Below are 1031744 nucleotides of genomic sequence, written 5' to 3' on the forward strand. Positions count from 1 at the left end.
CCATTTCATATTACGGGGACCCCATGTGTTTATTTCTTTGGAAGGTGAAAACCTCAATGTTTATTAAAGAGCATCTCAAACTGAAATAGGGTATGAAATAGGGTCAACCCCACTTCCATAATTGGAACTTTGAGGTTGGGTCATATCATAGTAACACTCAGCTCATGTTTACCTTAGAGAGCTTGTAAAAGTGGGTAAATCTGGGAGGTGTGGTCACAATATACCACCATATATCCTTCCAAATATTTATGGTATGTCAATTGAAGACCTTTATGCTTTTCCTTTCAAATTTGATATCTTATGTCACACTTAGACATATATAGATGACACCCATAAACTATGTTTATCTCTAGCCACTTTAAAAGGGGTAGCTTTATAATAGTTCATGGGTTTGGATAAATATACCATAGCATATTGGGAGATGTGCATACATTTTTTATAAAGAAATATCAACCTTATTGTAGGTCGAGAGACTCCAAGGAATATATCTTTAGGATGTCTCAACAAAAGGATTAAAATTTAGAGGATTGTTTATAAAGGTTTAATTATAATCTACAAAATCCCAAACAGAGTGCATTGAATTCATATATTATTCATAGAAATTTCTTAAAGGGCATCGACGATGAAGTTATAGGTATACTTAATTTTATGGGAGTAGGTGATATTTCTTATCAACCTTTAATCATATTTATAAATTGTGAAGAAAGTATTTCTGGGGAAGAGCTAAAGATGGTATCTAAAAAAGGGACATACTTTCCAAAATTACGAAGTCAGCTGGAGGAAGTGTGACAAGGGTTGAATTAGGAAATCTATTAGAAAATTTCAAAATTGATCTCTTAATTACACTTGGCTCAGACATAGATACATTAAAATTCAAGAAGCGATAAGGAGAACAAACTGGACCAATATCAATATTTTGTCCTAAATGTAGGAAAAACCATTATTTAAGAGATTTTCCATTAGATAGCATTCAACTTCATGGAATATGTGCAAAGAATCATTCAATAGAAACTCTTCCAACGTGATTCTAGAGTTAAACTAAGTTTACAAGTAGAAAATGAAGTGATGGAATCTATTGATCCATATCTTTTCACTTCAAAGAGGCATACAAAATTGTATTTAAAAGGGGCATGTAACCATAAGATGCATACACATAAAAAAGAGGAGATAAACGACAACCATGAGAAGAAAAGACACAAACAAGTTGATAATGGAGTTCACCTAGTGTGGGTTATGTCTCTGGGCCCTGCTCAATGTGGGGAGGCCTTTTTCATTAATATTCAGTGAAATCATATTACATGCATGTACAAAAGACACCTTATATCTCCACTTCTGGGGATGTCCTGAAAATGCACACCTCTGCTGAAGAAATGGACTGCACTATTGAATTCCTGATGAAAAATCATGAAAAATGACTCTAAACTTGACCCCTTTTTGCTTCGATCAAAATATGGACCCCCAAGAATCTAAAAGATTCCCCAAAGATTCCTTCTTGCGAGTTGACCAGAATTTGGTTGCTTATATGAATAATTTGATCTCATCATTGCGTTCCTAGCGAAAAACTGAGAAAATTGAGTATAAATTCGGTTTGGTTCTAAAACTATTAATTTCGTGCCTCCAAGGAATCGTTTAGATTCCATGCAGATACCTGCGTCAAGGTTCCACCTTCATGCTTTCACCGTTCAACCTCTGTCTATGGAAAATCTGTTGCTCAGATCAGAAAACCATTGGCACCATCATACTCTTAGTGAAATTTTGAGTAATTTGGGTATAAACTCGACATAATTCTATCACTATCAAAATTCAACCTCCAAGGGAATCTTTTAGATTCTTTACATATTCCCTGCATCAGGGTTCTTCTCTTCAGTTTGCTTGCCTGCTCAGTGTTCCATTATGGCCCTAGGTTCTGTGCCTTCGACCTCCTCGTCCCTCAGCAAATGGTAAAATGTTGGGTTTATATACAATTATGGGTGGATAAATTTTGTGTGGGAGGTTGGAGGTTCCAACCCCCTCCCAACATGATTTTTGTATTTTTTTAAAATAATAACTAGCTTTATTGGAAATCCAATGGCGGTGGAATTAACTTGGGTTCAACGCCATTTTTGTTTGAGGTTAGTGGGGTCACCCATGGGACAGGTCAGTCGAACCAGTCGGGCGGGTTTGATTCTCGTCAGCCTCGTATATATATATATATATATATATATATATATATATATATATATATATATATATATATATATATATATACACATAGGCTTGTTGTGTAATGGTCATGGGTCGTTGGCTGTCAGGTCCGCCATTGGTGGTGTGACTAGTGGGTTGGATGGGTCTGCCAGGCCTACCCCCTTTTTTATTAATTTTTTTATTTTATAAGAAATTGGACAAAAAATTTTGGGGTCACCGGTTTTTTTAAGTAGGCGACAATTTCGCCAATTACGACCGCCAGAAATCGTCGCCGCAAAGTGCCAAAGCGTTGCCTCGTTACTTCCACCAAATTCAGTGGATCTACCAGATCTAGTTGGGCTCCAAAATTAGTTGGCACTATGTTAACTTTAGCCAATGAGCCAAGTTGATCAAAACTTTGACTTGCCATAACTTTCACATACGAACTCAGATTGAGATTTCGTTTGCGTTGTTTGAAAGATTGTGAAGAAATATTTCTGAATCTAGTTTAATTGCAATCTATTAACTTTTAATTTTTAGTCTTTTCAAAGCTCTCTTTGACTTCTAAGTGTTTATGGAGCCACATGGATCATTCCTCCGCACTGAGGAGCTTTTGGTCCTCCAAAAGCATGAACACAATATGTAATATGATGTGCTCCCATGCCCGCACAACAAGTTCTCTGATAGGCCACACTTCCTTCTTCTTCACCTTTGTTCTTTAGAGCCATAAGTGATGAATCGACACCTGCATCCTCTACAAACCTGTAGTACAATATTTTCAAACTACATGTTCAATTACTTGACCAATCATGACCCAAGCATCCCCATACTTGCCAAGAGTTTATAACATGCACTCTTTGGTCAATTTTACATCATAATAGAAACCAATACCCCAACTATCAACAAAAGGTCCAAAAACATCATCATGTTGCTTTCATAAGTGATGGAAAACACATCAACACTTTTACAATCATTTTGCATCATATGATTTACAATAAGATGGCCATGACAAACTATTATATCTAATAAAACCATTTCTCACTCATCAAAGTGAATGTGTCATCATTTTGGAGTTTATTCTCTTGTTGAACAACTTTTCTAACTGGTTCCTACATGAATACTTTGTCCTTAAGACGCTGCTATGGATGGACCCTCCAACATGTGGCTCTTTGATGTCCATCTTTGTTTCAATGGCTGCAAAAAATTTTTCTCCTCCAAACTCTCTGGACCGTCTTGGAACACTTATTCCTAGTGTGCCACTAATAAGTGCCTGTGGAATCCTCACTATCATTGGAATGTGATGAGGTGCTCCCATCATCCGTCATTAGTTGGTCACTAGTTGTCTTGGAGCATTCTCCAACCTCTTTTCTGACATATCCAAGTCCTGCATAATGAGGAAATTCCTCCACTTTGATGGGGTTCACAATACCTTGGCCATTAATGTTGAGGCCCTTTCCTTGATACCCCATCTTCTTCAACAATTTTGATCCAATTCCTGTAGTATATTTCTCAAAAGCAGTGAAATCGTCATCATAAAAAGAACATGAAATTGAAGAATCACTTTTTACCTTAGGCTTGTTATGCTGCAACTTTTCCAACGCCTCTTCCTTGGCTTTTAACTGATATTGCAACCTTTGTTTCTCTGCCTCTTCTTCTTGTAGGAGTCTCCTTAGTTCAACATTCTTCTCTTGAACGCTTTGGTTGATCTCTTTGAGTTCATGGAGCCATGCAGTCTTTGGTGCCCTTCTCATTTTTGGCACAACATCTGCTGAATTTTTTTCTTCGTCGGCAAAATCAAAGCCTAAGTTGATAGGTCCATCTTCTGCAATCCCAAGCACTACAATATTCTTCTCATCACCTGAGTCTGATCCCAGGTAAATTGGTCCAACACCTACAAATCAAGCAACTGTGATCTTCTCATCATCCTTTGATTCAGATTCTTGGTCTTATTGCACAGTTTCAACTATCTTCTACTTCTCTTTTCTGTTGTTCCTCTTTAACCTCAATTCTAGTTGCAATTTCCAACAATGCTCCTCATCATTCTCTTCCTTTTCATAATGAGTATAAGAGGGCTTTGCTTCTTTCCTCTTAGTTTTTGTTGCCCTCTTTGGATGGTCATCCTGCTCAGGCTTCCCCCTGCTTTCAAGATGTACAATCTTCACACTAGCTTCATCAAGAGTTAGGTTCAAATAATAATAATGAATGCCGCAAATAACCATGCAATGAACTAATATATTTCATCAATGTTTTAGGATAGTCTAATGGAACATTCAATGTTAATGCTTGTTTCTTAAACTCCTCTGTAAAATTTTGAACACATTGACCTTTACTTTGTTTCAAATGTTGCCATTCCATCATGGCCTTTTGTCTATAGCCCAATGAGTAAAACTATCCTCTTAAAGTAGAAACGAACTCAGACCAAGATGAAATAAGTTTATGACTACTCTTACCACCTTTCTGTAACTTTCCTTCCCACCAGACGAGAGAAATGCCACTTAATCAAAGGGATGTTAGCTAGATCTTGGCTTCATCCTCTTTGATTCATTGTATGCGGCAATATACTTCAACCCGTCTGATCTAGTTATCTAGCTTTTATCCATTAGATTCTCCACTAAACACAGGCAAATCAAACTTGAAATCCAACTTGAAAAAAGGCTTTGTATGAGTTTTTCTACATATAGAATGACAAGAAGAACTTTCACTAGAAGATGGAGAGGGAGGTTCAGGAGGCTCTTCCCCTCCTCCTTCATGATTCACCGAGGCATGAGCATCTGGTCCTTCCTTCTTCTATAGTTTCGTCATTGTCTTTTCATACTCTCCAAACAATTTGTCCACTTTTTCTGACATGGCATAGAAGGCCTTGCGATAATTTCACTCTTCCTCCAACCGAGCATCTTCATCGGTCATTTTCCTCCTTCGTGTTGCATGCCTCACTTCTAGATCGTAGAACTTAAGCTTTCCTTCACTTCTTCAGAGCTTTTCCTTGGTTATCACACACTTGCAATTCACATCAACAAAAGACCCACTCTAATACCAAACTTGATTAAGATCTTTTCACTTCAAAGATGCATACAAAATTGCATTTAGAAGGAGTATGTAACCATAAGATGCATACACATAAAAGAGCGGAAATAAATGACAACCATGAGAAGTAAAAACATAAACAGGTTAGTAATGGAGTTCAGCTAGTGTGGGTTACATCTCTGTGCCCTGCTCAATGTGGGGAGGCCTCTTTCATTAATCTTCAGCAAAATCAAATTACATGCACGTACAAAAGACACCTTATACCTCCACTTCTAGGGATGGCCTGAAAATGCACACCTAGAAATGGACTGCACCGTTGAATTCCTAGCGAAAATTTGTGAAAAATGATTATAAACTCGACCCCTTTTGATTTGGTCAAAATCTTGACCCTCGAGAATCTCAAAGATTCCCCAAAGATTCCTTCTCGTGCGTTGAATGGAATTCGGCTGCTCAAATGAAAAATTTGATCAGATCATCACATTCTTGGAAAAAAGAACTAAAAAAATTGAGTATAAAGTTGATCTGGTTCTGAAATTGTCAATTTCAAGCCTCTAAGTAATCTTTCAGATTCCATGCAGATTCCTACGTCAAGGTTCCACCTTTCAACGTTTGTCTTTGGAAAATCCACTACTCAGATCATGAAAACCATCGGCACCATCAGACTCTTGGTGAAATTATGAGTAATTTGAGTATAAACTTAGCATAATTATGTCCCTATCAAAATTCAGCCTCCAAGGGAATCTTTTAGATTCCTTACATATTCCCTGTGTCGAGGTTATGCTCCCTATAGATGTGTTAACAAGCGATTAGATTAAAGTTCCTTTTAATCAACAAAAATTTTGATAGAAGAGGTATGAATATGTGCATGTGACAGCGAGAGACTTCATTGAACTAGTTAACCACAATACGAGAGTAAATGAATATTTGAAGTTGTCGACAATCCTTCTCAATAGAAAAAAGCAAAAGTAGCCTGAGGCTCATCAATTATGCGTAGTTATTGGTCCCTTGGCCTAAGCCATCTTTAAGGCAAAAACAATGATGCTTGTTTAAGTGTAAAATGGCCCCTACCCGACATCTGCAGTCTTGCGAAAAGTCGTTAAAATATGCCCATGGACGAGAGTGATCAATCCTTTCTTTTATGAGATTTAGACTTGACTAACTCATTTGGTATGATATCGTATATTTTGAAGATCTGTGCTATAATCGAATCATGTTAAGTGTCCTTTTCCAAAAAAGAAATCAATTCCTACATAGCCAAAAAACCCAGCAAATCAACGAAGGTACATTCATGAGTTTAGTTGAGGGTATTATGTTCACCCAGTGATGCCATGGATTCTTAAACGAATCCCCTTGCCAATGCCACTATAAAAAGAGTTTATTGCAGACCTCATTCCAAATATGAGTGAAAAGGGGGCATAAAACAAAGAGGTGGTCCATAGATTCTTTTGTTGATCTACACAACAGGCTCCAGTAGGACCTGCAAACTTCCTTTCTTTTTTCTCCTGAAGGAAACTTGTTATTTAAAAGACACTAAAGGAAGAGCCTATCTTTTGTCGAGCATTTTAATATCCATATTATTTTCCACCACCATGATGAGACCTTTAGCTCTTTGTATGCAATGAGAAAGAGATAGCCCTCCTTGGGTCAGTATTTTCCCGAGTTCAAATGGATCCACTGAAGTTCACCTGGTCTATCTGAAGTTCTCAAATGAGAGATTTTAAGGCTTCGGTATAATTAATCCATGAATGATTCCATTCATCTAGAAGATTTAGATCTTGGGGAATCGACGATCTCTGAGCCCATATTGACATGGAGTCGAGATCCACCACTTGGTTCAAAGTGCGTCTACCATTCCTCGATAGAAAGTCTATCAACTCATTCGACAAGTGATACATGTCTCCACAACCAATCCATGTGTCTTGGTTGATCCTTAATATGTCCCCTGTTCCCACCTTCTAGTCTAACATCTAACTCTTTCTCAATCAATGGAAAAGATTCCAGAACAACCTTCCACACTGATGAGACGTTCCTCCTACTTCGGTTTGAGTTCCTAATCTAATCTTCCAGAGAGCTAGGAGACATATACTTTTTATATACTACCTAATTCTATAAGTTCGATGTGGAAATTAGTCTCCATTTGACCTTGGCCGCTAAGGATTTTTAAAAATAGTGAAGGTTTTTTTACCTCCACCCCCTACATTTTGGAATAGTAATCGAGTCCCATTTAACCCAAGGGAAGGATCGACCGTCCTTGGATCCCCACCACAATAAATTGTTGCAGTACTTCCAGATCTTCTTTAAAGTTCCTTTCGGAATCTAGGATAAAGACATCCAAAAAACTAGGTATGGCATACAATACTAATTTAATTAATACCAATCTTCTTTCTCTTAATAGCCAGCAGAAACTCCAACACTTGAATCTCTTCTCAATCTTTGAAATCAACCAATACCGGCCAACTTTCTTGTACTTGTTCAGTTTTAGGTGAAAACCAAGGTATTTGATGCCTTCATCATAATCGAAAAACTTGCATTAGAATAAATCTTGGGTGTATTCAACCTCTACTCGAGAATAACCAATTGCAGATAAGTTAGATTTGTTATTATTGACCTCCATTCCAGTAGCTTTCTGAAAAAGAGCGATCACATATTTAATAACTTTAGAATCCCTTCTTGATGCATCACCAAAAAGTAATACATCATCAACAAGATGGAGATGCGAAATAGTCAGGCCATCTGCCACCATTGCCCCTTTGTACTCTCTTATATGTTTAAATTCCCCTATAATTTTGTCAGACCTTCGGCAACCAATAGAAACAATAGGGGGGACAGGGGGCATCCTTGTTGGAGCCTCATTTTGGTGTGAAATTTTTTTGAGGTAAAACCATTAATTAATGAAACAAAAGAAACAAATGAAATGCAACACACTGTCCAATTAATAAACTTTAGTTCAAAGGCAAGGAAGGTTAGGAACATTCAAATACAAAGCCAACTTAATATATCATATGCTTTTGATAGGTCAATTTTGAGGACCATACCTTTGAATTTTTTGTTTACACGCTATGAAGCCCTTCTTGCACCACCCTAATAACTTCTTGAATTTTTCTATCTTGAAGAAAAGCAAATTGTTCCTTTGAGATCATCTGGGATAGGATTGGCTTCAATCAATTTGCAATAACCTTTGTAATGATCTTGTATATACTGTGACATAAAGACATCAACCTGAAATCATCAAAAGAACTAGGGAAATCCATAATGGGAATGAGAGCAAGAACAATGGTGTTGAAAGCATCAAATATTTTTCCTTCCCTTCTGCTTTCCTCCATTACTTTCAGGAGATCACCTCCTAAAAATTAAAAAAATTCAACTGGTCATCCATTAGGGTCAGGGATTTTTTCCTTTTGGAAGACGTGCAAGACTTTCGCCAATTCTTCTTCTATGACTAACTCCCTCAGGGATCTATTTTCTTCCTCATCAACAAATCTTGGGAAGTGGTGAGCAACATCAATAACATCAACAAGGGAGGCTTCTCTAGGGGCCTTGAATAAGGACCATAAGTGATCATTCCCCAATCTGTATAAGTCCCTAAAATTTGAGACCAATCTTCCTTCCTAATTTTTCAGAGACCAAATAGTATTAATTTCATTTCTTACTTTGGAAAATTGCTGAAATTTTTTGAGTTTCATCCCCTGTTTTTAGCCATATAGCTATAATTTTTAATTTCCAAGCCTCTTCCTGTTCTTTCAAGATATTGTTTATGGTGTCTTCCAATTGAATGATTTGAGCCTTTGCTTCCTTCATCTGGTAACCCCCCCTTGCAGGATCTTCCAACATCTCTAAGTCTAAGTTGATTTTTTTGAGAATATCCACTTCCTTTTGAGATTTTTCCTTTGCCCAGGTCATGGTTGCCCTTTTTATTTTACTTTTACTTTTTAGAAATCTAGGAGGCCACTAATCATCCCTCCTTCGAGTCACAGTGTATCCAAATGTATCGTACCATATATTTGAATTCCTCATCTTTTAACTAGCTTGACTTTAACTTTAAAGGGGATTTTGGTTTATTGATTTGTCCTTTTATTTCTAGATAGATAGGTTGGTGATTCGATACTCCCCCCACCCCTACCCATTTTATGAAAAATGTAAATTTCTCCAGCAACATTGATTTCAATAGGAATATACCAATACGATGGGCGATCATAACTTCCCCCACTCTTATGTTTCTTCAGGTAGGTTTTAGGACTGCCATGTCGATATCGACAAGCTCATGGATCTTTATAAGATGCGAGAAAAAACTAAATAGTGGATCCAGATGAACATGATCCCCCCAAACATTCCAAAGAAAAGTTAAGATCTCCACCCATAATCACATTTTCGCCATCATGAATTCAGACATAACTATTTTTTCCCAAAATGTTTTCCTCCTAGAGCATGGACCATAAACATTGATAAGATGAAATTCAATACCCATCTCAGTTCCAAATATATCATCCCCAATAACACCTTCACATCCCTACGAATTAATAAGTTTGATAGAACTTTGATTGTAACCAATCACCACTCCTCCAGATCATCCTTTTTCATCAATACCAAAGAATCACCACCCGAGGAGAAGCACTTCCAGCAATATAACAATATCAGAATTGTTGCCCAAAGTTGCTTGAAAGAAATTCATGTCTAAATGGTTCAAGTGCACAAGTTTTTCGATGGCTAAGCGTTTGGAGGGGCTATGAAACCCTCTACAATAGAAAGACATAAATTTCATGGGGGACCAAAGACATGGGTTATAATGACCAAAAGTTGTATACGAAAATATTTAAAATACTTCAAAGACATAAATGTCCATTATAAGACATATAACTATGTATTGAATATTGTATAAGAATTGATATGAGATATGAGATGATTACAAATGATAATGAGGGCCTTCTTATATACCCTAGGCGGGTTCCATTTCATGAATGGTCATGTCCCTAAGACATGCCTCTTCATTACTAACTAACTAACCATTAGTTAATTAATTATTATTATATTTATATGAATCATATTCATAGCATTGCCTCTCTCTTCAAGAAGCTTTGTCCTCAAAGCTTACTGAGAATATCTTCTCTTCTTTGAACTTTCATCTTCATTGATATAAGGTGCTATGATGCTTTGAGTGATAGACAAAATTGTTGTACTGAGAATAGATCAGACCATCCTAGATTAATCTTCTATGGAATATTCTGATCTTTGAAAATTTGTGATGAATAGTTATTGTAGGAATGGGTTCTGCAAACTTCAGTATTCTTGGGAACATAATTTTTTCGTTTACATTCTGAGTGATATTGGTACGTAGATTGATTGGAAAGTATTCACTTGTGGTTCAGATGTCGATAAATAGTTCTTCTAGTTGGACTTTCCCATATCATGTTAGTGATTGTTTCCTAATTTCCTTCAGTCGTTGTTGTTGTTGAGTTGCCTATTGAATCATCATTTGAAATGTCTATTGTTTGAACTACAACTTCTACATATGTCTCCACTTCAGTAGGTTTATCCTCTGCTTGAGTTACGATTTTGACTGGATCAATATTTGTTTCGTGATCTTCAACTTGGACTGAAATGACTGGAGACTTCGATACTACTTCTTGAAGTTGTTATAACTTGTCATTTAGTGATTTCTTGTCACTTTTAAGCTTATTTATTTACGTAAGTAAGGCTTGGTTATGATTCCTCAGACGTGAAAGTTCACCATTTTGTAAATCGTTGACTTTGTCCTTAGTATCTTTCTCTTTATCTTTTAAATTTTCTATTTGTTCTAATAATTTCTTATTAAGGGTTTTTAGGCACAAATTTTCTTTTTCTTTTTATGATAGATTCTCCTTTAGTTCCTTATTAGAACTTTCCTTTTCTTGTTTTAGTCTTTGTTTCTTAACCTTGGACTTTTTTATCTATGAAAGTAATTTCTCATTGTGATCCCTTAGACGCCAAATTTCTTTCTTGATTTCTATTGATTTTTCATGCGAGATCTTTATATTTCTTCTATGATGCTTCATTCTTTCATTGAAGTTTTGTGATTTCTTCCTTTAATTGTTTTATTTGCATATTCTCATTATCTTGATGTTCTTCTATACTAAATGATATTCCACACGTTGGACAACGTAAATTGCATTTATTTAATACATGTATATCCAATTTCGTCTAGACAACTTGGACATTTAGTCCAAAATAGTGATTGTTGTGTGAGACTCATCTTGACTACTTCATTATTTTCGAATTAGGCTCCATTTTTCTTGACTTGATAACCTTCCTTGGTAAAAAGAAATTCTTGATAATATATATATATATATATATATATATATATATATATATATATATATATATATATATATATATATATCTATATATATATATATATATATATATATATATATATATATTCTCAACAATTGTTTTTTTTAACCTTTTTTTCTATATATATTTATAATATATTTTTTCTTTTTGAAAAGTAACAACCCTACTTAAACATGGTTATTCACCTCTTTGGGGTGTTATATAAAATATAATTCCACTTATGTTCGTTTGTCTCGGCTAATTTTTTCCATGTAAAAAGTAAAACTTACCATTCACATAAAGAGATTTTGTATTCCTTTTGTTCTTCTTTTACCTTGAAATTTTGTTCTTCTTTTACCTTGAAAATACCACAGGCAATTACCATGGGTTGCTAAAACCACGAGCTTGTAAACCAGTTAATGAAGAATCAAGATAATCTTATTTTCTCTTACGTATAGTTTTAAAGATATTTGGAAAGATTCCCTTTTAAATTGATCATGCACTTTTTTATCAATAATGTAGAACATTTATATATATATGAATGTTCTCCTTCAAAATTTACACCAAGCCTTTTTTTAATAGTATATTTTTTAATGAGAAGATTTTTCGGCGGAAATCACATTATAATATTTTTGTCGACGCGTTTCGAACCAATGAGTGTGGTTCATCGTCAGGACAAGTTGAAGAACCAGATCATGGCTATAGGTTAAATAGGGAGAGCAGATCTTCCAACGACTATATTTGACTAGGAAACAACTATTTTGACTAAGAAACGGCTAAATTTGACTAGCCAACTTGACTAGACCGAGGGAGAGGAAAAGTTATTAATGTTATGATTATTACCAAAATTATTGTTATATTTATTACCAGCATTTGAATAAAAGTAAAGTTTGTATTCAATTTTTTTTAGAAAATTAATAAATTAGTTGTCCAATTATAATTAAAAATATAAACGGTTAGTAAATTATCAAGGAAGTTAGTTTTTTTTTTTTGTTATATTACTACCAAAAATTGTAATCACTCAATCAAACATTAATCATTAATAACCTAAAAATTTCTAATATGGAATACTAATTAAATGAATATGTATATTAGGAAATAATTATAAATCAAAAACATTACATCAATAATATAGTATGGAATGATATGTAAAAATATACCTTCGTAATTTAATATAAATATATAAATAAATAGTTAATAAGTTATTATGCAAGATAGTTTCATTTGTTATTAATATCATAGATAGAAATTGTAAGTCCACATTCTTTATGTTTCTTTATTTCTTTTTCCACTTCTTATTGTATTCTTCTTGTCGACATGTTGATGCCTAGAATATTTCATGAGTATGTTTATACATTCACTCGATTTGTGCCTTAAATTATTACAAATATAACATTCAATTTCATCCAAGAGAGGAGAAAATACATTATTCTTTCCAGTATAAGGATTCCCAAATCTGGGTGTTAAGGAATGATAATATCTAACATTTTTATTTCTTATAGATATATAGGCTTTGCAATTTATAGCCTTATGACCAAAGTTATGACATGAAGAGTAATAGCCATAAAAGGGATTTTGGTACTTGAAAACATATCACCTTTGTGGAGGAGAAGCTCTTCTGAATTCTTTTTATCTTTCTTATTGTTTCCTTGACTTACTATGAGTATCTTTTGTGAAGTTGATAGGATCATTACTTTGTTGGTTATTCCTTTTGCATGTGCCTTTAATTATCTTGGTGGAGCTTCCTTTGAGTGCATTTACATAGTTGATATGCTCTTCTTTTTATGGGGACTTTATGCTTGAGTCACCTTTCAAGATCTCATAATGCTCTTCATAAACAAACATGTCTTGATTGTTGGTGATCTCTAATTATTGAGGATGTTATCGAGATTTCTATATCCCTTCACAAATCTTAAGTTCATATCAACTTGAGCTTTAGATTTTTATAGATATTTTCTTAAAGAGACTAACTCTGCTTCGAGCCTCTCAGAATTTTTCTCCCATTTCGTCAACTAATTTTAAAGGTTTTCTTTTCTTCTCTTTTCCTCCTTAGGTTGGGCCTTCAAATGCATGATTACTTCTTTTTTTGAATTTGGATCTCTCTTTTCTAGCTGATTAGATAGTTCCCGTTTAGGGATACAATTTACTCTTCTAATCCTTCACAAATATTTTGCTTGTCTTTTAGCTGTTTTACCAAAGTTTATTTAGTTATTTTTTCTTCTTCTAGTTGAATCTTTTATAGATTGATTGACATTTAATTAGAATAATGATTTTCCTTTTCTGCATTTAACAATTTTTCTTTCAATTTCATGTCCTTTCTTATGGTATTCCTTAGTTCATCTAGAGCATTGATCAGTTCTCCTTCAAGGACAACTCTACATTCACCTTCTTCTTTGAAATATGACTTATCTCTATAGATATGTTCATTTTCTATGGCCATGAGAAAGCATTCATCTAACTCTTCTTCGAATTTTCAATCATTGCCTTCTTTTGACAAACAATTATCCTCTTTTGGATAGAATATTTTCTTCTTCTAAGATCTCCCTTTCTTATATTTTTGAGATCTACTTCAATTCTTATTATCTTTGTCCTCTTCCTAATATTCTACTTTAGAATAAGGACATTGTGAAGCAAAGTGGCCAACTCTACCACAATCAAAACATTTTAGAGGTAACTTACCTTTATACTTTCCGTAAACCTTTTCAACTTAGTCACACATTATTCTACTTTTGGATCTGACTTGTGACTTATGCATTCTTAAGGCTCCTTTTCCTTCTTTGAGATTTTGAAGGTAACCTCCATTGATCCTGACCTTTATTTTCCAATCTTCATTTCATAGGATGTTAGAATTTTGTGTAATTGTTCCCTATTTAATTTTTCTAGGTCCTTCATCTCCTCAATGTCTGATATCTTTGCATTGAATCTCATGTGAAGAGATCTTAATACCTTTTGAACATGTTGACGGTGCTGGATACCGCCAACATAAAAGGGGTATCCCTGGTGTGAAGTCCCAATTAGACCTCACACTGTTTGGAATAGGATCCCTATCTAGAGTATCGAACGGTGCAGGATACCGCCAACATACAAGGGGTCTCCCTGATGTGAAATCCCAATTAGACCTCACACTGTTTGGAATAGGATCCCTATCTAGAGTATCAACCCGACCAACATAATACAAAGGTTTGCCTTGGTTTCAATGGATAACATAAAAGATTATACACATAACTTTCGAACAAGCAAGTAAGTTGACATTGTGAAACACCAATTGTAATGTGTAAAAGAGGCCTTCATGAGAGGGGAGACAAAAGCGAGTCTCTAAAAGGAAAGTAATAGTACTATCCTAAGAGAGGCACACGAGAGCAAGGAAAAAATTGTTAGTTATCTAGTGAAATAGTTTACATAGACACACCGATCATTAAAGCAATTACAACACACAATCAACAAGATGAGCACCAAAGCCAATGAAGTAGTAAAATTTATTTAGTACATATTAACATAACATATACCTCAAACATCTAAGGAATAGTTTTAAAACATTCACGATACATACATGAAAGTGTGTTGGCTCAATGTGCTTCTGATTATAAGTTGAAAGATTCAAGTATATAGTTACAATGGTGAGGCACTAGTTCTAATAATGGAACATTAAGTCACTTCTTGCTTCTCCAAAAGAATGATCTTATCTCATATGCCAAGTTGAAGAAGCCAAGGCTAGCTCTCCAAAGTCTAAGCCTCCAAAATCCATTTTCTTGAGTTATGAGGTTTCTTTTATAACAAGAGGAATGACCTTTCATATACCCTATGAATATTGAACTATCATCATGAATCTTGGACTTCCAACGTGACCTTTTGACTTCCATAAGCCTTTTGGAATCCTAAATGAATTTTGAACTTTTATAAGACTCTTTTGTCCACATGTGACTCTTGGACTCCCACACGTTTATATTTTGTCATTTTCTTAAAAATACATCATTACATTCCACATGATGTGGCAAGATACATTAACACATATGACATTGTGATGACACTTGTACAAGCCATGACTTCGTATTGATGGCATGGAACTTCATGATGATGTGGCAATGCCAAGCTTCTCTCTTTGCTGCTTTATCTTCAATCTTCATGAAATATTTTCTTTTTTCTTCATCCTCACCCTCCAAAGGGTGTTGGATCAGTATAAAGACCTTCTAAGTCATCACGAAATGTTTTCAATCTATCTTGGTTCAATATCTATTCATGTCTTCATGATGGTTCTTCTTTGTGCCCCTTTTCTGCAAGTGTTTCTTTATGTCTTCTCCTTGACATATTCCTTGAGTATCACCTTGATGTGTTGAGGAGGTACACTTGCCAATGAAGTTCACTCATGACAAGGAAAAATCAATATTGAAATCATCTATTCTATCTCTACCTTGCTCATGGAAGAAGTTTCTTGTGATAGTCTTTTGAAAGGAATCAAAAGGAAGGGCTTGATGAGGATGGTGCATTTGAGCTCAACAGTTCCTGAGGAGAGCACCATTGCTCACTAAAATTGCACCATGCACTATGAGGAGGAGTTCTTCAAGGTCCAGCACAGTGGGCAAGTGCGAGGAACAATGTGATGAGCCTGTTGACTAAAACTACGCCATGTTCCAGGCTCAAGGGAGTACAAGATACTGAGAGCGTAATTTGACATGATAGTGAGTTAGAGGAGGCCTCAATTTTCTCTAGGAATATGCAATGCACTAAGGAAGTAAGGTAAGGCAAGTATTGCATGCAAGGGACAAGGAAACATGATTTCTCACTAAGAATGCATTGTGTGTTGGGAAGAGAACCAAGACCACAAGGAGGGTGTAGGGTGAAGAAAAAAGGAACAAGGGAAGGAATTACAACCCACTGATCATGCACAGTGCACTCAACTAGGAGACAGAGGCAAAAATGTCGTAGTTTTCTTCCACAATAGTTTTTTGTAAGAGGAGATTGTGCAGTTCACTGAGGTAGGCAGCAAGAGGTGAGTCACTATGCCGAGGAGATGTCTAATGCATTGTGAGAGGGAGGAGACCTTATATGGAACAATTTTCTTTTTCAAAGGGCTTCTATAAATGTTCAATGCACTATACAATGCATAATTTCTCAAAACTCAGTGTCGTAAATTGGTACAAGAAAGAAGGGTTAGGTGACTATACTTTGAAAGTTCTCAACTTGCAATCAAAGGAGCTAACCTTAAGAAAGGCTCAGTGCACAAGTATGGAAGGAAGATATTTGATCAATGAGGCTCATGAATAATCTAATGCTCATCACCTTGGAAGGGGTTCATGCATTCACAACTTGCACTGGGCGAGAGGACCAAGAAGAGCTCCAAAATGGCTAAGTGTGGGATACATCAAGTAAGAGAGGGAAATGCATATGAAAGAGAATCAAACATGGATCACACACATGAATTCCATTTATATAAGCTAAGGGAATGCACAGGACTCATGAACAACAATCACACCTTGAAACAACAACAAAGCGACACTTATTTATAAGTGCGGCAATTGAAACAACACATTACGACACTTAGAACACAAGTTGTGACACAAGTGTCAACTATGACCAGAAAGTGTGCTAAGATATAGGAATGTGTGTAGCACATATTATTATGATATGTAGGACCATATAATGCAAAAGAGTGTGCTATAATTTCCTCTAGTGACGTACAAAGGTGTGACACATGCAAGAGTGAAAATAACTAAAAGTGACACCTACGATAGTAAGAAAAAGCGAAAATGACACTTACAAAAGCTGAAGAAAGTGAAAGTGACACATGCCAAAGAAAAGATAACACGAAAAGGAAACTCGTTAAAGTGAAAGAAAGCAAAAACGATAGTCACATACGTGAAAGCAACACTTATGAAAGAAAAGGTGTGAAAAAGCGACAATTGAGAAAACTCACTGGAATGATGAGACAAATGCAACCAAAAGTGAGAGGAATACTATCAATGGGGAGTGCACACTGACTATTGACATAAGTTGCATAGTGCATTGTACTTCAACCTTTCTTTCAAGAGCTACATAATGCGTAGCTAAGCTTGAATAAGAAAGATGTGCATTTGTGAATCCATCATGGACTAAGTATGTGTGAGCAAGTGAATTTAACACTTATAATCTGAGAAGAAGATTAAAACACTTCAGAAACATCAATCCATGATGAAATGACCATGATATGACAAATCTTAAGATCCTCACTATGCTCCAAAATTCAAGTGTAGGAAAAATTTTGGAGGGTACTTGTCACAACGACAACAAAACAATAGTCATTTCTTCAAATTTTTCATTAAGACCTTTAATGGTAATTACCACTTCATCAACTCTAAGGAGAAATGTTGCAATATCTTCATCTTCCTTCATTTTTAGGATTTAAAAACCTATTTTATGAGTATTAAGTTTAGCCTTCTTTGCCTTCTCGTCTCCTTCATAGTTTCTCTGGAGTTTATCCCAAATCTCCTTAGCATAATTACAATGCACTACTCTCACGAACTTTAATTAAACAAGATCACACATAATTGCATTCATTTCCTTTGCATTGTTTGCAAAAACCCTTCTTCCATCTGGATCTATTGGAGGAGTATCTAGAGTTTTGTATCCATCTTCAATATACACCCAAACATCAACACCGAGGCATATTAAATAATCACCCATTCATACTATCTAGAAGGTATAATTTGTCCAATCAAAGAGTGGAACTTTTCTTCAGAGGGATCCATCTTAACTGACCATTGATTCCTTTAATATCTACCTTCCAACGATTAGTCTGTTGCTAAAGGAACCTACTCTGATATGAGTAATTGGATTTATAAATTATAATGAGGGGGGGGGGGGGGGGGGTGGTCCATGAATCAATATAGTAATATTTAACAATTATTTAAAACATTTAATCAAAAAACAATACATCAATCACATCAAAGTATTGAATGCAAGTTATGCATGGAAATCCATTTGGGAGAAAACTACAAAATTAATTTTCTTTGTATGATTAAAGCAAGCACCATCATACTATTACAATATTTGCAAGTAACAACCTATAGGAGACACCAATCCCCTAAGCATTGCAAGCACCAACTTGCTAGAGGCACCAACCCCCTTTGATTTGCAAGTACCAAATTGTTGGAGACACCAATCCCCTAACGACTACCTCTCATGGAAATGGTCATAGATGAATGACTTACTTAACACAGTTGAATCCCAAAAAATGATATCTAATATAATGCACTTTGAAAACCCCTCAATACTTAAATACAAAAGAGTGAAGGGAACTCTACTTGAATGGTTCATGAGGCACAATACTTGATATGGTTTTGCAAATGGGGTAGCAAGCTAAGTGGGCTTGATTGTGCAGAAAAATCCATAGTTAAGCGCACTTGAGCCAAAGGCGATCTGGGATGGGTGACTCTCGGGAAGTCCTAGTTAGCGGGTGCAAGCTCCGGAAGTGATGATTGACGTTATGTGATTCATTTCACTAGTTTCAATTCCACTTCTTCACCCCTGTGAGCATCACCCGATGCAATGAGTGCTAAGTGGACTATTAAAAAATCATAAGAAAATAGTTAGTTACGACCACCTCTCATGGAAATTGTCATAGATGAACGATTTACTTAACCTAATTGAATCCCAAAAAATGATATCTAATATAATGCACTGTGAAAGCCCCTCAATACTTAAATACAAAAGAGTGAAGGGAACTCTATTTGAATGGTTCATGAGGGAAAATACTTGCTAAGGCTTTGAAAATGGGGTAGCAAGCTAAGTAGGCTTGATTGCGGGGGAAACTCCACAGTTAAGCATGTGAGGCGATCTGGGATGGATGACCTCCCGGGAAGACCTGGTTATTGGGTGCAAGCCCTAAAAGTGATGATTGACGCTATGTGATTCATTTCACTAGTTTCAATCCCACTTCTTCACCCTTTTGAGCATCACCCGATGCGATGAGTGCTAAGTGGACTATTCAAAAATCATGAGAAATTTGTTAGTTACTACTACCTCTCATGGAAATGTTCATAGATGAATGGCTTACTTAACGCGGTTGAATCCCAAAAAATGATATATGATATAATGCACTTTGAAAACCCCTCAATACTTAAATATATTTTGTATTAAAAATATTTGGTCTAAATGCTTAGAGTGATTACATCATATAGAGATATGACAATACAGTCTGTTAGGGTCAGTCTTCGCAGCCTGTCACCAGGGATCAACATGAGCTCTTACTATGTTTGGTTTGGTTAGATGTTTTGCACATGATATTCAGCACAAAACATGTCATAAGTCTATTCATCAGGAGCAGCTCAGAAAGAGCTTTCCAACGGTATATTACACTCCAAAAACCGGCTCCTAGATCAAAAGATATGACCAAATGAGTGATTGGCTCAAAGACCCTCCCGTGCAGCAGTTCAGGTATTGAATGATCCAGAGGAAACTAGGAAATGTCAATGTTTGGTTTTGTGGCTGGACTGTGACAAACAAGAAGAGACTTATTTCAGTATGAAGTTGGTGTTCAAATGATAGAAATATATAATGAGCAGGTTCACGATCTGCTTGCAAGTGATGGTTCAAAAAAGAGGCTTATGATCCGAGGCATATCCTAACTCAATGGCCTCAGTGTTCCTAATGCTAGTATGTTGCCCGTGGAATCAACACCAGATGCTTTAGATTTAATGAAAATTGGACAAAAGAACAGGGCAGTAGGTGCTACTGCTCTCAATGAACATAGTAGTCATTTTCACAGTGTCTTGACTATACATGTGCAAGGAATAGACTTGTCCTCTGGAGCTATTCTTCATGGGTGCCTTCATTTGGTTGGCCTTACTGGGACCGAGGGGGTTAACAAGTTAGAAGTTACTGGGGATAGACTTAGAGAAGCACAACATTTCAATGAATCTCTGTCAGCTCTTGGTGATATCATATCTGCTTTAGCCAACAAAAGTGCTCATGTACCATATCGTAACAGCAAGCCTACTCCGATTCTTCAAGATTCCTTAGGTGCTGCACAAAGCAACATGGAGAGTTAGGAAACTTAAGGATCAGATTGCAACACTGAAGGATGTTGTTACAAAGAAAGATACTGAGATTGAACGCTTACAGACATTGAAAGAGTCAAGATTCCATGCTCAAAATACTAATTCTCATAGCGACAAACTTAGGACCGAAGGCCCAACCCAACTCTAAGTCTCAGTGCCCCCTGCATCAACAACACACACAGCTAGAAGCACAACGTTTACACCTGGGCAATAAACAGAAACAACAATCACACACTTAGTTTCTAAAGCAAGGTTATTATCATGACATTCAACACATCAAGTGTCAAGGGGATTAATTCCCATAGCCTACGGTTGAATACTGAGTTATTTAGGAATGGTGACCAAGACCTTGAGTCATCTGTATGGGAATTCAAAAATTCCTTTTCGCAACATCATGGTAAAAAGTGTTATAAAAATTGTGCTACCATTTTGCAAAGAGAATTCTTTGCACCAAACATTTCAAACAATGCAAAATGAATGCCAGGTTTCTCTTAATACTGTAGACAGCCTTGAAACATTTGTAGCAGATATCAATAGCGGAAGATGGGATGTGATACTGCCACAAGTTGCATAGATTAAACTTCCTAGAAAGAAGCTAGAAGACTTGTATGAACAGATTGTATTGGAGATGATTTAACTTCGAGAATTAGATACTGCAAGAGCTATTATAAGGCTGACTCAAGCAATGGGTTTCATGAAGCAGGAGCAACCTTAGTGCTATCTACGCTTGCAACACCTTCTAGTTCACAAATATTTTGATCTTCGTGGGGCTTATCACGAGTCCTCAAAAGAGAAGAGGCGGTCACAAATCGTTTCGATTAATGGCCTTGATTGTTCAATATTTGAAGAGGCCACAACATCGAGGATTACCTCCTCCAGGTACATAGTTTGATCTCTTTAGGGGCACTGCAGTAGTAAAGGCAGATGAGGAAGAAATGTATCCGACAACACTAGCACATACAATTAAATTTGGGAAACAAAGCCACCCAAAATGTGCTCGTTTCTCTCCAGATGGTCAATACCTTATCTCTTGCTCAGTTGATGGATTCACAGGGGTCTTGGTCTACATCAGTGGGAAGCTTAAAAAGGATCTTCAGTATCGAGCTAATGATTCTTTTGTGATGCTTGATGATGCTGTCCTCTGTGTTGACTTTAGTCGAGATTCACAGATACTGGCTTTTGGTTCACAGGATGGGAAAATTAAGGTATGGCATATACGAACAGGTCAGTGTTTAAGGCGTCCAGAGCATGCACATTCTCAGGGCATTACAAGCCTTTCCTTCTCTCGTGATGGTAGTCGGCTTTTAAGCACATCATTTGACAGTATTGCAAGAATACATGGGCTCAAATCTGGCAAAGCGTTAAAGGAATTTTGTGGTCATACATCTTACGTAAATGATGCAATATTCACAAGTGATGGGGGTCATGTTATTACTGCTTCTAGTGATTGTACTGTATAGGTTTAGGATGTGAAGGCAACTGATTGTATTCAAACGTTTAAACCTCCACCTCCTCTCAAGGGAGGTGATGTATCAGTGAATTTTGTCCACATTTTTCCAAAGAAGTTAGAGCACATTGTAGTCTGCAACAAGGCATCATCAATCTATACCATGACACTCCGAGGGTAGGTTGTCAAAAATTTCTCATCTGGCAAAAGAGGAGGAAACACTAGAAAGGTCGAAATCATGCAGCAAGTGCAAGCAAGTCTACAGGACAAGTGTATTTGAAAAAGGTATCTCAAGTGAAAAGTAAAATATCTTTGCATACGGAGAGAGCACGTGTTCTCTCTAGAAGGCTTACAGGTTCAGCAGGACGTGTCCAGTTAAAGAAGGCAGCGCAGGTTGTGAGTCCATCTTCTTTGCGCCTTGAGGAAGAGCCACCTGATGTTTTTGACAAAATCATCAAACATGAAATAGAGAGCTTTATGCCACTTATGCAATCAGAAAAGCCATCTCAAGCAAACTATCCCAAATTCAAGGAAATGGAGTAACAGAGGAAAATTAATGGTGAAAACTGAAGTGTCAGAGTTGCCAGGCACAAATCCAGTAGTGGTTAAGAAAATTCTCAGATTTCAGGGCTTAATATCAGCAGTCAAAAATTGAAACAACAGTAAAAGGGCAGATTTTGTGGAATTCCACCCTTAAAGGAAGCAGATCTTGACCAAAATTCACTAATTTTGGTTTTCAAAACAACTATATTTGCCATAGTTCACGAGAGTTTTATTTAATTTTGTTTTATAGTTATAATATTGTTTTATGTTAGGACTTTATTATTAATTTTTATTCTATTTTTTATTTCCTATGTTGAGGAAATAAAAATAATTTTGTAATATTATAAATAGAATTAGCTTTGAAGATGTACAGTTTCAATGTTTGCAACAGGAAGAAGCATTTGGACTGTGTAAAGTTTTATTGAATTTCATAATAAAGCAGTTTTTGCCCTTTAGGCCCGGGATTCATCACAATGCTTAAATGTTCAATATGTTTTTTTCCTCCTGTAATCCATTTACACATTATGTTTTTCTCCTTTGTTTCAACATTATTTAAGTGATATGTTAGGAATTCATCCATAATGATGCTCCTTTCATGATGATTTCACTGTTAGTTGTAATGGTTGTCTTAGCAGAAGTCATCCGTTGCTAGATGCTCTGTTGACCAACCTTGTTATTTTCTTTCATCTAAAGTTGTTGTTGCATATCCATCCTTTGTCTGATGCCTGCAGGGCGGCAGGCTTTCTCCCTCTACTTCTCACATTTACAATCTTCACTTCGCTGAACATGGCACTTAATTTTCCCCAGGTTTGCCGGCAGAAACTGACATCGATTCCATAGTCCAAATCATCCTTTCTCTTGCTATTTCGACCCAAAACAAATCCAATCAAATCATCTGAGCTACTATACCTAGCCTAAAATCAGAATTCATTTTAGTCATCTCAATCCCTAGTTGCCATATTCTAATTGAGATTGACAAGGAGAGAGCCCTATCCTGACCTAGTAGGGCTAGCTACCAGGTTAAGCGTGGTTTGATGTTACCCTAGACCTGCCTTTCTTCAGCCCGAGGTCGATCTAGGCACTAACATAGTGGCGACCATACTGGGGAAGAGGTGACAGATCTTCTCCGGGAAAGATCATTCAAGTTGCAGATTTGATTGTTGATGGTGGACAGTGGTCAGACACATATGAAGGCTGAAATCATCTGCCTGATGACTCCAATGTTCAAGATCCTGAGCTTCGACTTCACTGCCAAAGAATCCAATTTTCAGAACGTTGATGGTAATCACCGATGACAGGGTATGTGGAAAATCCATTATCTAGTGAAATGTTATTGATTTTAATGGATGAGATAGCAAAATTTCATATTGATCAGAGTTTTTTAACATCATTGTTTCTTAGCTTGAAATCCAGCTGACTCACACCTGAGAATAAACATTGTTTTCTTGGCTTAGTGGTTGAAAGATTGGAAAATGAAATTGAATAATTGGATGTTCAAATTAAATCACATGAATTCCAAGACCCAAAACAGTTCTTGGAAACTCTCCCTCCTCCCAAAGAAGAAAAGATAAGGCTGCCCTTGGATGGTTGGATTGAAGGATGTTATGATTTACAGCGAGGATGTGACAATCTCCAGCCAAAATTTATGTTAATGAGCTGGGGCAGCAGATAGAATCTGGTTTCTATGATCCCATATTAGCATATATGGAATATATTTTTAAGTTGAAAGAAAAACTAGGTTGCCTTTTACAGAGCCAGAGGTACTATGGGTATATATTGCTGGAATAATTTCCAGTTGTTTCCTGGTTCAAGCATTTCCAAGCAGCAACTTTGTCATATTTACTTGAATGGCTGATATGGCATTACAACATCACTTGATCCATTGATTTTGCAGCAAAGTAGGGTAGGTTTGTGTAAATAAATAAGCTTCCAAAGGCAACATTTCGTCTCCGGTATTTGTTTATGTACAAGTTGTAGTATGTATTTGTTTGGATTGGTATGAGTTGTTTTGAGTTTGAAGTTGTTTGACCGTATTTCCCAATGGATGAGGCACTTGGTCTACGGTGTTCTTGACACCTCCAAGGAGCTGCCATCCCAATGGAGCCGATGTTAGAGTCAGTCTTCGCAGCCTGTCACCAGGGATCAACATGAGATCTTACTATGTTTGGTTTGGTTAGCTTTTTTGAACATTATATTTAGCCCAAAACATGTCATAAGTCTATTCATCAGGAGCAGCTCGGAAAGAGATTTCCAACGGTATATTACACTCCAAAAACCGGCTCTCGGATCAAAAGATATGACCAAATGAGTGATTGGCTCAAAGACCCTCCTGTGCAGTAGTTTAGGTATTGAATGATCTAGAGGAAACTAGGAAATGTCAGTGTTTGGTTTTGTGGCTGGACTATGATAGACAAGAAGAGACTTATTTTAGTATGAAGTTGGTGTTCAAATTATAGAAATATATAATGAGCAGGTTCACGATCTGCTTGCAAGTGATGGTTCAAAAAAGAGGCTTGTGATCCGAGGCATATCCTAACTCAATGGCCTCAGTGTTCCTGATGCTAGTATGTTGCCTGTGGAATCAATACCAGATGCTTTAGATTTAATGAAAATTGGACAAAAGAACAGGGCAATAGGTGCTATTGCTCTCAATGAACGTAGTAGTCGTTTTCACAGTGTCTTGACTGTACATGTGCAAGGAATAGACTTGTCTTCTAGAGCTATTCTTCATGGGTGCCTTCATTTGGTTGACCTTGCTGGGACCGAGAGGGTTAACAGGTTAGAGGTCACTGGGTATAAACTTAGAGAAGCACAACATTTCAATGAATCTCTGTCAGCTCTTTCGGATATCATATCTGCTTTAGCCAACAAAAGTGCTCATGTACCATATCGTAACAGCAAGCCTACTTAGATTCTTCAGGATTCCTTAGGTGTTGTTGAGATTGCAACAAGATGATGGCGCTTAGTGAAAAGAGTCGCCTTCACTAAGTGGGCCCGTAGGCAAATTATGGCGCAAGTTCTATTTTTGGATCACAGCAGGGATGATCACAGCAGGAGTGACCACAGCAGGGATGATCACAGCAGGAGTGATCACATCAGGAGTGATCAAAGTCTATTTTTAGACTGGCTGTCAAAAATAGAAAAGTCAAATATTATTGTCTCATAATAATATTTGGAATATAAACCTGATCTTATTCTCTTGGAGCACTTCAGTTTGAGCTACAGATGTGGCACATGCAGCTGTCAGAAGGAAGTACGCTTTCTTTGTGGGTCAATTGAGTTGTTGCATGCATGACTTCAGTTAGAACTCAATCAGTTGAGTTTGGTGGAGTTGATTGTGGAGTTGATGGAGTTGTGTTCAGTTTGACTTGGTTAAACTAGTTGTAATTAGTCTAACTGCAAATAGACTAATGATGAGTTGTTAAACTAATTATTAACTCATAATACAACTAAAGAATACATCAGTTAACTCAGTTGCATGTGCATGTTCAGTTCAGCAGGGACAGATGTTAGAGGATCAGATTGCTATCAGTTGTGACTATGGTTGTGCATGAGGATTTGCACAATCAATGGGATTGAGTTATTCCAATGAGAATTGGCCAATACCAAGTGATTATAGCCTTTGCTCACGTCTTTCCCAGTGTGAGTGATTCTTTAGAGGTAAATACGAGTTTGGTTAAACCATTCTCATTCATTCTTGAGCAGGTATTGAGCAGTGGAGGCAGGCAAGCAGTGGAATAGATTTGGAGATCAGATCTGAGCTGTATTGTGTGTAACAGGTGGAGATAGTGCTGGATAATTGTGAGAAGTATTGACTATTGTAATGTTACATGTTCTCAATCATTAATATACAGATAGTGTGGGGTTTTCAGCTGTAAGCTTTCCCCGGGTTACATACTGTGTTAATGTGTGCATGCTCTTGATGTTTTATTGTTATTGATGCTGCTAAATTGATGATCAATGTAGAGGAGCTTATGTATTGTGTGTGTATTCTGCAATAGTACATGATCAGGATAATATCCATTGAATATGTGTTAAATTATTCAAAATTTCTACAGGTGCTGCACAAAGGAACATGGAGAGTTAGGAAACTTAAGGATCATATTGCAACACTGAAAGATGCTATTACAAAGAAAGATACTGAGATTGAACGCTTACAGACATTGGAAGAGTCAAGATTCCATGCTCAAAATACTAATTCTCATGGCGACAAACTTAGGACCGAAGGCCCAACCCAACTCTAAGTCTCAGCGCCCCTTGCATCAACAACACACACAACTATAAGCGCAACATTTACACCTAGGCAATAAATAGAAACAACAATCGCACAGTTAGTTTCTAAAGAAAGGTTATTATCATGATATTCAACACATCAAGTGTCAAGGGGATTAATTCCCATAGCGTGCGGTTGAATACTGAGTTATTTAGGAATGGTGACCAAGACCTTGAGTCATCTGTATGGGAATTCAAAAATGCCTTTTTGCAACATCATGGTAAAAAGTGTTATAAAAATTGTGCTACCATTTTGCAAAGAGAATTCTTTGCACGAAACATTTCAAACACTGCAAAATGAATGTCAGGTTTCTCTTAATACTGTAGACAGCCTTGAAACATTTGTAGTAGATATCAATAGCGGAATATGGGATGTGATACTGCCACAAGTTGCATAGCTTAAACTTCCTAGAAAGAAGCTAGAAGACTTGTATGAACAGATTGTATTGGAGATAATTTAACTTCGAGAATTAGATACTGCAAGAGCTATTCTAAGGCCGACTCAAGCAATGGGTTTCATGAAGCAGGAGCAACCTGAGCGCTATCTACGCTTGGAACACCTTCTAGTTCACACATATTTTGATCTTTGTGAGGCTTATCACGAGTCCTCAAAAGAGAAGAGGCGGTCACAAATCGTTTCGATTAATGGCCTTGATTGGTCAATCTTTGAAGTGGCAACAACATCGAGGATTACCTCCTCCAGGTACACAGTTTGATCTCTTCAGGGGCACTGCAGTAGTAAAGGCAGATGAGGAAGAAATGTATCCGACAACACTGGCACATACAATTAAATTTGGGAAACAAAGCCACCCAAAATGTGCTCGTTTCTCTCCAGATGGTCAATACCTTGTCTCTTGCTCAGTTGATGGATTCATAGGGGTCTGGGTCTACATTAGTGGGAAGCTTAAAAAGGATCTTCAGTATCAAGCTGATGATTCCTTTATGATGCATGATGATGTTGTCCTCTGTGTTGACTTCAGTCGAGATTCAGAGATACTGGCTTCTGGTTCACAGGATGGGAAAATTAAGGTATGGCATATACGAACAGGTCAGTGTTTAAGGCATCCAGAGCATGCACATTCTCAGGGCATTACAAGACTTTCCTTCTCTAGTGATGGTAGTTAGCTTTTAAGCACTTCATTTGACAATATTGCAAGAATACATGGGCTCAAATTTGGCAAAGCGTTAAAGGAATTTTGTGGTCATACATCTTACGTAAATGATGCAATATTCACAAGTGATGGGGGTCATGTTATTACTGCTTCTAGTGATTGTACTGTACAGGTTTAGGATGTGAAGACAACTGATTGTATTCAAACATTTAAACCTCCACCTCCTCTCAAGGGAGGTGATGTATTAGTGAATTCTGTCCACCTTTTTCCAAAGAATTCAGAGCACATTGTAGTCTGCAACAAGGCATTATCAATCTATATCATGACACTCCAAGGGAAGGTTGTCAAAAATTTGTCATCTGGAAAAAGAGGAGGAAACACTAGAAAGGTCGAAATCATGCAGCAAGTGTAAGAAAGCCAGCAGGACATGTGTATTCAAAAAAGGTAACTCAAGTGCAGAGTCAATTATCTTTGCATATGGAGAGAGCACGTGTTATCTCTGGAAGGCTTACAGGTTTAGCAGGATGTGTCTAGTTAAAGAAAGCAGTGCAGGTTGTGAGTCCATCTTCTTTGCGCCTCGAGGAAGAGCCACCTGATGTTTCTGACAAAATCATCAAACATGAAATGGAGAGCTTTATGCCACTTATGTAATCAGAAAAGCCATCTCAAGAAAACTGTCCCAGATTCAAGGAAATGGAGTAACAGAGGAAAATTAATGGTGAAAACTGAAGTGTCAGAGTTGTCAGGCACAAATCCAGCAGTGGTTAAGAAAAATCTCAGATTTCAGGGCTTAATATCAGCAGTCAAAGATTGAAACAGCAATACAAGGGCAGCTTTTGTGGAATTCCACCCTTAAATGAAGTAGATCTTGGCCAAAATCCACTAATGTTGGTTTTCAAAACAACTCTATTTTCCATAGTTCACGAGAGTTTTATTTAGTTTTGTTTTATAGTTATAATATTGTTTTATGTTAGGATTTTATTATTAATTTTTATTCTATTTTTTATTACCTATGTTGAGGAAATAAAAATAATTTTGTAATATTATAAATAGAATTAGTTTTGAAGATGTAGAGGTTCGATGTTTGCAACAGGAAGAAGCATTTGGACTGTGTAAAGTTTTATTGAATATCATAATAAAGCAATTTTTTCCCTTTAGGCCTGGGATTCATCACGGTGCTTAAATGTTCAATATGGTCTTTTTCTCCTGTAATTCATTTACATATTATTTTTTTATCCTTTGTTTCAACATTATCTAAGTTATATGTTAGGAATTCATCCATAATGATGCTCCTTTCATGATGATTTTGCTGTTAGCTATAATGTTTATCTTAGCAGAATTCATCTGTTTCTAGATGCTCTGTTGAGCAACCTCGTTATTTTATTTCATCTAAAGTTGTTGCTGCAGATCCATCCTTTGTTTGATGCCTGTAGGGCAACGTGCTTTCTCCCTCTACTTCTCACATTTACAATCTTCACTTGGCTGAACATGGCACTTAATTTGCCCCAGGTTTGCCGGCAGAAACTAACATTGATTCCATAGTCCAAATCATCTTTTCTCTTGCTGTTTCAACCCAAAACAAATCCAATCAAATCCTCTGATCTACTATACCTAGCCTAAAATCAGCATTCATTTCAGTCATCTCAAGCCCTAGTTGCCATATTCTAATTGAGATTGACAAGGAGAGAGCCCTCTCCCGACCTGGTAGGGCTAGCTACCAGGTTAAGCGTGGTTTGATGTTACCCTAGACCTGCCTTTCTTTAGCCTGAGGTCGATCTAGGCACTAACACATTCCATGAGTTCAATCTAAATAAATATAGGCTCTTTCATCCACCTACATAATTTTTCAACTATTTCCTTCAAATAAATTAAAGCAGTTTTAGGACTATTCCACCTGGAGATACGCCAACACTTGTCTAACAAATAGAAAAATTTACTTAGCATATTGATTTAGTTTCTTTAGTCATTTGAAGAGGTATCTTCTTTGTTGATCCTGGTTCTAGATGAGTCCCTAAGATTTAGAAGACATTCCTATTAAATCAATGAAGCTTGGAGCTTTCTGGGAGTTGGAATTTTGTTCTTTGCGGTCTTTCCTACCTCTTGTCAAACGGGGGAGGGACCTGGATTTTTCTTTAACACTTATGAAAAGGATGGAGAGGAGGAAGAATTACCTTATTCATCCTTCTTTGTAGGTACAAAATCTCCAACCATATTTCTCTCATTTTTTCCAAAATTGGCTTCATTTTCTGCCCTCAATTCCTTATCTTGGGTTTATTTAGGAACTGTTTGAAAGACCTCTTCCAATGACCTTTCAGAACCTAATTCTTTATCCTTGTCTGCATGTGCACTTCTAGAATCTTTATTTTTGCGGTGACATGATTTCTTATGTGGTTTTTCATGGATTTCCTTTCCACCCTTTGATTTTTTGACTATAAATCCAAAAATTGAAGATTCCTGATGATTCCTTGTGCTTTTAGGTGAATGAAAAACCTCTTTTTTCAAACCATTAACATCTCTTTTCACCTCATTTTCTAGCTTATCCTCTTTTGAAACAAAATGTTCTTGTGGAATGGATGTTTCTTTCGAAGACATGAAATTCTCTTGTCCTTTAGATCTCTATTTCCCCTCTATAGCTTGGAGTGGAGGGTCCTCTCCCATATATGGGGGTCCTTCTGATTCCATTTTATCTACATATTCTTTCCTACCATGAGCATTTTCCTTTGTTGTTGTTGGGCCTAAGAATTATCCTTAAAATACATCCACTTTCACTCCATTCACACATTTTCTCACTTCTATTCCACCACCATGTCACCACATAAGCTTCACTTTCATCATTAAATGGGTTACCAATGTGTTTTCCAAAATATTATTAATTCTTAGTATTTTTAAGAGAATTTGTGGTTAAACTTTAGAAAATAATATCCATATACTTATACCTAACAATTAGAATGAGTTTGTTGACATGTGTAGGTACAAAGGAAGCTTCTAAGGCACCCTTATGTGGCACTCTATATTCAAATTCGAATTTGAGGAGATCAAGGACCTCACGGATAAGATCATGGACCTCATGGAGAAGATCATGGAGGATAGGGTTATATGTCACCATTGGTTGAGAGATATGTGAATCTGAAGAGGGAATAGTGGATCCACATTTATAAGTTTGTTATCATAACTTTTGTATAAATAGGAGTGTTATCTCCTTCATTTGTAATTTGGAATTTAGAATTTAGAATTGAGAAGTTAGAAAGTTAGAATTTAGAACCTTAGGATCTTATAAGTTTGTAATGAGAAGTTAGAATTTAGAATCATTGTAATGGAGATTTTAGAACCTCTTAGAATGTAGAACTTGTAATTGCAATTTGCAATTGATGATAAATAAAATGGAGTTTCTTTGATCTTCTACATTTGACTTCTCTTTTGATTTCTTGTGAATCCTTGGAAGGGCCCCCATTATCTAGCAAGTACACTTTTGTTTTGGTAAGCTTTCATTTTATTTTTGTTTGTAAAATTACTATGATTAGAAATATTAATGAATAGTCTCCTGTAAGGGAGATTTAATATTTCTTACACTTGTCACAATGTCTTTAGATTTCATTTTGTTAAATGACAAAATAGGTGTTGTAGATCCCAATGAAAGACCTCTTGTAAGGGAGCTTTGGATTTTTTTCACCTAGCTTAGTTTAGTTTATCTCTAAGTCCACATACGGTGGATGTTCCTCGAAGTTTTAATTTCCCAAGTTAATAGTAAATGGAACTCTAATTTGAATCCACATTTTAGACCCAACATTTTGGCGTCGTTGCCAGGGATAATCATTTAGAGATAGACTTAGGAAATTATTTTTATTGCAATTTCTTTTTATGGACTAACTTGTGAAACCTGGTGACAACAGGATCTTCATAAAGGTGTTCAAGTTTGAGCTTCTTTATTTTTCATACTTAGTTTGATTTTAAATTCAGTTTTTTATCAAATCCCGTATTTCTTACTAATTCATCTACAAATGAAAAATTTGAAGATGTTAAACATGTACTTCTTGGAGAGCAAAAACAATATTGAAGATTGGTTTCAAAAGAACATTGCACCAAATTCAAGAATAAAATAGGTTAATCACATCCTTGCAAATAATCAGGTAAAAATTTTAAATCTTGATGTGAGCATTTTCGAATTCTTAGTCCGTAGGTGGCTTCACTGGAAGCATTCTTTTACCTAGGAAATAAAAAAATCTTTCAAGCAAGTTAAGGCACAATAGATTAGAAAAATAAAACGAGATCTCGCTAGAGTTTTTAGCCTTGTTTTTCTTTGAAAAAAAAATCATCATTTCTCATGAATAAATTTACACTTCATCCACGCTAACTTGCAAAAATAATAAAAAAACAAATCAATAGGTTAGTATGCTTTCTTCCCGTGCTTCGAGCGATCAGGAAAGATCAGAAAATCTATTGATTTATTTTGCACAAATCAATAAAAATCTCTTGCTTGGAATTTGCACAAATCATTAAAACTACAACATTATAAGAAATCGAAATCATTTTTTTTAAATTCATTTATTTTTTATTCCAAATTCAAAAATTAAATATGTAGTTTAGTGATTTGATCAATATTTTAAAACTCTCTGCATATGTTTATTTACTCCTAACATAACACAATTTGCAGCTCCATGACATACAAAATATTCATTATATTTTGCTTTGATTTGTTGGGATCATTTCTTCAAACAAGCCAAATCTGTATACAAACAATTCAATGCCAGTCTTTAAGGAAGAAATCTACAATAAAAATACATTTGGCTTGATCTAACTGCAAACAAATATTTGCTCTTAATCTTTTTGAAACCGATTATTTCATGACAAGGGAGGTTTTACATGATTACTCTATCCTCTGTCTTGCAATTTCAAGTTAAAACTAAAAACAATTATAAAGAAATCGAAGCAGATAAGCAACAAATAAATGTTGTTTGTAAAAAGTTCTAAAAACTTTTAGAATCAAGTCTTTATAAACAAAGCACCCAAACTCAATAATACTGCTCCACATATATGATGCTCATAGAACATGATGCTCATAGAACAACTAGTGCTAGCATCAATAATACTAGCATATAACTGCATGGAAGTCATTGTGGAAGCTGTTAGGTTCCTATACCAATAGGAGTCATAATTTTGAATGAATAAGGTTAAGCCTTGTAAAATTGTACATACCTTTGCTTTCTGTAAATGTTTTCCATATTAAAAAATTTAAAAATGTAAAGAGGGTATGTCCTAAAAGAAATATCAAAGGACAAAACGAATAAGAGAAGGTCAAAAATGAAAATATATGAACCCCAAAAACAAAAAGAGACCATGAAAGTGTGCAAGTATAAATGCCACTACTATTTAATTTTATGCATAATAATGATTGTGTGCAGCTTGTTATTCATGCCACAATCCATGGTAATCAAACTATTTAATCTTGATTATATCATGCTTTGAATTTTATGTTTATAATTAGAGAATAAAATCTGACCAAACAGTTTAATCTTGGCAGATCAGTAGATAGGTAGAGAAATAAAAGGAGCTCATAAGCTTAATCTAAGCCCTTGGAAGACATAAGGTTAGAAGTAGATAGTTTGTTTTATAAAAGAAAAAGTAGGATAAGGGTTTGCTAGCCTAAATGCACCCAAATAAATGAAGAAAAAATGTTAGGGTAAGTAAATGGGTAAGTAGGAGAAAGGTTGCTAAAGTATAAATTTGATTGGATCAAAACATATGTATCATGCTTAGACACATATTTCAATATGTATAATCAATTATGGAAGAAAAAACAAAGGTTTTCAAGTTAATATGATTAACTCCCCCTCATTCATTGTTTTGCTTACTAATTTCCTATCCACAAGTATGTTCTAGCACTTTAAATCCTTCAAGTCAAAGAGGCTCAGAGCATTTCCCTGACTTTTGGTGGGACCGGACCCTTGGCTTAATGACTTATGGACATCAAGTGTTAGAATCCCCTTCATAAAAGTCATCCCCCTTCACTACCCTAATAAAACCCCTTTTCCTAAGGTTAAAATTCATTTGCATATGAAAAGTAAAGCAACTCCATGTTAAATCCATTTTCATTTGAAAAGCCCACAAAAAATATTTTATCCTAAGTATAAAGCGTATGCACAAACATTACCTTTTTACTTAGGGGTATATCAACTCCGCTCATCATATTTCATATTAATTTTTTATATAATTATGTTAATCCCGATATACCTTTTCCTGTATATTAATTAAATCCCCTATATAAATATCCCAACCCTTAGTTTAATTATAAACTATAGTTGACCCCCTACTTCATACCCTCGACAAAATTTGCTTAACTTACCAGTTTTTGGTAATGTTGGGTTAATCCCGTCATTAAACCTTGTTCGATCAATTAATCCCCTCATTAACTTTGAATAAATCCCAAACCGCTGAGGATTAAAGCCCTGGGCCCCCTCGACACCTTAGTTCATTTCATCTGTGCACCTTCTTCACCCGACTACCGTCCGATCATCATCGCCCGCATCTAATGGTCCATATCCATATCGGATCCGCCCGACGCCCGACCTTTACCCGTCCGATAAAGTGGTTTTGCCCCGAACCCCATATGCTACGTGTCAAGCGCGGAGGTAGATCGGGTGACCCCTCTGAAATACCACTTCCTCCATAAAAGCGGTGCAATGGCCTAGGAAATTGCCTCCCCGCTCAACCCGATAAACCACCTACTATTCATTCATAAAATTGCCTGCCAAAAAGTGACCGTTGCTTAATAAAAAGGCCAAGAAGCCCTTTTTCGTCTTTTTTTGCTCGAGCTCTTTGAAAACCTATGCAAACCAGTGCGACACCTGCAAACCTGAAAACTACCAATTGACCCCATTTCAGTCCTCAAAGAAGTTGCAAAGACCACCTTCAAAGCTCTCATAGGCCTTTCATCTTTCCGTCGTCGTCCAGAACACCATTTTTGAAGTCAATTCACCTAAACTCTAAGTATTTGTGAACGAATTACCAAATTCCCTTTCAAAATTTGAAAACGTTCACTCTTAAAGTGCTTTAATTAAGTAAAATTAATTGAAAAATACTTTCAAGTTAACACCACATACCCAAGCCCTTCTCAAAGTTTCCAAATTGCCTTCCAACCCTCTGATACAACCCTACACTGCCAAATTCAAATCCACAAGAACTGAATTATGGCTGCCCCTGTCACCATGGATGTCTGACCTATCACAACTCCCCATTTAGACCTAGACCACCTTCCCCTGGCGGACAAGGATTTTCAAATCAAAGACACAAGTGCATATGAGGTCCTGCTCAAAATTCATTGTTTGAGTAAAGATAGATACCTAAACCATTCAGATGACATTGGCCTTTGGGACTCCAATTTTCCCAAATACCAGTTTCCCCAAGTACATATTTTTCCTGAAATTGTCCATATGTGCCATGCCTGTTACATTCCCAACCAGAGAGCTATAATGTCCCCTGACCAGAAAGTCCTATTTACCATCACAGCTGAATCAATCAATGAGATGTTACAAGTCCAACCAGGTCCAAACCTGACCCCACTCTCAATTGGAGATTTGTTAGACCAGTACACCAAGTTGAGTCCATCAAAACTGGCCCAATTATTCCAAACTTTCATTGTAGAAGAGAAACACATTCCCAAAGATGCCCCTCCATATGTTTCTACCATTTTCTCTGAAAGGGGCAAGCATATTGTGACTATGATATCATGTATTTTGGGCTGCACCACTGATGAATTTGTTGATGAGCTTATCCTGGCCTTCATGTCCATTTTCACCCTAGGAAAGCCTCTTGCTACTATATACAATTATGCCCAGTTCATAGCTGAAAGGATGCATGAACAGTTTACTAGAATGCATAATGAGAGAGTGTTCAAGTACTCATCTGTACTTTACCATATGTTTTTGTATTATCAATCAGACAGATTTCCTTTCACCCTCCAGAAGCTTGATACTAGAGGCCAACCCAGGTCTGTCATATTTTGGACACCATTATTCCACAAGTATTCATCACCATACACTTATACAGACTTCATTGACTCTTTTGTCCATCTAGTCATGACTATGCTGACAGGAAGTCCTCCACCCAGAATAAGCCAAGATATCAAAAGAGTCCTCCAGTTGTCCAAGCAAAGTAAAGTGGGAGATTGGTACCTTTACCAAAACCACACTGAGATAAGAATCTATGGTTGCCAGCTAGCCCCATACAAACTCCCCAAATACCTCCCCATGAGGTTATTTTCTCTAGAGTATTATAGGCAAATAATGAATTCTGATGAAGTAAATTTTGTCTCAGCCAAGAAAAGAACACAGTTCAGAGTCAAAAACTAGTTAGGCCCTTTCATTTGCAATTCTAGAGAAGCAGGGCAGGAGGTAGATCTGATTCTGCAACAAATGAAGTTCCAAAACAGTTTCATGTGGAGATATGACCCTCAAGGGTTTATGACTAAACTTAGACAAAAGGTCAAATTGGGGCCTTACATCCACCACCCCATACCAGAGATAGAAAGATATGCCAATCAATCTGAGTGGTTGGAGAACACTCTCATAGACAGGGATAGTACAAAGGTAGATGTTGAAAATACCTTGATTTATCTAGAGAGACAACTTGATGAAAACTCATTCCTGCAGGTACCGCAACAAGAAGCCACCATGAGTACCCCTATAGTTTTGTAGACTCCTCAGAATGGGGAAAGGAATCCCAAGAGGAATAGGGAGGGACCCTCCACTTCATGCATGGACACATACAATGTGCAGTATGAAGGTAGCCAGAGCAAACAGCCAAGGTTCAATCTTGTTTCAGAAGAGGAAGTCACAGAAGGCTCAGCGGAAGTAACCAATAATGAATTTGACATGAGCAAGGGCACAACTCCATCTGGAGAAACACAGGAGCCATCTACCTCACACACTCAAATGTTAGAAAGGCAGCTCAGTGTAGAAGTCTCCTCCTTCAGTAGGCCTGCTGAAAAAGATAAGGATATTAAGGACAGGTTTAAAGAAATCAAGATGAGAAATGAAAAACTGAAGGCACAATTTTATGCACAGTATCTCAAGATTACACCTACCAATCAAACTAGGTTTATGTCAGCTTTTGACATCAAGGAATTAAAGATGCAAATGTATTTCATAAAACAAACTGTGCAACCACCAAGGACATCAACAGATTACAAGAAAATTGATTTTGAGGTATTGGCAAGGGATATTCATCCCATTGACCAAATTGAATTCCATAAACAGGCTGGAGAAATTATTTACTCCACCCTTACAGGTAAAGCCATAACTCCCCATCAATTGCAAAATTCATTGACCAATATCTCACCGCAATATCAGTTGGAGAAGGCCTCCTCATAGGCCAAAGACACCAGAATCAAGTCTTTGGAGGACTTAGTGATTGAATTAGGACATGATCCCAAATACATCAAAGCCACTGAACAACTGATCAAGAAAAAGAAGGATGAAATTGCAGCACTTAAAAATCAATTGAAGATACCTCAGTTGCATCATTCCCAAACATATGAAGTCTTGGAAAACCAAACCAGACATGAAGAATTGATGGACTTAGTCCTAAAATTAAATGATCAGTTAAGGGAAACATATAATGAATTGGACACTTTAATTCAATTGAAGCAAGGTGATATTGCCATTACATCTGTAAATGTCATCCCAACAGTCTCAACAACTGTTCCTTCCTCATTGCCCACTGCACAACAGGTTTCAACGGAGTCTACATCAACAACAGGTACAACAGGTGAAGGAGCAGCAAAGTTGGTTAGAGCCATGGAGGAAATGTCCATACATGCAACAGAGATGAATAAGCTGAAAGAAAAGGTGACAAGCTTGGAAACTGATTACAAGCTTGCCAAAATCATGCACAAAGAAGAAGTGCAAAAAGCTGCCAGAATGAGTGAAAGATTAAAAGCCATGGAGAAGGACCTAACACTGAAAGAACCTCTTGGACAAGCTAAGGAACTACTATGGGCCAATATCATTGACTTTGTCAATGATATTTGGCCATCTATTTAGGTGATTTTTGAACAAATAGATTTAATAAAGATGGCTACAGAAGCCATCCAAAAGGTAAAAGAAGAATTAGGAGAGATGCCCGAAGATGCCACTAGAATCATCTAATTCCTTAACAGTAAAAATAGATATGAGCTTCAGGAATTGGAAATTGAGGACAAAACTAAAACAATTTTGTAGGTGTTAGAGTCGGTCTAGTAGCCCTCCACCACAGATCAAAGCTCTTTGCATTTCATGATTAGGTGTCCCATCAGTGTGATCATGTTGCATTCCGTTAGGCATGCCATAACTTTGGTGGAGGAGTTTGTGTCTTTTATTCCCCTCCTGTTTGGAACTGCTGGTTCAGGTTTGTTTAAGTAAATAAAATCTTCAAAGGGTCATTCATCTTGTTTTAAATTTCGAGGTCGTAGGTCTAGGGTTGAGTCAATTTTTGTCTTGAGAGGTCATAAAGGACCAGCAGGCCAGAGGGATGTCCTTCATAAAAAATCATTTCAATAATTCTCATTATTGTACAGCTAAATTTTCACCTTGTTTTCAAAACTCTGTTTTTGAAAAACAAAGGTCATTATCTCGTTTTTGTAAAAAATTGTCAAAATTTCAAATTCTCCAAATGTTGAAGCGCAGCCTTGGTCTCCTTTGCCAAAGCATCTCAGAAGCCATCCCTGCAAAAATTTTCAGAAGAAATCATCATTTCAACCAATTTTTTTTTTCAAAAAAAGGAAACCAGAAGTCAGAGCCAATTAATTCAAAAAGTGTCAACACTCAAACATTATAAAGTGGGTTTTGGGCAAATAAAAATAAAAAAGGAGCCTATAAAAGCACATCACTCTTCATTAGCAACTCATTTGCCTCTCACAAGCCAAGTGAATCCTTGCAAAGGCGATTTCAAGAGTCATTGAGCAAATTGGGCAGTTTCAGGGGCGCGCTACGCATCAACGCGATTTTTCCAGTGCATTTTTACTCAGGCGCTACGCACCAGAGGGGCGCTACGCGTTGGGCAAGGTGCGCTACGCGTTGGTTTTTCGCCCAATAAAATGCCAGCAAGCTACCAAATCCTCTTTTCTCTCAAGCAAATTTCAGCATTTGAAAAAGTCAAACAACAGTTAATTGGGTGCAAAGTCAGCAATACATTTCAACCATCTTGCCTTCAAAACCATGTCAGAAACCAAATCAGATTATGAGCAGAGTTATGACAGTGATTCGACACCGGAGATAGAAGTGCCAAGGAGGCATCATAAGGGTGGTAAAGGTGGTCGGCATGTCAGGGAGGAGCCCACTTCTTTGGATCAGTTGCAAGCTTGTCCACTTGCAATGACATGTTTTCAGTATCATTCATGCTTTGGATATTGTGAGCGGATCTCGCAAATTCAACATCACAGAGAACTAGTCCGCTTGTTTTTCCTACATTTGCACAATGGCCAGGTGAACCTTGCAGGAGTGGACTTCACCCTATCACTCGAAATTGTTGCTCAAGCCACCGGGATACCAAATGTTGGGGAGGAGTGGAACAAGCGCCAGCAACTAGACAGATTTCATTATGAACCATATATCAAACCCGGGTGTATGAGACACCTAACTGCTGTTTTACCCTTCAGATTCCTAAGGGATGAGTATGCACCCTTGATGAGGCTCATTATGCGCTATTTCACTTGTGAGGGCAGATTTTCACGTTTATATTCGTACCATATCCGTTTGTTGATGCATTTCACCCGGGTACGAATGATGAACATTCCATTTTTCATGTGCCGAAATATAGAGAGGATGGTGCCCTTAGTGCAAAGGAAGAACCCCGCACAGCAACACAAGAGTATATATCATTATGCACTGATCGAGATCATAGTGATACATCGGTTGGCATAGCAGGGTATTGCTTGGGAGGATTTCATCTCTCGCGACTTCTTCACGGTGCCACAGCCACCCCCTGAGATTGTCCATGATGAGGGAGGGCCTTCACATCAGTTTCACATTCCAGAGCCCAAGCATGTCAGCACTCCAACATGTGTTACATATTAGAGAGGCCACAGAGCCTTATTTGCATCTGCACGGCGAGTATTATCTCCACACTAGGTGGAAGGGGTCTCGCTTTCTTCATCAGCACAGCGAGTGTTATCTCCACATCAGGTGGAAGGGGCCTCGCTTTCGATAGCAGCACAGGTACAGGAGAGAGGCAAGCAGCCCATGATTGATGAGGGACCATCAGGTGATCCGGACATAGACATTATTGACCTTGACATCAGTTCTCCTAGCTCGGAGCTAAAGGAGATCATTCAGCAACAGAAGACTGAAAATCGCTTGTTGCAACAGAAATTGGAAATGGCCAATTGGAAAATCAACTACTTGGAGCAGCGTAACAAGCAGCTAGAAGATGAACACACTTTTGATGAGTTGCGGCGAATCCGAGAAGACCGAAACTTGGCTCGCAAGAGACCCGATGATTTGACACCTATTGAGTAAGGGTCTATGCTCATCCGGGTGAACACTCATTTAGAGAAGTTGCTAGCCAAGGCAAACAAGGACAAAGATATGCTCCGCCACATGAAGAATCATTATTGGGCCCGCATGCATGTGTGCAAAGCGAAAATGAAGGTACTCAAAGGACGATTGGCCAAGGCACTAAAACGGAGGAAAAGGCCCGATCCACTTCATATTTTGGTCGAAGCCTCCTTGAAGGAGCATGGTGCTCAATGATACACCCCCAGCTCAAAATTTAGAAAATTTGGAGCAATTTTGGTCAATTTTGAATTTTTTTTTTGCTAAAAACAGGTTTTTTCCCTCAACGCGTAGCGCGCCGTGCGCTACCCTGAAGATGGGGAGGTCCATTTCACAAAAAATCTGCATTTTTGGATTTGTCATGACAAATTACACTTACTCAGCCACTTCCAAGACATTTCATTGAGGTTTGGGCCCCCAAAAGGTCAAAAACAAGCAAAAAATGACCTTCTGCCACTTTTTGGACACACAGGAGGTAGTCTTGGGAGATTGCATTTTTGGAGGGGCAAATGGGCACCAAATTGAGAATTTCCACTTGGGATGGAGAGTAGACATCCATACCTTTCGAACAACCCCACTTGAGCCTCATTTGGATGCCGGGAAGTGCCCCAAAAGTGGGCTCAAAGGCGCGCTACGCATCAGGGAAATTTGCCAGTTTTTCATCTACAGCTCAGGACAACGCAACTTTTGACTAGTTTTGACTTTTCATGGGATTTTTCACCCTCTTTGATGTAACTAATGTATTTTCATGATGACATGACACTTTTTTACCTATTCTAGAAGATTCATTCATAAAATAGCAAAAAATTAATGAATGAATTGGTTTCCTAACTTATAGAGGCAAGTTGTTTTGACTGCCTAGATTGTAGTGCTCAGTTTAGAATTGGTTGAAACAGCTCCTAGGATGATGAGCTCGACCCCTAGAGGCAAGGAAATGTGTTAGATTGCCTATATTATGTACTTTCTTAGTCATTTTCATGGTTGGACTCTTGAGGGATAAGCTTAGACTGTATTACTCTTTGTATCTCTGCAATTTTGGCAAAGGAAAGACCAGGGTTTTGTAGCACTATTTGGGATTCCTGTGGTTATTTGTGTTGATGGTGTGTTTCTCTCATGTACTTGTAAGTTTGTTATGTGTATCATTTTCCTACTCTTCTCTTCTGCAAATTAAGTAAATGAAGTGTTAAGGTAGAATTCATGGTTTCTATGCTCTGCCTTTAAGTTTGCTTAATATTTATGTTTTCATCTGTTTAAGGAGAACTCCTGATGGTTTCTTGCTCTCCTTAGCTCCTTACCAGTCATACCTATCCATGCACTTCCTTCAAAGGCATCAAGACAATCTCCTACCTTGCCCCAAAAAGACCTCTGCAAAAACTGTGTCTCATCCCCGCACCCAAAATTGTCGTGCTCAGTTTTCCAACAAAACCCTAAAAATTTGAAATCAAACTTTCCCTATCAGTTTACTAGCCTAAAATCAGTGTTCTTTATTGGTCATCTCAGCCCTTTGAAGACCTTTTGCCGAGATAGACCTGGAGAGAGCCCTCTCCTGTCCTCGTAGGGCTAGCTACGAGGCTAAGTGGTTTGATGTTGCCTTGGATTTTGCCTTCCTCAGCCTGAGGCCAAATTCGAGCACTAATAGTAGGTAAGAAAGGTCCTCTCCAAGAGGAACTTAATGCTAAACTTGGAGGACAAGTCTCAGAATATGCAGGTAGTCGTTAATAGATTTATGGCTAAATTTCAAATTTTGAGAGAGAACGGGTTACCCAGTCCCTTAGTAATAAATGACAAGCTCATGACACATTAGGATTACAACAACAAAATTAGAGAGCTAGAAAAAGAACATGTTAGTACCTCATCAGTCAAGGCATTTCCAACAGGCAAAGTACTTTATCAGACATTTGAAAACTTGTTTTACCTCCAGCATGAGGTAAAACACTTGTTCGTCAATAAGCCTACTTTTGCTAAGTACACCAAGGCAGATGAAATATATAGGAGGATGCTTAAGATCCAATTACCTAATGCTGAGACATGGGAAAAATTGACTGATTTACTGTGAGAAATATGCAGTAAAAAGGTTAAAGTATAGTAAAAGTAAAACAGCCAGGTAAAAAGATGAAGACATATCAACAGGGTCAAAGAGTATCAGTGTCAAAGTGTATCAGATGAAAGACAAAAGTAAATGAAGCTTCCAACGTGAAAGATCAAACATCAAAGCAACATAAAGGGCTAAAATCAAACCATAAAGGCCAACAATACCAAAATAAAAGGGACAGCATGAAAGCAGTTCAATAGCTGTCTCTATCTTCTTGCAAGAAGATATTTTTATTTCCTAGATTAAATCTCAAGTTAGTTTGAGATATTTTGTAATAATTTTTGTATAAATACTTCACAATTCGAAGTATGTAGGGTGGATTCTTAGAAATTTCTATAGAATTTTGATAAAAAATATTGTAAAGCTATTGTATCATTGACTGAGCCAACAAGCTGGATTGATGAATAAAGACAAGATATTTCACAGGATTCATGTGTTGAGCGAAGTGCAAACAAGTATTTTCTTATGTTATCATTATCTTTCTTAAAGTTTTTCCACAATCTTTAATGTATTTCTAAATCTGAATGCTATAACTGGAACAATATCTCAAAATTTGTTTAATTACACTCTGTTTTAACAATTATGCATATAAATGTTTTCAACTGATATCTAAGTTAAGGAATTCTTAATTGCTCCTTAGTTTAGGTTGTTTCTTGCTAATCTAAATCAAAGGATTCTTAATTGCCCTTTGCTTTCGATTACCCTCTATTCCTCATTCATATCTCGGTTTGAGAACCCTTAATTGCTCTCTCACCCTGATTAAAACCATTTCACCCCCCTATTCCAAAGACCTGCACTTTACTCTGCTAGCTTGCCCTTTGAACATTCCCTTTAGTGAGTTGATCCAGTTCTGCTGCCCTTCTGTTGACTCCATAGCCCAATGGTCTAAAGACATCATTCTATCCATCTGTTTCAAGGATCCCACCATCTAATCTTGAATACAAATAAAAAACCCCCAGAACATTCATATGGCTCCTGAAATCCAAACAAACAAAGCTAAATCATATAGAGAGAGCCTTCTCTGGGTCTAGGTTGGCTAGCGCCTATGCTCCAAAGTTGGTTTGTGGTTACCTTGGTCATTTTCTTTCTTCTAATAACTTCTAGAGAAATTTATGAGTGATAACATAGTGGTGACCATATTGGGGAGCAGCGAATCCTTAGTCCTAACAAAGCTTTAAGAAAATTCTAAATCTACATCCTAAGCCTTTTAAAGTCATTTGTTAGAAGTTATTTTGAAAAAATCTCACAAAAAAAATTAAAAAATTTGAAATTCTGGCTTCTAGGAAGACTCATTTTACTAGGGCTAATCCAGATCCAAACCCTGCCCCAGTAGTTGATAATCCCAACCTAATTTCAAGAAAATCTAAAAAAGAAGAAAGTTCGGTTAGCCAAATACCATTAGTTAAAGCTAATTCATGTCCTGATGAGTGGTTATTTTTAGAAGAACTTCCCTTTGATGTGCCATTTGATCTTTCATTATTTAGAACAAAATCTGAAAATGCAATCGATGAAACTATTCTAGATCCTGATTTTATTGCAGACCTTGAAGTTCAACAGGCCAACAAATCAATTGATGAATACATTCTAAAATCTCCACAATCATCCATTAATACTGCCATGACCCCTGAGCTTTCTGAACAATTTTCCATTACTTTGAGTTCACCATTGTTCCCTTCAACTTCAACAATAATACCTTCTGAAGTCCATTCTTCACCACCATTTATACCTACACTCCCTCACCAACCTATCGTTACTCATTCATCATCTACTAGTCCTGGTTCTTCATCCACTGCTGCATCATCTCCAAGTACCTCAACCCCACATCTCAACCTCTCCCAACTTACAACCATCATGGCCAGATATGCTCCCTTAAACTTTAATGTGGCCCTGGCTCCTATGCCAGCAGACTACCAAAGTAAAATTGTTCAATTTGATGGCACAGGACATTACACTGCACAACAACATGTCAACAAGATGACAAATTACTTTGAGTTGCACGAAATTGACACAGATAATGTTCAAATGAGATTGTTTGCCCAGACTTTAGCTGGTGATGTTAGGAAATGGTTTAGAGCATTGCCTGCTAATAATATTGATAGTTTAGATATGTTTTACCAGCAATTTTTGTATTGATTTATCGAACATTTGGAGTATCACCTTGTTTTGGCATTAAAATTAAAACTTCTTCTTGTAGTATGCTTTTATGTAACGTACTAATCTGCAGGACACAAAAAATCTCTAATTCCAAGCTTTTTTCCATGCACATTCCATGAGCAATCTGACACAAACAGGGAGTTAACTTATTTTTCATGGATATTTATTAAAAATGGACTGTTATAAACATCATGAATTGGACTAAAATTAAACTTTTGATTTTCCTTAATCTGTATCATTTTGGCATACAATTTTTGCGTAAGAATCAGGAAGGGAAAGGCTATTTCTTCTTGAACACACTTATGTTCTTTATGCCAAGTTATTATTTGCAGGTTTTGGGTGATCAAATGATCATTAAGGAGATTAAATTGAGCCGAAAATTGGTCTTCAAAAGACAAATTTCATGAGAAATTATAAAGAACAAGTCCATGATCATAAACGAAATTTCCAAAAAATTACAAGTTATTGCAACTACCTGTAATAGCTTAATGGTTTGATGTTGCATCACATATTAGCAAATTCGAAGATCTAGGGTTTGTTCCTAAATGTCCAAGGATGATGAAATACCTATCCACTCTTGAATTTGAAGTCTATAGGTGGCTGGTCAACGCTGGTCAAACTCAACTATTTTAGCAGAAATTCCATAATTAATGAGAAGATTTGCTATATTTGAGATTTTTTATGCCATAATTCACTTTTTACCAGCAAGAGTCATTATCCATTTCTCATTTATCCACATACACTTCATTACATTTTCATCAATCGTAACCCACCAATAAAAGCAACGAAGCTCATTTACAAGCTTTTTGTTCCACTTTACATATTTAATTTCATTTTCCTTTTTCCTACCCTTGCAAATAAAACCTTGCTTCCATACACCATTGAGTCCATAGTCCTTGAGTCTAAATATTTTTCTAAAAACACCTTGAAGCTTGCATGCCTTAAGGGCAAGCTATCATGATGATAAACAAAGGGAATACACCAATGTCCCTTGTTCATCGGATATTCTAAGTATTCGACAACAACAAATTCATTCATACTTAGAAAGATGTGTTAGGGGCATCTTGATTCTCATCCACATCAAAGATGGGAGCTCTCATGTTGACTAGTGGCATCTATTAATGGCCACTAAGTTAACAATTTCTTGTTATGTTTGACATCGAAACATTTATTCACATGACAAGAATTGTGCCAACGAGTGTTGAAGACTTGAAGATCCATCATTTTGTAGCTGAGGAAGCAGATTTAATTTCATTACTTTTCAGTTTTTGATGTAAATGACTTGAGGACAAGTCAATAAATAAGGTTGGGGGGAAAGTGTAATTTTGAATTTTATAGACCTTCCAAGCCTTATACATTTTCAGCCACATTCAACAACAGATTCTGAACATCCAGTGACAGATTTAGCAGCAGATGCAACAACAATAAAAGATTCACTTTTTCGACTTCATCCACCGTTTTCACAACCAAGTGAAGAAGACTATGATCACAATTTTGCAGCCACACATGCACAACTCTCATCCATTTTTGAAAGGGTAAGTTGAGGTATGATATTTTGTAACTTTTAACCATTTAATTCCTTGAAAGCTAGAATGATAATTTTTGGAAAAAACTTCCTTTCCTCATTTCATAAAATTTCCAAAACCATCAGTTTGTTTTGGTGGGGGGGGGAGGGGGGGGGGGGGGGGGGGGGGAATACATTTACATTCATACTTTGTCACGTTCATATTCATATATCACAATATAAAACCCACATACCTTCAAAATATAGTCACTATTACATGAGCATATAAATGGCTTTGTAAAAAGTACTTAAAAGCTAATTGGATGCAACACAATCATGGTTGTTACACAAGAACCAACCAATTTGCAATTCATCAAAAACACTTTGCAAAAGTTAAGTAAATGATATCATGCAAAGTTTAAGCCAAAGCTCAAGTATAAAAAAGTAATGTAATAGATTACATGAGGACATGCAACACCTTCAGTTTGGGGGTATGTTGGGCCTAAGAACTATCCTTAAAATACATCCAATTTCACTCCATTCACACATTTTCTCACCTTTGTTCCACCACCATGTCACCACATTAGCTTCACTTTCATCATTAAATGGGTTACCAATGTGTTTTCCAAAATATTACTAATTCTTAGTATTTTTAAGAGGATTTGTGGTTAAAATTTAGAAAATAATATCCATATACTTATACCTAACAATTAGAATGAGTTTGATGACATGTGTAGGTACAAGGGAAGCTTCTAAGGCACCCTTATGTGACACTCATGTTCAAATTCAAATTTGAGGAGATCATGGACATCATGGATAAGATCATGGACCTAATGGAGAAGATCATGGAGGATAGGGTTATGTGTCACCATTGGTTGAGAGATATGTGAATCTGAAGAGGGAATAGTGGATCCACATTTATGAATTTGCTATCATAACTTTTGTATAATTAGGAGTGTTATCTCCTTCATTTGTAATTTGTAATTTAGAATTTAAAATTAAGAAGTTAGAATTTTGAACCTTAGGATCTTATAAGTTTGTAATGAGAAGTTAGAATTTAGAATCATTGTAATGGAGATTTTAGAACCTCTTGGAATGTAGAACTTGTATTTGCAATTTGCAATTGATGATAAATAAAATGGAGTTTCTTTGATCTTCTACATTTGACTTCTCTTTTGATGTGCTTGTGAATCCTTGGAAGCCCCCCCATTGTCTAGCAAGTACACTTTTTTTTTTCCCATGGAAAAAGTCGTAATTTCTATTAATATATAAGAAATTACATTTTGTAGATGCCAAGGCCTATGCATATGGAGGCATGTTTGCCTATCAAGATACATGAATAACTGTCCAGATAAAACTTTACTGCTAATCGTTGATCCTCCACGTAGGGAGTCTGTAATAACCATATTGTATCAAAACTACCCTCAACAGAAAGAGGGAAAAAGGTTCAAAATTATATCTTCTCTGCGCAGAGAGAGTTATATGTGTGCCGAAACCAAGACTGTTGTATCTACAGCCGTTATAATAGATATGAGAAAATAAACATGATTTTTACAATGAGATCTACAAAATCTTGGGCTTAAAGCCCAATTTGTCCATGTTCTACGAACGGTCTGTGGTAATATTGATGGTGAGTACCATCAATCTCCTCCTGGATCAACCAGTCATTGCCTGTAGATGCGTTGCCTCTTTTGAAAGTTGATCAGCCTTCGAGTTTTGTTCCCTGTAGATATGTCGACAGACAAAAGAGTCAAAGATGTCTATCAATCTACGAGCTTCTCCTAGAATATGCCTTAGTGTATATGCATTGCAGTGTGATGCATTGTTGAGCCAATTACATACATTTTTGAATCACCAAACAATTGAATATGTCTGCAATGATGAACTAATGCAGAGTAAATGAGATGTTTTGCTGTGCAGAGTTCAGCAAAGTTGTTGGTACCCATCCCCAAGTTTATTTGAATTTTAAACCAGTGGGTATCATTCAGGTATAGTATGGCTCCCCCACCACATCCTGCTTCCTGAGCAGAACCATCAAAATATGCCCATGGTTTGGATTTATCTATGGTTTCAGGTATGATGGTGCGCGGAGGGGATATGTTGTCATCCTCGGGAAGGAGATCGTAATCAGAGATAATATGATGTAGTATGGAAGGCCAGTGAGGGTCCTTGAGATTGAATATGGACTAGTTTCTAGTTATCCAAATGGCCTAGCAGACAAGGAGAGGCATGTTCCTGGCTTTTCCTTTGTGGGCTAGGCACCAGGTATTCCAGATCTCATGGACGTTGTTTCCGTGCCAGGGGTTCAGGGTAGGGAAGTGTGCTGTAATACCGTTCCAAAACTCCTTAGTGGACGGGCAGTTCAGGAAGAGATGTTCAGTGTTCTCTTCATCATGTCGACAGAGATGGCATCGAAAGGGACCATGGAAGGATCTTTTCATTAGATTGGCACCAGTAGGGATCTTGTCAAATAGAATGTTCCACAGTCACATGCGAGTGCGGGGGCGGCCTTGAGCTTCCAAAAAGTTCTCCAGTTCGGGTCAATAGTCTGAGGTTTATGGGGATCCATGAGCCTGATGTATCCTTCTTTTGGGGTATAAGTTCCATTATTTGCGAAAGCCCAAATAATTTCATCAGGATCCTCTGTTAGACGGATTTGGGCCTATGTGAGAGCTTCAATGTAGAGTTGCCAATCCAGTCTCCTAGCAAGTACACTTTTGTTTTGGTAAGCTTTCATTTTATGTTTGTTTGTAAAATTAAGATGATTAGAAATATTAATGAATAGTCTTCTGTAAGGGAGCTTTAATATTTCTTACACTTGTCACAATGTCTTTATATTTCATTTTGTTAAATGACTAAATAGGTGTTGGAGATCCCAATGAAAGACCTCCTATAAGAGAGCTTTGACATTTCTTCACCTAGCTTAGTTTAGTTTGTCTCTAAGTGCACATACGGTGGATGTTCCTCGAAGTTTTACTTTCCTGGGATGATAGTAAATGGAACTCTAATTTGCATCCGCATTTTAGACCCAACAACTGCTGCCTAAGTTGTATATCCTTCGTTGAGATCGCCCTCTAAAGAGGCGAATGGGTTAACTGATTTGGGAGTTTTATCAAAGTCTGCTTCTCTTTCTTGCCGGATTAGATCTTCTAGGTTCTTATTTGAGGAGGCGTGAGGTTCTCGAGACTCGAGGGCCTGGCATTTTTTAGATGTCTTCTTATTCACACCCTTTCTGTTCCTTTGAGTCTGTAATTTTCCTTCCTCTTCTTGGATATCTGCAGTTTTTCCTTTTTTGTGCAATTTCTTGTGAAGTGCCTATAATCATGACAATGGCAACACTTGAAAGGAATATGATCATAATATAAAAGTTGGATAGATGACCAATTATCTAGAGGGAGTTAGATTTATTTAGGAAGAAATTTATCTAAATCACCTTCAACACAAATCCTAGCACAAGCATACATTGAATCTTTAATTGTTGCCCTATCTATACTTTCCCAATGCATTTCCAACATTTCTCAGAGCATATTCATCCCAATACTGAAGAGGGAGATGGGGTAATTTGAACTAAATGGAACAAAAAATGGGACATAATTCTTTGGGTTGAAATCTAATGTCCATCTATCGAAATACAACCCTTGAGTTCCCAAAAAATACGATCGATTTCAAAAGATCAAATGCCTATCTTCTTTTTGCTCAAAAAGGAAAGTGAAGAAGCCTTTCCCATAAAAGGGACATTTGATTTGCCCCTTGACCAATGGATTCCAATTTCTGTCCACCCATTCGCTAAGGGAATTAGGGGATGGCCAGATGCCCATAAATTTCCCTACTAAGCCCCTTTCAACAAGAATAAGAGTTGTATTTCTAGAACTACTGGGGTTTAGATGAACCTTCAGAATACTTTCCAATCTCTTCATAAATTTATCGTTCCTAGCTTTATTCCCTTTCAATCCATTTTGAACGAGTGCGTTAAATGAAACTCCTATAGGAAAGGACGTGTTGCATGGCTGAGGAGATGCTGAAGAGGAGGGCAGGGGGACGAATCGCCCTATGAAGGTTGACATTGCACAAGACTCCTTCTTGTTTTACCCCTACAACACAACGCATGAATGCACATCCAACGACGACACACGCTCAGAATTAGATCTCAGTTGCAATAGGATTTCTCTGAGCATAGTGTGGCCTTGAGGGTTCAAGTGGCTAGGGAAACACTAGTCATCATGAAAGCCTCACAAAGCTCTATCTTATTAACTGGATTTCAGATTGGGACACATAAGTAGTCAAATAAACTCTACTTAGTAATGGATGAATAGGCTTTATTTAATTATTGGATTTTACTTTTCTAATAGTTTTATGTGTTCTTAACTTGAAAACCGACATGTAAAAATTTCAATCATGGAAATAAGCACTCCCATTTAGCGAGATGATGGGATGTAATGCAACAAATTGATTCAATCATTGATTTTTTAAGTTGGAATTATAGTGAAAATTGTTGGTTGTGATAGTAATGTCGACATGTTTTTACTTACTATTTATAGTGGTAATAATAAGAACTACATCTGAAATGCATATCAACTCAATGTAAGTGTGATAACAAAAACTAGTTTGCTATAGCTAATTTTTAAAATAGCAATAAATTAATTAAATTTAAAATTTAAAAAATAATATAATGTATTGCATAACATCAACAAAAATTGTAAAATTGAGACTCTTTTTCTATATCCATTTTTTTGCATGTGGTTCATAGACTTAGATTTGTGGCTGCTACGTCCACGGAAAAATCTTTGTAGGAAGAGCTACCTGAAGGGATCACTTCCCACTGAATCATTAACTGAGCCTAACCCCGATAGCATTGAGGAGAATTGACCCCGTGACCTCTCAATAGTAAGGTGATTTTAACGACGAGAACTCAACCAATTGAACTAACCCTCAGGGATTTTCTATATCCATTTTTTAAAATATTAATGTAAATTTTTCATTGAATGCAAAGCCAAATAACATGAATAAGAAGTAAATAAAAATATTGATAATTATAATAATATCATAACCTTCAATGATTACTTGTGCATCTTACTTCAAAAGTAAGTTCTAAGTAAGGTTCTATAATGCCCAGAATTGGGAACCTGGAAATGCGCTTACATAGCAAATTGAACCACTAAGGAGAGATGGGTACTCTTGAGTTGAGTGATTCATCTCTTGTTTTAGAACTAAACAAAATGCAATAACCAATAATTAAATTTACCATTCGTTGAAGCAATGTTGTTGTTAAACCATGAAGTTGACTCTCAAACTCGAGTTATACTTAAAATTCCTTGTGTCAAGTTCTCACTAAATCCTTGCAATTTTTTGCATGGATTTGTTGAATCTATGAATCAATTGCCAAATTCTTGTGAAGCTTGTCGAACATTAGAGACCCACTAGTTGGCCTTCATGCTTATTTTGTAGATACTATTCTTCTTGTTTGGCCCTAGAGCTAGAACAAGGTCGTGTGAAGGATATTGCAACTATAAAAAATTGTGGACTGAAGTTTTCTACTCAAGAAGTTTTCCAATTCCTCATAATTCTACAATGGCCAAACGCTTAAAAATATCATCAATAGTCACAAAATTCAAGAATAGTCTCAAGATGATTATGACATCCATCCAATAATCATCATCATGATCTTTTTTTTTAATTATTTTGGTTTATGCCACTTGTCTCTTTTACACAAAATAAAAATTCACCATTTACTAAATTCCTTATTAGTCCCAGCACAGAGTATAAAAATCCTTTTTTTAGTCAACATGTTCAATACTTTTAGCTGAATTTCAAAAAATTATTGGATTTTCAATAGTTTGTTGTAATGTTTTCCAAAAATAAATAAATGTGAGAATATTGTAATATATATATATATATATATATATATATATATATATATATATATTTTTCTCAAAAAATGAAATTCCAAATTTTTGATTGGTAAAGAGGTATATAAATACTAATTAATTGTGGTTGGAATATATATATATATATATATATATAGAGTTGTGGTTGGATTTGATAATATAGAGAAAAAATTTAAAAATATATTATTTTAATTAGGAAAAATAAAACATTTCCAAGTAGCCATTCCAATCTGGTAAAAAATAAATGCAAAAATATCATGTCGTGTCAAAAAATCAATGCAAGAATATAATAATATAAGTTTATTGTACAAAAGTATGGGTCTATTGTACCAATGCAAAGTCACTTTGTTCATATAGTTGCAATTCATTAATTCCAATGCCTCTCTGCCCTTTCTTTATACTTTCACTGTTCAATGCAAGTTGGGCACATTGCCACCTGAGTTTCGAGGTGAGAGGAAATTTTCTTTATAAAACATAGAGATATCTTGGAATTGAAATAGTTGAAAACTTTTCTTTATAAAACATAGATATATCTTGGAATTTGAACAAACGTTGTGTGTGCTTTGTCATTAGGTTAGTCCAAAAGAGGGTTTTCATATTGTTTGTATCTTTCATTGTGGTCCTGATGTTAATAAAACCCTCACAAGACATCTTTACCATCACCTCTTTTATGTCCAGAGACTCAGTCATTTTAGACAAGCTAAAATTGTGAGTTGGAGACAATTTTCCATATCAAATAAAAGATGCTATTAGAACTGCCTATGTCCATGTGGCCATATTTTCCCTTGAGTATGTCGAATTTAGTGGTGTCTCAATGAATTCGTATACATGTTGGAGTTTGGGGCTCCAATTATTCCTATGTTTTACCATGTCGAGCCTGCTGATCTTCGATGGACACAGAGGGAACATAGAGTGTATTATAAGGGCCAACACAAATTGGAAGGGAAGAAAACATAGGACTTTGAAACTATGGAAGAGAAGCCACAACGTGATTCCACAACAATTCAAAAGTGGAGAGATGCCCTTTCTATTGTTGCAAATATAAGTGGGTTATATCTCCAGGAGACATGTAACATGTAAGAAAGCTAACAATATGATTTGTTTTGTGCATAGCTATAATGTATGTTTGTATGTGTTTCTAACTTCCTTTCTTTATACTTTTGTGAATAACTAATGACGAGGATGAGCTCGTGGAAAATATTGTTCAATGTGTGTTGGAAAAGGTTAAAAGACCTACACTAAGCCACTTGACCATATATCATGTTGGTTTGAATTAAGAGGTAGATGTTAGGATCATAGAGCACCGATAGACATGGTGGTGTTTAAAGACATTGTTGTTTGATCCCACTGGATAGTAGGATGAATTACCATGAAGTTTCTTGGCCTAAAAATAGGCTACATCAAATATAAATACCATGGGTGTCATATACCTGGAGGCAGAAAACCACTAATAACTTAATTGAGTAAAGTTTACCTGATCCACCCTAAACTCCCCTACCCAACCCCCCATTAAACTTGATTCCAAGAGATTTACCTGGTCCCAATCATCAACTATCTCACACCTCAAATCTCACATTCCCCCCTCAATCCAGGATCCTAGAACACCTGCCACCCTAGTACCTCTCTAAGTGGTCCATTCCACAACTTGATGACTCCATGCACCACTGCATTGCATGTATGTCTAAGCAAGCTATTAAGGCCTTACAAAAATGTGTGCTCTGTTGGCATTATGATACAGGTGTTGTCCTTGATGGCAACTCACTCAGATGAAAGTTCACAGTGTAGCAGGTCAACAACAAAGGATTACATATCAGACTCCAAAGAATGAAGAAAGAGAGGTATACACTAGTTCACTTTGTCCAAGGCATGTATACATGCGGTTTAATAGAACAAAAGTAGTGTATAACGTATACACGCACTTTCACAGGAGGAAAAGCGCGTACATGTTGGAAAACCAAGTTTTTGGTCCAAGGTATTTGATCCAAGGTATTTTGGTCCAAGGTAATTGGTCCGAGGAATTTGGTCCAAGGTATTGACCCTAGGTATTGGGTCCAAGGTATTGGTCCTAAGTGGTTTTGGTCCAAGGTATTCAGAAAGGCCTAAAAGTATATAAGGAGGAGGAGATCATTAGGCCATGGTGCAAGCAATGAGATTCTAAGGAATACTTCTATCTAAAGTATATATTATGTTGCAGGGTTATGTCTGGGACTGGATCCGAAATTTTCATGTGCACCTTGAGTTCAACATTGGATCAGGAATCATGAGACTTGAAATGAATTATTCTTGAATGATCTGATATTGGTTGAGACTAGATCTGATGTTTTGCGCCTGTTCTACTTGTTATCTATCATGATGTGGGTTTGTCTGAAGTCTGAAATTGAAGCAAAGTTCTGATTCAAAATTTGCAGATCTCTACGCATTTTTGTCTCGGCCAAAGCGTGTGTACACGCAGGTTCGACTCTTTCAAGTAGCGTATGCAAAAAGAAAAACTTTTGTTTAGATCTGACTAATCTATCTGATTAAATTCTATAGTTTTACTGATGTCTGTCAATGAAGTCCTCTTAGATCTGAACGTAGAACTGTTGTATAAGGAAATTGAGTTTGATTGATTGATTGATTGAGAAGGAAGGGTGATCCTTGCTGCTATCTGTTTTGAACTCTATAATATGACAGTAGATCTTCAGAACGTCATTGATTGGTACAGTCTGTGGTTCATATGTTTATGATTCAGTATCTTTAGAGATATACACAGGTTGGGTTAAAGGAAGTAAAGTGTACATGCAGGTTGGGTTCAAACAAGTAGCGTATACACTCTAATGCATGATTTTTGAGGTTATAGCCGGTTCTGGATGATGATGCAGGGTTCTGGATTCAGCACAGTGTTCTGGTGTTAGTGATCTGATTGTTCAGATTAATTGAATATTGGTTGATGCAGTTTAAGTTTAAAAAAATTTGATGGGTCTAGTGTGAAAATTTGATGAAACATGGTCTTCAGCTTGTGGTGTTGTGATCTAGGAGTATCCATTCTGAAAATTCATGAAACGTGGTCCCTGGTGGAAGAGTGGAGTTTTCTGTAGGTTGGCACCTACATACTAGTAAAACATATTGGCTAGTACAAGAACTAGTGGATTGTAGCTCCCTTCCAATAGAAGCTGGAAAATGAGAGAAGGTTGTAACCTTCTGCACGTAGAAGCCTGCGTAATGGTATGAGTATACACCGGTACAAGATTGTAAACAGATTTTCTTATTATTAAAAGAAGACAGAGATGACAACAACAGGTGGTTTTTACCCACATTGGTTCCACCTTAAATCTTGGTGTTCATGTGTGTTTCTTATGTGTGAAGCTTTATTATGCTTTTATTGAACTGTCTAATAAATCTCTGATATACTGGTTTAAGCTCAACACATGATAAACTGTCAAAATCACAAGTTCTCTACATATACGCTGGTTTCTTTAAACACAGTCGCATGTATAGTTGGGAAATAAAATTATTGATATGATAATATTGGTTCACCCCCCTCTTAGTATTATTTCCAACAATTGGTATCAGAGCAGGTCCTTCAGAAGAAGCTTGATCGCTTGAAGGGAGATCCATCAACATGAATAATCAAGAAAGCATGGGATCCATCAGACCGCCAATCTTCGATGGGAGAAACTTTGTTTATTGGAAAATAAGAACCATAACCTATCTACAATCGCTTGGAATGGATGTCTGGGAAATTGTGGAAGGAGGATATACATTTCCAACAACAATTCCTATAGATACGGCAGGTAAAAAGCAATATGAAACCAATGCCAAAGTTGTCAATACTTTATTGGGAAGTCTGTCACAATCAGAGTTTGTCAAAGTCATGCAGCTCAAATCAGCCAAAGAAATATGGGACAAAATCATTCTGAGCTACGAAGGAGACTCTCAGGTAAAACATGCTAAGCTTCAAACTCTCAAAATTCAGTATGAAACTCTTAAGATGCACAGTGATGAAAGCATAGCTAGTTACTTCCTACGTATAGATGAGGTTGTCAATTGTATGAAGAATCTGGGTGAAGAAATTAAGGAAGTTACCTTACTTGAGAAAGTTTTGAGATCCTTGTCTGCTAAATTTGAATCCAAAGTGTCTGCCATAAAAGAAAAATAGGATCTGCAAAATATCACTATGACGAAGCTTCACGGAATCTTAACTTCCTTTGAAATGAGAAAAGGAGGACCATCAGGTATGAGAGAAGCCGCATTCAAAGCTTCAGCAAAAGGAAAGGAAGAACACAAAGAATCAGGACATATTTTAGAAGAAGAAGATGAGGTAAACTTTGTCAAAAAGCTTCAACGGGGTTTTGGAAGGTTTAGAGGTAAGTTACCCTTCAAATGCTTTTCTTGTGGCAGAGTCGGTCATTATGTTGCCAGATGTCCTCATAAAGATAAATTTGAAAAAGGAAAGGAATATGCAAAATGGAATAGAAAACAAGTTATGAATAAAAAGAGTTACTATACTCATGAAGATAGCGATGGTTTATCTAATAGTGTTGAAGATTAAACTGGACAAGATTACAGACTTCTCATGGCTTATGATAATGATAATTTTTGGGATGCTTTAGAAGAGGAAGACCTTCATGAAGAAAAGAATATGATTATAGATACCTTAACATACCAACTTGCTGAAAAATAAAAACACAATGAAAAACTAGAATGTGAAATTGTGGATCTAAGAAAGGATCTTGAGAAAACAAAATCTCTCAATCTTAGATTTGCTAAAGGATCAGAAAATTTAAATGAAATTATCAAAGTTCAGTGTTCTCCTCTGATAAAGACAGGTCTTGGATACACTGAAGAAACATATCAATCACAGAATCCGACAACCTCCACCAAAAGTTATCTTGATGTAGCAAAGACCAGTGAGGTGTATGACAATCGTCAGCAAAGGCATAAAGCAGATCACCAGGTAAATCAGACTCAATTCACTCCAAAGATGAATATAATCCACAACCAACCTCAGGTAAATCATACTCAATTTGCTCCAAAGATGAATATCAATAGAAACTACAATCACCATGTCAATAGATTCGATAGTCACAGGAACTTCTTTAATGGGCAATGTTTTTCATGTCATAATTTTGGACACAAAGCTGCTCAATGTGTTGCTTACAAAACCATCATGACTAGAGAAGCACGAAATAAAAGGAATGTAACAGGGATCAAGAAAAGTTCCTATAATAACTTTTCTCTTCTTTAAAATGAGATAGAATGCTCAATCTGTAATAACTTTGGTCATGAAGAATCTGAATGCAGGAGCCAATTTTGGCAAACATCTAAAAATGAGCAAACTCCATTAAATCCCAAGATATGGAGAACAAAAGAATCTCAAACGGAAAGATGTGGTATAGCCTTGTATCCAGGAGGACAAGAAAATCAGTGGTACATCGACAGTGGATGCTCAAAACACATGACAAGTGACAAAGAAAAACTTCACGCATATAATGCCTTAGAAAAGGAAAAAATGTCTCATTTGGAAATGACACTCCTACTATCATAAAAGGTAAAGAATCTATTTTCTTGAAAGAAAAGTTTAAAGCTGGAAATGTTATGTATGTAAACGGTTTAAAGCATAACCTGTTGAGTGTCAGTCAAATGTGTGATCAAGGAAATGAAGTGGTGTTTCGATCAAATGGATGTGTTGTTCGTGAGCTTAATACAAGAGAGACCGTGATAAAAGGTACAAGAACTCCAAACAACTTATACATACTCAAGGGAAGACAACAACAGTGATATCTAAGAAAAAATGATGAAAACTGGGTGTGGCACAAAAGATTGGTACGTCTAAGATTTTCTCAAATAAGAAAAGCATGTAGATTCAAGGTTGTTCGTGATCTTCCAGATATCAACATCCTAGAAAATACAATATGCAAACCATGTCAAATCGGCAAGCAAACCAGAGTTCACTTCATTGAAATGGAAGGGTTAGCTAGTAAGCCTCTTGAACTTGTCAATACTGATTTAAGTGGACCATCAAGGAAAAAGTCACCTCGTGGAGAAGAATACTTTATTTTGTTCATTGATTATTTTTCCAGGATGTGTTGGATAGGTCTTCTAAATCATAAATATGAAGCTTTTGAAAAGTTCCAAGCCTTAAAAGCTTTGGTTGAAAATGAATCAGATCGAAAAATAAAATGCCTCAGACCTGATTGAGGAGTGGAATTTACCTCGGATGAATTCTTTGACTTTTGTGAACAACATGGAATAAAAAGGAAATTCTCCACCGCAAGGACTCCTCAACAAAATGGTGTGGTTGAAAGAATTAACAGAATATTTCAACAAATGGCTCGAGCTATGCTAGATGAATCTGGAACTCCTACAACCTTCTGGGGTGAAGCTTCATTCGCTACCGTAACTATTCTCAACCAAGAAAATGTTTGAGTAAACAACACTCAAACTCCACATGAACTTTGGTATGGTAAGACGCCTACTGTAAAATATTTTAAAGTTTTTGGAAGCAAATGTTATATCAAAAGGACTGATGAAAAACTTGGTAAGTTTGAACCTAGAGCAGATGAAGGTATTCTTCTTGGTTATTCTTCCAGAAGTAAAGGATATAAATGTTATAATAAAAGACTTGGAAAAATTGTTGAAAGCATTGATGTTGTAGTTGATGAAGCATGCAAAAATCCAAAACAGATAAAATCAACAGAAGATTATGAAAATGAAGAAGATGGGGATTATTTTCCAACACCAAATCAAAATCATATTGAAGAAGAAACCAATGAAGAACCAGAAGAAGAGATAATGGTAGAAGAAAAGACTATGTCCAGGTATGTTCAGAAAAATCATCTAGAAACTCAAATTTTAGGGGAAACAGAGGTAGATGTACAGACAAAAAGAACTATTACAGGGACCTCAAGCTATCTAGCATTACTATCCTCCACTGAACCTCAAAATGTAAAATAAGCATGCAAAGATGAATGTTGGGTCAAGGCCATGGATGAAGAACTTGAGCAAATTGAAAAAAATGATACTTGGGAATTAGTTCCTAGACCTCATGATAAAAATATTATAGGAACTAAATGGATATTCAAAAACAAGCTAAATGAAAATGGAGAAGTCATTAGAAACAAAGCTAGACTTGTTTAAAAAGGGTATGCTCAACAAGAAGGTATAGATTTTGAAGAAACTTTTGCACCTGTTGCTAGACTTGAAGCCATAAGGATGTTTCTTGCTCTTTTTAGCTTTCAGAAATTCAAAGTATACCAAATGGATGTAAAATCAGCCTTCCTGACTGGAGATTTAGAATCAGACTGGAGATTTAGAAGAAGAAGTTTATATTGAACAACTAGAAGGATTGATTCTTGGAAATGATGCAAAACTTGTATGCAGACTCAAAAACTCCCTCTATGGTCTGAAACAGGCTCCAAGGGCCTGGTATTACCGCCTTGACAAATATCTACACCAACAAGGTTTTACAAAAGGTTCAGTAGATAGCAATCTATATACAAAGATTTAAACTGATAAATTGCTCATTATTATTGATTATGTTGATGACCTCATTTTTGGTAGCAATGAAGAATCCACGAGTCAGAATTTTTCTTCAGTAATGCAGCAAGAATTTGAAATGTCATTGCTTGGTGAACTTACCTATTTTCTTGGTCTATAAGTTCAACAAAATAAAGATGGTATTTTTCTTTCACAAACCAAATATCTCAAACAGATCTTGGAAAGGTACGGAATGGAAGATTCTAAACATGTATGTACCCCAATGGTAACAGGATGTAGTCTCAGCTCAAATGATGAATCAGCAACAATACATCAACCAACTTACAAATCCATGATTGGCAGTCTGCTTTATCTAACAGGTACCCGACCTGACATCATGCATGCAGTAGGAATAGTTGGAAGATTCCAAGCAAATCCAAAGGAATCACACCTTCAGGCAGTCAAAAGAATTTTCAAATATCTTCAAGGAACTCAGGACTTTGGTTTATGGTATCCTAGAGATGCAGATCTTACTCTTCAAGCATATACAGATTCAGAGTCTTGATGACAGAAAAATCACTAGTGGTGGTGCATTCTATACATGGGTTCCAGGTTAGTGTCTTGGTTCAGCAAAAAACAAAGTTCAATTGCTTTATCTACAGCTGAAGTAGAATATGTGGCTACTGCATCTTGTTGCACACAACTACTTTGGATGATGCAAACATCGCAAGACATTCATATCACCTATACTCCACCCATCTCCATTCTATGTGATAATACAAGTGCCATCAATATTTCAAAGAATCCAGTCATGCACTCCAAGACCAAGCACATACCCATCAAATACCATTTTCTACGTGAACAAGTGCTTGAACAAAAATTCAAATTGGAGTATGTTCCCTCCAAAGAACAGGTTGCTGATATATTCACTAAACCACTGCCCAGAGAAACATTTGAATATCTCAGACAAAAGCTGGGAGTAGTTGCTGCATCATCCTGCTGTTAAATCTAATTTTTCAAAGAAAGGTTATTATACGTGAGTTTCATGAAGTTTAGTCGTGTACACATGCGGGTTTCTGTGGGTCAAGGAGCGTATATGTTTTTCAGACAAGAAAAATAGTGGGATTTATTATGGGGAATTTATTAAATATATGATTTATATGGGGAAGGTGGTCTAGGTCTAAATGGGGAGTTGTGATAGGTCGGACATCCATGGCGACAAGGGCAACCATCATTTAGTTCTTGTGGATTTGAATTTCGCAGTGTAGGGTTGTATTAGAGGGTTGGAAGGCAATTTGGAAACTTTGAGAAGGGCTTGGGTATGTGGTGTTAACTTGAAAGTATTTTTCAATTAATTTTACTTAATTAAAGCACTTTAAGAGTGAACGTTTTCAAATTTTGAAAGGGCGTCTGGTAATTCGTTCACAAATACCTAGAGTTTAGGTGAATTGACTTCAAACTGGTGTTTTGGACGATGGCGGAAGGTTGAAAGGGCTTTGAGAGCTTTGAAGGTGGTCTCTGCAGCTTCTTTGAGGACTGAAATGAGGTTAATTGGTAGTTTTCAGGTTTGCAGGTGTCGCACTGGTTTGCAGAGGTTTTCAAAGAGCTTGAGCGAAAAAAGACGAAAAAGGGATTCTCGGCCTTTTTATTAAGCGTATACCCCATAATAAATCATAGGTTTAATATTAATTATCTTTTTGTTTTATTAATTATAAACTCAAAAAAGTAAAACAACATAGATACTTACATTCCACAATTAACCCAATGTCAATCAATTATTTCGATATCTCTTCTTTGTATGTTAGCACCTATTTGAAGACATTCAAGGATGGTTGCAGTAAAACAACTTAAAAAATACAAAAATGAAATCTTAAGTTGTTATAAGGAAATATTAATAATTACTTACAAACTTTGATATCAACCCTTTTCTTCCTTGTTGTTTTGTTTTATGTGCTAAATGGGTTCTATTTTGTTTTATTTTCTGCAAGAAAATACTTGAAAATTAATATTTAATGCTAAATTATTTGTTTGTATGTACCTAATAGAAAAATTCAATGATTACATACATTTGAAGTGCTTTGTTGTTGAGGTGGCTCCCCTTGTGATGTAATTATGTCCATTTCTTTGGCCATCTCCTTGTACAATTTTTTAGACATTCCTATTGGCATGTATCAGATATCATCTCGTTGATCCTTTGGGATTTTCTTAATCTTCATGAAAAATAAAAAACTATTTTTATAGTGACATATGAAAATTAAATATAACAAAATTGATATTAATAAATGAATGATTTGTAGTAATATGTATATAATTCTAGAAAAGCATTTTAATTAAGAATATTACTTTTTGAATGATTCTTTCTGGTTGTTGTATGTTTATATTGTTGCAAGTCCGGCAGGTCTCATTGACCATTACTCTGGAAACACTTCCTGTAGTTTTGATATACCTTGGTTCTTGGAATCATTGAATTGATTTATGTATTTTAAGTGGAAAGTATGTCTATACGTTCATTCTACTATATCCCTCATAGTTTTGTAAAAAGAAATCATTTCATTAACCTTCAACACCACTTAGATGAGCTAAGGACTAATTCATCATCATTTACATGTTCTATAAATTTTTTCTCCCTTAAAACGACCTTCTTTTCTTTCGTTGTTGGTCCTTGTAGAACATTAAACATATGTGAATTAATATATTGTTTGAAACATGTTATCTAATATTATTAAGTTTATTATTATTGAGCATTCAAAAGAAAAAAAACTCATATTGAATAGTATTTTTTCATTTACTTGTTTCATCATTCTGTAATTTTTCCATCAGGCTTTTACGCTCTTCTACACTTAGATAAAAAATAATTGTATTGAGCTTCCTTATTTTTGGCTCTGCATGACATACACTAACCAATACATATTAGTTAAACTTACATATAGTTCAAGCATATTAATTTTGTACGGAATTTACAAAGAACTTATCTTTTATGTTTTTTTGGATGTGCTATCATTGTGCTGATCAATATTTTTGCTACTTGATCAATTATCACACTTTTTTTTATCAAGATACAACCTGTAATATTCAATAAAAAATCCTTTAAATATATTTTATAAATAAATCACTTAATTTTCTTCCAAAAAGAGCTCTAGAAACCAATGTGCTTACGTGAATAAAAGCATTCGTGTGTTTAATTTAGTAAACACACCAGGCATTTAATTATTGGGCACCAACAGAGAAAATTATTATTTTTAAATTACTTTAAATTATGACAGTGCGATAGGTAATGAAAAAGGCATTGCCATCATAGTAAATAACGAAAGAATAAAAAATTAAACACGAATGGTTTGACTTAATAGTGGTATTTGTCATAGGAGCACCAATGTGTTTAATTTAGTAAACACACCAGGGATTTAATTATTAAGCATCGACAATGATTTTTTTTTTAATTACTTTAAATTATGACGGTGTGATAGGTAACGATAAAGGAACTGCAAGTTTTTTTGACTTAACGATACTATTTGTCATCGCTGCACGAGTGCGTTATATAAAACACAGTGCACCATAAACATAATCCATTTAAAAAAAACGGACAAGGTCATTAGGGTTTGGATCTGATTCAACAACTGGTCTTCATGCTTTACATGATAAACACCTTATATATAATAACACAAATCCATTAAATCTAAAAAGCCTAAAATGAAAAACCCTAATTGTGAAGTGGTAGAGGGAATTAAACCCTAAGGTAAAAAATTCCAATCACATAAGCAAGAAGAAGGGTTTAATTTATTATTATTATTATTTTTAAATAAATCTAAATAGGAACAACGATTGTAAAAAAAGTATCAATTAAATCAATAGTAAATTTTTTACTATGTGGGTTTTTTTTAAAACTAAATGTAACAAAAATTGTAAAAAAAACTATTAGTAAAATCAACAATAAAATTTAAAATTTTTATTAGGTAGGGTTTTGCGTGAATCACCATACTTTTCAAATTCTGATCTTCTGAATAGTTATGTTGTTCCAAAGTATTTTTTTCTCCACAGTCCTTCTAGTATGTCTCTCTTGCAAATTCCTCTTTTAATTAAATCTAACATAAATTGTAAAAATAATATTGGTAAAATCAATAGTAAAATTTAAAATTTTACTGTTCAAGGTTTTGAGTGAATCACCATGTCTTTCAAATTATAATATTTTGAATAGTTCTATTGTTCCAAAGTATTTTGCTACTCTATAGTGCTCCAAGTATGTCTATCTTGCAAATCTCTCCTTTCAAAATTTTGGGAAAAATAATGAAATAGTTTATAGCTTCTTACTATTTAAAAGACTTTATGGAATTAAATTTCGAAAAATCAATTATCGCTTCTTTTTCAATTTGAAAAAAACAAATGCACTTTTTTTTCTTCACTTTTTCTGAACATCGGTACATTTCATAGCAAAATGCACCAATGCCTTTATGAGAAACACACACTGCTTAAGATAACTAATCAGTGTGTTAAAAATTTTTACTGCACAAATATGATAGAATTCATTTTTTGTTTATTTTCGAAATCCTAAACCATTGGGGTTGTTATTTTACGCATTGATGAAATTATTACTTAAACACATTGGTGCAATTAGTTTTAGAAGAGCACTGATATAATATAATTTCTTTTCATTTTCAAAATCTTGGAATCTAGTGCGGTTATTATATTAATGCATCAATGTTGTTATTAATTAAATGCATCTGTGCAATTAATTTTAGAAGAGAACTGATATGATAGAATCCCTTTTTTTATTTTCGAAATCTTGGGAGTTGGTGCAGTTATTATTTTAATGCATCAATGCGGTTATTACTTAAACGCATTGATGCGATTAATTTTAGAAGAGCATCGATATGATAGACTTCCTTTTTTTTTTTCGAAATCTTGGAAAATGGTGCAGTTACTATTTTAAAGCATCGATGTTGTTATTATTTAAACACATCGATGCTGCTACTTTTACAAGTACACCAATATGCTTTAAAAGTTATTTTAATTTTTTTTTTCACATAAAATGACATATTCATCTCAAATTATCCTTTAAGATGCATCCACATGAGTTACAGTAGTTCATAGTATACACTTTCCGCTTAAAGTCGTCTTATTCTTGAAAAATGGTTTGAAAACTATATTGAAATTCAGATTTGGTTATATGGGTCTCGAAATTAATTTTAGGTATGTACATAAAAAAATCATTGTTGATTTTTCTCAAATGTAGGGAGAAAATATCATAGTATCAAATGGTCAATTCTTTAAATTCTAGCTCATTCCATATTACTCAAAGTCCTTCACAAAGTTCTCTATTTCCATCTCTAGTAAGTTCATATTTTATTTATATTTTAATTATCTAATTGATTTTTTTTATCCCTATTAATTTGAATAAAAATGTATCCAAATTTGCAGGATCCTAATTAAGAATCGAGTTCATATGCAAAAAATATTCTACCATTTCAAAAATGTCGGAAGCTCTTATCTAAATTAGCATACTGCAAGTAGTTGGTAGATTAAATTGGATAGTCACTTCACCCTACCAATTGGAACATGGCATCTTCCAACCGCAATCTTGGGTTAGCTATGGTAATAATTGTTTGGTATAATGTAATTTCAACAAACCAATTGAATTATTCTTACTAATATCATTGATGTACTAATGTTCACTATTTTATGAAATTAGGATTCTAGTGATGATGAGCGACCCACTTAGCATCTTTAGGAGCACCCCACTACAATGTCAAATTGAGAGAAGGCTACATTAAGAGAAAAAATTGAAGAGGAAGCATACAAAGAATGGTTGAATCAACCACCTCTTCAATTCCCACTACATCCAAATTCACCAATTATGAATGACTACAACAAGAGTAGTTCTTCATCACAAGTTGGCAATGGAGGCAATCAAATAGAGGTCGGTATGGATGATTACTTATGAGATATGACTTCCATGGAGGAAATGTTGTTAGATACGTTCTAGAACGATGAGCTAGGGGATGATGCCCATATCACCGATACTTTATTCCAAAGCCTGAAATCTGCTTCCACCACCCCTCTCTTTGGACCGCGCCAAGCTGGATTCTACTCACTTAGGGACAACGATGTTGTTGTACAACTTGAAAGAAAAATTTGCCATGTCGAATGCATGTTTATCAGAAATATTAAGGTAATTCACCTGCATGATTGATCAAGTTCCTTATCTTTTGACAAATCTTGTCACGCAATCAACATTAAAAATGGTTGATTTTACGAACATTAAATATTGACATTGTACAATTATGTTACCCACCAACTACAGGTTATTCAAAGATAAGGTTTTTTCGAGTGATAATGTCTTATCAGGTATCTATGAAGAGGCAAAGTAGTTGTTGAAAATGTTGGGTGTTGAGTACATATCATATCATGCATGTCCAAATAATTCTATTCTATATAGAGGAGAATATATAGACAAAGAGATTCGTTCGAAATTTGGGCATGACAGGTACCATAATTAAAAAAAAGGGGTAAATCACATGGTATTCCTCATAAGATATTGAGGCACAGCCTATAATCCCAAGGATTGAAAGTCTCTTTCGTTGCAAATAATTAGCTATGTTGCAGGGATGGTATGCCTCACTCAGAAGTGAGTAAGGAGTTATGTGAATCCTAACAGATTCAATAGCCATGAAGCATATAGAGGATACATGTCTTAAAAAATTCAAGGATGAAGTACGAAGTCTATGACTCAGCATAACCATGGATGGCGTCAACCCATCCAAAACACCAACTATTTTGTTTGGCCTATAGTAGTGATCAATAAACATATCCTCGCATAGTTTCTCATGAAGAATGAACATCTTATGTTGGCTCTTATAGTCCCTGTTAGAAGACAAGTGACTAATATAGATGTCTACATACAACCATTGGTAGATGAATTGAAGGAATTATGGGAAGGAATACATGTATATGATGTATCAAGACCCGTCACAACAGAGAGGAGTTTTACGTTGTATGGCATATGTGCTTACACCCCACATGATTACCCAGGTTTAGGAGTTTGCTCTAGTAAATTACATGTTTATTGATTTGTTTATATATGTAGCAATATTGTTTCAAATATTAATTTAATTCGCTACAATTGTTCTGATCTTCATGATCGCTAATGTGCCCTATATTATACAATAATTTCATATGTCTTGTAACAAAAGGGTATCATGGATGTAAATATTGTGGACCTTCTTTGAAGGCTAGGTGGTCTAACCACCTAAAAAACGCTAGTTGATCCAGGTGGATATTGGTGGCCACTCGCCAATTCCACTTGGACCCCCACCATTGTTTCTTTCAGTTTTTCAGTGTCCTTAATTGTAGCACAATTTACTATTTTTAGCAGTTTTTTGGGTCTTGAACTTCCGAAGCCGTTTTGAGGCCCTAAACAACGTTTTTTTGGGAAAACTGGGAGCAACATGGGTTGATGGACTAATGTTTCTCTTCCCAAAGTTGTAGTCCTCGAATAGATCTTTCTAACTAGGTATTGTGCGCGTTAAACAGAGATCATATGCCAAAGTTACAACCCTGGGAAGTTGTTGTACCAATTTACCCAAAACAGGGCCCATAGTTTGGCGCTTCATCTCCTAGGGTTAGGTTTTTGGATGTTTAGGGTTTTCCATTGTTTCTCAACAATAAATAGGCCTTCGAGCCTCATTGTAAGATAGTTCAGAGGCATGTAGCCGCCACATCTCTTCTCAGGCATAAGCTACCATCACCCTAGCTAGTTCATTTTCATTTCTGTTTGTAAGTATATTTTAGTATTTTACAGTAATGAAATGAAGTATTATTTCTGTTGCATCTCTGTATGTATGGTTATATCTGTAATTTGTTGTGTTCCTGTTTAAATATGGATCAGTGGTATTAGAGGGGTCTGCTCTTTCTCTGTCTTTCTTTGCATGTCCCCAACGAGGTTGGGATATAAGGAGTTAGGGTTTGAACTGGTTGAACCTTTGCAAGATCAGCCTCACAAATCCCAATGGCCTCCCATGGCGGATGAAAATAAAGATGAGGGGGCAAGAGATCCTATCAAAATCTTGCTCGAAGAGGCCCTCCAGCGACAAAGGACCTCGATGATGGACAACTTTGCCCAGATCTTTTAGCAGCTACCCAGGGGCGACACATCTACTTCTAGCAGCTACTTTGGAAGTGCCACACCCTTTAAGGTACAAGTTAACTTTGACATTCCCATATTTGAGGGTCAGATAGATGTAGACATCATAGATAAATGGTTAAATATGTTAGAAGGGTATTTTTCTCTTCATGATTTTTCTGGTCGTGAAAAGATTACTTTCGCTCTTCTCGAAGATGCCCCCCACGTCAAGGACTGGTGGGAAACCTATTGCGAGTAGAAGGATGAAAGTACGACCTCATTATTTTCAGCCGCACCCACTTGGAATTCATTCTAGACTGCCATCAAGGAGAAGTATTACCCTGTCGGAAGTTATGAGGATCAATACATAAAGTGGACCACGCTGCGGCAGGGAAGGGACCAAGACGTGCCAGAGTTTACCAATATTTTCCATACCCTTCACACAAAGTTGGGTATCAAGGATTCAGAGCAGCATTTGGTACTCAAATACCGTGGCTGCCTACACAGGTACATCTAGGACAAAATAGAATTCCTGAACATCTCCTCACTCGACACGGCATACTGATATGCCATTAAGATCAAGCAAAATATTAAACAGAAGAAGTGAGACTTTGGATCTGCGAATCTGAAGCAAGGGAAAGGTGTCCCCAAACCGCAGAACAAAGGACAAAGCCAAGGCAGGGCGACCCAAGACAAACCGCCAAAGATGCAAGAAAAGGACAACGTCACAAAGCCGAAAAAGGACACGGGAAAGTGGTGTGAGTTCCATAAGAGCTCCACTCACAACACAAGTGAGTGTCGGGCCAAGCAGTCACTAGTGGCTGAGCTAAAGGTTTCAGAATCAGATGCATGTTCCGACTCTGAGTCAGAACCTAACAAGGGGAAGGACAAAGGGAAGCACATTATCGATGCGGAGCCCAATGCCATTGTTTCCACCATGAAGATCTAGAAGGAGGAACCCGAAGATCCAGAGGAGGAGGAGCGCCTCTTCCACTCCCAGATGTGGGTAAAGGGCTCCTCGCTACAATTCATTGTCAACAACGGGATCCAAAAGAACCTCATTTCGTCAGAGGTCATGAATCAGTTGGGCTTACCGACCACAACACATCCACAACCGTACACCATCGGGTGGCTTCACCAAGGACAGGATCTTCGCGTGAGCTAGCAGTGTCACCTTCCATACAACATCAAGCCCTTCATGGATGAGGTATTGTGTGACGTTTCTCCCCTTGATGTTTGTGATGAATTATTAGGGCAACCATACTTATGGAAGCAACATGCTACTTTGGGAAATAAGTTGTACAGGATACCGGAGGTAGCACCACCTACCTCCATCTCTTTGGTTACTACAAAACAATGCAGTAAGATCATTTCCAAAACCGAGAAATTTGTTTTCTTGATGATACACCCTCAAGGAAAGAAGAAGACAGTGGTCACGACCTCCAGACAGGGCCCCTATACACGACAGCTATAGGTGGACAAGGTTGTGGAGGAGTACGAAGACATCTTCACCTCCCTCGTAGGGTTTCCTCTGCACTATCAGGTCAAGCACTCCATTAATCTGACCCCAAGTGCGTCGTTTTCTAATGGACCAATCTATCAGCGCTCCATTCTGGAGAACAAAGAAATCAAGAGGCAGATTCAGGAGCTTCTACAGAAAGGTCACATCCGTCCGAGTTCATCACCCTGTGGGAGCCTGATCGTGTTGGTACAGAAGAAGGATGGGACTTGGAGACTCTGTAATGAATATCAGGCGTTGAACAAGATCATTATCCGTAATAGGTACCCGATCCCACGGATTGATGACCTCCTAGACCAACTGAAGGGGGCAAAATATTTCAGCAATATCGATTTGAAGTCAGGATATCTGTTGGGTTGTGTTATATTCTTTCCACATAGTTAACAAGGGGTTTGAGGGGTACCCGTAACCCCACTTTATGGGGTCCGGGGCAGTGCCTCGGAAAATTTTGGTTTTGGACCCTATGTTAGATTGGGCAGACCCACCTATGGTTTTGTGCATGATTTTCGCACATGTTTTTTGGACGCGATGGTTTTCGGTCCATGGTTTTGGACGCGATGGTTTTCGGTCCATGGTATTGGATGCTTCGGCATGTATAAATATGTATTGTAACATTGAAAGGAATATAATGAAAAATCAAGCTGGTAGTCCCGGTTTTGGGATCCATGGGAAAATCTTTGTGTATATGTGTTTTATGTGTTATGATCTTGCATTGTTTATTTTGTGTTTTATAATTCATATGCAGGTAATTTCTGTACGGGGTTAAAACCTACATTTGGTATCGGAGTAGTTTTGGCTTCAAGGGGACGCCTTTGTTGCTGGGGGGTTTTGCTCGGGCCTGTGGTAGACCCTATTCAGTGGGAGATCTGCGAGATCGATTCTGGTGGTGAAAGAAGATGGCGAGAAGTGGAAAGATAGAGATCGAGAAATTTAATGGTCAAAGTTTTGAGTTGTGGAAACTCAAGATGGAGGATATGTTGGTGAATAAAGATCAGTGGATCGTGATAGATCCAGGTACTAAACCAATGGGAGTGTCCGATGAAGAATGGAAAAACTTGGATCAGAAGGCAAAGAGCACAATACGATTGTGTGTCTCAGCTTCAGTATTGCTGAATGTATTCGGGGAAGCTACGGCGAAGGCTTTGTGGGACGAGTTAGGGACTTTGTACCAATCTAAGTCTATGGTGAATAAATTGTTCCTGCGAAAAAAGTTGTATAACCTGAGGATGAAAGATGGAGACTCAGTGACAGAGCATATGAACGCATTTAATACTGTGGTAAGTCAGTTAGCGTTTGTTGATATTAAAATTTTAGATGAAGATAAGTGCATCAGTTTGTTGTGTTCTCTACCATATTCGTGGGATAGTTTGATTATTGCAATAGGTAGCAATGCAACTACCTTGCAGTTTGATGAAATAGTCTCAACCTTGTCTGTACGAGGACGGTCCCAGAACAGAAACAAAAATAAGTCATCGAGTGGGAGATCTAAATCTCCAGGAAAACCTATAAAGGTGGTGTACTGGAAATGCGGAAAGGAAGGCCACTTTAAAAGGGACTGTAAATCTAAAGCTCTTGACAAAGGAAAGGGATCTGATGAGGCTCCTTCTAGAGAGGCGAAAACCACCTCAGATGAAGGTGGGTATGTGTACTTGGCTTCTTCAAGTACACATGTAAATCATGAGGCATGGTTGATTTACTCAGGTGCATCCTTTCACTTCACTCCCCACAGAGAGTGGTTCTGCGAGTATGAGAAATACGATGGTGGTGATGTCTTCTTAGGGGATGATAGGAAGGCTAGAATCATTGGTCACGGAAAAGTAAAGTTGAAATTGCAAGGTGGAAGAGTTAGAACACTTCCAGGTGTTCTGAATATTCCTGCATTGGCCAGAAATCTGATTTCTATAAGCAAGCTGGATGATGCAGGTGTAAAAACAGTGTTCGAGAAGGATACCTGCAAGATGGTTTGGGGAGCATTGGTATTGATGCGGGGAGTTCGGATTGGAACTCTGTACAAGCTGCAAGGTAGAACTGTTATTGATGGGTGCAATAGTTCTGTGGTTCTTGAAAGTGGAGCAGAAGATCTAGTGGTCTATGGAGAGAAGACCATGCTGTGGCATCAAAGGCTTGGACATATTGGAGAGAAGGGCCTTTGAATACTTCATGGTAAAGGTATGGTAGAAGGTATGAGTAGTAGCTCTCTGGATTTTGATTTCTGTGAAAATTGTGTATATGGGAAGTAGAATCAGGTGAGTTTCCCCTCTAGTAGTTAGAACTTGTGCTCAGTGATGTGTTTGGACCTGTGAAGGTTCCATCATTGGGTAAGTCTGTGTACTATGTATCATTTATAGATGAATTCTCAAGGAATACATGGATATATTTCCTTAAGAAGAAATTTGAAGTCTTTGATAGGTTTAAAGAATTTAAGGTTCTGGTGGAAAACCAGACAAAGAAGAAGATAAAGGTGCCGAGGATAGATAATGGTGGAGAGTTTTGCAGCAAGGAATTTGAAGAATTCTGTAAGAAGTGTGGTATATCACGGCAGAAGACTACTCCATATACACCTCAGCAAAATGGAGTTGTAGAAAGAATGAATAAGACGTTGATGGAAAGGGCAAGAAGCATGCTCAGTGGTGCCGGGTTAGGATAGGAATTCTGGGCAAAGGCGGTGGATACTGCATGTTACCTGGTCAACAGGTCACCTTCATCAGCGTTGGAGGATAAGACTCCACAAGAGGTATGGACTAGTAAGAAACCCTCTCTTTCACATCTGAGGGTATTTGGATGTGATGCATATGTACATGTTCCAAAGGAGAAACGAACCAAGATGGATAGTAAATCTGAAAAGTGCATCTTTATTGGGTATAAGGATGGTTTAAAAGGTTGTAAGATTTGGAACCCAGTCACACGGAAGGTTGTGTACAGTAGAGATGTGGTGTTCAGAGAGGTAAAAGATGTTATTAAACATGAAGTCCAACCAAAGGAACCTGAGAAGATAGAGTTTGAGCTAAAGGAGGAAGAATCAGACTCTACAACAGAGGAGGAATCAGAAGATGAAGGGCCACAAACTTCGGCTGTGAGAAGATCAGTTCGAGAAAGAAGGCAGCCTGAGAGGTATATTCCATCTACTTTCTGTTCAAATTTTGCTTTATTTATTATTGACGATGATCCCAGAACCGTGAAGGAAGCAGTAGATTCAGAGGATGGCAAACTCTGGAAAGAGGCCATGGATGATGAAATGGCATCTTTTCACAAAAATGAGGCTTGGGATATGGTGGAGTTGCCGGCTGGAAGGAAACCCATTGGTAGCAAATGGGTGTTCAAGAAGAAGACAAATGCGAAAGGAAAGGTGGAGAAATACAAAGCTCGGTTGGTAGCAAAAGGTTATTCCCAGGTGCCAGGAATTGATTTTGGTGATATTTTTTCTCTTGTTGCCAAGGTAAATTCTATTAGATTACTTTTATATGTTGCTACTGCTTTTGATTTTGAGGTAGAACAGATGGATGTGAAGACAACATTTCTTCACGGGGATCTGGAAGAGGAAATATACATGAAGCAACCTAAAGGATTTGTAGTGAAGGGTAAGAAAGAAATGGTATGCAAGTTAAAGAAGTCTCTGTGTGGATTAAAACAGTCACCAAGGATGTGGTATCAGAAATTTGATACATTTATATGGGGACTTGGCTTCACTAGAAGCAAAGCAGATCACTGTGTGTATTTTAAATTAATTGGTGACCGTGTTATTTATATGGTCTTGTATGTGGATGATATGTTGCTAGTTGGAAATGACAAAGAAATTATCCAGGATTTGAAGACCCAATTGTCCTCCAAATTTGACATGAAAGATCTTGGTGCTGCAAATTATATTTTGGGCATGGAAATTAAAAGAGATCGGGCAAAGAGGAAGCTCTGGTTAAACCAAAGGAAGTATGTCGAGACAATATTGCAGAGGTTTAATATGCAGGATAGTAAACCAGTGAAGGTTCCTATTCCTGTAGGTGTGAGGTTATTTGCTGAACAGTGTCGCAAGACACAAGAAGAGGAAGAGGACATGTCCCGTGTTCCATATGCAAGTGCAGTCGGTAGCCTGATGTATGCAATGGTCTGTACTAGACCAGAAATTGCACATGCAGTGGGAGTATTGAGCAGGTTTATGTCAAAACCAGGAAAGGAGCATTGGATAGCAGTGAAGCGGGTTTTCAAGTATTTGCATGGCACTAGTGATTATGGTTTATGCTACCAAGGAATACCAAGATTGAATAAAGTGTTGGATATTCGTGGCTTTACTGATGCAGACTGGGCTGGAGATCTGGATCAGAGAAGATCTACAAGTGGGTATGTGTTTAACCTATTTGGAGGTGCAGTCAGTTGGATGAGTAAGAAACAATCTGTAGTGGCACTATCAACTACAGAGGCAGAATACATGGCAGCCACTCATGCAAGTAAGGAAGCAATTTGGTTGCAGAGATTGTGTTCAAGTATGGGGTTAGTACAGGAAGCTATAAGGATAGACTATGATAGCCAAAGTGAAATTTTCTTGGCAAAGAACCCTGCATATCATTCAAAGACAAAGCATATTGATGTTCAGTATCACTTTGTGAGGGATATGATAGAAGACAAAAAGGTGTTGCTGGTAAAGGTGGACACTTTGAAGAATACTGCAGATGCATTGGAAAAATCTGTGAGCTCTGATAAGTTCTCTTGGTGTAGAGAGACAATGGGCATTTCAGGGCTGGAAAAAAGACTAAGCTCTCTTGTGGCCCCCTGTGGAAAGAAAACAAGTGGGAGAATGTTGGGTTGTGTTATATTCTTTCCACGTAGTTAACAGGGGGTTTGAGGGGGTTAGATTGGGCGGACCCACCTATGGTTTTGTGCATGATTTTCGCACATGTTTTTTGGATGCGATGGTTTTCGGTCCATGGTTTTGGACATGATGGTTTTCAGTCCATGGTATTGGATTCTTCGGCATGTATAAATATGTATTGTAACATTGAAAGGAATATAATGAAAAATCAAGCTGGTAGTCCCGGTTTTGGGATCCAGGGGAAAATCTCTGTGTATATGTGTTTTATGTGTTATGTTCTCGCATTGTTTATTTTATGTGTTTTAGAATTCGTATGCAGGTAATTTCTGTATGGGGTTAAAACCTACAATATCACCAGGTACCAATCAAACCCTCTGATGTGTGGAAGGCTGCCTTCAAAGCCAAGGAGGGCCTTTTCGAATGGTTGGTTATGCCTTTAGGGTTGAGGAATTCTCTTACAACTTTCATGAGGCTAATGGATGACATCTTGTGGCCATTCACCAACTCATTTGTAGTGGTATACTTGGATGACATCCTGATCTTTAGCCAGAGTTGGGAAGAGCACCTCCACCACATTTGACAGGTTCTCCAAACACTACGGCAACACAAGTTATGTACCAATTTGGAGAAATGCACTTTTGGCATGACCCAGGTTCAGTATTTGGGATGCATTATTGATGAACGGGGGGTGCATGTGGATCCAGCCAAGATCCAAGTCATTTTGGATTGGCCATCTCCAACCACTCTAACAGAGCTCCGCAACTTTCTGGGTCTTGCCAACTTCTACCGCAGGTTTGTGTTGGGATTTTCTCATATCATTTGGCCCTTGAGTCAAGTCACCTAGGGAGAAGCGAAAGAAAAAATTCTTTTGGTTTGAATCTAAATAGAAGGCATTCACAGAGTTGAAACATCGCCTCTGCTCGACACCAGTGCTCGCATTACCAAACTTGCAACAAACATTTAAGGTCGAGACAGATGCCTCTAACTATGTTATTGGGGCAGTCCTTACTCAACACGGGCATCCAACGACATATCACAGTGAGACATTTTGAGATATAGTCCGAAAGTATCCCACTTATGATAAAGAGATGTATTCCATTGTGCAGGCCTGCCAACAATGGAAGCATTACATTTTGCGGAAGGAAACGATCATCCACACAGACCACTGACCCTTGCAGTTCATACATACCCAAGGGAAATTGTAGAATGACCGCCATCAAAAGTTGTCCACATACCTGCAACAATTCCATTTGAATATCAAGTATAAGAAGGGCAGCACCAATAATGTTTCAGATTGCCTTAGTCGAACACCGATCATGGCCTTAACCACCGTGCTCAACTCTTGTGGGCACGAGACTTCTAATTGTCCACTTCTCTACAAAAGCGACCTAGAATTCTTCCACACATACCAGACACTCTTGGAGGGTCAACATGTTCCAGATTTTCACCTCCAGGATGCCCTGTTATGCCACCTGGGTCACCTTTGTGTTCCTTCAAGCGAGCATGCCAAGATGATTAGGGAAGCACACTACAGTCAGGCTGTTCGGCATTTCGGGGTCGAAAAAATGGTGGCAGTAGTGTAAAAGTATTTCTATTGGCTGAATATTCGACAGGATGTCGAGAAGTACATCAAATCATGCACTGCTTGCACCATTTCCAAACTAACCATCAAGAAGTAAGGCCTCTATACCTTGCAACCTACCCCTAGTCGACCTTGGGAATCCATATCCATGGATTACATGTCGGGCCTTCCTTCTACTAAGCATGGAAACGACTGTGTTTTTGTGGTCGTCGACAGGTTCTTGAAGATGGCTATTATGGCGGCCTGCAAGAAGAATATCACAACAAAAGCCACTGCTAAGCTCTTCTTTGAACGAGTGTGGGTATACTTTGGGATCCCAGAGTCTATCATCTCAGATCGGGACAACAGGTTCCTCAGTACATTTTGGTCCAGTCTCTGGTCGATTCTAGACACCAAACTCACTAAGTCCACAACCTTCCATCCCCAAACTGATGGCCTGACAGAGATTGTCAACAGGATGATCGTACACATTCTGCGCATCTACAACTCAAAGCATCCACACACATGGGATGAGAGCCTCCCCTATGTTCAACACAGCTATAACTAGGCTCTCCATAGCTCAACTGGCCACAACCCTTTTTAGGTGGGCTTGGGATTCCAACCATTATGCCCCATTGATGTGGTCGTGCCATTTGCAGCTACTTAGGCAGATTCGGCTCATGTCTAGTCTGAAATAGGTAAGGCAAACAAATTCATTGAGCACATCCAACATATTTGATAGCAGGTCCATGACATTCTGGAGAAATCAAATGCCAAGTACAAGCAGCGACATGATCAGCATTGGGTGCCACACAAGTTTTAGGTGGGCGACAAAGTCTGGTTGCATTTGAAAAAGGAACACCTTACCGGAGCCTGTCAGAAACTCAGACCACTTCGATATGGTCCTTACACCATTACCAAGGCTATGGGATACAATGCATTTGAGCTTACCATTCCCCCATTCCTTGGCCTGCACCTAGTTTTCAATGTGGACCGCCTGCGGCCATACTTTCCACCATTTCTAGACACATCCGACATTGCAGAACAACTCACACCCACAAAGTTAAATCCAGACTGCATGGAACAAGTTGCAACTAATCGGATCATGGACACACAGATCAAGCACAATCGCCAGCAGAAGATCCAACTGTATCGAGTTGTCAAAGCAAGCCAACTCCTTCACCACGGCAAGTGGCTCATCAGGGACCAAGTTGAACAGAAGTTTCCTCATCTCATGGAGGAACTCAACGCAATGGGGACCATTGCTTCCTAAGCGGGGAGGAATGATCCAGGTGGATATTGGTGGCCACCTGCCAATTCCACTTGGACCCCCTTCATTGTTTCTTTCAGTTTTTTAGTTTCCTTAATTGTATCACAGTTTACTATTTTTAGCAGTTTTTCGGGCCCTGAACTTCCGGAGCCATTTTGAGGCCCTAAACGACGTTTTTTGGGAAAACTGGGAGCAACATGGGTTCCTGGTCCTACATTTCTTCTCCCAAAGTTGTAGTCCTCAGACATATATTTCTAATGAGGTATTGTGCACATCAAACAAAGATCATATGCCAAAGTTACGACCCTGGGAAGTTGTTGTACTAATTTACCCAAAATAGGGCCCATAGTTTGGCGCTTCATCTCCTAGGGTTAGGTTTTTGGATGTTTAGGGTTTTCCATTGTTTCTCAACAATAAATAGGCCTTCGTGCCTCATTGTAAGACAATTCAGAGGCATGTAGCCACCACATCTCTTCTCAGAGATAAGCTACCATCGCCCTAGCTAGTTTATTTCCATTTTTGTTTGTAAGCATATTTCAGTATTTTACAGTAATGAAATGAGGTATTATTTCTGTTGCATCTCTATATATATGGTTATATCTGTAATTTTTTGCATTCCTGTTTAAATTTGGATCACCAGTGTATGACTACTCCAGGGTATTCCTCCTAGAAGAACACCTTTGATAGAAGAGAAACATAAACTTTCAAATGATAAACTAGAGATAACCCAAAGGCCTGCAATAATGACATCAACTGAATGGATTAGAGCATATGAGAGAGAGAATGAGAAGTAGGTGACATAAATATTTAATTCAAATGGGGATCCTATGTTCAATGATCCAGAATTCTTAGACACCTATGTTGAGAAATTTCTCATTGGGATGAAAAAGAATTTTGTCTTTTATGAGCTCCCATATTAGGAGCATCTTAAAATTTCCCACTTACTAGATCCCATGCATATATTCAAAAATGTTTCATATTCTTTATGGACGCACATATCATCGAAATAAAATGACACATTGGTTGTTAGGAGAGATCTTATTTCTTCAAAAACTAAAAAGAAGCATTGGCCAAGACAAGGAAGTAGAGGAGAGGGTGGTCCCTCTTGGTCTTTCAAATAAGGTGATGTCCCATGGATTTTAAAGAAAGATGATATTTCTTTGGAAAAGGAAGTTACAATGGGCGTGAGGGTCCCTTATTTATATGGGTCTTCACTACAGGGTTGCTTCACTGTGGAAGACCATTTGTCGAGGTTAAAATCGCATGACCATTTGAACCTTCTAAGAGTACATATGTCAAAAACATGATTTTATTATTTGTTATTATTTTTATGTAATGGGATAAAATATAAGTAATTTTTGCATGTCTCTTCTTGTGCGTGGGTGTGTGAACCATGAATTCCCCAAGACCTACGACATGCCATATCTAAATTATTTGCATTTGTACGTTGGATCACATCAAAGGAGATTCATATGGCTAACATTCCACGGTGGCGTTAAGAGATAGGTGAGATTATTTGTATGCTTGAGAAGGAACTTCCAAAAAGTTTCATGGACTTGCAAGTTCATCTTCTAATTCACCTAGTAGATGAGGTTGAATTAGTTGGGGTGGTTTCTTGTAATTGGATGTTTTTCTTAGAGAGGTACATGAAGAAATTGAAAGGTTTTGTTCAACAAAGGGAAAACCCTGAGGTATTTATGGCAAAGGGGCACATATCGCACGAGTCTTTCTATTATGCTAGTGAGTACATCAAGAAGATCGATAATACACTATGTGCAGTGTTATCCAGAATTTATACCTACGGATAAGTATATCTTCCCTAAGTGAGTAGTTACACTTAGAACAATTGAAGTAAATATGTTTAACCTTTTCCTACAATAAACAGATAAGATAAAGGAACCTACTTATGATCCTTCGCTTCCTATGATCTCCTTTGAGTTGCTCCCATCGCTCCCGTTCAAACTGAATTCGCTCAATTGTTACCTGCCAACTGTTGGCATTATGGCACAAGTTTGGAGCTATGGCCAGGTGTTGTCCTTGATGGCAACTCTCTTTGGTAACAGATCTCAGTTCAGGCTTTCAGAATGAAGGAAAAGACATATACACAGGTTCATCTAGGCAAAGTTGTGTATACACGCGGGTTAGACGTTTCAAAGGCGCGTGTGCGTATACACGCACTTTCATGCAAGGAAAAGCGCGTATATGTTGGAGAACTTAACTTTGGTCCGTGGTAGTTAGTCCTTGGTACTTGAACCTGTGATTTTGGACCATGATACCTCGTCAGACGTGTTGATCCCAGGTATTGGGTCCTTGGTATTGGCTTATTATGTTTTTGGACCGTGGTATTGTGGAAGGCCTAAAACTATAAAAGGGGAAGGAGATCATGTGGCAAAGTATCATCCGAACTATTGTTGAATATCTGATAAAGTGCTAGATTTGGAATACTGGTAATTGAGTTATGGTACAGATCTGGATTTGAATGAAGGAGGAACCTTAGCGCAAAGAGAAGGATAAGTTCTATTGATGGGTCATAATCTCTAGGCTTGAATGATAATATCTTTGCATAATTTTGATCTGTTATATATGGCGTATGCGCGATCTATAAATCTAATAATCTGGGTTAATCAGTGCCTGAATATTTGAAAGAGTGAATTATCTTTTGTAGATCTGTATGCAGGTTCAGTTCAGCTAAGGCGCGTATATACGCAGGTTCAGTGAAGGAAAACAGCATATACGCAGGTTGTTCCATACGGAGAAGCATATGCACGCAAGTTTCAGGATGTTAAAGTAGCGTATATATTTTGAGTTGTGATCTTGCTGCTTCTGTTTATTGCTGCAGTGTTCTGGGTTCAGATTTGGTGTGTGGTTACTATTACTGTGATCTGGGTACAGTCATCAGAGAAGTGTTTATTTTGATTCAGTTTTTATTGGTGAAAAGGTGATTGGGTGATGCAGAAATTCTTGATGCTTGATTGATGTTACTTGTGGATCCAGTCTGAAAATTTATGAAACGTGGTCCCTGAAAGAAAGTGAAGGTTATAGCCTTCTGTAGGCCAGCACCTATGTACTAGTATCTTGGCTAGTGCAAGAGCAAAGGGGGTTGTAGCTCCCTTCTAGGAGAAGTTGGAAAACGAGAGAGGGTTGTAGCTCTCTGCAGGTTGCAGCCTGCGTACTGGTAAAGGACTGCACCAGTACAATTGTAAAAAGAAGTTTCTAATTAAAGAGAAGATAGAGACGAATTGCAGCAGGTGGTTTTCACCCACATTGTGTTTCCACCTTATATCTTGTGTTCTTATGTGCGATTGTCTTTCTGCTCTATTTTACTGTTTCTGGTTATTTGCTTCTAAATCACAGATTAATAATCAACATCAGAAAGATAAAGTAAATTAAAAGTTTGCATTATATACGCGGGTTTCCTTCTGCATAATTGTGTATATACGCGGGTTTAATTAACAGAAATAGTGTATATCATTTGATTTTGAAAAAGGAATATTTGACTTGATAATACTGATTCACCCCCCCCCCCTCAGTATTATTTCCAACACCAACATAAACAGAAGACGACAACAATTAAAGCATATGATATATTTATTGTAAACAAATGGAATTGATATCATTCGAACATACATTCATCATAGATATAGACAAAAGTATTGGAAAAGGAACAAACAACTTTATTGATTGATAGAAGGAGAAGTTACACCCAATGTGGTTCGATCTTGTGTCACTCATCCAACTTAGTCCAAACCCTCATCACACCAATAGCAACATCAATCTAGCAGAATAACATTACTTGACAATTATTTCAAGTCTCTAAACCAACAATATTTCTCTATAATATCCAAGCTCCTACCCCCTTGATCACTATAATGAGTGGTCAATTTATAGGGAAATACAAGTGGTTTTGTCATAAATGGGTATTAAATGGTTTTCCATAATTAGATAGTTAGTTTCCGTGGAGAAAGGGATGAGAGGATATAGGATTAGATGATCCATGGCCTATCCATAGTTGAGCTCATAGGATGAGATATGAGATGGGCATCCTTTAGAATGTTCTAAAATCAAGGAATATTCCTAGAATTCTATGCCAATTTCACTCATCCTTGCCCAGTGTAGGCTTAAGTGGGCCTAAGTGCTATGCAACATAGGTCTGAATGGGCCTACCTGCTATGCAGAGCAGTTTCCCTTTACCAAGGGTGCGTTGGTGTCCCAAGGAGGCATTTCAGTAGGGTTTGAAGTCAGGAAACTATCATGGATGAAAACACTCAATATGATGACTTGTCTAGGGTATGTAGCAAATGAAGGTTTTATGAGCCCTATTTGTACTGATCTGATTGTGAGGGAGTGATGCCCAAATAGATCTGTAACAGTTTCCCCCTAAAGCATGAGTTCAAAAATGATAATGTTGAGTGATATGCTTTATGATGTGATGAGGAGGATCTGAAGCAGACGATGACCTGCATCAATTACAATACATAATATCATGATATCTTTGAATTTTTCATGAATTGCTGAGGGAAGGCATACCCATGCTCAACATATAAACTTTTCATTACATGTACATAAATCGGATAGTCGTCTACAGATATATACCCGTGATAAGATGACCATCAGTGTAAAGCCATCATATAGATGATTTAGCACTCTCCTGAAATCGCAGCCTGGACGGATGAAACTAGATCTGAGGTCTTCTATCTCGTCCAATAGTTTGATCAAGTACGAGTCTAACCATGTGAAAACGTGATCTGAAGTTGAACATGGGAAGACACCGTCTGATTACCAGCCAATGATGTAAGCTATTAACAGACGCGAGAGAAATCACCAATAATGATAATGATTCTCAAGGTACTACAGTACATTCTGCATGACATGAATAGATGTTTTGATTTCGAACACCATACAAAGTTATTCGGTCGAAGGCCTGTGATGTCAACCTGTCGTCGGAAGCGAGAAACTTGCCATTGATGTATGCAAGCGTCAAGGTACTAGAAAGGTATTTCTAAGTCAACTTCCTGGATAATGTGCTGATGTCGACAAGAAGTGACTCGTCGCAGGAGGGCCTTGATGTATCCCCCATCAACGACACGAAATGAGTGTAATGATTTTGAAGACAAAATGTGACCGATGACACAATGTTCAGGAATGGACGTCATGAAAATGAAGGTTTATGAGTATTGCAAAGGATGAATTTTACTGAGTGACTTCTCTTGAACATGTCAACGATACTGAATGAATTGGCAGCATTAACCCAAAACCAAAGTGATGGAGGGTGTGATAGACCATAGGTATGATAACCCTCAAGTAGATAACCCAACCCAAATAGTCACATAGATGAAGTGAAAGTGTCATGTTCAAGAGCGACTTGCTACCATAAAGTGATTTATCCCTTTTCCTATTTTCCCCAATCATTGCTGACCATTACCTCTTTATTTTTTAATAAGCTTGAGGAGGATAACACATGATTGATGTATAATTCTACCCTTCAGGTGAATCCATTGCTATGTGATGTTTTAACGAGTCTAGCGAAGGCGAAACTCGGTCTTGTCATGATGGACAAGTTTGTCACTATTTGATGTTTTAACGAGTTTAACGACAATGAAAACTTGGTCCTTTTCATGTTTAGAGAGTTTTAAAAGGGACAAAAAGAAAACTCCACAAGTTCTTTTTTGTAAATTTGTCTCTCAAGTCCGAAAAAGTGTAAAATAATACAAGAGAGAACCTACTGACCATGTTCGATCAATGTATTTCTTTTTCGTAATAATCTATCTCAGTCTGGAAAAGGGTTAAACTTATAATGAGTAGATGTCATTTCCAATCCATTTACGAGCTGAAAAGGACAAGCGCCCAACAATATTTTCATATTCTGAGAGTCTGAAAAGAGCTGAAAGAGGAATCCACTTAGAGGAATGAGTGGTGTCTAAGATAGCAACTAGTTCCGGCAATGTTGGAACTTCTCAAAACATGCTGATTTTTTGCAATTATTCCTCAAAAAAGGTAAAACAACCAAGTGAAAGCGTATGATCGGCCAAGCAGATAGTGATGATGGAAGGAGAAAAAACAAGGCTCATTTGATGGAAGAGGCTGATATAATGGCAATCATGAGGGTTAAAATGGAGATGGGTTCATTTTTACACAAGCTTGAACCATAGGGAACTATGCTTGGATTCAGTTTCATGTTTACACAAGCTTGAAACGAAAAACTATGCTTGGATTCAGTTTCATTTTTTACACAAGATGGGTTCATTTTTACACAAGCTTGAACCATGAAAAAACTATGCTTGAGATAGATAGAAGGAGAAGTTACACACAATGTGGTTCGATCTCGTGTCACTCATCCAGCTTAGTCCAAATCCTCATCACACCAATAACAACATCAATCCAACAACATAACATTACTTGAAAATGATTTCAAGTCTCTAAACCAACAATATTTCTCTATAATATCCAAGCTCTAGCCCCCTTGAACACTATGATGAGTGATCAATTTATAGGGAAATACAAGTGGTTTTGTCGTAAATGGGGTATTGAATGGTTTTCCATAATTGGATAGTTAGTTTCCATGGAGAAAGGGATAAGAGGATAGAGGATTAGATGATCCATAACCTATCCATAATCGAGCTCATTGGATGAGATAAGAGCTGGGCATCCTCTAGAATGTTCTAAAATCAAGGAATATTCCCAGAATCCTATGCCAATTTCGCTCATCCTCACCAAACGCAGGCTTAAGTGGGCCTAAGTGCTATGCAACGCAGGTCTGAATGGGCCTACCTTCTATGCAAAGTAGTTGTTCCTGACCAAGGGTGCGTTGGTGTCCCAAGGAGGCATTTAAGTAGGGTTTGAAGTCAGTAAACTTTCATGGATGAAAACACTCAATATGATGACTTGTCTAGGGCATGTAGCAACTGAATTAGGGTTTTACGAGCCCTATTTGTACTGATCTGATTGTGATGGAGTGATGCCCAAATAGATCTGTAACAGCTGCCCTCTGAAGCATGAAGTCATAAATGATAATGTTGAGTGATATGCTTTATGATGTGATGAGGAGAATCTGAAGCAGACGGTGACCTACATCAATTACAATACATAATATCATGATATCTTTGAATTTTTCATGAATTTTTAAGGGAAGTCATACCCATCCTCAACATATAAACTTTTCATTACATGTACATAAATCAGATAGTCGTCTACAGATATAGACCCATGATAAGATGACCATCTATGTAAAGCCATCGTACAGATGATTTAGTACTCTCCTGAAATCGCAACCTGGATGGATGAAACTAGATCCGAGGTCTTCTATCTCGTCCAATAATTTGCTCAAGTACGAGTCTAACCATGTGAAAATGTGATTTGAATTCGAACATGGGAAGACACTGTCTGATTACCAGCCAATGATGTAAGTTGTTAACAGACACGAGAGAAATCACCAATAATGATAATGATTCTCAAGGTACTACAGTACATTCTACATGGTGTGAATAGATGTTTTGATGTCAAACACCATACAAAGTCTTTCGGTCGAAGGCCTGTGATGTCAACCTGTCATCGGAAGCGAGAAACTTTCCATTGATGTATGCAAGCCTCAAGGTACTGGAAGGGTGTTTCTAAGTCAACTTCCTGGATAATGTGCTGATGTCGACAAGAAGTGACTCATTGCAGGAGGGCCTTGATGTATCCCCCATCAATGACACGAAACGAGTGTAATGATTTTGAAGATAGAATGTGACTGATGACATAATGTTTAGGAATGGCGGTCATGAAAATGAAGGTTTATGAGTATTGCAAAGGATGAAGTTTACTGAGTGACTTCTCTTGAACATGTCAGCGACACTGAATGAATTGGCAGCATTGACCCAAAACCAAAGTGATGGATGGTGTGATAGACCTAAGGTCTGATAACCATTGAGCAGATAACCAAACCCAAATAGTCACAAAGATGAAGTGAAAGTGTCATGTTCAAGAGCGACTTGCTACCATAAAGTGATTTATCCATTTTCCCATTTTCCCCAGTCATTGTTGACCAATACCTCTTTATTTTTTAACAAACTTGAGGAGGATAACATATGCTTGATGTATAGTTCTACCTTTCGGGTGAATCCATTGCTATGTGATGTTTTAACAAGTCTAGAGAAGGTGAAACTCTGTCTTGTCATGATGGACAAGTTTGTTGCTATTTGATGTTTTAATGAGTTTAATGACAATGAGAACTCGGTCATTTTCATGTTTAGAGAGTTTGAAAAGGGAAGAAAAGGAAAATCCACAAGTTACTTTTCATAAATTTGTCTCTCAAGTCTGAAAAAGTGTAAAATAATATAGGAGAGAACCTATTGACCATGTGCGATCAACATATTCCTTTTTCGTAGGTAATCTATCTCAGTCCGGAAAAGGGTTAAACTTATAATGAGTGATGTCATTTCCAATCCATTTATGAGCTGAAAAGGAAAAGCACCCGACAATCTTTTCATATTTTGAGAGTCTGAAAGGAGCTGAAAGAGGACTCCACTTAGAGGAACAAGTGATGTCTAGGATAGAAACTGGTTCTGGTGATGTTGGAACTTCTAAAAACATGTTGATTTATGTGAAGAGGTTGGCTAATAAGACCACTCATTGCAATTGTTCCTCACAAAGGGTAAAACAACCAAGTGAAAGCGTATGATCAGCCAAGCAGATAGCGATGATGGAAGGATAAAAACCAAGGCTCATCTGACAGAAGAGGCTGATAGAATGGAAATCACGAGGGTTAAAATGGAGATGGGTTCATTTTACACAAGCTTGAACCATAGGGAACTATGATTGGATTTAGTTTCATGTTTACACAAGCTTGAAACGAAAAAATATGCTTGGATTCAGTTTCGTTTTTTACACAAGCTAGGTTCATTTTTACATAAGCTTGAACCATGAAAAAACTATGCTTGAGATTGGTTTACATGCCCCTAGCATGATGACTCGATTCTAGGTGCATTCCCCCCAAGCTTCATTACATTCACCTAAGTAGACTACTCGTGGCTATCAGGTGGATGGAATGAAGGTTCATTTACGAGATCAAGTGAAAGACTCGACTGGGAGTTTACGAGATCTAATCAAAGACTCGAATTGGAACTTTGCTCCAGTGGACTTTGTTTCATTTTTAATGAGCTTGACACAAGACAAGAAACTCTGCTCAGATTCCTTGTTTCATTTTTTAACAAGCTTGACACAAGAAAAGGAACTATGCTCTGGGACCTATTTCATTTTTTAATGAGGTTGACATAGTAAAAGAACTATCCTCATATTCCTTGTTTCATTTTTTAACAAGCTTGACACAAGACAAGGAACTATGCTCATGATTCCTTGATCACGACCCATAAGAGGTCATCACTTCTAAGAGGTTCTCATCAGATGGGAGAAAAATTCTCTCAAAGGTATATGTAGCAAGGAATCCATTAGATCTGGTTCTAATGCCCCTAGTACATAATGCACAACATCATAGAATTGATCGTCAGTTGATGTAGGCATGGAATGCGTTGCCACATAATTGACCTGTGGCGGGGAAGATATTATTGGGACAAAAGGACCATTTAGGGAAGATGGTTGACTGGAAGCCATATTTGGGTCAAGAAATGAAAGCTGGTCAATGGTGACAATTCTTCCTTCATGCGGGAAACACATCACTCGAAAGAGTGTTGAAACAATAGTTCCCATGTCATAAACATAGTTGCGCCCAAGAAGTAAATTGTAATCTAAAGGACCTGGGACTACCATCACATTGAGATAAACAATTTTTCCTCCCAAATTAATAGGCAACTGAGGAAGGATCCCTAATGGTTGACCGATTCCTCTATTAAATGCCAACAGATTTTGGGTAGCAGGAACAAGTGGCGGTGAACCGAGCGCCTACCAAGCAATGGAGGAAAGGATACTCACAGATGCACCTTCATCTATAATAGTGGTAGATACAATCATATTATAAACCTGTACTATGATCTGGAAAGGCACATAAGAAGGAAGATGATATCTTTCCAGTCGATTCCAATCAAAGGAAGTGACCAGACTACTTGGAGGGGGTATCGTAAGAACGGGTGAATTACTCCCTTGAGTTACGAGAACAAGAGGATTTTCCTCCTGTCTTGATGGAACAAGAGGGTTGCCTCCAAGCTCATTGGAATCTGAAGAAATGAAAAGAACCTGAGTGGTATCATACTCACTCTCTACGGGAAAGGTATGATTAACTGAAGGTGAAATCGGGTCAACTGTTTCCTCGACCTATGATTACTCGACCTATGATTACTCAAGTATAGACTCATGGGATTCACATTCAGAGAGAGTGGGTTTGACCTACGGTTGATTTGGGTCAGTCAGTTCATTAACTAGTGAAGGATTAAGGGAGAGTCTCCTGTAACCATATGGAAGTCATCGCAGAGAAACAGAACGTTATCCAACACTTTTAAGGCTTCATCTAGATAGGGAAAAAGGTGAATGGGGTGATTCCCTTCACATAGCCTACAGGGAAACTTAACTTTACCCTTCTTTCCATGAACTTTACTACCACTAGTTGATGGTGTGTTATCAACATGATATCCAAAAGTTGATGACACAGGATGATGTGAACGAGAAGGCCATTCTTCTAAGATCTGAGGAATACCAAAACAATTTTGAAGAAGATGGTCTCTCGTACAAAGTTTGCAATGATATCGAAGTTTGTGAGGCTTATCGGACGGTTTCTCATCAGAAGTTTCATTCGAAGAAATGGTTGCTTGGTTTCCCCCCTGCTGAATTTTCTTCTTCTTCTTCCCTTTCTTCTTCTTATCCACCTGGTTACTAGTGTCAATACTTTCACCGGGCAAAGAGGAAGAAGGGGAGGAAGAAACAACCGATGAAGAAGGTAAAGGGTCAACTTTAGGATCAACTGGAGGTTGATTTTGTCCAGTTGTAGGAATATTCAGCTGTGGGGCCAAGGAGGTTGAGAACAACCATACTGGAAAGCTGATGGTAAGTCCTGGAAGGGACAATGTAGCCATATAAGGAGCACTAATATTTCTGAAAGGAGGAAAAGAACTAGGATTCCTATCAAAAGGAATTCCTTGATCGGTGGACTCCGGCGGAGTTGTTTCCATATGTCTCAACCTAAGATCAACTGAGGAGTGACGTGGAGGATGTTATCCACGGTCAGTTAATTTTATTTTAATCAAAATAACATAACAAAACAAAATAGGGATAATCTAGGCAAAAGGATTACCAAGTAACTGTGAACTGCAATATATTGCCTCTGTAAACCAAGGACCTAACATACGTGCAAGAAATCTCCCCGAATGTTGTTTTCGGTGTATCACAGTATATAAGGTGGCTGACTTGGTTACTTATGGATGGATAGCAACCAAATGTAGTCCTCCAAAATATACCCGAAAGTACGTGGAGGCCCAATCCGTGTTAGTGTTGTCTAATGTGAAACCGCACAGTGAGAGCGTTCCCTTATACTTTTCATACTATAACACCGCCCGAAATACCCGAAAGTATGTGGACGAGCTACAATATACTTACGTACGTGGAATGAGGTATCACACTCGGAATGTATCGCAAAATGCTAGCGACAACTGCTATGTTTAATGATGTTGGAACACGTCTCTAGCCTAGACCTCTAAATGTTATGCGTTAAGTTACAATGCTCCATTCAGTTAATTGAGATAAATTTTAGTTGATCTTGTTTAAAAGTTTTCCTTTCAGGTTCACCGCATGATGTTTTTGAAACTCCTAGAATACAACTAAGACGAGAAACATTCTTTTCATTTGATTTAAACAATGAAAACCGTAACTAAAAGGGATAGAGCAATCAGAATCTTTAAACAAAGAGCATAGAGCACATCTAATTCAACTTTCTTTATACCATTCCTACAAGCACACACAAACTTCTAAATGCAATATGCATGTTTTTCATTTCATTTCTTTAATGTTTAGATGAACATAAAGAAACTAAATGCACAAACGATCAATCAATGCTTTTCATAAGAAACGAAGACTTTACGACAGTTTCTTTTTCAAAGAAATGAAGACTTTACGACGATTCTTTTTCAGAAAAGTAAAGACTAATTAATGTAAGCTAACTTTGAGTTCGATTCAAAAATGATAAAGAAAACATAAAGAAACATTGAACAAACAAAGCCAAAATGGGCATGAAAAGAATTGTTGATTTGGACTTCAAAGACATAGAAACATTAACCATTCAGCAAGCAAGATGTGAAATAGTTTGGAAAAACTCAAGCAAAAAGATGGGTTTTTGGTTTGACAAGGACCAACGTAACCTTGAGTGGGAGACAATGTGTTGCAGAGCATTGTCTCTAGGCTAAGGCTTCTCTGCACAACAATGTATCAAGAACAATAGTGCGTTGATGCCAGAGAGCACTATCAGAACACAAATACGCACACATTTTGACCAAACAAGCTTCAAAATGACTGAATATAGGTAAATGAACTCAAGAAAAGTCTACTCGTGCTGCTAAGACAAGAGATAACTACCAGGAATGATGGTTGTTCCCCAGTATGGTCGCCAATTTGTTATACAGAATTTATACCTACGAATAAGTATATCTTTCGTAATTGGGTAGTTACACTTAGAACAACTAAAGTAAAGATGTTTAACCTTTTCCTACAATAAAAAAATAAGATAAAAGGAACCTACTTGTGATCCTTCTCTTCCTTTGATATCCTTTAAGTTGCTCCTGTCCAAACTAATTCACTCAATTGGTACTTGCCAACATAAACAGAAGATGAAAACAATCAAAGCATATGATCTATTTATTGTAAACAAATGGAATCAACAACATTTGAACATACATTCATCATAGATATAGACAAAAGTACTGGAAAAGGAACAAACCTTTATTGATTGATAGAAGGAGAAGATACACCCAATGTGGTTCGATCTCGTGTCACTCATCCAGCTTAGTCCAAACCCTCATCACACCAATAGCAACATCAATCCAATAACATATAACATTACTTGACAATGATTTCAAGTCTCTAAACCAACAATATTTCTCTATAATATCCAAGATCCAACCCCCTTGATCACTATGATGAGTGGACAATTTATAGGGAAATACAAGTGGTTTTGTCATAAATGGGGTATTGAATGGTTTTTCATAATTGGATAGTTAGTTTCCATGGAGAAAGGGATGAGAGGATATAGGATTAGATGATCCATAGCCTATCCATAGTCGAGCCCATAGGATGAGATAAGAGATGGGCATCCTCTAGAATGTTCTAGAATTAAGGAATATTCCTAGAATCCTATGCCAATTTCGCTCATCCTTGCCCAGCATAGGCTTAAGTGGGCCTAAGTTTCATGCAACGCATGTCTGAATGGGACTACTTGCTATATAGAGAAATTTTCGCTGACCAAGGGTGCGTTGGTGTCCCAAGGAGGCATTTCAACAGGGTTTGAAGTCAGGAAACTTTCATGGATGAAAACACTCAATATGATGACTTGTCTAGGGCATGTAGCAACTGCATTAGGGTTTGATGAGCCCTATTTGTACTGATCTGATTATGAGGGACTGATGCCCAAATAGATTTGTAACATGTGGTGATTTGGGATGACAAAAGGGATGAAGACAAAAGAGAAGGGGAGTTTCTCCAACGAATGGAAAAAGGCCCCTGATAAAGAGTAAGTGACTTATCGTTTGTCAAATTTCTACATAGTAACTATTCACACTGAACTTCATAATGCATATTTTGATCTCATATGTACTATATATGTTGGTAGCGAATTCAAAAATCGAATCCATCAAAAAATTCAATCTTTAAAGAAGCGACACAACCATGGGTCATATTTTAGGAACAAAAGAGGAGAAAATTGGACAGCGACAGGAAAGTATTCAGACAGTTGAATGGCAGAATTGTGCCTTATGCTAATCATTTAAAAGAAAATATGCCAATGATATGCCCCAATAGTTGGGTTGTTGATCAAGTCAAAGAGAAATATGGTGCATCTGGTCGTTATTCGCGTGCTGAAGAGGATGCACTAAACACATGGATTGGGTGGAACAACTCGATAATAATCTATTTTTGTACATTTATTTTAACTTCAAATGCACCTTTGAATTGTAACATCAATATTTTATATTTTAATTATGTTCAAGTTATTAGACATATGACACTGTGACCTTTTTATTTTTTTTAGAGGTGCATTTGTTCCCATCTATGTGGGCATATGGACATCATTTTTGCACGAAGGATGTCGATGATGGATGCATTACACAAGACTGTGGAGTGGAAGTTGAGTTCTACCAATCTAGTCGTGCTAGCCACCGTGACCAAAACCTGGTACAGGGGACGTTAGGTTACGTCAGAAAGATACAAGAGATAATTGAAGTGGACTTCTCTTCATTCCAATGTGTTATTTTTAGGTGCAAGTGGTGGGACACCTTTGATCGAAATAATGTAAAGGAAGATCGTGATAGTGAGATGATATCTATTAACTCTAGAAAGATGTGGCATGAAGCTAGGGAGCCTTATCTTTTCCCAAAACATTACAACCATGTGTTTTTTTACCCAAATGTGTTGGATAGGGATTGGTGGTTCATATTAAGACACAACCCTAGATCAAAACATATTTTTGAGAACAACAATATTATCATGCCAAGTGAGGAATATAATCATGGTGATGAAAGTGGAGAGTGATATGTACTTGTGGTATTTCATCATTTATATTATTGTTGTATGTTTTAGTTTTAAGTATTTCCAATTGTGTAATTTATAATTTAAAAATTAAAAGTTTAGCCTATTTGTTTAATTCTAATTTACAGTAGACTTCTTCTATATGATTTGGATAGACATCAAGATGGATCAAAATATTGTAATTCTAAGCATGAGTTATCAATTTTGTACTCTTTTGTTGTAATTTTTTGAACTCAAACATATATTCTAATATAAAGCATTTTATACTCTATATAATATAAAAGTCCATTTTGAATCCTAAAGGTGAGCACTCCATTAAGAATGGTTATTTATAACTATATTTTTTTAAGATATCAATCTAAATATACTGATTATCTCCTTTCTAAAATGACATTGTGGGTATCAATCTAAAATAGCTCACAAAGTTCTAAAAAATGGAGAAGGAAAATCACATATGTGTTATATATGTGTACTAAAAGGCCTACTACAACCATCATCAAAGTTTTTCAATATGGTAAAATAACATCCTTTATTTTCACAATGCAACATATCTCCATAAATATAAATGTTTAAAACATGGTGTACAATATCTATGATAATAAGGATTCAAGGTGGCAATCCTTCTCAAATAGGAAAATGAGAAGAATATCCTAAAAATGAGAAAATAGGGAATTTGGAAACAACATTGAAGATTTATTCTAGAAAGCTTCACAAGAGCACTTCATGATTTCAATAAAATAAGTTGATTCTTCCCTACTTGACATAAAATGATTGAGATGAAGGAATTAAAGAGAAGGAATGTATAATTAGATGCTAGATATGTATTGGTTTATTAATCATTTCACATGTTTTTTCTTTAGGTTTATATCAAAATCAATATAAATCATGTAGTCATAAACCTATGAGGATTTTAATAATGAAAAAACTGTGTATTAATATGTAAGATTAAATTTTGGACATGAGAGGTAAATTCATGTTTACTATATTTAAATTCTAGTTCTTCCAACATTATGTAAACTAAAAGGAGGTCTTATGCGCATGTGTAAAATGTTGATTAGCTCTTTTTATGGACCATAAGAGAAACAAGTGAGATTACATGGATGCATGAGAGGTTTTGATTTTTTCTTCATGGATAATGAAAGAGTTTTGACTTTTCTTTTCAATGGTAATTATAAATACAAGTTGAATTAATAAATATTTTATGGCTAAGAATTAAATGATAAATAATGTGATGGTGATTAAGAGGTATTTGTTTGACTTTCAAATAGACGATGATGCATTTTTCTTTCCTATTTATATTATGTAAAATAAATATATGTTTTTATGTATTTATAAGTACAAAAAAAGGGTTAAACCGAATACGGTCATGTCCAAGAATAACACCGAATAAGGTGGGGAATTGAACCAGTGACCCTATGGACTTTTCTATTTTTATTTCAGTTATACAATTAACAATTTATTTCTTTTTGTTAATAGAATAATTATATGTAACTCTAACATTTTACATTAACAAATAGTTGAATATTAATATTTAAAATATAACTAATACAAATCCAATATTGAATTTATTGTTATAAACCTTACCTTAAACATAAACTAACAAATAAAAAAGATCATATAAAAAATAAACTGCATAATTTATTTTCTTTATATCAATTTTTAGAACACATGTATTACTTAAAATTAAATTGCTTTCACATATATAACTTTTTTCATAATATATCAAGTTTCCCTTTGCATTGACTCAGTAAACTTATTGATGTTAACATTGGAATCCTTGATCAAAACAAACATTTCAATTAAAATTCAGTCTCATTTTGAACATAATTAGCAGGTTTGAATTCAAATTTGTATTTAAATTGGATTAGAGAAGGGAAATCATATTTTTGAATTCAATGTGATAAGATATAAACTACACAATTCATTTTCTTTATATCATTTTTTACAACACGTCTTCTCATAATCCAATATCATATTGACCATAGTTAGCATGTTTGAATTCAATTTTGGATTTAAATTGAATTAGAGAATGGAAAATTATATTTCTGAATTCAAATGTGATAAGATATAAAAAAAAAAATTAAAAAATCTACTAATAAATTTAATATATAATATTTTTTAAAAATTGTCTTATATAAATAAATATGTTGATAGAGATGTCTATTTTGGAATAAGGCTTTCAAAATGTAGATGGTAAAGATTTAACCTTCATAAAATATTCTAGAATATTTTTAATAGTATACACATATTAAAGTTGAAGGAACTTCCCCTTCCACATGTTTCTTCTTTCGCACACATCCCTACTTCCACACCTTGGCACACATTCTCCCTTCCATACACTTATTTTGCACACCTCCATCCCGCACAACACATTTTCGGCACACACGTGAACTCTTTTTAATACAATGCATGAAAAAACACACTCAATAAAAAAATTATGTTATGTAATTTCATTCATTACGTCATGAAATGTCATTCTTTTATATTATTTCCTGCCATTCACATAATTTATATTTACGTCATAAGGTGCTCCCCTCTGAAATGAACCCCCCTCTTGTCACACCTGTCTTGCTATGATCCGTCTGATGAGATTTTAGACGATTCAAATATTTGCCATTATTGGATTAAATATATAGTTATTTCTGAAACAATATTGATCTTCCAATACTGATCTTTCCTCGTTGAAACCATATGAATAGGAAGCCAATGCGCAATGCCCCTCCTAAGAAACTCAAATCAGCAGATGATGCCCCTCCTCAGAAACCCAGCTTAGCGGATGCTCGATGCCCCTCCTCAGAAACCCATCTCTTTCCCTATTGAAGGAAACATTCTTACTCTCTTTTCTTCGGTAACGGAAAAATATTCATAGGGAAGATCAAATCTCTTCGATAGGTTTTCTGAACAAATGTGTGGTTTTTATTTTCTTTTTCCGAAAGGTATCATTCCATGTTTTTGTCACAAAGATTTATACTTTCAGGAGTTCAAATATTTTTCAAATGGTGATTGTATAAAATGTCTGTAGCATAACCGGAAGATGAACGAAAGTATATGTTGATGAGTGTTAAGAGGATCTCAAGGCTGCCATTAAAACACATTATCTTCTACTTTTGCATATCCATAGACCGATGGGATAAGGAGTTTGCCAAATTGGAGACTGGGCAATACCTCTAGCCAGGTTCTTATTTGGAGGCTTTTTGTTATTTTTTTGTCTTTTTTTCTCCGTGTTTTCAATTCTTGATTTGGGTCATTAAGGTTGCTCCAAATTTGGACACTAGGTATTGCTAAAATTGATCGGTTTCTTTAAGGATTTCTTCAGTCTGATCCCAATTTGGACATTGGGTATTACTAATATTGGTTGGGGCCTTCAATTTGCTCTCCGCATATTAGAAATCTCATTTGAATTAGGTATTGTCGACCTGATCTGGGTTCATAGATTGGTTTTCTCAGAGGTGAAATTGTATATTCTTCAACTTGGGATAGGTCGTCATGGTTTTTCTAGATTTGATTATTGCAAATAAAATTTGGGCTTTAAGGTTTGTCAAAACCATATATAAGGTATCATTCGATGTTTTTGTCAAGAAGATTTCTACTTTCAGGAGTTCAAATATTTTTCAAATGGTGAAAGATTGTATAAAATGTCTGTAGCAGAATCGGTAGATGAACGAAAGTATCTTTTGATGATCATTAAGAGAATCTCAGGGTTTCCATTACAATGCGTTCTCTTCTTCTTTTGCCTACCAGAGACCGATGGGATAAGGAGTTTTCCAAATTGGATACTGGGTAATACCTATAGCCCAGTTCTTATTTGGAGGCTTTTTGTTTTTTGTTTTTGTTTTCTATATTTCAGTGTTTATAATTCTTGATTTGGGTCATTGAGGTTGCTCCAAATTTTCACACTAGGTATTGCAAAATTGATCGGGTTCTTTAGGTATTTCTTCAGTTCGATCCAAATTTGGACATTGGGTATTGCTAATATTGGTTGGGGCCTTCAATCTGCTCTGCGCGTATTGAAAATCTCATTTGAATTGGGTATTTCTGGCCTGATCTGGATTCATAGATTGGTTTTCTCAGAGGTGAAATTGTATAGTGTTCAACCTAGGTTAGGTCGTCAGGATTTCTCTATATTGGATTATTGCAAATGAAATTTGGGCTATAAGGTTTGTCAAAGACAGATATAAGGTATTGATAAGATATTTGGGATAATAAAGGTTTTTTCATATTGGAAAACTGTGCTTAAATTATGTTGCGGTCATAAAGGGTTCTCCGCTTAGGCAATTTGCCTTTGATTGCCCTGATTTGTATGTTCTAAAATCATTCAGACTGGATACTAGTCGTTTCCTTATTCTTTTTCCATTCTATTGGCGGTAGACCAGAATTATTTTTTCATTCAAATATCTTGCACAACTTGATTTTTTTTACCTTGGAACCACGTCACAAATATCTACTTTGAAATTTGAGGTGGGATTTGATTGGCCTGTCCATATTAGTTCCCTTCAATGACTTTAGGTTGGTTCGAGTTTACTGCTTAGATAATTTCAATCCTTTTTGAAAGGGTTGATTTAATTTTCCATCTTTCTTATACTATCCTATAGAAAACTTAAATGACTTGAACTTCCTTTCATTTAAATTATTCATTGATCGAAAGAAAGAAAACATTATTTGCACTTATGGCACTAAGTTTCAGTACTATGTACTATGGTGGGGGTAACATGTACTATGTAATCATGGATAGTTTCATATGCCCACATCATCATGTTCACAATTTGTAGCTTGCACTTCCGGACATATTGAAACCCCCGCCATGTAGCTCACAAAGATTCATGTGTATGATCTGAAAATTGTCAGTTTTGGTAATTGGAATTTCAGGTTAGTTTATTTATTTTAATTTAAAATCTTTTAGTTATTTGTACTCATTGAGGCTTCTAGCAATTCTGGATATATTAAATAATCAGATTGCAATTTTCTTGAGTTTGGATGGCCTTTGGTATTTTTTTTAACCAAAACAAGAATTTGTATTAATAAAAATCTATGTTGGGAACACAACATATACATCTGATGCCAAAGAAATCAAAAGCAAGTCTCCATCTATTTTAGGATTGTTCTTGGGAGTGTGAGATCAAATTTTTTTGTTCATTTCTTCCTATTCTATCTATTATGTCTAACTGTGTAGATTTTGCAAAAAACATAGTATCAAGCAACATTTCCAGGTCATCTATTAAGAATTTAAGCAAGGAGGATCCTGGTTCTACCCTATTTTCTCTCTCGGAGGTGAAATTGTTGTGTTGAGGTCCAGAACAAGTTGAGAAAATTGTGGCTGAGTCTTTGCTAGAGGTTAATGCATCCAAATTCCATATAGCTAACCCTATTTGGATCTTCTCTCTAGTTGCTGACCCAAGCTAATTAACTGATCCTCGTTCCTCTGCATGCTAGACTTCTGATCTACTAACAGCTCCATCACTGTGATCAGGCTTGAGACTATTCAATTATGTCTGATGATGATCTGTAAGGCCATTATGTCTTCCTATATCGGCTGATTGATGAGTGCCATAAGCTGGTTTATTTATGCACCTTTGGAGTGAGGCATGTTTCTTATGTGGATGAGGATGAAGCTGCTCCACAAATTACTATAGGTTTAGACCATAGCTTTGAAAACTGGAACCAAGCCACGTAAACTGAGGTCAAACTGGATTCGATGAATCGGAATTGAAAAAGATACATAAACTAATTATTTTTTAATGGAAAAACATTATTTTTAAGATTTCAAACCATGATTCCTAGAGACAAAATATGTAAAGCTTGTTCATTTATATGCCATGGAAGGGTGCATATATCAAAATGGCACCGAGTGATATACATATCATCTACAAAAGACATAATCAATGAGGCTCTAAATGGCCTCCAGAATCCAAAAACAATGTTACAACTTAAGCTATTAGGCCATTGGCCTATTACAAATCACTAGTCAACATGATCATTCATCAAACTTTTGCACTTCATTTGGCTTCTAGCAATTCTGGCTATATTAAATAATCATATTGCAATTTTCTTGAGTTTGGATGGCCTTTGGTATTTTTCTTAACCAAAACAAGAATTTGTATTAATAAAAATCTGCGTTGGGAAAACATCATATACATCTGATGCCAAAGAAAAGAAAGTCTCCATCTATTTTAGGACTATTCTTGGGAGTGTAAGAACATTTCTTTTGTTCATTTCTTCCTATTCTATCTATTATGTCTAACTATGTAGATTTTACAAGAAACATAGTATTAAGTAGCATTTCCAGGTCATCTATTAAGCATTTAAGCAAGGAGGATCCTGGTTCTGCCCTATTTTCTCTCTCAGAGGTGAAATTGCTGTGTTGAGGTCCACAAAAAGTTAAGAAAATTGTGGTTGAGTCTTTGCTAGAGGTTAATGCATCCAAATGCCATATAGCTAACCCCGTTTGGATCTTCTCTCAAGTTGCTGACCCAAGCTAATTAACTGATCCTTGTTCCTCTGCATGCTAGAATTCTAATCTACTAACAAGTCCATCACTGTGATCAGGCTTGAGACTATTCGATTATGTTTGGTGATGATATGTAAGGCCATTATATCTTCCTATATTGGTTGATTGATGAGTGCCATAAGCTGGTTTATTTATGCACCTTTGGAGTGAGGCATGTTTCTTATGTGGATGAGGATGAAGTTGCTCCACAAATTACTATAGGCTAAGACCATAGCTTTGAAAACTGGAACCAAGCCACGTAAATTGAGATCAAACTGGATTCGATGAACTGGAATTGAAAAAGATACGTAAACTAATTATTTTTTAATGGAAAAACATTATTTTTAAGATTTCAAACCATGATTCCTAGAGACAAAATATGCAAAGTTTGTTCATCTATATGCCATGGAAGGGTGCATATATCAAAATGGCACCGAGTGAAATACATATCATCTACAAAATACATAATCAATGAGGCTCTAAATGGCCTCTAGAGTCCAAAAACAATGCTACAACTCAAGCTACTAGGCCACTGGCCTATTACAAATCACTGGTCAACATGATCATTCATCAAACTTTTGCACTTCATTTGGTTCATCACATGGGGTTACGTGGCCTCTTAGACCAACTAAGTGTTGTTTCAACCTATGGATGGCCCCCTGCCATTGGGCACTTGCAATATTTTCACAACAATTTTCCATCAACAACATCACAATGAACCCATGTAGCATCTTTGGCTTTTGGGGCCACGATGATGATGAAATTTTAGATTTGAAGGGAAGGAGATCTGCAAATAGAAAAAAAATGCAACTAAGTAAATTCAAAACCTATGATAATTTGAAAAGAGAAAAGAGACAGATTAAGCCTATAAAAGGGGGGTTGTATTTACTTCAAAAAAGAGAAAAAAATAATAATAACAAAGATGAAAATTAAGTCCAGATCATGCACATCAGTAGACCAGTAGAATGCAACAATGTTGTTGTTAGTGGAGTTCCATGTCTCATGTAAGTTTGGGTTTGTTTAGTGGTGCATTTTCGATCTTTTCACTTGTTAGATTTCCAACAAAGGGGAGAATGACAAACACATGGCAAAACATAGAAGCCTAGGACCTACATTGTATTTATTAACAAACTTGAAAATTTAGAATGAGTTTATATTTAGAGTCCTGTCAGAGGCAGAACAGTTGAATAGCCCCGTCCAAATGTAATATGTGTGACTTTGCAATGGAATGATTGTCCTAAGGTTTTTCTAATATCATCACAACTTATTAAACTATTGCATTAATATATAATTCTATGCCTTGAGAGAAATGAAATTGAGCCTAGTAGCCTTAATTAGGCAGATATTTGTTGATTGTTGATATGGTGGTTTGCTCCTCACCTGGGATGCTCGTTTTTTCAGTGTTCCTTTTCAAAGTGCACTTTCTCTAAATTGGCTATATGTGCATACTTTTCATAGATAAAATGTCATGTTTTCTATGACTGGTGTGACTATGTACTAGGCAGAGAAGGAGAAAGGGATTATACTCAACATAAACATAATCTTCTATTTTGTGTATGATTGCAGGGTGCCATGGAATATAATAGGGAAACATTGGCATACTTTAAAGAAAGGGGGTCTCAGTAATCTTTCTTTTTAGGCGTAACATTTTGAGGAGATATGTATCCATCCTAGCCAATGTGTTTGACAAGGAAGCAAAGCTTATAAATGGCACACACCAAGCACATGTGCATTCCAAATTTGAGGTCAGTGTTGCAAGTTTCTTTAAAATATTTTCATAATATCTTCTTTCCTTGTGTACATGTATATTAGTTTCCTCATATCTCTAATTTTCGTACAAACTTCCACTATGCGATGTTGTTTAAAAATGATCTTGCCAAATTAGCAATTACAGACTTTAAAGGTTTTGAACTTATTTTCCTTATCATTTCTTTTTTATTTTGAAATTTTATGCTCTGCTTCCTCAAAATTCTTCATTGCTATGGCAGTGAATTGTTTATGAGATGGTTGATAAAGTATATTATTCTTGTTCATGAATCTTTGTTTTCTTTGAGATGTATCCCATCTTGGCGCCCTATTGAATCATACCTATGACTTTATATGTGCAAAATAATGAGAGAATATAGTAAAGTATCATCGTTATCCTAAGGTTTTTCTAATATCATCACAGCTTATTAAACTATTGCATTAATATATAATTCTATGCCTTGAGAAAAATGAAATTGAGCCTAGTAGCCTTAATTAGGCAGATATTCGTTGATTGTTGATATAGTGGTTTTATCCTCACCTGGGATGCTAGGTTTTTCATTGTTCCTTTTCAAAGTGCACTTTCTCTAAATTGGTTATACATGCATACTTTTCATAGATAAAATGTCTTGTTTCTATGACTGATGTGACTATGTACTATGTAGAGAAGGAGAGAGGGATTATACTCAACAAAAATATAATCTTCTATTTTGTGTATGATTGCAGGGTTCCATGGAATATAAAGGGAAAAATTGACATATTTTAAAGAAAGGGGGGTCTCAATAATATTTCTTTTTAGGCGTAACATTTTGAGGAGATATGTATCCATCCTAGCCAATGTGTTTGACAAGGAAGCAAAGCTTCTAAATGGCACACATCGAGCACATGTCCATTCCATATTTGAGGTCAATGTTGCAAGTTTCTTTAAAATGTTTTCATAATATCTTCTTTCCTTGTGTACATGTATATTAGAAACAAAGATTTCAATTAAAATTCAGTCCCATACTAAGCATAATTAGAAAGTTTCAATTCAAATTTGGATTTAAATTGGATTAGAGATGAGAAAATGATATTTTGGAATTCAAAAGTGATAAGATATAAAATAATATTATCTACTAATAAATTTATTATAATAATTTTTTCAAATTGCCTTAAATAATTATGTTGATAAACATGTCTATTGGAATAGGACTTTCAGAATGTAGATGGTAAAGAGATAAATTTCATAGAATATTCTTAATATTATATACAAATTAAAGTTGAAGGCACTTCCCCTTCTACATGTTCCTCCTTCCACACACATCCCCATTTTTCACATCCACACACATTCCCCTCACAAACATCTCTTGCATACCTCCATCCCTCACAACATTTCTTTAACACATACGTAAATTCTTTCTAATGTAAAAAATAAAAAAACATACTCAATAAAAAAAATTATTAATTTTATTCTTTACTTTACAAAATATCATTCTTTATATTATTTATTAATATTTACATAATATATTATATGTATAATAAAAAGTCATTAACTTATAATTATTTCCTAACATATAAGTATAGATATTATAATATACACCATTTGCAATATATTGTGTTATATTCACGAAACCAAATAATATCAATTTTCAACATAAAGCCAGTGTTTCCTCAAATTACAAGAATCCATTTTCCCTAAACTATATTTTCTTCGAGAGGAAAACTCTCCATCATAAATGGAAGTTTGGGTGTGCTCGTGTAGTTCCTTGGCTTCATCTATGATATTTTCTTGTTTATGGGTATTTGATATATTGCAATCCGTGCAAATATCTGGCTTGCTTATTGCTTATGGTCATATCACCTATAGATATAGCATGAGAGAAAAAACTTTGTATTATTAAAATCCTTTTTGACATTGGGCTAAATAATTTTCAGAAAATGTTACTGAAATAATTTTAATAAAAATAATTATGAGAGTGGAGGGAATTGTTATCATTCATTTCCTTCAATCTTACTATTCGCCAAAGGCTCTTGAATTTATCACATATATTAAGTATCTCCAATTTGAGAGGTTTGGTTTGGTTTCACAAGTAGGGAGAAGTCTATACCAATAATTCTTTTTTAACATTGGATTTTTTAAGAAATTTAATTACTAAAATAATAATAAGATGTTTGTATTGAAAATTAAATTATTTTTTTATTCAAGTTTTTGTGATCCATAATAAATTAAGCAAAGTTTTTTGGTAGAAATCACATAAGAGAAATTTTTGGCCGATGTGTTTCAAACCAACAAGTATGGTTCCTTATCAAGACCAGATAAAGAGGCAAACTATGGCAAAGGCTTAAATAAAGAGCAATGTAGAGACATAATTTTGTTATATTTAAACAATAAGAAATTAACGGCTGTATTTGAACAATAATATTTAAATTATGATATTAATTTATTAATATATTGAAAACAAATATTATTAAATATAGTAGTTACTTAATAATATTTGTTTTTAATATATTAATAAATTAATATCATAATTTAGATTTTATTGTCCAAATATAGTCGTTACTTGCAAATTCTGTCTCTACATTGCTCTCTATTTAAGCCTTTGCCATGCTCTGCCTCTTCATCTGGCCTTGATGATGAACCACACTTGTTGGTTTGAAACGGGTAGGCCAAAAATTTCTCTTATGTGATTTCTATATAGAGGCTTTGCTTAATTAAATCAATGTTTAATGATTATTATTGAAAAATAAGTCATTGTTTGATAATTACTAAAATAATCATTGGTATATGGTAATTTAATTTTTACCAGAGAAATTAGAAATATATAATCAATAATTAAATTAAATATACACAAGTAAAAAATATTCTTTATTAAAAAATAACTAAAAGAAGAAAATAATTATTTAATCATAAAATTTGTAAAGAAGATTAAGCCTACAAGTAAAAAATAAATTTAAATACCATGAAGAACAAAGATAAATATGCACTAATTATATATATTTATACCATCTCATATATATTAGTTATTAACATTGTGCAATTATTGAAAGGTAAAACAAATATATATCATATACCATGTTAATAATATATATGTGTAACGAGTCATGAGGGTTAGTTCAATTGGTCGAGTTGTGGTTGCTAAAGCACCTTCTTAATGGGAGGTCATAGGTCAATGTTGCTAAAGCACCTTCCTAATGGGAGGTCATAGGTCAATTCTCCTCGACACCCTCCAGGTTAGACTCTACCAATAAGCTAGCAAAATGTGATGCATATAATGTTGTTAAAAAAATCTTTGGAAAGTTTCAAGTAAGGTAAAACAAGTTTTATCTTTTTGCATTATTTATAAGTTTTCTTCTTACTTTTTGTATTTCAATTTATTGTCTTTTATTTTTATTTTTCTATTTTCTATATATATATATATATATATATATATATAATCGCTATTGAATTAATTGTTATAATTTTCCCCGGATGCGGGTGTCATCGAGATGGACAAGGGTGAGCCACATGCCGGGCATGGGCTGCCACGTGAAAAAGCATGGGCCTTTAATGCCTCAAGCCGTCGAAACATCAAGACGGGAGAGGCATCAGGGCATCCTTAATGGAGCCGCTGGAGGGGATGGCAAGCCTGCAATGCGCATTCAATGCAGGTCATTTCAACAGAAATGTTAATGGGCTTAAGTATGAGGATTGGATGGAGAAGGGAGCTCAACGCGTTAAGGGGGATACACAGAATGCTGAGTGTCTATGCCGCGAGCTGGTGGTTGAGAGTTGGGGCGAGGTTCGCTTCATACCTGCGTTTCCTGGACTGTGTCTACACTCATTTAAGCTCTGTTCAATCCCAAGTTGGGGGCAGCAAGCTGTGGGAAGGGATCGTAACCACTGTCGGCCCTCCTCTGCTCGGGAACAGAATAAGGAGCTGGTGGTTATCATGGTGCGTGAAAGAATTCCTTGTAGAAGAGGCCCCGGGCGTGGAGAATCCTCTCGTCCCCCTGCAGCGGACGTTCATCATCATTGCTGCTGCTGCTACTGTTATAGAAGAATGGGTGCCACCCCTATCCCGGCCTGTCAAGTTATGGAAGTTGGTAGCTCCAGTGAGGGGGAGCCCATGCTCCCAGCATTTGGCTCAGTCATCTTCACACTGGGTAGCTCCAGGGATAATGCAGGAATTAATGCACATATCTCTGTGCTTTTCACCAAAATCCCAGAGGAGAATGAAGAAGGGTTGTCACTGGTCCTTGCTGAGGATAGCACAGCGAGCGGCAAGGGGAAGCTCCCAATGGGGGAGCCGTCAATTGCAGCGGATAGCTCAGCGAGCGGCAAGGGGAAGCTCCCAATGGGGGAGCCGGCAATTGCTGCGGGCAATTCTGGAAGAGAGCATCCTCAACCCCCCTCCCAACTTCGAGTTCCCGAGTAGCCAGCCCCTGCGCAGAATCCCATGGCTATGGTTATGGAAGAAGAACCAGAGGAGTAGCTCCCAGCGGCGCTCTTTTGCTTTTGCCTCCTTCTCTCAGGTCGGGTTCAGGGGTATGGACAATTTCAATTTTCTGTTCTACATGGTGGTCTGTGTTCTTCATGTTGCTAAGTCCTGCTCGCGGCCACCACAGTCGCAGTGGGTGCGGAGTCTACTGTTGGGTACAAGTTTTATGTCGTTGCCTGTTTTTTGTCTGTTCATGGTTATGCTTTCAGTTTCTACAGTTTGTTTGGGTTACATGTCTTTTTGGAAGTGCCCCTGCGTGGGTCGTTATGGTGCTACTCTGGAAACTCTCAGCGTCCTGCATTTTGATCTATCTGGAAATATCGCCCTGCGAGGCAAAAATATAAGTCTGATAATGCCACCCATGGTGCCACAGTTGGCCCTGGGCAGCGAGCTTCTTTGGATGTAAAGTTTTTCTGTACATATTAATATAAAAGTAGTTAGTATTGCCGAGAAAAAAAAAAATTGTTATAATTTTTGTATTAAAAATAAACTATGTAATTTATTTTCATTTCTTGATGTTAGAGTTGGAATCCTCCATCCAAACAGACATTTCAATTAAAATTTAGCTCCATATTGACTATAGTTAGCAAGGCTGAGTTCAAATCGGATTAGAGAAGGGAAAATTATATTTCAGCATTCAAACGTTATAAGATATCAAAAAAAAAGGTATCTACTAATAAATCTTATAATGTTTTTTAAAATCGCTTATATAAATAATTATGTAAATAGACATACTTACTTTGGAATAGGGCTTTCGGAATGTGGATATTAAAGATTTAACCTTCATAGAATATTGTTAATAATATACACAAATTAAAGTTGAAAACACTTCCCTTTTTGTTCCTCCTTTGACACCTCTACACATATTCCACTCTTCCCACACTTCTTTTACACACCTCCATCCTAAGCAACACTTCTTTAGAACACTCATACACTATTTTCAATGCAATATAGGAAAAAAAACACAATAAAAAAATATTCTATAATTTCATCCTTACATCACAAAATGTCATTCCTTTATATTATTTCTTGACATTTACATGAAATATATTATATGTATATCACGACATGTCACCTCCTTATAATTATTTCCTAACATAAAAATATAACTATTATTTTGTACGCACTTTGGCATGCAATATATCCTGGAATATTACGGAAACCACTTTTCCAAAACTATATTTTCTTTTAGTGGAAAACACTTCGTTATAAATGGAACTTTGGGTGTTCTCGTGCAGTTCCTTGGCTTCATCTATGATATTTTCTTGTTTATGAGTTTTTGATATATCGTGATGGATGACTGATTCTAATCGATGTCGTGCATAAATATCTGGCTCGCTTGTCGCTTATAGTTGTATTGCCTACATATGTAGCATAAGAGATAGGATAAATGATTTCTTATTAAAAAAATTCTTGATATTTCCAAAAGACAGAATACCAGAATATTTTTAGAACTTAAATAATTACATGAATTTTTTTTGATGTGATGCATGCAAAAAAAATATATTTATATATATATATAGATGATTTATTTAATGTGATACATGAAAAATTATATTCAATTTTTATTGAGTTTACTTGTAATAATTTCACTCATTATATCAAAAATTGTCATTCCTTTATATTATTACAGGATATTTGCCTAATATATATTATATGTGCATTACAAAATATTACTTCCTTATAATTAATTTCTTAACCTGTAAAATATAGGTATTATAATTTACACACTTTGACATGCCATATATTGTATAGTGTTCTCGAAAACAAATAGTACCAATCTTCAAAAGAAAGTCAATGTTTCCTGTGATGTTGTGGAATCTACTTTTCCTAAATTATATTTTCTTTCAGACGAGAACTCTATGTCATAAATGGAACTTTGGGTGTTATTGTGAGGTTTCTTGGATTTATTTGTGATATTTTATCTTATTTATTAGTATTAGATATATCATTATAAATAATCGATTCCAATTGATGTGCTACACAAATATTTGGATTGTTTGTGGCTTGCCCACATATATAGAATAAGAAAGGGGACAAATTATTTATTATTAAAATCTTTCTTGTCATTCCCAGAAGGACAAAATATTTTTAGGAAAAGCTATTTAAATAATTAAATGATTTATATAAAAAAATTATTAAGTGAAGGGAATTGTTATCATTCTCTTTAGTGATGTGTTATTATTCTGTATGAAAGGAAAATTTAGAGGTAATATTGAACCAATCTTGGAGATAGGAAACTATCTCTTCCAACTAAGAGAGGGCTCTTTCTACTACTCAGATGTCCAATGTCACTTCAACAACTGATTTTGAGCTCAGTGGCCAGTATTTAGTGGGGTAAGGGTTTTACAGAATGCTTGGGCAGAGTGAAACATCCATTAGGCATAGATTCAAAACTGAGTACTAATCAAGGGGTTTCCAAGATGTTGGTTTATCAACAAACAATACGACAAAATCCTGATAGACAATATTTCCTTAGACATCAAATTGTTGTAGTATGGCAGGAAGCAAGTAGTATAGATCAATTAAAACAAAGCACTATCAAAAGTGATTTTTGTAATAATATCAGAACACAAAGAAATATATTTGAATGTTATGAATTAAAGTTTCAATAGATTAATTCTATATCATGTAACTTTATTCAAAAAGAAGAACAAATCATGAAATAGAATGTAAGAGACACATCCACTAAAAGAGACCTGAAAATATAACAACAAGAATCTTTAGTTTAAAATATTCAAGTACTTATGATCTTAGCAAATTTTGATTAACATAAAAAAATAACTTTACATATACATATTACAAAATGACTTTACAAAAACAAATTATTGCTATCTTTTTGGAAAACAAAAATGGTCAAATAATTAAAAAATAAAAATGAAACTGGGATTGTTGGATAATGTCTTGAATGGTTGAGGTCGTCGGAGTCCAGTCCCTTCCATTTAGGATCTTTGGCCTGATGTCTTGAATGGTTGAGGTTGTTGGAGTCAAATCCCTTTTATTTAGGATCTTTGGTCTGATGTTTTTGTTGGAATTTGGAAGTAAATCTTTTTGAAGGTTGAACTCTTGCCATCTGTGAATTTGACTACTGATTAGTGGTTTGAAAAATACCTTGCAATCTCTTTAAATATGGAAAATATATCTTTGATTGTCACATGTTCTTTTAAAATGCCACTTTCTCCATCTGTCCATTTAACTTTTGATTTCTTGCTGCTCCAATTCTCATGATAAACTCTACCAACCTTAGAATCAAAAGTAATAGAATCCCCTTGTTCTGTAAAATGCTTTTGGTCAAGAAGAATATCAAAATAATCCAATGTTTCCAACCCTTCCACACGTACATCACTGTGAGAAGCCAAGTAGATATCCAAAGCTTTTGATTTTTAACAATAAAAAGAGGCCTCATAAGCCTTCCAGCATCTGAGAAAATCTGGATCTCATTTTGCCTGGCACTTTTTCAATTTCAACTTGAAAATGGATACACTGCCTGCAATGAATATCTCTCAATTTTCCTACAAGGGAATTAGGATCATCATAGGTTCCCACCCATTCTCCATTAACAAAAAAGATTGTCATGGAATTTAATTCGGATGATAGAATCTGACCAAGTTGTTGCAATTTCCACATCGGTTCAAGATCTTGAAAATAGGTTTTTAAGCTACGTTCAAGTTAACAATGTATGTCACAGCTAAATTCTTTACCAGTAAGATGGATTCAGGTACCGTGCATCGCCTAGCTTTATAGCATAATGTACTTTCAATGACGTTTTCCTCATCGCAAACACATCATGCAGTGGATTATTCTGGTTAACTATTGCCATATCACCAATACAATTTACACCAGGTTTTGTAGGATGAGAACACTTTCCTGTTAAGAATTCTCTGGCAAGACCATTGATGATAATTGAAGTATCGGTATAAAATTCCATAGGCTTGAGATATAAATAAAATTATGCTTGTGATGCAGGATATTTGAAAGGCTAATAGACAAGAAACAAGATAACCTTACAATAGGTTTTCTCTAAGATCCCTTTCACCTGTTGCATTATCTCTGCACAATTCTTAGTGTTGGGCCTTTCTCTCACCCGTTTTCATTTGAAACCCTGGATAAAACTATAAATAATTTAATAATCTCTTCGAGAACAACCTTCTTGTGAAAACCCATTCTGGTTAACGTGACCTTGGACCATTTCGCTTGCAACATACATTTTTATACAAACTCTGTGTACTTGGTTCCTGCTGCTCACAGTTTCCTCCCCATCCTGTCCTGGAACTCTAACCTCCGCAGCGCACATAATAAAACTCAAAACTCTAGGTAAAAGTTGAAGCTCAAAAGCATTCTCCGGACTGATAATGGCATCCAAATTTAAAACCAGAGTCCTCCCTCGTATATGAATCTTTGACACTTGATGCATTTTTCTTTTAAGTAATGGGGAATCGATAATCCCACATTTGTAAGAGAAAGGACTCTAAAGCATTTATATACCGCAATGTATTCCTAAATTCCCGATTGGTTGGACACATGTAACGCCCTTTGTGGAATACTTCCTATCTCAATTCACCCTTTTTAGGATTCTCATTCTCCCTACCTCAATTCAAGTTCGCCTTTTTTGGAATTCTCATTCTACCTCAATTCAAGTTCGCCTTTTTTGGAATTCTCATTCTCCCTACCTGATTCTCATTATCCCTACCTCAATTCAAGTTCGCGTTTTTTGGAATTCTCATTCTCCCTACCTGATTCTCATTATCCCTACCTCAATTCAAGTTCGCGTTTTTTGGAATTCTCATTCTCCCTATCTCAAGTTCGCCTTTTTTGGAATTCTCATTCTCCCTATCTCAATTCGAGGTGACCTCAATTCAAGTTCGCTTTTTTTGGAATTCTCATTCTCCCTATCTCAAGTTCGCCTTTTTTGGAATTCTCATTCTCCCTACCTCAATTCGAGGTGTATGTGGCTCATTCTCCCTACCTCAATTTGAGATTTGAGGTGTATTTGGCTCATTTTCCTTACCTTAATTCAAGGTGTATGTGGTTCATTCTCCCTACCTCAATTTGAGGTGTATTTGGCTCATTCTCCTTACCTCATTTTCCCTACCTCAATTCGAGGTGTATGTGGCTCATTCTCCCTACCTCAATTTTCCCTTTTTGGAATTCTCATTCTCCCTACCTCAATTCGCGGTGTATGTGGCTCATTCTCCCTACCTCAATTTGCCCTTTTTGGAATTCTCATTCTCCCTACCTCAATTCGAGGTGTATGTGGCTCATTCTCCTTACCTCAATTTGAGATTTGAGGTGTATTTGGCTCATTCTCCTTACCTCATTCTCCCTACCTCAATTTGAGGTGTATGTGGCTCATTCTCCCTACCTCAATTTGAGATTTGAGGTGTATTTGGCTCATTCTCCTTACCTCAATTTGAGGTGTATTTGGTTTATATTAAATGATTATATAAATAAATTTATTTAATATAAATAAATTGTATTAAATTGTATCACCCTTTGTGGAATTCTCATTCTCCTACCTCAATTTGAGGTGTATTTGGTTTATATTAAATGCTTACCTCAATTTGAGGTGTATCTGGTTTATATTAAATGCTTATATAAATAAATTGTATCGTCCTTTGTGGAATTCTCATTCTCCCTACCTCAATTTGAGATGTATTTGGTTTATATTAAATGCTTATATAAATAAATTTATTTAATATAAATAAATTGTATCACCCTTACCTCAAATTGAGGTGTATTTGGTTTATATTAAATGCTTATATAAATAAATTTATTTAATATAAATAAATTGTATTGCCCTTTGTGGAATTCTCATTCTCCCTACCTCAATTTGAGGTGTATTTGGTTTATATTAAATGCTTATATAAATAAATTTATTTAATATAAATAAATTGTATTGCCCTTTGTGGAATTCTCATTCTCCTTACCTCAATTTGAGGTGTATGTGGCTCATTCTCCCTACTCAAATTGAGATTTGAGGTGTATTTGGCTCATTCTCCTTACCTCAATTTGAGGTGTATTTGGTTTATATTAAATGCTTTTATTTGTAAAATAATAAATTGTATTTCGCTTATATTAAATGCTTGTATTTGTAAAATACCAAGTGCTTTTGGTTTATAAAATAAATGCTTGATCTGTATAAATAAATTGTATTTGGTTTATATTAAATGCTTGTATTCGTAAAATAATAAGTGCTTTTGGTCTATAAAATAAATGCTTGTACTTGGTCTATATAAATTTGTATTTGGTCTATAAAATAAATGCTTGGTCTATATAAATAAATTGTGTTTGGTTTATATTAAATGTTTGTATTTGTAAAATAATGAATGCTTTTGGTTTATAAAATAAATGCTTGTACTTGGTCTATATAAATAAATTTGTATTTGGTCTATATTAAATGCTTGTGCTTGTACTTGGTCTATAAAATAGATTTGTATTTGATCTATATAAATTTGTATTTGTATTTGGTCTATATGAAATGCTTGGTCTATATAAATAAATTTGTATTTGGTCTATATTAAATGCTTGTGCTTGTACTTGGTCTATAAAATAAATTTGTATTTGTTTTATGTTTGGTCTATATTAAATGTTTGTATTTGTACTTGGTTTATAAAATATATTTATATAGATTTATATTTGATCTATATAAATTTGTATTTGTATTTGGTCTATAAAATAAATGCTTGTACTTGTAATGTAATTTGGTCTATATAAATTGTATTTGTATTTGGTCTATAAAATAAATGCTTGTACTTGTACTTGGTATATAAAATAAATGTAAATGTACTTGGTCTATAAAATAAATGTAATTTTTTGTGAGAGATTTTTCGGCGAAAATCACATGGAATACCATTTGTCGACGTGTTTCGAACCAACTAGTGTGGTTCATCGTTAGGACAAGTTGTAATTTTGTCTATATAAATTTGTATTTGTATTTGGTCTCTAAAATAAATATAATTTGGTTTATAAAATAAATGCTTGTACTTGTACTTAGTCTACAAAATAAATGTAAATGTACTTGGTCTATAAAATAAATGTAAATGTTTTAGAAATACTTGTACTTGTACTTGGTCTATAAAATAAATGTATTTGTATTTGGTCTATAAAATAAGGCTTCATAGCTAGTGTTTCCTGCCACTTAGTTCAATTATTAAATTTTAAAATGTATGAATTAACTATTGTATTTGAACAAGGACTATTTTGTAGATATTTTCTCTTATTTTAAGTATCCTTAAATTAAAATAAAAAACAAATAAGACATGAGAATGGGAGGTTAGACCAGGTGACATGAATATGTCATATAAGACATGAGAATGGGAGGTTAGACAAGGTGACATGAATATGTCATGACGAGCTGTCAGTGGTATTGAAATAATGATCACAGGTATTTAAATTGAGACAATTAATTAATTTGGCTTTTAAGGCCCGACTTTCATGCTATAGGAATCTTCACATGACCTAGTTTTGTACTAAGCAATGCACTTGCGTTTTAAATGTGGCAATTCCTAATTCCTCGAGGAAATGCAGACATACAAATTGTACATTATTTTCATCACGATCAATTAATAACGGAGGCTGGCAGGATCATGTTCACATTCATATTAACATTAATGTTGTAGTTAGTAACTACGCTTACCCAACTAATATGGTTGTCATTTCAATTATAAACGCCATTGAATTTATAGTACGATAACATTTGTGTGGGAAAAAAATTATGTCACACGGGTGCAACTTAGTACTAATTAATCTCCTTCCCGTATCCTTTTTGAAGCATCTAATTATTATATTATAAGTTTTAGCGAGTTGGGTTATTTATATAATTTTAAAATAGTTTTTCTTATATTGGAAGGGTTTTGAGAATTTCTCCATGAGTTTAAAATATTTCAAACAATGTTGAGAACAATTTTTTTAACCTGTGCTTCGTTAAATTATGAAATTATAAATTATTTTGGTGAATTATTAATATTCCATATTAATTATTCATAGCGAATTGCACCTTCATCGTACAGGAATAATAGACATTAAACATTATGAGAAAATTACTAGCAAAACATTAAAGAAAAAAAAATACAAAAACGCGTGAGGAGCGGCCGGAGCGCGGGAGAGCGAGCGTTTCCAGAGAGAACTTGACACCATTTCTCAGGCACACAGAGGATTCGGACACTCGTCATAGCTAGACAACCAGCGGGAGATTGGCTCGCAAGGCATTATAGTTTTCTCACAAGATTACGCCACCTTGTGTCTTGATGTAGCATCCTGCAGGCACTCCCTGGTTTTAACCACTCGTTAAAGTGTAAGACAGACAATCTTTCGGGAGATCTAAATCCCTTGCAGCTGATTGGTTTCTTCTGGTTTTAGGCAGGTGTCATCACACAAGTGCCACCCTCAGACATCTGTTTATAGTTTCCTTCAAGATTCGCCACCCTGCGTCTAGATGTAGGCTCCAGCATGCTCTCCCTTCTTTTTCCACTGGACACGTTGACGTTTCTAGCTTCCATGCAAGGACGCCTGAAGCGGGAATAGGATGGTGTTTCTATTGACCCCTTGAGCTTATAAATATCCCCACCGAACGCTTTCTTGTGTTTTTCCTTCTCCAATCTGGGGCCTTTCGGCCTTGGGTTCCTATGCAAAAATTCGTTGCAAGGGAGGTCTGTAATTTCAACTGTTCTTACTCCTTTGTAGCAAAATTGGATCTTTTTGGGCTTCAGTTCCTTGGGGTTCTCTTCTACTTTGCATGGACGTTTCTGGAACGGTTTTGGACGCTCTCTCCCGTCGCTCCGGTTAAAGCTCAATGAGGTCAGTATGTTTTTCTCATCATATGCCATTTGATATCAGGGTCTTGAAGATGATGTCTGTTTTCTTAATCAGGGTCTGTAGTAAATTGTTTTAACAATTATATGGAATCGATATAGGCCAATTAGTGGTATTGATATAAAAATGCTGAAGTCAATTTCTACTAAGATAAAGCATTCCATAGTTTTTTACAGTCCCTGTACTGATATTCGCATTAGAATTTGGAAATGGTGGTGTGTTTTCCAACCTATCTGCTGTTGTATCGATTGCCAAGATTACCCTTCTGCATAGTGCTACAATTTCCATTCTGGTTCAAAAGCTGTTTTAAAACGGCTGCCGGAATACCAGATAAGTTTAAGGCCTTTCCTATCATACCGGTGACCTGAAATTTTCAAAATTTCCCGGATAGTCATCAGTCTCAATCCATCTGCATTGGTTGGTACCTCCTTCATGGCACAGTATACCAAATCCCTCTCTTTCATTTATAGTCTTCTGACTGGGGGAATGGTATTTGTCCTGTTCTGTCTTATCAACAGAAGCATTTTCTAGAGTGTCAGTTGATCCGCCTCCAATTTCCCTTTCTGGAGTCTTCTATCTCTAGCATTCCGAATCCACATCTCGCAGGAGCTCTTAATATTTCCTATCAAGTTGCGTCCTCTTGTCAGGATCGGATCTACGGACTGGATCTCTCCTGATTTGTTTTATATAATTCCTTATCCTCTAGGCATTACTCCATCTGGGGATTTTGCTCAGAAAAATCTATGGGTTGGATATTGCTTGTACTATTGCTGTGGTGATAGATTCCAAAACGCCTATTTTTGGACTGATTGCGTCCTATCTTCCATTAAGATGACGGATGAGTCTGACTCATCAGCCACAAGGGCGCTTGTTCAGGCCACCATTCAAGCTGAGGAGGCGCGGGAAAAAGTTTCTAACCTTACAGGCTGGCAAGCTACGGTGGAGGACATGATAATCAACCCAGCCTGTAAAGTGTCACATAGGTCTAAAAAGGAATTATCCAGAAAAGACGGGTCTCCTTCCCTATTCTTCAACAAATCCAAGAATCCTGTGAAGACAGTCCCTCCCCCAAAAGTTGTTTCTTTGGATGGTGCCACCCTTTCAGAACGTATTGACAGTCTGAAGAATTTAGCTCTGGTTGGGAAATGGCAATTCCCTGAAATGGATGATTCGGACATGAGGAAGTGGCTGTCGGACAAATGGTCTCCTTTGATAGGATATACTCCCATCATCTCTCGACTCATGAAGGAATGGTACTCTTTCCATTTCCTTAAAGTATCTGATTTAGAGATGGTTCTAAATAATCCCTGGGTTCTTGGAAGAAGTTTCCTGGCACTTTCTCATTGGTATATAGGTTTTGACCCATTAAAGAACACCCCATCGAACAGTCTGATATGGGTGAAACTTCCGAACTTGCTGTTGGAACTATGGTCAGAAGAAACTCTCTCAAAAATTGGCAATTCGATTGGCAAGTTTGTGTATGTAGACCCCTGGTGCTGAGGAGAGAAAGACAAGCGAATTGCTTGGATCCTTATAGAGAAGCCGTACAAAGGTGGATATCCCGATCATTTAGAGATAGCTTGGGGCAGCTCTAAAATCCATCAAAGATTAGACTTTTGGGGCATACCCTTCAGGTGTTCCTGGTGTCACAAAACCGGACACTTGATTAAAAATTGCAGTCATTAGCTCTCCAGAAGAATCAAGAAATCTAACTTCAAGCTAGATAGAAAGTCTGAATCCGAGCACTCCCTGGACTCCTTGGATGTTTGGGAGATCTCTCTACAGGGGAAACAAAATCACTCGGTTCATGCTCAAAAAAAGATTCATAATTTCCCTATTCATGATCTACTATCTGAGCCAGACCCATGTTGCTCCCTTCAAGACTCTCTCGGTCAGTTTGATACAATTTCCTCGCCTCCTATATACGCTCCAATTCCGGAGCCCCGAGAGGATATCCCGGTCCCCTCTCCCCCTGTTATGAATCAAAGGGATATTGTTGTTGGCTCTCTTCCTATTCAGATATCCTCCTCTTCTCCGACTCCTGTTAAATCTCGTCCTGCTATCTCAAAAGGAAAGGATCCAATCCAAATACAAGGAAAAGATCCTTGTCCCTTGCTCTCCCCGGATAATTCGCTTTCAAAATCCCCTGTCAACAATCTTGATAGCGACATTGATTTTCTTCTCAATAGGACATCTCTGGAACTTGAACCATTGACCATTCATAAACCGATCAGTTCGCCCAACCTAAACATAAGTCCAAATTCGGCAAAAAATATTACGGTCAGGAAGAAATCTAAAGGTGGTAGTCGTCATTTTAGAGGAAGATCTGTAGTCACAGCGCATGGTGTGAGGAATTTATCACTAGTAGAAGTTCCTGTTCTGGATTCATTGGAGTTTCAGCCTCTTAGAGCATGTATGGCTGGCGAATCATCAAAATGACCTTTCTTGTTTCTATGAATATCAGGGGCTTAGGCGCAGCCCCAAAGTTTAATGCGCTAAAAGATGTTTTCTTCAGGGCTCATCCAAAGGTCATTTTTATTCAAGAAACCATGCATCCTAGCTATGTGTCTATTGCTTACTTCAGGAGAATGTTTCCGAAGTGGTATATGGTCGCCACTGAGGCAAATGGTCAGTCTGGCGGCCTTGTCGTATTGTGGGACCTAGTATGGATAAGGGCAAAAGCTTATAAATGCAGTGCAGGAATCTTAATAACAGCATCTATCAGGGGTCAAGCTTTTGTACTCAACCTGCTAAATGTCTATGCTCCATATAAAAATAGACTTACTTTTTGGGAAAGGCTTTTTGAATCCCGAATTCTTGAGATCGATTCTCTGTTGATGGCTGGCGATTTTAATCTGATTCTCAGTTCTGATGAATGTTGGGGTAATTGCAGGAAAATTGACCCATTGGCTGACAGATTAAGGAAGGAATTACTAAATAGGGATCTGGTGGACATTGCCCCTGATAAAATGAGGCCAACGTGGGACAACAGTAGGACCGGGCAGGCCTACATAGCAAAGAGAATTGATAGAATCATTATGCATGCTAGCATTATTGGGAAAATGGGAATGCCAGTACTATCCATCGGGAATGATCACTCCTCGGACCACAGACCCATTCTCTTAAAATGGCGAGAAAATGTTATCAGACTTGGTTATCCTTTTAAATTCAACAGGATTCATTTAGCAGACCCATCCTTTAATGAAATAATCTCCAGTAAATGGAAGAGCCTCCTTGAATCCGAACTGGCGCCTTATATGCCTTTCCGTGTAAAGATGGAGAGTTTGCGGGCCGTGACGAAGGAATGGCAAAATCAAAAGAGGAGGACGGATAAACAAGAGCTGGAAAATACACGAAAGGAACTGGACTCCCTATTACAGTTAGCTGATCCCAACAGTCTATCTATAGAACTGAAAAGCATGATAAGGAATTTGGAGAAAAGGAAACAATTGATCTTGCAAAAGGAGGAGGCTACATGGCGTCTCAAGAGCAGAGCCATTTGGCTCAAGGAGGGAGACAAAAATACGAGATTCTTCCATAAGTACGCAAATGCAAGGAGAGAAAGAAACTCTATCTGGAGCATAAAAGACGAAAAGGGGAATGTCCTCATATCTCAGCATGAGATCACGATGGAGGCCGTGAGATTTTTCCAAAACCAATATAAAAGAAGGGAGGTTCTCTTTCAAGATGCTATGTGGGGCATAGAGTTGGTTCCGGAAATGTTCGATGATGCTGCAAATGAAGAGTTCATAAAGCCAATTTCTGAAGATGAACTCTTAAGTGCTATCAAATCTTTTAAAAAGGATAAAATTCTGGGGCCGGACGGATGGCCAATCAAATTTTTCTCCCATTTCTTTGACCTTCTTAAAATAGACTTGTTGCGGATGGTTGATGCATCCCGGATGTCTGGAAGCATACATTCGGCCACCTCTTCTACTTTTATTGCTCTAATTCCAAAAAAGTACAGGTCTGAGTCCTTTCCTGACTTTAGGCCTATCTCGCTTTGCAACATCATGTTCAAATTATCCTCAAAAATCATTGTGGAAAGAATGAAACCTATTCTTAATTCCTTTATTTCTGGGGACCAACATGCCTTCTTAAAAGGTCGTTTTATCTTGGATGCGGTTGCCATGATTCAGGAAAGTCTGTTCACAATGCTGTCAAAGAATATGGATGCGGCCATCCTCAAGATTGATTTACAAAAAGCCTATGATTGTGTGGATTGGGGTTTTTTAAGAATCCTGCTGGCAAAAGTTGGACTGAAGTCACAAAGTGTCAATTGGGTCATGTGCTATGTTGAGAACATCAGATATTCAGTGATTGTAAATGGATCTCCTTCGCCTTTCTTCCAAGCGGAGAGAGGACTCCGACAGGGATGTCCCCTTTCCCCACTGCTCTTCATTCTGGTAATGAACTCTCTCAGTCTGCAGATAAATAAAGCAGTTGAGGAGAAGAGATGCCGCCCGGTAAAGATTTGTAAGGACGTCTCCCTCTCTCATAATCTCTTTGTGGACGATGTCCTTATCTTTGCTATGCTTTGTAAGGCCTCATGGATATGCATAAATGATATTCTTACTAAATTTCAGAAAGCTACAGGTCTTTTTATCAATAAGGAAAATCCTCTTTGTTTCACAATGATTCAAATATGGATATTGTTCTCTAGATATCTGAACTGATGAGTATTGCTCCTTTTTCAATTAAGCAAGGGTTTAAATACTTGGGTTTCACCTTAAAGGCAAAAGGAAACTCAAAAAGGGATTGGCAATGGCTTCTGGATCGGTTTTATAAAAAGATTTCAGGATGGGAGTTTAAATTTCTTTCTCTGGCTGGCAGATTCATCCTAGTACAGGCCGTCCTCTCACAACTTTCAGTCTATTGGGCTCATATTTCCTATCTCCCTGCTAGCATATAAACCATATGAACAGATTGATTGCAAATTTCCTTTGGGGAGGATATGCATTTCAGAACAAAATACATCTTGTCAAGTTGGTTTCTATAACAAAACCAAAAAGTGTTGGTGGATGGGGCCTTTTAGATTTGCACACTTTTGGAAATACCCTCCTTTGTAAGTCTCTTCATCGAGGTATTTTTGGCGTTGGGCCATGGAGTAAGATTATTAAGGCAAAATATCTAAGGGGCAAGAGTATTGAATATTGGTACAGGAGGTGGTCTATTGGTATCAGGAGTGGATCGTCGATTTGGCAGAGTCTCAGGAAAGTTCATCATTTCTTCATGCAGTATTTTAGCTGGAATCTCTGCTCGGGAACTAGCATGCTCATTGGTTATGATCATATTTCATGCGCCCGGGATTTCTCATTTCCTTTGCCGTTGGTCCTCATTTTTCATAGGCTGAGATGCTTCACATGGGATAAGCTGATAAAAGAATGGTCTGGTTCTTCCTCGGTTTGGAAAGAAGGGGAGGATTTGCATCTGCCCCATTCGATGCTCTCTCTCTGGAATTCGGTAAAAGCGAGCCTTTGTAGCATGGGAATCATTCGATCGGGTACAAAAGATCTTCTGGTTTGGGCTCTCAAAAGATCCAATCAGTCTGTGAGCGTAAAGCTTATTTATGCTGATATGATCTCTGTTATTGGAAGGAGTCCTCAACCGCTGTTTCCTCCCTGTCTCTGGAAGGCTGCATGTCCTCTCAAAATGATTATTTTCTCCTGGCTGTTATTTTGGAACAAAAATATTACATGGGAGGTTCTTCAAAGGAAAAAATGGCAGGGCCCGAGCAGATGTGCTATGTGCCTCAATGAAGCGGAATCCAATCTGCACATGTTCTTTCAATGTGCCTCGTCCCTTAATATCTGGTATGATCTTTCTTTACATTTTGGTTTTCCTTACATTATCTTTTCTTCTGTTCAGGATGCTTTTATATGGTGGAGTAGGCAATCCTCATCTTGGAGGTCGTTATTTATCATCTCCTGTTGGTTCTTGTGGATCTGGCGAAATGCACAAATTTTCCAAGGTTCAAAGGAACCCCTTCATGCCATTCTTCAGCGAATCCTGGCTTGCCATGAATCTTTTAATCAAAATGACTTTTCGCCAAATGTGCCTGCTATATGATTCAGGGGTTATTTTTTTTGCTCCGCAATGATGGTATCAGTCCTTTTGGATCTCTGTTCCAAGGCAGAGCTGTCTGCTCCTTTCTTCTTATGTGTTATCTGTAATGTAATCATTGAAGGGCTGTTTCTTCTAGTTTTGTATAATCTGTGGCAATTTAAGGACAAGCGAGCTTTGTAGATGTGATGTATAGGTTTTTCCTGTTTCAGTAATGGATGATTCAGACTATCTATATCATTTTCTGCAATCATGTGGGGCTTTTCTTCAGCGCAATCAACAGCCTTATGTATTGAAGACCTTTATATTTTCTTAATATAAATCTATGTTGGTTTTTTCTCTGAAAAAAAAAGTAAGCATTTAAAAGCTTAAACCCTTGGAGCGTGTTGATGAGGCGGATATTGGGAGAATATTTGCATTTTAAGCAATTATTACAATTGATCATGTGGACGACATGCAGATGACGGTGATTGACGAGTTAGGTCGAGATTGGGTAATGTTCAATTTAAGCCTGTTGTATACTGTCATTAATCCATTAATCTGTCAATGTACATATTATCATTATAGAATAAGACTCTAACCAATCAGAAAGTAGAAAAATTAGATTTTTAAAAAATAAAAAATAAAAATTGTTTTTTTCAAAGATAAACATTAAATAAGATCATTTAATTTTTGGTAAATTTAAAATTAACGTCAACGTCAATGTTTTTTCAATACGTTATTACCCTGCTGTGAAATGGAATAATAAATGCCTAAACTTTTAAATGCTTGTGCTTGTATTCGTATTTGATCTGTATTTGTATTTGGTCTATAAAATAAAAGTTGGTTTGTATTCGTATTTGGTCTGTATTTGTATTTGGGTGTTGTATTTGTATTTGGTCTATAAAATAAATGCTTTTTGTTTTGTTTTTGGTCTATAAAATAAATGCTTGTGCTTGTATTTGGTATTTAATAAATGCTTGTATTTGTATTCGTATTTGGTCTATAAAATAAATGCTTGTACTTGTATTTGGTCTATAAAATAAGTGTTTATGCTTGTATTTGGTATTTGGGTGGGTGTTGTATTTGTATTTGGTCTATAAAATAAATGCTTGTACTTGCATTTGGTCTATAAAATAAATGTTTATGCTTGTATTTGGTTTTTGGGTGCTGTGAAATAGTACACTTGGTGTATTTGGTACCACATTTGTATTTGGGTGCTTTGTGTATTTATATTTGGTCTTGTGTGCTGTGAAATGACACACTTGGTGTATTTGGTCTTAGTGTTATGAAATGGTCGCTTGATTTGGTTTATTTGCTTTATAAAAAAGACTTCGGTGGCACACTTGGTTTATTTGGTCTTGGGTGCTGTGAAATGACACACTTTTGACTTGGTTTATTTGCTCTATAAAAAAGACTTGGGTGGCACACTGGTTTATTTGGTCTTGGGTGCTGTGAAATGACACACTTTTGACTTGGTTTATTTGCTCTACAAAAAAGACTTGGGTGGCACACTGGTTTATTTGGTCTTGGGTGTTGTGAAATGTCACACCTGGTGTATTTGGTCTTGGGTGCTGTGAAATGGTCGCCTGACTTGGGTGCTGTGAAATGGCACACTTGGTTTATTTGCTCTATAAAAAAGACATGGGTGGCACTATTGGTTTATTTGCTCTATAAAAAGGACTTGGGTGGAACACTTGGTTTATTTGGTCTTAGGTATTGTGAAACGACACATTTGGTGTATTTGGTCTTGAGTGCTATGAAATGGTTGCTTGACTTGCTTGACTTGGGTGTTGTGAAATGACACGCTTGGTTAATTTTCTCTATGGCACACTTGGTTTATTTTCTTTATAAAAAAGACTTGGGTGGCACACTTGGTTTATTTGGTCTTGGGTGTTGTGAAATGGCACACTTGGTGTATTTGGTCTTGGGTTCGCTTAACTTGGGTGTTGTGAAATGGCACACTTGGTTTATTTGCTCTATAAAAAAGACCTGTGTGGCACACTTGGTTTATTTGGTCTTGGGTGCTGTGAAATGGCATACTTGGTGTATTTGGTCTTGGGTGCTGTGAAATGGCAGACTTGGTCTTTGGTTTATAAAAAAGAAAGACTTGAGTGGCACACTTTGCGTATTTGGTCTATAAAATAAACTTAGATATATTTGGTCTATAAAATAAATTTAGAAATAGGGCATTCAAACCATCAATATTTTTTCATTAAACAAAAATATTAAACTTAGAAATAGGGTCTTTGAACCCCAAATATTTTTTCATTAAGCAAAAATATTAAGCTTGGAAATAGGGCCTTCGAACCCCAAATATTTTTTCATTAAACAAAAATATTTGGCACACTTGGTGTATTTTTTCATTAAACAAAAAGATTTGGCACACTTGGTGTATTTTTTCTTTAAACAAAAATATTTGTCACACTTGGTGTATTTGGTCTATAAAATTTCGCACTTGTGTATTTGGTCTATAAAATCAACTCAGATGGCACACTTGGTGTATTTGATCTATAAAATAAAATTAGAAACAGGGTCTTCAAACCCCAAATATTTTTTCATTAAACAAAAATATTTAGCACACTTGGTGTATTTATTTTTTCATTAAATAAAAATATTTCGCACACTTGGTGTATTTGGTCTATAAAATAAACTTAGAAATAGAGCCTTGAAATCCCAAAAACAAATTCATTAAACAAAAATATTTCTGACCCTACATGAGCTCCATTTCTGACAAAAATATTTCTGACCCTACATGAGCCCGAGAGCATAAAATTTATAAAAATTTTGCCCAAAACTCCATATTTCACATTTTTGTCGTTGATAAAACTGGCACAAACAATGGGCTACCCGATGCTACAAAATTATCAAAGTCTCACATGATTTTTATTTATATCATAATAATAATCATTGTCAAATTAAAAGACAACGCATGTTTAAAATTAGAAAATCGATGTTGTCTTAAGACCCCAACTTAAGAGACTTGATTGCATGTGATAACATCTAGCTCCTATGGGGGTTATCCTCCCTATGAGGCAACAATGAACACGTAGACAAATGCCTAATCCATTTAAACTGACCTGTTCATCTAGAGCCAACTTATTCTGCAACCAATATCACGTTGTTGTAAACTGAAAATAGTTCACACTAAAATCTGAAAACTTTCATGCTGGAACTTAAACTGCTACGAAAATATATTCAGACCTTTGAGCTTATTTGCAAATAACTTCCTAACCTACTCTAATCAATAAATTACAACCTCAAATAATTTCAAATCTCCAGTGTAACAAATGGATAGATGATTGAATCTTATGTTCAACTTCTCCAAGCAAAAACAAAATTTGGAAATATGACAACTCAACCCGCAATCTGAACCTAATCCTTGTGTTCATGAACAACACAAAATCCACATTCACTGATGATTTCAACAAAATTGAAAAAGGGTATTGAAAAGCATGAATAATTACCTTCTCTTTATGATCTAAAAGGAAAGAGTATTTTTCATCTTTAACTGCTACTCCCTATTCAAAATCAAGATCATCCTCAAAAGAAATAACAACAATAGTTATTTCCTTGTTTTCTAACCAAAATTCTTAGCCCCGTTATATTTGATCTGGCCATTGTGTATAAATGACCCTTTACTGTGGTGACATTGAGTAATTGAGTCATAGAGAGATACCTCTCTGGATTGGAAGGGCCAACTCCCAATCTAAAAGACTAGTTTGAGGTTATACTAGTAATTTTCTCTTACAACCAGGAAATTAGGGAGTGATAAAATGATGCACCCTTTATTTCCTTCAATCTTATAATCCACCAAAGACTCTTGAAGTCATCACATACACTATGTATCTCCAATTTGACTTTGGAAGTAATAGGTGATATAATTCCTTTTTATCTTTTTTTTTTTTGTAATATAACAAGAATGAGTATTGTTTAGATTAAATTCACGCCCGAATGCGACAAGAACTCGGGTGAATTACATTGTAGAGTGATTCCCAAGCATCAAAGTGGTCATGAGAGAGTTTTCGAAGCTAGTCCAAGCAGAGTAAAAAATTATACTATATGACAGTACCCTTATTCCTCTAGTACTATATAGACAACAAAATTGATGCAGAAGAAAGATACATTGAAAACCAAACATCTAGACTGGTTAATCAATGGGTGAAGTCAACTGATTCAGGTCTATGTCCCTGCAAATCTTAGCTGGAAAACTGCCAACGTTAGCAACCTACAACTGGAGATTCATATAAATCAAACTTATTCAGCAACCAATATCATGTTGTTGTAAACGAAAACCAAACTGAAAATAGTTCACACTAAAATCTGAAAACTTCCATGCTAGAACTTAAACTGTTACGAAAAGATACTTGGACCTTTGAGCTTATTTACAAAAAAATCCTAACCTACTCCGATCAATAAATTACAAGCTCAAATAATTTCAAATCTCCAGTGTAACCATGAAACCAAATGGATACATGATTGAATCTTATGTTCAGCTTCTCCAAGAAAAAACAAAAATTGGAAATATGACAACTCAACCCACAATCTGAACCTGATCCCTATGTTCATGAACAACACAAAATCCACCTTCATTGATGATTTCAACAAAATTTCAAAAGGGTCTTGAAAAGCATCAATAATTACCATCTCTTAATTATCTAAAATGAAAGAGTATTTTTCATATTTAACTGCTACTCTTGTTCAAACTCAAGATCATTCTCAAAATAAATATCAACAATGGCTCTTTCCTTATTTTCTAAACAAAATTCTTAGCCCTATTATATTTGATTTGGCCACTATGTATAAATTACCCTTTACTGTGGTGACATTGAGTAATTGAGTCATAGAGAGATCCCCCTCTAGATTGGAAGGGCCAACTCCAAATCTAAAAGGCCAGTTTGAGGTTATACTGGTAATTTCCTCTTACAACCAAGAAATTACGGAGTGATAACATGATTCATCCTTTATTTCCTTCAATCTTATAATCAACCAAAGACTATTGAAGTCATCACATATAATAGGTATCTCCAATTTGACTTTAGAAGTGATAGGTGATATAATTCCTTTTTATCTTCTTTTTTTATCATTGGATTTTTTTTTTTAACAAGAATGAGTATTGTTTAGATTAAATCCGCACCTAGTTGTGGAAATAACTCAAGTGAATTACATTGCAGAGTGATTCCAAGTTGTCATAGTGGCCATGAGAGAGATTTTGAAGCTAGTCCAAGTAGAGTTAAAAATTATACTATATGAGAGTACCCTTATTCCTCTAGTATTGTATAGATGACAAAAATGATGCAGAAGAAAGACATATTGATAACCAAACATCTAGACTGGTTAATCAGTGGGTGAAGCCAGCTAATCCAGGTTTATGTCCTTGCAAAGCTCAGTTGGCAAATTGTCAACATTAGCAATATGCAATTGGAGATCCACCACAATGTTCCAGAGGGCCTCCACTTCATCCTTAAGCTGAGCAATATTTTGTCGTTAGCTATGTATGGTGTCCATAATGGAATTATCAATGAGGCTCTACTGATAAAGCAGAACTTGGAGCTCATAAACATCAGCTCTTAATTATGGCATTAGGTCTAGAGAGATTACTTGTAGAGGCATTATGCTTACCAAGTTTATGAGCCACTCTCTTGGAGCATTGGTGTCGACGGCCTTAGAATGCAAACTCCATAATTGAGTCAAAAAACCAACCATATATGCACAGGATAAAGAAATGAGAGTCGGAGAAGTTACAAACGTTCTGACACTCGGAAAATTCCACACAGAAGGAGGTGACAACGAATTTTGAGAACGACAACCACTAAGTTAGTGAACTCAAGACTTAGAGTAAAATAGGGAGGCTTACCCTTTCCCGGGCGGAATTCCTCCCTGTAGAATTGCGCAAACCCTTGAACGAAGACTACTAAGAGGAGCCAAGTAGCCTGACTCCAAACATTTGGTGGCTTGAGGCCAGAAACGAACTGAAGAACCAATGCACTGAGCGACAAGCTGAGCACTAATTTATGCCCATCCAAATCCTTGGAGCTTGTGCGAAATTCCAAACTACAACTACTCTTCCTGGATCCCAAGGTTTCACCATCATCAACTTGTTGCCTGAGATGACTTCTTCCTCGGATGAATTGTTAAGATAGTGAATTCCATGTCTAATCCTCGGCATGGGAATTAAATGCGGCACACTGGTTAATTGTTTCCGAAGAATTTTCAATTGATCCTGCATGATTATAACCTTAAACACCTTAATATTATTTACTACCCATACACCTTCCTTTTTGTAGTGTCGAACCATTGCCATATTCCACCATCTATTGAGGTATGAACAAATGGAAGAAATGATGGGAAGGAGAGGGGAAAGAGGGAGGGGGAAGAAAGGGGGAGAGGAGGGGGGAGGGAGAATAAGGTGGGGAAAGGAGGGGGGAGGGGGCAGGGAAACAAGGACGAGAGGGGCAAGAAAAGGGGGTCAGAGGGATCACGAGGAGGGGGGAAGGAGAAGAGTAAGGCACAAAGGCACTATTATAAGGAGAGAGAGACTAAAAAATACTGAGATGTCCACCATCATCAGGGAACACTGTAAGACCCCAAGACCTTATTGACATATGTTTTTCCTTCTTGTAAGAGACAAGCTCTATTGGCCATTGAGTCCACTTCAGCATTAAGATATCTGAGAACATGGAAAGAGGGGGAGCTGGAAACATATGAGAGGAGGCTCTTAGCACGTTGAAGGATCTAGTTGAGTGCATTATCTTTAGGAGAAGAGTTAGTTCTTAAGTATTTGATTACCAAGAAGGAGTCCCCTATGATATTGAGATATTTAATGCCTTGCTGGAGAGCGAGAAGGAGGCCCATATAGAGCCTACACAATTACACTTGATTGTTTGTTTTCTTGCCCAGACCCCAAGCGTAACTAATTATTGTTTTTCCTTCAGGGTTGGGAATAATCCATCCCCCTCCTACCACCCCTATCATTAGATTTTTTTATAATAACCGGTGTATGGTAAACATACACAGGTCAAAAGTATTATTTATTAGAATATAACTAAAATAAGAAAAACTTTATTTAATCATAAAATTTATAAAGAAATTTTGAACCTAAAAGCAAAAAATAACTTTGAAAATTGTGATGCAATTATCATATATATTTATATCATCTCATATATATTAGTTATTAACATTGCGCAATTCTTAAAAGAATTGCACAATGTTAATAACTAATATATATGAGTTGATATAAATATATATGATAATGGCATATTTCTCCTTACTATTCAAAATATTCAAAACCTTTTTTAACTTTTAGGTTCAAACTTGTTTTACACATTTTATGATTAAATAATTTTTTCCTTATTTTAGTTATCTTTTAATAAAGAATACCATATATATATATATATATATATATATATATATATATCTTATTTTCGTTAATATATATAATGTTGTTAAAAAATCTTTGGAGAATTTCAAAAAAAAAAACAATTAAAACAATTTTTAGCTCTTTGCAATATTTATGAGTTATTTTCTTAATTTTTGTATTTCAATTTACGCTCTTCTAGTTTTATTTTTCTATTTTCAGTTTAGTGATGCAATACGCGTGTAATTGTTTATATATATATATATATATAGCTAAATATTTATTAACTCTAGAGGCTTATTCTACAACCTAGTATGAGGGGATGTGTAACTTTGTTCATCTGCCCGTAGAGTTGACACATGTCCTTTTAAAATAAAAATAAACAAATTATGCTCTAAATAGAAAATTAATATCGACTATAATAAAAAAAAATGAATATGCTCTAAAGTAATTAGAAGTAAAAAAAATTGTTACTACGATATTTAAACCTTATACTTTTCAAAAATATTTCAACAAGAGATTTAATAAACTATTTGAAGATCTATGCTAACTAATTTATGTGGATATTAATAATAACAAAAACATTTTAATTTGTGCTATAAAATGTCTCCATGTAAATATGTTATGTAAAATATTTTAATGTCAATTATGTATATATTATATATTATTTAAAAAAAATTATGTATATATCACGAATTTTTTTTTTTTATGGTTAAAATGTTTATTTGGTCCTATATATACTCTATATTTTGCATTCTAAAGAAATTTGATCCAGGCTCATGTTAGATCCATACTTAAGATGAATCTATGTTGGTATTTAGTATACAACTAATGCAAAATCAATATTGAATTTGTTGTTATAGCTCTTATTTTAAACAAAAACTAACAAATAAAAAAATCATATTAAAAATAAACTACATAATTTATTTTCTTTATATCAATTTTCTACTCAAAATTATTGCCTTAACATATATCATTTCTTTCATAATATAGCGACTTTTGGCTTTGCACTAAGCGAGTAATCAATCCTCAGTCGAAACAAATATTTCAATTAAAATTCATTCTCATACTGACCATATTTAGCAGGCTTGAATTCAAATTTGGATTTAAACTGCATTGGAAAAGGTAAAAATATATTTCAGAACTCAAATGTGATAAGATATAAAATAATATTAATAGGCATATCTATTTTGGAATAGGGCTTTTAGAACATGGTCAAATGCAATGACTTACGGTTTTTTGAACATGTGGTAATGATAAGCCATGGTATTGGTATGTGGTATTGTAAGAAATATCCATGATAAAGTTGGGGTAAATCTTGATGGTTAAAAATCTTGTTACATATTTCTTTGAAAATGTTACATATTTTTTTGTAAACATTGTAGAGCTCTCTGTATTTACTTTTTTAGAATTTTTTTTTACATCCAGATCCTCCGGTTAGTCACCTGCACGAAGCAAACCAGGTGACCACCGATGAGCATTATAACCATTCCAAAATTTGAATAAGTTCATCAAAAACCATCTACTTCTAGAATGCATGTCTCTATTGTTGTCTCTGCAGATCATAACATAATTACTTGTTTTCTGCATCAAGAACAAAATTCAAAGACAAAACTCAGACTCTAAACTATACTAATCCTCATCCGAGGATGCTATCGGATCTGAATCCTTTGCACCAGGGCCTGAAGCCTTTACCCCAGGGCCTAGAAGCTCGCGTCCCTGTGTCAGTCTCCATTTAAGCTCTGTTAGAGTCTACTTGATCCAGCCCAGTGCGAGATTATTCCTGTAGGTTTGGATCTGTATAGTCGCGATATCTTTGAGAATTTCCGCCCGAACTGGGTCTATCTCCTTACTTTTGTCTTGTTTTTCTAGAACTTCGCCTTCCATGTGTTCTTGGTGAAGAGTCATAGCGCGGGCTACGATGTGTTTCATGATCCAGTATTGCTGCAATGTCTTTTTGAAAAGCGATTGCCGACCATTTGATGTCCCCGGGTCTTGCAGCATTCCTTCCCATTCTTCCATGGGTAAGTCTCTGCACCTGAGGTTGTTTCTTAAATCTCTTTCCCAACTCCAAATTTGGTCTCTGACCTCTTTCGGGTTTCCTTCCATATAGGAGTCTATGATTTTCTTCATTTGCTCACCGTCAGGATTCCTTCCCCTTTTCTTTCCTTTGCTGTTGGTGCCTTCTTCTTTTTTATTCGTCCTCTTGCTTCTCCTGGGCGCCATTCTTCTTTCCTCTTGGCCTTTAGCTCTCTTTTTTTGTTGCTTTTCGTTTTGACTCATAGTATTGCCCTGTGCTGAGGCGAGACCTATCACAGAATACACACAATTGTCAGTCCTATTAGTTAAGTTTGCATTTTTATCCAGGGGTTTTCTGCCCCCCCTCCTCTTCTTTCCACTCCTTCAGTTACCCACTCCCTGAGTTTCTAACCTCTGGTTTCCTTCCCTGATAGGAATTTCTATGGCCATTATAGTTCTTTTGGTTTTGGGGTACCCATGTTTACTTGGATTTACCCAATTCTTACAAAAAGCCCTTTCCTGGTTCAAATGCTTTTTCTTTCTCGAAAGTTTGCTCCTTGTGTGAGTTGGGTTGCAGACCCCTCTCTTTGTTATGGAGCTTTCGGCATGGTCAGCCAGATTTTGGCTAGCTACAGTTTCGCCCCTCACCATGAGGTGCACCTCCATCCCCCCGGGGTTTTGGATTTTCCTATCCCCTCTGTCGTTGCTCAACGCAGCATGCGTTCTTCCTTTCCCTGGACTATGATTGACCAGGATCTCTATTCTACGGTGGGGGTCAGGTGAAAATGGGTCCTGCAAGCCATTGCTCTCATACTCCTCACCCTTGCTCTTACCTTTCTCTTCATCCTTGGTACCCAGGAGCTCTTCACGGTAATTTCCTTTCATCTCTCTAGGATTTCTATGACAATTGCTATTATCAACCCAGATCTGCATAACATTCTTCATTCCTACTCTATGATTCAGACTGATTACTTTTTCATAGATTAGGTTGAGAAATGTCACATACCCTTTTACCGTTCTGCGCTTCACTACCACCTTCTGCTCCCACTTGCTATTTGCTCTTTCGTTCTCACCACCTTTCTCCTTTCTCGTCCGCATGCAATATGCCTGTTTTCCTTTTTCCTTCGGCTTTATCCTTTTTTCGTTACCCCTTCGTGATTTTACCACTAGCTGTCCTCCCTTCCCTGCTGCCTTGGCACACCTCCCTTCCCTGCTGCCTTGGCATGCCTCCCTTCCCTCTTGCCTTGGGATGCTGCCCACCTGTCCTGTCCACCATCCTTCATTTACTTCTTCCCTCTCATGGCTTCTCTTGCCATCAGGTTGCTGACTCCGATCTACCAATTAGCATTAACTTGCTACCCATCCTCGGATTTGCTATCCTACCATCTCCTATTCCATTCCTTGCCATCTCTGCCCCCATGTTCTCGGGGACTGTCCTTCCTCTGCCCCCCTTCATCATCCTACCATGCTCCGGTATTTTGTCTATCCTGTGCTGTTCCGTTTCTGTCCTGTTCTGTCCCTCTTGCATCTGCCCTTGTCCTTCTCTGCTCCCATCATATCCGGGCGAATTCTCTAGATGCTCACTTTGGCACCTGTCTTGTTCTATTATCTGGAGCAATTGTCCCATTTCCTCTTTCTGATGGAGTTCTTTCATGCTCATGTCCAATTACTGCTCTCCTTTCCGACATCCCCAATTCGCAAGGTGGTCTGCAGGAGCATTTCCTTTGTGCTTCACATGAGAAGGTATGGTGTAGGCTACCTTCCTCAATTGATGGCTTATTTCTGTTACTATCCATGTCGTCCGCCAACTTTTACTCAGTTTCTCTGCTAGAACTCCTTGTTGTAGTTGTTTGATTGTTTCTATCACTAGCATCGAGTCACCTTCTATCTGCAAGCTTTGGTATCCTTCCTTGATCGCCATTGCTAATCCATTGTTCAGTGCGTGGAATTATGCTTCATTGTTGGAGGCAATTCCACAATCCATAGCATAGACCTGGCAGATTTTCCCTCCATCATCTCTGAATATCCCTCCTATTCCGACCTCCCCTGGGTTGCCTTTTGCCGTGCCATTGAAGTTTATCTTGGTGAATCCCTGTGGTGAGTTCTTATATCGGTCTTTGGCTCTTGTGTTACCTACCTTGTTTTCTTTTCCTATCATGCATGTTGTGCTTGCTTTGATTTGCAGGCGGTCCATAATGCGTGTCTCTGTTGCATCGGTCTTCCAATCTTCCTCGTTCCATTTTTCAAGGATTATTGTTTCGCGTATGTTCTTTATGGTTTGACTCCATATTTCCTCTTTAGATTTTTCATCTTCCTTGAATATCACTCGATTTCTTGCCTTCCATAGGTTCCACAGGAGGAATCCTATGGAGAGGTTCTAGGCTCGGTTCAAGATTATTTTGTGGTACAACTTTCTCCTCCATTTCTCTACTGTTGTGGTTATGCTACCAGTTTCCTATCACTAATCTCGAAGAGCTGATGGTGGTTTTGCCACAGGTTGTTGTTGACGCTACAGGAGTTTGCCACATGCTCCATAGTTTCTTCGTGGTCCTGGCATAGGGCGTAGCGCGAAGGTCCATGTGTCCCCTTCCTTCTCAATTGGTCCCAGGTTAAGGCTCGCCCGTGCATCAATATCCAGGTAAATAACGCCACTTTTGGCCAAGTTTTTAATTGCCAGATTCTATCCCATTTTTTTATGTCTGGGTTGCTGGTTCTTCCGGCCTTTATATGATATCCTTTTGTTATCGTAAACATTCCTTTGATGCGTTTTCCCCACCTTATTATGTCTGGACCATCTTTGACTGCAATTTTCCTTGTCTCCATTTCCTTTTGGTAACTTTCCCAATGTTCTGTTTCTGGTGCTTCTTGCCAGTCGTTTTTCATTTTCCATTTTCTCTAGTAGCCGTCATGTTCAGGTAGCCAATAGTTTCTGACTGCATCTTCCTCTAATTAGGTGGTGAACTGTTGAATGCCTTGGAGTTGTGATTGCTGATTGAGGGTTTCTCGCTGCTGCCACGCCTCCTGCCAGAAGTTTTCTTTGTCACCCTTCCTAATTTCCCAGAAACTGTGTTCTCTTATCAAGTCCCTGTTTAACCTTGCTAGGTTCCAGATGGCTGAGCCTTTCTTTTCTGATTGGCTTCGGAGTTTGCCTTCGGGAGACCTTGCCATCTCGTATTTCTTTTCCCATAACATTTTCCATAGGTCTTCTCCTCCTTGAATCCACCTCCACCATAGTTTTGCACCCATGACTTGGTTTAATATGTAGGGATCCCTTAACCCTAGACCCCCTTCTGTTATAGATTTGCCCAGCTATTTCCATGAGAGCAACGCCCACTTTCTAGTTTTGCTTATTCCTTGCCATAGATTTTTTTTGAAAATTTCCACCAATTTCTGACATATAGTTTTTGGGATAGCTTGACTGGCCATTTGGTATATTGGTATAGCTTGGAGGACCTGTTAGCGCTCGAATTTGGCCTCAGGCTGAAGAAGGCAAAATCCAAGGCAACATCAAACCACTTAGCCTCGTAGCTAGCCCTACGAGGACAGGAGAGGGCTCTCTCCGGGTCTATCTCGGCAAAAGGTCTTCAAAGGGCTGAGATATCCAATAAAGAACACTAATTTTAGGCTAGTAAACTGATAGGGAAAGTTTGATTTCAAATTTTTAGGGTTTTGTTGGAAAACTGAGCACGGCAATTTTGGGTGCGGGGATGAGACACAGTTTTTGCAGAGGTCTTTTTGGGGCAAGGTAGGAGATTGTATTGATGCCTTTGAAGGAAGTGAATGGATAGGTATGACTGGTGAGGAGCTAAGGAGAGCAAGAAACCATCAGGAGTTCTCCTTAAACAGATGAAAACATAGATATTAAGCACACTTAAAGGCAGAGCATAGAAACCATGAATTCTACCTTAACACTTCGTTTACTTAATTTGCAGAAGAGAAGAGTAGGAAAATGATACACATAACAAACTTACAAGTACATGAGAGAAACACACCATCAACACAAATCACCACAGGAATCCCAAATAGTGCTACAAAACCCTGGTCTTTCCTTTGCCAAAATTGCAGAGATACAAAGAGTAATACAGTCTAAGCTTATCCCTCAAGAGTCCAACCATGAAAATGACTAAGAAAGTACATAATATAGGCAAGCTAACACATTTCCTGGCCTCTAGGGGTCGAGCTCATCATCCTAGGAGATGTTTCAACCAATTCTAAACTGAGCACTACAATCTAGGCAATCAAAACAACTTGCCTCTATAAGTTAGGAAACCAATTCATTCATTAATTTTTTGCTATTTTATGAATGAATCTTCTATAATAGGTTAAAAAGTGTCATGTCATCATGAAAATACATTAGTTACATCAAAGAGGGTGAAAAATCCCATGAAAAGTCAAGACTAGTCAAAAGCTGCGTTGTCCTGAGCTGTAGATGAAAAACTCGCAAATTTCCTTGATGTGTAGCGCGCCATTTCTCAACGCGTAGCGCGCCTTTGAGCCCACTTTTGGGGAACTTCCCGGCATCCAAATGAGGCTCAAGTGGGCTTGTTGGAAAGGTATGGATGTCTACTCTCCAGCCCAAGTGGAATTTCTCAATTTGGTGCCCATTTTCCCCTCCAACAATGCAATCTCCCAAGACTGCTTCCTGTGTGTCCAAAAAGTGGCAGAAGGTCATTTTTTGCTTGTTTTTTGACCTTTTGGGGGCCCAAACCTCAATGAAATGTCTTGGCAGTGGCTGAGAAAGTGTAATTTGTCATGAAAAATCCAAAAATGCAGAGTTTTTATGAAATGGACCTCCCCATTTTCAGGGTAGCGCGCGGCGCGCTATGCGTTGAGAGCAAAAACTTGTTTTTAGCAAAAAAAATTCAAAATTGACCAAAATTGCTCCAAATTTTCTGAATTTTGAGCTGGGGGTGTATCATTGAGTACCATGCTCCTTCAAGGAGGCTTCAACCAAAATCTGAAGTGGATTGGGCCTTTTCCTCCGTTTTAGTGCCTTGGCCAATCGTCCTTTGAGTACCTTCATTTTTGCTTTGCACACATGCATGCGGGCCCAATAATGATTCTTCATGTGGCAGAGCATATCTTTGTCCCTGTTTTCCTTGGCTAGCAACTTCTCTAAATGAGTGTTCACCTGAATGAGCATAGACCCTTGCTCAATAGGTGTCAAATCACCGGGTCTCTTGCGAGCCAAGTTTCGGTCTTCTTGGATCCTCCGCAACTCATCAAGAGTGTGTTCATCCTCTAACTGTTTGTTGCGCTGCTCTAAGTAGTTGATTGTCCAATTTTCCATTTCCAACTTCTGCTGCAACAAGTGATTTTCAGCCTTTTGTTGCTGAATGATCTCCTTTAGCTCCGAGCTAGGAGAACTGATGTCAAGGTCAATGATGTCTATGTCCGGATCACCTGATGGTCCCTCATCAATCATGGGCTGCTTGCCTCTCTCCTGTACCTGTGCTGCTGTCGAAAGCGAGGCCCCTTCCACCTGATGTGGAGATAACACTCGCTGTGCTGATGAAGAAGGCGAGACCCCTTCCACCTGGTGTGGAGATAATACTCGCCGTGCAGATGCAAATAAGGCCCTGTGGCCTCTCTGATATGTAACACATGCTGGAGTGCTGACATGCTCGGGCTCTGGAATGTGAAACTGATGTGAAGGCCCTCCCTCATCATGGACAATCTCAGGGGGTGGTTGTGGCACCGTGAAGAAGTCGCGAGAGATGAAATCCTCCCAAGCAATACCCTGCTGTGCCAACTGATGCATCACTATGATCTCGATTAATGCATAATGATATATACTCTTGTGTTGCTGTGCGGGGTTCTTCCTTTGCACTAAGGGCACCATCCTCTCTATATTTCGGCACATGAAAAATGGGATGTTCATCATTCGTACCCAAGTGAAATGCATCAACAAACGGATATGGTACGAATATAAACGTGAAAATCTGCCCTCACAAGTGAAATAGCGCATAATGAGCCTCATCAAGGGTGCATACTCATCCCTTAGGAATCTAAAGGGAAAAACAGCAGTTAGGTGTCTCATACACCCGGGTTTGATATATGGTTGATAATGAAATCTGTCTAGCTGTTGGCACTTGTTCCACTCCTCCCCAACATTTGGTATCCCGGTGGCTTGAGCAACAATTTCGGGTGATAGGGTGAAGTCCACTCCTGCAAGGTTCACATGACCATTGTGTAAATGTAGGACAAACAAGCGGACTAGTTCTCTGTGATGTTGAATTTGTGAGATCCGCTCACAATATCCAAAGCATGATTGATACTGAAAACATGTCATTGCAAGTGGACAAGCTTGCAAATGAGCCAAAGAAGTGGGCTCCTCCCTGACATGCTGACCACCTTTACCACCCTTGTGATGCCTCCTTGGCACTTCTACCTCCGGTGTTGAATCACTGTCATAACTCTGCTCATAATCTGATTCGGTTTCTGACATGGTTTTGAAGGCAAGATGGCTGAAATGTATTGCTGACTTTGCACCCAATTAACTGTTGTTTGACTTTTTCAAATGCTGTCACCAAGGGGATTGTTAGGGATAGGGGAACATGAGGGAATTAGGGACAATAAACAAAAATAAGGAATTTAGGGAAAGCAACATGGGAAATCATAATATTGTGGGACTTTAAGGTGGAAGTAGGGTTTGGGAATTTAGTAGGTTTTAAGGATTTTAGAGAGGAAGATTATAAACTTTTATGGGAAAATTTGAAGGAGAATGTTGATGAAGATGAGGGAAAGGGGGGATAAAAAATGGGCAACCTTGGACAGCAAAATATTTTGAAACCCTAGCACCATTAACTCTTTAAATCTTCCACAGCAATGTAGGGTTTTGACTTCTCATTTTCATGGCATTTTAACATATTAATTTCTCATTTATCTTGCAAAACCAAAACTAGCCATGGAGGAGAGGCCTACCTGAAATTTTCTTGAGAGAAAAGAGGATTTGGTAGCTTGCTGGCAGTTTATTGGGTGAAAAACCCAACGCATAGCGCGCCTTGCCCAACGCGTAGCGCCCCTCTGGTGCGTAGCGCCTGAACAAAATTACACTGAGAAAATCGCGTTGATGCATAGCGCGCCCCTGACGCGTAGCGCGCCCACCCTGATGCGTAGCGCGCCCCTGAAACTGCCCAATTTGCTCAATGACTCTTGAAATCGCCTTTGGAAGGATTCACTTGGCTTGTGAGAGGAAAATGAGTTGCTAATGAAGAGTGATGTGCTTTTATAGGCTCCCTTTAGATTTTTTATTTGCTCAAAACCCACTTTATAATGTTTGAGTGTTAAAACTTTTTGAATTAATTGGCTCTGACTTCTGGTTTCCTTTTTTTGAAAAAAAATTGGTTGAAATGATGATTTCTGATGAAAATTTTTGCAGGGATGGCTTCTAAGATGCTTTGGCAAAGGAGACCAAGGCTGCACTTCAACATTTGGAGAATTTGAAATTTTGACAATTTTTACAAAAACGAGATAATGACCTTTGTTTTTCAAAAACAGAGTTTTGAAAACAAGGTGAAAATTTAGTTCTACAATGATGAGAATTATTGAAATGATGCTTTACGAAGGACATCCCTCTGGCCTGCTGGTCCTTTATGACCTCTCAAGACAAAAATTGACTCAACCCTAGACCTAAGACCTCGAAAGTTAAAACAAGATGAATGACCCTTTGAAGATTTTATTTACTTAAGCAAACCTGAACCAGCAGTGCCAAACAAGAGGGGAATAAAAGACACAAACTCCTCTACCAGAGTTATGGCATGCCTAACGGAATGCAACATGATCACACTGATGGGACACCTAATCATGAAATGCAAAGAGCTTTGATCTCTGGTTGAGGGCTACTAGACCGACTCTAACAGGACCGACTTTAGGAGGATAAGGTGACTCGACATATTTAGTGTTCTGAGCGTCCAGTTATCCATTCTTTTCTAGATTTTCCCTATCAGGCCTCCCCAGTTCATTATTCTATTCTGCTTGTCGCTCAGCTGTACTCTGAGATATTTGGTAGGGAACTTCCCACTTTTGAACCCCATTGTTCTGGCTAGGAATGCTTGTGACAACATTGGGGTATTGAAGAAGAATATTTCTGTTTTATCCTTGTTTATCTCTGTTCTTGATGCATTTTTAAACTCTTCAAGGATTTCCAGTAGTTTCTTCGCTTCCTTAATATTAGCTTAACTATACAGCATTACATCATCTACAAATTGTTAGTGTGTAATAGTTAATTTTTCTCCCCATAAACTAAGGCCTTTAAGTTTTCCGCTACTCATGCTTGCTTTTATTAATCTTCCCAAACCGTCAGCTACTATTATGAACAGGAAAGGTGATAGTGGGTCTCCCCGTCTAGGCCCGCAGGACGGCTTGAAGGTTTCTGTAAGTGTTCCATTCAGCAGTATGGAAATACTTGGAGTGGATATCATGGACATTATCCACTCTGTCCATTTTTCATCGAACCCATAGGCTTTTAAGATTTTCTGGAGGTATTCCTAGCTGAGTTTGTCGTAAGATTTTGCTAGGTCGAGTTTGATCATCATTCCTTTGTGTTTCAAATTTTTTAGTGAATGAATCGCCTCTTGTGCGACTATGATTCCATCCACTATATGTCTTCCTTTCGCAAACCCTGTTTTTTCTTGTGCTATCAGTTCTAGGAGTATTGATTGTAATCTTTTCACCATTATGGTGGCTAGAATTTTGTATATTACATTGCATATTGCTATTGGTCTAAAACCCTGGGGTTCATCCGCCTTTTCTAGCTTCGGTATCAATGCTAGGAAGGTTGTGTTCCATGTTGGGTGCATTCTTTTATTGCATCTTGATTTTTCCACTGCATTTACTATGTCTTGCTTCATAAAACTCCAGGTTGCTTGGAAAAATTCTATTGTAAGTCCATCCGAGCCTAGGGCTTTGTTCTTGGCCATTGTCTTCACTGTCTCCTCTACCTCTTTTTCAGTGATTACCCTTAGGAGGGCCATGTTTTGCTCCCTATTCACCTTTTTAGGGATGTATTGACTTATTTTTGTTATCTCCTCTTCTCTGTTGCTTTGTGTCTCCGTCAATATGCCTTTGAAGTGTTGTATCAATAGTCTTTCCATTTCCTCTTTCTGAGTTACCCTGTTGCCTTGGGTATCTCTTAAGGAAAAAATTTTGTTTTGTTGCCAATGTTGTTGCATGGCTCTGTGGAAAAATTTTGTGTTTCTTTCCCCCTCTTTCAGCCATTGTACTCTTGACTTTTGTCTCCACAGAATTTCCTCCTGTTTTCTTCGTTCCTCCAGTCTGTTTAAAACCCCTCCTTCTTCCTGCGCTAGTTCCTCTGTTCTCCCTTCTTCTATAATTTGTTGTTGTATCCTTCTCATGTCTAATTGCAGCTTTTCTTGGTCCTTTTGAATGTTTCCAAATTCTTCTCTATTCCAGTTCTTGATTTTACCTTTTAACTCCTTTAATCTTAATTGGAGTGCATGAATCTTGTTCTTTCCTTTTATTTCCTGCTCACTAATCTTCCACCAGTTCTCCATTTTTCTATGAAGGTTGGGTCTCATAGCCAGAAGGCTTCAAACCTGAATGGTCTGTTTTGGTTTTGATTGTTCATGGAAATTTCTAGTTTTATGGGTCACTGGTCTGATCCTTGGCATGGTAGGATAGTTGCTTCATAAAATATGTCTTTCCTAAGAAAGTGTTTTGTTGCTAAGAACCTGTCCAATCTTGAAGCTATCTGCCTACTGCCTCCTCTTCTATTATTCCAGGTATATTTTCCATTAATGGTGTTTATATCAATCATTTTTAGTGATTCCCGAGTTTCCCTAAATCTTTCAATGTATGCGTCCTCCCGTTGCATTCCTCCCTTATTTTCCTCTTTTGAAGTGATCATATTAAAATCTCCTGCTATCACCCACAGTTTTGATGTGTTCATGTTTCCCAACCATTGTAGATGTGTGAGGAAGGCCTCCCTTTCCACCGTTATATGAGGCCCGTAAACTGCCAATACTGAGAACCAGTCTCTGTGACCTATCAGTCTAAATCTCCCTGAGAGGATCCTCTTCATTCCTATCCAGTAGTCTGCAGTAACTTCTACAGGGTTCCACAAGATTTCTATTCCCCCTGCGCTCCCTTTTGCATCAAGTGTCATGCACTCATAAGTAGGCTTAATACTTTTGAGAATCTCCTCCATTTTCCCCCCTGTTATTTTTGTTTCTTAAAGCAACATGATTTGGGGTTTTTCTCTTTTGATCCTTTCTACTAGGTATCTCTTCTTACCCTTGCTATTAAGACCCCTAATATTCCAGGATGTTATTATCATTGGGTAGGTGGGGTGTTTGGTGGAAGATCGTTGAAAGCGGTACTACTCTTCCTGTATTAACTAGCATTTCTCCCATTACTTGTATTGACTCCTAGAGATTCTTTCTTCCTCTTTTTTCCCCTCCTTTACCTTTACTTTGTTGTTCTTGGTTGTTTTCAGGTTGTATTCCTAGTTGCTCATTCTTGCTTGTGTTTCCTTGCTCCTATTTTTCTTTATATTTTTGGAAGATTTCCTTGTATAGTTTTTTATCCTCTTCTGGGATAAACCTCTCATCCAGATGCCTCCATTTGTCCAGAATTTTCCTTAGAATTTCTTCTTCGTTTGTTGGGTCTTCCCCTTTACTAATATCTATTTCCATTACTTCATTTTCTTGTTTATCCTCCTTTTCTTTTCCTACCTTTTCCCCTGTTTCTGTTTGGGTTTTCTATTTAGTGTTGTTCATGTCTTGACTTAGTCTGCCTTCATGTTATTTTTCTTCTTGATAGTCCATTACTCGGTTCTCTGAATCTTCTTCTTCTACCTGTAGGATTTCAAACCTGTTTGCCTTATTTGTTTTGACTGGTGGTTCTTTTCTTCCATCCTTAGGGGTTTCCTTTGCAGATCTTTTCATGTTTTTTATCTCTTGGAACCCTTCATTATCTTCTGTGTTTTTACTTTTTTGCTTGGTCTTTCGTTCTTCCTCTTCGGCATTAAGGGGGAATTCCTCATAGAGGTGCCCATATTCGTGACATTTTCTACATCTAAAAGGAATGTGTTCGTAGTCCAGTGCCTGCTGCCACACCTCTTCATGGTATTCTAGTTCTATTGCTCCTGGTATAGGGTTCGCAATGTTCATATATACGTAGATCCTTGCATAGGATGTATATCTTCCTTTCTTAGTTGATTCCGCTATTTTAACAAAGCTACCTATTGTATTCCCTATTCCTTCCAGGATCTTTGGGTCCCAAAAATCCATAGGTAATCCGAACAATCTTACCCACACGGGCGCTGCTAGGAATTTTTCTTTGTCCAGGTTATAGCATTCCTCCTAGTACCTCATAAATAAACCTACATTATTATGAAAATATGGACCATTTTCAAACACTTTTTCTTTATCTTGCAGGTTTGAGAAGATTACCGTAAAGAATCCGTGTGCGCCTAGCTTTAGCTCGATGTGACCTCGGGGTTGCCATTTCTGCTGTATCCATCTTGTTAGGTCTTTCTCGAACGGCCAGACACCGATGAACTTGCATATTAGTGCATGGTCCTTCATGTAACTTCTGTAATGCTCGAGTTTGTTCATAGGGATAAAAAATCTCGGTTTTTCTGTTGCATATGGTAAGCATTTTCCTTTGCTTCCTGCATGCCATTTTGCTCCTAGGACTAGTCCTGGTGTCCTCTTCTCTTCCTCCGGTTTGTTGTTGCTTGTTCACTCGCCTGTCGTTGCGTCTCTATAGGAGGGGATCTCTCCCCTCTTGACTTCCTTTTTCATTTCAGTGCCTCCTGTCCGCTTCGTTTTCCGTGCATGTTTGCTTGTTTTCAAGGTTTTCCGCGCCGCCTACCTCATGGCCGCGTGACCATTAGGGTTACAGAGCTCCAAGAACCCCTCATCGAGATATTTTTTTTTTTGTATATATGTTTAGCTTATATATTAATTCTTTTTATTAATAATAATAATTATTATTAGTATTTTAAAATAAAATTACACAAGTTGAATTTCCTATTCAAATTTAAAGAGAGAGACTAGCTACTTTGCAGTTATTTCCCTTTTTATTCATCACTACATGTGTCATCCCTATACACATCAGCATATAAAAAAAATCACCACCTTCTTTGCTTCCTTTTTTTACTCTTAGATCTTCGTTAGGTTTCCTGGTTTTGTGATACATAAGTAGTTACATGTCTAGGTAACTACTAGTTCTAATTACTTTTACTCTAATTTCCCCTATCTTATTTATAATTTCAAATTTTAGTTAAAATTCCTATTCATATAATTTATCCATGTTTGAGTTCTCTTGAATTTAATTTCATCTTATTAATTAATTAACTTACAATTGTTTTTATGCACAACTTTGCTACTATACATTGTTTAGAAATAGTTTCATTTATTTATTTCAAGAAAATATTTTATATGATATTTTTATTAAAAATCTTTAAATGATTTAAAGATAATTATTTTATTTAACTATCAAGAATACCAAAGCATTAATGTAGATTATTTCCTATATAAAATTACAAATCTACTTGTTTTATTAGGATATTTTTATGTTTTACTAAGTAAATTAATTTTAGTACATGTTTACCCAATACTAGCAAGGGTTCCAAACATATAATGCCTTTAAAAATTTACCTTGGGTAACTCCAAGGGCCGCATGAGTGCTTATCTTTTAAGTATCTTGACTTTCTTAAGGGGAAAATGGCGTAGTTAACTCTCAATGTTGCCATTGTTGAGAGATTAAAGGCTGGGACGGAATAACATTTTTACCTTATTGCGAACCCCTTAGTTGGTTCTCATGAGTGATCGAATCTACGATCTACGCTTACCACATAATGCAACCTCAAGGTAAAAGTATTGCAACTTTTCAATCCAGACCCCTTAGTTAGTCTGCATGAGTGATCAAATCCGCGATCTACGCTCAAGGCATAATACAACTTCAAGGTAAAAGTATCATAATTTTTCAATGCAACAATTAAAGCGTTGGCAGGTGAGAACCAGGACACTGCTCCACCTTTCCTAATATTTAGTCAACCTGCATATGACCCTGTTACCTATGTGTGGGTGAATCAGTAACCATAATCCTTGTGCAAGTGTTCACTAATTCATTTCATCAACATTTTTCATAATCATGTTAAACAAATAAAATTACATATTCAAAGAAAATTATGGTTATTTTCCTTAATTCAAACCATAATATTATATTTGTTGCCATTTTTGTAGTAACATGTTCTAACAATTTTCTATTATATTTTGGCAAACTATTAGTAATAATCGTAATTAAACATATTCAAATATCATTTAATTTATCATAATATAACGATTATTTATTTCATATGATTAATGCATAACACATTATTTTAACAACACAATAATAATAAATTATCAATAAATATTTAATCTACTCTCCTATATCATGAAATTTTAATTTAAAGTGTCATCCTCAAACAATAACATAAAGCCAAGTCAGTGATAAATGTATGCCCTCATACAATAAGTACATTTGTCATAGTATCAATCATAATAGTTTAATAAAGCAGGGCACTACATCTTAGTTCTTAATTAGATGTATTATAAACTAAAAAAAATGCAAGAGAAAGCGAATGGATCCTTATCAATTTTATGTCCTAAGTGTAGAAAGAAACATCCACTATGAGAATTTCCTTTGAATAACATTAAAATTTGTGTTATATGTGCAGGAAAACATGACACAAATAGTTGTCCCTTGTTACTAGGAGTTAAAGCAATTTATCAGGAAGATAATGAAGTAATGGAACAACTTTGTTTTGTTATACTAAAAAAATGATGGAAGCCTTGAGCAATATGTATGAGTTAAGATTCTACACAACAAATTATTTTATATGTTAATCAATAATATCCTCAAAATTGGTATCTTCCAATGTCTTGGAAAGCATGGCCTCCACAATAAACTCAAAGCCAATATTGGCAACAAAGATTGTGAGGTATCACCTATAGAAACATACCTAATTATCCTTATCTTCCATATTAGTTTCCTACACAATATTAATTGCAACAATATCCCATAAAATATAATAACAAACATACCCTACTCAATCCAAAAACCATAAGCACAACATCAACAATTACAACTACCAACTAATCAGCCACCTCAAAGAACTCCTTAGCTACCTACCCAACCCATTCCAAACCCCAATAGTAAAGTAGCTCAAACCTTTAAAATACCTATTTACAAAGATTTCCTACTTATGAAAGATCATTAATAAGTATTCTCATATCATTATTGAAGAAGAAATTGAGAAAGGAATTCGTGATGAGATAAATAATAATGATAATTTTGATCCATTAAAACTTCTTCTCCACAAATAGATCGACCATAATCATCTAGATCCCTTCCCGAGAGATTAGAATTAGATAAACTAATAATACAATATGATTTTTTTTATTTATTAGAAGAAATAGAAAATGTGTGTATTAAGATTTCTTACTCGAGCAATAAAATACATTTCAATTTATGAACAAATGGTTAAGGAGTTATGTTTAAAGAAACTGGGAAGAAATAAAAACAAGAAAATGATCATATTTAATGTTTGGGAAATTTTTAATAAAAATATATGTTAACCCTAAAATTCCGAGTGTTCAAATTCAAAAAAATATATACAAATTATTCATGTAACAAGAAAATGATCATATTTAATGTTTGGGAATTTTTTAATAAAAAGATATGTTATCCCTAAAATTCTGAGTGTTCAAATTCACATCGATATCAACTCAATTGCAAATATACTAATAGATTTATGAGTTGCAATTAATGTAATGAAAATTGTTTAATATTCATCATGCATCTACAATTTTACAATTAGCGGATAAATCTACAATTAAACTTGAAAGTGTATTAAAAGATATTATGGTATATTTAGATTCACCAAAATACCTTGTAATTTTTATGGTTTTACAACCTAAAACTAACATGGGTGATCATCCATTAATCTTAGGTAGACTATGATTAGATATTGCAAACACATTTATTAGTTGTAAATATAGTAATACAAAAATGACTTACTTAAGAATTTTACTTTATAACTATTAACTAAATCTTTCACACAATTAGAAAATATTAAATGGATAAAAATTAAAACAACAATTAAAAAAATACAAGCTGTTTTAATAATTTACCATGTTATGAATTTCAAAGAAGATATTGAAGAAAATCAAATAAATAATTTTATCATTAATTCATATTTTATTCAATATTCTCCAGGGTAGTCTTTTTATCATAATTTGGAGAAACAATTTCAAGAAAATTGTACTATAGGTACTTTATCATGGCTATTTAGTTCTATGATTTTTGTAAATGCAATATTAGAGTCTCATTGTAGTTCTTTCAAAATTAGTTAAGGAAAAACTTTAAATATTAATTCTAAACTTGAAGAATTTCAGAGAAATCGATTAACAAAAATATTACAAATTCATTCTGGTGTGTTTGCTTAAAAATATGTTGATATAAAAGAAATTCATCATACTTATGTTGAGGAGAATACTCAACTTATTAGATAACACCAAAGACGAAAGAATTCATTTTAAAGAATATTGTAAAATAAGTATTACCAAAGTTATTAAAAGTCAATTTCATTTATTGAATTTTAGACAGTGTGTATTATCACTAGTAATAGTTCCTAAGAAATGTGAAATAGTGAGTTTGTATAGATTATTGAGAATTAAATAAAGCTATTTTAGAAGGTCGCATTCCACTTTCATTCATAGATAAGTTTTAGATACTTTATCAAGGGAAAAAAAAATCTTGATGTATTTAGAGGTTATAATTGATTCCAAATTGCTCCTAAAGATCAAGACAAAACCATATTTACATGGCCATGAGGAACATATACCTACATGGTATTATATTTATATTATATCGTGCTCCTACTAGATTTCAAAGAGAAACACTATATTTTCTCTCACTTAATCCATAATTGTATTAAAGTTTATATGGATGACTTTACTATTTATGGAAATACTTTTGAGGAAGCATTAAAAATTTTGAATTTTTTTTAATTAGATGCAAAGAAAGTATTTTTTTGTTGAACAATGAGAAATATCATATGTTACTTACTAAAGGGATTGTTCTTGGTCATTACGTATCTATTGCAGGAATCAAGGTTGATCCAACAAAGATAGAAGAGATTTCAAAACTACTAGTTCCCAAAACTCAAAATGATGTTTGAAGTTTTTTAGGTCATGCATGTCATTATAGATGGTTTCAAGAAATTTTGACAAAAATAGTATCACCGTTGTTTAAATTATTTACAAATGATAATGGCTTTTTTTTTAATATCTAATGTCAAATTGATTTTGAAACAGTTAAGGGAAAAAATTTGAGGACTAAATTGTTCTTTACTTTTTCATATATCAACTAACACTTAAAATACAGAGCACTTTTAGGACAAAAATATCAATCATATGTTATAGATTGCATTAGTAAAAAATTGACGACTCCATAATTAAATTATATTTTTTAGTTATTATAAGTCCTATCAATAAGTTTAGACATTACATTACTGATTATGAAACATTTAATACTAACCATCCTACTATTAGATATTTCATACACAAATTAGTTACAACACAATCTTAGATAAAGCTGGTAAAGAAAATATGGTTGCATTTTTCCTTTCTAGGGTGTCTAATGAAGTTAAATTTGTTCATGTAGAAGAAATTTTTTTGACAAATATTTATTCACAATATCTATTAATTTACCTTTGTTTGCATATATCTCCAACTACATGAACTCAAGAAAATTACCACGAAACCGTTGACAAAAGTAAAAGTGAAAGGTTATGAATTCAAATGCCACATATTAATGGATTCAAGGATATCTCTTCCATATATGACCAGATTTAATCATTCAACGATGTGTACAAGAATAAATATTTGACATACTAAAAGCATGCCATGATGAACCGTGTGCAGGAAACTTTGGTAACAAAAACAACTTATAAAGTTCTTCATCTAGGATATTATTGTCCTACTCTTTTTAGATATGCCAATAAGTATGTCAGATGTTGTGATAATTGTCCAAGAATGGGTCAATTAGTACAATTAGATTGCATCTTTCTAGTTGCAAATTATAATAGAGCCTTTTGAAAAATGGGTTCTAGATTTTATGGGACCATGCAATCCGCTATCAAGAAAAAATGTATACATTTTAGTATGCACATACTATGTTACTAAATGGGTGGAAGCAAAAGCTCTTCCAAGGGCTACTGAGCAAGCAATGTCAGATTTCTTAATTGAAAAAATGTTTGTTACCTTTGGTGTGCCATGGGAGCTTGATAGAAATCAAGGGACACAATTCACATCAAAGTTCATTCAATTAATCACCAAATAACACAAGATTAAATACAATAAGTCTTCATTGTATAATCAACAAGTTAATAGGAAATTGGAGTCTACCAACAAGATTTTGGAAAATATTTGGACCAAAACTATGTAACTTCATCGTAGAGATTAGGCAGATATGCTTACAGAAGCACTTTGGGTGTATAAAAAAACATGGATAAATATTACTGGATTCACAATGTATGAATTGGTATATGGTAAGCATTTTGTTTTAGAAGCACAAAAGCATTAATGAGTATATTAATGAGCTTGATGAAATACATCAATATTCCCTTCAAAAAACCCTTCTTTTTTAGTAATAGAAGTAAAAATGGCATGATAAGTTCATCAAGAATAAGTCATTCAACCAAGTGATTGAGCACTTCTTTTTATTCAAAATTTAAAGATTTTAAACGAAAATTTCTTACTTATTGGTTAGGTCCATATGCGATAGAAAATATTTTTGATAATAGATATGTGAAGTTGAAGACTATTGAAGAATCAAGAATGTGATTCATGGCTAATTGTCATCAATTGAGATTCTATCATAAACCCATTTCAAGAGAATAATTTGTTCAACATTTCATAAAACAATCATAATTAGAGGTAATAAGTAAGGGGGTTATTCCACCTACTTCTACCTCAATTTAATTTTTTCCTGTATATATTAAAATGATGAATAAATAAATGATATAATATAATGGTTCAATTATGAAAACCTATAAAGGCATCGTTCGATGAAAAATTGTTTGAAAACCAAATTTTGGCGAATAAGGTAAGTTCTCCTTTAAAAATTTATAAGTTTTTTTTTATAATATACAAGTTTAGCGAAGATTTTGCATTTTCTACAAGATTTTCAATAAATTGGCATGCAATTTAGAAAATTTTCAACTAGTTCTAAAAATTGTAGCTAGTTCAAAGATATTCTAGCCAATTAGTTCAAGAAACTTGCAGAGGAATCACTCAAACCATGTCAAAGAAATAAATAGACTACATCAACAATTTCTTTTCATGATAGATCAAAACAAAAATATTATATTTCAAAGACAAGTTCTTCAAAAAAAGTTGGTAAACAACAAGGATAAAAATTCTAAAGGTAAGAATTCAAATTTATATGAATTTTCAAACTTTCAAAATATAAAAGAAAACTTGATATTAAGTTGATTTTTAATGAGATCGTGATGGAAACCCTAAATCATTTGTTCGTTTCCCTATCTTTAGGGGATTTTTAGCTTCAGGATTATTCCCTTCATATGGATCTCCCTCATTATGTTCCCATCACTGTAGATGTGTTAAATCATGACGAATTTATTTTTGCAGTAGGCTTTGACCCTCCTTCAAGGTGATGTCATCGCTTCAGATCACTCAATCTTTTTAGTCTTCAAGAGGCCACTCTTAGGGGGTACCCATTATCTGCAGGTGGAAGCCACTGATTTTGTCTCTACACTTACAACCATCACCTAAGATCGAACAAAATTCCCTTCTGTCTTAATGCAAATCCTACATGGGGATATGCAACTTCAAGAAGGTATTTTACTCAAAGATTAAGTATAGTCAATGATTCCTTAATCCTCTTAGTCCCAAGACTAAACGGAGGACCCAAAGGCTAGGGTGCACCCTCTTCCTCTTAGCCATGATCCTTTAAGGATTCCATAAATCCAGGTCTCTCGTAATTGACACCAAAATATCTCTCAAGTTAAACCTTCCTTGTAGAACAAGCAGAAAGTATTCCAAAACTAGAGGCAGAAGACCCCCGATCCGATATTTTCATCTTATCCTATGAGCTGAATGATATAATTTATCATTTTAATGGGATCTGGCTAATAAAATCCACACTTCGGGAATGGGTGCATCAAACCCGATCCTCGAATACAAATATGTATTTATGTTCGAAGGGATTTTTTGTGGTTTATTTCAAAAATTGAGAGGATTGTCAAAGAGTTTCTTTATCAAGGACCTTATTTGTGGGGCCACTCTAGGATCTCCTTTCAATAATGGATTCCTGAATTCAAGCCTTTATCCATGAAAACACTATCCACTATAGTTTGGGAAGACTTCCTAATATGCCCATTCATTTGTTGACTCCGAATGTATTAGCTTTTGGAGGAAACTCTCTAGGGTGTTTTATTAAGATATATGAAAATAGGAATGAGAGGGGTATTTTAAATTTTTCATGCATCTATGTCGACATATACCTTAGCAAAGGGTTTCCTAACAAGATCCTTATCAAATATAATGACATAACCTTTTTACAGCTAGTGGATTACGAAAACAAATATTTTCATTGTAGGTATTTTCAACAACCAGGCAATCTCCATAATGATTGCGCTTATTCTCAAGGGAATTATCATCCCCTTGATGCCAATAAAAATAATTGAGAATGGAAATGCATAAAAGTATATAATAATTCCTCAACTCACAGGAAAGATAACATGCAACAACAAAAAACAACTACAACCAAATCTAGTCATTTAGCCTCAACTCGACCACCTGCAATTCCTACTAATCCCATAGACTTTTTGATCCTTCCTCCTCCTCCATCTCCCTACTCCTGTCTAGATCCCATTGACGGAGAAGAGAGAGAGATACAACCATGATCTTGGCGTCGTCCACGAGTGTGACATAAAGGCCTTCACGAATAAGATCACTGAGATAGTGTTAAAGAAGAAACAACTATTTCAGATCCTCCATAAATGAAAATGCCTCAAGGAAATGCAACTAGTGTATCCATGGAATCTACTCTTGACAAATACTTGATATAGATTGATGTTTGCAATAAAAAAGGAAGAAAATGCATTTGAACAACTCAATAATCTTTTTTTCTCTCTTGTTTCTAGTCTTCACTTGATTGGAGCATCAAATAGTTTTAGTCTTTCTTTTTCATCGACTCTCCTCTAATTTTACAAGTTCTTGACTCTCTACGTTACTACCTTTGGTCTAGTTTCCAAGATGGTAGGACAAAGATAGTGATTTTTCATAATTGATGTAAATATTTTCTATTGCATTATAAAGACAACTTACCAAAAAAAAACTTTCAAAATATAGTTTAAATACAACTTGAATGGTTATTATTGATGTCTAATAAATAAAAAAATATTCTCACACAATTTATAAACATGACATCTATCTAAACCATAATTCCTTTTAAAATCCCACACATGATTAGAATTACAACCTTTAATTCTTACATTAAGTGTCTAATCAAGCGTTAAAAAATCCATTAAATTGAATGACTGCCATATATCATCTATAGGAACCCTCCTTGGGAAAAAAATCATCTATAAGAACCCTACCTTTCAATGATATTCGAACTAATATCAATGCAATAGGTTTCTTCCTCTACTCTATTAAAGAAAACTAGACATGGGCGACAACATTATTCGACATGAACCAAAGTACAATGAGCATTTAGAAGCTTTTACAGAATGTAGAGAAATATTTCAAAGAGTGGGATGGTTAAGATTTGTCCACCTCTTTCAGTGGCATAATGAGAAATTTGTCTTAGAATTTATATAAAGAGATAATGGATCCTGTGAAAATTTTGAAGGAATATTTACTCATGTGTCAAAGGCATCAATTGCACTTTTTGTAGGATTGCCACATAATAGAGAATGTTTATTTAAGAACAAAAATATGGAACCCAACATTTGGAAAAAGTTCATGTAGCCAAATTCCTTAGACAAGGTAAAAATGTCTACAAAGTTGTATCATTGAGCCATGGAAAGACGTGATACACTTCAAACATAAGTATATCAGTTGCAAATGATGGTATATCATTTTTACTATATATCATATTCGACTTTTTCTACATATAAATGAAGGTATGTTGATTAATATACCCTTTTCTTATGGAGAAGTTTAATTAAAATGGCTACATTGCACAAAAACATCCCGATGGAAAAGAAACTAATGCACGCCACCATGGTCTCATACAATTGTTGGTAAATAAAGAATTACAAGGTTTGGCATGACATGGGAGGTTTTCTTAGAAAAAAAAATTAGTTTCAAGAAAGCCTTCTTTGAAAAATAAGAAAAAACGGTAATGTGGCAATGAAGAAGATTAAAAGATCATAGAGAAAATATATTGATATTTTAGAAGACAATGAATATGGTGAACCTATGGGACGAGACTCAGTGTTTTAGTAAATCCCAAAATTGAGAAGAAGATATACAAGAAAGATGTCGAGGGTTTTAAAGAAATTTGCAGACAAAAGATAATAGGTTATAATAAATGTGGATTTTTCAAAGGAAACTTTCATAAGCACCTTAATAAATTGACTGTAACAACCCTCATGAAAATCCATGTAATAAATTTAATAAAGGCGAAAAATAAGACCTTGGTCATCGGACATGTATTCCAAGCTGAATGTTGGGAAAAAACTTATTGATGGGAATCACTTGTCATTAATTAATGACAAAGGAAATGGCTAAGGCTTTGGAAAGGCATGAGACATTAATTTGCATTTTGTTTATGAAAATAACGGAAATTAGGAGAAAAGGAAGGTGAAAGGTCAAATGTTACATGTGAGGAGGAAAATGAAGGAAAATAATAGAAAATTGAAGAAAATAGAGGCCTCATCAATAAAAAGGTTTCTGAGGATCAGTTTGTAATCTTTTTTTAGTTCATTTTTGTAGCTCCCTCTCTATTCTCTCTCTCTCTCTCTCTTATACTCTTGGACACTTAAAGTTTTATTGGAGCACTCTTGTAGGAGTGTGGCATACTTGGAGTTTTTGAGCAAGAAGACAAAGGAAAAGTAGGAAAGTGCAAGAGGACATCGGGATCAACAACTTCAACGGGTTTTTATTGTAGGTATTGAGTTACATATATGATTCCTTGCTAGTTTTGGCATGCATGGAATATGCACGTGGTTTATTGGTTATGATCTTTCATTGGAATGGAGGATTGCCTAGATTGACAATGGTTTTGCCTAGCCTTGCCATTTCCTGGATAGCCATGGTGTTGTGGGTTTTTACTTTTGTTTTCTAGTTGGTTATCATATTCCTTTGGTTGTGGATTGAGTTATTAGTTCCTAGAGACTTGGTTGGATAAATGCTTTGAAGCCCTGTAACAGCTTGGGTTGAGTTAATAGTCCTAAAGCTTTGGTTGGAAAAATTATCTGGAGCCCTTGGTGGGTTGAGTTATTAGTCCTAAAGGCTTGGTTGGACAAATGCTTTGGAGCCCGACAGTAGTTGTGGGTTTATTTACTAGTCCTGGAAGCCTTGGTTGGAACAAACGCTCTGGAGCCCTAGACAACATGGGTGGAGACCAAGTTGGTGATGGTTAGTGATGTCTGACTGTGAGGTGGAATCACTAGTTGAGGGTTGAGGTGGTTGGCCTCTAAAATCCCTGATTGGGTTTTTTTGGATGTGTTCCATGCAATCTGACATTCATGCTTCAAATATGGCATAGGTGTGACTAGATGAAAGAGAGATTTGGTTCATCCTAGTCTATGGTCGGGTGGTTCATGGAAGTCCCAAACCTGGTTGCATTTTGCATATGTTAATAAGAGCTTCTTTCCTCTTATATATGATGGGTAAATACACTTGTTTATATGTGGTTTTTATGGTTGTTATGCCCTTATTATTTATGTTGGTTATATGCTGGTTATGAGGACGTTTTATGACAATGATGATGCATGTCTCTCATCATGTTTTTATTGGTAAATGAATGAACAATGAATATATGACTTAATAGATGATAATGAAACTAATGTGATAATGCATCAATGCTTCTTAGTGATTCTTAGATAAGTATGAGACCCTTATGCTCAGATTTGTTGTTATGAACTATAGAATGCATATTTGTTACATGTTTGATGTAATGCCCATCATGGCTAGTAGGTGTCCAGTCAAGTTTTGGTTCAAGTATCTTCATTTATATCATTGTTTCGATGTTATTTTTCACTTTTGTAAGTTCCATGAAGTTTTGGGTAGTGGCCTGAAACCTGGCCCTGAAAAAGTGGCATAGAATCCAGGGTCATTGGCTCTAAACTTGCTGAAAAACTCCCCAGTCGCTTGCATGCCCTTGTTGTGAGAGTGACTGGAGGGTCCTAGTCACATGCATTCCCATGTCATGGGAGTGAATGAGGCTCTAGGTCAATAAAATGTTAAGTTGTCTCAGGGGTTGATCACCTGGAAAGGTTGGTTGGCTCTTGGAGGTTCTGTGACATGTGTAGAAGGTCAGATTAGTTGTGTTGTGTATGTTCCACTTCCTTAAGGGGTTTCTAGGAGGTTTAATCACATCATAGTAGCTCTTCGTCACATGTTTACCCTGGTTGGCCAATTTACTTGGGTAAATGTGGGAGGAGGGTGTTACAGAGTGGTATCAGAGCATGGTTCACCCCTTGGACTGGATGGGCGGTGTGTTGGTCATGCATTCATGTGAGTTGTATATATGTGTTCCTTATGCTTATGGTTTATTTGCTTGTTGCATATGCATGGCGTTGGTCATAGTTACAGTGGTGTCGTCATGTGAAAAGTTGATGGTGGTGTTGTTGTATGTGGTCGCCATGAGTGTATGCCGTTTATGAATTGGTTATGTATGTCAGTGTTTATATATTTTTATGCATACATTGATATGGTTGCAGTTGTCATGCATGAGGTCATGGTATGTAGTTGGTATGGTCATGCATTAATGACTGTATAATGATTGAAATAGTGCCTTCATAGTTTGTCAGAATTGCAGAAACATGGACCACTTCGGATCAACCATGGATAGGAGGATAGGACAAATGGGGCATATGGTAGTAGATATCATAATGAGCGTAGGTCAAATAAAGATGACAAGAGTAGAGATGGTAGGTTCTTGGACACTCTAGATAGGAGAGGTGATGGACACAATTACTATTCTAGTTCTGGGTTTGACAGGTATCATGATCATCGTTGTTACTATCCTTATAGGAGTGACAAGGGGTATATGTCAGATGAGTTCAAGAAAGAAAATCCACCTACATTTGATGGGGAAATGAAGAATTCACATGATGTAGAATCATGATTACATGGTATGAATAATTTCTTCGGGTTGCATGATTACTCAGAAAACATGAAGGCCAGAATAGAGACATCCAGTCTTAAAGGTAAAGCAGATAACTGGTGGGAAGATGTAAAGAATTTCAGAGGTATTTATGAAGAGGAGTTGACTTGGGGTGACTTCGAGAGACTATTCAGGAAGAAGTATCTATCAGAGAGATACTATGATGATAGGGCAAAATAATTTTATGAGCTAAAGATGGGATCCATGACCGATGAGGAGTACACTAGCAAATTCTTGGATTTATTGAGGTATGTGCCTTATCTGAAGGAGGAGAAAGAGAATATTTAGAGATTAATCAGTGGTTTATTGGTAGAATTCAAAGACAAGATTGGGTTTGATGATTCTAGATCATTGGAGGAGGCCATCTGAAAGCTAAAGCATTGTTTTGAGTAATCAAAGTGTCAATTTGAGACTAAGAAGGACTGGAAGGGTAATGATAAGAATAAAGGAAAATGTGATAAGAAGCGAAAAAGACCTCAGGACAGAGGTAACAAAGAGAATGCAGTGCCACCTAAGAAGTTCAATGCCTTTGATAGAGGACAGGGATTTCAGTTTGAGAAAAACAAGGGTGATGTTAGGGAGCCCGTATGGTATTGGACTTTTGGATGGGAGCATCGTAGGAGAGATTGTCCACAACATTAGGGTGGTATATATACAATGCGCAAGAGGCACAAACATTGGGAGAAGTTGGAGAGAGTATTCCATGGATTTATGCAACATTGGAGAGCAAGCAGGCAAATCACTTGGCGTCTATTATCGAGATGGACTGTAATCTTTGTGATCAAGTTGTTCCTATTTTGATTGACCCTGGATCTAGTTATAATTATGTTAGTATTTACTTGGTGGATAAGTGTGGTTTGAATAAATAAGTGCATGCATAATCTTGATTAGTGCAATTGGCTATATGTACTAAGAAGAGAGTTCATCATTCGGTAAGAGCTTGTGAATTTGAGTTGAATGGTATGCTTGCATCAACACATTTGAATGTACTGCCATTGGGATCATATAGTATGTTTTTGGGCATGGAGTGGTTGTTTCTTCATAGGAATAAAGTGGATTGTTATAACAAATCTATTGAGTGTTTGGATGACAACGGAGAACAGAGAGTCTTACTTGGTAAGAAGAAGATAGCATCAATTAGAATGGTGTCATCTATGCAGGTGAAGCGTAGTCATAGCAAAGGGTGTGTTTTATTTGCAGTGCATATTTCCAATGACAAAGGTAAGGAAGTTGAGGATGCAAATGTATTGAGAAAGTACCCAGTTCTACAATGGTTTTAGGATGTGTTTCCGACAGATATTTCAGAGTTTCTGCCTCAGGGAAGTAGACTTTTCTATTGAGTTAGTATCAGGGGGAGCACTAGCATCAAAGGAGCCCTACATGATGAGCACACTGGAGTTGGTAGAGATGAAGTTACAGTTGAAGGAAATGCTTGATAATGGATACATTAGGCCAAATGTATCGCCTTGGGGTGCATCGGTGTTGTTTGTGAAGAAGAAGGATGGACTCTCAGGTTATGCATTGATTATAGGAATTTGAACAAGGTGACCATCAAGAATAGGTACTCGTTACTGAGGATTGATGATTTGTTTGACCAGTTGAAGGGAGTCGCAGTGTTCTCGAAGATTGGTATGAGATTCGGATATCATCAGGTATGCATTAAGTAAGAGGACATTCACAAGACTGCTTTCTAGACCAAGTACGCACATTATGAGTTTGTTGTAGTTCCTTTCGGTTTGACTAATGCTCCAACTACTTTTATATGCTTGATGAATAGTGTGTTGCGTCCTCATTTGGACAAGTTTGTTATTATATTCATTAATGATATATTGGTATATTCTAAGAATGAGGAAGAACATGTCGAACATTTAGCAGCGATATTGAGATTGCTGAGAGAGCATCAGTTGTATGTTAGGCTCAGTAAATTCTGTTTCTTTTAGAGAGAGGTACATTACTTGGGGCATGTGGTTTCCAAGGAAGGAATAACAGTGGATCCAGAGAAGATAAGGGTTATCATGGAATGGGAAACTCCTAGAAATGTGGATGAGGTAAGATCATTCATGGGGTTAGCAGGTTACTACAGGAGTTTCATCAGGTACTTCTCTCGCATTGCTTATCTGATTACATCGTTACAAAGGAAAGGTAAGAAGTTTGAATGGACAGAGGAATGGGCAGCCAAAGTTGAGCAGTTAAAGCAATTGCTGACAAATGCTCAAGTCTTAAAGATTGCAGATCCGAACAAAGGATTTGTGGTGTGCATAGATGCTTGTAAGAGAGGACTTGGTGGAGTTCTTATGCATGAAGGACAGGTGGTATGTTATGAATGAAGGGAACTAAATGAGCACGAGCAAAATTATCTGACACATGATCTTGAGTTGGTTGCAATCATCCATGTTTTGAAGATGTGGAGGCATTATCTTCTTGGTAGACGATTCATGTTGATGAGTGATCACAGTGGTTTCAGGTATCTATTTGACCAACCAAATCTGAATTCCAGGCATGCTAGATGATTGGCCATGATCAGTGAGTTTGACTTTGATATCAAGTATATTAAAGGTAAAGAGAACGTGGTTCCAGATTTTCTTAGCAGGTGGATACATGTAAATCACATAGCAGCTATGATTTCTTATGGGACAGATTTACAGGATCAAATATTGTAGGCAGGGCAGTAGGATGGCAGGTACATGGAGCTTATGCACAGGTTATAGCAAGGTACAGGTGATCAAGATGTGGACCATCATCTCACAGCAGATGGCTTGGTTAGATTTAGGGACAAGATATATGTTCTAGACAACAGTGAGCTCAAGAAACTTATCTTGAGGAATTTCATGCTAAGCCGCATTCAGGTCACCCATGATATTAGAAGACGCTAACAGTAGTGAAGAAGTTTTACTATTGGAAAAATTTTAAGAGAGAAGTGGCATAGTTTATGGCTTTATGTTTGGATTTTCAACTGGTAAAGGTAGACTGTAAGCACCAGGTGGTCTACTACAGCCGATTTTGATTCCAGAGTGGAAGTGGGAGGTCATTTCCAAGGATTTCATTACAAGTTTGTCGAGGACATCTAGACAACATGATTCTATTATGGTTGTAGTTGATAGGTTGAAAAAGGTAGCACACTTCATTCCATTGAAGTCTACATATTCAGTTAATGATGTAGCATGGGTTTTCATCGGGGAGTAGTGAGGTTATATTGTGTCCCAAGGAAGATTGTGTCAGACAGGGATGCAAAGTTCACTTCTAGGTTCTGGAAAGAGTTATTTATAGGTTTGGGTATAGAGTTGGCCTTCGACATAGCTTATCATCCGCAGACAGATGGATACATAGAGAGGGTCAATAGGATACTGGAGGACATGTTGAGGATGTATGTGATGCATCAGTTGTAGAAGTAGGAAGAGTATCTTCCATTGGTTGAGTTCGCTTACAATAATGGGTATCAAGAATATTTGAGGATGAGTTTGTTTGAGGCATTGCATGGGTAGAGTTGTAATATTCCCATCAGTTGGAGTGATCCATTTAATAGGGTGTTGATTGAACTGGACATGTTGGCAGAGATGGAATGGTAAATGCAGGTAATCAAGAAGAATTTGAAGATAACATAGGATAGACATAAAAGTTATGCAGATTGGAACAGGTTATTTAAGGAGTTTCAGGTTGGGGAACAAGTGTACGTGTGTATCAAGCCCAAGAAGAGCTCCTTGAGGATTGGATCATGTGCCAAGATGATAGCTCAGTTTTGTGGACCTTTCAAGATTCTTGATAGGATTGGACCAGTAGCCTATCGATTTTCACTACCTCTGACAATGAAAGTCCATGATGTTTTACATGTTTCATTGGTTAAGAAGTATGTTAAATATGTTGATCATGTGATTGACTGGTTTGTATTGCATGTGGAGCCAGAAGGATAATTCCAGCTGGAACCTTGGTGCATTTTGTAGAGAAAGATTCTCATGCTCCAAAACCAAGCAATCAAGTAGGTTAAAGTGCAATGGAAGCACTTTGGGTTCAATGAAGCTACATGGGAGATGACGGATCAGATGCGAGTTATGTCTGCTTCTCTATTCGTTGGTTGAGCAAATTTTTTGGTATATGTTTTGGTACAATTTTTTAGTATATGTACGTATGTATATGGATGTAAATACAACCATGAGTTGATTTATAAAGCTCCAATAAGCGGTATGGGTGTCATGTCATTATGTTGTTATGTTGTCACGTTGGTTATGTTGGTTTTCTTCCAGGAGATTGTTTATTGTAAATATTGCAACGAGCTAAGTTATAAAGCTCCATGGGTAGTATGTTTTGCTTACAACAATTTTGTTGGTTGCAGGTGTTGTTGAACACTGAGGAAAATGTTCCCCCAAGAGGGAGGGTTTTGTAACATCCCTGGTGAAAATCCATGTAATAAAGTTAATAAAGGAAAAAAATAAGACCTTGCTCATGGGACACGTATTCCAAGCTAAATGTTGGGAAAAAACATAGTGATGGGGATCACTTGTGATTAATTAATGGCTAATGAAATTCGCAAAGGAAATGACGAAGGCTTTGGAAAGGCATGAGGCATGAATTGACATTTTATTTATGAAAATAATGGAAATTAGGAGAAAAGGAAGGTGAAATATCGGAAGTTTCATGCGAGGAGGAAAATGAAGGAAAATAATGGAAAATTGAAGAAAATAGAGGCCTCATTAATAAAAGGGTTTCCAAGGATCAGTTTGTAACCTTTTGTCAATTCAATTTTGGAGCTCTCTCTATTCTCTCTCTCTCTCTCTCTCTCTCTCTCATACTCTTGGACACCTAGAGTTTTCTTGGAGCACTCTTGGAGGAGTGTGGCATACTTGGAGTTTTGGAGCATGAATGGAAAGGAAAAGCATGAAACCACAAGAGGACATCGGGATCAGTAGCAGCAATGGGTTTCGCTTGCAGGTACCGAGTTGCATGCATTATTTCCTTGCTAGTTCTGGCATGTATGGCATATGCATGTGGTTTATTGGTTATGATATGTCATTGAAATGGATGATTTCCTGGATTGACAATGGTTTTTCCTAGCCTTGCCATTTCCTGGATAACCATGGTGTTGTGGGTTTTTTTTTCTTGGTTGGTTCTCATATTCCTTTGGTTGTGGGTTGAGTTATTAGTTCTTGGAGTCTTAGTTGGACAAATGATTTCGGGCCTTGTAACAGCTTGGGTTGAGTTACTATTCATGAAGGCTTAGTTGGAAAAACACTCTGGAGCCCTTGGTGGGTTGAGTTACTAGTCCTGGAGCCTTAGTTGGAAAAAATCTCTAGAGCCTGGCAGTAGCTATGGGTTGAGTTAAAAGTCATAGAAGCCTTGGTTGGAACAAGAGCTCTGGATCCTTGGATAGCTTAGGTGGAGACCAATTTGGTGATGGTTAGTGATGTCTGACCGTGAGGTGGAATCAATGGTTGAGGGTTGAGGTGGTGGACCTCTGAAGCCCTGGTTGGGTTTTGTTGGATGTGTTCCATGATATCCCACATTCATGCTCAGAATATGGCATGGGGACTACTAGATGAAATAGAGATTTGGTTCAGCTTAGTCTATGGTCGGGTGGTTCGTGGAAGTCCCAGACCTGGTTGCATTTTTCATATGTTAATAAGAGATTCTTTCCTCTTGTATCTAATGGGTCAATACACTTGTTTATATGTCGTTTTTATGGTTTTTATATCCTTGCTATTTCTATTGGTTATATGCTAGTTATGACCATGTTTTATGACAATGATGATGTATGGATTTCATCATGTTTTGATTGGTAAATTAATGAACAATGAATATATAACATAATAGATGATAATGTAGCTAATTTGATAATGCATCAATTCTTCTTATCGATTCTCAGATAAGTATGAGACCCCTATGCACAGATCTTTTGTTATGACATGTAGAATGCATATTTGTGACATGTTTGATGAAATGCCTGTCATGGCTAGTAGGGGTATAGTCAAATCCTAGTTCAAGTATTTGCATTTGTATCATTGTTTTGATGTTAGTTTTCATTTTTGGAAGTTTCATGAAGTTCTAGGAAGTGGCCTCAGACCTGGCCCTAAAAAAGTGGCATAAAATCCAGGGTCGCTAACTTTGAACTCGTTGAAAAAGTCCCTAGTCGCTTCCATGCCCTTGCTATGAGAGTAACTGGAGGGTCCCAGTCACATGCATGTCCATGTAATGGGAGTTATTGAGGCTCTAGTTCAGTAATGTTAATTTTTCCTAGGGGTTGATCACCTAGAAATGTTGGTTAGCTCCTAGAGGTTATGTGACATGTGTAGAAGGTCAGATTGGCTGTGTCGTGTCGGTTCCACTTCCTTAAGGGGTTCCTAGGAGGTTGAATCATTTCATAGTAACTCTTTGTCACATGTTTAACCCGGTTAACCGATTTACTTGGGTAAATGTGGGAGGAGGGTGTTACATCGAGAATGGAGTTTGAAGAGACAATGGAAAGAGAGGATATTTCGACAGAATTGGAAAATAATGATATTAAAGAACTCTATGCTAAGAACATAAAGGATATAGAGGGATTCTAAGAATAATAACGAAGGATAAAGGGGAATTTTCTAAGAATAGAGAACCAAATGTCCATGGAGGAAACAATAAATGTTCCTGAAGTAACCATCAATTAAACTTGTTATCCATTGAAAAAATTTAAATTGAATAAAAGTTTACAAAATATAACAATATTAGAAGAAAATTTTATGTTGAAAGAATTGGTTGAAAAACTTCCAAAGAAATAGATAGTTGATAAAACAGATAAGAAAATGGAATCAACCAATAAAAATAGTGTTCATAAAATAATGGTCAGGAATAGAAACTTAAAAGTCAAGTTAGACATAGTTACATCAGAAAATAAGGAACTAAAATCATGACTTGATTTGTTGATAGTAACAATGAAACAAGAAAGGCAACATTATAATTTAGATATAGAGATATTAAAACCAAAAGGTGTTATAAAATATGTTGAGGATTTTATTAACTATATATTAGATGATATAGTTGGAAATATCTTAGCACATGCTACAAAACAAATGAGTAGTTAACATTGGGAGATTTGAGAATTATATATCATGAACACATAGACCAAATATACATATTCAAAAAAGGTTTCATAAAAATTAGGAGGAATCATAGATAAGAAAACAAGAAATATAGTGGGCTTGTGGACTTGCCTTACAATCCCTATATGTTAGACCATATTCTAGGATTTATGAAACCTTTCTGCAAGAATAATGGGCTAACTTAGAATTTTTAAGTTAGCAACTGGAAAATGATATGAAATTCAAGATATTGATGATTTTTACCAGGTGTATGAAGATCTATAAAGGATGGTAAAAATATGTTATGTGAACTATATTTGTTCAATCATTTGTTATGTGAACAGAAGAGATGGGATCCTAATCATTATCGCAAGTGATATACAAAGAAGAGCCTTATCTTCCTTCATATCAAATCAAATATATGGAAAGAGGATTGGGACTCTTGTTCGAGAAAAAATATGACTTCAAATTTGATTTTCAAATGGTAATGTGAAAGGTAATTGAATACCATAAACAATCTTTATTAGAAACGATGAAGGTGAAAAAATGAGGAAAAATCGAAGTAGGACAATCACAAATTTTAAAGGAATTAAGAACATTCAAAGTATAAATTCTCTTCTTGCATCTCATGAGAGGTATCCCTTGTTGCCAACTATGCTTCAACAATTAGTTCCAACAAGTTATCCTATGTTTAACATAGCTTTGACCAAGGTAAATCTTTATTTGGGTGCTTTAAGGATAAATAATACAATATGGATTGGATTACAATTTCATTTTCCCATGATCTATGTGCCACAAAAATAAATAAGTCAATTAAAAATTGAAATGAATGCAATAATATTGTTGCATGGGTAGAAATTGAAAACGACGGGGATTTGAAACAAATCTAAGCCAAGGGGCATATAATTGGATTCAATTACATCTTAAACTTTGGCATCTACTAAAATGAGTTTTATAGGGACATGTAACTTCTCTGTGGGGAGAGGTTGGCTTGTTGATTTAGTTCCAATTTTGACTAAAAGATCATCCTTTTTGACATATTTTTCATGCATTTTTCCTAAAAATAGTCTCATTTGCCTTCATCTTCTATCATAAATATTGCATAGTAGTAAGAGGGTTTGTATGCGGTAAATTCAATTATCTTTGGCAATAATTTCTTAGTTTGAACATTTTTATGAGCTAAAAGGATATGTAATCTTATTGATTTTTTTGCTACAAGATTAATTTTATCCTACAACAACCATTGCTTTTTGTACCTACACATAAAAAATGGAGAAAAGGTCCAAATGATTTTGTTTTGGAAATTATGCAGATGATTCATTGTCCATATGACAACAAATCATCTCATATATCTATTGAAATCAAGGAAATTTAAGCTCACATATTTATACCAATAAAATAGTCATATGTTAAAGCAAAAAGAAGAAATTTGATTCCAAAAAAGACTTTTGATCTTCTAGATGCCATTTGAATGCCAATGGATCAAGTAGTACATGGACAATAACTAGAGGTTCAAGGATCAACAAAGCTACAGTAATCAATCCAAATATGGAAACAATATATTGAAGATTCCAAAATAGATCTTTCTCAAAGACAACACATGATTAAGTAGAATATTGTGATCATTTAAAAAAGTGAGCTTCTTCTTTTGAATTGTAATAGAACACAATACAAAAAAAGATCTAATAAATTGTTTCTTGAAAGATTTGAATGTTATAAAAGCATGAATGTATGAACATTTAAGTGCGTGAGGATTTTAGAAATAGACAATAGTAGAAGAACAATAAATTGGTTTGCAAAGACGAAAATTTTCATAATTTGAAGGTTATACTTTTGTTGATGATTTAAAACATGTTGAGTGTTGATATCATCTTTTGGTGAGGTATTTCATATATTAAACAGAGAAAGGCATAGATGCTTCTTCTAGGTTTTTTAATGTTATTACCTTGTTTAAAATTTTATTTAATTTCAAGTTTTATGTGTAGGCAAGTCTTACAATTTCAATTGAATCAACCTAAGACAGATTTAGTTTAACAAGATTTGACAAAATATTGGAACATTCAATTCTTTGACAAGAAAAAACTGCAACCTAATATTTGACATTTCAGATTTCAAGAGGCTACGAATTGATATAAGTTGAAACTTAAATTGCAAACTATTTTGTTATTTGGAAAAAAAATTAATTCATAGTTAGAAGTTTGATTATAATTTTGAACTTAAGTAATTAATGAATCAAGTTATTTTAATTTTAAAATGAAACATTGTTGTTAGAATATTCAATTCTTAAAATAATTTAATAATTTTGATACAACTTAAAAACTTTATTAATATTGGACAAATGAATTTAGCTTGAAATAATAAAATCACAAAGGTTAAACAAATAATTTTAATGAATTCATTTTTTCTAGTTTAACTTTGATATATTTCAATTAAAAGCGTTGAATTTAGCCTTAGAGATTTTATAAACTGTAGAAGCTAATTTTGCATATATTGTTCCCGACACTTCCCAATTTTAACATCATTCTAGGGTTGATCAATTAAATGAATAATATATTTAATATATCTAATTTTTAAATAAAGAAAGTATATAAATTGACCATTCTTAGGCACTATGACCCAAGTTGAATGAATAGAGACCTAATATCAAAGCTTGCTTCTCTACATTCTTTAGCACCCTAGTGAGTCGGTGATTTAGAGGAAGTCTTAAATACTACCTACATGTGGGATACATTTTTCTTCCATTGGAAACCATAGCTCCGTGTATCAAACCCCTATACCCCTAGACTCCTCCAGTTTCTATCAATCCATCTCTCACATGCACTTACTTACATCTCATTTTCAATGTATATGAGTTATAGATGAATAGCTTTGACTACATAGTTAATCCTAAAAGAATTATATATCATGAGGTTGGCTTGGAGAAGCCCACCTCTTTCTTAAAAGAAAAGACATTGCAAACACCAATACCTTAAATGAAATATCAAGATAGGAAACCAATTTGATTCCATTATTATGATTCCTTGACTCGTGACAGTATTGTTTTTTAGATCAAAGCATTTAATGATACATCTTGGGGAACTCCATATGTATCATAACTTCTTTACTGAGAGTCAAATTCCACCTCATATTAGTCTTCTACAAAAGTCATTTTGCTAATACAAATCTTCACACCTAAGCTAATTACAAAGTTAATGAAATTAAAAAGTATTATATAAAAGATCATTGACAAATCAACATAACCTAATCTACTACCTGGTTAACTATTTGTTGTACATAGCCAAAACGAGTTACCACCAAAGGCCACATTTATATTTGCTACTACATATTCAAGTTAAAGATATTATGTTGTTAATAGGCCTTAGATAAATCTACTATATATTTTCCATGCCTCAAATTTTATGATCTCATACTTTATGTTAAAGGAAACTACTTAAGATACTAGATAATTTTGATTTTTCAATTAAACACATTTTTATTCTCCATTGTTATTAGTCATGGATTAATTTGTATTTTTTACAAAACAAAAATATTTATTTTTATAACAATAAAAAATCATTAGTGTAAAATATAATAAAAAATGACACCCTCCATGTTCCCATACTATCATGCAATTCCATTTTCTGCCAATCCACCTTTCATGTGCATTTACCTACATTTCATTCTCATCGTATATGATTTATAGATAAACTTTGAATGCATAAATAATCCTAAAAATATGATATATCTTGAGGTTGGCTTGTAGTAGCCCTCATAATTCTTAAAAGAAAAGACATTAGGAACAAGAGTACCTTCATTTCAATATCAAAATAGGAAACTAGTGGTTCCATTTCTTATGAGTCCTTGAATCATGGCATTCTTATTACCTGGATCAAAGGGTATAACAATACATCTTGAGAAACTCCATATGTATCATTACTTCTTTGCTAAGAGTCAAGTTCCACCTCATATTAGTATTTTCCAAGAATTGTTTTGCGAATAAAAATCTTCATGCTCGAGCCAATTTTAAAGGTCAACAAAATTAAAATATTATATAAAATATCCTTGACAAATTGGCACTAGCCAATCTACTACTTGGTTAGCTTTTTGTATTAAATAGCCACAATGACCTACCACCAAATGCTAAATGTATCTTTAAATTAGAGTAAGGAAAATATTAAAATAGTAAATGCATAGTCCATGTCACAATAAGTTAGAGGTGTCATCTAGTGAATGTTAATCTAAATTGTTTCATTAATGACATAAGTAAGATGATTTAGTATATAGTTATGAGATCAGGTTAAAAATAATAATGAAAGGTTTCTATTTGTGTACATGCACAATAGATGATATAATTTTATATATTAGTTTGTTGTTATATATAGAGATAAATATTAACTTGCATACTTACATACATGCATATATATATAAATACAAGCTAGTTATATAATATTATTAGATTATTTGTTTATAAAGTGAAGTATATAGCCTAGGTTGGACTGAGTGGTTGGGAATCATGATGTTAATGTCACCCATCTCAATTTGAATCCTTGGGTGGTCCTCAACGTGTGTGATAAGAATTAACATGAGCAAGACAAGACAAGTGAACTAGCAAAAAAGGCTTAAAGCCCTTTTGTTATATTACATTTATCTCAAAATATGAATTTATAATACATTAATGAACATTCTAGATCTTTTTGATATAGATCTAGATCACACTGAAAACCCATCATTGGATCATCACAACACCTCATTAAGATAATACGTACAAATCATTCCAATTGTATTCTCAGACTTTGTGATTGTTTAGGGACTCACAATCTAACATTCCCCCTGTTGTAGCTTTTTCTATCACCTGCCACACAAGTGCTTCAGAAGATATAGAAGCCTCCTAGAGACAGACTCTGGGTTGAAAGAATACTAGCGCCCAGGGCATCAGAGAGGAGTGCTTTCGAAGCTTATATGAGGGATTTCTGCGGCACTTCATATGTCACGAAGTTGGAACAAGATAATAAAGGGGGCTTGGTCCAATAGTCCTTCATCAAGGTAGAATCAAACAAATACATAGATCTTAATACACAGGGGTAAATCTGGCTCATATCAAAGAGAAATGTCTAGTTCTATTGGCCGACACACAACAATAGGTAGCCTTATTTGGTGTTGTAGTAAAAAATAAGAGGAGGAAATAAAGAAGGGAATTCTATGTAGAGGGTTGGATACAACGCATAATCCTGAGCATCAAGCTCCAGCAGAAGTATGAAAGAATGAATAGGTGAAATGGTAAAAATTGTGGAGCACAAATTAAGGTCTCATACTCTATACCTCATGGACACACTTGTCACTAATCAACATAAGTAAATATGTGTTCATAAAGGTATTGTAAGCTAACAAATAACACATGTAAATCTTTAATCAATAGAGGGACTATTACTACTTAGAAGCATACATATAACCATGAGAGAGTGAAACAGGAATCTTCATTACACAATTTTAGAAGAGGAAAAACATACATGAAGTGAGATACAAAGATGGAAACATACTGCAAATTTCTCTGATAGGAAACAACATAATAGTTTCATTAATCCTTGAAGATCGAGTCCAAATCACCAGTCCATTTACATTCAACAATTATATTACTCAAGTCCCTCATGAACAGGAAAATAGAACCAATGTGGAACCTTAGAATTTGAGCCTCTTGGATGCCTAATTCGGGAACCTTTCTTAATTGTTTCTTCCCCCTTTTTATAACCAGAGGGGAAGCTTTGAAAACAATTACAAAAATATCTTAGCCTGAGCTTTAGTTGTCTGATCGACTAGCTATCTCGGCCTGTTAAGGCTCTGTCACCCAAATCATTGCAACAAAATGATTCCTTTATTTAAAATACAACATAACAGGATAACAAAGCAATATAATAACAAATCATGGGAAAAACTGAATGATGATTCTAGCTAAATATCTCCACGTCACTTCATGTGATGGCCTCTGATCAAGCTGCATATATTCCACCATGTGACTTTTCCATTACTCAGTCAATTCCCTTGTCGCTTTCCGCCTGAACTGAATGAATTTCCCATTTTCTAGATCTGGGAGGGATCAATGGTGATGGCCTTAGTAATGCTCTGTAACGTATTTATCGACTCATCCATCTCTTTAACTTCTTTTTATGTTATTATTGGAGTGTTATATGCCCTATAATATAGCCATAATGTTATATCAGAGCTTATACCCTATTGGAACTCTTACTCTTAAAAATGTTACAAAACAACAAGTCTTGAGCACCTTTGGCCCCTTTTGTTTAGCCCCCTTTCTGTATTTATCATCATAGGACTGAGGACCGTGACCTGGTGCTTAGCCTTAAGGCGGTAGGACCTTTTTTTCCTGCTCAGGGGTTATTTTCCCTTTGTAAACAATTTAGCGCCCAAGTTTCTTTAAATTCTTATATACCATGCGCTAGCCCAATATATTGAAACCCCTCTCATCAACAGTTCCCAATTGGAGTTGTGACATCCTCATCCTCCGATCATCGATCTCTTATTATGACATCATCATTGTGACATGGCACTTCTTGAGTGGTGACATGTGTCACCCAAATATGTTTCCTTGGGCCCCCTAAAATTGCAAAAACTGCCTGCCACGTGTCCTTCCATACTGCCACGTCATGTTGACGTCAACTACCACGTGTCCTTATCGGAGCCAATCCTGTATTTCCACGCGTCATTATCGGATCCAATCTTGTTTCGCCACTCATCCTCCTAGAAGAGAGATAAAAGGGAATGTCCACCCTTAGTTTTGCGATGAAATCCTTTGTAAACTTATTTTTGAGTCCCCTGACGATTTTACACTATCGATGACCTGAAATCGATCATAAATTAAAACTGAAGTAGAATCGATTAATTGCCATCAGTGAATTTGATTATTAACCTTAAGTGTTGAATGTGGAAGACTAAAGGAAAGCAATTGATTTAAGACTGAAATGATAACTTAAGAAACATAATTAAGCTTGAATTTTTAGAATAAAACAGAGATACCAGACAATAATATTGATTACGGAGTTCGTCCTTGATGGACTACGTCTCCAAGTCCGCTTTCAAGATGGGCGACCGCTTTATTAGGATTGAACCCGAGAAGGTTTGATTACATAGCAAATGAACCATACTAAATGTGCACGTAGGCACTTCTAGTCTCTGTTAACAGAAATCTCTCTGAAATAGCTTTCCAACACCTATCACGGTTCCCAATTCTAACTCCCAATGCTCCCATTACACTAAAAACAAAACAACCTATGACCTCCAGAATTTGCAAGTAAACTTCCAAAACCACCCATTCCCTATTCCATGATCAAATTGGGACTTTATAAGGTATTAGATGCATTCTAACTCCTTATTCCCAAGATTGGCATGAACTGGTTGAGTTTAGGGTTTAAGGGTCTCAGTCTTGTCATTGTTTGACACCTTAGGGTTACGTTTCCATGGTCTTTGAATTAATAACTGCAAACAAAACAATTAAAAAACCAAAAATAGACCTTGGTCTATTCTGAACCTGCTGACGGTTTTTAAATGACGTGTTGGCTAAACAATTGTCATGTGACTAGGTGGAGTTCCCTTGGCAGTCGACTGGCTGACTGCCACATCGGGGTTTACCCTCCGGCGGTTCCGGTCTGCGGTGTGTTCATGTGATAGCTACCAACGCAATCTCCATCTGGTTATCCTTCCCACCACGGTTATGAACTGTAACCTCCATTGTTTACACACAACTGCTCACATGTGGCGTGGTTCTGACGCGGTCTAGAGCTTGTCCACCACATCAAACTATAACCTTCGTCGTTAACCTATCTGCTCACATGATCATGTTTCCGTTGCAGTCGATAGCGCGGTTAACTGTGTTATGTGTTTTGTAATGTTTTACAAAAGTCCAAGAGTGGGTTTTAGACTTAGTTTTATGTGTTTAGGTTTGTACCTTAGCTTTTAGGTATCAATCATAGGTCTATAACATAGGTTTCTATAAAGACTTATATTATGTCTTTAGTGTTAGATTTACACTTTTACATCACCTCAATCTAAAAACCCATTTACAACAAATTATCACAATGTTACATAAAACCACACATGACGATAACCATGAACCAAAACACTGAATCAACACTGGATATAAATGAAGACTGAACACTGCCCATGAACTACACGTTGACGATGAACTGAACATTGTGCCACCTTCTGATGAGATCCTCCTGGATCAATCCTCTCCACTTGAAAGCTTTTGGACCATAAAATTTTGATTTAAGTGAATATCAGGTGAGGGTAGAGCTCCCTCACTCTCTTGATCTTTATCCACTTTTCCTTGTTGATGTAAGACCACATCCGACCACCATACTGAAAGTGATGACCCTGATGATGCTTACTGTTTGGTCAATTTAGTGTGTCCTAAATTGCTATTTAAAATGTCAATCCGGGAGTCGTAAACTTCTGAAGTGAAGTGCACTGTATATGCAAGATAACTGATTTCTTAGTTCTTTGTCGTTTTTAAGTTTTTGGTTTGTTTTTGGGTTTATCTTCCGTGGATTCCCTAGTGTGAGATGGCGAAATTGAAAGTCAAGTATGGATGGTAATGGTGATTTCTACAATGATTCAAGTATGGATGGTAATGGTGATTTCTACAATGATTTTCCAAACTTTAAAGTTCTCAAAAAGAAGGTTTCAAACTGACTGTGATGAAATCAATTCTCAAAAGGAAATAAATGTACCAAAACAGTGAACTATTGAAAATGGCCCAGTATCCTTACTGCTATATGAAAAGAAAATAAAAATTGAACTCAAAACAACTCAAAGACTAAAAGCAAATCAAACTAAATCACACTACTTCAACCCACATTCTGACCCTTCACCTTTCGACTCGCTCCGGCTATAGGAAGTAATCATAAACAAGCTGAGTAATATGATATCTAAATTGCAGGAAATCAAATTGCATAAAAGGAAACTAAGATTTAACTACTCATTCATATTTCAATTCTTGAAAATGACATAAGTAATTTAATCACTAACTTGCAGGAAAGCAAACTAAATCATACTACATCAAATAATATTCTGATTCCTCACTAATTGAGTTGCTTGGCTATAGGAAGGAAATCATAAATAGATGAGTAATATGATATCTAAGTGGCAGAAAAGTAAATAAGCAAAGAAAAACTGAAAGAAATGACAATGCTGGAATTAAAACTCAGTAAATGAATCAGCAAAAATGACAAGATGATCTCATGTCAGTAGTCATTAAAACTATGTAATTTTCTCGGGCTGCCTACAAGAACCTGAAAGACAAAGACTGATCAGCTAGCAACCATGAGAAAGCATAAAAGAAAAGATAAACATCAGTTAGTATAAACATCAGGAAGTATATACAAGCAACAAATTATAAAAGCAGTAACATAATGAAAGAAGGCAAGAAATTATACAGTAGATACAGAGCCTTGGTGTACAGGGGCCCTCTGCAACCTCGGCCAATCAATACTCAGTCACAAATCGAATTCAAGAATGTTGTCTTCTCATATATTAAAGTGCAGTAAAAACATAGAAATAGAGCACGGTACAGTGGGCTCGGAAAACACAATCAAGATTAGATATGAAAAGCTAACTATCCAGCGTATGATAACGCGTTATTTATAAGTGAAAATGTTATAACTGATTCCTAGATTCTACGCTGCCAAACAGACACGTAAATCTCCACGGCCTGAGATCTAGCGGTATAGTAATCATGACAGATAAATCCATGGGGTGGTGGCTGCTCGATTCAGTTCAAGGATTGATCCACAGGTGTTAGCACACCTCCGGAAATTGAGGATATTGCCACGCAAAACTTCACGTGGGCAAAACAGAGCCGTGCCACCGCAAAACTCTTGGTTTGACCCCTCCTTTGACCGTCTTTGACCATGGATGTTTGTGAGTGATTAGGCTGAACCAAGGGGACACGCTCCATGTACATGTCATTTGTAGCTTGCCCATGTGGCCAGATTCTCCATTGGACACCTGTAACATAGTCTTTAACAAAATGGCTGCGGAAACTTGAGCTGGCTGCGGAAAGTGACAAGTTTCCGCAGCTGATTGAACAAAAATCTAAATCAAACAGCAGTCATAAACATAGTTAGGAAACCATTTCATAAGCTCTTTTTAGACTAATATGCAATGATTTGACAGCTTGGTGGATCAAGTAAATGGAAAAGAAGGCCGATAAGGTATATAGGGAAGATGTAGGTTTGGGACTCAACACACCCCCACTGTGAAGGTGTTGCATGTCCTCATGCAACCAAAATTTAGTCATTCCCCTTTAATCCATATGTTTTGAAGCCTCTGCTAGGACATCTAGTCCTCTTTTCTTCTTCCTTGGTGCTACCACCATCCTGGGTTTCCTTATTAGACATCTGAATTTGAGATTGATCAATTCTCTGCTCAACTTTCTGCACTTTTTCTTTAGTTTCTTGTTTTTCTTTTGCCATAGTCCCAAATGAAGCATAGTGTTATCATGAATAATTTTATCTACTTTGCTCTGCTCCTTAAGTGCTTCATTTTCTTGTTTGATATGCCTGTTTAGAACCTCTAATTCAAAGACCTCTTGCTTTAAGGATTGAACTTGTGCATCTGGTGTCATGTGGGGCAGAGTGGTACTCGAACCTGCAGCTGTTTTTTCTAAAGATTCAAGGTAGTCATATACCTCCTGTTGACTGGGATCTATTTCAGGTGTCTTTCTTGGACTGAGTTCAAAATCTTGTGGAGGAGGAGGACTGCTTTCTAGCTCTGGCCGAGAAGGGCTTTCATCAACATGTGGAGGACTAGTTTCAATACTTGGCTGAGGACAAGGTGGACTACGGCCAGCTGGAGGTTTCTCGGGTGTTTCCCCACCCAAGTCAATGAAGTGGGGCTGTTTTACTTGTGTTTTACTCCCCTTTCCTCTAAGCCTGGTGCTTCTCCTTAAGTATGGTGGACTAGTACTCCCTTCTTGTATGCTCTGTTTCCCTTTTTCCTTTTTCTTTGCTATAGTAGCCTGTTCTTGAAGATGCACTGATCTCTCCGACAATGTTTGATAATCTTCCTCTATAGATGGCTCAGGTGATTGGTAGACTTCTTGTATGTTTCCTTTGCCTTTCACTTTTCTCTGTTTCTTGTCTTTAGTTCTGTTCTCTTTTTCTTTTTGACCAACTTCTTGAGTTTCTGTAGTAGGAGAGTCTTGGACTATGGCACTCTTTTCTTTTCTCCTACTCTTTCTTGGTGTCTTTGGTGTACTACTTTCAGATGCCTCAGATGGCTCTTGAAAGTAGTTTATTATCAAGAATTGTTCCCAGGTATCTTTGTTTTTCTTCAGTTGGTCTTCAATGAGAATGTTTACAAGTCCATGATGATATAGATGAGGTTCTATATTTCCTATGTGTTTTTGGACTGTGATACTCATATTCTTCAAACTCAACAGTAAGAAATAAGGCAAATTAAGAGTTTGAATCTCTAAGAAATTCATCAACAGTCTAGCATGGTACATGTACATTGAACCAAAGCGTCCTTCGCAAGTGATAAATTTTTGGATAACTAACAGCAGATTGGCCCATTCTTCTTTCAATGCATGAACAAGAATTCCTTTTGTAAACACAGTGGTGTCCATACCTGGGTTTCTTAGCATAATTCTCCATGCCTGTTCATCCACGCTTTTGTTTTTAAACCATCGCTCACCTTCCTGGGGTAAGCCTGTGGCAGCTGCTACTGTTGTTTCAGTCACCGTGAGCTTCAAATCTCCAATTTCCACCATTTGTCCATCGAAAGACCGTGCAAAAGCTTTGGTTACCTCTTTATTATAGCCCTTAAACTTTTGGATGAAGCGTAACCATTTGGCTTTCTTCAGCAAATCTTTTGCTTGAGGGTAACCTTCTAAATATTTCGGTCCTTCTGGTTCTGCTCTTAGTAATCTTCCCATTCCTTCCTCTGTTTTGAATTTCAACTGAAAACTTAATTGTGTGTGAGGGTTTAGCAGAGGGAAGGTGGCTCGGTTGCAGGGTTTGTGGCAAAATACAGTGGCTGCAATCGGCAGATGGATAGCAGGTAACGGGAGTGCTTCGGGATTACAGGCGGAACAGAGGATGAGCAGCCGTAATAAGTTCACAAAATGAAATGCGGATGTATGTGAAGAAGATGGTCTTAATAGAATGGTAAGAAAATGGAGTGAAGTCGAGATTTGAATTAACGGCTGCGTACGAAATATTACACGTTTTAATGGATGGCTGCGGAAAATGTGGTGGAGAGGAGCTGTAATGGGATAGGTCACATCTCATGATTATAGGTGGTGAATGAAAGTGTAGTCGACTATGAGTTTAAACCCGAAAATCAATCATGAGACCGTTAAGAAATGAATGCATGGTGTGCGGAATAAATTCGTGGAATGGTAGTGGGTAATGAAGCTATCGTGACTATCATTGCACATAGTAGAGCTTTTATGGTTTGATAACTATGCATAATCATGACTTTAATTGCTATTTCATTAAAAAAAATTGCTCATACCTTTGGAAACCTTGTCATTTCTTGCTCAATAGCTTTTAACCAACTGCTCTTCCTTGATGTCTTGGAGATGCTCCATGTCTTCATGGCATATGCTCAATCACACTTGCATTTTCATGATTATTGCACTAATATTTTGATTGTGGATTTGAAAAACAGAGTGGTGGCTGCGGAAACTGCTTCTGGCTGCAGAAACTGCTTCTGGCTGCGAAAACTGCTACCAGCTGCGGAAACTGACACAGCACCCTCTTAGTTGAACAAAGATAGTTAGATAATAACTAACTGAGTGAAAATAGTCCTGAAAGGGACTTTTGTTGTTGAAATGAAAGAAAATGAGTGAAATGGAGTGAAATGAAGCAGAGTGAAGTGAAATGAAAATGAGATGGAGATGGAGTGGAATGGAAAATGAGGTGGAGTGAAGATGGAAAAAGAATGAGAGAAGAGATTTTTTTTTTGGAAAATATAGAGTGTCAGGTGTCCCTGATTTTCACTCTACATTTTCTGTATAAGACCGCCAATCTGTGATTGGTTTTCAGTCTTATACAATTATTGTTATTTTATTTTATTTTTTAACTGAAAGAAACAAAGGCTAGGCTGGTGGGGAAGAAGGATTCTTCTTCACCAGCCTTATTGTAGAATTCTCTTGAAACATTTTGACAAATTCCTCTTTTGAGAGTGGCTTATGATAAATTTTCAATCTGTGGCCATTCACAATGAGAGGAGTTTGAAATTCATCAATGGTCTTGATTCTTACTGCTCCATTGCTAAAGACTTTGTCAATCTCATATGGCCCAAGCCAATGAGTCTGAAATTTACCTTTGAAGTCTTTAAACTTGGAATCAAACAGTAGTGCCCAATCTCCCTCTTGAAACTTTTTCTCTTTGATGTATCTATCATGCCACTTAGCTATTTGATGTTGAACTAGATCAGTTCTTAAAATTGCTTCTTGTCTGATCTCATCTAGCTCATCCAGTTGCTCCATCTGTGCTTTTGGGCTTCTGATAGATTCATCCCCAACTGAACTGCCATCTTGAAAGTCTTGACTTGAAATTCAATGGGGAGCAGGACTTCTTTCTCATAAACAAGTTCATAGGGAGAATGTCCTATTGTGTTCCTCCATGTAGTTTTGTAGGCCCACAAAGCTTGAGGAAGCCTCTCTGCCCAATCTCCTCTGTGTAGATGGACAATTTTGGTGATGATGCTCTCAAGAACTTTGTTTCTAGACTCCACTTGGCCATTTGCTTGCGGATGTAAGGAGTAGATTTTCTGTGCTTGATTTTGTATTCTTCCATCAGCTTCTCCATCAAGTTAGATGTAAATTGACTTCCCTGATCTGTCACAATTTCTCTTGGGACACCAAAACGAGTAAAAATATCCTCATAAAGAAAATTAACAATTGAATTTTTAGTGGCAGAAGGCAATGCTTTGGCTAGTGACATAATCAGTGCATACCAATATATACTTCTTCTGTTTAGATGGTGGATTAATGGGTCCAATGAAATATAAAACCCATTTTTCAAAGGGTTCGATGAGTACCTGTGGTTGTAATGGCATTTCATTTGAAAGAGTCGGTCTCCCAACTCTTTGGAAACTGTCACACCTTCTAACATATTGTTTTGTATCTTTGAAGAGGGAAGGCCAATAATATCCTAAAGAAATGATTTTATAGGCCGTCCTTTTGTTAGCAAAGTGTCCACCGCATGGTTCATCATGACATGCCTTGAAGATGTCAGGCATTTCATCTTCCCGAACACATTTTCTGATCACACAATCTAGCCCTGTTTTAAACAATTCATTAGAAATCCATGAATAATTCGAACTCTCCTGAATAATTCTTCTTTTTTCACTAGGAAATAAATGTGGAGGTAGCTTCCCTGTAACCAAATAGTTAGCAATATCTGCATACCAAGGAGTCTTAGTAGTTACTGCAAATAAATATTCATCTGGAAACTTATCCTCTACAGGAGAATCTTCGTTAGTATTTTGGATTCTAGACAAGAAATCAGCTACTATATTTTGTTTCCCTGGTCTATCCAACACAGTAATATTGAATTCTTGTAAAAGTAAGTGCCATCTTGTAACTCTGCCATTAGTAACAGGTTTGTTCATTAGATATCTAATTGCAGAATGATCAGTATGGACAAAAGTTTCATAGCCTGTTATATAATGTCTAAACTTATTGATTGCATGAACAATAGCTAAGAACTCTTTTTCAGTCACTGTATAGTTTAACTCGGTGGGAGTCAAATTTTTACTGTTGTAGTAAATGGCATAAGGAACTAAATCCTTTTGACCCAACACAGCTCCTAGAGCTGTATCTGAAGCATCTGTAGAAATATGGAAAGGAAGTTTCCAATTTGGCCCTCTCAAAATGGGTGCTTCAGATATTCTTGTTTTCAAAGTTTCAAATGCAGATTGACAATCAGGATCCCACCTGAATTCACAGTCTTTTGTAAATAATTTGAAGATTGGAGATGCTATTTTGGTGAAGCTTTCGATAAATCTTCTATAGTATCCAGTAAATCCAAGAAAACTTCTAACATCTTTTTGACAATTTGGAATAGGCAACTTGGAGATGACTTCAACTTTTGATCTATCAACTTTAATCCCATCCCCCGAAATATGATGTCCCAAAACAATACCTTCAGTAAACATCATAAAGCATTTTTCATGACTCAATGAAAGGTTTGTTTCTTTACACCTTATAAGGACTTTTTCCAAATTCTCTAATGCCTCTTCAAATGAATTACCATAAACTGTAAAATCATCCATATAAACCTCTACACAATCATGGATTAGATCAGAAAAGATTCCTAGTACTGCCCTTTGAAATGTTGCGGGTGCATTACATAATCCAAAAGGAAGTACTCGGTAAGCAAAAGTTCCCCATGGACAGGTAAATGTGGTCTTATCTTGATCTTCAGGTGCTACCTGAATCTGATTATAGCCACTAAAACCATCCAAAAATGAAAAATACTTTTTGCCTGCTAAAGTATCTAATACCTGATCGATAAAGGGTAAAGGAAAGTGATCCTTCAAAGTTGCTTTGTTCAATTCCCTGTAATCAATGCATACCCTCCATTTACCATTCTTTTTAGGTACTATAACCAAAGGAGAAACCCATCGGCTATCTGAAATTGGATAAATGAAGTTTACATTGAGTAGTTTTTGGAGCTCTTCTTTCATTATCTCCCTAAGGTTTGGATTCATCCTTCTCTGAGGTTGTCTGATTGGTCTACTATTTTCCTCGATATAGATGTGATGAATGCAAGTCTTAGGGTCAATACCTTTCATATCGGTATACTCCCATGCAAATGCAGTAGAATGTTTTTGCAATATTTTGGTTAGCTCTCCCTGTTGTGATTTTTCCAAGTTTTTGTTGATATTCAATGTTTTACTTGGAAAGATCTCAATGGCGGAACTACCAAACTCTTCCATAGAGAAAAGAGACATTTGTCTAGATGATAGATACTCAATGTCAGAATCTAACTAAAATTGTGTGTGGTCATATTCTGAAGATGTTTCAAAGTTTTCTAATGTGTTCAGAATTTGACTATCTTCACTGATTTCAGAAATGGTAAAGACAGGTTGTATAGTATCCTCATCATCAACCCACTCATTATCTCCTATTTCTGTAATTGCTTTTGCTGTAGGATACAGATTGAATTTCTTTGTCGAATTACCATCAGAAATATACATATCCCCAGACCTACAACTGATAAAAGCATCAGCTGTGGCTAGCCAAGGTCTTCCTAAGATGAGAGGGTGTCCTCCTAAATTACTCTTGGGAGTTAAAATCATAAAATCTACTGGATATTCCCAAGAGTCTAAGGAGACCGAAATGTCTTCTAATACACCATCTGGTTTGATAATTGATCGATCTGCAAGTTGCAGTAAAGTAGGTGTAAAAAGAAGATTAGGAAGTTTCAGCTGTTCCATAGTCTGTCTACTCATAATGTTGATAGCAACCCCTAAATCAATCAAAGTATTTGGAATTTCTACCCCATTGATATGTGTTTTGACAATTGGACTACCGGGATCTACATACTTCTGCATAGTAATTTTCCCATCATGATATCTGCAATTTTTCCTACCAGGTGGATTCTTCTTGTATCTCTCGGTTTCCTTCCTGGTATTTTAAGACTCAACTCCTTTATTGTTTTTGCTAGAATAGGAATCTCTCTAATGGCTTGTAACAAGGGAATCTTGATACAGACATTCTTTAATTCATCTAGAAAATCATAGTCAGGCAACAAGATTTGTTTTTCCACCCCTTTGTCAATTTGTAATCTTTCAGGAAAAGGAGGTGTGGATGAAGATGTAGGTTGCTCAACTATAGGAGTTGTGGGGGTTGACTCTTTTTATTTTTCTTTTTGAGTGCTTGGGTTTTGAAGAGATGCTTCAGAACCTTTATTGGCTTCAAGGGAATCTTCCTCAGAAATGCTTTGCTTTTGAGCATCTATAGAAGGCTTATCTAAAACTCTACCAGATCTGAGTTATACATCATTGAGAGGAACAATCATATAGGTAGGAAATTGTTATCCTTCTACCATGTAAGCATTTTGAGGGCTTTTATTGTTGGGGTTCGGCAATGGCTGGGAAGGTAGTTGATTTGTCTTCTGTTGGAATGGAAGCAAGAGTTGAGAATTTGGATTCTGTTGAGAAGGTTGTTGTTGTTGTGGAAATGGCAATGATAGTTGTGGATTTTGATTTGGAAGCTGTGGAGCTTGTTGATTTTGAAAAGATGGAGGATATTGATAAAATTGAGCAAATCTCCCATAAGGATTTTTCGTACCTTATACCCATGATTGAAAAGGATTTTGAGGTTGGGACCAAGGTTGTTGCCAAGGATTCCAATTTGGTGGTGGTTGAAAGTTCATAGAGTTTTTAAACCCTTGGTTTTGTTGCCCCTACCAAGGTCTCCTTGCAACAAAACAGAGAGACTCAATTGAATTTGGGTCTTCTTGAAAGACAGCTTTGAGCCCAGGAATTGAAGGACAATCCTTGGTCTCATGGTTTTCTGAACAAATCACACATGTTTCTACAACTTTTGCATCCAAGGGACATTCCCTTAGAGCATGTTTCTTTCTACATTTTGGGCAAAAGATGGCCAAAGCTTCAGCTTCTGCTCTCTGCTTGTTTTGTATTTTAAGGGTGTCTAGTTGCTCACTAAGACTCCCTAAGATATCAGTTTTGAATTCATCAAGCATGTTTCCAATCTCAGCCCTACTTACTGATCCAATTGTAGATTTGTTTTCTCTAATGAGAGAAGGATCTCTAGGCCCTTTTCCAGTTTTAGATTTTCCCCTTGAGAGATGGACACATAGCTCTGCTATATCATGAAGTGGAAGTTGAGATATATCTCATTTTCCCATCATGTTCAAAATATCTATCCATTCATCTCTAATGGCTTTCAATAGAAGGGCTTTCAAGGTTTCCTCATCTAAGTTATTCATTTTTGCTCTTTTCAGGTTGTATTGAAATCTTTCAAGTAAATCCTCTAAGTTTTCATCTTCTCTTTGCACCATTTTGAATACCTCATCCTTGTGATTGGTGGGCATAAAATAGTCCAGGTATCTATCCAAAAATGTTTGTTTCATATCATTCCAAGTCCTAATGGATTGAGTGACTAATCCCATGAACCATTTCAAAGCAGCTCCTTTCAATGTTGAAGGAAACAATTTGAGTTTTTGAGAGTCTTCCAGATAATCATAAGTTCGACACACAACTTCAAACTCAAATATAAATTTTTCAAGATCCTCATTTCTTAACCCATGAAAGTTTGGGAGGACAGATGGTGAAATGTTTTTTATTGTTGCTCGCGAATCCTCATCAACTATAGGAAATCCAAATGAGTTATCTCCATCCCTATTTCCCCCATTGTTACCTCTACCTCCTCCATTGTTTCCTCCTCCTCCTCCTCTACCTCTACCTCTACCAAATCCGTTTACTACTTCCTCTGTCATGATAGTTTCCTCAGAGACTTCAGAGTCCTCTGGTTCCTCTACTAATGGCGAATGAGGATGAATTCCTCCCTCTTCTTCTTCAGGTGATTCTACTTCTTCAACTACAATGTGTCTCCCTGTAGAAGGAAAGAAAGGATCTTTTCCTAATTTAGATTTGATGGATGGTGTGGGAGAGTCTCCTAATTCAACTACTGCCTCTTGAATTCCAGGAATCCTAAGGCTAGGAGTGTGAGTTGGAGATGATGGAGGTGTCTCTTGTCTATTCCCTGAAGTAGACGGAGTTGTAAAAATCGAACTCTTAGCCCTAGCTAAAAACCTTCCCCTAGAATCTCTTGCTCTATGCATGTCATTTTTTTTTATTTTTCTTCAAGTCGGGCTAATAATTCTCTTTCTGATCTTCCAGGTCACTCTAGGTGCAAGAAGAGAGCATACTCAAGAAATTATTAAACCAATAACTCTCTCTTTTCTGATCCTCCAGTTCACACTAAGTGCAAGAGGAGAGCATACTTTGAGAAGTTATCAATTTTTCCTTCCTTGAAATTTTCTTTTTTTTTTTAAGAAATTGGCTACCTAGTTTCATTTCCCCGACAACGGCGCCAAAATGTTTGGTCAATTTAGTGTGTCCTAAATTGCTATTTAAAATGTCAATCCAGGAGTCGTAAACTGCTGAAGTGAAGTGCACTGTATATGCAAGATAACCGATTTCTTAGTTCTTTGTCGTTTTTAAGTTTTTGGTTTGTTTTTGGGTTTATCTTCTGTGGATTCCCTAGTGTGAGATGGCGAAATTGAAAGTCAAGTATGGATGGTAATGGTGATTTCTACAATGATTCAAGTATGGATGGTAATGGTGATTTCTACAATGATTTTCCAAACTTTAAAGTTCTCAAAAAGAAGGTTTCAAACTGACTATGATGAAATCAATTCTCAAAAGGAAATAAATGTACCAAAACAGTGAACTATTGACAATGGCCCAGTATCCTTACTGTTGTATGAAAAGAAAATAAAAACTGAACTCAAAACAACTCAAAGACTGAAAGCAAAGCAAACTAAATCACACTACTTCAACCCACATTCTGACCCTTCACCTTTCGACTCGCTCCGGCTATAGGAAGTAATCATAAACAAGCTGAGTAATATGATATCTAAATTGTAGTAAATCAAATTGCATAAAAGGAAACTAAGATTTAACTACTCATTCATATTTCAATTCTTGAAAATGACATAAGTAATTTAATCACTAACTTGCAGGAAAGCAAACTAAATCATACTACATCAAATAATATTCTGATTCCTCACTAATTGAGTCGCTTGGCTATAGGAAGGAAATCATAAACAGATGAGTAATATGATATCTAAGTGGCAGAAAAGTAAATAAGCAAAGCAAAACTGAAAGAAATGACAATGCTGGAATTAAAACTCAGTAAATGAATCAGCAGAAAGGACAAGATGATCTCATGTCAGTAGTCATTAAAACTATGTAATTTTCCCGGGCTGCCTACAAGAACCTGAAAGACAAAGACTGATCAGCTAGCAACCATGAGAAAGCATAAAAGAAAAGATAAACAGCAGTTAGTATAAATATCAGGAAGTATATACAAGCAACTAATTATAAAAGCAGTAACATAATGAAAGAAGGCGAGAAATTATACAGTAGATACAGAGCCTTGGTGTACAGGGGCCCTCTGCAACCTCGGCCAATCAATACTCAGTCACAAATCGAATTCAAGAATGTTGTCTTCTCATATATTAAAGTGCAGTAAAAACATAGAAATAGAGCACGGTACAGTGGGCTCGGAAAACACAGTCAAGATTACATATGAAAAGCTAACTATCCAGCGTATGATAACGTGTTATTTATAAGTGAAAATGCTATAACTGATTCCTAGATTCTACGCTGCCAAACAGACACGTAAATCTCCACGGCCTGAGATCTAGCGGTATGGTAATCATGACAGATAAATCCATGGAGTGGTGGCTGCTCGATTCAGTTCAAGGATTGATCCACAGGTGTTAGCACACCTCCGGAAATTGAGGATCTTGCCACGCAAAACTTCACGTGGGAAAAACAGAGTCGTGCCACCGCAAAACTCTTGGTTTGACCCCTCCTTTGACCGTCTTTGACCATGGTTGTTTGTGAGTGATTCGGCTGAACCAAGGGGACACGCTCCATGTACATGTCATTTGCAGCTTGCCCATGTGGCCGGATTCTCCATTGGACACCTGTAACATAGCCTTTAACAAAATGGCTGCGGAAACTTGAGCTGGCTGCGGAAAGTGACAAGTTTCCGTGGCTGATTGAACAAAAATCTAAATCAAACAGCAGTCATAAACATAGTTAGGAAACCATTTCATAAGCTCTTTTTAGACTAATATGCAATGATTTGACAGCTTGGTGGATCAAGTAAATGGAAAAGAAGGCTGATAAGGTATATAGGGAAGATGCAGGTTTGGGACTCAACACTTACCATGGTGCATTTTGAACCTATGAACTATTCCATCCATCTGCAGTATGCACAACTTGCCAAAATGGTTAAACAACATGTCATAAACATGATGTTTTGTTTCTTCCATCTATGCATCATTAGTTAGTGATTCATGACTATCTTTGAAAACAATCTTTGTAGGATATTGTTCAATACAACTGGGATGTGCTAACAAACTATTTTGTAGGCTAACTAAAACATTCAAAGAAATCCTTGACATCATATTAGCTACTTTGTTTGATGTACCTTCTTGATTCCTAATTACTAAGTGGACTTGCTGCAAGAGACCCATCAAACTGTAATGTGAAGAGTGTTGCAACTTAGTTTGAATTTAAAGGTATTGAAGTGGTTGTTGACTTGTTTGAATCATTGTTTCTTCGAGCCCTCAGGATTTCTGATAATGAGAGCTTTGATAAGGAGAGATCCCATCTCCTTGATGTCTTTGTGGAAAATGGATATAGTGGACGCCTAGGTCAGAAGGCTTTCCTTAAAGCATCTAGTAATGCAGCTATTAAGAAAGAACCTAAGGAACGCCGACTAGGGGTCCACCTTCCCTATGTCCAAGGAACCACAGACAAGATTGCTCGGATCCTTAAGAGGTATGATATTCCCTCTTCTTTTAGACCCCTCAGCACAATTCGTAATTCCCTCCGATCGGTAAAAGATCCCGTTAACCCCAAGGACATGAAGGGTGTCTACTTAATCCCTTGTTCTTGTGGGACCCCCTACATCGGGGAAACGGGGCGCTCCATCCATCAGAGGATCAACGAACATGCAGCTGACCTAAGACATGGGAGAACCAAGTCTTCAGCGTTAGCAGAGCTTGTGGTGAAGACCAAGAATCACGTTTGTATTGAGGAGGCCAAGTTTGTTGCCAAAGTTGCCCAATTCCATCATCGTAAACTCAGGGAATCTATTGAGATTGAAAGAAGATCTAACAATCTCAATAGAGATGACGGCTGGAAGATCAGTAGATGTTGGATCCCTGCCCTTTCATCTTAGTTCCCCCCCCCCCCCCCCCCTTTCATCTTTTTCACTTTCGTCGTTCCCCTGGAGCCTTCTGGTCTCCTTTGGTTTATCCTTCTTGCTCTGGACTCTTTCCAGTCCTTCTCCTTCTTCTTTTTTTGTTTTTTGTATCGCTCATTTTCCCGAGTTGGTATTGGTATTTATAATCTTAGCAGATATTTATTTACTCATTATTATTATTTTTATTTATTTATCTATTAACGAATATATAATAATAATATTAGTATTATTTATTTGCTTATTATTTTTTGAGTCATCCCCCTTTTCCCTGATTGATATTGGTACTTATGGTCTTAACAAATATTTATTTACGTAGTTTTATTATTACATTTTTTTTTTTTTTGTAGCCAAGTTATATATATATTATTAGTATTGTTTATATATATATTTTATTAGATAATTTATTTTATTTATTTTTCTATTAACGAATACATATTATTATTATTATTATTTTTTGAAACTAATCTTTATATATTGTTATTATTTTATATAGTTATTAACGAATATATATTAGTATTATTATCATTTTTATGTATTTTACTATTTCTTTCGTAACTAATTTATATATTATTATTATTATATATTTTAATTTATTTTATCTTTTACCTAACTTTTATCTTAATAACCAAATATTATTACTTTAATATATATATATATATATATATATATATATATATATATATATATATATATATATATATAATTTAAATAAATAAATTAAATTAAAGTTTTTTATTTTTATTTTTAACTAACCATTAAAAGTATTTTATTTATTTTACCTAATTTAACTTATTTCTATAAATAATAATAATAATATTAATAATAATATTAAATTAATAATAATATTTTGACTACTAATATTAATAATATATTAATATCAAGACTATATTAATTATATTTAATAAATAACTTAATTAAACAAAAAATTACTTATATTATTAATATATAATAACAAATAATTAAATTAAATTAAATAAATTACCTTTTCTAACTAACCATTTAAATTATTTTATTTATTGATATTTTTAACCTTAACTATATGATTTTAATTGAAATATATATATATATATATATATATATATATATATATTATTAATATATATGTTTTATATTAACAGAGTATTTTAAATAAATAAGTGAATTATTTTCTTAAACTAACCACTAATAGTATTTTATTTATTTTTAATCCTAACTTTTATATTAATAACCTAATATTATAACTTATATATATATATATATATATATTAATTAATTAATTAATTAATTTTTAAAACTAGCCATTAAAAATATTTTATGTATTAATATGAAAAATAATAATAATATTAAATTAATGAATATAATTTGACCTGTGTCCGTAGGTCAAAATTAGTCGTTGGTCGATTTAGCCGTTGGAGTCTCTGCTCAGACTATTTAACATGCTAAGCTGGATCTGTTTCTTCAACTTGTCCTGACGATGAACCACACTGGTTGGTTCGAAACGCGTCGACAAATGTCTCTCTTTATGTGATTTACACCGAAGCTCTACGTATTGATGTCTCCATTGTTTAACACTTTTCATTAAAGCATAAATTTCCCTATCATGTGTTGGATACTTTGACATTGCTTTAGAAAATGCTTCGATATGAAAACAAATAGGCTTCTCTTTCTGAAACAAAACTGTACTTATTGCATACTTACTAGCATCAGATTCTATTTGCTGAAGGTTTAGTGGAACTGTTACCATTTTTGACTTTGAAGTTTCACATGCTTTTAGTTGTTTACCTCTCCACTGAGATGAGGCTTTAAAACTATTTAAAACATGAAATGGTGATGCATTACAAGAGAAATGAAAAATTGACTTTCCCCAATACTGATCTGCACCCCTGAAACTTATAACTTCCCAACTTGGACTGAAATGATACATTTTGACATTAGGAAGAGGAGCTTTGGACATCAACTGTACCTTATGTTGTATTTCCCGTTTATGAGCAAGATGTTTTGGTTCTTTAAATAGACCTGGAAAAGATTCTACCACTTCAACCAAACTATCTTTAAACTAAGACTCACAACCTGAACAAGCATCATGTCGATTCTTATGTTGTTCTTTTACACACATGAGTACAAATCTCTTATTTGAACTTATTAATCGCTTCATATGATTAGCAATAACTGAATCCAAGTGAGTTTTAGTTTTATGTGCCCTGACAATAAATTCAACCCCATCTTTCTTAAGGTGATATTTATGCTCTTTCCTATAAAACACTGCATCACGATCATAGAGATAAGGACTTCCTAGCACTACTCCACATATGTCTACTGGAACCACATCTAATTCCACTTCATCAATGTAATTAGCTGTAATGGAAAATTTTAATCGACACTGCTTTGTGACATTTATCTAAATTGATTTATTCAGCCAACCTAATGGGTATGGTCTTGAATTATTTCGTGTCTCCAAACCCAATTTCTTAACTAAATATTCAGATATCAAATTTTCCTGTGATCCATTGTCAAACATTGTATCTATATTTGTGTGTTTAGAAATTATCCTTATAAGAAATAGTTCAACTCTTTTATCCTCATTCAAATGATTTATGTTTGAAGAAGATGCAAAAGTACTAGAACTTGAACGAGTGTCAGAAGTTTTACCTGTCGAAACTATGGCAGTTATCCTCCTTTCATCACCTGAATCGGAGCCTAGATCTTGTTGGATTGTTGCATTTGCTTTCATTTCATCCTTCTCCTTAAGGAACTTCTTTGGCTTAAGTTCGAGATGAAGTTTCCAACATCTAGATTCATCATGACTGACTCTCTGGAAATGAGAAAAAGTAGGTCTTTCTTTCTGAGTTGTCGTTGATTTCTTTCCCTTCGAATTTCTCTTCCTCTTGTTGTCATTGGAATCCTTGATTTCCAACTGTTTGGATGATTGCAGTGAAAACTTGAATGGTCTACCACCTGATTCAATATGTATGGCTTGAACACACACTTCATCAAAGTCATCAGGATTAAACATCAATAATGTATGCTGCAAATATGAATGTAAATTGCCGATGTACTTTAATAAAGTTTCACATGTATCCAATGAAATACCAATCGCCAATGCTTTCTTTCTAAACTCTTGAATAAACTCCTGAACACTCTGCCCTTTACCTCGCCTCAAGTGTTACCAATCAATCACATCTTGTTGCATGTATCCTAAAGGATAGAATTGTTTCCTAAGAGATTTTAAAAACTTAGACCATGAAGAGATGACTTTACCTTTCTGCTTTACATCTATTTGAGTTTACTTTCCCACCAGATTAAAGTTGTTCCCCCCATTCTAAGTGTAGCTAATTGAATTTGTGTTTTATCTTCAGATATGTTATGAATACAACAATATACTTCAAACTGCTTAATCCAGTTATCTAACTTTTCAGGATTCATTTTGTCATCATAAATAGGTAACTCAAATTCTACATCAAGTTTCAAAATAGATGTTTTCTTAGGTTTCTTTTATGTTTCAGATTCTAAACTGGAGGAAGAAGATGATGATGAAGATGATGGAGATGGTGGAGGAGAAGGAGGTTTATCAACCTTGCCTTTACCCTTGTCCTTCTTCGATGTCTTTGAAGAAGAAGCTACATCTCTTTCCTTCTTATCTTTGTAGAGTTCTCCCAACATCTGTTGCATGCTCAAAAACACTTTCTAAAAATTTTCCTCGCTCATCTTTGCTTCAGGAGTTTCACTTACATCAGATCCTGTCATGGTCGATTTATGAGCGACCCTTCGCTTTCCAATCTCTGGATCAAACTCCTCAAGTGTTCCTTCTCCACATTGCAACTTTGACCTGGTTAACATTCAGCGGAAAATTTCTAAAAATGTAACCTACTCTGATATCAAATTATATGATTTGAAATCGATCATAATTAAAACTGAAGTAGAATCGATTAATTGCCATTAGTGAATTTGATTATTAACCTTAAGTGTTGAAAGTGTAAGACTGAATGGAAGTAGCTGATTTAAGACTGAAATGATAACTTAAGAAACATAATTAAGCTTGAATTTGAAAAATAAAACAGAGATACCAGACAACAATATTGATTACAAAGTTCGTCCCTGATGGACTACGTCTCTGGGTCCGCTTTCAAGATGGGTGACTGCTTTATTAGGATTGAATCCAAGAAGGTTTGGTTGCACAAAAAATGAACCAAACTAAATGTGAACGAAGGCACTTCTAGTCTTTTTTAACAGAAATCTCTCTAAAATAGCTCTCCAACGCCTGTCACGGTTCCCAATTTTGCCTCCTGATGCTCCCATTACACTAAAAACAAAACAACCTATGACCTCCAGAATCTGCAAGTAAACTTCTAAAATCACCCATTCCTTATTCCATGATCGAATTGGGACTTTATAAGGTATTAGATGCATTCTAACTCTTTATGCCCAAGATTGGCATGAACTGGCTAAGTTTAGGGTTCAACGGTCTCGGCCTTTTCATTGTTTGACACCTTAGGGTTATGTTGCCATGGTCTTCAAATTAATAACTACAAACAAAACAATTAAAAACCAAAAAATAGACCTTAGTCTATTCTGAACCTGCTAGTGGTTTTTAAACGACACGCTGGCTAAACAGTTGTCATGTGACTAGGCAAAGTTCCCTTGGCGGTCGACTGGCTGACTGCCATATCGGGTTTTACCCTCTAGCAGTCCCGGTCTGCGGTGTGTTCATGTGATAGCTATTGGTGCAGTCTCTGCTCGGTTATCCTACCCACCACAGTTATTAACTATAACCTCTGTTGTTTACGCAAAACTGCTCACATGTGGCGCGGTTACGACATGGTTTATAGCCTATCCGCCACATCAAATTGAAACCTCCATCATTAACCCATATACTCACATGATCACGGTTCCACTATGGTCGATAGCGTGGTTAAATGTGTTATGTGTTTTGTAATGTTTTACAAAGGTTCGAGAGTGGGTTTTAGACTTAGGTTTATGTGTTTAGGTTTAATGTTTAGGGTTTTACCTTAGCTTTTAGGGCTAGGTATTAATCGTTAGGTCTATAACATAGGTTTCTATAAAGACTTATACTATGTCTTTAGTGTTATATTTACACTTTTACATCACCTTAATCTAAAAAACCCATTTACATCAAGTGGTCACAATGTGACATAAAACCCCACATGATGATAACCATGAACCAAAACACTGAATCAAAACTGGATACAGATGAAGACTAAACGTTGACAATGAACTGCACGCTGACGATGAACTGAACACTGTCGATGAACTGAACATTGTGCCACCTTCTGATGAGATCCTCCTGGATCAATCGGTGTATTTCCCTTGTCGCATCTTTTAAAAGGTTGCACTTTCATAAGTTTTTGATTACTGATTGTCGATTGCCGATTGTTACGATATCTTGATACATTGATATGGCCTGTTCTGATGTGATGGATCCCTGATGCTGCAAATACCTATACTTGATCGCTAATCCGCTTGGTGTCGCTGATGTATGATTGCTGATATACGATCATCGATGTGCCCTGACCTCTGATATATCAAACCTTTGATATGTGATGCACCTATATGCCATGTTGTTGGACCTCCGATATGCGATCTTCTATATTGGACCTTCGATATTCCTTCTTTCCTAAGGGTTGAATCCTTGTAAATTCAGAATACCATATATTTTGATCCAAAAGTCCATTTTTGCACTTCCACATATTGTTGGAAATCTTGTTTAGAACACTTTCCAGTGGAGAGGGTTCGATTTGGGCTTTGATTCCTTCTGAGGACTGGAAGATGACTGTAATATCCTCTGCTCTTTTTCATTCTTTTGACCTCATTTGGCACTATTTGAATAATTTTGCAGTAGGCGATAACATTGGCTCCAATTAGGGACAATGCCTTTGCTAGCAAGGTGTTGAGAACCTACAGACTAGTAGCCTTCTATCCATTGGGCATGGAGTCATTTTATTCAAGTATATAAAAACATAAACATAAACATAAAGAACTAGAAGTATTATTGATATCTTACCGTGGCTCACTGGTATGTAAAATGGGTGAGAAATGGACCTCTTAGTGCTGGAAGTAAAGCTTGAGGAATTTCCCATTTACAGGAAGCTCAAGCATTTCACCCTCTTCTAGCAAGAAATTATTGTATCCCTTTGCCTTAGCAATCTTAAAGGGTTCAAACCATAAAGGATCAAATTTTCCATGTTTCCCTTTGTCTTATCTTCCTACATCCCACCTCAAAACTGGATCTCCTGGTTGGAGAGGTATGTCTTTAGCCTTATTATCAAACAAATATTCATTTCTGCTAGTATTTGATTAACCTGTGGCTCACCTGCTCTCTGTTCTCCTGGAGCTCCACTAGTTGATTTATCCTTCAAGTCATGGAGTTTGGTTCTTCTTCCGCATCTTGTAATATCTTGGCAACCGGCTTAGAAATTTGTATATGGAATATAGTTACTTTCCCATAGACCAAATCGAAAGGATATTTCCCCATGGATCTTTTCGGAGTGACCCTGTTAGCCGATAGAGAAAATTTTAATTGGGAGTCTCAATTTCTTTGGCTTTCTGCAATTGTTTTCTTCAAGATCCTCACTATCATTTTGTTGGAAGACTCAGCTAGTCCATTTCCCTGAGGATAGTAGGTAGTAGAGTGGCCAACTGTAATGTTGAATTTATGACAAATGCTGATAAATTTTGTAGACTTAAAATCCTTAGCGTTATCAGTCACAATTTTCACATGACACCCAAACCTCTCCAGGATATTTTCCTCCAGAAATTTTATGAGCATAATGTCAGTTGCATTTTAGGTTGGGATTTCTTCCACCCATTTTGTGAAGTAGTATGTGGCTGTGAGTATCCATTTGTGTTGGCTACTGGAAGGGGGGTGTATCTCTCTAATAAAGTCCAGTCTCCATTTCTTGAAAGTCTCTTTTATACAAACGGGGATTAATGGGAGTGGGCTAATTTCTACTTCTCAGCGAACACTTGACACTGTTGGCAGGCCCGAACATAAGAGTGAACTTCTCTGAATAGTTTAGGCCAATAGAATCTTTCTTTCAATATATTATGTGCAGTGGTATTCCAGTTATAGTACCCCCCACAAACGCCATTATGGAAATCATCAATCACCCTTTGAGTTTTTGTTTCTACCAAACAAAGAAGTAGAATTCCAACTCGGTCTTTCCAGTATAGTTTCCCATTGGATATAATATTTTGGGCTTGTAATATTAATGCTCTATACTTGGATTTATCCATGTTCACTGGGAACCTCAAGAATAGTAGAGAGTGGATGGCATCCTTATATCACATAGATGTTTCATATTTGATATGAATTTTTTGGATTGTTGTCTTGATCATCAGTTGTTGTGTCCCCTCTTCTTCTTCTTCTTATGTTAATAGGTTAATACCCAAGGCCTGGAAATTAGGCTCTAATGAGATTTTGGCTAATCCCTGTCCTTTGATGAGTTTAGTAGGCTTGATATCCATGTCATACTCTTGGATTTTGGAAATCCACTTAACTCTTTTTCCATCATTGTCCCCTTGCACAAAGGTGTCTTTAACAACCATTGTTGGAACATAAGATACAATGCTAGAGTGTAAAACATAATCTTTGAAGGCCTCCAAAACTTTGACCAGGGCATAAGCCTATTTTTCCAGGATATCATATTTCAATTCAACCTCTCGCAACACTTGGCTGAAGAAGGTTATAGGATGCTCGTGACCTTCCTTATTCTTCTGTAATAACACGTCGGCTATAGTATGAGGGGAGGCAAAAGAAAAGATGTAAAATGGCATTAAATAATATGGGTTGACTAGCATAGGAGCCTCTACAAAATCTCTCTTGATCTTAGAGAAGGATTCTCAGGAATATGGGCTCCACTTTACTTTGTTCTCCTTCTTCAACATTTTTGTGATACCTTTCACTATCTCTGCATAATTGGGTACAAATATCCTCAAGAAGTTAATCCTTTCGAAGAACACTTGGACCTCTTTTTTATTCATAGGTAGGGAAATGTGGCTGATGGCTTCCACATACTTAGGATCGATCTTCACCCCTTCGTCTGTTACTATATGCCCCAACAGCTTACCTTCGCTTAGAGCGAACTGAGATTTCTTGGGATTTAGAGACAATCCAAACTTCCTACATTTCTCAAAAATGAGTTTCAAATGTTCAATATGATCCTCATATGTTTTAGAAAAAACTGTGATATCATCCATGTAGACCACAATGAATTTGTATTGTTCTCCCATGAATTTTCTATCCATTTCCCTCGAGAAGGTTTCTCCTTCATTTATAAGGCCAAATTGCATTCTTTCAAACATGAAGGTGCCCCAAGGTGTAATGAATGCATTTTTCTTCTGATCATCAGGATGCACTGCTACCTTATTATACCCCAAAAAGGCATCCATCATGGACATCCAAGTCGAGCCAGCTACCTTCTGTAATATATAATCCATTTTTGGCAATGGGTAATTGTCTTTCAATGAAGCTCTCTTGAGGTTTCAGAAATCTACACACAGTATTATCTCTCCATTCTTTTCCCTAATAGGAACCAGGTTTTCCACCCACTCTGAGTACCTTAATGGTACAATGATCTTGGCCTGAAGCAACTTCCTCACTTCCTTCTTGATGGATGGGAGTAAAAGGGGATTAATATGTTTTAGTTTCTTCTTACAAGGATTCATTCCATTCTTTAAGGGGATTTTATGTTGAATAACATTTGTATCCAAATTCTTTAAATCTTCATATGACCAAGAAAAACCATCATTATAGGTTTTTAAGAGATTTAAGTACCTTTTTTTTATATTGATGGGAGATCCCTTTTGACAACTTGATCATCCAGGGTTCGTTCTTCGAGCCGATGTTGCAATCCTCCACTTGTTCATCAACTCCCTATTCAACAGGTTTTGAAGTCACATCATTGGATTTGAATAACCTCTCAAAAGGAAATAGACCTTGGGGAATGGTGTTTCACTTTAATTTCAAAACTCTAAGCCCAACAATAGTTTCCTCCTAGGCGGTTGGTTGTTCCTCTGTTACTTCTTCTTCTTCTTGGTCGACCAGAGAATTTGAGAATTTCCCAATGAATTCCATGAAACGCTTGATTTTTTTGGCATATTCAAACACCTTCCAGTTTTTCACATTTTCAGGCACTAAGGGTCTGTACCTAACTTCAATTTCATATATGAGAAGTGGATTTTATGGTGGCTTCAAATTACTAGCAGCTATAGAAAGGAATCGACCATCTGATTTCCTTCCCTGGGTAATAATTGGACATCAAAAGCTAGGAAGAAGTTTTTAATTAAGTTCCAAACCTCATTTATGTAAGCCCTTAGTCAGGGGTGCTTAGTTTGACATTGGTCCTTGATTTGCTTCACCACCAGTTTTGAGTCTCCAAACATAGTTAGGCATTCAATGTTTGAATTCATCACTGCTTGCAGACATAGTAGTAATGCCTCATACTCTACCACATTATTGATTCCTCAAATTCCAATTTGAATGAGAGGGGAATCAAGATACCCTCTGGAGATATCAACAATACTCTTGCTCCATTTCCTTCTTTAGAATTTTCTCCATCAAAATACAACTTCCACCAGAATTTGCTACAATCTCTAAGTTGTTGATCTAGTTTGGTTGTTGGTTGCACCTGTGTTTCTTCTACAATAAAACCATCTTCTTATAGCATTAAGTAGAAGATATCCATTTCTTTCCCATACACAAGAGAATTATTTGGGAAATCAACTTTCGCGACTATTTTAACGAACCTTGATTCCCTATATAGTTTCATTTCTTCTCCACCAAAGATAGGGATGGTAGCATATGTAATATTGATGGAACCTATTGCATTTGATACCTAAGATTTGGACAAAATCATATTGAATCTTGAAGGGATATCAACTACTACAATGTCCAATACTACACTTTTCACTGGGATCTGGGCCAAAATCACCACCAAGTCCTTTATCATTCCTAAGCACTTTACCCTCTTAGAGTCAAAAGAGTAGAGATCTTTGTATGGTTTGGTTATCTCTAGACCTAGTTGCTCCATTATTGACAGTGGCATCAAATTATGAGAATCTCTCGAGTCCAGCATGCAGTTATGTAGTAGGAGGTCATGTACTACTAGAGTAACATAAAAAGGTGTTGTGGAGGTATCTTCTTCCTCGACATGGGGTCCAAATACAACCATTGGCCTTTCTTCTTGGAGGTTTAAACTATCACGTGGTTGGACTGAAGTAGAAAGAAACATGAACTGAGAAAATTTGGCATTATAGGTGGGTTGTTGCAAGAGCTTGGATAACGGGATTGGGATCTTGACTTCCTCAAGCTCTTTCTGAAGATTGAAGATGGCAAGGCCTTTTTCTGTTATGATAACTTCTACCAGCTCCTTTTCTTTTTCATAGATGGAACTAGAAGGGGGAGTTGATTTCTCTTATTAGAGGCCTTCGAGCTTATGGCAGTTTGGGTCTGTGGACCCCTTCCTTTTTTGAATAATCAGCTCTAACAACCCCTTCCCCTTGTCAGCTAGCTTAATAGGGTATTGGGAGGAAGTACCTTCATTTTGGTCTTGTCCTCGATATCTTTCTAGATGACTGAAGATTGTATTTCTTGTGCAGTTGAGCCTGCATGAAATCAGCGAACTGCTTGCAATAATCATCAATCTCATCATCATTCAACATTGCATCAAGCTTCTCCTCCTCTTCTTCATATATTTTTAGTTCTTTTCCTTCATCCAAGAAAGAGGAATACAAGTTCCCCTAAACTTCATTTGCATCTGGTATATGTTCCTTTCAGATCATCTTCTATATATAGTGGAGGATGAATGCGGTCTTGTTGAACATTCCTCACCCTTTGCAGTATCTGTAGGGGAGGCCTTCTATATTCGGGATTGAAACCTTGATTAGCATCCAGGAAGTTCTATCGTTGAAGGTTTTTATTTTCCATCTCATTTTGGTCGGTTTGTTTGATAAGTTCTTTATCAACTTATCCATATCCTCTATCCTTTGTTCTTGTGATTCTCTTCCTTGACTTGAGGAATTTGCCTCCTCTTTTCCCTTTTTCTTCTCTCCAGGGTCAGTTCTGCCTCTTGACTTCCCTGTAGAGGTAAAATTTTCTTCTACTTTGAGAGCATCAGTTTGAACCTGGTCCAAGGTACGAGACTTCCTCTCTCTGAGTGTGAAGTCAAACTCTTATTCAAAGGCCCCAGCAAAAACTACTCGGGCAGTGGCCTGTGGAGGTTTAATCTCAGCAGGTAGATTATTGTATAATTTATTAAACCTTCTTATGAAACCTGAGATATCCTCGTCAGGTTTCTTTTTCATAGAGTTGAACTGAGTAAGAATGTATTCGTGATCTCCCTTCTCTCCCCATTTCTTCATAAAAGAATTTTCTATTTCTTCCCAAGTGGTAATGGAAGCATTCATAAAGGATTTGAATGATTTCCTGGCTTCCCCATCCAAAGATTGGACGAAGAGCCTCAACACTACGTCTTGGTTCTCGACATTCAAATTTTATGCAAATGACAGAAAAATTTCTATGTGTCTCTACACTGATATATTAGCTTCTTCATTAAACCTGGGTAGGAGCTTACGATAGTCCTGTGGCATAACATTTATAGGTTGAGGAAGGTATAAGGGAGCATATTTTTTAAAATGAAACCTGGGAAATCCATCTGGATCAGAGGTGGTGGTGCTTGATTTATTAGGGGTCTCTAAGGTATGATCAATTGTGGGAAAATTGACTAACCATGGAATGAGAAACTATTCACAATGTGGGTAGGGCTACTCTGGAGGATATATTTTACCTCCTCAACTTTAGGGAGGAGAGGAAATGAGAGAGAAGGGGTGTTGACTGAAACTTCTTCTTCTTTGACCTTTAGGGAGGCAGTACTGAGTAATTGACCACTTTCTTAAGTGTATACTAGAATTCTAGGAGGAAAATCAGAGCAATGAATTATGGCATTTTGTTAGATGGATGAGGATGTTCCAGGAAATGAAGAGACATTAGCACTAGTATTTGGGGTTTTTTCCTTCCAAATCCTTCTTAATATTATTCTTTCCGGGTCAGATGCAGACAATTTTTTTTGTTGAGAGGTATCTGAGCGTGTATGGGGCCTATTAAAATCCAGGCTGGTGAACTTATGATTTTATCAATGGAGTCACCAAGGTGTTTATAATCATATTAAAATCTAGGTTGGTGAACTTATGATTTTATCAGTGGAGTTGCCAAGGTGTTTATAATCAAATTCAGACAGTGGAGTCACCAAGGTGAGAAATCTTCAACCCACACTTCCCTTTCTCACCTAACAGAGGAATGTAAAATTGTCCTACCCAGGGGGAAATTCTCTAATCCGTTCCCCGACAACGACGCCAAAAATATGTTGTAGCTTTTTATATCACCTGTTACACAAATGCTTTAGAAGATATCGAAGCCTCCTAGAGACAACCTCCAAGTTGAAATAAGACCAATTCATACGATATCTGAGAGGTCATGAAGTTGGAAAAAGATAATAAAGGGGGATTGGTTCAATAGTCCTTCATCAAGGTAGACTCAACAAAATACATAGATCTGAATACATAGGATGTCAATATGGCTCATCTCAAAGAGAAATTTCTGGTTTTGGTGGTCGACACACAACAATAGGCAACCTTATATTGGTGTTGTAGTAAGAATGAATAGGGGGAAATAAAGAAGGGAATTTGATGTAGAGGGTTGGATACAATGTAGATTCCTGAGCATCAAGCTCCAACAAAGTATGAAAGAATGAGGAGGTGAAATGGGAGAAATAGGGGAGTGCAAATTAAGGTCTCATACTCTATACCGCATGGACACACTTGTCACTAATCAGCATAAGTAAATATGTTCTCATAAATGTAGTGTAAGCTATCAAATAACACATGTAAATCTTCAATTAACATGTGGACTGTTACTACTTAGCAGCATACATATAACCATGAGAGAGTGAAATCGGAAACTTCATTACACAATTTTAGAAGAGGAAAAACATACATGAACTGAGATACAAAGAGGAAAGCATACTGTGCATTTCTTTGATAGGAATCAATAGAATAGTTTCATTAATCCTCAAAGTTCGAGTCCAAATCACTAGTCCATTTACATTCAACAATTATATCGCTCAAGTCCCTCATGAACAGGGAAATAGAACCAATGTGGAACCACAAAATTCAATCCTCTTGGATGCATAATTGGGAAACCTTTCTTAATTGTTTCTTCCCCCTTTATATAAGCAGAGGGGAAGATTTGAAAATAGTTACAAAAATATCTTAGCCTGAGCTCCAGTTGTCTGAATAGCTAGCTGTATCGGTGTGTTAAGGCTCTTTCACCCAAATCATTGCAACAAAATGATTCATTTCTTTAAAATACAACATAACAAAATAAAAAAACAATAGAATAACAAATCATGGGAAAAACTAAATGATTATTCTAGATAAATATCTCCATGGCACTTCCTATGATGGCCTATGATCAAGCCACGTATCTGCCACCATGTTCCTCTTCCATTACTCGGTCGGTTCCCCTGTCGCTTTCAGCCTGAACTGAATGAATTTCCCCTTTTCTGGATTTGGGAGGGATCAATGGTGATGGCCTTAGTAATGCTCTATAACACAGTTGTTGACTCATCCATCTCTTTAACTTCTCTGTATTTCACTATCAGAGCGTTATATGCCATGTAATACAACGATAATGTTATATCATAGCTTATACCATATTAGAACTTTTACTATTAAAAACATTACAAAACAACGAGTCTCGTTAACCTTTGGCCCCTTTTGTTTAGCCCCCTTTCTAAATTTCTCATCATAGGACCGAGGACTATGACCTGGTGCTTAGCCTTAAGGCGTTAGGGCCTTTTGTTCCGACCCGGGGGCTATTTTTCCTTTGTAAATAATTTAGCTCCCAAGGTTATTTAACTTCTTATAGACCATGCGCTAGCCCAATATATCGAATCCCCTCTCATTGGCGATTCCCAATTGGGGAAATAATAAGGGGAGTTGTGAGATGCTTATCCTTCGATTTCCGATCTCCGATTATGATGCCATCATTGCCATGTGGCACTTCTTGAGTGGTGACACCTGTTACCCAAATATGTGCCCTTAGACCCCCTCAAAACACTAAAACTAAATGAAATTTGTCCTTCAATAATGCCATGTCATGATGATGTCAGCTGCCACGTGTCCTTATCATAGCCAATCTTGTGCCACCATGGGTCAATATCAGAGCCAATCCTGTTCCGCGACGTGTTCTCCTAGAGGAGAGATAAAAGGGATGTCCAACCTTGGTTTTGCGATGAAATCCTTTGTAAACTTATTTTTTAATCCCCCAATGTTTTACACTATCAGCATATTTCCCTTGTCGCACCTTTTAAAAGGTTGCACTTTCAGAAGTTTTCGATTTTCGATTGTTGTGATATCTTGATATGTCGATACGGCCTGCTCCGATGTGATGGATCCTCGATGTTGCAACTACGGATACTCGATCGTCAATCTGCTTAGTGTCGCTAATGTGCAATCATTGATATGGGATCATCGATGTGCCCTGACCTCTAATATATCGAACCTATGATATGTGATGTGCCGATATGCCATGTTGCTAGACCTTTGATATGCGATCTCCAATATTATACCTCCAATATTCCTTCTTTCCTAAGGCTTGAATCCTTGAAACTTCAAAGGACCATATATTTTGATCCAAGAGTCTATTTTTGGACTTCCACATATCGTTGGAAAGTTTGTTCAGAGCACTTTCCAATGGAGAGGGACCAATTTGGTCTTTGATTCCTTATGAAGCTTGGAAAATGATTGCAAGATCCTATTCTCTTTTTCATTATTTTAACCTCATTTGGAATTATTTGAACAATTTTGAAGTAGGTGATAACACCCCCCTTAATTAAAAGTCTGGATGATTGTACAACAACCTTTGTTATCTTCAATATGAAACAATTGAACTAAGTTTCAATGAAAATTTTCCTAGAAAACCACCAATATCTGAATGTATTAAAGTGATAAGCTACTATTCCTAACCATCTCCATTGAATAATTGAAATGACTTTATGTTGAGGAGACCAGCTGATATGCTGGAATTCCAAATTACTGACTTGTTGATTGAAATTATTGATGATACTTCAAAACTTGAAGCTTGATATATGATATCCCCCCCTATCAGGTGTAAGCTGAGAATTTTTTTAACAGCTAATTCTTGAAAGGATCCAAGTTGGGGCTTTGGATTCTTTAGGTGGTGGTTTTTATGGTTGACCACTAGCCATCTTCCATTGAAATTGGCTTTTTATGGTTTACCACTAACCAATGTTTTCTGAATAAAGTGGTGGTTTACAGATGACCACTAACCAATCTACTTTGAATAATGGAGTGGTTTTTTGATGACCACTAACCATACTTATTTCATTTGTATAATGTGGTCACTTATGGGTTACCACTAACCATCTTCAATTCATCAATTTACTCCCCCACCCAAAAGGTGTAGGATATTTATGCTTGTTCTCAAAGTACCATTTTTGTTGGAATAATGGGTTGAATTTTTTTCCTTGTTCATTTTTCAGACAATTTTTTGTTTTCCTTTGTCTCGACCATACTGTAGGACTTATGTAGCTTCTTTACTTCTTGATTCCATATCCAAGGATTTATCCATTCATAATGGATTGTTTTCTTATTAATTTTTTTCTTTTGACATTTCAATGATAGGTCTTCCCACAATGAATACGAGGATGGATTTCAAAAAAATGACTCTCCATATAACCATCCCTTGGAAATGCTGACACTTTTTAACAAAAATTTGAATATCTTTAAGGAATCCTGCACTCAAAAAGTGAACTAGTTTGGAGTAATATGGAATATAAAATCTATCATATTTGATGTGGCACAGTCCATACCGATCTTTGTTGAATTAGAGTTATCCTCAAGGTCTAATAATCATATTGGAAATATTGTTTTCCTATTCTTTTTCTTCATCACAATTGCTATTGTTTCCAATATTTTGTGCTTGATTCAATGATTCAATTAAGTCATCGATATCAAGGTGTGCATCAATCACCTGGGTATCACAATTTACAACAACTTTTGGCAATATTTTAACTATATCACATGTTGCATCAAAATTTTGAATAAGGTACTTTGTATGACATGTTCGATCACTTTGATTTATTAGTTCTTATGTGCCACAACTTGAATCAGTTTTCTGAATGAATTTATTTGTATCACAAGACTCATTAACCTTTTCTATTAGATATTTTGAATCTCAAATTGAATCTACCTTCATTGTAGATGCTACATCAATCTTGTCATCATTCTAATCTTACCTTTCTTTTAATTTAGTTTGAAGAGAATCAACCACTTAGTCCTTCATTTCTATTTCTTTTTGAAGATCTTTTGCAAATGCTAGTGTGTCATCCATATGATTAATGATTATTTGATTTTGTTGTGATTTCTACGTAAGTACTTTGATTTTATTGTGCAAATCATGGTTTCACTCTTACAAATATTTAATTTCTTGAGAAGCATTTTGTAGACATTTTCCACCTTTACCCATTTTTCACTTGACTTGCTAGCTTTTCATGCTAGCTTGTTCTTCTATCTCATGCTTGCTTGATTTATATCACCTTAGGGTTTTGGGTACTATTTGTGTAACACCCTCCTCCCACATCCACCTAAATTATATTACCAACTAGGGTAAACATGATATGAGAGGCTACTACGATCATATTCAACCTCCTAGGTGACCTTAAGGAAGTGGAATCGATGGAACATCACGTACAGGCATCTAATATCATAAACAGAACCCTCAGGAGACAATTCAGTCACTCAAATAGCTTGTCCCTGGGTCCCACTATTGTTCTAGAAAATTTAAGGCTCAGATGCTCTCATGCTATGGGCAAGGGAGCGACAAGAGACCTAAAGTCACTCTCATAGGCCTACATGTTAGTGATTGTAGGATTTGAGCCACTTTTTCAGGCCCAGATCCCAGTCAGTATGCCCATATTGGAATGAAAGCTTAGAATTAAGTAAAGTATAAGGAAACAATGATGAAAAAGTAAATAGTTCATCAAGGCCTTAGCCAGACCCCTACTAGCCATGACAGGCATTTCATCAAACATATCATTGACATGTAACCTACATGTGTAAACAATAGAGTTAAGTGTAGGTATCTGTTACTTATCTGAGAAACACCATGAACCGTTGTTTCCTCATGTCATTTTTTGCCTTATCACTTATTAGGTCACAAATACAATATCCATTCAAATACAAGTGAAAACAATCTAAGGGCCAAACATAGTTGTTACCATAAAATGAACATATAACCAGCATAATAGGAACATAATTACAATAAACATATCAGCCATCAAAATCCATATATACACTAGTACATTTAGACATGAAAATCAATGGAATGAATTTCTTATTAATCAATGCAATGAACTGATCAGAGATGGGACTACCATGTTCCACCCGACCATAGAATGGCTAAGCCAAATCTCTCTTTAGCCATTCACCCCCATGCCATATTCCGAGCATGAATGTGGAACTCAAACCAAAAGAACTCAACCAGGGTATATCGAGGTTGAACCACCTCATGCTCATCAATAGAAACCGGCTTTACTATGATCTCCACCCAATCACTAGGCCAAACAAGAATGGATGCCACTGGATTTATCTGCCTACACCGTGAGGAATTTTCCTGTCTCCTAGTCTCTCAAGATTTATTGCAATCCAAACTTGGATCACTAGGCCCTAAACTGAGACCCACTCTCCAGGATTTACTGCATATCCCAAACCCAAGATTACTAGGTCCAATGGAGAGCAAACCACCTCTAGGCTTTACCGTATATCCTACCATTCACCAGCAAGGATTCCTAGGCCATCCGAGGCAACGCAAAATTTGGCTTTACCACAACCCACATTCTAGTTTAGGGGTTACTAGGCCATGTGTTCTACCATTTCGGAGATCCACCTCACTCAGCTTCGAATCCATCTGGTAATCCAACTCAATCAAACATGAGAACCTCCATCACACCATGGCTATTCAGAAATGGCAAGGCTAGGCTGAAAAACATTATCACACCCGGAAAAACAATTGTCATGATAGAAAATAACCACATGCAATGCCAAGCATTCCAAATATAGCAAGGAAAATACACATGCAAGTCGATACCTTCATTGAATCTCGATGTAGCTGCTTGATCATGCATTTCCCTGCTTGATCCTCGCTTCCTCTTGCCTTCTTTGTCTTTCTTTATCTAATGGCAAAGTGCTCCAAGAAACTCTAAGTGTCCAAGAGTATGAGATAGAGAGGTAGAACAATAAATAACTCCACAGCTAAACTAACAAAAGGTTTTCCAACTGATCCTCATAAGCCTTTTTATGAATGAGGCCTCTATTTTCTTCATTTTCCTCCTCATATGAAACCTATGACCTTTCACCTCCCTTTTCTCCTAATTTCCATTATTTTCATAAATAGATGTGCCAAAATGACTTTTAATGCCTTATCCATTTCCTTTGCCAATTTCCTTAGCCATAAACAACCAAGTGAACACCCCCTAGGATGTCTTGCCCAACATTCAACTTGGAATAAGTGTCCCATTCATCTGTGGTTATTCTTTTTAACTTTATTACATGAAATTTTCACCAGGGTTGTTACAATTTGATCATGCACCCTAAAGTGATTTTTACAATGATTTAATGTCTTGACTTGATGACACAGTTGACCACCTAATTCAATTTTAGGGTGGTCAAGAAGTAAGATAAAATTGAGATTTTTTTCTTACAATCATACTGACTAGATCTAAAGGAAAAAAAATTATTCAAAGATATAGACATCATGAATTCCAAACATCTGCTCTCTTGCAATGGCTTCTTTATAAATATTTCGAAAAGAAATTTTCCATCCAAAATCTTTAAGATATATATTTATTAACCAACATCCAAAATATGTCCACACCATAACTAATATCTCATTCCAATGAGAGGTAGTGTCGACAATGAATTTCTATTGGTAGTTTTCTTTCTATCAATGTGGGATTAATGATAGTAATATGAACAAAATATACCTTAGCTAATGAACTATCACATGGCCACGTTGTTGTTTAGCATCAACTTTGCAACATTTATTGGTCCATTAAATTCCTAGACTCGACCATACAATGCTAGGACTTTCAGAGAGGTAGTGGGGGTGGAGGATCGATCGATGGGCGGATGGATCTGGTACGACCAGGCCGTAACATGGCCTGAACGGGGTTCTTTTTTGGTGTAACGGGGCTGCAGGCCGGCATCGGTCCTGCAGCCAGCCCTGCCTCCGTACCCCCCTTTCGAGACTTGAGCCGGGGTTTTTCATTTTTTATCTTTACCCCCTGTTTTATCCCCCTCACACCTCCGCAGGCGCTCTTCTCATCCCGCTCATTTTTACCCTGAACCGTCTTACCCTTCTCTGCCGCTCGTTGCGAGGTCTTTGTCGCCACGCCTAACTCCTTACAGCAGTCGCCTGTCGCTTTCCTCCCGTTGTTTACCACCTGGACGGTTATCTGCCGCCCCTCTATTCTCGCTCCTGAACGGCTCAACGGCTCACCTGGCTGTCGGCGACGGTCCCCGACGGTTACCTGGTTCCGAGGACACATTCTGTTCCAAGCAGCTGGCGATGGATCTTGACGAGGTGGACTACTCGGACTCTCCGCTGGCAGACGGTTCCATCTGGCGCTCCACGTTCACGGCTTCTGGAGGTATGTACAGTGAAAGCCTGTCCGCCAGTTTTGAGGATCTCACTCAATCGACGGATCCGACCCTTCCTGCCGCTCTCCAGCCAGCCGAACCCTCCACCTGGGCTCCCTTCTCTGTTCCATCTCCGGCATCCCTAGGGTTTCTAGCGGAGTGCCTCCAATCCTCCCCCATTGAAGCTGGCCCCTCAAATCTACAGGCTTCTCATCCCTTCCCTCTGCAACCTGACGCTCCCCTTGAAGCCCCCCCTCCTACAGCTCCCCTCCCCCTCTCCGCGCCCCCTGCCACATCTGGCAGCTACAACCCCATCCCCCCCCCGGAGGCTATCCCCCCCCCCTCGATCCCTCTCCCCCCTCCTCCGGTCGACGCTCCTGCAGGATCTAGGGCATCAGCTAACCCTAGCCGTATGTCCTCCCAGCCCGAAGAAGAAACAGCGATGCTTTAAATCCAGACCTGAGGACATCATTCTGAGGCTTGAAGAAGACATCCAGTGGGGAGACGCGATGGATCTAGCGGACAGAGTACTTGTGGGGCGCATCCGGGGCAGAAACTACTCAGCGGAAAAACTGAAGACCTGGGCAACAGAAATTTGGGGCCAATACCTGGCGGAAATCCCCTCGGTCCAAACATTCGTGCGAGGCTGGTTCGCGTTGAGGTTCGCAAGGGCTGACCACACGAGCTGGGTACTGTCATCCTTCTGGCACTTTGAAAAAGCACCAGTACTTCTTAAAAGATGGACGCCCCTCTTCGACCCGGAAACTGAACAAATTGGGGTCGGGCCTGTATGGGTTAGACTCCCGGGCTTGCCACTTCAGTACTGGTCCGAGGACATTTTCCGGAGAATTGGAAACTCGCTGGGCACCTTCATGGAATCGGACAAATCTTACATCGCGACGGGGATGATGGCATATGCCAGGATTCTAGTCCACCTTGACACGAGAGGAGGCCTGCAGGAACATATCACTATACAGTGGAAAACATTCTCGAGGAAGCAGAAGCTCGACTATGAAGGGATCCCTTATCGATGTAGGAGATGTCATCAAGTGGGTCACCTCTACAAGGATTGCCCCCTCCTCAAAAAGGCTCAACAGGAATCCATATTGCAGGAACAACCCACTTCAGCAGGACCCCAAGCTCCTCAGGCCGCGGCAGCACCAAGGGCGGAGCACATCAAGACCTCAGACACAGTGGAGGCGCCGCTTGCACCTATGGGAAAAAAGCAGGGCAAAATCCCGATCAGGCCACCATCTCCTCCTCTGACGCGCTCAAGGGCAGCAAAGGGCGTCGTCTTTTCATCGGGTATGTCTCTTCCCCCTGTTAATTCTGCATCGCATCTTGCTTCTTCTTGTTTATCACTATCCTCCCACATGCCCCCTCCTGTCTGGATCCCCGGCCCCTCATCCCCTTCGGCTCTTGACCTGGTGATGGGCTCCCGCCCGCCCCTTCCCCCCTCAAAATCTCACCACCTCTATGTGACCTGCCCTCTCCCACAGCCTTCGACTTTCCTCTCCTCCTGCCCCCTCTCCTCCGTCCAATCCCGTCCCCTCCCTTCGCCCTCTCCCTCGGTAAATTCCACTCCGAGGTACTCCACCCACTCTACTGCAAAACAGAAAGAGTCGGACGCCATAGGTTTGGATTCTGCCCCCTCCATCCTCTCGCCCAAGCAGGGTAGAGGTCGACCCTCCTATATTCACAAGGCTAAAGAACAAGCTGGGGACGAAGTGATCCAGGGCAAACAGCACACCATTGAAAGGGTTCTTAGAGCAAAGGACACCCTTCCCCCCTCCCCTCCATGAAGCTCTTGTCCTTCAACTGCAGAGGGTTGGCCAGTCCCGAGAAAAAGCTGGCCCTGAAGCGACTCCTCCTTTCCGAGATGGTTGACATTATCTTCCTGCAAGAAACCCTTTGTAATGCGGAATCAACCACTTCCATCCTATGCTCTTGGCTGCATGACTGGTCTTTCCATGCTATTGATGTCTCGGGCCGCTCTGGGGGCATTGCAATTGGGTTCAAGAACCGTTCGATAAATCTGAAGAACATATGGGGTGGTGAGGGCTTTCTGGGGGCGGACATATACTCTAAGGAGCTGGAGGAAGAGCTAAGAATCTTAAATGTTTATGGACCATGTCACAGTCGGGAACTTTTTTGGTGAAAGCTCCTCAGCTCCCACCTCCTCCAAAATGGGAATTTAATTCTTGGGGGAGACTTAAACTTCTCCATGGGCTTCTCAGAATCCTGGGGTCATATGGCACAGATTGACCCGCTCTCTGATTTCTTTGAGCAGCTGCTCGAGATCCACCAATGGATCGACATCCCCTCGGCCAAGATTCAGTACACCTGGAGGAACAATCGGTCAGGCGACCAAAGCTTGGCCAGAAGACTGGATGGTTTCATCATCAAGGAGGCCTTTCACAACAGTCACCCAAGATCCAGACAATGGGTTGGCAGTGGAGGCTTGTCAGATCACAGGCCTATCTTTCTAGAAATTGGGGAAAAACAACTGAAGCAAAAATCTCCCTTCAAGTTCAACTCCACATGGCTCCGGGACCCCTCCTACATCAAGCTAATATCCAACTTCTGGAAAACACACCCAATCCCTGAGGAGGAGGATCCAGCAAATTGCTTTATAAAAAACCTCTCTGAATTAAAGGGACTATCCAAAGACTGGGCTCACAAAAAGAGGGAACAGGAAGACTTAATTATCTCCCAAGCAGAACAAGCAATTGCAGACCTTGATTTGCAGTCGGATGGAACTTTCAACTCCCCAGAACAGAAAACCATGTATGGAACCCTGATCAATCAGAGATCCCAAATCCTCAGAGACAGAGAGGCAAGCTAGAGATTAAGAAGTAGAGTAATCTGGATTAGGGAAGGAGATGAAAACACAAAATTCTTCCACCACTTTGCTAATGGTCGGAAAACAATCAACACTATCTGGGAGCTGCAAAATGACCGGGGACATCAAGTGAACAACTCCAGAGAACTAGCCTCAATGGCCACCTCACACTTCAGGAACATCTATGAGGCCCCGAGGGAAGCCAACCTGCTAGAGATCATGCGAGTTTCCGAGCTCTTTCCCAGGTTTGTGGATGATGAGGATGTTGAAGAACTCATCAAGGAGGTCTCATTAGGGGAGCTAGAAGCCACCATGTGAGGTTTCCAAAAAGACAAGAGCCCGGGACCTGACGGTTGGACCATCGAATTCTACCTTGCTTTCTTTGATCTTCTGGGCCAGGACCTCCTTAGGGTTATCAACCATTGCAGCCGCTCAGGAAAGATCCCCTCAGCCATCAAAGCCACTTTCATAGCCCTCATCCCCAAGTCCGACAAGCCAGCCTCTTACATTGATTTCAGGCCTATCTCACTCTGTAACTGCCTTTATAAGATCATGGCCAAAATCCTCGCAAATAGGCTAAATCCCATCCTCTCGGCTCATATTTCCCCTGAACAATTTGCTTTCCTTCAGCACCGCCAGATCCACGAAGCTATTGGCACTGCACAAGAGCTCCTTCACTCGATGCACAGCAGGAGTCTGAAGGTCATGATATTAAAGGTGGATCTCTCCAAAGCTTTTGATAGGGCAAGCCTGCTTAACATTCGAATGCTTCTTACACACCTGGGGTTTCCCTACTTGTACATCAAAAGGATAATGAGTTGTATAACTGAAGTGCCATATAGCATCCTCCTAAATGGCTCCGCCACACCCTTCTTTACAGCAGAAAGAGGTCTCAGGCAGGGATTCCCCTTATCTCCTCTACTTTTCCTGCTCATCATGGAAGGTCTAAGTCGATTGATAGGGACAGAACACAAGAGAGGCAGGATCACTGGTATAAATATCACGGGAAATTGCTCTCTCACTCACCTACTGTTTGTAGATGATGTGCTCATTTTCTTAAATGGCAGCTTGGCCGACTCTTCGTCCCTGCAGTATGTTTTCGACCTCTTTCAGAAAGCTACAGGTATGATCATAAATATTCACAAATCCTCCCTCACAGAGATAGGTTGTACGCAACATGAGGTTTTTTACATCCGACACCAGTTCCCCTTCCCACCACACCAGATGGAGGAAGGGCTGAAATATCTAGGATTCCGAATAAAACATGGAGGATACAAGATTGCTGACTGGACTTGGATTATTGCAAAGGTGGAAAAGAGATTAAATATCTGGTATAACAGATACCTCACTAGGGCTGGAAGACTCACCCTCATAAAAGCAGTTCTGGAAGCAACCCCTGTTTACTGGATGTCATTGGCTTGGATTCGAAGAGGGATCCTTGACATACTACAAAAGATTTGATGCAGATTCTTATGGAAAGGGAATAAACAGGGAAGCCTCTTTGCATGGGTTAAATGAGATACTATAGCTAGACCAAAGAAATGGGGAGGATGGGGAATAAAAAGATTGGAGGTTTTTGCAAAATCTTTGGCAGCAAAGTTAGGATGGCAGCTCATCACCACTCAAAGCCTCTGGACAAAAGTGGTATATGAAAAATACATCGCCCCGGAAAACATATTTGGCTGGATCCGTAGGGAACACAGAGGGAGCAGAAGGCACTCCAATATATGGAAAGTTGTCCTCAATTCTCTCCCACTTATCTGGGAAGGTCTAACATGGAGGATACACCAGGGACAAGCTGTACACTTAGGAACGGATCCCTAGATCGGGTGCGGCAACGCCCATCGCCTCCCTGCACCATTAATTGCCTATCTCCAGGATCTGGGTGTCTCGCACATTGCCCACATTGCAGACCATGCAAGCACCACCCCTTTCCAGCAAGCCTGGAATTCAGCACACGATCTCCACATTTCGGGACAGTGGCGGCATGACTGGGAGACGTACATTGAAGCTCTTACACAAGCTCACATAAGGATAACAGAAGGAGAAGATGAGATTGTATGGGAACTCGCTAAAAATGGAACCTATTCCCCCAAGGAAGGCTACTTAAAGCTCATGCAAACTGTACAGCCTGAAAATGTCCAGCCTTGGTGGAAAGTGCTATGGAAACTCAAAGCAGCCCCCAGAACGTGTATGCTCATGTGGACCATCCTGTTCAACAAAATTCCCACTGGCGCAAACTTAATGAGACGATCATTCCATGGACCCTTCTGGTGTCATCTATGCAGATGCAATGAGGAAGACACAGATCATCTTTTCCTAACCTGCCCTATTGTCTCTGCTCAATGGTCCCTCATAACCTCATCCTCCCCATCCTTCAACAAATGGCAAGGACAGAACACAACAGAAGCCTGGCTGTATTGGCTCGAGAAACACAAAGGTAGAGAAAGGAACCTACCTCTCCTCATGTGCTGGGCTATCTGGACGGCCAGGAACCGAGCTATTTTTGACCATAGAGACCCCATCTGGCCAACCATCAGATCCCAGATCCTTGCCGATTATGAATTACTCCCGGAAGACCTCTCTCAGCCCACCCCTAGAACCATCATCCCTGAGCACATTGACAAACACTCCCCATGGGCCTATTTCGACGGCTCGGCCCAAGCTGAAGGCTGCAGAGGAGGAGCCCTCCTCTACCTCAGGGAGGGCCATTGTTACCATATATAGATGCACCTTGGAAGGGGCACAAATAACTATGCTGAATTGACCACTGCCAAACATCTTATACATTTTGCTCTTGAGAAAGGCTGCACAAAGCTACAACTGTTTTGAGATTCAAAACTTGTCTGCAACTGGATAAATAGAACTTCGCACTGCTCTGCTTTTTCGTTGAGTCACATTCTGGATGAGACACACAGGCTCATAGATTTATTTGAACATTTTTCTTGTCAACATATTTACAGGGAGTGCAACTCAAGGGCAGACCTCTTATCAAAACAGGCAGCGCAAAGGCAAGAAGAAGACTGGCTGATACAGGAAGAGTTGGATGGACTTTTCCATCAACACTATCACAGACCTTTTGTCGACCCGCGCTCTCTCCGGAGGATATAGTCACGAGGATGTTTTTTCTTTCTATGTTACAGAACTATATACAGATTGTATTTTTTGATACTTTTTTGGCACACTAACAAAGCTAGAAGACAGCAGCTGCTGTTAACTATCGGAAATATTTTGAACTCATTACAGAACCATCAGACATATCTCTTTTATTTGGATGAACTGCAGATGTTTACTTTTTGTGTTTTCAAACAGCATGTCTCCATGCGTGGAGCACATTTTGTTACTTCTGTATAAATTTTGGTAAATGACACATCTGAGAACTGAACTCCCTACGTGGAGGAAAACTTTTAACATTATCTGTACAGGGTTGTAGACAAAACTTTTTGCTACTATCCGGTGGAGGCGATCAACCTCATCATGCATATTCCTTGGCATCTACAGAATGTAATTTCTTCATCTAATAGAAATTACGACTTTTTCTACGGGAAAAAAAATGCTAGGACTTTCACCACATTAGAGGGAACTATAGAAGGAACATAGGACTTAATTTCCCATACGCCCAACTATATTTGGCATATTAAACTACGACCTTTCAATCTAGTACCTTTAATGCTTGTATGATATTGAGATGAACTGTATTGTATGTCGAAATGTAAAGGTTAGCTGAGGAAAATAAATAAATAAATAAATAATGGATAGGATTAACCCTTTACCCTCGTTCAAAGGAATGTTCTTGTAGTCGTGTGTTGGCACCCAAAAAAGATAAAGAATTTATTCCTCAAAACATGTTGTACAATAACTCGAAAAAAGGAATCACCTAGTTGATTTTGTTGTAGATAGAGGACTTTATCACCTTAATGCAATAAATAAATACCCATCCTTTGTGAGCCAATAGGCATAATGTGTGTGCATATATTGACGCAACAAGAACAATCTCCTTACCTTTCTAGGTGTATATAGGTGCCTTTGTTGCTATTATAGATCTAGGACATGATACTTCATGCCCCTCCCTCCAAAGGACCTCAAACCTCGAGGAAACCTCACTCTCGATGTTTTTCTTCAATATATGAATCTAAATTCAATTGAAGATATTGTCAATTTTGATTTGTCATCAGTTACAAAAAAAAAAGATTTACTTTTGAAATCACATGAAGAGCTCATAATAAAGAGTTGAGATCTTGTTATATCTAGTGTGCAATGGTTCCTTGGAGCTTTCGAAAGGTTGGCTACAATTATATTTTTAATGGTTTCTCAACTAGCATAATAAGAATAACTAGTGGTATCACTAGAAAACCTTTTTCAAAGACTCATTGACTCCGTCTATTAACGAATTCATCAATTTGATTTCTATCGAAGGGCATGCACTATCCCTTTTCAGATCCACTTGAGTGTGAGTCACCTCATCGACTTCATAGACCCCATATCGATTTGATTAATATCGATGGTTCATCTCACACTTTGGGGAGTATTGTTTTGTGCTAAATGGTGTGCAATAGAATATATATATATATATATATATATATATATATATATATATATATATATATAGGGACTACAAAGTGATCATTTAATGGGCACAAATGAGTTCAAGTTTCAAGGCATCATCTTTCACTAATTAGATGCATAGAATCAAACAGTTAAATAAGTCATTCTTCTTTGATGAAGATTTAACCAAAAAACAACAAGAGGAGAGAAGGGATGAAGTGGAGAAAATTAGAAAGGAAAGAAATGAAGGGAAAAGGGCATGATTGTACAATGGTAAAGTTGTTATTGCAGTGTTTGGGCCTCCAGGCAAATCAGGGTAGCAAGCTGACAGTAAAGAAAAAACAAAGAATTCAATAATAGAGATGAAAACAACAAGAGCAGCATGGACAAAAAGGGGTGAAGACTCAAATTTGAGTCTTATGTGCCAAACTGCGTAGCAGTCAAATCCTACCCAGGTCTACCTAAGTTTAGTTTGTTGGAATTGTAGAGGTTACCCTTGGAGGAGGGGACCTGGGTTAGGGCCTATTGCGAAAGCTAGAGACATAATTTATCTCATGGAAACTCATGAGCATGATGGTTGAAAAACACCTGTGTTTGACAGTTATCTGAATTTGGCAGTTTGGAACAAGGTAGCAGAAAATGGCAAAGGGTATGGGGGAATACTAGTTTTAGTGAAAGGAAAAGAAGGCCGTCAAATTCAGGTAATTAAAGAAGATGCAAATAAGCAATATTTATGGTTGAAAATATCAGAGAATGAGAATCACATAGGAATTGCAGCATGCTATTTTTCCCCTCAAGTCGTAAAAACTTACAAAAATAAGGGGCTTGATAGCAAGGATCCATATGCAGCTTTAAAACAAGATATTTTCATGTACTCTCAGCAGGGAGAAGTTCTTTTAGTGGGAGGTTTCAATGCTAGAACAACAAATAATCAAGCTAGCATCCTTTGTTGCAAAGAGGATAACAATCCTATTTGGCTCACTGAAGAGGAGAATCCCCAATGGGTGAGGTGTTCAGAAGATGACAAAGTTAGCAATTATTTTGGAGATGAGTTGTTTACACTATGTGGGGATTTTAGCTTAATTATTTGCAATGGTCTATATAGATGGAAAAGGTCTGGGAACTTCACTTGCAACACATACAATGGAACAAGTGTTGTTGACTATGTGATGTGTTCACAAAGCTTAATAGAAAAGATAGATGAAGTTAGTATTGGAGAGCATATTTGGGAATTAAAATCATATCATAATCCGATTTTTATAAGGTTATCATGGTTAGAAGAAAGGCAGCATAGGAGGAAAACCCAATGCTCTCGATAATCACTATCAAGGGGAAAAATTCTTCTAACACAAGAAAATATTACTATCTCCAAGATAATGTTAGAGAGATTAATTCAGAAGGAGAAAACTGGTTTCAAATGCTTCAGCAGCCATGAGTTAACAAATATAATCCAAAGTGCACTTGAGAAGTGCAAAAGAGCAAAAATTAGGAAATCATAATCAAATTTCTTTCCTCTAAATTCTTGGTTTGATGAGGAATGAAAAATGGCAAGGAGAACCTTGAAAAAGGTAGGAAAAGAGAAGATGAATGCAAAGTTATTATACTAAAAAGGAAAAAAGATGAGTTCATGCAAACAAGGAGAGAAGAGTTAATATATTTAAGTAAGAATAATCCAAAGCTTTTCTGGCAGGAATTGCAACCAAGGAAGAAGAAAATTGAAAATAATATTACAGCCAATCAATGGTTTCAATACGCAAGGCAACTCTATGAGAAAGAATCTGAGGTGGAGTCCCCCCAGGATCAACACAAATTCAAAGCTCTTCACATTACAGGAGGTGGATAATGGAATTAAGAAGCTGAAAACAGGAAAGGCAAAGGACTTGGTTGAACTTTAAGCAGAGTATCTAAAATGGGGAATGAACACTCTTGCACCGCACATCATGAAAATATTCAACAACATCATTCATCAAGGATTCCCAAGAGACTGGACAACAAGCCTAGCAATACCCCTTTTTAAAAGTGGAGACATTAATAATCCATCCAAATATAGAACAATTATGATCAATCCTTTGTTTGAAAAGCTTTTCGGCAGCATGGTAGAAGACAGAATTAACAAGTGGGCAAAAGTAAAAGAAAAGAGGGCAAGAGGACAAGCAGGTTTTAGGCTGAAACATTCTACAATGGATCATGGCATCACATTGAGACACATTGTTGAAAAGGCTTGGGAGGACAAAGAAGAAGTATTTTGCTGCTTTGTTGACTTCAAAAAAGCATTTGACATAGTCCCTAGGGATAAGTTGTGGCATAGAATGGAAGAACTTGAAATTCTTGTGCATTGTAGAGCCACTGTCCATAGACTTTATGAAGATGTGAAAGTAAAAATTAGAACCTCAGCAGGTATTTCAGAAAGCTTTAGAAGTGACATTGAAGTCAAGCAAGGTTGCCCTCTATCCCCCACTCTTTTTGTTCTATATATTGATAAATTGGAAGAGTGGCTAAATCTGCAATATGGAGATGGTGTTCGGTTGGGGGATTTTGTGATAAAGCTTCTTTTATATGCTCATGATATTGTATTGATTTCTAAATTGGCCCATGGATTGCAAATGCACTTATATGCCCTTGAGCATTTTTGTAGAGCAGTGGGGATGCAAGTCAATACTAGCAAGACCAAAATAATGATTTTTTCTAATAAAAGAAAGCAGAGCCAGCATACTTTCTTCTTTGAAGACAACGTTCTTGAAGAAGTAAATGAGTACAAGTACCTTGGGATTGATTTCAACAACAAACTCAATTGGGAGGACTGCATAAAGAAGAGAATTTTAGGATGGTAGAAAGCATTATATGTTCTTCAAAATAGATGTAGAGAGGCAGAGTTATGGGATTGGAAAACGATTAAAGTGCTTTTTGGACTCCTAGTTTGTCTAGTGATGCTATATGGGTGTGAATTGTGGGCTAGCAGCACTCTCGTCTCAAAATGGAAACAAATTGAGAAAATCCAAAAATGCTTGATCATGAGCAAGTTCAAAATAAAAAGTTCAGTACCTTATGAGATAATGTTGAGTGAAATAGGAGCAACTTCCATTGAAGCAATTGTTATGGTGTGGCTCATAAGATACCTAAAAAGAATTGAACAAATGAGAGTAGGTAGATCGCCTAATGTTATCTTCAATGAAGGCATCAGTGAAAGAAAGAAAACATGGATGAAACAAAACTATACATGGATGCAAAAATGGAATATCTACCTCAATGCATGTCCCACAAATATCAAGGAGCTAAATGATTTTGTTATGGAAAAGTTTCGTAAAAAGGTATGGGGAAAAGAGTTGGGTAGAAAGAAGAAATTTTACATTGAGTAATTCAACCCTACGTGTGATTTACAACAAAAAGAGTTCATTGGAGCTAGCATTTCATGGAGGGCAAAGGTTATTATTGCTCAATTAAGGACCAACTCACATCAACTTCGGTGTGAAACAGGACGATGGAAAATGCCTAAAGAAGCTTGGAAATAACAGGTGTGTACATTTTGCACGTCTGGGCCTGTGGAATCGAAAAACATTTCATTTTGGAATGTGATGCATTAGAGAAAGTTATGAGAACATGTTAGCATCAGTTTCTTGGCATTGTATTTTTAGCGAGGGGATTGTTGGAAGGTTGGGTCATCTCATCATCAATTTGAATCGAAAAAGGACTGAATTACAAAGAGCGCAAATAGAGAACTAATGGTCTCATAGACTATTTTTAGTCTTGTGGACCTTAAAATATCATTTCATTTCATTTCAAGAGGATTTTTTTTTCTCATATCTTCAAAGAATGTAATCAAGTTGCAGATTGTTTGTCAAAAGATGGTTGTAACCATGATCCTGGCAAGATCAAGTTCATAGCCTTTGAATATGGCTCCTTTCAGCATTTGAGGGTCATTAAAATATGATGATTGTAATAGACCTTTTTATTATGTTGTCTTTTTTAATAGGTTTAATTTTCAAGTTGTTTTCTTTAGACATGCTTTTGATATAGTAGATGAAGCTATGTTTGTAATAGTGTGTTGAATACAAAAAAAGATGGATGGCACATGAGGGAATAATGCCAACCGTAAAGTTTTGAGGGATAGAAATGAGATGCAAGATGGTAACAGGAAGAGATAAATCCAAGTAAATGTAACTGATTTTCCTTTTAATGAAAGTATGAGAGTTTTTTCTTATTGACAAAAAAAAAAAAAATCTAAAAAAGTTATTTGAAACTATGGTAGTGTTGCAATTGTTCAAAAAATTGAGATGAGGCCATGATCCGGTGTGTTGGAGATCAAATGTATCATTCTTGTAGATTTGATTCTACAATCACCCCTACAAAATGTGGCATTTCATACTTGCGCAGTTAAATTCTCTAAGATCCTAGATCTTTATGCAGGTGACTCTCCTTTTGACAAATCTCAAATCAGCTGTCGAGGAAGATATTGAATGGCCCACCTTCCCTACAAGATGAAAATGATATTTTGTTGTCACTTATCATTAAAACTTGTATTGATAGAAAATAATAGCTTGAGAGGGTTCATCTTAAAGGGATCACGATTATTTAATTGAATATGGTTGTTACAAAAAGCTGCCATGAATACAAATGCAATTACCAAGTTTGGATCGATGTGACACTATAGACCATAGCAGCCTTGCAATAGCAAATGACATCTGAACTCCAAAAGCCCTGTAGTTTAGAAGTTGGATTTATTTAACATGCCGAGAAGAGCCATAATCCATCAACGCAGAGTTTGAATCAATCATGGATCACTACCATAGCTTCACATTCAACTTAGCACTATCCAAATTCTCAAACATCATTTGCAAATTGCAAGTCCTCCATGAAAATATATCATGGAATTACCCTTGAAACTAAATAAGCTTTGATACCATGATAAGAATTAACATAAGAGAGACAAGACAAGCAAAATCGTAGAAAAGGCTAGACCCCTTATATTATATTGATCTCAAATTAAGAATTTATAATAAATCAATGGATCTTCTATATCTTCTAGATATAGATCTAGATCACATCGAGAACTCATCAATGGATCATCATGACACCTCATTAAGATAAGAGGTGTAGGTCATTGTTGTGCCGGTTTAATCACTATTTAATTGACTGAACCACAACCATTGAATTTTCGACCAGGGTAGGTGTTGGTACCATTCCATTACCATCTTTTTCTTCTAAAACACCATCATTTGTCTACCTTTTTCCTCCATAGACCCCTTATATCCCTCGATATTGATTAATTTAGCATTATAGTTGTTAATTTGCATTAAAGTTAATTTATGAATTTTTATGTTAGAAATTAGGAATTTTCAATAAAAAGATTACAGGAAGTCATAACATCTTGTAAATGGTTTATCATCTGACACGTGGCATGACAGGCAAGCCAAAGCAATGGATAGGAACGAGACCTGCAATGTACATGCATGGTGAAAAATCGATTCTACATCAAATCAAAAGCTCCTGGTTATGTGGTCAACGCTGGTCAAACCCCAGCCTTTTGATTACAAAGGCAATAAAAGCCATGGTTTCCCAAACCGGTTTCATTTTGCTTTTTTGGAAATCGGTTTAGATTAGAAATGACCAAAAATCATTCCATTGTAAAAGCAGAAACATCTGCTTAATGAATGTACATTCGATTCAGATAGGGACAGGCAGATAAAGACTGCGTATTATTTTGTTTTCAGGAACAGTTACGATTATCATATGTGTGGATCATTTGAGAACAGAACTCTTGTATGTGATTGCAATCTTCAGCACTTAAATATAGTCACGGTTTTACTCCAGCAGTGTTTATGCGTTAATACTCTCGTTGCTTGAGTTTACTTCAGTGTGCCATTGAAACATGGACGGGCCCTACATGGATTGGTATACTGTTAATTTCATTTCCTTAGCGGTTTTTGAATTTGAATAGAACGCATAGTGTTTAGTGTTATTTCCATGTTTAAGACTTTGTCGATTTGATTAGAAATTCTCAAAAATGGTATTTATGGTGATAGCTTGAAGATTTTATCGTTAGATCATTGAACCATATCTTGTAAGAGATTTGATCCATCGTTATATTTTAAAGCATCTCCATAGACTCTGTTTTCATGCATTTAAACTTTAGTGTGCTTTTGATTTTTCATGAATGCTTAAGTGTTAACTAGACATGGCTTTTGTGCATAGCATCCTTGTAAGAGGATTAAAATCTCAGTCTAGTAATACGCTGTGTCCTTAGGACAGTTAGATAAGTTAGGTGATCTGAGTGTTAAGGTGAGAGGAAACATATCTTAACCTTCTGTAAAGGAGTATTGTGACCTGTCACAATAAACACTTAGTTGGGAATCCTTTATGTCTATAGAGTGTAGACACATGCCTCGAAGTTTACTTACCCTGGTTGATAATAAATCTAGTCTAATCTAGCACCCTAGATTGGCCACTACATTTTGGCGTCGTTGCCGGGGAGGCGTAGTTAGAGGATTTCGAAAAAAAAATCAAAATAAACAAAAAATAAAAAATAAAAAAATAAACAAAAACAAGCAAAAACATAGATTTAATTTTAATTCATCATTTTAGAAGTCATGTTTACTTATGCCTAGATCTAGAGATAATAAAGGTAGATTCATAAAAACCCCCCATCCAAAAACTAACCTACCATCAGGAGCAGACCCTTTAGGAAACGTTGAACACACAACATCAGCTAAGGAAGTCACCATACAAAAATTAGAGGATAAACAGAAACCAGGGCAAAGACTCACACTCATCGAGAGGAAAATTCTATTAGCACACAAATCACAGAAGAAACATTTCCTTGAATCCTCTATAAAAGGATAAAGTAGCACAGTAACTCAACAATCTTTCCTTGAACTTCTCTTTGAAACAAGTGACACTGAACAAGAAATTAAATCAACAGAGGAACCTATTAAAATGGCTGAAGAAGGACATGGATCAGAAAGAGGACCACCAAGTCAAGGTCAAGAAGAAGAGTCAACCTTTAAATTTCCTATCCAAGAACCAGAAGAGGATGACGAAATAAAAATGAAAAACATACCTCCATCTGTGCTACCAAACTTTTATGGCATGGCTTCAGAAGACCCAGATTCATTCTTGTTTGAGTTTGACATTGTATGTCGAACATATGGTTACACAGATGATGCCCATAGGCTTAGACTCTTCCCAGCAACATTAACAGCATCAGCATTAAGATGGTTCATGGGGCTTGGTGAACATGCGATAACTGATTGGGATGGCATGAGAAGAATATTCCTAAAGAAATACCAACCTTATTGTAGATCTAAAGATTCCAAAGATGATATCTTTAGGATGAACCAACAAGAAGATGAAAATTTAGAGGAGTACTTAGAGCAGTTTGTTTACAATTTACAAAAATCAAAACACAGAACCATGCCTCTTGATCTGATTCGAACAATATTTTTGAAGGGCATTCGAGAGGAATACTTAGATGATCTTAATTTGATGGGCAAAGGTGATATTTCCACTTTACCTTTTAAAGAAATTGTTGAGTTATGTGAAAAGTATTCTAGGAGCAAAGCCAAAATTGGAAAAAGAACCATATCATCCAAAGCCACAAAATCTGCTTCAGCAAGTGTCACTAGAGCTGAAATAGGAAACCTGTTAGAGGAATTCAAAACAAATCTATTGAGTACCTTGGGAACTCAAATTGACATTCTCAAAGCTAAGAAAAGACAAGAATAGGAAGATCAAATGATGGCTATCTTTTGTCCAAAATGCCGGAAGAAACATGCCTTAAAAGACTACCATTAGAAAACATTCAAGTTTGTCCCTTTTGTACTAAAAATCATGATATATTTCATTGCTCTAAAGTCAAGGTTTTGCAGAATTGTAATGTGGCAACTAACACAGATATGGAAACTGTGTATTACATGGGCGCAAAGAGACCATGGCATCCAAAACCAACACCTCAAGGTATGTTCCCAAACCAGAATTTGCAATTTCCTGTACATGATCAGATGTATGCTCAGAATTCGTGGAATGTACCCATGCCATGGCAGCACCAAAATTACCCACAACAACAATGGAGACCATCTCAGCAATACTCTCAACAATATCAATCATATCCTCAACCATACCAACCATATTCGCAGCCATATCAACAATATCATCAGCCATATTCGCCATATCCTCAACCATATCAGCAATATCCTCAGCAGCAAGTTGTTTACCCACATCAACCTCAACCCACTCAACAAGCATTACCTGCTCCTCCACCAATAAATCCACCACAATTACAACTTCCATCTAACCCACAACCTCCTAGACCTACTCAAATCCCTGCTCAACCTGTACCAAATCCAAATAACAGAGCAGAGAGACCAGCCTACAATGTAGATGAGGGAACCTCATATCCCACATTACCCTTGCAAAATATCAATTTGAGGTCTAGTAAGATACTTCACAAAGAATCTCCAACAGCTGATAAACAAGAAGAAAACGAAGAAAATGAAAATGAAACTCCCATTCAAAGGAAATCAAATGATGACATCAAACACAAACAAATGCAACCGTTGCATCCACCACCTTTTCCAGACCGATTGGTCCAAACAAAACTTCCAATGTCTATACCACAGTTTGATGTTTTAGATGAGCTAAAGAATGTCTATATAAAAATTCCACTACTACAAGCCATAAAAGACATTCCCATATATACTAAAGCCATCAAAGAATTGTGCCTTAAGAAGCCTACTAGGAAAAGAGTTGATCCACAAACCATTCATGTTATTGGACATTTAGTTGGCCTTATGACAAACACCATCTCAATGGAAAAGTATGTTGATCCTGGTATTCCCAAAGTCACTACAATCGTTAACAACATACATATTCCAAACACCTTAATTTATCTTGGGTCCGCAATAAATGTGATGACTCTTGAAACCATGAAAACACTCCAGCTCACAAATTTGCAGCACACAACAATTGTTCTAGAACTCATTGATAGGTCTAAAGTGATTCCTAAAGGGATTTTGGAGGACATAATTGTTTCACTGGACTCTTGGGAGTATCCAGTGGACTTTTTAGTTCTTCAGCCAAAATCCAATTTAGGAGGACACCCTATCATCCTTGGTAGACCATGGTTAGCGACTGTTGATGCATTCATAGGATGTCGATCGGGTAATATGATCATTTCACAAGGAACTGAAAGAAAACAACTCACTCTTTACCCATCAGCACAATCACCAGCAGTAGCACACAATTTATGGCTTGACGATAAATACAATGACAAAGAAGAAGTTCAATCTGTTTTTAGCATTAATCAAATCTATGATTTTCAAGAACATAATAATGATGATTTGATAGAGTTGTTCCTTTCTCAACCTGATGTTTCCGAAGATTTAAGAAATGACCAATATCATGCTGCAGATGAACTTTTGGCACAAAATTTTCAGGAAACATGCACCATTCAATCTTTGCAAACAACATTTCAAGACATTTTCCCTATCCAATCTATCACAAACACACAGAGTAAGACCATAGAGATTAGTCCAGGAAAAACTTTGAATATTGGCACTCACCTAGACTCATCTCAAGAGGAAAAATTGATTCAATTATTGAGAAAATACCAGAAAGCATTTGCTTGGGACTACACCGATATGCACGAAATTCACCCTGAAACATGCGCTCACCATATTTATACGGATAGTAATATCAAACTAGTGAGGCAACCGCAGAGACGAATGAATCCCATGCTTCAGGATATTGTTAGAGAGGAATTACAAAAATTGTTGAAAGTCAATTTTATCTATCCTATCTCTGGCAGTCAGTGGGTATCCCCATTGGTAGTAGTGCCCAAGAAAAATGGTAAGTGGCGGATTTGTGTTGATTACCGACAATTGAACAAAGAAACGCTCAAAGATTATTTCCCACTACCATTTATTGACCAAATGCTAGACACATTAGCTGGGAAATCATCATTCTCTTTTCTTGATGGTTTCAGTGGCTACAACCAGATCAGGATAGCCTTAGAGGACCAAGACAAAACCACTTTTACTTGTCCCTGGGGCACTTATGCTTATAATGTTTTACCATTTGGACTTTGCAATGCTCCAGCTACATTTCAGAGAGCTGTATTAGCTATTTTTGCTGATTTAGTTCATGATTGTGTTGAAGTTTACATGGATGATTTTTCAGTGTATGGTGATTCATTTGAGCATGCATTAACGAATCTTGAAAAAGTTTTGAAAATATGTATTGAAGCTAATCTGTCCCTGAGCAATGAAAAGTGTTTTATGATGTTAAATGAGGGGATAGTATTAGGCCACTATATTTCTTTTCAAGGCATTAAAGTTGATCCATCAAAAATCCAGATCATTGTCAATTTTCCAATTCCGAAGACTCAAAAAGAGGTAAGAAGTTTCCTTGGGTATGCAAGCTATTACAGAAGGTTTATTGAACATTTTAGTAAAATAGCTTCACCTCTGTTTAAACTTCTAGCAAAAGATACACCTTTCAACTGGAATGAGAATTGTCAGCAAGCATTTGAAACACTCAAAGAAAAGTTATCAACCACACCAGTCTTAAAAGGACCTAACTGGAACCTACCATTTCACATCTTTACAGATGCATCTGATACTGCAGTAGGTGCCTCATTAGGCCAAAAAGAGGAGTCTTGTCATTATGTTATCTATTTTATTAGCAAAAATCTAACACCTGCAGAATTAAACTACACAATCACAGAAAAAGAAATGCTTGTCATCATACATGCTGTGAATAAATTCTGACATTATATAACTGGTTATGAGGTTTTTGTACATACTGACCATTCTGCCATTAAGCATTTAATGAATAAACCAGTAACTAGTGGCAGAGTTACCAGATGGTTGTTATTGTTACAGGAATTTAACATCACAGTGTTAGATAGACCAGGTAAGGAGAATCAGGTGGCAGATTTTCTTTCTAGACTGCAAAATCAAGGTGAGGTTGTTCCGGTTGAAGATTCTTTTCCAAATGAAAATTTATTTGCAATTTCAATAGTGAATCCTTGGTATGCTGACTTGGCCAATTATTTGTCCACAGGAAGAACACCTCCATACTTTACTCCAAAGGAAAAGAAGAGGCTAGTCAAACAAAGTGCTCGATACTCATGGGTTAATGGCGATTTATTTTACACTGGTTATGATATGATTATTAGACGATGTGTAAGAAATGATGAAATAATTGATATTTTAAAATCTTGCCAACCGTGTGGTGGGCATTTTGCAGCTAAACGAATAGCATTCAAGATTCTTAGTCTTGGATACTACTAGCCATCTATTTTTAAGGATTCCAAGAAGTACGTGAAGAGTTGTGATAGCTGTCAAAGAATGGGTAGGCCAACAGCTACAGATGAGATGCCACTTCAGCCTCAAGTACACCTAGAGCCATTTGAAAAATGGGCTCTAGATTTCATAGGACCCATTAATCCAACTTCCAATGGTAAGAAGTACATCCTAGTATGTACTGATTACTTAACAAAATGGGCTGAAGCCAAAGCACTAGTCTGGGAAACTGAACAAACAGTGGTAAACTTCCTTTTTGAAGAGATTTTTGTAAGGTATGGAGTACCAAGGGAGATAGTAACAGATCAAGGTACTTAGTTTACTTCAAAGCTAGTTAAAGACATCACAGAAAAATATCAAATCAAGCACAGAAAAAGTACACCTTACCATCCATAGGCCAATGGCCAGGTGGAATCCACAAATAAAACTTTGGAAGGAATTATCACTAAGACCGTAGCAATGAACAAAAATAATTAGGAAGAGAAGCTCAAAGATGCACTCTGGGCTTATAGAATCACATGGAAGAATACTACAGGATTTACACCATATCAGTTGGTGTATGGCAAAGAGGTAATGCTTCCTATTGAGTTTCAAATACATACTTTTAAGATGGCTGCAGATTTGGGAATTGATCTTAATGAAGCACAACAAGAAAGAATTCAGCAGTTGAACCAGCTGGATGAAATGAGGCAGCAAGCAGAGGAGACAACACTCCTCATGCAGAAACAAAGGAAGCAGTGGCATGATGCACATATCAAAAAGAAACAGTTCAAAGAAGGAGACTGGGCTTTACTCTTTGACTCTAAATTCAGAGATCATAAAGCCAAATTTACCACACATTGGATGGGCCCATACGAAATAGTTCAAGTTTATGACAATGGATCATTCAAGCTTATTACCATTGATGGAGAAGGCCACCCCTTTATTGTCAATGGCCATCGCTTGAAACTTTACCATAAGCCCATCAGCAAGCAAGATTTTCTTCAAATTGTATCTCAGCAAAGGGAGGTTGAGATATTGCAGCCTTCAGCTGTAGTATCTCTACCTTAGTTCATTTCATTTCAATTTAGAAATTAAAAAAATTAAAAAATTAAAAAAAAAAATAATGGTTTAGATGTGAAAACCAGACTCTCGCACACTCTAACCCAGAATTCTTACTTGAAAACCAATTCTTTGGCTGGTAAGAATTCCTTTTCTTTTTGTTTCCTGTTTGATTCATCGATTCAATAATGACTTCAAGACAAGTCAAAGCTTTAGTGGGGGAGAAGCATCATCATTTTTGTTTTTATCTCATCTCCTCATTGTAAATTCTCAAAGAGTTTGTTTCAGCACTTCTGTATTTCAATAAAGAAGTTGTTTTTGTCTTTGTTCTAATCATAGGGACATGTTTAAGCACTATGCAGTGGGACCTGTTCAGAAGACCATGTTACCAGCACCAACATTAGAGGGACCTGTTCAACAAACATAAAAGGGACCTGTTAGAGACTGCTATCTCAAGTTACTTCAGCAAAGATTCAACAAAGTTTCAACAGAGATTCAAAGGTTGCTCGTCACCGAGGCTCCATCAAACACCAAAGATCAAGGAAGCTGCACACATATAGTTCTTTTCCAGATTTCAAAGAAGCTGTGAAAACATTCTCCAGATCTCAGAGGGACCTGTTGTATCCAAATTCATCTCAGAGGCACCTTTTATGGACAGCAAAGATTAGTCATATCTGAACAAGAAAGACCAGTCCTTCCTATGCATGTCAACTCAACTCTTGATCAACCAATAAAAGTGTAATTTATTATTGTAATTCTTATTTTTAACATTTAAATTCTTAGATTATTTTAGTGTTAAATGTGATGACTATGACTTCTTATGATCAATTTCAAAAACACCCACATATCCATCACCCTCGTCATATTCCTAATTCCTATCATTTCCCAACACTCTAGCCTATCTACATACTCCTCCTACGATTTTTAAATCCTCTATTATACCACCCTCCCAGCCTTGTTATTAACTCCTTATCGGCCATCAAACTTTACTATCGGTTCAACATCTCCCTATTCGGCCAAGTACCAATGAGAAAGGGACAGGTGGTGAACTATTGGAAAGCCAAATGTTACACGGTTTCATTCATTGTTTTTGAATCAGCTAAATTATAACAAGATCGTTCGACCAAGTCAACTCATGCAAACAACTATCCGTTATTATACTCCAGTACTCCATACATGCTTACGGTGTTCTCATGATGATACTCATACAACCCAGTACAGCTACTCCTCTGTCATTGAAATGTGAATACGCTCTGTTATTATTATAGTGAATTGGGTCAAGTCGGTTGTTAAAATTCCATTTCATTCTTAGTTGTAAAAATGGTGTTCCATATTAGCAATTCAAGTGTTGTGATTTCAAAAACAAAGGCCGAGAACAGCAAGTGCTACGAAAGGAAAGCACAGTAATTGGGCTCACAAGTTTCCACCTCCGCCAAAATTCAAGGACAGTCATCCGGTCACTGCTTAAGCCATTGAAGGAGTTGATCTCGAAGAACAGAGGGCGCCCCCAGGTCAGTTGTGTGGAGAGAAAAGCAAAGTTAACAAACCAAAATACCCTTGTTAAATTAGTAAGCATAAACGAAGAGGGTTAGAGCAAGAGTTTCTCTGTCAAAATGACTAATAGAGTAGAGCCAAACACATTTGATAGTTCTCAGTACCACGATGACTGCATTGCAATTTTAAGAAAGAAAAAAATGGCTACCCTTCTTGGAGAAGTTTAATGGGAGCAATGAGGAAGTAACTAAACAGTTTGCCTTTACATTTAATGGGGAGAAAGCATTGATAGGCAATTTCTCATTTAGGATATCAGAAGACACCATAGCACAATCCTTGGGGATCAGCCCAGAAGGAGAAAAATACTTCAAAACAAAACAATTCAAAGAAAAATCATGGACCCAATTCATGTCTAGGTCGAGGGTTTCATCTGTTAACTGGAATAAGGGTGTCCCTAGGAGCTGGCTGATGCATCCATGGGACGAAATGGTGTATATCATTCAAAAATTTGTTACGTGTGAGGGTCATTACAACATAGTCTATTTATACCACATCAAACTCCTGTTACATTTAAAAGGGCAGTGCACCATTAGTTTACCATATTTCCTCTTGCAGAGCTTGACCAAGATGTCAAAAACTATCCAAAAGAAAAAGGGTAATGAAGATAAAAGTTTATGTCATTTTGGGTTAATTAAAATTCTAATTGAATTTGAATTACAGAGAAGGGGAAAACATGGAAGGAATTTCTCGCTGCCAATCAAATCAAAGATTGAGAGGATGAGCAAGAAAAGCAAGAGCACTCAGGATTTATGCTTGACATTGATGAAGAGATCCCTGTGCGCAAATCAAGCAATGTCCCTCCACCCAGTAGTAGTGTGAGGACGAGAAAGATGAGACAAGAGGCTGCCCAGAAAATGGAGCAAGATAAAATTTTCACTACATATACAAGAAGATCCAGGAGAGCACAAAAGACCCAGCCACAAGAAGATCAACCAAAATCAAATGCATATGCACCGATGGACATCGAGAGAAGTGCTCACTCACAACCTGGACCAGAAGTTGAAATGGAGGTTGAGAGCAACAATAGGCAAGGAAAAGAGTCACCACCTGCAATCAAGAAACAAAGGAGGCTGGAAAAGCAAATTGAAAAGTTAAAAGAAGAACTGATGGAGGCCAACATGCTGGAGAAAGTCATTAAGAGGGAGAACGAAATGTTGAGAACTCAGAGTAAGGAGACTCAACAGAAAAATGAGAAGCTGAAGGAGCAAATCAAAGAACTCGAGGCTGAACAAACCGACATTTGCAAGTGGGCAACCAAATGGTATACCCAAAAGAAAGCCCTCAAGGAGAAATACAAGAGTTTGAAACATGAGCTCCACATTCAGAAAGATGCCCAAGCTAAGAAGAACATAGATGCATTGTTAAAAGCAGCAGAGGTACAGGCAGGAACAGAGTATAGAGGCAGCACATCAGGATTAGCATGAGGACATGCTAAGTCATTGAGCTTGGGGGAGATGTTGGTACCATTCCATTACCATATTTTTCTTCTAGAAACAACATCATTTGTCTACCTTTTTCCTCCATAAACCCCTTATATCCCTCAAAATTGATTAATTAATAGCATTATAGTTGTTAGTTTGAATTAAAGTTAATTTATGAATTTTTATGTTAGAAATTAGGAATTTTCAATAAAAAGATTACAGGAAGTCATAACATCCTGTAAATGGTTTATCATCTGACACGTGGCATGACAGGCAAGCCAAAGCAATGGATAGGAACGAGACCTGGAATGTACATGCATGGTGAAAAATCGATTCTACAGCAAATCAAAATCTCCTGGTTATGCGGTCAACGTTGGTCAAACCCCAGCCTTTTGATTACAAAGGCAGTAAAAGCCATGGTTTCCCAAACCGGTTTCATTTTGTTTTTTTGGAAATCGGTTTAGATTAGAAATGACCAAAAATCATTCCATTGTAAAAGCAGAAACATCTACTTAATGAATGTACATTTGATTCAGATAGGGACAGGAAGATAAAGACTACGTATTATTTTGTTTTCAAGAACAGTTACGATTATTATCTGTGTGGATCGTTTGAGAACAGAACTCTTGTATGTGATTGCAATCTTCAGCACTTAAATATAGTCACGGTTTTACTCCAGCAGTGGTTATGCGTTAATACTCTCGTTGCTTGAGTTTACTTCAGTGTACCATTGAAACGTGGATGGGCCCTGCGTGGATTGGTATATTGTTAATTTAATTTCCTTAGCGGTTTTTGAATTTGAATAGAATGCATAGTGTTTAGTGTTATTTCCATGTTTATGACTTTGTCGATTTGATTAGAAATTCTCACAAATGGTATTTATGGTGATAGCTTGAAGATTTTATCGTTAGATCATTGAACCATATCTTGTAAGAGATTTGATCCATCGTTATATTTTAAAGCATCTCCATAGACTATGTTTTCATGCATTTAAACTTTAGTGTGCTTTTGATTTTTCATGAATGCTTAAGTGTTAACTAGACAGGGCTTTTATGCATAACATCCTTGTAAGAGGATTAAAATCGCAGTCTAGTAATATGTTGTATCCTTAGGACAGTTAGATAAGTTAGGTGATCTTAGTGTTAAGGTGAGAGGAAACATATCTTAACCTTCTGTAAAGGAGTACCGTGACCTATCACAATAAACACTTAGTTAGGAATCCTTTATGTCTATAGACTGTAGACACATGCCTCGAAGTTTACTTACCTTGGTTGATAATAAATCTAGTCTAATCTAGCACCCTAGATTGGCCACTACAGAAACAAATGTCGTTGAAACAATTGCAGAAATTAAACACTCATGCAAAAATCAAAAGAATTCTACAAGAATGAAATCACACTTCAGGTTTTGCCAGGAAAAGGGCATTCCACACACCATATAAATGACTGAACAAATTGATCAAATATTACAACTTAAATCAATCTTGTGTAACAACATATCTTAAATCTAAAAAACATAAGTAAATATGCTCTGTGAATTATACAACGATAGCAATAACTTGACACTTATGATAAAGAAATAATTAATCTACTACTACAATCCCTGCTAAAGAGGAGGGCCCTTCCTCCCTAGCAGGTCGCACGTATGAAATGCGAACCAGTTAAGGATTCAACGCAGAATCTGTAAAAGAATCACCAACGATGTTCTTGTATAATATCTGTGGATTAGAGAATCAAAATGACGATACTATCTCGTGTTGCCTTCCTGTTCCCTTCCATGGAACTAAATTCTTTCATAAATTTTACATGCCCAAAATAGGGAACAGATCAGTCATGAGAATTGTGAGATTCTCATGCTAATCAATATTAAGAGAAAATAGAAATTGTTACAACTGGTTTCCAAATACAAGGCCTATTCAAGTTACATCATTTTTTAAAATCATAACTGCCTAGATTCCTTAACTACTCACAGATAATTCATGCTCCACGACAGCTATCTCGGGGAATAGTACCCATGGTCTTTGACAATTGTGGTGTAACAACACTGGTATGTAACATCAACTTGAGGTGTAACAACAAATTACGGTGTAACAACAATGGTCTGTAACAGAAAATCATCAAAGCATATTTATGAATTAACAACACATTTGTCCATCCTTTGGCCTTGAATTCATGGTCAACACCTAAAACTTCTTCCACACTTACCCTAGTTAGCCATCAAAAAGATATCACTTCATTCATATTTAAAAAAAATGGAAAAATAATATGTCACAACAAGAGTTGCTTCTTATAACCAGGAAAATGATAATTAGGATGTAAAGCTCACAGGTTCAAAGGTAAAATGGTAAAAAATGGGGGAAAGAGGTATCTAAAGTATGCAAAAAATTTGCACCCAACATCTCCCCCCAATTAAAGCAATTGCATGTCCTCGTGAAAAATTCTCAGATATCGTTGTTGTACTTCCGATGTAGATCTATCAAGTTGTAAGCATCGGTAGTATCCTCATCAACAGACCTATAGCCCTAAGTGGCGATTAACTGATGAGGCCAGGATTCTACTCATAGTCACACAGCTGATAAAGGGGTTGGTACTCTTCCACTGGCAGCCAAATCAAAGGATATTTAAACTTGAGCCCTATCCAAAAGGCTCCCAATGATTTCACAATCCGGGCATACTCTGGAACCCATGCAACAACAACCATGAAATTTTGAAACCCAAAAGGGTCACCCTCCTATAGACCTGCGCTACTGGTCTCTGTGCATTTAAGGCACCCCGTTAGTGCTCGACTCTTCAGCTGCACAAAAAGGTTGAGGTAGAACCCCACAATTCTCCTTTTGTAGATAGCTAATTTCTCTCTGACGTCTAGAGTACTCAAAAATATCTTAAAATCACGCCTCAAATCTATAGCCATAATTGGTTCTGCCCTTATCCATAACGACACCTTCTCTTCGTTGGTATCCGTCGACTTCATGGCCAAGTGCCATTCTATCTAATTTCTCATGAAAGAAATAAAATTATGCAACTATAAGTCCCCCATATAGTAGAAATGCTCGCAACCATATGCAAAGTAGCATGCTCACAGATTATATTATGAAGAAACAACTCGCGTAGTAAGCTTTGGTCATTAAAATCGCAAGCACGGAAAACTTCCAAAAAAGTTCAGGTAAAATTAGCCACATATGGTCTATTTTCATAAACCAACTTCAACGGAAATAAATAAAATCTTTCCCACAGAAAGACTGGGTAGGATGGACAGGGAATTGTACACCCTAACAGATTTAGCGCGAGTTCGTGCAACTAGTGTTTATCATTTGTTAAATCTCAAACTTGTTGTTGTAACAGCTGCAATTGCTCCTCTTTCTCCTTCATGGCTTCCTTCTTTTCCCATATTTCCCATTCTTCTGCCAATTTCTTCTCAGCCCATTTTTCCTTGAGCGAACCTACCACTTTTCGATGTGCTTCCAGTGAGATCACTCCCTCTTGTAAAGAGAGTGCATGTTGTTTCCATTTCTGCAATTCTGATGTCAATAAAATTTTCTCCGAACACCATCCTGCTTCAGGACCCTATGTTCCTTCACATGAAATATCACTTGGGGGTGTAACAACATCTAGAGGATTGAGTTGCTATGCTTCGTTTATCGGTTTGTGTGTACCCACTGCTTCGTCAGTAGGTTCTTGTGGTTCAACTCTTTCTTTTTCTTCCTGGGTAACCTCTGCCTCTACTGTTGGTTCTTGTGTAATAGCAGTGTCGTTGGCAGGTTCTTGTGTGTCATCTCTTTCTTTTTCTTCCTGGGTAAGCTTTTCCTCTACTGCTGGTTCTTGTGTAGCAGCAGTGTCGTTGGCAGGTTCTTGTGTATCATCTCCCAGGTTTCTTTCCATGGGATACTCCGTTTCGACTGTTGGTTCTTGTGTAACAGCTTCCCAGGGTTTGGTTTGAGTTTTTGTCGAAATGGTGTTTGCAGCACAGACTTTATATCCAGTTGCTGCTAGATCCCTAGCACATGCTGCACATACAGAACCCGATGTGGTTTCCACCCTCATTTTGTCTATAGTCATTGCCAAGTGTCCAAGCCTGGGACCCGTGGTTCCACTTTACTTTCCTCTAATTGTTGCCTTAATTTTTCATTTTCATTTTCTAAATTTTCAATTTTATGCAGCAAAATTTGGGTCTCATCCTTACTTGATAGAGGGACCTCTTCCGGATGGGCATGTTCCCCTTCTTTCTGTTTCCTTGTGTCCTTGTGCTTGCTTGGCTCCTTTTTGGATGGAGATGAAGGTTCTTGCTGTGAGCTGACTTTCACCCTCTTCTTTTCTATCCTACCGCCTATCAGCTTCTCCAATGATCATTTCTTGATCCTACCTCTTAAGGGTTTCCATTGTTCTTCAGTCTTCCTAACTTCCCTTGGAGTGTCATCGGGGATTTCAACTTACCTTTGGTGGGAAGTCTTCGTCTTTCTATTCATAAACTCCTTCCCGCTCCTGCCTTGGCATTCCAATGCATCCAGCACAATTAACTTGATGAGGTAGTGGTTGGTAACACAACTCTCTAGGTGTGCAGCAATTTTCACGGCAGCAAACATGTGCCATATATTTTCCAACAGGAAATATGGGAGATTGACCAGTTGCCTGTGTCGAAGGTGGTTTAGCAGCGGGAAATGGTAATTGAACACGATCATTGCCCTTCCTTCGCAAGTAATGTACTTGATAATGTACAGGGAAATGTCTCCCCATGGTTGAGGGAGTGATAACCTGTCAATTCCCCTGCCCTTTTTCTCCAATTGCTCTTCTCCTTGCAAGAATTCTACCTTAAGGGAGGGGTCATTGATCTTTCGGTTAAACCACCTTTTTCCCCAAGTCTGCAATGATGTTACTTAGGCAATTACTTCTTCTGTAACTTCTAGCTTCATCCCCCTAACCTCTGTCTAGTTTCTATTCAGGTCTTAAAGATCTGGCACGCCTCATGGAAATTCTCCAATGCTTCAGTCGAATTGGGTTCGTTCTGGACTGCTCCTCCTCCCATTTCTGTTTCAGTTACTGCACTTTGTGTTCTCTTTGTTCTTCCTCTGAGAATTTTGAAATGAGGGTGCAATGCTTCGCTGAGGTTGATATCAGGGTAGTGAAGTAGGCAATAAAAGCAAGAATTTTGGGTCAGGGGGATCGTACTGCACACGTTGTGATCTCATTATTGATCCTGGATTGTGGAGGTCTGGCTTTAAATGTGATTTAGTCCTTGGCATGATTGGCATAAAGAGATAACAATAATGGCAGGGTTTAATAATGATTACAAGATTATCGCTTTTAATTTTAGTTTGAAATCGCAGATTGTGAAATGATTTGCCCTCCCCCCAAGTTTAATGCGACGGTCGTCCTTGGTCATCAAAGAAGGTGCCATATTAATTTCCATAATTGTTAAACAAAGGGAAAAAGTGATATACCTTTTACGTGACATACCTGAGGTGATGTGGCGAAAAGGGACTAGCGAAAAGGTACCAGCGATATAATTAATTCTGGTGGTGATGTGTTGGTTGTGTCAATTGCTCCTGTAGCATGATGTTAATGAATGTTATTTATTGCGGCAGACAATTTCACCTGGGTCACTGCTGCAGGTTGTCATTTGTTACACATGTAACAACAAATACAATTGCTAACACTATTTCTAGCATTTTCTTATTTACACTACTCTTTACGGATACTTACAAAAATTTGAAAAGAACAAGGAAAGACTAAAAACTTGTAACAACATATTTTAAGATGTGCATGAGATAAATGATGTTGTTACAGAAAGAAAAGAACGTGTAACAGCCACCACATGGTGGTTTTCAACTGTCACAATTTTTCTGTTTGTGCCCCTATAAGAGGTTTTCATTGTCAGATTCTTATTTACATATATTTTTTTTTACTCAGTGTAACAGTTGCCAACAAAAGTTGGTTTTCGACTGTTACACTTATTAGAGAATTAAGAATTTGGCAGCACTGGAGAATTTTCCCCTGCCCTTGTAATCTAAAGTTCAGTATTTGTGACAATGTTAATGAATGAATCCTTTGAAGCAGATTTGTGATATAGCTGAAGACGGTGCCCATGAGCGAGTAATGGTGTCCTAGCACTGTCAATGGTAATTAAATTCACAATCCCATTTTCAAAGACTGTGGAAACTTCATACGGACCTATCCTTGAATCTCGAATCATATAATAGAACCCAATCTCCTTTTTGAAATTTCTTCTTTTTAATGAATTTATCATGCCACTTAGCCCTTTGTTGTTGAATGATGTTTGTTTGTTGAATAGCAGCTAGCCTTTTCTTATATAGTTCATTGAGATAATTCAACTGTTGCTTCTGTGTTGTTTCCAGATCCAATTTCACTTGTAGCATTGTTCTTAATGTATTGATTTCAAACTCTATGGGAAATAAAGGATTTTTACCATACACTAATTCATATGGTGAGAATCATGTAGTATTCCTCCATGTAGTCTTGTATGCCCACAACGCCTCTGGAAGTTTATCAGCCCAATTCCTCTAATGGCTGGCCACAATATTGGTAAGAATTCCCTCAATAACCTTGTTGGTTCTCTCCACTTGGCCATTCGCTTGTGGATGATAAGGCGAAGTAATCCTATGACAGATTTTGTATTTTTCAACTAGCTTCTGAATCAAATGAGATGTGAATTGGGGCCCTCCATCTGTCACTATTTCTCTGGGTACCCCAAAGCAAACAAAAATGTCTTCAAACAAAAATTCTAAAACAGCTTGCTCTGTGGCTTTGGTTAATGCTTTCGCCTCAACCCATTTTGTGACATAGTTTGTGCAGACCAGGATGTAGGAATTTTGCTGGGACGAAGGGTTAATTGGTCCTACAAAATCCAGGGCCCATTTCTCAAATGGCTCTAAAACTATTTGAGGTCGTAATGACATCTCATCTAACTAGAGCAGTTGACCCATTCTCTGGCAGTTATCACATCCCTTCATGAATTTCTTAGCATCCTGAAATATTGTGGGCCAATAGTATCCTATTGAGAGCACCTTGTATCCTATCCTCTTATCTACAAAGTGTCCTCCACAAGGTTCCTCGTGAAAAGCTCTAAGGATATCAAAGATTTCATCCTCCCTCACACAGTGCCTAATCTGATGGTCTGGCCCAGTGTGATAGAGATTTCCCTCAATCCACGAATATCTAGCACTTTGCTGGACAATTCTTCTCTTTTATCTATAGGATAAGTATTGTGGAAATATTCCTGCAGCAAGATAATTAGTTATGTCTGCATACCACAGTGAGTGAGTTGAAATAGAAAAAATATATTCATCAAGAAAAGAATCTTTGATAGGCATGCATTATTCACCAATAGTTAGCCTAGAAAGAAAATCAACCACTACGTTATCTTTCACAGGTTTATCTAGGATTGTTATATCAAATTCCTGTAACAGCAATAACCACCATGTAATCCTATCATTAGTGATTGGTTTATTCATTAAAAATCGAATGGAAGAGTGGTTAGCATGTACACTTGACATCCTGTGATGTAGTGTCAAAATTTGTTGATGGCATGCACTACCACAAGGAACTCTTTTTCTATCACCGTCTAATTGAGTTCAGATGGAGTCAATTTATTTCTTATGTCATAGATATCATACGTCTTTTTGTCCTCCAGTTGGCCCAAAACAGCTCCCATAGTAGTATCGGATGCATTTGTAGTTATGTGAAATGGCAGACTCCAATTCGGTCCTCGCAAGATAGGAGTTGTGGATACAAAAAAAATTAATTCCATAAAGGATTGCTTTCACTTCCCTCTCCATACAAATTCCACATATTTTGTAAGCAAGGAGAATAAAGGAGATGTGATATTTGAAAAAAATTCTATAAACCTCCTATAGTACCTTGCATGGCCCAAAAAACTACGTACCTCTTTCTGTGTCCTAGGAATTGGAATTTTCAAGATTACCTCTATCTTAGCAGGATCTACTTTAATCCCATTAGCAGAAATAAGATGTCCCAGCACAACCCCTTCATTCATGATCATGTGAAACTTTACAATACTTAAAGAAACATTAGTCTGTACACATCGTTCTAATACTTTTTCTAAATTAACTAATTTTGTTTCAAAGGCATCACCGTAAGATGTAAAGTCATCAATGATGATTTCTAGATAGTCATCCAATAGATCCGAGAAAATTCCCAGTATCTCCCTTTGGAAAGTTGTTGGCACATTACAGAGTCCAAAATGAAGAACCTTGTATGCGAAGGTTCCCCAAGGGCAGGTAAAGATTGTTTTATCCTGGTCTTCCAGGGCAATTTGTATCTAGTTGTAACCACTAAACCCGTCTAAAAATGAAAAAAAAAAACTTCCCGAACAAGGTATCAAGGACTTGGTATATAAATGGTTGAGGGAAATGGTCCTTGTGAGTGCCTTTGTTGATTTATCTATAATCTACACACGCTCTCCACTTGTCATTCTTTTTAGGGATGATGACAAGTGGGATACCCATTGACTATTAGAAATTGGATAAATGAAGTTGGCATTATGGAGTTTCTGCTTTCACTACCTCCTTTAGTGCAGGGTTCATGAATCGTTGTGGTTGTCTAAATGGATTGCATCCATCCTTTAAATATATTTGGTGAGTGCACAAGCTAGGATGGATCCATTTCATATATGTATGATCCCATGAAAACGCCTTTTTGTACTTCTGTAATAGTTGTAATAACAATTTGTTTTGCTCAGTAGTCAAGTTTGGATTGACATTTAGATATTTACTTGGTTTTATTTCAACTAGAATTTTTTTTATGTTTGGAGTGGTCTTCATCTATTCAAAGCTCAAGTCTTCTACAACATCTTCCTCCCCCGAGTCCTCAATAGAAGTAACAGAAAATGAATTACTAATAAAACCATTTATGATATCATCTTTTATCTCATCCTTGAAGTATTGGGCTTTCCCGAGGGTGAGAAGTGGCTGGGAGTAATCTGACTCGGGTTCGAATTCATCCCACAAAGGGTTTCCCGAATCCATACTTGGTTTTTTTGGGGGTAGAGACTGAGGTTCTTTGTGGCCTAGCCATATGAAATTATCATAGACCCAGACCTGCATCATATGAATGCATCTGCAGTGGTTAGCCAAGGCCTTCCTAGAATCAAAGGATTTCCCCCCATGTTTGATTTAGTTCGTAAATAAGGAACTCAGTTGGATATCTCCAAGAATCCACAGTGATCACTAAGTCTTCTAACACCCCCTTAGGTTTGACACGGGACTTGTTTGCTAATTCCAACACCGTAGGTGTGTGTCTTAGTCCATGTAACCCCAAGGTGGTGAAGAGCTCCTTAGTCATTACATTAATGGTTGCCCCTAAATCAATCAATGTATTGGTAATGGGCTTTTCATCGATGTAAACAGTGACCATGGGATTTCCTAGATCATTATATTTAGTTAAGAGAGGTTGATCAGTCATCAATTCGGACAACTTTCCCATCACATGAATAGTAGCGGGGTCCTTAGGCTTCCTCCCAAGTTTTTTAATGCACATGTCTCTTATTTTTTTGCATAGATAGGTACATATTTAATAGCCTACAGTAGAGGAATCTATATGTGTAAAATTTTCAACTCCCTAAGGAAATCAGATTTTGGTTGTGAAGTCATCCTAGCTTCGGCTAATCTTTGGGGATACGGAGGATCCTTAGTTATCATAGTCGAGTCAGTTGTTACAGGTGTATCAGCTTTACTCAAATTGGTTGTTACATGTGCAACAATCCTTCCCAATTTAGTTGTTACAGGTGTGACAACAACTTCAAGATTTGTGGTATCTTCTCTAGGTGACTCACACTCTTCTTCAGTGATAATAGGAGAGTGTTTTGGGTTAATCACTTTCCCTGACCGAAGATGAATTTCGTTACATCCAACAGGAGTGATATAATAAGTTTGAAAGGTAGTTGGGGCCTCAATGTTCTGGGTTTCCTTATTGTTTGGGTTAGGGTTAGGTTGCACAGGTAATTGGGGTCATATAGGAGGTGTAGCAGCAGGTGTTTGAAGAGGTGGTAGCTATAATTGTTGTTGCATTGGTATTGTAGGAGGGGTTGGACCTAGGGAATTTCCTCTCCAATTCTGAGTCCAAGGATATGGCTGAGATGGAGGGTATTGGAAAGGTGGAGAGGGAGACCATTGGTTCCAAGGTGAAGGAAAATGTGCTAGAGAAGGAGTAGAATACTGCCATGGGAATTGTTGAGCATTATATGTATTATTCCATGGATTAAAAGAAGAGAAGTCTTGATACATACCCGGGGTCGTGGTTTCCATCGTTTCCTGGATCAAATGAAATAGGAAGACTAAACTTCCTCGCTTGATTCTTTGAGAACGCTTTCAGTCTCGGAAGCTCCCTGCAATGGCCTGTAGAATGCTCTAGATCATAAATGTTGCATAAGATGATTTTTTTTACTCTGCGTTCCTTCAGGGAATGATTCTCCATGCATTTCAGCAGAACATAGCTAAATTTGTATAAGCTTCATCTTGTTCTTTCTTTAATTTTTTCGTCGTTATTTGAGCAGACAAGGCACTGAGGAGATCAGTTTTAAGGTTCTCAAACAAATTTCCGATCTCAGCCCTGGTCACATCTTTGTTTGTAGATTTCTATATTCTAAGATAGGCCTCATGTACCATGATTCCCCCTCTCGAGCTTCTTAGGCAAAGCTTTATTATCTCATCAAATGATTTCTGAGATATGTCTCCCTTTCCTAGTAAATTTAGGGTATCAAGGTAGTCATCTCTCATTCCCCTTATGAACATGGTCTTTAATATTTCTAGATCTAAATCACTATGTTTAGATCTCTGCAAGTTATAATGGAATCGTTCCACATAATCCTCCAAGATTTATTCTTCCTTTTGTGTCATCCTGAATATTTCTTCCCTCAAGTCCCTGGTCTGACAATAGTCTTGATACTTAGATAGGAATGTTTTTTTCATGTCGCCCCATGTCCGAATAGTAGGAGAGCCTAGTCCCATAAACCATCTCAGTGCTACTCCTTTTAGAGTAGTAGGGAACAATTTCAACTTTTGAGCATTTGAAGTATAAGCATATCTCCCGCAAAAGACATCAAATTCAAACAAGAAGGTGTCAGGGTCTTCTACAATCATTCCTTGAAAATATGGAAGAGTTGACAAAGGAATGTTTTTCATGGGAGCTTTGCCCCTTATATCACTTATTGGGAACTCAAAGGTAGTAATGGTGGCATCTGTTTTGTTTTTTTTTTTTTATTGTTGTCCCCCATTGTTGATCCTCCTGACTCTTGTTGTGATGAGTCTCCTTCTTCAGACCGTCTAGGTGACTATCCCGTGGGTGAAGATTTGTGAGATGATAGCTCAGGTTGCTCCAGGGCTGGTTGTTTCACCATGCTACCCAAATATGGATATTGATAAGTAAATGAATGCTTTTCTGATCCAGGCCCTTGGTGTTCCCCACTGGTTTCCCCTTAACCCTCAAACCTAAAGTCTTGACCGCTAATACCCCATTTATGTTCTTGAATTGAGCCTACAGTTTTGGGAGTGGGTACACTAGTTTGAGGATGATGAGGTCTGGAGACAGAGGAACCAGATGCTCTTGGCCTTGCTATGGGGGTAACAACTTTTTGTGGCCCTATTTTCCTTGTATCCCTCTGTGAGTTTGACTGTTATTTCTCTGCTTTTGAGATTAGTTCCTGAATAAATGTTTTTCTCCCCAAATTTGCGCTCTTCTTGTTCCTTTTATGACCCGTTTTTCCTATGATTTATTAGAGTGGTTGTGTTTTGGTATCTCTTCTACTCCTACGCCTTACACATGGACCCTATGTGTATTTATTTCACACCCTAAGTGTCTCAACTTCTACAATGGTGAGCCCACTCAGATATATTAGAGCGATGCACAGGTTCTTACCTCTCGTCTTACCGCCCAGTGCCTGTAAAACTTAAAACACGTCTAAAGAAAATCCAAAGATTTCACACACCCTAAGTTTCCTAATGATCACAGTGGTGAGCTCGCCCAAGTATGTTAGAGCGATGTGCAGGTTCTTACCTCTCGTCTTACCACCCAACACTTGTGCACTACAAGCACTATATTAATGAACCACACTTGGTTGATTGTATCAACAACTGCCTTCCCTAGCAACGACACAAAAATGTTGTTCTAGTTTAATCACTATTTAATTGACTGAGCGGCAACCATTTAATTGTCAACTAGGGTAGGTATGTTTATTTCAAAGGTGTATGCATTATATGTTCCCATACATAACAGCTGAGGATAGAAATAAAGAACAGAAAGAAATGTCACTAAACCAATTGCAGAAATTAAACACTCATGCAGAAATCAAAATAATTCTATAGGAATGAAATCACACTTCATGTTTTACCAAGAAAAGGGTGTGCCACACACCATATCAATGACTGAACCAGATAATCAAATATTACAACTTAAATCAATCATGTGTAACAACATATCATAAATCTGAAAAATAGAAGTAAATATGCTCTGTGATTTATATAGTGACAACAATAACTTCACACTTACGAGAAAGAAATAAATAATATACTACTACAACTGCTACTACAATCCCTTCTAAAGAGGAGGCCCTTCCTCCCTAGCAGGGCACAGATATAAAATGCAAACTAGTTAAGGATTCAACGAAGAATCTGTAAAAGCATCACCAATGATGCTCTTGTATTAAAATAGCTATGAATTACATAATTAAAATGACAATACTATCCCATTTTTCCTTCCTATTCCCTTCCATGGAACTGAATTCTTTTATAAAGTTTACATGCCCAAAATAAGGAATAGAACAATCATGAGAATTTCATGATTCTCATGCTGATCAATATTAAAAGAAAATAGAAATTGTTATAATTGGTTTCTAAATACAAGGCCTATTCAAGTTACATCATTTTCTAAAATCATAACCGCCTAGATTCCTTAACCACCCACAGATAATTCATGCTTCACGACAGTTGTCTCATGGAATAGTACCCACAGTCTTTGACAATTGTGGTGTAACAACATCTCACAGTGTAACAACAACTTGAGGTGTAACAACAATGGTCGGTAACAACAACTTGAGGTGTAACAACAATGGTCTGTAACAACAACTTGAGGTGTAACAACAACTTGAGGTGTAACAACAACTTGCGGTGTAACAGAAATGGTCTGTAATAGTAAATCCTCAAATCATATTTATGAATTAACAACACATTTTTCCATCCTTGGGCCTTGAATTCATGGGCAAAACATGAAAGAAAAAGGTCCAGATAACTTCTTCCGCACTTAGCCCGGTTAGCCATAAAAAAGATATCACTTCATTCATATTTTTAAAAAATGGAAAAATAATATGTCACAACAAGAGTTGCTTCTTATAACCAGGAAAACAATAATTAGGATGTAAAGCTCCCAAGTTTAAAGGTAAAATAGTCAAAAATGGGGGAAAGAGGTATCTAAAGTATGCACAAAAGTTGCACCCAACAGTCATAACTATTATATTCTTAGCTTTTGTGATTCTCTAACAACTCACTGTCTAAAATTGTGATGGAAATATCTGTGTCAAAAAGTTGGGGATCCTAGTGGCAACCTAATAATTTTGACCCTATATCAAGAGCGAGCAAGATTCTACCTAGTTATAAATTCCCTTGGCAAATTCATACAAAACAATAGAATAAATTAGTAATATAATATTATTATATTCTTTGTTATATGTAAATAAGTTATATCATAATATTATAAACAAATAAGCTATATAGTAATATTATATTCATGAACTTGTAAGAAATATGCCTCAAAATTCAATAATCAAGGGATTAAATTACATCAGCTCTACAACTTTCAACATCTCCATGAAAAAAACCCTAACTACGATCTTGATATGGATGACCAGATGGGGCTTCTCCCCCTCCATCAAATGACACTGCGTCCTTCTAGGCCTTAGGCTCCTCTCTATCTAGGAAGCCTTGCACTAGGGAAGCACAAGCACGATTTGTGAAGAAATAAGAGGCTATAATCTTGGTGACCCTTCCCACTGGTTTCAAGCAAGCTTCCATGGAATTTACGGAGTGAGCACTAGTGGGGAAATTCATAGGAATGTGGTTGTCCTCAAGTTCCATGGATTAATGGATGGAGAAGACGTGGAAACCCCTTATGAAAGGAAATATTGGAATTTATGCATGCAAAAACGGGTATTTTAATTTCTGTTCATATACAAGGAGGACAAAGATGTATATGCTGGAATGGTACATACTTTTTTGGAGCTCAAGGCATGTACTTGAAAAAATGGTCTCTAGATTTTGATCCAGGTGAAGACATACCAAATGCGGTGCCAATGTGGGTTAAATGTTCACGATTGCCACTCTCATGCTGGAGTGATTATTGTCTGCATGTAATAGGAAATGGACCGTGAAAATATCTAGATAGGGTTGAACCTAAATGATTCTAGTTTTCCTATGCAAATATTTGTGTGGAGGTAGATCTTAAGAAAGGGTTACCCTCTAAAATAAACCTCACGCAAGGAGAATGGATTTTCCTCCAGACCCTATATTATGAACAACTTCCATTCAAATGTAGAATCTACCATGATTATGGCCACTTTACATGATATTTCAAGAAGGTTGAAGCAAACAAAGGAGAGGAAACAAAAACATGATAGGAGGAGCAGTGACAAACCTAGAGGAAAGGGGGAAATAGGGGGGAAGCAACAACAAATAAAACATGGTCTATGTAGGGTAGAAATGTGGCCATGTCTTCAGCAAACCCCTTCGAGGTATTACAATCTCAAGAGAAAATGGCAAGGAGGAAATAAATCATAATATAATGAAAGGGACCCCCGATGACGAAACTTTGAACTCGACAAGAGAAGAAGGGGAAATCAAAGAGACAAATAATGATGAGAAAATGGTACAAGAGGGAATCATTCAAACCCTAGATCAGGTTCAAAGGAAGGTAAAAATATAACACTAGAGGAAACTATTAGAATCCTGACAACAAGATCAGGAAAGGACATTGTTGGAACCCCAAAGAAGCCAAAGGGGACCAAAGGTAAAACATAAAAAATAATGACAAGGAACAAGGCCTGAACCTAAATTAGGATGATAGGATTAGTAGAAAATAAACAAAGAGAAATAAAAAAAGAGAGGTAGAGTAAAAAAGAAGATGGCCCAAGATCTAGAAGAAGAACAAAATAATAAATTTGGAAACCAACCTGTATTCACTGAGATTCATAAGACAGTAGCACCCAAAGGTCAGGAAAAAGTAGAAGAGGGAGTAGTTAAATCTCATAACCCCCCCAAAAAATGATGAAAGTTTTATCATGGAACATAACGAGTTTGGGAAACCCCTCAAATAAATATCTAGTAAAGCAAAAATGACTATTCATTCTTCTTCTACAAGAAACTAAGCTCGAAGAATCAAAAGCAATAAATGTAGCAAAATATTTTGGGTGAGATGGTAATGGAATAATGCAAAGCTCTCGTGGAGGATCTAGAAGACTAGGCATATTTTGGTTAGAGTCTTTTTTCAATTTGATAGATAGTATTAAATCAAAATATTGGATAGTTGTATTATTGGAAAGGAAGGATACGAAGGAGAAAATATATGTTATCAATGTTTATGCTCCTGTAATATATGGAGAAAAATGTGAGTTTTGGGAATCACACCTCAAAGGAACAGTAATGACATGTCAACAACACTGTGGGTAGTGATTTTAACATAATTATCCATTCTTCTGAGAAGCATGGGGGAAGTCTCATTCAAGACCCTTTCAGAGAAAGGATGGAGGACTTAATTAGCTATTGGGATTCAATGGAATGAGATTTATTAGTCAGGTGATCAGAACACCACATTTTTCCATAATAAAGATGAGGTCAGGGAAATGGACAATTGATTAAGAGAAACTACTCCTGAAGGTAAGCCGAAACTGACCTCTTTTGTTGATATAAAGCAGTATGCATTTCACTATTTTCAATCCCTCTACACTAAGGACAAGGATGTAGATCTGGAAAAATCTCAACAATTTCCATCTTGTATTTTGTCAACTATTTCATAAGTTTAAAATCAATAGTTATGCAAAGATATATATGATCAGAATTCATAGAATCAATCTAGACTTTGGATCCTGATAAGGCCCTGGACCCGATGGATTCACTATTAGCTTCTATTGAGCCTTTTTGCCTCTTATAAAAAGGGATTTGTTGAGAATGTTAAATGGGACGACAAAGAAAGACATGGTTTTGGGTGTTGTAACATTTTTTATTTTTGATAAGTTAGTTTTTATTTATAAAAGAGGGTATGAAAAAATGAAAAAAAGAAGAAGATGAAATGAAACCTCATCAAAGAAAATCAAAATTTGTACAATTAAGCTAATTCAAATGCCACTTCAAAGGAATAAGTTACATTGTAATAAATTAAGGTTTTGTGTGCATCTTGTTTAAATGCCACAACTTTTTGTTTTGATTTGAATCATATAGTTTAATCATGGTCAAATCATTTAAATTTATGTTTTATATTAGAGAATAAGTTCACCAAATTGTTTAATCCTGGTAGAACACCATTAGATAGGATAGAATAGAATAAATGATGGTCTAACCTGCTCAAAATTTGGCCAAATGATGTAATTAGATTAGGGTTACAAAGAAATTACAAAGAATTGGTTGCTATTCCAAATGCGGAAAAATTTAGATTAAGATTGGTTTTATTAGGACTTAATTACCTCTAAAGGTGATTAATTTTTGTATAAATAAAACTTTATGAAGTTTTAACCAAATTCATAAAACAAAAAAGGAAATTTTTCGTGAAGCGCTAATGAGCTAACACCTTTGGACGGTGACCCTCTTCCCCGCCCAGATCAACAGCGAGGAAGCCATTTCACACCCCCTTCCACCATTGCGCGATAATGGAAAGGGGGGGGGTGTCCGAAAGGTGGTTTCCCTCATGGCGAGCCCATCACAAAGTGTCACTCCCTCCTTGCTTCGCACCCCCCCCCCCCCCCCCCCCGGCTCATTACCACTTACCACCACTAACCCCCTCCGCAATCCTCTTATCTTACTTCATTCATACGTCATCCCACCAACGGTTATTCCCTTTTCCCGTGCTTTCCATCCACTAATCCTTTCAATCCACGTGTCCATATCCATTACATTCCTATCCACCTATCCGTTTCTTCCAGTCGTTACCATCTTCCCGTTGGCCATAAATGAATATCCTCCCGTTCGGTAACGGTTTCCCTTTAATGGTTATACATTATGTGTTATAAATAAATCCCTCATCCCCTTTGCATGATTTCCCTTACTTTGTTTTTATTTTCAATTCACAGGTTTCCAAAGATCCACTACTCCTTGCACCTTCTTTGTGACATAACCAGATTTACCATCACGAAACCTCCTCTCTGTTAGGTATTCTTATTCTTAACCTTCTGTTATTTCTTCCTCCCATTTATGCAAATAATGGCACCAAAAAGAAAACACCATCCCTTTGGTAGTAAAACCTCATTCCAGGAAAATCCCAGAGTCACTGGCACCCTAGACCTTGACCACTTTCCTTTAGCTGACCAATTTTTCAAAATCACAGACACAGAGTGCGAATTCGATATGTTCGAATTGCACCATTGGTTAAAATAGACTTATCAGGACTCAGAAGATGAAATCAACTTATGGGAATCTTTATTGCCCATGTTCATGTTTCCTCAAACCCATCCATTTCCTGACTTAGTCATGTGATGTCAAGCTAAGTACAATCCCTTGCAGAGAAATGTGGTAGCTCAGAATGGAGACATTATAATATGTATCACCCCTGAAACCATCAATAAAATGCTTCTTATCCTTGAGAATGATTCCCTTAGATTTTTCTCCACTGTTTTCCTAATGGACCTATACCATAACCTCACTTTCCCCCAAAGAGCTCAAGTTTTTTAGATCTTTCTTCCAGAAGATGTTGAACTTCCTAAAAAGAACCCTCCTTATTCAGCATCCATGTTCCCTGAGAGAGTAAACATATCATTTCTTTAGTTTCTTACTTGTTAGGTTACCAAAAAGATCAATGGGTGGATGAATCCATTCTAGGTTATCTATCCATCTTCTCCAAAGAACACAAACCAGCCTTCATGTATAATTACAATCAATTTTTGGCTGAAAGTATGCATGAACAATTAATGAAAATCACTACTGAAGGAGTATTTAAATATTCTTTTGTACTAGTGCATATGATCCTTTTTCAACAAGGATACATGTTGCCTATAACTTTACACAAGCAAGATGATCGACAAGTAACTAAATCAGTCACACAGTGGACTTCATTGATCAAGAGGAACTCAACTGAGTTCAAATTTTTAGATTTCATTGACTATTTTATTCATCCAGTTGCACAAATTCTTAGCAGCCAGAGTGAGCCTAGGATCAGTCCAGAAATTAAAAGAATCTTGCACTTGAGTGACCAAGCTAAGACAAGAGACTGGTATCTTTACCAGAATTACACAGAAATTAGGGTGTATGGCTGTGAACTAGCTCCATACAAATTGCCTAAATATGTTCCAATGAGAATTTTCTCTCTGGAATATATAAGGCAAATGATCAATATGGATGAGCTACATTTTATTTCAAGGAAGAGGAAATCTCAGTTTAAAATCAAGTCCCAAGTGGGATCATTTATTTGCAATACCAGATCAGCAGGTATTGAAGCAAACTCAATCCTCAGATAGATGGGATTCCAACTAAGTTTCACCTGGTCTTATGACCCATTTAGTATAATCTCCAACTTAAGGGTGGAACTCAAAACCACACCTTACAATCATACTCCAAGACGAGAGATTGAAAAGCACATAAATCAAGAACAGAGGGGGGAGGAAACACTTTAGGAAGAAGAAGAACAGACTCTACCTCCTTCTACCCTCCAAACTCCCACTTCTCAAAGCAGGCAGGAAAAGAGGCCAAGAGAAGAATATTCATCTTCAACAAAGAGTGCAAAGGAATTTGTTATTTATGAGAAGAAATCAAAGACTGAATCCAAAGGTACTACTATTCAAGGTCAGAAAGAGCCTATAATCATCAATTTGGATGGTTCATAGGTTTCTACATGGACAGAAGAAAATGTAATTACCACTCCATCCTCCTCTTCAGTTTCACAGAATTTGTTGGAGATCACCCAGTTTGCAGGAGTAAGTGAGCAGGAGAAACCAAACATCTTCATGAATTTCCTTGAAATTAAACAGAAGAATGAATCTCTGAAGGAAAATGTCTATGCTCAATTTTAGAAATAGACATCCACTTCACAACACAAGTTATTGACAGCCTTTGACAATGAAAAAGACAGGATGCAAATGGAATTCCTACAAGCTCAAGTGCATTTTCCAAAGGCTTTTTCATACTGCAAGAAGACCATATTTTCCTTTGATGCCAACCAGATACACCCAATAGACCAGATGGACATGCAAAGATAGTCTGGAGAGATGCTTTTCTCTACCATGACTAACATTGCTATGGCATTATCAAATTAAGGACAACCCTTTCAAATGTACAGTCAAAAATAAAGATAGAAAACATATCCTCTCTAGCAAAGGATAACAAGGTAAAATCATTAGAAGACTTAGTGATCAAAATTGGGTATGATCCCACTGATGTTAAAGTTGCATCGGACATTATCAAAAAGAAGAATGTAGTTATTCTAGCATTAAGGAAGCACCTCAAACTACCTTCTACAGAGGATCCTAAAATTAAGGAGATAGCAAAATGTGAGCAGCACAAAGAAGAAATTCTCAAGTTCATTATTGAGCAAAATGTAAAAATAAAGGCAATGGAAGAGAAAATTGAAAAATTACTTAAAGAAAAGGAAGAATCTGCTCAAGTAGCCATAGATTCAAGTACAACTATACCTATTACAGTGTCAAGGACAGCAGGGGAATCGACATCGGCAACAACAGAGCCTACATCAACAACAGGTGATTTAAACAAAGTCATATGGGAGTTATTTCTCCAAAGATAGGAAAATGAAAGGCTTCACAAGAAATTCAAAAAACTGGAGACTCAGAAGATTAAGAATGATACTCTTTATGCTGAAGAGATGTAGAAGTCCCACAGATTGACCAGAAGGATTGAAGAGTTGGAGAATGAGTCATTAATAACTCAGACCTTGGCCCAAGCCAAAGAAAATATTTGGGTAGATATCGGTCAAGTTATTACTGAAATTTGGCCCTCCATACATATCATTTTTTAATAGGAAGAGCTCATTAATAGATGTCAAATAGCTATTGAAGAAGTTAGAGAAATCCTCAAGGAAAAACCAAGTGAGGCTACAGACATGATTAAAGTTCTCAATTCAAAATCCAGGGCCGAATTGGAAGATATTTAGATTGATGATAGGACAGAGACTATTCTAGAGATTAAGAAGGTTTTGCAGAAAAAGAATCTCATGACTCAGTTGGAGACAAAGTGCTAGACCTTGAAAACTATTTTCCAAAGGTTTCATTTCAAGTTCAACTAACTCAACCAAAGAGGACTGCCAGAATTAGTGGCACCAAATGATAGGTTAATCACTTTGGAGGAATATTGTCAAAAGCTTTATGCAATTTCAACTAATAAAGCTAAATTTTCAGGTATTAAGGGTCACCTTACAGGGAAGGAATTCTTAGAGGCTTTGAATTTTGATTTAATAATTAAGCATGAAATCAAACATATCTTTATTAATAAGCCTACTTTTGAAAAGTATACCGAGGTTGATGAAGTCTACAGAAAACTGATTAATCTTTCTATACCAAGTGAAGATAGATGTGATCACTTGTGTGAAATCATTGAGTAACTTTCATCACCAACTAACAAACAGCAGGGCGGCACTTTTTGGGGACTAGATCATCAACAAATTCCTTGAAGATAGTGCCAGCAACTCAATAGTTTTAGAATTCCTATATTTTTGTACTATTTTTCTTATTTTGTTAAATAATATCTCTATAAGATCTTCCATTTTGTATAAATAACTCTTCCTTCAATTTATTAACAGTTGAAACCTTGGATGAGCTTTCAAAGCAGAATTGTAACTAAGCTGGAGACATGCCCCAAATTAATGAAAGGATTCTGGATTTGCCTCAAATAGTTTGTCTCCTTGTGAGTTTTTCTTATGTGTTCATTTCATTATGTTTTTCTTCACGTATTTAAGTCTTCATGGATAAATCTGGGTAAGATCAAACTGAATATCAATCCATCTTAAATGCCCTGTGAAGTTATATACAATAATTAGAGATTAGTTTATAAATTTGTTTTTTATTATAAACTCCTTTATATCTATAAATTGTCACACCCATCTGCATAAGATAAATACATTTTGTTGACCATGTAAACATTGTTTACCTACATTCTTTCTTATAATTAATTGAATATTTTGTTTGCATATTTAGTAAGTTGTAATTCTTTAAGACTATGTTATTCATTCAATTAAAAACAATTAACTATTTGTAGACAAGTAAATAGACCTTTCATTCTATTTGGAAAGTGTTAAAGTTTAAGAACATGTTTTCAAACTATTCATAAAATTTTTCATCCAAAAACTTTAAAACAAACAAAACATTTTAGATGCTCTGGAATGATTAATTGGCCTAGAATCATCTCAGAGGACAACATCAGATTGGCGCCATTGTCAGGGAATGAAAATTGAAGTATTTTTTCCCTGGGACAACGATAAAGAATTTTCCTTTAAGGTGAATAAAGGAATTGTAGGTTAAAATATTTCACCTTGCGACTCCACAAACCCAAGCTGGCTCCTTCAAAACACACTAGATCTCATTCTGACTCTCAAATTGTTTCTCCATTATCTGATCCAGAGAGACTGGTAAGAGAAGCCTCTTTTAGGAGGAGACTTGAAGCTTCTGCCTCTTCTTCTATACCATTACAGCCTAAAGATATTTCAACTTCTGATCCCTTTAGGTTTGTTCCGTCCCCATTAGATTTGGCTGATTTAACACCTAGGGTCTTAGAACTACTATACTAAGGATTTTATTTGCAGTTAGCTCTTTTAGTCCATTCTTTGGAATCATATAAAATCCATGAAATATTTTCAGATTCACCCAATTCAGAAGAAGAATTGGATGTACATTTATCGGAGTTAAAACCTATTGATTTTATCTCCCCCACTCATTATACATTTCCATCTACTTCTTCCCAACCTGAGGAAACTTTTTCTGTATATTCAAATCCTTTGTTTGAAAATAAAGAAGAAGTTGAAACAAAGGTTCAGAAGCTAGTTATCAAAACACATTTTAAAACTTTTAGGGATCCTCCACCTTCTTTTCCTCCTCCTCCTACCATTACACCTCCATCTTCACATACGGCTTCACCATATTCCACTTCATCCTCTACTACATCATCTTCCACCGCATCCTTTACTACATCATCTTCCACCTCTTCTACTGATTCATCTTCATCTTCAAATATGGCTTCTTTTCAACCTATTACTCAAACTAGGTATGCTGCTTTACATCTTCCTAATGTAATCGATAATTTTACTAATGGGTATTTAAAATACCTACCAAGGTTTAATGGAGAACTGGTTTGTCTACTGAAGATCATTTAGCTGCCTTCTTTTATTTTTCTGATAAAACGAACATTGAACATGAAGATGTATATATGATATTTTTTATTCAATCACTGGAGGGGAAAGTTTGGATTTGGTTTAGACCACTGAGAGCTAATTCAATTCATTCTTGGAATGAATTAACTACCATATTTAAGAATCAGTGGGGGGTTAAGAAGGATCTGGTTTACTATCTCACAGAATTTGAAGAACTGAAAAGAAACCATGGTGAGCCAGTGGAAGATTTCATAAAAAGATTCAATAAACTTTATCATAAGATGCCACCTGACTGTAAACCACCAGTAACAGCAGCAAAAGTTAGATTTTCTAAAGCATTTGATGATGATTTTGCAGTTATGCTTAGGGAAAGGACATCTCATACCCTACAAGACATGCAAACAAATGCTATAGAAGTTGAGGCTAATAGGTCAGCATCAGCTAAACTTAAAGCTAAGGCAGAAAAAGATGAAAGGAAAATGAAAGTTAAGGAAGAAGGATCTTCCTCAAAAAATAAAAATGAAGATCAAAATATAGATGAGATCACATCATTACTTAGAAACCTTTCAAATAGAATTTCAAAAATAGAAACTCAGCCTAGAACAATTCAACAAACTGCTGCTAGACCTCAAACTCAATTTAGAAGAGCCCCCCAAACTCAAATTTTGCAAAGACCAAACACTGATCAACAGATTCAACCCCCATTGATGATTGATGATCAGCAACCTGAAGACATTAGCCCTTTGATTTCTGAAGATATAAATAATATGGATCATTCATCTTTACAAAATGCTATTGTCTCTCTTCCTTTAAATCAGTCTTCTCAAGATCAAGAAGACTCTCAAATTTCAAAATATCAAGCCTTTTCTGAGTTTTTAATTGCGGAATTGAATAGGAGATATGATTTAAGACCTAGGTCAGGGCCTGGTAGACCTCTCAAAAACCCCATTGTAAATGAACCACAAATCAAATCTACCGAAACTCAAACAACAACAATTCAACCATTGAATCAAACAGTTGAAACAACTCTAATTGATAAAATTGCTTTAACCACTTTCAATGTTGAAAGGGAACTAGAAAGAGTTAAAATACCCATTCCTCTATCTGAACTTTCAAAGAATCCAGGGTATAAAAACCAAGTTTCTAAATGGATCCAATCATCCAATGTTGATGCTGAAGGGGATGTAATAAGCCTACAAGATGAAAAACCTTCAGTAGTCTTTGGCCCCAACTCAGACATGATTGATGAAAATGTACCACCTTTTTATGTGACTCTAAAAGTTCATGATTTCCTGTTATATAACTGCATGTTAGATTTTGAAGCTTCCCATAATTTGATGCCAAAGGTAATCATGGACCAACTGCAATTAGAAGTTACTAGAACTTATCATGATCTTTACACTTTTGACTCCAAGAAAGTACCTTGTCTTGGACTTATAAAAGATCTGGTGGTTACCTTAGCTCATATCCCTATTAAGAGTGTGGTTTTAGACATTGTAGTCATTGATATCCCTCCCAAATTTGGCATGCTATTATCAAGATCCTATTGTGCCAAATTAAGAAGAAGCCTTCAAATGGGCATGTCTTATCCTACCATTCCTATATATGGGGGTGAGCATCTCAGATTATACAGAGAAGTAAGATTCATGAATATTGTTTGTAAATATGATCAAGCTAGGAATCATCCTATTTATGCAGTAGATCAAGACTCTGGATGTTTTGAATTGTCACCAAATAATTCATAAAACGCTTAGCTTAGTATTGAAAACATTGTAGACAGGCCTAAAACCATCAACACTAATATTTGGAAATTATACTTTGATGGTTCTTGCTGAAAGGAAGGAGCATGAGCTAGAATTGTATTAATTTCACCAGAAAAAAAGAGAATCTTACTCAATCCTATAAGCTTGAATTTGATGTGACTAATAATGTAGCAGAGTATGAAGCTTTCCTACTAGGATTGGAATTAGCCAGAAGTCTTAAAGTGCATAATCTAAGTGTATTCAGTGACTCGGAACTTATTATCAAACAAGTAAGGAATATTTTTCAAACCAAGCATCCTAGAATTAGATCTTATAGGAATGAGATTTGGGATTCAATAGATAATTTCTTTTCAGCATTCAACATCACTACTATTCCAAGAGATCAAAATATTCATGCAGATTCCTTGGTTGTTTCTGCTAGTTCTTTTAAAATTCCTGATCAAATGCTTGTCCAATATCAAATTCAAGTTAAGTATAGACCATCTATTCCTGAAAATCTTAAACATTGGAAAATATTTGATGATGATGAGCAGTTAAAATCCTTTTTGCAAGTAATTGATGAATTTTCAACCCTGCAAATTGAAGAAGAACAACTCGATAATCATGAATCTTATAAGGAAAATCAAACACCACAATTTGACTCAAAAATTGTTGATCATAGCATTATTCAATTATCCAACAATTTTATTCCTAAAGGGTTAGTCCCTCTTGAAAATCTCTTTGATCATAATGATGTTCCAAAAAATCCATTATCAAATTCACCTGAGGAAGATATTGAAATTTGTAACATTGGAAGTTTTGAAGAAATCATAAATATTAAAAATTTGCATCCTTGTCAATGGAAGCCAAAGACAAATATTTAGCTCTCCTTAAATCCTATAGAGATGTCTTTTCCTTGTCTTATAATGAATCAAATACATATGATACATCTCTCATTGAACATAAAATCCCATTAAAACCTCAGGCTAAAGCTTTTAAGGAAAAATTAAGGAGAATTAACCATGTCCTTCTTCATGTTATTGAAAAACAACTCAAAAATCTACTTGATGATAAAATTGTAGTTCCATTGAGATATTCTGATTGGGTAGCTAATTTAGTTCCCGTGAGAAAGAAAAATGGTGAACTTAGACTATGTGTGAATTTTAGGAATTTGAATAAATCATCTTTGAAAGATAATTATCCATTACCCAAGGTGGATCAATTACTTCAGAAAGTTTCAGGAGCTAATAGAATTTCTATGTTAGATGGTTTTTTTTTTATACAATCAGACTATGGTCAGACCAGAGGATAGAGAAAAGACAACATTCACAACTCCTTGGGGTACATACATGTATGCTCAGATGCCTTTTGGGTTAACTAACATTGGGGCTACTTTTCAAAGAGCTATGGATTTAGCATTTTTGGGTAAGACAAACAAATTTGTTGTTATATGATTCGACTATTTTTTCCAATTATGATAAAAAAACATTTAAAGCACTTGAGAAAGGTTTTTGAGAAGTGTAGAAAGTTTGGGATTTCTCTTAATCCCAAAAAGTATTTGTTTGCACTCAAGGAAGGAAAATTGCTTGGCCATATTATTTCTAAGGAAGGAGTAATCATTGATCCTAAAAGAGTTTCAACTATACAAGTACTTTCATTACCAAGGAATAAGAAGGAAATTCAGGCTTTCCTTGGGAAAATCAATTTTTTAAGAAGGTTTATACCTAATTATGCTGAAATAGTTAAGGATATCATTGATATGCTGAGAAAGAATCATGAAGTTAAATGGACCATTCCAACAAGGTATGCATTTGATCATATTAAAAGGGCCATTTCAGAAGCTCCCATATTAGCCAGCCCAGATTATTCTGAACCATTTAGTATCTTTTCTTTTGCCTCTGAAACTACCTTGGCTGATGTTCTTTTGCAAAAGAATAAAGATGGAGATGACTAACCTATTTTCTTTTTCAATAAAGTCATGAGAGATGCTGAGATGAAATATGACATTATTGAAGAGAAGGCTTATTCTTTAGTTCAATCCCTCAAAGCTTTTAGAGTCATGTCCTTCACTCTTCTATCATTGCCTATGTACCCTATAATGTTGTTAAAATTGTGTTAACTCAGCTAAATATTGATGGAAGGAGTGGGAGATGGATTACAAATATATTAGAGTATGATCTTATTATCAAAACTACAAAGTTGGTAAAAGGTCAAGGCTTGGCTAAAATTATTGCTGAGTCAAATTGTAAGATCTTGGGAATAAATCATGTTTTTGAAATCCCAACAGAGAAGAATCCACAAGAACCTTCTAAATCTACAACAGAGAAGAATCCACAAGAACCTTCTTCATCTACAATAGATAAGAATCCACAAGAACCTTCTTCATCTACAACAAGGAAGAATCCATAAAAACCTTCTTCATCAAACCAATCAATTCCAATTCATATTGATGAGAAATTTTTATTATCTGATTGGTACACCAATATTGTGAATTTTCTTAGAGATTTTGAGTTTCCATATGAATTTACAAAGAATCAATGTACAACATTGAAGTTGAAGGCCATAAAATACTATATTGTTAATGCAAATATGTATTGGAAGGATCCTCTTAACATCATTTTACCTTTCTTAACAGAAAATGAGACATAAGGGATCATTGATCAATTTCATGCAGGTATTTATGGAGGGCACTATGCTTGGACGGCTACAACACACAAGATTTTAAGAGTAGGATTTTATTGGCCTGTTTTGTTTGCACAAGTGGGAGACAAGGTCAAAAGTTGTACTCAATGTCAAATGTTTGCTAGAAAGTAGAGATTAGCAACACTTCATTAGTTCCAGTACTAGTCCAAGCACCTTTCCTTCAATGGGGATTGGATTTCATTAGTGAAATTCATCCTCTATCATGTAGCCAGCATAGATGGATATTTCCTACCACAGATTAATTTACCAAATTGGTAGAGGCTATTCTAGTTAGAAATGCAACTGATACTGTAGTTATTAAATTTATTGAAGAATACGTATTGTCTAGATTTGGATTCCCCTGACAAATAGTGACAAACAATGCAACAACATTCAACAGTATCAAGATGATTGAATTTTGTCAGAAACAACAAATCTTGTTGCAAAATTCTACTCCATACTATCCACAAGGAAATGGACTGGCAGAATCCTCAAACAAGAGTTTGGTTAAAGTCATAAAGAAAACATTGGAGGATCACAAAAGGAGTTGGGACAATCATCTCATTTATGCACTTTGGGCCAACATGATTTCTCCAAAGAGATCAACAGGTAAATCTCCTTTTCATCTTGTCTATGGTAAGGAAGCTATATTTCCCACACATTTATCTTTTCTTGTCATGAAGTTTTTACAGGAATAAATGAAGAGCCTGATTATTTTTCCATAAGAATAAATCAGATTATAGAACTTAATGAAGATAGAGATGGAGTTCATTATAAGCTTCAGAAATATTAGAACAAAATGAAAATTTTGTTTGATAGAAAAGCTAGGGAAAGAGATTTTAAAGAAGGAGATTTGGTGTTAAGATGGGATTCTAGAAGAGAAGAGAAAGGAAAACATGGAAAGTTTGATACCCTCTGGTTTGGACCTTTTAGCATTGCAGAGGTTAAGGGTAATAATACTTTCATTCTCCAAAATTTGGAAGGACAGTATTCCTCATTGCCTGTCAATGGGAAATACTTGAAGCACTACATTCAGTATTGAGAATTTCCCCATTCATCCATCATTGTATATCACTGGAGAGTTTATTTTACTTGCAGTGTGTATTTTTATCAACAGAGACTCCATTAGCACGAGGAGAAGGCATGTGGATCTGCAAGTTCTCTCCAACCTGCAGAAGGAAGCAGTCCCCAGATGGAGCCAATGTTGTAACATTCTTTATTTTTGATAAGTTAGATTTTATTTATAAAAGAGGGTATGAAAAAATAAAGAATAAGAAAATGAAATGAAACCCCACAAACGAAAATCAAAATTTGTACAAGTGAGCTAATTTAAATGCCACTTCAAAGGAATAAATTACATTGTAATAAATTAAGGTTTTGTGTGCAGCTTGTTTAAATGCCACAACTTGTTGTTTTGATTTGAATCATATAGTTTAATCATGATCAAATAAGTTAAATTTATGTTTTAGATTAGTGAATAATTTCACCAAATTGTTTAATCTTGGTATAAAACCATTAGATAGGATAGAATAGAATAAATGATGGCTTAACATGCTCAAAATTTGGCCAAATGATGTAATTAAATTAGGGTTACAAAGAAATTAGGCAAAGAATTGGTTGCTAGTCCAAATGCACCAAAATTTAGATTAAGATTGGTTTTATTAGGACTTAATTACCTCTTAAAGGTGATTAATTTTTGTATAAATAAAACTTTATGATGTTTTAACCAAAGTCATAAAATGACAAAGGAAATTTGTCGTGAAGCGCTAATGAGATGACACCTTTGGATGGTGATCCTCTTCCCTGCCCAGATCAATGGTGGGGAAGCCATTTCGCACCCCCTTCCACTATTGCTTGATAACGGAAAGGGGGGGGGGAATCCAAAAATCAGTTTCCCTCATGGCGGGCCCATCACAACGTGTCATTCCCTCCTTTCTTTGCACCCTACCCCCCCTCCCCCGCGCTCATTACCACTTACCGCTACTGCCCCCCCCCCCCCCCCCCCCCCCCCCCCGAAATCCGCTTATCTCACTTCATTCATACACCATCCCGCCAACGGTTATTCCCTTTTCCCGTGCCTTCCATCCACTAATCCTTTCAATCCACGTGTCCATATATGTTACATTCCTATCCATTTCATCCAGTCGTTACCATCTTCCCATTGGCCATAAATGAATATCCTCATGTTCGGTAACGGTTTACCTTTAACGGTTATACATTCCCTGTTATAAATAAACCCCTCATCCCCTTTGTGCAATTTCCCTAGCTTCGTTTTTATTTCCAATTTACAGGTTTCCAAAGCTCGACTGCTCCCTGTGCCTGCTTTGCGGCATAACCAAATTTACCATCAAAACGAAACCTCCTCTCTGTTAGGTATTCTTATTCCTAACCTTCTGTTATTTCTTCCTCCCATTTATGAAAATAATGGCACCAAAAAGAAAACACCATCCCTCTGGTAGTAAAACCTCATTGCAAGAAAATCCCAAAGTCACTAACACCCTAGACCTTGACCACATTCCTTTAGCTGACCAATTTTTCAAAATTACAGACGCAAAGTGCGAATTCGATATGCTCGAATTGCACCATTGGTTAAAACAGACTTATCAGGACTTAGAAGATGAAATCAACTTATGGGAATCTTTATTGCTTGTGTTCATGTTTCCTTGGACCCATCCATTTCCTGACTTAGTCATGTGGTGTCAAGCTAAGTACAATCCCCTGCAGAGAACTGTGGTAGCTCAGAATGGAGACATTATGATATCTATCACCCTTGAAACCATCAACAAAATTCTTCTTATCCCTGAGAATTATTCCCTTATCTTTTTCTCCACTGTTTTCCCAATGGATCTATACCATAAGCTCCCTTTTCCCCAAAGAGCTCATATTTTTGAGATCTTTCTTCCAGAAGATGTTGAACTTAATAAAAAGAACCCTCCTTATTCAGCATCCATGTTCCGTGAGAGAGCTAAACATATAATGTCCTTAGTTCCTTTCTTGTTAGGTTTCCAAACAAATCACTGGGTGGATCAATCTATTATAGGTTATCTATGCATCTTCTCCAAAGAACACAAACCAGCCTTCATTTATTATTACAGTCAAATTTTGGCTGGAAGTATGCATGAACAATTAATGAAAATCACTACTGAAGGAGTATTTAAATATTCTTTTGTACTAGTGAATATGATCATTTTTCAACAAGGAGACATGTTGCATATAACTTTACACAAGCGGGATGATCAACAAGTAACTCAATTAGTCACATAGTGGACTTCATTGATCAGGGGGAACTCAACTGAGTTCAAATTTTTAGATTTAATTAATTGTTTTATTCATCCAATTGCACTGATTCTCAACAGCCAGACCAAGCCTAGGATTAGTCTGAAAATTAAAAGAATCCTACACCTGAGCGACCAAGATAAGAGAGGATACTAGTATATTTACCATAATTACATAGAAATTAAGGTGTATGGTTGTGAACTAGCTCCATACAAATTGCCTAAATATGTTCCAATGAGAATTTTCTCTCTGTAATAGATAAGGCAAATGATCGATATGGATGAGCTACATTTTATTTGAGGGAAGAAGAAATATCAGTTTAAAATCAAGTCCCAAGTGGGATCATTTATTTGAAATACTAGATCATCAGGTATTGAAGCAGACTCAATCCTCAGACAGATGGGATTCCAACCAAGTTTCACCTGGTCTTATGACCCATTTAGTATAATCTCCAACTTAAGGGTGGAACTCAAAACCACGCCTTACAATCCACTCCAAGACCAGAGATTGAAAAGTATAGAAATCAAGAACAGTGGGAGGAGAATGCACTTCAGGAAGCAGAAGAACAGACTTTACCTCCTTCTACCCTCCAGAATCCCACTTCTCAAAGCAGGCAGGAAAAGAGGCCAAGAGAAGAATCTTTATCTTCATCTTCAACAAAGGGTGCAAAGGAATTTGTTATTTATCAGAAGCAATCAAAGACTGACTCTAAAGGAACTACTATTCAAGGTCAAAAAGAGCCTATAATCATCAATTTGGATGATTCACAGGTTTCTACAGGGTCAGAAGAAAATGTACCACTCCATCCTCCTCTTCAGTTTCACAAAATTTGTTGGATATCACCCAATCTGCAGGAGTAAGTGAGCAAGAGGAGCCAGACATCTTCACCAATTTCCTTGAAATTAAACAAAAGAATGAACCTCTGAAGGAAAATAACTATGCTTAATTTTAGAAACCGACATCCACTTCACAACACAGGTTAATAAAAGCCTTTGACAGTGAAAAATGTCGAATGAAAATAGCATTCCTACAAGCTCAAGTACCTTTTCCAAAGGCTTCTTCAGACTACAAGAAGACCATATTTTACTTTCATGGCAACCAAATACACCCAATCGACCAGATGGACATGTGTTGGCACAAAACAGTCATCAGGGGAGAAGACCCTGGGTTCAGGTGCAAAGGGCCAACAATGGGCCGTTGTAGTCTAGGAAAACGTCGGCATTTTCACCTTACCCAGGGGGTAAGGAGTCTCACCCGAGGCGTGTCGCGACCAGAACTAAGAAGGGTTCGTCATGGGATCAAGGATGCATCAACCATTAATATATAACCAGCATCACATATATATTTGAGACAACAACATACCATTCAATGCTAAGAAACTACTACATGCATGAATCTTACATGATATTTAAAATTTTAAGTGGGTCTATACATCATAAACAACCATGCGCATCATGCTAGTAGACCAGTCCAGACCTTAATTCATATTAAATCAACAAAGGAACATTACATAACATATCGGCATCAGCCACAGTTGATTACAAGGAATACCCGATTACAGATTCAGGTGTTCAATCTTTAACTCCAAGGTCCTGCTTGGCCATATTCCTGCATTCTGGTTCTATCCAGCCGCAACCATCCAACCCACCCACAACAACCAACCCTTCTCCTTATAGGTCTCTGCTTTTATATTTTCCCTATCGCCTGGACTACCAGTTCCTGCTCAGCTTTTCCTTCCCTTGGTTGCTACCCCTCCGCCTTGTCCGCTTGGCTATTCCTTCCTTTGGTTGCTACCCCTCTGCCTTGTCCACTCGGCTACCTCTGCCTTCTACTGACACTTTTCCACAACCACCCAACTGCTTGTTCTTTCTTTCCTCTCCAGTTATCCTCCTTGCAACCTGACCATTGTTGCCGCCACCCTTTTCCTCCTCGTTCTATGGCAAGCCAGAATAATCAAAATCTTTCCAAAATCAAAACAAAGGCCCCGACCACAACTCTTTGACTCATCCCCAAGTTTATTCATTTTGATATCGGCCGGTCCTATTGGTGTTCCTGTGAGTGCTCTGGTTAGTGGTTGCATTATTGGTTGTGCTGACTCTGCTGACTGATGGGTTGATGCTCCTTTTGTCTTGTCCAACACTTGTGGGGTGGCGTCTGGTCCCCTTGCACTTTCCTCTTTCTATTGCCCCCCATTTCAAAATGATTTCAAATGAAGGCTCCAACTCCGGAACAGCTGACGTGGTCTGCTGCATAAATTATATGTACTTTTGTAGGGCAGCTTTCCATCCGAAAAGGATTGTATCAGCTTGTTGAGTGAATTCTTCAGCCCTATTAGACGTTAACTCAATTAGTCATTGACTTCGCATATTGTCCCATTGTTCTCCGTTGGTGTTGAAAACCTCCTTTAGAGCCAGAACCTGTAGACAGACTGGTGGGCGTAGGTCTCTTATCACCCTTTTAGTTCTTGCTGACTCTTCCTCGATCTGATCAACCTACACTTGGATTGCGGTGATCTGTTCATTAATCTGCTAAAGGTGGACAGAATCCATGCAGTCTCTTGTACTGGCGAACAATATCTGTATTTTCTCTCTCATGGGATATACCAGATGATTTTTCAACGCCAGGCTTCCTGACCAGTCGTGAACTCTGTCCATCATTGTGTAGCCAACCACGAGTGCATCAGTGAGTTCTTGTATATTTGCTTCTAATTCGTTGATATTGCCCTCGATGGTCCTCACATATATCTCGACTGGGTCTAGCAGTGTTGATATTCCCGTCTCTAGTTTCTTTCTCATGTCAGCATTTGTGGCTACTAGATTTGAGCATGTTGTTTCGATATGGTCACAGTAGCTCACCAGCGTGCAGGCTGTAATATCTTCTAGGGTTTTTGTGCTTGCATCAATGATCGTTGGCCATAACGATTGGAATCTTTGTGTTACTTGGTCAACCTGTGCTTGCAAATATGTATTTCAACATCGCAGGTGATCTCGCTCTTCTGTCACCTCCTGCAGCTATTGTCTTTGTTGCTCATGCTATTTGGCTAAATCATCGTGTATCTTTTTAGGCCTTTGTGTTTCTTGTTGTATGAATGCAAACAGTTGCGCTGAGGATCAGTGCTATAGTGTATCGGCTTGCATTGTGCTAGGTTCTGGAAAATTTTGCTGTATTGGCAAGTCGTTGGCTATGGATTTCTCTGAGTGGGAGGTGGGCGAATGAATGGGTTGTGACTGTGGGGTGAACTGGGGAGTATGGGGGACAATATTAGGGTTCACCCCGGAGAAATTTATAAGAAAGAGTGGCTGGTATGGTGCACCCCTTTCCTCTTGCAGAATAGTTGTGTTTGGGTGTTTTCCCTGTGATGGGTCTGACCCAAAGAGTAGAGATACTAGTGATCTTTTCTAGGTGCCGCTAGTAGAGGTAGCACCCTTAACCTACTATGTTGACTCAACTTCCATTTCTATAGTTGTTTGTCATCTTCTGGAAGGGAGGGTTTCTGACAGGGTCGTGGAATTGGAGGTCGTGTGCAGGGAAGATTCTTGTGACTGATGTAGGATGGTTGAGGTGGTGGGTGGATTTTCTTTGATTATCGGGGATGCAAAGACTAAATGTCCGACCTCATCAGTAAGGTCAAAAATTTGAATTACTGGAGCAGTTCTCAGCTTTTTAGTAGCCGGGTTGTGAATAACTCTTTTCTTCTTTGGCTTGGGCACTGTTTGCTGGGATGGAGTGCAAGCAACCCCAGTGGGCAGTTTCATGGCCAATAGAGTTGTAATAATGGGCAAAAACATAGTGGAACCTTGAAATTGCAAGGGTTGGTTATTCTCACATGATTTCCCATCAAAAATTGTGATTATCTACCTCAGTGCAAACATTTTCTCCTCCATTTACAGCACCATCGGGTGGAGGTCATCTTCAGCTGGTCTCTTTCTGCTACTTTCCCCTACTTCTCCTCTTTCCCTTGTGGCTTTAAGGCCCCAAACAGATATTTGTACTTCCCCTTGGTAATCTCGTAGGCCACCCCCGGCCATGGTCCCAGCTCACTATGTAGTGTAGCTTCAGTGAGAACAAATTTTTGTGGTCTCATCTTGAATGTTTCAGGATGGACGCACCGTGGTCGAAGGTAGGTGTGCCCATGTGAGGCTCTGAACCAGACTTCTCCAGAAAACTCATCTAGTAAATTTTTGGGTATCCTCTGCATCGAACTTACTACAATTAATATCATTTCATACCATTATTTGAAAGCCATTTCATTTACTTCCTTCATGCTCAGATCCCCCAACGCTCTTCAAGGTTCATACCAAAGTGCTAATGGTTGTCCTTCCACAATAGACATCATTTCTCTCCCTCTTGCCTCAATTTCCACATCGCTGGAGACATCAAAATGTACCCAAACAGAAAATTGGTACTCCGCCTATAAACATCTTCACATGCTTCAAAGAGCTCGTTTAGAACAAAAGCTAACCAGTTGAGTATCTCCCCGTTACGGTAGTGCTCCGCAACCGAAATTGCATCCAGAGTACATATATTTCTGGAGAAGTTTCTCATGGTTTTGCCTACTATGATGTAGTAGGCAAATATAATTTCGACTTTGTTTATCATGTCAATATTTGCTCCTCTTCCACCTCTTTTTGTTCCATATTTCGCATAGTATTTCTCTTCGCCCTGCTTCTTGGGTATTTTAGCGTCTACCTGGAATGTTGTGGTTACTGCACTCCCTCTGGCTAATAGCCCTATTAGACGATGAATATCATATACATGAATTGGGTACTCTTTTTCAAGCCATAGGGACCCCCCATGCATTCTGCTGGCTAGTAGTTTGGTACATTTCAAGGAAGCGAACTGAGTGCCAAAAATTGGCAAACTTCTTAAGTTGATTAATGTCGACCTCTGCAATCCCCTAAATTGTTCCCTGACTCTAGAGGTTTTGGTGTCGTCTTCCTTCTGGACTTCTTTTGTGTAGACCTCCCTCTTCAGAGTCGGGAACTGGAAGCAATCTGTAAGGTCATTGTTGATTAAGATCGACTTATCATATTTCCCATACAGATTTTCCACCAGCTCAATTCGTTCATCTAGCTTATCTTATGGAACTGAGATAATTCCCTTCACCATTTCTCTGCGTCCCTGGTAAACAATTGTCACCTGATGCTTTGCACCCCTGCATCTTTACAGTTGTTCTTCAAAGCGAGCATGGATTTCCTTTGCTTTCTACAATTGAAATTATGTAGCTTCCTTCATTATCCTTGAAAATTAAGTAGTCGAGCTTGAAATGATGTTTCCTGACTAGACTTTGGCAACTAATTACTCTGGAAACTTTCCCCATGTATCCTATCCCTACTTTGCCACCGTCGGCTGACCTGGACCTGACATTTGTGACGTGGGTTAGGGAAGGACAGTGTGGGCCGCATGGCTTATTAATTTTTTCATGATGGGGGTTATTTATTAACTAAACTTGTTCCTAACGGGAAAAGATTTTACGGCTCCCACTTGACAGTTGCATTATTGGTTACTTATTATGGAAATGACTACTAGTACGGCAGAAAGGACAGATACAACGTGTGACCATAAAGACTAAAAAAGCATCTGCCTACGTGTAACTTGAGGGTTGTGAAAGCATATGCCTATGAGTGACTACTAACTCTACTGCAACCTCCCCCCCTCAACCACAAATGGGTTGTGGCGTGATGAAAACGTTGCCACAACATTATTGGCACTTTTTCTTATTTTCCGAAAAAGATGTAAAACAAAAAACCATGACTTCAAGTAATTGGTTAATATGACTGGTCAACTTTTATTACTTACTACCAACTTGCGGGCTTGTTTCCGAGACCCTCCTCTATCTTGAGTTTGTTTTTGATTATCTATGGTAGGGCTTTATTCGTGCGTCGGTTACCCATACTTGCAGCATGTCTTCGTCCAGTTGCGCCAATCTTACCACTCCAAAATCTCTGATTTCTGTAACTATGAACGGGCCCGACCAGTGAATATGTAGTTTACCTGGGAATTTTTGAAACTTGTTGTCATATAGTAATACGTGATCCCCAACTTTGAATGTCCTCTTCTTGATATGCCTGTCATGCCAAGCTTTTTTCCTTCTTTGCTCCACTGACTGATGAAACTTTGCCAAGAATCTAGATTCGTCAAGTTCCATTAGTTGGCTTAGTCTTTCTCTTAATGCTACATTGTCTATCATTCCCATTGCTTCAGATAGCTACATTGTCTATCATTCCCATTGCTTCAGATATGAACATTCTTGGTATTATGAACTCTACTGGAACCACTGCTTCCTTCCCGTATACTAGCTGAAAATGGTGTTTGTTTGTGAAATCTCTTCACCGTTGTTCTATACGCCCATAGAGTTGTTGGTACTCTTTCATCCCAGTCATCCCTGTTTGCTGATATAATCTTTGTGAGACCCTTTTCCAATATCTTGTTGAATGCTTCAATAGTCTCATTGGCCTGTGGATGATATGGACTACTTTTATTATGCTGAATCATGAAATTCTTTATAAGAGCCTCTATGGTTTCATTTATAAAATGTGTTCATTGGTCACTTTTCAGGCTCTTCGGGCATCCAAATCTTGAGATTATGTTCTCGAAAATAAACCTTGTGGCAGTGTCAGTTGTACAGTCTCTGACGGGTGCTACTTCTACCCATCTGGTGAGATATTCCGTAGCGGTTATTATGTATCTTGCACGTGAATGCCTTGCTGGTGGTGTAATGGGTCCAATGAAATCTATTGCCCACTTCTCAAAGATTTGCAATGTGTGAACAGGGTTTTGAAGGAAGTTCATCCCGTCAGGAAGGTTTCCCAACCCTCTGATAGATGTCGCAATTCTTAGCATATTCCTTAGAATATTTGTGAAGGGTCGGCCACCATAGTCCTGCATGTAGTATCTTCCTTGCGGTGGCTTTTCCTCCCACATGGCCTCCTGCGACCCCTGTGTGACATTCCCATAACACATCTTCTCTTTCATGCTGAAGTATGCAACGTCTCAGTACTTGGTCCAGACCCATCTTATAGAGGTGTCATGTGATTAGTTGGTAATCTGATGCCTTTACTATTAAGTGTCACCCATGTGTTGATGTATATCCTTCTGGGCATTGCCCTGTTGTCAGTAGTGCAACAATCTCTTCTAAGTGATCCAGCATCGCCTCTATTCTGAACAAGTTAGCATCAGGTAACTGGTCATCCAGTGCTCCTTTGATCCAGGTGGATATTGGTGGCCACCCGCCAAGTCCACTTGGAACCCCACCATTGTTTCTTTCAACATTTTAGTGTCCTTAATTGTAGCACAGTTTACTATTTTTAGCATTTTTTTGGGTCCTGAACTTCCGGAGTCATTTTGAATCCCTAAACGACATTTTTTGGGAAACCTGGGAGCAACATGGATCCATGGATCGATGTTGCTCTTCTCAAAGTTGTAGTTCTCAGATAGATCTTTCTAACGAGATATTGTGTGTGTCAAACGTAGATCATATGCCAAAGTTACGACCCCGGGAAGTTGATGTACCAATTTACCCAAATGGGGCCCACAGTTTGGTGTTTCATCTTCTGGGTTAGGTTTTTGGATGTTTAGGGTTTTCCATTGTTTCTCAACAATAACTAGGCCTTCGAGCCTCATTGTAACATAGTTCAGAGGCATGTAACCGCCACATCTCTTCTCATAGATAAGCTACCATCGCCCTAGCTAGTTTATTTCCATTTCTGTTTATAAGCATATTTCAGTATTTTACATTAATGAAATGAAGTATTATTTCTACTACATCTCTATATGTGTGGTTATATCTGTAATTTGTTGCATTCCTGTTTAAATCTGGATCAGTGGTATTAGAGCGGTCTTCTCTTTCTCTGTCTTTCTTTGCAGGTCCCCAACGAAGTCGAGATATAAGGGGTTAGGGCTTGAACTGGTCGAACCTTTTCAGGACCAGCCTCGCAAATCCCGACTGCCTCCCATGGCAGATGAAAAGAAAGATGAGGAGGCAGGAGATCTTATCAAAATCTTGCTAGAAGAGGCCCTCGATTGACAAAGGAACGCGATGATGGACAACTTTGCCCAGATCCTTCAGCGGCTAACCAGGTGTTGAGCACTAGAAAAGGTATGTTATTATCACTTATTTTGTCATCCTTTCTTTAAATTCATAACTCCTTTACATTATGAAATAGGTATATGACGATAGATTATGATAAAATCTAGAAGATTTGTGTGCAGTGTAAGATGACTAATAATTACCCTTTTCTATGCAGAAAAAGGGGAAAACGGGAAATCACCAATCTGAAGGAAATGACAAGATGCCATCAACTGTTGTCCCTTTTGATAGGGAACCACATCGAAACAAGAAGATCCAGATTGGAGCGTACAAACCAGGAAAAGGAAGAGGAGATACCAAATCGACGCAAGAGAATGAGAAGATAATCGAGAGCTAACAGTATGGAAAATCCCTCAAGATCAAAGGATCCTGAGGGATCGCTACCTTAATAATTCTTTTTATCATTGATATCTCCGCTCAACTGCTATAAGAAGGTGCAGCATTTCTAGCCCAAAAGGAGACTATTGTTGTTTTTATGAAATTCACTATTGTACTTGGAACTTTGATCATCGACTCTCTCTAAAAGAACGATTTGTTGTAACTCTGTTTTGATGCTTAATATATAAATCATGTTGTCATTCCATCTTTGATTCTGGAGTAATTATAAGCAGTGTGTCCCTGGAGGCTAAGGGCTCGGCCCTGGTGGATCACTTGCTTCCTGTACGATTAATTCTCAATTTCAAGTCATGTGTGGTTTTCTTTCTCTTATCTATTTTGTTCAGTAATCTGTTGTTCCTTATTTCATGTATTAGCTTTGTTATATTTTGATTCCCATTCGAATAGTAAGGTTATTCTCTGCACAGGAACATTATGCTACTTGTTATGAAGTTATATCGTAGTTGTTCCTTTGACAAACTGATATTATTACATAACATTGTTGTTCCTTAACAGATTGCCGTTACTGTTCGATTACAGAGTAACAGTGTTTTGTATTCATAAATCGGTATCACTGTCTATTTATCTACGGTTTACTTCCAATTGTGATTGCTATTCATTGGAACTGTTATTCCACCGTGATCGCAATCGCTGTTTCTTCATAACTGGGATTAACTATTGTTAGGCCGAAACTCAGATTATTGTTCCTTTAACAGAAAAGTGTTGCATGTAGCATTTGGTTTAGTTTGTTGTGCATTTACATTTTGTTTAAGTTGCTATTCAATATTTCATAGCTTCCTTTAATTTGCTATCCCATTCTTGTTTGTTGTTTAAATAATTTCTGAGTAAAGATTTCAATTACTGTTCCATTTTCGTAGGTTAAAGCTTTGTTGTTCAATTGAGTTAATAGATCAGTTGTTGTTCCATTTCTTGCCATTTGAATTATCATTTCTTTAGTGTGCATAAACGATCTGAAATTGTAGTGAACATTGACAGTTGTTGTCTAGTTCCCAGATTGATGATCTTTTCTTTAAATTGCTTTTCAATTACATCAGTTTACAAAGGGGATGAGTTATTACTACTGCACCCTTGACTGATTGATTGATTAGATCTCAGAGTGCTATAATTTCTTTTTTTGAAAATAGATTTTATTTCAAGCATCCATTTACTCTTTTATTCAAAAGCTCTATACTACTAGCATTACTCTGACAAATGACCGCCTCATATTGAGTACACTCTTTGAGATAACAAATCGTGCCTGGATTGACAATTAATGTAGGGTAAATAGAGGTGAAAAAGACCCTTTTTACTGCTCGACATTTTTGTGCCGTTGTCGGGGAAGACTGTAGCCATTTGTTCTTTTCAGAGTTGTGTAAGTACCTGCTAGGAGAGAATTGGGTTTTAAAAATGAAAGGTAAGAACTTGCATACAGAGCATGTGCAGCCTTGCTCCCCTACCCGCTTTTCTACAGATTTGTTGTTGTTTTGGGTAGAAATTAGCATTTGATTTGTGTGCATGACTAAGCAGAAAAAACCTAAAAAGAATCCTAAACCACTACCCAAACCTGAAAAAGCTAAGGGGTCGGTGACCCTTGGCCGATCAACCTTTATAGACGAAATCCTTAAGAAAGTAGAATCTCAGCCTTCAGTAGGCCCTAGAAAAGTTGCTTATAGACAACCTACTAGTTCCCTTCAGGCCACAGGATCACCATCTGTAGCCTTGGCTGAGGTGCATAGCCAAACTGAGGAGCAATATTTTCAAGAAATTGAGAATTCTAGCCCAAAATCATTACAAGAAGGGAACCTTAGCAACCTCTGCGAAGGAAGAGGAGAAACAAGGGAAACTGAAGAACCGAGATCTCCTCTTGGGATAATTCAGCCATTAAGCAGCCCAGATAAGGGAAGTGTTGTAAAGATCATCCAAAATGAAGAATCCCCCCAAACATTAATTCAGCAAGGAACTCTCATGATCCCAGATCAAGGAAGTGTTGTTAAGGCCGTTCCTGCTCCTTCTAGTCAGCCTAGGAATACCCTCCTAGACATCCCAGAAGGTTATTGGCACATATTTGACCAAATGGCCCAGAACCAGCCAAACACCCAAACCTCCACACTGCAATATCCCATTGTAGATACTGCAACTAATGCACCCATGAAGGCCATTTCGCTCCAACACATCCCTACATTCCATGGCCTTACATCAGAGGATCCGAATGCATTTTTATTTGAATTTGATATGCTATGCAGAGGATATGACTATACCACCGATCCCTAAAAACTGAAATTATTCCCCTCTATATTAAAAGGGGCTACTTTAAGATGGTTTATGGGGTTGGGTGGATGTGTTATAAATAACTGGGATCAAATGAAAAGTGCTTTTCTGAAAAAATATCAGGATTATTGTAGGTCTAAAGAGTTCAAAGATGAAATATTTCAGATGGTAGCTAGACCTAATGAAAAATTAGAGGAGTATGTTGAACGTTTTCAATATAATCTTCAAAGATCTCCTTATGCATCATTACCCTTACCTGATAATGTATTAAAAACAACATTAATTAAAGGAATGAAGGAACAATGGATTGAAACACTAAATGTTATGGGAAAAGGAGATATTTATCAAGAAAATTTTGCTGACATTATTGATTTATGTATCAAGAGTTCGAGAGGCAGCATAAGACTAAAACTAGTAGAACATGACAGGTTTACAAGGGACAACGAGATCTCTGCAGAAGGAGTAACTCGCGCAGAAATCAGAAATTTATTAGAGAACTTCAAAACTAATATATTGGGGACTCTGACAACACAGCTTGATATTATGCAAGAAAAGCAGAAACAAGCAGAGGCAGAGCAAAATCTGGCAATCTTTTGTCCTAGATGTAGAAAGAAACACAACCACAAAGAGTGTCAATTAGATACAGTTCAATTTTGCGCCATTTGTACAAAAGACCACTCTATAGAGAGCTATCCCTCACTTCCTGGTTTGAAAGCAGTATACAAAGAAGCGAAAGAAGAACCAAAACCGGTGTACCTACTTAATCAGTGTCGTCAATGGCAGCCGCGACAATCAGGTATGTTCCCTGATCCAGCTTCTTCTTTTCAGCCTCTGCAATATCATGCTCAGGATATAATACAATGTGGCAAAATCAACCCCCCTTCCCAAATTGGTCACAACAACCATTTCCTTCATCCTCTTCATGGCCGAATCAAACAAGCCAATATAATTGGCCAAATTTTCCCTATGCCCCACCATATTGGCAAAATAATGCGTATCCAACACAATGGTCCCCTCCTACTTCACAGAATCAACCCTGGCAGACAAACTGGCAAAGACTGATGAATCAGCCAGTAGGAACCATTCCACTCCCTCAACCTACACTACCAGCACTACAACAAAACCCCCAGTCCAATTTAAGACCGCAACTCACAGCCCAACCCAACCCAAACCCAAATAACAAACTGTTTCAATCTATTCAAATAATTGAAACACCAGAACTAGAAACCGATCTAAGGGAGTGCAATGACCTTCAATTAAGATCTGGGCACATTATAGAAACAGAGGGAGATAAAACTGTTCAAGTTGAAAATCAGTTACCTGTAGAACAACCATCACAAGAAGAAGATGTGATCAGACAACAGACTCATAATCAAACAACCACATCTTCTCCCCCATTCCCAGAATGATTAATCATACCGCGCCCTATAGAACACCCTGATTTTGATATTCTGGGAGAACTTAAGAATTTGTACATAAAAATCCCACTCCTCCAAGCCATCCAAGATATCCCCATATATGCAAAGACCATTAAAGAGCTATGTATAAAAAAACCAAGGAGGAGAATAACAAATAACCCAACAGTCCAAGTAGTTGGCACCTTATCTGACCTGTTATCAGGAAGAGAAACACTTGTTAAGTATGAAGACCCAGGAAACCCAATAGTAACAGTACAAATCGATGGACAAACCATTTCAAATGCCTTAGTTGATTTAGGGGCTGCAATTAATATTTTAACAATCGCCACTTGTCAAAAACTGGGCATTACATCAGTAGAGCCGACTTCCACTTTATTAGAACTGGCTGACCGATCAGTGGTTAGGCCATAAGGGACAATACATGATGTCATGGTAGCTGTTGATTCCTGGGAATATCCTGCCAACTTTCTGTTAATAAACCCTAAAAACCGACTTGATGGACATCCATTGATTTTAGGCAGACCTTGGCTTGCAACCGTTGATTCTTATATTGGTTGCTGACAAGGCAACATGACCATAACTAGAGGGAGTAACATCAAGAATCTAGCCCTATACCCTCCTGCCCAGCCAAGTGTCACGATAATAAAAACTAACAAACATCCTGTATCATACCTCACCGAAAACATTAGATCCCCACTAACCATAGAAGATTCCTTCGATTTCAAAGATCAAACAGAGGATGATGTTATTAACAACTTTATTAACCAAGCTGAATCTAGATCCCACATACAACGTCACATGATAGAAGCAGCATTTGATAATGAATTAGAAGAAGATCCTCTCAAAGACACCATGATCAAACAATACCTACTACCTCTGTGTCAAATAGCAAAACTATAGAGATTGAGCTAGGAAAAACTTTGAACATTAATAGCAACCTGACTCCCGAACAAGAAGACAAGCTAATCCAACTACTGAGAAAATACAAGGAAGCATTTGCATGGGATTATCCAGACATGAAAGGAATCGATCCCCAGTTATGTACACACCACATTTACACAGAAAAGGATGCAAGACCTGTTCACCAACCCCAAAGGAGACTTAACCCTCATCTAAAAGACATTGTGAAAGCTGAACTGCAAAAACTTTTAGATGTAAACTTTATTTATCCTATCTCCGATAGAAAATGGGTCTCTCCGCTTGTAGTGGTGCCAAAGAAGAATGGAAAGCGAAGGATTTGTGTAGATTACAAAGAACTAAATAAAGCAACACAAAAAGACCACTTTCCCCTTCCATTCATTGACCAGGTATTAGATACTTTAGCAGGAAATAAATTCTTTTCTTTCTTGGATGGCTTCAGTGGATACAATCAGATTCAGATTGCCCCTGAAGACCAAGACAAAACTACTTTTACCTGTCCTTGGGGAACGTTTGCCTACATATTTTTACCCTTTGGCCTATACAATGCCCCTGCCACATTTCAAAGGGCTATCCTCAGCATATTTTTAGATTTAATAAATGAAGGGCTCAAAGAATATATGGATGATTTTACACCATACGGAGATAATTTCAACCCAGCATTAGACACACTGGAAAGGGCGCTGCAACAATGCATTGCCACCAAGCTCTGCTTGAGCCATGAAAAATGCTATATGATGATGATTGAAGGACTCATCCTAGGTCATTATATCTCAGCAGCTGGAATATAGGTAGATCCGGCCAAAATTCAGATAATCTTGTTAATACCTACTCCTACCACACAGATAGAGGTACGCAGTTTTCTTGGATTTTCTGGTTATTATAGGAGATTTATAGAACATTTTTCTCACATTGCTGCACCTCTATATGCACTGACAGGAAATGTTGACTTTGTTTGGACAGATAAATGTGACCGTGCTTTTGAGGATCTAAAAAAGCTGGTGTCAACAGCCCCAGTACTTAGAGGTCCAAATTGGGACCTGTCATTCCAAATTTCATCAGATTTTTTAGACACAGCAATTGGAGCAGTCCTTGGCCAGGAAGAAGACAAAAAACCATACGCAATTTATTACATTAGCAAGAATTTGTCTCTTGCTGAGTTGAACTATATTGTTACTAAAAAAGAATTTTTAGCTGTGATTCATGCTGTAAATAAATTTAGGCATTATATTACTGGATATCTTGTTGTTTTATATACACATCACTCTGCCATAAAGTATTTAGCAAATAAACCAATCACAAACGGTAGAGTAACCAGATGGCTGATTTTATTGTAGGAATTCGATATCACAATAAAAGACAGACCTGGAAAAGAAAATCATGTAGCTGACTTTCTCTCACGAATGCCAAAACCAGTGGACACAGAAGCGGTCAAAGATCAATTTCCAGATGAACATTTGTTCTCGTTACTGTCAAAACACCCTGGTATGCTGATGTCGCGAATTATTTAGCAGTAGGAAAGTTACCAAACATCTGAATCCCAATGAACGAAAGCAGATTGTCCAGCATAGTACCCTATTTTCTTGGATTTGGGGCTACCTATTTCATACAGGGGCAGATATGCACATCAGAAGATGTGTCCATGAAGATGAAATTTTTGACATTTTGAAAGCCTGTCACGACAGACTGTGTGGTGGACATTTCGCAGATCAAAGAACTTGTCACAAAGTTCTGCAAACAGGGTATTATTGGCCCACAATATTCAAAGATGCAAAGAAGTTTGTTCAAGCTTGTGACAACTGCCAAAGAGCAGGACGCCTTGGATAGTCCGACGAAATGCCTCTGAACCCACAGCTAGTCATTAAACCATTCAAAAGATGGGCGCTCGATTTTGTTGGTCCAATCAACCCATCATCAAACCAAAAAACATATATTCTGGTAGCAACAGAATATGTCACCAATGGGTTGAAGCAGAGGCATTGCCAAGAGCTACAAAAGATTCCGTTATTCAGTTCCTGTTCCACATATTTGTGCGATATGGCCCCCCAAGAGACATAATCACGGATGGAGGACCATAGTTTGCTGGTAATAAAATTGCTGCAACACTAAAAAACTATCATATTCAGCATAAAATTACTACTCCATACAACCCACAGGCGAATAGCCAAGTAGAAAGCACGAATAAGGTAATAGAAGCGATACTGAAAAAAACCATTGCGTCACACAGACACGATTGGGCCACAAGATTGCTGGAAGCCTTGTGGACATATAGAACAAAATGGAGAAGCACTACTAGATATTCACCATATCGGCTAGTATTTGGAAAGGAACCCGTCTTTCTAATAGAATTCGAAATACAGACCTTGAGAACAGCACAAGAAGTTGGTCTAGATTTAAACGATGCCCATATTAATAGACTACAGCAGATCAATAGGTTGGATGAAATTAGGCTCTCTACTCTTCAACATACTACAGTAATCCAACAACAGAGAGCCAAATGGCATGACGCCCTCATCAAAAAGAAAGTCCTTCCCGAAGGAGATTGGGCGCTCCTATACGATTCCAGGTTTCAGGATTTTCCGGGGAAACTTCAGACTCGCTAGCTAGGATCATACGAAATCCAGAAGGTACATGATAATGACACCATTACTTTAACCACCATCGATGGATCTGGACATATCTTTAAGGCAAACGGCCACCAAGTTTGATTATACCGCAAACCACTCACTCGAGAATCCTTCTACCAGCAACTCTGGGAAGACTCCGACATGAAAATTCTCGCTGAGGAAGCGAACTCTTCCTCACCTCTGGTTCATTAACTAATTTGATTGCTTTTTAAATTTTGTACATAATTCTTTTGTTTTGTTTTCTGTACAGATTTCTGCAATTTTTGCATTTTGTTGTTCCTTTCGGATGAAACAGCATTTTCCCCGTTCTATTGTTCCTTTTTGAAGGAACAACACTTCTGCATATTGTTGTTCCTTTCCGAAGGCTCAGCATTCTCACCGCTTTACTGTTCCTTTTTTACGGAACGAAGCTTTTTGCATTCTGTTGTTCATTTTCAAAGGAACAACAGTTCTGCCTTTTTTTTGTTCCTTTCCGAAGGAACAACACTTTTACATTTTGTTGTTCCTTCACAGCACTTTTGCATTCTGCTATTCCTTTCCGAAGGAACAACATTTTCGCCATTTGTTGTTCCTTTCTGAAGGAACAACATTTTTTGCATTTGTTGTTCCTTTTCGAAGGAACAACAGTCCGTCGTTTTTTTGTTCCTTTCCAAAGGAACAGCACTTTCACTTTCTGTTGTTTATTTCCGAAGGAACAGCACTTCTGCATTTTCGTTGTTCCTTTCTGAAGGAACAACACTTCTGCATTTTTGCTGTTCCTTTCCGAAGGAACAGTACTTTCATTTTCTACTATTCCTTTCCGAAGGAACAGCACTTTCATTTTTTGTTGTTCCTTTTCGAAGGAACAACACTTTCATTTTCTGTTGTTCCTTTCCGAAGGAACAACACTTTCATTTTCTGTTGTTCTGTTCCGAAGGAACAACACTTTCATTTTCTGATGTTCTGTTCCGAAGGAACACTTTCATTTTTCTGTTGTTCCTTTCCGAAGGAACAACACTTTCATTTTTTTGTTGTTCCTTTCCGAAGGAACAGCACTTTCATTTTTTCTGTTGTTCCTTTCCGAAGGAACATCACTTTCATTTTTCTGTTGTTCCTTTCTGAAGGAACAACACTTTTATTCTTTCATTGTTCCTTTCCGAAGGAACAGCGTTTTCGCATTTTTTGTTTGCGCTTGTTTTCTTTGTTGTTCTAATTAAGGGACAGCTGCTGTTCCTTTCAATGAACAGCAATTTCGAGCATATTTTTTCCTTTTTCTTGCGTTTTTTTTGTACAGTAGTTGTTCTATCTTGAGAACAACATTTTTAGAGTGCATTTTATTCTTTATGTGTTTTACCATTTCGATCATTTTTTGAGTTATGATCATTTAAAGCACAACTATACATTCATGCAATGAATACAAAAACTAGAGGCTACTGAAATCAGCAAATTACATAAAAATCATTATCTTTACAAGAAATTTCTTTGAATTGATAAGAGAAAAGAGGAAAGGACACAACTATTGATCACCTTGCTGTCATTATTCTACTAATATCGATATGATTGATTATTCTTATCATGATGGTTCTTCCTAAATCCCCATAATTCTCTTTTATCATTATTAATGAATAAGAATAAAGGGCATATTTTTCTATTGAGATGTTAAGACTTCTTCCACCATCCCTACTCTTAAGGAGTGTTGAACCACCCTCTGTATATAAATAGGAAAAGTTCTATATAAAAGTAAAAAGAAGAAAATGTTTAAATGATTACTAACATGGTTTGTCAAATGAAGGATAGGGGATCTCATCAAGAGCTAGCCTACCATGATCATAAGGAATAAAGTGAAGTGGCATTCTCATTATGGCCACCACACCAGGGATATGATCCAAGAGGCACATCAGGAAAAAATAAAAAGTCCTTGGAACAGGAGGTCTCATCACGAGCAGGCATGCCCACCTTTCACTCCTTCCTGGTGAATGGCATTATGATTTATTTGGTTACCAAGCTAGCATAATGGCCTCCATTCTGACATTGTATAACACTTTCCTAGGCATACACAAAGGATTATGGTTCCGTGGGTGAAATAAACAACTCTGTCAAGGTTATGGACACCTGTGGGCAACAGAGCTCTGTTGGTGGTATTGAAGTCATATTCTCTATACACCAATAGCAATTATAAAACCCTCCTTCTTATATCTTTATAAATGGTTCAAATGAGATTATGTGTATAACCCCTCCGAACCTTGAATACATGAAAATCTATTACAATCAATTATAACGGCAAAAGTCGATAATGATCGCATAGGACCTTTTATGCACGTCAATTGTCCTATCCTCCAATTATCGCATCATATCACGGCATTTTCTTATTTATTAAGCGATCCTATTATAACCTCGATTTCGGCAATCCACTCGTCATTGTAAACGTGGCATTTCTGTATACGTTGTTCCTTTATGACTCTGTACTATGGCAGTTCAGCACGCTGCTCCTTCATTTAACAGCCGAGGATGGCCTATCACACTGCAGGGGGGGAGCATGTGACTTCATAATTTGCTGGAATACGTGTCAACTTATCATTCGGAGAATTATGACTCGGGAATAGCAAATCTTAACGGTATTTTGTTTCCCAATTTGCATGGCTTGCTATTCCGAAGCTATTTCCGTGTTTTGATCTGCAACAATTAGTAGTAAATTCGAAATTCGAATAGCTTGCTGTTTCATCATCTTCTTTGTGTTTGCTAACAGTTTGAACAGCCTGTTGTTCCATTTTCGTCTCTATGTCTTTACAGTGTGCTAAGCATGGTAGGAAGATCAATTCGTAGAGAACCATAAGTGTTGATGGTCTCTAATGCTGCACGAGAGATCCTAGGGAGGGCAGGTTGGATAGTTTATCTCAACCGTCTACAACAATCCAACGAGACAGTGGCAATTGAATTTTTGCAGAACTTGCAAGAACATCACTCCACAGTGAGATGGAGACAAATAGCAGTCACTGACGACATAATTCCAGAGGTTTCGGGACTGCCAGCCACTGGACCTCTGTGGACTCTAAAAAAGGTGAGAGTGTGAGACGCCATAAAAATCTTCCAGGATGAAGGTCAGAACCTAACTGTAAGAGGAAAGGGAGTTTTACCAACAGCCTTAGGAGAGCTGTGGGCAGAGTTGGCGAGAATCATCCAGAGCTACATCACTTGTGAGGGCAGGAAAGACGTGGTAAGACCATGCCACCTTAAACTTTTAGCTGTGTTAAAGAAAAAATGCATTGTGAATTTGCCTGCGTTTTTAAATTCTTTATTACACGATGTTGCCTGAAGCATGAAGAAATCTCGCCATGTAGAGTCAGTAGTAAGCCACCACGGGTTAATACAACTGATAGTTAGCTACAGTCTTGCTCAACAGTAGAGCAGTTGGGAAGAACTGATTTTCACGATAGACGGGGGACTGGCTTTGCCAGCCCCAAAACGAAAACATGTTGCCAGTACATCGAACAGACCACTGAAACGAAGAAAATCTGTTAGATTGGCATGGATTAGAGGAAGGCTGGGAAATTCCTAGGGGAACATCAGTCAACCGGTGGAAATAGATGATTCAGGAGATGAGCAACCCCCACAATTGGAAGGAGAGGAGAACGAAAAAGAAGTGGAGGTAAACAATGAAGGAGAACCAGAGGAAGAGACTGAGCAATCTGGTCAGGAGGAAGAGGAAACAGAGCAATGCAGTGGAAGTCCACTGCAAAACCCGCTGCAAGAAGATGAATTGGCCTAGATTCTAGCCAATATGGGTGAGTATGCTCAACCTATCAGCCTAATTAACCTCCACACTGAAGAAGGACCGCAGGAGCACTCTACTCATGAAAAAAGTGCATCCGAAGAACTGTGTGATGAGGAAGAGGAAGAAGAGGATCACTCTGCCCATGATGAGAGTGTATTTGGAGAGGAAAGTGATGAAGATGAAGAAGAGGAACAATCTGTTCCTAGCCAGAATACACCAGAGGAATTCCATGAAGAAGAAGGGGTGGAAGAAAAAGTTACCCAAGAGACAACAGAGCAAGCTAGGGTTTCTACCCCTGAACAACCCGATCAACAAAACACTAAGGAAGCACCCCAAGAAGAAAATCAGGAAATTGGTCAAGGCGAAGATACAATACTGGAGGTACAAAACCCAGGCCCGAGTAAATGAATGACTATTCCTTCCAAGAAAACAGAGGAAATCAAAATATTACGAAAGGAACGGCAAAGATTGCTTAACGTGATTGTGCAACTTCGACAACAAATAAGGGTTTTGAAAATGGGGAAGAAAGCAAAAAGGACCCCTGTGGTAAAGCATGCAACCGCCCCAACGAAACCCCTTAAGAAAAAGATAAATAGGACTCAAGTCCAGCCTGCCATTCAAAACGGAAAGGAACAGCATCCGACTATTACCCATGTCGAAGTACAAACAGAGAACGTATCGGCCTGTGATAAGGCAATCCAGATAGAGGCACGGTCCTCTAAGGAAACTCAGACCATAAATATGAGACATTGTGATAAGAAAACCCAAGTAGATCTCCCGCCTACAACCATTATGTTGGAAAAGGACCCAAGGACAGAAACTCTACGAAAAGATTTGGCACAGGCCCAGCAAACAATAGAGAAACTCACAAAGCAGACTGTCCCTCGAGAAAAATATGAAAAATTGCAACAACAGCTGAAAGAATTTAATGCATCAGAAACTTAGGCCTTTGAAGGATGGCGAAAAGCAAAAGAAAGAGTCACAAAGGTAACTCATAGACTAGACGTAGTCATCAAAAAAATGGATACCTTATGCTCTTTGTATACTGATGTGCTAGCATGTAGAGCACCTGCTAGGAACTATGCTTTATTTTTAATGGAACGCTATTTACAATTGAAAATTAAAGCTATTAAAGCAAGAGTGCCTATAGAAATAAAAACCATTGACGACTTCATAAACTGTTGTAAGCATTACGGGGTGAAGGTTCAGAGATTATTATGTGAATTTTATTTGCACAATCTTGTATTAGATGGAGAGACGGAGCAGAATCCCAGCCCTTTCGTGGGTGATGTCCAACTGCAGTCATTCATTTCTTTTGGTGTTAATCAAATAAAGTGGCTTAAAGCCTACAATGCCTTTCAAAGACAAGAGAATGGATTAGACTTATGGGTGTGAGCTGAACTTAGGGACCCACTGCAGTTATGGAATAAACATAGGAACCTAATGAGAACTCCGGGCGTGATTGAGGCATTGGGACCTACTCACACAATAATCAATTGGAAAGGGATAGAATACTTCTTTACCATCAAAGACCTTGCCATTTCAGCTGCCAAATTCCGATATCGGACTTCTAATCCGAACGTCCAAAACAGGGAACCGTTTAATTACGAGAACTTTAAGCTAGCAGTTGACTACTTGGGTCTCTATGGTGACCTTATTTTGAGAGAAGGCCCATCTTGGTTAGGCTATAGGTTTTGAAGTCGGTCATTTGGCACCCTGCACCAGGATACCAAGCCTTATATGAAATGTCTGAAGGTCAGACAGGACATCTTTTTGAGCACCTAGCTAGGCATCATGGCTGTAGACCACCTCATGAGATCCCTTCTCCAGCCTATTCCCTCACTGCCTTGCTTGTCAATTATAATGTTTTCACGAGGGCATGAAAAAGGGTAAGCAGGGGGGTGTGTTGAGCACTAGAGAAGGTATGTTATTATCACTTATTTTGTCATCCTTTCTTTAAATTCATAACTCCTTTACATTATGAAATAGGTATATGACGAGAGATTATGATAAAATCTAGAATATTTGTGTGCAATGTAAGATGACTAATAATTAACCTTTTATATGCAGACAAAGGGGAAAACGGGAAATCACCAATCTGAAGGAAACGACAAGACGCCATCAACTATTGTCCCTTTGACAAGGAACCGCATCCAAACAAGAAGATCCAGATTGGAGCGTACAAACCAGGAAAAGGAAGAGGAGATACCAAATCGGCGCAAGAGAACGAGAAGATAACTGAGAGCTAATAGTATGGCAAATCCCTCAGGATCAATACTAGCAAATCCCTCAAGATCCTTTGATCTTAAGGGATCGCTACCTTAACAATTCTCTGTATCATTGATATCTTCGCTTGGCTGCTATAAGAAGGGGCAGCATTGCTAGCCCAAAAGGAGACTATTGTTGTTTTTATGAAATTCACTATTGTACTTGGAACTTTGATCATCGACTCTCTCTAAAAGAGTGATTTGTTGTAACTCTGTTTTGATGCTTAATATATAAATCTTGTTGCCGTTCCATCTTTGATTCTGGAGTAATTATAAGTAGTGCGTCCCTGGAGGCTAAGGGCCCGGCCCTGGTGGATCACTTGCTTCCTGTACTATTAATTCTTGATTTCAAGTCGTGTGTGGTTTGCTTTCTCTTATCTATTTTGTTCAGTAATCTGTTGTTCCTTATTTCATGTATTAGCTCTGTTATATTTTGATTCCCATTCGAATAGTAAGGTTATTCTCTGCACAGGAATGTTATGCTACTTGTTCTGAAGTTATATCGTATTGTTGTTCCTTTGACAAACTGATATTATTACATAACATTGTTGTTCCTTAACAGATTGTTGTTACTGTTCGATTACAGAGTAACAGTGTTGTGTATTCATAAATCGGTATCATTGTCTATTTATCTACAGTTTACTTCCAATTGTGATTGTTGTTCATTGGAACTGTTGTTCCACCGTGATCACAATTGTTGTTTCTTCATAATTGGGATTAACTATTGTTAGGCTGAAACTCAGATTACTGTTCCTTTAACAGAAAAGTGTTGCATGTAGCATTTGGTTTAGTTTGTTGTGCATTTACATTTGGTTTAAGTTGTTGTTCAATATTTCATAGCTTCCTTTAATTTGCTATCCTATTCCCATTTGCTATTTAAATAATTTCTGAGTAAATATTTCAATTACTGTTCCATTTTCATAGGTTAAAGATTTGTTGTTCAATTGAGTTAATAGATCAGTTGTTGTTCCATTTCTTTCCATTTGAATTATCATTGCTTTAGTGTGCACAAACGATCTAAAACTGTAGTGAACACTGACAGTTGTTGTCTAGTTCCCAGATTGATGATCTTTTCTTTAAATTGATTTTCAGTTACATCAGTTTACAAAGGGGATGAGTTATTACTACTGCACCTTTGACTGATTGATTGATTAGATCTTAGAGTGCTAAAAGTTTCTTTTTTTGAAAATAGATTTTATTTCAAGCATCTGTTTACTCTTGTATTCAAAAGCACTATACTACTAGCATTACTCTGACAAATGACCGCCTCAGACTGAGTACACTCTTTGAGATAACAAATTGTGCCTGCATTGACAATTAATGTAGGGTAAATAGAGGTGAAAAAGACCCTTTTTACTGCTCGACAGCAGGGGCGACACATCTACTTCCAGTAGCTACTCTTGAAATGCCACACCCTTTAAGGTACAAGTTAACTTTGACATTTCCATATTTGAGGGTCAGATAGATCCAGACACTGTAGATAAATGGTTAAATCTTCTAGAAGGGTATTTTTTTGTTCATGACTTTTCCAGCTAGAAAAGATTACTTTCGCTCTTCTCAAAGCCGCCCCCCACATCAAGGATTGGTGGGAAACCTACTGCGTGCAGAAGGATGAAAGTACAGCCTCATTGTTTTCAGTCGAACCACTTGGAATTCATTCTGGACTGCCATCAAGGAGAATTACTACCCTGTCGGAAGCTATGAGGATCAATACATAAAGTGGACCATGCTGCAGCAGGGAAGGGACCAAGATGTGCCGGAGTTTACCAATATTTTCCATACCCTTCACACAAATTTGGATATCAAGGATTCGGAGTAGCATTTGGTACTAAAATATTGTGGCTGCCTGCACAAGTACATCCAGGAAGAAATAGAATTCGTAAACATCTCCTCACTCGGCATGGCATACCGATATGCTGTCAAGGTTGAGAAAAAGTTTAAACAAAAGAAGCGGGACTTTGGATCTGCGAATCCGAAGCAAGGAAAAGGTGCCCCCAAACCGCAGAACAAAGGACAAAGCCAAGGCAGGGCGACCCAAGATAACCTGCCAAAGCTGCAAGCAAAGAACAACGCCGCGAAGCCGAAAAAGGACATGGGAAAGTGGTGTGATTTCCATAAGAGCTCCACTCACTACACAAGTGATTTTCGGACTAAGCATTCACTGGTGGATGAGCTAAGGATTTCAGAATCAGATGCATGTTCCGACTCTAAGTCAGAACCCAACAAAGGGAATGACAAAGGGAAGCAGATTATTGATGCGGAGCCCAACGCCATTGTTGCCACCACGAAGATCCAGAAGGAGGAACCCGAAGATCCAGAGGAGGAGGAGTGTCTCTTCCACTCACAAATGTGGGTAAAGGGCTCCCCGCTATAGTTCATTGTCGACAGCGGGAGCCAAAAGAACTTGATTTTGGCAGAGGTTGTGAAGCAGCTAGGCTTACCGACCATAGCACATCCACAACCATACACCATCGGGTGGCTTCACCAAGGACAGGATCTTCGCGTAAGCCAGCAGTGTCACCTTCCATACAACATCAAGCCCTTCACGGATGACGTATTGTGTTACTTTTCTCCCCTTGATGTTTGTTATGTATTATTAGGACAACCATACTTGTGGAAGCAACATGCTGTGTATGAATCAAGGCCTCATGTTGTTATTGTTACTTTGGGAAATAAGTTGTACAGGATACTGGAGGTAGTACCACCTACCGCCATCTCTTTGGTTACTGCAAAACAATGTAGTAAGCTCATTTCCAAAACCAAGAAATTTGTTTTCCTGATGATACACCCTCAAGGAAAGAAGAAGACGTGGCCACAACCTCTAGACAGGGCCCCTTCGCACAACAACTAAAGATGGACAAGGTCATGAAGGAGTATAAGGACATCTTCACCTCCCCCGCAGGGATTCCTCTACACTGTCAGTTCAATCACTCCATCGATCTGACCCCAGATGCATCGTTTCCCAATGGACCAATCTATCGGTACTCCATTCTAGAGAACAATCAAATCAAGAGGTAGATTCAGGAGCTGATGCAGAAAAATCACATCTGTTTGAGTTCATCGCCCTATGGGAGCCCGATCATGTTGGTACAGAAGAAGGATGGGACTTGGAGACTCTGTATTGACTATCGAGCACTGAACAAGATCAATGTCCGTAATAGGTACCCGATCCCACAGATTGATGACCTCCTAGACCAATTGAAGGGGGAAAAATATTTCAACAAGATCGATTTGAAGTCAGGATATCACCAGGTATCAATTGAACCCTTCGATGTGTGGAAGATTGCCTTCAAAGCCAAGGAGGGCCTTTTCGAATGGTTGGTTATGCCTTTCGGATTGACGAATGCTCTTACAACCTTCATGAGGATAATATATGACATCTTGTGGCCATTCACCAACTCATTTGTAGTGGTATACTTTGATGACATCCTGATCTTCAGCCAAAGTTCAGAAGAGCATCGCCACCACATCTAACAAGTTCTCCAAACACTACGGCAACACAAGTTATGTGCCAATTTGGAGAAATGCACTTTTGGCATGACCCAGGTTCAATATCTGGGATACATTATCGATGAACGGGGGGTGCATGTGGATCCAGCCAAGATCCAAGTCATTTGGGATTGGCCATCTCCAACCACTCTGACAGAGCTTCGCAGCTTTCTAGGTCTTGCCAACTTCTACCGCAGGTTCATGTTGGGATTTTCTCATATCACTTGGCCCTTGAGTCAAGTCACCAAGGGAGGAGTGAAAGCAAAATTATTTTGGTATGAATCTCAACAGAAGGCAGTCATAGAGTTGAAAGATCGCCTCTACTTGGCACTAGTGCTCACATTACTAGACTCGCAACAACCATTTGAGGTCGAGACAGATGCCTCTGACTATGCTATTGGGGCAGTGCTTACTCAACACGGGCATCTAGTAGCATATCACAGTGAGACACTTTCAAACATAGTCCAGAAGTAACCCACTTATGACAAAGAGATGTATTCCATTGTGCAGGCCTGCCGACAATGAAAGCATTACATTTTGGGGAAGGAAACGATCATCCACACAGACCACTGACCCCTGCAGTTCATACAAACCCAAGGAAAATTGTAGAATGATCGCCATCAGAAGTGGTCCACATACCTGCAACAATTCCATTTGAATATCAAGTATAAAAATGGCAGCATCAATAATGTTGCAAAGTGCCTCAGTCGACCACCAATCATGGCGTTAACCACCGTGCTCAACTCTTGTGGGCATGAGACTTCTGATTGGCCATTTCTCTACAAAAGCAACCCAGAATTTGGCCACACATACCAAACACTCTTGGAGGGTCAACATGTTCTAGATATTCACCTCCAGGATGCCCTGTTATGCCACCTGGGTCACCTTTGTGTTCCTTCAAGCAAGCGTGCCAAGATGATTTGGGAAGCACACTATAGTTGGGTTGTTGGGAATTTCGGGGTCAAGAAAACGGTGGCAGTACTCCAGAAGTATTTCTATTGGCCGAATCTTCAATAGGATTTTGGGAAGTACATTACATCATGCACTGCCTACGCCATTGCCAAAATGACCATCAAGAAGCAAGGCCTCTATACCCCACTTCCTACCCCTAGTCAACCTTGGGAATCCATCTCCATGGATTACATGTCGGGATTTCCTTCTACTAAGCATGGAAATGATAGTGTTCTTGTGGTCATCGACACGTTCTCGAAGATGGCCATTATGTCAGCCTGCAAGAAGAATATCATAGCAGAAGCCACTGCTAAACTCTTCTTTGAACAAGTGTGGGTACACTTTGGGATCCCATAGTCTATCATCTTAGATCAGGACAGCAGGTTCCTCAGTACATTTTGGTCTAGTCTCTGGTCGATGCTGGACACCAAACTCACTAAGTCCACAACCTTCCATCCTCAAACTGTTGGCCAGACAGAGGTTTTGAATAGGATGATCATACACATTCTGCGCATGTACAACTCAAAGCATCCACACACATGGGATGAGAGCCTCCCCTATGTTCAGCACAGCTACAATAAGGCTCTCCACTGCTCGACTAGCCACATCCCTTTTCAGGTGGGCTTGGGATTCCAGACACTATGTCCCATTGATGTGGCCATGCCATTTGCAGCTACTCAAACAAATTCGGCTCATGTCCAGTCCAAAACAGATAAGGCAAATAGCTTCATTAAGCACATCCAACATATTCACCAGCAAGTCCACGACATTCTTGAGAAATCATATGCCAAGTACAAGCAACGACATGATCAACATCGGGTACCACACAAGTTTGAGATGGGCGACAAAGTTTGGTTGCATTTGCAAAAGGAATGCCTTACCGGAGCCTATCAGAAACTCAGACCACTCTGATATGGTCCTTACACCATTGCCAAGGTTGTGGGATACAATGCATTTGAGCTCAGAATTCCCCCATTCCTTGGCATGCACCCAGTGTTCAATGTGGACTGCCTTCGGCCATACTTCCCACCATTACTAGACACATCCGACATTGCAGAATAGCTCACACCCACAGAGTTAAATCCAGATGATGAGCCCCAAATTTGGTAACATTTTGGGCTCATTTGGCCTAACTACCTTTGCTCAATCCTTCATTTGTCATAACTTATGCATCATTTTTTAGTATGTTTATGTCATTTGTACGAATAAGGGCAGTCACTATTCCTAGGTGGCTAACACGTGTTCATTTCAGGTTTTTTGACACATGATTGGAGCAAAACTGAGCAAATAAGGACAGAAGACAGCCAAGATGGGGTTGAGGATTCGTAGGAGGGTTGTCCACAGCATTAAATGACCTTCCTCGGGATCTTCACCCCCAACTCCGAGCTCCAGCAGCCACCACAACTGGATTTAAAGACAGCCAAATGGATTTTGAGGAAGCAGCAGTTCACTCTTAGTTTGGTCAGCCAAGCCCCACTGATTTAGGAGGCCAGCTTGGGGCCTCAAGATGTATAAATGATAGGGCTTTAGCCTTCGAAAAGGACTTTTGAAACATTGTTGCACATCCTGCACTACGAGCTGCTAGCTTAGTTTTGCTCTTTTGTAGCCATTGTTGGCATGCTATTTGACTTATGATTATTATTTTTTAATGGAGAGCAGTTGGATTTGATCTCAGTTCTGAGCTTTTAAAGGAGCCATAGCTCTCAGGGTTGGGCCCAACCTGAGAGCCTAAGGCCTCCTTCTTCTGTATTATTATCTTTTCTTTCAGCATAATGTTTTTTTTCCTTTACATGCATTCAAACACAGTTTGCTGAGTTAGATTTCTTGGTGTGGTTAAGTAGGTCATTGTTATAAGACAGAGTTTCTTCAGCTGTTTAGAATAGAGTGAAGAGATTGGAATTGATAAAATTTCTAGAAACGGGTTGCCTGCACACTCATTTTCACCTCTTCCTAGGGGCTGGAATTGCAGACAGTGCTACCCACCAAAAACATTGGTTTACGAATACATGCAATCTGTGGTGCAATATTTTTGTTTGTAGAAGTTGTCCATGCGTTCAGACCTCTTGGAATGTTTCCTTGCTTCAGTACCATACATGATTTTCCTTAAGAATAACGTTGTTGTTCATTGGTTCCATTAAACAGTTAGGAATGTTTTGAATATATGCAGGACATGGAAGATTTGATTCAGTTTGCATTGTGCAGTGCTACTCCCCTCACTCTCTCATCCTTCTAAGCCTTGCTCAGGCCAACTACTCATCTCCCAACTAGACCTCTTGTCTCTCAGCTCCTCTACCACCCACATTATCCCACCTTCTCGGCCTTCCATTCCCTCTACCCTCCTTTAGACAAACCAGCTTAGCACACCCCCTCATCATCTCATCTCTCTGTCACTAAGGCATTACAAACCCCTCTCCTACCTCCCTATCCACCCATGCAGCCTCTTCCACTCACCCATCACCCAAAAATCCGATTGTAGAACATCCTGTAGGAATTACTGAACATCCTGTAGAAGTTCTGAAACATCCTGTAGAACCCCTGCAGACTTCCTGTAGAAGCTCATAAACATGGTTTCTTGGGAGCCAAACTTTGTGAGACTCTCTGGAAGGGTGTTAGGGACCCCTTAGACCCTCTCTGAACTTTCCCAACCTTTTTCAAACCTTCCGCCTCCTTGATCCACCTCTGCACAGTAAAAATCTAGTTAAAAGCACATGCATGATAATTCTAATAATTGGAACAAAAATACAAAAAGTGTTTTCTTCAGATAGAGGTAGTCTAAACACCTGCATTTCACCTTCATAGAAGTAATGGCATCGCTTTCAGTAGTTTGCATCCCCATCTCTGCATCAGTAAGACTAGCTGGTAGAATTAGGGTTTGCTAGGGTTTGCGTTTCTTGTTGGCTTTCAGTTCCTTTTTGCAAATAGATTAGCTTCTTTTGATATTAGCTTTCGCCCATCAGTTCAAAAGCTTCTTCTAAGAGCTCATAGAAGTTGGCTTGAGCCCCTAGCGGACTTGTGCCAGCTGACTAAGTGACAGTTGCGACAAGAGCTAGTACTTGTGCATACAGCACCGTCGCTTCCAAGTTTGTTACGAACTACCGGGTTGATAAAACTAAAGAAGGAAACTCCAGGAGTTGTAGCATTATTGCTACAATACTGGAGCCCACCATCTTTTTTGGCGCCGTTGCCGGGGAAGCGTCAGAGTATTGGTGATTGTTGCTTTTCTTCTACTTTCCTACTCTCGCCTTCTGCTAAGTAGTATTTCATTTCCATTCTGCAATTTCCTTTCTGCAAAAGTAGCATAGACATTTCCTGCTTTCATAGATTAACATTTCAATTCCGCAATTTCATTCCTGCAAGCGTAGATTAGCATTTCAATTCTGCAAAGCATAGCTTAGCATTTCATTCCTGCAATTTCATTTGAGCAAAATAGATTAGTTCTTTCATGCTTTCATTTCAATTCCGCATTTCCATTTCAACAAGATAGTTAGTTGCAGTTCAATCTGTTTTAGTTTTGCAGGTACCAGAAAAAACAAAAGCAATCAGAAGTCTTTTCATTTCATGCCTCGTAGAAACCGAGATAAAACAGGCAAATTCTTACCCAACACCCCCACCACATCACTAAGTCACCCTTCTCTCTTCTTTGGTGACAGTGATCCAGAAGAACCTATAGGTGAACCTCCTGAGATATACGAAGATCCTATAGCAGAAGAAGAGTTAGAGAACACTCCATCTGAAGCTATGGCTGACAATAGGGGAGAAAATGAGAGAATTGAGGGTGCCTTCCCCATCCGAGAGACCAATGGAGACATGAAAATGAAGAACATCAACCCCTCCGCTTTACCTCACTTCCATGGACTGACTACTGAAGACCCTGATACCTTCCTGTTTGAGTTTTCCGTCCTTTGTCGAACCTATGACTATACCGAGGATGAGCAAAAACTGAAACTCTTCCCCTCTACCCTTAAGGATGCAGCATTACGCTGGTTCATGGGCTTACCTGGGAATAGTATCACCACTTGGGCCCAGATGCAGCAAGCTTTCAATACCAAATACCGGGACTACTGTAGGTCCAAGGAAACCAAGGGAGAAATCTTTCGGATGACCATGGGGAATGATGAGTCTTTGGAAGATTACGAGGAAAGGTTCCAACTTAGCTATAAACGGGCCAGGTGCACACTTGACCCAGAATCTCTTAAGTTGGTCCTGCTCCGAGGAGTTCCGGAAGACCTCTTAGATACCCTTCACATGCTAGCTGGAGGAGATATTTACCAACTGCCTTATGAGGACATAAAGACTGTGTTTAGAAACCACTCTAGGGCAGCCCGGAAAAGAGGTAGAGGAAACCCCCTCTCAGCTGGTATTCCTTTCTCCAAACATGAGTTTGCAAATCAATTAGAGGATCTCAAGAGTGAGGTGAGACAGACCATCGCCATGCAACTTGATACATTCCGAATCCAGCAGAAGAAAGAGGAAGCTGAGAGGGCTTTGGCTATTTTCTGCCCTAGGTGTACAAGGAAACACCCTAAGAATGAGTGCCCATTACATTCGGTTGAGGTATGTTTTGTCTGTGAGGAGGACCACCCCACAAACCAATGTCCAACCTTACCTGGGCTTAAAGCCATGTATCAAGGGACAGAAGCGCCCACTGAACCTCTCTATTTCCTCAACCAAAGAAGGCCACATGGACCTAGACCTTACCAACAGGGGATGCAAGGGACACCCCAAACCTATTACAGCCCCAACCAATCCGCTCCTATGCCTTCCTGGGGACCCCCTGTTCATCCTTCCTGGTCTATACCTCCTCCATGGTCTTACCCACCTCAGTACCATACTCAGCCCACTATTCCTTCGTTTCACTCACATGCCCAGCCACAGCCTCAGTGGAATGCACCTCAACCGGGGTGGAGGCCCCAGTACAATACTCCTCCTGCCATTTTGCCTCCACCACCGGCTCAACCACAACCATTACCTCCTGCTCCTCCAAGGCAACCCCAAATGCCTGCTCAATCGAACCCGAACCCAACAACAGACAGGCCCAGCAGGTATATACTGGGGAAACATCATGCCCTACCTATGCTGTGGAGATCCAAGAGATCAATCTGCGATTTGGAAAGACTCTTCCGGATCGCCAACCTCCTCCCCCAGAGGACGAGGAAGATAAACAGGAAAGTGAACCAAAGGCTATTCCACCCTTTCCTGAGAGACGAACGGCCACCACACAACCCAACCCAGAGGAGGATGAGCTTCTGGGAGAACTCAAACAGTTGTGTGTGAGAATACCACTTCTCCAAGCCATCAAAGATGTACCGATATACAACAAGCTGGTTAAGGAAAAGTGTTTTAGACACCCAGGCAGGCGAAAAAGAGATGCTTCAACCATCAATGTCATAGGACAACTGTCTAATCTTATGTTGGGGCAGGCCATCTGCCCAAAGTATCTGGATCCTGGGAGTCCTGTAGTGGATGTCCACATCAATGGCACCATCATACCTCACACATTGATTGATCTGGGGGCTGCCATTAATGTGATGACCAGAGAAACCATGCTCAAACTCAACCTTCAGGGTTCCTTGAGAAAGACCTCGACAGTCCTACAATTAGCAAATCGCTCCACCGTGACTCCCGAAGGGATTGTAGAGGATGTCTTGGTCTCTGTTGACTCTTGGGAGTACCCTGCAGACTTCTTGGTTCTGCAACCAAAGGCAAAGATTACTGGATACCCTCTCATTCTGGGAAGGCCTTGGTTAGCCACTGCAGATGCTTACATAAGCTGTCGTGCAGGAAACATGACCATCAAAAATGGTCCTATGTCCAAGCAGCTAGTCCTGTACCCTCCTGCCCAACCCTTATTAGAGCATGACTTACCACTTTGGTTGGAGGAAGGAGAAGAGGATGAGGTGTACTCAGCACCTTTGTGCACCCTAGACACCACTAGGGGAGGCCTCCCAACAGAGGATGATTTGATTGAGACCTTGATCCAGACTCCACCTCCCAGTGCATTGTCCTTAGAGGAATTGGTGGAGGACGCCCAAGCCAGCACCTTAGTGGACCTTTGTGTGACCGACCCTGTCACTCCCAGAGTCAAAAATGTGGAGTTTGGTCCTGAGAGAACGTTAAAGATCAGCTCCTCCCTATCTCCTTCCCAGGAAAAGGAGCTGTGTCTGTTGGCCAGTCATCTAGATGCTTTTGCTTGGAACTATAAGGAGATGAAAGGAGTTCATCCTTCGGTCTGTACCCATCACATCTACATCAAAGAAGACTGTAAACCGGTTAGGCAACCCCAAAGGAGAATGAATCCAGCCCTTAAGGACATCGTCAAGGAGGAATTACAAAAACTGTTGGATGCCGGATTCATTTACCCCATCTCGGATAGCGAATGGGTGTCCCCTTTGGTGTTGGTTCCCAAGAAAAACAAGAAGTGGAGAATCTGTGTGGACTACCGAGAACTGAACAAGGCCACCAAGAAAGACCATTTTCCTCTACCCTTCATAGATCAAGTGTTGGATGGCCTGGCAGGAAAGAAGTTTTTCTCTTTCCTGGATGGGTTTAGCAGGTATAACCAGATCCAAATCAGCCCGGAAGACCAAGATAAGACCACCTTCACTTGTCCTTGGGGTACCTTTGCTTACCGAGTTCTTCCCTTTGGACTATGCAATGCTCCTGCCACCTTCCAGAGAGCCGTCTTGAGCATCTTTTCTGAGCTGGTCCATGATTCGGTGGAAATCTATATGGATGACTTCACTCCTTATGGGTCCAACTTCCAGGAAGCATTGTCCAATCTGGGAAAAGTCCTAACCAAGTGCATTGAGATGAACCTGTCCCTTAGTCCTGAAAAGTGTGAATTCTTGATGACTGAAGGGACCGTGCTAGGCCATACCATTTCTCGCCAAGGATTACAGGTGGATCCCAACAAAATTGCTCTCATCAAGAAGGTTCCACCTCCTCAGAAGGTAAGAGATGTTCGAAGTTTCTTAGGATTAGCGGGATATTATCGGAGATTCATTAAAGACTTCAGCAAGCTAGCCTCGCCATTGTTTAGCCTCTTAGCAAAAGATGTTGAGTTTAAATGGACTGACGATTGTCAGAAGGCTCTGAATGAATTAAAGGACAAGTTGGTGTCTGCCCCAATCTTGAGAGGTCCAAACTGGGCCCTACCTTTCCACATCCACACTGATGCCTCGAACAAAGCCATAGGGGCAGCCTTAGGACAAGTTGAACAAAAACTTCCATATGCCATCTACTTTGTCAGCAAAAACTTATCCAAGCCAGAACTGAATTACACTGTAACTGAGAAAGAATTCTTGGCCGTGGTCCATGCACTGAACAAATTCCGACATTATATCACTGGATATCAAACATTTGTACATACTGATCATGCTGCAATTAGATATTTAATGAATAAACCAGATGTGAATGCTCGTATTATTAGATGGTTACTTTTGTTGCAGCAGTTTGATTTGACTATCGTTGACAAACCAGGTAAAGAAAATGTTGTTGCTGACTTTTTGTCTAGATTGGATTTACCTGCAGGAGAGGATGGAACAGTGGATGACCAGATGCTGGATGAACATCTGTTTGCTATCTCAATACTCTCTCCATGGTTTGCTGATATAGCAAACTACCTTGTCTCAGCACAGTTTCCTCCGCACCTATCCTCAAGAGAGAAGAGCAGGATCATACGGAAGAGTGCCTCATTTACTTGGATCGGGGGCAACCTGTTCAAGCTTGGCCCTGATCAGATCTTAAGGCGTTGTGTAAGGGAGGAGGAAGTCTTTGATATCCTCCTAACCTGTCATGACGGGCCTTGTGGAGGACATTTTGCAGCCAAAAGGACTGCCTTCAAAATCCTGCAGGCAGGCTACTATTGGCCCACGCTTCATCAAGATGTCAGAAGATATATCAGCCAATGTGACCGATGCCAAAGGATGGGGAAACCGACTCCAAGGGATGAAATGCCTCTCCAACCTCAAGTGACTCTTGAGCCATTTGAGAAGTGGGGTATGGATTTTGTGGGTCCGATCAATCCTCCTTCGAGGCAAAGGTCTTACATCATTGTGTGCACAGACTACCTGACAAAGTGGGCAGAAACCAAGGCAATCAAAGCAGCGACAGAAGAAAAGGTGGCCAAGTTCTTAAGAGAAAACATCTTCTACAAATTTGGCTACCCAAGGGAGTTAGTCACCGATCAAGGAAGCCAGTTCACCTCCAACTTAATTGAAGACCTACTCGCTCATCACAAAATCAAGCAATCGACTTCCACCCCCTATCATCCTCAAGCAAATGGGCAAGTGGAAGTCACCAATAGAGCATTAGAAGGGATCTTGACTAAGGTGGTGAGCAGCAGCAGGAAAGATTGGGCAGATCGCCTGGTTGAGGCCACATGGGCTTACAACACCACTTGGAAGACCACAACCGGCTTCACACCTTATGAGCTGGTCTATGGGAAGAAAGCTTTGTTGTCAATTGAGTTTGAATACAACACCTTGAGGATGGCAGCTCAGCTGGACCTGGATCTCAGCCATGCCCAACAAGAAAGGTTATTGCAGCTGAATGGATTGGACGAGCACCGAATGCAGGCCCTTCTCCACTCAGAAGTGGTTCAACTTCAGAGGAAGGTGTGGCATGACCAACACCTCAATGACAAGCAATTTCAGCCGGGAGATTGGGCACTGTTGTATGATTCCAGGCATAAGGATTTCAAGGGGAAGCTGAGAACCAGATGGTTGGGACCATATGCAGTGGAAAAATGTAATGACAATGGATCTGTTCTTATTCGGACCATTGATGAGGAGGCCATCCCTATGCTTGTCAATGGGCATCGACTAAAGATCTACAGGAAACCTCTCTCAAGACAAGAATTCATCAAAACTATGGAAAAATCAGTGCTAGTCATAGATCAGGGTTCTGCCTCTGTTTTGGGCATACCTTGAAGATCTTAAAAAAAAATAAATAAATAAAAAAAATAAAGATCCTTGGGTGAAAACCTTTCTGAGGCTCCCAAGGCAGATGGTAGGGGTGAAAACCTCATTGAGGCATCCCTACTGTCTTTCTGAAATTTTTGAAAAAAGACCCTTGAGTGAAAACCTCTTTGAGGCGCTCAAGGCAGATGGTAAGGGTGAAAACCTCATGGAGGCGCCCCTGCTGTCTTTCAAAAAAAAAAAAAAAAAAAAAAAAACAGGGAAAGCAAGTTCACAATGTGGCAATGCATGCAGGTTGCAGGTATTCTATGAAGGAAAAGAGGCCCCTCAACTCAAAGACAAGGGTCCCTACTATGCTACCAGGTGACCTCACCAGCACCCCCTCTGGAAACACTCATCTTCTCCAAGGTCTGGGCACGATTTGATCACAGTTTAGCCTTCTACAGGAAGCTACAGGACTTTCTACAGGAAGTTCTGTATTTCTACAGGAAACTTCCTGTAGAAGTTTTGGACGGCCCAGAACTAATTGTGTGGGGAGATCTAATGCCCGAGGTCTGACACGGAGGCATGCAAGCTAATATTTTCTCCATCACGCACTGTTGTCACCTCCTTCTACCACCCCAGTTGCCATGCAATGAAAATACCTGCACAGTCAACGAAGAACATTGAATTATCAGAGGAAGCAATTCTCAAATAAATAAAAAAAGTTGCAGAGACACCATGCACTACTTATCAAAGCCATCCGAGGGTCCTGCGATCGTGACTGTGATGCCACTGTCTCCACTGTCTCAGCATGCACCCGAGGAGGAAAAACTGCTATAGGACATCCTACAGGAATCTCGTAGCAGTTCATCCAGCTAGAGTGTACACCATCAAAGCGCCTGCAACACATAGAGCGGGCACATGCACCACCCGCAGCCGAGTCACAAGCTTCGTCATCAGCGGCAGTCTGCAAGGAAGGACCCCCGGGCCTGTGCAAATAGCAGTAGCAAGCAAATCCAATCACCCTCGTCCCGAAACCTGGAAACAACGTCGCGGCCGCACAGGTAAGTGCCTCGCCCTTTCTTTCGTCAAATTACATGAATAATACTCTAGAATGTTTGCAAGTATGGAAATGAACGGGTTGAGCAGTCGGGTAGCCATTCAACTGGCCACCACGACCAGTCAGATGGTCTAGTCAGATTTGGGAAGTGGTGGTCGTGGCAAGCAAAACGGGTAATGGACACGTGAGAAGAGCCCAGTCGGGGAGAAGCAGCGATTTAACGGAAATGGCGGCGGCAGATCTACAGGGAATGATGCGGCAGTAAGGGAGACTTGCAGTGAAATGAGTAGGTGACGTCGTCCAACGGTCCGGCAGGGACAGCTCACCCCCGCACCACGAGTTCGGCCGGGATTCAAATCCACCGCCTAGATCGTCACTCCACTCATTTATCACCAGTCGTTTCGCAATCAAGTAGCATCCGAATTTCTCTGAAGCTCGTTACTCCAAGTCCTCGGCTCGTTCAGACGTCTGGTGGTGGCACAGAAGGAGCAGAACCACTGACGTGCTCTCCGGAACCTGTGCGCGACTTCTACAGGAAGCTGCGCTACAGGAAGCTCGCCGCTACGAAGGAAAGTTGGTCTATTCACGTCAAAGGTGGCGAATTGGAAAAGGTAAGCCTGAACCTGTTCCTCCCATGCAATTGGTTTAAAGGGTGGCGAAGTCGACGTCTTCAAAAATGTAAAACTACAGTCTTCCTTTTGCATGAAAGTTGTCGTCGAAGCATATGCGGGGTTTTCTACAGGATGTGGTGTGTAATCGAGCCCCTGTCAAGGCTCATCTGTAGCTAGCCCAGAATTCACGAATTGTGTGCGTGACAGAGGTGTAGTTCTACGCTCTATCCCAAAGAAATCCGAGAGACCATCTTTTGATACGCACCCGCCACCTCCGGCTGACATAGCAGGCTTTCACCATGCCGGGCGGATTCATCAGAAAGGAACCGACAGACTCCAAGAAACTACGGGAGAACCCGTAGGTGGTAGAATTGTTCACTCGGGCGCGATGGATGTCGTTCTGCGACAAAATTCAAGGCTATGATGATGAGGTGACAGAGGAGTTCCTGTGAGCTTTGAAGCCAAAATCAAAAACGCTGGCCATTGTTAATTTCAGGGGTTTGAATCTCAGACTCACCCCACAGTTCATCAGCAGAGTCACTGACCTCCCAATGGGGGTACCGTGGGACAAGGAGGAGAGGAAATTAGGCCAAAAGGCTAAAAAGGAGTTCTTCCCACCGGAGGAGCAATTCTCAGAGGATAAGAACGGGGTTCGCAGAGCTAGCTTACAGCCACTTTGGAGTGAGGTCAGCCTCCAAATTATGAAATACATCACATGCGAAGGACGGTTCAGCATTGTATATGGGTACCATTTCCGGCTACTCACTGAATTGAGACACCAAATGGACCTACCTTCAGAAAACAAGCTGAGTATTCCTTACTTCCTCCTGCAGTCTATGACTGAATGTGCCACCAAGTTAAAAGAGGGCACGCCAGACTAGGTAGCCCATCATGGGCTCATTAAGCTCCTTGTGGAGGATGCACTCCACACCTACACAGTCCCACTCTCGTGGGAAGCCTTCCGAAATCTGACTAAGGATGGCGATATCAAGATGTTGACCGAGGAGCTCACCACCTCCAGCAGCGAGGAGAAGGAGCCAGTACACATAGAGAAGAAAGGGAAAGGCCAAGAACCCGCGGCCAAGGCACTGAAGAAAGAACAAAAGGGGAGGCAAGAGAAACCCCAGGTTGCCGAAAAGGAGGGTGACAAATCCACATTGACACCCAGAGAGAAAAGGCTACAGAGTAGGATGGAAAGAACTGAACCCGTCCACGTCAGTAAAGGCACCTCGAAAGCAGCCTCAACCAAGTCAAAAGGCAAAGCGCCCTCAGTCAAACAAGCTAAAACGGTGCCACCTGTTTCTACAGGAAAACCCAAAACGGCTTCTACAGGAAGCCAGAAATCAGCTGATACAGGGCCTTCTACAGGAAGCCCTGAGAAAGGAAAACCAAAGGAGAAGAGAGCCGAAATTCTTGCAAGGGAGGCAGCAGCCGTGTTGGCCGCCCTTAGTACACCTCCTAAGCCGAAGGAAAAACGAAAGAGGGAGATCCCTCTGTACTTCAAAGCCAGGAGAAGTGTGAGAATCAAAACAGGCAGGCCACAACCTCCATCCAGCAGCCCAATTACGATAGAAGATACTCCTACCTCACCAAGGGAGAGGTCCCCCTCAAAAATATCAGTCACTTATGAGCGGGGGAGCCCGAAGACAACTACTTGGAAGGAAAGAATGGATAGGTTGGCTTCAAAAGACCGGCTACAGGATGCTGAGGCCGCTCTACAGGAAACACTAGCCCGGCTTAAGGAGACAGAGAGGATGGAGGGAGAGGCACCCTCATCACCACTTAGGGAAGACGAAGTAGAGCCACCAAGGGAAGAAGAGAAAGAGCATATTCCATAAACAAGTCCCCAGCCAAGCTTGAGCTCGTATTATAACTTTTTGGAGGCTGGGAAAATTATTCCACAAAAATTCGCCGTGCCGCTTTTCTTTGCGTTGGAGGAAGAAAGGGTGAGAACCCACACGTGGATGAAAATAGCTAAATCAAAAGGTGTGGCAGATATAGGCCCCTTGGAGGAACAACTCAAGGAGGCAAGAAAGGAATTAGCTATGGCTAAACACGTGGCAAACTGCCAGCGGATGTTCCTACAGGAAGAGAATGAGAAACTTAGACTGCAGCTAAAGGAGCTGAAGAAGGAAAAGGGCACATCCTCAGGGGACACTACAACAGAACATCAAGGCAGAGAAGGACTGCAATTGGTCTTGGGGAGCCAACCTCGCATCTACAGGAAGGGGAACTGCAAGCACAAATCGAGATACAAGCTCTCAAACAGCAGTTGCAACAAAAAGAGGCGCAACTGGCTTGCATGGCCAGTTGGGCCATGGATGCTCTCCAATGCAGACAACCGGCCAAATCCTATGGCCTGTACCTACAAGACCAGTGGCTGCAATTTCAGATAAATGCATTGGCACAGAGGGGTATCTCCCAACTCCAAGACCCCCAGCAGTTCATAGTGTTATGTAATAGTAGCTCATCAGAGGATAAGGCCAAACTCTCGGAGTTCTATCTCCATAATTTGGCCCTTCCTAACGTGACTACATGGGATCCCAACACAGTTGTAGGGGATATGCAATTGATGGCATTTGCCCCATGGTTGAACCATGAAGAAAAGAGGGCAGCAGAAGTCAAGGAGGTCATGGACCGAGAATTACATGAGCCACTGTTGATCAGAGCAGAGCCAGGGGATCCCACTGCGTTGATATCGGCCCACCAACACTTAGCCACCAACCCTCAAACTTTATTGAAATACATGGATCAGCAGGCACAGGCCATAGCACATTTCGAGGATATGAAGCGACTATTAGGGGACAACTGTGTTCATGCTTGCACCCGCCGATGGAACACATTGTCCCACAGCCTCAAAATCAGAGAATACCATACTCCAACTCGAATGAGGGAAGCTCTAGCACAGGTGCCCCTCTACAAAAATTCCATACAGAACCTTCAAGCCAACTGGATTGGCCTCAAGCTAAGCCCACCTCTACTATTAGGATTGATGGAAGGCAACACAGAAAAAGAAGAGCACAAGCAGTGGGAAGAGGTGGAAAGGAAGGCTGGGTTCCATGCCAGTGAGGAGGAGACCACTTCAGAGGCCTGGGATGTGAGGGTGGCGGTGAAAGCAATGAAGGACGAGGAGCTGGATTATTTGCTCAGGGATGAGCAATCATTTTAGCTGGGGGGTGATGATGAGCCCCAAATTTGGTAACATTTTGGGCTCATTTGGCCTAACTACCTTTGCTCAATCCTTCATTTGTCATAACTTATGTATCATTTTTTAGTATGTTTATGTCATTTGTACGAATAAGGGCAGTCACTATTCCTAGGTGGCTAACACGTGTTCATTTCAGGTTTTTTGACACATGATTGGAGCAAAACTGAGCAAATAAGGACAGAATACAGCCAAGATGGGGTTGAGGATTCGTAGGAGGGTTGTCCACAGCATTAAATGACCTTCCTCGGGATCTTCACCCCCAACTCCGAGCTCCAGCAGCCACCACAACCGGATTTAAAGACAGCCAAACGGATTTTGAGGAAGCAGCAGTTCACTCTTAGTTTGGTCAGCCAATCCCCACTGATTTAGGAGGCCAGCTTGGGACCTTGAGATGTATAAATGATAGGGCTTTAGCCTTCGAAAAGGACTTTTGAAACATTGTTGCACATCCTGCACTACAAGCTGCTAGCTTAGTTTTGCTCTTTTGTAGCCATTGTTGGCATGTTATTTGACTTATGATTATTATTTTTTAATGGAGAGCAGTTGGATTTGATCTCAGTTCTGAGCTTTTAAAGGAGCCATAGCTCTTAGGGTTGGGCCCAACCTGAGAGCCTAAGGCCTCCTTCTTCTGTATTGTTATCTTTTCTTTCAGCATAATGTTTTTTTTCCTTTACATGCATTCAAACACAGTTTGCTGAGTTAGATTTCTTGGTGTGGTTAAGTAGGTCATTGTTATAAGACAAAGTTGCTTCAGTTGTTTAGAATAGAGTGAAGAGATTGGAATTGATAAAAGGTCTAGAAAAGGGTTGCTTGCACACTCATTTTCACCTCTTCCTAGGGGCTGGAATTGCAGACAGTGCTACCCACCAAAAACATTGGTTTACGAATACATGCAATCTGTGGTGCAATATTTTTGTTTGTAGAAGTTGTCCATGTGTTCAAACCTCTTGGAATGTTTCCTTGCTTCAGTACCATACATGATTTTCCTTAAGAATAACGTTGTTGTTCATTGGTTCCATTAAACAGTTAGGAATGTTTTGATTATATGCAGGACGTGGAAGATTTGATTCAGTTTGCACTGTGCAGTGCTACTCCCCTCACTCTCTCATCCTTCTAAGCCTTGCTCAGGCCAACTACTCATCTCCCAACTAGACCTCTTGTCTCCCAGCTCCTCTACCACCCACGTTATCCCACCTTCTCGGCCTTACATTCCCTCTACCCTCCTTTAGACAAACCAGCTTAGCACACCCCCTCATCATCTCATCTCTCTGTCACTAAGGCATTACAAACCCCTCTCCTACCTCCCTATCCACCCATGCAGCCTCTTCCACTCACCCATCACCCAAAAATCCGATTGTAGAACATCCTGTAGGAATTACTGAACATCCTGTAGAAGTTCTGAAACATCCTGTAGAACCCCTGCAGACTTCCTGTAGAAGCTCATAAACACGGTTTCTTGGGAGCCAAACTTTGTGAGACTCTCTGGAAGGGTGTTAGGGACCCCTTAGACCCTCTCTGAACTTTCCCAACCTTTTTCAAACCTTCCGCCTCCTTGATCCACCTCTGCACAGTAAAAAGCTAGTTAAAAGCACATGCATGATAATTCTAATAATTGGAACAAAAATACAAAAAGTGTTTTCTTCAGATAGAGGTAGTCTAAACACCTGCATTTCACCTTCATAGAAGTAATGGCATCGCTTTCAGTAGTTTGCATCCCCATCTCTACATCAGTAAGACTAGCTGGTAGAATTAGGGTTTGCTAGGGTTTGCGTTTCTTGTTGGCTTTCAGTTCCTTTTTGCAAATAGATTAGCTTCTTTTGATATTAGCTTTCGCCCATCAGTTCAAAAGCTTCTTCTAAGAGCTCATAGAAGTTGGCTTGAGCCCCTAGCGGACTTGTGCCAGCTGACCAAGTGACAGCTGCGACAAGAGCTAGTACTTGTGCATACAGCACCGTCGCTTCCAAGTTTGTTACGAACTACCAGGTTGATAAAACTAAAGAAGGAAACTCTAGGAGTTGTAGCATTATTGCTACAATACTGGAGCCCACCACCAGATTTCATGGAACAAGTTTCAACTGATCAGACCATGGACACACAGATCAAGCACACTCACCAGCAGACCTACTGTATCGAATTGTCAAAGTAGGCCAACTCCTTCTCCAAGGCAAGTAGCTCACTAGGGACCAAGTTCAGCAAAAGTTTCCTCATCTCATGGAGGAACTCAATGCAATGGGGACCATTGCTTCCTAAGGGGGGAGGAATGATCCAAGTAGATATTGGTAGCCACCCGCCAAGTCCACTTGGACCCCCACCATTGTTTCTTTCAGCGTTTCAATTTCCTTAATTGTAGCACAATTTATTATTTTTAGCAGTTTTTTGGTTCCTGAACTTCCAAAGCCGTTTTGAGGCCCAAAACGACGTTTTTTGGGAAAACTGGGAGAAACATGGGTCAATGGACTGATGTTGCTCTTCCCAAAGTTGTATTTCTCAGATAGATCTTTCTAACGAGATATTGTGCGCGTCAAACGGAGATCGTATGCCAAACTTACGACCCCGGGAAGTTGATGTACCAATTTACCCAAACGGGGCCCATAGTTTGGCATTTCCTCTTCTAGGGTTACGTTTTTTGATCTTTATGGTTTTCCATTGTTTCTCAACAATAAATAGGCCTTCGAGACTCATTGTAACACACTTCAGAGGCATGTAGCCGCCACATCTCTTCTCAGAGATAAGCTACCATCGCCCTAGCTAGTTTATTTCCATTTCTGTTTGTAAGCATATTTCAGCGTTTTACAGTAATGAAATGAAGTATTATTTCTGCTGCATCTTTATATGTGTGGTTATATCTATAATTTGTTGCGTTCCTATTTAAATTTGGATCACCTTCATTCTCTCCAGTCTCCAGTCGTGACAAATGATCTGGCCCGACATTCAATCTGCCGGGTTTTATAACCACCTCGAAAGTGAATTCTTGGAATAGTAATAACCATCAACATATCCTACCTTCTAATACTGGTTTGTTTACTAAGTACTTCAGTGCAGAATGGTCTGTGAAAAACTTGAACGACGCTCCCAACAAGTAATGCCTGAACTTCTGTAGAGAATAGACCATGGCCAAGGCCTCCCTATCTGTGTCGTATAGTTCCTTTCTGCAGTTGACAACTTTTTGTTGGTGTAATACACTGGGTGATCCATATTTCTTTCCCCTGGTTGCGCTAAGACTGCTCCTAGCGTGATCCCTGATGCATCAATATGTACATGAAACATTTTGTTCCAATCTGGATAGACAAGGATCAGGGCGCTTACCAGTTTCTCTTTCAATTTATTCAATGCTACTTGACAGTCCTCAGTCCAAACGAACACTTTCGTCCTTTTTAGTAATTTCTCCATTGGGGCTGTGATTGATGCATAATTCCTAATGAAGCGCCAATAATACCCTATATGGATCAGAGTGGACCTCAGTTGCTTTACATTGTGTCGCAGCTCCATGTTGATAATTGCCGCAACCTTCGTTGGGTCTATGCATACTCCATCTTTGCAGATGATGTGGCCTAGCAATGTTCCAAACGAGACTGTGAAAATGCACTTCTTAAGGTTTAAGGAAATTTGCAATTGTCGGCACCTTTCAAACATGACCCTTAGTAAGCTTGTGTGTTTCTTCAGCGAGCTATATATTGTCCAGTCATCCATGTACACTTCTAGAAACCTGTGAATGTAGTCTCAGAATGCAGCTATGACAATCCTCAAGAAGACAATCGATGCATTCTTCAATCCGAAGGGAATCACGTTGTATGCATATGACCCCAATTCAGTAGTGAATGTTGTCTTCTTTTTGTCTTCCTTGGCTATTTGAACCTAATGTAGCCTGAGAATCCATTTGTAAATAAATATGCTTCATTGTCCACTACATTGTCCAGGACTTCATCACTGAAAGGTGTCGAGAATGGATCATGCACACATGCATTGTTGAGACTTTTGTAATCAATGCAGACCCTGATTTTTGTCGCATCCTTCTTGTTTTGTATGACTATCGGACTTATCCACTCTGCTTCATCCACTAGAAATATAATCCCTACCTCCTAAAAAATTTCGATCTCCTTCTTAACCTTTTCCTTTACCTTGGGGTTTAGTCTATACGGTTTATGCTTCACTGGACGGGCATCTGGCCTCAGAACAATATTCATCTCCCCTATGTCCCCTTTTATTCCTTTTAGCTCTACTACTGACACTGGAAACAAGTCATGATACTCCTACAACAAGTCAAAAATTTCTTTTGTCATTTGTTCATCCCAATAATCTCCCACCGATGCCATTTTGGGTTTATCCTCCATCCCAACATTTTGTTTTCTTAGCTTCATCGGTAGAAGGTGAGCGCCTTCTCCTGAGGGACTTTTCTGTATGTCTATTTCTCTCTCTGTTTCCTCAAAGGTCAGGTGTCTCAATCCTTATAACCCATCATCATTTGGTTATGCGTCTATTTTGTTGCAGGTGGCATATTCTAGAGAGTTTGTGTCATAAAGACACTGTAGGAAATTTTCATCAATACAACCTTCAACTAATTATCCTGGGGTGAACATAACTCTTTTTATTGCATGTAGTGTCTCAGTCATGCATGTATTATCACTCCTGAATGAGAAGCTGCTAATGAACTATGCCTCCAAGGCATCCCAATCCGTCGTTTGCCTCCGGAGTTCCTCTTGCACGTACCAAGCTCGGGGAACGGTACCTAGAGTATGTATGAATACATGTACCCAAAGTTCTTTTGGAATTCCTTGTCTTTCCCAACTTTTTATGCAGGCCTCTACATGCTTCTCGAGACTTGAATTACCTATGTATTTCATATTATCTTGTGGTTGGTCTTCCTCCTGGCCGAACCTCTCCCTCATAGCTTGCTTTATGGCTTCCCATTCCTGCAATGTGTTGCGGTGTGTTCTCCACCATCTTTCTGGTGTGGCAAGGAGCGTGATATCAAGAATGGGAATCTTCTGATCTTCCCTCATTTCTTTGTCTACTTTGTTCAATAATATGTCCACTAGTTCAATGTCGTGGAACTTCGGATAGTCGCTTACCTCTGCTCCTATCTAATTGATCCGGCCTATCGTTGCAAATTGTCTAGTATTGAGTTCATATTTGCCTTGCTGCCATGCATCCCACGCAGCTTCCAAACCAGGCTCTTAGCTCTAAATACTCCTCCAGCTAACAGATCCTCCTGTATTAGGATTTATGTAATCTTCCCTTTTTCCTATTGTCAGTGCGTATATCTGGTCTAGCATTCTTGTCTCGTCCCTGTCATCTATGGGTTCTGTGAATCTGGGTCCTTGATAAGGGTCCAAGGGTTGTATCACTCTCATTCCTTCTACTTCGAAAATCATCAATTCTTTCTTTAGGTCGATGACAACATAGTTTTCATAGGCCCAGTCAATCCCAAGGAGTGTTGGGTATGGGTCCTTATCTCCCATTATGTTGATCACTTCGAATTCAGTGTGTGTCTTCACCCCCACCACATCTACTTCTACATTTTCTAGCCTTCCAATGGGTAGGATACAGTACTGATTTTCCATTCTTAATTGGATCGGTGAGTATTTCAGTTGTGATTTCCCCATTGCCTCCCATGTTTTCCTAGGAATGATGTTTACATCTGATCCCAGGTCCAGCATCGTGTCCCTGATTTGGAATCCCGCAACCTGAGCATTGATTCAGAATTCATTTCTGCTTCTCTTCTTGTTTCGTCGCACTCTTCTGGTATGCTTTTCTGGTAGATTGGAAGATGATCGTTCCGCTTCCCCTTCCTCCACTGATAATGTTGCCTTTAAAAATTTTCGCAACTCCTTTAGCATGTATTCATCTTTGACGATCTGCAAGAATAATTTAAACCATTCTTCAATCAAATTATTATTGTTGAGCATGTGGCCACTCTGTCTCTGATCTTCCTTCACCTCAGTCATCCCTTCGAATAACTTAGTCACCTCGTGATAATACTCTTTTTGTCGCTTGAGCTGATATGATTCTTTGGAGAAGATTCCTTAATGATCAAGGGTGGGTCCACTGTACTACGATCCTCCCCTGTCTTCTTTCCTCCTCTTGTAACTATACTGATATTGGTTGTGGGAAGACTGTCGTGGGTACGAGGTTTGGCTTTAACTAGGTTAGACCCCCTCTTCTTGGCCTTTTCTTCCCATTTTGCAATGAGTTCTAGCCAATCCTCCGTGGCATGAGTATTAATTCTGCATTGTGAAGACCATGGTCTCCTAGGGAATGGGCATTCCCTAGCGACGTGTCCCTCTTGGTCACAACTGTAAGACCTTACAAGGCCTCTTCCTCCTGTTCTTCCTCCTCTCCCATTTCCTCCTCGTCCTCCTCGATTGGACTCATTAATCCTGAGCGTCGACCTATCCAGTCGTTTTGCTAGAGCATCCAGTGCTCGACATTGGTCAGTGTAATGTGTTGTGGATGCACAAAACTCACAGTAGTTGTTATTAGGAACAGTATAGTACTTCTGAAATATCGAGCACATCCGTGGTAGATTTCCATACATTCCTACAGATCTCACAATATTCCTGGTTATTTCGTCCGGGAAAAACTCCTTGCGCTCCTACTACCGCAACTCCTACAGTTGGTGGTGTCCCTGACAATCCTGCGATCCCCTGCGGATGATTAATTCCCCGTAACCTCAGGAATTCTGTCATGACATGCCCTTCTACCATGCAGTGTGTGCACCATACGTAAGGTCTGGCTAGCCGCACTGGTTGAAGATCCTTCAATTTCTCAGTTAAAGTTGCGATCTAGTTCTGAAGGCCCACAATTGATGGATCTTACAAACTCTTCCCTCCTCTATATTCATGAGGATATCCAGCCAAGGCCTCTAAACGTGACACTTGATCCAAAGCATATTGGAGAGTTCCGATTTGTTGTTGCATCAGTGGCATTCTTGTAAGGGGCAAGAGCACCTTGATGAACCAGTCCCTCTGGTGATTAGGATCCAGAGTGTAACTCAGCTTAGCAATGGCGTCCTTGAACCTTTGCATGAGTTCCCAAGCAGTTTTTCCTTCCTTCTGCTTGATTTCCCACAGCTCTAATAGCCCCTTTTGATTAGTCTAAGGTACTTTGAATTCTTGTATGAACCCCCTCTTGATGTCATATATCGTGGGATTCTAATTTTGTTTCGCCCATTTTATAAACCAACGCAGAGATCTCTCTCTTAGCGTGGTCTGGAACTCAACTGCTTTGACGTTGTCTAGAGTCTGTCGTGCTCTCCAGATAGCTTCACAGAGATACCAATGTTGTTCCATGTCTTCGTTTCTCCTCCCCACAAACTCTGTATATCTAGTAAAAGATACCGCCATGATTACTCGGGAGTGCGCTAATAACACAAACCCCTTGTTTTCATGTTGTTAAGATCCTTATAATCCCAATTTACGAATACCACTAGTCCCCTTGTTGTTTCATGTATCGAAACTGGCCTTATATTTCTCACGCACGTTGTGTACTCGTATTGCTTTGGCTAATTTAATAACAAATTTCTCTAGATTATAGTAAGGCACCAAGGGAAGGTCAGGAGGAATACTACATGTACCTTGGGGATATTGTTGTTGACTTCTAGTGGACACTTGGACCTCCCTTATCCTTCCCGCAACTTGTAAGGAAGGATCCTCTTTATCATCCTGTCTCCTTTCTTTCCAGTTGCTACTCTCCCCTTGTCCTGCATCCTCTTTCCCTCCCCCGTCCTCTTGGGGTTTTCCCGACACCGCTCCTACTTGGTGGGGTCCCATATTTCTCTTTTTCAGAGTTTGAACCACTCTCGCTTGCCACTTGTCAGCTAACGACGCTCTCCTCTGTGGCCTAACATCTCTAGCTTTCTGCAATCCTTCTACATCAATTCCTTTAGCAGCATCTCTATTCCCCAACCGATAACATTCTCCCCTTAGGTCCTTTCCCTAGTACTAGGGTTTTACGCTACCATTTCCATGGTAGGTGAGGGTAGTAGTCCTTCTACCATGAACATTTTAATCCACATTGGCACTTCCCCCATCAATCTTCCTCTTAATACGGACCCGAACACTGCTTCTGCCTTTGAGAAAGAGTCATAACTTTCAGCGGTAAACTTAACTGTATACCCTTCCACTGTAGTCTTTACCCAAAAATCGACTACTCTGGTCAGATCGTTGTCTAATTGCTGGAGTGATATGAGGTCTGAGGAAGTCCAGTTGTAGTGAGCTGATGTCGGTCCCCCTGACCGATTCTGCACTTTCAGCCTTTATAACCAATTATATAAGTCTTTGGGGAACTTGCACGAGAATATCTCATACTAGTCATTAGCACCCTCGGCATACAAAATCTCTTCCCTAACTTTTACAGTCGGTTGATTCCTTTGGATAGCTTGCTCTACTATAAATTGATCTATTATGTGATCCCACCAATCTCTAATCTCTTTCTTGAATATCCTCAACACCATGTTCCGAACCAATTCTTGTAGCTTCAGGTCTCAATAACGGAACCATTTGTTGGCACAAAAGAATCATCAGGGGAGAAGACCTTGGGTTTAGGTGCGAAGGGCCAACAATGGGCCGTTGTAGTTTAGGACAACTTACCTAGGGGGTAGGGAGTCTCACATGAGAAGTGTCACGACTAGAACTAAGAAGGGTTCGTCATGGGATCCAGGATGCATCAACCATTAATATATAACCAGCATCACATATATATTTGAGACAACAACATACCACTCAACTCTAAGAAACTACTACATGCATGAATCTTACATGATATTTAAAATTTTAAGTGGGTCTATACATCATAAACAACCATACGCATCATGCTAGTAGACTAGTCTAGACCTTAATTCGTATTAAATCAACAAACGAACATTACATAACATATCAGCATCAACCATAGTTGATTACAAGGAATACCTTATTATAGATTCAGGTGTTCAGCCTTTAACTCCAAGGTCCTGCTTAGCCATATTCCTGCATTCTGGTTCTATCCAGCCACAACCATCCAACCCACTCAAAACAACCAACTGTTCTCCTTACGGGTCTCTGCTTTTATATTTCCCCTATCGCCTGGACTGCTAGTGCTCGTTCGGTTGTTCCTTCCCTTTGGTTGCTACCCCTCCGCCTTGTCGGCTCGGCTGCCTCTGCCTTCTACTGACACTTTTCCGCAACCACCTCACAACTTCTTGTTCTTTCTTTCCTCTCCAGCTATCCTCCTCACAACCTGGTCGTTGTTGTTGCCACCCTTTTCCTCCTCGTTCTATGGCAAGCCAAAATAATCAAAATCTTTTCAAAATAAAAACGAAGGCCCCAACAACATGCAAAGACAGTCTGGTGAGATTATTTTCTCTACCATGACTAACACTACTATGGCATTATCAAAATTAAGGACAACCCTTTCAAATGTACAGTCACAATTAAAGATAGAAAATATATCCTCTCTAGCAAAGGATAACAAGGTAAAATCATTAGAAGACTTAGTGCTCAAAATTGGGTATGATCCCACTGATGTTAAAGCTGCAGAGGACATTATCAAAAAGAAGAATGCATATATTTCAGCATTAAGGAAGCAGCTCAAACTACCTTCTACAGAGGATCCTCAAACTAAGGAGATAATAGAAAGTGAGCAGCACAAAGAAGAAATGATCAAGTTAATTATTGATAAAAATTTACAAAAAAGGACAATGGAAGAGAAAATTGAAAAATTACTTAAAGAAAAGGAATAATCTTCTCAAGTAGCCATAACTCCAATTACATATTTACATATTACAGTTTCAAGGACAGCAGGGGAATCGACATCGGCAACAGCAGAGTCTACATCAACGATAGGTGATTTAAACAAAGTCATACAAGAGGTGTCTCTCTAGAGACAAGAAAATGAAAGGCTTCACAAGAAAATCAAAAATCTAGAGACTCATAAGATTAAGAATGATACCCTTTATGTTGAAGAGATGCAGAAGTCCCACAGATTTACCAAAAGGATTGAAGAGTTGGAGAATGAGTCATTAGTGACTCAGACCTTGGCCCAAGCCAAGGAAAATATTTGGGGAGATATCAGTCAAGCTATTACTGAAATTAGGCCCTCCATATAGATCATTTTTGAACAGGAAGAGCTCATTAATAAATGTCAGATAGCTATTGAAGAAGTTAGAGAACTCCTCAAGGAAAAACGAAGTGAAGCTACAGACATGATTAAAGTGCTCAATTCAAAAACCAAGGCTGAATTGGAAGAGATTCAGATTGATGATAGGACAGAGACTATTCTGGAGATTAAGAAGGTTTTGCAGAAAAAGAATCTCATGACACAGTTGGATACAAAGTGCCATACCTTGAAAACTGTTTTCCAAAGGTTTCATTTAAGTTCAACTTACTCAAACAAAGAGGATTGACTAGATTAGTGGCACCAAATGATAGGTTAATCACTTTGGAGGAATATTGTCAAAAGCTTTATGCAATTGCAAGTGATAAAGTTAAATTTGCAGGTATTAAGGGTCACCTTACAGGGAAGGAATTCTTAGAGGCTTTGAATTTTCATTTAATAATCAAGCATGAAATCAAATATATCTTTATTAATAAGCCTACTTTTGAAAAGTATACTGAGGTTGATGAAGTCTACATAAAATTGATTAATCTCTCTATACGAAGTGAAGATAGATGGGATCACTTGTGTGAAATAATCGATTAAATTTCATCACCAAATGATAGACACCAAGCCAGCACTTTTTGGGGACCAGATCATCAACAAATTCCTTGAAGATAGTGCTAGCAACTCAGCAGTTTTAGAATTCCTATATTTTTGTACTATTTTTATTATTTTGTTAAAGAATGTCTCTAGAAGATCTTCCATTTTGTATAAATAACTCTTCCTTCGATTTATTAAGGATTGAACCCTTGGATGATCTTTCAAAGCAGAATTGTAACTAAGATGGAGACTTGCTTCAAATTAATGAAAGGATTCTAGATATGACTCAAATAGTTTGTCTCCTTGTGAGTTTTTCTTATGTGTTCATTTCATTATGTTTTTCTTCACGTATTTAAGTCTTTATGGAGAAATCCAGGTAAGATCAAACTGAATACCAGTCCATCTAAAATCCCATGTGAAGTTATAAACAATAATTAGAGATTAGTTTATAAAATTGTTTGTTGTTATAAACTCCTCTATATCTATAAATTGCCACACCCATCTGCATAAGATAAATACATTTTGTTGACCAGGTAAATATTGTTTACCTGCATTCTTTCTTATAATTAATTAAATATTCTGCCTGAATATTTAGTAAGTTGTAATTCTTTAAGATTGTTATTCATTCAATTAAAAACAATTAACTATTTGCAGACAAATAAACAACCCTTTCATTCTATTTGGAAAGCGTTAAAGTTTAAGCACATGTTTTCAAACTGTTCATAACATCGGTCATGCAAAAACTTTAAAACAAACAAAATATTTTCAATGTTGAAAGGGAACTAGAGGGAATTAAAATACCCATTCCTCTATCTGGACTTTCAAAGAATCCACGGTATAAAAACCAAGTGTCTAAATGGATCCAGTCATCCAGTGTTGATGTTGAAGGGGATGCAATAAGCTTATAAGATGAAAAAACTTTAGTAGTCTTTGGCCCCAACTTAGATATGATTGATGAAAATGTACCACCTTTTTATGTGATTCTAAAAGTTCATGATTTCTTATTATATAACTGCATGTTAGATTCTGGAGCTTCCCATAATTTGATGCCAAAGGTAATTGGACGAGGTGCAATTAGAAGTTACTAGAACTTATCATGATCTTTACACTTTTGACTCCAAGAAAGTACCTTGTCTTGGACTTATAAAAGATCTCGTGGTTATCTTAGCTCAAATCCCTGTTAAGAGTGTGCTTTTAGACATTGTAGTCACTGATATCCCTCCCAAATTTGGCATGTTATTATCAAGATTCTGTTATGTCAAATTAGGAGGAAGCCTTCAAATGGACATGTCTTATGCTACCATTCCTATATATGGGGGTGAGCATCTCAGATTATACAGAGAAGTAAGATTCATGAATATTGTTTGTAAATCTACTCAAGCTAGGAATCATCCTATTTGTGTAGTAGATCAAGACTTTGGATGTTTTGAATTATCACCAAACAATTCACAAAACACTCGGCTTAGTATTGAAAACATTGCAAACAAGCCTAAAACCATCAACATTGATATTTGGAGATTATACTTTGATGGTTCTTGCTCAAAGGAAGGAGCAGGAGTTGGAATTGTATTAATTTCACCATACAAAAAGAATATTACTCAATCCTATAAGCTTGAATTTGATGTCATTAATAATGTATCAGTTCATGAAGCTTTCCTACTAGGATTGGAATTAGCCAGAAGTCTTAAAGTGCAGAATCTAAGTGTATTAAGTGGCTCAGAACTTATTGTCAAACAAGTAAGGAATCTTTTTCAAACCATGCATCCTATACTTAGATATTATAGGAATGAAATTTGGGATTCAATAGATAAAAAAATTTCAGCATTCAACATCACTGCTATTCCAAGAGATCAAAATATTCATGTAGATTCCTTGGTTGTTTCTGCTAGTTCCTTGAAAATTCCTAATCAAATGGTTGTCCAATATCAAATTCCAGTTAAGTGTAGACCATTTATTCCTGAAAATTTTAAACATTGGAAAATATTTGATGATGATGAGCATTTAAAATCCTTTTTGCAAGTAATTGATGAATTTTCAACCCTGCAAATTGAAGAAGAACAACTCGATAATCATGGATCTTATAAGGAAAATCAAACACCACAATTTGACTCAAAAATTGTTGATCATAGCATTATTCAATTATCCAACAATTTTATTCCTAAAGGGTTAGTCCCTCTTGAAAATCTCTTTGATCATAATGATGTTCCCAAAAATCCATTATCAAATTCACCTGAGGAAGATATTGAAATTTGTAACATTGGAAGTTTTGAAGAAATCAGAAATATTAAAAAATTTGTGTCCTTGTCAATGGAAGCCAAAGACAAATATTTAGCTCTCCTTAAAGCCTATAAAGATGTATTTTCCTGGTCTTATAATGAATTAAATACATATGATACATCTCTCATTGAACATAAAATCCCATTAAAACCTGAGGCTAAACCTTTTAAGCAAAAATTAAGGAGAATTAATCATGTCCTTCTTCCTGTCATTGAAAAAGAACTCAAAAAGCTACTTGATGCTAAAATTATAGTTCCATTGAGATATTTTGATTGGGTAGCTAATTTAGTTCCAGTGAGAAAGAAAAATAGTGAAATTAGATTATGTGTGGATTTTAGGAATTTGAATAAATCATATTTGAAAGATAATTATCCATTACCCAAGATGGATCAATTACTTCAGAAAGTTTCAGGAGCTAATATAATTTCTATGTTAGATGGTTTTTTTGGATACAACAGATTATGGTTAGTCCATAGGATAGAGAAAAGACAACAATCACAACTCTTTGGAGTACATTCATGTATGATGCCTTTTGAGTTAACTAATGCTAGAGCTACTTTTCAAAGAGCTATGGATCTAGAATTTGTGGGTAAGACAAACAAATTTGTTGTGATTTATCTTGATGATTTGACTTTTTTTTCCAATTCTGATCAAAAACATTTAAAGCACTTGCGAAAGGTTTTATACAAGACTTCTCTTAATCCCAAAAAGTCTTTGTTTGCACTCAAGGAAGGAAAATTGTTTGGCCATATTATTTCTAAGGAAGGAGTAACCATTGATCCTAAAAGAGTTTCAACTATACAAGCACTTTCATTACCAACGAATAAGAAGGAAATTCAGGCTTTCCTTGGGAAACTCAATTTTTTAAGAAGGTTTATACCTAATTGTGCTGAAATAGTTAAGGATATCACTGATATGATGAGAAATAATCATGAAGTTAAATGGATCATTCCAGCAAGGTATGCATTTGATCAGATTAAAAAGGTCATTTCAGAAGCTCCCATATTATCCAACCCAGATTATTTTGAACCATTTAGTAACTTTTCTTTTGCCTCCGCAACTACCTTCGTTGTTGTTCTTTTCCAAAAGATTAAAAATGGAGATGACCAACCTATTGCCTATTTCAGTATAGTCATGAGAGATGATGAGCTGAAATATGACATTATTGAAAAACATGTCTATTCTTTAGTTCAAGCCTTGAAATGTTTTAGAGTCTATTGATCCGGATTTAGACAGGAACGCAATAAATTACAGAGATAACCATAAAGACAAATATGCAGCTGAAATAATACTTCATTTCATTGCTGTAAAATACTGAAATAGCTGCCACCCCTTTCTTTAAAGGACAGAGAGGGCTGAGGCAAGGTTGCCCCCTGTCCCCTTTGTTATTTCTCTTAGTTGCTGAAGGCCTAAGCCAGCTGATTCAAAAAAGCAAAAGGGAAGGTAAGATAAAAGGTATAGAGGCAGCAGTAAATTTGTTCATATCTCACCTTCTCTTTGTAGATGATATTCTGGTTTTTACTAATGGTTCCTCAAATGAACTTAAGGAGTTAAAAAATATCTTTGAACTCTTTTTGAAAGCTACCGGAATGCAGATCAACCCCAGGAAATCCCAGATCATAGAGGAAGGACTAAACAGACAAGAAAAGGAGCAGTTCAGCTCTTATTTTCCATATGAAATGTGCAACATGGATTCCCCGTTTAAGTATCTGGGTTTCTGGTTGAAGCCAAATGATTACAGGAAGGAGGACTGGTCTTGGCTAATTGCAAAGATTGAAGCAAGAATCAACCACTGGAGCTTCAAATGGCTATCCAGAGCAGGGAGATTGACCCTAATAAAATCTGTGTTACTAGCCATCCCAGTTTACTGGGCAGCTTTAACATGGGTCCCAAAAGGAGTATTGGAGAAAATTAGGAGAATCTGCAGCAGATTTTTGTGGGCAGGATCAAAAGAAAACACGGTTCTCCCTTGGGTTGCCTGGGAGAAAGTGGCGAGACCAAAAGACTGGGGCGGTTGGGGGATAAAAAGCCTGCCTGACTTCAGACTTTCATTGGCAGCCAAATCAGGGTGGCGACTTATTAAGATGGAAAACCTCTGGACAAGAACGGTAAAAAGAAAATATATAGATCCAACTCCTCTGGAAGAATGGATCAGGAACCCAGTCAAGATCCAAAAGAACGTTTCTGCAATTTGGAAAGCAACATTGGAGTCTTTTAAGGTGATCGAGCAAGGATTAGCATGGAAGATTGGGAATGGTGAAAAGGTAAAGATCGGGAAGGATCCCTGGGTAGGCTGTAATGGAAACTATGCTCTCTCCCCTGGCCTGGTACAACATTTAGAAGAAAAAGGTCTTCATTTCCTAAGCCAAGTGGAGAAACCGGGTTCTTCTTCCATCTGGGGACAAGCTTGGAAGAATGGAGAAGACTTGGAGCTAGAGCAAAGATGGTGGAACGAATGGAGAGCTTTTATCCAGGAACTCTTCAGATCCAATGTTCGGCTGAGCGACAGACAGGATGAGTTAATTTGGGCACATGCAGACTCCGGGGATTATGCTCCAAAGAGTGGCTATAATTTCCTTATGTCAAGGAAAGGATGGGGAGATCCGGAGTGGTGGTCGAAACAGCTATGGAAACTCAAAAGCCCTCCAAAGTCAAAAATCCTTTTCTGGTGCATTTTAAAAAGAAAAATTCCAACTTGGGACATTCTGCAGACCAGATTCATGTACGGGCCTGGGAGATGCACTTTATGCAAATCAGAAGCAGAATCCATAAACCACCTTTTTCTTAAGTGCCCAGAAACCCTTAAGATATGGGGCGAGGCAGGAAATATTCTGAACAAAAAGCTTGATTGGGAAGGCGACAATATGCAAGAAGCATGGCACAAGTGGTGGCACTCACATCCAAATGGGAACTTGCGCAACCTTCCTCTAATCATCAGCTGGGGAGTTTGGATAGCCAGGAACAGGAGCATCTTCCAGGACAAAGAAACCCCCATAGCTATCACAGCAATCCAGAGCATTGCCATTTTTTCCAGTATACCTGAACCTAAGGAAGTCCACTCCCAAAGAAACACCCCAGAAGTGCAGATATCAGAGGGAATCCCTTGGGCTTTTTTCGATGGTGCATCTCAAAACAATATAGCAGGAGCAGGCTTAGTCATCCATGAAAACCCAATCCACATCCTAAAAGCTTCTGTGGGCTTAGGAACAGGTTCAAATAATTATGCAGAACTGCTTGCCCTAAAACTCCTTATATGCTGGCTCATTCAAAGGCACACCCTCACAATTCAGATTTTTGGAGATTCCCAAAATGTGATCAGATGGGTAAATGGTCAAAGTACATGCAGAAATCAAGTCTTAAAACAAATTCTCGGAGAAATTCAGAGACTAAAATCATATTTTAACAGTTTCTCTCTATGTCACATTTTCAGGGAAAGGAATGATACAGCGGACAAGCTTTCTAAAGACGGTCTACAGCAGGATTTGGGCAGCTGGAAAATTGTAGAAGATAACCAAGGCCAAATCAGAAGGACCGATCAGCCTCCTCATAATCAACTCTTCTGATATTCTGGCAGCATTTTTTGTGTTCATTCTCTTTTCAAAAAACTTTTTCTTATATGCAAACTCTAAAACTCTTTCAGCTACGGCAATACGGCTTTTTACAAACTCTCTGTAATGGTGACGGGTTGTTTTCCTCTTTGTTGAGGAGACCCGGTTATTCTGCTGGTTAGTCTTTTTGTATAGTCCATAGTTTTTGATTAAGCTTACGGGCTTAAAGGAATCTCAGATCAGGACAAATCAAGAACAGAAGGAAAATCAGAGACAGTTTCTGCTTATTAAAGGAACAGGTCATAGGCAAAAGGAAGTAAATTTTGTAAATCAGACATGATAGTTACACAGGATGATCAGTGATGCATTAGCATATGCAATGTAAACTTTTTATAATCTTAATAAAAAGTTTCGTTTTTTCCTTTGGAAAAAAAAAAAAATACTGAAATATGCTTACAAACAAAAATGGAAATAACCCAGCTAGGGCGATGGTAGCTTATCTCTGAGAAGAGATGTGTTGGCTACATGCCTCTAAACTGTTCTCCCCAAAACTGTGTTACAATGAGGCTCGAGGGCCTATTTATTGTTGAGAAACAATGGAAAACCCTTCACATTCCAAAACCTAACCCTAGAAGATGAAACGCCAAATTGTGGGCCCCGTTTTTGGGTAAGTTGGTACATCAACTTCACGAGGTCGCGAATTGGTCGTACTATCTCTGTTTGATGCGCATGATAGCTCGTTGGAAAGATCTCTCCGAGGACTACGACGAAAAAGACAATTTTTAGACAGAAAAATCGCTGGCAGTGGATTTCCCAAAAAACGTCGTTTAGGGCCTCAAAACGGCTCCGGAAGTTTAGGACCCGAAAAACTGCTAAAAATAGTAAACTGTGCTATAATTAAGGAAATAGAAAAACTGAAAGAGACAGTTGTGGGGGTCCAAATGGGATAGGTGGGTGGCCACCAACATCCACCTGGATCATCTATGTCCTTCACTCTTCTGTTATTTCCTATGTACCCAATAGTGTTGTTAAAACTGTGTTAACTCAGCCTGATACTGATGGAAGGAGAGGGAGATGGATTACTAAGATATTAGAGTATGATCTTATTATCAAAACTACAAAGTTGGTAAAGGGTCAAGGCTTGGCTAAACTTCTTGTTGAGTCAAATTGTAAGATTTTGGGAATAAATTCTATTTTTGAAATCCCAACAGAGAAGAATCCACAAGAACCTTCTTCATCTACAACAGAGAAGAATCCACAAGAGCCTTCTTCATCTATGACAGAGAAGAATCCATAAGAACCTTGTTCGTCTACAATAGAGAAGAATCCACAAGAACCTTCTTCATCTATAACAGAGAAGAATCCACAAGAACCTTCTTCATCTACAACAGAGAAGAATCCACAAGAACCTTCTTCATCAAATCAATCAATTCTGATTCATATTGATGATAAATTCTTATTATCTTATTGGTACATTGATCTTGTGAATTTTCTTAGAGATTTTGAGTGTCCATCTGAATTCACAAAGAATAAATTTAAAACAATGAAGTTGAAGGCCATAAAATATTGTATTGTTAATGCAAATATGTATTGGAAGGTTCCTCTTAACATCCTTTTACTTTTCTTAACTAAAAATGAGACAGAAGGGATCATTGATCAATTTCATGCAGGTATTTGTGTAGGGCACTATGCTTGGAAGGCTACAGCACACAAGATTTTATGAGCAACATTTTATTGGCCTGTTTTGTTTGCACAAGTGGGAGCAAAGGTCAGAAGTTGTACTCAATGTCAAATGTTTGCTGGAAAGCAGAGATTAGCAGCACTTCACTTAGTTCTAGTACTAGTCCAAGCACCTTTCCTTCAATGGGGATTGGATTTCATTGGTGAAATTCATCCTCCATTAAGTAGTTAACATAGATGGATATTGACTGCCACAGATTACTTTACCAAATGGGTAGAGACCATTCCAGTTAGAAATGAAACTGATATTGTAGTTATTAAATTTATTGAAGAATACATATTGTCTAGATTTGGATGCCCCTGGAAAATAGTGGCACAATGCAGCAACATTCAACAGTATCAAGATGATTGAATTCTGTCAGAAATACCAAATCTTGTTGCATAATTCTACTCCATACTATACACAAGGAAATGGATTCGCAGAGTCCTCAAACAAGAGTTTGGTTAAAGTCATAAAGAAACCATTGGAGGATCAAAAAGGAGTTGGGAAAGTCATCTCATTTATGCACTTTGTGCCAATAGGATTTCTCCAAAGAGATCAATAGGTAAATTTTCCCATACATTTAGCTTTTCCTGTCATGAAGTTTTTAGAGGAAGCAAATGAAGAGCCTGATGATTTTTCTACAAGAATAAATCAGATTATAGAACTTAATGAAGATAGAGATGAAGTTCATTATAAGCTTTGGAAATATCAGAACAAAATGAAAAGTTTGTTTAATCTAGGGAAAGAGATTTTAAAGGAGATTTGGTGTTAATATGGGATGCTAGAAAAGAAGAGAATGGAAAACATGGAAAGTTTGATAACCTTTGGTTTGGACCTTTTAGCATTGTAGAGGTTAAGGGTAATAATACTTTTATTCTCCAGAATTTGGAAGGACAATATTCCTCATTGCCTGTCAATGGGAAATACTTGAAGCACTACATTCAGTATTGAGAATTTCCCCATTCATCCATCATTGTATATCACCAGAGATTTTATTTTACATGCAGTGTGTATTTGTTTTCAAAAGAGACTCCATTAGCCCGAGGAGAAGGCAAATGGATCTACAAGTTCTGTCCAACCTGCAAGAGGAAGCGGTCCCCAGTGGGAGCCAATGTTGTAACATTCTTTATTTTTGATAAGTTAGTTTTTATTTATAAAAGAGGGCATGAAAAAATAAAGAAAAAAAAAATGAAAAAAGAAGAAGAAGAAGAAGAAGAATATATGAAATGCAACGCCATCAAAAGAAAATCAAAATTTGTACAAGTGAGCTAATTTAAATGCCACTTCAAAGGAATAAATTTCATTGTACTAAATTAAGGTTTTGTGTGCAGCTTGTTTAGATGCCACAACCTGTTGTTTTGATTTGAATCATATAGTTTAATCGTGATCAAATCATTTAAATTTATGTTTTAGATTAGTGAATAAGTTCACCAAATTGTTTAATCTTGGTAGAACACCATTAGATAGGACAGAATAGAATAAATGATGGCCTAACATGCTCAAAATTTGTCCAAATGATGTAATTAGATTAGGGTTACAAAGAAATTAGGAAAAAAATTGGTTGCTAGTCCAAATGCACCAAAATTTAGATTAAGATTGGTTTATTAGGACTTAATTACCTCTTAAAGGTGATTAACTTTTTTATAAATAACACTTTATGATGTTTTAACCAAATTCATAAAACAACAAAGGAAATGTATCGTGAAGCGCTAATGAGCTGACACCTTTGCACGGTGATCCTCTTCCCCGCCTAGATCAATGACGGGGAAGCCATTTTGCGCCCCCTTCTGCGATTGCACGACAACGGCAAAGATTGGTTTGGGGGGGGGGGGGGAGGGGGGCGAAAAGTGGTTTCCCTCATTGAGGGCCCATCGCAACATGTCACTCCCTCCTTGCTTCGCACCCCCCCTCCCTCCCCCTGCTCATTACCACTTACCACTACCCCCCCCCCCCCCCCCCCCGCTATTTACCACTTACCACTACCCCCCCCCCCTATCCATTATATTCCTATCCACCTATATCTTTCTTCTAGTTGTAACCATCTTCTCATTGGCCATAAATGAACATCCTTCTGTTTGGTAACAGTTTCCCTTTAATGGTTATACATTCCCTATTATCAATAAACCCCTCATCCCCTTTGTGTGATTTCCCTGCCTTTGTTTTTATTTCTGATTCACAGGTTTCCAAAGCTCGACTGTTCCTTGCGCATAACCAAATTTACCATCAAAATGAAACCTCCTCTCTGTTAGGTATTCTTATTCCTAACTTTATGTTATTTCTTCCTCCCATTTCTACAAATAATGGCACCAAAAAGAAAATACTAGCCCTTTGGTAGTAAAACTTCATCGCAGGAAAATCCCAAGTCACTAATACCTTAGACCTTGACCACATTCCTTTAGCTGGCCAATTTTTCAAAATTACAGACACAGAGTGCGAATTCGATATGTTCGAATTGCACCATTGGTTAAAACAGACTTATCAGGACTCAGAAGATGAAATCAACTTATGGGAATCTTTATTGCCCATGTTCATGTTTCCTCAGACCCATCCATTTCCTGACTTAGTCATCTGGTGTCAAGCTAAGTACAATCCCCTGCAGAGAACTATGGTAGATCAGAATGGAGACATTCTGATATCTATCACCCTTGAAACCATCAATAAAATGCTTCTTATCCTTGAGAACGATTCCCTTAAATTTTTCTCCACTATTGTGCTAATGGATCTATACCATAAGTTCACTTTCCCTCAAAGAGCTCAAATTTTTGAGATCTTTCTTCCAGAAGATGTTGAACTTCCTAAAATGAACCCTCCTTATTCAACATCCATGTTCCGTGAGAGAGCTAAACATATCATTTCCTTAGTTTATTTCTTGTTAGGTTACCAGACAAATCAATGCGTGGATGAATCTATTCTAGGTTATCTATCCATCTTCTCCAAAGAACACAAACCAACCTTCATGTATAATTACGGTCAAATTTTGACTGAAAGTATGAATGAAAATTTAATTAAAATCACTATTGAATGAGTATTTAAATATTCTTTTGTACTAGTGCATATGATCCTTTTTCAACAAGGAGACATGTTGCCTATAACATTACACAAGAAGGATGATCAACAAGTAACTCAATTAGTCACAGCGTAGACTTCATTTATCAGGAGGAACACAACTGAGTTCAAATTTTCATATTTCATTGATTTTTTTATTCATCCATTTCCACAGATTCTCAGCAACCAGAGCGAGCCTAGGATCAGTCCATAAATTAAAAAATCTTGCACCTGAGTGATCAAGAAAAGACAAGAGATTGGTATCTTTACCAGAATTACATAGAAATTAGGGTGTATGGCTGTGAACTAGCTCCATACAAATTTCCTAAATATGTTCCAATGTGAATTTTCTCTCTGTAATATATAAGGCAAATGACCAATATGGATGAGCTACATTTTATTTTAGGGAAGAGGAAATCTCGGTTTAAAATCAAATCCCAAGTGGGATCATTTATTTGCAATACCAGATCAACAAGTATTGAAGAAGACTCAATCCTCAGAGGGATGGGATTCTAGCCAAGTTTCACTTGGTCTTATGACCCATTTAGTATAATCTCCAACTTAAGGGTGGAACTCAAAACCATACCTTACAATCATACTCCAATACCAGAGATTGAAAAGTACAAAAATCAAGAACAGTGGGAGGAGAACACACTTCAGGAAGAAAAAGAAAAGACTTTACCTCCTTCTACCATCCAAAATCCCACTTCTCAAAGTAGGCGGGAAAATAGGCCAACAAAAGAATCTTCATCTTCAACAAAGGGTGCAAAGGAATTTGTTATTTATCAAAAGAAATCAAAGACTGACTCCAAAGATACTACTATTCTAGGTCAGAAAGAGCCTGTTAGCACTTGAAATTTCACCTCAGGCTGAAAAGGCAAATCTCAAAGCTACATCAAACCATTCAGCCTCGTAGCTAGCCCTACGGGGCAGGAGAAGGCTCTCTCCGGTCAATCTCGGTAAATTTTCAATAGGAAGAGATGACCAATCAAGGTAACACTGATATTAGGCTAGTAAACTGATTTGAAGGTTGATTTGGGGGTTTTTTGGGTTTTTTGGTGGCAAATTGAGGAACTGCAATTTAGGGTGCGGGGATTGGACACAGTTTCTGCAGGGGGATCTTTGGGGCGAGGTAGGAACCTGTATTGATGTCTTTAGCTGAAAGGGATGATTTAGAAGAAATATGAGAGGGCTAAAGAGAGCAAACAATGGATTTGAATTCTCTTTAGACAGCAGAAAACATAGAAATTAAACAAATTTAAAAGCAGAGCATGGCTAGCATGAATTCTAACTTTATCACTTCATTTGTTTAATATGCAGCAGTACAGAAAGGAAATGAATCACATAACAAAGATTACAATAACATGAAGAGATACACCATCAACACAATGAGTCCACAAGAATCCCAATGATGACTGCAAAACCCTGGTCTTCCTTAGCCAAAAATTGCAGAGATACAATGAAAATATACAATGATAGCTTCTCCCTCAAGAGTCCAACCATGAAAATGAGCATGAAAGTACATAATATAGATAATCTAACCTCTTTCCCTGCCTCCATGGGTCGAGCTCACTATCCTAGGAGCTATTTGAAAAACTTCTAAACTAAGCACTACAAAATAGGCAGTCAAAACAACTTGCCTCTATAAACTTGGAAACCAGTTCAAACAGTCAATTTTACCCTTTTACATGAGAGAAACTTCTAGAAGAGTAAAACAAGAGTAAAAGTATCCAAAAAGTGTCACAAGTACAGTCAAAAGGACCACCATCGACCTCAGCAAGTCAAACTGGAGCTAAACTGCAAATTCTGGGCTAAACTGGTCAAATCTGGCACAAATTCCTCAACGGGTCGCGCACATCATCCTCAATGGGTCGCGCACTTTGGAGCCCTGTTTGGAGGCCTTCCCGGTGTCAGAATGAGGTGTAGGATAGCTCGTTGGAAAGGTCTCTGAGTCTACTTTCCAACCGATCTAGAATTGTTGGATTTGGAGGTCATTTGCCTAGTCAAAAGTCAATTCTCCCAAGACTACTTCTGCAGCTCAAAAAAGGGGCAGAAAGTCAAAATTTGGCTGTATTTTGACCTTTTGGAGGCCCAAAACTCCATGAAAACTCAAGGTAATGCATGGGAATATGTAACTTTGCATGAAAAATCCAAAAATGCTGAGTTTTTGCAAAATGGAGCTACGATGACAAAGGGTCTCACCGGGGGTGAGACCCGTTGAGAAGCCAAAACCTGTAAATTGCCCAAAAATGCCAAAAATGAGCCAAAACTTCCAAAATTTTTTGTGCTTGGTGCTGTGAAGAGGCTAGTGAGTGTCATGATGAGTGAGAGAAGCCTCGGACAAGATGCGGAGGGGGTTGGTCTTCTTCTTCCTCTTAAGGGCCTCGGTCAACCTTCTTTAGAACATTTTCATCTTTGCTTTACAAACGTGCATCCTAGCCCAATAATGGTTTTTCATGTTCCTTAGCAGCTTTTTCTCTTGGTTGGCCTTATCCAACAGCCTCTCCTAGTGTGCATTCACCCGGATGAACATTGACTCTCTCTCCTTAGGCAATAGGTCACCGGGCCTCCTACGGTTTATGACTCGGTCGCTGCGTATCCTCCATAGCTCATCAAGTTCCTTTTCCTCCTCTAATTGCTTGTTGCGCTGCTCAAGATAGTTGATAGTCCATTGAGCCATGTCAAGCTTCTGCTGTAACAAGCGGTTCTCCGCCTCTCTCTGCCTGATAATCTCATGAAGATCTGAATGTATATATGCAGGGATATGGGAAATAAGGGAAATACATGTGTGGACAAAGGGAAAATCATGGGGATTGTTTTGGGAAGTTTGTCCACAATGTCCTTTGCAATTTCATCAACTTTTCTTGTTTACAATATGCTTATAGTGAGGCCAGCTAGGGTTTACAGTTTTGCTGTTTTAGGAGGGGGTAGGGTTTTTGATTTTTTGGTGACTAGGGACAAGGGATGGCCTGCACTTTTATTTTCAACATGGCATGGGAAAATAGGGGCAAATGAACATGTGAGTGATAAGGGAAGGGAAAAACAATGTGCAAAGGGAAATCTCTTGAAACCACATAAAACCCTAGCAAATTTCAAACATCAACAAGCAGCCACTGAATGATTTTTTCACTTGCATCTTTGGAGGCTTTAAAACAAGTATGGAGGTCAATCATTCATCATCAACCAACAAAACAATTTTTAGAGAGCCTACCTCAACCCAATTTTCAAATTTGAAGAAGATTTGAGTGAGTTTGAAGTGAATTTGTAGCTTACAGCTCAACGGGTCGCGCACCTTGCCCAACGGGTCGCGCACCTCTGGCTCAACGAGTCGCGCACCTTGCAGCAGGCTTTTGGAGGCCTTCCCAGTGTCAGAATCGGGCGCAGGATAGCTCGTTGGAAAGGTATTTGAGTCTAATTTCCAACCCAAGTGGAAGTTTTCAATTTTTATTTGATTTGACCTGTCAAAAATCAAATCTTCCAAGACTGGTCAAAAAGTGCCAAATGAGGCTGCCTGAAAGAAGAGTACTGTTGCAGTCAACTTTTGAATGCCTTCCTCAACCCCAAATTGAGCTCATGATAGCTCATTGGAAAGCTCTTTGTGTCTAGTTATCATTTTATCCATCAATAGAATCATTTTGCCAACCCAGCTAGGAGAAAACTTGATTTTCCCAAGGTCACTTCAGAGGTGTCTTTGATTCTCCTGAGGCAACGGTATTCTTGACATTTCTCTCAAACAATGACACCTGTGCAAAAAGTGAAGGAGGTTTTTCTTCTTTGGAATGTTATGAGAAAAAATCTCTCTCAATTTTCCAAAATTCATCTTTGATTGCTCTGGAACATCATTTGAGTGCGACTTGTCCCGATGTGTGAAGCAAGGAATTTTGTCGAAATGGTGCGAGATGAAGGGGATAGGGGGCTTCTAAATTCTTGGGGAAATTTGTGGGAGTGAGGAGGGATGTTAGGAAGCAGGGGAAAGTGGAATCTCAGTGATTGAGTGAGGGGAAGGGGTCCAAAAGGGCAAAACACAGGCCCAACCTAGAAAATTGTCAGGTTGTAGCTAGAAACTAGGGTTTGTGGAAAAATGAGGAATTTGGCGGATCTAAGGGATGGGAAGTGTTTTATAAGGTACTTTAAGGATAGGGAAAGGTGTATGAACATCAGGATATGATTTTTGTTGATTATTTAGCCGCCCAAGAGAAATTGTCTTCAAAACCCTAGGAGAGGGAAATGACCTTGCCTAGGCACAACTGAAGCATGAATAAGTTGTAAAAAGACTCATTAGACACTGACATGATAATGAAAACCCTCTGAATGATGATAGGCTCAGCTGAATGATGACATGGACTGACATTTGGGCAAAGCCTAGACCTAATGCCTAGTGACCAAATTTTGCTTGAAGACTCACTGAAATGACAAAATTTGACCTTGACACTCTGAGACCACTTTGTAAGAGCACATTTGATCACTGGAGGAAGGCTGGAAAGACTAACACTAACATTGGCTCCAATGGGGATGGTAGCTCCTTGGAGGTGCCAAGAACCTTAGACATCTGGGAGAGCAGACCAGTGCTTGCAACCATTGGGCAATGGAGTCATAAACTCAAGCTGAAATGCATAACTGGAAACTGATAACTTGACAACACAAATTGACTCTCACTCAACTAAAAACTGACTCAACACTTAAACACAACCGACCAACTGAAAATGATGCTCAAAGTGGAGCTTATTCATCACAACCTACTCTAACAGTTTCATTCATCACCTGATCAAGTGAAATGAAACAACCAATGCAACCAAGTAAGTATCTGATCTGTTGTTCGAATTCTCCACAAGTTCTCGCTTATGAATAACAAGAGAGAACTATTGAAAGGCAACTCCCATGACAACTTAGAAACAGATCCGTAGAATGATATGAATTCTCTATCCACCTCCAAAAACACTGCATAAGGATAATGAAATTCAAGCACACTGGAACTTAGCTCATCCAATGGATTACTTCTCGTTTCCTCATATGAATGCAAATTGTGATCTGAGCCTTGTGACGAGACCTCTGCTGAAAATGACAAAGAAACTGACTGCCGGATCAAATTCATATCAGCACATGTTTCAAGCTCACATGTGGTCAATGGAGAAAGACTTTGACTGCAAACCTCATCCAAAACATCAGCTATTGGATCATGAAAAACTTGAAAAGACTGCTGCAATGTATCCATTGAAAATGTATGACATCCTTCTAGCTGTTCATCTTTTTCTTGAGAGATTTTATGAGAATTCTGCCTTATAAACTGAAATGCTTTGAAACAAAAGGGTATAGAATCTTCCTGTATCATCAAATCATGTATTTTGGCTGCCACAGCTTCATCTGTAATCTGCCTTTCAATTTCATTTGGTAGCTGCAAATCTGATGCTACAGGCTGCTCAAGAATTTTGTCATTTATCTCGTCCTCAACATTAACACTGAGAGATTGCTGATTTGTTATAAGCTGTCCATTTAAAGATTTACTATACAACCTACCCTTCAAAAACTGAAATGATTCGAAACAAAAAGGTAGGAAACCTTCTTGTATCATTTGATCAAATATGTCAACTTCCATGCCTTCATCTGCAATTTGACAACCAATGGCATTTGGGGGCTGCAAATCTGAATATGAGAAGTCTTGAACAAGGTTTTTATTGCCTTCAAGATGGTCTAGATCAAGACTTGTTGACAGCTGATTCCTAATTTCATGGAAGTTGTCTCTGATGAACTGAAATGAATCAAAACAAAGAGGCAAAGATCCTTCACTTACTTCCCAATTTTCTGCACTTTCCTCATCGATGTCATAGCTGATATGTGATGGCTGAACATTGTATTCAGGCTGCTGAAAATGAACTTTTTCCTCCCACAAACTAGTTGCTGGTTCGTCTACAAGATTAGCGTTTGTTTGGAGAACATAATCATCATCATACTGATCATAATGAGGAAAATCATCATCAAACATACACATCATATCAACAGCTCTCTCTTCTTCACAATGATCTATAAAACAATCACTACGACAACTAGGGTAAGAAACAAAATGTTTTGGATCAGCAACTTGTTCTTCTTCAATCAGCGCGCCATGAACATCATAATCATTCCTTGAGTTGATCTTGTCCATCATCTTTTCCACTGCACTTACCAAAATGTCAAGCTTCACCTCTAAAGATGCCGATTTTTCCGGATCTATGTTTTTCATTTCTTCTTCCTTCAACCTTGCCCTTCGGATCAGCAGATGAGCCTCTACACTTACTGCACTGTTTTGCATCTCGTGAAATGTTGCAATATTCTTTTCTCTCAGCTGAAACTCCATCTCCGGATCAAAGGCGCCCGGATAGTGTAAGAGAGCAGATCTAGGAGTAGGCCTTATATCAACTGGCATCGAATAATAAACTTGATTAAATCTGGCCGAAAACTGTTGTACTGTCTCACCTGGCAATCTTTTCAGCTGGTTATACTCTTCTACAATCAAGAAAAGGTTATGCCCGATCATCCACCTATCGAGAAAAACTTTGACGAACTGCTGGAAATCTGAGATGCTTGCATCAGGCAGGGTTTTGAACCAACTCTTCACTTTGGCTTGCAAAGAAAGAGCAAAAAGCCTTATACTAACATCTTCTTCATCAACTTCAAAAAGATCTAGAAAATTCTCAAAATTCTGGACATGTTGCTCAGCATTGACATTCTTACATTCACCATCAAACATCGGCAAGTATAGATCATAGTTTTTGGGAAAAGCATGAAGAACAGAAGGTAAAACAAGAGGTTTATACCGATCTGGAATTTTACAAGGTATAGGGGTATGTACAGCAGGTATAGGTTCATCACAAAATTCGGAAAAAGGATCTTGATCAAGCTCAAAAGCATGCAAATCTTTGGTATTCACAATCTTCAAAGGGAAAGAATCAACGGCAGGCCGAGGATCCTTTCTCAAGCATAATATACTTTGCAAAGCCTTCTTGACATTCTTGGGAAAAGAGAAGAAATAATTTATGAAAAAGAACAAAATGTCTTGGATAAAATTCCAACTTGAATACCTGATATGTCCATGTTGTCCTTTCATGTTTCTGCTGGTCGGGATCATCCTCCAGTGGAGTCTTTGGATCTGATCTTGAAAATGATTTAGAGTCGCCAAGTGAATGATTTTAGCCTGTCAAGTGTCTGATCGTTGTTCACCATCAACAATCAGATCTGAACTTGATACATGTACTAGGGTAAAGTGTCAATGAAGCGCTACGTTCACAAGCTCACGGAGATTGACTGAAGCAGCGTTTATCTACTAACGCTGATGTAAAACAAGAGCGTTTTCGAAGGCTACCTGGCGTAACTTCAGGCTCCGTCTAAGACTTATGAAATAACACGTCAATGAGCAAACGATCAGTTGTTCTCCCCAGTATGGTCGCCAGTATGTTAGCACTTGAAATTTCACCTCAGGCTGAAAAGGCAAATCTCAAAGCTACATCAAACCATTCAGCCTCGTAGCTAGCCCTACGGGGCAGGAGAAGGCTCTCTCCGGTCAATCTCGGTAAATTTTCAATAGGAAGAGATGACCAATCAAGGTAACACTGATATTAGGCTAGTAAACTGATTTGAAGGTTGATTTGGGGGTTTTTTGGGTTTTTTGGTGGCAAATTGAGGAACTGCAATTTAGGGTGCGGGGATTGGACACAGTTTCTGCAGGGGGATCTTTGGGGCGAGGTAGGAACCTGTATTGATGTCTTTAGCTGAAAGGGATGATTTAGAAGAAATATGAGAGGGCTAAAGAGAGCAAACAATGGATTTGAATTCTCTTTAGACAGCAGAAAACATAGAAATTAAACAAATTTAAAAGCAGAGCATGGCTAGCATGAATTCTAACTTTATCACTTCATTTGTTTAATATACAGCAGTACAGAAAGGAAATGAATCACATAAAAAAGCTTACAATAACATGAAGAGATACACCATCAACACAATGAGTCCACAAGAATCCCAATGATGACTGCAAAACCCTGGTCTTCCTTAGCCAAAAATTGCAGAGATACAATGAAAATATACAATGATAGCTTCTCCCTCAAGAGTCCAACCATGAAAATGAGCATGAAAGTACATAATATAGATGATCTAACCTCTTTCCCTGCCTCCATGGGTCGAGCTCACTATCCTAGGAGCTATTTGAAAAACTTCTAAACTAAGCACTACAAAATAGGCAGTCAAAACAACTTGCCTCTATAAACTTGGAAACCAGTTCATACAGTCAATTTTACCCTTTTACATGAGAGAAACTTCTAGAAGAGTAAAACAAGAGTAAAAGTATCCAAAAAGTGTCACAAGTACAGTCAAAAGGACCACCATCGACCTCAGCAAGTCAAACTGGAGCTAAACTGCAAATTCTGGGCTGAACTGGTCAAATCTGGCACAAATTCCTCAACGGGTCGCGCACATCATCCTCAACGGGTCGCGCACTTTGGAGCCCTGTTTGGAGGCCTTCCCGGTGTCCGAATGAGGTTCAGGATAGCGCGTTGGAAAGGTCTCTGAGTCTACTTTCCAACCCAACTGAAATTTCTGGATTTGGAGGTCATTTGCCTAGTCAAAAGTCAATTATCCCAAGACTACTTCTGCAGCTCAAAAAGAGGCAGAAAGTCAAACTTTGGCTGTATTTTGACCTTTTGGAGGCCCAAAACTCCATGAAAACTCAAGGTAATGCATGGGAATATGTAACTTTGCATGAAAAATCCAAAAATGCTGAGTTTTTGCAAATCGGAGCTACGATGACAAAGGGTCTCACTGGGGGTGAGACCCGTTGAGAAGCCAAAACCTGTAAATTGCCCAAAAATGCCAAAAATGAGCCAAAACTTCCAAAAAAATTTGTGCTTGGTGCTGTGAAGAGGCTAGTGAGTGTCATGATGAGTGAGAGAAGCCTCGGCCAAGATGCGGAGGGGGTTGGTCTTCTTCTTCCTCTTAAGGGCCTCGGTCAACCTTCTTTGGAACATTTTCATCTTTGCTTTACAAACGTGCATCCTAGCCCAATAATGGTTTTTCATGTTCCTTAGCAGCTTTTTCTCTTGGTTGGCCTTAGACAACAGCCTCTCCAAGTGTGCATTCACCCGGATGAACATTGACTCTCTCTCCTTAGGCAATAGGTCACCGGGCCTCCTACGGTTTATGACTCGGTCGCTGCGTATCCTCCATAGCTCATCAAGTTCCTTTTCCTCCTCTAATTGCTTGTTGCGCTGCTCAAGATAGTTGATAGTCCATTGAGCCATGTCAAGCTTCTGCTGTAACAAGCGGTTCTCCGCCTCTCTCTGCCTGATAATCTCATGAAGATCTGAATGTATATATGCAGGGATATGGGAAATAAGGGAAATACATGTGTGGAAAAATGGAAAATCATGGGGATTGTTTTGGGAAGTTTGTCCACAATGTCCTTTGCAATTTCATCAACTTTTCTTGTTTACAATATGCTTATAGTGAGGCCAGCTAGGGTTTACAGTTTTGCTGTTTTAGGAGGGGGTAGGGTTTTTGATTTTTTGGTGACTAGGGACAAGGGATGGCCTGCACTTTTATTTTCAACATGGCATGGGAAAATAGGGGCAAATGAACATGTGAGTGATAAGGGAAGGGAAAAACAATGTGCCAAGGGAAATCTCTTGAAACCACATAAAACCCTAGCAAATTTCAAACATCAACAAGCAGCCACTGAATGATTTTTTCACTTGCATCTTTGGAGGCTTTAAAACAAGTATGGAGGTCAATCATTCATCATCAACCAACAAAACAATTTGTAGAGAGCCTACCTCAACCCAATTTGCAAATTTGAAGAAGATTTGAGTGAGTTTGAAGTGAATTTGTAGCTTACAGCTCAACGGGTCGCGCACCTTGCCCAACGGGTCGCGCACCTCTGGCTCAACGAGTCGCGCACCTTGCAGGAGGCTTTTGGAGGCCTTCCCGGTGTCAGAATCAGGCGCAGGATAGCTCGTTGGAAATTTCTTTGAGTCTACTTTCCAACCCAAGTAGAATTTTTCAATTTGGAGTTGATTTGACCTGTCAAAAATCAAATCTTCCAAGATTGGTCAAAAAGTGCCAAATGAGGCTGCCTGAAAGAAGAGTACTGTTGCAGTCAACTTTTGAATGCCTTCCTCAACCCCAAATTGAGCTCATGATAGCTCATTGGAAAGCTCTTTGTGTCTAGTTATCATTTTACCCATCAAGCAAATCATTTAGCCAACCCAGCTAGGAGAAAACTTGATTTTCCCAAGGTCACTTCAGAGGTGTCTTTGATTCTTGACATTTCTCTCAAACAATGACACCTGTGCAAAAAGTGAAGGAGTTTTTTCTTCTTTAGCATGTTATGAGCAAAAATCTCTCTCAGTTTTCCAAAATTCATCTTTGATTGCTCTGGAACATCATTTGAGTGTGACTTGTCCCGATGTGTGAAGCAAGGAATTTTGTCGAAATGGAGCGAGATGAAGGGGATAGGGGGCTTCTAAATTCTTGGGGAAATTTGTGGGAGTTAGGAGGGATGTTAGGAAGCAGGGGAAAGTGGAATCTCAGTGGTTGAGTGAGGGGAAGGGGTCCAAAAGGGCAAAACACAGACCCAACCTAGAAAATTGTCAGGTTGTAGCTAGAAACTAGGGTTTGTGGAAAAATGAGGAATTTGGCGGATCTAAGGGATGGGAAGTGTTTTATAAGGTACTTTAAGGATAGGGAAAGGTGTATGAACATCAGGATATGAGTTTTGTTGATTATTTAGCCGCCCTAGAGAAATTGCCTTCAAAACCCTAGGAGAGGGAAATGACCTTGCCTAGGCACAACTGAAGCATGAATAAGTTGTAAAAAGACTCATTAGACACTGACATGATAATGACAACCCTCTGAATGATGATAGGCTCAGCTGAATGATGACATGGACTGACATTTGGGCAAAGCCTAGACCTAATGCCTAGTGACCAAATTTTGCTTGAAGACTCACTGAAATGACAAAATTTGACCTTGACACTCTGAGACCACTTTGTAAGAGCACATTTGATCACTGGAGGAAGGCTGGAAAGACTGACACTAACAGAGCCTATAACCATCAATTTGGATGATTCATAGGTTTCTACAGGGACAAAATAAAATATAATTACTACTCCATCCTCCTCTTCAGATTCACAGAATTTGTTGGAGATCACCCAGTCTGCAGGAGTAAGTGAGAAAGAGGAGCCAAACATATTCATGAATTTCCTTGAAATTAAACAGAAGAATGAATCTCTGAAGGAAAATGTCTATGCTCAATGTTAGAAACATACATCCACTTCACAACATAGGTTATTGACAGCCTTTGACAATCAAAAAGGCAGGATGCAAATGGCATTCCTACAAACTCAAGTGCCTTTTCCAAAGGCTTCTTCAGACTACAAGAAGACCATATTTTCCTTTCATGCCAACCAGATACACCCAATCAATCATATGGACATGCACAGACAGTCTGGTGAGATTCTTTTCTCTACCATGACTTACACTGCTATGGAATTATCAAAATTAAGGACCACCCTTTCAAATGTACAGTCAAAATTAAAGATAGAAAGATATCCTCTCTGGCAAAGGATAACAGGGCAAAATCATTAGAAGACTTAGTGATCGAAATTGGGTATGATCCAACTGATGTTAAAGCTACAAAGGACATTATCAAAAATAAGAATGCATATATTTCAGAATTAAGGAAGCAGCTCAAACTACCTTCTACATAGGATCCTAAAACTAAGGAGATAACAAAAAGTGAGCAGCACAAAGAAGAAATGCTCAAGTTAATTATTAAGAAAAATGTACAAATAAAGGCAATGGAAGAGCAAATTGAAAATTTACTTAAAGAAAAGGAAGAATCTGCTCAAGTAGCCATAGTTCCAATTACAGTTATACCTATTACAGTGTCAAGGATAGCAGGGGAATCGACGTCAGCAACAACAAAGTCTACAACAATAGCATGTGATTTAAACAAATTCATATAGGAGTTATCTCTCCAGAGACAGGAAAATGAAAGGCTTCACAAGAAATTCAAAAATATGGAGACTTAGAAGATTGAGAATGATACTCTTTATGTTGAAGAGATGCAAAAGTCCTACAGATTTACCAGAAGTATTGAAGAGTTGGAGAATGAGTCAGTAATGACTCAAACCTTGGCCCAAACCAAGGAAAATATTTGGGCAGATATCATTCAAGCTATTACTGAAATTTGGCCCTCCATACAGATCATTTTTTAATAGGAAGATCTCATTAATAGATTTCAAATAGCTATTGAAGAAGTCAGAGAACTCCTCAAGGAAAAACCAAGTGAAGCTATAGACATGATTAAAGTGCTCAATTCAGAAACCAGGGCCGAATTGGAAGAGATTTAGATTGATGAGAGGACAGAGACTATTCTGGAGATTGAGAAGGTTGTGCAGAAAAAGAATCTCATGACTCAGTTGGAGACAAAGTGCCAGACCTTGAAAACTGTTGTCCAAAGGTTTCATTTCAAGTTCAACTTACTCAACCAGAGAGGACTACCGAGATTAGTGGTACCAAATGACAGGTTAATCAGTTTGGAGGAATATTGTCAAAAGCTTTATGAAATTGCAACTGATAAAGCTAAATTTGCAGGTATTAAGGGTCACCTTACAGGGAAGGAATTCTTAGATGCTTTGAATTTTGATTTAGTAATCAAGCATGAAATCAAACATATCTTTATTAATAAGCCTACTTTTGAAAAGTATATCGAGGTTGATGAAGTCTACAAAAATTTTATTATTCTTTCTATACCAAGTGAAGATAGATGGGATCACTTGTGTGAAATCATCAAGTAACTTTCATCACTAACTGACATATAGCAAGGCATCACTTTTTGGGGACCAGATCATCAACAAATTCCTTGAAGATAGTGCCAGCAACTCAACAATTTTAGAATTCCTATATTTTTGTACTATTTTTGTATTTTTGTTAAAGAATGTCTCTAGAAGATCTTTCATTTTGTAGAAATAACTCTTCCTTCGAGTTATTAAGGGTTGAACCCTTGGATGAGATTTCAAAGTAGAATTGTAACTAAGTTGGAGACTTGCTTCAAATTGATGAAAGGATTTTGGATTTGCCTCAAATAGTTTGTCTCCTTGTGATTTTTTCTTATATGTTCATTTCATTATGTTTATCTTCATGTATTTAAGTCTTTATGGAGAAATATGGGTAAGATCAAATTGAATATCAGTCCATCTTAAAACCCCTGTGAAGTTATAAATAATAATTAGAGATTAGTTTATAAAATTGTCTGTTATTATAAACTCCTCTATATCTATAAATTGTCACACCCATTTGCATAAGATTAAATACATTTTGTTGACCAGGTAAACATTGTTTACCTACATTCTTTCTTATACTTAATTAAATATTTTGTTTGAATATTTAGTAAGTTGTAATTCTTTAAGACTCTGTTATTCATTCAATTAAAATCAATTAACTATTTGCAAACAAATAAACAACCCTTTCATTCTATTTGGAAAGTGTTAAAGTTTAAGCACTTGTTTTCAAACTGCTCATAACATTGGTCATCCAAAAAAATTAAAACAAACAAGACATTTTAGATGCTCTGGCATGATTAATTGACCTAGAATCACCTCAAAGGACAACATAGGGAAGCATTAACACTTCCTTTCTTTATCTAATTCCAAAGGAGTCAAATCTATTGAGTTTCTCTTGATGCAAACCTATTTCCCTCTACAATGCTACTCACAAGATCCTAACAAAAATCATAGCGAATAGATTGAAGAAATGTATGCTAGCTAGATCATAACTAAAAAATAAATGGAGCTTCATGCAACATACGCAAATATTGGACAACATTATTCTTGTTCAAGAAGCTATACATTCTAGCAAGGAAGCAGGGGAGCCAAGATTGATCATCAAGTTGGACATGGCTAATGCCTTTGATTGGTGTAAGACATTCTTTCTTTTTCTATGTGCTTAGAAAGTTGGGTTTTAGTAATGAATTCATTCATTGGATCAAAGCTTGCATCAGACCCTCTGGATTGTGCCCTTAATAAATGACAAACCTACTCACTTCTTTGTGGCCTCAAGGGGTTTGAGTTAGGTCTGCCCCCTCTCCCCTTTCTTATATATTATTGTCATGGAAAGCTTGAGCAGGAATCTTGAGAAGGCAAGACAGGACGACAAGTTGTTGGGTTTGGGCATAACACAAAATGTAAAAGTAGTAAATCACTCTCAATTCGTATATGATACTCTCCTTATGGGGAGGGCATCCAAATTAATTGTGAACTGATATAAATCTATGCTTAATTTCTACCTAGATTTCTTTGGCGGGTTAGTGAATAAAAATAAAAGTCAACTCTATGGTTGGAACTATTAAAAAATAGTCTTAAGAGAGATGTTTTTGGAATTGAAATTTCTTGTGGTAGTTGGATGGAAATCCTTTAAATAATTAGGAGGGTCAATCTCCTTGGGAGAAACAAATGCAAAATATTGGTATGATGTTCTACAAAAAATCAAGAAAAGGATCCAATGTTGGGGAACACAATGGTTAAATATTGTGGAGAAGGTGGTTTTGATCAAATAAGTATTATCATATCTTCCTGTCTACATGGAATCTAGTCTCCTCACTCCAAAAGGAATCATAAATTAGATTGGGAGTCTCTTACGAAAATTCCTTTCGAAGGGAGGTAAAAAAATGAAAACAAGTTTCATTTAGTAAATTGGAACATAGTTCGTCTTCCCAAGCTCTAGGATGATTTAGCAATAAAGGATCCTCAATTTATGAATAGAACACTAGGTGCTAAAATAGTATGGCGCCTCCTATCTGATACGAATGCCTGGTGGAAACAAGCTTTTCTTTAGAAATATTTCCATAGGAATAGGCTTCTCAAGGTAGAGAATGTGCGCATGACAAGGTAGGGTTCAAAAATATGGAAGCTCTATAAGGAAACATCCCCCATAATCTTGGAGCATTTAGGTTAGCAAACATGAAATGGTGCTCACATAAGTTTGTGGAAAGACAACATACCATATGTCATGTTAATGGAAGATATTATGGAAATAAGAGAGCTAGTATAAAGAGATATGGATATATAAGGCTTACTAACATATCACAATGGCTCAAGAAAGGACAATGGACAAGATGTATTTGTTCAGACCTTCCAACCAATATATATCATCAATGGGAGATTTTAATAAACTCAATGAAAGGTCTAGCTCTAATAGAAACTTTAAACACTGACCAACAAACGTGGATGAGTAGCTCAAAACAAAGATATTTAGTCAAAGATGGTTATGATCTGCTACTAAAAAAGTTACCACACCCAACAACAACCAAGTTGTGGAATAAAATATGGCATAAGGATGGATTGCCCAAAATTAATATATTATGTTCGGTAATGGTTCATGGAAAAGTTCTGACGGAAGAGAATCTTAGAAAGAGGAAAATACAGAGGTCGTCAAGGTGTATCCTATGCAAGTCTGTGGAAAAGGACATTCCCCATGTCTTCAGGAAGTGTGCATTCACTTTAGCAATTTGGCAGAAAGATTTGAAGAAATTTAGCATCATTGAAAGCATCCTAGATAACTAGGAGGAGATGTTTGATTTATGGAAAAATAAAATTCCCTATTCAAGGAAATCCCCATCGATGTCATTGCATTGTTGGATGATACTACCCAACTACTAGTGCTCGGCAGTATGCCTATTAAGAAACAATGTCATCTTTAATGGTGAAAGTCATAACTCATCCTCAATTGCAATCGGAGCTTTGAATCTTCTATTTGAAAAAATTACAACTCAAGGATATAAAACTTTTGACTTGAAGGAGCTATCTCCAATCGAAAGTGATTGGCTTAACTAAGGCACAATATTGCATCATGTTGGTAGCTTCAATTTTAAACCAGTCATCCCTAGAAAATTTTGTATAAGAATGGAATTTGAAGAATTTATAAAATGGAGATCAAGCAAGGAATACTTATTTATATTTTTTTATGGAGCATCAAAAGGTAACCTCAGGGTGGTAAGAGAAAGAGGGGATATCCTTTTCCCCGACAAGCAAAGAGAGTTGCAGTATGCATGGGGCTTAGGTATTACTATCAGTGACCAATCATAATATTTGTCCCTTTGGCAGGGTTTAGAATTATCCATTGCAAGAAAAATACATATATTAATGGTCTTCAGGGATTCCATGACAGTGATTCAATAATTGACCAAAAGAAAAGAAAAATGTAACTCCTATAGTTCCCCAATAGTGGGAAGGATTTCATTACAATTAAAGAATTTTGAGATAATAGAGTTTTATCATGTCAAGCAGAATTTGAATTTAGTTGTAGGTGAGTTGGATAACAAAGGAGCAAACATGGAGCAAGTTATGTTGGACAAACAAGGTTCAATAATTTTCAAGCCCCTTCCATGACTAAGGATTGTTATTCCTAGGAAAACTGGTAACTGCACAAAATAATAAATGACAATGGGAGTCTTCACCAGGAAATTGGTTGTATTAATGGAACATTATATTCTCATCTCTTGATGGTGATAAGCATCTCTAAGATCTCTTGGATTCGACAATTACACGACATTATCGAGCCCAACACCTGGTGGATAGGGGATCCCTTTTGTTATTTTAACTAGAGAATGTAACCTTCATCATTAAATGCCCCATTTGGATAAGCATGAAGTGCATATTGTGAGTTAATAAAGGAAATCTTGTGCAATCTTAGAGAAGTGATGTAGATAGATTTTTCACACGGATCTATGAATGCATCATGAGATCTTCCTTTTGTCATTGACATGTCGTTGTGATCGAGGAGACTAGGATTTCAAAGTAGGTTTCTCTTTATATGTTCACAGCTAATATACATTGCCATAGTTAAAGTGGGTTTGACAAAAACATAGGGAGAATTTGGTGTAATAACAATTCTTGGTCTAGGCATGAAAATGAGAGTGATAGCTAATTTTCCCTTCTTAAGGAGTAGGAGAAAATGAACCATCAGTTGGATCAGTTAACTGACAAAATGGAATACATATTATCTCTAGTCAATCATCGAAGTGAACTGGAGAAGCAGGCGCAAATGGCACTTATGGCAAAAAAATTGTGACTTATTGCAGAAGAAGTATGAGGCATTCCAAGAAATAATGGTAGCAGAAGTGGTTGTCTTAGACATAATATTGAAGAGGTTGCAACCTGAAATTAAGAAAGGAGAAGTAGGATCCCTTGTAGGCATGAAATATAAGCATAATGTGGTTGAGGAGACTCGACGAGGTGCATCCGACCAAACACATCTAAATCAAAGTAAACCAGAAGCACTAGCAAAGGATCCTTCCAACGATGTTCCATCCAATTCAGGCTAGAAGTCATGTTTTTTTGAAATCATGTTTTACAAATAAATTTTGATATTAGGTGCTTTTCGGAAGGCGTTTAGAAGATATCAATACAATTTCTTAATTAATAGAACACATAGGTGGAGGAAAGGTAGTTGTTGGATATGTAAAAACTATGAAGTAGATGAAATTGTTGCATATGTACATGTTTTGGCCTTGTAACCAAACTATATTTTAAAGAAAATCCTTACTCACCCCAATAAAAAATATATTATAATCATTATTGTGTGTGTGTGTGTGTCTTGTTATTATATTATATACATTATTCTAATATTATTATTATTTTCTACGCAAAAAAGTCTAGTAATTTTATTAATAGTAATAAAATTACAATAACAGAATACCATAATGGAATTTTGGACTACCCTTGTTGGGCCTATAACAAAAAGGAATATGAGGTTTTCATATAGAGATAAGGTTCTAATTGTTTATGTAGTCTACAAGAAGGAAGAGAAAAACAAAAAACATATGCTTAATTGCAATTTTGGGGATAGTTTAGCTCCCCTTGAAGCAACATTTATTCATAATAAATAAAATATAACATAGTACATCAACTATGAAATGTTCAATAAAGAAGATCTTTTGAATCATCTCAAATGCATTCGGGACATTCAAAGCCTTCACTCTAATACAATAATAAAGTTACATATAGGAATCATGAATAGAAGAAGTTGTCCCTAATGTGACACATTGACCTCTTATATGCCTTCTTGTAACTCTGATCCTTCCTTGGATAGCCTATTAAATTTACAATTTTTTTCCTTATATAGATGCACAAAAATAACATGAGAGAAAGGGGATTGCAAATTCTTGATGTCATGAAATTATGGCTAAAGTATGACATTTTTTAGAATAGATTTTCCTTTAGTTCACTGGATCATTAAGAGGGAGTTGCCTAGAAATTGGATTTGTGTGATTCATTTTTTTAGAGCTCTAGTTACCTAAAACTACTAGAAGTAAGAGAATCAACCTCGTGGGATATTTAAATACCCCCTATGTTTTCATAGAGGCGATACTCCTATCACCCAGGGGAATCTCAACTAGAAAGCGTCGTGAAAATGAAGTGTTATTACCAAGAGATTCGAGGTTCAAATCCCCCTCAATTACATGTTTCTATAGAAGGGGCATATGTAGGCACCTAGGGGTTATAGTGGTAGCAATCGAAATCGACCGCATGTCACGCAAGTATGAAATTGGCCTAGTTGTCAATTCCTCTAGTCACAAAAAGAAGAAGAAGAAGAATAAAAAACATGTAATACTCCTCTTTTGCCACTTGGGTAATAAAATTTCTTCCATTCATAATAATAAAAATATCCATTCATAAATCAATGCCTCAGATTGGAGCAAGTAGATAGCCCAAAATAGTAGAAAAAATATTTTAACTTGAAAATGAAGAATAATCCATTCATTCATCATAACCATTCATTAATATAAAGTAAAGAAATAGTCGAAGAAATACCATCAGGTAGAAAGAAAGACAGTAGTTCAATCCAACTAACCACTTTAAAATATTTCATGTAATTAACTCCATAAGGACAAAAACTTAAACACATACTCAAGATCTCATGCTTTAATGAAAGTTAGAAATCACAAAAGTTATGAGCTCTAAAATAGATCTTCATGAAACTCGTCAATCCAAAGTGGATCATTATATTATTTTCAATTTATATTAATGCTTTCAAAGTGGAAAAATTGGAGGAACAAACTTACAGGACCATTTTTACCAATTAGTCCCAGTTTGGTGAATTGGTGTTTAAATCCTTCCGTAGGCAGTTTGAGGCATTTAATGAAGTTTTTTGGGTCCAAAAACTCTCACGTACACCAGAACCCCATGGTTTTATACTTGGATACCTTTCCAATGGTGTAACAAGGACCTCAAATGGAATTCATATGCAACATTTATGCCAACCGGAAGTTGGTCTTCCTATATTTTCCACCATAATTCGAGAGGATGGACTATTCATGTGATTGTGATGAAGGAGACTCTAGAAGAGTCAATTTTTCACCCATATTTAGGGTTGAATGGATCAAATTTAACCCCTAGTTTGCTATTAGGTTGTGTTATAACACAACCACTAGGAGGAAAAAGGTTTGATTATATTTGAGTGTTTCATAGAAAAGTAGAGTAGGAGGGAGAAATAGAGAGGGTTTGTTTTTTATAGAATCCCATGGGCCACGAGTCTCAGTCCTTTGTATTTGTACCATTTCCATTAAGAGAAAGAGAGAGCAAAGCAACCTCATTTCCAACATGTTTTTCTCCCATAAGGGTTTCTCGAATTATATAATACATTATTGTGGTTTTTTGAGTGATTATTCTATTTTTTCTCTATTAGCCACCTTTTATATATTGCATGCATAATAAGAAAATAATAACTTAATAAATCCATAAATATAAGGAATAAAAATTAACTCTCATAATATAGATTTCGGATTTCAATAATCTTTACCAAATATGTTATGACAAACTGTCCAACGGAATGTCCATGATAGCTTATGGATCACCCCTTTTAAAGAATAATACATTTGATTGTTTAAGATCAAACAAAATTTATGTAAAATGACACCACATAATATATGTGATACTTAAATGATAAAATAAAAATGCATTTGTTGTATTGGATTAGGACGGGTCTCCTATGGGCCATATATATTAGTAGAGGCAACTTGCAAGAGAAAAGGAAATAATTAGTGATTGACCTTATAAAAAGAAATCAAACAATAAAGCTGGACAATTACGAACTAGAAACAAAAAGAGGGAATTCTTCAAAACAATGCTCACAAAATTTTGGAACTATACAATGATGGATGGATTCCTCTCTTCTTCTTATTTCTAGAACCCTTCAAATAGGCAGTTAGCATCTTCAACCTAATTGATGTAACCACTTCTTGCATATTGAAAGTTATAGAACATTAATTATTTTATATAACATATTTTTGAGCCAATTCTTAATATAATATTTTAATGGTGTTGTCATTATATTTTGTTTGACTCTAAGCGAGAAAAACTCATATTCAATAAAATTTCATTTAGAATGTGATTTTTCTAAGGTAGCCCTATGGCCTTTAATATCATTCACAATTTCAACTCACCATTTTCAGATTTCTTCTTTAGGGAAGTTAGTGAGGCTATTAAACTCACTACCCCATGGAACTTTGAGTATATTTAATTTAGATTCAAGTTGGTATTTTGTTAGAATTGTGGATCCCTTGTTAGTGGTGGGCCTTAAGTTCCTTTTCTATATTTAATATATTTAGAAATTGTCACCTATGTTCCCTTCCAAGGTGTTACAACTAGCCATTAGTTGTCAAAGGATATCAATCCTTTCAAGCCTACAACCTTTATTTTCTCTATTCTTCTTTTGGAAGAGAGATCCTATTTTCTTCTTGTGTAATAATTCATGTCTAATACTCTTGACACAAATGTACTTAATGCACTTTTATAGAAGTATTCATCATTTTCTAAAAAAAATTGAAGATTATCAGTAAGAGAATAAACTTTATTTTCCAAATTGGTTTAATTAACAACAACCTCCCAAACTTCCAAAATTGTATTGAGCCATTTCTTATTTTCTTAACATTTGATACCAGTTAATAACCTAGCATCCTTTTTAACTTTATAATATGATATGGGTGTTCTTGAAGAAATTTCATCTAGAGTGACACTAGACAATGACTCTACAAATAAAGGTGGACTCAAAGCATGTTTAAGCTAATTTATCCTTTACTTTAGTTTGGCATTCGCTATCCTTTATCCTTTATTATTGAGTGAGCTAGTCCATCACCAGTAGCATGGTGGAATTTGAAAATTTCCGTGGATTTCAGTTCCTTTACCTTAATTTCTAAGTTACATTTCCTTGTAAATTTATTATTCTTGACGTTAACTCTTTGAATTGGTAGTTTTCTAGACTTTTTATTGTGCATGGTTTGGTCCAATGTAACATATTCTTCCTAAAATATAATTAGTCCTTCATTAGCTAACTCCCCTGGAATTTGTTGGGTTTCCGTCGTTTGTATTTCTTCCTAAGTGGGTACTTGATTAACATCATCAACTTCCATTTCTGCCACATTTAATGTTATTTTCTTATAGTATCAAGCAGTTTTTGTACTAGTTTTCCTTTTTCTTTTTAAAGGTGCTACAATATGTGTATACTCCAATTGAGAATGAGTAGGATCCCAATCATCTCCATCTCCCACACATTCTTCATTACTTTCTCTCTCTTTTTTTAAATAAGTTCATGACTCTTGTGGGTAGAAGAGAAAGTCTTATGGGGACGATGGGTAGAACCAACATTATTGTTGTTTGCATATTTTCCCATTTGTTTTTGTTTACATTGACTATCCTCCTTTTGCAACTTAGTTTTCTTTTCACGGATGTTTAATCTGGCTCATGTATTTACCTCATCATTGTAGATTTGCTTATTTTTCATTGGAGTATCCTTATTAGTATTGAGATCATTATTATAAGCTCCTTCTATAATTTCTTATGCTCTTGTGGAAGAAGTACTATAACCTATTGTAGACAAGTGAGCCATGAAAGTTCCCTGTCGACCAAAATATTTATTATTTAAATATATTTTCAATGAGAAGTATTGAAAAACTCAATTATCTTAGTCAAATGAGACACACTTTTAATGAAATTACCACTAATTTTAAAAGGTAAATAAATTAATTGGAACTTACCATTCTTATCAAAGAAGGAAGTCCAAAACTCATATTGTCTACAAACTCTAACATTCAAAAATATGTTGCAAAAAAAAAACAGGCAAGGAGAAGAAGTTTTCCATAAAAAATGAAAGTATAATATAAGTAAACTCTTCTTCATATATATGGATTCCCTTTCCACCTATAAAATGTATTGTTTCAATAGTGACCCTTTTGGGATGTGCTCCAATGAGAATATATTTAAATTCTATAACAAACATATCTTGAATTTGGTAGAATTGAAATGCAACCATGTGTCTCCATAATATGGGGTACCATAATCGAATTGTTTCTTCATCAATATTAACATTTACCTTCAAGGAAAGACCTTGAAATGTATTGCAGTACACCAGGGAAAAATATTAGATACAAAGTCAGGAATAACATTTTTGTTTTCATAAAATTATAAAGTTGATAAGAGATTTAATTCAATATTATATGTGCCTAGTCGAAGATCACTTTCAACTGAAGGTAGAAATGAAATACATACAAAACATAATTGCGGATATAAGCAGTTGAGTCTTAACCAACAAGCCTTAAGAAAATCCAAGCGAAATCTCAATATGGTTCAAATAACATGCATATGTCAATTTGAGAGAGATTAATTAGTATGGTAGAGGGTTGAGCCCAAAATTATTTTAACAAATTTACACCACTGCCTTGAGATTTGAGGAATGAGTCAACCTAAAGGAGTTTAAAGACTTTTCTTGGAGTTTATAGTCACAACATCTTTCTAAATATGCTTGGAATTAGAAGAATGAGAGTTATTCCTTCTACATGTACTCAAATCATCCTCTATTTAAAATCAAATTTGCTTGCACACCAGGAAAAAACCTTGTTGAAGTCAAATAATTCTAGCATGCAACCAACCTTGACTATGGCAGTCACCCAAACTCTATTAGTAAGCCTTTTCTCTAGTGAGAGATCAAAGTACCAATTATTAGTAGTAGACTAGTTTATCTATTTGGCAAGGCAAAGAATTAATGGTATCTCCATAGAACAATTATTTATTCGTTCTATTCACCATCCTCACTTCTAATAAACTTTGGTATGTGTCAGGATTATTGATATAAATCATGCCCTCTTTTTTGATAGGTAGGTGAAATTATAATAATCCTTAAAGAAAAATCCTTTCGATGTGTACACCTACTCAAGAAAGCATGTCAACTATTGGTATTAATTGTTATTCACGTGGAAATATTTATAGGAAAATGTGATATTTAACCATCATATACCTTAAACAACTATCCTTGTCTCATGTAATGTACCATTATAAATACACTTGTTGTCGTTGCTAGAACACTCTCCAAAACTTTTCTATATTCAAATTATGGAGCCTACCTCTTGTCATGTGAAGTGTTTCTCTTGGTCGTCAAGGGTCACTTTATTTTTTGACATGTGTTACAAGTGTCCATGTTCCTCATCGAATCATCAAGAAGACCTATAGCACACTTTGGAATCATAGTACACTTTCTAGCCAAAAAACGACACTTTTGATCGTAATCGAACATACTTTATCTCTTGTACTTGGAGAATGTTTGTGAATTAGCATTTTTATGTATACTTATTAGTCTTGGGTATTTTCTAAGTTTTACTGATGAGTTGCGATGTGTCTCACTTTATTTTGATCTAGGCCAAGAAGAGAAAAACAATTGCTTCTAAGGCCTGGTGGAGATCCTCCTTGTCAGTTGGAACTGCAGTCTGTGCCCATAAGCCTTCTCTCCTGCGCAAATCGCATTCCAAGTCATCAAACCCTCTTGCTTTTTGCTTATCACTGCGCCATGCGCCGGTTAAGCCTTTGTCTCCCAATTGAGTGCAATGCGCACTTTAAATGGGTAGTTATGCCTTTTTTATGTGCCTTGCGCCCTACTTGTGGCACTGGCTCTTCCTCCTAGTGTACAACGCATCCTTAGTGAACAGTCATGTTGCCTTGTCCCTTGGAACTATGCCTTATACCCTCTATTAGGCCTCCTTCTCCTCCAGAGCTACGCACTGTGCAATCTCAGTGATTAGTGAATCCCCTCTTGTCTCTTGCAAGTGTGCCCTGCATCCAAAAGGTATCCCTCTCTTCCTCAATGCACTAATTGAGCCACAGTCAAAAACGTTTCATGAAGCATAATAGAATAGGATATTTTTGGGCTAATGTTTGTTTTCCTTGAGTCATCTATACTTGTAGGTGCTCAATATAGCATGTAAAATATATGTGAGGATATTTGTTAAGAAAGGCTACCCAAGGAAGCATCTTGAAGACAAAAGGCACAAAGGTACCATGTTGCGATAGTTGAAAGAACAATGGATTTTGATGATCAAAGTGACTCATGAAGACTCCATAATATCTTAGGACCCTTTTGAGGGTGGAAGGAAATCATAGTGCAAGATTTGTTACGAGTATTGAAGACATAGTGGTAGTGTCATCACTTCTTAAGGAACTCTATGTACAAGTCACCATGGGTCCAAGTCATCAATGTCTATGACTTGTCATGTTGTCGTCACATGATGATGTGGAAAATGATGATGTAATTTTGGAAAATATTGTAAATGTAAATATGTGGAAGTCCAAGAGTCACATATGGACAAAAGAGTCACATGGAGAAGTCCAAAAGTCATATAGAAGTTCAAAAGTCATATAGAAGTCCAAAGGTCACATTAGAAGTCCAAGAGTCATGAGGGGAGTTCAAGAGTCATGAGGATATGAAAGGTCATTCCTCTTGTTATAAAAAAGGCATCATTACTCAAAGAAAGGACTTTTCACCTTGGCTTCTCCAACTAGGCATTAGAGAGGAAGATATTTATTTTGGAGAGAAAGTAGTGGCTCAACACTCCACTATTGGAGCTAGTGGTGTTTCATTGTATCAATGTATCTTAGAACTTTCGCGTAATATTTGAAGCTCATTGAGCCAACACATTTTCATGCATATATCGTGAATGTTTTAAGACTATTATTTGGATGTTTGCGGTATATGTTGACATTTATATGTACTAAATAAATTAAACTATTTCTTTGGCTTCGGTGTTCAACTTATTGAATATGTGGTGTACTTTCTTTAATGATTGTTACATATCTGTGAACTATTTGGCTTGATGGTTAACGATTCTTTCATATGTATGTGCATGTGTATTTATTAGAATAGTATTATTACTTTTCTCTTGAAGACTCACTTTTGTTCCCTTCTAGTGAAATAACCTTGATACATTTTAAATTGAACACTTCATAAGGCATAGTTACTTGCTCATTCAAAAGTACATGTATGTTTCTCTCTTATGCTAACTACTACAACCAAGGAAAATCTTTAAGCACATGGCAGTTGAGCCAAATTTCTAGATGGAAATCCTATACCAAACGGGGTGAGGTATAATTGGGACTTCATATTGGGGAGACACCTTGTATGTTGGCGAGATCCAACAACGTCAACATTTTGGCACTAGAAGGAGGGAAGCCTTTATATGGCTGACAATTCACCACTTCCTAAAAACCAACCATATGTGCAAGGTAGTAATGGTCTGATTTTAACTCCAAATCATATTCCTGAGATAGGGGATTCCTCTCATAAAGGTCTAGAACAAGATTTTGAAGTCACTTACAATTAACTTCAGACAATCTGACCAATTACTCGTCAATTTGCAAGATCTCTTGGTTTACTTCCTGTTACTGTTATTCTACCTCATAAGCTGATAAAGAAAGAAACAACTCACAGTGGTGTATTGGTTTCTTCAGTGGAAGATTTTGTTATTGAAACCCTTGAAGAGTTAGTTGATTCTTCTAAAAGAACAAATCAACAAGGGAACCTTCCACCTATTGAGGAAGATTTGGATGGTGACGGGGAAGACTTTGAATTTTCTATCGAATAATAGTCGAGACAAGAAGAAGTGCCTGATTATAATGAAGATTTGAATGGTGAGGGAGAAGACTCTTATGATTAAGAGGGAGAGGAGGAGGAAGAAGACATGGTTGATGAAAAATTGGATTGGATGGCCCAAGGTCCACTTGCTCTTCTGGAAAATTTACACACTATCCCTAAACATTCGGAAAAGTTGCTTTTAAAGTTTGATACTAATAAGAAGGCAGAAGTTGAGGACCATATTGATGACCTCTATATGAATTTATGAATTCTTGAGGTACGTTTTGATGACGTTTCTTGTAGACTTTTTTCATACACTCTATAAGGTAGAGCATCGGTCTAGTATCACAGTCTTCCACCTAATTCAATCCATAGTTGGAGGGAGTTCAAGAAGTTGTTCTTGGATAAATTTGTTGATGATAAAACTCCCACCATGTTGCTCAAAGAACTCGAGAATATTAAGATGGGGGAAAAGGAAAAAGTGAAGGATTTTAATCAAAGGTTTACATGTTTGTTGAATAAGTTCCCCATAAATGTTCAACCGCATGATTCAATCACCAAATATTATTATACAACTACCTTGCCTACAAATATTTTTGTGTTTGTTAAAAGGGTTTCAAAGGATACATTGGCTTTGAACGTTGTAGAAGTGATCGTTGTTGAAAAATACTTGAATTCTATTGGGGTCATTGATGATCATAAAGATTCTAAGGACTCCAAAGATACTGGGAAGAAAGCTCAAGCCTCTTCTTCTAAAGCTTATGGAAAAAATCTTATGGTATGGAAAGCTTGGCCAAATATTTGAAGTTGCTTACTAACAAAGTATCTGAAGTTAAGAAAAGGTAAAATAAGGTAACCACAAATAACAAGTCTTTCAAGTGCCTTTATTTAAGAAAAAGAATAATAATCAGCTAGCCAAATATGCTCATATTTCTAATGTTGTGTTTAATGTTGAAAATTGAGGCATGGACAACTTTTTTACTTTCCATCAAGAGAAGCATTCATAGAAGACATGTCTACAATGGAATAACAACATGAATGCTATGATGACTAATTTCATAGATACATTTTTAGCAGATGAGCAGTCTGAGCAGGCTGAAGAAGCAAATGAATCTGTCATGACTGAGGAAAATTCAAGTGTTGGACATGCAGTTAATACATTTAGTGTCATATATAACACTGATAAACAAAGTGCAAATGAACCATCAGTGAGTGAGGCTCCTCCTCAACAAAAAACTGACCAGTATCATTTGAGGAGCAAAGGACCTATTTATGAGCAAGAGTTTAAAAAACAATTATTGAGAAGGATCTTACCACCTCCTACCAACTATGCTTAGTGTATGAAAAATAAGTCTGGAAGTGCTCCTCATTCTAAGAATACTTCCATGAATAATAAGAATAAGTCCACCAGTCCTGGGGCTTCTAACAAAGCTACATCACATGATACTTTAGCACAGCCTATGAAGAATGAAAGTATTGATTACAACAATATTAAGGATATGAAGAGAGCTCATGCTAAAATTTCAATATTTGAGCACACAGAGATAACAAAACAACATGAACTGTTCATCCAAGCATTTTCATCACAACCTTTGTCAGGTAATGGATTTTCTACGTCTCAACTTATGTTCGCTAAGTCTTTTGACATTCATGAATTTGTAGTCAATGTCATTAATTTAAATTCTAACACTCTTTTCCCCCCTTTCTCATTAACATTTGCAAACTTTAATTATAATGTTCACAATTGTCTCATTGATTTGGGTGCATCTGCAAACATTATGCCTTTATCTGTTGCCAAGAATATTAACACTAAATGGGAAAAGACCGATGTCTGAATCATACAGCTCGACATATCATTGTTCCAGGAAATTGGTGAATTCCATAATGTTATTATCCGTGTTAGTTTTTGTTGCATAGGATGGTGTCCTAGTCTCTATACTTTGTGGAGATGCTAAAACATAGGAGTTATCCAAAACCCAAAAATCGTTTCTGGAAATTCCACCTAGAGATGGCTCAATTAAATTACTTGATAGATAATTTAAAAATGCCCAAGTCTAACTTAGGGAAATAGATTCATTGATAGCAATTAATTGAGAAAGGTGAGAATTCTCTAGAAACTCACACGGATCGAATTGGAGATGATCTCATCCATCGAATAAGGTTTAATCTTGGTTTTGGAGTACCAACTGGAGATTATAAGAAGAGGTTGATGAGTAGATGAAGAAACACACTTGGAGAGCGAGTTTCCTTGTGCAGTTCGATTTTCCAGAGAGCGGCATTCCATCGAAAGAGTTCAATCCATAGAGGGGATGCAGAGACAGAGATGGGCAGAGACAATGAGTATAGAGGAATATTTTCCAGTTCCAAAGAGGAAAGAGGGAAGGCCAAATTATTTTCATGGAAGCAGCATAAGGCCTGCGCAATTGCTTCAATGATCAATTCAATTTAGCTTGAGTGGAGGTCATTTAAGTTTCCAGAGGCTGGGAGGATTTTCCGTGATGCCAGAGAGAAACTTTCCCAGTTAGAAGGAAGAAGGGCGGATTGATTAGCATTAGTTCAAGGTTGAGTGTGTGAGGGTCTGTACATATGTGATACAGGGCCTGCGTAGAGGGTTTGGACGGCTTGGTTTTAAGAGGTCAGTCAAAGCCAAGATTTCTTCGAGACGTGGGTAAATTCCCTCAGGTGAATTTTCCTGTATTATTGGATAGCCAGTTGGGCATCCAAAATTATCATACTCAAAATTCACTATTGCATAATAATAAAAACCCCTCAGTTGTTGCACCGGTTTTCCCACATTGGGTTTTTCCGAGGACATTTTTCCAAAAATAATTGTGTCAGTTTTTATGTGTGTGCTAGCATTTCTCATTTCCTACTTTTTCTTCCACAACTTTTTTTAGTTGGTGAAGAAATTGCAGTGTGAACATTTCGTTATTTTGTTGTAAACAAAATAAACTACATAATTAGTTAGAATAAATATTTCCAGTTGTTGCATTTCAAGGAATTTTCACATGGTATCAGAGCATATTTGACAAAAAGGAGGCTCAGAGGTGGAGAGAGAAAATTCCATTGTTCAGAGGGAGTAATTGACTGAAATTTTCTAGGGCCAAGCAGTGCGAATTGTTGGATATAAGGTTCAATTTTCAATTGTAGGGTGGAAGAAAATTTGTTTTGTTTGGAAAAGAAATTCCAACAGGCAGAGGGAGTAGAAACTTAGTGTTTTTCACATAACATATCTCTTGTTTGGGTGCAAAAGGGTTTTGCATCAGTTTGCTAGAGCAGAATCGATGTTGGGTGGAAGAGAAAGTGCACATAAAGAGGGAGATTTCTCTTAGAGAGTTTCTAGTTCAAAAATCCAATATTTCCAGATGTAGCAGGAAGTGGCATCAAATAGAATTTTTCGCTCCAGAAGGGAGTGTGAATAGAAGAGCTCACATTCAAGCAGAAGAAAGAGGGATATTTCCATTTCAGGATGAGTTTTTTGCAGGAATGGCCATAGTTGAGCTTGTAGATTAGGATAGATTGGACGGTGCCTCTAACTATATCATATGGAAGGCTATAATGTCCTTTCTCTTGGATGAGCAAGGTATGAAAACTTATGCGTACAATGTTATGGCAAAACGTATAGAACAACAACAGTTGGCAACTTTAAGGAACTAGATGGTCAAAATGACGTGGATGATCCTAGATGGAGTCCAGGACCATATAGTCTCCCACATATATGGCAATAATACAGCCAGGAGATGTGGGATGCTCTCGCAAGGTTATATCAGAATCCTTCTGAATAGCGGAAGATGTCTCTGAAAGAGAATCTGCAGAATACTAGATGCAAAAGGGTGAAGGCATAGATTGCTTTCTCACCCGAATTCAGGATATCTGAGATCAATTTGTAGCCATAGGAGAAGTGCCTCAAATCACAAAGTTTGTGTGTTTGGCCTAAATAGTGTCCCAGAGGAATGGGAAATCTTCGTCTAAGGCATTTTGGGACGAAATACATTACTAGGGTGGGACCCAATGTGGTCAGACTTGCAACAAGAGGAGATGAGGCAATCTCTAGTAAAGAGATCCATCAACGACAACAGTAGCAAGAAATTGAAAGGTGTGAAGGAGGAAGAGAATGTGGCCCTTGCATCAAAGGGGAAACCAAAAGGTCTTGGTCAAGGACAAGGCTCGCAAGGAGAGAATAAGAAGAAAAAGGATCTATCTAAGATCAAGTGCTTCAGGTGTGGTGAGTATGGCCAAAACAGTTCTCAGTGTCCTTAATGGAAGAATAATAAGAAGGAGAAGCAGGATCAGGTGACATCATCCCCAGAGATAAACCAGGTTTCCTCCCAGTTGGAGGAACAATTTGATATGTATATAGCTATACCTCTAGGAGAGAGGTAGAGATATATCGAGCTTTAGTCCTAGAGTTGCGTAGTGATTTGGGCAGGGTCCATTGAGGTGAGCATTAGATGGTGTTTCCTCATGGATCTACAGGGGCCCAGATGATTTAGTAGAAGGAGGATCAATGCCAGTAGATGTAGTTAGTTCTAGAGTGACAATTGTAGACTAGTTGTAGCCAAATATTAAGTAGCGCAAAGGAGTGTTGATAGCAGACCAGAAGGCTCAATGAAAAATCAATAGCAACGAAATTTCCTAGTGGATAGCGTGGAGGCTAGTAGCATTCAAAGGCTCAGGAGACAGTTGCAGCACAAAGACAAAGTTGATTCAATATTTTGGATGCTTCTCAGTTACGTGTTTGCAGTAGCAACAACAACAGTTGAGAGGGAGTGTTAGATGGGTTGCAGTGAAGATGTAGAGTTGGCGGTAGTACAGGATGTACATTGTAGTGTTAGCAATAGCATAGATGCAGCATGGTTCAGATACAGTCAGTGGCAGATGAATCAGAGTTAGCACAGTGGTTGGTGGATATTGGTAGGCAATTATAGTTATCGGACATCGGTAATGTGTATGGGAGGATGATGCAAAGACAGGGTGATGTGGCAGATTGTGCAGCACTAGAGAGATAACAACTTCCTCGCTAAGAAGGAGTGTTAGTTTTTGTAATATTAGATGGTGTTCTAGTCTCGAGACATTGAGGAGAGGCTAAAACATACGAGTTATCCAAAACACATAAATCATTTCTGGGAATTCCACGTAGAGATGGATCAATTAAATTAATTGATCAATAATTTACAAATGCCTAAGCCTAACTTAGGGAAATGAATTAATTAATAGCAATTAATTGAGAAAGGTGATAATTATCTAGAAACTCACACAAATTGACTTGGAGATGATCTCAACTATCGATTGAGTTTTAATCTTGGTTGTTGGAGTCCCAACTGGAGATCATAATAAGAGTTTGATGGGTAAATGGAGAAACACACTTTGAGAGTCAGTCTCTATGGGTAGTTCAATTTTCCAGAGAGTAGAATTATGTCGGAAGAGTTTGAACCAGAGAGGGGATGTAGAGACGGAGAGGGGCAGAGAAAGTGGGTCTGAAGGAATATTTTCCAGTTCCAAAGAGGCAAGAGAGGAGGCCAAATTATTTCTCCTGGAAGTAGCATAGGGCCTGCGCAGTTGCTTCAGTGAGCAATTTGATTTAGCTAGAGAGGAGGCCATTTTAGTTTCCAATGGCCAGAGAGACACTTTCCCAGTCAGCAACAGGTAGGATGACTTGATTAGCATATGTTATGGGCTGAGCGTGTGAGTGTCTTCACAGAGGTGATGCAGCGCCTATGCAGAGGGTTTGGACGACTTACTTTTCAGAGGTCAGTGAGAGTTTGGATTGCTTGGAGATGAGGGTAAATTCCCTCCGGTGATTTTTCTAGTACCTTTCTTAGATTGGATATCTAGTTGGGCATCTAAATTTATTGTACTCAAAATTCATTGCTAAATAATAAGAAAAAAACCCTCAATTCCTACATTGGTTATCAGACATTGGGTTTTTTTAGGACATTTGTCCAAAAAATAATTGTGTCAATTTTTATGTGTGCATGCTAGCATTTCTTAATTCCTATTTTTTATTCCTAAATATTTTTTTTTGGTGAAGAAATTATAGTGTCAATATTTTTTTTATTTTGTCATAAACAAAATAAACTGCATAATTAATTTATTAGTTAGAAGAAATATTTCCAGTTGTTGCATTTCGAGGAATTTTCACAATTTGTTTGTCATCAGACCATAGAGTTCGCCAATGCATTAAAATTATAATTATGGACATACCAGAAGCCTACGGTTTTCTTTTGAGTAGAGATTGGTCCAACAAACTATAAGGGTATTTCTCAACAGGCTGGACACATTTATGGATTCCTTACAAGGGAAGAAACGATCAAATTTGATTGGAAAGTAAGCCTTATCTGAAGTACACTCTGACACCACTTGAGCGACATAATGAGTCAGTCAGCTTTACATACATCATTTTCGGAGATTGTTTCTTAGAGGTTGATCATCAATGTTATCAAGTGCATGCTTCACATATACCATCAAATACACATTTAGAGCTCCTTCCTTGTAGTCCAACTAGTGCTAATGAACTTTGTAATATATATGCACATAATACTAGTGTAGAAACTAGCTCAGTAGCTAATGATATTTGGATGTTATACTTTAATGGTTCTAAGACTCAGGACCATTTTGAAGTTGGTTGTTTTCTTATTGATCCTCATAATAAAAGGTATATCTTGTCATGTTTTTTGGAGTTTGAGTACACCAATAAAAATATTGAATATTAAGCACTCATTTTGGGGTTAAAGAAATACATAGACCTCAAGGTAGAGGTACTTAAGTAATTGGTGATTTAGAGATTGCTACCCATCAAGTATGGAATGCCATTCACTTTGTTTCACCAAGTTTAAGAGACCACCAACAAGAGGTATGGCAACCCATTTCATTTTTCAAAGCACTTACTATTATTTTTGTTTCGAGGATTCGTAATGTTGCTGCATATATATTAGCCAATGCAGCTACTAGAATGTCATCATTAAAAGATGGTTTTCCATTGAAATTACTTATAAGCCAGTTGTTCCCAACAATGTAACTAATTTTTGTGTATTTAAATATGACTAATAGATATTTCACTTCAATGATGATGTGTTCAAAGATGCGGCTATTGAAGAAGATGAACACAACAAGGCTTTGCAGAAAGCAGTTCAAGCATCTAAGGGGAACACTATACTGAAAGGTGTGGCATCTCTTGAGAAACTTTATGACCTGCAAAATCGTTTCAGAGGACCAATGAATACAAAGACTTAGATCTCAGCGTTGTTACATGAACAAGTCAATCTAGGACACAAAGAAGATCTGAAGTATGTCAATCTTGGTACATGTTGTTCTCCTCAAGAATGACAGCTTTTTATGTGTCTCTTCAAACAGTACCGAGACTTTTTTGCATGGACGTATGATGATCTAAAGAGTTATGATACATGTATCATCCAACATGTTATTCGTATTAAAGAAGGGGTAAATCCTTTTAACCAGAAACTAAGAAAATTTCATCCAATGCTTGAACCTTGATTTAGAAAGAATTGAAGAAGTTGTTGGATGCTCAAATCATCTTTAAAGTTTTTCATTCTACATGGCTTTCTAACCTGGTTCGGGTCAGAAAGAAGTCCAGCTAGATGCACCTATGTGTTGACTTTCACAACCTTAACCGGGCTTTAGACAAAGACAATTACCCCATGCCATCTATGTCGCAGATAATCCAAATGGTATCTAGGTTGGAAATGTTCTCACTACTATATAGATTCTTGAGATACAATCAGGTGCTAGTAGCAGAATCAGATTGATTAAAGACCACGTTTAGGACGAAGTGGGGAACTTTTTCTTTTAAGCGCATGTCATTTGGGCTTATTAATGTCACCGCTACTTTTCAATGGGCCATGGACATCGCATTGCATGGATTGATTGGATAGAGTGTAATAGCCTACTTGTATTACATAACTGTATTTTTAAAGAAGAGATTAGATAATATTCATCATCTTAAGCAGATTTTCAAGCGATGTTGCAAGTATGGGATTTCATTGAATCTGAAAAAAGAGCATATTTGGTGTGTTTGAAGGTAATATCTTAGGACATATCATTGCAAAGAGTTTAATCAAAGTTGATCCAGAAAGAATCAAATGTATTTCTCAAATCCCTTTTCTTGTGAATAAGAAGGCAATGCAATATTTCTTGGTGAAGATCAATTTCCTATGCAAATTTATCTCCGACTATGCATAGATTGTTAAACCATTACAAGAGATGATAAAGAAATATGCAACATACAAAAGGGATGAGAAGGAGAAATATGATTTTTCCCGGATCAAGCAAGCCATAGTTGATGCTCCGGCCTTATATAGTCATGATTTTAGCAGATATTTCCTGTTATACACTTTTTCTTCTGACGTGTCTATTGCAGGTCTATTAACACAGAAAGATAATCAATGGAATGAATGACCTATATCTTTCATAATTTATGGCTTACAGGGGTCAAAATTGAATTATCCCACCATCAATAAATATGCATATGCAATCTACAAGGTGGTTAAGCATTTTAGGGATTACCTCCTGAAAAATCATACGATTATTTATGTGCCTCATCCAGTCGTTAGAACACTTTTGCACAACAAGAATTGGGTGAGAGGAGAGTGAACCAGATGACATACTTAGAAGTAAATGATCTTGAGTTCAAACCAGTTCACACCATCAAAGGCTACCATATTTGTCGGCTTGCAGCCGAAACAATGGATTCGCTCGAAGAAGACCCTTTGATGTGAAAACAGGAAATAGAGATGTATAATGTTGAGAAAATTCCTCCCACAAGTACAGCCTCATCTTGGTATTCAGACATAAAAAAATATTTAGAGCATGGCACCTTTCCTTCACATTTATCAAACAAAAAGAAGAGGGAAATCCACCTTAAAGCTTTATCTTACCAACTTATGCATGTTGTGTTTTTTCAAAAGCACCACAACAGTGTCCTTCTTAGATGCCTAAAGCATCCAGATTTAGAAATGGTGTTGAAGGATCTGCATGATGGACCAGCAGGTGGACACTTCACAGATGATACTAATCTGCATAAGATGATGAGGGCTGGTTACTATTGGCCCACATTATTTAAGGATGCTCATGCTTATACCTGAAATTTCCTAGCATGTCAAAGGCATGTTGGTCGTGATCAGAAGTCATCCGCCCTGTTGTTATCCGTAGCAGTTGAGGAACCTTTCCAAAAATAGGGATTGGATGTTATCAATGAAATATTTCCTCATTCATCAAAGCAACACTGATACATTTTAACTGCAACTGATTATTTCACTCAGTGGACCGAAGTAGTTCTGCTAAGACAAGTTAATGATCAGGAAGTCATCCAAATTCTAAAAAAGAACATCATAACCAGGTTCAACATTCCCTCATTACTTGTCTTTGATAATGAAACTTATTTTTCTTCATTAAATCTTTATGAGTTTGCATTAGAAAATTGTATTGTTTTAAAGAATGCATCAAACTACCACCCACAGGGAAATGGTTTTGTTGAGTCAACAAACAAAAATCTGATTTGTATTATCAAGAAAATGGTTTTCTCTAAACAAAAGAACTGGCATAACGTTTTGGTGAATGCATTATGGGATGATAGTGTCACTACCAAACCCTCTCTGAAAACCTCTCCATACTTCCTTATGTACGAAAAAGAATTTATCCTTTCATTGAACATTTACCTTCCCGCCTTACAACTTTCTAAGGAATCTTAAGGAAAACCATGTCTCCTTGTTCAGAGTCAGATAGATACTCTTCTTAAGCTTGAGGAAGAAAGGATCAAAGAAAAAGAGAATTTTGTCGTACATAAGAATTGAATCAAGCATTGGTTTGATAAGAAGTCTACAGGGAACAAAAAAATTAGTGTGGGTGACCTATTATTGAAGTGGGACAAAGCCCACGAAGAGAAAGGCTAGCACACTAAGTTTCAATATCTGTGGATTAGACCGCACAACAAAATTGAATAACTTGGCCACAATTATTATGGATTGAAATATTTAGATGGGAGGATTGATCCTCTTCCCATGAATGGTCAAGATCTTCAACATTACTTCCAGTAGCTGTTAGGATATTCCGACACATAGGATATAGTTAAGTTCAACTTGGTCTAGTATAGAGTTAGGTTAGAGTTAGGTAAAGTGTGTTTCTTTACCGTTGTACATTTTGTAACTTACAATCCGACGGTCACGATATGTAGTGATCCGACGGTTCACTCTCACCTCAGTATTACCGACACTTGATCCGTGGCTTGACACCCGATTGGTCCATGAGTTCTATTTAAAGCGCATGGAGGGTCATTGTTCGGGTAATCCGTGCATGAGAGAAGCTTATGTAAATTTTCATTCTTTGATTAATAAATTGCCTGTAGTACCCACGTTGGGACAGGCCGTGGACTGTTTCCCTCCTTGCACTCTGAGGGTTTTAACCACGTCAAAAATACTGGTGTATTGATTTGAGATCTGGTTGTGAGCGGTGTCCTTTTGGTATTCTTTCTGTGGAACTTACCCTGTAAATTCCTACATGGTATCAGAGCTATTTGAGGGCCGCGTCCGTTGGTGATCCAAATCTGAAGCCGGTAGAACTGCATGCGGCTGTCGTTTCCTAGATCTACTGTTTCTGACTGCTTTCGGGCCGAGAGGACTGCTCTGTTGCGTTCGGAGCATCTGTTCCAGTGAGGAACCCCTTTCGTTTCACGCGAAAAGGTTTCTGGTAGCCCTAGCTGCGTCATTTTTCAGATCGGGAGGTATACAGTGTTTTTTTTGCAGTTTACTGTTATTTTCTCTCTGCTTATTTCGGTCTCAGTTTATTTAGCCTTTTTTTTTAACCGGATCTATACCTTTCATTTCTGCGTATGCTCTTTGCCCTGCGACTCTGTGCGATCTGGGCAAATCAGAAACAAAAAGGAAGGATTTTTCTCATGCGTATGCTCTTTTCCCTGCACCTTAGTGTGATCTCGGAAAATCAGAAACATTGAGAAAAATATTTAGTTTTTCGGCTAAAGCTAACTTTGAGATTTTTTTTAAATTTCTAGTTTTTTGGCTAAAGCTAACTTCGAGCCGCAAGGTTCGTTTTTCTTTGCATATTCGTGTTGGGTTTTGTGTTTTGTGTTTTGTAGGGAAAAAGAGCTTTCTAAAGGCAAGCACGCAAACCGAGGCCCCCCCCCCCTCTCTCTCTCTCTCTCTCTCTCTCTCTCTCTAATTTTTTGTATAGATCAATTGGTTCAAAGCTATTTTAAGAGAGTAGAGGTCTTGGGTTCAAGTCTCCATTTTGTGGGGGCAGATTTTTTCATTCCCGCACATTCGCGCACTTTGCCGGCTACTTCAACAATTATTTTTCAAAAAGCCATAACTTCTTCATCCGGAAGCCTTTTTCAGAGCCGTTTTTTTTAAAACCGCCTATTTTTTCGAGATCTATCCATTGGAACACCTACTTTCAGCATCTTCAGCTTCAGTTTTTTTAAAAAATGGAAAGCCCATGCCAAGTCATTCTTGGCAGCACTAACTACTTCCAATGGGTAGCCTACATCGAAGATTTACTTAGAAGTAAAGGTCTCTTCAGAATAGCCACAGACCAAGAGAAGAAACCAAAAGATGAAGACAAGGCGGCAAAATGGGAAAATAGACAAGATCAAGCACGTGGTTTGATAGGGATGTCTATTTCTCCTGATCTTAGATTCCACATTGCGGAACTTGAGACTCCTCATGAAGCATTAGAAAAACTTGCTAAAGTTTTTGGGATTAAAAATGAAATTAGAGCCCATCAACTTGAAAATGAGCTGCTTACTTTGGATCCTAATAATTTTTCTTGCATTGAAGATTTCTTGTCCAAATTCAAGAACCTTAGATATCTCCTAGAAGGTGTTAAAGTTAAGAAAGACGATGGTAACCTTATTTATTCCATCCTTACTAAGTTGGGACCAGCCTACTCTGTATTTGTTTCCACTTTCCATTCTACAAGAGAAGCTTTCATTTGTCAAGGACAAGACTACAAGCCCCCTTCCTTTGACTCCTTTTGTGATTCCTTAATAAGAGAACAAGAAAAACTCTTACACCTTGGTCTTCTTAATCTTGGAAACTCTTCCACGAAAGCGTTAGCCGCCCAGCAGCAACCAAATTCAAAGAATCCTAAGAAGTCATATCCTCAAAAGAATGGTCCTAAACCATTTCAGCCTCAAAATGAAAGATCATTTCAGCAAAATGATAAGACCAATAAAAACAAATGGAAGAAGACTGATAGACATTGTAACTTTTGTAATCGAGATGGCCACTTAGAATCTAAATGCTTTAAGAAGATGGAAGCCTTGGAAGCCGCAATGAAGAAACATAACATCCATGTGGAGCCTACTTCAACTTCAACTTCCGGAATGGCACTTTCTGCATCTCATTGTCAATCATCTCAGTCTGGTTATGCATTAAATGTATCTTCTTCTTCTTCTCATTCTCATGAGTGGCTCATTGATTCTGGAGCCTCTTATCACATGGCCAAAAACCAAGCCATGTTTTCTTCTTTAAATGATTGTAACACCAAAAATATATATATTGGTGATGATAGATCTCTTAATGTTGTAGGGACTGGAACTGTTCATCTAGACAATGGTCAGTTTAATGATGTATTATGTGTTCCAACCTTATCCTGCAACCTTCTATCTGTCTATCAGATAACTCATTCAGGTGAAGGTAAAATTGTTGAATTTTCACCTCATGATGTTGTAATCAAGGATCTAAAAGATCCTAAACAGATTCTAGCTACTGGTCTTGCTGATGATTCCAAAAGGTTGTATAAGTTTCACAACTTTGGGTCATCCAATCTTCCCTCAGTATTTGTTGCTCATAATGATGAAGTGAGCAAACTTTGGCATGAGCGATTTGGTCACTTAAACTATCGCTCCCTTCAGCATCTATGTAAAGAAAATATGGTGACAGGTCTTCCTATGGTATCTTGCAGAGATGGTGTTTGTTCCGGATGTGTACTCGGAAAACATCATCGGGACAGTTTTGACAAACGTGCCTCTTGGCACGCCTCAGCCCCTTTACAGCTTGTGCACAGTGATTTATGTGGTCCTCTTCCTGTTGCTTCATTCTCTGGCTGCAAGTACTTCTTAACTTTCATTGATGATTTCTCCAGACGCACTTGGGTATACTTCTTAAAACTCAAGAGCGAAGTATTTACCACTTTTTTGGCCTTCAAAGCATTTGTTGAAAAACAATCTGGACATCAAATTCTTAAGCTAAGAACTGATAATGGTGGAGAATATGTTAAAAACACATTCATCAACTTTTGCACCGAAAATGGAATTCAAATGCAACATACTGTTCCATACACTCCACAACAAAATGGTGTAGCTGAAAGGAAAAATCGCACCTTAAAGGAAATGGCTAATTGTATGCTGCAATCTAAAGGACTCAGTCTTAGTTTTTGGGCCGAAGCAATTAATTGTGCAAATTATATAATCAATCGCACTCCTACTAAGGTTCTAGAGAATATCACTCCAGAAGAAGCTTGGAGTTCCATTAAACCAGATGTAAGTCACTTTCGTGTGTTTGGAAGTGAAGCATGGGCCCATATTCCAGATGAAAAGCATAAAGCTTTAGAACCTAAAAGTGAGAAATGTACTTTTGTTGGATATTCTGAAGATGTAAAAGGTTATAGACTTATTCCATTTAAGTCCAAAAATGTTATCATTAGAAGAGATGTAAAATTTGATGAAAATAAATCGGCCTGCGAGCCTAGTCCGGCGGATGTGCCACCTCTTCCTATCTCTTCTATCTTTGAAAACATTTCTTCTTCAGATGATGAAAGCGAGGATGATAATCCTCCCCCACCTTCTCAGGATCCTCAACTTCCAAGATGGGTCCGTGCTACTCGGGATGCAGCAGGTGATCTTGCCGGTGATCCTACAGATCAGCGACGTACACGTTCTCAGTTTGAAAGAGCCTCTTCTTTACTGGCTCAAGCTCCAGTAAATCATGATCCTGACACTTTTGCAGAAGCTTCAGGCCATCCACATTGGGAAGCAGCTATGAATGAAGAATATCATTCATTGATGACAAATGATACATGGGATCTTGTTCCTCTACCAAAGGGACGCAAACTTGTTAGATGTAAATGGGTTTACAGAACCAAGTATGGACCAGATGGGAAAGTTGATAAACATAAAGCTCGTCTCGTTGCTAAGGGCTTTTCACAGGTTGAAGGCATTGACTACACTGAAACCTTTTCTCCTGTTGCCAAAATGAACTCTATCCGCCTTGTTCTTTCCCTTGCTGCCTCTTTAAAATGGGAAGTCCATCAGATGGATGTTAAATCTGCCTTCTTGCATGGGGACTTGCAGGAAGAAATCTATATGGAACAACCCATTGGCTTCATACAAACAGACTCCAGCCTTGTTTGTCGACTTAAGAAATCCCTTTATGGCCTCAAGCAAGCTCCTCGGGCTTGGTATGCCAAAATGGATAGCTTTCTTTTAGAATCTGGCTTTTCTAGGTGTCATTCTGACAATACTGTCTACACCAAGAAAGTGGGCAACTCTCTTATCATCCTTGTTCTTTATGTTGATGATCTTATTCTTACTGGTAGTGATCCCAACCTTATAAACCATGTGAAGTCCAGCCTTAAAAAGAAATTTGAAATGACAGACTTAGGACATTTACACTATTTTCTCGGTCTTCAAGTCTTGCAATCCCAAGAGGGTATTTTCCTTTCCCAGTCCAAGTATGCTTGTGATATTCTTCGTCATTTTCACATGGAAGACTGTAAGCCAGCCCCTTCTCCCTTTCAGTCTGGAGTCAAACTTTCAGTCTCTTGTACCTCTCCTGAAGTTGATGCTACCTTATACCGTCAACTTGTCGGAAAACTCTGTATTTAACCCATACTCGTCCTGATCTTTCCTTTGTTGTTGGCCTTGTTGCGCGTTTTATGCAAAACCCCCGTGAAAGTCATTGGAAAGCAGCTAAAAGAATACTTCGTTATGTTCGAGGTACAGTACAGTTTGGGATTCATTACAGTGCCAAAGCAGCTCCTCTGTTAGTTGGTTTCACTGATTCTGATTGGGCTGGTGACCCTGATGATCGGAAGTCTACTGCCGGTTATGTCTTCACTCTTGGTTCAGGACCTATTACATGGGCTTGTAAGAAACAGGCTGCCATTTCTCTTTCGTCAGCAGAAGCAGAGTATCGTGGTGCCGTGGAAGCTAGTAAGGAAGCCTTGTGGCTTCGTCAGATCCTATCAGAGTTTGGCTTTGAGCAGCAGCATTCAACCACACTTTGGTGTGATAATCAAAGTGCCATTCAGCTATGCAAAGATCCAGTCCAGCATCAGCGCAGCAAACACATTGAACTACACATGCACTTCATCAGAAAGCTCATTCATGACCATGTTCTTGAAGTGCAATATTGTCCAACAGATGATCAGGTTGCAGACATCTTCACAAAGGCTCTCACAGAGGCGAAGTTCACTAAACTTCGATATATGCTTGGAGTTCAGGAAGTTGTCACTAAGGGGGGATAGGCTCTAGTGCCTCCTTCCTTCTCCTATTGTGTCATATTTGTAAATCCTTCAATCCTATCCCAAGTTGTTCTTAAGGGGGGATGTTAGGATATTCCGACACATAGGATATAGTTAAGTTCAACTTGGTCTAGTATAGAGTTAGGTTAGAGTTAGGTAAAGTGTGTTTCTTTACCGTTGTACATTTTGTAACTTACAATCCGACGGTCACGATATGTAGTGATCCGACGGTTCACTCTCACCTCGGTATTACCGACACTTGATCCGTGGCTTGACACCCGATTGGTCCATGAGTTCTATTTAAAGCGCATGGAGGGTCATTGTTCGGGTAATCCGTGCATGAGAGAAGCTTATGTAAATTTTCATTCTTTGATTAATAAATTGCCTGTAGTACCCACGTTGGGACAGGCCGTGGACTGTTTCCCTCCTTGCACTCTGAGGGTTTTAACCACGTCAAAAATACTGGTGTATTGATTTGAGATCTGGTTGTGAGCGGTGTCCTTTTGGTATTCTTTCTGTGGAACTTACCCTGTAAATTCCTACAGTAGCAGCCCTGGGTTGGGTTCCTCTCTTTGTACAATTTTCTTTCCTAGTTTCATGTTGTTTTTTGTCATGGCTCGTACCTTTTCATTTTTTTTGTTCAATATACATAAATAAGACCTTATGTGAGAGTGCATGTATGGATCAAAAGACTATGTAGCGAAACGAATAGGGATTGTGACAACCACAACACTTGGCTATCTGTTAGTTCTCCTTCTTTGTTTGGGAAACACCTGAAGTCAAGTAAGGTTTATATGGATAATATGATACATTCAAGAGGAAATCCTTGAGTATAATAATGACCCTCGCATCTATTTAGCATCCTTATTCCTTAACTTGGTGTTGACTTTGCTTGGTGTTTTACATGCTAATCCAATCAAGTAGAGAAGGGAAAGGGGAAAACCAATAGTGGAAAAATCAATATAAGAGGTATATACAACTCTCTCTGAAGGAACAACCTCTTCTACTCTCAATAAGTCGGGATCCCTCTTCCGCCCCATGAAATAATAAGTGCCTAAGCACATCTATGAATAAAATAAATAAAGGGTGAGAAGAGAAAGCCTTCTTGCGCGGAGAGGTAAATCAAGCAACTTCATCAAGGTACTGATCAGACTTGCTAGCAGTGGAGAAACACCAGAGATGAAAACTAAGACTCTAATAATCTTTAACTGTTGATTACATATTATCCTTCTCCTGGATCAGAATAGTTGTGAAATGGAAAAAAATATTGTGTATTAAACTAAGAAAGGGAATCGTGAGCCACATCTATAACCGGGTTAAGTGGGGAAGCCAGGGAAATATCCTTGATGAATCAATGCATCCTGAAGGGCTAAATTTTTTATGAAATCTATCCTTGGACAGAGAATCTGGAATTTTCCTAGTGTGTTTCCAAGTGTTGTCGCTGCTACAACACCCTCCAAAACTTTGCTATATTCAAATTTTGGAGCCTACCTCCTGTCATGTGAAGTGTCGCTCTTGGTTGTCAAGTCTAATTTTATGTTTTTACACATGATACAAGTTTTTTTCTTCCTTCCTAAGTGTTTTTGGATAATCAAGAAGACCTATAACACACTTTGGAGTCATAGTACACTTTCAGGCCACAAAACGACACTTTTGATCGCAATTGCACATAATTTATCTATTGTACTTGGAGAATGTTTGTGAAAAATAGTTTTGATGTATAATTATTAGTTTTGGGTCTTGTCTAAGTTTTACTGATGAGTTGAGATTTTTCACGCTTGATTTTTCTCCTAACTTGGTGTGTTTTTCAAGGTTTCACCCTTCCAGACTTAGACAGTTTTTTGACTTTCCAAAGCCTGCCCTCTAGGCCAAGAAGAGCACACAATTCACTTCTAATGCCTAGTGGAGACCCCTGTTGTCAGTTGGAACTATGCCATGTGCCATAATCCTTCTCTCCAGTGCACAACGCATTCCCAGTCATCAGATTGTAATGTTACAAATGGAAAAAAAATTGCAAATTCTTGGAATTTAAATCAACAAAATGCTTCACATAAAATTACCATTCACTTAACAGAATATTTCCATTTAAAATAAAACAAATAGGGCACTACAATCCAACAACACATTGAACAGGAAAATATCAACTTTATTATATTAAATAAATTGGGGTTTACATGTTGATACAACCCATATAGCTGAGATAGAACTGGCCTCAAGAATCTATTGTGTTAGCCCTCCAAAACTGAACTGAAATGCCACTACTAAGCTCTCTTGTTAATTATGGATGAATTCACCAAGGGGAGATGGGTACTTGTCCAATCTCACTAAATCACCTGAGGGTTTTTGTCCTGGGGTTACAAATGAAGTAGACAATCAAGTTCTCAAACATCTCATACAAGAAGAAAATCAAACCCAAGATGTCCTCTAATGGCCTCCTCCTCCTCTTTTTATAGATCTAATGGACCCCTCTAGAAGCTTCTATTTTATTATTATTTTAATAATTGAGCACATTTCCTCTTTTTATTTCAAAAAAATATATCTTTTTAATGTGAGAAAATGGTAAATTGACCACCATGCCTCCTCAGGCCACTAAAAATCCCTACTAATTGTCCCATCCCGTAGATCTTCTTGCTCCAGTTACAACGAATTATTACACTAAGGTGTTCCATCAAGTATTCCTCTAGGAATGCGACCTTAAGAATACGTATTTGAGTTAGGCACAATAATAACCTTGTTTTATGGGAAATTTTAGAATCCAATGGAATGACAAGCGAGTTGTGTGAAATCAATCCTAATGATGGAATATGTCAAGTGAACTCCTCCAGGCCCATAAAACATCTCCAAAGCCCCCGGGCCCGTTGATGACATAAACCTGCACTTGAGACCTATCTACCTCCAACCTTGAAACTCCATCCTAACCATGCCATATGGAACACTAGAAAAAGGAGCATCACAAATCCTCTCACTCCAAGATCGCTTGCCCTTAAGAAATCCAAACCTGTCGACCAACCTGGTGGTCCAATGCAACTGAGGCCTAATTCCCATATCCCATACAAACCACTAGGTGATTATATGCCTTTGTGTCAACCCACCATGAACGAACCCCTCAATGCCCAGATCCTAGACCAATCTTTGAATAAGACTGTCATCAATAAATCCTCCTAGATCTTATTGCCACCAAGAACAAGCATCAATGCTCAATGGCTCCTTTTGTGCTATATCTCTGACTTTGAATGTTGCTCCATCAACCGCATACCAACTCATTATCTCTCCCTAGTCCAACCCTTGGCATAGGCCAAGGTCAGTCCCACTATGTAGATATATACCTGAAATGATGAAAAGTTGTTGGACTGCCTCACATCGCCAACTGAAGCATGTATTACTCCTCATGTCTAAGGATCTCTACTGCACTATGCTCCTTTCTAAGAATAACATTCCACCAAAAGGGTACCAACTCATGATCTCTCGCAAATCCATCTTGTGGGAAGGATTGGATGCATGTGCACCTGTATGTCATATGAGTCCATTATGTTGCACGATGCTCAACCCATGCAACTTTGCCCAACCAATCAACCATATATGTCTAGGAATCCCTACCTCTCTCCTTATAAGTGGGAAACTCCTGCTACATGCCCTGTCTATGTACTCCTGAAGAAGGTTTCTACCTGGAAATATTGTAGCTTTTATAGCTATCACTGCATCTACCTGCACCTCGTTAATGGGTAGACCTAAAGATAGATGCATCACTATCTCCAAAAAATCCTCCCTCATTTGACCGGAAATTGCATGCTCCACCAATCCACTCGTCACCTGCAAAATTGTCCTGTTACGTCCCAATGCCTCTTACGGGTATTTCCCTGAAATTCTTCTTAAACAAAAATCTTCACAACCAAATTCTCATAAATTTAACAGAAAATTTCCATGTAAAATAAGCAATCAGCATGCGGAAAACAAGTACAAATAAATTGGAAAACAATCCCAACTTTATTATTATAAGAAATAGGGTTACATGCATATAAGCTAAGAATAGTTGAAACTAGAAGTTGGCCTCCAAGGTAATTTGTTGCACTGCATAGGCCCTACAAACTGGCATGGACTACACTTCTAGTTTATTAAGGCAGGTTTCATCCATGTTTTAACTGAATAATGACAAGTACATCAAGTTGTTTAATTGCGGGACTTTGACTAACATACTTCCCAACACAACCCAACGCTCAATAATGTGATTCATAACATCTAAAAACTAGCATTACATGGTTGTCCTACCCTCTACTCATCCATTACCTTCACTCCATACAAGGGTTTGACATATTAACAACAATATGCATACAAAATCAACAAATAGAGGTTTATTCTCCCTCATGATACACTCACATGACTAGACTCTATAAGCACCTTTGACATACCAATTTCTATTGACAGAAAAGACAACTCTATCAACCCCTCTCACCCAACTTTAGACACACTATTTACATGTCATAAACTATTACACTGCTTAGTTTTTACCAAATTGACAACAAGAAATTGAATGGCCTTGGTTATACCATATTGTAAAGTCCCCTTTAAGAGAAAAAAATGACTTGGAGAAATCACCAAAAGTTGGTAAAGAGTTATAATAAATAATGAACAGGGTAATGATTAATTGGGGCAAGTCTATACTTAATTAACTTATCATATAAAAATAAGTGTTTTAGAACCTGGACCTTCTCAACAACTGAAGATTGAAACTTCACAATTTATGCTCCAATGAAAAACCGACCTCAGAGGTAGCTACAAATAGACTCTTCCAAAGAAACTTGATGTTGATCAAAACATGCATGTCAAATACTCTTCAGGGACAATTATAGGATCATCTGCTACAACAGCTTCTATTCAGATGAAAAACTCAACCTCACTGTGATGTATGGTCTCCAAGGGTGAATAATATTGAATGCTCATTAACCTGATCAACCATTCAATATTGGCTACCATCGATGATCCGGGTGGATATTGGTGGCCACCCACCTATTCCACCTAGACCCCCAACGTTGTTTCTTTTCAGTTTCCTTAATTGTAGCACAACTTAATATTTTTGGCAATGTTTCGGGTCCTAAACTTTCGGAGCTGTTTTGAGGGACTAAAAAACGTGTTTAGGGAAAACAGAGAGACCAAAAAAGTCCCAAACTAATTTACTAGTTTGTTTTCTACCTCCTCTTTGAGATATTCGAAATGAGGTATTATGAGAGCCAAACGGAGATCGTATGCCAAAGTTATGACACTAGGAAGTTGATGTACCAATTTAGCCAAATGGGGCCCATAGTTTTGATGCTTCATCTCTTAGGGTTAGGCTTTTGGATATTTATGGTTTTACATTGATTCTGACTAATAAATAGGCCTTTGAGCCTCATTGTAACACAGTGCAAAGGCATGTAGCTGCCACATCTCTTCTCAGGGCTAAGCTACCGTTGCCCAAGATATTTTATTTGTATTGCTGTATGTAAGCATATTTCAGTTCTTTAAAATTAATGAAATGAATTTTTATTTATCTTACATCTCTGTGTATATGGGTATTCATGTATTTTGTTGCATTCCTACATAAGTCCAAATTAATGGTATTGAGCGGTCTGCTTTTTCTCTATTGCATTTCCCCAACGAGGTCAGGGTATAAGGAGTTAGGGCTCAATCTGGTTGAACCTTTCCAAGACCAACCTCGCAAAACCCAACGGCATCCCATGGCGGAAGAAAAGAAAGACAAGGGGATAAGATATCCTTTCAAAATACTGCTCGAGGAACCACTTGAGCGACAAAGGAATGCAATGATGGATAACTTTTCCCATATCCTTCGACGACTACCCACATAGCCTGGAGAGTGGGTCTCAGTTTAGGGCCTATTGATCTGGGTTTAGATTACGGTAAATCCTGAGAGACTGGGAGACAGAAAAATTCCTCACCGTGTAAGTGGAGAAATATGGTAGCATCCATGCTTGTTTGGCCTAGTGATCTGGTGGAGATCACGGTAAAGCCTATTATGATGTGTTCATTGTGTTGGCCTAGTGATCCGAGATGGATTACGGTAAATCCTGGTTTCTATTGATGAGGGTGAGGTGGTTTAGCCTCTGTATGCCCTCGTTGAGTTCTTTTGGTTTGAGTCCCACATTCATGCTTGGAATATGGCACGAGGGTGAATGGCTAAAGAGATATTTGGCTCAACCATTCTATGGTCGGGTGGAACGTGGTAGTCCCATTTCCAGTTGGTTTAATGCATCCATTAATGAGAAATTCATTCCCTTGATTTCCATGTGCAAATGTAACTATGTATATGTGGATTTTGATGGTTGATATGTTTATGGTATTTTTGTTCCTATTATGTTGGTTATATACACATTTTATTGTTGTAGTTATGTATGGTTCTCATAATGTTTTTACTTGTATATGAATGGATAATGTATCTATTACCTAATAGATGAATATGCAGCAAATGACATGAGGGAACAATGGTTTATAGCAATTCTCATATAAGTATGAGATCCCTACACTTAATTATGTTGTTTACACCTGTAGGTTACATGTTGATGACTTGTTTGATGAAATGCATGTAATGACTAGTAGGGGTATGGTTATGGACTTGTTCAACTTATTGATTTTGCATCATTGTTTCCTTGTACTTTTACTGATTTCAGGCTATCATTCCATTCTAGTTAGTGGCCTAGGCTCTGGGCCTGAAAAAGTGGCTTAAATCCCGAGGTCGATGGCACAAAACTGGTAATTCTAGTCAACAGTCATTGGCAGGCAGGCCTATGAGAGCGAATTTGGGTTTCTAGTCACTCCCTTGCCCATAGCATAAGAGCGACTATGGCCTAAGAGGTCCATAACAACAGTGGGACCCAGGGACAGGTTGTCTGAGTGGTTGACTTGTCTCCTGAGGGTTCTGTTGATGATGTTGGATGATTGTGAGATGTTCTGATTCCACTTCCTTAAGGTCACCTAGGAGGTCGAATCTGATCATTGTAGCCTCTCGTCTCATGTTTACCCTGGTTGGAATGGTTACTTGGGTGGATGTGGGAGGAGGGTGTTACAGAGTGGTATCAGAGCGTGGTTGCACTCTCCTTGGGATGTGTGTTGATCATGCTTTCATGTTGGTTGCATATGTGTTCCTTATGCATGTAGTCCACGTTCTTGTTGCATTTGCATGGCGTTGATCATGGTTGTAGTGATGTTGCCATGTGAAGGTTGAAGGTGTGGTCATGGAGTATGTCTTCATGTGTGTATGGTTGATTATGCATTGTTAAGCACATCAATGTTCACCTGTTATCAAGTGCACGTGAAGTGGTTGTTGTTGTCATGCATGAGGTCATGGTTGTGTAGTTGATACGGTCATGAATTGATGACTGGAATCTAGCTAGAATTATGTGTATATGGTTTTGTACTCATGTGTTATATGTCTATATGCAGTTGTTATGAATGTATGGTATTGGTTATAGTTATGCATGAAATGTAGGTGAAACATGCCTTGTGAAGTCATTGTACGCAATTTAGGTCATCATGGTGCTATTGGTTGTTAATATGCTAATGTGTTGGTTGAGATAGAGCAAGAGATGCAAATCATCATAATGAGGTTGCAACATTAGACTTTTGGATAAGAGCAGATTGTTATACATGTATTGCATGTTTGGAATGTAGGTATGTAAGTTAAGGAATGTTATATGCATTAGGTTATATACATTAGGTTTATGTACATGTCTTTTGATGTTATGGTTACGTACCTGATAGATTATAGTTGATTAGCATAGTCATATGCACATGAGTCAGATAGTCAAGAATGATAGTAACGTGGTGTAAGCATTTCTATTGTTGATTAGGTTAGATAACTTGATGATTATGTTATATGATATGTTGTTGATGAGTATGTTATATGTTAACTTGTTGTTGCTATATGACAGTTAACTTGAAGATTATGTTTTATGTTGTTGATGAGCATGATATATAGCTTATTGTTATTATGTGCTATTAACTTGATGATTAGGGTTATTCCTTGAGATCTTGATGTTGTAATTTGGATTGATCATATGCGTGATAGTTATGTTCATTGCATTGAAGATCTTGATGTTATATGTATTGTGTTAACCTAGTCTGACCTATGCAGATGGTTATGGTTTCGATATTCAAGTATGAGTCAACATATTTGTGACATGGTGTCGTACTAATATAGATTGATTGTACATATGTGATTGTTATGCATGAACGACAAATGCTTATGAGATTATGACATGAACATGCTAGTTAGTTACTGTTATGAATATCATGATTTATGTTTGAGTTGATATGTTGTGAAGTCGTATTGTGCTAACCTAGCTTTATTGTGTAGACAAGATAGCCTCCCCTAATATAAATTAAGGTATGAGTTTTCTTATGTCGTCTATTTGGTGTTTGAGTGTTTGGTGCCTGGTTGATTTATTTAACATGGTATGTTTGCAAGTTTGATGAATGTTCGATGAATTGCATAATACGAGTTTGTGTTCAAATGATCTTGTTTTAAGATGATTGTACTAATACATATGTGTTGAGACAGTTGATATGTACTTGAGTGTAGTAGGTGATAGTTGTAGCATTATGTCTAATGACTATGAGTTGACTATGGATTATGACATGATTGTTAGAGATTTTGGGACTAACATTGTGTAATGAGTGTGTTCCGTCCAACGTTTCGGATGGTGACTCCATCCATCATCAGGGACCACATATTGTTAGTCTTCGTAAAGGTGTATTTCAAATTGATATATATGATTGTCTTGATATTTGGAACATGTGGTTGACATGTGTGAGTTGTTGCTGGAAACATCTTTGGTATTAGTCTGACAAGGCGATATTTGATGTGTTTATATAACTAACAATTAGGTGACGTGACAGTATATACTAAGACTTAGTTGCAGCAGGGTAAAGGTAAAAGAAAGGAATCGATTAAGAATTCCTTTGGCTATGTTTAGAAACCCTAATTCCAAAAGAACGAGTGCTTTGCATACAGGGAGTCTTCTTAATCTTGATTTTGTTTGACATTATGTGGATATGTGCTAGATTCATGAACATGTACTTGACAGGTATATTAGCTAGTCTTTAGTTATAGGTGGATCTGTCAAAGGATTGGAGTCCCTTGAGAGATGGAGTGGATGTTTTCAGGTGCAAGCAACGTGCTTGGCACAACAAGATAAGGTAATTGATGTATTGTAATGTTTATTTATGCATTGACAATTATGTGTTTTTGGTAGTATGATGCAGGGAGTTGCATGGCAAGAGAGGTTGCCGTGAAATCTTGAAGAAGGCTCTGGTTGAGTTTCCTTGGGAACCATGGGGATTGAGTCATGGTGTTTGTTTTTAATCTTGTGCTTTTGGTCTTTGGTGCTTTGTTGTACTTAATTGCAGTTTTTTTTTATCCTTGTGCATGGCCATGCCACTTGGATTATGATGTCGCTATTGGTTTTGTGGTTTCCTTCTTGGTTGTTTATTGTCTTGCCTTTTAATTTTTGAGTCTTGGGAATTGGTTGAGAAAGAGGAAATTTAATGGAGCTCGGGGAGAGCTGTGTGGTACCGAAAGGTAATGTAAGATTCAGATGAAGCTCAGTGCATGAGTAAGTGCGGTGGAAGGTAAGACTAAGACAATCGGTTAGACTGGTTGGGTCCATTGTGGTAAATGGACGATGACATAACAGCCATGGGAAAGGTAATCAAGAAGGGTAAGTTGAATGGATTGGAGGTGTCATATGCCTTGGCTATGTTGGGAACTGTTGTTCTCAATGTTGTGCATGTGTTGCATGAATAAAGGAAGTTCTCTTAACATTGACCTTATAATATCTGGAAATTTTGTTGTGATCATGATTATGTTGATGTTTATATATGTATACATGTAGGCATGTATGTATGTCATGTATGACAGGGTGATCATGAATCGTGATTATTTTATGCTAATGTTTATATGTACATATGTATGTATGTATGACATTGACTGATAAGATCATTATTATTTTATGATGTATGTATGTGTACATGTATCTATGTCACTGTCTGACAGGGTCATCAGGAATCATTCTTGTTGAGAAATGATTGTTTACGTAGGCAAATGACAAGAAGAGGTTCTTGGTCTATGAGGAATCAAGTGGGAAGAGTAGTCACGAGAAACATATGAGGTTAGTATCATGTGAATATGAATTTATATTGTATGCTTATATTATGCCTATGCTTATGTTATGGACAGGTTATACCGAGGGATACATCAGAAAAGTGAAAGTAGTGTGGTCTGCGGCATGCTGGGACAAGCATGGATAAGATACTGGAAGCAAGGTTGCTTGGTAAAGAGTCAATGTGGTTTTGGATGTGTGGTACGATTGTTGTGCATATGTCATATATGTTGTACTTATTGCACCTGTGATGTTGTGTGCATATGGTGTGGTGTATATTTAGTGTGTGTACATGTTGATTATGTGATGTTATGTAATGGTATAGTACAAATAGTGTTGTATGAACGTTGCATATTCAGTGTTGGTTATAGATGGTGCTATGTACATTTTGGATATGCAGTGTTGTGTATAGATGATGCTATGTACATGTTGGGAATGCAATGTTATGTACAAGTGGTGTCATTTGCATGTTGTACATGTGGTGCTATGTACATATGGTGTGGTGTGCATGATTGTAAAAGTGGTGTTGTGTGCATGTGGTGTTGTGTACATGTTGTACAAGTGGCATTGTGTGCAGGTGGTGATGTGTACATTTCTTACATGTGGCATTGTGTACATGTGGTGTCACGTACATGTCATGCGTGTGGTACTATGTACATGTGGTACTGTGTACACGTTGTACATTGGTGCAGTGTACATATCGCGTTGTGTACACATTGTGTAGGTGGTGCCGTGTACATGTGATGTTGTGCACACGTTGTGTAGGTGGTGCTTGGTACATGTGGTACTGGTGTACATGTGGGATTGAGTGCATGTCATACATGCTATGTTACGACCATGCGGTACTATGTATGTGCAATGTGTAGTCATGGTATCGTGACATATGCATTGATTGTGTTGCACTCTACATACGTATTTGTGTTATGTTGTACATCAGGTGTAGGTGTATGTATTGTGTTGTACACTAGATGTTGGTGTATGTATTGTGTTGTGTTGTACATTGGGTGTAGGTGTATGCGTTGTATGTTGGGTGTAGGTGCATGTGTTGCATGGTGTTGTCTGGTGTGTGTGGTTATATGTGTGTGATGCACACTATGCGTGTGTGCACCTGGTGGAGGAGAAGGAACTGGGTGTTTGTTGTGTGTGGCAACTGATCTAGTGTGTGTACAAAAAAACAAAGGCAAAAGTAAGGATTAATGAAGGACAAGTATCGATATTGTATTTCATTTTTACTATGCATATGATTTATGATTATGGTCTATGATGATTACATGTGGTCTATGATTTTGGTTTATGATGGTTACATGTGATTTATGATTTTGATCTATGATGGTTATGTTTCGAGCTAAGCTGATGTGATGTTTTTATACATGACGGTAGTTTGACTTGTCATGCCAGAAAGTAAACAATATTGCAAGTGTACCTTATTGATGAGCTACCACAGGAAGCACACAAATGCCTGGTTGGTTGATTAAAATCAACTGCAAGAATCAACAACAACGATGAAAAGAATTGGAATATGCAATAATATGTTGGTAAAGCACTTCAGGAACAGGGCCATTATGGGACACTGGTACCCAATTATGTCCATTGATTACCATGAACATGCTATGACCGGTATGATGGTTTTGAGGCAGGTCTATGCCTTGGTTTTTATATCTTTTGATGTGAGGAAGCCTTGCCAAGGGATGAAATGCCCGAGATGGGGATGCCAGTAGAACTTGGAAGGTGAGCAAGTACACGGAAGGGTTAACCAAATTGCCCAAGGGGCTGTGTAGCAGAGAAGGGAAGGCAAGGGATGGATTTGTTTTGGTCATGAGAATTGACAGATCTAATCAGATGCACATTAGGAGTGTGCCCTGGAATAATGAGTCGATAACTATTCGTTGAAAGGACAAGTGACATAGGATTGTAGCGCTGGACATTGGATGCCGATTTGACTTTGCAGTGGATTCTGGACTTCCTCGGAAGGAGGTGAAAATCCTAGTATTACTTTGAGGGTGGAGGTGTGAGCCTCTGGGTTCCCTTGTTGCATATGCAGGCATCATATCCTTCTATTTGTTGGTTGAGAAAATGTGCATATGCATATATGTTTGTATTATTGTAAATATCGTAATGAGTTGTGTTATAAAGCTCCACTATGCGGTACTTTGTCATATTGTCATGATGTTTTTCTCTTGAGCATATCTTTCATTGTAAATATTGCATTGCATTGTGTTATAAAGCTCCATAGCAGTATGTCTTCTTTCAGCAGGTTGTTGAGGTATATGTGTGATTGAACATCGAGGATGGTGTTCGCCCAAGGGGGAGGGTTTTGTAACAGCCTTGGTGAAAATTCCATGTCAAAATATATAAATACCACAAATGATGGGACATGTATTTCAAGTTGAATGTTGGGCAGGACATCCTACTTGGGGTGTTCATTTGGTTGTTTATGGATAAGGACATTGGCAAAGGCAATGGATAAGGAATTAAAGAGGCAAAAAGGTATTTTGGCACATTTATTTATGAAAATGATGGAAATTAGGAGAAAATGAAGGTGAAAGGTCATAGATTGCATGTGAGGAGGAAATTGAAGGAAAATAATAGAAAATGAAGAAAATAGAGGCCTCATTAATAAAAAGGTTTGAGAGGATCAGTTGGCAAGCTTCTTCTTTTCAGTGTTAAGCCCTTAGTCAGTGTAAGCTCTTGGCTCAACTTTTTTCTTTGGTTATGCATGGGATCAAAAAAGGGAAAGAAGGCAAGAAGAAGCAAGGATCAAGCAAGGAAAGGCAGGATCAAGCAACTACAACAGACTTCATTGCAAGTATCGACTTTCATGTGTATTTTCCTTACTAAATATGGCATGCATGGTATTGCATCTGGTTCTTTTCTATCATGGCATGTGTTTTGCCAGGTGTGACAGTGTTTTCAGCCTAGCCTTGCCATTTCCGGATAGCCATAGTGTGATGGGGTTCTCATGTTTTGGTTGAGTTGGATTGCAGGATGAATTTAAAGTTGAGTGAGGTGGATCTCCGAAATGATAGAACACATGGCCTAGTAACAACTAAACCAAACTATGGGTTGTAGTAAAGCCATATTTTGTGTTGCCTTGGATGGACTAGGAATCCTTACCGGTGAATGACAGGATATACGGTAAAGCCTAGAGGTGGTTTGCTCTCTGTTGGGCCTAGTAATCCTGGGTTTGGGATATGCGGTAAAGCCTGGAGAGTGGATCTCGGTTTAGGGCCTAGTGATCCATGTCTGGATTGTGGTAAAACCTGAGAGACTAGGAGACACAAAAATTCCTCACGGTGTAGGTGGAGAAATCCGGTGGCATCCATGCTTGTTTGGCCTAGTGATCGGGTGGAGATCACGGTAAATCTTGTTATGATGTGTTCATTATGTTGGCCTAGTGATCCAGGATGGATTACAGTAAAGCCTGGTTTCTATTGATGAGGGTGAGGTGGTTTAGCCTCGGTATGCCCTGGTTGAGTTCTTTTGGTTTGAGTCCCACATTCATGCAATGAATATGACACGGGGGTGGATGACTGAAGAGAGATTTGGCTCAGTCATTCTATGGTCAGGTGGTACGTGGTAGTCCCATCTCCAGTTGGTTTAATGCATCCATTAATGAGAAATTCATTCCCTTGATTTCCATGTGCAAATGTATTTATGTATATGTGGATTTTGATGGTTGATATGTTTATGATATTTTTGTTCCTATTATGATGGTTATATGCACATTTTATGACAATAGCTATGTACAACTCTCATCATGTTTTTACTTGTATATGAATGGATAATGTGTCTATGACCTAATAGATGAATATGCAACAAATGACATGAGGGAACAATCGTTTATAGCAATTCTCAGATAAGTATGAGATCCCTACACTTAATTATGTTGTTTACACCCTAGGTTACATGTTGATGACTTGTTTGACGAAATGCCTGTCATGGATAGCAGGGGTCTGGTTATGGACTTGTGTCAGCTTATTGCTTTTGCATCATTGTTTCCATATACTTTTACTTATTTCAAGCTATCATTCCATTATGGGCAGGGGCCTGGGCCTAAAAAAGTGGCTTAAATCTTGGGGTCGATGGCACAAAACTGTCAATTCTGGTCCACAGTTGCTGGCATGCAGGCCTATGAGAGTGACTTTGGGTTTCTAGTCGCTCCCTTGCCCATAGCATGAGAGTGATTATGGCCTAAGAGGTCCAAAAGAACAGTGGGACCCAGGGATAGGTTGTTTGAGTGGCTGTCTTGTCTCCTGAGGGTTCTGTTGATGATGTTGGATGTCTGTGTTTGATGTTCCGTTGATTCCACTTTGTTAAGGTCACCTAGGAGGTCGAATATGATCATAGTAGCCTCTCGTCTCATGTTTACCCTGGTTGGCATGGTTACTTGGGTGGATGTGGGAGGAGGGTGTTACATGAAATCATAAATTAGAGGTTACCAATGGATTCAAAACATCCATAAACCCCTAAGCAACCTCTTTCTGAGCTCAATTTGGATAAAAACTCAAAAAGTTCTGAGATTTTAATTTCTTCTCATGAACTTGACTGTTAACCATCCTACAAATTCGACCTTCTGTCAAATTGTTCTACAAATACACCATGAAAATTGCTAATGGAGTGACAATTTAGCTAACCTCCTGTGCATTTTGTCAATTAATTTAGCCTCTGACTCCTAGAGACCAAAAATCAAGGCCATATGGCCACATAGGGCTAAGGGTTGGGCCTTACTTATCGCCCCCACTGGTTAAGCCCCTTAAAAATCAGGCGAGAGGTCATATAGGTGCCATGGGTCCAAGGGTCGACTAATGGCTCGACCTTCCCAACGGGCCCCTTTACACTTTTCGTTGGATCACATTAGGTCGCATAAGCCCTGGGGTTGGCCCCCTTCCTTGGCACCTTCCACTGAGCGCCCTAATGTCTGCGCCTGCAATAATATGAATGAACATATGGCTTTAGGGCTGGCCCCTTTCTGGGCGCCTACGGGGTTGTGCCTTCCACCTTCTGCTGTGGGTCATGTGTGACGGCCATGTGATTGGGGCTAAGGCTACGACCTATCCCCCCTCTCCTATATTGCCAAACTCCATTGTTGAGGTTATATGACATATGCCGTGTGGTTATGACCTTAGGTCAGGGCTAAGCCTTGGGCCCTCAAGTCCTCCGCCTGTGGTCTCATAGGTGTGGGGTGACCGGGGGCTAGGGCTTAGCCCCAACCCCTTCCCCCAACTCCACTCAACATAAGCCTTATATGGTGGTTTGGTTGTATGTATAACAAGGGCCACCATACAACCTAGTGGTAAGGCGTTGTATTTCTAAGTCAGAGGTCAGGTGTCCAATCCTGTGAGGGTATTTCAACCCATAACATAAATTTTACACCATCGTTGGGAGGCCATGTGGCAGCCATCCATTGGCCCACGTGGCTTCCATCCATTGGACCACTTAAAATCCACTTCGACCAATAAAAACACAGCAAAATTTGAACCAATCCGGAGAGGAAAAGTGGTGGCCTTCCATTGGTCCGAGAAACCCATTCAACATGTCCAGTCACCCTGCCCAGTCAGCAGTCCTGCAACCAATCTGCAATTTTTTTACATGTTTGGGAAAACAATCAAAACACGATATCAGGAGCATACGATATCGCTTTTGAGCGATTCAAGTTGCATTGGATTTAGATCAGCGAGATCTTCAATTTGGAGCCAGTTTCAAGAATTTAAGGGCAATTTTATTTTTGAGCTTAAAATTGATCACCTTATCACACCTCCCCACTAGGAACTTTTGGACTCCAAAAGTTTACTTCCCTAGTCAATAAAAAGAGGTTGGAACTTAAAAATATCTAAAAAATCAATACAATCAAGGCACTTCACTTATCATTCTCATAAAGACCTATAGTCCTATTAAGAATTGAGCCATCATTCTTATCGTTGTTGCAGGAACAAAATATTGATAAGTAGAATTTGAACATTCTCTCAACTCTCATCTATGCACGGCTCCAAAACCACTTCATCTTGAAGTTTAAACTGTTGAAGACAAACTTAACCCCATCTTGGAAATCATAAACAAAATAAACTTGCTTTAACATCTTCAAGATGAGCTTGTACATAAAAAGTACATTGCTGCAAAATTTTCCATGATATGATTGACCTTGCCTACTATACATAGCCATATTATACAGTCTTAAAAACAAATATTCAATTCACACAAGTTTCAAATCGAATACTTGTATCAGTGAACATATGAAAATTTGTAGACAGCTTTGAACGATAATCTTGTACATTCACAAAAGTCCTTAACATGTAGACTATAACAAGTCAATACATACATCAATGAAAAGCATCTACTTGTTGAACATAGTGACAATGAATTTTCACTTTACAAAAGTACCTAAACAGGCAATGACAACAAGTATTTACAAAATTTTAAAAAACAACTTTACAATAAGTGTACCCAAACTTCGCCTCTCCTAGGCTTGTGGATTCTCTTCTTGCACCATCTCGTCTTGAAGATCACTTAGGATTGTGGAGAGTCCTCTTTGCCACCTTTTGTTTCCCTTGCATTATGTAGAATAATATCTTTACCTTTCTTTGAAAAAAGCTCTAGATGAAACTTCCAACATCATTCAGTGTTATGTCCCTGCACCTTATAACGAGCACAAAAAAAGTTCTTCTTGTTTGCTGACATAGAAGTTCTCTCATGCGAAAGAAAGTCATTATGCTTGATGCCCAAAATTTGGTTCATTATTTTAACCATTATCATACATTGTTCACATACAACCATGCAATGGTCAATAATGTCACAAAATGTACAAGGGTACTAATTCCAAAAGTATTCAAAATTTCCATGCATTGGAAAACACACTTGAGAGTTATACATGTCTCTAGAGTTCAACTTCGACGGTTGTCACAAGGTGGTGATATCTCATGCTCAGATTTTTTATGTACCTCAAGTTGTTTGGACCATTCCCCACACTCCCTTTGATTATATCCCAATCCCATATAATTTAGTCTCTCCTCAACCATAATTGGATTGGTAATACCTTGGCCATTTATGTCAAGGCCTCCACCTTCATATCCCATCTTGGAAAGAAAATTCATACCTATGCCTTTGGTATGTTGCTCGAACGCTTGCAAAAGAGTTGTTATGCATATAAATGGAAGGAGTGGAACTTGAGATGCTAATTACCTCCTTAAACTTGTCATTCATCCTTTCATCTTTTGATGATGACAATGATGGCCAACTTGTAGATGACTCTAGCCACCCACTCTTATCCACTGGCATATGGTGTGCTTCTTGAAGATGTTTGCAAAATGCACATGCAACATCTTCCACATATGGTCCAAAACCACTATTTGAACCATGACCACATACTGGCCTCATTCTGGAGGTTTCTCTTGCTGGTACTGGAGTAGAGCTTTCTGCAACTTGCTCATCAAGCACTTGCTGCAAAACAAAGTGCATGTGTCTCTTCTCCTCTTCAGTTATCTCTAACATCCTTCTCAACTCTATGTTCTCCATTCGAAGAGCTAAATTCTGCTCCTCTAGCTCTTGAAGACTCTTTTTTTTCCCATTCTTGCAACTTGGTCAACTGGTGCTCTGATACCAAACTGATTTGAAATTGGATTATGTGATTTCTTCCTATTTTCCAAAATTAAATAAAACAAAAATGAGGACCGTCTGCAACACTTTGAAAGATTAAAAAAGGTCCCGAAACAACAGGATTTTTAATATCTCATCACCTCATGAATTAGTATTCATATGTAACTTAAGATAATGAACATAACAACACATAATCCATGCAAACATAAAGAAGATCAAGACAAAAAGTTTGTTGACGGAGTTCACCCCTCCCGGGCTACATCTGTAGGCTTGTCACCATGACTAGACCACTCATATATTTGGTATCAAAATGAAGTACATAAACATTTTTTGTAGGTAAATATATGGCTATTACCCCTACCAGGTAAGGTTCTCCTACAAAGAACTTTCACAACAACAAATCAAAACATCTCCTACAAATATGACATACTTCAACTGAAATGAGCTAAAAGCAACATGTGAACCCTTCAATTCCACATTGAAGCACATAATCAAAACTTCATGTTAAGAGAAATTGAACCTGAGCTGAACCTTGTTAGTTACAACTATTGCAGTAGCCTTTTGGAAGTGAGAATACCCCTACAAGTTCTTCTCCATGCCCAAATACCTCCCAGAACTACTTCCAAACCTTGACTGATCCATACACCTTTAGTATCAAACCTGAAAAAATACTTTGTAGATGTGCTCAAATCAGAAATTAGAGGTTACAAATGGATTCAGAACATCCAAAAACCCCTAAGCAGCCTCTTTCTGAGCTCAATTTGGATAAAAACTCAAAAAGTTATGAGCTTCCAAGCTCTCTTCATGAACTTGACTATTAACCATCCTACAAATTCGACCTTTTGTCAAACTGTTCTACAAATCTGCCCCAGAAATCACTAACAGAGCGACAATTTAGCTAACCTCTGGTGTATTTTGTCAGATGATTAATTTAGCCTCTAACCCCTAGAGATCAAAAATCAAGGCCATTTAGCCATATAGGGTCGAGGGCTGGGCCTTAACGTCCACCCCCGCCGGTTAAGCCCCTTAAACATCGGGTGAGAGGTCATATAGGCACCATGGGTCCAAGAGCTAGGCGAACCGCTTGCCCTTCCCGCCGGGCCCCTTTACACTTTCCGTTAGGTCACATTAGGTTGCATAAGACCTGGGGTTGGCCCCCTTCCTTGGCACCTTCTGTCGAGCGCCCCCATGTCCACGCATGCAATCATATGAACGACCATATGGCCTTGGGGTTGGTTCCTTTCTAGATGCCTACGGCCTAGCGACTTTCACCTTCCATCGTGGGTCATGTGCGATGGCCATGTGATTGGGACTAAGGCTACAACCCAACCCCCCTCTCCTATAGCACCAAACTTCGTTTCCTAGGTTATGTGGTGTGTGTCATGTGGTTATGACCTTGGGCTAGGGCTAAGCCTCGGGCCCTCAGGTCCTCCACCTGTGGTCTCATAGGTGTGAGGTGACCGGGGGCTAGGGCTTAGCCTCGACCCCTTCCCCCAACTCCGCTCAACATAAACTTTATATAGTGGTTTGGTTGTATGTATATCAAGGACCACCATACAACCTAGTGGTAAGACGTTGTATTGCTATGTCGGAGGTCGGGTGTTTGAACCTTTTGAGGGAAGTTTGGCCCATAACGTAAATTTTAGACCACTGTTGGGAGGCCACGTGGCAGCCATCCATTAGCCCACGTGGCTTCCATCCATTGGACCACTTTAAATCCACTTTCACCAATAAAAACACAACAAAATTCGAACAAATCCGGAGAGGACAACTAGAAGCCTACCATTGGTCTGAGAAACTTAGTCAACATGTCAAGTCACCCTGCCCATTCAACGTACAGACTGCCCAGTCAGCAGTCCTGCAACCAATCTGCAATTTTTTTTACCTGCTTGGGAAAACGATTAGAACGCAATATCGGAAACATATGATATCGTTTTTGAGCGATTCAAGTTGCGTTGGATTCAGATCGGTGAGCTCTTCAATTTGGCTATAGTTTAAAGAAGTTATGGGCACTTTAATTTTCGAGCTTAAAATTGATCACCTTATCATCTTTTGAAGCCAAACCTTTCTTGAGAAGAGAGTGTAATATTTGTAAGGTGTCCATACTTATGACACCTCTCACATTTAAAGCGAATTCCTACATGATCGAGAGCTTGATGGAGGAAAATTTGGCCTTTCCATATGATGATAGAGTGTACTATTCCTTTGTAAATGTCGATGTCCACTAGAATTTTGTCTTACCCCATATAGACTGAATCTAGGAAAGGGTTATCTACTTCATAATAAATACCCAAATGATTTCTTATCCCCTTTAAAACATTCTCAAACCAAAGAATCAACAAAATTCCTAGCATACAAACTTAGGCAGGGGTGAAGTCTAGCTAAGCTAGTCCCAAGGATGTGGTCCAACAATTAGGTGGGAGGTTTGGTCCCCACAGGTCTCGTGGTGTAATCTTGGGCAGGACTATGTATGCTTAAGAGTTTCTTCAAGTGAAAAAAGAAGAAGTCTAGCTAAGTTATGTGTGCATCAAAATCGAAATGCCATTTTTAGGGTATAAGGACTGGGAGCCCCATTTCTAACTATTTCGAATTTTTTATTTTTGAATATTTAGAATCCCTAAAGGACCATACTAGCCATCCCTTAATTTACACCATACTTTTCAAAGTATACCTAAGTACAGCCCCATAATTTTCCTTTGTCCATTTTTTTAGACATGCTATTAATTCATATTGGATCATTATATTGTTTGTCATCCATCTTGATGCCTTCAGAGTGGAAAAAGTGGAGGAATCAACTCACGGGATCATTTTTACCAACATGACCTAGTTTGGTAAAACGAGGTGTGAAACCTTTCGGGAGCATTTTGAGGAATCAAACGACGTTGTTTTGGGGGTAAAACTGTGTTGCTCTAGTGCAACACTTTTTAAACTTATTTTACACATAAAAACCTTTCCAACAATGCAAGAATCATGTCAATCAGAGTTTGTATGCGAAATTTATGCCACTCAAAAGTTGAACTTCCTGTTTTCACCACCATAATTCGAGAGAACGCCATGTCAATGCCCATTATTCATGAAAAATGGGCTAGCCACATGATTAGATGAAGAAGAATTTAGAATAGTTTATATTGTAACTCTGATTAAGAGTTGAGGTAGTCAAACCTAACCACTAGTAGCTTATCAGACTGTGTTATAACCAGGCCATTAGTAGGAAAAGGGGTTCCATTCTTTCGAGTGCATCTTTTCCATAGATGAGCAAAAATCATCCAAGAGGGATATCATATAGAGCACACAGAGAGGATTTGTGCATTGTAGTAGCCTACGGGCCACATACCATACTTCTTTAATCACAATCATTTTATATCCAAAGAAAGGGAGTAGAGCAACCTCACCTTCCAACTGGGTTTTTCTCCCAAAAGGGTTTCCCATGTCATATCTTGTGTCAAATGTGTTTGTGATCTTTTATTTAGTTGTTCTCAATTTTTTTCATAATTTTAATTTACATCCATACACTATTAACAATATTCTACAGATCCAGAAATCTATAAAGGATAAAAACTGTAATAATGTAGAATTTCAAATTTCAAATATAATTTTATCAGATTTGTTGTGACGAACTGTCCAATGGAATATCCACAATAATTTATAGATCAACTACCCCCATTATTTTGCTTATAATTTACCAACTAGTGATGAATTCTCGAATTCCAATATCTCATTGAATGTCACATTATCACCTAACAACACATTAATGGCCTCTTGTTTTCACTTAATGCACTTTCTCCTTTTAGGTGGATTCCCTAATCCCTCGAGTCTGAAATCTCTAGTTTCAGTTATCTAAGGAGTAGTCTAAGGAGTAACCACTCATTACCTCATTTGTTTGGTTTTCTCAATGAATCCATACCCCCGGTAGTTATAAGTGCTTCCTTCACTTTTCCTAGAACTAAAATCTCTTGTTATTAAGTTAAGTGGGATTTCATCATTAGTAGATGCTACATGGGGATCATTCCACTTCGGTGGGATTAAATTTCCTCTTTAATCCATATATAAGGGTTGATTTCCCATGTCTGGATGATCTCTCTAGAAATCCTTGTGTGGGATCTCCTCATGCAAACTTTGAAAACCAAAGTGAAGAGAAGTGGTTATCAGTGTCCCTTCTAGGTATGAGAGTTCATGTTAGAGAGTCGATGGCCTGAAAATGACCTCAAAAACACCCCAAAAATGTCTCAACTATTATTTTTCACCTCCTCGTGGTTTGATGCAGGAAGAATGGATGAGTGAAGGTCCAAGGTGTCTTAAATTTCTGCTAGACCAACCCAAATTTCTTTCTCGCCCAATGGATCATCCGAGTAATCCATTAGGTTGAACTTTATGGAGCTTGAACGAAACAAAATACATGGTTTAAATACCATTGTATGCCACTAAAAATAAACCCTACTTACTTTGGAAATCCTAGATTTCCTACTTCATCATTAAGAAGCCACAAAGCCATTATACAACCAATAACATTTAATATCTTCATCATATTATTATCATATATAATATATTTTTTAATTACGTGGTATATAAATTAGATATATTCATTTTGTCTAATTGCATTAGGAGGTGCTCTACAACCAACCTAGTATAGGGGGAATGTTTGTGACGTTATGTTATTGTTAGGGTTTGATAAAAGTTATATTAAAAAAAATTGACTCAATGAAAAAAATATATACGTCACACACAAGAGAACAATGAAAAGCTTGAAGCCTTACTATTACCAAGAAAATATGTCTGGAAGAATCTATTTGTTGTGAAGTAGATATAAAATGAGAAGTTGTAAATCTCTTTTGCTCTTATGAGCATTCTATTGACTACCACTAAAACAAACATAATTTCGAGAATAAAGTATTACAATATTATAATTTATTTATTACATATTTGTTATTTAAGAAAAAAAATATTAGTTGTTCAATATTAAAAAACCATTATAATAATTTGTAACTTAAGGTGCAATTTAATTAACTAAGGTTTTAGTCTTTTTTGTGGGAATCTCGTGATATAATTTGAGAGAAATTGTGATTTATTGTTATTTAAAATGTGTTTTTGAATGTGATATATATATATATATATATATATATATATATATATATATATATATATATATATTGAAAATTGGGCCATATTTAGATGATATTTTTGGGAACACCTCGATACAATTTTGGAGTTTGGTTTACTATATGTTCATAGATATACTCTGTGGCAGTTGTGGTTTGTGAAGGATCCTGAAATCTGTTTCAAATAGGTCAAATTTTTTTATTTTTATTTTCTTCACATTGTGAAATCTTCATGGATTTTAGAAGACATAAATAAATACATTGTAATAATTTTAAAATTTTATTTGAATAATTGGACACATTTCACATTATACAAGTTTACTCATAGTAAGTGACAAAAAACAACAAATTTTGGAAAGTTATTATAACTTTCACTTTGCACATCAAATTATGGTCAAACCTATGTAATGTCGATAAGACATGTCAAACTATTACATATTAAATTTTTGGATTAAAAATCGCTCAAATGTAACATATATATCAAGAAAAAGCTCAACCATATAGATATCCAAATTAAGATTTTAAAGGTATGTAACTTATAGGTGTCATAACTTTTAATTAGAAGATGTACTTTTTTGGTGATTGAAAGTTGCAATAAAGAGGATTACTATTTTTTTTTGTAAGCTTAGCAGGACTACATCTTCAACATGTCCAAATATCACCCCAATCACGCGGGGAATAGAATCAATGACTTCACATCAAGGAGTGCCTTAACAGAGTGCCCGATCATCGTCTATCCAAGACCCCATGGACAAAGATGATTACTATTATTATTTTCCATCCTACCTCCAAATAAATTTAGTACACCAATTAAACCTCATGAAGGCTTATATATATATATATAGACGAAATGACCCTTCCTTGGGCCCTTTTTTGAGTAAATTTTGCCCAGTCCCATAAAGATTTTTAAGCATCACAAGTTTAAGTTGTTTAATCTGCAAAGTTAGAGTGCCTCATGGGTTTTTAGGTTGCTAAATCCATTCATGCATTCAAAAAACAATAAATCACATATCTTGCTTAAAATTGTATTAAAAAAAAGTCATTTCGTTTATTAGTTAAATTACAAAAGAGCAGTGTTTAAGTGCAACTTTTTGGAAAATTTTCTGGTTTATTTTCTAATTTAATTTGTCTAGAATCCTACAAAGATTCATTGAAATCACAAGTTTGATAGGTGAACTCTTCACAATTGAAGTGTTACAAGGGTTTTGAGGGTGCTTAATCCATTTATGCAGTCAAAAAAATCAATTTAAACAACACAAATCAAGAGTTGGCCACAATTTTTCGCACTTAAAGACTACTCCAAATTATATTAAGATATATAGATAGATAGATAGATAATATTAAAAAATTAACAATAATGGTGATATTTCAAAACTTTATGTTTGCATTTAGTTAATAACCACATAGAAGCTTAATATTTACAACAAACTTTTATATTCTAATAGTTGTCATCATCTAATTTTAAGATTACAGCCAAACCATACACCAAAGTGGTGTATGAGATCTCCTTGTTTGTGGGAGAGAGGATCCAACTTCAATAAACCATTTGCTATTCTTGTAAAGAAGTACATGCTATTAAAACCTATGCTATACAAATCACATTAAAAAATCAAATTACAAAACATGCCCAACAAAAATACCATACATGGATATATGTAGTTATGCTATACATATCACATTAAGAAATCAAAATAAAAAAATTACAAAACATGCCGAACAAAAATACCATACATGTATATACTTAATTATGAGGGTTTTGATGTTTTCACGGGACTACCAGATAAACACTTAATTGGAATTATATTAAATAAATATTTATGTCTACATGGTATTAAGAGATGTTGTAATGTTTAACAAGTTTGACTTGGTCAAAGTAACATAAAAACAAAAATAAAACAAAATAAAAAAATAGAATAAAAAACATAAAATTAATAATTAATCAGCCTATATCCATTTTAACTTGGGATCTACTAAGCTCAGAGAGTGATCAAATGTCTTTTTACTCTATTTCAAGATATTTGATCCTTCTTGGTGCTTGGTAGATCTTGAATTAAGATAGATCTAAGCTAATAGATAATTAAAATTACAATGAAAAGAACATCAAGTAAAAAGAAGTGAGTATGGTTATCTTCACTGTATATGAATTTAAGAAAAATATTGTACATATTTATACTTATTTTAAAAAGGGGTGGTGGTTCTCTCTCATCAAGTTTTTCAGAAGAAAACTCACACGGAGCAATATCTTCATGCGAGTTCGCATCATTTCCTTGCTCAAAAGCTAGGTGTTCTCAACACCTTAGCCACTCGAGTATTATGAGTTTCTGATGAAAATCACCTGAAAGATGAAAAAACCCACCTCTTGAAGGTTTTTAATAAGAATGGTTATATCATATCCTAGTGTCTTAGAGCTTTCCTTAAGGCTGAAAAATGTCCTAGGAATAAGAATGATCCCAAGGATCGGCTTTCTGGAGTGCATCTTTTGTATATTCAAGGGACCACAGATAAGATTGCAAGGATCCTGAAAAAACATAAGATTCCTTCGACATTTAGGCCCATTAGTACTATTTGAAGCTCTCTAAGATCAGTTAAGGACCCTGTGAACCCCAAAGATGGGAAATGTGTTTACGTCATTCCATGCTTCTGTGGGACTCCATATATTGGTGAAACTGGTCGATCAATAAATCAAAGGATTTATGAGCACACTGCTGACATCGAGCATGGAAGGTCTAGCTCCTCCGCTTTGGAAGAACATGCAGAAAAGACAAATCATCACATCTACATCGAAGAGGCTAGTGTCATTGCAAGGATTCACCATTTTCATCATCGTAAATTTTGGGAGGCCTTGGAAATTGAATAGAGACCTATTTGGATCCCTACTCTATCTTCTTAAGTTTTTGTTTTTCGTTTTTAGTATGACTTTATTATTAAATTTTGATTAGAAGACCTTCTTTTTTTAATATTTTAATTTATTTTCTTATTTCTTTGTTAAAGATAATATTTATAATAATAAAATAATATTATATTTATTTTGTGTTTCTCACATTCCTTTGGTTTAGTAATATTATTATTTATAATAATATAATTTATTATAATATTAATTATTTATAATAAATTTAATTTGGAACAATTTGGTCACCTCCTTAATCATAACAAAATATTATTAATAAAAATTATTATTTATTTCTTACTATAGAATAGTTTTTATATTATTAATATATTTTTTATTAATTTAGTTGTTATATTCTAATGGTTAGTTAGCTTTTTTCTACATTTATTTATTTCATGCCTAGATCTGGTTCCTTATCTTGTCATGAAGATTTTCTCCTATATGATTTTCGCGGAATTTTATTTTGTCATAAATAATAATATAATATGAAATAAAGAAAATTAGAAACAATAATATTTCTATATATAGAAATGTGAGATTTACATATAATATAATAATAATATAAAGAATCAACATACATCTTAACTCTAGATTTATTAAGGGTTGAGAGGGATCAAAATCTCAATGCGTAAACTTTTTTTCAAGTTTTACACTGAAAAAGAGGTTTGCATCGAAATATTTGATACTTCTTAATCCTTAATAGATTTAGAGTTAAAATGAATGTCATAGTCTAAAGAGACCACAATTTCGATGGGAAAACAGTGGGAATTTCAGCGGAAGTTTTTGGAAATCTTCAATATTTTGGGTGACCCATGGGTTATTGATGGTGTTGAATCCATTTCCACCATAAAAAAATGATTCACACTCCCATAATTGGATTTTTTGAAAAAATTCTGGAACGATTACAACAAGAATTTAGCCATCATGATGGTGTTGAATCCATTTCCACCATAAAAAAAATGATTCACACTCCCATAATTGGATTTTTTGAAAAAATTCTCGAACGATTACAACAAGAATTCAACCATCATCCAGAAATTGTGGCATGTTAGACAATACCAAAATGATTTTTAAAATGTCTTTAGGAGTAATCACATCATTAGTTGCTGGTCCACGTTCCCAACCATCTAAAAATCAGTATTGATCACAAAAGTCTAAACAGGATTAGATTTATCTTAAAAGTACTTATGCCCTTTATTCTCTTTAAATTAAATTGATTAATTAAAACAAATGTCATATGAACACGAGTAATGGTTTTTTGGGCATGTGGTATTAGTAAGCCATGATATCGTAACGTCTATTTGCAGATTAAGAATCTCTATGGCAAAATAGGTGTGAATCTCTTTAGTTAATAATCCCATTACATGTTTTTTTTAAATATATGTTTGTTTACCTCACATATTAATTTTTTTCAAAACTCCAAAATTATAATGCGATTCATACCAAAAAAATTTCAATATAAAAACTATAATTATAATAATTATAATTAATAGTTAAAGTAACCTAAATCCATCTTAACTTTGGATTTCCAAGGCATAGGGATCAAATTTCTTGAAATGTAAACTTCTTTTAGATTGAAAAGAGATTTGGCCCTCAAATGGTTCGAAACACAAGTAAACTCCAAAATTATAATGTGATTTCTACCAAAAAAATTTCAATATAAAAACTATAATTATAATTAATAGTTAACTAACCTAAATCTATCTTAACTTTGGATTTCCTAGACATAGGGATCAATTTTCTTGAAATGTAAACCTCTTTTAGATTAAAAAGAGATTTGACCCTCAACACATGGTAGATTCAGAATTAAGATAAATTTAAATTAGTAATAAATTAAGATAAAATTATAATTTATTTTTAAAATATATTTTTTGTAATTATAAATTGATCGTTATCGCATATTTACTTACATTAATTATATATATATTTTTTGTTATATATAAATTAGTTATATAATATATAATACATAAACTAATTATTTAAATTAGTTATATTTTTTGTTTTATATAAAATATATATTTATTTGTTATTGTATATTATATTTAAAAAATTACATTGTGCATAATCTAAAGTAATTTTATTATCATATAATAAATATTAAATTTATTTTTAAGTATTTAAAATAATAATATAAAATATTCTATATCTAATATTTATTATATTTTAAAATAATATATATCAAAATCTTAATTAAAATAATATTTATATAAAATTAAATGTGATTAAATAAAAAATATATAATTAACACAATTATTTTTTATTTCATAAATTTAATTCAACGTCATTATTAATCCAAATTTCAAAACTTTATTTTTTTTATTATTCTAGTTTATCCGCCCGTTATTTTCTTATTAATCCTATTTTACGGCCTAAATTCCTTCTACACAGATCTGACTAAGATTCATTGCATTTAACTCAACCATCTGATTCTATGACAATCAAATTTGATAATGTATTCTATCGATTTAACTCGTCTAGTGAAAGGTTTATCTGTCAAACTTCGTATTTAGCATATTATTTGAGGGATCGCGGGCTCGGCAGTTGACTGGAATACATGGGAAACTATCCCAACAAGGGGGCCTCTCAGAGATTCCATTATTAAATCTGAGGCCAATTAGAGTAGGTGAAGAAAGGAGGAGACTTGTTCAACAAATATGGACAAATTTTAATATATATATATATAATTTTTACTTCATTTGGAAAGACCAACGTGTGTATGTATGAATTATGGTTTTAAAAATTAATGAATGTACTCACAGCACTTTTAAATTTAAATAAAATGCGATGACATTGGCTCTGTCATTTTTCACATTGAGATTTGAAGACCAGCGTCTTTTCCGACGTGGAAACACAGATGCAGATTCGATGGCAAGCACGTCTGCAGTTTCCCTTCACACAAGTCAACCTTGGGACATCCATGGACGAGTTGACGTTACTGGCAACCGGATTGCCATTTTTTTGCTGCTGCTTCCATAGTCATGGCGATGAGATTATAACCCAATTGACAGTGAGGTTAATCCTTTAACAAAATTCACCCCAAGGCCTCTTTCCTGGTTTGAGTTGGAGTTAAAGGTTATGAGTTCGAGTCTCTGGATGGAGCTAAATGGAGAAATTTGGAAGATATTTGTGGTATCATCGATTATTTGAAGAGGATTTTGCATTTTATATGCTTAAGGTGCGACAGTTTCATTTTCCTGGGGTTTACTAAAATGACATTTAACTTCATCTTGCAAATTTTGCGTTTGAAATTAAATATGAAATCGTATATTCGAATTTGGGCTTGACAGTCTGCCTCGTACAAGTTAATTGGAAGCATTAATTTCTCTGTGACATGAGACACTCATAACTTAGCCTTAAATCAGGTCAAGCTATTTTCTTGCATTCAGAAAATGCAACAATTTGCCTTCAATTCTTGTACTTTCGGAGCAATTTCACATTCTTGGGTTACTTTGACTCGAGATTCACTGTGCACTTTGAAATGTGTTTATGTGCACGGATCAGATTTTTAGTTAGAAGCAACAGCCTATATCAGGAGAAGCTTTGTGGAGTAAGTGATCGTATTAACCATACAAAAAGGGGCGGATCAAAATCAGGGTGAGCCTTACAGACTGAAGCTTGCACATCTCTTTTAAGAAGTCACAACAGTTGAAGAGTATCCAGAACGAAGAAAAACAAAATTACAGCAATGCCCATCACTGACCAAAATAAGTTATTTTGGTCAAAGGCCAAGCTGCACTCTTTCATAAAGATAAGATTATTTTATTGATGACCTAAAACGATTCAAAGTAGATCAATGGGATTCGAAGAGTACATCCAATGCCGGTACACAGTATATCCAATCTAGGTACTTCTAAATCAAATCTGAGAGCAGAAAAAATAAAGAACCAAGTGTCTAGCTAAGAGAATATATCAAAATAAAATAAGGTGCAAATACAATAAAGTCTCGGTATTGAAATAGAAGAGAGGATATCAAGGAACGTCAGCTGGAGATGGCTGCAGAAGATGACTGAGGGGACTGCAATACAAGTTTGATGATGAGAGATTGATTGGTGTTTTGCTTCATTCTTCTTACTTTTCCATTAGTTTGTTTAGCTAGAGAGTCAGTGAGTGCATCCTTGGTGAGAGATTAGAGGTCGTTTCTGTGGAAAATATTTGATTGAATGATGGCTTTACACTGTACAGAGGCAAAGCGGTTGAGAAGGATCTAGCCCTTTTCATCTCCTTTTTGTATTTAGCTTGCATCTCTAGAAATTGTGTTTGCAACTTGCTTCTTCTATTGTAATGGTTGTTGAAAGCTTGGAGAATAACTATAGACTATTGTTTGGAGTCGTATTGGAGTTTGAAACAAATGTTTTGAACCTAAATGCGGAAGTCCCAGGCTTTCATTTTTTTGCATCAAATGTGTCTCAAAGGGCTGTAATCCAGGTAATGTTTTTCCTTGATTAGAAGAAGAATAATTGTGCTTGATTCTCCCTTTATGTTCTCTGTATGTACTGTTGGAAATGTTGTTGTATGCCTTCTTTCTTGTTTTGGATTATCTATATTTTGCATAACCTTGTAGCAGATACTCCTTTTGATCCATTTGAAGGCCTTTCTTAATTCAGATTCCTCTCTAAAGATTTCTGTTTTAGTGGCCAGCATGATTTTCTTTCGCTGTAGGTTCTTATTTGGGCTACATACATGCATATCTTATAAGAAGGTAAACTATATCGGCTGTCTTTTAGACTCTGTTGCCACTTTATCTATCACCCTAGGTGCAGAGTCTTCACCAGATGACATGACAAGTGGAACTCGGAAGAGTTGCCAATGTCACCTTGGCACTGTCTCCTCTCACCTTTGGATGACCTTTGATCACCACTATGGGGGCTTCTCTATGCTTGCCTCTCCTGTGACTTATGATCAGTATATATCTAGTGCTGAAAGGATTATTAATCTGCTCTCATATTTATGTATAAGGGGGGCGATGGTCTGTTCTAATAAGGCTGGAAATTACATAAAATGAAGCACACAAATTAATGTTTTGTTCATTAATCTGCTCCCATATTTATGTATAAGGGGGATGATGATCTATTCTAATAAGGCTGGAAAATTACATAAAATGAGGCACACTAATTCATATTTTGTTGGTTGTGGCTGAACAAACAATTCTATATTCAAATGTTAAGCCGGCTGTTATGGTTGACTATAGGTTCACTTTTATCTCAAGCTTCAAACCCAACAAACAAGGTATTTTCTAATATGCAGCTGGATGAAATTCCAGAAATGACAAGTAGATTGTTGAGTGAATCGTTGGCAACTTTTTCCAGACTTATTGACCAGTATAAGGGACAGAGTATCAATTGTGCTATACAGATTTGAAATGAATTTTAGTTCTACCTTATAAACTATCGTAGAAATTCTCTTTCACAGATCTGGTTACCCTCTGCATTTTGAACTTTATACCCTTTATTTATTTATTTTAATGAAGTTGCATCAACCTCGGGCATTTGAGACCCTTCTTCAAAGTTCACATAGGCTTATGAAGCATGAACCCATATGTGTGACATGTAACAATCAACCCAAAAGAAATGAAATGGAAATGGGAAAGATGGAACATGTTATGTATAGAGTCTAGGCTAGGACATGGACACATTGCCCGTATCAAAGTCCACTAGTAGTACCTTTCTACCCAAGAGTACACTTGATTAGATGATGATGATGGCCACCAAGGTGAAACAAGGCAGGAGGCACAACTTCAAAGCTTCATGAACCATTATCCAATTCAACCCATGGTTACTACTTCCATGCCAAATGCTATGTCACTAACACTTAATATGAGGAAATGAAAAAATGTACCTCATGTATGTTAGTCACCAAAATCATCAAAAGAGTGAGCTGAGCATGTTGTGATGCATCTCCAGGCAACTGTCTGTGGAGAAACACTGATACCAACTCTGGAACTACTATCTGTGATCAGGATCATAGGAGAAAATATCTCCTTGAGTTACCCCTAGATGTGAGGGGGTAACAAGGCACATGCCAAACACGTCTCCTTGTGGGTCACATGTTTGACACATAGGATATGGACACAACACCTTTGTGGGCTATCTTGTTACTTAACCTCCATCCAATAATATAATGTGGGATAATTAAATTATCCCAATCACCATCAAGATGTGTGCTGAAGGAAAGCATTGTCTAGAACCATAGTAATATATGTTAATTAGGGGAATAAAATGCTCTTATATCTCAAATAAGCCAAGGTGGTGATACATGATGCTTGTACCCATATCAAACATAGTAGTGACACCTCCATATGCTTAGAACCATATAATAGTAATGATGATGATAAAATAATGGAAGGGGAGAATGTGCTAATCATCCTTTTGACCCCTGGATCACAAAATCATCATAAAAAATGCCGAATCCCCTAAATCACGAGATTAAATTGCAGGGACTTGAACTAATAAATTTTCACCAGACATTTTCCCCTAAATATCGCAACATCCACCATTGAACAATGGTCAGTTTTTGAAGAAATAAGAGTAATACCAGGGAAAGGGTGTGCTTCCATAATATGCCACCGAATAACATCCACCAACCCTCTAGAACACCTATAAATATTTTCCTTCTATAACAAGATGCTTAGAATCGTGCTCATTTATCAATCTAGGTAACATCAGCATCATCACAATGGAACTAGAATGTGTCACTAGATCATTCTATTTATGGGTAATGGACTGCATATGCCAAACTACTCTTTAGGCACTATTCCTACTCCCAACCAACCTTAATAAACTCATAAATCAACTTTCCTTTTTGCAGTTCTTAAATTTGAAAGTTATAGAAATAAAAATCAGAATTTGGATTTGTTCTTGTATGTTAGATTTTTGGTGGCATTGGACAAGTGTTTTAGTCTCGATTTGTATCTAAGAGGCTAAGGAACATGAGATCTCCGAAACTCATAAAATGTTTCAGGAGAAAACGCCTAGAGACCACTCAATTAAGTTAATTAATCAATAACTAAGTCTAACTTAGGAAACTTGATTAATTAATGGGAATTAATTGAGGAGATCGACCTATGCTATAGAGCCTTCTAGAAAATGACTTGGATCAAGTCTAAGATGATCTTAGTCGTCAATCATGATTAGATCTTGGCCGCTGATGCTTTGCAAGAGATTATAAGAGCAAGTCGATAGGATGGAGAAAGACACAAGAGGGAGAGCGAACTAGCTCAGGCAGATCGAGCTACCCAATTGCAGTGATTCAACAAGGGCATAGTTCGAGTCAGAGAGAGGGAGAAACAAAAAATTCAGGAGGAGGATTCTGAGGAATTTTCTAGCATTTCTCTAGTGCCAGAGTGGCAAGAGATAGGAGGCTGAATTCTCTGCAGAAAAGGCTGCAGACGCTAGTGCGAGCAACCAGAAACCCTAGTGCAAGTTACCGGAAAGGGGTCGTTGTAGTTGCCAGAGGCCGGGAGATCATTCGGGAGGCAAAGTGAATATTTTCTAGGGGCAGAGGGAGGTTGGACGACTCACTTAGAGCCAGTTTGCAGGCAATTCGAATTTTCCTGGCCATGCAGTGCAAATTTCAAGCAGAGCGAGTTTGCTAGTGTGGGGTTTGAGCAGGTTAGTAGAGGCCGGATTGATTGCAGAAGAGAGAAATTTTCTCATTATTTTGGCTATATGTTTGTCAGAGGATTGCCAGTTGGGCATTCATATTATTTTGCTCTCAGAATTTGCTGCATAATAATAAAAATAAACCCTTGTCTGCTACAACAGTTTTCCTTTCGGGGTTTTTTCTGGGGACTTTTAGTCCAATTGTGTCAATTTTTTATGTGTGTGCATCTATTTCTCAGTTCTTGATTTTACTTCCCCAACATATTTTATATGTGAAGAATTGGAGTGCGATTTATTTGTTATTTGCCAATCAGTTAGGAGAATAAATTCCAGTTGCTGCAATTTCAAGGATTTTTCACATTGTAAGCCTTTCATCCATTCCTTGTGATCATTGCTATTGCAAAATCTAGCACCTTGGTGCAAACCCTGACTAAGCAATCTAGATTGAGAGCAACAATGGGATTAGTCACCACTATCACCTTTGCAACTATTCCCCTACTATTTTGTGGATACAATCCTCACAAGGGAGGCTTCGCTAACAGATCTTAGGGAGTAAATAACCCAAATAATTTACTATAGATACCCCCATGGGTGAGATAAGATGTAATTCCAAGATAGCAAGTTCAAAGGACTCCATAGCTAAATCTAGAGGGATTAGTAAATCTTAAAGAGGCTCAAATTTGTTCCCAAACACAAGCAATCTAGAAATTACACGTTGTTGCTATAAGCTAGGGTTTCAATTAGCATAAATACAACATGCAAATATTCATAACAACAACAACAAAATAGCCCAAAATTTATAATAGGCAAGGGAAAAATAAGAGCTATTCAATGAGTAAACTAGGAAATAAATTACACCAATTTATAATGGATGAAAACACATAAAACAAAGAAAAAACCCTAGACGTCAACCCTAATTAGTGGTTGAAAAATGCATTTAAAATAATATTTTTACTTTTCCAATTTAGTGCATGCACAGTCTAACTCTAGGACAATTAGGTCCAATGTAAATCAAGTTGAAAAAGGCAGATTTTATTATAACATACTCTAACTTACCCTAGAAAACATATAAAAGAAAATTCAGGGTTTTATTTTCTTATTATTTTCTGGGATTGACAAGGATTAATGGAGTCTAATGCTAAATATTTATGGAAGAGGAATGATGGAAGTGATTTCATGGGGAGAGGGAAAGCTACACTTAGGTTTCTCAATCCCTTAAACCCCAGCCTTTTGTCTTCTTTGGAGATAAAATGGGAGGAATCTACACTTAGGTTCCTCAAGAGAAACTTGATAACAATCTTGTCAAGGGGATGTTAGATCCATAAAAGATTCAACAACACTATGGTGAAAATTTCATTAAAAACTTAATTTTACAACAAGTGCAAGAGGGAAGAAGATACTTACAATAGATTAACACAAAATCATCATAGAATCATCACGAGTGAGATAACCATCCAATCACAATATCTAAGACAAATTTGCTCATTTAATGCTCCATAGCAACCAAGAGAGAAGAAATAAGCTAGTGTGCACTGCTCTCCAAGTGTGTGTGACCATGATCCAAGACTAAATTGACTTACCTCTACTTATATGAGGGCAACCAAGTTGATCTAATCTAAAATTAGACTAAAATCCCTAAAAATATTATAAAATGTGATTACAATTTGGATAGGTTACAAGCCTACCCGCAAAGACAGCTAACTCAATAATAAAACTAAAACAAAAAACAAGCATCTTTTAACCTATTGGTCTAAGCTAGAATGCCTCCAAGGATGATGTTGTCCTCTAAAAGGTGTGTTTTTGATCAAAATGTGCGATGAATGACTTAAGGAGGTGCATCTCATCCCAAAAGCCACATCTCATCAAAAGGTGTCCAATCATCAAGCAAAGCCTCCCTCAACAACGATTATTATCAAATAAGCCCATGTCATCAATCTAAACTACATGAATGGGACATCATGGAGCTAGCACATGATGTCATCATGCAAAGTAGTGTACCATCCCCTCCAGAGGGGTCTCAAATTATCATAATCATCAAATCATCTTAGAAATAGGGCAATGCATTAGGAAGGTGTAGTGCTAGATTGGGGCCATCTTGTTATCTTTGGGGTACATGAGCGCTCTAAGCAACACCCGAGCTCGGATGTTCAATGTATCAGGTCCTTGTTACCGCTCAAACTAGTAGGGGGGCTAAGGGGGATCCCTAAAGGGAAAATGCTAGGCCAAGGGCAACAAATGGGGACTTAGGTCATTGTCACCTTAACTAAGGCTCCGTTCTATTTATGGACTTTCACCAACGGGAGGAGACCTGATATGTATGGAGTCACTAATGAATGATAAGTCAATGGATATGAGTGACCCAAACAGACCCTTTCCCAAAAAAGTTTGAAAGATGGAGCTTGCTTGCTCACTAAGCAAGGTATTATGTATTCTAGGGAAAGGAAGAGAGGATTTTGAGGGTTAGGTTTATGGGAATAGGCTTGTGAAAGAGTTCCCCAATCCCTAAAATCCTTGTTAGAATTGGTATCTCGGATGGTTCTTGAAGAATGATCTTTTAAAGGAGCGGGACCACACGGGGCCAAGTGAACCAGTCTAGGGTATGAGGAAAGTATGAAGCAACCAATGATATTCTTACCCTAGACAAGGTGGGGAAATGATCAAAGAAAGAATTTCACTTGAAGATGTTGTCTTAACCCTATGAGGTACTAGCCTTGGGGATGGCAGGGCAAGTTTTGATCCCGGAGCTAGGGCTTGACTTTTCTCCCAACTCCACCATCGGAATGGATTGAAAATTGGAAGAGATCTAGAGGAAAGACTAACGCAGGAGAACCTAGGAGATTGAATTTTTTGATGGCTAGATTATCGGGAAATTGATGCCCTAGGTACCCCAATGTGGCTAGTCCCGGAAGGATGTGAAAAAATATGGATTTTAGTGACCACCCTTGGTAGATCAGTGCCTTAATCTTTGGGAGAATGGAGTCTATGTTGAGTAAGAGTAGGATTTCTTGGTTCCCAGTCAAGGAGGCCTTAAGATCACTTCGTTTGCCTTCTAGGTCAAGGAGAAGCAACCTTGCACCTTTTATACATCAATGTGCAAGAGGAATGGCTTATCAAGGTCAAATTTTACCCCTAGGAGATTGCACTCATATTACATGGCCCATACATTGAAGGAATGCTATAATAAAGACAAATTCCACAATATTAAGGTGTAAATCATGAAACAATTAGCCCTAGGACAACGAAAATCCCAATCCAACATATATGACAAAAGTAAACGAGAATAACATCAAAAAAGTGTGCACTTACATGTAATAGAGTATATCCAACCATTCACAATTGACAATAAAGAAGCTCCAAGAGAAGATAGACCAATATCCACACATCAAAACTCATCCATAAAGCTCCAATTCATCCTTAGAAAAAGTGTGAAAATCTCAAGAGAGATAAGAGATCCAAACCAAAGTGATGATGAGAAATGAACTCATCTCACTTGTATTTATATATAACTTAGGAGTTTGAATTAGCCTCCTTGGCCTACATAAGCCCCCAAAATAAAATAATGTTCTAATAATACAACTTTTGGTGACAAGCCCACCAAACTAGCTCATAAATGAAAAAATAAGCCTCTCAAGAGGTCAAATAATAATCTATGCACGTCGTAGGCCCCTCTAAGAGGCCTAATGAGGTCCATCAGTGCCACAATGAAGAATAAGACCCTCAAAATCAGTGGACAAGGGGCTGGCACGTTGTAATAACCTGTGGTGCTCCAAACGGCATGTGGGGGCACACAAGTGTCCTCATTGGTCTCCAGACAAATCAAAGATGCCTGTAGATCGCCTGCAAGGGCTAGGATGATGGTGTAGGTGTTGCCACATCATCGTAAAAGTCCTAGATCATCTACTAAGTGTATGGTGTAGATTTGGGGCTAGCTGGGCATGATGGATTTTGTGCATCTTCCTTGTCCAATAAGTGAACCACGAGAAATCTCTGAATGGCTGTGGGGATCCATGGAGTGTTGTCTGCTACTGTGGAGGCCCATGGCTCTCAACGCACACCCTACAAGTGCCAATGTAGCCCTCTGAAGGATTAGAGCCCGTATAGGGAGACCAAATCTAAAGTGGAGACCATCTGCGATCTTGCATAAGATCAAATGCATCCCCTAGCCTTCTAGTACAACAAGTCATTAGAGAAATGAGTAAATGAGCTTACCAAATCATGGACCATAGGTGGGGACTTCATAATGGTCTGCCCTGCCATAATGGGCTTCAGGATGTGCTCATGTCTCTTAAACTCCAAATGGGGTTAACCAATAATCCTATTAGGTGGTTTCTACTTCTAAAGGGGATAATATAGTCAAGGTACATCCTTCAAAAGGTGGTGGCATGTGGTAGATAGGTGAATGAAGTAGGGAATGAGAAGGGGCAACCCTGGGTCACATGCTGGGGTACAAGGGTAGCTAATAAGAGGGAAGCCCACACTTGGGTTTATAATGTATAGGAGGGAGCAATCATGGTACATGAGGTGCCCCGACCTTGATTTTTCCACCCTTCTTTATATGCCTTTTGCCTTTTTATGATTTTCTTTGATTAACTGCTTGGGGCTCAAGGGGTAAGAGCATGATGTATAAGATATAGTAGTGAATACCCCCCCCATTAAGGTAGGGCGGTTCATTGCCGACCAGGGGTTGGGACAATCATGGGTTCCTATATGATGAAGGAGGTTCATACAACTTGTAGGAACCGGAATGATGGCCATGATGATGGGTTAGAGCTCATGTATTGGCTTTTGCCCACGTGCTAAATGTGTTTGTCCCGACCATCTTTTGCATTTTGTGGTACATTTCCTTGTTGAATGTGGCCAAATATGCTTTTATTTTTCTTTTTAGCTGCATCAACCTTCGGGCATCATTCCAGGCCATGACCCAAGGTGTGGGCAAGGGGAAGGGGCAAGCTAACCCTATGTGGACCCAGTGGAGAATGTGGACCCAGGTGGGAGAGATGATGAATGGGGTAATAATGAGTGGAAAGGGGGTAATATAAGTGGATAAGGGAGCAGGACCACGCAACCAAAATCGGGTTTTCCCGTGAAATACCATCCCTAAAGCCAAATGGTCAGTAAAAGAGATCCCACAAGACTAGAATGCAAGGTTAATATCCAAAAGGGGTCTAGGGGACAAGGGCACAGACCTAACCCATTCTTTTCGTCGAATCCCCCCATTAATCCATACCCAGAAGTGTCCATGATAAGCAAACTACAATACTCAATTACCAAATGACAAGGCATACCTTTAGGTTCAGGAGGCCCACCTTCAAACATACGATCATGGCAAATGGGTGAGGGACCACATGGCTGGCTCGGGTGGTGGAGAAAAGGCACAATTGACTAGTTGATGGCTGCAAGGGGTTGTTGGCTGCCGGTTGAGGACCATCTTGGAGAAAAAATTTCTCCTAGGGATATCATACACAAAATAGTGGGTAATAGTCTTGAAGGGAGAGGAGAGTGTCATCTACTATGTTGAATACAACCTCAACGCTCCTAAAAAAGTGGTGAACATCTTGGATTTGGTGCCTAATGGAGTCATCAAGAGGGGCTGGATGTCCTTTCTAAAGTTTGGAGAAGCATCATACAATCCCTCAGGGGATGGTAGCTGCACATGGGAGCAAACATCTAACACAACCCACAAAATCATTTGAGATCAACATCATAGGTGCAATAACCATAAGAGTATTAAAGTGGGTCATATTTAATGTAAAAGGCACCAAAGTGTTTTACACAGGCATCATCTTCAAATGTCTTCCTAGCTTATGCTTTGTAAATAAGCTACTATGCTTAGATATGATAGGATTATCACAAGGCCATATTAGGTGATTCCAACCCTAAGGGGAAGAACATTTCCTAGGTCGACCCATCAATTAGTAGGTGCAAGTGATTAATGACATGACATGGGGTTTATGTAATATTCCTAATGGAAAAATTTATAGTGATAACAAAAACATGCAAGACAATACAACATAAAATTTTTCAGTAAACACCACCAACCCATAAATGCTCCCAAACACACCAAAAAAGGCAAATTTATTATATAAGTAAATTGTTGGAGTACAAAAAATTGGAAAGAGTGCACATGGGCTTGCTCAAGGCAAGCTACAAGCCCTAGGTGATCAATCTCTCAAAACTGAATTGTTGCAATAGTTTGTTCCTCCAAAAATCTGCACAAGCCCAATTTTTCTGCACTGCTGGCTAACTTGGCCCCTCAAAACTGCCCAGAAAATTATGTAAATTTAGGGCTGTGATCCTTGTCAAAAACCCAGAAAAATCTCAAAAGGGTTTCATCTGGTTTTGACCCTCCAATTTCGACCCCAAATAGCTTGGCCCTCAAATACCAGAACACTCAACCTGTAGCAGAAAATGATGAATTATTGCTCCAAAATGCTAGCAATCTCCACACAATTGTTGATTTTTGGTAGCATCGGATGTGCTCTAAGCCTCAAAATTTGTAGGGAGGCTAGGACACATGTATTCCACAATACCCAGAAATCATATTGGGAAATTCCACCCGGACATAGTTTTATCAAAATAATTAATTATTTTTGATGGGTGCGTAAATATAAACCTAGGAAAATAAAATAATTAAAGGGTATTAATCAAAATGAGGGTGAAACTTCTAAAAGAAGACGGAGATCAAGTCCAAATGATCTGAGCCATTGATTAGGATCTAATTTGGGCCGTTGATTAGTCAACTGGAGGATTATAAGGACTTCTATGGGCATTTCAAAACACATCAGTAAGAGATCAAGAGATCGAATTTCTCAGAGAAGGCAGCGCAATAGTTGCTAGAGAGAAGATCGAAGTGATTTGATGCAGTGAGGGGCAGGGATAGTTCCGATTGGAGAGTTTCCTGATTTGGGAATACATCGCAGAGGAGGCAGAGAGAGATCCAGAAGAGGCAGCGCAGAGGCCACGCTGGGCAGCATAGGGCCATGCAGAGCTTCAGAGGGGGTCTGAAATTCAGCTGAGAAGGTGAGTTCCAGAGCCAGATTTTGGGTTGTGAGACCAGAGAGCCATAGTAATGAAGATTCAGATAGCAGGAGATCTGGGAGAGGTGACGCAGATCCCCAGAGAGGCTGATGCAGAACTGCGTAGTCTGAAGTAGTAGCTGTGTAGAGTTAGCGTGGGGCCGGCCATCCAGGGCTTGGATCAGTCTCGGATCGCCAATGATAGTGAGGTATTTCTCACTAATCTTCTGCCAGTCAGATTCTCTGTATTGGATAGCCAGTAAGGCATCCAAAGATTGTATTCAGAAAACTACTGCTTAATAATACAAACCCTCAACTGCTGCACCAGCTTTCCCGCACTAGGTTTTTCCGGGGACATTTGTCCAAAAATAACGGTGTCATGTGTTGTGTATTTCTTTCTTACTCAATTTCTTCTTTCTGCATTTAATTTAATTGGTGAAGATTGCAGTGTATTAGTTTCGGTATTTGTTGTAGGATGCAGTAAATAATTTGTTCAGTAATTTAACAAATAAAAGAAACTTAATTAGTTGCTGTAGTAGAAATTTGGGTCTTCCAAATTTTCACATGGTATCAGAGCTGCAGGTGAAGCAAGAGAGCAGAGTTGGAAGAGCCCAACGTTGAAGAGGAGGAGGGAAGTCAAAGTGTTGTATAGGCAGCAAATCGAATCCCCAGAGGGATTGCGCAGTCCAGGCAAGGAGGGAAAAAATTTCGTGGGAAAATCTCTCTGAGTGAGTCGACAGAGAGAAAGATTTCCAGATTGAAGTTTTCTAGTGTCAAAGGGAGCAACACAGAAGCATTAGCGCAAAGTAGTTTTATGGTGAGACGCAGTTTTCTACAACAATTGTTTGGGTAGCAAAGCGTCAAAAGGAAGAAGGAGACATTGTTGAGGGAATTTCTTCCTCAGAGAATTCCTATCCAGGGAATTCGATTTCTCTATTGCTGAGTAGCAACAGAGAGGAGCAGGTCTACTAACTTCAGCAGGGAGTGCGTATGCTAGCCTAGTGCTACACAGAGGAGAGAGGAGGCAGTTCGACATTTTGTTTGCAGAGATGGTAGTTAGTGGGTCAAGAGATTAGGACCGGTTGGAAGGTGCATCCAACTATGTGATCTGGAAGGCAAGGATCTCATGCCTTCTGGATGAGCACGATCTCAAAACCTATGTCGACAGTGTGGTAGCTGTACTCGCGGATCCAGATCCGCTCAAAAAGTACAAGGCTGAAATGGTGAAGGCCAAACGATTGATCCTCGACGGAGTGAGAGATCACGTAGTATGTCACATTGCCAGCAAGGATACTACTCAATAGATGTGGGAAGCATTGGCTATGCTATACGAAGGATCTTCCGAGCAGCGAAAGATGTACTTGGAGCAGAAGATGAGATCCACGCAAATGCAGAAGGGGGAATGCATTGATCCATTCCTAACGAAGCTTCAGGAAATCCGAGACTCGTTGGCAGCTGTGGGGTCAACACCTCAGCCTACCGAGATGGTGAGGTTGGCCCTAAATTCAGTCTCAGAAGAATGGCAAGTGTTTGTCCAGAGTATCCTGGGTAGAGAGAGATTGTCGGATTGGGAAGGAATGTGGGCCGCTCTTCAGTAGGAAGAGATGAGGAGAGACTTAGTCAAGTGCAAACTTGATAGCAACAACAGCAGTGGGACGAAGCCCAAGGAGGAGGAAGAGAATGCAGCCCTTGCATCTAAGGGGTAGCAGGAGCAGTGGAGAAAGAAGAAGGACGTCTCAAAGATCAAGTGCTTTCGATGTCACTATGCTACATAGTGTCCTCTCAAGAAGAAGGACAAGGACGAGAAGCATGATCCAAAGGCTGCATCTGCAAAGATCGAGGAGGAGGAGTTTGCCATGGTTGCCCAGATACCTCCAGGGGAGAGATGGGCTGATCTAGTACTGTAGATCGTAAGAACTGTAGATGGGCAGGGTCTTTAAGGATTCCAACTACGAGAATCTAGATCAGAAGTAGCAAGATGGACCAGTGTCGGTGCAGAGGAGTGTCAGAGTGACAGTTACAGTATCTAGGAGCACCTGAAACTGAGCAGTGCAGAGTAGAGTTGGCAGTATAGTAGTTGGCACAGTGCAGAGTTAGCAGCAACGTAGAGGCTTCAGAGGGTTAGCACAGAGACTAGCAACAGTTAGAACTCCAACAATAGATGCATCATGCTGAACACCTGTTCAATAATTTTGGATGCTTTTCCATTGCTGATGTAGTAGCGACAGTAAATGGAGAAGGTTGCAGTGCAGATGCAGTGCTGGCAGTGGGAGGGCCAGCAACAACACAAATGCAGAATTTACGAGGGTTGCAGTACAGAATCCAGATGCAGTGTTGGTAGTGGCAGGGTCAACAACAGTACAGATGCAGCATTTGCGCAGTAGTTGGTGGGCAGCGATGTCAGACATCAGCAACACAGAGGGAGATGTTACAAAGAAGGGTGATGCTTCAGCAGGTTGCATTACTAGAGCACATTCCTCGCTAAGAGGGAGTGTTGATTTCTAGTAGCATCAGATGTGCTCTAAGCCTCAAAATTTGCAGGGAGGCTAGGACACATGTATTCCACAATACCCATAAATCGTTTTGGGAAATTCCACCCGGAGACAATTTTATTAAAATAATTAATTATTTTTAATGGGTGCCTAAGTCTAAACTTAGGAAATTAAAATAATTAAAGGGTATTAATCAAACTGAGGGTGAAACTTCTAGAAGAAAACAGAGATTGAGTCCAAATGATCTGAGCCATTGATTAGGATCTGATCTGGGCCGTTGATTACTCAACTAGAGGATTATAAGGACTTCTATGGGCATTTGGAAACACATCAGTAAGAGATCAAGAGATCGAATTTCTCAGAGAGGGCAATGCAACAGTTGCTAGAGAGAAGATCAAAGTGATTTGATGCAATGAGGGGTAGGGATAGTTCCGGTAGGAGAGTTTCCTGATCCGGGAATACATCGCAGAGGAGGTAGAGAGAGATCCAGAAGAGGCAGCGCAGAGGCCACGTTGGGCATCGTAGGGCCATGTAGAGGCAACGCAGAGCTTCATAGGGAGTTCAAAATTCAGCTAAGAAGTCGAGTTCCAGAGCCAGATTCCGGGCTGTGAGAATGGAGAGCCAAAGGAATGAAGATTCAGATAGCAGGAGATCTGGGAAGAGGTGACGCAGATCCCCAGAGAGGCTGATGCAGAACTGCATAGGCTAAAGAAGTAGCTACGCAGAGTCAGCGTGGGGCCAGTTATCCAGGGCCTGGATCAACGTCGAATTGCCAATGATAGTGTGAGGTATTTCTCACTAATCTTTTGCCAGTCAGATTCTTTGTATTGGATAGCCAATAAGGCATCCAAATATTGTATTCAGAAAACTACCGCTTAATAATACAAACCCTAGCTGCTGCATCGGTTTTCCGCATTGGGTTTTTTTAGGGACATTTGTCCAAAAATAACGGTGTCATGTGTTGTGTATTTCTTTCTTACTCAGTTTCTTATTTCCGCATTTAATTTAATTGGTGAAGACCGCAGTGTATTAGTTTCGGTATTTGTTGTAGGATGCAGTAAATAGTTTGTTTAGTAATTTAACAAATAGAAGCTTAATCAATTGCTGCAGTAGAAATTTGGCTCTTCCAGATTTTCACAACAATCTCCCTCCAAATGAAATCCTAGCAGCTCAGCTCCTAAATCCTCCAACCGACACCCCACACAACAATCACCCAAGAAGAATTGCACAGGCCTGTGAGGGATGACGCAGTAGCAAGCTTCAGCAATTCGTACAGCAATGAGGGACTCCCTTTTGCCTCCCAAAATCTCCCTCCTTTGGCTGGAATCTGACCAAGAACACCCCTGCAGCAATAGAGACTCCAATTTCCGGCACCAATTCTCCCAATGACTACGTGGCCTCTCCCTCTGCGTCCCAGCTGAACTAGAATAGTGTGTACCTATGTGATGTCCCTCTCCCAACCTCCAAAGCAAGAGAAAATCCTTCCTAGGGTGGCACTCGAAGTCCCTCGAAGAAAGGTTGAGCTTCACTCCTTGGGAAGCTCTTGTGCTAAGAAACACTTGTAACTCAGCTAAACAGCTAGAGTGACAATCAATTATCAAAATGTCAAAAACCCCCAAAATGATGTCTCTTCCTTCTATTTATCTTTGTTGCCCCCTTTCTCTCCTTGTGGGCCCCACCAATTCAACCTCCTTCTCCCTAGCTCAATTTTCCTAAGGGGTTCAAATTCCCCTTTTTGGGTGGCCCCCACATCCCACTACCAATTTAATTTTTCCTTTTCTCTAATGTCGGTGGCCTCCATCTCTCCAAAAATTAAGTGGAGACTCCCTCCACCCACTTTTCCTAAGTCTACCTACCAAAATATTTCCCAACACTCAATGGAAAAAATGGAAATTCTTCTTATCAAAATTAATTCAATTGGGGACATTATAGTCCTCCCCACCAAAAATTGCTTGTCCTCAAGTATTGCCTGAACAAGCACCCTCTCATTCAATTGACCCCAACAATCTCTTCACACAATACTGGGGTTGCAAATGTACCACCCAACCATCCTTTATCTTTGCCCTGTCCTGCGAGGATCCCAAACCATCCTAATCAGCATGAGGTATCCCTTGCTCCACTGGCTGTCCAGCTCATCATAAGCACCAGACACCCTTTGCATACCGCCACTAAGTAGAGCATGGCGGTAGTATAAATCTTGATCATCTCCTCGTGAAACTACTCTATCAAATAGTCCCTCTTATGTGCTTCAGGGGTGGACTCTTGAAGATGAAATCCAATCCTGGTGGGATTGAACCATCGTCTTCCTGAGCTTCCCCTAATCTCCTCCTACTGATCACCCTACCACATCGGTGAAGTTCCCCACACCGTTAATGAATCACTAAAACCCAATGGAAGATTTGGATGACCTTCCCCTATAGAAACTAGCTCACCTCTATGGGTAGCTGAACTGCTAAGCCCTGCTATGCCAGAATCCCCTGCCCATCGCAGAAGGAACCTATCCTGCTGACATCGTGACACCTCGGTCATGCCCGACTGCTCAACATGCTCGTACTGGATCCTCCACTCCGGTAACGCTCGACCACTATATCTATCTCGATCAGCGTTAGGACCAATCTGCCAGGGCAACTCTGCAATACTCGAGTCCCCCACTCCATGTCTAGATTCAATCTTGAGCAACAACCTGCCTCGCCATATAACGAAGGTCTCAGTGACTCCCCATGTGTCAGCCTGGGAAAGAATTGGATCACCCTCCATCGTAACCTTGCCCATCGAGAAGTGGAGTGATCCACTCGCCAACCAGATCCCTGGATCCCCCAACCGTACTGGGAGCTCACAACTCCCACTCCTCACGGGCTGCCGCTGTGTAGCACTGCTACCTGCTAGAACCCACCTAGCCCTCATCTCTGACCCCTGTATGTATCCCATAGGTGGACCCCAAGTATCAGGACTCTATCCCACGCATGCCAATCTACCTTGCTCCTGCCAAACTGCACAGTGAAATTTACTATCCCAACTCCTGATGATGCACCTGAACACTGCTGGGAGTCTAGACACCCTCTTGTAGATGAAGTCTACCATCCACTGTCCCTCATGCATATGTAGCACCTCAGACTGCCTCGCCAAAAGTGTATCATGCAGCTCCCTAGCGATCACCTCCCCAAGTGTGAGCCCAGGGGTGGAACATATGCTCCCTCGGCAGTAGACCACGCTATCCCTAAGTCGGTATCCGTCAGCTCGTGCACCCACCAAATGCCTCAACTAGAGCGTCTCCCTCCTGCCCATGAAACACTGTGTCTCATCCAACTGTCTAGGGTGAGCCTCCCATGTCCTGCTACCTGTACTAAGGGCATCATGGGGCAACAACCCAACCCTCAACAACTGTAAGCCATGTTGGAGAGCGATAGGTATGTAAGTCCCCACGAGTATGACCAAGAGTCCGCATGGACACAAAAAGGTAATCCCATGGATGCCCCTCTCTTTGTCCTAGTCCTGTTGATAACTCCATTGAAGACCTGACTCTGCTGAGTAGGATGTCCCCAGATGCTCAACAATGCCCCCATCCATACAGGGTGAGTTGCATCCAATAGTACGCCTCCTCTCACTCCATGGTGTAAACCCGTGCACCACAACACACTGCCATGCATCTATGTGCTCGTCGGCAAACCACTGCTCAACGCTACATGCTCCTACACGCCACTGAATGCCAGGATCTAAAATTGAGATACTATGCGTTGACCTGCACCCTACTAGTATCGCCTCCTCCATTGTCGTATTACTGTACCCTCTGATGCATGGGCCTCGCCTCCACTGTGCTACTCCTTAGTGACCCTGAGTCCCAACTAACTGCAGAGAGTCCTTGGCCCCAAACAAGGTACTACTTGGTGGCTTGCCAATGCCACCTCCAACAGACTCCTGCCAGAGTATGCTGATCATCCTGTGATCCAATATGTGACCATCATACCAAAACGACCTAGGGAGTCCCCTCACAAATTGACCGACCATTGTCGCTGACTGAGACTCCCTTAACGAATGCTTGCGCTGAACCGTTGGGTCAATTATACCACCAATGTTGTAGTCAATCTGCATATCTAGTAAGTGGTAGGTAGTCCCACCTGAATCCCAATGCCAACCTGGGCCTCCAGTACTCCCGATGCTTGAATGTGCCTGCTTACTCTCACCCTGGCCTATGACCAACTCCATATGCTTAGCTCACTGCATCAAGCACCAACTCAGTATCTCTCGCCATCCAACCCCAAGGGAATGATTGAGAGCATGAACTCCCATATAGGAAACTAACTCTCCATCCTGCAAAGGCTGCACCCTGTGCAACTCATGTCACCTCATCTCACCATCCTGGTCAATGCATACAATCTGTCGAGGTGACTCTGCCTCTCCCTCTCCAATGTGCAGTGGTAACCTACTAGTGCTACCAGCATCATCTATGTATGTCTGAGTAGGGCTACCCCGTCGCTCCAATGTGCACTCTAGTTGAACCATTAGGGAACCCAACCATTCCCCAACGCGAGTCAGTTTGGCCGTTGATTCGACACAAACTTCTCTCATGCCCTCCAACTCCTCATTTTGCTGCAGAATGGCCTCTCGCACTGTCGTGGCCTTCTTTCTCAACGCTAGAAGGCCGACCCAAAACTGATGAAACTATGGAGGGCGACTATCATCTGTAAACTCGGTCACCGCTCTGGACCCCTCCATCTCTTCTAATACCTCGTCAATGACCTGTATGCCTCTAGGCACCTCATCAACCTGCTGTGGGAGGCCATCGCCTAGAACCTCAGTCATAGCACTGGGTACCTCATCAACTGTCAGCATCTCATCAATAGATGGCCCTCTGAGTGTATGCTCTACTCCCTCAACCAAGGTGTCAACTGGAACTACCAAAGAGGTCTCCAACAATGGTGACTCCTGCACCACACTGGGTATATCGATGTGCCCCTCACCATCTTGCATGTCCTCATGCTCAATCTCCTCCTCAGGCTCTTGACATCTAAAGCCCGGTCTCCACCAGTAGAAACGCCCCCTAGTCTCACCCTCTAACTGCCCTCCTCTACAGGATGATCTCGTCCTTGACCCATGCTTCTCCTCTGGCTCATCCAGAAAATGATGCATGGTAGGACAACCAAATTGGCCATATGTATGAGCGTTGTATTGTTGGGCCATGCGCGCATGCACATGGCTTCTCTGCTGGGTATGACTCCACGTCCCCACCATTTGTTGCATCCTCTCTGTGAAAATTTCCAAATACGAAATTCACCTACTTATTTCTCACAATAAGTTATTTACGAAATCCCTTCAGTAAATATTAAAATAAATTCTACTGCAGTTATCACATAATTACATAGAGAAAATAACAGTGATATACAAGCACAAGAATCAATCACATCAACACAGTTGTTTTTGGACAATTGTCCCCGAAAAAACCCAATGTGGGAAAACTGGTGCAATAGATGAGGGTTTTATTAATCTTCAACAACAATCGCTTTACAAGGAATGATTTTATAGAGAACTGAAACACTAATAAGAGAAAACACCTGAGGCAAAGTTCATCCCTCTCCTAGAAACTTTCTGACACCATGGAGACCCTTCTCCCACTTCTGCGTAACCTCTACGTTACTCTGCGTCACTTTGATTCCCTCTGCGTCAGCCTACTTGAGGACTGCGTCTTCCCTCTGCGCTGTCTCTCGATAGCCCTGCGTCACCTCCTCCTCAGTCACTCACTGCTACTGATGCCCTCCTCTTCCTCCACCCTGCGACTCTCTCTCTGAAATCGATCTCCTTCTCTTTTAGAATCAATTTTCCTTGGGATACTGAGTATCTGCCAGTGTATTTCCAAATGATCCTCAAGTCTTCTCTTATACTTTTCCTGTTGATGAATCAACGGCTAAGATTAAAATAGACTTGATCCTCGTCCCTTAGAAGCTTCTCACTCTTATCTTTATTAATATCCATTAATATTTTTATTTTCCTAAGTTTAGACTTAGGAACCCATTAAAAATATTAATTATTTTAATAACTCCTCATCCAGGTGGAATTTCTCCAAACGATTTTTGGGTCTTGGAGATCTCATGTATTCTAGCCCTTCCACAAAATTTCGGAGCTAGAGCACATCCAATGCTACCCAAAATCAACACTCCCTCTTAGCGAGGAATGTGCTCTAGCAGTGCTTCCCAATAGAAGCACCACACTGATCCATGGCATCAGTCCTCTGCCCCTCATCTACTGCGCTGCTGCAACCTATACTGCTGCCCATGACACTGCAACTGTCACTGCTACATTTGTACTGCAGCTCCCTCTGAATATGTTGCATCATGCTGCCCATAGCACTGCCATTGCTAACTGCTGCACTGCAACTCCCGATACTATTTGTTTCTGCTACTAAAATGGATTCTTCACCATCCCCATCTTCTCCTTGAAATAAACAAACTTTGTTCTTCCTAGAGCCTTGGTGAGGATGTCTGCCACCTGTTCTCCTGTTGGAGTGTACCTCAACTGTACTGCCCCTCGTTGGACACAGTCTCTGACAAAGTGACACCTAATATCAATGTGTTTCGACCGATCATGAAATACTGGATTCTCAGAGAGCTTGATGCAACTCTGATTATCACACAAGATCCTGGTCGCTTCCATCCTTCTCCTAAATAGATTCACAAGCAATTTCCTAAGCCATATGGCTTTGCACGAAGTTGTGGTAGTTGCCCTATATTCTGCTTCAGCTGAGCTCAGAGCCACGGGTTTCTGTTTTCTACTACACCAGGAGGTCATCCCTGATCCAATGTTGAAACAGTACCCAATGGTACTTTTCCGATCTACTGAACTTCCAGCCCAATCTGCGTCAGTGAACCCACTCAGCGTGATGTCATTGCCTTGGGTGTATAATAGTCCATGCTCGACTGTTCCTTTTATATACCTGAGAACATGTTTGGCTACTGCCCAGTGCGCCCTCTTGGGTTCCACCATGAACTGACTGAGGGTGTTGACAACGTAACAAATGTTTGGCTTGGTATTGACCAGATACATCAGGGACCCTATAAGTTGCTTGCACAAGATGGGATCGATGTCTTTATCTTCCGATGCATCAATCTTCTTCCAGTTGGTGATCATTGGAGTAGCCATAGGTATACAGTCCTGCATCCTAAATCTTTTCAAGATCTCTATAGCATATCTCCCTTGTCCAAGTAAGATCTCACCCTTCTGCTGCCAAACTTCCAACCCTAGGAAATAATGCGTCTATCCTAAATCCTTCATGTCGAATTCTGTGGCTAGGTTCTTCTTGCAGTCTTTGATGAGCCTGGATGATCCTGTCAGGAAAAGATCATCCACATATAACACCAAGATTAGAGGCTCATTCTCTACGACAAGATAGTAGAGATTAGGATTTGTGTCACTCTTGACGAATCCCATCTTCTGCAAGTAGCCATCAATTCGATCGTACCATGCTCTAGGTACCTGTTTAAGCCCATACAAGGCTTTTTCGACCTGCATACATGAGAATCCTTCTCATGTGTCTCAAAACCCTCTGGTTGTTCAATGTGTACTTCTTCTTCTATCACCTCGTTCAAGAATGCCGTCTTGACATCCATCTGGTGAATCTCCCACCCCATCTGTGCTGCAAGGGATGTCACGGTTTTAATAGAAGTATACCTGGCTACTGAGGCGAAGGTTTCTTCGTAGTATATCCCTTCCTTCTGAGCATACCCCTTAGCCACAAATCTGGCTTTGTATTTCTCCACACTGCCGTCTGTAGCATATTTGACTTTGTAGATCCATCTCGAACCTACAACTGAATTGTCCTGAGGCCTAAGTACCACTTCCCAGACATCATTGACCATTATAGAACTGTATTCCTCCACCATAGCATCTACCCATACTTGATGCTGAACGACCTCCTGAAAACTAGAGGGTTCCCCAACTTGAGCTACTAAGGCCTGGTATCTGTCTGGCTGTCTTCGCTCCCTTTTATCATTCCTGGGTGCACCAATGAAGTCCTCTGCATCCCGTAGAATTTGTTGGAGTTCCTGATTCGTTCTTCCACTAGTAGTGGGTACATCTATCAGCTCTTCCTCTCCCTGAGATTCTTCTTGTTTTGAAGCTTTGCCTTTAGTAGAACTGTTGGTACTAGTTTCTGCTGGTCGATGTGGTTGGACCAACGGATCATCTTTTGACTGCTCCTTGGAGGGCATTTCTTGGGATTTCCTGAAAGCTCTGCCCTCCATGAACTTTACATCCCGCCGAACTACTACCTTCCTACTCCCTGGAATACAGACTCTATATGTCTTAGCATTCTCGCTATATCTCACAAGATATCCTGTCTCAGCAGTTTGATCTAATTTCTTTCTCTTTTCTTCGGGTATACGACAATACGCCAAACTCCCAAATATCTTGAAATCACTGACTTTAGGTGTCTTCTCGGTGAAGACACTTTCTAGAGTGATCTTCCCCAATGCCCTGTGTTGAGTTCTGTTCTGGACATAAATTGTTGTGCTGCATGCTTCTGCCGACAGGAAACTAGGCAAATGCTGATCATATAGCATCGCCCTAGCTGCTTCCACAATAGTTCTATTTTTCTTTTCTGCTACTCCATTTTGCTCTGGATTGTAGGGAGTTGTCCACTCCCTTATGATGCCTTCCCTAATGCAAAAATTGGTGAAGTCCTTGTCAACGTACTCTCCACCATTGTCTAAGCGCAACACTTTTATCTTCTTTCCTGTCAGATTCTCTACTAGAGCCTTGAACTCTTTGAATCGACCAAAAACGTCATCCTTGGTTTTCAGAAAGTAGATCCAAGTCTTCCTGGAATGGTCATTGATGAAGGTGACGAAGTATTCGGCACCACTAAGAGCTTTTGTGGACATAGGTTTGCAGATATTTGAGTGTATCAATCCTAGAACACTCTGAGCCCTATTGTTATTTATGAAAAAAGCTACTTTGGCGTACTTGCCTAGAGCACACCCTCTGCATACATCATCTTGTTCAACACTTAATTCCGGAACTCCTTATGTTGTTTTCTCGAGAATTCTCAGAGCTCCATGGTGTAAGTGTCCCATCCTCCTGTGCCATAGTTCATTCAAATCTTTATCCCAACTGCTGCCTATCAGTGCCATTGGAGATTCTAGCTATAATCTATACAACTTGTTACTTCTGATTCCAATCTGGGCTTTCTTTTTCCAACTTGGGTATTTGACATATACTTGTTGATTTGGGGTTGCATCGGATGTGCTTTAGCCACGAAATTTGGTGGAGAGGTTGGGGCACATGAGATCTCCAATACCCAGAAAGGGTTTGGGCAAATTCTAAACAGATCAGGAGATATTAAAATAATTAATATTTTTAATGGAGTCCCTCAGTCTAAACGTAGGGAAAATAAAATATTAATGTGTATTAATATGAATCTGTGTTAGAGTGGTCCAAAAGACATGGATCAAGCCAAATCTAATCTTAGCCATTGATTAGGGACTTAATCTCGGCCGTTGAGATGTCAAAAGGAAAAGTATAAGAGGAGGCTTGAGGGTCACTTGGAGAAGCACACCAGATGATCAGTCATTTTATTCTCTAGAGCGAGGTTTGCTAAAAGAGATAGAATCAGTGATAGGGAGAACAACTGAGGGGCATTGAGTACAGAGAAACAGAGAAAGCAAAGATTGTGGTAGGAGCGCAGCGCAACAACCAAGGAGGGTGACGCAAAGCCAGCAAGGGCTCACGCAAGGCGACGCAGAGGCAGCCAAGTGCTGCGTAGAGCACCAGAGGGGCCAGCGCAGCTGACGCAGAGGCTTCCAGAGCTGACGCAGGGCCTCCTGGGGCTGACGCAGGCCTAAAAAGGCTGACGCAGGGCCAACATGAGACAGAGAGGGGCTGACGTAGTCCAGATTGGGTAGACGCTGGGGTTGCAGGTGCAGTTTTGTGCTGAGGAGCTGCCGGAAGGATTCTCCGGGGTTTCAGCCAGGAGATTTCGCTCAAACTGTGAGGTATAGTTGCTAAGGAAATTCTCTGTTGGGTAGGCCAGTTTCGGCACCCAGATTGTACTATGATATTGCTTAACAAGAAAACCCTCAGATAGCTACATCGGTTTTCCCGCATTGGGTTTTTCCGGGGAGATTGGTCCAAAAATAATGGTGTCATGTGGTGTGTTTGTTCTTGTTTCTTTTAGTTGCTGATCTGTAATATGTTGAGTATGCACTGGTGTTTATTTTCAGTATCTACTTTGTAAATAACTTATTCAAGAAAAATAACAAGTAGGTAGGAATAAATTAGAAAAAGTGCATGAAGGGTTTCTAAACTAACTAAATTTAGAAATTTCAACATGGTATCAGAGCGTGATTGCAGATCACAGGAGGACTAAGAGACATCAGACGAGCGGAGCAATAGTAGCAGAAAACAGCTGTCCTGAGGTGATAGAAGCTGTTCGTAGTAGCATAGAGGCCAAGAAGTGTGATGCAGAGCCAGCTAGAGCCACGCAGAAGAAGCCGGGAACTGCGCAGAGCCTCAGAGAGGCCAGCGTTGTTGACGCAGAGGGCCAAAGTGCTGACGTAGGGCATCCCAGGGCTGACGCAGACCCATCCAAGGTGACGTAGAGCCAGCCAGAGCCACGTAGAAGAAGCTGGGAACTGCGCAGAGCCTCAGAGAGGCCAGTGTTGTTGACGCAAAGGGCCAAAGTGCTGACGCAGGGCATCCCAGGGTTGACGCAGACCCATCCGGGGTGACGCAGAGCCAACGTGGGGCAGAGAGGGGCTGACGCAGTTCACAGAGAGGCAGCTGCTGGGGTCTAGAAGGCTACAGGAATATTGCAGAGTGGAGCTGGTGAGGTACTGTAGTCAGAACAGTACCTGACAGAGCAGGGCCAGAGGAGTTGTTACCGAGGGTTTCTAGTCGAGGAACCCAGATCAACAGTGTAGTTGCACAAGATGATCAGAGTTGGGGGCATCTTGACAAGCGACAGAAGGGTTCCTAGGAGGGAAATCGGGGCTTAGAGGGAGTCCAGAAGAGAACTTCCATACGGGAAGTAGAGACTTAGAGGAGTCGAACAGAGAACTTCCAGGAGGGAAGTAGAGGAGCGTAATGGCACTACACGGGGTAAGAGACCAGGATAGACTAGATGGAGCATCGAACTTCGCAGTCTGAAAGACCCGAATCTTATAAGTGCTTGACAGGAACCGTGTCAAGAACTTCGCCTTGAAGACGATAGCTATCCTAGTCGACCCAAATGATAATGACAAGTACGAGGAGGCAATGGCGAGGGCCAAGTGCATTATCCTTGACGGGGTCAAGGATCATGTGGTACCACATATAGCCGAGAAGGAAACGATAGTTGAGATGTGGGAGGCTCTCAAGAACCTGTACCAACATACTTTTGTGCAAAGAAGAACGCTGCTCGAGAACCAGATGAGGTCGTATCAGATGAAGAAGGGTCAAACGATTGACTCCTTCCTCGGAGGACTGAATGAGATCCGAGATCAGTTGACTGCTATAGGAGCGACATCGGATCAAGAGCTTATGGTGAGGACAACCCTGAATGCTGTCTCAGAAGAGTGGGAAGTGTTTGTCTAGAGCATCCTGGGCAGAGGGACTCTCCTACCTTGGGACGAGATGTGGGCAGCTCTTCGTCAGGAAGAGATCAGACGACAGTCAGAGACAGGTAGCAGTAGCAAAGGGATCAAGGATCAGCAGGAGGAGGAGGATGTGGCCCTAGCATCTGAGGGAAAGCAGGAGAAGCGGAAGAAGAAAGATCTCTCCAAGATCAAGTGCTTCCACTGTGGGGAGAGGGGTCATTATACGACCCAGTACTCAAGGAAGAAGAGTAAGGGAGAGTCTTCCGAGACTAAGGTAGCGCCAGCACGGGCAGAGAAGGAAGTTTTGATAGACGATGACTGTGCCATGAGTGCACACACGCCACTTGAGCGGAAGTCGGGGGACATCGAGTTGTAGTCAGGTGGACTACAGGCAATGAGGGGCAGGATCCTCAAAGTACCCAGCCTCTTGGATCAGACCTTGCTACGGGAGCCCCGAAGAGGAGTAGCAGGACTGGCTGATGTGGGTAGAGACGGATGCAGATGGAGCAGCAAAGAGAGCTACAGTGCAGGAGTCCCGAGACAGCGTAGAGCTAGTAGGCTGCGGCAGTGCGAGAGGCACAGGAGTGTTGCACTAGTGCAGGAAGACACAACAAGGTGTGCAATGGTGCGAGATGCAGGGAGTTGCTGCAACAACGCAGAGGTCAGAGAGAGGGAGCACTTATCAACGACAGAGGGAGCTTTAGCATCAGTGGGTGTTTCTAGCCCAATAGGGAGGTCAGTTGGGAGATTAGTTACCTACTTCTCGGTTACTGAGTTGCAGTGCAGCAGCGGGTAGCACGATGCAACATGATGAGAGGAGGTGCAGTGCAGATGTAGTGTTGGGAGAAAGGACCAACGGCAACACAGATGCAGAGGGAGTTGTTGTACAGATGCAACAGTGGTAGTGGCAGAGCCATGGGCAGCAGTGCAGAGGATGGTGGGCAGGAACGCCTAGCATCCACACAAGTCCCGACGCTGGATGATTAGAGTAATACTCAGTGAGGAGTATTGCTAGAGCATAGTCCTCGCTAAGAGGGAGTGTTGATTTGGGGTAGCATCGGATGTACTCTAGCCACGAAATTTGGTGGAGAGGTTGGGGCACATGAGATCTCCAATACCCAGAAAGGGTTTGGGCAGATTCTAAACAAATAAGGAGATATTAAAATAATTAATATTTTTAATGGAGTCCCTAAGTCTAAACTTTGGGAAAATAAAATATTAATGTGTATTAATATGAACCTGTGTTAGAGTGGTCCAAAAGACATGGATCAAGCCAGATCTAATCTTAGCCGTTGATTAGGGACTTAATCTCGGCCGTTGAGATGTCAACAAGAAAAGTATAAGAGGAGGCTTGAGGGTCACTTGGAGAAGCACACCAGATGATCAGTCATTCTATTCTCTAGAGTGGGGTTTGCTAAGAGAGATAGAATTAGTGATTGGGAGAGCAGTTGAGGGGCATTGAGTACAGAGAAACAGAGAAGGCAGAGATTGTGCCAGGAGAGCAGTTGAGGGGCATTGAGTACAGAGAAACAAAGAAGGCAAAGATTGTGCCGGGAGAGCAGCGCAACAACCAAGGAGGGTGACGCAGAGCCAGCAAGGGCTCATGCAGGGCCACGCAGAGGTAGCCAAGTGTTGCGCAGAGCACCATAGGGGCCAGCGCAGCTGACGTAGGTCCTCCTGGGGCTGACACAGGCCTAGAAAGGCTGACGTAGGGCCAACGTGAGACAGAGAGGGGCTGACGCAATCCAAATTGGGCAGACGCTGGGGTTGCAGGAGCAGTTTTGTGTTGAGGAGCTGTTGAAAGGATTTTTGGGGTTTCAGCCAAGAGATTTGTCTCAAACTGTGAGATATAGTTGCTAAGGAAATTCTCTGCTGGGTAGGCCAGTTTCGGCACCCAGATTGTACTCTGATATTGCTTAATAAGAAAACCCTCCGATAGCTGCATTGGTTTTCCCGCATTGGGTTTTACCGGGGACATTGGTCCAAAAATAATGGTGTCATGTGGTGTGTTTGTTTTTGTTTCTTTTAGTTGTTTATTTGTAATATGTTGAGCATGCACTGGTGTTTATTTTTAGTATTTACTTTGTAAATAACTTGTTAAAGAAAAATAACAAGTAGGTAGGAATAAATCGGAAAAAGTGCATGAAGGGTTTCTAAACTAAGTAAATTTAGAAACTTCAACAATAATTTCTCCTTAATGAAGAAAACGTCATAGCCCTTGTTTTGAAGTTGAAATACAGAGAGTAAGTTCATCCCCAATCCTGGCGCATGCAGCACATTGGTTGCTCGAAGTTGATCTCCTGCTTCTGTTTGAAAGACTACAATACCTCTTCCTATGGGGGTACATTTTGCCTTATTTCCCATGGTGATCTAAAAATTCATCCTTTCTTCCTGATAAATCGAAAAACATTCTCGTATTCCTGTCATATGCCAGAAAGTTCCACTATCTATATACCAAACCTCAAAGGAGGCAAAACTTGCTAGGCAAGTGACTTCTTCTTCTAGTCTAGAAGCTAACATAGAATAATCATGATCCATGTTCTTCGTGCTTTCTTCTTTCTCAGGAGATCTACGTGAGTCCCTCTGAGTTGATGCCTCAACATCCTGCTCGTGACTCAGCAAATTCTTCTCTTTTATTCCCTGATATTTGCTCTGATACCATGTGAAAATTTTCAAATACGAAATTATACTGTAGCAACTAATTTAGCTCACCTACTTATTTCTCACAATAAGTTATTTACAAAATCCCTTCAGTAAATTTTAAAATAAATTCTACTGCAGTTATCACATAATTACATAGAAAAAAATAGTGATATACAAGCACAAGTACCAATCACATCAACACAGTTGTTTTTAGACAATTGTCCTCGGAAAAACCCATTGTGGGAAAACCGGTGCAACAGATGAGGGTTTTATTAAACTTCAACAACAATCGCTTTACAAGGAATGATTTTAAAGAGAACTGAGACACTATTGAGAGAAAACACTTGAGGCAAAGTTCATCCCTCTCCTGGAAACTTTCTAACACCCTAGAGACCCTTCTCCCACTTCTGCGTTACTCTGCGTCACTCTGATTCCCTTTGCGTCAGCTTGCGTGAGGACTGCGTCTTCCCTCTGCGTTGCCTCTCCATAGCCCTGCGTGGCCTCCTCCTTAGTCACTGACTGCTGCTGATGCCCTCCTCTTCCTCCAACCTGCAACTCTCCCTTTGAAATTGATCTCGTTCTCTTTGAGAATCGATTTTCCTTGGGATATTGAATATCCACCGGTGTATTTCCAAATGATCTTCAAGTCTTCTCTTATACTTTTCTTGTTGATGAATCAATGATCGAGATTAAGTTTCTAATCAACGACTAAGATTAAAATAGACTTGATCATCGTTTCTTAGAAGCTTCCCACCCTTATCTTTATTAATACCCATTAATATTTCTATTTTTTTAAGTTTAGACTTAGGAACCCATTAAAAATATTAATTATTTTAATAACTCCTCATCCGAGTGGAATTTCTCCAAACGATTTCTGGGTCTTGGAGATCTCATATATTCTAGCCCCTCCACAAAAGTTCGGAGCTATAGCACATCCGATGCTACCCAAAATCAACACTCTCTAGGACCTATTGGTTTTTCCTCCTGAGCTGTTGGTTCTGCCTCGTCAACTCCTCCATGATCCCCTATGTACTTTTCCCTTTCTGTGTCATTGGAGTGCCCATAAATTCACTAGTCACTATGCATGCACAGCCAAAACCTCCATGATCTTGTTAGCTCCCCCACAGCTGGCCAAGATCATGCTCTGATACCACTGAATATTCCTAATGGAAAAAATTATAGTGATAACAAAAACATGCAAGACAATACAACATAACTTTTTTCAATAAACACCAACAACCCAGAAATTCTCCCAAACCCCCAAAAATGGGCAATTTTATTATACAAGTAAACTGCTGGAGTACAATAAATTGGAAGGAGTGCACCTGGGCTTGCTCAAGGTAATCTACAAGCCCTAAGTGATCAATCTCTCAATACCCAACTGCTGCAATAGTTTGTTCCTCCAGAAATCTGCGCTGGCCCAGTTTTTCTGCACTACTGGCTGACTTGGCCCCTCAAAACTGCCCAGAAAATTCTGTAAATTTAGGGCTGTGATCCTTGTCAAAAACCCAGAAAAACCTAGAAAGGGTTTGCTCTGGTTTTGACCCTCCAAATTCGACCCCAAATAGCTTGGCCCTCCTCAAATACCAGAACGCTCCACCTGTAGTAGAAAATGATGAATTGCTGCTCCAAAATGCTAGCAATCTCCCCACAATCTCCCTCCAAATGAAATCCTAGTAGCTCAGTGCCTAAATCCTCCAACCCTTGTTGATTTGCGGTAGCACCGGATGTGATCTAGCCATGAAAATTGGTGGAGGCTAAAGCACATGAGATCTGCAAGACCCAGAAATGGTTTGAATAGATTGTACTTGGTTTGGGAGATATTAAAATAATTAATATTTTTAATGGAGTTCCTAAGTCTAAACTTAGGAAAAATAAAATATTAATGAGTATTAATATAAAACTGGGTTAGAAGGTTCCAAAAGTCATGGATCAAGCCAAGTCTAATCTTAGCCGTTGATTAGAGATTTAATCTCATCTATTGAAGGACCAACAGGAAAAGTACAAGAAGAGGCTTCACGGTTAGTTGGAGAATACACTAGAGTGATCAGTCATTCGATTTGCTAGAGCAGGGTTGCTAAGCAAAGTCGAATCAGTGATCAGCAGCGAGGGGCAGTGAGTACTGGACAGAGAGGTAGAGATAGTGCCGAGAGACCAGCGCAGCGGTAGAAAGCGAGACGCAGTAGCCAGAGTAATCCACACAGAGCCCAACAAAGACAACACAGAGGCTAGAGGGCCTGTGTCATCTGGTGCAGAGGGCAGCAGGAGTGACACAGAGGGTCCCAGAGGTTGCGCAGTGCCTCAGAGGGGTGATGCAGAGGGCAGCAGGAGTGACGCAGAGGGTCCCAGAGGTTGCGCAGTGCCTCAGAAGGCTGATGCAGAGGGTTTTGAGGTTGATGCAGAGCAGCAGGAGGCTGACGCAGTGCTTCAGAGTTGCTGGAGAGGGTTTCGTGGGACAGGTTTTCTGAATACCTATTTCCAAATAGAGAGGTATTACTGCCGGTTGTTTTTCTCTGTCGGGTGAGCCAGTTTGGCACCCAGTTGTACTCAAGGAAATACTGCATAATAATAAACCCTCAAAATAGTTGCACCGGTTTTCCCGCGTTGAGTTTTTCCGAGGACGATTGTCCAAAAATAACGGTGTCACTTGTGTTTATTTTCTTTCAGCTGTTGATCTGTAGATGGTTGAGACTGTATTGTGTTTATTCGATATTTATATGTTTAAATAACTTGTTCGTAATTAACAAGTGGGAGAAATAAACCAGAAGAATACAGATAAAATTTCTAACGGGTAATACTTAGAAATTTCAACATGCTATCAGAGGGTAGTTGCAGATCACAGGAGAGCTGAAGACATCAGCTAAGTAGAGCATTTGCAGTAGAATCAACTATCCCGAGTGATAAAAGCTGATCCTTGCAGAAAGCGACAGAAGAAGGGTTGATGCAGAGGGACTACGTCATTACTCCGGGCCAGAGAGAGGCCAGTGCAAAGGCTGAGGAGGGCAAATAGAGGATCACGCAGAGCCACGCAGAGACCAGGAGGGTTGATGCAGTTGGCTGAGGGAGCTGTTTTGCCAGTGCTGGGATTGCGCAGAGCCTAGAGGATCATTTCTTCAGTTGTTGGGGCATAGGAAGCTGTGGGCAGTTTGCGAGAGCGAAGTTGGTGGGATACTGTGGTCAGAACAATACCTAACAGGGCAAAACAAAGGTAGAGGGAGTTGCTACGGAGGTGTATTTCTAGCCAAGGAATCCGGATCAGTGTTGTAGGTGCACGAAGATTGGAGAGTTGTGACTCGACGGTTGGCAGGAGGATTTCCAGGAGGGAAATCGAGACTCAGAGGGAGTCTAGCAGAGAACTTTCAGATGGGAAGTAGAGACTCGGAGGAGTCGAAACGGAGGAGCGGAGATGGCCGTTGATGACGATTGTGCCATGAGTGCTCATGTACCTTTAGAGAAAAGGTGGGGGACATCGAGCTGTAGTCAGGAAGACTATAGGCGATGAGGGGCATGATCCTTGAGGTACCCAACCTCTTGGATTATACCTTGCTACGAGAGCCCCGAAGAGAGAGTAGCAGGACTGGAGGATATGGTAGAAACGGATGCGGATGAAGCAGCAGAGAGTGCTACAGTGCAGGAGTCCTCGGGCAGCGCGAGGCTAGCAGGCTGCAACAGTGGGAGAGGCACGGAGAGTGTTGCAACAGTGCAAAATGGCACAAACAGGTTTGCAGCGGTGCAAGATGTAGGGAATTGTTGCAGCAACATAGAGGTTAGTAGAGGGAGTACTTGTTAGCGGTAGAGGGAGCTTCAACATCGGGAGGAGCTTCAACATCGGGAGTATTTCTAGCCTGATAGGGATGTCAGAAGTTAGGAGGATCAGTTACTTACTTCTCAGTAACTGAGTTGCAGTGCAGTAGCGGTTAGCAATAGCATGATGTAACATTATGAGAGGGGGTTGTAGTGTTGGGAGAAAGGACCAGCAGCAACATGGATGCAGAGGGAGCTGCCCTACGGATGCGGTAGTGGTAGTGGCAGAGCCATGGCAGCAATACAGGATGCAGCAGTGCAGAGGATGTTGGACGGGGAGGCTTAGCATCAGCATAGGTACCGGTGCTGGATAATCAGAGTGATGCTCAGTTTGAGTATTACTAGAGCACCGTCCTTGCTAAGAGGGAGTGTTGATTTAGGGTAGCATCAGATGTGCTCTAGCCATCAAAATTGGTGGAGAGGCTAAAGCACATGAGATCTACAAGACCTAGAAATGGTTTGGACAGATTGTACCCCGTTTGGGAGATATTAAAATAATTAATACTTTTAATGGAGTTCCTAAGTCTAAACTTAGGAAAAAGAAAATATTAATTGGTATTAATATAAAATTGGGTTAGAAGGTTCCAAAAGTCATGGATCAAGCCAAATCTAATCTTAGCCGTTGATTAGAGATTTAATCTCGATCGTTGAAGGACCAAGAGGAAAAGTATAAGAAGAGGCTTGAAGGTCAGTTGGAGAATACACTAGAGTGATCAATCATTCAATTTGCTAGAGAGGGGTTGCTAAGCAAAGTCGAATCAATGATCAACAACGAGGGGCAGTGAGTACTGGACAGAGAGGCAGAGATAGAGTCGATAGCCCAGTGCAGAGGCAGAGAGCGAGACGCAGCAGCCAGAGCAGGTCATGCAGAGCCCAATAGAGACAGCGCAGAGGCTAGAGGGCTTGCGTCATCTAGTGCAGAGGGCAGCGAGAGTGACATAGAGGGTTGTAGAGGCTGCGCAGTGCCTCAGAGGGCTGACGCAGAGGGTTCTAAGGCTGATGCAGAGTAGCAGGAGGCTGATGCAATGCTTCAGAGTTGCTGGAGAGGGTTTCATGGGATAAGTTTATTGAATACCTGTTTCTGAATAGAGAGGTATTACTGCCAGTTGTTTTTCTCTGTTAGGTTAGCCAGATTGGCACCCAGTTGTACTCAAGGAAACACTGCATAATAATAAACCCTCAGAATAGCTGCACTGGTTTTCCCGCATTGGGTTTTTCTGTGGACGATTGTCCAAAAATAACGGTGTCACTTGTGTGTTTGTTTTCTTTTAACTGTTGATCTGTAGATGGTTGAGACTGTATTGTGTTTATTTCGATATTTATATGTTTAAATAACTTGTTCGTAATTAACAAGTAGGAGAAATAAACCAGAAGAATACAGATAAAATTTCTAATGGGTAATAGTCAGAAATTTCAACACACCCCACACAACAATCACCCAAGAAGAATTGCGTAGGCCTATGAGGGATGACGCAGTAACAAGCTTCAACAATTCGTACAACAGTGAGGGACTCCCTTTTGCCTCCCAAAATCTCCCTCCTTTGGCTGGAATTTGACCAAGAACACCCTTGCAACAATAGAGACTCCAATTTCCGGCACCAATTCTCCCAATGACTGCGTGGCCTCTCCCTCTACATCCCAGCTGAACCAAAATAGTGTGTACCTGTGTGATGTCCCTCTCCCAACCTCCAAAGCAAGAGAAAATCCTTCCTAGGGTGGCACTCGAAGTCCCCCGAAGAAAGGTTGAGCTTCACTCCTTGGGAAGCTCTTGTGCTAAGCAGCACTTGTAACTCAGCTAAACAGCTAGAGTGACAATTAGTTATCAAAATATTAAAAGCCCCCAAAATGATGTCTCTTCCTTCTATTTATCTTTGCTGCCCCCTTTCTCTCCCTGTGGGCCCCATTGATTTGACCTCCTTCTCCCTAGCTCGATTTTCCTAAAGGGTTCAAATTTCCCTTTTTGGGTGCCGCCACATCCAACTACCAATCTAATCTTTCCTTTTCTCTAATGTCGTTGGCCTCCATCTCTCCAAAAATTAAGTGGAAACTCCCTCCACCTACTTTTCCTAAGTTTCCCTGCCAAAATATTTCCCAACACCCTATGGAAAAAATGGAAATTCTTCTTAGCAAAATTAATTTAATTGGGGACATTACAGTTTACTTCATGGAGGATGCCCTTGTCTTGTATCCACTATGAAATTCCAACATCCTTGAGCATTATGATGTAAAGAGGGAGCAATTATGGGACCTCAGTTAACCGTTTCCTCGATGTATTTTTACCACCCCTCTTGTGCGCCTTTTTCTTCATTGATTTTCTTGTTCTTTTCTGGGTATAGCTTGTGTTACAAGCTTTCACTGATTCATCATTGACACCATACAGATGAAGCATTTCATTTCTCATTGTTAGTTTTTGCAGCATTGGATGTGTTCTAGCCACGAAATTTGGTGGAGAAGCCAAAATAAATGACATCTTCAAAACCCAGAAAAAGTTTCTGGAAATTCCACCTATCGATGATTTAATTAGATTATTAACCAATTTTTTAATGTTTCCGAAGTCTAAACTTAGGAAAACTGGTTAATTAATCAGAATTAATTAAGTCAAGGTGAGAATTCTCTACAAACTCACACGGATCGATTCAGAAATGATCTTAGCCGTTGGAGTCCCGACAGGAAGATATAAGAAGGGATTGATGTGGTGATGGAGAACACACCAGAGTGACTTGGAGAATTCAATTTTTCCAGAGTAGCAACAGTAAGTTGTCGGAGAGTTTGAGCTTTAGTGAGGAAGCAGAGACAGTGAGAGGCAGAGACAGTGATCCGAAGGAATATTTCCAGATCCAGAGAGGCAGCAACAAGGAGGGCGAGTTCTTCCCAGTGAGGTAGCATAGAGGACTGCACAATTGCTTCAGAAAAGCAATTCGATTTGGCTGGAGGAAAAATCAATTCAACTTCTAGAGGCCAGGAAAGTCTTCCAGAGGCTTGGAGAATCAATTTCCTCAACAGAGACAGGCAGAACGACTGCATTAAAGGCAGTTTCAGGCTTAGACGTCCAAGGGTCTGTGTAAGCACTGCGTAGAGGTTGGTTTTTAGCAGCAACATCCAACTACACTTTTGTGTGATAATCAAAGTTCCATTCAACTATGCAAAAATCCAATCCAACATTAGCATAGCAAACACATTGAACTACACATGCACTTTATCAGAAAGCTCATTCATGACCGTGTTCTTGAAATGCAATATTGTTCAACTGACGATCAAGTTGCAAACATCTTTACAAAGGCTCTCACAGAGGCGAAGTTTACTAAACTTCAATTTATGGTTGGAGTTCAGGAAGTTGTCACTAAGGGGGGATAGGTTGTAATGCCTCCTTCCTTCTCATATTGTGTCATCTTTGTACATCCTTCAATCCTATCCCAAGTTGTTCTTAAGGGGGGATGTTAGGATATTCCGACACATAGGAAATAATTAAGTATAACTTGGTCTAGTGTTTAGTTAGGTAAAATGTGTTTCTTTAGTATGTACTTTTTGTAACTTACAATTCGATGGTCACGATATGTTCTAGACATGAAGTGATCCGACAGTTCATTTTCTCCTCGGTATTACCGACACTTGATCTATGGCTTAACACTCGATTGGTCCATGATCTCAGTTTAAAGAGCACGGAGGGTCATTTTTAGGTGACCGTTCATGAGAGAAACTTATGTAATTTTTTTTTCTTTTACATTAATAAATTGTCTGAAGTGGTCGCGTTGGCTCAGGCGTGGACTGTTTCCCTCTTTGAGGGTTTTAACCACGTCAAGAATATTGGTGTATTGTTCTGTGATCTGTTTGTGAGCGATGTCCTTTGGTGTTCTATCTAAGGAACTTACCCTGTAAGTTCCTTAGATAGAACACCAAAGGACACCGCTCACAAACAGATCACAGATTGGTACACCAGTATTCTTAATTTTCATTGATGATTTATCTAGATGCACTTGGGTATACTTCTTAAAACTCAAGAGTGAAGTCTTTAACATGTTCTTGGCCTTTAAGGCCTTTGTTGAGAAACAATCTGGACATCAAATTCTTAAGCTAATATCTGATAATGGTGGAGAATATGTTAACAACAAATTCATCAACTTTTGCATTGAGCATGGGATTCAATTGCAACATACTGTTCCATATACTCCATAGCAAAATGATATAGCTGAAAGGAAGAATAACACCTTAAAAGAAATGGCTAATTGTATGCTTCAATCTATAGGACTTAGTCTTAAATTTTGGGCAGAAGCAATTAACTGTGCAAATTACATAGTAAATTGCGCTCCTGCTAAGGTTTTAAAGAATATCACTCTAGAAGAAGCATGGAGCTCAATTAAACCAGATGTAAGACACTTTCGTGTTTTTGGAAGTGAAGCATGGGCCCATTTTCCATATGAGAAACATAAAGCCTTAGAACCTAAGAGCGAAAAATGTATTTTTGTTGGATATTTTGAAGATGTCAAAGGATATAGATTTCTTCAACCTAAATCCAAAAATGTTATCATTAGAAGAGATGTTAAGTTTGTTGAAAATATATCGGCCTATGAGCCTAGTTCGACAGATGTGCCACCTCTCTCTATCCCTTCTACTTCTGAAAATATTTCTTCTTCAGATGATGACAACGAGGATGTCAATCCCCCCCACCTTCTCGGGATCCTCCTTCAGCTCCTCAGCCTCCAAAATGGGTCCGTGCTACTTGGGATGCAATAGATGCTCTTGCAGGTGATCCTACAAATCATCGTTGTACACGTTCTCAGTTTGATAGAGCCTCTTCTTTACTGGCTCAAGCTTTAGCGAATTATGATCCTGACACCTTTGCAGAAGCTCCAACCATCCAAATTGGGACGTTGCTATGAATGAAGAATATCGTTCACTATTGGCAAATGATACATGGGACCTTGTTCCTCTTCCAAAGGGACGAAAACTTGTTAGATGCAAATGGGTTTACAGAACCAAGTTTGGACCAGATGGAAAAGTTGATAAACATAAAGCTCGTCTTGTTGCTAAGGGTTTTTCACAAGTTGAAGGCATTGACTATACTGAAACCTTCTCCCCTGTTGCCAAAATCAACTCTATTTGCCTTGTTCTTTCCCCTCTTTCAAATGGGAAGTCCATCAGATGGATGTTAAATCTGCCTTCTTGCATGAAGAAATCTATATGGAACAACTTCCTGGCTTTATACGAACAGACATCAGCCTTGTATGTTGGCTTAAGAAATCCCTTCATGGTCTCAAGCAAGCTCCTTGGGATTGGTATGCCAAAATGGATAGCTTTATTTTAGATATTGGCTTTTCTAGGTGTCATTCTAACAATACTGTCTACACCAAGAAAGTGGGCAAGTCTCTTATCATTTTTGTTCTTTATGTTGATGATCTTATCCTTATTGGTAGTGATCCCAACCTTATAAACCATGTGAAGTCTAGCCTTAAAAAGTAGTTTGAAATGACAGACTTAGGATACTTGCATTATTTTCTTGGTCTTCAAGTCTTGCAATCCAAAGAAAGTATTTCCCTTAGTAAAAGTATGCTTGTGATCTATGCCACTTTCACACGGAAGACTGTAAGCTAGCCCCTTCTCCCTTTCAGTCCGGTGCCAAACTTTCAGCCACTTGTACTTCCCCTCAAGTTGATGCTACCTTATACCGTCAGCGTGTTGGAAAACTTTTGTATCTGACCCTTGCCCGTCCTGACCTTTCCTTTGCTGTTGGCCTTATTGATCGGTTTATCCAAAACCCACATGAAATTCATTAGAAAGCATCTAAAAGAATACTTCGTTATGTCCAAGGTACAGTTCAGTTTGGGATTCATTATAGTGCAGAAGCATCTCTTATATTGGTTGGTTTCACTGATTTCGATTCAGCTGGTGACCCTGATGATCGAAAGTCTACTGCAGGTTATGTCTTCACTCTTGGTTCTGGACCTATTACATAGGCTTGCAAGAAACAAAGTGCCATTTCTCTTTCTTCATCAGAAGCAGAGTATCGTGGCGTCGTAGAAGCTAGTAAGGAAGCCATGTGGCTTCGTCAGATCTTGTCAGAGTTTGGTTTTCAGCAACAACATCCGACTACACTTTGGTGTGATAATCAAAGTGCCATTCAACTATGCAAAGATCCAGTGCAAGATCAGCGCAACTAACACATTAAACTACACAAGCACTTCATCAAAAAGCTCATTTATGATCATGTTTTTGAATTGCAATAGTGTTCAACCGATGATCAAATTGCAGACATCTTTACAAAGGCTCTCACAGAGGCAAAGTTTACTAAACTTCGATTTATGGTTGAAGTTTAGGAAGTTGTCACTAAGGGGGGATAGGCTCTAATGCCTATCCCTGGAGTTTAGGAAGTTGTCACTAAGGGGGGATAGGTTCTAATGCCTCCTTCCTTCCCCTATTGTGTCATCTTTTTTACATCCTTCAATCCTATCCCAAGTTGTTCTTAAGGGGGGATGTTAGGATATTCTGACACATAGGAAATAGTTAAGTATAACTTGGTCTAGTGTATAGTTAGGTAAAGTGTGTTGCTTTACTATGTACTTTTTGTAACTTACAATCCGACGGTCACGATATGTTCTAGACATGAAGTGATTCGGCGTTTCATTCTCTCATCGATATTACCGACACTTATCCGTGGCTTAACACCTGATTGGTCCATGATCTCTATTTAAAGAGCATGGAGGGTCATTTGTAAAGTGATCGTTCATGAGATAAGCTTATGTAAATTTTCTTTCTTTTACATTAATAAATTGCCTGAAGTGGCCGTGTTGGCTTAGGCCGTGGACTGTTTTCCTCTTTGAGGGTTTTAACCATGTCAATAATATTGATGTACCGATTTGTGATCTGTTTGTGAGTAGTGTCCTTTGGTGTTCTATCTAAGGAACTTACCCTGTAAATTCCTATATCCTCACTTTCTTTCTTTTCCTCTTTCGAGTCTTCCTTGTTTTCCTCTTCATCAACTTCCTCTTCTTTTTGTGCATTGACAACTAAGTGTTCAGGGGATGGATTGTGGCCACTATTTGGGTGAGCTAAATCATTTAGATCTGCTACATTTTCCTTTTTGGCTTCATTCTCTATCTTTTCTAAATTTTCTGCTTCCTCTGCGTTTTCTAGATTCTCTTTTTTCTCTAGGTTCCAAAGTACATCATAGGGCCTAAACGCTCTGCCTCTCCTGCAGCTTTCAATTGGAAATTTACAAATTTGAAATGATAAATCTGAAAATGTTGAAGGAAAAATCAACAATGTAAGGGAGAAAATTGTGGCTCCCTCTTCAAATAAATTGATCTACTTTAGCAAGCAATTCATTACACTCCCTCTTTCAATGCACAAAGACAAATGATAGATTACTCCAACAAAATTGATAAATCATAAAAGGAAGCTATATCTTACTAATGGTGGCTCACTCCAAAACACAACAAATCTAAAACACACTAACAATAACTACATCCTTCATACCTTGTAGAAATATGACTTCTTAAAATCAATCTCAATGAAGCTAGTAAAATCCAACTTAGGATATATAAATTTATGCCTTTCATATTTTTAATTTTGAAATTTCTTTTTGAAAATCAACAATGTCTTCATCAAATCCACAATATTCACTTTGGAAGTATGTGGAAAGGCAAAAACCTCCAAAGGGTGGCAGGTGGGGGTTGGACAACAACAATAAAATGCCATTTCTGACAGCTTGAATGGAAAAGGAGCTATGCTAGAGTTAAAGCTCATTTTATGAAGATACCAAAGAAGGGTGTTGATGCTTGCATTGGAGACCCAAATAATCCCACTAGACTCCTTAGTGCATAAAGAGAGCAACAAAGGGTTGATGCTAAGGCATGCAAGGAAATTTCCAAGCCATGTCGTAATGTTGGTGAAAATGATGACTCCAATGAGGAAGAATTACGATATGATGATGAAGTTCAAGTTGGTGTTGAGCATGTGCCATTTAGAGCATCAAAACACAACAAATCTAAAACACACTAACAGTAACTATATCCTTCATACCCTGCAGACATATGGCTTCTCAAAATCAATATCAATGAAGCTAGTAAAATCCAACTTAGGATATATAGCTTTGTGCCTTTCAAATTTTTAATTTTGAAATTTCTAATGACAAATGTCCTTATTTTGAATTTTCAGATTTGGCATTTTGGTTAATTTCCAAAATCAACAATGTCTTCATCAAATCCACAATATCCACTTTGGAAATATGTGGAAAGGCAGAAACCTCCAAAGGGTGTTGGGGGGACAACAACAATAAAATGCCATTTCTGTCAGCTTGAATGGAAAGGGAGCTATACTAGAGTTAAAGCTCATTTTATGAAGATACCAAAGAAGGGTGTTGATGCTTGCATTGGAGACCCAAATGATCCCACTAGACTCCTTAGTGCACAAAGAGAGCAACAAAGGGTTGATGGTAAGGCAGGCAAGGAAATCTCCAAGCCATGTCATAATGTTGATGAAAATGATGACTCCAATGAGGAAGAATTACCATCTGATGATGAAGTTCAAGTTGGTGATGAGCATGTGCTATCTAGAGCATCAAAAAGCACTACCAGTCATGCACACAAGAAAGCTAAACTTGGTGGCCTTTATGACATGTTTGATGTGAAAGAGAGGGAGGGTGTTGATCTTGCAATAGCAAGATTTTTTCTTGCATGTGGCATTCCCTTCAATGCAACCCGTTCACCCTATTTTGAGCAAATGGTTTGTGCTATTAATGATGGACCTCCAAGGTATAAAGCACCTAGTTATGAGAAGCTCCGAACTGTGTTGGTGGACAAGGAGAAAACTCGTCTTGAGAAGACAATGGCACCCTTGAAGGCATCTTGGAGTGTAGATGGATGCTCAATTGTCATGGATGGATGAAATGATTGTAGGAATCGTCCATTGATAAACATCATTGTCTCTTCTTTGTTTGGTCCTTATTTTCTCAGGGCCATTGATTGTTTTGGTCAAGAAAAGAACACTATGTTCTTGAAAGACCAATTATGTGATGCCATTGCAGAGGTGGGGCCATCCAATGTTGTCCAAGTTATTATTGATGTGGCTCTAGTGTGCAAAGCAATAGGGGCAATGGTTTGGAAGGAGTACAGGTTAGCAACCATTGACAAGTTTCAAGTTTCAAGTTTGATTTATTTTATATTTAAACTACATGAATTAAATTTTTAATTTTGCTTACAAGTTTGATTTGTTTTATAATTTTTAACAATAAACATTTTGATTTATAATATTTTAATTTTGCCCTTGATGTACCTAGGTATTTTTTTTTGCACCATGTGCAGTGCATTATTTGAATAATGCATTAAGGACATTGTGAAAATTGAATGGATTAAACCATTAATTGAAAAGGATTGCGAAATTCAAATGTTTATATGCAACCATCATCATTTACAAGCCATTTACCACACGCATGCTAAAATGGAGCTTCTCAAACGAACATACCACATTTGCAACTTACTACATTTTACTTAGGCGGCTTGTGGAGATGAATGAGGCTTTATATGCCACAGTTGTCAGTAACGTGTGTTGAAGTTTCTAAATTTACTTAGTTTAGAAACCTTCATGCACTTTTTCTGATTTATTTCTACCTACTTGTTATTTTTCTTTAACAAGTTATCTACAAAGTAAATACTGAAAATAAACACCAGTGCATGCTCAACATATTACAGATCAACAACTAAAAGAAACAAGAACAAACACACCACATGACACCATTATTTTTGGACCAGTGTCCCCGGAAAAACCCAATGCGGGAAAACCAGTGCAGCTATTTGAGGGTTTTCTTATTAAGCAATATCAGAGTACAATTTGGGTGCCGAAACTGGCCTACCCAACAGAGAATTTCCTTAGCAGCTATACCTCACAGTTTGAGAGAAATCTCCTGGTTGAAACCTCGGAAAATCCTTCTGGTAGCTCCTTAGTACAAAACTGCTCTGCAACCCTAGCATCTGCCCAATCTGGATTGCGTCAGTCCCTCTCTGTCTCATGCTGGCCCTGCGGCAACCTTTCTTGGCCTGCGTCAGCTCCAGGAGGCCCTACGTCAGCTCTTGGAGCCTCTGCATCAGTTGCGCTAGCCCCTCTGGTGCCCTGTGCAACACTTGGCTGCCTCTGCGTGGCCTTGCGTGAGCCCTTGATGGCTTTGCGTCACTCTCCCTAGTTGCTGCGTTGCTCTATCGACACAATCTCTGCCTTCTCTGTTTCTCTGTACTCAATGCCCCTCAACTGCTCTCCCGATCACTGATTCTATCTCTCTTAGCAAACCTCGCTCTAGAGAATAGAATCACTGATCATCTGGTGTGCTTCTCCAAGTGACCCTCAAGCTTCCTCTTATATTTTTCCTGTTGATATCTCAACGGCTGAAATTAAGTCCCTAATCAACGACTAAGATTAGATTTGGCTTGATCCACGTCTTTTGGATTACTAGAACACAGATTCATATTAATACACATTAATATTTTATTTTCCCTGAGTTTAGACTTAGGGACTCCATTAAAAATATTAATTATTTTAATATCTTCTGATCTGTTTAGAATCTGCCCAAACCCTTTCTGGGTATTAGAGATCTCATGTGCCCCAACCTCTCCACCAAATTTCGTGGCTAGATCACATCCGGTGCCACCCCAAATCAACACTCCCTCCTAGCGAGGACTGTGCTCTAGCAATACTCATTGAGTATTACTCTAATCATCTGACATTGGTACCTGTGCTGATGCTAGGCCTTCTTGCCCACCATCCTCTGCACTGCTGCCTCCTGTACCGCTGCCCATGGTTCTGCCACTGCCACTGCTGCATCTGTACGACAACTCCCTCTGCATCTGTTCTGCTGCTGGTCCTTTCTCCCAACAATGCATCTGCATTGCACCTCCTCTCATCATGTTGCATCGTGCTGCTCACTGCTGCACTACAACTCCTCTGATCATGTTGCATCGTGCTGCCCACTGCTGCACTGCAACTCAGTTACCGAGAAGTAATTGATCTCCCAACTGACCTCCCTGTTGGGCTAGAAACACCCACTGATATTGAAGCTCCCTCTCTTTGACCTCTGCGCTGTTGCAGCGACTCCCTGCATCTTGCACCATTGCACACCTTGCTGTGCCTTCCTACACTGGTGCAACACTCTTATGCATCTCGCACTGCTGCATCCTACTAACTTTGCGCTGTCTCGGGACCCCTGCACTGTAGCTCTCTCTGCCGCTCCATCTGCACTCGTCTCTACCCACATCAGCCAGTCCTGCTACTGCTCTTCGGGGCTCCCGTACCAAGGTCTGATACAAGAGGCTGGGTATCTCGAGGATCCTGTCCCTCATCGCTTGTAGTTCACCTGACTACAGCGCGATGTCTCCCCACTTCCGCTCAAGTGGCGTGTGTGCACTCATGGCAGAGTCATTGTCTGTCAAAACTTCCTTCTTTGCCCGTGCTGGTGCTGCTTTAGTCTTGGAAGACTCTCCCTTACTCCTCTTCCTTGGGCACTGGGACGCATAATGACCCATCTCCCCATAGTGGAAGCACTTGATCTTGGGGAGATCTTTCTTTTTCCGCTTCTCCTGCTTTCCCTCTGATGCTAGGGCCACATCCTCCTTCTCGTGCTAAACCTTGATCCCTTTACTGCTGCTACTTGTCTTTGACTGTCGTCTGATCTCTTCTTGACGAAGAGTTGCCCACATCTCGTCCTAAGGTAGGAGAGTCCCTCTGCCCAGGATACTCTGGACAAACACTTTGCACTCTTCTGAGACAACATTCAGGGCTGTCCTCACCATAAGCTCCTGATCTGGTGTCGCTCCTATATAAGTCAACTGATCTCGGATCTCATTCAATCCTCCGAGGAAGGAGTCAATCGTTTGACCCTTTTTCGTCTGATACGACCTCATCTGGTTCTCGAGCAGCATTCTTCTCTGCACAGAAGTATGTTGGTATAGGTTCTTGAGAGCCTCCCACGTCTCAACTGGCGTTTCATTCTCGGCTATATGTGGTACCACATGATCCTTGACCCCATCAAGGATAATGCACTTGGCCCTCGCCATCGCCTCCTCATACTTGTCATTATCATTTGGGTCGATTGGGATAGCTATCGTTTTCAAGGAAGTTCTTGACACGATTCCTGTCAAGCACTTATAAGATTTTGGCCTTCCAGACTGCAAAGTTTGATACTCTGTCCAGTGTATCCTAGTCTTTTACCCGTGTAGTGCCATGATGCTCCTCTACTTCCCTCCTGGAAGTTCTCTGTTTGACTCCTCTGAGTCTCTACTTCTCGTCTGAGAGTTCTCTTCTGTACTCCCTTTGAGTCTTGATTTCCCTCCTGGAAATCCTTCTGCCACTTGTCGAGATGCCCCCTACTCTGATCGTCTTGTGCAACTGCTAATCCAGGTGGATGTTGGTGGCCACCCACGTATCCCACTTGGACCCCTACAACTGTCTCTTTCACCTTTTTTAGTTTCCGTAATTGTAGCACAATTTAATATTTTTAGCAGTTTTTCGGGTCCTGAACTTCCGGAGCCGTTTTGAGTCCCTAAACTATGTTTTTTTCTGAAATCTGGGAGCAACTTGGGTTCCTGGATTGATGTTGCTCTTCCCAAAGTTATAGTTCTCGATAGATCTTTCTAACGAGCTATTGTACGCGTCAAACGAAGATCCGATGCCAAAGTTACGACCTCGGGAAATTGATGTACCAATTTACCCAAAAGGGGCCCACAATTTGGCGTTTCATCTTCTAGGGTTAGGTTTTGGGATGTGAGGGTTTTCCATTGTTTCTAAACAATAAATAGGCCTTCGAGCCTCATTGTAACACAGTTCAGAGGCATGTGGCCGCCACATCTCTTCTCAGAGATAAGCTACCACCGCCCTAGCTGGTTTCTTTCCATTTCTGTTTGTAAGCATATTTCAGTATTTTACATTAATGAAATGAAGTATTATTTCCGCTGCATCTCTATGTTTATGGTTATCTCTGTAATTTATTGCGTTCCTGTTTAAATCTAGATTAGTGGTATCAGAGCGGTCTGCTTTTTCTCTGTTTTTCTTTACATGTTCCCAATGAGGTCGGGATATAAGGAGTTAGGGCTTGAACTGGTCGAACTTTTGCAAGACTAGCCTTGCAAATCCCGATGGCCTCCCATGGCGGATGAAAAGAAAGAAGAGGGGGCAGGAGATCCTATCAAAATCTTGCTCAAAAAAGCTCTCGGGCGGCAAAGGAACGTGATGATGGATAGCTTTGCGCAGATCCTTCAGCAGTTACCCAGAGGCGACGCATCGACTTCCAATAGGTACTCTGGAAACGCCACACTGTTTAAGGTACAAGTTAATTTTGAAATCCCCATCTTCGAGGTCAAATAGACACAGATGCCGTAGATAAATGGTTAAATTTGATAGATGGATATTTCTCTGTTCATGAATTTTCGAGTCTGGAAAAGATTGTTTTCGCTCTTCTCAAAGCAGCCCCCCACGTCAAGGACTGGTGGGAAATCTACTACGAGCAGAAAAATGAAAGTACGGGCTCACTATTTTCAGCCGCACCCACTTGGGATTCATTCCGGGATGCTGTCAAGGAGCAGTACTACCTTATCAAAAGCTATGAGGATAAATACATCAAATCGACCATACTGCCGCAGGGAAGGGACCCAGATGTGTCGAAGTTCATAAACATTTTTCATACCCTTCGCACACAATTGGGTATCAAGGACTCTGAGCTGCGTTTGGTACTCAAATACCGTGGCTGCCTACATAGATACATCCTGGAAGAGATGGAGTTCCTGAACATCTCCTCACTCGGCACGATGTACCGATACGCTGTCAAAATTGAGCAAAAGTTCAAATAGAAGAAGCGAGACTTTGGATCTGCAAATCCGAAGACCAAAGGGCAAAGCCAAGGCGGGGTGATCCAGGACAACTTGCCGAGCGCCAAGAAAAGAACAACACCATGAAGTCGAAGAAGGACACAGGAAAGTGGTGTGAGTTCCACTCATAACACAAGTGAGTGTCGGACCAAGCAGTCGCTGGTGGCTGAGTTGAAGTCTTCAGAATCAGATGCATGTTCTGACCTTGAGTCAGAACCCAACAAGGGAAATGGCAAAGGGAAGCAGATCATTGATACGGAGCCCAGCGTCACTGTTGCCACCGTCAAGATCCAGAAGAATGAGCCTGAAGACCCAGAGTAGGGGGAACGTCTTTTCCACTCAAAGATGTGGGTGAAGGGTTCGCCGCTGCAATTCATCGTCGACAGTGGCAACTAAAAGAACCTCATTTCAACAGAGATATTGAAGCGGTTGGGCCTACCGACTACACCACACCCGCAACCGTACAGTATCGGGTGGCTTCATAAAGGACGAGATCTCAAAGTTCGCCAGCAGTGCCACCTTCCCTACAGCATCAAGCCCTTCACAGACAAGGTATTGTGTGATGTTACACCTCTGGATGTTTGTGATGTATTATTAGGCCAACCATACTTGTGGAGGCGACGTGCTGCGTATGAGTCAAGGCCTCGTGCTGTTTTTATTTCTTTGGGTAATTCATTATACAAGATACCGGAGGTAGCCCCACCTATCGCCACCTCTTTGATCGCTGCTAAGAAAGACAGCAAGCTCATTTCACTGACTAGGAAATTTATTTTCTGTCTGGTTTGCTCCCAAAGTAAGGGGAAGATCGTTGCTACATCCATGACCCCCGCGAAGGGTTCCTCTACGCAGCAGTAGCAGCAGCAAAGGGATACGGTCATGATAGAACACAAGAGCAACTTCTCCTCACCCACAAGGGTACCACACAAGTTTCAGGTGGGCGACAAAGTTTGGTTACATCTGTAGAAAGAATGCCTTACAAGAGCCCATCAGAAGCTCAGACCACTCTGACACGGTCCTTATAGTAATACCAAGGTTGTGGGGAACAATGCTTTGGAGCACAACATTCCTCCATTTCTTCACCTGCACCGAGTGTTCAATGTGGATCGTCGTCGACCATGCTTCCCACCATTACTGGACACATCAGAGATTGCAGAACAAGTTCAGCGGATGGAGGAACTCAACGCCAAGGGGACCATTGCTTCCTAAGGGGGGGGATGATCCAGGTGGATGTTGGTGGGCACCCACCTATCCCACTTGGACCCCCACAACTGTCTCTTTCACCTTTTTCAGTTTCCTTAATTGTAGCACAATTTACTATTTTTAGCAGTTTTTTGGGTCCTGAACTTCCGGAGCCGTTTTGAGGCCCTAAACGACGTTTTTTGGGAAATCTGGGAGCAACATGGGTCTTTGGACCGATGTTGCTCTTCCCAAAGTTATAGTTCTCGGATAGATCTTTCTAACGAGCTATTGTACGCGTCAAATGGAGATCCGGTGGCAAAGTTACGACCCCGGGAAATTGATGTACCAATTTACTCAAACGAGGCCCACAATTTGGCATTTCATCTTCTAGGGTTAGGTTTTGGGATGTGAAAGGGTTTTCCATTGTTTCTCAACAATAAATAGGTCTTCGAACCTCATTGTAACACAGTTCAGAGGCATGTAGCCGCCACATCTCTTCTCAGAGATAAGCTACCATCGCCCTAGCTGGTTTCTTTCCATTTTTGTTTGTAAGCATATTTCAGTATTTTACATTAATGAAATGAAGTATTATTTCCGCTGCATCTCTATGTTTATGGTTATCTCTGTAATTTATTGCGTTCTTGTTTAAATCCGGATCAATGGTATCAGAGTGGTCTGCTTTTTCTCTTTTTTTCTTTGCATGTCCCCAACGAGGTCGGGATACAAGGAGTTAGGGCTTGAACTGGTCGAACCTTTGCAAGACCAGCCTTGCAAATCCCAATGGCCTCCCATGGCAGATGAAAACAAAGAAGAGGGGGCAGGAGATCTTATCAAAATCTTGCTCGAAGAAGCCCTCGAGTAGCAAAGGAACGCGATGATGGATAGCTTTGCGCAGATCCTTCAGTGGCTACCCAGATGCGACGCATCGGCTTCCAACAGCGACTCTGGAAACGCCACATTGTTTAAGGTACAAGTTAATTTTGAAATCCCCATCTTTGAGGGTCCAATAGACGCAAATGCTGTAAATAAATGGTTAAATCTGCTAGATGGATATTTTTCTGTTCATGAATTTTCGAGTTAGGAAGAGATTGTTTTCACTCTTCTCAGAGCAGCCCCCCACGTCAAGGACTGGTGGGAAACCTACTGCGAGCAGAAGAATGAAAGTACGGGCTCACTATTTTCAGCCGCACCCACTTGGGATTCATTCCGGGATGTCATCAATGAGCAAATACTACCTTGTCAAAAGCTATGAGGACAAATACATCAAATGGACCACACTGCGGCAGGGAAGGGACTAAGATGTGCTGGGGTTCACAAACATTTTTCATACCCTTCGCACATAGTTGGGTATCAAGGACTCTGAGCTGCATTTGGTACTCAAATACCGCGGCTGCGTACACAGATACATCCTAGAAGAGATGGAGTCCCTGAACATCTCCTCACCGGCACGACGTACCAATATGCTGTCAAAATCGAGCAAAAGTTCAAATAGAAGAAGCGAGACTTTGGATCTGCAAATTCGAAGACCAAGGCACAAAGCCAAGGCGGGGTGACCCAGGACAACTCGTCGAAGCGCAAGGAAAGAACAACACCACGAAATTGAAGAGGGACACAGGAAAGTGGTGTGAGTTCCACAAGAGTCCCACTCATAACACAAGTGAGTGTCGGACCAAGCAGTCGCTGGTGGCTGAGTTGAAGGCTTCAGAATCAGATGCATGTTCCGACCTTCAGTCAGAACCCAACAAGGGGAATGGCAAAGGGAAGCAGATCATTGATGCGGAGCCCAGTGTCACTGTTACCACCGCCAAGATCCCGAAGAATGAGCTCGAAGACTCAGAGGAGGGGGAACGTCTTTTCCACTCAGATGTGGGTGAAGGGTTTGCCGCTGCAATTCATTGTCGACAGTGGCAGCCAAAAGAACCTCATTTCAGCAGAGGTTGTGAAGTGGTTGGGCCTATCGACTACACCACACTCGCAACTGTACAGTATTGGGTGGCTTCATGAAGGACGAGATCTCAAAGTTCGCCAGCAGTGCCACCTTCCCTACAACATCAAGCCCTTCACAGACGAGGTATTGTGTGATGTTACACCTTTGGATGTTTGTGATGTATTATTAGGCCAGCCATACTTGTGGAGGCGACTTACTGTGTATGAGTCAAGGCCTTGTGCTATTATTATTTCTTTGGGTAATTCATTATACAAAATACTGGAGGTAGCCCCAGCTACTGCCACCTCTTTGATCACTGCTAAGAAAGGCAGCAAACTCATCTCACAAACTAGGAAATTTATTTTCTGTCTGGTTTGCTCCCAAAGTAAGGGGAAGATCGTTACTACATCCATGACCCCCGCGAAGGGTTCCTCCACGCAGCAGCAGCAGCAAAGGGATACGGTTATGACAGAACACAAGAGCAACTTCTCCTCACCCACAAGGGTACCACACAAGTTTCAGGTGGGCGACAAAGTTTGGTTACATATGCAGAAAGAATGCCTTACAAGAGCCCATCAGAAGCTCAAACCACTCCGACATGGTCCTTACAGTAATACCAAGGTTGTGGGGAACAATGCTTTGGAGCACAACATTCCTCCATTCCTTCACCTGCACCGAGTGTTCAATGTGGATCGTTGTCGACCATGCTTCCCACCATTACTGGACACATCAGAGATTGCAGAACAAGTTCAGCGGATGGAGGAACTCAACACAATGGGGACCATTGCTTCCTAGGGGGGGGGATGATCCAGGTGGATGTTGGTGGGCACCCACCTATCCCACTTGGACCCCCACAACTGTCTCTTTCACCTTTTTTAGTTTCCGTAATTGTAGCACAATTTACTATTTTTAGCAGTTTTTTGGGTCTTGAACTTCTGGAGCCGTTTTGAGGCCCTAAACGAAGTTTTTTTGGGAAATCTGGGAGCAACATGGGTCCCGGGACCAATATTGCTCTTTCCATAGTTATAGTTCTCGGATAGATCTTTCTTACGAGCTATTGTACGCGTCAAATGGAGATCCGGTGCCAAAGTTACGACCCTGGGAAATTGATGTACCAATTTACCCAAACGGGGCCCACAATTTGGCATTTCATCTTCTAGGGTTAGGTTTTGGGATTTGAAGGGTTTTCCATTGTTTCTCAACAATAAATAGGTCTTTGAGCCTCATTGTAACGCAGTTCAGAGGCATGTAGCCACCACATCTCTTCTCAGAGATAAGCTACCATCGCCCTAGCTGGTTTCTTTCCATTTCTGTTTGTAAGCATATTTCAGTATTTTACATTAATGAAATGAAGGATTATTTCCACTACAACTCTATGTTTATGGCTATCTCTGTAATTTATTGCGTTCCTGTTTAAATCCGGATCAACTACACTGCTAATCCAGGTTCCTCGGCTAGAAACCCTCAGTAACAACTCCTCTGGCCTTGCTCTATCAGGTACTGTTCTGACTACAGTACCTCACCAGCTCCACTCTGCAATATCCCTGCAGCCTTCTAGACCCCAGCAGCTACCTCTCTGTGAACTGCGTCAGATCCTCTCTGCCCCACGCTGGCTCTGCGTCACCCCGGATGGGTCTTCGTCAGCCCTGGGATGCCCTGCGTCAGCCCTCCAGCGCTCTGCGTCAACAATGCTGGCCTCTCTGAGGCTCTGCGCAGTTCGCGGCTTCTTCTGCGTGGCTCTTGCTGGCTCTGCGTCACACTTCTTGGCCTCTATGCTGCTATGAACAACTTCTGTCACCTCTGGACAACTGTTTTCTGCTGCTATTGCTCCGCTCGGTTGATGTCTCTTAGTTCGCGGCTTCTTCTTGGCCTCTATGCTGCTATGAACAACTTCTGTCACCTTTGGACAACTGTTTTCTGCTGCTATTGCTCCGCTCGGTTGATGTCTCTTAGTTCTCCTGTGATCTACAATCACCCTCTGATACCATGCTGAAGTTTCTAAATTTACTTAATTTAGAAAACTTTCATGCACTTTTTCTGATTTATTCCTACCTACTTGTTATTTTTCTTTAACAAGTTATTTACAAAGTAAATACTGAAAATAAACACCAGTGCATGCTCAACATATTACAGATCAGCACCTAAAAGAAACAAGAACAAACACCACACGACACCATTATTTTTGGACAAATGTCTCCGGAAAAACCCAACGCGGGAAAACCGGTGCAACTATCTGAGGGTTTTTTTATTAAGCAATATCAGAGTACAATCTTGGTGCCGAAATTTACCTACCCAACAGAGAATTTCCTTAGCAGCGATACCTCATAGTTTGAGAGAAGTCTCTTGGTTGAAACCCCGGAAAATCCTTCTAGCAACTCCTCAGCACAAAACTGCTCTCCAACCCCACCGTCTGCCCAATTTGGACTACGTCAACCCCTCTCTGTCTCACGCTGGCCCTACGTCAGCCTTTCTTGGCCTATGCCAGCCCCAAGAGGCCCTGCGTCAGCTCTGGGAGTCTCCGCGTCAGTTGCGCTAGCCTCTCTGTTGCCCTGTGCAGCACTTGGTTGCCTCTGTGTGGCCTTGCGTGAGCCCTTGATGGCTCTGCGTCACCCTTCTTCGCCGCTGTGCTGCTCTCCCGATACAATCTCTGCCTTCTCTGTTTCTTTGTACTCAATGCCCCTCAGCTGCTCTCCCGATCACTGATTCTATCTCTCTTAGCAAACCCCACTCTAGAGAATAGAATGACTGATCATCTGGTGTGCTTCTCCAAGTGACCCTCAAGCCTCCCCTTATACTTTTCCTATTGACATCTCAACGGCAGAGATCAAGTCCCTGATCAACGGCTAAGATTAGATCTAGCTTGATCCATGTCTTTTGGACCACTATAACACAGATTCATATTAATACACATTAATATTTTATTTTCACTAAGTTTAGACTTAGGGACTCCATTAAACATATTAATTATTTTAATATCTCCTGATCTGGTTAGAATCTACCCAAACCCTTTCTGGGTATTGGAGATCTCATGTGCCCCAACCTCTCCACCAAATTTCGTGGCTAGAGCACATCCGATGCTACCCCAAATCAACAATGTGGGATCAGTGGTGGTTATCTATCTCAGATGCAACTTTGGAGGTGAAAAGGTTGATTTTGGATGATCATTTTTGGGTTGATGCCAAATTTGTTGTGGAATTTATAGAACCGATTTGTGATATGATCTGTTATGTAGACACAAATGGTCCATGTTTAGGTGAGATTTATGGGAACATGCGTGTGAGAGGATCCAAACCATCACAAATAGGAAATATCCTACTTTATGGCCACAACTGAAAGAGTTTATACATGGGCAGTGGAATAAAATGAACACCCCTCTTCATATAGCAACTTATGCTGTTAATCCAAGATGGTATGATCCCACAATAGGAAGGAGGCCTCCTTCCTAAGATAGAGATGTGTTCAAAGGATTTTTGACCGCTGTCAAGAGAATTTATGGTTGTACAGAAGAAGCCTTTCACATACGGTCTCAGCTTCCCCAATTTTCTCGTGGCCGAGGTGTCTTTGGTTCATATGCAGCATTCGCCGATAGACGCAAGAAGAAGGATCCAATTGATTGGTGGTGGATTCATGGCGTTGATGTTCCTGAGTTGCAACAATTCGCCATATGGTTACTTGGACAATTAGCTAGTTTGGAATTCCTCATCTTATTTCAGATTTTCTCAATTTCTGTTTTAAATTTTCATTGTAGTATTTATTTTAATTTTTTAATTAATTTAATGAGCTTCCCCTAACATTTCATGTAGTTAGCTCCTCATCTTGCGAGAAGAATTGGAGTACTTATGCCTTTATCCATTAGTAAAGAGAAATAGGTTGGGCTCAAAGAAGGCAACGAACTTGGTGTACGTTCATAACACACTTCGCCTCATATCTGGAAAAGACTCTAGGTACAAGGAGGGTCCTTTCAAGAGATGAGACCAATACATAGATGATGCTATGTGTGTGGACGAGGAGATACAACCAGATGACTTTATTGAGCTACTTGTTGGATATACTGAGAGGGGGGGTGAATCAGTCTTTCTTAGCAATTAACACTTTTTAATCTTTTTCAAAGCATTATTTAATCTTCAATTATTATTATTGTTCTTCTTTAGATGATCATAAACAATAATCAATAGTAGACAACACCATACATCAATGCAAAAAGATAAAACATAGGACACAAATTTTTAGGTGGAAAACCCCCTCCGGGTCAAAAACCACCGAACACTTATTTAGTAATTGTCTTCTCACTGTCAAAAGAAAATTAGTTACATCAAGATCTAAGCTACAACTAACGGAGGCGTCAACCCCCTGATTCACAGGCCACAACCTGTAGGATGCTACTAAACCCTAATATCCTGCTACAACTAGAAGGATGCCCCAACACCCTGTAGATCAGGCCACAACCTGATGAGTGCCCCAACACTCTATATACCAGCTGTCGTCGTAAAGGATGCTTCGCTGCCTTGTTAGTTTATCAGCCACAACTAAATGGATGCCACAATGGCCTGTGCAAGCCACAACTTGCCCTAGCACTAGCCTGCCAGCTTGAAGTGTTCTCAGGCCACAACTTGAAGGTGACTCCAATCACTTGCCTTGATGAGCCAGAAGACCACGTTTCACAATTTTCAGACTAGATCCCCTATACTCTGAATCAATGTAGAATAACTGTAAGAAAGATGTAGAATAAATGTCGAATCTTGGTAGCCACTGATCACTGTCCCCACAAACTGATCATTGCACAAAGCTACACATTAAGCTGTCACTGTTCAACTGCACATCACTGTCACTGCACACTGCAAAACTACTAGCTACCACTGAATGTCATTGCTCATGAATGAATAGTCATCAATGCACAACCACTATCATCATTAGGCTGCACATGATGCTGCAACCATCTGGCACTGCTATCAAATAATGGCACAAACCAAGTTGTCTCAGGTCATCCCGACGACCTGCAATCAATGCTTTCAAACTTTGTCCTTGAAGAGTTACCTACATATATGTAAGCACGTTGTTTAACTGTTCAAGCCCTGCTATCCATCCTTCTCCAATAGGTTGTATAACTGGAGGATGTTCCCTTCACTGCTTGCTACCCTTGGAGAACCGAGCTTCAAGCCTTAGCTTTGAATGATGTCAAGAGAGTTTCCAAACAAAAATGAAACCTTGAGCTTCTACAATTTCTCTGCCTTAGCCACAATTTTTTTTTTCATTGTCTTTATTTCAGGAGGCTGATTTTTCTTTTTCTTTTTTCAGAGCATTCACATAAGAACAGTTTGTTGAGATTTGATGTGATGAGAGTTAGATGAGGTGACCTTTTATAGTGTAAGGTAGAGCTAATTAGGGGCTTCTATTTGGTAGGCCTTTTAGGATATTTAGGAACTCTTTAATTCTTAATAGGATTAATTTTAATTTAGTAGTTATTATCTATTAGTTTGTTTGAATGCTAAGAAACATGTACACTAACCCTCTTTGGTGTGTTTTGTAGGTGACACATGAGTGCATTAAGTCAATGATTGATTTATTGTCTTTGGTTTTTGAAGTTATGTAACTTATACGGGGTGAGATTACAGTGATAAACAATGTCATATGTTGACAACTGTAGGAGGAGGTGTCATGTCACTACCCCTTGGGGTTTTAGCCCAAAAACTAGGGTCACTAACTTCAATTGTGAATATCTCTCAAACCAGGAGGCCTCTTGGGGCGTACCACATATCAACTGAAACATCTTTTCGAGGAGAATCTAATGACCTAGATATCCAACGCAAACTCAAAGATTTGACCCTTCAAAACCCTCTACAAGGTCGGGGTAAATCTTTAGTCCATGGGTCCTAAACCCTAAGACTTGGATTTTCAACCATCCAATAGTATAGTTGCTATCTTGATGTAATCCGACAATTACTAATAAGCATTCATTAACCATTTGACATTAATGACTGGTGTTTTTGGGCAAAGTCAAACCCAATAAACTCCATGTGTTGACGTCAATGACAACACCATCCAACACTACCTCCGGTTGCTATGGATAAACATGAGCCTCAAGATGAGAGTGATTCCTACCTAGAGAGCACGCTGACTAAAGAGCTAAGTGATGCTGATGACATGGCTTGAGGAAGCCATTGTTCACTATTTTGAATTTTTCTTGTTCATGTTTTGAGATGCCTTAAGGCAAATTTTGAATGTAGTATGATAATGGACATATATCATGATTCTTATTAGTATGTGAACTCCAATTTGGACTTGATATCAAACTAGAAATTTGAAATTTGAATGTGAATGACAAATGCTCAATGATGTGCATGTTTAAATCTTTAAAGTTTAAATAATAGTATTTTTTTTGTTTAAAGTTGGAAAATATATATATTCATATATACATATGTATATATGAATATATATACATATGTATATAGTCAATGATTGATTTATTGTCTTTGGTTTTTGAAGTTATGTAACTTATACGGGGTGAGATTACAGTGATAAACAATGTCATATGTTGACAACTGTAGGAGGAGGTGTCATGTCACTACCCCTTGGGGTTTTAGCCCAAAAACTAGGGTCACTAACTTCAATTGTGAATATCTCTCAAACCAGGAGGCCTCTTGGGGCGTACCACATATCAACAGAAACATCTTTTCGAGGAGAATCTAATGACCTAGATATCCAACACAAACTCAATGGTTTGACCCTTCAAAACCCTCGACAAGGTCGGGGTAAATCCTTAGTCCATGGGTCCTAAACCCTAAGACTTGGGTTTTCAACCATCCAATAGTATAGTTGCTATCTTGATGTAATCCGACAATTACTAAGAAGCATTCATTAACCATTTGACATTAATGACTGGTGTTTTTGGGCAAAGTCAAACCCAATAAACTCCATGTGTTGACGTCAATGACAACACCATCCAACACTACCTCCGGTTGCTATGGATAAACATGAGCCTCAAGATGAGAGTGATTCCTACCTAGAGAGCATGCTGACTAAAGAGCTAAGTGATGCTGATGACATGGCTTGAGGAAGCCATTGTTCACTATTTTGAATTTTTCTTGTTCATGTTTTGAGATGCCTTAAGGCAAATTTTGAATGTAGTATGACAATGGACATATATCATGATTCTTATTAGTATGTGAACTCCAATTTGGACTTGATATCAAACTAGAAATTTGAAATTTGAATGTGAATGACAAATGCTCAATGATGTGCATGTTTAAATCTTTAAAGTTTAAATAATAGTATTTTTTTTGTTTAAAGTTGGAAAATATATATATTCATATATACATATGTATATATGAATATATATACATATGTATATAGTCAATGATTGATTTATTGTCTTTGGTTTTTGAAGTTATGTAACTTATACGGGGTGAGATTACAGTGATAAACAATGTCATATGTTGACAACTGTAGGGGGAGGCGTCATGTCACTACCCCTTGGGGTTTTAGCCCAAAAACTAGGGTCACTAACTTCAATTGTGAATATCTCTCAAACCAGGAGGCCTCTTGGGGCGTACCACATATCAACCGAAACATCTTTTCGAGGAGAATCTAATGACCTAGATATCCAACGCAAACTCAAAGGTTTGACCCTTCAAAACCCTCTACAAGGTCGGGGTAAATCCTTAGTCCATGGGTCCTAAACCCTAAGACTTGGATTTTCAACCATCCAATAGTATAGTTGCTATCTTGATGTAATCCGACAATTACTAATAAGCATTCATTAACCATTTGACATTAATGACTGGTGTTTTTGGGCAAAGTCAAACCCAATAAACTCCATGTGTTGACGTCAATGACAACACCATCCAACACTACCTCCGGTTGCTATGGATAAACATGAGCCTCAAGATGAGAGTGATTCCTACCTAGAGAGCATGCTGACTAAAGAGCTAAGTGATGCTGATGACATGGCTTGAGGAAGCCATCGTTCACTATTTTGAATTTTTCTTGTTCATGTTTTGAGATGCCTTAAGGCAAATTTTGAATGTAGTATGATAATGGACATATATCATGATTCTTATTAGTATGTGAACTCCAATTTGGACTTGATATCAAACTAGAAATTTGAAATTTGAATGTGAATGACAAATGCTCAATGATGTGCATGTTTAAATCTTTAAAGTTTAAATAATAGTATTTTTTTTGTTTAAAGTTGGAAAATATATATATTCATATATACATATGTATATATGTACATATATATATACATAATGTAGTATGATAATGGACATATATCATAATTCTTATTAGTATGTAAACTCCAATTTGGACATGATATCGAACTACAAACTAGAAATTTGAAATTTCAATGTGAATGACAAATGTTCAATGATGTGCATGTTTAAATCTTTAAGGTTTAAATCATAATATATTTTTTTTTGTTTAAAGTTGGAAAATATACAAATTCATATATATATATCCCCGACAAACCCACGTACCTTGTTTCAAAAAGTGACGTACCTGTTCCTGTTCCCGTCCTCGAACCCATGTTTCCCCGACAAACCCACGTAACCTGTTTCAAAAAGTGACGTACCCGTCCCTGTTCCCATCCCCGAACCCACGTTTCCCCGACAAACCCACGTACCCTGTTTCAAAAAGTGACGTACTCGTCCCTGAACCCATGTTTCCTAGAAACATGGTTTGCATTTTAACATTATGGCTCATGATCTTTCTTTTCTTTGTGATACATCAACCTCTTAGGGAAAAGTTTATAGTGCCCTACTCAAAGATGAGGAAGCAAGGAACCAATGATGATGATAGGTAGCAATCAAACAAAGGTGGCATGTGGACACAAAGGACAAATGGAAAGTGTTAAGCATGGATTACCATGGTCAGGGAACATCAATCATAACCCTCTTGTGCTTGTTGAATTTTTGATCAACTAGGGAGAAATTTTCGTAGAAATCACTTTATGTGGTTAACCCTTTTCACCCTTGAAGCGAATTATTTCTCAAGAGCAAATTATTTTTCATAATAGCAAAAGTTATTTCAAATATATTTTATAAAACAATTAGACATGTGCAAAATAAAATCACTTAAGTGATTCAATTAGACATGTGCAAAATAAAATCACTTTAGTTATCTAATTTGAATGGATCACTCTAGGAGCTTCCAAAATACTTATTTCAAGGAAGGGATTTTGCCTCAAAGATTTCTATATATTGAAGATAAGCTTTCATCATTGGCAGATCTCTTATTATCAGTAGCAAATCTATTGCAGATTTGTAGATCTCTTATCATCATTGGCAGATCTCTTATTATCAATAGCGGATCTCTTATTATCAGTAGTAGATCTATTGCAGATTTGCAGATCTCTTATCATCTTTGGTTGTAAGGTTCCCTAATTTACTCATACATGAATATAAAGCTGTAATTTATTCAACAAGAATGTAAGGTTTTGATTTACTCTACATTTTCCTTTAATAAAATATGGAAACTATTTTGTGAACTTAAACAGAATTCATAACATCAAAATTTCATTGATTCGATGTTGAGTACTTACCTAGCTTATTGTGGTTAAAGATGCCTCAGAATTTGCTCCTGCTCCCATTCCCGCTCCCGTTACCAAAAGACCAAAACCACGTAGTGAAACTGGGTACAACCTAGGTACTATTGAAGTTTCTAAATTTACTTAGTTAGAAACCCTCCATGCACTCTATCTGATTTATTCCTACTTACTTGTTATTCTTTTTATTTAACAAGTTATTTATAGAGTAAATACTGAAAATAAACAACAGTGCATGCTCAACATATTACAGATCAGTAACTAAAAGAAACAAGAACAAACACACCATATGACACCATTGTTTTTGGACTAATGTCCCTGGAAAAACCCAATGTGGGAAAACCAGTGCAACTATCTGAGGATTTTCTTATTAAGCAATATCAGAGTACAATCTGCGTGCCGAAACTGGCCTACTCAACAGAGAATTTCCTTGGCAGTAATACCTCTCAGTTTCTGACAAATCTATTGGTTGGAACCCCGGATTATCCTTCCGGCAGCTACATAACACCAATCTTCCTCAGAAACCCTAGTGTCTACCCAATCTAGACTGCGTCAGCCTCTCCTAGCCTAGCGCTGGCCCTGCGTCAGCCCCAGAGGCGTTGTGTCAGCTCCCTGACCCTTTGCGTCAGCTACGCTGTCCCCTCTGGTGCTCTGCGCATCACTTAGCTGCCTCTGCGTGAGCACTGGTTGCTCCTGCGTCTCTTTCTCTGGCTGCTCTGTTGCTCTCCGAAACTATCTCTGCCTCTCTCTCTCTGTATTCAATGCCCCTCAACTACTCTCCCGCTCACCGATTCTATTTCTCTTAGCAAACCCCGCTCTAGAGAATAGAATCACTAATCACTCTGGTGTACTTTCCAAGTGACCCTCAAACCTCCTCTTATACTTTTCCTATTGACATCTCAATGACCGAGATTAAGTCCCTAATCAATGGCTAAGATTAGATCTGGCTTGATCCATGTCTTTTGGACCACTTTAACACATATTCATATTAATACACATTAATATTTTATTTTACTCCATTAAAAATATTAATTATTTTAATATCTCCTGATCTGTTTAGAATCTGCCCAAACCCTTTTTAGGTATTGGAGATCTCATGTGCCCCAACCTCTCCACCAAATTTCGTGGGTAGAGCACATCCGATGCTACCCCAAATCAACACTCCCTTTTAGCGAGGACTGTGCTCTAGCAATACTCCTCACTGAGTATTACTTTGATCATTCGGCATCGGTACCTGTGCTGATGCTAAGCCTTCCTGCCCACCATCCTCTGCATTGTTGCCTCCTGTATTGTTGCCCATTGTTCTGCCATTGCCATTGCTGCATCTGTACAACATCTCCCTCTACATCCGTGCTGCGGCTGGTTCTTCCTCCCAACACTGCATCTTCACTGCACCTCCTCTCATCATGTTGCATCGTGCTATCCACTGCTGCACTGCAACTCAGTTACTGAGAAGTAAGTAATTGATCTCCCAATCTGACCTCCCTGTTGGGCTAGCGACACCCACTGATGCTGAAGCTCCCTCTGCCGTTGACAAGTGCTCCCTCTCTGACCTCTGCACTGCTGCAACAACTCCTTGCATCTCGCACCGTTGCACATCTCTCTGTGTCGTCTTTCACTATTGCAGCACTCTTGTGCCTCTCGCACTGCTGCAACCTACTAGCCTTGCGCTGTCTCGGGACTCCTGCACTGTAGCTCTCTGTGTTGCTCCATCCGCATCCGTCTCTACCCACTTAGCCAATCTTGCTACTACTCGTCGGGGCACCCGTAGCAAGGTTTAATCCAAGAGGCTGGGTACCTCAAGGATCTTACCCCTCATTGCCTGTAGTCCACCTGACTACAGCTCGATGTCTCCCCACTTCCGCTTAAGTGGCGCGTGTGCACTCATGGCACAGTCATTGTCTGTCAAAACTTCCTTCTTTGCCCTTGCTGGCACTGCCTTATTCTTAGAAGACTCTCCCTTACTCTTCTTCCTTGGGCATTGGGTCACATAATGACCCATCTTCCCATAGTGGAAGCAGTTGATCTTGGAGAGATCTTTCTTCTTCCGCTTTTCTTGCTTTCCCTTAGATGCTAGGGCCACATCCTCCTACTCCTGCTTGACCTTGATCCCTTCGCTGCTGCTACCTGTCTTTGATTGCCGTCTGATCTCTTCCAGGGGAAGAGCTGCCCACATCTCGTCCTAAGGTAGGAGAGTCCCTTTGCCCAGGATGCTCTAGACAAACACTTCCCACTCTTCTAAGACAACATTCAGGGTTGTCCTCACCATAAGCTCCTGGTCTGGTGTCGCTCCTATATCAGTCAACTGGTCTCGGATCTCATTCAGTCTTCCGAGGAAGGAGTCAATCGTTTGACCCTTCATCTGATATGACCTCATCTGATTCTCGAGCAACATTCTTCTCTGCACAGAAGTATGCTGGTACAGGTTCTTGAGAGTCTCCCACATCTCAACTGTCGTTTCCTTCTCGACTATATGTGGTACCACATGATCCTTGAGACCCCATCAAGGATAATCCACTTGGCCCTCGCCATCGCCTCTTCGTACTTGTCATTATCATTGGGTCGAATGGGATAGCTATTGCCTTCAAGGCGAAGTTCTTGACACGATTCCTGTCAAGCACTGATAAGATTCTGGCCTTCCAGACTGCGAAGTTTGATGCTCTGTCCAGTCTATCCTGGTCTCTTACCCTGTGTAGTGCCATGATGCTCCTCTACTTCCCTCTTGGGAGTTATCTGTTCGACTCCTCTGAGTCTCTACTTCCTGTCTGGAAGTTTTTTTCTGGACTTCCTCTGGGTCCTGATTTCCCTCCTGGAAATCCTTTTGCCACTTGTCGAGATGCCCTCTACTCTGATCATCTTGTGCAACTGCACTGTTGATCCAGGTTCCTCGGCTAGAAACCCTCGGTGGCAACTCCTCTGGCCTTGCTCTGTCAGGTACTGTTCTGACTACAGTAGCTCACCAACTCCACTCTGCAATATTCCTACAGCGTTCTAGACCCTAGAAACTGCCTCTCTGTGAACTGCGGCAGCCCCTCTTTGCCTCATGCTGGCCTTGCGTCACCCCAGATGGGTTTGCGTCAGCCCTGGGAAGCCTTGCGTCAGCCCTCTGACCCTCTACATTAGCAACGCTGGCCTCTCTGAGGCTCTGCGCAGCTCCCGGCTTCCTCTGCGTGACCCTGGCTGGCTCTGTGTCACACTCCTTGGCTTCCGTGCTACTAGACACAACTTCTGTCACCTCGAGACAGTTTTTCTCTGCTGCTATTGCTCCACTCCGCTGATGTCTTTTAGTCCTCCTGTGATCTGTAACCATGCTTTGATACCATGTTGAAGTTTCTAAGTTTAGTTAGCTAGAAACCCTCCATGCACTCGATTTGATTTATTGCTACCTACTTGTTATTCTTTCTTTAAAAAGTTATTTATAGAGTAAATACTGAAAATAAACACCAGAGCATGCTCAACATATTACAGATCAACAACTAAAAGAAACAAGAACAAACACACCATATGACACCATTGTTTTTGGACTAATGTCCGTGGAAAAACCCAATGTGGAAAAACCGGTGCAACTATTTGAGGGTTTTCTTATTAAGCAATATCAGAGTACAATATGGGTGCCGAAACTGGCCTACTCAACAGAGAATTTCCTTGGCAGTAATACCTCTCAGTTTTTGACAAATCTACTGGCTGGAACCTCGGATTATCCTTCCGGCAGCTACTCAGCACCAATCTGCCTCAGAAACCCCAGTGTCTCCCCAATCTGGATTGCGTCAGCCTCTCCTAGCCCAGCGTTGGCCCTGCGTTAGCCCCAGGAGGCCTTGCGTCAGCTCCCTGAGCCTCTGTGTCAGCTACACTAGCCCCTCTAGTGCTCTGTGCAGCACTTAGTTGCCTTTGCGTGGCCCTGTGTGAGCACTGGCTGCTCTTGCGTCTCTCTCTCTGGTTGCTCTGCTGCTTTTCGGCACTATCTCTGCCTCTCTATACTCAATGCCCCTCAACTGCTCTCCCGATCACTAATTCTATCTCTCTTAGCAAACCCCGCTCTAGAGAATAGAATGACTGATCACTCTGGTGTACTCTTGATCTGGATTGGATTCTAAACACTCTCTAAGTTTTCATAAACTCGTTCAAATTATGCCAAACAGATTCAAGTCTTAGAAAGATCAAGCTATCAAAAGGCATCCTCGTGACAGTTGTAATTGTGATCAGCGCATAGCAACGAGGACCCTCGGTCGAGCGTGCAGACCATTGGCCCATGGTAATGCGCACTGGTGCAAATTGGCAAAACCAAAGGCTAATTCAAGAAACGGGGGTAGTTTCTGCGTATCGCAGGGCATCCCCCTCAGTGAAGGAAGGCCTCGAAGTGCCCGGACCCGAAATGGCTATGTAATGCGGAAAAGTAACAAATTCGGTTCCATGGATTCCACAAAACCGGCAGGATATCGGAAGGCCTTGAGGCGGTAAGCCGTTTTGAGCGAGTGCCCGATGCCACACATCGAGTGACACGTGTTCGACGGAAGAGAGAGAAAACCGCTCACATCGAACGGGTAAACGTCATGCTATTTACTTGCCCGATATGAACAACGATTGTAGGATCTGGGGGGCCTAGATCAATGGCGGAGGTGCGTCCCAATAAATGACCGGATTTGACAAGGTTGTAAAGCAAGATTACATGGGATTTGAAGTCCGACGTGGACGATGAGTTGGCAGAAGATTCGTGTTTCGCGGGCATCTTGGAGCAAACGGAAATAACGACTGTTCAAATGTGTCCAAGGAACTTGACACACTCACCTGTTGCAGAATAGGTGGCCACCTCCCTGTGAAGCGTTACACAGTGATGATGACGCAGAATAGGGGAGTTTGAACGGACAGAGGCAGGAAAACCAGAACGTTGGGAAGCGGAAACGAATCGACAGAAAGAAGACTGGATTTAAAGCCATGAACTGACAGAAGCAGAGGACACACATAGAGAGGAGTTAGTTAGACGTAGAAAGCTAAGAGCAGAGAACAGAGAGAAGAAGCCAAGCTGACCTGAGGGCAGCATTGAGCCAAACAGAGCCAAAGAGAGAGTCAGAGAGTCTGTGCACTCTAGAGAAAGCTTGAGAGGTTCAAGTGAGCTTCTCGGCATAGGCCTGTCATGTATGAGTTTTAGATTGGGCTTATACTACTGTGACCAGTAGAGGTCAAGTAACAGTAAGGAGAGTCTGTGTACTCAAATCCTACTGATTCATATCTGTTGAGTGAGACTCAAATTGAGCTCACTGTTGTAAAGAAACTTTGCTTTGAAAACATAATAGAGAGGCCACCACTGAAGGCTGGACCAGGAGACGTAGCCCAAGAGCATTGGGTGAACTCCTTATTAAACTTGTTGTGTTTACATGTTTGCCTGTTATGTTTCTCTAATTGCCTCAATGTCTATGTATTTCGCAATTTTATCGATCCATTGCATAAAGTAATATAGGCACATCCATGCACATGAGTCTGTAATACCTTTAATTCTTTGTCCTGGATAAATTTCAGATCAAGTGGTATCAGAGCTCTAGGTTACTAAGGTTAGACAAGCTTGTGTTGGATTTTTTTGTTGAATGCTAACTAGATCAAAGCTTAAATTAGGAGAAGGAGAGTTGTTTGAAACTAACCCTAAGATTGGAAGAGTTTATTCTGAGAGAAAAATGTCAGAAGAAAGTCCCTTGGAATCAAACCCTTAGTTCATGGATAGTTTCATGACCATGAGAGCCATGGTAGAGGAAATGTATAGAGAATTTAAGAAAGGTAGAGAGGAAGATGCATCAAACTCCAAAAGAGATAAAGGAGCAGAAGAATCTCCCCTCCATGACCACTCTAAAGGCAAAGGGAAAGAAGACAAACTTCCCACTCCTAGTAGCCCTGAAAACAAAAAGAAGACATCTTTGATTAAATTAGATGTTAAATTTGATTTACCGATATATGCTGGAGAGTTGAATGCAGAGACGCTGGATAATTGGATTAAACAGATTGATGTTTATTGCAGAGTGCATAGCATTGATTCAGACAGTAGTAAGATTCAGCTGGCCAGCCTGCGCCTTGGAGGCACTGCCTTGGTATGGTGGGAAGATAGGACACAAGCTGACATGAAGAAGCATGGTAAGATTCTTTCTGTCTGGACTCTGGAGTGAATTTGTTTATGCAATTAAAAAGCAATTCTATCCACTAGCCTATATGTAGCAATCCATGATGAGCTGACAAATTCTTTGCCAATTGAAAGGGCAAAGTGTACAAAGTTACACTCAAGAATTTAGGAAAAGAGCTTTGATTCTAGGAATTTATTAGACTCACCTGAAACTCTGCTGAAGTATATAGGTGTTCTACACAGCTACTTAAGACACACAATTCTCATGTTTAATCCCACTAGCATAGATGAGGTATCTGTTCAAGCTACACATCTAGAGGCTAGAGGAAAGAATGTGAACCCAAAGGTTGGGGGATCATCGAAACCCACTACAAGCAAGAATAAGGAGAAAAGAAAACAGAAATGGAAAGAGAGGAAGGCCAATACTGTACAAAAGACCAAGTCTTCATGCACTCACTGTAAGAAGGATGGGCATGATGATGAACACTACTGGATTCTGCATCCAGAGCTGAAACCCAAGAAGTTCGAGGGCAAGAAGAAGAAGACTGCTGCAGCTATTCAAAAGGATTTGGGGTTAGACTCAGGAGATGAAACAACAATTGCAGCCACAAGTATAAAAGGTAAAAATTCTGAAGCATCTACTAGTAATTCTGCACAATCTACTGATAATGAAGAAAATGAGAGGAAAAGACATGAGCTTTTTCATATTAGAGTTGTTTCCAAGCATCAAAAGATTGATACTTTGTTTGATAGTGGCTCACAAGTAAATTTAATTTCTGAAGCAATTGTAAAGAAGTTGGGATTACTAACCACACCTCACAAAAATCCATATCCATTAGGTTGGTTATGTGATAAAGCACAACTACAAGTGACTAGACAATATAAACTTAGGGTTTCTTTTGGATCAACATTTGTAGATGAGGTTGAGTTAGATATAGTTCCTTTGGATATATGTGGAATTGTTTTGGGAAGTCCTTACTTGTATGATAGAAAAGCTATTTTCTATAGAGCTGAGAACAAGTATCAACTCGTTAAAGATGGAATCGAATATATTGTAAGAGCTCACAAACTCAAGAATAATTATACTCTCATAAACTCAAGGCAGATGAAAAAAATTGTAAATTCATGCAAACAATTTTTACTAATGGTTGTAAAGGAAAAGAAACCTGATAAAACCAATGTATTTGAGGGTTGTGATGCTAAATGGCAAGCTGATTTAGAAAAAGTTGTTTCAGAATATGATATACGATTTCAAGAACCTAAACGTCTGCCACCCAAAAAGAAAATAGTACATGATATTAATTTGCAGCAAGATGCTCCATTGCCTAACATTGGAATGTACAGGTTGTCTGCTTTAGAGAATGCAGAAATCAAGAAGCAGGTATAGGAGCTGCTCGAGAAGGGGTTCATCAGACCTAGCACATCACCATGTGGGTCTCCAATTGTCTTGGTGAGAAAGAAAGATGGCTCATGGAGAATGTGCATTGATTACCGAGCATTGAATAAGATAATGATAAAAAATCGTTATCCCCTTCCTCGCATAGATGATCTATTGGATCAATTAAAGGAAGCTGTTTATTTTTCCAAGTTGGACTTGCATAGTGGCTATCATCAGGTCAGAGTTGCAGAGCAAGATGCATGGAAGACTGCTTTCAAAACAAAGCAGGGATTGTATGAGTGGTTGGTTATGCCTTTTGGCTTAACTAATGCTCCTGCTACTTTCATGAGAGTAATGAATGATGTACTCAGACCTTTTCTTGATGATTTTGTCATTGTATATTTGGATGACATTCTTATATTCAGTAAAACATGGGAAGAACATTTAAAGCATGTTAAGCAGACTCTAGATGTTTTGAAAAAAGAAAATCTTTATGTTAAGCTCTCAAAATGTGAATTTGGCAAAACATCTTTGAATTATTTGGGTCATATTGTAGGGGGTGGTGAATTGAAGATAGATCCCTCTAAGGTTGCAGTCATTGTAAATTGGCCTAAACCCAAATCTGCTACCGAAGTTAGAAGCTTCTTAGGAGCAACACAGTATTGGAGAAAATTTATTTCTAACTTTTCCTTAATTGCAGCTCCCTTACATGCTTTAACAGGATTGAACAAGGTGTTTCAGTGGGGAGGCAAATAGCAGAAAGCCTTCGACACCTTGAAAGAAAAGATTAGTACAGCACCAGTACTAGCACTTCCCAATCTTCAAAGACCATTTGAAATTGAAACGGATGCCAGTGATTATGCCATGGGAGCAGTGTTGATGCAGCACGGTAAATCCATATGTTATCATTCTGAGACATTTAATTCTGCAGTAGTTAATTATCCCACATATGATAAAGAATTGTATGCATTAGTACAAAGTGTGAAAAAGTGGAAACATTATTTAATGGGCAAAGAGACGGTTATACATACTGACCATCAACCACTTCAATATTTGCACTCACAAACTAAGTTGCAACAATCAAGACACTATAGGTGGATGGGTTTTCTACAACAGTTTCATCTTGTCATCAGATATAAAAAGGACATACACAATAAAGTTGCTGATATGTTGTCCAGACCTATCATAAATGCATCCACTATACTTTAGCATAATTCAGTGTTGCATGAAAGCTACATTGAACAATATGCTCAAGATATAGATTTTAAAGATGTACATGCAACTTTAAGTCATGGCAAACAAGTAGAAGAATTGGATTATCATGTTAAGGACCAACTCTTGTATCATTTGGGAAAGTTATGCATTCCTGAAACAGAAAGAGTAAAGATAATTCGAGAAGCACACACTTCTTTAATATCATGTCACTTTGGTGTAAGTAAAACAGTTGCACAGCTGCAAAGATTTTGTTATTGGCCAAAAATGAATAAGACAGTTTCTAGATATGTAAGAGGGTGTACCATGTGTGCTAAAAGCAAGCCCAGCAACAGAAAACTAGGCTTGTACACTCCACTACCAGTTCTTTCTCATCCTTGGGAAAGTGTTTTTATGGACTTCGTTGGGGGACTGCCTAAATCTAGAAAAGGTCATGACTATTTATATGTTGTTGTGGATAGGTTAAGCAAAATATGTATTTTAATACCTTGTAACAAACAGATTACAGCTGAACAAACTACAAAGTTGTTCTTTTAGCATGTATGGGTTCATTTTGGATTACCCGCTTCCATTATATCTGATCGAGATAGTCGATTTGTTGGGAAATTTTGGTCAAGTCTATGGGAATTGATGGACACCAGGCTGAAGAAGAGCACAACTTTTTATCTGCAAATAGATGGCCAAACAGAAGTAGTCAACATGACAGTGATCTAGTTGCTCAGAGGCTATTGCAGCAAGCATTCTAGGCTTTGGGATGAACATTTATGTTATGTGCAGCATGCTTACAACCGAGCTAAACATTCTTCTACACAAAGATCTCCTTTTGAGACCTGTTTTGGTTTCACACCAAGGTCTCCCTTGGATTTTGTCTTTGGTAAAGACATAGCGGTTGATGGACACAGTGATGTGGACAAGGCAACCAAGTTCATCGAACAAATCCAAGAGATTCACCAGGCAGTACAGGAACAACTGGAAAAGAGCCAAGCCAAGTACAAGGCAAGGCATGACAAGCATCAGATGGAACATAGTTTCCAAGTTGGTGATCAAGTCTGGCTGTACATCAGCAAAGACAAAATGCAAGGTGAAGGTAAGAAGCTGAAGCCAATAAGGTATGGACCTTTCAAGATACTTGAGAAAATTGGTGAGAATGATTTTCGCCTTGATTTACCAGCTTACATGCACATCTACTCAGTTGTTAATGCAGACAGCTTGAGACTATTTGAGCCTTCATTGATTGAAGATCCCGAAGAGTAGAGTCAGTTGCCTTCTATTGATGATCTGTTACCTGAATATCTTAATGAATTGTAGGAAGATACAATTCTGGACAGGAAGGTGAGAACTACGCGCAGAGGGGATGTTGAGTACCTGAGGATTGGACTCAAAGGTTCAAAGCCAAGCAGTGCGAAATGGATAGAAATTGGGCAAGCGAGGAATCAATACCCTCACTTGATTGATGCTTAAAAATAAACTTTTGGTGGTCCAAAAGCTTTTTCAGTAGGAAGGCCATGATCCGAATTGGATCCTAAACACTCTCTAAGTTTTCATAAACTCGTTCAAATTATGCCAAATAGATTCAAGTCTTAGAAAGATCAAGCTATCAGAAGGAATCCTCGTGACAGTTGCAATTGTGATCAACGCAGAGCAACGAGGACCCATGGTAACGCACGCAGACCGTTGGCCCATGGTAACGCGCGCAGGCACAAATTGGCAAAACAGAGGCTAATTCAAGAAATGGGGGTAGTTTCTGCATATTGCAGGGCGTCCCCCTTAGTGAAGGAAGGCCCCGAAGTGCCCGGACCTGAAATGGCTATGTAATGTGAAAAAGTAACAAACTCGGTTCCGTGGATTTCGCAAAACCGCCAGGATATCGGAAGGCCTCGAGGCGGTAAGCAGTGTTGACCGAGTCCTGCCTGATGCCACACACTGAGTGACACGCGTCCAACGGAAGAGAGAGAAAACCACTCACATCGGACGAGTAAACGTCATGCTACTTACCCGCCCGATATGAACGATGACCGTAGGATCTGGGGGGCCCAGATCAATGGCGGAGGTGCGTCCCGATAAATGACCGGATTTGACAAGGTTGTAAAGCAAGATTACATGGGATTTGAAGTCCGACGTGGACAATGAGTTGGCAGAAGATTCGTGTTTCGCGGGCATCTTGGAGCAAATGGAAATAATGACCGTTCAAATGTGTCCAAGGAACCTGACACACTCACCCGTTGCAGAATAGGTGGCCACCTCCCTGTGAAGCGTTACACAGTGATGATGACGTAGAACAGGGGAGTTTGAACGGACAGAGGCAGGAAAACCAAAACGCCGGGAAGCGGAAACAAACCGACAGAAAGCAGACTGGCTTTAAAGCCATGAACTGATAGAAACAGAGGACACCAATAGAGAGGAGTTAGTTAGACGTAGAAAGCTAAGAGCAGAGAACAGAGAGAAGAAGCCGAGCTAACCTGAGGGCAACATCGAGCCAGACAGAGCCAGAGAGAGTCAGAGAGTCTGTGCACTCCAGAGAAAGCTTGAGAGGTTCAAGTGAGCTCCTCGGCATAGGCCTGTCATGTATGAGTTTCAAATTGGGCTCATACTACTGTGACCAGTAGAGGTCAAGTACCAGTAAGGAGAGTCTGTGTACTCAAATCCTACTGATTCATATCTGTTGAGTGAGACTCAAATTGAGCTCACTGTTGTAAAGAAACTCTGCTTTGAAAACATAATAGAGAGGCCACCACTGAAGGCTGGACCAGGAGACGTAGCCCAGGAGCATTGAGTGAACTCCTTATTAAAGTTGTTGTGTTTACATGTTTGCCTGTTATGTTTTCTCCAACTACCTCAGTGTCTATGTATTTCGCAATCTTATCGATCCATTGCATAAAGTAACATAGGCACATCCATGCACATGAGTCTGTAATACCCTTAATTCTTTGTCCTGGATAAATACCAGATCAACTCTCCAAGTGACCCTCAAGCCTCCTCTTATACTTTTCCTGTTGACATCTCAACGGCCGAAATTAAGTCCCTAATCAACGGCTAAGATTAGATCTAGCTTGATTTATTTCTTTTGGACCACTTTAACACAGATTCATATTAATACACATTAATATTTTATTTTCCTTAAGTTTAGACTTAGGGACTCCATTAAAAATATTAATTATTTTAATATCTCTTGATCTGTTTAGAATCTGCCCAAACCCTTTCTGGGTATTGGAGATTTCATGTGCCCCAACCTCTCCACCAAATTTCGTGGCTAGAGCACATCTGATGCCACCCCAAATAAACAGGTACTTAATCCCAAAGTGCAGCTCAATTGACGCAATCTGGTGCCCCGTGCCCAAAAACTTAAGAACAATTGAACTCTTCCTCTCAATAAGTAAGATTCTCTGAAATTTCCCTTTCTTAGCCTCCTCCCCTTCTTCAAGATTTTCTTCCTCTTATTTCTCTGCCCACCGCCTTCTTCCCATCTCCGTGTCATTATTTTTGTTATGTGTAACTTTTTATAAAAATCAAATCTCATTTGATTTTATGGATTTTATTTTGAATACATAGGAGTTGATTTAATTAAAGTTTATTATTGTTTTAATAAATTAATTTGATTTATTTAGTTTATAATTTTAATTAATTTATATTATTATTTTATTAATTTTAATTTTGAATATAATTTGTAAATTAAATTTTAACATTTTCTTTTAGTTTAAGGATTTATCATATACATATATATCTATATATATATATATATGTATGTATGTATTTAAGGTGGTATATGTATTACCTACCTAATTTGATATATATGATATTCTGATGAAGTATTAATTCATTACCTTAATTTATCTCTCTTCCTGTAGTAACCAGCTTATATATAGTGCGATACATGCAGGTCCATGAATACGTAGCTATCATATGGAGGTCTCATATGTATGCTAATATTCGTATTTTATTTATTGTTGTAGGTGGGTTATTACATTGGTAGATCTGTTATCTGACAGATCTATTGTTTGGCAGATCTATTATCGAGCAAATCTATTGTTTGGCAGATCTATTGACAGATCTCAAAACTCTCGTTCAGCTCTCGCACCCATGGTTTCTGCTTTTGTTATTTGCTGTTGTTAATGCTCTCGCTCCAGAGAAGTATTATTGCAGTTAGTATTGCTCTTACACCAAAAGTATTTAGCGTTTGTATTGATCTCGCTCCAGAGATATTCTATTATTGATATTGCTTTCGCACCAGTGTTTGATTACTTGTATATGGCCCTCGCTTCAGTAGCATTCTGATCTTGCATTCAGAGAATATTGCTCTCAGTGTTTAGCTCTCGTACTTGTGTACTTTGTTCACGCGCTTGTGTCTACTGCACTTGTTTTGGAAGCCTTTGGAGGCTTGTGGTGGTATTTTGAAGCTGTCATATTAAAAGAGGTTGTTACTACTGTTATTTGTTAAAGGGCTTTTGTACTCTGATTATGCATCTCTGCTGAACATTTGAAGACGATCTAATAGAAAAGCATTTTAAAAAGGCTTTTCCCCCATAGTGGGGTTTTTCCCTAGTCTTGGAGCAAATCTGGGTTATGATCTCAGAAATTAAATTTTAAATCTGCAAAATTTAACTGTGCCAAATGAGAACCAACCTAAAGCTTGAAGAAGGCTGCTGTTTTGACAGTGGGTAGTCCTCTTGAGTTCCACCAAGGTTGCACTTGTGTTTTAGGGCTTTATCACAAGAAGTGTAGGTCTGGGTGGTGGCAAGGGTGGAACTCTATCATGGGGCTTTATCCCATGTTTTGATAAGAAGTGGGGATTTTCTCTTGTCATTATAACACTTAGGCTTCGCTTCCTTGGTGATTGGACCATTAAAAATTGATAAAGAATCTATTTGGGATGAGCCTCCACAGGTTTCCTTATACAAACAGGACAGGAGCCAGCGTTTCCTCTCTTGATTACATCTTCTTAATTCGACTACATCTTTTTCATGGAACCACCTCCTTTTAAATGTGCCAACAAAATCTCCCGAGGAAGAGATGGAGGATGGGGGTAATGAAAAATACCATACTTGGGCATCCCCTACTAAGGTCATGGCGAAGGAGATCATGTGGGTGAATTCATTATAGGACACATCATATGTTTGATATTCAAAATTTAAGAGATGCTCTTGGGGATCCTCCTTCCTAGTGAACTTTGGCCTATCTGGATCTTCAGGAGGGGAACTAAAAAGGGCCCCAATCATATTGGAAAGGTTTCCTTATACAAAATCTATTTGGGATGAGCCTCCACAGGTTTCCTTATACAAACAGGACAGGAGCCAGTGTTTCCTCTCTTGATTACATCTTCTTAATTGTATTTTTCTTTTTACAATTTTCTGCATTATCTAATAACTGAAATAATTACTTCCTTTGCATTAAGTTTTGGACTGTGTTACAGCAAAAGCCTCCACAAAAGTCCCAATTACCAAGGTGTTAGCTTTGGTTGTAACAGACTGTAAGACAATCTATTTGGTAATGGTATTGATTTTGATTCCTTATGAGATCTACTTAGTAAAGGTTAATATATATTTTCATATACCATGCATGTCCAAAGTAAAGGTAGAAGTTTCAAGCTCTAAGCCTGCTTTTGTTCTTCAGATCTTCTTGTATGTTCAGTTCAGTACTACCATTCTATTGGTGTATTTTGGTAGTGTCCAAAGATCCTTTTGGAAATTTGCTGTAAAGAGATTATTCAAGAGCAAGTCACCAGATCATGCCACAGTTATATCTAGGTAGTATCAGTCAATTTTATAAAACCTAACAGACAACGAAGAATAGGGGCCTAGTTAGTGAAGGAAGTTGTGTGATCCATTTATGCACTTGTATTTAGTAACTTTTTTTGAGATCATTGTCAATCTGATTGTGGAAGTTTTCATGAATACCATTTAGAGTAGAGAGATTAGGCTGGCTCACTCTCTATGGAATCTTGCATGGGTGTAACATTGAAATAAGAAGACAAATTGAAGTTTAACCATAAGAAAATCACTGCACTTCTTTTGTATTTTATTTTGAACTGCTGAGAAGTTTATTTGTACAGAAAAGAGTTACTCATAAAATATGTCACTGAGGATAGTAAATTCTTTGGTACCTGTTGTTGCAACGAAATGGGATGTGCTATTTAATTATTTTGTTGGTATGCTATGTGGAATTTCTTATATTCAGTCTGTTAAATTCTGGCACAATTGAAACAGGACATGCAGGATTTCTAATACTGAGGATTTGCTATACTTCAGTCTCATCAGCGACTGAACTATATTATAAACATTTTATTAAATCTTCAAAGTCAAGAAACCTCAAAATCATGGATGGAACTGTGGGAAATGGATGCCAAGAAACACGGGTAGATGTCGTGGATCAGGAGAGACCATTATTATCAAATCATGGGCATTTATTAATGTCTGGACCTCTTGGCATATGCGATGATCCATACTGTGCGATTTGTCCTAGCTACTTCAATTCCAGTAGTGTATCTGTATCTCTGATACCACCTGTAAGAAATTTCACTTTTATTTTAACCTTGGGAAGATACCTTTAGTCGTCAAAAGACCATGCTAGATGAAATACATAAATTACACATTATATTGTCTCCTATCATCAGATTTATACTTTCACATGAATATCAAAATCATGGCTATAATTTTAAATCTAGCTGTCCTTGGTGTTATGCTAACTATCAAAAGTATGCCTTTGCATCAGAAGAAGAACTCATTTTTCAGTGGAGCCAAAAATATGCGTGGGAGAATTGTTGGATGGAGCAAGTATCGATTTCCTTCTGTTCTGAATCCCCACTCTAAAACGGTGAAGCATTGGAATCAGTTCTTTGTAATATCATGTCTATTCGCTATCTTTGTGGACCCTCTGTTCTTCCTTTTATTCTCTGTCATCGAGGTAATTTTCATCCTGTTCATTTTTCAAAAACTGTGCATTAAATGTATATGGCTTACCAAACTTTATTCTTCATAGGCTTTATGTTGTTTATTTTTTTATTAACTTGGCTTAGATCCTGCAAATATCCTGGGAGTTTATATGAAGATTGGCAACAAAACTTCCAGCTCATCCTTCTCTGATTTGTAATGGATTTACTTCTTAGGATGGCCTTTGGTAAACCACCTTTGGGTTTCCTTTTATCATCTCTAATTCTTTGGACAACAACGTTTGATGTTTAAAATATTTGCACTTTACAGATTGAGGGATTGCTTTGCCTATGCTTTCCAATTTCCAGACACTCTCTAGTGGATTTTAAGTGGGTAAAAGGTTTAATAAATCATCTGTAAATGACTACCTTGCAACTTCTCAGATACGTGAGATTTTTATTATTATTGAAAAGTACTGTCCATATGGTGTCATGTGGGGGTCCTCATGCTCTTGAGTCTATAATCTTTGCATCCTAGAAATTATGGCACTGAACCCTGAACATGCGAGATTCTAATATTCATCTCTATGCACAATAGTCTTTATGGATCTGGCTACCCATATATGTGAAAATTCCTACACTGAAGGAAACCCTACTGCAACAAATCTAAATCTGCTTCACCTACTTGATTTTTTAATTATCAAGTTATTCTTTTGAACACTGAAGCAAATTATTTCTGCAGCCTACACTAATTAAATATTTGATCTCATGAAACAAAAAACAGAGCAAAGAACAAGATACATAGGACACACTTATATTTGGACACAATAGTTCACAACACCTACTTGATTTTTTAATTATCAAGTAATTTTTCTGAAAATTGAAGCAAATTACTTCTGCAGTCTACACTAATTAAATATTTGATCTCATGAAACATAAAACAAAGCAAAGAACAAGATATATAGGACACACTTATTTTTGGACACAATAGTTCCCGGAAAAACCCAATGTGGGAAAACTGGTGTAACAACTCTGAGGGTTTATTATTATGCAGGGGAAATATCTGAATACAAATCTAGGATGTTCATCTAGCAATCCTTTACAGAGAAAATACTGGCGGAAAATCTGAGTCAGTTTTAACTCACTTCACCCGACAGAATTCCAGCTAATCCAGCACAAGACTGGCTAACCCTGGCTATTTCTGTGTTGGCTCTGCATCACCTTCTCTGCTCTCTACGTCAACTCTCCCGGCTGTTCCGGCAGTTCCGATTGTTCCTACAGTTCTGGATTTTGCGTGACAAGCAACTTTTCTGCTCTGCGCTGGCTCTTCTGGCCCTGGGTTAGGACTGCGTGGGCCCAGACTGGCCCAACATCAACTCTCCCGACTACTGCGCTGCCTCTTTGCAAGCTCTCTCCGCTTCTCTGTCAGTATTCTCTGGAAAGTCCTTCTCCCGAATTCTCTCTGCCCCTCTGTTGCAAGATCTCTCCAATCGATTTTCCTCTTGAGAACTTCTCACCTCAGAAAATCGATTTCCTCAATCTCTGTATGTGTTTCCAAAAGAACCCCAAGTCTCTATTCTATACTTTTCTTGTTGAGTCTTCAACGGACGAGATTAAGTCTCTAATCAGCGGCTAAGATTAAAACATGACTTGATCCGCCTTCTAGATCATTCTCACCCATATTTTGATTAATACCCAATATTTTAATTTCCCTAAGTTTAGACTTAAGAACTCCATTAAAAATATTAATTATTTTAATAAATACAATCCGGGTGGAATTTCACCAAACGATTTCTGGGTTCTTTAGAACTCATGTGCCTTAACCTCTCCACCAATTTTCAAGGCTAGAGCACTTCCGATGCTACCAAAAACTAACACTCCCTCTTAGCGAGGAAAGTGCTCTAGCCCAACACTGTGCTACTGCTGCCCATGACACTGCCACTGCCCCTGCTGCATCTGTACTACAACTCCCTCTCAAATGCTACATCTGCTGTGTTGCTAACACTGTGTCCGTACTGCAGCTCAGTTGCTGAGAGAAACAACTGAAAAACATCTGAAATTAGCTGAACTTAACTGTGTTCATCATAATACAATGAATGTTGGAATTTGACTGCTGCCGATTTTGACCCTCTGAATCTTCTGTGTTGTTGCTGAGTCCTACACTGTGCCAAACTGCACTGTTGCAGACCTTGCTCTGCGTTGATCAGTCTCTGGTCTCAAGTTATTGCATCTGTCCTCCAAACAGTCCACTGCATCATCTGACACTAAGTCCATCTCGCTACTGCTGAATCTTGGGTTCCTGTAGAAAGCAATTGATCCAAGAGGTGGATTCCTCAAGGATCTTGCCCACATGTAGTCCTCTCGACTACAGCTCAATATCGCCCCATCTCCCTCATGGAGATGCGCGGTCACTCATGGAAAACTCATCCTCGTCAATCTTTGCTGAAGCAGCCTTAGGATCATGTTTCTCATCCTTATCCTTTTTCTTCAAAGGACACTGGGATGCATAATGGCCCATCTTGCCACAACTGAAACATTTCACCTTCGAAATGTCCTTTTGTTTCTGCTTCTGCTGTCCCTTCGATGCTAGAGCTGTGTTCTCCTCCTCCTCCTCCTTTGTCTTTGTGCCACTCCCACTTCTGCCTTTGAGTTTGACCTTTACTAAACCCCTCCTTAATTCCTCATGTTGAAGAGATGCCCACATCTCCTCCCATGAAGGTAGTTTTTCTTTGCCCAATATGCTTTGGACGAAAACTTGCCATTCATCCGAGACTCCATTCAGGGCTATCCTCACGCGGTTGGCTGAGGAGTGGACCCCACTGCAGCAAGCTGGTCTCTAGTGTCCTGAAGACGTTGAAGATAGAGGTTCACCCCTTCTCCTTTCTGCATCAAAGTCCGCTACAACTTCTGCTCTAAATACATCTTTCATTGTTCGGAAGAGCCTTCATACAGAGAAGACAAGGCTTCCCACATTTCTTGGGTTGTATCCTTGCCCTACAAGTGTGAGACCACATGATCTCGAACTCCATCGAGAATGAGCCTCTTTGCCTTCCCATGCTTGGCCTTTTACTTCTTCTTTTGATCGTTGTCAGCAGGAACAACTACAACACTATTGACATAGGCCTCGAGATCATATTCCTCCAGAACAGTTAGGATTCTGATCTTCCATATGACATAGTTTGAAGCTCCTTCCAACCTGCCCTGATCTCTGAGACCATGCGATGCCATCTCACCCAATTGTTGAACTGACTCCTCTAGTCACTACTCAACTGCTTGGCAAGTGAAAAATTCATACTTTTTGGTGGAAAAGTTCTCTGAGGAGAAAATTCCCTTTTTATGTGTCTTCGTTCTTTTCTAGCGGATTTCTGCCTAGGCAGAAACTGCGCCCTTCAAACACTGTGTTGAGGCTCTGCGCCACTCCCTCTGCCTCTGCAAACTCACGAACTGGAAATCATACCTCTCTGTCGTCTCACTCAGAGAGAGATTTTCTCTGATCAACTTTCTGGAAAAGACTACGCAATCCCTTAAAGGGGATTCGAATTGCTGCCAAATGTAGCTTTCTACCTCACTGCTCAGCATTGGATTTGCTCTTCCTGTTTCAAATCAATGGCTTTGATACCATGTGAAAATTCCTACATTGAAGGAACCCTTACTGCAACAAATATGAATCTACTTCACCTACTTGATTTTTTAATTATCAAGTTATTCTTCTAAATATTGAAGCAAATTACTTCTGCAACCTACACTAATTAAATATTTGATCTCATGAAACAGAAAATAGAGCAAAGAACAAGATACATAGGACACACTTATTTTTGGACACAATAGTCCCCAAAAAAACCCAATGTGAGAAAGACAGTGCAGCAGCTCTGAGGGTTTACTTTTATGTAGGACAAATATTTGAATACAAATCTAGGATGCTCATCTAGCAATCCTTTACAGAGAAAATACTGGCGGAAAATCTGAGTGAGTTTTACCTCACCCCATTTCCCAGAATTTTGGTTGATCTAGCACAAGACTGGCTAACCCCGACTATTTCTGCGTGGGCTCTACGTCAACTCTACGTCACCTTCTATGCCCTCTACGTCAACTCTCCTGGTTATTTTGGCAGTTCCCGGCAGTTCCAGCAGTTCTAGATTTTGCGTGACAAATAATTTTTCTGCTCAGCACTGGCCCTTCTGGCTCTGCGTCAGGATTGCGTGGGCCCAGACTGGCCCAACGTCAGCTCTTCCGGCTACTGCACTGCCTCTCTACAAGCTCTCTCTGTCTCTCTGTCAGTATTCTTCGGAAAGTCCTTCTCTCGGATTCTCTCTGCCCCTCTGCTGCAAGATCTCCCCAATCGATTTTCTTCTTGAGAACTTCTCATCTCAGAAAATCGATTTCCTCAATCTCTCTGTGTGTTTCCAAATAAACCCTAAGCATCCATTTTATACATTTCCTGTCGAGTCTTCAATAACCGAGATTAAGTCTCTAGTCAACGGCTAAGATTAAAATATGATTTGATCCGCCTTATAGATCATTCTCACCCATATTTTGATTAATACCCATTAATATTTTAATTTCGCTAAGTTTAGATTTAAGAACTCCATTAAAAATATTAATTATTTTAATAAAATACAATCTGGGTGGAATTTCACCAAACGATTTATGGGTTCTTTAGAACTCATGTGCCTTAGCTTCTCCACCAATTTTCAAGGCTAGAGCACTTCCGATGCTACCAAAAACTAACAATATATTCCTTCAAACTGTTTGTGGATGCAAATCCGTGATTCCCCTTTGGCTCCCTTTGATTCAACAACCTTGTTGGTTCATTAATATACGATATATATACTTTCAGGTGTATTTATTCACCTATATATTTGATCGCAGCTTATTGCCTGTCCACATATATTATATCGACTGTTTAGCAGCTTAAATTCCCATCTTTTCCAAGATTCTTAATCTATGGGAAATATAGATATGTATTATCTTCAAGTCAAAAACCATCATAACTCAAATCTTTAGATTATATTCTTAGAAAAGATCGTGTAAGACAGTATGGTATATAGAGGCAATGAGTAGATGCCTTATTGGGCCACAACTGAACTAAATTGAATCCCTCGATGGTTTTTTATTTTTTAAATTTACATCATGGCTAAGGTTGCAGATAACTTGCAATTTCCTTAGTTGTATTACAATTATTAAACTTATAAATGATTGATTATCTTTGGCCATTATGGATAATGGTATATTTTGTCTTAAAATGTTAATTGACATGTTCTCTAGGGTCATGTTTATGGTTAATTTCATTTAACTACAATTCTTGCAAAATGTCACATGGACATTTTTTACAGATAATTTCAATGTTGATGAGTTATATGCTGTCTATAAGCCGAGAGGTGCATCATGACCTTTATTGTTGTTTAGATTTCCAGGACTTATGGCAATTAATGCAACTCAGAAAATTTCACCTTTTTCCTAGAGGTTTCCCGGACCTTAAATTTGTGATATTTCAGCGTTAGGGGTGTTACGCAATATAAATAGAACAACAGAAACAGTAGATGATATTTCACCTCTTAACAACCTCAATCCAATAATCAATTTAAGAGAAAATAAAGTATGCCAACAAGTTTCAGTCCTCTAGGGCAGTCTTATCAATTATCAAAAAGATTTGAAATTAACTTCACGGCAGCGGTAAAAACAGCAGGAAATCTTCCCTCTCTTCTTCAATCCTAATGTTAAATCAGTTAACAATTTCAGCCTTAACTTGTATCAAATCAGCAAGACATACAAGTGCTTAAAATTACAAAACCATGAAGAAATATATGGCCGAAAATTAAGTCTGCAATAGAGACAAGCTTGGACAGCTAAAAACTTCATATATATATGTGTGTGTGTGTGTAAAAAGATGAAGTTCATGTACATACTGTGTGATATCCCCAATTTCCTAAGTTACTTAGGAAACAATTTAATTTTTGACAATTTTGGCATTAGCAGCAATTTTGGCATTTTGACTTAGGAGGAAAGAGGAAAATTGATTTGCTAGTGGGTTGTGGGGGCCACAAAAGGGGAATTCACACTCCCTAAGGAAAAAGCACACTTGGGGAAGAAGAAGAGAAGAGGTAAGGCATACTAGTGGAGGATGGGGTCCACAAGGAACGAGAAAGGGGCAGAAAACATAAATAGGAGGTGAGGGCCTTCATTTGTGGTCTTTCGTCATTTTAACTTCAGAATATCAGTTCTCTTGCAGCTGCTTAGCTCAAGACAACTGGTGTTGCTTAGCACATGCATTTCCAAGCAGGAATCCAACCCTTTCTTCAGAGAATTTTGAGTGTCTCCCTAGTAGGGAGGAGAGAGACCATTCCAGGCTCTTTCCAAGCTGTTCCTTCATCACTCTAGCTAGTAGTGCACCTTTTTCTGGACACATAAGGAAAATTTGTGTGAGTAAATTCGAGCTAAATAAGAGATTGCTTGTTCTGGGAATTGGCAGGGGAATTATCCACCTTGGGAGCAGGTATTCCTTGAGCTTTTGCATGGCTTGAAGTGGAGTTATTTGAAGGGTGTATTTGCTCAATTTCTGGCTTGCGCATGGGGTCACTAGCAGGGCTTGCACAGGGGTTGTAGGACAAGGCGATTGGAGAGATAAGGGCTGGAGAAATAAGGGTAATTTTGAGGAGGAATTTACAAGAGCTTGCAGAGATTTTTGAGGTGAATTTGGGGAGCATTCTATAGCATTTTCCCTGCAGTGCGTATTGGAGGCCAGACTAGGCAATTCACGTTATTTGGGTCTCCAAAATTCTTGGATTCAGGCCAAACCCTTTCTGGGTTTTTGTGGGTCTATTCAAAGGAGACTATAGCTAAATTTGCAGAATTTTCCAAGCACTCTAGAGGGTTGAGACACCTGATCCTTTCCAGCAAGTAGCAATAGATTTTCCAGCAACAGGGTGTAGTTCATGTGGGGGGATTTTCCGACACTTTGATCCATTATTGACACCTGGGTTTTGCCATAAGCTTGCAGTAGCAAGCCCAAGTTCCTCTACTCTCATTGTTGTATTCAAATTTATCCATATTAATACAATGGCTCAGAGTTTTACTCCTATTTTCTGTGTTTAATGTTTGGTTGTTTATTTTTGAATTTTGTAGCTGTAGCTAGTTCATTAATTCTATTATTTATTGTATTTTTCTTAGACGGAATATTACAGTGGTATCAGAGCATGTTCTTGGTCAACTATGGGAGAAAATAGTTGGTGATGCCACCCAAATATCAGGCCGTAGTGTTCTAGAGAGGCCGAGGCAGGGGTAGAGGAAGAGTACGTCGTAGAGAAGGAGGGCTTGACCCCTTTTCAGACAGTGAGCTTGATAACGCTAGAGAACACATGGAGGGCCAATAGGGTAACGAGCAACCAAGATAGGGGGGCCAAAATCAGGTTATGGATGAGATGTTGAGGGTGAACCAACAAATGTTGAGGCAGGGCCAACTAATGATGGATATGATGCAACAAATGATGGGCATGCAAGTACATAACTAGCAAGGGAAAGACCACAATGGAGATGGGGTTCCAGAGTTGGAAGGGGAAGCCACTCGCATGAGTGTGCATATCAGCAGCCCTACACTCCCATGCATGGCCAGGCTAGTCATCCCAGCATGCCACAGTTCATGGATGAGCCAGAGAGAGAGAACCAGATCCCGTTGCAGATTTGGTGAATTCTATTGAGATAGGGATTGATGAGTATGAGGGGCTAGACCCCAGGATTCAGAGAGTCATGTCTTTTGCGGAGTTCATCCACCTCGAGGAGAGGCATAACACTCTTATAGAGGGGGACAACCGAGTCAAGAGGTGTAGAAGGTAGTGGGGAAGGTCACACTTCCCAATTATGATGGGTTAGGCAAGAGTTTATCTAAGGCATGGGTTCAAAAGCTGGACACTTATCTCCATCTGAACACCATGCAGGAGATTGATGCTATCCGGTTTGCCACCCTGCATTTGGAGGGAGATGCACAAGAATGGTGGTATCATGGCCTGATTACACTAGGGCATATCCACATCACCTCTTACATGGAGTTCACCAGGAGGCTGATTAAGAGGTTTGATAGGAAGGACCCAGAACTCCAGTAAAGGGAGTTGGTGCATTTGAGGCAGACAGACAGTGCTGAGGCGTACATATCAGAGTTCCAGAGATTGGCTGTGATGGTTACAGATATTTCAGAGGCACTGTTGATTATGTTGTTTGTTGAGGGGCTAGCTAATCTACCACGTGGTTGGGGGAGGGCCTACAAGCCCGTATCGTTGGTGGATGCCATCTCTAGGACCATGGACATGATTGACGTAGTCTCTATGGCCAGGCCTCTAGTACCCACCAGACCCACTGTTCCCCAGAGGGACAAAGACACTAGACAACCATAGAGGGAGATTGGGCATGGCCAGTTGGATGACGAGACGAGGGACCTTCGAAGGAGGAAGCTATATTTTACGTGCCAGGAGCCATGGGCATCAGGGCACAAGTGCACCAAGGGAAAGGTCCACTACATTGAGGTGTATTTAGACAGTGAGGCAGAGGAGGAGATCAAGCAAGAGATAGATGGAGGAGATGGCGGACCATAAGCTATGGGAGGAGGACCACCACCCCCACTTGGAGGAGGAACGCTTCTGCCCATAGGAGGGCTTATTGCTTCGCTTCAGGGAGTTCTGAAGTATTTGACATTACGAATCAGGAGCATAGTGTAGGGACAATGTGTGTTAGTGTTGATGGACAGTGGGGCTACCCACAATTTCATGGATGCACAGATGGTGGAGCAGAGAGGTATATGCATTGAGGCTTTTGAGGGTTTTTTAGTGCTGGTGCTGGGGGATAGGACCATGCAGTGGACGATATATGTTCCTGGCCTGACCCTAACCATGGTAAACTACTTTCTGACCGATCACTTCTTCGTAGTTGATGTACTGGACACTAGTGTGGTGATGGGTGTCTAGTGGCTATATTCTTTGGGGCATGTCACTACTAACTGGAGGAAGTTGGAGATGGAGTTTGTGGGGCTAGATGGGAAGTTGGTTGTGTTGAGGGGCATGCACTCCTACCCATCGCAGACAATCTCAAGCCCATCGGATGGAGGCCAACTGACGATGTGGAGATATAGAGTGAGCAATAGAGCTCAGGATTTTATAGGCAAGGACACAGGCATGATAACCACACCCAGATATCCTTGCACTCTTAGAGAGACACCAGGTAGTTTTTGGAGAGATCCCTCGAGGCTGCCCACCAAATCGAGGATGTAAGCACACCATTGAGTTGGAGGAGGGTGTGCATGCATTGATCACTATCCCTTATAGACATCCTAAGGCCTATAGGGATGAGATCGAGAGGGCCATCTAGGAGTTGTTGGCATTGGGGCACATCAGGCCCAATTCTAGCCCCTTCATTTCATCAGTTGTGCTGGTGAAGAAGAAGGATAGGACCCTCCACATGCGCATTGACTACAAGGCCTTGTAAGAAGATGCTGAAGAATTGGTACCCGATTCCATGCATAAATGAACTGATGGATGAGCTTAGAGAGGCCAAATACTTCTCTAAGATAGAATTGCATTGGGGATACCATCAGATTCGGGTAGTACCTGGTGGGCAATAGGTTCAAGGTGAAGACTAAACACAATAGTCTTCGATTCTTTTTGGAGCAGAAGGATCTTTAGGAGAGACAGTGGAAGTGGGTTAGTAAGATCTAGGCTTATGACTTCAAGATAGAGTATGTCAAGGGCAAGCGGAACATAGTAGCGGTTGCACTATCCAGGAACCCCGCGACACTCTCACTTATGGATATCACCCAGGACTGGAGGGCACAATTATTGATAGAGTATTCCAAGAATTAGCAGGCTTGCAAGATTTTGGATTCCACATTTGGAGATGACAGGTATAGGGCGATGGATGAGGTGATCTACTATAAGAACAAGATTTTCTTGGTGTTGGGATCACAACTCAGGGAGAGGTTCATGCAGGCGGCACATGATTCTCCCATGACGAGACATCCGGGGTTCCTCAAAGCTTACCAAACTATCAGGGAGCGTTTCACGTGGAGGGGTCTCAAGGGGGACATCTTGAGGCATGTGTAGGAGTGTGGGGTTTGCTTGAGGAATAAGTGGGAGCAGACTCGTCCGACTGGTCTATTGCAGCCTCTTCCTATTCTGGAGAGGAAATGGGAGAGTGTCTCCATGGACTTTATCACAAGTCTTTCGGTAGCATAGGGACATGATTAGATCTACGTGGTGGTAGACCAGTTGGCCAAGTTTGCTCATTTCTTCGCTATACCATCCAGGTCTTCAGCTTCATAGGTCGCTGAGCTCTTCTTCTTAGAGGTCTTTAGGCTTTATGGTCTTCCGAAGACCATCATGAATGATCGAGATAATAGGTTCATGGGGGCATTTTGGCAGGAGCTATTCAAGTTAGTGGGTACTAAACTCACTCCTAGCATCGTTATCACACCTGGACAGACGGGAAAAAGAAAATTGTAAACAAGTGGTTGGAGGGTTATGTATGTAACTATGTGACTAAACAACAACATGCGCGGGTGAAGCGGCTATACCTTAGGGAGTACTGTTGCAACACCACCTACCACATGTCTGTTGGTATGTCTCCTTTCCGTGCTCTTTATGGATATGCATTATCATTTGCTGACATGGTTTTTGGAGACAGCTGGGCCCTAGGGGCTAAGGATTGGATGCAAGAGAGCCAAGACATCCTCAAGGCTCTCAAGGATAACTTACAGATAATGCAGAACCAACAGAAAATGTATGCAGACCAACACAAAGATGAGAGGTAGTTTGAGGTTGGTGATATGGTTTACCTACGCCTCCAATTGTATAGGCCGTCATCACTTAAGAAAAAGGGAGCAGAGAAGCTCAAGCCACGGTTCTGTGGGCCATACTATGTGACTAGGCGAGTTGGGGTGCTGACATACGAGTTGGAGCTTCCTTTAGGAAGCAAGGTGAGAGGATGATGATGGACATTGAGAGGATGATGATGGACCTCTCAAAGGATGTTTTTCCTTTGTTGAGAGTAGAGATGACCTTGTAGTCCTTGCGTTTCCTTCATGAGATGGACATTGGGCTTTGATGAGACTCTACATAGTTGTATGAATCTTGCTACACCTTTAGCTGTTAAAATGTTGTATCGAGAAGCAAAGGCATTGGCTTGTTTAATGATGTACTCAGATCGACCCAAGATGCCCCTAAGCTGACCTTGACCCTGTTTGAAGGATGTTGCATCGCTTTAGAGGCTAGATGAGGATGATGATCACTGTGATAACTTGAGAGGGGCATGCGCATGTGCCACTGCTTGCCTCAGAGCATACCATGTTTCTCCCATGTGCTCTAGAAGGGTGACATAAGCCTTGTTGGAGATGGCATCATGGTGGATTTATTATGGGATATACCTTTGCACTTTGATGTTTTCTCGCAATGAGGAGCACTCATGAGTCTCTTTGTCAGTCTCTTGATGGATATTGACCATTTTGAGAGGATGAGATCATCATGTAGAGACTTTATTTTGACACATGTGGGCCATTTTGATGTATTTTGTCATGTTTTGAGGCTATCTTAAGGTTGGCTTGTGACCTTTATACCTAGTTGAATGCTCAAGTAAACTTTTTAGGCTTTTACTTGTATATTAATGAAAATGACTTGGTTACTGTCATATAAATAGAGGGGAGTCACTTTCAATTTAAATCATCACTTTTAACATTTCTCTCTCTCTCTTAGGAAGTGCACACTAGCTCTCTTGTTCTTTTCTCTTGGATGCAATGTGATCTTGGTGGAGTAAATTGTCTTGGGAGGGATATTTTTGCATGAGGAGACTTGTCTTGGATTGATGAAGTGATTCTTGATTGAATGGTGTAAGTTTATTGCTAATTTTCTTCCATTTTGCATGCAAATTTATGAAATTAGGGTTTCTTTGTGCCATATTAAAAAGTGCAATATCTTTATGAAATCTTGTTTCTTTATGCTTTGCAAATTAGTCTTTCAAGAATCCATCAAAGGAATTTTGTGTATGCCTCCTTTGATCTTAAATCTCCATTTAAAGAAGTTGCTAGGGTTTCTAGGAGAGGCTTCCTAGTCCTTCGCCCACTTCATGTAGGTTCCTCTATTGACCTTGCCATAAACTCCATTACCCAATTGAGAGAAGGCAGTAGACTAGCTTATGGTGATCATTTAAAATTTTTCTTCTCTTAAATTTATGGTAGCTAGGGTTAGGGTTAGCTTAAATTTGCATAAAAAAACAATTTATTATCCATTTGTTGTTTCCCTATTGAAAGGGATTATATGTAATAATATAAAAGGACAAAATTTGTTATTAATTGCATGTTTTCACCCCAAAGTTAGGGCTAACATCCTACATTTAATTGTTGTCATATGTAATTTCAGCCATTTAAAACCATTGTTTACTTACTAGCTTGCCTCCACAACCTTCGCTCTTGTTGATCTTATCACTTATAGGCTATTTCCTAAGGTTGCTACATGTCCTAAATATGCATATATTGAAAACCCTAACTTATAGCAGCTTTCTTCTAAGTCATAAAAGTCTTAGGAAAATTTACTTAAACTATTGGCAACTATTATCTCAACCTTCTAAGGCTTGGCTAGTGCCTGTTCCTTCAGTTATTAGACCTTGCATCACCATTCAACCCTCCTTAGTTGAATATCTCATTGTTGATATTTTGTAGGGAAACCTTCCTTTTGGGTATAATATCAATGTTGCACTAATCGTTATCGGGATAATATCGGCGTGAGGAAAAAATCGTAATAATCGGGAAAAAATCATTTGGTACAAAAATATTCATTTTTTCATTTTTTTTCAATTTTTTTAATATCTAAACCATCTACAACATAAAATAAATACATTGACACATAAATATGATAAAAGAACTAATATATAAGATGTTTATTATTTAATATCATTTCTAGTGCTAAATTCACACATAACAATGAATCATGTCCTGAATAGTAAGTCCTGAGGCTGAGTCCCAACTTAGCCTCAAAATATCAACAAAAAATATAATAATGTATCTCATGAGTCATAATGTCATATACAATAAAATGAACAAAATGACTAAAGTCTAATACTATTGATTTCCTCTGCCTCTCTTGCGAGAAAATGCCACAGCTTTCTCTTTCCCCTTAGATGTAGATGCTGGTGCTGGTGGAGTTGGCAGTGGAGTTTGCTGTGCTCTAGAAGCTGAAGAACTAGAAGTAGGAGCTATAGGAGGTAGACCACGTCCTCTACTGGTGGCAGGGGTAGCCTGGGCAGGTGGTGTCACCTCCTCCTCCTCCTCCACTACATCCTGCACTAACCAATCATCAGCAGACTCCATGAGAGGCCTCTCGGCCTCAAACCTCCATGTAGCAGTGGTGTCAATGCCATCCAATGAGATGGCCTCCATATCAGGTGTCCTCTCAAGTTGCCTCACCCACAATCGAAGATTGTAGTAGACGTAGACCATGTCATTAAGTCGCTGGGACTCCAACCTGTACAAAGATCATGAAATAATAATTAATAATTATAAAAAAAATATTGTTTAATGAATTCAAAAATTTATTTGGAAATTTGCAATATTTTAAATGTTCAAGTGTTAACCTGTCGCACTTCTTGTTGTGTATTTTTTCAAATACACTCCAGTTGCGCTCACATCCTGAGGAGCTACATGTTTGGCTGAGGAGTCGAATGGCAAGCTTTTGCAGAAGGGGTACCCTGACACCATACATTCTCCACCATACATCTACAACAAAATTACAAATAAAATTTTAAATAAACATAAGAAAAAAATGGAATTTGAAGAGACAATGAAATTTGAAACAAAGTTACAAACTAAAAAATACTTGGCATTTTAATCGTCCTATCAATCACAACCATGTCAAATCCAAATGTGCCACCTGTCATCCTATATGTCTCAATTTCTTTAGAGATCTCTGTACGTTCTGCTGGAGATCGCACCATCTTCTGGACACAGGATAAGAATCCATCCATGATCTCAACACCAAATACAAACCCACATGCGTAAGAAAATGCGGGGTTTGAGGAAAAGCCCAGCAGCATGAATGGGACGATGGAGTGCGTTGTTCCATCTCTCATCAATCACTCCCCATAGGAGGAGTTGTCTCTGAAACCCCTCATCTCCCTTATCATCATAGTAGGCCCGAATGGCTTCTTTGGCCTTGTCCATGGCCTCATACAAATAGCCCATTGCAGGCTTTTCACCATCAACTAACCGAAGAACCTTTACCAAAGGTTCAGTAACGGCGCACACCTCCTGCACTCCCGCCCAGAAGTCTACCTGGTATGAAACTAGTTTGCATACGGCCTCTCTCTCTGTTTTTTGGTTCATTGGCAAAGCACGCCACTCCTCTGAAAGAAACATTCTCTTCACATCCCACATAGAATTCAAGAGGGATTGAAGAGATATGAAACTGGTGGCAAACTGTGTAATGGCGGGGCGCACTAACTCTTTGTTGTTGGTGAATCTTCTCATCAAGCTAAGCATAGATGTATGGTTATATATAAATTTTGTAATGCTTTTGGATGACTCAACAATATCTTTGACAAAGTGAATTTTCCCTATGTCCTCCAACATCAAATCAATATAGTGTGCAACACAAGGTGTCCAAAATAAAATAGGATGCCTGTCCATAAGCATCCTGCCAGTAGCAACATAATTTGCAGCATTGTCCGTTATGACTTGGACAACATTTTCTGCACCCACCTCCAAATTAAACACATCTAGCAAATCACATAAAGTTCTTGCATCTTTGATTTGTGCAGATGCATCAACAGATTTGATAAACATAGTCCCCTTGGGACAACTAACCAAGAAGTTTATAAGGGTTCTCCCCTTTTGGTCAGTCCAACCATCTGACATAACAATGTATCCTGTTTGTGCCCATGATGCCCTAAAATCCTCCAATCTTTGGGTGCAGTCAAGCTTTTCATTTTGAAGAATCTAGCCTTTGAAATCATGATAAGAAGGGATTTTGTACCCTGGGCCAACAGTTGCAAATTGCAATAGCATCAATAGCAGATTGGAAAAATGGATTATTCTTTACAATGCTAAAAGGAATATCACTCTAAAGGAGAAATTTTGCCAGCAACTTGTCAACTTGTTCTTTCTCAGTTCTTTTTAGCAGTGAACTGATAGATGGCTGTGAACCAGGGGTGGTTCGAGGAACAAAAAATGATGAGGCAACTGTCGGATTGGTTGATGCTGCAGTAGAACCAGTGCCACTTGCTTGTTCAACTAACTTTTTCAGTTGTCTCTTCACTTCTTCTTTGGCCTCTCTATTCTAGTCTAAAGTTTCCAATGCTTTCATGGCTCTTTGGATGAGTTCGGGATTTGTATTTTTGCAAGGCCCTACATCAAATCTAGGGATTTTTGCAAGGTGATACTTCAATCTGTACACTTCCACGGACATATGGTGCCCACACAACTTGCAAGTCAAGTTTAGTCTATCATTTGGAGCATTAGGTTCACCATATTCCCAGAAAGGATCCAATTTCTGTGGCATGTTTGATTTTGAACTTTGAAGTTGAAAACTTGAATGGTGTTTCGGTGAAGTTGTGAACCTATGGGAAAATAAGGATTACAATTTAGTATTTACAAGTTACAAACTTACAATTTAGTATTTTAATTTTTACATTGTACAAAAACTAAAAAAAATTACATACAATTTAAGAAACCCCATTCCAAACCCAACCAAAAAAACTAAAAAAACAATACATTGGACAAATGTCAAAAACCCCATTCCAAACCCAACCAAAAAAACTAAAAAAAAATTACATTGGACAAATGTCAAAAACCCCATTCCAAACCCAACCAAAAACATTGAAAAAAAACAAAAACAAAGTTTCAAAACAATGAAAACAAAAAAAAATTGGTGCCCATACCGTTTTTATGGAGATAATCGGTCTCCTCCTTAGCACACTCTTTGATTTTCTCCTCCACGCAGTTGATTTAGCTCCAAAATGGCAAAATCTCCAAGCCTCTCCAACACTCCAAGTCTCCATAGCCCTCCCCGCGCTCTGCTGTCCAAATGAAATAAAATAAAATCGTTTTTTTCCTTTTAAAATCGCGCTGCCCCGACATCCCGTGATTTTTTTGGGTAAAAATCACGATTTTTTAGAAAAAATCACCTATAAAAAAATGTCTGAGTACTACTCGCGATTTGATCTTTTTGCTGAAAAAATCGCGATTTTAACAACACTGGATAATATCAGCACTAAACCACTGAGATGACAGTGGTGGTTGACTTCTTGTTTCCATAAGACCTAGGCTGCTTAGTGATGCCTTGCAGCCTGCTAGATTTTGCGGTGATAATCACACCATGCATTCAAATTTGTTTTTTTGCATTGTTAGTAGTGGCAAATTAGTCGACTTTCTAGCTTTTTCAATATCCTACCAAAACATATTTAAGTTGCGCATTTAAATCTGGAAAATATGTAGGTCTTCCTTGCTATTTCATGAAGGTAATTTCCAACATTAGGTGTAATAGAGAACAGTGGGTACAAGGTTGTCAATATAAGTGTTTTGCAGTTATCTAAATGCATTGTGATTCTGCATCTTAAAGATTGTCAATGAATAATACAATTGAAGTTCAGAGACAGATCTATTATGATGTCTGCAAATAATTTCCATATCTGTAATTTTTCCTAATAAATGAGTTTAAATAAAATTCTAGGGTGGTTGTAAAGGTGAAACAATGCTTATGACTTCTGTAAGGTGTATGGGGCCAAGTGAGACTATGACTTGGATTTTTTGATATTTGAACTACAAAATGTAGCTCTATGTTTAGAAATATAGCTCGAGCAGGAGATTCTTGCATAGGTTAGGTGTGAATGTGTGAGAAGTCATTTGAGACAACTTCTAGTGACCACTTAGTAAAGTGAGAAATAATACTATCTTGTAATTTTACTTAAATAAATACAAGTGAAAGTGAAATTTCCTATATTTTCTAGTCTTATAAATCTAAATGAAATATTCTAGAGTCTAGAATATTAGTGAATTAGATTTGTAGTAATTTTAGCAATGTGCCTCATTGTTGAGATAAGGTGGTTGCTAGTGTTAAGGAGACTAGTTGCTAAGATATGGGAAATTAGTTGCTAGGATTGAGGAAATTGGTTATCTCTCTCAAAGGATAAATAGGACAAGATGGGAGAATTTGAAAAGCACACGAAACAATTAAGAGAGACAGGGACCAGGAGAACGAGGAGAGTGCATATGAGAGGAGAAAATGCAGATCCACTGTAGCAAACAACCAGAGGAAACTTATACAACAATAGCATCATACAATTGTGTAGTAGTAGTGGCTGCCTTTTTTCTTCTGCGGAGCCATACTTCTCTTTCAACAAGTTATACTTCACTGTTTTGTAGTATTATTGTTTACCATACAGTTGTGAAGTTATAGTAGACTGTGGGGGTACCTTGTAAGCTTTGATCACTTGAATAATAAGCTGATTGGAAGGAGAAAATCTCTGTGTATGTTTGTTATTCATTTATTACTTGTGCTGTTCATTTTTCTAGTCATGTGTAATATTCCTAATTGGAATTTAACAACTAATACCAAGCAATGGACTAGGAACAGTGAATAAATTGGAACTCATACACAATAGTTAAAACACCAAAATGTCCAACAACACAATTTGAGCCATTTTATTAATTTTATAATAAAAGAGTACATAAAATGAGTTGAAGTTTTGGAACCTAGGCTTGCTATGCAAGCTATGCAAACCCCATGTAGTACAGCTCTAATCTAGAGGAAATACTAGCCCAAACTGATACTTTGTAGTAGCACTACCCAGAATATTACTGCTGGAATGGGACTGAAGATTCTGCGCTGAAAAATGTTCGAATCACCCTAAAATTGCAGCCACAGACTCCCCGCCAAAACCCCAGAAATACCCAGAAAGAGTTTGGCCCAACTCCAAGCCAAAATTGAGCCCACCAAGTGATGCAAATTCCCCAGCTAACTAGCAATTCGCCCTGCTATAGGAATGAGGATTTTAGGCCCGAATATTGCCCAAAAAAGTCTATAAAAATAGCCAGAGACTTCTCTAAAAAAACCAACAAAAACCCAGAAAGGGTTTGGGTTGAATCCAACGTGTCCCGGTGACCCCAAGAAATGTGTATGGTTCTAACTAGCTAGAAAAATGCCTTATAGAAAGAATTCTGTTGTAGAAGGTCAATCAATTACTGGAAAAAAAATCTCCTCCAACCCCTGCAAATGACTCTTCCAAGCCTCTTTATTTCTCCTTAGCCCGAACTCCCCAAATGTCCCTATCGAAATGTCAGAAACCCTTGAAATAGATAAATTCGACCTTCCAAATTGCAACACTCTCATCCTTGTAAATCACTAAGGAAAAACTTGCCCTCCTTATGGATAAATCTCTGTAAATTCTCCGGTCAAAACTCCACTATTTGCTAGCTTCTCTCAATCCCTTCGAATTTCCTTCTGCACCTTAAGAGAAGCACGCTCCGACTGGGAATGGTATGCAATGTAGCTCCTAGATAAGCCTTGAGATGGAATCCTTCTTACTTCCCTATGGTGACACTTGAAGTTCACCAAAGGTAGAGGTGGAATTCCCGCTCGGAAATTTTTTGTGCTAAACAACACGGTTGTCTTGGCTAAGTGGCTCAAGAGAACTAACGTCGAAATTGTAAAATGACCAAAGATAATCCAAAAAATGAGTCCATCCTCCTTTTATAATTTCTCCTCATGCCTCTAGAATCATTTTTTTAATATTATTTTATTGGTGGGGGCCATTTTCCACTAAATCATTTTTTCCACCATTTAATAAAATAATAATTTGCCGCTATTCTCTGATAAAATAATACATTTCTCCAATAATATTTTCCCCTTTTTAATTAATATTAATAAATTTGGGAAAAATTCCTTAGTGACTCCCATGCTCACAAAATTGGGGATATTACTGTAATGGCCCACCTACAACTACAAACAAAATGTGGATATTAGCATACATACGGGGCATCCATATGATAACTACATATGCATGAACTGCATCTATTGCAGTAGTACACCTACTAGCTAATACTGGAAAATGCCTAAGTTAGGGTAATGAATTGATTATTGAAATAAATTTGCATCTCACCTGAATATAATAAATATATCTAGTTAGGTACTTGATATGTATACCACCCTCGTATACCAAAAGAAAATCCAATTTAATTTACAAATTATATTGGAGTAAAATAAATAAAATAATACCCCGATCAGGATGCGGGCCAACAATTGGGACAGCCTGGTCATATTAATGATCGGTACCTCTGAAATTAGTATTGCCGCCCCCCACATGCTCAAGGCAATGGGTGCGGCGACCCTTGGCATGAGTGCATGCAAGGGTGGTGGGACAGGAGGTGAGGTGAGAAATAAAGGAAGGCAAGGTAGGCACGTGAGCATTGTTAGAGTGTATGCTTGTGGCGGAAGGTGGTGTTGCAGTGGATCAGGAAGGAGATGGACCCTGCGACTCAAAGCTCGGAGACGACCGACAATTGAACCCGGGTATGTTTTTTGGCCTCGCTCCTCCACTGTAATTATGTTATGGTTGGGGTTTTGCTGGGGTGAGAGGGGGGTAAATAGGAAGCTAGGGAACTACTGGTGGCAACGGGGAAGGAAATTGGTGGCAATTGCCTGGTTCTGTGCTTATATCCTTTGCCAGTTGGGTAGTGCCTATGGTTGATGGGGGAATAATCTCATGCTGCGTGGTTTGGAAATGTCAGGCTCGTTAAACCACGCTTGGTGTGAGGCTAATGGACTACTGAAGAAACCAGGGCGTTGGGGCGTCCTTCCAGTGGGAGCTGGAGAAGAATGCTTTTCTAGAATTCTAGGAAGTTGTTGCTTTTATTTCAGTTGGGGCTGAAGATTAAAGAATTTATTAGAAAAGCGTTCAGTGGTTTTTGACCCGGAGGGGGTTTTCCACCTAAAATTATTGTGTCTACTGTGTTCTTTTATTTACTGTTATTACTGCATAAACATTAATAATAATTAAAGATTAACTAATGCTCTGAAAATATTTAAAAGTTCTAATTGCTAAGGAATACTGATTCACCTGCCCTTCTCAGTATTTCCAACAGAATCAAGGACCAACAAATAGAGGGTTTTATATTGTTGCTTGAAGGACTAAGTACTCTTATAGGACAATTTTTTTGTTTTCAAATTTTCAGATCTGGGATGTTTGTGCGTTTGATCTTAGAGATGGCAGAAACTAACGTCATAGTTGAGGATAGATTAGGTAGTGCCTCCAATTCGAGCTACAATTTTAACAATGGGTGTAGGCACAACATCCTTGACGATATCCCAAAGATCACTTTCTTCCAATATCTACAAAGGCCTTCTGTCCAGGCATGTAGAAGATATATTGAAAATTTACTTATTTTGACTTTTTTTTTTAATTCTTCCTAACTCTAAACTTTGAAAAAGCATGATAATTTATTTAATTAGTTATATTGGTTTTGTAACCCATTTTTTTTTTGTTGAAGCAAAAGTCGTAATTTTGTTCAACTTGAAAACAAGGAACAAAATTACATTCTGTAGATGCCACTAGGCATTCGATCATGTCAACCTTTCGGCTGATGCACAATAAAAGAAAAAGTTGTAAAAAATTACATAATTTTGCTGGGGCTAAGTGTGATAATAATCACTTAGCTTCCACTTTTCCCTTTCCTTTTTTTCAACTTTTTTTCCAAACCTCATGGTCGGGATCAACTGGTACTATTGCCAATTGATTTCTAGCTTCCTGCAAAGGGATTTCTTTGTCTGAATCTGAACTATTGGATACGTGATTCTTCTTTATCCCCTCCGAACCCTTTTCATTGAGTGTTGCCTCCTTCTGCTGCTCTGATTCTTTGGTCTTTGCTAATTCTGTATCCTTTTGGATATGAGTCACGACTCCTAACTGATCCCTAACTCCTTTGTCTACTTGGATGCGAAGTTGTGCCTGAGCATCCATATTTGGAGTATTCTCCATAGTCTCTTCTTGTTCTTATTTTGAACTATCAGGTACCTACCATCCTTTTGGCTTATGGGCTTGGCCCTTTTTCTTTTTTGGGATCTTTTTTGCTAGTGCCTATGTGTTTTACATGTGCCTTGTTTGAAAACAGATTTAGCATCTAAATGTTGTATTCTTATAATCTAAAACCTGGGTCCACTGTAAGTTTTGATGTTTTGGATGGATAATTCTTCAAATGTAAATATACCTTTTTCTATTTGGTCGAAGTCCATTAATTTTGAATTTTCCAAAATTTTTTCCAATATCTTCTAGGACCTGATGGTTCTAGAAAGGGAGAGGGATATTTGGTAATCTCACCCAAACTAGCATTGTAGTGACCACCATGCTTGTGGCATTAAATTCTAGGAACCATGGAGTAATGGAAAACCCAACTTTGCCCTAGAATCATGGCTCGTCAGTTAGGACTTTCTACATATCTTTTTGTGTCAAATTGAACTAAGAAAAAAACCCTTGGAACATAAGTAGAGATCACAATTAGGTGTCCAATAAGAATATACCCACTTATGTAATTCTATGGATCTCGGCCATAAGCCATTAAGCCTGCATATTAACGCCTTAGATTGAAGATCAACAAAAAGCGATTTTACCTCTGAGGGTTTAACATCCATCACTGGTTCTTTTTCCTCTTGTTCCACTATGTATGGTCCTAGCATACTTTGGATTTGATCAATAGGAGCGACAACCTTCCCTTTCATTGCATCCTTGAATGAGGTTGGTCCATTGGGGTTTTTGATACCTGAAGCCCCACTTCCCAACCTTGTATTTAATATTATGGTGGAGTTCCTTTTAGTGCCACAATCTTTCAACTGAATGGCGTCTTGCAACAACTTCCCCGCAAAAATCAAACTCTGTAAAAGCACTGGTATACCCTGGTTGTTTTGAATGGTTTGATTCAGATTTTCCTCTAGATCTAAACCCAAAACCCCTAAGAGGATTGATTTCCCACTTAGGGTTTTAACAAAAATCTGAAAAACCTCCCCTAGTTCCGGTTTTTCATTTTGAGGCCTTTCGATTGAGGGAAGATCAAGCTGAAGGCCCTTGAATCTTTTGTCCAGATATAGAAATAAAAAACAGTGAGTAAACCCAAATGAGGGTAGATCCTCATGTGAAGCAAGTCTACCAAAAATTCCGCCTTTAACAAACACCGATTATGAAAAAAGAGGCTTTGCATGTGGAGAGACATGGTTTGAGATCCCTTCATGTCATTAGTCGCATCCCTCTAGAGCCACGAGGTCTTCTTGACCTATCCTCATCTCAATGTGCAATAGACATGACGTCTGACCGTGGTTTTTCCATACAAGTGAAGCATTTGACAGCGCTACAGGTTAGAGGGGCCTATTAAATGGTAGATTCGTAAATCCTAATTCATATAATTTCCTGTATAGAGAAACATTGTTGATCCACACTAGCACCTTAGGGAGTTTTGAGCGCACGATAACAAAGGAAAACCCATTTCTCCATAGGCAATCATAGAAACAAATCCCTTCCATTTTTGATGAGTGAACCGGTCACTTCAACTGCAAGCCATAGATTGCTCTCGACACTTGTAGCACGCATATGGTCGGTGTCGACAAATACTGAAGGTTTTCAGTAAACCCTAACGCGCAAAATCGTATATAACTCTGATTTCTAAAGTTTATAGCTTTGGAAAATAATATTCCATTTGACAAAATCAAAGAAAGCGATAAGATCAAATTTTGGCTTTTGATCTTTTCTTTGAAGATCTCAATGAGGAGATAGGGTTATGAGAGAAAATATAATTTTACTAGAATGAGTAGGTGAAGCACACATTAGAGATCACATCGAGTGAGAGAGAATAGGGCCGATTAGGGCGAGAGGAAAGAAGGTTAGGTGGCTGAGGGAAGGGTTTGTCTCCTTCAGAGAAAGAGGGGTTGTAGCCTGGTCGCATTGACCAACAAAAGAGGGGTTGAACCCTAAGCCACGTTTGTAGGAGAGAGAAGCTAAGTATTGAGGCTAAGTTTCCTGCTGGAGGAGAGGCTGAACCCAGGGTCGAGATCTGCTGAAGAAAAGGGGTCGTATTATGCTAAAGAGAGGTTGTACTTCAGGCTGTACCATTGCAAAGGAGAGGGACGATTTCTGTGGTTGTTCTTGGCTGTACATTCTCTAGACCTAATGTTGTAATTATTTCCAAAGTATCTCTAAAGCCTAATAAAATTCCTCTTTGTTGGTTTTTCCCCACACTAGGGTTTTCTAAGGTAAAAGCTATGTAAAATTTTATATGCTTGGATTGCTTGTTTCTATTGTGCATAATTTGTTAGAAGCTCAATTGTGTTAATTGTGTGAAGATTTCAGATTTTTTGTTTTTGTTTGTTTTTTTTTTGGGTTTTCAGTAAACAAATTTCTAGGCATACAAATTTATTGGCTCATTAATCATTTAGTTGGGTTTAGATAAACTAACATAGTATGAAAGCTTAGCCTCTGAAAGAAATTCAAGTGTTGCACACATTCAAGCTCAAAGGGGTCTGTGGTGTTTCTAGGGTTTCAACAAACAATTATTCAAGGGTTTATTTACCATGGAAACCAATATCGGGTATAAAGACAAGTTAAAGGGAGCCTCAAACTATCTTTAGTGGAAAGTTTGGATCACAATCGTTTTCATGGAGAACAAGCTGTGGAGATTTGCTAACACTAGAGTGGTTGTTCCTGTGTCAGATCATGTTGACCTAGATCTCCTCGAGGTGAAAGAAGCAAGGACGCAAAGGATCATCTTGGATGGGGTGAAAGGTCACCTAATTCCCCATTTGTTTGAGAAAATGATCACCAAAGAGATGTGGGATGCACTCACGAAACTATACCAGAGCAACAACCAGAACTAGAAGATGGTGCTAAAGGATATGCTCTATGGCACCAGGATGTCCATGGGAGAGAACACGGCCTCCTACCTTAACAAGATCACATAGGTGCGAGATGAGATGGCAATTGTAGGGGAGACAATCCCTAGATTTGAATTGGTGCATATAGCCTTAAATGGCTTTGCAAAGTAGTGGGATGTATTTGTGAAATGCATCATGGAACGAGAGCATCTTCCCACTTGGAAAAGGATGTGGGATGATTTCACACACGAGGAGATCCAAGAAGGGTCTCAATGTGGAGACCAAAAGAACAAGGGTGAGGAGGAAGAGAACCTGACCCTAACCTTTAAGGGCAAGGGAAAGGCGAAGAAAGGCTCCGTTGATGGAGCTACCACAAAGGGCAATAAAATAAGTTCGATGCTAACAAAGTGGAATGCTTTGCTTGCGATTAGCTAGGGAATTTTGCTAGACAGTTCCTTAATAAGAAAAAGGGAAAAAAAAAGAAGTAGGTCATTGCTATAACTAAGATGGACGAGTTTGCAGCTAGATTTGAGGATGAGTTCTCACTCATCACGTGTTTCTCTAATTCAATGGCCGCCAACATTTGGTACATTGACCATGGCACTTCATGTCACATGACTGGAGTGCAAAACTACTTACTAGTTGAAGGAGCACAATTTGGACTTCCACATTGAGCTTGGTGACAATGCCAAGTACACGCCAACAGGTAGTGGAACTGTTAAGTTCTAGAGGGAGTTCAGGAAGCCTCTATTGGTGAAGGATGTGTTGTACATTCCAAGCTTGATGATGAATCTAATTTTTGTTTCAACCTTGGAGGACAAGGTTCATGTGGTGATTTTTTGATATGGAAAGGTGTATATTTGTCCCACCGGTTCCATCTTCAACACATCAAAGGTGCTTGGAGTGAGAAGGAACAAACTGTACAAACTTCAGGTCAAGCTAGTTAAAGCGTTGGTGAGCAACAACAACAATAGTCGTGACCTGTAGCATAAGAGAATGGTACACTTGCACCATGGAGCACTCAAAGTGCTTAGGGAGGCCGTGGCCGAGCTCCCTGATTTCACTACATATCAACATGACGTGTGCAAGTACACCAAGATTGTGTTTCCAAGCAATGACAATAGGTCCAAGGGGATCTTGGACTTGATCCATTCAGATGTATGTGGGCCCATGTTAGCTGTGTCTACTAGAGGGTTCAACTACTACGTGACCTTCATAGATGACCATTCCAGGAAAACCTGGATCTATTTTATGAAGACCAAGGACAAGGTCTTTAGTCGGTTCCAAGAGTTTAAAGCTCTTGTGGAGAACCAAATGGGGAGAAAGATCAAGGTGCTTAGATCTAACAATGGAGGTGAGTATAGCTCGAACACCTTCAAGGAGTGAGTATAGCTCGAACAACAGTTGCCAACTTGCTAGAAACCGGCCACTACCGCAACCGTTGCTGATCTAACCATCATTATCCGTTGATCTAGCCATACTGGTCAGGTGCCAAACCACATAGATTACAGAGCCGCCACTACCATCCGCGTAGTTTATAGGGCTGCCACTACCATCTGTAGCCGAACAAGCTTGAACCTCTCAAAGTCGCCATCTGTATGACAATCTGCAAGTGTGCCGCAGCCGTCCCTGTTGCCGATTTCGACCACCGTAACACACTTCAGCTGCTAGCTGCCATCCACTGATAGACTCTATCCATCTACCATAGTTGCAGTCTGTATAACTTAGTCCATTTGCACTGTACATAAGCCAATCATTTTACAATCCGAACATAATTTATCTTCGTTTAGGCGTCCAATTTCCGTACTAAGGTTGAAGAGAAAGGGGACAATTGTATATTATAAGTCGTAACTATTTAAATGAGATAATTAAGGGAGACAAACTTATATTATAAAATATAATTGAATTTAAAAATGTTTTTTTAGGATTTATAAAAGTGGCTAGATAATATAATATATAAAAAGTTCTTTAAAATTAAATTTCAAATAAGGATATCTGACATTGGAGGAAAAGTGCATCATTGTAAAGTTTGAGGATTATTTTATCATATAAAAGATCACTTTATAAAAAGAGGAAAAAAATAATATTTATTAAAAAAAGGAAAAAGAAAAAGTGTAGCCTGACAAGAAGTGAAGAAGGGACGACAATATTTTGGACTAGATGTCTCTTCTGTGAAACAGAAATTATGTTTCGTTGGATTCATAAAATTTGCAAAATATGTTGTCCAACATGTGGGAAATCATTTAGTACGAAAGAACATCAAGTTAATACACAGACAAAATTAAAAAGATTAGAGGAAGAACTCATAGAGCTTGAACAAGAAAACAAGGTATTAGAAAAGAAATGTAAATATCTCAAAGATATATTTTATGAGTCAAAAGAAAAGGACGAGGAAATTTTCGTCGAAGGGACCATAATAAAAAATTACTTGCATGGATCAAGAAGTCCAAGGCTAAGAAGCACAAATTAAAGCAAGAAAAGAATTTTCCGAGAAGAAATTCAATGAGAGTCTGTTAGAGAAGAAGAAGAAAATTTACACTTAAAAAACCTTAATCAAAAGTTATTAGAACAAATCATAGATTTAAAAAATGAGAAGCTTGAGTGCCAAAATGAGGTTGAATCAGAAGCTGAAGAACTTTCACGTTTAAAAAATCATATTAAAATTTGCTTACTTAGATTAACAAACTTCAAGATGATAAGAAAACATTAAAAAACAAATTAAAAGAACTTATCATGAAAGAAGTATCGAAGTCTTCAAAAGTACCAGTCCAAGTTGAAGAAAAAGGAACGAATATTGATCTAGTCAATATCACAACTCAAGAAGATGACAAACTAGTTGAAGTAAAAACATATCCAGATGTTGCAGTTTAGACAATAAAAATTCCAAGTAAAGATTCTATAACCAACTCAACAACATCAATGCTTGAACTAAATGAGGAAATTGCCACATGGATGATAAGGGAAAATCAGATCACAAGAACTCCTTATTGACATCCAAATCACAAGAGTAGACATCTCAATCAATCTGCATATATGTATCATTGAGAACATAAATAATAGACTTATGTTCTGAAGAATACTAATGTCTGCAAAATCCAGTCTTACAATAACAATTTATTCCAATGATGAAATAATTGCAGAGTTCCAAAAAATATTGATTTAGGATGGTTAGATCCCTTCTTAGTTCGAAATTTTTGTTTATCACTTAGAGGATCGTATCATCTTGTATTATTGAAGATGACAACTCGAAGAATTCCGAAAAATGTGATAGATTACAATACAAAGAAACAAATGACATGCGTTATCATCAATAAGCTTTGAGGACAGCGTTTCTGAAGAACGAAATGTTATAAATATAATATATACAAATAATATAGATAACATAAATAATAATAATAATAAATAATGATTAGTATGAAGAGGCATGTCTCTAAGGATATGACCCGTCATGAAGGGGCAGCTACCTAGGTGTATAATGTGAAAATTCGGAATCCCCGAATCACTATTGCAACAACTAATTATATTACTCCTACTGAATCAAGTTATTTACAGTATTATATGATAAACATCGAAATAAATACAATTGCAGCCTTCACAACTTAAATAATATGTGGAAACAAGAACTGAACAAGAAGGAAATAGCACACACAAGTGACACTGATGTTTTTGGACAAATGTCCCTGGAAAAACCCAATGCGGAACACCGGTGCAAAAACTGAGGGTTTGAATTATTATGCAGTAGTTTCTGAATACAATCTTTGGATGCCTTATTGGCTATCCAGTACAAAGAATCAGACTGGTAGAGAAATTAGTGAGAAATACCTCACACTATCACTGGAGATTCGACCCTGATCCAGGCACTAAATGGCTAGCCCCAAGCTGCCTCTGCGCAATCACTCCGCTTCTCTGCGTCACACGTTCTAGGGACTGCATCACTCCTTTTGGCTTATCAATTTGCTGGCTGGATGCTCTATCCTCTGGTACTCCGGTCTCACACCCCGGATCCTGGCACTGGATATGATCTGCTTCTCAACAAAATCACAAATCTCCTCAAGGGATTTGCGTTGCCTTAGCATGGCTTTATGCTACCTAGCATGGCTCTACACTGCCCCTTCTGGACCTCTCTCTGCCTCCTTTGCAATGTATCCCCAGATTAGGAAACTTCCTCCTGAAAACTATCCCTACCCCTCATTGCAAGAAATCTTCTCGATGACCTCTTTGACAACTGCTGCGCTGTTCTCTTGAGAAAATCGATCTCTGATCTCTCACTCGATGTGTCTTCCAAATTCCCATCAAGCCTCTTCTTATAATCCTCTCGTTGAGTAATCAATGGCCTAGATTAGATTCTAATCAATGGCTCAGATCATTTTGACTTGATCCTCGTCTTCTTCTAGAAGTTTCACCTCCAGTTTAATTAATACCCTTTAATTATTTTAATTTCCTAAGTTTAGACTTAGGCATCCATTAAAAATAATTAATTATTTTAATAAAACTATCTTCGGGTGGAATTTCCCAAAACGATTTCTGGGTATTCTGGAATACATGTGTCCTAGCCTCCTTGCAAATTTTGAGGCTTAGAGCACATTCGATGCTACTAGAAATCAACACTCCCTCTTAGCGAGGAATGTGCTCTAGTAATGCAACCTACTGAAGCATCACCCTGACTCCGTAACATCTCCCTTTGCGCTGTTGATGTCTGACATCATTGCCCACCAAATACTGCGGAAATGCTGCATTTGTACTGCTGCTGACTCTGCATGCTGCTGCTAACTGTATCTACAATACAACTCTGCTCCAATTGCAATTGTTGCCTTCTGCAACAACTGCAATGGAAAAACATCCAAAATACTGAACAGGTGTTCAACATGATGCATATGTTGCTGGAGTTTTAACTGCTGCTAGTCTCTGTGTTGACCCTCTGAAGCCTTTGTGTTGCTGCTGACTCTATGCTATGCCAACTGCACTACTGCCAACTCTAATCTGCACTGCTCAATCTCTGGCACTCCTAGCCACTGCAACTGTCACTCCTACACTCCTCTACACCAACTGGCATTGGTCCATCCTGCTACTTTTGATATGGGCTCCCGTAGCAATGTAGTGATCCAATCGGTGGACTCCTCAAGGATTTTGCCCATCTGTGGTTCTTTCGAACTACAGTACTCACCCCACCTCTCCCCTGGAGGTATCTGGGAAATCATGGCAAACTCCTCCTCCTCGATCCTTGCAGTTGCAGCCTGCAGATCATGTTTCTCGTCCTTGTCCTTCTTCTTGAGAGGACATTACGTAGTGTAGTGACCAAATTCACCACGCCAGAACCATTTGATCTTTGAGACGTCCTTCTTTTGCCTTCGCTGCTCCTGCTGCCCCTTTGATGCAAGGGTTTCATTCTCTTCCTCCTCCTTGGGATTCGTCCCATTGCTGCTGCTGTTATCAAGTTTGCACTTGACTAAGTCTCGCCTCATCTCTTCCTACTAAAGAGCGGCCCACGTCCCTTCCCAATCCAACAATCTCTCTCTGCCCAGGATACTTTGGACAAACACTAGCCATTCTTTGAGATTGAATTCAGGGCCAACCTCACCATCTCGATGGGTTGAGGCATTGATCCTACAACTGCCAACGAGTCTTTGACCTCCTGAAGCTTCGATAGGAACAAATCAATGCATTCCCCCTTTCTACATCCTCGTGGATCTCATTTTCTCCTCCAAGTACATCTTCTGCTGCTCGGAAGATCCCCGATACAACGTAGCCAAAGCATCCCATATCTCCTTGGCAGATTCTTTGCCAACAAAGTGACATACAGTATGATCCCTCACTCCATCGAGGATCAATCGCTTGGCCTTCTCCATTTCAGTCTTATACTTCTTGAGTGGATCCGCATCTGCAGGTTCAGCTACTACACTATCGACATATGCTTTGAGATTATGCTCTTCCAGAAGGTAGGAGATCCTGGCCTTCCAGATCACATAGTTGGATGCTCCATCCAACTGATCTTGATCTCTCAACCCATTAGCTGCCATCTTTGCCAACAAAAAGTTGAACTGCTCCCTCTCTCCTCTGAGCAGCTGCCAGGCTAGCCTACACACTCCTTGCTGGAGTTAGTAGATCTGCTCCTCGCTACTGCTGCTCAGCAACAGAGAAATAGAATTCCTTGGCTTGTAATTCACTAAGGAAGAAATTCCCTCAAAAGTTGTCTTCTTCGTTCTTCTGACATTTTTCTTCCCCAACAACTGCTGCAGAAAACTGCGTCTCACCTAAGGACTGCTCTGTGTTGAACTTTCTGCTGTGCTGCTCTCTCTGTCGTTGACAAATCTCGATCTGGAAATCTTACCTCTCTGTCAACTCACTCAAAGAGAGATCTTCCTTTGAGAATATTTCCCTCCTGGCCTAGACTGCGCAATCCCTCTGGGGATTCGATCTGCTGCCTACGCAGCACTTCGACCTCCCTCCTCTTCAACGTTGGGCTCTTCCAGTCTGCTCTCTTGCTTCACCTGCGCTTTGATACCATGTGAAAATTCGAAATCCCCGAATTGCTACTGTAGGAACTAATTATTTTCTCCTATTGAATGAAGTTATTTACAGTATTATACTGTAAACATCGAAATAAATACAACTGCAGCCTTCACAACTTAAATAATATGCGGAAACAAGAACTGAACAAGAAGGAAATAACACACACAAGTGACACCGTTGTTTTTGGACAAATGTCCTTGAAAAAACCCAATGCGGGAAAACCAGTGTAGCAGCTGAGGGTTTGAATTATTATGCAGTAGTTTCTAAATACAATCTTTGGATGCCTTTCTGGCTATCTGGTACAGAGAATCTGATTTGCAGGGAAATTAGTGAGAAATGCCTCACACTATCACTGCAGATTCGACCTTGATCCAAGGACTGAATGGCTAGCCCCAAGCTGCCTCTGCGAAGCCTCTACACAGTCACTGCATCGCTCAGCGTCACACCTTCTAGAGATTGCGACACTCTTTCTGGCTGATCAATCTGTTGGCTGGATGCTCTATCCTCTAGCCCTTCGGTCTCACACCCCAGATCTTGGCACTGGATTTGATTTGCTCCTCAGCAAAATCACGAATCTCCTCGAGGGCTCTGTGTTGCCTTAGCATGGCTTTACGCTGCCCAGTGTGGCTCTACGCTGCCCCTTCTGGATCTCTCTCTGCCTCCTCTGCAATGTATTTGCGGATCAGGAAACTTCCTCCGGAAAACTATCCTTGCCTCTCACTGCAAGAAATCTCCTCGATGACCTCTACGGCAACTGCTACGCTGCTCTCTTGAGAAAATCGATCACTGATCTCTCACTCGATGCGTCTTCCAAATGCCCATCAAGCCTCTTCTTATAATCCTCTCGTTGAGTAATCAATGACCCAAATTAGATTCTAATAAATGGCTCAGATCATTTTGACTTGATCCTCGTCTTCTTCTAGAAGTTTCACCCCCAGTTTAATTAATACCCTTTAATTATTTTAATTTCCTAAGTTTAGACTTTGGCATCTACTAAAAATAATTAATTATTTTAATAAAGCTGACTTTGGGTGGAATTTCCCAAAATGATTTATGGGTATTTTGGAATACATGTTTCCTAGCCTCCCTGCAAATTTTGAGGCTTAGAGCACATCCGATGCTACCAGAAATCAACATATAAGTAGGCCCTCATTTGTAATCATATCTCATATCTTTTGTACATTCAACATTTCTATATATAATTATTACTTGTCCTATCATCGATATTTATATATTTCAGATATTCGGAATATTTCGCTACATATACAAATCATGTTTGTTACAAAACCACTTAACAACTTCTTTATATATGAATGTAGGCACCAACCTACTGTTACATCGATTTATTGGCACCAACCAGAAGGAGACACCCATCCCCCGAGCTTTTACATGCACCAACTCGAAAGAGACACTTATCCCCTGAGATTTATAAGAACCAACCTGAAGGAGACTTCGATCCCCTGATTTACTGTCACCAACCTAAAGGAGACACCTATCCCCCAATATTTATAGGCACCAACCTGAAGCATATGTCGATTCCTTAGTTTACAGGCACCAACCTGAAATACCTATTAGATCCTTCTTTCATAACATTTTTCAAACTCGGATCCACAAGCATCCACATTAATTCTTACACATTAGAATTTATTGTATCTCTGATATTCTTTCCTTTACATTACCCCAATAGCGATCTGATCTTTCTTGTAGTCTTCAACCACATTGCATTTGACTGCTGTTGTCGCGCAAATTGACACGACAACGCTCAGACCGGGGGCTGTCACTCTTATCCCCGATCCCTCCGTTTAAGCCCGTCTCCCGCGGCTAAGGGGGGTAGTCCCTGTGAGATGATGAGACCAACTGTCGACCAGTTGGTTGGGAGACACGAGACGCGATATGATAAGCACTAGATGGATTTAGAGATTTAAAAGACCAGTGCCTTGTGGAGTTAATGTTTAAATGATTACTTTTTAAATGATATAGAAACATGGACCATGAACCGCAACCATCTATCATCAGCTAAATCACATGACCAAAACGATATCCAGCAATTGAAAACTTCGAAAAGATAAATGCTTAAACCACCACGAATCATAAACCATTAACCAGATATCAATTTCGCATCTCGACATGAAAATTTAGATCTCAGCATGAAAGATATGACAATTCCCGAAAATAACTGGATCTAAAAAAAAATTTCACAATATTTTTATATTTTTTCAATTTTTTTTTTTTTTTTTTTTAAATCTAAAACAAAAAATCTAAATCTAAATTAAAACCCTAAAAATCCCCTTAAAAAAAAAATATTTTTTTATTTTTTTATATATTATGAAAATGAAAATTAAAAAGTTAAAAAAAAAAAAAAAAAAAAAAAAACTTAAAACTAAAATTTAAAACATTATACAAAAATCTAAATCTAAGTCAAAGAAAACTAAATAAAATTTATTATTATTTTTTTTTTATATTTAGAAAAAATCCCTAAAAGGGAAAACGATTTATTATTAAAAATTAATATCTAAAAAAAATATAATCTAACAAAGGTTAAATCTAAGCACTAATTTAAAATATAAAACAAAACTATATACAAAATTTAAATCTAAAGCTAAAGAAACCTGAAATAAACCTACGCTAACCTAAGCTATGCATCTAATAATCCAAAGCGTTAAACATATAATCTGATAAAGCCTACGCATTTGGAATACGATCTACGTAAAAAAAAAACTAAATCAAGGGCGGAAATTACACAGTCGACGGAATGATAAGACTGAACCTACGCTACAATGCAGAACTAATATGCGTTATATGACCATAAAACGACAACTCGACTTACCTGCTACACAAACGGAGAAGGGATCAATGCGTTTACCTGCGTGCTGGCCTGCGACCTTATCAGAACTTGAAATCGGGTTTGACATCACCGCTGTTTCATTAATACACAGATTTTTGCTTCAATCGGACGGCAGCGTTTTGGCAACTTCAAATTTCAGGTGTATGATGGCTTCAACACATGATGCCGGCAGAAATCGTAGATTCAAAACCGGCGGTTTGCAGCTTCAAGTTTAGATCGATTTTCCAAATCGAATTTCTATGCAGATGCATATGCTAACCCGATGGCAGATAACTTGAATGCTTTCCGGAAGATTTTTGGCATATCGGAAATGTATAAACGACAGAGTCACAACCTCCCTGGGCCGGCGGTGAATATATGGTTGATTTTCTGCGTGATGGCCGCTGTTTCGTTTGGAGGATTTCACGCTGGTCGTGGTGACAGTCCAATCCGAGCAGCAACGACAAAATGAATATGATTTCTCGCAGGCCTCAACGTGGGTCTTTGAAACCCTTTGATATTTCTCAGATAATTCCTTGGCTTGCCTGAAAATTTCATACAATAATGCCCATCATTAGTTTGCTGATCAGATGGATTGAATACGTTCTCCTTTATCCAGCTGGTGCACTGATGCATGAAATAATGCCCATCACAGTGTTAGCACATGTTTTTACAACCTCGGATCAGAAGTATGTGAGCCTGCAAAACCCTAGGCAGCGCAATGACAACCCTGGAGAACAAAACAAGAGCCCGGCAGATAATATGCAAAACTTCAAAGTGAAACCCTTCAAAATTAACCTAGAATCACAAAAAATTTACAGCTCTAAGATAGCCGGATTTGGCAATAATTGCAGTAATGTTTTCAATATATCAGAAATTTGAACTTTGCTGTGAACAGAAAGAAAATCTCTCATGTAAAACAGGAAATAAATTTTGAATGATTAACCCAGGGAACAATCAGCTGGGCTCTGCACAGAATAGCCTGTGGGAGTCGGCTGGTTCAGCCCAGAACTTCCCCAAACGCCCACAAAAAAAGTTTCCCTGCACATCTCAAGCAACCATTAGCACAGAGAGAAAGAATGCTGCTAGATCTCAGAAAATAATGGAGATACCTGCCATTATTTCAGAAACCCTAGCAGCCCTCAAACCCTAGCAGGTGAACAAGATACCTGTGCTCACACTACTCTAAAAACAAGCTATGATTAAGGGTTAAAAACTGAAATATGCAGAAAATTAAAGATCTCACAGCAATCCCAGAGAGTAACACCAGCACGATTTGGACCCCAAAGTCTTCTTTTATTAACCAGAAATCAGAGTACAAGAGAGCTTTTTCAATACAGACTCACAGATCAGATGATCTGAAATGACCACCTAAGACCCTATAAAAAGGAAATGATCCTAACGGCTAGTTCTAGTGATCCATGTAGAGTTGATCTCGACCGTTGATGAGGATCAAGACATCTCTTGATCTCATCCGTCGATTTATTAACTTAAAATATTATTATTTTATTAGTTAGGGTTTTGCTTTATTTTTTAATTTTTTATTATTTTTTAATTTTTATTCATTTTTTAACTTTTTTAATTCATTTTTAAAATGGATCACTGAACTAAGCCTTCGGAAACATCACCTAGGACCTAGGACTTAGGACTCATGAGGGATTTAAAACATTTCTCGACCCTCAGGACACATTACATCATGACTTTTACGAAATTACATCTTAAGGGACAAGCCCATTTAATACAGACCCTCACAAAACACCCAGTTCTGCGACACAACTATAATCTAGCAGATTTAACACACTAGGATTTTCCTAAAGTTCTAATGACAAAATCCATCCCGGCTTTGGGGTCAGGTTTGAAGGAAAACTCTGCCGATCCATGGATCGGTGAGACGAAAAACCTTCCGGGACATAGATTATCATAGAAAATTAGGTCCACCTAGGCAGCTTACATACATGACTCATGTCTGCTAAGATTATTTACAATTAATACATGCAGACTGGGTTTACAATCAAAAAGATCAAGCTGCTGATGATGGCAGGATGGCACGGACATGCTGATCAGGTGCTGCTTCTTTCTGTCAAGAAAAACGGGGTGCACTGCATGGGTAGTTGACCAGTAGAGGTCAACATCTGGCTCTACTTGGGGACACGTTGCTGCTTGCAGGAATGTGAGAATCCAGAATCTGCATCCATACAACACAAAAATAAGTAGCGTCCATCCATAAATCAGCATATACATTAAGCACAGGAAAGAAAAAAAAAGCTCTTCATTTATTAACTATCTAAAGCAGAAATGAAAATGCGGAAAAAACAAGGAGTAGGGTTAGAAATACGCTACAAAGGATGCCCTACGGCATCAGATGTGTTCAATATAGTGCATACTGAGCATTTGCCTGCTTTCAGGCAAATCTGTCGGCTGCTTGTCGGATGTGCCATGTCCAATTTTGCATATGGTAGGACTCTTTCCTATCCGAAAATCAAGCTGCTCACGGCCGTCTGATGCATCAAATCTTTGTCTAATCTTCTTCCTCTTGCGCTTCTTCTTTCTGGCAGGTCGAATTACTGATGACCTGGAACTTTTTGTTTCGAAACTATCAGATGAAGTGTGTAAGATATGCATGCTAAGTCTTTTTGTGTCTTGCATCTGATTTTTGTCGTTTTTAAGCTTACGTGGATCACCTTCAATTATCCACCTAATGACCTCCTCATAGTAAGATGGAACTTGCTGCGGCAAATGAGAAGGCTCCTGGTTTCTCTTATCATCTGACCATTGTTGAATCTTTTGAACTTGTATTCTAATGGCATCCATCTGACTAGAGCATTCATCCCTTATAGCACTGATTTGCATGGCATGGTGTTCTTGCATGTGTTTTATAACTTTATCATTCTTTTCCTCTATGTCCATCAAGCAATGTTGCATGAAATTGATTTCTTCTTTATGATTCGCTCGCATGTCAGCGAACTGATTGTTATGATTGAATGTCATAGAGTCAATTTCCCTATCATGGTCAGCTTTCATGGTCACCATATTCTCCTCTAAGACTGACATCTTGCTTTGCATGCTTCTAATTTCTGTTTCATATTTAATTTTTAAGGCCTCAATTTCCTTAGCATGCTGATGTTGCGTAACCTCCAACTCCCTATTACGCTTTTCCAGGTGGGTGCCTAAAGTTTTAACATCATTGATAAGACTAGTTTGATTGCTTTCCATGTTTCTTACCAACATCATTAGATCTTGTATAATTTGCTTTTGTTCTTCCCTTTCACTATTATTTATCCCCGATTTTTCACTATCATGAACTTGATCTGCAATAGTTCCGGCTGATGACATATTCTGATCTTGAACTCTTTCTTCAACAGCTTGACCTTTAATATGATTACTTTCTTCTTTTTGCACAATTTTAGAGGTAGAAGGCAAGCTGTTTGGACTATTATATCTATCTTTAAAAGCATCGAGAATGTCTTGTAAAGAAGTGAAAAAATCATTAGGAAAATTATTAAACCAATTCAAGGCATCACCCTCTAAAGAATGGACAAATAGACGCATCTTGAAATCTTCATGATTATATTGAGGAAATCTACAATATAAGATCTTTACACAAGTAAACATGTTTAAATGATGTTTAACAGCGACCGGATCATCACCCGAGAACTTAAATAATTTAGAAATGGCCTCTTTCGGAAGATCATGGAGATTATTAGTAAAATGACATGGTTTACATGAATAATCCATGATGAACAACAGGGGATGAAATGGATGATAGAAAGAGATTTCTGCTCAAGAAAATTAAGAGATGAGAGAAGTGGAGTCGCCACTTGAACAACGAATTTGATTCTAGGATCCAAAAGTAAACACAAGCAGATATGAGGAAAGCTTCTTGTCTGGGAAAAATGAGAAAAATGGAGTCGCCACCCAAACAAGAAACAAAACCGAAGAGATGCTGCTGATATGTGATGAAAAGATGCCAAAATATTTGAATCTGCCAGCTCAAATGAGAGATGAGAAGCTGAATGATTGATGAAACTCCAAGAACAGAAAAACTCTGTCCCCGGCAACGGCGCCAAAAAATGTTGTCGCGCAAATTGACACGACAACGCTCAGACCGGGGCTGTCACTCTTATCCCCGATCCCTCCGTTTAAGCCTGTCTCCCGCGGCTAAGGGGGGTAGTCCCTGTGAGATGATGAGACCAACTGTCGACCAGTTGGTTGGGAGACACGAGACGCGATATGATAAGCACTAGATGGATTTAGAGATTTAAAAGACCAGTGCCTTGTGGAGTTAATGTTTAAATGATTACTTGTTAAATGATATAGAAACATGGACCATGAACCGCAATCATCTATCATCAGCTAAATCACATGACCAAAACAATATCCAGCAATTGAAAACTTCGAAAAGATAAATGCTTAAACCACCACAAATCATAAACCATTAACCAGATATCAATTTCGCATCTCGACATGAAAATTTAGATCTCAGCATGAAAGATATGACAATTCCCGAAAATAACTGGATCTAAAAAAAAATTTCACAATATTTTTATATTTTTTCAATTTTTTTTTTTTTTTTTTTTTTTTTTTTTAAATCTAAAACAAAAAATCTAAATCTAAATTAAAACCCTAAAAATCCCCTTAAAAAAAATATTTTTTATTTTTTTATATATTATGAAAATGAAAATTAAAAAGTTAAAAAAAGAAAAAAAGAAAAAAAAACTTAAAACTAAAATTTAAAACATTATACAAAAATCTAAATCTAAGTCAAAGAAAACTAAATAAAATTTATTATTATTTTTTTTTTATATTTAGAAAAAATCCCTAAAAGGGAAAACGATTTATTATTAAAAATTAATATCTAAAAAAAATATAATCTAACAAAGGTTAAATCTAAGCACTAATTTAAAATATAAAACAAAACTATATACAAAATTTAAATCTAAAGCTAAAGAAACCTGAAATAAACCTACGCTAACCTAAGCTATGCATCTAATAATCCAAAGCGTTAAACATGTAATCTGATAAAGCCTACGCATTTGGAATACGATCTACGTAAAAAAAAAACTAAATCAAGGGCGGAAATTACACAGTCGACGGAATGATAAGACTGAACCTACGCTACAATGCAGAACTAATATGCGTTATATGACCATAAAACGACAACTCGACTTACCTGCTACACAAACGGAGAAGGGATCAATGCGTTTACCTGCGTGCTGGCCTGCGACCTTATCAGAACTTGAAATCGGGTTTGACATCACCGCTGTTTCATTAATACACAGATTTTTGCTTCAATCGGACGGCAGCGTTTTGGCAACTTCAAATTTCAGGTGTATGATGGCTTCAACACATGATGCCGGCAGAAATCGTAGATTCAAAACCGGCGGTTTGCAGATTCAAGTTTAGATCGATTTTCCAAATCGAATTTCTATGCAGATGCATATGCTAACCCGATGGCAGATAACTTGAATGCTTTCCGGAAGATTTTTGGCATATCGGAAATGTATAAACGACAGAGTCACAACCTCCCTGGGCCGACGGTGAATATATGGTTGATTTTCTGCGTGATGGCCGCTGTTTCGTTTGGAGGATTTCACGCTGGTCGTGGTGACAGTCCAATCCGAGCAGCAACGACAAAATGAATATGATTTCTCGCAGGCCTCAACGTGGGTCTTTGAAACCCTTTGATATTTCTCAGATAATTCCTTGGCTTGCCTGAAAATTTCATACAATAATGCCCATCATTAGTTTGCTGATCAGATGGATTGAATACGTTCTCCTTTATCCAGCTGGTGCACTGATGCATGAAATAATGCCCATCACAGTGTTAGCACATGTTTTTACAGCCTCGGATCAGAAGTATGTGAGCCTGCAAAACCCTAGGCAGCGCAATGACAACCCTGGAGAACAAAACAAGAGCCCGGTAGATAATATGCAAAACTTCAAAGTGAAACCCTTCAAAATTAACCTAGAATCACAAAAAATTTACAGCTCTAAGATAGCCAGATTTGGCAATAATTGCAGTAATGTTTTCAATATATCAGAAATTTGAACTTTGCTGTGAACAGAAAGAAAATCTCTCATGTAAAACAGGAAATAAATTTTGAATGATTAACCCAGGGAACAATCAGCTGGGCTCTGCACAGAATAGCCTGTGGGAGTCGGCTGGTTCAGCCCAGAACTTCCCCAAACGCCCACAAAAAAAGTTTCCCTGCACATCTCAAGCTACCATCAGCACAGAGAGAAAGAATGCTGCTAGATCTCAGAAAATAATGGAGATACCTGCCATTATTTCAGAAACCCTAGCAGCCCTCAAACCCTAGCAGGTGAACAAGATACCTGTGCTCACATTACTCTAAAAACAAGCTATGATTAAGGGTTAAAAACTGAAATATGCAGAAAATTAAAGATCTCACAGCAATCCCAGAGAGTAACACCAGCACGATTTGGACCCCAAAGTCTTCTTTTATTAACCAGAAATCAGATTACAAGAGAGCTTTTTCAATACAGACTCACAGATCAGATGATCTGAAATGACCACCTAAGACCCTATAAAAAGGAAATGATCCTAACGGCTAGTTCTAGTGATCCATGTAGAGATGATCTCAACCGTTGATGAGGATCAAGACATCTCTTGATCTCATCCGTCGATTTATTAACTTAAAATATTATTATTTTATTAGTTAGGGTTTTGCTTTATTTTTTAATTTTTTATTATTTTTATTCATTTTTTAACTTTTTTAATTCATTTTTAAAATGGATCACTGAACTAAGCCTTCGGAAACATCACCTAGGACCTAGGACTTAGGACTCATGAGGGATTTAAAACATTTCTCGACCCTCAGGACACATTACATCATGACTTTTACGAAATTACATCTTAAGGGACAAGCCCATTTAATACAGACCCTCACAAAACACCCAGTTCTGCGACACAACTATAATCTAGCAGATTTAACACACTAGGATTTTCCTAAAGTTCTAATGACAAAATCCATCCCGGCTTTGGGGTCAGGTTTGAAGGAAAACTCTGCCGATCCATGGATCGGTGAGACGAAAAACCTTCCGGGACATAGATTATCATAGAAAATTAGGTCCACCTAGGCAACTTACATACATGACTCATGTCTGCTAAGATTATTTACAATTAATACATGCAGACTGGGTTTACAATCAAAAAGATCAAGCTGCTGATGATGGCAGGATGGCACAGACATGCTGATCAGGTGCTGCTTCTTTCTGTGAAGAAAAACGGGGTGCACTGCATGGGTAGTTGACCAGTAGAGGTCAACAACTGCATTTTATTCTGCACCTCAACACATTAGCTCAAATCTCACAATGCACATCCTCAGCTCACACTCTCTTTTGCTCTTATCTCAGCTTCATATTCATCTACAACTTAGATTTGCATTTAGATTTGTTCTGGTCTTTGCTTTTACATACTTAGCAATGACAGTGGCAATCGTTCCTCATTGTTGTCATAGGGTTTGGCCCTTGTTCGGCGAGTCCTTTCACTAGACCTACTAGGTCTTGCAACAATAGAGAGTTTGATTTATATTACAACAAATAGACTTGATTTGTGTTATGACGTGAGTTGTATTTCCATATTTATGACAACAGCTAAGGAAGGGCATTGTATTGCAACAAAGCAGGTGTTGAGATATGTGAAAGGGACGCTTGAATTTGGTGTTTTGTATAGCAAGACAAAAGGCTCTAGGCTATGTGGGTACACAAATTTAGATTGGATAGGTTTTGTGGATGATATAAAATCAACTTCTAGATATGTATTCATCTTTAGCATGGGTATAATCACATGTGCTGGCAAGAAGTAGCATGCAATAGCCTTTTTATTGACAGAAGCAAAATATTGAGTAGTGAAAGGAGTGTGTGAGGTAGTTTGGCTTAGGAGGATGCTTTTAGACAAAAGATGCCACAAATAGAGCCAACACCCCTACTCTGTGACAATCAAGTGGTGCTCAAACTAGCCAAGAATGTAGTCGTCTATGGGTGTAGCAAGTATGTTTAGATAGATTGCGATTTCATTAGACAATTTGTAGGGGGTAGATCTAGTGAGCTATAGTAATGTCCCATAGAGGACCAAGCTATAGACATTTTCACCCACTAAGTCTTTGGGTCCTGAAAAATATGTAAAAGTTTGAGATAGGCTTGGTCTGTTTAACAAATTGACCATTAAGGGAGCCTGTTAAAGTAAATATCATATTATAACATAGGCATTAAAATGTCACTTTAACTTTAGGTTATTTTATGCCCTTATGCTTTATTTCATTTTAATGTGTTTCTTGGTCTATCCCACATTCATAAAATGAATTGACTAGACTACCTTGTAACTCTTTATAAGAAAAATTTTGTTGTCTCATTATGAACACAATCTTTGCCTTTTTTGTGTGCATATCATTATTATAGGCTTTGACCTTCAATTGCCAATACTCTGTGGCTTTGAAACCCTCCTAAATTCACACATAACACAGATGCAAAATACTTGCAGGGAGAGAAGAAAGAGTAAACATAAATGTAATGTCTCATGCCAAGTATCCAATTGAAGTGTAACTAGGTTCGTTCTTCATAATGACATGTAATTGTGATTTTATGTAATTGATGAAGAGAAGAAAAATAGAGTTATTATTGTAATGCTTGTCTCATGGGTTTCATGAGCAAAGAATTTTATTTTAGTGATGACTCCCATTGTGAGCCTTTAGGATTTGTCATCTAGTCATAAAAGTCAATTTTAGTCTACGTCATGTATGAAGGACCCTTCTTGGGCATGTTACATTTTGTATGAGTCATTGGATACGTATAGATAGCCCTCCAAGACTTGTCAAAATTCCTCCTCCAAGTTGATTTGCAAAAGGAAATGAAGATGGATCTAGAAAGACATGTTGGCCTAGTCTTGAAGTAATGTCGGCCTATTGTACATGGACAAACAACTATATATAGAGGTGCTCGGCCTCACTTGAAGGAGAGCAGAACAAGCATCTGAAATAGAAAAGAAGTGTGAAGGAAGTAGCCTATATTCCAGCGAAGAAGTGGAGGAAGAGTAGCCGCAATATCTTGGACCTGTTTTGGATGATTCCTCCCACACGTGCGAAGAAGAGGAGTACAATCTGCAGTAAAAGGAAGCTGAATTGTTACAGTTGTGTTTCAAGACTGAATCAAGGAAGAAAAGAAGATAATCATTAGGCTAAGTTGTAGTAGAACGTTCTTCTATCCAAGCGAAGGAGATCAAGATATAAAACGAGGTCAAGTGCTGCAACTAGGGTTTCTAAAGGAGGCCTGAAAGGAGCAGATCTGATCTAAGGGCTGAAATATGAAGATTAGCAGAGGAAGGTGGGAGGAAGAAGGAGTTTGACTTTCATTGACTCAAGGAAGCAGAAGTTAAACAAGGAAGCCTCGTGACTTAGTCTTGGAGTGGCAAATAGGTCAAGGGTCTTGTTCTTGGTATTTGTCAATTGGAATCTCTATAAGAAGAAGAATTTGTTTGGGTTTTTCTCTCAAGAGTGAGAGGTTTTGGCCCTGGCTGATAGCCTTTATTCTGTGTCTCGTCTCTTTATGGTTTATGCTTGTTAGTTGTTTGTTGAAGAAAATAACATTATAATAACATAAGTGTTTTGGAGAATTTAGTATCTACGGATAAATACTAATTCCCTAGATAAGTAGCTATATCTAGAACAACAGTTTAAAGTGTTTTAGACTTTTCCTATAAGCAATAGATAAGATGAGAAGATAGAAGGCCTACCTATAGTTCCGGTTTCCTCTCGTCTCCCTTGTATCGATTCCGTCGCTCCTTCCTGTACTTAATTCGCTTGAGAAGTACCCTGTAAACACAACAGAAGACAAAAACCGATCAAAGCATACGATCTATTGAATATAAGTGAAAGGAATCAAATACAATTCACACACATAAGCATTATAAAACAATACAAACATATGGGAAAAAGGTTCAAACACTTTATTAGATTGAAGAAGGAATTAGAACCATTGGTGTCTAATTCAAAGCCATTCCTCTAGCTTGGATCCCATCCACATCACATCAAAAGCATGACAAACTTGTAGCATCACAATACTTGCTTCAAAGCCAAATCTCATAGCAGCATTATCTCCTTACAATTCAACATAATCCAGCCCCTGATCACTTAGATGAGTGGTCAATTTATAGGAAGATGAAGGAGGTTTTGTCATTAATGGTGGCATTGAATGGCCTTCCATACTTAGAATTAGTTCCATGGAGGAAGGGATGAGAGGATAGGATGCACCTTAACTCATTCCTCATCCATTTTCGAGCTCATAGGAGTTGATAAGTGAGGGAAACTTCTAGATGACTCCAAAAGATAAGAATATTCCCCAAACCCTATGTGAATTTCGCTCATTCTCGCCCAGCACAGGTGAAAGGAAGCCTAAGTGCTCTGTAGAGCACCCTGGCAGTGGACTTAACTGCTCTGCAGCGCACCTTCATAAGGGCTTACCTGTGCTGGTCCCTCTAGAGGTTATTTCTGGATGTCTTCAAGTCATGAAACTGTCTGGGAAGGAGGCATTCAAAGGGGTGACTTGTTTAGGGCATGAAACAACTGAAATTAGGGTTTGATGAGCCCTAAAACACTGATTTGGATGTTGGGATTTGATGTGCCCAAATGGATCTGTAACAGCTGCGCCTAAAGCATGAAGTCAGAAAAATGCCAATGTTGAATGAAATGCTTTACGATGTGATGAGGAGGTATCAAAGTGGAAGGTGACCTACATCAATTACAATACATATATCATGATATTTGATTTTTCATGAATTGCTGAGGGAAGGCATACCAATGTTGCCAAACTCGGAATCGGCAATAAATCGGCGAGGCAAAAGAGCGAAGAGTTTTAATCGGATCGGGAAAAAATCGGGAAAAAATCGGCAAAAAATCGTTGAATTCATTAAATAAAAATATACACATATATTGAATTAAAAAAACCAATTTTCATTAATATTGGGTAAAGGCATGTCCAAACAATGCATAATATCAATAGATGTCCAAAATATCATGAATGAATAAGTATTTCATATATGTTATGAGTCCAAACGTGATCCAAAGCACTGAGTCTTGAGTCCTTAGAAGCATATGCCTCTAAAAGTTTACAAAAAACTGCATACTAATCAGAAAAAAACCAGCAACTAAGAGTCTAAGACTCTTAAGAGTGAGAACTAGAAGCGATTCCTTCCACTCCTTTGCTTGCTTGACTCTCAAAGTTCTCCAAGTCATGAAGGCTTAAAAGAGGAGGCTCATCTAATTGAACCCAGTCTGCCGCATTTGTAGTTTGCAAATCTATCTCTTCAAGGTCGATTGGTGAATGATCCATACCTGTCATTATTATGAGACATTGAAATGTGAATTAAAGTTTCACTTTGAAGTTTGAATTTTAAAGTACGAACTAGATTATGAAACCTTCAAATTCAAGCCCTCGAGTCTTACCTAGTATTTGTTTGTTGCGAAGTCGTAGATTTTAATGGACAAATACAAGGTCATTCAACCATTTTTGTGTCAATCGGTTGCGCTTCTTAGAATGTATTTTCTCAAACATGCTCCAGTTGCGTTCACAACCCGAAGCACTGCATGCTTGGTTTAAGATTCGAATGGCAAATCTCTTCAAATCTGGCGTATCACTACCAAAGTTTTGCCACCAAAGACCTAGCAAGTGGTAAGGGTTTGTGAGTAGAAGTACTAAATAGTAAAAACTTAAAAAGAAATGAAAATGTAATAAAACATTTAACATACAAAATAAAGTTTAAACAAATTTAATGAATTGATGAAGCCTTCAAGCTGGGTACCTGGCAACATCTTAGACCTTTGTCTTATAGCACTGGTATAGGTAAACAATTTAGATGGCGCCCTATAATCTTGTAGTTGGGAAAAGACACAACTTTGATGTTCTAGATTAGGGAAGCACCTTTCCATGCATGTCATAAGTCCTCTGCCAACCTCCCCATCCTCATTAAATTTGCTCTTGTCATAAAAATATTGTGGGTTTAAGAAGTACCCAACAACATGTAAGGGGGAATGCAATTGCCTATCCCAACGTGCATCTATAATGTCCCAAAGAGGCATATACTTTGTCTCATCATCCCCATATCTTCTTTTGATGGCCTCCTTTGCGAGATCCATCGCCTCATAAATGTAACCCATAGCGGGTTTGTCAGCATCAACCATCTTGAAAGTTCAAGCATTCAAATTTAAAGAAATATGAAACATTGTAAATAAAAAGAAGCTTGAAATGAAATTTAAAAAATGAAAAAGTTAAAAGACTTGAAGTACCTGAGAACTCTAACAAGGGACTCTGTCACAGCAATAATCTCTTCGACATCTTTCCAGAAACTATCATTAAACACAAGTGCAACAATTTCAATGCCTTCAAGGGTCTTGGAATGTTTAGATGCCATCCACTCAGGTCCCAAGAACATCCTCTTCAGATTTATCTTTTGCTCAACCACAGATTGCAAAGATATGAAATTTGTTGCAAATCTAGTCACTGCAGGTCGAACAATTTCTTTACCTTCAGTGTATTTTCTCATGGTGTTTAGGACAATAGTGTGGTTGTATAGGTATTTGGTTATGGATTTTGCCTTCTCCACAACCTCATGTATCCAATGAAGCTTACCAATGTCCTCAAGCATTAAATCTATGCAATGGGTAGCACAAGAGGTCCAAAAAATAGTGGGGTGCCTAACCTCAAAAAGTCTACCAGCAGCCATATAATTAGCTACATTATCGGTGACAATTTGTACAACATGTTCTTCTCCCACTTCTTGAACGACTTCCTCCATCATTTCACAGATAAGTTGGGCAGTCTTAACCTTGTCTGAGGCATCCACTGATTTGAGAAACATTGTGCATGCGGGACAAGATATAAGGAAGTTTATTAAAGTTCTATTCCTCTGATCTGTCCATCCATCACTCATGATGGTGCACCCTGTTTCTACCCATGATGCACGAAACTTAGCTAGCACAAGCATGACATCTTCAACACTCTCTAACAACATATCTGTCCTAAGGCTCTCTGATGTAGGGGCTTTGAACCCTGGACCTGGAATAGCAATTTCATCAATCATAGCTTGCCAGTAAGGACTTCTGGCACAGTGGAAAGGTATGTCAGAATAGTACCAAAAGTTAGCAATGGCCTTCCTTGCCTGACTATGGACATTTTTTTTCCAACCAGTGGCATCCAAGGTAGGTTGGGAATCGGGTTTTGTGCGGGGAGCAAAAAAGGTGTTTATGTTTCCACCTCCAGTGTTGAAGGAAGGAGTTGAAGGACTCGTTTAACCTTGAGTTTGACTTGGCCTTGGAGGCATGTGTGGGAAACTTGGGAACGACATTGAGGATTCAACAAAGTGAGGTGACATGGGGCTAGTGGTAGAAAAACTATCAACTCCAAGAGTTCCTATTTCAGTATTTTGCTTTGCTTTCTTGGCATTATGCTGATCTAACATATCAAGGGCCAAGGTTGCTTGGTGTTTGACATTATCGTCAACGTTGCTGCAAAGACCTATATCATGGCCAGGTATTTGTGCAAGGTGGAACTTGAATCTATAAATGCCTCCACTACATTTCGTTTTGCAAAATTTACAAAGGAGCTTGGGGTCTCCGGGAATCTTGTCACAATAAGCCCAAGCAAAGTCCTTCTCCCTCGGCATTGTTGTTGCTTTGAACTTGTGTTTAATTTGTGGCTTCTGTTAAGATTTGGAGTCGTGGCTTCTATTTAATTTGTGGCTCCTTTGAAAGACCATAAAAAATCAAATTTAAAAATGATCCAAAAATTTAAAATATGCTAGAAATCTAAAAAATTAAATGAAGATAGTTGTCAGTAAACAACAGTCAACTAAACATATATATTATAGAGAATCGAGATTATGCAAAAGGCGAGTGAGGATCACTGTTTTGGATCACTGTTATGGATCACAGTTCATTGTTATGGATCACTGTTATGGATCAAACTTCAGAGCAGGACCTCCTTGTGCAGTCCACAGAAGTTCTAGTCTACTAAACATGTGGAGCATCCCTAGCTTTCCTTCACTGTTGTTTTGCACCATTTTTGGTGACAGAGAATGCTTGATTGGATAATATTCAAAAGGGGATTTCTATAAAAAAAAATTTGAAGTATTGACTTCAAGAGATTCTTGATGTTACTTTAAAGTTTAAATTAACAATTTTCCAGGCATACTTGTTGCCAATATAAGATATAGGTTAGGGATGTTGTGTTCAGTAGCTTCAGCTCTTTTTACAGGTTCAACTACTTCAGTTTTCACAGTGCTTGATGAATATGACAGCAAGCCCACACTTATATCCCCTCCCCTGCTCTTGATCATCAAGATGAGCAGGCTCTGACAATTTATTTCGCTATCATGTGCAGCACTGAGACCCTCAGTGTTTGATGACTGGTCCTTTTATTGTATCACTGAATCTACACTTATATCTTTTTGTCAGATTGCTAGGTTAAAGTTCATAGCTAGATATTTATCTCTGCTTTTCTTACTTTCATTATTAGTCTAGAAGTTGCTTTCAGACTCCCGCATTGTATTTACATCGATCACTGTTTTGGATCACTGTTTTGGCTTCAGTTCGTCGAAGCTATAGTTTTGGCTAAGTTGAATCACCCATTTCAAACCCATGGATCCATCGTCACATATACATATAATGTATCACCTCAACGAACACCATTTCTTCGTTTTTTCTCGCAATAAAAAACAAGAAGAAAAGCGTTCAACCGAGAAGCAGGGCACATTTGAATCCAACGCATCAGACCTGGCAGAGGTTAAGGTGACCCTAAAAACCATCTGGAGAAATGCAGAAGCTCCTCTTCTGCACTTGCCATGAATCGAAATCATTCCATTCAATGAAATTGCAGGGTTGGGTAGTCGAAATTAGCACAAGAATTCGTCAATTATAACAAAAGAATCTGACTACACTGCATGAAGACGTGAAGTCAGGTCGTAAAAACCACCATTCTTTAACGCGCTCAACAGAACTTGGAAGGGGTTCATAATTTTCATGAAAAGCATAACCAGGAAGGTTACAGTGCCCAGGAAATTAGGGTTCAATTGAATGATGGGGTTAAGATCACAATTTAAAGAAAAGTTTCATGAAAATTATGATGGAGCAGTATTCTTGACCTCACAAAACTTGTCTACGAGTCGTGGACTGTGGAAGCTCTGGAGTCTGCGGCGTCGACGGTGGACCTCTGCGGCGTAGTGGAATGGCACTGGAGTCTGCGCATCGACGGTGGAAGCTGTGCGAGTCTGCGGCGTAGTGGAATGGCTGTGCGAGTCTGCGCATCGATGGTGGTCCGATATAATGACAATTTGAACCATGATAAACCTAAACAGAAATCTAGCGGGACTTGGGAAATCGGCAAAGTCGCGTTAATCGGGTAAATCGGCAGACTCGCGAGTCAAACTCGCATTGACCACGAGTCAAACTTGGTCAACGCGACTTGACTCGCATAGTTTCAGATTGAAACTTTTCACTGGCGAACAGATTATGAATCGCGATTAATCGGCAAAATCGGCGATTCCTGTTTCAGTGAGGCATACACATGCTCAGCTTATAAACTTTCATTACATGTACATAAACAGTCGTCTACAGATATAGACCCATGATCGGAATGACCATCAATGTAAAGCCATTGTACATATGATTTAGTACTCCTGAAATCGCAACCCGGATGGATGAAACTAGATCCGGGGTCTTCAATCTCGTTCAACCGTTCGCTCAAGTATGAGTCTATCCATGTGAATATGTGATCTGAAGTCGAACATGGGAAGACACCATCTGATTACCAGCCAATGATGTAAGCTGTTAACAGATGCGAGAGAAATCACTGATAATGATAATGATCCTTAAGGTACTGCAATACATTTTGCATGGTGTGAATGGATGATTTGATGTCGAACACCATACAAAGTCTTTCGGTCGAAGGCCATTGATGTATGCCTATCGCCGGAAGCGAGAAACCTGCCATTGATGTATGCAAGCTTCAAGGTACTGAATGGGTGTTTCTAAGTCAACTTCTTGGATAATGTGCTGATGTCGACAAGAAGCGACTCATCGCAGGAGGGCCTTGATGTATCCCACATCAACGACACAAAACGAGTGTAATGATTTTGGAGATGGAATTTGACTGACGACACAAGGTTCAGGAATGGCGGTCATGAAAATGAAGGTTTATGGTACTGTAAAGGATGACTTCTCTTGAACATATCGGCGACACTAAATGAATTGGCAGCATTGACCCAAAACCAAAGTAATGGATGGTGTGATGGACCATAGTGCGATAACCATCAAGCAGATAACCCAACCCAAATAGTCTGAATGAACTGGCAGCATTGACCCAAAACCAAAAGTGATGGATGGTGTGATAGACCATAGGTATGATAACCGTCAAGCAGATAACCCAACCCAAATAGTCACGGAGATGAAGTGAAAGTGTCATGTTCAAGAGCGACCTGCTACCATAAAGTGGTTTTCCCCTTTTCCCATTTTCCCCAATCATTGCTGACCAATACCTCTTTATTTTTATCAAGCTTGAGGAGGATAACATATGATCAAAAGAAAGGATCTCCTCCCTCATAGGGATGCAGGAATGCATGCGTCACACATTCACTAGATGAAATCAACATAATATGCCCTCATATGAAATATGAGGTGGTTGACTACAATGGAGGAACTTTGATTGGAAGCTCACGGGAATGAAATGCGTAAAGAAAGGAAGGAAGAGATCATGGAATATGCAACCATCGTAAAGGCAATGAAAATTCGAAAGACCAAGGAGATTTGACTAGGATATCTCCATGGAAGCTATGAAGACTCTAATGGAGTCTGAAAAAGAAAGACACCCTTGAGAATATATATCTTTGGGAGATGTGTCGATGTGTATGTAGAATGTCGATGCAAACTAGAAGATGTCATGATGAAAGATCATCACAATGGTAATGTTGATTTTAATGTTCATTTCTTTATTTTTGAACAAATATCTAAATGGGTCTATGCAAGGCTGCCAAGGGAAGATCTATGGATGTCTTCCACCATCAATGCACACGTAGTAGGATGAAAGATTCTTAAGTAAACATGGCATGAAGAAAGCAACATGGCATGAAGGAAGGCTAGATATGGACTGATGGATCACTTTCTGATGATGACATGGATGACTCATGGATGAAAGTGATGGAAGGGAAGATCTATGGATGTCTTCCACCATCTATGCACATGTAGTAGGATGAAAGATCCTTAAGTAAACATGGCATGAAGGAAGGCCAGATATGGACCGATGGATCACTTTCTGATGATGACATCGCTGACTCATGGATGAAAGTGATGGATGGTCGGTGCCCTATGTAGAATTCCTAAACATGAAGACTCCTAGATAACGAAAAGAAGTTCATGACATTGTGAGGATTTCTTCAAAGCATCTGGTTGTCCCATCATCTCCACCTAAGGAGCCGCGTAGGTCCCTAATTAAGAGGGAGCTTGGAAACAAGTTTCTTACTTGGAAGAAACTTGGAAATTCCTAAGCTAAGAGGGAGCTTAAGTACATTCTTTCCATAGGAATGAGTACATTCCTTTATTGGAATAGATATGTCCTCCCTAATTAAGAGGGAGAGATAGACACATCATTCTTGTTTTCACTTGGGAAGACATAATGGAGGATTGGGTAAACATCTAGCATCTGATACTCTTTGAGGATGAGTTAGGGCATCCAAGATAAGAGTAGTCGTAGAGGACCAATATTCTTTGAGGACTGGGAATCCAAGATAAGAATAGTCCTTGTGGAACACACCTTTAGAACTTGGGTAGGGTATGTTCCGAGAGAGACAACGATGAGGGTGTCTATACATCATTGGTCTCGCTAACATTGTTCTCAGATCTCGTGGAGAGAGACAAAGTTGTTATCAAGGCCTTGCTATGTGAAAATGCTGGTTGATATGATGCTAAACATACAGGCCACCAATCCGACTCTTCTTATGATAAATTCTTCAGGTTGAGAATGACCAAGTACCATTATGAATACCTAGTTAAGAGGGAGTGTTAAAAAGTGTATCTAGGTTCCGTCTTCATAATCACATGTAATTGTGATTTTATGTCATTGATGAAAAGAAGAAAAATAAAATTATTATTGTAATGCTTGTCTCATGGGTGTCATGAGCAAGGAATTTTATTTTAGTGATGGCTCCCATTGTGAGCCTTTAAGATTTGTCATCTAGTGATAAAAGTCAATTTGAGTCTATGTCATGTATGAAGGACCCTTCTTGGGCATAATATGCTTTGTATGAGTCATTAGATAAGTATAAATAGCCCTCCAAGACTTGTCACAAGTCCTCCTCCAAGTCGGCCTGCAAAAGGAAATAAAGATCTAAAAACACATGTTGGTCTAGTCTTGAAGTAATGTCGGCCTATTGTACATGGACAAACCACTATATATAGAGGTGCTCGGCCTCACTTGAAGGAGAGCAGAACAAGCATCTGAAATAGAAAAGAAGTGCAAAGGAAGTAGCCTATATTCCAGCGAAGAAGTGGAGGAAGAGTAGCTGCAATATCTTGGACCTGTTTTGGATGATTCCTCCCACACGTGCGAAGAAGAGGAGTATAGTCTGCAGTAAAAGGAAGCCAAATTGTTGCAGCTGTGTTTCAAGACCGAATCAAGGAAGAAAAGAAGATAATCATCAGCCCAAGTTGTAGTAGAAGGATATCAAGATAATCATCAGGCCAAGAATGTCCTCCTATCCAAGCAAAGGATATCAAGATATAAAACAAGGTCAAGTGCTGCAACTAGGGTTTCTAAAGGAGGGCCGAAAGGAGCAGATCTGATCTAAGGGCCGAAATCTGAAGATTAGCCGAGGAAGGTGGGAGGAGGAAGGAGTTTGACTATCATTGACTCAAGGAAGCAGAAGTTAAACAAGGAAGCTTTGTGACTTGGTCTTGGAGTGGCAAATAGGTCAAGGGTCTTGGTCTTGGTATTTGTCAATTGGAATCTCTATAAGAAGAAGAATTTGTTCGGGTTTTCCTCTCAAGAGTGAGAGGTTTTGGCCCTGGCTGATAGCCTATATTCTGTGTCTCTTGTCTCTTTATGGTTTATGCTTGGTAGCTGTTTGATGAAGAATAACATTATAATAACATAAGTAAAAGAAGATCCTAATCAAGAAGTAAAAAGCATTCACAAGCAGTTATCTAAAGAAGAGAAATCACCTATTATTGATACCCTAGATTTCTCAACACAAGTGACAATTGACTAAGTTTGTGCTAAACTACTTAAAAATTTATGACTGAGGCTTATAAATGACATGTGACTTTATTAGCTGAAGTCACTTAAGTTTAAGTACAACTACTTGACCAAAAAAATTATATACATTCTAATGCATTGAATATTGAGGTTAGTTCATGTATGGAAAAGATATGTTGGAAAATTAGGTGCAAGACTATTTTTTCCCATGAGGTTAGTTCTGTCTTCCTTTTGTTCTATGTGGAGGGCTGAGATATGTCATCAGCTTATATTTAAAGGAGCTATTTTGATAAAATATGCCTTAATTTTGAGTCCAGCTGCATATCCCAGTTTTGTTTGTTTTGAGGAAGAGGTTATGATCTCCATTGTATATATTCTTCCACATTTTGTAGTCTTTTTTAAATATAAGACGCATTTAAAAAAATGGAAGAGAAATTTCTGAAACCACTTCCAAGATGGATACAATTTGTTTCAGCCCTCAATTCCCATGTTTGTGACCTTAACATGTTGTAATTTCTTGCTGAAAAAGCTGGAACCTCTCCTTGTACATTCTGCATTTGATAGTCTGATACTGCTTTAATTTTTGTTCACTTGTGATTGGTTCTAAGAATAAAACACTTTTTGGAAACTACTGGCATGCTTGTTACTTATTGGGAAGTTTTTAATATCTCATGTGATCTGGGTTTGAACAAGTCAATAATTTGGGGTTGTATAGAGGTATTAACATATTTCAATGATGAAGTTTTGGAAGCATAACTTCAGATTATGCCCACTAATCTTTCTTCACCTTCTTGTTCTTATTTCAAATATCAGACGAATTTCTGCATAATATTCAATGACACATTGGCGACATGTGTTACTATCTTGAGAAGTTTTACTGATTTTATTTATCTCTTACATATGCTTCTGCAGGTAAGTTTGACACGACTCCTCCTTGTTTGTTTTATTAATATAATTGATCTCTTTTTATGGACATAGAAAGTTTGTTTTATTAATATAATTGATCTCTTTTTATGGACATAGAAAACATTACTCTGATGGTTTTATTTCACAGGGATTGGCTACATAGAAAACATTACTCTGATGGTTTTATTTCACAGGGATTGGCTACATAGAAAACATTACTCTGATGGTTTTATTTTACAGGGATTGGCTATGTATTTTCCATTTTCTAAATTGTTTTACTGATCATATTAACAATAAATTTGAAATCATTTTAAAATGTTTATGAGAGGAAATTATTATGTCTATCATTCAATTCTTTCAATTTCTTAACTGATTTACATCTTACAGATTCCTTCCATCCTTTGGTATATGTCCTCTAGGCCCTTTAAGTAGGAATAGCCAATTAGATATTGTTTAGAGATAAACCTCTTCATTTCATTTTATCTTAATTGTTTTTTGCATTGTTTGCAAGTTCTCATTCTAGTATCATATATAATTAGCTCTTTTAGCTCAGTCTCTGGCCATGGAACTTGTTCATATGTTTGAAACCCATTCATCAAATATCAAAATCAAGTACAAGAAACATATTTTTCCACTTCAGAACGGATGACAAATAGCACACTGAACTTGAAATTTTATTGTTCCAATGACATTCTAGTGGAAAATAGTAGACGACCAAGCTTGTTCAGGAGAACAGACCCATAGGAAGGGACATGTAAACATGCGGTCCATAAGTTGATGGTATTGCTTTTGGGAGATTACATGTCAGTAGTGTTTAGGAACATGGCATGCTGAGAGGATGCTACAGTCGTTGATGAATAATAAGGGTTGAAGGAAACGCTCCAGACCTTTTGTTATGGAATCACAATTTCATTCTTGATGGTTCATGGTTATTTTATCATAGGTATTGAAGTGAGTCATCATATTGAATATTGTCTCAAGCTTGTGGCACAATACAATTAAACAATGGTTATGCTTGATGTATGTGTCATAGGGTATTCCACTTATGATGACACATTATATGTAGCCTCTTTTTATTGGCATCATGCAAGCATTACATGCATGCACAATCAACAAAGGAATTTTAACATTCAAGTCATGCTTTATTTGTATAATTTTGGGAAGTTACACGGCCAACTCCAAAAGCTCTTGATTTGAAAAAATTAGAAAATGCACAACACAAAGACATAAATGTGCTCATAAAATTTCTCTTTTCTTTATTTAGAGATACACATATTTATACACAAATCGAGTGGTAGAGTCCTATTAAGAGACTCATCTTCTACATGACAAACTACATATTTTTAACATTCAAATCACGCTTTATTTGTATCATTTTGGGAAGTTACATGGCCAACTCCAAAAGCTCTTGATTTGAAAAAATTAGAAAATGCACAACACAAAGACATAAATGTGCTCATAAAATTTCTATATTCTTTATTTAGAGAGACACATATTTATACACAAATCGAGTGGAAGAGTCCTATTAAGAGACTCATCTTCGACATGACAAACTACATATTTTTAACATTCAAGTCATGCTTTATTTGTATCATTTTGGGAAGTTACACGGCCAACTCCAAAAGCTCTTGATTTGAAAAAATTAGAAAATGCACAACACAAAGACATAAATGTGCTCATAAAATTTCTATATTCTTTATTTAGAGATATACATATTTATACACAGATCGAGTGGTAGAGTCCTATTAAGAGACTCATCTTCTACATGACAAACTACATATTTTTACTCTTAAACTTATTATTAGAATATTTCTATTTAGTATTTAATGCTCAGTTTTTTAGCTGTTGCTATTTTTATTCTTTTAGCAGTTTCTTAGATGAAACTGTTTGTTTCCATATTCTACATAGAAACCTGATGTTTCTATTATTGTAAATATCTTTGTATTATCATTGAGCTGTTTGCTCATTTCTAATTAATTCATTCGATATTCTTTTATGGTATCAGAGCACAGGAATTTTTTTTCGAAATAATTTTTCATAGTTTGAAAAATTCAGGAGTTCATTTCGAAACTGCTCTCAGTGCTCTCAGGGTCTGTAGATCTCTTGATCAGCTATCCTCTTCATATCCTAATCTCTTGAGTTCCTTCATTCCTTTCTAAGGTCGAGCCCTCTGTAAGCCAGGTAGCCTTCACTGAGTCTTAGCCTCGGCTTTGCTCACTGTGATAAAAGCTTACAGTCGTCAATCTCGATACAGAAAGGGATTCTTCCCCTGCATTATCATTTTATGAGGAATTAACTTTGTGGCGGAATCGTGAAATTGCTTTAAAATCCGGCATTTAGAATCCAGGGGCAGCAGTCTATTTGTCGGTTGAACAATTTATTTTGTTTGAAGCCTTGTTGTCTCATCGTGGCACTTGAACCCTAGCCACTGAGCATATTAGTGTTCGCTGAGAGGAATCCTCATTTAACGTCTCAGCTGAGGATTTGTTTTGCCACACGGGAACGTGGCAACACAGTCTACACGCCCGAAACATATCAAGTTATGGTAATGTCAATCTATTGACTGTCTCCACAGTCTTCACCACACGGGAATCGCACGCCGGAAATATATCAAGTTACAGTAAGCGGAAGCGGTGAGCCTAAATCAGAATCGGAAGCGGCAGCGGAAACCGAAGATTGAAGTGTTTGCGTCACCATTTTGGCTCACGTATTTTGGCTCGTGTATTCCACAGATCGAGATCTTCCAGTGATTTAAGCCCTGCTTGTATCACGCGACGGCATTGACGGCAGTGACGGCATTGAAAATATCTGATCTGGCATTTTCACGTAAAGGTATTTTCCAGATTCGCGTGTTTGCTTAGCAATCGGATTAAAGTTTATTGTGATTTTATTTGAAGCGGTGGGACCAGAATAGCATCACAGTTATTTTTGAAGAGTGGTCAAAACATTCATTGGTTTTTCAGTGGACAAAAGATTCGTAAGACTCTCTTTCTGCCTGAGATGGACCGCATTTGAAACAACAACGTGCCAAAACTGCACGCATCACTAATGCTGCACCGAGTGACTTAAATTTTTCAAAGCTGTTGCATTGTCCTTTATTATCTGTTGAGCTTTGGAATTTTCGGGCGGCCATCATCTCAGATCGTGTTTTTATGCATGTGGACAAACTATCACAGTTATCATCTGGTTTTGATCTGGTGTTTTGATCAAAACAGCATCACAGTTATCATCAGTGCACGTAATCAAACCAGCATCACAGTTATCTTTAAAGTGGCGTGATCAGATCTGAGTTATTTTTTCTTTTGGTCTAGTGTTTTTGATCTGGTGCACTGATACAGATCTGAGTAATTTTTTTTTGTGTGCAAGCCTATTTCTTTCACAACAGAATTTGTTAAGGTTTGGTACAGTCATCTTGAAAGAAGATTTTTAAGCAGGCAGCTACACTTTTTTGTGTGTCAGACTTCTGTATTGACTTTGGGAAAATGGCCACGCTCACCAATCTGATGTTAGAAGGAAATCAACGCTTTAATGGCAGCAACTATAACATTTGGAAACAAAGAATGCTGACCATTTTTGAATACAGGCGTCTTGATCAGCTCATTTTGGGCAAAGAGCCTCGTCCCGGTACAGCTGGTACCGATCAAGATAAATTTGATGATCGAAATCGGGAGGCTGTTATGCTTCTCAAGCTCTCTGTCGCTGATGATCAGTTACCACAGATTCCTTCTGGCAAGACCGCTGCCGAAATCTGGCAACAGTTGAAAGAACTGCACGAGACATCTGACAAAAGCAGAGCATTTTTTTTTCAAAAATCAGTTGTTCTCCATCATGATGGATGAACATATGTCTTTACAGGAACATCTCAACAAAATTAAAGACATTCGAGATCAGCTCGAAGCCATTGGTCGGACCATGGAGGAAGAAGATATGGTAGTCATTACTCTGAAAAGTCTACCGAAATCTTATGAACACTTCATAGAAACACTCAACATTACAACCACAAATGTTGATCTGAAGTTTCCAGATTTATGTACCAAACTTCTGCAGCAGGATCGGTGGAAACAGCAGTTTGGTAGTGGTGCTTCATCAGTGCCCTCGGAAAATGCATTTGCTGCAAAATACCAGTCATCTCAGTTTTTTCAGCAGAAAGGCTCTCCTCAGCCTTTTGATCCTGCTAGGAAGAAAAGTGTGCAGTGTAATTACTGTCACAGGTTCGGTCACATGAAGAAAGATTGCCGACAGAGGATTGCTTCTGAACAGAAGAAACAGGGAGGGCCAAATCAGACAGCGAATGTTGCAGCACATTCCGAGCAGACAGATTCTGCCTTTTACGCCTTTATGGCTAAAAGGTCTTCAGAACATGTTCCTTCCTCTGCATGGTACATTGATTCTGGTGCATCACGCCACTTCTCTCACAGGCGTGACTGGTTTATTGACTTCTCACCTTTCAGTGATTCAGTGGTATTTGGTGGAGGTGAAAAGTACAATGTAGCTGGCAGGGGTACAGTTCAAATTCAGTCTGGTAGACACACGCTCATATTTCTAAATGTATACTATGTTCCTGGTATGGAGATTAATCTGCTATCTGTTAGCCAGATTATGAGGAATTCTCCTCAGCTTGATGTTGTGTTCAGTGCACACAAGTGCTCCATCATTGACAGGGAGACCAGTCTAACAGTTGCTGTTGGCCTAGAGGACCATGGTCTATACAGGCTACTTGACACCGGTGACTTTCCAGAAGTGGCTCTAGCAGCACGTGTCTCTCCCATAAGCACTCTATGGCATCAGCGATATGGGCATCTAAATATGCAGTATCTCTCTCAGCTCTCTCGGGAGGGACTTGTGTCAGGATTACCTGATATTCAGACTCAGCAGTTGGGTGTATGCAGCGCCTGTCAAGCGGGAAAGCAACATCGGTCTTCATTCAAAAATGGAGAATCTTGGCGCGCATCTAAGGTACTTCAGTTACTTCATGCTGATATTTGTGGTCCTATGAATACAGCTTCTATCACAGCTTGCAAATATTTTTTACTTATTGTAGATGACTTCAGTAGAAAGATGTGGGTGTATTTTTTAAAAAATAAGTCTGATGCTCTTAGTACCTTTCAGAAGTTTAAAACCTTAGTTGAAAAAGAATCTGGTTGCAATATCATGACCCTTAGGACAGACAATGGGGGGGAATTTTGCTCCTCAGCTTTTGCCAACTTCTGTGATATTCATGGCATCAAACGTCAATTAACCACACCTTACACTCCCCAGCAGAACAGTGTTGTCGAGCGTCGCAACCGCACAGTTGTTGAAATGGCTCGCTCCATGTTACAACACAGGAGTGTTCCAAACAAATTCTGGGCTGAAGCAGTATTTACTGCTGTTTACCTTCTTAACCGATCACCTACTCAGGCTGTTAAAGGGAAGACTCCTGAAGAAGTTTGGTCTGGTCGTAAGCCTAAGATCAGTCATCTCAAAGTATTTGGCTCAGTTGCATATGTTTGGATTCCATCTGCTAAGCGCTCTAAGTTGGATTCCAAAAGCCAGAAACTCATGATGACAGGTTACAGTGATCATCACAAGGCCTATAGGCTGATAGATATAGCCACTGGTCGTCTTAGCTTCAGTCGAGATGTAGTATTTGATGAAGACAGAGGATTCTTTCAGTCTTTTTCTTCTGAGCAGCGTTCTGAGGATCAGCCTCACAGTGTTCTTCTTCCAGTCGGTCCACCTGATGGGAGGGATGATGTAGCATCAGTATTTGATAATACTCTATCTGAGCTTCCTCCAGCAGCTAATCCTCCTCTTGCTGTCCCTATTGCTCTTGAGCCTTCTCCACCTCCTCCTGATATTGGTTCCTCTACTCCTGATATTGGTTCTTCTTCTCTTTGGCCTAAATGGTGGGCTAAAACCATAGGTGATCTCCGGGATGATGAACTCCTTGAAGGTAGAACTTCTAGACATAAGAACAGACAACAGTCTACAGTCAATTTTGCTCTTATGGCTAACCTACACAGTATTTTTGAGCCTCAAACCTATTCAGAGGCTAAGGGTACATCTGAGTGGGAACAGGCTATGGAAGCCGAATTCCAGAGTCTTCAGAAGAATCACACCTGGACACTTTCTGATCTTCCTGCCGAAAAAAAGCCCATAGGCTGCAAATGGGTGTATAAAGTGAAATACAAAGCTGATGGAACCATAGACAAGTATAAAGCTCGTCTTGTGGCTCGAGGGTTCTCACAGAAGGAAGGCATCGATTATGAGGAGACTTTTGCTCCTACAGCCAAGATGAGTACCATAAGGCTTGTTCTTGCCCTAGCAGCTCAGTTCAATTGGAAAGTTCATCAGATGGATGTAAAGAGTGCTTTCCTAAATGGTGATCTTCAAGAAGAAGTATACATGACGCAGCCTCCAGGATTCAAGGTTGCTGGTCAAGAACAGAAAGTGTGTCGATTAGCTAAAGCAATCTATGGATTGAAACAAGCTCCTCGGGCTTGGTACATGAAAATTGATCAGTACCTGACAGATCAGGGTTTTCAGCGGAGCCCATCTGATGCAAACCTGTATATCAAGCATACTGGTGATGATATCTTGTTTGTGGTTGTCTATGTGGATGACCTTATCATTACTGGCAGCTCTGCACATTTGATCCATGGGATCAAACAAGATCTATGCAGAACTTTTGAGATGACAGACTTGGGACTTCTTCATTACTGTCTGGGGGTTGAAGTTTGGCAGACTGAAAATCAGATCTTTCTCTCTCAGTCCAAGTATGCCAAAAATCTTGTGGAAAGGTTCAGAATGCAGGATTGCAAACCGGCCACGACTCCTATGGAACCAGGGCTCAAACTTTTAGCACAGTCACCTTCTCCCCTTGTGGATGAAACTTTATTCAGGCAATTAGTGGGCAGTCTCATCTATCTTACTGCTACCAGACCTGACATCAATTTTGCAGTAAGCTACATTTCTCGCTTTATGTCAGCTCCTAAAGCTGATCATTGGATAGCAGCAAAGCGGGTGCTACGATATGTGCGTGGTACTTCTGATTATGGCCTCTTATATACTCGCAGCTCCAATCCTATTCTCAGTGGCTACACTGACTCTGACTGGGCCGGTTCGGTTGATGACCGTAAATCTACAGCTGGGTATGTGTTTAGTCTAGGATCTGGTGCTGTTACTTGGACTAGTAAGAAGCAACAGGCAGTGGCTCTCTCCTCAACAGAAGCAGAGTATCGGGGAGCAGTTAAGGCATCCTGTGAGGCAGTTTGGCTTCGTTGTATGCTTGCAGATATGCATGTTTTCCAGACAGGGCCTACTTCTTTGTTTTGTGATAATCAGGGAGTGCTCAAACTTGCCAAGAATCCAGTCTTTCATGAACGAACAAAGCATGTGGAAACTCATTGCCACTACATTCGCCAGCTGGTTGAAGACGGCTCAGTTCAGTTGCAATATGTTCCCACAACAGAGCAGCCCGCCGACATTTTCACCAAGCCTCTTGGTCCTGATAAATTTGTAAAATTTCGAGGGTCTATTGGTGTTGTAAATAGATTGAGCATTAAGGGAGGGTATTAGAATATTTCTATTTAGTATTTAATGCTCAGTCTTTTAGCTGTTGCTATTTTTATTCTTTTAGCAGTTTCTTAGATGAAACTGTTTGTTTCCATATTCTACATAGAAACCTGATGTTTCTATTATTGTAAATATCTTTGTATTATCATTGAGCTGTTTGCTCATTTCTAATTAATTCATTCGATATTCTTTTACTTATAGCTGATCTACTCTTAATGGCATGTGTTTTCCATGTTAACACACCATCTAACAAGGATCCTAGGAAGGGTACCTAAAGAACAACTACTAGACCAAATGGAAACAACGAGACAAGGACCCACTGTCATTGCGGTCGATGTCCCTTGCTCTTTATGGACTTTCATCGATCGGAGGAGTCCCGGTATAGAGGAAATCACTAGGAGGATAAGGTTAATGACAAGATACGATGTGATTTCCAAAGCCCATTCAATGGAGAGTCTCAAATAATGGGTTACTTGCTTCAAAAGCAAGATGAAGGGCTCTCCAAGAAAGGCTTGTGGGAGGATGCCTAGACCTAGGGAAGAGGGATACTCAATACAAAGGGTGTACCTAGAATCCTAGATCAAATATTCCTAAAAATGTGAAGGATCTCTATTATAGTTTTCGTGAGGTGGTGATCAATGCAAGTTTTGGGACCACAAGAGAGACCTAGAGGATCCAAGCTAGGCCTATGGTTTGGGATGATCATCAACAATATGGAAAGAAAAGGGTCAAAGAAAGGTGAACTTCCAACAATTTTTTAAGAGCAAGTGACCCTATAAATGCCACTAACCAAGATGGGTGAAGGACAGAAATAGTTTCGGAGCTAGGGCTTGAGATTTTTCTCAAACTAGCCACGAGAATCGCCTCATATTTGGAGGGAACTTAGAAGGCCCATTGGCACAATTGCCTACCAACTTTCTCTAAAAAACTCAACTCCCAAAGCAATTTGTGCTATGCCATAGGGAACCTTTCAAGTTAGTGCAGAAAAACCGAAAAGGAGAAAAATTAAGAAGTAGGGTGTGATCAACCAAGATAAAGATCAGTTCCTAGTCAATTGGGAGAAATGGAGTCAAGAAAAACCTTGACGAAGGAACTTCGCTCTTTCAAGGAGTCCTATTGCAACTTTCGCTAGCCTTGATGAAGCAACTACCCAACAACAAAGGAATTTATACTTCGTTTTTGTGATATTCCCACTTAGCAACATTGCTAAGGGGAAATATCATTTTTGCCTAGTTTTGGATAAATTCACACTTGCACGTAAGAAATGTGGGTTTAGAGGCCTAGAGGCTGGAGGAGGAAAATAGAGCCACTAGTGGTACATGGGGGCCACCCATAGAGAAATGGCACCCACAAGGGAAACACACACTAATTGGAGTGAGTTTGGTGGGGGAAGTTGAGCTGGGCCCACATGGGCATTTTGGAGGCTCTTTGACAGAAATAGGAAGAGGCACTCATTTTGGTCATTCATGAATATTTGAGAATTGTCTTAGACTAGCACGCTTGAGCTGAAGCCAAATGTGCAAGTGTTGTTTAGCACAAGAGTGTTTCTGAGTGGAAATCTCAACAAGAGTGTTTCTTAGTGGAAATCTCAACCCTTTTTTTGGTAGACTTCGAGTGCCAACCCAAGGAGGGAGTCTCATCCATTCCAGTTCGATCCAGGAGAAGAGAGTGCGAGTTTGAGGGCGGTTCCAGTAGCAACGGCGCAGGCACTGCGCAGTTCTTGGAGGAGTCACACTTGGGGGCTGAGGAAAGAAGGGAGTTTGGGGCTGAAACTTGAGGAGTCGTCCGGGGAAGTGTTTTTCTGGTGGTTGCAGCCATTTTGGGGGATTTTTTAACAGGATTGACACGTGGGTCGAATTACCCAGCAGCAGTGCAATTGAGGGAAATTGGGCCGAAATTCCAAAGTCAACCATTGGAAAATTCCTTCGTGGGTTATTCTGGGTATTTGGTGGAGAGCCCGGGTTTAATTGTCCGAATTTTTTTGAGCACCGAAGGAGGCCCTAACAACTATTCTAGATAGCGAACACTTCATTTTCTTGGCATTTCAGTACAGAGGCAAGAAAGGCCTGCCAATATGCTTGGGGAATTTCACATTCATCACCTGGGCTTAGCTAGCTTGCCTTGGGCAAGCCCAGGTGCATACTTTCCAAGCACCCATTGTAACTTCATGTTTTATCAATAAAATGGCTTTGCAGCGTAGTTTTTGGCTCTATTTGGTGTACTGATCTTTGAGCAATATTTCTATGTGTTTATGTCTATGCATGCTTTGTTTATTACTGTAAATTTTCCTTAGGGATATTACAGTTGTATCAGAGCTCATAGTCTTGGCTCAGCCTGTGGGGAGCAACATCAGTCTATTACACCAGAAGACCAACAAAACGTAACTTACAGGAGGCAGAGGTACAAAAGCAGAGAGAGGCAACGTCAAATCATCCTAGATCCAGAGGTCGAAAGGCCAAACATGGGGCATAACGTGGGAGACAGGGGGAGTAGAGAGGAGGAGTTTGCCCAAACTCTTCTCAAGGTCGTGTAGGATTTATCCAAAGGTATTGAGGAGCTGAGGCAACAAAATTGTAGCAACAACAAGGGCAAAGGGATTCAAGGGGAATTCCAAATTGGTGAGGGCTCTGGTACTTCGCATCACCAAGGGGGTCATGGCCCCAACACACCCCTCATTCCCAACACACCACCCAGGTCCACTATTCCTACATTTATAGCATCCGACACTGGAGGGCCGCAAGGGCAAGAGGAGATGCCTAGGGGGACTATTTTATAGAATATCAGGCATATGGGTCTGACTTTAGAGAGGCCATTACCTTCAGGGACTTTTGTAATTTGAAAGGTAATAATAAGGGAAAGGGACAAGGCGGAGGAAGCTCCACCCATGGCACCGATCTATAGCGCACCATGGGGAGATTGTTCCTCCCAACTTTCGATGGGTCATCCAAGAGGTCAGCAAAAGCATGGGTGGAGAAGTTGGATGTCTATTTCCAGCGCAATCAGATGACAAAAGGAGAGGCAATTAAAATTGCCACTTTGCATTTAGAGGGAGAAGCCCATGATTGGTGGTTCCATGGGCTAACCACGATGGGGCATGCCGTAGTGGCAACCTATGAGGAGTTCACTAGGATGGTGCTAGAGCATTTCGAGAGGAGAGACCCGAAGGAGCATTTTGGGGAGCTGACAAGGCTCAAACAGACAAGAAGCGCTGAGGCCTACATTTCAGAGTTTTCGAGGTTGTTAGTGATGGTGCCAGATCTATGAGAGGCCAGGAGGGTCTTCACGTTTGTATAGGGGCTAGCAGAGCCACTGAAGGGATTGGTGAGGTCCAACATGCCCACTACCTTGTAGGACGCAGTGGGGAGGGCTTGAGATTTGTAGGATGTCGTACCCAGGGCTAGAGCACTGTTACCACCTAGACAAGGATTCCACCAGAGGGGAAGAGACAAGGGCTCCACAACCGAGAGCCAACCAAGGGCGAGGGCAGCTAGATGATGAGAATGGGAGGGACCTTCGGAGGAGGAAGTTGTCTTTCACCTGTCGCGAACCATGGGCACTAGGCCATAGATGTGCAACAGACAAGGCCCATTACACTGAGGTCTTTTCCGACAATGACTTGGAGGATGAGGTAAAGCTGGAAGTGGGTGGAGATGACAGTGCAACAAATGTGGAGAGGGGACCACCACCACCACCATCACTAGGGGGAGCTCCTTTTGCACCAACAAGAGGGGTCCTTGCATCTTTGAGAGGGGTACCCAAGTTTTTGACCTTGAGGATCAGGGGCACGGTGCAAGGGCAGCGCGTTTCAGTTTTGGTGGACAGTGGGGCTACCCACAACTTCATCGATGCACAAATGGTTCAGAGGAGGGGCATCACAACCGAGGAGTTTGAGGGATTTTCAGTTCTTGTGCCGGGAGATAGAACCATGCAGTGTGTTGTCCTTTGTAGACAGTTCTAGGTTGAGGAATTGTGCCAAAGCATCTAAAGTAAGGTTTTGATTTTAAATGAATGACCAATGCTTTAAACTTTAAAACAGATGTAAATTCTAAGTATTTATGAGAAAACAGAAGGGTTGATTCTTCATTCTTAAAAGAATTAAGCTTTAAAATGATTTGGAAAGCATAATTTAAGAATATATATAATTCCTTAAACATTCATATTGAATATCTAATTTGTTATATATAGCAGATGCGTATAGAAGTTTTCTATAGCCAAACAATACATGTGCAAGAGATGACAGAAGGCAACAATTAAAAGATTTAGAGGAATTAACTAAGACATGCATTTTCATTTAATTGATCTCTTTTAATAATGATAGCTTTGTAGTGGCTTTCAGAGAGATTGACATTCAATCTAATCTTACCCAGACTTTTATGTTACCTTGAACATGTGCAGAGAAAATAAAAAATGGAAACATAGTTGAATAACCACAAGAACTCACAAAGATACAAAAGTTGCTCAGAATGAATCCAAAATCCTTCTATTAACTTCAAAAATAGCTTAGAAAATTACAAGCATGTCACTAGTTTATCACAAGGGTTCAACCCTTGTTCCTTTGAATTACAAAATACTTATAGAGTTTGACTCAAAATATCTAGGATTGAATCAAAATTTATTACAAAATATAATATCATCCAAAATAATTGGGATATTATAAAAATAGTACTGAAAAGTAGTAAAATTGCACTGATTTGAACACTCTGCACAGATTTCGAGGGTTGTTTGATGACTGTAGCTAGAAATATGCTTTTCTATTCACTGTTCCTTTTAATCTATTGTCTTCTCTTGCTTATCTATTGTCTGCTCCTAAAATTTAGCATTTTGTTCTATTCAATGAGCTCACATAATTTATCCCATCTCTTTTCATCAGGGATAGAAAAATTTAACAACTTTTTGTATGACTCATCAACTTCATTATATTTTTCAAAAGTAGGCGTCGTTAGAAATATATGCTTAATTTCTTGATGAATTAGCAAATCAGAACTTAAACCTTCGATGAAAGCTTTACCCGTTATAATTCCTCTGATTTTGGCAAACTTATTCTTGTCCATTGCTATCTCATGTAACTTGTGTTGATATTCTTCAAGTGGAATCAATTTTCCACCTATACTCTGCAAACCTGGGAGCATTGTGGAAATAGTTGGCAAAAAATCAGGATTAAATCCCAAAAACCTGACTTTTTCAGCAAAACGATTAAATCAGCCGACTTTTTGCAGACTTTTTCATTGCTGAAAAAATCTCAATTTAATCGAATTAATCCCGATTTTATCAGGATTTGACCGAAAAAGTCGACCATCTTGAGAGTTGAGACTCAGAGAAGACTCAAGATTCAGGAGTTGATTCACTATTTTGATATGTGATGTAGCACTAGACTTCATATACATATTATATATTAGCTTTCTTTAATGTTTATGTGGAAATGAATTTATTTGATGTTGTGGATACTCTGGATGTTAAAAAAAATTAAAAAAATGAATATTTTTGTGTTTTTTTTAATTTTGCTAACTTTTTCAAAAAACTCCCGACTTTAACGAGTTTTTCAACTTTTGGATCCTTGCCGATTTAATCTCGACTTCGACTTTTTCTACATTGCTTATGTAGAGTATTCAATTTTCTGTGAATTTTTTTGATCTAAACTTCTAAGTTTTGACGTTTATTCTCAAGTTGTAACCTCAAATTCCTCTTGGTTAAAAATTTTCTTACCTCTAAGACAACTTCAGTTCTGTCTTCAATCCCGAATTCTTCAAGTTCATCCTTTCTTTTGGAGTTTAAGACTTTAATTATCCTTGTTTCATCTCGTGGCTTGTGGTCTAGGTCTTCTTTTATTTTTGCTACTGCTGCTTTTGATCTCTGCAATAAATCTTCTTGTTCAAAAATAACTTCAATGGAAGACCATAACTCAGTCACTAATGCATTAATATCAATCCAGATATTTTCTTTGGCTTGAGCTATAGTTTGTGCAATCAATGATTCATTCTCATAAATTTCTAATTGCTGAGTTATCTTATAATTCTTTTGAATCTCAGCCAAATATGCATTATCAAACTTGATTTTCTGTTCTTGAATTTTTTGGAGTTGCATGTTAAGCTTCTCAATCTCTTGATCTTTCAAAGATAAATCTCCCATGGACTCTGACAATTGCTCTACTCAATCATTTGAATGTGTTTCTACTGCGATTGCTGCTTTTGTAGATGTCCCTACTGTTGAAGTACCTGCTGTAGAAGGTGTCACTATGGGAATGACAACTGTAAAACTGAGATGTTGCTCTCTTTCTTTCAAGAGTATTTCCATGTCAGCTTCCATCTTCTGAATTTGGACATTTTGTTTGACTATCAACTTGAACATATTTTCCTTTTCCTTTTCTAGTTGACCTACTTCCTTAGCTTGTGGATGCTCTATAGTAGGAAGTTTAAGTTGCTTCCTCAATGCTTGAATGTCAACATTTTTATTCTTTATCATCTCTTTTGCTACTTTGATATCACTAGGATCATATCCTAGTTTGATCACCAAATCTTCAAGTGCTTTGATTCTGGTATCTTTAGCTAAGGATGACATCCTCTCTATTTTTAACTATGTGTGAATATTATTCAAGGAAGCTTGTAGCTTAGAGGTTTCCATGGCTGAACTTGTCAATGTATAATACATCATTTTACCTGCTTGCTTATGAAGGTCAATTTGATAAATTGCATGAATTTGCTTAGTATCAAAAGAAAATATGGATGTTTTATAATCTTCTACACTTTTAGGGACTGAAACCTTAGCTTCTAAGAAGGCTAATTGAAATTGTCCCCTTTTAGTATAGACAAAAGTTTATGTTGGGTAGTCGAAGACTGTCTCCAAAATTCAGAATAAGTAAAGGTCATTACGCGTCATTCTTCCTTCTTATTTCTCTATATCTAGCAAAAATGTTTTGTTGTACTGTATCTTCACAGACTGATGACACAGAAGAATCTGTTGTGATCTCTTCGATTTGTGGAAAGGAAGTAGTAGGAAATCTTGACAACACTACTGTAGCATGCTCTTGTGAATTCTTTCCTTTTGAGGACTCTTCATTAGTGTTTGTTTTTTTCTCCTTTTGAAGATTGTGAAAGTTGTAGCTTGAATTTATGAGTTTGTAGGAGATAGACATTCTCTTGATCCTTTGGTTTCTTTTTCTTGGGGGACTGGAGTTTGTGGAGTGGTTTGACTAACAATTTGTTCCTCAGCTTCTTGTAATGTATTTTCTTGCCATTCTTCTTGATTTGCATATTTGCAAAAGGTGTTTTTTTTGCTCAACTCTCAACCTTGAAATAATTCCCAAGGGATCATAGGACCAAGTAAAACTCAACTTGAATTTCATTTGCTTTAACAAATTATCAACCTCCTTCATTGCTGCTCTGGTATTAACAATGAAAGGGCCAATCTGTGCCTTCAACTTGAATTGTTCTTTCTGCTTCCTGGATACAAAATGCAAATCATCCATATTCATCATTTGCCTGATGTATTCTAAGGCAAAGATCCTTATTGGCACAAACACTGGTAACCTATAGGGAGGGAGTTCACAACCATATACTCTGATCTCTGTATAATTCTGGTAAAGGTACCAGTCTCCAACTTTAGCTTGCTTAGTAAGTTGCAGAATTCTTCTGATTTCAGGTGAAATCCTTGGTATTACATCATTGTTAAGAAGACATAAGGACATATGCAAAAACTGGTTTACAAAGTCACTGAAGGAATACTCTTTTGTGTTCTTCCTTACCAAGGAAGTCCAATGAATAATAGATTGAGGCTTTCCTTGTGCATCTAACTTCTGCAATGGGAATTTAAACCTTTTTGCTTGATGAAATAAAAGCAAATATACAAGAACTAATTGATGTTTGAATGAACTTTTAGCAAAAAACTTTATAAATTGATCATGAATAATATCTGACAGAAACTGACTGTAATTAAAAATCAATGAAGGATTATTACCCACGGAGAAAATTGACAAAAACACTAGTATCTCTTCATCTGTCCACTAATTGGTAGGATAACCTAACAAATAGGTGACCATGGAAATAACTTGCCTTGACATTTCTAGAAAAATTGCAGTGGAATAGGGCAGATTAGTTCTAGGCAATTCAAAATTTTCAGGTAGGAATGACTCAAAAATACGAGCTCGCTGGGGAAATGTAAGTTTCTGATAGATCTCCATGAGGGAATCAATAGAAAAGGGGTGCAGAGGAGCTTGGAAATGGATTTGTAGTGCTTGGCATATGGATTCAGGTGTGATGGCGAATAAAACTTCATTGTTTTGGGCAATTACAGCCCTCTGACTAGGAAGATACCTGAGATGGCACCAAGTGACAAATTCTGGGAAGGGATGAGTTTGGGGAAAGATAAATTGGGGCAAGAAAGACTCCCAGATATTCAATTCATCACTAACATCTTGGAATTTCTGGTTTGCCTAGTTGTGGAGTTCATACAGATCAAACTCACACTAGGTCTCTGGGTTTTTATATTGGGCATTATGTAATGTTTCTGAACAGGAATTTAAGTAATAATCCAATTAAACAAACAGTGCAACAGTGGAAAATTAAAAACATTTAGCAAACACCCATGAGACACAATAATACTAGAACTGTTGAGCCATATATTATGAAATATGACAACATGAGTACAGTATATAAAAGGAGTAGTGCACCTGGGCTTGTCTCAAGGAAAAGCTGGACCAAACCTAGGTGGTAGAATAACTGGAAAGATGGCTGCTCAGCTGCTGCTCTACTATGCTCTATGCTGTCCCAGTAAACGACTGATCTGCTGACTTCGGCCTGTTGGAAAGTGCCCAAAAACTGCCCAAAAAATTCTTCCCTTTCAGCCTTAGACTGCTTAGACAAAACCCAGAAAAACCCAGAAGGGAATTTATCTGATTTTGAATTTGGATTTTCGGCCTCTTGGGAGTTGCTCTCCGGCTACTGCTACCAAATTCGATTTGCAGGAAACAACTTGCAAATCCACCTGGAAACACCCCTCAAATGCTGCTTTCCCCTGTACTATCTGATCCCTTGTTTCCCGGATGGTCCTTGGCCCTGATGGCTGCTCAATCAAGCCCCGCGAATTTGCTGTTGGAGGTCACTGCACAATCTCTCTGCCCAGAAATGTATACTGTTGTGTGTACTGGTTGGCTGGCTGCAAAACACTGATAAAAGACCCTCAATCCTCCATCTTCTTTGCTCCCGAAAACTCCCAGCAAGTTAGTGGTCCCTTGGCTGGCTGAATCAACCTCTACGTGTTTCTAGCTGCCCAGAAAACACACAATCCTTCCTCTGCATGGCTGGATGAGCTGTGAATCATTGCTGGAAACTCCTGTAATCTCTGTGGAATGACCTTCCTAGGGCTGGCACAGATAGTCCCCAGAAGTAGAGGTTGAATCTTCCCTACGGAAGACTCGTGGCTAAACAACCGGTAGACTCGCTAAGCAGTAGAGCATACAAGAGTGAGTTTATTTATCAAATATTCAGAATGATGGAAAATGAGAGCTCCATCCTCTTTTATCACCTCGGGCCCCCTTAGCCTCTTGTGCGCCCATCCTTCCACTAGCTCGAATTCCCTGCAATGTCCTCCTTGGCCAAATTCGAATTATGCATGTGGTGGTCCCCACATTCCACTAGCTGCCAAAAGTAATTCGAACTGCCTATCCTTCCTAAGTTTCTGCGTGTGGGGTCCTCCTCCTAAACCAAAATTGCTGTCAAAATTGTGTTGTTGCATCACGTGACTAATTCATTTGAGAAGGGACATGACAGTCCTCCCCTCCCAAATGTTGCTTGCCCTCAAGCAACCTCAAAGCCGGGTGCTCTAGTATATGCTCACCCTCCCAGGTGGCATCCTCATCTAGTAAGTTTTTCCAACGTACCAAGAACTCCCTGATGGTTTTTCTTCTCAGTTTTCTCTTGCTGCTCTCCAATATGGCCTCTGGTTTCAGCATGAAATGGCTCGCATCATCCAATGGGGGTAGATCAGCTGTTGCGGTCACCTGTTTGTCCTAGCACCTTCTTCAGGTATGAGACATGAAACACGTTGTGGATCTTGCTCCCTGGAGGTAGTGCTAGCTCATAGGCCACCTCCCCAATTCGCCTGATCACTTGGTAGGGCCCATAGAAGCGTGGTTGTAGCTTCTTGGTTCCCTTCTGTTTCATCGTGGATTGTCTGTAAGGCTACAATCGGAGGTACACTAGGTCCCCCTCCTCAAAGCGCCTCTCTATCGTGTGCTGATTTGCATACAGTTTTTGCTGATTCTGGGTTGTCGCTAGATTATACTTGAGAGCTTTGAGGATATCTTGGCTCTCTTGGACCTAGTGTTTGGCCTTTGGGGCCCGACTGTTTTCGAAAATAATATCAACAAAAGTTAGAGCATCATAACCATAAAGGGCACGGAAAGGAGTCATACCAATAGACATGTGGTGCGTGGTGTTGTAGTAGAACTCGCCCAAGTGCAACCACCGAATCCACGTCCTCTGCTGACTCGTCACATAGTTCCTCAGGTACCCCTCCAACCACTGGTTGACCCTCTTTGTCTGGCCATCCGTCTGAGGGTGGTAACTGGTGCTAGGAGTAAGCTCTGTCCCAACCAACCTGAAGAGCTCCTACCAAAAACCACCCATAAATCTGTTGTCTCTGTCGCTAACAATGTTCTTGGGGAGTCCATGTAGTCGAAAAACTTCCTGGAAGAACAACTCGGTAACCTGGGTAGCCGTGAATCTGGTGGGGATGGCAAAGAAATGGGAAAATTTGGTTAGTCTGTCGACCACCACATATATGCAATCTTTCCCCTGTACTGTGAGGAGCCCAGTGATGAAATCCATCGAGCTACTTTCCCATTTCCCCTCTAGAATGGGAAGTGGCTATAATAGCCTTGCAGGGTGAGTCAGCTCCCCCTTGTTCCGCTGGCAAGCCTCACACTCCCTTACGTGCTGCAACACGTCCTCCTTGAGGCCTTTCCACGTGAACCTCTCCCAAACAACCATGTAAGTCTTCCGGAACCCTTGGTATTCGGACAGTGATGAATCATGACATGCTTGGAGTACCCTCGCCCTCAACTGCGAGCTGGGTACTAAGTAAATGTGCCCCTTGTAATAGATGACCTCATCTATCACACAGTAACGCTCATCTGCATGCATACCCTCTAGCACCTCACAAGCCTTCCTGTCCTTGGAGTACTCAACCAACAACTAAGCCTTCCAATCCTGGCAGATGCTGATAAGGGATAACCCAGTCAGTCTCCTGGATAGAGCATCGGCCACCACGTTGTGCTTGCCCCACACATACGCAATATCAAAGTCGTAGGCCTACACCTTGTTGACCCATCTCTGTTGCCTGTCATTGAGGCCCTGCTGTCCCATGAAATGTTGAAGATTGTTGTGATCAGTCTTCACTCGGAATTGGTTGCCCACCAAGTACTGGCGGAACTTGGCCAATGCATGCATGATGGCCAGCATCTCCTTGTCATATATGGTATATGATAGCTCGTGCAGTAGGAGCTTTCAATTCTCGAAAGCTATGGGGTTCCCCTCCTATGACAAAACGGCCCCAACTCCCACCCCTGATGCATCACACTCCACTGTGAATGGATGGGAAAAATTTGGGAGGGCCAAAACAGGGAAACTGCTCATCACCTCCTTGAGGCGATCGAAAGCGGCGTATGCTCCCTCAGTCCATGTGGAGGCCCCTTTCTTGGTCAAGTCGGTCAAGGGTGCTTCCAGCTGCGAGAACCCTTTGACAAACTTCCTGTAGTAAGTGCAAATGCCCAAGAAGCCTCTCAGCGTAGTCACATCTCAGGGAACTGGCCAATCTCGGATGGCCCTGATCTTCTCCTCATGAACCTTCACCTCGTCTCCTCCAATGATATGTCTGAGATAAAGCGTCTCTGTCAACCCAAACTTTTATTTGGAGAGCTTGGCATAGAATTGTTGCTCCTCTAGAATGCATAATACCTCCTCCAAGTGCTAGTGGTGTTCCTCCTATGTTCGGCGAGTGTTCCTCCCATGTCCAGCTATAGATAAGAATGTCGTCAAAAAACACTTAGCACGAAACTCCTCAACTGCACCCTAGAGATGTGGTTCATGCAAGACTGAAATGTGGCGGGAGCGTTGGTTAGCCCAACTGGCATGACCTGAAACTCGAAGTGCCCATAGTGGCACCAAAATGCTGTCTTCGGGATGTCCTGATCCCGAACTCTGATCTGGTGGTTCCCTGAACGTAGATCGATCTTAGAGAAGTACTTGGCTCCTCTAAGCTTATCCATCAGCTCATCAATGCAGGGAATGGGGTATCAGTTCTTGAGGGTCTTCCTGTTAAGGGCTCTGTAGTCTATGCACATCTTGAGGGTCCGATCCTTCTTCACCAGCACTACGGAAGAAGTAAAAGGACTGGAACTAGCCCTGATGTGACCCAAAGCAAGTAGCGCCTAAATAACTTTCTCTATCTCGTCCTTATAGGCTTTGGGGTGCCTGTAAGGAGTAGTGATGACTGCCTGTATACCCAACTCTAGCTCAATGGTGTGCTCAAACCCTCTATCTAGTGGTTGCCCTGGTGGAATGTCCTCGAACACCACTGCGTACCTGTCCAGAAGAGCCTGTATGTTTGCTGGTGGTGACTGTGCCTGACCCCCAGCCTCTGAGATCCTCAACTCGACTGCCCATGCATATCCCCATGTCAAAGATCTGCCTCCATCCTGTGGGCCGAAACTGTCTGAGGCGAATAAGACTGCATGCCTCTCAAGACCACCAGTTTTTCCGTTTGGCCCCATGAACTCCATCTCAGGTTTCCTCCAATCAGTCGTAACTCTCCCAAGGGAATACAACCACTGGACACCCATCACCACATTGGTGTCTGACACATCAACCACAAAGAAATGGTTTGTCATCGAGTAATTTCCCATAACTACTGCCAAGGAGGGCATGTATCTGGTACATTGGATGGTACGGTCACCTGGCACTAGGACAGAGAATCCCTCAAACTCTGCCATGGTAAGGCCCCTCCTCTGGACCAGCTGTGCATCTATGAAGTTGTGGGTAGCCCCACTGTCCACTAGTATCGACACTCTCTGTCCCTGCATCGTACCTCTGATCTGGAGTGTCAAAAACTTAGGAATCCCGCATAGAGAAGCAATGACTCCCCTTGATGAGTCAAGAGATGCTCCTCCCTACGGAAGTTGTGGTGGTGGTGGCTCTCTGTTCCCCGAACTCTCTCCATCTGTCCCACCGCAATCCTGCTCCACCCCGTCCTCCTAGTCACTGTTAGAAAAACCTCAATGTAATGTGCTCTACCCACTGTGCACCTATGGCCTGGTGCCCAAGGCTCTATGCATGTGAAGCACAACTTCTTCCTTTGGAGGTCCTCCGTGTCTCCTCATCTAGCTGCCCCCTCCCCTGTGTGGTCCTCAGTGGCAGGGGTCTAGTCTCATGCGCTTTCTATGGGAAAGGGGTCTGTGCAGGAAATGGCGCTCTAGTCTTGGGGATGACCCCCTGCAAATCTCTGGCGCACACCACTGCCTCCTCCAGCGTAGAGGGTCTGCATGACTTCACTAGTCGACGCAGATGCTTAAGCAAACCGTCAATGAAGGTGTATACCCTCGTGGCCTTGGACAGATCCGAGACCATCACTAACACACGCAGAAAATCGGAAAAATACTGCTCTGGGTTGCCTATCTGGCGCAATTGTGTCAGCTCCCTGAAGGATGCCTTCGGATCCCTCTGATCAAACTGCTCCACCACCCTCTTGGTGAAGTCCTCATATGAAACTATCTGGGCATGCCCCAAAGTGGTTAGGCTGTGAAACCACCAGTCATGGGCTTCCCCCTCCAAGTGCAGCGCTACCATCTTAATGGCCTCCTGTTTTGTCATCCAGTTGAGTTGAAAGTATGTGTCCATCTTTTCAACCCAAGCCCTGGTTGTGCACTTGGCAGTGCCATCAAATGTAGGGAAGTATATCCTCCCAATGGTTCTCTGCAAATCAGTTTTGGGTCCCCTGTCCTCCGTACCCCTTGTTCCTCTCACTTTTCTTGAGCTTGCAGTAATCTTTGAAGGAGAGGGCTTCTTTGAAATCTTCGTCCATCGCTTGCCACTCTCTAAAGTAATCCCCCATCTAGGGAGTGTCTTCCTCCCTTGCTGGTTTGATCTATGCTATTAGCACGAAGGAGGGTAGTGTGGCCCTAGTGGGCACACTCACTGAAGGGCACTGCACTGCTGGTGAGGGATGATCGAAGGGCTGAGAAGCCTTGGAAGTCTCTTCACACAAAACCCTCTAAGTGTGGCTCTATCTGGGCTCTGTGATTTGATCTCCTCCAGCATGCCTTTCTGCCCCTTGGCCAAGTGACTCAGAGCCCTCAAGAGGCTATCGAAAGCCATCTCCTCCCTGCTCTTGGGCTCTGTCATTTCCTCTTCTTCAGCCACTGTTTTCCCTCTTTCCTTTGTGTCTGGTGTAATTTCCAGCTCCCTTTCTCTGCTCCTGTACCTTTGCCTTCGATAAGTGATGTTCTCCCGGTCTTCTTTGCTCATAGGAACCCAACCCCACAGTTGAGCCAAGAATTAGGCTCTGATACCAGTGTAATGTTCCTAAACAGGAATTTAAGTGATAATCCAATTAATCAAATAATGCAACAGTGGAAAATTAAAAACATTTAGCAAACATCCATGAGACATTGTAATACTAGAACTGCTGAGCCATATATTATGAAATATGAGAGCATGAGTACAATATATAATTGGAGTAGTGCACCTGGGCTTGTCTTGAGGACAAGCTGGACCAAACCCAGGTGGTAGAATAGCTGGAAAGATGGTTGCTCAGCTGTTGCTCTACTATGCTCTGCGCTGTCCCAGTAAACTGTTGATCTACTGACTTCGGCCTTAGATTCCTTGGACAAAACCTAGAAAAACCCAGAAGCGAATTTCTCTGATTTTGACTTTGGATTTTCGGCCTCTTGGGAGCTGCTCTCTGGCTACTGCTGCCAAATTCGATTGGCAAGAAACAACCTACAAATCCACCTGGAAACACCCCTCAAATGCTGCTTTCCCTTGTATTATTTGATCCCTTGCTTCCCGGATGGTCCTTGTCCTGATGGCTGCTCAATCAAGCCCCACGAATTTGGTGTTGGAGGCCATTGCACAGTCTCTCTGCCCATAAATGTATACTGCTGCGTGTACTAGCTAGCTGGCTGCAAAACACTAATAAAATACCCTCGGTCCTCCATCTTCTTTGCTCCGAAAACTCCCAGCAAGTTAGTGGCCCCTTGGCTGGTTGAATCAACCTCTGCGTCTTTTTGGTTGCCCATAAAACACACAATCCCTTCCTTTGCGTGGCTGGCTGAGCTGTGAATCAATGTTGGGAACTCTTGCAATCTCTATGGAACGGCCTCCCTAGGGCGGGCACGAATAGTCCCCCAAAGTAGAGGTTGAATCTTCCCTGCGGAAGACTCGTGGCTAAACAACTGATAGACTCGCTAAGCAATAGAGTGTACAAGAGAGTTTGTTTATCAAATATTCAGAAAGCTGGAAAATGTGAGCTCCATCCTCTTTTATCACCTTGGGCCCCCTTAGCCTCTTGTGGGCCCCTCCTTCCACTAGCTCGAATTCCCTCCAACGTCCTCCTTGGCCAAATTCGAATTATGCATGTGGTGGCCCCCACATTCCACTAGCTGCCAAAAAAAATTTGAACTGCCTATAGTTCCTAAGTTTTTGTGTGTGGGGTCCTCCTCCTAAACCAAAATTGTTGCCAAAATTGTGTTGTTGCATCCCTTGACTAATTCATTTGAGAATGGACATGACATATTGACCAGAGGGAGCTCGTCTAGGTTAATGACAAAGGGTAATGTAGGGCTTTCTACAACTATTTTAGATTTGCCTTTGTGATAAGACATTTTAAACAACAAATTACCAGTTAGGGTGGTGAATTACCAGGCTATTGATGACCACTGGCATAGGAAGATGGCTGCACAATTATGAAATTCTTCATTTTTGAGTTTCCAGATTTTTGTGGCTTTGCAGGGATGACTGTACGAAATTGGCATAGGAGGTCGTACGAGTTAGGCAGAATGCAGATTTGGGTAACAGTTCGACTTCCAGTTGCCGGAAACAAGTGCCAGAGGAAGTGCGAGTTGCAAAGAAAGGAAGTGTCCCAGCTAGGGACAAGGCTCGAAAGGAGGTAGTGAGGCACCATATGTAGGAGTATTATGAAACTCCAGTGTGCCAAATGAGCAGGGCCTAGCGTAGCTAGAACATTGTTGCAGGGGGACCATCACCTTTGCTACATGAGCCCACAGTATCATAGTAGCAAGTTCAATGTCAGCAGACACAATTTGTCATTAGACGGTTGCAAATCTAGTTGCAGTCAATACCTGAGAGATAGTTGCAGAGCTAGATGCAGTGACACAGGTAGTATGAATTACCTAGTTGCAATATGTAGGTGTAGTTCGAGCCAGGAGATTCCCAGCGCATAACTATGCAGTCCAGTTTCCAGTGTAGGAGGATAGTGCGAGTTTCCAGGAGGGAGAAAATAGAATTCCCATTAGGAGATCGAGACTCAGAGGGAGTCTAGTTTCAGATGGAGCATCCCTATGGAAGCTAGTACTTCAGGATCTGAGATATCAGACTCATTATTGCAATAGTTGCAGCAGTAGTGCAGATGTAGCAACAACAGTATGAGTAGATCAGAGTCGCAGAGTTGCAGAGGTTGGGCAAGGTCCATTGAGGTGTCCTCCTCATGGATCATTACCTTGCTATGGGGGCCCACAATATTTAGTAGCAAGATGGATTAGTGTCAGTAGGTGCAGCCAAATTTTCGAGTGATAGTTGCAGATACTAGTAGTAGTCAGATGCTGAGAAGCACAATGTTGAATTGACATCAGAGTAGGAGACTCAGTAGCAGAGTCAGCAACAACGCAGATTCTTCAGTAGACAATGCAGTGGCTAGTAGGAGTTACGACTCAGGAGACAGATGCAACAGACACAAATGATTAAGTATTTTGGATGCTTCTCAGTTGCAGTAGTTGCAATTGCAGCAACAACAAATGAGAGGGAGTTGCAGTAGTATGGCAGTGTCAGCAGCAACACAGATGCAGCATCAGAATTGTGCAGTGGTTGGTGGGAAGTATGGCTAGACATTAGCAACATGACAGGAGATAGTACAAAGACATGGTATTGTGGCAGGGTCTGCAACACTAGAACACTGTCCTCGCTAAGAGGGAGTGTTAATTTTTGTAGCATCGGATGTGTTCTAGTCAAGAAACTTGGTGGAGAGGCTAGAATACATGAGATCTTAACCCACAAATTGTTTCTGGAAATTGCACATAGAGATGGATTAATTAGATTATTAACCTATTTTTTAATGTTTCCTAAGTCTAAACTTAGGAAAACCGGTTAATTAATCAAAATTAATGAAGTCAAGGTGAGAATTCGCTAGAAAGTCATACGGATCAATCCAAAAATGATGTGAGCCATTGATTAAGATTTAATGTTGGCTGTTGGAGTCCCAACAGGAAGATGTAGAAAGGGATAGATGTGGTGATGGAGATAATACACTTGAGAGTAGTTCGATTTCCTTGGCAGATCGATTTCCAGAGAGCAGCAATAGTTGTTGGACAACCAGAGATCGAAGTAGAGATAGTGAGGGGAAGGGACAGTGAGGCTGGAGGAAGATTTCCAGATCCAACGAGTGCATTGCAAAGAGGCAGAGATAGCCACAGTGAGGCTGACATAGAAGCCTTTAATAGGCAGTTCGATTTGTAGATTCGGGAAGTAATTTCAGATATCCAGAGGCTGTAGAATTTCGCAGAGGCCAGAAGAAATGTTTCCAGAGTTAGTGGTAAGCAGAAGAGGTAGCTCAGTGTGAGATCCAGCAGTACGAATTAGTGCCTGCGTAGAGCCCACAGAGAGGGTGACACAGGGCAATTTGTAGAGGGGTTTCAGAGGCCAGTCTTCAATGTCGGATTGCCTGTCAGTTGAGGAAAATTCCTCACTAGATATTTGCCATCATTTTCTCTGCAGGATATCTAGATTTTGACATCTAGATTATTGTACTCGGAATTTCTCATTGCTACATAATAATAAAACCCTCATTTACTGCACCGATTTTACCAAGTTGGGCTTTTCCAGGGATATTTGTCCAAAAATAACTATGTAAATTTTATGTGAGTTTGTGTGCTAGATTTTCTCAGTTTCCAATGCTATTTTTTTCCTTAATATTTGATTTATGAAATTCATAGTGTGAATTATTAGTTATTTGCCATAGCAAACTGCAAATAAATTGTTAAATAAATTAACAATTAGGACAATAATTTCCAGATGTTGTGATAAATTGAAATTTTCACTTCTCAGACCTGTGCGAACCAATCAATGAAAAAGAGAAGAAGAAGATGCTTGGTGATGTCCAAAGAAGCTTGAGGTCACTTGTATTTATAGGCTTCCAAGGGTGATGTTATGAACATAAATTATGTAAAAATAGATAATAAATAATAATCATAATCATATAAATATAATAATAAATAATAAGTAAAATAACTAATGGTTAGTTAGTTAATAATGAAAAGGCATGTCTTAGAGACATGCATGTTCGTGAAAGGGTACTTACCTGGCTATATATATAAGACCCTCATTCTCATTTGTAATCATCCTACATCAATTCTTTATACACCATACAATTTACAATTACTGTCCTACGATGGATGTCATTGTCTATGAAGTATTTTAAACATTTCCGCTGCGTGTACGACTTTTGGTCGTTACATTGGTAACATAGCAGTTCAATCCTCTGGCTGCACCACTGCTGCACAAAGCTATGCTCTTCGATCTAGGCCCTTGGCCATCAAGGTTTCGTCAACATTGTTGTCGTCAAGATTGAAGCGTTTCGCTACACTTTTGGAGTTTCTCCGTTGCTGAGTTCGTTAGAGGCCCTTGGCCATTTTTTAAAGAAGAAAAAAATATAAAATAAAAAGTGAATATATCATAGATTATATTAAAAGAAAAAATTAAAAATACAAAAATAGATTATATATTAAAAGAATGAAAAAATATATAAAAAAATTATAAAACAAAAGGGGATTCAAAAAAATAGTACAAAAAAAGGCAAATATATATATATAAAACAAAATATATTGTAACAATGTACCTGTCGGACGACACAACCCACCATAAACGTCGACGAGGATACAACCCACCATAAACATCGAAGATGACGACAACCTAACCACTATTGCTCTGTCATCAACTGCTAACCAAACATCGAACAACATTGCTGCCGTCAAAAAACCATTCCACCCACTTGCTGACCAGCTGCCATAGCCTGCGGCAACCTGCCAATAGGCTTCTAACTCACAACTTCCAGCCATCTTCAACACCCAGTCGCCGCTACAACAAGCCAACACTTGTCAACATTGTTGTTGTTTCCAGATTCTAAGTCGTGTTGACCTCCATAGCCATCCACCCTTGACTCGCCTCAATGTCCACTGCGATTGCTATCAACCCCCACATATGCCATCTTTCCTTTGCTTGCATTAGATCTAGCTCAACGTTGTTTCCTGAGTGTTCTCGTGCCAAGCCTGCATTGTGTAGTTGTGGGTGCATAACCTGAGCGCTTGGAAACTTGTTAGGCCAGATACCTCCTTGACGATATTAATCTAACCGCCAAAAGCAAGCTGCAGTCGTCAATCGCTATCCCAGGCTCGCAGGGTTGCTAGCGAGTAGCACCACATTATATATTTTATATCAGATCTCAAATAATATATTAGAAGTGTTTAAATAAATTGAAGGATTCACCATTCCAGGAAATCGCTGAAGTTTGTACAATCTGTTTTAACTTTTTTCTATTGATTTCTGGGGGGACTTGTTTGTATAGTCATGCTTTTTCATAACAATTTCTGCCTTTTCAGGGGTAATTAAAACCAAGATAACTCTTGGTATTAAACTTAACCTTTTTTAGAGGGTATAAAAAAAGGTTATGAGAATATTAGGATATATATATATATATATATATATATATATATATATATATCCTAATCTTAAGGTGATATTATTAAAAGATATATAGGGATATTAAAAAAAAAAAAATTGGAAATTGGGAAGTATTTAAAAAGAAAGCGAATTGTCGGGTATTTTAATAAAAGGTCAATTCCAAAAAGAAGGTCAAGATTTCCATAAAGTATTATTCTTATAAGATTACAGTGAAAGGAGAGACTTATAAAACCCTTTATATATATAAAAAAAATGGAGACGAGTAATGAAGGAGGATTTTCGAAAACTTCCCGTAATTATGCTTCAATGCTATTTAGAATTAAAGGGTCTATTGTAGGAAAAAATGTCGCTATTTCTATCTCCCCTGTCGAAGATAAAAATTATATAACACATGAAATTGCAGATCAATTACTGATTCCAGAGTCAAATATAATTGAAAAATTAGACTATTTTGGCAACAAAAATTATGACAGAACCAATTCACAGTTAAACATTGAAGCTTACACATTTATTTTGGAATTCTCAGTTCAAACACTATGGAGCAATCAAGGTGACATTATTCTCGGTTCGCCATGGATGGAAACCCTAGGTTCCTTCATCTTGAATATGAAAAAGAAAATTTTGACATTTTCCCACGAAAAGAAAAAAATCACTGTTAAAATTGGCAACTAGGGCCAAACTCCATGTGGGTCATCTTATTTATGGCAGCTAATATATTTTTCGTATTCCTCTCATTAAGAGGTGTAGGATTGATCTAAAGATCATCCGATTCCGACATGTATTTATGGAGATATGAATTTATTTGTAAATACTTGATAATTTGTCAAGGTCGACCAGCAAGATAAAGTGTGTGGCACACCCCCAGCTTAACCTCAACGATTCATATAAAAAGAAGATACCTTGTGGCATTACTTCACATAATCTCAACACACATCTTCTCTCTCCTAATATTATTGGGCCAACGTAGGATCAGTCTCTCTCAACATGCAAGGAGGACGAAATTTCTGTTTAGGGCAGCGTTGACTTTCTGCTCAATGTTGACTTTTTCTGGCTGCGTTGACCAAGGTGCAGGTCTGTTGGGAATGCGTTGACCAAGCATTGACATGCGCATCATTGTTTGGGTGTTGCTTTTGACTGGATCAACATGATGATACTCCATCCATAAGGCCTACGATGATGATACAAGCCCTCCCATGTCTCCCTAGATGAGACAACGCCCCATTTGGGCCCTAGATCATATGCCAAGTGTCTGGTGCAAGTATGTAGCCGGTTGGGGAATGTGGTCTAAGTACATCATCATCTCTGTATGAGTGGTGCACGAGGAAGCCAAATGTGGTGCTAAAGGATCCCATGGTGTGGAAATCTACACTTTGTTATGGAGGAGGTCCATGGCTCTCAACGCCCACCCTACAAGTGCCATTATGACCCTTTAGAGGGCTTGGATCCCGTATAGGGAAGCCAAGCCAAAGATGAAGACCAACCTGCAATCCTGTATAAGATCCAATGCGCCTCTTCGCCTTTCAGTACAACAATTCATTAGTGCAATTGAGGAATGAGCTTACGAATTAGGGAACCAAGTGGACACTTCATAGTGGCATGCCCTTCCATAATGAGCTTTAAAATGTGTAGGTGTCCCCAGGCTCAAGAAGTAAGTTAATAAAGGATGCTATTAAGTGGTTTGAACCTCTAAGGGAGTGACAAGTCCATGGTACATCCGTCAAATGGCAAGTGTCATGTGAAATAATGATGGGGTGGAGTGGGGCAACAAGGAAGGCTCCAAGGCACATGTCATGGTACAAGTGTAGCTACAACGAGGGAAGCCCACACATGGGTGTATAGATGTAGGAGGGAGAAATCGTGGTACATGAGTTACCTTGACCTTTGTTTTTCCACCCTTCTTCATATGCCTTTTTCCTTTCATTGATTTATTCTTTCTTTTAACTGCTTGGGGCTCCAGGGAATGCCAGCATGATGTGAATGACATAGTGGTGGATACCCTCTTAAGGTTGGACAGTTCATCACCCACCAGGGGTTGGGACAATCATGGGTTCCTTAATGATGTAGGGGACTGACATGGGGCCCCTAGGAACCGAGATGACGACCATAATGATAGGGGTAGAGCTCATGTTGGCTCTTGCCCATGCGCTAAATTTTTTATGCCCTGACTATATTTTGCATTTTATGGTATATTTCCTGTTGTAAGTGTCTAAATCATGCTCTTAACTTTCTTTTAGCTGCATCGACCTCCAGGGCATTGTTCCCGGCCTGACCCAAAGTGTGGACAAGGGAAGGAGGAGGCTAACTCCTTGTGGACCCAGATGGGAAATATGTGAAAAGGGGTAATAATGAGCGGAGGGGAGTGATGCATGTATTGCCGGGAAGTAGGACCACACAACTAAAATCGGTGTTTCCCATGTAGTGTCATTCATAAAACTAGTAGCCAATAAAGGAGACCCCACAGTACTAGGATACAAGACTAACCACCAAATTGGACAAGGCGAGAAGAGTACAAACCAAGCCCATTCTTTCCACTGAAGCCCCCCACTAATCCATTTTCAGATGTGTCCATGATAAGCAAGCAAAGATACCCAATTACATAATGAAAAGTCATAACTTTGGGGTTGGAAGGCCCACCTTCAAACATACTATCATAATAAATGGGCGAGGGCATATAATAACTGGCTCAGGTGGCGGAGAATGGTGGCATATCGAGCTATTTGGTGGCTCCAAGGGGCTACTAGCTACCGAATGAAGACGAATCGAGGATAAAATTTCTCCTATGGGTGTCACTCACTGGTGGTGGGTAACATCTATTTCCAACTAGGACATGAGCTCTTAGTAGAGTGCACAAACGTACTCGAACGGGGAGGTCATGCGAACACCAACAATCTCTTGGGATTGTAGACTTGTTACTTGCACATCAAAGACAACACACAAGGAAGCATGCTTTCATGGCGTCTTTTGATCGCCCATTCTTTTGTTAGGCCATAAAATCAACAGGGAATAAAAGCTAAATGCTTCTAATCTAGCATGATGATATAATATGATGTTAGTTCTAATGCGAAAATCAATATGCGGTGCAACCTACTCTAACATGCATGGTTACATTATTCGAAAGTTAAGTGTAATCATACAAACAATGCAACCAACATATCATTAGATCAATGTGAGAATACATGTCTATATGATTACTTATGTAATAAACCCCAATGCCAACATAGAAACAAGCATATGGATGATGATGCTGGCGAGAGGCAGGAAAATATGATATCCATATGATGTAGAGAGGAACCATGGATGAGTGGAATGACACCAATTCAGAGGTTTAGAGGCTTTCCTCTAAGCATAGAATGGAAGAATGAATGACCAAGTTCAAGAACTCCCTATTCCGATCATTGCTCACAGCGTTATGCTTTGTGGCTTCCATAGGGTCATGAGGGGAAGGGAAAGGAAAATGAGGAGATGGAGGGGCACAACAAACAGGTTTCTTGATGTGGTGGTCACACTGGAAAGAGGAGACGATGTTGTTTTTCCATGATCCTGGTGTCTGGTATAGAATCTTAAATCACTGACACTACCAAACCAAGAATCACAACGAAGCTACTTTGCACAACAAAATATAAGCATCAATAAATCTACTAGTGCACTAAATATAGAGAACTTTTTACAAAATTTTGTACAATAACTCAACTTCGTTATATTAATCCAATTGAATAATACAACAGTCTAAGGCTCCCGTACCAGGGATAATGGCCCTCAAATATCCACAATTACAAAAACTGGGGCTTGGTGTCAGTGCATCGACAACCAATCTACCCTCGACAAGATACTCTGACCATATGGCTGTTGTAGCGCGTTCTCTCAGCTACTCTTGGTTGTACCTTGTACGTATCGAGTCCCTCAACTCCCGAATTGCAGCACTGCCTCTATTAATGATCCAAGTCCATGTGGCCATTGAACCTCAACTATCTAATCTGCTCAGTAGTTGTGCCTTAGTCCATCATGGGCACAACACATTGAGACTCTTGTCGAGTTGCCCACAACTCTATTTGTGAACAACTCTTAACTACCCACTGCTGCTGCTCAGCTACTTAGGTACTTCTTCCCACTAGTCTTCCTGTGCTGCTCCAATGAAGACTAACACAGGGTAGGAGGGATGCCACCTATCATCATCGAATGTCGCTTCTCCAACAATGAACACGGGCTAGGAGGACTTTCCCTCTTCTGCTTTAGATGTCCTCCTTCTGCTGTAGATGTCCTTGTCCACACGCAAGACTAGGGCTACTCAAACTGCTCTTGGCTGATTAGACCCTTGAAATCTTCTTCTGCCACTCTAGCAACCACCATAGTGTTGAAATATGTAACTAGATTTGGTCTTCATAAATGTATTTGATTCATTTTATCAAAATAATGAAGAATACTATTATTATTATTATGACTTATTGAAGCATGGGTTTCATGCTTGGGTCATCATATTTTAGGTCAAAGTCCCCATTGAGGACTTCTAGGATTTATTGTGAGTCATTAGAGTCATTTTCCATTAAAAGGGACCCTTCTCGGGCTTTTGAATCATGTAAAAAGAATTAATATTGAGTCAAATAAGCTATATGTCACCTCCATAACGAGTTGGCTTCAAGAAGATCAAGTTGGCCTTAAACTAGGTGATTTGACCTCACTAGAAGCCTATATATTGGAACAATTCGATTTAATTTGGAGCATTCTTTCTCACACACAAATTCGATATCCAGAAGAAAGAGCTGGAAAAAGTGTGAAGGAAGAAAGGAAGGAAAAAGCGCGAAGTTGGAGAAAAGGGAAGAAAAAGGAAAAATCGAAATTTTGGGCTATCTGTCTTTCTCTTTCGTGGATTCCTCTAGGATATTGAAGTCTTTCTTGTTTTTTGTTACTGCTACTGCTACCAGTTGCTGGGTCGAAGCTGCTTTTGCAAGTTGCTGTTGCTAGGTCGAAGTTGCTTTTGGAGGGTTATCATCTGCAAGAGGGAAGAGAGGGCTGACTTGGTGTGGAGGAAGTCTTTGTCTAGGTCAAGAGTCTTGGATTATCTCATTAAACTATTGAAGGAAAAAATTTTGACAGGGTTTTCCCCTAGATAGGGGTTTTGCCTTGGCTGTCCGCCTATATGTGGTGTCTTTGTGCTATTGTTTTGGTAATTGCTTGATGAACTAAAGGATAAAAGAACATAAAGATAAAAGAATCATAAGTAATTACCTATATAAGAAAATATTTTTGCCTTTCTGATTTTCTAACACTTAGTCCATCAAGATGGTGCACACCTAGCTCCAACTTGGGCACTATCACGTTGCCCTCCAACAGACCATAAATGCTCAATCCACTATCCACACTTGGTCCACTCTCACGCTTCCCTCCAATAGACCACGAGTGACCAATCCATGTTGTAGCATCTGCACTCTGGTTAGGGCATCCAAGGCCTATGAAGACCCTTCCTCTTGGATGCTAACAAACTCCACACAAAAGAGGATACCCATCCACCTGCAAATCACATCAGCTCAAGAGGAAAAACATACCTTTTGTTCTGCAATCTTCTATTGCTCCTCTTGACATGACACATAAGCTATTGTTGATGTTATTGCTCTCCAGGATGTCCACAAACTGTCCATCCTTAGGACCTCTCCATCCACTAGCAACCAATCCATCATCAAGAGACCATCTGAAACCATACTGCTACCGCCCTGTTGCCCTTGAGTTTTGTGCCTCTTGCAGTTTGGTTAGGGCATATTAGCGACCCTAAATCTTGCTCCAGAGTCCAAATCACTTTATTCCTTGTCCCACCAAGCTGCTCCTTTCGTTGCTCCTTCAACCCTCTTGTTTTAGGCCTTAGGGACCTCCACAAGGCTTTCTACAACCCACGGTCTGCTACAACAAGGAGAGACCTTCCAAAAACACAAGGAAATACCCTTGTTTTACCTACGTTGTATCCTTGATCTCCTGTGCTGGCTTCTTAGAGAATGTGGTTGGATGAGAGAGCCCTCACTAGGCCTCTCGGCCCTCACAACAACCCCCAACTATGCTACTGTAGAAACACTACCTTGCGGCCCACTGAATAGAGATAACAACACACAAAACAAGCATAGAAACACACCCAAACTCACCTCTGCTCCTGCGTCCTGATCTAGCCAGAAGTTCGCTGCCCAAATTGTCTTGAATCAACCCTAAAACACCTTCTTGCTGGCTGCTTCAAGCCCAGTCATCTGTGACCTATCTCTACAAGGCATCCACACCTTAGAAGGAGACAACCTTCTCCCCAAAATCATGCTAATACCTCCTTTCCCTAGCCTCAAATCCGTTGCCCTATTTAAGATGTAATCTTTGATATTAGATGCACATTCTTTTCTCACACAATGATTCCACCATCTCCTCTATTTATGCACTCAAGAGAGGACTCCAACGAATATCTTTAGGGCTTGTACAACTTGTCACTAGGTCTCCTAACATTAGGCCGACCTTGACCAAACCCACCATTAACTTCAAAAATTAATATCTCAAGATTGACAACTTTGATATTGATGATTTTTGATGTGTTCGCTGCTCTCGGAGTTCTCTATCAACTCAAATCATCACATGTATAAATCTCCTCATGGTTTTGGCCACAACACCTTTGGGTACAAAACCCCAAGCTTGGGTTCCAAGCCCACAAGCCACACTTATGTGCCAACTCCTCCATAACCCTCTAGCCTAGGGTTTGGAGTACCTCCCAAGCTACAAATCTCAACAAATGATTGTGTGATCATAATCTTGGGGGTATGACTAGGAAGAAGGGATACATCTAATGAATGGCTCTTCCTCAACATCATACTCAGGAGGGGGAAGGGTTTATCAATATTAGTGATGGTATGAGAAAGGTGAAGAAAACTAAATCAACTAATAATACACACTCACACTCAATAAAATAAATATCAGATATATAGAGAGCAGACATGGCGGAAAAGGCCTCAACCTTACAACATTCCTCACCTTCTCATTATTAATCAATCCAATGTACAAAGAATGATAATAGTACAAATAAATACATGAGGAAGTTGGTCTGAAGATAGTACGTCTATCTTGGAAACTATGGTTGAGAAAATATCTCAACAACACACGAATCTAGGAGCCTTACTAGTTGGAGAGAATCTCTCAACCAACCAAGCCTAAACTGACTCCTAACCATGAGGAACAAACTCAATCTAGAAAGGTAGGATTAAATCCTAACTTTCATGACTTTAATTAATTTAATTATTTGGACTTAGAATTGTTTTTAATGTGAGAGTGAGGCTAACATTCCCCCCCTCAATGATAAGTCCAAAATAAGAACAAAGAATCCTCTTCCAAGTTCTCAAGTTGATCCTCAAAAAACATTTGCCTGAAAAACTGCCAAAGCTAGATGCTGAAGAAACTGCAATATGAAGAGGCCATGAGTCAGCTGCATGTCTGATTCATCTCTGAATGTCGTTTGATAACTCCATCACGTGCCAAGCTGCAAAAGGATCCATCTGTCCTTTGCCTGCAATCAGCGTCTTTTGTCCACTGACAAAATATAGAGAATGCCCACTGGCTGATGACGTTGAAAAACAACTCACTGTTGCTTTTGTTGTGTTTGAAAACTGCTCACTGCTGACTTTGCTGTTGATTGCCCACTGACGAATTTGTTGATGCTCACTCGCTGATGAAAATGCCCACTGGCTGCTTCGTTGATGTTGTCGAGACTTTCAGTCTGACAACCACTGAAAATGCCCACTGGCTGCTTCGCTGATGTTGTCGAGACTTTCAGTTTGACAACCACTGTCAATTTCATTGACATTTCCCCCCCTTTGTCAGCTGAAAGGAGAGACAATCTTCTTCAAATTATTTCCGAACTCCCCCCCTTTAGGCGTAGGAGTGTTTCACTGGTATACTCCCCCGTTCAACTGCATGAGAGTACCATCTTCGTTTTTATTGTTGGTTGCATTATGTGTGAGTGAATTCGATTGTAAAACTTATACAATCTTCTAACCATGGATGACCATTCCTAGGGATCAATCCATGAATAATTGATCTTCAATCTGGTTGATTGTTGTTGTTTGCTGCATTGTGCTGATGAATGATTTGACTTGCCACAATGGTGACAAGGATGGAGATCAAAACACTGATCTTCCAGATGATTGGTTCTTTGACAATGTAGGCAGTTTGGTTTGACTACAACTTTAGGTTGCGTGTATTTCTATTTGTCTTCAACTTTCTCAAAACTAGCCGATGTGATTGGTGCAAGAAACCTTGCACTGACAAAATCAATGGGCCTTGAATAATCTGGGATATGCAATTTGGTGTCATCTTTGACATATCCTAAGCCTTGTCGATTTCTATTACGTTGGATTTCTTCCAATAGCTTGATGATTGGTTTGGAAGAAAGTTGAATTGGATCAGGGACCACTTCGACACTTGAAGTTGGTTGGATCAATGACTTGGAATCAACATCTTTATTTTCATCTGTACGGATGAAAGATTTGGCAACATCACTCTTCAGTTGCAACTCATCTCTATGAAGTTGCGACTATAGTTGAAGAAACTCGATCATTTCATGTCCATGTTGAAGATGCACTTGAATATCAGCAAGAGTTGTTTTGCGAATCTTCACCATGTCACCAGTTGATGATAAAATCAAATTGTTAAGAATTTGGGATAGTTGAATGTGTGTTGCCATGTTAGCTTGCTCACTTTGAATTCAGGCTCGCTTGTACTGTTGCTTATTGTTGACGCTTTAAACACTTGCTAGAGTTTTATAACTTGGTTGCTTAAACTCTTGATTTCATGCTCGCTTGATGACGATCGCTTTGCTTGAATGCTTCATTGACACTTTTTGAATGCTTCAATCAATTTCACACTGGCTCGTTTGTTGTCGATGTCGTGCTTTGAATTCTCACACTTGATTTTGACACGCTTGCTTGCTTGGTTGTTTGAATGACACACTCGCTTGATTTATTGCTTATTACACTTGCGTTAAACACTGGCTTGATTTGATTCTTACTTGAAGAATAGAATACTAGAATTCACACTCGTTTGATGATGATTGCTTGCTAGATGGCTTGCTTGAACTTGCTTGATTGTTTATTGACACTTTGTGCTTTCTTGAATGTACAAACTAAATGTGTTGATTTTCAAAAAAGAAAGGGTGTCGAACACTGTCGAAAATGCACCCAAGACACAAATGACAAGTTCAATCTTGATGACTCAGTTGAAGACTTACTTGACTTAATGTATTCACCTTAACAATTCAAATTAGGGTCTCGGTTACAACCGAGAATGCACCTGTACAATTCGGTTAAAACATGTTTATCTGCAAGTGATACAAAAAGTGTTGATGATGTTGATGTCGTCTTGGCTTGAAATGCTTGATTTTGTAGCGTCTTTAACTTGATTGCTTTCATTACATGATGTGAAATGTGCTTGCTTGGAAGATCATCTTATCAAGTTGATGATGTGACTCTTTGTGCTTGTGTACTTCAGCTTGATTAAGCGTTCTTATACTTAAGCTTGCTTATGTGCATGTAGTTGTTTAAGCATAACACAAAGAGAGCGTTTTGATAATCTGAATACAAGTCATGCACACACATTCATTACACACGGTGTCCCTAAGATCCCCTTATTCAATTTCGGGCAGATCTAGGACACAAGCATCATAACAATTATGATTTTAATAATTACTGGAGTACATCATTCTTCAATGTCACAACTTTGTAGTGTAAACTTCTCAATGAGAATGTCACACTTGTAAGCAAATTGTCTTCAAAAAACTGCCTGCACTGACTCAATCGCTCTCAAAGTAAAAGATTACTTTGGATTGCAATAATGTCTTTCACCCAAATAAATTCACTTATCGCTTCAAATTTACAAAATATGCACATTATGACTCCACAAAATCACTTATTACTCCATTAGAAATACTCCTTATCTCGCCAAAATGTACAAAAATCACCTCTTACTTCTCACTCCAAAAAACTTATCACTCCAAAATATTAAAACATACCCTTATTACTCCAAAAACATCACTTTAGAAATAAGAAAACACATCTTATTTCAAAAAATACCTTTTCTTATAAAATTACCTTCCTATTACCTTATCACTCCATTACATAATTTTTTTTACAAACACTCCTTATGTCTCCTTAAAATTCCATAAAAAATTTATAATCACTCTTATTACACCATTAATTTTAATCTGTTTTCTTTTAAAAACTCCCATTAAAAAAATTCCTCTAAAAAAAATGAAAAAAGTGAATGTTATGTTCACTTTAACATGTGAATGAATGTGCTTTTTAAGGCACACATCATGCGGTGATTTCCTTTGAGCGTATAAACTAACTCACCATGGGTGACAAGTGCTCTCACACAAGTCAAGAAAAGCACAGGTAACACCAACGGACGGCTGAATGTGGGTCCCCAGCGAGTTTAATATGTCGAATTCCGTGTTTTTGTCCTCGACTTGGTCATTGCAATCTCAGTGGATTCATGGCGGTAATTAAAAAAATATATATATTCATGAAATGAGGCCGTAGCTGGAGCTTTAGGAACCGAAATTGGTATCACAATGAAAAAATCGCAGGAGAGAAGTTGTAGGTGCATTGTGTTGCCCCTGCTGTTGCTCTCGACTCTTGCCCTGCTGAGCGTTCATGTTGGGTTTCCCTCCGATCTGAGAAACTGGCGGAGGGACTCCTGTCGGATTCTGTTGAATTCAGAATCTTCTCCCCTCGCATTCGGCTGCCAGATACGAGGACGAATTGAATATGCACGAGCTGCCGCCGGAATTCAACAGTGGGATTTTATCCCAATGTGATGCTTATGAGTCATACTGGCTTAATTTCTGCGACTTTGCCAAAAATTGGGGATTCGGCTTGAAAACGAACCGATGATCCAAGAGCTTCAATAGCGTTGGGGTAGTATCGATCCTATCGTCTCTGTAGCAATCGGATACCTCTGACAATCTTGTTGTAGTGAATTCGCACAACAATAAATGCTGCCGACTCTCCAAGCTGAGACACTGCGTCATGCACAATAACTCCTAATTTACGACTGCTTGAATCTGTTACAGAGATTCGAACTCGAGACTTCAAGATAAATTTCAAACACTAAGAAGCTAAAAGGTTCAAAGAATTACAACAGAAGTACTGATGGACGGACACAAGAGATTTCATTTGATAAATATCAAATGGATTAATGCCCTGTAATCATCCTCCGATTAATGTTACAAATGTAATTGAGACAATTGTCAATCTGGCACCCTTTCTGAATTTGCGAATCTTCAGTTCGTCAAAGGCATCACATGCTCCCACAACTGAGAAGAGGGCAGTTGAGGCAATCGTGGGTATGCTAGAGTCACCTGTTAAAGCTTGGCACTGTACTGCTACGGAGTTGGTTGGACGACTGATTGTCAATCTAGATAATGAACCATTTGTTCTTCCTTTTGCACCTCAGGTGTATAAGCGCTTAGTTGATCTACTGAGTTTTCCTAGGGCAGATGCGCAGGTAGCAGCTGTAGCCGCCCTTTACAATCTTGCAGAGGTCAATATGGACGAAGAAGACATGCAGCGACTGGTTCTCCCCCCAGTAAATAACACACAATCTCTCTTCTCTGAAGACCTTGCAGCACTCGTTCGATCTCTCTTCTCTGAAGACCTTGCGACACTCGTTCTGTCGTGCTTCCGCACCCGCCGAATTTCTAAGATTAGGGTATTACTATGCCTTGATTCACGTAAGAGAACTTCTGGGTCTAATTTGTAAATTCGGATTCGAAACTCGGGGCGCCCGAAGGTTTGAGAAACAATATACACTGTGTGTATATATAAAATGCGCGTGGAAGATTCAAGAGCCGCACGAAGCTTCGGCTGTGGCCACCATTACCATTTCCGCTGTAAAAATAATATTTGAGGAGAGAAGGACCATATAATACACATCTCTACTCAATGATCCAGCGCTACTCGTTCTTCACAAGGGCCCCAAACAACAAGCACCATCACCAACTCCACAACTCATAGTTCCCGTGGCTCAGTTGGCAGATTCTTCTGATCGTATTTCTTGGTGGTGGCTCTCACAAGCTTCATAACACCATTCAGGTATACAAACGTCGGCCTCCTTCAATCGCATGCTCCATATTTGCAGGCTTCTCCGTTAACTAGTGATCGGGCTCACTCCAGTTCGACTATCAAGCCCTTAAGCTCATGCTCAGCTCTAACTAATCTCACCGCAGCTCCGATACCAATTGAAGAAAACTAAATCAATTAATAATATACTCACACTCAATAAAATAAATATCAGATATATAGAGAGCAGACATGGCGGAAAAGGCCTCAGCCTTACAACATTCTTCACATTCTAATTATTAATCAGTCCAATATACAAAGAATGATAATAGTACAAATAAATACATGAGGAAGTTGGTCTCAAGATAGTACGTCTATCTTGGACACTATGGTTGAGAAAATATCTCAACAACACACTAATCTAGGAGCCTAACTAGTTGGAGAGAATCTCTCAACCAAATAAGCCTAAACTGATTCCTAACCATGAGGAACAAACTCAATCTAGAAAGGTAGGATTAAAGCCTAACTTTCATGATTTGAATTAATTTAATTATTTGGACTTAGAATTGTTTTTAATGTGAGAGTGAGGCCAACAAAAGGGTGAGGCAAGGGCTCATGGATAATGTAGCCATGTCATTGGGATCTTGGAGAAGGCAAGGGAAAGTAAGGCTCTTGCCAGTGTCATCATCGATATCATAAATGGGGCCAACTGCTTCCAAGAAACCTTTTTGATGTATGGGAAAACATTGATCATGCCTCTTAATGGTGTGAATAGGTATGTCATTGTGAGTAATGTCTTGAAGAAACGGAAAATCAATTTCAACCTTATTCTCAATTACCTGGCTATATATACAAGATCCCCATTCTCAATTGTACTCATCCTACATCAATTATTTTATACAATATACAATTTAGTAATTTACAATTGCTATCCTACGATGGATGTCTTTGTTTACGAAGTATTTTAAATATTTCCGTTGTGTATATGACTTTTTGTCATTACATTGGTATCAAAGCTATGTCTGATCCGGCCTTTGGCCATCAACCTATCGTCAACCTTGTTGTCGTCGTGATTTAAGCGTTTCACTACACCAGTCTTGGAGATTCTCCATTCCACTGGTTTTGTCATTTAGGGCTTTGGCCATTAAACAAAAAAAAGGAAGAAAAAAATAAGATAGTCACAAAAAATACATATGAAGATTTAAAATAAATAAATAAATAAATCAATAAATATAGTCCGATGTAAATTTTGAAGGAGAACATTCATATATATAAAAAGGTTCTACATTATTGATAAAAAGTGCATGATAAAGTTAAGAGGGAATCTTTCCAAATATATTTAAAACTATATGTAAGAGAAGGAAGAGTAGATAATATTATCTTGATTCTTCATTAAGTAGTTTACAAGCCCGTGGTTTTAGCAACCCATGGTAATTGCCCATGGTATTTTCAAGGTAAAAGAAAAACAAAAGGAATACAAAACTCTTTATGTGAATGATAAGTTTTACTTTTTACGTAGAGAACATTAACTGAGTCAAAAACACATAAGTGGACATATATTTTATATTATACCCCAAAGAGGTAAATAGCCACGTTTCACTAGGGATGTAACTTTTCAAAAAGAAAAAGAAAATATTATAAATAAAAGATATGTAAAGAGAAATTTTGTATTATAAGGGGGTATTTAAAGAAAATTTCAAGTCGTAAAATTATTGAAAATATGTATAAGTACAAAGAGGGTATTATTATAGAAGGTTACTTAAAAGAAGCGAATTTAAACAATATTTGGATATTCTTTTTAAAATACAAAAGGAAAAAAGCATAAGTAGAAATATATAAAAAGAATACAAAGGAGTTTTGAAATATTAAGGATAATAGAAAATTCAATTAAAAGAGTTTTGAAGAATTAAAAAAAAAATATTAAAAAGGCACTTTTAAAGGAGGCTTGAAGTACAAAGTCCAAAGGAACTTTAAATATATACCTAAAGTCATCTCGGCAAAACAAAATGGGATCAATCATTGAAAAAAATGGTGGAGCTCAATTCTAGAATGACTAAGGAAGAAAGGTTTTCCTATAATGGTCTTTCAGTTATAGATCACGGAGTAATTATAGTAAAAGGAAGTATCCAAGGAAGAGAAGTTAATATCGCCATCAACCCAAGCAATGATAAAAAATTATATCAAAATCAACTTGGAAAATCAGCTATTAATTCCAGAGTTAAGTATTGGTGTAAAGAAAAATATTTTTGACCAAAAAGAGTATAAAATTAGTGATCTACAAGTGGCAATAGGTCATTATGAGTACATATCTCAATTTCATGCTGTAAGGATGGATAAAAAGACTAACATCATACTTGGTCAACCCTAGTTTAAGGATTTGGGTACATTCATGTTAAACATAAAGAAACAAGTTTTGACGTTTCCTTGTAAAGGGAAGATGGTCATGTTTCGACTCTCGAGACATAACAAGTAAATCAAAATCAATAAAATCTTCATTAAAAGACCTTAAGGATATCTCAGACTTGATGTTTCAAGATAACAAAAAAACTATATCAAAGAAGCAAAAAGAGCTTGAAGAAGTCTTTTGTAGCAAATACAAAGAAATTTCGCGTCTTAGAGATCACCAAGAAAAACTACTCAAACAAATCAAGAAAGCTAAAGCATCAAATAAGGAACTCAAGGAGCATTTATTAGAACAAGGAGAAGAAAAACGTTTAAAGGGCCTTAACCAAACATTAGTAGAACAAATCAAGTGTTTAAAAAATGAGAAGCGTGAAGGCCAAAATAAAGTTGACTCAGAGAATGAGGAATGCTTACGTCTCAAAAATCATAATCAAAATCTGCTAAAGTAGATTAAAAAACTTAAGGACGAAAAGAAATCATTGACGAATAGATTCAAAGAACTTGTCACAAAGGAAACATCAAAATCTCCAGATATAGCAGTCCAAACTGAAGAAACAAACATCAATACCACTAATCTCGCAGTTCAGGAAAATCCAAACCCTATTGAAGTAAAAATGTACTCAAAGGTTTTCATTCAAACAGAGGACACCCCAAATAAGGATTCAGTAGTTAAGTCAACAACAACAATGCCTGATGGAAATCAGGAAACTGCCATAAAAACGTTTAAGGAAGTTCAAACAAGAAAAATTCCTTATCTACATCTGAATCACAAGAGTAGACACCTTAATCAATCTACAAATCTATATCATGCAGAACATAAACAAACTTATGTTCCGAAGAATATTGAAGTGAGCTCAATCTGGTCATATGATAACTATTCACCACACATCTCCAAGGATCAGAAGATTCCCCAGAAGATTAATCTAGGATGGTTCGATCTGTTTTCAGTACGACAATTCTGTCTATCGCTCAGAACATCATATCGTCTTGTATCAACAAAGATAAAAGCTCAGAAACAAGAAGATATTTTGAACGACAGAAGAGATCTGATCCTTCATCAATAAGCTTTGAGGACAAAGCTTTTTGAAGGAGAAGACAATGTTATGAACATAAATTATGTAAAAATAGATAATAAATAATAATCATAATAATATAAATAGAATAACAAATAATAAGTAAATTAATTAATGGTTAGTTAGTTAATAATGAAAAGGCATATCTTAGAGACATCCTTGTTCGTGAAAGGGTACTTACCTGGCTATATATACAAGACCCTCATTCTCAATTGTACTCATCCTACATCAATTCTTTTATACAATATACAATTTACAATTACTATCCTACAATGTATGTCTTTGTTTACGAAGTGTTTTAAATATTTCTGCTGTGTATACGACTTTTGGTTGTATATATATATATATATATATATACACTTCGCTTCCAAGGATTTTTTGAAAATGATGCTTCTGACGCTTTGCTTCCAAAAATGTACGCGCTTTGTGTAACATTAATTCACACTTGCTCTGATACCATGTTGAGATTCACAAGAGATAGTAGAAGAGTATAACAAAATCAACACAAACCCAAATCCTGCAATAAAGAGAACATACCAGCACATAGGTAGCACAACACTTGAAAAGAAATCAGCAAAGAGTAGAACCCTGGAAGGAGAGAGTAGAAATAAGAACAAGTGCACTAGAGAGACTCGAGAGTAGTACACCCAAGCACGGAAACACAACTCTTGATAGGTGCCCTTAGGAAAATCAATTTATGAGATGATTGAAAGACAATCACATGATAGTGAATCATAGATGAGAGTTGTGCTTTAAAACAACTTAATAGTATTGCTCCTTCTCCAATAGGTTCTGAGTCTATGTGTACAAGGTTAGGATTAGTCAAGCTTGGAAATACAATAATGATTACAATTTAAGGTTGATTGTGGTCCCAAGTGATAGTTACACCATTTGAACAACCACTTATCAAATATGTGAATATCTTGATTTCCATCTAACATCTTGGAAACCACTTTAGCATGTTCGATTCAAAATTAAATGTATTTTGTTGTTTGTAAAATATTTCTATTTTTTGTACTTTCTTATTCCTAAATGAACTGTTGTTTTCTTACTCTGATGTTCACATAGGGTATTTTGTATGCATAGTGAAAAGGATTTTCTACGCAGGTTTTTATTTTTATTTTGTAAACACTTGTAACATCACAATAATCATAATAGAGTTCTATAGTTTGCAAATTTGATGTTTAGTCATTGGGTACATTTCCATAGACGACCCTAGACCCTCTTATGTTACCCTACCTGCCAGATCAATATCAGTGATGAAGAGTTTCCATTTTCTACATCCACACAGGTATAGTGCAGTTTATAAGGTTTGGAAATCCTGCTTTGCTTGCTTTGGTCTTAAATAACTGTCAGCAAATATGCATGATTTTATATTTGAACGTTGAGCAAGATGTTTGTATTGTCAGTGCATTTACTGTAGAAGTTGATTGGTTTTTGTTTGTTACTGGTGTTCTATGTTTTTATAATTAAGGATGAGCATCTTTGGGTTCTTTGTTTACTTTCGAATAACATTTAATGGGAAATTTTGTATTTTTATAGCTTTAAAGGTTATTTCTTGCAGTGAAATCATTAGAATTTCAATTTGCATGACTTTGTGCTCTCTATCCTACTTTATTTGTTACAGTTCAGGTTGGCTTATGTTGTGCCCACTTCACGTACTGTTGGAGCTGGAGAGTTAGTGGATGACCCAAAACGAATAGCTGGTCATTATGCCCGAGGCTGGTTTGTTTTTGATTTTTTCGCTGTTTTGCCTGCGCCTCAAGTAAGTTCTGTATATACTTTTGCTTGAAAGTATGGTATCATTTTTTCATGGAGAACTTAGGTAAATGCTAAAAGGGAATGAACCTGCTGGTTCAATTTATTCAAAGATCATGAAATGATATATTTTTAAGCAAATCAAATGATATCGATCAAGATCATGAAAGAGCCTATGCACAAGATTCCAAATGACAATACTTGCTGACAAGGTGGAACCTTGAAAAGACTCTAGACATGTTCTGTAACAACAGTGAAAACACGTAGTTCTGCAGCAGAAAACTAACGCTGTGAAAAATATATGAAATAAAACTTCAAAAATTAGTGCATCAATCCTTCATTAAAATATAATTTATTTTCAATAACTGCAAGGTAAATAAAATTGCTTTCTTATGATAAAACTTGAAAAATTGGCAAGATAGTTGTTCTAAACTAGAATAGAAAATAAAAATATTTTGGTTCTTTATAAATAGAATGGTTGATGTGTTTTCCTTACCTTTGCCATTGTTAGACACAACCATGGTGAAGACAGGATATGAAAGATAAACATTGAATGCATTATATTATTCACATGATATACATTTATAATACATTAGAGCGACTCTTGGATTCATCTTCCAAGGTCTCTTGGACTTCCTTTGATGGTTTAACTTCCACACCATAACCCTTAGCGGATTAGGTGTCCAACATTCCCCCCCTTAATCCAAAGGGGTATGTGTGAGTCCAAGAAGAGAGTTGTAATACAAAATGTGCAAAAATGCATGGCATCACTAGGCCGAATGTGCTCTCTAAAATGTTGGTATTGTTACCCACCATTTTGTGGGTGGTATCCCTAGGATAATTTTTTTTCTCCAAAATGGCCCTTAGCTGGCAACTAGCAGGCCCTTGCAACCACCAACGAGCTCATTGTGCCATTTCTCTGCCACTTGAGCCAGCCATGTGGTTCCTCACCCATCTGCCATGATCGCATGTTTGAAGGTGGGCCTCTCGAACCTAAAGGTATGCCTTGTCATTTGGTAATTGAATATTGTAGTTTGCTTATAATGGACACTTCTGGGTATGGATTAATGAGGGGATTCGGTGGAAAGAATGGGTTAGGTCTGTGCTCTTGTCCCTTAGACCCCTTTGGGATATTAACCTTGCATTCTAGTCACGTGGGGTCTCTTTTACTGACTATTTGGCTTTAGGGATAATACTTCATATGAAACCCCGATTTTGGTTGTGTGGTCCGGGGATAGTATTCAAAACTGGCCCAGCTAATCGGTTACCGGTCTAACCGGCCGGTTAGCAGGCCCACCAGTTGGAACTGGTAAAAAAACCCGGTCAGACACCCTGTTTGGCCAAAAATTAGAGCTAACCGGTCGGTTTAGGACGGAACTGACCGGTTTTGTCCTAAACCGGCTGGTTTATTGCCAGGGCAAGTATAACCCCCCAAAAAATGCATTTTTGTGAGTTTTGAAGCCAAAACTAGTCCCTCCAAGAAAACATGCCTACCCTCTCATTTTCCTGACACATTTCAATCATAACAATGTTTCATTTTCATCCTTTTACTTAAGTTTTTAACATTACCATGAAATGACTCAGGATGTTTGAGAGTGGTTTCAACCTCATTGGATTTCATATGGAGAAACTAGAATTTTAGATTTCACTCAAAATTCAACAGACTTAATGTTTTTTAGGATTTCATGGTTTGGGGGTAAACAATAAATGCAATCGGAGCTCCAAATGATGAGCAAAACTCCTGATCTAGATCCCATTGTGTTGGACGATATTGATCCAACATCAGAATGGGTGGAGGAGACTGAAGAACCTGTGTTTGAGGCTGATTTTGATATCGACATGGCTTTAGTGGGGGATGAAGCAGATTATGTGGCGGCATCAGAACCAGGATCAGTAGCGGCATCAAGGAAAGGCAAAGAGCCAATGGAAGGCACTAGTCATGTAAGTCAACAAACTCGTGCTTCCATTAGGTCCACTTCTATTGTTATTGGTGGCATTGATACTGAGGTTGCAGATCAGGCTGAAACATCCTTAGACTCTGAACCAGATGATGTCTATGTAGCTCCTGATGATGATCTTGTGGGTAGTAGTGGTGATGAACTTGATGATTGATCATGTCTACACTGTAGACTTGTAGTAGGCCAATGGCCTCATAGCTTGCAACATTGTTTTTGGACTTCATAGGCCATTTAGAGCCTCATTGCTTATGTATTTTGCTATTTTGTCGATGATATATATTGCACTTGGTGCCATTTTAATATATTCACCTTTACATGGTATATGAATGAGAAAACTTTGCATATTTTGTCTCTATTGGCTTGGAATCATGGTTTTAAATCTTAAAATTTGTTTTGTTTCATTAAAAATTAATTATTTAATACATTTTTCTAAAACTGGTTCATTTAGACCAAACCAGTCCCGGTTAGACTGGTTCCGGTCGGTAAACTGGTTCATTAGGTGGACCGGTCTGGTCACCGGTTCCGGTTTTAAAAACTATGGGTCCTGCTCCTTTATCCACTTATATTACCCCCTTTCCATTCATTATTACCCCATTCATCATTTCTCTCACTTGGGTCCACATTCCTCCATTGGGTCCACATAGGGTTAGCTCGCCCCTTCCCCTTGCCCACACCTTGAGTCAGGCTTGGAATGATGCTCCAGAGATTGATGCAGCTAAAAAGAAAAGAAAAAAGCATATTTGGCCACATTCAACAAGAAAATGTACCACAAAATGCAAAAGATGGCTGGGACAAACACATTTAGCACGTGGGCAAAAGCCAATACATGAGCTCTACCCCATCATCATGGCCATCACCCTGGTTCCTACAGGTTCTATGAGCCTCCTTCATCATATAAGAGCCCATGATTGTCCCAACCACTAGTGGGCAATGAACCACCCTACCTTGAAAGGGAGTATTCACTGCTATATCTTATGCACCATGCCCTTACCCCTTGAGCCCCGAGCAATTAATCAAAGAAAATCATAAAAAGGCATAAGACATATAAAGAAGGGTGGAAAAATCAAGGTTGGGGCACCTCATGTACCACGATTGCTCCCTCTTATACACGATAAACCCAAGTGTGGGCTTCCCTATTATTAGCTACCCTTGTACCCTAGCATGTGGCCTAGGGCCACCCCTTCTTATCCTCTGTTTCATTCACCTATCTATCACATGCCACCACCTTTTAAGGGATGTACCTTGAACATATTATCCCCTCTGGAAGTAGAAACCACCGAATAGGATACTTGGTTAACCCCATTTGGAGTTTAGGAGACATTTGCGCATCCTTAAGCCCATTATGGAAGGGCAAGCCATTATGAAGTCCCCACTTGTGGTCCATGGTTGGTAAGCTCATTTACTCGATTTCCCTAATGTCTTGTTGTACTGGAAGGCTAGTGGACGCATTAGATCTTATGCATGATTGCAAATGGTCTCCATCTTGGGTTTGGTCTCCTTATACGGGGTCCTAATAGCACATGTAGGGTGTGCGTTGAGAGCGATGGGCCTCCACAACAGTATAAAACATTACATGGTTCCCCAAGGATGGTCATAGATGCTTGAGATACTCCCAATAGATGAGGATGATGCACCTGGTTCACCTTTTCCCAGCCAGCCCCAGAGATGTACTATGCATTTGGCACCTAACCCAGGACTTATAGGATGATGTGGCATCCCCTACAAAATCATCAAAGCCCTTACAAACGATCTACATGCATCCTCGACTCATTTGGAGATCCATGAGGTTATTATTGTGCCCCCACAACCATTGGGAGCAACATAGGTTTATTGTTTGGAGAACAAGGGGCCAACCCCTTGTCCATCACTTTTAAGGGTCCTACTCTTCATTATGGTACCATGGACCTCATTACGCCTCTTAGAGGGCCCTACGACATGCATAGATTATTATTTGACCTCTTGAGAGGCTTAATCTTTCATTTATGAGCTAGTTTGTTGGGCTTGTCACCAAAAGTTAGATTATTAGAACATTATTTTATTTTGGGGCTTATGTAGGCCAAGGAAGCTAATTCGAACTCCTCATTAGTGTATAAATATAAGTGATATGAGTTCATTATCTCATCATCACTTTGGATTGGATCTTTTCTCTCTTTAGAATTTCACACTTTTTCTAGAGGATGAATTGAGCTTTATGGATGAATTTTGAGGTGTGGATATTGGTCTATCTTATCTTGGAGCCTCTCTCTTGTCAATTGTGGATGGTTGGATATATTCTATTACATGTAAGTACATTCTTTTAATGTTATTCTTGTTTTACTTTGTCATATACATTGGACTGAGATTTTCGCTATTCTTAGGGCTAATTGTTGCATGCATTTATTGCTTAAATTGTGGATTTTTGTCTCTATTATAGCATCTCTCAATGTATGGGCCATGTAATGTGAACGAAATCTCCTAGGGGTAATTCTATCAACGATTTGACCTTGATAATCATCTTGTTTGCACATCAAAGTATAAAAGCTGGAAGATTGCTCCTTTTTGACCTAGAAGGCTAGCGAAGTAGTCTTGAGGCCTGATTGACTAAGAACCAAAGGTCCTTACTCATATTCATTAGACTCCATTCTCCCAAGTCTAAGGCACTGATCTACCAAGAGGTGGTCATCTAAAATCATACCTTTTTCACCTTTTTGTAGGTCTAGCCAAATTGGGTCAACTATCCCTCCAAAGAGTTCGATCTCCTAGCGTCTCCTGCGTTGGTGTCTTCTCAAGACCTCCTCCAAATTTGAGGCTATTCCGACAGTGGAGTTGTGAGAAAAACCAAGCTATAGCTCCGAGATCAAATGTTTTCCTAGCATCCCCAAGGCTAGTGCCTCATAAGATCAATTCAACACCTTTAAGTGAAAATTCTTTCTTTGATCGTTTCCCCCACCTTGTTTAGGTAAGGACATCATTGGTTGCCATATTCTTTACCCCTACCCTAGACATGGTCCACTTGGTCCCTTGTGGTCCCATTCCTTTGGAAAGACAATTCTTCAAGAACCATTCGGGATACCAATTTTAATAAGGATTTTAGGGATTGGGAAGCTCCTTCACAAGTCATATCCCGTAAAACTAAACCTCAAATCCTCCCTTCATTTCCCTAGAAGACATTGTACCTTAGAAAGAAAGCAAGTCCTATCTTTCTAACTCTTTTGGGAAGGAAATTATTCGGTTCACTCCATATCCTTTCATTGATTTATCCTTCATCGGTGACTCCATAATATACCGGGTCTCCTCCCATTGGTGAAAGTCCTTAAATAGAAGGGAGCCTTAGCTAAGGTGATAGTGGGCTAACTCTCCATCTGCTGCCCTTGATCTAGCATTTTCCCTTTAGGGATTCCCTTAGGTCCCCTACTAGTTTGAGTGGTAACATGTATAAGGTGGTGGTTTAAGGATGACCACCAACAATGGAACACTTAGTGCAATTCCCGAACCTCTTCCAAAACTGGCAAGAAGCTGAAATCTTCTGCTAGAGGAAGTGTCCCTAATGCTTTGGAGAGGGAGACCTTCAACCTGGAAAATGGAGGTCTACAACCTGCGGTGGTTTAAGGATGACCATGAACTCTGGAATGCTTAATGCAATTCTTGGAACTCTTCCAGAACTAGCAAGAAGCTGAAGTCTTCTACTAGAAGAAGTGTCCCATATTATTTGAAGAGGGAGAAGCTCAACTTGAAAAGGGAGGTCTCAACCCCACATAGATGGTTTAAGGTTGACCACCAACCAAAGGCATGCTCAGGGGCATCTCTTTCTCTGGCTACAACTCTGAATCTGGTATGGCAGGTTGTGGCTTAGGCTCACTTGATGTGGATTTGAAGCTTGTAGATGACCATCACTTCCCCCCCTTTAGATACAAGGTGAGATGATGGAGAAAACTCAACTGCAAGACTTTTCAATACTTAGAACAAATTTTGACATACGACTGAAATATCTTCTTAGCTGTTGAAACCCATTGCCAAGAAGCTATCCATCCAAGGTGAATCTTTGTTCTTGTGGGAGGCTTGTTTTTGAAGCATCTGTTTGAAGAATGAGTGGTTTTATGACAATGCTCACATGGGTGAAGATCAAAATAATGATCTTTCATATGGTTAACTCTGTCACAGTGTTGGCACTTAACAATCTGTTGTGGTTGTTGTAGAAGAGGAGCAAAATCTAAAATAACTGAAGGTGAACCGACATGAAGAAACCCAACACTATGGAACTGGATGAGCTTTGAGTAATCTGGAATATGAAAGGACACATCCTTGTCATATCCAAGACCAGTTCTGTGATTGTTATGGACAAGTTCTTCCCAAGGTTTGATGATGGGCTTAGGAAGTGTATGATGAATTTCTGCTTCTTTCTGCAAATCCGCTCCTTCATTGGGTACTAGATCAACATTATTGATTTGCTGCTGATGGGAGTCTATCTCAATGTTCTGAACAGAAATAAGTTCAGAGTGATGACTCCATTGTTGTAATTTTCCTCGCTGCAGCTGAGATTCAAGCTCCAAAAAGTCTACCTTCTCCTGTGTATACTGTAGACATGTTTTAATATCATAGAGTATTCTTGCTAATGTTTATCATCCCATCAACATTGGCATGTATTAAAGTATTCAATAATTCTAATATATTTCCATTCGATCCATTTCACAACAAATGAAACAACATCAACCAATGTGCAATCTCTTAAAGGAATTCAATATAAAAGTCTTCTCTCCTTCACAAAGGACTGCTTTTATATAAAGTGCAGAGAATTTCTCACGATCTAGAACAACAACTCTATTATACCAGCTTGTCTCACTCCTTAAATGGCACTTTTTGAAACTATTTCCAGCGTTACCACGAGGTTGTGGGTATTAAGATAACGTGAGATCTAAACACCATGACTGCTCATGGCTTCGGCGTTGTGGTCTTCTTCAGTTTTGTAACCTTCGACTGCTCCACAAGGCGATTCTTTAATGGCGTGGTAACAATCCCTCTAAGGCAAACTACGATGATAGAGGGAGCGATGTGACTATGCAAGTGTATTTATTTTCTTGAGACTCAGACTGCTTCTTCCAAGCAATAGTGATGACATCCTAGTAGTGAGTCCAGCAACAAAGTCCTGTAATAATAAATTTAGAACTACCATAATACTCAACAAACTAGCCATAAAGAAAACATTTCAAGTAAGCCATAAAGAAAACTAGCCATGCCAACAGTTTCACAGAGATATTACATTACACCAAAGCCCTGGTTTCAAATCACATCCTAGTCAACACGACCACGTAAGCGTAGAACCAAAAGTGGTACACTCCAACAGAGGTAGAATATGAGACTTGGGCTTGTATCCCAGCAACCACACCATGCTGAGCAGCCACACCTCAACAAAACACCATGATTATGCAGCAAAGTCAATCCACACTAACATATTCAATACAAACAACATTGATGGTCTACTGTAGAACATCGTTTAACATTTAACACAATATTCAATAATAGCTTCCCCTCTTTTTTATTCGACACAAAAAAAAAACTTCCTATACAATTTGGACAGTGGCTTGTTCGAAGGAGAATCAAAGGTCAAGAAATTTGATCCCATCATCGTCAATATAACGATGGCGACCACAACTCTGGTACAATTGTCTCTGAAAATTCCTATTTCAAAGAAAGTATATCATAAATCCCTTTCTCTGCCCTTGAGATCTCTCACTGCATCTGCAACAACACACAAATCCACAAATGTCCTTCACAAAATGGAGGTCAACGCAACATGTTCTCACTGTTAGGCAGACAACGTTCACCATGGTAGGTCGGACCAACACAGAGCAACCTTAGATCTGAGTAGGAAAATTCTGAGCATGCATAGAAGAGGAGGCGAACAGTCCATGACAGTGTTGGAAAAAATGACAGTCAGAGGGAGCACTAAGCATAAAACATATTAATGATTTATTCATTATATTGGGTGCGATATGTTTGTTTTAGAATTTTCAACAATAGCACAATTATTGACTGCAAATGAAGGCGTTTGGCATGGTGACAGGTAGGTTAGAGAGGTAATGCATGCACATAATAACAAAGATTCTTCACAAAGAATGTATGTTGACAATGACAGGCTCAGTGAATAGTTCTTTTTTTTTATTATTTCTGAGAGGTCATTAATGTTGATTTGGGGTAGCATCGGATGTGCTCTAGCCATGAAAATTGGTGGAGAGGCTAAAGAACATGAGATCTCCAAGACCCAGAAATGGTTTGGACAGATTGTACCCGGTTTGGGAGATATTAAAATAATTAATATTTTTAATGGAGTTCCTAAGTCTAAACTTAGGAAAAATAAAATATTAATGGGTATTAATATAAAACTGGGTTAGAAGGTTCCAAAAGTCATGGATCAAGCCAAATTTAATGTTAGCCGTTGATTAGAGATTTAATCTCGGCTGTTGAAGGACCAACAAAAGTATAAGAGGAGGCTTGAGGGTCAATTGGAGAACACACCAGAGTGATCAGTCATTCATTTTGCTAGAGCGGGGTTGCTAAGCAAAAGTGAATCAGTGATCAATAGCGAGGGGCAGTGAGTACTGGACAAAGAGGTAGAGACAGTACTGAGAGACCAGCGCAGAAGTAGGGAGAGCGAGAGCAGCAGCCAGTTCAGGGCACGTAGAGCCCAGCAGAGACAATGCAGAGGCCAGAGGGGCTGCGTCATCCACGCAGATGATGCTAGAGTGACGTAGAGGGTCCCATAGGCTGCGCAGTGCCTCAGAGGGCTGACGCAGAGGGCCTTGGGGTTGACGCAGAGGCCAGAAGGGCTAGCATTGAGCTTCAGTTGTGCCGGACAGGGTTTCGTGGGACAGGTTTTCTGAATACCTGTTTCCGAATATAGAGGTATTGTTGCCGTGAATTTTTCTCTGTAGGGTGAGCCGGTTAGGCACCCAGTTGTACTCGAGGAAACACTGCATAATAATAAACCCTTTGAATAGCTGCACCAGTTTTCCCGCATTGGGTTTTTCTAGGGACATTTGTCCAATAATAACGGTGTCACTTGTGTGCTTGTTTTCTTTCAGTTGATGATCTATAAATATTGTGACTGTATTATGTTTATTTCGTTATTTAAATGTCTTTTTAACTTGTTCAGAATTTACAAGTAGAAAAAATAAACCAGCAGAATACAGATTAGTTTTTTAACGGATAGACTTAGAAAATTCAACATGTATCAAAGCGTGGTTACAGATCACAGGAGAGTTGAAGGCATCAGTTGAGCAGAGCATTTGCAGCAGAATCAACTATCCCGAGTGACAGTAGTTGATCCTTGCAGAAGCAACAGAGGAAGGGTTGACGCAGAGGGACTGTGTCATTAGTCTGGGCCAGAGAGAGGCTAGCGCAGAGGCTGAGGAGGGCAGAGAGAGGCTCATGCAGAGGCCAGGAGGGTTGACGCAGTTGGCTGAGGGAGCTGTTTTGCCGGTGTCAGGATTGCGCAGAGCTAAGAGGCTCAATCCTTCAGTTGCTGGGGTGAAGGAAGCTGTGGGCAGTTTGCGGGAGTGAAGCTGGTGGGGTACTGTGGTTAGAACAGTTCCTAACAGGGCAAGACCAAGGTAGACGAAGTTGCTGCCAAGGCGGATTTCTAGCCAAGGAATCCGAATCAGTGTTGCAATTGCACGAACGATTGGAGAGGGGCAACTTGATGGTTGGCAGGAGGATTTCTAGGAGGGAAATCGGGACTCAGAGGGAGTCCAGAAGAGAAATTTTGCGCGGGAAGTAGAGAGACTCAGCAGGAGTTGAACCGAGAACTTTCAGGCAGGAAGTAGAGAGACTCAGAGGAGTCGACAAAAGAGCAGTGAGATGGCCGTGAATGGGCTGAGAGATTAGGACAGGCTGGACGGAGCATCCAACTTTGTGGTCTAGAAGGCCAGGATCTTGTCCATTATAGACAGACATCGTATCAAAGGTTTTTGCCTTGAGAGTGATGGCTATCGTAGTTGACCTGGTAGCTAATGAAAGGTACAAGGAGGCAATGACTAAGACAAAGTGTATCATCCTTAATTGGGTCAAGGATCATGTGGTCCCACACATTGCCGAGAAGGAAACGACAAAGGAGATGTGGGACACTTTGGACATTGTACCATCATACTTTCTTGCCGAGGAAGATGCTCCTAGAGAATCAGCTAAGGTCATACTAGATGCAGAAGGGAGAGCAGAGAGATGTCTTTCTCGGTCGGTTAAAGGAGATCTGTGACCAACTGACTTCCATGGGGGCCATGCCGGATCAGGAGTTGATGGTAAGGACCGCACTTAACGTAGTCTCCGAGGATTGGGAGACATTTGTCGAGAGCATACTGGGCAGGGCGAGTCTTCCAGATTGTGAAGAACCGTGGGCGGCTTTTCCTCAAGAAGAGATCAGATGATTGACCAAGATGGGGAGTAGCAGCAAAGGTGTCAGGATCAAGAAGGAGGAGGAAGAGGATGCAGCTCTAGCATTTGTGGGAAAGCAGGAGAAGAGGAAGAAGAAGGACCTCTCCAAGGTCAAGTGCTTCCATTGTGGGGAATTGGGTCACTATGCGAACCAATGTCTGAGGAAGAAGAGTAAAGGAGAGGCTTATGACTCGAAGACAACGCCAATGAAGGCAGAGAAAGAAGTCGAGGAGGATGATGATTGTGCCACTTGAGAAGAAGTGGGGAGTCATCGAGTTGTAGTTAGAAGTACTACGGGCGATGGGGAGCAGGATCCTTGAGGTATCCAACCTCTTGGATTATACCCTACTATGGGAGCCCCGAAGAGCAGTAGCAGGACTGGTTGATGTCGGTAGAGACGGATGTAGATGAAGCAGCAGAGAGTGCTACAGTGCAAGAGTCCCCGGGCAGCGCGAGGCTAGCAGGCTGCAATAGTGCGAGAGGCACGACAGTGTTGCAACAGTGCAGGATGGCACAAAGAGGTGTGCAACGGTGCGAGATGTAGGGAGTTGTTGTAGCAATGCAGAGGTCAATAGAGGGAGCACTTGTTAGTGGCAGAGAGAGCTTCAACATCGGGAGTGTTTCTAGCTTGACAGGGATGTTAGAAGTTGGGTGGATCAGTTACTTGCTTTTCAGTGACTGATTTGCAGTGCAGTAGCACAATGCAACATGATGAGAGGGGGATGCAGTGCAAATGCAGTGTTGAGAGGATGGACTAGCAGTAGCAGGGATGTAGAGTGAGTTGCCGTACAGATTCAACAGTGGCAGTGGTAGGGCCATGGGCAGCAGTACAGGATGCAGCAGTGCAGAGGATGTTGGGCGGGGAGGCCTAGCATCAACACAGGTTCTGGTGCCAGATAATCAGTGTGATGCTCAATGAGGAATATTACTAGAGCACAGTCCTGGTTAAGAGGGAGTGTTGATTTTGTGTAGCATCGGATGTGCTCTAGCCATGAAAATTGATGGAGTGGCTAAAGCACATGAGATCTCCAAGACCCAGAAATGGTTTAGACAGATTGTACCCGATTTGGAGATATTAAAATAATTAATATTTTTAATGGAGTTCCTAAGTCTAAACTTAGGAAAAATAAAATATTAATGGGTATTAATATAAAACTGGGTTAGAAGGTTTCAAAAGTCATGGATCAAGACAAATCTAATCTTAGCCGTTGAAGGACCAATGAGAAAAGTATAAGAAGAGGCTTGAGGGTCAATTGGCAAACACACCAGAGTGATTAGTCATTCATTTTGCTAGAGCGGGGTTGCTAAGCAAAAGTGAATTACTGATTAGCAGCGAGGGGCAGTGAGTACTGGACAGAGAGGCAGAGATAGTATTGAGAGACCAACGTAGAAGCAGGGAGAGCGAGAGCAACAACCAGTTCAGGCCGTGCAGAGCCTAGCAGAGACAACGCAGAGGCCAGAGGGACTGCGTCATCCACGTAGAGGCTTTTGGAGTGATGCAAAGGGTCCTAGACGCTGTGCAGTGTCTCAGAGTGTTCACGCAGAGGGTCTTGGGGTTGATGTAGGTCAGTGGGAAGCTGACACAGAGGTCAGAATGGCCAGCGTTGAGCTTCAGTGGTGCCAGAGAGGGTTTCGTGTGACATGTTCTCTGAATACCTGTTTCCGAATATAGAGGTTTTGCTGCCGTAAATTTTTCTCTATTGGGTGAGCGGGTTAGGCACCCAGTTGTACTCAAGGAAATACTGCATAATAATAAGCCCTCTGAATAGCTGCACTGATTTTCCCGCATTGGGTTTTTCCGAGGACATTTGTCCAAAAATAACGGTGTCACTTGTATGCTTGTTTTCTTTCAGTTGATGATCTGTAGATGTTGTGACTGTATTGTGTTTATTTCGTTATTTAAATGTCTTAAATAACTTGTTCAGAATTTACAAGTAGAAGAAATAAACTAGCGGAATACAAATTAATTTTCTAGTGGATAGACTTAGAAAATTCAACAATTAATGTACAAATAGACGCACCACGGTCTTCAAATGACCAAATTTAAATTAACACGCAATGGGTTATATCATACTGCCTTAAAAAATGCATGTCTTAAATGAACAGACACAACACCATATATGGTATTCAATCTACCAGTTTCATTCTTCAACACAATAAAATTGCAACAATTGGCTACGGTATTTCCATATGACTCACAGTGGAATTGGCAACAAAACAGTGGCTCAAATTGGAGCAGGGCCGAAATTCACCCGCTCTGATACCATGTTAGAGACAACCATGGCGAAGACAAATAATAATACAAATCCTCTAGCTGCTGCACCTGTTTTCCCACATTGGGTTTTTCTAGGGACGTTTGTCCAAAACTAACGGTGTCCCTTGTGTTTTTGTCTCATATCTATTTTAGTTTCTGATCTGTATGTCAGTGTAGTTTGTAGTAGTGTTTTTCATCAGTGTTTAAATAATTAAATAACTTGTTGAATGTAAAAACAAGTAGGAGATGATAAACCAGTGATTGCAGTAGGATTTCTGATGTGTAGATTCAGAAGTTTTCACATGGAATCAAAGCATTGTAGATCATAGGACACTAAAGACATCAGCTGGGAGATCCAGTGAATTTGCTGTAGAGAAGCAGTTGTCCCGAGTGATAGCATTGTTTTAGAGGCAGAGGAGCAGTTGAAGGAGTGACGCAGAGCCAAAGAAGTGACGTAGAGGCTCACGCAGTGCCTGCGTCAACATTTCGAGCCTGTAGAGGGTGACGCAGTACCCGAGAGGAGCTCATGCAATGACTGCGTCAGCTCTCTAGGTCAGTGCAGAGCCTAAGAGGCTCAAATCAGTAAGTTGTTAGGGCTTGAGGAGCAGAGCAGATTTGATCAGTGGAGCTAGTGGGACGCTGTTGCTGTTGGTGCAAAACAGTGTCTGTGGAGACAAAGCCGAGGTAGAGGGAGTCATTGCCTTGACATATTTCTAGCCAAAGAAATCTAGATCCGGGTTGCAGCAGCAAAGGAGGATTGGAGAGGAGTGATTCAACATTTGGCTGGAGGATTTCTGTGGAGGAAATCAAGACTCAGAGGGAGTCTAGAGGAGCTTGTCCCTTAGAGGATTTCTAGCGCCGAAGAAATCTGGATATGAGTCTTGCTGGATTAACAACAGGAGAGGGAGAAGAGAACCAATCCTATATTTGTTGAGCAGAGATGGCAGTCAATGAACTGAGGAATCAAGATTCAGGACAGATTGGATGGAGCATCCAATTTTGTCATCTGGAAGGCTAGGATCATGGCAGTCTTAGACAAGAATCACGTCAAGGACTATGCCTTGAAGGTAGTTGTTGTTCCGGTCAACGCTGATCCACTGCAGAAGTACGAAGAGGCCTAGGCGAGGGCAAAATGCATGATTCTAGATGGGGTCAAAGATCATGTGGTTCCACACATTGCTGAGAAGGAAACAACAAGGGAGATTTGGGAGACGTTGACCACCTTGTACTAGGGGACTTCCGTTCAACGGAAGCTGCTATTGGAGAATTAGCTGAGATAGTACCAGATGCAGAAGGGAGAAGAGATCGATCCCTTCCTTCTTAGGTTGCAAGGGATTCGAGACCAGGTAACTTCCGTGGGATCTACACCGTGTTAGTGTCAGTCTTTCCAGCCTTCCTCCAGTGATCAAATATGCTCTTACAAAGTGGTCTCAGAGTGTCAAGGTCAAATTTTGTCATTTCAGTGAGTCTTCAAGCAAAATTTGGTCACTAGGCATTAGGTCTAGGGTTTGTTTTCACTCTTTTCAAAGTTGTCCAAATGGCAGTCCATGTCATCATTCAGCTGAGTCTATCATCATTCATAGGGTTGTCATCATCATGTCAAGTTCCATTGGGTCATTTTACACCTTGTTCATGCTTCAGTTGCGCCTAGGCAAGGTCATTTCCCTCTCCTAGGGTTTTGAAAGCTAATTTCTCTTGGATGGTCAAATCATTAGCGAAACTTGTATCCAGATGTTCATACACCTTCCCCTATCTTTCATGTACCTTATCAAACACTTCCCATCACTGAGATCCCCCAAATTCTTTATTTTTGCACAAACCCTAGTTTCTAGCTACAACCTGGCAATTTTCTAGGTTGGGCCTGTGTTTTGCCCTTTTGGACCCCTTCCCCTCGCTCAATCTCTGAGATTCCACTTTCCCCTGCTTCCTAACATCCCTCCCCACTCCCAAAAATTTCCCCAAGAATTTAGAAGCCCCCTATCCCCTTCATTTCGCTTCATTTCCACGAAATTCCTTGTTTCACACATCGGGATCAGTTTCACTCAAAAGATGTTTCAGAGCAATCAAAGATGAATTTGGGAAAACTGAGAGAGGTTTTTGTCCACAACAGGCCAAGGAAGAAAAACCTCCTTCACTTTTTGTACAGGTGTCATGGTTTTAAAGAAATGTTAAAAATACAATCGCCAGATCCAAGGAGGTTGGCCAAGGCACTAAAACGACGGAAAAGGCTCGATCCACTCCAAAATTCGGCCAAAGCCTCTTTGACTAAGCATGGTACTTGATTGGGGACTCCCAGCCCAAATTTCAAGAAATTTGGAGAAAATTTTGTCAATTGTGAATTTTTTGTGCCAAACACAGGTTTTTGCCCTCAACGCGTAGCGCGCCGCGTGATACCCTGAAGATGGGCAAGTCCATTTTTCAAAAACTCAGCATTTTTGGATTTGTCATGACAAATTACACTTGCTCAGCAATGGCCAAGAAATTTCACCAAGTTTTGAGCCTCCAGAAGGTCAAAAAACATGCAAAAAATGACTTTCTGCCACTTTTTTGACACACAGGAAGCAGTCTTGGGAGATTGCAATTTTGGAGGGGCAAATGGTCACCAAATTCAGAAATTCCACTTGGGTTGTGTTAAATTTGGACAACTAGGTCCAAACTCCATGTTCTGATGCTCAGATTAAGAGGCTAATATTTTTGTTGGATTCCTCTTTCTGAGAGGTGTAAAATCCATATAAAAATAGTCTTAATCCGATGAGCAGAACTTATATTTTTGAATTTATTATTCTTAATAAATTATATGTGCAAAGGTCAGCCAGTTTTGTAATGTAGGCTCACATGCCCAACAGATGTGTCACACACCCTCATTGATGGATATATATATACAGGAAAAGTTGGAGAGAATTCGATCACAAAAAAAAAAAAAAACAACTCACATCTTCCTCTCTCATCCTAAAAGTACGAGCTACCTGGAGGACGAATTTCAGCCACACGTGGGAAGGACGAAGAGTTTTTTTTTGCTGCTAGGGTTTCTGCTGCTAGGGTTTCGCAGAAGTTTGACCAGCGTTGACTTTGGTCAACGCTTGGTCCAAACAAGCTGAAAACTTGTGGGAGGTTCGATTTTTGAAGGCCATACTACCTGGCACAAAAATCGAGGTCAAAGGGTTGACCGTTTTGCTACTGCGTTGACTTTTAGCTTGCTGCCCCTGCGTTGACTTTTCAGGACAACGTTGACTTTTGTAGAACTGACTTGAGTTGACTCATCTACTGGTTGGAGGGTTGTTGTGACACATGCTGGGCTGGCTGACCAAAGGAGACTTTGCTGGTTGAAGCATCCTGTTGACCGCCGAAACAAACACATACATTTTTCTTGTTTCTGATTTGTCTTCTGTAAGATCTGCTTATATGTTCTATCTGCATTTTGCTTATCTACTTGTATGATTGCTGTGAGAAAAGTGAAATTGCTCTTAGCATAGAACATCTACAAAACTTTACATGGTATCAGAGCTGAGGTGAAGACAAACTCTATCTATAGCAATCATCATCGAAGGAAATGGATTCCTCTAAGCTTGAATTCAGGGAGAATGACAAGCTGACTGGAAGTGATGACTTCCATGCCTGGAAGATGTTATTAGATCTCAAATTAGAAGATCATGATCTCCTAGATCATGTGACAGGGAAGATTCAAGAACCTCCATCAAATGCCTCTGCTGCTGTTAAACACAAGTATAAGAAGGGAGAAATCAGAGCAAAACTGCTGATCAGGGAATCCATAAATAAGAGTCTGGTTGCCTACATATCTGAACTAGGCACATCCAAGGAGATGTATGACAAACTGATACTTATGTTCCGAGTAAACAATGTGAACCAAGTGCTATTCCTCAAGAACAAGTTGAAGAATATGAAGAAGGGCCGAGACGAGTCTATTCAAACTTTCTTTATGAAGTTGACCGAATCCAGGAACAATCTGCTAGCTATTGGGGAGACAATAGCTGATCGTGAGATGGTTCTCACTGCACTTGGAGGACTTCCATATGAATGGCAAGTATTCACAACTACCATTCTCAACAATAATACCATCCCTAACTTTGATGAGCTTCTGTCTAGATGTATGCAAGAAGAAACAAGGATGAAGGAATTTGATAATGAAAGAAATGCTGCCTATGTTGCTCATTCCCGAAAGAAGAACTCTGGTGGTTCCAAGGACAAAGGAAGGACTAAGACTCAAAAGAAGAAGGGTAAATGTTTCACCTGCCATAGGACTGGACACTATGCTAGAGAATGCCCCTTCCAGAAGAATTCTCCCGATAGTGACGACAACAACAACAACCGAAGGAATGGAAATCAAAGAAATGACAAATCCAAAGGAAAGAGGAAGGCTCACTTTGAAGGAAACCATCCACCTTCTAAAAGGACCAGAAATACCAGGTATGAGGAGTCTAATGTTGTTGATAAAAGAAATGAGTATATTCTAATATCTGCTCTCTCAGCTGCATCTCCGCCCGACACTATGGATGTCTGGCTAATCGATAGTGGTGCCTCAAGACACATCACCGGATTCAAGGAAGCACTTTCTGACATGGTTGAAAGGGATACTAATCTAGAAATTACCCTTGGGGATAATGCCACTTATCCTGTGAAAGGGACTGGGACTGTGACCCTCCACTTGTCTCAAGGACAAGTCCTCCATCTACAAGATGTACTCTATGTACCCAAATTGAAGAAGAACCTTGTGTCTGTATCTGCCATGGAAGACAAAGGATTCAATGTAACTTTCTCTGATGGAAAGGTACTCATGTGGAAGAAGAGCTTCAAGGAAGCTATCTCAATTGGTTTTAGAGTTGGTACACTCTACCAGGTTGGAGGGAGTCCGTTGGGAGCTATGACTTGTGATACTATCCGTCAAACCGAACTATGGCACCGAAGATTTGGACACCTTCATTACAAGGCTCTTCCCGAAGCAAGGAAGGTGGTGACAGGGATGCCTGATTTTGGAAATAATCATAAAGGTGTATGTAAGGGCTGTGCTGAAGGAAAACATACAAGGGGACCTTTCCCCTCAAGTGTCACAAAGACATCTGAGATATTGCAACTGGTCCATTCTGATCTTTCCGGTATGTTGCCTGTAACATCCCTGGGGGGATGTTCTTACTATATGACATTTACTAATGACTTCTCTCGCAAAACCTGGATATACTTCTTGAAGAAGAAGGATGAGGCTTTCATGTGGTTCCGTACCTTCAAAGCCTTGGTGGAAAATATGACCGGAAAGAAGATCAAGATTTTGAGGACTGACAATGGCACTGAATATGAGTCAAATGAGTTCAAAGACTTTTGCAGAGAAGCTGGCATTAAGAGGGAGACTACCACTGCATATACTCCTGAGCAGAACGGTGTTGCTGAACGCAAGAATAGGACTATTGTGGAAGCTGCCCGTGCCATGCTATGTGACCAGGGTCTTCCAAAGTTTCTGTGGGGAGAAGCTGCAAATACTGCTGTGTACATTCAAAACCGATGCCCTCATTCCGCTTTGGACTCCAAAACTCCCGAAGAGGTTTTCTCTGGTAAGAAACCTGATGTCTCACATTTTAGAATTTTTGGATGTCCTGTCTATTTTCATGTGTCGAAAGAAAAGAGAAGTAAGCTGGACGCTACTGGGAAGAAAGGAATGTTTGTGGGCTACAGTGAGACTTCTAAGGCATATAGAGTCTATGTACTTGGTCAAAGGGAAGTAGAGATAAGCCATGATGTCACTTTTGACGAAGATGCTTCCCTGAAGAAAGTAGTAGATCTTCCTAGATCTGAAGAAAACCATGAAGAAAGACCTGGAAATCTGGAAGAACCCCAGGATGAGACTATGCCTGATGTTGAAGAGCCAATGGACCCTATTGATCCTTCCCCTTCTCTAGGAAAGAGGCCATCATGGCTCAGGGACACCCTCAAAGATGCTGAGGGTCATGCTGCCCCAAGGGGAACATTCCGAGAAAGCAAGAAGCCGTGTAGATACCAAGGGTATCTAGCTGCCATGAGTACTATTATACAATCTGAACCTGGATCTTTTGAAGAAGCCATCAAGCATCAAGTCTGGAAGGATGCTATGCATGAAGAATATGAGGCTATTATGAAGAATGATGTCTGGGATGTGGTCCCGAGACCGAAGGACAAATCTGTTGTCACCGCTAAATGGCTCTACAAGATTAAACATGGATCTGATGGGAGTGCTGAAAAGTTTAAGGCAAGATTTGTTGCCTGTGGCTTCTCTCAAAAGGAAGGAATTGACTATGACGATATATTTGCACCTGTGGCTCGATATACCACCATCCGATCCATCATAGCCCTTGCTGCTACGCAAGGATGGAGTCTTCATCAGATGGATGTCAAGACTGCTTTTCTGCATGGTGCAATAAAGGAAGAGGTGTATGTAGAACAACCTCTGGGATTTGAAGTTCAAGATCGAGACACTTATGTCTGCAGGTTGAAGAAAGCCCTCTATGGGTTAAAGCAAGCACCCAGAGCTTGGTATGAGAGGATGGATAGTTACTTGATGAAGCTGGGCTTCACTCGAAGCAATGCTGATCCAAACCTTTACTTTAAGGTTGAGGAAGGAAAGCCTCTCATTCTAGTGCTGTATGTGGACGACCTCTTCCTGACAGGTGATGACCCTCTCATTCATCAATGTAAGAGGGAGCTTGCTGCTGAGTTCGAGATGAAAGACCTAGGACTGATGCACTATTTCCTAGGCCTGGAGGTCTGGCAGAGACCTGGAGAGATTTTCCTTTCTCAAGGAAAGTATATTGTGAAGCTTCTGGAAAGATTTGGGATGGTGGACTGTAAGTCCGTGTCGACACCAATGGAACTCAACTTTAAGAAGTTGAGTGGCAGCGCTGCAGGGCCTATCTTGGCCAATCCTACTGAGTATCGTCAACTCATAGGAGCTTTGATGTTCTTAGTGAACACCCGTCCGGACATATGTTTTGCAGTGAATACTTTGAGTCAACAGATGGTTGAGCCTCATCATTTTCACTGGGTTGGTGCCAAGAATCTTTTGAGATATCTTCGGGGCACGATAAACCATGGGCTGAGATACACTGCCGGGAGTGTGATACTCCGGGGATATACTGATGCCGATTGGGCTGGCAGTGTGGTGGATCGTAAGAGCACATCTGGATGCTGTTTCAATCTTGGCTCTGCTTCGATCTCATGGATGAGCAGGAAGCAGAAGTCGGTGGCTTTGAGCACCGCGGAGGCCGAATACATTGCTACTAGTATGGCCTGTTGTGAAGCAGTTTGGTTGAGGAAGCTCTTTAGTGAGCTGTTCCAACATGTGCTAGATACCACTGTAATACTCTGTGATAATCAGAGTGGGATTCGTATGACTGAGAATCCAGTGTTCCACGACCGATCCAAGCATATTGATATCAGGTACCACTTTATCCGGGATATGGTACAGCGAGGTGCCGTAAGGCTCGATCATATAGGAACTGATGAGCAGGTCGCGGATATTCTCACTAAGCCCCTGGGGAAGGTCAAGTTCCTAACCTTCCGTGAGAGTCTTGGTGTCGTGGAAAGACCCTATGATGTGGGTCCTGTTGGACAATGAGCTCTGGGAGCTCTGGGGGGCTTTGGGGATAGCTTCTCGGAGCTATAAGCACTCATAATGCTTCTGCCCCACCCTTGTGATTATTGAGCTGGTTCGCCACTCATTTAATCTGTGCCCCGTATGCATCCTACCCATTGAGTTCAGGGCTCATGGGAAGTACCTCTCATTTGGCCAATGAGGTGTGGAAAAGCTAGAGACTATTAGCAAAGACTGATGGACGCATCAGAGATTGCCGTACTCTCTATCTAGGATGGCATGGTCCAACCACTTGATCTGAGATCAAGATTTGTGAGGTCTGGGACCTCTGGACTGATTATGTCAGTCGGGGAATGATGTCTTTGTGACTGACCCACTTCTGTTCTGAAATAAAGAAGCCAGCAAAGCAAGTTTCGGCGGGATGACTCACGATGTTAATTGCACTAATAGATGGAGTTCTCCCTAGTTGAGAGGGAGTGTTAAATTTGGACAACTAGGTCCAAACTCCATGTTCTGATGCTCAGATTAAGAGGCTAATATTTTTGTTGGATTCCTCTTTCTGAGAGGTGTAAAATCCATATAAAAGTAGTCTTAATCCGATGAGCAGAACTTATATTTTTGAATTTATTATTCTTAATAAATTATATGTGCAAAGGTCAGCCAGTTTTGTAATGTAGGCTCACATGCCCAACAGATGTGTCACACACCCTCATTGATGGATATATATATACAGGAAAAGTTGGAGAGAATTCGATCACAAAAAAAAAAAACAACTCACATCTTCCTCTCTCATCCTAAAAGTACGAGCTACCTGGAGGACGAATTTCAGCCACACGTGGGAAGGACGAAGAGTTTTTTTTTGCTGCTAGGGTTTCTGCTGCTAGGGTTTCGCAGAAGTTTGACCAGCGTTGACTTTGGTCAACGCTTGGTCCAAACAAGCTGAAAACTTGTGGGAGGTTCGATTTTTGAAGGCCATACTACCTGGCACAAAAATCGAGGTCAAAGGGTTGACCGTTTTGCTGCTGCGTTGACTTTTAGCTTGCTGCCCCTGCGTTGACTTTTCAGGACATCGTTGACTTTTGTAGAACTGACTTGAGTTGACTCATCTACTGGTTGGAGGGTTGTTGTGACACATGCTGGGCTGGCTGACCAAAGGAGACTTTGCTGGTTGAAGCATCCTGTTGACGGCCGAAACAAACACATACATTTTTCTTGTTTCTGATTTGTCTTCTGTAAGATCTGCTTATATGTTCTATCTGCATTTTGCTTATCTACTTGTATGATTGCTGTGAGAAAAGTGAAATTGCTCTTAGCATAGAACATCTACAAAACTTTACAGGTTGGAAAGTAGACATCCAGACCTTTCCAACAAGCCCACTTTTGCCTCATTTGGACTCCGGGAAGTGCCTGAAAAGCAGGCCCAAAGGCGCGCTACGCGTTCAGAATCAGGGCGCTACGCGTTGGGCAATTTTCCCAGAAATGCACCTACAGCTCAGCAAAACGCAGTTTTGACTGGATTTGACTTTTTGGAGTGGATTTTGATCCTCGTTGTAAATGATGTAATTTTATGATATTTTGACACTCATTTATCTCTTCTAGAAGATTCATTCATGAGATAGGCAAAAATTTAATGAATGAATTGGTTTTCTAGCTTATAGAGGCAAGTTGTTTTGACTGCCTAGTTTTCAGTGCTCAGTTTAGAATTGGTTGAAACAACTCCTAGGATAGTGAGCTCGACCCCTAGAGGCAAGGAAAGATGTTAGATTGCCTATATTATGTACTTTCTTGGTCATTTTCATTGTTGGACTCTTGAGGGAGAAAGCTTCTATTGTATCACTCATTGTATCTCTGCAATTTTGGCAAAGGAAGAAAGACCAGGGTTTTGCAGTCCTTTTTGGGATTCCTGTGGTTACATGTATTGATGGTGTGTTTCTCTTTGTACTTGTAAGTTTGTTATGTGAATCATCTTCTTACTTTTCCTTCTGCAAATTAGGCAAATGAAGCGTTAAAGTAGAATTCATGATTGCCATGCTCTGCTTTTAAGTTTGCTTAATATCAATGTTTTCATCTATTTAAGGAGAACTCAAGGTGTTTACTTGCTCTCCTTAGCTCCTCACCAGTCATTCTTTCCCATCTGACTCTTTCAAAGGCATCAATACAGTCTCCTACCTTGCCCCAAAGAACCCCCTGCAAAAACTGTGTCCAATCCCCGCACCCAAAATTGCCTTTCCCCGATTTTCCACCAAAATCCTAAAAATCTCAAATCAAACCTTTTATCTGTTTACTAGCCTAAAATCAGTGTTCTTTATTGGTTATCTCTGCCTGTTGAAGATCTTTGCCGAGATAAACCGGAGAGAGCCCTCTCCTGCCCCGTAGGGCTAGCTACGAGGCTAAGTGGTTTGATGTTGCCTTGGAGTTTGCCTTTCTCAGCCTGAGGTGAAATTTCAAGCGCTAACACACTCTTGAGTTCATGGTCAGGACTGCCCTGGATGCAGTCACCGAATACTGGGAGACATTTGTCCAGAGTATCTTGGGCAGAGCTTCTCTCCCTAGTTGGGAGGAAATGTGGGCATCTCTTCGACTGGAAGAGATCAGGAGGCTAACCAAGGCAAGAAGTAGGGCCAACGGAGCCCGGGTTGAGGAGGAGGATGCAGCTTTCGCATCATCGAGACAACATGGGCAACACAAAAGGAAGAAAAAGGATATATCCAAGGTCAGATGCTTCAAGTGTGGTAAACTAGAACATTGCGCCACTCAGTGCCCCTGGAAGAAGGGAAAGGAAGAGGCTTCTGACTTGAAGGCTGCTCTAGCGAAACTCGACAATGAAGTTGATGACGAGGATTGTGCTATGAGTGCTCATGCCCCTTTGGAGAAGAGGTGGGGCGACATCGAGTTGTAGTCGGGAGGACTACACGAAAGGGGCAGGATCCTTGAGGTGCCCAAACTCTTGGATCACATACGGCTATGAGAGCCGTTAACGACACTATCAAAATGACGAGTGTCGGTTGGTGCGAGGTGTGTTGGAGCAACAATGGTGGAGCTAAAGTACCAAAGTCTGAAGCAGCGCAGTTGATGTTGTAGCAGTGTAAGAGGCACATAGCAGATTGCAATAGCAGAGGTAGCTTTAGCATCACGAGGCATCCATACTGACTAGCATGTCAATTTTTTTTGGGTGAAGTTTCAGTTACCTACTTCTCAGTAAGTGAGTTGCAGTGCAGTAGTTAGCAGTGGCAGTACTATGGGCAACATGATGCAACATTTTGAGGGGGAGCTGCAGTACAGATGTAACAATGATAGTGGCAGAGTCATGGGCAGCAGTACAAGATGCATCGGTGCAGTGGATGAAGGGCAGCAGGCCAAGCATCAACAACATAGAGGACCGATGTAGTGGATCAATGTAATACTTCTATTGAGAAGTATTGCTAGAGCACACTCCTCGCTAAGAGGGAGTGTTGATTTTGTGTAGCATCGAATGTGCTCTAGCTTCGAAATTTCGTGTAGGGGCTATAACATATGAGGTCTCCAAGACCCAGAAATTGTTTGGAGAAATTCCACCTGGATGAGAAGTTATTAAAATAATTAATATTTTTAATGGGTTTTTAAGTCTAAACTTAGGAAAATAAAAAGATTAATGAGTGTTAATAAGAATATAGGTGAGAAACTTCTAAGTGATCTTAGCTGTTGATTAAGGACTTAATCTCGACCGTTGATTCATCATCAGGAAAAGTATAAGAGGAGGCTTCAGGGTCAGTTGGAGATGTTGGCATTATGACACAGGCTTGGCACTATGGCACAGGTATTGTCCTTGATGGCAACTCACTCGGCAAATCACTCAGATGACAGTTCAGGCTCACAGGCTCTTAGAATAAAGGAAAAGGAGGTATACACAGGTTCCCGTTGACCAAGCCGCGTATACACGCGGATTCACAGACCAAAAGGTGCGTATGCGTATACACGCACTTTCATGCACAGAAAAGCGCGTACAGTTTGGAAAACTTGGTTTTTGGTCCTTGGTATTTGGACCTATGGTTTTGGACCATGGTATCTTGTCCGAAGTGTTGAACCCAGGTATTTGGACCCAGGTATTAGTTCTAAGTGGTTTTGGACCATGGTATTGAGTAAGGCCTAAGACTATAAAAGGGGAAGGAGATCATTAGGCAAAGGCACTCAAGGATTGAATATCTGATGAAGAGCAAGATCTAGAATACTGGTCATTAGGTTATGGTGCATAGCTAGATCTGAATCAAGGAGGAACCTGAGCGCTAGAAGAAGGATAAGTTCTATTGATGGGTCAAGATCTTAAGGCTTGAAGAGAAGTATCTTTGTGTGATTTTGATCTGTTATATTTGGCGCATGAATTGATCTATAAAACTGATGATCTGGGTATAACTGATATCTGAATAGTTGAAAAGGGTAAACTATCTTTTATAGATCTGTACGCAGGTTCAGCATAGAAAAGGCGCATATACACGCTAGTTCGGTAATTCAAAACGGCATATACGCAGGTTTGCCTTAATATAACAACATATGCACGCAGGTTCTACATATTGAAGTAGCGTACATCTCATAAAATATGTTTTAGCTACTTCTGTTTACTGTTGCAGTGTTCTGGGTTCTGGTACTGTTACTGTATTCTGGTTACAACATTTAGAGAAGTGATTGTTTGATTCAGTTTTTGGTTGGTGCAAAGGAGATTGGTTGATGCAGATATTTGATTGATGTTATTGATGGATCCAGTCTGAAAATTTATAAAACGTGGTCCCTAGAAGAAAAGAAAAGGTTGTAGCCTTCTGTAGGTCAGCACCTACGTACTAGTACATCAGCTAGTACAAGAGCTAAGGGGGTTGTAGCTCCCTTCCAGGAGAAGCTGGAGAACGAGAGAAGGTTGTAGCCTTCTGCAGGTAGAAGCCTGCATATTGGTATAAGACTGCACCAGTACAGAAATATTGTAAAAAGAAGTTTCTTATTAGAGGAAGATAAAGACGAATTGTAGCAGGTGGTTTTCACCCACATTGGGTTTCCACCTTATATCTTGTGTTCATGTGTGTGATTTCCTATACTGTTTACTAGATTTGATTACTGTTTTATGGTTCTGATACACAGATTAAGATCAGGTAACTAAATTAGAAGTCTGCAAGATATACGCGGTTTTCTCTAAACACAGTTGCATATATATGCAGGTTTAATTAACAGAAGTAGCATATATCAATTTGTTTATGGAAATGAAAAATTGTTAAATTGCTAACACTGATTCACCCCCTCTCTCAGTGTTATTTCCAACAATTGGTATCAGAGCAAGTCCTTCAGAAGAAGCTTGATCGCTTGAAGGAAGATCTATCATCATGAGCAACTACGAAAAGAGGCATCCATCAGGCCACCAATATTTGATGGGAGCAACTTCGTCTATTGGAAGGTAAGAACCACAACCTATCTTCAATCTCTTGGCACAAAAGTTTGGGATATCGTGGAAGGAGGATACACATTTCCATCAGCGACTCCTACAGATACGGCTAGTAAAAAGCAGTATGAAACAAATGCAAAGGCTGTCAATACTCTATTGGGGAGTCTATCTCAATTAGAATTCGTCAAGGTTATGCAGCTCAAAATCGCCAAAGAAATATGGGACAAGATCATTCTAAGTTATGAAGGAGACGATCAGGTAAAACGTGCAAAACTACAATCTCTCAGAATTCAATATGAAACTCTCAGAATGCAAAATGATGAAAGTGTGGCTAATTATTTCTTACGTATAGATGAGATTTTTAATCGCATGAAAAACTTGGGTAAAGAGATAAAAGAAGTTACTTTAGTTGAAAAGGTTCTAAGATCTTTGTCTTCTAAGTTTGAATCAAAAGTTTCTGCCATAGAATAAAAGCAGAATATTCAGAGTATTACCATGTCACAGTTGCACGAAATTCTAATTGCTTTCGAAATGAGAAAAGGGGATCCATCAGACATGAGAGAAGCCGCATTCAAAGCTTCAGGAAAAGGAGAATACAATGAGTCAGGACATACGTCAGAAGGAGAGGAAGAATCAAACTTTGTCAAGAACCTTCAACGGGGTTCTGGAAGATTCAGAGGTAAGCTACCTTTCAAATGCTTTGCTTGTGGAAGAGTTGGTCACTATGCAGCCAAATGTCCTCATAAAGATAAGCTTGATAAAGGTAAGGAACCAGTTAAATGGAATAGAAAACAAAACGTAAGTAAGAAGAGCTATTATACACATGAAGACAGTGATGGATTTTCAAATAGTGATGAAGATGAACATGGTAATGATTATAGACTTTTGATGGCTTTTGAAGATGATGATTTCTTGGATGCTATAGATGAAGATGGTCTCTATGAAGAAATTTCTAAACTTAAAATTTGTTTAGAAGAAAAGAGTATGATTATAGATACTCTGACATTCCAACTTGCTGAAAGGGAAAAACACAATGAAAAGTTAGAATGTGAAATTGTGGGACTTAGAAAAGATATTGAGAAAACAAAAGCTCTTAATCTTAGATTTGTTAAAGGATCTGAAACTTTAGATGAGATTATCAAAGTGCAACGTTCTCCTCTAATCAAGATAGGTCTTGGATATACTGAAGAAGCATCTCAAGCACAGAAGCCATCCACCTCCAAAAGTTATCTTGATGCAGCAAGGAGAAGTGAACAGGTTGACAATCATTAGCAAAGGCATAAAGCGGATCACCAGGTAAATCAGGGTCAATCTACTTCAAGGATGAACAAAAGCTACAACCAACCGCAGGTAAATCATTCTCAATTTGCCTCAAGAATGAATGTCAATAGAAGCTACAATCAACTAGTCGGTAGATTTGATAGTTGCAGGAATTTCTTTAATGGCCAATGTTTCTCATGTCATAACTTTGGACACAAAGCTGCTCAATGTGTTTCCTACAAGACCATCATGACTAGAGAATCACAAAATCAAAAAAGTGTGACTGGGATCATGAAGAGAACCTACAATAAATTTTTTGCTCTTGAAAATGAAATAGAATGCTCTATTTGTAACAACTTCGGTCATGAAGACTCTGAATGCAGGAGTAAGTTTCGGCAAACATCTCAGAAGGAGCAAGTTTCATTGGGTCCCAAAACATGGAGAAAGAAAGAGCTGCAACCAGAAAGATGTGGTATAGCCTTATATGCGGAAGGACAGGAAAATCAGTGGTACATCGACAGTGGATGCTCGAAACATATGACAAGTGATAAAGAAAAACTTCAGTCATATAGTGCCTTAGAAAAGGAAAGGAAGGTCTCATTTGGAAATGACACCCTTGCACTCATAAAAGGTAAAGGCTCTGTTCTTTTGAAAGAAAAGTTCAAAGCTAGAAATGTTATGTATGTTGATGGCTTAAAGCATAATCTATTGAGTGTTAGTCAAATGTGTGATCAAGGAAATGAGGTAGTATTTCAATCAAATGGATGTATTGTTCGTGAGCTTGATATAGGAGAGACAGTGATCAAAGGCATAAGAACTCCAAATAATCTATACATATTCAAGGGAGGACAACAACAATGCTATCTAAGCAAAAATGATGAACATTGGCTATGGCACAGAAGATTGGGGCATCTAAGCTTCCCTCAGATAAGGAAAGCATGCAAATATCAGGCTGTTCACGATCTTCCTGACATTAGAATTCCAGACAATACAATATGCAAATCATGTCAGTTTGGTAAGCAAACCAGAACACATTTCCATGAGAAGGAAGGATCAGCTAGTAGGCCACTTGAACTTGTCCATACTAATTTATGTGGTCCATCAAGGAAAAAGTCACCTCATGGAGAAGAATACTTTATATTGTTCATTGACGACTTTTCCAGGATGTGTTGGATAGGATTTCTGAAGCATAAAGATGAAGCTTTCAAAAAGTTCAAAGCTTTCAAAGCTTTGGTTGAAAATGAATCTGATCGCAGAATCAAATGCCTTAGGTCTGATCGAGGAGGGGAATTTACCTCGGATGAATTTTTCGACTTTTGTGAAAAACATGGAATAAGAAGGGTATTCTCTACTGCAAGGACTCCTCAACAAAATGGAGTGGTGGAAAGGATGAACAGAACAGTTCAACAAATGGTTCGTGCTATGCTTGATGAGTCTGAAACTCTTGCAACCTTCTGGGGTGAAGTTGCATTTGTTGCCGTCACTATCCTCAACAACACGAATGTTCGGGTAAACAACACTCAAACTCCTCATGAACTTTGGTATGGTAAGACTCCTATTGTTAAATACTTCAAAGTTTTTGGAAGCAAATGTTATATCAAAAGGACTGATGAAAAACTTGGCAAGTTTGAAGCTAGAGCAGATGAAGGCATTCTCCTTGGTTACTCTTCCCTGAGTAAAGGATACAAGTGTTATAATAAAAGACTTGGGAAAATTGTTGAAAGTATTGATGTTGTGGTTGATGAAGCAGGCGAAAATCCAAAGTAGGTAAAAATTGAAGAGTGGGAAGAAGATGAGGATTATCCTTCCACATCAAATCAAACTAATGCTGAAGAAGAAGAAACCAATGAAGCACTATAAGAGCAAATAACGACAGAAGAAAAGACCCCATCCAGATATGTTCAAAAAAATCATCCAAAAACTCAAATTTTGGGACAGAAAGAGGCAAGTGTGCAAACAAGAAGAACTATTACAGAAGCTTCAAGCTATCTAGCATTGCTTTCCTCCATCGAACCGCAAAATGTACATGAAGCATGCAAAGATGAAAGTTGGGTGAAGGCTATGAATGAAGAGCTTGAGTAAATTGAAAAGAATAATACTTGGAAATTAGTTCCTAGACCTCATGATAAGAATGTCATAGGAACCAAATGGATATTCAAAAATAAGCTGAATGAAAATGGAGAAGCAATTAGAAACAAGGCCAGACTTGTCTGTAAAGGGTATGCTCAACAAGAAGGTATAGACTTTGAAGAAACTTTTGCACCTATTGCTAGACTTGAAGCCATAAGAATGTTCCTTGCTCTTTCTAGCTTTCAGAAGTTCAAAGTATATCAAATGGATTTGAAATCTGCCTTTCTAAATGGAGACTTAGAAGAAGAAGTGTATATTGAGCAACCAGATGCATTTATCCTTGGAAATGATCCAAAACTTGTATGCAGACTTAGAAAGGCTCTCTATGGTCTTAAACAGGCTCCAAGGGCTTGGTATTATTGTCTGGACAAATACCTCCATCAACAAGGTTTTTTAAAAGGATCAACAGATAACAATCTATATATAAAAATTGACAATGATAAATTGCTAATACTTGTTGTGTATGTTGATGAAATCATCTTTGGTAGCAATGAAGAAGCCATGAGTCAAAACTTTGCTTCAGTGATGCAGAAAGAATTTGAAATGTCCCTGCTTGGTGAGCTCACATATTTTCTTGGTTTACAAGTCCAACAAAACAAAGACGGTATCTTTCTATCATAAACCAAGTACCCCAAGCATATCTTGAAGAAATATGGCATGGAAGATTCGAAACCAGTATGTACTCCTATGGTAACAAGATGCAGCCTCAGCGCAAATGATGAATCAGTAGCAGTACATCAATCAACCTATAGATCCATGATTGGTAGTCTGCTCTATCTGACAGGTACCCGACCAGACATCATGCATGTAGTGGGAATAGTTGGAAGATTCTAGGCAAATCCAAAAGAAGCACACCTTCAAGCAGTTAAAAGGATTTTCAAATATCTTCAGGGAACATAAAACTATGGCTTATGGTATTCTAGAGATATAGATGTTACAATTCATACATATACAGATGCAGATTAGGCAGGAAGCATGGATGACAGAAAAAGCACTAGTGGTGGTGCATTCTTTATGGGTTCAAGATTAGTATCTTGGTTTAGCAAGAAACAAAGTTCAATTGCATTATCTACAGCTGAAGTAGAATATGTGGCGGCTGCATCTTGCTGCACACAACTCCTTTGGATGATGCAAACATTGCAAGACATCCAAATCACTTGTACTCCACCTATCTCCATTTTATGTGATAATACAATTGCAATTAGTATTTCAAAGAATCCAGTCATGCTTTCAAAGACCAAGCACATACTTATCAAATATCATTTTCTCCAGGAACAAGTGCTTGAACAAAAGGTCAAATTGGAGTATGTTGCCTCCAAGGAACACGTTGCTGCCACTGCCCAGGGAGACATTTGAATACCTCATATAGAAGCTGGGAGTAGTTGATGCATCATCTTGTTGTTGACACTTATCTGTTTCAGAGAAAAGTGGTTGTACGTGAGTCTCATGAAGAGCATCCGCGTACATACGCCTGTTTCTGTGGATACAATCACGTCTATGTTGGTTTGAAGAAAAATAGGGGGTCAGACTCAGGATGAAAAGAGTGTGATATGGTTTGATAGAGACCATCTAGCACAGGTCCAGGGGGAGCATATACTTCTAATAATGCATTGTTGGCATTATCTTAGAAGATCTTGGTACAACTTCATAGTTGTTTTTTGATTCAGGTGGAATAGGTGCAGAGGCAGATCATGGTTGATGGTCTGAATGGTGATTGACAGATGCTGCTAATGATAGTTGCTGATGGCTATCATAGTCTTGTCTTAGATATTTGGTCTCTCTGTCATGTATTTCTTTTATTATCAAGGTTATGTAACGACCTATCTTGTTTCTCCACTATGCCTGGGATGGATGATGTAATATTCTTGTTTTATCATGTATAAATTTTTGGTATATCCCCACTTGGTTGGGTGAATGAGTCAATTATGGTATATTCCCATTTAGTTGGGAGATGGATGTATGGATGAGTCTGTGATGATAGGAAGGTCATTTATGATGTATAGAGTCATGTTCTTCTTGTAGAACATCTTTTTACAGACACTGCCTACAGTCAAGGGGAGCATGGACAACACAATAGAGCAGAGATTTCAGCATGTACTCAGGGGGAGCATAACCCTTTGCCCTTGATGACAAAGGGGGAGAGTGATTTGGGGTTGCCATCAAGTCCAAAGGGGGAGATTGTTGGCATTATGACACAGGCTTGGCACTATGGCATAGGTATTGTCCTTGATGGCAACTCACTCGGCAAATCACTCAGATGACAGTTCAGGCTCACAGGCTCTCAGAATAAAGGAAAAGGAGGTATACGCAGGTTCCCGTTGACCAAGCTGCGTATACATGCGGATTCACAGACCAAAAGGTGCATATGTGTATACACGCACTTTCATGCACAGAAAAGCAGGTACAGTTTGGAAACCTTGGTTTTTGGTCCTTGGTATTTGGACCTATAGTTTTGGACCATGGTATCTTGTTCGAAGTGTTTAACCCAGGTATTGGTTCTAAGTGGTTTTGGACCATGGTATTAAGGCCTAAGACTAGAAAAGGGCAAGGAGATCATTAGGCAAAGGCACTCAAGGATTGAATATCTGATGAAGAGCAAGATCTAGAACACTGGTCATTGGTTTATGCTGCATAGTTGGATTTGAATCAAGGAGGAACCTAAGCGCTAGAAGAAGGATATGTTCTATTGATGGGTCAAGATCTTAAGGCTTGAAGAGAAGTATCTTTGTGTGATTTTTATCTGTTATATTTGGCGCATGACTTGATCTATAAAACTGATGATCTGGGTATAACTGATGTCTGAATAGTTGAAAAGGGTAAATTATCTTTTATAGATCTGTACGCAGGTTCAACATAGAAAAGGTGCGTATACACACTAGTTCGGTAATTCAAAACGGCATATACGCAGGTTTGCCTTAATATAACAGCGTATGCATGCAGGTTCTACATATTGAAGTAGCGTACATCTCATAAAATATGTTTTAGCTACTTCTGTTTACTGTTGTAGTGTTCTGGGTTCTGGTTCTGGTACTGTTACTGTATTCTGGTTACAACATTCGGAGAAGTGATTGTTTGATTCAGTTTTTGGTTGGTGCAAAGGAGATTGGTTGATGTAGATGTTTGATTGATGTTATTGATGGATCCAGTGTGAAAATTTATGAAACGTGGTCCCTGAAAGAAAAGAGAAGGTTTTAGCCTTCTGTAAGTTATCACCTACATACTAGTACATCAGCTAGTACAAGAGCTAAGGGGGTTGTAGCTCCCTTCCAGGAGAAGCTGGAGAACTAGAGAAGGTTGTAGCTTTCTGCAGGTAGAAGCCTGCGTACTGGTATAAGACTGCACCAGTACAGAAATATTGTAAAAAGAAGTTTCTTATTAAAGGAAGATAGAGACGAATTGCAGCAGGCGGTTTTCACCCACATTGGGTTTCCACCTTATATCTTGTGTTCTTATGTGTGATTGCATGTATTGTTTACTGGACTTTATTACTGTTTTATGGTTCTGATACACAGATTAAGATCAGCTAACTAAATTAGAAGTCTGCAAGATATATGCGGTTTTCTCTAAACACAGTTGCGTATATACGTAGGTTTAATTAACATAAGTAGCGTATATCAATTTGTTTATGGAAATGAAAAATTGTTAAATTGCTAATAATGATTCACCCCCACCTCTCAGTATTATTTCCAACAGGAGATACACCTAGTGATTAAATCAGTTTGATTTTCTGGGGCGTGGTTTGCTGAGAAAATCGAACTAGTGATCTAAGTTGCAGTGACAGGGGCAGAAGCAAAGATTTGGATCGGAAAGGAGTTCCGAGCCAAAGAGTACCAGGCAGAGAGGCAGCAGTAGCATTAGAGAGGCAGCGTAGAGGCCTACGCAGCCCAGGAAGGGGCTCAGGCAGAGTTGACGTAGGCCAAGAGGGTCTCTTATAGTGGTAGTGCAGGATAATCATCAGAAGTTCGAGATTACGCTGGAGAAGCAAGGTTCTGAGCCGAGAGGGCTGAAAAACCGTCTTCCTCCAGCGAATCGATCCAGCAGAAGGGGTGACACATTTTCCTAGAGGCAAGACGCTGGCCCAAGCAGTGATTGCGTTAGGATTTTGTAGTGTTTGCCGGAGGCAGGCCACGTAGTGGATCAATTGTGACTTAGAGAACGAGGTAAACCCGTGTATGTATTTCTTGCTGTCGAGATTTCTCTGAAAGGTTAGTCGGTGTGAGATGCAACTTGTTGTATTCTGATTCTGCTCGCTTGATAATACAAACCCTCTAGCTGCTACACTAGTTTTCCCACATTGGGTTTTTCTGAGGACGTTTGTCCAAAAACAACGGTGTCCCTTGTCTGTTTGTCTCATATCTATTTCAGTTTATAATTTGTATGTCAGTGTAGTCTGCAATAGTGTTTTTCATCAGCGTTTAAATAATTAAATAACTTGTTGAATGTAAAAACAAGTAGGAGCTGATAAACCAGTGATTGCAGTAGGATTAATGATGTGTAGATTCAAAAATTTTCACACTGTGTGATCTTACTTAATGGATTTTTTTTAGATTATAGCTTGAGTACCACAATAAGCCAAGAAGAAACAAGATAGGAAAAACCAACCCAAACAATGTAAAGATATATACATAGGTTTGCAAAATGAGTTCCTTTTATTATTTCATACGATCTCACAAAGCAACAACAACATCCTCTAGAGGAGAGGCTAGCCTTTTATAAAAAATTTCTAATAGCTAGATAACGGCTAGTTGACTCTTTCTCTAGGAAATATTATTTACTTGTCATTCAAATGTTAGATACTAAGTAATTTTATTAAAATATTATGATTACATTCATAGATTTCCTACTAATGTTGAAAATTGGTGGCTTAGGGATGAATTTCCTTAAATAAAATCTCATTTTTGACAATTTTGGAGTGACTTTCAGAAATAGAAATTCATGTTTAACATCTCAAGAATGGCTTTCCAAAAATAGTAAATCACCTTGCCTCAATTGGTAATCAAATATAGTTGAAGGAAAATCACTTAACCTATCATTAATCAATCCTAATAGTTCAATCTTGACTTAATCATCAATATTATTAATATTACTATTATTATCCTTTATGATAGTATGGTATTACTATTAAAAGGAATTACAAGTCACCTTACCTTCATCACTTCAATCACTTTGCACCTCTCTCCTTCATGTCTCACAAGCGACTACATAACTCTCTCTCTCTCTCTCTTAATGATACATTACACTCTCTCTTACTGACTCATTAAAGACATGGCATATTCCTCCTACAATCATTAAAGGCATGTCATATAAGATTCCTCTTATGCTCTCTTTAATGCATATGTTACACTCTCCTTACCTAAGGCATGCGTATTGCTCCTATTTTATGACAAGAATTCATTGCTCCTCCTATATATGTGTCTCATGTCTTCTCACTGGACTACTACTACTTGTACATTGTGAAAGAAGAATTTGAACTTGAGAAAGAGATAATTTGAGAGACTTAAAGAAGATTGTGAGAGAGAGAGTCTTGGAGAGTAAGAGCAGACCTCTTAGAGGGCCATACTCTTCATTATGGCACCGATGGACATTATCAGGCCTCTTAGAGGGCCCTACGACATGCATAGATTATTATTTGACCGCTTGAGAGGCTTATTATTTCATTTGTGAGCTAGTTCAGTGGGCTTGTAACCAAAAGTTAGATTATTATAACATTATTTTATTTTTGGGGCTTATGTAGGCCAAGGAGGCTAATTCGAACCCCTCATTAGTGTATAAATACAAGTGGGATGAGTTCATTTGTTCATCATCACTTTGGATTAGATCTCTTCTCTCTTGAGAATTTCACACTTTTTCTTGGAGGATGAATTGGAGCTTTATGGATGAATTTTAATGTGTGGATTTGGTTTATCTTATCTTGGAGCTTCTCTATTGTCAAATTGTGAATGGTTGGATATAATCTATTACATGTAAGTACATGCTTTTAATGCTATTCTTGTTTTACTTTGTCATATACATTGTACTAGGATTTTCGCTATTTTTAGGGCTAATTGCTGCATGCATTTATTGCTTAAATTGTGGAATTTTGTCTCTATATAGCATCTCTCAATGTATGGGCCATGTAATTTGAATGAAATCTCCTAGGGGTAATTCTATCAACGAATTCATCCTGATAAGCCATCGCCTTTTGCACTTCGAAGTATAAAAGCTGCAAAATTGCTTCTCTTTGACCTAGAAGGCTAGCAAAGTGGTCTTGAGGCCTCCTTGACTAAGAATCAAAGGTCCTCATTCATATTTATCATAGACTCCATTCTCCCAAGACTAAGGCAATGATCTACCAAGAGGTGGTCACCCTAAAATCAACTCTTTTTCACCTTTCTCTAGGTCTAGCCAAGTTGGGTCATCCAAGGCATCATTTTCTCGACAAAATAGCCCTCGAAAAAGTTCAATATTCTATCTCGCCCTGCGCTGGTGTCTCCTCCAGTTTTGAAGCCATTCTGACGGTGGAGTTGTGAGAAAAGCCACGCCCTAGCTCTGAGATCAAACTTTGCCCTAGTATCCCCAAGGCTAGTGCCTCAGGATCAATTCAACACGTTTAAGTGAAAATTATTTCTTTGATCTTTCCCCCCTCGTTATCAAGGTTAAGAACATCATTGGTTGCTAAACTCTTTCCTCCTAACCTAGTTTAGGTACACCTGGTTGCGTTCCTTTAAAAAGACAATTCTTCAAGAACCATCTAGGATACCAATTTCAATAAGGATTTTACGGATTGGGAAACTCTTTTCACAAGTCATATCCGCTAAACCTAACCCTCAAATTCTCTCATCCTTCTCCTAGAAGACGTTGTACCTTGCTTAGAAAGCAAGCAATCTCTATTCTTTAACCTTTTTTGGAAAGGGATCATTTGAGTCACTCCACATCCACTCTTTGATTTATCCTTCATTGGTGACTCCATAATATACGGGGTCTCCTTGCATTGGTGAAATTCTGTAGATTGTAGGGAGCCTTAGCTGAGGTGACAGTGGGCTAAGTCTCCATTTGTTTCCCTTGGTCTAGAATGTGTCCTTTAGGGATCCCCTGCTAGTTTGAGTGGTAACAAGTTGTAGCAATAAATGAGGAAAATTGAGTGTTTAGAGATCAACCCTAGGCCCAAGAGCTTGAAGATTGCTTGCCCAAGTTGCCAAAATTTTTCCAATGAACTTTACACCTGAAAATACCAAACTTGAGCCAATTCTTCCCTGCAAAACCCACCAATACTCAGTTCAAAAATTTCAGGGACCAACTAGGGATGGAGGAGAGGCAAAGTAAGGACAAGAAAGGCTAACCCTAGGCCTAATAGGGTTAGCGTTGAGGTGAAAGTGGCCTAGAAGGCCAAGCGACTAGGGAAAGAGGCCAAAAGAGGATGATGCAGGGGCTAAAGAGAGCGACCGAGAGGGCGGACTAGGCAGTAGAGGGTTGGACGCAGGATGTCGAGAGGGAAATAGGGCTAGAAAATCCCACAACAAGCCCTTAAGGCTTCCGTCTAGGGTTTAGAAGGGAGGTTGAAGCCCTCTAGGCTTACAAGCAAGCCAAAAATGGCCTTAAAAGCCCACGACTAGGGCTAGACAGGAGGCTGAGGCCCTTAAGGGTTTATGGCCATCCTCTAAGAGGCTTAAAAGGGGGATGCAAGGCCTCAAAGGGATGACGCATGGGGAAAGGAAGGCTGACATTGAGGCTGGAGGAGCACGCTGGGCCTTATGGCCCTAAAAATTTTCAAAACCCTCGCTAGAAGATCGATTTGCTTCGGATCTTCAATTTTCCTGCATATTCTTCAGTGGTTGGCCTTGCAAAAATTATTAGAGGCTAGATCTTACCCTCAAGGGACTAGATCTAGCTCTAATCTAGTTATTTGCCTTTGATCTCACATGAACTAATGAATTTACAAATTCCCAAAACCTCAAATATACAAAAAATTTAAAATAAATCCCAAAACCCTAGTTGCAAACAATTTTTAGAAAATAAAATTATTTACAAATTTCTATTTTACAAATATATTTACAAAATATACACGTGTACAATGCTTAGAGAAATTCTGAGAAATATTTTTTTTGTAAATTTTTGATAAATGGCTAAATGTATTTCGAAAGATAATTGGCAAGCCACAGCGTTAGCGAAGTCAGCCTGTGCCCATAGTTTGTGAACATGGAGTCCAAGTGCTGGGGAACCTACAAACACTATATATTTTCTGGAAAGGAAATGTTTAGAACACAGTGAATTAGATCACCTAAGGTAAGCCCACAACTTAGCAATAGAATGTTCCCATCACCTACAATGAAATAACGATTCAATAAAAATTATAAAGCACAGTATAAGAATGCCCATACCCAACGCATACCACAAATCAGTAGATCAGAGACACCATGAACCGCACACCAATGTAGCGGGATAGTAGCTTTATGTCAGCTTTACAGGGTTACATTAGCCAAACATCAAATGGCATGAGACACAAATGACCTCTAATTTATAGATAAATTCTCCAGGTGCAAAATAATGGCTAGTTGGCTTATTCCCTGTCAAAATAATCTTGGTTATTGATAAATCTTTGATTATTTTTTAATCTTTGCTATTGAAATAATTATTTTGGAAGAATTTTCGAATTTCTCATTAAACCCCTTTTTTATTAGCTCAAAGATAATTATTTTGAGCCAATTTCCTCAAAAAATTGACCTTGACTTGACCACCAAGGCCCCAAGTGTTAATTTTAGGTTTGTTCTATGCTTAGAGCAATTTATTTGCATTTTCACAGTTAGCTCAATATCTTTTCCAGATTAGCAATCACATCAGCATAACAGTAAATTGCAGATAGAACATAAACATAAATCGCAAAAGGCAAGCCAAGACAAGAGGACATAAGATGTGCCGCTAGCCAGGGACCAACCCCAATGTGGGGAAACCCTTGATCAATTCTTCTTATATGTTCTTCAATAGTTCAGCAGAGAGAGAGAGATAGTACATATACAACAGAAGTCAACACTTTGACTTATCTAAATAGAAGCATAGATCATCTCTAAGAAGATGATACATGAGGTAGTTGAACTCAGTTGAAGACATGCTGCTTCAACTGATTCTCCAAGGTGACTCCATCACCATGTTGCACCTATCATTGTGCTGCACCTCATCATCATGCTGCACCTCACTGTGCTGCACCATGCTGCACCCATCATCACTATGCTGCATCTCATCATGCTTCACTAATCATGACTGTACCCATCACTGTACTGCATCTCCTCATGCTGCACTATGCTGAGCTCTTCATTGCACTATGCTGCACCCAAATGCATGCTGCAATACCTCATCATCCTATTGCTTCTCACACCATGCTGCATCCAACTGCTGCATCTAGATATGTAGCTGCATCCATGGGCTGTCTCTAAACATGTTGCATCAACCATGTAGTATCCAACCATTATGTTGCATCTCCTAGAATGTTGTCCACCTCCTGCATAAGGAGGGACATTACTTCTGTCATGCTGCCACACTCCTTCTGTCATGTTGTCACACTGCTTTTGTCATGCTGCCACACTGCCTTAGCTGCTGGCTATGGCCTATGGCCTAGCCCAGCAACTAGATAGACTATGATCCCACAGTCCTAGGATACACACAAGGTTGTCATCAACATGTACACTGCTGATCTGTGTGCTATAGGAGCTACTTCTCATCAAAGTAGGGAGGTTTCACATTGTTGTAGCAGTTCCTTTAGCCAACATAGTATAGCCCTTCTAAACTGCTGATAAGAACCTCTTGTGACAACGAATAAAATCTCTTCATAAAACATCTGAAGAGACCTCTCCTTTCAACGTGACTGGTCTCTAGAACTGTGGCCAAGTGTTGATTTGGGGTAGCATCGGATGTGCTCTAGTCACGAAAATTGGTGGAAAGGCCATAACACATAAGATCTCCAAGACCCAGAAATGGTTTGGGCTTAATCTAACCAGTTTGGGAGATATTAAAATAATTAATATTTTTAATGGAGTTCCTAAGTCCAAACTTAGGAAAAATAAAATATTAATATGAATTAATATAACACTGAGTTATAATGGTCCAAAAGTCATGGATCAAGCCAAATCTAATCTTAGTTGTTGATTAGAGATCTAATCTCAGCTGTTGATGGACCAACGAGAAAAGTATAAGAGGAGGCTTGAGGGTCAGTTGGAGAACACACCAAGAGAGATCAAGAACTCGATTTTCTGGGGCAGGGTTTGTTGAGGAATTGAGTGAAGTGATCTGAGTTGCAACTGAGGGGCAGTGAATACATAACAGAGAGACAGAGTTAGTATCGGAAGGATTAGCACAGAAGCCGAGAGAGGTTGACGTAGAGCCAGCGAGAGGCCACACAGAGGCAGCCAGAGGCCACGTAGAGGCAGTGAGGAGTTGCACAGAGCCAGAGAGGGGCAGGGTGTGAGACAAAGAGGCTCCAGAGGTTGATGCAGAGCCCCGAGAGGCTGACGCTGGGCTAGATAAGTTGACGTTGGGCCAGAGAGGTTGATGCAGTCCCTAGAGGCAGTGCTGGGAGATTTTCATGGGATAGATTGGAGCTGGAGAGCTGGATAAGGTGATGTCGAGCAACAAAAGTTGTATTGTTGTTGTGGGATCGTTCATTCGGTGATTTAGCCGGAATATCTGTCTCTGAATGAGAGGTACTACTGCCGAGGGCATTCTTTATTGGGTGAGCCATTTCTGGCACCAAGGTTGTATTCTGAAACTTATATGACAGAAGATGTTCCTTGTAGTGAGCAGTAAGGAAGGGGTGACGCAGAGAGCCTGCGTTATCAGTTCAAGCTAGGAGGAGGATCAACGCTGAGGTAGAGAGGAGCAGACCTGACCTATGCAGTGCCCGGTCATCTTTCTTTGTCAAGAGGGATTGACGCTGTGGCCAGGAGGTTCAGATTTTGCTGGTGCCAGGATTGCGCAGAGCCTAGAGGCTCTAACCTTCAGATTGCTGGGGCATAGGAGGCTGTGGGTAAGTTGCGAAGCGAAGCTAGTGGGGTGTTGTGGTCAGAACAATACCTAACCGGGCAAGACCAAGGAGGAGGGAGTTGCTGCCAAAGATTTCTAGCCAAGAAATCCAGATCAGTGGTGCAGCTGCACAAACGATCAAAGTGGGGCATCTCGACATTGGCAGAGGGATTTCCAGAAGGGAAATCAAGGCTTAGAGGGAGTCAAGCCGAGAACTTCCAGACGAGAAGTTGAGAGACTCGAAAGAGGAGCAGCGAAATGGCAGTGAATGGGCTAAGAGATCAGGATAGACTAGATAGAGCTTCGAACTTCGTAGTCTGGAAGGCCAGGGTCTTGTCCATTCTGGATAGGTATCGCATCACATACTTCGCCTTGAAAACGATAGAGATCCCAGTTGACCCAACTGAAAATGAGAAGTACGAAGAGGCAATGGCTAGCGCTAAGTGCATCATTCTTGACGGGGTCAAGGATCCTGTGGTACCACATTGTCGAGAAGGGTACGACAAATGAGATGTGGGATGCCCTAAAGAAGTTGTATCAACATACTTCTGTGCAGAGGAAGATGCTTCTAGCAAATCAGCTGCGGTCATACCAAATGCAGATTGGAGAGTAGATAGATATCTTCCTCAGGCGATTGACAGAGATTCGGGACCAACTGAATTCCATAGGGGCCATGTCGGAGAGGACCGCATTGAACGTAGTCTCAGAGGATTGGGAGGCATTTGTCCAGAGCTTACTGGGTAGGGCAAGCCTTTCGGATTAGGAGGAACTGTGGGCGTCTCTTCGTCAAGAAGAGATCAGATGGCTGACCAAGGCAAGAAGCAGCGACAAGGGGGTTAGAATCAAAAGGGAGGAAGAGGAGGATTCTGCCCTAGCATTTGTGGGAAAGAAGGAGAAAAGAAAGAAGGACCTCTCAAAGGTCAAGTGCTTCCATTGTGGGGAACCGGGTCACTATGCGAACAAGTGTCCTAGGGAGAAGAGCAAGGGAGAGGCTTCTGAGACCAAGGCTGCTCTGGCTAAGGTGAAGAAGGAAGTGGAGACTGATGACGACTATGCCATGAGTGCTCATGCACCTCGAGAAAAGAGGTGGGAGACATTGAGCTGTAGTTAGATGGACTACAGGAGATGAGGGGCAAGATCCTCGAGGTATCCAACCTCTTGGATTATACCTAGCTACGAGAGCCCCGAAGAGGAGTATCAGGACTAGCGGATGTCGGTAGAGATGGATGCAGATGGAGCCTACAGAGAGTGCTACAGTGCAGAAGTCTCAGGACAACATGAGGCAGCAATGCGAGATGCATGGAGTTGTTGCAGCAACGTAGAGGTCAGAGAGGGAGCATTTGTGAGTGACAGAGGGAGCTTCAGCATCGGGAGTGTCTCTAGCCTAACAGAGATGTTAGAGTTGGGAGGATCAGTTACTTACTTCTCAGTCCCTGAGTTGCAGTGCAGCTGTTAGCGGTGGAAGTACTATGGGCAGCACAATGCAGCATGATGAGAGGGGATGTAGTGCAGATGCAACAGTGGCAGTGGTAGGGCCATGGGCAACAACACGGATGCAGAGGGAGCTGCCATACGGATGCAACAGTGGTAGTGGCAGGGCCATGGATAACAGTGCATGATGCAGTGGTGCAGAGGATATTGAGCAGGGAGGCCTAGCATGAGCACAGGGACCGATGTTGGATGATCGGAGTGATACTCAGTGAGGAGTATTACTAGAGCACAATCCTTGCTAAGAGGGAGTGTTGATTTGGGGTAGCATCGGATATGCTCTAGCCACGAAAATTGGTGGTGAGGCTATCGCGCATAAGATCTCCAAGACCCAGAAATTTTTTGGGCATAATCTAACCAGTTTGGGAGATATTAAAATAATTAATATTTTTAATTGAGTTCCTAAGTCCAAACTTAGGAAAAATAAAATATTAATGTGAATTAATATAAAACTGAATTAGAATGGTCCAAAAGTCATGGATCAAGCCAAATCTAATCTTAGTCATTGATTAGAGATTTAATCTCAGCTGTTGATGGACCAACAAGAAAAGTATAAGAGGAGGCTTGAGGGTTAGTTGGAGAACACACCAAGAGAGATCAAGAACTCGATTTTTTGGGGTAGGGTTTGCTGAGGAAATTGAGTGAAGTGATCTGAGTTGCAGCTGAGGGGCAGTAAATACATAGCAAAGGGGCAGAGTTAGTATCAGGAGGATCAGCGCAGAAGCCGAGAGAGGTTGACGCAGAGCCAGCTAGAGGACACGCAGAGGTAGCCAGAGGCCACACAGAGGCAGCCAGGAGCTGCACAGAGCCAGAGAGGGCCAGCTTGTGAGATAGAAAGGCTCCAGAGGCTGACACAGAGGCCCGAGAGGCTGACGCTGGGCTGACACTGGGCTAGAGAGGCTGATGTAGTCCCTAGAGGCTGTGCTGGGAGATTTTTGTGGGACAAATTGGAGCTGGATAGGGTGATGCAGTCCCTATCAAGGTGACGCAGAGCAAGAGAAGCTGTATTGTTGCTGTGGGATTGTTCATCCTGTGATTTAGCCGGAATATCTGTCTCCGACTACGAGGTACTACTGCAGAGGGCATTCTCTGTTGGGTGAGCCATTTTTAGCATCTAGGTTGTATTCTGAAACTGCATAATAATAAAACCCTCTGAATAGCTACAACGGTTTTCCCGCATTGGGTTTTTCCTGGGACATTAGTCCAAAAACAACGGTGTCACTTGTGTGCTTGTTTCTTTCAGTTGATGATCTATATGTGTTGATACTGTACTTTCATTTATTTTCAGTATTTACATGGTAAATAACTTGTTAGGTAATTGAACAACTAGGAAGAAATAAATCAGATAGTACAGGAAGAATTTCTAACGGTTAGACTTAGAAATTCCCACACCAAGATGTGCACCTAAAACACATTCTTAGAACTGTTAACAATGTCTCTTTCTTACAGTAGATAGGTGGTGTAGAAGACTGCAGCTAGGGCTTCATTTGCGGTTGTATGGATACCTTCTGCTGCGTTTGAGGAGCCTTCTTTAAGGACAGAGAAGACATGCGGCTAAGGCATGAAGGACCTGCGGCTAGGGCAGGATAGGACTACGCATTAGGGCAGCATGTATAGGCCTTAGTTCTCCCTCCTTGGACTGCGGCTTGGCATCCTTTAGACAATGTGTATGGGAGCCTCTTTACTGTGGTTAGGGTATCCCTTTAGGCAACGTATTAGGGCAGGTTTGGGCAGCATATAGGAGCAAGGATCTCCTCTCTTGGATTGCGGCTAAACCACCCTCTTTAGGACTGCGGCTAGGGCAGTATTGGACCTCTTCATGACTGCGGCCAGACTGTGGCTAGGGCTCCTTGTTTAGTCTCCTTTCCTCCTGCGTCTAGGGCTTCCTCCTCTTAGACTTCTCTTCCACTAAAACCCAATATCAAGTCACCTCTTTTTATACTAAAGCGTTGAGCACATGTGGGGGTTATTTGGTTGCTAGTCGACCTTTACGAATTGTCCCATAACACAAATAAATTCATATCTCCATGAATACTTATCGGAATTGGATGATCTTTAGATCAATCCTACACCTCTCAATGAGAGGGATCCAAGAAAAATATCAGCTGCCATAAATAAGATGACCCATATGGATTTTGGCCCTAGTTGTCAATTTTAACACTAAGAGTCCAATTTTTCTTGAAATTTCCAATATTCCCTTGGTGGGGGATCTCGAAAAATTAATTTCTTTGAGACCCACGAAGTTTTCCACTTGAAGAATTTGTTTTCTCTAGCAATTTAATTTTGACTCTAGTTAATTAATTTTCTAATTTAGGATTAATTTTATTTTTGTCAGAAAATTTACTTAATTGACACTTGAGAGGATTAATTATTTTTCCACGCTAAAATATTTTAGCCATGGTGTCTAAGTATGATGAACCATGCACAAAAATATTTTTTACATACAATTTTACGTAAGTCAACCTTCAAAGGGGGAATACTCGTTCGTTATAGATCCTCAATATACATACCCAATTTTGTGACACAATATGATCTAGTAGACCAAGTGACTTGCAATAAAATAATTTAGCCAATTAGCTTAAATTATTCCCAAATCACTTTTACAGAAGACTCGACTAAAACACTGGGACTCACCTAAGACTTTGACGATAAATTTCACCTTACCTTTGGGGTCAGGTTGGAGGGAAAAACTTTGTCGATTTGTGATGTTCCTTTTTTTGGTATTCCTTATGGCATGGCTAGAATGGGCTTTCAGAGTTGGGTGCAGACAGGTCAAAGGTGCAGGTTGGCATCATCGGCGGCCCCACAGGATTTGGGAGGTGTTTTGAGGAGTTTTTATGAGGTCTGATGGCATTCGCTTGGTATATTCCATCATCCGCACAGTTTGCCTTTTGCTCCGTTGCATTCCGACAACTTTAAAAAATAGAGTTATTAATGGGCCTAACTCAATTAATTACGCTTAGGGTGGCATTTCGGGTGGAATACTTGGTAGAACACCTTAGTGTAATATCTCATTGGTTCCAAAATGAGAGGATCTATAGGATGGGATAGTTAGAAGTGATTCTTAGCGGCCTGAGGAAGCGTGGTGGCTAATTTACCATTTTCCCACGTTAAAAAGAATATTTTAATTAAGGGAAATGTGCTCAATGATTAAAATAATAATAAAATAAGAGCTTCTAGAGGGATCTGTCAGATCTATAAAAAGAGGAGGCCATTAGAAGACATCTTGCATTTGTGTTTTCTTCTTGTAGAGAGGTTTGAGAACTAGGCTCTCTACTTCAGCAGTAGCCCCAGGACGGAAACCCTACAGTGATTTAGAGAGATTGGGTGAGCACCCATCTCCCCTTTGTGAATTCATCTAGAATTCATAGGACAGCTTAGAAGTGGCAGTTCAGTTCAGTTTTGTTAGAGGGCCAGGGCAGCATTGGAGCAGATTCTTGAGGCCAGTTCGATCTTAGTTATATCAGTTGTTTTGGCATGTAAAACCCTAGTTTATATATTAAAAATAAAGCTGAGATTTCCTTCTGCTCATTATTGTTATTTGTAGTTCTATATTGTTGAATTTTACATGGCAATCTTCTAATTATGAATGGAAATTTTATCTGAAGTGTTTATGAGTTAAAATTTCAAGAAAACCCGAAATTTTTGCATTTGGAATATTACAATGGTATCATCGCTGGTTTAATTCGAGTTGTTGTAGTGTTGGAGAAGAGAGGCTGAGATTAATTCTCATGGTTGTTAAAGAAAGCATTTTTCATGGCCATTGAGGAACTGAACAACATATAGGATAAGGATTGTTGGGCCATTTCATTAAACCCTCGTGCAGTCACAGAGAAACTAGATATACAAAATTTGGCACCAGTATATGTAGAATGTGCGTTTTGGTCACTGCTTTGTCTTGATTGAGTTGGATTTGATGGTGGATCAATGCGTGTTGTGCATTGTTGGATGAGTGTGGGTCAGAATCTGATTGTAATTTGCATTAAGTGTAGATCATTGTGGCGATTGCATGAAAACACTGCAACTGCATAGCCACCAGAATTAGTGGAGACGAGAACAAACTATCGAAGGTTAAATAATTGTCAACGTGCAATCACCCACAAATATATACAACACCACCCCTGTAGAATGTGAGAGCCTATAGACTGTGCGCATCATTTTAATCCTTGATATAGTTTACCAGCTATCGTTGGCAGATTTGAGGAGCGCGTGCAATATAGATAAGTGAGAAAAGTGCGCCATCTGAAGTAAGTTGACCGGTTCGTGGAGGCATTGACCAAATCACGTCAATTTTTATGCACCATGATACGTTGAAAAGTGGTAGAGTTTATAACCAAATCCAAGCCGAGTCATTGTGGTAGTTAAAGGATAAAGGTTGAGCTATGGCTGAAAACGTGAGTGGTATTAGTCTGTTAGCAGAGGATTGCATCAGAGCTGAGGGAGTTCGCCATTAACGATTTCCTTGAGGAGCAGACGATGGTCACAATTATAAATTCATGATAGCGGGGATTAGATTCTAGTTGAATGTTGGGCATAACATTTATCAGATCGAAGCCGATCTCAATATCATCTTAAACTTCAGGAGTTTTGTCATCACACAACTGAAGACTTTGAGCTGCTTCTAGTTGGAGTGTAATATTGCCTCATTGGGACTAGAAGAACTACGAAAAAGTTTGAAATGTGAAGCTTGTTGTGGTAATAGAGGCAAACGATCGTGGGAGGCTGATCATCAGTTAAATGGAACATTTATGTTCGGGGAGGTCATAGTGACTTTTCGTAATAGAGGGGTCGAGCCACCATGTCAAAAAGGCAGGTCCACTGATCAGAGGTCAACGCTGGGTGGACAGAAGGAGCAAAGTGCAATTGTGCAATTGATCAAATGTTGTGCGCAGTCAATGGGAACAAGGTGTGTTGATATATGAAATTTGTATGGTGCAACCCGTGTTTGCTGTGTGAAACCATTGTGCATGTGACTGTGCGAGGATCACAATGCTATACATTTTGAGATTGTTCATGTTGAGCAAGAACCAGAGTCGTGTGAGAACTACAAATCAAGACAACAACTTCGTCTGTAATATCACATTAAGATTTTTCCAGGAACCAATTCTTGGAGTTCCTCGTGGATGTGGAGAGTGCAATTTTTTTTTTTTTTGTGTGGAGGAAGATTATAGTTACAGGTAGGTCGTGGACCTCTCTTTGTTGGATGCAATTGGTCCCTCCTCTATTCAGTACGTGCTAGCCTTAGAGAGCAGCGTTCTGGGCATATCGATTGCTGATTTACTATTGTGTGCTTAGATTGATCCTTGGATGAGCATAGCAAGGACGAGAGAAATTACTGCGTATTCTCTAGGTTCCTCTTGTATTCTCAGTTGTGTACCTCTTAAATTATTTGAGAATAAATGCTATATCATATTATGGAGATTTATTGGTGACTTTGTCAAATCTCTGAGTTTTACCAGTGATCAAATATATTCTGAGTATTGTCTAGTAGTCAAGATCGTTGGAATCGCCTTTTCATCTGCACGAAGTTTTCTAGCCATGGTTAAGGTCAATTCTTTCTTGAATTGTATACAACTTTCCATTGTAGGGTGTGATTGTCAACTGTCATGAGGACAAAGTATGTGAGAAATTGATGGCTGATGTATTAAGAGGCGAGAATATGTCTTGACATGTTGATCAATTTCATGTATGTGTGCAACCACTTTATGTCTCTTTGATATAGTGTTGCTGAGTCATTTTAATGAGGAGATTGATGTACTATTGTCAAAGTCATGTATGACTCAGTTGATGTAATTGTCATTATTCCGTAAAACATTGAACAAAATTTCCTAAACTCCCTTCATAAATTAGCAGCAACAATTAACAAATCCCTCTACAAGGGGATACTTTCTATGCTACAACAAGAGCAACCACAAAAAGAACATGAGTTGGGGCCCAAAATTTATGCACTTGGGATAGATTTGAGATTCATGGGGGTTACAGCAAAAGCCCTTCTTAAACTAGAAAAACTTGCTTCACTCCTCTTCAAGGTGCATCAGTCAGACGGGAAGAGCTTGATTTGGGCTTTAAAACCAGCCATGCTTGCTCTCATACAACACAAATTCTTGGAGCATCCTTGTATAGGAGTCAAACTTCCAATTGTCTCTTGCCTTAGTAGTATCATGATGCTGACCGCACCTATACCTGCTTATAGTGATGACATTATGAGGAGAGTCTTCAGATTGATAGTGGAGATCTTTCAGGAGTTGGATAATAGTGAGAGCCCTACCTTTAGGAAGAGGCTAGAGATTCTAGAAGTCATGGCCTTGGTTAGATCTTATGACCTCATGTTTGACCTGAAGTGAGACGATTGATCTTGTAGATGTTCCAATTCTTCTTCAACATTAGGAAACATCATCCTGATACAGTCATAACACACTTGTAGTCCATCCTATCCTCATGTATGGGAGGCCATGATGCCATTTGCAGGAGGTTGCAGTCTAAGTTGTTGGCCATTTGGAGGGATATAATGTTCCTCCCTAAAATAATTTTCCTTAAGTTTATGTCCACAATTTTGGCATTTTTGTTGACTATGGGACCCACAAATTTTTGGAGTAAGACTTAGGAAAAAGGGAGGCCGAAATCTTTTTGCTAGTGGAGCGTGGGGGCCACACTCATTTGTAAAACACACTTGCTTAGGAGGAAATTTGAATTGTCAAGGAAGGGGGTTGAAAGGCTTGTTGGAGGGACCCACATGGGAAAGGCAACTAAAAAATTATAAATTGAAGAAGCTCAACAACTTTTGGGGTCTTTTGTTAATCGTACATTCTCTTGTTGCTCGAGTTGCTTAGCCGGGCCACCGTGTTGTTCAGTGCAGAGCTTTCCAAGGGGAGAGCCCACCCTTCTTTTAGTGGACCTCGAATGCCACCCTAGGGAGGAAAGTTTGTGTCAAATTGGTGGGCAGATTGGAGGAGATCAGAGCCCAACATATAGGCTTTCACTCAGCCAGTGCGTACTCCAGTAGGATGCAGTAGTGGATCACGCAGTGCTTATTTCAGCTATCTTCCGGGTAGTGATTGTCGAGAGAAATTTTGCATAGAGGCAAGTGGGGTAGAAGATTGCTGCTTGGAGGCACAACGAATTTGTTCATCCAGGGCCTGTGCAGAGGTCATCGTCTGGGCACACGTGGGAGCTTGGGGGAAGTGTTGGAGGGCTGGATTTTGCTCGGAGGATTGAGGAGATCTTTTCGGAGGTGAAACTCAACATTTTTGGAGAGAATGGAGAGCTTTTTCAAGAAGATTTCAGACAGGCCTTATTTTCCAACCAGTTGAGGAGGACATTGTAATTGGGGCCAATTTTCAGAGGTCAGAGCCAGACCAAACCCTTTCTACATTTTTGTGGCTTATTTGAGAGGAGCTTGGGGCTAAATTTGCAGAATTTTGTGAGCATCAGAGGTGGGCTTTTCAACAATATCTTTCCAGTAGACAGTGCAGTTTTCTGGGGCAGCATAGAGCATCTTTGTAGAAACTCATTCTCTCATTTGGGCATCCTATTTTATCACGTGGGTCTTGTCAAGCTTGCCATTGAGGCAAGCCCAGGTGCACTCCTTCCATACCATTGTACTCTTGCTCCATATATTTAATAAAATGGCTCAACTGGATGGCATTTTTGGAGTTTCTGTGGGTGTTCACTGATTTTTTAAATTTTTTGTGTTGCATGCACTATTTTTCTTTGCATATCACTGTTTTTCCTAATTAGGAACATTGTAGTGGTATCAGAGCTCAAATCTTGGCTCAGCCGTGGGGGAACTTTTCTATGAAAAAGGAGGATAGGCAGAACGTTACTTACAGAGGGCAGAGGTATAGGAGTAGGGAGAGGGAGTTGGAGATTACACCTGATACTAAGGCACGTGGGAAGGCAGTAGTAGTGGCAAATATGGGGGAGCCAAAGAGTAAGGAGGAAGCAACATTTGATAGCCTCTTGAAGGCCCTAAATGATTTAGCCAAGGGACAGAAGGAGATGTTGGAGGAAATCAAGCAGCAAGATAAGGACAAGAGCATCCATCGTGAGTTCCTATTTGGAGATACTTCAAGGGCCTCACAACAATACGACCACCCATCACCAACCACTCACCCACCAACTTTCAGTGGACCAACTAGGACCACGCTGCCTACCTTTCTACCTTCAACACCTAGTGAGAAAGGTGGTCCGGATGATCAGATGCCCATGGGAGATTATTTAAGGGAATGGCAATCCATGGGGGAAGATTTCAAAGCAGCCTTGTCCTTTAATGATTACTGCTAGCTCAAGCAGAATGAGAAGGGCAGGTACAATGGAGGATTGAGTACACAAAGTTCAAAGTTGCAGTGCACTATTGGGAGGATGTATTTCCCCATGTATGATGGATCTACCAAGTGGACAACTCGAGCTTGGGTGGAGAAGTTGGATACCTATTTCCAGCTTAATCAGATGACAGAGGTGGAAGCCATCAAATGGCTACTGTCAGACTGGCTTGGAAAGACAGGAACTAGAAATTCAAACCGGCAAAATGGAGGTGATGTAGATGACTCTGATTTTACTTCGGATGCAAGAGAAAGAGGATCATTGTTTTGCAATTCAAGAGTGAAGAGTTTAATCGTGAGTTGAACAACTTCAAGTGCAGAATGTGAGTCATAGAGTTCTTTCAGATTTTGTAAAGCTTCGAAAGTAGTTGAAAATGGCAAAATATGGCGACTCACCTCTTCACTTATAGATGCTGCAATTAATGCATAGGCTTTGCTGTTCTTATTTTCCCAAATGGCGAACTCTTTGTCTGAGGTAGGCTGTTCTGGCTCTTTGTCTTCATCTCCAATACACACTCCTTTCCACAACTCATTGAAAATGAGGGTGTGTTTTATCATTCGGGACCACTCAGGATAGTTCTCCTTGTCAGTAAGAACTATTCCCACAATAGATATGATTGAATGCATACTGTAAAATCTTAGTGCTGTAAAAAAAATACTTCTGCTGCAATTTTTTTTTTTTTAATTGATTCTGATATATGGAGATAGAAGTATTACTGTACAAAATGTAATACCATACACTGCAATATCAGACCATAGTATTGCCAACAAAAGCCGCAAAAATATATTCACTGTGTATACATCCAGAAAATCTCATCAACAACAACAACAATCACAAAAAATACCGCTGCCAGAACACAGCATTGCAGCAACAACAATATATCATGGAGCGATCGTAGTCATATATATTGCAACAGAGGGAGTGATATACCAACGTTCCATGTATGGTCGGGTTATATATTAAAAATGCGTTAAAAAAACATGAGTGGCAAGTCACCACATCTCCATGCTCACCGTATATCCACCACACCCTTTGGGCGAACGATACACGAGTCTTCGAACATCGTCTCGATCATTCTATCTAGTAACCGCTCTGAATTTTCAATCCATGAAGCTAGGGAAGCTCGGGGCAGAAACCGAACTCTGTGCTTGTTAGGAATGTCATTCTCACTGTATCAGCATAAGGTTTTGATACCTGTTTTGAAGTTGCCTTGACCTGCAAGTTACCAGATCTCTGCTTCTCGCTGACCTATCTTTTAGCAATGAGCTCTACATAAATTAGAAATATTTGAGTTATAAGAACGGAAGACGCAAATATGAATATAGATATTGGAAGACCAAAGTCTGAAAAACCAGTGAGTAAACCACTGTATCGAACTAGTACGGAAGCTCAGTTTCAAGAAGTGGAGGCCGGAGTGGACCCAACAACAAGAGGCCCAAAACATTAAGAAAGAGTGAGGAGAGTGGGAATTTTACGGTGAGTTTCTATAGTGTCGATACCACTGAGTTTCCAGCAATTCCAGCGATATCACAGAGCAGGTCGGACCAGCGATACCACTGAGCTCAGAACGGTTGGAGGGCGAACTATTTAGAGGGAATATAAACATCTATGACACTATATGGACGGTTGGAGCAGGCTTCAAGCAACTGACACCAGGCAGAGGTGTGAGTTCTGCAAAATAGGCAGAACATAGGCAGGAAACTGACACCAGGAGTTACACAAAAGCTAATTTTGGGAGCTGGCTCTGATACCATGTCAGACCAGGCAGTAACTCCTCCAAATCAATTTGTTTTCATTCATTTAGGTTGGTCTTTATTATATACATGAGGGAGACACTGTTCACTTCATCTCTTGGTGACTATTCATATTTCTTATTATTTATTTACATCAGTTACACTTATTCACCCAATCTTGATGATTAGGTGTCAACAACTACCTTGCACTTGGAGGGAGAGACACACGATTGGTGGTTTCATGGCTTGTCCACACTAGGGCATGCCAACGTGGCATCTTATGAGGACTTTAGACGAAGAGTGGTGGAGTGCTTTGATAGGAGGGACCCAGAGGCTCATTTTAGGGAGCTGACCTAGCTTAGGTGGATTGGCCACCCAGAGCAGTACATATCAAAGTTTTTGAGGGTCTTAGTCATGGTGCCAAATTTGTCCAATGCCAGGATTGTGTACACATTTATAGAGGGTTTGCTTGAACCACTGCGTGGGATGGTGAAATCCTGTAGGCCCATTACTTTGCAGGCGGTTGTGACTTGCGCCAGGGATTTGGGGCAATCCCCAAGACTAGAGCACCCATACCATCACGGGCTCCCTACCCATGGAAGGGGCATGACACGAGGCCCCCACCATAGTGAGCAACCTAGGGGCGTGGGCAGTGAGATGAGGATACCAAGAGAGACCTTTGGAGGAGGAAGCTATGCTTCACTTGTCGGAAGCCTTGGGCACAGGCCATAGATGCACAACGAGCAAGGCCCACTACATTGAGGTCTTCTCGGATATCGACCAAGAGGATGACGTGGAATTGGAGATAGGCGGGGGTGACAATGAGACTCTGGCAGAGAGGGGACCACTACCACCACCACCACCACCTATGGGAGTGTAATATTATTAATTAGCCATGGCTAATTGGAATATTCGATTTTGTTCAATTTTGCCTTCTATAGTTATTTGTAAATAAAAAGGTGAGGAAAAGGGGACATAACTCACTTTTAGAATAAAAGTCACTCCTAGTAGCACAATGTTGTGACTTAAAGGGGAGCCAAGGGGGCCAAAGGACTACGCAGAGATGGGGCCCACGCAGACACTTGGAGGGATTGCTCAGATGGGAAAAGGAACACGTGGCAAGAGGAGATTACGTTGGAGGAGGTGAGCCTTGGGATTGAGAGAGGCCAATGTTATAAATGAGAGAGAAACCTCCTCATTTTGGAATTCGATTATGTGCATTTGAGCTGGTCATTTCGACTTGGAGCACGCTCGCTGTTTAACCTATCTGCAGCACTGTTTAGTGCATTGAGTGTCTTTGTTCAGAGATCTCACCCTTAGCCTTGGGGTACTTCGAGTGCCTACTCGGGTAAGGTAGTTTCTAGCAGTCTTTGCAGTAGGATTGATCTTTTGCGCGGAGGAGGAGTCGAGCATTTGAGCACTGCGCAGTCTTGAGAGAGAGGGACGCAGTTCTTCTGGAGGTAGTTCCGGATTGAGGGTTTTGTGGAGGATTTGAGCTAGGAGATTGAGCAAGGGATCAACCCTTGCATATTGGAGGATTTTGGCAGAGTTTTAGTGGGTTTTATTCAGTGGCGGCACAGAGCCTTGAGGGATTGCGTGGGTCCTCAAGGGGGTGATTTTCGGGGCTCAGCCATTTCAGAAAAGCTTTCTGGGTTTTTCTGGGTTTCTTGAGTAGAGTCCGATTCCAGAGTTTCAGCATTTTCTGAGGAGGGAAACAACCCCAAATTCTCATTTGATTTCCAGCAGCAGCAAAAGCATGACAGTTCTCCAGCAGCTTGGACACAGTTCAGAGAGAGGCCATTCCTTTGCTATTCTGAGTGTATTTCTTCACTTGCCTTGTGCAAGTCGAGGTGCCATCTTCTTGATCACCTCTTGTACTCATTCCATTACTCAGTATAATAAAATGGCTTAGAATTTCTCTCTGCATTTCTTGAGTATTTGCTTATATTTCACGTTTACATTATTATATGTTGCACCACTGTTATTTTTATCACTTTGAGCTTCCCGGATATTATATCATTCGTATGTATTTGGTTGGAGTTTACTGGGGTTTTGCGGAATATCCCTGAAATGGGATATTACAGGGAATACCTTTTGCACCATTTGGGGGATTCCTCGCTTCTTTATGTGGGGTTCTCGAATTTTTGACCCTGAGGATCAGAGGAACAATGCAGGGGAAAGATGTCTCAGTTTTGGTAGACAGTGGGGCCACCCACAATTTCATTGATGCACAAATGGTTCAGAGGCGGGGTATCACTATGGAGGAGTTTGAGGGGTTCTCAGTTCTGATGTCGGGGGATAGGACTATGCAGTGTACTTGATACTTTGATAGTGACCATGGGGAACTACTTGGTGACAAATCATTTCTTTGATGTGGATGTGTCGGTCACCAATGTGGTGATGGCTGTCCAGTGGCTCAACTTCCTTGGGAGATTCACCACTAATTGGAGGAAACTGGAGTGGAGTTCACTAGGCTGAATGGCAAGCTGGTGTTTCTTCAAGGTATGCATTCATATCCTCCACAGAAAGTTTTAACGCATAGGATGGGGGCTAACTAGAGGCATGGGGACATAGCATGGGTGGTGGAGTTGAAAATTTCAGAGGTTGGGGGATAACCCAAGCCACCATGCCTTGACATATAGGCCATCTTGGACAAGTACCCGGTAGTGTTTGGGGACATACCACTAGGGCAACCACCTGATAGAGGATTTGAGCACAAGATTGAGCTGGAGCTAGGGGTACAGGCAGTTATCACCACTCCTTATAGGCATCCTAAGGCCTACAAGGATGAGATTGAGCGTGCCATCAAGGAGTTGCTGGCACTTGGGCACGTTAAACCGAGCTCTAGTCCCTTCGCTTCATCAGTTGTCCTGGTGAAGAAGAAGGATGGGACGTTACGCATGTGCATAGACTATCGACACTCAACAAGAAGACCTTGAAGAACTGCTACCCCATTCCACGCATTGATGAGCTAATGGATGAACTTAGAGGAGCGTACCACCAGATTAGAGTGAGGGATCAGGACATCCCCAAGATGACCTTTAGGTACCAGTGTAGTCATTTTGAGTTCTTGGTTATGCCCTTCATGCTGACCAACGCGCCTACCACCTTCTAGTCATGCATGAACCATGTGTTCCGCGAGAAGTTGAGGAATTTTGTGTTGGTATTCTTTGATGACATCTTAATTTACAGCAGGAATTGGCAGGAGCGCTTGCAGCACTCGGAGGTGGTGTTACGCATTTTAGAGGAGCAACAATTCTATGCCAAACTGTCCGAGTGCGAGTTCGGGTTAATAGAGATGCTCTACTTGGGGCACATCATTGGCGCAGACGAAGAGAGGGTGCATGAGGAGAAGATAAGGGCCATCCGGGATTGGCTGTTGCTTCGAAATTTGATTGAGTTGAGGGGATTTGTGGGTATATACACCTATTATAGGAAGTTCGTAAAGGGCTTCTCACAGTTGGCAACTCCCCTCACAGATTTGATGGATAAGGGGGCTTTTGCATGGACAGATAGAGTGCAATCAACATTTGATCACCTCAAGGAGGTGATAAATAGTTGCATAGTCTTGGCACTCTCGGATTTCACTCAGCTGTTCACCTTGGAGTGTGATGCATCAGGTGAGGGGGTTGGCTCAGTTTCATCTCAGGATGGACACCCCATCGCTTTTGAGAGCCGGAAGCTCCTTCCACATGAGAGGTCGTATTCTATTTATGACAAGGAGATGTTGGTCATCATGAATGCATTGGATGAATGCCGAATGTTGGCCATCATGCATGTGTTGGCCAAATTCCGACAGTATCTAGTGGACAATAAATTCCAGGTGAAGACTGATCACAATAATCTTCGCTATTTTGTGGGGCAACAGGGCCTCAATGATAGGCAACAGAGGTGGGTTAGCAAGGTGTAGGCCTATGACTTTGGTATTGAGTATGTCAAGGGAAAACACAATGTGGTCGCAGATGCATTATCTAGGAGGCTCGCGACACTCACTCATGAGTATTGTCCATGGTTGGAAGGCACAATTGTTGGTGGAGTACTCCAAAGATCGACGTGCATGTGAGATTTTGGAGGGTACACACATTGATGAGCGTTACAGGGTGATGGCTGATGTCATATACCACAAAGGGTGCATTTTCTTGGTGCCGGGTTCATAGTTGAGGGAGAGGATTCTCCATGCAGCTCATGACTCTCCTTTGTAAGGGCGCCAGGGGTTTTGGAAGACATATATGACGGTCAGAGAGCGTTTCACATGGAAAGGCCTCAAGGGAGATGTATTGAGATGTGCAGGAGTGTGAGGCTTGCCAGAGGAATAAGGGGGAGTTGACACATCCAACTGGGTTGTTGCAACCACTTCCCATCTCTAAGGGGAAGTGGGAGAGTATCTCCATGGATTTTATCATGGGGCTCCCTACGGTGCAGGGAAAAGATTGTTTTTATGTGGTGGTGGATTGGTTGTCCAAATATGCTCATTTCTTTGCCATTCCAGCATGGTATTCAACGTCACAGGTGGCTGAGTTATTCTTCAGGGAGTTCTTTTGCTTGCATGGACTCCCTAAGACCATAGTCAGTGACAGAGACAGTCGGTTCATGGGGGCATTATGGAAGGAGCTTTTCAGATTAGTGGGCACTAAGCTCACCCCCAACACTAGCTACCACCCACAGACGACAGTCAAACTGAGAGGGTCAACAAATGGTTGGAGGGTTATCTACGAAACTATGTGATCGGGTAGCGAAGAGAATGGATTCAGTGGTTGCATTTGGGCGAGCACTGCTACAACACCACCCACCACATTTCCATTGGTATATCACCTTTCCGTGATTTGTATGGTTATGATGCTTTATCTTTTGCTGACATTGTTTTTGGAGACATCTGGGCACCAAAGGCCAAAGATTGGATCCAAGAGAGCCAAGATACCCTCAAGGCTCTTAAGGATAACTTATTTACAACTCAAAATCAGTAGAAGGTGTATATAGATAGGCACAAGATTGAGAGACAGTTAGAGGAGCGAGACTTACTTTTCCTGTGCATACAACCATATCGTCAGTCTACATTGAAACAGAAGGGGGCCAAGATGCTACAACTCGTTTCTATGGGCCGTACCAGGTGACTAGGAGAGTTGGAGAGGTGGCCTATGAGTTAGAGCTTCCATCGGGGAGCAAGATTCATAACGTCTTTCATGTCTCATGCCTCCAGGAGGTGTTGGGACAACAAGTGACAGTATGTACGAAGTTGTCTCCACTCGATGATGAGGGGCATCTGGTTCTGGAACCGGAAGCCATTTTGGAGCCTAGGGAGAGGAAGTTGAGGAGCAAAACCATCAGGGAGTACTTAGTATGCTGGAGGAACTTACTGGATGAGGATGCCACTTGGGAGGGTGAGCATATACTTGAGCATCCAGCGCTGAAGTTGCTTGGGGACAAGCAACATTTGGGAGGGGAGGAGTGTAATGCCCCTCCCTAAAATAATTTTCCTTAAGTTTATTTCCACAATTTTGGCATTTCTGTTGACTATGGGACCCATGAATTTTTGGAGAAGACTTAAGAAAAAGGGAGGCCGAAATATTTTTGCTAGTGGAGTGCGGAGGCCACACTCATTTGTAAAACACACTTGCTTAGGAGGAAACTCAAATTGCCAAGGAAGGGGGTCAAAAAGCATGTTGGAGAGACCCATATGGGAAAGGCAACTTAAAAATTATAAATAGAAGAAGCTCAACAACTTTTGGGGTCTTTTGTCAATCATACATTCTCTTGTTGCTCGAGTTGCTTAGCCAGGTTATAGTGTTGTTCAACGCAGAGCTTTCGAAGGGGAGAGGTCACCCTTCCTCCAGTGGATTTCGAGTGCCACCCTAGGAAGGAAAGTTTGTGTCAAGTTGGTGGGGAGATTGGAGGAGATCAAAGCCCAATGTACAACCTTTCACTCAGCGAGTGCGTACGCTAGGAGGACACAGTAGTGGATCACACAATGCTTATTTCAACTATCTCTTGTGTAGTGATTGCCAGGAGAAATTTTGCATAGAGGCTACAGGGGAATACAAATCTAATTGAGGAGTTTGGAGGCAAAAGATTGTTGCTTGGAGGCAGGACGAATTTGTTCATCAAGGGCCTGCGCAGGGGTCATCTTCTGGGCACACGTGGGAGATTGGGGGAAGTGTTGAAGAGATGGATTTTTCCTGGAGGATTGAGGAGATATTTTGGGAGCTGAAACTCAACATTTTTGGAGAGATTGGAGAGAGTTTTTAGGGAGATTGCAGACAAGCCGTATTTTCCAGCTAGTTGAGGGGGACATAGTAATTGGGGCCAATTTTCAGAGGTCAAAACCAGACCCAACCCTTTCTGGGTTTTGGTGGGTTATTTAAGAGGAGCTTGGGGCTAAATTTGTAGAATTTTCTGAGCATCGGAGGTGGTCTTTTCAGCAGTATCTTTCTAGCAGACAATGCACTTTTTTGGGGCAATGCAGGGCATCTTTGTAGCAGCTCATTCTCTCATCCGCGCATCCTATTTTATCACCTGGGTCTTGTCAAAGTTTCCATTGAGGCAAGCCCAGGTGCACTCCTTCCATACCATTGCACTCTTGCTCCATATATTTAATAAAATGGCTTATATTGATGACATTTTTGGAGTTGCTATGGGTGTTCACTGAATTTTCTGAATTTTTGTGTTGCATACACTATGTTGCTTTGCATATCATTGTTTTTCCTAATTAGGAACATTACAAGGGAGGAATAGCTGGTTTCAGATGCTCCTTATGAACTAGCCGAAAGGTTAGTTGAGCAGAACATTGGATTGTTTAGGAGACGGTTGACCCAAGAGGAGTTGCAATGTATTTATGGTGACCAACCATGCAACAAGAATGAGATGAGGAGGAAGGATCTTTGCTTCATTTGCAATGAACCTTGGGGACCTGACCACTCATGCATGAGAGATGCAGAGGAGATGGTAGAGGTAGAGCAACATGATATTCCTTCTGTCTTTTAGGATGAGGACTCTTCTTTGGATGAGTCCATGGGGTCATACAAGGATACCTCTAGGGAGCATGTGCAGTCATGTGGAGTTGTTGACAACAGACCAGATCTATATTCGAGTGTGTATGGTGAGCTATTAGTGGACCCTATGGGAGACATTTGGGACGATGAGTCGTTGGTGATGATTCAGCAGGAGTAGCATATGGTGGAGCATGAGTCAACTGAGGAGGATGATATGCACAATATGCATGATGAGCCTTTTGGGGAGAGCTAGTTGGAGGTTCATATTGATCCCATGATGGAGGAGGATGAGCAGCCACCCTTGGGGTCAGCCATTGATGAGGAGTAGATAGATATACAGACAGCTAACAGGGTGGCAGTATTTACAAACACTTGTCCTCAGGAGATGCTGGAGTCTGACAGGACAATTTTGTAGGAGATTGGTGGACTAGAGGAGCGTGGAGTTTCCTACCAGACAAGGGAGATGGCAGTGCATCCATCTTTGTGTCTACCCATTGATAAGGTGCAAACAGATGTAGTGGCAGCCAACAAAGCTACAACATTTTCAGGTAGTAGTCTTCTCCAGGAGTACATAGACAGGGCTTGTAGCGCAACTTTCCCACTCTTGCCCATTATAGGGAGGGGTAGGATTTCTTGGACAAATTTTGTTGGTTGATCGGGCAGAGCATCATGAATTGAGTATGGACCATTGTCAACCTAGTAGACGTATTCCTTGCATAGGTGTCCATACATTAGATTGGTGGGAGATATTGAGTTGGTATCCTATTGAGGGTACGGTATCCTTAGTCAGGGCTATAGTGGAGTAGGAACCCTTAGACATGACGGGTACTACATGCTCCCATCAAGAGAATGGGATTGGCATTGGATTGAGTTGAGGGAGTAACAACCATTACTGGAGATAGAGTACAACTAGAGCCATGGAATAGGGGTGTTGATGAGTGGTAGGGGTGTTGATGAGTGGCCATGGTGGCATTAGGATCTGGGAGGATCTGTTGATGGTAGGTCGAGTCAGAGTTTAGTCTGGGATCCGGGCATTGAGGGATCCATTCTTGGTTGGGTGTCATGGAGGTATGGTATCACCTAGTGGTTTGTATGGGATCTAGGTATTGATTCTTAGTTGCATGGGACTGCCAGATTTGTTGACAGATATGAATTGCTTGCATGCAAGCAATCTTGGGGCGAAGGATTTGTGATGTTCCTTTTTCTAGTATTCCTTATGGCATGGTTAGAATGGGCTTTTAGAGTTGGGGGCAAATAGGTCATAGGTGGAGGTTGGCGTCATCGTTGGGCCCAGGGGCTTTTGGAGGGGTTTTGAGGAGTTTTTATGAGGTTTCACGGAATTCGTTTGGTATATTCCATCATCCACATAGTTTTCCTTTCGTTCCATTACATTCCGACAACTTTCAAAAAATAGAGTTATTAATGGGCCTGTCTCAATTTTCTTTTTCCCATGGAAAAATCATAATTTTATTAATAAAAACAAAATTACATGTTGCAGATGCTGAAACGCATTACATCAGGCAAGTCGAAAGACTGCTGATAAGGGGTTCAATGAAAGCAAACTAAAGTACAAATATGCAAACTAATGTACAAAATGGGGAGAGTCATGTTTTTCTCCCCTTCTTCTTCTCAACCTTGTGCCACTCCCCTTGAGTCGGCATCGAAGATACGAGTGCAAGCGAGTTGAACGCATCAGGTCGAGGATTGTCCTTGTTAGAATCTGAATTGTCTGGTGTATGTAGTTGTTTTGCACCACTAGAGTCCTTTGCATCTGGCATCTTTTCTGGCTATAATTCCATAGGATCTTGTGGAGTTATCTCCTGTGCTTTTGGTTCTTTGTCTTCCTGGTTATTTTCATTGGGTATGGGGTCTTCCACAACCACTTCCTCCTCCTCATCAAAGTCATGGGGGGAAAATTGCCAACCCTTGGGTTGTTTCCCTATTTTCTTTTTTCTTCGTATATCTTTTTGGCTTCCAGACATGAGTTTTGTAGGTGTCATGTTTGACTACAAATTCTGCATCTAAATGATGTGTTTTCATAGTCTAGTATCTGTGTCTAGCTCCGCTATTGGTGCTTCAGCAGTATGCGATCCGATAATCCCTTGCTGAGATCTACTTCCACACATATACGTGTGAAAGTGAACACTCTTTCCTCCAATCTTTGTGTGTCCATTTTGATATATCGCCCAATGGAGTTTCCTATACCAGCAAGGCCCTGTTGTTCCCAAAAATGTAATGGGAGATTATGCAGTCGAACCCATACTGGCATCCTGGAAACAACCATAGTATTAGCATCGAATTTTGGAAACCAAGTTGTGATGAAGAGGCCCATGGATCCCCAGAACCATGGTCCTTCCTGTAGTATAATGTCCCTTGCCTCAGATGAATGGAATTTGACAATGAAAAACCCCTTTGAGCATAGGTGTATTTCATAGTGAGCAGTCTAGTTTGAGAAAATCCAGTGGAAGAGCTCAACAAGTTTTGGCCAAAAACAGTTGAATCGACAGATTAGGGCTTGTGATTCAAAAGTATTACAGTGAATATTTGTTTCTGGTAGATCTATTTTTAATTTTGGAATATAATTTAGTGGCTCCACAATATATGGACTGGGTTCAGTTCCAGCTTGCTTTGATGTTGCTATAGGTGTGTTTTTTTCCTAGTAGGATATTTTTGAAAGAAAGTCCTCCATTTTTGTGATTTTGTTGTGTTTCGTTGTTTTTTGTTGTACGACTTCCAATTCCTCCTCCTGAATGTTTTGTTTTACTAGAGGTCGCGGCTCCACCTCGCAGCCTCAGGTTGAGTGTTATGGTGGACACTGACATAATGTTGTAGTCCTTTAGGAGTATAGTGCCCTGTAGTGGTTTGCCCCCAAATATCAGAAGTTGTAGTTTGGGAGTATATCCAATATGTTGGGAGATGAGATACTTCAGATGCAATACACTATTAGTTTCAAGCAGTGTTGATAATCTCGGTATCGGGAACATATTGGCGAGGGTCTTATTGGCAATATCGGCGAAAATATCGGCAAATATCGGAAAGCATAAAAAATGCATAATATATTCATTTTTTTTCAGATTTCTAAACATATAAAGCAATAACAACATGAACTAAACACATTGGCACATAAATATGAATAAGGCATTGATATATATGATGTCAAATAGAAATGATACATCAAACTTCAAAGGCGATACCAAATCCTGCTGATCCCTGATAATTGTCCAATCAAGGAATCAAACAAAATAACATCAAATATCCTGCTGATCCCTGATAGTGATAATTGTCCAGTCGAGGACTCAAACAAAATAACATCACATATCCTGCTGATCCCTGATAGTGATAATTGTCCAATCAAGGACTCAAACAAAACAACATCACATATATAAAACTTTAAAAGTATTTCATCATCATGAGTTATAAACTTATATGTAGCAAAAGTTGCAAAACAAATAAAACTTGTAGCTATCTATCTGAGACCATTGGCCTCTCCCTAGCAGCTTTCTTTTTGTCTTGTTCAGCAATTGCTTCACGAGCTTTTTGTATAACCTCTGCACTAGAAACCATACAAGGCATCACATCTGCATCATATGCAGAGAGTCTAGCCAGATGGTATTTCAATCGTGTAATCCCTCCTGACATCTTGGTCCCACACAAGTTGCATGATATATATGCCTGATTTGCCCCACCAACAGCCTCCCCATACTCCCATAATGGGTCCAAGGCTTTTGGCATATTTGACATTTGTAGTGAACTAATTCAAACCTAGGGCACAAAAAAAACAAAAAATTGGCATTAAACCCCCCAACACAAAATGAAAAAATAACAAGTAATAACAACCTCATTCAAAAAAAATTACTATATTATTTGCATTTTGCAATGTGAATGAAAAATGGCAATAAGAGGGTGCATAAGAAAGTTGAAAAAAAAAAATGAAGCTTGCTGTCCAAATATGGAGAAAACCCTTGCATTGGTTCATGGGCATGAAAATCATAGCAAATGGAAAAAAACAAAGAAACAAAATGTTGGTAGACAAAGAGGCAAGCAAGCATAACCCTAAATCTATGAAAAAATCATTGACATAGGGGTTTTTAAGAACATACCTGTTAATGGAAGAAATGAAGTTTGTTTCACTATTCTTCAATCTTTGATCCACAAAAAAATCTTAATTGGTGGTGATAATCGTTGTTTGATCTTCAAACCCTCCTTGACAAGCACCACAAAACTCTTTCCCTTCCTTCTCCAACACTCAGAAACAGAAATGAAGAAAAAAAAACCAGTTTTCCCTTTTTGTAGCCACGAAAAAACACGCCCGACGATATTTTATATCGTCGCGTGATATTTTCCGAAATATCGCGATATTTTCGGCTCCCGAAAATATCGCGATATTTTCTCGGCGATATTTTGGCTCGCCGAAAATATTGCGATATTTCCGATATTCGGCGATATATCGCCGATATTATCTACACTGGTTTCAAGAACCCAAATCAGAAAAGACGACCCCGGAGGCATTTTAACAATAAATTGAAATCGATGAAAATTTACCAAGTGTGGGGAATCTACATCCGCCTGAGGTTTGCATTGTCGTGTTGCTCCAAGTACTCTGTTTTGCAAAAATGTTGTGTGGATGCGTGACAGGGGAAAACCCCATGATCGCTAGATTCTCCAGGTGCTCTATGTCAGTTAATGAAGATCGCGTGTATGTGTCATAATCCAGAGGCAAGAGTAGTGTAACTGTTACCTCAGTGTCCAGCAGGCCCAGTGCCGCAGGGTGTAAACCCCCATCTGTAACAGTGTGCAAGCAGGTTTGCGTAGAATCCCTTTCCCCCGTACCGCTGCCAGCAGGTCGGTGATACAGAGGTTCTGGGAAAAATGGAGGGTTTCTGATCGCGTACACTCCAACTAGTATAGATCTATTGTGGCCGCGCAGGAGCATATTGTAATGGAGCGATAGATCCGCAGATACCCACTCAGCCACCGCCATCCCACATTGCTCAGAAACATTCCTAATGGAATGTATTATCCGAAATCACAGCTTATTAGCATCGATGGCTCTTATTAGAGTGGCCGCCGCAAATTTCTATACATCAGCTTCAGGTTGCATCTGGTATTCTGTGATCTAAAGTATTTGTCGTCGACCCAACATAGACAACAATACATATGCCCAACTGGAGGGAGAAAAACACCAAGTTTCAGACTCAACATACTTGGAATCCTCATTCCCTCTAGCCCTGGGCCTGCCCATAGCCTCCACTCCCACACCCGTGATGCCTGCGTATGAAACCTTGATGTCTGCGAATGAAACCCTAGCACTCTCGCTTGCCATTCTGCAGCTGTCACCCCGTCTATATCTGCGCTTGACTCAATTAATTACACTTAGGGTGAGATTTCGAGAGGAATAATTGGCAAAACACTACTGTAATAGCTCGTTGGAACAAAAACAAGAAGATCTATAGGATGGGATAGTTAGAAGTGATTCTCAACGACTTGAGGAGGTGTGGTGGCCAATTTACCATTTTCCCACATTAAAAAGAATATTTTAACTAAGGGAAATGTGGTCAATGATTAAAATAATAATAAAATAAAAGCTTCTAGAGAGGTCCATCAGATATATAAAAGGACGAGGAGGAGGCCATTAGAGAACATCTTGGATTTGTGTTTTCTTCTTGTGGAGATATTTGAGAATTCAGTTCTCTACTTTAGCAGTAGCCCCAGGACGAAAACTCTCGGGTGATTTAGAGAGATTGGGCGAGCACCCATCTCCCCTTAGTGAATTCATCCAGAATTCATAGGAGAGCTTAGCAGTGGCAGTTCAATTTAGTTTTGGTGGAGGGCCAGGACAACATTGGAGCAGATTCTTGAGGCCAGTTAGATCTCAGCTATATCAATTGTTTTGGCATGTAAAACCCCAATTTATATATTATAAATAAAGGTGAGGTTTCCTTCTACTCATTATTGTTATTTGCAGTTCTTTGTTGTTGAATTTTACATGGAAATCTTTTGTTCATGAATGAAAATTTTATCTAAAGTGTTTGTGAGTTAAATTTCAAGAAAACCCCAAATTTTTGCATTTGGAATATTACACGATCATCCGTGTTTAGAAACACAAATGAATCAGTTAGACGAAAAACCTCCTAGGATGATATTCATCTCCAAAATAATAGGCTTACCTAGGTTGTTACATACATACATGGTCTTATTAGCATCATTTACATTAAAAATTTTGCAAAATGGGTTTACAATGACTCAAAATGCCGATGGTTGATGATCTTGATCCTTATAAAAATTTGGTACATCTGCTTCCTTGGAACTTTGATAAAATGTGTGCAATAGGTCCCAGGACCAAATTTTATGAAATCTTGTTCCTTTGCCTATGATTATATTATGGATCACATGGATATTTTATTATGCGTGAGATTGGAGCATGGCTGAACATAGAAAGTTTTTATTCATTTCTTCGCTTTTGGTTTTATAATAAAGCTTATGTGTGAGCCATATGTATTTATTTTTTACCACTTCATTTCCTTGTTTCTTTTGGCAAATTCCTTAGCTTGACCTATTCTCTCTAAGATTAAATGGCATTGCATGCTTTTATGCTGAAAAGCATTTGCTATATTAAGATTCTTCAATTACTCTTTCAAGGCTGCTATCTCCACAAATGGAAAAAGAAAGCTATATACTAAAAGAGGGAGAAGGCAGACTAATTTAGAAATTCTCTTAGTAACTACTAACTATGGTATTTTATCTTTTTGATGCTTTTTGTTTGATAGATCAGAATTACCGAAAGTAATGCATTTACTTTTGGACAGGAAGATGAATTCTTATTTGTTTAGACTAAGAACCTGGATTTATTAGTTGTTGATATTACCCTTCATCATTTTTTTCCAATTATTATAGAACAAAGCATGTAAAAGAGTAACCAATCAAATTATTATTAATAGATGCAAAATGGCTTCATTTCATTATATTTCTAAGAAGCAGTCAAGTTAATGCATCTTAAATCAATATAGCAAAAGTCTATGATTTCTCCTGAGTCTTTCAAGTTGTTGGGTTTTTCAAGACTAAGTTCATTCTTGCCATGTTTTGTTGAGGTTTTGCTGATTTTTTCCAAAGTTCTTTGATTTCTTGAGTTGTTGACCCCTGTTGAGTTTTGCAACATTGGTTCGCGAAATCTTTAGTGGAACTATCGAATGTTTGAGTTGCATTGAACTTGTAAATCATTTGAGTAAACAATAAACATTTTCATTTAGTTTTATTCTTAATGAATAGTATATTGGATTTTGTTTACATATCTCCAGTAGAAAAATAATATTGTGCTGCATGTAATTGGCAGGTCATAACTTGGATTCTTGTTCGTAGACTCAATACAGGGGCATCAAATGCTAACTTTGTGAAGGATCTTCTCCGTGTAACTGTGCTTCTTCAGTACATACCTCGATGCATTCGATTTGTTCCATTGGCGTTGGGCAGCTTTGCCTTTGAGACTGCAAGGGCTAATTTTGTGATCAACCTGTTTATATACCTATTGGCTGCACATGTGGTCGGATGCAGTTGGTACCTATTCGCTTTGCAGGTAATCTTTAAATCAAAGAGTGACAAATTATTTCTTGTTAGCATGTGAAAATATATAAAATTATACAATGTCAGTTGTGGGGAAGCTCTTACAATTCCTTTCTGGTTTCTTCTTACATAATTTTTTTTGTGAAATGAATCATATATTACTTGATGGAGCAAATAGTTACATCATGGAATACAGAGAGTTACAACAAACAGTCAAAATAACAACCTGTCACAAACAAAGATAATTGAGAGACTAAGATGAACTCTTGGAGATTGAAAATGTCCTAATGTCTTGATGTTGGATCTGTGGTATGACATTGGTCCTTAAATTCCCATTTTAGAATGTAAGGTACTATATAAGATGCAGCCTATTACACCTCATATTGTATGAGGTTTCACTTTGTGATTTTCATCACATTGAGGGGCTTGCAGCTGGTACCCACGGAGCTTGGACGGATTTGTGGGTATGCACCTTCATGGAGCCCTTTCTCTTCTTGCCAATGAATATTTTATGGGGGAGATTCACTTTTGTATGGTTGATGGTCATATAGTGGTTTGGTGCCTTTTGAAAGCTTCTTGTCATCAAGCAATTCAGCTTCTTTGAATTCACTGTCAGCATCCTTTTGGCTTCACCAATCCACATTACAATCAGAAAACTACTGCAAGTTGTTTATGCATCTTGCTAGTGTTCAAAATTATCCAGGATAGAACATCAGAATATGATTTGCATCTTGGCTTCTCCTAAAGTCCACATGGTTGGAGGTGTTGATTTTTCATAGGATCTTCTAAAACTGATAATTACTTCATATGATTTCTTTAATCACTCTTTTCTTGCATTCATATTCATCATAAATCAATTACACAGAATATCTCAACAGTAGAAACTAAATGCCAATAGTTTCATAAAGAGACAGCCAAACAAGAACAAAACCATTTACCCTTGGAAAACCCACTTGGGGGAAAACTCAACAACCTTTTCCTTAGAGAAATTCTTCACTTCAACAAGAGACACACCTAGATCTTCTGTTCAATCACAAAGCCAAACTGACCAGCAAAGTAGACTTGGTCAAACCTGGTCCAACTGCCTCCTAGTCAAGTCAAACAGCTGCTCAAGAACCTCGGCCTGATCTGGTCTGCTAGGGCAGAAATTCGGCCTGCTTCTGCACCCAAGAATCTCAATCCTACTGCCCTGGTATGCCTCAGAAAATTTGGCCCTTCTTTCACACGTGCGAGGTCACAACAAAAAGATAGATCCACACATGCAAGGTCACATCATATATGCGTGAGAGAGAGAGATCTTCATACTTCTTCATCCTTCTTGCCTCCTTTTCTTTGATGTCTAAAAGATGTGTTTCCTTGTGTGATCTGAATTGTATCAAGGATAGGAAGTTGAGTGCCTTATATATACATTTCTAGCTGGCCGAATGGGTGCCTCTTTGATTGGGATGTTGAAAATTGGCAGTTGAGGGAGCAATTTCCCCATTGGGAAAGCCTAGCAAACCCTAAAGAGACCCCTTTTCCACTTGGGAAAAATCAAATTTGCACATGGAAAAATATTATTATTAATACTGGTCCAAGTCAACATGATTTTGACAAGTCGGCCTGGAGAGATAAATTCAAACTCCTAACTCCCATATAAATACAAGTTCATTGACTTCACTCGGAGGCATCACATCACACATCAGCTGAGAGCAGCTGGTCAGACATCTTGAGGAGAAGCTGTTCCAAGCTGAGAGCAACAACAACTGCACTAGGGTGACGCAGTGACTGCGTAGAGGCAGTTTGGACGACTCAATTTGAGCTGAGGTCAGTGTCGGGATTTCCCTGTGGAGTGAGGAATTTCTCCTCACTAGATTTTCTTGCCAGTATTTCTTTGTAGGATTGCCAGTTTCAGCATCCAATTGTATTCAGATTATTTCACCACTGCATAATAATAAAACCCTCAAGAGTTGCACCGATTTTCCCAAGCTAGGGTTTTCCAGGGACATTGGTCCAAAAATAATTGTGTCATTTTATGTGTGTGCTAGTATTTCTTCCACTGTTTATTTCTTCCGCAGTTTATTTGTGTAGGTTGCAGTGTGATTGATTTAGTATTTGTTGTAGCACATAGTAAATAAATGGTTAAGAATTAATCTAACAATTAGGAGAATTATTTCCAATTGCTGCAATAGGATTCAGGATTCCGAATTTTCACAAATTGCACTAATGTTTGGTTGTACTAGAAGGTGAGGGGACACATCAGATCTTATACAGGATTGCGGGTGGGTCTTCATCTAGGGTTTGGTCTCCCTATGCTGGGTCCAAGCCCTCCAAAGGTCATATTGGCATTTGTAGGTACTGGGGTGAGTTGAGAGCCACGGGTCTCCACCATAGCAGAGAGAAGATTGCCACTTCATGGAATCCTTCAGTTCCACCTATTGCTTGCTTGTGTTACACCTTTTGGATGATGATGATGCGCCTGAACCACTTTGTCCAACTGGCTCTTATTATGAACCAGCTCAAGAAAAAGATAGAAAAGATAGATCAACGCCTTAGAATTCAGCCTCTTCGAGGGGGCAACCTCCTTTACATTACATAAATGAGCAATTCTTCGATGATTCAAATGACAAAACCTCTTTTTTATATATAGGAGTCTAAGGAGTCACAATATAACCCAGCCGACCTAACAATAATAATATAAAGCCACAAAAATAGCAATAGAGGGATTCTATGGGGCACAATAATAAAAATATGGGGATAATAGGGGCACAACCATATTAATAAGAGATACAACTACAATAGTAATGTGGTAATCACTAGTATTATAGGGACCTATCATGCCCCTCTCCTTCAAAAAAAGTGTTGTCCTCAACACTTGAGTAGTGCTGGATGCTTCTGTATAAAATTCTCATCCTCCCATGTGGAATCTTCAGCGGATAAGTTCTTCCACTTGATGAGATACTCCGAGATTGATCGATTTCGTAGCTGTAGAGTTCTTGTTTCTGTGACTGCTTCCGGTTCCAATATAATTTTCCTTCCTCGTCAAGTTCTGGCAATATTGTTTGAACTGGGAGCCTGTCGCCTATAACCTTCTTTAAACATGAAACATGGAAAACTGGGTGCACTCGAGACGTTGCAGGAAGCTCCAATTTGTATGCCATAGTACCAATCTTTTGCAACACCTTGTATGGACCATAATACTTTGGTGATAATTTATTATCCTTCTTGGCTTGCTTGAGGGACATTTGTTTATATGGTTGTAGCCGTAAGAATACCCAATCGCCTACATCAAAACTTCTTTCGCTGTTATGTTGATCTGTGTGTTGTTTCATTCTATTCTGTGCCAACATGAGGTTATCCTTTAAGAGTTGGAGGACTTGTTGTTGATGTTCAATGTGATGTTCCACTGCTTGAACCTTAGAATTTTCTTCTAAATATGATGTGATGGATGGTGGCTGATATCCATAAAGTGCCATAAATGGTGTCATTTTTGTTGCTGTATGGAAGGAAGTGTTATACCACCATTCAGCTAGAGGCAACCATTTGACCCATTGTGTCTATTTATCAGATACAATGCAACGAAGATATCCTTCCAAACATTTGTTTACTATCTCAGTTTGCCCATCAGATTGAGGATGATTAGATGAGCTATAAGCTAACTGAGTACCAATACAAGAAAATAATTCTGTCCAAAAATTTCTAGTGAAAATGGGATCTCTGTCACTTACAATAATCTTTGGGTTTCCATGTAGCTTTTGAATTGTTTCCATAAATGCAATAGAAACTATACTGGCTTTCAATGGATGTGATAATGCACAAAAGTGTGCATACTTGATAAGTCTATCAACTACCACCATGATGACACTCTTTCCCTTAGACTTGGGTAAACCTGTGATAAAATCCATTGAAACCTCCTCCCAACGTTGGCTTGGAATGGATAAAGGTTGTAATAGACCCGAGGTCTTAATTGTTTCAACTTTATTTTGTTGGCAAACCAAACATTCTGCCACAAACTTTTGAATATCTGATTTAAGGCCATTCCAAAAAAATTTCCTTCTTAACCCTGTGGTAAGTTTTTAAAAATCCTGAGTGCCCTCCTAAGGGAGAAGTGTGCAATTCCATAAGAATCTTTTGTTTGAGTTGCAAATTCTTACAGAGGTATAAGCGATCTTTGTACCATAACGAATCATTTTGCCAGCTAAATGTATTAGATGTACTGGAATCTTGTTGTAACTTTCGAATAAGTGCCCACACTTCTTCATCATTCTTCCACTCCTCCCTTGCTTCATTTATCCAATCTGGCTAGATAATAGAAATGGCGCACAACAATGCTTCCACATCCTCATCCTTTCTTGAGAGTGCATCTGCCACCACATTTTGCTTCCCTTTTTTGTAGATGATTTCAAAGTCATAACCCAACATTTTTGTGACCCACTTTTGTTGCTCTTTAGAGGATAATCTTTGTTTTAAAAAGTATTTAAGGCTATCATGATCCGTTTTTACCTTGAAGTGTCTTCCCATTAGGTAGGGTCGCCATTTCTTAAGCACATGTAGTATTGCCAACATTTCCTTGTCATAAATAGCTTTGTGTAAAAACTTTCCCTTGATTGGACGGCTTTCAAAAGCAATGGGTCTTTCATCTTGCATTAAAATAGCACCAATTCCATTTCTTGAAGCATCACATTCCACAATAAAGGTTTTTGTGAAGTCTGGTGTAGCTAAGACCGGTGCTTGGCACATTGCCTCTTTAAGATGTTCGAAGGCCTTTGTTGCTTCTGGAGTCCATGAAAATGCATCTTTCTTCAATAATGTTGTTAGAGGTGCTGCTATTCTCCCATAATTCTTAACAAACTTGCGATAATACCCTGTCAACCCGAGAAATCCTCGCAGATGCTTTATGGATGTGGGGATTTTCCATTCCTTAATGGCTTTAATTTTGCTAGGGTCTACCTTAACTCCTTCATGAGATACAATATGACCCAGATATTCCACCTTTTGTACTCCAAAGAAACATTTGGATTTTTTTACATATAATTGTTTCTCCTCCAATAGTTGTAGCACCCTGTCAACATGTTCAACATGATCCTTCCAAGACTTGCTGTAGATTAGTATATCATCAAAAAATACTAACACAAATTTTCTAAGGAAGGGTTTGAAAATGGAATTCATCAAACCTTGAAATGTAGAAGGTGCATTGGTAAGGCCAAAAGGCATGACCAAAAATTCATAATGACCCTCATGAGTTCTAAATGCTGTTTTTGGAATGTCTTCCGTCTTCATTCTGATTTGATAATATCCTGAACGAAGATCCAACTTGGTGAAGTAAATTGATCCATGCAATTCATCCAATAATTCATCAATGACAGGAATGGGAAACTTATCTTTAATAGTGAGCTTGTTGAGCTCCCTATAATCCGGACACATGCGCCATGATCCATCCTTCTTGTCCACCAATACTACTGGAGCAGACAAAGAACTTTGACTAGGTTGAATTATACCAGCCTCTAGCATTTCTGCAACCATACGTTCAATTTCACTCTTTTGGGCATAGGGATATCTGTACGGCCTGATGTTTGGAGGAACACTTCCTAGAATCAGAGGAATAGCATGATCATGATCACGAATAGGTGGGAGACCTTTGGGAGTCTCAAATACTTTGGAATGATTGTCCAAGACTTTTTGGAGATCTGAAGAAATAGATGATTCCGATGTGGAAACATCTGGCGAACATAATTGTGCAATTACACCTCTTTGTTCCTTTTTTAGAAGCTTTGTCATACCGTTAGAGCTGATTATCTTTCCCGGTTTCCCTGCAATACCCCTTAATTCAACTTCCTTTCCTTCCGCAGAAAATTTCATGAAAAGTTCTTGAAAATTAAAAGCTATTGTACCCAAGGATTGTAGCCATTGGACTCTTAGTACAACATCAACACCTCCCATTGGAATGGAAAGCTTTGGGCTCGTCAATACATATTCTCCCATGGATAGTTTGATATTATGGCACTTTCCAGAGCAATTTATCGTTCCTCCATTTGCAATCATCACTTGACACTCTGGTGCTGGATATAGGAAGCAATTCAATTCCTTTGCTACCTTACAATGAATAAAATTGTGGGTACTTCCTGAATCAATCAACACTATTACATTTTTCTTCTTGATTTGTCCTTCTATCTTGATGGTTTGAGGAGTGGTAATTCCAGCCAATGCATTACAAGATATGGTCGGATTCATTTCTTCTTTATCTAGGCTTTGTTCCTGGAGTATATCCTCTTCCTTTGACCTTTCTCGCTCCTTTTCTTCTTCCTCTTCACAATTTATGTAGAATAATTTCTTCTCAGCACACTTATGACCTTTAGTGTATTTGCTATCACCGCTGTAACAAAGCCCTTTTGCTCTTTTTTCTTCCAATTGTTGTGGTGTCAACCTTATAGGTTGTGGAAGGCTAGGGGTAACAACACTTCCATCTTTATAGTTGTGACTGGTATGCTTCCTGGTTGCCATAATTTTCGTTTCCATTTTTCTTGCTAACCTAAATGCCTTCTCTAATGAATCAGGTTCCCAAAGGCGAACATCATGTTGGATATTATCCTTTAAAGTCCCTATGAACACATCAATCCTATGCTCCTTTGGAATATTTTTTACCCTTATGTTCAATTTTTGAAACTCCTCAATGTGGTCCATTATTGAACCCTTTTGTTTGAGACTTATCAATTGGCTAAAAAAGGTGTTGCTTTTTGTATCCTCATAATGTGCTATCAATTCTTCCGTAAAAATTGCCCAAGTGATAATTTGTTTATGAGAGCAAAGCCATTGATACCATACAAACTGATTTGGTTCCAAATAGAAAATTGCAATACGTGCCTTTTGTGTGTTTTGCACATTATTGAGATCGAAAAATTGCTCCATCTGTAATATCCATGTTGCGGGATCTTTGCCATCAAACTTCCTCATATCGATTTTTGGAATATGGTGGGTCTTCGATCCGACATTAGAGTCTATGGAATCATGATTAACATTTCTTTTGTTCTCATCATGAGTTTCCTTTACTACCCTTTCACTATTAGTGACCATTTTTTGTAGCAACTTATTCATATTTATCTTCAATTCTTCCATGTCTGTCTTCAAATCTATCTTCAAATCATCCATCTTAGCTTCCACGCCATTCATCTTAGCTTCTACGCTTTTCTTTAAACAATCCATCTTAGCTTCTACGCCTTTCTTTAAACCATCCATCTTAGCTTCTACATCTTTCTTTAAACCATCCATCTTAGATTCTGTTCCTTTTTGTGCAAGTGACACTTGTTGCACTTGGTCTCGTAATTTTGATATATCATGTTGCATTTCTTCCTCTTCTTCATGAGTCATGCAAGAGCTTTCAGGTTGCCTACTAGGTGTTTGAATTTTCTTTCCTCGGGGCATAAATTACCGATAATAATGCTTTACTATTCCCTTTAAATTCCTTCAAACTAATTTTTCAAACCAAGCTTATGCAAAAATTTTAAAAAAACTACACACCTTTTTTCACTTTGTAGGAGCCTGATATTGAATTTGATGTATCTCTGTAATTTCGGATCATCCAATTCTGAAATTGCGACCTGTCTGCGTCCTCTTTCCAATGCCACCAGTCTGATCCAAATTGGATTCTCCAAGAAAGAGTTATGGACAATCTCCCACAGTGACCTGATTATAGACTAGTTCAGTAGAGCGAACTTGTACGACGTGCCATGAGTCACTGTTTCGACTTTTGGCTCTGAAAAATATATGCAAGAAACTACAACCCGTCCTCTTTCTGTACCTTCTTACGAAATTTCAATCTAATGCTCAGAAAGAAAGTTATGACGATTTTCCCCAAGCCACCTGTTTGGAATGTAATTCAGGAGTCTGCAAAAAGACCAACTTCCTCAGATCATATCTCAGCAAATATAGCGCGAAAAGCTTTGAAATTCGGACCTGAGATTCACCGTGATTTCTTCTCAAATGGATTTTTTTTTACCTTCTGAAACGTCGCAGAAAAAAAAGTTATAGCGAAAATGCCACGATGACCAGTTTGGAGCAGCGAAACCCTAGAATCCAAAGCTTTGATACCAAATGTTATGAACCAGCTCAAGAAAAAGATAGAAAAGATAGATCAACGCCTTAGAATTCAGCCTCTTCGAGGGGGCAACCTCCTTTACATTACATAAATGAGCAATTCTTCGATGATACAAATGACAAAACCTCCTTTCTATATATAGGAGTCTAAGGAGTCACAATATAACCTAGCCGACCTAACAATAATAATATAAAGCCACAAAAATAACAATAGAGGGATTCTATGGGGCACAGTAATAAAAATATGGGGACAATAGGGGCACAACAATATTAATAAGGGATACAACTACAATAGTAATAGGGTAATCACTGGTATTATAGGGACCTATCAGCTCCCCTCTTGCACCACTCACTTGGCGGCTGATCCAAGGCCTAGATGAGGATGTGTCTCACCGCAGGATACAATGGGAGGGCTTGTACCATTCTTCTAGCCCTTGTAGATGGGATACAGACTTGTTCGATCCATTTGGAGACTCATGAAGATGTTTTTTGCCCCCATAGCCACTTGGGGACACCACAAGTTGTTTGCTTGGATATCAAGGGGCCAACCCCTTGAGTACTATGTTTGGAGCTCATTCACTCATATTGGCACATATTGGACTCCATTACAGTGTTGCACGAAGCACCCCCCCCCGGTTCCAAGCCCCGAAGCGCGTCCCGTACGGAAGCGCCTAGGAAGCTTGGCCGGAAGCGCGCTTCCGAAATTTTTAGACGCTTCCTGGAAATTTGGAAGCGCTGGCGCTTCCGAAGCGCCGAAGCGCGCTTCGTACGGCGCTTCCCAGACGCTTCCGTACGCTTCCAGAAAAGCTTCCGGAAAAGCATTTAGAAAATCGTTTTTTTTTCAATTTTTTTTTAAATTTTAGGTGAGTTTGCTTGTTGGGGGTGGGTCCACCTTGGGTTAGGGTGACAAATGAAAGCAAAAAAAAATATAAATATAGCAGATGCTCCCTCATGGTAATGTTAAATTCTTAAAGTAAAAGTGACATTCTCCTTTATTTTTCATTTTCATCCTTTTACTTAAATTTTTAACATTACCATGAAATGACTCAGAATGTTTGAGAGTGGTTCCAGCCTCATTGGACTTCATATGGAGAAAATAGAATTTCATATCCTATTCAAAATTCAGCAGACTTAACAGTTTTCAGGTATTCAGGATCAATGGGATTGTGGCATTTCATTAGATTATATCAAGTATGAAGGTATGCGATTAGCATTTAATCAAGAGCACCAAGCCCTATATGTACCCTGGTGTTGGTGGTGTTAATTGTTGAACTCCTTTGTCACGCGGCACACCCTTAGCAAAAAATTACCTTTCAATCAAGTCAAAATCATCGATCAAACATGTTAAGCTTTTTCTACCATATTTTAAGTCTTGAATTAGGTAGTTTGATCAAAATTGGGCAATGTTGACTAATATCCCTAGACAATCGAGGTAGAGGCAAAGGCTAGACAAGAGGAGAAGAATCTAGATTCTAGATCATTAATGTACAATGGATGTTATATCTATCTTGATTTATGCAAAAATATGCATGTTTTCATGTCTTCTACAATTAATTTGGTATTTGGGATGTTTGTTTTGAGTATAAATGCAAAAAAATATAAAATATATATATATATATATATATATATATATATAGCAGACGCTTCCGCGGACGCCTCGCTTCCTAGATTTTTGGAAAATGACGCTTCGGCGTCCCCGCTTCCAAAAAACGCTTCCGCTTCGCTCCCGCTTCGTGCAACATTGCTCCATTAGGCCTCTTCAATGGCCCTTCGACCTATTGTGTTTATTATTTTGCCCTCTTGGGAGGCTTATTGTTGTAACATGGAGCTATCTTGGTGGGCTTGTCACCAAGGGATTTTATTTTTGCACATTGTTTTATTAGTAAGGGCATTATTAGGACTAATTACGAAAATCAAACCCCATGGGGAGGATATATATTGATGTGATGATCATTCATTTGATCATCAAGTGGGATTGGGATCATTTGTTTCTTTTGGGATTTTCACTAAGCCTTTTGATGGACGAATTGGTTTGCTAATGCATTTTGATGTTTGGAAAAGCTTAATTCTTTTCTTGGAGCTTCGATTTTCTTGCACTTTGATGATTGGAATAATTTCACTATACTTGTGAGTACTCTTTTTCATGTTTTATCTTGTACTTTGTCTTAGGTAATGGTCAATGAATATTTTCGTTCATGAAGTTGGTGTAGCTGCCCTAATGCTAATGTGAAGTCGCTAATCTTTTCTTTGTGAGGGATTTTTCATATGATTATTGTCAAGTATGGTGAATTATTGTCCTAGGGTTACATGATTATTCATGATTTTTCTTTATAAGTCATTAATTGTAGCATAATGAAGTATAAATTTCCCTAAGTGACCTAGTTGTTGCTAGGGCCATATGAAGTTGTTGGGGAACTCCTTGTTTGGAAATAAGCATCTCTAAACATTGATCTCATTAGACTCCATTCCCCCAATAGACTAGGCATTGGTCTAGTCTGAGGCGATCATCAAAAGAAAACTCTTTTTTCAGCCCTTTTTCTTTTCGAAGGCCTAACCCTAGTAGGATTCCTAGGGCATCCCATGAAATTGTTCTAGCCATAAAAAATCCTTGAAAATCAGTCAAGAATTGCGCTGGGGTCTTCTTGAGAGGTCCTTCAAATTTGAGGCCAATCTGATGGTGGAATCTCAAGATATTGCAAGCCCTAGCTCGAAAACCATTTTTCTCCCTAGGTTTCCTTGGGTTAGTACCTTCATTAGGATCATTGCATTCAAATTTCAAGAGAAATCTAATTCCTTTGATCCTCATCTCCTCCATAGTGGTCAAGTCCATTAGTTTGTTGTTCAACCCCAAACCCTTGACCTTGTTCGGGTCCACTAGGGCTTCTTCGTGGTCCCGCTACCTTGTAAGTACAATTTCACAAGGATTGGTTGGAAACCCTATTTATTTAGGATTCTTTGGTTTGGGGCACCTCCTAGTAAGAAAATACCTCTCAAAGCTAGATCCAGGTATCTTTATTGCCCTTCTTAGATAGCCATTCATCTTGCTTCTAAAGCAAGTAAGCTTGTCATCTGAGCCTCTCTTGTGAATAGGCTTTGAAATTACTTTACATCCTGTCATTGATCTATCTTTCCTAGTGATTCTTTTCATACCAGGACTCCTCCCATTGGTGAAAGTCCGTAAAGTGTAGGGAGATTTAGTTGAGGTGACAGTGGATTATTACTCCATTTTTTCCACTTGACCTAGTAGTTGCTCTATAGGATCCCCTCCTAGGACCCCTGCTAGTTTGAACGGTAACATTTTGTAATATTCCTAATTGGAATTTAACAGCTAATACCAAGAAATGGACTAGGAATAATAAATAAACTGGAACTCATACACAATTAAAACACCAAAATGTCCAACAACACAATCTGAGCCATTTTATTAATTTTATGATAAAAGAGTACATAAAATGAGCTGAAATTTTGGAACCTGGGCTTGCTATGCAAGCTGAGTAGAACCTGGAAAAATGGCCCAAACCCAAGTGGTAGAAATGGTTGCGGAGTGATCTGTGCACTATCTAGAAATAATCTATTACTGCTGGCTGAAATGTTGATCTTATGGCTAAATACTCCTCGGAATGCTTTGAAAATATAGCTCTAAACTCCTCTCCCAAAACCCAAAAAAGCCCAGAATTGGTTTGGCCCTACTCCAACCCAAAATTGAGTCCACTAAGTGATGCAAATTCCCCAGCTAACTAGCAATTCGCCCTGCTATAAGAATGTGGATTTCTGGCCTGAATATCGCTAAGAAAATTCTATAAAATTAGCCAGAGACTCCTCTCAATAAACCCACAAAAGCCCAGAAAGGTTTTATGTTGAATCCACCGACTCTTGGAGACCCCCAACAAGTGTGAATTGCCCAATCTGGCAAGAAAATGCCCCACAGTTTTGATGCTACTGAATTATGCTCAAATAAACCATGAGAAATTTCTCTTAGCTACGACTAAATTCTCCACTAAGAAATACCTCCTATCTTCAACCCTTATCTGACCCGGTTCCACTTCTTTAAACCCCTATGCGACACTTGATCATATAGCTTCTGCGCTTGTCCAAACTCTAGTCTAACAATAAGAAAATTCCCTGCAAAAGCCCAATGCCTCTAACCCACTCGTGCTCCCACAATGTACTCCACAAAAATACCTCTGCGCTCAAGAAATATGCACTACTGAGTAAACTCCTGCAATGATGTCCAATGGAAGCTCTGAATTGAGCTCCCCAAATTGCCTCACTAGGGAGACAGTCTAAGTTCTTTGAAATGGGGGTGGAATTCCTGCTCGAAAATTCCTTGTGCTAAACAACACAAGTTGTCTTGGCTAAGCAACTCAAGAGAATTAGTGTTAAATTGTCAAATAATCAAAACATTATAAATGGAGGCCTCCAAGCTCTATTTATAATTGTTAGCACTCTCCCTTGGTGATCCCCACCTTCCACTAATAAAATATTACTTTTCCGCCATTCTTCATTAAAATAATAATTTCCACATTTCTCCCTCAAAATAATATTTTCTCCTTTTTATTTAATATGACCAAAAATTGGTAAAACTCATTAGTCAATTTTGCACTCACAACAATTGGGAACATTAGAGTCCTCCCCGCCAAAAATTCCTTGTCCTCAAGCAATATTCTGTTGCTCCAAATGCTGGCCTAGCCAATGCCAATGTCCCAAATGACCATTGAACCACTCCTTGTTGTTGAACATCCTGCCATACTAGTGATGCTACCCATGTCAACAGGGAATCACTAGAACCCAATGGAAGATCTGAATGATCTCCCCCTGTAGAAGTTAGCTCACCCCTGAGGATAGTTGAACTGCGAAATCCTATTGTATGCGGATCCCATTCTAGTTTCAGAAGGGTGCCACCATGCTGACATTGCGCCACTCTGACTATGACAAATTGTCCATCATGCTCAGACTGTATCCTCCCCTCCTGAAACTTGATGGTGGAATATCCGTGAAGGCGAAGCTTATCCTGCTTAGGCATGTCCATGATGCCAATGTCTACGCATCCAGTGTCAATCTTAGTCCTGAGCAACATCAAGATAAATATACCTCGCCATACAATGGAGGTTTCAGCGATCACCCGTGCGTTACACCCAAGGTGAACTAGATCACCCTCTCCCATGATCCTGCTCATCATAGAATGGAGTGTCTTATTGATCAACTGGATCCTTGGATCCCATAGCCATACTAGAGATACATTAGTCCCAAACCTCCCTGCTTGCGGTTGTGACCTACTACTAGTTGCTGGGACCCCTCTGTGCTTCATCTCTGACCTTTGTATGTATCTGATATATGGACCCTAAGTATTAAGAATCTGTCCCATGCATGCCAATTTGCCTTGCTCCTACCGGGCCGCACAATGAAATCTGCTATCCTGCCTCCTGAAAGTGCGCCCCGATATTGCCTGGAGTATAAACATTTGCCTGTAGACCAGGTCTACCGTACACTGCACCTCATGCTCATACAATGGCAATGCCTTGGATTGACTCACCGAAAGTGCATCATGCAGATCCCTCGCAATCACCTGCCCGAGTGTGAGCCCAGGGGTGGAACATATTCTACCTTGACAATAAACCACACCATCCCTAAGCTTGTATCTGTCATATCGTTCACCCACCAAATGTCTTAATTGGTGAGTCTCCCTCCTACCCATGACACATTGTGTGTCGTGTCCCTTCCTAAATTATTTTAGAACAAGATTAGTTTTTATATTATAGGGTCAATTTTGGACCTAGTGGGTCCCATTCAATTTTATTAAGAAATTAGACTTAGGAAAAGTTATTTTTGTTGTGGTTAGGTTACACATGGGGGCCACCCACACTAGGGAAATACACACTCCCTAGTTCGATTTGCATGGAGGTGGTTAAGTGAGGGCCCACGATGGAGGAAGAATTGGAGTGATAAGTGCTCCATGAAATCTATATAAGGAAGGGAGCTCTCCTCATCTGATTCATCGTTTGGGCACATCAATTTCACTTTGGTTGCTCGAGCTGCTTAACCGAGTCAGTTGCTGTTCAGCACGAGTTTTTCAAGCGAAGAGCTCACCCTTTCTTCGGGGGACTTCGAGTGCCACCCTATGAAGGTTTTTCTTCATTTCTTTAGGAGGAGGATCTCATTGTGATTTCCAACAGTTGCATTCATCTCCAGGTGGTGTGTATTACTGGAGGACGCAGTGGAGAGGAGGCCGAGTTTGCTTGTGGTGTGTTGTAGTGGAGTTTGGGTGAGATATTTTCCGGAGAGGAGGCATATGAGGATTATTGTCATTTTGGAGAGTTTGGGAGCTGGAGGAGTGTGCTATTTTGCAGGGTGACTTTCGCACTACCTAGGCCAGCGCAGAGGCAACTAGTGTTCCACGGGGATGCGTCCCCTAGGGTCGGGTACACGCACCCCTCGAACCCCTCGCCTCTGAGACGGGGAGTCTCTTGGGGGTGCGTTTCGCCACGCACCCTTTTTGGGGAGTCTCGGGGAGACGCAAGGGGGTGCGTTTCCCCAGTGTGGGAGTCTAGACTCCCCAAAAAGGGTGCTTCTGGGCGCCCCCCTTTAATTTTGTCTAATAAGACTCAAATTAAAAATTAAAAATTAAAAATCAAAAATTCAAAAATCAAAACCATTAATTTTTTTTTTTTTAAGCTAAAATTAAAACTAAATAACTAAAACTTAAAAGTCTAAAAAAAATTAAAATTAAAACTAAATAACTAAAACTTAAAAGTCTAAACCTAAGTTGAATAACTAAAAGTCATGAAAGGCAAAAGCTCATTTCATTTCAACGCAAAGGCATTTCCATTTCCACGCAGAGGCATTTCCATTTCCACGCAGCGCTGAAATTCCATTTCCACGCAGAGCTGAAAGCATGAACAGTGAACATGCCCAGCCAACCTCCCTGCCGCCACCGCTGAGCCGAGACTCTGAGCCAGTCACCTTGTGTTGCTCCAGTCCGCTGTTTGCCTGAACGTTGAGTCGCTGTTGCTGAGACGCTGAGCTGAGTCATTGCCGCTGAGAGACGCTGAGCCGAGACAGTGTCACCTTGCTGTTGGCAGTTGCTCCAGCCGCTGTTAGTTTGACCACGACTTCCAGCCGCAGCCCAGCATCCTCGGACCTCCTTTGTCGTCAACCCTTTGTGCCTGACGCTATGCGGCTGTGGCCCTTTGAACCTACTCACCTGTGCCATCGACCTCCACCTCCAGGTAGACACTGAAGCTTGAAATTTGAACTGTTGTAGTTAAAAAAAAAAATGTTGTAACAGTGAACATACAGCTCGCTGTAATTTTTAAATTTGATTTGTTTAAACTTTAATTATAATGTTTTAAATTTTAATAATTTTTAAATATAAACTTTAATGAAAACTTCAAAACACAGTCACTAATTTAATTTTTATTTTTTGTTTATGTTTTTGTTTTTAAATTTTAATAATTTAAATTTAATTCTACTATATTTGCATTGTAAATTTTAATTTACATGATGAGAATTTTTTTTTTTAAACTCTTCCTGCAGGGAAGAAAAACAAATTTTTTTTTGCAAAATAAATTAAAACAGTGACACAACAAGCTGCAAGTGTAAAATCGTTGATTACAACATGAGCAGCCACAGTGACACTGATAGTGATAGTGATTATGATGTTCAAACAGAAAGTCCTCTTGGATCTGAAATCCCATCAACAATGAATGAAACCCATGGCAGCAGTGCAACGAGTGTTTCTCCCAGTGCAACTGCAACTGCAACCCCGTCAAAGGCATTGGCAGAATATGCAAAAGGGACGTTTAATCCAAGCAAACCTCTTTTGTTATATGTTACCAAAATGGTTGACTCTTCAACTCAACCAAAACCAGGAAAACAAAGAGGTGGGACACGCCATTGGAAATGCAATGTTTGTGGTCATTCTTGGGTTGGGAGTTATAGTCGGATCAAGATGCATCTTTTGGGTGTAGGTGGCAAAGGGGTTCATATATGTTCAACATTAACCATATTGCAAAAATCAGAGCTCTTGAGGATGCAAATGGCAGCAGATGCAAAGGGAAACTTCTCAAGTAAAAATGTCATGGCCCAAGCTCACCAAAATATTGATGAAGCCACAAGCTCCAAAAGAAAAATAAAAGATATGCCTCCACCATCTGCTGTTGGGACTAAGGGTTCTCGTTCTTGTGCAGTGGGACCAACTCTTACAGGGATGTATGGTAAGTTGAACCGTAATGATACAGATGATGCCATTGGAAAATTTCTTTTTGCCAATGGCATTCCTTTCCATGTTAGTCGTTCTCCTTACTACAAGGAGATGGTCAAGGCAATTGCAGCAGCAGGACCCTCATATGTGCCCCCAGGTGAACATAAGTTGAAGACAGTGATATTAGAAAGGCAAGTGGCCAATATTAATGTGCAAAAGGAAAATATGAGGCAAACATGGGTGAGGGAAGATTGTTCTATCATTATGGATGGGTGGACAGACATCGCCAAATGTCCACTTATCAACATCATAGTTACTTGCCGCGAGGGGCCTTTTTTTCTTAGAGCTATTGACTGTTTTGGAAAGCGCAAAGATGCAGCTTTCCAATTTGAGCTTCTTCATGATGCTATAGAGGAGGTTGGATCTACAAATGTTGTACAGGTTGTGACAGATGTAGCAGCAATGTGTAGATCAGCGAGATTAATGATTCAAAGTAAATACAGGCATATTTTCTGGACCCCTTGTTGTGTGCATGCGCTCAATAATGCATTGAAAGACATTGGAAAAATTGAGTGGGTATCTAACTTGGTGACCGCTGCAAGAAATGTGCAGATGTTTATTTGCAATTACCATACCTCTTTAGCCATGTACAGGTCTCATGCGAGGAAGGAATTCCTTAAGCCTACTGATACTAGATATGCTAGCTATTTTCTTTTATTAGAGAGGATGTTGGAGGTGTAGTGATCATTGCAGGCCATGGTTGTGACTCCAGATTGGAACAGATGGGCAAAATCCAAGACAGAGGAAGGAAAGAAAATCAGGATTCAGATATTGGATAATGATTGGTGGACAGATTGTGGTTATTTGGTGTCACTTTTACGTCCTGTAGTTGAGGTCATTCGCTACACTGACACAGATTCTCCTACTCTTGGAGAAATATATGAGACTTTTAATAGTATGTTGGAACAAGTAAGGGTGGCCATTCGTGAGAAAGATCCTTCCTTAGAGTTCTATACGATCCAAATTCGACCCATTATACAGCGTAGGTGGGATCGAATGAATACACCTTTGCACATGGCAACATATGCACTCAACCCAAAATGGTATGTGGCAAGGACTGGTAGAATTCTTCCCATTGAAGATCCATAGGTCAAAAAGGGATTTCGAGCTGCCATTACAAAGATGTATAGTTCAGAAGAAGGGAGTACAATTAGGAGACAGTGGATGCAATTTGCAAGTCTCAGTGGTCCCTTCAACAAGCATGATGCAAGGGAAGGTCGCAATGATTTAGGCCAGACTGACCCCATTGGTTGGTGGACCATGCATGGGGATGATGCTCCAGAGATCCAACAACTTGCTATTCGCTTATTGTCTCAGATTGCTAGTTCCTCTGTAGCAGAGAGGAATTGGTCCACATATAGCTTCATCCACTCTATCAAGAGGAATAGACTTTCCTCTAGGAGAGTAGAGAAGCTAGTTGTAGTGCACAGTTTTCTACGTCTTGCACATAGGAAGACACCAGAGTATTGGAAGGGATCGGCAACACAATGGGATGTGGATCCAGAGGATAGTACACAGATAGATGACGAGGATGGACCAGATGAGCTGCGACATGGTTTGGTTGGAGTTTCATTGGTTACTCGAGAGAGTGACTCTGACTCGGATACTGACATTCCCATTAATGGTCCTAGTGACTTCATGCAACAGATGGATGCAGAGGACCAATCATTGAGATTGAGTCCTTGATGCTCATTTATCATTTTATTTTCAGTGCTCACTATCCATTTTTGAGTTGCGACAGTGAATATTGATGACTTGACTTTTCACTCTTAACTATTTTTGAGTTTGAACTTTGAAACTTTGAGTTATATGAATTTAGTGTTCAAACTTTGAAAATATACTAGTATGTTTTGCTTTCAATTTAGATTCTAGAATGATGAATGATGAATTTAGTTTTTAAATCAATGTAGATTGTAGAATGATGAACCATTGCATGATGAATGATATCGATCAATGTATTTGAATATTTTATTATTGATTTTTATTTTTGTTTTTCGAATCTCATGGTATGTATGAATAATAAGTAATTCAATAATGAGACTTGAGTATGTCATATGAATGATGTATGCATCAAAATGAATGATGAAGATGGATCAATGATTCAATTGTCTATTTAATATTTTTATGCTTTCATTATTGTGAACAATGAATATGAACTTGAATTATATATATATATATATATATATATATATATATATACACCTCGACGTCTCCCCGCACCAGAGTCTTGGTGGAACATTTGAGGCAACACTTGGTGCTCACGTGGTGGGTAGAGTATTAGTCCTTGAGGCTGAACTTTACCGGGGAGGTTAAGGGAAACATTTGGAGAGGATATTGCTTCATTTTCGGAGCATTGGAGGAGGTTTCATTGTTGTTCCTTGCAGGCCATATTTTTTGAGTAGTTTGGAGGGCGTTGGGCATATTGGAGGCCGAATTTGGGAGGTTGGATTCAGGCCAAACCCTTTTTGTGTTTTTGTGGGTTTTGGCCAAGGAGCTTGGGGCTAAAGTTTTAGCATTTTCTGAGCACTGAAGATAGGGTTTCTTGTAGTTCCTTTCTAGCTAGCAGTGTAGTTTCTAGGAGACAACACAAAGCATTAGAGGAGTAGTCATTTTCCAGCTTTGAGATTATTGTTTATAACCTAGTTTCTGTCAAGCTTGCCCTTGAGGCAAGCCTAAGTGCATTTTCTATACTATTGTACTTTCTCCATTTCATTAATAAAATGACTCAGCTGGTTCTCATTTTTGGAGTATATTGAGTATTTGTTGATTGTTTAATTTTTCTGTGTTAAAAATCGATTTTGCTTTGCATATCATTGTTTATATAAGTTTGGAACATTATAGTGGTATCAGAGCTTAGATTTTGGATCAGTCGTGGGAAAATTTTTCTATGAGTGAGGAGGATCGACAGAATATTACTTACAAGAGGCAGAGGTACTAGAGTAGGGAAAGAGAGTTGGAGATTATTACAGACATGGAGGATCGTGGGAAGACTGTGGTAGCAGAAGATATGGGTGAGCCCAAGAGTAGGGAAGAGATGGCCTTCAATAGTCTCTTGAAGGCTTTGAGTGATTTGGCAAAAGGGCAAAAGGAGATGCTGGACGAGATCAAGATGCAAAACTGAGAGCGGAGCACTCATCGGGAGTTTGTAGTTGGAGAGACTTCAGGGGCCTCTCAATAGTTTGATCACCTTTCACCTACTGCGCAACGACCATCCTTGAGTGAGCCAAATCGAGCTACTTTACCCTCTTTTATACCTTTGGCGCAGGGTGAAACTGGTGGAGGAGAGGATCCATCATTGATGGGGGAGCATTTCCAGGAGTGCCAGTCCACGGGGGCAGACTTCAGAGAGGCTCTAACCTTCAGAGACTTTTGCAAGCTCAAATAGAATGAGAAGGGGAAGGGATATGGCACGCAGAACTATGAGTTGCATCGTTCTTTTGGGAAAATGTATTTTCCTACCTATGACAACACTACCAAGTGCCCATCATGTGCTTGGGTAAAGAAGCTAGACACATACTTCCAGTTGAACTGGATGACAGAAGTAGAGGTCATCAAGATGGCCACATTGCACTTGGAGGGGGAGGCACACTATTGGTGGCTTCATGGTTTGTCCACTCTAGGGCATGCCAGCTTGACCTCCTATGAGGACTTCAAGCGGAGAGTAGTGGAGTGCTTTGATCGGAGGGATCCAGAGGCTCACTTCAGAGGGTTGACCCAGCTAAAACAGACAGGACAGTCGAAGCATTATATCACAAGTTTTTGAGGGTCTCAGTGATGGTACCTGATTTGTCAAATGCGAGGAGAGTATACACATTTGTAGAGGGGTTGACAAAGTCATTGCGGGGACTGGTGAAGTCACGCAAACCATCTACTCTTTTGGAGGCGGTATCTTGCAATCGAGATTTGCAAGGGGCTATTCCCAAGACCCGAGCTCCATTTCCTTCAAGCACTCCCAACTCTTAGAAGGGAAGTGACACTAGAGCACCCACAATGCAAGAGCAACCCAAGGGTGGGGTCAATTGGATGATGAGACATGGAGAGACCTTAGGAAGAGGAAGTTGTGTTTTACATGCTGAGAGCCTTGGGCACTTGGTCATCGATGCACAGCGAGCAAGGCCCATTACATTGAGGTCTTCTTAGACAGTGATCAGGAGGATGATGAGGAGTTGGAGTTTGGTGGAGGAGACAGCGAGGATCCAGTAGGGAGGGGACCACTACCACCACCACCACCATAGGGAGGAGCATCTTTCACACCAGCCGAGGGAGTCCTAACTTCTTTGTGCTGGATTCCCAATTCTTTTACCATGAGGATCAGAGGTACGGTGCATGGGCAACGTGTCTCAATTTTATTAGACAGTGAGGCCACCCACAATTTTATTGATGCTCATATGGTCCAGAGGAATGACATAGCCACTGCAGAGTTTAAGGGGTTTCAGTCATAATACCAGGAGACAGGACTATGCAGTGCACTCGATATGTTCCCTCTCTAACAGTGACTATGGGGAACTATTCGATGACAGACCACTTTTTTGTGGTGGATGTACTGGACACCAATGTGGTGCTGGGTGTCCAACGGTTGTATTCTCTTGGCTAGGTTACCACCGATTGGAAGTGGCTTGTGATGGAGTTTGCTGGAATAGATGGCAAGCCAGTAGTTATTCGGGGCATGCATTTGTAACCCCCTCAAGCAGTTTCGGCCCACAGGATGGAGGCCAATTTGAGGCATGGAGACAGAGCATGGGCAGTAGAACTGAGGATTTCAAAGGCTGGGGGGAAGACCATGCCACCACATCCAGACATACAGGCAATACTGGATAGATATCTGGTAGTCTTTGGAGATATATTGTCGGGACACCCACCTGATAGGGGGTTCGAGCACACTATAAAGCTGGAGCCTGGTGTGCAGGCAACCATTACTACACCCTATAGGCATCCCAAGGCCTATAAGGACGAGATCGAGAGGGCCATTAGGGAGTTATTGGCGTTGGGTCACATTAGACCGAGTTCCAGTCCATTTACTTCTTCAGTTGTGTTGGTGAAGACGAAGGATGGGACTCTCTGCATGTGTATTGATTACAGGGCTCTCAACAAGAAGACGTTGAAGAATAGGGATCCCATTTTGTGCATTGATGAGTTGATGGACAAGGTTAGTGGAGCCAAGTACTTCTCCAAGATAGATTTGCGGTCAAGGTATCATCAGATTCAGGTGAGAGAGCAGGACATCTCGAAGAGAAATTTCAGATGTCATTATCGACATTTCGAGTTCCTGGTCATGCATTTTGGATTGATCAATGCTCCAACTACATTTCAGTCGTGCATGAATCATGTGTTCAGAGGCCAGTTGAGGAGGTTTGTACTAGTATTCTTTGATGACATGTTGATCTACAATCGGACATGGGAGGAGCACCTGCAACACTTAGAGATAGTCTTGCATATATTGGAGGAGCAACAGTTCTATGCCAAGATGTCCAAGTGTGAGTTTGGGCTGACAGAGATGCTTTACTTGGGACACATCATAGGTGCAGATGGGGTCAAGGTGCACGAGGAGAAGATTCTGGATTGGCCAAAGCCTCGAGATGTGACAACGTTGAGAGGATTTTTGGGCATCTGTACCTATTATCAGAAGCTCGTGGAGGGCTTCTCATAGTTGGCAACACCCCTTACTAATCTGACTAAGAAGGGGGATTTTTTGTGGACATATGGAGCTCAGGCAACATTTGATCGCCTCAAGGAGGTGATGCGTTGTTGCTTGGTATTGTTACTTCCGGATTTTACTTAGCCTTTCACATTAGAGTGCGATGCATCAGGTGTGGGGATTGGGGCAATCTTGTCCCAAGGAGGGCACCTCATTGTTTTTGAGAGCAGAAGCTTCTATCTCATGAGATGTCGTATTCCATTTACGACAAGGAGATGTTGGCCATAATTGTTAAAATTGGCAACTAGGGCCAAACTCCATGTGGGTCACTTATTCATGGCTGATAATATTTTTATTAGATTCCTCTCGTTGAGAGGTGTAGGATTGATATAAAAATCATCCGATTCCGATAAGTATTTATGGAGATATGAATTTTTTTTGATTATGGAATAATTATCAAGCCGACCAGCAACTCATGTAGGCTCAGAAGCCCAACAGATGCATCTATTCATCATCAACATTTGTGTATAAATACAAGAGGTATTTTCCTTATTTGGACTCACTAAACTCATCACATCTCTCTCTCTCTCTCTCTCTCCCCTGCGCAAAAAAGAGGCTCTTCTCCTACTGCGCAGAAAGAGACTCTTCTCTCACACGTGTGGAAGGAAGGTGCAGAATATAGGGCTGCAACTGCATATCAGAAGTTTGACCAGCGTTGACCATCAAACTTCCTCTTCAGAACTGCGTTGTAGGTGAATCTGGATCTCCTCTGAAGGCCGCATTTTTTGGTGAAGGAATCAAGCCGATCCGATAGTCGGTTTGCAAGATATTGTCTGCCCTAGTTTAGGGCTGATCTAGGGTTTGCTGCTGCTAATGTAAATCAGATTTATGTACTATTTCTCTCTGCTGAATTATTGAAGATAAAAGAAGATTTGATCAAAGGGTTTCCCCATATTGGGGTTTGTTGTTGGCTAGCTGCCACATCTTGTGTCTCTTGTCTCGGTTTGTTTTCTGTCGATCGTTTAATGTTATATCTGCACTTTACTTTATGTACATGTGATTGCTAATCTATGGATAATAATAAGAAAGATAAGTAAACTGCTCTAAGCATAGAACATACCATAACTTAACATGGTATCAGAGCTAAGGTGAAGACAAAGCTCGAGCAAGAGCAAGAGCAATCACCGAAGAGAAGATTGGCAAGGCTATCCTAAAAGAACTATGGGGTCCTCGACACTCTTTCCTGCCGAAGACAAGCTCCGTGAGAAGTCTGACTATCATGGATGGAAGATGTCTCTCGATCTAACCTTAGAAGATCAAGGAGTGTTGGACCATGTGAGAGGCAATATTGTTGAGCCTCCATCAAATGCACCTGCTGCTGCCAAGAACAAATGGAAAACCAGTGAAGCCAAAACAAAGAAGATCATCCGAGAGTCTATCGACAAGCACTTGGTGGCCTACATCTTCGGCTTGAACACCTCCAAGGAAATCTATGATAGACTGGTGAGTTTATTTAAAGTTAATGATGCAAATCAAGTTTTGTTTCTTAGAAGGAAATTAAGAAGGGAAAAGATGAGAGCCTGCAAGCATATTTCTTAAGAATCACCGGGATCAGGAACGATCTCCTATCTATTGGAGAAACTATCTTTGATAGGGAAATGGCACTCTCAACCCTTGGAGGATTACCATCTGAATGGTATGTGTTTAGAACTACTCTTCTCAACAATAGCGTAATTCCTAGTTTCGAGGAATTAATGGAAAGATGCATTCAAGAAGAAACAAGGGTAGAAGAGCAAGAAATGCCCATGCTCCTCCTACCGCCTTTTCTTCTCATGCTAAGAAAAGAAATAATTCCAGGACTAAATCAAAAAGAAAGGCTGGACCTAAGTGTGGAAGAAAAGGACGATGTTACATCTGCGATAAAACAGGTCACTATGCAACGGAATGCCTTGATAGAAGGAACTCTCATCAGGACGATGATCAAAATCACTCTCATGGCAACCAAAGGAATGGAAAATCTAATAGCAAAGGTAAAAGGAGTGCTGGGAATCAAGGAAGAGGACAACCATTCAAGAAGGCAAGAAATTCCAGGTATGAATCTAACACTGTTGACAAGAAGCAGGGTGAATATTATCTACTAGCTGCTTTATCTACCTCTGCTCCTCCGGACTCGATGGGAAATTGGCTTATTGATAGTGGTGCCTCAAGGCACTTCACTGGTTACAAAGAAGTTCTCCATAATCTGATAGAGAAAGAAACCAACTTGGAAATTGTCCTTGGAGATAATATGAAATATCCCGTGAAAGGTGTAGGCAATGTCTCTCTTAAATTAAATCAAGGTAATACAATCCACCTACAGGATGTATTATATGTACCTGATCTCAAAAAGAACCTGGTGTCCATTTCGGTTATGGAAGACAAAGGCTACAAGGTGGCTTTCAACGATGGCAAGGTACGTGCATGGAAAAACAATGTTAAATATGCTTTCACTCTTGGGTTTCGAGTTGATTCATTATATTAGGTAGGAGGAAGTCCGCTAGGTGTCATCTCTTGTGACACATCTCTTCAGTCCGAACTGTGGCATCGAAAGTTTGCTCACCTTCACTATAAAGATCTACCTAATGTAAGAAAAATGGTGACTGGGATGCCCGAGTTCAGATTAGAGCAAGAAGGTGTATGTCCTAGATGTGCTGAAGGAAAGCTGAAAGGGGGACCATTCCCCTCAAGCCAAAGCAAGACCTTCGATATATTGCAGTTAGTTCACTCAGACATATCTAAGGCTGGCATTAAGAGGGAGAATACTACATTGTACACTCCCGAGCATAATGGTGTGGCAGAAAGGAAGAATCATACGATCGTGGAAGCTGTTCGTGCTATGCTTCAAGATCAAAGACTTCCGAAGTTTCTATGGACCGAAGATGCTAACACCACCATAGATGAGACAATGTCTGATGTGGAAGAACCCATGGATCCTGTTGATCCTCCTCCACATGAGCATTCTTCTTCTAGGAAGAGGCCTTCATGGCTTAGGGGGCTACTTGATGATGCTAAAGGACATGTTGCACCCCGAGGAACCTTCCGTGAAAGTAAGAAACCTAACAGGTATCAGGGATACCTGACCATCATGAGCACGATCATACAAAATGAGCCTTCATCATTCTCAAATGCCATCAAGCATCAAGTATGGAAGGATGCTATGACCGAAAAATATAACTCTATTATGAAGAATGATGTCTGGGAAGTAGTTCCCAGACCCCAGGACAAGACAATTGTCACTTCTAAATGGCTTGACAAGATAAAGCATGCAACACATGGAAGTATGGAAAAGTATAAGGCTCGTTTTGTTGCTTATGGTTTCTCCCAGAAGGAAGGTATAGACTATGATGAGATATTTGCACCTGTTGCCAGATATACCACCATCCGCTCAATCATAGCCCTTGCAGGTTCACAAGGATGGAACCTACGTCAGATGGATGTCAAGACCGCGTTCTTGCATGGTTCGATCAAAGAAGAGGTCTACGTGGAGCAACCCGAAGGATTTGAGATTTATGATCGAAAATCTCATGTATGCAGGTTGAAGAAAGCTCTCTATGGACTGAAGCAAGCACCTCGAGCATGGTATGAGGGGATTGATAGCTACTTGATGAAGCTGGGATTCACTAGGAGTGAAGCCGATCCTAACCTTTACTTTAAGGTTGAAGATGACAAACCTCTCATACTGGTGTTGTATGTGGATGACCTCTTCCTAACAAGTGCAGACCCTCTCATTCACAAATGTAAGAGGGAGTTGGCTTCTGAATTTGAAATGAAGGACCTAGGACTGATGCACTATTTCCTAGGACTTGAAGTTTGGCAGAAGCCAGGGGAAATTTTCCTATCTCAAGGAAAATATGTGGTGAAGATTCTGGAAAGATTTGGTATGGTGGACTGCAAGCCCGTAACTACCCTGATGGAGCTTGACTTCAAAAAGTTAAGCGGTAGTGCTGCTGGACCTATTTTACGAAATGCCACCGAGTATCGTCAACTCATCGGAGCATTAATGTTCTTAGTGAACTCCCGTCTAGACATATGCTTTGCAGTCAACACATTGAGTCAACATATGGTTGAACCTCACCACATACATTGGATTGGTGCCAAAAATCTGTTGAGATATCTTCGTGGCACAATCACCTATGGGTTAAGATACACCGCCGGAGATGTGAGACTACTTGGATATACTGATGCTGATTGGGCAGGCAATCTGGTGGACTGTAAGAGCACTTCCGGGTGCTGTTTCACCTTGGGATCTGCTTCGATATCCTGGATGAGCAGGAAGAAGTAGTCAGTGGCTTTGACCACCATTGAAGCAGAGTATATTGCTGCTAGCATGGCCTCCTGTGAGGCAGTCTGGTTGCGAAAGCTCTTCAGTGGGCTGTTTGGATTTACATTGGATACCACCGTGATCCTATGTGACAACCAGAGTGGGATTCGTTTGGCAGAGAATCCCCTATTTCATGATCGCTCCAAGCATATCGATATTAGGTACCACTATATTCGAGATATGGTGCAGCGAGGAGCAATAAGGCTCCAACATATCGGTACAGATGAACAGGTCGGCGACATTTTGACAAAGACCCTAGGGAAAGTCAAATTCCTGACTTTTCGAGAACAACTTGGTGTTGTTCAAAGACCCTCTGATGAGGGTCTTGTATGATGCATTGAGCTCTAGGAGCTCCTGGTGGGTGCGGGGTATTCTTGGAGCGACATATGACCACAGGGTGATTCACCATGCCCTGGTGGTATACATGTACACCCGTGGCGACTATGTAGTAGAATGATTTGTAATATTCCTAATTAGCCATGGCTAATTAGAAATATTAGATTTTGCTCAATTTTGCCTTCTATAGTTATTTGTAAATAAAAAGGTGAGGAAAAGGGGACATAACTCACTTTTAGAATAAAAGTCACTTCCTAGTAGCACAACGTTGTGACTTAAAGGGGAGCCAAGTCGGCCAAAGGACCACGTAGAGATTGGACCCACACAAACACTTGGAGGGACTGCGCAGATGGAAAAGGAACACGTGGCAAGAGGGGATTACGTTGGAGGAGGTGAGCCTTGGGATTGGGTGAGGCCAATGTTATAAAGGAGAGAGGAGCCCCCTCATTTTGTCATTCAGTTATGAGCATCTGAGCTAGTCACTTCGACTTGGAGCACGCTGGTTGTTTAGCCTGTCTGTAGCACTGTTTAGTGCACCGAGTGTCTTCGTTCAGAGATCTCACCCTTAGCCCCGGGGGACTTCGAGTGCCTACTCGGGCAAGGTAGTTTCAACAGTCTTTTTGCAGTAGTTTTGATCTTTGGCATTGAGGTGGAGCTGAGCATTGGAAGACTGCGTAGTCTCGAGAGAGAAGGACGCAATTCTTCTAGGGGCAGTTCTCGATTGGGGGTTTGTGGAGGAGTTGAGCTGGGAAATTGAGCAGGAGATCAGCTCTTGCATATTGGAGGAGTTTGGCAGAGTTTTGGGCAGTATTTTGGAGGGTTATACTTAGTGGCAGTGCAGAGCTTTGAGGGATTGCGGGATTCCCCAAGGGGGCGATTTTCGGGGTCGGCGATTTCAGAAAAGCTTCCTGGGTTTTTCTGGGTTTTCTGAGTAGAGGTTGATTCCAAAGTTTCAGCATTTTTTGAGGAGGGGAACAACCCCAAATCCTCATTTGATTTCCAGCAGTAGCAGTAGCACGACAGTTCTCCAGCAGCATCCACACAGTTCAGAGAGAGGTCATTCCTTTGCTATTCTGAGTGTATTTCTTCACTTGCCTAGTGCAAGTCGAGGTGCCATCTTTCTGATCACCTCCTGTACTCATTCTATTACTCAGTATAATAAAATGGCTTAGCATTTCTCTCTGCATTTCTTGAGTATCTGCTTATATTTCATGTTTACATTATTATATGCTGCACCACTGTTATTTTTGTCATTTTCAGCTTCCCGGTTATTATATCATTTGTGCGTATTTGGTTGGAGTTTATTGGGGTTTTTGGGGAATATCTCTGAAACGGTATATTACAGTGGTATCAGAGCATAGATCTAGCTCACACTGTGGAGATAGCAATCTATGACACCAGGGGAAAAGCCCTACATTTGTTACAGAAGAAGGAGATACAGAGACACTAGACATAGGTTGGAGAACACCTACGGGGAGGGAGACTGTGTTCCGGTGGTGGATGTAGAACAGGAGCCTGTGGTGGACGCAAAACAGAAGGAGCCTGTAGTGGACACAGAGCAGGAGGATTCGATGGCAGATGAAGACGGGAGGAGATTTGTGGACATGCTCCTCAAATTAGTGCAGGATCTATTGAGGCAGATTGAGGTGATGGGGCAGAGATTCACAACAGTGGAGGCTAGACAGCGTGAGAACCCACGGGTTTTCCACGTTGGTGAGGGATTGGGTACATCTCAACATTTTCTAGAGCAGGGTGCCACTCATCACGATATTACTCCACAGATAGCTTCACATGCCCCTACACGCTCTACCATGCCCACCTTCCTAGGAGCGGACATGGGGGCCGGAGCCCAGTAGGAGGCAAAGCCCAGTCATATGGGCAATTATTTTGCAGAGTATCATGCCTATGGGTAGGAGTTCAGGGATGCTCTTTCATTCAGAGATTTTGTTAAGCTCCAGCGGGATAGTAGACCCCGCGACCATCACACAGGACACCGACATTATCACGATGGAGACACCCACCGCACAACTAGCAGATTCCACTTGCTTACGTTTGATGGTTCATCAAACAGTTCAACAAGGTCTTGGGTGGAGAAGCTGGACATCTATTTCCAGCTTAACCAGATGTCGGAGGCAGAGGCCATCAAGATGGCGACATTACATTTGGATGGTGAGGCCCAGGATTGGTGGTTCCATGGGATGGTTACACTCGGGCATCCCACAGTGATGACATATGCCGAGTTCACCAGGAGATTGCTGGAGAGGTTCGACCGGAGGGACCCGGAACAACACTTTGTTGAGCTGACGAGGCTCAAACAGACAGGGATCCCAGAGACCTACATTGCGGACTTCTTGAGTGTTTCAATGATGGTGCCAAATCTATCCACGACACGGAGGATCTACATGTATGTTGAGGGGTTAGCAGAGCCACTTTGGGGTCTAGTCAGATCCGCTAGACCAACCACACTTCAGGATGCTATTAACAGGACCCAGGACTTACAGGACGTCTTACCCAGGACTCGGACACCTTATCCCCAGCGACAGGCTTTTCAGCCTAAGGGGAAGGATGTGAGGATTCCGCTTCCAAAGGGGAATCCAGGTCGAGTACAGATTGACGATGATGCTAGGAGGGAGTTGAAGAAGAAGCGGTTGTGCTTCACCTGTCGGGAGCCGTGGGCACCAGAACATAGATGTGCTGCTGGCAAAGCACATTTTATTGAGGTCTTCGAGAGCAGCGGGGAAGAGGATGACGAGGATGATGTGGAGGCAGGAGATAGTCATGCCGTGCAAGGTCCCTTGCCACCTCCACCAGCAGCAGCAGGTGGTGCAGCTTTTGCACCTACCGGAGGAGCCCTTGCAGCATTGCGAGGAGTTCCCAAGTATTTGACATTGCGCGTATGGGGGACAGTACGTGGCCAGCGAGTCTCAGTTTTGGTTGACAGTGGGGCCACCCAAAACTTCATCGATGCACAGATGGTTGAGTGGAGAGGTATATCGATAGAGAGCTTCGATGGATTTTCAGTTTTGGTCCCAGGAGATTAGACCATGGTGTGTGCTCGTTATGTTCTAGAGTTATCAGTGACGATGGGCACCTACACACTGACCGACCACTTCTTCGTGGTCAATATTCCAGACACCAACATAGTACTGGGTGTTCAGTGGCTCATCACTCTAGGGAAGGTCACTATAGATTGGAAGGCCCTAGAGATGGAGTGGGATGATGAGAAGACAGGGAGGCATGAGAAGATATGGGGAAAGCACACATACCCGCCTCAGACTGTTTCAGCTCATCGGATGGAGGCAGTCTTCCAGAAGGGGGACGTAGAGTGGGCAGTGGAGCTGTGTGCATCAGAGACAGGGACTACAGGGCAGGCAGTGCACCCGGAGATACAATCCATCCTTGACCGGTATGCCATAGTATTTGGGGAGATTCCGCTGGGACAGCCACTGGACCGGGGGTTTGAGCACACCATCGAGCTTGAGCAGGGCATACAGGCAGTAATTACCACCCCCTATAGGCATCCTAAGGCCTATCAGGATGAGATTGAGCGGGCCATTCAGGAGTTGTTGGCTCTTGGGCACATTCGGCCGAGCACGAGTCCTTTTGCTTCTTCCGTAGTGTTGGTAGAGAAGAAGGACAGTACATTGAGGATGTGCATTGACTACAGGGCCCTGAACAAGAAGACCCTGAAGAATAGGTACCCCATACCCAGGATTGATGAGTTAATGGACGAGTTGAGAGGAGCACAGTTCTTCTCAAAGATTGATTTGAGATCTAGGTACCATCAGATTCGCGTGAGGGAACAGGACATTCCCAAGATCGCCTTCAGGTGTCACTATGGGCACTTTGAGTTTTTGGTGATGCCCTTTGGGCTAACCAACGCCCCAGCTACATTCCAGTCTTGCATGAATCACATCTTCCGCAGTCACTTAAGGAAGTTTGTGTTGGTGTTCTTTGATGATATCCTCATTTACAGCAAGACTTGGGAGGAGCATCTCCAGCACATTGAGACAGTATTGCGCATATTGGAAGAGCAACAGTTCTATGCCAAGCTCTCTAAGTGTGAGTTTGGGTTGACGGAGATGTTATACTTGGGACACATCATAGGGGTGGACGGAGTGAGGGTCACGAGGAGAAGATCAGGGCCATCAGAGATTGGCTGGAGCCGAGAAACATGACGGAACTTCGAGGATTCATTGGCATTTGCACTTACTACTGGAAGTTTGTCAAGGGTTTCTCACAGCTTGCTGCACCCCTGACAGATTTGACGAGGAAGGGGGGCATTCAGTTGGTCGAATACAGCTCAACGAGCCTTTGACAGTCTCAAGGAGGTTATGAGCAGCTGCCCAGTGCTTGCATTGTCGGATTTTACGCAGCCATTTGTTTTGGAGTGTGATACGTCGGGAGAGGGGATCGGCGCAGTGTTGATGCAGGGAGGTCACCCTATATCCTTTGAGAGCTGGAAGCTCCTTCCGCACAAGAGGTTGTATGCTATATACGATAAGGTGATGCTGGCCATCATGCATGCATTGGCCAAGTACCGGCAATATTTGGTGGGTAACAGGTTCAGGGTGAGGACTGATCACAACAGCCTCAAGTTTTTTTTGGAGCAGAAGCAACTACAGGAGAGGCAACAGAAGTGGATCAATAAGATCCAAGTGTATGACTTTGACATTGAGTATGTCAAGGGTAAGAACAACGTGGTAGCAGATGCCCTTTCACGTAGACTAGCCACGTTGTCTCTTATGAGCTTGGACGCAGACTGGAGGGCTCGACTCCTAGTAGAGTACTCCAAGGATAGATTTGCATGTGAGGTTTTGGATGGGCAGGTGGCGGATGACAGGTACAGGGTGGTCGATGAGATCATCTACTACAGGGACCGGATCTTCTTGACTGAGGGATCTCAGCTCAAGAAGAAGATACTTCAGGCGTCACATGATTCACCATTGGCAGGTCATCAGGGGTTTACCAAAACCTATAGGGCCATTAGAGAGAGGTTCTCATGGAAGGGCCTCAAGGAGGACGTACTCCAGCATGTCCGGGAGTGCGATGTTTGCCAGAGGAACAAGGGGGAGATGAACCATCCAACAGGACTATTGTAGCCTCTTCCCATTCCGGAGGGGAAATGGGAGTGTATTTCGATGGACTTCATCACAGGGTTGCCCATGGTACAGGGCAAGGACTGCATCTTTGTCGTCGTTGATCAGCTGACAAAGTACTCACACTTTTTTGCTATATCCGCACACTACACAGCAGCGCAGGTGGCTGAGCTGTTCTTTAGAGAGATTTTCAGGTTACATGGTCTTCCCAAGACCATCACTAGTGACAGGGACAACCGTTTCATGGGCGGATTTTGGCAGGAGCTTTTCTGGTTGGTGGGGACAGAGTTGACACCGAGTACCAGTTATCACCCACAGACGGACAGGCAGACAAAGATAGTTAACAAGTGGTTGGAGGGCTACTTGCGTAACTATGTCAGTGGGCAACAGCGAGCATGGCTGAAGTGGCTGCATCTAGGGGAGTATTGCTACAACACTACACATCACATGTCCATTGGTATGTCACCATTTTATGCTTTGTATGGATATCATCCCTTATCTTTTGCTGACGTGATGTTTGGTGCTAGCAAGGTCCCGAGAGCCAAGATTTGGATCCAAGAGAGTCAGGATATTCTCCGAGCTCTCAAAGATAATATGGCTACAACGCAGAACCAACAAAAGCTATATGCTGACAGCGGTCGGGTGGAGAGACAGTTTGAGGTAGGGGACTTGGTCTACCTATGATTACAGCCATATCGACAGTCGTCACTGAAGCAGAAGGGGGCTGAGAAGCTCAAGCCTCGCTTTTATGGGCCATACAGGGTGATACGTAGTATTGGACAGGTTGCGTATGAGTTGGAGCTGCCCCAAGGCAGCAAGATTCATAATGTCTTTCATGTATCATGCCTGAAGAAGGCATTGGGGCAGCATGTGACAGTGACAGATGAGCTACCACCCACGGATGATCAGGGGCATTTGGTGTTGCAGCCAGAGAGTATTATTGATACCAGGGAGAGGTAGCTACGGAAAAGGACAATCCGGGAATTCTTGGTGAGGTAGAAGAATTTGTCGGATGAGGATGCCACTTGGGAGAGAGAAAATTTTGCAGCATCCATCACTTCAGTTGCTTGAGGACAAGCAACATTTTGCCGGGGGAGACTGTAATATTCCTAATTAGCCATGGTTAATTAGAAATATTAGATTTTGCTCAATTTTGCCTTCTATAGTTATTTGTAAATAAAAACGTGAGGAAAAGGGGACATAACTCACTTTTAGAATAAAAGTCACTTCCTAGAAGCACAACGTCGTTACTTAATGGGGAGCCAAGGGGGCCAAAGGACCATGCAGAGATGGGACCCACGCAGACACTTGGAGGGACTGCGCAGATGGAAAAGGAACACGTGGCAAGAGGGGATTACGTTGGAGGAGGTGAGCCTTGGGATTGGGTGAGGCCAATGATATAAAGGAGAGAGGAGGCCCCTCATTTTGTCATTCAGTTATGAGAATTTGAGCTAGTCACTTCGACTTGGAGCATGCTGGCTGTTTAGCTTGTCTGCAGCACTGTTTAATGCACCGAGTGTCTCCGTTCGGAGATCTCACCCTTAGCCCCGGGGGACTTCGAGTGCCTACTTGGGCAAGGTAGTTTCAACAGTCTTTTTGTAGTAGTTTTGATCTTTGGCGTTGAGGTGGAGCTGAGCATTGGAGGACTGCGCAGTCTCAAGAGAGAGGGACGCAATTCTTTTGGGCTCAGTTTCCGATTGGGGGTTTGTGGAGGAGTTGAGCTAGGAGATTGAGGAGGAGATCAGCTCTTGCATATTGGAGGAGTTTGGCAGAGTTTCGGGCAGTATTTTGGAGGATTCTACTTAGTGGCAGTGCAGAGCCTTGAGGGATTGCGTGATTCCCCAAGGGGGCGATTTTCGAGGGTCGGCCATTTCAGAAAAGCTTCCTGGGTTTTTCTGGGTTTTCTGAATAGAGGCCGATTCCAGAGTTTCAACATTTTCTGAGGAGGGGAATAGCCCCAAATCCTCATTTGATTTTCAGCAGTAGAAGTAGCACGACAGTTCTCCAGCAGCATCCATGCAGTTCAGAGAGAGGTCATTCCTTTGCTATTCTGAGTGTATTTTTTCACTTGCCTGGTGCAAGCCGAGGTGCCATCTTTCTGATCACCTCTTGTAATCATTCTATTACTCAGTATAATAAAATGGCTTAGCATTTCTCTTTGCATTTCTCGAGTATCTGCTTATATTTCATGTTTACATTATTATATGTTGCACCACTGTTATTTTTGTCATTTTGAGCTTCCCGATTATTATATCATTTGTGCGTATTTGGTTGGAGTTTACTGGGGTTTTTGGGGAATATCTCTGAAACAAGATATTATATGATTGGTTCTCCTGTGAGGTTTGGATGATTTGTTCTCCATGACGACTATGTAGTAAGGATGATTGGTTCTTCTGTGAGGTCTGGATGACGTGTTCTCCATGCCAACTATGTAGCAGGATGATTGGTTCTCCTGTGAAGTCTAGATGATGTGTTCTCCATGACGATTATGTAGCAGATGATTAGTTCTCCTGTGAGGCCTAGATGATGTGTTCTCCATGGAGTTTATGTAGCAAGATGATTAGTTCTCCTCTAAGTCACCTGACACGAGGATTTAGGATTCGTAGGATACGGGAATTCGAGTGTCGGATTCAGACACGTTGACCCCCCGGAACAGGACACGTAGGATTTGTTATATATTATTTTATATATATATATATATATATATATATATATATATATATATATATATATAGATATATATTAAAAATTAGATTTTTCTTGCACAAATTCTAATTAATGATACAAATTCATTGATTTCAAACATAGATCTTCATCTATAGCATGCATAGTACATACAAAATTCAAATACATGTCAGTGGTCACATAAATCATGATTCATAATTCATAAATGAAAGACAACTTACAACTACAAGTACAATATAGTAAGATAAAGACACTGACAACTGTTGTTTTTTCATTGAGTCATGAAATCGAAATGTGTTACATAAGTAATGCTGGTGCAATGCCAATGGCAAACAGAAATAGAAAATATAAAACAACTACAGGTATACAAGCCTCAAGGCAATAGGTAGTCATCAATCCTCAGAGTCATCATCAGAATCAACATCAATGTCCTCATCATCATGGTCACCACTACTCTCCTCTGCATCCTCCTCCTCCCCTGTATCCATAGTCGCCTCTACATTTGCTGGTGTGGAGGATGACCCGTGTAAAATATCATCGTCATCAAATCTAACAGGCTCTAGCACTGGATCATTGAGATCCATGTTAGCCAATGTCAACTCAACATTGCTGTCCAGACCCATATCATCAAGCAAGACATCCCACATCTTTGTCTTTCCCCTCAACCACTCTTCCCTTTGCCTGTAAATGAGACGAAGGTTGGTGTGCACATACACCATTGTCTCTGCCCTGGATTGCTCAAGCCTGCTCTTCTTCACACTATACAAATTCCCATATGTGCTCCAATTCCTCTTGCAACAAGAAGATGAAGTCACTTGAGAGAGGAGCCTCATGGCTAACTGCTGAAGAGGAGGGCTTGTTGCCCCATGATTTGCCCACCAAGAATAGGGCTTCTTAGCTCTCCTGTCTCTAATCTCATCATATCCTGCAGATCAACTGGTGCCAGTGGAAAACTCTGCAAAGGCATCCTCCACCTCATCAAGCAATGCTCTATCCTGAAAAACTCGCCTCAGTGCCTCTTTCCTCCCCTGTGAGATTTCAGCATCCATGTGAGGTGGGAATCTGTTGGAAGGTCCACCATTCAGCCACTCATGGCTGTAGTATTTTGGGTTCAATGAGTGAGCCAAACAATGTAAAGGTGTACAATTCTTGTGCCATCTGTTGACAAGAATATCCTGTATAGTGTCACAAAAGGCCTCTGGTGATGTCTCATACTTGGGGCACTCACTCTGTAGAATAATGCTCCTCACAGACTCAATCATGGAATCCCATCCCTCATAAACCTCTCCTAGGATGGGTTTGTGTGTTTTCTCAAATCGAAGCAAAGAAATGATAGGGTCCATGATTTGAATAATTAGATCTACCCTCTTCCACCAAGCATCATCTAGCACTGTGTCCTTCACTCTTTTAGAGGCTACCTGATCTGTCTTTCTCCAAAAAGACCAAAACTCAGAAATAACCATGGACCCAAGAGCGGTCTTGACCTCCCTCAACCTCTTCAACATCATGAATGAAGAGGCAAACCATGTATCAGCAATCTTAGACAATGATGGATTGGTGTACTCCTTGTATATAGTGAGGGCATTTGTATGATTTTGCACAAAGTGACGGATATGTCGTGCATCCTCAATAATGTTACCAATCCAAAGCACATCAAAAGCAATGGATTTCAGTGCTAAGTTGAATGAATGGACAATGCAAGGTGTCCAAAACACTTGTGGATATTTAGCTTCCACAATCATGCCAGTAGCCTTGCAAACAAGTGCATTATTTGTAATGATTTGCACACAAGAATCAACACCTACATCTTCAATAACTTTAATAAATAACTCACCAATAAATTGTGCATCCTTGTATTCTCCAAGTGTATCCACTGCTTTCAAGAAAACTGGACCATTCAAGGAAGACAAGATGAAGTTGATGATTGGGTGTTGTGCTGGATCTGTCCATCCATTAGAAACAATGCTAACCCCAGATGTTGGCCATGATGCTACAATAGGCTCAAGCATTTTTTGCACCACTTTTTTTGCTTTCGTCAACAATGTGGTTCTAATCTTCTCTGAACCGGGAGGCACATACCATGATGGACACCCTTGAGTTAGAGCTTGATACATCTCAATAAATAAAGGTGAGCATGCAACATTAAATGATATGAAGTTCTGATAGAAAAAGAAGGCAATGGTGAGATCAAGCTCTTCGCGTTTCTCTTTTTGAAAAATATTGTCCATTGGACCAAGTGTAATTGCTCTTCTTTTTGCTGCTTGTCCCCCAATAGAACTCTCAAATGGAAATTTGGTGGTGCCTTTCCTCAAAAATGGAAGGTGGTCTTCGTTCTTGGTTTTTCTTGATTTTGTAGCCACATTTTCCATACCAACATTGGACTCCTTTTCCATTTCTTTCCTCTTTTGTGAAGGAACAACTTTACAAGCTCCAATTCCACAACCCGGTAAAGCCAACAAATGGCCTTTCACACGGAAATATGTGCTTTTGAAAGAAATGTGACAAAATTTGCATCTCCATTGCACATTGCCTCCTCCCTTCCCCTTGGTGCTTGTCCCATCTTCTCTTGTGACATATTTCCACAAGGGATATTTCTTAATGTTGTTTTTAGGTCCTCCTCTTACCTCAACATTACTTGCAGCAGACGATGATGATATTGGGGGAGGAGGGGGATCTCCAACGGAGACATTCTTCCCCTTCCTTTGCCCCCTAACTGCTGCCTTTGATTGAGCCATGAATACTGTAAAAAAAATGAACAAAACATGCACAAATTTGTAAAAAAAATTCATATTCAAACTGCGCTAATAGAAATGCAAAAAAATAGAATTGAAATGCACTTACCTGGTGGTTGAATCTCCTTGCCGAATGCTCCACACCCTTAGCTCCTTGCTCCAAACCCTTAGCTCCTTGCCCACAACTCAAACTATGCAAAAGTGAATGAGAAATAAGGTGAAAATGAAAAAGCACAGCGCGTATTTTAAGTCCGCGGAATGCATTTTAGGGGATTCAAATCGCAGAATCGGGACACGATGTGTCCGTATGAGATTCATAAGGGATTCATATGAATCCCGTAGGGACACGTCGTGTCTCATTCTAGGATTCAAATTCCTAGCGAATCATATCCGATTCGCAGGATTCGGATTCGCAGGGGGTTTGGACGAATCCAGTTACTTAGGTTCTCTTGTGAGGACAAGATTGATTAAGTTCTCATGTCAAGGCATCCTACCCATGTAGTCTGGGACTCATGGGAAGTACCTCTCATCTGATCAATGAACAGGGAAATGAGGATAGGGACCATAGTAGTACCGATAGATGCATCGCTGTATCTACCGTACTCCCTATGCTAGGATGACCTTCATTGATCTGGGATCAATGATACTGGTCTGGGACCAGTGGTAGGAGTTGTACCCACTATGACACTGACTTTGGGTCAGTTGAGGACTGGTTTGGGACCAGTGGTACACACTCTGACACTGAGTTTGAGTCAGTGGATGATGGTATGATACATCCTCATGACCTTCATTGATCTGGGACCAGTGGTAGGAGTTGTACCCACTATGACACTGACTTCGGGTCGGTTGAGGACTGGTCTGGGACCAGTGGTACACACTCTGAGCCTAACTTTGAGTCAGTGGAGGATGGTATGATACATCCTCGCTCATTTCTTCTTCATAATTCAGACAAAGCAGAGCAGAGCAGAGAAGAGCAAAACAAATCAGAACAAGGCAGAACAGAACAGAGCAGGGTAGGCAGAATAGAGCGGAGCAGAGCAGGGGTCAAGCTGTATAGGGTAGTGCGTTTGATGGATGAATAGTAGTGACCGACAGACGAATTATAGATGGAGTTCTCCCTAGTTGAGAGGGAGTGTTAAAATTGGCAACTAGGGCCAAACTCCATGTGGGTCATCTTATTCATGATTGATAATATTTTTATTAGATTCCTCTCGCCGAGAGGTGTAGGATTGATCTAAAGATCATCCAATTCCGATAAGTATTTATGGAGATATGAATTTATTTTGATTATGGAATAATTATCAAGCCGACCTGCAACTCATGTAGGCCCAGAAGCCCAACAGACGCATCTATTCATCATTAACATTTGTGTATAAATACAGGAGGTCTTTTCCTCATTTGGACTCACTAAACTCATCACATCACTCTCTCTCTCTCTTGCACAGAAAAGGGGCTCTTCTCCTACTGCGCAGAAAGAGACTCTTCTCTAACACGTGTGGAAGGAAGGTGCAGAATTTAGGGCTTCAACTGCAGATTAGAAGTTTGACCAGTGTTTACCATCAGACTTCCTCCTCAGAACTGTGCTGTAGGTAAATCTGGATCTCCTCTGAAGGCCACATTTTTTGGTGAAGGAATCAAGCCAATCCGATGGTCGGTTTGCAAGATATTGTTTGCCCTAGTTTAGGGCTGATCTAGGGTTAGTTGCCGCTGATGTAAATCAGATTTATGTACTATTTCTCTCTGCTGAATTATTGAAGATAAAAGAAGATTTGATCAAAGGGTTTCCCCATTTCGGGGTTTGTCCCTCGCTACCCGCCACATCTTGTGTCTCTTGTCTCGGTTTGTTTTCTGTCGATCGTTTAATGTTCTATCTGCACTTTACTTTATGTACATGTGATTGCTAAGAAAGATAAGTAAACTGCTCTAAGCATAGAACATACCATAACTTAACAATAATGCATGCATTGGCCAAGTTTAGATAGTACCTCGTGGGGAACCGATTTCGGGTGAAGACGTATCACAATAGTCTTCGCCATTTCATGGGGCAGCAGGGCCTCAATGACAGACAACAGAGGTGGGTCAGCAGGGTGCAGGCCTACGATTTTGATATTGAATATGTGTAGGGGAAAGTTGGAAACACAACGTGGTCGCAGATGCACTGTCCAGCGGACCAACCGGGCGTTCACTCATGAGCATTTGTCATGATTGGAAGGTTTAGTTATTGGTAGAGTACTCCAAGGATCGTCAGGTGTGCAAGCTCTTGGAGGGAAGATATGCAGATGAGCGCTACAGGATGATGGATGAGGTTATCTATTATAAGGGGCGCATGTTTTTGGTTTCTGGATCCTAGTTGAGAGAGCCGGTCCTTTAAGCAGCTCATGATTCTCCTTTGTTTGGGCACCAGGGGTTTAGGAAGACTTATATGGCAGTAAGAGAGTGCTTCACTTGGAAGGGCCTCAAGGGAGACGTGTTGAGGCATGTGTATGAGTGCGAAGCTTGCTAGAGGAACAAAGGAGAGTTGACCCATCTAGCAGGATTGTTGCAGTCTCTTCCCATATCTGAGGGGAAAGGGGAGAGCATCTCTATGGATTTCATCACTAGACTTCCCTCGTGCAAGGGAAGGATTGTATTTTTGTGGTGGTCGACTGGCTGACCAAGTTTGCACACTTCTTTGCCATATTGACATGATATTCAGCCTTGTAGGTTCAAGGTGGTCTTTCATCTGGATTCTACACGGACTCCCTAAGACTATAGTCAGTGACCGAGATAGCCGATTCATGGGAGGATTTTGGCAGGAGCTCTTCAGGCTAGTCGGCACTGGGCTCACCCCGAGCACTAGCTACCATCCACAGATCGATGGCTAGACAGAGAGGATGAACCAATGGCTAGAGTGCTATCTCAGGAACTATGTGACAGGGCAACAAAAGGCTTGGATTTGATGGTTGCATTTGGGAGAGTATTGTTACAAAACCACCCATCACATGTCCACTGGTATGACTCCTTTTGGTGCTTTATATGGTTATGATGCTTTGTCTTTTGCTGACATTGCTTTTGGAGATGGCAAGGCCCCAAAGGCCAAGGATTGGATCCTAGAGAGCCAAGATATCCTCAAGGCTTTTAAGGATAACTTACAGACAACCTAGAACCAACAAAAGATGTATGCTGACCGACATCAAGTAGAGAGGCATTTCAAGGAGGAGGACTTGGTTTACCTTTGATTGCAGCCTTACCGTCAGTCGACACTGAAGCAAAAGGGGGCCGAAAAGCTACTGATAAAGCCCTGATATCTGCGAATATGGCGTCCGAAGATGCTCAACAACGTTCTCATCGATCCTGGGTGAGCTGCACCCAATGGTACCCCTAATGTCCCTATCCATGAGTCTCCTTGGAGGCAATGCTCCAAGAGCCCTCTGTGTCGCACCATATGCCACTGCATACGACCAAGTATCCCCATACTCCTTGGCATGCCACTGTACATCGCGACCTGTCTCTGTAGACCACTGGATACACCTTGCTACTGCTGTACCATCTTGGACCATTTTGTATCCTGCCTGTCTCTTTACGTGGCACTCCCCATGTGTATTCGATGTGATGTGAGTCACTCATTGCAAACCAACATGCTACATCAAACAACCACGCATCTCCATGCTCCTTTGTAGGCCACTACTCATCACTACATACCTCTATACAACACTGGATGCTAGGGTCTAAAATTGGTTCTGTATGCATCAAGTCGCATCCCTCTGCATAACATTGGACTCTGTGGTGTATCTCTATGCACCTATGGGTACCACTGTCTACTGTTGTACCACCATGTATCATATGCGATCCCGCATGCACCAACACATCCACCACTTTGCTAATAAGCCCTCCACGATGTGAGCTATATCTCCTCATCTCCTCAGATAGACTTGAGCGGCCTAACTCCTCACATGCTAACGTTAATGACACTACTAATCCTATCCTCAGTAGCTCCTATGTCCAATATACCAGTGAGAGAGCACAATCTCCATACAATACCCTATCTGGTGGCCTGTTGATGCCACCTCCTCCTACCAACTCCTGCCAGAGTAGCCTAATCATTCTACAATCCTGTGTACACCCAACATGCCATGACAACTGATGAACTTTGCCTGCTTCGCTGTCAATCCATCCTGTCACTAATGTTGTCAAGAACTCTAAAGGGGATATGAAAAGGTGTGTGCGCCCAACCACCAAGTCCGTCATGCAGCTACTACCATCACCTATTGACTCTACGATATGATGGAGAATCCCACCTGGATCCCAACAACAGTTTGGTCCTCGAGCCCCTCTAGTAATCCATCGCTTCTGCTGATCTGTGGCCATGGATGCATCTAACCTCCTAGTCGGCTCCACTAGATACCAACTCAATATCTCTCTCCATCCAACCTCGAGAGAGGGATCAGATGCACGAACAACCATACACGGAGCAAGTTCTCCATCTTGCAAATGTTGCACCCTATGCAACTCGTGTCCCTCATCTCGCTAGTCTGGCCAATCCATGTAATTTGCCTAGTCAACGCAACCTCTCTCTCACAACCACGAGGAGGCGGCCCAATAATGCTGCAAGTTGTTGGAATTTCTAAGTCTGACACGTTAGAAACCCTTCATGCACTTTACTAATTTATTCCTACCGACTTGTTCTATTAATTAACAAGTTATTTACCATGTAAATACTGGAAATAAATACAAGTACATGCTCAACACATTATAGATCATCAACTGAAGGAAATAGAAACAAGCACACAAGTGACACTGTTGTTTTTGGATTAATGTCCCCGAAAAAACGCAATGCGGGAAAAATAGTGCAGCTATCTGAGGGTTTGATTTATTAAGTAGTTTCAAAATACAATCTGGGTGCCAAATCTGGCTCACCCAACAAAGAAAAATCTCAGCAATAGCACCTCTCTACTCGGAAGCAGATATTTCGGCTGAAACCCTGGATAAACATTCCGACAGCTCCACAACTCCAATTTGCCCCACGAAACCCCAACATCAGCTCTCTCGGCAATTTCGGCTGCTCCCGATAGTTCCGGCTTCTGCCCTCTGCGTCAGCTTTCCCAACTATTCCAGTAGTTCTCGGCAGTTCCGACTTTTGCCCTCTGGTCAGCTTTCCTTGTTGTTCCGGCTGTTCCCTGCAGTTCTGACTTCTGTCCTCTACGTCAGCTTTCTTGGCTGTTCTAGCAGTTCCCGGTAGTGCCGACTGTTCCCGACAGTTTCGGCTTTTGCCCTCTGTGTCAGCTTTCCCGGCTGTTCCGGTAGTTCTCGACAGTTCTGGCTATTCCTGGCAGTTCTGACTTCTGCCCTCTGCGTCAGCTTTCCCGGCTATTCCGGCAGTTCTCGGTAGTTCCGACTGTTTCGGCACAACACTGGCTAACCCCGACTATTTCTGCGTCCCTCTCTCCGGCTATTGCGCTGATCCTCCCGATGTTATCTCTGCCTCTCTGCTTCTGTATTTACTGCCCCTCAGCTGCAACTCTGATCACTCTCTCAACTTTTTCAACAAACCCAGCCCCAGAAAGTCGAAATCTTGATTTCTTGGTGTGTTCTCCAAGTGACCCTCAAGCCTCCTCTTATACTTTTATCGTTGACATTTCAACGGCCGAGATTAAGTCCCTAATCAACAACTAGTATTAGATCTGGCTTGATCCATGACTTTTGGACCATTCTAACACAATTTTATATTAATTCACATTAATATTTTATTTTCCCTAAGTTTAGGCTTAGGGACTCCATTAAAAATATTAATTATTTTAATATCTCCCAAACTCTTTGGAATCTGCCCAAACCCTTTCTCGGTATTGGAGATCTCATGTGTCTTAGCCTCTCCACCAATTTTTGTGGCTAGAGCACATCCGATGCTATCCCAAATCAACACAAGCCCCATCGATGTATCCCTGAAGGGGACTGCTGTTTGAAAGCACAACAACTCTGTTGGCTATCGATGCACCTAACTACTCCTCATCAATGATCGACTCCAAGGATGGCTGCTCATCCTCCACCATGGGCTCAATATGAGCCACTAACTTCCCCTCCACAGATATCTCATCATGCATAGCATCCTCAACAATCAATGATAGGTAGCTACTGTCTGGAAACTCTATCACAGGTCTGGATGCCTCTGTATCTATCGGCTCCTCATCAACAAGGGGATATGGCTCCAGGCACCTCATCAATTTGTGGTGCGTCGCTATCACCTGAAAATGCTATCTCAACACTGGGTAGCTTATCAACTATCAACATCTCATCAACGGGTATATGCTCAACTATCTCTTTGCCAACTAGGGCCCATTCAACTACTTTTTCATCTTTTGCTTTGATCATCCTCACAATCCCTACATAATTCCATTGAATTCCCATTGATTTGTGCATATCTCTTAGTTCACTGAACTTCCAAAAGGAGAGGGACGCGTGAATGTCATGTCCGAATGATTGGTATGCCCTCCAATTTGCTGCCCATAACTCTACATCAGTTGCAATCATGTCTTGCCATCTTGATACATCATCCATAACTTTGGGCATAATGGATTTGTTGTAGAATTGAGAATGGTCCTAATTCCCAATTGTGGTATGAATCAACTACTCCCCCACCTTCAATCATTATCTGTTGCATCTTAATCACTTCATTCAAGGTTAATGCCATGTTGTTTGATTTTAATATTTCGTTGGATCCCATGATTTCTTAGTTTTTTTTTTTTTTAATTCAGGGCTTGTCATCACTTGGCTTAAGGTCCACAGTTAGCCAAGATCATGGATTGGAATTTAACAGCGAATACCAAGCAATGAACTAGGAACAATAAATAACATGAACTCATACACAAATAAAACACCAAAATGTCCAACAATATAATTTAAGCCATGTTATTAATTTTATGATAAAAGAGTACATAAAATGAGCTGAAATTTTGGAACCTGGGTTTGCTATGCAAGATGAGAAAAACCCAGAAAAATGGCCCGAATTCAGGTGGTAGAAATGGTCCCTGAGTGATCTGTGTACTATCCAGAAATAATCTCCTACTGACTTTTGTTGATTTGGGGTAGCATCGGATGTGCTCTAGGCCTCGAATTTTGTAGGGAGGCTTGGGCACATGCATTCCAAAGAACCCAGAAACTGTTTTGGGAAATTCCACCCAAAGACAATTTTATTAAAATAATTAATATTTTTATTGGGGTTCATAAGTCTAAACTTAGGAAATTTTAAATATTAATGGGTATTAATCTAATTGTGGGTGAATCTTCTAGATAAAGACAGAGATCAAGTCAAAACGATCTGAGCCTTTGATTAGGAGTTAATCTAGGCCGTTGGTTGTCCAACAGGAAGATATAAGAAGGGGTTTGAAGGTTATTTGGAAAGCACACCAAGAGAGATCAAGAAATTGATTTTCTGAAGTGAGAAGTTCTCAGGAGGAAAATTCGATTTAGATTTCTTGCAGTTGAGGGGCAGGGATAACAACTTCCGGTGAGAGAGATTCTCAGCCGGAGAATCATCAGCAGAGAGAGGCAGAGATTAATCTAGTAGTGGTAGCGCTGAGCTAGAGGGGCTAACACAGAGCCACACAGAGGCATCACAGAAGCCAGTGAGGAGTTCGAAATTTGTAGAGGGAATTTGAGTTTCAAAAGCCGGGAGCTGGGGTGTGAGATTGGGAGGCAGAAAACAAATCTCCTAGGCAACAGATCAACCAGTCAGAGGAGTGATGCAGTCCCCATAGAGCTTGACACTGGGCTGAGTCAGACATTGTGCAGATGTAGTGCAGAGGCAAGTAGAAAAGCCAGGTGGAAATCAATCTGGGGCTGGATCAACGATGATTTCCAATGATATTGTGAGGTAACCTTTGCTAGAATTTCTCTCTGTATCTGAATAACCATATGAGGTATTTAGAGATGTATTCAAAATTTGCTACGACTTGATAATAATAAACCCTTAGAGCTGCTACACCGGTTTTCCCGCATTGGGTTTTTACGGGGAAATTTGTCCAAAAATAACGGTGTCTTATGTGTTTGTATTTCCTTGCTCAATTTCTATGCTTCAGAATCATATTTAATTTGGTGTAGGCTGCTTCATTAATTTGCTTCAATATTTTAAGAAGAAATTTGAAATAAGTTAGTAATTTATTTTACGATCTAGGTGAAGTAGATTCAGCTGGTTGTAGTAGGATTCTAGAGATTGTTAGATCTAGGAATTTTCACATGGTATTAGAGTTGTCGATGCGAAACAGGAAGAGAAGATCTAGCACTAAAGCAAGGGCTAACTTGTTGCAGCAAGCAGCAGTTCGAATCCTTTGAGGGATTGCACAATTCTAGCCAAGAGGGCTATATTTTTGGGGTTGTCTCTCTCTGAGTGAGCCAACAAAGAGGTAAGATTGCAGATCGAGAATTCGCCAAGGTAGAGGGAGCCACATAGAGCTAGAGGGACACAGTTTTTGTAAGCTAAGTGCTGGGCAAAAGAGCCGTTAGAAGAAGGAAGCAATTCGCATAGTTAGGGAATACTTGCTCAGTGATTTCTTGCCGAGGAAATCAATATTTCTCATTTGCTGGGTAACATAGGAGCAACAGATTTACCAATTCCATCAGGGAGTACGTAAACTAGCCTAGAAGCTAGGCAGTAGGGAGAAAGAGGGAGTTGTTCGACAATTTTCGGAGGATATGGCAACTAGTGGCTTGAAGAATCAGCACAGGTTAGACGGAGCTTCCAACTATGTCATCTGGAAGGCTAGAATGCCTTTCCTTCTAGATGAGCATGCCCTCAAGACGTATGTCGATAATGTGGTAGCTGAACCTGCGAATGCAGATCTGCTAAAGAAATACAAGGTTGAGATGGCAAAGGCTAAGAGGATGATCCTGGATGGAGTCAAGGATCACGTGGTGTGCCACGTTGCTAGTAGAGCAATTGCTAAGGAGATGTGGGATGCTTTGGCCACGTTGTATCAGGGATCTTCCAAGCAGTGGAAGATGTACTTGGAACAAAAGTTAAGATTTGTGTAGATGTAGAAGGGAGAACTTGTGGATCCATTCCTCATGAAGCTGAAGGAGACCTGTGATGAGTTGTCGGCTACGGGGCATACACCTCAGGATTTAGAGTTAGTGAGACTCGCCCTCAATTTTGTCTCGGATGAGTGGCAAGTCTTTGTCTAGAGTATCCTGGGCAGAGCAACATTTCCCAATTGGGATGAGATGTGGGCAACTCTAAAACAAGAGGAGTTGAGGAGGAGGAGAATGCAACCTGTTGGCCATTACGTGTTAACTACCCATAGCAGTACACCCCCTTTTTTCGCAAAAGGGATAGTGCCTAATCGATGTGTTCTTGCCATTCGACTATCATCATCAGCTTGATCATGTTATATTGTAAATCCTTTCTGCATGTGTAAATTGGAAATAATCTCAGCAGATCCGTGTCGTGTATGTAATTGCCTAGGTAAACCTAATTTTTTGATGACAATCTACATTCCAAAAGCTTTTTTGTCTCACCGATCCATGATCGGCAAAGTTTTCCTTTAGCCTTACCCCAAAGCCAGAATGGATTTTGTCATTAGAATGTTAGGGGAGTCCTAGTGTGCTAGATCGAGTCTATGTAAAAGTGATTTGGGAATAATCCTAACTATTTGGTTAGGTTATTTTGTTACAAATTACTTGATCAGCTAGATTATATTTGTGTCGTAGAACTGGGTAGTCTGTGAGGGTTTATATCAAATGGGTTTATCCCCCCTTGAGATGTAAAAATGTAAAAATCATGATGTAAAATGTCTTGAGGGTTAGAAAAATAATTTATCCTCTCGTAAGTCCTAGGTCCTAGGTAATTTTAAATTTTCCAAAGGCTAAATTCGAGGGTCCTTTAAAAAATTAAATTTTAAAAGGTTTAAGGACTAAGTTTAGTTGATTATTTTGCTAAATTTTATGTCCTTGGTCCCTAAGGTTAAGTCAAAGTCAAAATTATGAGGAAATTAATTCAAAAATTTAATTTTTGAATTAATTAAAATGCATTTAATTGATAATTTCGAAATTTCTTCAATATTTAAAATTTCGACGGATGAGATTAAAAGAAGTTTTGATCATCATCAACGGTTGAGATCGCTTTGACAAGGATCACTCGAACTAGCCGTTGGAAGATTTGTCTTTAAATAGGAAGTCAGTTGTCAGTGGAGATGATTCAATCTTGGAGTTGTGTGCTAAGTGAAAGCTCTCTTGTAATTGTTTTTCATGTGCAATAAAGAAAGACTTTGGGGTTAATTTCTGCTGGTGTTACTCTTCATGGAAATGCTGTAAGATGTTTTATTTTCATGCATAGATTTACTTTCAGCCATTGATGATAGCTTTATGAAGAGTGATTTAAGCACAGGTATCTTGTTTGGTCACTAGGGTTTGATTGGTAGTTTAAATTCTGATTATAATGGCAGGTATCTCCATTAGATCTGAATTTTATTATCATTTTCTCTCTCTATGTTAATAGTTGAATTAAGTTGTGCAGGAAAATCTTGATTTTGAGATCATCGAGCGTTTGGGGAAGTTTTCAGTTGGACCAGCCAACTCCCAGATAGCATTTTCTGAAGAGCCCAGCTGGTTTTAATCTCGGGCCTATCATTAGAACTTCCGTTGTAAATGCATGAAGGGTTTTCTTTGAAGCACCTCACTTTAAATTTAAAAAAAAAAAAAATTGTGGCATAATCTGGCTGCTTAGAGCTTTTAGCCTGTGAATACAGTAATTATTTAGCTGGTTTTTTTTTTTTTTTTTTTTAATCCTTGCACATATTGTTTTTGGGCATTTTGTTTTTTGCCATTGCAGGTTGCAGGTCTGAAGAGGAGATCTTGTTTGAAGCCAGATCTAGGCCTTGGAGGGTAAGATCTGGCTTCAGAATCAAGTCTTGCAGGGGTATTTATTTCAGATCTGGAAAGTTCTTGTGGGGTTTTCCAGGCCATCTGTCTGCTGCTGCCTGGGGTTTTATTTTTCTGTTGCAGAAAATTTTCGAAATAATTTTTATTTTGAAGGCAAACTGTGTAAAACCCTTGCTTGTCTCGCTACCCATCAGAGTTGCGGCTTTCCTCATTGATCCCTCACGCAGTACCATTCCATCCATCCGCTGTTTGCTCCTTCAATCTGCGTGTTTCTGTTTTCCCATCTACGTGCTTCCAGCAAACCCGTCCACGCTTTTGCTGTTCCATTCACCTTCATCCGTTGCAACCTGCGTGCCTTTTCTAATTATGCAGCTCATTTCCTCTTTACGTTGCAACCCTCTCCTCCAGCAATCCCTGACTTGTCTTCTCCGCAGTCAAGCCTCTCCCTCACGCAGCTCCAAAGCTGCCATAACCAGTGTGCTGCCATCCCTTCATTTCCACGCATTGCTGTACCTGCGTATCTTTCAATGCAGCCATCCAAACCCTCACTCCCCTCGCTTGAGATCCTCTCTTCTCCGTTGTGCGTCCTCATCTCCAAACGCTGCCCACGGCTTTTCCTCCTCATCATCCCATAAACCTGCATTCATTTGCACATCAAACAACGTTAAATAAAAATATTTGAAAGCCTTTTGATTTGGTTTCATTTTATATGTATACATGTTAAGTTATATATCAGGTATTTTTTTTATTAGATAGTTTTTTTTTTTTTTTTTTTTTTTAGGGTTTTGTTAAGTTAGGTGTTTTTAGTTTAGTTTTGTATGTTATTATAGTTTAGGGTGTAGGTAGATTAGTTTTTATATATTTCAATTTTATGATAGTCGTTACATTTGAAATTAATAAATCATAAAAAATAAAATAATAAAAAAGTTAAAAAAACTTTAAAAACAATTGTAAAAATTCAATTTTTTTTTTTATTTTTGACTTTGATTTTTATCATCAAAAAAAAAAATCGAAAAAATTATTTGTCGATTTATTTTTGTCACATTTAGTCTTGCTTAAAATATCAAAAAATTTACCTAAGGAAAAGTTAAGTGTCAATTTAAAATTTCTTCTTGGTGTCCTTTTTTGCTTAGGCTAAAATTTGAAAGGTGGACCTTCGTGGTATTAATATTTGTCATCCTTCTATAGTTAAATGTGCTTAAATTCTTATATGTGAAGATTAACCATTGGAGAGTGGTAAATTTTCCTGGATTTGGTTCTCTAAGCATATATCTTTTAATCCTGGGATTGGAACTCGTTAGCATTTAAATTGCATGGTTATTTTGTATCTCGTGAAATTTAATTGCTAAGGCATTGTGCAATTGACCGTTTTGCTTGAATTATTTAATACTCGTTACATATCAGATATTTTGCAAATTTTTCAAGCAATCATCAATTATTTCAGAAGCAGCAGTCGCTAATTGATTACCTTGGATCATTGACTCCATAAGGCACTGGTTGTAATCATTTAAATTTTTTCTCACTAAGGCTCAATCAAGTATTCGATTGCTTCGCTGTGTCTCCCGAACTGGCTGATTCATAGCTGGTTCTCTTTTATCCCGTAGGGTCTACCCCCCTTAGCCTGCTATAGGGAGCTGGCTTAAACGGAGAGATCAGGGATCAAGGTGATAGCCCCCGGTCTGAGGGTTGTCGCGGTGCCTAGAAATTCTGTGCGACAACATAACCCTTGCATCAAAGGGGCAACAAGGGCAACAGAGACGAAAGAAAAATGTCTCTGAGGTGAAGTGTTTCAGATGTGGCGAGATGGGCCACTATGCATCCCAGTGTCTTTTGAAGAAAAAGGACAAGGATGAGAAGCACGATCCTAAGGTTGTAGCCGCAAAGATCGAACAAGAGGAGGAGTTCGCCATGACAGCCAAGATACCTCCAGGAGGGAGGTGGGCTGATTTAGAACTGTAGTTTGATAGAGCTACATATGGGCAGCATCCTTGAGGATCACACCTCTTGGATCATCAACCTTGCTACGAGGGCCCATGATCAGTAGTAGCGGGATGGAGGAGTTTTCGGTTGGCACCATCGAGTGTTGGAGCAACAGATGCAGTAGTTAGCAGCGCCAGAACTTGAGCAGCACAGAGTAGAGAGGTAGCAGTGCGTGGAGGCACAGTGTAGAGCTTCAACAACATAGTGGCTTCAAAAGACAGCGTGGGACTAGTAGCAGTCAGGCTTTTAGCACCAAGGTGTATCCACTGGATACTTGTCCAGTTTTGGGTGTTTTCAGTTGCTTCTCTCAGCCGCTGAGTTGCAGCATGGATGCAGTGTTAGCAGTGGCAGCGCTAGCATCATAGTAGATGCAACATTTGAGAGGGAGTTGTAGCGCAAATGTAGCATTGGCAGTGGCAGTATCAAAGGAAACACTACAGTTGCAGAAACAACACAGTAGTTGGTGGACAACATGTTAGACATCAACAACGCAGAGGATGATGCTTCAGAGGCAGAGCAGTACGTAACAACAATATATTGCTAGAGCACATTCCTCGCTAAGAGGTAGTGTTGATTTGGGGTAGCATCGGATGTGCCCTACATCGGATGTGCCCTAGGCCTAAAATTTTGCAGGGAGGCTTGGGCACATGCATTCCAAAGAACCCAAAAACCGTTTTGAGAAATTCCACCCAAAGATGATTTTATTAAAATAATTAATATTTTTAATGGGGTTCCTAAATCTAAATTGAAGAAAATTAAAATATTAATAGGTATTAATCTAATTGTGGGTGAATCTTCTAAATTAAGACGGAGATCAAATCAAAATGATCTGAGCCTTTGATTAAGAGTTAATCTGCGCCATTGGTTGTCCAACAGGAAGATATACGAAGGGGCTTGAGGGTCATTTGGAAAACACACCAAGAGAGATCAAGAAATCAATTTTCTGAAGTGAGAAGTTCTTAGGAGGAAAATTCGATTGAGGAAATTTCTTGCAGTTGAGGGGCAGGGATAACAACTTCCGGAGAGAGATTCTTAGTCAAAGAATCATCAACAGAGAGAGGCAGGGTGTAATCCAGCAGTAATAACGTTCAGCTAGAGCGCTGACGCGGAGCCGCGCAGAGGCAGCGCAAAAGCCAGTGAGGAATCCGAAATTTGCAGAGAGAATTCGAGTTTCAGAAGTCGGGAGCCGGGCTGTGAGACCAGGAGGCAGAATTCGAATCTCCTGGGCAACAAATCGACCGTTCAGAGGAGTAATGCAGTCCCCAGAGAGCTTGACGCAAACATTGCGTAGAGGCAATGCAAATGCAGCCAGAAAAGTCGGGGGCAATTAGTCTGGGGCTGGATTAGCTAGGATTTCCAGTGATAGTGTGAGGTAACGTCACAATTATTTATGCCAGAATTTCTCTTTGTAACTGAATAACCCTGTGAGTTATTCAGAGATGTATTTAGTGTTGATTTGGGGTAGCATCAGATGTGCTCTAGCCATGAAAATTGGTGGAGAGACTAAAAAGCATGAGATCTCCAAGACCTAGAAATCGTTTTGGAAAATTCCATTCGGATGAAAAGCTATTAAAATAATTAATATTTTTAATGAGGTCCTAAGTCTAAACTTAGGAAAATAAAAATATTAATGGGTATTAATAAAGATAAGGATGAGAAGCTTCTAAGAGATGAAGATCAAGTCTATTTTAATCTTAGTTGTTGATTAGGGACTTAATCTCAGCCGTTGATTCATCAACAGGAAAAGTATAAGAGAAGGCTTGAGGGTCAGTTGGAGATATACTGAGGGAGACCAGTCAGTTCGATTTCTGGAGCAGGGTTTGCTGAGAAATTCGAACTAGAGGTTTGGATTGCAGCAAGAGGTAGTGAGTACGGAACAGAGAGGCAAGAACAGTACCAGAAGATCAGTACAGAGATCAGAGAGGCAGACGTAGAGGCAGCAGGACTGCACAGTCACTAGAGGGCCTGCGTGGGTGATGCAGAGAGGCCCAGTGCTGACGTAGAGGGTCTAGGAGCTGCGCAGAGGCCAGCAAGTCTGACGCCGAGTTTGGGGGAGGTGCTGGAGAATTTATCTTTGTTGGGTAAGCCTGTTTGGCACCTAGTTGTACTCAAGAATAGCTGATTAATAAAATCCTCCTCTGCTGCACCGATTTTCCTGCATTGGGTTTTTCCGGGGACATTTGTCCAAAAATAACTGTGTTGATGTGTTTCGTTTTTGTGCATATATTTGTTTCTGTTCTATGGTGTGATACTTACAGTAGAGTTTATTTTAATATTTACTGAAGTGATTTCGTAAATAACTTATTGAAGAATAAGTAGGAAAAATAAATCAGTTGCTGCAGTAATAGAATTTTCACATGGTATCAGAGCAAAGAATCAGAGACATGAAGGGAAAATCAATTATGGGTCAAGATCATGATGCAAAGGCATCAACATCAGGAGACTCATGCAGATTTTCAGAAAATTGCACAAGGGATAGAAATCTTGATTTCTCTATGTTGGCTTCTAGATTGGAAGAAGAAGTTGCTTGTGTAACAAGCTCGACATCATCTGAGGTATGGTATATAGACAATGGAGCCTCCTGGTATATGATAGGAATCTAGGAATGTTTCTCTGAGTATCAGGAGGAAAGGATGAATTTTCAGATCACCATGGGGAATAAGGCAAAGTGTACTCCAGTAGGAAAGGGGACCATAGTGTTTCAAACAGAAACGGGAGAGCGGTTCCAGGCCACCAATGTGCTGCATGTGCCAGGACTGGGGATGAACTTACTATCTGTATCACAACTTCAAAGCAAGGGCTATGATGTCTTCTTCATTAAGGAGAAAGTGTACGTCAAACACTCAAGTTGGAAAAAGAAAGTGCAGATCGAAATCAGGAGTAACAATTTGTACAAGTTACAACTAGAATCACTAATGGCACTGATAAGAAATCATGGGGACAAGGATTTGAATGAACTATGGCATAGACGAATGGGACATTTGCACCATGGGGCTCTGAGAATCCTCAGGAAAACTGTAACAGGAGTTCCAGATCTTAGTACAGAAGGAGATGATGTATGCAAAGGATGTGCTCTGGGCAAGTATGCCAAAGCAACATTTCCTAGAAGTAAAAGCAGGGCCAAGAGTGCACTAGGATTGATACACTTAGATACTTTCGAACCAATGTCCACTAAAGGTCTTAGTGGTGCCGAATACTTCGTCACCTTCATCAATGTCCACTCCAGGAAAACTTGGATTTATTTTCTGAAAACCAAGGATGAGGTTTTCTGTCGATTCAAAGAGTTCAAGGCTCTGGTGGAGAATCTGACTGGAAAGAAAATAAAAGTTTTGCGCTCAGATAATGGTGGAGAATATGTGGACAAGACTTCACAGACTTTTGCACTAGGGAGGGCATCAAAAGAGAGTGGACAACTCCATAAAATCCAGAGCAGAATGGAGTAGCAGAAAGGAAGAACCAGACTATCGTGGAAGCAACTAGGGCCATGATGTATGATCAGGATATGCCAAAATTCCTGTGGGGAAAAGCATGCAACACGATAGTCTATGTTCATAATAGAACTCCTCATTGTGCATTGGGCAAGATTACTCTAGAAATAGTCTTCATAGGGAAGACACCTGAAGTCAGTCATTTCATGATATTTGGAAGCTTAGCATATTGCCGCATACCCAAGGAAAAGAGGAAGAAGCTGGATCAAACTGCAAAGAAAGGATATCTAGTGAGATATAGCGAGAACGCTAAGGCGTACAAAATCTATCTTCCAGGGAGTAGGAAGGTAGTAGTTCGACGAGATGTGAAGTTCATGGAGGATAGGGCCTTCAAAAAATCTCAAGAAATGCCTTCCGAGGAGCAGTCAAAAGATGAGTCGTTGGTTAAACCACTTCAACCAACAGAAGTAAAGAATTCTTCCTCGGATCAGGAAGAATCACAGGAGGAGGAGGAGCTAACAGAAACACCTACTACCAGAGGAAGAACGAGTAGGGAACTTCGTTAGATTCTACGAGATGCAGAGGATTTCATCGGTGCACCAAGAAACAATAAAAGGGAGCGAAAACAGCCAGATAGATATCAAGCATTAGTAGCTCAGGATGGGGAGCCTACCAGTTTTCAGGAGGCTGCTCAACATCAGGTTTGGTTGGATGTGATGGTAGAGGAATACAACTCTATAATGGTGAGCGATGTCTGGGAGGTAGTGCCGAGGCCTCAAGACAGATCGGTGGTAGGTTAGAGATGGGTCTACAAGATGAAATACGCTGCAGATGATAGTGCGGAAAAATACAAAGCCAGGTTTGTGGCTAAGGGGTATCCTCGGAAGGAAGGAATTGATTATGAAGAGACCTTCACCCCGATAGCCAGGTATACATCTATTAGAACTGTGATATCTCTTGTAGCATAAATGGGATGGGAGATTCATCGAATGGATGTCAAAACGACATTCCTGAACAAGGTGATAGAAGAGGAGGTATACATTGAACAACCGGAAGGCTTTGAGACACATGAGAAGAAGTCTCATGTATGTAGATTGAAGAAAGCCTTCTATGGGTTGAAACAGGCACCTAGAGCATGGTATGGTCGAATCGATGGCTACTTGCAGAAGATGGGGTTTGTCAAGAGTGACACAGATCCAAATCTCTACTATCTGGTTGTAGAGAATGAGCCTCTAATTCTAGTATTATATGTGGATGATCTCTTCTTGACAGGATCATCTAGGCTCATCGGGGACTGCAAGAAGAATCTAGCCACAGAATTTGACATGAAGGATTTGGGACAGATACATTATTTCTTTGGGTTGGAAGTTTGGCAGCAAAAGGGGGAGATCTTCCTTGGACAAGGGAGATATGCTACATAAATTCTAAAGAGATTCAGGATGCAGGATTGTAGACCTATGGTTACACCAATGATCACCAACTGGAAGAAAATTGATGCTAAGTTACCTTATACAGGCAGCTCATAGGGTCCGTGATGTATTTGATCAATACCAGGCCAGACATTTGTTAGGCTATCAACACCCTCAATCAGTTCATGGTGGAACTGAAGAGGGCACACTGGCCAGCAACCAAACATGTTCTCAGATATATACAGGGAACAATTGATTATGGACTCTTGTACACCAGGAGTAAGGATATCAGATTGAGTGGATTTACTGATGCAGATTGGGCTGGAAGTTCAGTGGATCAGAAAAGTACCTCTGGGTACTATTTCAACATTGGATCGGGAATGACCTCCTAGTGCAGTAGGAAACATAAATCCGTAGCTCTGAGCTCAGCTGAAGCAGAATATATGGCTGCAAGCACAACTTCGTGCGAAGCCATATGATTTAGAAAACTGCTTGTGAACCTATTCAGAAGAAAGATGGAGGCGACCAAGATCATGTGTGATAATCAGAGTTGCATCAAGCTCTCTGAGAATCTAGTATTTCACGATTAGTCAAAGCACATTGATATTCGGTGTCACTTTGTCAGACACTGTGTCCAACGAGGTGCAGTATAGTTGAGCTAGACTCCTATAGGAGGACATGAGGCAGACATCCTTACCAAGGGCCTTGGAAGAACCAAGTTTGATTATTTCAGGGAGAAGATGGGGATGATAAAGAATCCATTTTAGTAGCAGAAATGGGTATGATGTTGTAGTGCAGATGTAGTGTTGGGAAGAAGGACCAGCAACAGCGCGGATGCAGAGGGAGTTACAGTGTTGGGAAGAAGGACTAGCAGCTACACGGATGCAGAGGGAGCTGCAGTACAGATGTAGCAGTGGCAGTGATAGAGCCATGGACAGCAGTACAGGATGCAACAGTGCAGAAGATGTTGGGCTGGGAGGCCTAGCATCAGCACAGGTACTGGTGCCATATAATGAGAGTGATGCTCAGTGTGGAGTATTACTAGAGGACATTCCTAGCTAAGAGGGAGAGTTGATTTGGGGTAGCATCGAATGTGCTCTAGCCATGGAAATTCATGGAGAGACTAAAAGGCATGAGATCTCCAAGACCCAGAAATTGTTTTGGAAAATTCCATTCGGATGAAGGGTTATTAAAATAATTAATATTTTTAATGAGGTCCTAAGTCTAAACTTAGGAAAATAAAAATATTAATGGGTATTAATAAAGATAAGGACGAGAAGCTTCTAAGAGACGAAGATCAAGCCTATTTTAATCTTAGCCGTTGATTAGGGACTTAATCTCGATTGTTGATTCATCAACAGGAAAAGTATAAGAGAAGGCTTGAGGGTCAGTTGGAGATATACTGAGGGAGACTAGTCAGTTCGATTTCTAGAGCGCGGTTCACTGAAAAATTCGAACTAGAGGTCTGGATTGCAGCAAGAGGTAGTGAGTAAGGAACAGAGGGGTAGGCCAGTACCAGAAGATCAACACAGAGATCAAAGTGGCAGACGCAGAGGCAGCAGGGCCGCACAGTCACTGGAGGGCCTGTGTGGGTGATGTAGAGAGGCCCAGTGATGACACAGAGAGGCAAGAGCTGACACAGAGGATCTGGGAGCTACGCAGAGGCTGGCAAGTTTGACATTGAGTCTGGGGGAGGTGCTGGAGAATTTATCTCTATTGGGTAAGCCAGTTTGGCACCCAGTTGTACTCAAGAATAGTTGATTAATAAAATCCTCCTCTGCTGCACCGGTTTTCCTGCATTGGGTTTTTTCTAGGGACATTTGTCCAAAAATAACTGTGTTGATGTGTTTGGTTTTTGTGCATGTATTTGTTTCTATTCTATGGTGTGATATCTGCAGTAGAGTTTATTTTAATATTTATTGAAGTGATTTTGTAAATAACTTATTGAAGAATAAGTAGGAAAAGTAAATCAGTTGCTGGAGTAATCGAATTTTCACATTCAGAGTTTTCTACTGCTTAATAATAATAAACACTTAGAGCTGTTGCATCGGTTTTCCCGCATTGGGTTTTTCCGGGTACATTTGTCCAAAAATAACAGTGTCCTATGTGTTTGTATTTCCTTGCTCAGTTTCTATGTTTCAGAGTCATATTTAATTTAGTGTAGGCTGCTTCAGTAATTTACTTCAATATTTCAACAAGAAATCTGAAATAAGTTTGTAAAGTAATTTATGATCTAGGTGAACTAGATTGAGCTAGTTGCAGTAGGATTCTAGAGGTTGTTAGATCCAGGAATTTTCACAGTTGCTGGTTGGAATGTTGATCTTAAGGCTAAGTACTCCTTGGAATGATCTGAAAATTTAGCTCGAAACTCCTCTCCCAAAACCCAGAAATGGTTTGGCCCTAATCCAAGCCGAAACTAAGCCCACCAAGTGATGCAAATTCCCCAGCGAACTAGCAATTCGCCCTGCTATAAGCATGTGGATATCAGGCCTAAATATCGCTTGAAAAATTCTATAAAATTAGCCGGAGACTCCACTCAATAAACCCACAAAAACTCAAAAAGGGTTTGGGTTGAATCCACCGACCCTCGGTGACCCCCAACAAGTGTGAATTGCCCAATTTGGCAAGAAAACATTCTGCAATTTTGATGCTATTGAATTATGCTCAAATCTACCATGGTAAATTTCTCCCTGCTCCGGCTAAATTCTCCATTGAGAAATACCTCCTATCTTTAGCGCTTATCTCTCCGGACTCCACTTCTTTAAACCCCTACGCAAGACTTGGTCAAATAACTTCTATGCCCCTTCCAAAAGATAGAAAAATGACCCAAGTAATAACCTCCAATCCAACCCGGCAAATCGTTGTCCAAACTCCAGTCTAACAATAAGAAATTTCCTTGCAAAAGCCTAGAGCCTCTAATCTATGTGTGCTCCCACAATGTGCTCCACAAAATAACCTCTGCGCTCAAGAAATGTGCATTACTGAGTAAAATTCTGCAATCATTTCCAATGGAAGCTCTGAATTGAGCTCCCCAAATTGCCTTACTAGGGAGACACTCGAAGTTCTCTGAAATGAGGGTGGAATTCCCGCTCGGAAATTCCTTGTGAATAACACAAGTTGTCTTGGCTAAGCAAATCAAGAGAACTAGTGTTAAATTGTCAAATAATCAAAAGATACCAAATAGAGGCCTCTAAGCTCTATTTATAATTGCTAGCCCTCTCCCTTGGTGGTCCCCACCTTCCACTAATAAAATATTACTTTGCTGCCATTCTTCATTAAATAATAATTTCCACTTTTCTCCCACAAAATAACATTTTCTCCTTTTTATTTAATATCACCAAAAAATGGCAAAACTCGGTGAATTTTGCACTCAAAAAATTTGGGAACTTTACACGTTTTGGCGTCGTCGCTGGGGACACGAGATGCGTGTTTGGTTCCTATACGACATCATTGGCATATCATTCTGGGCGACTCCATTGGAAGAACGAAGCCCTAGTTCTTCATTGAGCTTTAAAAATTAATGCTTGTAGGGTGAAGCAAGCATCTATCAAGGCACTTAGATTCACCTTGGCGACTCCATTTTGGTCTTATATGCAAAATCATGAAAAATGGTTGATTGTGAAAAGGAAAGTATCTATGACATTAGCCCCGAAGATGTCCAAAGCTTATGGGAAAGATTGGATTTGTGGGCTGAGCTTTGTGACCATCTAATAGAGCATGAGAACGAAGACTTCATACTCAATTTTTATAACAAGAGCAGGTTAAACCTCCACAGCATATGGCAAGAGTATGAAGAAAGCCCTATGAAATATCTCTTCTATGAGCTTGCCTACTATACTGGTGCATTCAATTCCTTATGTCACAAGATCAATGAAAAATACAGCTCATTACCCGACGAGGATGTGAATGACCAAGATGGCCAAGAAAGTGAGGAGGATGTGGAGTTGTTGATCGCAAATTTGGAAACAAAAAATAATGAACTTGGGAACATTTCCTCTGAGGATGAAGATGGGGAGTTCGATCCCGAAAGTCTCTAGGTATTGCAAGAAAGGATGATGGAATTCGATGAGTCTCGCAGGGAACTTATGGTAGTGTGTAGCATCGAGGAAATTTTCTCCCAAATATACGAGGCATCGAAGAGGTTCTATAATATGAGATGCGAGTATGATAGGAACCCTATGGATGCCCTCCTTCTTGAAGCATATTACCAAAATTATGTAGTAAATACTTTGAGTGATATTCTTTAAAAGAAGAAAGAGGAAGAGTCCTCCCTGCCTAACAAAGAAGAAAAAGATTTGCAGCTTGGTCAACATCTAATACATAGTGAACAAGGGGATGATTATGAGGAAAGCAATGCTATTTGACATTATCTCATTTACTTTCTTCTCTGGTAAGGGTACATGCTACGTTTGATCCGTGGGACCGACAAACCCCAAATCCACAGTGTTGTTGTAAAGCCCATTTTAATATCGCGCTTTCAAAATTGACTAATTCATACATATATATATATGGCGCTATGGCCATCGAGGTTTGTACCTAGGTCATTATTGTGATCATACCCCATCTGAATCACTAGACCATAGCATAATGGACAAAAATAAATTAATCTCATTTGCTATATCTGCTAGCCTAAGTTACATTTTCCTTTTACCTGAGCCTAATACTACCACTTAAAGTTTATTGATGTGCACAAGTTAGCATTAGTCATTACCTTCTATTTGGCTTGAAATTCTCTCTCATTATTTCAAACATTAATTTTGAAACCCTGTAGCACTGAAGTCTTCAAATGTTATCTTTGATCGCTGTCTTTCTCTTTTTTCCGGGGCATGGAATTATGATGCTTTATTAGATAGTTTTCTCAAACCGTATGCAAATTTTAATCATACCTTGCCTACCAGGTTGATGATCAGCCCGATTCTCTTTTCTCTGCCATTTTACATCCTTTTGTTTTGAATAATGTTATCCATTTCCTTATCTGTTATGTATATCCAGTATTTGTACTTCAAGAACATTTCATTTATATTATATTCAGTATTTTACTATTTTATTCCTTGTACATAAACAAAATCTAGAATCTTCTTTTGTGTTTATATCTCGACATGGAAACCTAATTTTCTTAACCTTGGTATTGCAGTCCATGTTATAGAAGTGTCATGACATTTGTGGAAACCTAACTTATTAGCCTTAGCTATTACAGTCACATGTTATAGAAAAGTGTCATAGCATTGCATATCATATTTCTGTATAATAGGGGTTTTGAGACTTGGAATGCATTGCTTTCTGTAATGTCTGTAGTTATGGCATTATGACAGAGATATGATTGAGGTTTTTATGAATTTAACATACCTTATGTAATTTTTCTAGTCATAACATTATGGGAGAGCTAAGATTGAGGTTTTTATCAATTTAACATATTTGTAAACTTAATCTTGTTGTATCTTAGCAGAGAATCCACCAATGCCTGCGTGGAGTATGTCTTAGTGAAACATCATCATGCCTTCTAGATTTTCTAGACTGTGGCAATGGGAATAATATTCCTTCAAATTATAATCCACAGTATCAACAATGGTTAAATTCTACTCAGGCTTCAAGTAATTGCTTTGGGCAACAACCTGTATTCAGTTATGGTATATATATCAATGCACTTCCTGTCACTCTTGAGACTAAATTTATCAGCAAGTATGTCTACTCCCTGTTTTGGGGTTTCTTGGTAAGTGAAACTCCTTCCAGCTTCAAGTTTGTGCACTATATGCCTGGATTTTTTCTTCTTTTTGCAACACCTGACATAGATATTATATATTGGAATTTTTTTTTCAACTTTTAGGACGCACATAAAATCAATTGATAGTTCAATTGTCTTGTGCACACAGCAACTGAGCACACTTGCAGGGAATTTGGTTCCAAGTTTATTTGTATGGGAGATTGTGTTTACAATTGGCGTGATTGGAATGGGGCTTCTCCTCATTGCACTTCTTATTGGAAATATGCAGACTTATCTTCTATCACTAGGTCGTCGGTATGTGGATATATTAACTGTGATCCCTTTCAACACACACTTGTACATATCAGATATAAATCTAGCCAACGCACTTATTTACAAATACAACTAAAGAACTTGAAACCTATTTCTACTAATTTTCTGGCCTATCTACTTATGCATTTTGATATCTTAAAATTGGAATTGCAAATAGTTTTGTATAGAGCAGTTATATTCTTCACTCTAGTTCATCATTCTAAACAAAACACAAATCCGCATGCCCTTGTTGTTATAGCACTTGGAACCAGTGTTTTAATTTTCCCATTTCTAGGATGTGCTTAAAGAAATTTAATCTGCTGCTAATCACATTGTTTAATTCCATATTTTGGTAGTATTACTAGTATTCTGAATCTATTAGACTCTATGCTTTAATAAACTGTAGTTCTAATGGTGCACTTCTGTGTGTCAAACAAAATAAATCACAATTAATTTATTTTCTAAACATAATTACTCAAAAATGAGAAACACAAATAACAAGACACGATGGAGTGTAGATAATGGAGTATATCAGACATTTTGTCTTCAGATTTTTAATTTAGAACAGAGCACGATGACTTTTAGTGCAATTTTTTTTACAAACCATTGTTATTTATAGGATCCAAAGTTACTCTATTATGGTGGCTTGTTAATGACTCATGGGTCACAAGGTTAAATGAATATATAAACATGACAATGTTCACCTGCTGTCCTCAACCTAAACAAATATGGCATGTAGATAATTGGTAAAAAGAGCCATTGCAAATCATCCAGGATAACTTATATATGCTCTAAACAAGGCTTCAATTCTGTTCCCTGTTACCTATGAAAAGTTGGTAACCCACAGGAGAAAATTGTTCTCCTCATTTGACAGCCAGCCAACAGCCCTACGATAGACAGTAGATAGCATTATGCCAAAACTCTACACCTATTGCTTCGGTCAGTGCTGTCACCCCTCTAGCATTCTTCTTGAAGGAAGGTTGGTTGTCTATTGGCTAGCCTAACCATTCTAAAAATCATGTGTTTTCATTTAATGTTATGGGTATATTAATATGGATCGTGGAGCAAACTGGATGATTGACCAATCTCGATTGTATCCTTAGTCCCACAATTCACTCGGGAGATTAGTCTTCGACTCTAGTCCAATGGGATTTCCTTTGAGGCCTTAGGGTTTAGGAAGGTGTTAATTTTAGGCAACAATGGTATGTTCTATGCTTTAGAGCAATTTTACTTTAATTTCTTTATTAGCCCAGTATTAATATTCAGATTAACAATCACATCAACATGATAGTAAAATGCAGATAGAACATAAACATAAACAGTAGAAAACAAGCCAAGACAAGAGGACACAAGATGTGGCACCAGCCAGGGACAAACCCCAATGCGGGGAAATCCTTGATCAAATCTTCTTTTAGTCTTGAATAGTTCAGCAGAGAGAGATAGTACAATTTACAAATCTGAAATTTATAACAGCAGCAAAAGAGCCCTAATAAAAAAAGTCAACTCTGGTCAACAGGGCATATTTGACCCTCAGCTAATCAGTCAACTTCGGCATCCAAACAGCAAGATAAAACAACCCTCAAAACAGACAAATTCAGCCCAGTCAAAGTTTGGTCAAACAGCCCACCTGCGTTCAGCCTTAGCTGCAGTCAATGCTGGTCAACAGTCAACGTTTAGCCTCGATTAATGTGCACAGAAATGCGGCCTGCTCAAACAGAGATAGCCCTCACAAAAATGCAGTCAAAAGAGGTCAACGCATGTTGGTCAACACTTGGTCAAACTGTCCAGAAATTCGGTCTCCTGAAATTTGGAACGTGTGTAGAGAGAGAGAGAGGCCCAGAAATCTGTACCCAATCAATGCGGAGAGGGAGAGAAGTGTGAAGATGAGTGTGTCCAAATGAGGCTATAAGTGTGAAGATTATAGCAAACGTTAAGGATGAATAGACGTGATTGTTGGGCTTCTGAGCCTAAATAAGTTTGTTGGCCGACCTTGACAATTTGTCCATAATCAAAATAAATTCATAACTTCATTTGCACATATCAGAATCAAATGATCTTTAGATCAATCCTGCACCTCTCAAAGAGAGGAATCCAACAAAAATATTAGTTGTCATAAATAAGATGACCCATGTGGAGTTTGGACCTAGTTGCCAATTTTAACACTCCCTCTCAACCAGGGAGAACTCCATCTGCTAATCCATCTGCCAATCTGTACTATCTCTTCCATCAATGCATTGCTTTGCACTGCTTTGCTTTGCTTTGCTCTGCTCTGCTAAACTATGAAGAAGAAGAAGTGATCGAGAACGTATCATACTATTCTCTACTGACCCAAGGTCAATGCCAATCAAAGGAGAGTGTCTCATACCACTCCTACTGACCCGAAGTCAGTTCTCATTAATCCCAGATCAATATTGGTCATCCTAGCATAGGGAGTACTATGGTACATGATGTGTCCATCAGTGGCACTATGGTCCCTATCCTCATTTCCCTACTCATTGGCCAGATGAGAGGTACTTCCCATGAGTCCTAGACTGCATGGGTAGGATGTCTCAGTAGGAGAAGGATGAACCACTCATCCTGCCTACATGTCGCAAGGGATATCGCAAGAGAAGGTTGAACCACTCACCTTGTACACAACAAACCACTAGGGGAATGCTGAACCACTGACCCTATGGTTGCTCATCGCTTCAAGAAGTACCCCAAGCCCCTTGGAGCTCCCATAGCTTAATGTCCATCTCATATAAGACCCTCATAAGAGGGTCTCTCTACGACTCCAAGTCGTTCTCGGAAGGGCAGGAACTTGACCTTCCCCAGGGGTTTCATCAGAGTATTGACGACCTGTTCATCAGTCCCAATGCGATGGAGCCTTATTGCTCCTCATTGTACCATGTCCCGGATAAAGTGGTACCTGATATCTATATGCTTGGAGCGATTATGAAACACAGGATTCTCTGATAATCTGATCCGACTCTGGTTGTCGTAGAGGATCACGGTGGTATCCAACACTTGTCCAAACAGCTCAGTGAAGAGCTTCCTCAACTAGACAGCTTCACAGGAGGCCATACTAGCAGCTATGTATTTGGCCTCAGCGGTGCTCAAGGCAACCGATTTCTGCTTCCTACTCATCCAGGATGTCGAAGCAGAACCCAAAGAAAAACGCCATCCAGAAATGCTTTTGCGATCCACCACAGTGCCAACCCAATCAACACCAGAATAACCATGCAGGCTTACATCTCCGATAGTGTATCTCAGTCCATGAGTGATTGTGCCCCAAAGATATCTCAGAAGATTCTTGGCGACAATCCAATGTATATGATGAGGCTCAACCATATATTGGCTCAAGGTGTTCACTGCAAAACTGTTAAAATTGGCAACTAGGGCCAAACTCCATGTGGGTCATCTTATTTATGGCAGCTGATATTTTTATTGGATCCCTCTCATTGAGAGGTGTAGGATTGATCGAAAGATGATTTGATTCAGATAAGTATTCATGAAGTTATGAATTTATTTATGTTATAAGACAAATTGTCAAGTCGGCCAACAACTTGTGTAGGCTCAGAAGCCCAATGGTCATGTCTATTCATCATCTACATTTTAGTATAAATAAGAGAGAACTTGAAGTCATTTGAGACACTCTTCATGTGATCTCCTTCTCTCCACGTCTTGGGTTTTTGGTGAAGGAGAGACACTAAAGAGTATGCTGGGCTAAGTGTATGATGCCCTAGCCGTAGTTCAGATGTGCCCTAGCCATAGTTAAGGGAAGGCTCCTATCTAAAGGAGCTCCAATACATAGTCAACGTGATGCCCTAATCTGCTGTCAAGTGAAGCCCTAATCCATTGTCAATGGAGACTCTATACGCAGCCATGGAAACACTTGCATATATGCAACAATGGAGACTCTATACGCACAACAGTGGAGACTCTATAAGCAGTCATATTCACAATCAATTATACACAATCATGGAGACTCTTTATACGCACCACAGTTAGCCGCAGTTATGAGGAGGAACTACTGTCAAGACATATAGCCCCAGAGAGCCGCAGTCATCTCTGCATGAAGCTGAGCCACAACAAAAGGTTTTCACTGCACCTAGCTTTAGGAACAGTCATCAACTCGGGTGCTTGAGGAACAACAGCCTCAGCATATAAGTATATATTCATGTATCTCGGTGCTCTCATTCCATATGAAGTCACAATGAGGAGAAGGTTTACAATGATATAGTCTCGGCACCACTACAGGAGATCTCGGTGCAAGAAGAACTTAGCCTCGGTGAAAGTACAGACACAATCCTAGTCTCATGGTAAAAGCAGGATCTCAATGACTATCACTATCTCAGTGTAATGAGAAGAAGCAGGATCACAACCTCTACATAATAAGAAGGAGCTGTACCATAGCCTCGGCATAATCCTGATGATGATGGAAGGATCTTATTTTGTTCTTGAAGATCATAATCTTAACGAAGGTTACAATAGTAAAGATCTTCATGGAGCAGTCATGATGTAGCAGGGACCTAGCTGAAGGAGCAATCCTACCACAATTGTGATGATTAGCTGGGCACTGTGTGTAGATCTTACTTGCTGCTAGGCTAGGCTGCAAGCTATAGCCAACAACATAGGTTGTGTTAAGGGTTGCACTAGTCAGGCAAGTATGGTAGTACTATCAAGGATGAGAACTGAAGTTTGATGCCCCAACCCATGTAGCTGAGACAACTTGTACTGCAGGAGAAGGGCAGCATTCTCATGTTAGAGCACGGATAGGTGCAACAAATAGACGAGATGCATCACTATGTTAGGTGAAGCCGTCACCTTGGAGAATCAGTTGAAGCAGAATGTCTTCAATTGATCTCATGTATAGATAAGTCAAAGTGTTGACTTCTGTTGTAAATGTACTATCTCTCTCTCTGCTGAACTATTGAAGAACATTAAAGAAGAATTGATCAAGGGTTTCCCCACATTGGGGTTTGTCCCTGGCTGGCGCCACATCTTGTGTCCTAATGTTCCATCTGTAGTTTCCTTTAATGCTGATGTGATTGCTAATTTGGAAAAGTTATTGTGCTAACTGAGAAAATTGAAATAAATTTCTCTAGCATAGAACATACCTAAAATTAACATGGTATCGGAGCTGAGGTGAAGACAATGCCCAAGCAAGAGTGAAAGAGAAATCACCGAAGACAGTTGGGAAAGCACAAAAGGATCCATGGATTCCTCATCCCTCTTCAAATTCACCAAGGGTGAAGTCGAAGCAGAATATATTATCAGAATGGCGCAGTGGAAGTTTCTGATGGCCTACCTAAAGATCACTTTATTAGGAAGTTCGGATCTAAGGGTGGAAGGAAAGGCAGATGCCTTGGTTGCAATAAGTTCGGCCATCATGCGAAGGAGTGTTCGAATGGTAGAGACACATCTCTTGATGAAGATAACAATCATTCCAAGGACAACTTCAATGATCAAAGGAATGACGGGTAATGCAGGTCATCAAGGAAATGGTCGACTCTTTAAAGAAGGCAACGGGCCCCAGGTATGAAGGATCAAATGTTGTTTTTGATAAGATAAAGAAGAATTATCTTGTATTGGCCCTGATTGTAGTGATTTAAGGCACTTCATCGAATATATGGGTGCACTCTCTAATTTGATAGAGATGGAAACAATCATGGGATTATACCTGGAGCCGATGCCACCTATCTTGGAAAGGGTGTAGGGAATGTTACCCCTCAATTGAATGAGGGTAACTCGATTCATTTACAGAATATCTTTCATCTACCTAATTGCAAGAAGAACCTGGTGCCCATTTCGGCAAAGTCAAAGGTTACAGGGTGGCACTCATCGATGGAAAGGTACAAATTTTCAAAAATGTTTTTGAGTTCAGGGTTGTATCAAGTTGCAGGAAGTCCATTGGGGACCATGTCCATTAACACATAGCACCGGAGGTCTATGAGTCAGATGGTGGCCAAGATGCCTGAATTCAAAAAGAGCATAAAAGCACATGTCTGAGATGTACCGAAGAGGGGACCATTCCCCTCATGTAGCAGGTCCACAGGTTTGGAACAACTTGAGGAGTTTGAGATTCATGATCGGGAATCTCATGTATATAGGTGGAAGAAAGCCCTTTATGGCTTGAAGCAAAACTCCTCGGGCATAGTATGAGAGGATTGATAGCTGTCAGATAAAGTTGAGATTCACTAGCAGTGAATCCGATCCAAACCCTTACTAGAAGGTTGTGGATGATTGACCTCTCATACCGGCACCTTATGAGGACAATCTATTTCTGACAGGTGCAGACCCTCTCATTTGCAGAAGTAAGAGGGAGTTGGATTCCGAATGTGGAATGGTGAACTGTAAGCCTGTGACTACCTCGAGGATCTTAACTTTTAGAAGTTATATGGTAGTGATGTCGGACCAGATTTGGGAAATGCCTCTGAGATTCATAAACTCATTCACATTGATGTTCTTGGTGAACTTCCATCCAGACATTTGTTTTGCAGTTAGCATGGGGAGCTCATATTTGGTTGAGCCTCACTGGATTGGTGCCAAGAATCTTCTGAGATGTCTTCAGGGCACAATCTCTCATGAATTGAGATACACTGCCAAAAATATGAAACTACATGATTATTCGAATACTGACTAGGTAGGCAGTGTGGAGGAACACTAGAGCACTTCTCACTGTTGGTTCTCTTTGGATTCTGCTTTGATATCATGGATGAGCAAGAAGTAGAAGTCGGTTGTTATAATCACCGCCGAGACCAAATACATAGCTACGAGTATGATCTCGTATGAAGCTGCCTGGTTGAGGAAGCTCTTCAGTGAGCTGTTTGTACACATGATGAATACCACTATGATTCTCTGTGACAACCAGAGGTGGGATTCGATTATTGAGGAATCCCGTATTCGATGATTGCTCCAGCAGATAGACATCAGATACTACCTTATCTGGGATATGGTAAGTCAATGAGCGAGGAAGCTCCATCGCCATGAAATGATGTCGCTACACTTTGTCAAAGCCCCGAGAAAGATCAAATCTGTGATTTTCCTGAACGACTTGGAGTCGTCGAGAGACCCTTGTAAAAGGTTCTTGCATGATGCATACATTGAGCTCTGGGGGCTTGGGGTTCTTACTAGAGCAACATACGACCACAGGGTGACTTACCCTCCCCTGGTGGTGCGCGCTGAACAGGATGATTAGTTCTCTTGTGGGCCAGGATGATTCGTTCTTCGTGGCGATTATGGACAAGATAATTCGCTCTCCTGTGGATAAGATGATTCGCTCTCCTGTGGACAGAATGATTCGCTTTCCTGTGAACAAGGTGATTTGCTCTCTTGTGGGACAGGATGATTCGCTCTCCTGTGGACAGGATGATTCGCTCTCCTGTGGACAAGATGATTCACTCTCCTGTGGACAAGATGATTCGCTCTCTTATGGGACAAGATGATTCGCTCTCCGGTGGACAAAATGATTTGCTCTCTTGTGGACAAGATGATCCGCTCTCTCTTGTGGGACAGGATGATTTGCTCTCCTGTGGACAGGATGATTAGTTGTCTTATTGAGGCACCCTACCCATGCAGTCTGGGACTCATGGGAAGTACCTCTCATCTGATCAATGAGCAAGGAAATGAGGATAGGGACCATAGTAGTACCGATGGACACATCGTTGTATCTACTGTACTCCCTATGCTAGGATGACCTTCATTGATCTGGGATCAATGATATTGGTCTGGGACCAGTGAGAGTGGTCCCCACTATGACACTGACTTCGGGTCAGTAGAGGATTGGTCTGGGACCAGTGGTACACACTCTGAGACTGACTTCGGGTCAGTGGAGGATGGTATGATACATCCTCGATCATTTCTTCTTCTTCTTCATAGTTCGAGCTGTGCAGAGTTGAGCAGAACCAGTAGAACTAGTAGAGCTAGTAGAGTTGAGCAGAACTAGCAGAACTAGCAGAGCTAGTAGAGCTGAGCAAAGCTGAGCAGAGCTAGCAGAGCTGAGCAGAGCTATCAAAGTTGAGCAGAGATAGCAGAGCTAAGTAGAGCAGAGCAGAGCAATACAGGGCACTGATGGCAGAGATAGTACAACTTGACATATGGATCAGCGGATGGAGTTCTCCCTAGTTGAGAGGGAGTGTTAAAATTGGCAACTAGGGCCAAACTCCATGTGGGTCATCTTATTTATGGCAGCTGATATTTTTATTGGATCCCTCTCATCGAGAGGTGTAGGATTGATCTAAAGATCATCTGATTTCGATAAGTATTCATGAATTTATGAATTTATTTATGTTATAAGACAAATTGTCAAGTCGGCCAACAACTTGTGTAGGCTCAGAAGCCCAATGGTCATGTCTATTCATCATCTACGTTTTAGTATAAATAGGAGAGAACTTGAAGTCATTTGAGACACACTCTTCATGTGATCTCCTCCTCTCCACATCTTGGGTTTTTGGTGAAGGAGAGACACTAAAAAGTACGCTGGGCTAAGTGTATGATGCCCTAGCCATAGTTAAGGGAAGGCTCCTATCTAAAGGAGCTCCAATACATAGTCAACGTGTGCCCTAATCTGTTGTCAAGTGAAGCCCTAATCCGTTGTCAATGGAGACTTTATACGCAGTCATGGAAATACTTGCATATACGCATCAATGGAGACTCTACACGCACAACAATGGAGACTCTATACGCAATCATATTCACAGTCAATTATACGCAGTCATGGAGACTCTTTATACGCACCACAGTTAGCCGCAGTTATGAAGAGGAACCGCTGTCAAGACATATAGCTGCAGAGAGCCGCAGTCATCTCCACATGAAGCTGAGCCGCAGCAAAAGGTTTTGACTGCACCTCGCTTTAGGAACAGTCATCAACTCGGGTGCTTGAGGAACAACAACCTCAGCATATAAGTATATATTCATGTATCTCGGTGCTCTCATTCCATATGCAGTCACAGTGAGGAGAAGGTTTACAATGATATAGTCTCGGCATCACTACAGGAGATCTCGGTGCAAGGAGAACTTAGCCTCGGTGAAAGTACAGACACAGTCCTAGTCTCATGGTAAAAGCAAGATCTAAGTGACTATCACTATCTCGGTGTAATGAGAAGAAGCAGGATCACAACCTCTACATAATAAGAAGGAACTGTACCATAGCCTCGGCATAATCCTGATGATGATGGAAGGATCTTATCATGTTCTTGAAGATCATAATCTTAATGAAGGTTACAACAGTAATGAAGATCTTCATGGAGCAGTCATGATGCAGCAAGGACCTAGCTAAAGGAGCAGTCCTACCACAGTTGTGATGATTAGCTAGGTACTGTGTGTAGATCTTACTTGCTGTTGGGCTAGGCTGCAAGCCATAGCCAACAACATAGATTGTGTTAAGGGTTGCACTAGCCAGGCAAGTATGGCAGTACCATCAAGGATGAGAACTGAAGTTTGATGGCCCAACCCATGTAGTTGAGATAGCCTGTACTGCAGGAGAAGGACAACATTCTCATGTTGCAGCACGAAGAGGTGCAACAAATAGACGAGATGCATCACTATGTTAGGTGAAGCCGTCACCTTGGAGAATCAGTTGAAGCAGAATATCAACTGATCTCATGTATAGATAAGTCAAAGTGTTGACTTCTGTTGTAAATGTACTATCTCACTCTCTGCTGAACTATTGAAGAACATTAAAGAAGAATTGATCAAGGGTTTCCCCACATTGGGGTTTGTCCCTGGCTAGTGCCACATCTTGTGTCCTCTTGTCTTGGCTTGTCTTCTGCGATTTATGTTAATGTTCTATCTGCAGTTTACTTTAATGCTGATGTGATTGCTAATCTGGAAAAGATATTGTGCTAACTGAGAAAATTGAAATAAATTGGTCTAGCATAGAACATACCTAAAATTAACAAAAACATATGTCTGGATGGGAGTTCACCATGAACATCAGTGCTCCTATGAGTTGACAATACTCAGAAGCATTTCCCAATTTAAATCCAGCAACACTACCACATAACTTCTTAAAGTTAAGTTCCATCGGAGTAGTCATAGGCTTGCAGTCCACCATCCCAAATTTTTCCAATATCTTCACAAGATATTTTCCTTGAGAGATGAAAACTTCACCTGGCTTTTGCCAGACCTCCAACCCTAGGAAATAATGCATTTGTCCTAGGTCCTTCATCTCAAATCTAGAAGCCAACACCCTCTTACATTTGTGAATGAGAAGGTCTGCACTTCCATCAACTCGATGCTTGATTTTGTAGAGCCACTTAGAGGTGACAACCGATTTGTCCTGGGGTCGAGGGACCACATCCCAGACATCAGTCTTCATAATTGACTCGTATTCTTCATTCATAGCATCCTTCCATACTTGATGCTTAACGACTTCTTTGAATGATGAAGGCTCATTTTGAATGATAGTGCTCATGGCGGTCAAATATCCTTGATACCTATTTGGCTTCTTGCTTTCATGGAAAGTCCCCCTTGGTTCAATGTGTTTCTTGACATCTTCGAGAGTCTCCCTAAGCCATGGGGGTCTTCATTTGGAGGAGGAGGGCTCATGAGGAGGAGGATCAATAGGATCCATAGGTTCATCAACATCAAGCATCGTTTCGTAATTTCCGGTGTTAGCTTCTTTGTCCTTCCTTAGGATAGGAAGGTTGTTGATCTTCCTAAGGGCCATATCTTCATCGAAGGTGACATCATGACTTATCTCAACTTCCTTTTGACCAGCCACATAAATTCTATATCCCTTAGAATTTTCACTATAGCCCACATAGATTCCTTTCTTCCCAGATGCACCCAATTTGCTTCTTTTCTCTTTCAACACAGGAAAATATACGAGATTTCCAAACATTCTAAAATTACAGACATCAGGGTTCTTATGAGTGGACATTTCTTCAGGAGTCTTGGAGTCCAATGCTTGATGAGGGCATCGATCATGAACATACATTGCGGTATTTGCAGCTTCAGCCCATAGAAACTTTGGAAGGCCTTAATCATGAAGCATGGCACAAATTGCTTCTACAATAGAGTGTTTCTTCCTTTCAGCCATACCATTCTACTCAGGAGTGTATGGCGTTGTAGTATCCCTCTTAATGCCAACTTGTCTAGAATAATCTTGGAATTCATTGGATTCGTACTTGGTCCCATTATCAGTCCTCAATATCTTGATTTTCTTCTCGGATTGGTTTTCGATCAAGGCTTTGAAGTGTCAGAACCAATTGGTTTTTGATCAAGGCTTTGAAGTGTCGGAACCTGGTGAACACTTCATCCTTCTTCTTCAAGAAGTAGATCCAGGATTTGCGAGAATAATCATTTGTAATGGTGAGATAATATAAGTATCATCCCAAAGAATCTATGAGCATCATACAAGATATGTCTGAGTGGATCAATTGCAATATGTCTGTGGTCTTGCTATTACTTGAGGGGAATGGTCCCCTTGTAAGTTTTCCTTTGGCACATCCTGGACATACACCTTCATGCTCTACTTTGAACTCGGGCATACCTGTCAGCATCTGCCTCACATCGGGTAGGGCCTTATAATGAATATGGAAAAATCTACGGTGCCATAGTTCAGATTGTAGAGATGTGTCGTAAGACATGGCTCTCAATGGACTTCCTCCAACTTGATACAAAGTGTCAACCCTGAACCCAAGAGTAAAATCATCTTTAAAATTTCTTTTCCAAAGACGTACCTTTCCATCGATGAATGCCGCCTTGAATCCTTTATCCTCCATGGCTGAAATGGACACCAGGTTCTTCTTGAGATCAGGTGCATATAGTACTTCTTGCAAATGAATAGGGTAGCATTCCCTTCTCCATTCACAGGATAGGTGGCATCATCTCCAAGGATGATGTCAAGGTTTGTCTCCTTTTCGATCAGATTAGAGAGGGCTTCCTTGTATTCGGTGAAGTGCCTTGACGCACCACTATCAATCAACCATTTTCCCAAAGTGTTCGGAGGAGAGGTAGTGGAGAGGGCTGATATAAGATAGTACTCTTTTTGCTTATTGTTAATAACATTTGATTCTTCATACCTAGAGTTCCTTGATTTCTTGGAGGGTCGACCATTTCCTTGATGTCCCGCATTCCTTTTTCGCTTGCCATTCGACCTGCCATTCCTTTGATCGTTGTTGTTGAAGTTTCCCCTGGAATGATTGTGATCATCATCTTGCGATGTGTCCCTTCTATTTGGACACTCCCTTGCATAGTGGCCAAACTTATTGCAAACAAAGCACCTGCCCTTCCTTCCTCCCTTAGATCCAGGCTTTCCATGGAAATGACCTTTAGACCCTGCGTCATTTCTCTTTTTGGCATGAGCGAAGAATGCAGTGGGGTTGCTTCTATTAGAAGAAATTTCTTGCTCCACCGTTCTTGTTTCTTCTTGAATGCATCTCGACATCAATTCTTCAAACCTTGGAATTCAATCATTGTTGAGGACTATGGTTCTAAATACATACCACTCAGGTGGGAGTCCTCCAAGGGTGGTGAGAGTAAGTTCCCTATCAAGAATGACCTCTCCAATCGAGAATAGATCATTCTTGATCTCAGTAATAGTCAAGAAATAGGATTGAATATCCTCGTCCTTGCCCTTCTTAATATCCTTCAACTTATTCTGGAGAAATAGAATTTGATTAGCATTACTAACCTTGAACATGTCGACCGACCTGTCATAGATCTCCTTGGAGGTCTTCAATTCAGAGATGTAGGCCACCAGATGCTTGTCAATAGAATCCCTGATAATCTTTTTTGCTTTGACTTCAGCCCTATTGTATTTGATCTTCGTAGCAACCGGTGCATTTGAAGGAGGCACTGGGATTTTACCCTGCACATAGTCCATCACTTCTTTTTCTTCCAAGGTCAAATCAAGAGACATCTTCCATCCATGATAGTCAGATTTATCATGGAGTTTGTCTTCAGCCGGGAAGTGGGATGAGGAATGCATTGAACCTTTTGTTCTTGTCGAACTGTCTTTGGTGATTTCTCTTTCACTCTTGCCTGGGCTTTGTCTTCACCTCACGTCTGATACCATGTTAATTTTAGGCAACATTGGTATGTTCTATGCTTTAGAGCAATTTTAATTTAATTTCTTTATTAGCCCAGTATCAATATTCAGATTAGCAATCACAACAACATGATAGTAAAATGCAAATAGAACATAAACACAAACAGTAGAAGACAAGCCAAGACAAGACGACACAAGATGTGGCACCAGCCAGTGACAAACCCCAATGTGGGGAAACCCTTGATTAAATCTTCTTTTAGTCTTGAATAGTTTAGTAGAGAGAGTACAATTTACAAATCTGATAATTTATAACAACAGCAAAAGAGCCCTAACCAGAAAAGTCAACGCTGGTCAACAGGGTAAATTTGACTCTCAGCTAATCAGGCAACTTCAGTCAACTTTAGCCTCCAAACAGCGAGATAAAACAACCCTTTCTTTTGTTTTGATGAAATTCCTCCTTAAGCTTGGCAAGCTCTTCATGCCTTTCTTGTACTTGAAGCTCAACAAGGTCAACTTCCTTCCTTGTTTGGTCTTGGTCACCAGCTAGTGCTTTCTTCTTAAGTTCCTCGTTTTCCTTTTTCAAACTAATAATCTCTTCCATGGCAGCCATAAGTTTAGTGAGGAGATCTTCTTCAAAATCTTTTTCATTCTCTTCATCTTCTTGGTCTTCTTTAGCCTTGATGTCATCATTCTTATTTTCAACTTCCATGATGGGTTCTGGATTTCCTTCTTGCTTTCCATCATCTTCTAGACTAGTGGTCATGGTTAATGCTCCTTTTGAGTGAAGGTCATGAAGTTTGTCCGATATACCCTTTGTTGACGAACACTTTTCTAAATTGTTCTTTATAAAATCTGATAGTCCATTCAATTTTGCATTTATTGCTTTTGCATTGAAATCCTTCGATTCTCCATTCATCATGCTATCAACAATCACTGATTTCCAGACTTCTTTCCATTGAACAATGGAGCCTTCACAAATAGATTGATTTCAACTTCGGTGTTGAGGGAGACACATCTTTAGGAGGTTTGGAGACTTTCTTCCTTGGCTTCACCATTTGTCTTCTAATTGATCAACCTTCAAGTTGTTAGGCTTTGTGTGAAGGTACTCGCTCTGATACCAATTGTTGGAAATACTGAGAGGGGTGGTGAATCAATATTCCTTTTCAATTGTTACTTTTACCAGTTAAATCAGTTATATTTAGAACACAAAATAAGCAATAGGAATAAATTCTCTTATTAATATAATCTTTATAATGAATCAAGTACAATATATAGGGCTCCAACCCTTGATGAAGACACCGATCTTCAATTCCCCAGGCTCCAATTTGTTTCCAAGCACCAGTTTGGTCTTTTGTGAGGCTCCAATCTCTAGGGCACCGACCCTATCTTCTCAAGGCATCGACCTTGCATTTAGAGGCTCCAACCCCTAGGGCACCAACCCCTACTAGCGACGGAGTGGATGCGATATTATATCAAACTCATTTTGATAAATCATCGGGTCCACATCTCTATCGCAATCGTCAGTCTGTCGGGTCCACAACTCTATTGCACGGAGCGAATGCGATATTATATCAAAATCATTTTGATAAATCATCGGGTCCACACTTCTATCGCAATTGGCGGTTCGTCGGGTCCACAACTCTATCGCAATTGGCGGTTTGAACATCCCTTTGAAACTAGCGATATGAAAGTTTCGATAGGTGGATGCGATATTACATAAAGGTGTATTATAATGGAGTGATTGGGTCTGTATATTATATCGCAATCAACGGATTTGAACGTGACAAGGCTTTAAAGCTCGCGGTGCAGCGGATGCGATATTTCAATAGAGTTGTTTATCATAAACTGTTTTGGGTACGTATTACATATCGCAATTGGAGGTTTTGAGTGGTGGCATATAATAAAACGATATTGCCGATATGTTAACTCCAATTTATTTTTATTACATGCATTGTGTTAGCGCTTGAAATTTCACCTCAGGCTGAGAAAGGTAAACCTCAAGGCAACATCAAACCACTTAGCCTCGTAGCTAGCCCTACGGGGCAGGAGAGGACTCTCTCCGGTCTATCTCGATAAAGATCTTCAATGGGCGAGATAACCAATAGGGTAACACTGATTTTAGGCTAGTAAACTGATCAAAGGGTTGATTTGGGATTTTTAGGGTTTTTGGTGGCAAATTGAGGAATGGCAATTTCGGGTGCGGGGATTGGACACAGTTTTCGCAGGGGGTTCTTTGGGGCGAGGTAGGAAACAGTATTGATGCCTTTAATAGAGATGGATGGATGAGAATGACTGGTGAGGAGTTAAAGAGAGCAAGCAATAACCTTGAATTCCCTTTAAACAGTCGAAAACATTGATATTAAGCAAACTTAAAAGCAGAGCATGACAGTCATGAGTTCTACTTTAACACTTCATTTGCCTAATGTGCAGAAGGAAAAGTAAGGAAATGGTTCACATAACACACTTACAAGTACAAAGAGAAACACACCATCAATACATGTGACCACAAGAATCCCAAAAAGGACTGCAAAACCCTGGTCTTGCTTTGCCAAAAATTGCAGAGATACAGTGAGTAATACAATGCTAGCTTCTCCCTCAAGAGTCCAACCATGAAAATGAGCAAGAGAGTACATAATATAGATCATCTAACATCTTTCCCTGCCTCTAGGGGTCGAGCTCACTATCCTAGGAGCTGTTTCAACCACTTCTAAACTGAGCACTAAAAACTAGGCAGTCAAAACAACTTGCCTCTATAAGCTAGGAAACCAATTCATTCATTTAATTTTCACCTATCTCATGAATGAATCTTCTAGAATAGGTAAATAAATGTCACATCAACATGAAAATACATAAATTACATCAAAGAGGGTGAAAAACCCCATCAAAAGTCAAAACTAGTAATAGTTGGGCGAATCCATGAGCTGTAAGTGAAAAATTATGAAATTTGCCTGATGGGTCGCGCGCCAATTCTGACAGGTCGCGCGCCTTTGAGAGCACTTTTGGGGCACTTTCAGGTGTCCAAATGAGGCAAGAGTAGGCTTGTTGGAAAGGTCTGTAAGTCTACTTTCCAACCCAACTGGAATTTCTGAATTTGGTTGTCATTTGCCCCTCCAAAATTGCAATCTCCCAAGACTGCTTTCTGTGTGTCAAAAATGTGGTAGAAAATCATTTTTTGCTTGTTTTTTGACTTTCAGGAGGCCCAAAACTTCATAAAATCTCTTGGCAATGGGTGAGCATGTGTAACTTTTCATGCCAAATCTAGAAATGCTGAGTTTTTTGAAATAGAGTTGCCAAGTGAAAGGGTCGCGCGGGGGGTGAGACCCGTCAAGCGAAAAAACCTGTGTTTGGCTCAAAAAATTCACAATTGACAAAATTTTCTCCAAATTTCTTGAAATTTGGGCTGGGAGTCCCCAATAAAGTACCATGCTCATTCAAAGAGGCTTTGGCCAAAATTTGGAGTGGATTGGGCCTTTTCCGTCGTTTTAGTGCCTTGGCCAACTTCCCTGGATCTGGCGATTGCAATTTTGACATTTTTCTAAAACCATGACACCTGTGCAAAAAGTGAAGGAGGTTTTTCTTCTTTGGCATGTTATGGACAAAAACCTCTCTCAGTTTTCCAAAATTCATCTTTTATTGCTTTGGAACATCATTTGAGTGCGACTTGTCCCGATGTGTGAAACAAGGAATTTTGTCGAAATGGAGCGAAATGAAGGGGATATGGGGCTTCTAAATTCTTGGGGAAATTTTTGGGAGTGGGGAGGGATGTTAGGAAGTAGGAGAAAGTGGAATCCCAGAGATTGAGCGAGGGGAAGGGGTCCAAAAGGGAAAAACACAGGCCAAACCTAGAAAATTGCCAGGTTGTAGCTAGAAACTAGGGTTTGTGCAAAAATGAGGAATTTGGCGGATCTAAGGGATGGGAAGTGTTTGATAAGGTACTTTAAGGATAAGGGAAGGTGTATGAACATCAGGATACAAGTTTTGCCGATGATTTGACCGTCCAAGAGAAATTGCCTTCAAAACCCTAGGAGAGGGAAATGACCTTACCTAGGCGCAACTGAAGCATGAACAAGGTGTACAATGACTCATTAGACACTGAGATGATAATGACAACCCTATGAATGATAATAGACTCAGCTGAATGATGACATGGACTGACATTTGGACAACTTTAGGAGGAGTGAAAGCAAACCCTAGACCTAATGCCTAGTGACCAAATTTTTCTTGAAAACTCTTTGAAATGACAAAATTTGACCGTGACACTCTAAGACCACTTTGTAAGAGCATATTTGATCACTGGAGGAAGGATGGAAAGACTGACACTAACACATTGTGAACTTTAAAAGGTTTCCATGGCTTATTACTCAGATTGGGTTCTTAGTTCCTCCGATGTGGCTCTTACTCTTAGGCATATCGATAGGTCAATAAAAGTGAATTGTAACCGCAATGCTCCTTCATTGTTTTGTTTGATTCTTATTCTTGGCTTGGCTTTCTTGTGTCTTCCGATAACTCTTCTTTGATGGCTTTCGATGAAATGTTTCTCTTGCTCCTGTTCTGACTTCAATGGTTTCGAATGTCTTTCCGATGGCTTTTGATGGCTTTCCTGGACTTCTGATAGCTTTCCTCCTTGGGACGCTCCTTGGGTCCGCTACTTCCACTCTGTTTGTATATATATTCAATCCATATGTTGTATTCAATTCTTGGGTCCTTCATCTCATTTAGTATCCTAGAATATTGTCATATTGACATCAATGACAACCTAGATCAACAATCTCCCCCTTTGTCATTGATGGTAATATTCTTCTTCTCTCCCCCTTTGACATCAATGGCAAAGGAGTGCACAAGGACTCCCCCCGTCGAACTGCTCCCCCTGTCAAGTTGCTTCTCTTCTTCATGAATAGTAGATTTTCATGGGTATGTTACTCCCCCTGTCATGGTGCTCTTCTTTTTACTCAAGATAGAAAGATTGCTGCATCATCATAAACTAGCACATTATCCCTTCTTCATGTTTCAAAAACTACCTTATCATGGCTTCAACAATGCTTAAAGATGCTCTTCTTCAATGCTTCCAAACGGATTCCAAATAGCCACACACCAAATGTTCAATCCAAGTTTTTATTCTTCAATCCGTATTATGTTGTCTCCACAGTCAGAATTAAGAGGCCTTCATAGTCCGAATCAAGAGAAAATGCCAATGAAATTGCCTTTCTTGCTATCTCTTTTCAGATCTGAGTTCCTCTGTATCTTTGTGCTTCTCCTTAAGTCACTGTCATCCAACATTTCAACATATATTAATTTGGTTGAAATGGTGAGAGGTTGTGCCTCATTGTTGCTATTTTTCTAAGTGACTAGTATCAACCTGAGCTATATTCGAGTGCACAACATTCTTCTTTCTACAGTCCTTTTGATGAGCCCTTTTTTTTTCTTCGATCCCAGATGTATCTGTTTGTTTGAAGGTTGCCTCTATTTGTGCCCATAATTTACCTGTTCTTTCATCATATCCCTTAGTCGAGACATTCAACTTCTGTAATAATAGCAACATAGTTGTTTGCCCCATTTCTTTGGCATTAGATGACCTTCTTTGCTGCTCCAATTTCTACTTAGTAATCAAGTAGAATAACATTTTCAACAACAGTCCATTGGATAGATAAGTGATCATATTCTTCAATGGAGTGTTCCTGAGAAATGATCTATCAAATAATGATTGTTAATATATCTCGTCAAGGATTTCATAAGGACCCTTTCACGGATAGTTTTTGCAATACTGATCAAGAATCACAAGCTCCCCCTAACTGTATGCATGGTCTCCTTTTGGCAGAATCCCATCATCAAACACTCGGAATATCAAGGATATCTTCATCAAGTCAACAACATGTCTTGTTGGCTGGAGAGTTCAGGAGATTTTCGGATTGTATTTGCTTTCTTTTGCATACTTGTGTGACTTTCTTATCTGGCATGGTTCTAGCTTGTGTAGGAGCCCAAATCAAGTTACAGTCACGTGGCATATGTCCAATATTATGGAAATTGAAGCACTCTATCTTGTTCATGAATAAGAAATCACGACTTCTTGCAAAATTGCTTCTAGGAGATTGAGGGAGACCATTATATTTGTCTTTGTGATATGCCCTACAATCTTTTGCCATGTGCCCAAAGTTTGTACAAGAGTAGCAATAACCAAGAAATATACTTTAATACCTGGGAGATGGAGATTTCCTTGATGTACTTCTGAAGTCTTTCTGCCTTGAGATTCTTTGATGATATTCATTGTCTTTTGTATTGTTGACACCATCTGCAAGTCTTCTTGGAGTTCTTCCATAGTTGTCTTTGTTGAAGAATCTAGGGCATTCAAAATTAAAGTGATTATTCTTAGCATGATAACAATTTGTGAAGTTCTTTTGCAATTTTTCTTAGCTCGATTTTCTTACTATTATTAGTGTGTGATATTACTTCATCAAACTTCTATAAAAATACAAGAGACAAGAATACAAGATCTTTGGCTTTCTACCAGGGCCAAAACCTCTCCCTCTTGGAGAGGAAAACCTGCACAAAATTCTTCTTATAGAGATTCAATTGACGAATACCAAGACCATGACCCTTGACCTATTCTGCCACTCCAAGACCAAGACATCAATCCCTTTTCTATGTCACTGCTGATATCATTATCATCACTGTTACTATACTTATGTCATCACACTACTGCTGCACCTTCACTGAGATCATCCTTGCTGCTCCTTCACTGAGATTATCATTGATGTACATACTGAGACCTTCACATTAGTATCACCAAGATCATTTACTATTGCATCTTTCCTGCACCTTGCTGCACCGAGATCATAATGAGATCCCTAAGATATGAGAGTTATATCGAGATCAAACACATGATCCTATAACTATCATAATTACATCTATGCCAGGATCAAGGCTGTGTATGAGAACGTATCACAGAGATCCCTCCTTATCATGAATATGTCAAGATTGTCATTATATTTAATGATATAGTAAGCACCAAGTATATGACTGAAATATAAGTCATCATGTGTTGCGTCTATGTGGAATGTAATGTAATAATAATAAAAAATAAAGCCCTTAATAATAAATAATAAAAATAAATAATAATAATAATAATAATAATAATAATAATAATAAAATAAATAATATTAAAAAAATAAAAGAAAATAAATAATAAACAATGAATAAAAAAATAATAAATAACCATACTAAAGCTCTAAATAAATATAAATAGAAATAAAACAAGAAAACAGTAAAAAAAATCAGTAAAGCTATCAAAAAGAAATAAAACAAGAAAACAATAAAGTTGCATGTAGACACATGGAGTGTGTGCATGTGGTTCCCCTTCCAATGTTTGTTCTATTTATTAAATGGTGAGGAAGATGGGAGGCATTCCATCATTTCAAGATTCTATCATCCATTCTCTTGGGAGAATAGTGGTCTAAAACAGACGAGTCACTGGCAGTAGTACGTTGATTGAGGGCTCGGGGGTGGCTAGTTGTAGCAAGTCCTTACGCAATTGAGCCTACAGTGGGGTGGAGAGTCGTCCTCGAAACCTTGTTGCAGTAAGCAGACTTCAACCACAAGTAAGTGCTACTCATAGTTTGAACTTGATGTTAACTAGTTGATTAATTACATGTTTATTTTGGGCTCTTACATGGAATGTCAAGAAGGAGTGTGAACTGATATCATTACAGTTGTGACTGTAAGTATGCCGTGAGGGATAAATATGTGCTACCATGAGATCATCGTGATCCTCTTCATTGAAGCTGTAGGGGTTTTCAAGACCATAATAATTATGCCGAGACTGTAACCCTTGTTACTGCTTATAACCCTTGTCACTGCTTCTTATTATGCCGAGACTGCAACAGAGATACCACTTGGATCATCTTCATCATCAGAATGTCGAGGTTGCTAGGAGACAGTTCCGAAGTTGTGTCCACCTGTAGTACGAATTGCAGAGACTTGTTTTACTCTCTTGTACCTCATTCGAGACCCTATAATATTTGCTTGACCGAGACTTGATTTGCTTGCACCCATCTGAAAAATACAGTGATCTTATTTGTCTGAAGTTTGAACCTTACAAAAATGCAAAGATTTTCACTGTTCCTCATCCAAAGCTGCAAGACGTTCAAGATCTTATACCCATCCTCCTTCCTGCACCTTACCCATCCGAGATTTCAGAGGAGGATCCGAGTTCTGTACTTTTCATTTGCGGATACCCTAGATGGGTATTTATAGTGGTTTGTGCTTCCTATTTTGAGCTGACTATAACAAGTGATCTGACATGTCTTTTATACAAGCCGACATGATTGCCATTTTTGTTATTTAATTAATTTTGAGGCGACATGATGATCTCCTTCTCGTTTTGCTTGTAGACTTCTTTGTGCTTGTAGCTGGAGGATTGTGCTTGGTCTTTGTAGGGCTTCTACACATTTTGTAGACTAATATATATTAAATATAGGCTCAAGAAGAGTTGCTCCATACATGACTTGACTCTTTGACATTATTAATAAAATCCTAAAGACATCAAGAATAAGTCTTTGACCTAATGACACTTCTTGCTCATGAAACCCATGTAGCAAGGCATACGAAAATAATTTATTCTCTTTTATTACATCACTTACAAAGATCATGTCATTATGAATACTGAACCTAGTCACACTTTTTTTCAACAGTCTCGACTCTTCTCCTTGCCTTTGTTGAAACTAGGAGCATCAATATTTTTTTCTGGCTTCCTCACATTCTTGCTGTTTGAAGCATTATCATTCTTGCTTGAGGATTCACCTGTATAGCCAAGACGTGATTTATCAAATGGAGATCTTTGATGGCTGAGCATGTCATCCAAGGCTTGAGAGCTCTTCAAGATTTTGTCCATTCCTTCAAACTTTTTCCTGAAGGAGACAATCTCTTCTTCCAATCTTTCGCAATCATTATTCTTCTTAGCAAGTTGTTTCTCAATATCTTCCTTGATACAAGTTGCTTCATTTGCTTCTATTTTAAGGGAGATGATATATGGCTTCATTTTGAAGATTTCTTCATTTTCTTTTGTTAGACTGCTCTCCATTTCTTCCTTGATCCTTGTAGTTTTACATGTTTCAACCTTGAGAAGGTTGATGTCAGATTTTAGTTTGAATATTTCTTCATCCTTTGCTTTTAGTTGACATATCATGGTGTTTCTTTCCTTTTCTAGCTTCATCAACTTGTCCTACTATGATTACCAATGCTTCCATCATCTTCTCAGCTCCATGTCTTAGTTTTCTTGCTTCTTCTAGTTGAGATTTAAGAGAGGAGACCTGTTCCATGTATTTACAAATTCTGTTTCAAGTTTGTTCAAGCTTTTGTGCCTTTGTTCAAGGTGGCTTGACAAGTTATCTTCTCGTTTCTTTGCTTTATCCAATTGATTTGTCATGGATATGACTTCTTCATGATGCTTTCTTTTGTTTTGATGAAATCATAGTTTTCAAAACCGGCCTTGCTAACCGGTTACCGGTCTAACCGGCCGGTTAGCAGGCCCACCGGTCGAAATTGGCCAAAAAACCTAGTCAAAGGGGTCACTTCGCCAGATTTTGCAAAAGACCGGTCCTAACTGGCCGGTTTAGGACGGAATCGGTCGGTTTGTATGAAACCGGCTGGTTTCGTCCTAAACTGGCCGGTTAGGAGGCACGCCCACCGTGAGCCCAAAAAGCGACTTTTTGACACGGTTTTAGGGGTTTTGGAGGGAAACTAAGGGTGCTTTCCCTCCAAATACACCCTCTCCAAGCCTTTAAGAGGCCCTTCTCCCTCTCATTTGTCTCACACATCTCATTTGGTGTGTTTGTGAATTTGCTTGGGAGCTTGGAGAGTGTTGAGTTTTTACTGGAGTAGTGGAACAACAGAGTTTAAGCTTAAGTAGTAGTCGTCATGCCTCCAAAAGCCAAAGATACTGCATGGGCTCATTGTGATACGGTTGATGGCAAAATGATTTGCAAATATTGCCAAAAATCCATTGAAGGAGGGGGTATTAATAGGTTCAAGCAACACTTGGCTGGGATAGGAGGCCATGTAAAGCCATGTGGAACACCAAATGAAATAATAGGGCATATTAGGGCAGAATACATTCAGAAGTTTGAGACTCAAGTCACTGAACCAATAGAGAAGTTTGTGATTGCAAAGTTTGGGAGTCGAGACTCAACCGACTGAGTTTGATCATGATGACTAATGAGAAGTTTGAAGTGATAATGTTGATCACTATTATCATATATGTAGACTTGAGTCTTGTAGTAGGCCACTAGCCCCATAGTTTGTAGGCTTTGTCTTTGCACTCTAGAGGCCACTTAGAGCCTCATTGCTTATGTATTTTGTCGATGATATGTATTGCACTCGGTGCCATTTGATATATTCACCTTTACATGGTATATAAATGAGCAATCTTTGCATATTTTGTCTGTATTGGCTTGGAATCATGGTTTTAAATCTTAAAAATAGTTTTTTTCATTAAAAATTAATTATTTAATGTATTTTTCTAAAACCGGTTCGTTAAGACCAAAACAGTCCTGGTTAGACCGATTCCGGTCGGTAAACCAGTTCATTAGGTGGACCGGTCCGGTCACCGGTTCCGGTTTTAAAAACACTGGATGAAATTCCTCCTTAAGCTTGGCAAGTTCTTCATCCCTTTCTTATACTTGAAGCTTGACAAGGTCAACTTCCTTCCTTGTTCGGTCTTGGTCACCAACTAGTGCTTTCTTCTGAAGTTCCTTGTTTTCCTTTTTCAAACTGATAATCTCTTCCATGGCAGCCATAAGTTTAGTGAGGAGATCTTCAAAATATTTTTCATTCTCTTCATCTTCTAGGTCTTCTTTAGCCTTGATATCATCATTCTTATTTTCAGCTCCCATGATGGGTTTTGGATTTCCTTCTTGCTTTCCATCATCTTCTTGACTAGTGGTCATGGTCAATGCTCCTTTTGAGTGAAGGTCATGAAGTTTGTCCCATATACCCTTTGCTGACGAACACTTTCCTAAATTGTCCTTTATATAATCTAATAGTCCATTCAAGATTGCCTTATTGCTTTTGCATTGTACTCCTTGGATTCTCCATCCATCATGCTATCAGCAATCATTGATTTCCAGACTTCAATGCCTTGAGTCTTTAAGAAATTCCTCATTCTTGCTTCCCATATATCAAAGTTTCCATTGAACAATGGAGCCTTCACAAATTGATTGATTTCAACTTCGGTGGTTGAGGGAGACACATCTTTAGGAGGATTGGAGACTTTCTTCCTTGGATTCACCATTTGTGTTCTAATTGATCAACCTTCAAGCTGTTAGGCTTTGTGTGAAGGTACTAGCTCTGATACCAATTGTTGGAAATACTGAGAGGGGGGGTGAATCAGTATTCCTTTTCAATTGTTACTTTTACCAGTTAAATCAATTATATTTAGAACACAAAATAAGCAATAGGAATAAATGATTTTATTAATATAATCTTTATAATGAATCAAGTACAATATATAGGGCTCCAACCCTTGATGAAGACACCAATCTTCAATTCCCTAGGCTCCAACCTATTGCCAAGCACCAACTTGGTCTTTTGTGAGGCTCCAACCTTTAGGGCACCGACCCTATCTTCTCAAGGCATCGACCTTGTGTTCAGAGGCTCCAACCCCTAGGTCACCAACCCTTCTTTGGTACGGGTTCCGACCTGGTTTCTTGAGGACACTAATCCTCTAGGGCTCCAAACCTATTCTTCAAGGCACCTACCTTGTTTGTTCGAGGCTCCAACCTTCAGGGAACCAAACCTTTGCGCTCCAACCCACTACTATACTTTGTCTAGATATGTTTTATAGTAATTCACAACGCCCAAAATCTTCTCCACTGATTTCTTGTCATTCTACAACTTCATTGTAGTTTCCATGCTATTTCATGAATGACAACCTCTCTTCATATGAAGGAGTCTTCACAACTCTTCATATTGCCCAACAGAGTCTGCAAAGTTGTTAAAATTGGCAACTAGGGCCAAACTCCATGTGGGTCACCTTATTTATGGTTGCTGATATTTTTCATAGATTCCTCTCGTCGAGAGGTGTAGGATTGATCTAAAGATCATTCGATCCCGACAAGCATTTATGGAGATATGAATTTATTTCTAATTACTTGACAAATTGTCAAGGTTGGCCAGCAGCTAAGTGTGTGGCGCACATGCCCAACGTTTCATATAAATAGAAGAGAGGTTGAGTCATTTTCAACTCCTCTCAGCACTCATTTTCTCTCTCTCCTACTCATAAGATGAGCCTCTCTCTCTCACACGTGTCGCTGAAAAGGGAAGACGCAGATTTCTGATTAGTGCTGCATTGACCAAGTTTGACAAAGGTTGCTGGAAGGTACTTTGACCAATGTTGACTAGCGTGGACTCCTCTTTTACTGTGGATTAGGTGTGGCTGCTTCTCCTTGGCAGGACACAAATTTTGGCATGCAAACCGAGGTGATCTGACCTCAAGTTTGACCAGTGTTGACTGTCAAAAGGTTGACCGCATATCTATCCAGCGTTGACTGAAGTTTGATTGTAATTTTGGACTATTTTGGGTTGACTCTTCTTGTTGTTGGAAGCCGGGTTGACTGGGATATTGACCAAACTGATTGGAGGTCAAATCTGATTTGTTTGACCAGCTTTGGCTTTGCTGGTTAGGGTTTTGCTGCTGCTATTATAAAATTTCAGAATTTTGCATTGTACTATTTCTCTCTATTGAACTATTGAAGATTAAAGAAGATTTGATCAAAGGGTTTCCCCGCATTGGGGTTTGTCCCTGGCTAGCCGCCACATCTTGTGTCTCTTGTCTTGGCTTGTTTTCTGTCAATCATTTAATGTTCTGTTTGCATTTTACTTTATGTTGTGCTAATTAGTGGCTAATAAAAGTAAAAGAAGTAAACTGCTCTAAGCATAGAACATACCATAATTTAATATGGTATCAGAGAAGAGGTGAAGACAAAGCCTAAGCAAGAGCAAGAGCAATCACCGAAGGCTGTTAAAGCTATCTTAAAGAAGACATGGGGTCCTTAGCACACTTCCCTGCTGAAGACAAACTCCGTGAGAAGTCTGACTATCACAGATGGAAGATGTCTCTCGATCTAACATTAGAAGAGCAGGAAGTGTTGGACCATGTGAGAGGCAGGATTGTTGAGGCTCCATCAAATGCATCTGCTGCGACTAGGAATAAATGGACCAAGGGAGAAGTCAAAGCAAGGAAGATCATCCGGGGCTCTGTCGACAAGCGCCTGGTGGCCTATGTTTCCGAGTTGACCACCTCCAAGGAAATCTACAATAGACTGGTGAGTTTATTTAAAGTTAATGATGCCAATCATGTTTTGTTCCTTAGAAATAAGTTGAAGGAAATTAAGAAGAGCAAAGATGAGAGTATGCAAACATATTTTTTAAGGATCACTGAGATCAAGAACGATCTCCTATCTATTGGGGAAGTAATTCCTGATAGGGAAATGACACTCACAACTCTTGGAGGACTGCCCCTTGAATGGTATGTATTCAGGACTACTCTTCTCAACAATAACGTAATTCCTGGATTTGAGGAATTGATGACCAGATGCATTCAAGAAGAAACAAGGATGGAAGAGCAAGAAATGCTTGTACTTAAAGGTCATCCCTTTGCCTTTTCTTCTCATGCTAAAAGAAGAAACAATTCCAGGGCTAAATTCAAAGGAAAGGTTGGACCGAAGGGTGGAAGAAAAGGACGATGTTACAATTGCAATAAAATGGGCCACTATGCGAGGGAGTGCCCTGATAAAAGGGATTCACACTGGAATGATGATCAAAATCACTCTCAAGGCAATGAAAGGAATAGCAGGTCAAATGGCAGAGGTAAAAGAAATGCTGGAAATCAAGGAAGAGGACAACCCTTCAAGAAGGCAAGAAACTCCAGGTATGAATCTAACATTGTTAACAATAAGCAAGATGAATATTATCTACCAGTGGCTCTCTCTACTACTGCTCCCCCGGACTCACTGGGAAATTGGCTTATTGATAGTGGTGTCTCAAGGCACTTCACTGGTTACAAAGAATCTCTCTCTAATCTGGTAGAGAAGGAGACCAACTTGGAAATTGTTCTCGGGGACAATTCAAAATATCATGTGAAAGGCATATGGAATGTCACTCTTCAATTGAATCAGGGAAATACAATCGATTTACAAGATGTATTATAGGTACCTGATCTCAAAAAGGACTTGGTGTCCATTTTAGTAATGGAAGATAAAGGCTACAAGGTGGCCTTCAACGATGGCAAGGTACGTGTATGGAAAAGGAACTTTAAAGATGCTTTCAGTGTCGGGTTTTGAGTTGATTCATTATATCAGGTCAGAGGAAGTCTGCTGGGTGTCATGACTTGTGACACATCTCTTCAGTCTGAACTATGGCATTGGAGGTTTGCTCACCTTCCTTATAAAGCTTTACCCGATGTGAGAAAAATGGTGACCGGGATGCCCGAGTTCAGGATGTGCCGAAGGAAAGCTCAAAAGGGACCATTCCCCTCAAGCCAAAGCAAGACCTCTGATACATTGCAGTTGGTTCACTCAGACATATCTGGTATGATGCCTGTGAACTCCTTGGGAGGATATTTATATTACCTCACTTTTACAGATGATTATTCTCGCAAGACTTGGATATACTTCTTGAAAAAGAAGGATGAAGTGTTCTCCTGGTTTCGGCACTTCAAAGCCTTGATCGAGAATCAGACCGAAAAGAACAAGATCTTAAGGACTTATAATGGGACTGAATATGAATCCAATGAGTTTCATGACTTTTGCAAAGAGGCTGGCATTAAGAGGGAGACTACTACACCATATACTCCTGAGCAAAATGGTGTGGTGGAAAGGAAGAACTGTACGATTGTCGAAGCTGTCCGTGCTATGCTCCATGATTAAAGACTTTCGAAGTTTCTATGGGCCGAAGCTGCAAATACCGCCGTATATGTACAAAACCAATGCCCTCATCAAGCATTGGGTTCCAAGATTCCCGAAGAAATGTTCACTGGTAAGAAACCTGACGTATCTCATTTTAGAATTTTTGGAAGCCTTGTATATTTTCATGTGTCGAAGGAGAAAAGGAATAAATTGGGTGCATCTGGAAAGAAAGGAATCTTCGTGGGCTATAGCGAAATACTAAGGGCTATAGAATCTATGTGGCTGGTCAAAGGGAAGTCGAAATTAGCCATGACCAATGTTGCACGAAGCGGGAGCGAAGCGGAAGCGGGAGCGCGGAAGCGTCATTTTCCAAAAATCTAGGAAGCGAAGCGTCCGCGGAAGCGTTTGCTATATATATATATATTTTTTATGTTTTTTTGCATTTATACTCAAAACAAACATCCCAAATACCAAATTAAAATAACAAAAGAACATAATTGTGTTCGATTACGATAATGTGAGTTATGGTTCTTGTCGATTGACACTAAGTCACTGTGAATTGACAAGGGTATTTATGATAGATCTTGCGGATTGCAAATCCGTGCAGGGTCTTATCAAATTTTTTATTATTATTAGATAATTAATTTATGAGGATAGTTGGTAATTGAGTTTTTTGGTTGTCATTTTAATTTTTTTAAATAATGGATTTGTATATTAATTTTTATTGTATAATTAATTTATGATGATATTTGGTTTTGAGAGAATTTTTATTTTTTGTTTTGTTTTGTTTTTTTTTTTTTTTTTTTTTTTTTAAATAATTTTTAAATTTAATATATGAATTTTAAATTTCAAAAAAGTAATAAAAAATTCAAATTTAAAAAATTCAAAAAATAATTTTAAATTTCTAAAGAAATGAATTTAATATTTAATTTTCAAAAATTTTAATAGAGATTACACATAGTTTTCCAAAAAAATTACAAATTGTTGCCAGGAAAAGTGTTGCCTCATCAATTGTAATGCAAGTAAATCATGAATATTGATCACTTAGTAAAGAATATTAAGTTCTTTAGGCCCTAAAATATTAAATTCAGTGCTACTTAGTTTTTTACATCATAATTTTCTAATATAAATCATATATGTTGTTACTTTATAATTAAATTTTCTTCGGGTGATTTATTGATTTATTTCACTAATTTCAAGCACTTTCAGATTTAATTTCCAATACTCTTTTCCCGGTTAACATTAATGTTTCATAGGGTAGTGTAGGAAAAAACTAATGATGTCTGATTGGATTAGATTACCGCCATCGCTGAGACAGTGAGGCGCCCTTTTCTCCTTGAGCCACATATTCCAATAAAGTTTTAACTTCACGCTTCCACTTCCGCTCTTTACGTATTGCAACGATAATTCCCATCGCCATCCGCGTTACGTAAAACATCTCACCTGCGGAGAGAGGATATCAGTAATCTTTATGTCACTCTCGTCCACGAATCTGAAAATGTTATGCGTGATTTCCGAAGTGTACTCAAGATATACAGAGCCAAGGCCATGTTTTCAAAAGAATATATACACCGGAAAGCTAGAGCATGCGAGATAAACTATATTCCGCATGCTGGTAAAAAGAAGAAAACATTGGACATGGACCTAATTAGGAGCACAGGAGATAGAAAAGCAATGCAATGTGGCAAATCGATCAGCACGAAACGGGACTGGGTGGCCCAGCCATTACATTCAAAGTGTTAGAATCACACGTTAGGAGTCTTAAATCTATTTATTTCATAACAAAACAAAATCACAACTGCAAATCAAATGCAATTATAAATCGCCACCTCACCTGCGACTTGGCAATTCTAAAATATATTTCCAAATTATAATCAAGGTTCTGAAGCGTACGCTTCCAGGCCCGAAGCGTGGCGCTTCGGAGGCCCGAAGCGCCATCCGAAGCGCGCTTCGGGGCCCACGCTTCCTAAAATCCAGGAAGCGCTTTAAAAATGCTGAATCGCGCTTCGGAATTTTCGGAATCGCGCTTCCGGGGGCGCTTCCTGAACGCTTCCGTACGGAGCGCGCTTCCGGCCTAGGATCCGGGGGGGGGCGCTTCCTGCAACACTGGCCATGACGTCACCTTTGATGAAGATATGGCTCTTAGCAAAGTAGACAATCTTCCTACTCTAAGAGGATTAAAGAAGCTGACACCAGGGAATCGAAGGAAAAGGAAGATGAGACTACGCCCGATGTGGAAGAACCTATGGATCCTATTGATCCTCCTCCGCAAGAGCCTTCCTCTTCTAGGAAGAGGCCTTCATGGCTTGGGGGGGACACTTGATGATGCTGAAGGACACATTGCACCCAGAGGAACGTTCCGTGAAAGTAAGAAGCCGAATAGGTATCAGGGATACTTGACCATCATGAGCACCATCATCCAAAATGAGCCTTCGTCATTCACAGAAGTTGTCAAGCATCAAGTATGGAAGGATGCTATGACCGAGGAATATGAGTCCATCATGAAAAGCGATGTTTGGGATGTGGTCCCCAGACCCCAAGACAAAGCAGTTGTCACTTCGAAATGGCTTTACAAGATAAAGCATGCAGTTGACGGAAGTGCAGAAAAGTACAAGGCTCGTTTTGTCGCTCGTGGCTTCTCTCAGAAGGAAGGTATAGACTATGACGAGATATTTGCACCTGTTGCCCGATATACCACCATCCGCTGTATCATAGCCCTAGCTGCTTTGCAAGGATGGAACCTACATCAGATGGATGTCAAGACTGCATTCTTGCATGGTTCGATCAAAGGGGAAGTCTATGTGGAGCAACCCGAAGGATTTGAGATTCATGATCGAGAATCTCATGTGTACAGGTTGAAGAAGGCCCTCTATGGGCTGAAGCAAGCACCCCGAGCATGGTATGAAAGGATCAATAGTTACTTGATGAAGCTGGGATTCACTAGGAGTGAAGCCAACCCTAACCTTTACTTTAAGGTTGAAGATGACAATCCTCTCATACTGCTGTTGTACGTTGACGATCTCTTTCTAACAGGGGCAGACCCTCTCATTCAAAAATGTAAGAGGGAGTTGGCTTCTGAGTTTGAGATGAAGGACCTAGGACTAACGCACTATTTCCTAGGACTAGAAGTCTGGCAGAAGCCAGGGGAGATTTTCCTATCTCAAGGAAAATAAGTGGTGAAGATATTGGAGAGATTCGACATGGTGGACTGCAAGCCCATAACTACCCCGATGGAGCTTGACTTCAAGAAGTTAAGCGGTAGTGTTTCCGGACTTGTTTTATGAAATGCTACCGAGTATCGTCAACTCGTCGGAGCATTGATGTTCTTGGTGAACTCCTGTCCAGATATATGCTTTGTAGTCAACACATTGAGTCAACATATGGTTGAGCCTCACCACTCACATTGGATTGGTGCCAAGAATCTATTGAGATATCTTCGTGGCACTATCACTTATGGGTTAAGATACACTGTCGGAGATGTGAGACTATTTGGATACACAGATGTTGATTGGGCAGGCAATGTGGAGGACCGTAAGAGCACTTCAGGGTGTTGTTTCTCTTTGGGATTTGCCTTGATATCCTAGATGAGAAGGAAGCAAAAGTCGGTGGCTTTGAGCACCACCGAGGCAGAGTACATTGTTGCTAGTATGGCCTCCTGTGAGGCAGTCTGGTTGCGAAAGATCTTCAGTGAGCTGTTTGGACTTACATTGGATACCACCATGATCCTATGTGACAACCAGAGCGGGATTCGTTTATCAGAGAATCCTGTATTCCATGATCGCTCCAAGCATATCGATATCAGGTACCACTATATTCAAGATATGGTGCAACGGGGAGTAATAAGGCTCCAACGTATCGATATAGATGAATAGGTCGTTGACATTTTGACAAAGCCCCTGGGAAAGGTCAAATTCTTGAATTTCCGAGAACGACTTGGCCTCGTTCAGAGACGCTCTTATGAGGGTCGAGTATGATGTATTGAGCTCTAGGAGCTCTAGGGGGGTGCGGGGTACTTCTTGGAGCGACATGTGACCACAGGGCGACTCACCATCCCTTGGTGGTACACTATGTAGAGGGTGAAAGGTTCAACCTTCCCCTGTGACACCTCGTGGCGACTGTGGAACAGGATGGTTAGTTTTCTTGTGGGCCAGGATGATTAGTTCTCTGTGGTGACTATGGAATAGGATAATTAGTTCTCCTATGGGCCAAGATGATTAGTTCTCTATGGCATCTATTGGATAGGGTGATTCGTTCTCCTGTGGACAGGATGATTAGTTCTCCTGTCGAGGCGTGCTACCCATGTAGTCTAGGACTCATGGGAAGTACCTCTCATCTGATCAATGAGTAGGGAAATGAGGTTAGGGACCATAGTAGTACTATCGATGGTCGCATCTTTGTATCTACCGTGCTCCCTATGCTAGGATGACCTCCATTGATCTGGGATCAATGATACTGATCTAGGATCAGTGAGAGTGTTATGATACACTCTGAGACTGACTTCGGGTCAGTGGAGGATGGTATGATACATCCTCGATCATTTCTTCTTCTTCATAATTCGAGTAGAGTAGAGCAGAGTAGGACCAAGTTATGCAGGGCAATGCATTTGATGGCAGGGATAGTAGCGACGGTTAGACAGATTGCAGATGGAGTTCTCCCTAGTTGAGAGGGAGTGTTAAAATTGGCAACTAGGGCCAAACTCCATGTGGGTTACCTTATTTATGGCTGCTGATATTTTTCATAGATTCCTCTCGTCGAGAGGTGTAGGATTGATCTAAAGATCATCCGACTTCGACAAGTATTTATGGAGATATGAATTTATTTCTAATTACTTGACAAATTGTCAAGGTCGGCCAATAGCTAAGTGTGTGGCACACATGCCCAACGTTTCATATAAATATAAGAGAGGTTGAGTCATTTGCAACTCATCTCATCACTCATCTTCTCTCTCTCCTACGCATAAGATGAGCCTCTCTCTCTCACACCTATGGCTGAAAAAGGAAGATGCAAATTTCTGATTATGGCTGCGTTGACCAAGTTTGACCAAGGCTGCTGGAAGGTACTTTGACTAGCGTTGACTAGCGTGGACTCCTCTTTGACTACGGATTAGTTGTGGCTACTTCTCCTTGTCAGGCCGCAAGGTCTCTCAACGACTCCAAGTTGTTCAGAAAGTCACAGATTTGACTTTTCCCTGGGGCTTTGACAAAATGTCTGCGACCTGTACATCAGTCTCAATGCGATGGAGCCTCCTCGCTCATCGACTTACCATATCCCAGATAAGGTAGTATCTGATGTCTATTTGCTGGAGAAATCATCGAATATGGGATTCCTCAACAATCGAATCCCCCCTAGTTGTCACAGAGGATCACGGTGGTATTCATCATGTGTACAAACAACTCACTGAAGAGCTTCCACAACCAGGCAGCTTCATACGAGATCATACTCGTGGCTATGTATTCGGTCTCGGCGGTGCTTCTAGCAACCGACTTCTGCTTCTTGCTCATCCATGATATCGAAGCAGAACCCAAAAGAACCAGCACTGAGAAGTGCTCTAGTGATCCTCGATACTGCCAGCCCAGTCAGCATTCGAATAATCATGCAACTTCATATTTCCAGCAGTGTATCTCAATTCATGAGAGATTGTGCCCCAAAGATATCTCAGAAGATTCTTGGCACCAATTCAGTGAGGCTCAACCAAATATGAGCTCATCATGCTAGCTGCAAAGCATATAGTCGGACGAAAGTTCACCAAGAACATCAATGCAAATGAGTTTATGAAACTCAGAAGCATTTCCCAAATCTGGTCCGACATCACCATCATATAACTTTTGAAAGTTAAGATCCTCGAGGTAGTCACGGGCTTGCAATTTACCATTTCATATTCGCAATCCAACTCCCTCTTACTTCTGCTAGTGAGAGGGTTTGCACCTGTCAGAAATAGGTCGTTCTCAGAAGGTGTCGGTATGAGACGTTTATTATCCACAACCTTCAAACAATGGTTTGGATCGGCTTCACTCGTAGTGAATTTCAGCTTCATTTGACAGCTATCAATCCTCTCATATCAAATCCGGGGTGATTTGCTTCAATCCATAGAGGGCTTTCTTTCACCTGCACACATGAGATTCCCAATCATGAATCTCAAACCTCCTCGAGTTGTTCCAAACCTGTGGACGTGCTATATGAGGGGAATGGTCCCCTTGTAAGATTTTCCTTTAGTACATCTCAGACTTGTACCTACATGATCCTTTTGAATTTAGTCATCTCTGTCATCATCTGACTCGTAGAACTCTGGTGCTATGTGTCAACTGACATGGTCCCCAATGGACTTTCTACAATTTGATACAAATTGCCAACCCTAAACCCATGAGTAACAGCATCTTTGAAAATTTCATTTTCAAACATGTACCTTTCCATCGATGAATGCCACCCTGAAACCTTTGACTTCCATTGCCGAAATGGACACCAGGTTCTTCTTGCGATCAGGTACATAAAAGAGATTATGTCAATGAATCGAGTTACCCTCATTTAGTTGAGGGGTAACACCCTTTCTGGGATAGGTGGCATTGGCTCCAAGTATGATCTCACAAATGTTTCCATCTCTACCAAATTAAAGAGAGAACACCCTTCTATTCGATGGATTGCCTTGAAGCACTACAATCAATAAGCCAGATTGCCAAAGAATCTGAAGGAGAGGGCCAATACAAGATAACAATTCTTTATCTTTTCAGAAACAACATTTGATTCTTCATACCTGGGGTTCCTTGCTTTCTCTGAAGAGTCGGCTGTTTCCTTGATGACCTGCACTGTGATTCCTCTGATCATTGAAGATGTCCTTGGAATGATTGTTATCATCATCAAGTGATGTGTCCCTGCCATTCGGACACTCCTTTGCATAATGGCCGAACTTATTTCAACCAAGGCATCTGCCTTTTCTTCCTCCCTTAGATCCAGACTTCCCATAAAAGTGATCTTCAGGTAGGCCATTAGAAACTTCCACTGCGCCATTTTGATAATATTCTCTGCTTAGACTTCACCCTTGGTGAATTAGAAGAGGGATGAGGAATCCATTGATCCTTTTGTCCTTTCCCAATTGCGTTCGGCGATTGCTCTTTCACTCTTGCTTGGGATTTGTCTTCACCTCAGCTTTGATACCATGTTAAGTTTAGGTATGTTCTATGCTCAGAGCAATTTATTTCAATTTTCATAGTTAGATCAATATCTTTTCTAGATTAGCAATCACATCAGCATTAAAGTAAACTGCAGATAGAACATAAACATAAATCGCAGAAGACAAGCCAAGACAAGAGGACACAAGATGTGGCGCTAGCCAGGGACAAACCCCAATGTGGGGAAACCCTTGATCAATTCTTCTTATATGTTCTTCAATAGTTCAGCAGAGAGAGAGAGATAGTACATTTACAACAGAAGTCAACACTTTGACTTGACAAGATAAGAACATAGATCTTCTCTAAGAAGATGTCTCGTGAGGTAACTGATATGGACTCATGTGATTCCATCACCCTATCATAGTGCTGCACCATCATACCATGTCCATCATCACAGAGCTGCACCATGCTGCATCACTGTTGAGCTGTACCTCATCATGCTGTACCCATCTTGCTGCTCTTCATCATCATGCTGCACACATCATGCTGCTGCACCGTATCATCATGCTGCACCTCCTTGTGCTGCATCTTCAAACTGTACCTTACTGTGCCCATCATGCTGCATCCCCTTGTGCTGCATCTTGATACACTTATGTTGCACCTTGATACACCATGTTGCACCTTGATACACTTGTGTTGCACACCCTGATACACATATGCTGCACCATAACTTCTGTCATGCTGCCATACTGCCTTAGTCATGCTGCCACACAACCTTAGCAGCTGCCACACAGTCTTAGTAGCTAGATAGACTATGATCCCACAGTCCTAGGAAACACACAATCCTGATTTGTGTGTTATAGGAGCTAGGTATGGGTAGCAGTTCCTTTATCTAGACTGTTGATAAGAACCTTTTGTGATAGCACATAGGATCTCCTCATCTGAATAGACTTCTCTCTTTAATTTGACTGCTCTTTAGGATAGCAGACAAGATGTGCACCTAAAACACAACAGTGTCTCTTTCTTACATCAGATAGGAGGTGTAGAAGACTATGTTTTCTGTTGTTCCTTATTGTGACTGGTTAGGGCACCCATGTGCTATAACAACCCTCAAATAGTCACCTAAAACATCCCTCAAAAACTGCGGCCTTGTCAAGGGAGGGTCTCCTCCATTTGTGTCACTGTTCTGGGTACTTTTCAGCCCAAGAAGCCTCCACGCTATCGCTATTTTAGTTAGGCAAGGCTTGCAGCCTACCACAGGGATTGCTGTCACCTATTAGCCAACTAAACAGTGTCACCCTTACCTTAAAGCATCCCACAAACATTCCGCAATTCTTCTTACATAACTCGGCCTGTTTGTAGCATGGAACAACCCTCCATGCAGTTACCAAGAGGTTCTAACAGCCCTAAACCACCCACGTTGTGCCTACCTTTGTTGGTTAGGGCAGCGAGTTTACTGTCTGTTTTCCAACATCTAAGGGTTGTCTCAAACAGCATATAGATTAGGGCATCTAGGGTATGATAAGACTGCGTTCAGGGTCAGTGGTTAGGCCTCCTTGACCATGCTAGATCTCCCTTTGAACTGCGGCCAAACCTTCACAAGACCTACGGTTAGGGCATCCTTCTTTTACTGTGAATAGAGTCTCCTTCTAAACCTGCATTTAGGGCTTCCTCCTCTTAGACTTCTCTTCCACTAAAACCCAAAACAAGTGGAGAGAAATCAAGAGTGAAGTGTGTGTACAAATGACAATCAAGTCAGATCTTTTTATACTAAAACGTTGAGCACATGTGGGGTTTATTTGGTTGCTGGCTGACCTTGACAAAGTGTCTTATAACACAAATAAATTCATAACTCCATGAATACTTATTGGAATCGGATGATCTTTAGATCAATCTTACACCTCTCGATGAGAGGGATCCAAGAAAAATATCAGCTGCCATAAATAAGATGACCCACATGGAGTTTGGCCCTAGTTGCCCATTTTAACACACATCCATGGGCCAATAGAGGAGATCCCACGGGACTAGGATTGAGGATTAAACCCCCATTTAAGGTGAGGGAACAAAACAACGGTCAAAACCCTTACTTCTTCGAAGTCAAGAAATAATCCATGCCCCAAATGCCCAAGGAAAAACAAGCATAAGCACCCGATTGCACATTGAAAAACATGCCTTTTGGGTTGGATTTCCCGCTTTCTAATTAAACTCTTGAAAAATGGGTGAGGAAACATGTGACTGATCCACGAAGCAGAGGTCAAACAACACAATATATCGTCTACATTAGTGGCTATCAGGGGTTGTTGGATGAAGAGATAATTAGGAGAAAAATCATCCTATGGGGCCACCCACGATAAAGTATGGTAGTCGAACATATTCAGTTTTAAGGGCACAAAAATACCTCACACAAACCTTTCCTTCAATTGTATTTCTAGCTCATGATTTGTAAGCAAGTCATCACAGTTATGTGAGGGATGATCATGCAATTTTCCCTATTACTTGCCTCTGACCTCTAAGGGGAAGGGAATTTCATAGGTAGATCCATCAATCATAGATACATATAATAAATGTTGTCATGGAATGGGAAATACTTTAAGGAAGATGACCACAACCATGGTACCAACTGAAGGAGGTGCAACATCTTTTAGTATAATGATGAGAAGAGAGAGCAATCATGGAGGCATGAGTCACCCCATTCCTCGGCCTGCTTTTTCCACCTCTCTGGTGCACCTTTTACTTTAATGATATGTTTTTTTTTCTTGCATAGCTTAGATGACCCAACTTGTCTTATTTTTTTCCAATACCTCTTAAGGATGTAAAAGTTTATAACTCGTCGAGGTTGGGACATTCATAAGTACCTTTATTTAGATAGAGCAAGAAATTCTTAGGAATATGGTGACAACCGATAAGTGGGGTAGAGCTCATGCTAGGCTTTTGTTCACATGCTTCATATGTCCTAGCCAGTTTTTGCATATATTATTTTCTTTTTTTGTGGTTTCATATGCTTTTATCTTTCTTTTAGTTGTATCAAACTCTTAGGGAAAATTATTGGGCCCTGACTTAGAGATGAGGATATAAGGTGTTAGTTTGAATGACCATTGGCAATCAACCCAAGGAATGAAAATGGATATAAGGGAGAAATGGAAAGTGGTAAGCATGGATTACCTTGGGTATGCTAGCTATATCAATCATTGCCTCCTATTAGTGCCTCTCCTAGCCTCATGGGAGCTCACATTGGACTAGGGGGGAAGGATGATCTCCTAGGTGAAGTATGGGAACAAGGGTACAATCAAGAGCGGTCAGTTATCTAGCTTGGCCTATGATCCATATTAGTATGTCCCAAACATTAAATGAAAGCACATGACTATAAAAATGGTTAGTGTATCCTCTGATAGATGACCCATCTTCCTTCAATAAGTATGCTAGATGGGAGAAAGTGTTGATTGGAGCATATGTGGAGAGCTTTGAAGTAAATTTATCTATGGATCATCATAGGGATGCTGGCTGGTTGGCTAAACCAATGGGGGGGGAGTTTTCTCATGCGGGTTACCCACTAATAGGGCCTTATAGATTAAATTTAGTTAAATTAATGTTGTTCACGTCATATATTTTAAAGTGCTTGAAATGTGTCTCTTCAATTCAATGCTATAAATATGGTTTTGTTGCCTTTACATCAAATCTAGGAGTTTGATCATTTTCAATTTCATAGTATTTTGTTTATTTTTGGATCCACTTATGTCTTCTACTATTGTGGTTTTGGGCTATTCTCTAGCTAGATTACTTGGAGCCTTTTTTCCTTAGCTTTGGTATCGGGCTTATTGGTTTCTTTATCTTTAGAACATTCATCTAAAGGTCATGTTTTCCACATCCTCTCTTAATTCGAGCTTCAATTCTAATTCTCCTTTTAGAGATATTCTCTTTTCCCATTCCGACAATTCATGTGTTTTTCATTATCTCCAAAAGTTGGAGGACCTACAACTCCATCCTTCTACATTAGATAAATCCTCACCCAATCTGGTACCATTGTAATAATCAAGAAGCAACTCTTAGGACTTTAGCTTAAAGCTTCAATGCAGATACATAGGTAAGGTTGTTGATCCTATGAGAAAGTGGTTGGAGTCTCATAAGGTAGCGTTGCTTGTTGGTTAGGGAAATAATAAAGGGTCTACATGTCATGGGAAAGTGATATTATACAAGTTGTTATATGCAAAAAGGAAAATGATTAATAAAGAGAAATGGAGAAGCTGATTTATCAAATATTTGTTTCTAATAAAGGTTATAAAGATCCATGTATGAGATGATGCAATACATTGTATCGTTGTTGAGTTAAATTAACACATCAAAGAACACTATAGATATATTTCTTATTTATCTAATGTTAATGTGAAAAGTATTTTCATGCAGATTGCTGCTTTATTTCTCTATTGGATGGGAATCTTAATGAACATCTAGCTTTTTCCAATTAATAAAAATATTTAAATAACTAGGAAAGAATTTCATTTTGAATGGGAACTAACATCTTTTTACAAATTTTCATTATTGTATCCTTATTATGGAAGTGATTGACAGGCAAATGGATGTGCAACTTAGGAGGCATGATGTAGAGACTTGGATGAAACGTCGTAATTTGCCATTTGGTTTAAGAAAGTGAGTCACTTCTTTCGGTCATCATCATTTTGCAGTTGTTTCCTTCTCGTTTCTTTCATTTTTATAAGTAATTTAATAGTTATCCATGGATCTATTGGGATCATTTTTGTGCCAACTGAATGAGATATTAAAAGCATGGTTAACTTGAATAGCTAGAAGTTTTAGTTTCACTTTCAATCATGAGTTCAATGTAAAATTCTAGAATATTGAGTTCAATTGGTTGGATGCCTTCATAACAAAGATAATGCTTCAAACATATGCTAGTAATGGTGAAGTCATGGGAAATGATTCACTATAGTGGATTAAAAGGATGATCACTAGGTGAAGTACTATGGATTGTATTGCGTATGCCCATTGTTTGGAGTCTTTGGATGCTTAGCTCTAAAATATGATATTATTTGCAACCAATTCTTGTTGGTTGTTTTAGTTGACTTATCCATCTATAAATATGGGTTATTTTGGTTTGTTTTACACGTTTGATTATTATCAATACATACCATTTGCAGATATCTTTTGTGTTTCACTAGTTCTTGTTGGTGTTTGCGGACTTTGGCTTTCAACATGGTAACATAGTCTTTGGGTCCTCGCATGCATGAGGGTTGTTGCGTATTGTTTTATGATCATGATGCATCAAATGCATGTGTTGTCCTTTACTAGTCATGTATTCCACCTTGCATTTCTATGTTCATGTGTGTTACTAACATAGACATTTTAATTATTAGAATGTGAGATACCAAGTGTTCCATTGTTATCCTCTAGTAAACTGTATCATTCATAGATCTTACACTTTTCAATATTCTTCCCCATTGTCTCTCATTCTCTTCTCGCTACAGTTGTGACATTGGATATTGTGAGAAACAACTAATTCCTTTTTCAAACTCATCCAAGATGGATGGAATTTAGTCCCTGGAATTGCAAAATCTACCAGGTCTAGTGCAAAGCCACACTAGGAAACATAGGTCATATGGCAACAAAAGATCAACCACCACTGTCACGTCAATGGCCTCTCTCCTGCTATTTAGTGGTGGATGTTATCCCCATAAAGGAATCTTACCTAAAGAGATCACCAAACAAGATCATTAGCAAATGAGGGCTCAAGGGTGATATTAGGTCTAATAGATAGGAAGGTGTTGGCAGGGCCTTGATGGTCATGATATGTGATACAAGCAATGAAGCACTCTTTCCACCAATTCCAACGAACAAGAAGAGGGTTGTTATAAACTAGGGTTTTATTGATAGGCAAGTTTACTACATGCAAAAGCATATAACAACCAAGAAATATTCTTTAAGAGATAGATTCAATAAAGTATCAAAGGTTAGCAAGAGGCAAGCCAAGGAAAAGGAAAATTTTGGAGTTTTTAATGGTTTAACATGCATTAAAAAAAACTAAGCTTAGATGTCAATCCTAATTTGGGGATAAAGATGCAATAAATTCTAAAATTTGTCATTTTAAGTTATTCAATGCAATTTTTATGAATAAAACAATGACATTATAGATGCAAATTTACCATAACATGCAAATTTAAGCCAAACGCTAACCCCAACTACCAAGGATTAAGAAAGAAATTTATGAATGATCACCATACCTACATTGGTGCCTTCTCTCAGCTAGGAAATGGAATCAATTAGGGCGAGATATATGATAGAGGGCCTTGGATGGAGAGTGTGGAAGACTAATCTTCTTCTCTTAGAAACCATAGCGATTTCTATATATGGGAGATTTAAGGTCAAGGGATGCATAGACTGTTGAAAAATGGGTAGCTATGGTTGGTATTTTCATTTGTAAATCATGAAGAACAATGCATATTTTTATGTTTGACCAAGTCAGTCTAAGATGCATAAGTTGACCCCACATGTGGAAAAGCCACCTCCAAAATCACATATAAACAAGAGATCATCAGACTTGATTTGGCACCATACCATCACACATCATTTCATCTGAAAATTACATAGATACATCCACACGTGTGAAGGAGTCAAAGGAGTGTTTTTGTCTGCGTTTACCAACTTCTATTCATTTGTTTGACCTGCGTTGACTTGGGAAAGCTTGCATCTACTTGATTGAAGTTTTGACTATCTTTGGATGCCGAAGATTGTAGAGATTCGTTGACCTAGTTGGACCAAAATATTTGTTATTGTTTCTAGCTCATTGACTTGGGTTGACCACAGGTTTGATTGAGGCTTTGGTCAAGAATTTCAGAGGTTACTTTCACTGTGGTTTTGATCGAATTTCGGCCCTCCGTTTTGAGATGCCTCAGGCCGAAATTTGGCCCTTCTGTTGTGTTGTCACTATGACAAACAAACTCCAAAATTTGGTCTACACTTGAATTTTGGAGCCTACTATGGAACCTATGATCGTTCGTTCCATAGTCACTTTATGGTCGATCAATTGTTTGTTAAGTATTCCAGTCTGTAAGTGTCAAAGTCGCTTGCTCACACATGCTCAGTTCACAGTAAGTTCATGAGCGCACTCCTTTATGTAAGCTTGAACAGGCATAGCACGAGTCCACCAAGACAGTGCCTGTGCGATGATCAACCTATGTCGACAGTCAATGCACACTTTCATTGGCGGTCTCTCACTTTTGGTTGCCAATTTACTTCTATTTCGATGAGTTTTTCAAACTCTCGCTTTTGCACACCTTCACTTTCTTGAGTGTCGCTTTCATGTTTTGACTGTCGCTTTCTCTTGCTTTCACCCTAATTAGTGTTGTTTTCATGTTATCTTTGCTCTTGCATGTGTCGCTTTCACTGTCGTTCACATATCGCAAGTGTTACTTGCACTTTTCTTTTCATACAGCAAATGCTGTCTTTTGGCATTGGAAGTGTTGCTTATCGTGTAAAGTGGAGTTTTGGCTTGATTTAAAGGATAAATTTGGTGTTGATGAGTCCTTATATTCATGTAGACATGTTTTACACTCATTCCCAAAGATTTATGCACTGTCGCACAAGTGTCGTCACTTTCGTCGCAAAGTGTACCTTTTGTGTTGCACTTGGAGAGGTATGTTGTATCACCGTCACATTGAGGACATCATGTTGTTCTTGTTTTCTGAGTGACCAATGTTGTGTCGTCTGCTGTTTGAGTGTGTGATCATGATCTAGTTTTGTTTTTGTTCACCTGAGCTTCATTGATCCCACACTTAGCCTTATCCAGAAAATTTCACTCCTGGGCAACTTGACTTCACTCAGCCTTCTTGAACTGCACTGCACAATATCAACCCTCAGGCCCTGACCTTGCCTCTTGGAACTGCACACTGTGCAGTCACAGTGCCCAACCTTGACCCTTGAGCTCCAAAACTGTGCAATTTCTGCCCTCCTGTCAGCCACAATTGCGCAGTGTCAAGCCTCAAGCTTCCAGCCTGACACCTTGAGCTATGCAACTGTGCAATCCATGACACTGTTCTCCCTCTAGAACTATGCATTAGGAAACTTCAAGCCTCAAGCTTAGTCCTTGATCCCGACATCGTGAGCTGCGCAATTGCGCATTCCTTGAGCTTGATCCCCCGCCTGTCACCCGGTTCCAGCTCAGTTAATGGATTGTTATCCATCATGTTAGACTATGGGTTTTATCGAACTGATGTCGTTTTGTCATGTGTGGATATTAGTTGCAGGTATTCTATCATGTTATGACAGGATGATGATGAAGGGATGAAGAAAGAGACCTTGCTAGAAGACACTTTCGAAGTTGCAAGAACAAGTGGATCAATTGAGAGAAGACAAAGGGACATTAGTTGCTACAGTAGTTGAGATCAAGTTTACATTGAAGACTCCTATCTTCAAGTCATAAGGATTAAGAAGAAGACCATGTTCATCTTTCAAGAAGACACAAAGAAAGCATCAATCTAGCTGAATCTACTTCTCCTAGATTGTAAATTACATTACAAGCTTATTTCACATTTCTTCATGAAATATCAAAGCAAATTACTGAAGCAACCTACACCAATTAAATATGATACTAAAACATAAAAACTGAGTAAGGAAAATAGAAACACATAGGACACAATTATTTTTGGACAAATAGTCCCCAGAAAAACGCAATGCGGGAAAACTGGTGCAACATCTCTGAGGGTTTATTATTATTATTTAGTAGCAAATTCTGAATACATCTCTGAATACCTTTTAGGGTTATTCAGTTACAGATAGAAATACTGGCAGAAATACTTATGAGGTTACCTCACACTATCATTTGGAAATCCTAACTGATCCAGCCCCAAACTGACTGCCCCTTGACTTTTCTGGCTGCCTCTACGCTGTCTCTGCGTCAGCCCAACGTCAAGCTCTCTGGGTGCCGCGTCACTCCTCTGGCTGGTCGATTTGCTACCTAGGAGATTCGCTTTCTTCCTCCCCGTCTCACACCCCGGCTCCTGGCTTCTGAAAATCGAATTCCTTTGCAAATTTAGGACTCCACATTGGCTTCTGCGCTGCCTCTACATGGCTCTACGTCAACCCCTTTTGCTCAGCGCTGCCACTGCTGGATTACTCTTTGCCTCTCTCTGCTAATGATTCTCCGGCTGAGAAAATCACTCTCTCTTCGGAAGCTATCCATGCCCCTCTGCTACAAGAAATCTCCTCAAACGATTTTTCCTCCTGAGAACTTCTCACTTTAGAAAATCGATTTCTTGATCTCTCGGTGTGTTTTCCAAATGACCCTAAAGCCCTTTCTTATATCTCCCTGTTGGATAACCAACAACCTAGTTTAAATCATAATCAAAGGGTCGGATCGTTTTGGCTTGATCCGTGGCTTTTTTTATAAGTTTCACCCCTGATTAGATTAATGTTAAAATTTGGGTACCAGAGGACAAGTGGTTCCTTAAGGCTTTTTTATCTTTGGCCTAGGGAAAAGTGTCCAAATTTATTTTTTACTTTTCTCCTAAAGTGATTTTATAAGTGGTAAAGTCAATTTAATTTAAAAGTGACTTTATAAGTATTAAAGTTACATTCTAATTTAAAAGTGACCTTATAAGTGGTAAGTTACATTCTAATTTAAATGTGACTTTATTAAAGTCAATGAAGAATTAGAAAGTGAAAAAGTGACTATGGAAATAAAAGGCTAAGTGGGTCTTTATTTAAGTGGGTGACTTAAAAAATATATAGTGAGAATTAAATGCACATTTATTTTCATCCCTAGATCTAAATGAATCTCAGCCGTTAGATCTTAGGGTAACCCAAGAGGTCATTTAGAGAGCAAAAGGAGAAGAGAAGAGGAAAAAATATTTCATTTTTTCATGAGCATTTGAGAGAAAGAGAAGAGAGAGCAAGGAGAATTTTTTTGAGCAGTGAAGAAGTGAAGGAGAGTAGCAAAGGCATTTCAACAAATCTGGGCAGCAACATTTATTGGCACGCATCTCAAGGAAAAATCGTACAGCAGGAGAAAGGCACATATATTGAGGAAGAGGGACAATGCAGAAATTGAGGAAGAGGGATAGTAGCAAGGGCATGCATTTCAAGGCATATTTGGGTGCGAATTTTGAGGCAGTCATATTGCTGAAATCCATACAAGTTTTGGGCACATTTTTCGAGGTAGGTTGTACAACATTTAATGTTGTTTTATTATTGGAAAAATTTCTATTTTGGTTGTTTATTGATTGGCACGATTTTCGAGGTGGAGTTCAAGCACAAAAATCGAGATAAGTTGTAATTTGTGGTTGTTGGAATTTTCACTGTGTATTCAGTTTCTTTGTAAAAGCATTTTTAGAAATAAAGAAGAGCTCTCAAACTGGTTTTCTCCAAGAGTTGTAGGGGGGTTTTTCCAGAGTCACATTGACCAAAAATCACTGTGTTATTTTCTGTGTGGCTATCATAATTTTGTTGTGTTTTATTTCTGCAATTTCAGCAGTTGTGAAATCTCTAAATTTGTGTTTTTAGAAAAATATTGTCATTTCCAGATTTTAGAATTTTTATCATGATTGTATTTAAAACTAAATACATGGAGTGATAAGGAAAAATGATAACCAGAGTGGGGGTTGAAATTTCTTCATGGTATTAGAGCTTGGTTGGCTGAAAAGTGCAGTTTGTGACAGCAAAGTGAAAATTACAGCAAGTTGATTTTTACACAGAAAACAAAAACCTTTACCACAGATTTGAAAGTTTCAGTTTGGTAGGACAGTGAAACATGTTTTTGGGTTTCAGAGTTGAAGACAGGTTGGATGGATAGAACAACTACAGTGCATGGAAGGAGAGAATCCAGAGCATCTTTGAGGAAGCAGAAGTTTGGGGCATTATGGTAAATAGTAAATACCACACAGAACCCAGTAGTAGTACCTGCTGACCCTGTACAGTTGGCAGAGTTTAACAAAAAGAATTCTAAAGCAAAAAGATTGATTCTGGAAGGAATCAAAGACCATGTCATTTCTCATATGAGAGGAAAGACTTATGCACATGAGATGTGGACAGCTTTGACTAGTCTTTACCAGAGCTCAAATGAAAACAAAAAAATGGTCCTAAAGGAGAAACTGAAGGCCATTAAAATGGCTAAGACTGACAGTGATACAACATACCTCACAAAGATCACTTCAGTGACAGATGAGTTGGCAGCCGTAGGTGAGATCATTGCATCCACTGAGTTGGTGAGGATTGGTTTCAATGGTCTTCCTAAGACTTGGGAGAATTTTGTGGATGGCATTATTGCACGGGGAAACCTTCCCGATTGGGAAAGGTTGTGGGATGATTGCATTCAGAATGAGATCAGAAAGAACCATCTTGGGGCAGCCAAATAGGTGGAGGATGACAATGTGGCATTGTTAGCAAGAGGAAAGAAGGGCAGAGCAAAGAAGCAAGCTTCCAATAGTGGAGGCAAAGACAAAGGTAAAGGAAAACAGTAGAACAAGGAGAAGGACTATTCCAAAGTCAAATGTTGGAATTATTAAAAGTTGGGACACTATGTTGTTGTGTGTCCGGAGAAGAAGAACAAGAAAGGGAAAGACAAACCCATGGCAACTTCTACAGAGATTGAGAGCTTATCAGAGAGCTTTGATCGGGAGTTTGGGTTCATAGCTTGTGAGGCCACTAGTGCAGGATCACCTGCTATATAGGTTCAGAGGGAGTGTGCATTCCCCGCTACTAGCAGAGCATCTTCTAGCATTTGGTATGTTGACAGTGGCATGACAAGAGTCAGAGTGTACTTCTCAGAGCTTTTAGAGGGTGATACTAATATAGAGGTAGTACTTGGTGATGACAACGTTGTTAGAGCAGTCGGTGTGGGGACATTGACATTTGATAGGGGACCCAAACCTCCCCTTGAAAGTGTCAGATGTTCTATATGTGCCTGGAATGAAGAACCTGATATCCGTCTCAGCACTTGAGGACAGAGGGTATGATGTGTTGTTCATGAGAGGGCAGGTGCTTATATATCCTAGGGGTTGGTGTGCGTCATGCCAAGGTGTACAAGTTCTCATTCCAGCCCCTAATGGCATTGAGTAGCAGCACCCGAGACAGGACCGATAATAGATCTAGCAGTTCAGAGTTGTGTGAGATTTGGCACTGCAAGATGGGGCACATGTATCATGGGGCTTTGAGTACATTGCGGGAGATCATCACTGGTGTGCCAGATTTCAGTTTTGATCACCTTAATGTATATAGAGGATGTGTTATGGGGAAGTTTGCTAGATCCCCTTTTCCCAGCAGTGACAACAGAGCGACTAGGATCCTTGACTTGATTCATACCGATGTGAGTGGTCGGATGTTTCATGTATCCTTGAGTGGCTATGAGTACTATGTTTTATTCATTGATGACCACTCCAGGAAGACTTGGATTTATTTCTTGAAGACCAAGAGTGAGGTTTTCAAGCGATTTCAAGAGTTCAAAGCTCTTGTGGAGACCCAGACAGGTAGGAAGATCAAGGTCCTTAGGTCGGACAATGGAGGGGAGTTTACTCTTGGTGAGTTTGTTGATTTTTGTGCTGAGGCAGGCATTAGGAAGGAGTTCACAGTTCCTTACAACCCCTAGCAGAATGGGGTTGCAGAGAGGAAAAACAAATCCATTGGAGGGGCTGCCAAAGCAATGCTTCATGATCAGGGGTTACCTTTATTTTTGTGGGCAGAGGCTTGCAACACTGCTGTGTACTTGCAGAACAGGAGTCCACATCGTGCCTTGGGGAATGTGACTACGGAGGAGGATTTTTCTGGGAAGAAGCCTGATGTTGGGCACTTTTGTATCTTTGGGTGCTTTACATATTCCTATGTCCCCAAGGAGAACATGACCAAGCTAGAGCCCACTGCAGACAAGGGCATCTTTGTGGGTTATAGCGAGACCTCGAAAGCTTATCAGATTCATATTCCTGCGTAGAGGAAAGTGGTTGTCAGGAGGGATGTGAAGTTCGAGGAGGAGAGAGATTTTAGGAGGTCAAGGGAGTTAGAGTATCCAGAGTCACCAGAACCTCAGGAGCTGAGTCAGTCATAGGGATCTAGTGGTCAGGGATCAGGAGGTACATCGATTACAGTGTTAGGTCCATCAATGAGCAGTGGCTCTTAGAGTCAGGTGGGTGGTTCTTCGGGTAGCATGTAGGGCAGTCCACAGAGCAGTTCGCAGGGTAGTCCACTAATGGACAGTTCGCATAGTATTTCAACATCTACAGGCACAGATTTAGGCATGAGGTCAGTTGGCAGGCCTTCAGGAGTTCGGGCTTCTGATGATGATGAGGATTCTTTCACTTCGGTGGGAGAAGTATGCTCATGGAAGAGGAAGCCCAAGTGGCTTCAAGATACCTTGCGCGAGGCCACATCAGTTGTTGGGCCAAAGAGACAGGTTAGAGAGAGTAAATCACCTGAGCGGTTTTGTAGTCACAAGCATTGTTGACTTCGAGCCTTCTAGTTATGAGGAGGCAACCAGCCAGTAGGTTTGGAGAGAGGCCATGATGGAGGAGTATTCTTCTATTATGAAGAGCAAGGTTTGGGAGGTAGTGTCGAGGCCTGAAGGTAAATCAGTGGTTACTTCGAAATGGCTCTACAAGATAAAGCTTGCTGCAGATGGCAGCATCGAGAAGTTCAAGGCTCGATTTGTGGCAAGAGGGTTCTCACATGTAGAGGGAGTTGACTATGAGTAGACCTTCGCTTCCGTAGCTTGGTATACATCTATTTGCTCCATTATATCGGTTGAAGCAGAGATGGGTTGGAAGATCCACCAGATGGATGTGAAGACCCCATTTCTCAATGGCTTCATTCAGGAGGAGGTTTGTATTGAGCAGCCGCAGGGCTTTGAGGTGCATGGGAAGGATTCCCATGTATGAAGATTGAAAAAGGCACTCTATGGCCTAAAGCAAGCTCCTAGAGCTTGGTACTCGAGGATTGTTACATACTTGCAGCAATTGGGTTTCACAAAGAGTGAGGCTGATCTGAACCTATACTTCATTGTGGTGGGTGAGGAGCCTCTCATTCTGGTGTTGTATGTTGATGACTTGATCATCAATGTCGCAGAGAGACTCATTGAGGGTTGCAAGAGAGATCTTGCTTTAGAGTTTGAGATGAAGGATATTGGCTTGATTCATTATTTTCTGGGATTGGAGGTGTGGCAAGAGGAGGGGCATTTCTTCCCGGGACAAGGGAAGTACATTGTGGATATTCTTAGCAGATTTCACATGCAGGACTACAAACCCATGTCTACACCTATGATCACTAACTGGAAGAAGCTTCACGCTTCTGATTCCGAGTTGGTGGATCCTACTCATTTAAACCGCTGATTGGTTGTTAGATGTATTTGGTCAACACTCGACTAGATATATGTTTTGCAGTTAACAATATGAGTCAGTTCATGTGTGAACCCAGGAGAGTGCACTGGGTGGATGCAGAACACATTCTTCGTTACTTGCAGGGGACTGTGGATTTTGGTCTAGATTATAGATATGGTGATGGAGTTAGACTAGTAGGGTACACAGATTCAGATTGGACAGGTTGTGCTTCAGATAGGAAGAGTTCTTCCGGGTGCTGTTTTGGGTTGGGTTCGACAGTTGTGTCGTGGATCAGCGAAAAACAATAGTCAGTTGCATTGAGCTCAACTGAGATAGAGTATATGGCTGCTAGTTTGGCTAGTTGTGAGGCCATATGGCTTCACAAGATGTTTGGTCTATTTAGTCAGGCATTGAGACCTTCAGTAATTTACTGTGATAATCAGAGTTGAATAAAACTCACAGAGAATCCAGTTTTTCATGACAGGTCAAACTTTGACCGCTAAGTTGCACGAAACGGGGAAACGGAAACGAGTTTCCGAAACGGGAAGCGATACGAAACGCGACCTCCCCAAATTTTGGAAATGGGGAAACGCGAATATATATATATATATATATATATTAAAAATATTTAAAAATTATTAATATATATATATGTGCAATCATAAAGCATTAATGATACATTTACATTATATGATTATAATTTATTACATTTAAACATTAAGATTAAATTTGCATCACATTTACTCATGAGTCATGAATAATCACATAATGAAAATAAAAATATAGGAACTGGAAAATCCAAAATCAGCCTTTATTTATATTAGTATATGAGGCTGCAAGTACAATAAGGACTATAAGGCTGCAAGAACTATAGAGACAAGTCACAAAAGACTAATCCTCATCATAACAATCCTCATAAAAAATAGAAGCAGCAGAATGCTCAACAGTGGATGGTGGTGCTGAAGAAGATGATGCACCAATTCCACTTCCAGAATCATCCTCAATATTTAGGGCAGCAAGAGAGAGATCCAAATTAGGATTTTCTGCATCCACATCCCATTCTTTAGAAGGACCACTGTTGTATTCTGGACCCCTACGAGATGCAAGGCGAAGGTTGGAGTGCACATAAACAAGATCCTCTGCTTTTTGTGAGCCCAACCTATTGCGCTTCACAGAATGAATAAAACCATAAGTGCTCCAATTCCTTTCTGCTGATGAAGAGCTTGCCACTTGTGAAAGAATACGAATGGCAAGGCTTTGCAAATGTACACCATTTGCTCCATGACAAATCCACCACCTAACTGGATTCATGGTGCTTCTCTCCTCCAAAGCTGATATATCTGCATAATCATCTATTCCTGCAGCAAAACTGGCAAATTCCTCCTTTACCTCCCTATGTAGATGAGAAGGAAACATTCTCATAAGTGCTTTTTTCACCCCAGTAGCGACCTCTCTATCCTTATGGGGTGCCTTCCTCTTCCCATTGCTTTTAGCAATAAGCTCCTCATCATAAAATTTGGGGTTCAAAGCATGTGCTAAAGTGTGCAATGGTGTATTGAAATTGTTCCACCTGTCAACAATGATTTTCTTGATCAAACCAGCAAAATGATCATCAACAAACAAAAGTTGTGGAGACTCCTGCGAAATGATTTCCATAGTTTTCTCAACCATGGAATCCATGCCATCATATACCTCTCCCAAGAAAGGTTGGTCAGTGTCAGCACTCCGGAGAAGCTCAAATGCAGGGGTTGTGAACTTTAGCAAGAAATCTACCTTGCTCCACCAATCCTCATCAAGGCACAATCTACGCACCATAGATCCCCGCTCTGAATCTGCTTGTCTCCACTCAATCCAAAGTTGACTCACCACCATAGAAACTAATGCATGCTTAACCTCAACAAGGCGGTGCAACATCACGAAGTTTGAGGCATATCTTGTCTCAGCAACCTTTAACAACTCCAATTTGGAGTACTCTCGAAATATGGCCTGAGACTGGTGGTGGTTGGTGATGAATTTGATAATCTCCCTTGCTTCCCCTGTGACTTCCTTTATCCAGGAAACTTTGTTGTCAATCTCCTCTAAGATCAGATTCAGATTATGGACAATGCATGGTGTCCAAAAGATGTGGTCATACCTCCCCTCAATAATTAAACCTGCAGCTTTGCAAACTGGTGCATTATCCGTGATAACTTGCACCACCCTGTTAGGCCCTATTTGTTCAATAGCTTTTATAATAACATCAACAATGAACTGTGCATCTTTCACCTCTCCTGAGCAGTGTTCTGCCTTGATAAACATTGCTCCTTTAGGGGAAGTGGCAATGATATTTATCAATGGTCTGCGCCTCATATCTGTCCAACCATCTGAGACTATGGTAACCCCAGAGCTACTCCAGGAAGAACGGATTGGAGCTAAAATGTCCCCCACAAGTTCCTTCTCATTTTTGAGAAGCTGGGTTCTGACTTTCTCATAGTTGGGCCCCTTGTACCCTTGATGAGCTTTGTTAACTGCCCTTATCATATCTTGCCAGTAAGGAGAGCGAACAACATTGAATGGGATACCACATGCATAAATGCACCTAGCCACTCTGGAATCAGCTTCTTCTCTTGCTTGCACATTCACCAATCTAGCAATTCTGCTATCCTGAATTGAATGGGATGCCCCTGGGCCTCTGGTATTTTTGGGTGCTGGTTGTTCATGTTCTTGAGTGTGACCAGCTCTCCTCTTTCTTGCTTCAGCTACAATCCTTGGCTCAATGTTAGATGGAGCTTGAGTAAGGTCATCATGCCTTCTCTTAGTAACATCCGCCTCATCTTGCTCTCTTTGATATGCCCTCCTTACCAACGGATCTGATGATTTTGTGCAACCTGAAATCCCCTGTCCTCCTCCATGCAATAGATGCGCCTTCACTCTTGGGTAGGAGCCCTTGTACGTATTATTGCAAAGATTTCATTGCCATTCCCATGAGCCACCACCTCCACATCTTTGAAGCTTCGTCACATGCCTCCAAAGAGGATAATATTCAGCCCTTGGGTTGGCCCTAGGGTTTGAAGTTGCAGCTGCACTTTGGCTGGAAGCCATTGCTGCAAAAATAAATTAAAAAAACAAATCTGTAGATAATAAAAACGTTTTTCATATTTTTGGCTGTATAAACCCTAGAAAAATTAAAGAAATAGTAAGAAAAAACTAAGAAATGAATGTGGCTTACCCAAATTCATTTTCTGTGGCTGAATCTACCCTAAAATGCCAGAAAAGAGGAGAAATATGGCTGTAGCTGAGCCAAATCTGCTGCAAAAATAAATTTAAAAAACAAATCTATCAATAAAAAACGTTTTTCATATTTTTGGCTGCCTAAACCCTAGAAAAATTGAAGAAATAGTAAGAAAAAACTAAAAAAATGAATGTGGCTTACCCAAATTAATTATCTGTGGCTGAGACTACCTCGAAATGCCAGAAAAGAGAAGAGAAATATGGTTGTAGCTGAGCCAAATCTGTTGCTACTGAAATCTCCTGCTGAAATCTCTTTCTCTTGCTGCTGAAATCTCTTTCTCCTGCTGCTGAAATCTACTTTGCTCACTGCTCAAAACACCCTAGCTGAAACAACTGCCAATCTCCAAGAGAAACGACTTGCTGAATAGTGTGATGAGAGAATGAGAGAAACTGCTCTTTTATAACTTTAGAAATGGTTTCTAGAACATCCTGGAAACCCTAAAAAAATTTAAAAACAAATTAGAAAAAAAAAATTAAAAAACAAATGTTTTTTTTGGGGAAACGTGGCCCGTACGGCCTGGAAACGCGTTTCCGGCTGTACGGCCACGTTTCCGTTTCGGGAAACGTGGCCGTACGGCCGGAAACGCGTTTCCAGGCCGTACGGTACGGGGAAACGCGTTTCGTTTCGTTTCCCCTGGCGAAACTCCCCCTAGGGCCACGTTTCCTGCAACTTAGGGTCAAAGCATATTGAGATCAAGTATCACTTCATTAGAGACCATGTCCAAAGGGAGCTGTCAAGCTTGAGTACATTTCCACAAATGAGTAGGTAGCAGACATTTTCACCAAAGCCTTACCATGGGGCAAGCATGTCTACTTCAGAGACAAGATGGGAATGGTGAGGAACACTTTCCTCGGTAAGAGGGAGTGTTAAAATTTGGGTATCATAGGACAAGTGGTTCCCTAAGGCTTTGATCTTTGGCCTAGGGAAAAGTGTCCAATTTTTTTTTTTTACTTTCCTCATAGAGTGACTTTATAAGTGGTAAAGTCAATTTAATTTAAAAGTAACTTTATAAGTGGTAAAGTTACATTCTAATTTAAAAGTGACTTTAAAAGTGGTAAAGTTACATTCTAATTTAAAGGTGACTTTATTAAAGTCAATGAAGAATTAGAAAGTGAACAAATGACTATGGAAATAAAGGCTAAGTGGGTCTTTATTTAAGTGGGTGAGTTAAAAAATAGAAAGTGAGAATTAAATGCACATTTATTCTCATCCCTAGATCTAAATGAATCTCACCCATTAGATCTTAGCGTAAATCAAGTGGTCATTTAGAGAGTAAAAGGAGAAGAGAAGAGGAAAAGATCATTCATTTTTTCACGAGCATTTGAGAGAAAGAGAAGAGAGAGCAAGGAGAAAATTTCTGAGCAGCGAGGAAGTGAAGGAGAGCAACAAGAAGACATTTTAGAAAATCTGGGTAGCAACATTTATTGGCATGCATCCCAAGGCAAAACCGTACAATAGGAGAAAGGCACATATATCGATGAAGAGGGACAACAATGAGGGCACAAATTTCGAGGCGATCACACTGTTGAAATTGTACAGTCCGTACAACAAGTTCTGGGCACGTTTTTGAGGTAGGTCGTACAACATTTAATGTTGTTTTATTACTGGAAAAATTTATGTTTCCCTATTTGCTGATTGGCACAATTTTCGAGGTGGAGATCAAGCACAAAAATCGAGATAAGTTGTAATTTGTGGTTGCTAGAATTTTTACTGTGTATTTCAGTTTCTCTGTAAAAGCATTTGTAGAAATAAATAAGAGCTCTCAAACTGGCTTTCTCCAATAGTTGTAGGCGGTTTTTTAGGGTCACATTGACAAAAAATCACTGTGTTATTTTTTGTGTGTGATTGTCATAATTTTGTTGTGTTTTATTTCTGCAATTTCAGTAGTTGTGAAATCTTTAATTTTGTGTTTTCAGAAAAATATTGTCATTTCCAGATTTTAGAATTTTTATTATGCTTGGATTTAAAACTAAATGCATGGAGTGATAAGGAAAACTGATAACTAGAGTGGGGGTTGAAATTTCTTCAATTAATACCCATTAATATTTTAATTTTCCTAAGTTTAGACGTACGAACCCTTTAAAAATATTAATTATTTTCATAAAATCACTTATGGGTGGAATTTCCCAAAACGCTTTCTGGGTTCTTTGGAATGCATGTGCCCAAGCCTCCCTGCAAAATTTGAAGCTTAGAACACATCTGATGCTACTCGAAATCAACACTTCCTCTTAGCAAGTAATGTGCTCTAGCAATACAGTGCTACTACATACTGCTCTGACTTTGAAGCATCGTCCTCTGTACTGCTGATGTCTAACACGTTGTCCACCAACTACTGTGCTATTGCTGCTACTATACTGTTTCCTTTGACACTACCACTGCCAATGCTGCATTTGTATTGCAACTCCCTCTCAAATGCTGCATCTGCTATGTTGTTAGCACTGCCACTGCTAACACTGCAACTCAATTGCTAAGAGAAGCAGTTGAAACACCCAAAACTGGATAAGTATCCAGTGGATACACCTCGGTGCTGAAATCCTGACTACTGCTAGTCCCATGCTTTCTTCTGAAGCCACTACACTGCTGAAGCTCTGCACTGTGCCTCCTCGCACTGCTGCCTCTCTACCTATGCTGCTGACATTCTGGCGCTACTAACCACTGCATCTAACGAATCAACACTCCATGGCACCAACTGAAAACTCCTCCATCCTGCTACTACTGATCATTGGCTCCTGTAGCAAGGTGATTATCTAAGAGGTGGGCTCCTCAAGGATCCTGCCCATCTGTAGCTCTATCGAACTACAGTTCTATATCAGCCCACCTCCCTCTTGGAGGTACCTTCGATGTCATTGCGAACTCCTCCTCCTGTTCGATCTTTGCGGCTGCAACCTTAGGATTGTGTTTCTCATCCTCGTCCTTCTTCTTCAAAGGACATTGGGATGCATAATGGCCCATCTCACCACATCTGAAACATTTCACCTTGGAGACGTCTTTCTTACGTCCATGTTTCCCTTGCTGTCGCTTTGATGCCAGGGCTGTGTTATCCTCCTCTACTTTAGACTTCGACACATTGCTACTGTTGCTCCCGTCAAGGTTGACCTTGAGTAGATCTCTCCTCAGCTCTTCTTGTTTTAGAGTTGCCCACATCTCTTCCCAATTTGGCAATGCTGCTCTGCCTAGGATATCTTGGACAAAGGCTTGCCAGTCATCCAAGATGGAATTTAGAGCTAGTCTCACTAACTCCGAATCATGAGGTGTATTTCCTGTAACTGACATCTCATCACGGGTCTCCTTTAGTTTCGTGAGGAACAAATCCACACGTTCTCCCTTCTGCATCTGAGCAGATCTCAACTTCTATTCTAAGTACATCTTTCGTTGCTCAGAAGATCCCTGATAAAATGTGGCCAAGGCATCCCACATCTCCTTAGTAGTTCCTTTGCTAGCAACGTGGCACACCATGTGATTCTTGACTCCATCCAGGATCATCCTCTTGGCCTTTGACATCTCAGTTCTATACTTCTTCAGCGGATTTGTATTCGTGGGCTCAACTACCACATTATCAACATACATCTTGAGGGCATGCTCATCTAGAAGGAAAGATATTCTAGTCTTCCAAATGGCATAGTTGGAAGCCCCGTCCAACCTGTCCTGATCCCTCAAGCCATTGGTTGCCATATCCTCCGAAAAAATGTCGAACAACTCCCTCTTTCTCCCTGCTAAGTTGCTGCTCCTCTGCCGCTCAACAATTGAGAAATGTTGATTTCCTCGGGAAGAAATCACTAAGGAAGTATTGCCTCATTATGTGATCTGCTTCCTCCTTCTGACAACTTTTCTGCCCAGCGCTCAGCTTGCAGAAAACTGCTTTCCTCTAGCTCTGCGTAGCTCCCTCTGCCTTGGCAAGTTTTCAATATGGCAATCTTACCTCTCCGCCGGCTCATTCAGAGAGAGACACCCATGAAAATGTAGCTCTCCTGGCTTGAATTGCGCAATCCCTCAGGGAATTCAAACCGCTGCTTGCTGCAAAAAGTTGGCCCTTGCTTTAGTGCTAGATCTTCTCTTTCCTGTTTCACATCAACAACTCCGATACCATGTGAAAATTCCTAGATCTAACAATCTCAGGAATCGTACTGCAACCAGTTGAATCTACTTTTCCTAGATTGTAAAAAACATTACAAACTTATTTCAGATTTCTTCATGAAATATTGAAGCTAATTACTGAAGCAACCTACACCAATTAAATATGATTCTAAAACATGTAAACTGAGCAAGGAAAATATAAACACATAGGAAACAATTATTTTTGGACAAATAGTCCCCAGAAAAACCCAATGTGGGAAAATCGGTACAACAGCTCTGAGGGATTATTATTATGCAGTAGAAAATTACGAATACATCTCTGAATACCTCACAGGATTATTCAGTTACATAAAGAAATACTGGCAGAAAGACTTGAGGTTAGCTCACACTCTCACTGGAAATCATGGCTGATCCAACCCCAAACTCACTGCTCCCCGACTTTTCTAGCTGCCTATGTGTTGTCTCTGGCAGTGTCTGCGTCAAGCTCTCTGGGTGTTGCATCACTCCTCTGGCTGGTCGATTTGTTGCCCAGGAGATTCAATTTCTGCCTTTTGGTCTCACACCCCGACTCCTAGCTTCTGAAAATCAAATTCCTCTACAAATTTTGGACTCCTCATTGGCTTTTGTGCTACCTCTGCGTGGCTTTGCATCAACCCCTTTTGCTTAGTGCTGCAACTATTAGATGGCTCTCTTCCTCTCTCTACCCATGATTCTTTGGCTGAGAAAATCACTCTCTCTCTGGAAGCTATCCCTGCCCCTCTGTTGCAAGAAATCTCCTCAATTGATTTTTCCTCTTGAGAACATCTCACTTCAGAAAATCGATTTCTTGATCTCTCGGTGTGTTTTCCAAATGACCCTTAAGCCCCTTCTTATATCTTCCTGTTGGACAACGAATGACCTAGATTAAATCATAATCAAAGGCTCAGACCGTTTTGGCTTGATTCATGGCTTTTTCTAGAAGTTTCACCTCTGATTAGTTTAATACCCATTAATATTTTAATTTTCCTAAATTTAGACTTAGGAACCCCATTAAAAATATTAATTATTTTAATAAAATCACTTATGGGTGGAATTTCCCAAAACGCTTTATGGGTTCTTTGGAATGCATGTGCCCAAGTGTCCCTGCAAAATTTAAGGCCTAGAGTGTTAGTTTTTGGTAGCATCGCAAGTGCTCTAGTCTTGAAAATTGGTGGAGAGGCTAAGGTACATGAGTTCTAAGGAACCCAAAAACCGTTTGGTGAAATTCCACTATGATTGTATTTTATTAAAATAATTAATATTTTTAATGGAGTTCCTAAGTCTAAACTTCTGGTAATTAAAATATTAATGGGTATTAATTAAAATATGGGTGAGAATGATCTAGAAGGCGGATCAAGTCATGTTTTAATATTTGCTGTTGATTAGAGACTTAATCTTGGCCGTTGAAGACTCAAGGGGAAAAGTATAAAATGGAGGTTTGGGGTTCATTTGGAAACACACACTGAGAGATTGAGAAAATCGATTTTCTGAGGTGAGAAGTTCTTAGGAGGAAAATCAATTGGGGAGATTTTGCAACAAAGGGGCAATGAGAATCTAGGAGAAGGACTTTTCGGAGAATATTGATAGAGAGGCGGAGAGAGCTTGCAGAGAGGCAACTTGTCACACAGAATCCAAAACGATCGGAACAACCATAACAACCGGAACTGTCGGAATTGCCGGGAACTGTCCGAACTGCCGGAACAGCCGGGAGAGCTGATGTAGAGGGCAGAGAAGGTGACGCAGATCTAGTGCAGAAATAGTCGGGGTTAACCAATCTTGTGCTGGATCAGCCAGAATTCTGCCAGGTGAAGTGAGGTAAAACTCACTCAGATTTTCTGCCAGTATTTTCTTTGTAAAGGATTGCTAGCTAAGCATCCTAGATTTGTATTCAAATATTTCCCCTGCATAATAATAAACCCTTAGAACTGCTGCACCAGTTTTTTTGCATTAGGTTTTTCCAGGCATTATTGTGTCCAAAAATAGGTGTGTCCTATGTATCTTGTTCTTTTCTCTTTTTTTGGCTATGTTACACGGGTTCCCGAACCCGGGGGTGGGGTTCTTGAACCCATCTCGGGTTCCCATCCCTAAGTATCAGATTCGGGTACGGGTTCTTTTGAGAAGAACCCATAAGTACCGGGTTCTTCTATGAAGAACCGGGTTCTCCAAAAAATATATTGGGTTCTTTTCCTTTAATGGGTACTTAGAACCCAAAAATTGGGTTCTTTGGGTTCTTCAGAAAAAATTTATATTAAAAATTTAATTTTTAAATAATTTTTTTTTTGTTAATCGAAATTTAAAAAATAATAATATGATATTAACAAATGTCAAAATCTTAAAAGTTAAGTTTTAAAGCATAAAATTAAAAAAAAATATTGAATTTTTTTTTCTATATAATACTACCTAAGCACCAACAGGGGATTTGAACCAGTGACCTATCACAAGGAGTGCCTTAATAGTACACCCATTCACCATCAATCCAAAGCCCCGTGGGCAAAAAAAATTATTGAAATTTGAAACCTATGTCTATTTATATTTTCCAAAGCAAAACTAAAATTAAACCTAAACTTTTAACTATCCCATCTACCCATCGAATTTCATTTTTGGTTTAGCTGTTCAACCCGTTTACCCATTTCTGGAGGCAGTGGACAGAGCACCTTCGACAGCGATAGGGCTTCACCTTCAGACAAACAGAGCACCAATGGCGTTAGGCATTAGCCTGTTAGGCCATTTGACTGTTCCATCAATAGCATTTGACTGTGCAGAGGACACTGTTTGCGCAGGGGGGACGTCGAGCAGTTTCAGCTGGAGTTTGCGTAGGGCAGAGAGCTGGGACGTTGGTTCAGGTTTCTGTTCAGGTGTAATGATTAGACTTCCTTTAGCTCAAATATTATTGTGCTGATTCTAAAATAGTGTTGTGTCAAGAATCCCCCTCGATAAGAAAAGTTACAAGCTACAAATTTTCTTCATAGTACTTTTTGATGTATCTTCATAATGCTAAATTATTCTGAGATGGAAGAAGAGTCGAGAAGAAAGGCACTACAGTAAAGGAAGGTGACTAACGTTGTGCAGAAAAAATGCTTTGGAAAATTCTAGAAATCTTCCCTAGTAATAGATATTTATATTGTTTTTACCTACAATTTTTTTCATTATCATTGTCTGGTCCAACGATCTCATATTATGATGCGTCTTGAAAGTTTGTTTATGGGCCTATCTCTTCAGAATTCAGTGTTTGCTTTTATTTAAGTAGGTCTTTTATCCAGTACTAGTTGTTGTTATTACCTCACTCTGAATTCAGTCTGTTTCTTGTTTTCTAGAGGGATTGTATTTGTAATTTTGTAACAATAGATTTGTAGGATTATGTGATTATCACGATGTGCTCAAAGTTTAGTATGTATGTAGCTGCACAATTCTCTTTCTATGGAGGAAGAAGACTAATAAAAGCATCACAGTACAACAGTGGTAGTAGTAGCTGAACCCTGATAGACAAAGGAGCCTGGAGGATATTTTAATAGGCAATAACATCTATCTTGAGATTTACATCCACTCCCTATAGCTCATAGAATACTGCTGACCCTAAGGTATGTCTGCAATAAGGCCTCAGATATCACTAGCTCACAGTAATCAGATCTTCTATTAAGAAGCTTAGATTGTGGTATAATGCTTAACACCAACACTTCATATTATTTCTTGCCACCATCCAAATGTTAAGAGAGAACTTTCAAATATGTGTCAGATCAACGCACAATTTGCATTACAAACGGGTACCACTGTCTAGATCTACACAAGTTGTCGAATATGTCTTGCCATTTCATTATACCCTCGATGCAACACTAAGTTCTTTAGCAATTTGTTTCAACCAAGACTTTGACTGGCTTAGATTCTCCTCAGACTGTTAGGCCTTGATTAATGCTTGGAACTTTTCAATTGTCCGCAAAGAGATCACAGAATGCTAGAAAGGGATTATAAGTTCCAGCAGTTTATGCGAGCACAAGAGACTCAACCTTGCAGTGTGCACTTTTCTTAAAAATTAAATGTTTTTCATTTTTTATGTCTGGTTTGAGATTTGAATAGGAAAAGGCCTTGCTATGATTTGTCAATTCTTATTTCAAAATCTAGCTAATGTTTTTGTCTTAGAGAAAGGAAACAAATCCTGAGGAAATATTTGGTATCCTTGGGCCTTTATTGCAAAATTCACAATTATCAATGTAAAGATTGCAAACTGTATAATTTATACCTTGGTAAGCCATTTCATTACCTGGAACTAGTGGTAGGGATCCTTTACTGGAAAGCCAAGGAGATCTCCTGCCCAGACTTTCAGCTTTCCTCCAGCCAGGTGCCTCTTTCCTAGCACTTGTATCCACTATCTCAATGGACTGAGACTCTTCTTCTGAAATGGACTGAGACTTTTTTATTAATGGAAATAAATTAATAATCTTATTGCATCTATCATTTTAGGAGGCGTTGCACAGTTTAATAAATTAATTCCTTAGTAGAACACACCATTGATAAGCTTGGAGGTGTATCTCTTGTCGGACCCTTGATAAATTTCTGCATTAATTTACAGCTATATTAGGCTTGTTGTATCAATTTGCAGTGCAGTTTTCTGCCCTGTTAACTACTTGTAAGTCTGCCCTATTAACTCTATTTCCCAGTATTGGATCTAGGCACTTGTCCTCCCTTTCAACCACCTTAAAACACTAAAAAATATTCTTTTAATTTTCTGTTTTGCACATCTGGAAGTTACCTGGGAATGCCCATTTGAAAACCTGGGAATCTGCAGTTAGAATACTGTTTCAATTCAAGATTCGAAAGACTAAAACAATCCTCCCTGACCTGATACACTAGGCTATATACTAGCAAATCTATGGCACTGATATTTTGAAGTATCTGGTCCACTATATGCTTGTTTAGTAGTTTCTATTTTGTGCAATCTTTTGGTGGGTGTGGTTTGGTTGGATCTTCTTTTGGTTGCATTATTATTTGTATCTTAGTAGTAGCCTTGAGCTCTCTCACATAGCTGTCATCGTTACACAGAAACGAATGTTATGCTGTCATAAAATATAGCTTGGTCTCTCATTATTATTAACATCTATTAACATAACTTTTACTTTGAATTTTGTTAAACAGATGCAAATTGTCTTCCAAAATTTGCAAAATAAAAAATGTTTTCATCAAATCCACAATATCCACTTTGGAAATATGTGGATAGGCAAAAACCTCCAAAGGGCGCTGGGGGACAGCAACAATAAAATGCAATTTATGTTAGTTTGAATGAAAAGGGAGCTATATCAAAGTTAAAGCTCATTTTATGCAAATACCAAAGAAGGGTGTTGATGCTTGCACTGGAGACCCAAATGATCCCACTAGACTACCTATTGCACAAAGAGAGCAATGAAAGGCTGATGGTAAGGCAAGTAAAGAAATCTCTAGGCCATGTCGCAATGTGGATGAAAATGATGATTCAAATGAAGAAGAATTACAGTGAGCAATGCAAGGCTGATGGTAAGGCAAGCAAAGAAATCTCTAGGCCATGTCGCAATGTGGATGAAAATGATAATTCAAATGAAGAAGAATTACCATCTGATGATGAAGTTCAAGTTGGTAATGACCATGTGTCAGTGTCATCTAGAGCATCAAAAAACACTACCAGTCAAACAAGCAAGAAGTCTAAACTTGGTGGCCTTTATGACATGTTTGATGTGAAAGGTAGGGAGGGTGTTGATCTTGCAATAGCAAAATTTTTTGCATGTGGCATTCCCTTCAATGCAGCCCGTTCCCCCTATTTTGAACAAATGGTTCGTGCTATTAATGATGGACCTCAAGGGTATAAAGCTCCTGGTTATGAGAAGCTCTAAACTATATTGGTAGACAAGGAGAAAGTCCGTCTTGAGAAGGCAATGGCACCCTTGAAGGAATCTTGGAGTGTAGATGGATGCTCAATTGTCATGGATGGATGGACTGGTTGTAGGAATCATCCATTAAAAAACATCGTTGTCTCTTCCATGTCTGGCTCTTATTTTCTCAGGGCCATTGATTATTTTGGTCAAAAAAAGAACACCATGTTCCTAAAAGACCAATTATGTAATGCCATTGCAGAGGTGGAGCCATCCAATGTTGTTCAAGTTATTATTGATGCAGCTCCAATGTGCAAAACAGCATGGGCAGTGGTTCAGAAGGAGTACAAATAAGTGACATGTTTCAAGTTTCAATTTTGATTTATCTTTTATTTAAATTACATGAATTACATTTTTAATTTTGAGTACAAGTTTGATTTGTTTTCTAATTTTAAACAATAAACATTTTGATTTATTAATATTTTAATTTTGTCCTTGATGTACCCAGGCATATTTTTTGGACACCATGTGCAGTGCATTCTTTGAATAATGCATTGAAGGGCATTGGGAAAATTGAATGGATTCAAGCATTAATTGAAAATGGCTGCAAAATTCAAATGTTTATATGCAACCATCATCAGTCACAAGCCATTTACCGCAAGCATGCAAAAATGGAGCTTCTTAAACCAGCAGATACCAGATTTGCAACTTACTACATTTTACTTAGGTGGCTTGTGGAGATGAAGAAGGCTTTATATGTCACAATTGTCAGTGACATGTGGGAACAGTGGAAGTTATCTACCTTAGATGCAGCTTTGGAGGTGAAGAGGTTGATTTTGAATGATAATTTTTGGGTTGATGCCAAATTTGTTGTGGAAATTATAGAACCTATTTGTGATATGATCCACTATGCAAACAAAGATGGCCCATGTTTAGGTGAGATTTATGAGAACATGGGCTCCATGTGTGAGAGGATCCAAACTGTCACAGATAGGAAGGATCCTACTTTATGGCGATAATTGAAAGAGTTTATACATGGGCATTGGAATAAATTGAACACCCCTCTTCATATGGTAGCTTATGCAGTTAATCCAAAATGGTATGATCCCACAATAGGAAGGAGGCCTCCATCCCAAGATAGAGAGGTGTTCAAAGGTTTCTTAAATGCTGTCAAGAAAATTTATGGTAGTATAGGAGAAGCCTCTGACATACGATCTTAGTTTGCCCAATTTTCACGTGGTCGAGGTGTCTTTGGTTCACATGCATCTTTGAAGATAGATGCAAGAAGAAGGTTTCAATTGATTGGTGGTGGCTTCATAGTGTTGATGCTCCTAAGTTGCAACAATTTGCCATACGGTTACTTGGCCAGGTAGCTAGTTTGGAGTTCCTCATCTTATTCAAAATTTGAAAAATTCTCAATTAAATATAGGAAATTAATTTTAAATTTTAAATTTTCATTTTAGTTTTAGTGTTTATTTTTAACTTTTTAATTAATTTAGTGGGCTTCCCCTAATATTTTAGGTAGCTAGTTCTTCATCTTGTGAGAGGAATTGGAGTACCTATGTCTTCATTCATTCAATAAAGAGAAATAGGTTGGATTCAAAGAAGGCAAAGAACTTAGTGTACATTCATAGCACACTTCTTCTCATATCTCGAAAAGACCCTAGGTACAAGGAGGGTCGTTTCAAGAGATCGAACCAACACACAGATGATGCTATGTGTGTGGACGAGGAGATACAACCAAATGGCCTTATTGAGCTACCTCCAATTGCTATGGATGAGCAAGAGCCTCAAGATGAGAGTGATTCCTACCTGGAGAGCATGCTAGCTAAACATCTAAGTGATGTTGATGACATGGCTTGAGAAAGCCACTGTTCATTAGGCTTTAGCTATTTTTATTTTAGTATTTTAAAATTTCCTAGCTCATGTTTGGAGATGCCTCAAGGCAAATTTTAAATGTAGTATGACAATGGACATATATCATGATTCATGATTCTTGTTAATTTGTAAAAACTGAACAATTAAACTCCAATTTGCACTTGATATCAAACTATAAATTTTGAAATTTCAATGTGAATATTGAATGTTTAATGATGTGCATGTTTAAATCTTTAAAGTTTAAAGTTTAAATCATAAATATTTTAGTTTTCTTGTTTAAAGTTGAAAAATATACAAATTCAAATTTCATATATATTATTAATTATAATTTATAAAACTTAATTATTAAAATTTAATATTATTATATTACCTGACGAACCCTGTTTCAAAAAATGTCGTTCCTATCCCCGAACCCACGTTTCCTAGCAACTTAGGTTTTTTGTTTCATGAGATCAAATATTTAATTAGTGTAAGCTGCAGAAGTAATTTGCTTCAGTATTAAGGAGAATATCTTGATGAATGTAATTTAAAAATCAAGTAGGTGAAGTAGATTCAGATTTGTTGGAACAGGGGTTCCTTGAGTGTAGGAGTTTTCGCATAGTGTACATCTGATGCTACCTCAAATCAACAGAGGTGAATCACCCCAATTGTTATATATGCACCCTCATTGCTCATGTAAAGGACTTTTCACCTTGGCTCCTCCTACCAGGCATTAGAGAGGAAAATAGTTCTTTTGGAGGAGCAAGTGGTTGCTCTAATTCTCCAATATTGGGGCTAGTGGTTTTCATTGTCTTGATGTATGTTGGAACTTTTGCTTAGTTCAGAAGCTCGTTGAGCCAACACACTTTCATGTGTATGTCGTAAATATAGTAAGGCTATTTTTTGAATGTTTGCGATGTATGTTGTTTTCATTTGTACTAAGGAAATTGAACTATTTCGGTGGTTTTGGTACTTATCTTTTTGAAGGTGTGTTTTATGTGTTTTAACAATTGTTGCTTCTATGTGAACTATTTCGCTAGTTGTCCTCCGATTCATTCATATGTACATGCTTTTGTGCCTTTTCTAGATTAATACTATTACTTGTCTTCAAAAGGCTCACTTTTCTTTCCATTTCGGTAGAAAAACATTGATACGCTTCACAACCGATTATCCAAAAGGCATACTCACTTGCTAATGCAAAATTACCTGTGTATTACTTTCTCATGTTGAACATTGAAGCCAAGGCATATCTATAAGCATATATGGTAGTCGGGCCTTAGTTCCGGAAGGGCTCCCACACCAAATGGTGTGAAGTCTAATTGGGACTTTTCATCGGGGAGACCCCCTTGGTTGATGAATTTCCATCACCATCAACATGTTGTAGACCTAAACTTTGACTAGCATTGACTTTCTTCTCTCTCCTTTGACTAATGCTGACTTAGATATGTTGAGGTCAAATTTTGGAATCTTGTATTAGAATATTCTGATATACTATTGATGAATTGAATTCTCTCTCTCATAAGGAAAGATTGGTTGCCCTAGCTGCTAGCCGAAGTTTTGGTGTCCTTTGTTGCTTGTTTTACTATTCATTGTGATCTCTACTACTCTATTGATGAAAGTGAATGATTTAAATTTTTTCATGTATAACTGCTTAATGATTGGAATGCTAGAAGAATACCAATTGTATCATTGGAAGTAGTTATCATTTTTGAAAAACTATACGAGTCTTGATGGCACTAGAAATTTGTTGATTTGGGTAGCATTGGATGTGCTCTAGCCATGAAAATTGGTGGAGAGGCTAAAACACATGAGATCTCCAAAACACAGAAATGGTTTGGGTAGATTCTAACTGGTTTGGGAAATATTAAAATAATTAATATTTTTAATGGAATTCCTAAGTCTAAACTTAGGAAAAATAAAATATTAATGGGTATTAATATAAAACTAGGTTAGAAGGTTCCAAAAGTCATGGGTCAAGCCAAATCTAATCTTAGCCATTGATTAGAGATTTAATCTCATTCGTTGAAGGACCAACAAGAAAAGTATAAGAAGAGGCTTGAGGGTTAGTTGGAGAATACACTGAGGGAGACCAGTCAGTTCGGTTTCTGGAGCGGGGTTAGCTGAGAAATTCGAACTAGTGGTCTGGGGAGCAGCAGGAGGCAACGGGTACGGAACAGAGAGTCGGGATTAGCACCAAAAGACCAATGCAGGGGTTGGAGAGGTAGATGCAGAGGCAACAGACTGCGTAGTCACTGGAAGGCTTGCGTGGGTGACGCAGAGAGGCCCAGTGCTGATGCAGAGAGGCAGGAGCTAACGCAGTAGGTCTAGGAACTGCGTAGAGGCCAGTAAGCCTGACGTTGAGGTTGGGAGAAGTGCTGGAGAATTTGTTCTCTATTGGGTAAGCTAGTTTGCATCGAGTTGTATTGAAGAATTGCTGAATAATAAAATCCTCCTATGCTGCACCGATTTTCCCACATTGGGTTTTTCCGGGGACATTTGTCCAAAATATTTGTGTTGATGTGTTGATTCTTGTGCATGTGTTTGTTTCTATATTATGGTGTGATATCTGCAACAGAATTTATTTTAATGTTTACTGAAGGGTTTTTCGTAAATAACTTATTGGCAAATAAATAGGTAAAATAAATCAGTTGTTGCAGTGATAGATTTTTCACAAAATTCAACCTGGGATCAGAGCTTTGGTGAAGGGAAAGAGCTATGAGATCACCTTGAAGAGCATTGAGAACATCTTGAAGAGCTTTGGGATTCTTCATCTTTTTTATTTTGGTTGCTCATCTTCATCATCTTTGTCATGAATTTCTTCATGAAGGCTAAAAAACAGCTTGAAAGAGCTACAAACTATGAGGCATGGAAAGCTAGGGTTGGCCTAGTGCTTGCATGGTACAAGGTCTTGGGCATTGTTTAACTCAAATGAATAGATTAAATGCTAATGTAACCAAGACACGACCACAAGATAGAAATGATTATAGACCAGTGCCTTTATGTTCAATTAATCATAGATTGAGTACGAAAACAAGTTATCTAGAACAATTTTCCAATGTGTGACGAATAGTGTCAATCATGAATGATCAATATAAACGCCCAAAACTCTATCATGCAAGAGATTCCAAATTTAATATGATTTTCATTAATGACCCAGATATAGAATTTAATTAACTTTCTCCCATAGCCAATATGATTTAAAACATTAATCGCACCTTGACCATAGAAAAATCATGAAAATTGCATTTAATCACCAAATAACACTAGAGAACTTTAGATTGGAATTTTAATTATTCCTTAAGCAATTAGTTGAATGAAGAAATTGAAATATTTTAATGTGACGGAATTAAAATGAATCAAAGTTAGAATGAATCAAAGGGTTAAAAATTAAAATTTTAATTGTCCATAGGCCACATTAAAATATTAAATGTGAAAGTGCAAATCCCTTTATTCTCAATCCCAAAGTCACAAAATTTTAAAATCTTTTTAGATTTTTTAAATGTTTTTAAATTTTTAGATTTTTTAGAATTTTTTAATGTTTTAGATTTTTTTATTTTTTTATTTTTTAGATTTTAATATTTTTGAATCAAAATCAAACTCATAAATTAAAAAATAAAAAATAAAATGAAATCGAATAATAAAAAGTAAAAACCAAAGCACAATTGAATCTCAAATAAAAAAAATATTCTAACCTTAACCCTAAGGCATACACAAATAACATAAAAGTCGAATGAATAGAAAAATAAAAAGAAACTAACTAAACTAAATAAAAAAAATAAGAATCAAACCCAAATTTCAAATGAAGAAAATAAAAACTAGATTAACCCTAAGTTGCAGGAAACGTTGGAGAAGGGTCCGTTTCTGTTCGGAAACAAAACGGAAACAAAGAACTTGTACTGTACGGCCTGGAAACGATTTTCCAGCCGTACTAGCCCTTTTCTCGAGGAGGAAACGTGGCCAATACGATTGGAAATGCATTTCTACGCTGTACAATGGACTTTCCACTTCTAACTTGACTTTTTCTTGTATTTTTTTAAATTTTTTTCGCTTCTAATTTTTTATTGGGTGACTAAAATATCTTCTAGATGCCTCTCAAGTTATTAAAAAGAGGATTTTTTGAGTGGGGCAGCCTAATGTTCAAGCCTATGGCCCTAGTGTTGATATGCAGTTCATGGTAATGTTAAATTCTTAAAGGAGAATGTCACTTTTACTTAAATTTTTAACATTACCATGAAATGACTCAGGATGTTTGAGAGTGGTTTTGCCCTCATTGGATTTCATATGGATAAAGTAGAATTTTAGATCTCACTCAAAATCCAGCAGATTTATCTGTTTTTCAGGATTTCAGGATTGAGAGGATTGCAATGTTTCCATTGGATTTTGTCATGTACTAGGGTATGAAACTTGTATCTAATCAAGAAAACCAAGCCCTCTATGCAGGGGAGACTCCCAATAATCAAGAGCACGTAGGATATTAAGATATGGAACTTGTATTTAATCAAGAGCACTAAGGTCGTTCGACTATGTAGGAGGGGACTCCCAATCAAGCACGAGACAAGAAATTAGAAATTTCTCGTGGCTGATTTTGGATATTGCTATTTTCATTATGTGATCATTCATGAGTAAATGTGATGTAAATTTAGAGACCTATATTGACAATTTAATCATAATGTAATAAATTAGAATGCATCATATATGCTTTATGATTGCACATATTTCTTAAATGTCCTCATATATATATATATATATATATATATATATATATATATATTTCGTTTCCCCATTTCCAAAATTTGGGGGGGTCACATTTCGTACCCGTGCTCGTTTTGGAAACTCGTACCCGTTTCCCCGTTTCGTGAAACTTAGCATTAACCCTAAAAATGGGAGAAGGGATTGGAAGAGCTTCAGGTCGATGGCTAGGAGTTGGATGCAGATTTGAAGGCTGTGGAACGTATGCGTGGAGGATAGGAAAGCGATGAAGGGAGCTGTTTGCGGATGGAGGAAGGAGCTGCATAGGTATGGCATCAAGCTTGTTTTGCAAGGAATGAAGAATGCTTGGGCAGCAAATGAGGGTTACGTACAATAGAAGTGGAGTAGCAATGGGTGCGGATTTGATGAAGGTGAGTAAGGAGACTGTTGGCAAAAGGATGAGAAGCTGCGATGGAGTTATAGAAGGAGCAGAAGAGAGCTGGACGGAAGGAAGGGTGCTCGACGACAACGTTAGGGAGTATACGTGATAGCAGCGAGGAGGATGTGAATAAGTTAATGGGCGAGTTTTTTCCTATTGGAGGTTTGAGTCGAAAAAAAAGGCAACATGTAGAGACAGGGAGGAGCTTGGACAGAGCAGCAAGGGTTTAAGGAGTTGGCTAGCATGCAGGAAATTTTTATAAGGGTAAATGCATGTGCAAGAGATGATAGCAAGGGGTTTGCAGATTCGCGTGGTAGGGAGAGCAATGGAAGGACGCAGAGATGAGGGGAAACTGCAAAACGCGGACAGAGAGAAATCCAACGGTAGCCAAAGAACCCAAAAAATTTCCAGAAAACCTTGATTAAAATGTTATACTTCTACTTCAAATTTATTAGTGAAACCCTTAAAAAAACTTCCAGATTAATTTTTTTTTAAACCCTTAGACTGCAAAATTAATTTGAATAATATTCATGCAAAATGATGTTGACGAAACGTAGAGATCTAGATCTTACCCTCCAGGGCCTAGATCTGGACTCTGCACAATTTTCTTCTTCAGATTTGTAGCTGCATGACAACAAGAAACACCCAAACAATACATACAATGATAAAACTAAAACCCAAAAAAACCCAAGTTAGAAAACCAAAAATAATTTACAGATCTATGCACAGGAATGACAGATCTATCAAATCTGAGGAGTGCGAGTGCAACTCTGCTCCCAGATTTGATAATCTAATGCTCTCAATAGCGAGATTTATCAATTTTACACAATTTAATTTTTTAATTTTTAATTTTTTTTAATTTTAAAGGAGATGCTTAGCTCAAAACCGATCATATATCACCAATAAAAATCTTATGATAAGCCCGAGATCAAATTATGCTGGGCTCTTCAGAAAACACAGATTAGGAGTTGGCTGGTCCAACTGAAAACTTCCCCAAACGCCTGATGATCTTAAAATCAAGACTTTCCTGCAAAACTCAATTCAGCCATTAAAATAGAGCGAGAAAATAATAATAAAATTCAGATAAATAGAGATACTCGCTATTACATTCAAAATTTAAATTATCACTTAGACCCCAGCGATTGAGCAAGATACCTATACTCAAATCACTCTTCAAAAGCTATTATTAATGGCCCAAAAAAAATTTGCACATGAAAAACGACACATCTTATAGTATTTCCATGAAGAGTAACACCAACGAAGATTAACCCCAAATTCTTTCTATATTATTCAAAAAAAGATTACATGAGAGCTTTTCGCTTAGCACACGACTCGAAGGTCGTATGATTCGACTGACAAATGACTTGCTATCTAAAGATAAATCCTCCAACGGCTAGTTCGAGTGATCCTCGTCAAAGCAATCTCAACCATTGATGATGATCAAAATTTCTTTTAATCTCATCCGTCGAAATTTTATATTCTTGAGGAAATTGGAATTTTTCAATTAAATGCATTTTAATTAATTTAAAAATAAAATTTTTGAATTAATTTCCTCAAAATTTTGACTTTGACTTAACCCCAGGGATTAAAGGCTTAAAATTTATCAAAATAATTAATTTACCTTAGTCCCGGGACCTTTTAAATTTTGATTTTTAAGGACCGACGAATTTTTCCTTCGGAGAATTCAAATTTACTTAGGACCTAGAAGGCCAGAAAATTTAATTAATTAACCTACGAGGGAATAAATTATTTTTCCATCCCTCAAGACACTTTACATCATGATTTTCATTTTTTTACATTTGAAGGGGGCAAAACCCACTTGTGAAAGACCCTTACAGACTACCCATTTTTGCGACACAAATATAATCTAGCATACCAAGCAATTTGTAATAAAATAACCTAACCAAATAGTTAGGATTATTCCCAAATTACTTTTACATGGACTCGATCTAGAACACTAGGATTTGCCTAAGATCCTAGTGACAAAATCTATTCTGCCTTTGAGTTAAGACTGAAGGAAAACTTTGCCAACCATCTGAGAATGGATCAATGAGACAAAAACCCTCCCAGAATGTAGATCGTCACCAGAAAATAAGTTTTAACTAGGCAATTACATACACGACACTGATTTGCTGAGATTATTTACATTATACACACGCAGAAAGGGTTTACATAATATCTTGGAAGTGAAACTGATGATGATAGTTGTACGACAAAGACACATCGATCAGGCGCTATCCATTTTGCGAAAAAAGGGGGTGTACTGCTATGGGTCGTTAACACGTAATGGTCAACATCTGGCTCTACTTGGGGACACGTTGTTGCACCGTAGGAATGTGAGAATCCAAAATCTACATCCATGCAACACAGAATATAACATAAGTAGCGTCCATCCAAAAATCATCATAGAACATTAAGCACAGGAAATATATAAGCTCTTCATTTATTTACTATCTAGTAATATGAAAAGTAAATCTAATCCTAAAACGAAAATGAAATGCTGAAATGACAAGGTGTAGGGTTAGAAATACAATACAAAGGATGCCCCATGGCATCAGATATCATCTTTGAAGAAGAGTTTGAGCATTTGGCCATTTGCAGGTAAGTCAAGCGGTTCGCCATCCAATCTGTTCAAGTGGAATGAATTTGGCCCAACGATGTCTCGGATAATGTATGGTCCTAGCCACAAACTGTCAAATTTCTTATGTTTTCTTGGTTTTTCATTCTTGCGATCCCAAAGGAGTACCATATCTCCAACCTGCAAAGATCTAAATTGAGACGATTTATCAAAGCTTTTTTTAATGTTAGATTGACTTTTACACATATTATCAAAAGTTGTCCTACGAGTTTCATCCAACTCCACAATCTGATCAATTATATTTTGAACGACATCTTTATTAGTAGAAAAATGCTGAAGGAGTTGATAAGCCGGTAATTTAAGGTGCACAGGTAAACTTACATCCAAGCCATAAACTAATTCAAAGGGACTTTTACCAGTAGCTTTCTTTTTAGTAATCCTATCTTCCCATAAAGCATACTTGATTTTTCTATCCCAAGATCGCTTGTTATCTCCTACTTTCTTATTGATATTGGTTATAAGATTTTTATTACTTGATTCAATAAGTCCATTACCCTGAGGATAGTAATTAGATGAATGAGATAAGACAATGCCATACTTGAAACAAAAAGATGAAAATTCTGAAGAACTAAAAGCCTCGGCATTATCAGTGGTGATCTTAATAGGGACACCAAATCTGGTAATAATATTATTTTCAATGAAATCCATAATGACATTTTCAGTGGCATTCTTAGCAGGGATGGCTTCAACCCATTTAGTGAAATAATCAGTGGCAATCAAAATCGATGAGTAGCCATTGCTAGAATTTTCATGAAACTTCCCAATGAAGTCCAAACCCTATTGTTGAAAAGGTGCCTCCACAACAACAGGTTGTAAGGGCTGTTGTCGCGCGAATTGGCACGATAACGCTCAGACCGGGGGCTGTCACTCTGATCCCCGGTCTCTCCGTTTAAGCCTGTCTCCCGCGGCTAAGGGGGGTAGACCCTCTGATATGATGAGACCAACTGTCGACCAGTTGGTTGGGAGACACGAGACACGATTGTAAAAAAGCACGCGATGATTTGGTTAATTTAGCAGACCAGTGCCTTGTGGAGTCAATGTTTAAATAATTAAGTACCAGATGCTGGCAGGGATATGATTTCATTAGGAGCAATCATTTATCATCAGCTAAATCACAATGACCAAAATGATATCCGGCAACTGAAAATTTCGAAAAGATGAATGTTAAACCACCACGAGAATCGTAAATCATTAACCAGATGTCAATTTCGTGTCTCAACTTGAAAATTTTAGATCTCAGCATGAAAGATATTTCCCGAAGAATAACTGGATCTAAAAATAATTTTCCACAAATTTTTTCGAATTTTTTTTTTTTTTTTTTTTTTTTATTTTTATTTTTATTTTTTTTATTTTAATTTTTTAATTTTTTAAATTTTTTTTTTTTTTAAAATCCTAAATCTAAAACATTAAGTTAAAATCAAATTGAAACAAAAATTTAAATCTAAACCTAAAACCCTAAAAAGAACTCAAAAAATATTTTTTTTATTTTTTATATTAAAACTAAAAAAATCTAAACTATGCAAATTTAAAACAAAATCTAAAATCTAATCTCTGTTTTTTTTTTTTTTTTTTTGTATTTTAAAATAAAACAAAAATTAAAATCTAAAAAATCTAATTAAAATTAAATCTAAAAAAAGAAAACCTAACCAAGCCTACCATATGAAATCCAAAACCAAACAAAAGTCGATTTATATATTTTTTATTTATTTTGAATCTTTATAAAAAATCCTTCCCAAAAAAATGAATCGTAAACCTAATCTAAACCTACGATAGAAACAAATGCAGCAACACGCATCGTATGGCAGACAAACAAAAAGGAAACGTGAAGATTAAGAACAAAATCGTGAGACGGCAGGGTGTTCGAAGGTGCTATTGCTGAGGGCGGAGAAATACGCGACCACACTTAGGTTCATCGTGAAGAACAAGAGGCGTAAAGGAGCATCAAATGCGATTTTCGGAAAAAACGACAGCGATTGCAATCGAAGGTGTGAAGAAGACCAGCAAATGCAATCACAATGACAACAGAATCATGAGACTCAATGTGTGACTGCGTGAAAACGATTTGGGTAACAGCATGCGTAGTCGACAGCGGCAATAGAAACCGATTTTTTGAAGTTAACTGAAGAACGAAATACACAGAAGTTACCTAGCTCAAATGATGAATAGGAACTAACCTGTGTGATGGTTGAGGTTTCCAGTTCATGCCGGCAACAGAACAGCGTAGAGAACCCTTTCAGCTGATACTCATACGCAAAGAATTCACCATAGTCTCGACGGCCCCCAAAAAAATGCGTGGGTATGGATTGAGGGTCCCCACATTTATTAAAGTCGAAAATGCTGGGCGAATCACACTTTGGAAACAATAACTGGTCTTCAAATCGATTTGAGGCAAACAGCGCTTTAGGGGTTGGACGCAGCTACAGGTTGCTATGTCAAGTGTCCCAAAGTACCGACCCTGCGCTAAATGAAGACTGTAGCCACGTAATTCTGCAAAAATGCGTCCTTGTTACAGCTTCAATAAAAGAAAAGCCCAAAAATTTGATTCAAACCCAACTGAAAAAATGCAGATCTTGGTGTAGAAAATAGACATAAAAAATATGTGTGCAGAACCAAAATTTTCAAGATCCTGAATCAGTTAAGCAGAGTCTGAGATTTTTGGCCCCTTTTTTAGCCAGATTTAACAATGATTTACAGATTTATCTCAGGCCTGTAACCTGCAAAATAGAAAACAAAACCCGGCAGATATATGTAAAGTTTTAAAGTAAAGCCCTTCAAAAATTACCCTAATCGCATCTTCAGAAGAAACCCTAATGAAAACTGCCCAAAAATAAACTTGAAACCCTAGAACAGCTAACTAATGTACAGATTTTGGCCCCTACACAGCCAGATTTGACAATAATGACAGCAATGTTCTTGAAATATCAGAAGCAAAATTCACTGTGAACTTCACTGTAAATCAGAAAGAAAATTTCTCAATGTAAAACATGACATGAACTTCAAAAATTTAACCCAAGGCACAATCAGCTGGGCTCTGCACAGAACAGCCTGTGGGAGTCGGCTGGTTCAGCCCAGAACTTCCCCAAACGCCCACAAATACCCTTCACCTCAATGGTTTCCTGCACACCTCAAGCAAACATCAGCAAAAAAAGGGCAAGAAATGCCGCTAGATTTCAAGAGAAAATGGAGATACCTGCCATTTTCCAGAAACCCTACAACATTCAGACCCTAGCACGTGAGCAAGATACCTGTACTCACAATGCTCTGAAAAAAAATCAGCTATTTTAACTGTTGAAAACTGAAATATGCAGAAAAGCAAACACCTTACAGCAATTCCGGAGAGTAACACCAGCCAGTTTGAACCCCAAAGTCTTTTTATTAATCAGAAATCAGTTTACAAGAGAGCTTTCAGTACAGACTCACAGATCAGATAAAAATGTAAAATGACCCCCTAAGACCCTATAAGAAGGAAATGATCCCAACGGCTAGTTTTGGGTGATCCATGTAGAACTGATCTCGACCGTTGATGAGGATCAAGACATCTCTTGATCTCATCCGTCGATTTTATTTAAAAAAGATATTTTGCATGTGTTCACAAAAATATTATTATTTTATTATTTAGGGTTTTTGCTTTGTTTTATGAATTTTTTATTATTTATTTTTTTATTTTTTATTTTTATTTTTATTTTTTTAATTTTATTTTAATATTTTATTTATTTTCTAAATGGATCATTTGAACCAAACCGTTGGAAACATCCCCTAGGACCTAGGACCTAGGACTCATGAGGGGATTTAAACATTTCTCAACCCTCAAGACACATTACATCATGACTTTTACAATTTACATCTTAAGGGGACGAACCCACTTTAACATAGACCCTCATAGACCACCCAGATCTGCGACACAACTATAATCTAGCAGATTAACACGCTAGGATTCTCCTAAAGTCCTAATAACGAAATGCATCCCGGCTTTGGGGTCGGGTTTGAAGGAAAACTCTGCCGATCCATGGATCGGTGAGACTAAAAACCTCCCGGGACGCAGATCGTCATTAGAAAGTTAGGTCCACCTAGGCAACTTTACATACATGACTCTGATCTGCTTAGATTATTTACATTTCAAACATGCAGACTGGGTTTACAACAGGAAAGATCAAGCTGTCGATGATTGTAGGCTGGCACGGACATGTCGCTCAGGAGCTACCCTTCTCTGCCAACAGAAAGGAGGTGTACTGCATGGGTAGTTGACCAGTAGTGGTCAACATCTGGCTCTACTTGGGGACACGTTGCTGCACTGGTAGGAATGTGAGAATCCAGAATCTGCATCCATACAACACACAAATAAAAATAAGTAGAGTCCATTCCCAAATCATCATATGCATTAAGTACAGGAAAGATAAAAGCTCTTCATTTATTGACTAACTAATAACATGAAAAGTAAATCTAATCTAAAAAAAAAAAAAAAAAAACAGAAATGAAATGCTGAAAAGACAAGGAGTAGGGATAGAAATACAATACAAAAGATGCCCTAAGGCATCAGATGTTTTCAATATAGTGCATACTGAGCATTTGCCTGCTTTCAGGCAAATCTGTCGGCTGCTTGTCGGATGTGCCATGTCCAATTTTGCATATGGTAGGACTCCTTCCTATCCGAAAATCAAGCTGCTCACGGCCGTCTGATGCATCAAATCTTCGTCTAATCTTCTTCCTCTTGCGCTTCTTCTTTCTGGCAGGATGAATTATTGATGACCTGAAACTTTCTGTTTCGAAACTATCAGATGAAGTGTGTAAGTTATGCATGCTAAGTCTTTTTGTGTCTTGCATCTGATTTTTATCGTTTTTAAGCTTATCTGGATCACCTTCAATTATCCACTTAATGACCTCCTCATAGTAAGATGGAACTTGTTGCGGCAAATGAGAAGGCTCCTGGTTTTTCTTATCATCTGACCATTGTTGAATCTTTCGAACTTGTATTCTAATGGCATCCATCTGACTAGAGCATTCATCCCTTATAGCACTGATTTGTATGGCATGGTGTTCTTGCATGTGTTTTATCACTTTATCATTCTTTTCCTCTATGTCCATCAAGCAATGTTGCATGAAATTTATTTCTTCTCTATGTTTCGCTTGCATGTCAGCCAACTGATTGTTATGATTGAATGTCATAGAGTCTATTTCCCTATCATGGTCAGCTTTCATGGTCACCATATTTCCCTCTAAGACTGACATCTTGCTTTGCATGCTTGTAATTTCTATTTCATATTTAATTTTCATGGCCTCAATTTCCTTAGCATGCTGATTTTGCGTGTCCTCAATCTCCTTATTACGTTTTTCCAGATGGGTGCGTAAAGTTTTAACATCATTGACAAGACTAGTTTGATTTCTTTCCATGTTTCTTACCAGCATCATTAGATCTTGTATAATTTGCTTTTGTTCTTGCCTTTCACTGTTATTTGTCCCTGATTTTTCACTATCATGAATTTGATCTACAATATTTTCGGTGGATGACACATTTTGATCTTGAACTCTTTCTTCAACAGCTTGACCTTTAATATGATTACTTTCTTCTTTTTGCACAGTTTTAGAGGTAGAAGGCAAGCTGTTTGGACTATCATATTTATCTTTAAAAGCATCGAGAATGTCTTGTAAAGAAGTGAAAAAATCATTAGGAAAATTATTAAACCAATTCAAGGCATCACCCTCTAAAGAATGAACAAATAGACGCATCTTGAAGTCTTCATGATTATATTGAGGAAATCTACAATACAAGATCTTTACACAAGTAAATATGTTTAAATGACGTTTAACAACGACCAGATCATCACCCGAGAACTTTAATAATTTAGAAATGGCCTCTCTCGGAAGATCATGGAGATTATTAGTAAAATGACATGGCTTACATGAATAATCCATGATGAACAACAAGGGATCAAATGGATGATAGAAAGAGATTTCTGCTCAAGAAAATTAAGAGATGAGAAAAGTGGAGTCGCCACTTGAACAACGAATCTGATTCTAGGATCCAAAAAGTAACCACAAGCAGATATGAGGAAAGATTCTTGTCTGGGAAAAATGAGAAAAATGGAGTCGCCACCCAAACAAGAAACAAAACCGAAGAGATGCTGCTGATATGCGATGAAAAGATGCCCAAATTATTTGAATCTGCCAGCTCAAATGAGAGATGAGAAGATGAGAAGATGAATGTCGATGAAACCCCAGGAATAGAAAAACTCTGTCCCCGGCAACGGCGCCAAAAAATGTTGTCGCGCGAATTGGCACGACAACGCTCAGACCGGGGGCTGTCACTCTGATCCCCGGTCTCTCCGTTTAAGCCTGTCTCCCGCGGCTAAGGGGGGTAGACCCTCTGATATGATGAGACCAACTGTCGACCAGTTGGTTGGGAGACACGAGACACGATTGTAAAAAAGCACGCGATGATTTGGTTAATTTAGCAGACCAGTGCCTTGTGGAGTCAATGTTTAAATAATTAAGTACCAGATGCTGGCAGGGATATGATTTCATTAGGAGCAATCATTTATCATCAGCTAAATCACAATGACCAAAATGATATCCGGCAACTGAAAATTTCGAAAAGATGAATGTTAAACCACCACGAGAATCGTAAATCATTAACCAGATGTCAATTTCGTGTCTCAACTTGAAAATTTTAGATCTCAGCATGAAAGATATTTCCCGAAGAATAACTGGATCTAAAAATAATTTTCCACAAAATTTTTCGAATTTTTTTTTTTTTTTTTTTTAAAATCCTAAATCTAAAACATTAAGTTAAAATCAAATTGAAACAAAATTTTAAATCTAAACCTAAAACCCTAAAAAGAACTCAAAAAATATTTTTTTTATTTTTTCTATTAAAACTAAAAAAATCTAAACTATGCAAATTTAAAACAAAATCTAAAATCTAATCTCTTTTTTTTTTTGATATTTTAAAATAAAACAAAAATTAAAATCTAAAAAATCTAATTAAAATTAAATCTAAAAAAAAAAAAACCTAACCAAGCCTACCATATGAAATCCAAAACCAAACAAAAGTCGATTTATATATATTTTTATTTATTTTGAATCTTTATAAAAAATCCTTCCCAAAAAAATGAATCGTAAACCTAATCTAAACCTACGATAGAAACAAATGCAGCAACAGGCATCGTATGGCAGACAAACAAAAAGGAAACGTGAAGATTAAGAACAAAATCGTGAGACGGCAGGGTGTTCGAAGGTGCTATTGCTGAGGGCGGAGAAATACGCGACCACACTTAGGTTCATCGTGAAGAACAAGAGGCGTAAAGGAGCATCAAATGCGATTTTCGGAAAAAACGACAGCGATTGCAATCGAAGGTGTGAAGAAGACCAGCAAATGCAATCACAATGACAACAGAATCATGAGACTAAATGTGTGACTGCGTGAAAACGATTTGGGTAACAGCATGCGTAGTCGACAGCGGCAATAGAAACCGATTTTTTGAAGTTAACTGAAGAACGAAATACACAGAAGTTACCTAGCTCAAATGATGAATAGGAACTAACCTGTGTGATGGTTGAGGTTTCCAGTTCATGCCGGCAACAGAACAGCGTAGAGAACCCTTTCAGCTGATACTCATACGCAAAGAATTCACCATAGTCTCGACGGCCCCAAAAAAAATGCGTGGGTATGGATTGAGGGTCCCCACATTTATTAAAGTCGAAAATGCTGGGCGAATCACACTTTGGAAACAATAACTGGTCTTCAAATCGATTTGAGGCAAACAGCGCTTTAGGGGTTGGACGCAGCTACAGGTTGCTATGTCAAGTGTCCCAAAGTACCGACCCTGCGCTAAATGAAGACTGTAGCCACGTAATTCTGCAAAAATGCGTCCTTGTTACAGCTTCAATAAAAGAAAAGCCCAAAAATTTGATTCAAACCCAACTGAAAAAATGCAGATCTTGGTGTAGAAAATAGACATAAAAAATATGTGTGCAGAACCAAAATTTTCAAGATCCTGAATCAGTTAAGCAGAGTCTGAGATTTTTGGCCCCTTTTTTAGCCAGATTTAACAATGATTTACAGATTTATCTCAGGCCTGTAACCTGCAAAATAGAAAACAAAACCCGGCAGATATATGTAAAGTTTTAAAGTAAAGCCCTTCAAAAATTACCCTAATCGCATCTTCAGAAGAAACCCTAATGAAAACTGCCCAAAAATAAACTTGAAACCCTAGAACAGCTAACTAATGTACAGATTTTGGCCCCTACACAGCCAGATTTGACAATAATGACAGCAATGTTCTTGAAATATCAGAAGCAAAATTCACTGTGAACTTCACCGTAAATCAGAAAGAAAATTTCTCAATGTAAAACATGAAATGAACTTCAAAAATTTAACCCAGGGCACAATCAGCTGGGCTCTGCACAGAACAGCCTGTGGGAGTCGGCTGGTTCAGCCCAGAACTTCCCCAAACGCCCACAAATACCCTTCACCTCAATGGTTTCCTGCACACCTCAAGCAAACATCAGCAAAAAGGGCAAGAAATGCTGCTAGATTTCAAGAGAAAATGGAGATACCTGCCATTTTCCAGAAACCCTACAACATTCAGACCCTAGCACGTGAGCAAGATACCTGTACTCAAAATGCTCTGAAAAAAAATCAGCTATTTTAACTGTTGAAAACTGAAATATGCAGAAAAGCAAACACCTTACAGCAATTCCGGAGAGTAACACCAGCCAGTTTGAACCCCAAAGTCTTTTTATTAATCAGAAATCAGTTTACAAGAGAGCTTTCAGTACAGACTCACAGATCAGATAAAAATGTAAAATGACCCCCTAAGACCCTATAAGAAGGAAATGATCCCAACGGCTAGTTTTGGGTGATCCATGTAGAACTGATCTCGACCGTTGATGAGGATCAAGACATCTCTTGATCTCATCCGTCGATTTTATTTAAAAAAGATATTTTGCATGTGTTCACAAAAATATTATTATTTTATTATTTAGGGTTTTTGCTTTGTTTTATGAATTTTTTATTATTTATTTTTTTATTTTTTATTTTTATTTTTATTTTTTTAATTTTATTTTAATATTTTATTTATTTTCTAAATGGATCATTTGAATCAAACCGTTGGAAACATCCCCTAGGACCTAGGACCTAGGACTCATGAGGGGATTTAAACATTTCTCAACCCTCAAGACACATTACATCATGACTTTTACAATTTACATCTTAAGGGGACGAACCCACTTTAACATAGACCCTCATAGACCACCCAGATCTGCGACACAACTATAATCTAGCAGATTAACACGCTAGGATTCTCCTAAAGTCCTAATAACGAAATGCATCCCGGCTTTGGGGTCGGGTTTGAAGGAAAACTCTGCCGATCCATGGATCGGTGAGACTAAAAACCTCCCGGGACGCAGATCGTCATTAGAAAGTTAGGTCCACCTAGGCAACTTTACATACATGACTCTGATCTGCTTAGATTATTTACATTTCAAACATGCAGACTGGGTTTACAACAGGAAAGATCAAGCTGTCGATGATTGTAGGCTGGCACGGACATGTCGCTCAGGAGCTACCCTTCTCTGCCAACAGAAAGGAGGTGTACTGCATGGGTAGTTGACCAGTAGTGGTCAACAAGGGCAAGGTAGCAAGCTTTTGTTTCCCAGTGAACAATTGGCAGGCTTGACAACTCCTAACAAACTTATGCACATCAAAAAAAATCGAAGGCCAATAATAACCAGCTCTCAGAATTTTGTGGGCAGTAGTTCTAGCAGCATAATGACCACCACAAAATCCCGAATGAAACTTAGAAATTAACTTCTTGGACTCAATTTCATCAACACACCTAAGTACTATGCCCTCAGGGTTTCTCCATCCAAGGCCATCCTTCATGAGGCAATGCTTAGTGGATTTTAATGTAAGAGCCCTTCTCTTATGAGCGACTAAATGGTTAGGACATGTAAGATTTAATAAGTAATAAATAATGTCCTTGTACCACTCATGCTCTCCTAATCTTTGCAACTGAGGTGAAGATGAATCATTAGGACAAATCAAACCAAAAGCTTTCTCATTACCTTCGGTCATCATTTCAGCTAAGCCTTGACCTTTGACTAACTTGGTGGGTCTAATCTCTAAATGACATTCTTGTATTTTAGTAACCCACCTAGCACGAGTCCCTAAGCAATCAGTTTGAGTTAATATATCTTTAACCATAGAATGTGGGACAAAAACAATGATTTTGTAATAGCCCACATAAGTTCTGAAATACTTAACAGATTTGACTAAGGCATAGGCTTGCTTTTCCATGGTAGTGTAATTTAATTTAGAATTTTGAAGTGCTCTACTCATGAAAGCAATAGGTTGCTCGTGACCATCCTTATTTTTCTGCAATAAGACACCAACAATGGTATCTTCAGAAGCGAAAGATAAAATCTTGAAATCCTTCAAGTAATCAGAACTAACTAATATAGGAGCTTTTGCAATAGCACCTTTGATTTCCTGAAAATCCTTTTTGCCATCTTCTATCCATAAAAATTTTACATCCTTTTTCAGAAGTCCTTGAATAGGCTTAGCTACTTCTGCGTAATTTGGAATAAATCTCCTAAGAAAATTTGTTTTTCCAAGAAAAGACTGAAGGGATTTAAGATTATGGAGAAGAGGAATCTTTTGGATTGCCTCAACTATTTCAGGATCAATCTTGATTCCATCTTTAGAAATGATGTGACCAAGTAATTTCCCTTCAGTTACTCCAAAAACAGACTTAGCTGGATTTAAGGAAATCCCATACTCTACATTTATCAAAAACTTGCCTAAGATGACTTATATGACTAATACCATCCTTAGAAAAAACAGTAAGATCATCCTGATAAATTTTGATAATCTTCCCAATAAAACCCTTGAAGTCATAATCCATAGCCCTTTGAAATGTAGCCCCAACATTGGTTAACCCAAACAACATTCTAATATATTCAAAATTACCCATGGTGTGGTGAATGTAGTTTTGTGATAATCCTCCTTCTTAACCCATACCTGATTATATCCAGAAAAACCATCTAGCAATGACATCATTCCAGAACCAGTTACTCTTTGCAACATAGTCTCCATGTTTGGCAAAGGGTAATTATCTTTCTTACATGCTAGATTAAGGTTTCAAAAATCGACACAAATTCTAATTGTACTAGTCTTTTTTCTAATAATCACCAGGTTGGAACACCATGTTGAATGCCTCGTTTGAGCAATAATTCCTACTGCAAGCATCTTTGAAAGCTCTTTTTGAACCAAAAGGGCTAACTTAGGATTTATTTGCCTAAGCTTTTGACGAAAGGGTTTAGCATTTTCATCTTTCAAGGGGATAATGTGCTCCATGACATCTTCCCTATAACCTTTCAATTCATCATAAGAAAATGCTAAAACATCTTGATATTCATGAAGTAAATTGGTTAACTTTTTCCTTTCTTCATCATTAGTACCCTTACCAATTTTGATAATCTTGGGATCACTAGAGGTACCAATGTTTACCTCGATGAATTCGCCTGGATCCATTTTATTTTCCTCTTTCATCTTTGTCGCATCATGCCGATCAAAGTGTTGTTCTAAAGAAACAACATTCATAGGAGTAGGATTTATAATATCTTCATGATCATTAGATCGATCCTCCTTAGAATCTATTTGAAAATTTTCACTCATCCAAATTATCAAGAAAACAGATCACTTGTTTCTCGTTGTCAAAAACTTGCCAATGCTCTGAGTTATCAGGAACAGAAGGCCTAAATATAACTTCCATTTTTATCTTATCCATGATCAACCCATCAGATAACTGCGAAGTAGAAGCAGCTACAAGTTCATCTGCCAAACTATTCTGTTCTCTCGGGATAGCCTCAAGGACAAGGGCATCAAAGTATTCCATAGTATCCCATACAACGTTTCAATAATTCCTTAACTTTTGATTTTTACATGTAAATTTATTTTTAATTTGCATGATAACTAAGTCAGAATCCCCCTTAATGCTAAGCAACTTAACTCTTAAAGCCTTTGCCAACTCAAGACCCAATAACAAAGCTTCATATTCAGCAACGTTGTTGGTTGCTTCAAGTTCGAATCGATAGGCAAACTTGAAAATATGACCAAGGGGAGATTTTAATACTATTCCTACACCTTTACCATGCCTAAACGATCCACCATCAAAATACATGAACCAAACTTTATCCTTGAGATCCCCAATCTTTTTATCAACCTTATCATTTGGAAGGACCATGGAATTAGACAGAATAGCATAATTCCCAATGTCAGATTGTTCTTTAATTATCTCATTATGAGGTCTCTTAGGATCTTCAACATGGAATCTTCTCTCGGGCTCTCTATTAAGTCTTACAAACCCATCACCTCTAGGAGAAGGAATCATAGCATATGACCAATTCATTTGAATATTCTCTCCTAGATTAGAGGCCCATTCATACCCCAAGCATCAGGCACATCAACGACAACAATGTCCATAATAATCATAATGTCAGGGTAAACCAATAAATGAACTTGTAAATCCTTGATTAACCCATGAACTTCAATCTTCTTAGAATCCATGGCACATATATTGTAGTAAGGCCTAGAAACTCTTAAATTAAGTTGTTCCATGACCCTCTTGGTCATGACACAAGCTGATGCACTAGAATCCAACATACAATTATTCAATTTATATCCATTAACCATCAAAGTAATAAAGAATGGTTGATGATCCTTGTTATCTGAATCCAAACTTTGCAAATATATAGGAGCATCCTGATAATCAGCTTCAGGTGCCTTCTGTTGAGAAACATTCACTTGAGGAGCTTCAATAGCTTTTAGTAACTTAGCCCTTTGGGAAGGAATCTTCGCAATCTCAGTGACAGGAACCCAGATTTTTGCATTATTAAACCAACTTCCCAAATCGATATCTAATCCAGAGTTTGAACCTAGGTTAAAAATTCGAGGGGGAATTTGATTCCCACTTTGATCTTTATCCCTTCTTTAATAAGTTAAACCCTTACCTTTAGCAATTTCCAGGACTTGCTCTGGAGAAGACTTTTCACCAAATAATTTTACCATCATATTATTTTCATGCTCAAATTATTTATACTAAAAGCTAATGTGGAAGGCCTAAGATCTCGACTGTTTTCCTTAACTTCCATCCAATCTTCCATAGACAAAAAACTCTTTACCCACTACATTTATTTGATTACTTGCCCCAAACATTCCATTATCAAAAATGCTTTTAATTGTGGGGCAAGTAGCCTCCTCATGAAGAGCATCACACACCCGACAATAAGGCAGAGCTTCATTGAACAAATTAGTAGATTCAAGCAGATTAGGTGGTCTCTGCTCACTAGATTGAACTTTCTTCTGCCAATTATTATTTTGATTATTATTATTATTTCTAGGTTGGAAATTCTACATTTGAGCTCTTTTCATTTGAATTTTGAACCAACCTAGTCTGCAAAGTAGTTATCTCCTTAGCATGGTTAGAGATTAATTTTGCTTGGTTAAGCTCCATGCTTTCAATTTTTTGCAGTAATTTTTGAATAGAGTCGTCATCAGATTCTTTAACCTCTTTTCCTTTAGGTTCTTTCAATTTTGTTGAAGCCCTCTCAAAACCTGGGATTTCAGACTTCCCATATGCCTTCTTATCTTTTTCAAGCTCTACCACTAAAGCTTGACAATCCATATAATAAGGAAGTTTATCACGTCTTAACTCATAAGAGGGATTGGGGCTAAAGGCATCAATATAGAAGTCCCAAAGAGATTTATCAGGAGGTTTATAATCTTGAGGTAATTCTTTAATAATATCATTGAACCTCTTATTAAATTCTTCTGTGGTCTCATTTTCTCTTTTTAATGATACTGATAGCTTTTACGAGATGCATTTCTTTTCTCTTATCTCCATACTCTTCCTTAAAGGCATTAATAATCGATTGCAAAGAATCAAATGAATTTTGAGGCTTTTCTGTAAACCAATCTAAAGCATCCCAGTCCAAGATAAAAACAAAAAGGCTCATTTTTACATCTTCATGATTATAATTAGCAGCCCTCGCATACTTACCGAGCCAAGAACCAAAAGATTTCAGATGAGTATTAACACTAATTGCATTATTGCCTTGAAAGGAAGGCAATTTATCCATCCCATGGTTTGGAAAATCATTGGGATAACCTTGAATGTTAGCAAAGTTACAAGGGGCAAACACGTTCATGATGTCGTGCTCAACCGGGTTAGGAAAAAGCAAATGGATATCAAAGAGAGCTTCTTGTCCAAGATTAACAAGAAGGGTACGAGAAGAGAGTTTGTGTAATCGTACTCTGAGAACCCTTTCAAGATCAGGAGCAGGATTAACCAAATTGCTTGGATGTCTTCTACTACACACTCTTGTAGAAGATAGAGAAAGTGGAGTCGCCAGTCGATAAGGAACCACGGACAAGGAACTTATCTTGGCAAAAGATGAAAGGATGAGAAGAATGAAATGAGATGAATGTCGAATGTCATAAAGCCAAAGTCCAAGAAATGGGTCCCTGACAACGATGCCAAAAAATGTTGTGCCGGATGATGGGAAGAATAAAGATGAGATGATTGAAACGATGTCGAGGAAACCAAGGACAAGAAAAACTCTATCCCCGACAACGACGCCAAAAAATGTTGGTGTTGCTAGCTAAAATGAATGATAGAAAGATGAAAAATGAGAAATGAGAAGAATGATGAGGAAATGTCATTGAAACACTGAGAATAAAATATCCCTGACAACGGCAGCAAAAAATGTTGTTGCACAAAGTGTCTAGGCACTCCGACAATGCTCAGAGTAAGGGTTGTCACTCTTAATCCTTACTCACTCCATTTAGACTCTCTCCTAGACAAGTCAAGAGGGGTAGCCCCTAGGGTAAATGGATGAGGATAGCCTGTGAAACATAGGCTCTAGGAGATTTTAAGGATGAAAAACTTGATGAATTGTAAATGAGTCTTGATTAACTCAGATGAATAGAATAAACGCTAATGTAACCAAGACACGACCACAAGATAGAAATGATTATAGACCAGTGCCTTTATGTTCAATTAACCGTAGATTAAGTAAGAAAACAAGTTATCTAGAACAATTTTCCGATGTGTGACGAATAGTGACAATCATGAATGATCAATATAAATGCCTAAAAATCTATCATGCAAGAGATTCTAAATTTAATATGATTTTCATTAATGACCCAGATATAGAATTTAATTAACTTTCTCCTATAGCCAATATGATTTAAAACATTAATCGCACCTTGACCATAGAAAAATCATGAAAATTGAATTTAATCACCAAATAACACCAGGGAACTTTAAATTAGAATTTTAATTATTCCCTCGGCAATTAGTTGAATGATGAAATCAAAATCTTTTAATGTGATGGAATTAAAATGAATCAAAGTTAGAGTGAATCAAAGGGTTAAAAATTAAAATTTTAATGGGCCATATGCCACATTAAAATATTAAATTTGAAAGCGCAAATCCCTTTATTTTCAATCCAAAGTCACACAAATTTTAGATCTTTTTAGATTTTTTTAAACATGTTTAGACTTTTTTAATGTTTTAGATTTCTATATTTTTGAATCAAAATCAAAATCATAAATTAAAACATAAAAAATGAAATCAAATCAAATATTAAAAAATAAAAACCAAAAGCAAAATCAAATCTCAAATAAAAAAAAAATATTCTAACCTTAATCCTAATGCATACACAAATGACATAAAAGTCGAATGAATAGAAAAATAAAAAGAAACTAACTAAACTAAATAAATAAATAAAAGAATCAAGCCCAAATTTCAAATGAAGAAAATAAAAGCTATGCTAACCCTAAAAAGTCGATGCATAAGAAGTAAAAAAGATGCAAATCGAAATGTTTTTGTTGTGCGATTGCTGGTATTGACGACGAACAACAAAAGAGCTCGAAGGGGAGAAAGGTTTGGAGGAGCCACAGGTCGATGGCAAGGAGGTGGACGCAAATTTGAGGGTTGCACAAAGTATGCGTGGAGTAGAGGAAAGCGATGAAGGGAGTTGTTTGCGGATGGAGGAAGGAGTTGCGTAGGTATGGCAGCAGGCATAGTTTTTAAAACCGGAACTGGTGACCAGACCGGTCCACCTAATGAATTGGTTTACTGACCAGATTCCCAGAACTGGTCTAACCGGGACTGGTTTGGTCTAAACGAACCGGTTTTAAAAAAATACATTAAATAATTCATTTTTAATGAAACAAAACTATTTTTAAGATGTAAAACCATGATTCCAACCTAATAGAGACAAAATATGCAAATTTTGCTCATTTATATACCATGTAAAGGTGAATATATCAAAATGGCACCGAGTGCAATACATATCATCGACAAAATAACAAAATACATAAGAAATGAGGCTCTAAATGGCCTATAAAGTACAAAAACAATGCTGCAAGCTATGAGGCCATTGGCCTACTACAAGTCTACAGTGTACACATGATCAATCATCAAGTTCATCACCACTACTAGACACAAGATCATCATCAGGAGCTACATAGCCATCATCTGGTTCAGAGTCTGAGGATGCCTCAGCCTGATCTCCAACATCATCTGGTTCAGAGTCTGAGGATGCCTCAACCTGATCTCCAACCTCAGTATCAATGCCACCAATGACAATAGAAGTGGACCTAATGGAAGCACGAGTTTGTCGACCTGCATGACTAGTGCCTTCCATTGGTTCTTTGCCTTTCCTTGATGCCGCTACTGATCCTAGTTTTGATGCCACCACATAATCTGCGTCATCCCCCGCTAAAGCCATGTCGATATCAAAATCAGCCTCAAACACAGGTTCTTCAGTCTCCTCCACCCATTCTGATGTTGGATCAATATCGTCCAACACAATGGGATCTAGATCAGGAGTTTTGCTCATCATTTGGAGCTCCGATTGCATTTATTGTTTACCCCCAAACCATGAAATCCTAAAAACCATTAAGTCTGCTGAATTTTGAGTGAAATCTAAAATTCTAGTTTCTCCATATGAAATCCAATGAGGTTGAAACCACTCTCAAACATCTTGCGTCATTTCATGGTAATGCTAAAAATTTAAGTAAAAGGATGAAAATGAAAATTAAAGGAAATGTCACTTTTACTTTTAGAATTTAACATTACCATTAATTGCCAACATTGTTAGGGTTGAAACACCCTTAGTTTCCCCCCAAAACCCCTGAAACACAGTAAAAAATATGCTTTTTTAACTTTGCGGTGGGCGTGCCTAAAACCGGCCGGTTTTGGACGGAATTGGTTGGTTTGATACAAACCGGCCAGTTCCATCCTAAACTGGTCGGTTTTCACTGGTTAGGGCAAAAAAATGGAGAAATGGGCATTCAAACCGGGTTTTTTGGCCAGTTTAGACCGACGGGCTTGCTAACTGGCCAGGTAGACTGGTAACCAGTTTTTAAAACTATGGTAGCAGGGTTATTTTGCGGGGAATGAAGAATGCTTGGGCAACGGATGAGGATTACGTACAATAGAAGTGGAGCAGCAATGGGTGCGGATTTGATGAAGGTGGGTAAGGAAACTGTGGGCAAAATGATGAGGAGCTGCGATGGAGCTGCAGAAGGAGCGGAATAGAGCTGGACGGAAGGAAGGGTGTTCAACGACAATGTTAGGGAGCATACACGATAGTAGCGAGGAGGATGTGGATAAGTTAATGGGCGAGTTTTGTCCTATTGTAGGTTTGCGTGGAGAAAAAACGCAACACGTAGAGACAAGGAGGAGCTTGAATGGAGCAACAAGGGTTCAAGGAGCTGGCTAGCATGCAAGAAATTTTTATAAGAGTAAATGCAGGTCCAAGAGATGGCAACAAGGGGTTTGCAAATTTGCATGGTAGGGAGAGCAATGGAAGGACACAGAGATGACATGAAATCCTGAAACGCGGACAGAGAGAAACCCAACAGAAAACATAGCAGAAAACGGTAGCTGCAGAACCCAAAAAAATTCCAGAAAACCTTGATTAAAATGTTATACTTCTGCTTTAGCTTTATTAGTGAAACCCTTAAAAACTTTTCCAGATTAAATTTTTTTTAAGCCCTTAGACTACAAAATTAATTTGAACAATATTCCTGCAAAATGATGTTGATGAACCCCAGAGATCCATATCTTACCCTCCAGGACATAGATCTAGACTCTACACAGTTTTCTTCTTCAGATCTGTAGTTGTACGACAACAAGAAACACCCAAACAATGCATACAATGATAAAATTAAAACCCAAAAAACCCCAGTCAGAAAACCAAAACTAATTTACAAATCTATGCACAGGAATGAAAGATCTATCAGGTCTGAGGAGTGTGAGTTCAACTTCACTCCCAGATTTGATAATCTAAGGCTCTCAACAGCCAGATTTATCAATTTCACACATAATTTTTTATTTTTTTATTTTTATTTATTTATTTTTTTTAATTTTACAAGAGGTGCTTAGTACAAAACCCTTCATGCATGACCAATAAAAATCTTATGATAAGCCAAGGATCAAATTAAGTCGGGCTCTTCAGAAAACACGGATCGAGAGTTGGCTGGTCCAATAGAAAACTTCCCCGAACGCCCGATGATCTTAAAATTGAGACTTTCTTGCAAAACTTAATTCAGCCATCAAAATAGAGAGAGAAAATAATAATAAAATTAAGATAAATAGAGATACCTGCTATTACATTCAAAATTTAAATTATCACTTAAACCCCAACGACTGAGCAAGATAGCTGTATTCAAATCACTCTTCAGAAGCTATTATCAATGGCTAAAAAAAATTTACACATGAAAAACAACACATCTTGCAGTGTTTCCATGAAGAGTAACACCAACGAAGATTAACCCCAAAGTTTTTCTTTATTATTCAAAAAAGGATTACACGAGAGCTTTTTGCTAAGCACACGAATCAAAGGTCGGATGATTCAACTAACAAATGACTTCCTATTTAAAGATAAATCCTGTAATAGCTAGTTTGAGTGATCCTCGTCAAAACAATCTCGACCTTTGATTATGATCAAAATTTCTTTTAATCTCATCCGTCAAAATTTTAAATTCTTGAGGAAATTCGAATTTTTCAATTAATTAATTTCCTCAAAATTTTGACTTTGTCTTAACCCCAGGGATCAAAGGCTTAAAGTTTATCAGAATAATTAATCTACCTTAGTCTTGGGACCTTTTAAATTTTGATTTTTAAGGACCGACGAATTTTGCCTTTCGAAAATTTAAATTTACTTGGGACCTATTATTAATTAAATTTCTGGCTTAGGATTTTAATTAATTTTTGTCCAAAAAATTTAATTAATTAACCTATAAGGAGATAAATTATTTTTCCAACTCTCAAGACACTTTACATCACAATTTTCATATTTTTTACATCTCAAGTGGGAAAACCCACTTGTAAAAGACCCTCACGGACTACCCATTTCTGTGACACAAATATAATCCAGCAGACCAAGCAATTTGTAATAAATTAGCCTAACCAAATAGTTAGGATTATTCCCAAATTACTTTTACATAGACTCGATCTAGAACACTAGGATTCGCCTAAGATTCTAGCGACAATCCATTTTGGCTTTGGGGTAAGACTGAAGGAAATCTCTGCCAACCATATGAGAAAGGATCGGTGAGACAAAAAACCTTCCGGAATGTAGATCGTCACTAGAAAAGTAGGTTTACCTAGGCAATTACATACACGACATGGATCTGCTGAGATTATTTACATTATGCACACGCAGAAAGGGTTTACATAACATCTTGGAAGTGAAACGGATGATGATAGTTATACGACATGGGCACATCGATTAGGTGCTATCCCTTTTGCGTAAAAAGGGGTGTACTGCTATGGGTCGTTGACACGTAGTGGTCAACAAACCCACTGACCAAGCAGGAAAATACAAACTTCAGGAAGATGTCATCTTGGCAAGGAGCGTCATTATAGAATCTGTTAGGGATCATTTAATTCTCTATATTGCTGATCATCAATCTTCCAAGGCTATGTATGATGCCATTATTGGATTGTACACTATCAACAACATCAATTAGTCCATAAATCTAAGGGGTCAACTTCACAATATCAAAATGACAAAGAATGATATGGTGGCATCATACTTCGTTAGAATTTCTCAAATAAGAGATCAACTCAAAGCCATTAGTGAAGAAGTATTTGACAAAGAATTGGTAGCTATGGCTTTTGGTGGTTTGTCTAGATCTTGGGACCCTTTTGCAGCAAGCACTTGTGGAAGAGAAAATGCACCTACCTTTGATAAACTATGGGCCTCTTGCACTCAATAAGAATCAAAGCTCCTTTCTAGAGGCTAGATTGAAGATCCAAGTGAAGAAGCTTTTGCAACTCATTCTAAGAGTAATAGAAGACCTAATTTTGGAAGATTTCAAAGAATTTTTGTTAGAAGGGAAAATTCATTATCTGCTCCAGAAAGGGAACTTGCTCCACAAATAGGACCTTCTCCTCCCTCTTAAGATAGAAGAGATAGAAAAGGCAGATGAGATTTGACAAATGTTCAATGCTATCATTGCCAAGCATAAGATCGCTATGGAAGCGATTTTCCTCAAAGGAATCAAAAGAATGAATATCAAAGGAATGGAGATCGAAATATGAAAGGGAAGCATCATGCTTCTGCAATTGACCTTGATGAATCCTCTCATAAGAGGAGGCCTATAAAGAATGATTCTGATGATGAATACTCATTTTATTTTATTTTTACAGGTTCTATTGCAGGTCATGATGAAATATGGTTGGCGGACAGTGGTTCTTCTAGGCACATGACTGGAAGTTGAGAACATCTCTTTGAATTGGTTGAAAAGAAGATATGTTAAAGAGTTCAACTTGGAGACAATGGCAATGTAATGTTCCAAACTAGGAAATATAGTGAATATCAAATACATACACTAAACTACAACAAGGAAATCCATAAATGCGAGCACAATTTACTCAAGCAAGTATAAATCAGTGAACCATATGATAGCAGCCATAAATCTGAACCATTTTATTGAATGTCAAACTAGAATTGATGCACAATGGAGTGAAATGTTAGAACATTGTCTTGCTACTGCAGGAATGTAAGATGCAAGATGAGAATCTAGGTAAAATCTCCAACTTAAATGACCCAATTTGTCCAAATGCACTACTCATAATTTTTTGTTGTTGTTGTTCCTGGAGGCAAACTGTGAAAACAACCCTTTAAACTGCTCTAAAAATTCTGCAAAATTAGTGAGAGGCCCCTCACACCCCAACCAACAAAACCCAAAAATTGTTTGGCTTAATTCCAGCTGACCCGGAATACCCAAATTAGTGTGAAATTCCAAGCTACTGGGTTCTGCGTCCAACTTGAAGGTTCTGCTACAAATTATCTCCAAATTCCTCACTCAAACTGTAGGAAATTCCTCTGCAAAATTTCTCTGAAAATAAGTGTGAAATTCTAGCCCAAATCCTACGCAAAATACCCCCTCCCAACCACTTGTTGTATGTGCCCAGAGTACCCCTGTGCAAGCCCTAGAGAAGAAAAATCGGCCCTCCAAATAACTGTCTTCAGGCCGGAAAAACTCGTCCTCCACAAGGAATTTTTTTTGCAAATTCTCTAGCTTGTAATCCACCAAATTCCTGCCTTTCAAAAATTCCTCTACTGCGTCCTCCTAGAGCTCGCACTAGCTGAATAATCATTGTAGATTGGCCCTCCAAATCTTGTATTCTTCTCTCAAAGCCTCTTCTAGAGTGACACTTAAAGTCCACTGAAGAAGAGATGGAATTCCCACTTGGAAATTCCTTGTGCTAAACAGCCTGAAGACTCTGCTACAAATTAGCTCCAAATTCCTTCCTCAAACTGCTGGAAATTCCTCTATAAAATTTCTCCAAAAATAAGTAAAATTCTAGCTGAAGTATTGCACAAAATCTCCCCTCCCAACCACTATGTTGTATGTGCCCAGAGAACCCTTGCACAAGCTCTAGAGAAGAAAATTTGGCCCTCCAAATAATTGTCTTTAGCCCAGAAAACCTCCAAGGAAAAACTCATCCTCCACAAGGGAATTTTTCTGCAAACTCTCTAGCCCAGAATCCACCAAATGCCTGCTCTCCCAAGCTTCACAAATTCCTCTACTGCATCCTCCTAGAGCTCGCACTAGCTGAATAATCATTGTAGATTGGCCCTACTTTCTTTCTGCCCCTTTTTGGTTTTACAGTTTCTTCAAACCCTTCCCAAAACAGAAAATGTTCCCAAGTCCTACCTACCTTTCTCAAGTGGCTTTCAATCAATAGTTTAATCAGACCTTTATGATATATGAAATGAGAAGAGGCATTGGGTCTTTCCCTAACCCTAACAGACATGTGCTTCAAACTCATCAACAGAAAATAAGGAGTGTTCATCCTGACCTAACCTGCGATGTGGGCAAGAAACTGAAAGTGGTACAAATTCACCCGGTTGAAGCATCCCTTGCATGTGAAGTAAGACTATGTGATACGCATGGGACAATGCCATTCATCCTTCAACTAGGGCCTCTGTATTTATGAACGCCAACACCTATCCTTAAACTCATCCTTCAGGAAAAATGGCACATCAATTCTGGCCAAAACATGACTTTTGAAGTTTCTTTTTCCATTTGCAAGGAGGTCCATGAATTTTGCAATTACTTACTTGGTAACAGGAAAAGAGATTCCCCTGAAATTAACTTGCTAACCATCAAAACCCTTCGCAAAAGCCCTGGCAACTTGATTGTGATACCTGTGCAGTGGAAGAAGAATTGCTCCCACCTTGCCTCTCGAAAACGTTGATGAATCTCTAGGTAGACTTCAAGCAGGTCCAAACCTTTAGGCTCTACTCTGTGTAGCTTTTTTCTCTTTCCCATAGCTCTCACCATCAAACACTAGCACCAAAAGTGGGAGTGGGATTTGATCTGGGGTTTTCGGGATAACTTAACAACTTGTCCTCTTTTGGCGTAAAACATACAACAAGTTAAATAATGTGTTATACATGTTTTACCATTTGAAGCAAATTGTTTCAAAGCACGGCCATTGGTAAATCATATAATGAACTTGACAGGCGATTACAAAAAATCTTTACGTGCAATTATGACTTTTTAATCGAAAATTACCTCTCGGTGGCGGAACCCAGAAACCCATCACGTCACATCACAATATGACTTATCAACACTCGCTTGATAGATCATTGTTCATTTGCTGATGTGTGCTTCATCAACGCATTTTAATCCTGACTATCCAAACTTAATATTTTCTTTTAATTTCCAATTTTACAGATTTGCACTACTACTTTTGTTGAAAGCTCATTTTTATTTTACAAATCCATAATAGCGCTGATATTCCCTGTCAGTTCTTTTACACTGTTTTTTACAAATTGGCACTAACACTGAAACTTCCAGCACCTCAAAACTATCAACTAAAGTTGTGATAACACGATGTATATTCCATGTCCCTATAAAATATAGAACCTTAGTACAAAGCCTTGCTAAGTACTCTAGATCAAAGGAAACAATGGGATTTGCAACCACTGTCACCTTAAAATTTGTTCCCATATTGTTCTGCGGATGGATGTTATCTCCACAAGGGAGGTTTCCCCAACAGATCTCGGAGATTAAGAAGCCTACCCTCCAAGGATTTTGGTAAATAAAGACACAAGGATAATATTCAATAAGGTAGGGTTTTGGGTGAGATGATGTAATGTGTTCAAAGGACCTATGCTTAAGTATAGAGGGATAAGATTGTCATGTAGATACTCAAATAGATCCCAAATACATGCCACCTTTAATTTTAATGATTGTTGTGATAAATTAGAGTTTATAATAAGAACAATTTACAAAGAAAGGTGGTTTTCTTTCTTTCCCTCTGAAAATATGTAACTCTTATTTTATTATTTTTTTAGGAGGCCCATTTTAGACCTCAAATTTCCCCCAATGGATTGCTTAGTTTATTTCTCATTACAGAATTATATTGTTCATGATGATGAATCGTGAGATGTATTTCTTTTTTATGTGATTTTGTATTAGCCTGCCTACTGGGGTTTAAGACTCAAGACAAATATCAGAATTCAATATCTATGTGCGATCTATCATATGATATCTTATATATCTGATATAGCAATTTTATTTTTATATTTATGAGGTAATTTGTTTGTTTGATGTTGTCGTTGCTTTAGATGTTTTAAAGATGAAAAAAATGAACATTTTTGTTTATTTTTAAGTTTGCCAATATTTTCTAATATCTTATCCTTTATAATAAGTTATATTCCAAATCCTTGATGACATGTTCACTGACGTGATATTTCAAGATTGGTTTTTAGAATATTATTCATGTTATTTCACTACTTAATTATGTAATATATAAAGACATCATATGATCACAAATTGTGAATATTTCATTCAGATTATGATTCTTCATTGATATTATTGACCCGTTTGCTTAGGCGAGTTAGAGAGGAAGAGCGATTCAAGTGGGCAGCCACACGAGGTGTTGATGAAGAGGACCTTGTAGATGATTTATCAGAAGACTTGAAGAAAGACATTCACCATTTTCTCTACTTAAATCATCTAAAAAAGGTAATGTTATTAAAATTCATTTGGATAATGTTTGGTTCACATAGAATTAACATTAGACTGACTTAATGCAAAAAGGTTTGAATATTCAACTCATTGCTAACTTATAAATAGTTTTTAAAAAATTTAACGCATGAAATTCAGTTCTTAGCTTCTTGTTTCACATATTTATGATTTTTGTAAACTCATGGAGCTTCTATTACTAAGTTGCAACATTGTAGGTGTTGATGATATAAATGATAGGTTGGATTCTTAGTGATGCAAAGTGACTAAGACCATAACGTCCTAATGAACATTGTTGAACCTAATTACTTTGGTGACCATATCATTTGAGATGAAAAATTAAGAGCTACCACTAATACACCCCTGATGAAGAACATAATTGCACCCCATGCTAATGGAGCTAAACCGGACATGCAGTTTACACAAATGCATGCATCTTCTTGAAGGATACTTCAATTTTGCTTAACTAGCCTAAGGTAAACTAGGGTGGACTCTAATTAATGAAAGATCAAATAACTTAAACTGATTAGAAACTGAAGGTTCTTATTTTAAGAAGCCAGAAGATGATTAATATCTTAATATCTCCCACCTTATTTGGGACCTGTTATGGGATTAATAAAAGTTATGAGACAAATGCATATTTTTAACACAAAAGTGAAATCGTGTTATTCTTTTTACATATAAGCGTTTCATTGAACTCAACATTCATGAAAGCATCCTTTTTTCTTATACAAGGCAATAGAATAAGCGTTACATGCTTAGGGATCTTTTAAGATATAACTAGGTATTTAGCATTTAGAACAAATGGTATAAATGTCCAAAGGTCTCCAAGAGATATGTGGGGATGAAAGAGAGTAATAAATAAGCATGAGAGTGGAAGGAATTTGTTGGATAAGTTAACTATAGTTAGGGAGGTTGGTCTACTCTAATTCCCATGGAAGGGTTGTTGTGAATCAGTATTTCCCATAATTTTCACAATTGGTTAGTTCTTTTAAATTTTTCAGAGCATTAAACAGAACATTAAAACATTATCACATCATAGACATATTACAAATGGGATTTGTCTCAACAAACGCTTTGCATTATGTATGGTTTACATACAACTTTACCAGTCAAGCTGGAAGGAAGTATAAAACTCCCCAAACCTGAAAATGTTTGCAAACTAAGTCTGCAGGAGTCCTCAACCTCCCTGACAATCAATCAACCAACCAATGCTACCTCTCTGCCACAATTCCCTGCTGCTACTACTGCTACCCACTGTTGTCACTACTGTTGTTGTTTTCTTGTTGCTCCAAATTTTTCTGCTGCCACTTCTATCTAATGTTGTCATTGCTGCCACTCATTGCTACCTCAGTTTTACTATTGCTCACTGCTGCTGCTGCTATCCTGTTGCTCCTGCTGTACCCTACCACTCTTGCTGCCACTAGTTACTGCAGCTGTTGTCTCAACACATCATCAATCACACTCTTCCTATTGTTCACTTTCCACCTCTGCTCTTCACTGTTCCACAATCACATGTTGCTAAATGTTGGACACCTAATTCTCTAAGGGTTGGTGTAGACGCTGAACAACCAAAGGGAGTCCAGGGGACCACTTGGAATATGAAACCAAAGGTCATTCCTATGTATTATAAATATGTATCATTGTGAATAAGAAAAGTAGTCTAATGTTTATCTTTCATATTGCCTGCGCCATGTATGTGTTTAACATGGTATCAGAGCGGGCGATATCCAGCCCTGCTCATATTTGTGACACTTCTTTTATGTCCTTTCTGTGCATGTCAATTCTGCATTTCATGAAGGTTTTCTTAGCTAAATTCTAGCTATGATCTCTGCCCTGTAACTGTGATTTTCTCTGCTCCTGCAAACCAATGGAAGTTATTTGGAAGAGCGTTTCTGAGCGAGTGGGCGTAGTCTCGAACTGCATTTTGTGATGGCTGGTTATAGATTTCTCTAGATGCATTGAGCATATCTGTCTCTATTGGCATTCTCGATGTGCATCGGAATTGGTAATACCACTGCTCCCATAGCAAGTTGGCTCCGGTCCACTACCTCCTTGAAGAGATGCTCTTGGTGTTTGAAGTCTTGAAAAATGCATTTGTTAAAATTGGCAACTAGGGCCAAACTCCATGTGGACCATCTTATTTATGGAAGCTGATATTTTTCTTGGATTCCTCTCATTGAGAGGTGTAGGATTGATCTAAAGATCATTCGATTTCGATAAGTATTCATGGAGTTATGAATTTATTTGTGTTATAAGACAATTCGTCAAGGTCGACCAGCAACCAAATAAACCCCACATGTGCTCAACGTTTTAGTATAAAAGGAGATGACTTGAGAGTCATTTCACACACACTTCACTCTTGATTTCTCTCCACTTGTTCTGGGTTTTAGTGTTAAAGAAATCTAGGAGGAAGTAGCCCTAAGGCACAGGAGGGAAGGAGGCCTACACGCTGCCCTTGACAAGCCCTAGACGCAATCTTAGATTATCTACACAGTCCTAAGGAGAATGCCCTAACGCTGCCCTAACCTAGAGGACGCAGTCATGAAGAGATGCCCTATCCTCCACATTGTCTCGAGGGTAACCTAGCCATAGTCAAGAAAAGGATATACGCTGCCCAAATAGATCCTAGCCACAGCAAAGTCATGGGTATTTTGGAGGACCGAGCTGCTATTAGGAGGGTTGAGGAGCTGGGCTAGAAGGCTGCAATCCAAGGTCTACTTCAGCAAAGGAGAGGCGACGTTAAGGTCACCCTTGTGACTGTTTGAATTGGTAGCAAGTTCTATGTGAAGGGATGATTAAACTATACGCCTGTAAGTATTGTTTTGATAGTCAAAACAGCCCTATACATGGAGTTGTAGGTGTCTCCTCAAACAGCGAGGTCACTTACCTTGTAAAGAAAGGGAGGCCACATAATTCAAGGTGAGTTATGGCATGATTGTTGGGCTGTTGTAGGTTATAGGAGGATGCCGTAACCAGTGACTGAACTTTGTCCATGAACAACAGTACAAAGGTATGTATGTTCTCCATTAATGACTTGTGTTGGGTCCATGATTTTGGATCAGTTTGGATGGGATATGCTTGCAGCCTATAGTAACCAAAGTGGAGGGGCAGGCTTGGTGGTTAGATGCCCTAACAGTGGCAACATCTACAGTGATTTATTCGACACTTGGAGAATCTATTAGCAGCCATGTGGAGTGGTTTCTTAGGTGTTGGATACTACCACATAGGAGCAGCAATGTCACTATCAATGGGACAACAATGGTAATAGTATGATGGCATGATGCAATGGGATAGCAACAAGCATGGTGCTGCAAACTCATTAGGACGGCAGCAAGGTACAATATGCCAAATAGGACAGCTAGGCAAGTGTGTTTAGTACAACATGGTAAATGGGACAGCTAGGCAATGGTGCTTGGTGCAGCAAGCTAATGGGACAACAAGCCTGTGATGTTTGTTGGAGCATAGCAAATGGGACAGCAGTATGCCAAACATGGAATGGCAATGTCACTAATAGTGGGACAACAGCAATGGAACATGGAACCACTATGGTAGCATGGTGCAATAATGGCACATGGGACAGCAGTAGCGACGTAAGGTGCAACAGTATGATGTGTGCAGGATGGTCATGAGGTCCAGCATAGTGATGATGGGTGCAACATGGTGTAGCACGGTGAGGTGCAACATGATGACGAGATGCAGCACAATGATTGGTGAAGGAGTCACCTTGGAGAATCAGTTGAAGTAGCATGTCTTCAATTGAGTTCAGCCATCTCATGTATCATCTTCTTAGAGATGATCTATGCTCTTATTTAGATAAGTGAAAGTGTTGACTTCTATTATAAATGTACTATGCCTCTCTCTCTTTGTTGAACTATTGAAGAACATATAAGAAGAATTGATGAAGGGTTTCCCCACTTGGGGTTTGTCCCTAGATCGCACATCTTGTGTCCTCTTGTCTTGGCTTGTCTTATGTGATCTATGTTTATGTTCTATTTGCAATTTACTTTAATGTTGATGTGATTTCTAATCTGGAAAAGATATTGAGCTAACTGTGAAAATTTAAATAAATTGCTCTAAGCATAGAACATACCTAAAATTTGTTGGAAATAATACTGAGAGGGGGGGGGGGCATAGTTGCAGGAAGCGCCCCCCCCCCCCCCCCGGATCCTAGGCCGGAAGCGCGCTCCGTACGGAAGCGTTCAGGAAGCGCCCCCGGAAGCGCGATTCCGAAAATTCCGAAGCGCGATTCATCTTTTTTAAAGCGCTTCCTGGTTTTTAGGAAGCGTGGGCCCCGAAGCGCCGAATTAGCAGCATACATGCATTCCATCAAAGTAAGAAATACACAGAGCCATAACGAAATAATAAGCAGATGCTGGCATTTCCAGTTAGCAGAAAAAGTTTGATATACTATTATTCCAGCCATATCAACGAAGAGAGACTATTTCGCAAAACAGAGACAAGAATACACAACAAGAGTATTACCACTAGAAAACCACATTCACAAGAGCACACGCAGCAGGCAGTGTTTATGGAATCGTCTGCTTCGGGGTTTTCTTATAATAAATAAAAGAATTCTGGGAGCTGCTTTCTGCTTCCCAAAGCACGGAAGCTTTTTGGATAATTGCGCTTTGATGCTGAAATTAAGGGGATCATATCCTATTATACAACGGAAATTTTCTTAACATTGCTCTCTGGAAAAAACTAAATTCTTGCTTTTTCCATATTTATTTACATAAAAATTATTATAAATGTGTTTATTTGGAATGTGTGAATATATTACCATTAAAAGCACTGACACTTTTATACCAAAATCATAATCGTGCTTTGCCACTGAACTTGAGGGGATCGTATCCTATCATACAACGGAAATTTTCTAAACATTGCTCTCTCGAAAAAGCTTAAAAAAACTATATTCTTCTTTTTCTCCCTATTTATTTACATAAAAATTAGTATCAATGTATTTATTTCGAATAAACTAAATTCTTCTTTTTTCCATATTTATTTACATAAAATTTGTTATAAATGTGTTTATTTGGAATGTGCGAATATATTATTTTAATAAAATTTATTTTTATGTTGAATAAATGTGTATATTTTGGAATAAATTTTTCAAATTTTCAATTTAATTATTAAAAATTATTAACCTGATAATAAGATAAATTATTAACGGGATAATAAGATATAATTTTGATAAAATATTGTAAATCTTGATTTATGCAAAAATATGCATGTTTTCATGTCTTCTACAATTAATTTGGTATTTGGGATGTTCGTTTTGAGTATAAATGCAAAAAAATATAAAAAAAATATATATATATATAGCAGACGCTTCCGCGGACGCTTCGCTTCCTAGATTTTTGGAAAATGACGCTTCCGCGCTCCCGCTTCCGCTTCCGCTTCGCTCCCGCTTCGTGCAACATTGGGGGGGGGGGGGGTGAATCAGTATTATCAAGTTCTTTTAATAAATCTTCCTTATTTATACTTTGAATTATTTTTGTATGTCAGTACCATAAAATAATGAGCATGAACAAGAAAAACAGATAGTCACACCAAAGAACACCAGATATAAGGTGGAAACCCAATGTGGGTGAAAACCACCTACTGCAATATGTCTCTATCTTTTTCAAATTAGAAACTCCTTTTACAATAATTTTGTATTGGTGCAGTCCTTTACCAGTACGCAGGCTGCAACCTGCAGAGAGCTACAACTCTCTCTCGTTTTCCAGTCACTCCTGGAAGGGAGCTACAACCATGGTTTTAAGAAACGGCCGTTTTGAAACCGAAACGGCCGGGTTGATCCGAGCCGGCACCTCAAACATTGAAACGGCCTTTGGAACGGTCCGGTCGGCCGAGTCAGCCATGACTCGGCCGAGTCATTGAATGACTCGGCCGAGTCATGGCTGACTCGGCCAACTCGGCCGTGTCCATACTAACTCGGCCGAGTCACAAATAGTGGCCTGTAACACTAGTAAAACAACAATTTAACAATTTTTTAGTGATTTTTTAAGGTGTTTGCTGATTGGTTTGGAATCCAATGTGTTGTATGAATTAGTTAAATGTTATTTAGGGTCCATTTCCCCCTCCCAAACCTATTTAACACACTGAAATGCTCTGTACTATTGATATGCTATTCAAATTTCATGGTAATGTTAAATTCTTAAAGTAAAAGAGACATTCTCCTTAATCTTCATTTTCATCCTTTTACTTAAATTTTTAACATTACCATGAAATGACTCAGGATGTTTGAGAGTGGTTTCGGCCTCATTGCATTTCATACGGAGAAAGTAGAATTTTAGATTTCATTCAAAATCCAGCAGACTTATCAATTTTTCAGGATTTCAGGATTGAAGGATTGCAATGTTTCCATTGACTTTTGTCATGTATTAGGGTATGGAACTTGTATTTAATCAAGAGCACCAATCCCTCTATGTACTTTGATGTTAGTGACATTGGTTGTCGAACTCCTCTGGGATTCGCTCCCAAACCAGGAGCTTCTTAAGATGTCGCTCCCGCTCCCGTTTTCGCTCTCGCTCCCCACTTTCGCTCCTACTCCCAAGTAATACTGAGCCAGTTGATGTTGGCAACTCTAGCAGTAGCCAATAGTACTGGTCACAAACTTTTGTTGTAGAGGCCATTTATAGCCTCCTTGGTTATGTGTTTTTGTTTTGATCTCTATATCATCATCGTGTATGTATTGGACAATGCACTGGGTGCCATTTTGATATAATGGATATATTCATGAGCCTACTTTGATCATATGTTGTCTTCTATCTATATTCTAATGCTGTGTGTTTGGAAACATGAATGAAAATCTTTAAAATTATATGTTTTTATAAAAAATAAATATTTATTGTATTTTTTACAATGACCGAGTCATTGAATTCGAGCCGGCCGAGTCGATACCGAGTCGGAGTCGGAGTCGGAGTCGACCCTCGGCCGAGTCGGAATCGGAGTCGGAGTTTTAAAACATTGGCTACAACACCCTACTTCTTTTCTTTCAAGGATCAATTTTCATAAATTTTCAAACTGGATCCATGAACATCAAATGATCATCAAGTACAAGTAAGTCACCCAGTCAACTGCAGTAACCAGATCAATAGTAACAGTAAACTAAACCCAGAACACCTTATCAACAGAGAAAAGTCAGTCAAATAAATGCCTTAATACAGATCCGCAGTTTTTCTTTATCTGGGCTGCGGGGCTTCGCACTTCACCTTCTGTGCCTCTGCGTATCCACGCAGAGAGCGTTCCTCTGCACCGCGTACCCACGCACCTGTGCCTTCAATCGCGCCGCGTACGTCTACTGTGCCCTCGCACCCACTGCTTCTATCGCGCCGTGTACGTCTACTGTGCCCTCGCACCCACTGCTTCTATCGCGTCGCGTACTTTCACTGTGTCCACGCACCTGCCGCGTCTGTCGCACAGCGTACCTCCGCGCTTCTGCTTTCTCTTCGCTGCGAACCACCGCACCTGGACTTCTGTCGCGCTGCGTACCCACGCACTGCGCCTTCTTCTGCTATGCGTACCTCCGCACTTGCACCGTTAATCACCTGCGAACCTCTGATTAGGGCCAAATTGGCAGTCCACCAGTGTGCCACAGATAGTCAGATGCCCAGATCTGATCATGTGCCCGAGAGATCACACTTCATAGATTCACTTTCAACTTCACTTTTATATAGATCAAGCTTTTAAACCGATAACCCAATATTTCAGATCTTAAGATATTCAATTTGCAAAAAGATACCTTAGCCAAGTGATCTCCTTCCCTATTTATAGTCAAGCCCTTATTCACACCATGGGACAAAACCATCAATAACCAATACAAGGGATCCAAACCGGGGCAAAAATAGATCCTATACCACGGGCCAAAACCATAGAATCAAGAACGGCGGGCTAAATACCACGGGCCAAACATAAGAAACCCCACGTGAGCGCGCTTCTCTGCCTTGAAGTGAGTGAACTGGGGTCCGCACCTCATGAACGGGTAACCTGCGGGTATGTACGCACTTTATCTATGATATTCCTGCGGGTCCGCAGCTTTTGTATGGTGTACCTGCGTACCTCTTATTTTCCAACATATTTTGAGAGCCTTAACAGAGCATTGCCGCTTAAGAGAGTTGCCATCAAGTACAACACCTGTAACATAGAGCCATAATGCCAACAAAATTAACATGGTATCAGAGTTGAGGTCAAGACAAAGCTCAAGCAAGAGTGAACGAGCAATCACCGCAGACAGTTGGGAAAGGACAAAAGGAACAATGCATTCCTCGTCTCTTTTCAAATTCACCAAGGGTGAAATTGATGCAGAGAATATTATCAGAATGGCGTAGTGGAAGCTTCTGATGGCCTACCTAAAGATCACTTCAATGGGAAGTGTGGATCTAAGGGTGGAAGGAAAGTCAAATGCCTTGGATGTAATAAGTTCTGCAATTATGCGGAGTGTCTGAGGTAGAGACACATCACCTGATGATGATAACAATAATTCCAGGGACATCTTCAATGATCAGAGGAATGACAGGAATGCAGGTTATCAAGGAAATCACCAACTCTTCAAGAAAGCAAGGAACCCCAGGTATGAAGAATCAAATGTTGTTTTTGATAAGATAAAGAAGCGTTATCTTGTATTGGCCCTCTCCTTCAAAGTCTTTGGGAATCTGGATTATTGATTGTAGTGCTTCAAGGCACTTCATCGGATAGAAGGGTGCTCTCTCTAATTTGGTAGAGATGGAAACAATCGTGAGATTATACTTGGAGTCAATGCCACCTATCCTGGAAAGGGTGTAGGGAATGTTACTCCTCAAGTGAATGAGGGTAACTCAATTCATTTACAAAATCTCTTTTATGTACCTAATCACAAGAAGAACCTGGTGTCCATTTCGACAATGGAAGTCAAAGGTTTCAGGGTGGCATTCATCGATGGAAAGGTACGTGTTTGAAAATGGAATTTTCAAAGATGCTTTTGAGTTCAGGGTTGGAAATTTGTATCAAGTTGCAAGATGGTCCATTGGGGACCATTTCAGTCAACACATCTCATCTATAGCACCGAAGGTCTACTTATTATGGGGCCCTACCCAATGTGAGTCAGATGGTGACAGGGATGCATGAATTCAAGAGGAGCATGAAGGTACATGTTTGAGATGTATCGAAGGAAAATCTTACAAGGCGACCATTCGCCTCATGTAGTAGGTCCACAGGTTTGGAACAACCGAGGGGTTTGAGATTCATGATCAGGAATCTCATGTATGCAGGTGGAAGAAATCCCTCTATGGCTTGAAGCAAAACACCTTTGGCATAGTATGAGAGGATTAATAATTGTCTGATAAAGCTGAGATCCAAACCATTGCTTGAAGGTTTTGGATGATAGACCTCTCATACCGACACCTTGTAAGAACGACCTCTTTCTGATAGGTGCAGACCCTCTCATTTGTAGAAGTAAGAGGGTGTTGGATTCCGGATTAGGAATAGTGAACTAGAAGCCCATGACTACCTCGATGGAGCTTAACTTTCAGAAGTTATGTGGTAGTGATGCTAGACCAGATTTGGGAAATGCCTTTGAGTTCCATAAACTTATTTGCATTGATGTTCTTGGTGAACTTCCGTTCGAACATATGTTTTGCAGATAGCATGATGAGCGCATATATGGTTGAGCCTCACTCTATTGGTGCCAAGAATCTTCCGAGATGTCTTCAAGGCACAATCTCTTATGGATTGAGATACACTGCCGGAAATGTGAAGCTGCGTGACTATTCGAATGCTGACTGGGTAGGCAGTGTGGAGGATCGCAAGAGCACTTCTGGGTGCTGGTTCTCTTTGAGTTCTACTTGATATTTTGGATGAGCAAGAAGCAGAAGACATTTGCTATAAGCACCGCTGAGACTGAATACATAGCTACAAGTATGATCTCGTGTGAAGCTGCCTGGTTGTGGAAGCTTTTCAGTAAGTTGTTTGCACACATGATGGATACCACCGTGATCTTCTGTGTCAACAAGGGGGGAATTCGATTGTTGAGGAATCCCGTATTCTATGATTTCTCTAGCATATAGACATCAAATGCTACCTTATCTGGGATATGGTACATCGATGAGCGAGGAGGCTCCATCACATTGAGACTGATGTATAGGTCGCAAACATTCTGTCAAAGCCCCAGGGAAAGGTCAAATTTGTGAATTTCCCGAACGACTTGGAGTCGTTGAGAGACCCTCTTATGAGGGTCTTATATGATGCATGCATTGAGCTCTGGGAGCTCTAGGGTGCTTGGGGTACTTCTTGGACAAACAAGCAACCATATGGCGACTCACCCTCCCTTAATGGTGTGCTATGTACAGGGTGAATGGCCTAACCTTCCCTTGTGACACCCCGTGGCGACTTAGGGACAGGATGAGTCATTCTCCTGTCGAGGCATCCCACCCATGTAGTTTGGGACTCATAGGAAGTACCTCTCATCTGGTCAATGAGTAGGGAAATGGGGTTAGGGACCATAGTAGTACTATCAATGGATGCATCATTGTATCTACCATATTCCCTATGCTAGGATGACCTCCATTGATCTGGGATCAATATGAGTGGTTTGAGACACTTTTTTGTGATATTGATCTGAGACCAATGAAATTGACTCCAGGTCAGTAAGAGTGTGTTAAATTATGGTATGTTCTATGCTTAGAGCGATTTACTTATTTTTCTTCTTATTAGCCACAGATTAGCAATCACATGTATATTAAGTAAAGTGCAGATACAACATTAAATGAACAACAAAAAACAAGCCAAGACAAGAGACACAAGATGTGGCGGCTAGCCAGGGACAAACCCCCATGTGGGGAAACCCTTTGACCAAATCTTCTTTTATCTTCAATAGTTCAACAGACAGAAATAGTACAAAATTTGAATTCTGTAATTTTATATCAGCAGCAGCAAACCCTAGATCAGCAAAGTCAAACTTGGTCAAACTAGCTGAAATTGACCTCTAAAATACTTGGTCAATTTCCATTCAACTTTTCCTCGAACAACTTGAAGAAACGACCCTTGAACAACCCCAAAAGTTTAGTCAATTTGCAGATTTCTGAAGTCAACTTGCAGCCCTAAACTAGGGCAGTGAACACCGATCAAACTGGAGGTCAAATCACCTCGATTTTCATGCCAAAAATTGTGGCCTGCCTAGGAGAGGCAACCACACCCAATCCGCACTTCTGGAAGGTCAACGCTGGTCAAAGAGATGACTTGCTAACCTAGCGTCCTCCTTTCTGCGTCTTCCTTGCCCTAGGATGTCTTCCTTTCAGCCACATGTGTGAGAGAGAGAGAGAGGCTCCTTTTATGCATAGGAGAGAGAGAGAAGATAAGTGCATTGAATTGTCCAAATGAGGAGAATGCTCCTTGTATTTATATGCAAACGTTGAGGTTGAAATGACATGAATGTTGGGCTTTTGAGCCTACATAAGTTCGTTGGCCGACCTTGACAATTTGTCCATAATCAAAATAAATTCATATCTCCATTAATACTTATCGGAATCAGATGATCTTTAGACCAATCCTACATCTCTCAATGAGAGGAATCTAGGAAAAATATCAGAAGCCATAAATAAGGTGATCCACATGGAGTTTGGCCCTAGTTGCCAATTTTAACACTCCCTCTCAACTAGGGAGAACTTCATTTGCAATCCGTTAGACCGTCGCTGCTATCCATCAAATGCATTATCCTGTACAGCTTGACCCCACTCTGCTCTGCTCTGCTTTGCTCTGCTCGAACTATGAAGAAGAAGAAATGATCGAGGATGTATCATACCATCCTCCACTAACCCGAAGTCAGTCTCAGAGTGTGAACCACTCTCACTGATCCCAGATCATTATCATTGATCCCAGATCAATGGAGGTCATCCTAGCATAGGGAGTATGGTAGATACAGCGATGCACCCATTGATAGTACTACTATGGTCCCTATCCTCATTTCCTTGCTCATTGATCTGATGAGAGGCACTTCCCATGAGTCCCAAACTGTATGGGTAGGATGCCTCGACAAGAGAACTAATCATCCTGTCCACAGGAGAACGAATCATCTTATCTAGTGGATGCCACGGAGAACTAATCATCCTGCCCTACAGGAGAACTAATCATCCTGCTCCACAGTTGCCACGGAGAACGAATCATCCTGGCCCACAGGAGAAATAATCATCCTGTTCCACAGTCGCCACGAGGTGTCACAGGGGAAGGTTGAACCTTTACACATAGTGCACCACCAGGGAATGGTGAGTCACCCTGTGGTCACATGTCGCTCCAAGAAGTACCCTGTGCCCCCTGGAGCTCCAAGAGCTCAATACATCATACTCGACCCCCATAAGAGGGTTTTTGAACAACACCAAGTTGTTCTCGGAAAGTTAGGAATTTGACCTTTCCTAGGTGCTTTGTCAAAATGTCGACGACCTGTTCATTTATACCGATATGTTGGAGCCTTATTGCTCCTCGCTGCACCATATTTCGAATATAGTGGTACTTGATATCGATATGCTTGGAGTGATCATGAAATACGGGATTCTCTGATAAACGGATCTCGCTCTGGTTGTCACACAGAATCACGGTGGTATCTAATGTAAATCCAAACAGCTCACTAAAGAGCTTTCGCAACCAGACTGCCTCACAGGAGGCCATGCTATCAACAATGTACTCTGCCTCGGCGGTGCTCAAAGCCACCGACTTCTGCTTCCTCCTCATCTAGGATATAGAGGCGGATCCCAAAGAGAAGCAACACCTGGAAGTGCTCTTTCGGTCCACCACACTGCCTGCCCAATCAGCATCAGTATACCCAAGTAGTCTCACATCTCCGGCGGTGTATCTCAACCAAAGAGTGATTGTGCGATGAAGATGTCTCAACAGATTCTTGGCACCAATCCAATGTGAGTGGTGAGGCTCAACCATATGTTGACTCAATGTGTTGACTGCAAAGCATATATTTGGACGGGAGTTCACCAAGAACATTAATGCTCTGATGAGTTGACGATACTCACTAGCATTTTGTAAAACAGGTCCGGTAGAACTACCGCTTAACTTCTTGAAGTCAAGCTCCATCGAGTTAGTTACAGGCTTGCAGTCTACCATGCCAAATCTCTCCAATATCTTCACCACATATTTTCCTTGAGATAGGAAAATCTCCCTTGGTTTTTGCTAGACTTCCAGTCTTAGGAAATGTGCATAAGTCTTAGGCCTTTCATCTCAAACTCAGAAGCCAACTTCCTCTTACATTCGTGAATGAGAGGGTCTACATCTGTTAGAAAGAGATCATCAACATATAGCACTAGTATGAGAGGCTTGTCATCTATAACCTTAAAGTAAAGGTTAGGGTTGGCTTCACTCCTAGTGAATCCCAGCTTCATCAAGTAGCTATCGATCCTCTCATACCATGCTTGGGGTACTTGCTTTAGCCCATAGAGGGCCTTCTTCAACCTGCACACATGAGATTCTCAATCATAAATCGTAAATCCTTCGGGTTGCTCCACTAGACCTCCTCTTTGATCAAACCATGTAAGAACACAGTCTTGACATCCATCTGATGTAAGTTCCATCCATGTGAAGCAGCAAGGGCTATGATTGAGCAAATGGTGGTATATCGGGCAACATGTGCAAATATCTCGTCATAGTATATCCCTTTCTTCTAGGAGAAGCCACGAGCGAGAAAATGAGCCTTATACTTTTCCGCACTTCCATCAACTGCATGCTTTATCTTGTAAAGCCATTTTGAAGTGACAATTGCTTTGTCTTGGGGTCTGGGGACCACATCCCAAACATCGTTTTTCATAATGGACTCATATTCCTCGGTCACAGCATCCTTCCATACTTGATGCTTGACGACATCTGTGAATGATGAAGGCTCATTTTGGATGATCGTGCTCATGATGGTGAGGTATCCTTGATACCTGTTCGGCTTCTTACTTTCACGGAAGTTTCCTCGGGGTGCAATGTGTCCTTCAGCATCATCAAGTGTCCCCCTAAGCCATGAAGGCCTCTTTCTAGAAGAGGAAGCCTCTTGCGGAGGAGGATCAATAGGATCCATAGGTTCTTCCACATCGGGCATCGTCTCATCTTCTTTTTCCTTTGGTTCCCCGGTGTCAGCTTCTTTAGATCCCTTTAAAGTAGGAAGATTGTCTACCTTGCTAAGAGCCATATCTTCGTCAAAGGTGACATCATGACTAATCTCGACTTCCCTTTGACCAGCTACATAGATTCTATAGCCCTTAGTATTTTCGCTATAGCCCATGAAGATTCCTTTCTTTCCAGATGCACCCAATTTATTCCTTTTTTCTTTAGGCACATGAAAATATACAGCGCTTAAAAAATTCTAAAATGAGATATGTTAGGTTTCTTACCAGTGAACATTTCTTCGGGAGTCTTGGAACCCAATGCTTGATGAGGGCATCGGTTTTGTACATATACGACGATATTTGCAGCTTCGGCCCATAGAAACTTCAGAAGTCTTTGATCATGGAGCATAGCATGGACAACTTCCACAATTGTACGATTCTTCCTTTTCGCCACACCATTCTGTTCAGGAGTATATGGTGTAGTAGTCTCCCTCTTAATGCCAGCCTCTTTGCAAAAGTCATGAAACTCATTGGATTCATATTCAGTCCCATTATCAGTCCTTAAGATCTTGATCTTCTTTTCGGTTTGATTCTCGATCAAGGCTTTGAAGTGCCGAAACTAGGAAAACACTTCATCCTTCTTTTTCAAGAAGTATATCCAAGTCTTGCGAGAATAATCATCTGTAAAAGTGAGGTAATATAAATATCCTCCCAAGGAGTTCACAGGCATCATACCGAATATGTCTGAGTGAACCAACTGCAATATATCGGAGGTCTTGCTTTGGCTTGAGGGGAATGGTCCGCTTTTGAGCTTCCCTTTGGCACATCGTGGACATACACCTTCTTGTTCTAATCTGAACTCGGGCATCCCAGTCACCATTTTTCTTACATCGGGTAGAGCTTTATAATGAAGGTGAGAAAACCTCCGATGCCATAGTTCGGACTGAAGAGATGTGTCATAAGACATGACACCCAGCGGACTTCCACCGACCTGATATAATGAATCAACTCGAAACCCAAAAGTAAAAGCATCTTTCAAGTTCTTTTTCCATACACGTACCTTGCCATCGCTGAAGGCCACCTTGTAGCCTTTGTCTTCCATTGCCGAAATGGACACCAGGTTCTTTTTGAGGTCAAGTACATATAATACATCTTATAAGTGGATGGTATTACCCTGATTCAATTGAAGAGTGACATTTCCTACGCCTTGCATGGCGGGATATTTTGAATTATCTCCAAGAACAATTTCCAAGTTGGTTTCCTTCTCTATCAGATTATAGAGAGCTTTTTTGTAACCAATGAAGTGCCTTGAGGTAGTACTATCGATAAGCCAATTTCCCAGCGAGTCCGGGGGAGCAGTAATAGATAGAGCTGCTAGCAGATAATATTCATCTTGCTTATTGTTAACAATGTTAGATTCATACTTGGAATTTCTTGCCTTCTTGAATGGTTGTCCTCTTCCTTGATTTCTGACACTTCTTTTACCTTTGTTATTTGACCTGCCATTACTTTGATTGCCTTGAGAGAGATTTTAATCATCGTCCCGATGTGAGTCCCTTTTATCAGGGCACTCCCTTGCATAATGACCCGTTTTATTGCAATTGTAACATCATCCTTTTCTTCCACCCTTTGGTCCAGCCTTTCCTTTGAATTTAACACTGGAATTGTTTCTTCTTTTAGTATGAGAAGAAAAGGCAGAGGGATGACCTTTAAGTATGGGCATTTCTTGCTCTTCCATCCTCGTTTCTTCTTGAATGCATCTGGCCGTTGATTCCTCAAATCCAGGAATTACGTTTTTGTTGAGAAGAGTAGTCTTGAATATATACCATTCAGATGGCAGTCCTCCAAGAGTTGTGAGTGTCATTTCCCTGTCAAGAATTACTTCCCCAATAGATAGGAGATTGTTCTTGATCTCGGTGATCCTTAAGAAATATGCTTGCATACTCTCATCTTTGCCCTTCTTAATTTCCTTCAGCTTATTTCTAAGAAACAAGACTTGATTTGCATCATTAACTTTAAATAAACTCACCAGTCTATCGTAGATTTCCTTGGAGGTGTTCAGCTCGGAAACATAGGCCACCAAGCACTTGTCAATAGAGTCCCGGATGATCTTCCTTGCTTTGACTTCTCCTTTGGTCCATTTGTTCCTAGCAGCAGCGGATGCATTTGATGGAGGCTCAACAATCCCGCCTCTCACATGGTCCAACACTTCCTGCTTTTCTAATGTTAGATCGAGAGACATCTTCCAGCTGTGATAGTCAGACTTCTCACGAAGTTTGTCGTTAGCAGGGAAGTGTGTCGAGGACCCCATCATTTCTTTTTAAGATAGCCTTGCCAACCTTCTCTTCTGTGATTGCTCTTGCTTGGGCTTTGTCTTCACCTCAGCTCCGATCCCATGTTAAATTATGGTATGTTCTATGCTTAGAGCAGTTTACTTATTTTTCTTTTTATTAGCCACAGATTAGCAATCACATATATATTAAGTAAAGTGCAGATAGAACATTAAATAATCAACAAAAAACAAGCCAAGACAAGAGACACAAGATGTGGCGGCTAGCCAGGGACAAACCCCAATGTGGGGAAACCTTTTGATCAAATCTTCTTTCATCTTCAATAGTTCAACAGAGAGAAATAGTACAAAATTTGAATTCCGTAATTTTATATCAGCAGTAGCAAACGTTAGATCAGCAAAGTCAAATTTGGTCAAACTAGTTGAAATTGACCTCTAAAATACTTGGTCAATTTTCGGTCAACTTGTCCTCGAACAGCCTGAAGAAACAACCCTTGAACAGCCCCAAAAGTTCAGTCAATTTGCATATTTTTGAAGTCAACTTGCGGCCCTAAACTAGGGCAGTGAACACCGATCAAACCAGAGGTCAGATCACCTCGATTTTCGTGCCAAAAATTGTAGTCTGCCTAGGAGAGGCAACCACACCCAATCCGCACTTCTGGAAGGTCAACGCTTGGTCAACGCTGGTCAAAGAGATGACCTGCTGCCCTAGCGTCCTCCTTTCTACATCTTCTTTGCCCTAGGACGTCTTCCTTTCAGCCACACGAGTGAGAGAGAGAGAGAGGCTCCTTTTATGTGTAGAAGAGAGAGAGAGAGAAGATGAGTGAATTGAATTGTCCAAATGAGGAGAATGTTCCTTGTATTTATATGCAAACCCTGAGGTTTAATAGACATGACTGTTGGGCTTCTGAGCCTACATAAGTTTGTTGGCCAACCTTGACAATTTGTCCATAATCAAAATAAATTCATATCTTCATAAATACTTATCAGAATCGGATGATCTTTAGATCAATCCTACACCTCTCAATGAGAGGAATCTAGGAAAAATATCAAAAGCTGTAAATAAGGTGATCCACATGGAGTTTGGCCCTAGTTGCCAATTTTAACAGGGTGATATGACTCACTCTCTTGGAACTGATCTGGGATCAGTAAGAGTGGTATGACACACTCTCCTCATATGGAACTAAATTCGGGTCAATAGAGAATGGTATGAGACATTCTCCATCAATTCTTCTTCTTCATGGTTTAGCAGAGCAGAGCTCAGAAGAGTAGAGAAGAGCAGTGCAGGGCACTGATGGCAGAGATAGTATAGTCTAGCAGATGGATCAGCGAATGGAGTTCTCCCTAGTTGAGAGGGAGTGTTAAAATTGGAAACTAGGGCCAAATTGCATGTGGGCCATCTTATTTATGGTAACTGATATTTTTCTTGAATCCCTTTTATCGAGAGGTGTAGGATTGATCTAAAGATTATCCGATTCCGATAAGTATTAATGGAGTTATGAATTTATTTGTGTTATAAGACAATTCGTCAAGGTCGGCCAACAACCAAATAAACCCCACATGTGCTCAACGTTTTAGTATAAAAGGAGATGACTTGAGAGTCATTTCACACACACTTCATTCTTGATTTCTCTCCACTTGTTCTGGGTTTTAGTGTGAGAGAAATCTAGGAGGAAGTAACGTTAAGACGCAAGAGGGAAGGAGGCCTACACGCTGCCCTTTACAACCCCTAGACGCAATCCTAAATGATCTACACAGTCCTAAGGAGGATGTGTTAAGTTATGGTATGTTCTATGTTTATAACAGTTTACTTCTATTTCTTATTATATTCAACAGATTAGCAATCACATGTACATAAAGTAAAGTGCAGATAGAACATTAAACAATTGACAGAAAACAAGCCAAGACAAGAGACACAAGATGTGGCGGCTAGCCAGGTACAAACCCCACAATGTGTGGGGGAACCCTTTGATCAAATCTTCTTTTATCTTCAATAATTCAGCAGAGATAAATAGTACAATAAATCTTATTTATATCAGCAGTAGCAAACCCTAGATTAGTAGCACCAGCATTAGCGGCTTCATCATCAAACTAGGGCAGACGATATCTCACAAACTGATCGTCGGATCGGCTTGATTCCACCACCAAAAGTTGCGGCTTTCAGAGGAGGTTCAGATGAACCTACAGCACAGTTCAGATGAGGAGATCTAGTCCACGCAGGTCAAACTTTACTTCTGCAGTTGCAGCTTCAGTTTCAGCAGCTTCCTTCAAACTAGGTCAGTCGATATCTTGCAAACCGTCCGTCGGATTGACTTGATTCCACCACCAAAAGTTGCGGCTTTCAGAAGAGGTTCAAATGAACCTACAATACAGTTCAGATGAGGAGATCTTCTAGTCCACGCAAGTCAAACTTTATTTCTGCAGTTGCAGCTTCAGTTTCAGCAGCTTCCAGCTTCACGTGTGAGGGAGAGACCCTTTTTCTGCGCAGTAGAGAAGAGACTCTTTTCTGCGTAGTAGAGAGAGAGAGATGTGATGAGATGAGTGAGTCCAAATGAGGAAAAGTCCTCCTATATTTATACACAACGTTGGTGTTTGAATAGATGCGACTGTTGGGCTTTTGAGCCTACATGAGTTGTAGGTTGGCTTGATAATAATTCCATAATCAAAATAAATTCATATCTCCATGAATACTTATCGGAATCGGATAATCTTTATACCAATCCTACACCTCTCGACGAGAGGAATCTAATGAACATATTATCAGCCATGAATAAGATGACCCACATGAAGTTTTGTCCAAGTTGTCAATTTTAACACTCCCTCTCAACTAGGGAGAAGTTCATCTGCAATCTGTCTATCGGTCGTTACTATTCATCCATCAAATGCACTGCCTTGTACAGCCTGACCCTTGCCCTGCTCTGCTCTATTCTGCCTGTTCTGCTTTGTCTTGTTCTACCCTGTACTGATCTGTATTGTTCTGCTCTGTTCTGCTCTGCTCTTGCATTGTTCTGTTCTGCTCTGCTTTTGTCTGAATTATGAAGAAGAAGAAATGATCGAGGATGTATCATATTGACTCAAAGTCAGTCTCAGAGTATGTACCACTAGTCCCAAACCAGTCTCAACCAACCCAAAGTCAGCGTCATAGTGAGCACAACTCCACTGGTCCCAAACCAGTATCATCCTCCACTAACTCAAAGTCAATCTCAGAGTGCATACCACTGGTCCCAGACCAGTCTCAACCGACCCCAAGTCAGCTTCATAGTAAGTACCACTCCTACCATTGGTCCCAGACTAGTATCGCGGTCTTAGAGAGTGTACCACTGGTCCCAGACCAGTCTCAACCGACCCAAAGTCAGCATCATAGTATGTACCACTCTCATTGGTCCCAGACTAGTACTGCACTAACACGAAGTCAGTCTCAGAGTATGTACCACTGGTCCCAGACCAGTCTCAACTAACCCGAAGTCAGTGTCATAGTATGGTACAACTCCTACCACTGGTCCCAGACCAGTATCATTGATCCCAGATCAATGTAGGTCATCCTAGCATAGGGAGTACGGTAGATACAACGATGCGTCCATCGGTACTACTATGGTCCCTAACTTCATTTCCTTGCTCATTGATCAGATGAGAGGTACTTCCCATGAGTCCCAGACTGCATGGGTAGGATGCCTTGACAAGAGAACTAATCAATCCTGTCCTCACAGGAGAACACATCAATCTTGCTACAATCGCCATGGAGAACACATCAATCTAGGCCTCACAGGAGAACACATCAATCCTGCTACAATCACCATGGAGAACACGTCAATCGAGGCCTCACAGGAGAACACATCAATCCTGCTACAATCGCCATTGAGAACACATCAATCCTGCTACAATCGCCATTGAGAACACATCAATCCAGGCCTCACAAGGGAACACAACAATCCTGCTACAGTCGCCATGGAGAACACATCAATCCAGGCCGCCATGGAGAACACATCAATCCAGGCCTCACAAGAGAACGCATCAATCCTGCTACAATCGCCATGGAGAACACATCAATCCAAGCCTCACAGGAGAACACTTCAATCCTGCTACAATCGCCATCGAGAACACATCAATCCAGGCCTCATAGGAGAACTAATCATCCTGCTACACAGGAGAGCAAATCATCCTGTTCCACAAGAGAGTGAATCATCTTGTTCCACAAGAGAGCGAACCATCTTGTTCCAGTGCGCACCACCAAGGGAGGGTGAGTCAACCTGTGGTCATATGTTGCTCCAGTAAGAACTGCAAGCCCTTTGAGCTCCCAGAGCTCAATGTATGCAACATGCAGGATCCTTGTACAAGGGTTTCTTGACGACTCCAAGTCGTTTGGGAAAATCATAGATTAGATCTTTCCTCGGGGCTTTGACAAGGTGTATCGACTTGTACATCATCTTAATGTGATGGAGCCTCCTTGCTCATCGACTTACCATATCCCAGATGATGTCTATCTGCTGGAGCAATCGACGAATACGGGATTCCTCAATAATCGAATATGGGATTCCTCAATAATCGAATCCAACCTCTGGTTGTTGAAAAGAATCACAGTGGTATGTGTTCAAACAGCTCACTGAAGAGCTTCCCCAACCAGGCAGCTTCATACGAGATCATACTCGTAGATATGTATCTGGTCTCGGTGGTGCTTATGGCAACCGACATTTGCTTCCTGCTCATCCATTATATCGAAGCAGAATCCAAAGAGAAACGACACTAAAAAGTGCTCCAGTGATCCTCCACACTACTTGCCTAATCAGCATTCGAATAATCATACAGTTTCATATTTCCGGCAATGTATCTCAATCCATGAGAGATTGTGTCCTGAAGACATCTCAAAAGATTCTTGGCACCAATCTAGTGAGGCTCAACCAAATATGAGATCACAATGCTAACTGCAAAACACATGTTCAGACGAAGGTTCACCAAGAACATCAACGCGAATGAGTTTTTGAAACTCAGAGGCATTTCCCAAATCTGGGCCGACATCACTACCATATAACTTCCGAAAGTTAAGATCCTCGAGGTAGTCACAAGCTTGTAGTCCAGCATACCAAATCTTTTCAGAATCTTCACCACATATTTTCCTTGAGATAGGAAAATTTCCCTTGGTTTCTGCCACACTTCAAGTCCTTGGTTCTTCATTTCAAATTCAGAAGCCAACTCCCTCTTGCATCTGTGAATGAGAGGGTCTGCACCTGTTAGAAAGAGGTCATCCACATACAGCACCAGTATGAGAGGCTTGTCATCTTCAACCTTAAAGTAAAGGTTAGGATCGACTTCACTCCTAGTGAATCCTAGCTTCATCAAGTAGCTATCGATCCTCTCATACCATGCTCGGGGTGGTTGCTTCAGCCCATAGAGAACCTTCTTCAACCTGCATACATGAGATTTTCACTCATAAATCTCAAATCCTTTGGGTTGCTCCACGTAGACTTCTTCTTTGATCAAACCGTGCAAGAACATGGTCTTGACATCCATTTGATGTAGGTTCCATCCTTGTGAAGCCACAAGGGCTATGATCAAGCGGATGGTCATATATCTGGCAACAGGTGAAAATGTCACATCATAGTCTATACCTTCCTTCTGGGAGAAAACATGAACAACAAAACGAGCCTTATACTGTTCCGTACTTCCATCTGCTGCATGCTTTATTTTGTAAAGCCATTTGGAAGTAACAATTGTCTTGTCTTGGGGTCTGGGAACTACTTCCCAGATGTCATTCTTCATAATAGACTCATATTCTTCGGTCATAACATCTTTCCATATTTGATGCTTGACGACATTTGAGAATGATGAAGGCTCATTTTGTATGATCGTGCTCATGATGGTCAGGTATGCCTGATACTTGTTAGGTTTCTTACTTTCACGAAAGGTTCCTCGAGGTGCAGCATGTCCTCCAGCATCATCAAGTATCCCCCTAAGCCATGAAGGCCTCTTCCTAGAAGAGGAAGGCTCAGGTGGATATGGGTTCCTCCACATCAAGCATTGTTACATCATCTACCCATAGAGACAGCTTCCACAATCATATGGTTCTTCCATTTCGCCACACCATTCTGCTCAAGAGTATGTGGTGTAGTAGTCTCCCTCTTAATGCCAGCCTCAGATATGCCTGAGTGAACCAACTGTAATATATTGGAGGTCTTGCTTTGGCTTGAGGGGAATGGTCCCCTTTTGAGCTTTCCTTCGGCACATCTTGGACATACACCTTCTTTCTCTACTCGGAATTCGGGCATCCCTGTCACCATTTGTCTTACACCGAGTAGAGCTTTATAATGAAGGGGGGCAAACCTCCGATGCCAAAGTTCGGACTGAAGAGATGTGTCATAAGACATGATACCTAGCGGACTTCCATCGACCTGATATAATGAATCAACACGAAACCCAAGAGTAAAGGCATCTTTAACATTATTTTTTGATACACGTACCTTGCCATCGCTGAAGGTTACCTTGTAGCCTTTGTCTTCCATTGCCGAGATGGACACCAGGTTCTTTTGGAGGTCGGGTGCATTTAATACATCCTGGAATTTCTAACCTTCTTGAATGCTTGTCCTCTTCCCTGATTCCCAACTCTCCTCTTACCTTTGCTATTGAATTTGTCATTCCTTTGATTGCCATCAGAAGGATTTTTATCATCGTCCCAGTGCGAGTCCTTTCTGTCAGGGCACTCCCTTGTATAGTGACCTGCTTTATTGCAAATGTAACATCGTCCTTTTCTTCCACCCTTAGGTCCAGCCTTTCCTTTTGATTTAGTCCAGGAATTATTTCTTTTCTTAGCATGAGAAGAAAAGGCAGCAGGAGGACCTTTAGGCAAAGGGCATTTCTTACTCTTCTACCCTTGTTTCTTCTTGAATGCATCTAGCCATTATTTTCTCGAAACTAGGAATTACATTATTGTTTAGAAGAGTAGTCCTGAACACGTACCATTCTGATGGTAATCCTCCAAGAGTCATGAGTGCCATTTCCCTATCAGCAATAGTCTCCCCAATAGATAGGAGATCGTTCTTGATCTCGGTGATTCTTAAGAAGTATGCTTGCATACTCTCATCTTTACCCTTCTTGATTTCTCTCAGCTTATTTCTAAGAAATAAAACTTGATTTGCATCATTAACTTCAAATAAACTCACCAGTCTATTGTAGATTTCCTTGGAGGTGTTCAGATCAGAGATGTAGGCCACCAAGAGTTTGTTGATAGAGTCCCAGATGATCTTCTTTGTTTTGACTTCTCCGGTTTTCATTTATTCATGGCAGCAGGAGGTGCATTTGATGGAGGCTCAATAAAATTGCCTCTCACATGATCCAACACTCCTTGATTCTCAAGGGTTAGATCGATAGACATCTTCCATCCTTGATAGTCAGCTTTCTCACGAAGCTTGTCTTCGGCAGGAAAGAGTGTTGAGGACCCCATAGTTCTTTTAGGATAGCCTTGCCAATCTTCTCTTCGGTGATTTCTCTTGCTCTTGCTCGGGCTTTGTCTTCACCTCACCTCTGATACCATGTTAAGTTATGGTATGTTCTATGCTTATAACAGTTTACTTCTATTTCTTATTATACTCCACAAATTAGCAATCACATGTACATAAAGTAAAGTGCAGATAGAACATTAAACGATCGACAAAAAACAAGCCAAGACAAGAGACACAAGATGTGGTGGCTAGCCAGGGACAAACCCCACAATGTGTGGGAAACCCTTTGATCAAATCTTCTTTTATCTTCAATAATTCAGCAGAGACAAATAGTACAATAAATCTGATTTATATCAGCAGTAGCAAACCCTAGATCAGCAGCATCAGCATTAGCGGCTTCATCATCAAACTAGGGTAGATGATATCTCACAAACCGACTGTCGAATCGGCTTGATTCCACCACCAAAAGTTGCTGCTTTCAGAGGAGGTTTAGATGAACCTACAACACAGTTCAGATGAGGAGATCTTCTAGTCCACGCAGGTCAAACTTTACTTCTGCAGTTGTAGTTTCAGTTTCAGCAGCTTCCTTCAAACTAGGGCAGTCGATATCTTGCAAACCGTCCGTCGGATTGACTTGATTCCACCACCAAAAGTTGTGGCTTTCAGAGGAGGTTCAGATGAACCTACAACGCAGTTCAGATGAGGAGATCTTCTAGTCCACGCAGGCCAAACTTTACTTCTGCAGTTACAACTTTAGTTTCAGCGGCTTCCAGCTTCACATGTGTGAGGGAGAGATCCTTTTTCTGTGCAGTAGAGAAGAGACTCTTTTCTGCGCAGTAGAGAGAGAGATGTGATGAGATGAGTGAGTCCAAATGAGGAAAAGTCCTCCTATATTTATACACAACATTGGTGTTTGAATAGATGCGACTGTTGGGCTTCTGAACCTACATGAGTTATAGGTCGGCGTGATAATAATTCCATAATCAAAATAAATTCATATCTCCATGAATACTTATCGGAATCGGATGATTTTTATATCAATCCTAATCTAATGAACATATTATCAGCCATGAATAAGATGACCCACATGAAGTTTTGCCCTAGTTGCCAATTTTAACAGGATGCCCTAATGTTGTCCTAACCTAAAGGACACAGTGATGAAGAGATGCCCTATCCTCTATGATGTCTCAAGGGTAACCTAGCCACTGTCAAGAAAAGGATATACACTGCCCAAATAGATCCTAGCCGCAGCAAAGTCATGGGTCTTTTGGAGGACCAAGCTGCTCTTAGGAGGGCCGAGGAGTTTGGGCTAGAAGGCTACTATACAAGGTCTACTTCATCAAAGGAGAGGGGACGTTAAGGTCACCCTTGTGACTGTTTGAAGAGGAAACAAGGTCTGTGTGAAGGGATGATTAAACTGCAGGCATGTAAGTATTGTTTTGATGGTCAAAACAACCCTATACATGGAGTTGTAGGTGTCTCCTCAAACAACGAGGTCACTTACCTTGTAAAGAAAGGGAGGCCACATAATTCAAGGTGAGTTATGGCATGATCGTTGGGCTACTGTAGGTTACAGGAGGATGCCCTAACCAGTGACCGAACTCTGTCCATGAACAACAGTACATAGGTATGTATGTTCTCCATTAATGACCTGTGTTGGGTCCATGATTTTGGATTAGTTTGGATGCAATGTGCTTGCAGCCTGTAATAACCAAAGTGGAGGGGAAAACTGGGTGGTTAGATGCCCTAACCAGTGGCAACATCTACAGTGATTTATTAGACACTTGGAGAATCTGTTAGCAACCATGTGGAGGGGTTTCTTAGGTGTTGGATACTTCTACATAGGAGCAGCAATGTCACTAACAATGGGACAAGAGTGCTAATAGTATGATGGCATGATGCAATGGGATAGAAACAAGCATGGTGCTGCAAACTCATTAGGACGGCAACAAGGTACAACATGCCAAATAGGACAGCTAGGCAAGTGTGCTTAGTACAGCATGGTAAATGGGACAATTAGGCAATGGTGCTTGGTGCAACAAGCTAATGGGACAGCAAGGCTGTGATGTTTATTGGAGCATAGAAAATGGGACAGCAGTATGCCAAACATGGAATGGCAATGTCACTAATAGTGGGACAACAACAATGGCACATGGAACAACTGTGGTAGCATGGTGCAACAATGGCACATGGGACAGCAGTGGCAGCATAAGGTGCAGCAATATGATGTGTGCAGCATGGTCATGAGGTCCAGCATAGTGATGATGGGTGCAACATGGTGAGGCGCATCACGATGACGAGATGCAGCACAATGATAGGTGAAGGAGTCACCTTGGACAATCAGTTGAAGCAGTATGCCTTCAACTGAGTTCAGCCATCTCATGTATCATCTTCTTAGAGATGATCTATGCTCTTATCTAGATAAGTCAAAGTGTTGACTTCTGTTGCAAATGTACTATCTCTCTCTCTCTATTGAACTATTGAAGAACATATAAGAAGAATTGATCAACAGTTTCCCCACATTGGGGTTTGTCCCTGCCTCGTGCCACATCATGTCCTCTTGTCTTGGCGTGTCTTCTGTGATCTATGTTTATGTTCTATCTACAATTTATTTAACGCTGATGTGATTGCTAATCTGGAAAAGATATTGTGCTAACAGTGAAAATTGAAATAAATTGCTCTAAGCATAGAACATACCTAAAATTAACAGCGTTGCTATGGGAGCTCTGTTATCTCTGTCAGTCGGGAACTGTTGTTTTCCTATCGAAGTAAGCAGAAATTCTTCGTAGTCTCCAGAGGTATCTACTACTATTACATGCTCTAATGTTTTGCTAGTTCTTTTGTGGTATTCTTCTTTGATATTACTCAGGATAGTCTCAGCACGAGTCACCACCACTCGCATAAGGGCTTCTTCGTCCGTCCCAAGTTTATGTTCAGAAAAAAAGGGCAAAATAAAAAAATATGACTGGGAAATAACCTTCCTTGCACACTCAGCCAACAAAGAAAGAGTTCTGCATAGTTCAAAAATTATAAAGGGATTATAGCCCAACCTTGATCTACGCATCTTATATTCATTTCCTGCAACTGATAATAAAAATTCCAACTATCTATATGCAGAATACTTATAGACTTTGGAATAGCTTCATTGCCTCAATTGTTTAATGTTAATTTTAGGTATGTTCTATGCTTAGAGCAATTTATTTCAATTTTCACAGTTAGCTCAATATCTTTCCCAAATTAGCAATCATATTAGCATTAAAGTAAATTGCAGATAGAACATAAGCATAGATCGTAGAAGACAAGCCAAGACAAGAGGATAAAAGATGTGGTGCTAGCCAGGAACAAACCCAATGTGGGGAAACCCTTGATCAATTCTTCTTATATGTCCTTCAATAGTTTAGTAGAGAGAGGGAGAGATAGTACATTTACAATAGAAGTCAACACTTTGACTTATCTAAATAAGAGCATAGATTATCTATAAGTAGATGATACATGAGGTAGCTGAACTCAGTTGAAGAAATGTTGCTTCAACTAATTCTCCCAGGTGACTCCATCACCATGCTGCACCTATCATTGTGCTGCTCATCATCATGCTGCACCTCACTATGCTGCACCATGTTGCACCCATCATCACTATGCTGCATCTGATCATGCTTCATCAATCATGGTTGCACCCATCACTGTACTGCATCATGTACCATAATGTGCCATTGCTGCACCATGTTTGCCATATTGTCCCATGTGCTTGCTGCACCAGGCTTGCCACCATGTGCTGACTGCACCTTGCTTACCATACTGTTGTTTCATTGTAAGCATGCCTTTGCTGCTGTCCCATTGTTGCATTGTTGTACCATGCTATCATTGTAACATTGTTGCTATCACGTTGTCATTGCTAGCATGCTGCCCATGCATCTTGCTTATTGTACTTGCTATCCCAATTGGCTATTGTTGCTGTCCCATCACAGCTGCTATCCCAATTGTGCCATGACATAGTTGCTGTCCCATCAATTGTGCCATGCCATATGTTGATTTGGGGTAGCATCGGATGTACTCTAGGCACGAAAATTGGTGGAGAGGCTAAAGCACATGAGATCTCCAATACCCAGAAATGGTTTGGGCAAATTCTAAACAGTTTGGGAGATTTACTATAATTAATATTTTTAATGGAGTCCCTAAGTATAAACTTAGGGAAATAAAATATTAATGTGAATTAATATAAAACTGTGTTAGAAAGGTCCAAAAGTCATGGATCAAGCCAGAGTTCATCTTAGCCTCTGAGGACTTAATCTCTATTGTTGAATTGTCAACGAGAAAAGTATAAGAGGAGGCTTGAGGGTCACCTCGAGGATACACCGAGTTGTTCAAGAATTCGATTTTCTGGGGCCATGCTCGCTGAGGAAATCGAAGGAGTGATTAGAGTTGCAGTTGAGGGGCAGTGAATATAGAAGAGAGGCAGAGATAGCACTGAGAGGATTAGTGCAGAAGCTGGGAGAGAGGGATGCAGAGCCAGCCACAGGTTCACACAGAGGCATCCAAGAGCTGCGCAGTGCCTCAAAGAGCCCGCGTGGGTGACGCAGAGGCTTTAAGGGCTGACGTAGTGCCTATAAAGGTTGACGCAGGGCGAGCTAGGGTAGAGTTGGGTAGATGCTGGGCCAGAAAGGGCTGACGCAGTCCCTAGAGGCTGACGCCAGGGTTTTGTGGGGCATATTGGAGCTGGGAGCTGTCGGAGTGTTTATCCACGGTTTCAGCTGGAACATCCATCTCCGACTGAGAGGTACTGGTGCCAAGATTATTCTTTGTTGGGTGAGGCGGTTTTGGCACCCATATTGTATTTTGAAACTGCTTAATAATTAAAACCCTCAGATAGCTGCATTAGTTTTCCCGCATTGGGTTTTTCTGAGGACATTGGTCCAAAAACAACGGTGTCACTTGTGTGCTTGTTTTGTTTCCTTCAGTTGATGATCTGTAATGTGTTGAGCATGTACTTGTATTTATTTTCAGTATTTACATGGTAAATAACTTGTTAATTAATCAAAACAAGTAGGCAGAAATAAATAAGAAAAGTACATGAAGGGTTTCTAACAGTTAGACTTAGAAATTCCAACATGGTATCAGAGTGTGGTTACAGATCACAAGAGAACTGAGGACATCAGCCGAGCAGAGCAGCAGCAATAGAAAACAATTGTCCCGAGTGACAGAAGTTGTTCCTAGTAGAGAAGCAGCAAGGAAGGGGTGACACAGTGCCTGCGTCATCAAGATTGACCCGAGAAGAGGATCAACGCAGTGGCAGAGGGGAGTAGACTCGACCTACACAGTGCCTGGTCATCTTTCTCTGTCAGGAAGGATTGACCCCTGTGGCCAGGAGGTGTGGATTTTGTTGGTGGCGGGATTGCGTAGAGCCTAAAAGCTCTAACCTTCAGTTTGTTGGGGCTTAGGAGGCTGTCGGTAAGTTGCAGAGTGAAGCTGGTGGGGTACTGTAGTCAGAATAGTACCTAACAGGGCAAGACCAAGAAGGAGGGAGTTGTTGCCAAGGACTTCTAGCCAAGAAATTCGGATCAGTGGTGCAGTTGCACTAACGATCGGAGTGGGGGCATCTCAAAATTGGAAGAAGGGTTTCCAGGAGGGAAATCGAGGCTCAGAGGGAGTCACACTAGGAACTTCCAGGAGGGAAGTAGAGGAACAGCGATATGGCAGTGAACGGGGTAAGAGACCAGGACAGACTGGACGGAGCCTCAAACTTCATTGTCTGGAAGGCCAGAATCTTATCCGTTCTAGACAGGAACCGTCTCACGCACTTGTTCTTAAGGACAATAGCAGTCTCAGTTGACCTGGCTGATAACGATAAGTACAAGGATGCACTGGCAAGGGCTAAAAGCATCATCCTTGACGGGGTCAAGGACCATGTAGTACCACATATTGTCGAGAAGAATACACAAAATGAGATGTGGGAGGCCCTAACAAAGTTGTATCAGCGTACTTCCGTGCAGAAGAAGATGCCACTAGAAAATCAGTTGTGGTTATACCAAATGCAGAAGGGAGAACAGATCGACACTTTCCTCGGTCGATTGAAGGAGATTTGGGATCAATTGACTTCCATAGGGGCCATGCTGGATCAAGAATTGATGGTGAGAACAGCCTTGAACGCAGTCTTAGAAGACTGGGAGGTGTTTGTCCAGAGCATACTGGGCAGGGCGACCCTTCCAGATTGGGAGGAAATGTGGGTGGCTCTTCGCCAAGAAGAGATCAGAAGGCTGACCAAGGCAGGAAGCAGCGGCAAGGGGGTCAGAATCAAGAAGGAGGAGGTGGATGCTGCCCTAGCATCTGAGGGAAAGCAGGAGAAACGAAAGGACCTCTCCAAGGTCAAATGCTTCCACTATGGGGAACTGGGTAATTATGCGACCCAGTGTCCAAGGAAGAAGAGCAAGGGAGAGGCTTCCAAGACCAGGGCTGCGCCAGCAAGGGCGGAGAAGGAAGTGGAAATAGATGATGACTGTGCCATGAGTGCTCATGCACCACTTGAGAGGAAGCGGGGAGACATCGAGCTGTATTCAAACAGACTACAGGCGATGAGGGGCAGGATCCTCGAGATACCCAACCTCTTGGATTATACCTTGCTACGAGAGCCCCGAAGAGTAGCAGTACTGGTGGATGTCAGTAGAGACGGATGTGAATGGAGCGACAGAGGGAGCTATAGTGCAGGATTCCCAGGACAGCGTGAGGCAGCAATGCGAGATGCATGGAGTTGTTGCAGCAGCGCAAAGGTCAGAGAAGGGGCACTTGTCAACGACAGAGGGAGATTTAGCATCGAGGGTGTTTCTAGCCTAACAGAGATGTTAGAGTTGGGAGATCAGTTACTTACTTCTCAATAACAGAGTTGCAGTGCAGCAGTTAGCAATGGTAGTGCTATGGGCAACATGATGAGAGGGGCTGTCATACAAATGTAGTAGTGGCAGTGGCAAGGCCATGGGAAGTAGTACATGATGCAGCAGTGCAGAGGATGTTGGGCAGCAGTCCTAGCATCAACACAGGGACTGATGCCCGATGATCAGGGTGATGCTCAGTGAGGAGTATTACTAGAGCACAGTCCTCGCTAAGAGGGATTGCTGATTTGGGGTAGCATCAGATGTGCTCTAGCCATGAAAATTGGTGGAGAGGCTAAAGCACATGATATCTCAAATACCCATAAATGGTTTGGGCAGATTCTAAACAGTTTGAGACATATTGAAATAATTAATATTTTTAATGGAGTCCCTAAGTATAAACTTAGGGAAAATAAAATATTAATGTGAATTAATATAAAACTGTGTTAGAAAGGTCCAAAAGTCATGGATCAAGCTAGAGTTAATCTTAACTGTTGATTAGGGACTTAATCTCGGTCGTTGAATTGTCAATGAAAAAAGTATAAGAGGAGGCTTGAGGGTCACTTGGAGGATACACCGAGTTGATCAAGAATTCAATTTTCTGGGGTTGGGCTTGCTGAGGAAATCGAAGGAGTGATTAGAGTTGCAGCTGAGGGGCAGTTAAAACAGAAGTAGAGAGGCAGAGATAGTACCGGGAGGATTAGCGCAGAAGCTGGAAGAGAGGGACACAGAGCCAACCAAAGGTTCACGTAGAGTCAGCCAGGGCTCACGCAGAGGCAACCAAGAGCTGGGCAGTGCCTCAGAGAGCCAATGTCGATGACGCAGAGGCTCTAAGGGCTGACGTAGTGCCTCCAGAGACTAACGTAGGGTGAGCTAGGGTGACGCTGGGCCAAAAAAGGCTAACATAATCCCTAGAGGCTGACACTGGGGTTTTGTGGCACAAATTAGGGTTGGGAGTTGTTAGAGTGTTCATCCAGGGTTTCAGCCGGAACATTTGTCTCCGACTGAGAGGTTCTGGTGCCGAGATTATTCTTTGTTGGTTGAGCCACTTTTGGCACCTAGATTGTATTCTGAAACTGCTTAATAATTAAAACCCTTAGATAGCTGCACCGATTTTCCCCAATTGGATTTTTCCGGGGACATTGGTCCAAAAACAACAGTGTCACTTGTGTGCTTGTTTTGTTTCCTTCAATTGATGATCTGTAATGTGTTGAGCATGTACTTGTATTTATTTTCAGTATTTACATGGTAAATGGCTTGTTAATTAATCATAACAAGTAGACAGAAATAAATCAGAAAAGTACATGAAGGGTTTCTAACAGTTAGACTTAGAAATTCCAACACCAAAATTGTTGTTTATATCGTCACTGGTTAGGGCATCTGGTCATGCTGCAACAACCCTTAACCATCCACCAAAATGGCTCTTAATCTCTACGGCCCTACTAAAGAAGAGTCCTCCACATACGTGTGTTGAAGTTTCTAAGTTTACTTAGTTTAGAAATCCTTCATGCACTTTTTATGATTTATTCCTACCTACTTATTATTTTTCTTTAACAAGTTATTTATAAAGTAAATACTAAAAATAAACACCAGTGCATGCTCAACATATTACAGACCAACAACTAAAAGAAACAAGAACAAGCACACCACATGACACCATTATTTTTGGACCAATGTCCCCAGAAAAACCCAATGCGGGAAAACTGGTGCAGCTATCTGAGTGTTTTCTTATTAAGCAATATCAAAGTACAATCTAGGTGTCGAAATTGGCCTACCCAACAGAGAATTTCCTTAGCAGTTATACCTCATAGTTTGAGAGAAATCTCCTGGCTGAATCCCCAGGAAATGCTTCCGACAATTCCTCAGCACAAAACTGCTCTTGCAACCCCAGCATCTTGCCCAATCTGGACTACGTCAGCCCCTCTCTGTCCCACGCTAGCCCTGTGTCAGCGTTTCTAGGCTTGCGTCAGCCCCAGGAGGCCCTGCATCAGCTGCGCTGGCCCCTCTGGTGCTTTGCGTAGCACTTGGCTGCCTCTGCGTGGCCCTGCGTGAGCCCTTGTTGGCTTTGCGTCACCCTCCTTGGCTGTTGCGCTGCTCTCTCCGCACAATCTCTGCCTTCTCTGTTTCTCTGTACTCAATGCCCCTCAGTTGCTCTCCCAATCACTGATTCTATCTCTCTTAGCAAACCCCGCTCTAGATAACAGAATGACTGATCATCTGGTGTAATCTCTAAGTGACCCTCAAGACTCCTCTTATACTTTTCCTATTGACGATTCAACGGCCGAGATTAAGTCCCTAATCAATGGCTAAAATTAGATCTGGCTTGATCCATGTCTTTTGGACCACTCTAATACAAATTCATATGAATACACATTAATATTTTATTTTCCCTAAGTTTAGACTTAGGGACTCCATTAAAAATATTAATTATTTTAATATCTCCTGATCTATTTAGAATTTGCCCAAACCCTTGCTGGGTGTTGGAGATCTCATGCACCCCAACCTTTCCACCAAATTTTGTGGCTAGAGCACATCCGATGCTACCCCAAATCAACAACATGTTGTTGTTCTAGGCACAAATCTGACGCAAAACCTCTCCACATTGTCCCTGTCTTGAAGTAGTTAGGTCTGCAGCCTACCACAGTCCAACACTGTCGCCTACATCCCACTCAAAACAGACTTCCCTTAACTTTTTTCTTCCCCAAACAGTCCTGCGTTCACCCTTCTTCAACTCGGCCTCCAAGCTTAGCTCCTCGATCTTCTAACAACAACTCGGTTAGCCCTAAAATAGGCCTTAATGTTGAAGTTTCTAAGTCTACTAGTTAGAAACCCTCCATGCACTTTACTAATTTATTCCTACCTACTTGTTCTGTTACTTAACAAGTTATTTACGATGTAAACACTGAAAATAAACACTAGTGCATGCTCAACATATTACAAATCATCAACTAAAGGAAACAGAAACAAGCACACAAAATGACACCGTTATTTTTGGACCAATGTCCTCGGAAAAACCTAATGTGGGAAAACCGGTGCAACTATCAGAGGGTTTTGTTATTAAGAAATTTCAGAGTACAATCTGGGTGCCAAATCTGGCTTACCCAACAAAGAATTCTCTTGGTAATAGTACCTCTCAGTCCGAGACAAATGTCCTGGCTGAAACCCCAAGTAAACCCTCTAGCAGCTCCTCAGCTCCAATCTTCCCCAGAAACCCCAGTGTCTGCCTTTCTGGACTGCGTCAGCCTCTCTCTACCCAACGCTGGCCCTGCGTCACCCTCAGGAGGCCCTGCGTTAGCCTTTTGGCCCTCTGCGTCAGCAACATTGGCCTCTCTGAAGCACTGCGTAGCTCCTGGCTGCCTCTACATGGCCCTACGTGAGCCCTGGCTGCACTGCGTCACTCTCTCTGGCTCCTGTGCTGATCTCCCAGCACTATCTCTGCCTCTTTGTCTCTTTGTACTCACTGCCTCTCAGCTGCAACTTTGATCACTGATTCTATCTCTCTTAGCAAACCCACTCTAGAGAATAGAATGACAGATCATCTGGTGTACTCTCCAAGTGACCCTTAAGCCTTCTCTTATACTTTTCTTGTTGATATATGAATGATCGAGATTAAGCCCCTAATCAACGGCTAAGATTAGATCTCGCTTGATCCATGTCTTTTGGACCATTCTAACACAGTTTTATATTAATCCACATTAATATTTTAATTTCCCTAAGTTTAAACTTAGGGACTCCATTAAAAATATTAATTATTTTAATATCTCCTAAACTGTTTAGAATCTACCCAAACCCTTTTTGGGTATTGGAGATCTCATGTGCCCCAGCCTCTCCACCAAATTTCTTGCTAGAGCAATGTTTTAAAACTCTAACTCCGACTCTGACTCGGCCCAGGGTCGACTCCGACTCGGTATCGACTCGACCGGCTTGATTTCAATGACTCGGTTGTTGTAAAAAATACATTAAATATTTATTTTTTATAAAAACACATAATTTTAAAGATTTTCATTCATATTTCCAAACGCACAGCATTAGAATATAGATAGAAGACAACATATGATCAAAGTAGGCTCATGAATATATCCATTATATCAGAATGGCACCCAGTGCACTGTCCAATACATACGCGATGATGATATAGAGATCAAAACAAAAACACAACCAAGGAGGCTAGAAATGGCCTCTACAACAAAAGTCTGTGACCAGTACTACTGGCTACTGCTAGAGTTTCCAACATCATCTGGCTCAGTGTTACTTGGGAGCGGGAGTGAAAGAGGGGAGCGGGAGCGACATTTTCAGAAGCTCCTACTTTGGGAGTGAATCCCAGAGGAGTTTGACAACCAATGTCACTAACATCAAGGTACATAGAGGGATTGGTGCTCTTGATTAAATATGAGTTCCATACCCTAATACATGAGAAAATTCAATGGAAACATTGCAATCCCCCAATCCTGAAATCCTGAAAAACTGATAAGTCTGCTGGATTTTGAATGAAATCTAAAATTCTACTTTCTCCATATGAAATCCAATGAGGCCGGAACCACTCTCAAACATCCTGAGTCATTTCATGGTAATGTTAAAAATTTAAGTAAAAGGATGTCAATTTTACTTTAAGAATTTAACATATCATGAATAGCATATCAATACTAGGGATCAGAGTCAGACAGGTAAACCCATGAGTCAGACAGGGAAGCCTAGGGAATCCCCCACACTCGGAAAAGAAAAAAAAGCGGTTTTTTGGGGTTCACTGGCGACTGCCTGCAACCCAGCTAGGTTGATACGGACTAGACCGACTCGGTATTAACCGGGCCGGCCAAACTAGTTCAATGGCCAGGTCAATTTTTTTTTGACCGACTCGAACCAACTCAGCCGAATTGGTTCCGAGCTGACCAGGTTTAAAAACACTAGGCTAGAGCACATCCGATGCTACCACAAATCAACCTTAACTCCCTCGCTACCTTGGCCTCTTCTTGCTTCCCTTTCTTGCACCCAAGACACCTCAATAGACCTACTGCTAGGGCATGAACAGACCTATGGTTAGGGCTGGGCAGACCTGTAGTTAGGGCAGATTAGATCTGCGTGAGTAGGGCCTCCTCCATCGTGTGATTTCTCCATCCTAGGGCTGCGGTTAGGTTCCTTTAGGCAGCGCATAGAAGTAGGGTCTCCTCCCTTGAATTGTTGCTAGATCATCCTCCTTAGGACTACGTCTAGGGCTTCATACTAGGGCTCCTTACCTTCTGTGTTTTAGGGCTTCCTCTCTTAGATTTCTCTTCCACTAAAACCCAGAACAAGTGGAGAGAAATCAAGAGTGAAGTGTGTGAGAAATGACTATCAAGTCACCTCTTTTTATACTAAAATGTGGAGCACATGTGTGGGTTATTTGGTTGCTGGCCGACCATGACGAATTGTCTTAAAACACAAATAAATTCATAACTCCATGAATACTTATCGGAATAGGATCATCTTTAGATCAATCCTACACTTCTCGATGAGAGGGATCCAAGAAAAATATCAGCTGCCATAAATAAGATGACCCACATGGAGCTTGGCCCTAGTTGCCCATTTTAACACTCCCTCTCAACTAGTGCGAACTCCATCCACTGATCCATCTGCGAGACTGTACTATCTCTGCCATCAGTGCCTTGCACTGCTCTGTTGAACCATGATAAAGAAGAATTCATCGAGAATGTCTCATACCATTCTCTACTGACTTGAAGTCAGTTCCATATGAAGAGAGTGTGTTGTACCACTCTTACTGATCCAAGATCAGTTCCCAAAGAGAGTGAGTTATGTCACTCTTACTAACCCGAAGTTAGTTCCAATTGATCCTAAATCAATATCAAAAGAGAGTGTCTCAAACCACTCATACTGATCGCAGATCAATGGAGGTCATCCTAGCATAGGGAGTACGGTAGAAACAACGATGCGTCCATCGATAGTACTACTCTGGTCCCCAACCCCATTTCCCTACACATTGGCCAGATAAGAGGTACTTCCCATGAGTCCCAAACTGCATGGGTAGGATGCCTCGACAAGAGAACCACTCATCTTGTCCATAAGTCACCACGAGGTATCACATAGGAAGGCTGAACCATTCACCCTGTACACAGTGCACCATTAGGGGAGGGTGAGTCGCCCTATGGTTGCCTATTGCTCCAAGAAGTACCCCAAGCCCCCTGGAGCTCGCAGAGCTCAACACATGCATCATGCAGGACACTCATAAGAGGGTCTCTCAACGACTCAAAGTCATTCGGGAAGTCACAAATTTGACCTTTCCCTGGGGCTTCCAATGAATGTCTGTGACCTGTACATCAATCTCAATGCGATGGAGCCTTCTGGCTCATCGATGTACCATATCCCAGATAAGGTAGCACTGATGTCTATATGCTGGAGCAATTATAGAATACGAGATTCCTCAATAGTCAAATCCCCCTCTAGTTGACACAGAAGATCACGGTGGTATCCATCATGTGTACAAACAGCTCACTGAAGAGCTTCCGTAACTAGGCAGCTTCACATGAGGTCATGCTCGTAGCTATGTATTCGGCCTCAGCGGTGCTCAAAGCAACCGTCTTTTGCTTCCTGCTCATCCAGGATATCGTGCAGAACCCAAAAAGAATCAACACTCAGAAGTGCTCTTGAGATCCTCCACACTGCCTATCCAGTCAGCATTCGAATAATCATGCAGCTTCATATTTCTGGCAGCTTATCTCAATCCATGAGAGATTGTGCCCTGAAGATATCTGTGAAGATTCTTGGCACCAATCTAGTGAGGCTCAACCAAAATATGAGCCGAACATGCTAACTGCAAAACATGTATTCGGACGAAAGTTTACTAAGAATATCAATGTGAATGAGTTTATGGAACTTAGAGTGATTTCCCAAATCTGGTCCGGCATCACTACCACAATTTCTGAAAGTTAAGCACCATCAAGGTAGTCACAGGCTTGCAGTTCACCATTCCAAATCCGGAATCCAACTCCCTCTTACTTTTGCAAATGAGAGGGTTTTCACCTTCAGAAAGAGGTCGTCCTCATAAGGTGCCAGTATGAGAGGTCTATCATCCACAACCTTCAAGGAATGGTTTGGATTGGCTTCACTCCTAGTGAATCTCAGCTTCATCAGACAGCTATCAATCCTCTCATATTAAGCCCGGGGTGTTAGCTTCAAGCCATAGAGGGCTTTCTTCCACCTGCATACATGAGATTCCCGATCTTGAATCTCAAACCCCTCGGGTTGTTCCAAACCTGTGGACCTGCTACATGAGGGAAATGGTCCCCTAGTAATATTTTCCTTCGGTACATCTGAGACATGTACCTTCATGCTCTTCTTGAATTCAAGCACCCCTGTCACCATCTGATTCACATTGGGTAGGGCCCCATAATAAGCAGGCCTCCGGTGCTATAGATGAGATGTGTCAACTAACATGGTCACCAATGGACCATCCTGTAACTGGATACAAATTGCCAACCCTAAACTCAAAATCATCTTTGAAAATTCCATTTTCAAAAACGTACCTTTCCATCGATGAATGTCATCCTGAAACCTTTGATTTCCATTGCCACCAAGTTCTTCTTGCAATCAGGTACATAAAAGAGATTCTTGTAAATGAATAGAGTTACCCTCATTCAATTGAGGGGTAACATTCCTTACACCCTTTCCGAGATAGGTGGCATCGACTCCAAGTATAATCCCACGATTGTTTCCATCTCTACCAAATTAGAGAGAGCACCCTTCTATCCGATGAAGTGCCTTGAAGCACTACAATCAATAAGCCAGATTCCCAAAGAGTCTGAAGGAGAGGGCCAATACAAGATAACAACATTTGATCCTTCATACCTGGGGTTTCTTGCTTTCTTTGAAGAGTCGGTTGTTTCCTTGATGGCCTACATTATTTTTCATTCCTTTGACCATTGAAGATGTCCCTGGAATGATTGTTATCATCATCAAGTGATGTTTCCCTACCATTCAGACACTCCTTTATATAATGGCTGAACTTATTACAAACAAGGCATTTGCCTTTCCTTCCATCCTTAGATTCGGACTTTCCATTGAAGTGATCTTTAGGTAGGCCATCAGAAGCTTTCGTTGCGCCATTCTGATAATGTTCTCTTCTTCGACTTCACCCTTGGTGAATTTGAAGAGGGATGAGGAATCCATTGATCCTTTTGTCCTTTCCCAACTGTCTTCGGTGATTGCTCTTTCACTCTTGCTTGGGCTTTGTCTTCACCTCACCTCTGATACCATGTTAATTTTAAGTATGTTCTATGCTTAGAGCAATTTGTTTCCATTTTCACAGTTAGCTCAATATCTTTCTCAGATTAGCAATCACATCAGCATTAAAGTAAATTGCAGATAGAACATAAATATAGATCGCAGAAGACAAGCCAAGACAAGAGGACACAAGATGTGGCACTAGCCAGGGACAAACCCCAATGTGGGGAAACCCTTGATAAATTCTTCTTATATGTTCTTCAATAGTTCAGCACAGGGAGAGAGAGAGTACATTTACAACAGAAGTCAACACTTTGACTTATTTAAATAAGAGCATAGATCATCTCTAAGTAGATGATACATGAGGTAGTTGAACTCAGTTGAAGACATGCTGCTTCAACTGATTTTCCTAGGTGACTCCATCATCATGTTGCACCTATCATTGTGTTACTCCTCATCATCATGCCACACCTCACTGTGCTACACCATGTTGCACCCATCATCACTATGCTGCATCTCATCATGCTTCATCAATCATGACTGTACCCATCGTTGTACTGCATCATGTACCATCATTTGCCATTGTTGCACGGTGTTTGCCATACTATCCCATGTGCTTGCTACAACATGCTTGCCACCATGTGCTTACTGCACCTTGCTTACCATACTACTATTTCATTGTAAGCATGCCTTTGTTGTTGTCCCATTGTTACATTGTTGTCCCATGCCATCATTGTAACATTGCTGCTATCATGCTATCATTGCTAGCATGTTGCCCGTGCATCTTGCTTACTGTACTGCTGTCCCAATTGGCTATTGTTGCTGTCCCATCAAAACTGCTATAATAATTGTGCCATGACATAATTGTTGTCCCAATTGTATTGTTGTTGTCCCATCAATTGTGCCATGCCATAACTGCTGTTTATACTGTGACTAGTTAGGGCATCTGGTCATGCTGCAACAGCCCTTAACTATACACCAAAATGGATCTTAATCTTTGTGGCCCTACTAAAGAAGAGTCCTCCACATACATGCTGTTGTTCTGGGCACAAATCTGACCCAAAACCTCTCCATGTTGTCCCTGTTTTGAAGTGGTTAGGTCTGTGGCCTACCACAGTCCCACGCTGTCACCTACAGCCCACTCAAAACAGAATTCCCTTACCTTTTCGCTGCCCCAAACAGTCCTGCGTTCACCCTTCTTCAACTCGACCTCCAAGCTCAGCTCCTCGGTCTAACGGCAACTTAGTTAGCCCTGAAATAGACCTTAACTCCCTTGTTGCCTTGGCCTCTTCTTGTTGCCCTTTCTTGCACCCAAGACACCTCAATAGACCTGCGGCTAGGGCTTGAACAGACCTGCGGTTAGGGTTGGGCAGACCTGCGGTTAGGGCATATTAGATCTACGTGAGTAGGGCCTCCTCCATCGTGTGATTTCTCCATCCTAGTACTGCGCCTAGGTTCCTTTAGGCAGCATATAGAAGTAGGGTCTCCTCCCTTGAATTGTTGCTAGATCATCCTCCTTAGGACTGCGTTAGGGCATCCTCCTTAGGACTGTGTCTAGGGCTTCATACTAGGGCTCCTTACCTTCTGCGTTTTAGGGCTTCCTCTCTTGGATTTCTCTTCCACTAAAACCCAGAACAATTGGAAAGAAATCAAGAGTGAAGTGTGTGTAGAAATGATTATCAAATCACCTCCTTTTATACTAAAACATGGAGCACATGTGTGGGTTATTTGGTTGCTAGCCGACCTTGACGAATTGTCTTATAACACAAATAAATTCGTAACTCCATGAATACTTATCGAAATCAAATGATCCTTAGATCAATCCTACACCTCTCGATGAGAGGGATCCAACAAAAATATCAGCTGCCATACATAAGATGACCCACATGGAGTTTGGCCCTAGTTGCCAATTTTAACATTTAAGGTATCCAACACATCAAAGTAGTGAACTGTATGGCATTTCACTGAATTCTAGTTACTGCTAGTTTTATAACAAAGCCAACTTATTGCTAGCTATTGCTGCTTTCTTACCAGAGCATCGATACCTAAAACGTCAAGCAGATTCCTTAATAGGTAATGGCATTTTCATAGAAGTCTATTGCCAACCTCAAAACCTTTGCAAAGTATCTTTCAGGAAAGAAAATGCATTTGATAACAATTTGTAGTGACTCTAGGAAGTCTTCTGGCCATATATGATATGCTTGTCTGACCGACCACAACTCAGTTGAAAATCGAGCACAAGAGATTTCCAGAAGTGACTTGTTCTGTGGACTCCACTTCTTTATCGATTAATGGGCTTGTTGATCACTACATGTCAACTACCCATAGCAGTACACCCCCTTTTTCGCAAAAGGGATAGCGCTTGATCGACGTATCCGTGCCATTCGACAATCATCGTCGACCCGATCATGTTATGTTGTAAACCCAGTTTGCATGTGTAAATTGTAAATAATCTTTGCAGATCTGAGTCATGTATGTAAACTGCCTAGGCAAACCTAATTTTCTAGTGATAATCTACGTTCCGGAAGGTCTTTTGTCTCACTGATCCATGATCGGCAGAGTTTTCCTTCAGCCTAACCCCAAAGCCGGAATGAATTTTGTCATTAGAATCTTAGGGGAATCCTAGTGTGCTTCGAGTCTATGTAAAAGTAATTTGGAAATAATTCTAACTATTTGGTTAGGTTATTACAAATTACTTGATTTGCTATATTATATTTGTGTTGCAGAACTGGGTGGTCTATGAGGGTCTATGTCAAATGGGTTTTCCCCCTTGAGATGTAAAATTGTAAAAGTCATGATGTAAAGTGTCTTGAGGGTTAGAAAATGCTTTATCCCCCCATAAGTCCTAAGTCCTAGGTCTTAGGTGATTTTTCCAAAGGCTAAGTTCGAGGATCCAAAAATAAAAGATATAAATAATAATAAAAAAAAACTAAAAAATAAAATAAAATAAAATTTAAAAAATAAATTAAAAATTTGAAAAATAACATACAATAATAAAATAATAATAAGTCAAAGTTTTGAGTAAATAAATGCAGAATTTTAATTTTTTAATATATTAAAATGCATTTAAACATTCGACGGATGAGATTAAAAGAGATTTTGCTCCTCATCGACGATCGAGATCGTTTTGAAATGGATCACTCGAACTAGCCGTCGGGAAATTTTCCTTTAAGTAGGGTGTCAAGGGTCATTTCAAATCATTCGATTTTAGAGTCGTGTGCTAAAGAAAGCTCTCTTGTAGTCATTTTTTGTGCAATAAAGAAAGACTTTGGGGTTGAAAATCTTGATAGTGTTACTCTTCTGGAAGTGTTGTAAGATGTTTTATTTTTCTGCATAATTTTATTTTCAGCCATTGATGATAGCTTGATGAAGATTGATTTAGGCACAGGTATCTTGTTTGATCTCTGGGGTTTGAATGATAGTTTAATTTCTAAAATATAATCGCAGGTATCCCCATTTGATCTGAATTTCACTGTTGTTTTCTCCCTCTATGTTAATGGCTGATTTACGCTGTGCAGGATATCCTTAATTTTGAGTTTACCGGGCGTTAGGGGAAGTTTTCGGTTGAACCAGCCAACTCCCGGATTGTGTTTTCTGAAAGAGCCCAGCGAGTTTTAATCCCGGGCTTATCATTAGAATTTTTGTTGCAGATGCATGAAGGGTTTTCTGAAGCACCTCACATTAAGTTTAAAATGCTGAAAATATTTCTGTGGTGTAACAATAAATTTGGCTGCTTAGAGTCGTTAATCTGTAAATACTGTAATTATTTAGCTGATTTAGGGTTTTCAGTTTTGTTTCCTACACATATTATTTTTGGGTTCTCTGTTTTTTGCCATTGCAGGTTGCAGGTACAGGTTTTGAGAAATTTTCAATGTTTCCATCAGGCAATCTGGAGCAGGAAAGATTTAAAATTTCAATCAAGTTTCTGGGCTACGGTTTGCTACATGCGTTTTCATTTTTCAATGTTGCCTGGGGTTTCATTTAAAAAATTCCAAAGTACATGTGTGAAATCTGATTTCTGGAATTCGAATATTCTTCTGAGGGTTTCAGGATTGTTTTTATTGTTCTGGCAGATTTAGAAATTTTTTCTTGCTGTTGTAGCCACCACCAAATCCTTGCGTCCATTGTTGCCATAGCTCCAGCTCCCCTTCGCTGCACCAAAACCTGCAAACAAATCCTATACATCCTTGCAGCTTTATCCAAACCCCATTATGTTGTCCAACCTTGCTTTCCACGCAAACCTACAAGTGAACTGTCAAACGCAATTTTAAATCATCATCCGTCTCCTTCACGCTGCCACCATTGGACTCCCTCAGACCTGTATGCACACGCAGCAAAAACACTTCAAATTTTTTTATTGTTTCTCCCTCACTACTATCCAGGCCTGCAATCCGCATTCCCTTGCTGCCCACATTGCAGCGACTTTTCCACACTGCCAAAAATCCACGATTTTTTTTTTCTTTGCTGCTGCCATCATACCTGCAAACACAAAAAAAACCGCAATCCCTTCAAATCACCTGCAGCCATATCCGCACTTGCAATCCTCTACTCCATTCCATGCTGCATCCTCTGTTGTTGCTCTTTTCTTCGCTGTCCAGTTTGCTGACCTGCGTTCAACACATTACGCACAGTAGTTTCATCTTTTGATTTAAATGTATGTTCTTTGTATAGTTTAGTTTTAGTTAGAATCGTAAATTCTGTTTTAGCTTTTAGATTTATTTCATTTCATTTTCGTTTTATTTAATTTTTTTAACAATAACTGAAATGAAAAATTCGATTTTCCTTCTTTATGTTACTTGGCATAGTTTAGGATTAGGTTTATTTTTCCATTTGATTTTCATTTAGCCGTTGATCCATTTTATTCTTTTTGGCTTAGGTTTTGTTTAAGTTTCATTTTGTTTTAGAAATCAAAATGATAAAAATAAAAAAAGAGTAAAATAAAATAAAAATAAAAAAGTTTTGTTTTATTTTCCGAGTGTTAGTTCATTTAGTTAGATTTTAGTTTAGATTATTTTTTAGTTTTAAATTTATTAAATTTTTGTTTTAGTTTTAGATTTAGACCTCTTTGACTTTAGATTTAATTTTGCTTAAATTTAGATTTTAATAATAATAAAAAAAATAAAATATAAAAAATATAAAAAGCAATTTTGGGTTTGGTTTATTTTTTTATTTCATTCATGAAAAATAAAAAATTTCATAAAAAGTTAAATAGGGTTAGTCCTTAGGATTTATTTAGATTTAAATTTTATTAATTTAGACTCTAGTTTTGTTCTATTCTTAGAATTTAAAAAATTATAAAAAATATTTAAAAAATTAAAAAATTTCTAAAAAAAGATTAATTAAAAATTGGAAATTCCTTTTAAAGTTTTTTTCTATTGTGGTATAGACTATAGTTAAATGTGCTTAAATGTTTATATCTGGAGATTAACTGTTTGAATTTAGTCAGCATTTAAATTTTATGATCATTTAAAGCATTTGATTTTTCTTGAAATTTAATTGTTGGATCATTTTTAAGGCGTTGTGTGTTTGTTGAATATCTTGCATTCTGCTTGGGTTATTTGATGATAAATGATTGTTAATCATGGAATTATAAAGTTCATATTTCTGCAGCTTTTGATAAACAATTATTTAATCATTAACTCCATAAGGCACTGGTACACTAATTTCCAAAATCAATCAGGTGCTAAATTACTTTGTTGTGTCTCCCAAACCAACTGGTCCACAGTTGGTCTTCATTCATCCCATAGGGTCTACCCCCCTTAGCCTCGGGAGACGGCTTAAATGGAGGGATCGGGGATCAAGGTGACAGCCTCCAGTCTGAGTGTTGCCGCGCTGCCCAGACAACCTGTACAACAACATTTTTTTACGTCGTTGCCGGGGATAGGGTTTTTCTGTCCCTGGTGTTTAAATGACATTCATCTTCTCATTTCTCATCACTCATTTGAGCTGGCAGACTCAACATTTTTTGGCATCATTTGGATCTTTTCATCGCCTTATTTTTCCTCATATCAGCAACTAATCTTCAGTTCATTTCTTGTTTGGGTGGTGACTCATTTCTTTTATTTTTCCTAGATAAGAAGCCTCCCTCATATCTGCTTGTTGGTTGCTTTTTGGATCCTAGAATTAGATTCATTGTTCAAGTGGCGACTCCATTTCTTCCATCTCTTGATTTTCTTGAGCAGAGATCTCTTTCTATCATCTATTTGGTCCCTCGTTATCCATCCTGGATTATTCGTTTAAACCATGTCATTTTACTGATGATCTCCATGATTTACCGGAAGTGATCTCCAGGAGATTTCTCTTAAACTGTGAGGTATAGCTGCTAAGGAAATTCTCTGTTGGGTAAGGCCAGTTTCGGCACCCAGATTATACTATGATATTGTTTAATAAGAAAACCCTCAGATAGCTACATTGGTTTTCCCGCATTGGGTTTTTCCGGGGACATTGGTCCAAAAATAATGGTGTCATGTGGTGTGTTTGTTCTTGTTTCTTTTAGTTGTTGATCTGTAATATGTTGAGCATGCACTAGTGTTTATTTTCAGTATTTACTTTGTAAATAACTTGTTAAAGGAAAATTAACAAGTAGATAGGAATAAATCAGAAAAGGTGCATAAGGGTTTATAAACTAAGTAAATTTAGAAACTTCAACAAGCAAGACTTCTGATATATTGCAGTTGGTTCACTCCGACATATCTGGTATGATGCCTGTGAACTCTTTAGGAGGATATTTATATTATCTCACTTTTACAGATAACTATTCTCGCAAGATGTGGATATACTTCTTGAGAAAGAAGGATGAAGTGTTCCCCTGGTTCCATCACTTCAAAGCCTTGATCAGAATCAAATCAAGAAAAAGATCCAGATCTTAAGGACTGATAATGGGACCGAGTATGAATCCAATGAGTTCCATGACTTTTGCAAAGAGGTTGGCATTAAGAGGGAGACCACAACACTATACACTCCTGAGCAGAATGGTGTGCCGGAAAGGAGGAATCTTATGATTGTGGAAGTTGTTCGTGCTATGCTCCATCGTCAAAGGCTTCCGAAGTTTCCATGGGCCGAAGTTGCGAATACCACCATATATGTTCAAAATCGATGCCCTCGTCAAGCATTGGGTTCCAAGATTCCTGATGTCTCCCATTTTAGAATTTTTGGAAGTCTTGTATATTTTCATGTGCCAAAAGAGAAAAGGAATAAATTGAGTGCATCTGGAAATAAGGGAATCTTCGTGGGCTATAGAGAAAATTCTAAGGGCTATAGAATCTATGTGCCTGGTCAAAGGGAAGTTGAGCTTAGTCATGATGTCACCTTTGACGAAAATATGGCTCTTAGCAAGGTTGACAATCTTCCTATACTAAGTAAAACTAAATAAGCTGACACCAGGAAGCCGGATGAAAAGAAAGATGAGGCGATGCCCAAAGTGGAAGAACCTATGGATCCTATTGATCCCCCTCCGCAAGAGCCTTCCTCTTCTAGGAAGAGGCCCTCATGGCTTAGGGGGAGACTTGATGATGCCGAAGGACACATTACACCCAGAGGGACTTTCCGTGAAAGTAAGAAGCCGACCAGATATCAGGGATACTTGACCATTATGAGCACGATCATTCAAAATGAGCCTTCATCGTTTGAAGAAGCCGTGAAGCATCAAGTATGGAAGGATGCTATGAATGAGGAATACGAGTCCATCATGAAGAACGATGTCTGGGATGTGGTCCCCAGACCCCAGGACAAAACCGTTGTCACCTCGAAGTGGCTTTACAAAATAAAGCATGGAGCTGATGGAAGTGCTGAAAAGTATAAGGCTCGTTTTGTCGCTCATGGCTTCTCTCAAAAGGAAGGTATAGATTATGACGAGGTATTTGCACCTGTTGCCTGATACACCACCATTCGCTCGATCATAGCCCTTGCTACTTCGCAAGGATGGAACCTACATTAGATGGATGTCAAGACTGCGTTCTTGAATGGTTCGATCAAAGAAGAAGTCTATGTAGAACAACCTGAGGGGTTTGAGATTCATAATCGGGAATCTCACGTATGCAGGTTGAAGAAAATCCTCTATGGGCTGAAGCAAGCACCCCGAGCTTGGTATGAGAGGATTGATAGCTACTTGATGAAGCTAGGATTCACTAAGAGTGAAGCCAATCCAAACCTTCACTTTAAGGTTGAAGATGATAAGCCTCTCATATTGTTGTTGTATGTTGACGACCTCTTTTTGACAGGTGCAGACCCACTCATTCATAAATGTAACAAGGAGTTGGCTTCCAAAGTTTAGATGAAGGACCTAGGACTGATGCACTATTTCCTAGGGCTGGAATTTTGGCAGAAGCCAGGGGAGATTTTCCTATCTCATGGAAAATATGTGGTGAAGATGTTGGAGAGATTCGGTATGGTGGACTGCAAGCCCTTGACTACCCTGATGGATCTTGACTTCAAGAAGTTATGCGGTAGTGTTGTCGGACCTGCTTTGGGAAATGCTATTGAGTATCATCAACTCATAGGAGCATTGATGTTCTTGGTGAACTCCCATCCGGATATATGTTTTGCATTCAACACGTTGAGCCAACATATGGTTGAGTCTCACCACTCACAATGGATTGGTGCAAAGAATCTTTTGAGATATCTTCAATCACTCATGGCTTGAGATAGAATGTCAGAGATGTGAGGCTACATGGATATACCGATGCTGACTGGGCAGGCAGTCTGGTGGACCGAAAGAGCACTTCTGGGTGTTGTTTCTCTTTGGATTCTGCCTCGATATCCTAGAAGAGCAAGAAGCAGAAGTCGATGTCTTTAAGCACCGTTGAGGCAGAGTACATTGTTGCGAGTAGGGCCTCTTGTGAAGCTGTCTGGTTGTGGAAGCTCTTCAGTGAGCTATTTGGATATACATTGGATACTACCATGATCCTTTGTGACAACCAGAGTGGGATTCGATTATCCGAGAATCCCGTATTTCATGATCGCTCCAAGCATATCGATATTAGGTACCAACCTTCCCCTATGATACCCCGTGGCTTCTTATGGACAAGATGAGTGGTTCTCTTGTCGAGGCATCCTACCTATGCAGTCTGGGACTCATGGGAAGTACCTCTCATTTGGCCAATGAGTAGGGAAATGGGGTTAGGGACCATAGTAGTACCGATGGACGCATCGTGTATCTACCGTACTCCCTATGCTAGGATGACTGACATTGATCTGGGATCAATTGGAACTAACTTTGGGTCAATAAGAGTGATATAGCTCACTCTCTCTTGGAACTGATCTGGGATCAGTAAGAGTGGTATGACACACTCTCTGGAACTGACTTCGGGTCAGTAAGAGCGCTATTGAGCACTCTCTTTATCTAGGATTGACTTCGGGTCAGTAGAGGATGGTATGATACATCCTCGATCATTTCTTCTTCTTCATAGTTCAGCAGAGCAAAGCCGAGCAGTGCAGGGCATTTGATGGCAGAGATAGTTCCAACGGACAGATGGATTAGGAGATGGCGTTCTCTGTAGTTGAGAGGGAGTGTTAAATTTGGCAACCAGGGCCAAACTCCATGTGGGTCATCTTATTTATGGCAATTGATACTTTTCTTGGATTCCTCTCATTGAGAAGTGTAGGATTGATCTAATGATCATCCGATTCCGACATGTATTTATGGAGATATGAATTTATTTGTATATACTTGACAAATTGTCAAGGTCGGCCAGCAATAAAATGTGTGGCACACATCCTCAATGATTCATATAAATAGAAGACACCTTGTGGCATTATTCACTCATCTTATATCATCTCAACACTCATCTTCTCTCTTCTTACTTGATTGGATATGCATAAAAGAACAGCATCTCTCACACGTGTGGAAGGACAGTGATTTCTGGTTAGGGCTGCATTGAACGAGTTTGACCAGGGCTGCAGGAAGGTACTTTGACCAGTGTTGACCAGCGTGGACTCCTCTTTGACTGTGGATTAGGTGTGGCTGCTTCTCCTTGGCAGGCCACAGATTTTGGCATGCAAACCGAGGTGATCTGACCTCAGGTTTGACCAGTATTGACTGTCAAAAGGTTGACCGCAGATCTGTCCAGCATTGACTGAAGTTTGACTGTAATTTTGGACTGTTTTGGGTTGACTCTTCTTCCTGTTGGAGGCCGAGTTGACTAGGATATTGACCAAGCTGATTGGAGGTCAAATCTGACTTGTTTGACCAGCTTTGACTTTGCTGGTTAGGGTTTTGCTGCTGTTGTCATAAAATTACAGAATTGTATATTTGTACTATCTCTCTCTCTGCTGAATTATTGAAGATTATAGAAGAATTGATCAAAGGGTTTCCCCACATTGGGGTTTGTCCCTGGCTAGTTGCCACATCTGGTGTCTCTTGTCTTGGCTTGTCTTCTGTCAATTTATTTATGTTCTATCAGCATTCTACTTTATGTTAATGTGATTGCTAAACAATGAAATTGACATTGGGCTAATAAGAAGAAATTGAAGTAAATTGCACTAAGCATAGAACATACCATAACTTAATACACTCACTTCCATAAAACAGGATTTATCAACAGCATACAGGGAATTTTTATCTTGTGTAAAATTCTGCTATGAGTTGTAAATTTCTTCTGGGCCATTTTCCTGGGAAGAGAACCCTCACTATTTTGATTAATGATGTAAGGTTCAGTTGGAGGGTAGATTTTTGTGTGACAATTATTTCATGTGTTTGATTTTGCTGAAAGCTTCTGAGTTAAAATTTCAGTGTATTTCTTATTCAGAGTTAATTTTCTGGATTAATAATCTACTAGGAATATTAAATTAGATCTGGAATTAAATGTTCAATGTGTTTCGATTATATGTGCCAATATATTGGACAGTAGAGTATTCCCGTGTGTCTCATCTGCTACTTTGCCTTTCTTGCACATAGCACACAGGACAAACTCTTTTCACACAATATTCCTCCATTTCCCTGTTCCCACTTCTACGTGATGCAAACCTACCCTAAACTTACGTACTCTTTGCCTCTTATGTAGCGAGATTTTCTCCTTCAGATATTGTTGTTCTGTATATTATTTGAAGAATATATATGCAATAGAGATGCAACTTTGTGTTTAATACTTTAGTTATGCTGTTGACCAATTGACAAACTGACTCCAATTCGGCATATGTAAAATGTCATCCCATTCCCCTAAATAACATCGAAAGATGTTACCAATTACGGGTCAATTTCCAGGCCTGCATTTGAGAATACATTCATACAGTAAAAATTGTACATTCGTTATCAGGTTAATCATTCCTTGTTTTCTGGACATTTTTGAAATGGCAATTGTATCTTGCAGGTTCGCCTTGTTACACCAAGAGCAGCCTTTTTTATATGTGAGAACCCAATACAATGAACTTTGAAAAGGAATTGCTGTACATTGATGGTTCACTCAATATACTTGTACCAAAGTAAATAAAAGTAGTAATTATTGCCTTCAAATACTCTGCTAGTAGTTTCTGATGGTTGCAATTTATATATTGTCTAGTCTTAAATAAGAACACTATATGCTTTTATGGTGAGTGTTCAATTCTCAATGATCATTACAGAGAGCAATATTACTAATAAAGTTTATGCACAGGTGCGCTTGTTCACAGTTATGGAAGATATTGTACTTGATGCAATATGTGAAAGAGTGGGTCAAAAGTTTTATATTAAGGACAGCATCATTCTGAGGACGAATTATCCCATTGGTAGAATGCTGTTCATTTTACGTGGAAAGCTGGAGAGTATTGGGGATGATGGTTTTAGAGCTATAATTCATCAGGGGGAGTTCTGCGGGGAGGAGTTGTTGACCTGGTGTATCGAAAATGCTGCAATGCAATCAAGTAAGTATAGTTTGCTGACCTGCTATATATGCAATATTTTTAGTTGTTTTGAAATCAGTCTTGGTGTTATTAATTTTTATTAAATTCTCCAAGGTGTACAGTAACACGATTGTTTCAAATTTGTGAGTCTTGAAGCCATTCACAATCTTCTCTCATAAACCCACTGTAGGTTCAGGTCACTGGATCTCTAACATCAAAGAAAACTGTTGACTTTGTCACTGGGCTGTCCATTGACCTGAATTTACAACTGGGTTAAGGATGGTTAATCTTAACATTTTACATAATTATAACCTTATTGTTTGGATTTTCAATGGATATTCAATCTTAAAGTTATTCTTTAAGCTGTCACAAGTCCGCAAGTAGCTTGAGTACCTCAAAGCTTAAATATTAGCAATCGCTCTCTCTCCAGATTGGAGAGTTAAAAGATGCATGAATATTCTTGCTTTTTCAAATGCTACCATTGAAAACAGACTACTTCAATTAATTCTAGCAAAGAAAAAAGTGATAATTTGAAAATTAATCTGAAATAAATAAAAAGAAATGATCGATGAAAATCTTAGTATATAAAAGTCTCACAATAATTGAGGGTGAAAGCAAGACAATGACAATGTCAGTGTTAAAGAAAGTAAGTGAAAAAGAATATATGAAAAAGGATAAATGAGAAAAGGAAGCAAAAATGAAAGGAAAAAAAATGAATCGGAAATGAAAGGACAAGGATGCTTTGCCTTACCATTACCCCACCTTTCCCTTATCTTTTTGGATATTGAATGACAAAGCCTCTTTTGCAGAAAAGGATTGGTTGTGTAAATTGTTGAATGGCCCAGAGAGCCATGTGTTTCATTGAAACCATGAAATTGTAGAAATAAAGATTAAGCAACCATTCAAAGTTAATTTTCTTTTTTGAGTTTCCATGGTAATTGTTGTCCATTGTGTCATGAATTTCTTTTGTGATTGTGTTGAATGGTATTGTGATGCTCAGCCGTGTTAAATGAATTGTGATGATTGCTATAATATTCCCTTCTGTTTGGAATCAATTTTGGGCCTGTGTTTGCTAATCCAAACAAAAGAATAGCCTACACTATCCATTTAAAGGTGTCCACAAGATTAATGGAGGTATAAGTAATAGCATGGCCATTTCATTTTCTGGCTGGTTTCTATTTTGAGTATTTTGTAATTAGCGGCCCATTTCTGCTTTTGGGGGGTTGTTGGCTGCTTATCATTGTGTAACATTCTAACTATAGAAACATAGTGAAATATCAAAACATGAACTAGCTACAGAAAAACAAATAAGCATGCAATCTGAAATCTCCACAAGAAGAACAAAATTAGAACATTGTTGAGCAGAAACAATAGAGCTGAGCCATTTTATTGAATATCCAATGATAATCTGAATACAAAATGTAGTGGAATGAGTGCACCTAGGTTTTCTAAGCAAGCATGCAAAACCCAGGGGAGAATGAAGGAAAATCCACGCTGAAATAGGCTCAATGGTTGTACGGTCTACCCAAAAAAAATTCTGCTGCTGCTGCTGGAGGCGAACTAATATTTGGGGCCTCTAATCTGTTCCAAAAATTCCGAAAAATTAGGACAATGCTTATCAACCTGGGAAGAAAAAAACCCATAAATATTTTGGGCTAATTCCAACCTCCCGGAATTACCCAAATTTATGTGAATTCACCCACTGCCCAACTCTGCGTCCCACCAGAAAATCTACAACTGCTCCACCCAAAATCCTCCACCAAAATAAATGAGAAACCTCTGAGAAAATAGCATTGAAATAGTAGAGTGAGATTCTAGCTATTTATGTAATGTTCCAAATTGAAATTTACAACTAATAATAGGCACATGAACTAGGCTATAGAAAATAAATTTTACTACACATGCACCGGTCGATAGAACACTAGAAATAGGGTGAATAACTAAGCCATTTTATTAATGTGGAGAACTGACTACATCAGATGACACGAAAGATAGAACCTGGGCTTGCTACAACAAGCGAGGCAAGATCCCAGGTGAATATGATGGTACCCAAATGTTGGAAATGGCTCTACTACCAAATTTGCATCCACCTAGAAAAACTGTTACTGCCATTGGAAAGGAACTGCTGATTTATCCCTCCAAACTGCTCCAAAAATTCTTAGAAATTAGCCATAGGCACTACTCCACCCGTTCAACCAAACCCAGAAATATCTCATAGACCCAAGTGGTGGAAATGGTCCCAAGGTAAACTGCGCCTTCCTCCAACATATTTTTGTTGTTGGCTGCTGATTGGAACTAGGAATTCTGCCCTCATAAGTGCTTAGAAAGTTCTATAAAATTAATCCTAGCCTCCTCTCACCAAACCCACTAAAACTCAAAAAGGGTTTATGTTGAATCCACGAACCCCCAGTGACCCCTAACAAGTGCAAATTTCTCAATTTGGCTAGAAAACACCCCACAGTAAAGATATTGCTGGATTAGACCCATATCTCCCTCCAAGAAATCCTCTCCAACTCTTGTGAATTTCTCTCGTCAATCACCAAGTAGATCCCAACTTGAATGCTCCCCAAATTTTGAATCTCTACAAGTGCACAAAAGTTGCTAGTAAACCCCTATGGAATCCCTGAAATAGACAAAACTGGCCCTCTAAAATGCAACACTCTCACCCCTGCAATTCACCAAGGAAAAACTCATTTTCCCTTAGGATAATTCTCTGCAAATTCTCTGGCCAATACTCCATTGATTGCTAGCTTCTCCTAGCCCCTACAAAATTCTTTTGTGCCCTTGGAGTAGCAAGCACCAGTTGAAAGAAACTTGTAAAATAGCTCCTCAATGATTCGGAATCAGCTCCCCAAATTCTCTCCTAGAGTGACACTTGAAGTTCACCAAAGGAATAGCTGAAATTTTCGCTTGGAAATTTTGTGTGCTAAACAACACTGTTGTTGTGGCTAAATAGCTCAAGAGAACTAAGGTTTGAATAGTAAAATGACCAAAGATGCCAAAAGTGAGGCCCTCAAGCTCTATTTATAATTTGTTGGCCTCTTCTCCCCTTGTGGTCCCCACTCTCTCTCTCTCCTAATTTGCACTTCCTTTTCTTTTCTCTCTCCTCCAAGAGTGTGAGTTCCCTCCTTGGGTTGAATTTCTCTTTCTTGTGGCCCCCACATTCCACTAGAGCTGCAATTTTCCCTTTTTTCTCCTAAGTCCCAAAACCAAAAATGTCCCCTCTTTCCAAAATTGTCTCTAATGTGGAAAATAAAAATTGGGGATATCACAGTCCTCCCAGCCAAAAATTGCTTGTCCTCAAGCAATGCCTGAACAAGCACCCTCTCTGACTGCTGACCACCACTATCACCACCAATAATACTAGGGTCCCAGATGTGCCACTGAGTCATCCCCGATCTCTGCACTGTCCTATCATGAAGGAATCTCTCAATACCAGGATCCCAAGCCATCCTGATCAATGTGAAGCACCCCTTGCTCTGTTCATTATCCTGCCAGGTATAGGTACCAGAAGCCCATTGCATACTATCAATAAGTAGAGCATCATGATAATGTAGGACTCTGTCCAACTCCCCATGAAGTTGTCCTACCGAGTAGTTCACCTCCTGCACTCCAAGGGTAAACTCCTAAAGATACAACCCAATCCCCGTGGGGGTGAAGTCTCTCCTGCATGGGCTTCCCCTAATATCCTCTAGCTGACCAACCTGCCATGTTGATGAAGTCCCCCATGCCATTAGCGAGTGAAAAAATCCCAATGGAAGATCTGAATGATCTTTCCCTGTAGAAATCAACTCATCCCCAAGGGTAGATGTACTGCCAAGTCCTGTGATGCCCAGATCTCAAGCTAGTCTAAAAAGGGTGCCACCATGTTGTCGTTGCATTACTTTGATCATGATGGTCTGCCCATCATGCACAAGTTGTATCCTCCTCTCCTGGGACCTAATGGAAAAATATCTATAAAGTCCCAACGCATCTGGCCCAAGCATCTCCATGATGTCACGACCTATCCATCCAACACTCACTCTGATTTGTAGCAGCAACAAGGAAAACTAGTCTTTCCATGCGACAAAGGCCTCAACGCTCCCCTGCATGTCAAACCAAGTGTGAGTTGGGTCATCCTCTATCCTGATCCTGCTCATCACGAAATAAAGTGTCTAATCAACCTACCAAGTCCCTGAATCCCACAGCCAAAACGACTACGACATAGTCCTAACAATTGCATGCAACAACCTGTACCACGTCTCAGGCTCCTGCATGCAATCAATATATGGACTCTATACATCACGAACCAATCTGGTGCATGCAATACAACCCTACACCAACCATACCACGCAGTGGGATCTGTCGTCCTACCTCTTGAAAGCGCTCCCCAATACTACTTGGAGTCTAAACATTCACCTGCTAGTAAGGGCCACCAACTGTTGTAGATGCTCCTGAGACACCTCAGAATGTCTCACCCAAAGGGCATCGTGCCTCTCCTAGAATGTGGGCTCAAGTGCGGTGCAAGTGTTACCTTTGCAAAAGATTGGACTACCCCCAATCCTGCATCTACCAACTCGCACCTTGACCATATGCCACAGTTAGAAAGCCTTTCTCCCAATGCACTGTGTCTCGTCCAACTGTCTCAGATGAACCTCTTGGGTTTTGTTTCTCGTAATGAGAACATCAAGAGACAATATCCAAGTCCCCTGTATCAGTGTGCAATGTTGGAGAGTGATAAAGGGCAGCTCACGATCGGCCCTGTGATCAACTCGCTCTCCAAACATAAGTGTGCCAAACCCAATGGTGTGCTTGATACCCTCATTAGGAGATCTCTCTTGCAGAAACACCCCAACAACCTGATGTGCATCATCATGCATTGTTGCACACAAATACATACCCATGCACTACTAGATACCAATGCTCAATGCCATGCCACCATATACCACAGGGCATCCCACATGTGCCCATGCATCCACCACTCTGCTAGTACACCCACCACGAAGTGATATACACCTCCTCATCTGCCTACGTACATCTAAGTGGCCCAACTCTTCACATGCAATAGGGCATAACACTACCGTGCTGAACCTCAATAGCTCCAATGCCCAATACATCAATGGGAGAGCACTGTCTCCATATGATGCCCTATCGAGTGGTTTGCCGATGCCACCTCCTCCTACCAACTTCTACCAGAGTAGGCTATCACCCTGTGACCCCACACTTGATCAATATGGCAATATGGCTCATGAAATCTGCCTACACTGTTGTCAAACCATCCTGTCACTAGTGTTGATGTAGCTCTGAAAATGTCAGTGTGCCCTATCATCAAATCACCACACGACTACTATTGTCACCCATCGGCTCTATGATGTGATGGGAAACCCCACCTAGAACCCAACAATAGTCTGGCCCTTGAGCCCCTCTAGTTATCCACAACCCCTGCTGAAATGCGGTCATGGATGTACCCAACCGCCTAACCTACTCCATCAAGTACTAGCTCAGGACCTCTCGCCATCCAATCCCAAAGGAGGGATTGAATGTACAATCTCCTGTGTATAGGACAAGCCCTCCATGCTAACGTTGTGCCCCACTCAACTCAAGTCGTTGGCCCCTGCTAACCTGGTCATCCCTTATGATCTGTCTAGACAACTCTATCTCTCTCAGTCCAATGCATAAGGGTGAGATAATAATGTTGTAGGCCCTATCAGCGTGCCTCTGAAGTGAATTGTGCTGAAATCCCAACATCTTCTCTCTGCGATGCCCCATGTCAATGTCTAGCCTAAAGTACGACTGCGCATCCTTCTCCATCACGGCCTCAACTTGAACCTCCAACTACTCCTCCATCAACAACCCATCATATAAAACATCCTCATTGGTCAGTGGTAGGTGACTGTCGTCTGACAAATCTATCATAGATCTGGGTGCCTCTATACCTATTGGCTCATCAACAGTGGCGATATCTCCAGGCACCTCATCAACCTGTTGTGCATTGCTATGACCTGAAAAATCAATCACGACCCTGGATACCTCATCAAGGGATACTTCAACAACGGATGGTACCTCCTCAACAGTGGACACCTCTATATCTCCTAGCACCTCGTTAATGGATGACCCTATCTACTCTCTCCCCCGAGGTGTCAACTAGTGCTATCAAAGAGGTCTCCAACAATGGTGACTTGTGCGCTACACTGCATATATCGATGTGCTCCTCACCATACTGCGTGTCTACATGCTCAACCTCCTCCTCAAGCTCTTGACATCTAAGGCCCGGTCTCAACCAATAGAAACGCCCCCTGTTCTCACCCTCAAACTACCCTCCTCTACATGATGATCCAACCTCTGACCTATGCTTCTCCTTCTTTGACTCATTCAGAAAATGAGGCATGGTAGGATGGACAAACTGGCCATACGTACAGGTGTTGTACTGTTGGGTTGTGCATGCATGCGCTTTGCTTCTCTGCTGGTTATTTATCATTTGTTGCATCCCCTCTAAAATTTGTTGGTTCTATGTCATCAACTCCTCCATGATCCCCTGTGTACTCTTCCCCTTTTGTGTCATTGGAATGTCCATAAGTTCACCAATCACTGTGCATGTGGTCTAGCACCTCCATGATCTTGCTAGTTTCCCCACAATTGACCAAGATCATGTTCTGAGACCACTGTAATGTTCCAAATTGAAATTTACAGCTAATAATAGACACATGAACTAGGCTATAGCAAATAAATTTTACTACACATGCACCAGTCAATAAAACACCAGAAATAGGGCAAATAGCTGAGCCATTTTATTAATGTGGAGAACTGAGTACATCAGATGATAAGAAAGATAGAACCTGGTCTTGCTACAATAAGCAAAGCAAGATCCCATGTGAATATGATGGTACCCAAATGATAGAAATGGCTCTACTACTAAATCTGCATCTACCCAAAAAAACTATTGTTGCCACCGGAAATGAACTGCTGATTTATCCCTCCAAATCGCTCCAAAAATTCTGAGAAATTAGCCACAGTGACTACTCCACCCGCTCAAACAAACCTAGAAATATCTCAGGGACCCAAGTGGTGGAAATGGTCCCGGTTAAACTACGCCCTCCTCCAACAATTTTTTGTTGCTAGCTGCTGAATAGAACTAGGAATTTTGCCCTTAGAAGTGCTTAGAAAATTCTATAGAATTGATTCTAGCCTCCTTTCCCAAACCCACAAAAACCAAAAAAGGGCTTGGGTTGAATTCACTAACCGTCGATGACCCCCAACAAGTGCAAATTGCTCAATTTGGCCATAAAATGCCCCACGGTTCAGATACTGTTGAATTATGCCCAAATCTCCCTCCAAGAAATCCTCCCTAACTCCTACAAATTCTCCCCTCAATCACCAAGCAAATCCCAACACGAATGCTCCCCAAATTCTGAATCTCTGCAAGCAAACCCTACACAATCCCTGGAATAGACAAAATTGGCCCTCTAAAATGCAGCACTCTCACCCCTGCAATTCACCAAGGAAAAAATTGTTTTCCCTTAGGATAATTCTCTACAAATTCTTCAGCCAATACTCCACTGATTGCTAGCCTCTCTCAGCCCCCACGAAGTTCTTTTACACCCTTGGAGTAGCAAGCATCAGCTGAAAGAAACTTGTAAAATAGCTCCTCGATGATTTGGAGTCAACTCCCCAAATTCTCTACTAGGGTGACACTCGAAGTTCACCAAAGGAAGAGTTGGAATTTTCACTTGGAAATTCCTTGTGCTAAATAGCACAGTTGTCTTGGCTAAACAACTCAAGAGAACTAAGCTTTGAATGGTAAAATGACCAAAGATGCCAAAAGTGAGGCCCTCAAGCTCTATTTATAATTTGTTGGCCTCTTCTCCCCTTGTGGTCCCCTCTCTCTCTCCCCTAATTCGCAGTTCCTTTTCTTTTCTCTCTCCTCCAAGAGTGCGAGTTCCCTCCTTGGGTTGAATTTCTCTTTCTTGTGGCCCCCACATTCCATTAGAGTTGCAATTTTCCCTTTTCCTCCTAAGTCCCAAAACCGGAAATGTCCCCTCTTTCCAAAAGCGCCTCTAATGCGGAAAATAAAAATTGGGGACATCACAATTTCCCGGCACAAAGCCTGCTAACAACTACTTCAGAAAAATGGCCCAGTAAAATCCTTGCACAGGCCCAAGAGAGAAGATTTCGGCCCTCAGAAATACAATCACTTCCAACTTCAAAACTCCTCAAGGAAATTTGCCCTTCAAGTGAAATTTTTGCAAATTCTTGAGGCAAATCTCCCTGGCAATTTCCACCTCTAAGCAACTCTATTTTTGCTACTGTGTCCTCCCAGAAAAATTTGCTCCCCCTATTGCAGAGATGAAATGGCTCATAAATTTCAAGAAAAGAAATCTCCAATCAGCTCCAAATTTCTCTCCTAGGGTGACACTCTTAGTTCATTGAAAGAGAGTTGGGATTTTTTGCTTGGAAATCCCTATGCTAAGCAACACTGGTTGACTTGGCTTAGCAGCTCAAGCAAACCATCCAAGATCAAAAATGAAATGCCAAAATGAAGCTCTAGCCTTCCTTTTATAATTTCTTCTCAACCTTTCTTGTGGGCTCCACTAATTCGACCCCCTTGTTTTCCCTTCTTCATGTGGTTCAATTTTCTCCTAGTGAGTTCGATTTCCCTTTTTGGTGACCACTACAAATTATCTTCACTTTAATTTTTTCTTCTTTTCCTAAGTCCAACCTTTGCCTTTTCTCCAAAATTTATTTAATAACTCCACAACTTATTTCTCTTAATTTTCATTTATCTAATATTATATTAATCGCCAAAATTGCAAAATTGTGAATTTCCTTGACATAACAGTCCTCCCCTCCCAAATGTTGCTTGTCCTCAAGCAACTGTAATGTTGGATGCTACAAAATTTGTTCTCCCTCCCATATGGCTTCCTCTTCAAGCAAATCCTTCCACCTGACAAGGAATTCATTAATAGTCCAACTTCTCAACTTTCTCTCCCTCTCCTGTAGAATAGTCTTTGGTGTCAAGATCAAGTGCCCCTCATCATCCAATGGTGGTAACTCTGTGGAAGTCGTTACCCGTTGTCCCAAAGCCTTTTTCAGGAAAGAGACATGAAACACATTATGCACCCTGCTTCCTGGTGGAAGTTCCAACACATAAGCTACCTCTCCAACTCGTCGGATCACCTTGTATGGCCCATAGAAGTGAGGATGGAGATTTTTAGCTCCCTTCTGCTTCAGTATGGACTGCTTCTATGGCTGCAATCTCAGGAAAACCAAATCTCCCACCTCAATATGTTGCTCTACTCTGCCCCTGTTCACATATAACTTCTGTTAGTTCTGTGCCATCTACAAGTTATCCTTGAGCTTTCTAAGGATACCTTGGATCTCTTGTATCCAATGTTTGGCCCCCTACCATCTCCAAAAACCATATCAGCAAAGGTCAATGCATCATAACCATATAAAGCACGAAAGGGTGTCATACCTATGGACATATGATATGTGGTGTTGTATCAATACTCCCCAAGGTGCAGCCACTTCACCCATGCTCTCTACTCCCCAGTCACATAGTTGCACATATATCCCTCCAGCCACTTATTCACTATCTTCGTCTACCCATCTGTCTAAGGGTGGTAGCTTGTACTGAGTGTAAGCTTCATGCCTGCTAGGCGAAACAACTCCTGCCAAAATCCTCCCATAAATATAGCATCCTTGTCATTGACAATTGTCTTAGGCAACCCATGCAGCCTAAATACCTCCCGGAAAAACAACTCAGCCACTTTTGAGGTTGAGTATCGAGCTGGAATGGCGAAAAAGTGTGCAAACTTCATTAGCCTGTCAACAACCACATAGATGCAATCTCTCCCTTAAACTATCAGCAACCCTGTAATAAAGTCCATCGATATGCTCTCCCACTTTCTCTCAGGAATAGGAAGAGGTTGTAGTAATCCAGCCAGATGCGTGTGCTCTCCCTTGTTCCTCTGGCATGTACCACACTCCCAGACATGCTTCAGAACATCCTACTTGAGACAACGCCAAGTGAAACGCTCCATAATGGCCCCTTTTGTCTTATATAACCCTTGATGCCCTGCCAATGGTGAGGCATGAGTTGTGTGCAGGATCTTCTCCCTCAACTGTGAACTTGGCACCAAATAAATCTTGTCTTTGTAATAGATGACATCATTCATCACTTGGTACCTGTCATACCCATGAGTACCATCCAAAATATCACATGCATGTTGATCCTTAGAGTACACCAAAAGTTGTGCCTTCCAATCCTACGTGATATCCATCAAAGAGAGTGTCGTGGGCCTTTGTGATAATGCGTCAGCTACTAGGCATGGCATCATAGATAGAAGCACATGATAGTAGAACAATTAGAATCTAATTGTTTAGTTTGCTTTGGGAAAGATCATCTAGTTTAAAGAGAATGAGAAGTTTGGAACCATATTGCATGTTATGGTTCATCTAAGCATTTTCTAACATCATGTTAGAGGTAGTCATTTTGCAAAGAAGGATCCTTTAGATCCTATAAGAATCATCATTATGGAAGATTCTTGGAAGCAATGATATCACTGGTAAATATTCCATCTAGTATGAAAACAATACTCTTGAAGGATGAAGGAATGCAAATGGTCAAAGTTGCAGTATGAAAGGCATAATAAAGGTCTTTCTTGGGAAAAGAAACCTATCTTCATCACGTACAAGAAGCAAGAAGGAATAGCTACATGATTGTATGAAAAGCAAAGGTATGCATACTTTAAGTAATCCTTCTCTAGGGTATGGTTCATATCTACAATAATCATGAAAGAAGGGTTAGTTATGTCAATGTTCTCGGTAAGTCTTCCATATGGCTGCATGATGCTCGAAAATACAAGTTTAACATGTTTTGAACTGGATGGAGATCAAGACTCTCTCACAAGATAGCATAAATATAACAATGTTGATCAACATCAAGTATAGTCTCCGGAAGAAAGAAAGGGAGTTAACAATGACAACTCCAAGGAAGATATTACAGCTTGGTAATCAAGCTCGATCCATGGGCACTTTGATTAAAATGACTGCATGGAGAAAGATTCATGTGGAAATGGATCATGCAAAAGGATGTTGATCTCAAAGAACTCAAGTAAGTTGATGCTTTGATGGGAGGGCCATCATGACAAGGTAAGTTTGATATTTAATATTTAATATTGGTTATCTAGTTAACATATTGTTTTGCTACCTGGTAGGATATTGCAGGAATGCATGATGACAGTTGAGGCAAGTTCAACTATGGATGTTGAACTCAATTCAACAAACATATGAATTGAGTATATGATTTTGGCAATTAAGAAGTCAAGGTGTTCACATCATCACCTTGGGATTGAAAGGTAGCAGTGAAAGAAGATAACTTGATGTTCATCAACAAAGATCACTTTCATGTTTAAGAGGGAGCTATGACTAGCTTGAAGTTTGATAAGGCTCAATATAATGTCTTCATTGATGATGGCTAGAGGAAAGTGATATGCAAGATTGATGACTTGAACATGTTAATTTTTGGTAGCATCAGAAGTGCTCTAGCCTTGAAAATTGGTGGAGAGGCTAAGGCACATGAGTTCTAAAAAACCCAAAAACCATTTGGTGAAATTCCACCCAGATTGTATTTTATTAAAATAATTAATATTTTTAATGGAGTTCCTAAGTCTAAACTTAGGGAAATTAAAATATTAATGGGTATTAATCAAAATATGGGTGAGAATGATCTAGAAGGCGGGTCAAGTCATGTTTTAATCTTAGCCATTGATTAGAGACTTAATCTCGGTCGTTGAAGACTCAATGGGAAAACTATAAAATGGAGGCTTGGGGTTCATTTGGAAACACACACATAGAGAACGAATTGATCAAGAATTCGATTCCTAGGGCAGGGTTTGCTAAGGATTTCGAATTAAGTGATTATTCTGCATCAGAGGGGCAGTGAAAATCCAAGAGAAAGAATTTCCGGAGAATACAGACAGAGAGGCGGAGAGAGCCAGCAGAGCAGAATAGCTGCCTGTCACGCAGAAGCCGGAACAGTTGGGAATGCTGATGTAGAGGGCAGAAGCCGGAATTGCTGGGAACAGCGAGAATTGTCGAGAAAGCTGACGCAAAGGGCAGAAGACGGAACTGCCGGGAACAACCGGAACTGCCGTGAACTGCTGGAACAGCTGGGATAGATGACACAAAGGGTAGAGGAGCTGACGCAAGGCCTACACAGGGCTAGTGCAGAAATAGCCGAGGTTAGCCAGTCTTGTGTCGGATCAGCTGGAATTCTGCTGGGTGAAGTGAGGTAAGACTCACTCAAATTTTCCGCCAGCATTTTCTCTATAAAGGATTGCTAGATGAGCATCCTAGATTTGTATTTAGATATTTCTCCTGCATAATAATAAAACCCTCAGAGCTGTTGCACCAGTTTTCCCACATTGGGTTTTTTCCGAGGACTATTGTGTCCAAAAATAAGTGTGTCCTATGTATCTTGTTCTTTGTTCTATTTTTTGTTTGATGAGACCAAATATTTAATTAGTGTAGGCTGCAGAAGTAATTTGCTTCAGTATTCAGAAGAATAACTTGATGAATGTGATTTAAAAATCAAGTAGATGTAGATTCAGTTTTGTTTCAGTTGGGGTTCCTTGAGGAGTAGGAATTTCACATGGTATCGGAGCATTGATTTTGAAACAAGAAGAGTAGATCCAGTGTTGAGCAATGAGGCCAAAAGATGCACTTGGCTGCAATTTGAATCCCCTTGAAGGGATTGCGCAGTGCTGACTGGGAAGCAAAGATTCAAAGGAAATCTCTCTCTGAGAGAGTCGACGGAGAGGTATGATTTTAGAATCGTGAGCTTGCAGAGGCAGAGGGAATGACATAGAGCCTCGATGCAGTGCTTGAAGGGCGCAGTTTTTGCCGGGGGAAAAATCCGTCGGAAAAGAGAAAAGACACATAGAAGGGGAATTTTCTCCTCAAAGGACTTCCAGCCAAGGAGTTTGAATTTTCACTTGCTAAACAGCAGGCGGAGAGGGGCAAATCTACAAGCTCCAGCAGGGAGTGTGTAGGCCAGTCTAGTGTTGTGCAAAGGAGGGAGGAGGTCATTCGACATTTCTATTTGGCGAAGATGGCAGCCGCATCTCCAGGAGGGAGGTGGGGAGATTTAGAGTTGTAGTTCAAAAGAGCTACATGTGGGTAGGATCCTTGAGGGGTCCACCTCTTGGATCAATTCCTTGGTACGAGAGCCCAAGATTCAGCAATAGCGAGATGGACTTAGTGTCAGATGATGCAGTCGAGTGTTTGGAGGACAGATGCAATGGCTTGGGACTAGAGTCTAATCAATGCAAAGCAAGGTTGGCAGCAGTGTAGAAGTCAGCAACAGCACCGAAGATTCAGAGGGTTAGAATCAGCAGCAATCAAATTCCAACATTCATTGTATTATGCTGAACACAGTTAAGTTCAACTAGTTTCGGATATTTTTTCAGTTGCTTCTCTCAGCAACTGAGTTGCAGTACGGATGTAGTGTTAGCAATGGCAGTGCTAGCAGCATAGCAGATGCAGCTTTTGAGAGGGAGTTGTAGTACAGATACAGCAGTGGCAGTGGTAGTGTCATGGGTAGCAGTACAGTAGCAGCATTAGCATAGTGTTGGTGGTAGCAGCAGTGCAGAAAGGAGGTGGTTTAGAAACAGAGCAACATGCAGATGGACATTGTTGCTAGAGCACTTTCCTCGCTAAGAGGGAAAGTTAGTTTTTGGTAGCATCAAAAATGCTCTAGCCTTGAAAATTGGTGGAAAGGCTAAGGCACATGAGTTCTGAAGCACCCAGAAAGTGTTTCGTGAAATTCCACCCAGATTGTATTTTATTAAAATAATTAATATTTTTAATGGAGTTCCTAAGTCTAAACTTAGGGAAATTAAAATATTAATGGGTATTAATCAAAATATGGGTGAGAATGATCTAGAAGGTAGATCAAGTCATATTTCAATCTTAGTCATTGATTAGAGACTTAATCTCGACCATTGAAGACTCAACAGGAGAAGTATAAAATGGAGGCGTGGGGTTCATTTGGAAACACACACGGAAAGAGCAAATTGATCAACAATTCGATTCCTAGGGCAAGGTTTGCTAAGGATTTTGAATTAAGTGATCATTCTGCAGCAGAGGGGCGGTGAGAATCCAGGAGAAGGACTTTCCGGAGAATATAGACAGAGAGGCGGAGAGAGCTAGCAGAGTAAAAAAGTTGTTTGTCACGCAGAAGCCAGAACTATCGGAACAGCTAGGAAAGTTGATGCATAGGGCAGAAGTCGGAATAGCCGGAACTGTCGGAACAGTGGGAAAAGCTGATGCGGAGGGCAGAAGCCTAAACTGCCTGAAAAGCTGACACAGAGGTAAGAAGATGGAATTGTTGGAACAGCTGGGAAAGCTGACGCAGAGGGCAGAGGACTGTCGGGAACAACCAAAACTGCTGGAAATGTTGACGCAGAGGGCAGAAGCCAGAATTGCCGGGAACAGTCGAAACTGCTGGGAACTGCCGGAACAGATGGGAAAGCTAACGCAGAGGGCAGAAAAGGTGACACAGAAATAGTTGGGGTTAGCCAGTCTTGTGCCAAATCAGTTGAAATTCTACCCGGTGAAGTGAGGTAAAACTCACTTAGATTTTCCGCCAGTATTTTCACTGTAAAGGATTGCTAGATGAGCATCCTAGATTTGTAGTCAAACATTTCTCCTGCATAATAATAAACCCTTAGAGTTGCTGCACCAGTTTTCCCGCATTGGGCTTTTCCGGGGACTATTGTGTCCAAAAATAAGTGTGTCCTATGTATCTTGTTCTTTGTTCTGTTTTTTGTTTCATGAGACCAGATATTTAATTAGTGTAGGCTGCAGAAGTAATTTGCTTCAGTATTCAGAGGAATAACTTGATGAATGCAATTTAAAAATCAAGTAGGTGAAGTAGATTCAGTTTTGCTGCAGTTGGGGTTCCTTGAGGAGTAGGAATTTTCACAGAACATTGTCACAAGATTAAAGGAAAAAGATGGCTACATGATACCCAGGAAGGAATAAAGCTCAATATAATGAGATACAAAGGAAAGAGGGAGCCATGTAGCTATCTCCATGAAGAACTGGTAGTTGATACATTTATGAAGACAAGATATAAAGTTTGTGGTGATGACTTCCCAAATTGGAAGGAAGTGAGGAATCTCGGCTATATTTGAAAAGGAGTCTCCTTGAATGTATGAAAAGGAGCAAGGATCAATTCCTTAATCTAAAGGGAATGAGCATCTCTTCTCTGGTTGAGAGGGAGTGATGAAGGACATCACATTTGTATTCTCGTCTTCATGTGTCATGCACTTGACCAAGACTAACGGTCGTAAGTCTAAGTGAAGGTCGTGAAGAGAGAATGGAGAATGGAGGATTGGATAAGTATTTGTGATTTCCTTGAGGATAGAAAAATCCAAGATAGGAAATGGACTGACACTCTTTGAGGATTGGACAAGTATCCAAGACAAGAGTGGTTGAAGAGGATTGATATTCTTTGAGGATTGGGAATCCAAGATAAGAATAGTCCTAAAAGGACATACCTAGTGAACATCCAGATGGGGTATGTGCCTTGTAGAGGTAGTGTGGTATCTCATGTAAAACCTCCCAACATTATGCTCTTGTATAAGAAAGAGATTTTCAATGTTGAAGCTTAAAGATGGCTTACCAATCTGACTCTTCTTATGAGAACTCTTCAATTTGAGAATAACCTTGTACCAGGTGTACAATTATGAATGCCTCCCTAGTTAAGAGGGAGCGTTGGAAAATGTAACTAGTTTTGGTCTTCATAATTGTCAATGTACTCAAATCATTATGTATATTTTATGTTACAAAGAAAAGAAGAAAGAAAAATATTATTTTGAGTATGGGTTTCATGCTCCATTTTGATGGTCATCTAGGTAAAGCATGTTTTTCATGCTTGTAGGGTTTGTCATGTCAAAAGAATAATATTCATGAGTCAAAAGAGTCTTTATCATTTATATAAGACCCTTTTGAACAAATTGTAACATGTAAAAGATATTGATTTTGAGTCTAGAAAGTCTTAGAAACCTCCAAGTACATATCAGCCCAAGAAATGACAAGTCATCCTAAAAGAAGGAATTTGAACCCCACAAATGTGTATAAATAGAAGCAGCATCGACCTCATTTAGCACGATTTGATCTCTCTCATCAAGGAGTTCAATCTGAAGCTGGAAGCATCACAGAAACAAGTGTGAAGGTCTAGAAGGCAAGAAGAACTCAAGAAGAAAGAAGAAATTTTGTTTTTGGGTTTTACTCTCTCTCACACGTGTGAAGGTTAGGGTTTCTGCAGCTTCAAAGAAGGCCAAAAATTGCAGGTCCGAACTACAGGAATTGGAATTGCAGTCCAAGTTGTTGGAAGGCCAAATACTCTTGTTTAATCTAGTTTGACTTTGGAGACCTTGTCTTGTCTAGAGGAAGTCTTCTTGAAGAAGTAGCATGCATCAGAATTAGGGTTTTTGTAGCTACTACAAGGTCGAAGTTGTAGGTTGAAGCTAGGGATCGAAGTTGAAGCAGGAAGTTGGTTGATGTGGAATTGATCCTTATTTGGTTGGGCTGATCTCTAACCTACCCAGAAGGGCTTCTTGTAGGGTTGACTTAGTGCTTGGAGGAGGACTTGGTGCAGGGTTTGGGTCTTGGTTTTCTCATTTGAAACAAATTTGATAAGGGAAGATATTTTTTGGTTTTTCCTTTTGGAGGGGTTTTGCCTTGGCTTGGATCCTGCACAAACAAAGGGTAGCAAACCCGAAAACATGTATATACAAAAATATGAAATACTATTAAGTTTAGGTATGTTCTATGCTTAGAGCAATTTATTTCAATTTTCACAGTTAGCTCAATATCATTTCCAGATTAGCAATCACATCATCATTAAAGTAAATTGCAGATAGAACATAAACATAGATTGCAGAAGACAAGCCAAGACAAGAGGACACATGATGTGGCGCTAGCCAGGGACAAACCCCAATATGGGGAAACCCTTGATCAATTCTTCCTATATGTTCTTCAATAGTTCAGCAGAGAGAGAGAGAGAGATAGTACATTAAAACATTTACAACAGAAGTCAACACTTTGACTTATCTAAATAATAGCATAGATCATCTCTAAGAAGATGATACATGAGGTAGCTGAAGTCAGTTGAAGATATACTGCTTCAACTGATTCTTCCAGGTGACTCCATCACCCATCATGGTGCTGCACCTCGTCATCATGTTGCACCTCATTGTGCTGCGTCGTGCTGCACCCATTATCACTATGTTGGACCTCATTACCATGCTGCACGTGCCATACTGCTACACCATGATTTCTTGTTGTCCCATGCAAGCACCATGTCCTTGTTGTCCCATCTATCATGCTCCACCATGATTGCATTTGTTGTTGTCTGACTGTTTAGCATTGTTGTGTCATGTCATAGCTTGCTGTCCCAAGTACCAAGCTCCAACAAGCACCATGTCTTGTTGTACCACTTACCATGGTGTTGTCCCTTGCAGCACCGTGCTATTGTCCCACTGTTCAACATTGCTACTGCTGTCCCAATGTGCTTTTGCTGCCATATGTCATTGCTGCTATTATGTTGCCCATGCATCTTGCTACACTATCACATTAGTATGCATTCAAACTTCATGGGTCACCTTGTTGTTGTTGCTGTCCCGTTGTGCCATCATTGCACTATGCCATTGTTGTTGTTATGCTGCCCATGTATCTTGTTGTCATACTACTAGCACTGTTGTTCCAAGTCTGCTTTCACTGTTGTTTATACTATGACTGGTTAGGGCATCTAGTCATGCTGCAACAGCCCTTACAAACACATCTAACAGTGCACAAACAACCCTCAAAGACTGTGGCATACCTTCATGAGACTCCACACTTAGTACATTGTTGTTCTAGGCATATCCTAGCCCTTAATCCTCCCTACGCAGACCCTAACTGTGGTGCTATGGCTTTCAGCCTAGCACACAGTCCACCTGTAGCATACGACCAACACCATATAAGAATTTTGTCCACGAAATAGTGCCCAAACAAACCTGTGAGAGAGGTCTCCTAATTCGGTCTTCCCAGCAAGAAACTTGGCCTTCCTTTTAGCAACTCAGTGCCCTAATTAACCCACAAAACAGTCCTTGATCTCCTTGTTGCCTTGGCCTCTTCTTGCTACGGCTACCACAGGGAATTATCCTCCTTCAACGAGCTCTCTTCCTCCTTGTGTGTTTCCCAAATGGATGTATAGAGTTGTCATAGGCTAGGGCTTGCCAAGGCCTCCTCCACAGTTGTGTTAAAATTCATCCATGACAAAGGTAAGGGCTTCTTTAGGCCAATGTATAGATCCCTTCCATAGCTTTGCTAACCTATCTTCTTTGTTGTGGCTAGGGCAGCCTCCTTTCCTCCAATATCTAGGGCTTCCACTCCTAGATTTCTCTTCCACTAAAACCCAAAGTGAGTGGAGCGAAATCAAGAGAGAAGTGTGTGTAAAATGACTCTCAAGTCATCACCTTTTATACTAAAACGTTGAGCACATGTGGGTGTTATTTACTTGCTGGTTGACCTTAACGAATTGTCTTATAACACAAATAAATTCATAACTCCATGAATACTTATCGGAATCAGATGATCTTTAGATCAATCCTACACCTCTCAATGAGAGGAATCCAAGAAAAATATCAGCTGCCATAAATAAAATGACCCACATGGAGTTTGGCTCTAGTTGCCAATTTTAACATTCCCTCTCAACTAGGGAGAACTCCATCTGCCAGACTGTACTATCTCTACCATCAGTGCCCTGCACTGCTCTGCTCTGCTCTGCTGAACCATGAAGAAGAAAAATTGATCGATAATGTCTCATACCATTCTCTACTGACCCGAAGTCAGTTCCATATGAAGAGAGTGTCATACCACTCTTACTAATCCCAGATCAGTTCCAAGAGAGAGCCATATCACTCTTACTGACCCAAAGTCATTTCCAATTGATCCTAGATCAATATCAAAAGAGAGTGTCTCAAATCACTCATACTGATACCAGATTAGTTTCATTGATCTCAGATCAATGGAGGTCATCCTAGCATAGGGAGTATGGTAGATACAACAATGCGTCCATCGATAGTACTACTATGGTCCCTAACCCCATTTCCCTACTCATTGGCCAGATGAGAGGTACTTCCCATGAGTCCCAGACTGCATGGGAAGGATGCCTCGACAGGATAACCACTTGTCCTGTCCATAAGTCGCCATGGGGTATCACAGGGGAAGGCTGAACCATTCACCCTATACACAACGCACCATTAGGGAAGGGTGAGTCGCCCTATGGTCGCTTGTTGCTCCAAGAAGTACCCCAAGCCCCCCAGAGCTCCCAGAGCTCAATGCATGCATAATGCAAGACCCTCATAAGAGGGTCTCTCAACGACTCCAAGTCGTTTGGGCAAGTCACAAATTTGACCTTTCCCCAGGGCTTCGACAGAATATCAGCGACCTGTACATTAGTCTCAATGCGATGGAGCCTTCTCGCTCATCGATGTCCCATATCTCAGATAAGGTAGTATCTGATGTCTATATGCTAGAGCAATCATAGAATACGGGATTCAACCATCGAATCCCCCCTGGTTGACACAAAAGATCACGGTGGTATCCATCATGTGTATAAACAGCTCATTGAAGAGCTTCGACAACCAGGCAACTTCACACGAGATCATACTCGTAGCTAGTATTCGGTCTCAGCGGTGCTTATAGCAACCGACTTCTGCTTCCTTCTCATCCAGGATATCGAAGCAGAACCCAAAGAGAACCAGCACTCAAAAGTTCTCTTGTGATCCTCCACATTGCCTGACCAGTCAGCATTCGAATAATCATGCGACTTTATATTTCTAGCAGTGTATCTCAATCTATGAGAGATTGTGCCCTAAAGATATCTCAAAAGATCCTTGGCACCAATCCAGTGAGGCTCAACCATATATGAAATCATCATGCTAACTGCAAAACATATATCTGGACGGAAGTTCACCAAGAACATCAATGCGAATAAGTTTATGAAACTCAGAGGCATTTCCCAAATCCGGTCCGGCATCACTACGACATAACTTCTGAAAGTTAAGCTCCATCGAGGTAGTCACGGGCTTGCAGTTCACCATTCCCAATCTGGAATCCAGCTCCCTCTTACTTTTGCAAATGAGAGGGTCTGCACCTGTCAGAAAGAGGTCGTCCTCATAAGGTGCCAGTATGAGAGGTCTATCATCCACAACCTTCAAGCAATGGTTTGGATAGGCTTCACTCCAAATGAATCTCAACTTCATCAAACAGCTATCAATCATCTCATATTAAGCTCGGGATGTTTTGCTTCAAGCCATAAAGGGCTTTCTTCCACCTGCATACATGAGATTCCCGATCATGAATCTCAAACCCCTCAGCTTGTTCCAAACCTGTGGACGTGCTACATGAGGGGAATGGTCCCCTTGTAAGATTTTCCTTTGGTACATCTCGGACATGTACCTTCATGCTCTTCTTGAATTAAGGCATCCTTGTCACCATCCAACTCACATTAGGTAGGGCCCCATATAGACCTCTAGTGCTATAGATGAGATTGACAAGTGACATGGTTCGTAATGGACCATCCTGCAACCTGATACAAATTGCCAACCCTGAACCCATGAGCAAAAGCATCTTTGAAAATTCTATTTCAAACACGTACCTTTACATCGATGAATGCCACCTTGAAACCTTTGACTTCCATTGCCGAAATGGACACCAAGTTCTTCTTGCGATCAGGTACACAAAAGGTATTTTTGTAAATGAATCGAGTTACCCTCATTCAGTTGAGGGGTAACATTCCCTACACCCTTTCCAGGATAGGTGGCATCGACTCCAAGTATAATCCTACGATTATTTCCATCTCTACCATATTAGAGAGAGCATCCTTCTATCCGATGAAGTGCCTTGAAGCATTACAATCAATAAGCCAGATTCCCAAGGAGAGGCCCAATACAAGATAACGCTTCTTATCTTATTAGAAACAACATTTGATGAAGAATACCTGGGGTTCCTTGCTTTCTTTGAAGAGTCGGATATTTCCTTGATGACCTACATTCCCTGTCATTCCTTTGATCATTGAAGATGTCCCTGGACTGATTGTTATCAAGTGATGTGTCCCTGCCATTCGGACATTCCTTCGCATGATGGCCGAACTTATTACAAACAAGGCATCTACCTTTTCTTCCACCCTTAGATCCAGACTTCTCAATGAACTTATCTTTAGGTAGGCCATCAGAAGCTTTCACTATGCCATTCTGATAATATTTTCTGCTTCGATTTCACCCTCGGTGAATTTGAAAAGGGATGAGGAATCTGTTGATCCTATTGTCCTTTCCCAACTATCTTCAGTGATTGTTATTTCACTCTTGCTCGGGCTTTGTCTTCACCTCACCTCTGATACCATGTTAAGTTTAGGTATGTTCTATGCTTAGAGCAATTTATTTCAATTTTCACAGTTAGCTCAATATCATTTCCAGATTAGCAATCACATTAGCATTAAAGTAAATTGCAGATAGAACATAAACATAGATCGTAGAAGACAAGCCAAGACAAGAGGACACAAGATGTGGCCCTAGCCAGGGACACACCCTATTGCGGGGAAACCCGTGATCAATTCTTCTTATATGTTCTTCAATAGTTTAGCAGAGAGAGAGAGAGAGAGAGATAGTACATTTACAACAGAAGTCAACACTTTGACTTATCTAAATAATAGCATAGATCATCTCTAAGAAGATGATACATGAGGTAGCTGAACTCACTTGAAGACATGCTGCTTCAACTGATTCTTCCAGGTGACTCCATCACCCATCATAGTGTTGCACCTCGTCATCATGTTGCACCTCACTGTGCTACATTGTGCTGCACCAATCATCACTATGTTGGATCTCATTACCATGCTGCACACGTCATACTACTGCACCATGATTGCTTGTTGTCCCATGCAAGCACCATGTCCATGTTGTCCCATCTATCATGCTCCACCATGATTGCATTTGTTGTTGTCCCACTGTTTAGCATTGTTGTGTCATGTCATAGCTTGCTGTCCCAAGTACCAAGCTCCACCAAGCACCCTGTCCTGCTATACCATGTACCATGGTGTTGTCCCTTGTAGCACCGTGTTGCTGTCCCACTGTTCAGCGTTGCTACTGTTGTCCCAATGTGCTTTTGTTGCCATATGTCATTGCTGCTATTATGTTGCCCATGCATCTTCTTGCATTATCACATTAGTATGCATTCAAACTTCATGGGTCACCTTGTTGTTGTCCCATTGTGCCATCATTGCACTATGCCATTGCTACTGTTATGCTGCCCATGCATCTTGTTGTCACACTACTAGCACTGTTATTCCAAGTCTGCTTTCACTGTTGTTTATATTGTGAATGGTTAGGGCATCTGGTCATGCTCCGACAACCCTTACAAACACATCTAACAAACCACAAACAACCCTCAAAGGCTGTGGCATACCTTCATGAGACTCCACAGTTAGTACATTTTTGTTCTGGGCATATACTAGCCCTTAATCATCCCTATGGAGACCCTAATTGTGGTGTTGTGGCCTGCAGCCTAGCATACAGTCCACCTATAGCATACAACCAACACCATACAATAATTATGTCCACGAAATAGTGCCCAATTAGACCTACGAGAGAGGTCTCGTAATTGGGTCTTCCCAGCAAGCAACTTGGCCTTCCTTTTAGCAACTCGATGCCCTAATTAACCCACAAAGCAGTCCTTGATCTTCTTGTGGCGGCTACCACAGAGAATTATCCTCCTTCAACGAGCTCTCTTCCTCCTTGTGTGTTTCCCAAATGGATGTGTAGAGATGTCATAGGCTAGGGCTTGCTAGGACTGCGGCTAGGGCTTGCCAAGGCCTCCTCCATAACTACATTAAACTTCATCCATGACAAAGGTAAGGTCTTCTTTAGGTCAACTATAAATCCCTTCCATAGTTTCGTTGCCCTGTCTTCTTTGTTGCGGCTAGGGCAACCTCTTTTCCTCCAATGTCTAGGGCTTCCATTCCTAGATTTCTCTTCCACTAAAACCCAAAGTGAGTGGAGAGAAATCAAGAGATGTAAAATGACTCTCAAGTCATCTCCTTTTATACTAAAATGTTGAGCACATGTGGGTGTTATTTAATTGCTGGTCGACCTTGACGAATTGTCTTATAACATAAATAAATTCATAACTCCATGAATACTTATCGGACTTAGATGATCTTTAGATCAATCCTACACCTCTCGATGAGAGGAATCCAAGAAAAATAACAACTACAATAAATAAGATGACCCACATGGAGTTTGGCCCTAGTTGCCAATTTTAACAAATACCCAAAACCCCAATGAATTAGAAATTTGATACTTACAAATCTACAATAATATTCTATAGATCTAGCAGATCTGCAGATCAAAGCCCTCTATTAGCCATATTTAAACAAATTTTGCACAAATTTAGAAATAAATTTGAAAATTTAAAGAGGCACAAGCCCAAAAAAAACCTTGCAAGTAAAATATTCTATAAAATGACTTCAAAAATTAGAAAGGTGGTGAGCTCTTCAGATTCTGTAAACTAAGAGTCAGTTGGTCTAGCTGAGGACTTACCCAAACGCCCAAACCCTGAATGATAACTTCTACACACTTAGACCTGATTGTTAAATTAACAAAGATTTTAAAATGATCATAAAATCATCAAGAAATAGAGATACTTGCTACTTCTATCAAATCAAAATGATATTCTAAAAATCCCAGAAATCTATGCAAGATACTTGTACACAGATCAATCTTCAAAGGCTATTAACCAACAAATGCAAATAAAAGCAGTAGAATATTAAGAACAATATTACCACATAAATCTGAAAGAGGAACACCACAGTCTGAAACCCTAAAGTCTTTGTGTTTTATTAACCAGAAAAAAGTTACAAGAGCTTTCTTAGAGAAAGTACACGATTGAAAAGTCAGATCCAAATAATAGAGAGAGGCCTCTCATTTATAGAAAACTTCTCCAACAACTAGTTGGCTTAATCCCCGTCAAAGCAATCTCAACCATTGATGAAAATCAAATGATCTTTTAATCATCACCATTGAAATAAAGTTACTTTTTGAGGAAATTCGAATTTCACTTTTAATTTCCTTTTAATTAACTCAAAAATGATTATTTTGAGTTAATTGCCGCAAAAAATTGACTTTGACTTAACTACTATGGCCCAAGGGTTCAAAATATCTTGGAATTTTCAATATTCTCTCGACCGAGGACCTCCAAAAATTAAAACCTTTAAAACCCATGAATTTTAAATGTTGGAGAATTTAATTTTTCCTAGTACCTAAATTAATTAAATTTTTGTCTTTAGCATTTTAATTTATTTTAGCCATAAATTTTATTTGACTCGTGAGGGAATATTAATTTCTCCAACCCTCTAATATTTAGCCATGGTGTCTAACTTAGGGACCATGCACTAAATATTTTTTTACATGAAATATTACATTTCTAACCCATTAAGGGGGAACACCCATTTGTTATAGACCCTCAATAATTACCCATTTTTGCGACACAAAATATGATCTAGTGGACTAAGTGACTTGTAATAAAATAATCAAACCAAATAGTTAGAATTATTCCCAAATCACTTTTACAGAGACTCAATAAATAACACATGACTCATTTAAAATCCTAACGACAAAATCCACCATAGCTTTGGGGTGAGGCTGGAGGAAAAAGCTTTGTTCATCATCCGTGTTTAGAAACACAAATGAATCAGTGAGACTAAAAACCTCCGAGGATAGAAATCATCATCAAAAAAATAAATTTACCTAGGTTGTTACATACATTTGTCTTATTAGGATCATTTACATTACAAAATGCAGAATGGATTTACAAAACTCCAGTGTACATATAGTTGATAATGATGAATCTGTGGATCATCTGAGTGCTCGGACATGATGGAAACCCATGGGCGAAAAAATGTACAGCTATGGGGTAATTGACATAGAGTGGTCAACATGGCCAATCCAAGTCAGTTCACACCTTCGTTTGTGAATTGAATGATCTAGAGAGTTGCTGTCATATCTTTGCAAAAAACAATATCCATGTGATAGAGATACGTGTCACCATCATCAAGGAGTACGGTCATTGTCCAATGTCATTGCCATCATATAGGAGTGAGGTTATTATTACATGAATCATATCATGATCACTATCACATGTATCATAGAAGGCCTATGTCATATGTACTATAGAAGAACATTGTCAAATGAATCATAGAAGATCACTATCAAATGTGCCATAGAAGATCATTGTCAAAAGTCATCGTTATTGTCAAGCCATATATCTTAGATGCATTACCAATCATAGTAATGCATCAAAGTCACTCCTGTCAAGTGTTACAAGAACAAGGGAATCATCACTATTGTCATGTATCATAAAAGCTACAGTTCATTGTCATATGTACCATAGAAGAACATTGTCAAATGAATCATAGAAGATCACTATCAAATGTGCCATAGAAGATCATTTTCAAAAGTCATTGTTATTGTCAAACCATATTTCTGAGATGCATTACCAGTCATAGTAATGCATCAAAGTCACTCATGTCAAGTGTTACAAGAACAAGGGCATCGTCACTGTTGTCATGTATCATAAAAGCTATGTTCAAATGTCATTGATTAGCAAAACCCTAACTGGTTATTAAGGTCTCTAGAATATATCACTACTATGTCAAGGTCACCATAATGATGAGATTATTGATCCTCCAACACTGTCACACTATCAATTGTTTCCATGTCACAAAGATCATCGTCTTATTGCCAACATTGTCCCACTATTATATTGGACACTATATCATTGTTACATAGACCACGGTATTATTGTAATAATATATTACTGCCATATCTAGGGTTATTGTCATAAGGTTATAGTTATTGTCACAATAGTTCTCTACCATATCTTAGAAGTAAAGCGACTCATATAAGTGAGGCGATCCAATGTAGAAAACAAGCCACAATAATACAAAAATGTGAGACAGAGACAGGCATGTGTGAGCCGCAACAAAGTATTTACATATGAGCTTCTACATGATGTATGCCACAAAATTCATACGAACCTCTGCAAGCTTCTGTGATGAGAGCGAGACATCAAACCAATATGTGAGCCATCAAATTGATATGCCATTGTACAAGCATATGATGCCAAAGATAACCATGCCATAGATGCTATGTTATTATGATGATGTCACGGAGTATAGCGAGAGTTCAGATTAGTGAAGCCATTGGAATGTAATACACACCACAATGCCATTGTGAAATATAGATTTCCTCAAAAAGTCATCAAGCCAGAGTATCAGGCCACTATATAGATGCCACTGTAGTCTAAATTGAACCACAAAGATAAGTGTATATCGTGAATGAAATAGAGAGGATGCAAGACTATTATATTGTATGTCATCGAAAGTATGTGAATTATATCACAACAAAATCCGAGCCTTCACAAGGTAGAAACCCGAGCCAGAAATTGCTTGTCATAGAGATACAGAGTGGGCCACAGATGGAGATCAGCGAGCCACATAACGAGTCACAATAGAGTCAACGATCCAATGAAAAATAGTGAACCGCAAAGAGCCATCTTCCTCAATGACATGATTATCGAATGAGTCACATAGGCCTTTTATTATGCAAATTGGTGGAGGGCCTTTGCTTGTGACGCCGACTTTAGTATTGGAGGGAAAGTTCAAATTCAATTTCCATTTCAACATATTTTCACATAATTTGTAAATCGCTTGCCCAAACAATTTTCTTTTGTGCCATATAAAATAATGATAATATTTCTTTGAATTCTCTTAAGGTAGTTGGGCTTCCTTTGGGATAGTTGGGTTTCCTTTGGGGAAATTCATCTCGAATCTACCAAATTTCAACACTATGAAGACCGATCATAGTCACAAAAATTCAACACTCCCTCTTAGTTAGGGGGGTATTCATAATGACTAGATAGATGTTCTTCATGTGGGCAAATTTCTCTAAGAAAAGGTTATAAAAAATCATCAATAGTATCAACATCATTCAACTACCATAATTCTGGCCAAATAACTTTGATGCATGGTAGATCAACAACATCAACATACTACCATAATTCTCGTTGGTACCTCTGACATATGTTGTATCCTTACCATAATCTCGGTTGATACTCTTGACACATGGTACATCATTAGCATCAACTAGTCACCATAATTATGGTTGTCTAACACATGGTATACAGACTACTCTTGGTTCACCATCATTCTGATCGATATTTGACACATGGTGAATCTCCAAAGGCCACACTTTATCTGAGTAATTTTGGGCCTGATGCTAAATGATCTTGATGTTGAAAGGCCACACTCTATCTGAGTAATTTTGGGCCGCTAGGACCATTGTCCTAATTCTGGTCAATATAACTGACACAAGAAGAATGAGTTTCCTCTTCTAGACCATTCTCCTTAAATTCTAGTCATATATGACACAGGGAAAATGTCAGTCCACAATGCTATCTCATCAGCACTCCCTCTCAAAGAGAGAGGCATTTTCAACAAGACCAAGTTTGTCCCTAAAGTATACAAACTTTTATTTGGATAGAGGCTTTGTAAGAATATCAACAATTTTCTCATCAGTGGAGACATACTAGAGCTTCACTGCTCCTTTCTACACCATGTCACAAATGAAGTGGTACTTGATCTCGATGTGATTTGACCTGTCATGGAAAACTGGATTTTCTGTCAAATTCACACAATTTTGATTATCACAATATATCACAGTTGGTTCTAACACCTGATCAAATAGTCTTACGAGTAACTTCTGCATCCATATTGCTTCACAACTCGCTAAGATGGCCGCAATATATTTTTTCCTCGGTAGTTATGAGTGCAACATATGTCTACTTCTTGCTCATCCACGAAATCATTGCAGAGCCCAAACTAAAGCAACCTCCAGATGTACTCTTTATGTCTTCAACACTCCCTGCCCAATCTACATCTGTATATCCCTGCAGTTGTATATCACCGTTTGAGACATATCTCAAACCATAGTCAATTGTACCACACAAATATCTCAATATATGCTTTGTTGCAATATAATGATCATGTCTCGATTCCACCTGGAACTACTCAAAGTGTTCACTGCAAAGCAAATTTTTGGCTTCGTATTAACCAAATACATCAGCGAGCCAATTAGTTTTCAATACATGAGTGGATCTACCAAATTTGACTCGGGGTCTCCCAGCTTTCTTAGATTTGTCAACATGGGAGCCGCCATTTATATACAATCCTTCATTCCAAACATCTACATGATCTTGATAATATATTTTCCTTGACCAAGAAAGATTTTGTCAGGCTTCTGCCATACTTCTAGCCCCAAATAGTAGTGCATCAACCCAAGATTCTTCATATCAAATTCAAAGGCCACCTACTTCTTACATCGAATAATGAGATGCTCCACACCTGTTAGAAATAAGTTATCAACATACAATAATAGAATCACATGTTCACTTTTCTCAACTTGAAGTACAAGTTTGGATCAACATCACTTTTGGAGAAACCATGTCTTATCATGTAGCTGTCAATTCGGGAGTACCAGGCTCTAGGTGCTTACCTAAGTCCATACAACGCTTTCTTCAATCTGTAAATGTAAGACTCTCTTCCATGAATCTCAAAACCTTGAGGTTGTTCTATGTAAACTTCTTCCTCAATCACATCATTGAGGAAAGTAGTCTTTACATCCATCTGATGTAAGTCCCAACCCATAGAAGAAGCAATAGAAGTAATAGATTTAATGGTAGTGTACTTGGCAGCCGGAGTAAAGGTCTCATCATAGTCCTCTCCCTCTTTCTAGAAGAACCCTCTAGCCACAAATCTTGCCTTGTATTTGTCAATACCACCATCCACTACATGCTTGGTCTTCAATATCCCCATTTGGAAGTTACCACAGGCTTTCCTTCAAGTCTCAACACAAATCTCCCATACATGATTCTTCATAATCAATTGGTATTCTTCCAACAACGCATCCTTCTAAACTTGTTGGATGGCTACTTCTTCAAAAGTGGAAGGTTCAAAATCAATAAGATTAGTCATTAATGTTGCATATCCAAAATACCTCTTAGTTCTCTTGTTTCCCTTGAAGGTGCCATGTGGTGTTGCATATCCTTCTGCTTCCTGCAAAGTGGATCTTAGCCAAGCTATCCTTTTCTTGTTTTCAGGAACTAGGTCCATTGGATCACTAGGCCCTTCAGCCTCTTCTTCATGATCTACAGGATGTTTTGAAGAATTTGATGGACCAGAACCTTCTTCTTTGGGAGCTTCATGTTCTTCGTCCTCATTAGAGTCCATGGGAACTTCCTTAGATTTCCAATAAGCAATATTTTCATCAATGGTCACATCCCTGCTAACTTCAACTTGTTTTTTTATTGGAACATAGGTTCTATAGGCCTTTGGTGACTCACTATATCCAACTAATATTCCTTTCTTTCTTGAAGGATTTAGCTTCTTTCTTTTATATTTAGGTACTTGGATATAAACAGGACAACCAAATATTCTCAAATGACCAACCTAAGGTTTCTTTCGAATGAACATTTCTTTGGGAGTATTGTCTTCCAAAATCGATGAGGACCTCTATTTTGAATGTGGACAACCATCGTAGATGCTTCACTCCATAGAAACATAGGAAAGTCTTGATCATGCATCATTTTCTTAACACATTCTTTCATGGTTCTATTCTTTCTTTTAGCAACTCCATTTTTCTGTGGACTATAAGGGACTATCAACTCTCTCTTAATTCCAACTTCTTTACAAAAGGAAATGAGCTCCTTGGAGGTATATTCTGCTCCATTATCAGGTCTCAAGATCATGATTTTCTTTCCCTTCAAGTTTTATACTTCAGCCTTAAATTCCTAAATTTTGTCAAAGACTTCATCCTTTGTCTTCATGAAGTAATCCCATGTCTTGCGAGAGAAATCATCAATAGAGGTTACATAGTACAAAGAGCCTCCAAGAGATTTCATTGGCATCATGCCACATAAATCAGAATGGACTAGATCTAGAGTTTCCTTGGATCTACTATCCCTGCTTGGAAAAGGCTTCTTGACATTCTTCCCAAGTGCATCTCCTTTACATAATTCTTCATGTTATATCTGCAAATCTGGAACACCTAAAACCATTTGTTTTAAAGTAGGCAAAGCTCGATAGTGAAGGTGTGCATGTCTTCTATGCCAAAGTTCACATGGATTGATGTCATTATGTACTAATGCTTGAGCAGGGTGTTTCAAGAGTCTATACAACCTTCGTTCATGAACTCCAATTACTCCAGTAGAATCTATACTAGAGCCTTTGGGCCAAACAAGAACTGTGCCATCAACAAATGCTACTCTATGTCTTTTATCTTCCAAGCATGAATACAAATCAAATTCTTTTTCAAACCTGGTACATATAATATGTTGCTAAGATGAGCATTTACACCTAATTCCATTTCAATAGAAATCTTCCCAACACCTTTTATTGCATAACTATTGTTGTCTCCAAGTTCCACCTTTTCAGATAATCTTATTTCCATTAGACTAGTGAGGTTGTCATGATCTCTCGTCATGTGTCTCAAGCAACCACTATCTACTGGCCAAAAATCATTGCTATCTACAATAGAACCTGTAAAAGCAGAAAAATAGAAGAAGTCTTTGGTCCCTGAATCTTCATTCTTAGGTTTCTTTGGAAGTTCATCCATGTCTGTTGTGGTAGCGTGTTGTTTTCCCTTTCTTTTTCTATCATTCAATATTTTAGGACAATCGATTCTATAATGACCAAATTTATGACAATGATAGCATCGAACCTTTGACATATTTTTCTTCCCTTGAGGAGCAAGCCTTCTTCCTTTAGGTCTTCTACCTTCATTTCTTCTTTGGAACCAAAACTTATTTCTTCCTCCAGCCTTCTTGAAATGTGTTGCATATGCTTGAGAGTCACCTTCATCAGATCTTTGAATCTTTCCTTTTGATATGACCCTTGATTCTTCTTGAGTACATGCAGTCCATAGTTCTTCAAACTTTGGGACTTCTTTTTTGGCACATATACCTGATACAAATGAGTCCCATGAATTTGGTAAACTATTAAGTGTAGTAGTCACTAATTCTTTTTCAAAAACGACTTCATCAATTACTTGAAGTTGATCTCTTAGTTGAGAAATCTTCATGAAATATGAGGCTATAGTATCATTTCTTGTCATCTTAACATCACAGTGCTCATTCTTCAAATTCATTGCTTGACCAACGTTATTGATAATGTATAATCCAACTAGGGCATCATACATCTGCTTTGAAGATTCAAGATTTGCAACATAAGGAATCAAGTGATCTCTAATAGAGTCCACAATGATGCTTCTAGTTGTGATGTCATCCTTCTCATATTTTGTTTTCCCTTCATCATCTGAATCATCATCTGCAGGTTTAGTAACCTTACCTTTCACAATACCTAGGAGTTCATTCTTTGCAAGAATAAGGTCAATTCTTGTCTTCCAAGCCTTGAAATTTGTAGCTTCTTTCACTTTGTTCTCAGACTTCATAGAGGAACCCATAGTCATAGATTGTAGAAGTATATTTTCTTCAATGTGCTTCCCTTTACCAAAGCTTTTCAAGAGTGATCTCAATGCCCTGTTTTTCACCAAAGCTTTGATACCATGTTGATTTTTCAAGTGCAATATATACAAGCACAAATTTCTGAAATATTGATAATTACTTCTAATGATGTAGATCTTCTTTTAACAATTCTAGTTTATCATTAAACAATTACACTTCATAAATTCAACCATTAAAGCATAAGGACGGGAGAGATTACAATGCACAAAAAGAACACAAGATTTACCCTGCGAAAACCCACTTGGGGGGAAACCCCATCAACATTTTCTTTAGATAAATTCTTTGTTCAACAAGAGATACATCTAATGTCGCTAATCAACTATGAGATAAAACAAACCAACAAAGCTATGGTCAAACTTGGTCAAACATCCCTTTAGTCAAGTCAAATCAAACTTTTGCCCTTCAACTTTGGTCCTCTCTAATCTTCCTAGGCCAAACATTAATTCTACTATTTTTTGGCTTGACCCATGGGGCATTTGAATCTTAAATGTCATGGTTACCAGAAGAATCATTCGGCCTAGGAAGATCAAAGAGGACCATATCAATTTTATTCCTAGGGACAATTTTTATTTTTATCATTGATTCTCATCTAGATATAATTATTACACCAAATATAACTATTTTTTATAAGTTAGAGCCTTGAACCCATGCACTCGGGGAAACAAATTGTTCACTATTCATCTTCTCATAAAACTAAATGATTTTTTAGTGTGATATAAATAATAATTTTTCAGTATAAAATTATTATTTCATATTTTAAAGATAATATAGTTTTGCAATAAAATTATTATTTCATATTTTAAAGATAATATAGTTTTGCAATAAAAGTTAAGATGGTTTAATTTTAATTTTATTAAAAAATAATTTATTTCTTTTGTAATGTTAAAGAGTAATTTTTTTATTAAATAGAATAATTTGAAAATCATTTTATCAAATAAAACAATTTGAAAATAAAAAACTCCTATATATAGCAATGGTTTGTGGCTAGAAGATTGTCAGTAGTGATTTCTGATATAGAACAATTTGATTTGGTCCTCTCTGCTCTTCCTAGGCTGAATGTTTCTTCTGCCAACTATCATTTTTTTTTGGCTTAACTCATAGGGCATTTGAATCTTATTGTCATAAATATTTCATAACATGACAATCACTAATTAAACTCCATGGTAAACAATTTGACAAATTATGGTTGATAAAATTGTAGTTATACATTTTGCATTGTTTAAACTTAATTTTTAATATATAAATTGATTTAATCACTAAATTGTTTTACTTATGTAATATCAATTATTAAAATTTATAATTTCAGAATTTCTTATTAAAAAAATCGCTGAAAATAACCAAAAAAACTCTATTGGTTACACTACGTTGTTGTTTAAAACATATTATTCAACTAAAATGTGTACGGTAACGCTACATTCCTTGGCCTTCTGAATGCGTTCACTGACTTGGGACTTCTACACGTATCCTCCAAAGGGAATCATTACACGGACTTCCATAAATCTCGTTAATAAACTCAATAATACCAGATTTATGGAAGCTTGTTAAATCTAGCGTTAAACACAATTCTGCATCACAGAAATCACCCAGTATCTCCCTGTCAGAGTGATCATAGCATGATATGAACCCTGACGGTTCAAAGATGTCACAGGTGAAATTAAATCATTTATTATGTCATATAGCATGAGCTGAATCCCGATGGTTCAAAGATCTCATAGGTGAATCTAACTAATTTGTTATGTACAAAGTCTGCTAGAATTGCAATTCTTATGTACAAAATTTACTAGAATTGCTACAGCTTCGTATGTACTCTCTGTTGCGTAATTTATATACGTATGAGAAGATAAGCTGATATATTGATTGATCCTGTGTCAGACTCAAAGAAAAGTGTTCCTAGGAGGACAGGTCAAACGGCAATTTCAAGCAGAATGGTCAAATGCCTAACCAATGTGGAAGCGTTCTCTCTCGAAGCTGCAGATCTGGAATATGTCGCCAATCATTTTAGTCGTTATATGAGGAATCCACGAGTTCAAGGAGCAATAAGGTACTTGAATGCCTTTTGAAAGAGGAGATAAGCAATTTTAATGTCTTCATCTTATAACTGCTACTTAATTCAATGAAGTTGTGAAAAGTGATGGCTTTTCAATATTAATATTCATTTGTTTCCATATCTAGCATTTCATTGTAACTGATAGTCATACATTTTACATTAGTGATTTGGGAAATAGTTGCTTAATCTATTCCTTGTTTTAAATTTTAGGTATGAATCACCTTATTGGAGATCATGGGCAGCTAGGCGAATACAGACTGCTTGGAAATATAGGAAAAGCAAGCTCATCAAGTCTCGTTTAGCTGATGTTAATGCTTCAATCCCAAATTGAAATCTTGAACTTCACCAATATAAAGAATTGACTGACAATGGATTGTTCTAACATCGATCCATTGGATAACATTCATTTTCTAGATATGATTTTGGTTCACGTCTAATTCTTTTTGCAGGTGTCCGTGCACACGATATTTTTATGCTGTTAGTTCTTTTTTTCTCAAGAAAGGAAAATCAAGTTTTCTATTAAACAAAACCAATTTACATAAGTCTGATATTGAAAATACGTTGACATGATCATGTAAATAAAGATCCCATGAACCTCACCACCCAAGACTTGGATATGTCTCATGCTAATGACAAAAAAACAAAATAGACCGTATAAACTATATACTACATCACAATAACGGAATCTTTAGATATGGATTATCTTTCACTTCATCTATGAACAGCAAGGAAAATATGAAAAACGGTAAGGGATCATGCCCAAACTTTGAAGCTCACCCATATAATAAGCTTTGTAATGTATCACGCCCATCATAGATGTGGCCCAATTTCGAATGAGCATTTGCGACAGAGTTTTGCTCCCTGTATATATATGTGCAAAAGTAACCTTTTGAAACATTTTCTTCATCTCGCTGACCCTGCACATCCAGTTGCATAATAATGAGGAGGCGAAACCAGAACAATCGTTAATCCCATCAATAGTGACTCTTGAATCACCAGATTAAAAAAACATACACAGTTTCAATATATAGCCATCTGGCACAAAAAAGTAAACCCTGAAGAAATGTAACTTCAACCCTGGAGTTTGTCCCTGTTCCGTAATTCCAACTGAATTGGTAATTTAATTCCGAAGACAACACACCGCATCCACATTCCTGTTGTTGAGCGGCACCATCAAATAAACCTGCAGGTTTCCAGACATTTAATAGATCTTAAATTTCTTTTTTGGGCCACAGGACCAAATTCCCTGAAATAAGCACAGATCTTGTTGCAATTTCTAAGTCGAAAAAGGATATTTTCAAAAATAATTGCGTTCCTGCATCGCCGTATATTCCGGAAGATAAAGAAGGGAAGTGTCCTGAAATCCATGAAATTCGACATCCATTCCTTTATCCGTGATTCCACTGACGATAAGCTCCAGCTCGCGTTTAAAGATAAGCGCTGTAAGACATTAATCCAGGTGGCAATGGCAAAAGGGCATTTGAGGAATAAATGTATTACGTTTTCATCGGAAGCATTACACATATAGCATCTGCCAGGCCCATGAAAACCCCTCTTGAAGAGATTTCTCCCAAGTGAGTATCTTTTCTTCCACGCAAACCAACCAAATAGTTTTAATTTTAAAGGCATATGCCATGACCATACTGACCTGAACCAGCACAATGACGCAGGGGCCTGTGGATAAAAAGAAATGTAATTGTAGATATCCTTCACTGATATGTTGCCCTGTATAGATCGACCACCCCACTTGAAAGAATCGAATCTGTTCCAGATTATTATGTTGTGGATTCTTGCAACATAAACTGATAAATATATATTTATTTCAAGAGGGCATTTATTTCTGGATACTGTGCAAGAAATTTCATAAGATAAAGCGATTACAAAGCAATCAGATATCCTACATCACATCATACTAACTTATATTTCTAAATTATGCCATCAATTTAAAGATTTAAATGTTATGGAATATAAACTGAAAATTTCAAGATGTTTATAATACAGGACAGCCTCAGGAAGTCCCTCAAGATCAAGTTTTGTATGAGAAGAATATTTGTATCATGCTCAGAAATAGTATGTTTTACGTTGAGCTGTTCACATTCTAAATAATTCGAATATCCATTTTATTTGTTTTGGAGTAAGAATTAAGTGGTTGATTTTGACTCTTTTTCTGTAACTATGAAGTTTCACAGAAAAGTTCCATAGCAAAAGATTTAGTTTAAAAAAAAAGCAAACTTTTTTTAGAAAACCAATTCCACAAAACGTTCTAATGCAGTTATTCCTGAAACAAATTTGTTGTCATAGGCAAATTTGAAAGAACCACATCTTTCTAATAAGTAGAGGGATCAGACTTTAATTGACGAAAGAGGTTAAAAATAGAATAGATAAACAATATATTTGTTAATTGATTGTAATGGTTTAATCCTATACAGACATCTAATATGCATCCAATGTAATCCTTAGATTCAATTCATTGGCGTGTTTCCCTGCAGCAAATGCAGTCTTTGAGGAATTGATTAAAATACTCCATGAAAATGTCCAAGTGCATTTTGAAGACTCCAGCATGGGTGTAGAGCTCCAATGCATTATGAAGAATTCTCTCATCCTGTGACACTTCTAACTTTGTGCAACCCATACCGGATAACTAATGCTTCTCCATTCTTGCACAGTGCGTGTAAATCCTCAATAAGCATGTGTTGTATGGATTTCAAACCCTGCACAACTTACGTGGAGGATAAATGACACAATACATTGATGAAAATAATTATGACTTTACACAACTAATCTTTAGTTAATCAATGTCAACCAAGTATCTTGAAGACTTCAGCACAGGCGTAGAGTTGCAATGCAAAATGAAGAATTTGTGTATCCGACAACACTCCTGACTTTGTGTAACCCACACAAAAGGATAACCAGCACAGCGCATGTAAAGGGTAACTAGGGCATCTCCATTCTTGCATAGTGTACACAACTCCTCACTAGTGTAGCCAGTGTGGGCTTTCGAAATTTTCACAACTTATGTGAGTGATAGATGACATCACATATTGATGCAAAATATTCTTACTATAGATCTTTAACATTATTTCATTACTTCTAGTATATATGTTTAAATACCTTGCAGCTAATTAAGTTTAATATATTTGGACATGTTTGTGACATTTGAGTAGAACTGGCTCGACTTCATTGTCATATCATGGTAAAATCACATCTAGCATTCGGCCTACAAGTCTCCAACCTGCATATGTGGGCTTAATGTTTTTACAAGCATGGTATACAAGTCTTCAAAATAAGATTATTTTCTAGTATAAATATTCAATATAGTCTCACCAAGCCTATGTCAAGGTCATCGATTTAGATTTTAATATACATCTACTACAATGTGTATTTATTCATTCATTTTTTTGGTATAAGTGATAGTGTTTGGATCACATTTTTGCAAAATCAAATATTTCACATTGCATTAATATTAATGTTTTACCAAGTTTATCAAATGCAAAGATATCAGAGTAAGGAAATGTTAATTTTCTAGTTGCAAATGAGACTAGCACACTTTTCAAACTAATAACTATTTTCAATAGTACAATTTTTATTTCTTTAGAACATTCCAATTGATGTACTGGTCTGGAAAGTGCCAAATGCAAAATCCCAGGTTTGCGTTAAAAACATTTACATTAATTTGATTGGGTTGGAAAATGCACATGCCAGCCCTCTTTTTCCTCCCTCTTTCTGGAAAATTGGATGTCCTCCCAAATTTATTTTCTTTGCGTGGCTGGTGTTCTACAATAAAAACTTGTCCTGGGAAAATCTGAAAAAAAAAAAAGAAATTGGCATGGGCCGGGTTTATGTTTAATGTGTGGAGCAGCAGAGGAAAGCAATTTCCATATGTTTTTCCAATGCCAGAAAACGCGTTTACTGTGGTATGAATTGGCAGTTTTACTTGGCTTCCCCGACGTGTCTCATGTTTCTACGCAGGAAGCTTTCATCTGGTGGAGTGGGCAGCGTGAATCTTGGAGATCAATAATCATCATAGTCCTGTGGTATGCCTAGAAGTGGAGGAACAATATAATCTTTAGAGACAGGAGAGAGCCTTTTATGGCTATTTTACAAAATGTTGTTTCCCTCTATGAATCCCTTCCAGCAATAAATCAAAAAAGAAAAAATGTCAACTGGAACGAGCAAGGAGATGTTACCTCAGGGAATCCTAGGGCTTTTTTTGATGGTGCTGCTCAGCTCAATTCCTGTGGTTGTGGGGTTCATATTATCATGGACGAGGGCCTCCATTATCTCATTTCATGGAATGGTGGGAAGGGATCTAACTGCATGGCCGAGGTGATGGCTTTAGCGGGGCTTCTTACTTTCTGTATCTTTTTTTATATTCACCTGGTGTCAATCTATGGGGATTCTAAAATAGTGATTGATCATGTTTTGGGAAAATGTTGTATCAGCGGCCCTCACCTTACGGGCTGGATGGACAGAGTTATGTTTTTGTGGGGGAAAGTGGATGGGTGTTCCATCCAACACATCTACAGGTCAAAGAATCAGCAAGCTGACTGTTTATCTAAGGAAGGGTTGCTTACTCAAACAGGTATCTGGTCTGTGAAGGTAATATCTGACGGGGAATCCTTCCCCATCCAGGACTTCTCCTTCCCTAGGTTTTGATGCTCTGAAATTTGCAGGTGTGCTGTCTTTTTTTTGTTCCTTTTGATATATGTTCCTGTACAGGTATGTTGTATAAATCAGTGACTTTATTTGGCAATCTGTTTTTATATCTTAGGCATTCATGATCAAGTTAATCCTGTATTTGGTTTTATGTGTGTCAGTCCCTACTGCTTTCCCTGATGCATAGGGTGTCCAGTTATGGTCCTGTTTTGCTATATGCTTTCAAAAGCTTTTGAATGTACTATCTGTTCTCTTATATTGCCTCAATATAATACAATTACAGCTTTTTCGTTCTGAAAAACTTCAGTAGAGCAATAGAGATCACATTAAAAACAATGAAACAAGAAACACCAAAATTTCTTGGGACAACAACCCACAAGGGGGAAAACCTAGTAATCTTTCATTATGAAAGAGAATTCAATTCATTAATTGTATATTAGAATATATCAGTGAAAATGTCAACCTTTGACTTCAATAAATGCCAAGTCAAAACTGGTCAAAAGAGTGAATATGCAAATGAATTGCTCACGGTTAAATTTTGCTTAAGGGGCCGAATTTCACCTTCAGGTTGCTAGTCAAAGGGTTGAAATTCGGTCCTACAATTCCATAGAATAATTCAATCAAATCTTAGAGTTTGACCTATGGTCAAATGTCAGTCGATGCCCAAAACAGAGACAAAAACTTCGGTCAACGAGTAGTCAAAGATTCAAAGAATATTTGGCATCCAAGTCTAGTCAAACATTCAGTGAAATAGCAACAAGAAGATCAAGTCAAAGCTAGTCAAAGCAAAGACAAGAGAGGTCAAACTTCGCGGGGAAACTATATTCTTCCTCCTTTGCACGTGTGAACAAAACTCCTTTTGATAGGTCAAATTGATGTGTGATATGATGCCAAATGAGGACCAATGAAAACCAATATATATTAGTGTCAAGAGGTGGGTTTTGACCTTGGGGCCAAACCCCTTCAAGTGGTGGGGTCGACTTGTCCAGTTGAGGCCGACTTGGATAGCAAGAAAACAAATCATTTCTCCTTTGATTTTGACAATGAAAATACCAACTGTAGTTATAATTTCTCAGCACTCCCTCTTAGCTAGGGAGGTGCTTTTCATTCTCTATTAGATGTATAAGCCTCATCATAAGGAAAGATACATATGGCATCAAGCTCATCCCACAAGCCAAAATCACTGTAATTAAGGTCAGAACCCAACTAACCATAAGATCAATCAATGAGGGCAAACTCTCCAACCATATGAATGGTTTCTCAGTCAAGCATAATGACCCAAGAGAGTACTCAAAATCAATCTTTTTCCGACCAAGTCCACTTGGTCTCTCAATCAAACACAATGACTCAAGGAAGAGAACTCAAAATCAGTGTCCTCGACCAAGCCCGTTGGTCTCTCAATCAAACACAATGACTTAAGGGATCATTCCAAGCATCAAAACCAAACTCCCCAACCATATTGGCTTCTTAGTCAATCTCAATGACCCAAGGGAGTAAACAAGACAATCTTCTCAACCATAAGATTTTTATTCTCATGATGTTATATAATCAATGCTTCCTCTCTCCAAGAGAGGGCTTCTCATCCACTCCAAGCATTTCTCTAAAATAAGGTAACTTCATTTGGGATAGCGACTTTGTGAAACCATCAACAACCTGCACATCAGTAGGGATGTATTCAAGCATCACAACTCCTCCCTAGACAATATTTTGAATGTAATGATACTTGATCTTAATGTAATATACCACGGTTGATTCCATATCTTGAACAAACAAACTAGCAGACAACTTTCAAAGCCAAACTGTTTCACAACAGGCTGAACAGACAACTATATACTCATCTTTTAGTTTTTGTAGCATCAGATGTGTTCTAGCCTTGAAATTTTGTGGAGAGGCTAGAATGCATGAGATCTCCAAAATCGAGAAATTGTTTCTAGAAATTTCACCTAGAAATGACTTAATTAGATTATTAGTCAATTTTTAAATATTTCCTAAGTCTAAACTTAGGGAATATGACTAATTAATCAAAATTAATTAAGTCAAGCTGTGAATGTTCTAGAAACTCACACGGATCAACTTGTCATAGATTAAGATCTAATCTTGGTCGTTGAAGTCTCAATAAATGATTATAAGAAGAATTCAATGGGGCTTGGAGAAATCACTTCAACGATTCGATTTCATGACCAAATTGATTTCCAGAGTAGGAGCAATCAGTTGCCAGAGAGAGAGCTAGTGAGATTGAAGCAGTGATTGAGGGGCAATGAAAGTGAGTCAGAGAAAAGATTTTTCAGATTTGGGGAGGCAACAACAAGTGAGTCCAATTATCCCAGAGAGGCAACACTGAGGGACTTCATAGCGCTTCAATCAAGCAAATCAATTTGGTGAGGAGAAAAAATTGTTCTCAATTCTAGCGGTCAAAAAGGAGTCCCAGAGGACCAGAGAGATAATTTTATCAGATTCCAAAGGCAGAACGACTTCATCAAAGCCCAGTTCAGAGCAATTTGTCCATCCAACTACGCAGAGTAGTATAGAGGCTAATGCGGTGCTCCACGAGGCTGATTTTTGATAGGGAAAGTCCAGCGAGAGATTGTCTGTGGGAGAAGGGTAACTCCCTTCAATATTTTACTCAAATTTTCTTCTTGTTTGGATTGCCAATTGAGAATCCATAGATGTACTCATATTTCACTGTTGCATAATAAAATAAACCCTCACTGTTACATCGATTTTCCCAAGTTGGGTTTTTCCGGGGACATTGTTCCAAAAATAACTATGTAAATTTGTGTGTGTGTGTTAGTATTTCTTCCAACGTTTATTTCTTCTGCAGTTTTATTTGTGTAGGTTGCAGTGTGATTGATTCAATATTTGATATAGCGAATAGTAAATAAATTGTTAAAAATCAATTTAACAATTAGGAGAATTATTTCCAATTGTTGCAATAGGATTTGGTTTCTAAATTTTCACATGGTATTAGAGCGCAGATGATCAGCTGGAGAGCTCAATAGTGAAGAGGGAGTTTCATTGTTCAGTGTGGGTAGAAAATCGAAACCCTAGTGGTAGTGCAGTCACCTTGGCCAAGAGGTGGAATTTCTTGAGGAGATTTGATTTTTTCTGTGTGAGATTGAAGTAGTGATTGAGGGGCAGCGATAGTGAGTCGGAGAAAATATTTTTCAAATCTGGGGAGGCAACTACAAGTGAGTCAAATTATCCTAGAGAGGCAACGCTGAGGGACTACGTAGTGCTTTAGTCAGGTAGATTGATTTGGTGAGGAGAAAAAAATGTTCTCAATTCTAGAGGCTGGGAAGGAGTCCCAGAGGGCCAAAGAGACTATTTTCTCAACTTCCAAAGGTAGAATGACTTCATCAGAGCCCAGTTCAAAGCAAGTTATCCAACTAGCTACGCAGAGTAGTGCAGAGGCTGACGCAGTGCTCCAGGAGGCCGATTTTTTATAAGGAAAGTCCAGCGAGAGATTGCATGTGGGAGAAGGGTAATTCCTTTCAATATTTTACTTAAATTTTCTTGTTTTTTGGATTTCCAATTGAGCATCCATAGATGTACTCAGATTTCATTGCTGCATAATAAAATAAACACTCGTGCTACTACATCGGTTTTCCCAAGTTGGGTTTTTCTGGGGACATTAGTCCAAAAATAACTTTGTAAATTTGTGTGTGTGCTAGTATTTCTTCCAGTGTTTATTTCTTCTGTAGTTTTATTTTTGTAGGTTGCAGTGTGATTGATTCAGTATTTTCTATAACAAACAGTAGATAAATTGTTAAAAAATAATTTCACAATTAAGAGAATTATTTCCAATTGTTGCAATAGGATTTGGGTTTCCAAATTTTCACATGGTATCAGAGTGCAGATGATCAGCGAGAGAGCTCAGTAGCGAAGGAAGAGGGAGCTTCATTGTTCAGTGTGGATAGAAAATTGAAACCCCAATGGCAGCATAGTCACCTTGGCCAAGAGGCCAAATTTCTTGAGGAGATTTGATTTTTTCTGTGTGAGATAGAAAAAATTCAATCTCTCTAGATCAAAGGATTCCAGAGACAGAGGGAGAAGCCCTGTATTTTCATAGAGCATATCTCTAGTTGGACGCAGTGGTTTTGCAGCAGTTTGCTAGAGCACAGCTAGCATCAGGTGGAAGAAGAGCACACACTGAGGGAAACTTTTCCTCAAGGAACTTCTAGTTTCAAGAAGTTTGATTTCCCTTGTAGATCAGTAGTCGTTGTGTGCAGAGTTTCTCACTCCATAAGGGAGTGCAAATAGTTGAGCAAAAGGGAAGAGGAGATTTGCAACATTGTTTGAGATGGCCATTGTTGAGCTTCGAGATTAATACATGTTGGATAGTGCTTCCAACTATGTCATCTGGAAGGCAAGGATGTCCTTCATTCTAGATGAATATAGCCTGAAGGCATTTATAGATGCAGTGGTAGCTACCCCCACAGATGTAAATCAATTGAAGAAGTACAGAAAGGAGATGGCGCAAGCGAAGAGGTTGATCCTTGATTGTGTTCGAGATCACAATGTTTCACTCATAGTTGACAAAGGGACTTCCAGAGAAATGTGGGAGACTCTCACCACGTTGTACCAGGGCACTTTCGAGCAACGAAAGATGTACTTAGAGGAGAAGATGAGATGCGCGAGGATGCAGAAGGGGGAAGGCATAGACCCCTTCCTCACCAGGATTCAGGAGGTCTAGGACCAATTGTCAGCTGTTGGGGCAGCACCTCAACCCACTGAGCTTGTGAGATTAGCAGCGTGTCTCTAAGGAGTGGCAAGTCTTTGTCCAAAGCATATTAGGCAGAGACAAGTTACTGGAGTGGGACAGGATGTGAGCTGACTTGCAACAACTAGAGTTGAGATGAGCTCTACTGAAGAGCTCCATCAGTGGCAACATCGGTGGATCAAAGCAAGTGAAGGAGGAGAATGTGGCGCTCGCATTCAAGGGTCCCAGTTAGGGACGGGGGGAGCAAAGAAAGAAGAAGGCGGACTTGTCAAAGGTCAAGTGCTTCAGATGTGTTGAGCTTGGTCACTATAGCACCCAATGTCCTCTCAGGAAGAAGCATAAAGAGGAGAAGTAGGAACAACAGGCAGCATCAACGGAGATTGGTAGATTGTCCTCCAGGCTAGGGGAAGACTTCGCCATGTTTGTTGACATACCTCATGGGGAGACTTGGTGTTGTAGCCCGAGTGCTATAGATGGAAGGATCCTTGAGGAGTTCCACCTCTTGGATCAGTACCTTGCTACTAGAGCCCACGATATTTATTAGCGGGATGGATCAATGGCAGTAGATGCAGTCAGATACCAAAGTGACAAATGCAAAGTCTAGTTGCAGTCAGACGCTAGGGAGCGCAATGTAGATTTGGAAGTAGTACAGAGTCAGTGGCTGCATAGATGCCTCAGTGGCAACGTAGATACTAGTAGTAGTTAGAGACTCGAGTGATAGATGCATCATACTGATCACAGTTGATTTAGTATTTAGGATGTTTTTCAGTTGAATATGTTCAAGTTGCAACAACACATGGAGAGGGAGTTGTAGTGTTGGCAGCAGTTCAGCAGGGTCAGTAGCAGCACAAATGTAGCTTATATCAGATTTGTGTAGTAGTTGGTGGTAGCAACAACCAGACATCAGCAACATAATAGGAGATTATGTGGAGATAGGGTGTTGCTACAAGAAGCAGCAACACTAGAACGCATTCCTCGTTAAGAGGGAGTGTTATTTTTTTGTAGCATATGATGTGATCTAGCCTTGAAATTTTGTGGAAAGACTAGAATGCGTGAGATCTTCAAAACCCAAAAATCATTTCTGGAAATTCCACCTAAAAATGACTTAATTAGATTATTAGTTAGCTTTTAAATATTTCCTAAGTCCAAACTTTGGGAATATGACTAATTAATCAAAATTAATTAAGTCAAGGTGTGAATGTTCTAGAAATTCACACGGATCGACTTCAAGTTAATCCTAGTCATCGATTAGGATCTAATCTTGGTCGTTGAAGTCTCAACAGAAGATTATAAGAAGAAATCGATGGGGCTTGGAGAAATCACTTCAATAATTCGATTCGTGAGCAAATCAATTTCCAGAGTAGTAACAATCAGTTTCTGGGGAGAGAGCCAGTGAGATCAAAGCAATGATTGAGGGGCAGGGACAGTGAGTTGGAGGAAAGATTTTCCAGATCCGGGGAGGCAACAACAAGTGAGTCGAATTATCCCAGAGAGGCAGCGTTGAGGGACTGTGCAGTGGTTTAGTCAGGCAAATCGTTTTGGTGAGGAGAAAAATTTGCTCTCAGTTCCAGAGGCCAAGAACGAGTCCCAGAGGGACTAAGAGACGATTTTCCCAGTTTCCAGAGGCAGAACGACTTCATCAAAGCCAAATTTAGAGAAAGTTGTCGAGCCAGTTACACAGAGCAATGTAGACGCTGACGCAGTGCTTCAAGAGGCCGAGTCTTGATAGGGAAAGTTCAGCCAGAGATTTCTTGTGGGAGAAGGGTAATTCCCTTCAATATTTTTCTCAGATTTTCTTGTTATTTGGATTGCCAATTAGGAATCCATAGATGTACTCAAATATCACTACTGCATAATAAAATAAACCCTTACGGCTACACCAATTTTCCCAAGTTAGTTTTTTCTAGGGACATTGGTCCAAAAATTAATATGTAAATTTGTGTTTGCGCTAGTATTTCTTCCAACGTTTATTTTTTCCACAAATTTATTTGTGTAGGTTGCAGTGTGATTGATTCAATATTTGTTGTAGAAAACAGTAAATAAATTAGTAAAAAGTAATTTAACAATTTGGAGAATTATTTCCAATTACTGCAAGAGGATTCGGGTTTCAAATTTTCACACTTCATCCGTACTAAGAACAACAAAAGTTTGCTTCTTACTTGACCATGATATCATAGTAGAGCCCAAGCTAAATAGAAACCAAAAGTGTTATTTCTATCTTCGACACATCCAACCCAATCAACATTTGTAAAACAATGCAGTTGCCTTTCTTGATTATAAACATATCTCAAACCATAATTAATGGTGCCACGTAAATATCTCAATATATGTTTCGATGCAACCCAACACAGATGTCAAGTCTCAACTAAGAATTAGCTCAACATGTTAATAGCATAGCACATTGATTTGAAAACGGGGCACTAAAGGCTTCTTGTCAGCTTACAAGAACCTCTCCCACTTCCAAAGCTTAAATATTTCCAAGACCTTATGATTAACCAATTGCGGAATTAAAAAGTGCTTGAAATTAGGTGTATGCTTGTGTTTGTTTTTAAATTGTTTATGTGCTTTAAGTTGATTTTCTTAAACTAATATAAAACATATAACAACAAATAAAGCGGCAAATGCAATGAAGTAATAAGCAATCACACATAAAAGCAATATAATATGGAGTTCACCCTGATATCTTGGGCTACGTCTCCTTGAGCTCTAATCAACTCGACTAGGCTCTTTGGGATTATCGCTGAAATCTTTTACAAGCTCCACGCTCAACTCCATTGGTTTACACTAAACCTATGGGTTTTGAATGCCATCTTATCCCGCTGGTTGTCCATACTTCTACAGACAGATCTAGGTTTCTCTAGACTTGACTCCTTCAATCAACGTTCTGAGCGATCTTGCTCTAGCTTGCACCAACTCCCTCAAAATCCTCGTAATTGTCTCTGGAATGCCTTCTTCTATCTTCAACACACTCTGGACACTAGCAATAGCTGGATCATTTGATCTCTTTGTTGTTCTGTAGCTTCACTACGGCTCCATGGCTCTTAGAAGTCTGTTGTGAGCTCTTTGGCTCTGGCTCTTAGCTATGGCTCTTGGCTCTTACGAGCTTCTCTCGGCCTCTGCGTGCCTCTATAGTTCGCTTGACCTCCAAGCGACTCTCGGCAACCTTCCAGCGACCTCTTAAGCGGCCCTTGGCAACCTTCAGCTACCTTCAACATTTGTGCTCTTTGTGTATTTGTGTGGCATCGGTTACAGTCCTCCATCATGGAAAACCCAACTGTTTCACTACAAGAATCCGTTTACAATGGAAAGGAACTGTCAGCATGGGAAACCCAATCGTTTTGCCTTTCTCTGGCCAAAATAGCCAAATAATGGAAATACACAGAAAAACGCACGCAAACACATCATGGGCCTTTAGCTCGAACTTCAAATATTATAGAATCGCATCTATAAAACCATCGGGTCCGCCATTCTATCGCAAATCTCTATCGCATTGCGTAATGGCCAAAAAACCCGAATACTCGGATAATACACAGGAAATCCGAAAAACCAGATTTCAAAACTTATGAAATCGCATCCATAATTCTTATCAGGTCCGCCTTTTATCGGCATATCGCAAGTCACAATCGCAATGTGCATTGGCCCTGGTATTGGGGGTTCGTCGATCACCGATCGGCCCATCGGAACATCGGCATATCACATATCGTTGTCACAATGGCCCCAGGGGTCTTCCCTTTGGTCATGCCAATCACCGATCCACCAATCAGATCCTGACCATTGATCCGTGACCCTTAATCCGACGGCTGATAGTCCATTTTGGGCGCATAACTTACACGGGGATTAACCGCTCGAAAAATCGGTTTCCTCTTTCCTTTGTCGTGCCACGCGTCAATCAATGTATGGATTCGGGTGGAGCTCGTCCAATACCGCTTACTGCTTGAAGCCCACCTGAAATACCATTTATGGCCTTCCTTTCAGAATTCAAAAGTTTTAGTCGATTTTCTATAAGTTCTTTAGGTCCGTATGGCCGCTACTGCCCACGTGCTTTATCCGAATTTCAATGCAAATGCACTTTATAAAGGTTTAGCGTTTAATAAAGGTCTTTAGCGCATAAGTCTAATATTAACCCTTCCGATGCAATTTTCCCATATAAGGCCTTAAGCCCATTTTTATAAGAATTTGCTTCCTTTTCAAAGGACAAAGGAAACTTTTTTTCGCGATAACTTCTTCATCCGAAGTCCATTTTAGCCCATTCAAATTGCAGTAGATTTAGAATGAAAATATCTACGCAATGAGACTATTTCCAAGAGCATCCTTGAACTTTCATTTTCCTCTGTGAGGAACACATTAGACTTAGAAGTCTATCCAAGATCCATTTTGGATCACACATATCAAGTCTTGTATTAACTAGATAGTTCAATGAGCCAATTGATTTATGATACATAAAGGGATCAACTAGTAGCTTCCTCAAATTTGCTGCCATGGGAGTGTACATGGACTTGTAATCCATCATGCCAAATTTCCGAAGGATCTTAATGTGTTATCCTTGCCCAAAAAATATTTCACCAAGATTTTTTCATATTTCCAATCCCAAATAGTAATGCATAAGACCAAGATCCTCCATCTCAAATTCAAAAATCAGCTCCCTCTGACACTAGACAATGAAATTCTCAACCCCTACTAGAAATAGATCATTGACATACAATAAAAAAAATCAAGGGCTCACCTTCAACCACTTTGAAGTGCAAATTAGTATAATCATCGTTATTTGTGAAACCAAGACTGAACAAATAGTCATAATTTCGAGAGTACCATGCATGAGGGGCCTGCTTCAACCCATACAAGGCTTTCTTCAATTTACAAACACTTGTCTCTATGTTATGAATCTCAAAGCCTTGAGGTTGTTCAATATATACTTCTTCAATGACTCCATTAAGAAAAGTAGTTTTAACATCCATTTGATGTAGTTTCCAACCTGTAATAGAAGCAAGAGAAATAATAGATCTAATAGAAGAGTACCTGGCAATAGAAGCAAATGTGTCTTCATAATATTCTACCTCTTTCTGGGACAATCCACAAACCAAAAATCTTTCTTTGTACTTTTCAATCCTTCTGTCTGCTACATGCTTGATTTTTTAGATCCATTTGGAAGACAATTGATTTCCCTTCAAGACTTGGCACGATTTCTCATACATCATTCTTTAATATGGATTGGTAATCTTTAATCATAACATCTCTCCAAACTTAATGTTTAGTTGCCTCTTCATAGGTGGATGGCTCAGAGTCAATGATTATACACATTAATGTTGCATAACCTAAATACTTATTTGGCCTCTTGCTTTCTCTGAAGGTGCCACAAGATGTTGCATGTCCTTCTGCTTCTTTTAAAGTTCTTTCAAGCCAAGTTGGTCTTTTTCTAGTCTCGGGTACATTGACACTTGGTGGATCAACAAATTCATGTGGTTCATCTGACTCTTTTGGAGGATATTGTTCCATAGGTTCAGGCTCTTTGGGTTTGGTTCCTCATTCTTAGGAGCCACCTACATTTCATCATCAGATTCCAAGTGTGATCATTTGGATTTCTAGAAAACAACATCCTCATAAAAAATGGCATCCTTGCTAGTTTCAATTGATCATTGTCTTGGTATTTATAGATCTTGAAAGCTTTTGAATTTTCACTGTAGCCAACAAAAGTTCCCTTCTTCCTAAAAGGTTCCAATTTTGTCCTTTTCTCCTTGGGCATATGAATATAAATAGTACAACAAAAAATTCTTAAATGTTCAACATTGGGCTTCTCACCTATGATGACTTCTTCAGGAGTCTTATATTCCAAGATTTTGTGTGGACATCTATTTTGAACATAAGCAATTCCCTTTGAAGCTTCTCCCCATAAAAATATAGGTAGCCCTATATCATGAAGCATGGCTTTGGAAACTTCCATAATAGTTTTGTTTTTCCTTTCAGCAATTTCATTATGTTGAGGATTGTAGGGAACTACCATCTTCCTCTTAATTCCAACATCCTTGCCGAAAGCAATGAGCTCCTTGGATACATATTCTCCTCCATGATCAAATCTTAAAGTCTCGATCCTTCTTCCTATAACATTTTCAACCAATGCCTTGAATTCTCGAAACTTTTCAAACACTACATCCTTTGACTTTAATAAATAAACCCATGTTTTACGAGAGTAATCATAAATGAAAGTGACATAGTACAATTGACCACCCAAGGATTTGTTAGGCATAGGTCCACAAACATCAAAGTGTATAAGGTCCAAGGTTCCTTTGGATTTACTACCACTACTAGTAAATCGTCCTTTGACATTTTTCCCAAGAGCACATCCTTTGCGAACTCCATTATATTCTATCTTGATTTCAAGTATACCTTTAACAAAATTCTTCATTCTAGTCAAAGCTTTGTAATGAACATGAGCATTCATTCGATGCCATAGTTCACAAAGACAAGTGGTGTTGTGTATTAAGGCTTGAAATGAGTGTCCAAGGAGATGACATAGGCCTCGTATTCATACACCAATGACCTTGGAAAATCTAAGGAGTCTTTCTTCCATACTAGAACTTGACCATCAACGAAGACAATTCTATATCCTTTGTCTTCAAGAGATGAAATGGATATCAAAATCTTCTTCAAACTAGGAACATATAAAATATTGTTAATAAAGACATTGCCTCTTGATTCAAATTGGAAGGATGATGAACCAATGCCTTTGACTTCATACTTTCCATTGTCCCCAAGCACCACCCTTTCAAATATTTTATTTTCAATTAATTCAAAGATATTATCACAACTTCCAGTCATGTGCCTAGAGGCACCACTGTCCACCAACCAAATTTCTTCATGACCTGCAATAGAACCTGTGAAAGAAAAATAAAAGGAATAATTATCCTCATCAGAATCTTTATTCCTAGGCCTCTTCTTGTATGAAGATTCATTAAGATCACCTATAGAAGCATGTTGTTTCCCTTTCCTTTTTTGATCATTATTCTTTTGAGAACACCTATTTTGATGGTGATCATATGCTTGGAAAAGAAAACATTGAACAATTGACATGTCCTCCCTTTGTTGAGAGGGAGGAGGTCTTCTTTGTGTAGAAAATCCTCTTCCTGGAGCAGGTCTTATTCTTGTGCTTCTTTGAAATCTTCTAAAAATTCTTCTTCCCTTGCTATTCTTTGAGTGGGATGCAAAGATTGAGAATCTTCACTTGGATTTGGAATCATACCTTTAGACATGAGCCTAGAATCTTCCTGAGCGCACGCAGCCCATAGTTTTTTAAAAATAGGTGCATTTCCTCTGCCACTGATACTTGATGCAAAATAATCCCAAGAGTTAGGTAGACCATTGAGTGTTATAGTTACAAGATCCTTATCAGATACAATTTCATTAATAGCCTTGAGTTGATCTCTTAATTGAGAGATCCTTATGAAGTATGATGTCACTGTATCATTCTTTGTCATCTTTGTATCATGAAGTTGATTCCTTAAACTTATAGATTGTCCAATGTTGTTAATGGTGTATAATCCAATGAGAGCATCATACATTTCCTTGGATGATTTATGATCAGCAATATAAGGAATTAGATGATCTTTGTTAGATTGTACAATGATTCTCATGGCTATGATGTCATCTTCTTTGAACTTGTCTTTTGCTGCACCATCATCTTTTGGTTCAGTAATTTTTCCTTTCACAATATCCAAGACCTTATGCCTTGCAAGAACAAGGTCAATTCTAGTCTTCCATGCTCTGAAGTTTGTAGCTCCTTCAAGCTTGTTTTCTGCCTTCATGAAGGAATTCGTGATGAAGATGATCAATCAAGACAAAAGATGTAGGATAATGTGTCTTCAAGATGATCTCAATGTTCTTTTCTGTCACCAAAGCTCTAATACCAAGTTGATTTTCTAGTTGCAAACAAGACCAAAACAATTTTCAAATAGATAACTACTTTTGATGATGCAATTTTGAATGCTTTAGAGAATTCCAATCATTAAGAAATTGTACTTGGAAATTTCAACCATTAACTTTAGTATAGAAATATAGATCATAGTAAAAACAATGAAAAAAGAGGCACAAAAATTTTAGGGGACAAAACTCCACAGGGGGGGAAACTCGGTAATCTTTCCTTATGAGAGCGAATCCAATTCATCAATTGTACATTAGAATATTCCAATCAAAATGTCGACCTTTGACTTTAATAAATGGCAAGTCAAAACCAGTGAAAAGAGAGAATAATTCAACAAACTACTCATTGGTCAAAGTCTGCACAAGGGGCCAAATTTTGACTTGAGGCTATTGGTCAAAGGGCCAAAATCCAGTCTTGCAATTCCACAGAAGAATCTAGTCAAACCTCAAAGTTTGACCTGTAGTTAAACCTCAGTCAACGCTAAAAATAGAGACAAAAACTTTAGTCAACGAATAGTCCAAGATTCAAAGAATATTCGACCTCCAAGTCTAGTCAAAAATTCAGTCAAACAGTAGAAAGAAGATCCAAGTCAACGTTAGTAAAAGAAGAGATAAGAGAGGTCAAACTTTTTTGGAAAACTTTTTCTTCTTCCTCCTTTGCAAGTGTGAACACGGCTCCTTTTGATAGGTCAAATTGATATGTGATGTGATGCCAAATGAAGACCAATGAATGCAAATATATATGAGTGTCAAGAGTTGTGTCTTGACCTTGCAGTCAAACCCCTTAAAGTGGTGGGGTTGACTTGTCTAGTTGAGGCTGACTTGGACAACAAGAAAACAATTCATTTCTCCTTTGATTTTGACAATGAAAATATCGACCACAACTACAATTTCTCTACAGGAAACATATCCAAGGAAAATATGAAAGTGATTTCCTCATTTAATGGAATGTTACAAGGGACACTAGAGTCTCCAACATAGGGAATTCTCCCCTATTGCTAAGATATATAAATTAAAATACAAAAAACTAAAACATAATTCATTTTATAATAATGACACAACAATAAAAGTCATCATTACATATAACTAAAGTTATCTAATAACTAGTTGAGGTTTTTCTAGTATGTCACTAGAATTTGATGGTGTGTAAATTGCAATACATATCTTAAATATATACATCAACATTGAGTATTTAAATGGCCTCTAGAGTCATAAAAATATCATGCTATAACAAATAAGTACATATCATTAAAGATCATATGTTATATTAGGCTAATCATCACTTTTGTCACATGATTTAGGTTTGGCAATGACTAAGTTCATTCCAAATTCATTTCCAGTAAGATTTAGGTTGCTAGCGCTTGAAATTTCACCTCAGGCTGAGAAAGGTAAACCTCAAGGCTACATCAAACCATTTAGCCTCGTAGCTAGCCCTACGGGGCAGGAGAAGGCTCTCTCCGGTCAATCTCGGCAGATCTTCAATGGGATGAGATGACCAACAAGGTAACACTGATATTAGGCTAGTAAACTGATTAAAAAGGTTGATTTGGGGTTTTTTTGGGTTTTTGGTGACAAATTGAGGAATTGCAATTTTGGGTGCGGGGATTTGACACAGTTTCTGCAGGGGGTTCTTTGGGGCGAGGTAGGAGACCGTATTGATGCCTTTGATTGAGGTGAGTGGATGGAAAAGACCGGTGAGGAGCTAAGGAGAGCAAATAATACTTTGAATTCTCCTTAAACAGTAGAAAACATAGAAATTAAACAAATTTAAAAGCAGAGCATGGCAAGCATGAATTCTTACTTTAACACTTCATTTGTTTAATGTGCAACGGTAAAGGAAAGGAAATGATTCACATAAACACACTTACAAGAACATTGAGAAACACACCATCAACACATGAGTCCACAAGAATCCCAAAGAGGACTGCAAAACCCTGGTCTTCCTTAGCCAAAAATTGCAGAGATACAGTGAATAATACAATGATAGCTTCTCCCTCAAGAGTCCAACCATGAAAATGAGCAAGAAAGTACATAATATAGATGATCTAACCTCTTTCCCTGCCTCCATGGGTCGAGCTCACTATCCTAGGAGTTGTTTCAACCACTTCTAAACTAAGCACTACAAACTAGGCAGTCAAAACAACTTGCCTTTATAAACTTGGAAACCAATTCATACATTACATATTTACCCATTACATGAATGAATCTTCTAGAAGTGTTAAACAAGAGTAAAAGTGTCTTAGAGTTACAAAAATTACATCAAAGATAATCATCTTCAACCCCAAAAAGTCAAACTAAGTCAAATCTGCGTTTTCTGGGCTGTACAGTGCAATCTGGCAAAAAACTGCCTGACAGGTCGTGCCCCCCTGCCTGACGGGTCGCGCACCTTTGGAGCTCTGTTTGAGGCACTTGCAGGTGGCCAAATTGAGAAAAAGTGGGCTTATTGGAAAGGTCTGTGAGTCTACTTTCCAACCCAACTGGAATTTTGGAATTTGGAGTTCATTTGCCCTGTCAAAAACCAATTCTCCCAAGACAACTTTCTGCAATTCAAAAAAGTGGCAGAAAGTCAAATTTTTCATGTATTTTGACCTTCTGGAGGCCCAAAACTCCATAAAAACTCAAGTCCATCCATGGGCATATGTAACTTTGCATAAAAAATCAGGAAATGCTGAGTTTTTGTGAAAAGGAGTTGCCATGACAAAGGGTCTCACCGGGGGTGAGACCCGTTAAAGAGCCAAAACCTGTAAATTACCAAAAAATGCCAAAATTACCCAAAATTCTCAAATTTTTTTGGGATTTGAGCTGTGGCTAGGCTATTGAGTGCCATGATCTTTGAGTGAAGCCTCAGCCAAGATACGGAGTGGATTGGTCTTCTTTTTCCCTTTTAGGGCCTCGGACAACCACCTTTGAAACATCTTCATTTTCGCCTTGCACACATGCATTCTTGCCCAGTAATGATTTTTCATGTTCCTCAGCAACTTTTTATCTTGGTTGGCCTTAGCCAACAGCCTCTCCAAGTGTGCGTTCTCCTGAATGAGCATAAACTCTCGGTCAGCAGGCAATGGGTCACCGGGTCTTCTACGGTTCAAGGTTCGGTCACTACGAATCCTCCATAACTCATCAAGTGCTTTCTCCTCCTCCAACTATTTGTTGCGCTGCTCCAGGTAGGTGATGGTCCATTGGGCACCCTCAAATCTCCTCTGCAAAGCATCATTTTCAGCTCTAAGATGCTGAATGATCTCCTTTTCCTCCTGGCTAGGAGAACTAGTCTCAAGATCAACAAACTCAACATCGGGAACTCCTGATGGACCCTCATCAATCATGGGCTCTTTGCCCCTCTCTGGTACCTGTGCTGGTGAAGAAAGCGAGGCCCCTTCCACCTGATGTGGAGATAACACTCGCTGAGCTGAAGATGAAGGCGAGACCCCTTCCACCTGCTGTGGAGATAGTACTCGCCTAGCTGCTGCAAATAAGGCCCTCTGGCCTCTCTGATAAGTGAGCTGAGATGAGGCACTAACATGTCTAGTGACAGGGATGTGATGCCGGTGTGATGGTCCTCCCTCCTCATGAACAACCTCAGGATGTGGCTGTGGTGGCGCTGTGAAAAACTCACGAGAGATGAACTCCTCCCATGAGATACCCTGCTGTGTCAACTGATGCAATACTACTAGCTGAATCAAACCATAATGATGAAGGCTCCTGTACTGCTGTGCCGGGGTCTTCCTCTGCAACATGGGCACCATCCTCTGAATGTTCCGAAAAAAGAAAACAGGGATGTTCATCATCCTCACTCGGGTGAAGTGCATCAAAAGGCGAATGTGATATGAGTACACCTGTGAAAATCTGCCCTCACAAGTAAAATAGTGCATAATAAGCCTCATGATGGGAGCATACTCGCTCCGGAGAAACCTGAATGGAAAAACACCCGCCAAATGTCTTATGAATGGTGGCCGGACATAAGGCTCAAAGTGAACAATATCTAGCATCTTGCGCTTAGTCCACACCTCACCAACATTAGGTATCCCTGTAGCATGTGAGATCACCTCGGGTGTCAATGTAAAGTTCACCCCTGCAAGATTGACATGTCCATCATGGAGGTGTAAAACAAAAAGGCGGGCCAACTCTCTATGGTGCTGAATCCGTGAGATCCTCTCACAAAACTCATAACAGGACATGTACTGAAAGCAAGTGACTGCCATAGGACAGGCCTGTAACTCTGCTAAAGAAGTGGGCTCCTCTCGCTTATGATGTCCACCCTTACCACCCTTACGAGGCCTCCTCTGTATCTCAACCTCTGCTGATGATGAGTGGTCATCACTTTGCTCATAAGTTTCGGTTTCTGACATAGTTTAGGAGCAAAGTGGACAAACTGTACTGCTGTCTCTGACTGTAAAAAGTGCTGAATTCTATGCTGTTCCAAGGGGAAAAAGACATGAGGGAAATGTTAGGGGAGGGACCTTTTTACAAGGAATTGGGAATATACAAATATAACAGGGAATTTTTAAGGAAAATGTTGCAAACCATTATGCATATAGGAGTACATATTTAAAATCAGGGATATTAGGAAATCATTTGCAAAGATCACTGCATATGGAAAAATATGTATGAAAGTGAACACATGGGGATATGAAAACATGCAGCATTAATAGGGGAAAATAGGGAAACATATGCACAAAACTGCTGACATATTCACCAACATTTTCCATTATTTATACATGCATATGGTAGAGGGAGATTAGGGTTTTGAATGCTTTGGGAGAGGGGTAGGGTTTGCACTTTTAGTTATTAGGGAGAAGGGAGGGTTTGCATTTAATTTATAAAATAGCATGGGAGAAAAATAGGCATACATACAAGTGTGAATAGAATGGGGAAGGAGGGAAACAATTACAAAGGGAAAAACACCTTGAAACAACACAAACCCTAGCACATTTTACCCATTAACCTTGCAGTCATATGAAGAGGTTTCACTTGTACATTTCAATCATTAAAACATGTTTTATGATATCCACCAATCATAACCACACCCATTTCAAGTTTAGAACACCTACCTCAAACAAATTTGTGGCTTGGAGAGCGTTTGAGCAAATTTAAAATCATTTTGCTGAGAGACAGCTCGACGGGTCGCGCACCACGCCCAACGGGTCGCGCACCTCTGACGGGTCGCGCCCGTTGTATTTTCTCACTGTGGAAGACCCTCTGACGGGTCGCGCGCACCTGACGGGTCGCGCACCAGTCCAATGCCCGAACTCGCTCTCTTTTCGCTCCTTTCTCTCAATCACTCTCTCAAACCTCTCTTGCAAGCGTCTAAGATGCACAATGAGAGTGATAGGAGGGAATTTGGGGTTTTATAAGTTTCATTTGAAAAAATTTCATTCACAAACCCACTTTCTAATGTTTTCTCTTTGACACTTTATAACACTGACTTTTTGGTTTCTTTTGTCCTGAATTTGACTCATTGAGTGCTTTGACTTGATTCTTTTTGCAGGTAGATCATCTGAGGGATCTTGGCAAGGGGACCAGGGTTGCATTTTGTTCGTTGAAGACTTTTGAAATTTCATCACTTATTTACAAAAACGTGGAAAATGACCTTGGCTTTAAAAACAGAGTTTTTAAATCCAAGGTGAAGATTAGCTGTACCAGATAAGAAATCTTGAAGAAACACTTTTACAATCATCCCTCTGGCTTGCTGAATACTCATTGACTTTTCAGACACATGACCCTGTAAACATATTTGACCAAAACCCTAGACCTAGGAAATTGACCTCAAGACAAGATAAGACAAGCTTGAAAGAGCTTAATGACTAAAATGACCTGAACCAGCAATGCCAAGAGGGGTACAACACACCAGCTCCTCCATCAGGGTTATTGGCATGCCTAACGGGATGCATAAATTGACACTGATGAGACACCTACATATGCAAATGCAAAGAGTTTTGATCGCTGATGGAGGGCTTAAGACCGACTCTAACATAGGTGAAGTTCACACTAATTTCTACTCTCTCTCTCTCTCTCTAGAGGTATATAATGAACTCGAGACATCTCGTCTTTATTACTAGAATCCTAACAATGAAACATCATGAGGCAGAGGTTGAAGTAACCCTAAATGAACCTTGAGGTTCAATATTCAACGAACCCTACAAAATTGGTGTCACCATCTTGCCTACTTGTTTAGACTTTGACTCGACCTCACCCTCTAGTAAGCGGCAAGACATCAATGAATACCACCCATTTTTTATGAAATTATCTAATCTAAACCTTAGGATATGGTAGGAAAATCTTAACATCCCTAAAGACACATTTTAATTTGAGTGATGCATACATATTTTCTAAAATTATTATACAGGAGTTCAACAATCAACAACACCAACATCAAGGTACATATAGGGATTTGTTCTCTTTATTAGATGTCAATGCCATAACTTCATACATGATAAAATCCAATGGAAATGTTATAATCTTATAAATCATGGAGTCCCGAAAACTATTAAGTCTATTGACTTTTGAATGGATGTATGAACCTTGCACCTTAAAATGGTAAGAAACCAATAATTACAGTCCTATTTGAGTGGAAACCTCCTTTTACAATGAATACAATCTAGAAGACAAGATTTGATGATCATAAGACTAGGTCTCTTTAGTATATATATAAGAGACAAAGAGTGTAATTATAATAAAATGGGACCATGAGAAGTTCTAGTCTACATAAAAGTATAGTAACAAAAATGTAATCGCTTAATAAATTGGGATTAATAAAGGTTTTTAGGATTAACATGGGGTTTATATAGGGCTTAACATGCTTCTCCCCTTCAAAGAAATGTTTTCCTCAACACATGAGTATATGTGGGTGTTTCCGAATGAATAACTCGTCTTCCCATGTCGTATCCTCCACTATTGGGTTCTTCCATTTGATGAGGTACTCAGTAACTGAGTTATTTCTTAGTTGCTTACTCCTAGCTTCCAAGATTGTTTCTAGTTCTAATATTTTTTTTCCCTTCTTCATTAATCTCTAGTTGAATAATTTGGATTGGGATCTTTTCACCGATTACATTTTTTAAGAAAGAAGCATGGAAGACTGAATGTACACATGAAGATGGAGGAAAATCCAACTTATACATACAATCTTATGCAACACCTTGTAGGGGCCATAATACCTTGGTACTAATTTTCTGTCCTTATTTTGTTACTTGAGGGACATATGTTTATATGGTTGTATTCTCACAACTACTCGATATCCCGCTTCAAATTCCTTTTCACTACAATGTTGATCTACTTGTTTCATCCTATTTTGTGCCATAACCAATTTTGTCTTCAATACTTTGAGAACATCTTATTGGTGACATATGTGGTCCTTCACTGCTTGACCCTTTTTAGTCCCTCACAAGGGTGAGGTGATTGATGGAGGATGATATCCATAAAGTGCCATAAATGGTGACATTTTGATGAAGTATAGAAGGATGTGTTGTACCAACATTTTTCAAAGGGAAACCATTTGGTGGCATTGTGTCTATTTATCAAACACAAGGCAACATAGATATTGTTTTAAGCATTTACTCAAAATCTCAATTTTTCGGTTATATTAAGGATGGTAAGATGATATGTGATCCAACTGAGTACCCAAACAACAAAACAAATTCAATTAAAAAATTTCCAGTGAAAATTGGATCCCTGCCACTTATGATAATCTTTGGTATTCCATGTAGCATTTGGACTATTTCCATGAATGATTTTTCCACTATACTTTCTTTGAAATGATGAAAAAGAGAGTAAAAATGGTCATACTTAGTCATTTGATCTACCAATATCATAATGACACTTTTTCCTTCATATGTGGGTAAACTTGTAATAAAATTCATTGAAACTTCCATCCAACACTGACTTGGTATGGCTAATGGCTAAAGAAGCCCTGAGCTCTTGACTGCCTCTCCCTAATTTGTTGGCATACTACACATTTTTCCACAAACATTTGCACATTTGTTTTAATACCTTCCCCAAAAAAATTTCTTCAATCTATGGTATGTCTTCAAGAACCCTGAATGTCGTCCTATAGGTGTAGGGTGTAATTCCAAAAGGACCTAATGTTTGAGTTGAGATTTCTTACATAAATGATCTTGATACTAAAAATTTAAATTTTTCGGCATAAAATTTCTATTGCATCGGTGTCCTCTTGTAGTTGTTGATGACCTTGCATACCTTCTCATATTGTTTCCATTATATCCTTGCTTCTCCACCCAGTTTGATCGTGGGATGGAAATAGTGCATAGTAAACCTTTTGTGTCTTCCTCTTTCCTTGAGATTGCATCTACCATAATATTTCGATTTCCCATTTTTTAGATCATTTCAAATTCCTAACCCAACATCTTTGTGACCCATTTTTGTTTCTCTTTTGAATATAGTCGTTGCTCCAAGAAGTACTTCAAATCATTATGATTTGTTTTTACTTATAAATGTCTTCCTATTAGGTATGGATTCCATTTCTTAATTGCATGTAGTATTATGAACATTTATTTTCATAGATGGGTCTAAGTAAGTTAATTCATTTAAGTTTTCTACTTTCAAAGGAAAGGGGCAACCCTTCTTACATCAAAACTGCACTAATGCCATGGACTAGGGCATCACACTATATAATGAAGTTTTTTGTGAAATTCGATGTCACTAGGATGGAAGTTGTACACATAACTTATTTAAGTTCTTTGAAATATTTGGTTGCTTCTTTAGTCCAAGAAAATTCCTCCTTCTTCAACTATTTTGTTAGAGTTGTTACTATTTGACCATAATTCTTGACAAATTTGTAGTAATATCCTGCCAATCCTAAGAATCCTCTAAGTTTCTTCAAGGTATTTTGGATTGGTTATTCCCTCATAGCTTTGGTGTTGTTAGGATCTAGCTTGAAACCCTCATGTCATACAATATGACCCAAACATTTCACTTGTTGAACCCCAAATGCATACTTGGAAAGATTTTCATATAGTTGTTTATCTTTCAATAGTGTCAAGACCTTGTGAGCATGTTGTACATTCTCTTCCCAAGATTTTTTGTAGATTAGTATGTCATAAAAAAATACTAACTCAAATTTTCTAAGTAAGGGTCTAAAAATAGAATTCATCGTGCTTTGAATTTTTAAGGTGCATTTGTAAGTGTAAATGTCATAACTAAAAACTCATAATGACCTTCATGTGTTCTAAAGGTTGTTTTGGGAATGTTTTATTGCCTCATTTTGATTGGATAATATCCAAAACGGAGATTCAACTTAGTAAAGAAAATTTCTCCATGTAATCCATTTAATAAATGATCAATGCCAAGAATAGGAAACTTATCTTTGATTGTCATTTTATTGAGTTATATGTAACTAGACACCTACAACAAAAACCATTCTTTCTTATAACCATCACCACTAGTGAAGAAAAAACACTCTAGCTAGGTTGAATGATACCAGCCTACGTTTCTTGAGCCGTATACTCATTCTCACTCATTTTTGCATGTGGATAACTATAAGGCCTAATGTTAGGTGGTACATTTCAAAGTTGCAAATGAATAGCATGGTCATGATCTTGGGAAAGTGGAAGAACCTTAGGCGTTTCTCCAAATACCTTAGAATGATTGTTTATAATTTTTTGGAGATCTACTAGAGTGGAGGACATTGATGTTTGAACATCTAATGAACACAATTGTGCAATTACACCTTTGTATCCCCTTTGTAGCAATTTTTTCATGCCATTAGATCTTATCACTTTATTGGGTTTCACTTTGATACCTATAAGCTTAATTTCCTTTCCTTCTAAAAAAAATCTTAACAAATAAGGGCTATTATTTTAAATAATTTTTTCATTATTCCCCTAATACACCATCACCACCACCCATTTGGATTTCAATCACGGGACTAACCAACACATACTACCCCATATTCAACTTAATATTATGGCACTTCCTAGAGCAATTTATGGCACCTCCATCTATAATCATCACTTAAACTTTTGGTATTGGATCTACAAAAAAATTAAGAAGTTTTGTTAATTTGTAATTGATAAAGTTATAGGTACTACCTAAATAGATCAATATTTTTACCTTTTTCTTTCTAATATATCCTTTTACCTTGAAGGTTTGTTGACCACTGATGTCAGTCAATGCATGACAAGAGATTATTGGAGTAGTCTCTTCTAGCTTTAGATCTTGTGAAGTTTCCACTTCTTTATCTTCTTCGTCTTCATAGTTTATGTACAATAATTTCTTCTCACTGCATTTATACCCCTTACTATACTTTTTACCATAGTTGAAACATAATCTCTTTGCTCTTCCTTCATGCATTTGATGAGGAGTCAACCTTATCATTTTAGGAGAGGGAGCATGGTTTTCTCTATACTTTTTAGGGACCAATTTTCTAGTGGTAATATTTTCATTTTCAACTTTCCTCACCAAAGTGAAAGCATGTTCTAGAGATTTAGGTTCAAAGGGACGTACCTCATGTTGGATTTTTTCTTTTAAAGTTACCATAAATAGGTCTAGCAAGTTATCCTATGAAATATTATTTACTCTAAGACTTAACTTTTGGAACTGTTGAATGTGCTCTGTAAATGTAATTTTTGTTGAATACTTATCAATTGACTAAGAATGTATTGCTCTTAATATCTCCATAACGTGCTATCAATTCCTTTATAAAATTGGACCAAGATATAACAAAGTCATTTTTCCTTTAACAAAGCCATTGTTACCATAAATGTTGATATTGTTCTAAAACCATGGATGCAATATTTAACTTTGATAAGGATGCCACTTGGTGTAGATCAAAGTACTGCTCCATTTGAGATATCCATGTTATTGAATCATTATCATCAAACTTACTCATATCAATCCTTGGAATGTAGTAGTTCCTTGGGGCTAACTGAAAGGCCTAATGATGTGGATCTTGGATTGAAAATTCATGATTATAGTTTTGTGATTCAATATTTTTGCTTCCCAATTGTGATAGCATACTTCCCATATGATTCAACATCATGCTTCTCCATATGTTCCTGATTTACTTTGGTATTCACTTCCCTTTTAGGGAGATATTTTAATAGAATGTTTTGTAATTCTTTTATTTCTTCCATGATAGATTTTTGTATGTATTCCTTGACATTTTGTATTCCTTCCTTATTTTCATTCTTCTTTTATATTTCTCTTTGAAGATTTAACCTAATAAATCTGTCGTTTTCAACATACTGCCATCTATTTCATTCAATTTCTTCTCTAATTGAGATAACCTAAATTCTGTGTCTTCACTTCATGAGTCAAGGATGAGCCTTCTGTAGTTTTAAATGGTGTAGTAACTTTCTTTAGAGACTTGTTGGAAAATAATAATAGTAATCCTCTTTATCACAAATTTTAGTCATAAAAAAAAGGATCTTCCAATAAACAGTTAGGCCAAGAATAAGTTATGTAACTTAGTTTTGAGGATATCAGAATGGATAAATTTTTATTGATAAATCTCTAAGATTTGAGCCATTTGGATCTAAAAATTTATTTTGTAATAGCCTAATATGGTTTTTTTGCAATTCCACAAGTGTGAATTGAATTTGATGTGCCAAGTGAAGGTCATGGTAACTTTCCCAAACCTTATTGATTTTTGGCCTCTTCCCATGAGCAAACTTATATACCATGCCACATGTCCAATTCTTCAAGTATAATTCTAAAATTTGTACGTGGGGTACTTTTGTATGTCTTCTAGAATCCCAAAATATTTCACAATCTAAAAAGTCCTAGACAGGAAGATATAGCAAAAATATCAGGCTGGCCTATTTAAAATTTATTTTATGACTATTCACATACCCTAACTTCCACAAGGTATAACTCTGAAAGCACATCGAAAAGAATTTTGAAAAAACAAACTAGATGTTTCCTTATATTTCTCCTTAATATGTTCCAAGTTTTAGTGTCTAAAACTTCACATTAAATTTTATTCTGGAAATGCCTAACTGACCTGTTTGAAATTCATTTCAGCAACATTCAGGAATGTATAATTATTTAGAGCATATATCCCAAATTATAGCAAAAAAAAAGAAATTGAAATTTGAACCAGATGTTCACCATGATTTTTTCTCAATGTGATCCAAGTTTCACAGTCTAGAACCTCGCAGAATATATATATATATATATATATATATATATCGAAAATTTCAAGCTGACCTGTTTGAGACTGATTCTAGGAGCTTTCAAAAACCCTAACTTCCTTGGAACATATCTCCGAAAATATAGAAAACCAAGACATGGAATTTGAACTAGACATTTCCTAAGATGTCTTCTTAATATTCTCCACAAAAACCTCCCAGGACAAAAAATTATATTGAAATTGCCATGATGACCTGTTTGAAGTAGAAAGGCCCTAAGATCATGAGCTCTAAAACCAAATGTTATGATTCTTACAACTTGAAAATGATAAGAAACTAATAATTATAGTCTTGTTTAAGGGGAAACTTTCTTTTACAATGAATACAATGTATAAGATAATATTTGATGATTCTAAGGCTAGGTCTCCTTAGTGTGTGTGTGTATACATATGAGACAAAGGGTACAATTATGATAAAATGGGACCATGAGGGGTTCTAGCCTACATAAAAATATAACAATAAAAATTTAATTACTCAATATTTGTGGATTAATAAGGGATTTTAAGGTTAATGTGGGGCTTATTTTTTTCCTAGGAAAAAATCTTAATTTTGTTTTCAAAAGGGTATAAAATTACATTCTACATATTCTCGTATGAAACATGCATTCTAAAATATTTTCAATACTTTTCCTGACAAATAGAAAATAAAAACTAGTACTTTGGACCATCATTTTATCATATAAAATCTGACAACCTATACTGCCAATCAAAATTTGTCACCAAAAAAAACTATATATCTAGAGTTTCATATATCAAAAACATTAACAAAAATGATAAAAGTATGATATCGTGATGTATAAAAAATGAAGGGCAACATCAAAGTTCATATAAGGTTTGTGATAGAAGTTTGATCTATCACGATTGTGAAACTATGAAATCATGATGACCCCTCGATCCAGGAGTAATCCCTCTTTAGATAATTTATCTGTAGCAGAATTTATTTCATTGTATATATGCATGCAAGAGAAAATGTCAAGGGATACTTTTATGTGAAGAATATCATCTAAAATTGGAGATAGGAATATATTCCTACACATTTGGACACCATTCACCCAATTAACAACAAGTAAGAATCACCAAAAATATGTATATGGTTACAACCTTTTCTTGAGAAAAATCCACCAAAAAATTACAAGCTAGAAGTTCTACTAAATTGTTTGAACTGGTGCCTAAACCCATCTTGATGTGAAGAAAATAATATCTCGAGATATAGAGAATAGCTCCACCACCATACCAATTACCATCTCCTTGAGAGGACTTACAAAAATAAGCCCAAGGCTTTGATTGGTCAGGTTATGCCGAAGTAATGCATCTAACATTGGGGGAATCCTTCGATTTAGGGAAATGGCTAAAGATTAATAAGGCTTCAACAACAACCCTATTTTGACAATATTCTTTATCTTGAGAAAATATTTATTGCAGGACAACCATATTCCCCAATATACAATCAATGGAAGAGATTTATAATGGTGGGTTCCTCACAGAAATACCACACTCTCCAATATGACTCCACAATTTCCCCATTCCACAAACATTGTTGGTTCAGTGCCTTTCGAGAAGTCTCCCATGAGTGAGAGGTAAAAGGGAAATTGATAAAATGGTGGCCTATAGATTCTTCATGCATTTTACAAATGGAACACCAAATTGAGCCTATTTTATGCCTCTTTAACATAATGTCACAAGTAAGAAATTTATTCTCCAAAATTTAGCACATGAATACTCTGGCTTTTGCAAGGCATCTAGCTTTCCAGACCTTCTTCCACCACCACTTTGTACAGTTTCCCTACCATCTCTGCTCAACTGAATTATCCAATTCTCGAATAGTAAACTCTAAAAGGAGAAAAAGTCCACACCAATTCATCCTCTCTATCTGTAAGCCTAATGCTAGAATGAGACAGGGCCTAGAGAAACCCATTCCACACTGCTTGATAATCCTTCAGTAAAACAATCGTCCTTGCAGAGAGCCACCCCAAATCAAATATAGGGCTTAACATTCATTAGAAAATCAAATATTCCAACTCCTAATAGATTTTGAGATCACCTTAATTCCTTGATTGTGAATAAAGGCAATGACTCAAGTGTCATGTGGTATAAAACTAGAAACAGATTAGGAACCAACTTTTTTTTTCTTTCTATTCACTCTACAACCTAAACCCCACATGAAAGCAAAGATCCAAGTCGGGTGATTTGAAAGGTTTCCAATGTGGGTTTAGTTTCTTGGGTGATGAGGTTTAACATTTTATAAATTGTAGCGAGAAAGCCTCAATTTGACTTGTGCCCTAGTCCAATAGAGTAATTTGATTTTCCACATCAACAAGATGACTTGGATTGCAGTTATCTTGAGTGACATGGCCTTGTCACTTAGTTAGATCAACAAATTTGAGTTTGTAGGCTTGGAGTAGAGTTGTGCATGTAGTGATTGCTAAAATTTAGTAATCTAGTTTAGTTTTTGGTTGAAAGTTAACTAAGATCTAGTCATTGATTAAGTCAGTTGAAGGTCAGTTGGGTAGTAGAACTATTGTTAACTCACTGCTCTCTTAGTTAAACTAGAAAATCGGCTAAAAATAGCCCAGACATGCATGTAATTCGAATTGCCTAACTGGAGTGGAGGAAAAGGAACATTGTAATTATCAATTGTATACTAGTTGGGTGTACAAGATGGAAAATTAAGTAGGTGATATATTCTTTGGGATTTGCACAAGAAAATAGGGAATTCCCCTATTAGTTAGGAGATCAATTTCTCCTGAATTGCGCAAGGAAATAGGAGGAAGTTTGAGTCTTGAATTGACTAAGTGGTTGATAGAGAAGGACAGTCAATAGGAGAACAAGTTTACAGTACAGAGTGTGCTTCAGAGTTAAGAAAGACATTGTAATAGTTTATCATTCTCATCTGATTAATGAAAAGTAGTGGAGGGGTTATTCCCAGTTTGGTTCCCCTGTAAATCATTTTGTTCTTGTGGTTTTGATGGTTTCATGTCATTGCATGCATTTCTAAATTGTGATTTCCATTTTGCATAATTGTAAAGGAAATTTGTAGTCTCTTGTTTTCAGTTTGTATTCATGAGTAATAGGAAATTCTATTAATTTCTACATGGTATCAAAGCTTCAAAACACAATAGAACCAAGTCAATATATCTTCTCCCTCATAAAATTTTATTTGTAGATTCAGTGAAGCAGTTTTCTTCCATGCAAGAAAATGTCTTTCAACGAATTGAGATTGGAGTATGCCCTAGAGGGAACTTTGAATTTCATAGCTTTGAAGGAGAGGATGGAACTTGTGCTCAATGATAATGGAGTGCTGGAATACACCAAAACTGACATTCGAAAACCAGCAACATCGGATGCATAATAGTTAACACAGTGGAAGAAGGATACTACACAATCCAAGAGGATCATCCTTGATGGTGTGAGAGACCACATAGTCTCAAATTTAAATGGAAAGGAAACTCCATTTTCTATGTGGAAGACCCTCACTTCCTTATTAAAAAATAATAGTGGTGCTAGGAAATTTGCATTGAGGGACAAGCTTAGAAACATACGATTACAGAAAAATGAAACCATTCCACATTACCTCTCCAAATTCACTTAGGTTCCAGATGAACTTGGAGGAGTAGAAGAAAATGTTCCATCTTCTAAGTTAGTGAGCCTATCTCTCACAAGCCTTCCGAAATCCTAGCACAACTACCGGGACTCTATAAATGGAAGGGACAAATTGCCAAATTGGGAGATACATTGGTCCGATTTGGTGTAGGAAGAAATTTGAAGGAACACTAGAGATAGAGTAACATCCAATGCTAAGGAGGAAGAAAACTTTTCTTTGGTGGGTAAGGGAAAGGGCAAGAAGGCCTAAGGCAAGCCTGAGTCCAACTAGAAAATTGGCAAGAAGAAGGACCTCAACAAGATAAAAGGCTTTCACTACCACAAATATGGGCACTATGCAACCAAGTGTCCACACAAGAATTCTAACAAGAATGGTTTAGAAGGAGTAGGAGGTGAAACACTTGCCTCACAATTCAAATTAGACTTCACCCTAATTGCATGCATGGCTAGCACTATAATGGGGAGTGTGTGGTACCTAGATTCAGGTGCCTCATTCCATATGACAGGATGCAAATAATTCTTCAGTAGCCTAGAGGAGAAGGATCTTCAAATGCACATAGAACTTGGGGATGATGGGAGGTACAGTACCAAAGGAATTGGAACTGTAACCTTTAAGAGGGAAATGGCTCCCATCTTCATTTGAAAGATGTCATGTATGTATGGGGGATGAAGCATAATTTAATCTTTGTAGTTGTATTGGAGGATAGAAGCTATGATGTTGTTTTTCAGTAAAGGGAAATCCTTTTTGAGACATGTAGATACTGAGCAAGTAAAAGTCAGAGTTAGAGTGGAAAATATCTACAAACATGAGGTGGAAGCTTTCGCTGCATTGAGTAGCAAAGAAAAAAATGTGTAGAGTTGAGATGTTGGAGAAATATGGCACATGTGCATAGGACACTTACACCATGGGGCCTTATAAATCATGTAGCTGATTACCACCGGTCTCCTGAAATGCACCTTGACTAGCATGATGTCTGCAAGGGATGCACACTAGGGAAATACGTCAAATACACCTTCTAGGGCCAAGATAACAGAGCTAGAGAAATCTTGGAACGAGTCCACTTTGATGTATGTGGAACATTTTCTACAACCTCTACAGAAAAGCACATGTACTATGTGATTTGTGTTGATGACTTTTCTTGAAAATGTTAGATCTTCTTCATGAGGATAAATGATGAATTTTTTTCCAAATTTGTTGAATTCAAATCATTGGTTGAAAAGGAGATTGGTTAGAAATTGAAAGCCCTAAGAAGTGACAATGGAGGAGAATTTGTATCTAACACCTTCAAGGAAATTTTTGCCAAAGAGGGTATTAGAAGAGAATTGATAACACCTCATAACCCATAGAAAAATGGGGTGGCTAAAAGGAAAAAAAGACATAGTGGGAGAAAAAATATCCATGTTGCATGATCAAGGGTTGGCATTACATATATGGGCATAAGTATGCAACACCACAATTTATTTGCAAAACAAGAGCCCTCACAGAATACTTGGCATGATCACACCCGAAGAAGCTTTCTCTGGGAGAAAGCCAGATGTATCCCATTTTCAAAATTTTGGAGCTACTATGTATTGTCATGTCTCCAAGAATAGTAGGAATAACTTGCAACCTACAACTGAGATGGGAGTCTTTTCGGGATACACATAGACACGACATAATTACTGAGTGTATTTTCCCTCACTTAATGTGAAAATGGTGAGAAGAGATGTCAAATTTTATGAGGAGAAGGATATGAGATGCTATCTAGAGAGATATTTGAGTATCCCACCAAATGAGGATCTTCTAGCTCCAAAGGATGAGCCTCATGTAGAGCTTTAGGATGTTGTGGAGAAGCCACATGTGGAGGAGAAGATAGGAGGCTGAGTGGAGGCACTCACTCGACCAGAATATTCCAGAGAGGGGAGGAAGAGAACCAGAGAAGATGATGGGTTGGTGCAAGATGCTAGGAAGCATGTGGGAGCTCCTACATCTTTGTGCATGCAGAGGATGCCACCAAACATGTATACTGGTTACATGGCACTCATGACATAACTCATTGATTCTGAGCCTTCTTCATTTGAGGAATAAATTTCTCAACTAGTGTGGGTTGATGCCATGGTGGAGGAGTATGACTCCATCATGAAGAACAATGTGTGGGAGGTGGTGTTGAGATCAGAGAACAAGTCAGTGGTTGGTTCCAGATGGATTTACAAAGTGAAGCATGCAACTAATGGGGGCATTGAGAAGTACAAGGCCATATTTGTGGCCAAAGTCTTCTCACAAGTAGAGGGACTTGACTATGAGGAAAAATTTTCCCCTGTGGAAAGATATTCCTCAATCAGAACCATTCTAGCATTAGTTGCATAGATGGGGTGGAAGATCCACCAGATGGATGTGAAGACTGCCTTCCTCAATGGAGTGGTTGAGGAAGAGATTTACATAGAACAACCTAAGGGATTTGAGACATATGACAAGGAGACACATGTGTGTGCAGACTCAGGAGATCCCTTATGGTCTCAAAGAGACACCCCAAGCATGGTACACTCAGATTGAAACATATCTCAGTGGATTGGGCTTCATCGAAAGTGAAGCAGATGCCAATATCTATCGCATTGTGGTAGATGGAAAGTTGTGTATGTTAGTATTGATGGATTAATTCCTTGGGATGCAAGTATGGCAAGGAGATGGAGAGTTTTTTTTTAGTCACGGGAAGTACTCCTCTTAAATACAACGAATATTTCATATGTAAGACTGCAAGCCTATGGGCACACCTCTAGATACAATTGGATGAAGGAGCATGGTTCTTCAGGAGAGACAATAGACGCTACCATTGACATACATCTTGTGGGATCCTTGATGTATCTAGTGAACACAAGGCCTAACGTATGCTATGTATTTAATCAGTTGATTCAAGCCATGGTGAAGCCTACCAAGTTGTATTAGAAGGCAAAAAGCGTGTGTTAAGATACCTTATAGGCACAACTGAGTATGGGTTATGGTATAGGAGGACAAAGGGAGTGGAGCTCCAAGGCTTCACTAATGTAGATTGCGCAAGGAGTCAATAAGACAAGAAAAGTGCTTTAGGTGCTAACTTCATTGTTGTGTTTGCAGCTATTTCTTGGTATCAGAAGGAAACATAGGTTTGTGGCACTCAGCTCAATAGAGGTTGAATACATGGTTGCAGGTCAAGCAACATGTGAGGCCATATGCATGAGGAAAATACTTGTGGGTATTTTCAATCAGGAGATGGACCTGAGAATAATTTATTGTGATAATCATAGTTGTATTAAGCTCTCTAAGAATCCATTCTTTCATGAGAGGTCCAAGCACATTAATATCGAGTGCCATCACTTGCGGTATTGTGTGCAAAGGAGATTTATGATGCTACAATACATTCCAATTGAGAAGTAGGATGCTAATATTTTGACAAAGGCATTGTCAAGTGGAAAATTCTAGTTCCACAAGTGCAAGATAGGGGTAGTACAAAGTCCCTTTCTTGCTAAGAGTGTGTGTTAGAAATTGTATCAAGAAAGGATCAATTTGACTTGTACCTTAGTCAAATTGAGTAATCCGATTTTCCACATCAATAGGATGACTTGGATTGTATTTAGCTCAAGTGACATGGCCTTGTCACTTAGTTAGATCAGAAAATTCGAGTTTGTAGGCTTGGAGTAGAGTTGTGCATGTAGTGACTACTAAAATTTAGTAATCTAGTTCAATTATTTTTAGTTAAACTCAATTAATTGAGCTCTAGTCATTAATTGATTTAGTTGAAGGTTCGTTGAGTAGTAGAACTATTGTTAACTCACTGATCTCTTAGTTAAATTAGCCAATTAGCTAAAACTAGCCTAGACATGCATGGAATTCAAATTGCCTAGATGGAGTGGAGGAAAAGCCACATTGTAATCATCAATTGTATACTAGTTTAATGTATAGGCTTGGCAATTAAACATGTTATCAATTCCTTGGGATTTACGCAAGGAAATAGGGAATTCCCTTATTTTTTAGGAGCTCAATTTCTCTTGAATTAGGTAAGGAAATCGGAGGAAGTTGGAGGATTGAATTGGCTAAGTGTTTGCCAGAGAAGGACAATCAACAGGAGAATAGGTTTATAGTGCAGGGTGTGCTTGAAAGTTGAGGCAAGACATTGTAATAGTTTCTCATTCTCATATGATTAATGAAGAGCAACAAAGGGGTTTTCCCCAGTTGGGTTTCCATGTAAATCATTGTGGTTTTGACGGTCACATGTCATTGCGTGTATTTCTAAATTATGATTTCCATTTCACAGAATTTTAGAGGAAATTTGTAATCTCTTTTTTTTCAGTTCAAATTTATCAGTAGTAGAAAATTTCTATTAATTTCTACATAGCACTCACCAAGAAAACAACATTCCAAGTATATCTAATCATTCGATTTTATCTTCTCCTATATTATGCATACTAGTCAATGCAATCCCTTTTTGTTTTAAATTTGTAGTGATAATAGAGTTCCTAAGGAGAGTTTATTATTTAAAAGTAGGTTAGTTCAAAAATAGAAACCAATCCTAGGTACTACAAGGAAATTAAATCAAATCTAGGAAAAAAAATAAAGACACTTGAACTAAGGTCACTTCATCTCAATGTAAGTACATATATCTAACGACAATGTAACATATCTCAAAGTGTGTTACATGGATTCCAATGCATAGTTCCCAAGATATTGATCTCATCCTTGTAGGAGTTTCTACTGACAAGTGTGGTTTAATTCAGGGTTATTTTTATGTTATTGGATTAGTTTGACTATCTTTTGGGCTGAACTTGATGATCTATCCACATTGTATCATGGATAACTTGCTTTTAGGTGCTCTTAGAGCAAATTAGAGATAAATTAATTTAGTTTCCCTCATATCTATAGGGAAGTCAATAGGCATCTTGGTTCATTGGCAAATTGGATCATAACGTCTCTTTATTAGTTATTCTTTGTGTGTTATAGAGGCCTAGTTAAACAACTTCTCTTGGGTAGATTTATGATGCGATGTTATATATTTTCATGGATTCTTATAATGGATATTGGATATTTCATGGTGAAGTAAGTTAGTTTATTTTATTTATATTGATATTGTGTTCCATGGGATTAATGTTCTTGTGCTAAGTTAATTTATTTGGGATTAGATTCATTGTCCTCTATTGAGGTAAACCCTTCCTCCAAGTATTTGAGGAATAGAGATAGGTTTTTCTTTCCCTTGATCATTAAAAAATTGAGAACCTAAATATCAAATCCTATGGTAAGTTAGTTTACTTTCCCTAGTTTGTTTGGATTTAAAATCACTCTAGAGAAACCCTATAATTATTTGCATGTGAGAATCCATGTGCCTTAGATTGAGAAGGCACTTGTTCTTCTTGCTTGTGGCATTATTTTAGAATATTAAAATCATTTTTATTTTTATTTCATGGTAAATTAGGGTTAAATTTCAACAAAAATACTATGTTTTCAGCATTTAATGAATTGTTGATTTATGCATTAGGGTTGGGCATTGTTTAAAAGTGCATTAGAGAAGAAAAATTGAAGTTTCTCATGCATATTTTTCCCATTTTATTTGGTTGGTTTCAAGGTATTATTTAATGTTTTCTATCTTATTAACCATAAAAAAATGGTTGTAACATTTTTCATAGTTTACTCCCTAATCTAGCTTTCATTTTCCATAGTTTAATTACTATTTTCATGGTTAAATTTGATGTTGCTATGTGTTATCACTCAGGTTTTTCCCAAAAGTTGTAAGAAAGGGAATACTGCCGAGGTAACCACAGACCAATCTTTTAGATACAGAATCTAGCCAATCTGTATCCAGAGAGGGCTCTCTCTTTTTGATTTAGCTTTGTTTTTAAAGGTATTAGGCTAGTTATGAAGTTCAAGGGTTTTGTTTTGAGTTTGGGTGGTGAGATTCCATAGAACAGAGAGGTAAGACAGATAGTTCAGTCCATTGGGCATGATGGAGTCAAAGAAGATGGTTTTCTGGATTTGGTTTCTTAACAGAGGATGGCTTCACAGAGCAAGGTAGTCAAACAGGGAACAAATGAAGGATTGAAAACAGATGGAATGGGCTCAAATGGGTGAAGGGCAGTTAAGAATCCTTCAACATATTGAAAGAGGGAAAATGGATGATTACTGATAAGGAGCAATTAAGAATTCTTTAGCAAATAATCAACATGAGAGAATCAGGAAATGGGAGCAATTAAGAGTTCACTATTTATTTTAATTCTGAAGAAAACACAAAGAACAATAAAGATTGAAAACAGAGTGCAATCAAGCATATTTTGAATTAACCATTTTCCTTATCATTCAGATTATGAAACACAGATGATATAGTAAACAAGAACACTGTAAAACACAAAATATAGAGGACTTATTGATCCGGAGGTTGATTCAAGAATTTTGTGACAAGTCCTCTGCTTCAATTCTTCATCCAGTAGGCCAGACAACAGATGTTTCCAACAACTCTTTATTCCAAAATTTCAGTATTACAGCAGAGTCTAGAAAATCCACACACCACAGACTACCCCAATACTCTAATGGAAGGGGTATTTATACAACAAAATATGTACAACCTATATCTCATAACAGCTGTGAGATAATATCTAGTTTTAACCTAAAATAGTTTACAAGTAACATAGAAGCGGCTCGAGAAAGATAACTGATGTTGTGTTGGAGGCAGGCCTTTAGGTTTCGGCTTGCAGCTGTCTTTCTGAAGTAGCTCTACGTCGATTGCTTGTCTTAACTGTGCATTTAATTCTGATTTTCCCTCTTTAATTCTGTTCTGATATCTTCAATGCTAATCTGATACACTTTTAATGCTTGAATTGATACTCTTTGACTTGTTTCGATGCTCTTTAATGCTGAACCGACCCTGGCTCACTGCTGTCTGGAAAAATAGAACTACATAACGTGTCTCCTTATTGCCTTTCCTTTGGCCATTCATGTTTTTGAAGGTCCACTGGCTAGGGTAACAAATATGCCTGTATATATCTGTTTCTTTCTTTTGTGATCTTGGAAGTCCATCGGTTTGCTTTCAACTGTGTTTGAAGAGGAAGAAGCTGTAAAATGGCAGGTCAACAAAGTCTGCGAGCTCGTTGATGTAGCCTTTCTGGTTGAATAGCGGCTGAAACTAGAATGGTGAACTCAGTCGATTTCACTTTGCAGGAGAGTGCGGGCATAATGCAGCAAACTGTAGCAAAAGACGGCTTTTTACCCTTCTTTTTCGATGAAATAAAGTTCTGGCGTGAATTTATGAATTAAAGGACGGATGATGTCAGCAGAAGTACGAGGCAGGTGACGTGGCGGTGACATGGCAGGTGACATCAGCAGAGGGACGGATGACGTCAGCGAAGGGTGACGTCAGAGGATGACATCAGTAGAAGGATGGTGGTAAGCAGTTTGGCCCGCACCGCTTTTGGGGCTGGGCGGTTTCGGGCAGTGGGCGAGCAATCAGGCTGGATGAGTGACGCGTGTCCTTGGTATGGCGGCAAAACCACTGGTTCCCCGCGAGTTAACATGCGTCGATAAAGGGTGGTGCGAAATGGATATCAACCGTCAGATGGATGCATGGAGATCGGACGGCGGATGCACTGTGGAGAAGGCGGAGAGTTAATTGCTGTGGGCCCGACCTATAATAAAACAATGTTTTTAATGCATCGGGGCTATTTTTATTGGTTGGCGGGGTTAGTTATTAATTAACCAAAGGTTAATTAACCCTTTGAGCGCGCGGGGAGGTTCTTAACAAGTTCCAGGTGAACTTATTAACCCTCGCTTAAACAGTGATTATGGTTTATAATTAACCGAGGCGGATATGTATTATTTGGGGGTTTACAACATATATTTACATAATACGGGATGGGTAAAAATTACAGGGGATTTATATAATAAAAGTTAGTGTTAATATGACTTTGAATTGAGCGCTAAGTTAAACTTAGGCTAGAGTTAAAAAGGGTTTTATTAGAGAATTTTTGGCATTTTCCTAAGTAAAACAATGTACTTAAGCAGATCTTAATACCTTGAGGGGGAAATTAGCAAATGTTTTAGGGAGAAATATGAAGGGGAGTTAGTTATGTAATCTGCCTCGCTTGAGCTGCATCAAAAAATACCTGCCATGCACTTGTGATGGGAGTACATATTTTTAGAAACATAATACATCACAAGTCTCATTCTGCAACACCATTCTACCTACCCAGCCTACTTTGCCTAGCATTTTCTCTTCTTTCTTTGGGTGCACGTGGACTGGCAAACCCTTATCAACTTTTCTTTTCTCTTGATGGTAAGCCTACCTAAGTTTGCACTTATTACTTCCAAGGGCTTAGATTAAACTGTTGAGATCCTTTGCTTCTCTACCTATCTACTTATCTGCCAAGATTAAACAATTTGGCCAGATTTTTATTCTCTATCTCTAAAACAGGAAATTCAAACATGAACTAGCCAAGATTAAACAGTTTGGCCATTCATCAATTGTGGCATAAAGTTTTAACAGGCTGCACACAATGCTTTATTTACAGAAAATGAAAAAGTAGTGGTATTTTGGACTTGCACACTTTCCTAGTCTTTCTTTGTTTGGGGTTCATTTCTTTTACTTTTTTGACCATTTTATTCTTTTTACCCTTTGATTTTTCTTTTAGGGCATACCCTCTTTACATTTTTTACATTTTTTTTATTTTTTGATAATATGGAAACCTTTGCAACAAGGAAAAGGATGAACATATTACAGAGCTCAACCAGTCAATCATGAAATATGACACCTATTGGTATAGGAGTATAACAGTGGCTCCACTTGGGGATGGCTTTCCTTGGTGGAAAGTCAAGAATAGCAGGTCAGATGGCCTTTTGAATAAATTTTACTGTGTTCTGAAATTTCCTTTTGCTGGTTGCTTTATTTGTATATATGACAGCACACTTGTGAAGCTTAGGGCCTTCTCTTCTGGCTTCAACTGCAGCAAGTTACTATCCAATCCAAATGGTGACATTATTAAAGATATAGTATGTACATGGTAGAGACAAAATGCATTAAAAAACTAGATCAAAGTAATGTTTCAGCATTCGACCATTGACTGGTCCTTCCTCTCTTTCTGTACCATCCAGGCTCTTTAGAAAGTATGTATTGTGCCCTTGCAATGTCTGGATGATAAATGGCCCTTTCCATAGGAAGTCAAAATTTCCATGTTTTCCTTTTTCTTCTCTCCTGGAATCCCACCTTAGAACTTTGTCTCCAAGGTAGAAGTCTTTTGATTTGGTCCTGTTATCAAATATTTTCTTGAGTTTTTCTTGTAACACTTGGGATCTTCGGTGCACTTCTTCTCTAGTCTGCTGCAAAATGATTGGTCTGATTTATTCTCCTTTGAATGTCATTGGTTCCACCTGAGCTTCTTGCAGCAATTTCATTACAGGAACTCCTAAAGATGAAGGAAACACCGCCTCCATGCCATAAACTAACTCATAAGGGCTAGTTCCAATAGATCTCTTTGTAGTTAGTCTGTCTGCCCATAATGCATTTGTAAGCTTCTTGTGCTAGTTTTTCTTGTTCTCTTCCAATAATTTCTTAATAATATTGATCAGGCTTTTATTGGAAGACTCAGATAGACCATTACCTTAAGGGTAATAGGTTGTGGAATGGCCTAAAGTGATATGGTATTTGTTACAGAAATTTATTAGTTTCTTAGACTTGAAGGCAACAACATTGTCGGTTATGATCTTTTCAGGACAACCAAATCTAGACAAGATGTTGGTTTCTAAGAATCCTATAATCATTGTATCATTGGCTTGTCTAGAAGGAATGGCTTCTATCCATTTGGTGAAATAGTCTGTGGCAGTAAGAATCCATTTATGTTGGCCAGAAGGAGGGTGTATTTCTTCAATGAAGTCCAGACCCCATTGTTGAAAAGGCTTTTCAGTGGAAATTGATCTCAAGGGTAAGGGTAATAGTTTCCTTTTGCCTTCAAAAATTTGGCATTTGTGGCAAGTAGTGACAAACTTTTTTACATCCGCGAACAAGGTTGGCCAGTAAAATCCAGCCCTTAGGATTTTGTCTGCAGTTGATTTCTAGTAATGGTGTCCACCACAGTCCCCTACATGAAATTCTATGAGAATTTTGTCAGCTTCTTCTTTTATTAAACAATTCAATAGAATACATTCATGATTTTTCCAAAAAAGAGCACCATCTAAAATACAGAATTTTGAAGCTTTCATCTTTAAAAATCTTTTCTTTGTTCTGGATAACCTTGTAGGAGCCTGCAGGTTTAATAATACATGAATTATATCAGCATACCAAGGTGATTCTAAGAAGGCCTGGCTGATTTGTGGAGTCGCCATCTCCTGTTCGTTATCCAGTTCATTAATATCTAGGGCTTGAAAGTTTGTTTCAGTCATGAGTTTAGCCAATCCCTGTCCTTTTATCAGCTTTGTAGGTTTTATTTCAATATCATACTCCAATATTTTAGCTATCCATTTACCTCGTTTGCCTTCAATTCCATCCTGAGTCAAGATATCTTTGACAACAGCATTTGGTACATAAGCTATTACATGTGAGTACAGTATATAGACTCTGAAGTCTTGAATAGCTTTCACAAGTGCATAAGCCTGTTTTTCCATGATTTTGTAATTCAGAGGTGCATCTCTAAGTGCTTTACTGAAAAAGGCTATAGGTTTTTCACATCCTTGATCATCTTTTTGAAGTAAAACAGCTGCTATGGCGTGTTCTGATGCGAATGAGAAAATTATGAAGTCTCTATCAAACTTTGGACTTGTAAGGACTGGTGTTCTGGTCAAAGCTAATTTAATTTCTTCAAATGCTTGCTTGGCTTCTTCTGTCCATTTAAATTTTGAATCATTTTTTAACATGTTGTTCAACAATCTAATTAATTCAGCCAAATTAGATATGAATCTTCTCAAAAAGTTAATCTTCCCTAGGAAAGCTTGAAGTTCTTTGACATTTCTGGGGTGGTGTATTTGCAGAATAGCTTCTATTCTAGCAGGATCAATTCTAATGCTATCTTTGGAGATGATATGGCCTAACAGTTTACCTTCTTCTAGACCAAACAAAGATTTTTTAGGATTCAGTGAAATACCATATTCTCTGCATTTTAAAAACACTTGCCTCAAATGATCTAAATGTTGGTGATCTGATCTAGAAAACACATTGAGGTCATCTAGATATACAACCAGAAAATCATGAATTTCTTTTGCAAAAGCTATGTCCATTGCTCGCTGAAAGGTTGCCCCTGCATTCTTAAGTTCGAATGGCATTTTAACATATTTGAATGTACCCCATGGTGTTGTAAATGCATTTTTTTCTTGGTCATCAGGATGAACCAGAATCTGATTAAAACCTGAAAACCCATCCAAAAGTGAAATCCTAGAAGCACCTACTACTCTCTGTAAGATATGATCCATCTTGGGTAAAGGGTAGTTGTCTTTCAAAGAAACCTTGTTTACATTTCTTAAGTCAACACATAATCTGATTTCTCTTGTTTTCTTCCTAGTAGGCACTAAATTGGACACCAACTCTGAAAATTTGATTGGAGAAATTATCCCTGCATCATGCATTCGTTTGATTTCTTTTTCAATTAAAGGAAGCAGTACAGGGTTGATTCTTCTGAGCTTTTGTTTGAATGGTTTTTTATTTTCCTTGAGGGGTATTGTATGCTGAATTACAGAGGTGTCATAAGATTTCAAGTCTTCATAGCTCCAGGAAAAAACATACTAGAATTCTTTGATCAGTTCAACATACTTAAGCTATTGATCAGGAGGCAAAGATTTGGACAATTTTACCATTTTTGGGTTCTGTTTAGTTCCTATGTTGTAGTATTCAATGTTTGCTTTTAGAGGTTCCATCTGGGGTTTCTTTGGAATATCGTTGAAATCAAAGAGATCTTCCAAAGGATTTAATCCTTTGGGCAAGTGATTGTCTTTCAAATTGATAATTTCAGATTCTCCTTCAATAATCTCATCAACATCTGTTTCTTTAAGATCATGTATTTCCTCTTTGGTAAATTTCGTTGGATGAAGCATTTGAGTTGCATTTTCTACTGAAATGTCTGTTTCTATCTGATTTGTTGGATCAGATTCAGTGACTGTATCTCCATCTACGTGAGTGCTGGAAAATTCCTCTTCTAGGGTTAAAAAACTATTGATATGTTTATCCTTGTCAAATACTTGCCAGTTCTTCACATTATCAGGTATGGTTGGCCCGTGTCTAATTTTAGCTGTGCATTGATGATTTGGTTCAAATGGCAATTTACAGGCGCTGGCAAACATTGCTAGGCTATGAGCTTGCAAGTTGTGTTTTCTCAAGATTTTGGCAAGCTGAGTTTCTAGGAATGTATTGAGGATCTCTAGAGTTGTTCCCCTGTATTCTCTCAATCTGGGATCATTTGTCAAGAACTTCCCTTTTATTTGTTGGATGATTAAATCAGAATCTCCTAGGACTGACACTCTAGTTGCTCCCAATTTCTTGACCAGTTTAAGACCTAGCAACAGAGCTTCATATTCAGCCATATTATTAGTGCACCTAAATTTTAACCTGTAGGCATGGCCTTCAACATGATTATTTTCAAGATTGTGCACCCAGACTCCTACTCCTGCTCCTAATTTGTTCACAGAACCATCAAATTCTAAGTACCAAAGGATTTCATGTTTATAATTAGTATCTGGAGCTTTAGGGATCTGTTTAAGAGGGAGATCTGGTTTTTCAGTTTCTTTTGATTTATCTGATGTTTCATGATTTTCAGAAATTTCTTGGATTCAGACCCTAGACCTTTCATTTGCAATTTTTTCTTTTTTATCTGTTAAACCTTTCATTTCATGTGAGGGACCAATTTCAACATTGTAAAGGATAAAAGAATCCATATCTGAATGTACTGAGTAGATAGGGAAATTTTGAGGTTTCTCTTGACTACTTACTACATACTTCATTAAGGTTTCTCTGTATAGTCTCTTGGGTTGACCAAACACTGAAATAGTAGCGTAAGACATGTCTAACTGTAGAGATCCTTGAAGCTTTGCACCCCAAGATCTAGACAATAACATACCATACTTTGGAGGAATATCAGCTACTACTATGTCCATTAAGATGGTTTTGGCAAGATATTGGACTAGTGACACACATAAGTCTTTGATTAAACCCAAACATTTGACCTGACTTGAATCAAAAGAGAAAAGGTCTTTATATGGCCTGGTGATGTCAAGGTCAAGTTTCTCCATTACAGATTTAGGCATTAAGTTATGAGAAGCATTGGGATCAAACATGGCATTGTGAAGTATTTTATCATGTATGTTTAAGCCTACATAGAAAGGAGGAACTTCTCCCTCTACTATTTTTCCATTTACTCCAGGGCCAAATATCAATTCAGGCTGGTCATCAAAAACATTCACTGAATCTTCGTTCACAGAAATTTTGAGTGATTTTCTGATTTGACTTCTGTAGACATCATGTTTAGCTAATTCTGATAATGGAACAACTATCTTTAGTTTGGCTACTTCTGTCTCAAGATTGAAAGGCTTTTTGGTCCGAGTTCTTGTATTTCGAACAACTGAATTTTATGCGTTTTTCTCCTCTCCAGGAGTGGGATTATGGGCTGAAGTTGTTTCCAAATCAAGCTCTAGAGGCTCTCCTACTTTTTCTTTAGAAGGAATAGCAGTGGAAGGTTGTCTGTTAGGTAGCTGATTGTCTGACACATCTTCAATAATTGGATTATTAGGGTTAGGATCTGTTTTGGCAAGAATATGTACAGGGGGGTTACTGATCTTACCTTTGTTGGGCTGCTTGACATCTTTCTGTTTGCTAATTTCAGGGACATCTATCCTTCTGCTCCTCAGATTGTATTGTTTATGGACTTCATAAATGGCTGTATCATATCCCTCCCTAAAGTCAAATGATTCACCTGACTGAGTTTGGAATTGTTCAAAAATGTGAGCTTCTTGATCCTCTTGGGTCAAGAAAACTTGTTGTTCATTGTTGAGTCCCATCAAATTAATTTGAGTGTCTTCGGTTGGTTCATCAGAAGTTGAGGCTTCAGGATAATTTTCTTGAAATGGGGGCCTAATATTTTGGTCAGGCCCTGTCTTTCCAGTGTTAGGATTTTTGTTCTTCCTGAAATTTGGATTTCTTCCAGTATTGCTTGGTTGACCATCCCAAGGGGATTTTCTCTCAAGTGTTTCTACTCTATCTCCAAGTCTGTCCATTCCTTTAATGATAGCATCTAATTTCTGTTCGAAGGCAGAAGGTTCTTCCTTTAAAGGTGTCCTCCTTTCAGCTCTGGCTCTAGATCGTTTAGATATCAGGTTGGCCTCAACGCTGACAGCTATACTCTGCATCTCTTCTAAGTTTCGAGGAGCTCTTTCCCTAAGTTGGTATGCCATATCAGAATCAAATGCATTAGGGAATTTAATCAAGGCCAAATCTGGAGGAGGTCTGAGATTTTGAGGAATAGCATTGTAAACATTATTGAATCTGGTACAGTAATCTTGGACAGTTTCTTGTGTGCCTCTTCTTAGGTTCTCATACTCTGATAAAATATGGAGAGGATCTTTCTTCTTTTCCCATCTGTTCAAGAAAGTCTGATAAAGAGCTTGTGGGTCATTGATACTATTTGCAGGGAGGGCTCTAAACCAAGTTCTAACATCTCCAGTTAAACTTTGAACAAATACTTTCATTCTAACATCATCATCATCAATCTCATAACTTTCATAATAGTCGGTCATTTTCTTGGCATGTTGTTGATCTGTGTAAGTGCCAGTACCGTCAAAAGAAGGGGTTTCACTTTGATAGTCTTGGGGCATAGCCCCTGGATTGGCAGGTAATTTTAGGGGAGTATATCGGTTTTCCATGGTTGCAGAAATAAGTGTGACAACTGGAGGAGTAGGGACAACAATGGGAATGTGTGTTGTAGGTGGAGGAGTGGAAAGGGTAGCTTGGGGTGCTGATGGTGAACTAGGAGAAGCTGTAGAAATCACGGAAAGGTTTGGTGTTCTTTCATAGGTAAGATCAGATCGAATGGAGTCCTGCAAATGCTTGTCAAGGTGTGAACTAGCAGAATTTTCTTGGCTCTCTTGTCTTCTAAGAATCCTAGGAATCAGATTAGGATTTTCAAACACAAGTGGGGGATTAGGATCAGGATTTGATCTGGTGTAATGAATCCTTTCTGAAGCCAGTTTCTAGGTGTGTTTTTGGTTTTTTCTTTGAAATAGATTTTGACAATACAACTTTAATAGTCTCTTCTAGGAGGTTTTAGATGTGGGAGGTTTTGAACTTTCCTAAAGAATTTTTTGAAAAGAGGAAATGATTAAGTATTTGGAACCAACTGTCCAATCCATAAACTAGACCGGAGATAGACTGAAGCAGCATTTATTTACTTCTGCAATTGCAAAGAAAAAAGAAATTTCAAAGGCTACCTGGCTAACTTCAGGCTCCATCTGTAGCTTATGAAATAAACAATAGTAACAAACAATTATTCAGTTCCCCAGCGGAGTCGCCAATGATGTTATCACTCAAGTTTTTCCCAAAAGTTGTAAGAAAGGGAATACTGCCGAGGTAACCACAGACCAATCTTTTAGATACAGAATCTAGCCAATCTGTATCCATAGAGGGCTCTCTTTTTTTTATTTAGCTTTGTTTTTAAAGGTATTAGGCTAGTTATGAAGTTCAAGGGTTTTGTTTTGAGTTTGGGTGGTGAGATTCCATAGAACAGAGAGGTAAGATAGAATAGTTCAGTCCATTGGGCATGATGGAGTCAAAGAAGATGGCTTTCTGGATTTGGTTTCTTGACAGAGGATGGCTTCACATAGCAAGGTAGTCAAACAGGGAACAAATGAAGGATTGAAAATAGATGGAAAGGGCTCAAATGGGTGAAGGGCAGTCAAGAATCCTTCAACATATTGAAAGAGGGAAAATGGTTGATTAATGATAAGGAGCAATTAAGAATTCTTTAGCAAATAATCAACATGAGAGAATCAGGAAACAGGAGCAATTAAGAGTTCACTGTTTATTCTAATTTTGAAGAAAACACAGAGAACAATAAAGATTGAAAATAGAGTGAAATCAAGCATATTTTGAATTAACCATTTTCCTTATCATTCAGATTATGAAACACAGATGATATAGTAAACAAGAAAACTGTAAAACACAAGATATAGAGGACTTATTGATCCGGAGGTTGATTCAAGAATTCTGTGACAAGTCCTCTGCTTCAATTCTTCATCCAGTAGGCCAGACAACAGATGTTTCCAACAGCTCTTTATTCCAAAATTTCAGTATTATAGCAGAGTCTAGAAAATCCACACACCATAGACTACCCCAATACTCTAATGGAGGGGGTATTTATACAACAAAATATGTACAACCTATATCTCATAACAGCTGTGAGATAATATCTAGTTTTAACCTAAAATAGTTTACAAGTAACATAGAAGCGGCTCGAGAAAGATAACTGATGTTGTGCTGGAGGCAGGCCTTTAGGGTTCGGCTTGCAGCTATCTTCTGAAGTAGCTCTGTGCTGACTGCCTGTCTTAACTGTGCATTTAATTCTGATCTGCCCTCTTTAATTCTGTTCTGACATCTTCAATGCTGATCTGATACACTTTTAATGCTTGAACTGATACTCTTTGACTTGTTTTGATGCTCTTTAATGCTGAACCGACCCTGGCTCACCACTGTCTGGCAAAATAGAACTGCATAACGTGTCTCCTTATTGCCTTTCCTTTGGCCATTCATGTTTCTGAAGGTCCACTGGCTAGGGTAACAAATATCCCTGTATATCTCTATTTCTTTCTTCTGTGAGCTCGGAAGTCCATTGGATTGCTTTCAACTATGTTTGAAGAGGAAGAAGCTGTAAAATGGCGGGTCGGCAGAGTCTGCGAGCTCGTTGATGTAGCCTTTCTGGTCGGATAGCGGCTGAAACTGGAATGGTGAACTCAGTTGATTTCACTTTGTAGGAGAGTGCGGGCATAATGCAGCAAGCTGTAGCAAAAGACAGCTTTTTACCCTTCTTTTTCGATGAAATAAAGTTTTGGCGTGAATTTATGAATTAAAGGACGGGTGACATCAGCGAAAGTACGTGGCAGTTGACGTGGTGGTGATGTGGTAGGTGACATCAACAAAGGTACGGATGACATCAGCAAAGGGTGACGTCAGAGGATGACATCAGCAGAAGGATGGTGGTAAGCGGTTTGGCCCGCACCGCCTTTGGGGCTGGGCAGTTTCGGGCAGACGGCGAGTGATCAGGCTGGATGAGTGACGCGTGTCCTTGGTACTGCGGCAAAACCACCGGTTCCCCCCGAGTTAACGTGCGGAGATAAAGGGTGGTGCGAAATGGATATCAACCGTCGGATGGATGCGTGGAGATCGGACGACGGACGCACTGTGGAGAAGGTGGAGAGTTAATTGTTGCGGGCCTGACCTATAATAAAACAATGTTTTTAATGCATCGGGGCTATTTTTATTGGTTGGCGAGGTTAGTTATTAATTAACCAGAGGTTAATTAACCCTTTGAGCGTGCAGGGAGGTTCTTAACAAGTTCCAAGTGAACTTATTAACCCTCGCTTAAACAATGATTATGGTTTATAATTAACCGGAGCGGGATATGTATTATTTGGGGGTTTACAACATATATTTACATAATACGGGATGGGTAAAAATTACAAGGGATTTATATAATAAAAGTTAGTGTTAATATGACTTTGAATTGAGTGCTAAGTTAAACTTAGGCTAGAGTTAAAAAGGGTTTTAATAGAGAAGTTTTGGCATTTTCCTAAGTAAAACAGGGTTGTACTTAGGCAATGTTTATGCAGTGAAATGAGTGATTTTAGTGATATTAAGTAGATCTTAATACCTTGAGGGGAAATTAGCAAATGTTTTAGGGAGAAGTATGAAGGGGAGTTAGTTATGTAATCTGCCTTGCTTGAGCTGCATCAAAAAATACCTGCCATGCACTTGTGATGGGAGTACATATTTTTAGAAACATAATACATCACAAGTCTCATTCTGCAACACCATTCTACCTACCCAGCCTACTTTGCCTAGCATTTTCTCTTCTTTCTTTGGGTGCACTTGGACCGGAAAACCCTTATCAACTTTTCTTTTCTTTTGATGGTAAGCCTACCTAATTCTGCACTTATTACTTCCAAGGGCTCAGATTAAACTGTTGAGCTCCTTTGCTTCTCTACCTATCTACTTATCTACCAAGATTAAATAGTTTGGCCAGATTTTTATTCTCTATCTCTAAAATAGGAAATTCAAACATGAACTAGCCAATATTAAACAGTTTGGCCATTCATCAATTGTGGCATAAAGTTTCAATAGGCTGCACACAATGCTTTATTTATAGAAAATGAAAAAGTAGTGGTATTTTGGACTTGCACACTTTCCTGGTCATTCTTTGTTTGGGGTTCATTTCTTTTACTTTTTTGACCATTTTATTCTTTTTACCCTTTGATTTTTCTTTTAGGGCATACCCTCTTTACAGTTTTTACATTTTTTTATTTTTTGATAATATGGAAACCTTTGCAACAAGGAAAAGGATGAGCATATTACAAAGCTCAACCAGTCAATCATGAAATATGACACCTATTGGTATAGGAGTATAACACTATGAACTATTGTTTTGTTGCAATTTACTGGTTTAAAACCTTAGTTTGTAGTAGCATTGGGGATTTTATTAATTTGTCATGTTTGGGAAGCATATTTGAGACTTTTTAGGTCAACCATAGTATTTATATTGGCTCATAGATGCCTTGATCGCAAACCTTGAATTTACTCCATCCTCCTCAAACTCTAAATTTTTGTACCTTTATTGAGTGGACTTATATTATTATATACTTAAGTGGTACTTAACTTAAGGTCCTTGGGTTATTTTATCCCTAATCCCTATTAGGGAAACCTCTCTTGTGCTGAATTTTTTCCTTCATTAAAAAGAGGGGAGTAGTTACTGAGGTGACAATGGTGACACTTCTATGTGTTGCACCTTGTCTAGGTCACATATTGAGGCTTTACAATAGGATGCCAAATTTTACTATAAATTATTTGGCATCATTTCGATGGAGGATTAATTCCTCAAAATTATGCTTCAATCCTTTCCTTTATTAGTGTATCCCAACGCTTATTTTAAATTTATCATTTGGGGACTCCCTAGTCATCCTAACTTAGGAGATTTCAATTAGATTGCAAATAGGAAATTGGATAATCTTCCTAAACCAAAAAGAAAACACCACATAATTCTCCTACATTTAAATCTCTTTTCAATAGTCCTCTAAACGTAGCTCCAATGGCTAATCCATGGCTCATCAATGCTTTCAAACATTTGGATATGATTTCTCATGTTGGATACCCCAATAAAATGCCTAATAAAATTAATGAATGGTTGCATAAATCCTCAAGTTATATTGTAATCACAACCGATGAACATATAGATTGATTTTATATGTATATGGATGGATTTAATATTGAAGAAGAGGATTTTTTACGATACTTTTTTCTCCTTCCATAGAAAGAGATGCTATATATTGGTTCAAAGAATTTCTTAGAAAGTGCATAAAAAATTAGGATGAATTCCATGAGGTTTTCACTAAAAGGTGGGAAACTAGGAAGGATGGGAGGTTATTGATTGCAAAATTTCATGGAATAAAGAAGAAAGAGGTTGAAAATATTCAATAATTCAACCAAATATTTGACAATTTACTCAAAATTATTCATGTTACCATTAATCCTTCACAAGATGCTACTTATTGCAACATAATAGTTCTTGTAAGTGAGAATTTGGCTTCATTAGAAGGGATAAATATCCTATAACTCTTCTCAAGATATGTAGTATTCTATCAACATTGAAGAGAACCTTTTAGCTTCAAATATTGACATTTTATCTAACCCTAGAGAAAAAGTTGTTAAAATTGGAAATGAGGGCCAAATTCCACATGGGTCATCTTATTTATGGAAGCTAATATTTTTCTTGGATTCCTCTCTCTGAGGGGTGTAGGATTGATCTAAAGATCATCTGATTTTGATATGTAAAAATGAAGATATGAATTTATTTATATTATGGACAAATTGTCAAGGTCAGCTAGCAAGAAAAACAGGCATTCAAACCCCCAGCTCATTGTTGCATATAAAAGGAGGATACCTCAAGTAACTTATATATCATCTCATCTTCTCACATCTCTCTCTCCTCACTTGATTGGGTACGTAAATATCGTAGCTTTCTCTCATACATGTGAAGGAAGGAGGATGATTTCTATTTTGATCGTTTGAATGCGTTGACGAGCGTTAACTGAATCGCAGAACTGTTATTTGACTATGTTGACCTACAACGTTGACCTCCTTTTGACTGTGAATTGGGTGAGGCATCTTCTCCTTGGCAGGCCATATATCTGGGCACTGAAATTGAGGTGATTTGACCTCCTATTTGATTAGCATTGACTGCCCTAGATCTGGCCGCAGTTTGACTTTCATTGACCAACAATTGACTGGACTTTTTCGGATTGTTTTGGACTATTTGGGTTTGTTGTTGGAGGTTGAAGTTGATTGGGTTTGACCGAGCTACTTATAAGAATAATTTTTCCTTGTTTAACCAACACCGACTTTTCTGCTGCTATCATAGATTATCAGATTTATAAATTTGTACTATCTTTCTTTGCTGAACTATTCAAGAATATAAGAAGAATTGATCAATGGTTTCCCCACATTAGGGTTTGTCCTTGACTAGTGCCACATCTTGTGTCCTCTTGTATTGGCTTGTCTTCTATTATTTATGTTTATGTTCTATATGCATTTTACTATCATGCTGATGTGACTGCGAAACTGGATATTGATATTGGGCTAATAAAGAAATTGAAGTAAATTTCTCTTAAGCATAGAACATACCATTGCTACCTAAAATTAACATGGTATCTAAGCTGAGGTGAAGACAAAGCCCAAGAAAGAGTGAAAGAGCAATCGTCGAAGGCACTTGGACGAGGAAAAGAGCCTCAATGGGTTCCTCATCCCACTTCCTTGCTAAAGACAAGCTCCGTGAAAAGTCTGACTATCATGGATGGAAGATGTCTCTTGATCTGACCTTGGAAGAACAAGAAGTGTTGGATTATGTGAAGTGTAAAATCCCTGAGCCTCCTTCAAATGCATCGGCTGCTACAAAGACCAAGTACAATAAAGCTGAAGTCAAAGTGAAGAAGATTATTAGAGATTCCATTGACAGGTGTTTGGTAGCCTAGGTCTCTAATTTGAACACTTCCAACGAGATCTATGACAGGTTGGTTAGCATGTTCAAGGTTAGTGATGCAAATCAAATTTTATTTCTCAAAAATAAGTTGAAGGATATTAAGAAGGGAAAGGATGAGGATATTCAATCCTACTTCTTAAGGATCACTGAGATTAAGAATGATCTACTTTCAATTGGAGAGTTCATTCCTGATAGGGAACTTACTATCACTACCCTTGGAGGACTCTTGCCCGAGTGGTATATAATTAGAACCAATATTCTCATAATGATTGAATTCCAGGGTTTGAAGAATTGATGTCAAGATGCATTCAAGAAGAAACAAGAATTTTGGAGCAAGAAATTCCTTCTAATAGAAGCAGACCCACTTCTTTCTCCGCTCATGCCAAAAGGAGAAATAATGCAGGGTCTAAAGGTCATTTCAATGGAAATCCTAGATCTAAGGGTGGAAGGAAGGGCAAGTGCTTTATTTGCAATAAGTTTAGCCATTATGCAAGGGAATGTCCAAATAGAAGGGATGCATCACATGATGACGATCACAATCATTCTAGGGCAACTTCAACAACAACAATCAAAGGAATGGTAGGTTCAATGGAAAAGGAAAAAGGAATGTGGGACCTCAAGGAAATAGTCAATCATCCAAGAAAGCAAGGAACTCTAGGTATGATGAATCAACTGTTGTTAACAATAAGCAAAAGGAATATTATTTTATATCGGCCCTCTCCACTACCTCTCCTCCAAACTCTTTGGGGAATTGGCTAATTGATAGTGGTGCCTCAAGGCACTTCACAGGATACAAGGAAGCTCTCTCTAATATGATAGAGAAGGAGTTAAACTTGGATATTATCCTTGGAGATGATGCCACCTATCCTGTGAAGGGAGTAGGGAATGTTACCCTTCAATTGAATCAAGGTAACATGATTCATTTACAAGAAATTCTATATGTACTTGATCTCAAGAAGAATATGGTGTCCATTTCGGCAATGGAAGACAAAGGATACAAGGTGGCATTCATCGATGGAAAGGTACGTGTTTGGAAAAGGAATTTTAAATATGATTTTACTCTTGGGTTTAGGGTTGACACTTTATGTCAAGTTGGAGGAATTCCATTGGGAGCCATGTCCTGCGACACATCTCTACAATCTAAACTATGGCACCGGAGGTTTTCCCATCTTCATTATAAGACATATGGTGACAAGTATGCCAAAGTTCAAAGTATAGCATGAAGGTGTATGTTTGGGATGTCCTGAAGGAAAAATTACAAGGGGACCATTCCCCTCAAGTAATGGCAAGACCATAAATATATTGCAGTTGATCCACTCACACATATTTGGTATGATGCCCGTAAACTCTTTGGGAGGATACTTATATTATCTCACCTTTACGGATGATTACTCTCACAAAAATTGGATCTAATTCTTGAAAAAGAAGGATGAAGTGTTCACCTAGTTCCGTCACTTCAAAGCCATGAACAAAAACCAATCTGAGAAGAGAATCAAGATATTGAGGACTGATAATGGGATTGAGTTCAAATCAAATGAATTCCATGATTATTACAGATAAATTGGCATTAAGAGGGAGAGTACAACACCATACACTCCTGCGCAGATTGGTGTAACTAAAAGGAATAATTGTACTATTGTAGAAGTTGTTCATGCCATGCTTCATGATCAAGGACTTTTGAAGTTTCTATGGGCCGAAGCTGTAAATACCGCCATGTATATTAAAAATTGATGCCCTCATCAAGCATTGGACTCCAAGACTCCCGAAGAAATGTTCATTGGTAAGAAACTTGATGTCTCTCATTTTTCATTTTATAATTTTTGGAAGTCCCGTATATTTTCATGTGCCGAAAGAGAAGAGAAGCAAATTAGGTGCATCAGGAAAGGAAGGAAACTTTGTGGGCTATAACGAAAATTATAAAGGCTATATAATTTGTGTGTTTGGTCAAAGGAAAGTTGAGATAAGTCATGATGTCACCTTTGATGAAGATATGGCCCTTAGGAAGATCAACAACCTTCCTATCCCAAGGAAGGACAAAGATGTTGACATAGGAAAACAAGGTGAGAAAGAGGACGAAACGTTGTCAGATGTTGATGAACCTATTGATCCTTTAGATCCTCATCCTCTAGAGCCCTCCTCCTCTAAGAGGAGACCCTCATGGCTTAGGGAGGCTCTCGAAGATGCCAAGATACATATTGCACCAAGGTGGACTTTCCGTGAGAGCAAGAAGTCAAACAAGTATCAAGGATACTTGACCGTCATGAGAATTATCATTCAAAATGAGGCTTCATAATTTGAAGAAGTCGTGAAGCAACATGTATGGAAGGATTCTATGCATGAATAACACGAGTCTATTATGAAGAATGATGTCTAGGATGTGGTACCAAGATCCCAGGATAGATCAATTATCACCTCTAAGTGGCTCTACAAAATCAAGTATGGAATTGATGGAAGTGCAGAAAAGTTCGAGGCTTGCTTTGTTGCTCGAGGCTTCTCTCAAAAGGAAGGTGTAGATTACGATGAGATATTTGCACCTATTGCACAATACACCAACATCCACTCAATCATGGGCCTTGCTGCCTCACAAGGATGGAACCTACATCAGATGTATGTCAAGACCACTTTCTTGCATGGTTCGATCAAAGAGGAAGTCTATGTGGAAAAACCCAAGGGTTTGAGGTTCATGACTGAGAATCTCATGTATGCAAGTTGAAGAAAGCTCTCTATGGCTTGAAGCAAGCACCTCGAGCTTGGTATGAGAGGATTGATAGCTATTTGATGAAGTTAAGATTCACTAGAAGTGAAGCCGATTTGAACCTTTACTTTAAGGTTGAAAATGATAAACCTCGCATACTAGTACTTTATGTGGATGACCTCTTTCTAACAGGTACAAAACCTCTCATTCAAAAATGTAAGAGGGAGTTGGCTTTTGAATTTGAGATGAAGGATCTAGGACCAATGCACTATTTCCTAGGGTTGGAGGTCTGGAAAAAGGCAGGAGAAATTTTCCTATCTCAAGGAAAATATGTTGTGAAGATATTGGAAATATTTGGGATGGTGGACTGCAAGCCTGTGACTACCCCGATGGAACTTAACTTTAAGAAGTTATGTGGTAGTACTACTGGACCTGAATTTGGAAATGCTTCCGAGTATCGTCAACTCATACGAGCATTGATGTTCTTGGTGAACTCTCATCCAGACATATGTTTTGCAGTTAACACATTGATCCAATATATGGTTGAGCCTCATCATATACATTGGATTAGTGCCAAGAATATTCTGAGATATCTTCAAGGCAAAATCACTCATGGACTGAGATACACTATTGGAGATGTGAGGCTGAATGGTTATTATGATGTTGATTGGGCTGGCAGTGTGGTCAATCGCACGAGCACTTATGGATGTTGTTTTTCTTTGGGTTCTACTTCAATATCCTGGATGAGCAGGAAGAAGAAATCGATTTCCTTGAGCATCGATGAGGCCGAATACATAGCTGTTAGTATGCCCCCCTGTGAAGCTATTTGGTTGAGGAAGCTCTTCAGTGAGCTGTTTGGACATGTGTTGGATACCATCGTGATCCTCTGCGACAACTAGAGTGGGATCTAATTATTAGAGGATCCCATATTTCATGATCACTCCAAGCACACAGATATTATGTACCACTTTATCTGAGATATGGTACAACAAGGAGCAATAAGGCTCCATCACATTGGAACTGATGAGCAAGTCGCTGATACTTAGGCAAAACCCTTGGGGAAGGTCAAGTTCTTAGCCTTCCAAGAATGACTTGGAGTCATGGAGAGACCCTCTTATGAGGGTCCTGTATGATATGGACATTGAGTTGTGGGAGCTCCAGGGGGCTTGGGATACTTCTTGTAGCGATGAGAAACCATAGGGTGAATGGTTCAACCTTCCCCTAGTGGTTTGCTATGTACAGGGTGAGTGGTTTAGCCTTCCCTTGTGATACCTCGTGGCGACATGTAGGTAGGATGAGTGGTTCATCCTTCTCCTTTTGAGACATCCTACCCATGTATTCTGGGACTCAGGGGAAGTACCTCTCATCTAGCCAATGAGTAGGGAAATGAGGATAGGGACCATAGTACCACTGATGGATGCATAGTGTAGTATTGTACTCCCTATGCTAGGATGACCTATATTGATCTGGGATCAATTGGAACTAACTTCGGTTCAGTAAGAGTGGTATGAGACACTCTCTTTTATCTGGAACTAACTTCGGGTCAGTAAGAGTGGTATGACACACTCTCTTTTGATTGGAATTGACTTCGGGTTCAGTAAGAGTGGTATGAGACACTCTCTTTTATCTGGGATTGACTTCAAGTTAGTAGAGAATCATATGATACATTCTTGATAAATTCTCCTTCTTCATAGTTCAACAGAGCAGAGAAGATTAGTGCATTGATGGCAGAGATAGTACCAATTGGCAGATGGATTAGAAGATGGAGTTCTCCCTAGTTGAGAGGGAGTGTTAAGATTGGAAACTAGGGCCAAACTCCATCTTATTTATGGTAGCTGATATTTTTCTTGGATTCCTCTCTCCGAGAGGTGTAGGATTAATCTAAATATCATCCAATTCGGATATGTAAAAATGAATATATGAATTTATTTATATTATGGACAAATTGTCAAGGTCGTCCAAGAAGCAACACAAGCATTCAAACCCCCATCTCATCGTTGCATATAAAAGGAGGAGACCTCAAGTCATTTATCCATCATCTCATCTTCTCACATATCTCTCTCCTCACTTGATTAGGTACGTAAATCTGGCAGCTTTCTTGCACATGTGCGAAAGGAGGAGGATGATTTATGTTTTGATTGTTTGACTGCGTTGACCAATGTTGACCAAATTGCAGAACTATTATTTAACTGCATTGACCTATAATGTTGACCTCCTTTTGACAATGCATTAGGTGAGGCATCTTCTCCTTGGCAGACCGCAAATATGGGCACTGAAATCGAGGTGATTTGACCTCCCATTTGACCAACATTGACTTCCCTAGCTCTGGCCATACTTTGAATTTCATTGACCAGCAGTTGACTGGACTTTTTTGAACTGTTTTGGATTGTTTGGGTCTTCAATTGACTAGGTTTCACTGAGCTGCTTAGAAGAAGAATTATGCCCTGTCTGACCATCGTTGACTTTTCTAGTTAGGGCTTTTCTGTTGTTGTCATAAATTATCATATTTGTAAATTTGTACTATCTCTCTTTACTAAACTATTGAAGAATATAAGAAGAATTGGTCAAGGGTTTCCCCACATTAGGGTTTGTCCCTCGTTGGTGCCACATATTGTGTCCTCTTATCTTGGCTTGTCTTCTACTATTTATGTTTATGTTCTATCTGCATTTTACTATCATGCTAATGTGAGTGCTAAACTAGATATTGATATTGGGCTAATAAAGAAATTGAAGTAAATTTCTCTTAAGCATAAAACATACCATTTTTACCTAAAATTAACAAAAGCTAAGACCAAGTCTAGTTCCATGAATCATGTTGACCCTGCCTAAGGCAAATTGCTATCTTTTGCTCAATAACTTAATAAAGTAACCAATGAAACTATTCAAAGAAAACTTACTATGATGAATAGATTTACCATTCTAGAGAAGGATAAGGGAACCATCTAATTACCCTCCTAGACCTCAATTCAATAACAATAAACCACCAAGAAGGAACCAATACCAAAAAAATAAACCTTCTTGTTATTGGAGATTAATTCCTATCATTAGGGCTATGAACCATATTAAAATGAAGGAAAGAAATGCCCACTTTAGTCACAAAGAACAAAAAAAAAAAAAATTATGAACTAATGCTAATGATTTTATGACCTACCCAAAAAATTAAAGACTAATGTAGATTCACTAACCAAGTATCACTATTCCAAAATTGTCCTTGATAACCTACACTCAAAAGAAACAAGAATAGGTGATAACAACACATTCAAAGAAAAATCAAATTCTAATTATGATAAAATTCAAGAAAATAATTCATTATCACAATCTATATCAGAAAGAAATTGAATTAAGGCAAAATGAAATAAGTTTCTTGTTAATTGAATGAAAAGAAATACAAGGCTCTAATCAACTTGATTCTTTATTGTACGCATTGCTCAAAATCATCATTTGGATTTCTGTACCCTACGCTATTGAAGGACTCCTACACAATGTCTTATTCTTTGTGATAAATAAAGTGAAAGAGAAGGAATCTATTTTTTATGTTGAATAACAATGGAAGGACAAGGAAACATGGTTTTCTAAAAAATGAAGCATTGCTTAAAATTTTAGGAGATTGCAGACATAGACAAGTATGTGAACTTCTAACATAAGGGTACTCTCCACTCTCCACTCTCCTCCACCTAAGGCATCCCTAAATATACATTGAAAGTAATTTGGGTAATTAGAGATGAACGACAAGAGATAAAATTTCGATAAGACTTGTAAACCCACCCCAAAATACATGATAATGTGTACATTAAATTTTATTAGTGCAAATTGAAGGCATACACTAGTTGTTTAAAGGAGACTATCATATCTATGAAATTTTCTTGAGTAATAATGATGTATGTATAGATTATGCTAGAAAAAAAGGTGCATTATGAACTCATATGTTGTTTTTTGAAGAGTTCTTCAGTGGGAAAATGTATACAACAAGGAAGAGGATGATGTCATCAAGCCAATTCATGCATGTTATAATAAGTGTGGAAAATATGCTATATCATTTCTCCTAAGAAAATGTCCCTAACATCTTAACTCCTTCATGTATGGTTAACCAAGAAGGTGATGGGTGGTGTCTGTATTGTGATAAACCATTGTGTTGTTATTTTCCCTTATAATCAAGAAAATAGTGAGGAAAATATTGAGCATTTGAATCTAATTAATCATTCATATCACCCCACATTGTTTCCCGATAAATAGTATCATCTTACAAAAAAAACAACGTGAGGATTTGGTTAAAGATTGTGTTAAAACCTTTCATATGAATGTGAAATCCATTGAAACTAGGGATGTGTAGTAAAGTGTTACATTATACAAGATGAAACGAGAAAAATGTTAGCCCTCAACCAACAATGACAATGTCCCTTCTAGAGGATGGACTAGAATTCCAATCCCTTTGAATACTGACTCTATTCCTCCTTCAACTCAAAATGATAAGTTGCATTAAATGTTGATTTGGGTAATGTGCCTAGTAAACTAAATTTATATGTCCATATCCTAGATTTTATTCAACTTGCACCTCAAATAGATCAAATGAAATCTTTATTCAAATTTGTCAAAGATCCTAAAAATACTCTTGTTACATTGCAAAACATGCATTATGAAAGAAGAAATGGAAGGAATCTGACTTTCTTCCTCGCATTCTTGGTTAAAAATTCACTAATTCTTAGTTGTATGCTTGATTATGGTGCCTATGCTAATGTGATTCCGTTAAAAGTCATGAATAAACTTGAATTGCAAATTACTAGACCATACACAATTTTTTGTGCTTTTGATTCTAAATTTATCAAGGTCCATGGATTTATTAAGGCCTTAAAGGTTACTTTTGTTGCTTATCTTGAAATACCAATGCTTATGGATGTTGCCATGATAGATATCCCTGATGTATGGAGCATGCTTCTATGTTGGATGTGGTTCATTACCTTGTAGGGAGCTTATGAATGGACTTGACATATGCCACTATATCTTACCCTTGATAGTAAACCAGTTATGTTATATTGGAATCCCACTAAAAGATACCATATGGAGGACCTCCAATATACTATCTATCAAACGTCCAATTTTGGTAGAGAGTTATGGAGCCATAATGACTCCTCCAATCCAATGACACTAACTTAGGACCACCCCTAGGATTTGTAAATATTCCCATTTTCTTTAGAAGAAAATATTGATGAAATGGTTGAAAAAAGTAAAGTTGATGAAAGTGAAAATATAGGACCTTTGAACATTGACAATGCTTAGCAAAAAAATTTCCTTTAAATTTCTTTAGGGAATAGTAATTTGGAAGAAAGGATTAGTGTAGGGAATGCCATGTGCCATTTTAATGATGATATTAGATTTGAAGAGTTATATTCTCTTATTCAAGCATCTACTGTACGTACTTGTGATTAAAGGATAAAAATGAAAATGAGATAGAACCAAGAAGAACCATAAGTACAATATTAACGGGGAAAGGTTAAGAAAAAGAGATCCGATGATGATAGATAATGACCCTTATCCATATAAGGTTCACGAAACTACTAGAGCTAATTCTTTCTACTTGAATAACCTTAGTGGGATGAAGTTTACATTGTCAATTAATGGTCAAGTGCTTAAACCTTATACTAGCACTTGATCGATTATAATTTATTAAAGTTCATTAGAGTAGATTATGTGTCATGCATATTAATTTTGCATCCTTCGTTGTTTTTATCATGCTAATTTCATTACCTACTTATCCACTCAGTATTTTAGTTTATATTTCAATATGTATTCTTTATAATTTTTCCTATTCCAGGGTGATGGTATCACCCTACTATGATGATATCAATAGTTTTATTTTGTAGAATCTAGAAAATGTTAAAGTGTTGTAGGTTGAGGTCTATGAGAACCAAGGATTGTTGGACTTCACATGTCCTCTTCATTCTAGCACAAGGATCATGCAGTTTACAGTGAGCATATGTCCCTGAGTTGGAGCCAAATGTTACCCATCCACATATATTGGTAACCATAAGAGAAAATTTTCTCCAATGATGTAGGTTGCTAGCCAACAATCTCTACCATGATCCATAGATAGCTAGGCTTGTATGCTCCTCATCCATTTTCCAGTTAGTACATTCATTGATATTTCTTTCTCATATAATGAAGGTGGGACATCTATTATGAGGTACATTAAACATTTTTTCATTCAATTTCTTTCATTTAATGTTTAAGGCATTAATCATGAATTTAAATTATATTATAGATCCCTATTGGTTGTTTACGTGTTCTGTTATTTCATCTTGGTGGTTATCCTTTTCCCCAAGTTTAATGTGATCTTCCTTAGGGTATTTCTTTCACTCTCTAGGAGGGGAAAAATAGAGGGATATAATGATGGTAGTATTCCATGTTATTCATACTTAACACTTGTCATCATTCCCCCTCATTTTAGATTCTATATTTTTATTCGTTGTTCTAGACACTCGTATTAGTTCCCTATTGACCTTGTCAAATACTTGAAGTTGATGCAACTGTAAGAAAATATTGACGGGGCTGGAAACTCCACCAACATTAGGGGATGTCCATATTATAAAGTCCCAATTAGACTCTACACCTCTTGGAGTGGGTGTCCCATCCAGAATGATGGCCTGATTGCCATTTATTTTTATTTTATGATTTTCCTTGGCAATAATCAGGAACATATAAGAGAAACTACAATCACTTTTGAGATATGCAAGTACGTTAGCTTTGTTAAAAGTGCAAATATAATGTACATAAAATTAATTCCATGAAAAAGGTAAATGACATGAGCCTCTATAAGAATAATATTAGTACTATACTAATAAATACACATGTAAAGAAAGAATTGTTACTTAGTTGGAAAATAGTTTTCAATCAAACATGATCATGAAAGCACGAGGACATACATTTCAATTAAGATTTGTACTAAAGGTAACGAAATAGTTCATTCCTTTAAAACATCCAAACACAATCATATACCGTAAACATTTCAAGTGCAGTCTTACAATAAGCTTGATACATGTGAAAAAAGGATGGTCGCCTCTATGAGCTTCTAATGGTTATGTAGAAGAATTAAGATGCACCATTACATAAACATTTCACTTGTTCCAATAGTGGAACATAGAAGCCACAACTTGCTTCTCAAAAGAACAATCTCCCTCTCATATGCTAACTAGAGAAGCCAAGGCTAAAAGTCCCTTTTCTTGAGCTATGAGGGTCTATATATAACAAATGAGGTAACCTTTCACCTTCCATGTGACTCTTGATCACCCTCATGACTCTTTGGCTTCCAGGTGACCTTTGGACTATTTGGTGACTTTTCAACTTCTACATGAATTTTCATTTTATCTTTATTTTCTACTTACAAAATTTAGCATTTTTTACAAAATTACAGTGAAAACCTAGAAAAAGACAATGTAAAATATATTTATTCTATAATTTAAGGAAATTGTAATTCAACCACTATGACATAGAGTTCCTTTGTGATGTAATAGTACCAATCTTTCTACTTTGCTGCTATGATTTTGACCTTTGGTGGTAGCTATGGCTCGTACCTCGTCCTGCCCTCCAAAGCATCTAGAAATATCATTTTAGATCCCACTTGTATATCATTCCAAAGCATAGTTAGTATCATATGTAGCTTAACTGGTTTGGCGACATATTGCAGAATGGTCTCCTTGGTTAATTCTGGGTCATCTTGGGAAGTCACATGTCTTATAATGCCCAAAAACTCATTCATCTCCTATATGATGCCATCTCTATGCTTCAATCCTTCGGGTGCATCTATTGAGGGTATCTTATGCACTCGAACTAAAGCTTCCAATCCATAATGAAATTTTATGTAGATATACATGGTGTTGGCTGTGTGGTTGTGTTGACGGCGCTGGACCTGCCAACATGTCAGGGGATCTCCCCAGTAAGAAGTCCCAACTAGACCTCAACAATGGGTCATACTGTATCGACTTGACCGCAGTTGCATGTGGAGGCAAGTAAGATTTCCATGTTGGTAGCAAGGGTGTGACATGTGCAACAAGCCAAGGAAGGTGCATGAACAGTTCTAACATATGGAAAGTGGGTTGAGTGCGCCCCTTGGAAACCTGTGAAAGAATGCGGCTTGGAGGGGAACACACGAGTGAAGATGCATCACAAACTGGAAAGAAAGTAAGCTAATAATCCAAAGTGATGGTTAAACCAACATCACATCTAAATAAGATTCATACATACTTATACAGAAAGAGCCCATACATGCATGTGTAAGCAAACAGATACATATATCATTAGAGTAAACAAGATAGCTGAAATACAATAACAACATATGCATGAAATGTGTTGGCTTTGTTTTATTAAGAAGTGAAAGTTTCAAACATACAGTATAACCATGACCGACCACTAGTCCCAATAGCAGGAAGTTACAGTCACTGTTGCTTGCTCCTCCAAAGAGATGTACTAGCTCTGCAGTATGGAGAAGCCAAGGCTTGTTACAATACTCTCCAAGCTTTCTCTAAGATACTCCTATCGGAAGCTTGGCTGACCAAAACCCTATACAATGAGTTATGAGGTACTATATATAGAAAAGGGTGGGGTGACCCTTGACATTCCCCTTTTGACTGCTCATCTACCCTCATGACTCTTCAACTACTCTATGATTGTTACATTCAACTATTGACGCTTGAACTTCCACTTGACAAGATGTTACATACAATTTTCACATGTACCCATGTGAGACAAAATAGGCTTTAGTAAGCCATACAAGATGTTATCACAAAATCAAGCCCTGAGAGGCTGTTGATCAGGTAGACCTCGTGTAACTCTTTCAAACCAACTTTTGGTTGAGGCTTAGCCTCCTCAGCCTGAGAGGGCTCTCTCAAAGGGTTAATGATTTTGATTAAAGATATGGATAGATGGCTAACTCTATGGTTTGTGATTGTATATGTTTATAGGTTGAAAGATGAAGGTTGGCTACCATTGGGCTATGGAGTCAAAGTATGTTTCAGTACCACAGCAAGATCAACTTAACATGAAGTCAGGGCATAGAGAGTTTTTATGCATCAGCAAAACAAAGATACAATGCAAGGAAACACAGTTTATAAATATATGAAGGAAGTTAGAGCATCATTGATGAGTTCTAAGTAGCATGTATTCATACAACTGCAAGTAAGTGAAAGAGGAAAGCCATGAGACAATATGACATTAAAAACTCTCTTTGAATCCTGAGAAGTGAAGCCAAAACATTCTACCTATCATGGAAGTCAAGGCATTATAGAGTTCAAGTGCAAAAATGAAAATATAAAACAGTGAAACATAGTTAGTTTATCTATGAAGGAAGTCAGAGCATCATTGATGAGTTCTGAGTATCATAAGTAAACACCACTACAATATAAGTATTGGAAGATGCCATCAAAACAAGAACATACAAGAACTCTTCATGAATCTTGAGTTGTATAAGTAGAAATTTGCATTAGGTTAAAAATATACACAGTCTGCACATAGAGCAGTAGTTGAGCCAAAAAGTCTCCAACCCTTTGCTAATTCGACCTCTTGCTCTATATAAAGCCTTTACAACAAGTATTACTTCATCCCCCATCAAGAGAATTCGAATTTTCTATGAGTGACACATATTCTAACCATAAAACAAACCATTAATTACAAATGACAGCTAACTAGCAGTCCTAGAGTCCTAATACAATTAGGAGTACAACTCCTTGTTATGATTACAACAAACTTATCTAAACATTGAAAGCATTCTTTGACAGCTGCAACCTCATGAAGTCGAATTTTATGAAGCCTCCCACGTTGTCCCCTTATTGCTAATGACAAACCCTAGAAATTAGGGAACATGTTTCCCTGTTTTTAGGCTCAGGATCTTTGAAAATTGGCACGTGGGACAAAGCCTTTATCTCCTCATCCATGACAAATTTTACGAAACTGAAGGAGGTTTTTTATCCCATGATGTCTAGAACAAAAACCTCTCTTGGTTTTTTAAAACACTGCTCCAACTGTCCAGAACCTGTCCTTGAAAAACACGTGTAAAACAGGAAAAATCTGTTTTCTGAAATTAGGGTCTTAATGAAAACTTAGTATCTCCCAACTGAAAACACTTATGAAGAAAGTGAGATAGGTTATTGTATATGGAGAGTTGATGAAGAGAAACCTCCATCATAATTCCAAATACGTTTTCCTGTAACCAGAAACTGATCTTTAAAAGACTACTAAAACCAGAAGACAAAGCTTGACTTTCAGCAGTTTCGTAGCGCAAGTTTAACCATAAATTCCTCCCACCTCAGAACGAATTTGAAGAAACTGAAAGAGGTTTTATTATTTTAGCATTTTAAGAAGAAAAGCCTCTTTCAATTTTCAAAATTGAGTTCTCAGCTGCTCAGGAAACCTTCTGGAAGTTGACTAGTAAAAGCAGAAAATAGAGTTTTTTATGCTGAAACAGGCTTTTTCAAGGGTTTCGTAGCGCAAAACAGGATTTTTACACTGTCTGCGCTACAAAAACGTGGATTCGTAGTTTATTTGAAAATTTCTCCAAAATGATGTGAGATATGACCTCTAAACACCTGGTAAGGCTTCTAGAACATGGAATGAGGTTGTGAAACTTTATTTGGAAAAGAGATATGACCTTAAAAGACTTCTAACCTTATGACCTAACCCTTAAAGCATGAAATGACCTAGAGACCCTTTAAAACCATGACTATAAAAAGGGTTTGTAAATGAGAATGACACTAATTGTGATGAGATGACTGAAAACTTATAAGACTATGACTAAAAACAAGGCAACTTTCCAAGGCCTAGAGACAAAGATTTTAGGGTGATAATAGTGGCTCCACTAGGGATAGTGTGCCCTTGTGGTATACTAAGAACTTGTAGCTCCAGTGCCGCTATCCATCCTCTAGAATAAAACTCTGAACCTCTGTCCAATTTGCTCCTCAAGCCTTTAATGATTTCTGAACAAAGAATTCAAACTGCACCTACTGAAACAGATGCTTAGTCAACCTACCCTGAGCTTATTTGCACATTCCTACCTACCCTATCAGCTGCAATCTCCACTTGTAGCTCAAGGAATATGAAACTTCCAATGAAGCCAATCATCAATCTGATCTGACACTTGAATCTCTTGACTGTGCTTGAAGCAAAAATAAACCAGATACTGAAATACCCAAGGCAGCATGAGGTGTAACTGTTCTTCAAGATGAAAATATAACTGGAAGCTTGAACAGTAAATCTTTTCCATGTAGTCAGCTATAGTGTAAAAAAAAACATGGTTAGTTTGATGATTCTCATAAAATTCTATATCTTCAAACAACTGATCCTCAGCCACACAAAATTTATTTGATATGCTATCCAACTACCTTTCTGAATGATGCCCACAAACAATGTAATTTTCTTCATTATAAAGATCATTCTTTGATGCAAGCTGCTGCAAGGAATTACAAAAATGAACAACCTTTTCCTCTACCTGAGGGTCATAAAAATTTTCTTCCAGTATTTCTTCTTGGTGTTTGTAATCATTTTCATCTTCATTATGATCTGAATATTGACAAGTCTGCTGCATCTCTACATCAATCTCGGAGGACATAATATGATTTTCATAAGTAAACCCTTGTTGATCTTCATGCTGCATTTCATGGGATGTTATACTTTCTTCTTGGTGTTGAAATGTATTGTTATGAAGAGCCTCTAAAATTTCTTCATCCATGAATTCATCATCATCATAACAATCCTCCAAATATTGAATAAGACTCAAAGAATGTTTACAACAATCTTTAACTAGCAATAAGGAGCGATGACACTCTTTATACATGTCATAGAATACATCATGGAAATCAGCAAGAGAATATAATGAACCATTTTCCAAGCTTTTATACCAAGGCCATGCTTTTCCTTCTAAAGTGGTCATAAACATCCTCATGAGACAATCTTCAGGGAATTGAACCTTAAGACTGTGTACATGCATATGGAACTTAACCAAATGAAGAGCAGCATTGTCTTTCCTTTCATCTTTGAATATTGGAAGACCATCTAACCAATCAACCTTGGGCATAGGATTTGGAAAACCAGGGATATGAGACCGATTCATAGGGGCATACCTGGAATTCATTCTTGCAATGGAACTCATTTTGAAACTTCATCAAGCTACTGATCTTCTAGCAGTGGAGTCACCTTCCAATTTGTTATTTGATGTGTGGAGTCGCCAAGGTAGTTTTGCAGCCTCAAAAAGATGTCTGAGCTCCTGCTACCTTCAGAAGTTAAGCTTCTTGATTTCGGGAATGAATAATCTTTAGACTCCTGGCAGACGCACCAAAATGTTATCACAAAATCAAGCCCTGAGAGGCTGCTAATCAGGTAGACCTTGTGTAACTCTTTCAAACCAACTTTTGGTTGAGGCTTAGCCTCCTCAGCCTAAGAGGGCTCTCTTAAAGGGTTAATGATTTTGATTAAAGATATGGATAGATGGCTAACTCTATGGTTTGTGATTGTATATGTTTATAGGTTGAAAGATGAAGGCTGGCTACCATTGGGCTATGGAGTCAAAGTATGTTTCAGTACCACAGCAAGATCAACTTAACATGAAGTTAGGGCATAGAGAGTTTTTATGCATCAGCAAAACAAAGATACAATGCAAGGAAACACAGTTTATAAATATATGAAGGAAGTTAGAGCATCATTGATGAGTTCTAAGTAACATGTATTCATACCACTGCAAGTAAGTGAAATAGAAAAGCCATGAGACAATATGACATTAAAAACTCTCTTTGAATCCTGAGAAGTGAAGCCAAAACATTCTACCTAGCATGGAATTCAAGGCATTATAGAGTTCAAGTGCAAAAATGAAAATATAAAACAGTGAAACATAGTTAGTTTATCTATGAAGGAAGTCAGAGCATCATTGATGAGTTTTGAGTATCATAAGTAAACACCACTACAATATAAGTATTGGAAGATGCCATCAAAACAAGAACATACAAGAACTCTTCATGAATCTTGAGTTGTATAAGTAGAAATCTGCATTAGGTTAAAAATATACACAGTCTGCACATAGAGCAGCAGTTGAGCCAAAAAGTCTCCAACCCTTTTCTAATTCGACCTCTTGCTCTATATAAAGCCTTTACAACAAGTATTCCTTCATCCCCCATCAAGAGAATTCGAATTTTCTATGAGTGACACCTATTCTAACCATAAAACAAACCATTAATTACAAATCACAGCTAACTGGCAGTCCTAGAGTCCTAATACAATTAGGAGTACAACTCCTTGTTATGATTAAAACAACCTTATCTAAACATTGAAAGCATTCTTTGACAGCTGCAACCTCATGAAGTCGAATTTGATGAAGCCTCCCACGTTGTCCCCTTATTGCTAATGACAAACCCTAGAAATTAGGGAACATGCTTCCTTGTTTTTAGGCTCAGGATCTTCGAAAATTGGCACGTGGGAAAGAGCCTTTATCTCCTCATCCATGACACATTTTACGAAACTAAAGGAGGATTTTTTATCCCATGATGTCTAGAACAAAAACCTCTCTTGGTTTTTTAAAAAACTACTCCAGCTGTCCAGAATCTGTCCTTGAAAAACACGTGTAAAACAGGAAAAATCCGTTTTCTGAAATGAGGGTCTCAATGAAAACTTATTATCTCCCAACTGAAAACACTTATGAAGAAAGTGAGATAGGTTATTGTAGCTGGAGAGTTGATGAAGAGAAACCTCCATCAGAATTCCAAAATACATTTTCCTGTAACCAGAAACTGATCTTGAAAAAGACTGCTAAAACTAGAAGACAAAGCTTGACTTTCAGCAGTTTCGTAGCACAAGTTTAACCATAAATTCCTCCCACCTCAGAACGAATTTGAAGAAACTGAAAGAGGTTTTTGTAGTTTAGCATGTTAGGAAGAAACATCTCTTTCAATTTTCAAAATTGAGTTCTCAGCTGCTCAGGAAACCTTCTGGAAGTTGACTAGTAAAAGCAGAAAATAGAGTTTTTTATGTTGAAACAGGCTTTTTCAGGGGTTTCGTAGCGCGCTACAAAAACATTGATTTCGTAGCGCAAAACAGGATTTTTACACTGTCTGCGCTACGAAAATGTGGATTTGTAGCTGATTTGAAAATTTCTCCAAAATGATGTGAGATATGACCTCTAAACACCTGGTAAGGCTTATAGAACATGGAATGAGGCTGTGAAACTTTATTTGGAAAAGAGATATGACCTTAAAAGACTTCTAACCTTATGACCTAACTCTTAAAGCATGAAATGACCTAGAGACCCTTTAACACCATGACTAGAAAAAGGGTTTGTAAATGAGAATGACACTAATTGTGATGAGATGACTGAAAACTTATATGACTATGACTAAAAACAAGGCAACTTTCCAAAGCTTAGAGACAAAGATTTTAGGGTGATAACACAAGACATCACTATGACTCAGACAACTATGGGAAGACCAACTCTTCGACATATTCACGATGGTTGACGATGGCGAACTGATGCCAAGCTTGGTAGTTCGTGTACTCTGTGGTGACATCTTTATGGAAACGAACTCTTGCTTCTGTTGCTACCAGATACACTACTTTGGCTTCTCTGTCCAATTCGTCTGATAACATGTGCATCATTGTCTTGAGTGCGGCCAGACTAATGACATATTGATGCATAGTGTCTGCACTGATCACCAAGTCTGCGTTGGTGGCTATGCACATCAACTCATCAAAGTATGAGTCTAGCTCCAGTCAAACTTGTGGCTTTGTCTTTGCCTTGGTGAGTGTCCCAATATATGGGATCACATGTGCATGCACAACAACATCCTTGCTTCTAAACACCTGTGCATGGGAAGCTTGCAAACTAGTGATGAGCTATGGAAGTTGTTCATAGTTATGTATCTAACTCCAGATACATGCCTTCAACTCAATTGCTCTGGGATTCATCATCTTGGGCAAGTGTAACAGGTCTCCCTTGTATCTTATTGTCCATGTTTGCATGTGGTTAACAACAGTATGCACATTTGACAAGATACGTGCTCTCCTAGCACATCGTTGTTGCTAACTGTTGGGATGGACAATTTCCTTATGCACGGTACCAAATCTGGAATACAACGCTTGCATGACTATCTCAAAGGACGATACTTCATCCAGTATCGCCTTCTTCAAATCCTCTCGGGTGGATTCTGTAACCAGTTCTCCTCCCTACTTGTCTGTCTACTTCCTTAGCCATTTGCTCGTTCTCTGTTATCAAGAAGTGAACACTCGATCTAGTGGCTTCGGCATATGCTTTGGTAGCATCGGCTAATGCTGTTGGATTCTTGCGCATGTTAGATACGATCACTCGTTCCTCAAAATGCATTGGAGACGTGTAGTCATCTGAAGTAGACACTCTGTATGATTACACAACTCTATGATGTGACTCATCGAATGATATGTTGTGCATCTCTTCTTCAATATTGTCTCAAAGGATCTCAGTATATCCTTGGTCGCTTGGGACCTACTCTGCTTCCAGATTCGGTGAAGCCAATGGGTTGACCTCTTGGTGGTAAGGCATGAGGTCGATGTCCTACTGTAACTCTCATTGCTCCATCTCTGTATCCATCTGCTCAAGTGCTCATTCAATCTCTTGAGCAAAGTCCTACTCCTGCGATGGCTCACCCTGCCTACTTTGTGCTAGCTGCATGGATGAGTCTACCACCTATACGGGTGTAGTTTCATTAATTTGTGTATGTTGCGCTCCTTGCTGTATTTGTCCTTGCTGCACTTCCGTCTCCTGTCTGTGTAGCTCCTATTCCTTCCTAAGTTTCTCCTTCAACTCATGCATCTCCTTCATTGTTTCCTTTATCCTATGTTTTTCTCTCTGCCTTTGCGCGGTCCTCCTGTCGCATTGTTGCCTCTTCGCCTCTATTGTTAAGTTTCTTTCTGCACAAGTGGGTCTTCTCTGTACTTGTAGCTTTGTTCTACCTCTGTGCTATCAACAATCTTTCTCTTTCCTTTTTCGCGCACTGATATGTTTACCTTTGTTGCTATTGTTATTGGCGCTCTTCTGGATGCTGCTTCATGCTGCTTTGCTAGCCTTTCCACAGCGATGCTGACCAATTCATTAGGCCTGGAGAAGCTGTGACAATATCTCCATGGGTCTTCCTCAACCCAATGACACACCCTATGGATCCATGGAAATTGTACCCTTGCACAGTGATCCTTCACAAAACAATGCAGGTCATACAAATTGAAGCTTTGAGTGCCGAAAGTAAATTCGTTGAACTCTTCTGTCTCGACATCTGCATGCTTGAGATTCCATATCTCGTACAACCTGATCCACAATGGAAGAGTGGGCCAAGGTGACTTATTCTTACGGTGCAACCTAGCTAACAGTCTTTCCGAGACATGGTATGACACTTCTTACATGACGAGCTTATCCATGGAAAAATTCGGCAAAACATGCAGAGTCTTCTCCATGCTGTACAACCGTATGAAGGTGCCAAGAAGTTGTTAACACTCAGGTTGTTCCCAAAAGTTGTAAGAAAGGGAATACGGCCGAGGTAACCACAGACCAATCTTTTAGATGTAGATTCTAGCCAATCTGCATCCAGAGAGGGCTCTCTCTTTATGATTTAGCGTTGTTTTGAAATGTGTTAGGCTAGTTATGAAGTTCAAGGGTTTTGTTTTGGGTTTGGATGGTGAGATTCAATAGAACAATGAGGAAAACTGAATAGTTCAGTCCATTGGGCATGATGGAGTCAAAGAGGATGTCTTTCTAGATTTGGTTTCTTAACAGAGGACGGTATCATAGATCAAGGTAGTCAAACATGGAACAAATATAGGCTAGAATCAGATGGAATGGACTCAAATGGGTGAAGGGCAGTTAAGAATCCTTCAACATATTGAAAGAGAGAAAATGGATGATTATTGGTAAGGAGCAATTAAGAATTCTTTACCAAATGATCAATATGCAAGAATCAGGAAACAGGATCAATTAAGAATTCACTGCTTATATTAATTCTGAAGAAAACACAGAGAATAATAAAGATTGAAGACAGAGTGCAGTTTGAGCAAATTATGAATTAATCCTTTTCTTTACCATTCAAATTATGAAACACAAATGAAATTGCAAACAAGAAAACTGTAAAACATGAGATATAGGGGACTTATTGATCCGGAGTTTGATTCAAGAATTCAGTGACAAGTCTTCCACATTAATTTCTCATCCAGTAGGCCAGACAAACAAATGGTTCCAACAGCTTTTTATTCCAAAGGTTCAGTATTACAGCAAAATCTAGGAATGCCCACCAACCCCAAATACTTCGTTTGGGGGCGTATTTATACAAAATATATTTACAAAATATCTGATGGAGATAATATCTAGTGATGACTAATCCCTTTTTTACAAAAGATAGAGACAAACAGTCTCGAAAACAGGGAAAATATAAATTGATGCTGTGTTGGTTGCTCCGTCTTTGTCGGATGTGCTGGAGGTAGGTTTTGCTAGTTGGTTTACCGCTGTCTTCCGCTGATACTTTGTGCTAGATGCTCTGTCTTTGTTGAATGTTGTTTGAATCTGATTAGATATACATTGACCCGCTTGACCTCCATTTATCTCTGTTCATCTTATCATGGAAAAATAGCCCGAAATCTACGTTTTACCTAAGAGAAATTTACAAAATCCCCAACATGTCTTCCCACCATTGTTGCTTTGGCAATTTATGCTTTTGAAGTTTCCTTAGGGTTTCTTCAGTTTCTGTATATATGAAAAAATTAGGCTGGAGCTAAAACAGATGTTTTACCTCATGCTCAATATAAAATAAGTTCTCTAAGTTATCATAGAGAACTTGGCCTATGGGGAGTGCATTTACTCCTGAAGCACTTGTCGATGAACTAACTTGATCAGCAGCATATTTGTTCAATTTATGTACATAATCTATCTGTTTCATAAGCCGGTCATTATTTGCTAAAGGACTTGGCATACCTTTATTCTGCAAGACTGCGAACTTCTCTGTGAAAGAATTAATCTCTACCTGCATATCCTGGCATCTTCTTTCCAAATTTTGCATCAGAGTTTTCTTGGTTAGAACTCTCTTGATTTCCAGAATGGTTCATGTCTTGTCTGTGATTTCCAGTGCTTCCAGTTGTTTGGTGGTCTTGGTGTTCAAAAAATGTATAATCCGGTTGGCTTGTTCAGGCATCTGTCCCAACAAAACTCTTGTCCTTTGGATTTCCACTTGGGCTACTCTTACTAAGTCAATCTGCTCATAAATAACTTAGATAGATGGCCAAACATTATTTAGGGATTGATTGATGTTGGTCCAAAGAATTCTTTTGATTTTTGCCAGAGGCTTATCCATAGTGAGATCCTTCTATAATGTTCTCACTTTATTCTCTAATGCTTTAACCTCTCTTATTTTCTCTGCAACATTTATCTTGGATTTGTCATAATTCTTTTCTACTTTTGCCAATTTTTCCTTTACTTGTTTCAGCTCTGACACTTGGAGTCTCAATTCTTCCATGGCTTTTATCAATTCTTCTATGCTCATATTAGTACTGCTGCCTGGTGCTGTTGTTTCTGTACCTGTAATTACTTCTGTTGTGGCTGCTGGGACATTTGGAGCTGATGTTGTTCCCAGTGTGGAGGGGACTGCAGTTGAGACTATGGGGATTACCTCAGGTGGCTGGGAGGTCGACTCTCCCTGCTTCTCTTTTAATGCTTTTTCCAGTGCCTGCTCTGTATCAGTTAATCTTTCATTAAGCTTCATGAGTAGGTCCATCATCTCTTCTTCTGATTTCTATTGTACAACTTCTGCAGTCTGTGGATGCATGGAAGGAGGTAGTTTCAGCTGTTTCCTCAGGGCAACAATGTCTTCTTCTTTCTTCTTCATAAGTGCCTTTATGCCTTTAGCATCTTTGGGATCATGTCCCAGTTCAATGATGATTTCTTCTAAAGATTTGATCCTGTTGTCCTTGGCCAGAGAAGAAGCTTTCTACAAATGTAATTGAGCAGAGGTATTGTCCAAGGAACTTTGTAACTAGTGGGCCAACATTGCTTTGTCAGTTAGTGTGGAATAAACCATTTCCCCAGTCTGTTTGTGAAGTTCAATTTGGTCCAGTGGATGAATGTCTTTGGCTAGGAACTCCAAGTTTGTTCTGATGTAATATGCTGCCGACTGGGGTTGTTGTACCTTTGGCTTAAAATAACTCATTAACATTTTACCCTCTTTGATGTCATATGCAGAGATTAATCTTTGCTGGTTTGAAGGGGCCATCTTCAAGTATTTATTGTACATTTGCATCCTCATAGGATCATTTGTAGCCTTAATTTCTATGAAAGTCCGTTTAATGTCAGAGGGCTGTTTGCTTTGTGGCCTGGTAGATGATACTTCAACATTGTGTTGTCTTTCTAGCTCCTGCCTATGTGAGTGAGTTGATGTTTCTACCACTGGGGAAGTCTGCTGGTTGACTGCCCTTTCTGTCCTCTGGCTATCTCTGGTTTCTTCAATAATTTCCTCTTTTGACAGAGGATTCAGTCTTTGTCTCTTTGCTCCTGGTTGTTCAGCAGGTCCACTGATAGGTGTGGGCTCTTCTTTATCTCTCTTCTTGCTTCTTTCCTCATTTAGAGGAGTTTGCAGTGCTGGACTTTCTGGTGCTCTAGTTTGGGCTAGAGGAATTTGTACTTGACCCTGTTCTTTGGACACCCCTGGCTGATCAGTCACTATTGGTTGCTCTGTAGTTTCTACCTCTTTGCCCTTGGAACTCCTTGTAACTGGTATGTTGGTTTCCTGTGCAGGTTGCTGAGAAGTTCCAGCAGAGGATGTTCCAATTCCTGATTGTTGAGGTAGCTTGAATGATACCTGTCCAAAAGAGTCCAGGTCAAGGGTTTTTTCAAGATCTTTCATAGCTTTTTCCATCTTTTCCTGTTCACTAATTTCTTCTATTAAGGTCCCTTCTACCCATTCTTCCTGATTTGCATACTGTTCAATTTCTGGGATCCTATGATGTACATACACTGATAGCCTGTTTCTTACCCTTCTGTCACTTATGAAACTACATGGGTCATATGGCACCCACAAAAAACTCTTCTTCAATCTAAGGTGTTCTTCTAATATCTTCTCAGCATCTTTCCATGCATCCCTAGAATTGATGACATAAGGGCCTAACTGGTTTTTGATTCTCAGCTGAGCCTTCTTCTTTACATTACAAAAGTGGGTTAAGTCTGCATTGATGATCTGCCTGAAATATTCTAATGCAAATAACCTCATGGGCACATATCTAGGCAACTTGAAAGGGCAAAGTTCACATCCATACATTATGATTTCTGTGTGATTCTGGTAGAGGTACCAGTCACCTATCCTGTACTGTTTGGAAAGCTGCAAAATCTTCTTCATGTCACCAGTGATCCTAGGAGGAGGAGCTCCTATCAACAAAGTGGAGGCTGGGTGTACAAATAAGTCAATGAATTCACTATAAGTATAAGGGGAGTCACAAATATGGAAGACTGAGCTCCAAACGATCGCAGACCTCCGATTTCATTTTGAGTCTAATTTCGTGATGGGGAATGGAAAGTTGTCTGGATGATAATATAACAACAGATGGTATATAAAAGAAGTGTATTTGAAAACTCCTTCTCTATCCAAATTTACAAATTGATCATGGATTTTGTTGGCAATAAAAGTGGCATAGTCATACTTGACAGCAGGGGGTTGTCCTGGAGTAAAGATCGATAACAGAATCAGGGTGATATCATCCACATATTCACTGGACTTAAATCCCAAGATCAAGGATATCATGTCAAGAATGAGTTTTCCAGTCTCAATGAACCAGGTATGCAAATAGGGAGGTGGGCCTTGGGGCTAGCAGTTTGGTTTCATGAACAGCTGAGCAATATGGGTTATCTTTGAGTTGGGCAATTGAGAAGATTTTTCAAGAAAAAATCCCATGGAAAGACGAGCAAGGGGCTCAGTGGAATGGAAATGTATCATCTCATTGATGGATTCAACAGTTATGGAAAAAAGGACAGTTTGGGAAGGAGACATAACTGCTCTATGGACAGGGTCATAGTTGGCATAGCATTGGTGAATGATGTCTGGGAAAACATGGACTGAGGGAAGGAAGTACATGGGAAGGTTTGATTCCCACAGTCCAAAAATATCAGAGTTGCTTAGATAACTATCCCTAATTTGGCAGAAGGTCTGAAGATGATTCCTATCACCAGATAAATCTTTTATTTGGAAATCTCTGTCGGCCAAGGGTAGATAATTTAAGTCTTTATGAGGTGCATTCATAGGCGCGACATTCAGGGCTATGGGGGCTTCCATATTTGGTTCTTGTGTTTTCAAACTGGAATTCGGGATTTCTGTGGAAAATTGGACTAAACAGTAGGTTTAGGAGTCTTTTTATGGACTAAACAGACTGTTTTCAACTCGAATTTGGCTTTCTCAGGTAGAATTTTCAGTGGAAAAGTGAAATTACAGGTTTGCAGGGAAAAAACAGATAAATACCTAGATTACGGAGGTAAACTGTGTATTTGCAGGTCGAATGGCAGACTGTAGAGCACGACGCTGGAGTTTCTTGGTCGGGTGACGGGCTAACTACTCGGACAGTCGACTGGACATATTTTGCATGGAGCACAGTTTGCAGAGAATCGGGGTGAAAATGACATTTTATCGTTTATTTAACGAAAATTGATTTGGCAGGTATTTTTTGGAATTTATTGAACAGATGACGTCAGCATGACGTCAGGGGGTACGGGACATATGACGTGGCAGTACGGATGGTGACATGGCAAGTGACGTCAGCGAAGGGTCAGCGGGAGGGCGGTAAGCTGTTTTGCCTGCATCGCTTTTGGGCTAGGGCAGTTTTGGACAGGGGGGCCGCGAGCAGCGCGGGAGTGTGACGCGTGTCCACTGTACAGGAGCAAAACCGCCAGTTTCCCGGGCGTTAACTTTCAGCGATGGAGGGGGGTGCGATATAAATCGCGGCCATCGGATGCGAGGGTCGAAAGCGGACGGCGGACACATATGAAACAAGGCGGGAAATTAACATGCAGGACCAATGTATTTAATCAATGTTTTTAACGGTTTCGGGGTGATTTTTATTGGTTCGCGGGGTGTTTTAAGTTAGGTTATTAATTAACCAAAGGTTAATTAATCCCGAGGTTATGCATGCGAAGGGTTATTACAAGGTTTCGGATAAACCTTTAATCCCCAATTACATAGTGATATGGTTTACAATTAAACCGGGGCGGGATATGTAGTAATGCGGGGTTTTATATAGATTTATACAATACGGGAAAGGGGAACAAGTATAGGGAGTTATAAAGTAATGTTAATAGTTAATATGAGAGATGTAATGAAAAAGCACTAAGTTAAAATGTTTGAGAACTTAGGCTTAGGGGAAAAAGGAGTTTATACAAGGAATATGGCCATTTTTCTAAGTAAAGTAGGAATTCACTTAGGCCATTTATGAAATGGAATGAGTGATTTTAAGGATATTAAGTAGATCTTAATACCTTTGGAAAATTAGTAGATGATTTGGGAAAGGGATGAAGGGGAGTTAGTCATGCTTTGGTTGAGCTGTATCCAAATATCTGCCATGGTACTTGTGATAATAGTAAGATGAACATAGTGAGAACAAAATCAATCACAAGTATGCTTCTGCAACACCAGTCTACCTACCCAACTTACTTGGCCTAACATTTTTTCTTCTTTGCTTTGGGTGCACTTAGACTGACAAACCCTTTTCAACTTTTCTTTTCTTTGCATTGTAAGCCTATCTAAATCTGCACTTATTTCTTCCAGGGCTCAGATTAAACTGTTGAACTCTTTTGCTTCTCTACCTATCTACTTATATGCCAAGTTTAAACAGTTTGGACAGATTTTTATTCTCTATCTCTAAAACAGGAAATTCAAACATGAACTGGCCAAGATTAAGCTATTTGGCCATTCATCAATTGTGCTAAAAATTTCAACAAGCTGCACACAATTGCTTATTACAGAAAATGAAATAGTAGTGGCATTTCGACTTGCGCACTTTCCTGGTCTATTCTGTTTGGGGTTCATTTCTTTCACTTTTTTTTTAACCATCTTATTCTTTTTTACCCTTTGATTTTTCTTTTAGGGTATACCCTCTTCACATTTTTTAAAGTTTTTGATTTTTTGAAAAATATGGAAAACCTTTGCAACAAGAAAAGGTATGAACATATTGCGGAGCTAATCAAGTCAATCATGAAATATGACACCTATTGGTATAGGAGCATAACAGAAGTGAGGCATACCAATCTGCTATGTTGATCAGTGCCTCCATTGTCACCTTCAACATGCAAGGTGGATCCTGCTAAAATATCATCCTATACACGGAGGTGACAAAATGATCTGATAGTTGCGTGATGAATCCGGGGAAGATACATTCAGAAAATAGTTTATAATAAGTGTTCACAAAGGTTTTCATTGATTTCCATGCCCACTTCAAGCCTGAGAACTCCTGATGGACATAGATTACATCCAAGATGTAAGCGAACATGTATATTTCTGCTTGCTGAACTTTGGGCGGTTGTCAAGCTCTTGTTACCTGTTCCTTTAGCCTGTGGACCAACATGTCAGACTAGTTACATGCTTTGCCTTTACTGGCCAGTTGGTCCAAAGCGATCACCCAACTATGTGGGAAGGTCTCCATTCTCTCTTGACCATATATGACCAAGTACTGATACACCTTCCGCAGTATCTTCGTCTTGTAAATCTGGTTGGGTGTCATCTTGAATTTGGTTGGATCCTTCACCCAATTCTTCAATATATCCCTAGAGGTGGTATTGTTGCTGGGTATGTTGAAGGGTGTCTCCATGGTGATCACTGGCTTCGGTAAGTGGTGTATCTGTTGATAGTATTGTGACATGAAGGTAGCAATCTCTATCCCGCTGACACAGCTCAATGAGATCATCTTGGGATCAATGTGTGAGACAATCCAATATATCATGTCCGCATGGGAACGCGGGGTATCTGCATGCAATATGGTACAAGACAGACTTGTGAATGTTCACATAGACTTGTCGGTCTTCAATATTTTCCCCAAATGTTCCTAAGAATGCATCATTGACCTCTTACCATTTCAGCTTGATGTCTTTTTCTACGATCAACTTGGTGTCTTTGTATATTGGCAAACTCATAGATACTCGCTCAATTGTTGCTCCAATTGCACTTCTGTCGGTGTCCTTTGACCTTGCTCTCCTGGAGGCCATTGATCCTGAACTGTTGAGAGATGGATGGACACCTGCTATATGTGAAGACATGGAAATATGCATGGCAAGGAATCCGTCAGTTAAAACTAAAGCAAACTTGAGGACTGACGTGCAACATACCCGGGGAACTACTGGAAAGGATTGTGCAATTTGCACTAGGAATCTAGGAGACTAATTGTCGGAAATGCACAAAAGGAAGCCAGACTGTCGAGAGGCTGGTTGACTACTACAATTGTGCAATGCGCAATCCAGACTGGCTTGTTGGATGCTGATGTTGCGCAATGCGCAATTTCCGGTGGCAAGTGCTGCAAGCCCAGGGACTACATTGCTCAATTTTCAGGGCCAGCAGACATCGCCTCTTAGAATTGTGCAAGGTAATATTGGAGGACACTGTGTGGCTAGATTTTCACATTTTCTGGGAGGAAGGCAGAGCCTTCCCTCTGAAAATTGTGCAATGTTGTCCAGGCAAGGTAGAGTCCAGGCCAAGGTTGCCCAGACCCACTGGTGGGAAACTGAAAGCATATGAAGATGTGAATGCATGTTGATACTGAGTGTAAGTAGGAGTGAATGATCATGCATGCAAAAAATGAATGTAAGATTCAAAAAATGGAAAAACATGCATGTCTGTGGAACAAGTCGCCAAATCAGTGACCGTTCATGCAAAATAGTGAGATGAAAATGAAAAATGAAACGGTGCTTATACAAGCTAACATGCATGCAAACGACAAAAAGTGTTCACAGAAATCAAGAAGACAACACTCACACAAGCCAAAAGACAAAAAGCGACAGAAATGTTGCAAAAGACAAGTAAAGCAGACTTACTTGGAAATAGTTGAGTTAGATGTGCCGAAGACTCTGGGTTGTGCTGTGGGATGTCAGAGCTCCAAGATCGTTGTGAAGAATGAGCTCTGAAGCGTCGAATAAATAAGTTTGAGGCTCATGACACGCATGCCACAAATCTAGGGAAAAGTGACACTTGGAGGAAAGTTTCTAAAATGATCTTTGCATGTAACCTCCAACTGCTAAAAATAGATCCATAAAATCTAGGGATGCTTTTTGCATGTAATTTTTTCTAATTCGGGAAAAATAAACCCATGCATGCAAGTCAAGTTTTATGGGTCTCAGGTGGAGCCGGTCAACCTAAAGGCACATGCAACAATCTACTTGACTGAGAGGGATTTTTGCGCAATTTCTGGGAGGAGATGGGCTGGCTGTCCAGAGGGATTACGCAATTTCTAGGAGGAGCAACTGAAAGCTTCCCAGAATTGTACAATTTCTAGGCTGAGCTACATTGTTGGGCCAGATTGCTCAAGTTTTGGGCCCAACAGATTTACGCAATTTATGGAGGGAAGGTTGGTTCCCCTCCAAAATTGCACAATTTTCTGAGGGAGCTTCTTACCCAGTAGTTGGTCCAAGTCTGGAAAGGCAGCCTATGAGGGGGTTGAAACAAACTATCATGCACATGTTGGAAAGCTTCTAAAAAACTATTGAATCCTATGTACTTGACTGTGAAAGACATGCTATTAGGATGGTTGGTAGGGAGGCTCCAAAACAAAGCTAAGGCAAAATTTTGGATGGTGGTTATAGCCACTACAACGGGTTTTTGAGTTGATTATAAGCTTTCATAAGTATCTTTATCTCCTCTCTATCCATTTCAACTTTGACTCTTCCTTTCCTAGCCAACATTGTTGGTGCATTTAGGTTACTTGGTGCTCCATTCCTGGATCATATCTATAGCCACGTGAGCTAGTCTTGCAATCCTCATTTTTTCCTATAATTCTTTTGGATCTCATACAAAGGTTCCATTACCTTATGAAAAATGATCATTTCTTCATAAACCTACTGTGTCATGTCTTCTAACTACTTAATCTCTTCAAGTATAGTTGAATGTAGACCTCCTCTGGTAGAACTTGTGGAAGACACCCTCTTATTTTCAATGAGGATTTGCTAAATCTATTGATGTGCATCATTTGGTTCTTTCTTCAACCATTCATTATTGCGATTAAGATATTCAATGTTATTTTCAATGGCTACTACAAATTTTGCACCTATTGAAGTATTGTCTTTGGATTGGTTTTTGTGTTTGATACAATGACTCTTTCTGTATTGATTGAGACTGGTCAATTTGGCTCATTCAGAAAGTACTTTCTCCTTTCTTGTATGATTTATATGATGATATATGCTTAATCCTGTACTAAGAAGGATGTTGTCATTGCCAACAAGCATTATTGAGTTATAAATGACTGTGGAAGTCATTTCTCCAAAACCAAAATGATTGTGTAAGTCATGCTCAATCATTGATAAAATTTGAATAATTTAATTATGAAATTCATTTGATTCCTTTGATCTATGAGATTGTGATGTGTGCAGGTCTTGAAACAAGACCTTACCAATGAACCATCATATGGGTATGAGGTCACAATCAGTGCCTCAAGGTGAAGCGCGAAGTTTCAAAGCAGAGTATATGAGAATCCATGGAAACTAGGGAGCGGAGTCCTAAATCCATGAAAGATAAAGATGTGGAGTCTTGGATCTATAATAAAATGTTTAGGGCATGGAGTCCTAAATATTTAAAAATATCAAGGTGTGGAATCTTGGATCTTTAGAGTAGATCAAGGCGTGTAGTCCTCAATCTACTAAGACATAGAGATGCATGCAATAGGTGTGCGGAATCCCTATTCTTCCCTATTCTTGGAAAGGAAAATACAACTCATGGTTAGCTCAGGGATGAATTTCCTTAATAAAACCTCTTTTCTAACAATAATAGAGTGACTTTCTAAAAATAGAAATGGCATGTCTAACATCTCAAGCATGAATTTCCAAAAATAGTAAATCACCTTGCATAAATCGGCAATCAAGCATAGTTGAAGGAAAATCACTTAAATTATCATTAATCAATCGCAATAGTTCAATCTCGACTTAATCCTCAATATTACTAATATTACTATTATATTTTATGAGACTATGATATTATTATTAAACAAGAATTATAAGTCACCTTCATATCCTCAATCACTTCACATCTCTCTCCTTGATGATTCTTGTGGCTTTATGTAACTCTATCTCTCTTTTAATAATACATTACACTCTCTTTTATGCACTCATCAAAGAATGGCATATTACTCTTCCACTAATTAAATACATGTCATAAAAGGTTCCTCTTACACTCTCTTTATTGCATATGTTACACTCTCCTTAACTAAGGCATGCATACCTCTCCTTATTTGCATGAGTTACACACCTCTACATGGAATACAAGGCATGCATATTAGTCCTCCTTTCAAGGAAAATTTTAGGGGCTAATATTCGCAAGTGAGCTAGTTTTCCATGATTTTTTCTAAAAAACAGATTCGCCAATTTCCATTTTTTATAAAAATGATTCACCCAAATTTTACAATATAATATTATTTTAGCTTAAAAATCATGAAAATTATATAGAGAGTATATGTAAAATCATTATAAATTTGAATAATTTTACAAATACATCAATAAACATTTTATAGTTTGCATATTAGGGACTAGTGAGATTCGCCAATGTTTTAAACTTCAAGATAATTTTCCATCCTTAAAATTTTCCCTGCCTCCTTTATGACATGAATTTGTTGTTCCCCCTATATATGTGTCTCTTGTATTCTAACTTGGGAGGTGCATGGTGATACCAAGGGTTGGAGAGATTTGAAGAAGATTGTGAGAGGGAGAGATTTGGAGAGTAGCCAAATGCTAATGTAAATTACTAAGTATCTCTACCCAATGGAGTTGAACATGAGTGGTATTGAGAGGAAGTAAAACTTACCTTCCTTAGCTTTCCTTGTATATCTCTCTATTGTTGTATTTTTGTGCTTCTTGTGAGCTCTTACAGCTCGGGGGTTCTAGGGGGAGAATTTCTCCCTAGATATGGTTGGGTGGAAAACCTGATGGTTTAAATGAGTCGGTTAAGGGATCAAATATTGATCATATTCTCAACGATTGGAGTTGAATATATATTCAAGTATAATTTTTATTGTCCCAAAATTATAGTATAGGTTTAGCATAAAATAAAAAGTAAAAATTTAAATTGTTGTAAAAATCTAATTTTGGTTTAAGCTTATGTTATTTGGAATCTTATTGGATAACTGAAAATGAAGACTAAGAGTGTTCTATATGATTGGATGTTTATATCTCAAGATATTATGGAAATATTATTGGTGTAGTCTATTATAATAACATTGGTATTGTAGCATTTGAGAAAGGAAAGCCAAATATTACTGAAGTTAATTTCAATAAAGAGATTCCAAAGAACTTGGCTAAGAGTTTCATGAGTTATGGTTTTGTTTCAGGTAATTAGAGGCATGTTTTAGAAATGATTTTAAGATATTTTTCAAAGTGTGTGACAAAATCCGTGAATGAGAAATGCTATTAGTTTTTTTTTATCATTATGCATGAATAAGTGTTAACTTGTAGCCTGCCAAAGAAGGAAATGGATGCATAGTACCCAAAATATACCTAGAGGATTCACTAGATCAATAGTTAAAATAAAAATGCTAAAAGAAAAAAAGATGGAAGCCAAGAATTTCAAAGAGAATCATTGAGGTAATTTTCAATCATTATGTATTGCAATAGTTCAGGATGCTTGCCATGTGTTTGTAGGAATGATTGAATGAAAATAATGCTTGATGAATCTCAAAGCCCTTCAATTCACTTACATTGGATGAAATGATTTTGAAAGGCATTTAGACAATAAATAAGTAATTATAGTTTAATTATAGGTTTTTATTTGCTTTGCATAGTTGTAGATTCAAGATTGCATACCATCTGTTTGATAAAATTTGTAAATGAAATTCCTGAAGAGAACATATTTGGTAATTTTTAAAAATGCATCTATATGTGGTTGCGTACTGATTCCGGACAAAATCAGGGGGCATCCATGCCTTTTGATCATGTAACCCTCGGATGGATTCCAAAAACACTCTTTTCAAAACCCGGATCGTAAATCTGAGCGATTTTGCAGATTGTTGTCGTTAGTTATGTGTGTCTGTTATCGAGTATTTAATGAAAGGCTAAGATTATTTAGTCCTTTTTTTGAGATGTCAACATTTTAAGTTTAAATTTTTGAATTTTATTGGATAAATAGGTTGAAGAAGAAGCTCAAATTCATTGTTGTCAAGTGTTTGACAAAATACCTCAATGGATTTTGATTGCATGCTTGCAAAATGTCTTTCAAAAGACCTCAATGACTGTAGATTACATGTTTACCAAGTGTTTGTCAAAAGGCCTGAATGACTATAGATTTTGTGCATATAAATTATTAGATTAAAAAACCTTCTACCGTAGGTTTTTTTTATGTATTAGAAATTTATGATTAGACTATTTAATGGATGTGGTTTCCTATGTCTACAAGTTTTTGGTATGAATGAGAAAAATGAATTTAATAATTTTTTGAAGTTGGAATAGAGAATGAGATCGTTGTTACTTTTATTATCTAAAGCTTTCATGAAAAAAGGGGGTTGTTGTTGGAAACAATTTTACAGTGACTAATTCTGTAGGATTTTATGCAAGTGAGCGTAATAAGTTTCATCTGAGCTGCATGTATTCATGGGTGCATTCTTGTCCTTCAATGACTGTAGAAAACAATTACTTGTGTCCAATTTATGTTGTCCATTGTTTTACTTGACACTTTTTGAAGAATAATATGCTTCTGGATTGGTAAAATTAGTTGTTCTTGCTGCAACATAAATTCTACAAATCATGATTGAAGCATTGCGTTAATAATTGAGATTGAGAATTTTTAAATGATAAATTTTGAAATGTTGTTGGCTTAATATATTTTTTGATTCCATTTCATAAAATTGTCATATTTATTATATTTACTTATGAAGAGAGAGATATTCTTCCCTCAATTACGTTGCTATAGGTAGGTTAATATTCATACACTTATATGTGATTTTTGTAATAGAAGCATGATATTTTTGTAGTTATGATATCAAGAGTCAATATGTTATATACCTAGGGGGGATAATATGGGGTACCAAGGGAGGTACCCAAGGTAATAATGTAATAATGGGATGGGCCATAGTAATAAATAAGGTGGTTAACCCATGTCATGTAAGGGACCACAAGTAGTTAATAATAATGTAATGGGCCCATGGTATTAGTTGATGGTATGAGGGAACCATGGTAATGACCCATGGTATTGTATGTATGAGGCCTATATAGAGGCTAGAGACTCCACATGGAGAGATATGAAGAGAAGTATTATTGTATGAACAGGCAAATGGCTTGTGGAGTGCTCTCCTTCCTTAAGGAGTGAATGTATGGTGTTGCCCTACCTTAAAGGTTTGATATCAATAAAGAGAATCATTTCATATCATTTCTGGGTTTATTTGCATTGTCTTATATGTTTGTATCTGATCTATAATATTCTTGGGTTAGATTTACAACAAGTGGTATCAGAGCACTTTCTTGGGCAAACCGTGGAGAATTTTTTTTTATATTTTTTGCAAGGTTTTGGGGGTGGCGAGTTTGCAGATCAGATCTGTAATTTTTGGTGCACGATCTGTAAATTCTAATTGCAGATCTGGATTCTGTGTGAAAAAATACCCGATTTCAAAAAAAAAATCGGTCGAATCGGAGTCCGGATGAAGGAGATATCACTGATCTAAAAATCAGTGGGGTTGCAGCCAATTTTCAGGGCAGCGATTTTGCGGCGCAGATCTAGACGTCCTGGTACAAGATCTGCAAAATCTAATTGCAGATCTAGATTCTTTGGGAAAAAATACCCAACTTCAAAAATACCATCAACTAATACCATGGGCCCATTACATTATTATTAACTACTTGTGGTCCCTTACATGACATGGGTTAACCACCTTATTTATTACTATGGCCCATCCCATTATTACATTATTACCTTGGGTACCTCCCTTGGTACCCCATATTATCCCCCCTAGGTATATAACATTCCACCCCCCTAAGCATGTTTCGTCCCCGAAACATGGGAAGAACATAAATAATAAGATCTACTCAAAAGAGTAGTCCACCGGTACCATGCACGTGCATCTAGCCAGCCAAGAGAAAGGTGAACCCTCAATCTCGCTGGTGCCTCGCTCGCTTGAGATGGAAGTTGACCATGGTATATCTTCTGTGTGTAGTAGGTGGATCGTAGCTCCTCACTATCCGTCATACGGGGGTTGTTGTCCTTGTGGCTAATTGGTTGCCATCTTGTTGGTTGTTGTCTTGTGGGGTGATGTGGGTGATGATATGTTGAACTTTTAACCCACGGTGTCTTTTTATTTAATTCACCCTACTGTGGTGCATGTTGTGATGTTTTCTTTTCCAATATGACTTCAACCACTGAACCCTCATCAGATGTGTCAGCACCTGTTACCTTTTCTGCTTCCGCCTCTGTTTGTGTTTGATTGTCGATCATCACTGGCTCATCATCAGATGTGTAAGTGTCATTCCCTGGAACATCTTCTGCTTCAGCCTCCATGTTCTCTACCTGTTTATGGATGGAAATATCCTGTAATGTAATTTTCTTCTTTTTATACCATAGCTTCAGGAATTTCTTCTGCACATTAATATTGATAGTACCCACGGATTCCATCCAAGGATATCCCAAAACAACATCCATATTATCCATCTATGAAGCATAAAAATCACCATGCAACACATATTTATCCATAGAAATCTTCAAACCCTTATAGATTTGAACATCCTTATCATCCACCTGTGTATGTTCAATTTGTTTTGCTGGTACTTGCAATTTTTTTGCCAAGCTAACTGTTAGCGCTTGGAATTCACCTAGGCTGAGATAGACAAACTCTCAAGGCTACATCAAACCATTTCACCTCGTAGCTAGCCCTACGAGGTATGAGAAGGCTCTCTCGGGTCAGATTCGATAGATCTTTCAATATGATTAGGCTGACCAATTAAGAATAAAGATTTTAGGCTAGTAAATTGATAGGGGGGTTGATTTAATGATTTTTGGGGTTTTTGGTGGCAATTGGAGGGAGTGCAATTCAGGGTGCGGGGATTGAGCACAGTTTTTGCAGGGGGATCTTTGGGGCAAGGTAGGAGTGGGCGCTGATGCCTTAATCTGAGATGGATGATCAAGGATGATAGAGGAGGAGCTAAAGAGGGCAAACAACCATTTTGAATCCTCTCTAGACAATAGAAAACATAAATATTGAACAAACTAAAAAGCTGAGCATGTCAAAGCATGAATTCAAACTTTACCACTTCATCTGTCCAATTAGAAGCAAAAGAGAGATGTGGAATACATAAACAAACTTACAAGAACATGTAGAGAACACACCATCAACACATCAATCCACAAGAATCCACAATGATGTCTGCAAAACCCTGGCCTTCATTTCCTTAAATTGCAGAAATAGATGTACAATACACAATAAAAACTTTCTCCCACAAGAGTCCAACCATGAAAATGAGAAGGAGAGAGCATAATATAGACCATCTAGACCATCTAACTCCTTTCCCCACCTCTAGGGGTCGAGCTCAGCTTCCTAGGGGCAGTTTGAACTAATTCTAAATTAAGCACTAGATAATAGGCAGTCCAACAACTTGCCTCTATTACTTAGCTAACTGATTCATGCATTAATTATTCACTTTTTACATCAAGGAAGCTTCTAGAAGGGTAAAGAGAGATAAAATCTATCAAAGTGCCATGAAAATAATACATTTATCCATCATCTACAAGTAAAAATGGTCAACCATAGTCAAAACAGTGTTTTTTGACAAAAAAGGTCAATTCTGGTAAAGCTGGCTCGAATGGTCGCGCCCCCTGTTCAAATGGTCGCGCCCCTTTGCAGCTACTTTTGAGTGGGTTCCACTGATCCAAATCAGGTGCAAGATGGCTCATTGGAACGCTTGGTCTGTCTACTTTCCATCCCAAGTGGAATTTCTGAATTTGGAGTTGTTTTGCACCCTCAAAAACCATTTCTCCCAAGGTCACTTTCTGCAACTCAAAAAGTGGGCAGAAAGTCATTTTTTTGATGTATTTTGAGCTTTTGGAGGCTCAAATCTCAAAATCAGGCTTCTCCCAAGTATTGGTAATTTTTCTCTTTGCATGCCCTTTCCAAAAATGCCAAGTTTTCAAAATTCCGAGCAGTCCTCCAAAATGGTCTCACCCGGGGTGAGACCATTCCAATGACCAAAACCTGTAAATTGCACAAAAAATTCACAAATGACAAAATTTTATCCAAATTTCTTGAAATTTGGGCTGGGAGTCCCCAATCAAGTACCATGCTCAGTCAAAGAGGCTTTGGCCAAAATTTGGAGTGGATCGGGCGTTTTCCTTCGTTTTTGTGCTTTGGCCAACCGTCCTTGGAGCACCTTCGTTCTCGCCGGTATTTTTGACATTTCTCTCAAACCATGACACCTGTGCAAAAAGTGAAAGAGGTTTTTCTTCCTTGGCATGTTGTGGACAAAAACCTCTCTCAGTTTTGCAAAATTCATCTTTGATTGCTCAGAAACAGCTTTTGAGTGAAACTTCTCCCGATGTGTGAAACAAGGGATTTTGTCGAGATGGAGCGAAATGAAGGGGATAGAGGGCTTCTAAATTCTTGGGGAAATTTTTGGGAGTGGGGAGGGATGTTAGGAAGCAGGGGAAAGTGGAATCTCAGAGATTGAGTGAGGGGAAGGGGTCGAAAATGACAAAACACAGGTCAAACCTAGAAAATTGCCAGGTTGTAGCTAGAAACTAGGGTTTGTGGAAAAATGAGGAATTTGGTGGATCTGAGTGTTGGGAAGTGTTTGATAAGGTATTTTAAGGATAGGGAAGGGTGTATGAACATCAGGAAACAAGTTTTGCCGGTGACTTGACCATCCAAGAGAAATTGGCTTCAAAACCCTAGGAGAGGGAAATGAGCTTGCCTGGGCACAACTGAAGCATGAACAAGATGTAAAATGACCCATTAGATACTGACATGATAATGAAAACCCTATGGATGATGATAGACTCAGCTGGATAGTGACATAGACTGAAATTTGGGCAAACCCTAGACCTAATGGCTAGTGACCAAATTTTGCTTGAAGACTCACTGAAATGACAAAATTTTGACCTTGACACTTCAAAATCACTTTGTAAGAGCATATTTGATCACTGGAGGAAGGCTGGAAAGGTTGACACTAACATTGGCTCCAATGGGGATGGTAGCTCCTTGGAGGTGCTAAGAACCTTAGACATCTGGGAGAGCAGACCAGTGCTTGCAACCATTGGGCGATGGAGTCATTATTTACACCTTTGACACAAAACTTTGACTCATTTATTGAATGAAAACTTGACTGAAAACCGATTGAAACTTAACTTGAAACTTGACTCAAACTGACTCGATGGCAAACTGAAATAACTTGAAAAAACTCACTCAACAGACCGAACACAAATGACTCATGACCGACTTAACTAAAACAAGAGAAGGGTAGCAGTCCATCAAGATGTGAAATCATGATGACAACCACCGGTGTTTCTTACAAGACTATATACATCAAACTATATCAAAATGCCAATGCAACCAATCAAGCAGATGCCTTCTTGATTGATTTTCCTGATTAGATCTCCTGGTCAACAATACAAACCTATCACTGGGCATCCAAAAACATAGTTGACCATGATCTCCTTCATCACTGAATACTGCAATAAACACTATCACTGCTCGCTGCAACAAATCTGCTAGAGGATCGTGAAAAACATAAAAATTTGCCACTGCCACCTCCTGCTGAAAGAACAAGGTGTCCTTTGCCTCAAATTCTGATCTACCTTCATCATGTGCTTCGGTAAAAGTATGCTCATGGGCTTCAAAAAATTCTGAACAAATAGATGAGCAGATCTCTTCTTGGAAAAACATTTCGGCACATGAAACATATGAAGAATCTGAAAGGTAATCCTGTATGCTATGATCTTCGGTAGTCAGACAATATGGTAGGTGATCTTCATACAATATGACAGCGGGATTATCATCTTTGTGAAGGACAACATTATCGGTTTGCTGATCTACAAGACACTCATTTTCTTCAACAAAGGAAGAATTTTCCCCAACACTTTCCTAACTATGTGTGCATTGCAAATCTGCTGTAGCTTGGGCTGTAACAAGACCTTTCAAAAGCCGATCTATCTCCTCTTCAGACAAAGGAGACAATGCCTTTTGTTTTCTTCTGCTTAAACAATAATTATCTTCATATGACAAGGCACTCAAACTATCATTTATTACTGAGCGATTGAAAGGAGATTCATCACTTACTTGCACAAAGATCTCACCTTGCTGTTCATGAACATCTGAATCCAAAACTCCGTCTATGATCTCAACAGTAGAGCTCTCTTTGATGGGTTGCATGCTACTGTCTTCTTCTGTGGGTAAATCTGAAACAAGCTCTTCTCTTTCATCAATTGCAGCCATATGACCATCTTCAACCTGCTGATCTTGACAAGTATGCTGAAATGGATTTTCATACAGGGCTTCCATGATCTCTTCATCCATGAAATTATCATCTTCATAAAACTTCTCAAGGCTTTCAATAAAAGTATAAGCATGCCGGCAACAGTCTTGAACTAAATTCAATGATGGATAAAAGTCCTTATATCTTTCAATAAACATAGCATGAAAATCCTTTAAGCAGTAAATACAAGCAGGCGGCAAACTTTCATACCATGATTGGGCTTTACCTTCCAGAGTGGCCAAGAATATCTTCATCAAACAGTCCTCAGGAAAATTGATCTTTAACTTGCGAACATGCATATGAAATCTAATCAAATGTAAAGCAGCATCCTTCTTACCATCAGCGTTAAATGTGGGCAGATTCCTTGACCAATCTACCTTGGGCATCTTATTCGGAAAACCTGGAATGTGATCTCGGTTCAAGGGAGCATATCTTCTTGCAATCTGATCCATCTTGAGAAATCTCAAAGCTACTGATCTCTCTGCAGTGAAGTCACCATGAAGCACAGGTTGCTGGATTCATCAGTGAAAGGAGTCGCCAGTGAATGATTTCAGCCTTTCAAGTGTCTGATCGTTGTCCACTATCAACAATCAGATCTGAACTTGATATATGTACTGGGGTAAAAAAAATGCAAATGAAGTGGTCGTATTCACAAGCTCACGGAGATTGACTGAAGCAACGTTTATCTACTAACGCTGATGTAAAACAAGAGCGTTTTCGAAGGCTTCTGGCGTAACTTCAGGCTCCGTCTAAGACTTATGAAACAAACACATCAATGAGCAAACGATCAGTTGTTCTCCCCAGTATGGTCGCCAATATGTTAGCGCTTGGAATTCACCTAGGCTGAGATAGACAAACTCTCAAGGCTACATCAAACCATTTCACCTTGTAGCTAGCCCTACGAGGTATGAGAAGGCTCTCTCGGGTCAGATTCGATAGATCTTTCAATATGATTAGGCTGACCAATTAAGAATAAAGATTTTAGGCTAGTAAATTGATAGGGGGGTTGATTTAATGATTTTTGGGGTTTTTGGTGGCAATTGGAGGGAGTGCAATTCAGGGTGCGGGGATTGAGCACAGTTTTTGCAGGGGGATCTTTGGGGCAAGGTAGGAGTGGGCGTTGATGCCTTAATCTGAGATGGATGATCAAGGATGATAGAGGAGGAGCTAAAGAGGGCAAACAACCATTTTGAATCCTCTCTAGACAGTAGAAAACATAAATATTGAACAAACTAAAAAGCTAAGCATGTCAAAGCATGAATTCAAACTTTACCACTTCATCTGTCCAATTAGAAGCAAAAGAGAGATGTGGAATACATAAACAAACTTACAAGAACATGTAGAGAACACACCATCAACACATCAATCCACAAGAATCCACAATGATGTCTGCAAAACCCTGGCCTTCATTTCCTTAAATTGCAGAAATAGATGTACAATACACAATAAAAACTTTCTCCCACAAGAGTCCAACCATGAAAATGAGAAGGAGAGAGCATAATATAGTCCGTCTAGACCATCTAACTCCTTTCCCCACCTCTAGGGGTCGAGCTCAGCTTCCTAGGGGCAATTTGAACTAATTCTAAATTAAGCACTAGATAATAGGCAGTCCAACAACTTGCCTCTATTACTTAGCTAACTGATTCATGCATTAATTATTCACTTTTTACATCAAGGAAGCTTCTAGAAGGGTAAAGAGAGATAAAATCTATCAAAGTGCCATGAAAATAATACATTTATCCATCATCTACAAGTAAAAATGGTCAACCATAGTCAAAACAGTGTTTTTTGACAAAAAAGGTCAATTCTGGTAAAGTTGGCTCGAATGGTCGCGCCCCCTGTTCAAATGGTCGCGCCCCTTTGCAGCTACTTTTTAGTGGGTTCCACTGATCCAAATCAGATGCAAGATGGCGCATTGGAAAGCTTGGTCTGTCTACTTTCCATCCCAAGTGGAATTTCTGAATTTGGAGTTGTTTTGCCCCCTCAAACACCATTTCTCCCAAGGTCACTTTCTGCAACTCAAAAAGTGGGCAGAAAGTCATTTTTTTGATGTATTTTGAGCTTTTGGAGGCTCAAATCTCAAAATCAAGCTTCTCCCAAGTATTGGTAATTTTTCTCTTTGCATGCCCTTTCCAAAAATGCCAAGTTTTCAAAATTCCGAGCAGTCCTCCAAAATGGTCTCACCCGGGGTGAGACCATTCCAATGACCAAAACCTGTAAATTGCACAAAAAATTCACAAATGACAAAATTTTCTGAGTCCCCAATCAAGTACCATGCTCAGTCAAAGAGGCTTTGGCCAAAATTTGGAGTGGATCGGGCGTTTTCCTTCGTTTTTGTGCTTTGGCCAACCGTCCTTGGAGCACCTTCGTTCTCGCCGGTATTTTTGACATTTCTCTCAAACCATGACACCTGTGCAAAAAGGGAAAGAGGTTTTTCTTCCTTGGCATGTTGTGGACAAAAACCTCTCTCAGTTTTGCAAAATTCATCTTTGATTGCTCAGAAACAGCTTTTGAGTGAAACTTGTCCCGATGTGTGAAACAAGGGATTTTGTCGAGATGGAGCGAAATGAAGGGGATAGAGGGCTTCTAAATTCTTGGGAAAATTTTTGGGAGTGGGGAGGGATGTTAGGAAGCAGGGGAAAGTGGAATCTCAGAGATTGAGTGAGGGGAAGGGGTCGAAAAGGACAAAACACAGGTCAAACCTAGAAAATTGCCAGGTTGTAGCTAGAAACTAGGGTTTGTGGAAAAATGAGGAATTTGGTGGATCTGAGTGTTGGGAAGTGTTTGATAAGGTATTTTAAGGATAGGGGAGGGTGTATGAACATCAGGAAACAAGTTTTGCCGGTGACTTGACCATCCAAGAGAAATTGGCTTCAAAACCCTAGGAGAGGGAAATGAGCTTGCCTAGGCACAACTGAAGCATGAACAAGATGTAAAATGACCCATTAGATACTGACATGATAATGACAACCCTATGGATGATGATAGACTCAGCTGGATAGTGACATAGACTGACATTTGGGCAAACCCTAGACCTAATGGCTAGTGACCAAATTTTGCTTGAAGACTCACTGAAATGACAAAATTTTGACCTTGACACTTCAAAATCACTTTGTAAGAGCATATTTGATCACTGGAGGAAGGCTGGAAAGGCTGACACTAACACTAACATTGATAAAATTATGTTTACAACTAGGATTGATAGAAACAATGATCTTCTCCTTCTGAATCAAGCCATGAACCTGCAATAAGGAGACACCCGTAGCAATTAACCCCTTATGTGTCTCATTCTCCTTTTTTCTAGCCCTAGACCATTTGTCCAAAAAGACTTTTTCAAATTTTGCATCTGAAAGTTTGCTCAACTGCTTTTGGTCAAGTGATGACCACCAATTTACAGCCTCATCTCTCAGATTAAGCGACATTGAAACCTTCCAATATTGCCCTTTTATGGACTTGTGTGTCTGTATGAATTCTTCAATAGTAGGATGATCATCTTTCCCTGTAAAATATAGCATCTCCATGAAGAGGGTTTGAGAAAAATTCCTCACTTGGCGAAAATTTAAAGTGGCCACAGTTTCATCAATATTACTTAGAATCTCTATTATAACCTGTTTTTAGAAATGGAACAATCATTCTGCATCTGCCCATGTGGTAGAAATCTTGATCCAGGCACTTGGAATTTCAGATCTGTGCTGCTACTCTCCCGCCGTCACCAAAATTTATGCAAAAAAGAGCTGATTTTAAATCAGCGATATCTCCCTCATCCGGACTCCAATTCGACTGATTTTTTTTTGAAGTTGGGTATTTTTTCCCAAAGAATCTAGATCTGCAATTAGATTTTGCAGATCTTGTACCAGGACGTCTAGATCTGCGCCGCAAAATCGCTGCCCTGAAAATTGGCTGCAACCCCACTGATTTTTAGATCAGTGATATCTCCTTCATCCGGACTCCGATTCGACCGACGTTTTTTTTTAAATCGGGTATTTTTTCACATAGAATCCAGATCTACAATTAGAATTTACAGACCGTGCACCAAAACTTACAGATCTGATCTGCAAACTCGCTGCCCCCGAAACCTTGCAAAAAATTAAAAAAAAAAAAAATCTCCACGGTTTGCCCAAGAAAGTGCGCTGATACCACTTGTTGTAGATCTAACCCAAAAATATATGATAACAGAAATAAACCCAAGAATAATAAGATGAAATGATTCTTTATTATGAAACCCTTATGGTAGGGCAACACCGTACATTCACTCCTTAAGGAAGGAGAACACTCCACAAGCCATATGCTTGTTCATACAATAATACTTCTCTTCATATCTCTCCATGTGGAGTCTCTAGCCTCTATATAGGCCTCATACATACAATACCATGCATCATTACCACGGTTTCCTCATACCATCAACTAATACCATGGGCCCATTACATTATTATTAACTACTTGTGGTCCCTTACATGACATGGGTTAACCACCTTATTTATTACTATGGCCCATCCCATTATTACATTATTACCTTGGGTACCTCCCTTGGTACCCCATATTATCCCCCCTAGGTATATAACACACTAAAGCTGTGTGGAGACATTATCAGAGATCATGATGGCTATTGCAGACTCTGTGTGGATAGTATGAAGATCTGTAAAGACTCCTTCATAAGAAGACTGGTTTCCATTGATGTTGTAGCATGGAGACTACAGTGAAGCTGTAAATAGATAGAACTCAGTAAAGAAGAATTCTGAGAGCATAACATTACTATCAAACATGCCTTGACAAGATTGGGTTGGAGCCCTTGGGATTGGTGCCTCAGAAGTTGGAAGGATTGGTGTCCTTGGGATTGGTGCCTCAGAAATTGGAAGGATTAGTGCCTTTGAGGTTGGTGCCTTAGAATTTGGAAGGATTGATGTCGTGGGAGTTGGTGCCTTGACAAAAATAGAGTTGGTGCTCTGGAGGTTGGAGCCTCACAAAAGTCCAAGTTGGTGCTTGGCAACAGAATGGAATTATATATATATACATAGATATAGATATTGTATCTATTTTATTGCAAAGATTATATTAATAAAAGCATTTATTCTTGTTGCTCACCTTGTGTTCTGAACATAAATGTTTAATTGGTAAAATAATAGTTGAAAAAGAAATATTGATTCACCCCCTCTCAGTATTTCCAAAAATTGGTATCAGAGCTAGTACCTTCATTCAAAGCCTAACATCTTGAAGGTTGATCTTTAGAACACAAATGGTGAAGTCAAGGAAGAAAGTATCCAATCCTCCTAAGGATGTGTCTCCCTCTACCACTAAAATAGAAGACAATCAATTTGAGGAGGCTCCATGGTTCAATGGGAACTTTAATATATGGGAAGCAAGAATGAGGAATTTCTTACAGACTCAAGGCATTGAAATCTGGAAACTAGTGATTGTTGATAGCAGGATGGATGGAGAATCCAAGGAGTACAATGTAAAAGCAATGAATTCAATCTTGAATGGGCTACCTGATTCTATAAAGAACAATCTAGGAAAATATTCATCAGCAAAGGGTATATGGGACAAACTTCATGACCTTCACTCAAAAGGAGAATTGACCATGACCATCAGTCAAGAAGATGATGGAAATCAAGAAGGAAATCCAGAACCCATCATAGAAGTTGAAAATGAGAATGATGACATCAAGGCTAAAGCAGACCTAGAAGATGAAGAGAATGAAAAAGATTTTGTAGAAGATCTCCTCACTCAACTTATGGCTGTCGTGGAAGAGATTAACAATTTGAAAAAGGAAAATGAGGAACTTAAGAAGATAGCACTAGCTGGTGACCAAGATCAAACAAGGGAGAAAGTTGACCTTGTCAAGCTTCAAGTACAAGAAAGGGATGAAGAGCTTGCCAAGCTTAAGAAGGAATTTCATCAAAGCAAAAGAAAGCGTCATGAAGAAGTCATATCCGTGACAAATCAATTGGATAAAGCAAAGAAATGGGAAGATACCTTGTCAAGTCAACTAGAACAAAGGCACAAGAGCTTGAACAAACTTGAAGAAGAGATGGGCCAGTACAAGGTAGAGGTCTCCTCTCTCAAATCTCAACTACAAGAAGCAAGGAAACAAGCACAAGGAGCTGATAAGGCAATGGAAACATTGGAAATCATAGAAGGACAGGTTGATGAAGCAAGAAAGGAAAGAAACACCATGATATGTCAACTAAAAGCAAAGGATGAAGAAATCTTCAAATTAAAATCTAACATCAAACTTCTCAAGGCTAAAACATGTAAAGCTACAAGGATCAAGGAAGAAATAGAGAGTAGTCTAGCAAAGGAAAATGAAGAAATCTTCAAAATGAAGTCAGATATCATCTCCCTTAAAATAGAATCAGATGAAGCTACTCGTATCAAGGAAGAAACTGAGAAACAACTTGCTCAGAAGAATAATGAGTGTGAAAGATTGGAAGAAGAGATTGTCTTCCTCAGAAAAAAGGTTGAAGGGATGAACAAAATCTTGAAGAGCTCTCAAGCCTTGGATGGCATGCTCAGCTATCAAAGATGTCCATTTGATAAATCAGGTCTCAGGTATGCAAGTGAATCCTCAAACAAGAATGATAATGCTTCAAACAAAAGGGATGTGAAGAAGCCAGAAAGAAATGGTGATGCTCCCAGTTCCAGCAAAGGCAAGGAGAAAAATCAAGGCTACAATGGAAGAAATCCTGCTCCAAGAAGAAATGTAGATGATGTCAAATATGCAAGAGGCAATTGTTATCATCAAAGGATCTCAAGGCAGAAAGGCTTCAGAAGTACATCAAGGAAATCTCCATCTCCTAGGTACCAAAGTTCATTTTTTGGTTATTGTTATTCTTATACAAACTTTGGTCACATGGCAAAAGATTGTAAAGCATATCATAAAGATAGATGTCATGGTCCCCAACCATATCATAAAGATAGATATTATGGTCCCGAACAATCTCCAAGGAACAATTTTGCAGGAAGAAATCATGAATTCTTATTCATAAATAATATAGAATGCTTCAAGTGTCATAACATTGGTCATATGGCACGTGATTGTAACTTAACTTGGGCTCTTACACAAGCTAGAACCATGCAAAAGAAGAAGTTACACAAGTATGGAGAAGGAAGCAAATACAATCCGAAAGTCCATTGAACTCTCCAACCAACAACACATGTCATTGGCCTGAATTTTGAGAATCTAAGCATTTGATGGGAAGACTTTGCCAAAAGAGATGATGCATACAGTTAGGGAGAGCCTATGATTCTTGATCATTATTGCAGAAGCTATTAGTGAAAGGGTCTTTATGAAATCCTTGTTGAGCTATATTAACAACCATTCTTTGATAAAGATCATTTCTCAGGAGTACTCCATTGAAGAACATGATCCTGTAACCATTCTTTGGACTGTTGTTAAAGATGCTTTCCACTTAATCTCTAAGTAGTATTTGGAGCAATACAGAAGGTCATCTAATGCTAGAGAAATAGGGAAAATAACTATGGTGCTAATATTACAAATGTTAAATGTCTCGACTCAGGGATTTAATGTGAGAACAGGTAAATTATGCACACAAATAGAGCCAACCTTCAAACAAACAGATACATCTGGAATGGAGTTTGAAGTAAGAGCAGCTGGCAACATATAACAAAACTGAAGCATTGCAAGAAGATGCAAATCAGCAAAATGAATTTAAAAGATAGTCACAGATAGGATATCTAAATCTGCTAACGAAAATAACTTGTAGAGATATGTACAAGAACACAAGGAAAAGATGGCTCATAGAAAGGAGAATGTTGTGCAGTCAAATATATCTGAAGCTGATACTGGTCACTTAGAAAATATAGCAACAATGAGGCTCAACCTCTCACCATTTCATCCAAATGCAATGATGTTGAATACTGGATGGCAGTGACTTAAGGAGAAGCACAGAGACACAAAGGAACTCGGATCTGAAGAAATATAGCAAGAAAGACAATTTCAGTGGCATTTTCTCTTGATTCGAACTATGAAGGCCTCTCAATTCTGACTGTGGAGACAACAATATGGATTGAAGCATAAAAACCTGGACTTGGACACTTGGTGTGTGGCTATTTGCAATCTGGTTGAAAGCATTGAAGTAGAGCATCTTTAAGCATTGTAGAAGCCATGATAAAGTAGTTTTGAGACATGAAGAGGGGATAATGTGTTAATTGATGATAAAGCATCAATCCTTCTATCTTGAGTAAAAAGAAGAGCACTATGACAGGGGGAGTCATAGACCCATGAAGATCTACCATTCATAAAGAACAGAAGCAGTTTGATAGGGGGAGTCCCAGAGCACTCCTTTTCCATTGATGTCAAAGGGGGAGAGAAGAAGAATATTGCCATCAAAAACATAGGGGGAGATTGTTGACCTAGGTTGTCATTGATGTCAATATGGCAATATTCTAGATACTAGATGATGATATGAAGCCAAGGGGAAATAAAGCAGATCCATGAAGAAATAGGAGCAAGGCCATCAGGAAAGTCAAGACATGAGTAAGAGTCTGTTAATGGAGGAGTTAACAAAGGAGGCATATAAAATATATCGCTTATGCTTAAGAGTATTGTAGAATATCAGAGCAAGAGAAGCATATCGGAAAAGACAGAAGCCATCAAAGTAAGGTCATTAAAAGACATTGCAAATCCAAAGGAACACATCGAAGGAGCATCGCATGTAATACATGCCCAAGAAGAACCGAGAGGAAGAAGTCATCAAAAGAGGAGTTAAAATATCAAAGGAGCATAAACAGAGCTATCAAAGCTACAGGAGGAGCCATATATATGCCAAAGAAGAACTATCGGCAGAGCAATAGAGAAGAGCGGAAGAGTACAAAGAGCAGAGGACATAAAGGTAGAGGCGGAGCAGTATATAATATATATATGTGCAATATACACTATCGGAGGTGGAGTTTATATATATATATATATATCAGAATACACTATCGGAGGCGGAATATATATATATATATCAAAGAAATCATATCAGGGGGTTCTATTATGTGCCACTACCCGAAACCCCCGACTGCGATATACATGTGCAGACCCGATGATATATATGTCCGGGTGTATAAACAGGTGAAGTCTGCTAAATGTTTCGAAGCATGTTTTTCAGTGTATTTCATATATTCGGGCTCTAAGCCTTGCCACATTAAAACATGTGAATTGCAATATATATATATATATATATATATATATATATATATATATATATATATATATATATATATATATATTAATATTATGTAATTGCAATACGTTGTGGACCCGTTGCAACATTATGAAATGCTCTATGGTTATATCGCATCCGCCTATCAGAACTTGCATATCACAATATACAAAGGGTTGTCACCCCTGAAAGCACCGATTGCGATAAAGTATGCGACCTGCTGCAACACTACAATATGACTTAATGCTATGTCGCATCTGCCATATCGCAAGTGCTTAAGGCCTTGCTGCATTGGAAGCGTTGATTGCGATATTTTTTGCGAACCCGATGGTCCTATTGTAACACATCTTAATACTATATCGCGTCCAATAGGGCCATCGACCATCGATGATGTTATGGGCTCAAGTTATATAGGACTTCCAGAAGCTGTGACTACCGATTACGATTACACAGCGGACTCGATGAAGTTATAGATGCGGGCATAAGGCATTTGAAGTCCGGCCTTAAGCATTCGGTTGGGTTTTTCCATATATTCATGTGTATTTCAATAATTTTATTGCCCGGGATTTTGAAGGCCAAAATGCATAAATAAACGCTCCCGATAGTTCAGTGGGCCTGAATGATTGCGATTGCGATTGCGATGGTGATGTGGCATGTGGGGCCTCCCTGATTGGTATAGTCTCTCCATAAATAATAAAGTCCTGTGTATGAATGTTATTAAAGGAAAAAAGGGACCTCTCTGATATCTGTTAATAAGCATCATTTCTACTGTAATTCGGCCCCTCTTCCTCTTGAACGTGTCCCTTGTTGCATTGGTTAATTCGAATAGGCAGAGGAAGCCAAAGCGACCAAAGGAGTGGGAAGTCGAAGAAGCAAGTGAGCACAGAGGAAACTATAGCGACTAAAGGAGGGAAGCTGAAGGATCAAGTGAGCGTTGAGAAAGCCGAAGAGCTAGCGGAAAGAGGAAACCAACGGTCAGGCGCATCAGGCATATAAAAACAGAGAACAAGGAAAGTTTAAGGTTGTTGAAAAACTGGAAGAAATAGAGGCAGCCGCAGGTCTAGCAGAATAGAAAAGGGTTGAAGGACCAATAGGACAGGAGGCATTCGAAGGATGAGCATCTCTGTTGATCATGTTACCCTGTGAGAGACTCAGACCTGTGATGAATTAATCAGGTACACAATGCAGTCTGAAGAACTATTCTGTGATGCAATAAATAAAGTTTATCTAACATTGTTTGAAGGGAGAAGTAGCCAGCAGAGAAGCAGCCATGTTGAAGCATTTACTGTGACAGTAAGAACATATGCTTGAATAGAAAGTTGGTTCTGGTGCAAAGCTTAGTGCAGCTAATAGTAGACTCACTAAAGCTATGTGGAGACATTATCAGAGATCATGATGGCTATTGTAGACTCTGTGTGGACAGTATGAAGAGCTGTAAAGGCTCCTTCATAAGAATACTAGTTGCCATTGATGCTATAGCATGGAGACTACAATGAAGCTGTAAATAGATAGAACTCAGTAAATAATAATTTTGAGAGCAGAACATTACTATCAAACATTCCTTGACAAGATTGGGTCAGAGCCCTTAGGGTTGGTGCCTCAAAAGTTGGAAGGATTGGTGTCCTTGGGATTGGTGCCTTAGAAACTGGAAGGATTGGTGTCTTTGAGGTTGGTGCCTTAGAAGTTGGAAGGATTGATGTCTTGGGAGTTGGTTCTCCTAAGTCCAAGGTTGGTGCCTTGAAAAAATAGAGTTGGTGCTCTAGAGGTTGGAGCCTCACAAAAGTCAAAGTTGGTGCTTGGAAATAGATTGGAATTATATATATATTGTATCTATTTTATTGAAAAGATTATATTAATAAAAGAATGTATTCTTGCTGCTCACCTTGTGTTCTGAATATAAATGTTTTAACTGGTAAAATAATAGTTGAAAAAGAAATATTGATTCACCCCCCCCCCAGTATTTCCAACACAATTCAATTCACATTTACATTAAACCATCACAACAAGGAAAAGAAATACATACATGAAAGGGAAACTAGCACACACTATCTCAACAACACTTGATGAGGAGAGTGGGCCCAACTCCCTAATCATGGCTGTGATGAATTCACAAACTCAAAGAAAGATCAAAAAGTTGTAAATTTCATTAATGTAAAAGTCTCTGATACAAAGCTCAACTCTCTTGTCTCCAACACCCTGTTTCAAACTCTCTATCATTTCTTATATGAAAAAATTTCCTGAGATTAAGGTAATTGATGCCTGCGATTTACATGAAGGCTGTAATAAGCCCAAAATTGAATAAAAAAGATAGAAAGAGGAAGTCTAGATCAGTTCTGCCGTTACAGCTGTAGTTTGATAATAGCTCTGCCAACTTGATGTGTAAACTTAGCCATTTGACTTGGAAATCTGCACATAAGATGATATTTAGAAATAACTTTGGTCATAATCCCCTAGGCTATGCTTCAATGATTAATTAATTCATAAAGACATGATTAGAGGTATACCTGCGTGATTTAGGATATGAAATGATTTAGTTAGGAGTGCAAATGTGAAGGAAAATAGGATAAAAAGGTAAGTAAAAACATGCAAGTTTAGCTCCCAACAAGGATCATCAAGATATTGAGTAATGAAAGAAAATTTGGCTCCAAGAGGGAGATGGTGTAGGAAAATGAAGAAGACACTCTCATATTTAGGTAAGAAAGATAGTCTTGCCTCATCATCAACTACACTTTCATTATGTTTACCTACCTTTCTATTATTTCTGTTGCTCTTTCTCTAGGGTCAAAAGGTACACCAGATGGATGTAAGGAGCTAGTTCTCAATATTAAGATTGAGGAAGATGTAGAGCCATACCATGATTGGAGTGGCACTTGAAAACGGACAAGAGATTAGACTTTGAGGTAAGGATCACAATCTCCCACATTGATATCTATGATTGAAGAATCTTCCCATTTAGAGGGAGTATACTATCAAATTAAATAAAATAGTGAGATGAGATGCTGGGAGTGTTAGTGCCTGTCAGTCCTACTAGTCACCAATGATCAAATGTGCTCTTTTAAAAAAATTTGATAGGGTCCTAGGTCAATTTTTTATGGTTTTAATAGGATTTCAAATAAAATTTGGTCACTGGTTAGTGTGTCTAGGCATGTTACTACTCCTTTCATTTCGTGGTCAAATTTTCATTTGAGTCATGCCATCACTCATTGTGATGATTCATTAGTGAAGTGTCTTGTTCACCATTTCAGTCATCATCTCATGGTCTGTCATGTTTCAAATTCCAAATCTTCAGTTTCATACTCCATTAGATGTCATCATTAGCTCAAGTCATCAAAAAGGTCAAAAAAGCTTCATGACATCATCTAGGTCATCATTGTGGGGGTAGTAATAGGGAAACATGTTCTAAAATGATCTCTAAAGTGTATTTTGATCTTTATTAAGATGTAATTATGTATAATAAGCTTTTAAGCTTCAGTATACTAGCATTTCATATCATTTTGTGAAAAGACAAGGTGGGGCCACATCAACACCTAAGAGAAAATCAACCCCCCAGCCTATAAGAAGACCAAAGGAGAAAACTGTTTGCTCATTTCACCCTCATAAGACATCACTCCACCAGAAAAGTGCATTCCAATCTTCAAAAGATCAAATTCTTGCCTCTAGAGTATCATTCTTTCTCCCTCGCTGCGTTTTTGGCATCCTTGTTGCGCTTTTGAAAAGGGAGAAAAATCATTCATTTCAGAGGTTTTCTCCATCAATTTATAGGTCCAACACATCATCAGCAAGTAAGTGATCTTCATTCGCTCCTCCTTCATCCTTCCTTTCATCAGTTTGCATAGCAAGAGCCAGTGAATCACCCTCTCCTAGGGTTTTGCCGCGCTTTTGGTCTCCTGGTCATTTTACTTCATTGCTATGGTAAAACCATACTTTTTATGCTCAAAACCATCACCTATACTCCATATACATCCCCTAACCTTTTCCCATGCTCATTCCCCTCATTTCCCTCACTTTCCCACAAACCCTAGCCTATTTCTATACTTTTGACACTTTTTTATGCTAGGGCCATGTTTTGCATTTTCCTACCCATTCCCCTCACTCATTCCTAGGAATTTCATTTCCCTTGAGTCCCCAACACCTGTACCTACCCCAAAAAATTTACCCAAGAATTTATAAAGCCCCTAACCCATTCATTTCCCTCCATCTACAAGACTGTCTCAAATCCCCTATTTTCTCAAAACTAAACCCTAATTATTCCTCCTAGAGAGCTAGGGTTTCTACTTGGAAGAAGAGACCACACACACTGACAGGAAGAAGTAAAATAATGGAGGACATGTCTCAAGAGTTTAGGCATCTAACGTCAAAGAGATTAATGCCTCACAAACTCATCCAGACGTCATTTGCGGCACATAGGGACGGTTTTTCTTCAAAGTATGTTTCTGACCAAATGAAGATGAAATTGACAAAATGGAAAGAGGTTTTTGTCAATAATATACCAAGGGACAAAAACCTCCTTAATTTTGTACACAAATATCATATATTGAGCGATATATAACTTTCTTGGAGGCCTATGTCAAAAAATAAAAAAAATTCAAATTAATTTCTAGTTTTAGGCATGATTTTGTGGCATGGATTCTATGCAAATAAAAATTCATTTACAGAAACTGAGAGAGGTGTGTCTTCAAATTTTTTTTATATACAACACCCTCTCTCCGTTTTCCAAAAATCATTATTTTTAGAGAGATACATCTTCATATTTGAGCCCTATTTTTGCAAAAAACCCAGAAATTTTGACACATTGCTATAAGCGCAACGCCTTGGCACTACGCTTTTTTGTCAAGGATCATTTTTCCAAAAAATCACCAAAATTGGATAGATAATTACCTAATAATCTCATCTATCCACTTTTGGAGACTTCTTAGTAGACAGATTGAGAGAAAATGTCAAAGGAGGGGTCAAAAAGTCACTTTATGCTATTGTTCTGTACCAGGCACTGTGCATATCGGAGTAGTCTTGGTAAAATCAATTTTTCTCCCTTTTGGAGTGTCCAAATCACTTTATTGATGAGTCAAATGACAATTAGAGATCCAGATATTTCCAATGAGCTATCAAGCTCATAATTTGGAGCGCATGAAGGCCTCCAAAAGCCTCCTGCAATCCAAGCATTGCACATATCCCTGTGAGAGATTTTCTTTAGCAGATTTTGACCTAATGATGTAATTTTTCTATTTTGATGCATTAATGATATAATTATGGGTAAACAAGCTTTGGTAGAATAACTTTGACTTATATTCATGCTCTTAAAAGTTGATTTGAGGTCAAATGTATTAGTTTTTCTAGATGGAGGGTTTGTTTGAACCTCCCTAGTCTTTAGGGTTTTGGTTGAGATTTTCATGTAACTGATGCTACATTGAGGAATTCGACCCCTGAGAGTGGGGAAATGGTTTCTTGGTATGTATGAATATATTTTTTTAGTCAAACATAGGGTTGGACATCAGTGAATAGAACTCTTGGAGCTTGTACTTCATCAGTTTTGTAGAAATTCAAAGGATAGTTGCAGCTATTATTCAAGAATTATTGTGTTGTGAGTTTGTGATAATGTTTTCTCTCTATTATAGTTTTATATGAATGATAAATCCATCTTCTTTCAATTCTTATGCTTTTCAATGATTTTCCTAAGAGTTTTTAAACATAATTCTTATTTTTAAGCTTTGTTTTGTTAGGAACTTCATGTTTGTGTCACTTGTCTTCTGATAAATGAATTCATGCTTGCGATGCTCATTTTGATCTCTTCTTTTCCACTCTACACTACATCGAAAAAACCCCAAATTATCACAAAAGCATACCTACCTTGCTCCTTTATATCTCTTGCAGCTGAAACCTTTGATCTTTTGACCTTGTTCCCTCATTTTCACTCTTGATCCAGTAAAACCCTAAAATCTTCAAAACCCTAGAGCTGAACATATCTAGCCTAACATATTTTCCCACTCCAGTCATCATTGGTTGTAAGTTCATAAAGATATACCTCTTTGGTTTATCAGGGCTAGTTGCTGAACCCTAAGTGGTTTGAGGTTGCCTCCTTCAATCTCCTTCCTTAGTTTGGGACATTGTGGAGGATAATAGGGAGAAATATAGGACTATTCTAGATGAAAATTATGTTGCAGTGTCATATCCTTCCATGAATATGCTCTCAGAGGGAGAGGACTATGATGAGATCCTAGCTCTTGTTGTTGGATGCACTATTATTAGATATATATGGAGTTGGCTTCCTCTAGGATGTTCTTAAGGAATAAGCATACTTGGATCTATCTTATTAGGACTTTGAGGCACTTGAGAAAGAGACCCATGTATGTAGACTAAGGAAAGTCCCATATGGACCTAAGTAGGTTCCCTGTATTTGGTATGCTTGGATGGATGGACATCTAATGCAACTCCAGTCTCTCTTCGAGGTTTAAGGGAGGTATATTTTCATAGAAATGGCATGATGGATTACACTGAATTAGTTGAGAGACTCCTCTTTAGGTTCACGTGTGGTGGATCCCATGATGAAAAGATGGATCCTTTCTTTGCACCATGTACCCTAAGCTAGATAGAGTTTGGACATGTATATTGAGATATTGAAAAGTTGGTGTTGAGATACCTTCATGGATTGAGATAGCATTGTGACTATAGAGATATGTTGATGTCAAGTGAACTAGGAGTGATGTGAATAGGAAGAACATATAATTGGAAGTGTTTCTTCAATTTGGGTCTTGCTTGTAATTCTTGGATAAGCAAGTAGCAGACTTACATTACACTCTGTCCAACAGTCGTAGATCATATTATGAGAAGTTTGGCTTAAAAATATATCCACAGGATTGTCATAGTGTAAATATTGGAGTGATGAGGTTCTAACATGGATGAAGTAATGATGATCTAGCAGAGAGGGAGTGGTGAGACTTTGATAATGATTTGTTTTGGAATCGAAGCACTGAGGCTTCAACTGATGAGAAGGTTGTTGACATTCTCACCAAGACTTTACTGAAACTGAAGTTATTGTTCCAATGTTCTTTACAGAGCATCTTGGAGTTGTGGAGAAAGTATCGCTTATGGGAAGGTATCCTGGATGATCATGAACATTGATCTCTGGGAGCTCCTAGGGATGGGGGTGCTCGTTGTGAGCCATGGGAAATAGGACCTATCTAATGCTTACTAGGAATGGTAAGTGTGTATCTCCCCTATTGTTGATATAGGGATGTGTTTTATCCTTACCACTTTTGGTAAGTGTGTATCTCCCCCTACTATAAATTCTAGGATTTAACTAAGTGTACCCCAACATGCATCCTACCCACAAGGTAGGATTGTTGGGATTACCAGTTATCTGGTCAATAAGTGAGAATACTTAGGTATGGAGGATATTTACCTATGGAAAATGCATCTGGTATATTGATATCCTTAACTCTGGGTTCCATGGTGTTCAACCACTTGATCACCGAGGATCATGTTGGATATGGCATAGGGTATGGAGGATCTTTATCACTTGTGGTAAATTATTCTCCCTTATGGTCAATGAGGGTCAGTTGGTGGACATAGAATATGGAGGATCTTTACCAAGGAGTGGTAAATTGATCTCCCCTATTTTCATTGAATATAGCGTTTGGAGGATCTTTACCGTAGCGGTAAATTGATTCCCCCTATAATTATTTCTTTTTCTTTAGATCAGGACATAATTGTTCTGCAGAGATGAGATGAGATGAGATGAGACTAGATGAGACATGATGCATAAAACATGTACATATGAGATAAGGCTTATTATGCAAATGGAAATTCCTCACTAGCTGAGAGGGAGTGTTGAAATTTGGGGTAACTATGGGATGGATTTCCCCATTAGGAACCCAACTACCCCAAGGAGAAACCATCTTGCCCAAAAAGGAGAATTCAAATTGGATAAGAGAATTATTATTTTTTGATAAGTTTGGCACTCCTCCTATTTTATTTGATGTGACAAAATTACTTGGGAAAGTAACCCTCAAAGATTTTCAAAAATATATTTAAATGTTTTTTGAATCTAACTTTTCCCTCCATAAACAAGTCAGCCTACCCCAAATGCCACATCCCTTCGTATGATGAAACAACTGTAAAATGGAATCTCTCCTCCACCATTTGGATATTCAACCCAACCTAGTTTGGCATATATGCGAGCTCCTTTAGGCATACTCCTGCAGCCTAACAGTGGAATATCTGTGGACTTTTTTGGGCATACTCCTACGAACTAATAATGGCATGTCTATGGTCTTCTTTGCACGTATTATTGCAGCCTAATAGTGGAATATATGTAGCCTTCTTTGAGAAATTATAATCCTGCATCTTAACAATGGCATGTTTGTAGCCTTGTTTGGGCATACTCCTGCAGCCTAATAGTGGCATGTTTGTGGCCTTATTTGGGCATAATCTTGCATCCTAACAATGGCATATTTGTAGCCTACCTTAGCATCTTCTACGACATACATCTACAATCTAACAATGGTATATATATGTGGCCTTTTATTTGTGGCTTATGCGGCCTTCTTCTGAGGTATATATGAGGCCTTCTCTCTATGTTTTTGTCTTATATACATGTGGTATCTCTTAGTGAATATGAGGACTATTATAGTAAGGTTATGTGAAACTCATGTGCAACCCTTTTTTCATTTCCTGATGTGGCCCTAATGGACCTAACGCTCTATGGCTATGGTATTGTTTATGTAATCCTCAAATGTATGTTTTGTGTGGTCTTTGTAGGCCCATTTGAGCAACCCTATGTCAAGGGTTTATGTTCCCTAAATTTAGTGATATTTGGGGAATGTTTTTATTTTATGTGACAATGATGTTTGGGTTGATCTTAATTGCTAATGACAGAGAGGTTTTGGGCAGACCTTTAGTGCTTCTATTAAGATTCTAATTGTTAGGACTATGATGTTTGGACTGTGATATATGGTAGTGAGTTCACATTGATGTATTACAACTTTTCTAATAGTGATATTTATGTATGACAATGTGCTTATAATAGAGAAGAACAATGTCGACTCTTGTGCTCATATGGCAATCCTCATGATAGTAATTTATAGTAGGGATACCTATGATCATGATAGTGATATATGCATGTGTTATCTATGATGTACAATAGTGATGTGATGAATGGAAGAATATTTATGACAATATCGTTAGTGATGTATGAAAAATCCTTTATGTCAGTGACATATGGAAATGCTCTTATTACCGAGATGTATGGCCATGTACTTGTATGGAAATTCCTTTATGACAGTATGCCAGTAATACTTATGTTGACTACATGATAGTGATGTCTATGATCATGATGTATATGAATGTAATGTGTATGACAATGATGCTTATGACAATGTTGACAATAATTCTTGTGACAAGGATATGAGGGCTTGTGAATACCTCCTTGAGAGATACGTGTATTGCTATCTTATCTAGTATGATCTAGGATTGTCCCTAGGTGGCCTAATGTGATTGATGATGAAATACATATGTCTCATGATATTCATACATTGTATCTCAACTAAACATTTGATGAATATCTAAGAAGAAGAATTTTGTTGGGATTTCCCTTGTGGGTTTTTTCCCTGGTCTCTAACCTAAATCCTAATGTCTCTATTGTGTATGATTTTCTTCTATTATTCCCTATTGTTTATTCTCATTTTTAATGTTATTGTTCTCTCTACATAATTGCTAGTGGTGATATGATGTTATGGGGTGAACGTAATGTGAAAATGTTGAAAACATTTAAAAATTTAGTTATCCACAACAAAGAAAAATATTCCCCTAAAAATTAACAATATATAGCCAAATATATTTGTGGGGCTTGCTCCCAGTTATAGAATATTCCCAACTTGACTGGATAAGGATAGTAAATATTCCTTCCAGTTGTTGCATGGTGACCCAGGAAACATGATCCATTTTTTAGGGATTTTGGCGGGAAAGCAGTCCTTCCTTCAAGAGGCTTCACCCTACCCATATTGTATAAATAAATGTCTCAGGTAGCCTATTAGAACAATTAAAATAAGCAAAAGAACATAGTATAGCATTAAGATAAGTTGAGAGTTCAAGTTTTGTAACTTTTTCCATGTATAAGCAAATTTCCATTTAATGGAATTGATCTTTGATTTTAACTCTTAGTCTAGCTTTCTTTTAATGGTTTTGAACTTCCTTGGGCTAGGGCCCACCTCACGTACTTGAGACACTTCTTGTACCCTTTATGTTCATGCATTTGTTTATATTTACAATTTACTTTTGAACATTACTTGTGTGCATGGTTATTTAGTTAATTTATGAGCAGTATTTTGTTGCAGCTTTTCTCAACATTTGGTAATGATATTTGTAGTGGTTGCATTGTTCAATTAGAATTTATACTATAATTTTAGTTCACTTTTTTTTCTACTATTTAATTACTTTCCATAATTCATTATTTGTTTTTTTTGCACCATCCCCTGTTTTACAGTTACAAGAAACCCTAGGAATGTGTAGTTTGCTAGACTAACACTACCACAAGCTAATGTGATGCCTTGGACATGTGTACTTTTTCAGTTACTAGATTTTCCTGAGCTACTTTTCCTTCCAACCTTGCATTTATCATTTTCCCCGGCTTGTTGGATTGTCTCCTATAGCAAAATAGGGACTCATGTAGCCATTTGCAACATGCCTCTGAAACTCACTCAGATTTGCACCCAACTCATGTTTTCCTTCTTTGATGTAAAACAATCTTGGAGCCTTGAGAACGTGATTTATAGGTAGAGATATTGTGTAGATTACTTTATTCTAATTAATGTATAAATTGCTTCTTCCTTCTAGAATTAGGGTATAGTGTTTACAAGTTTTTATCTCAACAATGCGTTCGATTTCCTTGAAAATTAGAATATGTGTGCTTTCATTTCATTGCATATTTTTAGGTCCCTATAATAATAGTGTATCCCCCATATTGTTATTTTTGTACCCCATAGAACCCCACTATTTTTATTGTTGTGCCTTTACATTATTATTGTTATGTAGGCCCTCATTATATTTTGACCCCTTAGACTCCTATATCTACCAAGGAGGTATTTCCATTTGAATCACCAAGATTTTTTCATTTATATGATGTAAAAGGAGGTTTACCATTTGAAGAGGATTATTTTCAAGTCATTGATCTATATCTTCTTCTGTTTTGTGTTATGGTTACATAACATTTGGTATCAGAACTTTGGATCCTAGGGTTTTGTTGCTTCAAACAAGTCATCTTGGAATTTTCAATATATATTTTTTTCTACAAGGATTAAAAGGTTGAAACATTTACCACATGGAGTATAAAGTTTTTTGAACTTCATGTAAAAATTTCAAATCTTTTTCTGCTAAATTTCAGAGATATGGTCCAAGGAATTTAGGGTTTTCGCGTGCTCTAGAATTCAGTCTCAAACATATGACCTAGGGAAAATCATCATAAATTTCTCTTCATTGATCATATTTGCATTCCATAAAAAGTAACTGAAATTGAAAAACTTGTAGCTTCATGGGGGCGATTTTTAGGGCCGAAGGTCGAAATAGTGGCACATGATAGTCTGCACATGTTCACTATATTGAAGCATTTCATAATCAGGTCATCGCGGAAGATTTGATATAACTTTCCCTTAAAGAATTAAATTTTGCTATAACTTGTGAGGATGGAAAGAAGACATAGAAATATAGCTCAAGACATTTTTTCATACCCTGGGAGGCTGAAATTATAGAAATACAATAGTTTCAAGATCAAGCTCCAAAAAGCAAGAAAAATGTGTGTAATTTTTAAATTTGCATAACTTTTGTTTGAAAAGATAGTTTAAAGTGATTCAAAGGGAAGAGCGAAGCATAGATATCATTATTTGGTTTGAATATGACTTGAAACAAAATAATGGATACACCCAATAAGCCAACATAAAGCTTTACTATGACGCATGAAGAAGAGAAAAAAATGCAACATGTTATATCAAAATTTCGAGACCAAGTGAAACAAATTTCACTCTCACAAAGAGCAACAAAAAATGAATTAGATGGTTTAAAAGAAGAAATAAAAGGGGACATGGGATTTTTGAAGGATGGTTTAAAAGTAGACATGGAAGCAATGATGAATTTCAAGATGGAAGACTTGATGGAAGGTTTGACAAAGTTGTTGTACGAAAGGCTTCCTAGTGGTGAAAAGGTATTCAATGAAAATAAGGATGAGGACAAAACGAATATGAATTAAGATTCTAGAGAATCCAATAGTAGGTTGAAGACTAACCATATTCTAAAGATTGATATGAGGAAATTTGATGAAAAGGATCTGGTGACATGGATACTACAGATGGAGTAGTTCTTTGATCTACATGATGTGAAACACACACAAAAGGTACACATTTCACATTTATATTTAGAACCAAATCAATTTGTATGGTATAGATGTATTTTTTCTCATAAATCCCTATTCACTTGGATAATTTTTACGGAGGAATTGATGGCACATTATGAGGATACAAAGAGCAATACCTTCTTTAACCAAATGATAAATCTAAAAAAAAGGGTTCAGTTGGGGAGAAAATTGAGGACTTCTAGAGATTGAATATCAAGGTAATTGATATTCTAGAGTAGCATCTAATTTATGTCTTCATAAGGACTTTAAGGACAACATCCAACATGAGGTTCACCTTTGGGAACCTAAGTCACTGGAGAATGCATTGAGGGTGGCAAGAAAAGTTGAAAGAAAAATTATGGAAACAAGGAGGTATACAACTCACAGCTATAAAGATGGAAATGTCTCCAATCCTAGCTTCCCACGACCTATAAGGTTGACACCACAACAATTGGAGGAAAAAAGAGTAAAATGGGGTTGCTACATTTGTGATAGAAAATGCCCTAAAGGTCATAAGTGTGTTGAGAATAAATCATTTTACATAGATTGTGAATAGGAGGAAGAAAAGGAACAAGAAACATCAAAAGAAGAAGATATACACCAGGAACCAACCCCAAAGGCTGAAAAAAGATAAATGAATCCAATCATATCTTGTAATGCATTGGCGGGAATTACTACTCTTCAAATTCTCAAGGTAGAAGGATATATCAATAAGAAAAAGGCAATAGTGTTTATTGATTCAGGTAGTACTCATAATTTTATTCATTATAAGATAGACAAGGATTTGAATTACTTTCTATACCTAATACCTGTTATAAAATAAGAAAGGAAAAATTATTTTCTTTATATAGATAATTACTTGTGACTTTCTTATCTTTATGTTCTTCTTTTATCTTTTAGTTCATCAAGCAATTACCAAAACAGTAACACAAAGATCACAAACACCAGATATAGGCGACAACCAGGGAAGAACCCCTATCTCGAGGAAAACCCAATCAACAACTCTTCCTTAATAACTTCCTGAGATAATACAAGACTATTGACCTAGACACAGACTTCCTCCACACCAAGTCAGCCCTTTCTTCCTTCTTAAAGATGTTAACCCTTCAGCAACAACTTCAACCTTGCAACAACAATTTTGACCCAACAACTGGAAGCAACATTAGCAGCAACTTCGACTTGACAAGAGAGACTTCGATCTCCTAGAGGAATCCACACGAGAGTGATCCGGATTTAAACAGGAACGCAACAAATTACAGAGATAACCATATACAAAAAGATGCAGTGGAAATAATACTTCATTTCATTGATGGAAAATACTGAAATATGCTTACAACCAGAAATGGAAACAAACTAGCTAGGGCGATGGTAGCTTATCTCTGAGAAGAGATGTGATGGCTACATGCCTCTGAACTGTGTTACAATGAGGCTCGAAGGCCTATTTATTGTTGAGAAACAATGGAAAAACCCTTAACATTCCAAAACCTAACCCTAGGAGATGAAACGCCAAACTGTGGGCCCCGTTTGGGGGTAAGTTGGTACATCAACTTCCCGGGGTCGTAACTTTGGCATATGATCTCCGTTTGACGCGTACAATAGCTCATTAGAAAGATCTATCCGAGCACTATCATTGTTGGAATGGGCAACATCTCCATTCCATGGACCCATGTTGCCCTCGGATTCCCCAAAAGACGTCGTTTAGGGCCTCAAAACGGCTCCGGAAGTTCAGGACCCGAAAAACTGCTAAAAATAGTAAGTTGTGCTACAATTAAGGAAACTGAAAATGCTGAGAACGACAATGGTGGGGGTCCAGGTGGACTTGGCAGGTGGCCACCAATATCCACCTGGATCATTCCTCCCCCCTTAGGAAGCAATGGTCCCCATTGCGTTGAGCTCCTCCATGAGATGAGGAAACTTCTGCTGAACTTGTTCCCTGGTGAGCCACTTGCCCTGCTGAAGGAGTTGGCCTACTTTGGCAACTCGATACAGTTGGATATTCTGTTGGCGAGTGTTCTTGATCTGTGTGTCCATGATCCGATCAATTGCAGCTTGTTCCATGCAATCTGGATTTAATTCTGTGGGTTTGAGCTGTTCTGCAATGTCGGATGTGTCTAGCAATGGTGGAAAGTATGGCCGAAGGCGGTCCACATTGAACACTGGGTGCAGGCCAAGGAATGGGGGAATGCTGAGCTCAAATGCATTGTCTCCCATAGCCTTAGTAATGGTGTAAGGACCATATCGGAGTGGTCTCAATTTCCGATAGGCTCCAGTAAGGCGTTCCTTCTGCAAATGCAACCAGACTTTGTCGCCCACCTGAAACTTGTGTGGCACGCGATGTTGATCATGTCGCTTCTTGTACTTGGCATTTGATTTCTCAAGAATGTCATGGACCTGCTGGCGAATATGTTGGATGCGCTCAATGAAGCTGGTGGCCTTATCCGTTTCGGACTGGACATGAGCTGAATTCATGTGAGTAGCTGCAAGTGGCATGGCCACATCAATGGGGCATAGTGGTTGGAATCCCAAACCCACCTGAAAAGGGCTATGGCCAGTGGAGCTGTGAAGAGCTCGGTTGTAGCTGTGCTGAACATAGGGGAGGCTCTCGTCCCATGTGCGTGGATGCTTTGAGTTATACATGCGCAGAATGTGCACAATCATCCTATTGACAACCTCTGTCTGGCCATCAGTTTGAGGATGGAAGGCTGTGGACTTCGTGAGTTTGGTGTCCAGCATTGACCAGAGACTGGACCAAAATGTGCTAAGAAACCGACTGTCCTGATTTGAGATGATAGACTGTGGGATCCCAAAGTGCACCCACACTCGTTCAAAGAAGAGTTTAGCAGTGGCTTCTGTTGTGATATTCTTCTTGCAGGCCACCATAATGGCCATCTTCGAGAACATGTCGACGACCACAAAAACACAGTCATTTCCATGCTTAGTGGAAGGAAGTCCTGACATGTAATCCATGGAGATGGATTCCCAAGGTCGACTAGGGGTAGGCAACGGGGTATAGAGGCCGTGCTTCTTAATGGCCAGTTTGGCAATGGCACAGGCAGTACATGATCGGATGTACTTCCCAACATCCTGTCGAAGATTCGGCCAATAGAAATAATTTTGCAGTACTGCCACTGTTTTCTCGACCCCGAAATGCCCAGCAGCTCGACTGTAGTGTGCTTCCCAAATCATCTTGGCACGCTCGCTTGAAGGAACACAAAGGTGACCGAGGTGGCATAATAGGGCATCTTGGAGGTGAAAATTTGCAACCTGCCGACCCTCCAAGAGTGTATGGTATGTGTGGCCGAATTCTGGGTCGCTTTTGTAGAGAAGTGGCCAATCAGAAGTCTCGTGCCCACAAGAGTTGAGCACGGTGGTTAGCGCCATGATCGGTGGTCGACTGAGGCAATCTGCAACATTATTGGTGCTGCCCTTTTTATACTTGATATTCAAGTGAAACTGTTGCAGTTATGTAGACCACTTCTGATGGCGATCATTCTGCAATTTCCCTTGGGTCTGTATGAACTGTAGAGGTCGGTGGTCTGTGTGGATGACCGTTTCCTTCCCCAAAATGTAATGCTTCCATTGTCGGCAGGCCTGCACAATGGCATACATCTCTTTATCATAAGTGGGGTACTTCCGGACTGTGTCTGAAAGTGTTTCACTGTGATATGCCACTGGATGTCCATGTTGAGTAAGGACTGCCCCAATAGCATAGTCAGAGGCATCTGTCTCGACCTCAAATGGTTGTTGTAAATCTGGTAACGCGAGCACTGGTGCCGTGCAGAGGCGATCCTTCAACTCCCTGAATGCCTTCTGTTGAGATTCAGACCAAAAGAATTTTGCTTTCGCCCCGCCCTTGGTGACTTGACTCAAGGGCCAAGAAATATGAGAAAACCCCAACACAAACCTGCGGTAGAAGTTGGCAAGACCTAGAAAGCTGCGGAGCTCTGTTAGAGTGGTTGGAGAGGGCCAATCCCGAATGACTTGGATCTTGGCTGGATCGACATGCACCCCTTGTTCATCAATGATGTATCCCAGATATTGAACCTGGGTCATGCCAAAAGTGCATTTCTCCAAATTGGCACACAGCTGGTGTTGCCGCAGTGTTTGGAGAACCTGTCGGATGTGGTGGAGGTGCTCTTCCCAACTCTGGCTGAAGATCAGAATGTCATCCAAGTATACTACTACAAAGGAGTTGGTGAATGGCCGCAAGATGTCATCCATTAGCCTCATAAAGGTTGCAAGAGCATTCGTCAATCCGAAAGGCATGACCAACCATTCGAAGAGGCCCTCCTTGGATTTGAAGGCAGTCTTCCACACATCGGAGGGTTCGATTGGTACCTGGTGATATCCCGACTTCAGGTCGATCTTGCTGAAATATTTCGCCCCCTTTAGTTGGTCTAGGAGGTCATCAATTCACGGGATCGGGTACCTATTACGGACAGTGATCTTGTTCAGCGCCCGATAGTCAATACAGAGTCTCTACGTCCCATCCTTCTTCTGTACCAACACGATCGGGCTCCCACAGGGCGATGAACTCGGACGGATGTGACCTTTCTGCAGTAGCTCCTGAATCTGCCTCTTGATTTCATCGTTCTCCAGAACGGAGCGCCGATAAATTGGTCCATTGGGTAGCGGCGCACCTGCGGTCAGATCGATGGAGTGCTTGACTTGACAGTGTAGAGGAACCCCTGCCGGGGAGGTGAAGATGTCCTCGTACTCCTCCACAATCTTGTCCATCTGTAGTTGTCGTGCAGAGGGGCCCCGTTTGGAGGCCGCGACCACTGTCTTCTTCTTTCCTTGAGGGCGTATCATCAGGAAAACAAATTTCCTGGTTTTGGAAATGATCTTACTGCATTGTTTTGCAGTAATCAAAGAGAGGGCGGCAGGTGGTGCTACCTCTGGTATCCTGAACAACTTATTTCCCAATGTAATAATAACAGCACAGGGCCTTGATTCATACACAGCATGTCGCTTCCACAAGTATGGTTGTCCTAGTAATACATCACAAACTTCAAGGGGAGCAATGTCACACAATACCTCATCCGTGAAGGGCTTGATGTTGTATGGGAGGCGACACTGCTGGCTCACGCGAAGATCTCGTCCTTGGTGAAGCCACCCAATGGTGTATGGTTGTGGATGTGTTGTGGTCGGTAAGCCCAACCGCTTCACGACCTCTGCCGAAATGAGGTTCTTTTGACTCCCGCTATCAACAATGAACTGTATCAGGGAGCCCTTTACCCACATCTGGGAGTGGAAGAGACGCTCCTCCTCCTCTGGATCTTCGGGTTCATTTTTCTGGATCTTTGCGGTAGCAACAGTGGCGCTGGGGTCCGCATCAATGATCTGCTTCCCTTTTTCATACCCCTTATCGGGTTCTGACTCAGAGTCGGAACATGCATCTGATTCTGAAACCTTTAGCTCAGCCACCAGTGACTGCTTGGCCCGACACTCACTTGTGTTGTGAGTGGATCTCTTATGGAACTCGCACCATTTTCCAGTGTCCTTTCTCGGCTTCGCGGCGCTGTTCTTTGCTTGCAGCTTCGGCTGGTTGTCTTGGGCTGTCCCGCCTTGGCTTTGTCCTTTGTTCTGTGGTTTAGGGGCACCTTTCCCCTGCTTTGGATTCGCAGATCCAAAGTCTCGCTTCTTTTGTTTAAACTTTTGCTCGACCTTGACGACATACTGGTATGTTGCGCCGAGCGAGGGGATGTTTAGGAATTGTATTTCTTCCTGGATGTACTTGTGCAGGCAGCCACGGTATTTGAGTATCAAATGTTGCTCCGAATCCTTGATACCCAACTTTGTGCAAAGGGTATGGAAAAGATTGGTGAACTCCGGCACGTCTTGGTCCCTTCCCTGCTGCAGCGTGGTCCACTTTATGTATTCATCCTCATAGCTCCCGACAGGGTAGTACTGCTCCTTGATGGCATCCCGGAACGAATCCTAGGTGGGTGCGGCTGAAAAGAGTGAGCCAGTACTTTCATCCTTCTGCTCGCAGTAGGTTTCCCACCAGTCCTTGACGTGGGGGGCTGCTTTGAGGAGAGCAAAAACAATCTTTTCCCGACTCGAAAATTCATGAATAGAAAAATAACCCTCTAGCAGATTTAACCATTTATCTACGGCATCTGCGTCTATCTGACCCTCGAATATGGGGATTTCAAAATTAACTTGTACCTTAAAGGGTGTGGCGTTTCCAGAGTAGCTGCTGGAAGCCGATGCGTTGCTTGTAGGTAGCCGCTAAAGGATCTGGGCAAAGCTGTCCATCATCGTGTTCCGTTGTCGCTCGAGGGCTTCTTCGAGCAAGATTTTGATGGGATCTCCTGCCCCCTCGTCTTTCTTCTCGTCCGCCATGGGAAGTCGTCGGGATTTGCGAGGCTGGTCTTGCAAAGGTTCAACCAGTTCAAGCCCTAACTCCTTATATCCCGACCTTGTTAGGGACATGCAAAGAAAAACAGAGAAAAAGCAGACCGCTCTAATACCACTGATCCAGATTTAAACAGGAACGCAACAAATTACAGAGACAACCATATACAAAAAGATGCAGCGGAAATAATACTTCATTTCATTAATGGAAAATACTGAAATATGCTTACAACCAGAAATGGAAACAAACTAGCTAGGGCGATGGTAGCTTATCTCTGAGAAGAGATGTGATGGCTACATGCCTCTGAACTGTGTTACAATGAGGCTCGAAGGCCTATTTATTGTTGAGAAACAATGGAAAAACCCTTAACATTCCAAAACCTAACCCTAGGAGATGAAACGCCAAACTGTGGACCCCGTTTGGGGGTAAGTTGGTACATCAACTTCTCGGGGTCGTAACTTTGGCATATGATCTCCGTTTGACGCGTACAATAGCTCATTAGAAAGATCTATCCGAGCACTATCATTGTTGGAACAGGCAACATCGGTCCATTCCATGGACCCATGTTGCCCCCGGATTCCCCAAAAAACGTCGTTTAGGGCCTCAAAACGGCTCCGGAAGTTCAGGACCCGAAAAACTGCTAAAAATAGTAAGTTGTGCTACAATTAAGGAAACTGAAAATGCTAAGAACGACAATGGTGGGGGTCCAGGTGGACTTGGCAGGTGGCCACCAATATCCACCTGGATCAGAGAGAGAGATAAATAGCCCAAAATTTTGATCTTAACCTTTTCTTCCTTTTTTTCCAACTTCACACTCCTTTTATCCTCCTTTCCAACTTTGCACTTTTCCAGCTCTTCTTCTTGGATGTCGAACTTGTGTGTGAGGGTGTTTCCAAATGATTTCAAAATGATTGTATATATAGGAATTTGGTGAGGTCGAATTACCCAGTTTGAGGCAGACTTGATCTCCTTGAGGCTGACTTGGTGTGGAGGTGAAAAATATCTATTTTGACTCAATAATAAATATTTTTACATGATTCAAAAGCCCAAGAAGGGTCTCTTTAAATGGAAAATGACTCTAATGACTCAAAATAAATCCTAGAAATCCTTAATGGGGACTTTGACCTATAAATTCACTACCCAAGCATGAAACCTATGATTTAATAAGTCATAATAATAATAATAATAAATTCTTTTTCATTCTTTTGATAAATACATTTCATTTTGACTAAAATACAATTTATGAAGACTAAACCTAGTTACGTTTTTCGACACTCCTTAACTAGGGAGGTATTCATACGTACATATACAAGTACATGGAAGATCTCAAAACACATGAACCATGAATAGTTTAGGCATTTACGGTACCATATGAAATAGATTCTTGACTAGGCAAATCTATCTGGGTGGGACTAAGATGGACTAAAGCTTTCAGCTAGTCTAGGTAACATCAGGCTTACTTGCTAACCATCAACCTAGGAATATAGGTGCATATCCAAGGTCATAGCTCCATGACCAATGCTACCCTCCCTCTTCGGGACCTAGACATCAATACATATTCCGGTCAGATGTCCCCCCCAATAATTATACATAGTCAATGCCTCAACAGATCAAATCTCTCTAAACTCAAGAATGTTTTTTAAAAAACCTTGAAAGATTTACCCAAACAGTCGCAACCCCTTAATCAGTAATAACCTTTCAATTAATCATGAGTAAATACAAACCTCTAGGGTCTTCCAACTTCTTTATGTTGCCTCACAATTCATCACAGTAGGACTTTGAGGCTTCCCAAACAAATCTTGACAAAGGTTTCCCCAATCATTAGGCTTCCTTTCTTATTTCACATGCAGCAACCAAATCCAACTTTTCTTTCTTTCAAAAACACCTTAATATGTATTCTCCAATTTCTTCTTCAAGGTATCTATCAAGACTATAATATGCCCTCCCTCTCAATTCAAGAGATATACTTTTTTATTTATCCATACTCCCTCTTAACTTAGAGAGATCAACTTCTTTTTTATGACATCGAAGAATATTTCATGCCTTCCATCCTTGTTGATCATATTCCTTTATCATGATTTATCAATCAAATCATTTTTACTTACGAACATCTTCATCATCTTGAAGATTATGTACCTACACAAATTAGATATAAAGTACACCCAAATACAAATAGAAGCATTAGAATCATAAACTAATGGAAGCATTAGAATTTAGACAATAAATACCCAAACTTAGTTATGTTCACAAACAACAAGAGGCACATACTTTTACACTTCAACTTCTTGCACGAGTTTGATTATGACCCCTGGATTAAATTAGTAACTCAATCAAGATATCAGTCCCATTATATCTAGGGTCTCAATATTTCTTCCAGAGATATGACATACTCTACTATAATATATTGCAAAACCTAGAATCAATTCAAACAAGTATAGTTCTACGATGCATCCAACGACTTTAGAATTCATATGTTAGACTTATACTAGGATTTAATGCAAACCTTAGATTCTATATATGAGACACTAAGAATTAGATGGAAATAATCAAAATCAATCACAACACAATCTAAGGTTTCAAAGATATGACCAACTAGGGTTTGTTGTAAACCTTAGATTTTATCATCAAATTAGAAATAACATCATCACATCATATCCTAGAATACTAAACCTCTACTTATCAACAAACCCTAGAACTTATCAACAAATAAGTTAGCACATATACATATATGGGAAAACAACCATGACAAAAATATCAATAAAGTCATACATATAATGATATTTATTAGACTATGGTTTTGATCAGACAAACAAACATACACATGGGGTTTATTCCTAGGAGCTTACTCTTGACACATAATGGTTTTAATCATAAACCCTAATTTACCAAAACTTCAAGGTATAGGAACACATTACCATCCAACCCTATAACAATAACAATAACATACTATAACCATAAAAACCCCAAAAATCCAAATAATAGTATTTTCTAGATTTCATCAATAAATCTAAGTAGGCTAGGGTTTTCAATTTAGCATTGACATACCCTTAGGTTATGGTTTTAAATAGAACCTTTTAGGGTTCCACAAACACAATGAGTTTTGATGAGGGTATATTTAATCTAAATATTAATCACCCAAGCAAGAATATCTAAGATTCAAAGGTCCTAGACATAACACTTATTAGTAATGTAAATCATATTCAGTTAGAATGAATGAATGTACCTTTATCTTGAAGAGAACACAAATTATGATCTAAAATATACCTTTGAGTTGTTTTCTAGACAAACCTTATAGGACATCAATTCCAATGCTTTGTCTTGTGAGATCTTCTCCATAGCCCTTGAGCATATCAGCAAGCTTTCCTTAAACAAGGAAAATATAAAATTAAATGTTATTGGCATCTAGTATAAACACATCTATATAAGAAAAGGGAAAACCAAATATGAAGGACAATACACTGAGTAATATACTTATCTTTGGAATAATGGTGAGGTCTCCCTCTTAATCCAATATTCGAGGGATACCTATAACTTTAACAAGACAATTCAAAAATGTTTTTCCAAAGTATGTTAAACCTAAAGTACTAGAAACAAAAAATACAAAACAACTCAAAAACTTAGAGTATAAGTCCTTTATTTCTGATTCTTCGGTCTTGTGATTCTTTGGATATCCTTATTCGGAAACATTTTCATGATCCCTATTTCTCTTTCTATTTCTCATATTCTCAAGACAATCGATTTTATAGTGACCTATCTTGTGACAATTGTGACATTCAATTTTGGATAGGTATATCTTCCTTCTAGGCCCTTTAGACTTATTGAATGATCCTTTGTTCTTGTGATGAGCGAAATACATATTTGAAACTTTCTCCTCTTCATTCTCTTTGTTTCTTACTTGAGAAATCTTGACTTCTTCCTGATTGCAAGCTTTCCATAGTTGTTCAAATGTAGGAGTCTCCTTCCAGCTGTTGAGACTTGATGAGAAGGAAATCCATGTTGTTGGTAAACCTAGAAGTTCAGTAATTACAAGTTCCTTCTCTACTAATATCTCATCATTCGCTTGAATTTCATATCTTAATATGGCTATTATTACAAAGAAATATGCCACAGTGCCTTCCTTTGTCATTTTTATAGACCTTAGTTCATTTTTAAGTCTTTCTATTTGACCAATGTTCTTGATAGTGAATAATTTTGATAAAACCTCATACATTTCTTGAGTAGAGTCTATGTTAGATATATAGGGGATGAGGTTATCTTTTATTCCATCCACCATTAGAGTCATAGCCAATATTTATGTTTCCCTAAATTTTTCCTTTTCTTCATCACTTGACTCATTAGTAGGCTTCTTTACCTTCCCTTTGACTAAATCCAAAACTTTATTCTTCTCGAGGATGAGGTCTATCCTCTTCTTCCATGCCTTGTAATTAGATTCTCTTTATATCTTGTTTTATCCATTCATTGAGTTAGAAATTGTCCTTGAATATGATATATTTGACTTCTTATATGTTCCTTTTTATGACCCTTATTCAAAGCTTCGTAGAACTCCTTAGTGTCTGATCAATATTTGAGATGATTTTTTCCTTTATTCACCTTAGCTTTGATACCATGCTAGAAAACAATAAAGACATAAATATTTTCTTTATATAGATAATTAATTGTGACTTTATTATATTTATGTTCTTCTTTTATCTTTTAGTTCATCAAGAAATTGCCAAAACAATATGTCATAGACACCAGATATAGTAGAACAGCTAGGGGAAAACCCCTGTCTAGGGGAAAAACCAATCAACAACTCTTCCTTAATAAATTCCTAAGATAATCCAAGACTCTTGACCTAGACACAAACTCATCCCTTTCTTCCTTCCTACATATGATAACCCTTCAACAAAAAATTCGACCTTGCAGCAACAATTTCGACCCAACAGTTCAACAACAACAACTTTGACTTGACAAGATAGACTTTGATCTCCTAGAGGAATCCACATACGAGAGAGATATATAGCCCAAAATTTTTATCTTGACCTTTTCTTCCTTCTTTTACAACTTCACACTCCTTTTAGCCTCAATTTCCAACTTCATACTTTTCCAGCTCTTCTTCTTGGATATTGAACTTATGTGTGAGAGTGTCTCCAAATGAATTCAAACTGCTTGTATATATAGGCTTTTGGTGAGGTCAAATTACCTAGTTTGAGGTTGACTTGATCTCCTTGAAGCCGACTTGGTGTGGAGGTGATAAATACCTATTTTGAATCAATAATAAATCTTTTTACATGATTCAAAAGCCCAAGAAGCATCTCTTTAAATGGACAATGACTCTAATGTCTCATAATAAATCTTATAAGTCCTTAATGGGGACTTTGACCTATAACTTGATGACACAAGCATGAAACCCATTATTTAATGAGTCATAATAATAATAATAATTTCTTTTTCATTCTTTTGATAAATATATTTCATTGTGACTCAAATACAATTTATGAAGACTGAACCTAGTTACATTCTTCAACAATACCAGAGTGTCAAGTGATGGTTGCAAATGGAGGAACTATAAAATTCTTAGGGAAGTTCCATAATATCAATCTAACCATGGGGGAATATGTATTGAACAATCCAATGCTTTCCATTCTAATTGGTGATTCCTGTTAATTTTCAAGAACTTTTCTTCTATTTTTTCTCAGAAGGAAAGGAAATTGAATTAAGGGGTATCACAATGAAACTTGGGAATATAATCATCTCTAATGGCATGAAAAAGTTTTTGAAGAAGGAAAAAAGGGGGGTAATTTCACAATTATGTTCACTAGATGTTTAAACATCTAAGTCATCCATTTCTTTAGACCTCCAAAGAGTCCTTGACAATAATTCCAAGTTATTTGAAACTCCCAAAGGTCCCCCGCCTATTCACGAGAATGATCATGATATTCACTTGATTCCAGGAAGTGTTCCTCCAAACATTAGACCTTAAAGATATCCTTATGCCCAAAAGAGTGAAATTCAACATATGGTTGTAGAAATGCTAGAGGAAAGTATAATTCAACCTAGCCAAAGTTCTTTATCTTCTCTAGTAGTATTGGTGCACAAGAAGGATGGATCATGGCGTATGTGTTCAGATTACAGAGAACTCAACAAGCTCACTATTAAAAATAAGTTTCCCATTCCTGTAATTGATGATTTTTTGGACTAACTACATGGAAAAATTTACTTCACAAAGTTGGATATTCATTCAGGATATCATCGAATTAGAATGAAGACAAAAGACATTTTGAAAACAACATTTAAAACTCATGAAGGTCATTATGATTTTTTGCTCATGCCTTTTGGCCTTACTAATCCACCTTCCACATTTCAAGATTTTATGAATTCCACTTTCAAACCATTCCTTAGAAAAATTGTGTTAGTATTTTTTGATGATATACTAATCTATAGCAAGTCTTGGAAAGATCATACTCAACATTTTGATAGGGTGTTCAAACTATTGGAGGAGAAACAATTGTATGCAAAATCATCCAATTGTTTCTTTGAAGTACAGGAAGTGGAATATTTGGGTCATATTGTATCCTATAATGTCCCCTAATAATAATAATAATAATAATAAATAATAAATAATAAATAATATAATATAATATTAAAATATAAGAAAATAAATGATAAACAATAAAGAAAATATAATAATAGTAAATAAATAATAAATAATGAAGAAAATATAATAATAATAAATAAATAAAATAATAAATAACAATACTAGAGTTCTAAATAAATATAAATAAAAATAAACTATAAAAATAATAAAAATAAGTAAAGTTAACAAAAAGTACAATAAAATAAGAAAGAGTTAAATTAAGAGAACTATAAAAATAGTAAAAATAAGTAAAGTTATCAAAAAGTAAAAATGAATAAAATAAGAAAGAATTATATTAAGAGAATTACTAAATTAAGTTAAACTTAAAATAAAGAAATAAAAGTTGCATGTTGACACATGGAGTGTGTGCATGCGGTTCCCCTTCCAATGTTTACTCTATTTAATAGATGGTGAGGAAGATGAGAGATCATTCCATGATTCCATCATCCATTCTCTTGGGAGAAAAGTGTTGTGAGACAAAGGATTCCCTGGCAGTAGTACATTGATTGAGGGCTCAGGGGTGGCCAGTTGTAGCAAGATTTTGTGCAATTGAGCCTACGGTTGGGTGGAGAGTCGTCCCCAAAACTTTGTTGCGGTTAGCAAGATTCAAATAGCGTGCAACTCCAAAGTTAAAATTAAGGAATATCATCGCTACAGGTAAGTTGTCTTTGCTCCCATTTCTCAAAAATTATATGCTATTTAGTTGAATAGAGGTGTGTTGATTGTAAATTGCATAATTGATCTAATTAGTTGCATGTTTTAATTTCAGGGTTGTTACATATCCCATGAGGTTGTCAAGACATACCCTAAAAATATTAAAGCCATAGAGGAATGGAAAATTCCCACAACCTTAAGGCATCTTCGAGGATTTCTTGGGTTGACAAGGTATTATCAATTTTTTTTAAGAATTATGTGAAGATACCAACACCTTTAACAACATTACTAAAGAAAGATGCATGTTTTTGGACTCCAAAAGCAACTAAGGCCTTTGAACATCTTAAAGAGGAAATGTGTCGAGCTTCAGTATTAGCTACACCAGACTTCACAAAATCCTTTATTGTGGAATGTGAAGCCTCACGAAATGGAATTGGTGTTGTTTTAATGCAAGAAGGAAGACCCATTGCTTTTGAAAGTCGTCCAATTAAGGGAAAGTATTTAAAGAAACCTATTTATGAGAAGGAAATGTTTGAAATACTACATGCACTGAAAAAATGACACCTTTACCTAATGGGAAGACACTTCAAGGTAACAACAGATCATGATAGTGTTAAATACTTCTTGGAAAAAAGAGTATCTTCATAAAAGCAACAAAAATGGGTCGCAAAAATGTTGGGTTATGACTTGAGCTCATCTACAAAAAAGGGAAGAAAAATGTTGTTACAGATGCACTCTCAAGAATGGATGGGGATGTGGAAGCATTTCTATGTGCCATTTCTATTATACAACCTAATTGGATAACTGAAGCAAGGAATGAATGGAAGAATGATGAAGAGGTATGGACACGCATTCAAATGTTACAACAAGATTCCAGTGCATCTAATTCATTTACTTGGAGAATGATTCACTATGATACAAAGATTACTTATATCTATGTAAGAATTCTCAACTTAAATAAAATGTTCTTTTGGAATTGCACACTTCTCATATAGGAGGGCACTCAAGATTTTTAAAAACTTACCACAGTGTTAAGAAAGTTTTTTTTTTTTTTTTGGGCTTAAATCTTATACTTAGAAGTTTGTGGTGGAATGTTTAGTTTGTCAACAAAATAAAGTTGAGACAATCAATACCCCACGTCTTTTAAAACCATTTGTCATTCCAATTCAGTGTTGGCTAGAGGTCTCAATGGATTTTATCACATGCGTTGTTTCCAATTAGACCCCAATTAATTCTTGGCTCCTTTTGTCAGTTTCTCCTCATGCCTCCCTCATGATATGACTCCCTCCATTATTCTCATGATAAAAAATCGCTCCCTAAAATACAAAATACAAATGAACAAAATGGATTAGAACAAAACTAAATAGGGCTTATAACTAAGTGACGTTAAAGAAATGTCACACTATACATACGCATATGCAATACTTTATTATGATCTTAATTTTTAAAATTACATATAAGTTTAAAACACAACAATTAAAAGATTAACTTAATTAATTAAGGTAAATCATTAAAAGATATTAACATTTTTATTCCTAACTAAAGGACTCCTAAAAATGGGCAAACAATGTCCACAAAATGGGGAAACATTGTCACAAAAGGGGGGAAAGATATATATTAAGAATATCTAAAATTTAGTGTTTGGGTGATTAAGGGAGTTGACCTCTTAAATATATATGCATATATACGTGTAATACAAATTAGAAACATAATTTTACAAATGTTACCACGGGTAAATTATGACGTAAAACATGAAAGTAGATATTTAAAATTCCACCTAAGGAATTAAAGGGTTTCCAAACATGTATTGAAATTATACAATTTGCAATTTAATAAAATCATTGCTCGATAAGTGGAAAATGAAATATAAAGTAATTTTTATAAATTTCAAATAATAAATTAAAACCCTTCTCTCTTTTTACTATTTAAATGCACTATAGAATCACCAGTCAAAGTAAATTTAAAACTCAAGTGAAATTTCAAGAGGTAATTGTTAAAATTATCTAGCTTCACAAGTTTATTAAACCTTATTCAAAATTTCAATGGAAATTTCAATTTACCTATGTAAACATATTCCAAAATCTATGATTTGATTTAGAATTTTAAGAATTTATCAAGTAGGTAATGCAATTTAATTACTAAAACCTTGAATATTCATGTAAGGATTCTACAATATGTATGGATCACATTTAATTACATGAAGGCTAAATCTTTTTTATTGCATACAATCCATATACCTTCTACATGTTGATGTTGATATCATAATGTTAGGGACTATTTATTACCATGTTTCATTTTAAAAGAAAAATAATAAAATATATATATCATTATCAGAGTATGTTTCGAAAACATTTATTTAAATGAGCGTTTAGTGAATATTTAAATTTAATGTTTTGAGGCCCCACTTCATTAGTATTAATGTCATCGTGTGGAGGAGAATATTTAACTCACCTAGCACTTTTCACCCACTCACCTATCTCTTTTCACCGAATATGATGTCATACTTTCCTTAAAATTGAGATTAGTGCATGAGATTTCATCGAGTAAGTAAGCACTCATTAAATCACTCCCCATTCCTCACGCGACATAATAAGAGAATTGTTGAGACTTTCATTAAAAGTGAGATTAGTGCATGAGATTTCATCGGGTAATTAAGCACTCATTAAATCACTCCCTAATTCCCACTCGACATAATAAGAGAACTGTTGATTTAATTTGACTCTAATCCCTAAGTTTTATTAAGCTTGCACCTTAGCTACCATTTTAGGGTTCTCTCCACTATAAATTTATCTTCATGAAAATATTTGTCTACTCTATTTGAGGGTTTATTTCAAGTTGTGTTTACTTGGGTAAATTCATGTGAAATATGCTTTAGAAGATGGGGCTTTTATGACATGATTTAGGAGGATTCATGTGAAATATGTTTTAGAATCTAGGGCTTTTATCATATGATTGAGGAGGATTTATGACAGTTTAATGTAGAATCCATGAGATAGATTCAAGTGAAACAAATCTTAGAATTTTACCCATAATTACTATGAACAATCAAAACAAGAAGCAACTAAATAGAGTTACATATAATATGTATTTTCAATATTTAGGGTTTATTCAGAAACTTGTTAATTTCTTTTGGGATTTACCCATATGTGAACATTTTGTAACTTAAAGATGGAGAAGATGTTTACTGCGGGAATTTTCAAGAACATGAGGTATGTGAATGATATCTACCTTTGCCTTTTTCCTGAACAATTTTAGGATCGAATTTAAGAAATGAGGAGAACTTACGGATTTTATTTATTTATTTATGTTTTATTAAATTGTAACGCTTATTTGTGTTATAAAAGATTAATTAAGGAATGATTATAATTTGGGCTATATTGTTGAGATGGAAGATTATAAGAGCAAATCATTACAACCATTTAGGTATAAATATGTGGAGCCAAGGAACTAATTACAAATAATTTTAATGTTTTAGTTGATTAAAGCTAAGGAGGAGATTATTACATTTTTCAAAGAAAAAGAGTGTGTGAAGGACTTCCAACGCCCTTTGACATGAAAATGAACCTTGAAAATAATTTTTATTTTTATTCAGACAATTATTGAAAATAGCAATTAGATTTTTTTGTATAAAACCCCTAATTTTCTCATTTGAGATGGGAGTTGGAGGGACAATTTGAAGAAAATAACCAATTTATGATATAGGACGGTCTGATTACACTTGTTGCACAGACCGAAAAATAATTCTTTTATAACCTTTTGCTATGCAATTTGAAGATTGTATTTTTTTAGTTTTCCTTTACATTTTCATTATTTTTTCTATGTGTATACACTGATGTAGTTTGCAGTTTGCGCAAGGGACCTGATTTCTTGTTTACATTGCAGTACCTTACTTAATTCTTGATCCTTTCAGATATTAATATTATCGGAGGAATCAAAGTTATGGATTTCGTGTTGTATATTATTTAATTGACTAAAAACACTTGTTGTTCATTAGTTATACTACAATATTTCATGTAGAGATACATATTACAGCAGTGTATGCTCCTTTTTTTATATGTTTCTTGTAACTTATGTGCTTTAATCTGGACATATATTGGAAATTTGTTAGTTGACTTGATTAGCACCATTTTGTCAAAATGATTAGACAATTTATTTATTTTCAGGTATTCATACCATCAGTAAATGAACATGTATTAATGCTTATCTTTTGAGGGAGAATGGAATGTAATAATATGTGAATTTATTCTATTTCATTCTTTTTCATCATGATGAGCAACTGATAAATGGAGTATAAGTGCAGCTAACACTTCTTTTATTTTTCCTTTTTTTGTCATATTCATCTCTAATTTGTGTTTTTTTGTCATTTCTCATTACATAATTGAGGTTTTAATAGTAATTATTGATCTTTTAATTACTATAAGTTCCCTTTCCCAAATTTTAACCTATATTCCTTTAAATGACACACTTCCATATCTATAATCTGGCATATTTATTTGCGTAATTAGAAAATCTATTGAACCCATACTATTTTATAACGACTTTTCAATTTTGATTATCACCAGGGAATACCCCTTGTGGTGAAAGGGAGACCATCTCTTATCACCTAGAGCGGGACGATCTAGGATCCTCAATGATGTGGTCTTAGGCTGTCCTCAGTTATCGAGACAATTTGAGCACCAACATATTTTGGTGTCGTTGCTGGGGAACAAATGTGTATGTTTTTTTCCTCGGTAACTAAGTTAATGGTTAAATTTGTGATATATGGGTGGACATGGTCATAGTTGTATGTGCCTTATAGGGTTTAAGGTAAATATTTCTTGTTTATTTGTTCACTTGGCAGCTCCTTAGTTGTTTAACTTGTTCCTTTTTGTTTCAATGGCACTTTAATGGATTTCTTCACGTTTTTCTCCTTTGAATTTTTTTGATATTGCAGGTTCCCCATATGATTTACCTGACATAGACATATGGGATGCTTACCTACATCGTGTTCGAAATGAGGATGGTGAAAATTCAGTGCAACATCCTTGAACTTTCACGACTCCTTTCCAAAGATGGGAGTATACCATGAATATTTTCTAATGAAGTTATTCATGATGTCCTTGGAAGGCGATGCTCGGAAGTGGTATAGAAATCTCCCTCCAGGTACACTTTGCTCTCTCAAAGATTTTCATACAAGTTTTCGTGATTATCATAGATGTATGTATCTTATAGGATTACTTGACTTTGACTGTTGCAAACATTATAATCATAATAACCTTGAAAATCAATATCATGACAACAATGAAGAAACCCAAATGGATTATGGATCTGAAATAGAAGGCAACATTAATGAATCTAAATTTGAAAACATTGAAGAATCATGTTATATCATATGTGCTAATGAACAATATGTGTTTTCAAATCTTGAAGGTTATTCTCTTTCTTTAATAGCATATCATACAACACATTTATGCTTAAAGAAATCTTAAGATTCTATAACTCCTAGTGGATCTAATATATTTTTTATTTCATGTTTAGAAGAGGATAATAATCATAATAATATAGGAGAGATTACATATGAAATATTTGATTCTACACCTAACCAATCAAACATTATGTTACATATTCCTGAAAGTCCTCAACAACAACTAATAAACAAAGATATTCTTCCACCTATTGATCCTATTCTTAAACATTTTTGTGATGTAACAAGGAAGTTATTACATGAGCTTATCTTTGACTATTTTGACTCAACTTAACCTGATGTTCTCGTTGACTTTTACCAAACCCCTATTTATGATCAATATGATGATGAATTGAATCATGAAGTAGGCTTACAATTTGATCACGAGTTTAGTTCTTGATTTGAACATACTTTAGATGTTTTTAATACTTGTCAGAATAAGGGTTGTGATAACTTAATTGAATCAACATTTCACGACTTGTTTATGATAACTATGAGGAAAATGTATTTATAAATGAAAATAAATTTAAACATATCAATTCTTTCCTTTCATCTCCTCCTAGTTATTACAGCTATAATTGATCTAATAGCCTACAAGATAATCATGATTTAAATTCACAATTTTTAGAGCATAAGTCTCATAATGAAGAAAATGAGGTTTCTCTTGTTTATAATGATGGCACCTTTACTCAAAATTTTGAGGTTGTTGCATTGTATAATGACAATAATGCTTTTCATTAACAATCTCTTTCACAACATGCTACGGAATTGGATCATAGTACTACAAGATTTGATTTGAAACATGTTGAATTTTTCAAAAAATACCCTTGTTTTAAATCATGAATATGAAGGATTTTTTGGGACTAAATCTATCACCATTTCGAAAAGCAACAAGAATCCCCCCTATGAAATGATTGTTAAAAATTTCATATTTGAAAAGTTTGGTCATTTAAATCTTCAAATGGGATATCATGACTTTGTGGAGGAATGGATGAATCAAGTTTTTAAAATAACATCAATCTCATGCTTCTTTTATATATACTATCTTCTAGGAAGCATGTTAGTTGACAAAACTTACTCTTTGCTTCCTATATTACAGTTTTGGTTAAGGGTGAAGCCCAGTGTCAAAAAGTTTTCCATTGATAAAAATTTTGTTTGGTTACACTGGATTTTTCATTTCTTTGATAGATAATGTCATTGAAACACATTGTATATAAACCATGTACATAAATAAAAAAAATTATGCTTCTTAGGTTTAGAATTAATAAAGATGAAGGTTTTTTCATCTTGAAGATTCTTTATGTGATAGAATGGAAAACATGTATATGAGTCCTTAGTATGAACCATATTAATGAGATTTTTTAATACATACATAAAGACTTGGTTTGTAAGTCATGTTTGATGGGTAAAAATCCTTAAAGGGCTCATACCTTAATTTTTTTAATGTCAACTTTATATTGAATATTCCTCACCACAACTCTTTTTCATACTTCTTACACATAAATACCAAGGGATCGCATTAAGTCATAACGGCTAGAGCTATGAACATAAGATTGGACTTTCATAAAATTCAATTGAAACTTTGGTAGCACTAGTTACGTGATAACCTTGCATGAGACCTTCCCTTATCACCATACTACCCATGGGATAGGAACCAATGTTTTCTTAGGTGGGGCATGCTGGTATCTCCACCGGGGCTATAGACGCTCACTGGCAGTGGAATAAGGCCAATGGTTCTAGATTAAAATCTAGTGTTTATTCCTCCCACTCCTTCTATTGAGGTAACTGTCGATGGGGCATGCTGACATCTCCACCAGGGCTATGAATTCTCATTGGTAGTGGAGCAAGGTCATTGGTATTGGACTAAGTCCAATGCGCAATCCTCCCATCCTTGAATTCTATGTTTGTTAAATAAATTGAAAGAAGGGCCTCTAACACGAAGAGGAAACAAGAATCTATAAAGTTCCTCATCTTAGGATAGTGGATGACTTTGTCGAGGCTATGGATGTTTACTGGTAGCGAAGCGACATCCGATTATAGAAACTCATGTCATGCAACAAAAAGGGAAACAAATCCCTGATCACTAGTCTCCCTAGTTTCAATAAAATCTTAAAAATGGAAGTCACTCTTATGAATCTTAATTAGCTTCATGATTTATGTAATTTGTTAATCCTTAATTGTAAGTAGGTATGACTTGTTATGGTGTTGAATGCTCTTAAGAACTAAGGCATTTATCATTTATGATCATCTGCCCTTAATCACTGTCATAGATACCCCAATACAATAAATATACAAACAAATGTCTTTTATGTATGTAAGTAATCATTGAACTTGTTAATCTATATGTATTGGGACCTCATATTTATTCACGTTTCATTCTTCATGCTATCAATTGACTGAGCCTTTAAGATGCAAAATATTTTCCTTTTATTATTTTTCTTCTCTTAAATTTCCTTTTTCGACTCCATGCCCAATATGAAGGCTTTTGGTCTACGTTCTTGATCCTCCGCAGGGGAGCATCATCCCTAGTTGGAGCCAAATGTTGTCACCAATTTGACCCCAATTAATTCTTGGCTCCTTATGTTAGTTTTGCCTTGTGCCTCCCTCATGATATGACTCCCTCTCTTATTCTTGTGACAAAAAATCGCTCCCTAAAATATAAAAGACAAATGAACAAAATTGATTAGAACAAAACTAAGTAGGGATTATGACTAAGCGATGTTAAAGAAATGTCACACTATACATATGCATATGTAATACCTTATTATGATTTTAATTTTTTAAATCACATATAAGTTTAAAAAACAACAATTAAAAAATTAACTTCATTAGTTAAGGTATATCATTAAAATTTATTAACATTTGTATTCCTGACTAAAGAACTCCTAAAAGTGGGAAAACAATGTCCACAAAATGGAGAAACATTGTCCACAAAGGGGGGCAAGATATATATTAATACTATTTAAAATTTGGTGTTTGGATGATTAAGGGAGTTAACCTCTTAAATATATATATGCATATATACGTGTAATACAAATTAGAAACATAATTTTATAAATGTTATCGTGGGTAAATTATGATGTAAAACATGAAAGTAAATATTTAAAATTTCACTTAATGAATTAAAGGGTTTCCCAACATGTATTGAAATTATACACTTTACAATTTAATAAAATCATTGAAGAGGCACTCGATAAGTGGAAAATGAAATTTAAAGTCATTTTTGTAATTTTCAGGTAATAATATAAAACCTCTCTCTCTTTTTACTAATCAAATGCGCTGTAAAATCATCAGTGAAAGTAAATTTAAAACTCAAGTGAAATTTCAAGAGGTGATTATTAAAATGATCTAGCTTCACAAGTTTATTAAATCTTATTCAAAATTTCAATGGAAATTTCAATTTACCTATGTAGATGTATTTAGAAATTTATAATTTGATTTAGAATTTCAAAAATTTATCAAGTGGGTAATGCAGTTTAATTACTAAAACCTTTAATATTCATGTAAGGATTCTACAATATGTATGAATCACATTTGATTAAATGAAGGCTAAATATTTTTTATTGCATATGATAGATCTACCTTCTACACGATGATACCATAATGTTAGGGGATTATGTATTCCCATGCTTCATTTTAAAAGAAAAAATTTCAAAATATATTTAAATAATAAAATATATATATATCATTAAGAAAGTAAGTTTCAACAACATTTATTTAAATGAGTGTTCAGTGAATATTTAAAATCATTTATTAAAACTTGAAAAGATTCATTAAAATTATTCATAGATATGCTTGAATCACATTGGATGAAGACTTATATCGAAACATTAACCAGTAGTTTGATTTTAAATTTAATGTTTTGAGGCCCCATTCATTCGTATTAATGTCATCGGGGTGGAGGAGAATATTTAACTCACCTAGCACTTGTCAACTTTTCGTTAAAAACGGGATTAGTGGATGAGATTTCATTAAGTGAGTAAGCACTCATTAAAGCACTCCATATTCCCCACCTGACATAATAAGCGAACCGTTGATTTATTTTGACTCTAATCCCTAAGTTTTATTAAGTCTGCACCCTAGTTGGGTTTTTAGGGTTCTCTCCACTATAAATTTATCTTCGTGAAAATTTTATTCTTGAATTCGTTTATGCTCTATTTGAGGGTTTATTTTAGGTTGTGTTTACCTTCATAAATCATGTGAAATATGTTTTATAATCTCAGGCTTTTATCACATGTTTGAGGAGGGTTTATGACGGTTTAATGTAAAATCCATGAGATAGATTCAAGTGAAACAAATCTTATAATTTTATCCAGAATTACTATGAACAATCGAATCAAGAAGAAACTAAATAGAGTTACATACAATGTATTTTCAATATTTAGGGTTTATTAAGAAACTTGTTAATTTTTTTGGGGATTTACTCATATGAGAAAATTTCATAACTTAAATATGGAGAAGATATTTACTGTGGGAATTTTCCAAGAACATGAGGTGTGTGAATGATATCAACCTTTCGCTTTCTCCTTAACAATGTTAGGAGACAATTTAAGGAATGAGGAAAAGTTACGGATTTTATTTATATTTATTTATTTGTGTTTTATTAAATTGTAACTCTTATTTGTGTTATATAGGATTAATTAAGGAATGATTATGATCTGGGCAATATTGTTGAGATTGAAGATTATAATAGCAAACTATTACAACCATTTAGGTCTATATATGTGGAGCCAAGGAACGAATTGTAAATAATTTTAGTCTTTCAACCGATTAAAGCTAAGGAGGAGATTATTACAATTTTCAAAGAAAAAGAGTGTGTGAAGGACTTCCAAAGCCCTTTGACATGAAAATGAGCCTTGAAAATATTTTTTATTTTTATTCAGACAATTATTAAAAATAATTATTTAAATTTTTTGTATAAAACCCCTAATTTTCTCATTCGAGATGGGGGTTGGAGGGACAACTTTGAAGACAAAAACAAATTTATGATACAAGACAGTCTGATTGCACTTATTGCACAAACTGATCAATAATGCTTTTATAACAATTTTCTATGCAATTTGAAGATCATATTTTTTTTTAGTTTTCCTTTACACTTTCATTATTTTTTATGTGTATACATTGATGCAGTTTGCAGTTTACACAAGGGATATGATTTCTTGTTTACATTGCAATACCTTAATTCTTGATCCTTTCAAATATTAATATTATTGAAGGAATCAAAGTTATGAATTTTTTGTTTCATATTGTTTAATTGACTAAAAACACTTGTTGTTCATTAGTTATACTACAATATAGCATGCAGAGATACATATTACAACAGTGTATGTTCCTTTCCTTCTTTTTTATTTTTATTTTTATTTTTTGTAACTTATGTGCTTGAATCTAGACATATGTTGGAAATATGGTAGTTGACTTGATTAGCACCATTTTGTCAAAACAATTAGATGATTTGTTTATTTCTGGGTATTCATACTAACAGTGATTGAACATGTCTTAATGCTTATCTTTTGAGGTAGAATGGAATGTCATAATACATGATTTTATTCTATTTTGTGTTTTTCATCATGATGAGCAATCGATAAACAAAGTATAAGTACAACTAACACTTCTTTTATTTTTCCTCTTCTTTGTCATAGTCATCTCTAGTTTGTGTTTGGTCATTTCTCATTGCATACTTGAGGTTTTAATAGTAATTATTGATCTTTTAATTACTATAATTTCCCTTTCCCAAAGTTTAATATGCATTCCTTTAAAAAAACACACTTCCATATCTATAATCTGGCCTATTTATTTTCTTAATTATAAAATCTATTTAATTCATACAATTTTACAATGACTGTTCAATTTTGATTATCACTAGTGAATACCCCCTGTCGTGAAAGGGAGGCTAACCCTTATTACCTAGAGCGGGAGGATCTAGGATCCTTAGTGATGTGGTATTAGGTTGTCCTCAATTACCAGACAATTTGAGCATCAGCAATAGGTAAACACAAGTTTGAAGGAAAGTGTGTCATCATGGTGGTAGTTGATATTCTTACGAAGTATGCACACATTTGTGCATTATCTCATACTTTCAAGGCCAATATAGTCACTACTACATTTATGGAAATATTTCAAAAGCTACATGGAAACCCAAATATTATTTCAAGTGATAGAGATCCCATTTTCACTGGAAATTTTAGGACATAATTATTTGTTGGTATTGGTACTCAATTAGCTCATATCTCATCTTATCATTGTTATGTCCCTAAACTACTAGTGTAACCCCTTATTGTTATTAGCACATCCCCCTTATTATATTGTTGTGCCCATGTAGTCCCCATATTGTTATTATTGTGCCCCATAGAAGCCCACTATTGTTATTATGGTGCCCTTACATTATTATTGTTATGTTGGATCTGATTATATTATGACCTCTTAGACTCCTATATATAGAAAGGAGGTCTTGTCATTTGTATCATCGAAGAAATATTCATTTGTGTAATGTAAAGGAGCTTTCCCCCTCAAAGAGGCTTATTTTGAAAGCATTGATCTCTCTTTTCTATCTTTTTGTGAGCTGGTTTCATAACATTTGGTATCAGAGCTTTAGATTCTAGGGTTTCGCTGCTCCAAACAGGCCATCGTGGAATTTTCGCTATAACTTTTTAATGCGAACTTTCAGAAGTGAAAACAAAAACCCATTTGTGATGAAATCGTGTTGAACCTTGGTTCCAAATTTGAGATTTTGTCTCACTACATTTTCGGAGATATGATCTGAGGAAGTTAGGGTTTTTGAAAGCTCCACAATTTCATCTAAAACAGGTCATCGTGGAATTTTTGCTATAACGTTTTTGCTACAAAGTTTCAAAAGCTAAAAAAAGAAACCCATTTTAGAAAAATGGGTCTGACCATCGGGTCCGAATTTCATATATTGGCTTGCTATAATTTCGGATATATGATTTGAGACACTTAGGCTTTCTACAGAATCCCGAATTACATCCTAAACATGTGACCTTGGGAAAATTGTCATAAATTTCTCTTTGAGCATCAAATTGAAATTTCGTAAGAAGTTTCAGAAAGAGGACGGACTGTATTTTGTTTGGGTATAATTTTCATAATGTAAGGTTGAAATAGTGACACGTGGAATGTCGTACACGTTCAATCTACTAAACTAGTCTATAATTAGGTCATCGCGGGAGATTGGGAATAAACCTTTCTTTGGGAATCCAATTGCGATAAGGATTGTGGATTTAGAAAGAGGACTCAGAGGACTATTACAAGCCAAAATTCTAGAACTTAAAGATTTGAAATTACAGAGTTACAGTCGTTTCAAGATCGAGCTCCTAAAATCAAGAAAAAACGAGATGAGAAAGTTTGATGGAAAGGATCGGTTAAATTGGATACTGCATATGGAGAAATATTTTGATCTACATGGTGTACCACTGTTACAAGAGGTACGTATTTCATCTAATTATTTAGAACTGAATCAATTTTTATGTTATAAAGGGCTTTTTTCTTGTAAACCACTTGTCAAGTGGTCACTTTTCACGAAGGAAATGATAGCACATTATGAGGATACTAAGAGCAACACCTTCTTTAGCCAATTTGTAAATATTAAACAAAAGGGTTCAATGGCAGAGCACATTGAGGACTTTCAAAATTGAATATAAGGTTAAATGATATTATAGAGAAGCAAAAGATAAATAGTTTTAGCTATGCCATGGAAGTTGATATCAATGGTATGAAAGCATATTGGAAGAAAGGCATGGAAGATTTGAAGAAAGACATGAAAGGTTTGAAGGAAGGTGGGACAAAGTTGCTACAAGAAATGCCTCCTAATGACAAAAAGGATCAAGAAACGTCAAAAGAAGAGGATATACACCGGCAACCAACCCTAGAGAAAGAACAAATGAATCTGACCATATCTTGTATTGCACTGGCAGGAATTACCACTCCTCAAACTCTCAAGATAGAAGGACATATCAAGAAGAAGAAGGTTCAAGCAGTCAAATATTAGGAAGAAAAGTATCAAGAAACATCAAAAGAAAAGGATACTCACCAGGAATCAACCCCAAAGAAAGAAGAAATGATTCCGACCATATCTTGTAATGCATTGGTCGGAATTACTACTCCTCAAACTATAAATATAGAAGGACATATCAAGAAGAAAAAGGTAATAGTGTTGATTGATTCGGGTAGTACCCATAATTTTGTTCATTGTAAGATAGCCAAGGAATTGAATTTCTTCCTATATCCAGCACCAGAGTGTCAAGTGATGGTTGTAAGTGGATGAACCATAAATTGCTCTGGAAAGTGCTATAATATCAAGCTATCCATGGGAGAATATGTATTGAATAGCCCAATGCTTTCCGTTCCAATGGGTGGTACTGATGCTATACTAGGAGTCTAGTGGCTACAATCCTTGGGTACAATAGCTTTTAATTTTCAAGAACTTTTCATGAAATTTTCTTCGGAAGGAAAGGAAGTTGAATTAATGGGTATCACAGGGAAACCAATAAATATAATCAGCTCTAATAGAATGACAAAGCTTATAAGAAAGAACAATGAGGCGTAATTGCACAATTATGTTCGCTAATGGTTCCCACATCGAAATCATCTATTTCTCTAGATCTCCAAAAATTCTTGGACAATCATTCCAAGGTATTTGAGACTCCCAAAGGTCTCCCACGTATTCGTGATCATGATCATGCTATTCATTTGATTCCAGGAAGTGTTCCTCCAAACATCAGGCCTTATAGATATCCATATGCCCAAAGGAGTGAAATTGAACATATGGTTGCATAAATGGTAGAGGTTGGTATAATTATCCAACCAAATTTGATAAGAAAAGAAAGGGATGAATGGAAGAATGGTGAAGTAGGGTGAGAACTCATTAAAAAGTTGTCGAAGATCCTAGTTCCAACAATATTGCAAGAATTTGATAAGGAAGGAAAAATCATATTCGAACCTGAAGCATTCACAGAACCAAGAAGTTGACATATACAAAATCAATCAATTTCAAAGTGTCTCATCAAGTGGAAGAACTTACCCGCTGAAGATTCCATATGGAAGGATGAGAATTTTATACAGAAGCATCAAGAACTACTCAAGCGTTAAGGACAACACCTTTTGAAGGAGAGGGGCATGTTAGGTCCCTATACTACTAGTGTAACCCTTTATTGTTATTAGTACAACCCCCTTATTATATTGTTGTGCCCATGTAGTCCCCATATTGTTATTATTGTGCCCCATAGAAGCCCACTATTTTATTATGGTGCCCTTACATTATTATTGTTATGCCGGCTCTGATTATATTATGACCCCTTAGATGCTTATATATAGAAAGGAGGTCTTTTCATTTGTATCATCGAAGAATTGTTCATTTGTGTAATGTAAAGGAGGTTGCCCCCTCGAAGAGGCTTATTTTGAAAGTGTTGATATCTCTTTTCTATCTTTTTGTGAGCTAGTTTCATAACATTTGGTATCAGAGCTTTGGATTCTAGGGTTTTTCTGCTCCAAACAGGCCATCTGGAATTTTTGCTATAACTTTTTTAATGCAACATTTCAGAAGAGAAAACAAAAACCCATTTGTGATGAAATCACGCTAAACCTTGAGTCCAAATTTTAGGTCTTGTCTCTCTATATTTTAGGAGATATGATCTACGGAAGTTAGGGTTTTTGCAAGCTCCACAATTTCATCTAAAACAGGCCATCGTGGAATTTTCGCTATAATTTTTTTGCTACAAAGTTTCAGAAGCTCAAAAAAACCCATTTGAGAATAAATGGGTCTGAACATCGGATCTGAATTTTAGATATTTTCTTGCTATAATTTCGTATATATGATCTGAGACACTTAGGCTTTCTGCAGATTCCCGAATTACATCCTAAACAGGTGACCTTGGGAAAATTGTCATAACTTTCTCTTTGAGCATCAAATTCAAATTTCGTAAGAAGTTGCGGAAAGAGGATGGACTGTATTTCGTTTGGGTATTATTTTCATAATGTAAGGTTGAAACAGTGACACGTAGAACGTTGTACAAGTTCACTCTACTGAACTAGTCTATAATTAGGTCATCACGGGAGATTGGGAATAAATCTTTCTTCGCGAATCCAATTGCGATCAGAATTATGGAGTTAGAAAGAAGACTCAGAGGGATATTACAGGCTGAAATTTCAGAACTTAAAGATCTGAAATTACAGAGTTACAGTCATTTCAATATCGAGCTCCTAAAATCAAGAAAAAACGAGATGAGGAAGTTTGATGGCAAGGATTTGATAAATTGGATACTACAGATGGAGAAATATTTTGATCTACATGGTGAACCACTATTACAAGAGGTACGTATTGCATCTATTTATTTAGAACCGAATCAATTTTTATGGTATAAAGGGCTTTGTTCTCGTAAACCACTTGTCACGTGGTCAATTTTCATGGTGGAAATGATAGCACATTATGAGGATACCAAGAGAAACACCTTCTTTAGCCAATTGATAAATCTCATACAAAAGGGTTCAATGGCAGAGAACATTGAGGACTTTCAAAATTGAATATAAGGTTAAATGATATTCTAGAGAATCAAAAGATAAATAGTTTTATCTATGCCATGGAAGTTGATATCCATGGTATGAAAGCATATTGGAAGAAAGGCATGGAAGATTTGAAGAAATACATGGAAGGTTTGAAGGAAGGTGGGATAAAGCTACTACAAGAAATGCCTCCTAATGACAAAAAGGATCAAGAAATGTCAAAAGAGGAGGATATACACCATGAACCAACCCTAGAGTAAGAAAAAATGAATCCGAATATATCTTGTATTGCAATGGCAGGAATTACCACTCCTCAAACTCTCAAGATAGAAGGACATATCAAGAAGAAGAAGGTTCAAGTAGTGAAATGTCAGGAAGAAAAGTATCAAGAAACATCAAAAGAAAAGGATACTCACCAAGAACCAACCCCAAAGAAAGAAGAAATGAATTTGACCATATCTTGTAATGCATTGGTCAGAATTACTACTCCTCAAACTATAAATATAGAAGGACGTATCAAGAAGAAAAAGGTAATAGTGTTGATTGATTCAGGTAGTACCCATAATTCTATTCATTGTAAGATAGCCAAGGAATTCCTATATCCAGCACCAGAGTGTCAAGTGACGGTTGTAAGTGGATGAACCATAAATTGCTCTAGAAAATTCCATTATATCAAGCTATCCATGGGATAATATGTATTGAATAGCCCAATGTTTTCCATTCCAATGGGTGGTACTGATGTTGTACTAGGAGTCCAACTGCTACAATCCTTGGGTACAATAGCTTTTAATTTTCAAGAACTTTTCATGAAATTTTCTTTGGAAGGAAAGGAAGTTGAATTAAGGGGTATCACAGGGAAACCAAGAAAGATAATCAGCTCTAACGGAATGACAAAGCTTCTAAAGAAAGAACAACGAGGCGTAATTGCACAATTATGTTCACTAATGGTTCCCACATCGAAATCATCTATTTCTCTAGATCTCCAAAAATTCTTGGACAATCATTCCAAGGTATTTGAGACTCCCAAAGGTCTCCCACGTATTCGTGATCATGATCATGCTATTCATTTGATTCCAAGAAGTGTTCCTCCAAACATTAGGCCTTATAGATATCCATATGCCCAAAGGAGTGAAATTGAACATATGGTTGTAGAAATGGTAAAGGTTGGTATAATTATCCAACCAAATTTGATAAACGAAGAAAGGGATGAATGGAAGAATGGCGAAGCAGGGTGGGAACTCATTCAAAATTTGTCGAAGATCCCAGTTCCAACAATATTGCAAGAACTTGATAAGGAAGGAAAAATCATATTCGAACCTGAAGCATTCACAAAACCGAGAAGTCGAAGTCTACGAAATCGATCAATTTCATAGTATCTCATCAAGTGGAAGAACTTACCCGCTGAAGATTCCACATGGAAGGATGAGAATTTTATACAGAAGCATCAATAACTACCCAAGCATTGAGGACAACACCTTTTGAAGGAGAGGGGCATGTTAGGTCCCTATACTACTAATGCAACCCCTTATTGTTATTAGTGCAACCCCCTTATTATATTTTTGTGCCCATGTAGTCCCCATATTGTTATTATTGTGCCCCATAGAAGCCCACTATTGTTATTATGGTTCCCTTACATTATTATTTTTATGTCGGCTCTGATTATATTATGACCCCTTAGACTGCTATATATAGAAAGGAGGTCTTGTCATTTGTATCATCGAAGAATTGTTCATTTGTGTAATGTAAAGGAGGTTGCCCCCTTGAAGAGGCTTATTTTGAAGGTGTTGATCTCTCTGTTCTATCTTTTTGTGAGCTGGTTTCATAACAATCATCCTTAATTTGATGGGAAAACTAAGATAGTGAACAAATTTTTGGAAGGATATCTTTGTTTCTTTGTATCTAATAAAAAAACACAATGGATCAAGTGGTTATCTCAGTAGAATGGTGGTATAACACTTCCATACTGCAACAAAAATAATTCTATTTATGGCACTTTATGGATATCATACACCATCCATCACATCATCTTTAAGAGATATTTTTGAGGTTCAAGTAATGGAAAATCACATCAAGAATCAACAACAAGTTCTCCTACTCTTAAAGGATAACTTGAATCTAGTGAAAAATCAAATGAAACAACAGGAAGATCAACATCACAGTGAAATAAGTTTTGATGTGGGTGATTGGGTATTTTTACGACCACAACCATATAAACAAATGTCCCTCAAGCAAGCTAAGAAGGATAATAAATTATCACCCAAGTACTATGGCCCTTATAAGGTATCACAAAATATTAGTACTATGGCATAAAAATTGGAGTTGTTTGCATCTTCGCGAGCACACCCAGTTTTTCATGTTTCATGCTTAAGGAAGGTTATAGGAGACAAGCCTCTAGTTCAAATTATATTGAAAAAAATTAACGAGGAAGGAAAAATCATATTAGATCCTGAAGAAATCACTAAAATAAGAATCCAACACTATGGAGCATATCAATTTTAGAGTATCTCACTAAGTGGAAGAGCTTACCTATTGAAGACTCCAGATGGGAGGATAAGTATTTTCTTCAGAAGCATACATAACTACCCAATTGTTGAGAACAACACTTTTTTGAAGGAGAGGGGCATGTTAGGTCCCTATAATAGTAGTGTATCTCCCATATTGTTATTGTTGTAGACGATAGAGTCCCACTATTGTTATTGTTGTGACCTTACATTATTATTCTTATGTAGGTCCTAATTATATTTTGACCCCTTAGACTCCTATATATACCAAGGAGGCCTTTTCATTTTAATCATCCAAGAATTATTCATCTATGTGATGCAAAAGGAGGTTTCCCTCTTGAAAAGGCTTATTTTCAAGTCGTTGATCTATATTTTATTCTATTTTGTGATTTGGTTACATAACACAAATCAAATAGTTCGTCTTTATTTTTTTCAAATAGCATAGGTTTTCATGTTGTCTTTATTTTTTCAAGTCATTTCTTAACATTTTAGTTTTCCTATATTATAGAATAGTTAGATTGGTGTTTTCACAACTAGATTTCATTTCAGTGCTTCCACCTACATAAAATTCTATGAAAAAAAGAGATAGTGCCTATTTCACATATAGTGTCGACCCCTCTTAAGTTTATACAAACCTTAGGTTGACCATTAAAGTTTAGACCCTTGGGAGTTGCATCATTGTTGTTTCAATACTAAGGACCATCACCTTTTGGCATCATGTTAGGGAGGTGTTAACAATATGTATTATATTTTTATTTAGTTAATCTTCTCTTTATTTCATTCCATCTCCTATATATATATATATATATATCTTCTTTTCAAAAAAATATAGAAAAATAAAAAATACATTTCTTTCTTTTATGCCTTGAAGAATTAGGGACAGAACAGGAGAATTCTTACCAAAATCCCCCACTTCCACTAGAAACCAACCTCCTTCAACTAATCGTGAACCTCCTTCCCTATATACAAGGCCCTTTGAGGCCCTTTTTGGTGATCAAGTGAGGATATTTGAGGAGCTTGTAGAAGGAGAAAGAACTTAACATCCCACCAAAACTATGGCTAAAGATAAACAACCATAATTGTTCACATTTCCCATTATAAAAATAGATGTAGAAGCTAAAATGGAAAACATTAATCCATATTTCCTACCAATCTTCTATGGTTTGATTTAAGAAGATCTTAAAACTTTCATGTTTGATTTTGTTGTATTCTGTAGGACTTATGATTATACAACTGATGAGAAGAAGCTCAAATTGTTCCCTTCCACTCTTAAGGATGCAACCCTTCAATGGTTTATGAGCATAGAAGGAAACAACATCATCACATGGGAAAAATGTGACAATGCTTCAACAATAACCACCAATATTATTGCAGAGAAAGGAATACTAGATACAAGATATTCAAAATGATCCAAGGAGAAAATGAATCTAGAAGATTTTGAGGAAATATTTCAGTTAAGTTATAGAAGGGCACCTAATTGCAACTTGGATTTGGACTCCTTGAAGCTAATCCTACTACAAGGAGTCATAAAATAATTTATGGAAACACTCAACCTACTAGCTAATGGATACATATACCAGCTTACTTATGATGATACCGAAAAAGTATTCAAAATTCATTCAACGACCGCTACAAAAAGAGGTAGAGAAAAAAATAGTTTGGCAAGTCCCTCTTCCTCCTCCTTGATTACTAAAAGTGAGATAGGAGGTATGATAGATGACGTGAAGACCAAAATCTTACATACATTTACCATGCAGATGGACACCTTACATATTAAAAGAAAATAGGAGGAAACATAAAAGGCATTAGCACTATTTTTCCCTCAATGGACTAAAAGACATTCTAGGAAAGAACATCCTTTAAATGTCATATAAATATGCTCTATATGCGAGGAGAACCATTCCATTGATAAGTTTCCATCTTTGATAGGTTTGAACATTTTATACCAGGGAGTAGAATGGAGCATGGAGCAGTTATGATTCGTTAACTAAAAGAGGCCACATGCCCTTAGGTAGTTCCAATAAGGTTTGAATTCCCCCTCTCCTTTCAATTCTAATTATAATGCTCATTATCAACCTTAGTTTCCTCCAATTATTGGGATATTTTATTATGAGCCTATGATATATCATCTTTAAATAGAATGTGAAATACAAAACTTGAAAAAAAAAACATTAAAAGGTTATGAACAAAAGGAAATAACTGTAGATAAATAAAAGGAACACAATGAGATTGATAACTAAGTTCACCCAATGAGGGCTACGTCTCAGTTCCACTTCCAAAGGAGTGGCCTCTTTAATTATGATGCAAAATAACCCAATTTACATCAAATTCTTCGATCTTAATAAATGGCTCTTAATTATGTAGTTGTACAAAGGCCTCAAGAACCCATCACAATAGTTTCTCCTTTCTCTGATCTTCAAAAGGGCATAGAATGATAACTTTACCACACATACACAATGATAATTCTCACCATAAAACTAAGGAGCTTGACCTTATTGTCATAACCACACAATTGCGGTTAAATGGAAAGTGATTTTGGTATATAAAGCATGGGGGTCCACAGCCTCAAGGTCTAACCCAGATAGGTTGGGGTCCATTCATTGTAGACATATATATAGAAATAATTTTGTTATATTATGACCCAACCAACAAGCTTTATAAACCATATTTCAAAACCAACATATGCACATGCATTATTGTTACACATTATAATGAAGTTAAATTGTATTGGAGGTCATGTGATATTTGTTACTCAAAGGTCCCATGGTTAAGCCTACAGGCCTCCCCATTTTTAGTTTATAGTTATGAATATAATTTGAATATCATATTTCTACCATTTTGTATAACCACTTCCAGTGGCCTATTGGTGGGGGTGTTTTCACGTGGTTCCATTGGTCATGGAGTTGAACCTCATTTCTTCCACCTATATGCTATTTTAAACCATTGCTAAAATACTTTCCCATTAGCGGATTCATTTTCTGGGACCCGCAAGTCACGGTTCTATTTAAAACCTTCTTGGCATTTCATAGGTTTCCATGTGGTAGCCTCTGGTTAGTCCACCTCTCACCCAATCAACATCCTAATCCACACTCAATCAACAACCACATGTCATCATCTCTCTGCCACTTGGCTCAACCACATGTCATCATCTGTATGCTACTTGGATTAATCATGTGTTTCTTTTTAAACCTACCACATCAACACCGACATCATGCTACCATATCACTATCTTTGCCACGCCACCTATAAAGACTATGCCACTCTTAACTTTATCGCCTTCCATGTCAGTTGTATGGACTAGCAACATGTTTGTCATATGGCCTACAACGTGTCACCCTGAGGGGTTGCAATGTGTCACCTATATCCTTCCTTTTTTCCTATCATTACAAAACTCCATAATGCAATTAATTTCTCATATGAAGTTTGTTTTATCATGTTCAATTTGCATTAGAATTGTCTCATAGAAGTCTTTGACATGGTGATATATTCATTATGATTTGGAACTACTGAATTTTAAGGCATCTTGGATCCTCCTAGATTAATCCTCCGCACTAGGAAGATTTTGGACCACCAAAAGTTGAATTACTAAGAAAATAGGTGAGGTTGTTTCTCCCTCAGTCTCCCTATCTCGATCCACCATGTTTTTCTTGGATTCATTCCCTTAAGGCCCACTCAAATATATTCTATTTTTCTTGGATGTGAATTCCTTGTCTTCCTATCTAAAATGATATCTTCTTGCAACTCATTCAGATACTTAGGATAAAAATCATCAATTAAAGGGACTTGAATGCTCTCATCGTGATCTATGACCATTGGAGGCTCATACAGTTTCAAGTTCTCCACCTTCACAACTGAATACATTTGCATGTATGGTGGTAAATCTATGTGGGCAACATTAGTGCCAATATTCTCCAAAATTGTAAATGGACCATACCATATTGGCTTGCGCTTCTTACCTTCCCCTATAAACCTATATTTTCTAATATGTAGCAAGACTCGGTCACCAACATGGAAGTGATTATCCATTTTATGTTTGTCATGCTTATCCTTTTACTAGTCCTGTCTCTTTAATTGTTCCTACACTTCTTGATGCACCATCTGGATATTTTGAACACATATTCAAGCTTTATCTTCATCTCTCTTCTCATCAGAATCAACATATTTCCCAAAAATCAAATCCAATGGATACTTTGATAGGTACCCAAAACAAATTTCAAATGGAGAGCTCTATGTAGATGATTGTAATGCTTGATTGTAGGCATGTTGTACATAATGTAGTTGCTAATCCAAAAGCTTAGGATACTTGTTGCAGTATCCTCATAGAAAATCTACCATAGTCCCGTTGATGACCTTTTTCTATCTGTCAGACTTTGGATGAAAAGTAGTAATTCTCTTCAACTTGATGTCCATCAATCTCCACAAGCTTGACTAAAGTCTCCCAAAAAGTAGGAATCCCAATATAAGATAATAGAAGTGCATAATCCAAAGTGAAACCAAATTGTTGAAAGAATAAGTGCATGAATTGTTTAGATGTCACTTAATTCTTAAAAGGCATCAAAATACACATTTTTCTAAACATATCCAAATCTACATATAAGTTATCATGACCTCTTATAGACATATGAAAAGCTCCTATGAAAACCATAGAGATTCTTTCCCATGGATGAGAAGGAATTGGAAGAGGTGTATAAAAACCTAATTTTGTATTAGTGGGTTTACTAGTGGCACACAACAAACATCCTTTTACATACCTAGATACGATTTCCATCATTTGAGTCCAATAAAAAAATCTCTGCACATGAGATACAATCTTTTCTACACCAAAATTCCCTGAAATACGACAAGTATGGATTTATCTAATTTCATTCATTCCTTGGAACACATATTTTACTAAAATGATAGACTAACTTGCATTGAAAATGGTAATTATCCACATTTGAACCATGAGTTAACCTCTTGTACATGTCTTTGAAGTCTGCATCCCTAGCATACTGCTCAACATAATTGTTGAGTGCTAAAGAATTATTATATAAGTTGATAGATGCATTGATAAGGGGTATAGATAGCATGTCAACTAGTTTTTTACTTACGCCCTTCTTATACTTGATGATTATATGAAACCGTTGTAGTAAACCCATCCACCTAAATTGTCCTGATTGTTGTAGCTTAATCTGTGACTACAAATATTGTAATGGTTGATGATCTATATGTATTATTGTTTCCTTTCCCATTAAGTAATTATTACACTTTTTAACACTTTGTACTAATGCATAAAACTATTTATCATATGTAGGATAATTAACAACATATTTAGAAAACACCTTCGAGTGATAACAGATTGGCTTACACTACTGCATCGAAACTACTCCCATGGCATATCCACTTGCACCGGTCTTTATCTCAAACAATTGTTGCAAGTTTGGAAATGCTAACGCTGGTGTTGTGCTAATATTTTATTTCCATGTATGAAAGGCTTTCTGCTTCTTTCCTGCCCACTAAAATACTTGTTTCATGCTAGTCAAATAATGTAAAGGAGATGCAACAAACACGAAGTTAGAAAATTTTCCCCAATTCTAGACTTCTCCTAAGAAGCTTCTAACTTCCATTACTAATGTAGGCTTGGGCCACTTCACAATAACTTCATCCTTATAGGGATACATTTTCAATTCTCCACCCCCTATGATGTAACCCAAGTGCACTAGTCATGTCTTGCCAAATTCACACTTCAAAAATTTGCATATAACTTGTCATTTTTCAAAGTGTCAAATAAATGCTTGACATGTTCATCCGAAGTTCCACTAAACACAGGAATGTCATCTAAGTAGGCAATCACAAAATCATCAATGAATGGTCGAAAAATGTCATTAATTACAGACATAAAAGTTGTTGGGGAATTGTAAAGCCCAAAAGGTATCACTAACCATTCAAACAAAACCCTGTTTTGTTTTGAAATTAGCTTTCCAAACATCACCTTCTACAATCTGAATCTAAAGATAACCACTTCACAAATATAACATAGTTAAGTAAACTGCACCTTTTAATTGATCTAGAAAATCATCGATATGAGGAAGAGGGTATCGATTCTTTAGTGTGATCTTATTTAACACATAAAATTCAACACACATTGTCCATGTAACGTCCTTCTTTAGTACCATAACAATAAGAGATCAAAATGGAGATGAACTAGGCATGATGACTCCCTTTTCAAATAATTCTTGAACTTTCTTCTTGATCTCTACATTATCAATCACAAACATCCTATACATAACAATATTAGGAAGAGGGGCACTTTCTTACAACTAAATCTCATGTTGAATTTTCCTTTTAGGAGGAAATCCTTTAGGTTTTGTTGATGGTGTTGGACCTACCAACATGTAATGGGATCTCCCCGGTAAGAAGTCCCAATTAGACCTCAGACTGTTTGGTGTAGGAGTCCCAGCAGTGGGTCGTACAGTAATGCCTTGACCGTGATTTCGCATAGAGGCAAGTAGGATAAATCCATTGGTAGCAAGGGTGTGATAGCTACAGTGAGCCAAGGAAGGTGCATGAGAGGTTCTAACACATGGGGGTTGAGATGAGTGCATCCCTTGGAAACCTGTGATAGCATGCAGTTAAGAAGGGAACACACGAGGGAAGATGCATCATAACATGGAAGGCAAGTTAGCAATCAATCCAAAGTGATGGTTAAACCAACAACACATTTAAGAAAGATTCATACATACATACACAGATAGTTATACATGCATGCATAAGCAAACCAATACATATATCATTTAGAGTAAACCAGATAGCATAGAATACATTAAAACATATGCATGAAACATGTTGGCTCTTGTTATATTAAGAAGTGTAAGTTCCAGTCATACAATACATCCTTTTCCAACCACTAGTTCCGATAGCGGAATGTTACAGCCACAACCGCCTGCTCCTCTAAAGAGATATACTAGCTTTGTGCAATGGAGAAGCCAAGGCTCGTTACAATATTGTCCAAGCTCTCTCCAAGATAGTCTTACCGGAAGCTTGGCTGACCAAAAGCCTTTATAATGAGTTATCGGGTTCTATTTATAGCAAAGGGTGGGGTGACCTTGACATTCCCCTTTGTGACAGTTCATCTACCCTCATGAATCTTAATATACTATATGATTGTTACATCCAACTATCGACACTTGAACTTCCACTTGACAAGACGTTACATTACAACGCACATGTTCCCATGTGAGACAAAATGGCTTGAGCAAGCCATGCAAGACATCACTGACACTCGGTCCATTGTGGTGAGACCTACTCTTTGACATGATTGTGATGGTGAAGGTGGTGAACTGATGCCAAGCTTGGTCATCTGTGATGGTGTGCATGCACTCCATGGTGACATCTTGCTGAAGCGAACTCTTGCCTCTATTGCATCCAGGTGCATTGGTGTGGCCCCTCCATCCAACTCGTCTTCTAGCATGCACATGGTATTCTTGGGTGCAGCCGAACCGAAAACACACTAATGCATAATGTTTGTGTTGATCTTCCAATGTGTGTTGGTGGTCATGCGCATCAACTGTCAACTACATGTTCAGCTCCAGTTGGACTTGCTTCTTGTCTTTGCCTCGGTGAGTGTGCTGAATGGGTGGGATCTCATGCATGCACACGATGACATGCATGTTGTTGAATTCCTTGGCATGCTATCAACAACACTGCTCACCATGTCTACTCTGTGCCAACTGTTGGGATGGATATATAACTTGTATGGGCATAGTTTCATCCATGAGTGCATGTTGCGCCCCTGTTGTTCCTGTTCCTGCTACAACTCATTCACTTGTATGTGTAGCTCATGTTCTTCCTTGAGTTGCTGCTTAAGCACATGCAACTCCTTCTTTGTTCCATTCTCTTTCTTCGCATGATCTTCATGTCGCGCCGTCATCTCGTAGCCTGGGTCTCCAAAGTTGTTTTCACCACAAATGGATCTACTTGAGCTTGCAACTTTGTTCCACCTCTGTGTTGTCAACAACCTTCCTTTTGCATTCATTACATCTAGTATGCTTCCTTTAACTGTTGTTCATGATGCTACTTGTTGTGATGTTGCTGCTGTCATATCTTGATGTCCTTGTCTATGAACAACTTGATGTCTTTGTGGGTAGGAAAGTCCATAGACACTTGATCGACTACATCCCCAAGTGTGCTCTGAACAGTGTCTTCGACTCTACTCTCTTTGAAACCATTGTACCTGTACTGCTAAGAGGCAGATGAACACCTGCGATACCTGGATACATGATAACACTCATGGAAAGCAATTCGTCAGTCGAAAACGAAAATGAACTTGAGAATTGACTTGCAACATACCTATGTGATTGATCATGAAGGTTGCGCAATTTCTGTCAGGAGGTTAGGAGATTGACTGCCAAGACTGCATAAGGCACAATCTAGGCTACTAGGAGGCTGACTGACTGCTGGAACCGCACAACGCATAGTCCATTCTAGCTGCTGACTACTGGAATTGCATAATGCGCAATCTCAGCTGGCAATGGTTGCAGGCTTAGTGACTGCATTGCGCAATGTTCTGGGCCAGTAGTCACTGTCCTTCAGAATTGTGCAATACAAGACTGGAGGATAGTCACTGGGCAGAAATGCACATTTCCTAAGAGGAAGACAGAACCTTCCCTCTCAGGATTGCGCAATGTTGTCTTGGTGAGGCAGAGTTCGGGGCAAGGCTGCCTAGACTCGTTGCCGGGCAACTGAAAGTGAATGTGAATGTGAATTCATGGCGAGACTGAATGTAAGCATAAGTGAATGATCATGCATGCAAATAGTTAATGACAGATCCAGAAAATGGAACAACATGCATGTGGGTGAGGCGAGTCGTCGAATTGGCAATCATTCATGAAAAACAGGTTCATGCATGCGACAACATTGAGATGTTAACGAAAACTGAAACGGTGCTAGGACAAGCTAGTATGTATTAAAACAATAGCAAACACTCATTGAAATCAAGTAGAAAACATTAATACGAAGCGAAACACAAAAAGTGCTAGAAGTGCAACACAAGACATGGAGGGCGAGCTTACCCCAAAACAACTGAGCTGAATGTGCCAATAGCTCCTATATGCGATGTGGGATGTTAGAGCTACAAGGTTGATGTGAGGAATGAGCTCTACAACATCCGGTTGATGAGTTTTGATAAAATCGAGGTTGTGACGCGCATGCCACAAATCTAGGGAAAGCGAAACTTGGTGGGAGGTTTCTAAAATGATCCTTGCATGTAACCTTCAACTGCCAAAAATAGGTCCCTGAAACAAGGGATGAATTTGCATGTTGCCTTGGGAGAAGCAACCCATGCATGCAATTCTATTTTGCTTAGTACCGGAGGGAACTAGTCAACTCAACTGCACATGCAAGAGGCTGCTCAAGTGCTAGGAGAAAATGTGCATTTTTGGATGGGAGTTGGGCTGCCTGCTTAGAATATTTGCACAATTTTCGGGTAGAGCAGCTGACTGCTGCCCAAATTTTCACAAATTCTGGGCTGAGCAGCCCAGCTAGGAAGGATTGCACAATTTTCTAGGTGAAGTTTGCTTAGTAGAATTGTGCAATTCTGGGGCCCAATAGGCTGCCAGTCAGAATTGTGCAATTTTTGGATGGAAGGCTGTTTTCCCTCCCTCTTTGCACAAATTCTTGAAGGGGCTGCTCAGCTGCCATTGGACCAAGTCCGGATGAACAACCTATGAGGGTGATGCATTAAGGTTTGATCGAAAAGCTATATTTTTGCAAGAAAATCACTGGAGCTTGTGTACTTGACAAAGAAAGACATGTTGTTATGAAGGTTGGTAGGGAGGCTCCAAAACGAAGCTAAGGCAAAATTTTGGGGGGTGGTTATAGCCGCTATAACACTTGGTGACACACTAGTAGAACTCCAACTCTCTGAATGGACCTTGTTCGTGAAAAGCAAGTCTAACACCTCCGGAAGTATTGTTCAGTTCTCAGTTTGTCTTGGTTTCCACACTTGCTTGATTGTAAGATGTAGCATCTGCCAAGATTTTAGTCGATTGACACACATTCCAAGCCAAGTCAACATATTTTTTCTGATTAGGGTTGAGGGGTATATTGGTGCACAAGCAGTATAGTCGTCAGAGTCTTAGTTTCATCTCTGGTGTTGCTCTACTGCCAGCAAGCCTGGACAGTACCCCAACAGAGTCACATAGGAACACAAGCATGACTCCGTTACTAGCGAGTCTGATCATTACCCCGATGGAGTTACTTGCATCACCTCTCTATGCAGGAAGCCTTTCTCTTTGTTCGCCTTACTCATTTTCATTTTTTTTTTACTTTTTCATTTTTCATTTTTTTTTTCATCTTTGTAACTGTGCATGACACTTATTCATTTCAGAGGCAGAAGAGGGATCCTGAACAGTATGTATTTTCCATTTATGTATCATGGAGTGAATATAACAAGTTCTTACATAAGAGAGCGGACAACAAATAACCAAATGTTGATAGTTGTACAAGTCCTCTCATACTTTACCCAGCTTGTTTCATGAGTCATACATGGTTTCATGCGAAACTAACCTACGAATGAAACAAGCAAACAAACAAACAACAAAGAAAAGGAAAAGTGAAAGCAAAGTGAGTAAGAAAACAAGCAAGCATACAAACAAACAAACAAAGCAAGTAAGAAACAAGCATGCAAGCAAACAGACTGAAAGCAAACACTACTCCTACTCCTAAGCTAACGGTGCATGGGCCTGATCACGTGAAGTGATATTTCCAATGCAGCCACCGATGCATTGGTTGACCCATGTTGGTGAAGGCTTGGTCCGCGAGCAACCGGTTGTGCAAACCATCAAGCGTGAAAGATATAACGATGAAGACAGACACACTCTGAGCTTACAAGCGACCACAGAACAAAGATGAGTGAAAGCGCATGACATGCATTTTGTGGAGTTTCCATGGTGTTGTGCTACACTGCATGCAGATGTTGAGTGTATGCATTCTCTTGATTGTGACATGCAAGAAAATGTGAGAAAGGTAGACCACTTACGTTGTGCATGTGTGCTTGCTGTGTAAGATTCCTCCAACGCATGAGCGATGGGATCGTGTAGTTCGAGTGGAGGAAGCGAAATCTGGGTGTTTGGTTGATCTTTAATGCAAAGTAGAGAGTGATGAGGAGCCTTGAGTGTTTCAACAATTTCCTGATCAAAAGTGAAACCAACCTTAGGATAGTGAGGGCCTGACATAACCATCAGCTCGGGCTAAAGTGCCTCGATAGCCTGCGAGGTTTCGACTTCGTTGACAGATAGATCATCATAGACTAGTGTCTTAGATAGATTAACAACGATTGAATCAACATCGTGATCAGATGAAGAAGTAGAGAGATCATGACAACCAAGATCAGAAAATTTAGGATGTTTGTCGGCATCCTCATGATTTGATGAATCGGGCAGAGGGGTAGATGAGAAGCAAAGATGTTCACCCTCTGTGTTTTCAAAAATGACAGATGACAGATTGGACAGATTTTTGGAGGAAGATGTGTCCTCTCCGCAATGTAATGATAGATTGACATCCGACGTGTCCTGTGAATGATCGGAAGTAGAAACATCCAGAAATGGGTTTTCACAGGGGAAATCAGTAGTGGTAGAATCACAAGGGATGTCAAGATAAAGCAGATGAGGCGTGGCTAGAAGGGAGTCATCCTTCACCACGGGTTCTTCTTTAGATTCCTGCACACACTCATCATGAATGATGGCGCAGGTTGGTTGCATAACACCAACTTCGTTGACAACTTGATCCTCATTCATAATAGGTGAGGAGTTCGAATAGAAGAGAACAAGATAGTACAATCCAAAGGATCAACAGAACACAGGGACGAAGGTTGAGGGAACAAATCCACGTGACAACCAACAAGCTTGCAAGCCAAATTTGCACAGATATCAAGAGCAGGTGCGGTGGGAGGATGCGACAATTCAACATATGTGTGTGCATGATCTCCAACACCACTCCGCGGTGGTGGAGTTGTTTGATGAGGTGAAGGCAGACAGTCACTTGTGATAGGAACTGTGCCTACCTATGATTGCGCAGCTCCATCATCAAAGTGTGCTAAGCAGGGTTCGAATATGTGAAGAAGATACTCAAATATTCCATAAAGAAATTCCCAATAAATTTCATCTTCAGGAAATCGGTATGCAAGATTACAAACATCTGTAAAACTGATCAATGGATTCATCGGGTGCTTTTCGTAATTTCATAATTTCTTGATCAAGTACTTCATGGTCAAAGTGATTGAAAGCATGGTCTATCTCTGCGACTATATGAACAAGAGAATGAATAGACTATTTGGGAAACGTGGCACACCAGTGCATTATGTGCCCTTGAAGCGTGTAGATGAATAGCGTGCAGCTCATGTATTATTCAAAGAATCCATGTCTTTCGCATGAGCCTACAATGCTGGCCGCGTGCCTAACCAAGGCTACATGGCCTCCACCACCATATGTTTTATGGGACAAGTTATCCGAGAGATTTTTCGAGAAAATGAAGTCGTTTCCATAAGACATACATTCCAGAAGAGAAACTCTGTAGTTAGTCATGATAGATGTGTAGAGATTCAAAATAGATGTGAGGACTCATCTTGTCATCTGACCCTCCTTCTAGCGCCAAAATGTTGATGGTGCTAGACCCGCCAACATGTAATGGGATCTCCCTGGTAAGAAGTCCCAATTACACCTCAGATTGTTTGGTGTAGGAGTCTGAGAAGTGGGTCGTATGGTAATGCCTTGATCGCGATTTCGCACAGAGGCAAGTAAGATAACTCTGTTGGTAGCAAGGGTGTGATAGCTGCAGTGAGCCAAGGAAGGTGCATGAGAGGTTCTAACACATAGGGGTTGAGATGAGTGCGCCCTTGGAAACCTGTGATAGCACGCAGTTAAGAAGGGAACACACGAGTGAAGATGCATCACAACATGGAAGGCAAGTTAGCAAGCAATCCAAAGTGATGGTTAAACCAACAACACATTTCAGAAAGATTCATACATGCATACATACATAGCTATACATGCATGCGTAAGAAAACCAATACATATCTCATTTAGATTAAACTAGATAGCATAGAATACAATACAATATATGCATGAAACATGTTGGCTCTTGTTATATTAAGAAGTGTAAGTTCCAGTCATACAATACATCCATGTCCAACCACTAGTTCCAATAGCAGAACACTACAGCCACAACCGCATGCTTCTTGATCCAGGTGGATGTTGGTGGCCACCCACCTATCCCACTTGGACCCCCACAACTATCCCTTTCAGTTTTTCAGTTTCCGTAATTGTAGCACAATTTACTATTTTTAGCAGTTTTTCGGGTCCTGAACTTCTGGAGCCGTTTGAGGCCCTAAACGATGTTTTTTGGGAAATATGGGAGCAACATGGTTACATGTACTAATTTTATTCTTATCAAAGTTATAGTTCTCGGATAGATCTTTCTAACGAGCTATTGTATGCGTCAAATGAAGATCGGGTGCCAACGTTACGACTCCGGGAAATTAATGTACCAATTTACCCAAACGGGGTCCACAATTTGGCGTTTCATCTTCTAGGGTTAGGTTTTTGGATGTTAAGGGATTTCCATTATTTCTCAACAATAAATAGGCCTTTGAGCCTCATTGTAACACAGTTCAGAGGCATGTAGCCGCCACATCTCTTCTCAGAGATAAGCTACCATCACCTTAGCTGGTTTATTTCCATTTCTGTTCGTAAGCATATTTCAGTATTTTACATTAATGAAATGAAGTATTATTTCTGCTACATCTTTGTGTATATGGTTATCTCTATAATTTATTGCGTTCCTGTTTAAATCAGGATCACTCCTCCAAAGAGATATACTAGCTCTGCGCAGTGAAGAAGCCAAGACTCGTTACAATATTATCCAAGCTCTCTCCAAGATAGTCTTATTGGAAGCTTGGCTAACCAAAAGCCTTTACAATGAGTTATTAGTTTCTATTTATAGCAAAGGGTGGGGTGACCCTTAACATTCCTCTTTGTGATAGTTCATCTACCCTCATGACTCTTCATCTACTCTATGACTGTTACATCCAACTATCGACACTTGAACTTCCACTTGACAAGACATTACATTAAAATGCACATGTGCCCATGTGAGACAAAATGGCTTGAGCAAGCCATGCAAGATATCACTGAGACTCAGTTCGTTGTGGTGAGACCAACTCTTTGACATGCTTGTGATGGTGAAGGTGGTGAGCTAATGCCATGCTTGGTCGTCCGTGATGGTGTGCATGCGCTGCATGGTGAGATCTTGTTGAAGTGAACTCTCGCCTCCGTTGCATTCCGGTGCATTGGTGTGGCTCCTCCATCCAACTCATCTGCTAACATGCACATGGTCTTCTTAGGTGCGGCCGAACCGGAAACACACTGATGCATAATGTATGTGTTGATCTTCCAGTGTGTGTTGGTGGTCATGTGTATCAACTATCAACTACATGTTCATCTCCAGTTGGACTTGCTTCTTGTCTTTGCCTCGGCGAGTGCGCTGAATGGGTGGGATTGCATGCGTGTGCATGATGACATGCATGCTGCTAAATTCTTTTGCATGCGATCAACAAAACTTCTCACCATGTCTACTCTATGCCAGCTGCTGGGATGTCTCTATAACTTGTACGAGCGCAGTTTCATCTGTGAGTGCATGTTGCACCCCCTATTGTTCCTATTCCTACCACAACTCATTCACTTGTCTATGTAGCTCATGTTCTTCCTTGATTTGTTTCTTTAGCACATACAACTCTTTCTTTGTTCCATTCTCTGTCTTCGTTCAATCTTCGTGTCACGCCGTCACCTCATAGCATGGGTCTCCAAAGTTGTTTTCACCACAAGTGGATCTGCTTGAGCTTGCAACTTTGTTCTGCCCCTGTGTTGTCAACAACCTTCCTCTTGCATTCATTGCATCCAATAAGCTGCCTTCAGTTGTTGTTCATGATGCTGCTCGCTGTGATGCTACTGTCGTCATATCTTAATGTCCTTGTCTACAAACAACTTGATGTCTTTGTGGGTAGGCAAGTCCATAGACACTTGATCGACTGCATCCCCAAGTGTGCTCTGAATGGTGTCTTTGACTTTTCTCTCTTGGAAACCATTGTACCTATACTGTTGAGAGGCAGATGAACACCTGCAATACCTGGAGACATGGCAACACTCATGGCAAGCAATCTATTAGTTGAAAACCAAAATGAACTTGAGAACTGACTTGCAACATACCTATGTGATTGATCATGAAGGTTACACAATTTTCACCGGGAGGTCAGGAGACTGACTACCAAGACTATGCAAGGCACAGTCTGGGTTGCTGGGAGGCTTACTGACTACTAGAACTAAGCAATGCACAATCCAGTCAGGCAACTGACTGATGGAATTGCGCAATGCACAATCTCATATGGCAATGGTTGTAGGCTCAGTGACTACATTGCATAATTTTCTGGGCCAACAGTCTCTATCCCTCAGAATTTCGCAATGCAAGACTAGAGGATAGTCACTGGGCAGAAATGCGCATTTCCTGAGAGGAAGACAGAGCCTTCCCTCTCAGGATTGCACAATGTTGTCTTAGTGAGGTAGAGTCCAGGCCAAGGCTGCCCAGACTCGCTGACGGGCAACTGAAAGTGAATGTGAATGCAAATGCATGGCGATATTGAGTGTAAGCATAAGTGAATGATCGTGCATGCAAATGGTGAATGACATATTCAAAAAATGGAACAACATGCATGTGGGTGAGGCAAGTCACTGAATCGGCAACTGTTCGTGAAAAACAGTTTCATGCATGTGACAACAGTGAGATGTTAACGAAAACTAAAATGGTGCTAGGAAAAGCTAGTATGTATTAAAATGACATCAAGCTCACTGAAATCAAGAAGACAACATTCATATGAAGCGAAAACAAAAAGCGCCATAAATGCAACTCAAGACATGGAAGGCAGACTTACCCCAAAACAGCTAAGTTGAATGTGCCGATAGCTCCTAGATGCGATGTGGGATGTAAGAGCTACAAGGTTGATGTGAGGAATGAACTCTGCAGTGTTTGGTTGATGAATTTTGATAAAATCGAGGTTATGAGATGCATGCCACAAATCTAGGGAAAGCGACACTTGGTGGGAGGTTTCTAAAATGATCCTTGCATGTAACCTTCAACTGCCAAAAATAGGTCCCTGAAACAAGGGATGCCTTTGCATGCTGCCTTGGGAGAAGCAGTCCATGCATGCAATTCTGTTTTGCTCAGTCCCAGAGGGAATTGGTCAACTCAGACATGCAAGAGGTTGCTCAACTTCTGGGAGAAAATGTGCATTTCTGTCTAGGAGTTGGGCTGGTTGTTTAGAAGATTTGCACAATTTCTGAGTAGAGTAGCTGACTTCTTCCTAGATTTGCACAAATTCTAGGCTAAGCAGCTTAGCTAGGAAGGATTGCGTAATTTTCTGCGTGAAGCTTGCTCAGCAGAATTGCGCAATTCTGAGGCCCAGCAGGCTGCCAGTCAGATTGCACAATTTCTGGAGGGAAGGTTGGTTCCCCTCCCGATTTGCGCAAATTCTTGAAGGAGTTTCTCAGCCAACTGCTAGACCAAGTCCGGATGAACAACCTGTGAGGGTAATGCATCAAGGTTTTATCGACAGGATGTCATTCTGCAAGAAAATCACTGGAGCTTGTGTACTTGATGAAGCAAGACATGTTGCTGTGAAGGTTGGTAGGGAGGCTCCAAAACGAGGCTAAGGAAAAATTTTGGAGGGTGGTTGTAGCCAGTACAACAGGTTCTTATAAAATCTCATCATAGTTAGATATGAGTTTAACTTATTCATCCATATGAGAAGGATCATAACCTTTAAAAGCATCATATTATTCTAAATCTTTTGCTTTCACAACCAAAAGTAAAAAATTCTTGCTACCATTTATGAGCCTCTTCATTTTCCCTACTCTAACAAGTGATAAGTTAGTCTTCATTATGTGTGCTCTTACAATATACTCAAGCCTATCTTTGGTGATCTGGTGCTCAAAAAATATGCTCAAAAATTAAAGTTTTCAAATTGAAGTGAAACCTGAACAATTGCGTAGATCTCGTCTTCCTAATTGGCAACTTGTTTCGCAGAAAACAGAAATTGTATGCTCCTAGAAACATGTTTTGTTCATTTTCCTAAACAAGAAAATTTTGGCAAAAATTTTGTGCAAGTTGCCCAGTCAACAGTCCGTACAGCTGACTAGGCCTACTGACTATGCAAGGTGACTGGGCTTCAGCAACCAATCCCCATCTGACACTTGGAAATTTTTTATTGCCACTGATTGGTCGAATTTCATTAGTCAGTAATGGTTGATGTGGACCAACTATAGGTTTCCATGCGGCAACTTGGTGGCCACTAAAATTTTGTTAAATTCAAGTTGGCACCTCCACCAGAATTTAACCGATAACCTCATATATACAAACAAGTCATTAACCATTGCACCACACATTGAATCTTGTTAAATAATAATGGAAATATTTTTATAAGGTATAGTTGGGGTGCATATGATATGCTGGGCCGGGCTAAGGCCTAGCCCCTAGCCACCCCAACGCTACGTGACTGCAGGTGGGGTTTGGGGGCTAGGTCCTAGCCCGCCCCCATGGAATTAACCATAACCCACACGGCTTCATAATTGTTGCCATGTGACATGGTTGGAGACATAACTGCGGCCATCCGTCTGCTTAACCATAATTGCCCATTGTAAACTGCCCATGTCACATATCTGCAGACCTTGACCACTAACCTAAACTGCTAGCTAAACTGCCACCCATCCGCCCATGTGACCAACCCACCATGACTACCAAATTGATTGCCAGCGGAGGGGGCTAGCCCTAGGTCCAACATACTGAATGTGACTAGGTGCACACAAAAGTTCGAGGGTTTAGAGGGTAGTTTCCATGTTTGGTGCACCTGTGCTAGGTTTGGGCCAAATTGTGGGGAGTTTCGTTGCAAAATTTGGTAAAAGAGAGGAAGAGGCATAACTTTCTTAGTTTTTGACCAATTTTGGAGTAGGAAGAGGCTATACAAGCATTTTAGGGTCTTATGAAGCCATTGGAACAGGTTTCAAATCCATCTGAGCACTGTAAATGTATGTATTCATGCTTTTGAGCATAATTGAAGAGGGCTAAGCCATTGGAAGCTAGAACAAGGAGATGTATCCAAGAGGGGCGAACTCCTTCATAATGTGTTGTTGTGTTCCTGTTTATGGTGATGTTTATGTCTAATATATGCTATTGGTAAGTGTTTTACTTATGTTAATTTTCTCATGAAATTTACACAAAACACATAAAAACTCATGGGTAGCTTGTAATTTACCTCATAATCCTCAAGCACTTGTTTATATTTTGAATTGGAATTTAGTACAACAAACACTAACTTTCCCATTTAGATCAAGTTTGGTATCATAGATCTTGGTTTTCTTTGTGCAAGGAAGATTTAACTGTTTGCAAGTGAATGTGATGCTTACAAGGTTGAAGCTCAAGAGAGGAGAAATAAATCTTGTGGTTGAAGGTCCTGAAGTTGGGACAAGGAGAAGGAGAGGAAGATTGCCACAATCTCCACCACCAGTTCTACCTCAAATTGTAGTTGAAGCTTCAGCAAGCATGTTACATGGAGAGCTTGCAAATATGTCAGAGGATAATAAGGTTTTTAGGAAGGCTTTCTTTGACATGACAGAGATGGTGAAAGTCCTATATGAAGAGAGGAATACAAGATTACAGGGTGAAAGCTCCAAGCCTCAAAAAGAACAATGCTATTCAGGAGGAGGAGGTAATGGAAATGGAGGTAAGCCTCCACCATATCCACCATCATATTCATCTTTATCTTCACAGGCATCTTCATCCTTTTCCACTAATACAACTCTTACTCATAATCATCAACATACCTCAGAAGGAATTGGTAAAACACCCTTGTTAAAACTTGATATTAAATTTGAGTTGCATATGTATAATGGTGAAGTGAATGCAGAGAAGCTTGACAATTGGGTTCATCAGTTGGAGGTCTATTGCAAAATTCAAAACCTTCAAGATGATGACACAAAGATTCAGCTAGCTTCCTTGAGACTAGAGGGTGCAACACTAATATGGTGGGAAGCCAAGACACAAGAAGAGATAAAAAAAACATGGTAAGATCTCAATTTCTTGGTCTGATTTCATTGTTGCAATTAAAATACAGTTTTACCCTCTAGCATATATGCAGAAAGCCATCATGAATTGGCATAACTTTAGACAACTTAAAGGTCAAAATGTGCAAGATTACACCCAAGAATTTAGAAGAAGGTCTCTAATGTTAGGTGTATATTTTCAATCACAAGACACGTTGTTGAAGTATATAGGGGGTTTACACAGTTACCTTAGGCATATGATCCTTATGTTTAATCCCAATAGTCTAGATGAGGTTTGTGTGCAAGCCACTCATCTTGAGGCAAAGAGGGAAAAATATTTCAAGAGGGGTTAAAAAGAAGATATTTAAGGGTGGAGAGAAAGGAAAAAGGGTTTCAAAGGGAAGGGAAAGAAAAATGAAAGCATTAAGACAGAAGGAG

The 1031744-nt window shown here is 39.0% G+C and overlaps 1 protein-coding gene and 2 pseudogenes across 4 annotated transcripts; all 3 read left to right on the top strand.

The window, feature by feature from the left end:
- Positions 1–21153: 21153 nt before the first annotated feature.
- LOC149144961 (suppressor of mec-8 and unc-52 protein homolog 1 pseudogene) lies at positions 21154–22252 on the top strand (annotated as a pseudogene).
- Positions 22253–26945: 4693 nt separating this feature from the next.
- On the top strand, positions 26946–28311 carry LOC149144962 (suppressor of mec-8 and unc-52 protein homolog 1-like; annotated as a pseudogene).
- Positions 28312–385202: 356891 nt separating this feature from the next.
- LOC149144963 (putative cyclic nucleotide-gated ion channel 20, chloroplastic) lies at positions 385203–866438 on the top strand. 4 transcript variants are annotated; one of them, XM_089446392.1, is made up of 13 exons: positions 385203–385891; positions 459212–459510; positions 459720–459908; positions 513145–513243; positions 557921–558058; positions 623879–624118; positions 684394–684657; positions 684818–684963; positions 724500–724577; positions 781486–781618; positions 832064–832310; positions 865827–865995; positions 866212–866438. In XM_089446392.1, exons 2-13 carry the CDS (start codon positions 459322–459324, stop codon positions 866330–866332), a joined length of 2013 nt encoding a protein of 670 aa, XP_089302518.1. In that variant the 5' UTR covers positions 385203–385891; positions 459212–459321; the 3' UTR covers positions 866333–866438. The 4 variants fall into 4 exon arrangements, with proteins under 4 accessions (XP_089302518.1, XP_089302519.1, XP_089302516.1 ...); XM_089446390.1 differs by having other exon boundaries at positions 385205–385891; positions 459717–459908; XM_089446391.1 differs by lacking the exon at positions 385203–385891 and adding an exon at positions 386178–386310 and having other exon boundaries at positions 459717–459908.
- The last annotated feature ends 165306 nt before the right edge of the window (positions 866439–1031744 follow it).

Source organism: Pinus tabuliformis, chromosome X, assembly GCF_031772625.1.
Source record: "Pinus tabuliformis cultivar Carrire ecotype Pingquan chromosome X, CPIR1, whole genome shotgun sequence".
Classification (NCBI taxonomy): domain Eukaryota; kingdom Viridiplantae; phylum Streptophyta; class Pinopsida; order Pinales; family Pinaceae; genus Pinus; species Pinus tabuliformis.

Excerpts from the sequence above, each read along its gene's own strand:
- LOC149144963 (XM_089446390.1), top strand. The coding sequence starts at position 459,322 with ATGGATGGAACTGTGGGAAATGGATGCCAAGAAACACGGGTAGATGTC. Across the intron at positions 459,511-459,716 it reads CTGTATCTCTGATACCACCT|AAGAAGAACTCATTTTTCAG; the intron begins GTAAGAAATTTC and ends CCTTTGCATCAG. Across the intron at positions 513,244-557,920 it reads TCTTACATATGCTTCTGCAG|TTCAGGTTGGCTTATGTTGT; the intron begins GTAAGTTTGACA and ends TATTTGTTACAG.